General features: G+C 42.6%; 14 protein-coding genes, 8 long non-coding RNA genes and 2 pseudogenes across 46 annotated transcripts in view; 7 read left to right on the top strand and 17 right to left on the bottom strand.

Annotated features, from left to right (window-relative positions):
- adgrv1 (adhesion G protein-coupled receptor V1) overlaps positions 1 to 10,421 on the top strand; it is a 212,527-nt gene extending 202,106 nt beyond the window's left edge. For both annotated transcript variants that reach the window (XM_036935476.2, XM_090190170.1), the window contains one exon: positions 9,951 to 10,421. In XM_036935476.2, coding sequence (XP_036791371.2) covers positions 9,951 to 10,069 — 119 coding nt within the window. In that variant the 3' untranslated portion in view covers positions 10,070 to 10,421. The remainder of the gene's footprint in view (positions 1 to 9,950) is intronic.
- A 35,996-nt stretch (positions 10,422 to 46,417) lies between these two features.
- Positions 46,418 to 55,296, bottom strand: arrdc3a (arrestin domain containing 3a). Its single transcript, XM_021620881.3, has 7 exons — positions 54,199 to 55,296; positions 51,722 to 51,803; positions 51,387 to 51,534; positions 50,540 to 50,642; positions 50,124 to 50,380; positions 49,349 to 49,651; positions 46,418 to 49,225 (listed from the first exon to the last, which is right to left on the bottom strand). The coding sequence occupies exons 1-7, from the start codon at positions 54,476 to 54,478 to the stop codon at positions 49,157 to 49,159; spliced, it is 1,242 nt and encodes a 413-aa protein (XP_021476556.1). The 5' UTR covers positions 54,479 to 55,296; the 3' UTR covers positions 46,418 to 49,156.
- A 3,624-nt stretch (positions 55,297 to 58,920) lies between these two features.
- On the top strand, positions 58,921 to 82,328 carry LOC110535699 (G kinase-anchoring protein 1). Of its 3 annotated transcripts, none has more exons than XM_021620880.3 (12): positions 58,921 to 59,059; positions 72,490 to 72,722; positions 72,841 to 72,999; positions 73,193 to 73,270; positions 75,448 to 75,592; positions 76,708 to 76,736; positions 76,950 to 77,096; positions 77,247 to 77,333; positions 77,449 to 77,512; positions 77,619 to 77,689; positions 77,778 to 77,858; positions 81,952 to 82,328. In XM_021620880.3, the coding sequence occupies exons 2-12, from the start codon at positions 72,498 to 72,500 to the stop codon at positions 81,991 to 81,993; spliced, it is 1,128 nt and encodes a 375-aa protein (XP_021476555.1). In that variant the 5' UTR covers positions 58,921 to 59,059; positions 72,490 to 72,497; the 3' UTR covers positions 81,994 to 82,328. The 3 variants fall into 3 exon arrangements, with proteins under 3 accessions (XP_021476555.1, XP_021476554.1, XP_090046295.1); XM_021620879.3 differs by having other exon boundaries at positions 58,951 to 59,065; XM_090190169.1 differs by lacking the exon at positions 58,921 to 59,059 and adding an exon at positions 59,281 to 59,890.
- Positions 82,329 to 93,856: 11,528 nt separating this feature from the next.
- Positions 93,857 to 121,235, bottom strand: LOC110535697 (mitogen-activated protein kinase 4). The gene is made up of 7 exons (XM_021620877.3): positions 120,871 to 121,235; positions 118,620 to 119,060; positions 117,795 to 118,383; positions 100,002 to 100,146; positions 98,893 to 99,060; positions 98,454 to 98,667; positions 93,857 to 94,868 (listed from the first exon to the last, which is right to left on the bottom strand). Exons 3-7 carry the CDS (start codon positions 118,335 to 118,337, stop codon positions 93,947 to 93,949), a joined length of 1,992 nt encoding a protein of 663 aa, XP_021476552.2. The 5' UTR covers positions 118,338 to 118,383; positions 118,620 to 119,060; positions 120,871 to 121,235; the 3' UTR covers positions 93,857 to 93,946.
- On the top strand, positions 105,302 to 114,272 carry LOC149979589 (uncharacterized). The gene is made up of 4 exons (XR_016484486.1): positions 105,302 to 105,395; positions 108,205 to 108,301; positions 108,434 to 108,524; positions 114,137 to 114,272. It is a non-coding gene; the product is annotated as an uncharacterized LOC149979589 (long non-coding RNA).
- Positions 121,236 to 132,271: 11,036 nt separating the features above from the next.
- LOC110535696 (tetraspanin-36) lies at positions 132,272 to 140,546 on the bottom strand. Its single transcript, XM_036935470.2, has 7 exons — positions 140,340 to 140,546; positions 138,165 to 138,356; positions 137,683 to 137,757; positions 137,443 to 137,538; positions 136,181 to 136,330; positions 134,381 to 134,464; positions 132,272 to 134,081 (listed from the first exon to the last, which is right to left on the bottom strand). The coding sequence occupies exons 1-7, from the start codon at positions 140,397 to 140,399 to the stop codon at positions 134,007 to 134,009; spliced, it is 732 nt and encodes a 243-aa protein (XP_036791365.1). The 5' UTR covers positions 140,400 to 140,546; the 3' UTR covers positions 132,272 to 134,006.
- Positions 140,547 to 152,548: 12,002 nt separating this feature from the next.
- Positions 152,549 to 180,629, bottom strand: LOC110535695 (SWI/SNF-related matrix-associated actin-dependent regulator of chromatin subfamily A containing DEAD/H box 1B). 5 transcript variants are annotated; one of them, XM_021620873.3, is made up of 24 exons: positions 180,370 to 180,629; positions 180,030 to 180,122; positions 178,660 to 178,786; positions 178,396 to 178,543; positions 178,210 to 178,273; positions 177,851 to 177,942; positions 177,585 to 177,680; positions 177,371 to 177,449; positions 176,676 to 177,235; positions 160,797 to 160,993; positions 160,165 to 160,255; positions 158,208 to 158,307; positions 157,899 to 157,958; positions 157,244 to 157,319; positions 156,504 to 156,639; positions 156,106 to 156,237; positions 155,855 to 155,950; positions 155,597 to 155,714; positions 155,143 to 155,258; positions 154,783 to 154,971; positions 154,329 to 154,447; positions 153,910 to 154,092; positions 153,489 to 153,598; positions 152,549 to 153,274 (listed from the first exon to the last, which is right to left on the bottom strand). In XM_021620873.3, the coding sequence occupies exons 4-24, from the start codon at positions 178,501 to 178,503 to the stop codon at positions 153,213 to 153,215; spliced, it is 2,784 nt and encodes a 927-aa protein (XP_021476548.3). In that variant the 5' UTR covers positions 178,504 to 178,543; positions 178,660 to 178,786; positions 180,030 to 180,122; positions 180,370 to 180,629; the 3' UTR covers positions 152,549 to 153,212. The 5 variants fall into 5 exon arrangements, with proteins under 5 accessions (XP_021476548.3, XP_021476550.3, XP_036791364.2 ...); XM_021620875.3 differs by having other exon boundaries at positions 177,800 to 177,942; positions 180,370 to 180,582; XM_036935469.2 differs by lacking the exon at positions 178,660 to 178,786 and having other exon boundaries at positions 180,370 to 180,512.
- On the bottom strand, positions 165,373 to 170,334 carry LOC118937351 (uncharacterized). The gene is made up of 3 exons (XR_005034628.2): positions 166,478 to 170,334; positions 166,099 to 166,135; positions 165,373 to 165,755 (listed from the first exon to the last, which is right to left on the bottom strand). It is a non-coding gene; the product is annotated as an uncharacterized LOC118937351 (long non-coding RNA).
- A 36,994-nt stretch (positions 180,630 to 217,623) lies between the features above and the next one.
- On the bottom strand, positions 217,624 to 219,010 carry LOC110536622 (transcription factor Atoh1-like). Its single transcript, XM_021622364.3, has one exon. The coding sequence runs from the start codon at positions 219,008 to 219,010 to the stop codon at positions 218,108 to 218,110; it is 903 nt and encodes a 300-aa protein (XP_021478039.1). The 3' UTR covers positions 217,624 to 218,107.
- Positions 219,011 to 223,903: 4,893 nt separating this feature from the next.
- Positions 223,904 to 783,684, bottom strand: grid2 (glutamate receptor, ionotropic, delta 2). 3 transcript variants are annotated; one of them, XR_002475295.3, is made up of 17 exons: positions 782,781 to 783,684; positions 708,048 to 708,203; positions 463,354 to 463,641; positions 455,502 to 455,707; positions 416,564 to 416,617; positions 413,684 to 413,857; positions 409,217 to 409,378; positions 405,000 to 405,119; positions 350,566 to 350,667; positions 345,642 to 345,839; positions 341,376 to 341,688; positions 304,377 to 304,515; positions 292,120 to 292,315; positions 251,561 to 251,727; positions 236,771 to 237,011; positions 230,372 to 230,442; positions 223,904 to 226,360 (listed from the first exon to the last, which is right to left on the bottom strand). XR_002475295.3 is itself a non-coding variant. In XM_021620869.3 (16 exons), the coding sequence occupies exons 1-16, from the start codon at positions 782,866 to 782,868 to the stop codon at positions 225,932 to 225,934; spliced, it is 3,033 nt and encodes a 1,010-aa protein (XP_021476544.2). In that variant the 5' UTR covers positions 782,869 to 783,684; the 3' UTR covers positions 223,904 to 225,931. The 3 variants fall into 3 exon arrangements, 2 of the variants coding, with proteins under 2 accessions (XP_021476544.2, XP_021476545.2); XM_021620869.3 differs by lacking the exon at positions 230,372 to 230,442; XM_021620870.3 differs by lacking the exons at positions 223,904 to 226,360; positions 230,372 to 230,442 and adding an exon at positions 228,773 to 230,137.
- LOC149979588 (uncharacterized) lies at positions 577,638 to 582,261 on the top strand. Of its 2 annotated transcripts, XR_016484484.1 has the most exons (3): positions 581,411 to 581,551; positions 581,907 to 581,968; positions 582,192 to 582,261. It is a non-coding gene; the product is annotated as an uncharacterized LOC149979588 (long non-coding RNA). The 2 variants fall into 2 exon arrangements; XR_016484485.1 differs by lacking the exons at positions 581,411 to 581,551; positions 582,192 to 582,261 and adding an exon at positions 577,638 to 577,723 and having other exon boundaries at positions 581,907 to 581,969.
- Positions 783,685 to 820,150: 36,466 nt separating the features above from the next.
- Positions 820,151 to 930,144, bottom strand: ccser1 (coiled-coil serine-rich protein 1). 3 transcript variants are annotated; one of them, XM_021620868.3, is made up of 11 exons: positions 929,927 to 930,144; positions 923,973 to 925,239; positions 921,888 to 922,081; positions 915,923 to 916,013; positions 912,681 to 912,801; positions 892,958 to 893,114; positions 890,570 to 890,647; positions 887,802 to 887,879; positions 885,971 to 886,048; positions 868,197 to 868,232; positions 820,151 to 824,816 (listed from the first exon to the last, which is right to left on the bottom strand). In XM_021620868.3, the coding sequence occupies exons 2-10, from the start codon at positions 925,216 to 925,218 to the stop codon at positions 868,230 to 868,232; spliced, it is 2,046 nt and encodes a 681-aa protein (XP_021476543.1). In that variant the 5' UTR covers positions 925,219 to 925,239; positions 929,927 to 930,144; the 3' UTR covers positions 820,151 to 824,816; positions 868,197 to 868,229. The 3 variants fall into 3 exon arrangements, with proteins under 3 accessions (XP_021476543.1, XP_021476542.1, XP_090046292.1); XM_021620867.3 differs by lacking the exon at positions 868,197 to 868,232; XM_090190166.1 differs by lacking the exons at positions 820,151 to 824,816; positions 868,197 to 868,232; positions 885,971 to 886,048; ... (1 more) ...; positions 890,570 to 890,647; positions 892,958 to 893,114 and adding an exon at positions 903,966 to 904,239.
- LOC118937350 (uncharacterized) lies at positions 929,627 to 933,622 on the top strand. Its single transcript, XR_016484483.1, has 4 exons — positions 929,627 to 929,714; positions 931,382 to 931,483; positions 931,916 to 931,995; positions 932,225 to 933,622. It is a non-coding gene; the product is annotated as an uncharacterized LOC118937350 (long non-coding RNA).
- Positions 933,081 to 956,559, bottom strand: LOC110535019 (E3 ubiquitin-protein ligase TRIM36). Of its 4 annotated transcripts, none has more exons than XM_036935465.2 (11): positions 956,017 to 956,414; positions 948,681 to 948,921; positions 944,921 to 944,953; positions 942,498 to 942,841; positions 941,969 to 942,115; positions 941,301 to 941,396; positions 940,669 to 940,922; positions 939,880 to 940,001; positions 937,896 to 938,204; positions 935,963 to 936,260; positions 933,081 to 935,689 (listed from the first exon to the last, which is right to left on the bottom strand). In XM_036935465.2, exons 1-11 carry the CDS (start codon positions 956,101 to 956,103, stop codon positions 935,338 to 935,340), a joined length of 2,283 nt encoding a protein of 760 aa, XP_036791360.1. In that variant the 5' UTR covers positions 956,104 to 956,414; the 3' UTR covers positions 933,081 to 935,337. The 4 variants fall into 4 exon arrangements, with proteins under 4 accessions (XP_036791360.1, XP_036791362.1, XP_036791361.1 ...); XM_036935467.2 differs by lacking the exon at positions 956,017 to 956,414 and adding an exon at positions 954,046 to 954,275; XM_036935466.2 differs by lacking the exon at positions 944,921 to 944,953 and having other exon boundaries at positions 956,017 to 956,559.
- A 1,167-nt stretch (positions 956,560 to 957,726) lies between these two features.
- LOC118937386 (geranylgeranyl transferase type-1 subunit beta-like) lies at positions 957,727 to 967,671 on the bottom strand (annotated as a pseudogene). The gene is made up of 4 exons (XR_016484280.1): positions 967,562 to 967,671; positions 964,696 to 964,915; positions 960,504 to 960,613; positions 957,727 to 958,796 (listed from the first exon to the last, which is right to left on the bottom strand). The product of XR_016484280.1 is annotated as a geranylgeranyl transferase type-1 subunit beta-like (transcript).
- A 2,620-nt stretch (positions 967,672 to 970,291) lies between these two features.
- On the bottom strand, positions 970,292 to 973,347 carry LOC118937349 (uncharacterized). 2 transcript variants are annotated; one of them, XR_016484482.1, is made up of 2 exons: positions 973,065 to 973,347; positions 970,292 to 972,461 (listed from the first exon to the last, which is right to left on the bottom strand). It is a non-coding gene; the product is annotated as an uncharacterized LOC118937349 (long non-coding RNA). The 2 variants fall into 2 exon arrangements; XR_005034626.2 differs by having other exon boundaries at positions 972,643 to 973,346.
- Positions 973,348 to 981,605: 8,258 nt separating this feature from the next.
- Positions 981,606 to 987,199, bottom strand: LOC110535691 (protein fem-1 homolog C). Its single transcript, XM_021620866.3, has 2 exons — positions 985,571 to 987,199; positions 981,606 to 984,923 (listed from the first exon to the last, which is right to left on the bottom strand). The coding sequence occupies exons 1-2, from the start codon at positions 986,112 to 986,114 to the stop codon at positions 983,620 to 983,622; spliced, it is 1,848 nt and encodes a 615-aa protein (XP_021476541.2). The 5' UTR covers positions 986,115 to 987,199; the 3' UTR covers positions 981,606 to 983,619.
- Positions 987,200 to 988,851: 1,652 nt separating this feature from the next.
- LOC110535690 (transmembrane emp24 domain-containing protein 7) lies at positions 988,852 to 991,203 on the bottom strand. Of its 3 annotated transcripts, none has more exons than XM_021620864.3 (4): positions 990,986 to 991,203; positions 990,439 to 990,647; positions 990,095 to 990,340; positions 988,852 to 989,848 (listed from the first exon to the last, which is right to left on the bottom strand). In XM_021620864.3, the coding sequence occupies exons 2-4, from the start codon at positions 990,604 to 990,606 to the stop codon at positions 989,612 to 989,614; spliced, it is 651 nt and encodes a 216-aa protein (XP_021476539.1). In that variant the 5' UTR covers positions 990,607 to 990,647; positions 990,986 to 991,203; the 3' UTR covers positions 988,852 to 989,611. The 3 variants fall into 3 exon arrangements, with proteins under 3 accessions (XP_021476539.1, XP_021476538.1, XP_021476540.1); XM_021620863.3 differs by having other exon boundaries at positions 990,439 to 990,666; positions 990,986 to 991,192; XM_021620865.3 differs by having other exon boundaries at positions 990,439 to 990,611; positions 990,986 to 991,176.
- A 31,478-nt stretch (positions 991,204 to 1,022,681) lies between these two features.
- On the bottom strand, positions 1,022,682 to 1,030,322 carry LOC110535689 (cysteine dioxygenase type 1). The gene is made up of 5 exons (XM_021620862.3): positions 1,030,044 to 1,030,322; positions 1,028,288 to 1,028,365; positions 1,027,533 to 1,027,687; positions 1,025,316 to 1,025,485; positions 1,022,682 to 1,024,005 (listed from the first exon to the last, which is right to left on the bottom strand). The coding sequence occupies exons 1-5, from the start codon at positions 1,030,211 to 1,030,213 to the stop codon at positions 1,023,976 to 1,023,978; spliced, it is 603 nt and encodes a 200-aa protein (XP_021476537.1). The 5' UTR covers positions 1,030,214 to 1,030,322; the 3' UTR covers positions 1,022,682 to 1,023,975.
- Positions 1,030,323 to 1,034,413: 4,091 nt separating this feature from the next.
- Positions 1,034,414 to 1,064,382, top strand: LOC100305255 (adaptor-related protein complex 3, sigma 1 subunit). Of its 6 annotated transcripts, XM_090189030.1 has the most exons (8): positions 1,034,433 to 1,034,844; positions 1,055,634 to 1,055,725; positions 1,056,889 to 1,057,000; positions 1,057,148 to 1,057,219; positions 1,057,867 to 1,057,974; positions 1,059,354 to 1,059,421; positions 1,063,408 to 1,063,421; positions 1,063,803 to 1,064,378. In XM_090189030.1, the coding sequence occupies exons 1-8, from the start codon at positions 1,034,776 to 1,034,778 to the stop codon at positions 1,063,937 to 1,063,939; spliced, it is 672 nt and encodes a 223-aa protein (XP_090045156.1). In that variant the 5' UTR covers positions 1,034,433 to 1,034,775; the 3' UTR covers positions 1,063,940 to 1,064,378.
- A 69,630-nt stretch (positions 1,064,383 to 1,134,012) lies between these two features.
- LOC110536621 (uncharacterized) lies at positions 1,134,013 to 1,135,178 on the bottom strand. The gene is made up of 3 exons (XR_002475491.3): positions 1,135,089 to 1,135,178; positions 1,134,874 to 1,134,969; positions 1,134,013 to 1,134,797 (listed from the first exon to the last, which is right to left on the bottom strand). It is a non-coding gene; the product is annotated as an uncharacterized LOC110536621 (long non-coding RNA).
- Positions 1,135,179 to 1,142,480: 7,302 nt separating this feature from the next.
- Positions 1,142,481 to 1,146,961, bottom strand: LOC149979587 (uncharacterized; annotated as a pseudogene).
- An 834-nt stretch (positions 1,146,962 to 1,147,795) lies between these two features.
- On the bottom strand, positions 1,147,796 to 1,149,088 carry LOC149979586 (uncharacterized). The gene is made up of 2 exons (XR_016484481.1): positions 1,148,769 to 1,149,088; positions 1,147,796 to 1,148,094 (listed from the first exon to the last, which is right to left on the bottom strand). It is a non-coding gene; the product is annotated as an uncharacterized LOC149979586 (long non-coding RNA).
- Positions 1,149,089 to 1,149,248: 160 nt separating this feature from the next.
- LOC149979585 (uncharacterized) lies at positions 1,149,249 to 1,152,827 on the top strand. The gene is made up of 5 exons (XR_016484480.1): positions 1,149,249 to 1,149,842; positions 1,149,930 to 1,150,106; positions 1,150,197 to 1,150,427; positions 1,150,515 to 1,150,798; positions 1,150,878 to 1,152,827. It is a non-coding gene; the product is annotated as an uncharacterized LOC149979585 (long non-coding RNA).
- Positions 1,152,828 to 1,153,433: the final 606 nt, after the last annotated feature.

Below are 1,153,433 nucleotides of genomic sequence, written 5' to 3'. Positions count from 1 at the left end.
GGAACAGCATGAAAGAGCACCAGTAAGCCAGTGACTCGGCCCCTGTAATAGGGTTAGAGGCAGAGAATCCCAGTGCAGAGAGGGGAACCGGTCAGGCGGAGACAGCAAGGGCGGTTCGTTGCTCCAGAGCCTTTCCATTCACCTTCACAGCGAGGGAAATCTTCTAGCGAGGGAAATATTGTGGCTTCACCATGTTTCATTGAAATTAACAGCTGTGTGTCATCCAAATAGCAGTGAAAGTTAACATTATGTTTTCGGATGACATCCCCAAGAGGTAAAATATATAGTGAAAACAATAGTGGTCCTAAAGCGGAACCTTGAGGAAAACCGAAATTTACAGTTGATTTGTCCGAGGACAAACCATTCACAGAGACAAACTGATATCTTTCCCACAGATAAGATCTAAACCAGGCCAGAACTTGTCCGTGTAGACCAATTTGGGTTTCCAATCTCTCCAAAAGAATGTGGTGATCGATGGTATTAAAAGCAGCACTAAGGTCTAGGAGCACGAGGACTGATGCAGAGCCTCGGTCTGATGCCATTAAAAGGTAATTTACCACCTTCAGTGCTATGATGGGGTCTAAAACCAGACTGAAGCATTTTGTAAACATTGTTTGTCTTCAGGAAGGCAGTGAGTTGCTGTGCAACAGCTTTTTCTAAACATTTTGAGAGGAATGGAAGATTCGGTATAGGCCGATAGTTTTTATATTTTCTGGGATAAGGTTTGGCTTTTTCAAGAGAGGCTTTATTACTGCCACTTTTAGTGAGTTTGGTACACATCCGGTGGATAGAGAGCCATTTATTATGTTCAACATAGGAGGGCCAAGCAGAGGAAGCAGCTCTTTCAGTAGTTTAGTTGGAATAGGGTCCAGTATGCAGCTTGAAGGTTTAGAGGCCATGATTATTTTCATCATTGTGTCAAGAGATATAGTACTAAAACACTTGAGTGTCTCTCTTGATCCTAGGTCCTGGCAGAGTTGTGCAGACTAAGGACAACTGAGCTTTGAAGGAATACGCAGATTTAAAGAGGAGTCCGTAATTTGCTTTCTAATGATAATGATCTTTTCCTCAAATAAGTTCATGAATGTATTACTGCTGAAGTGAAAGCCATCCTCACTTGGGGTATGCTGCTTTTTAGTTAGCTTTGCGACAGTATCAAAAATAAATTTGGGATTGTTCTTATTTTCCTCAATTAAGTAGGAAAAATAGGATGATCGAGCAGCAGTGAGGGCTCTTCGATACTGCACGGTATTGACTTTCCAAGGTTAACTGATTTTGGTCCTCTGACGTCCTTGGGTAGGCAGAGGGAGTCTGGAAAGGCATCAAGGAATCTTTGTGTTGTCTGGGAATTTATAGCACGACTTTTGATGCTCCTTGGTTGGGGTCTGAGCAGATTATTTGTTGCAATATCAAACGTAATAAAATGGTGGTCCGATAGTCCAGGATTATGAGGAAAAACATTAAGATCCACAACATTTATTCTATGTGACAAAACTAGGTCCAGAGTATGACTGTGACAGTGAGTAGGACCTGAGAGATGTTTGACAAAACCCACTGAGTCGATGATGGCTCCGAAAGCCTTTTGGAGTGGGTCTGTGGACTTTTCCATGTGAATATTAAAGTCACCAAAAATTTGAATATTATCTGCTATCACTACAAGGTCTGATAGGAATTCAGGGAACTCAATGAGGAACGCTGTATATGGCACAGGAGGCCCGTAAACAGTAGCTATAAAAAGTGATTGAGTAGGCAGCATAGATTTCATGACTAGAAGCTCAAAAGACGAAAACATATATATATTTTTTTTGTAAATTGACATTTGCTATCGTAAATGTTAGCAACACCTCCGCCTTTGCGGGATCCACGGGGGATATGGTCACTAGTGGAGACTGAACCCTCGCCAGGTAAGGTGGGCCATATTTTTGTGGGCCGCTCTCTGTATGACACAGAGAGCGGCCCATTGATTCCACCCCCATACTCCCGGCCTCCTGTCTGGTGGCGCCGGCAGTGTGGGAGCTGGACGCGGACATAGAGCAGGCGTTACGTGCAGAGCCCGCTCCCCTCCAGTGTCCCGCTGGGCGTCTGTACGTTCCGTCTACTGTCCGTGACTGGCTGATCTATTGGGCCGACACGTCACCCTCCTCTGGTCATCCATGCATCGGTCGGACGGTGCGCTGTCTAAGTGGGAAGTACTGGCGGCCCACTTTGGCTAAGGACGTGAGGGTTTCCTCCTGCTCGGGGTGCGCTCAGTGTAAGGCTCCTAGGCACCTGCCCAGAGGTAAGCTACACCCTTTACCCGTTCCACAACAGCCTTGGTCGCACCTGTCGGTCGATTTCCTTACCGATCTTCCACCCTCACAGGGTAACACCACGATCTTGGTCGTTGTGGACCGTTTTTCCAAATCCTTCCGTCTCCTCCCTCTGCCCGGTCACCCTACGGCCCTACAGACTGCGGAGGCCTTGTTTACACACATCTTCCTGCACTACGGGGTGCCTGAGAATGTAGTGTCTGATCGGGGTCCCCAGTTCACTTCGAGGGTCAGGAGGGAGTTCATGGAACGTCTTGGGGTCTCGATCAACCTTGGGGTTTCACCCTGAGAGTAACGGGCAGGTGGAGAGAGTTAACCAGGATGTGGGTAGGTTTCTGAGGTCTTATTGCCAGGACCGGCCGGGGGAGTGGGCGGCGTTCGTGCCCTGGGCAGAGATGGCCCAGAACTCGCTCCGCCACTCCTCCACTAACCTCTCGCCCTTCTAGTGCATACTGGGGTATCCACCCGTTCTGGCTCCTTGGCATCAGAGTCAGACCGAGGCTCCTGCGGTGGACGACTGGTTCCGGCACGCGGAGGAGACATGGGACACCGCCCAGCGCAGACCATCACCGCAGTGATGCCCCGGTGTTTGCACCGGGGGACCAGGTCTGGCTCTCGACCCAAGACCTTTCCCTCTGCCAGCCCTGCCGGATGCTGGGTCCATACTGGATTCAAGGCGTCGGGCGAGGGGCCTTCAGTACCTCGTGGAGTGGGAGGGGTACGGTCCGGAGGAGAGATGCTGGGTTCCGGTGGAGGACGTGTTGGGCCCTTCAATGCTGCGGCAGTTCCACCGTCTCCGTCCGGATCGCCCTGCACCTCGCTTTCCGGGTCGTCCCCGAGGCCGGTGTCTAGCGGTTCCTCTCCTTGTTCGGGCCACGTTCGGCGGTCGACGTCACCGGTCTTCTAGCCATCGCCAATCCACCTTTCATTTTCCGTTTGTTTTGTCTTGTTTTTCCACACACCTGGTTTGCATTCCCTCATTACTTGTCATGTATATAACCCTCTCTTCGCCCCCATGTCTCTGTGTGCAAGTTTTTGTTGTAAAGTGTATGTGCACTTCTGACTGGTTTTGCGACGGGTTATTTTACCTGTATTTTGTTGTTCTGGGTGCAGATTGTTTTTTGCATTATTATAGTGCTCCAGTTGTTACTCTCCTGTGCCTGACATCCCTGCAGCAAGTTACACACCGCTTACTGGGACTCACACATGGTTTTCTAACATTTGTGTGATTTGGTGTGTGCCCATTTGAACGTGTGCATGTACATACGCATGGGTGTGTATGGAGGCCTGGTGTGTACGCGCACGTGCATTCGTGGTCCCATGGCAGCCATTACTGCTGGCCCTGCTCGGTCAGTCCTCAGCGAACCCTGTCTTGCGGCTGTAGGAACCATTTCTCCTCAGTCATCAATGTTTAATGAGATATGGGGTCTTACTGCCGGCTGATATATCAACGCTCCACACTCCCATTCTCAAATCACAGAGGAATCGATCTACGCTGCCTGAATAACAAGTGGCAGGACCGAGCTGAAAACATGCCAAGTAGTGTTCAGGACTTTGTTTTGTCTGTTTCTCTAGGAAATATAGGGCGCGCCCCAAATGGCACCCTATCCCCAATATGGTGAACTACTTTTGACAAGAGCCCCATGGGCACATCGAATAGTGATGTCATGTTCTTTTGTAACGTTAAAGTGGACCAAGATGGCAGTGCTGTGAGAGCGTCATGTCACGTTTGCTGTTATTATCATCATCATTATTATTGTCACAGCATAACATCATCATACCGGGTTAGATTTGATATGTCTCTTCACTCTATATAGCTACTACGTTCACTGTAGTTGGATTCTTTAGACAGGACACATGTTATTTCCATGAACCTTCTCTCACCCGTGAAGATTTCTGTTTATAGAAATACACCCCGTGGGAAGAGACGTGTCATGCGCCTTACCTTATTTCCCAGTCAGGCCTGATAACCAAGGTGTCCATATCATGGAAAGAACTCCACCTGGGCTTTGACCCCACCTCGTGATGGCCCCACCGGGCCCTTGATTGAGTGGCCTCTGAAGGGCCCCGTGCAACACAGAGGTTAATCTGGCATCTCAGTGCTAACCGGGCCCCTGGGCGAGGTCAGTGAATACACGCCAGTATCCACTCTCCGGAAAACACATGTCTATCGCCGTGGCCGCGCTAAATTAAAAGTCCCTGGCGGCAGCGGACTTGGAGTTAGTCAGAGGTGTTAATGAGAGGGGATTGGCTAGAGAGGGTAATGTTACAGTAAATAAAAGCCTTGGGGAGAGGAGAGCGCTAAACTCTTCTTCAGCCGTCTTTAACGTGTAGTGTGTGTGTTTGTGTATGATGTGTGTGCGCGCACGTGCGTGCCCGCGTCAGCTATAGTCGTTATGGAAGATGAGTCCGCATTTCACTGGCCTTGCCTTGACCTCTCTATCACCCAACTGTACACCCCATCATTCAGCCTCAAGTTGAACACGTTTATGAATGGGGTGGCATTCACGCCTCTCTTATTGTTAAAACGACATCGGGGAAGATGAATTCTATAGGTGAACAGGAATGAAAAGCATAAAGGAACAATTATAACCACAAATATCTGCTAAGTCTATTACCTGTCGTTGTTGTGGAATACCTGAAGCGCTCCTGCTACTTATTTTCTTCAAGGTTGTACAAGATGTTTAATCCTAGATACATCCAAAACAAGGACTTGGACAAAGAAATGCTGTGTTATAGCATTTCTCCTGGCCTGTGTTGTAACCGTCCCCCTTCCCGCCTCCCCCTTGGCGTGTATTTCTGACCTCTACCTCTCTACGTGGCCGGCCTTATGTTGCCACACTCAACCGATAACCTCCTTCATATCTACCCTAGACCTCCCTCAGGCGCAGGCAGAGGTCAGGGAGATAGAAGGGAAGTCTAGAATGAGGTTTTACATAATAGGCCAGTCAGTCAGGCAGTAAAGTCAGTAGCAGCACACTCATTAGGCTCTTAAAGGGTGAATCGTTAACTTACCGTCCCACTGGTTGTCCTTAATGCCCTGCTTTTACTGTACAGTCCCTTCTGAAAGTATTCAGACCAGACTTTTCCACATTTTGTTACGTTCCAAAAATAAATACATCTCAGCAATCTACACACAATACCCCATAATGACAAAGCGAAACAGGTGAATCCTGTTTCCGTTGATCATCCTTTAGAAGTTTCTACAACTTGTTTGGAGTCCACCTGTGGTAAATTCAATTGATTGGACATGATTTGGAAAGGCATACCTGTCTATATAAGGTCTCACAGTTGACAGTGCATGTCAGAGCAAAAACCAAGCCATGAGGTCGAAGGAGTTGTCGGTAGAGCTCTGAAACAGGATTGTCGAGGCACAGATCTGGAGAAGAGTACCAAAAAATGTCTGCAACATTGAAGGTCCCCAAGAACACAGTGGCCTCCATCATTTTTAAATGGAAGAAGTTTGGAACCACGAACACTCCTAGTGCTGGCCACCCAGCCAAACTGAGCAGCTCAGGGGAGAAGGGCCTTGGTCAGGGAGGTGACCAAGAACCCGATAGTCATTATCACAGAGCTCCAGAGTTCCTCTGTGGAGATGGGAGAACCTCCTAGAAGGACAGCCATCTCTGCAGCACTCCACCAATCAGGCCTTTGTGGTAGAGTGGCCAGACGGAAACCACTCCTCAGTAAAAAAGCACATGACAGCCCGCTTGGAGTTTGCCAAAAGGCACCTAAATATTCTCTGGTCTGATGAAGCAACGATTGAACTCTTTGGCCTGAATGCCAAATGCCAAGTGTCACGTCTGGAGGAAACCTGACACCATTCACCATCTACGGTGAAGGATGGTGGTGGCAGCATCATGCTGTGGGGATGTTTTTCAGCAGCAGTGACTGGGAGACTAGTCAGGATCGAGGGAAAGATGAACGGAGCAAAGTACAGAGAGATCCTTGATGAAAACCTGCTCCAGAGCACTCAGGACCTCAGATTGGGGCGAAGGTTAACCTTCCAACAGGACAACGACCCTAAGCACACAGCCAAGACAACGCAGGAGGGGATTCGGGACAAGTCTCAATGTCCTTGAGTGGCCCTGCCAGAGCCCGGACTTGAACCCAATCAAACATCGCTGGGGAGACCTGAAAATAGCAGTGCAGCAACGCTCCCCATACAACCTGACAGTGAGGTTGAGAGTATCTGCAGAGAAGAATGGGAGAAACTCCCCAAATACAGGAGTGCCAAGCTTGTCGCATCATGCCAAAGAAGACTCGATGCTGTAATTGCTGCCAAAGGTGCTTCAACAAAGTACTGAGTAAAGGGTCTGAATACTTATGTAAATAAGGTATTTCAGTGTCTTATTTTTTTTAAATTTGCAAAATTATTATGGGTTATTGTGTGTAGATTGCTGAAGTTTTTTTTTTTTACAACATTTAAGAATAAGGCTGTAACGTAACAAAATCTGGAAAAATTGAAGGGATTCTGAATTCTTCCCGAGTGCACAGTAATTGACTGTCATAAAAATTATAATTGACAAAACTGCGCAGGTAATCTGGAGGTCATTCTGTTCTTTGGATTACACCACATTGTGTTCATCCCAAATGTCAACCTATTATTCCCTTAACGTGATGGTCCAGAACTTTTTTATAATTTCAGCCTGTGGTTTTGAAAGTGGTGCTCATGAGACAAAACAGGTCTCCTGTTTTTTTGTGTGCTACATCAAATCAAATTACATGTATTTATATAGCCCTCCTTAGATCAGCTGATATCTGAAAGTGCTGTAACAGAAACCCAGCCTAAAACCCCAAACAGCAAGCAATGCAGGTGTAGAAGCACGGTGGCTAGGAAAAACTCCCTAGAAAGGCCAAAACCTAGGAAGAAACCTAGAGAGGAACCAGGCTATGAGGGGTGGCCAGTGCTCTTATGGCTGTGCCGGGTGGAGATTAAAACAGAACATGGCCAAGATGTTCAAATGTTTCTTAAATGACCAGCATGTAGTTGTCGAGGGTGCAACAGGTCAGCACCTCAGGAGTACAGTGCCTTGCGAAAGTATTCGGTCCCCTTGAAATTTGCGACCTTTTGCCACATTTCAGGCTTAAAACATAAAGATATAAAACTGTATTTTTTTGTGAAGAATCAACAACAAGTGGGACACAATCATGAAGTGGAACGACATTTATTGGATATTTCAAACTTTTTTAACAAATCAAAAACTGAAAAATTGGGCGTGCAAAATTATTCAGCCCCTTTACTTTCAGTGCAGCAAACTCTCTCCAGAAGTTCAGTGAGGATCTCTGAATGATCCAATGCTGACCTAAATGACTAATGATGATAAATACAATCCACCTGTGTGTAATCAAGTCTCCGTATAAATGCACCTGCACTGTGATAGTCTCAGAGGTCCGTCAAAAGCGCAGAGAGCATCATGAAGAACAAGGAACACACCAGGCAGGTCCGAGATACTGTTGTGAAGAAGTTTAAAGCCGGATTTGGATACAAAAAGATTTCCCAAGCTTTAAACATCCCAAGGAGCACTGTGCAAGCGATAATATTGAAATGGAAGGAGTATCAGACCACTGCAAATCTACCAAGACCTGGCCGTCCCTCTAAACTTTCAGCTCATACAAGGAGAAGACTGATCAGAGATGCAGCCAAGAGGCCCATGATCACTCTGGATGAACTGCAGAGATCTACAGCTGAGGTGGGAGACTCTGTCCATAGGACAACAATCAGTCGTATATTGCACAAATCTGGCCTTTATGGAAGAGTGGCAAGAAAGCCATTTCTTAAAGATATCCATAAAAAGTGTCGTTTAAAGTTTGCCACAAGCCACCTGGGAGACACACCAAACATGTGGAAGAAGGTGCTCTGGTCAGATTAAACCAAAATTGAACTTTTTGGCAACAATGCAAAACGTTATGTTTGGCGTAAAAGCAACACAGCTGAACACACCATCCCCACTGTCAAACATGGTGGTGGCAACATCATGGTTTGGGCCTGCTTTTCTTCAGCAGGGACAGGGAAGATGGTTAAAATTAATGGGAAGATGGATGGAGCCAAATACAGGACCATTCTGGAAGAAAACCTGATGGAGTCTGCAAAAGACCTGAGACTGGGACGGAGATTTGTCTTCCAACAAGACAATGATCCAAAACATAAAGCAAAATCTACAATGGAATGGTTCAAAAATAAACATATCCAGGTGTTAGAATGGCCAAGTCAAAGTCCAGACCTGAATCCAATCGAGAATCTGTGGAAAGAACTGAAAACTGCTGTTCACAAATGCTCTCCATCCAACCTCACTGAGCTCGAGCTGTTTTGCAAGGAGGAATGGGAAAAAATGTCAGTCTCTCGATGTGCAAAACTGATAGAGACATACCCCAAGCGACTTACAGCTGTAATCGCAGCAAAAGGTGGCGCTACAAGGTATTAACTTAAGGGGGCTGAATAATTTTGCACGCCCAATTTTTCAGTTTTTGATTTGTTAAAAAAGTTTGAAATATCCAATAAATGTCGTTCCACTTCATGATTGTGTCCCACTTGTTGTTGATTCTTCACAAAAAAATACAGTTTTATATCTTTATGTTTGAAGCCTGAAATATGGCAAAAGGTCGCAAAGTTCAAGGGGGCCGAATACTTTCGCAAGGCACTGTAAATGTCAGTTGGCTTTTCATAGCCGATCATTCAGAGTATCTCTACCGCTCCTGCTGTCTCTAGAGAGTTGAAAACAGCAGGTCTGGGACAGGTAGCACGTCCTTTGAACAGGTCAGGGTTCCATCCAGGCAGAACAGTTGAAACTGGAGCAGCAGCACGGCCAGGTGGACTGGGGACAGCAAGGAGTGCCAGGTAGTAATGAGGCATGGTCCTGGAGCTCAGGTCCTCCGTGAGAAAGAAAGAGAGAAAGAAAGAAAGAATTAGAGAGAGCATACTTAAATTCACACAGGACACCAGATAAGACAGGATAAATACTCCAGGTATAACAGACTGACCCTAGCCCCCCGACACATAAACTACTGCAGCATAAATTCTGGAGGCTGAGACAGGAGGGGTCAAGAGACACTGTGGCCCCATCCGATGATACCCCCAGAATTGATAGGATATGTTACGAATCCAATTCAAACAATATGTTACAAATTTGTTGTGCTTAACATCCTGGACTGCATCTTTAATAGTGTACTTCTTATTGGGCCCTGGTCAAAAGTAGTGCACTAGGGAATAGGGTGCCATTTGATACACCCTATTTTTCATGCCTTTACCTTTGGGACCACTGGTCATGAAACACTCCCTTCTACCTGTCAATTTGGACACGTTGACTGTAGTTGAAGTGTATAGATCATGTTCAAATGTGATAAGTTATGCGCTGTTTTGGTTGTTGATTATCATTCTCACTGACCTTTCACTCAGAACACTACAGCAGTTGTTGATGTAGAAATGTTCTGTAGGCTTTTAACCACAAACAAAATTTTAGAATTTCTGTTAATGAATCAGTAAGTTAACACTGAATGATGTCATGCATTATCATAGCTCTGGTCCACAGAGTAGTGCGCGTTCTTTCCACTACGCTCACCATGCACTAAGCACTGGACCAGAGTTAACATTGTCAATAAGTGATGATTGACATGTGTGCTGTCTCTCTCTCTCCCTGTTAGGATCTGGCCTTAACCTGAGCGACAACGAGTCGATCCACGGGAGCCATGATGGTGGGAGTACGGCCCCATCCCAGATCGTTGAACTAAGACGCATTCCCATCGCCGACACACACCTTTAACCTCCCATGTTTTTTTATACCACAGAGAAAAACACAACAGTATTTTTATATTTCTACTGCCTTTGCACTAAAACATCCCAATTTTTTTTTTTTATAGAAAGGTTGTAGATGTTTTCGTTAGCTGTTTGATATCATGAAACCCGGTGATGTTTGTATGTCTGTTTTTATATATGAGTATATAAATGTTTTACTAAATTAATTTGTGAAAGTCCTTGATGGAGTTTTTGAAGCTGATTTTATCTCTCCTTGGATGTAAACATTTTGTAAAGTTTTTAGGACACGAGCCAGCACCCTCAAACCTGCTGCTAAGGTTTGTGTAACATTGTTAATAAATAATTCAACAGCTATTTTACATTGGGCTGTCTTGATTCAATTTGTCCGCCTGTGATTGCGTTTGGAGCGGCTGGCAGCAGTCTATGGTCTGTCAACAGTTGGGCATAAAGAGAGGAGAGCTTGTGTGAGAGTTGCATAACGCAGGATGTGGAATTGCTGAGTCGCTGTCGGGTCAGACTAGAGGACACTGTGAATGCATGCAGTCTCCTGGGGGAATTTCACAAACTTGTTATACACAGTCTGAGCAATCTGGTCCTGGGAGATCAGGTCTGAACATTTCTGCTTGGGTCTGCAAAAGCGGCGGGAGGTGGAAATATGGAGTATGAATGTGGAGTGTGAAAGTTCATATAGATGTAGATGAACTGAAGTGTGTCAAACCTGTACATGTACCGCATGTACACGATCAGGATACAAGGTCAAACACGTTACATCACTTCAAAAGTTCAGATAACAAATTCAATTGTCCAAACAGGAGCCTGTTTCATCTGCAAAGTGAGAGCCAGCAGTGTGTGCACTTAACTAGGCAAGTCAGTTAAGAACCAATTCTTATTTACAATGACGGCCTGACCCGGATGATGCTGGGCCAATTGTGCACAGCCCTGTTGGACTCCCAATTAGTGCCACATGATACCGCCTGGATTTGAACCAGGGACTATAGTGACAGCTCTTGCACTGAGATGCAGTGCCTTAGACCGCTGCACCACTCAGGAGCCCAATGAGTGTGTTCACTTTTCAGCTTGGAACTGTAATCTCAGTGGTTACTTGACCCTGACCCCTAAACTCTGACCTCAAATTGCTAGATTTGGTTAATGGATAGAATAGAAACAAGTTTTTTGGGGGGGGGTCAAAGCTGAGAGACAGAGGGAGAATTACTAACATAATATGAATGTAATCAATCTGGATTGTTTGACACTAAGAACAGCAGCTAATATGCTCTCCAGAGATGACCTACCCCTTATTCATTTAGTTAATGAGCTTCCAGTTCCAGACAAACATTGGAAGGACTGTAGCCTGCCTGATATGATGCTACTACTACTGCTGTTATTACAGTACAAGAAAAACAAGCCATAACCAGTGACTAGTAGTTCAGGTCTGGAGCTCTAACGGAAATGCATTACAAAAGGGTTGTGGAGTCTAAACTCCCTCTATGTTGCTGACGTAATTTATGTATGAAGGGCGACAAGGTTGGAGGCTCCACATTCCACACATTGAAAGCTAAGACCTATTCATCTGCCACTCTGTTCATATTTGTAGGAAACAAAGAGGGTTCCTGGATGCATCTCAACTGTGAGTAAGTGCTGGGTCTGGTTTTGCTGGCTTCCTTAGCAGACCTAACGGAGAATAGAGGACATTGGGATGTTTTGTTTCTGCCTTATTCGAGCCTCACCTCCTGGTCTCACCCTGGCGGCTCCTTTACACACCTAGTGGACACTTACAGTTGAAGTCGGAAGTTTACATACACCTTGGCCAAATGCATTTAAACTCAGTTTTTCACAATTCCTGACATTTAATCCAAGTAAAAATTCACTGTTTTAGGTCAGTTAGGATCACCACTTTATTTTAAGAATGTGAAATGTCAGAATAATAGTAGATAGAATGATTTATTTCAGCTTTTATTTCTTTCATCACATTCCCAGTGAGTCAAAAGTTTACATACACTCAATTAGTCTTTGGTAGCATTGCCTTTAAATGGTTTAACTTGGGTCAAACGTTTTGGGTAGCCTTCCACAAGCTTCCCACAATAAGTTGGGTGAATTTTGGCCCATTCCTCCTGACAGAGCTGGTGGAACTAAGTAAGGTTTGTAGGCCTCCTTGCTCGCACACACTTTTTCAGTTCTGCCCACAAATGTTCTATAAGATTGAGGTAAAGGCTTTGTGGTGGCCATTCCAATATCTTGACTTTGTTGTCCTTAAACCATTTTGATTTTGAAGTATTCTTGAGGTCATTTTCCATTTTTAAGACCCATTTGTGAGCAAGCTTTAACTTCCTGACTGATGTAATGAGATGTTGCTTCAATATATCCACATAATTGTCCTAACTCTTTGTGAAGTGCACCAGTCCCTCCTGCAGCAAAACACCCCCACAACATGATGCTGCCACCCCCGTGCTTCACGGTTGGGATGGTGTTCTTCAGCTTGCAAGCCTCCCCCCTTTTCCTCCAAACATAACAATGGTAATTATGGCCAAACAGTTCTATTTTTGTTTCATCAGACCAGAGCATATTTCTCCAAAAAGTACGATCTTTGTCCCCATGTGCAGTTGTCTGGCTTTTTATGGCGATTTTGGAGCAGTGGCTTCTTCCTTGTTGAGTGGCCTTTCAGGTTATGTCAATATAGGACTCGTTTTACTGTGGATATAGATGCTTTTGTACCTGTTTCTTCCAGCACCTTCACAAGGTCCTTTGCTGTTGTTCTGGGATTGATTTGCACTTTTCGACACCAAAGTACGTTCATCTCTAGGAGACAGAATGCGTCTCCTTCCTGAGCAGTATGATGGCTGCGTGGTCCCATGGTGTTTATACTTGTGTGCTATTGTTTGTACAGATGAACATCAGGCATCAGGCATTTGGAAATTTCTCCCAAGGATGAACCAGACTTGTGGAGGTCTACAATATTTTTTTCTGAGGTCTTGGCTGATTTCTTTTGATTTTCCCATGATGTCAAGCAAAGAGGCACTGAGTTTGAAAGTAGGCCTTGAAATACATCCACAGGTACACCTCCAATTGACTCAAATGATGTCAATTAGCCTATCAGAAAGCCATGACATAATTTTCTGGAGTTTTCCAAGCTGTTTAAAGGCAGAGTCTAGTCTATGTAAACTTCTGACCCACCGGAATTGTGATACAGTGAATTAAAAGTGAAATAATCTGTCTGTAAACAATTGTTGGAAAAATTACTTGTGTCATGCACAAAGTAGATGTCCTAACCGACTTGCCAAAACTCAAGTTTGTTAACAAGAAATTTGTGAGGTGGTTGAAAAACGAGTTTTAATGACTCCAACCTAAGTGTATGTCATCTGTAACTATAACTGTATATGACGCAATGGCAAATGGCGTATGTATCCATAATGGAGGTTGGAGAAGTATCGAAGCCATTCTTCCTCTGTACTAAGAGCAACCTTGATTTTGTGTGATGAGTTGTCTACCGGCAGAGATGCTGACGCATCGCTAGTCCTGAAAAATGTCTGTTACTGTATTCAAACACTAAATTCATCTGAAAGGACAACTGCATAGCAGGCCACATTTAGTTGACAAACAGCTTTTACTGTACACTGTAACTCAGCAGTAAGCTAGTCTTTCTCCCATTTATACTGTCCACACCACACCAGCTCATCCCCAGCTTGTACAGGACTCATTTCAGCAGAACTACAGTACACTGAACAAAAAAATGCACGCAACATGAAACAATTTCAAAGATTGAACGGCGTTAAAGTACATATTAGGGAAATCAGTCCATTTAAATAAATGAATTTGGGCCCTAATCTATGGATTTCACATGAATATACAGTTCTGTTGATCACAGATGCCTTAAAAAAAAAGGTAGGGGCATGGATCAGAAAACCAGTCAGTATCTGGTGTGACCACCATTTGCCTCATGCAGCGCGACACATGTCATTGGTGTAGAGTTGATCAGGTTGTGGATTGAGGCCTGTGAAATTATGTCTCACTGCTCTTCGATGGATGTGCGAAGTTGCTTTATATTGGTAGGAGCTGGAACACGCTGTCGTACACTTTGGTCCAGAGCATCCCAAACATGCTCAATGGGTGACATGTCTGGTGAGTATGCAGGCCATGGAAGGATTGGGATATTTTCAACTTCACGGAATTGTGTACAGATCCTTGCGACATGGGGCCATGCATTATCATGTACAAAAGTTGAGAGGGCTCTTTTATTTCAGCGCGTGAAAGATGTGACGGACCCCAACACTGTACATGTTACATTTTTGTTCAGCATACTTTGATGTGATGAGATGAGAAGGTTGGGATTGTCGTGTCTTTGGCTATGCCGGATTAATTGCTATGACATGCTATTCTATAAAATACTTTCTCCATAATTAATATCACCTGATTGAGCTAATCAGGTAAATGTAATTAACTAGAAAGTCGGGCACCACGAAATAATATTTATAGAGCTGTTATCTTCCGAATAAACTCTTAAACATTTAGCAATATTTTACATCAGTAGCAGTCAACATTAATCGTCATCTTACTTCAGTCTCATATTCTGAAAGCTGTAAATTCTTGGTTATCGGTAAGAATCCTGGCTAACAAGTTGAATCAGCAATACAAAATTGGGTTTAATTATTTATTTACTAAATACCTAACTAATCACACAGAATAACATATAAAAATAATTAATTATACCTGGATAATTCTTTACGTCATAGGAAAACGTCCCTAGCGGGCGGAACAGATATGACAGCTTGTTACACAAAGGAAAAGGGGCGGGGTTTGAGTGAAAGAGCGGGAGACTCTGGAACAGAGGCGAAGCTGTGCTATCGTAAATACAGTATCTTATGCATTCTAAATTACCACCCATTTGGAAAAGGAAAATCCAATAAATATTTACTATGAGCTGCGCTTCAGTAGGTTGGTGGGAGATGGGAGACCGTGTTGCCAAACTGAGTCCTCTGTCCTTTGAAGAATGTCTCTGGTGTTCACTTGGATAAGTTGTAGTAACGTCGTTGTGTGGTAGATGGGATACTCTGTCTGTTCCTTCCTAACCTGCGTTTGCAGCTGCGGTCATTAACTCAACGGCTAGGAGGTATCACTTCTGTCATGAATAAGATCCCAAAGTTCATATCATTCCAACCAAAGCTCATGCTGATGTTGGCTTCGTTCTTGTAGTTTTATCTGAACCATTCTGACATAGAATCGTCATCCTACCTCATGGGAACAGAAAGTTATGTCGTAGTCAAGAGCTTATATAGGAAGGAAGAGGAGGGTGTGTTTGAAAAGTTTTATAGCCTTTGTCCCTTCACAGGGGAGGGCCACTGATTGAGCAGCCCTATCTTATGAAAATCCAAATCTCACATCTCTCACAAGTAAAATCACATTTCATCCCATCACAAATAATTTCAAATTCAAACATTTAAATTGAACAACAATTCCATGTGAATCTGATAACTCTGATGTATAGACTTTCCACTGTAGAGTTTATGTCATCTTATCATTGATGAGAATGTCTCAGATGACAACCGAACTGACATCATATTCATTAAGTACCACTGTATATGTTCAATTGTTCGGATTACCAGAATATAGTTCATTCCCCCCCACATTCTGACGTTCCCAGAATCTCTATGTTAACTCTTAGAACTACCCATCCCGGTTCCGGTATATTTGTCATCAGCAACCACTGAATAGCATAGCACAACAGTCAAAAAATATTATTAGAAAATATTCATATTCATGAAATCACAAGTGAAATATAGCGAAACACACCTTAGCCTTTTGTTAATCACCCTGTCGTCTCAGATTTTGAAATTATGCTTTACAGCGAAAGCAGTACAAGCATTTGTGTAAGTTTATCAATAGCCTAGCATAGCATTATGTACACTTAGCTTGGTCACGAAAATCAGAAAAGCAATCAAATTAACCGTTTACCTTTGATGATCTTCGGATGTTTTCTCTCACGAGACTCCCAGTTAGACAGCAAATGTTCCTTTTGTTCCATAAAGATATTTTTTCTATCCAAATACCTCCGTTAGTTTGGTGCGTTATGCCCTGGAATCCACCGGAAATAGCGGTCACGACAGCGCAGACAAAAATTCCAAATTATATCCATAATGTCGACAGAAACATGGCAAACGTTTTTTATAATCAATCCTCAAGGTGTTTTTCAAATATCAATGCGATAATATATCAACCGGGACAGTTGGCTTTTCACTAGGACCGGGAGGAACAATGGCCGCCTCTCTCTTTTATGCAAAAATCACTCTGAGAAGCCCCACCTGACCACTTACGTAATGTGGTCCTTCACGCTCATTCTTCAAAATAAAGGCCTGAAACTATGTCTAACGGCTGTAGACACCTTAAGGAAGCCATAGAAAAAGGAATCTGGTTGATATCCCTTTCAATGGTCAATATGGATGCATAGGAACACATAGGTTTCAAAATAAGAGTCACTTCCTGATTGGATTTTTCTCAGGCTTTCCCCTGCAATATCAGTTCTGTTATACTCACAGACAATATTTGTACAGTTTTGGAAACTTTAGAGTGTTTTCTATCCTAAGCTGTCAATTATATGCATATTCTAGCATCTGGTCCTGAGAAATAGGCTGTTTATATTGGGAACGTTATTTTTCCAAACATAAAAATAGTGCCCCCTAGCTTCAAGAGTTTTTAACCAAGGGGTTTTGCAAATGTAACCTTAGTAGGGTAGAGAGAGGAAAAAGGGGGGAAGAGGTATTTATGACTGTCATAAACCAACCCCCAGGCCAACGTCATGACAGGATGTTGTTTTGTCTCTTAAATTATGCAGCCCTTATACTGTAACAATATGTTTTGTTCATCCAACATAAGGTTTCAGATCAACTTTGTCCTTTTAAACTTTCAAAAGCCACAGTTTGTTCTCTCCCTGTTGAGGAAGTAACCTGGTTAACCATCCAAACTCTTTTGATCCAGACTCAATACTTTGATTTGAACATTGAAATGTGCAGCATTTATTTTGGGTTTGGGTGACATACTGTAATTGTTGTCACTCTGTGGCCTGGTGTAATTTATGCAGGGGGGTCCTACCACAGATTTGACTGTTTGTGGTCTGTGGGTCCTGGCCAGTGTCCAGTAGCATAGCACAACCACCAGCAAACACTTGTCATCAGCCACTTGGGTCAGGAGTTATGAGGGGAACTGCAGCAGAAATAGATCTTTGGACTCTTTCCATTCTCAAAAAGTCCTTCGCTGTGTGGAAATATGTTTACCATTGGCTCTGACAAGGCTCATCTGATAAGGCTGTGAGTGAATGAGGCATGCGTTTAGGGAAATGTATGGTTTGTATCATGCATTTAGAAGGAACGTTTTTATGAGGTTAATGTATTGTCTCAAGTGTAAACAAGTTTGAAACGACAGGCTGTAAGGGCAATGGGACAGTTCCTGTCCCAGGTCTTGAGTGTGACAGACCTATAACTCAGATCTCTCCCCCAATGTCTAGCGCCTGGTGCCTGGTGACTCATCCTGTCTCCCAGTCACCAGCCCTCCTCTCAGTGATTCAGCACTTTCCCACCAGAACACTTTTGCTCTCTCTCTCTGGGAAAAATCCCCTGTTCTTTTTTAAGCCTTTTTCACAAAATGCACACACAAATATACAGGATCCATGTGCACAGCCTCAGGCTTGATTTGTAAACAACACACAGTGGACTTATAATAATTATGTTCTGGTTTCTTTGGGATGAACTGAAACAAGCACTATTATTCTATACCAGACAGTTACCATATATGCACTGAACAGAAATATAAGCACAACATGTAAAGTGTTGGTCTCATGTTTCATGAGCTGAAATAAAATATCCGATAAAAGCTTATTACTCTCAAATGTTGTGCACAAATTTGTTTACATTCCTGTTAGTGAGCATTTCTCCTTTGCCAAGATAATCCATCCACCCGACAGGAGTGGCAGAACAAGAAGCTGATTTAACAGCATGATCATTACACAAGTGTGCCTTGTGCTGGGGACAACAAAAGGGCCACTTGAAAATGTACAGTTTTGTCACACAACACAATGCCACAGATGTCTCAAGTTTTGAGGGGACCGTGCAATTGGCATGCTGACTGCAGGAATGTTCACCAGAGCTGTTGACAGATATTTTAATGTTCATTTCTCTACCATAAGCCGCCTCCAACGCCCAACTGGCCTCACAACCGCAGACCACATGTATGGCATCGTGTGGGAGAGTAGTTTGCTGATGTCAACGTTGAACAGAGTGCCCGATGGGCGCGGTGGGGATATGGTATGGGCAGGCATAAGTTACGGACTACAAACACAATTGCATTTTATCAATGGCAATTTGAATGCGCAGAGTACAGTGACGAGATCCTGATCGTGCCATTCATCCGCCGCCATCATCTCATGTTTCAGCATGATAATGCACGGCCCCATGTCACAGGGATCTGTACACAATTCCTGGAAGCTGAAAATGTCCCAGTTCTTCCCTGGCCTGCATACTCACCAGACATGTCACCCATTGAGTATTTTTGGGATTTTCTGGATCGACATGTACGACAGCGTGTTCCAGTTCGCACCAATATCCATCAACTTCGCACAGAAGAGGAGTGGGACACCAGTTCACAGGCCACCATTTTGTGTTGCCTTTCCTGATCAACTCTATGTGAAGGAGATGTGTCACGCTGCATGAGGCAAATGGTGGTAACACCAGATACTGACTGGTTTTCTGATCCACGCCTCTACCTTTTTTAAAGATGTCTGTGACCAACAGATGCATGTCTGTATTCACAGTCATGTGAAATCCATAGATTAGGGCCTAATTAATTTATTTCAATAGACTGATTTCCTTACATGAACTGTAACTAGTCAAACCTATGAAATTGTTGCATGTTGCGTTTATATTTTTGTTCAGTATAAGTTCACAATGCATACCAGGTGAATAGGACTGTAAAATGTATTACCAATGTTTCAATATTTGTTAATTAAATAGCTTTTTAGTTCACCTGACTCGATGGATTGGATCATCTTATGACAATGTCTTTACATGGTTGACATGTTCCTTTTTGCTTGGCAGTGGAGCGGTAATCGTATGAAATGTGATAATGTTTCACCATTTTGTGTTGCCTTTCCTTTCTCCAGATCTTTTTCAGCACCGCACCTGTAAGACCTATTCAGTCCAGGTAGCATTCTTCAAGACAACTGTGTTTGAATGTGCGGGCATGGGCTATTCAGGGCTTTCTTTGGTGAACACACACCGCCTCTCATTCATCACAATAGTGTGACCTGGTTTCAAATAATGTGTCTGAAAACACTCTTTGTCAACCACATCGATGTGACCAGACAAGACATTAGAAGGTCATGGATTCTACTGTCATTACGGTAACTCATAAAGGACTTTGTGTTTTTCTATGCCACAATTTGCCTGGTCTTTGAAGACGTTCATACCCTAGAAATTCTTGACTACATGGCAATGAATTGACTATGAGCTAAATGGGTTAATAGTTTACACAGTTAGATGTATATGGCTCTGTAGGCTATTTGGCATGTCTGGGCTTGTGCAAAAAGTGTTCCCTTAACTCACAATTACTCCTGTGTTACTACTCTACATAGGCATTGGCATAAGTCAATTCCCTAACAAATCACCTTCTGCTGATGCTTGTTGAACAGCCAATGGCTTGTTTAGGGTCATTCGCAGTTCATGGGTGCTCTTTTGACTGAAGAAGCAGATGCAACAGACAGAGAGCAAGGTTTAGCATCCATCACTTGATTAAATTAACCGGAATCTAAAGACTGAACATGTACAGTGTTACCGTACTCCTTAATCCTTTCACATTGCCATTGAGGATTCTATTGCCACTGCCTGCACCTGATTTCTGAGGTTAACAGTTAAGAAATGTTATATCGTATTGAAACGGTACAGGAAAAACTATAGAGGCATGGAAGTTCAGTTGCCAAGGCACATGTCACGGTAGCTCTAATCCAGCACGGACCAGAGCTCATTTCATAGTATCTTGATGACAATACAACCAGCACATACTGTAGAATTTCAGAGAAATGATTGGATAAGCACTTAAGTTTACGACATGCTCTGCTCTTAAGAAAGTAGTCTGTAAAACGTCTATGATTTGTGCTTCTGTAAAGCTCGTGTCACCCCTTCATATTACAAACGGGCCCTTTGACAGCTAAAGGATCCCTGTGTCTCGGAACATCTTTCTCAGAAAAGGGACCCCCAAAAGCAAACTTCGCTGGGGTCAAAGAGTCAGTGCTGTGTGAATTTATGTCAACTTAGAGCTTTTACAACCCCACTGTGACGGGAAGGGACCGGCGCAGGATGAGAACCCACAGGTTGGTAGGAGACGAGTGGCTCTCTACGTCTGCGACGTGCCTGTGTGTCTGCTCTCCCTGGGTGATTGATGTGTTCTGAAAGCAAGCAGGGCCTCATTAAGGCTATACGATCACAGGCTGTACTACCAATGCATTCCTTACCTCACAGTCACATGCCAATGGCTTTGAAAGCAGTTGAAAGAGCAGGTTAGAGGGGCGGTGGAGGATGTGAGGGGGAAGCATTAGTCCAAATGCACGTCAAAATGAAGAGCACACAAATGTGAAAGGACTGTGCTGTGTAGAGTACTGTTCTATCATGATGTCTCGTACACTGACATCATCACTAGAGTCTTTTCTCTTGCATGTCGTCTAGTTCTGGTCCTGGGGTCGATCTCATTGGCCCTCAAGGACTATGGTTGTCACAGTGATACACTAGGTCCTATTAACTAGATACCAGGTTAGCCAAGTCAACATAGTCATGCCCAGAATGGTGGGGGGGTGGGGGGGGCAGTAATAGTAATGTTGGCCATAATGGGGGGGGACTGTTATCCAGTGCTTTCAAAGAGAGGGGGGTGCAGTATTGGAGGGGGTAGGTTTGATAGCAGGTTGGATGAGGAGAGAATAAAACAGGTGACAGAGGATATAGGATAGGATATAGATCAGGCTATGATTTAGATGGTTCAGTACAGGCATCTGCATTTTTATGAGGTGTGTAGTGGCCAATGTATTTACAGTCAGACAATACCATATAGTATGTATGTATGTACCTCAGTCCGATAACGTGACCTTTAGGCACTTTACGTACCACCCCATCAAATGTCAAAGGGCTTTTTGATTGACATGCCTTGGTGAGGGCCAAAACGCCACAGACGCCCGTGAACGTCTTGAGCCATGTTGAAACACAACCCTCTCCGACATTGGCCTAAGGGGGTGGGGGGGTCGGAATCTAGCCGAAGTCACTGGAACATATGGCGTGCGAAACCCACCGTCTGGTTGGCAGAAACCCACAGCAGTGTGTGACAGGGACTGGTTAACCCTTTCTCACACAGGAAGCCAGGGTCCTACATGGACAGCTTGGCTTTTATGTTTAACCCGTCCGCGGGCTGGGAATAGATACTAGGTTAAGCCTACAGTATGAGTTGTATTGCTATAGCTGTTGACCTTAGCTCTTCACCTGAAGCGGTTCAACTTACTACTACCACACATGGCTCAGTCTATAAGCAGTTGTGTTTAATCCGGCACTGCTTTAGATTATGAGATCTCATAATGAATAGATATTTTCAATGTGGCAGTACAGTGTATGCATGTCTCACTGCTATCATAGAGGACTGAACTGGCTTTTACCCCTGGCCCTCTTGTATAATTGTGTCCTGCTCGTCTCCATGTGACACAGGGTGTGTGTGTGCGTGCGTGCGTGCGTGCTTGCGCAGTCGCATAGTAGCAGATGACATGCAGGGCCCTGATAAAGCATTCCAACCCCAACAGCTATCTGTGCCAAGGAGAACACTGAGTCACAAAGTGGTCTCTAAGCGTGGTCATCGAGCTGGTCTCAACCAGTTTGGTTTATCATTCGCCACTTCTGCTGCCCGCGACAAGGAGAGACACGCCTTAAGGAACAGAGCTATTGATATGGAGGAGGAGAGACCCTGAGCAGACTGCACTGGGTTTGCACACCCTGATCCACTGTAAATAGGTGACCGCAGGGGCTGAATATCTTTCACATATCTAGTTTGCTGCTTGGTTGGACTTCTAGGTAGAGTCAGTATTGCTCTTCCTCTGGGTGAAAGGAACAGACAGTAGTGGTTAGCATGATAGTGGGAAAAAATCAGCAGTGACCACAGTGAGAGGCCATGTGCAACAGGATGTGACACATCAAAGAGCCACGGTCACAATGGCTCCGCTGTGTGCCAGACACAGCCGGTCTTACCCGGTTAGATTCAGCAGCTGCAACTGTGTCTCAGAAACCGGTCCAGTCATGTTTTTTTTCTGCAAGTTGGCCCACAACATTTCTTTTAAACACAAAAAGCATATCCCATCTAGGGCCTTAGGGTGGGTTGTTGACTGAGAACAAAGAAGCCAATGTGAAGTTAACAAGGAGAAGTAACATGAAGTTCGGAGTTAGAGGCCTCCTGACATCAGAGCTGCAATGCCAGGCTCCTGAGAGTCACCTAAATAGTTTAAGGAGTGCACACAATCACATCCAGGTCATACTATAGACAAGTTTAGTACAGTTTATCCAGGGTAACGGTGCTGGTTTGCATAATCTTTGTTTCACAAGTCTCAAACACTAGGCCTTATTATTGAGTTTGCATATCAGGTCAATATTGGTCATCCTTAACTGCCTGTTGAAAAATAACGTTTTGCGCAATGAACATAACCCTGCTTCTCCAATAGCAATCCAGCTAACAACGAAGCTAACAACGAAAGAATGAGAGAATGTTCTTTTAAGAGTCTCATTAGGTCATTACCATAGGAATGTTCCAGTGATATCCAAGGACTGTTTCCAAGAAACAATTCCCTCAATGTCAAACAGAACTTACCCAGAACGTGGTTACCATGTTCTCAGAATATTCCATGTTAAGGTTCTAGACATGTTTCATTGGAATGTTGCAAGAATATTCCAGTGTCCAGTCTTCCTGAGGGTTAGGAGAATTTCCCATCAATGTGACACCAAACAAACGCAGAACATGATTGCCATATCCTCTGAATATAAGTTATTCATGTTCTAGTCACATTTCATGGGACGTGGCTAGAGCGCTAATGTGTTAAAGTAGTTTTTTTTGTCTACTTCCCGGCATCCCTAAAGACATCTTGTTTCATTGCACATCACTCCTTGTTACTGTTGCTCAGCTTGACTTGAGCACCACAGAGGTATTTACCAGGAAGTGTTTTTCTATGCTAATGTGACCTTTTTATACTCTACATACTTCTTAGGTCAAACTGTTTGTAACGCACCACCCGTAGTGACATTCCAGCAGCGGTGGGAAAAGAAAGGGAACAGCTACCCCACTGGGCACCCACTGGTTGAATCGCTGTTTTACACGTCATTTCAATTAAATGACTTTGAACCAACTTGGAATAGACTGAATTAACGTCTTTGCCCAGTGGGACATGCTTTAGCTTTGAGATAGTTAGCAGTTAGCTATCTGGCTATTCTGATGATGTCTGAGATCCTTTTCAGAAAAAGGTGTTCATGGCTCAGGGTCCAAGCCAATAGCCTAAGGATCAGTCTCCTTAACACATGGTGATTTTAAAGCTGTCTCAGCATTGACTTAGGTTGTTGTTATTGTCTCCACAAGCAATCACGCACTGACCTGCAGGATTACTGCAGTAAATCTGAAAGGAATCATGAAAGGCCTCAAAGCTCAGCTAGAAACGTGGCAGAGGAAATGCGCAAATAACCGGGACACAGAACTTTAGGGTAGGCTTGAGTAAACCCAGATTCTGCAGTGGCCTACTTCTAGTAGTCCACTAGGCCTTCCCGTCATGCTGGCTCTGAGGACCAGTATGGTGTCCTGTTGTACTCTCTATGACATATTCACATTCTGAACAGAATACGTTTCAACTGGATTGTTCTGCTTTGGTGCTGCTGCACTAGAACGAATGGCCTTGAAATGGATTTCAAAGTCCCACCCTGCCTCTTGTAGAACCACATCATCCTTTTCAGGGGAATCCTCCCCTCAAGAGTGTAACTAAGACATGGGCGAGTCCAAAATGGAAAAATATTTCTTACTTTTGATCAGGGCCATAGGGCTCTGGTCAAACGTGGTGCACTATATAAGGAATAGCGTGCCTTTTGGGACACCATGTAAATCTACCAGGCCAGCCATTATTAAATAACCTGCTCTATATAAACCAGAAAACTTGTAGAAGTATATTACACTGACTATAACGTGCATCAATCCACGTATTATCCATATACAGTTCTTGACACAGCAAATAGTTTCACACATCATCACCCATCTGATTTAACTGTGTTAAGTAAATGGGTAGGATGAGAAACGCTTTTCTCAGAATCCCCAGTACAGTCATTCACAGTTCACCCACCCACACTAGCCTGAGTGCACTCAGTCAGTGGCGTGAAACGTGGTCTGGACTGGCACATGGACAGATTGAAGGTGTCTGGAGAGGATTGCACTGGTATGTGTAATACATTCCTCACAAGCAACTCAGCAAGCGATGATGTTTGAGCAAGCCTGCCAAAGTCTTTTGTCTATCTATTGTGGTCTCCTGAAACTGGCTGCCAAAAACTGAGTCAGATGAGAGGCTTTTTTTATTTGGCACTTCGTCCCAGTGCTCACAGTGAGTCACAGAACTGGAGTAAACTGGACTGCTCTTGTCCCAAAGTGACTCTAACTTTCACTTCTCACTGCGTGTGGGGATGGATAAGGACCATAGGAGACAGAGAGACAGATGGGTTCAACAGATGGACAAATGTTACGTCCTCCAGTTTCTGTGTTGTTGTGGGTTTGTATGTGTGTGTATTTCAGGAAATGGCTTCCTGGAATCCTAAAGCGGCTGATTGGTCGGCCCCATCGCTGATTGGAGCTCTGACACCTCCCTCTCGTCAGGGATTCAGCTGTCTCTTCATTAGCAACTCCTTCTCCAGCTTGATAAAAGCCTGTGTTCCTTCGTCAGGGGAGAGCTTCTTTTTATGTCCCGTGTTGATTGTTGTGGTGGTCAGTAAAGGTTTTGTGAATACTATTTTGTAGCCGCTCCTTCGGAGGTATGTGTATGCCATGTTAAAGTTAGGTAAGAAGTGGGAAGGCAGGTAAGGTAGGAGAGGGGACTCATTATTAACTGTTACTTTTACTTGCTTTGGTTCCGTCCAGACCCTTTCCCCCACATTACCGTGTTAAGGAATAATAAATTCCCTGTAAATGGTATTTTTCTCATTTCTCATATTTCTCTCATCTTTTTCACATACTTTTTTCACTCCACGGGGAGTTGAGATGCAGCGGGGTGTTGCGTTCCCTCCTCCAAGAGACGTACGTAACAACAAAGACGTATTACATAGAGGGGGGCCCTGAGAGAGAGAGAGAGAGAGAGAGCATTAGAGGCTAAACTCTGGTCTCGGTGGCGCGCCATGGAGCTTCTGTCAGAAGACAGACTTAGAGTTCCCCAGCCACATCGTAATTCACACAAGCACAAACAACTAGACAGCCCAGCAGGAAAGGGTGGCCACAGCGCTCAAGGAAGTGATTGAAAAAGTTTCTTCCTCATTGTGTAGTCATCTCCACCCTGCTACCACGAAAATACATTCACCCTGCCTGGCCCATCACCCCACCCTGGACTTGAACTGCCTCTACAACCAGTCACACCTATACAAGGCAATAGTCCCCACCTTTGCCAGGACCCTGAAGGACATCAACCTCAACTGGAGCCCCAGCACCTCACACAGGAGCAACAGAGAAATGGACACCCCGCCAACACCAGCAAGACACCCTCCCAGAGGACCTGCACCAAGTGGATCCACACCAAGAGTACCTACACCCAGACCACAGCACCACCAGCCACATCCCCACCCCAACCAGTTGACGCCCCCCCCCAAACAAACCCTAGCCACACCCTATATAGCCCAGATAAGGCCTATGCCCCTTCTGGAGGGTAGTGTAGAAACGTAACAGAAAAAAATTAGCCAACAACAAATTCAATCCCTTTTAGACAACTTCCTGGACAAAACGTTTCACTGCAATAGTGATGGTGTAAACCTGGCAGTAGAAAGCCTAAACAGTATACCTCTCAGCTTCCCTATCAAATATAAACATTTCAACCTGAAAAAATGTACAACAATGAAAAATGGTTTGATGAAGAATGCAAAAACTTAAGAAAGAAATTGAGGAACCTATCCAACCAAAAACGCAGAGACACAGAAAACCGCAGCCTATGTCTTCACTATGGTGAAACACTAAAACAGTACAGAAATACACTACGGAAAGAAAGAACAGCACATCAGAAATCAGCTCAATGTAATTTAAGAATCCACGGAATCTAACCACTTCTGGGAAAATTGGAACACACTAAACAAACAACAACATGAAGAGCTATCAATCCAAAATGGAGATGTATGGATAAACCACTTCTCCATTTGTCACACCCTGACCATGTTTTGCTTTGTATGTTTCTATGTTTTGGTTGGTCAGGGTGTGAGCTGAGTGGGCATTCTATGTTACTTGTCTAGTTTGTCTAGTTCTATGTTTGGCCTGATATGGTTCTCAATCAGAGGCAGGTGTTCGTCATTGTCTCTGATTGGGAATCATATTTAGGTAGCCTGTTTGGTGTTGGGTTTTGTGGGTGATTGTCCTTAGTGTCCTTGTTCCTGTCTGTGTTAGTTTGCACCAGTTTAGGCTGTTTCGGTTTTCACATTACGTTTATTGTTTTTGTACAGTTCGTGTTTCTTCATTATTAAATAAACATGGATCGCAATAGCCACGCTGCATTTTGGTCCGAGTCTACTTCACCCAAAGAAAACCGTTACACCATTGGTTTCTGGCTCTATAACAAGAAGCTAGAACAAACAGCAAAAACCTATACATGATCAATTAAAAATCGTAAAGTCCGCTGTTAAAGAGTTCCAGAACCCACTGAATTCTTCAATTACATTGAATGAACTACAGGACAAAATACAAACCCTTCAACCCCAAAAGGGCTGTGGTATTTATGGTATCCTAAATGCAATAATAAAATATTCAGACCACAAATTCCAATTGGCTATACTTAAACTCTTTAACATCATCCTCAACTCTGGCATCTTCTCCAATACTTGGAACCAAGTGGATCACCCCGATCCACAAAATTGGAGACAAATTCGACCCTAATAAATACCATGGGATATGCGTCAACAGCAACCTTGGGAATATCCTCTGCACTTAGATTAAGAAAAGCTTTGACTATGTATAGACTCAGTGAGCATGGCCTTGCTATCAAGAGAGGCCACCATATGCAGACCTGGCTCTCAAGAGAAGCTGCACTTCCTAACCTCCTGCCAAATGTATGACCATATTAGAGACACATATTTCCCTCAGATTACACAGATCCACAAAGAATTGGAAAACAAATCCAATGTTGATAAACTCACATATCTATTATGCCACAGTGCTGTAATGCCACAGTGCTACAACAGAAGCAAGATTTGTGACCTGTTGCCACAAGAAAGGGGCTGCAAATAGTTGAGAAATGGGCTGCAAATAGTTGAGAGAGAGAGATTTCCTAGCAAAATGTTAAAAATATAAAACCATTAGAGAGTGTCATTTCCCCAAATTCCCCAAATAGGCTACTGTTGGGGGAGGAAGCAGAGATCTGTGGGTTGGCAGCGCACTAATAGTGCCATACAAAAAAAGGGACAAATGCTGTTGTTATTTTTATCATGCAATGTATGGTATTTTGACCTTTGATTATTGTTGGTACTGTTTTATTTTATTTATTTTTTTTACCCCTTTTTCTCCCTTATTTCGTGGTGTCCAATTGTTAGTAGCTACTATCCTGTCTCATCGCTACAACTCCCGTATGGGCTCGGGATAGACAAAGGTTGAAAGTCATGCGTCCTCCGATACACAACCCAACCTAGCCGCACAGCGTGCATCCAACCCGGAAGCCAGCCGCACCAATGTGCCGGAGGAAACACCGTGCACCTGGCAACCTTGGCTAGTGCGCACTGTGCCCGGCCCGCCACAGGAGTCACTGGTGCACAATGAGACAAGGACATCCCTACCGACCAAGCCCTCCCTAACCCGGACGACGCTAGGCCAATTGTGCGTCGCCCTATGGACCTCCCGGTCGCGGCCGGTTCTCTGATGGCACAGCTGGCGCTGCAGTACAGCGCCCTTAACCACTGCGCCACCCGGGAGGCCCCTATTGTTGGTACTGTTGTCCTTTTGGCAATATTGATAATTATTATTTTAATTATGTTATTCCCTTTGGCAACATGTACATTGTTAGGTCATGCCGATAAAGCAAATTGAATTGAATTGAGAGAGGGTACAATGGAGTTTCAGCGACTGAGAAAACAAAAGAGCGACAAAATGACTGAATGTATGTCAAATAAGACCATGTGGACTGGAACAGTACAGAGTAGAATGTCTGAATGAATAGATAACGCAAAGGAACAGTGTGTGTGTGTGTCGTTAGGGGACATGTACATGTGTGAGTATGCAGAGGGGTGGAGCTGTAAAGGTGTGTGTGGCCAAGCCTCTCGCTGGTCACTGGCTTGGCTGAATCAGCTAAAGTAATTTGGTACCCCCCCCCCCCCCCCCCCCGCAATGGAGATTTCATGAGTCAGGGCCTAATCATTGCACAGAAGAGAGAGGGAGTGGAAACATGAGAGGGTCATAAAGAGGACATTTAACTAGGCAAGTCAGTTAAGCGTAAATTCTTATTTACAGTGACAGCCTACACCGGCCAAACTGCACACCAACCTATGGGACTTCCAATCATGGCCAGTTGTGATACAGCCTAGATTTGGACCAGGGTGTCAGTAGTGACACCACTAGCATTGAGATTCAGTGCCTTAGACTGCTGCGCCACTCGGGAGCCCGATAAGAGAGAGGGAGGGAGGGAGGGAACGAGGGGGACAGAAAAGAGAGAAGCTTAAGAGAGAAAGTAAAAGGCAGGGCTGTGAGAAGAAAAGATGGAAAGAGAGAGAGTGGGAGTCGGTGGCTTCAGTACAGCAAAGCTGGCAGTCAAAACTCCCATTTCACTCTCCCTAACTCGCCCCTTTTCTCTATGTGAGGTAGCTCTCACTTTCTTCACTGCAAACACCATTCTAATCATCCCCAGATCCTTGTTTAATCAGTGAGTGTGACAGCAAGAGCCCAAGAGCCTGGCAAGTACAGCCAAGTACAAGAAGAGCTGCAGTTTGCCCCAATTTCCTCCGCCTCCCTATCTTTTTCTCCCCTATTGACTCAATTATAGAACAAGGGAATACAGAAAATGGAAGTACCATGCTTGCTGTTAGGATTCAACACATGGGCAAGAAGAGAGATTTTTTTTAATGGTGTGCATAAATCATAGCTGAATCAAAGGTTCTGGAGATAAACATTTAGCTGAAACAGTTGTATAACATTGGCCTTTTGAGTTTGAAAACATCTCCCATCCGATCACCATCTCAAACACAAAATTTGTTTAGGATTCTGATCCCCTTGGTGGCTTTCATCAAATTGTAATTTAACCAAAACCAAGGTTGTTGCTAAGAGATTATGGGAAACACAAGCCACGGACTTACATAGTAGGCACGGTCCTGGGAGTTTACTGTGCATCACAATGAGGGCAAGATATCATGAATGCATTCATATATTCATGTGAGCAGCGCATTGCAATATCCATGCTGAAGACGTATTTATACATTTTTATTTTGATGCGGTGTGTCTTGGGTGTTTTCCTATTGTGGATCTGACCCATCTGTTTAGTAAAGTGATATGGTGAGTACTCTTAATTATTTTAGTGCAACGAGTAAATGATCCATGATGCTGATTCCCAGAAACAATTGTGTCCCTGGTTGTTTCTTTAAGGCATTTTACTTGCCTATTGTTCCCAGGCCATTCAGTACAGAGACAAAGAGCAGGTCATGTACGGGCCCTTTATGATCAGCTGATAAGCTGTGGTACCACACTTAGGAGTGTTTGCCTTTCGCTAAGGTTCATTCAGTTTCAGTCTTGCCACAGTGCCTCAATGAAACCCCATTGGCCAGTGGACACACTCCTCAACCTCACCCATTGGCCAGTGGACACACTCCTCCACAAAGCTTTTTTTTTTTTTTGCTTTTGCATGTCGCCAGCATTAATGCTAGCCTAGTCCCAGATCTGTTTGGTCAACTCCATTGTCATTGCCTATTTGTCAAGTTGGTGAGAGAGCAGAAACAGACTGGCACCCAGGCTACATTAATGCAATGAAGGGACTGGAATGATTGGGGTTCAGATGGGGTTCAGATGTACTAGCTGGGTAAGCGACCAAACAATGCCTGCACAACTTTGAAATTGTCTCTCTGGTTCCATCAGCCTTTATTCAGGATGTCAACAGGCAGTGTCCCTGTCCTATTTCGGGCGAGGCCAGAGAGCTGGTTTTACCGCACCATAAAGGTTGCTAAATGCCAGGCAGAACAGGGGAGATTTACGGCGGTGTGTGTACAAACTGAGAGCAAGTGGCAGGAGAAAATATGGCCGATACACACCCCTAGCCTTTGGTCCATTTATCCCGCAGCTTTTAAGGCTGTGCGCTGCTATAGACAGGGATTGATTTTAATGGGTTTGTTATTGAGGGTTTTCCTGAGCAGTGTCCATAAAAGATGCATTTCCTGACAAATTCCTGGGCAGAGGAAATCTTAAAAGACATAATTGTCAGCATGTGGGAATAGTGTGCCGTGTCCCATTTGCAGTGGGTCACCCTGCTATTTTAGACTGTCAGCTCTTCTAAGACTGTGTTGTACAGAGATCTGGAATAGAGATGTGGAGGCATGTGGTAGTGGTCTCCATACACAACACCCTGACCCCGACCTAGAGCTTGTTCAAGTTCACATTGCGCAAGTGGTGTTCAATACCAGATACCAGATTGTCACACACAGATGCATTTACAAATGCCTTATGAGGATAGCTAACAGAGAATGATAAGATAGAAAAGTAACTGATGGCTAGACGGACTGTAAAGGCACTCGAATGGAGAACGCTACGATGTGCCATGAATCTCCAGTGGGACAGAAAGAGGAAATTGGTTAGTGGTCCACGTGGGCCCTTGCTTTGGCTAAGCATCTGCCACACGCTCTCAGATCCATAAAGCAGGCATGCTAGTGAGTGCTTTCTTTCAGCATATGTGCTGTTCGTGCTAATTTTTCACAGGCTGCAATCAGATCGAGGGGGAGGGGGGCAGGGTCTTTGTGACTAAGGGAGAAAAACATTTGTGCTGCCGAATGCCTGTGCGGTGGGGTGAGGAGTGAGAAATGGGGGGGATGTTCTTGTCTGGGACTGGCAGGCAGAGCACTCAGGTCCTGCTGCACCTGCTGTTTTGCTGTACTCAGCCACGGGTGGGGGTGGTGGGGGGGTCATGGTTCATTGTGACTCAGGAGAAATGATCGGGTAGAGAGGGCACGAGCCCAGAGGGGAGGCTGGGCACTGAGTCAGCCATGTCTAAAAAAGGAAGCTCACTCCCCCGGAGGGAGGAAGTTAAAAAAAGAAGTGAAGTACTCCCCAGTCTCCCTACCTTAGACTCTTTGAGCAGTTGTCAGTATTAAGTGACACCATACTAACATTTAGGGCCTAATGAAAGCACAGCATGAGCAACTTAATGCCTGCCCTATGTAATCGTTTGTGTGTCATCCATCCCAAAGTGCACAGATTTGAAACAGAGCAACATATCCCACTCAAAATCTGGATCAGAATAGACTTGACCCACCGTGGAGAAGCAAGGGTACACTAAAACATGAGTCGGGCAGACTGAAAGGGTACAGCGTGTTGCACCATATATTCCCACATACAGCAGCTATGTCAGCTTCATGTCACACTGACACTGACTTTGTTTTGCTCTCTTAACCAAAATCAGAGAGTGCTGGGTCTGCCTGTCCCTCTCCTATTTACTCTGTTAATAACTCTCTCTGTTTGACTCCGTTATGTTGAAGAACACATCACTCTACCTAGGAACAGTTGTTTCTGGAGACATCAAAGTCCTCAATGGACCAGTGTGGAACACATCTGCTCTGGAAGGAATGTTAAAAGAGAAACCCCTAAGAGAAGGTATCGCACAAGGTGCAAAGGAAGGGGAGGCATCTGTCCAAAATGCAATCTGTTCAAGTCAAAAATGAATTCTGGGTGACTTTTACAGTTTTTTTCGATTGCTAAACGACAGTGGGCACAACTGGAGTCACATGTGCAAAACTCTAACTACAGTCTGCACTACCAACAGTCACCTGAGCTAAACAGTTCACATCACCTGCAAAACTCATTCCAAGCAACACAACTCTTAACACATGGCTCAAAACACGCTCAGTGCAGCCAAACACTATGCACAACCCTCACTGAGACAACACACACTGTCACTCAGAACACACTGAGAGTAAAAACACTAGCATCAAACACCAATACAGAAAATACAAACTTTTCATCTTTACAGTTTGAACAATTTCAGTGACTTCATACAAAGTAATATTTTCTTCTAAGAAAAGAGTGACATTCTTTCACATGATTTATTAAAATTTTTAGAACATAACAATTCTTTAAGGTATATGAAAATTAGCAGTTTGCTTCAATAGTACATACTGTAATTCGAACAAATAATTGAGGGGCTAATCCTGCCTCTCTCTAGCATCAGGCCACAGGTTTTCTTCAACATCACATCTAATGTTTTGTCTTGCCATGCACCTGGGGAAGAACCTTCTGAAGTGCCTTATCCATCCCTGGCAGTCCTCTGGACTCGTGTCCTCACATCCGGCACGCATGGCTTCCAAAAGAGACATTTGGTCATGTGGGTGGTGACCAAACACTTTCCACCTCCAGGCAGAGAAAAACTCCTCTATTGGGTTGAGGAAGGGTGAATATGCAGGCAGGTACAAAACCATAAATCTGTGATGTGCTGCAAACCAATCTGTGACAGCTGCAGAGTGGTGAAAAGCAACGTTATCGCAAACTATGACAAAAACTTGGGGGTTTCTTACTGGCTCCCCCTGTTCTGCTGGCACTAGCTGAGCATAGAGCTGTTATAGGAAAGCTATAAGCCTTTCTGTGTTGTATGGGCCAATGAGTGGTGTGTTGAGAAGCAAACCATCATTGGCCATTGCAGCACACATGGTGATATTTCCCCCCCTTTGGCCTGGAACCTCCACAGTGGCCCTTTGACCTATAACATTCCTTCCTCTGCGCCGTGTTTTGGCAAGGTTAAATCCAGCTTCATCAATAAATACAAATGAATGTGGTCTTTCCAGTGCTTCCACCTCCATTACTCTCTGAAAAACAGTAAGTGCACAGTTTTACTGTAGAAATGCTAGTGTTTTTTTTTACTGTAAATATTTTGTATAGCTGTGTACGTAACCTCAGACGTCTTACCTGGACATATTGGTATCTTTGCTCTTTTACCCGTTCACTGTTTCTCTCGAACGGTACAGTGTATAACTGTTTCATTGTAACTTGGTGTTTCTTTAGGACTCGAGCAATAGTTGTTGTGCTGACAGAATTAACATTTTCAAATATATCATTATCAGCCAGCACTCTATCTTGAATCTCCCGCAGTTTTATTGCATTGTTGACAACAACCATGTCAACAATAGCATTTTCCTGCGCATCTGAAAATATTTTTCCTCTTCCCCCTGTTGGGGGCAGCCTTTGGGTCCTGTTGTAAAAATATATTTTACAGTCAAACTTACTGTAATATATATCTGTGTAAATATTCTATAATTGCAATACAAAATAGATTCCTGTAATGTTTTCATTTACTGTAAGGATGTAACTCTCACCTGTTTGCATGATGGAAAATTCGCATTACAGATGCCACTGTGGATCTTTGCAGATTGGGTTGCACCCTCAACCCTGCCTCTCTCAATGAGAGACCATGGTTCACGACATGGTCTATAAGTGTAGCCCTTATTTCATCTGAAATAACTTCTTTGTCTTCCTCCACGCATCCGCCCTCTCCCTGCCACCCTTCTTGACTGTGTGGTTCACAGTTTTGACAGCAGTGTGTTAGCATTTGAACAAAGTGCTGTAAATCCACAGTGTTGTGCAGGTTGTGGTTAAAGTCATGGGATAAGTGTGTAGAGTTTTGAAAACTGTGTTCAAGCAATGAAAAACGAACTAGAGTTTGGTCCACATGAACTGCTGCTGTGCAGACTGTAGTTAGAGTTTTGCACATGTGACTCCAGTTGTGTCCACTGTCGTTTAGCAATCGAAAAAAACTGTAATGGTGGCCTCCCATTAGGGATATTTAATCAGGCCTGACAAAGCCTTTTGTTTACCTCCAAGCCATCCTACACCCGCCACTGACAACCCACACTTTTAATCCCTGCCTGCAAAACTACTGAAATCAACACACGGCTAATCCACCAACAACAAACATCATACCATATTAATCTCTGCTACATTATAGTGTGTGTGTGTGTGTGTGTGTGTGTGTGTGTGTGTGTGTGTGTGTGTGTGTACGAGTTTGTGTGTACGAGTTTGTGTGCATGAACATATACTTGTGAAAGTCTGAGGGCATGATTACGAAACTACAGACAGGAATGGAGGAATTGTTGTTAGAGCTGTTATGTAAAGAAACATCATGACAGTTGTTGTAGTGAGTTGTCACAGTGAACCAAGGAGGAGAAAAGATTCACTAAATGCATTTCAGACTGGAACAATTTGATAAACTAAACCAGATATTCAGCGAAACCATTCTGCATCGTCCTTTTTTCAGGACCCTGTCTTTCAAAGATAATTTGTAAAATTCCAAATAACTTCACAGATCTTCATTGTAAAGGGTTTATCCTCTCTGGGATATGTGGGACGTCCCACCTGGCCAAAAGCCAGGGAAAATGCAGAGCGCCAAATTCAAATAAATTACTATAAAAATCTAACTTTCATTAAATCACACATGCAAGATAGCAAATTAAAGCTACACTTGTTATGAATCCAGCCTGCATGTCAGATTTCAAAAAGGCTTTTCGGCGAAAGCAAACAATGTTAATATCTGAGGATAGCACCTCCGTAAACAAAGAGAGAAAAGCATATTTCAATCCTGCAGGCGAGACACAAAACGCAGAAATAAAAATATAATTCATGCCTTACCTTTGACGAGCTTCTTTTGTTGGCACTCCAATATGTCCCATAAACATCACAAATGGTTCTTTTGTTCGATTAATTCCATCGATATCTATCCAAAATGTCAATTTATTTGGCGCGTTTGATCCAGAAAAACACTGGTTCCAACTTGCGCAACGTGACTACAAAATATCTCAAAAGTTACCTGTAAACTTCGCCAAAACATTTCAAACTACTTTTGTAATACAACTTTAGGTATTTTTTTACGTAAATAATCGATAAAATTGAAGACGAGATTATCTGTGTTTAATACAGAAGGAAAACAATCTGTAGCTAGCTTTCTGGTCACGCGTCTCTATCTAACAGTACACTTCAAGTGACCCTCGTTCAAGATGGCCGTACTTCTTCATTGCACAAACGAAAAACCTCTACCAATTTCTAAAGACTGTTGACATCCAGTGGAAGTGATAGGAACTGCAAGAAGGTCCCTTAGAAATCTGGATTCCCAATGAATTTCCATTGAAAAGAGAGTGACCCCCCCCCCCAAAAAAATTGAATGGTTTGTCCTTGGGGTTTCGCCTGCTAAATAAGTTATGTTATACTCACAGACATGTTTCAAACAGTTTTAGAAACTTCAGAGTGTTTTCTATCCAAATCTACTAATAATATGCATATCTTCTCTTCTGGGGATGAGTAGCAGGCAGTTGAATTTGGGCATGCATTTCATCCGGACGTAAAAATACTGCCCCCTGTCACCAAGAAGTTAAACACTGTTTCCCATGCTTGTTCAATGAACCATAAACAGTGAATGAACATGCACCTGTGGAACGGTCATTAAGACACTTACAGCTTAATTAAGGTCACAGTTATGAAAACGTAGGACACTAAAGAGGCCTTTCTACTGACTCTGAAACACATCAAAAGAAAGATGCCCAGGGTCCCTGCTCATCTTCGTGAACGTGCCTTAGGCATGCTTCAATGAGGCTTGAGGACTGCAGATGTGGCCAGGGCAATAAATTGCAATGTTTGTACTGTGAGATGCCTAAGACAGTGCTACAGGGAGACAGGACAGACAGCTGATCATCCTCGCAGCGGCAGACCATGTGTAACAACACCTGCACAGTATTGGTACATCCAAACATCACACCTGCGGGACAAGTACAGGATGGCAACAACAGCTGCCCGAGTTACACCAGGTACGTACAATCTCTCCATCAGTGCTCAGACTGTCCTCAAATAGGCTGAAAGAGTCTTGACTGAGGGCTTGTAGGCCTGTTGTAAGGCAGGTCCTCACCAGAGATCACTGTTAACAATGTCGCCTATGGGCACAAATCCTTTGTCGCTGGATCAGACAGGACTGGAAAAAGGTGCTCTTCTCTGACGAGTCGCGGTTTTGTCTCACCAGGGGTGATTGTCGGATTCGCGTTTACTGTCAATGGAATGAGCTTTACATCGAGGCCTGTACTCTGGAGCGGGATCGATTTGGAGGTGGAGGGTCCATCATGGTCTGGGGCGATGTGTCACAGCATCATCAGACTGAGCTTGTTGTCATTGAAGGCAAACTCAACGCTGTGTGTTACAGGGAAGACATCCTCCTCCCTCATGTGGTACCCTTCCTGCAGGCTCATCCTGACATGACCCTCCAGCATGACAATGCCAACAGCCATACTGCTCGTTCTGTGCGTGATTTCCTGCAAGACAGGAATGTCAGTGTTCTGCCATGGCCAGCCCGGATCTCAATCCAATTCAGCACGTCTGGAACCTCTTGGATCGGAGGGCTAGGGCCATGGCCCCCAGAAATGTCCGGGAACTTGCAGGTGTCTTGGTGGAAGAGTGGGGTAACATCTCACAGCAAGAACTGGCAAATCTGGTGCAGTCCACGAGGAGGAGATGCACTGCAGTACTTAATGCAGCTGGTGGCCACACCAGATATGGACTGTTACTTTTGATTTTGATCCCCCCCTTTGTTCAGGAACACATTATTCCATTTCTGTTAGTCACTTGTTTGTGGAACTTGTTCAGTTTATGTCTCAGTTGTTGAATCTTATGTTCATCCAAATATTTACACATGTTAAGTTTGCTGAAAGTAAATGCAGTTGACATTGAGAAGACGTTACTCAGAGTTTATCTCAGTTGTCACTTAGTAAGATCAGTAGGCTATGCCTTCCTCCACTTGGCTCAGCCTGCCTGGTCTCATAGACAATACGTAACATAGTAAAGTAAATGTTGGACACTCAAATTAATATGATATGCTAAGTTTGGTATGGTTACATGAGACAGATTGTTACTTAAGGCAAAACCAAAAGCTGGGTGGACGGATGGATGTATAACATGAATGTCTAGCAACCCAAAGGTTGCGAGTTCAAATCTAATCATGGGCAACTTTCTAATTGGCAAGTTAAGTACTTACACATGTTTTGCTACTTTGCAAGTTCTTAGCATGTTAGCTAACCTGTCCCCTAACCCTAACCTTAACTCTTTCAGCTAACCCTTCCCCTAACCCTAACCTTAACCCTTTAGCTAACCCTTCCCCTAACCCTTTAGCCATCTCTTCCCCTTCCCCCAACCCTTTAACCTAACTCCTAATCTTAAACCCAACCTTATCCCTAACCCCTAACCCTAAACCCTGGCCTAGCTAATGTTAGCCAGGTAGCTAACCTTAGCTACCTAGCCACCTAGCTAGACTTCTTAACAAATCATACATTCAGCAAATTCATAACATAATGTAAGTTTAGAAAATTCTTAACATATTTTTTTTTTGCAATTTCATAACATTTCATATGAATTGTAATTCGTAACATGTCATATGAAATGGGTGATGGACATCCACAGATTAATACATACCATACAAAATGTAACACATCATAAATGGCGTAGCTCAGATTTACGTAGAGACTAATACGAAATGCTCTGAGACCAGGTTGCTGGGCTTGCACCGTTTTATGCTTGCCTTTGAGCTTGTTATTTTTTCTTTGGGGGGGGGGGGGGCATTGAGGTGCAAACACACACAACCCTAATACTATGCCTATTGCCTGTGTTAGTGAGAAGGGACTTGAACTTGTACTGCTTTGGCAGTGGTGCCGACAGGTCTATATGTGTGAAGGAATGCTGAACATGCTGGTCTTGACTGTAGAGTATAGAGCCCCCAGCATGGGAACATGGCTTTGTGACTCGGGCTATCAGGTTCCTCCATAGCACACACAGGCCCAGTGTGGTCAGGGCAGGCATCAGCAGGTGTCCATTTCTCCCGCTTGCAGCTGTCACCTCTTCCTTAATGTGTTTTTCTCACGCATTGCCATGGTGACAGGTGTTGACGATGTGGCAGCAGAGGAGGAGTGTCTCACCAAGGTGCAACACTGTTTCAGTGTTTGTCTGTTTTCCTGCGCCTGTTCTTCCTCAATGGCTACAATGGCTCAAAGCTGACAAGGTGCACTAGGCTTCTGCTCTTTCTCCTGTCCTGCGCCGGTCGGTTCACTTCAGCATATTGCATCGCGAAGGTAAACAACTTGTCCTTCGCAAGGTTGTTGAAAATCCCTTGCAGAGTACTTGTCACAAGTGACGTCTGTTGTAATAACTGCACTCTTTTTTTAATAACTGCACCTGGCAGAGAGAGTCAAAGGGCTTCAAACTGGAATGAGCCAGTCTTCTCTTTGTTGTGGAAGATGATGAAGAGCTCTTACTCTCTAAAAGGTTTGGGAACATTATGGCCTCGCTGTCTAACAAACAAAACAGAGCAGAAAAACATGTGTATTTATGTCAGATATGAATAGCAGACTGCTAAGCATGGTTTTTGAAGGAGAGTGTTTGAGCTGAGGTGTGTGCAGTACGGATGGCAGAAAATAACAGCTCTGCTAAAATACATCTAAACACAATGACTCCTTGTAATAGACTATGCCTGCAGCCTTCTAACAAGGAGAGACTTGATCAGACTGGATTTATCCGTCGTAACTAGGGGCATGTGACCTAAGCAGGAAAAACTCCTGGCCCTTGTCATAATGTTAAAACAGAAAGGAAAACGCTGCGCACTGCTGCTCATGCTGCTAGGTTTCGACCCTTAGGTCTTCATCAGGCATCCATATCTTTGTCATAATGTTGCCTTATGCTCCTAGTCCATCAGGCTCTGAGAAGCTATATTGTGCAAGCAATGTATTTGATGGAAAGAAATACTTGGGGGAATTTAATTTATAAAGCACTTTGTGTTTTCTCTAGGTTGCAAACAAAAATTTGGTTACTCAATGTTCCCTATAGTTTTCAATAGGAACACGCCACTGGTTATTGGAGTAATATGATGTTAAGGGTTGGATTCAATCCCTGTCCCGGAGGTATCGCAGAAGAGCCGCGTTGTAGCTCTATTGAAATTTTAAGGCAATGTTCCCATGTTCGCGGAGGCTGTATTCACGGACTAAGTTGCATATGTCGGCTCAATCAGAAATTACTTTTAAATGTCTATGTGGATCTTCCGCGATACTTCCACCCTACCGATTGAATCCAGTCGTTAGGCCCAATAGGCCTGATGACAGACGACTTAGAGCTTGAGGCCAATAGGTCAAGGCTAAAGAAGAAATAACCATTTGATAGTGACCTTTACTATTAACTTTACAAGGAGCAGCATGCTACAATCACAGTGACTGTAACGATCCTCTTCGTCTGATGAAGAGTAGTCAAGATCGGACCAAAACGCAGAGTGGTAAGTGTCCATGTTAATATTTATTTAACTCAGAACACTAAGACAAAATAACAAAAATAGACCAACACGAAACAGTTCTGTCTGGTGCAGACACAGAGAGAGAAAACAACTACCCACAAACACAGGTGGGAACAGGCTACCTAAGTATGGTTCTCAATCAGAGACAACGATTGACAGCTGCCTCTGATTGGCCAAACACATAGAAGTACAAAACATAGAATGCCCACCCCAGCTCACGCCCTGACTAAACCAAAATAGAGACATAAAAAAGGAACTAAGGTCAGGACGTGACAGTACCACCCCCCCAAAGGTGCGGACTCCGGCCGCAAAACCTGAACCTATAGGGTAGGGTCTGGGTGGGCATTTCACTGCGGTGGCGGCTCTGGTGCGGGACGTAGACCCCACTCCACCTTGTTCTTGGCCCACTTAGGTGGCGCCTCCGGACTGACGGGCGGCTCTGGCAGCTCCGGACTGACGGGCGGCTCTGGCAGCTCCGGACTGACGGGCGGCTCTGGCAGCTCCAGACAGACGGGCGGCTCTGGCAGCTCCGGACAGGAGGGCGACTTGGATCTAGGAGCAGGAACAGGACTCACCCGGCTGGGGAGACATACAGGCGGCCTCTTCCTTGGACGAGGCACCGGATGCACTGGGCCGTGGAGGCGCACTGGAGGTCTCGAGCAACGAGCCTGCACAATCCGTCATGGCTGGATACACCCTGTAGCCCGGCAAGTGCGGAGAGTTGGAACAGGCCGCACTGGGCTGTGCTGGCGAACCGGGGACACCATGCGTAGGGCTGGTGCCATATACCCGGGCCGAGGAGACGCACGGGAGACCAGATGCGCTGAGCCGGCTTCATCCCTCCTGGCTCGATGCCCACTCTGGCCCGGGCGATTCGAGGAGCTGCAATGTAACGTACCGGGCTGTGAACGTGCACTGGAGACACCATGCGCTCCACCGGATAACACGGGGCCTGACCAGTACGACGTCCCACCCGGTAAGCACGGGGAGTTGGCTCAGGTCTCCTACCTAACTTTGCCAATCTCCCCGTGTGCCCCCCCAAAAAATAATTCTGGAGCTGCCTCTTGTGCACTCTTCCTCAAGCCAACTCCTCGTAGCGTTGCCGCTCCGTTTTGGCTGCCTCCAGCTCCTCTTCAAGACAACGATACTCTCCCGGCTGTGCCCATGGTCCCTTGCCGTCAAAGATTTCCTCCCATGTCCAGGAGTCCATTCCTCCACGCTGCTTGGTCGTTTGGTGGTGGGTAGTTCTGTAACGATCCTCTTCGTCTGATGAAGAGTAGTCAAGATCGGACCAAAACGCAGTGTGGTAAGTGTCCATGTTAATATTTATTTAACTCAGAACACTAAGACAAAATAACAAAAATAGACCAACATGAAACAGTTCTGTCTGGTGCAGACACAGAGACAGAAAACAACTACCCACAAACACAGGTGGGAGCAGGCTACCTAAGTATGGTTCTCAATCAGAGACAACGATTGATAGCTGCCTCTGATTGGCCAAACACATGGAAGTACAAAACATAGAATGCCCACCCCAACTCACGCCCTGACCAAACCAAAATATAGACATAAAAAAGGAACTAAGGTCAGGAAGTGACAGTACCCCCCCCCCCCCCCCCTAAAGGTGCGGACTCCGGCCGCAAAACCTGAACCTATAGAGGAGGGTCTGGGTGGGCATTTCACTGCGGTGGCGGCTCTGGTGCGGGACGTAGACCCCACTCCACCTTAATCTTGGCCCACTTAGGTGGCGCCTCGGGACTGACAGGCGGCTCTGGCGGCGCCTCCAGACTGACGGGTGGCTCTGGTGCCTCTGGACTGACGGGCGGCTCTGGCGCCTCTGGACTGACGGGCGGCTCTGGCGCCTCCGGACTGACGGGCGGCGATTGACAGCTGCCTCTGATTGGGAACCATACTAGGCCAAACACATAGAAGTACAAAACATAGAACAAAACATAGAATGCCCACCCCAACTCACGCCCTGACCAAACCAAAATAGAGACATAAAAAAGGAACTAAGGTCAGGATGTGACAATGACAACATAATTTCACTAGAAAACAGGATTAAAAAGAACAAAGTGGGCATGGGAACTGTAACCTCATGGCAGTCTGCCTATTAAAATCATAACAAAACCTCTTGCCAATGTTAACTTTCTTCTTGTTTCTATTCGACTGTGACAGACTTTCAACAATAATGTTGACTTTTCCGTCTGAAACGTGATTCACTTAGTTATGTCTCACATGCAAGCTGGCTGAAACAAGAGAAGCCAATAGACATTAAAGTAATTTACAGAGAGAGACATGTAAACCCAGACTTTGAAAACTAGTCATTGAAACCAAATCAGTAGTGAGCAGTCAGTAGGGTAAGAGGAGTCAACTTTCTTGCTGTTTTGTGCTCTGTTCCATTGAGCATTTCCATAAGGGCAGACAGGCACTTAAGATATTCAGACAGTTTTTGTCAAAAGATTCACCTAGCATAACGATTGTGAATGGTCATTTTCTCCAAACAACTTCATTTTTAAACTTCATTTAATGGCTTCATTATCCTCTAATGCCAGACAAATCAGTATAATATAAATTTGTATTGTGCTTCTATTATGGCAACTAAGCTATTAGACTTTATTCACGATCTTAACACTTATCTCTCCATGTGGGCTGCAGACATCCGTATGAGAATTGGCTGACATTTTTTGGGATTATACAGCCAATTCAAGTAAGAAATTCAATACCTTCATTGCCTCCATTTGCATGAGCTTTTATCACCTCAATTGTTCTATTGGCTAAACATTACATTCGCAAGTCCCGTAGTTCAAGTTTCACACTATAAAACCGCTATGTACACCTGGGGAGGGGAATGCTGGTAACCTGATCCCACATCTGTTTGTCATGTCAACTCCTTGTTCCATGATTTGGGACCAGGCTAGAATTCTGGGGCCAGTGGGTTCTTCACTCTGGTTCTGTGCAGAAATGTATATGTGCATCTAACTGTGACAGTGACAGTGATGTCACTGTCACAGTGATGATGAGGCAGCTAAGTCTCTCCCATTGAGGCCTTGGACGTGCTTGGTCACAGGTCTCTATGGGCTGACTGACTGACTGGAGCAGTGGTTGCGGTGTCTGAATTAGCGTGTGAGAGGAAACAGCTGAGGCCTGCGTAGCGTCAGCACTAGCTAATCAGCGTGCTGCTCCCCCCAATAATCCCACCCTCCTTTATCCCTGTCCCAGGGGTCAGCCAGGCACAAAGGGCCAGACCCACAAGTGTCAAAGAGACCAGGCCAGGGGGAGCGGGGCCCGGGGGAGCGGGGACCGGGGGGGACACACAAAGGGACACAAAAGTGCTAGGTCAAAGCTGAGCAGGCCGCTGACTCATCATGGAAAAGAAATGTGCGTGGAACGATTACCTGGCACTTCTATGACAGTGATGCATCAAATATGGTTAGCATCCATACTTTGAAGAGCAGAAAATCATTTGAAAGGTTCTTCTGGAGGCCAGATTTATGTGCAGCTGGGTGTAATAAAAAATACTGCCATAATCAGTTAACTTCACTCAGGCTCGAGTAGAGCCAATAGCCTTGCTTGAGAATAGTGCATTTTTCATTGCTCAGAATGATCCCGTCATTGTGCGTAATATTCTACACTCCTCTTCTTGCTTTGTAATCAATTATTACAAAACACAGCTGACGTAACGCAATGGATTGTCTACGTATTGCATTGATCGTTTTGTTACCTCACAGGTCATGTATCTCTCACCCATGCCAACCATGAAAGGCATTTCAAACACAACTTCAAATTGAAAATACTAATGAATTGATCCAAACTTGCTTTGTTTCTTCCAAACTATTACAAAATACATTTATCGATTTGTCTTTCTTCATTTTGCTCAGTACAAGACAGTTTGAATGAAATGAACAATGTGTACAGTTAGTTAGTACAATGGCTATTGGAATAGAAACCCCCCTCCATTGTGTTTCCTCTTATGGCCATCCTTTGATATCAATGCCTGATTGGAAGAAATCCTGCTCAAAGCACAATTACAACCCAGTTTGTTCTGACCAAACATGGTCATAGACAACCAGGGGAATCTCAACCTAACATCCTATCCCCTTGATGAGGAAAGTTAGCAATGGTCCAGCATTCAGTGTGAATCAATATACTGTATCGTGCGGGGCATTGGACAGTGCCTTCAGAAAGTATTCACACCCATTGACTTTTTGTTGTGTTACAACCTGAATTTAAAATGGATTAAATTTAGATTTTTTTTGTCACACAATACCCCATAATGTCAAAGTATAAAATATGTTTGACATTTCTACAAATTTATTCGAAATTAAAAGCTGAAATGTATTTAACCCGTTTGTTATGGCAAACCTGAATAAGTTCAGGAGTAAAAATGTACTTAACAAATCACATAAGTTGCATGAACTCACTCTGCGTGCAATGATAGTGTTTAACATGATTTTTGAATGACTACCTCATCTCTGTAACCCACATATACAATTATCTGTAAGGTCTCTCAGTCGAGCAGTGCATTTCAAACAGATTCAACCACAAAGACCAGCGAGGATTTCCAATGCCTCGCAAAGAAGGGCACCTATTGGTAGAAGGGTAAAAAAAAAAAAGCAAATATTGAATATCCCTTTGAGCATGGTGAAGTTATTAATTACACTTTGAACAGTGTATCAATACATCCAGTCACTACAAAGATACAGGCGTCCTTCCTAACTCACTTGCCGGAGAGGAAGGAAACCGCTCAGAGATTTCAACATGAGCCCAATGGTGACTTTAAAATATTTACAGAGTTTAAAACTAACCTAAATGACAGAGTGAAAAGAAGGAAGCCTGTACAGAATACAAATATTCCAAAACATGCATCCTGTTTGCAACAAGGCACTAAAGTAAAACCGCAAAACAAATGTGGCAAAGAAATGAACTTTGTGTCCAAAGCATTTGTTGCAAATTCAACATAACACATCACAGAGTATCACTCATATTTTCAAGCGTGGTGGTGACTATTCTTTTTTCTGAGAAACGAAGGCTATTCCATGCGAGAAATTGCCAAGAAACTGAAGATCCCGTACAACGTTGTGTACTACCCTGTTTTTCAGATTATTTTGATGTTATTTTAATGGACGAAAAATGTGCTTTTCTTTAAAAAAAACAAGGAAATATCCACTGTAAGTGACCCCAAACTTTTGAATGGTAGTGTATGTAAATGAGAGATTTCTGTATTTCCTTTTCAGTAAATGTGCAAAAAATTCTAAAAACATGTTTTCACTTTGTCATTATGTGGTGTTATCAATTGGTGAGAATTTTGGGGAGATTTACTCCAATTTGAATTCAGGCTGTAACACAACAAAACGTGGAATAAGCCAAGGGGTTTGAATAGTTTCTGAAGGCACTGTATGTTCTTCTGTGTTTCCATGCTGCTGTAGCCGTGTTGGGTGTCAGCGGCTGTTCCTGGAGAGGGGGGTCACCGTGACTTTGCAGTCCTATTGTACCTGTCCAATTTCTGTACTCAAACCACTGTGTGTGACCTATGACCTTCACATAGGTCATGACCCCTGGAGCTCCCTGAGAGGAAAGGTCATTGAGTAACTGGAGTCAGTGTCCCTGGTGTCTGTATGTCCAGCACCTCAGATATCAGCTTTGGCATGACCCCTGAACCCTAATACCCTGCCAGAGGAACACATCCATGGTCTCTCTAGAAGATACAGCCCACGTCAGCATTTCACATCCCTATAAGTAAACACATTGTATTAGACTAGAGTAAGGCCGGGATTCAATCCAAGGCACATTATAAAGCCACGCTTCAAATTTGACTTAAAGGTAATTTACACTTGCAGCATTTACAGTGAATGAGAACATCAAGAAAAATGCCATTAAAAGGCGCCTTGACAGCTGTTCAGCTCTATAACGTGGAGATAAGTTGGGTGGATATAAACTTCTGTTTTGGGTTGGGAGGCCTTACAACAAGCTCACTTTACAGTAACATACACAACTTTGACCAAGACAAGTAAAACCATGTACATATGGATATAACCGTCATGCCTGCATTGGCATTCCTTATTGATTTTGATTGTTTATAGCTACTTCCTTGACATTTCTTTCTAGGAAACCACTACCAAGGGCTCTATTCAATCCGTAGCGCTGAACAGCGAAAGGCAATGTTCCCACATTGGCAGAAACTGCATTCACGGTAAACGTTGCATATGTCGGCTCAATCGGAAATTGCCTTTACATTTCAATCTTCAACATATGGATTGAATCGAGCCCCAAGTCTTGTGTCAGGCTCACACTAAAATTGGAATAGTGGATGCAGTGTAGGGAAGTCTGTTTTTAGGAACAACCAGCAGAGGCGCTGTTGCACTAGTTTATGGAAGCTTGGGCTGTGTGTGTAGTGACCATGCTAGTGATGTCTTGCCTTCATTCAAAATGTGGGCCTGCTGTACTGATATTGAGCCCTTCATCTTTATATAGTCTATGGTTGGATGAGCCTAACTAAATTGATTTCAGATAACTTAGATCAGGTAAGTTTTTCCGATTTTTTAAAAAACCCATATGCTGAAATTTTAATTAGGTCTCATCAAGAAGAAATTACTGATTCTCACAACAATGTACATTTTTAACAAAAGTTTATTAAACTCAAAAGAAATACTAGACAGAAGGTTACAATCATTCAGGACATTCATACAATATCTATATGATCGTGATTAAGAAACTATAAAAAGACAAAAGGAGAAATTAGACATACAAATAGTGAATGAAACTAATTCAAATGAGTAATATTGCACTTTGTTTCTAAAACATTTCAGATGCACTCTCCCATTTCTAATGTTTTAATTCCTCACTTTAGTAAGTCAGGAATTTAGCTTTTAAAAACTGGACTACACTGAGGCCCGAACAATGGACTATAGAATTGACCAACCTGAAACAGATTTAAGCTTATTCATTTGTACTTTAGCTTGATACATATTCCCCAAGATAAAAATCAAAACAAACAAAAGTGATTTTATCTTAGAATTAGCGGTCTATTCCATTTGTAAGCTAATTCGTTCTCTGTGGGAAGGGAGGGTTGCTGATCCACAGCTGTTCCCTGAAGCTGAAAGGTGAGTAGAAATGGGGTTGTCTGACTGGATAACAAACCATAAATGCCCAAGTACATAAACTAGCCCAGTCATCACTAAACGCATTCAGAAAAACACACAAAGAGGCTTGTCCAGGGATCGTCATTAAAAAATATATATTTTTTAATCCATTTCTTTAAAAGGAACATTTTTTCTCCCTTTTTGTCCCTTTGAAAAGCATGAAAGGACTAATCACACATACAAAGAAAAGAAAATAGCTAAAAGAGTAAGGTTGTAAATTAGACACTTGATAACGAAGCATCATAATTATGTCAGTTCTGTGTCAAGGCCACTAAGATAAGATCACTTTAATTTGTAGTTTTTTCTGTCACTGTAAGCAATATTCTTATAGTTGCTAGCTAGATCTAAACAGAGCACACACACACACATACAAACTTGTCAACTAATTATAACTGTAAACTTTCAAAAAACGTCTTAGAAGATGAAATAATGCATTTATGTCCAACACAAACACTGCTTGACTAAATGTCTCATCAAGAAATGATGTGGATGCCCAACTTTTTACAGACCTTCACTGTCAATGCAATTTTAAAATGTTTTCCTTATCAAAAAAGTGCCTCATGTTTAAGACGATGCCAAATCTCCACTATTACTGGTCTAGGTGTTGAATGAGTTTGAAAACCAATGTATTACTCATTTCAACCTACCACTACTTGTTCTGGCCAGTTTGAGCGGAGCTTTAGCAACGTCCAATTCTTCCCCAGCATTTAGCTAGGCTGGGTTTGTGTCTGCCCCATTATTTGAAGCATATCATACCATGTGGTCTTACTTTTTTTTAAATTATATATAATTCTAGCATTTCAGGCTTCACTGGTCTGGAAAAAAAAACAGTTGGTGAATGAAGTCGGCAAGTGCAGCGATGGCAAAAAGGGAATGTCGTTCATTTTGGAAAGCTGCCTTGCTGCTCTGTGTGTATGTCTCTTCTCTCTTGTTATGGTAATATACTTTTTTTTTTTTAAGAAATCCTCCTTTCACTATTTCAAACAGTACAATTAAAACAAAACATTTTCTTTTTCAACCGTTTGGCAAGTGAGAAGATCACCTGAGACAGTGCTTTTTTATAGGCAGTATGTAAGCCTCTGTGTTATGAGTAGAGGGGCTGCAGACACAGAGTGTGCGAATTCTGATATGTCCCACTCTTTCCGTTTCACACACACACTCACACACACACACACACACACACAATTCTCTGCGTTTCATGCTATACTTGAGTGGCAAGCTCTAGCCTGCGGCTCCTCTACTCGAGAACAAGCACAACATAAACACGAAGCAAACAATGCTTGGCATAAAAGGCATTCTATGTTTGGAACTAAATCAAAGGACATAACATAGTACAGAACCAGAAAAAATGATGCCACACTTTGAACCAAACTGAGGAGGCAATATCGAAAAAGAGCTTTTGGATGGAGAGTGTTCTGCTGCATTCAAGTCCAGTCTACAAGTCATTAAGGAAATGTAATAAGGAAAAATAACATCTTAAAACAGCTTAAACAAGGTCAGTGCATTGTTTTTGTCCAAATATGTTCTCTGCGTTGTTCGAAGTTGTGCGGATAAGGAGTTTATGAGTTAAGCCTGCAGTCTCTTTAGTCCAGCATTGTTACTAGGCAGAAGAAAAACAATTAGTGCTGATTTTCTTCTTCTTAAAATGGAGCCACACAACTCAAGCAAAGAATAACATGTGCAAAAATCCCAAATGAGGCAGGAGGAGGCCAGTCTTTGCTCCGTTGCCGACTGCCGCTGAGCGCTTCAGACAGTGGTGGTTATATTGTATTCTCTTCTTCCTGTTTTTCTTTTTTTCCTGCTCAGGTCTCGACATCATAGTTCTGCTCTATGTGAAAGCCATGTCCGCATGTGCAGTGGTAACAGAAAAGATGAGGTCGATTAAGAGCCATAGGCAGAGATGGCCCTGGCGTGTCATCACTCACTCCACCAAGGCTGTCTCCACTAAAGATTTTTTTTCTTCTCCCCCCTCACAGGTTAGGTGGATGTTCGACCGGCCTTTCCCCGGGCAAGGCAGGAAGGCAGACTTCCTGTGCCTTTCTCTGTGGGAGGGGGCAGGGCTTTGTTCCCCTGTGGTATTTGTTTGTTTGTTTTTTCTCTCCTCTCGACGTCGCGGGCGGAGTGCGAACGCTGTCACCGGGGGGAAGAAAAATACAAAAACAGAGTTGACTTAGAAACGCCCAAAACGTCTCCGGGCTCTGTGTTTCCTTCAACGTGATGGACAAGTGTCAGGTCTCCGCTCCTCCGTCCGGCTGGCTTGATCGGGATTGGGATCAATCTAGAGGAAGAGGAGGAAACACTGCTTTAACGAAAAGACCAAGACCTCTTGGCTACCAGGCTTTAGTGTGATCACTTACTGCAGTGTGTAAAAGCCGAGGGTGTACGCTGTGCTGATGCATACCTCAGAGTAGAGCGGAGGAGGCTGGAAGCGGAACTCCTGGATGTAGGCAAAGAGTGGTCCCTCGAACTCATCCCTGGCTGAGGTCACCTCCAGGCTCCGTCTCTGCTCCTCTGTCACGATCTCTGAATAGCTTGGTGGGGCTTCAGGGCGCTCTGGCAGGGCCATGCCTAGCCAGCTCATGGTCATGCTGCACTGGCTGCTGACACTGGAGGTGCGGCTGCCGAAGGGGTGCAGCGGGATAGTGCCGATGACCAGTGGCAGGTTCAGAGACAGGTTCATAGCTCCGGGGATGTCCACGTACACCTGGAGAGGGTGAGCAGCACACAACAGAGGGTTAGAACTGAAGGTCCACCTTCATTGAACAACAAACCTGTGTGTTCAACAGTGTTAAGACTTGGGCAAGGGGCAGTCCGATGACAGGGTAAAGAGGTCATTAGCACCTCTAAGACAGGCGTCGCCACTAATATTCTAGACTGATCCTCTTAACTGCGTATGGAGAGAACACAAGGTATGATGGGAGTGTCTTTGCCATGACTGCCTAGGTCACAGGCTTTTATGGGAACCATCGAGAGCTTTCTAGGAACCACTCAAGAAACCTATTAAAATGTGCCTAGTAACCATGTGGATCCTAATGACGCATATTCTCATTTTACAGCACACTATACTCCATATTTATATGGATGATAGCTACAGATTTCTCTCAACCCGTTTGAATTGGTTTACAAATGTCAGAGCGAGAAAGAGATGGTCTCTTCAGGGCAGTAGCTGTACTAACCATGAGAGAATACTCCACTCGGATGATGCTGCAGTCCAAGATGGAGGGAGAGATGGGGGGGATCTTCAGCATTTTGCCATTCCACGTCTCCGTCTTGCCCGAGGACAACGACTCTCCTCTGAGGTTGGCCACCAGCTGTTTTACCTCCTTCATTTTCCCTTTGGCGTAGAAGGTCTGTGTTTGGTAAATGGCTGCCTTTGGCACGACCATGCGAGACGAGCAATTCTCAATCTCAGCGAAGATCTGAATAGACTCTCCTGCAAGGACAAGTAAGAAGGGGTTCAGTTAAATCAGTTAAAGGATCCTTTGATTGAGATGGCATCAAACATAATACGGCAGTCATCTACAGTCATTAATCTACAAGAGTGCCAAATGACTAATCAATACGAGTGACAGAGTCGCGGTGTTCCTCTTACCTGGGGTATATCCCTTCCTTTCGATTTTGGCACTTAAGGAGATTGGACCTGAGGTGCAGAACCAGCAGCATAAAGTCTTGTCTTTTGTGCCTGCCTGGGGCGACTGAAACAGAGAGCGAAAACAAGGAAACGTAAGTGTTTGGAAAATACTTGTTATTGGCCCACTGGCAGAAACTGCACCCTTGTGCAGCTAGCATAATGACATACAGTGCCTGAGGCCTGTCATTCAAATACAGGGAGATACCAGTTTCTCTTTCCATATACCCGGAAGGCATGTTTAGACAGCAAGTGGCTCTCACAGACAACCCAATACTTAAAATAATTTCCCACTCAGCAGTAATTTCACACACACATAAATCAACATCATCGCTTCATTTTAACCATGTGCTTTATGTCATCATTTTTCTACTATACCAACTGATCCGGAAATAATCTGTTAGGTATGGGGAAACCGTGTTTTTCACAACCAATGTCCACTGGTGTCCTCTGTGCTTTGTGTCAGTAGGTACAACAACATCAACAACATGTGGGACAAGCACATTCTGCGACCACAATAACAGGCACTGGCAGCCACTACACCAAATCTGATTACAACGGATGAAAAGTAAGGGGCCTGAGTGCTGGTACTGGCTAATTCTTTCTATATACAGGCAACAATTGCGGCTAGAAATTAGTCATACTTCTGCCTTTAAGTCACTCTCTTGGCTGCCAATGAAACTCGATCGCCGTTACCAAATGAACCCTTGAACAATTCTAAAGACCCTGAAGAGATTAGGGGTAACCAAGGAAGTGCCTATAGTCTACTACACATACAAACACTGTACAGGAGAAAGATCCTTAAGCTCACCAGCAGTAAGGGAGTGTTGATGTCGATGTGTTCGAAGACTGTGAATTCTTTCTTGGTCTTCATGGGCAGAAGCCATGGCCTGTGTAGCTCAGCCTTCACCCAGTAGCGCACACTGCCATGTTTCCCTTCGAACGAGGTAGCCAGGGGTCTGAGAGGAATAAGAGAGGGGAAAGAGACAAGGGGGGGGGGTCATTTCAGGTCAAACAGGTCATTTCAGGAGAACAAAGCCAGACGCTATTTCAATCTTCAACTAAGGACAGACATACGGATATTTAATATAAGTATTTGTCCTTAAAAAAAATATGTATTTTGATAGGTAAAGAAGAGATACTTACATCTGTGGAAGCTCAAGGCTGAATGCATACTCATGTCTTCCTGAATGGATAGTGGTGAGTCCTTCTTCTGAGTTGTCATCATCTGAAACAAGAGAGGGACAATATTCCAACACGTATGCCATACCTGGAAAATATACAGTACGATGTCACCTACGTTTGAGAACACAGACATAAAACAATACCGCCACAACAGAGGGGAACAGAGCACAATAGAACTTCATGTCATAACTATTTTCATTTTTGGACACCAGGAAGGCACAGCTTGTAATGACAATGATGAGAAGAAGAAAAAAATGAAAATGTGAAATTATGATCTCTGTGATTAAAGATCCTTTTGACCCTTCTGGAAACACATATTTACCCATGTATAAAAAATAAAAATAAAACTTTTAAGCCTTGAACAAGAATAATTTGACACATTGTTTAAATCAGTATTGAAATTAAAATATTGTTTTTATAAAAGCACATACAAGTGATATAATCTGTCCCAATCAATGATTAACTGTAAAATAGAGAATCTAATAATTAGTTCTCACATTATGTATTATTCTTGTGTAATAGGCGGAGGGGGGGTGGGGGGGGGGGGGGACGTTGCGTTATTGAGCATTATGTGATCTGTAAGAAAATGTTGATTATTTTTTTTATTTACATAAACTCTACCCTGCTGTGTATTATTTCAAAGTTACGCGTTATGGAGCGGGAGCTCCGTTTCTGCCAGCTCAGCGCTCCCACCCAGCCTTAAGCAGCGGCAGAGCCGCGGTAAACAACTGCCGAACTGTCACTCAAAAGCAGACTGGAGCAGGAGAGGACCGGCCTAAACCGGAGCGAGCAGCTTCCCCAAGCCGGCTCTCTCATCACGCATTCACTGTGTGCTGCATTCAGTCCATGGCTCAACCCAACGTGCTCACTATCAGGCACAGCCCTCTCAAGACCTGACGCGTGTACTGCACCGCGTCCCAGAGAGACTTCACCCACTCAATATTACACGTCAGAAAATATTGTAACGGATAGAAGAGGAAAACACACAGTTATTGAAAAAGAGGACAGACAAAGAAGTAAATTATATTACTTAAACCTTTATTAAATGCCACGGATACCCTTAAAAACTGCATACATGATTGCAATAGAGACACATAGTAAGGCTTTGACCATTTCAAGAAACTTAAAACTATTCAACAATTTATATAAAAACATGAGCAACATGCAAACATTAATTCCCCATACATAGACAGATCAAATACATTATTTTCACCATCAAGAAACATTCAAATCACAGCCAGTAACAAGGAAAAGGTAACTAAGGTACAAAATAGTTGATGGCATAAATTACCACCCCACATTAAATTAAGCTACTTCAATTCTCGGACTGACCTTTCTATCCAATCAGCTGAACGATCAACTACCTCAGGAACAAGCTAAAAAAAACTGTTCTAGCGACTAGGACTACCAAATTTCAGTGATGTGTAATTCTGATGTGAACAAAAAGTAGTAGCCTACATTTATTATCCGCAAATAGGCTAAATTGTTATGCCTTCAGATAATCATATTCCAATATCTAGTTCATAGCCAATTGCAGGCCTTGTTATGCACCATTCATTAGGCTACACACAGTAGGCGATCACTAAATCACTAGATAAAAGCATAATAGAATAGGCTAAATGGAACGAATGCCATTTCTTTTCATGCGACTTTGTAACATTGTGCTGACAGGTCGGATACAAAGTTGCCGACTTTTTTTCTGTCATTTTCTGCAAAAGCATGAGGTCATTTGAAGATGCATGAGCACTTCAGCCAATCAACGGAGAGAAAGCCCAGTCCCTTCACCCCACACAACCAGTTTCTGAACAGGATTGAACCAGCTTCGAACAATGGAGGAAACTTAAGAATAGCTACAACGTTCAACTTTACATGATCGCTCGATAACTATTTTTTGGATCAAACTGCACACATGTAAACAGACTGCTATGCACCTTCATGTACTGCGTTTTGAGAAAATAGTGTAATTCATATAATAGTTATATAGGCTAAAATGAAGGAAGGATAGAGAAGACTCCCATTCAGGATATGCAGCCGACAGCCAACCTGATAGGCTAAAGATACACTTTAGAATTATGTAGTCTATATGCCTACATGATTATGAAGTATCGTGCTTAAATACATTCTCATATGTCAAATATAAAAAATCATTGAAGAATACTGTAGTTGACATGTCTCAAGACATAGCCTACAAAATGTGTTATAGACGGCTGTATAGCCAGTAGTAAACCAAATAAAAGGTATCGTTGTAAGCTGCTTTATAGATCGTCCCCAAATCGTTCTCTGTTATACATTCAATTGTGTTCATTGTTAGCCTATAGTATAGGTTGACAACACAACAGCATTCTCTGTATGGAACCTCAAGAGCCACCATGACTAGACTACACCGAGCACGTCAATAACAAAGTTATTTCTTTACAGATAAGGTTGTATATTCTTACCTCTTTCATGTCCAATTAGGATGTCTCTATGGTTTAGATATTCTACTTCTTCAGTGTAATTTTGCGTATAGGCAGTGTTGGAGCCAGCATTTCGCGATTCAGTCCAACGAACTTTCGCAAATCCTTTTGCATGAATTTTAAGAGATTTCACACGGATTTCTCCAGTGACTTCGATGATCACCCTCCCTGAGACCGAGTCCCCACTTGCGAAAACGGGGACATTGCTGTCATTGAGACAGTCGTAGCTGACTGTGAAGCTCTTCACCTTTCCTAGCACCATGGTGTAAAAAAAAACACAGGTAGCCTACCGAAAAATGAAAGTATATGAAAAAATAATATCATAAGAAGAAAGAAAATATGTATTTGAAACGCCGATCAATATCTTTGCCCTGCAAAAGCAGTGGGCATGATCAGGGCTTTCTTTGACAAAAGTTCATTTAGATGTAAAGGCTTAATAACAGCAGTGGATGCTGTTATCGTCCGCCCGTCTGCGCGTTGGTCTCTGGTCAAAGACAAGGAACTTTCGTCGCTCAGCTCACTTTAAGCGATGATTTTGTGGAAAAACAACCTATAGAGCATGCGCAGAACTTTATCAGCCCCCTCCTTCCGCCTTATGGAACAAGGTAGAGAGTGGCAGTCAGCCAAATAACAAGTTTGGTTAAACAGCTGATGGTATTACAAAAGCAGGCGTGCATCCACCGTAAACAATTAGAGTTTAATGTTCACCCTACAAAACAATAGTCAAAGTCAAATAAGTAAAACAAACCTGTCACTACAGGCCTATATTATGTTGGTAGGCATTCAGTGTAGCCTACATTTTACAGGAGATTTCCACAGGGGATTATGCATCACATAGCCACACTGACTTCGCCCAGACAGCATGCTAGGTATCAACAGCGAACCCACTCGTACTTAAAAAATATTTTACTTAAATTGTTTTTTTGGGGGTATCTGTACTTTACTATTTTTTATTTATTTTTTACAACGTTTACTTTTACTCCCACTACATTCTTAAAGAAAATAATGTACATTTTACTCAGTACATTTTCTCTGACGGCCAAAAGTACTTGTTACATGTTGAATGCTTAGCAGGGCAGTAAAATGGTCCATTTCCTGCACTCGTCCAGAGATGATCCCTGGTCACCCCTACTGCCTCTGATCTGGCGGACTCACTAAACACAAATGCTTAGTTTGTAAATTATGTCTGAGTGTTGGAGCATGCCTCTGGCTATCCGTAAAGAAAAAAAAGTGCCGCCTGGTTTGCTCAATATAAGGAATTTGAAATGATTTATACTTTTACTTTTGATACTTACGTATTTTTTGCAAGTACACTTACTTGTGATACTCAAGCATATTCGAAACTAAATTGTTTTAGACTTAATTAGTATTTTACTGGATTACTGTTACTGGAGTCATTTTCTATTAAAAGGTAACTTTACTTTTACTCAATTTGACAATTGGGTACTTTTTCCACCGTTGGAAGCTATAGTGGGCTTCGATTGGTCAATAACGCCGCGATATCGCAGTGCTTTTGGATGAATTCGGTTTCCACAACGTTGGTCCCTCCCTGTTCACGTTCCCTCGCCAATGCTATAGCATTGCCGAATGAACCAGGCCCACCTCGCTTCCCTCTAATGAAAATGAATGTCTTCTGAAATGTAATCGCCTCTCGTCGTCTCCTGTGAAAATCCACTGTTAAATTTACGCTATTATGTATTTATGGCTATAGTAGGGCCTACACACCTGTGCACAACTAAGAATAGGCCTAAACCCAATGCTGGTGGACATATAATCCTGATTCAAATCTAAATAATACACAAAGGCTGTGTTTACAAAGGTTGCCCAATTCTGATCATTTTTCCCCACTAATTGGTATTTTAACATCATATCTTGTTCACAGCTGATCTGATTGGTCAAAATACCAATTAGTGAAAAAAATATCAGAATTGGGCTGCCTGGGTAAATACAGCCATAGATGCTTGGTTTGAGTCAAACAATTGTGATCTGGCATCGCAGACTTTGAGGCTTGGGTGGCCATCTCGTGGCTATCTTGGATATTGTTGTCAATGGGTGCAAGTGAGCGTGACACCTGTTGCATTTAGACTTCACACCAATTTCAAGAAGAGATAGAAGTGGCACAAGGCATATTTTTTAAAATCCCTAATTAATAAATAAGATAATGGATCATTTAAGTAAAATGCCAACTGATGGAGGCGGCAAACATTATACTTCCACAAAGCAATGTACGATTAGACTTCTTGTAAATACTTCAATCCCGATACAACAGTGTAGTGGGAGCTATTTGCTGGTATATGCTGTAAACCCACTTTTTCTTTAGTGGGCATTATGTAGGCTATACTCACTTCTTAATCCTCACTGATGTGTATCAAAGTAGTATACTGGAGGTATACGCCGTATCATTTTACTGTCTGTACTAAATGCATGTAAAAAAAAAAAAATATATATATATATATATATATATATATATACAGTGCCTTGCGAAAGTATTCGGCCCCCTTGAACTTTGCGACCTTTTGCCACATTTCAGGCTTCAAACATAAAGATATAAAACTGTAATTTTTTGTGAAGAATCAACAACAAGTGGGACACAATCATGAAGTGGAACGACATTTATTGGATATTTCAAACTTTTTTAACAAATCAAAAACTGAAAAATTGGGCGTGCAAAATTATTCAGCCCCTTTACTTTCAGTGCAGCAAACTCTCTCCAGAAGTTCAGTGAGGATCTCTGAATGATCCAATGTTGACCTAAATGACTAATGATGATAAATACAATCCACCTGTGTGTAATCAAGTCTCCGTATAAATGCACCTGCACTGTGATAGTCTCAGAGGTCCGTTAAAAGCGCAGAGAGCATCATGAAGAACAAGGAACACAACAGGCAGGTCCGAGATACTGTTGTGAAGAAGTTTAAAGCCGGATTTGGATACAAAAATATTTCCCAAGCTTTAAACATCCCAAGGAGCACTGTGCAAGCGATAATATTGAAATGGAAGGAGTATCAGACCACTGCAAATCTACCAAGACCTGGCCGTCCCTCTAAACTTTCAGCTCATACAAGGAGAAGACTGATCAGAGATGCAGCCAAGAGGCCCATGATCACTCTGGATGAACTGCAGAGATCTACAGCTGAGGTGGGAGACTCTGTCCATAGGACAACAATCAGTCGTATATTGCACAAATCTGGCCTTTATGGAAGAGTGGCAAGAAGAAAGCCATTTCTTAAAGATATCCATAAAAAGTGTTGTTTAAAGTTTGCCACAAGCCACCTGGGAGACACACCAAACATGTGGAAGAAGGTGCTCTGGTCAGATGAAACCAAAATTGAACTTTTTGGCAACAATGCAAAACGTTATGTTTGGCGTAAAAGCAACACAGCTCATCACACTGAACACACCATCCCCACTTTCAAACATGGTGGTGGCAGCATCATGGTTTGGGCCTGCTTTTCTTCAGCAGGGACAGGGAAGATGGTTAAAATTGATGTGAAGATGGATGGAGCCAAATACAGGACCATTCTGGAAGAAAACCTGATGGAGTCTGCAAAAGACCTGAGACTGGGACGGAGATTTGTCTTCCAACAAGACAATGATCCAAAACATAAAGCAAAATCTACAATGGAATGGTTCAAAAATAAACATATCCAGGTGTTAGAATGGCCAAGTCAAAGTCCAGACCTGAATCCAATCGAGAATCTGTGGAAAGAACTGAAAACTGCTGTTCACAAATGCTCTCCATCCAACCTCACTGAGCTCGAGCTGTTTTGCAAGGAGGAAGGGAAAAAAATTCAGTCTCTCGATGTGCAAAACTGATAGACATACCCCAAGTGACTTACAGCTGTAATCGCAGCAAAAGGTGGCGCTACAAAGTATTAACTTAAGGGGGCTGAATAATTTTGCACGCCCAATTTTTCAGTTTTTGATTTGTTAAAAAAGTTTGAAATATCCAATAAATGTCGTTCCACTTCATGATTGTGTCCCACTTGTTGTTGATTCTTCACAAAAAAATAGTTTTATATCTTTATGTTTGAAGCCCGAAATGTGGCAAAAGGTCGCAAAGTTCAAGGGGGCCGAATACTTTCGCAAGGCACTGTACATTGTTACTTGTATAGCCCTTTTCAAAGAATCTCAAAGCGCATAAAAAGTAAAACAACAAAGGCAACAGTAAACATGTCACCTCGCACGAGCGATGCAGCTCCCCCTGTGCTAATTAGTAACAATTATTCAGTCTAATTTGCAGAAAATGTAATAGGTTCTTATGGGAAACATACTGCACATGAGGAGCTGCATATCTGCACAGAATCTCATGACTGTAGCTCAAATGGGACAGGATATATGCTTGTTCAAATTTTGGAATTGCAGTTGATTACTATAGCGCCACCCTTGGGCCAACAAGTGTAATTGTGTAAATACGCTTCATTCAACCACGTTTGTGCAAAATCGGGGCAGTGTTGTCTGAAATATTGCATGTGACCAACTTAAGAATGTATGGAGATAGATCCATAGTGCAGCGGTCTAAGGTACGGTATCTCAGTGCTAGAGGCGTCACTACAGACTCTGGTTCGATTCCAGGCTGTATCACAACCGGCCGTGATTGGGAGTCCCATAGTGTGGCACACAATTGGCCCAGCATTGACCGGGTTACAGTGTTGCAAAAGTAGACCTCTGTCTCCCTCTACTGACGTGAATCCATTTGCATATACCTTCCTGGGACCAGAGTTCGCCATCACGGGCCCGTTTTGTCTTGTAGAATACTTTTTAGGCAACTGGGCCACCGTAGTTACTTTGCCGACGGAAAGTGGTGAACGTGTGGTATCTAGCTAGCTAACTACTTGAACAGGTGAAAGTATGTTTTGAATTACATTTTTTATTTATTAATAGTTTCCCCTCAAACATTCCCAATGCAATATTTAATGAACTGATTTGATTTCCAAATTATAAAAGCATGAGTTTCATGTAAACGAACCATAATACGAGCTAGCTACTTAGCGGTGTTAGTTTACAGCTGCATATGGATATGGCTGCAATATATGTAGCTAGAGCTGTTTTATCTGACTTAGCTAGCTAGGCAACGATGCTTGATGCTTTCTTTGAACCAAGCTAATCGGACGACACGGTTTATTTCAGTGGCATAAGTTAATTTATCTAGCTAAAGTAACTTTTGGTTATCCAATTACCGAATGACCACTCCCCTCTGCGCCGAGTTATACTTTTAGTTTGAAAGTGTCAACCGACTATAAAGGCAACCCAGTTAGCTAAATAAGTGACATGCCATTACGGGACAGGTAGACGAGTAGTAGCCCTTCATCGTGAATCTCAGTTCCATTCCACATAGCTAAATCATTGGACGAAGTCGTCGTCTGTACGGGGGAGTTTTTTTTTTTATCGCCCGACGCTCTGTCTGAACATTAACACCATTTGCGGTACGGTTTTTGGAAGCATAAGGACCTTATTTAATATCAGCGAGAAATAATAAATAAATAAAACGTTACACACCGTAATCGGGTTAGGGTTCCGACACGGTTTTATTTCCATGTTACAGCGCATGTTTACGGAAAGCAGACGACAGTGGACTGACTACCTGTGCTAATTAGCTACCTGTCTCCCCGAACAGCCTGCTCTCATAGACTAGACGTAACGTGGTCAACGTAAATCCGGTGTAATCAAATAGGTATGTTATGTTTGGTATGGTTACTTAAGGCGAAAGGGCGGTGGTTGGTCGGGCGTATAACGCAAACGTTCGAATCTCATCATGGACAATTTGATCAAATTAACACATTTTCAACTGCTTACCTACTTTTTAGATACTTTGCAACTACTTAGCATGTTAGTTAACCCTAATCTTATCATTTTTAGCTAACCCTACCCTAACGTGAACTTCTAGCAACCACTTAGCATGTTAGTTAACCTTAACTCTTTTAGCTAACCCGTTAACCTAATTCCCAAACTTAGCCCTAACCCCTAGGCTAGCTGATGTTAAGCTAACGTATGTTAGCATTAGCCACAACAATATAGAATGTAACATATCATACATTTAGCAAACATACATTTTTCAAATTCGTAACATATAAGAATTGTAATTTATTATACGAAATGGTGATAGACATCCCCAAATTTAATACATACCATATCATACATTTAGATACATTTAAAGTGTTGGTAACATATGATACTAAATGGAGTGACACAGACTTTCATACAGAAAAATTCAAAATGCTCTGAGACCAGGTTGCTCCGAATACCTGTGTGTTAACTGAAGACAGATGACACAAAAGTACTGTCGACTTCCACTGTGTTAAAACGGACATAACTGTGTACATAAGTGGGTATTTAGCATTTGTGAAATTATTCTGATGTGATCTTTTGGTTTTTATTACAGCATTGATTCAAGTTTAGATGAAGTATTTGTCTGTTTTGGCTTCTAGAGCCAATTCACCTTCAGACAGAATATGTAAAGTCCTTGGACCTTTAGTCCAATTGGGCAAGTGCAGCAGCATCAAGTGATATGTAAAACGAATCTCCATCTAGCTAGCTAGCCAGCAAGTGTTTTACAACTTTGATTGCTCGCTATAATGTAGGCTCATAGGCTACATAACAAAAGTTGTCTTTTAGTTGAAGATCAGAAGTAGGCAGGCTAACTAATTGTAGAACCAGGCATTCACATTGTATTGGGCATATCATTAGGAATTAGAATACTATACTGATCAAAACAATAAATGCAACATGTAAAGTGTTGGTCCTGTGTTTCATGAGCTGAAGTAAGATCTCAGAAATGTTCCATATACACACACAAAGCTTATTTCTAATGAATTTAAGCAATTTATCTGCACTGTATGTTTGTTAGCTAGCTAGCCAGTTTTAGAATAATGATTAATTTTCTTTTTACATTTGTATTACCTGCAAATACAGTGCATTCGGAAAGTATTCATTTTTCCACATTTTGTTACGTTACAACTAGTGATGCACCGAAATTACATTTTTGGCAGATACCAATATCCAATATTTTCCTTGACAAAAATAACGATACCGATATTCACAATTTTAGCGGCCTTTTAAGCATTCTAGTACAGTTAAATAGTTAACACACACACACACACACACATGGATGCAACGGTCTAAGGCACTGCATCTAAGTGTAAGATCCAGCCATGTTTGGGAGTCCCATAGGGCGGCTCACAATTGGCCCAGCATCGTCTGGGTTTAGCCGTGGTAGGGCGTCATTGTAAATAAAAAAAAATTCTTAACTGACTTGCCTAGTAAAATAAAGGTTACACCCACACACACACACCACACAGACCAAAAAGTAATTTTGTTGGCATTTACGTATGTCCCCATAACCAGTAAAACATAATAAAAACCTATTTCTTTCACTTTTTTACTGTTACGTTGTTCATTTGTTCAGTCATTTCATTCTCAACCAGGATTTCTAAGGAACGGCGTTTGGTTCATTGCATGTCAAAAAAGATACAGGTCAAATAACACTATTTGACGTGTCAAATAATTTTTTACGTAGTTATTACACATTGATTACACTTGGATCACTCGTATGTTATATGTCACAACGATTCATCGATACATATGCTATGATGCTGGTAAAGTTGTCTCGCGCACCTACAGTGCTGGTCATAGAAAAAAAGCTAGCTAGCTCATGGATGCAAACAATATTCTTCCCCAAAAACATAGCAAAACGACAATCAGGTGTCAGTAGCTATAAGAATTTGTTCTTAACTGACTTGCCTAGTTAAATAAAGGTAAAATAAAAAAATTAGTAAAATAAGAACTGTCTTATAAATTAGGGTTATTTTAGATGACACCTAGCTATATAGTTAGCTAGCTAAAAATAAAAAAATTAATAAAATATATAGTTAGCTATTTAACCTTAGCTAACTATCTAAAATAACCCTAATTTATAAGACAGTTCTCATTTTACTAAGTTTTTTATTATTATTTTACCTTTATTTAACTAGGCAAGTCAGTTAAGAACAAATTCTTATTTTCAATGACGGCCTAGGAACAGTGGGTTAACGACAGATTTGTACCTTGTCAGCACGGGGGTTTGAACTTGCAACCTTCCGTCAAACGCTCTAACCACTAGGCTATCCTGCCGCCCCAAAATGGTGGTTGGACCCATCTGTGAAGCTTGCCACAATAGTGGACTTTGCAGTTAGCCTTCAAAATAAAAATGTCATTGACAGTGATGCAGATGCAAATGCATACAAATAGTAGAATTATTCCATAATTGAATAGATCATGCTAAAGGAGGTTGGATTGTTATTGTATAGCGTCAACAAAAGACAATAATTTGTTAATTTGACAAATCTGTTGAAATCACAGTGGATGTATTATACTTTAGAATTGTATTGGGGGATACTTATTTTTGTGTACAGCCTTACCTATGGATTGTGGATCAATGACATAGGTTATCAGTCTACTCAGTGACACCCAGAGAACATTAGCATCGTTGCTCTTATTGCAGGACTCTGAAACAATTGTGAATTGAGCCATATTTATTGTCAACCTATGTGTATTGAACACTATTTCAGAGGGAAAACAATACTGCGTGGATTAGAGGTCGACCGATTAATCGGCAATGCCGATTTAATTAGGGCTGATTTCATCGATTCATCGAGTCGATGCACTTTCGTTGCACAAATGTACCTAACCATAAACATCAATGCCTTTCTTAAAATCAATACACAAGTATAATGTTTTAAACCTGCATGTGTTGTTAAAATAAATGAATGTTAGCAGGCAATATTAACTAGGGAAACTATGGAAAATCTTGCGTTCATTGCAAGTAGAGTCAGGGTTTTTGCAGCAGTTTGGGCCGCCTGGCTCATTGCGAATTGAATAAAGACTAATTTTCCAGAATTTTACATAATGATGACATAACATTAAAGGTTGTGCAATGTAACAGCAATATTTAGACTATGGAACGGTTCCATATTTCACTGAAAGAATAAACGTTTTGTTTTCGAATTGATTGTTTCCCGGATTTGACCATATTAATGACCTACGGCTCGTATTTCTGTGTGTTTATTATGTTATAATTAAGTCTATGATTTGATAGAGCAGTCTGACTGAGCGGTGGTAGGCATTAGCAGGATCATAAGCATTCATTCAAACAGCACTGTACTGCATTTGCCAGCAGCTCTTAGCAATGCTTGAAGCACAGCGCTGTTTATGACTTCAAGCCTATCAACTCCCGAGATTAGGCTGGCAATACTGAAGTGCATATAAGAACGTCCAATAGTCAAAGGTATATGAAATACAAATGGTATAGAGAGAAATAGTCCTATAATTCCTATAATAACTACAACCTAAAACTTTTTAACTGGGAATATTGAAGACTCATGTTTAAAGGAACCACCAGCTTTCATATGTTCTCATGTTCTGAGCATGGAACCTAAACTCTAGCTTTTTTACATGGCACATATTGCACTTTTACTTTCTTCTCCAACATTGTTTTGCATTATTCAAACCAAATTTAACATGTTTCATTATTTATTTGAGACATTTTCTTTATGTATTATATTAAGTTAAAATAAGTGTTCATTGTTCATTCAGTATTGTTGTAATTGTCATTATTACAAATACAGTCGGAAGTTTACATACACTCCACAAATTTCTTGTTAAGAAACTATATTTTTGGCAAGTCGATTAGGACATCTACTTTGTGCATGACACAAGTAATTTTTCCAACAATTGTTTACAGACAGATTATTTCACTTATTCACTGTATCACAATTCCAGTGGGTCAGAAGTTTACAAACACTAAGATGACTGTGCCTTTAAACAGCTTGGAAAATTCCAGAAAATTATGTCATGGCTTTAGGAACTTTTGATAGGCTAATTGGCATAATTTGAGTCAATTGGAGGTAGACCTGTGGATGTATTTCAAGGTCTGCCTTCAAACTCAGTGACTCTTTGCTTGACATCATGGGAAAATTAAAAGAAATCAGCCAAGACCTCAGAAAAAAATGGTCTGGTTCATCCTTGGGAGCAATTTCCAAATGCCTGAAGGTACCACGTTCATCTGTACAAAAATAGTATGCAAGTATAAACACCATGGGACCACGCAGACGTCATACCACTCAGGAAGGAGACGTGTTCTTTCTCCTAGAGATGAACATAGTTTGGTGCGAAAAGTGAAAACCAATCCCAGAACAACAGCAAAGAACCTTGTGAGGATGTTGGAGGAAACGGGTACAGAAGTATCTATATCCACAGTAAAACGAGTCCTATATCGATATAACCTGAAAGGCCGCTCGGCAAGGAAGAAGTCACTGCTCCAAAACCACCATATAAAAGCCAGACTACGGTTTGCAACTGCACATGGGGACAAAGATCATACTTTTTGGAGAAATGTCCTCTGGTCTGATGAAACAAAAATAGAACTGTTTGGCCATAATGACCATCATTATGTTTGGAGGGAAAAGGGGGAGGCTTGCAAGCCGAAGAACACCATCCCAACCGTGAAGCATGGGGGTGGCAGCATCATGTTGTGGGGGTGCTTTGCTGCAGGCGGGACTGGTGCACGTCAGGAAGTTACAGCTTGGCAGTAAATGGGTCTTCCAAATGGACAATGACCCCAAGCATACTTCCAAAGTTGTGGCAAAATGGCTTAAGGACAACAAAGGCAAGGTATTGGAGTGGCCATCACAAAGTCCTTGCCTCAATCCTATATAAACGTTTTGGGCAGATCTGAAAAAACGTGTGCGAGCAAGGAGGCCTACAAACCTAACTCAGTTACACCAGCTCTGTCAGTAGGAATGGGCCAAAATTCACCCAACTTAACTTATTCAACCAGCTTGTTTAAGGCTACCCGCAACGTTTGACCCAAGTTAAACATTTTAAATGCAATGCTACCAGACACTTGTTGAGTGTATGTAAACTTCTGACCCACTGGGAATGTAGTGAAATAAATAAAAGCTGAAATAAATCACTCTCTACTATTATTCTGACATTTCACATTCTTAAAATAAAGTCTTGATCCTAACTGACCTTAGACAGGGAAGTTTTACTATGATTAAATGTCAGGAATTGTGAAAAACCGAGTTTTAATGTATTTGGCTAAGGTGTATGTAAACTTAAACTGTGTGTGTGTATATATACACAGATCGGCTTTTTTTGGTCCTCCAATAATCGGTATCGGCGTTAAAATCATAATCCAAGGACCAGAATCCTCTAGCGAGGATGTTTTGGAGTCTGATAACTCTGAATATCTTGGGTATTGAGTAGACTGTTACTCCATTTCATTGATCACCAATCCTTACGTAAAGCTGTACAGTGCAAATGATTGTCAATACACACAATAGGCTGTCTGGGGAGTTGATTTCACACAGTCGCAGTCTCGCGATAAGAGCTACTTCGCTAATATTTGCATAAACTCTAAACAGTTGTGTTCTGTGGGTGTCACTGAGTCGACTGATACCCCATTTCATTGCTTCACATTCCAACCTTGTTTAACATTATCTAGTCTAAATATGGCATTCCACCAATTGTAACTTTCTGCATCACTTTCAAATAGGTACAATTATTTTGAAGGCAAACAGCAAATTCCACTATTGTGCCTAATCCTTATTGTGGCTAACTTTACAACACAAGCCGGTCAGGTCGAGCCTCACTAGCCAGAAGAAGCTAGCTGGCTGCTTATAACGTTAGCTTTGGGCAAAAGGGTTAAGTAGCTGGCTAGCTGTTCAATTTCAATAGGCGAACAACAAGTGGCTGCCTAGCTAATACTTACTCACAAGCATTCCTAAATCATTGCTAAGAATAGTGAAAATGCCTGTAGTTTCTACTGGTCATTGTTTTCAGGCTTGTTGTATTGGTGCTAGCTAGGTACCAAGCTAAAGCTAGCTAGCTACCCCAGAAGTTGCGGTCGAACAAATAATGCTTTATTACCAACGCGGTATTGTAAACACATCGTTTGTTGCCGTTGTTTGCTTGTTTGCAGACTTTTTTTTGTACAGCTTTGACAGGGCTACTGATAGTAGTGGTGGCACTTGGCTTGCACGTGCAAATTCAGAACACACAACATGCAAAAATAGAACTGTGTTATTTAACGTGTCAAATGAAAAGCATATTTAACGCGTTAAACAGTGTCATTGTCAAATTGTGTTATTTGACGTGTATCTTTTTTTGACATTCAAAGACCCAATGGCATTCCGTAGTATGTCTTGAAGCTAATAGCAGTGACGCTATTACTGTGTAACTCCGGTAGGGCAACATCTGAACAATAGCGCACTTGGTAACGTTAGTACAGTGCCTTGCGAAAGTATTCGGCCCCCTTGAACTTTGCGACCTTTTGCCACATTTCAGGCTTCAAACATAAAGATATAAAACTGTATTTTTTTGTGAAGAATCAACAACAAGTGGGACACAATCATGAAGTGGAACGACATTTATTGGATATTTCAAACTTTTTTAACAAATCAAAAACAGAAAAATTGGGCGTGCAAAATTATTCAGCCCCTTTACTTTCAGTGCAGCAAACTCTCTCCAGAAGTTCAGTGAGGATCTCTGAATGATCCAATGTTGACCTAAATGACTAATGATGATAAATACAATCCACCTGTGTGTAATCAAGTCTCCGTATAAATGCACCTGCACTGTGATAGTCTCAGAGGTCCGTTAAAAGCGCAGAGAGCATCATGAAGAACAAGGAACACACCAGGCAGGTCCGAGATACTGTTGTGAAGAAGTTTAAAGCCGGATTTGGATACAAAAAGATTTCCCAAGCTTTAAACATCCCAAGGAGCACTGTGCAAGCGATAATATTGAAATGGAAGGAGTATCAGACCACTGCAAATCTACCAAGACCTGGCCGTCCCTCTAAACTTTCAGCTCATACAAGGAGAAGACTGATCAGAGATGTAGCCACGAGGCCCATGATCACTCTGGATGAACTGCAGAGATCTACAGCTGAGGTGGGAGACTCTGTCCATAGGACAACAATCAGTCGTATATTGCACAAATCTGGCCTTTATGGAAGAGTGGCAAGAAGAAAGCCATTTCTTAAAGATATCCATAAAAAGTGTAGTTTAAAGTTTGCCACAAGCCACCTGGGAGACACACCAAACATGTGGAAGAAGGTGCTCTGGTCAGATGAAAGCAAAATTGAACTTTTTGGCAACAATGCAAAACGTTATGTTTGGCGTAAAAGCAACACAGCTGAACACACCATCCCCACTGTCAAACATGGTGGTGGCAGCATCATGGTTTGGGCCTGCTTTTCTTCAGCAGGGACAGGGAAGATGGTTAAAATTGATGGGAAGATGGATGGAGCCAAATACAGGACCATTCTGGAAGAAAACCTGATGGAGTCTGCAAAAGACCTGAGACTGGGACGGAGATTTGTCTTCCAACAAGACAATGATCCAAAACATAAAGCAAAATCTACAATGGAATTGTTCAAAAATAAACATATCCAGGTGTTAGAATGGCCAAGTCAAAGTCCAGACCTGAATCCAATCGAGAATCTGTGGAAAGAACTGAAAACTGCTGTTCACAAATGCTCTCCATCCAACCTCACTGAGCTCGAGCTGTTTTGCAAGGAGGAATGGGAAAACATTTCAGTCTCTCGATGTGCAAAACTGATAGAGACATACCCCAAGCGACTTACAGCTGTAATCGCAGCAAAAGGTGGCGCTACAAAGTATTAACTTAAGGGGGCTGAATAATTTTGCGCGCCCAATTTTTCAGTTTTTGATTTGTTAAATAAGTTTGAAATATCCAATAAATGTCGTTCCACTTCATGATTGTGTCCCACTTGTTGTTGATTCTTCACAAAAAAATACAGTTTAATATCTTTATGTTTGAAGCCTGAAATGTGGCAAAAGGTCGCAAAGTTCAAGGGGGCCGAATACTTTCGCAAGGCACTGTATGTACTTGCGCTCGATCAGTTGCGAACATAACCCACGACAGAGAACGGTTGATTGTCAAGGGCAATGAATTCCATTATCTTGGCGTTAATGGATTTTGCATTTGAGTTCTCTCGCAGAAATTCTTGCTCATTCAAATGACTGCTTGACTTGTTTGCTCAATCCACACAGCAGACATTGTGGCTAGGTTAGGAATGCCATGTCGCAGGTGTAGTGCCAAATTTTACGCGTCATTACATCATGTACTTACGTTATATAGGTATGCACGTCAGCTTTGACATCAGTTTTTCACATCGGCGTTGAACTAGACATTGGGCCGATGCCGATCTTGGCAATTTTCGCTAATATTGGCCAATTCTGATATGTTCACCGATATATCGTGCATTCCTAGTTACAGCCTCATTCTAAAATGGATGAAATAAAAAAATACCCATCAATCTACAAACAATACACCATAATGACAAACCAAAAACAACAGGTTTTAGAAATGTTTGCAAATGTATTAAAAATGAAAACCGAGACCTTATTTACACAAGTATTCAGACTAGGGTTGCAAAATTCCAGGAATTTACAATAAATCCCCTGCATTCCTGGTTGGAGATTTCTGGATTTCCTGCTTATTCACTTCTTATTCTGGGAATCCACCAACCGGGATTTCAGGAAGTATTGAAAATTCTCAGAATTTTGCAACCCTAATTCAGACCCTTTGCTATGAGATTCGAAATTGAGCTCCGGTGCATCCTGTTTCCATTGATCATCCTTGGGATGTTTCTACAATTTGATTGGACAAGGCCCACACCTGTCTATATAAGGTCCCACAGTTGACAGTCCATGTCAGAGTAAAAACCAAGCCATGAGGTTGAAGGAATTGTCCGTAGAGCTCCAAGACAGGATTGTGTTGAGGCATAGATCTGGGGAAGGGTACTAATACATTTTGGCAGTATTTTGAAGGTCCCCGAGAACACAGTTGCCTCCATTCTTTAATGGAAGAAGTTTGGAACCACCAAGACTCTTCCTAGAGCTGGCCGCTCAGCCAAACTGAGCAATCGGGGGAGAATGTCCTTGGTCTGGGAGACGACCAAGAACCTGGTGGTCACATTGACAGAGCTCCAGAATTTCTCAGTGGAGATGGAAGAGACTTACAGAAGGACAACCATCTCTGCAGCACACCTCCAATCAGACCTTTATGATAGAGTGGCCAAACGGAAGCCACTCCTCAGTAAAAGGCACATGACAACCCATTTGGAGTTTGCCAAAAGACACCTAAAGGACTCTCAGGCCATGAGAAACAAGATTCTCTGGTCTGATGGAACCAAGATTGAACTCTTTGGCCTGAATGCCAACCGTCACATCTGGAGGAAATCTGGCACCATCCGTACGGTGAAGCATGGTGGTGGTAGCATTATGCAGTGGGGATGTTTTTCAGTGGCAGGGACTGGAAGACTAGTCCAGATCGAGGGAATGATGAACGGACAAAGTACAGAGATCCTTGATGAAGACCTGCTCCAGAGCGCTCAGGACCTCAGACTGGTGTGAAGGTTCACCTTCCAACAGGACAATGAGAGAGGGAGAGAGATTCTAATCGCTGCCAAAGGCGCTTCAACAAAGTACTGAGTAACGGGTCTGAATACTTATGTCAATGTGATATTTCAGTTTTTTGTGTTTGTCATTATGGGGTATTGTGTGTCGATTGAGGAAAAAGTAAATATCAGTTTTAGAATAAGGCTGTAATACGCAACCCAAACCGGCTGCGCGCTTGCGCCATAGTGCATACATTTATTTTGCCCCCCCACACCAAACACGATCACGACACGCAGGTTAAAATATCAAAACAAACTGAACCAATGACATTCATTTGGGGACAGGTCGAAAAGCATTGAACATGTATGGCAATTTAGCTAGTTAGCTTGCACTTGCTAGCTAACGTTAATTTGTCCTATTTAGCTAGCTTGCTGTTGCTAGCTAATTTGTCCTGGGATATAAACATTGAGTTGTTATTTTACCTGAATTGCACAAGGACCTCTACTTCGACAATTAATCCACACGTAAAACGGCCAACCAAATTGTTTCTAGTCATCGCTCCTCCTTCCAGGCTTTTTCATCTTTGAACTTATGTGGTGATAGCATCTAAACTTTCATAGTATTACCACGACAACCGGCAACAAAGTTCGTCTTTCAATCACCCACGTGGGTATAACCAATGAAGAGATGGCACGTGGGTACCTGCTTCTATAAACCAATGAGGAGATGGGAGAGGCAGGACTTTCAGCGCGATCTGCGTCAGAAATAGGAATGACTTCAATTTTAGCCCCTGGCGTCGCAGATGCTCATTGACGCGCAATAATTGAATAACATGGATTTCTAAATTTATTTTGCAACGCTCACGCACGTGACGTGTCCGGTATGGTCAGCATGTTACATAACAAAATGTGGAAAAAGTCAATGGGTCTGAATACTTTCCGAATGCACTGTATGCCAAACAATCCATTCAAACAATGCATTCAGTTGATGATAGGACTTAGACAAGTTGTAAATGCAACAAGAACTGACATTTTATCATCGTATTCACAGCTTTCTAAGAACCAAAATGTAGACATTTCTGGTCTGTTAAGATATATTTTAGAGGCTATTTACACAGAATACCCCCTTGTATAATCTGTATTTATAAGTACAGTGCCTTCAAAATATTCACACCTCTTTACATTTTGTGTTAGTCTGAATTTGAAATTGATTGTCACTGGCCTACACAATAATCCATAATGTCAGTGGAATTATGTTTTTAGATATTTTTACAAATTCATTTTAAAATGAAAAGCTGAAATGTCTGGAGTCAATATGTATAGTATTCAACTCCTTTTATGGTAAGCCTCAATATGTTCAGTAGTAAAAAATTAGTTCAAGTTGCATGCACTCTGTGTGCAATAATAGTGTTTAACATGATCTTTGAATGAGTACCCCATCTCTGTACCCCACACATACAATTATCTGTACGGTCCCTCAGTCTAGCAGTGAATTTCAACCAAAGACCAGGGAGCTTTTCCAATGCCTCGCAAATAAGGGCACCTATTGGTACATGGGTAAAAATATAAAAGCAGACATGGAATATCCCTTTGAGCATGTTTAAGTTATTAATTACACTTTGGGTGGTGTATCAGCACACCCAGTCACTACAAAGATACAGGCGTTCTTCCTAACTCAGTTGCCGGAGAGGATGTAAACTGCTCAGGGATTTCACCACGAGGCCACGGGTGACTAAAACTGGACAAAAAACTGAGGATGGACCAACAACATTGTAGTTACTCCACAATACTAACCTAAATGACGGAAGTGAAAAGAAGGAAGCCTGTACAGACTAAAAATATTCCAAAACTGCAAAAAAAAGTGTAAAGGAAATGAACGTTATGTCCTGAACACAAAGTGTTATGTTTGGGGCAAACACTACACATCACTTGAGTACCACACTTCATATTTTCAGGCATGGTGGTGGCTGCACATGTTATGGGTATGTTTGTCATCGGCAAGTACTAGGAAGTTTTTTAAGATAAAAATAAATGGAATAGAGCTAAGCACAGGTAAAATCACTACATTAAACCCAGGGCCAGATATATGCTGGAGTTGTTTACCAAGACAACATTGAATGTTCCTGAGTGGCCTAGTTACAGTTTTTATTTAAATCGGCTTGAAAATCTATGGCAAGACTTGAATGGCTGTTTAGCAAGGATCAACAATCAACTTGACAGCTTGAAGAATGTGCAAATATTGTACAGTCCAGCTGTGCAAAGCACTTAAGAGACTTACCCAGAAAGACTCGCAGCTGTAATCGCTGCCAAAGGTGATTCTGACTCAGGGGTGTAAATACTTATGTAAATTAGGTATTCCTATATTTATTTTTATTTTTTAAAGAAGGGCAACAATTTCTAAAAACATGTTTTGGCTTTGTCATTATGGGGTATTGTATTCGGGCTACAACACAATGTAGATTAAGTCGAGGGATATAAATACTTTCTGAACGCTCTATTTGACAATATTATAGGTTGACAATAATTGTAATACACACTATATGTTACATCACATGCCTGCCTTTTATTTTCCTACATTGGTAAAATCAGGATTATGGCTCTACTGTCATTCTTTCCAATTAGACTGGTTTGGATTTCTTCCTGACCAATATGGCTGCAATTTTCATCCCATTCTGGAAGTTTGAGGCTTCATTACGTAGTCCTCTAGTAATTTAATAGGATCTCTATGGTATTGAGTCTTTTTTTATGGCTTTCTTTTTGTTTATTGTTAGGGTTGCACTGGAGAGGTTCAGATTAGAAAGGTTTTGTTATGCATTGCCTAATTTGACGTGTTTTCTTTCTGCGTGTATCTTGTTTGTTGTGCATAGGTCAGCAGATGGCATCAGCAATGATCTCCGTCCACACCACAGCTTCTCGCTTTGCCCTGCTTCAGGTTGACTCTGATTCGGACTCCGATTTGGAGTCAGGAAAGACCAGAGGTGGCCGGGACTCTGGAAAGGGTCGTCCTGGGAAGGCAACCGAGGGGAAATCCACCGCGAGCAACGGCAAGAAGGAGAAGAGGAAGAAGAAGCGAGAGCAGCAACAGAGCGAGGCTAATGAGGTGACTGGCAGGGGCATTTAACCTCCTCGCTGAACCCAACATCAGGTCTCAAAGGTTTCAGTTTTACTATTTCACATGACCTTGTGGACTAATGATGAGTCCTGTCTCCTGTCCCCAGTTAAGGAGTCTTGCCTTTAAGAAGCTCCCTCAGAAGTCCTCTGCCCCGCCCCCCTCCCTGTCTCTGCAGGGTGTGGCCAATGAGCTACTCCATCCCGCAGCAGGGGACCAATCCATGCCCCCGGAAGGCTGGCAGCAATGGAAACAGAGGGACTACCAGGTAGAACCTGACAGATTGGTCCTATAACTACATTTATTTTCTTCATATCTACATGATTGCTTAGGGGTTGTTTCTGAACAGGGCTCATGGTAACACCTGACATGGTGGGCATGAATGGGCATTATAATTTCTTACCTGATATCCCCCAGCTAATCCCATCCTTAATCTTCGTCTTTGTTTCTGACCAATGCAGTTAACGAGTGAGCTGTACGAGGCAGACCTGGAGAAGGCACTGATTATGAGTAAACTGGAGTTTGAGGAGCACAAACAGGTACCATACTGCCCCAATGCAGCACTAGAGCTCTGCTACCCGAGCCCGATGGACCCCGACATTATACAGTCGTGGCCAAAGGTTTTGAGAATGACACAAATATTAATTTTCACAAAGTCTGCTGCCTCAGTTTGTATGATGGCAATTTGCATATACTCCAGAATGTTATGGAGAGTGGTCAGATGAATTGCAATTACTTGCAAAGTCCCTCTTTGCTATGCAAATGAACTGAATCCCGCAAAAACATTTCCACTGCATTTCAGCCCTGCCACAAAAGGACCAGCTGACATCATGTCAGTGATTCTCTTGTTAACAGAGGTGTGAGTGTTGATGAGGACAAGGCTGGAGATCACTCTGTCATGCTGATTGAGTTCGAATAACAGACTGGAAGCTTCAAAAGGAGGGTGGTGCTTGGAATCATTGTTCTTCCTCTGTCAAGCAAGGAAACACGTGCCGTCATCATTGCTTTGAACAAAAAGGGCTTCACAGGAAGGATATTGCTGCTAGTAAGATTGCACCTAAATCAACCATTTATCGGATCATCAAGAACTTCAAGGAGAGCGGTTCAATTGTTGTGAAGAAGGCTTCAGGCCGCCACCAGTACAGAGCTTGCTCAGGAATGTCAGCAGGCAGGTGTGAGTGCATATGCATGCACAGTGAGGTGAAGACTTTTGGAGGATGGCCTGGTGTCAAGGGAAGCAAAGAAGCCACTTCTCTCCAGGAAAAACATCAGGGACATACTGATATTCTGCAAAAGGTACAGGGATTGGACTGCTGAGGACTGGGGTAAAGTCATTTTCTCCGAATCCCCTTTTTCGATTGTTTGGGGCATCTGGAAAAAAGCTTGTCCGGAGAAGACAAGGTGAGCGCTACCATCAGTCCTGTGTCATGTCTTAGTAAAGCATCCTGAGACCATTCATGTGTGGGGTTGCTTCTCAGCCAAGGGAGTGGGCTCACTCACAATTTTGCCTAAGAACACAGCCATGAATATAGAATGGTACAACACATCCTCCGAGAGCAACTTCTCCCAACCATCCAGGAACAGTTTGGTGACGAACTATGCCTTTTCCAGCATGATGGAGCACCTTGCCATAAAGCAAAAGTGATAACTAAGTGACTCGGGGAACAAAACCTCTATATTTTGGGTCCATGGCCAGGAAACTCCCCAGACCTTAATCGCATTGAGAACTTGTGGTCAATCCTCAAAAGGCAGGTGGACAAAAAAAAACACAAATTCTGACAAACTCCAAGCATTGGTTATGCAAGAATGGGCTGTCATCAGTCAGGATGTGGCCCAGAAGTTAATTGACAGCATGCCAGGGCGGATTGCAGAGGTCTTGAAAAAGAAGAGTCAACACTGAAAATATTGACTCTTTGCATCAACTTCATGTAATTGTCAATAAAAGCATTTGACACTTATGAAATGCTTGTAATTCTACTTCAGTATTCCATAGTAACATCTGACAAAAATATCTAAAGACACTGAAGCAGCAAACTCTGAAAATTTATATTTGTGTCATTCTCAAAACTTTTGGCCACGACTGTACATCGTGTTAGGGCCGGGGTAGTGCCTGTTTTTTCATCAATAACTAGGTTACTGGTATCACTAAAATGATCATTAACATTTTGAAGCCTAGCCATTTGGTTGTGCTGTGCTGCGCAGTACATGTCAGAACTTCAACCTTGTCAAATATAAGACCAGAACATTGTCAGATTCCACAGGAGAGATTATTTTAATGAAAATAGTGATGTTCCTTGAGTTTTGTTGGTTTAGAGTGATGAAAAGTAACTAGTTTTATCAGTAACTGTTCTCTGTCTCATCATTGAGCAGAACAGCAAGCAGAGGCGTTTCTATAGATACTCACACCATCAGAGATATGCACAGAGCGCATGCAGTGGAGGAAGCAAGGGACAGACAGATGAGCAGCTAATGCATACTAACAGAGGAAGTTATTTCTGGGTTCGGCCAGGGCCGGTCCTTAAATGTGTCAGTAGCAATCAGGCATGAGTATACAGCACCCTGTCACAAAACATCTGTCATTAAACGATTAACAGAAATCAGAACCATAGAGAGAGAACTACACACACATGGCTCGGACCAAAAATGTTTATTTTTTGATGAGGAAATTAATGTTCCATTAAAGCAGATGCTGTTCTTTTAAATTGCCTCCTGTCAGGATGATGACGGAACAGATACTCCCTCTCCCAAGTCCAGAGGAGGAGGAGGAGGAGCAGCAGCAGGGAAGAAAGACAAGAAGAAGAGCCAGCAGGGAAAAGACAAGAAGATGACAGTGTCTCTGAAGGACTTCCAGGCAGAGGGGGGTGAGACCAGCAGTGGCTAGAGCTACACTTATGTTAAAGGCCCAGTGTAGTCAAAAAAGTACTGATTTTCCTGTGTTTTATATATATTTCCACACTATGAGGTTGGAATAATACTGTGAAATTGTGAAAATTCTAATAATGCCATCTTAGTGTAAGAGCTGTTTGAAAAGACTGCTTGAAATTTCAGCCTGTTTTGGTGGGATGGAGTTTTGGCCTGCCTGGTGACATCAGGTGGTAAATTTGTTATATAACAATAACGTGTTTGAACAAACAGTGAACTTTCTGTACCCCCTCGTCTCTCAGTAACTTTCCATACACATATTTCCTGTTCCCCTTAATCAATAAATGATTATATAGTGACAGTAATAAGTATAATTCAAGTTAGAACCCAACAAGACCAATAAGAAAGAGTTCCAAACCTCTGCCAATAATAATAATACATTCTAGTAAGAAATCATTAGGTGAGTGCTTATATTTGTCCTATTTCAGACATGTACAAGTGTGAATTGGAAATGTTTTTATTTTTTTACATACCACAACTCTCCCTGAGACAGCCTTTGGAGAGTGGGGTCACGGCTAGGGTCTGGCATTATCAATGGCGACTTTGGAGCAATTAGGGTTAAGTGCCTTGCTCAAGGGCACTGTTTTTTCACCTTCGGTTCATGGCCCTACGCGCTAACTGCTAGGCTACCTGCCACACCAATAACCGCTAGTTTTCAGTTTTCCACTCCCCCCCCAGACCAGTACCAGACAGACCTACCTACATTTTTGCTTAAGAAATTACACTTATTTTTGTTTCTTTTTTTTTACCATTTTAATTGAAAACCATCACAGTAAGGTACTCAATTGTTACCCAGAAATGATTTGATATTTAGGGGGAAAAAGGCTGCATTGGGTCTTTAACATTGAGCACTGCCCCATTTCATCAATACAATACCAGCATAGCATTAACACTAGGACTACTTGTTTAACAGTCAACTTTGAGCAGGTGCTGCGTATAATGTGCTATAATTGTCTGTTTTCTCAGTGGCCTCACTCATGTTATTATTCTGTTTTTTAACGACGTTCACTTGACTTGTTGAATTCTCCTTAAAAACCACGATTCTCCGTTACAGATCAGCTTAGTAAGAAGCAGGAGAAAGAGGTGAGGTATGGCATCATTGTTGTATTCGGTGTTTGGCTTGCAGTGCTTCGGTCGAGGGTTTTAAACCCTGTAATGTAAGGATGAATGTAATGGACAGGTGGTGATATGACGTGAACTAGCGCAAATTGTGTAGGTTGTGTGTGTGTGTGTGTGTGTGTGTGTGTGTGTGTGTGTGTGCTTTTTAATAATTCAAATGCTGAATCCACTCTCCAGGAGACCAAACTGCCCACACCTCCAGAAGACAAGTTCTTCAACAAGCTTGAGGATGACGTTAGCAAAATCGTACAGCAGGAAAAAAGACGGGAGCAGTTTTCTAACAGCACTGACGCCGAGGTCACAACTTCAACAGAGCATGAACCGGTGAGACAGACTGCAAATCAGTTCATTCCAAGTATAATGGCTTTATGTTCAAATTATATTCGACCATTGAGTGACTGCTGATGAGACCATGGAGGGACAGGGTAACTCTATCTCTCAGAGCCTAACTGTGCCTCCCATCACACCTCCCAGGACCCCCGAACTGAGCAGCTAAAGGACGACTTGGAGAAGAAAGACCAAGAAATTGAGAAGTTAAAGAAGGTTATTTCACAATGGGAGGTGAGTCGTTGGATGGATACTGTACTGGGCTTTGGATGGAGCATGTCAAGAAGACAGAACAGCGCCATCTGGCATTTACAGTTGGTGTGAACGTGTTATTGTTCTCGATCCTCAGGTGAAGTACAAAGAAGTGAAAGCCAGAAACTCCCAGCTCCTGAAGATGTTGCAGCAGGGAGAGAGTACAGCTACTGCACTCCTAATTCAATCTGAGACTATACAGTAATCCATTACTGATGCACTAGGTAGGCCTACTTGTTCTCATTCATTCTCTTCCTCTCTCCACAGTGAAAGATAAAGCAGAGATCCTACTGCAGGTGGAAGAGCTTCTAAATATCAAAGAGGAGCTGTCTTCACAGGTGTGTGTGTGCTTGTGCGTGTGTCTCAAACCATTAATCGTGTGCAAAGCTGTCGTCCTGGTTGAATGACATTTATTTCTCTCTCCAGGTGACATCACTACATGCCTCACTTGAACAGGAGAAGTCGAAAGTGAAAGGTTTGCAAACAGATCAGCCAAAACACCATCAGGTAAGAAGAAACTCAATACAACACACATTTAGTATCTCATAAAGTGTCCCTGTCTAAAATCAAACCAACAGCTCACGCCTGGTTCAGAGAGAGGGGTAAAGGCTGCAGTGTAGAATGACCCCAGTTTGTTTGTTGTGCTGTTCAACCTGTGTAAAGCTGTGAGTCGACTGGGATGTCTTTTTAAATATAAGGTGTGTGTGCGTGCGTGCGTGTGTGTGTTCCACTCTTAGATCAGGCAGGAAGTCACCTCTAGGAAGATTACCAAGTTAACAGTGCAGCAGCAGTAGTCCTCACTCTCCAGAATAGTTCACAAAACGGAACCATTCACTCTGTCCAGCTCATTACTATATGAGTGATTGAACATTTTGTTTTTTACTTAATGTATGAATATTGACAAATCTAATCATGAATATTGAAAACAAACCACCATTTTAGATTTGTAAATGTTTTCTATATATTGTTGAACATAATATACTCTATGATCATATCAAAGTTACAGAGTGGGATCTCTGCTACTTTTAGAGTTATGATCCAATTTGTAAGTGTTACCAACCGAGTGAATGTGAAAATAAATTTAAAATGGTCGCCCTCTGCTGGTGATTTGTAGGATGTGCAATTATACAAGTTATTAAAGAAGGACTGTGATTGGTTACATTGCCTACCAATTTCTCTGTGAAGTATGGGCCAAATCTTTAAAAGTAGCAGATTTCCCACTCTGGAATGTTGATATACCTGCATAGTATATTATGTTTAGGGCTGTCAAACGATTCAAATAATTAATTGCGCTAATGGCATTAGTTAATTTGCTCAAATGTGGCCCTAAAGAAAGATATTTCAATTTAAAAAGTAATGCATTGAGTTACAGGCATACTTTGATTTGATTGTAAGGGATGGAAACACTGAATTATCTAGGCTACATCAGAATGTTTTAATAGCATTTTCACCATAAACAACACAAGTCACTGTAACTTACAGTTAGCTATTAATGCTCCCAATGTTTAAGTAGGCCTACTCCCACTTATCAATGTTCTTGAAGGTTAACACTTGCTCACACACACACACAGCTTTAAGTTCTGTTAAATCTTCAGGCATTCTAAATGAGTGTGACTACAGGGAAAAAAAGGACTGGCTCTATGGATACAAAGAGCTATTAAACCATCTGTACGGTTCAGAGAACTTTACACACAGGCCTACACTCTCTCCCTCCCTCCTCACACCCACTCTCTCTCACTTATGACCTAAACTCACTCAATGCATTGTTTTGTTTTGAATTATAATGTTCCAACCGAAGCCGGGTGGGCGGGTTGTCAGCTTTGATGCCTCAATTAGAACATGTCTAATTTTTTGCGTTTTGTCGCTGTAGTCACACACAACAATAAAAATGTTGTCATTTACAAGCTCATTTGAATTGGAAAGGTAGGGAAGGGTTGAGGCATTACCACACATGTTAAATTAGACCAATTCATCCACTAATGGAAACAACATCGCTATTTGCAAAAGATTGGAGATATGGACTATCCTGCTAGCATACAGTCACTGTTCTGCCTGTCCCGTCTTTTCCACCCGCCTCACTCTTCTTGCGCCGCACAACACTTATGGTGAGTTTTTGAGAAGGATGCAACTGCAGCCCACAATTCGGGGCGTTCCTGTATGTGGACATTCCTGCATCTGCATAAACCCTTCTTTATACTTCCATTGGTAAATTTTTAAGCTATGACTCCAGTACATATGTGTGAGGCATGGGCGATCTACTACAGTAGATGGTAGTAATGCACCATAACGTTGGATGCCAACCGCCAATAAACCCCACAGAAGAAGAGGCAGGAACTTCAACGTTAGTAGGGGGGCTGAAATTTTGCGGGCTGCACGCTATTGGAGTTTTACTGCCGCTTTACACCTGCTCTCACATGCATCCTTTAACACAGTGGTTCTCAACTGGTTTTGCCTGGAGACCCAAATTTGACCATGACTATTGAGTCGCGACTCAATATTATGGACTGTTACTTTTTATAATGTGTTGCAGCTGCCTTCTTGGGCAGGTTTCACTTGCAAAATAGACTGTCTCAATTATGGTATTAAATAAAGTCATTACACAGCCATGTTAACTGAGAAAACACTTGTTATCAATTCAGGAGAATAAGCCATTTTAATTAGGAGACCAGTTCAGGAGTGGGGTGTAATAAATTATCAGACTCAGAACATAACATCAACACCAGTCCAATAATATTAATGAACAGTAACACGTACCAGTGTTTAAAATTGTTGTTTTTTTTCTCCAATCATTAGGAATTCTTAATCATCAATTATCGTGATAATCTTAGTGTTTGGCCTTGTAAAGTCAGCAACAATAAGTGGTGCAGCGGTATCGTTTCAAAATAAGTTTCGGTGTGAAGGTTACCTTTTTAAACCCCCCCAGTTGAGAATCACTGCTCTAACACACACAATCATACACACCCCACTCTTACATATGCAGCCTACAGTACTTTGAAGCAGTAGCCTATTCCTTTTCAGTTCTTGCAATCAGAATGTGTGCATAGTCAATGGTCAAGTTATCATGTTGCTGGGTAACATGACTAGCTAAACAATGTAGTTTGTTATAAAACCAAAACATACTGACTCCAGAATAGTTTAAAACGACCTGCGACATGCACACGAATCCTAGGCAAATATAGAAAATAGCTTTGGGAATATTGGGCATCATTTTTTAAATTATTTTGTGGAATGGCACATGGTCTTTAGTGATGTTAAAGGCGCAAGCATTGACTGGTAGGGCTGCTGTCCAAACTCATAAAAGACACACCCTCGTCCACTTACCCTCGCCTTATGCCCTTGGGGGAATCCCCATCGCCATCTTGGCGGGCGGTCCTACTGATAAGCCAAGCGAAGGGAAGTTTGGAACGTAAGCCCCTCAACCCTCGTTTTTAGTCGCGTTTGCGAGTGTACAATTATGTTCACTCCGAGGCCTGAAACTCCCCTTATTTCAAATAGCGACGATTGTACATCCGCTAAGAAGTCAGCGAAAACTTAAAAACAACATCAATGGAGAAGTCAACAACAAGTGTAAGTAAAAACAAATGCAAATAAGTTAGATATTGTGCAAATAATGTACATGACGGCACAAACGCGTCTCATAAAAAGTAAATATAGCTGTACTCTCTCCCTGCTGCAACATCTTTTGGAAATTGTAGAAATAAAGCATTTTCCTTCTACAGAATTTCCAGCTAGGTAGGCTAATGTTAGCTAATTAATTTGCTAGCTTTCATACTGTAGGTGTATATTATTCATTATGTATTTTAAAATAAGTAGACATGCACTCATAATTGACTGTAGTGCATTTAAAAAACACAATCATCGCGGGATGAACGAGTGATGAATTTCCGGGCAAGGGTGGTCCATTTTAAAAACCATTCCTTCCTCCCTCGCCCCTTTTCCCTGCAAGTGTATACTTGTCATGATACCTCATCAGAAGGGTCTACTTACTTGGAGGGCTGAGGGGGATAGGGTCTGTCTTTTAAGTGTTTGGACTGTAGCCTAGATGTGTTCCGTGTTGGTGTTCTGCGCTTAAAAGGGGCTGTACGGATAACATGTGTTCTTGAAAGGTTCCATGCGGTGATGAAATAGAGAAGTGATTATAACGGCATTTTAAAAAATTATGCCCATAAACAGGTCACGCCTTAACATGTTATTAGGGCTTTAACGCTATTCGTGTTTATTTGTCAATATTCTTCTTTGTTGTTTTTGAACTCAAAATACTACTCATATTACCAAGTAAGCGGTAAAGCTTCATATAACACCAATTTTTGCTTTGTAACACCTACAGATGAAATATTATGAGTCTTAAAGGAGGCCTGGGTAATGCCAAAATGTCATAAATATACCAACTTTGATTAATTACTTCTCAAATATGCTGAACTGTTAGTGTATTTCAGTTGAAGGATATTGGGTTTGGTAACAACTTATCATGAAATGTCGAATCTCCTGAGCTGTCTTAAGCCCTTGGAGACAGTCAAGCCCCAGACAAGCAGACCAACAAACTAACAATGTAAAACTTTCTGTACTCACTCCATACTTCCTGGTCTCCTCTGATTGGCAGGGAAACAGGAAGGGGAAAAAGGGTTCAGAGTCTGATCTATGAAGACTGCAGAGGGAAGAACATTGACTGCAAAATACAACAAAGCAAAGCACTCCTATTCTTCAGGGTCTATTTGTTTGTATGGTTACTCTCTACTCTCTGTCTTCATGCACTACGCATGCCTTGTATACCACACACACCAACTCCTGGATGTACCGCACTGCAGAAGTTATTAAAAGGCTTGTAAATGAAGGCTGTATGTTTTCTGTTGACTGACATCGCAGCTCCTCTTTTTGTTCTGGTCTGCTCCCTGCCTTCTCTGGGGTGATGCCAAATGACAGGTGTGATTTTTTTTTTTTTTCACTGCAAGTTAAATAAACTACTTTTTCAGTGTAAAATCATGTCTCCTTTTGATATTACTATGTGCTAATGGTACACAAAATATGTAAAACTGTTTTTGGTGCTGATGAGACTTTAGCATCTTTTAGCGGAGCCTCTTCAAGACAAATCATATACAATTGAAGTCGAAGTTTACATACACCTTAGCCAAATACATTTAAACTCAGTTTTTCACAATTCCTGATGTTTAATCCTAGTATAAATTCCCTGTCTTAGGTCAGTTAGGATCACCACTTTATTTTAACAATGTGAAAAGTCCGAATAATAGTAGAGAACGATGATTTATTTCAGCTTTTATTTCTTTCATCACATTCCCAGTGGGTCAGAAGTTTACAAACACTCAATTAGTATTCGGTAGCATTGCCTTTAAATTGTTTAACTTGGGTCAAACGTTGCGGGTAGCCTTCCACAAGCTTCCCACACTAAGCTGGGTGAATTTAGGCCCATTCGTCCTGACAGCTGGTGTAACCGCGTTAGGTTTGTAGGCCTCCATGCTCGCACATGCTTTTTCAGTTCTGCCCATACCTTTTCTATAGGATTGAGGTCAGGGCTTTGTGATGGCCACTCCAATACCTTGACTTTGTTGTCCTTAAGCCATTTTGGATTTATGCTTGGGGTCATTGTCCATTTGGAAGACCCAATTGTGACCAAGCTGTAACTGATGTCTTGAGATGTTGCTTCAATATATCCAGATAATTTTCCTACCTCATGATGCCATCTATTTTGTGAAGTGCACCAGTCCCGTCTACAGCAAAGCACCCCCACAACATGATGCTGCCACCCCCGTGCTTCACGGTTGGGATGGTGTTCTTCGGCTTGGAAGCAGCCTCCCCCTTTTACCTCCAAACATAATGGTCATTATGGACCAAACAGTTCTATTTTTGTTTCATCAGACCAGAGGACATTTCTCCAAAACGTACGATCTTTGTCCCCATGTGCAGTTGCAAACCGTAGTCTGGCTATTTGTGGCTGTTTTGGAGCCGTGGCTTCTTCCTTGCTGAGCGGCGTTTCAGGTTATGTCGATATAGGACTCGTTTTACTGTGGATATAGATACATTTGTACCCGTTTCCTCCAGCATCTTCACAAGGTCCTTTGCTGTTGTTCTGGGATTGATTTGCAGTTTTCGCATGCTGTTTATACTTGCGTACTATTGTTTGTACAGATGAACGTGAATACTTCAGGAGTTTGGAAATTGCTCCCAAGGATGAACCAGACTTGTGGAGGTCAACATTTTTTTTCCTGAGGTCTTGGCTGATTTCTTTTGATTTTCCCATGAAGTCAAGCAAAGAGGCACTGAGTTTGAAGGTAAGGCTTGAAATTCATCCACAGGTATACCTCCAATTGACTCAAATGATGTCAATTAGCCTATCAGAAGCTTCTAAAGCCATGACATTTTCTGCAATTTTCCAAGCTGTTTAAAGGCACAGTAAACTTAGTGTATGTAAACTTCTGACCCACTGGAATTGTGATACAGTGAAATAATCTGTCTGTAAACAATTGTTGGACCAATTACTTGTGTCATGCACAAAGTAGATGTCCTAACCGACTTGCCAAAACTATAGTTTGTCGACAAGACATTTGTGGAGTGGTTGAAAAACGACTCCGACTCTAATGACTTCAACCTAAGTGTATGTAAACTTCTGACTTCAACTGTATATGGGGCATACATCAATCTCAGCTCTGTAGATTTTACTGCGAAGAGACGGAATCAATAGACCATATATTCTGGTATTGCCCCTATGTAGCTTGTTTCTGGTCACAGGTTTAGGAATGGTTAAAAAAATAATAATCACAACATGCATTTAAAATTAACCTTACAAATAGCAGTGTTGGGTGAGTTGCGAAAACCATAGTCAATCAAATGATACTCATAGGGAAGGTTTTCATCTTAAGCTCACATTCTGTGGATACTATATGATTAGAAATATAAATAATGTAAAACATCACAATTGAAAATTATATGGCACATGGAAACTAAACGAGGGTGGTCTATGGTGATAGGTGGGATGGGCTGAGAGTGGCTGAGGTTTGGGATTGAAGAGTTTGTTTGGTAATGTATTATTGTTACGACTGCTTTATATAAAAAGTACCATGTATGCAAAATGTATGTATATGTAACAAAAGCTGTACAAAAAAAAATTATAAATGTATATTTGTCCTCCGAAGAGGGGGATGGGTTAATAAAAAATAAGAGGCTAAGGGTATAAGGGTCATAATCCAAATCGGAGTCAGGCAGGTACAGGATCGCAGGCGGGATCAGGACAAGCAGTAAGGTCAGAACTGGGAAGACGAAGAAAAACTAGAGCACAGGGAACACGCTGGTAGGAGTTGACGGGACAAGACAAACTGGCAACAAAACTCAGGTATAATAATAATAATACACAGGGGATAATGATGGGAGACATCTGGTGGGGGGGTGGAGACAAGAATAAAGACAGGTGAAACATCAGGGTGTGACAGAAATAATTTCAACATTGCCTACAATGATGACTAAGATACTAATGAGGTAGACCTATATAACAATTGAGATGTACAAACTACGGCATAAGGGAACAATGAGCGGATAAGAGGCAAGCCATAATTTCAATTAAGACAATGAGTGAGTAGTTCACTATTTGTTCAGCACTTTATAAATGTACAGAGAACGAATTCAGAACATGGGCTGTTCTTACAGTATTCTCCCTGTGCACCAAGTCAGAAATGTAGGATAAGTAACGAGGGGAAATAAGCAGACAATGAAATATTGCTCTTGCAATATTCGACGACGTTTCACCAAAACAGGCTATATTTCTTAGAGTGAGACACATGGACTACTAACAGCTTACTACACAACATACACTTAGTAGTAATTAGCTACTGTATACATATCTCCCTGGCATATTACATCATTTATGCAGCCGTATACAAGACATATTCCTAGACTCAGTTGTGCTGTGCTCACTTGAATGTGGCGCGGCAGTTCTTATTGAGGGCAAACTTTGGTATTAACCTTTGACATCAGTCTGACATTTTCTGGATTTCTGGTGCTTTCAAGACAACTGGGAACTAAAAAAAACGTTCGAACCTCATGTTCGAAACCTATTTTCCCAGCCCGAGTTCCCAGTTATCTTGAACGCAGCAGAGATTATGCTGGATTGACAGCATGGCCAATGTATTGGGTGTGGAGTTGGCACTGCAGGGCCAGGATTAACCTCTACATCACCAGAGGAACAGAGGAGGAGTAGGATAAGGGTACAGCTAAAGGCTATAAGAACTGGTCGTCTAGTGCGTTCGGAACAGAGAGTAAAAGGAACAGGTTTCTGGGCGCAGAAGAATAGATTCAAGGCATAATGTACAGACAAGGGTATGGTAGGATGTGAATACAGTGGAGGAATACAACCTAGGCATTTAGTAATGATAAGAGGTTTTGTCTCTAGAGACATCATTTAGACCAGGTGAGGTCACCTCATATGTGGGAGGTGAAACAAAAGGCCTAGCTAAGGCATATTGAGCAGGGCTGGAGTCTACAGTGAAATAAGACAATCACAAACAGCAATGGACAAGACATATTGACATTAGGGAGAGGCATGCGTAGCCAAGTGATTATGGGGACCAGTGGGAGGGTAGGCGAGCTGGAGACAAAGCGAATCAGATAGCTCGCGGGCCGGTGCTAGCAGAAGGGCCTTAGGGGGATGTCGCGACGGAAGAGTCTGTTGTAGCCCCCTCTGAAGGTTATGTCGGCAGACCAGTAGTGTTGGATTGGCAGGGCTCCGTGTAGGCCCTGCCAAAAGGGTCCTGATTAATATTGGTGATTCCCCTTGCCACTTTGTTAAGCCAATGGGTTTTGTCTTGCCTTCACCTACTCAACATGGCATCTTATTGGCTGGTTTGCGTAGCTTGCTTACGAGGGAGGATGTTTCAGTTAGAATCGTGCCAGTGAACAAGCACCAAACCAGCGTGCGTGAGTGCAGAGTTGGATGGTGAGCCGTGCATTGCATGACGTGCAATTTTGTGCTGTTTCTATCAGAATAAATCTCCATGGCTGGTGCTACAAGTTGGAGCTCGTGTCGATGATTGATTGTACACAACGCAAGAAGAGTACTGTTACACAGGCCAATTGGCAAAATAGTTATTGTAGCCCAAGAAATTGGCTGATGGTCTTCTTCAGCTAACAGTCCGATATGCTCTAGACAGCTAGCGGGCCGCGGCTAGCAGGCTAGCGGATGGGCCTTCAGGGGACGTCGCAATGGAGGAGCCTGTTGAAACCCCTTGGGCGGGTTACGTTGGTAGACAAACGTAATTGGCGGGGCTCCATGTCGGCAGTAAAAGGGGTCCAGGCGAATTGGCAAAATATGTATTGTAGCCCAAAGAGTGGCTGATGGACCTCTTCAGCTAGCTGGGAGATGGGCCTAGCACAAGGCTACTTCCAGGCTCACTGGTGCTTGCTTCGGACAGAGACATTAGCCAGGGGGTAGCCACTCGGATAGCAGCTAGCTAGCTGCGAGGATCCAAGTGAAAAGGATCAGAGTTTGCGGTAGGAAACCGGAGATGTGGAGAAGAAGCAATCTGGTATGCTCTTGGTTGAATCGCGCTGTGCAGACTGGCAGGACTTGACCGAGCTATGGTTAGCTGATGATCGCTAACTGACTATTAGCTAGTTAGCTGGCTAGCTTCTGTTGGGGGTTCCGGTTCTAAAGTATAGAAAATAGCAGATCCATACCACATTGGGTGAGGTGGGTTGCAGGAGAGAATGTTGAAACTGAGGTTAAAAATATGAAAGAATATATACGAAGGGGAACAAAAATGATATACACGGGACACGACAAGACGAAGACAAAGACGTCTGAACTGCTACGCCATCGTGAAATCAAGATGAGCAATGTCGTAAATACTTGAGCAGAACCTTTAATGCGAGAGTTTTGGCTCCTCCCTGGAAGACATGGAACGGTGCACATCCCTGTCATTGCTGTTGGCTGTGTTGCTCAAACTCTGTCAAACTTTTGGTAAGCTAACTTCTGTGTCATTATCTGTGAATGTTTTAACCCTTACTCGTGTAAACAACAGCCATGTAAGACAGTGATTTGTGTTTCAGTGACGTGTTTTATGCAGTTTGGGAGAGGCGGTCAATGCTGTCGGAGACTGCATTGATGCCATATGATAGTTGTGTAGGCCAGAAAATAGTATGGCTTACCAACTGTAAAGGTACAGTGGCTAGCGAAAGTATTCACCCCCTTGGCATTTTTCCTATTTGGTTGCCTTACAACCTGGAATTAAATTAGATTTTTTTTTTTTTGGGGGGGGTTGTATCCTTTAGCACCCTCAAGATTAACACAACATGGCATTTAGCACCCTCAAGATTAACACAACATGGCATTTAGCACCCTCAAGATTAACACAACATGGCATTTAGAACTTTGAAGATGAAATATACTTTTTTTTGTGAAACAAACAAGAAATAAGACAGAACTTGAGGGTGCATAACTATTCACCCCCCCAGATTCAATACTTTGTAGAGCCACCTTTTGTAGCAATTACAGATGCAAGTCTCTCGGGGTATGTCTCCATAAACTTGGCACATCTAGCCACTGATTTTTGCCCAATCTTCAATGCAAAACTGCTCCAGCTCCTTCAAGATGGATGGGTCAAATCAAATCAAATCAAATTTTATTTGTCACATACACATGGTTAGCAGATGTTAATGCGAGTGTAGCGAAATGCTTGGGTTCCGCTGGTGTACAGCAATCTTTAAGTCATACCACATATTATCAATTGGATTGAGGTCTGGGCTTTGAATAGGCCAATAAGACATTTAAATGTTTCCCCTTAAACCACTCAGGTGTTGCTTTAGCAGTATGCTTAGGGTCATTGTCCTGCTGGAAGGTGAAACTCCGTCCCAGTCTCAAATCTCTGGAAGACAGAAACAGGTTTCCCCCAAGAATTTTCCTATATTTAGCGCCATCATTCCTTCAATTCTGACCAGTTTCCCAGTCCCTGACAATGAAAAACATCCCCACAGCATGATGCTGCCACCACCATGCTTCACTGTGGGGATGAGGTTCTTGGGGTGATGGGAGGTGTTGGATTTGCACCAGACATGTAGCTTTTTGGCCATAATGGAAAACTCTATTTTAGTATCATTTGACCTTCTTCCATATGTTTGGGGAGTCTTCCACATGCCTTTTGGTGAACACCAAACGTATTTGCTTATTTTTTTCTTTAAGCAATGGCTTTTTTTCTGGCCACTCTTCCATAAAGCCCATCTCTTTGGAGTGTACAGCTTAAAGTGGTCCTATGGACAGATACTTCAATCTCCACTGTGGAGCTTTGCAGCTCCTTCAGTGTTATCTTTGGTCTCTTTGTTGCCTCTGATTAATACCCTCCTTGCCTGGTCCGTGAGTTTTGGTGGGCAGCCCACTCTTGGCAGGTTTGTTGTGGTGCCATATTCTTTCAATTTTTTAATAATGGATTTAATGGTGCACCGTTTTATAACACAATCCTGATCTGTACTTCTCCACAGCTCCTTGGTCTTCATGGTGCCGTTTCTTGGTGGTACCCCTTGCTTAGTGGTGTTCCAGACTCTGTGGCTTTTCAGAACAGGTGTATATATACTGAGATCATGTGACAGATCATGTGACACTTAGATTGCACACATGTGGACTTTATTTAACTAATTATGTGACTTCTGAAGGTAATTGGTTGCAGCAAATCTTATTTAGGGGCTTCATAGTAAAGGGGGTGAATATTTATGCACGCACCACTTTTCCGTTTTTAATTGTAATTGTATTTTTTTTTCTTCTTTTTTTTCACCTCACCAATTTGGACTATTTTGTGTATGTCCATTACATGAAATCCAAATAAAAATATATTTAAATTACAGGTTATAATGCAACAAAATAGGAAAAACACCAAGGGGGATGAATACTTTTGCAAGGCACTGTATGCACTTTTAACTTTGTAATTGGAATCAAATCTGTATGATAATGTATTTCAATAAAGTATTCAAGTTTTGATATAGCTGTTGCATAAATGAACCAGGGTTGTAATTATGCTTGTGTTTTTCAGATAAAGCCTTTGCATGCTTTTTCTGTAGATTTAGTTTGTGAAAGCTTAGTTTTCTGCCAAAAGAGCTTGTTAAGACTAATATGGATATGACATAAATACAATGGGAGGTGGCTGACTCTCATAGCCATGGTCCTGGGCAACCGCACCCTATTTCACAAGTGAACAGGGTTTAGGTAGGTTAGGCCTAAATATGGGAAGATGAAGTGTTTTCTTTCCAAACCCCATCAAATGTTTCATATCTTTCCATATCAAGTTTAATTGAGATTAAGGCTATTAATTGTGTGTATCGCTGAAACTGCCAAGAGTGCACCTGGCCTGTGACAAAAACAATGTGCTCTGTCCACCACTGGAGGGAGGGAACTGTTGACTAAACTCTCTTCTGCCTAGAGAGAAAATTGAAAATTCAGGAGCCATTGAAGTACATGTGAAACTGGAGCAGGGATCTCAGGGCTCGGTTAAATCCGTAATGCTGAAGTTCAGATTCAATCAGTAAAGCCTAAGATCAGCGTTGTAGAGTGGTTGAAATGTAAAGGTAATTTTAGATTGAGCCAACATAGCCTTTGCAGCATTTACCGTGAATGTGGTAAAGCACAGAAACATTGCTTTTAAATTTCAATCACGCCACAACACTGATCTTCTGCGTTATGGAATAAATCCAACCCTAGTCAGGAAAGCACTTGTTTTGTATCAGATAGGTGTTACTTGAGGAGGATGTTTGTGTATGAGAGAGTCATGAGCCTTGGAGTGTTCATTCCCTCTCTGTGTCCTCCCTTACATGCTGACTACACCGCTCGCATTGCGTGCGTGAGCGTTGCAAAATACATTTAAACATACATGTTATTCAATTATTGCACCCACACTGCTCGCGCGCGCCAACGAGCGTCTGCGTTGCCAAGCACTAAAATAGAAGTCGGTTCTATTTGTGACGCTGAACGCAGTGCAAGTCCTGCCCCTCCCATCTCCTCATTGGTTTATAGAAGCAGATACCCACGTGACATCTCCTCATTGGTTATACTGTTAGTGTTCAAATACTGGAGAGTTGAGACCAAATCACGGACGCTGGACAGAGTGGATTTCAGTTGTAACAAAAGGCAGTTTATTAAGGTCAACGATATCTTGTCCTGCCGTTTTACCGTGCACGGACCTATTCGCATAACTCAGTAGGGAGTTAGGTGAAAAAGGGACCTATACAGAGGTTCCAGTAGTTTTTATACATTGAATAATGTAGGTGGAGTCTTGTCGTGGTGGTCTTCTGACTGGTCCCGAAGAGTTGGAGGCGGGCCTGCTCCAGCCAGAGCAGGAGCCCCAATGGTGCACAGCAGAGTCCTCTGCTCTTGGCCCCCGACCAGTAGAGGGGGGTAGAGTGTGTGTGTGTCCAGGAGTCGTGAGATAAGAGGAACTGAAACTGGCAGTTTATGGCTGGGGGTAGGGTGCTTCCTGTTCGGACAGGGGTGCGTGCAATGACTTGAGTCAGGCGGATTAATTTGGCGCTGTATAACATATGAGCTATGTGTATGAATATATGTATATATGACAATATCCACGTGGGTGATTGAAAGATGAACTGAGTTCGGTCGGTCGTCGTGTTAACTATGAAAGTTATATGCCAATCGCCATATAAAGTCCAAAAAAGAAAAAGCCTGGAGGAGAGATGACTAGAAATATGTGTGGATTGATTGTCAGAGTAGAGGACCTTGTGCAATTTCAGGTAAAATAACTCAGCTAATTTGTCCTGGGATATAAACGTTAACAGCAAGCTAGCTAAATAGGACAAATTAGCTAGCAACTGCAAGCTAGCTAGCTAAATTGCCATAAATGTTTAATGCTTTTCGACCTGTCCCCAAATAAATATAGTTGGTTCAGAGTTTGTTTTCATATTTCAACCTGCGTGTCGTGTATAACGTTACCCCTAGATGAGGGCCTTGGGTCAGTTTTGCATTTCACCCACTATGATTGGGGGAGAGGGGAAGTCAAGTAGGGGAACCTTCAGTTCAGAGCTGATGAAATACTGCGAAACTGTAATTTATGGACACAGTCAGAGTTGATGTTTGACTTTGAGTCACAGTCCAATATTTGCATCCCCAGGTGTGCCGGAGCACATAACAGAGGATTTATGTTGATATCAGCAGTCAAAGGAAACGGGAATTAAAAAAACACCCTACACAAAATGTTTAGTAAACTTTTATTTTTAGTTGATCAGCAAAAGAGGAACTGCAAAATGGCAATCGCCATATAAAGTCCAAAAAAGAAAAAGCCTGGAGGAGAGATGACTAGAAATATGTGTGGATTGATTGTCAGAGTAACGTGTAAATTGATTTCAGCTGTGAAAGCTGCAGATTCTACCACCAGGACATCCTCAAATAAAGATGATCCACACTTTATATAGTTAAAATCATTTGATAGTTTTCATCAAGAATCAAGCCATGCAAAACTATTTACATTCAGAGAGCTGGAAGCCTAGGCCTATTTGGGTGTGCAAAAGCCTGTAGGCCTATTCTGAGGCACATTCATAACCCGACTCCCAGACTAAAAGGAACATAATTCCGTCTCAACAAGCACATCGGATCTAATAAGATATTTCTGATATTATTGCGGACTCCTATTTTACCAATAAAATAACATGGACTTGCCCAGATAGCATCTGACACTGCACATGAAGCCTAGTTGGCCTTTAAGAACCTGGTCCATGGCAGTGTCTGTCCAATGTGCTTTTTTTGTATGTTAAAATGACAATGCACTGCTCTGAAAACAGTTTGCACCCTGCAATTTCCAGACTTGACTATGCTCGCTTATTGTGCCCCCTTTAGAATGCCAGGTGATATTGTGCAATGAGATTAATTGCTCATGACTCAAGAGTATAATATCATTGTGACATTTTGGAACGTTCGCCGTCATTGACTAGTAGGAACAATAGTAAAAAGCAGGAGACGAGGGCTATGTCCCAAACGGAACCTTAAAAAGGTCCTATGCAGCCATGTTTACCTCAATATCAAATTATTTATGGGTAACAATTAAGGTCCTTACTGTGATTTATTTTTTGACCATTTTTAATTGAAAACAAACAAAGGTAGCTTCTTAGCAATAATTGTGCTAGACTGTCTGGTAGTGGGGAGGGGAAAACTAGAAACTAGCTGTTGTTGGCAGAGAGGGTTGGAACTCTTTCAGGTGGTCTTTTCAAACTGCTCTTACCCTAAAAGGGCATCATCATAATGTTCACAATTACACAGTATTATTCCAACCTCATATTGCAGAAATATATATAAAACAAAGGCAATTCCCATTTTTCACCATACTGATCCTTTAATCCCCAAAGGGCTTTGGTCAAAAGGGAATAATAGGGTGTAGTTTGGGACCCTGCCATGGAGTTTAGAGTGCTTGATGAGTGTGTGACCTTTTAGCTGTTGCTCCCTGTGCATGACTATTCCGAAGGCTTTCTGATGTCAGCTTGGTGATGATAATCAGCTACAGGCTGACTACAGTGTTGTCACTGTTCTGTTTATATCTCCCTGCCATGAGAACATGGGTGTGCAAAAGCTAGACAGATATCTTACTGTGGTACTGTGAGAGCACTCCCTTCTCAGATAAATAACAACACACAAAAATCCACAAAAACTGCACCGTAAAACTGTCAACAAACAATTACAGGCATCTGGAAGATGCTGTAAGAATCAGTAGTTCAATGTGTACAATTGTTAGCAGTAAAATTGTTCAAATGTATCGACATCATTCTAGGATCCCCAGGGGCCGTCTCCCTTTATCTGTTCTTCAGCTCCGGTCCAGGTCATTAATGAGTGTTCCTCCACTAACACTTTCCTTATTGGAGGAACACAACTCCCTGGACCAGAGATATCTGTTCTTATGCTAAGACGTGGATCTATAAATACATTCAGACCCCTTTTCTTTATAGGAAATACTTCCCACTAAATGGAAGATACTCGTATAATTCTAAATAGCCATTTGCTGCAGGGAGACCTACTGTATAGCTACTCGCATTCGGAAGATATCTTAACAACCAAAAGGGTTATGTTTAAGAGTAATTTCAACAAAAATAGCTGATTTGCTTTCTCTTCAACCTATTCTGCTATGGAATACCCGGGAGTTCCTCTCTCCAACCAAATGTTGATCATTTTGCAGGCATTCTTGTAATGAGTCAGTGCTTGCTTTGATGCAAGATAGGCCTTTCGGCCTTTCGGTTAGATACTGTACAACGTACATTCATTTACAGCAGTGACCACGCTGACATACTGTATGCAGTAGCAAAACCACCAGAAGCTTACGCTGTTCATACAGTACCAAATGGAACTTGATCCACACCTCACTCTCCTCTTATTCTTGTAACATACAGTAAAAGCAGCTCTGAACAAAGGATCAGCATGGCTAGTTTAAGTGAGCAGGGTTAGTGTCAAGGCAACGCTTACTTATGAAAGAAAGTCGCACACCCCAATGATTTATGGGTAAAGAAAAAAAGAACTGTACCCATTAAATCATGTGCAACTTCCTTTTTCCCCCCTTCTACATGCGTTCACTATTCAGTCTACCAGTGCTCTCTGCGTTAGCCTTGGACCCCAGCTCCTTTCAGGAGTTGGGAGTCTGACGTGGGGGCGGTCTGCGCTCCGGAAGCCTGGATACGCCATTGATGTTGGCCTGTTTGGCCCCGTCTGGGTTTCCACCGAGGTCCTCACTCTGACCACACCGCTTCAGGGCTGTGATGAACACATCCAGGTCAAACGGGCCCCCTTGCCCCCTGGAGGGAGGCATCTGGAGGCGGTCATGGATTGGCGAAGGAATCGGAGGAGAAGAGGGCAACAGAGAGGGAGGGGAGCGGGATGAGGCAGGTGGGCTGAGTGTGTCGCCCTCGTCCAGTCCAGCTGAGGGCCGTATGGCCGGCGAACAGCAGTGGAAGAGGGGAGCGGGGAGGGAAGTGGGAGAGAGGGGCAGCGGGGGTGAACTGGAGTAGGGCAGGGGTTCCTGGGGCAGGCTGGGAGAGTGGAGGAGAGACTGAGTGCTCTCCACCCACCGAGATATCTCCTGGAACAGGTCCCCAGACGGCTCCTCGACAGGCAGCTCCTCCAAACTGGCCCCTCTAGGCTCAGGCACCGGCAGCTGTCTGTTCCTCTTCCAGTGAGACAGGTCCAGGATCAGTTTGGGCTCGGAGTAGTGCTGCGGTTTGTCTTCCCTCCACGCAATCTTATCGAGATAGGAAGGAGAGCCCACTTTGTAGTCACAGGAACGGTCACAGTCCAGCTCAGTATAGGCCCCGCCCCCACAAGCACGCTCCAGAGAGGAGTGGGAGTGGTCCAGGAAGCGCTCGGCAGAGCTGCTGTGGGAATACTTGCGAGGGTCCACCTGGGCCTCCTCCAACAAGGGTTTAGAGCCTGCCTTGGGATCCCTCAGGACCTCCTCCTCCTCTGGGTCAACCACCTCCGAGACCCCAGGCAAGCACTGACACCCACCCTGCTGCTGCCAGCACAAATCTGATGACAGGCTGGTCTCATACCTGCACAGTGGAAACAAAGTGCTTGTCAATGAAACATCTAAGTTGCCATGTAAATATTTGTTGTCTTTATACCCGTTACATTTGCTCCTAATTTGTCTACATACCCGTGCGCGTGCACACACACACAAACAATGAAAGATAAATGAGTACGAAACTGAAACCACCTGGTAGACACTACATCTTATATTGAACAAAAATATAAAACTCAACATGTAAAGTGCTGGTCCCATGTTTCATGAGCTGAAATAAAATATCCCAGAAATGTTCCATATGCACAAAAAGCTTATTTCTCTAATTTTGTGCACAATTTTGTTTACATCTCTTTTAGTGAGCATTTCTCCTTTGCCAAGATAATCCATCCACTTGACAGGTGTGGCATTTCAAGAAGCGGATTAAACAGCATGATCTTTACAAAGGTGCACCTTGTCCTGGGGACAATAAAAGGCCACTCTAAAATGTGCAGTTTTGTCACACAACACAATGCCACAGACGTGCAATTGGCATGCTGACTGCAGGAATGTCTACCAGAGCTGTTGCAAGATAATCAAATTTTAATTTCTCTTTCATGAGCCGCCTCCATCGTTTTAGAGAATTTGGCAGTGCGTCCAACTGGACTCAACCACAGACCACATGTAACCACGCCAGCCCAGGACCTCCACACCTGGTTTCTTGTCTGAGACCAGCCACCCGGACAGCTGATGAAACTGTGGGTTTGCACAACTGAAGACTTTCTGCACAAATGGCCAGAAACCGTCTCAGGGAAACTCATCTGCATGCTTGTCGTCCTCACCAGGGTGTTGACCTGGCTGCAGTTCTGCGTCGTAACCGCCTTCTGTCAGCAAATGCGCACCTTCGATGGCCATTGGCATGTTGGACAAGTGTGCTCTTCACGGCTGAATCCCAGATTCAACTGTACTGGGCAGATGGCAGACCTTTCATTTCACCCATTGAGCATGTTTGGGATGCTTCGGATCAACGTGGACGACAGCGTGTTGCAGTTCCCGCTAATATCCAGCAACTTGAAGAGGAGTGGGACATTCCACAGGCCAAAATCAACAGCCTGATCAACTCTATGCAAAGGAGATGTGTCGCACTGCAAGAGGCAATGGTGGTCACACCAGATACTGACAGGGGCGTGGATCAGATTTTTTCTTTTTAATGTATCCAACAGATGCATATCTGTATTCACAGTCATGTGAAATCCATAGATTAGGGCCTAATTAATTTATTTAAATTGACTGATTTCCTTACATGAACTGTAACTCAGTAAAATCAGTGAAATTGTTGCAGGTTGCGTTTCTATTTTTGTTTAATGTACTATGACAGAATAAACGACTTGGCTTTTAAGAGGGCAACAGCGGCATGCAGGTGAAGTGTCTGCCAGGAGATTTGATTAAGAGTAGAATGAATTAGCTTCTATATATAACATCCATGCAACATTTTATTCGGCTTCATCTTACTCAACTTTATTTCTACTTTTCTTTGGTGTATTTATTGTGCACAGCATTTCACAGTTCCTTTCATAATCTCTTTCTGTTGCTTTGCTGTGTTATTTTTCACTAAGTCTGTTTGCTGCTATGTGTCTCTGTGTGAACTTTAGCTGACACCACAGACTTGTCACTAACAGAAATTGAATAATGTGTCCCTGAACAAAGGCGAGGTCAAAATCAAAAGTAACAGGGCCTCCCGGGTGGCGCAGTGGTTAAGGGCGCTGTACTGCAGCGCCAGCTGTGCCATCAGAGACTCGCGCCCAGGCTCTGTCGTAACCGGCCGCGACGTGAGGTCCGTGGGGCGACGCACAATTGGCCTAGCATCGTCCAGGTTAGGGAGGGCTTGGCCGGTAGGGATGTCCTTGTCTCATCGCTCACCAGCGACTCCTGTGGCGGGCCGGGCACAGTGCGCGCTAACCAAGGTTGCCAGGTGCACAGTGATTCCTCCGACACATTGGTACGGCTGGCTTCCGGGTTGGATGCTCGCTGTGTTAAGAAGCAGTGCGGCTTGGTTGGGTTGTGTATCGGAGGATGCATGACTTTCAACCTTCGTCTCTCCCGAGCCCGTATGGGAGTTGTAGCGATGAGTTGAGATAGTAGCTACTAAAAAACAATTGGATACCACAAAATTGGGGAGAAAATGGAGTAAAAATAATAAAAAATCTAAAGTCAAAAGTAACAGTCAGTATCTGGTGTGGCCACCAGCTGCATTAAGTACTGCAGTGCATCTCCTCCTCATGGACTGCACCAGATTTGCCAGTTTTTGCTGTGAGATGTTACCCCACTCTTCCTTCAAGGCACCTGCAATTCCAGGACATTTCTGGGGGGAATGGCCCTAGCCCTGGCCCTAGCCCGATCCAACAGGTCCCAGACGTGCTAAATGGGATTGAGATCCGGGCACTTCGCTGGCCATGGCTGACATTCCTGTCTTGCAGGAAATCACGCACAAAACAAGCAGGTGGCATTGTCATGCTGGAGTGTCATGTCAGGATGAGCCTGCAGGAAGGGTACCACATGAGGGAGGAGGATGTCTTCCCTGTAATGCACAGCATTTAGATTGCCTGCAATGACAACAAGCCAATGATGCTGTGACACATCGCTCCAGACCATGACGGACCCTCCACCTCCAAATCGATCCCGCTCCAGAATAGGCCTCGGTGTGACGCTCAGGCCTCGGTGTAACGCTCATTCCTTCGACGATAAACGCAAATCTGACTATCACCCCTGGTGAGACAAAACCGTGACTCGTCAGTGAAGAGCACTTTTTGCCAGTCCTGTCTGGTCCAGCAACGGTGGGTTTGTGCCTATAGGCGACGTTGTTGCCAGTGATCTCTGTGAGGACCTGCCTTACAACAGGCCTACTAGCCCTCAGTCCAGCTTCTCGCAGCCTATTGCGGACAGTCTAAGCACTGATTGCTGCGTTCCTGGTGTAACTCTGGCAGTTTTTGTTGCCATCCTGTACCTGTCCCGCAGGTGTGATGTTCGGATGTACCGATCCTGTGCAGGTGTTGTTACACGTGGTCTGTCACTGCCAGGACGATCAGCTGATGGTCCTGTCTCCCTGTAGCGCTGTCTTAGGTGTCTCACAGTACGAACATTGCAATTTATTGCCCTGGCCACATCTGCAGTCCTCATGCCTCCTTGCAGAATGCCTAAGGCACGTTCACGCAGATGAGTGGGGACCCTGGGCATCTTTCTTTTGGTGTTTTTCAGAGTCAGTAGAAAGGCCTCTTTTAGTGTCCTAAGGTTTCATAACTGTGACCTTAATTGCCTACCGTCTGTAAGCTGTTAGTGTCTTAACAACCGTTCCACTGGTGCATGTTCATTAATTGTTTATGGTTCATTGAACAAGCATGGGAAACAGTGTTTAAACCCTTTACAATGAAGATCTGTGAAGTTATTTGGATTTTTATGAATTATCTTTGAAAGACAGGGTCCTGAAAAAGGGATGTTTCTTTTTTTGCTGAGTTTAGATGAATCTCTATGGCTGACACACACTAGCCTGGTCCCAGATCTGTTTGTGCTATCATGTCAACTCCTTGTCGCTAGTTGACATGACAGCACAAACAGATCTGGGACCAGGCTAGACACACACCTGTCCCAATGAGAGCTAAAGGCCTGGCTGTGACTGTGGCCAGGCTCCGTGATTAGGCTATCATCCAGCTCGTCCTCTATGCGGAAGGGCTGGGGCGACATGGGCTCGTCCTGAGGAAATGAGTACTGCTGCAGGAAGGGATGGGACAGGGCCGCTTCTGCCGTCAGCCGGTCCATGGGGTTAAAGGTCAAGATACGCTCCAGAAAATCAATGGCTAGTGGAGAAAGAGACGTGAACGGAGAATAGAAAATGGTTTCAAATGATGTGCATACGTGGCTGCAAGTAATGCCATATCGAATCAGGAATAAATATTTTTTCTCTGGGAATAGTAGGCAACAAGTTAATTAGACACGTGTGTTCATGATTTTTAGCATAAAACAGTTATTGTTTAAGAGAGAACAAAGGCTCCATCTAATTCTCCACCCTCCATCCCGCTCACCATCCGCCTCCACCTCCACCTCAGGGATCAGCTCCCTAAATGACCTCTTGACCTTCCAGCCATGGCTGACATAAGTGGGCATGACCTGCAGAAGGTCCAGGCGGTCCTCTTCCCTCAACACAGGCACCGTGTCCAGGATCAGCTGCATCTGTTCCAGTTCATGGGCTCCTGCAGAGCAGCCAGGAGGAACCAGCCAGGAAGACAGAGTACCAGGAGTAAAGAAGCATATCAATCAAATCATGATTCCAAAACTAGAAAAGACAATTTTCATGAAGAAAAAATGAGGTGCCTTGTTTAACTGTCCAAAAGTATTTCTGTGGTAGAAGCTAAGAAATTGTTAAAGGCTAGTGTTGAAATTTTGAGGTTAACTTAGAAGTATTTTTAAAGACTGCTATTAAGATGGTTGGAGCAGGCTACTGGGAAAAGAAAAGCTGCGCCCTCATGACTAATGACAAGGTCATGGACCACATACTGAATAAATTAGGTCTGGATAAAAGTATCTGTATGTGATATTAAACAATGACACCAAAATCCTAAAGAAACTGTCTTAAAAATGCTTATATAATGTGAGCACAAAAAGCATTTCTTTCTGTTTTGTTTCTGTTCAAGTCTCCAAATGATCTGTTTTTTTTTTTTTTTTTACTTCAGCCAGTGTAATCGTAACAACAGTGGGAGTTATAATGACACTGTCACTGCGAGACAACATAAAAGCTCAGCTCTGTCCCAACTGGCACCCTATTTCCTATAGTGCACTACTGTTAACCAAAGCCCTATGGGCCCTGGTAAAATAATGTGTGCACTACATAGGAAGTAGGGTGCCATTTGGAAGACACCCCATATCATTTTGCTTCTAATAATTACACTTATTGACACTGTTAAGCAGGTCAGATAGAGAACAGACAGGCAAATGGACATTTCTGTATTATGCATCCCGGTAAACAAAGTATACTCTCTTCACTACATCAAAAAGATCCTGGACAGACAAATAGACTGTACTGCCCAAAAGCATAAAAACAAAATGGGCACAACCCAGTTTATCTGAATCATTAAATCCATATCTCTCATATCATATTCATACCCACACCTCTCCACCTCAATAGACCTCTTACCTGCAAAGAGCATGCGTCCTGTTAGCATCTCTGCGAGGATGCAGCCAGCTGACCACATATCAATGGCCTTGGTGTAGTTGTTGGGAGAGAGCAACAGGCGTGGAGACCGATACCATTTAGTCACCAAGCCCTCTGACAGGTAGCCCTGGCCAATACACACAGACAACAGCACACACAGGGTAAGCATAACAAGTAAATTAATATGTAGAAGGTTCTCTAACTTTGTACATTTTTAATGGCTCTTTCGCTAAGATATTTTGAGGGCATTTTTACAGCTGCCCCCAAATTCTTTACGCTCACACTTTACAGGTAGGCTTATAGAAGACAGTATTCTTCTTCATGTCAGTTACAATGTTGAGAAATATATCTAAGTATGGTGGAACAGAATGTCAGAGAAAAAGCGTTTGTGAAAATGTATTCCTGCACCTTCCTCCTTTGGAAGTGGTCCTCTTTCACTATTCTGCCTAATGACACACCGGCTTCATCTCGTTAGAATAGCACGACTTGACCACTTCATCTCCTCTTTTTTTTTATTTAGAACATCCTTTACACCCACACAAAGCCTATGCTTTACTATCATTGTGGGGACTTAAAATTGATTTCCATTCAAAACCCTATCTTCGCTAACCCCTAACCATAAAATAGCCTTCGTCTTCATGGCGACCAGGGAAATGTCCCCATGAGGGAGAATTTTCCTTGTTTTACCATCCTTGTGGGGACTTTTCCGGTACCCACCCACCCACACCTGATAGATGTAGAGAGATGAGATTATGAAACACACAGCCACTGGACTGAGACCAACATCCACTGCGACCAACTTCTGCAGGATCTTGAATTGAATTCAATTATTGCATTACACAACCCCCAGTGCAAGGCAAGCATCCCCTGTCCTCTCTGTCCCTCCCCTCCACTCTCTGCCAATGGATAACGGAGCACTGTTCAATGATTGATGAGAAGCAGCTGAGACAGCCTTAGGACCACACAACCTACCCCTCTCTCTTCAACTGTCCTTCGTTTCATTCCCTCTCCCACTCTCCAGGTGATTAATAATTGAATAGGGTTAGCTCAGCAGCCGGAGAGATTCAGTTAGGCCTCCTCCTGTCACCTTTGCTGCAGCCCCTCTTCTGTGACTAAGCAACCTGTCAAATCTCTGCTTATTGTCCAAAAGCACGGTTGAGTCAGTCACTGATGGTTCCAAGAGTCAGATTTACAATTATAGGTGCATTGTTGCGTTACTATGGGCCCTGGTCAAAAGTAGTCCACCTAATAGGGAATACGATGCCATTTTGGACACATCCTGTGTCTATCAGTAACGAAATGTTGTTTGGCGTTGTTAGCACTTCAAATCAAAGCATCCGTCATTATGTAACTGAGTCAGGTTTGTAGGCCTCCTTGCTCACACACGCTTTTTCAGTTTTGCCCACAAATTTTCTATAGGATTGAGGTCAGGGCTTTGTGATGGCCACTCAAATACCTTGCCTTTGTTGTCCTTAACTTCTTTGGGACTGGGGGGCAGTATTGAGTAGCTTGGATAAAAAGGTGCCCAAACTGCCTATATGCATATAATTAGTAGATTTGGATGGAAAACACTCTGAAGTATCTAAAACTGTTTGAATGATGTCTGAGGTTCTTAGTTTTTCAAGTCAATGCCTATTGAATATACAGTGTCTATGGGGTCATATTGCACTTCCTAAGGCTTCCACTAGATGTCAACAGTCTTTAGAACCTTGTTTCAGGCTTCTACTGTGAAGGGGGAGAGAATGAGAGCTGTTTGAGTCAGGTGTCTGGCAGAGTGCCATGAGCTATGATAGCTGTGATAGGTAGCTGGGTTCCTTTTAATTTCTAAAGACAGGAATTGTCCGGTTGAAACATCATTGAAGATTTATGATAAAAAACATCCTAAAGATTGATTCTATACATCGTTTGACATGTTTCTACAAACTGTAATATAACTTTTTGGACTCGTCTGAACTTTCACCTGGACTTGCCCGCGCCTCGTGAGTTTGGATTTGTGAACTAAACGCGCAAACAAAAAGGAGGTATTTGGACAAAAATGGACTTTATCGAACTAAACAAACATTTATCTGACACAGCGGTTGCATTAAGGAGAAGTTTATCTATATTTCCATGCATAACCCTTGTATCTTTTATCAATGTTTATTATGAGTATTTCTGTAATTTGATGTGGCTCTCTGCACTTTCACCGGATGTTTGTTTGAGACAATGCATTTCTGAACATAACACACCAATTTCAAATGAGGTTTTGGACATAAAGATTAACATAAAGACAAAGTTTGTGGACATAAAGATTAACTTTATCGAACAAAACACATTTATTGTGTAACGAAGTCCTGATCATCAAAGGTTAGTGATGAATTTAAAATCGCTATTTCTGACTTTTGTGAGCCCTCTCCTTGGCTGGAAAATGGCTGTGTAGTTCTGTGACTAGGTGCGGACCTAACATAATCGTTTGGTGTGCCTTTCGCCGTAAAGCCTATTTGAAAACGGACACTGTGGCTGGATTTACACAAAGTTTATCTTTAAAATGGTGTAAAATACCTGTATGTTTGAGGAATTGGAATTATGGGATTTATGTTGTTTTGAATTTGGCGCCCTGCAATTTCACTGGCTAAGCCATTTTGCCACAACTTTGGAAGTATGCTTGGGGTCATTGTCCATTTGGAAGACCCATTTGCGCCCAAGCTTTAACTTCCTGACTGACGTCTTGAGATGTTGCTTATGGTATAGGGGACGCTTGCGTTCCACTTGGCCAAAAGCCAGGGAAAATGCAGTGCGGCAAATTCAAATAAAATGATATAAAAATCTAACTTTCATTAAATCACACATGTAAGATACTAAATGAAAGCTACACTCGTTGTGAATCCAGCCAACATGTCAGATTTTAAAAAGGCTTTTCGGCGAAAGCATAATAAGCTATTATCTGATGAGAGCACAACAGTAAAGAGTAGCATATTTCAAGAGAGTAGCATATTTCAATCCTGCAGGCGCTACACAAAACGCAGAAATAAAATATAAAACATGCCTTACCTTTGACAAGCTTCTTTTGTCGGCACTCCAATATGTCCCATAAACATCACAAATGGTCCTTTTGTTCTAATTAATTCCGTCCATATATATCCAAAATGTCCATTTATTTGGCGCGTTTGATCCAGGAAAAAACAGCTTCCAAATTGTGCAACGTCACTACATAATATCTCAAAAGTTGCCTGTAAACTTTGCCAAAACATTTCAAACTAATTTTGTAATACAACTTTAGGTATTTTTAAACGTTAATACAGGTCTATCTGTTTTCAATAGAGGACGAGAGGAAACTAACGCTACTTTTCAAGTCTTGCGCAACTCTCAACAGTGTTACCCATTTCCTAGATGGCCGTACTTCTTCATTGCACAAAGTTATAACCTCAACCAAATTCCAAAGACTGGTGACATCCAGTGGAAGCGGTAGGAACTGAAAAGAAGTGCCGAAGAAATATTGTTTCCCAATGAGAATTCACTGAACAGACAGAGACCTAAAAAAAAAATCTGAACGGTTAGTCCTCAGGGTTTTGCCTGCTACATAAGATCTGTTATACTCACAGACATGATTCAAACAGTTTTAGAAACGTCAGTGTTTTCTATCCAAATCTACTAATAATATGCCTATCTTATATTCTTGGCATGAGTAGCAGGAAGTTGAAATTGGGCACGCTATTTATCCAAAAGTGAAAATGCTGCCCCCTATAACTTAAGAAGTGAATATATCCAGATAATTTTCCTCCCTCATGATGCCATCTATTTTGTGAAGTGCACCAGTCCCTCCTGCAGCAAAGGACCCCCACAACATGATGCTGCCACCCCCGTGCTTCACGGTTGGGATGGTGCTCTTCGGCTTGCGAGCCTCCCCCTTTTTTCCTCCAAACATAACGATGGTCATTGTGGCCAAACAGTTCTATTTTTGTTTCATCAGACCAGAGGACATTTCTCAAAAAAGTACAATCTTTGTCCCCATGAGCAGTTGCAAACCATAGTCTGGCTTTTTTATGGCAGTTTTGGAACAGTGGCTTCTTCCTTGCTGAGCGGCCTTTTCAGGTTATGTCGATATAGCACTCGTTTTACTGTGGATATAGATACTTTTGTACCTATTTCCTCCAGCATCTTCACAAGGTCCTTTGCTGTAGTTCTGGAATTGATTCGCACCAAAGTTTTTTATATTTTTTATTTCACCTTTATTTAACCAGGTAGGCTAGTTGAGAACAAGTTCTCATTTGCAACTGCGACCTGGCCAAGATAAAGCATAGCAGTGTGAACAGACAACAGAGTTACACATGGAGTAAACAATTAACAAGTCAATAACACAGTAGAAAAAAAGAGAGTCTATATACATTGTGTGCAAAAGGCATGAGGAGGTAGGCGAATAATTACAATTTTGCAGATTAACACTGGAGTGATAAATGATCAGATGGTCATGTACAGGTAGAGATACTGGTGTGCAAAAGAGCAGAAAAGTAAATAAATATAAACAGTATGGGGATGAGGTAGGTAAAATTGGGTGGGCTATTTACCGATAGACTATATAGGGCTGCAGCGATCGGTTAGCTGCTCAGATAGCAGATGTTTGAAGTTGGTGAGGGAGATAAAAGTCTCCAACTTCAACGATTTTTGCAATTCGTTCCAGTCACAGGCAGCAGAGAACTGGAACGAAAGGCAGCCAAATGAGCCAAATGATCCGCGAGATACACCTGCTGGAGCGCGTGCTACAGGTGGGTGTTGCCATCGTAACCAGTGAACTGAGATAAGGCGGAGCTTTACCTAGCATGGACTTGTAGATGACCTGGAGCCAGTGGGTCTGGCGACGAATATGTAGCGAGGGCCAGCCGACTAGAGCATACAGGTCGCAGTGGTGGGTGGTATAAGGTGCTTTAGTAACAAAACGGATGGCACTGTGATAAACTGCATCCAGTTTGCTGAGTAGAGTATTGGAAGCTATTTTGTAGATGACATCGCCGAAGTCGAGGATCGGTAGGATAGTCAGTTTAACTAGGGTAAGTTTGGCGGCGTGAGTGAAGGAGGCTCTGTTGCGGAATAGAAAGCCGATTCTAGATTTGATTTTAGATTGGAGATGTTTGATATGAGTCTGGAAGGAGAGTTTACAGTCTAGCCAGACACCTAGGTACTGTGGAAGGACCACCAGAGGGCAGGCTGGGCTCATGGATAGTAGCCCAACAAGGCATGGGAGACAAGGTAACCAGAGGCAATTAAGCACAGCTGACGGTACTAATGACATACTCTCCTTCCCCTATAAGAGAGAGAATGGAACCAGCAGAGAAAGGGGAAACTATCTCTGGAAGATGGCCACCGAGAGAGAGGAGCTATCCAGGAAGAACCACTAAGACGGTGACAATCCCGTGACTTTTTGTTGTAGTTTAAAGATGTTATGTTCTTGTTTCATCTGGAGAAGAAGATGTATGTTTTTCCTTTGAAGATTTTCATTGATTATGTTGGAGTGTTTGTGTTGACCCAATGCCCTCAATAGAGAACTGTGTTCAATCAAGAAAACTTACTCCTGACTCGTTTATTCCACCTTCCCGCTTTAGAGTGACGCCCAATTACTTGGTCCGCTCACATTGGTGGAGAATGCGGGCATTAGGTGGACGAGTGACACAAGGATAAGTGAGTAAATCAAGATTCTTCCAGTAGACCCGGAGGAACCATTCAAGAACGATGGATAACGCCCTACTACAACAATTGATCACGGCACAGCAGACAACCATAGAACTCCTGCAACAACAGCTGAGCCGACGAGAAGAACCTAGAGTTAAGCCAAGAGCGGCTGCTCACGCCATCTTACCTCGTCTCTCCAAGGAGGATGATATTGAGGCCTTTCTCATGACCTTCGAAAGGACGGCCACTTTGGAAGAGTGGCCGCCCACAGAATGGGCGAGTGCATTAGCCCCTCTTTTGACCGGGGTGGCTCAGGAAGCCTATTTTGACCTGGATTCCCGCGAAGCTGCGGACTATGGGCGACTAAAAACCGAGATCCTGTCCCGGTACCAGCTGACTGCCAGAGATAGGGCTGTAAAATTCCATCAATGGACCTATACAGCTGATCAACCCGTCCGTGCCCAGATCCTCGCATTAATACGACTGACGAAACAGTGGCTAGAACCTGGAAAGGGAGTAGGACATGTGATAGAGACTCTCGTAGTGGACAAGATATTGAGAGAATTACCCAGTGACTTAAAAAGGGTTGTGGGGCAAGCCAACCCGTTGTCAGCCGACGACATAGCCCAGGCGGTAGAAACATATCGGTCTACAGGGGAGTTGTTAAAAAGTGACAAGGAGGAACGGAAGGAGTCTTCCAATCCCGTACCACGACTCACCCCGGCGTGCCTGCCACCGAAACGTCCAAACCCCCCCCGGAGGTGGGAGAAGTCAGCCACCACACAGCAGGGTCGGTGTTATAAATGTCAGTCTCCCAACCATTATGCCCCACAATGTCCTAGCAAGGATGAGCCCATGGTCACGGAGTCATCACTGCCTATCCCCACACATCCCGTTTTGAGGGGGCAGGATCAACACTGTTGGTTAGCAGAGATAGCCCCAGCCTCAAAGATTCCGGTGCGAGTCGAAGGACAAGATGTGGTAGCTATTCTCGACTCGGGAAGTATGGTTACTTTAGTAGAGGAGCGGATGGTGACCTCCGCAGCACTGTTACCAGACAAAGTAGCCGTATCCTGTATCCATGGAGACACCCACTATTACCCCACTGTGAATCTGCCTATTCTCACTCCAAAAGGAAGGTGTACAGTCAGGGCAGGGAAAGTGCCCCAGCTGAAGGTGCCATTATTGATCGGGAGAGACTGTCCCCTATATAAGGAGCTTCGGCAGATGACGTTATGTACGGGAAGAAGAGGGACAGGAAAAAAGAGAAAATCCAAGCCCGAGGTAGTAGTCCTACAAGGAGACGTAGCCGCGTCCTCGTCCTCTGCAGCAGAGGAAGAAATAGCGACGTTTACGACAGATATTCCAGGAAACCACCGATGAAGACACATGTGAAGGGTTATACACAACGCAGGAAGAAAGGAGCAACCAGGTGCTAAGGGATATATTTGAAGCTCCATCCGAGGAGGGAACCTGGAAGGGATTCTCCTCGGTCACCCCTGATGGGGATGTGGAACATCCTCCACATCCCTCTACCGAGGTCGACCTGCCCCAGGAATTAAAGGGACAGTTCGGCACCTCGCAGCATAGAGACCCAGACCTAAGGGAGGCCATGAGGAAGGTGAAGGTGATCGACGGGAGGAACGTCGACGGATCAGGTGAGCCCCCTCTTCCTTACTATGCAATCAGGCGGGGTCTCTTATACTGGGTCGTACGACGAAGGGGGGAAAACCAGGAATTACTAATGGTGCCTAGGCCATACAGGGATACAGTTCTACAGTTAGCCCATTCCCACGTCCTAGGAGGACACCTGGCACGAGACAAGACTCTTGACAGAATCATGCAGAGATTCTATTGGCCCCGGGTCACCCGGGATGTGGCCAGGTATTGTAGGACGTGTGATCAATGTCAACGTACAGCCCCACGGCCACACCTACGTAACCCTTTGATTCCTCTCCCCATCATAGAGACTCCCTTTGAACGCATAGCTATGGACCTCGTAGGACCCCTCCCAAAATCTGCCAGAGGACACGAGTACATCCTAGTGGTTATAGATTACGCTACCAAGTTCCCGGAGGCCATACCCCTGCGTAACATGTCGTCAAAGGGAATTGCCAAGGAGTTATTCCTGATGTTCTCTCGTGTGGGTCTCCCCATGACTATCTTAACCGATCAAGGAACCCCGTTCATGTCCCGGTTGATGAAGGACTTGTGTCGGTTATATCAGGTTCAACAGATACGTACAAGCATATTCCACCCTCAAACAGACGGGTTGTGTGAACGCTTGAACAAAATGATTAAAAGCATGTTGAGAAGAGTGGTGTCCTGAGACGGGAAAAACTGGGACATGCGACCGTAGAGAAAGAGGCCTTAGCCATCAAGTGGGCCCTCGATTATCTCCGGTACTACTACTACTGGGTCGGAGGTTTGCATTAGTTACTGACCATGCGCCCCTCACGTGGATGGCTGGTAAGAGAAACAATAACAGAATAGCCAGATGGTTTTTGTCTTTACAACCGTTCTCTTTCCATGTCATCCACAGGGCCGGATCGAGGAACGGGAATGCAGACGCGCTGTCCCAACGCGACCAAGACGGTGCGTCTGGCGCCCGACCCTCCGGTTCGGTCCTGGGGGGGAAGGTATGTGGAAGGACCACCAGAGGGCAGGCTGGGCTCATGGATAGTAGCCCAACAAGGCATGGGAGACAAGGTAACCAGAGGCAATTAAGCACAGCTGACGGTACTAATGACATACTCTCCTTCCCCTATAAGAGAGAGAATGGAACCAGCAGAGAAAGGGGAAACTATCTCTGGAAGATGGCCACCGAGAGAGAGGAGCTATCCAGGAAGAACCACTAAGACGGTAACAATCCCGTGACTTTTTGTTGTAGTTTAAAGATACTCCTATTATGTTCTTGTTTCATCTGGAGAAGAAGATGTATGTTTTTCCTTGGAAGATTTTCATTGATTATGTTGGAGTGTTTGTGTTGACCCAATGCCCTCAATAGAGAACTGTGTTCAATCAAGAAAACTTACTCCTGACTCGTTTATTCCACCTTCCCGCTTTAGAGTGACGCCCAATTACTTGGTCCGCTCACAGTACTTATAGATGTCCACATATTCTAGGTCGGAACCATCCGGGGTGGTGATGCTAGTCGGGCGTGCGGGTGCAGGCAGCGAACGGTTGAAAAGCATGCATTTGGTTTTACTAGCGTTTAAGAGCAGTTGGAGGCCACGAAGGAGTGTTGTATGGCATTGAAGCTCGTTTGGTGGTTAGATAGCACAGTGTCCAAGGACGGGCCGGAAGTATACAGAATGGTGTCGTCTGCGTAGAGGTGGATCAGGGAATCGCCCGCAGCAAGAGCAACATCATTGATATATACAGAGAGAAGAGTCGGCCCGAGAATTGAACCCTGTGGCACCCCCATAGAGACTGCCAGAGGACCGGACAGCATGCCCTCCGATTTGACACACTGAACTCTGTCTGCAAAGTAGTTGGTGAACCAGGCAAGGCAGTCATCAGAAAAACAGAGGCTACTGAGTCTGCCGATAAGAATATGGTGATTGACAGAGTCGAAAGCCTTGGCAAGGTCGATGAAGACGGCTGCACAGTACTGTCTTTTATCGATGGCGGTTATGATATCGTTTAGTACCTTGAGCGTGGCTCAAGGTACTCACCCGTGACCGGCTGGGAAACCAGATTGCACAGCGGAGAAGGTACGGTGGGATTCGAGATGGTCAGTGACCTGTTTGTTGACTTGGCTTTCGAAGACCTTAGATAGGCAGGAGAGGATGGATATAGGTCTGTAACAGTTTGGGTCCAGGGTGTCTCCCCCTTTGAAGAGGGGGATGACTGTGGCAGCTTTCCAATCCTTGGGGATCTCAGACGATATGAAAAAGAGGTTGAACAGGCTGGTAATAGGGGTTGCGACAATGGCGGCGGATAGTTTCAGAAATAGAGGGTCCAGATTGTCAAGCCCAGCTGATTTGTACGGGTCCAGGATTTGCAGCTCTTTCAGAACATCTGCTATCTGGATTTGGGTAAAGGAGAACCTGGAGAGGCTTGGGCGAGTAGCTACGGGGGGGGGGGGGCGGATCTGTTGGCCGAGGTTGGAGTAGCCAGGAGGAAGGCATGGCCAGTCGTTGAGAAATGCTTGTTGTTTTCGATAATCATGGATTTATCGGTGGTGACCGTGTTACCTAGCCTCAGTGCAGTGGGCAGCTAGGAGGAGATGCTCTTGTTCTCCATGGACTTCACAGTGTCCCAGAACTTTTTGGAGTTAGAGCTACAGGATGCAAAGTACATTAATCTCTTAGAGACAGAACGCCTCTCCTTCCTGAGCGGTGTGATGGCTGCGTGGTCCCATGGTGTTTAAACTTGCATACTATTGTTTGTACAGATGAACGTGGTACCTTCAGGCACTTGGACATTTCTCCCAATGATGAACCAGACTTGTGGAGGTCCGCAATTTTTTTCTGAGGTCTTGGCTGATTTCTTTTGATTTTCCCATGATGTTAAGCATAGAGGCACTGAAATATATCCACAGGTACACCTCCAATTGACTCAAATGATGTCAATTATCAGAAGCTTCTAAAGCCATGACATCATTTTCTGGAATTTTACAAGCTGTTTAAAGGCACAGTCAACTTTATGTATGTAAACTTCTGACCCACTGGAATTGTGACACTGGTATAAGACATTAGGTCTCCTGTATTTTCCAGTGGTAAATTAGCAGACGCTTCGATATTAGTTCTATCACAAGGTATCATGAGCCGTGACCAATTAATAGGCACAAATACCATAACTACTCTCCGGGGATATGGGTATCACAACCCTGGATAATTGTTAATAGAGGGCGTGTATTAAAGCAGTGAGTGAGGAAATCTAAACACCCTGGACACCGTCGAGAGAGACGCAGACATAACCACCCTTGAAATGGCATCCGTGGTCACTGACACTCCCGTAAAAGGGGGAATAGAAGAGGAAAACTACAGCAAAGCCATGGACGCGCTGAAAGAAGTGCACGAGCATTGTAGTAATTTAGCAAACTGGACAAAATTGGTCAGCATTTCCCTGCTGATGGAAAATTCCAATCTAATAAAGAGTTCAGATATGCTATTGTGTCGTTGGCACAATGACATAAATAAAAAATTCAATAGATCAATACACCAGCGTTGTGATGTAGGCGTTCTATCAACAGAAAAGCAAAACCGATAAAACCAAAATTAGATGTGCTCAGACTGAATTAAAAAGACTGGGTTTGTGAGTACAATAATAGAATGTCTGCTTTCATGGCAATTATGAAACCCATTTATCAAAACGGCTATTGCGGAGTTAGTGGACCAACATTTTCCCTAGGTTGAAATAGTGCAGGAGGTTTGAATGTGGAATCTAATTCCACTCACTTAGCAGCCGTGCCTGCGTGCGGTTAATACAGCCACAGTGGAAGTCACTAACAGTGGTTTAACTAGAGGTCGACCGATTAATCGGCCTGGCCGATTAATTAGGGCCGATTTCAAGTTTTCATAACAAATCGGTAATCTGCCTTTTTGGATGCCGATTACATTGCAATCCATGAGGAAACTGTGTGGCAATCTGACCACCGGTTACGCAAGTGCAGCGTCAAAAGGACCTTGTGGCTGCAATGAGCCGAGGTAAGTTGCAAGCTGGCATTAAACTTATCTTATAAAAAACAATACATCTTCACAAAATCACTAGTTAACTACACATAACCATGTGATGATTGATGATATTACTAGGTTAACTAGCTAGTCCTGCGTTGCATATAATCAATGCAGTGCCTGTTAATTTATCATCAAATCACAGCCTACTTCAACTTTTCCAAACGGGTGATGATTTAACAAAAGCGCATTCGAAGAAAAAAACACCCAACCATAAAATCAACACACAAGTATAATGTTTTAAACCTGCATATGTATTTAAAAGAAATTCATGTTAGCAGGCAATATTAACTAGGGAAATGGTGTCACTTCTCTTGCGTTCAGTGCAAGAAGAGCCAGAGTATATGCAGCAGTTTGGGCCGCCTGGCTCGTTGCGAACTGTGCTAATTAATTTTACATAATTATGACATAACATTGAAGGTTGTGCAATGTAACAGCAATATTTAGACTTAGGGTTGCCACCCATTCAATAAATTACGGAACGATTCCGTATTTCACGGAAAGAATAAACATTTTGTTTTTTAAATTATAGTTTCCGGATTTGACCATATTAATGACCTAAGGCTGGAATTTCTGTGTGTTTATTATGATTAAGTGTATGATTTGATATTTGATAGAGCAGCCAGACTGAACAGTGGTGGGCAGCAGCAGGCTCGTAAGCATTCATTCAAACAGCACTTTGCTGCGTTTGCCAGCAGCTCTTAGCAATGACTTCAAGCCTATCAACTCCTAAGATTAGGCTGGCAATACTATATTGAAAGTTCTTACAGGCACTAGTCAAAGGTGTAAGAAATACAAATGGTATAGAGAGAAATAGTCCTATAATAACTACAACATAAAACTTCTTAACTGGGAATATTGAAGACTCATGTTAAAAGGAACCACCAGCTTTCATATGTTCTCATGTTCTGAGCAAGGAACTTAAACGTTAGCTTTTTTACATGGCTGTCATGCCCTGGCCTTAGTATTTTGTGTTTTCTTTATTATTTTGGTCAGGCCAGGGTGTGACATGGGTATTTATGTGGTGTGTTTTGTCTAGGGTTTTTTTGTAGGTTATAGGATTGTGGTTTAGTGAAGTAGTCTAGGTAAGTCTAGAGTGGTTCTCAATCAGAGGCAGGTGTTTATCGTTGTCTCTGATTGGGAACCATATTTAGGCAGCCATATTCTTTGAGTGTTTCGTGGGTGATTGTTCCTGTCTCTGTTCTGTGTTTGTTGCACCAGATAGGGCTGTTTCGGTTTTTCACGTTTGTTGTTTTTGTATATTGTTCGTATTTTCATCTTTATTAAAGATGTCTATAAATAACCACGCTGCATTTTGGTCCTCCTCTCTTTCAACAGAAGAAAACCGTAACAATGGCACACATTGCACTTTTACTTTCTTCTCCAACACTGTGTTTTTGCATTATTTAAACCAAATTGAACATGTTTCATTATTTATTTGAGACTAAATTGATTTTATGTATATTAAGTTAAAATAAAAGTGTTCATTGTTCATTCAGTATTGTTGTAATTTTCATTATAACAAATGTATTTGTGGCCGGAGGCTCATAAATTAAGGAAGTGGGTAACTCTGGGTAACGATACCACTCCTCTGTGTATAGTGATACAGGGGATAGCTTGTAGTAGATGAAAGGAAATCTAACTGTGCACAATTTAGAGACTACTGAAGGTCACGCATACCCAGATCATGGTGGGAGTAGCAGAGATAATGGTATGATTTCAGACTCTATTGTCAACTTTTAGTGAGGGGTTCATGGAAGGTACAACTCTTGAAAGACTAGCTACAGTTCCCTGTATACAGGAAGCCACCTAACCAGAAGGGAGTTTCGCTGTGATAATAGCGTCTCGAGCAGTGTGATTAAGAAACATGTGACTCATGGTTTCGAGTCCAGGCTATGTCGCAGCCGGCCATGACCGGGAGACCCATGGGGCGGCACACAATTGGCCGAGTGTCGTGCGGGTTAGGGGAGAGTTTGGCCAGCAGGGATGTCCTTGTCCCATCACGCACTAGCGATTCCTGTGGCGGGCCGGGTGCAGTGCACGCTAACACGGTCGCCAGGTGCACGGGGTTTCCTCCGACACATTGGTGCGGCTGGCTTCTGGGTTAAGTGGGCATTGTGTCAAGAAGCAGTGCTGCTTGGTTGGGTTGTTTTTCGGAGGACGCACGGCTCTCGACCTTTGCCTCTCCCGAGTCCGTGCGGGAGTTGCAGCAATGAGACAATTGAATACCACAAATTGGGGAGATAAAGGGGTAAAACATGTATTTATTTTTTTATATGCCAACTAATCTCTCCACCATTCCTAACCGCCAGCAGTGGGACCCGAGTGACGGTAACAAGGAAGTGTTAGAAGGTTGCTGCTTATCAACCGTTGGAACCCAAAGTCTACACCGTAACTAGGGTGTAGACCGGCCTTGGGATGAGAGATGTGTAGAGGTATTATTCACAGATACCGACTGTAGCAGAACATTGGATGTCATTGGAGATGGTGGTGGCTAGAAAACCTGGTAGGAGTTGGGAAACAGGTAAGGGCTATCCGAAAGATTTAGTGGATGGGGTTATAATCCTTCCTGTTTGGCCCTGTCCAGGGGTGTCCTCGGATGGGGCCACAGTGTCTCCTGACCCCTCCTGTCTCAGCCTCCAGTATTTATGCTGCAGTAGTTTATGTGTCGGGGGGCTAGGGTCAGTTTGTTACATCTGGAGAACTTCTCCTGTCCTATTCGGTGTCCTGTGTGAATTTAAGTGTGCTCTCTCTTTCTCTCTCTCTCTCTCTCTCTCTCTCTCTCTCTCGGAGGACCTGAGCCCTAGGACCATGCCTCAGGACTACCTGACATGATGACTCCTTGCTGTCCCCAGTCCACTTGGCCGTGCTGCTGCTCCAGTTTCAACTGTTTTGCCTTATTATTATTGGACCATGCTGGTCATTTATGAACATTTGAACATTTTGGCCATGTTCTGTTATAATCTCCACCCGGCACAGCCAGAAGAGGACTGGCCACCCCACATATCCTGGTTCCTCTCTAGGTTTCTTCCTAGGTTTTGGCCTTTCTAGGGAGTTTTTCCTAGCCACCGTGCTTCTACACCTGCATTGCTTGCTGTTTGGGGTTTTAGGCTGGGTTTCTGTACAGCACTTTGAGATATCAGCTGATGTACGAAGGGCTATTTAAATTAATTTGATTTGATTTGTTCTTATGTCCTGAGCAAGGAACTGAAACGTTAGCTTTCTTACATAGCACATATTGCACTTTTACTTTCTTCTCCAACACTTTGTTTTTGCATTATTTAAACCAAATTTAAGATGTTTCATTATTTACTTGAGGCTAAATTGATTTTATTGATGTACTGTATTATATTAAGTTAAAATAAGTGTTAATTCAGTATTGTTGATTGTCATTATTACAAATAAATAAAAAATATATAAAAATTGGCCGATTAATCGGTATCAGCTATTTTGGTCCTTCAATAATCGGTATCAGTGTTGAAAAATCATAATCAGTCATAATCAGTCATGATAGCCTTGCGGAGGGAATAGCTGCACTGTTTGTATTCGGTCATGTTACCAGACACCTTGCCCTGATTAAAAGCAGTGGTTCGCGCTTTCAGTTTCACGCGAATGCTGCCATCAATCCACGGTTTCTGGTTAGGGAATGTTTTAATCGTTGCTATGGGAACGACATCTTCAACGCACGTTCTAATGAACTCGCACACCGAATCAGCGTATTCGTCAATGTTGTTGTCTGACGCAATACGAAACATGTCCCAGTCCACGTGATGGAAGCAGTCTTGGAGTGTGGAGTCAGCTTGGTCGGACCAGCGTTGGACAGACCTCAGCGTGGGAGCCTCTTGTTTTAGTTTCTGTCTGTAGGCAGGGATCAACAAAATGGAGTCGTGGTCAGCTTTTCCGAAAGGGGGGCGGGCAGGGCCTTATATGCGTCGCGGAAGTTAGAGTAACAATGATCCAAGGTCTTTCCACCCCTGGTTGCGCAATCGATATGCTGATAAAATTTAGGGAGTCTTGTTTTCAGATTAGCTTTGTTAAAATCCCCAGCTACAATGAATGCAGCCTCCGGATAAATGGTTTCCAGTTTGCAAAGAGTCAAATAAAGTTCATTCAGAGCCATCGATGTGTCTGCTTGGGGGGGATATATATGGCTGTGATTATAATCGAAGAGAATTCTCTTGGTAGATAATGCGGTCTACATTTGATTGTGAGGAATTCTAAATCAGGTGAACAGAAGGATTTGAGTTCCTGTATGTTTCTTTCATCACACCATGTCACGTTAGCCATAAGGCATACGCCCCCGCCCCTCTTCTTACCAGAAAGATGTTTGTTTCTGTCTGCGCGATGCGTGGAGAAACCCGTTGGCTGCACCGCCTCGGATAGCGTCTCTCCAGTGAGCCACGTTTCCGTGAAGCAAAGAACGTTACAGTCTCTGATGTCCCTCTGGAATGCTACCCTTGCTCGGATTTCATCAACCTTGTTGTCAAGAGACTGGACATTGGCAAGAAGAATGCTAGGGAGTGGTGCACGGTGTGCCCGTCTCCGGAGTCTGACCAGAAGACCGCCTCGTTTCCCTCTTTTTCGGAGTCGTTTTTTTGGGTCGCTGCATGGGATCCGCTCCGTTGTCCTGTTTGTAAGGCAGAACACAGGATCCGCGTCGCGAAAAACATATTCTTGGTCGTACTGATGGTGAGTTGACGCTGATCTTATATTCAGAAGTTCTTCTCGACTGTATGTAATGAAACCTAAGATGACCTGGGGTACTAATGTAAGAAATAACACGTAAAAAAAACAAAAAACTGCATAGTTTCCTAGGAACGTGAAGCGAGGCGGCCATCTCTGTCGGCGCCGGAAGTACAGTAGACAAATGCCAAGGGGGGTGAATACTTTCGCGAGGCACTGTATAGACAGGCGTGCGCCTTTCCAAATCATGTCCAATCAATTGAATTTGCCACAGGTGGACTCCAGTCAAGTTGTAGAAACATCTTAAGGATGATCAAAGGAAACAGGATGCACCTGAGCTCAATTTCGAGTCTCAAAGCAAAGGGTCTGAATACTTTCCGAATGCACTGTGTGAATAGACGTTTGGACATGAGGGAACGAGTGCAGGCTGAATGGAACAGGGAGAACAAAGTTGTGTCCCAAATGACACCCCATTCCCTATACAGTGCATTACTTTCGACCAGGATCCAAAGGGCACTATGTAGGTATTGGGGTGCCATTTGGAACACAACCTTGCTCTTCCTGTTCCATTCAGCCTCCCCTCGTTCCCTCATGTCCGAACAACGTCTATTCACATAGCTACTCTGAACTCCTCTGACAGGCCTGTGTTGATTCAGAGAAGAGACATACAAGGTTTTTTTCCTGCTTCCTAAAAGGAATCGTCCCAGGTTATTCCTTCTTTTCACTCTAGCATCCATACAACCTGATTTTTATCCTGACAAAGGTGCAAAGGTTTGATGTCCAAGTCAGCTGTTGCAACTAACACATTTCATCCATACTCTGATGATGGGTAAGGGAGGCCAGATGTGTAGTTGACACACAGAATACTCTATAGCTGGCCTGTCTCAGCCCAACTATGCCCAATCCACTGCGTAAGAGCAGCATAGATGCTTTTTTTCTCTCTCGACTTCACGCAGAGCACAGCAGTGCCCATTGGTATTTTGGCTACACTCCTGCTCACAGCCTGAGCCATCTCTTTCCCCTGTCTACACCGTGCTGCCCCGAGATCAGATCTCTGGGTCTGGGCCCGGCCAGGACAAAGCTCCCCTTCCACTGGGCCCTCGCTGGGCTACTAGTGTTACAGTGTTCCACCACAATAATAAAGCAGTACAATAAATCAGTCCATTGTCACATGAATCTCCCAGAATGCTTATCCCCCCCAAAAAACAGACAGGGAAATCATTCCATTTGATTACTGGGTAACTTAGATCGGGTTAGGTTATGAAAGCGCGTCTCTAGCACTAGCTATAGACGGACGATAATGCAGTCATTTCCATTTATGCAAAGCAGAGAATCAAAGTCTACACAAGGCAACAGAGTTGATACATGTGACTTGGTGCAAGGATATATTCATACACGCACCACGACCACACAGAAGCATGCACAAAGAGGCATCTTAATATGGGTAGAATGCTGTATCGTTTGGAAATGCAGTACAATTGTCGTTTTTTTATGTCTCCGCCTTACATGTAGGACAGGAGTTTTTCCCTAGCACTAAGGACTAAGCTTTTTCTGGTCAGGTCACATGGTCAGGAAAAAATCCTGGGCCCTGACCCATGAAGCGTCTTAAGAGTGCTGATCTAGGATACATTTAGCATTTCAGATAATGAATACAACACGGACAGCTGGGACCTGATCCTAGACCAGAACTCCTACTCTGATGCTTCATGAATCCTGATCCCGAGCTAGCTGTTCCCTTCTAACTGCAGCCCACTAACTATAGTCTCACCTTATGGGAGTAGTGTGGGTCAACGATTCTGGCCAGGCCAAAGTCGCCGATCTTGAGCAGTAACTGGTCTGTGTTGAGGAAGATGTTGGCTGGTTTGAGGTCGCGGTGCAGCACGTTGGCTGAGTGGATGAACTTAAGTCCTCGAAGGAGTTGGTAGAAGAGCAGAGTGGTGTGCCCGCTAGGAAGTGGCCCCTGCTCCAGCAGGTGAGCTAGGTCCATCTCCATGCACTCCTGGACGATGTACAGGGCGCTCAGCTGGGCTGGGTCGCGATGAAGCGGGCGGCCATAGGGGCCCAACACCTCGTGCACGCGCACCACGTTCTCGTGCTGCAGGCGCCGCGTGATCTTGACCTCCCGCAGGGCGTGCTTCACGCTGACCACGTCACGCATCACCAGCTTCTTCACAGCCACCCGTTGGCCGCTGCGCTTGTCCACAGCGGACAGAACCAGACCAGTGGTCCCGCTGCCCAGGGGCTGGGGGTCTGTGAAGATATCCCCCAGGTCAAAGCCGTGGAGGAACAGTGGGGAGTCCTGTTTGGCCATGGCTCCTGTGACCTCCACCAGTTACTGCATGACGAGGTAAAAAAATCTGAAAGGATGGTACATGATGAGACAAGGCAAATAAAAGGAACTAGAGTCATACATTAACATCCCATCTGTAAAACTGTCATTATTTCAAATAGAAATGTGTTTTATAATAGCAGAGATCAACAAGCATGGATTTGATTGCTTTTCCTGGAATAGGCTCCATAGAATTTCAAGTGTATCACTCTTCAACAAAGTGAATATAACAACGTGTACAGTAGTCAAGCTTGTTCCATCTACCTCAGGTATCAGAGATAGTAGAGCAAGTGATGAGACAACTCTACACCCCGGTGCAGGGCAAGTGTTGCCATAGCAACGCCCCAACTGTGCCTGCTACAGATAGAAGCATGGGATGGCAGAGGCAGACACTCGGCACTGGTTTCTAATCCTAGCTGAGCAATCCCAGCTCAACTCCCCCTGGGGAAATGAGCCGAGAGTTACATTCACAGAGATTCTAGTGGATCTCGCTCCTTCCATAGCAGTCTATCAGTCGGTTAGTGACCCGCCCATTCAGTCCTCCCCTGGCCGATATTCCCAAACTTCCCACTCAATCCCGGTTTTGTGGCATTGAGTTAATGAGTGTCCATGGAATCCCTCAGCCTTTGGCTAGAGCTGTAGCCTGGCCCTGCCTCCCCCTGGAGTCTGGATACTGCCGTTTGCCACCATTGCCACCTGCTGCTTCTGCGACAGAGGGGGAGATAAAGCAAGTTATGCATGAAATACAAATATGATATCCTACCTGCTGCATTTTAATGTGGACTGCATGGTGATAACACACAATTCACTTTTTTTGCCTCTCATTCACACAGAACTCCTACTTGGTGTCATGTTATCCCTACCTAATATAATAGATGCAAGGAACAGATAGCATAGCTTATGTATAGGCCTACCTGATGCTTACATGGGATGTCAGAGCCCCTCTATTGCATACCATAGTCTAGTGGAAGAACAATCTAGACATCACCACATTCTAATGACTATTTTTAACATTAAAATGACTTAATGGTTAGATATATAATTATAACAAGGTGTACTAGGCAATTACTGGGGTACAAATATCACAGCACAATAACAGACACACACACAAAAGTATGTGGACACCCCTTCAAATTAGTGGATTCAGCTATTTCCGCCACACCTGTTGCTGACAGGTGTATAAAGCATACAGCCATGCAATCTCCACAGACAAACATTGGCTGTAGAATGGCTTTACTGAAGAGCTCAGTGACTTTCAACGTGGCACCGTCATAGGATGCCACCTTACCAACTAGTCAGTTTGTCAAATGTCTGCCCTGCTAGAGCTGCCCCGGTCAACTGTAAGTGCTGTTATTGTGAAGTGGAAACATCTAGGAGCAAGAACGGCTCAGCCGCAAAGTGGTAGGCCACACAAGCTCACAGAACGGGACCGTCAAGTGCTGAAGCACGTAAAAAAATGGTCTGTGCCCGGTTGCAACACTCACTACCGAGTTCCAAACTTCCCTCTGGAAGCAACATCGGCACAAGAACTGTTCATCGGGAGCTTCATGAAATATGTTTCCATGGCCGAGCAGCCGCACACAAGCCTAAGATCACCATGCGCAGTGCCAAGCATCGGCTGGAGTGGTAGAAAACTCGCAGCCATTGGTCTCTGGAGCAGTGGAAACGCATTCTCTGGAGTGATGAATCATGCTTCACCATCTGGCAGTCAGATGGACAAATCTGGTTTGGCGGATGCCAGAAGAACGGTACCTGCCCCAATGCATAGCGCCAACTATAAAGTTTGATGGGCGAGGAATAATGGTCTGGGGCTGTTTTTCATGGTTCGGGCTAAGCCCCTTAGTTCATTCTAGACGATTCTGTGCTACGAACTTTATGGCAACAGTTTGGGGAAGCCCCTTTACTGTTTCAGTATGACAACGCCCCTGTGCACAATGCCAGGTCCATACAGAAATGACCTCAACTCCATCGAACACCTTTTGGGATGAATTGGAACCGACTGTGAGCCAGGCCTAATTGCCCAACATCAGTGCCCGACCTCACTAATGCTCTTGTGGCTGAACGGAAGCAAGTACCCGCAGCAATGATCCAACATTTAGTGGAAAGCCTTCCCAGAAGAGTGGAAGCTGTTGGCAGCAAATGGGAGACCAACTGCCTATCAAGGCCCATTTTGGAATGAGATGTTCGACGAGCAGGTGTCCACATACTTTTGGTCATGTAGTGTATTTTCGGTGGTTATAGGCTAGGCTACTGTAGCACAATGCATCATTGTGTGTGGTGGTGGCGGCTACATTGTAAACGCCCTTATCGCAACAAGAAACGTTCAAAACCTCGAAAGGTGAAAAGAAAAGATTCAGTAAAAGTGTCATTCCCAAATGTCTTGGGACGTGAAAACCTCTGATGAACATGGCCAGTCTTTTGCTCAGCGAGCGTAGCGTTATCTTTATCTATCGGCCCATCCATTGAAAACTAGAAAGGCACAAGCAAGATATCACAACACAGCGAGAGCACTCACCACACAGCATATGCTAGGATGAACATCGCAGACTGTCGCAAGAGATGGGAAGGGGAGAAAAAAAGAATCTATGCGTGTTTTCGAGAATAATCCTAGTCTATTTGACTGTCAAAAAGAAAGTATGTAATCGGTCAGCGGGACTGTGCCCAAGATTGTGGTTACTGTAGTTATCCGCTAATTGCATAAAAGTATTTATTTAGGAATAGGATACGAGGATATCTGTTCCGGTAGTCTTCGTACAGGCTGGTGAAGGCTACACTATGAATTATTGAGTGCAGCTCTCTTCCTTTCGATACTTCCCACAACGAGCGTTGCAACCTCTTCTAAAACACAAACTCCACCACGGCGCCCCCCGATATGACGTCACGTTAGCAGCTGTCAATCACTGTCTCTGACACCTGCTGAAGCGCCATCCCACAGCCCTAGCAGAAAAACCTCTTCTCTGATATAGCCTAGCTATATCTAACAAAATATAATTACGAAATGGTTTATGTTTGCCCGCTATGCATATCCTTAATCCAAACCCAATTCCACCAAGAACAGAAGTGTCACTCTTGGTTCTCATATGATCTCACTTAGATCACAGCCCTTCAGTCCACCATTCAGTTATACCAGGAAGGAACACAAGTCCAGAATGTAACTGAATAACTTTCCTAATATTGAGTTCCAACCCCTTTTGCTCCCAGAACAGCCTCAATTCGTTGGGGCATGGACTCTACAAAGTGTTGAAAGCATTTCACAGAGATGCTGGCCCATGCTGACTCCAACGCTTACCACAGTTTAAATGGGAAACTGTTGAGTGTGAAAAACCATCAGCGTTGCAGTTCTTGACCCACTTAAGCCTGTGCGCGTGGCACCTACATCTTTTGTCTTGCACCTTAACCCTCTAAATGGCACACACACAATCCATGTATCAAGGCTCAAAAATCCTTCTTTAACCGGCCTCCTCTTCATTTACACTGATTGAAGTGGATTTAACAGGTGACATCAATGTGGGATCATAGCTTTCACCTGGTCAGTCTCATTTAAAGAGCAGGTGTTCCTAATGTTTTGTATACTGGATTTCATCTTAAGGACATCATGAGTTGAGCATCTAGAGTGACCTACTGGTCTCATAAGGACAATAAATAGAGGCCCTAGCCCCATCCACTCTGTCAAGGGAGAGGGGGGAGTTTTCCCTAGGTACAGATTTAGAATCAGCTTCCCCTCCCCAATCCTACTCTAAACATTAGTCAAGAAAACACTTAACTGACCCAAGATCGGTGTCAAGAGACAACTTCACCCTACACCCGTTCTTTGGGCTGCCGAAACCCCTCAACAGCTGCCTCACAGTGGACGTTGGGAGCCCAGATTATCAATGGGGTGGGGAGGAGCTCTCATGGAAGGAGTCGTCATTCATGGAGGTGAGGTGCCATCCAATCTCAGTGGAGGGGAATCCTGAGAGCAGTCAGTGCGCTATTAATTAACCACGTTTTCACGGACACTGAACATCTCGCTCCCCTTAAAACGTATATGTCATATAGGGAAATATTAATAATATGTTATAGGCCTGTAGGATACACTCCTTATTAGATTGTAGGGGCACCCAGACTATGCCTACAAGAGTTACCTTGTTAATTACCTTGCTTAAGATTTTTCTTTTTTCAAAAGTGTAATTACCTTTAAAGTACTTACCACTTTCCTTGGAAAACACTGGTAAGAACTTTAACATTTTATATAGCTACATATGTTACAATGTTGTAATTAGTGTGCTTTCTAAAGGCAATAACATTTCTTTAAGACAGCTAAAGCAAGTACACATTTTCTTCAGGAAACATACCTTTTCTACTTACCTTATTCCCCTACCTTGGAGTAATGCCTATGCAATGTTAAGTTTTGCCAAACATACACAGATCCTGTTGTACAACATCATTCTCCTAGTGAGGTGTGCCTTTGTTGAGGTCTTTTGCATTTACAACAAATTAAAGTGAAACATTTCCATGTCTCTCTCTCTCTCTCTCTCTCTCTCTTTCTCTCTCTCACTCCTGGTCTCTGAGCAGGTTCCTCTTCCTAATGATGTCCAATTACTGTTTGTTTCTGGTGTGTGTATGAGCCTAAAAGGGGCTGAGAAATCACTTGCTCCAACTGAATCACAAAAAGAAATGTCCAACTGCTCATGAGCATATAGACAAAAGTAGGATTGTGCATGCACAATTGATGGTTCCCAACATTTCATCCAGTATAGCTTTTTATATTACACATTCTCATTTCTGCGGTATAGTTGATGACCATTGCTATGCACGCTAAGAAGCCAACCTTACCGAAGCATAAATCACCTGTTGCCCTATCCGTCTGTGCTGGCACAAATCTACTACTCACTGGAATCCTCTCAGGATCCTTTGCTATTGACCCGTCCTCTATTTTCTTAAATGCGTCAGCATATGACACCTTCTGCACAACTCTTAACTCTGGCCACTTCAAACTGCCTCACTTGCACCGGAGACTTCCAATCCCCAGCAACATGGGCACCCCTACAGTTGACCCACACAACTTTATACACAATCCTCTGTCCAATGCCCTCCTGCACACTTCCCACATCTTGGAATCTCCCCCCCCCCCCCTCCCTCAGGTCAGAAGAAACAAACATCACATGTCCACGACAGTTACCGTCACTGATTCAACAGCACCAAACTCCTTTCCCACACACCCTGAAACCACAAATGGATCCATCAAAAGGCAAGGGTCCACTTTCTCCAAAAATGTCACTCCTATTCGTCCAGATTCTTCTTTATCATGTCTGGTGCCATTCTTCCTCAACACACATCTTCCCACTACACTAGACTCTTCTTCCTCGTGGTCCATAACCACGTCTATCTGTTCACCCTGCTCTGGACGCGCCTTCATCCACTGCATTGCTCACAGAGCACGCACTGATGGCATTTCTCCAAAACCCAACTTCTGTTCCTTGGCCCAAGTCTGCCTCTCTCTGACATTTCCATGCTTCCTTCACCTCGCCTCACTCTCTATGAACAGTGGCCACTCCAGTGTGGCTCGGTCCACGACACCATCTTTACCCATAACCCCTTAAAATGCTGTCCTACAAGTAAACCCAAACGGTGGCCACCAGGTGTCACAATAGCAGTAAAGGGATGTTCCATGCAAATAAACAGCTTCTCGAGGACAAACCATTCTATTTTTCTTTTATACATACAAAATGTCTCTTAAAACACTGACCCCATCATTGTGACAGCATGAAGCTAAACAATAAAACAACTTTAGTTTTAATAAGTAGCTCAAAAGAAAATGACATAATATACTATACACAGTGCACTGAGTTTGTGTGAGTTATTCGTATGCAAGTGCATGTATTGATCTTCATGTATGAACGAGTGATTGAGTGTCTCTTCGTGTACATGTGCATGATTGATCTTTACGTAAAAACGTGTGCATGGTGTAAGTGTGTTCTTGAGCTGAAAGGAAAGGGAAAAAGAAAGGTTAAGACTGGAACTGTCATGCCTGCTCCCGCTCTCCCTCCCTGGCGCTCCATTCATTGGACTCACCTGGACTCAATCACCTGTGTTGATACCTCCACTATATCTGTCTGTTCCCCAGCTCTGTTCCCCGCTTCAGCATTATTGTTCCCCTTGTTCTGACGCTGCTCCTGTCTTGTTCCATGTCCGTTCATTAAATGCTCAACTCCCCGTACATGCTTCTCATCTCTAGTGTTGGTTCTTACAGGAACAGACAAACTGGTGTGCCAGGTCAGTCATGTAGTTGTTCAGTGTCTTAAAGTCTTTCAGTCAAGTCTTAGTTCTAGTAAGTGTTCTTTGGTACAGGATGGTTGCTTCTTCTGGCATTAACTTCCTGTTCCATCTTTCATTCTCTCTTATTCTAAGACTTTCCTTGTTTTTGCTTTGGGTTTGACTTGTATGTGGAGCTGTCTCTTCTGACATCCACATTCCTGCTTATCTTTAGCAATTGAACTCCTTTGTCCTGGTTTGTTCAGAGTTATTTTTCCATTCCTTACCCAGCTTAGGTGGGTTATTTTTGTTTTCGTGGATGTCTGTGTGAAATGAGGTGAAATTGAGTTTGACTAAAGGCGTAGGTCGTTCCTTCTCCTGTGAGGAAGACTAGACCAATGCTCTGAGCTTTGGGTTTCTGTAAAACAGCATCTGTCAGACTTCTGTTACATTGACTCCAATGCTTGACATCAGAAGTTTCTTTGCTGGTACCAACACTGCTTGCCAGCATCTTTTTAATGCATGCTTGAACTCCCAGGGCACTGTCAGCGGGAGGGTGTTCTTTGTCCAAGGATACATCCTTGGTTCCTTCTGTCTCAGGAATGGAGGCCAATACAGCTTGGCTGTTACATCCTATGTTCACTAGGGACATCTCTGTCCTTAGCCACGTCTTCCATTCTGCAGAGTGTTAGGCCAGTGTCAATGGTGCTGCTGAACGGTTTCTCCTGGTCCACAGTGTGTTCCTACAGCATTCAACGACTTCTTCAAAGCTTCTGCACAAACCCTGTCAGAGCTTCCTGCATGATGAAAAGTGTGTGTGAACAACTGTGTGTACGTTTGAGGTTTGAACCTTTGAGTGTGTGACTGTCACCGGCCCTTTTTGCCGTTCCATGGCCAACTTTTCTTTCCTTGCTTTCAATTCCGCGTGCTCCTTTTCCGATGCGTGTTTTTGCTTCAGCTTACATTTGAGATATAAACTCAGCAAAAAAAGAAACATCTTCTCAGTCAACTGCGTTTTATTTTCAGCAAACTTAACATGTGTAAATATTTGTATGAACATAAGATTCAACAACTGAGACAAACTGAACAAGTTCCACAGAAATTAATGTGTGAACCACGGGGGGTAACAGTAACAGTCAATGTAGCTGGTGGCTACACCAGATGCTAAGTACTGCAGTACATCTCTTCCTCATGGACTGCACCAGATTTGCCAGTTCTTGCTGTGAGATGTTACCCCATTCGTCCACCAAGGCACCTGCAAATTTATGGGGGGAATGGCCCTAGCCCTCACCCTCCGATCCAACAGGTCACAGATGTGCTCAATGGGATTGAGATCCGGGCTCTTCGCTGGCCATGGCAGAACACTGACATTCCTGTCTTGCAGGAAATCACGCACAGAATGAGCGGTATGGCTGGTGGCATTGTCATGCTGGAGGGTCATGTCAGGATGAGCCTGCAGGAAGGGTACCACATGAGGGAGGAGGATGTCTTCCCTGTAACGCACAACGTTGAGATTGCCTGCAATGACAACAAGCTCAGTCCAATGATGCTGTGACACACCGCCCCAGACCATGACGGACCCTCCACCTCCAAATCGATCCCGCTCCAGAGTACAGGCCTCGGTGTAACGCTCATTCCTTCGACGATAAACGCGAATCCGACCATCATCCATGGTGAGACAAAACCGTGACTCGTCAGTGAAGAGCACTTTTTGCCAGTCCTGTCTGGTCCAGCGACGGTGAGTTTGTACCCCCAGCGACGGTGAGCCTGTACCCCGCACACTGACTCGGTACCCCTGTATATAGCATTGTTATTGTTGTTGTGTTACTTTTTAGTTTGATTTGATACGTAAACAAATCCAATGTGCAGGTGTTGACATGAACAACACAAAATATGTAAACAAATCAAATGAACAGCACTGATTGTATATGCGTTCTCTCCTTCATAAAGAAATAAGGTGCTGCTGGCCTAACATCCTGTATGTCTGCATTTTTGTTCCCTTGAGATTGAAATGTAAAACTGTGAGCATATTTACTTTGTCCGGTTTAAGTAGTAATCTGCGAGGCGAGACAATGTGCCTGCTGGCACTGAACACTCTCTTTGATGGCACACTGGTTGCTGGGATGCACAAAAACTTCCTGGCAACCCTGGCAAGGTGAGGCAGCTCTGATACATGACCCCTCCACCACACCAGTGGATCCTCTTCTGCTGGAATGGGTGGCAAAGACAGATAGACCTTAATCTCTTCTTCCACTCTGTCTTCTGGAGTGGTCAGAATCTGACCCTCTTCGCCTCTGCTGCTTTGTTGAGGTAATCTCTCTCAGCAACCCAGCCAGGCCTTTCCCCTCCCAATTCCCCACAATGCCTCTGTGGGGGTGTTATAGGTCCTGCTGGTGCTTTGTGGTTCTTCCCTGACTTGTGCAGCTGCCAGCTTCAAGGCCTCCTGGACACAGCTGTCAGTGTCAATTTTTGTAGCCTCTGGCCCATCTAAAAACCTCCTTTTGAAGCGGGGGTCAATGAAACAAGCCGTGTGCATGACTTTTTGCCTTCTCTGTGTATATGTTAAGGTCTTCTCTCATTACCCTTTTCATCTCCTTGGTCAGGGATGGCTCCGTATCCTTTTCCCCCAGAACATCACGTGTGATGTGGTACAGGACAGACTTGATGGCTGACAGTGTCACTCGTGTCTCTGAGGCATCTGTAAACCTGCTCAGAGGTTCAAGGAGCTGGCAAAGTTGGTCCATGATACTTATGTCGGCATCCTTGGGCATCAGATGCTCTTTCTCCAGCCTGTGTCGCACAGACTGGCTGCTGTTGGCTGAGGAAACGCTCAAGCATCTTGTGTGTCGATCCCCACCGGGTCACCACCACATGGATCAGAGCTTTCTGTGGCATGTTGAGGGCAGCTTGCTTTTTCTCTCAGTTCTCTCCTTCTCTTCCAGCTCTGTGAGAAGCCTTGGACCAGATGACGGCAGGCCTTGACTGCTGTGTCAACGCTCTGTATTTTCAGAGCCTTTGAGATGGCCAGGTTCAAATGATGGCCAAAGCACCCAAGCCACAGATCTTGGAACTCTTCAAAAGCCCTGGTCATGTTTGTTGTGTTGTCTGTGGTTATGCAGACCAGGTCTTTCTTGTTGATCCCCCAGCATATCCTCAAAATATTCTGATGTTGTGAGCCGAGTGATCTTCTGGGAAGAACTGTGTTTTCTGGCAGTTTGATTCCAGTTGCCAGTCTGGGGTGAGGTAATGGATAGTGAAGGTGATGTAGGGTCGACCACCCCCGCTTTCACTAGTCCAGAGGTCAGTAGTTGCAGCAAACTGCTGATCTCGTGCCTTGAGACAGACTTTTTCCAACATCAGCTTTAACCTCGTTGTACAGGTTTGGGATTTCAGTCTTGGAAAATAATGCTTGTGATGGCACTTTGTAGTGAGGCACGGCAACCTTCAGCCTCAGAAAGCCAGGCCTCTCAACAATTTGAAATGGCGTCATGTCCTTGTGCAGACACACAATGCATTCAGCAGCAGAACAACGTGTAGTGTTTTTACTAGAGTAGGTAACACTGAAAGCTTCAGGTTACATTATTGACAAGCTATTACAAAGTTAGACTGACAAACCATGGCATTCTCCCCCATATCATGCATTGAGCTAAAAGTTAACATACCTTATATTCTCTAGCTTTTTCAAACAAAAATTTCCATCTTGTAGTACAAACTCAAAAAAGTTCTGGGACACTGTAAAGTTCATGGAGAATAAGAGCGCTTCCTCCCAGCTTCCCACTGCACTGAGGCTAGGAAACACAGTCACTACCGATAAATCCACAATAATTGAGAATTTCAATAAGCATTTTTCTACTGGTTAGCCATGCTTTCCACCTGGCTACCCATACCCCCGTCAACAGGCCTGCGCTCCCCACAGTAACTCGCCCAAACTTCCCCTACTTCTCCTTCGCCCAAATCCAGATAGCTGATGTTCTGAAAGAGCTGCAAAATCTGGACCCCTACAAATCAGCCGGGCTAGACAATCTGGACCCTCTCTTTCTAAAATTATCTGCCGAAATTATTGCAACCACTATTACTAGACTGTTCAACCTCTCTTTCGTATCGTCTGAGATTCCCAAAGATTGGAAAGCTGCCACGGTCATCCCCCTCAACAAATGGGGAGACACTCTAGACCCAAACTGCTACAGACCTATATCTATTCTACCCTGCCTTTCTAAGGTCTTTGAAAGCCAAGTTAACAAACAGATTACCGACCATTTCGAATCTCAATCAAATCAGCTCTGATCAGCTCTGGTAGAACTTATGTTGATATTCTAATATTGGGGGTGATACTGGTTTCATTCACAATTAAAATGCATGGACTGCTATAAATGTTGTCTCGTTCTTGAATTGTTTTGTTTATATTGAACTGTTTATAAATGACACAACATAATGCCTTTTAATAATTTAAATAATTTAAAAACATAATTTTTATGCATTGCTTAATTAAAGTACTTAGGGTTTGCAAATTGTCTTGTCCCAGTAGTGATGTGTGGAGCTGTATTGAGATCTTTTGGGGATTTAGAAATATCTATTATTTTGAAATACTCTAAAGTAAACCAAAGTAGTTAATGTACAGTACAGATAGATAAAAACAAAGAAGGCTATTCAAATGAAAATAAATGTTATGTTTTGCTAAGTTGTATCTATTGGTGTTTACCGCCTTGAAAATCAATAATTACAAAGAAATACAAAGACCTTAAGCATTCCCTCCAGCGGCACTGTTATCGCAGGAGGGTTCTATAGAAATAAAGGACTAGCTAGCTATTCACACCTAAATTTGAAGATTCCATTGATAATTTTGTGTGTCTAAATCCAATGTGTCATTGGTGTTACTCAATTTAAATGAATTTAAATCGCGAACAGAGTGGTTAATCATCACTTCAGCAGAATATCTTTAAAGGGTTTAATGACCTTAGAATTGAGCATCTGTGGCCTCCATTTAAGATCAGTAACCTAAAAGATGTCATTGGGGTTACCATCATTTGTGTTACTAATACACAATTATTTCAATTCGTTAAGCTGCCATATAAGTTGATTTAGAATGGGAAGAGGTACCCAAATACATTATAATTAAAATAATTATATATATATATATATATATAGGAACACCAGCCCTTTCCATGACAGACTTGACTAGGTGAATCCAGGTGAAATAATCCTTTATTGATGTAAACTGTTAAAATCGACTTGAATCATTTGTCGATGAAGGGAAAGAGACATGTTAACGAATGATTTTCAAGCCTAGAGACAATTGAGACATAGATTGAGACATGGACCCCTGCTGTTTCCACATAATATGTTGCGTTGGTGCTGCAGATGCAAATGTACATGCCAGGTCACCCTCGAAAGAGGTCTCCAATACTGTGTTCATAACCATGTGGGAAGATGGTAATTACCAGTCGTAAAAACCAGTTGGATGTGTTCATATGCTTTGAACCTTTTGAGAAATGCAGATTGGCTAATGGATAACAAGTTGTGTCAACTTGAAAGTACAGCTATCATGCTTGTAAACAAATGATGGCGTTTTCAAATCTTAATAGATTGCTTTTTACAAATGTTTTGTTACAATTAATTGCCGAAAATACTGTTATCGAGGTCATTTCCTTAGTAGGTGACGTCCGAAGTCAGCATGTTGGAAAAGTTGGAGCTCAGGGATGATAGACAAGTTGTTGTACAGTAAATACCACCTCCCCATTTGGTTATGAATGCAATATAACCTCAAGGGTCTTTCGTGGTTAAATAAAGGTTAAATAAATACATAAAACATTTTGACTTACAGAATGATGCATGGGGCCCTATCTTTGTATGTACTCAGAAGTGCATAGGGAATTATTGTCAAATATTAACATCCTATCTTGAGCATTTACACCACAGGAGGTTGGTGGCACTTTAATTGGGGAGGACGGGCTCGTGGTAATGGCTGGAGTGGAATCAGTGGAATGGTATCAAATATTAAACAAATGGTTTCCATGTGTGTGATACCATTCCATTTGCTCTGTTCCAGTCATTATTTTGAGCTGTCCTCCCTTCAACAGCCTCTGGCGTGGTTACACGTGGTCTGCGGTTGTGAGGCCGATTTGTTCTTGTGGAACATTTCTCGGACCCTTTATTTTAGTTCAGCTCATGAAACATGGGAACAACACGTTACATCTTGCATTTATATTTTTGTTCAGTGCATATACTCTAATTGGAATTCCCGTCAAGTATTAATATGCTATCTTGTGCATTTACAAACATCTTTAAAAAAAAAGAAGTCCCTAACCAAGAGAACCACTACACTCATTGCCTACAACTTCTCAGAATTTGGGCACAGTGCATTTTTTCCATTCACGATTTTGCAGGTTTTACTAGCCTATACAATTTCTTCCATTCCTGCCAAATGTCCTGCTTGCATGCGCCTACCCTATAACAAGGTGTTTTGGTACTTCCCTTATGCACTACGCTTTTCCAGGTGCTAACTTTTACTATACCACAGGTCAATATAGTTAGTCTAACTGTCTATCCTGCCCTCTAGCCACCATTCAGTGGCACCTAGCGGTAGGTGGATCGTTTGTCCAGATTTGCAATAGTCTAACTAGCAATCATACCACACATAAAAGCATTCAACGCTGCATCAATTTTCAGGACAAACAGGAATAGCTGATGGCAGCGGGGAGGCCAGCTGCATCATTGGACATGAAAGAACTCCCCTACTGATCTTGTTTGGGGACAATACAATTAGCCTACCTAGACTAGCCAACAACACTACAATGCAATGAGCAATGGCATTATTGTTTTCAGGTGAGTACAAAATTAAACTCTAGGCTGCAGTGGAAATGTCATTTGAATAACGTTGCAAAAGCCCTGAGATGTGAATGTTTCATATCTCAGGGCTCCTGGGAGGTCCAGTTATTCAGGAACGCTTAACGCAAGCTTAATGCGGCTATTCCTCGCTCACCTCGAACCTAAAGCTTCATTATAGTCAAAATATTTGTCATTGAACTTTTAAAATGTATGACCTTTTTTTATATGTGGCATAAACACAACCAGTCACAATGCTTTAATCTGATTAGGCTACTTCAAAAGTCTCCTGTAGGAAAATTTAATTCCAGCATCCTCAACATTAACCAGGTTTTCAACAAACCTTTTTATGCAAGTAAAATACATGTTGGATAAAAATGTAGACAAAATATAATACACTAAACAAGGTGGGTGTTTGTGTGTGTAAAATGTATTATGCGAAAAATGGCGGTAGAAACTCTTATGCGTAAATACTGATATAATAATAACCATCATATTGAAATAAACCTGTAGTCACATGATATGTTGTGTCGTCTCCCAGTACGACTCGGGAAAGCATGGAGTTTATTAGGCTACAGCTTAAATAAATGATGACGAACGTCACCGGGTGGTGGTGAAAGTGCAAGGTGATGAGTTTGATGCTCCTTTCAATAAATAACAAAGGTCTTTCTCTGGTGACAATATGATCATCGATGCTTAACTGCCATTTGACAAATAACAATTCTCACACTTTCGTCCATAATAATCATGTAGCCTATACCCTCAATGTATCTGCAATACCAGAGTAGGCACATTCGCTATACCTATGCAGAAAAATGTGACAAAACAAGGCCTAGAGTTAAAAATGCAATGGAAACCCATTTAACTTGTAGTTTTTTATTTTGGTACATGGGAATTTAACCGCAACATTTATTTGTTATGTGGATTACGTATTTACGCAAAGACTTATCGGCAACAAGTCAATTACATGGGAAAATGCGCATATTGTTTTTATGCAGATTATGGAATATTCGCACAAAAATCTTTCCCCAATTGGATGGAATTGACACCCTAGACTGGCAAGTGCACTAGACCAGTGGCAAACAACCATTTCAGAATTGTACTTAAAAGTACGAGATTGACAGTATTTATTGCGGTGTTGAAAATGCAAACCATGATACTGAAACGCCCAAAGTCAGTATGTTTTGTTTATTGGTTGTGTGGAGCATTGGCACAGAAACCTGTCGGTGGAAAATTCATTCCATATATTTTAATATAATGAGAAATATGGCATCAAAATGTAAAAAAAATCAGATTCCTCTTGTTGATCATTGTCTGCAGCCGGCTCCGATCATAGTGTAAGCCCTAATGAAACAGGCAAGGGAGCTAGTCCGTGGTGGTCTGGTCGACAAACACTCAACCTTCAAGGCCTGTAGCCCTGTGTGACATCGACAGTGCCACAAAAGCATGCTGAAGTGGCAAAGTCAATATCCACACTTATAAACACAGGGTCACTACAGTTATTATTTGTGGTCATAAACATGATTGAGTTAACTCTATGAGTGAGCAGAGTGTGCAATGTCTTCTCTTTTTTTTTTAACAGTACAAGAGGAAGGTCATTTGAAAATATTTTTACTTTGTGGAGGGGGGTGCATTTTCTTTATGACACCACCCCACCCTCTAGTACATTTCAAACTGTCCCTTAGTTTTATCAAATAATTTCCCAAATAATCTTGACAGTCCTTTCGTAACGTAATACTGTATATCCAAGACAATCCAGTCTTGATTAAACAGAGCCTACTACCCTGATGTGGTGAAGTCTTAAAAACGTCCTTGGCCGTTTCAACATAACATTTCAAGCCTTAAAAAAAAGGGGCAATCTGGGAGTGGCACATACATTTTTGGTCAACAAATTAATGATATATAGCAATTGATTATTGAAAAATATTACTTAAAAGCCTCATGAGCTTAGTTAAACCGTCTTACCCCATCAGAACCCAAAATATAAGCCTTTTTACTCCATTGTTTGTAAACAATGTGATTGTAAACAAACTGTACCACTTTTTTGTTAAGGAAAACATTCATTTGGATCTAATATATGGTTAGTCTTTGTATCCATAGACCCGTCTATGAATTTGAGAATGGTTACATTTCGCCAGCACCATCCATCAGCTGTTTACCAAAACAATTGCATGGTTAGCCATTTTGTTATTGTTTGAGTCCCAGATTGCCTCTTTAAAATGGAGTGTACCCCATATACTGATATGTCACTGAGCAAACCCTTTCTTATTTTTTCAGTATGCACAGCAGGAAATTACAAAACCAACTTCCATTGTTTAAAAGTTTGAGTGGTAATTCCTATTCGCAACTATCTTTTAAAAAAATGGCATCTTGTGGTTTCCAATGCTTCAAATGTTGACAGTGGTTTGCCCAACGTTTGGTGGGCTGACAACTACATAGGAATTGCTGAATGAAAACTGTAAGAATGTTCCTGAAAGGTTGCTAAAATCTAAGTCCTAAGGCTCTATAGTCTCAGTGCTGGAGAAAGGGGAGAGGAGTCAGGGGCCAGGAGAGAGTGCAAGACAAGCCTCAGAAGCATACTTCAAGCCAACAGGATCAGGCATCCAGGGACTGGTAGCCACCTCGCCTGACTTTACACGTGATCACACACACACTGAGCGTCCCGAAAATCTGAAAGGAAAGGACAAAGAAATGCTGTAAAATTCAGTACAGAGTAAATTGTCTGGCACCAAAGATTAAAGTAGATTCACACATCTCAGAAAAGTCCCACTATCCCAATTCTGTCCCCAAGACTTTCACAGCCCAATAATTTTGGGGTGGAGGGGGGGGGGGGGGGGGGTTGTGCCTGGCCTCAAGAGGTGGAAACACAAAAGCATGTAGCTTCAGGCCAAACACCGGTGCAAAGCCTGATATTGGAAATGCAACATCATAAATGAAATGTTAAGTCAGAGGACAGCCAGGTACAGTACCTTGAAGATGGCAAATCCAAGGATGACCAGCAAGGCATAACTCATCACATCCTGAAGGAGCTGTTCCAGCATACCCTCACAACCCTAGAGTTACACACACACACACACACACACACACGTCAGAGAGTAAGGACTAACAAATATAAATACAGAAAAATGGAAGAAATGATCACGCTCTCCTCAGCCGATGTGAGCAAGACCTTTAAACAGGTCAATATTCACAAGGCCGCAGGGCCAGATGAATTACGACACATACTTTGAGCATGCGCTGACCAACTGGCAAGTGTCTTCACTGACATTTTCAATATCTCCCTGTCTAAGTCTGTAATACCAACATGTTCCAAGCAGACCACCCAAGAACACTAAGGTAACCTGCCTAATTGACTATCGACCATTAGCACTCACGAGGTGCTTTGAACGGCTGGTCATGGCTCACATCAACACCATTATCCCAGAAACCCTAGACCCACTCCAATTTGCACAATGTTCTAACAGATCCACAGGTGATGCAATCTCTATTTCACTCCACACTGCCCTTTCCCACCTGGACAAAAGGAACACCTATGTGAGAATGATATTCATTGACTACAGCTCAGCGTTCAACACCAGAGTGCCCTCAAAGCTCATCACTAAGCTAAGGACCCTGGAACTAAACACCTCCCTCTGCAACTGGATCCTGGACTTCCTGACGGGCCGCCCCCAGATGGTAAAGGGAGGTAACAACACATCCGCCACACTGATCCTCAACACGGGAGCCCCTCAGGGGTGCGTGCTCAGTCCCCTCCTGTACTCCCTGTTCACTCATGACTGCAAGGCCAGGCACAATTCCAACACCATCATTAAGTTTGCCAATGACACAACAGTGGTAGGCCTGATCACCAACAACGACGAGACAGCATATAGAGAGGAGGTCAGAGACCTGGCCGTGTGGTGCCAGGACAACAAACTCTCCCTCAATGTGATCAAGACTAAGGAAATTATTGTGGATTACAGGAAAAGGAGGACCGAGCACATCCCCATTCTCAAGGCACTACAGAGGGTAGTGCGTATGGCCCAGTACATCACTGGGGCCAAGCTTCCAGCCATCCAGGACCTCTATACCAAGCAGTGTCATAGGAAGGCCCTTAAAATTGTCAAAGACTCCAGCCACCCTAGTCATAGACGGTTCTCTCTGCTACCGCATGGCAAGAGGTAACCGGAGCACCAAGTCTAGGTCCAAGAGGCTTCCAAACAACTACTACCCCCAAGCCATAAGACTCCTGAACATCTAAACAAATGGCGAAACCACCCCCCCCCCCCCCATCCCCCCCCCATCCCTTTTATACTGCTGCTACTCTTATTATCTATGCATAGTCACTTTAATAACTACCTACATGTACATATTACCTCAATTACCTTGACCGGTACATTGAATCTGTACCGGTACCCCCTGTATATAACCTTGCTATTGTTATTTTACTGCTGCTCTTTAATTATTTGTTACTTTTATAATGTTTTTTTTTTTAAGGTATTTTTTATTTTTAACTGCATTGTTGGTTAAGGGCTTGTAAAGTAAGCGTTTCACTTTAAGGTCTACACCTGTTATATTCAGCACATGTGACAAATACAACTTGATTTGATATGAAAAAGACAGACTATCAAAAATTGATCAAAGGCAAGTCATGTTTTTCATTTTTGTAAAGTAAGGTTTTGGGGCGGGCAAACTGATCCTAGATCTCTGCCTAAAGGCTACGTCTCCCCAGCGAGTTAAGTTAGCTTAAGAGGTAGCATTAGTTAGACGTTTACTGAATTGATCCATACCCGGGTATTGAGCAGGTCTAGCTGGTCCAGTTTGCCTGTACACTCTGTGTTGTTCCCTTTACAACAGGAGACGGGCACAGCGTTGTTAATGCTGCTGAACCAGGGGTTGGTGGTCCAGTTCAGGTAGGTCTGCACTCCACAGCACTGCAACTGTATACAGAGAGAAGAAGAATGCTTGGTAGTTTCATATCATAGCGACTTAATGTGGTTCATGTGTAGACTTATTTATAGGTCCTAAACCAGCTCCAAGCTGGCAAAAGCCTAGTTTACTGTATCATGTAATCTTTGTGCAAGCCAATTATTTATACAGTATATACACACACACACACACACACAAAATAGGCATGGATTTAAAGCCACTCAACTTCCATTTTAGTGCTCCCCCACCATTGTAAAAAAGCTACAGAAATGCATTTATTAATGTCTACATTCGTTTGACACATTTATTATATTACAGACACCTTAATGCATAATTTTTTATTATATTATGAGAGCTAAAAACATGTATTTTTAAAGCATTTTCCTTAATGTATCATTTTTAGAGAGTACTAAAGTTACCGTCAACAAACAAAAAAAATACTTAAATGCATGTAATTCTGTCCTTGAGACATTTCATTGAAATACAGTAGAATTCCATTAATTCCTAGCAGGTTTACATTTGTCATGAGTCTTGCCCTGGATGCAGAACAGAGCAGTTTCCACTAGATAGGCCAGCTGCAAAGTCAAAATTGGCCATATCATAAAAATGTATGAAAACAAAAATTCACTTTTTGATCTTAATTTAAGGCATTAGGGTTAGCAGTGTGGTTAAGTTTAGTGTTACAGTTCAAATCAGATTTTATGACTGTGGCTCTGCCAGCTAGTGACCACTCTGCAGAGCTGCCTCCAGTACACGAGTCATCTCAATAAATGCCAACCTGCTTATACCTATGGGGGACTTGCCCCTTCTGAGGAGTACCAACATGGTTGACCGGTGTCTTCAAAACCTCTCATTAGCCAATACATAGACAGCATCAGCAATCTAGTGTATACATTATTGGTGCCAACCGGTGCTTGCTAGCACCAGAGAGGTTTAAAAATCGAGAGACTGAACATGCGATTTCTTCTTGTAACGCCCGCAACAAAGACTCAGACCACCATCAACGGGAGAGTGGCAATTTTCTCCACGAGGTCGGCCTATTTACAGGAAGTAGTCGCACATTGAGAATCTCGGTTTCAATCCTAGTAAGCCCCTGCTCGCTCAGAGATGGCATGATACTGACCTGAGACTGCAAGTAATCCACAGCCTGGGTGTCAGAGTTCTCACCATCATACTTCAGGAACACATCACTCATTGACCGCTCCAAGTCCCCTTTTATCTGTAAAGATGAGGTATACAAACCTAAATCTATGTCTATTCAAATACTGCGCTGATACTCCACACATGTAATACAACTACACAAATTGAATACGTAGTGTATTATTTTATTGTAACCTATGAGACAAATGTGGAATTCACTCACCCTTCTTTGGTAGATGATCCCATACACTAGAGCTGCGACCTCTGCTGCAAAGATAGCCAGGATAACCAGCAGGAACTGGAAGGAGAGGGAGAGACAATAAATCAGCAAGGAGAACGAGAACAAGGGGCGCAGCAGCAGGACTTCAACACAAAGATCCACAAAGAGCGTACAATGTATCAGGGTTGGGGTCAATTCGATTTCAATTCCAAAAGTAAACAAAATTACAATAAAAAAAATGAATTGAAAAGCATTGAAGAGACTTGGAATTACAGTGTACGTCCTGAATTGACCGCAATTCTAATAGAATTGACCCCAACCCTGCAGTGTATGCCTCCCAAATGGCACCCTATTCCATATGTAGGACATAGGGTGCCATTTGGGACACACACACACACACACCAGTGTTATTACGAAAGGCCTGGCTGGCTGCACCAACAGTCTCTCCTTTCACCATCACCAAGGTGTCTGAGGCTTATACTCACAAAGCTAAGGCCCACTTTGGATTCTCTCAGGGTGGCGTAGCAGCCCACAGTCCCGATGATGAACATCACCACTCCCACAGGTATGATGATGCCTGCCGAGATGAACGTGTACTTATCCTGCAGGAAGTTGTCAAAGTTGCTGTAGCTCTTGATCACATAAGAGCCTACATAGACAAGGGCACCCCCCGCAGCCTAGAGTGAAGAACACAACAACATGAGCACTTTATACAGCTAATCAAGGTAGTGTTGCCTATTTTCCACACGTCGCCAGAATTGTGCACGTGCACACTCCCAATCATGGATTTAAAAGCATAGGATTGGTGTAAGCATGGGCTGAAGGGAGTTTCCACCATTGTTAAATCCATTTCACAAAGTATGAAAGCGCACTCTTCAGGAGAAGGGTGGACAATTGGGACGCAACATGGGTGAGGCCAACTCATACAGCTGCAGAATTGTCCTACGAATTGCAGTGTATATAGTCAACTCTCAGGTCATTATAGAAGTCATCGCTCTAAAAAAAAATCATTGAATACTTGGTTATTGCACAAGGTATCTAAAGAGATAGATTTGTCAAAAACAAGGGATTCAGAATGCCCTTGGTGACTGCCTTTAGCAGTTCTCTTTAGCTTTCTTTCTCAAACCCACTGGAGGTTTATTCAGAGTTTAAATGAACATTTCATCCACATTACATATCCACATTCCTTACCCTGTAAGCAGTCTAGGGACAAGGTAAGACAGGAATCCATGCTTTGGTTTTGTTCACCTGACCACTGTCTCCACATTTTTGTGATCAGGTGGTGAGCTGCTCATTGCCTAATATTCCTTTAGATTCAAAGCTCCAGGGCACATGACCCGTTTTCACTCACAATGAGTCCTCAGTCATGAGATCCACCACCAGCCCACCCCGAGTAGAACGCACACACTCCACCCCCCCCCCCCCCCTAATCCTTACAGGAACATGTGCCTCAGGTGAGTGGAAAAAATAAAAAGAACCACAGACTGTAGGTTTAAATTTCTTGTTATTTTGTAAAATCGTGAACGTCTAACTAACATTTGACCAGATTACCTTCTGCATTGGCCGCACAGGGGGGGGGGGGGGGGCACAAGGACCCGAAAACATCCCGGGCATTTTTTCTAACACATAGGCCCTTTTGTTACCCTTGAGGCCCCCATACCAGCCCAGAAATGGTAATTCTGCATTAAAATAACAAACTATTTAGACAGGCCCACTTGGCTAAAGATGGACCTGCCCATCTGACATTTGCCAGAACTCACCTAGCTAGTCTGTCCCTGGATTAATCTCCAATTGACAATTGTGGTGTGGTTGGTGTCACTTATGTGCAGTGTCGATCAACCTCATCTCAGAGGATTTCATAACTTTCTGTACGTAAATCAAGACACTACATTTAGTATGAAATCTTAAGTTTGGTATTGTATGTATTAATTTGTGGAAGTCCATCACTCATTTCGTATGACTTCCTGAATTACAATTCGTATTATGTTACACATTTGCAAAAGGTACAATATGCTACGAATTTGCAAACAGATTATGTGTTATGAATTCTAGGTTAAAGGTTAGGGTTAACTAACATGCTAAGTAGTTGTAAATAGTGGAAAAATGGCTAATTAGCTCAAATTGGCCGTGATGAGATCAGAACTCATGCCTTTGGGTTGCTAGAAGTTCGTACCCACCCTTCCCGCCAACTAACCACCCTACTTTCGTTTTTGCCTTATGTAACCATACCAAAGGTAACATATAATACAAATGTGGATGTCCCGGATTTACGTTTACTATATCTCGTTTATGAGACCAGGCTGTGTTGATGTGCACCTGGAAGTAGGTCCACTTCAGAGACTTTTGAGAATGAGTATACTGCGAGTAAGGAGATGTTGAAATTTACGCATAAATACAAACCAAGAAGAATAATTCCTTCCTCTAACCTGTTGGTAATGTTCAATAGGTCATGCACATTATTTAATCACGATTTGAAATCGATATTAGATACCGTACAGGCCATAACATTCAACAACCTACCATGTCCATTGCCCAACCAGAGGTTTCGTTTCACCAAAAACTGCTCACCATAGAGGAATTTAGATCAGTGCTATTTAGATCAGTGGAAAGAAGTCGACACAGAAATCAAAGGAGCAACAGAAAGTCGACCAAACACTTACCCAAAATATTAAACTTAGAAGCAAAATGACTATTTTCGATGTAACAATTCCGCAATCCATGTTGATATGGTGGTGGGGAGCCTTTCAGCTGGTCTCTGTTCTGATTTTAAAGGGGTTCTGACTGCTTTGAGCATGAGTGGCTTGCTGACACATGATCACATGCGTGTAGAAGAGCATACCGCGCACAATTCATGTAGGGGTCCTAATGCCGACCCATTACAATTGTATTGCTCCATGGCTACGTTTAGAAAGGCAGCCCCAATTCTATTCTTTTTTTTCCCGACTAATTTGTATTTTATCACATCAGATATTTTCCAGAGCTGATCTAAATGGTCAAAAGACAGTAATTTCAGTCAGTTGTATTTTATTTGAACTGTAGTTATTTGCATTAATTTCCTTTTGATCATCTAAAATCAAACATATATTCCATGCACATGATTGTTTGGGGTCCAGATTATGGTTCGAATACATCCTTTGCAACGACTTCCCTAATAATTCTGTTCACATGGACATATCTGATATGCAGAATTTCGCCAAACAAAAGACACGTTCTACCAAAGTGACCATGTTATTTTTGTGAAGACGATTTGATTCTGAGTTCGGACATATAAAGTTTCTATATGAAAACTATTTCTAAAATGCATACTTTCAGTTTTTCCCGAACTCACTTCACTCCGCAAAAGAAGCGCGCTGCTAGTGCAAGCACATCCACAGATCAAATATACCTATGTGACTGATTAAGGCGTTTACGTGTCCTAATACTTCGAAAGATTGGGAAGACAACCATGTGATTTAATCGGTGTATACATACGTCGTTTACGACATTATGCCGATTGAGATAAAAACAATGATTAACTGTTTAGGTGCATAATGCCATACTCGGCCTATGAATCAGTGTAATATTGAATTATTAGTATGCATTTACGAAAGGGTGCCTCTCTCGACCTGTTCTTATTCCGCGTTCAAAATCTCCGACTTTCGACTCCAGTGCGTTCAAAACAATTGGGAACTCAGGGGGAAAAAAACCCAACTCGGGTGTATGACCGGACCAGTTCTCAGTCAATCAATCAAATGTATTTGTAAAGCCCTTTTTACATCAGCCAATGTCACAAAGTGCTATACAGAAACCCAGCCAAAAAAACAAACAAACAGCAAGCAATGCAGATTTAGAAGCACGGTGGCTAGGACAAACTCCCTAAAGGCAGGAACCTTGGGAGAAACCTAGAGAGGAACCTGGTTGAGGGGTGGCCAGTCCTCTTCTGGCTATGCCAGGTGGAGATTATAACAGTACATGGCCAAGATGTTCAAACGTTCATAGACGACCATCAGGGTCAAATAATAATAATCACAGTGGTTGTAGAGGAGGCAACAGGTCAGCACCTCAGGAGTAAATGTCAATTGGCTTTTCATGGCAGAGCATTCAGAGTTAGAGACAGCAGGTACGGTAGACAGAGAGTCAAATAATTACTGAGTACCCATTCCATGGCACATGGTTTATGAATTGATATGCAAAACAACGCCGGATGCAAAACTTCGAATTTTTCAATTTAGATTACTATACAAAATTCTTGCAACTAATAGAATGTTATATATATCTTACCAGCTCTGCAGATTCTGCTGTGAGGAGGCAGAGTCATTAGATCATTTATTTTGGTATTGTCCATATTTAGCTCGTTTTTGGTCACAGGTCCAGGAATGGCTGAAGAATTGCAACATTTGCCTAGAACTAACGCTGCAGATAGCAATACTGGGTGATTTGAAAAGCCATAGTCAATCAATCAATAATATAATTATTATTTTAGCAAACATTTTTATTTTTAATATACAATCAGTAGAAGCTATGAGAATAGAAAGGTTCAATTATTTTGTGAAGCATCACAGCACAGTTGAAAAATATATGGCAAATAGAAATCCAAAATGGATGATGTTGAGAGATAGATGGGAGAGGTTGAATGAAGCTGAAGGGTGGGACTAATAACAAGATAAACCATGTAAAACATACGGGGTCTGTAAAATGTATGTAGGTTCAGAACTTTTGTGAAAGAGCACAGTTACAAATAGTAATCAACCTGGATGGACATCAGAAATAGAGGAAGGACTAAAAACAAACAAAAAATAACTATTGTAAAATAGACTGTGTCTTTAAAATGTGTATCAGATGTATAAATTGAAGGTAAAAGCCGAAGTGTTTATTAGTTTACTCCAATTGGGGATAGGTGGTAGGTTTTGCGGGGAATAATAATAAAGGTATATTCTTTAAAAAAGTATGTATGTCTATATAGGTATGTGTATGTATATATGTGTATATGTATGCATGCGTGTATGGAAATATATATTTACCAAAAAAATATATGGGGGATTGGAAATTATGCAGACAATTACATTGATGGAAGCAACATTCTTTCTGCAATATTAAGCTGATCCATCCCTTGAAATTAAAATAAAATAATTGTAAAATAAATGTTTTTTTTAAAGAATTACAGAGCAGCAGTAAGATCACAATAGCGAGGCTATATACAGGGGGTACCGGTACAGAGTCAATATGCGGGGACACCGGTTTCCCATAGCCGCAGGCAGAACAGTTGAAACTGGAGCAGTAGCACTAACCGGTGGAATGGGGATAGCAAGGAGTCATCCTTAACCAGTCATGTTTAACTAGTGAAGAAGTTTTTGGTGCTCCTGGCTGTTAGTACATTACGATGTTCCCATTAATGTGTTACTACTGCCATCTAGTGGTGATGTAGTTTAAGCCTTTAATCAAATTCAATTGTATTTCAAATCAAGTCAAAGTTTATTTGTCACGTGCGCCGAATACAACAGACCTTACAGTGAAATGCTTACTTACAGGCGCTAACCAATAGTGCAAAAAAGGTATTAGGTGAACAATAGGTAAGTTAAGAAATAAAACAACAGTCAAAAGACAGGCTATATACAGTAGCGAGGCTATAAAAGTAGCGAGGCTACATACAGACACCGGTTAGTCAGGCTGATTGAGGTAGTATGTACATGTAGATATGGTTAAAGTGACTATGCATTTATGATGAACAGAGAGTAGCAGTAGCGAGGGGTTGGCGGGTGGTGGGTGGCGGGTTGCGGTACACAATGCAGATAGCCCGGTTAGCCAATGTGTGGGAGCACTGGTTGGTCGGCCCAATTGAGGTAGTATGTACATGAATGTATAGTTAAAGTGAATATGCATATATGATAAAGAGAGAGCAGCAGCAGTGTAAAAAAGAGGGGTTGTGGGGGGAGGCACACAATGCAAATAGTGCGGGTAGCAATTTGATTACCTGTTCAGGAGTCTTATGGCTTGGGGGGTAAAAACTGTTGAGAAGCCTTTTTATCCTAGACTTGGCACTCCAGTACCGCTTGCCATGCGATAGTAGAGAGAACAGTCTATGACTGGGGTCTTTGACCATTTTTAGGGCCTTCCTTTGACACCGCCTGGTGTAGAGGTCCTGAACGGCAGGCTGCTTAGCCCCATACGCAGTGCCCCGTACGCACTGCCCTTTGTAGTGCCTTGTGGTCAGAGGCCGAGCAATTGCCGTACCAGTGATGCAACCAGTGCTCTCGATGTTGCAGCTGTAGAACCTTTTGAGGATCTCAGGACCCATGCCAAATCTTTTTAGTTTCCTGAGGGGGAATAGGCTTTGTCGTGCCCTCTTCACGACTGTCTTGGTGGGTTTGGACCATTATAGTTTGTTGTTGATGTGGACATCAAGGAACTTCAAGCTCTCAACCTGCTCCACTACAGCCCCATCGATGAGAATGGGGGCGTGCTCAGTCTTCCTTTTCCTGTAGTCCACAATCATCTCCTTAGTCTTGGGTACGTTGAGGGATAGGTTGTTATTCTGGCACCACCCGGCCAGGTCTCTGACTTCCTCCCTATAGGCTGTCTCATCGTTGTCGGTGATCAGGCCTACCACTGTTGTGTAGTCTGCAAACTTAATGATGGTGTTGGAGTCGTGCCTGGCCATGCAGGAGGGGACTGAGCACGCACCCCTGAGGGGCCCCCGTCTTGAGGATCAGTGTGGCGGCTGTGTTGTTACCTCCCCTTACCACCTGGGGGCGGCCAGTCAGGAAGTCCAGGATCCAGTTGCAGAGGGAGGTGTTTAGTCCCAGGATCCTTAGCTTGGTGATGAGCTTGGAGGGCACTATGGTGTTGAACGCTGAGCTGTAGTCAATGAATAGCATTCTCACATAAGTGTTAATTTTGAGCAGGTGGGAAAGGGCAGTGTGGAGTGCAATGGAGATTACATCATCTGTGGATCTGTTTGGGCGTTATGCAAATTAGAGTGGGTCTAGGGTTTCTGGGATAATGGTGTTGATGTGAGCCATTACCAACCTTTGTCTGTAGTCATTTAGGCAGGTTGCCTTTGTGTTCTTGGGCACAGGGAATATAGTGGTCTGCTTGAAACGTGTTGCTATTACAGACTCAATCAGGGACATGTTGAAAATGTCAGTGAAGACACCTGCCAGTTGGTCAGCACATGCCTGGAGCACATGTCCTGGTAATCCGTCTGGCCCCGCAGTCTTGTGTATGTTGACCTGTTTAAAGGTCTTACTCACGTCGGCTACGGAGAGCGTGATCACACAGTCGTCCGGTACAGCTGATGCTCTCATGTATGCCTCAGTGTTGCTTGCCTCGAAGGGAGCATAGAAGTGGTTTAGCTCGTCTGGTAGGCTCGTGTCACTGGGCAGTTCGCGGCTGTGCTTCCCTTTGTAGTCTGTAATAGTTTGCAAGCCCTGCCACATAAGACGAGTGTCGGAGCTGGTGTAGTATGATTCAATCTTAGCCCTGTATTGACACTTTTCCTGGTTGATGGTTCGTCGCAGGGCAGAGTAGGATTTCTTGTAACCTTCCGGGTTAGAGTCCGCACCTTGAAAGCGGCAGCTCTACCCTTTTGTTCAGTGCGAATTTTGCCTGTAATCCATGGCTTCTGGTTGGGGTATGTACGTACAGTCACTGTGGGGACGACGTCCTCGGTGCACTTATTGTTAAAGCCAGCGACTAATGTGTTGTACTCCTCAATGCCATCGGAAGAATCTCGGAACATGTTCCAGTCTGTGATAGCAAAACAGTCCTGTAGTTTGGCATCTGCTTCATCTGACCACTTTTTTATAGACCGAGTCACTGGTGCTTCCCGCTTTAATTTTTGCTTGTAAGCAGGAATCAGGAGGATAGAGTTGTGGTCGGATTTACCAAATGGAGGGCGAAGGAGAGCTTTGTATGCGTCTCTGTGTGTGGAGTAAAGGTGGTCTAGATTTTTTTCCCTCTGGATGCACATTTAACATGTTGATAGAAATTTGGTAGAACTGATTTAAGTTTCCCTGCATTAAAGTCTCCGGCCACTAGGAGCGCCGCCTCTGGGTGAACGGTTTCCTGTTTGCTTATTTCCTTATACAGCTGACTGAGTGTGGTCTTAGTGCCAGCATCTGTCTGTGGTGGTAAATAAACAGTCACGAAAAGTATACCTGAAAATGATCTAGGCAGGTAGTGTGGCCTGTAATTTATCACAATATACTCTTCTGCAGGTGAGCAAAATCTAGAGACTTCCTTAGATTTCGTGCACCAGCTGTTGTTTACAAATATGCACAGATTGCCCCCCATACCGTGAAATGCTTACTTACAAGCCCTTAACGAAAAATCCAGTCCAAGAAATAGAGTTAAGAAGATATTTACTAAATAAACAAAAGAAAAATAAGTAACAATAAAATAACGAGGCTATATACAGGGGTCAATGTGCGGGGGTATATGTATAATAATGTGTTATAGTGCTGCCCTAATAGCTTATATTGTCAGTGTGTCACGCAATGTAGTTGTATAATAGCTGTATATTTTTCCTGATATTGATTCCACTTTTGTTATCTGCTTCCTCCTATAGGAAAAACACACCACATCCACACACACCTTCACACCAAAGTGTGCCATGTACAAGCAGTAGCCTTCTCAGTGTCAAGCCATTGCTCTGTAATGCTGTGCTGCCTTCATACTGTGCTGTTATATACTGTCTATCTTTTCAAGTAAACTACAAGTCAACCGTTCACTGTGTCTGTCTTCCCATCAATGCCCTTTTGAAAAAAGATTGCCGTCAGAGTGCAGTTTAACCACAGTACAATACAGTATAACTGCAGTAGTGCAGTACATCTGCAGTAGGCTGCAAATACTGTGTCCAAATAACTCTTTTTTTACTACAGTAATTTTGCAGTGTAACTGCAGTTACAGTGCAGTAAAACTGCAGTTCAATTCTGCAATTTCTGCATCCAAAAAACAACACTTTTACTTCAGTTTTAAAACGTATACTTTTTTTGCGGTCTGACGGACAGCCAGAGGCGAAAACACCTATACCAAACCAGCAATGATTTTTACACACAATAACTGAGGTTAAAGTGTAGACTGTCAGCTTTAATTTGAGTGTATTTTCATCTATACTGGGTGAACCGTTTATAAATTACAGTACTTTTTGTACATAGTCCGCCCATTTTAGGGGACCAAAAGTATTGGGACGAATACACTTATATGTGTATTAAGGTAGTAAAAAGTTAAGTATTTGGTCCCATAAGAATAGAATATGTTTCTAAACACATCTACATTAATGTGGATGCTACCATGATTATGGATAATCCTGAATGAATCGTGGATAATGATGAAATATCACAAATATCATACCCCCCCAAAAATGCTAACCTCCCCTGTTATTGTAATGGTGAGAGGTTATTGTAATCTTGAGATGCATGTCTTGGAGGTATGATATTTGTGTGTCTAACTTTCTCACTCATCATTATTCACGATTAATTCATGATTATCCGTGATCGTGGTAGCATCCACATTCATGTATAATTGTTTCGAAACATTCTATTCTTATTTACAATAAAAGTCACTCCAAAATGACACAATACATTATTTACCGTTCATTTCTATTGGGCACAACATAATCTTAAACGCAACAAAAACAAACAGAAAATTCATCCCAAAAATGTGTAGTCACTGCGCGCTACGAATATTGAATCAAACACTTAACTTTTTACTTCTTTAGGACACATAAGTGGATTTGTCCCAATACTTTTGGTCCCCTAAAATGGGGGATTATGTACAAAAAGTGCTCTAATTTCTAACAAACTTTACAGTATATATTTAATTTAGTAGAGATGGAGTCAAGACTGAAAGCAGGACTAGACCCTTTGAAACCCAGACCAAGACCTATCCTCTTTAAACCCAGACCCAGGGTATCCAGACTAAGACTCCATATCATTTGTTGACAATAACCTGCAAATCCAATGCTGGAGAGGGATTGTGAGCGTACTCTCGGGATCCAAGGTAGCTGTACAGACCATGGGATGTCATTTCTCCCCCAGGCACCACTGCTGTGCACTGGAGATTGTCCTCACCCACATAGGCATGTGAATGGCTGTTGAAACTGGAGTCATGACCTTTCCACACAAATACCAGCTGCTCAAGATTCCGTAAATGTGGTTTACTTTGAAGAACACTGGAATCTCTGCCCGTGTGCACATCACAACGTTTGAAGAACATTCCAGTAGTGGCGGTCAGTGCCATTTAAGATGGAGGATTAAAAAAATTATTGAGCATGGCCTTATTTCTATTACAGCATATTGGATGACTGTCATTCATATTCCATTCACCCAGTTGAATGTAACAGTGATAGGTTAAGGCTACTACATGATACTAGAATTTTCTCTATACCCATTATGAGGTTTCTACAACCTAGCCCATGAATGAAAGTTTACAATGTAGGTGCACACAGGTCGAGAGACAAATATGAGGTGACAGACAGTGACACATGGACAGGCAGTGGCATTCAATACCGCCTTGCACACTCTTGCCTGCATCTAGCTGATTTAGGATGTAATCATTAGTCCAACAGTTGCAAACGAGAGTGTCTATTGGACAAATTCAAGTATGTTTATCTTCCGTTTAAGAAATGTTTTTCAACAGAATCGGTGGAATGAATACACCCCAGATCACGAGTAAACAATCAGCCACGTTTTATTCCTTCTAGCCTCCATGCGCTCTCCTCCTCTCACCTCTTCCCTTCGCTTATGGACTTCAATGCACAACACATCAGCTGTATGTGACCTGGAGAAAAAACCTTTCCATGCAAAACCACTACACACACCCTACATGTTGTCACCATAATAGCTAAAGTGACGTCATAGTCAGCATAGCTAATAGATCTAATGCGTTAGTAAACCTGCTACAATCATGCAGTAACTTTACAATGTACAGTCAGTAAGCAGTTACACCGGTGGGCCCCGGTGGCAATAAATTACCTTGAGTTGGAAGAGTTCCAGTTTGTGTTGGATAGTCATAGCTAGCAAGTGCAACTAGCTACACTAAGAAATTGAAACTGAAAAAAACTGACAATCTCTCTCTATAAATATTTAGTCAACTACTAACCACATGGGCTGCAGTGCCAGCTAGCTGGAGCTTATGCCTTCAGTACTAGATTCATTATCTGATCCTTTGATTGGGCGGACAACATGTCAGTTCACACTGCAAGAGCTCTGTTAGGTTGGAGGACATCCTCCGGAAGTTGTCATAATTATTGTGTAAGTTTATGGAAGGGGGTGAGAACCATGAGTCTCCTAGGTTTTGAATTGAAGTCAATGTACCCAGAGGAGGACGGAAGCTAGCTGTCCTCTGGCTACACCATGATGCTACACTACAAAGTGCTGTTGAGGCTGCTGTAGACCTTTGCAAAATAGTGTGTTTTAATCAATTATTTGGTGAGGTGATTATATTTAGTATAGTTTTACCTAAAAATTCTAACTTTTAAAATGTTTTACCATTTTTATGAAATTCACCGAGGAGGCTGGTCCTCCCCTTCCTCCTCTGAGGAGCCTCCATTGCATTCCAGTGTTCTTCAAAGTCACCAATTTTGTCTGACACGGTATCTACAGTGATGGACAGTCAGGCATCAGATCCTCCATAAATCTAGCCTGCAAAGCACAAGTGTCAGAGACTGGGATGGCATGTATTGGGACGTCTCTTGTGTCTTCGCATTGTGGCTCTGTGCTTCATAAGCATGTGTTGTTTGACTGCTCCCAGCATTGCCTCATCTGGTGTTTTTTGGCCAGTGTCTATGCAATGTTCTTGTAATTGGAGATAACGTAAAAATTATCTTGAAATACTGATGCTTTGCTTCAATGCACATACACAACAGATAAATAAGTGGGCCATATGCTATCAGCAGTCGGGGATAATGGATCAGAAAGTGAATCTTTGGTATTTGCTTGTCTGGGAAGACCTTGAAAAATAGCATGAAATGCCACAATTTCCTCCTCCAGGTAAGGTACCCAAGTCCTGATGGTAGATGCCATGATAATGTCCTCGATTTCTCTCAGTAATAGGTACACGTCCCATGCATCACAGGTGGTTATTTGGGTCCCAATGATTTGGGGAAGTAACCTGAAGATGGTGGATTTCTCAGATGCACTTCCACCCAGATGCCCATTGGTCCACAAAGCATGCTCCGAGAGTGGTGGTGGTCTGGATGATCTGCCATGGTTGCCATAGGGGAAGTTGTTGATTCCATAATTTAGCTGGGCCACAGCGATGTCTTTTCTTGTTCCTGTAACACCAACCTCAGCACTGCAGGTATGACGCCCTCAAGGAAGTCATGCATCACATCAAGGGGAAATAAGTACACAATGGGTGAAGGTGCATATGACATCTCAGAGAAGCAGCATGGACTTCTGACACCATAGACTACGGCCAATTCTGTTTTTTGGGGGGGCTGCCTGCAGTTGGTAGTTGTAATTTGTTGAGTCACGCTTGGTGAACTCCCCCTCTGTAAACTTCAAACAGATCCCTTCCTTGGTTGCTGTGCAAAAGCGACAGGTCCTTCCTGAATTTAAGTTTTAGATGAACCAGCAACATCATGGGCAGAGAGGTTGCCATTGGAGATTGTGGCAATGGTGCCACAAAATAGATTTCTTTCTCCGTTGCACTCCAAAGAAACACCTGGTGTCTCCAACAGCCTGATATCATCAAGCATAGGCTGGAAGACTTCTTTGTAACAAGTTACTACTTTCTGAATTATCTTGTGTTGTATCAAGGTGGAGAGGTATGTGTCTTGAGGCTGCGATATGAGTCGCCTCTTCACTGTTGACGTTGAGACTGGTGTTTTGCAGGTACTATTTAATGAAGCTGCCAGTTGAGAACTTGTGAGGCGTCTTTCTCAAACTAGACACTTTAATGTACTTGTCCTCTTGCTTAGTTGTGCATCTGGGCCTCCCACTCTTTCTATTCTGGTTAGGGCCAGTTTGAGCTGTTCTGTGAAGGGTGTAGAACACTGCGTTGTACGAGATCTTCAGTTTCTTGGCAATTTCTCGCATGGAATAGCCTTCATTTCTCAGAACAAGAACAGACTGACGAGTTTCAGAAGAAAGCCTTTGTTTCTGGCCATTTTGAGCCCGTTATCGAACCCACAAATGCTGATGCTCCAGATACTCAACTAGTCTAAAGGCCAGTTTTATTGCTTCTTTTATCAGGATAACAGTTTTCAGCTGTGCTAACATAATTGCAAAAGGGTTTTCTAATGATCAATTAGCCTTTTAAAATGATCAACTTGGATTAGCTAACACAACGTGCCATTGGAACACAGGAGTGATGGTTGCTGATAATGGGCCTCTGTACGCCTATGTAGACATTCCATTAAATATCAGCTGCTGCCAGCTACAATAGTCATTTACAACATTAACAATGTCTACACTGTATTTCTGAACAATTTGATGTTATTTTAATGGACAAAAAAAAAAAGATTTTCTTTCAAAAACAAGGACATTTCTAAGTGACCTCAAACTTTTGAATAGACGTGTACCTCTATTGGTACACCATTAAACCCTGGTGTTTTTCCAGACTGAAAGGACTTAATTGCCTCACAAAGGGGAAAGGGGGATACCTAGTCAGTTGTACAACTGAATACATTCAATTGAAATAGGTCTTCCGTTTTTAACTCAACCCCTCTGAATCAGAGAAGTTCCTCCTCTCTTGGCTTTCCCACAGGTCTTTCAGTACATTTGTTAATTTTAGATTATTATTAGGAAAGAAATCCTTACAGTTAATATCATTCAGTGGAGATAGACAATATGCTTAAAATATTATGCTTCCTCTTTCAAAATATAATTTGGTGAATCATGGATGACTGTTTCTGTAAATAATTTTTGGTAGCATTTCTATGTTGATGTTTCTTACCTGGTAATCCCGGGTTTGTACAGCAAAGGAAAGATAGTGATGACGCTTATTGACATTGGTTATTCCCCATCATTTGCAACAATCGCAATGAGGCGTTGCAAGCTGTGTACTCTATAGCTCGCTTCAGACAATGGTCAAATGTGACAATGGTCAAATGTTTGATATAATTTTATATAATCACTTTGCCTTCTCTTAATTATCACCTACTATGTTGGCATGCAATTTTTTTTTTTAAATCAATTCTGATGGTTGTTGAAAGCAGAATTTTTACAATATTAGCTTTATATCATCACTCCCGTCTAACAAATCTAAATCGCTTTGGCAACAGTAGGCTGCAGGTGAGTTGCGGATAATGACACATACAACGTTTAAAAGGTCTATCATTTTTTTTTATCGAACTCAAAGTTAACATAAGCCCTAGATGCATTAAATTGTCCTACTTACAGGCATACCCAATTTAGGCTTTTTATTATTTCTTTTTTTACAAATGTGATATTGCACTACAAAGGGATAACTTGGAAGTAAGATAACGTGGGTAGTTAAATAATATTAAAGAAAAACATGTTTATTTATTAGCCTAGTCTAAGTATTTAAGCGGATCGTGTGTAATAGGCATCTAGTGAAATCACTGTCAAAGACACAGGAGATACTGTTGCATGTAGGTCTACATCATTTAAACATTTGAACTACTACAAAGTAATAGCATGTGGTGCAGGAACCACTGACTTGCTGCATTTATTTTATTATCAAGATACCTGCTCATAACTCTTAACGGGTTAACTCAGCTCATGAGGTGTCCTAAATATCTGCCTACTAGGTATGGCTTATGACTAATGCATAGCTTATATTTTTGCCCATAAGAGTAGTAGTAAAATCTCTATTCTCGGCACTAATTACCAATTTTCGACTCAGACACTGTGGATATGGGTCCAGATCTGACAATAAAGAAGACAAATGTACTTTCAAAATAAACCATTGAAACAAAAGAAAATAAATATTGAAATCTTTATTTCATGTTTCGACAAACCCTGTTGATGTTGCAACAAGGACATCAAAATTACAAACGGACGAGTAAAAGTTTTGACAACAGTACGTCACATCACAATGATACATAAACAGAGCAGCTCTGTCACCACCTGGTAGTCAGTCCCCTGCAGGACTTCATTGTATCACTATAAGGCAGCACAGACAGAGTTGCTTTGACAAACTGTTCCCTGGCATTGTTTCAGAGCAGAGTATGGGGTGTGTTCATTAGTGCAATCCATAGCAAAACAATTTGCAACAGAAAACCGCTTGCACTGAAAACGATAATTGATTGGACAAGTTGAGGTTAGTCCCTCCCCGTTTTGGCACTTTTGCTTCCTAATGAATACACCCCAGGTGCTGCACAGAGCAGAGTCGCCACTGACCTTCAACGACACCCGCCATCTCTGCTACTGACAGCAAAGGCCAATAATCCCAACAACACAACCATATCATCTCCAGTGCAGACTGTTGGAAGTGCACAGCTGCGTCTCAGGTCTCAAGGGCAGAGTGAGTAGCAGGGAAAGACCCACCTATGGCAGGGTTCAGTCAGTCAGTGAGTCAGGTCAGTCAGGGGTGGGATGCTCCAGGGTGAGTCCCAATGAAACTCCAGGGAGGGAGCTCCCGGACCCTCACAGGCCCAGCGATGCCTTGAGGAGGACGGCCATATCCTCAGACATGGTGCCCTCATCACCTGGGCACAAAGGAAAAAAGAAAAGAAAAAAACATACGATAATGTGATGACTCCTGTTCTCAATGTGTGTTACTGATGCATTACATGAAAAAGAGAGGGGCCATGGACACTGAGCTTTGGGTTGAGCACCTCTTTCTCACAATTAAAGACGTTGAAATGTCTGTGTGTGTATGTGGGCAAGCTCGACTGTGTCCCCCCCCCCCCAGGTCCTTACCCTCCTCGGCAGCGGTCATGTCCTGCTCCAGTTTGAGCTTCTTCTGGCCCAGCTGCAGCATGCCACCCTCTATGGTGTCCTTATGGATCAGCTTGATCACCTGGACAGTCCTGTAGCAGGAGATGGACAGACACTGACCTCCAGTCATTCATCAGAGCAGTGTCCATTCCCTCAGCATCACCAGATCCCCCTATTTTGTCCTCACAGTACCTTCTCTAGGGCCAGAGGGGTTTTCCTGACCACATGGCACCTCATCACTACTAATAAAGACTTCTCTGTAAGCGAGACATCTCTCGCTACAGATCTCCCTAACGCCCAAATTTAGCCTAGCCTAGCCCAGCCCATACCACCCCCCTGGTCTCACCTGGTCTGGCCCCCCTCCTCTGTCTTACCTGGTCTGGCCCCTCCCTGTCGGTCTCACCTAGTCTGGCCCAATCTGTGGCAGCGGTCCTCTGCCTGCTTGTCGTTGTAGGGGTTACAATCGATGTCGTGCATGATGACCACGTTGGCCGAGGTCAGGTTGATGCCCAGGCCACCCGCCCGCGTCGACAGCAGAAACACAAAGATCTCCGGGTCCATGTTGTAGTCGTCAATCAGCACAATCCTGCACCAAACAGAGGTGGGTCTAGGGATTACAGTGGCTCCATGCATTTTCTCGACACTCTAGAAGTAGGAGATTCACTAGTAGCAGTGAGATACAATACTACCAACAATCTCAGAGATTTGCCAGTGAACAGCTTTTTATTTAAATGTTATATGCACTATGTCCCCAGTTACACAGCCTATGGAAAAAATACTGCACACAATTATGTTAGAAAGAACCCACCCAACCCAGCTCACCTGTCTGCTATGGGTGTGGAGCCATCCAGTCGGACGTAGCGGTGGCCCAGGTGTTTAAGCAGAATCTCCACAATGTCCAGCATCATGGTGAACTGACTGAAGAGTACCACCCGGTCTCCCTGCCGAAAGAGCAGAGCACAGCACAGCCACATCACATATCGGGTGTATTCACGAGGAACCAAAACGGGACAAAACAAGTGGGACTAACCTGAAATAAGATACACTTGTTTTCAATCCAAAATGTTTTGCTACTGTGTGCACTAATGAACACACCCCGTGAAATGATCTGAACATGGCAGATAGAAATATAATGACTAGAGATAACCCTGATTCCACACCATACTACAATGTACATCCTCCAGAACGGGCCCGAGGAGGCACGAGGCAAAACTCAAAAAAGAGTCGGAAAAAACACTCAAAACAGAGTAATAAAATAACTAGTCTCTCTCCTTACCTTGGTCTTAAGTGTGGCCAGTAGCGTCTGGAGCAGGTGGAACTTCCCGGAGTCCAGCAGTAGGTCTTTCTCCAGCTGGTATTTGTGCAGCGACGAGTACTGCTGGCACAGCCGGTGAAGCTCAAAGTCCGACATCACCGCCATGTCCTCCTGGATCAGCACCGGGTCCGCGTCCAAATGGGTCGGCTCCTAGGGGGAGGGGGATGAATAAAAATATACACATTGAGAAAGACAGACAAAAAAGGGAGAGAGGGTTGACAGAAAGACAGAAGAGATAAGGGTGGTAAAGTACTTTCTTATAAATTGACAGAAGAAAAAAAAAATAGGACACAAACACAAAATGGCCAATAAAGCAGCAACCTTGAGCATGAGGTGACTCATGGCCTCGAGTCGCTCTGTGGTGTAGTACTGCCGGTGGAGCAGAGGGTGGTTGGCCATCTTCCTCAACTGCATCATCACGTTGCACAGCACTTTCTCTACACAGAGATGGAGATGATGTGAGCGAGTGGTTGAGCATGCGAGAGAGAGCGAGAGCAAGAGCGAAGGAGAGAGAAAACTGTTTAGTTGAAATTAGGGCACAGGATGTAAGATGCCGATCACACAAACACGCTTATTGTGCCAGCTATGCACCACCCGTCTCTCACGCCACTGCTGTAACACTACACTGAGTATGGTGAAGATTTCCCTAGACCCTGATAGCACTTTCTCCCACTAATGGATAAGATTAGGATTGGGAGAGTAAAAACTGATCCTAGATGTGCATTTAGGAGAAACTTCACCCTGGACCTACACTACAGTTCAGTGCAGTACATACTCTCTCCGATGGCAGACTTCTTGAGCTTGCCCACCATGTTCTGGTAAAGTAGCTGCTGCTTCTCGCTCATGGTGCAGAATTCCAGCCTCTCCTCCTTCGCTGGCAGCTGCTTAAGAACCTGAGAGAGACACACACACACACAAACGAGTGCAATACGCACACGAGCGCACGCACAACCCCCCCCCCCCACATCTTTAAATATCACATTGTGAACCATCCAGTTTTTCTCAGTGTAAGTCACTTTGGGAGTGTCCTTACCTCGCTCTTAACTCGTCTGAGGATGAAAGGTTTCATGATGAGTTTAGCCTGGGCGATGCGGTCCCTCTCAAAACGACTCTGTTCCTCGTGGGATTTCTACCACACAAACATCAAGACACACATCCTACTGTGAGAGTCCCACTTAACACGAGAGGAGTGGGACCAGGGTCTGTACTCACAAAGTGTCTCAGAGACAGACTGCTGATCTAGGATCAGAATATTTCTATGCCAAACTTGACCCTTGACCTTACCATGGAGAACATCTTGACTATCTGCGTGGTGCTGCTGGAGAACATGGAGGGCATGATGAAGTTGAGCAGCGACATCAGCTCCAGCAGGTTGTTCTGCAGAGGGGTGCCGGTCAGGAGCAGCCGGTGCTCCGCCTGGGGACACACAGAGACAGATGGTCAGACAGGGAATCAGGGTGACACGCAGGGAAAAACAGGTAGACAGACAGACAGACGGAGACAGGGAGTGAGAAACACAGACAGCGAGAAAGAGCCAGGCAGACAGTCAGGAATGTCCGAGAGATTCAGAAAAACACTGATGGCTAGACAGAGAGACAGAGGGACATCAACTCTATTGCACACGACAACTGCTTCTACTACTTGTCAATGGGGAAGTGTGAGGTGTTGTGCCGTGAACTAACGTTGATGGCCATGAGGTGGCGGTAACGGAGGGAGTTCATGTTTTTCAGCATGTGGCCCTCGTCGAACACGGCATACTTCAGTCTGAGCTTGCGGAAGAGACTGCGGTCGCTGTCGTTTCCGATGGCCAGATTGTAGCTGCGCAGAGAGAAATTACACCCAAACATGAGCATTTGTAGTTGAACTTACATTCTGTATGTAGACCTACGTCACACGCACACACACACACAAGGGAATGCCTCAGCACATTTAAGAAGCAAGGCCTTTTAGTTCCAGTGAATTCCCGGTATGTATCTAATTGACTCATTGTGTTGTCAACACACAGGTTTGGAAACGTAGCCCGGGAGATTCAGTAGTCTCTTCATTTCCCATATGGCTGCCTCAAACATCGTGTAATGCTCATTAATATCAATCATTAAAGCATTACAAAGTGTTTTTCTGGTTCAGACAGACACGTACGTAGCCCATTGAAACACTCCTGCAAGGTTCTGGGGTGAAGTTGCCCCAAGACGCTGATCTGGGGCAACTGCATTTCCCCACCCAATGGTTAAGGTTAGGATCGGGGGAGGGGAAGCTGATCCTAGATCTGCACCTAGTGGAAACATCAACCCGGAGCAGCTGATAGTCACAATGTCAAGTACAGAGGACGCAATGCTCTTCCCTTCCACTAGAGCTCATTGTGGTTCCACCAATAGACTGAAACCTATTCGACAATATTGTGCGTACGTGTATGTGTACTCACGTGGACACGATGACGTTGAAGTCCACCTGATTGCTGAGGATGTCATGTCGCAGGTACCGCCGGTCCTCCACAGAGCCTGAACATACAACAGGGGGTGTATTCATTAGCGATGGGGGCAAGACATCTGTACAGTTACATATCGGGATATTATTGTTTACGATATATTGTATCGTATCATCTTCACAATATCACAATATTATTTTGGTGCTAGTTGGTTGCACCTGCACCAAAACGCCTGTATTTCTCCTTTACAGCTTGATCTCCATCTTCTTTAAAATAGGGAGTCAATTTGTTTTCAGCCATTTGATTTCCATGACTGACCAAAACTCATTTTCTCATGGCTCTCTTGTCCCTCTGCAGCAGACATACGGTGAGCAATATGTTTGGAACACACATATACACATAAAATCAATACACATAGAATCGCGAGAATCGCAATACTTATCGTATCAGCACCTAAGTGTTGTGATAATATCATATTGTGAGGTCCCTGGCAATTCCCAGCCCTAGTATTCATCATGAAAAGAGTGTTTCTGTTTGGACAAGTTCAGGTTAGTCCCTCCCCGCTTCGGCCCATCTTCTTCCACTTGGCTCCTAGGGAATACAACCCGGCTTAGACTCACAGCTATGGATGATAAGGGAGAAAACGACTCACCGTAGTAGACTAACACCTTGAGACTAGGGCACCACAGCTTTAGCTCACGAACCCAGTTATCTGTAGAGAAAATACAGGTCAATTCAATCCAGTCCAATTGATAATGTCTGTCATGTTTGGCATAATGTTTTGTTTCGGCTGAGTAAAGGGCAACGGTCGTTTGATGTGAAATGGTCACAGGTTTTTCACAAAACAGAAACATGCCAATAATACACTAATCCTTTGCTTAGGTCATGTGTTCTATTAGTGGTTATAAACAGGCTTAAAGTGGTTATAAAGTGACTGGCATGATGTGAGTAGAGCCCTTACCAAGGGTGGAGGAGGGCACAGTGATGAGGTGGGGGCCGTCGATGCCGTCCTGGTGCAGTCTGCCCAGGAAGGCTATGGCTTGGATGGTCTTTCCCAAACCCTGATTTGGTAGAAGAAAGAAAGACGATTTAAGAGAGACCGCGAGCGAGAGAAAGAGTGATAGAGATCCACATCTGCACTTCAAAGTATCAGTCTAAAACAGCATCACGAAGCCCCAGGTTTCATATAAGGACTTCAATCCCACACTGGCAATCTAACAGTATTTAACCAGGGGTTGCAACTGTTTCAGGAAACAGAACCGAAAAAGTTCCAAACTCTGATTTAAACCAAACAAGGCACCCCCCTTTCCCGTTTGAATGGTAAAATAAATATTTCTCACCCATTCCTTTAGTTCTCTCTGTCTGTGTGCAGCACCCTGCAGGTGCTACACCCACACACAATATTACTCAAATGCTCACTTATCTAAATCTGTTACGTATTCATAAGTGTAGACTGTAGCAAACCGTTTGGCAACGGAAAATGTCTTGGAACAAAAACAATAGTTTCTGATTGGACAAGTTCAGGTTAGTCCCGCCCTGTTTCAGACTGTTTGCTTTCTAGTGAATAGACCCCTGTTGAGGCATTTCTACACCATCTTGCCACAGTATATTATGTTTTCTGTTGGTAACAGTTCTAGAACACAGGGAGGGGGAAATTCACAGAATTAAAAAAAATCATACTATATGTGGTTAAGACCCAAATGGCACCCTATTCGCTAAGGGCTCTGGTCAAAAGTAGTGCACTATACACCGAGCGTGAAAAACATTAGGAACACCTTCCTAATATTGAGTTGCACCCCATTTTGTCCTCAAAACTGCCTCAATTCGTCAGGGCACGGACTATACAAGATGTCAAAAGCTTTCCACAGGGATGCTGGCCCATGTTGACTCCAATGCTTCCCACAGTTGTGTCAAGTTGGCTGGATGTCCTTTGGGTGGTGTAAAATTCTTGAAACACACGGGAAACGTTTGAGCGTGAAAAACCCAGCAGCATTGCAGTTCTTGACACAAACTGTTGCGCCTGGCACCTACTACCATACCCTGTTCAACGGCAATTCAATATGATTTGCCCATTCAAGCCTTGCCCATTCAACCTCTGAATGGCACAAATACACAATGCAGGTCTCAATTGTCTCAAGGCTTACAAATCCTCCCCTTCATCTACACTGATTGAAGTGGATTTAACAAATTACATTAATAAGGGATCATAGCGTCATCTATGTCATGGAAAGAACAGGTGTTCCTAATGATTTGTACACTCAAGTGTATAAGGAATAGAGTGCCATTTGGGACACATCTAATGTATTCTCAAAAGCAGTGTTCACATTGACAATTGGAAGTGACTAAAATCCTATTAATTTGCATATCCAATTCAAAGGGGGACAGGCCGTCATTGTAAAATAAGAATTAGTTCTTAACTGACTTGTCTAGTTAAATAAAGGTGAAATAAAAAAATCTATCTAGCTTGTTAATTGCTACAAACAAATGTTTGCATGTGTTAGAGAGCTAAACAGCTACCTAGCTCTCTAGTTGACTGCTGTGGCTAGCCAAAAAGGACTTGTTTTGAGAGTTGGATCGTCTTATCCTTTGAGACGTTAAAAGTGTTCTTATCCTATGCTTTTGAACATTCAAAGCAACTGGGAAACGTCCATGGCAGGCATTGTTGCCACATTTGCACATCTGAGTGACAGGAAGCACGAACACCACCAATCAGCCTACACCACGGCACACACACCCCGTCGTTACTATGACAACTAGTGTAGCCTTGTCAGAAAATCACTGCTGTCTGAATACACAAATTCGATTTGGTCACTTGTAACTTTCTGTCAGTAGACATAAAAATATATATTTTTAAAATATCTATATTTGAGCATTAAGACCTGCAGTGTGAAGGCGGCTTAAGGAGTAAACCATCTCACCATCTCGTCAGCCAGGATTCCATTCAGCTTGTGTTGGTGCAGCAGGAGAAGCCACTTCAGCCCAATCAGCTGGTAGGGTTTCAACTGCAACCTGCATGGCAACCAATCACAATGCGAGACATTTACAGACAAACCTATCATAACACAAGACCTTCAACGACAAACCAAACAAGACATTTAGAGGCAAAAAAAAAGTATTGAGAATTGTGGCATAACAACCTATGTAACTGAGATGTGATAGTTGTTTAATGGGGTTAACAAAAGGTTTATTATTTTATTCCTTTTAGACAAATCATATCAGACCGTTTTGAGAATACATCCATTATGCCATGGTAAATGGATAACTGGATTACCATGGCATTTACTTAGCATTTGGATTTATCTATTAGTTACAACAATGAAGAGTTGTTCTCCCAGTCTGAATATAAAAGTATATGTTCCAAATGGAATCATATCCTAGTCTCTTTAGGGCACTACTTTTGACCAGGACCCATAGGGCTCTGGTCAAAAGTAGGGCTCTGGTCAAAAGTAGTGCACGATATAGGGAAGAGGATGCCATTTGGGACAGCCTATAGTAGATTAGATGTAATCGTCTATGAATCAGGACAGCAGTGGAAGTTGAGCTCACTTACTTTCTGTTGAGGACTGAGGGCTGGGTCATGGAGCCCATGTCCTTGTCTATGACCTGGGTGACTCCCTTTACCATCTTGCCCGAGATGGTCTGGCACTTGGACATGAGGCCCTGGACCACGGCTCTCTCCCTCAGCACCACCCTGCAGCCCAGCAGCAGCTCTGCAGACAGGCCGTTCTCTTTGTGGAACACCTCCTCCTGAGAAACGGACACACAGCGAGACAGACAAGAGAGGCAGAGACAAACAAAGAGGTGTCGACAACCAGTCCAATCGCTCGTCTTTTTCTTCTGACATGATAGTCAGGCAATTGTATTGTTCTACAACAAAGTAAAAACCATGATTAACAGATAAGTGGCTATGTCATGACTGAGGACGATAGTACAGTGGGCCAACTGAATTCAGGCCACAATCATAACATCTCCAACCTGCTGGTGGTGGAGCGTTTCCAAGTTAAAAAGGGCTTTGTGGCTTTTCACTTCATAAGTGTCCCAACGGTGTCCAATTGAAAAAGCATATTTTGACCAATCAAATCAAACTTTATTTGTCACGCCAAATACAACAAGTGTAGACCTAACCGTGAAATGCTTACTTACAAGCCCTTAACCAACAATGCAGTTCAAGAAAGTTATTATTATATTTACCAAATAAATTAAACAAAAAAATAATAAAACCACAATAAAATAACAATAACGAGGCATGTGCAGGGGTACAGGTTAGTCAAGATCATTTGTACATGTAGGTAAATAGTGTAAATAGTCCAGTGGCCATTTGATTCATTGTTCAGCAGTCTTACGGCTTGGGGGTAGAAGCTGTTAAGGAACCTTTTGGTCCTAGACTTGGCGCTCCGATGCGCTTGCCGTGCGGTAGCAGAGAACACAGTCTATGACAATTTTTTGGGCTTTCCTCTGACACCGCCTAGTATATAGGTCCTGGACGGCAGGAAGCTTGGCCCCAGTGATGTACTGGACCGTACGCACTACCCTCTGTAGCACCTTATGGTTAGATGCCGAGCAGTTGCCATACCAGGCGGTGATGCAACCGGTCAGTTTGCTCTCGATTGTGCAGCTGAGGATCTGGGGACCCATGCCAAATATCTAAAAATTATTAAAAGTTGTGTCATACTGCGGCACACCTTGCGTGCTGCCGCAGCATTCTGTGGCACGTAATTTAATTGACAGCCATTTTTTCTGTTACTGCAAGTTAGTGATAGTTTGACCACCAGAGGGCATCTTTGAGAAGCGTTTGATAGTCTTCCATATTAGCATTACCAGAGACGGGGAGGGCACGTGGGAGACCGGGGTTCAATTCCCTGATGGGGAGGAATGAGTAGGCTGTCCTTGTAAATAAGAATTTGTTCTTAACTGACTCCATATGTGTTATTTCATAGTTGTGATGTCTTCACTATTATTCTATAATGTAGAAAATAGACAAAATAAAGAAAAATCCTGGAATGAGTAGGTGTGTCCAAACTTTTGACTGGTAGCATAACCATAGCTCTAACTCCCCCTTGATCGTTAGGGCAAATCTGGTCTGCGATAGGACAGGGGGTTTTCACACCTAGCTCGGATATTAGACTATTCTTTAGTAAAGGTTGAATAGTCTACTGTTCAGCTATTAGCCCGCCTCCCCAACTTGCAACTTGTCTTTTTGTCGAGAGCAAAACTTTATTTTCAATCAAAAATAATTGTTCTGAAAGCAAAAACGAGGCTTCAAAGTAAAAAAAGATCAAATATTTTGTAATAATAATTTAAAAGTAGCGAACTCGCACCACGGGACTGAGAGGTACCCAGCGTCACAGCTTCATTGCTCCAGACCACCACAAGGGGGAGTTAGAGCACTCATTATGCATTTGGGTCCTAAGGTTTTTATGTGACCAATCATAGAGTGGTTCTAATGACACATTTTTACGCAAGCTACCTGTCCCTGGTGGCGTTCTTCAACAAAGATGGCTGAAAAAATATTACCGTGGAACCAAATGTAAGTAGTTATAACATCAAGCAAAATATGTACAATTGAGACGAATAAGTTAATGTAGAGACAAACGTTTGCGCATCTTTTTTGTGTCACGAAGTTAACTTGCTAAATAGCAATTTTCGTAAATTATCTGACTAGCTAACATTAGCCAGCTAGCTAATGTTATGACAGGATAACAAATTTGTAATTTGTGTGTTTAATATTTTAGGGACTCGTGAGAAAACCAGCAAACCAGGCTGTCGTCTTGTGAAACAGTGGATGTAAAGAATCTAGCTAGCTAAAGCATTTACTGCAAATTGAATGTACAATTGTGGAAGCTTGCCTTGCAATGCAGCTGAAGTAACATTGCTAGATAACTATTTACTTGCTTATTGTGTAGAGGAGGATAAAAATAAATGTATGCCTATGGATGTGTAGCTAGCTACAGTATGTAGCCAATCTATGTATGGACCCTAAGACATTTGGTATGAATATTAGATCAGAACCTATCTATGAACCTCAGCTACCATAGTTGTTGTATCAATTTCAAGTCTGAATGGCACTAATTAAGCCTATGGATAGCATAGAATATAATAACTTTACTGTGCCAAGGAAGCAAGTCCAACAGTTGAAGTCGGAAGTTTACATACACTTATGTTGGGAGTCATTAAAACTCATTTTTCAACCACTCCACAAATTTGTTGTTAACAAACTATAGTTTTGGCAAGTCAGTTAGGACATCTACTTTGTGCATGACACAAGTAGTTTTTCCAACAATTGTTTACAGACAGATTATTTCACTTATAATTCACTGTATCACAATTCCAGTGGGTCAGAAGTTTACATGCACTAAGTTGACTGTCTTTAAACAGCTTAGAACATTCCAGACAATTATGTCATGGCTTTAGAAGCTTCTGATAGGCTAATTGACATCATTTGAGTCAATTGTAGGTGTATCTGTGGATGTATTTCAAGGCCTACCTTTAAACTCAGTGCCTCTTTGCTTGACTTCATAGGAAAATCAAAAGAAATCAGCCAAGACCTCAGAAAAAAAGTTGTTGACCTCCACAAGTCTGGTTCATCCTTGTGAGCAATTTCCAAATGCCTGAAGGTACCGCATTCATCTGTACAAACAATAGTACGCAAGTATAAACACCATGAGACAACACAGCCATCATACCGCTCAGGAAGGAGATGCATTTTTTCTCCTAGAGATTAATGTACTTTGGTGCAAAAAGTGCAAATCAATCCCAGAACAGCAGCAAAGGACCATGTGAAGATGGAGGAAACAGGTACAAAATATATACACAGTAAAAACGAGTCCTATATCAACATAACCTGAAAGGCCGCTCAGCAAGGAAGAAGCCACTGCTCCAAAACCGCCATAAAAAAGCCAGACTACGGTTTGTAACTGCACATGGGGACAAAGATCGTAATTATTGGAAAAATGTCCTCTGGTCTGATGAAATAAAAATATAACTGTTTGGCCATAATGACCATCATCATGTTTGGAGGAAAGAGGGGGAGGCTTGCAAGCTGAAGAACACCATCCCAACCGTGAAGCACGGGGGTGGCAACATCATGTTGTGGGGGGTGCTTTGCTGCAGGAGGGTCTGGTGCACTTCACAAACTAGATGGCATCATGAGGTAGGACAATTATGTGGATATATTGAAGCAACATCTCAAGACATCAGTCAGGAAGTTAAAGCTTGGTCGCAAATGGGTCTTCCAAATGGACAATGTCCCCAAGCATACTTTCAAAGTTGTGGCAAAATGGCTTAAGGACAACAAAGTCAAGGTATTGGAGTGACCATCACAAAACCCTGACATCAATCCCTATAGAAATTTTGTAGGCAGAACTGAAAAAGCGCTTGGGAGCAAGGCGCAAACCCTGACCCAGTTACACCAGCTCTGTCAGGAGGAATGGGACAAAATTCAACCAACTTATTGTGGGAAGCTTGTGGAAGGCTACCCAAAACATTTGACCCAAGTTAAACAATTTAAAAGGCAACGCTACCAAATACTAATTGAGTGTATGTAAACTTCTGACCCACGGGGAATGTGATGAAAGAAATAAAAGCGGAAATAAATCACTACTATTATTCTGACATTTCGCATTCTTAAAATAAAGTGGTGATCCTAACTGACCTAAGACAGGGATTTTTTACTAGGATTAAATGTCAGGAATTGTGAAAAACTGAGTTTAAATGTATTTGGCTAAGGTGGATGTAAACTTCCGACATCAACTGTATATACATGTAATGTAGTTATTACCACGCATGAGATTCCCACATTGTAACCTGTACATTGAATATATTCACTGATCATGTACTTTTCCTTGGCAAATTACGGTACGGTTCATGTATTTCTCTCTGAGACATTTTTCAGTCATATCAAACTCCATTATTTGAATGATGCTGTGTCTGCATGTATGTATTACAATTATACACTTCAACAGTGTTTACCACTCCTGCTCCTGGGACATCAATGATTACACATTGTAACTATGCAATAGACTAGAAACATGATTTAAGTAAAGGCTGATTTGTAATTCATATAAACAGCAAAAAAACTATGCATATAGTATTTCAATGAGATACAGTACTTAATTTCAACCAGGGGAGAATGTGAAACGCTTTATTGAAAGAAGTTCATTACCCAGGTGTTATAAATACATAAAACATGCATTATAATTATGATAATTATAATATTATAAATACAAATTCAATCTGTACTTCAATGCACACACATATGGTGTGCATTATAAAACGAGGAAGAAAGAAGAGGTGGGGAGAGAGGTGTAGAAGACAGAAAGGGAATGAGGTAAGAACAGCAGCAGACAGCATATGATTAATGAATTACAGTGCTACCCTAATATTCTCTCAGTTCATCACAATTGCGGTGTCTCCTAACCAGCCTTGGGCCCCCAGTTGGCCCGAAGGTTATCTTAAGAGTGGGTGAGGTGACGATGACGGGACCGGCATCCTCTCTCACATCAAAACATACCTGCAGATGAGAGACAGATGAATAGAGAGAGTGCATGATTAAGCCTTGTTTTTTTATTCTAACACGGTCAGTCATCATAATCATCAGGAGGTGAAACGCAAAACTGACCCTGGATCATTAACTCTGGGACAACTAGATCTCTGTCTGTATTTCAATGTAAAGCATCTCTTTAATAATACTTCCTGTTGACCCAACTAAGTGACCTATGATCATGCTGTGCCCTCTGTGTCAGCCAGTTCAGATCCGGGAGGGGTTCACCAACACAGCTGATATAACTTAGAGGATTTAGGGAGAAGGGGGAGAGGGATGAAGTGAAGAAGAGATTGTGTGTGTGTGGTCTCACCAGGTGTCCAACCGAAGTGGCTACTGAGTACTTTATGCTGAAAAACAGACATTAGGGCAAACAATAGAAGATAATGTCAATAGAAGATACTGTATGTGATGCAGACACCTATCGGAGTGTACTTGAAACATTTAAATATAGAGGGCTATGTGTCTCACCACTTGGTAATTGCAAGGCTAACCCCCAGGGAAATCATGACTTGGCAGCAACAGATAGCAACAGATAGTCCCCTGAAACTGGCTGTGTTTATGTGGTGTAAATCTTAAAATTAGCAGCTGACATCTTAGGGGTTTTTAATTAATGCATGTGAGACAGGTTCCATGTACAACAAGACAGGCAGAGATGAAGAGAGAAAAAGAACACAGAACTGTTTAATTACCTCTGGTTATGGACACTTTTGCCATAGCTTCCGCGGCCTGTTCCTCGGACAGTGAACATCTGGCAATATCTACATTTTCGACCCCTTGATCAGCTCGCTCTCTGAAAGTAAAGAAAATAGCTTATTTTTTGTAGATATCAATCTAAAGCAGCAAATGTCATTTTCAGGATACGTCAATACAGCACAGAAAGCTTAACACCAGACTGATATTGTGGTTGTTCATTAGGTGATGGGAAATATGCAATGATACCTGCATCATCTACACGCTGCAAAGCCTCCCTAACTCTTTGTGACAGACATATTGTGTTCTTTCATCCTTCTGTAAAAAGCTAACCGTTACACTGTCATGAAGTATGATTATATATATATCGACTATGAAACAAATATGACATGGCCTGCTTATGAGTTGCCATGAAAGAAAGTTAGATTAATTCAACTGAAAATGGCGAGAACGCTAATCGCTTTTGGTTAGCTTGAGAATAATAATTGCATGACTTATCACTCTACGGTATGGATTTATATAATATAGTAGAATTTTATAAACCTACACTGAATCGTAGGAGCTAACTACTAGCTATTTAAAATTTGGACGGAAAAATGCCCAGTGCTGCTTACCTGAGATGCCATCATAACACAGTCTTTCTTCGTAGATGTCCGCTATGACTTCCTTTGTGTCGGGAAAGAGTTGCTTTCAGAACAATTATTTTTGATTGAATTTTTTTTTTAAAGAAGAGTTTTTCTCTCAACAAAAAGGCACAAATGTACCTCCATAGCATATAACAATTTGCCTGTGAATAACCACACCTTCATTCAAACGTGCTACTGTATGCAGAATTCTTGACGCACAACCCATGCTCCTGCCATATTCTGCCAGCACGCCCACAAGCGAGCCACTCAGGCGCAGAATGATGATGTGTGGGAGAGGGAAAGGAACGAGAATGGGAACAACAACAATTGGTCGGGGAGTGCCAAGATGGCTGCTTGAACAGACGCTTTTTTACCGAGCTCCGTACCAAACTTCAGAAAGATTGTGAAAAAAAAAAGTTTAGTCATTATTATTTTTTATTTGTTTGCGATATAAGACCTTTCCTGTGACTGGAATGATAATTGGATAATTTATTTCAGCATGCCCAAGCAAAGTCGTGACAAAAAAAGAAAGGAAGAAGTTAGCCGTTCTATTGCTAATCAACAAGAGAGAAACGTGCTTTTAGACAACTGCCATAACTACGCTTCGCCTATGGATAATAGCATGCTTTCGAATGCTGAAGATGACAAATTCTCCTCTTCACCGGTTACTCCGTGCAAACCTCCACCCTCCAAAAAACCCAACATGAACTCTGACATCATGGCTACCCTCTCCTTACTCGTCAACTCCAGGTGTGACGCCATTGAGAAAATGGTAAGCGCGAACACCATGGTTATCGAAGGCTTGAAAAAGACTGGAGTTTGCATGTGGTGAAATTAATGATGTGAAAACGAGTGGCAAAAGTTGAAAAAAATGTGGAAAGGGTGGAAAAGAATAACAATGTCTACAATAGACGTCTCACTGATCTGGAACAATACACAAGAAAATGGAACCTGAGACTCTACGGCTTGCCAGAGGTGGAGAATGAAGATGTGCGAGGAGAGGCTATCCGTATCTGCCAATAAGTTTTGCCTGCAGAGAAGAACAAAGTTGGTGATACCATCGACGTTGTGCATCGCCTCGGCAAGAAGCAACAGCAAAACGATTCAAGACCTAGGGGTATCATCATCCTCTTCACTGCCAGATTCTACAGGGATGCTGTCTGGAAAGCTGCTAGGAAGAACGCCTTCCTTCAGAGCCATGGTATGCGTTTCGCCGAGCATCTCAGCCCGGAAGACATAGAAAGAAGGAACAAGTTGTGGCCAACGATCAAGATAGCACGAAGTGAGGGGAAGGCTGCTTACTTCGTCGGAGGACGAGGTTTCATCAACGGTTCAGAAATCCATATTCCTCCCTAAAATATCACCAGAAGGAACAGGTTGATGGTTTCAGCCATGGTATTCTCATTTTCCTTATGTGGTTTACCTAACAAGCATCAGGTGACTATTTTACAGGAATACTCAGGAATTTCATTTCATTAGTTTGTTCTTGTATGACCAGAAGACCTATTTTGTTTACAAAATTACGAAGAAGATTGAAAGCTGAATTTATGTTTTATGTATACAGTAACCAAGATACTGTTTTAAATGGCATACAGGTCTGCTCTGAATTTGGGTTTAATACTTTTTATGGAAAAGTTTGATCTTACTGATATATGGAGATAGAGGTTTCCGGCCGAAAGATCATTCACTTGGAGTAACAAAACAGGCTCCAGAAAATCCAGAATAGATTTTTGGCTTATATCCAAATGTATTGATAGTGAGTGTGTTACTACAAATATTTGTACTACTCCCCTCACAGACCATAAGGCTATTTACATTGATATCAAAATATTTACCCCTGATACGAACCTTGGTAGAGCATCCTACTGGAAGCTAAATAGCTCATTATTAAATAATGATATAGTTACATTTGAGGTTAAAGATCTGCTCTCACACTTTTGGGAAAAGGCTTGTGAAGAAAAATCTTATTGCAAGAACTGGGAGCTCTTTAAATTTGAGGTGTCTAAATATCTTAGAAAATATGGTAGTAATCTTGCTAAGATCAGAAGAGCTGAGGAGGAAAAGGTGATCATTAAGATAACTTTCCTTTCTCAGAGGTCCCCAGCTGACCTCTTGGGGGAGGAGAAGATGGAACTAATTGAGTTACAAAATAAACTGGATAACATATATAAATTAAAAGCAGAAGGAGCCTTTATTAGATCTAGGAAAAAATGGATTGAGGAGGGAGAACAGAATTCATCCTATTTCTTTAGACTTGAGAAATTTCACTCTAAAAATAACACTATCCATAAGTTAAACATTGATGGTGTTATTACAGATGACCAAAAATTAATCGCTAAATACTGCAGCAATTTTTACAGAAAATTGTATAGCTCTACGTACTGTCAGGAATCCACAGATGTGTTTTTTAACTCACTGAATAATGTTCACTCTATCAGTGATATAGAATCTAAACAGTGTGATGAACCCATCAAAGTTGAAGAGATTATAGAGTCTATCAAACATCTAAAGAACAATAAATCACCAGGTGTTGATGGAATTACATCAGAATTGTACAAATTATTTTCTGAACAAGTAGCTCCCTTCCTATTTGAAGTATTTTTAGAGAGTATTAAAAACAATGTTCTCCCTCCTACAATGAGTCAGGGGTTAATAACACTGATACCTAAAACCCCAAAAAGAAGTGCTGCTCATCAATAACTGGCGTCCAATTTGTCTTCTTAATAATGATATTAGCCTTACTACTTGCAAAAATAATTAAAGAAGTCCTGGATGCAATCATTGATGAAACACAGTCTGGCTTCATGAGGAACAGACATATTTCTAACAATGTCAAACTAGTATTAGACGTACTTGACTACTCAGACCTAATAACTGAGGATAGCTTCATATTATTTTTAGATTTTTATAAAGCATTTGACACAGTAGAGCATCAGTGTCTCTTCCACTCCCTTGAGAGACTTGGCTTTGGGGATTTTTTCTGTAAGGCTATTAAGACTCTCTATGTAAATGGTAACAGCTCTATCAAATTGAAATATGGCACCTCACCTAGATTTGAGTTAAAGAGAGGAATTAGGCAAGGTTGTCCTATCTCTCCGTACCTGTTTTTATTAATCACCCAACTTCTTGCAAATTCTGCAAATTCTTAATAGTCCTGTACAAGGCATCTCCATAGCTGGTAAAGAAATTATTATAAGCCAGCTGGCTCACGATATTACACTTTTTCTGAAAGACGCTAACCAAATTCCCATATCGATCAATGTGATACAATCCTTTTCCAAAGCGTCTGGTCTATATCTTAACATTAAGAAATGTAAACTCATCGCTGTCAAAGATTGTGTGACACCTTCATATTATGGTATTCCAGTAAAAGAAGAACTTACATATTTAGGCATAACCATTACAAAGGATCAGAAGTCTAGAGGCTTACTAAATTTTAACCCTCTTATTAAAAAAACCCAGAAGAAACTAAATCAATGGCTACAGAGGGACCTATCTTTAAAAGGTGGAGTCCTAATAACCAAGGCTGAAGGTATCTCTAGACTAACATATGGTGCGCTATCTTTATATCTTGACCGTAAAATAAGCAAGGAGATAGACCAGATGCTTTTCAACTTTCTTTGGAGAAACCGTACCCATTACATTAGGAAAACTGTTGTAATGAACACTTATGAGAATGGAGGACTGAATTTTCTGGATTTTACTACTTTAAATAATACTTTTAAGATCAAATTGGATAAAACAATTCCTAAGAAGACCCACTTCTATCTGGAATTGTATTCCTCATCATGTCTTCTCTACTTTTGGTGGCCTTAACTTCATGTTGTTTTGCAATTATAATATTGACAAAGTTCCAGTGAAACTTTCTGCTTTTCATCGGCAGGTTTTCTTGTCATGGTCCTTAATTTATAAACAATTTTTCTCCACACAGATATTATATATGGAATAATCGGGATATATTGTATAAAAATACCTCTCTGTTTTTAGAATATTGGTTCCGAAATAATATCCTATTGGTGAGCCAACTGAAAATGCAGAGGGTCTTTTACTCAGTTATAAATAATTCTTATCACTTTATAAGGTCCCTGTAACACCTAAAGATTTTGCAATTGTTTTAGATGCCATTCCTTCAGGTGTTGCTATGTTATTCAGGAACCTGTCAAGACCTGACCCTCAGGGCCTACCTTCTGTTGACCCTGTTGACTCATCAGTAGGAAAGATTTGTTTCTCTTTTGGTCCATTCAACAACAGAGCGATACGAACCTTGTTTCAGCAGGATGTTGTACGACCTTATGTCATGCCTTATTGGAATGGATTTATTGAGAATATCTGTTGGAAAAAAGTTTGGATGTTGCCACACACATACCTACTTGTTAACAAAATTAAGGAAGTTTCCTTTAAAATTATTCATAAATATTATCCTGCCAACCACTATATGAAGAAGTTTAAGGAAAACATCAACTCAAATTGCTCCTTTTGTAATGACCACCCAGAAACAGTTGTGCATCTTTTTTGGCATTGTATGCATGTAAGAAAACTGTGGCAAGACATCAGTAGGTTTATAATTGAACACATTTATGAAGATTTTACACTATTGTGGAGAGATGTACTGTTTGGATTATTTACATACAATAGAAATAAGCGGAATCATTTTTATGTAATTCATTTCATTATTCTTTTGGCCAAATTTCATATACACAAATGTAAATTTACAAACAGAAAACCACATTTTCGTACCCTACAAAAAGAAATTGAACTGTATTTTAATACAGTTAAATGCTCTACTAACAAAAAAGCTGTTAGAATTGTAAGTATATGCATGTCCCTTAAGGTCCTTGTGTAATTGTAATGTGATATTGTACCCCCTAGCTCGATTGTCTATTGTTTGTAATCTATGTATACTTGTGTTCCCTCATGTGCTTTATGTATTGATTTGAAATTAATAAAAAACAAATTAAAAATTAAAAAAAGGGAACAACAACAATTTGTTGCAAGTTGGGGAGGAGGGCTAATAGCTGAACAATAGAGACTATTCAACCTTTACTATCACAGACCAGATTTGCCCTAATGACCAAGGGGTAGCTTGCTACTCAATGTCATAAAGTAATGACTGTTCAAATAAGTTACCTTACGCGTTATATTTGATAGCTACGCTGTCCTTACGAACTACATAGCATATCATTACAACAGTATGTACCGGTATGTTAGCTAGCTACCTAACGTTAGTAGTTATACAACAAACTTGCCAGTATATTAACTATAGGCAAAACTACCCAACATTTATTGACTTGATTATTCCAGTCATTCTTAGCTTGGCTAAATGGTATAGTCGTTGTGCTTTCTCAATGGACATTCGGATGCTTTCATAAATTCGCTCTGGCTATCTATAGGCTTGACAATAGAACGAGTCAAAATTCACCCGAGGCTGAAGAACGGCTTAAAAACGTTGGCTAAGCTGGAACACTAGCTCGAGCCCATAGCAAATGAATGGAATTGAACATTCGCAGAGCCTGTTTTGACTGGAGTGATGCTTAGAATTCTATTTCGCCTAAATGGCACAAAAAAAAATGTATCCCCTTTTTATTTTACCACTACAATCTGTTCGTCGGACGAAACTGGAGAAAGTAAATATCCGCACCTCGATGGTGTCAACTGCGCTTATGTCTGCGTAATAAGAAAGTAGGGAAAAATAAAAACTTTACTATTTCTGGTTCAGCGATCGATGACAAACGAGCTCACTGCCCAGACTTACAAAGAGGAGATTCTCCTGATTAAAATGATGCCCGACTTGAAAAAAAATCTAAATACACATTGTGAGATATTTGCCCAAATAGACAGACATGCCTACATTTCCCCCATAGGCAACAATGGGAAGACCGCAGAGTTCCAATATTATTTTGTTGTGGTTTACATTTTAACTATAAAACAATGTGAGCAGGTCTCATTGCCAACATTAGCGAAGCAGGCATTGTGACGTTGAACAATAAGCTGGGAATAGAACGTTCGGAAGGTGAGTTGGTGCCACGGTGCTCAATAGAACTAACAGGAGCTGAAAAATGCACTAAAAAATGCACTAAAATAAGGCCTGTTTTTTCACGATTACTTCAAAACGACAGCAAGCAGCTGGGAAATATGGTCAAATTCTGAAACTGGTCCAGCCTACTATCGACATGGATATCATGTGTCCAGACTACTATCTACATGGATTTCAGAGCACTCTCGTCTGAGTGTACCAGAGCGCAGAATAATACATTTGAGCACTCAACACCCGTTGAATATGGCCGGTGTCAGTAAACGTCGGGGAAAAAAGCATAATTAAATTGTTTCCAGCACAGTTACCAACGCTCTGGATAACATGAAAACTGCCTAACCAGCTCAGCTAGGGCGAGTAAAATGGTCTGCGTGGTCTCATTTGTGTCTGGAAATAGCTAGCAAGCTGGCCAGCGTTGGCTTGGGTGCTTGACTGCCGTTGTAAGGCCAGAACGCTCAAATCAACCGTTCTTGTCGGCCCGAAAGTTCAGTGTGTGCTCCGAGAGCGAAACGGTCTGAATTTACAAACTGACAATGCTCTGAATTTATGAGTGTCACGTTGTAGAGTGCCATATTTTCTGTTCCATCCTAACGGAAACTCAGAGGGTTTTTCATGTATCATTGAATAGAAACACCATTCATCAAATTACTTAAGCAAGTACCAGCCAAAAGTTTTGACACACCTACTCATTCCAGGATTTGGAGAATAATAGTGAAGACATCAGAACTATGATATAACACCGGTCTCCAGCGTGCCCCGCATTCTATAGTACAGACATGGCCTGCTCTCCCTTATGTAAGGAATTAGGCACTTTCCCAAGTTTATGTATTGTAGACTGCACAGTGGCCTAATAAACAAATAAACACATTTCATTAATAAAATAATGGAGAAAAAAAAAACACTTTCAAAATGCAGATGTTGATTTAGTTATGGATCCATAACTAATTACTATGGGAATAATTATCACTGATTTACAGAAATATTGGAACAATGTTGTGTTATGAAGGCAAACAATTTAGAACGTGCCAATCCTGTAGCCTACTCCCGAGAATTACGTTGTACAGCGCCATATTTTCCATTCCATCCTAATGGAAACCCTGAGGGTTTTGTTTTTCTCTGAATAGAAACACCATAATATTAATTAATTTGATTGAGCCAAATTTCTTAAAATCAATCCCATGTTATTACAAAAAAAGGTTTTAACTTCTCTGGTAATGCCAATACGGAATACTATCAAATGCTTCTCAAAGGTGCCCTCTGATGGTCAAACTAGCAATAACTTGCAGTAAAAGAAAAGAAATGGCTGAGAATTAAATTACGTGCCACAGAACATTGCATGCAAGGTGTGCTGCAGTATGACGCAACTTTTAAAGGAGGAACCACTGTAGGTGTTCCTTTTGTCCAGGTGGGAAAGGGCAGTGTGGAGTACGATTAAGATTGCGTCATCTGTGGATCTTTTGGGGCGGTATGCGAAATGGAGTGTCTCGGGTATCCGGGAGGATGCTGTTTATGTGCGCCATGACCAGCCTATCAAAGCATTTCATGGCTACCGACCTGAGTGCTACAGGGCGGTAATAATTTAGGCAGGTTGCCGTGGGTAAAATAATGTTAATTGTGTAGACAATCATCTAAAGAAAGTCAATGGTCCAAACCTCAAGTCTATCATAATCTGTTCAAACGTTAGAATGGACAAAATTAGGATGACAAAATATAGGTCCATTATATTTTCTAGATAATTTATATCTCAAATCAAATTTTATTGGTCACAGATGTTAGCAGGTTAGCAGACGTTAATGCGAGTGTAGCAAAATGCTTGTGCTTCTAGCTCCGACCATGCAGTAATATCTAACAATCTCACACTCATTCTTATGTTTAATAAATGTATTGTATAGTGCGTGTGTGGCAGGCTTACAATGACGGCAAAAAACAACATTTGAGAGTGCGCTGACCCTGGTGCTAGAGGGGGTACGCGGCTGGAAGTTGAATGTTTGAAGGGATACAGAACTATAAAAAGTTTGGGAACCACTGGCATAGGATAAATACACTTCAACATGAAATCAATACACATTAGTAAGCCGTCGGCTGTATTCAGCACTTGAAGGAATGAGAGTGTTGTTTACTCTGTAATGACACTCTTGCAATGGATAAGCGGTGGAAAATGGCATACTATTCCCTATATAGGCTCTGAGTGACACAGCGGTCTAAGGCACTGCATCTCACTGCATCTCAATGGGTAGCTCCAGTTTCAACTATTCTGCCTTATTATTATTCGACCATGCTGGTCATTTATGAACATTTGAACATCTTGACCATGTTTTGTTATAATCTCCACCCGGCACAGCCAGAAGAGGACTGGCCACCCCACATAGCCTGGTTCCTCTCTAGGTTTCTTCCTAGGTTTTGGCCTTTCTAGGGAGTTTTTCCTAGCCACCGTGCTTCTTCACCTGCATTGCTTGCTGTTTGGGGTTTTAGGCTGGGTTTCTGTACAGCACTTTGAGATATCAGCTGATGTACGAAGGGCTATATAAAATAAATTTGATTGATTGATTGATCTCAGTGCAACAGGCGTCACTGCAGCCCCTGGTTCAAATCCAGGCTGCGTCACGTCTGGCCGTGATTGGGAGTCCCATAGGGTGAGGCACAATTGGCTCAGCGTTGTCCGGGTTTGGCCGGAGTATGCCGTCATTGTAAATAAGAATTTGTTCTTAACTGACTTGCCTAGTGAAATAAAGGTTAAATAAAAAATATAGTGCAAGATGTTTCCCTTGAACCATATGGGTCCTGGTCAAAAGTAGTGCACTATATAAGGAAAAGGGTGCCTTTTGGGACGCAAGCCAAAGAGTTCTGCTCACGACAGGCCATGCGACTCCAGATGGCTGCTGGGGTGTTTTGGACCAAAAATCTAACTAGTTCTTTGTTCCAGTAGGTAACATTTCTACCACGCTTTTATTTTTACAGGGGAGCGTGACCAGAAAGATACCAAGCTGTGATATTTTATTAACACATCTAGATTGAGAAGATATAGACTACAGTTATTTTCAGTGATAATGTTAATGGAGAGGAAAAAAGATCTCAGAGAGAGAGAGAGAGAGGGGGGGGGGGGGGTGGATCTGTGGTCACTCAACACTTTAAATTTGATAGACTATCTCTAGCATCTCTATAATTAAAGTTCTCAAACATTCCCTTTAAAAAAACTGAGGATGTAACGCATCCCAGCAGCAGTGAAAGTAACACACACACATACATACGCTCTCTGAATGTACCATTCAAGGCACCGACACTCTTCAAAATCAACTAACACCGGTTGTGCCTTCATTCCTCCCTGCAGTTTCCATGTTTAAAAGAACCTCATCTTGTTCTAACCTGCTGGGTTTACCTTGTGGAGGAGCAGACCCACTGTGCAACACAGCTGGCAGTGACACAACCGAGATTGCTCTCTTACATAATACATGACGTATGCCATTTAACAGACGCTTTTATACAAAGTGACTTAGTCATGCATGCTTACATTTTTCGTACGGGTAGGTTTCTTTTACTCACCAGGTCCTGCCAAACAGCAAAGGGCCGTAGCTCCACAATCTTCTGGGCCTTCTTCAACGAGCAGCCGGCGATGAGGGACAGCTCATCCAGCGAGGCCTCCTGGAAGAAGCTCAGGATCTGGCCTTTGAGCGTGGATGTGCCCGCGTCATCCGCCACAAAATCTAGCTCGTCGTCCTCGCCCTCAAACTCACTGCTGGCCCCTTCTGTGTCCTCATCCTCCGAGCTGCTGGCCCTTTCGTATGAGGCGCGAACCTTCCTCTTCCTCTCCGAAGCCTCCTTCTTAGCCACGCTGGTCCCGTTGGAGAGCTTCTGGCTGGTAGAAGTCGAAGAGGAGGACGAGGAGTTAGGCCTAGATTCAGGTGCAGGTTTCTTGAACAGCCATTTCAGAGCGGAAGCATTGCTTCGCCTGGCCTCCTCCTTGCTATCCTTAGACTCCCAGCGGTCTCTGCTCGGCTTGGCATCACTCTTTGCTTTGCTTGGTTTGGCATTACTCTTGGCATTCAGTTCCTTTTGCTTGACTTCAGGGGAGCTGGATACTTCAGGTGCACTAGAGTCTTCATCTTCAGTAGAAGAATCAGTAAAAAAGGGCACAGTGAGGAATATAACGAGTACAGTACAAATAAATATAGTATATAGTGGTTGTAGCAGCACATTATCAGTGATGTTTCAAATGGGTGAGGACAGTGTCATCTCACCTGTGTCCGAGAACATGCGCAGCACCTCCAGGGCGTTATCCACATTCCACTCATGTTCCTGGAGCACGGACCTCAGTTCCTAGAGAGTGACAGACGGGGTAGAATAAAACACTCTTCATTAAGATGTGGATTCTCTCACTTGGAGTGTCATGATCATGTCTCTACCGAGGTGTATGTGGCTGCCCTGTCAACGTCTGACAACAGTCCTTCTCACCTCCTTATCCTGGTCGGGGAACTTCCTCTGCAGTTTCCTGACCATGGCCTCCCGTCTCTCCCAGCTGGGCTCTGCTCCCTCCTCAGAGTCTTCAGGCTGGAAGATCAGACCGCAGTGAAGGTTAATATTGCCAAGAAGATGCAACAGCACAGTGACTGCCTGGGGTGTTTTTATTAGTGCACACCGTAGCAAAATGTTTTGAAACAAAAACACACTTTTCTTAATGGTCAAGTTCAGGCCTGTTTGGTTGCTAGTCCCAGTCTTACCAGAGACAATCTCCTCTTCTTACTGGGCTGTGGAACCACGTCGCTGTCTTGGGAACTGCTGGAGCCATCCTGTTTCCTCTTTCGCGTTGAGTCTGGACAAACAATTGTGTCAATGTGTGGGGAGATACACATGCCAGATGACCAAGCCAACTTCTGGTTTGGTCCTTTTTTTCCTTCTTCATGTTTTACCAATGGCAGGCAAAGCCCTATAACCATCATTACAATGAGGTCCAGGCTATGTTGTCATGAGCGGAAGAAAACATGGCATAACCATGGAAACCACTGGTCAAGCTGTGTTTGGGGGTGCGGTAGGGACAGGCTGCAACCTGCTGTCTATGATGTTAGTAAATGAAAGATACCTTTGTCACCAAACATCAGGCATGAGGCTACGGCACCATCCAAAGTGCTTGTGCTTTTAATCACCTGAAAATAACGCAAAGTTAAACATATATATATATATATATATGTGTATCCACAGAAACTGAGCAGCAGCCATCTTTGAGAGACTATACTATAGCTTGTGACATAAGAGACTATGACATTACCTCCAGCAGCTCCTTCCCGTCTCTTTGAGGGAAGATTTCCTGCAGTTTGGCCAGTCTCTCTTCCAGATCCTTGTCCATTTTGTCTTCCTTATCAGATGTCTCAGTCATCTCTCTTACCTCTCGCTTCAGTGATTCCTTTACAGGTTCCCTGAAATAGAAAGAACTACAAAATTAGACTGGCATAGGCTACACTTTATGGAATTCGCTATACCTTGAAGGAAGTCAAGGGGAATATATAAGTCTAGATATTTCAGCGCTACTTACGTCACCCTTTGTGTTAATTTATCACTTCTCGAGTCACTTGCCAAATCGTCAGAGTCACTGATGACATCTTCAAATACTACTCCCCGCCCAGGTTTTCCAAGGTTGGATACAGGTGTTGTTACTCGGGCTGTATGTGCCATAGACATATGGTCAAAGACAGTTTAGCAATCATTTTATTACCCCAGTGAGTGTGTTTTGGAATTCTAACCCCTTTTAAAAGCACTGTGTGTTTGAGCTACAGATTTCTGGGCCGTACCATTGGATTTGTTTTTCTCCAGCATCTGTAGATACCAACCAATAGTCTGATTTTTAAAATTATTTTATTTTACCTTTATTTAACTAGGCAAGTCAGTTAAGAACAAATTCTTATTTTCGATGACGGCCTAGGAACAGTGGGTTAACTGCCTTGTTCAGGGGAAAAACTACAGATGTGTACCTTGTCAGCTCGGGGATTCGATCTTGCAACCTTTCGGTTACTAGTCCAACACCCTAACCACTAAGCTACGCTTGGGGGCTGCGCTAGAGCAGTATCTGTGAGACAAGGGCGGATACTGAAGTGGCCCGGGGTTGGGAATTTAAAAACATACATGTCTGTATCACAGAAAATGCCAGGTCTATAATATCTGTAAAAAGCTCACATAGTTGAGGTCACAAACTCAAAACAGTTGTCACTGACTAGTTGGATATTCATTTCCCAGTGAGCAAAAATGTCTGTACTTACAGCATTCATATAAATTCTTTCAGGTTTTTGCTTTGGCAGACCTTTTTTTAAAATGATTGACATTTGTCAATGAAACTCATGAATGCAACCGTTTATGTACAATGGTTTTGTGTTCTAATTGTAGCCTTCGTTGTCCTGAAAATAAAACGGTAAAAAAATAAATAAATAAAATACACTTCACTGTGAGGATACATCTAAGGCTGGATATGCAGATACATGGAAGTAAGATAAATGAAAACCGGATTTTCGCTGGGATCTCGGGACTGATTTAAAGCGAGGCCCGTAGCCTAGGTATGCTGTTGTTGTTAGCTACCCGTTCCCCACCAAAAACATCGTTTAATTAGCTAACGGTAGCCATATATCTAGCTAACGTGACTGTTAACTGACGCCCAGAGAAAGCCACTGATAACGCTAGCTAGCTAGCTGTCTAGTTAGTGTTGTTGGCTATTAAGGCGACCAAGCAAGTCAGTAGCTGTCACCTGTCAAACAGCCAACGTTAGCTAGCTAGATGTCAACAGTCAGTATCAGCAAAGATTATCCCCACGGATATAACTATGCGTTATAAAAACCGTTGTTACAGGGGTGGATGTTAGCTAACGTTACATTAATGATGGCTGGCTAGTGGCTACTGTCATCGAGCAAATCATACCTGGTTTATTCTCCTTTCCCGACTCTGGACATACGGAACCGCTGTATTTGTCCTGGTTTGATGTCGGTTTATTCTTGTCAAAACGAAACCGCTCTAAATTAAAGAGACTCATTTTCAAACGGCAAGTACTAAACGTTACACAGCTAGCACGCAAGCGAGGTGAGCTCTTTGTCTCGGTACAAAATATTCCTTATTCTGGCTATCGAAAGCTGGCTAGCTACGATTACCATGAAATGTATGAATACCGTTAACTAGCAAGCCAGTCACGTGTTACTCGTTTGAAAGCCGATCTCAACAGTTTAAGTATGTCAGTACTCAAAATATCTAACGATAAACTCACCAATAACACATTTCAAAATGCGTTTATTAATTTAGATATACAAGTTAAAACTGTAGCTACAAAACATCTTATTTCCCCCGCGAACTCACACTGCGGTGAAAGACTATAAAAACGCTATCTATTGGACAAGATAACTCAGGAATGGACCAATAGTAAGAAAAAAAAGATACTAAAGCCGAAACCGGCTTTACACTTCCGGCACCATGTTATCACAGATAGAACAATGAGACAGATATTTCACTGGATGTTTCAATATGAAGCATCCGCTTGGTGTTTCCACTCACGAACAAATATGGTAGTGAGAGGAAGCCCACTGGCGGGCAGTAGGAGAAGATGGAACGAGATCGATTTTGGCCGACATTCTGCAAATTTTGTCATCGATGAAACATTTGATCTCAATACTGTTTTCTCATTCCAAAACTAGAATATGTTTTGATCAGAGTGGACTAAGGTTTGTAAACTTTAACCTTTGCAAAAGTTTTAAAAAATTGAGTTGTTTAGAAGGAGTGCAAAGAAGGTTTGAGTTATTGCACAGGCGCACTTCACAGAGTAGAGGCGTTCCCTAACGAAAATATTCAGAAATTTAGAGAACGCGCCAATAGGATCTCGCTAGCTCGCACTTGGCTCTGCCTCCCTCCTCACTTGTTCTGCCCCCCATGACTCATTTGTTCCCATTGGAAACTAAATACTGTGGTCTATCTAAATATTGGATGTTACTTCTTGTTAACTATCCACAAATAGAAAAATGCGTTATCACAGATAGAACAATGAGACAGATATTTCACTGGATGTATAAATGTGAAGCCTCCGGTTAGTGTTTCTTCTCACTACCAAATATGGCAGTGAGAGAAGATGGATTTTAGCTGACATTTTGCACATTTTCTCATCAACGAAAAGTTTGATTTCAATAAATGTTTCTGTTCCCAAAACTAGAATATTTTATGAACAGAGTGGACTAAGTTTTTGTCTAGGTAGAGAGGGGGTGGGGTGGGGTGGGGTGGGGGGGGGGGGGGGGGGGCAATGCAATGCAATGATTAGCTGTTCAGGAGTCGTATGGCTTGGGGGTAGCTGTTAAGAAGCCTTTTGGACCTAGACTTGCGCTCCGGTATCACTTGCGGTAGCCGAGAGAACAGTCTATGACTAGGGTGGCTGGAGTCTTTGCAAATGTTTAGGGCCTAGGGTTTCTGGGATAATGGTGTTGATGTGAGCCATGACCAGCCTTTCAAAGCACTTCATGGCTACAGATGTGAGTGCTACGGGTCGGTAGTCAATTAGGCAGGTTACCTTAGTGTTCTTGGGCACAGGGACTAAATACATGCTAAAATGCTCCCATAGGTTGGTTCTGCCCCCCTCCTTGCTTGTTCTGTCCGCTATGACTAATTTGTTTCCATTGGAAACGACAGACTGTGGTCTTTCTTTGGTTAGTTATAGATATCGTTGGTAGTACAGCACTCCTGAAGCAAATTCGAGTTAAGTGCCTTGCTCAAGGGCACATCGACAAAAAAATATTTTTACCTGGCTACCTGCCGCTATGTATCCCAACACATCAGAGATTAAAAAATAGTCAAACTTTTTTAATGCTGATGTTAATCTGTCATGTTTCAATATTTGCTAACAATTTTAACATAGGTTTTCAATATGGAATTAACTATATCACTGGCTAGCTAAAATAATACAATAATTACAGATTATTTAACAAGGATTGTTATACAGCCCAACCCTAAAGATTTGTGCCTGTCCACTCGGTGACAGCTATAATAACGGTCTCACGCCCTGTAATAACAGAGCTACTTTTTTCTCCACCCTCATGTCAGTAGTGTCCACAGGAGGGCAACACATACAAATACTCTTACCTTGGGCTGGGGTGGATACTCTCTTGGCTCATACATCTACAGGTGTGAACCACTCTTATTAATATCATCAAGATTACTCACAAAAACACGTCACTATGGAACAGACCTCAACGTATAGGCCTACATTTATTTAGGTTCACTCTCTGTTCATTGCATGAGATGCAACTATTCACCTGTATTCAATTCGGTTGTTTTTCCAACTCTTAGACCTTGATGGGTTGAAATGCTGCCGACTGCAATCCACCAACATTGGGAGAAAAAACATACTGTATGTACTGCTTTTCAACATCAACTTACCATACTATTTTAACCAGGTTGATGGTTCACAAGGATTAGATGTAAATAAATACTAACCTGCTTTTATGGCCATTCAATGCTGTTTAAGGGGCATTGGTGTTTCATGTGTTGAAAAAGCACATACCCTTATAGCATAACATTGACTGGATGCATTACAATGTACAGTCTTGGCTTGTGTCAGCACAGCAGCGCCATTCTGCCGCCACCCTGTCTCCTCTCCCCATCACTATGGAGACCCTATAACTTTACACTACTGCCATGAAGACAATGGGCACACTGACATGGAGTCTGATCAGGGCCTTGACCCCGCACAGTGGGACGCCAAACCATGGCTCAAGTTTTCCTGCAGTTTCTCGGCTCACATAGGAACTCACAGTCGCTCACCCTGTCTCTCTCTCTGTGTTTACAACTTTTACTTTAAGTAACACTACTCAAGTCTGGCTCTTTAAAAAGAGATGAATGCCTCATTGCTCCCACTGTCACCTCAAACAATAGCTGGGAAAGCACAACAACAAATTTACATGAGCTGGCAGCCACTGCTTGTTAGCAGGTATGAATCCTTTATGGTTTTACCTTTTACCTCCTAGTCACCAATGCTTTTCAGTAGAGATGGACAGAGATGCAGATCAGAGATAAGAGTAGCCAGGGAGTCAGCATGGAGGTGGTTGATGAAGATGAATATGGGGGTTTGAAGAGAGTGTTTGGATCAGTGATTGTGTACATGATAAGACCCCATCTAAAGATGGAGTACACATTGAGATTGGGGATCCCGTTGGGAAAGCACTTTTCAAGGTCGACTCAATATATCCCAGTGGACTTGTCACTGTGTCTGTCACTATACGGTCGCCATGACGCCCAACTTGGCCGAGACCCGACGACGGCAGGGAACACCTTATCTCCGTGGCAACACGTCTGGGATTTGACCCACCGCCCTTCTGAGAATGCATATCACCCTTTCTAACCCCTTACTGGGAGAGAAAAAAATAATCAGAACACTAAGTAACCATTGCCTCTGACTATTACATCCAAAACCCAAGAGCTGACAGAGTGATGATATTCATGATGGGATTGATCATAATACTAATTATGGTAATGGTATATATCAGTATATAATTTCCATCAACAGTTTCATATATATTCATCATGTGATGGATAAAACACACGCATGCGTAGTAAACATACCTCTGTACCTATTATATATTTTTTATTATAATCTTCTATTAGAGTTGTCATCCCACTGGGCAAAAACTGGTTGAATGAATGTTGCTTCCACATCATTTCAAACCCCCAAAATGTATGTGATGATGTTCAATCAATGTGGAAAACTGATTGGATTTGCAAAAAGTAATCAACATTTTTTTTACCCAACTTTTAACCTAAATCCAATGACATGGTGAAATGTTTTGTTGATTTCATGTTGAATTCACGTTAGTTGACTGAAACAACTGAAACAAATGTAAATCAAAACCTGACATTGAAATTACGTCTGTGCCTAGTGGAATGTCAACATGGAATACTGGTATGGACTTGCTTTATGAAAATATGAAAGTTAGAAAGGTATGATTAAGTAAGAATATAAAGGGTAAAACCCAGCTGTTATCAATAGGGACGGTAACTGTCCTGTGAATTTCGCTCTATCTCTCTCTCTGCCTCCATACCCAGTAGATGTGGGAAAGGGAGGTGAGTTCCCTGTGTCTCTCCGTGGCAGGCTAGGGTCAAACCCCGGTGAGGCCGGGTCCGGGTGGCACAGACTGGGGACTTTATTTAAAACGGTGGGGTGGGAGTGCATTGAGTGGAGGGGGCACTGGGTACTACTGGGTCACTGTGGCAGCCAGTGAGGGGAGATGGAATCAACCCATCTCCAGGGTAAAGGCAGTGTGGGAAGAGAATGTGACGCTCCTCACCATGTCTCCTCTTTGTTGTCGCTCTGCTGCTAATATACTATGAGAATTCCCAGGGGGGAGAGAGGAGGGTGGGTGGGTGTAATGGGTGGGTGTTTTGGGGAAACACCTTAGGTTTATTAACTAATCATAACAAACGTGGATATGCATGCACACACGTAGGAAAAGGTGCCAGTCAAACTGCAAAGTGCATATTGAAAACGTCCATTAGTGTGTTAGTGGAATTGTGCATTAGTGTCTGTGATTGTTCAATCATCTGTAATTGGGTATGATCTTGAAAGGACTGCCAGGAGATATCATGCTCTTTCCCCCAACCTGTCACCATTATAACTACCACAACTATCTCATAACTAATCGGAATTACTTACATGTACTACACGCATAATTTCAACAGACACCATTGTCAGTCTACGGAACATTCATTGTGGCTCTCAACAGTTAGATCAACGGAATCTCTCTGCCTACATCTTTATTCCTAGAAGGGATGCTCTCTCAATTTAGCCCATCTACGCTACATTTTTAGCTCAAGTCCAGGAGGTCAGTTTTGTTTAGTCATCATTCATTGATGTTGCTCATTGGAAAAGAACAGCATGAGCAAATTCCCGAGATTGTCAGAGTAGTGCTGAGCACCCAACACAATCCACTGAGGCAGAATGACTGATCCCCTGGCTTGACTTAAATAATATAACTCAAAGCTTAGTCTCGCTTACATAGACATGCCCAGTATAGTACTTTAATAGCGTTGCATTTTTCTATATGCTTACCCTAGTAAATGCCCCAAAGCAAACAATATCCTGTTGTCAATTCAGATTTGATGTGTTCTACAAATTCTTCTGAATATGTCCTCCCCCTATGTATTAACTATGTCTAATATTTGCCCGATGTCAGAGAGAATGCACATAATTTTTAAACTGTTATAGACACATCGGGGATGTACATACGATTTGTGCTACACATTCTTGTCGACCGCTCTTATATTAGCAACCTATACTATCGCCTTCTTTCTTATACAGCTCAAATGTAAAATAAACCCAGGCTTACGCCTCAGTGTTACATCTTAATGAGAGGAAATTAAAAAATATGATATTTTCCTTCTTTTATGTTATTGGGAAAGGAAACATGAGAGAGGGGCACCGGGGCACACAGACAGACAGGGAGAGAATGAAAAAGTCGTTAGTGGGGTCCCTTGCCCTCTGTGCTTTACGGATTGCAGACTGTGAAATGGCTGAGATGGGAATATGAAGATGGGAGCAACCCCTTACTGGCGTAGGCTGGTGGGCTTGTGTCTGCGTTGGGACAAGCCAGCGGGGGATGGGTGGGGCGTGGGTTGGGGATGGGTGGGGTGGGGTGGGGTGGTGACAGCAGCAACAGGCAGTGGCAGAGGATATGTGGGAGAGAGGGGCTGACGCCACGGGGGCCGATGTCTGACATGACCCCGCTCAGCAAGGCCCCAGCAGGCCACTGGGAGGCTATCGCCAGACCCAGGCCAGGTCAGTTGCCATGGAGCAGTCTCTCCCCAGTCCCACTGTCTCTGTCTGTCTGAAGGACTGGATACAAACTCACTAACTTGCTTGAATATGAGTATGATTGAATATTAAGGTGATTCCCCTCTGTATGTGCACAAAAAAAGGTTTGTTTCAATTTTTTTTTGCACATCAAAAACATTACTAAAAATAACACAGTCTGTCACAGCATTGTATGTTTGCCATGATTAGGCATAGGGTTTGATCAAAAGTAATTCTGCGACAATATACTGTCGTAACATTCGAAAAAACTATAAAGTTGTTATACATTTTCTTCCTGGGCAAGTCTTAACTACCAAACTCTACATCTTGTTAATTAAGGAGTTTTGTGGTTGAGAAAATATAGACAAATAAAATGGTCATTGTGAAAGACACTGAGGCCAGGATTCTATCCCTAAGGCAGCACGCAGAATAGCCAACATTGCAGTTTTGAAAGATAATTTCCAATTGAGTCGTCATATACAGCGTTTACAGTGAAAGCAAATTGCGAATGCGGAAACATTGCTCTATAAGCTGCAGTGTCTGCCACCCTCGATTAGACTGAACCTCAGCCTGAGTCATGTGAAGTTCATGTGAAGTTCATGTGAACGTACACTGGTCTTTGGTGTACGCGGACGTGAAAGCTTTGTCCGTGTTCCTGGGTGTGATTGTGTCCTGCCAGTAGACCACAGAGAGGAAGTGGCACAGACACATTCACCCTGTTATCACTGTCCCTCTCAAAAAAAAAGAAGCTTAACAGACATGTCGGAAGTTCTCTAGTGTAACCAAAGCTCCCATAGTCACCCCACCTCCAAATTGTGTATCTCCTCTTGACCATCTCCCTGTTTCTCTTTCTCTACCACGTCTACTCCTCTCTCCCTCCTTCCCTCTTCCTCTCTGTCTCATGACTGTGCACTCAGGATAGGAATGTGATCTTGGGGAGCATTTTTCTTCTTCTCATGCTTGCCCAGCAGGCTTACCAGTCTCCTCTCCGCACCCCTCTCTTTTCTCATTATGTCCGTAGTCCACCGCCACCCTCCCTTCCACCCTCCATCCCTCTCTCCTTCCCTCACTCCTTCCCTATTCACTGGTTCTCACTCCTCCCTGCACTGGGCCGTCACTCCTGATAAGTCGCCACAAAGCCCCCACTGTGTCCCTGGCCTGTCCCCGGTTCCTCTTGGGGCAGCCGAGCGTGAGGCCGAAAGGAGGAGCCACTTATCTCTACCTCCCCTCCTCCTCCTCCTCCTCCTCCTCCTACCTAACCCTCCTCTCAGAGAACCTTTACAGCACAATGGCCGCCTGCTTTTAATGCCGGACAATGACGCCGCCGATCTGAAAGGTTAGCACCACCCAGCAGCCCCCAGCCCCAGCAGAATGCATGAAAAAGACTCTAATGGTCCTTGTTAGCCACTTCAGTGGCTGTACTGATCCTCCTTATCTCCCCCATCAGTGTACTCAAAGATGGCTGCCGGAAGGAATGTCAGGGAGCCCAGGCAAAGGTCATGTTTTTATTCGCCCAATCGGCTGCAGTCTGATAAGACAATTTGTCAGGAGAAATCAGAGAGGTGCTGTGGCAATCCGAGTTCCCTGGTAGGAGGCAGGTAACCTGAGGTGATTGAAGTTACCGGGTTAGTTGAGATCCTGTGAGGCTGCAGCTCTCTAGGCTCTGACTCCGTCGGGGGGGGCGGGGGGAGAGCAGTTATATTTTTATGTGTACTGAAGAAGAACAAGAATACTTTATTGATTGATACGACACAGACGTGTTTTCTGCTGGCCTCCGGTGGCCGGTCCACTTCTCTAATCTTCTCTAACCTCGAAGCTACCGCCAGTAACTTCAATCTTCTTCAGAGAATGGTTGAATGGTCTCCATTGCTTCTCTTAAGCTTGCTTGCTGCTTGCTAATATAATTGTCCTGGGATTAATGGTTCAGAATTAGCTGTAAAGGAGGAAGAAAAATGGATGACCACTTTATTAAAGGTTTAATACTGTAAGAGACCATGTTATATAAATCACATAAAAAGCCTGGCTGCTAACTCTTTCTTTTTTTGAATCCAAGCCTTTTAAGTACCGCATCACAAAAAGTTCACAAATAGCTCAATGTAAATATGTATTTGTACATTTATGTTAACAGTTGGTTCTGGTGAGTTCCTTTGACAGAGGGGTCACAGAAACTCACCACCATGGACTTGTGTTTGTGGTGTGTGGTTTCTCCAGTCCCCACACCTACCCTGATCAGTATTCTCCCCCACCGATGGGCTTCTCACATTAGCTCTAATCCAATACCAACAGCTCCAGCGCAGCTTCACCCAGGACCAGACATGTTATTCAGACCTGCCCGACTCAGCTCCTAATCGACGGGTTATTGTTCAATATAACATTTGCTGTGGGGAGGCAAATCTTTGGTGATGTGATTTCGCTGGCCCTAACTCAATAGGTTTCCAAAAGCTTTTCTTTTATTCTCTACCTTTCATCTTACAACAAGGTGATGGCATTTTAATTTTCATTCTTGTATTTCTCTTGATTTATTTATCCAACCCTTCTTTTGGTCTTTATGAACTGAGACACATGTAGGTATTGGTCATTGAAATTGGCTTCATTTCTCTCCTAGGAATTCTAAGGGCTGCGGTTGGGATTCAGATTTGATAAGGGAACCCATCACTATGGTTCATTTGTTGTTGCCATGCTGATGGAGTAATATTTGTGGTCTATTTTGTCATGTGGTGATCCCTGATGATGAAAGCAACTACATTTATTCATATCAGTGCAGTCATTGACTTTTTTATTGATGGTCAATGGTAAAGTATTTTTGGGTTGCTGTGGGCTGTAACATCTCAGTCTGAGATTTTACTTAAAACATACAGCAAAATCAAAGGTATAGTATTTGGATGTTCCATAAATAAAAACGTTTTTTATAATTACTTTTAATAACTTAGAAAAATAAGGTAAAGTTAAAAGGTACAACAAAATCATTATAGTGTGACAAGACGACATTTGTATATCTAGGACTAAATGCTATATTAAACATCTAACAAACCAAGTGTCTGAAGTCTAACACGTTTGGACTCAAGAAACCCTTACAGAGTAACTGTAGCAGATTCAAAGAGTTGATATTGTTAATTAAGGAAGGAGAATAGAAAACGTGAACAACAGATGATAGACCCTTATTCTCAGTGGTATGGTGAGTGGAGACAGGAGAGGTGATGGGACCAGTGCTCTACTGGGGGCAGACACAGAGACAGGGGCAGACACAGCCTTAACAAGCTAATGAAACATGTCACTGTATTATTTTACGCCCCCCTGTCTCAGCCAGCCCCAGTAAAAGGCCCCCTGCCGCCAGGGTCCATTGTTGGCCCACTGGATTAGTCGAAGTCCCAGGGGTCCTGCTCCTCGCTGTCTCCATCCATCACTGTCTCCTCAGACATGGTCCTCACACTCCTCACACACAGTCAAGCACACACACGCACACACGCACACGCACACGCGCGCACACACACACACTCAGATCACACAGTCAAGCATGCACACAAACACTCACCATCAAGCACATATACACAGTCTGCTAGCACAGTTAGGTACATGCACGCACACATACACATACACACACACTCATTCTCCACTCACACACCAAAACACTAAACTAAAACACGTATATACCTCCATGGTGTGCCTTAATTCTCCCACACCAACCCACATAGTGTAGTGTGTTCTCTCATTCCCACTTAGGTGTCATCGTTCTCTGACTCATCAGTCCAGTGCACAAAGAGAGGTGGGCCTGGTCAGTATGTTCTGTCAGGTGGCTGATGGGGCAGGAAGGCAGGCAGGCATCCTCTGTGTCAGGCCAGGCCAGGCAGGGTGGACCCCAGTGGCCTCCTGGGAGAGGAATGAGGGGCACGCCCCCCGGGTCAGAGTTCCTGACACTGTCTCACACTCGGTGATAATTAACTGGGGGCCTGATTGACAGCCAGTTCATCTCTCAGAGGAGAGGGGAAGGAGCTCTGTCTCGTAAGACCATGGATTCTTCAGGGAGTCAAGTCTTAAGGCTGTGACTGGGATGTAGTTTTACTAAGCATGGAATGAGTTTAAATGTTAATCACCGGAAGTGACAAATCAAAATAGGGTTGATTTGTAAATTAGTTGATTGGATATTATTGTTTGCTATGCCACAATATAATAGTCTTCATCTACCCCAGTAAATAGCTTGTGTATTGTTTTAGAGGCAGAAGCCTCTCCACATGTTTGTGTAGTAAGGGCTAGATTCTATCAGATCCGCGATCAGATCTGAGCTATCCAATATGCGCATGTAGGTTGTTTTGGTGGTGTCAGAGATAGAACTGCATTAGCTGTCAAATCAGAAATCGGCTCCTGGTGTTATATTTATCGCGGACATTGCTATTGGATGCACCGAGTCACATTAGTAATAATCCCATGCAGCCTTGTTACAAGTTTGAACACTGGAATGCGTGTTATCTGGTTGGACTCCAGGAACAGTAACGGCTGTCTTGGCAGTAGCTAATGGGGATCCTAATAAATTACTAAATACTTCACCTCGATTTCGCTAATATAAATACTTATTATTATGTTTAATGATATTCAATTTGAGTGTTCCGAACTTCTAAGGCGGGTGGAATGGCTATGGCTTTGTGACAATGACCACACGACGGGCCGCTTACCGATTTGACAGTTCTAACACAGTTTCTTATCCGACACCGCCAAAACACCAGCTATGCAGGTGTCAGCTATCACCAGTTAAGGTTTGATCTGGTTGTAGGCCTGTGTACTGTATGATAACTGAAAGCAGGAGTAGACCTATGACTAATGACTAATGAGATAGACTCTACTATGACATAAATGTCCAATGTTGTCACTGACTCATGGTTATTGTCCCTGTTTCTCCCACTCGTTTCTTTTGTTAAACACTTTTTCACAGATTTCTTTTTTTTTTCTTCAGTCATCTCTAAATAGGTTTGTGCTGAATAACACAATGCACATTTCCACTTACAAGTCTACCTGGAATCTTGCTCTTCTTGGTGCAACTCATTTTCAGCAATTCTCTTAATTGATTTTACAGTTGGAACACTACAAATCATTCTATACCGATTTCAATGAGAATTGGAGAGAGGATCTGATACTCGGCAGTAACACAGCTCTGTTTCAGATAGCATGTTCACCTTTGAAGAATGCACTTAAAAGGGGGAAATCTGTGGATTTAAATGGTGTGTCTCTCCTTGATTCCAAGGGCCGTTTTCTCTAGCAGCACAAAGACCGGCGGATCAGATTGCGCAGGCGCATTCACCGGGCCACTTTGTTTTCAAATGGTTTTGTTAGTTGTGACACTGCAGACATCCAACACCTTCCAAGAATCTGAACTGTAAAAAGCTCTTGTTCTCTCCTGCAGGTAACCCAGAAAGGAGCTGTGGAGGGAGCAGAGGCCTGAGGCACTGCATCAGCAGCAGCATCAGACCTAGCTAACTTCCCCTTTGTGATCCTCCTCCCTCCGGGGCAGGTAGGGATCCTGGAGCTTAAGCAGCTTAACACAGCAGGGCGAGCCACCTCAGCACCACCTAATCCTGGGCTAAACCCTGGGCTTTCCAATGTTCCACTCAGTAGGTCCCTTGACCTCTGACATTTATCAACAACTACACTGACCCACTGATCCACAGGTGCACACAACCCACATATTCTGCACTGTACTGTACTACTCCCTGTGTAGATAGAGAGGTTGAATAATCATGGGCTGTATGGTTGACAACACACCAGCACACAAGCGCTATAAGGGCCAGGATATCAAGAGTGGGCACATAGGCCGTGCATCGGGGAGCAGGGGGGATACGTGGTCTGGGTACACAGACGAAAAGGGACCAGGGGTGCAGGCAGGGAAAGCCAATCCGCTACATTAACCTTCCCCACCACTGCCAGAGCCTTTCTGCACTCCTCTTTCAGCGGGACCCAAGGGAGGGTAACTCTGAGCCTGGCCCATTCTCCCAGAGAACTTTGATTTCCTATTAGGTTCCTTGCGTGGAGGGGGGACATGGCCGTCTCACGTTCGGCGACAGGCCCTGGGCAGGACAATGGCCAGCCTCGGCCTGGATACAGGACCTTTGTTAAGGGGGCCATTTATTTCCCTGTTTCTCTGGCAGCTAAAGGCCCTCACATCACATGCTCATCCACAAAGTGCACACTGGAGTGGCAGGGTGACGGGCAGTGGGACAACAGGGGATGGCATGGGACAGCAGGGGAGGGACACAGACTGGGTGTTCTGTCTGAATGCATGCATGGGGGAATGCACCAGTATGAGGAGTCTGGGTACTTTTAGACATGTTGGTTCTCTTTGAAATACTTGTTTCAATGTATCACATGTGGGGTTCGCTAAGGACCGCCTACTCTCGGAAGTACCAATCAAAAACGTATGTTGGAGACAGACAGGTAGAGTGGCGAATGAGGTGAGACCCTCACTTCCATAAAAGGAGCCACTCTTCCACCCACTGGTGATTCTCACTTCTGTTCCTTACCAGAAGACTGACACTTTTCTAGCTCTCCTTATATCGACTGGATACCTATTGCCTACTTACGTGCTCACAAGCGAATCGTAAAGGATATCGCTGCTGAGCGTAGGTCTTCAGACCCTGTTTACAGGTTGAGTACTAATCGGAAGGTTTTTGTTTTCGAGTAGAAATTCCAATTTCTACTTCTCAGTCTCTGTTGGTAGCTAGCGTCACTGCTAGCTATTGAGACGCAATTAGCCCATGCTGCAAGGCTTAGGCTAACTTGGCTAGCTTTCTGAGAGGCAAACTAAATTCACCAGCATGCCAGACCTGCAACACGGTAGTATTGCTAGCTCCCTTCTCTAGTCTAGTTAACCTATGTTCATGTCCAGGAGGCACTCGAGGACCCTGAGTCATGTGAGCACTGGAGACTGCTTACTAGAGCAGGTCTGAAGAGTAGGCTGAAACATGCTTCTGTCTAGTTAGCTCCTCTTGCCTTCGAGCCAACAGCGATAGCTGAGTCTCAGCTCTCCGCAAATGAGCCCAGTTGGGGCGGGGTCTTGGACAGCCTCAAATCCCTCCCCTCACTGTCTGACGATGTAGTGTCAGAGGAAGGCACGTTTGGGAATGATGAGGATGATGATGGGATCAATCTCACAGAAATCCTTGAGTGCAAGAGTTGGGGACCGACGAGCCCATTCTCCCGCCCTTTCAGGCCCACAGACCTGATGGCCCCAGAGCAGTGGAGCTGCCATTCCTCTAGTGGAGTTTGTGCTCCTTCATGTCTGCAAGGGGGCCACAGCCAGACTCAACATCGAGTGGCTCTCTTCTGTTCGGGCTCAGGGCCCGTCAAGTAACCTGTATGACGGGAAGAGACTCCAGTCCCACACAGCCCCAATACAGGAACTCCCCGCAGTACCAAGGGAAGACAAGAGCTTGTGGGATAAACCCCATACTAGCAGGATTCTTGCTAAGGGTACTTTGAACCTGGACATGCACAATATGGATGATTACTGGTTTGGTAACCCTCCCACGGTGGAGCTGTCACTGGTTCACCGTCTCAGCCCCTTTGCGCCATTTCAGTAACGACACCAGCACTTCTCTCCTTGGAAAGTTGGAACACTTTGCGGCTTCCGTATATCAGAAAACGCACAAAGCCTCAGCCCAAGAAATTAGAGCCATTACCTCTTTATTGTTGGCTCATCAGGCTGAGTTACTGGAGTAGGTAGGAAATCAACCGGAGAAGGAGAATCTGTATGATTACAGACCTGAGCCTCCATTCCTCCCATAGTACCATCCAAGGCTGTGGTCATACCATGAGCCTAGCAGAACAGACAAAGAGATAGTGGACCTACTGGATGCCTATGTGACAGCTAGGGAGTTGTTCGGGTCCAATGTCGCCTCCATGCGGCAGAAGTGTGACGTGCAAAAAGGAAGGAGAAGGCTATGGCTTCTACCTGCCGCACAGACCCGGGACCAGTGGCATCCCATTGGTTCCTTCATTTTGCCCTAGCCACACAGCTGAGAGAGAGAAAAAGGATGGCTTTGGGGGAGTGAGGTCCCCGGCGAAGCAGCAGTTTTCTAAGACTCAGGCTAGGCCGATGGACCAGGTCAAACCTTTAAGGATCCGCCCTTCTATCCCTCCAAGGAATGCTAAGAAGGGCAGGCCCAACCTAGGGCGCAGCCCTGGCGGCTGAGGAGGGTATTGTGCAAGACCAACGGCTCTCTGCCCTACCCTCTTACTTTGGGTTTAACAGTTGCTATTCCTGCCCCGCTCTGAATCTTCACAGAAGTCAGGGCTGGGTTAAGACAAGGCTGAAGTCAGCATGTCAGCCGTCTCTCTGGTTTCACCGACATACACGGAGCCACTGTGGCCCTGTTTTCCCCGTGCCTATGGCCTTTTTTTTTTTTTTTACCTCTGATTGCAATGGCGCAAGATATCCCAGTTAAGCCAGTTGGAGTATGCGCCACTCCGGTTTCCAGCCAGAGGGCCCTGCTACTCTGTACATGGCAGGGGAACCCTGGATCCTCTACGGAGGACAGCTTTCCAGGGTTCCCTGGGAAACCTACTCAGCCCCTTTTTCAGGATACTCAGAGATGTCATCATGCATTGTTATACCCTTGCGAAAGAAGCAATTCTCCACCTTCACCAGATGCCTTACCATTTGGGGCATCTGGTGAGGGAATAAAGGAAAAAAAGAGAAAGGAAAAGGACAGGTCTGTGACTCCGGGAAAAGAGTGCCAGACATTTATGCACACTCTGTTATTACAGTTGATGCATTTTTGTATTGGAAAAGTGTTGTGTATTCAGATTGTTCCTCCCTACATTCTGTTTTCACGGTCCTGTGCCCCTGCAGGACTTTTGGATTGAGAGAAAGTTAATTTTGTCAAGGTCCTTTACCATTTTCTTGGCCCGCCAAGGATTGTCGGTGATACAGTTTTATCCCCAACTGTGGTGCAGTCTTTAAGGGGGCACATTGCTTTCACCCAGTCTCTAAGCTTTAGGTCATCCTGGGATGTGACTATTGTACTTACAAACTTTTAGCCGCTGAAAAGCATGTTATATTTCTCCTTTTTTCTACTGCCCTTGGCGCATGGGTTAATGACCTAACCCCCGGTCAACCATTTCCCATTGTCGCACCTTGGAGCCTATGGCTTTTCACCTGTCGCCTTCCCTTGATGGATGTTGCTTCGAGGTCGCGAACCCCGGTGTCGACGTTCTTCCTCCCTCGCTGCCTCCGTCTGCTCCCATGGAAGGCGATACATTCCGGCATGGATCTCCTCCCACGTCCAGGATCCTTTACCCTTTAAGATGTCCTCCCATGTCCAGTCCTCCTGGCCACGCTGCTTGGTCCGTTTTTGGTGGGATCTTCTGTAACGGCTCTCGTCGAAAGGAGTGGACCAGAGCGCAGCGTGGAAAGTGTTCATGATTGTTTTTGTTTTTTAAACACTCAAACAAAATAACAAAAGTGAAAACGAAGGCGCACAGTTCTGTCAGACACTAAACAGAAAACAAGATCCCACAAAACCCAAACGGAAAATGACAACTTATATGTGATCCCCAATCAGAGACAACGATAGACAGCTGCCTCTGATTGGGAACCACACTCGGCCAAAACAAAGAAAAAGAAAACAGACTTTCCCACCCGAGTCACACCCTGACCTAACCAAACATTGAGAATAATAAGGATCTCTAAGGTCAGGGCGTGACAAAGACAAATTAATATTATACTGATTTGTCTGGCGTTAGAGGATCATGAAGCTATTAAATTAAGTAAAAAATGTAGAAAATGACCTTTCACAATAGTTATGCTAGGTCAATTCTTTAACAAAGACAGTCTTTGGAGCGGTTGGGTTTCGTGTTCTTTATTCCTCTTTCCCGTTATAGGCTAACACTCCACCATTTTATTTCATTCATAAGGGGACACTACACATACAGAATACTCAATATCAGCTAATAACATCCCAATAAATCAATGTACTCAAAATTGGTAGTCTTGGCTAAGTGAAGAAGTCTAGGATTGCATAGGAGCTGTAGAGCTTCACATCTGACTCCGGGTCCTTGACCCCCCAATGACTTCATTGTGACACCATTATATCAATGATGTTACGTTCCTTGACCTGGTATACTACACATACTGTATAACCGCTATGAGTGGACGGGTACCTCTGTCATCGTTCACATTTCACAAATTTCCCAATATCATCCCACTTTCCTACCGACACAAACGTGTAATATCAGAGAAGGTGCCGATTAAAATAGTGGTCTTTATAACAAGTGAATGTATGTGGGGGACCATGGGATGAGAGCAATATGAAAGGGCGAGGTAGACAGACAGACAAATAGAAGGAGTTCTTCGGAGAATGATTGTTTGACATGAGCATTGAGGTGGTAATGATCTCGACGGGAGCTCCCCCTGGAGATGCAGGATGTGGATTGGTGTGAAAACGGAATGACCATAGCTATAGCACTAATCTGGGAGGAGGGGGGAAGATAAGGAAGGGTAATGTACTCCAAGCGAGAAAATCAATGCTTTGAAATTTCTCACATTGAAAAGGTAGACTCTTTGTCAAGGGATCTCCATCAAGTCGGCAATTACTAAAATAACAATTTTTAAATCTGTCTCGCGTAAACTTTTAGGAGGGATAGAAAATTATAATTGTTACGGACAAGACTCAACCTTTTCGAACAAGATTAAAAAAATATACACTCACCAGACAGTTTATTAGGTACACCCATCTAGTACCGAGTCGGACCCCCCTCTGCTTCCAGAACAGACTGAATTTTTGGGGGCATTCTACAAGGTGTCGGAAACATTCCACATGGATGTTGGTCCTTGCTGACGCGATGGCATCCCGCAGTTGCTACAGATTGGAAAGCGGTTCATTCTTGCTGAGGACAGCCCCTTCCATCTATTCCCAAAGATGCTCTATTGGGTTGAGGTCTGGGGACTGCGCAGGCCACTCAAGTAAACTTGCTATTGTGTTCCAAGCAATGTTTTTCCACTCCTCAATTGTCCAGTGTTGGTGACCGCGTGCCCACTGGAGCCACTTCTTGTTGTTTTTAGCTGATAGGAGTTGAACCCGGTGTGGTCGTCTGCTGGAATAGCCGATCTATGACAAGGATCAACGAGTTGTGTGTTCCCGAGATGCCGTTCTGCACACCACTGTTGTACTGCGCCGTTATTTGTCTGTTTGTGGCCCTCCTGTTATCTTGCACATATCTTGTCATTCTCCTTCAACATCAAAGAGCTGTTTTCGCCCACAGGACTGACACTGACTGGTTGTTTTTTGTTTGTAGAACCATTCTCAATAAACCCTAGACACTGTTGTGCGTGAAAAGCCCAGGTGGTCATCCGTTTCTGAGATACTGGATCTGCTGCGCCTGGCACCGACAATCATACCACGCTCAAAGTTGCTTAGGTCACTCGTTTTGCCCATTTTAACGATCAATCGAACAGTAACTGAATGCCTTGATGCCTGTTTGCCTGCTTTTTATACCAAGCCATGGCCACGTCATGTGACACACTGTCTGTAGGAACGATACAATTTTGTGAACAACAGTGTATATATTAATCATTGATGAAATAGTATTACTGTCACAGCATTGTTTCTTCATAGAATTGAGTTAACTGCAGGAATCAGAGAATACTCCCACCAAGTAGCTTAAAACTAATTAGATGAGTTTTCCTTTCACTACATATATCCCTGAGGGCCATGCTTGATCTATTACCATGAGGATGTGACTTGGTGTAGATACTGGCATATTATTGACCTTGTGTCTGAGTAGGGGGGGCATGAAGTTTAAGAACGCAATACAGGCATTGTCAACAGATACAGACCATCACTGGGCTGTCCTTCCGTGTCACATTTCTGTATGGGTGACATTAATGGAAATAAAGTGTACCCAAACACACTTCAGCCCAGGCTTTCCACTAGATGTTGGAATATTGATGCGGGAACTTGCTTCCATTCAGCCACAAGAGCACTAGTGAGGTCGGGCATCGATGTTGGGCGATTAGGCCTGGCTCACAGTCGACGTTCCAGTTCATCCCAAAGGTGTTCAATGGGGTTGAGGTCAGGGCTTTGTGCAGGTCAGTCAAGTTCTTCCACACTGATCTCGACAAAACATTTCTGAATGGACCTAGCTTTGTGAACGGGGGCATTGTAATGCTAAAACAGGAAAGGGCCTTCCCCACACCGTTGCCACAAAGTTTGAAGCACAAAATTGTCTAGAATGTCATTGCATGCATTAGCGTTTAGATTTCCCTTCACTGAAATGAAGGGGTCTAGCGCCCATACCATGAAAAACAGCACCAGACCACTATTCCTCCTCCACCAAACTTTACAGTTGGCAGTACGCATTGGGTCAGGTAGTGTTCTCCTGGCGTCCACCAAACCCAGATTAATCCGTCGGACTGCCAGATGATGAACCGTGATTCATCACTCCAGAGAACACGTTTCCACTGCTCCAGAGCGAGCTTTACACCACTCCAGCTGACGCTTGGGATTGAGTATGGTGATCATAGGCTTGAGCGCGGCTGCTCGGCCATGGAAACCCATTTCATGAAGCTCCTGACGAACAGTTATTGTGCTGACGTTGCTTCGAGAGGCAGTTTGGAACTCGATAGGGAGTGTTGCAACTGAGGACAGATGGTTTTTACATGCTATGTGCTTCAGCACACGATGATCCCGGTCTGTGAGCTTGTGTGGTCTATCATTCGTGGCTGAGCCATTGTTGCTCCTAGACGTTTTCACTTCACAATAACAGCATTTACAGTTGACTGTGACAACTATAGCAGTGCAGAAATTGAACAAACTGACTTGTTGGAAAGGTGGCAACCTATGACGATGCCACATTGAAAGTCACTGAGATTTTCCGCAAAGCCATTCTACTGGCAATGTTTCTCTATGGAGATTGCATTGCTGTGTGCGAGTGTTAGATCCTCCATTGGGGTGCCAGGACAGAGAAGAGCTTGGTCTTAGCGGGAGCTGCACTCCCATAGGAGTGGGAGGGCCATGAGACCAGAGGTGGCAGAATGGAGTGCTCGGGATGGGGTGTAGGGTTGTAGCGTAGCCTGAAGGTAGGGAGGGGCAGTTACTCTTGCTGCTCTGTAGGCAACTACCATGGTCTTTTAGAGGATGCGAACTTCGACTGGAGTGTGCAGGTGTCCAGACAGGAGATGACAGGTGACTGGATTAGGATCTGCGGCGTTTCCTGTGTGAGGTAGGGTCGTACTCTACGGATGTTGTAGACCATGAACCTGCAGGAGTGAGTCACTGCTTTGATGTTTGCAGGGAATGACAGGGTGTTGTCCAGGGTCACGACAAGATTCTTTGCACTCTAGGAGGGCGATACTGTGGAGTTGTCAACCATGATGGAGAGCTCTTTGAGCAGGCAGGCCATCCCCATGAGGAAGAGCAGCTCCGTCTTGTCGAGATTGAGCTTGAGGTGGTGGGCTGACATCCAAGCTGAAATACAGTACCTGCCAGGCATACAGAGATGAGTGTATCCACCTGGATATCAGAAGGGGGAAGGAGAAAGTATTTGAGTGTCATCCGCATAGCAATGATAGGAGAGACCATGTGAGGATATGACAGATCCGAGTGACTTGGAGTATAGAGAGAAGAGAGCCTAGAACCGAGCCCTTGGGTATACCAGTCGGGAGAGTACAAGGTGCAGACACAGATCCTCTCCACGCCACCTGGTAGGAGCGGCCTGCCAGGTAGGATGTAATCCAAGAGTTTTGAGAATGAGGCCAAAAGTTTTGAGAATTATACAAATATTAATTTCCCCAAAGTTTGCTGTTTCAGCCTCCCGGGTGGCGCAGTGGTTAAGGGCGCTGTACTGCAGCACCAGCTGTGCCATCAGAGTCCCTGGGTTCGCGCCCAGGCTCTGTCGTAACCGGCCGCGACCGGGAGGTCCGTGGGGCGACGCAAAATTGGCCTAGCGTCGTCCGGGTTAGGGAGGGCTTGGTCGGTAGGTGTGTCCTTGTCTCATCGCGCACCAGCGACTCCTGTGGCGGGCCGGGCACAGTGCGCGCTTCCGGGTTGGATGCGCGCTGTGTTAAGAAGCAGTGCGGCTTGGTTGGGTTGTGTATCGGAGGACGCATGACTTTCGTCAACCTTCGTCTCTCCCGAGCCCGTACAGGAGTTGTAGTGATGAGACAAGATAGTAGCTACTACAACAATTGGATACCACGAAATTGGGGAGAAAAAGGGGTAAAAATTTTAAACAAAAAAATGAAAAGTTTGCTGTTTCAGTGTCTAGATATTTTTGTCAGATTTTACTATGGAAAACTGAAGTATAATTACAAGCATTTCATACGGCTTTTATTGACAATTACATGAAGAGTCAATATTTGCAGTTTTGATCCTTCTTTTTCAAGACCTCTGCAATCCGCCCTGGCATGCTGTCAATTAAATTCTGGGCCACGTCCTGACTGATGGAAGCCCATTCTTGCATAATCAATGCTTGGAGTTTGTCAGAATTTGTGGGTTTTTGTTTGTCCCCCTGCTTCTTGAGGATTGACCACAAGTTCTCAATGGGATTAAGGTCTGGGGAGTTTCCTGGCCATGGACCCAAAATATAGATGTTTTGTTCCCCGAGCCACTTAGTTATCACTTTGCCTTATTGCAAGTTGCTCCATCATGCTGGAAAAGGCATTGTTCGTCACCAAACTTTTCCTGGATGGTTGGGAGAAGTTGCTCTTGGAGGATGTGTTGGTACCATTCTGTATTCATGGCTGTGTTCTTAGGCAAAATTGTGAGTGAGCCCACTCCCTTGGCTGAGAAGCAACCCCACACATGAATGGTCTCAGGATGCTTTACTGTTGCCATGACACATGGTAGCGCTCACCTTGTCTTCTCCGGACAAACTTTTTGCAGGATGCCCCAAACAATTGGGAAGGGGATTCATCAGAGAAAATGACTTTACCCCAGTCCTCAGCAGTCCAATCCCTGTACCTTTTGCAGAATATCAATCTGTCCCTGATGTTTTTCCTGGAGAGAAGTGGCTTCTTTGCTGCCCTTATTGACACTTGGTTGCGTGCAGAATGCACTCACACCTGCCTGCTGCCGTTCCTGAGCAAGCTCTGTACTGGTGGTGCCCCGATCCCGCAGCTGAATCAACTTTAGGAGACGGTCCTGGCGCTTGCTGGACTTTCTTGGGCACCCTGAAGCCTTCTTCACAACAATTGAACCGCTCTCCTTGAAGTTCTTGATGATCCGATAAATGGTTGATTTAGGTGCAATCTTACTGGCAGCAATATCCTTTCCTGTGAAGCCTTTTTCATTCAAAGCAATGAGGACGGAACGTGTTTCCTTGCAGGTAACCATGTTTGGTAGAGGAAGAACAATGATTCCAAGCACCACCCTTCGTTTGAAGCTTCTAGTCTGTTATTTGACAATTCAATCAGCATGACAGAGTGATCTCCAGCCTTGTCCTCGTCAACACTCACACCCGTGTTAACGAGAGAATCACTGACATGATGTCAGCTGGTCCTTTTGTGGCAGGGCTGAAATGCAGTGGAAATGTTTTTTGGGATTCAGTTCATTTGCATGGCAAAGAGGGACTTTGCAATATATTGCAATTCCTCTGATCACTCTTCATAACATTCTGAAGTATATACAAATTGCCATCATACAAACTGAAGCAGCAGACTTTGTGAAAATTAATATTTGTGTCATTCTCAAAACTTTTGGCCACGACTGTACAGAGCCTGAGATGCCCAGCCCTGGGAAGGTGGAGAGGAGAATCTGATGGTTCACAGTGTCGAAGGCAGTGGATTGATCGAGCAGGATGAGAACAGAGGATAGAGATTTAGCTTTGGCCTTGAGGAGAGCCTTCGTGAAACAGAGAAGAGCAGTCAGTCTTGGTTGAGTGACCCTTCTTGAAGCCTGACTGGTTAGGGTCAAGAAGATTGTTCTGAGAGAGATCACTAGAGGGTTGGTCAGAGACAGCACCCTCAAGTGTTTTGGAAAAAGAAAGAAAGAAGGGATTCCGGTCTGTAGTTTTTGATGTCAGAGGACTCTAGTGTTGTTTTCTTGAGGAGAGGAGCGACTAGAGCCATTTTGAAGTAAAAGGAGACACAGCCAGAGGTCAGAGATGAGTTGATGAGGGAAGTGAGAGACTCATCATTGGGAGGGAGACTAGACCAGACCCAGAAGTTCTGACTGAACGGTCACACATTTGAGCGCCCCAGGACAGTCCATTTCCTTTGTGCTGTTATTATTTATGCTATGAAATCCTACAATTTCATTGGGGCAGTTCTCCCTCATAGCAAATAGCTGGCAAATCAATCCAAGCAATGTTCTCATGGCCTATGTGCTTACGGAGGCGGAGCAGCTGCTGCTGGCAGTCACTGAGGCAGAGTCGTAAGTAACTGAACTTCTTTTAAACAATATATTTTTGAAACAGGAACATGTACACAATTACCACACTTTTATGAGCATTTAAAACATAATCCATTAATTATATAATATATGTTTTTAAATAAAAATATGAACAAACAAAGAATTCACAAGTGTGGGGCCCCTAACTCCCTAATGGGCGGGCCGCTGCAGTTTATGCAACTGCTTAGTAACATTTTACATTGAAGTCAAGAGCCCAAAGCTCTTAACCGCTAGACTACCTGCCGCCCCTAGTTCGTTGCCAATCTTCAATATGAAATAAATCGCTTTCCCCAACTCCCTCCTATTGTGGGGTGGCCTTTTTCATTTGGAGGTGAATGGGAGATCTTGGAAAGAGAAATAAAAGGGCTAGGACATGCATCTCTAATTGGAAATGGGAGGGAAAGAGGAGGGCGGGTTGTCTGTGCACGGAGCTGAAAGTGATACCCTTGTCTGTTCTAGCCTGCCCCACTCCGGCCTGCTCCACCCTGTGGATACCTGAGAGTGGGGGCTCTCCTGGGAAATGGACTAGGGGGAGGCTTTCACTGGCAATGAAAGGGAGTGGAATCAAATACAAGAAAACTCCTACAATATACAGTATCCCTCCCCAGAGCAGGGCGACGAGCTGAAATATTATCTGTACAGCCACTGTACAATAGGGAAGGACAGAGTGAGTGCGAGGGACAGGCACTGCTCTGCTCCCAACCTTATCACTGTAATGAGTTCAAGCTATTGTATCCAGGGAATCAGGAGGATCTTCTTGGGACTTTAAAGACACTCCAGTGTTACAACAAAATCTCCAACAGATTTACTACAGGGTCATTCAGCTGCCTTCTCTCTTCGGATCATTCACTGTATACTTTTGTACAGCGAACAATTTCTGTCCTCTGATTGCAATTTTGGAAGGTGGGAGCATTTTCACAGACAGGATACATAAAAAAGTAGATGTTCCCAAACCATTTCTAGGTCATCTGACTGTGTAGGTGGTCTCATTGATGTAATTCAAGGACAATAATGTTATGTCATCGTTCAACATTTTCAGACAGTTTATCAGACTTTTGGGATTGATATGGCATTTGGCAATTGCATTTACATGTGTTGCACTTACATTCAGTAGCGTCTGTGAACCACATGATTATTAAGGCATACATGTATGAAAGGGTGTATACTTATGTTACATGTACAGTATGTAGTTATGTCCTTGTGATGTACTTGTCTATTAATATGATGTTTTATGTTATGTTTTATGTTTTGTGTGGATCCCAAGAAGTGTAACTGCTGCTTTAGCAGTACCTAATGGGGATCCTAATAAAATACTAAATACGGTGATGGACATTCCTGCAGCGTAGCTAGCTATGTGTCATCTCTTACTACCCAGGTTTGCATGTGCATGTATGCTTTGTACATGGGTCTACTTGGCAGCTATTAAAGGTTAGGTGTGGAGAACATTGCTAGCCTTTGGTGTCAAGTGTGTGGGTGGGTGCGTAGGCTGTCCCGTTTGGCAACACATGACCCCACAGTCCTCACCCAGGTCAGACCTTTTGACTTCCTGCTCAGAAGGAGTTCCCTCATGTTCAAAGGTGTGAGAGTGGAAAAGTGCCTCTAGCGCAATCACTTCCAAAATGATGGGCTTCTTTTTCACGTCCCCCCCTAGTCAAACTGCACTCCATTACATCTCTGAAGGGGGGCTGCACGCTCAAAGTAAGCCAACCCCTGTGGAGGTCATAATGTGTCAAAAGAGGAAATAGCTATACAGTTGAGGTGTTTCCTATATGGATCGGATACATACACACACGACACGCACGCACATACGCATGCACGCACACACACACACACACACACACACACACACACACACACACACACACACACACACACACACACACACACACACACACACACACACAAAGCATGTAACTGATGCTTACCGAGCATTGAGAATGAGGATAATGGGCTTACCATTGTGTGCTTTTGAATAGGACGGTTACCCAAGAAGACTCATGTTAGTCCATGTACATTTGCTTTGAAGGTGGCAGACAGAAAATGACAACCCCAGTAAGAACAATGCCTGGTAGATCACTAGAGTCTTCAACCACTAGTCTTTAATGCACAGAGACAAATGGACATCCGCTACATCCCCATCCAGAAACGTCAAGAAGTGTGTTTGAGCTAGGCTCCACACAATGGGAACTACAGCATGGGCATCATTCATCAATATCTTCCAAAATGGCTCATCCCAAACATTAGGAACACCTTCCTAATGTTGAGTTGCAACCCCCCCCCCCCCCCCCCCCCGACACGAACCGGTGCGCCTGGCACCTACCACCATACCCCATTCAAAGGCACTTCAATTTTTCCACCCTCTGAATGGCACACATACACAATCCATGTCTTAATTGTCTCAAGGATTAAAAATGTTTCTTTAAAAATCCTTCTCCTCCCCTTCATCTACACTGATTGAAGTGGATTTAACAGGTGACATCAATAAGGGATCATAGCTTCCACCTGGATTCACCTGGTCAGTCTATGTCATGGAAATAGCAGGTGTTCTTAATGTTTTGTATACTCAGTGTATATTTGAAGAAGTAATCCGCAATCTATTTTAGGACTGGCAATGCCTTGGCTTCAAGACCCTCTGGTCACCTCTCTCCTGATATTTTGCACATCTTAGACAAACATGAAGGCATTTCCATGATCTATCACCTGCAAACTTTTGAAGAGCTGCCTCAAGATTTTTGGTAAACATGGAGTTTGCGTTGATAACAGACAACAGACCTGGTGTTCTTCGGAAGTTAATGCATTATTCACGCCTCTTACTCATTGGCTCATGTGACCATCTCTATTATTACCCCACCCTGCTTAGATAACAATATTTTAAAAAGGACACAAAGCAGTCCCCATATCTAGATATGCATGCAGGTGTGTGAGTGGCTCCACACAAACACTCCACACTCGCCCACACTTAGCATGGCGGCCATTAATATTTCAATAGCAGCCCTTACAGGTGAGCTGGACCAAGGTGGCTGTGTGACAGGTGCTCTCTGCGTGGCCAGCTGCCTTATGTGGACCTGAGTGTGGGCTAGGCTAAGGCTAATACAGGGACCATAGACACTTGTTGCTGCTCTGCCGCTCTGCACTGCAGCAGTTCAGCAACAGTTCTGATGGGCATAGCATAGTGATGGAAAGAATATAATCACAATATCATATTTTTCATTTGTGTCTTGTCCCTCTGCATGTTGCTGTAGCTTTGTCATTTTCCATCCCCCTCACTCTCTCTCTCCTAGGTCCTGTGTTTGTTCCTCTTTCTTTTAACCCATTGCTCTCCTTTCTCCTTCAGCAGATGGGGAGTACAGCCCAGTTCTACCCTTTGTTTTGGAGTCCCCAGAGAGTACGAGCTTTTTGGACTGCTGAACTCCATATCTCGAACAATATTCAAGGGCCTCTCTTTTCATTTTAGAAAGCCATGGAATGCACTTGCTTCTGAATCCGTTTGAATTACATTTTGGCTAGTTTCTTGGACTCTTATGGGACAGTATAATTGCACATGATATCACTCCTCAATGCTGATGGAGAGAATATGATTACATATTAGTACTTTTATTCTTCCAAAGACAATATTAATTCATTGGAAACTTCCAAAAATGAGATGTTTTGGAGTCCACAAAGAACATAAGCTACCAAGCTGGAGTAAGAGAAACAATGCCAATGCAATGTTGTGATTGGCATAATAAAAGTTGAGGATCTTTTTCATTACGCCATTACACAGACCAATTTGTGTGGGTGGCAAGTGCAACAAGAGTTTATTGTAATTTCGCTGCCTTTTTTACCACTATAACTGTAATCACTTTTACAAAAAAAAGTTTTAAAAAAAGGACAAATAATGTTCCAAGTATTGTAGCCACCCAAAATCACCCATCAACTTTGTTGCCATTCATGTATGGCTATAGACAGACTGATAGAGAGTGTGACTGAAAGCATGCACAAAAGTGAAAGGATGTTGTTGAAACATGATGGTGCACGTGAAGCCATAGGATACTTGCACGAGTGTTGCGTCTCAGGTTCTCTCCTTGCCCCACTGTTACGCAAGAAGGGTATGGAATGGCTGTTTTTATTTTTCATAACACCCACATCTACATTTTTTATGAGTGAAACCTAAAACCATCTTGTCTTTCAGCTGTTTTGGAGACATTTGTATCTGAATTGGCATGATACCCAGTGCAAGCTTTCACTTTTTTGGGGCCTTAAGCGAATTTTGGTTGGGGGGGGGGGTCAAAAACAAATACCCTCTTGAGGGGTCACGCTCTACACATTTTGCCATGGGGCGGAGAGAAAATGTTGCAATTTTATTTAATATTTCATGCAATTATAATATTCCCATGAGGAAGAGAGAATGCTTGCAGTTTTAAAGCAAATGTTCTACAATTCTACACATTTTGCCATGGGATTAAGAGAATTTGGGGGGATTTTAAAGCACATTTCCTGCAATTCTACACATTTTGCCATGACTTATGTCATGTTAATTATATCTGACTGAGAGTGATTAAGAAAATCAACGGGGGTGTGCCCCGCGTGCCTGGTCGGTATTCGCCCATGATTACTACAATGGATGCCAAAAATATTTACCAAGAGAAAAATAATAAAAACATACTAAATCATTTATGCAAGGGAAGCCAGCGAGTATTTGGCCTCCACTAAAAAAAAAAATTGCCAATCAGCATTGAGCTAAAGAGTTGTGAATAACCATGGCACATCCAAAAAAAAAAGTGTCAAGGGAAGCCAGTTTGGATTTGTCTTCACACCAATTACATCAAAAGCAAAAAAAAAAATGGAATTGTTGCATCTCATTGTGTTGTTGGCCTCCGGTGGCTAGCTAACTAGCTAAAATTGTCTATTTCCTAAATTAGCATGGACGGAGATAGGGATTTGGACATGTGGTTTTACTTAGGCCTAATTCTCCGTACAGGCCAATGATTACAACAGTGATTCTGATCCAACCATAAATTCATACATTGTGCCCCTGACCTGAGAGGATGGAAGTTCAACATGTAGCTAGATGTAGTAGGCTAATGTTAACTAGCTGGCCTGTCTCATCATTGCCCATGAAAGTAAGAGGCTAGTGAGCGAGCATTTTAGCCAGGTAGCCTAGGACAACAAAAACTAAAAGCGTGTACTGTATGAAAGAGTCATATAACATTTAGGCAACATGAAAGAGGAGGATGGCATTGGCGTTTCACTACAAGTAGGGTGAGTCAACATGTTATTTTTACTTGCACGCACGCATGCGCACACACACACACACACACACACACACACATACACACAAATTTGTACCATGGACAGCCACATAATATTTAGCTTACGTTGATTGGACTAAAACGTTGTTTGTATCTTTTAGTTGTCACTGTATTAGACTTATCAGAGGTGATTTGATGGTGTTGAAATGTTGAAGATGAAATGGTGCTGGAATAGTAGAGGCAGCACCTGTTTTCTTTGCGACTTGGGGTAACTCTCCGTGGATCTAAATAAATAGTGGTTTAGTAGTCCGAAAAGTTAACTTGCTTTAACTTGCTTTACCATACTGTAGGTCATTTAACTGTTAGTTACATGCCATATATTTTGTGGACTTCAATGTGGACTTCAATAGACAATTGTTGATCTCCGGTTTTGTGATGAAAAAAAGGTATGGTTGAATTTATTCTGCCACTGTATCTTCTCATTGTCTCGGCCTTAGGTCTATATATCACGATCTCAAGGCATGTGAACTAGCAGGATATAGAGCAAACGATGCAATTATCACAACACATAGGTTGTAATATGGCTTTTTTTCCCTGGCTTGGCTTCCCTGGTGATCTTACCCACTCACCGCTACTGCTGGCTAGACTAACTTACAAATATATATTTTTAAAAAACTGCACAAACAACCAGATGTCGAACTTGCACCTTGTGTGTTAAACAATTCTAACTCTCAACTCCCTGACTGAGTTCCTAAAAAAGACAAAAATGTATGTTTATTTGTTATTTTTTTGGTAGACCGCTCATGTCGCTTATGCCTGGAGCCGGCCCTATGATACCATGAGTGGAGATGCATAAAGATTAGGTAGCCTACACCGGGACATAAATGGAGGTGGGCAACCACCGGGCACACACTTGAATCAACGTTGTTTCAAGGTCATTGATTAACGTATTGTGACGGGGAATACATGTGAAAATTCCAACAAAGGATTATGTCATCATCGTAACAAAAATTGAACATAGACAAAACTTGTATAAAATACGTTGAATTTGTACCTTTAAAACAACGTCAGATCTTCAACATTGTATCCACTATCACTAGGCTGGGCAGCCCCTCCTACTGGAGAACTAATCTATCTACAGCAACCCTTTGGTCTCCCATTCAGGGTTTTAACCAAGTCCAGACATGCTATTTGTCACTATTACCAACGTGCCATAGTGAGAAAGATTTCTGGGAGATCTCCACTAAAAATCTAAATAGATTCACTGGTGCTATTGAAGTCATTCCAAACGGTAGGTTTAACAGAGCAAATTAAACGTGACCATACTTTATAAGTCATATATCATCAATGATGCTATTTAGGCCTATATTGCATTTGCAAAGTCATCAACAGCTATTGTTTCAATTCAACCCAGAATGCAACTAAAAATAGACAGTACAATAGGCATAGGGTTTCAAGCTTTGGTTGATTTCAGATGAAATTTAGTGATATTGAATTGTGTTTGGTGGTCAACCCAACCAAATATCAACATTTGAAGGAGATGTGCCTTCTGCTTGGATTGTTCCACTGATTTAGCCTGTCTTTAATTCCAGTTTGTCTACAAGTGAATAATTGATACGTTGGATTCGGGTCCCAATCTCAACCAAAAATCTAAGTTAAATAATAAGACTGAATCAAATTAAACTTTATTTAAAGTGCATTTAAAGTGTGATTTGATTTAGTCCTATTCTTTCACTTAGATTTTTGGTTGAGAGGAAGATGCAAATCCAACATCTCAATTAGTCATTTGTAGACAAACCAGAATTGAGTCGGTGGCACAGATGGAACTATCTAGGCTGAAATACAATAAATGGGCTATTTACTTGTAGACATGTTAACAAATTATGTTTGGGATGGGATTAAGCCAGTGGCTCAGATAGAACTATCCAAGCAGTAGATACACATCCTGTAAATGTTGGTATTTGGTTGCTTTGTCAACCAAACACAATTCAATATTACTTTTGTAACACAGTGAATAGCTTAAAGTTAAGGCTATCTTGCAAACCATGTAACATTCAACCTTAATTGGTAACACATCCATGGCCACATTTTGAGGTCACTATAACTATAAGTGTGTTATTTTGTAATCATCTAAAGTGCGCAGGTTGAAGATTGCATGCAAAGGTTCTTGCAGGTCTGTGCAGATCTTCACAATTGCTTCTACATAGACTTTCTGAATGACATTGATCACTTGCACTTACTTTTAAGTAATCTCAACTCCAATCCAGGTCATTTGGTTATGCTATTAGATGAAGCACAGTGATGACACATTAATATGTTGTATAAATAAACAAAATATCTGACAATGTATTCCCATTTTAACTTTGCTGTACTTTTAAATGGTTGAAATATCTGTGATAGACATTTGGGTGACAACTAAACTAAAAACCAGACATTGTTTTTCCACCTTAATTTGGTTGTGCTTTTAGATGGTTGAAATCCTAGTGATAGCACATTGGAAATTCAACTAACTTCTTTGTCTGTCTCTTTAAGTGGGTGAATATAGGTTGTGATCGCATTGATCAACGTCTGAACCAAATATTACCCAATTATCAACATTGAAATGAGGTGGTCTGCCCATAGCATAACTTGCATTTCAGTGTTATTTTTGAGGATTTCCCGAGACACACGTTACTGTCAGTCTGGACTTTGACTCAATGAAATAAGTTTTTAACAAAATAAATAGCTGTGAAAAAAGTATTGGTAATAGGTAACTTTATTGGCCATGCAACTTGAAAACACTAACTTCCAACACGGTTGCCACTGCCAATGCTTTTCTTCCCCATTAAATGAGCAAGGTTATTTGTGAGATTTCATGAAATAGGCATTTCACTTTAACAACTTTTGAATTTGGTTTGTTCTTAAAAAGAGTGGTGTTTAAATGTATTGTGGACGAATAAAAAGAAGGAAGTAGAAAACATTTGCTGATATCGGCTACAGATATAAGTAGTCTATAGGTTCGGAACGCAGACATCAGTACGCTACTATGGCTATATGATAGACCTGAGCACCGCTGGAAATCCGATAATTTAACAGTTATAGCGGGTCACAAGAGTCGAGCAAGTACAGATGGCTGCTTTGTTCAAAACCAGATAAAGGTGTATGGATAAATTCTCTAAATAATTGAACACCCCATTATTGTCTATTATTCTCCACGTTAATCTGAATCACGGGGCACACTGTGCGATTGGTTAAAACCAGAGGGAGGCAGCAGAAGCGGAAGGTATTTTACAAAAACAAACATTTTTCAACACTTTTCGATAAACTCCTTTCCACAGAGTGTGCTAATCCTCTAAACATGTTGCCTACATATGATCGTATAGAGCAGTGGTTCGCAACATTTTTATAGTCCCGTAACCCCTTCAAACATTCAACCTCCAGCTGCGAACCCCCTCTAGCACCAGGGTCAGCGCACTCTCAAATGTTGTTTTCTGCCATCATTGTAAGCCTGCCACACACACTATACGATACATTTATTAAACATTAAACATAAGAATGAGAGTTTTTGTCATAACCCGGTTCGTGGGAATTGACAAAGAGCTCTTAAAGGACCTGGGCACAAATAATAATATAATAATAATCAATAATTTTGCTCTTTATTTAACCATCTTACATATAAAACCTTATCTGTTCATCGAAAATTGTGAATAACTCACCACAGGTTAATGAGAAGGGTGTGCTTGAAAGGATGCTCATAACTCTGCAATGTCTGCTTGTATTGGAGAGAGTCTCAGTCTTAGATCATTTTCCACACACAGTCTGTGCCTGTATTTAGTTTTCATGCTAGTGAGGGCTGAGAATCTACCTTCACATAGGTATGTGGTTGCAAAGGGCATCAGTGTCTTAACAGTGTGATTTGCCAAGGCAGGATCCTCTGAGCACAGCCCAATCCAGAAACCTGGCAATTGCTTATGATTAAAAATCGATTTTCACAGAACCGCTTGTTGCAATTTCGATGAGGCTCTCTTGTTCAAATATCGATAAGTGGACTCTAGGCAGGGCATGAAAGGGATAACGAATCCAATTGTTTGTGTCGTCCGTTTCGGGGAAAGTACCTGCGTAATTGCGCACCCAACTCACTCAGGTGTTTCGCTATATCACATTTGACATTGTCTGTAAACTTGGGTTCATTTGCACACACAAAAAATCATACAATGATGGAAATGGCTGTGTGTTGTCCTTGTTAATGCAGACAGAGAAGTTTCCCAACTTCTTAATCATAGCCTCAATTTTGTCCCGCACATTGAATATGGTTGAGGAGAGTCCCTGTAATCTTAGATTCAGATCATTCAGGCAAGAAAAAACATCATCCAGATAGGCCAGTCATGTGAGAAACTCGTCATCATGCAAGCGGTCAGACAAGTGAAAATTATGGTCAGTAAAGAAAACTTTAAGCTCCTCGCTCAATTCCAAAAAAAGTGTCAATACTTTGCCCCTTGATAAACAGCGCACTTTTGTATTTTGTAAAAGCGTTACATGGTCGCTGCCCATATCATTGCATAGTGCAGAAAATATACGAGAGTTCAGTGGCCTTGCTTTAACAAAGTTAAACATTTTTACTGTAGTGTCCAAAACGTCTTTCTTTTTTTTTTTTTTACCCCTTTTTCTCCCCAATTTCGTGGTATCCAATTGTTGTAGTAGCTGCTATCTTGTCTCATTGCTACAACTCCCGTATGGGCTCAGGAGAGACGAAGGCTGAATGTCATGCGTCCTCTGATACACAACCCAACCAGCCGTACTGCTTCTTAACACAGCGCGCCTCCAACCCGGAAGCCAGCCGCACCAATGTGTCGGAGGCTACACCGTGCACCTGGCAACCTTGGCTAGCGCGCACTAGCGCGCACACACCCGGCCCGCCACCAAAACGTCTTTCAAGCTGTCAGGCATTCCCTTGGCAGCAAGAGCCTCTTGGTGGATGCTGCAGTGTACCCAAGTGGCGCCGGGAGCAACTGCTTGCACACGCGTTACCATTCCACTGTCTCCCTGTCATGGCTTTTGCGCCATCAGTACAGATACCAGCACATCTTGACCACCAAAGTCCATTTGATGTCACAAAGCTGTCCAGTACTTTAAAAATATGCTCTCCATTTTCCAGTGGTTTGCAGAAGAGGATGTCTACCTTTAATGACCCCCCATAAATGTAATGGATATATACCAGGAGCTGTGCCAAGCACGCCACGTCTGGTTAATTCATCCAGCTGTAAAGCATTGAATTCACTGGCTTGTATGCAAAGCAGTAATTGTTTCAAAACATCTGTCATGCCACTGATGCATCGTGAAGTCAGTCTGTATAATTTTTGGGGCCTTTTCCCCCTGCATTGTCCCAGCCATATCCACAATAGTATGGGGCTTGCCTTTCCTAGCCACTCAGTATCTCACAATATAAGAAGCTTCTAGACCCTTCTTCTTAATGGTATCTGTTGCTTTTATACATGTTTTACTACTCAAAAGACATCTTAATTCTCTTTCAAAAAACTCCCGTGGTTTATTTTTCAAATTGGCATGTTTTGTTTCTAAATGTCTGCGCAAGAGTGAAGGTTTCATCGAGTTGTGAGATAGTACTCTTGCCCATATAACACACTGGCTGAGAAAAGGCACTACTCCCAATATAAGTGAACCCCAAATCAATATAGTTCTCATAATATTTGCAACTCTTCGATGGACCAACATCCCTGTCTGTTGTTTGGTGCTTTCCCGGGTAAGGGGGCAGTAGCTCTTCTGCTGCATCAGATTCACAAAAAGTGTCCATGCTAGCTGGGCTAACAACAAATGTAGAATTACTGACGCTAGCAATGGATATGCTAGTGGAAGCAGAACCACTTGTGTCGTCGACAGGTGCAGGTGTAGTACTGCTGGTAGTAGCAGTACTATCAACATTTAAAAAAAATGTGAATCACATTTTTATTTGGGGTACCCCCAACGGCATTGCACATGTACCTAGTTTGTGAATACCTGCTATAGAGTACCACAGTATGAGTCATAATACCCATAAAACCTAACAGTCAAACGGAAATGGTTCCATGCGTTTTTCCACTATTCATTTTTCCCATAGGGGATTATAGTAACAGGGCAGTGTTTTCTGTAGTCTTAACCTGGCGTGACGGTTTGATAATTGTGTGAATCTCTCTAGGACAAGATGATTTGTATCAATATACTCGCCTGTATATTCACCTGTAAAAGGAAATGCTAATTAGCTGCTAATGTGGCTATCATAAACAACTATAAATACCATGGTGATCTGGACGAGACTGCCGATTTGAGGCAAAGGTAAGAATCTCTGGATTAACTATCTAATGTTAGCTAAATGTAGTAATTAATAAATTGGCTATATTTCTTTAAATCGACAATTCCCTGCACTGTCTTGTGCAAGTTGTAAATTGACACAATACATGTTTATCAAAGGTTTCAGCTAGAGATGACATGCAGGAGATTGCATTGATTTGAAGTCCTGCATAATGTCTACTTTGATGCTAATTAGCAGTTTCAAATATGTGCATAAATAGAGCCGAATATATTGATAAGTCATAGTTGGCAAGTGCTAATGTTAGCTAGGTGGCAAACATTAGCTAGGCTAGGAGTTAGAGTTTAAGGTCAGGGTTAAGTTTAGGAGTTAGGTTAAAGGGTTAAGGTTAGGGGAAGGGGAAAGGTTAGCTAACATGCTATGTTGCAAAGTTGCTAATTAGCTAAAATGCTAAAGTTGTCTGTAATGAGATTCAAACATGCAACTTTTTGGCTGCTAGACACTCACTTCATACCTTCTGTCTTATGTAACCGTACCAAAGCTAACATATCATCAGTGGCGATTTTAGCATATAAATCTTGATGGGGCAAACAAACAAAAAATGTGGGATGCATGCCAGCAAAGCCACAACACAACACTAAACAATACATTAATTAAACTATAACGGTGACAAACGGTGCCCACAAACCGTTAGGGCCTACATAAAGCTGTCCCAACAGCAGTGGCCCAAAAGCAGTCCCAACACCTTACCACTGCTACACCTAGCTTTCAAAGGAGCCTTGTCTGGCAGCGAAACAGTTAATTCAGTCTCATTTACTGTCTTTTTAAAAAAACATAGTGGATATGACTGACTTGCTTAAACAAATGTGGTTTCTACTGACAATTGAGATGTACAGACTATGGCATAACGGGACAACGAATGGATAAGAGGCAATCCGTAATTTCGATGACGAAGTTAATGAGTGAGCGATGACTGATGTCGTCAATATAACTATTTGTTCAGCACTTTTGAAATGTACAGCGACAGAATTCAGAACATGGGCCGTTCTTACAGTGTACTCCCTGTACAACAAGTCAGAACCGTAGCATAAATAAAGGGGGCATATAAACAGACAATGAAAGCTCTTAAAATATTCAATGATTACATTTCTCCAAAATAGGTTATAGACAAATAAGCACACACCGGCCATGAACGATGTGTTTACAATACCGCGTTGTTGAAAATAGACAAAATTATTAGGGTGAGGCACATGGGCAACTAACAGCTGACTACACAACATACACTTAGTATTACTTTCTTAGCTACAGTGTACATATCTCTCTGGCATCCTACATAATTTATGAAGCAACAGAAGACATTTTTGGACTCACATTGTTGCGATGTGCTTGAACAGGAAAGTGGTCCTTCGTGGGCAAATTTTTTCATCAAAGAGAAAGATGCCGAATTTACAATTCTGATTTGATTGACAGTTCATAACGTATTTTCCCAGTCGTAGCTCGTTTTTCCCGAGTTCGCAGTTGTCTTGAACTCACAGTTAGCCACTGATTCCTTACAAACCAGTTATTGTTGAATTTGCAATTTCCAACTTGTTGTGTAATGTTTATATCCAATGACCGATGAACACCGATACATTTTATCTATATTTTCTCTTCATTATTTATTTTAATTTGATGAGAATTTAAAAGGATTTGCCATCATTAGACTTGATTCACGATGACTGCTAGCTAAGATGGTGAAAGTAAGATGTTGACATGATCAAGCCAATCAAAGCTACTGTACATATAATGTGATTTTACATACTTTCTGTGGCCAATGACCTTGAGCCTTCTTGGAAGGGCATTTGTAATATAACTCTATGGTAGGATCCAAAGGGCTGAAATTTTGGATGTCTTCCCTTACTAAAGACGATTGCGCAAGGTCTTCATGAGTGACAGAATACTGAGCCAATCATGGTGCAATGCTCCAATTTTTTGCTGGCCAGCCCAGGCACCACAAAAAGCACTGAGCTAGGCTGAAACACCTGTATGTTGGTATGCAGCTTTCTTTACTCAATGATATAGATGTATTTTTACATTGTTTGCAATAATAATAATAACATGCAAGCACACCAATTTTCTTTTTATATATTTTTTCTTCAGTTGGGGCTGAATGACTGGTCACCACTGCATATCATACTAATTTGAGTGTAGCAAATGTACATGTATTATGTTACGTCTAGTCTAAGAGACCAGGCTGGCTATACATGAAAATGTCTGCACTGTCGCTTAGTCTAAGCCGAAAATGAATGCATCAAATGAGGGTAAAAGAGTGTACATCAATTATTTGAAGAGAGAGAGAGAGAGCGAGAGAGAGAGCGAGAGAGAGAGAGAGAGAGAGTTTGTGTGTGGCTATCTTGTGGGCAAGCAAGCAGAAGTGTGCATGGCGGGGTTAGAGAGTGAGTCAAGTCCTGAGGGACATAGATCACAGTGTACGGAGGAGACCCGAGCGCTCACCAGCTGACAGCGCGTGTTTTGATGAGGCTATACAACACCTTGGACCACGGGCCTGCCAACAATAGCCTGAAATTAATGCATACTCCGATTACAATTAATTGTATAAATGTCACCAAAACTCATGATTTTAATAATAGCCTAATCATTTTGAGAGAAGTGCCACTGTTGCTCTAAACACTCAAGTTAGAATGTATAATTGCTGGACCAGACACCCAAACATGGAGAGCGAGCGCTTTGAGGACACGCTGTTCAAAACATCGTTCACTCACTTAAATTATCGGAATAATTGAGTGTCCATGCCTTTGATTGATTTGAGATAATTACATGAAGAGAATAAATAAGTATATATATTTTTTACCTTCTGCTTCACCACATCAATGTCTTAACAATGTACTTCAACGATGGAATTAGCTTTCACCCAAGTGTCTTTGGCCTTAGTGGTTGGTTTTCTGAGCCTTCAAAGGATATATTGTATTTGCAAACTATTTCAATTAGGAATGATTAAGGATTTGACACCATTTAACATATTTCAAGCCAACAATCAATATCCTACTTAATATGCATAGAATATGCAGGAAAAGGTGAGACAAAACCACAAGAAAATAAAAATATATTAGCCTTATACACAAGATAAACCGAATTAACGTGAATATCCACAAGGTCACATAATTGGATTTTGTTTATAAATAAGGAAGTCAACCTGAATTCGATTATGGTGGATAGAGTAATATTTTAAAAAATATATAAAAAAATGACTCATCTAGAGACAGCATATTTCTAAATGCATTTGAGATAAGAATAATAATAATAGCTTCATCATCACAAAGAAACATTTTATACCTGTGTTATATCTTTACACTAGGTTTCATAATTAATATCAGCAAAGCAGGTTATAAGTTAGAGTTAATATTCCCCTCATTCCCGCAAGTGGTTCTGCATGTCATGCATTGGAAAAAGATTCGTTAACATGGTCCTTCATGGAATAGTTGTATGACAGTTGTGATTTTGAAGTGTAGGATATGTATTTTCCTCGATTAGGCTAGTATCAACATATTGAAACACGAAACAACAGAAAATGATGGTTTTCAGTTTGCTTATTTTATTCTCAAAATCAAAAGAAAATTAACCAGTTAATGGTAAATCACTAGGTTTTAGAAACATTTGAAATGACACATTCAATTGGAAAAACAATAGAACACAATTAGGAATAAATCAACTTAAATCATCCAATGAAAGCACAGACACATAAATTAATTTAAAGTGAATAGCCAAAAAGAACAAAACATGGCTAAATGAAATATTAAATTGGCATTAGGCCTACTACTACTACAAAAAAAACTGTTGTTCAATAACAAAGTCATGTTGCTCCAAGCCTCTGACTCGTGTTTTAAAGTGCGCATTGTTAACTTTAGAAGTCGCAAACAAATTAATACAGGGACATTTACAAACAAATAAACAATTAAATCATGAGCAGTGTGCTATATGGAAAATATAATTACAAAGGTCTGTACATAAATAATATCAGGCAAATTCTTGGAAGACTACGTTTTGTCCATGACGTGGGATTGGGAAAGCCCGTGGCAATGCTGCGCGCGACAGTCGACATGGCAAAGGGGTCTTTCCCTGGTCCCGAGGAGACGGTAAATGTAATTGGCAGAACCAAATTATCTGACATAAAATCATCTTTATCTAACAGTTGATCAAATATAACTCTCAAACCAAACAAAATGATTTTGGAAAGCAATCTATTATCGTATAAAATGTAGGCATATGCCAGCAGATATGATTGACACGTTTTGAAAGTCTCAATATTTGTGAAGGCTGGAAAGCTTAAGTTCAGAGAGCTCATCTTCGCTCAGGAGCTCCATCTGCATCTCATCCGAGTCACTGAAATGGGAGTGCGGGGAGAACTCGCCGTCACTGCGGTTCGACTGGAGGGAGTCCTTTCTGCTCTCAGAGCTGGAACTGGGTGTCCCCGAGGGAGACCGCATTTCTTGCTCCATCAAAGTAGAGAACGAGCAGTCTTCGACTGGGAATGGGATCCCGTTAAGCTGGACCGGTAGCCCAGTGCCTGCGTCCCTTTGGCAGGTGGAGGCGGAGGCGGAGGATCCCCGGGGACTCTCCGTGGCGGACAACAGGTCACACTTTGGCGAGTCCACACCGGGACCCTGGAGCAGGTCCGCCAGCGCGTTTATGTAGATCTGGGCCATCTGCAGGGTATCGTATTTGGAAAGCTTTTTGTCATTGTCGAAAGCAGGGATGACACTGCGCAGCTCGTCAAAGGCATGGTTCAAGCCATGCATCCGTCTCCTCTCCCGCGCGTTGGCTGCCTGGCGCCTCACCTTCTGCACAACGTTACCGGGATTGGATGGAGCTCTCTGTCTGCCCTCCTCGGCGCTTACCGATCCCTTTAGCCGACACAAGTCCCGCACTTTGAGCGGACTATTGGAACTCTTTCTAAAATTTGGGCTGTGGCCGGATGTGGGGAACCCGCCTTCCAAGCTGGAGCTGGGCGAGTGCAGCAGGTAGTCGGCGTGTGCCGCACAGGTGCCAGACTGCATGGGAGCCAGCCAGGCGCGTGGGTCACTGCTGTCCATGAGTGCCAGACTTGATGGGTACTCGCTCTGCTCCCCCCTCTCCATTTTTGAGTGCTGCACCTCGCACATCTTTGCGCCTTTGCTCCATTCCTCAACACTGATAACATCCATTTAAAAAAAAAAAACTATAAATCAGGTGGCTTGGACTAAGAACTTAGCAAAATATAAAATGCTGTGAAGAACGTTTATTTTGCACACAGTGCTCGCACTATGTCGCGTGCAGGACTCCTTCTCTAGTGTCTCAAGGCGCGGCATCGCTTTAAAAAGCGGCACGCGCCTGGGAGCCCCCTTTCTCAGCTGGTCGCGTGGCGCTTTGACCAATAAGATCACTTGGGGCAGGCGCGTGTTGGCGACCAATGAGAAGTCTCGGAAAACCCGAGAGAGGTTATTATGCCAAGACTTGTTTATGATAATGCCTCGGTTTAACTGTTTAACCGCACAAAGGGCAGTCCCTCAGGTCACACGCAGGGATATAGCTATATGGTTAGGAGTGTGGACAGCGCGAGCTTCAGCTCGTGGACTGTTTGAGGATGTCCATGCACCTGTCCAATACCGCAGGCATGTCAATAACTTCTTTGGCTCCTGAAAAACACCTTCAATAGTAAAGACAGTCATTTCGAAATTGACAATGTAGGCCTATCCCACCGGATAAAAACTGCTTGAATCAACGTCGTAGCACGTCATTTCAACCTCAAAAAATAAAATTGATGACAGTTCAATCAACGTGAAAAACTAATTGGATTTGCAAAAAGTTATCAACTTAAGGTAATTTCTTATTTCTTTTCACCCAACCTCACCTAACCTAAATCCAATGAAGTGTTGACATTTTTGTTGATTTCACGATGAGTTCACTTTAGTTCACAACTCAACCAAATGTAAACTAGATGTTGAACTGAGGTCTGCGCCCAGTTGTATGCATCTCTTAGAAGGGAGGACATAGGACTAAAATCCAGAATAGTGTCATTAAAACCTAAATTTGTCCAACGAAAATGGATGATCATAAAGCCGCGTCATTAATCATCATCATCAAGTTCCTTGTGGCTATAGGGCCTTTCCTACATTTTGTCCCGGTTGTAAGTTGGTCAACAATGAAATATAATTAGGTATAAGGCAAAACTTTTGAAATGCTGACAATATTTTGCATAAACAGTACCTTCAGAAAGTATTCATGCCCCTTGACTTATTCCATATTTTGTTGTTACAGCTTGAATTCAAAATGGTTTAAATATATTTTTTTCTCTCTCACCCATCTACACACAATATTAAAATAATGATAGAGTGAAAACATGTTTATAGACATTTTAGCACATTTGAACATCAAATATCTCATTTACATAAGTATTCACACCCCTGAGTCAATATATGCTAGAATCACCTTTGGCAGAGATTATAGCTGTGAGACTTTCTGTGGAAGTCTCCAAGAGCTTACAGACCTGGATTGTACAATATTTTCCTATTATTCTTAAAAACATATTAAAGCTCTGTCAAATTGGTTGTTGATCATTGCTAGACAACCATTTTCATGCCTTGCCAAAGTTGCCATAGATTTTCAAGCAGATTTAATTCAAAACTGTAACTCGGCAACTCAGGAACATTCACTGGCTTCTTGGTAAGCAACTCCAGTGTAGATTTGGCCTTATGTTTTAGGTTATTGTCCTGCTGAAAGATGAATTCATCTCACAGTGGCTGGGGGAAAGCAGACTGAATCAGGTTTTCCTCTAAGATTTTGCCTGTTCTTTGCTCCATTCCGTTTATTTTGTATCCTGAAAAACTCCCCAGTCCTTAACGATTAGAAGCATACCCATAACATGATGCAGCCATCACTATGCTTGAAAAATGGAGAGTGGTACTCAGTAATATTGGACTTGCCACAAATATAACACTTTGTATTCAGGACAAAAACGGGATAGCTTTTTTTTTTTTTTAGCAATATGTCTTTGTTGCCAACAGGATGAATGTTTTGGAATATTTTTTCTTCTGTACAGCCTTCCTCCTTTTCACTCTGTCAATTAGGTTAGTATTGTGGAGTAATTACAATGTTGTTGATCCATCCTCAGTTTTTGCCTATCACAGCTATTAAACTCTGTAAATGTTTTAAAGTCACCATTGGCCTCTTGGTGAAATCCCTGAGCGGTGTCTTTGCTCTCTGGCAACTACATTAGGAAGGACCCCTGTATCTTTGAAGTGACTGGTTGTATTGATACACCATCCAAAGTGTAATTAATAACTTCACCATGCTCTAAGGGATATTCAATGTCTGCTTTTATATTTTTACCCATCTACCAATAGGTGCCATTCCTTGCGAGGCATTGGAAAAGCTCCCTGGTCTCTGTGGGATGTTACATTGTATGTGTGGGGTACAGATATTAGGTAGTTATTCAAAAGTCATGTTAAACGCTATTATTGCACACTGAGTGAGTCCATGCAACTTATCATGTGACTTGTTAAGCTTATTTTTTACTTCTGAATTTATTTAGGATTGCTATAACAAAGTGGTTGAATATTTATATGCTCAAGACATTTCAGCTTTTCATTTTTAATTAATTTGTACAAATTCGAAAAACCTAATTTCACTTTGATATTATGGGGTATTGTGTTTTGGCCAGTGACAAAACAAATCTTAATTTAATCTATTTAAAATGCAGCTGTAACACAACAAAATCTGGAAAAAATCAAGAGGTGTGAATACTTCAAGATCTGTAGCTCCCATGTCCAAAAATCTGCCTATGCGTGAATTTAAGGTAACATTTCCAGACTCATAGAAATTCAGAAATTAATTTACTCCACGAAAAGGGCGCCAACTAAGCAAAGAATATTCCATCCTGGTTCTAGGAATTGAAAACAGTTTGACCAAAGAACTCGGCTCATGGGGTTCGTGCTCATTGTCAATTCACCGATCCGCTCCTCCATTCTATGAATGTTAAGGCCATCTCGAGTTTCATTTTCTTTTGTACAGGTTCAAAACCTTTTGATCCGGTTTACGGAACGCCCTGTTGGTAAAAGAGCTTCACAGGGATCGGAAAGATGAGCAGGGGGCTCGACAGCGCTTTTACTGTCATAAGCAAGCGAGGAGGAAGTATTGTGTGCGTTGAACAGTGCTGGGACAGTGATACCCGCAGCCCCCCCCCCTTCTTATAGAATGAAAATAACATTATATATCTAAACGAATTAAATATACAAATCATATGGATATCTCTAAGAATATGAGAAAATATTATAGGCTAGAAACTATTATCAAATAAAATAATAGCCGTAAAGGCAACCAGATAGCCTATACGTAAAACCAGCCGCAATGTCACTTTCTGAACACTCAGTTATTAAAAGGAAAATAGACTAGGCTACTGAATAACAATATAAATAATAATGACAATAATTATTGAGAAAATGAAGTCATACAAATAAACACATAGCAGGAATGATTGAATACGTTGTAACGTCTTTAGATATTATCTTATTCGAATGGCCATATGAGGTAGGCCTAAGGAAAAACGGAAATAATTGTAGCCCGTAAAAGACTATAGCCTACTGAAAGCTTTGCAATATCAAACATGTGAGTCCAGCCCGTCCATACAGGACAGCGGGCAACATCCTACAATTTCTGAGATTAAATTACATCAATCTTTTCACTTTTTATTCATGTATTCATAAGGCGTCGAGGCTTGAGGACTGGCGCCTAGGTCCGTCTCTCCACCTACAAGTGGCCGTCCAGTGAGCATGGAATGGCTCCTAAAGCAAACAACAGGTTGGATATTGTAGCTGTCGATTATTAAAATGTCGCATGCACAATGGCGACTCTATGTTCCATTCGACACGCTTAGGGGACTCTTTGGAAAATGGGCTCAAAATGTGAACCATTGGGGGCTTCCAGCGTGATGCAGTCTGCATGCTGCTCACCCCATTCCTGTCTCCGGGGAAACGAGGTGCACTGGAGGGATGCAGAAATAGGCTGATAATAAGAACACTACTACTACTACTATCAATAACAATAATAATGATAACAATAATCATAATAATAGCCTAATAAAAATAACGTATCTGTGTACCATTGGCATTTATTTACTTTGGAATTCCTACGGCCTTCGTGGAACAGCCAGAATTTGGATGATTAGGTGCCTTTTGTTTTTAGGCACAACTTTAGGCAATGGCAAGTGGATACCATGAAAAATAACCTTCATGTTTTAGTTTCATATTCCATTTTGTTTAATAAAGGCTCTATTATAAATAAAATGCTGTACACACGTGCACGCACTCTCGCTCTCGCGCTCGCAATTCCATTCAAAGGGCTCTCTCTTTCTCTCTCTCTCTCTTCAGATCAGATAGCACAACATTGTCTACAAAATGGTTTCCAGAGAAACAGCGCCACATCCTGCTTAAAAATGAAACAACACAATTGCTTGAGTAACGATAGTTAGCCTACCATAAGATACCACTATTTTCAAACGCTGACATCCCCTTGATTAGATTCTTCACCATATTGTGAAGAACGGACAAAAATGACTTTTACAAAACTGTAGTTTCAAAATCTATTGGATGGTCTTTCACAGATACCATTTCAATACTCCCAGAGTTTCATAAAAGGTAAAGAATAATGTCTTCTGAGTTAACAAAAGCACCCCCTTTACACATAAACCAGCAAACCTGGTCCCAGATAAGTTGTGCTCTCGCCTACACCTTATCACTCATTGTCACGCCAAACATGACAAGTGGTGGCATGACGGCACAAACAGACAGACTTTGACTTGCTTGGTATCTGATGTGCTCTCCCAACCCAGTAATGGGCCCAGCTGTTCCAAGAGGCAGTATCCTTCTTATGATGTGTCATTGAAAGTGATGTGAAGACCACACTGGGAGGAAGATTAACATAACCTAGAACCTGGGGAACCTCATTTATAAAACATTCACAGATTTGATCGTAAATTGTGCATACATAGAAATCGGAAAACTGAAACATCTTGACTGGCAAGGCCTACGCAGTCACAGCAAAGACTACAAAAACCATACCGCTGTAGAAAACAAGTTTATTAGACAAATTATACACAGAAAGCTTTGCCACTTGTAACAGAGGCCTCAGATTGTTCCGTTTGAATAATATGCAACACATATACAACAAAATAGGCCTATATTAAATACTGCACATTATAATCAGTTGAAAATTGATCAAGTAATCCTGTACGTTCTATGTATGAAATAAAACATGTCACGGGCATAGCAAGTTGTGCATGCTTCTTTTTAAGAACTTGCCTCCTCTGTTATTAACCAGCAAATCAAAATGAACTCAAGATGACATGAGAAAGCTTATGTGTGGGCTGGAACTGAAGGAAACCAAATGTATAGGGTGACTGCTAACTCGATGCTCATATGATATATTATTATTATTTTTTAAACAAATATAGCATCAACATGTAAAATATACATATTTCATAATGTGTCTGTCATTAATAGTAAATAAAATTTCTTTAAACATTGTCTGTGTCCTATTGTCATTCAATAGCCATACTGTAGCTTAAGAAAAGGACATCTAGAATGCTTGCATCAAACACTGCTTCGGTTCTCTACGCACAACATTTGCGGTTTAGTCTTAAGATAACAAACTGAAAGCTCATTCTAAACAACAAACATTATTAAATATTAATACAGTGTTAGTGAAAAGGTTAGGTTCCACTTTTCCCTTCACAAAATATTGTTTTTTTTGACCCCCTCCCCCCAAACTGCACCTAAATGGCCTCATTTAAACAATTGGCACTTTAAAAAAAGTTAGATAAACAGTACCCTTAACATTTAAGAAATGAAGAAAGATCTTTCAAAATGAATGCCATCAGCTCTACAGTTCCAATGGCAAGAAATCCTGTTGAAGCAGGAAACTGGCAAGGTGAAGCCAGCCTGCAATGATATGGCTTGTACTGTGGATGTTATCTGAAAGGGGTTCTCCTCACTCTGAGCTCAACTGTTTGCCCTTACAGGTACACAACAGTCAGTTAGTGGACTGGAGAATGAAATGTGACTTTTTTTCTGACTGAGCCCTGGTAGAACTACAAATTAGGTTTTAAAAAAAACGTTTTTGAATATGATTAATGATGCAAACCAGAGTAAGACTATAGCAGTCATTTAGCGCTTTTCAAAATTGGTAGAAAAAAAAAACAATGAGACAGCTCCAAACATTTTTTTTGTGTGACTTTCTCACCAAACACATTCCACGGATTGAAATAGATTTTCAAAGCAAATTCAATAAAATACATACAATAGCCTCAGCTGCTTTTTAAAGTCCTTTTTCTGTTGTCTTTTATCTTATATTTTCAGTTCCTTTTTGTCCCTCTATGCATCTCTCAAGTGTTTGTTTAGAGGCTGAGGCGCTCACCTTGAAATAGACAGCACAGTACAGGTGAGAAAAAAATATCCAAACTACATACAATCAAATACAGGTCAATGGGCACTGGTACAGTGCAGTGGAATTGATGGAGCCTTATGTGCACAAAAATGACGAAGCGTGCCCAAAGCTCAGACAGTGAGGTCTCAGTCTGCAGGGCAGTGGAGCCAATGGACACCTATTTTGGTGCAGATTTCAGATTTGGAGTACAGGCATTGATGATCAACACCAGAGAACTGAGTGGGATGGAGTCCCATATGGTGAAAGGCAAAGACAAGAACATCCTTCAAATGAGCATAGGGTTGTTGCCGATTTGTAGATCTCAAGAACAGAGAAGTGTTTTCTGTTGTAAAAAACAAATACATATCCTCCTTGTTGGGTCCAAAAGCTTCTTCAGAAAGGCAGTCCTCAAATGCCATGAAACGAAAAAGAGAAAACAGAGCCCCGTCACACCCAAAAGATCCCTAGACAACCATGAGAAAGATGACAATAAAGCAAATATTCAAGTCCCCGACCTCTCACCACCAGGTTTCAGCAGGAAAACCCCCACCAAACAAAAGCAAAGCCCCTCAAAAAATCAGAACTGAAAAAGATTCCTATGTACATAGATTTTTTTGAGTGCATTTAATTTCATCTTTCTCTCGCTGTGCGGCCTACTCCTTCTCGCCTCATATGGACGTGCCCCGGTCTGGGTCGTTGCCGTAGCCGAAGTTGGGCTGGGGAGTGGGCTGGTAGGGTATGGAGGACATAGTCTTGATGGGGCTGCGGAAGAAGCCTCCGTTGGGGGCTCTCTGCCTGAAGGGCCCCCCAGTCCGGTGGTCCTGCACGGGACCAAAGGCGAAGCCCTGTTGGGCCTTGGCAGACAGGCTGCGGCTGAGGGTCTGGATCTGCTCAGGGATGAAGGTGGTAGTGGTGATGTGCGTGTTTCGGAAGTCGCTGATCTGCTCCAGGGCCTGCCGGTTGGCCGGCATAGAGTCCATGTCCAGTGGCGTCAGGTCAATGGAGGAGGTGGAGAACTGTTTGTGGGGGCTGTCGTCCTCTGTGCACAGGCTGTTAACCCGGCGGTGAAGGTGCTCCAGGTCGATCTCCTTATCATCCTGCAGGGGGGGACAGGGTGCGCAGAAAAGGGGGCGAGAGGAGAGAGAGAGGTGGCGGAGGACAGGGTCAAAGGAGAGTGAGGATAAAAGGGGGAGAAGGAGGAGGGAGAGGAAAATGAGTGAAGGTTGTTAAAGGAGAAAAGTAGGAAAGGAGAAAGTGACGGAACGGTGAGGTGATTGAAGAGGGATGCATGAGTATGGTTGTCGATTGAGGAGTAGTGAGGACATCCATTGAGGGAGATCAGGGAAAAAAGTCAGAGGAGAGAAGGAGGAAACGAGGATTGATGAGAGGAGGAGAAGAGACCAATAGAGATTGATAAACACAGAGGAAAATAGACAAAGATGGAGTGACAGTGAGATGAAGTAAGAGTGAGATGGGATTGAAGTGATGAGCCGAAAGGGATAGGTGGGCCGAAAGGGATAGGTGGGGTAAGGTAAGGAGGTAAGGTAAGGAGAGGTAGGTAGGGACAGAGAAGTCTGAGCTGCAGTAAGGAGAACACACAAACAGACATACAGTGGGGAGAACAAGTATTTGATACACTGCCGATTTTGCAGGTTTTCCTATTTACAAAGCATGTAGAGGTCTGTATATTTTTTTTATCATAGGTACGCTTCAACTGTGAGAGACGGAATCTAAAACAAATATCCAGAAAATCACTTTGTATGATTTTGAAGTAATTAATTTGCATTTTATTGCATGACAAAAGTAATTTGATACATCAGAAATGCAGACCTTAATATTTGGTACAGAAACCTTTGTTTGCAATTACAGAGATCATACGTTTCATGTAGTTCTTGACCAGGTTTGCACACACTGCAGCAGGGATTTTGGCCCACTCCTCCATACAGACCTTCTCCAGATCCTTCAGGTTTCGGGGCTGTCGCTGGGCAATACGAACTTTCAGCTCCCTCCAAAGATTTTCTATTGGGTTCAGGTCTGGAGACTGGCTAGGCCACTCCAGGACCTTGAGATGCTTCTTACGGAGCCACTCCTTAGTTGCCCTGGCTATATGTGTTTCGGGTCGTTGTCATGCTGGAAGACCCAGCCACGACCCATCTTCAATGCTCTTACTGAGGGAAGGAGGTTGTTGGCCAAGATCTCGCGATACATGGCCCCATCCCTTCTCCCCTCAATACCGTGCAGTTGTCCTGTCTCTTTTGCAGAAAAGCATCCCCAAAGAATGATGTTTCCACCTCCATGCTTCACGGTTGGGATGGTATTCTTGGGGTTGTACTCATCCTTCTTCTTCCTCCAAACACGGCGAGTGGAGTTTAGACCAAAAAGCTATATTTTTGTCTCATCAGACCACATGACCTTCTCCCATTCCTCCTCTGGATCATCCAGATGGTCATTGGCAAATTTCAGACGGGCCTGGACATGCGCTGGCTTGAGCAGGGGGACCTCGCGTGCGCTGCAGGATTTTAATCCATGACGGCGTAGTGTGTTACTAATGGTTCTCTTTGAGACTGGTCCCAGCTCTCTTCAGGTCATTGACAAAGTCCTGCCGTGTAGTTCTGGGCTGATCCCTCACCTTCCTCATGATCATTGATGCCCCACGAGGTGAGATCTTGCATGGAGCCCCAGACCGAGGGTGATTGACCGTCATCTTGAACTTCTTCCATTTTCTAATAATTGTGCCAACAGTTGTTGCCTTCTCACCAAGCTGCTTGCCTATTGTCCTGTAGCCCATCCCAGCCTTGTGCAGGTCTACAATTTTATCCCTGATGTCCTTACACAGCTCTCTAGTCTTGGCCATTGTGGAGAGGTTGGTCTGTTTGATTGAGTGTGTGGACAGGTGTCTTTTATACAGCTAACAAGTTCAAACAGGTGCAGTTAATACAGGTAAATGAGTGGAGAACAGGAGGGCTTCTTAAAGAAAAACTAACAGGTCTGTGAGAGCCCAAATTCTTACTGGTTGGTAGGTGATCAAATACTTATGTCATGCAATAAAATGCAAATTAATTACTTAAAAATCACACAATGTGATTTTCTGGATTTTTGCTTTAGATTCCGTCTCTCACAGTTGAAGTGCACCCATGATTAACAATTACAGACCTCTACATGCTTTGTTAGTAGGAAAACCTGCAACATCGGCAGTGTGTCAAATACTTGTTCTCCCCACTGTATATCTCCAGGGTCTACAGGGTGTTGCAGCTCCTCTGGAATCCAAACACACACACCGCTAAAGGCAACGTGCTGTTAGATTTGAGCATGCCATGCCGAACAACCAATCAAGCATTAATATGGTCTTATTAATTACTGACCGCTCCTTGTGGAGCAAGTCGGCGAGAAAATAGATTACAAATGCGACACAACGGTCAGATTAGGATTCAGCCATTTTTTTTTGCAACATGTTGCAACATTGTCGTGTAGGCATTAAATGTGTGCAGATGCTTACATTTACACACTAGTTAAAGTGCAAGGTAGCTACATGTATTTAATGACTGGTTTTGTGAATACAGTTGGAGGGGAAAGGGGTTTACCCATCTTTCCCACATGTGATACAGACATATAAATTGCACTACTACATCCACATAAAATGATTGGTTCACATCTTTGTGATGGTCACACTCAGAGAGGAGTTTCATGCTTGTGCTGAGAGGAAAGATGCAAGATGATTGTGTCCCTTGTGGGGGAACAGGGGTACAGTGGGGTACCGTTGGATGGAGGTGGAGGAACACATAGCGCTTACTCCATTTTGGGAGAGGGCATCCCCGGTGGTGGGTACAAACACAGAGTCACTGACAGAGCTACTGACCATGTGGAGTGGAGGGGGGTCTTGCCCCGGGTTACCCTCTCCATCTCAGAGGGGGAGGGGGCATGAGGGGGTACTGTTTGTGGTGATCTGGTCATGCCACACACCCAGGAGTGGGTGGGGATTGAGGAAGGAGGGGTGGTTGAAAGTAAAGGAACGAGGTGGTGAGAGAAAAACAGTGAGTGACAGAGGGCCAATCAGTTGACTGCTAGAGCCAGGTCACCTTATGGGTAACTACCGTACGACGAGAGGACCGGCCTGTTGGATCAACTGAAGAGTGTTACATGTAGTAGCATTTTGCTAACACACAAAGCAAAATATAAGACTAAGAAAATATAAGAGTTAACAAGTGTTCTAAGCGATTGGCCTCTGTTTCAATCAGATGTGTAGGCTTCCATTTTGGGGGGGAATTCATTCACGTTTGAGGGGCTCACTTTCATTCATATGAATTGAAATGTACAGATTTACACTGCAGACCTTAACAAAAATGTCTATAGAGCATAAGATGCACCTGACTGCACACCTAACCGTATTACGCTTGGTCGGCGAGAGCATGCTGCAAGCCCTCTAGTGGAGGAAAGGCATCATAGCTCACATGTTGGCAGGCGGTGCCAGTGACTAGAAATATCATCAATGCGATAGTTTTGTTGTTGTCAGCAGAAAAGCAATAAATATGACAATCTGGGTTGTAATTCCACAACCGAATGGTTTGAGTTAGCTCTAACAAGAATCTCACAGCATCCGCTCCTATTTAAAGCTTCTGTCATAGGTATAACCTGGAGGTGGGAGGAGAGGCAGCGAAAGAGGTCATTCTTATTTTAGGGATGAGTTGGGAGGGATCGTCGTTGGGTTCAACCCTGTGCTGGACGATCAAGGCACACGGGATGTCACAGCATGCAGGTGACTGGGGATAATGGGGGGAGGGGGCAGTCCTGAGAGTGGTGAGGGGGATGTCGTGAGGGGTGTCATGTTGGTGGTGGCACGGTTCAGCTTGCCTGGCGGAAGTGCCATCAGCCTGTGTCTGTGTATGTGTGTTTGTGGGTGTTTGTGCAAGGACAGAGAGACAGTGGCAGACAGACGTACACAAGGACAGAGAAAGGATGAGAGCAGGCAAATGGGTGGATGAAGGAGGGATTTTGTCGGAGGAGAGGCGGGGGTGAGTAGAAAAGACAGCACAGTCAGCCCATACAAACACACACACAAACGCTCTGTGGGTTTTTTTTTTACGTCCGAGGAGGAGCCTTCGAAGATATACCTGGAAGGGTGAAAAATGGCATTTTGTATTGCTCTCCCTCGCCCGCTTTACCCTCAACACAGTGTACTTATCTACAAAACAAAACCAAAAGGGAATGAGAGCTTCAGCCAGCAGGGACAGTAAATCAGACATGATCAAACATTTTGTGCTCAACATTGTGAACAAAGTGGCCGTTCATTGTGTGTAGTGTCCAATACTCCTTAGCCACCCTCTCTTCCTTTATCATTACACACGGTATATAGCAAGACAGATCCACCACCCACCACCCAAACGACTCCAAGTAACATCAACATCTGTGGTACATGTATATAGCCACAGAAGCACAGTCATACCATATAGCAGCAAAGGAGATACATTGGTGAACAGAGGATAAGGATTTATGGTAGTATTGCCTTTGTGCTATTGTATAACTGCCCTGTACTGTGCCATGTATTTTACGTTTTGTGTGGACCCCAGGAAGAGTACCTGCTGAATGAGTAACAGCTAATAGGGATCCCAATAAACTTAACTAAACTGGTTAAAAGACACAGTGGGCCATACTGTGTGTAGCCTATATTACTGTTGTGCCTATGAACAAGGGACCTATCCCAACACTAACATGAACTAATGTATGTGCTAGATATTTCAAAATGCATCTGGCAATCTGTTTGTATTGGAAATGAATCCTGCAACATTGAAGGATTGAAATGCTTTCATTTAAGAGACCCCCAACACCACAATCCTATATCTGCTTGGAGGGTAGAGTTTAGCAAAGCCTCATTGGAGTTTGTGACCAGTAGTAGAGGACTAACTCTACTGAACTCTATTCATCACATGGAAGCCTCATCACCGTGTTAATCATTACACAACACATCCCACAACACAACAAAACACAACACAGAGACGCAACACAGAAACACTAACAGTGATCACATAGAAGCAGAGGCCTGAACAGGGACAGGCCTCTAAAACATTGGGATGAACAGAATGCAGCATTCATGTACCAGGAGGAAAACAGAGATACAAACGCAGCTCGTCCCCAGGCAGCTAACGTGGCTTTGGGTTGGAGCTCAGTGGGAGCTGTGTGTTTGTGGACCGTGAGTGTGTGTGTGTGTGTGTTTGTTCCCATAAAGTAATAATACATTATAATGATTATTTCTATTGTTGAATCTTTAGGTGACACATTTTTTCTGATTGCAACTGATGAAGGAAACGGAGAATGGAAGTACTGGAAATCATCGAGGCGTTATGCAAAACGGACAACAAATGGGACAGCTTACAGAGAGAGACAGCCTACAGGGAGGAGGTGAGGGCTCTGGGAGTGGGGTGCCTGGAAAACAACCTCTCACTCAACGTCAACATAACAAAGGAGATGGTCGTGGACTTCAGGAGACAGCGGAGGGTGCACCCCCCTATCTACATCGACGGGACCGCAGCGGAGTAGGTGGAAAGCTTCAAGTTCCTTGGCATATACAATCGTGGCTAAAAGTTTTGAGAATGACACAAATATTAATTTTCACAAAGTCTGCTGGCTCTGTTTGTATGATGGCAATTTGCATATACTCCAGAATGTTATGAAGAGTGATCAGATGAATTGCAATTAATTGCAAAGTCCCTCTTTGCCATGCAAATGAACTCAATCCCCCAAAAACATTTCCACTGCATTTCAGCCCTGCCACAAAAGGACCAGCTGACATCATGTCAGTGATTCTCTCATTAACACAGGTGTGAGTGTTGACGAGGACAAGGCTGGAAATCACTCTGTCATGCTGATTGAGTTCGAATAACAGACTCTAAGCTTCAAACGGAGGGTGGTGCTTGGAATCATTTTTCTTCCTCTGTCATCCATGGTTACCTGCAAGGAAACACGTGCTGTCATCATTTCTTTGCACAAAAAGGGCTTCACAGGCAAGGATATTGCTGCCAGTAAGATTGCACCTAAATCAATCCATTTATCGGATCATCAAGAACTTCAAGGAGAGCGGTTCAATTGTTGTGAAGAAGGCTTCAGGGCACCCAAGAAAGTCCAGCAAGCACCAGAAAAGTATCCTAAAGTTGATTCAGCTGCGGGATCAGGGCACCACCAGTACAGAGCTTGCTCAGGAATGGCAGCAGGAAGGAGTGATTGCATCTGCATGCACAGTGAGGCGAAGACTTTTGGAGGATGGCCTGGTGTCAAGAAGGGCAGGAAGGAAGAACATCAGGGACGGACTGATATTCTGCAAAAGGTACAGGGATTGGACTGCTGAGGACTGGGGTAAAGTCATTTTCTCTGATGAATCCCCTTTCCAATTGTTTGGGGCATCCGGAAAAAAGCTTGTCCGGAGAAGACAAGGCGAGCGCTACCATCAGTCCTATGTCATGCCAACAGTAAAGCATCCTGAGACCATTCATGTGTGGGATTGCTTCTCAGCCAAGGGAGTGGGCTCACTCACAATTTTGCCTAAGAACACAGCCATGAATAAAGAATGGTACCAACACATCCTCCAAGAGCAACTTCTCCCAAATATCCAGGAAATGTTTGGTGATGAACAATGCCTTTTCCAGCATGATGGAGCACCTTGCCATAAGGCAAAAGTGATAACTAAGTGGCTCGGGGAACAAAACATTGATATTTTGGGTCCATGGCCAGGAAACTCCCCAGACCTTAATCCCATTGAGAACTTGTGGTCAATCCTCAAGAGGCGAGTGTACAAACAAAAACCCACAAATTCTGACAAAATCCAAGCATTGATTATGCAAGAATGGGCTGCCATCAGTCAGGATGTGGCCCAGAAGTTAATTGACAGCATACCAGGGCGGAGTCCTTGAAAGAGAAGGCACAACATTGCACATATTGACTCTTTGCATCAACTTCATGCAATTGTCAATAAAAGCCTTTGATACTTCAGTATTCCATAATAACATCTGACAAAAATATCTAAAGACACTGAGGCAGCAGACTTTGTGAAAATTAATATTTGTGTAATTCTCAAAACTTTTGGTCACGACTGTACATCACTAAGAAACTGAAATGGACCACCCACACAGACAGTATGGTGAAAAAGGCACAACAGAGCCTCTTCAACCTCAGTAGGCTAAAGAATTTGGCTTGTCACCTAAAACCCTCACAAAATTGTACAGGTGCACAATTGAAAGCGTCCTGTCGGGCCTGGTTGCCTGGTATGGCAATTGCACCGCCCGCAACCGCAAGGCTCTCCAGAGGGTGGTGTGGTCTACTGAATGCATTACCGGGGGGCAAACTACACGCCGTCCAGGACACCTACAGCACCGGTTGTCACAGGAAGGCCAAAAAGATCATCAAGGACATCAACCACCCGAGCCACTGCCTGTTCATCCCGCTGTCATCCAGAAGGCGAGGTCAGTACAGGTGCAAAGTACAGGTTTCATTCAAAGAGGAACACCAGCTTAATTGCGACAAGCCTAATGCGATTGAGCAGCTGTGTCATTACTCAGTGTTTGTTGGTCTGTGTATGCTTGTATGCACGTTGTAAGCTTGTTGTATGTCTGTCTGTGTGTGAGCGAGCTAGGGAGCAGTCCTTACAGTACATAGTGCACTACTTTTGACCATATGGTTTCAAGCCCTGGTCGAAAGTAGTGCACTATAAAGGAAATAGGGTTCCATTTGGGACGAAGCCTATATTGAGGACCGGAGGGAAGGGATATTCCTAATGAGAAAGGGCAGTAGTGCAGTATATTGAGGAAGCTGATGGCTCCTAGTGAAAGCCTCTTGACTGCAGACACACTGGGTCACTCTGACACACTGCACCGGGCCCAGCAGGATGTGACCTCACCACCATCACCCTGCCGACCGTAACCACGGTTCATAAGCACAGTCCCCAGCGTCACTGTGGGCCATGGGCAGGGTGAAGTGTAGGGCTCAACTAAACAACATGGCTAAGACACCACTACTTTCACCATGGCAGCTTTAGGCTACCACTACAACTCTTGGATTCCGTAAATAGTATGAAGTTCAAAGTTTATAATGCAGCACTCTATATCCAGTTTTATGTGAATTAGCCAAATCAGTTCAATATTCAAAGAGGATGAGGGCTCGCAACAGATCACTACTACCCAGCTTTTTACAAAACTCACTCTTTAAAATCAATACCATGCAAATATTTTTTTTTTTTAACAATGCAACCAATATCCATGCAGTACCTAACCAAAGTAAAGGGCAATTTTGATAGGACTATTTGAGTGCTAAATTAAGTGATGTGATAATCACATTGATTTCTCAATGCTCTTCATTACAAAGACCTTGAACCCCAGGCACCGATACACTGGTCAGTCAGGGTCCCTGTATTGAAGGTTAATAAAGATGGCAGGGGGCTACTGGGCTTCTTTGTATATGATCACTGGCCAGACATGCTCACTAGTTAACCTGACACATGAAAGCTGTTGTGAGTGCAGGGGGTCATGGGTAGGGGGTAGAGGGGGATAGAAAGCTGGGGTGGGGTGCTATGATGGGGAACAGACTTGAGACGACACAGGCCTCGCTGCCTTGATCAAAAGCTTTCATTATTGTCGAGCTGAAGAGATGAAACAGGCATTCTGTTGAGCACCCGGCTTCCTGTGGCGTGGCTATGATGTCGTGACCCAGTCAACAACACACAGACACCAGCTGAGAGGACAGAATAGGAGGGGGTAGGAGAGGTGGGAAGGGAAGGAGAGGAGAGCATGGCAGAGGGGTTATTGATGAGGGTGTGTGCATGGTTGGTTGTGGCTTGATAGGTGGGTTGAGAGGGATCTCGGCAACATAGGAAATTAAATGTGAAATAAAAAAATGTATAATGTTAATGGAGTAAACTATTATTTTAGTGGTAAACTGACCCTCATTTTAAGATTTACTTTGCTTTATTACAAAATGCATTTTCAAAAAAATTATCCTAAATTAGTGCCACTCCATGGCTTGATTTAATTTGTGATTCTAATTTATACATGACTAATGAACACTAAATTGGGCATGACAATATTTATTTTCCATAATTGCATTACTCTCTGCTCGTTAGTACATTTGCATTTCACATCAGCTTTGCTGAGTAGGATTTCACAGTCCTCGAGTCTCAGGGACAATCATTTCCATAACCACTGTGCTTGGGTCTGGATGTGATGAAAACGCCTTGGCTGTGCCTACCTGCTCATTAGGTGGACGAGTGGAAGAAGAGATATGACAGAAAGAAAGATAGGAAAGATAAATTATTGTGCTATGCATGGCTGTACCTTGTGTTAGCAATCAAATGTACAGGGGACATCAAAATTCAATACAGCCCTTTAACATGGGATACGTTTCTGTTTCAAGCTGGTGTGCCTTCTTCTCTATGACTCTATGGTGTTGTTAACATAAGAGTCTGCATTTATGTCTCTGGCCCGAAATGGACTGGACAGAGACACAAATGCCAGATGGACTGGTCCATCTTTAGCCTAGTGGGCCTGTCTAAATGGGGGTTTTGGCAGAATGGTCCTTATTTGAGGGCCACGAGGAAGAAAAAGAACCAGTTTGTTAGAAATGCCTGCACTGATTTCTGGTCCCTGTCTGTCCCTGCCTCTGTCTGGGTTAGAGCATGCTGGAGCAATCCCATAGGCTGTCTTTATGCGGCCATAAATATGTGGCATAAAATACCTCATCTTTGAGGAATCAGACTTTCAAGGAAATATTTAGATAGCCACATTCCAAATGCAGTTTAAAGAGAACTGTTTGTCTTTTGAGTGAGTAACAGTTGCTGCAATTGATGATGCTCATGGTGGTTTAAGCCCTGAAACCATGACCTAGTCAGTGTAGCTTGTGTGAGCTTCCGGACCCTTTCGTTTTATGAATTTTACAAATACACTCGAAACTGGTGACATTTTACACAAACCCCCTCATATACTACAGCATGTGTGCGTCCCAAATGGCACCCTATTCCCTATATAGTGTACTACTTTTAACCAGAGTCATGTGGACCCTGGTTGTCCTTGTCAAAAGTAGTGCACTATATAGAGAACAGGGTGCCATTTGGGATGCATTCTATGTCATGTGCAGTCACAGTAACAGATGTCAGTTAAATTGAACCTCTTCTAAAAAGAGGTTTGTTCCCACGCCTTATGTAGTTCCAGTGTCATAGATGGAAAACCCTGGAGTGAGCCGGAGTTTCACTGTGTTCATCTTATCAAACGCCAAATGTTTGTTTATTGTCTGTCCTAACCAGCTAGCCAGGGGCAGCTTTGACACCACAGCAAGGGACAGACCACTTGACTAACAGGTTAACAACTGCTCTCCTCACTACGTACAAACATCTGTTACATTATGACACTGACAACATGTACAGTAGACATGACAACCATGACATGTATCCGGAAAACAAAATGTTCAAGTCAAGTGTTACCGAGACCCCCAGACACAGACCCCCACAACCACCCTGGCCTCCCCCAGCTCCTCACCTCTTTGGAGGGGACTCGTGAGCCCTTCCTCCTTGTCCACCAGGTCTCCACCATGGCGATGAGACAGGAGAGCACCACACCTGCCGCCAGCACGCAGAACACGCCGGCAAAGCTGTGGATGTCCAGGGCGCTGCCGCGGTGTTTTGTGTGCACCGCAGAGTACAGGTCACACGGGCTGTCCCGGGGCCACCACTTCAGCTTCAGGATGTCCATGTCCCCGTTCTGCTGCAGCTCCAGGATCCTGACACACACACAGATAGATGCACACACACGCGCACATGCACGCATGGACAGACATGGATGCGCGCACACAGATATACACACAAACAAACAAATTGAGTACAGATGTGTTATTGTCTGCAGGTGTATACAGGAATAGGGCAAAATCTACATTTCATTCAGATTGGACTGCATCACATTTTCTTCAGGATGTAGGTTATAATCTACTTGCCCTGAAGAGTAAGTAGCTTAGACTCCGTGCCATATTTATTAGGTACACCCATCTAGTACTAGGTCGAACCCCCCTTCGGGACACAAGGTGTGACATTCAAATGCTGCTCAATTGGTATCAAGGGAACTAACGTGTGCCAGGAAAACATTTCCCACACCATTACACCACCACCACCCGGTACAGTTGACACCAGGCAGGATGGGGCCATGGACTCATGCTGCTTATGCCAAATCCTGACTCTACCATCAGCATGACACAACAGGAACCGGGATTCATGCGAGCAGGCAATGTTTTTCCACTCCTCAATTGTCAAGTGATGGTGATCCCGTGCCCACTAGAGCAGCTTCTTCTTGTTTTTAGCTGATAGGAGTAGAACCCAGTGTGGTCGTCTGCTGCAAAAGCCCATCCATAATAAGGACTGACAAGGTTGTGCTTTTCCAAGATGCCATTCTGCACACCACTGCTGTACTGCGCCGCTAGGTAGCCTAGTGGTTAGAGCGTTGGGTCAGTAACTGAATGGTTGCAGGATCAAATTCCTGAGCTGACAAAGTCAAAATCTGTTCTGAACAAGGCAGTTAACCAACCCACTGTTCCCCGGTAGGCTGTCATTGTAAATAAGAATTTGTTTTTTACTGACTTGCCTAGTTAAATAAAAATAAAAATATTTGCCTGTTTGTGGCCCACCTGTTAGCTTGCACAATTTTTCACATTCTCCTTTGACCATTCTCATCAACGAGCTGTTTTTGCCCACAGGACTGCCGCTGACTGGATGTTTTTTGTTAATTGCACCATTCTCTGTAAACCCTAGACACTGTCGTGCGTTTAAAGCCCAGGAGGCCAGACATTTCTGAGATACGCCTGGCACCGACGATCACAATACGCTCAAAGTTGCTTAGGTAACTCGTTTTGCAACATTCTAACGTTAAATTGCATAGTAATTCAGAGCATGTGCAGACCAGCTGGCTGGACTGTTAACGGACATATTCCATCTCTCCCTTTCCCAGTCTGTTTTCCCCACTTGCTTCAAGATGTCCAACATTGTTCCTGTACCCAAGAAAGCAAAGGTAACTGAACTAAATGACTATTTCCCCATAGCACTCACTTCTGTCATCATTAAGTGCTTTAAGGGGCTAGTTAAGGATCATCTAACCTCCACCTTACCAGACACCCTAGACCCACTACAATTTGCATACAGCAGATCCACTGATGGTGCCATCGCCCTGCACACTGTCGTATTCCATCTGGACAAGAGGAATACCTATGTAAGAATGATGTTCATTGACTACAGCTCAGCTTTCAACACCATAATGCCCTCCAAGCTCATCACTAAGCTTGGGGCCCTGGGTCTGAACCCGGCCCTGTGCAACTAGGTCCTGGACTTCCTGACGGGCCACCCCCAGGTGGTGAAGTTTGGCAACCACACCTCCGCTACGCTGATCCTCAACACAGGAGCCCCACATGGTTGCATGCTCAGCCCCCTCCTGTGCTCCCTGTTCACCCATGACTGCTAGGCCATGCACGTCTCCAACTCAATCATCAAGTTTGCAAACGACACAACAGTGGTGGGCCTGATTACCAACAGCAACAAAACAGCCTACAGGGTGGTGAGGGCCCTGGCAGAGTGGTGCCAGGAATACAACAACCTTGTTTTCGTCTAGACAGAGGCATATAAACTGAGTCACAAAACATTGACTGACATAGACTGACTAGGTGAAAGCTATGATCCCTTACTCTTGTCACTTAAATCCACTTCAATCAGTGGAGATGAAGGCAAGGAGACAGGGTTAAAGAAGGATTTTTAAACCTTCAGACAATTGAGACATGGACTGTGTGTGTGCCATTCAGAGGGTGAATGGGCAAGACCAAATATTTAAGTAACTTTGAACGGGGTATGGAAGTAGGTGCCAGGGGCACCAGTTTGAGTGTGTCAAGATCTGCAACAGTGCTGGGTTTTTCACACTCAACAGTTTCCCGTGTGTATCAAGAATGGTTCACCACCCAAAGGACACCCAGCCAATTTGACACAACTGTGGGAAGAATTGGAGTCAACATGGGCCAGCATCCCCGTGGAACACTTTCGACACCTTGTAGAGTCCATGCCATATCTATGACTCTGGCTAGACTAAAATAAGGTTTTTGTATTCAAAGGCAAGCACTGAGTATGACTCATGTCATTCGCATTGTATGATGATCTGAGGGTTGAATCTCAATTGTATTTCCTGGATTCCTCGCATCCTCTCTCCTCACCTCATTCTCAAAACACATTGGAGGTCAGAGAAGGAACCTTGACTCTTCTCCTCCAATGCGAGGGAGGACACTAGGACTCAAGAAAATACATGAGATTCCCCCTGATTCTCTGCAGTTGTTTGAATGGTCCTCAAACACTAGAGGGCAATATTGGACAAATAATGATGCCACAGACTGACAGCTGTATTAACCTGTCAAAATAATTATAAGAAATATGAATATGTTTTGTAGCAGAGTGTTACTACTTTTCTCTAATGACGTTATGCTGTCCAGCTAAACAAATTAACAATGACATCCAATAAAAACCCTCAAAGGTTGATTGGAGCCTTCTGTTAATTTACAGAACTATATTTCAGAGGTCTGGCTTGCGGTATCGCAGGAAACAAAATTAACAGCACACACACACACACACACGGACAAAGACACACGAGTGACTTGAATGACAACACTTATCTTTGACTGTGCCTCTACAAAGTATAACAAATAAAAATGTTGCCAAAGTATCTCAAATGCAAATATAGTACAACGGTAGTTTACACAATTAGAAAATGTCTTATTATATCTTAAATATCTTATTTCAATAACATATAATACTATATTATAGACATTATTTTAACCTCTTTAACCTCTGCTACATAGGCACATAGAACTGTACGGTCTGATTTTGGGATTACTGTTGGGAGACTAAGGGATCTTATTTAGATAAGGTCCACATAACAGATGACTCAGATGTTGGCTCAGATGGAATGAAAAAGAGGAATACATGCTAGTGAAACGTCCAATCAGAAACAGAGACTTGATAAGCTGTAGACCATACTATCTACCTAGAGAGTTTTCATCTGTATTTTTCGTAGCTGTCTACATACCACCACAGACCAATGCAGGCACTAAGACCGCACTCAATGAGCTGTATACCGCCATAAGAAAACAGCAAAACGCTCATCCAGAGGCAGTGCTCCTAGTGGCCGGTGACTTTAATGTAGGGAAACTTAAATCTGTTTGACCTCATTTCTATCAGCATGTTAAATGTGTAACCAGAGGGGGAAAAAAAAGTCTAGACCACCTTTGCTCCACACACAGAGACACGTACAACTCTCCCTCACCCTCCATTTGGTAAATCTGACCATAATTCTATCCTCCTGATTCCCGCTTACAAGCAAAAATTAAAGCAGGAAGCACCAGTGACTCGGTCAATTAAAAAAACAGATCAAATGAAGCAGATGGTAAGCTACAGGACTGTTTGCTAGCACAGACTGGAATATGTTCCGGGATTCTTCCGATGGCATTGATGGCTTCATCAATAAGTGCATCGATGACGTCGTCCCCAAAGTGACTGTACGTACATAATCTCAATGCGGAAACATCCGCACTGAGCTAAAGGGTAGAGCTGCCGCTTTCAAGAATTGGGACTCTAACTCAGAAGCTTACAAGAAATCCCGCTATTCCCCATCAAACAGGCAAAGCGTCAATACAGGACTAAGATCGAATCATACTACACCGGCTCCAACACTCGTCGGATGAGGCAGGGCTTGCAAACTATTACTGTACTACAAAGGGAAGCACAGCCGAGAGCTGCCCAGTGACACGAGCCGACCAGACGAGCTAAATGACTTCTATGCTAACTTCGAGGCAAGTAACACAGAAACATGCAAGAGAACACCAGCTGTTCCAGATGACTGCGTGATCACGCTCTCCGCAGCCGATGTGAGTAAGACCTTTAAGCGGGTCAACATTCACAGGGCCGCAGGGCCAGACGGATTACCAGGACATGTACTCCGAGCATGCGCTGACAAACTGGCAAGTATCTTCAATGACATTTTCAACCTCTCCCTATCTGAATCTGTAATACCAACATCTTTCAAGCAGACCACCATAGTCCCTGTGCCCAAGAACACTAAGGTAACCTGCCTTACTTCCGACCCGTAGCACTCACATTATCCCAAAAACCCTATACCCACTCCAATTTGCATACCGCCAAAACAGATTCACAGATGATGCAATCTATATTGCACTCCACACTGTCCTTTCACACCTGAAGAAAATGAACACCTATGTGAAAACAATATTCATTGACTACAACTCAGCGTTCAATGCCATAATGCCCTCAAAGCTCAACACTAAGCTAGGACCATGAGACTAAACACCTCCCTCTGCAACTGACGGGCCGCCCCCAGGTGGTAAGGGTAGGTGACAACACATCCACAACGCTGATCCCCCCTCAGGGGTGTGTGCTCAGTCCCCTCCTGTACTCCCCGTTCACTCATGACTGCACAGCCAGGCACGACTCAAACACCATCATTAAGTTTGCCGATGACACAACAGTGGTGTTCCTGATCACCAACAACGACAAGACAGCCTACAGGGAGGTTGTCAAAGACATGGCCGTGTGGTGTTAGGACAACAACCTCTCCCTCAATGTGATCAAGACTAAGGAGATGATTGAAAGCTTCAAGTTTCTTGGTGTCCAAATCACCAACAAACTAACATGGTCCAAGCCCACCAAGACAGTCGTGAAGAGGGCACAACAAAACCTATTCCCCCTCAGGAGACTGAAAAGATTTGACATGGGTCCTCAGATTCTCAAAAGGTTCTACATCTGTTCCATCGAGAGCATCCTGACTGGTTACATCACTGCCTGGTATGGCAACTGCTTGGCCTCCGTCCGCAAGGCACTACAGAGGGTAGTGTGTACGACTCAGTACATCACTGATGCCAAGCTTCCTGCCATACAGGACCTCTATACCAGGCGGTGTCAGAGGAAGGCCCAAAAATGTGTCAAAGACTCCAGCCACCCTAGTCATAGACTGTTCTCTCTGCTACCGCATGGCAAGCGGTACTTTAATAACTCTACCCACGTGTAAATATTACCTAAATTATCTCGACTAACCGGTGACCCCCGCACATTGACTCTGTACCGGTACCCCCTGTATATTGCCTCGGTATTGTTATTTTACTGCTGCTCATTAATCACTTGTTACTTTATTTCTTATGTTTTTAGGTATTTTTCTTAAAACGGCATTGTTTGTTAAAGGGCTTGTAAGTAAGCATAAGTAAGCTCTACACCTGTTGTATTCGGCTCATGTGACAAATAGAATTTGATTTGATTTTTGATTTGTTATTGGAAGAAATGTCATCTTGATTAATCAAAGTCGGTCCGAGATTTGAGCTTCGACGATTGATACTGTAGTTGTTATTCCGCCGACAAAGACAGGTCCGAAAAGGAAAGCAATGGAAAGAGGGATTGCACTCAATCTAATGGAATGGAATGAGGGAGATACCTCGGTTATCAAAATGCAGACAGCAATTCCGTCAAACATATTCAATTCCATCAATCTCGGAAGTCATCCAAGTGCTCAGATTTTCCAGTATGGGTTTTTGCTTGGTTTTCAATATTTCAGAATACTTCATTGTCCTCTATTTCCCTTACAGTGCACAGAAATGTGTGTTTTGCTCTTTAACCCAACCCCCCGTCACACGCACGCACACAGACACATACGATAGATACATTTTAGTAGCTTAAAAGAAAAGAACTGGACAAAAAAAGTGATTATACTTTAGAGTAAACAAAATACTTGAGATTGTGGCCAAAGAAGATTGGTCAATGTGGAAAGCTACCCTAAGAGCTTAGTCGTTTATCACTGCTTTCATGCACTAAGTGGAGTAATATGATAACATTTTTCTGTATGTTTTATCTCTGTGGAAATGTTGCTCTTTTATTGCCATGTTTTGCTCCAAAACAGACATATCACATCAAGTTGTTCATTTACATTTTAGTAATTTAGCACACGCTCTTATCCAGACCGACTAGGGTTAAGCGCCTTGCTCAAGAGCACATTGACAGATTTTTCCCCTAGTCGGCTAGGGGATTCGAACCAATGACCTTTCGGTTACTGGCCCAACACTCTTAACTGCCACCCTATGTTCACCTCATGTAGTATATACAGAATAAGACATGTTTCTATTTGCAGAAAAAATGATTTATTCTATTGCAACTACTATTAAGATCTGTCTCCTATGCATCTGGTGTACTCACAGCACACTGTGACTTCCAAATAGAATACAAGTTATTTTTCCACTATGTGTTTCCATTAGCTACCATGAGCCACACAGGCAATACAAAAGAGGCGCCCCCTCCTCACCCCAATTATACTGTATATGTCACCGCACGGTAAGATGGAGTGATGGAGCGGGAACGGAGCAATGGAGGGCTTGCGTTCCCCCTGGCCCTGTGCAGTGGTGACAGGAGGTATCGTCCCAACAGATGAGCTCCAACTGGGGCTAGAGAAATGTCACCTCCAAGGTGACTGATCTGGGCCCGTACACAATAAGAACAGCCTTGTCCCTCTCAACCACCGTGTCATTCTAGTGACTGGTTCAGGGGTTCACCAATGTGTCACTTGGGGTTAGTTATAAAATGTGTGCCTGTGTGTATGCGCAGTAGGTTGGTTGGTATTTTCATCTTTCAGGCTCTGCATGACCTGGGCTTTAGAGAACTCTGAATAGTGACCTAGCTCTAGTCCATAACCAATTGTAAAGGGCTGATCACCCTTACTCATGCTCTCTGGTGACAACACATGCACACACACTTCATGACATCACAGTGTTGCCGAGGAGTTCCGTGTTGTTAGGCCAAGCTCTCATTCCAGGAAAATGATCTAATGTCACACATGTAATGTCTATTGACATTTTTCTATCACTGGAGGTAGGTGGGAAGTTCTGTACAGTCTCACGTCAGAATTAGACGTCCATCCATGTTTCTCAAATGTCAAATTTCTAAGATGTACCAAAGGTTTGGGATAGGCTTAAAACCAAAATATAAAAAACTACTTTCTATCGCTGGATTCGAACTTGGAATCAGAGGCAGATGCTTACACCCACCCCTGTCCACAACACCCTAGCAAAACCGAAACATACTTGAAGGTAACACTGTTGCCCCTAGTGGCCGTTTCCACGTCATCTCCCGATGTCCTCAGACCTGGATAGACGTCCAATACTGACTTGTATCACGGGTAACCTGGCTGCTGTACCAACCAGCCTCTCTGCCTCCTGGGCTCTGCATGGCGATTAGTGTGGACTACTGGAGCTGTTTCCAAGGCAACCAGCTGCTGCAGAAATGATCATACGTTATTAGATGGTTTTGACGGAGGCAGACAAACTACCGTACTTGATAGGACTAAAGGGAAGACAAGAAAAAAAGAAAAGAAAAGAAAAAAGGAGAAGCAGAAACTCCACGGTGATGCAAACAAATTATAACATCTGAGATGCTACATTTCAGTTGAACACAGACAAAGGCACATTACAACCCACATTACAACCCACATTCAAAGACACACACACACACACACAACGTGATAAAACTGGGGTCCAGAGTCTTTAAACCAGAATTGTGTCTCAGGTTCGTATCCATAGGCAAATTGCTTCTAAAGGAGACAGATCATTAAATTAACGTACTCTAGGGCCCCAGACATCTTCAATATCAGGAGTTTGAGCTACTCCCCTCAGGTTGACAATACTTGGCACCAGGGCATAAAATAATAGAGCCAAACAATTGTTTATCCCAGAGGCAATAAGGCTTCTAAATGACAAACACGAGTAGGTCCAGCAGGCAGGCCTTTAGTTAATACTGTCCAATGTTTCCCAACTCCAATCCTCGAGTACCCCCAACAGCACAAATGTTTGTGCTGTTGTGGGTGGACAAACACACCTGATTCAACTCATCGAGGGCTTGATGATTAGTTGGCAAGTGTGCTTGTCCAAGACTACAAAAAGTGTGTACCGTTGGGGTACTCAAGGACTGGAGTTGAGAAACACTGCTGTAGTCGATAGTGTACAAATGTGTATTGTGTTCAGAATAATTAGGATTCCCACATGAACTGCACTTTGTCTACCCTCACTGGTTGTATTTATTGTTTGTAATAATTGTTTATTGTCTTTTGTCTACGCTTGATATGCATGTGTTTAATGTATGCACAGAGCCGCACACAAAATGTCCCCATGTTGATAATAAATTCATTATCTTATCGTATTCTGCTCTTATCTTATCTCTAGCTATAACCTATGCAAGAGGGTGCAACCTTGTTCCACTGCATCCAAACTTTAGAAGAAACAATTCAATCTGACAAAGAAATAGCAAAAACAGGGGACGTTCCAGTATGTTCCATCTGGGGGAATTTCTGACAACATGGTTACACAATGTCAAAAAAAGCACAGGAGAGAAACCGTTCTAAAATGAGCTCCTTGCAGAAAGTGAACTCTGAGTAGCAACTCCTTAGGACAAGGGAGGCGTGACGGCCATGGTACTAATCCCACACAGCCAGCCAAACCGTGTTCTCACTGTCTGACCCCTACCTCCAAAGAGCTTGTCTTCACAATGCCACTCATGCCCATTCCAGATTCACAGTCACAAATCATCACATTTAGTGGTACAATTAGGCCACTACAACAATCGAATCACACAAAGTGGTATGAGAGGGGGAAAAGAGTCCAGAGAGCTTCAGGTTTTATTAGCCGTATGTACGGGATAAGCATGGTATACGGTGTACCTAGTCCAATGAAATGCTTCCATTTCAACACTTCCATTTTTACCTTTATTTAACTAGTCAAGTCAGTTAAGAAAAAAATCTTATTTACAATGACGGCCTAGGAACAGTGGGTTGACTGCCTGGTTCAGAAGCAGAACAACAGATTCTTACCTTGTCAGCTTGGGGTTTTGTTCAAGCAACCTTTTGGTTGGTGGCCCAACACACTAACCACTAAGCTACCTGCCCCCCAAACGCAAGAACAATAAGAAATAGTACAAAATAAGAATACGAACAGAAAGCAAATGGCTAACTACCTAACTGCATAGCATGTTTGGTGATGAATACATATCTCCACTACATTTGCAATATATTTGTATCTAGCTGATCAAATCTCAGTCAGCTACAAGAATATGATTTCTAGAACTTTGAACAAATCCCTATATCACATACAAGCAATCTTAGGTCACAAACCGTACTTGCAAATGTATTTTGACAGTGTAGCGACCCATTTATGGGGACGAAGCAAACAACTGAGGGAATCTCTGATAAGATAGCAGAAATGTCAACTACTCATTCATTAAATCCCACTTATGGGTTTTAATGAGAGTTTCAGGGGGCGTGAGTTTGTCTAATGTTGATGGACGGGGACTGTAAGTGACAGTCCTGTCGTTGTTCCAGATGACGAGAGGTTGACAATGTCAGGTGTCGATCTCATTCTCACCGCTGCCACAGTGGAGCCTCCACAAAATCAAGTAATTTCCACAAACTGGAAATCGACTCCAAAAGACGGGCACATGCACAGAGCGCCATGGACCCTCAAGATCTAAGAAGAACACTGTCACTCACTGTGCCATTGGTGGCTAAATGCCATTACTAGGGTCAATATCCTCACCACTTTGGGAGGGCTGAACCGACACTGATTCCAGAAACACAATACAATTCAAGTAATAGTTTCCTGGCAAAGCATTCCCATCTCTTTTAGGCAATTTAACCTCTACAGGATCGGTGTCCCTCCACCGGAGGGATCGTTGTCCCTCCACTCCACTGCACTGTCCAATTTACAGTAGCTATTACAGTGAAAAAAACATAATGAAAATGTTTGAGGAGAGTGCATAACAACAACAAAAACTTTTATCACGGCAACTGGTTTGATACATTCACCTCTGAAGGTAAATATTGTACTTACATTCAGTAATCTTGCTCTGATTTGTCATCCTGAGGGTCCCAGAGATAAAATGTAGCATAGTTCTGTTTGATAAAATCTATTTTTATATTCAAATATAGGAACAGGGCTCTAAAGGTTGAACCCCTGCTGTTTCTCTTGCATTTCAAAGATGATGGAACAAAAAAATAAATTGAAAAAAAGCATGTTTTTTTGTTTGTATTATCTTTTACCAGATCTAATGTGTTATATTCTATTCATTTCACAGTTCCACAAACTTCAAAGTATTTCCTTTCAAATGGTATCAAGAATATGGATATCCTTGCTTCACGTCCTGAGCTCCAGGCAGTTAGATTTGGGTTTTATGTCATTTTAGGCAAACATTGAAAAAAAGAGGAATGTGGTCGATACCTGTATTGTTCAGACCCTTTTGCTTTTTACACATTTTGTTACGTTACAGCCTTATTCTAAAATGGATTTAAAATTATCCTCAGCAATCTACACACAATACCCCATAATGACAAAGTGAAAACAGGTTTTTAGACATTTTTGCAAAAACAGAAATACCTTATTTATATAAGTATTCAGACCCTTTGCTATGAGACTCGAAATTGAGCTCAGGTGCATCCTGTTTCCATTAATCCTCCTTGAGATGTTTCTACCAATTGATTGGAATCCACCTGTGGTAAATTCAATTGATTGGACATGATTTGGAAAGGCACACACCGGTCTATATAAAAAGGTCCCACAGTTGACAGTGAACCAAATCATGTGCTCGAAGGAATTGTCTGTAGAACTCCGATCTGGGGAAAGGTACCAAAACATTTCTGTAGCATTGAAAGTTCCCAAGAACACAGTGGCCTCCATCATTCTTAAATGGAAGAAGTTTCGAACCACAAAGACTCTTCCTAGAGCTGGCCGCCCGGCCAAACTGAGCAGTCGGGGGAGAAGGGCCTTGGTCAGGGAGGAGACAAAGAACCCAATGGTCACTAACAGAGCTCTAGAGTACCTCTGTGGAGATGGGAGAACCTTCCAGAAGGACAACCATCTCTGCAGCACTCCACATATCAGGCCTTTATTGTAGAGCGGCCAGACGGAAGCCACTCCTCTGTAAAAGGCACATGACAGCCCGCTTGGAGTTTGCCAAAAGGCACCTAAAGGACTGTCAGACCATGAGAAGCAAGATTCTCTGGTCTGATGAAACCAAGATTTAACACTTCATCCTGAATGCCAAGCGTCATGTCTGGACGAAACCTGGCACCATCCCTACAGTGAAGTATGGTGGTGGCAGCATCATGCTGTGGGGATGTTTTTCAGCGGCAGGGACTGGGAGACTAGTCAGGATCGAGACAAAGATGAACAGAGTAAAGTACACAGAGATCCTTGATGAAAACCTGCTCCAGAGTGTTTAGGACCTCAGACTGGGGCAAAGATTCACCTTCCAACAGGACAACGACCCTAAGCACACAGCCACGACAACGCAGGAGTGGCTTCGGGACAAGTCTCTGAATGTCCTTGAGTGGCCCAGCCAGAGCCAGACTTGAAACCGATCGAACATCTCGGGAGAGACCTGAAAATAGCTGTACAGCGACGCTCTCCATCCAACCTGACAGAGCTTGAGAGGCTCTGCAGAGAAGAATGGGAGAAACTCCCAAAATACAGGTGTGCCAAGCTTGTAGTGTAATACCTAAGAAGACTTGATGCTGTAATCAAGGCTATAATGTAACAAAAAGTGGAAAAAGTCAAGGGGTCTGAATACTTTCCGAATGCACTGTATGCATGATTGTGTGGCTGTGTGTGCATGCTGCTGCTATTTAAGTGCAAGACTCATAGGGTTCTCACCTGAAATCCGTAGTTTTCATCGAATTCCTGAAAACTGCAACATTCTGACTCTGTCTACACTATATCTGGATGATCAACTCAGTCTGGTTACCACACATCATTACCAGCACACTATATATACACATCAATGTATGGTGGCACAGTGACTCACACTCTCTCCGGTAAGTGGAAAACATCACTTCTCTCTGGGAACTGTTTCTTCTGGGTTGTTTGATTCTATCAAGGTGAACAACAAGTTGTATTTGTGATGAGTAATGTAATGGCAGTACTCTATCAACAACACCCCCACCACTACCCCCCCCCCCCCCCTTCTCAAGAAGGACAGCGGAGAGCAAGGTGCTATTAGGGGAAGTGGATAGAACCCTCACTGTCAGAGTAGTGCCCCACACACATACACCCTCTCTCTTTCCACAATGTTAAAGCAGATCAATTATTTTTAATCTTAATACACTGGGAACTGTAAACGGTGAAATATTTTATGAGTAGACTGGAGACCAAAACAATACCCTGTGCACTTGCACAGGCTCCCACTCTAATTACACACAAAATCACTGGCTATTTGACTGACTATTGATAGCTTGGCAATGTTTTGTCTCCATTGTCTTTCAGGACATGAAATTCTGATTGACAAGGCCAACAAAACCCTTGGAGATATCCATGTTTTTTATTCAAACGCAATATCAACCCCAAGCTATTCCATGTCTTCAAATAGCAATAGTTGAGGGAATGTTGGCACAGTTTGATAATAAATACTGATGATCAGTATTTCCCTAATCAGTAATGTAATTTTAGGATTACCCAAATCTTGTATGGCTTACTTTTAGATGACTTTCCACTTAAGAGGCATTAGAAGACATAACGGATCCATCAAACACATTTGGTGTGTCATCAGAGCATCTCACAGATTACTGCACCTGTACATAGCCCATCTATAATTTAGCCCAAACAACTACCTCTCCCCCTACTGTATTTATTTATTTATTTTGCTCCTTTGCACCCCATTATTATCTTTACTTTGCACATTCTTCCACTGCAAATCTACCATTCCAGTGTATAATTTTTTTTAATGTATTTAAAAATATATATATATATATATATATATTTAACTTGCTATATTGTGTTTACTTCGCCACCATGGCTTTTTTGCCTTTACCTCCCTTATCTCACCTCATTTGCTCACATTGTATATAGACTTATTTTTCTACTGTATTATTGACTGTATGTTTGTTTTAGCTGGTGGCGTAATGGATTACAGTTACAGACTACATGTAATCAGTTACTCTCCAACTCTGTGATGATAGTGGGGAACACCATGGAGAGTGTATTTGTCTCCCAGCCACTGCTGGGAGACAAATACAATTTCTCCATCATTTCATTGTTGTGCTTCATTGACTTGTGTAATCCAAAAAGTCAGAAGAAGTCATGTTTCCAAAACAATTTTGTCTCAGTAATTTCCCCTGCATTGTTTGGGAACCATAGGGAACACTTTTAGTAAACTGTTTTATTTTAAAATGAGCTTGGAAAGCGCTCCCCAAGAGCCTGACAAAGTCCTGGAAATAATGACAAGGAATTAAATAGGACTGTCAATTAATAACTTGTTTACTTTCACAACCACCATTAGTGGCAATATTCTGCAGTTGTGTGCATCAGTAGACAAAGAGGTGCAAATAGAATAAAAATAAATACTGAATCACACGCTGGGGCTCATTCACACACACGCACAAACAGGAGCACCAGACGCCCACACGCACGCACACGCGCACACACACACACACACACACACACACACACACACACACACACACACACACACACAACACACACACACACACACACACACACACGCACGCACACATATATACCCTTGTTCATTCTAAATACAAATTCAGCTTGCATCTGCCTCTTAATGGCATGAAGGATCCTCTCTTAGTGTGTATAGAAATCAAAACAAGTGCAGTAGCACATCATTACAGGTGCACGGGGGACTTGAGCATGTCATAATGATTGAGCTTTACTACATGCCCTTGTCAATCATCTTCAAGGTAATTTCTAATGGACAAGTGATTTAGCATTTTGTCTTGCTGTACTTTGTCAAACTATCAACCACCTATAATTCCATCACAACATTTGATGTCCTTTCACAAATGTCCTTTTACAAAATGACTTGGACAAACTCCAGTCCACTGAACAAAAGGTGACATTTCACTGAAAGGCCATTACAGCAGTTGACTTCAAAAAACAGAAACGACTAAATCCTTCTCACATTGTAGATGAGGCAATCGTGTAGTTAGGGTAGCCTGTATGTTTGCACACTGCTGCTTGTACACTGAATAGTGTACTGTATTAACACTTTTTGCAGCTCTGTGTGGCTCAGTCGGTAGAGCATGGCACTGTTTACAGCATGGTTTGTTGGTTCGATTCCCTCTGGGGCCACCCATACAAAAAAATATATGCATGCATTACTGTAAGTCGCTTTGGATAAACCTGTTGAATAAATAGCATGTATTATATTACTTGTTCTAAGCATATATTAGCACTTATAATAAAGCCTTAAATGTTCAACGTACCTCTGGGAGAAGATGTCCCTGTATGGACTGCCGTGCTGCAGGGCGATGCCGTATCCCCGGTCTGGTGCCTTGTTCCCCACAGTGTAGAAGGAGCAGTCCTCATCGTTGATGCCCACATACTCCAGCACTGCCACATCCCACACAAAGGCAAAATGGCCGTACTTCACCTGAGAGAAAAGTAGAAACATAGAAATATAATTACTGAGTGTATCCATGAGGGTACAGTCAAATTGCTGTGGTCTGATGGGCTACGCCCTTTACTGTAATTCTATTTCTAGAGGTAGAAACAGATATGGAAACGCATACACATAACACAATACAAGCTATTATTTGACACTCCAGTCGAGAGATGGTAACATGATTGAACATGAACACTAACCATGACAATTTTGTTGCTTGCATTGTGGAGTAGGGTAAAATGTCGCACCTCGACACTGAACTTTGCTCAGTTTTGTATTTTACCCAGTAATAGTCAATGTCATGATTGCACATGGTTCCTGACAATTGAGCAGAATAAATGATAAACAAAAAGACATACGTGATTAGCCTACCCTGCAATTGGAATATAATATGTTATTTTCATTTGAATATGTAGCGAGTGCACGTTCTAGCTTTACATTCATCACCACTATGTCATTCCTTTTTTCTTTAGTTTGCTTAGATGGGAGTGTGTGCTTGCAGAGTGGAAGTCAAGGTTAATATGGTCAGAGGTAACCAAATCATCACCTATTTTACTGCAGCTCTACAGCTCATTTTAATGGGACACATACCATCCACACCAACTCACTTTTCAAAGAAAAATACCAAGGTGTGAGGACATTCACATTTGGCCCTCTTTTGAGACATGGCCGCTTCCTTTTTGATTCTGTGAATCTTTTGTGGATCCATTGTTATTAGCCCTGTAAGAGACGCACCAGGGCTGCCTGCCTGGCCCTCTACATGCGTTTGGACTCTGACGTCTCATTAACTGTAATGGTACTTTATGACATTTTCAGTCACCTCACCCCAGTCTGCGTCTGGACAGGGTTCAGGATGATTGCCCTCTGCAGCATGACTCTTGTCTGAATAAGAAATCCTCTTATTTTGTGATTTGGTTCAAACAGCACTATGGATGGGTGTCCTGAAGGGCAACCTATTCCTTCAATATATAGGGAATAGGGGCCCATTTGTAACGCATCCTCTTCCTTCTCCTGGATCGCTTTTGTAGTGTATTCGGAAAGTATTCAGACCCCTTGACTTTTTCCACATTTTGTTAAGTTACAGCCTTATTCTAAAAGGGATGAAAATGTTTTTTTCCCCTCATCAATGTACACACAATACCCCATAATTTAATATAATACCCCCATAATACCCGGAAGCAAAAACAGGTTTTTAGAAATTTTTGCAAATGTATAAAAAATAAAAATTGAAATACCACATTTACATAAGCATTCAGACCTTTTTACTCAAATCAAATCAAATTGTAGTTGTCACATGCGCCGAATACCGAGAAATGCTTACTTACAAGCCCTTAACCAACAATGCAGTTAAGAAAATATGTCAATGTGTGGGGGCACAGGTTAGTCGAGGTAATTTGTACATGTAGGTAGGGGTAAAGTAATTATGCATAGATAATAAACAGCTGGGGGGGAGTGTCAATGCAAATAGTCTGGGTGATTAATTGTTAAGGAGTGTTATGGCTTGGGGGTAGAAGCTGTTAAGCAGCCTTTTGGACCTAGACTTGGCACTCCGGTACCTTTTGCCATTCGGTAGCAGAGAGAACAGTCTATTACTTGGATGACTGGCGTGTTTTTTGGGGCTTTCCTCTGACGCCGCCTAATATAATATAGGTCCTGGATGGCAGGAAACTTGGCCCCATTGATGAACTGGGCTGTACACACTACCATCTGTGGCGCTTTACGGTCGGATGCCGAGCAGTTGCCATACCAGGCGGTGATGCAACCGGTCAGGAAGCTCTCGATGGTGCGGCTGTATAACTTTTTGAGGATCTGGGTTCCTTTGCCAAACCGCCGTGCTTTGTTGAAGCACATGTTGGCAGCGATTACAGCCTCAAGTCTTCTTGGGTATGAAGCTACAAGCTTGACACATCTGTATTTGGGGAGTTTCTCCAAATTTCCTCAATGATCTCGCTGTGCTTCCCTCCGTTCATCTTTCACTCGATTCTGACTAGTCTCCCAGTCCCTGCCGCTGAAAAACATCTCCACAGCATGATGCTGCCACCACCATGCTTCATCGTAGAAATGGTGCCAGGTTTCCTCCAGACTTGACGCTTGGCATTCAGGCCAAAGAGTTCAATCTTGGTTTCATCAGACCAGAGAATGTTGTTTCTCATGGTCTGAGAGTCCTTTAGGTGCCTTTAGGCAAACTCCAAGAGGCTGTCATGTGCCTTTTACAGAAGAGTGGCTTCCATCTGGCCACTCTACCATAAAGGCCTGATTGGTGGAGTGCTGCATAGATGGTTGTCCTTCTGGATGGTTGTCCAATCTCCACAGAGGAAGGAGCACTGTCAAAGAGACCATTGGGTTCTTGGTCACCTCCCTGACCAAGGTCCTTCTTCCCCGATTGCTCAGTTTGGCCAGGCAGCTAGCTCTAGGGAGGCCACTGTGTTGCTGGGGACTTTCAATGCTGCAGAAATGTTTTGGTACCTTTCCCCAGATCTGTGCCTCGACACCATCTTGGCTCGGAGCTCTACGGACAATTCCTTTGACCTCATGGCTTGGTTTTTGTCTGACATGCACTGTCAACTGTGGGACCTCATATAGACAGGTATATGCCTTTCCAAATCATGTCCAATCAATTGAATTTACCACAGGTAGACTCCAATCAATTTGTAGAAACATCTCAAGGAGGATCAATGGAAACAGAATGCACCTCAGCTCAATTTTGTGTCTCATAGCAAAGGGTCTGAATACTTATGTAAAGAAGGTATTTCTTTTTTATTTTTAATAAAAACATTTTTCCCCCCTGCTTTTTCATTATGGGGTATTGTGTGTAGATTGATGCTCATTTAAAAAAAATCAATTTTAGAGTAAGGCTGTAATGTAACAAAATGTGGGAAAAGTCATGGGTCTGAATACTTTCCGAATGCACTGTATATCACAGGGTCTTACAGTTTTGCTTCCAGAAAAATATTTTTGGCTATATCAATTCTACAGGCTTGTAAGTTGGAATCACATCAGGGCCCAGTTTTTCAAAGGTTATCTAACTGGATTTTGACTATTGGGTAGGATTAAATATAAATAGAATGAATAGAACAGACTGATCATTGACTTGAATGGGGACTCCTATTCAATTTATTTTGATTTCTATGCATTTCATTCCTTTTATGAACAATTAATGCACTTGAAAATGTGTGTATTGCCATTTTTATCTCTAATAATGCCCAACATCTATTGCACAAACGAAGGGAAGAAAGTGTTGTGATTCCTAATCCATTTCAGAGGAGAACAGGAAAAAGGGGGGAAAACGTAGGGTTGCAAAATCCCAGGTTTTTTGTAACTCTACATGCAGGTACCACAAAGTCTTCACCTTATTGTTGTGATTCCAATAAAAAAAATATACTATTAATAGACTAGTAGAAACATTGAAAAAAAAGAGGGAACATGAGGAGTGCAGCCTGCCTGGAGGAGCCATGGCAATCAGAAGGGCCCAGTGACTCTAATTGTGCCAAGATAATTATTAAAAGCCGTTTTCGTCAAACACGGGGCGTCTGGTGAATCCTAATCACAGCATTGTTTATTCCCGGAAACATGACTAAATAACCCACTAGATTCATAATCACAAAATGAAAGCCGTCCATCTGTTCCCCTCTCCGCCTCCCTCCCTCTATGCTCAGAGAAAAACACTGGTGTAGCTTAATGTTGTTTACGTGACACATGCTTGTTGTTATTTTGTTATTGGTTGTAGAGCGTTTTTTTTTTTTTGCGTCATTTAAAAGGAGGTGATGGCCACTCAACTGATTTGTAACTACTGCAACATGAGTGTACAGAACGTTTAATGCTAACGTTTTATGAATCCCCTTGGTTTTGCGACTTTCAAGGAGGAAGTTGCCGCCACTATTTCAATTTCCTATCCTAGACATGAAATGCATGTTTAGGTTCCACCTCCAACGAATGATAAAGGCTATTTATATATATTCAAGGATTGGGAATGGGACCTATCACGTAGAGTTAACATCAACAAATAGGGCACTGATAGTTGTCAGTGTAGCTAGCAGGCATGTTAATTACCTAGCTAGATAGCTAGCTAAGGTTATCTTGCTAACTAAAGATATCTGTTTTTGCTGGTTTTCTTTTACACCGTATTCAAAAGATTAGTCAGCTGGATTTGTCATAAGCATTGATTTAGGGAAAACTTTGCCACAGATGGAAACCACTGGCCTATCTTTGATGTGGCAATCTATTGTTATCTCTGACATAGAAATAGTTAGAACGAATAAGAAGGTAATATGGATAACTATTGAAAGATAGCTGATATGTGTTTTTCGACATTGTAATGGACATGGTGCAACCTTTGTAGGTTGCTGGCTTCCAAGCCAGCCCATGCTCATGGTTCTCACAGGAGAAGTGAAAAGATAGGCTACAATGACTTTTCTAGTGATCATGCATGCCACAAATGACACGTAACTAACTATAAGTTCCTTACATTTTCTTTTGCGGGTGCCTTTTCATTATCTGGATAGATACTTGTGGTTGCCAGCTAACGTTACCCCAATCAAAGCAGTGGTGTGTGAAGTGAAGCAAAACTTAAGTGGCCAAAACCATTCATCTTGGGGCAACGGGGGGAGATATATATATATATATATATATTTGAATACAGACTAGCTCAAAAATATGTGAAAATTGACAAATGATCCAATGAATTATGATAATTTTCAGGTAAAAAGTGGACACAAGGCTGTTTGGCTCATCTCAGTCACAAAGAGGAAGAACTTTGCAGCGGTTTCTGATGAATAAACAATGCCATGCTGGTGGGTGGTGACATTCAAATAAAACCTAGCCCTGAAACGAAACGTAGGCTGAAAATATATGTCATACCATAGGAAAAGACACCGCATTCACACGGATTTGCACGAAGTAGGCAGTTCGGATTTGTCTTTTCAAGCCCACATATAATCATACTTTGACTAAAGTGATGACTGTTGTGCAACATCATGGGTAAGCTTTGGCCATCATCTTTCAGCTTGAAAAAGTGGATTTCTACTGGTGTGGGAATTTAAACACAAGATACTGTAGCCAACACTGATACATAGATAAAAAGTAAATACAGAACATTAAAAGCACAATAAACTAAATAAAATTCAAGTTTGGAGTTATTAAATAATGTAAATCACAATCAACTCCAACACATAAGCAATCAAATTTTCTAAAGGTTGAACTCTCCCTTTCGGGAACATACTATACTGCTTTAGATTGCTAACTGTGTGTTTACCATACAGTAAATTATTTTGAGATCTGTTAATAATCTTTTTTTTCAACATTTTGCTCATTTATAAGAACTACCATGTTGCCAACTACCAGAGACATTGGGAGAACAGGCTGGAGCTATAGCAGGCCTATGCATCCCAAATGGAACCCCATTCCCAATATGGCACATTATTTTTAACCAGGGCCCAAAAGGCTCCGGTTAAAAGCATTTCATTATATAAGGAACAGGGTTCCATTTCTGACACAGACTTCTCTGTGGCTTGTTCAGCTCATGTTCTGTAGCAGACATCAAAAGACTGAAATGCTTAACGACATGTTCACCAAGGGGAGGAGATTCAACGACTAACCACACACAAACAGGGGCACTTAATCTTGCTTCCTTACACTTTTTTTTTATTTTTGTATTTTATTTGATCAGGATCCCCATTAGCCGACGCCAATGGTGACAGCTCGTCTTCCTGGGGTCCAATACATAACAAAAAACATCATGGACATAAAGACGTTACAATTTACATATATATATTAAAAAAACATTAACATAGACATTACAGACCTATATATTTACATGTATATTTAAAAAAAAAAAATACAACCAAAAACACACAAATGACACACAAAGAAAAGAAGCAATACAACTAAAGAATAATAATGTGTGGGTGTGCATAGAATGTGTTTTATAGTGTGTGTGTGTGCATCTACCAGTTACACATCAATGTCAGTACATACACACAAAAATGAGGTCGCATGGGGAGAGGCGTGGTGCTGTGAGATGTTACTTTATTTGTTTTTTGAAAGCAGGTTTGCGCTATATAAGATGGGAGTTCCATGCAATCATGGCTTGACATAATACTGTACATTTCCTTGAATTTGTTCTGGACCTGGGGACTGTGAAGAGACCCCTGGTGGCATGTCTGGTGGGGTAAGTATGTTTGTATGAGCTATATGTAAGTTCATTACACAGACAATTTGGGATTTTCTACACATTCATATTTCTCACAAAAACAAGAATTGATGCAGTCAATCTCTCCTCTACTTTGAGCCAAGAGAGACTGACATGCATACTGTTGACATTCGCCCTCGGTGTACATTGAAATGCAAGACGTGCTGCTCTAGCTCCTTCTTTGCAGCACTTGACCATATCACTGGGAAATAGTCAAGATTAGATAAAATTAGATACAACTAGAGACTGTTTGGTTGACTGTGGTGTTAAAAATGCCGAGCATCTCTTTATCACAGACAAAATGCTCCCCATCGTTACAACAATTACATCAATAAGCCTTGACCATGACAATTTACAGTCTAAGGTGACACCGAGAAGTTTAATTTCCTCAACTTGCTCAACAGCCACATCATTCATTGCCAGATTCAGCTGAGGTCTATAACTTAGGAAATGATTCGTACCAAATACAATGATTTTAGTTCTAGACATGTTCAGGACTAGTTCATGACTAGTGTAACGGATGTGAAACAGCTAGCAGCTATCCGTTACACTAGCCACCCATTCCAAAACTGACAGCAACTCACACATACTGTATATAAAGTGGTATTATCTACCAATCAGTTTAAGTTAATTTGAAGGGGCTATTATTTAGGGTTTTATCACTTGGTTGTTACATTTCTAACATGGTTGTTAGAGCTTGTGCTTTGTTGTTTCTTATGTCTGGTCTCAAATGTAAAAAAAAGTTGAGGGTTCCAGAGGTTAACAATTAGGTATTGCAATCAAGGATTCATGAAACTGTGGCAGATTTAAGGGCAGATTTAAACAATGTGGGTGCAAGCAACAACTTTTTTCTACGGTAGTGTTTTCAAGCGCCTTCTCAGTTCAGAGAAAGGTCTGCCTACCTGAGACAGACCAAAGTTTCTTCAGGTACAGTCTGACCTTTATGAGCTAACAATCTCTCTCCCAACCTCCCTCCCTTCCTCCCTCCCAGCTGGCTCAACCCTCTGTTTGTGCTGGAGCTTCATCTCTAAAAGCCTCTCTCACCATGCCAGCTCACAACTGTCCCTCACCGCCTTCCAGCTCCCTCTCCAGGCTCTCTCTGCATCTGCTGAGATGCCTCATACTCCCTCCCTCCCTCTCTCTTTCTCTCTCTCACCATCTATGCATGTGTTTGTTTTCAAGGAATCAGGAAGCATTGTGTGGTAAAACCACTGAGTTTTTACTCTGATCATTCTCCACTATGGTTGGTCTCTGGGCTCAGTGGAGATAGTCTTTCCCAGCAGTACCTCTCTCGCGGTGGTGGGCACCAGTTGGCACACAGGTGGCATTCCCGCCAACCGCATACGCGCTCGACGGTGACAGCGGCGACAGACCGATGCTGTGTGTGACAACTTCTCCTCCTGCACTTGTTTTTCGCCTTAATTGGCCTTGAGCTGTCATTAATTCTCTTTGTTTCCTTAGGAAAATATAAAAAGCAATTAATAGTCTATCGCCAACCATATGCAAATCTGCAAAGCAATTTCCAAAGACGGGGATCTGATAACAAAACCCAGAATAATTATAAACAGATGTTGGAGAAACAGTCCAGGACAGCTCACTGGGCTAGAACTAAAATGCTTTTGCTAATAGGATCTGGCATGAAAAAAATATTCAAATGTTTTCTTTCTTTCCTGCTCAGTTGTTTCAAAAGTATGTACTTTTGTCTTTTGAAATATGTAATTGTGCTCGTTTCAAATTAAATCGTGTTACAACTTAAATCATGTTACAAATTAAATAATGTTACAATGGATGGGTTCATATGAAATAGGCTACCCATCGGACCACCAGCTATAGTATGGTGCATGCTGGGGAGAGCGGAGTAAACATAATTACTGGATTGATGAACATGCCTTTCTGCCTCTTCTCCCTTACAGAGTCATTTGACAGAGGAACATAAGGGGCCTGGAGCAGGAACCTCACAAGGCTAATGTAACATGGCAGCCTGAGCCACCCACCTCCTTTTGGCAGGGTAGTCACCTCCTGCCTTTCAGAGGGAAACACTTATGTCAGGGGAAAATATTGGGTTAATTTGAATTTACCAGAATGTTTTATTCAACGAGGTTGGACACTTCTTAACTGAAAGAAACAGTTTCCAAAAACTTTTTATCCAATGATTTGGACTGCACTATTTTGATCAAGCTCCCTCTAAGAAACAGGTGTGTGTGTGTGAGGATATGAACATTAGTGATTGTGAAGATGGATGGGAAAAGTCTTTATCTGTTAGTTTCAGGAACAACATTGGGACAATAGCCCGGTGAGTCAAAGCCTGCTGAATTTCAAAATAGGGTCCGGTAGTTACTCTACATCCAACTGCACAATCATCTAACCTCCAAATTCCTCTTCCCAATCCCTGGACCCCCTGATCGAGGAATGATCTTCCCCTCGATTTTAATCTATGTATTTCGGAATAAAAGGTTAACACCACCATCTAATCACAAAACCACGCTTGACATGTATTTAGCATTTACGCTACGTTGCTTCTTTGATCTTTACAGCTAACACGTAGGTAAAAGTAATCTCACTAAACAGTGGGGGAGGGATCTGAATCGTCTCTCTAATACCCAACAAAGAACAGGAGCACATAATCTGAGCCAAACAGCAGAGCAACAATGAGTTTTACCTAAGAGGATTTGGTTATTGATTTGACAAAGGAAGTAGGGTTTAACCGCTGCATAAACCCGTTATGTTTTTTTTATTACTTAAACCACTGAGACGTTGCAAAAGTGACATAATTAAAACATTGTCGACTTTGAACACACACTATTTGGCACAAGCCGCATGAAATTGCATTGCCGCTAGTTCCTCAAAGGGGGTTTCTTAGCCACAAACACCATTTGTCATCGTCTCTCTGCTGCAGAGTTAATTACATAATATTTGACTTGTGCTGAACAAAACAAATCAACACGAGGAAAGAAATACAGAGCCCCCTATCCTTTGTTAGGAACTTTTGGTAGTATGACTTACCCTTGTTAAAGCCATGAGTCAGTTGAATGGGCCAGAGGCGTAGCATCTTCTCCTTCTCTCCCTCTTTCCCTCTCTCCCCAGTATCACTCTTTAATGTCTGAGACTATTCTTAGGGCTCCCTCTCTCCAAAAGAATGACAGTACCCTGGCACACAGATGGCAACTTTAGTCGGTCGACATGCAGTGAGTGAGGTGCCTCGCCCAGACACTGTGGCTTCAGTGGGGCCGCCTATTCATCGACATTAACAGGCCTGTCTCATGTATGAAGTGATTCAAATGTTCATCCTCTCTCCCTCCTGCAGCTCTCCCCAACACAGCTCACCACAAATGAGTCATGACCTTTCAAATAGGCTCACACCAGTGGATCCGGCACCACACCACACACTTGGTACTGTTGAGCTGCTCTCGTCGTTTACCAGCACAGGTAATGGAAACATGCAGCATTACTTTTTATTTGTTAACTAGGCAAGTCAGTTTAGAACAAGTTATTATTTACAATGACCGCCTACCCCAGCCACACCCTAACCCAGACGACGCTGTGCCAATTGTGCGCCACCCTATGGGACTCCCAGTCACAGCCGGTTCTAATACAGCCTGGAATTGAACCAGCGTCTGTAGTGATGCCTCTAGAACTGAGATGCAGTGCCTTAGACTGCCACACCACTAGGATTTTATAATGAGACTTGAGACTCATGGGTTTCATCCAAAATGGCAGCCTATTCCCTATATAGTGCACTACTTTTGACCAGGGCCGATTGGGAATAGGGGGCACAGCCATAGAACATAGCAGCCGGTGGCCCTCTGACAGTGAATCAGCGCCCCCCATCTCTCTATCTCTCTCCCTCTGTATTAGCTGGTGTTGTGACAGTGTTTGCTCCCTACACAGCCGTGACTTCACTTTCTGACAAGAGGGGTCAGGACACCGACAACATGGGCAGGATGTGACAATACCAGGTGAATCTCAAGTTTCAAAGTTCATTAGCCATGTGCAGATTATATAACAGGTGTAAAACAGGACAGTGAAATTCTTACCTTGAGAGCTCGTCGTTCTGGCCTTGAGCAAGGCAGTTAACCCACTGTTCCCCGGCACCGAAGACATGGATGTCGATTAAGGCAGCCCCCCGCACCTCTCTGATTCAGAGGGGTTGGGTAAAATGCGGAAGACACATTTCAGTTGAATGCATACAGTTGTACAACTGACTAGGTATCCCCCTTTCTCCTTTCTTTCCAACAATGCAGCGATAATAATAATATAGATAATAATAGAAAAAAAATAGAAAATAAATTGAAAAATGGGAATGCAAGTACACTATATATACAAAAGTATGTGGACACCCCTTCAAATTAGTGGATTCAGCTATTTCAGTTGCTGACAGGTGTATAAAAATGAGTACACCGCCATGCAATCTCCATAGACAAACATTGGCAGTAGAATGAGCTCAGTGAAGCGGCGTTGCCATGCCTTCTTCACGGACTACAGGAGGGGGCTAAGCATACACCCCTGGGGGCCCCCGTGATTGAGGGTGTCGGTGTGGTTGCCTACTCTCACCACCTGGGGTCATCCCATCAGGAGGTCCAGGATCCACTTGCAGAGGGAAGTGTTCAGTCCCAGGATCCTGAGCTTGATGACAAGCTTTGAGGGCACTATGTTGTTGAACACTGAGCTGTAGTCGATGAAAAGCATTCTCACATGCAGTGCCTTGTATTCACACCCCTTGGACTTTTTCACATTTTGTTGAGTTACAACCTGGAATTAAAATGTATTTAATTGTGATTTACACAACATACTTAACACTTTGAAGGTGCAAAATATTTTTGGGGGTGACACAAAAGTTAATTAAACAAAAACAAAAATCGTCCCCAAAAATTCACCCCCCTGAGTCAATACTTGATAGAAGCATCTTGTGGCGGCAATTGCAGCTGTGAGTCTTTTTGGTTAAGTCTCTACCAGCTTTGCACATCTGGATCCTGTAATTTTCGCCCATTCTTTTTGGCAAAATTGCTCAAGCTAGGTTAAGTTGGTTGGGGACCATTGGTGAACAGCAATTTTCAAGTCTTGTGACAGATTCTCAATCAGATTGAGGTCTGGGCTTTGACTTGGCTATTCTAAGACATTTATATTCTTGTTTTTAAACCACTCCAGTGTAGCTTTGCTTGTGTGCTTAGGGTCATTGTCCTGCTGCAAGGTGAACCTCCGGCCCAGTCCCACGTCTCTTGCCGACTGAAATGTATTTAGCTCCATCAATTTTGCCCTCAATCTTGACCAGTTTCACAGTTCCTGCCAATGAAAAGCATGCCCATAACATGATGCTGCTACTAGGGCTGTTGTGGTGACCTTATTACCGCCACACCGGCAGTGATGAGTCATGACTGCAGTCAAATTCCACGGTAATCTCCTTTAAAACACTCTGGACATGCTTTGGTAGTACCCAACTTGCTAACTACCATCAGGTCCTAATGGCCTGATACTCAGGCTCTGTTGTCCCTTCATCAGGTCCTAATGGCCTGATACTCAGGCTCTATTGTCCGTCCTAATGGCCTGATACTCAGACTCTATTGTCCCTCCATCAGGTCCTAATGGCCTGATACTCAGGCTCTATTGTCCCTAACCACTCTGACATCAATGCAAACGCAATTGGAAATCACATCAAACGCTCACTAAAACAGTAGGCCTATCATACTTTAAAAACTCACCTCACTGTGATGATAAATTTGAAGAAATAAGATGAACAGCAGGTTGAAACAATGTAAAACATGGTTGTTGTTTGTGGATGTTGTTTCAGAGCCTAACACAACGAAATGGACAGTGCTTTCTAGGGGGATGATTCATTCAAAACTCCCATAGACATATTAGAGCTTATGCATAGGCTTATGAGCCCAAGCCCCAAAAAACAACCTGAATTAAAGTGATGATTGTGCTTATATACAATACATAGCCTACCGCATATTACGCATGGCAGAAAAACATCAAACAAAACTGATTTAATATGTCTTTGGTACATAATTGCTCTAGCCTATACTCCAAAATTAAACACATTTTAGTAATCGCCTTTGAGTGTGGACTGTATTATTATGCATACTGGATGGACTGATTACCTTATGCTATGCTCCAAAAATGATATCCATTAGCCTGGGAGAGAACATATAGCCGAGGCCCTCCATACTCAACTGGCGTACCGCGGACTGGATCCGGACACAGAACAGGATCCATACGGACCGCAGATCGGGCTTCGACCCCTGGTATCATATAAACACACATAAGACATGGAAGAATGCATAGAATTGCAGGAAAGGAGCTTTAAGACACCTGGGCTCCCAAGTGGCGGAGCGGTCTAAGTCACTGCAGTTCAGTACAAGAGGTGTCACTACAGTCTCTGGTTCAAATCCAGGCTGTATCACATCCAGCTGTGATTGGGAGTCCCACAGGGTGGTGCACAATTGGCCCAGTGTTGTTGGGATAGGCTGTCATTGTAAATAAGACTTTGTTCTTAACTGACTTGCCTAGATAAAAAGAGGTTACATAAAAAAAAAATAACTGCTACATTTTCTCTCCGCCAACAAGAGGGGTGTGAACAGTTTGGGGTCGCATGAGTTGTGTGGTGGGGGTTTGTCACTACGCTGATAAATTACATTATCCATCCGGACCTTTGCCACCTAGGAAATTTGTATTTGATTTTGTATAGCCTAGTAATATTTTAATAGGCTTATGAGCCCAGTCATTTTTATATTTTCATAATTACTGGGTGACACATGACTTTTAGCTCTACAGAATATCTCACCACCATGCGTTTCCATCTCCTCCTCTCTCTCCTTTATTCCTTTCTCGAGCGCGCAGAAAGGCTGTCAACAGTTTAGTGAAATATGTTTCACTGCGAAAACATGTTACTATCGATGTTCCTGAACAGATTTCAAAATGAAGCACTGGGTAGCTGCAGGAACAAGGTTTGAGAGTCCATGGCATACAGTTTGGGCGGAATATCACTTGTTGGGCAGCAAGAGCTTGCTCCTCAAACAGTGGTTGATGCTTGAAGTGAAGTAGGGTCCTAGGAGGTAACTAGCCCCCTGGGGTAACTGCCACCCCCTGTAATTCACATAAAGACCACAAGATGTCACCAAATTATTTCCCCAATACTTTCCCTGGCTGCCACTGCACTTGCTCAACAAAAAATGTCCTGTGTCACCACTACTTTTGGAGATACTTCAAAAGTTGTGGTAAATGTATTACATTTTTTTTTACATTTTGAGAAAGTTGTAGATGTATTTCAATGAAGTTAGATCTAGAATAGTTTTTTAAATATACAAGTAGGAAAGCCTTAAAATACATTTAGAGAAAAATGTAGATCATTTGAGTAAAGCAGTAATATGTTGGATGAGTGTGCTGGAGGCAACCCGCCTCCCTGGCCCCTGGGGGCTAGTTACCTCTTTATGGTTATGAATGTGTTTCTACCTGTCATTTAGACAATGACTAGCCCAGTTAGTGCTAGTTTTTGCTAACATGCTATTTAGCAACTTCACTAGCAGTAAATGCTAGCCAGCTAGCTAGTTAGCATAAGCTGCAATGAATGCTAGCTAGCAACCTTACTACCAGATTGTCTGAGGTAAAATACATACAAAATATAACATGACTTAATGGCAGTTGTAAATGTTTCCACTGCTGACTGATAGCTTTATAGTTAATGTTACTTTATAGCCTTTTAAATATTTAACACTGCATTTTATATCATATTTCTGGATAGCTAGTTACGTTTTTAAGAGAGAGCTTTTCAATTGGCAACTTTCCCCCTGCTTTCAGTGACAAGTGGGGACTGGATTAGGTGTGAGCAGTGCAGGAGGTGGGCTCGTGAGTTGTGCTCCAATTTTACATCGGCGGGGCTGTACTAGAGCAGGTCGAGAGTTTCAAGTTCCTGGGTGTCCAAATTACCAACAAACCATCATGGTCCAAACATACCAAGAATGTTGTGAAGAGGGCACGACAACGCCTTTTCCCACTCAGGAGGCTGAAAAGATTTGACATGGGTGCCCAGATCCTCAAAAAGTTCTACAGCTGCACCATCGAGAGCATCCTGACCGGTTACATCACCGCCTGGTATGGCAACTGCTCGGCATCCGACCATAAGGCGCCACAGAGGGTATACTGCCCAGTACATCACTGGAGCCAAGCTTCCTGACATCCAGGACCTATATACTAGGTGGTGTATGAGGAAGGCCCCAAAAATTGTCAGACTCCAGTCACCCAAGTCATAGACTGTTCTCTCTGCTACCGCACGGCAAGCGGTACCGGAGTGCCAAGTCTAGGTCTAAAAGGCTCCTTAACAGCTTCTACCCGCAAGCCATAAGACTGCTGAACAATGAATCAAATGGCCACTCAGACTTTTTGCATCGACCCCCCCACTACTCCCTTTGTTTTTACACTGCTGCTACTCACTGTTTATTATGTACGCATAGACACTTTACCCCTACCTCGGTGCTCAGTTTTGGACTGTTTTGTTGCAGAACCCATTTGCCAGGATCCGTTACCTCTCTTGACATTAAACATTATTTTCACTGTTTGTAATGGAAAAATTATAACAAAAGCATATGATCTATGACCTCTCTGCTCTGATAGACATGAGCATGCAACTCTCATCTCTCCAGCCCTGCACTTAATCATTTATTTCCTTATTGAATCATAGCCACGGGAAGGGTGCTGGAGGTATCACAGAACCCCTGACACATTTAAATACATTTGCCAAAGTTATAGAATTACTGCTGTCAGGCAATACAGGCCTTTTGCAATATTTCAAATACAATCGCGGGAAAACTCAGATCCTGCTGAAAAGAGTAGACTAATCTGTCTGTAGGCTACGAAGTTATCAACTTCCAAATAGACCTACTGAGCGAACAGCATTGTTTTACAAAGTAAAACAAAAGAGAGGTAAGCTTTTGGCACGAGCAAATCGGTTATTGCCGGTGATTGAGGTGCGCATCATTGAGTGAGTCAGTGAAACGAAAGCTTTTTTAGAACAAAAAATCCTCCTCATATTGTACAATATGTGTGTCTCCACATACTTAGGCCTGGGCTATTAATGGATTCAAGACAAAGTCATTTTCATTGAGCTCAGATTCTCAGATTGTCCGTGTCAAAGTAAAGCCTGTCATTTAGATAATTTGTGAGGTATTAACAAATATTCTGCTAATGTCTATATTCATCTGAAATCCTGTAGAATTGTATGAAATGCGTTTATAAAGGCCAATTTGTGTTTATAAAGGCCGCACAAAATTTCCCCATGTGTGCAACTCCTGAAAGCGCCTCTCTCTAGTCTACTGCTCTACACCAGTATGCAGAAGTGATGATAATACATGCAATGCTTTATTATAAAAGTGATTTTTCCTTTCATGCATTCCAGTAACTCAGAGCCCCCCAGGTCACCACCCTCTCGGGCTCACTTTTTCTTCCGGCACCTCCCAATTTACAAATGACTTCCCTGCCTACAAATTACCTCGACTAACTTGTAACCCCGAACATTGACTCGGTACCGGTACCCCCTGTGTATAGCCTCATCATTGTTATTTTATTATGTTACTTTTTTTTATAAAATATTTTTAAACTTTAGTTTATTTAGTAAATATTGTCTTAATATTGTTGGTTAAGGGCTTGTAAGTAAGCGTTTCACTGTAAGGTCTACACCGGTTGTATTTGGCACATGTGACAAATACAATTTTATTTGATATGATGTACAATCGTGCAAAAGCAGACCATAAGAGTTTCCAAATCAATGTTATACTGAATTAATTGGTTAAGGTGTTGTTATTAAATGTTATATGTTTTAATGAATTAAAAACAACTATTGAAAACCTTTATAAACCTTTCAAAATAATATTTAGTGTAATTGTACATAATGGATTGTATTGAAAAGGAACAAAGAAAATGAATATGCAGCTTCACATCAAATCTCCTCATAGTGCAGATATTAATGGTGACATGTGTAAAACCAACCCCCCCCCCATATTTTATTTAAATAATTAAAATAAGACAACTATACTTAGTTTTTATGTATTAATTACTAAAGAATTAGTATCACTTGTGTGAAACCCTATGGCATAATCTTCTACTGGGGTAACTTGCACCTCTGGGGGCAGTTAAAAAAAAACTGAAAAACTCCCCTTTTCTAAAAACAAAATTTCATGAAATACAGTGCCTTGCGAAAGTATTCGGCCCCCTTGAACTTTGCGACCTTTTGCCACATTTCAGGCTTCAAACATAAAGATATAAAACTGTATTGTTTTGTGAAGAATCAACAACAAGTGGGACACAATCATGAAGTGGAACGACATTTATTGGATATTTCAAACTTTTTTAACAATTCAAAAACTAAAAAATTGGGCGTGCAAAATTATTCAGCCCCTTTACTTTCAGTGCAGCAAACTCTCTCCAGAAGTTCAGTTAGGATCTCTGAATGATCCAATGTTGACCTAAATGACTAATGATGATAAATACAATCCACCTGTGTGTAATCAAGTCTCCGTATAAATGCACCTGCACTGTGATAGTCTCAGAGGTCCGTTAAAAGCGCAGAGAGCATCATGAAGAACAAGGAACACACCAGGCAGGTCCGAGATACTGTTGTGAAGAAGTTTAAAGCCGGATTTGGATACAAAAATATTTCCCAAGCTTTAAACATCCCAAGGAGCACTGTGCAAGCGATAATATTGAAATGGAAGGAGTATCAGACCACTGCAAATCTACCAAGACCTGGCCGTCCCTCTAAACTTTCAGCTCATACAAGGAGAAGACTGATCAGAGATGCAGCCAAGAGGCCCATGATCACTCTGTATGAACTGCAGAGATCTACAGCTGAGGTGGGAGAGACTCTGTCCATAGGACAACAATCAGTCGTATATTGCACAAATCTGGCCTTTATGGAAGAGTGGCAAGAAGAAAGCCATTTCTTAAAGATATCCATAAAAAGTGTCGTTTAAAGTTTGCCACAAGCCACCTGGGAGACACACCAAACATGTGGAAGAAGGTGCTCTGGTCAGATGAAACCAACATTGAACTTTTTGGCAACAATGCAAAACGTTATGTTTGGCGTAAAAGCAACACAGCTCATCACCATCCCCACTGTCAAACATGGTGGTGGCAGCATCATGATTTGGGCCTGCTTTTCTTCAGCAGGGACAGGGAAGATGGTTCAAATTGATGGGAAGATGGATGGAGCCAAATAGAGGACCATTCTGGAAGAAAACCTGATGGAGTCTGCAAAAGACCTGAGACTGGGACGGAGATTTGTCTTCCAACAAGACAATGATCCAAAACATAAAGCAAAATCTACAATGGAATGGTTCAAAAATAAACATATCCAGGTGTTAGAATGGCCAAGTCAAAGTCCAGACCTGAATCCAATCGAGAATCTGTGGAAAGAACTGAAAACTGCTGTTCACAAATGCTCTCCATCCAACCTCACTGAGCTCGAGCTGTTTTGCAAGGAGGAATGGGAAAAAATTTCAGTCTCTCGATGTGCAAAACTGATAGAGACATACCCCAAGCGACTTACAGCTGTAATCGCAGCAAAAGGTGGCGCTACAAAGTATTAACTTAAGGGGGATGAATAATTTTGCACGCCCAATTTTTCAGTTTTTGATTTGTTAAAAAAGTTTGAAATATCCAATAAATGTCGTTCCACTTCATGATTGTGTCCCACTTGTTGTTGATTCTTCACAAAAAAATACAGTTTATATCTTTATGTTTGAAGCCTGAAATGTGGCAAAAGGTCGCAAAGTTCAAGGGGGCCGAATACTTTCGCAAGGCACTGTAACTAAAGTGTAAACTGCAGTCATTTATTTCCCTTTATAGTTTATTTGCCTAAGCATGACCTTCATCCACACACAATTTTTTCTCTCTCGAAACATTGCTTTTTATGTGTCAGGAATTAGACATTGTTCTTGGGGGTGGGGCTAGTTACCCCCTAGTACCCTAAGTGTTCTTATATTTATTTCTCAGCTGCTCATATTAAGCACCTGCTCCACTATAAACCTGAAGTAGCCTACAAAACGGACCAGTCGGAAAGCTCACTGCCTCCACTCGCTATTTGAGTGCATACAGATAACGTCTTTTTCCCCCTGCCCCTGTTCCTGCCCATTTCATAATCGGCCATTGAAATATAAACTAATTGTACATATTAGTAAAGACAAGATTAAATTGAGAATAGTCTGATGCGGTATTTAATATCTTGGTTTTGTCTCAGTGTTGGAGACATTTGTACTCGTCTTTACTCAGTCTAAGACAATGAGGGCTCATAATTTTCTTACCGAGACCAGCAAAGACCAGCGGAGTAAAAAAGCTAATAACTATCAGCTTCTATTCAGTCAGCGCATAAAACTGCTTCGCCAGACCAAATTTAAATACTTCTATCTTGAATCTTACCAGCCTTTATATCTATTATAGACATGTTTGCGCAGTGGCAAACCTATAGACCTTCAGTGAGTGACAGGTTAGTACAGTGGCAAACCTATAGGCCATCAGTGAGTGACAGGTTAGTACAGTGGCAAACCTATAGGCCATCAGTGTGTGACAGGTTAGTACAGTGGTGAACCTATAGGCCTTCAGTGTGTGACAGGTTAGTACAGTGGTGAACCTATAGGCCATCAGTGTGTGACAGGTTAGTACAGTGGCAAACCTATAGGCCTTCAGTGAGTGACAGGTTAGTACAGTGGCAAACCTATTGGCCATCAGTGAGTGACAGGTTAGTACAGTGGTGAACCTATAGGCCTCCAGTGAGTGACATGCTCGTGATTCTGAAAGGACATAAACCGTAATTCCAGCCCACTCATGTAGGAGAGTACACTTTTGTGCCAATGGTGTAGTGGAGGGTATACGCAGGTAAACTGTATACTCACCTCTTTTTTTCAGTGGGCATTGCTTATCCTCACTTATTAATCCCTACTGGTGCGTATAAAAGTAGTGTAGTGGTAGTGTAGTGGACGTATGCGACTTATCAATTATGTAGTACAGTAGAGAAATCAAGCACAAAGTAGCCTACACAATTGCAAAGCACTTTAAATATATTCACATGTGTGCCACATACATAGCCTAGTTCCAGCAGAATATCATCTGCAGGTAGCAAGAATGTGCAGCTCTCAACTGGTTTTGGTATGGAGCAGCTCACAGAAGAATGACATCGGTAGCCAGTAGGGTAGGAAAGACATTATGATATGTACCAGTAACTTCCAACTAAGGCAACAAGGCAAACCAGGTATTGAATTGTTTTTGGCCGAAGTGTTGGTTAGTAGGCTATTTGTGATGCGCAATTGTCATCATGTGCTGTTTACGTCAGAGGAGTAGACACGGATGGGCCTGGGTGGACAGAGGGCAAACCCACTGGGGAGCCAGGCCCTGACAGGCCCACCCAATCAGATTGTTGAGGTTTAAGCATTGTTGTGGACAGGCCATCACATTTTTGTATTTTTTCTTACAAAATATTTTGTGTGAATATCTGCAAAAAATCTATAGGAAAAATAAAAACATAGGAAAACATAGGGTTTTTCACACAGGCTGCCTTTCCTTCGCTGGGCAGGCCATTTGGGACATGTTGGGCAACATTAGAGCATACCAACTTCTCCAGGCACCACGACACCACTGCATAGGGCCAATGGAAAGACAGCAGTCACACACAGCATGATGTTAAAGGATAAACAGTCCATGAACTCAGACACAATAAGCCAGTAGGTCCCAATCACAAGAATACAAAAGCACAACCATTAAGCATTTTCCAATCAAAAATGTACAACTATTACTTCCCATTGCAAAAAACATTTCACATTTGGCACACATGTAACTGGTGACCTAAAGTTTAAAGTGGAACTGACAGCGTTTTAACTACTTTGCAGATATGAAACAAACAGACAATCATAAAATCAGTCAATATACAAAATTCCCAGTTTATGCTACAAACTAGTTTCATGAAATACACTAAGGCATTGTTGGCATAATATATGGTTGCAGTTTTAATGCATGATTAATATATTTCACCAATACCTTTCTTGGTAGCCCCAAAAATATTGCTATCATGTTGTAAATCACAGTTGGCCTGGTACATTGTTTGCTGCCTCAATTCGGGATCCACTCTTTCAGTTTCAATGACTCAATATTCTGGAAAAGTCGGACGAATGTAACTAAGGCTGGGAATGTCAATACAATCAACTAGCCAGGGCATTGATCACAAGTCAGTCATAACGTGGCTAATAGGCTAGTGCATCTATTTATGTAGCAAAACACAGAGTCTAACATTAGCAAGATAGCTGGCTAGCTGCTAGGAGGTTGTCAAGTGGTGAAGAGAAATTTTAAAAATAAAAAAACTTGTTTAAAAAAATGCACAAAAAAAGAAAAGAAAAGTAGTACGTGCATATGTATTCACCCCCTTTGCCATGAAGCCCCTAAATAAGATCTGGTGCAACTAATTACCTTCATAAGTCACATAATTAGTTAAATAAAGTCCACCTGTGTGCAATCTAAGTGTCACATGATCTGTCACATGATCTCAGTATATATACAGCTGTTCTGAAAGGCCCCAGAGTCTGCAACACCACTAAGCAAGGGGCACCACCAAGCAAGCAGCACCATGAAGACCAAACAGGTCAGGGACAAAGTTGTGGAGAAGTACAGATCAAGGTTGGGTTATAAAAAATATCTGAAACTTTGAACATCCCAGGGAGCACCATTAAATCCATTATTAAAAAATTGAAAGAATATAAGAGAGGGCCGCCCACCAAAATTCACAGACCAGGCAAGGAGGGCATTAATCAGAGAGGCAACAAAGCGACCAAATATAACCCTGAAGGAGTTGCAAAGCTCCACAGCGGAGATCTGTCCATAGGACCACTTTAAGCCGTACACACCACAGAGCTGGGCTTTACAGAAGAGCGGCCCAAAAAAAAGCCATTAAAGAAAAAAATAAGCAAACACGTTTGGTGTTTGCCAAAAGGCATGCGGGAGACTCCCCAAACATATGGAAGAAGGAACTCCGGTCAGATGAGACTAAAATTGAGCTTTTTGGCCATCAAGGAAAACGCTATGTCTGGCGCAAACCCAACACCTCTCATCAACCTGAGAACACCATCCCACCATGCTGTTGGGATGTTTTTCATCGGCAGGGACTCAGAAACTGGTCAGAATAGAAGGAATGATGGATGGTGCTAAATACAAGGAAATTCTTGAGGGAAACCTGTTTCAGTCATCCAGAGATTTGAGACTGGGACTGAGTTTCACCTTCCAGCAGGACAACGACCTTTAGCAGTATGCTTAAGTAACACTCGAGTGGTTTAAGGGGAAACATTTAAATGTCTTGGAATGGCCTAGTCAAAGCCCAGACCTCAATCCAATTGAGAATCGGTGGTATGACTTAAAGATTGCTATACACCAGCGGAACCCATCCAACTTGAAGGAGCTGGAGCAGTTTTGCCTTGAAGAATGGGCAAAAATACCAGTGGCTAGATGTGCCAAGCTTATAGAGACATACCCCAAGAGACTTGAAGCTTTAATTTCTGCAACCGGTGGCTCTACAAACTATTGACTTTGGGGGGTGAATAGCTATGCATGCTCAAGTTTTCTGTTTTTTTGGTCTGATTTCTTGTATGTTTCACAAAAAAAATTATTTTGCATCTTCAAAGTGGTAGGCATGTTGTGTAAATCAAATTAAACAAATCCCCCCCAAAATCTATTTCATTTCCAGGTTGTAAGGCAACATGTCTAGACAATAGTGGCCCATCCACTTAGCTAGATGTGGCTGGAGGCTGCTTATAGCATTTCTTTCACATGATCCATCAATTTAGACAAATGTTTCAGATAAGCATAATCTAATAATTATAAAATATTTGTATCTGGACACTTTCTGTTTTTGATATCAGTTTACACCTTATGTATCCTGTGCATGTGACAAATACACTTTAATAATTTAAAATCAAATGTTATTTGATATAGCCTGTGTTTATCACATGGACACACGTGAAAACCTTAAAGAGATAGGTGGGGCTAAGGCTTAAGAGAGTGTGAACGATGCTGAATGGGCATAGACAAAGAAGACCTCTCCAGTAGGTGTACCAAAACATTCAAGGACCATTTTCTCAAGTGGGGTTTCAAGTTTATCAACTTTCAAAGCAGAAGGACTTTCCCATTGTCCCTCAACCTCAACCTCATTTTCTAGCTCTGAGTCTCTACTTTTATCCAATGTAAAAAACACAATTTCAAATTTTGCTACATTATGACCGAATCGAGGCGGTTGGTCACATATTTTCAGAAATCCATTCAGGTGTATTTTGTGGCTTTTGGCGAATGTGTTCTAATGATCTAAAGTCGCGCTGTTGCAACTGCCTGTAAACACACAGTCCAGTTCAAAGTGAATGATGGCAGGCCCATGTGGTAAATGGCTTGTTTGTATCATGGTCTACTGTAGCTCTGATTGGCTATAGTGCACCGGTCGGTGTCGACTCCGATCCTGGACAAGACAGATGTTTTTATTTAGTTTTATTTATTGTGTTGTCTACTAAATTGTCCAAACACACGGCCACTTTCCCATTCTATATTGCTACAGAATTTTCACAAATGCCTTAGTATACGTAATTCCCAAACATTATATGAATTTATGAAAACGTGAAAATGACCATAACTAAGTGGGTGCTTGTCAGAAAATGTATGTTCTTCCTGGGGGTGTATATGAACATATTTTAATAAGATTTCAAGTTACTAAAATGCTGTCAGTTCCACTTTAAATGCAACATGTTTCACAAACAAGTTATTTTGTAACACCATACCCATAACCCATCGTGCGCAATTGATTTTGTCACCCTCACCCTCACGGCAGGTTGAAATATCCAAACAAACTCTGAACCAAATATATTAATTTGGGGACAGGTCAAAACATTTGCAGTTGCTAGCTAATTTGTCCTATTTAGCTAGCTTGCTGTCTGCCAGCTAATTTGTCCTGGGATATTAACTTTGTGTTGTTATTTTACCTGAAATGCACAAGGTCCTCTACTCCGACAATTAATCCACACATAAAACGGTCAACCGAATCGTTTCTAGTAATCTCTCCTCCTTCCAGGCTTTTTCTTCTTTGGACTTTATATGGCAATTGGCATCTAACTTTCATAATAAGGTGTATTACCATGACTGACCGACCTCAGTTAATCTTTCAATCACCCACGTGGGTATAACCAATGTGGAGTATCTGCTAGATACAGACTTATATTTTAGTGTTTGACAATGCAGACACATGTTGGTGAGCGCGAGCAGTGTGGGTGCAATGATTGAATAACATGTATGGGTACATTTATTTTGCAACGTGAGCGCACGCTACGCGAGTGGTGTGGTCAGCATGTAAGAGACTGCTTCCTCCGGTTACTGATAAGCTTGCACTCATCAATAAATGTAATGTTAGAACTGCCAAATCCCCATGGATAAATGATGAATTTGAAAACTGTATGGTTGAGAGGGATGAGGCAAAGGGAATAGCAAATAAGTCTGACAACAACAGCAAACATAGTGTAAATTGAGAAATCACATAACTAAACCAAACAAAAAAAAGAAACTATACTATTGAACAAAGATAAATGATAGAAAGAGTGATAGTAAAAGCTCTGGAGTACTTTAAATGAAATTATAGGCAAGAAAGCAAAGTCAGCTCCATCCTTCCTTGAGGCAGATGGCTTGTTCATAACAAAACCTTTTGATACTGCTAACCACTAACTTTTTTGTTTTTTGTTGACAAGATTAGCAAACTTAGGTATGACATGCAAACAACAAATGCTGAGCCTTCATATTCATGCATAATGTACCAAATAATGAAAGACAAGCACTGTAGTTTTGAGTTCCACAAAGTGAGTGTGGAAGAGGTGAAAAAATGGTTGCTATCTTTAAATAAGGACAAATCACCTAGTACCGATGGTAAATTGCTTAGGTTGGTAGTGGAATACATTGTGACTCCTTTTTGCCACATTTTCAATTTAAGCCTCTGAAGACGGTGTGTGCCCTCAGACAAGGAGGGAGGCAAAGGTCATACCGCTACCCAAGAATAGCAGAGCAACCTTCAATGGTTCAAACAGGCGACTCAACATGCTCAGCACTGACACAAATGACTGATGATTGGCTGAAAGAAATTCATTTTAAGAAGATTGTGGGAACTGTTTTGTTAGACTTCAGTACAGCTTTTGATGTCATTGATCATAACCTATTGCTGAAAAAACGTAGGTGTTGTGTATTTGCATCCTCTGCCTTATTATGGATTGAGAGTTGCCTATCTAATAGAACACCGAGGGTTTTTGTTAATGGAAGCCTCTCTCATGCAAATTCCATTGAGTGTGGTGTACTGCAGGGCAGCCAGCTTGGGCCATTATTGTTTTCTGTTTTTACAAATTACTTTCCATTGACCTTGAATAAAGCCTGTGCGTCTATGTACGCTGATGACTCAACAGCTGCAACAGTAAAATAAATAACTGAGACATTTAACATAGAGCTTCTGTCAGTTTTAGGCTGGTGCTAAATATCTCAAAAACTAAAAGCATACTTTTTGGGACAAATCACTCGCTCAACGCTAAACCTCGTTTAGATCTATTATTGAATAATGTGGCTAATGAGCAAGATGAGGAGACTAAACTACTGGATGTAACCCTAGATAGCAAGCTGTCATGGTCAAAATATATAGACTCAATGGTTACTAAAATGGGAAGAGGTCTATCCATGATCTGCCTTCTTGACATCTCAGTCAACCAGACAGGTCCTAAAGCTGCACGTATCGCACTTAGATGTACACAGAGGAAAAGTGTCAGTAACATGCATGTCAGTCTCTCCTGGCTCAAAGTTGAGAACAGATTGACTGCATCACTATTGGTCTTAGTCCGTGGTATTGATGTGTTGAAGGTACCGTACTGTCTGTTCACGCAGTTGGCACACAGTTTAGACACTCATCAGTACAACACAAGACATGCAACCAGAGGTCTCTTCACGGTTGCCAGGTCCAAAACAGAGGCAGGGAAAAGCACAGCAATAAATAGAACCACAAGCTTGCAATAAAACCAGTTAAAAAACAGATAAAATAACACCTTACTGCACAGGGGACTGTGGAGAGACACAGCCATTTTCTATATATTGTATTGTAATTTGCATTGTACTATATATTAAACCTAGATATTGTGTAAGTACTGATATGTAGGCTGTGTGTGACGTTTTTAATTGATGTATTTCAGTTGACTAATAATGTTCTGTACTACAGTACCAGTCAAAAGTTTGGGCACTCCTACTCGTTCAAGTTTTTTTTGTTGATTTTTACTATTTTATACATTGTAGAAAAGTAGTGAAGACATCAAAACTATGAAATAATACATATAGATTCATGTAGTAACCAAAAAACTTTTTACATTTGCGATTTTTCAAAGAAGCCACCCTTTGCATTGATGACATCTTTGTACACTCTCTTGGCATTTTCTCAACCAGCTTCACCTGGAATGCTTTTGTGGGAACTCTTGAAGGAGTTCTCACATATGCTGAGCACTTGTTGGCTGCTTTTCCTTCAATCTGCGTTCCAACTCATCCCAAACCATCTCAATTGGGTTGAGGTCAGGGGATTGTGTAGGCCAGGTTATCTGATGCAGCACTCCACCACTCTTCCTCTTGGTCAAATAGCCCTTACACAGCCAGGAGTTTTTTGGGGTTATTTTCTTGTTGAAAAACAAATGACAGTCCCACTAAGCGCAAACCAGATGGGATGGCGTATCGCTGCAGAATGCTGCTTATGTGTGCATTGAATTCTAAATAAATCACACACAGACAGTGCCACCAGCAAAGCACCCCTGCAACATCACACCTCTTCCTCCATGCTTCACGGTGGGAAGCACACATGCAGAGATCATCTGTTCACATACTCTGCGTTTCACAAAGACACGGTGGTTGTAACCAAAAATCTCATTTGGACTCATCAGACAAAAGGACAGATTTTACACCAGTCTAATGTCCATTGCTCGTGTTTCTTGGCCCAAGCAAGTCTCTTCTTATTATTGGTGTCCTTTAGTAATGGTTTCTTTGCAGCAATTCGACCATGAAGGTCTGATTCACACAGTCTCCAAAAGAACAGTTCATTTGTGTCTGTTACTTGAACTCTGTGAAACATTTATTTGGGCTGCAATTTATGAGGCTGGTAACTCTAATGAATGTATCCTCTGTAGCAGAAGTAACTCCGGTTCTTCCTTTCCTGTGGCGGTCCTCATGAGAGCTAGTTTCATCATAGTGCTTGCTGGTTTTTGCGACTGCACTTGAAGAGACTTTCAAAGTTCTTGACATTTTCCAGATTGACTGACCTTCATGTCTTAAAGTAATGGTGGATTGTAATTTTATATGATCTGTTCTTGCCATAATATGGTATATTACCAAATAGGGCTATCTTCTGTATATCACCCCTACCTTGTCACAACAGAACTGATTGTCTGTCTCAAACGCACTAAGAAGGATAGAAATTCCACAAATGAACTTTTTAAAAGGCACATCTGTTAATTGAAATGCATTCCAGGTGACTACCTCATGAAGATGGTTGCGAGAATGCCAAGAGTATGCATCGGTGTCAACAAGGCAAAGGGTGGCTACTGTACTTTGAAGAATCTCAAATATAAAATATATTCAGATTTGTTAAACACTTATTTGGTTACTACATGATTCCATTTGTGTTATTTCATAGTTTTGATGACTTCACTATTATTCTACAATGTAGACAATAGTAAAAATACATGGAATGAGTAGGTGTGTCCAAACTTTTGACTGGTACTGTATGTACCATGTCATGTTTCATGTGGATCCCAGGAAGAGTAGCTGATGCTTTTTCAGCGGCTAATCGGGATCCTAATAAAGACCAAACACAAAATCATTACAGATGTTAGTGCTACAGATCAGTAGTCATTGTGGCAGGTAGTTTTAAGAGTTCTTGGGAACAAGAATGATGGTGGTCACCTTGAGACGTGGGGATTACAGACTTGGACAAGCAGGGGTTGAAATTGACCGTGAAGATGCCTGCCAGCTGGTCTGGCATGCCCTGGAATACCGGCCTCACGGTAATTCGAGTGGTGAGCAGGTTAAAAACCTTACTTACGTCGGATGTTTAAACATACATAAAATAGATTGAGTTCGTCTGGTAGAGAGGCATCGTTGGATAGATCACGACTAGGTCTACCTTTGTAATCTACCTTGTTCCTATATTGTCCTTTTGCCTGTTTGATGGCTCTGTGGAGAATCTCCAGTCCTCAGCCTGCTATAGAAACTCTGTCTGTTATCTGATCTGGCCTATGCCTGAGGTTACCCCCACACCCCCACGTGGGTGGGAGGAGGGATGAGGAGAGCGCTGGGTTGGCTCCCTCCCTGGTTCTGGACCGTGATGTCATTTTGTCTCCCTGTTCCAAAAGTCCATTAGGTCTTGGCCTGGCGCCATCTTGTCTCAGGCATACAGAGATAAAGACGTGTGGAGGTTGTGAGAGCAAACAGAATGAGAATGAGATGAGATGAGCATCGGGAAGGAGGCAAGACAGAGAGAGGGTCAGGGAAGTCTCCACCTGCACAATATATACAGGTGCTGTATCCTCCATCAGATCCACGGCCTCTTTGTAATTTATTTACAATCCAATCATTGACCTTGCGGCACAAAACAAAGCGAGGAGGGTGCGATTCATTCTCTTTTCCTTCTCTTCTGGGGGAATACCAATGTGAAATTGATTGATTCGATTGGGGTCATCTTGCTGGCAAACACAGATCTGGGTGGGTCAAGATTAAGCTTGTCTTTAGAAGGTAGTTTTTCTTTTTCGTTTTTTGCATTGATGTTTCCCTCTCAATTTATGCAGTCAAGCCTTTGCAACATTTAACCTCCTTTGTGGTGTGATTGCCTTTCCCTGTACTCCTTTAATCTGGTAATGATCTGTATTTATCTCAAGCATCTCGTTAAGGGAGAGTGTCAAAACGATCTAACCATACAAACGTCCTTTGTGAAGGGGAAAGGAATGCCAAATGAACAGGATGAGAGTCCAATAAACATTAGCTCAAACTGCAAACATTAACACTGTTGCTTGAAGGGTGCCGAGTAAAGAGAACAATAACTGCACATAGTTTTACACATCCATTGCACGTCATTTTTACCACGGTAGCATCTCAATATTTCCACATGCAAAAATACTCTCAAATACAGCATCCATATTAGCTGTTCCAATAGACACAGTACTCCCAGTATTCTGCAGTGGAAACACATTATTTTAGAAAAAAGGGCTGAAGCTCAAGTTATCTTAGATTACTGGGATCCATGACTGACGGCGCATCCCCCTCCACCACCACCACCACCACCACCACCACCACCACCCCCTCCATGATAGTTAGGTCTCCTCCAGGACAAGTGTATACACAGGGGATGGCTGGGGAGCTGAGGAGAGAGGGAAGAAGATGAAAAGTCAGCCCGATACACCATCATTTAACATCACTCCTCCCTCTGTCCCTCAGCCTCCTCTTCTTCGCTGCAGGAGATTATACAACCTCCCCCCCCAACACCCCTACCAAACCCCCACCCCTAATTGCCATTTCCATCCCTGCTCTTTCATTGATTTTCTTATTACACATTTCTATAATTACAAACTCCTGCGGCGAGGGCTGGATGCGGTTAAGTCATGACAGATCAGGCTATTTAACAGACCTAGGGGCCACGGCGATGCAGCCATAGCCCAATCTTACTCTCACTCAATCACACACACACACACACTTTATTATTTCACTATCTTAACCCTGTCCCCATATCATCCCCCTTGTTTTCTTGCTCTTTCTCTCTTTCACTTACAGCCAGTCATTCAGATGCCTAGCAACCATCCCAGAACTAAATCACTCAGCAGAGAGTGAGATCAGTGCAGGCAGGCCAGTCTCTTTCTCCCTCTGTCTTTCCCTCCCTCTACAGCTGCACACTCTCTCGGGCCCATCTTGTCTTTTATTTGTCCCTCTACTCCTCCTTTAATGTTGAGTCTAAATTCTCCCTGACCCTTCCCTCCCTCTCTCCCATCCTCTCTCTTAGTATTCTGAGGGACAGGATAACAAAGGCACACTGTTACCTGCATCAAAGGATGGAACAGATTTTATATGTGGTTTTGAAATCTAATTGAAATCTAATTACATATCACCGTGAAATGCGACTTTTAAGACTTAAAGACTTTTTAGAGATGAACTCAACCCCTACAAAAGTAAAGTACACTAACGCATACTCAGTTTGGTTAAAGGGATAGTTCATGCAAAATATATATTTGTGTCAAATTACCCTTACCTTGAGTTGTGCAGGAAGGCCCATGGTGACAGAATCCCCAATAATCCATTATTTACTTCTGGCTACGTATTATCGTCGTCAGAATCCATGACTGTACACAGATGATCCGATGTTAGCAAAGCTGCACTGCAAGCCGAACCTTCCACCCACCACTGCTGCTCCGCTATTGCCCGTAACCCTGACAACTGTCAAGCTCTTCCCCTTGACGACTGGCATGTGGGGTTAAAGAAGGGGTTGACACTCGTCGGCCATACTGTGCGCGCACACACACACACACACACAACAGGGCTACAAGTCCCTCACACACACACAGTGCGATTTAAGAGAGCCATCCGGCAGTGAAACAGGTGTTGGAGAGGCTCTCAGAGCACTGAGCCACTCCACACAGAGAGCACACACAGTGGAAGACAGACAGACAGACAGGCAGAGAGGAGCAGAACAGCTCATTGATATGCTCTGTGTAAACAATGTCTCTCATTCTCACTGCACCACGTTTAACATATTTCAATATGACAAGAAACTAATGAGCATACATACTGGGGTGGGGGGGCTGAGAAAGATAAAGTAAATAAGAGCTTTTACAATGTGAAGACTAAACTCTTTTGTTTGCATCTTTTCTTCTAGCTTCTCTTTTCTTTAATTACGCAGCGCCACTGGAGAGAGTCTCAGCCATGGTGCAAATTACAGAGGAGCCACAATGAGATGTTATCGCCCCTAAATGCAACAAAATAATGCTGATTGAACTATTTTCCTATTTGTTTAAAATGAAGAAGTGGTTAATGTGTTTTACAGTGATAAATATGAAAATAAAATATTACAATGAAACCATGGATTAAACCATTTATTCCTATTTGGAGGCACTGTCCATCCAGTAGTGCTGAATTTCAGGCCTCAGCTGAGCTCCTTTACGTATGCATTTTCCGTGGTACTTCCTCATTTTCGCCATTTGTTTGCGACGCGTCCTTGATTAAAAAAAAAATAGCCTCTATTCCAATGCATTAGATTTATCCATTGATTTACTTTTGTCAGTCAGCTGTTAGAGCGCTTATTGCTTTGTTTTCCAAGTGGGCACGGGTACCGGTGTTCTCCGTGCCATCCATGGCCGGAAGTAGTAGACCATTCATTTAGCTTTATTATTTTCAATCAATATTTGTTTTCTTTCCTGGATCAGCTGATGATGGTTGACAATAGCACAAGAGAACTAGTCTACAGCTGGACACCAATGCGCATCCAATCCATCCAACAAGTACACGTTAATAACAGTAGGCCTATAGTTGACTCTTTCAGTTAGAAGCATTCGATTTTGCAATGGCATAGGCCTACATTATTTTCACTGTTTTCACAGTGAAATGTAATGAAACATTATGTAGGCATAGCAAATTTTTCCAAGATCTCCAAGATCCATGATTCGTACAAGGTTAAAGTTCCATGTTAATTCAATTGTTAAATGCTTAGTAATGAAAAATAATACTGTCATTAATGTAAAGAAATAAAAGTTTGTGCTTAATGTCACACGATCTGTGACGACTCCGAGCATTAACTCATGAATTATGGACAACTCATGAACTAGGGTGTAAAACATGTTTTGATTCAACTCATCTATTATAGTGAATGTAGACTACTTATTTTGTGTGTGTTCATGTGTTTAAAATCGCCTTGGCTGAGAGGGTAGGCTACTAGCAGAGGTGTAGACCTAGTGGAGGGTAAATGCAAGTAAACGCTGTGTACCCACCTTGTTCCAAAAAATGTGTTGAAAGTATAAGGAGCGTTACTTTTTTCCCTGTGACCAGCAATCGGAGTGTACGACCTATTTAAAAAATAAAAAAAAACTACATCACTGGCTAACGGAAAGGCTATTTGAAGTTCAGGGTAATACACTTTGTAGCCTAGTCTAGTAAATTGACCATGTTTGTTAGAGTGACCATCCTGTTTCTCCTCGGGATAGTTTCAGCCCCATTTCAGTTAACCTGACGTTTCAGGCCACAAAAAAAGGTACATTTGTCAGCAAGATGCATCAGTTAATGTAGGCCTAATCAATGGCAATCGCTGAATGTCAAATCAAACTATTTGCCACATGCGCCGAATACAACAAGTGTAGACTTTACCATGAAATGCTTACTTACAAGCCCTTAACCAACAGTGCAGTTCAAGAAGAAAAACATATTACCAAGCAGGCTAAAATAAAAAGTCATAATAAAAAGTAACACAATAAGAATAACTAGGCTATATACAGGGGGCACCGGTACAGAGGCAGTGTGCAGGGATACAGGCTAGTTGAGGTAATACAATAGGCACACATTTTGGTGTTTTGTAACAGATGTCTATTTCCATTCATCAAATAGCACAAGTATACATGCAGTTTGGATGCTGGAATTATTTTGAAGTAATTTGTAATCATGAATGGTTGTGTTCATGCCACATTAAGGTAATTCATTTTTACAGTTTATTTTTAAGCCCATATAAATAAATCTCATCTCATTACAGAGACCCCCACTCGAATATCATGGTGTAATTCACACTCTGGACTCCACCACTGTTGATATTACTCTCCCATGCTCTCTCTTCCTTTCCCTCCCCCCTCCATCACTCTATCACTCTATCAACCTACCTACCTACCTACCTACCTTATCCTATCCTATCCTATCGTATCCTATACTATATATATACACAAAAGTACATGGACACACCTTCAAATTAGTGGATTCGGCTATTTCAGCCACACCCGTTGCTGGCAGCTGTATAAAATTGAGCACAACAGCCATGAATCTCCATAGACATGCATTGGGAGTACAGTTGTCTTACTGAAAGAGCACAGTGACTTTCAATGTGGCACCATGATAGGATGCCACCTTTCTAACAAGTCAGTTCGTCAAATTTCTGCCCTGCTAGAGCTGCCCCGGTCAACTGTAAGTGCTATTAATGTGAAGTGGAAACGTCTAGGAGCAACAACGTCTCAGCCGTGAAATGGTAGGCCACACAAGCTCACTGAACAAATGCTGAAGCGTATAGTGTGTAAAAATCGCCTGTCCTTGGTTGCAACACTCACTACCGAGTTCCAAAATGCCTCTGGAAGCAATGTTAGCACAATAACTGTTCGTCGGGAGCTTCATGAAATGGGTTTCCATGGCAGAGAGGCCCCACCCAAGACTAAAATCACCACGCACAATGCTAAGCGTCGGCTGGAGTGGTATAAAACTCCATGATGCCCATTATATTTTTTAATGACATGTACGAAGAGCAGTTGTCCACATACTTTTGGTCATGTAGTCTATCCATCTATCATCCCCTCTCTATCTCCATCTACCCCCTCCCTCTCTCTTAAGTGTGAGGGACATGTTTGCAATATAAGCCCTTGGTAATGAAGTCGGCACAATGAGAAAAATGACTGAGATCACTTTTAGCACTGCAGTGTGAAGGACAACCTCATTTGTAGTCAGACACCTCCCATCTTCCCCTCCATCCCTCCCTCCCTCACCCTCTATATCTCTCCAGAGACGAGCCATGACCATTTTCTCCTGCATCCAGAAAGAACCAACTAGCAGAAGGATGATTCACCATTACCTGGGTTATTAGCATAATCTTCATAGCTACTCTCGTTATTCCAGACAGAGCAGCATGCATATGCGGAATCGACTGCAATTTTAGTTCTCTAGAGGACACTGATGTAGTGAAAGAGAAAATGTACAGCCTCGGCCTCCGGCCACATGACAATGAGCAGTGATGGGAGCCATGCTATTAAAGTACTATGTCAGGATATACTTGAAAGCCCAAAAGAATATAATAAACTACAGTAAAATCTTCTTCTTCTACATTGTAGAATAATAGTGAAGACATCAAAACTATGAAATAACACATATGGAATCATGTAGTAACAAAAAAAGTGTTAAACAAATCTAAATATATTTTATATTTGAGATTCTTTATAAAAGCAGCCACCCTTTGCCTTGATGACAGCTTTGTACACTCTTGGCATTCTCTCAACCAGCTTCACATGGAATGCTTTTACAAAAGTCTTGAAGGAGTTCCCACATATGCTGAACACTTGTTGGCTGCTTTTCCTTCACTCTGTGGTCCAACTCATCCCAAACTATCTCAATTGGGTTGAGGTCAGGTGAATGTGTAGGCCAGGTCATCTGATGCAGCACTCCATCACTCTCCTTCTTGGTCAAATAGCCATTACACTTCCTGGAGGTGTGTTGGGTCATTGTCGTGTTGAAAAACAAATTATAGTCCCACTAAGTGCAAATCAGATGGGATGGCGTATCGCTGCAGAATGCTGTGGGAGCCATGCTGGTTAAGTGTGCCTTGAATTCTAAATAAATTACACAGTGTCACCAGCAAAGCACCCCCACACCATCACACATCCTCCATGCTTCATGGTGGGAACCACCTACTCTGCGTCTCATAAAGACATGGCGGTTGGAACCAAAAATCTCACATTTGGACTCATCAGACCAAAGGACAGATTTCTACCGGTCTAATGTCCATTGATAGTATTTCTTGGACTAAGTAAGTCTCTTCTTCTTAGTAGTGGTTTCTTTGCAGCAATTCGACCACGAAGGCCTGATTTACACAGTGTCCTCTGAACTCTGTGAAACATTTATTTGGGCTGCAATTTCTGAGGCTGGTAACTAATGAACTTATCCTCTGCAGCAGAAGTAACTCTGGCTCTTCCTTTCCTGTGGCAGTCCTCATGAGAGGCAGTTTCATCATAGCGCTTGATGGTTTTTGTGACTGCGCTTGAAGAAACTTTTAATGTTCTTAAAATTTTCCAGATTGTCTAACCTTCATGTCTTAAAGTAATGATGGATTGTAATTTCTCTTTGCTTACTTGAGCTGTTCTTGCCATAATATGGACTTAATAGGGCTATCTTGTGTCACAACACAACTGATTGGCTCAAACGCATCAATGAAAGAAATTCCACAAATGAACTATGAACACCTATTAATTGAAATGCATTCCAGGTGACTACCTCATGAAGCTGGTTGAGATAATGCCAAGAGAGTGCAAAGCTGTCATCAAGGTAAAGGGTGGATACTTTGAACATTTGAGCGCCCCTGAAATGAGTAGGTGGGTCCAAACTTTTGACTTTTATATACAGTACCAGTCAAAAGTTTGGACACACCCACTCATTCAAGGGTTTTTCTTTAATTTTACTATTTTCTACATTGTAGAATAATAGTGAAGACATCAAAACTATGAAATAGCACATAGGGAATCATGTAGTAACCAAAAAAGTGCTTTGTGTACATTTTACTTTTGAGATGATTCGATAAAAACTTCTGTGTCTGCTCTAGTCTTCCTTCCAATGAGTCTCTCGCACTAGATGGCTTACTACCGCCAGAGTGGAAGACGTAAAGAACGAGGCCCAACTCTGTCTCCCGCCAGCAGGAGGCGTTTTTGTCAGACGCCCACAAGCCTCACAAAACTCGTCTGAAGGCACCACGGTACCAGTTAAACATTTTTATGGAAGTATACATGGAAGTAGTTTTTGTTATACCTAAAGGTGTCCTTCAATGGGGCCCTTCAATTCTAAATGAAATAGCTAAGTGATCCTTGGTATGACCATCTAAAAACAATTCCATATGTTAACTTAGTAGAACTTAGTAGAACCCCCCCACTTTGACTCTTCTGTTCTTTTGAATTTGGCTCCCTGTACTTTCACTGGTTGTTGTCATATCGCTTCCGTTAGCGGGATTGCAGCCATAAGAAGTTAAGGATTTTAAGATTGATAGTCAAATGGCTATGATATGAACAATATGTGAAAAATGTAATAATAATATATTGCTAAAATTCCAAGAATAGGTTTTTGGATTGGATTTACAGCACATTCGGAAAGTATCCAGACCTCTTGACTTTTTCCACATTTTGTTATGTTAGAGCTGTAACGTCCGTCGTTAAATGAAGACCAAGGTGCAGCGCGCTAGGCGTACATTTTCTTTATTAAAATGTTCCACCAAAAAAACCAATAAGCAACTCAACGAACGAAAAGCTTAGGAGTGCAACCCATGCAACAAACAAAGACAAGATCCCACAACAGAAGGTGGGAAAAAGGGCTGCCTAAGTATGATCCTCAATCAGAGACAACGATAGACAGCTGCCTCTGATTGGGAACCATGCTCGGCCAACAAAGAAATATAAACATAGATTTCCCACCCTAGTCACACCCTGACCTACCAAATAGAGAATATAAAGGATCTCTAAGGTCACTGCGTGACAAGAGCCTTACTCTACAATGTATTAAATTGTTTTTTCCCCCCTTTAACAAATTACACTAAATACCACACAATGACAAAGCAAAAACAGGTTGTAATTTTTATGTTGTAAATGTATAAATAAATAAGCAACTGAAATTTCACATTTACACAAGGATTCAGGCCCTTTACTCAGTACTTTGTTGAAGCACCTTTGGCAGCAATTACAGCCTCGAGTCTTCTTGGGTATAACGCTACAAGCTTGGAACATATGTATGTGGGGAGTTTCTTCCATTATCCTCTGCAGATCCTCTCAAGCTCTGTCAGATTGAGTGTCGTTGCACAGCTATTTTCAGGTCTCTCCAGAGATTTTCAATCAGTTTCAAGTCTGGGCTCTGGCTGGGTCACTCAAGGACATTCAGAGACTTGTCCTGAACCCACTCCTACATTGTCTTGGCTGTGTGCTTAGGGTCATTGTCCCGTTGGAATGTGAATCTTCGCCCCAGTCTGAGGTCCTGAGTGCTCTGGAGCAGGTTTTCATCAAATATCTCTATGTACTTTGCTCCATTCATCTTTCCCTTGATCCTGACTAGTCTCCCAGTCCCTTCTGCAGAAATACATCCCCACAGCATGATGCTGCCACCACCATGCTTCACCATAGGGATGGTGCCAGGTTTCGTCCAGACGTGACGCTTGGCATTCAGGCTAAGAGTTTAATCTTGGTTTCATCAGACCAGAGAATCCTTTTTCTCATGGTCTGAGAGTCCTTTAGGTACCTTTTGGCAGACTCCCAGCGGGCTGTCATGTGCCTTTTACTGAGGAGTGGTATCTGTCTGGTCACTGTACCATAAAGGCCTGATTGGTGGAGGGCTGGTTATCCTTCTGGAAGGTTCTCCCATCTCCACAGAGAAACTCTGGAGCTCTGTCAAAATGACCATCGGATTCTTGGTCACCTACCTGACCAAGGCCCTTCTCCCCCGTTTGCTCAGTTTGGCCGGGCGGCCAGCTCTAGGAAGGGTCTTGGTGGTTCCAAACTTCCATTTAAGATTGATGGAGGCAACTGTGTTCTTGGGGACTTTCAATGCTGCAGACATTTTTTGGTACCCTTTCCCAGATCTCTGGCTCAACACAATCCTGTCTCGAGGTTCTACGGAAATTCTTTCGACCTCATAGCTTGGTTTTTGCTTTTGACATGCATTGTCAATTGTGGGACCATATGTAGACAGGTGTGTGTCTTTCCAAATCATGTCCAATCATTTGAATTTACCACAGGTGGACTCCAATCAAGTTGTAGAAACATCTCAAGTGTGATCAATGGAAAGAGGATGCACCTGAGCTCAATTTTGATTCTCATAGCAAAGGGTCTGAATACTTATGTAAAGAAGGTATTTCTGTTGTTTTTAAACATTTTTAAATTTGGAAACATTCCTAAAAAACGATTTTCGCTTTGTCATTATGGGGTATTTATTTAATAAGGCTGTAACGTAACAAAATGTGGAAAAGGGGAAGGGGTCTGAATATTTTCAGAATACACTGTGTATAGCACCTTTCTACCTACAAAAGTGCTTTACATAGTAAGGGGGAAACTGACCTTATCCACCACCAATGTGTGGCACCCACTTGGGTGATGCACACCAACCATTTTGTGCCAGAACGCTCACTACACATCAGCTGGCATGATTGGTGGAGAGGTGAGAATGAAGGAGATGATTAGATGGCCATGATAGAATGGGGTCAGGTTGGGAATTTAACCAGGATAACTGTGTAAACACCCCTACTCTTGTGATAAGTGCCATGGGATTTTAAATGACCACAATTAACATCCCATCTGAAAGATGGCACCATATGCTGGCCAATGTCCTGGGACATTATCTTAAGAGGAAAGAGTGTCCCCTACATACCCTGCAACACCACTTCCAGCAGCATCTGGTCTCCCATCTAGGGACTGACCAGGACCAACGCTGCTTAGCTTGAGGTAAGCCAGCAGCTGGATGCAGGGTGGTATGCTGCTTGAGAGGAACCTAAAAAAGTATTGATCATTCTGAGCTTTGACTGAAGTGGCAGCGATTGGTACCCCTAACATTGTCCTTCAGGGTTATGCTATATGTTCCTGATAAAAGAAACGCAGGGGCTCTGCCAGATCATATTATTCTGCTACAATGATTGCAATCTGAAAAGTGTGGGGGAGAAAATCCATACTGCCTGGGACTGTGATTTGGAGGGGTGTATTGACAGTGTGTGGAATATACAACTGTCAACACCCGGCCAACAAAACATAGAGCAGGAGAGAGAGGCATAAAATACAAGGTATGGCTGCCGGGTATTATGGCTGTGTTATGGCGGGAAGGTATGGCTGCCGGAGTCACTGGCCCTTCAGACAAAAGATACTGCTTTTCAGAGATACTGCTTCAAAATGTAAATATATATATATATATTTTAAAAAGAAAGGGGAAAAAACGATTCTAGGTTAGGAGAGAGAAACTTGTCATTGCAAGGGAGAGAGTCAGGGACACCAGTATCCCACTAGAGGGAGACGTTGAGCCTACAGCCCAGTGAGGGGGAGGGTGGGGGAATAAGGGAGAAAAGGGGAGGCAGGTAGAGAGAGCGCAGTGGGTGTGGTGGCCTGCATTAAGCTTCACAGTTGTTGTACTTGTCTGCTACTCTGGGGGTGACACCCCTGTCATGCAATATTTATCTGAGCACCTGGGAGTGCTGATCACCTCAACAAAATGCTGACTAATTCATGAAACCAAACCCACTAATGAGATATTCAGCCCTAATAATCCTCAAGGCAAGGAGATGAAGACTTGAAGTCATACTTCACTCATTTACCATTGCTTTAATTGCTGTTACCACGTGTATGTCCCAAATGGCACCCTACTCCCCATACTGTATAGTGTACTACTTTAGACCATGGCCCATCAAAAGTAGTGCATTAAATAGGGAATAGGGTACCATTTGGGACACAAAGCCTATGTCAGCTCTAATTCAGGAATTAAAACATCAGGGAGGATATACTGTACATGTATATTGAGGCTTACAAATGATGCATTTACGTACCAGTACTAGGCACTTATGGTAGTAAGTAAATATCTAGGGGAATGAGCACTAAACCATGCATACATGTATCTCACAAGAAACATTTAGAGAGCTAGGGTACAGCCTTCTTTCTCTCTCTCTCTTTCTCTCTCCCTCCCTCTCACCCTCTCTGTGACTCGCATGATAGTTTTCAGTCTATAGTTGTTGTTTAGAAATGAATGCTTAACAAACTACTGACAATAAGGAACACATGTAAAACACGCCACATGTGTCACCCAGCCAGAGGTGCGGTATATGAAACCCTATGAAACATTCATGACTAGTAAGAGGTCTAGAACACAGCATATTCCAGTTTTTCTCAATTGCTAAAGCACAATTTCTGAAACCTTGCTCCATTTCATGAAAACATTAAACACAAAACCTCATCTTCAAGCACTATTTACATAACCTCTGACTCCTCTTGCAAAATGAAACATTCACCTCAAAACAGTTTTACCTGTGCTCAAAATCAAACACGGCTCTCAAATAATAAACAAAGTGATCAAAACGATATACACTCTCAAGCAGTCAGTAAACAATACACCGAAAAATAGAAAACACATTGTTCAAAACATACAATTCTCAGGGAGAAGAACATCTTTAATCTAAAAAATTATTCATATTTTTCCGTCATTGTCTTTTGATGAACGAAAACATGTTCTATCATAGTAGTTCAAAATTGATCAGAAATTACTACTCTGCTTTGCTCTTTGCAATTTTGTTTTTTGTTCTTCCTCCTCCTTGTACCCCTATTTTTACAGTACTGTACCCTGCATCTCACAAACTTGTCCTTTGTCTCTGTGATACTGTAATTCTTGTTCTTTGTTGATATGAACCTACAACCAGTCAATATCTATTGAGCAGTCAGTACTGTTAATAAATGGAAAGCACAATGTTCAGGCCATACAATTTGTCCATTGTACAGTATACAGCCTACAATGCACAGTATCCATTCTCAGACTTTCTCCTTCCCACCTTCAACAACCTGTTTGCTCTCTGAACTGGCTTATATTGGTTGTGTCGCATCATTTGAAACAGGTTAAATACATTTTGAGTGGTTGTGTTCAATCAATGACATATGTTCTCTATTTGTATTTGATTGTTGCCACTTGTGTTTACCAGTATGGATGACATGTGCATTAGAGTGCAGAATGTGTTTTGAGAATGAGAATGTGTTTAGAGTTTTGCTGAAAAGTCTAAGTGAGATCTGCAAATTGTGTTTTACCATGTGAAATGGTTTAAGGTATTGACAACAGACTGCATAATTAGCTAAATGAGTCCAGGCAACTGAGAACTTTGTTCAGCCAATGGGTTTTAGTGTTTTAGCAATTGAGAAAATCTGTAAATAATGTTAGAACACACATGATCTTGTGAGCCTCAGTTGGTAAGAGCATGGTGCCTGCAATGCCAGGGTCATGGGTTCACATACTGCATTAGTTAGCCAGATTCCCCCAGGTTCACACATACTAAAATGTATGAGCTCACTGTAATGTACGTTGTTTTGGATAAAAGTATCTGCAAAATGGCATAGGCTATGTGAAGTCTGAGGATGCCCTCCTTGGACTCGCCCAATATTGCATGATAATGGGGGTGTTTCGTTTAGTGTAGGATGGCCACCTACCTTGCGGATGCCCTCCTTGGACTCCTCCACGTTGTTGTCGGCCCCTCCGGTGCGGTTGATCATACGCCACATCTGGGAGTACATGGGGTCCCTTTCAAAGGGGTTCATGGCCTTACTGCGCACCTGCTCGTACACAGCCGAGTCCAACACCGTCCCGTAGGGCAACTCTGTCTGCTTGGACAGGTCCTGGAGAGACCTATAGACAAAGACAGGAGGTTAGGGGAAATGTAGTTCAACATGTACAAAGACACAACATGACGAGGATGTGGAATGATAGTTAGATACACGTGCAAATAATCACACGGACGGACGGACGGACGGACGCACGCACGCACGCACACACACACATACATACATTAGTTAAACAAAGAGTTGTTCTGTCAGCGCTGAGTTAATAACATGAATATAGTTAAGGGTAAGCCAGCCAATCAACTGGCAAGAAGCTCCATGTAGTTCAACTAAAAGGGGAATAATAGAGGACTGAAATAAAATCACTCTCATACCATCACCACCTCCAGGGAAATGAAGGTATTTTAATTACAATGCTACGGTTTGATAAGTTTTCAAACACTCACCATTTATAACTGTAATAGAAAACCATTCCTGGGACTAATTACTGTTTGTTTGTCAAATTGCTTTAACACAAGCTGCCGATGTGACTAGGAGAACAACAATTCCATCGCCGTCAGTATTGTTACACTTCTGTTTACGGACAGATCTAGTCCGTAGAAAGAGAACTCCATCGTGTTATGCCCTTCCGTTTCAATTATTCTAAGTACAATCACACGACGAGTTTACCGGAGAATTCATTAATTGAATATCGTTACATCAGCATACTGTCACCCCCCCGCACTACTCCCCCCTGCTCTCTGCAGCTACTTTCAACCCTCTTTGAGGTTTTAATGAACCTGGCTGCCAAATGTTAATCTTTTATTGCTGTCAATTAATCCTTGCCCTTAATCTTCCCACTTCCCTCTTCCACGTTTCGGCGTGCCCGTGTCTATCATTTACATTCTCTTTGAAGGGGGAAATTCTCCTTAAATAATGTGTGGGCACATGGGGATATAGGGAGAGTGATGGCGGGGTGGGTGGAGGAGTCGTAGACTAAGGTAGACTAGGCTTGTGTCCCAAATGGCAACCTATACCCTATGTAGTGCACCACTTTTGAAAAGGGCCAAAACAACTAACTACCTGTTCAGCAGGGGTGTAGAAATCAAACAGAAAAGAAAAAGGGGAGAAACAGAGAGGGATGAGCCGGGACTTGTTTGTTACACACATTTAATTGCAAAATGCTTTCCATTGCAACACGTTTTGCTGCAGCGTGCACTAATGAATACACCCCTCTCTGAAACATGGCCCTCACCTTGTGAAGCCACCATGTGTGATGTGTCCACTGTAGGTTTATTGGTGTTTACTAAGAATACATTGGAATTTGTGTAGCGCTTTTCATGACACTCAAAGACACAATGACAGCCCTTTAAATGTCTAATGTTGTCCCTGACAAAGCAGGTGTTTGCCCAATTCCCCAATACACACACGCGCGCGCACACACACACACGCAAACACACACACCCTCCGTCAATCCACCCCTCCATCCTTATACTCATCCTTCCACTCCATGTCCTCTCGCTCTAAACGGGTGCCCTCTCCTCTCCTCTCTTTCTTTTTTCTGAACCCAATCCTCAGTCCTCCATCTCTCCTCTTCGATCAATCCGCCCACAATGTCTGCTGACTCCTATCTTTTCACTGTTCACACATTCTGTTCCTACCAGCTCTGCTGCTTCAGCTCCACTCTCCTCCAATCTCCCCCTAAAGGATTCGCAACACTATCTAACAAAAAAAATCCTCCGCAAAACTCAACCTTGGAGTATTAATACAAAAAAAATCGGTCTCTTTTTCTTGTCACTGTGTCAAGCCATTCAGCTTTACTGGCTCAATGACACCGTAGCAGAGCACTATTAAAATGCTATCTATATGACTCCCTCCTTATCTGTAGATAGAAACAGATGCAAATGTGTATAAGGACTGAAGAGGGTAGAGATCCAAGAGATCCACTTTCCAAACTCAGTGCAAGAATGCTAATCAAACTTTTATCAGATTACAGACCATCTAATTACAAGATCAGAGTTTGTTTCCCTTTTCCCCCTCCCATCTCAATTCACATTCCATAAATCTTGAGGGTTTCCTGTCTGAGGTAGCACATCCCTCCTCTTTAAAACAACAGGCCCCTGGGTGTAAAGTTTAGGCTCTAATTATTGCAGTAATGATCCCAGAGTCTACACATTAAAGATAATACATTGAAATGTATGGAAATCATAATTAGCTGCATAAGAAGTAGAACGGAGCAATTTGACTCATTAATGACATCTCATGCAAAAACAAAACAAAAAAGGGAAAGGGGGGGGGCGTTCCCACACTCTCTCCCTCTCTCTTGCTTTATTTCCCTAACCTTCTTCAGCAAGATGGAGCAGGGAGATGAGATATTCTCGCTAAAGCACAATTAACTTCTTACTGCTAGGCATTCCGGAATCTGATTTGCCAAATGAGCGGTGGGGATTTAGGCGTGGCACTGTGAGGGGAGCAAACAAATGATGACGACGAGACGATAAACAGAGACAAGGTTTAGTAAAGACATGCAATTTCCATCGACGTGGTGTGGGATGTGGTGTTGAAGACATTGACGTGGTGTTGAAGAAGGTTCCTAACGGTTGACTCTGGGCCCCTCTACCTGCCACAACTCACACCACACTCCCTCAGATCTGCTCTAGTCCCCCTTCAGCGTGGGCACAGTGCACAGAGTTTCATCCTCCTAAAACACCATAGAGTCCACCGTGGAGTCCTCGTAAACCAGTTACCCGTTGTGCCCGGGAGAGTGACGTCACCCGCAGGATGATAGATCTGATGTGTGCCACACAGGAAATTAAAAACAGAGGGCCCTCACTGGCCCCTAGAGAGGGGATGTGCCCATGTGGCTTCTTCCCAGACAGACACTCGATCTCTCCAGAAACAGCAGACTGCCTGATTGATACAGAGAGTGCGAGAGAGAGCAGTGAGCAGAGAGAGCAGTGCTACGAATGTATATTCCCATGTGGATTCATTTATACACACTCCGTCAACTGCAGTGTGAGGCAATGGAGGCTCCTCACAGCAGGAAGGGTGTGGACCATCCTCCTCAGTAAATTTCATAAAAACAGTGAAACATTAAAAAAGATATCAGTTCTCGATAAAAACGATATACTGTATATTCACGTCACCAAATAATTGATCAAAACACTGTTTTGCAATGGTCTACAGTAGCCACAACTACACTCTCTGTGGTAGCACCATGGTGTAGCTGGAGGATGAAAAGCTGGAGGACATCTGGCTTCAATACAAAACCTAGAAGGCTCATGGTTCTCATCCCTTCCATAGACTTACACAGTAATTTTGACAACTTCCGGAGGACGTCCTCCAACCTATTAGAGCTCTTGTAGCATGAACTGACATGTTGTCCACCAAATCAAAGTATCAGAAAATGAATCTAGTACTGAAAGCATAAGCTACAGCTAGTTAGAACTGCAGTGCATAAAATGTGGTGAGTAGTTGACTCAAAGAGAGAGAGAGACAATAGTTTAACAGTTTTTAACAAATTATATTTTCAAAAAGGAAGGAGAAGCAAGAGAAAGTGAAAGAGTTGGCTATATTTTTTTTCACTTTCACTTACTTAGCTAGCGAATGCAGCTAGCTAGTTTAGCTTACTCAAACAACCGGCTCAAACAGAGAGGGATGCTATGTTAGTTAGATGGTTATGGCTATCAAAGACTGGAACTCTTCCAAGTTAAGGTAAGCTTTTGGTTTTATAAATGTATACCACTGGGGCCCACCAGTGTAACTTCATTTTTTATTTTATTTAACCTTTATTTATACAGGTTTTTCTCATTCAGATAACATCTCTTTTTCAGAGAGACCTGGTCAAATAGCAGCAGGGGGAACAAAGTTTCAGACAAAACAACTTACATACACTAACACAACATTAAACAAAACTGTTGACATACATACAGTACATCAAGTACATATTAAGTAAAAAAAAACAAATGTCTTGACTAAAAAACAGCTGTCCTAAAGACAATTACACTCTTCTATGATATTTACATCGATCAAGTGTTTAAACTCATCAAATTTTTAAATGTTCAGGAGAGAATTCCAGGACCATGGAGCTATTTCTACAATGACCTGTTCTAATCCTTGGTACTGTTAAAAGCAAATGAGAATGGGACCTTAATTGATATTTATTTACCGACATGATTAAAAAAGAACAGAGCGTATACCAGTGTTAATGCCTACGCAAGGTCAATGACGACCAGTTAACAGCACTGTAGAGATCACAATGATGTGTTAGATGTTTTTGATTTGTAATGAACCTGAGGGCAGCATGATATACTGAATCAAGTGCTCTCAGGGTAGTGGTTGAGGCCTGCATATGTATCATTTTCTTCCAAGATGGTGTAGCAGTAGGATGTCTGTTTGTCTTGTCCCGTCCCATGTATATATTTTTTTGTACGTATATATGTATATATAGATATTTTTTAAATCTCAATTTCCATCTACGGACTGAACATACTCTCCTGCAACCCTCCACACCAAATGTGGTACGGATCTGCTATTTTTTTACACTTTAAACCCAAACCCCCATCAAACTAGCCAGGTAACTAGCTACTAGCTAGTAGTCAGTTAGCTACTGCTAGCGGTCAACACCATTAACTCGGACATCAGCCAGCCTCAGTCCGGTCAATTCCTGTCAGTCTGCACAGCGCGATATCAACCCAGAGCATATCGGACTGCTTTTTCTCTACCTTCCCTCCGGATTCCTACCGCAAGCTCTGAACCTTTGCACCGGATCACCGCAGCTAGTTCGCTGCTATCCGAGTGGCTACTCCTGGCTAACGTCTCTGTCCCGAAGCAAGCACCAGTTAGCCTGGAGCTAGCCTCGAGCTAGGCCCATCTCCCGGCTAGCTGAAGAGGTCCATCAGCCAATTCTTGGACTACAATACTATTTTGCCAATTGGCCTGGAACCTTTCACTGTAGGGCCTCCAGCCCTGCTCAATATGCCTTAGCCCTAGCCCTTTTGTTCCACCCCCCACACGTGGTGACCTCATCTGGCTTAAATGGTGCCTCTAGAAACAAAACCTCTCTCATAGTAACTCAATGTTTACCTCCACTCTCATAGTTTACCTCCACTGTATTCACATCCTACCATACCCTTGTCTGTACATTATGCATTGAATCTATTCTTCCGCACCCAGAAATCTGATCCTTTTACTCTCTGTTCCGAACTCACTAGTACCTACAGTGTATAGCCTTTAGTCGTACCCTTATCCTACTACTCCTCTGTTCCTCTGGTGAGGTAGAGGTTAACCCAGGGCCTGCAGACACTAGCTCCACTCCCAATCCCCAGGTGCTCTCATTTGTAGACTTCTGTAACCGTAAAAGCCTTGGTTTCATGCATGTTAACGTTAGAAGCCTCCTCCCTAAGTTTGTTTTACTCACTGCTTTAGCACACTCCGCCAACCTGGATGTCCTAGCCGTGTCTGAATCCTGGCTTAGGAAGGCCAACAAAAATCCTGAAATGTCCATCCCTAACTATAACATTGACAAGACAGAACTGCCAAAGGGACTGAGTTGCAATCTACTGCAGAAATAGCCTGCAGAGTTCTGTCATACTATCCAGGTCTGTGCCCAAACAATTTGAGCATCTACTTTTAAAAATCAATCTTTCCAGAAACAAGTCTCTCACTGTTGCTGCTTGTTATAGACCCCCTTCAGTCCCCAGCTGTGCCCTGGACGCCATATGTTAATTGATTGCCCCCCATCTATATTCAGAGTTCGTACTGTTAGGTGACCTAAACTGGGACATGCTTAACACCCCGGCCGTCCTACAATCTAAACTATATTCCCTCAATCTCACACAAATTATCAACAAACCTACCAGGTATAACACCAAATCCGTAGCCATGGGCACCTTCTTAGATATCATCCTGACCAACTTGCCCTCTAAATACAGCTCTGCTGTCTTCATCCAGGATCTCAGTGATCATTTCCTCATTGCCTGCGTGCGTAATGGGTCCGCGGTCAAACGACCACCCCTCATCAATGTCAAACGCTCCCTAAAACACTTCAGCGAGCAGACCTTTCTAATCGAAATGGCCCGGGTATCCTGGAAGGATATTGACCTCATCACGTCAGTAGAGGATGCCTGGTTGCTCTTTAAAAGTGCTTTCCTCACCGTCTTAAATAAGCATGCCCTTTTCAAAAAATATAGAACTAAGAACCCTTGGTTCACTCCAGACTTGACTGCACTTGACCAGCGTAAAAAACACCCTGTGGCGTTCTGCATTAGCATTGAATAGTCCCCGCGATAGGCAACTTTTCAGGGAAGTCAGGAACCAATATACTCAGTCAGTTAAGAAAGCTAAGGCTAGCTTTTTCAAACAGAAATTTGCATCCTGTAGCACTAATTCCAAAAGGTTTTCGGACACAGTAAATTCCTTGGAGAAAAAGAGCACCTCCTCCCAGCTACTCACTACACCGAGGATAGGAAACACTGTCACCACCGATAAATCTAAGATTATCGATAATTTCAATAGTATTTGAAAAGTATTTTTCTACGGCTGGCCTTCAACATCTCAGCAATCCCTGCAGCAACATGCCCAAGCCCCCACCACTTCTCCTTCACCCAAATCCAGATAGCTGATGTTCTGAAAGAGCTGCAAAATTTGGATCCCTACAAATCAGCTGGGCTAGACAATCTGGACCCTCTCTTTCTAAAATTGGCAGCTGAAATGGTTGCAACCCCTATTACTAGCATGTTCAACCCCTCTTTCGTATCGTCTGAGATCCCAAAAGATTGGAAAGCTGCCCATCCCCCTCTTCAAAGGGGGTGCCACTCTAGCCCCAAACTGTTATGGACCATCCTGCCCTGCCTTTCTAAAATCTTTGAAAGCTAAGTGAACAAACAATTCACAGACCATTTCGAAACCCACTGTACCTTCTCCACTATGCAATCTGGTTTCCGAGCTGGTCATGGGTGCACCTTAGCCATAATCAAGGTCCTAAACGATATCATAACCGCCATCGATAAAAGACAGTACTGTGCAGCCATTTACATACACATTAGCCAAATACATTTAAACTCAGTTTTTCACAATTCCTGACATTTAATCCAAGTAAAATTGTCCTGTTTTAGGTCAGTTAGGATCACCACTTTATTTTAAGAATGTAAAATGTTTGAATAATCGTAGAGAGAATTATTTATTTCAGCTTTTATTTCTTTCATCACATTCCCAGTGGGTCAGAAGTTTACATATGCTCAATAAGTATTTTGTAGCATTGCCTTTAAACTATTAAACTTGGACCAAACATTTCAGGTAGCTTTCCACAAGCTTCCCACAATAAGTTGGGTGAATTTTGGCCCATTCCTCATGACAGAGCTGGTGTAACTGAGTCAAGTTTGTAGACGTCCTTTTCTATAGGATTGAGGTCAGGGCTTTGTGATGGCCACTCCAATAGCTTGACTTTGTTGTCCTTAAGCCATTTTTCCACAACTTTGGAAGTATGCTTGGGGTCATTGTCCATTTGGAAGACTCATTTGCAACCAAGCTTTAACTTCCTGACTGATGTCTTGAGATGTTGCTTCAATATATCCAGATCCTTTTCCTACCTCGTGATGTCATCTATTTTGTGAAGTGCACCAGTCCCTCATGCAGCAAAGCACCCCCAAAACATGATGCTGCCACCCTAGTGCTTCACGGTTGGGATGGTGTTCTTCGGCTTGCAAGCATCCCCTTTTTTCCTCCAAACATAGCGATGGTCATTATGGCCAAACGGTTCTATTTTTGTTTCATCAGACCAGAGGACGATCTTTGTCCCCATGTGCAGTTGAAAACCATAGTCTGTCTTTTTTTCTGGCAGTTTTGGAGCAGTGGCTTCTTCCTTGCTGAGCGGCCTTTCAGGTTATGTCGATATAGGACTTGTTTTACTGTGGATATAGATACTTTTGTATCTGTTTCCTCCAGCATCTTCACGTCCTTTGCTGTTGTTCTGTGATTGATTTGCACTTTTCGCACCAAACTACGTTCATCTCTAGGAGACAGAACGCGTCTCCTTCCTGAGCGGTATGACGGCTGCATGGTCCCATGGTGTTTATGCTTGTGCACTATTGTTTGTACAGATGAACGTGGTACCTTCAGGAGTTTGGAAATCGCTCCCAAGAATGAACCAGAATTATTTTTCTGAGGTCTTGGCTGATTTATTTTTATTTTCCCATGATGTCAAGCAAAGAGGCACTGAATTTGAAGGTAGGCCTTGAAGTACATCCACAGGTACACCTCCAATTCACTCCAATTATGTCAAGTAGCCTATCAGAAGCTTCTAAAGCCATGACATAATTTTCTGTAATTTTCCAAGCTGTTTAAAGACAGTCAATTTAATGTATGTAAACCCCTGACTCACTGGAATTGTGATACAGTGAATTATAAGTGAAATATTCTGTCTGTAAACAATTGTTGGAAAAATAGATTTCCTAACCGACTTGACAAAACTATAGTTTGTTAACAAGAAATTGAAAGTTGAAAAAGGAGTTTTAATGACTCCAACCTAAGTGTATGTAAACTTCCGACTTCGACTCTATCAATGATGCTTCTGGTGATTCTCTGATACACCTCTTCGCAGACGACACCATTCTGTATACATCTGGCCCTTTGGACACTTTGCTAACAAACCTCCAAACGAGCTTCAATGCCATACAACACTTCTTCCGAGGCTTCTTAAATGCAAGTAAAACTAGTGCATGCTCTTCAACCAATTGCTGCCTGAACCCTCCCGCCCGACTAGCATCACTACTCTGGATGGTTCTGACTTAGAATATGTGGACAACTACAAATACCTAGGTGTCTGGTTTGACTGTAAACTCTCCTTCCAGACTCATATTAAGCATTTCCAATCCAAAAGTAAATCTAGAATCGGCTTCCTATTTCGCAACAAAGCCTCCTTCACTCATCCTGCCAAACATACCCTCGTAAAACTGACTATCCTACCGATCCTTAACTTCTGTGGTGTCATTTACAAAATAGCCTCCAACACTCTACTCAGCAAACTGGATGTAGTCTATCACAGTGCCAACCATTTTGTCACCAAAGCCCCATACACTACCCACCACTGCGACCTGTATGCTCTCGTTGGCTGGCCCTCACTACATATTCGTCGCCAAACCCACTGGCTCCAGGTCCACACCTATAAGTCTATGCTAGGTAAAGCCCCGCCTTACCTCAGCTCACTGGTCACCATAGCAGCACCCACCCGTAGCACGCGCTCCAGCAGGTAAATTTCACTGGTCATCCCCAAAGCCAACACTTCCTTTGGCCGCCTTTCCTTCCAGTTCTCTGCTGCCAATGACTGGAACGAATTGCAAAAATCACTGAAGGTGGAGTCTTATATCTCCTTCTCTAACTTTAAGCATCAGCTGTCAGAGCAGCTTACCAATCACTGTACCTGTACACAGCCAATCTGTAAATAGCACACCCAACTACCTCATCCCCATATTGTTATTTATCCTTGCTCTATTGCACCCCAGTATCTCTACTTGCACATCATCATCTGCACATCTATCACGCCAGTGTTAATGCTAAATTGTAATTATTTTGCCTCTATTGCCTATTTATTGCTTGACCTCCCTAATCTTCTACATTTGCACACACTGTAATAGATTTTTCTATTGTGTAATTGACTATACATTTGTTTATGTGTAACTCTGTTTTGTTGTTTTTGTCGCACTGCCAGGTCGCAGTTGTAAATGAGAGAACTTGTTCTCAACTAGCTTACTTGGTTAAATAAAGGTGAAATAAAAAACAAAACAAAAAAAATCCTATAGCCATTTGCTTTGCAAACTTTATCTCATGTGTTACAGAAACAGCTAACCAAACAACAGTGCTCGGTGCCAGCACACTTTAATTAAAGGATTACTACAATCAAAAATCGACATTTCTCCAATTTTTTCCAGACCTCCAAAGTGGTCTCCTGATGTGGTTTAAGCATTGTTATATGCTTAACCATGCTCATAAAAAAATTATTATCCTCCCTAATCTTAAATGTACAGTGCCTTGCGAAAGTATTCGGCCCCCTTGAACTTTGCGACCTTTTGCCACATTTCAGGCTTCAAACATAAAGATATAAACTGTATTTTTTTTGTGAAGAATCAACAACAAGTGGGACACAATCATGAAGTGGAACGACATTTATTGGATATTTCAAACTTTTTTAACAAATCAAAAACTGAAAAATTGGACGTGCAAAATTATTCAGCCCCCTTAAGTTAATACTTTGTAGCGCCACCTTTTGCTGCGATTACAGCTGTAAGTCGTTTGGGGTATGTCTCTATCAGTTTTGCACATCGAGAGACTGACATTTTTTCCCATTCCTCCTTGCAAAACAGCTCGAGCTCAGTGAGGTTGGATGGAGAGCATTTGTGAACAGCAGTTTTCAGTTCTTTCCACAGATTCTCGATTGGATTCAGGTCTGGACTTTGACTTGGCCATTCTAACACCTGGATATGTTTATTTTTGAACCATTCCATTGTACATTTTGCTTTATGTTTTGGATCATTGTCTTGTTGGAAGACAAATCTCCGTCCCAGTCTCAGTTCTTTTGCAGACTCCATCAGGTTTTCTTCCAGAATGGTCCTGTATTTGGCTCCATCCATCTTCCCATCAATTTTAACCATCTTCCCTGTCCCTGCAGAAAGAAAAGCAGGCCCAAACCATGATGCTGCCACCACCATGTTTGACAGTGGGGATGGTGATGAGCTGTGTTGCTTTTACGCCAAACATAACGTTTTGCATTGTTGCCAAAAAGTTCAATTTTGGTTTCATCTGACCAGAGCACCTTCTTCCACATGTTTGGTGTGTCTCCCAGGTGGCTTGTGGCAAACTTTAAACAACACTTTTTATGGATATCTTTAAGAAATGGCTTTCTTCTTGCCACTCTTCCATAAAGGCCAGATTTGTGCAATATACGACTGATTGTTGTCCTATGGACAGTCTCCCACCTCAGCTGTAGATCTCTGCAGTTCATACAGAGTGATCATGGGCCTCTTGGCTGCATCTCTGATCAGTCTTCTCCTTGTATGAGCTGAAAGTTTAGAGGGACGGCCAGGTCTTGGTAGATTTGCAGTGGTCTGATACTCCTTCCATTTCAATATTATCGCTTGCACAGTGCTCCTTGGGATGTTTAAAGCTTGGGAAATATTTTTGTATCCAAATCCGGCTTTAAACTTCTTCACAACAGTATCTCGGACCTGCCTGGTGTGTTCCTTGTTCTTCATGATGCTCTCTGCGCTTTTAACTGACCTCTGAGACTATCACAGTGCAGGTGCATTTATACGGAGACTTGATTACACACAAGTGGATTGTATTTATCATCATTAGTCATTTAGGTCAACATTGGATCATTTAGAGATCCTCACTGAACTTCTGGAGAGAGTTTGCTGCACTGAAAGTGAAGGGGCTGAATAATTTTGCACGCCCAATTTTAAAGTTTTTGAAAAAAAAAAGTTTGAAATATCCAATAAATGTCGTTCCACTTCATGATTGTGTCCCACTTGTTGTTGATTCTTCACAAAAAAATACAGGTTTTATATCTTTATGTTTGAAGCTTGAAATGTGGCAAAAGGTCGCAAAGTTCAAGGGGGCCGAATACTTTCGCAAGGCACTGTATGTGTCTGGGTACAGGTAAACCTACTGTACGTGTGTCTGTCTTGTGCATCAGTATGTTCTTCCATAATAGTTGCTACAATGAGAACTAGCTAGAAGACACAATGCACACACTTACTGTCTGAAAGCCTTGACATAATGTCCTCAGTTGAATGTCAATTTCACAAACATGTACGAATGTACTGTACCGCAAATTCATAACACAATGTCTTTCTAGCAAGTGGATTGAATAAACCACACTAATTTGGAACCAATAGTCTAGTCCCAATTAAAATGTAAAGTATTTCCCCCACTTCATTTTCTCAACCTGGGCCTGTAAACTGTTCCTGGTACAGTCTGACAGGTTTCACTAAAACACGAAAACATAGGTTTTTGTGGGTGAAGGATGAAGTTGCCCCTAGAAGCTGATCTTGGATCCGTTTTAAATTGTCCCCACTAATGGTTAAGGTTAGGATTGGGGGAGGGAAAGCTGATCCTAGATGTGTACCGAGGGGAAACTTGTGTCAGTTACTTACTGGATGGAGTTCTCGATACGGCTGATGGTGAGGAAGGCAGCCAGGTTGGCCGTGTAGGAGGAGAGGACGATCAAAGCAAAGAGCCACCATACCCCCATCATCATCCTCGTGGCCAGGGTGGTATATGGAACCTCACCACCTGATAACAAGACCAGGACGAGAGACAGAATAAAAATGTCAGTCAAATGGCAGGTATGGTTGTGCATGAGAAAAGAAAATCATTTCTCAGAGGAAACCTAATTTGTGATGTCAGGTATACAAATTTCCACACACGACAACATATTACGACCCACAAAGGCAGGCTTTCCAGTGCAACTCGACAATATGATGTTGTTTTCTTCCATTTTTTTTGCATTTTCATAAAGAGATAAATGTATGCTCTATGTAGAGTGTGTATTTCCCCAGACAGGCCAGTCAGGACTAAGGCACATCTGTTTGTTCTCTGTATTAATGCATAACCTTTACTTTGCACTGCAGAGGGGAGGGAGAGGGGAGCCTCTTCCTGGGAAAGACAACCATAGCTCCATGATGGATCTATAGAGCTTCAGCCTCACCTTCATTGAAGCCTGTTACAAATGTGCCTAATTTATCCTTGTAGCTCGCAGATCATTGTGCTCGCATGTGGAATAAGTGCCAGTCATTTCAATCTCTTCAGCAAAGACTCAATAAAATATCTGACACCCATTCTATCCAGTGCTGCCCTCTGGGTTAATCTGTCTTATGAATTAAATTTCCAGTTGACATGAGCTCATATGGCCTGAATGCTATTTGTGTTCTGTTAACATGTTGTTGCTATTGTAGAGCAGTTTGAATATTCGTATGTGCTTTGACTGTATGTTAGGCTTTCATAAAACACATATGATAAGTAGGCTATAATGTTGTACAGGTAACTGCCAAAATATTGGAAACACAAAGTGCTTCCGCTCAGCGTATGTGGGAACTCTTTCAAGACTGTTGGAAAAGCATTCCAGGTGAAGCTGGTTGTGACTACTTTGAAGATTCTCGAATATAAAATATATGTTGATTTGTTGAACACTTTTTTTGGTTACTACATGATTCTGATGCTTGTCTGATTGGTTGATGCTTGAACTTGACCTTGAGCTTTTTCTAGTGTTCACAAGTATGGCCTCTCAGATTCCTCTGAATGTACACATTGTCATGAATTTCACTTGTGATTTCAACGTGAATGTATTATTGTTAATGTATTGTGATATCCATGTATTTCAGTTTCATTGTCTGCCATGTGAATATCAGTAAAAAAAAAAACATTTTGGAGGGACACAACATGATACATATTATGGACCCCATCCATCATTTCTGACATAAAATAAAGGAATCGTGAACCATCTAGACAGTAACATATAGTTTTAAGACATCCGGTAGGGGCAGTCACATTAGGAAAAAGGGATGTAAATAGATCTGCTAGAGACACCTTTTTGATTGTGAAAGTATTCTGAGTGGTCCTGACCTGGGACGTCATCCGACAGAACTTCAGAATAGGTGGTTTCTGCTGCTCAAATTTATACATAACAATGTGTGATGGATGTAATATTGTCCAAAATACAATTTCGACTAGAACATTGATTGCCATGTTGAGTTTTGTAAACAAAGTGCCTGTTGCTGTACAGTTGACCTAGCCGGGCTGTTGGGTCCAAATGTGACAGTAGAAAGGACGGTGTTCTACGTAGAGAATTAATGTGAATGTAATCCCTCTGGATCATAACGGTCTCACGTGAAAGCCCTTTATGATCACATGGCCAAAGAGTGCAGATATGCTTGTCCATTACATTTGAATAACACCGAGACGATTCAGACGGACAGCACAAGAGAGAGGGAGACTATTTGGTGGAATCTCAGCGTGAGTGAGAAAAGCTCTCCACCTGAAGTTAAGGCCTGCCATGGGAGAGAGAGAGATTGCTACGGGAGGATGTAGTTGAAGCTGATTGCAAATCCCATTTTCTCGGCTGTAGGATGTTGATCTTTAGAGAATGAGCCAGAGTGTAATGCAACTTTTATTAGGGAGTCCTGCGACTTGGTTCAAAGCCACCCTGCTATGCACATCGAATCAGCTTCACCATTTTGACCAGGTTCTCCTTGCCTGCCTTTGATTTCCAGCCAGGCTAGGGGCAACATACTGCTACTCCACCCAGCTCACTCTTTCTCTCTCTCTCCATTCCACCCTCCTTTGTTTCATTCCTTTGCAAACATACTTATACTGTACATGCACATACATTCACACAAATCATTCTGTAAGCAGCACCACGTTTCTAATCCACAAATGCATTTAGACAAGGAGAGTGTGGGTGGAAGATAAGAAGAGAGATAAAGAGGGAGGATGGGGTGAGAGAGAGAATGAGTGAGAAAGAGAGACTGCTGCAGGTCCATCTAGGAAAATAGCAAGAACACATGGATTGATTTGTTAAACTCAGCTCCAAACCTAATACACAGTGAAGGCAGTGATCAAAGTCATGCCCCCAAGGCTTCAAAATGTTTGCCCAGAGTGAGTTTGTTTTCAGGCAACCTCGGTCCACAGGGCTAACTTTGAAAATATTTTCCCACAGCCACAAGTGAGTCCAAGGTCGGAGAATGGCTGTTTTTGACTGTCAGCTGATCAGTCTGCCAGTCAAGGAGTCCGCATCCCACTAAAAAGGGCCCTTAAAGTTCCGCCAGGCAGTCCTGCCAGTGCAGGCAGGACACTCAGTCCAAAGTGGATTTCCAATCAAAGAGAAAAAGCCATGAAACACTGTCAAGAACCCTTCACGGCTGTTGGACTACTTGTACATTTCTCTAAGGGCAACCGGAGAGGCTATTCTGCTCCTAACTCTCTCAGGGAGGGGAAGAAAATGCCAATCAGTCCAAGGTCAGTGAGCCGACCAACGTAGAGCCTGCTGCTGCCTAACTGGCTGAGCACGGCCTCTCAACACCGCTACCGCTACTGTTACCTTAGTAGTCATGTTGTCTGGGACTGGAACAGACTAACACTACCTCAGTAGTCATGTTGTCTGAAACACCAGACTAACACTACCTCAGTAGTCATGCTGTCTGAAACACCAGACTAACACTACCCCAGTAGTCATGTTATCTGAAACACCAGACTAACACTACCTCAGTAGTCATGCTGTCTGAAACACCAGACTAACACTACCCCAGTAGTCATGTTATCTGAAACACCAGACTAACACTCCCTTAGTAGTCATGTTATCTGAAACACCAGACTAACACTCCCTCAGTAGTCATGTTGTCTGAAACACCAGACTAACACTACCTTAGTAGTCATGTTGTCTGAAACACCAGACTAACACTACCTCAGTAGTCATGCTGTCTGAAACACCAGACTAACACTACCTCAGTAGTCATGCTGTCTGAAACACCAGACTAACACTACCTCAGTAGTCATGTTGTCTGAAACACCAGACTAACACTACCTCAGTAGTCATGTTCTCTGAAACACCAAACTAACACTACCTTAGTAGTTATACTCTTTGGGACACTACTTTAGAACCCTGCACCCTTCAACATTGGTGCATGCTCAGCCCCCTCCTGTACTCCCTGTTCTCCCTTGACTGAGTGGCCACGCACATCTCCAACTCAAGTTTTCAGATGACACAACAGTGGTAGGCCTGATTACCAAAAACGACGAGACAGCATACAGGGAAGAGATGAGGGCCCTGGAAGAGTTGTGCCAGGAAAATAACCTCTCCCTCAACGTCAACAAAACAAAAGAGCTGATTGTGGACTTCAGGAGACAGCAGAGGGAGCACGCCCCCATCCACATCGACGGGGCCGCAGTGGAGAGGGTGAAAAGCTTCAAGTTTGTCGGCGTACACATCACTGACAAATGGTCAACACAGACAGTGTGGTGAAGAAGACGCAACAGGGCCTCTTCAAACTCAGGAGGCTGAAGAAATTTGGCTTGGCCCCCCGAGTCATGGCCTGTTCAGCCCGCTACCATCTAGAAGGCGTAGAGACAGTAGAGGTGCATCAAAGATGAGACCGAGGGATTGATAAACTACTCTTTCTCCTGTTAAATAGTCACCACTAACCGGCCCAGTACCCTGCCCTGAAATTTAGTCCCTTTTACTAGCCGGCTACCACCAGGTACTCAACCGTGCATCGGACTCCTGCCCTATGAACATAGTCATTGAACACTGGTCACTTTAATAACATTTACATAGTATTTAACCTACTTCATATGTACTGTACAGTACCTGTCAAAGGTTTGGACACACCTACTCATTCGGCTATTTTCTAAATTGTAAAAATAAACGTGAAGACATCAAAACTACGAAATAACATATATGGAATCATGTGGTAACCAAAAAAGTGTTTAACAAATCAAAATATATTATATAATTAAGATTCTTCAAACTAGCCACCCTTTGCCTTGATGACAGCTTTGCACATGCTTGGAATTCTCTCCACCAGCTTCATGAGGTAGTGACCTGGAATGCATTTCAATTAACAGGTGTGCCTTGTTAGAAGTTAATTTGTGGAATTTATTTCCTTCTTAATGCATGGGAGCCAATCAAATGCATTATGGTTCCCACCGTGAAGCATGGAGGAGGAGGTGTGATGGTGTGGGGGTGCTTTACTGGTGACACAGTCAGTGATTTATTTAGAATTCAAGGCACACTTAACCAGCATGGCTACCACAGCATTCTGCAGCGAGACGCCATCACATCTGGTTTGCGCTTAGTGGGAATATAATTTGTTTTTCAACAGAACAATGACACAAAACACACCTCCAGGCTCTGTAAGGGCTATTTGACCAAGAAGGAGAGTGATGGCGTGCTGGATCAGATGACCCGGCCTCCACAATCCCCCGACCTCAACCCAATTGAAATGGTTTGGGATGAGATGGACCGCAGCGTGAAAGAAAAGCAGCTAACAAGAGCTCAGCATTTGTGGGAACACCTTCAAGACTGGAAAAGTATTCCTCATGAAGCTTGTTGAGAAAATGCCAAGAGTGTGCAAAGCTGTCATAAAGGCAAAGGGTGGCTACTTTGAAGAATATAAAATATATTTTGATTTTGATTTGTTTAACACTTTTTTGGTTATGACATGATTCCATGTGTGTTATTTCATTGTTTTGGTTTCTTCACTATCATTCTACAATGTAGAACATAGTAAACAATAAAGAAAAGCCCTTGACCGAGTAGCTGTGTCCAAACTTTTCACCAGTACTGTGTATACTGTATTCTTGTAGGGACCGACACTGGAATCGAGAAGCAGGTATGTTGAGTGGAACATTTAATGAGGGACAGACAAAGAACAAGCCACGAACAGCATCAGAACACGGGTACACAATGACAAACAACAATCAGTACAGCAGCGGGTAACAGAGCTGGGAAACTGACAAATATAGGGGAGGTAATAAACAGGTGATTGAGTACAGGTGAGTCCAATAATTTGCTGATGCGCGTGACGAGGGAAGGCAGGTGTGCGTAATGATGGTGGCAGGGGTGCGGAATGCTGGGGAGCCTGGCGACTTTGAGCGCCAGGGAGGGAGAGCGGAAGCAGACGTGACAGTACTCCCCAACCACCCTCTAGGGGTGCCACTCGGCGTCCCAACCTGGGCAAGCCTGACGGGCCGGCCGAGGCGTGGGAGCCTGGCAACCCGGCTGAGGCATAGCAGCCTGTCTCTCCGGCTGTGGCGTGAAAGCCTGTCGATCCCGCTGAGGCGTGGGAGCCCTATGATCTGGCTGAGGCATAGCAGCCTGACAAGCCGGCTGGGCGTAAAAACCTGACGATCCGGCTGATGCCTGACATGGGATGGGCGCCTTTCGAGCCAACCTGGGACAAGAAACCTCTCGAGCCAGCTAGGGTGTGACAGCCAGACGAGCTGGCTTAGGCACCCCAGGATCCATCGGCAACGGCCGCCGGACCCGATGTCACCACCGACTGAAAAGCCAGCACTCTCTGATGCTTCATTTAATGGCTGCTGCATTCTGTAAGGAACGATGCTGGAGTCGAGAAGCAGGTACGGGGAGTAGAACATTTATTTAATGAGGGACAGACAAAGAACAAATCAGGAACAGAGTCAGCACATGGGTACACAATGACAAACGACAATCAGTGCAACAGCGGGAAACACAGCTGGGGAACTGACAAATATATGGGAGGTAATAAACAGGTGACTGAGTCTAGGTGAGTCCAATAATTTGCAGATGCGCGTGACGAGGGAAGGCAGGTGTGCGTAATGATGGTGGCAGAGGTGCGGAATGTTTGGGAGCCTGGTGCATTCGAGCGCTAGGGAGGGAGAGCGGGAGTAGTGACAATTTTAGTCAATATAACTATTGCTGTACACACCTTTTCTATTCATATACTGTCCATAATGTCTATACAAACCATCATATACAGTACATACAGTGCATTCGGAAGGTATTCACACTACTTCCCTTTTTCTCATTTTGTTACATTACAGCCTTATTCTAAAATGGATAAAATAAACGGGTTTTTAGAAATGTTTGCTAATATATATTTACATTTAAAAAACAGGAATACCTTACTTACTTACTCACACCATTTGGTAAAGAGACTTAAAATTGAGCTCAGGCGCATCCTGTTTCCATTGATCATCTTTGAGTTGGAAACCAACTGTGGAAAATTCAATTGATTGGACATGATTTGGAAAGGCACACACCTGTCTAAAAAAGGTCCCAAGCCATGCCATGAGGAATTGTCCGTAGAGCTCCAAGACAGGATTGTGTCTAGCCACAGATCTGGGGAAGGGTACCAAAACATTTCTGCAGCATTGAAGGTCCCCAAGAACACAGTGGCATCTATCATTTTTAAATGGAAGAAGTTTGGAACCACCAAGACTCTTCCCAGAGATGGGAGATGCTAAAAGACACCTTGAGAAACAAGATTCTCTCATCTGATGAAACCAAAATAGAACTCGTTGGCCTGAATGGCAAGCGTGAAATCTGGAGGAAACCTGGCACCATCCCTACGGTGAAACATGGTGGTGGCAGGTTCATGCCTTGGGGATATTTTTCAGCGGCAGGGACTGGGAGACTAGTCAGGATTGAGGGAAAGATAAACGGAGCAAAGTACAGAGAGATCCTTGATGATAACCTGCCCCAGAGCGCTCAGGACCACAGACCACCTTAAGCAAATCAAATCAAATTGTATTTGTCACATGCGCAGAATACAATGAAATGCTTACTTACAAGCTCTTAAACAACAATGCAGTTTTAAGAAAAAATGTGTGTTACGAAAGTATTTACTAAATAAACTGAAAAAAGAAATAAAAATTAAAATAAAAAAATCGAGAGAAAAATAACAAATAATTAAAGAGCAACAATAAAATAACAGTAACAAGGCTATATACAGGGGGTACCGGTACAGAGTCAATGTGTGGGGGCACAGGTTAATTGAGGTAATTAATGTAATATGTACATGGAGTTAAAGTGACTATGCATAGATAATAAACAGAGAGTAGCAACAGCGTAAAAATGTGCGTGTGGGGGGGTCAGTGCAAATAGGCCAGGTAGCATTTGGTTGGCTGTTCAGGAGTCTTATGGCTTAAGGATAGAAGCTGTTAAGAAGCCTTTTGAACCTAGACTTGGCGCTCCGCTAACCGCTTGCCATGCGGTAGCAAAGAGAACAGTCTATGACTAGGGTGACTGCACTCTTTGGCAATTTTTAGGGCTTTCCTTAGGGCAGTGTAGAGTGCAAAAGACATTGCGTCATCTGATTTTGGCAACAGGCTTAGCGATGCTAATGATAATCTTCTCAATTAAATGTTAACTAGCTACAAAGTAGCCTATGCTTACCTACATGGCAGAATAACATCATGATTATTTGCATCAATCCTGTAGCCATTTGTTTTGCAAACTTAATCTCATGTGCTACAGAAACAGCTAACCAAACAACAGTGCTAGGTGCCTGCAAATCAAATCAAGTCAAATCAAAGTTTATTTCTCATGTGCGCTGAATACAACAGGTGTAGACCGTACAGTGATGGGGTGGGACACAATGCAGATAGCCTGATTAGCCAATGGGCAAGAGCACTGGTCGGTCAGGCCAATTTAGGTAGTACGTACATGAATGTATAGTTAAAGTGACTATGCATGTAAGATAAAGAGAGAGTAGCAGCAGCGTAAAAGAGGGGTTGGGGGGAGGCACACAATGCAAATAGTCCGGGTAACCATTTAGTTACCTGTTCAGGAGTCTTATGGCTTGGGGGTAAAAACTGTTGAAAAGCCTTTTTGTCCTAGACTTGGCACTCTGGTACCGCTTGCCATGCAGTAGTAGAGAGAACAGTCTATGACTGGGGTGGCTGGGGTCTTTGACCATTTTTAGGGCTTTCCTCTGACACCGCCTGGTGTAGAGGTCCTGGATGGCAGGCAGCTTTGCCCCAGTGATGTACTGGGCCATACACACGACCCTCTGAAGTGCCTTGCGGTCGGAGGCCGAGCAATTGACGTACCAGTGATGCATCAAACATCTCTAGTTTTTGTATAAATAAGCAGAACATGATAACACAAGTACACTTTTACGTAAGCTGCTGTTAAATATTTAACATGACCATTGTTATACAAGTGACTAACATTATTGGAAAACAAGATGAGTGGCAGGTGTCATGCAGCACTTATGTCCACTTATGTCTCGATGTTGCAGCTGTAGAACCTTTTGAGGATCTCAGGACCCATGCCAAATCTTTTTAATTTCCTGAGGGGGAATAGGCTTTGTTGTGCCCTCTTCACGAATGTCTTGGTGTGTTTGGACCAATCTAGTTTGTTGTTGATGTGGACACCAAGGAATTTGAAGCTCTCAACCTGCTCCACTACAGCCCAGCCGATGAGAATGGGGACGTGCTCGGTACTCCTTTTCTTGTAGTCCACAATCATCTCCTTAGTCTTGGTTATGTTGAGGGATAGGTTGTTATTCTGGCACCACCCGGCCAGGTCTCTGACCTCCTCCCTATATGCTGTCTCGTCGTTGTCGGTGATAAGGCCTATCACTGTTGTTTCATCAGCAAACTTAATGATGGTGTTGGAGTCGTGCCTGTCCATGCAGTCGTGGGTGAACAGGGAGTACAGGAGGGGACTGAGCATGCACCCCTGGGGAGCTCCAGTGTTGAGGATCAGCGTGGCAGATGTGTTGCTACCTACCCTCGCCACCTGGGGGCGGCCTGTCAGGAAGTCCAGGATCCAGTTGCAGAGGGAGGTGTTTAGTTCCAGGGTCCTTAGCTTGGTGATGAGCTTTGAGGGTAATATGGTGTTGAACGCTGAGCTGTAGTCAATGAACAGCATTCTCACATCTCACAGTTTGGAGTGCAATGGAGATTGCATCATCTGTGGATCTGTTTGGGCGGTATGCAAATTGGAGTGGGTCTAGGGTTTCTGGGATAATGGTGTTGATGTGAGCCATTACCAGCCTTTCAAAGCACTTGCTACGGGTCTGTAGTCATTTAGGCAGGTTGCCTTTGTGTTCTTGGGCACAGGGACAGTGGTGGTCTGCTTGAAGCATGTTGGTATTACAGACTCAATCAGGGACATTTTGAAAATGTCAGTGAAGACACCTGCCAGTTGGTCAGCACATGCCCGGAGTACACATCCTGGTAATCCGTCTGGCCCCGCAGCCTTGTGTATGTTGTTTAAAAGTTGTTTAAAAGTCTTACTCACGTCGGCTACGGAGAGAGCGTGATCGAAAAAGTCGTCCGGAACAGCTGAGGCTCTCATGCATGCCTCCGTGTTGCTTGCCTCGAAGCGAGCATAGAAGTAATTTAGCTCATCTAGTAGGCTCGTGTCACTGGTCACCTCGCGGCTGTGCTTCCCTTTGTAGTCTGTAATAGTTTGCAAGCCCTGCCACATCCGACGAGCGTCGGAGCCGGTGTAGTATGATTCAATCTTAGCACTGTATTGACGCTTTGCCTGTTTGATGGTTCGTTGCAGGGCATAGCGGGATTTATTGTTAGCGTCAGGGTTAGAGTCCCGCACCTTGAAAGCAGCACCTCTACCCTTTAGCTCAGTGCGAATGTTGCCTGTAATCCATGGCTTTTGGTTGGGGTAAGTACGTACAGTCACTGTGGGGACGACGTCCTCGATGCACTTATTGATAAAGCCAGTGACTGATGTGGTGTACTCCTCAATGCCATCGGAAGAATCCCGGAACATGTTCCAGTCTGTGATATGAAAACAGTCCTGTAGTTTAGCATCTGCTTCACCTGACCACTTTTTTTACAGAGTCACTGGTGCTTCCTGCTTTAATTTTTGCTTGTAAGCAGGAATCAGGAGGATAGAGTTGTGGTTGGATTTACCAAATGGAGGGCGCGGGAGAGCTTTGTACGCGTCTCTGTGTGTGGAGTACAGGTGATCTAGAATTTTTTTCCCTCTGGTTGCATATTTAACATGTTGATAGAGATTTGGTAGAACTGATTTAAGTTTCCCTGCATTTAAGTCTCCGGCCACTAGGAGCGCCGCCTCTGGGTGAGTGGTTTCCTGTTTGCTTATTTCCTTATACAGCTGACTGAGTGCGGTCTTAGTGCTAGCATCTGTCTGTGGTGGTAAATAAAGAGCCATGAAAAGTATAGGAAAGAGGGGATATAACTATGCCAGAATGCTGTTCATAGACTACAGCTAAGTGTTGAACACCATAGTTCCCTCCAAGCTAATCACCAAGTTAAGGACCCTCGGACTGAACCCCTCCCTCTGCAACTGGTCCTGGACTTCCATGATGACGATATCAGGCGGTGTCAGAAGAAGGTCAGAAAAAAAGACTCCAGTCACCCAAGCCATAGACTGTTCACTCTGCTACCGTCCGGCAAACGGTACCGGAGCATTGGCTCTCGGACCAACAGGCTCCGAGACAGTTTCTACCCCCAAGACATAAGACTGCTAAATAGCCAGACTGCTAAATAGTAAATGAATGGTTCCCAAACTATCTGCACTGACTCTATCTTGCACTGACCCTACCCACATTCACTAGACTTTATTTACATTCCATACAGTATACACAGTCACTCACACACAAAACCCTCACACATTCACATACACTACATACGCAGAAGTGCATACAGACACACCACAACACACACACACACAATTTGCTCCTGCCACTCTGTTCTTTATTTTACTCATTATAATCTATCTGGATGCCTATCTGGACTTTACCCTGCCTTCATGTACATATTTACCTCAAATACCTTGTACATCTGCATATTGATCTGGTACTGGTACTGCCTGTATATAGCTCCATTGCTCCATTTTATTATTCCTGTGTTAGTTACTATTTTATTTGTTATTATTATTTTTTAACTCTACATCTTTGGGAAAGGTTCATAAGCAAGCATTTCCCTGTAAACGTGTATTCGGCGCAAGTGATAAATACAATTTTTTTGATTTAATTTGACCCGTTTAGGATGATTCTTACTTATTTATGCGACAATACTACATCAACACTACCTTCACTACATCACTGATGTTGTTACATGTTATGGATCGATCTTCAAGAGAAAAGTTACCCTTTCATCCAAAAGTGAAACGTTTTTTTGCAAGTCAAAAAACTATTCTCTCACTGTGCTTTTTGCTTTTCCTTTTGCATTTTCTGCTGTGAGCAAAATTAGCAGGAACAGAGCAAAAAAAATAACAGGACATTAATAAAATATGGAAGCACTGGTTGCTTTGACATACACCAAATATCTTCCCACTCCAACTCTGACACTCTGACTAGTTAAACTCTGACTAGTTAAAGAAAACTTCAAATAAGTGCTTTGAAGCTACCGGTGCAGAACATCCAAAGGTTTATAAGTAGCTACCTTGTAAAGCGTTAAATCTCGGAGGCACCTTGAGAAGAAGAGATTGTAGTTCTTGATGAGTGCTGTTAGTTTTTATTTCATTTATTTCTTTATTTTCTTTCCAAGAGCTCCCTGATGATAACTAACTTAAGGAAAACATACCGGGAGGAGAGTACAGCTTCCTCTGCATGTCACCATCATTTTCCTGGCACCAAGCCAAACTGGTAGGTTCCGGGTGACTACAAATTATTCAACCCATCAAGTATCCCATTATGAGGCTAGCTGGCAAATAATGCCATCAATTTGCATAAAGTTTACGCTTCGATGCCCGGTCGTCGCTCTCAAAGTGTAAAAAAAATGACGAGTCAGAGGAGATCTCTTTAGTTGCAGCTGCCGGGAGAGAAGCGCAAGGGGTTACTGGCACGCGAAGTGAGAGCGAGAGCGCCAATAATGACGGGACACATCCCACGGGTGCACGGTCGCCAAAGAGAGCTATTGAATATGTATCATCTACTGTGGAAACATTATCTCGCCCTGAGCGATACTTCAAAATAAACAGGATTACATAGTTGCCATGGCGCCGGATTATTGTCTAGTGGGTTTAGTTGTTCGCTGTGTGTAGGTCTCTGTGTGTCTAAGATTGCGTACGATGTATTACATGTATTACCAAGGACAGACACAAATACAATCTTTAATCATTATACTACTAAACAAGCTGTAGTACTTGTTCACATTATGATAATGTACGGTTTCACCTTTGATCCAAACAAATAGCAATAAGCATCGCTGTTGGGCTCTGGCTGCATCATTTTCCTTAGTGAAGGAGGGGGGTGGGGGGAGGAGGTGGGTGAATGTTGTGGAATGAGCCTGTTTGAATGTGAGGCAATCTATTCCTCGATAAACGTGTCAGAGCATGGCTAGGTCCCAAGAGTTATTACTTTCATCAGATTCACCATCCTCAGGAAGTAATGTGCAGAAGAAAGGAAATTAATGTTGTGTTGTAATATCTGCTTGTTCAATTCACACCATATCGTGACGGCAAGGTGAGAAGCTGCTGCTTTCTTGTCTCATTCACTGAGAAGCCATTTTAGCACCCTGTAAGGCACCTTTAAAAAAAAAAAGTTAACCTGCCTCAGAGATTGTATCAGGGGCAAACCCATTTCAAAGCCATCCAATGACTTCCTGGCGCTGCTCTGTGATTCAGGTCATGTCTAAACACTGACACCTAAAATGACTGGAGGTGAATGAAGAAGCAAGTCTCATTATAATGGAGGAGACGTACATTCTTCCAGACACACATGGCTAAGAGCTCCCCAAAGGCAAACTCACACACATACAAACTGATACAACCGCACACGCACAACACACACACGCAATTTTTTTTGCTGTCACACAACTAAACACATACAATGCCTACACAGACACATACAACAGGGGTAAATTGTGTGATTGCATTAAAACTGACTCATCATACACATTCATGTATCTCTCAGACAGAGCTAGCCTGCGTCCCAAATGGACCGCCTTATTCCCTTTAAAGTGCACTACTTTTGACCAGGGCAAATAGGGCTCTGGTTAAAAGTAGTGCACAATAATAGGAATAGGTTATCAATTGGGATGCAACCCCTACTTTCATAATGTGCTATGTTCACAACATGACTGACTCAACAGTTCCGATCGACAGACAGCCAGAGAAACAGACACACTGACATCTATAACAGACATATTCAAACTGACGTCCATTGCTGCTGATTGGATTCTATGATCACTCGGCTACACAGCTGATGCCTACTAAACTGTTCATTAACACGGTACTTCATTTTGTTTATTTGTCTTCCCCGGCCTTGAACTCAGGCCCTGTGTGTAGCTAACTGACCCTCTCTGCCGATTCATCACCATTTACCCGTTGTTGTCTTAGCCCTCCCAATCAACATCTGTGATTGCTTTATGCCTCACTCTAATGTCAACATGCCTTGTATACTGTTGTTTAGGGTAGCTCTCGTTGTTTTGTTTTACTGCGGAGCCCCTAGTCCCACTCTACATGCCTCGGTTAGCTCCCTTGCCCCACCCCCCACACATGCGGAGACCGCACCTAGCTTAACTGGCGCTTCCAGAGATGTAGCCTCTCTCATCGTCACTCAATGCCTAGGTATACCGCCACTGTACTCGCACCCTACCATGCCCTTGTCTGTGCAATATGCCCTGAATCTATCCTACCACGCCCAGAAGTCTGCTTCTTTTAATCTCTGTTACGAACGCACTAGATGACCAGTTCTTATAGCCTTTAGCCATACCCTTATCCTACTCCTCCTCTGTTCCTCTGGTGATGTAGAGGTTAACCCAGACCGTGTGTGTCCCCAGGCGCTCTCATTTGTTGACTTCTGTAACAGGAAAAGCCTTGGTTTCATGCATGTTAACATTAGAAGCCTCCTCCCTAAATTTGATTTATTCACTGCTTTAGCACACTCCACCAAACCTGATGTCCTAGCCGTGTCTGAATCCTGGCTTAGGAATTACAATTACAACATTTTCCATAAAGATAGAACTGCTAAAGGGGGGCGGAGATGCAATCTACTGTTGAGATAGCCTGCAGAGTTCTGTCCTTACTATCCAGGTTTATGCCCAAACAGTTCAAGCTACTATTTTTTTTAAATCCATCTCTCCAGAAATAAGTCTCTCACTGTTGCCACTTGTTATAGACCTCCCTCAGCTCCCAGCTGTGCCCTGGAAGCCATATGTGAATTGATTAACCCCCATCTATTGTCAGAGATCGTACTGTTAGGTGACCTAAACTGGGATATGCTTAACACCCCTACCGTCCTACAATCTAAACTAGATGCCCTCAATCTCACACTAATTATCAAGGGATTTACCAGGTACAACCCCAAATCCGTAAACATGGGCATCCTCTTAGATATCATCCTGACCAACTTGCCCTCTAAATACACCTCTGCTGTTTTCAACCAGGATCTCAGCGATCACTGCCTGCGTCCGTTATGGGTCCACGGTCAAACGGCCACCCCTCATCACTGTCAAACGCTCCCTAAAACACTTCAGCGAGCAGGCCTTTCTAATCGACCTGGCCCGGGTAACCTGGAAGAATATTGACCTCATTCCGACAGTAGAGGATGCCTGGTTGATTTTCAAAAGTGCCTTCCTCACCATCTTAAATAAGCATGCCCCTTTCAAAAAATGTAGAACTAAAAACAGATATAGCTCTTGGTTCTCTCCAGACTTGACTGCCCTTGACCAGCACAAAAACATCCTGTGGCGCACTGCACTAGCTTTGAATTGTCCCCGCAACATGCAACTTTTCAGGGAAGTCAGGAACCAATATACACAGTCATTTGGGATAGCTAAGGCTAGCTTTATCAAACAGAAATTTGCATCCTGCAGCGCTAATTCCAAAAAGTTTTGGGACACTGTAAAGTCCATGGAGAATAAGAGCACCTCTCTCAGCTGCCCACTGCACTGAGGCTAGGAAACACTGTCACCACCGATAAAGCCACGATAATCGAGAATTTCAATAAGCATTTCTCAACGGCTGGCCACGCTTTTCACCTAGCTTCGCCAACCTTGGCCAACTGCACCCCCCGCAGCAACTAGCCGAAGCCCCCCCCCACTTCTCTTTCACCTAAATCCAGATAGCTGACGTCCTGAAAGAGCTGCAGAATCTGGATCCCTACAAACCAGCTGGGCTAGACAATCTGGATCCCTCTCTTCCTAAAATTATCCGCCGCCATTGTCACAACCCCTATTTCAAGTCTGTTCAACCTCTCTTTCATATCGTCTGAGATTCCTAAAGATTGGAAAGCGGCTGCGGTCATCCCCCTCTTCAAAGGGGGAGACACTCTAGACCCAAACGGTTGCAGACCTATATCCATCCTGCCCTGCCCCTCTAAAGTCTTCGAAAGCCAAGTGAACAAACAGATCACCGACCATCTCGAATACCTTCTCCGCTATGCAATCTGGTTTCCGAGCTGGCCACGGGTGTACCTCCATCGATAAAAAACAGTACTGTGCAGCCGTCTTCATCGACCAAGCCAAGGCTTTCGACTCTGTCAGTCACCATATTCTTATCGGCGGACTCAACAACCTTGGTTTCTCTAATGACTGCCTCGCCTGGTTCACCAACTACTTCTCAGATAGAGTTCAGTGTGTCAAATCGGAGGGCCTGTTGTCTGGAACTCTGGCAGTCTCTATGGGGGTGCCACAGAGTTCAATTCTTGGGCCGACTCTTTTTCATGTATATATATCAATGATGTCGCTCTTGCTGAGGGTGATTCTCTGATCTACCTCTATGCAGACGACACCATTCTGTATACATCTGGCCCTTCTTTGGACACTGTGCTAACAAACCTCCAAACGAGCTTCAATTCCATACAACACTCCTTCCGCGGCCTCCAACTGCTCTTAAACGCTAATCAAACTAAATGCATGATCTTAAACTGATCGCTGCCCGCACCCGCCCGCCTAGCATCACTACTCTGGACGGTTCTGACTTAAAATATATGGACAACAACAAATACCTAGGTGTCTGGTTAGACTGTAAACTCTCCTTCCAGACTCATATTAAGCATCTCCAATCCAAAAGTAAATCTAGAATCGGCTTCCTATTTCGCAACAAAGCCTCCTTCACTTATGCTGCCAAACATACCCTCGTAAAACTGACTGTCCTGCCGATCCTTGACATCGGTGATGTCATTTACAAAATAGCCTCCAACACTCTACTCAGCAAATTGGATGCAGTTTACCACAGCACCATCCGTTTTATCACCAAAGCCCCATATACTACCCACCATTGCGATCTGTATTCTCTTGTTGGCTGGTCCTTGCTACATATTTGTCGCCAAACCCACTGGCTCCAGGTCATCTATAAGTCTTTGCTAGGTAAAGCTCCGCCTTATCTCAGCTCACTGGTCACCATAGCAACACCCACCCGTAGCAAGCACTCCAGCAAGTATATCTCACTGGTCATCCCCAAAGCCAACACCTCTTTGGCCGCCTATCCTTCCAGTTCTTTGCTGCCAATGACTGGAACGAATTGGAGATGTATATCTCCCTCACTAACTTCAAGCATCGGCTGTCAGAACAGTTTACCGATCGCTGCAGCTGTACACAGCCCATCTGTAAATAGCCCATCCAACCAACTACCTACCTCATCCCTTTATTTGTTTTTTTTCTGCTCTTTTGCACACCAGTATTTCTACTTGCACATCCTCATCTGCACATTTATCACTCCAGTGTCAACTGCTAAATTGTAATTACTTCACCACTATGGCCTATTTTTTGCCTTACCTCCTTACTTCATTTGCACACACAGATTTTCTATTGTGTTATTGACTGTACGTTTGTTTATCCCATGTGTAACTCTGTGTTGTTGTTTTCGTCGCACCACTTTGCTTTATCTTGGCCAGGTCGCAGTTGTAAATGAGAACTTGTTCTCAACTGGCCTACCTGGTTAAATAAATGTGAAATAAAAAAAAAAAGTACAAATATTTTCAAATGGTCCTTTTTCATCCAGGGGAGCTCTGCATTTAATTGGTCTCATATGTGAAAGTCAATGCAATTTGTCATCGAAAATAAATGAAATGATTGAAATTCTAATTATTCAATAGTTGGGTTTCGAGTTGAGGCATTTCTTCTTTAGTTAGTCCCTGCAATGAAGTCTGGAGAGATATTGGACTCATTTCACAGAGTTAATGTTTCACCACTGAAAAGGTCTTAAGCCTTCCCAAGATAGGAACATAATTGGAACAGGAACTACTTATAAATAGATTTTTTAACTTACGGTCTCTCATACTGTATGTCCTAACCTTTAGCTAATGAAACAGTTCCTGGAACAGTTGATGGCCAGTAGGACAGTAGGAGGAAGGCCATGCCTGATATTCCCACCTACTGTATTATTGATTCCCCTGTATGGCTCCTGGAGCCCCAGAAAAGATCATACCCTATATTATACCTGCAGAGCTCGCTGTATAATTGTCTATTACACTTCCTTGCATTTTCACATCTGTTTGAATGTTTGATTCCAAGAATATCAGAGAACAAGACGTCACACTATTTCCTGGAACAGACAGGAAGAAGTTATATTTGTCATGAATCTGATGCTAAAGTGAGTGTTTGATTCCAAGAACATATTAGAGGACATGGCGTCACACTACAGTATGTCGGGAGAACAGAGAGGAAACCGCCTGGGCAGATATTGGTGGCCATTTTAATTAGCTCATCATGAAACAAACCAACCCTTGTCATCCTGTTGTTGATTTGTGGTCGAAATCTAGTTAGAATGATTGTACATTGACACATTCTTGCGAGTTCAACCAAAATATAAATTCACAATCAAACGGCAGTATGTTGAAAGAACATGTTTTTTTGATTCAACATACCTTTGCCCAGAGGGGATAGGTATATTTGTCATGAATCAAAAATGATTTCCATTTACATTTACAGATGTTGATGAGGCAACGTGGAAGTGTGCGACGAAGCACTTTCAGACCCACATCTGCACCATTTAAGTGGAGGTGCAATGTAGAAATCGGAACGAAGCCTTATTGAACTGGTTGCACCTACGTCTGCCTATAGGAGCAGGTTGCTGTGTCATCAATAGTCCACAATCAGTTGAACGCCAGTGGGGGGGGGGGGGGGGGAGAAATTGTATTCCTTACAAAAGGGATCCGGTGTGAATCCAGCCCTGTCTGGCTGAAACATGTGGTGGTGGAAGATAAACTCCCAAGCCTGACATCACAATTCTATGGAAAACACAAATTTCCTTTTGAACCACATCAGCAAAATCCCTCTGATGTTGAAAAGGGAAATAACAGAGTCAGCTAATCCTTTCAGCTTATTTACTTGGTTTGTTCCCCCCCCTCCCCCTCCCCCCATCTCAGAATCAATGAAAATATGTTTAGAATTTCAGGTTTTACAGTATAACAATGGGGAAATTCAGAGCCAGTTTTGCCACTGTTAACACGGCTACTTGCATGAATATAGATGACACTGTACACAGTACAGTAGCCGATACAGTATGTAGCAAGCGGACCCATATTTGAAACAGACAACAAATACCAAGCAAAGCACTTCGGTTGAAGTTTTTGAAGGCAAATGGTTTAATGTGACCACAGAATAAGAATGGGTTCTTCACTCAAGTCAATGATGCCATAATGGGTTGTGATGGAGGAAAAAAATCGACACAGTTACATGTCAAGATATTCGTTTTCACAATACATCATTTCACTTTGACAATATCACAATATTATTTTTGCGCAAGTATGTTTCCTTCGCAGCTTTAAATAGGAAGCCAATTTTTTTGAGCACTTCTCCATGACTGACCAAAACGGGTTTTCTCATGGCCCCTCTCTTTTCCCTCTGCAGCAGAGACATGGTGAGCAATAGGTTTGAAACATTGAATCGCAAAAAGAAGTAAAAGCACTATTTCAATGGATATGACTTGGCACTGGTGGTGGTAGTAGTGTGTGTAAACAACATGGTTCTGCCTGGCAGTGAACAGGGGTTGTGGATGTGCTCCTTGAGGTTGAGTGCACCTCTTTGAGGCCTTAATGATGTCCTTACCTTGAAATATGCCATCTCACAGGGTTAAAACATGACTACAGTACATCAGTGCAGACAGACCTGACTACTTCAAACAATCACATAAATGGTTGAGACTTTGATATTGTCAAAAACCCTTTATGCTAGTTTTGACATGAGATGAGTTGACACTTGGGACCTGGAGTCTGCTGCCACAATAAAGATAGGATCCTTATCAAGGATTTGGACTTTTGGACTTGAACATTTGAAGTCTGTCTTGCCTCAGCAGATCTCCTGTGACTCGTCACGCTCTTTCAGCTCATAGTCTGACGGCAATTTTGAGACGCTCATATTCAATTGAAGTTGTGTCACTGTCAATATTTAACTTTTACTTTAGTACTGAGGCTTCATCCCTCGATGGAGACAGAGGCTATCTGAGTTTTTTTTATCATCGTTTCAGGATGAGTTCTCGAGTTCTTGTCCTGAAGTAGTAGTCATGAAGGACAGTGGTTCTTGAAGGTTAGAAAGAAGATGGATGGAAACATATGCTGTATTGTGTGGCATGATGAAATCCCGCCCATGATGAAAACACGCCCATGATGAAAACACGGCCATGATGAAAACACGGCCATGATGAAAACACGGCCATGATGAAAACACGCCCATGATGAAAACACGCCCATGATGAAAACACGCCCATGATGAAAACACGCCCATGATGAAAACACGCCCATGATGAAATCCCGCCCATGATGAAATCCCGCCCATGATGAAATCCCGCCCATGATGAAATCCCGCCCATGATGAAATCCTGCCCATGTTGAATTCCCCCCCATGTCAAAGTCCCACCGCCCATTCACACACAAATACTGTACCGGTATGACAGAGCCGCCCCGCTCTCAGACATGGCGCTACTCATTATTGTTCCAGCCTGGCCTCAAAGCTTAGACGTTACATAGTAAATGAATAGCTGTGATGCTTAAATTACTATGATATGTTATGTTTGGTATGGTTAGATAAGTCAGTAGACCAAAAAATGAAAGAAGAAGGTTGGTCGGAGAGGATGGGTGGGTGTTTAATTCAAACGAGTAGCAACGCAAGGGGTTGTGTGTTCAAATCACATTGGGAACAACTTAGCTAATTGTAGCTAATCTTTGCAACTACTTACAATTGTTTTACTACTTTCCAACTATTTGTTAGCTAACTTTAACCCCAAATCCTAACTCTTAACCCTAACCTTAACCCCTAACCACCCTAACCTTAACCGCTAACCCTAACCCCCAACCCCTAGACTAGCTAATGTTAGCCACCTAGACACCTAGTTAACGTTAGCCACAACAAATTGGAATTCGTAACATATCATACGAATTGTAATCATATCATACTAATTGTAATTCGTAGCATATCATACGAAATGGAAGATGGACTACCATTCTCAGTCAGGACTGGCACACTTAATAAGACATATATAATGTCAACCTACAGTAGAATCGCTGTCTGTCTGTTAGTATCGCCCTGAGAGGGGTTGACAATCATCAGCGGCATAGGTTCTATTTCAGCCTGCTATTGTTGGGGGGATAGGGCTACAGAATGTATTATTCATTTGTTTGGTAATGCACTCCTCTGCTCCATCTCCAAACCCACTTTGACTGAGAAGAATAAAAAAAAGTAGGAAATATCTGAAGGTAACTCTATGCTCCTCCAATATAATATCTCTCTCTTGCTTGGGAAAAGGACAGAGAGGTACTTAAATACGGCTGCCGATTGAAACATGGATATAGAATTAAATTGACACCTGATCCTTCCAATTCAATTTGTCGTGCAGATTCAATTACATTTTGATTCATTAGAATCACACTTGCAGGAATCTCATTTTTATTTGATTTAATAGTGTTGAATCTCTCAGTCACCGTACGAGATTAAAGGCAAAGTGTAACAGCCTTGCCTAAAACACTGCTCTTTTTCTACAGTCTGAGTGAAAGTGAATCTCAATATGACCACAAATTCACACTAACCAGGTTTTACTTTTAGAATTCACCCTTAGACAAAATTCTGTGACAAAATCCTCAAATCCCAAAGTTAGAAGGGGGAAAAAACATAAATGGGTCCTGACACCTTAACAAATGAGTATTGACCCTGGGGTTTGCAGCTGTCTGTCTGTGGTGTCAAAACAGGAAGTGATCAAGATGCCTCCCCACAGGACCTGTCTCATGTGAGCTCAAGCCTTGGTCCCATTAGGTGAAACAAATGTGATGTCAGCTCTGACACTGGTCGTGTTCCACAGGATGTGACAGGTGTGGCGGAACGCCTTCCGACGCTGCCGTGTGTCACCCACACCGCCAAACAACGTCTGACGCACACATTCTCAGGGAGCTGAGCAGTGAGGTCAGCAGTGCTCAGAGAGCATGCTTGGAGATGGGATTAGGGCTAGAGCGGGTGATGTGTCAGCTGTAATTACTGGTAGCAGCTAGGGGCTGGGAGGTGCTGCATGCTAGCAGGGCGTCCAGCTTCACTGTTGTCTCTCACATCAGAATAATCAGAAGAGAAAGGGCTGAGGTGGAAGGGAAATTAGCCTATCTCGGCCTGGACTTAGTCTGTAGCCCCCCCTTAGTGAGGCTAACTGAGCACACACACACACACACACAGACCAAAACACACACTGCCCCCTCTCTCTCTCTCTCTCTCTCTCTCCATTACCGAGGGAAGACTTGGCACTGTCAGAGCTATCCATTAAGATGAGAGTCAGAGAGAATGTACGTGGGAGAGACGCAGAGAGATACTAGGCTGTGTGTGTGTGTGTGTGTGTGTGTGTGTGTACCTGTGAAGAGGTAGTACAATACAAAGACAGAAACAGAGTTTCTTCAACTGCAGATTCTGTTCTCAAATCAGTCACTGTTCCCTAGGGCCTGGAACTCCTCCAATCCCTCCTCTCTCCTTTTCCTCACACTATAACACCAACTGGGTGTGACATTTGCAGTAAAGAGCAGCTGGAGTGACGCTCCAAGAAGTGAATCAGAGAGGGGAATGAATAAATATTAAATTCTGCAGCACTGAGAGGGACCTGCCGCATGATTCATCTTCGCATCGACGATCCTGCTGCAAGTGTTCAAACAGACATTGTCTATGGCTATTGCCTATATGTGCATCCCAAATGGCACCCTATTTCCTATAGTGTACCACTTTTGACTAGGGCATATTTAAGGGAATAGGGTGTCATTTGGGATGCACATATAGGCAACAGCCATAGACAATGTCTGTCCATATGTATTAGGCCAACCCACCACCCATCCATTATTGAACAAACATAGCATGAAACAAGCTTGCGCTATCCATTTCTCTAACAAGGCCATGGAAAGAAGGACATGGTCTATTTTCATGGGGGGTTGCACTGATTAACTCTGTTTGGAGTCACAGCTAAGTCACATCCGCACAGTCTGGAATCAGTCTGTTTTGGGCTTCTTCTGTTTCTTTGGATCTCCTTCTTGGCTCGCATTCTCTTTTTGTCTTGGCTTGGAGGATGAGGCTGTGGCTGAGCTGTCCTATTTGGTGTGACATTGCCTTTTGCAGCCAGCCTCCGCTGGCCTATCCAACACCAGACACTGGGAAAAGGGAGGTGGAGAGTTCCAGGGCTCCAGCGTGTCGTTTCGTCTGCCCGTGGCTTCTCAGATTAGGAAGCTAATAGCAGCCTGGATAAATCCTGGGCTTGCTGAGAGGCGGACTGGCCCTGGCCCTGTGTGTCAGCGATAAGGGGAGAGGCCAGGAGGAAAGCAGCATGTCTCTCTCTGTACAGTAAGGGTCCCCACAATGAGGCCCCTCAAAGCTGTTTATAAAAGTCCTTCCACAGCGGCAATCTTCCGGACTAAGGCGAGGGAAAGGAGGGGATGATGACAGAGTGTTGTGGGTCTTATAGATTCCAGACGTGGCGAGGGAGAGTGATGGGGTTGCTGCCTGGAGGAGAAGGATGAAAGGGAGGAGGTGTTGGGAATTGCATATGAAAGGGCATGATGGTGGCCTATGGCCCTGGGTTTTAGAGCAGAGCCTGAGGTCTGTAGTTCCACTGCAGGGTGAGTGAACACAGCGATTTGTACAGTACTGTAGCTGTGTGTGTGTGTGTGTGTGTGTGTGTGTGTGTCTCAGTGCGGGGGTGGAGCTGTCAGCGTAGCACTCTCGCTGCAGGCATCTCTTAACTTCTTAGGGCTGAATTCCGATTAACGGGATCGATATGACAACAGCCAGTGATAGTGCAGGGCGCCAAATTCAAAACATCAAAAATCTCATAATTAAAATTCCTCAAACATACATGTATCTTATACCATTTTAAAAGGCTAGGCTTTACGGCGAAAGCAAAAATAGGCTTTACGGCGAAAGCACCACAAACGATTATGTTAGGTGACCACCAAATCACAATAAATACAGCCATTTTCCCAGCCAAAGAGAGGATCACAAAAAGTACAAATAGAGATAAAAATGAATCACTAACCTTTGATGATCTTCATCAGATGACACTCATAGGACTTCATGTTACACAATACATGTATGTTTTGTTTGATATCAAAATACGAGTTTACATTGGCACGTTACATTCACTAGTTCCAAAACATCCAGTGATTTTGCATAGCCACATCAATTCAACAGAAATACTCATCATAAATGTAGATGATAATACAAGTAAGTTATACACATGGAATTATAGATATACCTCCTTAATGCAACCACTGTGTCAGATTTTTTTTTAAACTTTACAGAAAAAGCAAACCATGCAATAATCTGAGACGGAGCTCCGAAAAATAATCAAATTAGCCGCCATGTTGGAGTCAACAGAAACCAGAAATTACATGATAAATATTCCCTTACCTTTGATGATCTTCATCAGAATGCACTCCCATGAATACTAGTTCCACAATAAATGCTTGATTTGTTCGATAATGTCCGTTATTTATGTCCAAGTAGCTACTTTTGTTAGCGTGTTAGGTATACAAATCCAAACGCCCGTGCAGGTCGAGCATTACTTCGGACAAAAACTTCAAAAAGTAATATTACAGCTCGAAGAAACATTTCAAACTAAGTATAGAATCAGTCATTAGGATGTTTTATCATAAATCTTCAATAAAGTTCCAACCGGAGAATTCCTTTGTGTCTAGAGGAGCAACGGAACGCAGGAAATGGCTCTCTGCCAGTAACCTGACTCATTCAGCTCTTATTCAGTCCCACAACACAGTAGAAGCCTCATTCAAGTTTCTAAAGACGGTTGACATCTAGTGGAAACCCTAGGAAGTGCAACTTCATCCATATCCCACTGTGAATTCAAAAGGGCCTGGGTTGAATATCGACCAATCTCAGATTTCTAACTTCCTGTTTGGATTTCTTCCCCGGTTTTTGCCTGCCATATGAGTTCTGTTATAGTCACAGACATCATTCAAACAGTTTTAGAAACTTCAGAGTGTTCATCCAATACTAATAATAATATGAATATATTAGCAACTGAGACTGGGGAGCAGGCCGTTTACTCTGGGCACCCCTGGCACCTTTCATCCAAGCTACTCAATACTTCCCCTGCAGCCATAAGAAGTTAATTAGAACACACTCTGCGGGACGCCACCTAAACCTAACTCCTGACACTAATCCTAAATGTAACCCCTAACCCCTTAACATAACCCCTAAAATTGAAATAGCCTTTGTCCTCATGGGGATGTGGGAAATGTCCCCATGAGGGAGAATTCCTCTTGTGAATGTGCATGAATGTGCTGCTGGACCTCAGTCATGGGACCAAATGGAGGAAGGAGACTTCGATATGACTCAGTATTTCTGCTGGTTAATTGGAGCTGGTCTGAAAGAGAGATTAGACCTCAGGGGCGCTGCTAATCTGTTTCGTTTTACTTCAAAACTCTGTACTAAACAAAAGACTCTGAAATAACTCTGAGAGATCACTTTTAAACAACTAAAACCAGAACCAGCTGACACAGGCATTTTCCCCATTCTGAATAGTCCCCAAAGATAGAGTAGGTGATTTAGATGCACTGTAGATCTGATACAGTGGGATAGGTGTAAGCAAAATGGTGGAATATCCACCTAGACTATTAGAGCGCAAGGTGGAGCTATTACCGTATTGCAGGGATCCCCAATAGGCGGCCCGAGGACCAAGTTCGGCCAATGTGGGATTTTATTAGGAACCCCAAGTTTCCTGTGAAAAAATGTTTTATGATATAATTTTTGTCATTTTTGTTGTTGGACATAAAATACTGTAAAATCCCCAGGAAATCAGCTGAAAGCGATTTTAATTTAGGAAATAAATAAATAAAATAAATGGATAGGCATATGTGATCATATCCCAATGTAATAAAGGTTTGATATTATTCTGTTTTTGTCAAATACTATATCTGTTTGGGATTCTTGTGGTAAATTTTCAGTGTACAAATTATTTATAACTATGTTGCCGCCCCCTGACCATCCGCTCATGGACAAATCAGCCTACGGCTGAATGTATTGGGGACCCCTGCCCTATTGACTAGTGCCTTCAGAAAGTAATCACACCCCTTGACTTTTCCACATGTTGTTGTATTACAGCCTGCATTTAAAATGGATTAAATTGAGATGTTGTGTCACTGGCCTACACACACACAATACCCCATCATGTCAAAATGGATTTATGTTTTTCAAATATATAAACATGTATTTTTATTTAAAAAAAATCTTTCAATAAGTATTCAACTCTAAATAAGTTCAGGATACACATAAGTCACATACACATGGACTCAGCAGTGAATTTCAAATTTAGATTCAACCACAAAGACCAGGGAAGTTTTCCAAAGCCTCGCAAAGCTTTCAGCATGGTGAAGTTATTAATTCCACTTTCGATGGTGTATCAATATACCCAGTCATTGGAAAACCTCCCTGGTCTTTGTGGTTTGAATCTGTGTTTGAAATGCACTGCTCGAATGAGACCTTACAGATAATTGTATGTGTGGGGTACAGAGATGAGTCAATACTTTGTAGAGCCACCTTTTGCAGCAATTACAGCTGCAAGTATCTTGGGGTATGTCTCTATAAGCTTGGCACATCTAGCCACTGGGATTTAGCCACATCTAGCCACTGGGTTCCGCTGGTGTATAGCCATCTTTAAATTTTACGACAGATTTTCAATTGGATTGAGGTCTGGGCTTTGACTAGGCCATTCCAAATTATTTTAATGTTTCCCCTTAACCCACTCGAGTGTTGCTTTAGCAGTATGCTTAGGGTCATTGTCCTGCTGGAAGGTGAACCTCCGTCCCAGTCTAAAATCTCTGGAAGACAGAAACAGGTTTCCCTCAAGAATTTCCCTGTGTTTAGCGCCATCCATCATTCCTTCAATTCTGACCAGTTTCCCAATCCCTGACGATGAAAAACCTGGATGATGATCTCGGGGTTATGAGAGCTGTTGGGTTTGTGGCAGACATAGCATTTTCCTTAATGGCCAAAAAGCTCAATTTTAGTCTCATCTGACCAGAATACCTTCCATATGTTTGGGGAGTCTCCCACATGCCTTTTGGCGAACACCAAACGTGTTTGCTATTTCTTTCTTTAAACAATGGCTTTTTTCTGGCCACTATTCCATAAAGCTTAGCTCTGTGGAGTGTAGGGCTTAAAGTGGTCCTATGGACAGATACAACAATCTCAGCTGTGGAGCTCTCTAGCTCCTTCAGGGTTATCTCTGATTAATGCCCGCCTTGTCTGGTCCATGAGTTTTGGTGGGCGGCCTTCTCTTGGCAGTTTTGTTGTGGTCATATTGTTTTTGTTGTGGTCATATTCTTTCCATTTTTTAAGAATGGATTTAATGGCGCTGCATTGGATGGTCAAAGTTTCGGATATTTTTTTATAACCCAACCCTGATCTGTACTTCTCCACAACTTCTCCACCTGTATGGAGAGCTCCTTGGTCTTCATGTGCCGCTTGCTTGGTGGTGGCCATTGCTTAGTGGTGTTTCAGACGCTGGGGCCATTCATAATATGAAGAATACAATTGAACATTGGTGAATAAAATATAAATTATATTTTCTCCAAACGATTTGAGCTGGTGCGCATATTGCCGCTATTCTGCATTGAGCGTTTAACAAAAAAACAGGTCCTTCTATATGCTAATTTCGAGTTATGTAACTTTAGTTAAACGAAGGTTAAGTAAAATAAAAGTTGTGATACAAAATATGTTTGGATTTTTGTAACATTCTAAGGCTGCATGATGCAACTCTAATTAAGATTTGAAAAAAATTGCATGAAAGGCATGAGCTCTGTTTTCTCACGCAATTGCATAGCCTAGAGAAATGTTGCGCAACATGAGCTCATGGGCTCTCATGAAGTACTTGATTTTTGAATACATTTGCATTGATGTCAGTCTGATTGGAGGGACAATAGAGTGCTGAGTACTAGGCAGTTAGCAAGTTTGGTAGGCTACTAATTGTCACGTCTGGTCCCGCTCTCCCTCTCTGGCGCTAGCGTTGATAATTAAATGTTCACTCCCTGTACCTGCTTCTCGTCTCTACCCGCGTCGATCCTTACACTAATGACCATCAGCAGCATCAGAGCTTGGAGAAGCCTAATTACTTAACTAAACAGTCACATGGAATTTGACTGCGGTTATGACCCGTGACCGCCGGTCTGGCACTAAGACAGTCACCGTAACAGCCCTATACTCCCCTTCATTTACACTGATTGAAGTGGATCGTAGCTTTCGCCTGGATTCCCCTGGGGAATCTGTCATGGAAAGAGCAGGTGTCCTTAATGTTTTGTACACCCGGTGTGTATTCTCTATTAGATGACAAAGAGCCAAAGCTGGTGCTGCATCGTCATGTTCGCTCATTCAGCTATATCTGGATGGTTCTATGCCAGCAGTGAAAGATATTTTTTTTCTTCTGTCAATTCTCACATAGAAACGTAATTGGGAGGAAGAATGTTTGAAATACTTTTTTTGTATCACAAATCATGATGACAGTGGGCCTTTCAGGCCCGTTTCAGACCAATACATGCCTCCTGTAAGACCCTACGATCGGTGAACCGTACGTGATATAGACATCTTGGTGTCATTATAGTCATTACAGTGCGCACTAACATATGGAGTATGTCTACATTCTGAAATACAACGAGTAGAGTCAACTGAGAGTCAACTGGTACTGCCGGCCCATGATTGGTCTGTGTCAGGACAAATATAGTAGTCAGAATGGATCACTATTTAATTAAATGTCTCGATTTGTAGCAAACTTTAAAATAATTCACAGTGGTGTCATATATACACATATTCATATACATAGCTCATATATCAAGCACATATATTAAGCCGCCTGACTCAAGTCATTGCACGCACCCCTGTCAAAACAGGAAGCACCCTAAACTGCCATAAACTGCCAGTTTCAGTTCCCCCTATCTCACGCGTCCTTGACACACAAACATTTCATGAGCACTGCACACTCACACTCCACCCCCCTCTACTGGTCGGGTGCCAAGAGCAGAGGACTCTGCTGTGCACCAATGGGGCCTGCTCTGGCTGGAGCAGGCCCGCCTCCAACTCTTCGGGACAAGTCAGAAGACCACCACGACAAGACTCCACCTACATTATTCCATGTATATAATCTGCTACAACCTTTGTCTAGGTCCCTTTTTCAGCTAACTCCTTCTGAGCTATATGAATCAGGTCCGTGCACGTTAAACTGCAGGACAAGATATCTTTTGACTCAATAAACTGCCTTTTTGTTACAACTGAAATCCACTCTGTCCAGCGTCCATGATTTGGTCTCACTCTCCTGTAGTTAAACATCAACAGTGGGGATCTAACTTGATCATAATAAACAATTTTTTGCGAACAAAACAATCTGCAAATTTTTTTTGCTTGGCTGTTCTGCCGATCGTAATTTACATAGGCTTTCTAGGGCAGACCAGGGCTTTTGGCACCGCTAGGTTGCCACGCAGTAACCGACCATCAGAGCTCATGACTTCACACTCCAGACCGGACATTGAGGGCCTGCATTTTATACAAATCAGTTGCGGTCAATGATGTTTAAGATGAGGGAGGACACTTCTTTTTTTTAATGAGCATGGTCTTATTTCTATTACAGCATATTGGATGACTGTCATTCATATTCCATTCACCCAGCTGAATGTTACATCGATAGGTTTAGGCTACTACATGATACTCTAACTTTCCCTGTACCCATCATGAGGTTGCTACAACCTAGCCAATGATTGAACGTTTAAAACGTAGGTGCACAGGTCGAGAGAAACATTTGAGTAATTAAGGTGACAGACTGTGGCACATTCAATACCGCCTTGCACACTCTTGCCTGCATCTAGCCGATCTAGGGTGTAATCATTAGTACAACAGTTGTGACCCGTTCTGTTTGCTTCCGTTTAAGAAATGTTTTTCAACAGAATCGGCAGAATGATTCTGATCAATCTTAACTCTAGCTGCGGGCAGAATAAATACTAGTCCGCGCAGAGAAGCAGGAGATTGAATTTCTCTCAACTTTCTAGAGATTTCCCCATCAGTTAACACTATCAACACTATAAATTCCCTATACTGTGGGAAATGTGATCGAATCAACGCAATACTAGCCACTTTCAATGCAACATACCGAAACAAAACGAACTATGCAAGACTTACTATGCAAAACTAGCCATGCAAGATATTCTGTTATAGGCAGAGCGCATCGGAGTATGATTCTACTGCATTGACAGGCACGACTGGCCTGTACTCTACACAGACTGGTGTGCCATAACCAATCAGAGTTGAAGTAGGCCGACATGCAAATAGACTATTGCCATATATGGATTTGTGCCATTCACTTTGAACTGGACTGCTTTACAGCATGAGTGGTCATGATTATTATGTCTTTGTTTTGAGATCAAAGCGAGATTTGCATATAGCCACATATGTTCATTTGTTCATATTCTTTGCTAGTTACTAAGTTATTAGCCCATTTATCAGTGGAGTGAAGTAGTTAAGTAAAATTACTTTCAAGTACTATATATCTGTACTTTACTATTCATAATTTGGACAACTTTTCCTTTTACTGCACTACATTCCTAAAGAAAATAATATACTTTCTACTCCATACTTTTTCCTTGACAGCCAGAAGAACTCATTACATTTTGAAACAAGACAGGAAACTGGTCCAATTCACACACTTATCAAGTGAAAATTCATGGTCATCCCTACTGCATCTGATCTGTCGGACTCACTAAACACAAATGCTTAGTTTGTAAATTATGTCTGAGTGTAGGCTGTGTTGGCTATCCGTAAATAAATATAATTAAATAAAACAGTGCCGTCTGGTTTGTCTAATTTAAGGAATTTGAAATGATTTATACTTTAACTTTTGATAATTAAGTATACAGTGCATTCAGAAAGTATTCAAATCCAATTTTTTCCACATTTTGTTACATTACAGCCTTATTCTAAAATTGATGAAATCGTTTTTTCCCCCTCAACAATCTACACACAATACTCGATGATAACAAAGCAAAACAGATTTTTAGAAATGTTTGCAAATGTATTAAAAATAAAAACGTAAATATCACATTTACATAACAAAATGTGAAAAAAGTTAAGGGGTCTGAATACTTTCCGAATGCACTGTGTGTTAGCAATTATAATTACTTTTGATACTTAAGTATATTTAAAAGCAAATACTTTTTGACTTTTACTCAAGTAGTATTTTACTGGGTGAATCACTTTTACTTGAGTTCCCACAAGAGCACAAAATGTGTACATTTCTAGCCATCTTTGAAAAGCAAGTCAGGAAAAGGGCTTTGTTCTATGTCTTAAAGGGGAAGTGTTGTATTTTGAGACAGGCTTGAATAAGCTTAGTAGCCAATAGGCAGAGGGTAGCATAATTTGCAGGATTCTCTGCAATAATTGTCACATCTGCTCCTGCTACGCCCTCTGGTGTTCATCCGGTGTCTTCTTGATCTACAGTTACTCCCCCTGTACACACTCTCTCTCTCTCTCTCTCCCTCTCCCTCTCTTTGTGATTGTGTGGTTGGAGACAGGTGTGCTGGAGTCAGAGCAAATCCCTACCAGCTGCAACTCGTTCCATAATCAAGACCTCTACAAATACTCTACATGTCCTGCCACTTCCACAGTGCCAGATTGTAATCTCTGCTCAGTCAGTTCATGATTCTAGCCATTTATTAATACTCAAGATCCTGTTACTCTGCTGTGCCTGTTTCCCTACCTGACACCGTTTATCCGCTCATTGCAGTTACTGCTCTGTCTCTGTCTCCTATTCCACATCTCACCACCCAACTACCTTGCTCTAGATTTTACTCACTACCACTACCTTGGATTCCCCTCAGGCCCTTTTTACCCTGTTCTACTCAGCCAATCTCCACATCTGTTTTTTCTGCAACTCATCCGAGCTACCCCGGACCTGCACTCCATATCTCTCTGTGCAACAATACATATTTTGGTTCATTCATCCCTGTTTCCTCATCTGAGTCTGCTCTTTTGGGTTCTCCTGTGTCGCTTCGCATAACAATTATAGTATGGGAATAAGTGGTTTCTTGCATCAAACAACAGTACAAAATGTTCAGTCACATCCTTGTCTAGAGGACAAGTGGATAAACAGGTTAATGTCAAGCCCAGCATGTTTTTTTTCTTCAAAAGTGTAAACACCACACATTGGCTGCTACTGTAGGCTGAATGATAGAACCCCTATTTCCATGGTAGGCCAGTCTGGTAGGACTACATTATGATCGAATAGCCACAGTAGCCTACATGGCCACTGTTTAAACAGTCAATTAAAACACGTACAGCTTCAGTGTTCACAGTAAACAAGTGCGGGAAGTTGCATGAAATTTTCACAACATTCAAGGGAGGGAACATTGCCCCTGATTACACGTAAACACAGTCACTTTCATAGTAGCCACATACAAGCATTATCATTTGGTTCATTGTATAATTACTTCTCGCATCTTCAGCTAGCATCCCTCTTTGTTTGAGCCGGGTGTTTGAGTATTCTAAACTAGCTAGCTGCATTCGCTAGCTAAGTGAAAGAGATTTTTTTTTTTAAAGAAATGGATATTGTTCAAAACTGTTCAACTATTGTCTTTCTCTCTATTTGAGTCAACCACTCACCACATTTTATTAACTGCAATGCTAGCTAGCTGTAGATTTTGCTTTCAGTTCTAGATTAATTCTCTGATCCTTTGATTGGGTGGACAACATCTCAGTTCATGCTGCAAGAGCTCTGATAGGTTGGAGGACGTCCTCAGGGAGTTGTCATAATTACTGCGTAAGTCTATGGAAGAGGGTGAGAGCCATGAGCATCATAGGTTTTGTATTGAAGTCCATGTACCCAGAGGAGGACAGAAAATAGCTGTCCTTTAGCTAGACCATGGTGCAACCCTACAGAGTGCTGTTGAGGCTACTGTAGACCTTCATTGCAAAACAGTGTATTTAAATCAATGATTTGGTAACGTGAATATATTTAGTAAAGTTTTTTCTAAAAAGGAATTTTAAAAAAATGTTTCACGTTAAAAAAAAAAAAAATATATATATATATATATATATATATATATATATATATATATATTTGAATTTTACCCCTTTTTCTCCCCAATTTCGTGGTATCCAATTGTTGTACTATCTTGTCTCATTGCTACAACAGTGTATTTAAATCAATGATTTCGTAAATCAATGATTTAGTAAAGTAAAGTTTTTTCTAAAAAGGAATTTAAAAAAAATGTTTCACGTTAAAAAAAAAATATATATATATATTTTTTTTGAATTTTACCCCTTTTTCTCCCCAATTTCGTGGTATCCAATTGTTGTACTATCTTGTCTCATTGCTACAACCTCGGGGCTCGGGAGAGACGAAGGCTGAATGTTATGCGTCCTCCGATACACAACCCAACCAGCCGTACTTCTTAACACAGCGCGCATCCAACCCGGAAGCCAGCCGCACCAATGTGTCGGAGGCTACACCGTGCACCTGGCAACCTTGGCTAGCGCGCACTGCGCCCGGCCCGCCACAGGCGATGAGACAAGCAGATCCCTACCGGCCAATCCCTCCCTAACCCGGAAGACGCTAGGCCAATTGTGCGTCGCCCCACGGACCTCCCGGTCGCGGCCGGTTACGACAGAGCCTGGGCGCGAACCCAGGGACTCTGATGGCACAGTACAGCGGTACAGTACAGCAGTACAGCGCCGTTAACCACTGCGCCACCCGGGAGGCAATAAAATAAATTCACTGAGGAGGATTGTCCTCCTTATCTTCCTCTGAGGAGCCTCCACTGACTGGCATTAAACGTCATTAACCAATCACATTCCTCCTTTAGGATTACACAATCAGCAAATCACCAGCAGAGGGAGTTCCCATTGAATACATTTAACATTCAGTGTGTTGGTGGTGCTCATAAAATGAATCAGAACTTCAGAATTAGCAGAGAGCCCACTCTTGAAATTGGATGTACTTGTCGAGTATATTGTTCCCAAACAATATGTCTTAACATTTAAACAATCAAAAAGGGTAGTTTTGAGATATTCATATTAATATTTTTAATGTTCATGTGAAACATTATTTTTCATATATAAATACTCCATATGTTAGTGCACACTAAAAGGACTATAATGACACCAATATGTTGTCTGTATCATGTACGGTTCACAGATAATAGAGTCTTACAGGAGGCATGTATACTCCTCCTATAGGGACGAGGTCAGAGACCTGGCCCGGTGGTGCCAGAAAAAACCTAACCCTCAACGTAACAAAGACTAAGGAGATGATTGTGACTACAGGAAAAGGAGGACCAAGCACGTCCCCATTCTCATCGACGGGGCTGTAGTGGAGCAGGTTGAGAGCTTCAAGTTCCTTGGTGTCCACATCAACAACAAACTAGAATGGTCCAAACACACCAAGACAGTCGTGAAGAGGGCACGACAAAGCCTATTCCCCCGCAGGAAACTAAAAATATTTGGCATGGGTCCTCAGATCCTCAAAAGGTTCTACAGCTGCAACATCGAGAGCATCTGGTTGCATCACTGCCTGGTACGGCAACTAGTCAACCGCAGGGCACTACGGAGGGTAGTTCGTATGGCCCAGTACATCACTGGGCCAACGCTGTCTGCTCTAAAAATTGGCAAGCCACCCCAGTCATAGACTGTTCTCTCTACTACTGCATGGTAAGCGGTACCGGAGTGCCAAGTCTAGGACAAAAAGGCTTCTTAGCAGTTTTTACCCCCAAGCCATAAGACTCCTGAACATGTAATCAAATGGCTACCCGGACTATTTGCATTGTGTGCCCCCCTCCCACCCCTCTTTTACCCTGCTGCTACTCTCTGTTTATCATATATGCATAGTCACTTTAACTATACATTCATGTACATACTACCTCAATTGGCCTGACCAACCATTGCCCCTGCACATTGGCTAACAGGGCTATCGGCATTGTGTCCCGCCACCCACCATCCGCCAACCCCTCTTTTACGCTACTGCTACTCTCTGTTCATCATACTGTGTATGCATAGTCACTTTAACTATATCTACATGTACATACTACCTCAATCAGCCCGACTAACCGTTGCCTGTATATAGCCTCGCTACTGTATATAGCCTGTCTACTGTATATAGCCTCGCTACTGTATATAGCCTCGCTACTGTATATAGCCTCGCTACTGTATATAGCCTCGCTACTGTATATAGCCTGTCTACTGTATATAGCCTCACTACTGTTATAGCCTCACTACTGTTATAGCCTCACTACTGTATATAGTCTTGCTACTGTTATAGCCTTGCTACTGTTATTTTTCACCGTCTTTTAACTGTTGTTTTTATTTCTTTACTTACCTATTGTTCACCTAATACCTTATTTGCACTGTTGGTTAGAGCCTGTAAGTAAGAATTTCACTGTAAGGTCTACCTACACCTGTTGTATTCGGCGCACGTGACAAATAAACTTTGATTTGATACTGTAGGTCTAAAAAGGTCAAAAGCATCCTTTCTCTCAATTAAGTGTATATGAGAGAATTGCCAGGACAATCAGAGATACTTAAAATAATTTCCGCTTCTGCTTGCGTGGAATCGCCCATCTTCAGACTCTATCTGGGATGTTGTTGTGTACTGAGGACCTCCAAATCAATTCACCCCTGAGGACAATGACTGAGACCCAAATGGCACCCTATTCCCTATATACAGCACACATTTTTACCAGATCCCCATGAGCCCTGGTCATTAGTAGTGCACTAAATACTGTATATAGGGAATAGGGTGTTATTTGGGATGTGTCAGGATACTGAAGAGGTTTGGGAATATTTAAATAACAGTATCCCCTACAGCATAGTGTGTGTGTGTTTGTGTGTAATTCTGTGTGTGTTTGTCATTGTGTCTGTGTGTCTCTATGGCTGCGTTTACACAGGCAGTCCATTTATGATCTTTTTTCCACTTGTTGGTCTTTTGACCAATCACATCAGATCTTTTCACATCAAATCTTTATCGGAGATGATCTGATTTGTCAATAGGGGGAAAAAATATCAGAGTTGTACTGCCTGTGTAAACGCAGCCTATGTGTGTATTTACGCATTAACTGAGCCTTGGGATGTTGATGTCTATTCAACGCATAATGAGCCACAATTGACCAAGGCTCTCCTGCATCAAGCTCTTGTAGATTGCCTCATTGTTGATACTGAGGTGAGAATTGGTTTACTAATAATTTGATAATGACTAGATGACTTAAGTGTAATTACAACTAAAAGAAGATCGATTGTGAATAAAAGGGAACAATTAGCATTTATCATGATCATCATTACCGGCATTAGTAAAATGTAGATTGAGAATTTGCTTGTTATGCTGTGAGCTCATCGGCGGCTCATTCAAAATAAAATATTCCACCAACTCTAAAATCATTCGCAGAATTTGCATAATTAATGTGGCTCAAAATGTACTAATCTGAGTCCTTGAGCATATATAATAACAAATACTAATCGCACTCTGAAAAAAAAAACTTAGTCAATGCCATTATCACGCTCTGCTTTTTCTTTGCTTTCTTCTATTTTCCCTAAGCTCACCTCTTCTCCTCAAATCCAGAGAAATGGATTTCAGCCTGACCTTTGAAAGAACGCTGAAAGACAACCGTCACCATGTTTTTGTCTCTCGTTCCCTCTACACATCCAACACTGTCACGACTTCTACCAAAGTCGAAGCCTCCCCTTGTTCGGGCGGTGCTCGGCGGTCGACGTCACCGGTCTTCTAGCCATCATTGATCCATTTTTCATTTTCCATTGGTATTGTCTTGTCTTCCTACACACCTGGTTTCAATCCCATTCATTACCTGTTGTGTATTTAACCCTCTGTTTCCCCTCATGTCTTTGTCAGAGATTGTTTGTTATTCAGTGTTGTGTTGGTTTTTGTATTGGTGCGCGACGGGTCCTCGTACCCACTTTGTTTATTGTTACATTTAGTGTTTGGAGTATGTTTCGTTTAGCTGTTATTAAATACTCCATTACACTCAGTTTGATTCCCCTGCGCCTGACTTCCCTGCCACCGATACACACGACTCTGACAAACACTTCTCTCTCTTCTCCCACCTGTTTCACTTTCTCTCTATTTCTCTTCAACATAAACCCATCCCCTTGCAATACTCACATTTTTTTTAAAACAACAATGAAATCTATTAAAAACAGGGATAGTAAAGGGTACACAATGCACACCAGGTGATGAAAATACATTTATAAAGAAAACAAAAGTATACCAACAAAAATGAACTCACCCTGCTGGACGAATGATCCGTAGACAAACCACATGGAGTTGTAGAGGGTGGTGGAGGAGACGGTGCCCATGGGCAGGCGCGGCGGGTTGAGCCAATTGAGCAGGTAGACCAGTATGCCCACCAGTAGCACCGTGCCCGCGATGCATGCCCATAGCGACAGGTCAAAGGGCGCCAGGCAGGCGAACATGTCCACGGTGCGTTCAGCCTTCCTGAGCAGCACGCCCACCGAGTAGTCCATGTAGCGCGTGGTAAAGTCCACCACACTCTCCCGCTCTGGTGTGATGGTGAGAGCCGAGAGACCCATGTCAGCACGCTGGAAAAAAAACCACACGCATGGACACACACACGCAGACGCACGCACGCACACACAAACACAGATTCATTAATGCCAAGATTCAAGGTGTATGGAATTCAAGAGAATTAGGGGATCCTGTGAACACACACATCAGAAATCACTGCATCCAACAGGTTCCGTGGTAAGGAGGAGGGGTATGAGAAATGTAACTTTGCTCGGAGTTCTGATTTTTTTCTGATTTTAATTCATGCGTATATCAATAGAATCACATCTCATTCTGCCATGGCTATTCTGTCGCTGCTGATGATCACAGTCCTCCTCTCCTTTCTTTTGTCAAAACAGACACGTATCGACTCCACACTCGCTATCTGACACACTTAATACTCACCCACTTCTCAGACGAGACGGATAGGGGAAAAGACAATACCATGTTAATTACCTAGAGACCGCATCGGTAAATTGAGGGATTGCCATTTTCTGTGTGACCGTCTATTGTATTGATGCGAAGCAGAGGTTATGGAGATGAATATGGCTGGGAGTCATAGTGTGAGCGTAGGAGGAGTTCAGTCATCTTCAAGAAATTGTTTTTAGGAAGAAACCGGAGGATGAGGGTACCTCGATAGATCATTAAGCCACTAAGCCAATCAGAGAGCCTGAATTAGAATGCCACGGTCCTACTATAACTGATAACCTCACGATATTCGTGTGTGTGTGTGTGTGTGTGTGGGGGGGGGGGGGAGGGGGTTTATGCAGGCCAGGGTCAGCTCTAAACCCACGAAGGCTAATTTAATTTCCTTCCACATGTTGTGTCTCATTATTATAAGACGCTGTGTGCAAATACTATATACACTGAGTGTACAAAACATAAGGAGCACCGGCTCTTTCCATTACATAGACTAACCAGGTGAATCCAAGTGAAAAATATGATCCCTTATTGATGTCACTTATTAAATCTACTTCAATCAGTGTAGATGAAGGGGAGGAGATGGGTTAAAATAAGATTTTTAAGCCTTGAGACTATTGAGACTTTGATTAGGTATGCGTGCCATTCAGAGGGTGAATGGGCAAGACAAAATAGTTAAGTGCCTTTGAACGGAGTATGGTAGTATGTGCCAGACGCCCCAGTTTGACTGTGTCAAGAACTGCAACGCTGCTGGGGTTTTCACGCTCAACAGTATCCCATGTGTATCAAGAATGGTCCAGGACATCCAGCCAACTTGACACAATAGTGTGACGCATTGGAGTCAACATGGGCCGACACATGAGGCTATTCTGAGGGCAAAAGGTTCTGAGGGCAAAAGGAGGTGCAACTCAATATTAGTAAGGTTTGTCCTATATAGTGCACTACTTTTGTGACCAGGAACCATAGGATTCTGGTCAAAAATAAAGCACTAAATAGGGAATTGGGTGCCACCTATTCAATACCAGGGGTGAAATAGCTCCTACCAGCTGACATCAAGTGAATAACATACAACTGTGTGAGAATATGAATGACTCCACATTTAAATGGTGTCGACGAGTTTCAGTGTGGGTTATTCCGAACCGAACTAGCACTGTTCACACATCTGGTTTGCACCCCAAATTGCAACCTATTCTCTTTATAGTAGACTACTTTAAATGAAAGGCAGTGCAGGATAAAGGGAATTGGGTGCCATTTGGAATGCCCTCCTAGTTATAGCTCCAGAACTAGCACTAGCAGATTAGTTTAATGAGGAAAAAACTAGTGATAGTTCCCACATGGGGTAGGAAGAGCTGATGTTATTTTACCACACACACAATTAATCACTGTTGACTTAATTAGCTAATTTCACAGTCTGGTAAGGAAACAACATGCTTAAACAGGCAGAAATGGTCATTTACTGTACGCAGCACATGTCGCAAAAACCATCAAACGCTATGATGAAACTGGCTCTCATGAGGACCTCCACAAGAAAGGAAGACCCAGAGTTACTTCTACTGCAGAGGATAAGTTCATTAGAGTTACAAGCCTCAGAAATTGCAGGCCAAAATTAATGCTTCACAGAGTTCAAATAACAGACACATCTCAACATCAACTGTTCAGAGGAGACTGCATGGAGGAGGAGGTGTGATGGTGTGTGGGTGCTTTACTGGTGACACTGTCAGTGACTTTAAAAAAAATTCAAGGCACACTTAACCAGCATGGCAACCACAGCCTTCCGCAGCGATGCGCCATCCCATCTGGTTTGCGCTTAATGGGACTATTGTTTTTCAACAGGACAATGACCCAACACACCTCCAGGCTGTGTAAGGGCTAGTTGATCAAGAAGGAAAGAGATGGAGTGATGCATCAGATGACCTGGCCTCCACAATCACCCAACCTCAACCTAATTGAGATGGTATGGGATGAGTTGGACTGCAGAGTGAAGGAAAAGCAACCAACAAGTGCTTAGCATATGTGGGAACTCCATCAAGACTGTTGGAGCATTCCAGGTGAAGCTGGTTGAGAGAATGCCAAGAGTGTGCAAAGCTGTCAAAGGCAACGGGTGGCTACTTTGAAGAATATAAAATTAGAAAAATGTATTTTGATTTGTTTAACACTACATGATTCCATTTGATTTGTTATTACATGATTCCATATGTGTTATTTCACAATGTTGATGTCTTCACTATTATTCTACCATGTAGAAAATAGTATAAAGAAAGAAAAACCCTTGAATGAGTAGGTGTGTCCAAACCTTTGACTGCTACTGTATATAAAATATATATTTTGTATATATTTACATATATATATATATATATATATATATATATATATATATATATATATATATATATATTTGGGGGATTGTAAATTATGCAATTACACGTCAATCTTTCTGCAATATTGAAGCTGATCTACCCCCTAAAAAAACATATAAAAAATTATTATAATAATAATATCCTTGAAGAATGAATAACAATGTACCTGTATCCTCTGTATCATTCCAGACACTATTTTTGAACCTTCATTTAACTAGGCAAGTTAGTCAAATTATTATTTACAATGACCGCCTACCCTGGCCAAACCCAGACGATGCTGGGCCAATGCACAATTGGCCCAGCCTCCCAATCACAGCCAGATGTGATACAGCATGGATTCGAACTGGGGACTGTAGTGACGCCTCTCGCATTGAGATGCAGTGCCTTAGACCGCTGCACCACTAGGGAGCCCAATAAATATCACAATATGCCTAAAGGAATAGAGGCAAAGGTAATACAACAAAAATTATATTAACATTTTTCCCTTTGGCCTGTGTTTGTAGTCTTACGCACAGGCATATTTCCAGAAGCGCTCATTTAATTAAGGAAGAATATTGGAAGCGGCAGTGTTGGAATCAGTGTAGAATTGCATTAGGAATCAAAAAGAGTCGGAAAAAGGGAAAACAGCAAGAGGTGATGGGTAATGGTCCTGAAAATGGTCTGCTGACCTCCAGGTGTTTACAGCTTTGCCTTTTCGTTTGTCTGGCTGTTGGACAGACTCTTATTCCACTATTTGCACTGGCAGGGTAAATAGTTTATATCCACAGTGTTGTTAGCTATGTCAACTCTAAAAAAATAAGCCAGTTTACCAAGCCAGTCATTCCTAATCGCTGCATGTTTGTAATTACTTTCCTCTGATAAGAGATTATAGAGCATTGTGTACGGATGAGAGTTTATTACGTTTTATATACACTGCTCCTCCTCCTCGTAAAGTAGACCGATTTTGGTTGAGGTGATGAAGGTGGATAGATGGATAGATGGATTGATGGAGGAGGGTTTCCTGCAAGGAAGGTTTTGTACATTGATGAACACAGACAATGCTTTTAAATAGCTCTGAAATCATATTCATCCCAATGAACTGGGATTATTCTACGTGTTATTGTTAGTTCATTCCATTTGGACATAGCATTGAAGCACATAGGGCTCTGGTCAAAAGTAGTGCACTATATAGGGAGTAGGCTGCCATTTGGGACAGAACCACAGTCTCTCACCTTGGCAACCAACTCTCCGATTAGACCGTTCCAGACCCCGTCAGCCTGTTGGCTCCCATACTTATGGTCAGGGGCCACGTAGATCTCGTACTTGAAGCCCAGGTAGTTGGAGAGAGCATCCAGCACGTCGATGGAATAGCCTTGGTACTTCTTTGGCTTCCCAAGGACATTCTCTGACACCATCACAAAGGGCTCCTCCTGCAGTTGACAAAGTCAAAGAATGTATAATTGTCACACTTCCATCTGCCACTACTGTCCTTTATCACAATCCATGTATCTATGATTCTTTAGTTAACTTATTAAATCCTGCTGTGTTTTCCCGCAATGTCACTAAGTTGGTGTAATAATACTAGAGGTCATCGGCATTGTTTTACACACACCAAACAGACAGTAACATTACCGAGAGATAGCAAAAGAGAGAGAGAGAGAGAGAGAGAGAGAGAGAGAGAGAGAGAGAGAGAGAGAGAGAGAGAGAGAGAGAGAGAGAGAGAGAGAGAGAGAACAGAGAGAGAGAGAGAGAGAGAACAGAGAGAGAACAGAGAGAGAGAACAGAGAGAGAACAGAGAGAGAGAGAGAGAGAGAGAGAGAACAGAGAGAGAGAGAGAGAGAGAACAGAGAGAGAACAGAGAGAGAGAGAGAGAACAGAGAGAGAGAGAGAACAGAGAGAGAGAGAGAACAGACAGAGAGAGAGAGAGAGAAATATGACCACACTCCACTTTCCACCTTAATTGTCATCCTGCACAGTGTCTGGACTATCTGCCGAAACGCAGAAGCAGTAGCCCTTTCTCTTCCTGTCTTCCATTCTCTTTAATAAATCCCTATTGATAACTGAAATATTTCTGGGAATATGTCAGGCAGATGTATTACCTAGGTGGTGTTATTGACTACACATGGTCTGCACATTAAGCCAGTGTTTTTGAATCCTCACTGGCCCCCGTCGCTCAATAAGCTATTAGCGGGAGTGTGGACGTGCATGCCAACTCCCACTGTAGCCATGAGGCACCATCAATCAGAGAGTGACCCCCCACACCACACACCGTGACTCTTACCTGCCTACCGCACTACTCTGTACGCTCTATAGCACCAACCACAACCTGACTTGTGTATGCAGTGTTGGGGAGTAGTGAACTAAATGTAACTTCATTTTGCAGTAGCTTGGTGGTAGTTGAACTAAATTCAAATCTAGGTAGTGTTTTCATTAGTTAATTACTTTTTTTGCTATGAAGCGGTGTAGCTAACTACTGGAACTTCACAGTACTTGTATTGCAAAAATAAAATATGGGTAAAGTAGGCAATCATTTGCTTTCTTTTTCGGCATCAGACCTGCCTAATTCACACTTCAAACAGTGTTCGTGCTTAATAGGCTAAATTACAAATTCTGTTAACATGCAGATGTAGGATCTTAATTTGATCACCCTGTTGCAGGGGAACTTTCTCGGCAGTGAGAAAATAATTCTGTAATAAGTGTGAAACATTGCACATGTACCTCTGTGACAGCATGTTTTCTACATTATTACAGTAGGATGTGCACTACATGAATGTGAGACTGTTTAGTTCCCTAGCCGAGTGTATGTATCCCAGCGGGAAGCAGTGTGTGTGTGTGTGTGTGTGTGTGTGTGTGTGTGTGTGCATACATGCTTGTGTGTCTACAATATATATAGGACTTGTTTGGACAGTATTGTTGTGTGGGTACCAATTACATTTGATTCAGGAAGTGAAATTCCAATTCTCTCCAATTGACATTTGAGTAATTTAGCAGACGCTCTTATCCAGAGTGACACAGTTAGTGCACTCATTTTAAGATACCTAGGTGGGACAACCGCATATCACAGTCATAGTAAGTACATGTTTTTCTCAATAAAGTAGCTATCAGAAAAGTCAGAGCTAGTAAGGGGGTGTGCAAGTGTTAGTTTACAAGATGGGTTTTTTTTGGGGGGGGGGGGGGGGTGCTGTGGGATTATTATATTTTTGAAGAGGTAGGGTTTCAAATACTTTTTCAGAAGCTGGTTCCACCATTGGTGTGCCAGGACAATGAGGAAAATTTGGAATTGGAATGGAATGACCCCAACTCTGGTGGGTACATGTGTGTACACAGTCAAAGTGCATGATGTGTGTGGCTCTGGACTGGAGGGAAGGTCTTTGCACACTAAGTGTCCATAACACATATTTGCATCCCAAATGGCATCCTATTCCCTATTTAGTGCACTACTTTTGACTAGACCACAGCACACTCCATAGAGAATAGGGTGACATTTGGGACACGGCCATAAGGCTACAGTTTCTTCACTTTGACACTGGTTGTCCAGCTTGGGGCCTATCAGATCTTGCATCTCTATAGAATCTCTACAGCCACAACAGTCTCACTGCCATCAGACTGCCATCAGCCACACAGTGCACATATTAATGGCACCAGCAAAGTCCCCCATTCAGACCCGAGGGGCTCAGCAAAATCGTCTAGACAGCCCACATCCCCTGACCCTGGCCTGTACTCACTGCACTGCAGCTTCTGCTCTGCCTGATGGGGGCCATGAGGGTGTGGAATACTCTCTCTCTGCACTACAGCTCCCGAGTAAGGCCTGGGGACTCCATTGCCCATTAGCCACCAGGAGAGAGGGAGGCATCCTCTCAGCCTGCAGGTTTTATTGACTGAAGTCCGTCTCCCCTAACATATGCCTTGTTTGCAACCCAGCCCTCGTCAACAATTCTGCTGGCGCCCCCCCACTCCCCGTACCCCTTTCTATAGACATACAACCTCATATCTTACGTAACATTTGAGCTGGAAATGGCAATTTTCCACTCAAATAGATCATCACTAAAAAGGCCTCTATGCGAAGGCAGTAAATCAATGGGTGACTGGTGTGGCCCTGTGCTTTAAATAACACTTTACAGGTTGTTACTGGTGTTATTATTCCACAGTCTCTGAGCAGAGAAAGCAGAGCTGGAGATTATGTCAGGCCAGGGAGGGATACAGTTTGCCTTGGTTGATGGGCCGTTAGGTGCCATTCGATCCGTGCCATTCACAATGCACTGCTAATCCCTGTGGTTCACTACCATGGAGAACAGTTTATAGCCACATAGTATGGATTTTAGGAGAGCACAGGGCCTCATGGAATAGTGGAGGCTCCCTTTCAGGTTACCCCACTCTCCCCCTTGCACGTAAACAGTCAATACAGTCCTCATCAAATCAATTGGTCACCAACAGGATTAATTGGGAGTGTTGCTAATGGGATCTAATTGGCACTTAATTAGCCAATGAGCAGATCGATTGAACATGATAAGTTGATTGGTTAAAATAAAAATATATATTTACAGATCGCAGCGGTGGGGGGACGGGACGGGGGGGGGTCATTGGGTATAATCCCAATGGTCATTTGGTATAACATACTGACATTGAACATCAATGGATCATTTTTTAAAAGGTCAACATAAACATTTAACCAGATTTCAACAACAAATTAAGGACAGGACTCAAGGGTTGGCTTATTACAAAAATAGTACTCAACTAAATATCAACCAAATATAGACTTTGTTACTTTAGGTTTTGTCCAGATGGCTCTCAGGGCATCACAAAGCACAGAAAACAACAGAGGACATAAGAAAGCCTTAAGGCATGACCGCAATGCTCAGTCTGCTTCATCATAGAGCTCGGTCTACAGATCAGAAAGCCCTAACATACTGTAGCCACACACCCTTCAAAAGGTAGCCTATCTTTCATACACTACCTCTCATATATACAGCGGTAGTCCATCCACACTTCTCTAGACATTTCACACTAATTCTCACTGGCGGCACTTCATAAAGGATGTCAGTCATAGAGGTCTAGGGAATGAGAGGGACCAAGAGAGAGAGAGGGAGTGTGTCTGTGAGACACACACACACAAAGACATGCACACACAGACACATTCACACACACAGAAGGATTGAGACCGAGGAGAAGGGAAGAGGGAGCAAGAAAGAGGGAGTAGAATAAATACTCTTTAGGTCTCCACCACCATCTGTGGCTTGTCAGTGTGAGTACTGCAGCCTTTCCCTTGTGCCTCTGGGAAAACACACACGAGCACACACACACACGCCACCCCATTCCACCCTTTTCCTCCACACCGTTTCTGAGAAAATAGATCATGTTCAGAAACGTACTCCATGTTCTCTTTGAAAGGGATGAAAATCTGGAAGGGAAAAAAAGACAAGAGAGCCACAAAGTCGTAGCATCATCTCTTTCTTCTCCCCAGACTTCAAAGCTGGATTATGAAGAATTTAAAGTTCTGAATCTTTAAAGCACTCAAGAGACTCAAATCAGTGCTGGAGGCGAGATAGCGAAACTCAAATCTCAATATAATGGAGCTCCATGGTGTCAATTCATTCTCCTGAAATCGCTTTTAATGAAGTGCCCGTTCACTTATGGCTTGTGAACAGACAGACACCCTGACTTAAATCTGGGAGTGTTGAGCAGATTATGCCAGGTCTATCAAACAGCACTATACAGGTTAATGGCGTATACAGACTTGGTGACATTTCCCATAGAGATAGATAGAGGAGTCATCTTTGTATCTGTGCCATTGTAGCATCTATGACAGCATGGTCAGTGCCACAATTTCAATTTTCTTCTTCATGATTAGCTGATTCCTCCTGATGACCCGGGTTAGACATGACTCCAACAGGGTCACCAGGAGGGATTAGCCAATGAAGTTGGAAGTCCCACTCAGTTAACTACATAAAATGAGTGGATGCCCTCAATCGCACTGTCCGTGCTAATACGGACTTTTGGCCATTCTCTATGCATTTTTCCTAGGTACAGATCTAGGATCAGCTTCCCATTCCGAATCCTAACCTTAATTCTGATTGGGGAAAATGCAAGACTGACCTACGATCAGTGTTTAGGGGCAACCTCACCCAACTCCGATACAGACAACAGTACAGTACTCACCAGCACAGTGACCACGCGCAGAACCACACCTCTCATGTTGTTCTCCAACTTCCTGTCAGTTAGTGTTCCATTGAGGCCATGCACTGGATCCCAGGTGGCCAGCTGGAAGAAAAGCAGGAAGTACAGTTTATAAGTGACATGTGACAAGTAAAATGTTAAAAGGATCATACCCTTTTATTCAATTTTCGCCTGAAATGACATACCCAAATTTAACAACCTGTAGTTCAGGACCTGAAACAAGGATATGCATATTCTTGATACCATTTCAAAGGAAACACTGCAGTTTGTGAAAATATGAAATTAATGTAGGAAATATAACACATTAGATCTGGTAAAATATAATACAAAAAAAAGATGTTTAAAAAAAAAAAAAAAAAAAAAAACATCTTTGACATGCAAGAGAAAGGCCATACTTTCAGTTAGGAGTCTAGGTGTAATTTAGAGTTTGGCAATCAGATGGCAGCAGTGTTTGTGCAAAGTTTCAGACTGATCCAGTGAATAATTACATTACTGCACAATATTTTGTATCAAGTCTGTCAGGAGTTTGCCCAGATGTGCTGAATTGGTCAATTGATACATTTTCAAGTACATAACTATAAAGAACATACAAAAATGCTATGGTAATAAAACATTTAAGTTTACACACTCCCAGGTATGTTAGCTTATACACTAACTTTTACACATCTAGATGGCCGGGTGGGGTGGGTGTGGAGCCAGAGATAGCAGTGGGGTCAAACTGTAGACCCCAGTTCCTACATTTGAACATAAGAAAATTGATTTTATCAAACAAAACTATGCTACATTTTATCCCTGGAACCCTCAGGATGACAAATCAGAGAAAGATTACTGAATGTAAGTAGTAAGTACGTTATTTACCTTCAGAGGTGAATGTATCAAACCAGTTGCCATGAAAAAAGTGTTTTGTTGTTGTGCACTCTCCTCAATCAATAGCATGGCATTTTTTTCACTGTAATAGCTACTGTTAATTGGATACTGCAGTTAGATTAACAATAATTTAAGCTTTCTGCACATATAAGACATGTCTATGTCCCAGAAAGTTGGCTGTTGTATACAACGTCATTCAAGTAATATTAGCACAGGTTAGCAGCAACCGTCCCGGTTTAGGGACACCCATCCCATAGAGGTTAATGTAACTGTACAGTATTTCCAGATTTGCATGAAATATGACCTATAATTAATTCCAATATGAGTGAAATACTTTTCCTTCCAATTTATTTTAATTAAGTGTGTTAAAAAGCAGCTTATCTGTGTTGGTAAGGGGTATTTAGTATTTTTATAAGGACCATTGGCATTTGTGGGTGTACCCCAACAACAGAATGGTGTAAGCATATACCGGTCATTAAAAATATTAATGTGTGTAGACTGCTGATTGGCCAAATTAGCCAATGAGGCAGGATGACATCATTCTCTATGAGGAAATTGCAAGCATTTTTCAGACTGAGTTTTTTTCCCACCTTTATTTAACCAGGTAAGCTAGTTGAGAACAAGTTCTCATTTACAACTGCAACCTGGCCAAGATAAAGCAAAGCAGTGCGACACAAACAACAACACAGAGTTACACATGGAATAAACAAGCGTACAGTCAATAACACAATAGAAAAAAAGAAAGTCTACATACAGTGTGTGTAAATGGCGTGAGGAGGTAGGCAATAAATTGGCCATAGTAGCGAAGTAAAATTTAGCAGATTAACACTGGAGTGACAAATGAGCAGATGATGATGTGTAGAGATACTGGTGTGCAAAAGAGCAGACAAGTAAATAAAAACAATATGGGGATGAGGTAGGTAGATTGGGTGGGCTATTTACAGATGGACTATGAACAGCTGCAGCGATCGGTTAGCTGCTCAGATAGCTGATGTTTAAAGTTAGCGATTTTTGCAATTATTTCCAGTCACTGGCAGCAGAGAACTGGAAGGAAAGGCGGCCAAAGCAGGTGTTGGCGTTGGGGATGACCAGTGAGATATACCTGTGCTAAGGGTGGGTGTTATCGTGACCAGGGAGCTGAGATAAGGCAGAGCTTTACCTAGCATATACTTATAGATGACATGGAGCCAGTGGGTCTGGCGATGAATATGTAGCGAGGGCCAGCCAACTAGAGCATACAGGTCGCAGTGGTGTGGTATAAGGGGCTTTGGTAACAAAACGGATGGCACTGTGATAGACTGCATCCAGTTTGATGAGTAGAGTATTGGAAGCTATTTTGTAGATGACATCGCCAAAGTCGAGGATCGGTAGGATAGTCAGTTTTACGAGGGTATGTTTGGCGGCGTGAGTGAAGGAGGCTTTGTTGCGAAATAGAAAGCCAATTCTAGATTTGATTTTGGATTGGAGATGTTTAATATGAGTCTGGAAGGAGAGTTTACAGTCTAGCCAGACACCTAGGTATTTGTAGTTGTCCACATATTCTAGGTCAGAACCGTCCAGAGTAGTGATGCTAGTCGGGCGGGCGGGTGCGGCAGCGAAAGGTTGAAAAGTATGCATTTGGTTTTACTAGTGTTTAAGAAGAGTTGGAGGCCATGGAAGGAGTTTTGTATGGCATTGAAGCTCGTTTGGAGGTTAGTTAACACAGTGTCCAAAGAAGGGCCAGATGTATACAGAATGGTGTCGTCTGCGTAGAGGTGGATCAGGGAATCACCCGCAGCAAGAGCGACATCATTGATATATACAGAGAAGAGAGTCGGCCCAAGAATTGAACACTGTGGTACCCCCAAAGAGACTGCCAGAGGTCCGGACAACAGACCTTCCGATTTGACACACTGAACTCTGTCTGCAAAGTAGTTGATGAACCAGGCAAGGCAGTCATTTGAGAAACCAAGGCTATTGAGTCTGCCGATAAGAATACGGTGATTGACAGAGTCGAAAGCCTTGGACAGGTCAATGAAGACGGATGCACAGTACTGTTTTTTATCGATGGCGGTTATGATATCTTTTAGTACCTTGAGCGTGGCTGAGGTGCACCCGTGACCAGCTCGGAAATAGGATTGCTCAGCAGAGAAGGTACGGTGGGATTCGAAATGGTCAGTGATCTGTTTATTAATTTGCCTTTCAAAGACTTTAGAGAGGCAGGGCAGGATGGACATAGGTCTATAACAGTTTGGGTCTAGAGTGGCAGCTTTCCAATCTTTAGGGATCTCGGACGATACGAAAGAGAGGTTGAACAGACTGGTAATAGGGGTTGCAACAATGGCGGCGGATAGTTTTAGAAAGAGAGGTCCCAGATTGTCTAGCCAAGCTGTTTTGTACGGGTCCAGGATTTGCAGCTCTTTCAGAACATCTGCTATCTGGATTTGGGCGAGGGAGAAGCTGGGAAGGCTCGGGCAAGTAGCTGCGGGGGGAGCGGAGCTGTTGGCCGGGTTTGGGGTTTTTAAGATTTTTTTTTCTCAAAAGCATGCTTTGGCCATAAATACGGGTATAAGACGAGTCAAAAACATTATTTGAGTATGAGAACGGAATATGAACTAAAAGTGAGACAGTTACTTTAACATAATGGTCCTCTGTGGCTCTGTTGTTGCCATACAGGATTCACCACAGTGTTTTGCCCAAAAGGCTCAGACTTTTCTGTTTCCATTACCAAGGATGAGACGGTGTCTGACCTCCTTTAAACTGATGCCAGACCTAGGCCACTGGCGACTTAAGGCGGGTTTTGGGGGCTGGCGTGTGACGTAGTAGGAAGATACCCGATGTTGTGGTGGTAGCGTGATTTAGGTCTCTTACGATCCAAGAAAAAGATTAACTTAAGAAAATTAAAAGCAAGTACAGAGATGCCAAAATGCACAATGGCAGGAGTGGGAGCGGATTAAATGGTAAGAAACCCTTGACTCTATATTGGGACATAGGCCAGCGGTACCGAATGGTGAGAAATGCAGTCTGGGACAGCTGTGCAATTCCTGGAGGAGATGCAAGACTCTGGTAAGTGGTTAATAATGTTTTTATTACAAACAAGCTGGCAAGCTGTTAGCTAGCTGCTTAGCATTAGCAGTAACTGGTTTGGACAAAAGAGCGAGCTAGCTAACGCTTATCCAGCGCTACTTAAAGTAGTAAGTGCATACATTTTCGTACCACCCTTGCCAGCTCACCAGCCCATCCAGGCCTTTCCCTCACCAGTTCGCTACCAACCAAAAACTTTTGGTAAGTTTTGCACCTGTACTTTGCTAATGTTTTTTTATTTATTTTGTGGACACGTGGAGTCACCACCAGCCTTCATGAGTGGTTCATAGCATCCACAGCAAAAAAAGAAAGGTCTGCAAAGATGGCAGCATGGGCTAAATAGAAAGAGGAGAGGCGCATTGTCAACTAGGGTTTCCTTAGCGTTCTGGGACGACTGGTGGACACTATTATCACATTACGTCCACACCCCTGATTCCCTTCTCCTGTACCAGGACTTGCACCTAGAGAAGGTAGCGTGGGCTGTTGCCAATGTTAAGGAATATAATCTCAATAGTCATATTTCAAGCAAGCATGCTAACTATTTGCATGTGACAATAAGATTTGATTTGATTTGAGTTCCCTCATTTGAACATAAAAATAGATTTTTTCAAACAAAACTATGCTACATTTTATCCCTGGGACCCTCACATGCGGACCAGACCGGATACGTCGCGTGCGCTAGCGTCGCAAAATAAATGTAGAAATACATGTTATTAAATTATTGCGCGCGCCAACGAGCGTCTGCGATGCCAAGGGCTAAAATAGAACTCATTCCTATTTCTGACGCAGATCGTGCTGAAAGTCCTGCCTCTCCAATCTCCTCATTAGTTTATAGAAGCAGGTACCCACGTGCCATCTCCTCATTGGTTATACCCACGTGGGTGATTGAAATACGAACTATTTTGCCGGTAGTCATGGTCATACTATGAAAGTTTAGATGCCAATCACCATATAAGTTCAAAGATGAAAGAGCCTGGAAGGAGGAGAGATGACTAGAAACGATTCGGTTGGCCGTTTTATGTGTGGATGAATTGGCGGAGTAGAGGAGCTTGTGCATTTCAGGTAAAATAACAACAATGTTTATATCCTAGGACATATTAGCTAGCAGCAGCAAGCTAGTTAAATAGGACAAATTAGCTAGAAAGTGCAAGCTAACTAGCTAAATTGCCATACATGTTTAATTATTTTTGACCTGTCCCCAAATTAATGTCATTGGTTCAGAGTTAGTTTTTCTATTTTAACCTGCGTGTCGTGATCGCATTTGGTGTAGAGGGACAAAATACATTTATGCACGATAGCGCACGATAGCGCACGATGGCGCACGATGGCGCACGCGCGCAGGTGGTTTGGGTTCCGTGTCAGGATGACAAATCAAAGCAAGATTACCTAATGTAAGTATATTATTTACCTTCAGTGGTGAATTTATCAAACCAGTTGCCGTGATAAAAGAGTTTTGTTGTTGTGCACTCTCCTCAAACAATAGCATGGTATTTTTTCACTGGAATAGCCACTGTTAGCAATCTGTCCTCTCAGGAAAAGGCAAAGAAGGCCTCAAATCTTGCCACAAACTTAAAAGCCCAACAAAATATGTTTACTAAACTGTGTTCTACTCAAGACTCCGTAACTAAGGCAAGCTACGCAGTGGCACATACAGTGCCTTGCGAAAGTATTCGGCCCCCTTGAACTTTGCGACCTTTTGCCACATTTCAGGCTTCAAACATGAAGATATAAAACTGTATTTTTTTGTGAAGAATCAACAACAAGTGGGACACAATCATGAAGTGGAACGACATTTATTGGATATTTCAAACTTTTTTAACAAATCAAAAACTGAAAAGTTGGGCGTGCAAAATTATTCAGCCCCTTTACTTTCAGTGCAGCAAACTCTCTCCAGAAGTTCAGTGAGGATCTCTGAATGATCCAATGTTGACCTAAATGACTAATGATGATAAATACAATCCACCTGTGTGTAATCAAGTCTCCGTATAAATGCACCTGCACTGTGATAGTCTTAGAGGTCCGTTAAAAGCGCAGAGAGCATCATGAAGAACAAGGAACACACCAGGCAGGTCCGAGATACTGTTGTGAAGAAGTTTAAAGCCGGATTTGGATACAAAAATATTTCCCAAGCATTAAACATCCCAAGGAGCACTGTGCAAGCGATAATATTGAAATGGAAGGAGTATCAGACCACTGCAAATCACCAAAACCTGGCCGTCCCTCTAAACTTTCGGCTCATACAAGGAGATGACTGATCAGAGATGCATCCAAGAGGCCCATGATCACTCTGGATGAACTGCAGAGATCTACAGCTGAGGTGGGAGACTCTGTCCATAGGACAACAATCAGTCGTATATTGCACAAATCTGGCCTTTATGGAAGAGTGGCAAGAAGAAAGCCATTTCTTAAAGATATCCATAAAAAGTGTTGTTTAAAGTTTGCCACAAGCCACCTGGGAGACACACCAAACATGTGGAAGAAGGTGCTCTGGTCAGATGAAACCAAAATTGAACTTTTTGGCAACAAACTTTCTGTCGTAAAAGCAACACAGCTCATCATCCTGAACACACCATCACCACTGCCAAACATGGTGGTGGCAGCATCATGGTTTGGGCCTGCTTTTCTTCAGCAGGGACAGGGAAGATGGTTAAAATTGATGGGAAGATGGATGGAGCCAAATACAGGACCATTCTGGAAGAAAACCTGATGGAGTCTGCAAAAGACCTGAGACTGGGACGGAGATTTGTCTTCCAACAAGACAATGATCCAAAACATAAAGCAAAATCTACAATGGAATGGTTCAAAAATAAACATATCCAGGTGTTAGAATGGCCAAGTCAAAGTCCAGACCTGAATCCAATCGAGAATCTGTGGAAAGAACTGAAAACTGCTGTTCAAATGCTCGCCATCCAACCTCACTGAGCTCGAGCTGTTTTGCAAGGAGGAATGGGAAAAAATGTCTCTCGATGTGCAAAACTGATAACCATACCCCAAGCGACTTACAGCTGTAATCGCAGCAAAAGGTGGCGCTACAAAGTATTAACTTATGGGGGCTGAATAATTTTGCACGCCCAATTTTTCAGTTTTTGATTTGTTAAAAAAGTTTGAAATATCCAATAAATGTCGTTCCACTTCATGATTGTGTCCCACTTGTTGTTGATTCTTCACAAAAAAATACAGTTTTATATCTTTATGTTTGAAGCCTGAAATGTGGCAAAAGGTCACAAAGTTCAAGGGGGCCGAATACTTTCGCAAGGCACTGTAAAATTGCAAAGCATAGCAAGACTTTTGCTGAAGGTGAGTTTGTGAAAGAGTGTATGGTGGAGACTGCTGGTATACTTTGTCCTGAGAGTAAAAGCCAGAAGGACAACCACCTCTGCAGCACTCCACCAATAAGGCCTTACAGCGGCCAGGTACAGCGGCCAGACAGAAGCCACTCCTCAGTAAAAGGCACATGACAGACTGTTTGTAGTTTGCCAAAAGGCACCTAAAGGACTCTCAGACCATGACATACAAGATAATCTGGTCTGATGAAACCAAGTTTAATTATTTGTCCTGAATGCCAAGCGTCACATCTGGACGAAACCTGGCACCATTTCTATGGTAAGGCATGGTGGTAGCAGCATCATGCTGTGGGAATGATTTCAGCAGCAGGGACTGGGAGACTTGTCAGGATTGATGGAAAGATGAACGGAGCAAAGTAGAGTCAGATCTCAGAATGGGGCGAAGGATCACTTTCCAACAGGACAACAACCCTAAGCACACAGCTCTGAATGTCCTTGAGTGGCCCAGCCAGAGCCTGGACTTGACTTAAACCCGATCGAACATCTCTGGAGAGACCTGAAAATAGCTGTGCAGCAATGCTCCCCATCCAACGTGACAGGGCTTGAGAGGATATGCAGAGAAGAATGTGCGAAACTCCCCAAATACAGGTGTGCCAAGCTGTAGCGTCATACCCAGGAAGACTTGTGGCTGCCAACATGTGCTTTAACAAAATACTGAGTAAAGGGTCTGAATACTTATATATATATATATATATATATATATATATATATATATATATATATATATGGTATTTAATTAATTAATTAAAATAACCTGTTTTTGCTTTGTTATTATTACTATTAATTTAATGCATTTTAGGATAAGGTTGTAACGTAACAAAATGTGGAAAAAGCAATGTATATGAAAATGGCCAATTCTTGAAAATTTCAACAAATACAGCACCTTCAGAAAGTGATCACAACCCTTTACTTTTCCCACATTTTGTTGCGTTACAACCTGAATTTATGGATTCAACTGAGATTTTTTGTCGCTAGTCCAAACACAATCCCCCATAATGTCAAAGCGGAATCGTGTCTTTAGAAATTTTTACAAATGAATAAAACATTTAAATGTCTTGAGTCAATAAGTATTCAACTCCTTTGTTATGGGAAGTCTAAATATGTTCAGGATTAAAAATGTTGCTTAACAAGTCACATAATAAGTCGCATGGACAAACTCTGTGTGCAATAATAGTGTTGAATATTATTTTTGTATGGCTACCTCATCTCTGTACCCCAAACATACAATTATCAGTAAGGTCCCTCAGGCGAGCAGTGAATTTCAAACAAAGATTCAACCACATAGACCAGGGAATACAACAGGTGTAGATCTTACAGTGAAATGCTTAATTACATGCTCTAACCAATAGTGCAAAAAAGGTATTAGGTGAGGTAGTATGTACATGAATGAAAAGTGACTATGCATATATGATAAACAGTGCAACAGTACACACTGCAAATAGTCAGGGTAGCCAATTGATTACCTGTTAAGGAGTCTTATGGCTTGGGGGTAAAAACTGTTGAGAAACCTTTTTGTCCTAGACTTGGAACTCCGGTACCGCTTGCCATGCTGGAGTAGAGAAAACAGTCTATGACTAGGGTGGCTAGGGTCTTTAACAATTTTTAGGGCCTTCCTCTGACACCACCTGGTCGAGGTCCTGGATGGCAGGTAGCTTGACCCTAGTGATGTATAGTGCCGTTCGCACTACCCTCTGTAGTGCCTTGCGGTCAGAGACTGAGCAGTTGCCATACTAGGCAGTGATGCAACCAGCTCTTGATGGTGCAGCTGTAGAACCTTTTAAGGATCTGAGAATCCAGTCTCTAGAGGGGGAATAGGTTTTATCGTGCCCTCTTCATGACTGTCTTGGTGTGCTTGGAACATGTTAGTTTGTTGGTGATGTGGACACCAAGGAACTTGAAGCTCTCAACCTGCTCCACTACAGCCATGTCGATGAGAATGGGGGCGTGCTCGGTCCTCCTTTTCCTGTAGTCCACAATCATCTCCTTAGTCTTGGTTACGTTGAGGGAGAGGTTGTTATTCTGGAACCACCAGGCCAAGTCTCTGACCTCCTCCCTATAGGCTGTCTCAGCGTTGTCAGTGATCAGGCCTACCACTGTTGTATCGTCTGCAAACTTAATAATGGTGTTGGAGTCGTGCCTGGCCATGCAGTCGTGGGAGAACAGGGAGTACAGGAGGGGACTGAGCACGCACCCCTGGGGTGCTCCAGTGTTGCGGATCAGCGTGGCAGATGTGTTGCTACCTACCCTCACCACCTGGGGGTGGCCTGTCAGGAAGTCCAGGATCCAGTTGCAGAGAGAGGTTTTTAGTCCCAGGATTCTTAGCTTAGTGATGAGCTTTGAGGGTACTATTGTGTCGAACACTGAGCTGTAGTCAATGAACAGCATCCTCGCATAAGTGTTCCTTTTGTCCAGATGGGAAAGGGCAGTGTGAAGTGCAATAGAGATTGCATCATCTGTTGATATGTATGGGCGGTATGCAAATTGGAGTCGGTCTAGGGTTTCTGGGATAATGGTGTTAATGTGAGCCATTACCAACCTTTCAAAGCACTTCATGGCTACGGACGTGAGTGCTACGGGTATTTAGTCATTTAGGCAGGTTGCCTTTGTGTTCTTGGGCACAGGCACTATGGTGGTCTGCTTGAAACATGTTGGTATTACAGACTCAATCAGGGACATGTTGAAAATGTCAGTGAAGACACCTGCCAGTTGGTCAGCACATGCCCGGAGCACAAGTTCTGGTAATCCGTCTGGCCCCGCAGCCTTGTGTATGTTGACCTGTTTAAAGGTCTTACTCACGTCGGCTACGGAGAGCGTGATCAAGCAGTTGTCCGGAACAGCTGATGCTGTCATATATGCCTCAGTGTTGCTTGCCTCAAAGCAAGCATAGAAGCGATTTAGCTCGTCTGGTAGGCTCGTATCACTGGGCAGCTCGCGGCTGTGCTTCCCTTTGTAGTCTGTAGTAGTTTACAAGCCCTGCCACATAAGATGAGCTTCGGAGCCGGTGTAGTATGATTCAATCTTAACCCTGTATTGACGCATTGCCTGTTTGATGGTTCGTCGCAGGGCATAGCAGGATTTCTTGTTAGCTTCCGGGTTAGAGTCCCGCACCTTGAAAGCGGCAATGTTGCCTGTAATCCATGGCTTCTGGTTGGGGTATGTACGTAAAGCCACTGTGGGGTCAACGTCCTCGATGCACTTATTGATAAAGCCAGATGTGGTATACTCCTCAATGCCATCGGAAGAATCCCGGAACATGTTCCAGTCTGTGATAGCAAAACAGTCCTGTTGTTTAGCGTCTGCTTCATCTGACCACTCTTTTACAGACTGAGTCACTGGTGCTTCCTGCTTTAATTTTTGCTCGTAAGCCGGAATCAGGAGGATAGAGTTGTGGTCAGATTTACCAAATGGAGGGCGAGGAAGAGCTTTGTACGTGTCCCTGTGTGTGAAGTACAGGTGATCTAGAATTTGTTTCACTTTTTTACATGTATGTTTTTTACATGTATGGCAGCAGCCGCTCAATGTTAGTGGTGGCTGTTTGTCGGATGGCTTTGAGATAGAAGCTGTTTTTCAGTCTCTCAGTCCCTGCTTTGATGCACCTGTACTGACCTCGCCTTCTGGATGATAATGGGGTGTACAGGCAGTGGCTCGGGTGGTTGTTGTCCTTGATGATCTTTATGGCCTTCCTGTGACATCGGGTTGTGTAGGTGTCCTGGAGGGCAGGTAGTTTTCCCCCGGTGATGCGTTGTGCAGACCTCACTACCCTCTGGAGAGCCTTGCGGTTGTGGGCGGAGCAGTTTCCGTACCAGGCAGTGATACAGCCCGACAGGATGCTCTCGATTGTGCATCTGTAAAAGTTTGTGAGTGCTTTTGGTGACAAGCCGAATATATCCATGTTGTCATTCAGCCACGATTCTGTGAAACATAGGATATTACAGTTTTTGATGTCCCATTGGTAGGATATTCGTGATCGTACCTCGTCTAATTTATTGTCCAATGATTGTACGTTGGCGAGTAGCATTGACGGTAACGGCAGCTTTCTCACTCGCCTTCTCCGGGTCCTGACGAGGCATCCGGCTCTTTGTCCTCTGTACCTGCGTCTTTTCCTCTTGCAAATAACAGGGATGTCGGCCCTGTCGGGTGTTTGGAGAATGTCCTGTGTGTCTTCCTTGTTGTAGAAAATATATTTGTCTAATCCGAGGTGAGTGATCACTGTCCTGATATCCAGAAGCTATTTTTTGCCTTAAGATACGGTTGCAGAAACATTATGTACAAAATAAGTTACACATAACGGAAAAAAAAAACACATTATAGCACAATTGGTTGGGCGCCCGTAAAACTGCTGCCATTTCTTCCGGCGCCATTTTCATAAAAAATAGCCATTAAGTTAATACTGCAAGAAATGTGGAAAAGCAATTAACTTCATGTCCTGAATACAAAGTGTTATGTTTGGGGCAAATCCAATATTAAACACATTACTGAGTACCACTCTCCATATTTCCAAGCATAGTGGTGGCTGCATCATGTTATGGGTACGCTTGTGTTGGGTTCTGGAGGGTAATATATAACGCTTACATTGTGTCAGGATATGTTATTGTTAGCCATCAGGGATCCTATGGGAGGAGAAGAGACACAGTCTGGTACCAGTCACCATGACAATCGTGAGTTGGGGATGAGTGAACACTTTGGGGCAGAGGTCAGGTCAGGTGAAGTGAGGAAGAACAGATATCACTAAGGTTCTGTCTAGCAACAGAGATGCATTGGCTGTTCCGATGTGAAGGAGGAGACTCAGCATAGGAGAAAGTGTTAAATATCAGAGCTTGTGTGAATAGGTCTTTGTCTGTTCTGCTGTTCGACCCTTTGGGGTTAATAAACTTGGTTTATGCTATCAAAGAGTGTCACGACTTCAACCGAAGTTGTTCCCTCACCTTGTTCGGGCGTTGTTCGGCGGTCGACGTCACTGGCTTTCTAGCCGCCACCGATCCATGTTTAATTTTTCCTTTTGTTTTGTCTGTTTACACACCTGGTTCCCATCTCATAATTATGTTCCTTATTTAACCCTCTGGTTTCCCTTTCTGTTTTGTGCGTGATTGTCTTTCGTGTATTCCGGTGTGTTATATTTTGAGTCCTGTTTTGTCCTTGTTTGGAACGGGATTTTGTTACGTTTTGAATTGAGTAAATCAGTGTTTGTTACTCTTACCTGTGTCCTGCGCCTGACTCCTTCGCTATCTTTTAGATAGACTCTGACATAGAGTCTGTCGAGTTCTTACTCTGATATTTAGAACCTAACACTTGTAATCGGGACTGGGGAGTATTTGGGATAAAAAAAAGAAATATAATGGAGCTAAGCACAGGCAAGAAAGAAAGAAACCTGGTTCAGTCTGCTTTCCACCAGACAGTGGGAGATTAATTCACCTTTCAACAGGACAATAACTAAAACACAAGGCAAAGTATACACTGGAGTTTCTTACCAAGAAGACAGTGAATGTTCCTGAGTGGCCGAGGGAATTTTTTTTACATACATTTGCTTGACAAAATATGGCAAGACTTGAAAATGGTTCTCTAGCAATGATCAACAACCAATTTGTCAGAGCTTGAATAATTTTTCATAGAATAATGGTCAAATATTGTACAATCCAGGTGTGCAAAGCTCTTAGATACTTACCCAGAAAGACTCACAGCTCTAATTGCTGACAAAGGTGATTCTAACATAGAATATTTATGTAAATGAGATATTTATGTATTTCATTTCCAAAAATGTCTAAAAACATGTTTTCACTTTGTCATTGTGAGTCTTTCTGTGTATTGTGTGTAGATGGGTGAAATATATTCCTGGGTGGGGTGGTATTAATATTATTATTATCATTTACTATTTTCATTATTATTGTTGTTATCATAACTAGGAAGTCGGGGCACCACGGAAGAATGTTTATAGAGCTGTTGTCTTCCGAATAAACTCTTAAAGACCTGGTATTCTTTCATATAAATAGCAGTGAATTATTAATCGTCACCTTATTCAGTCTCATCTGAACATCATAAAATTCTTGGTTATCTTCACGAATGGACAGCAGTCCTCACTTCATCGGGAATACAAAAGGTTGACTTTCGTCAATGAGCTTTTGTAGTGGGGGGGAGAAGGGCGTCACAACCAATGCCTGTTCACTTGGGCTGGGCCACTGAATGAGCATGGTTCACTTATGAAAACAATTCTCTCATTTAGAAGCTAAAATTACATTTAATCTTTTCACAAATAGTTTCATATTTAAACATTTAAATCGCACAACTATTCCATGCGAATCTGATAACTATATTGTGTAGACTTCCCAAGATACACTTTATGGTCGGCCTATCATCAGTAATAATGTGTCAGATGACAACTGATCTGACATCATATACTTTAAGTACCAACGGATATTTTTAACTGGTTGGATTACCGAAATATGGTTACGTTCCCAACCTTTAGATGTCACCATACTCCCTCTGTGTTAACAAAAGGCTTTCCAAGAGTCCAATCTCGAGAGCAGAAAGAGAAATGGGGGAAAGGTATTTATGGGGGTGTCATAACTTCCGCCAAAGTTGGTCCCTTTCCTTGTTTGGGCGACGTTCGGCAGTCGCCACCGATACACTTTTCATTTTCCATTTGTTTTGTCTTCATTGTACACACCTGTGCCCATTCCCATAATTATATGTGCCTTATTTAACCCTCTGTTTCCCCCATGGTTTTGTTCGTGTTTGTTCATTGTAAGTTGGTCTCATTTTGTGAGCTTGATTATATTCCTTCTTGGAATATTTGTTGTTATGAGTAAAGTTACATTTATTACTCATCTCTGTGTCCTGCGCCTGACTCCGCCTTACCTGCTACACCTAGACGCCTTATAGGGGGTCATAAATCTCACCAACAGGGCAACGTCATGACAACGCTCTGTGCACTGCAATGGAAGCACAGTGTGATTTCACTGAGGTATGTATAAATTATGAAATTCTCATTACAAGTTGATATAAGTTTTTCTGGGATACCCATCCGATTGTGTGATTTTCTTTTTCAAAGGAAAACATGCAGGAAATTAGGCGATGGTGGTGCCTAGTTCTCCTGCAGAACTTTCCCATGCTGTAAGTCTTAAACATTATAAAAACATTTCATTTGCATCCTTGTTTCGCTGTAGCCAGACTGACCAGAAAATATTTTCATATGTCATTCACTCACTAAGGTCTGAAGAAGAAAGATCGAAAAATGCAGCGAAAACAAAACACACTATAGGTAAGAGGTGTCATATGATGAGTGGTATAGTCTTAAACCCCCCCCCCTTCTCATATGATGAGTGGTATAGTCTTACCCCCCCCCCCTCATATGATGAGTGGTATAGTCTTAAACCAATGTTAAAAGACTCAAACCACCCCCGGCCCCTCCAAAATATTTCAGGATGATGTAGAAGATGCAGCCCACACACAGCATGTCACATCAGCATCCAGCTCTGCAGCATCAGGTACTGTATTCCTATTAGCTAAAGTTAGGTGCATTCTTGTACACACATCCCTAGAGGTTCCCCTACATTACTTAATGACCACAATCTGTTTTCTTTCTAGACAATACTGAAAACAAAATGCACGATCGAACTGGGAGCTGTGAACTGGGTATGTAGTCTACTGTGTGTAATGCTGAAGGCTTGATGCATGGCACGATATAATAGTTCATTTGACTTGTTGAGTAGCTTTAGATAATTCTGAAAACCCCTTTAGTAATAGTGGCTTTTGTCTGCATGGTGGTATTGTGAAAGTGGGGTGTAATGTGTCTTTATCACCCAATGAGGTACTACTCTTAATATTTATTCTTCCTTTTTCGTCAAGGAAGCAGATGCTCTTCTAAGGTGGTGCGAATGCCAAACATTTAAAGGCACCATTTCCCTTCCTAGTGTAATTGGTATGGACGGGGAAGACCGCATTACAACCCTTAAAGAACTACGGTTGTATGATGGCCTGGATGAAGAGGAACATATTATCCTCAAGGAACCATTCATGTTCTCGTTCCAGTTACAGAGAGATGATGAGATGTTCTATGTGGGAGCAGTTGACAACAAGAAAAGGACTGTCTGCCTCTTTTGATGAGCAGGAGTGAAGCCATATTTGAGGAGTGGTCAAACCTTGTTTTTCTCTGTTTCAACTGTTAATTGTGTTATGTTGTTCAGTAAAGATGATGTAGAAGTCACCCGAGTATCTGATCTCTTTACTGGAGCTGGTATAACTTAGTGTACAAAGCACATTCACCCTTGTCAGGATGTCTATATGGTATAGTCTGTCTCCATTCTCATGAGAAAAGTAAATAGCATTATAAATCAGGATAGGTAGTAACTGTATATATCTGCTCAATGAAATAATCTAATTACAAAGTTATAACATTTATCAACACAATTTTAACAGTACATGACATACATAACAAGTCTGGTGTTCACTGCAACAATATCAGTAGCTTGTCTCAAATGTAGCATGAAGCAAAAAGTGCTACAAGACATGTGCTGGTACCACTTTATATAATATTTCTTACATTCTTCAAAAATGAAATGCACACGTTGAATACAAACGTCTTACACAAACGTATGTGTTTGTATTCAGTGTGTGACTGTCAAACCTCAGATGGACAAAAACAACACACCGGTGGGCGGGGTCAAACATGGGCGGAGTCAAACGTTTGACTCCGCCCACATTGAGCCCGGCCCCGAACTGCACACTGCAGTCAGGGGTACTTGATTGTGGCTTGGTGTATTGATAGACCATCCAAAGTGTAATTAATAACTCAAAGGGATATTCAATGTTCGTTTTTTTTATTTTACCCATCTACCAATAGGTTCCCTTCTTTGCGAGGCATTGGAAAACCTCCCTGGTCTTTGGTTGAATTGTTGTTTGAAATTCACTGCTCATTTGAGGCACCTTACACATAATTGCATGTGTGTGGTACTGTACAGAGATGAAGTAGTCATTCAAAAGTCATCATAAACCCTATTATTGCTCACAGACTCCATACAACAGTCCATGCAACTAATTATGTGACTTGTTAAGTACATTTTTACTCCTGAATTTATTTAAAAACTTGCCATAACAAAGAGATTGAATACTTACTAACGCAAGACATTTCAGATTTTCATTTTTAATTCACTTGTAACAATTTCGAAAAACATGATTACACTTTGACATTATGGCGTTTTATGTGTAGGCCATGACAACTCAATTTAAATAATTTTAAAAGTCAGGCTGTGACAACAAAAAAAGGGAGAGAAAGTCCATATTGCAAATGTACGGTCCCTTACCAGACGTCCGAAAACTTTTGTAAAATTTGCGGACGGCGTCGGGCCGTGCGGCAGGGCTGGATCTACCGGTAAGTCATCAAGCGAACTCTCTCGGACAGTCGGTTTCCGTTTTATAAAATAATAAAATTTTGGTCATTTTTCCGCTGTCCCGATAAATCCCACAAGAGGGCGAATGGAATCATATTGCAAATGTACAAAATATCACGAATCACGACGTGGCCTTATCTCCAAAACGGAAAAGACTTCGAAGACGAAACTTGGTGAGCGTAGGTTTGGCATAATGGGCAGTTGGCCCCGAACAAGATGGCGTCTAGGCCTCAACGGTTTTTGAGTTATGGCCATTTTTCTGGGATTAAAGGTCCAAAATGAAAATAGAGCAATAATTTTTCCGCTTCACGTCAAAGTCAAGGACCCTCCGGTGTCAATAAAAAAAGAACCAGACATTTATCTATTGTCATTTAAGAGAAATCGTACAATGTCAAATTGGTGATGTTCAAATATATATATATATATTTGTATATTTATATATATATTTTTTATATATATATTTTAAACAGTTACAGATCCAGTTGCAGCGTGTTCATACAAATCTTTTTAAAGTGTGCTTCGGAGCTCTGCGAGATTTCTGTGATTTTCTGTGATTTTCTGAAATAACACACACTCACTAAACACTCCGTAAATAAGTCAGTTCTTAACATAAAGACTGAAAACTCAAAATTATATTATTTCCTACCCCAAGGAGGATATGTGGTCACTTTCAGCTTCCTGTGAATACCGGAAGTGACTTAAAATGGTGTCATAGGTGCTGTTTCCAAGGGTTAAAAAGGTCAGAAAAAAAAGGTCAAAACTTCATATGTATGATTAGGCAACCCCCATGAACTGTAAGTCAGTCATTTCTCCCAACAGATGTCAAAGAAAAGCTCTCACACACACACACACACACACACACACACACACACAGCAAGGATGGAGTGACAAAGTACGGTGCTTAAAGACACACAGAGCCTGCAATGGCATTTCCATATTCTCTAGGCCGTGCCGAGTTCAACGAGATGCCCCGCTTGACCGTAGCTCGCTCTGAGTGCAGCAACCGTGAAAAAAAGTAGGCCCAAAATAAAGCCTGGCCCTAAATGTCATTTGCTTTTGGGTGACAGTGAGAGAACCGTTAGGGTGAGAAGCACAATTCGACCTCAGGTACGATCCTGAGGTCCTCCCGATCTGTGCAAGCCTAACCTTGACCGTGTGGCATTAACCCTTAACAGTAAAACAGTTTTTTTTGATCTCACAGATTACAATGACATCTCTCCCCATAGGAATACATTGCCTGCTCCTCTAAAGTCAACCTGAAGCCCATGTGGGTTATGAATGCCTTATGAACCTGTCTTCGATGACAGTCCATCAAGACACTATGAGGTCTACCTGTGTCGATTCTAAGCTTCCTGGAGCAACCGGAAGTTGTTAAATTCACCCAAAAGTTATTTTGATGTACATAACCTGCAAATGTGAAAATGACTGCATTCAACCCTGTGTAGATCAGTCAATTCTTAACTTAAAGACTTAAAACTCAGGATTCTGTAAGAGGCTACCTCAATCAAGACATGTTTACTTATTGCTTCCTGTGCCAACCGGAAGTGCCTTTAATTGGGTCACACTGTCTGTTTTGAAGGGTTAAAAAAGTCACATCTCTCCAAAACTTCATATGTGTGACTAGGTAACCCTCCTGAACTGTAAATCAGTCATTTCTCCCAACAGATGTCAAAGAAAAGCTCTCACACACACACACAGCAAGGATGGAGTGACAAAGTGCGGTGCTTAAAGACACAGAGAGCAGGCAATGGCATTACCATAATCCCTAGGCCGTCCCGAGTTCAATGAGATATCCCGCTTGACCGTAGCTCGCTCGGTCTAAGCGCAGCGACCATTAGAATAGTAGGCCCAAAATTAAGCCTGCCCCACAACGTCATTTGCTTTTGGGTGACAGTGAGAGAACCGTTAGGGTGAGAAGCACAATTCGACCTCAGGTACCTGAGGTCCTCCCGTTCCGGCAAGCCTAACCTTGACTGTGTGGCATTAACCCTTAACAGTTAAAATAAGGTGTTTACATCAAACAGTTTGCATTGACTTCTCTCCCCATAGGAATACATTGCCTGCTCCCCTAAATACAACCTGAAGCCTATGTGGTTTATGAATGCCTTATTAACCTGTCTTTGATGATAGACCTCATAGTGGCCTGATGAACTATCTGTCTACCTACCTCGATTCTAAGCTTCCTTGACGAACCGGAAGTGGTTAAAATCACCCTAAAAGTGTATATCCATACCCTACCTCCAGTTTGATAGAAATAGTGCATTCAACCCTGCGTAAACCAGTCAGTTCTTAACGTAAACTCAGGATTCTGTAAAAGCATTCCCCCTATGAGGATATGTGTTTAATTATAGCTTCCTGTGCCAACAGGAAGTGCCATAATTGGTGTCACAGGGGCTGTTTCGAAGGGTTAAAAAAAGTCAGATCTTTCCAAAACTTCATATGTGTGATTAGGCAACCCCCATGAACTGTAAATCAGTCATTTTTCCATAAAATTTCAAAGAAAAACTAAATCACACACACACAACTTGGAAGGAGGGACACATTGGGGTGCATAGAGACATACACTGCCTACATTAGTTAACCTTGTTGGAACCTTTAAAGAACCGTCAGGCCTAGAGTTCCGAAACTTTAGAAACCTGTTCTAGACCTCAGGTCGATAGTGCGTGGTGAGTTACGTGGCTCTAGAAGGTTCTCAGCCTCGTACATTTGCAATAACTTCAATTCATTTTTGCATCACGAAAATCACGACATTTAGAAATGTCCCAGAGTCACAAGACTAGGTGCATTACGACCGCCTTGGCCCATATAGACGGACCCCAACGTTTCTGTCCGATTGCTCATTCAAGGACCCCGTAGCAAGGCATGGAAAAAGTGGATTTTCAGCACCAATTCTTGCTCGGGCACCAAATGACCTATCGAGCCGAAACTTGGGATTCGTGTTTTACGTTTTTATTATGGTTTGAACAGAAGGCGTTGTGAATTTTGGGCCAGCTCTGAAGTATGTGATAGTTGGCTACTAAACGAGTTGGAAAAAGTGGGTTTGGTGTCAGTTTGTATCAGTTTGGTGTCAGAATATCTAATTGACTGATGGACGGTGACTTGCTGGTGACTCTTGTCCATTTGCAATATGTTTAAACAGTGAGGTACCATCACCAAAGTGACATTCTGAAATCAACCCTAACGAGCGATGGAAATGAACAACTATCACTTCCCAGTCATCCCGAGTTCATCGGGCCAGTCAATTTCGCTTTCCTGCAGGATTTTTGAGCATGCACAAATTCGTGATGGTACATGCCCATTGAAACATATTGCAAATGCACGTGCATTTGCAATATGATTCAACAGTGAAAAAAACATCACCAAATGGACATGAAGAAATCAACACAATGAGTGGTGGAAAGGAACAACTGTCACTGCCCAGCCATCCTGTGTTCATCGGGCTAGTCAATTTCGCTTTCCTGCAGGATTTTTGAGCATGACAAATTCGTGATGGTAAATGCCCATTGAAACATATTGCAAATGCACGTGCATTTGCAATATGATTCAATAGTGAAAAAAACATCACCAAATGGACATGATGAAATCAACACAACGAGCGATGGAAAGGAGCAGCTATCACTGCCCGGCCATCCTGTGTTCATCAGGCCAGTCAATTTTGCATTTCTGCAGTATTTTTGATTATGTCAAATTTATTATGGCATTTGGCCAAAAAAAGTGACTTGACTTCCTATGAAATCATATTGCAAATGGACAAAACCTATGTCTTATGCACAAGTAAAAAAAAAAAGAAATATGATAATAAAAGTTGACAAAAGTATAGTTTGAGCAAAGTATAGTTTGACTTTTGAGCATGCCAAATTCGTGATGGTAAATGCCCATTGAAACATATTGCAAATGCACGTGCACTTGCAATATGATTCAAAAGTGAAAAAACATCACCAAATGAACATGATGAAGTCAACACAACAAGTGATGGAAAGGAACAACTATCACTGCCCGGCCATCTTGTGTTCATCAGGCCAGTCAATTTTGCATTTCTGCAGGATTTTTTGAGCATGACAAATTCGTGATGGTACATGCCCATTGAAACATATTGCAAATGCACGTGCACTTGCAATATGATTCAAAAGTGAAAAAACATCACCAAATGAACATGATGAAATCAACACAAGTGATGGAAAGGAACAACTATCACTGCCCGGCCATCCTGTGTTCATCAGGCCAGTAAATTTTGAATTTCTGCAGGATTTTTGAGCATGTCAAATTTCTTATGGCATTTTGCCCCCAAAAAAGTGACTTTGACTTCGACTTTTGACTTCCTATGAAATCATTTTGCAAATGGACAAAACATATTCCTTATGCACAAGTAAAAAAAAATAAAAAATGAAAATAAAGTTTTACAAAAGTATATTCATACAGTTCTTACACATGATTAAATGTCAAAAAATAGAAAGAATTTCAAAAAACGGTCCAGAAAGCACTTTTTTACGGGGTGATAAGTTTTTGAAAAACAGTTCACATTTTCAACTTTTGACTTCCTATGAAATCATATTGCAAATGGACAAAACATTTTCCTTATGCACAAGTAAAAAATAAAAAAAATGAAAATAAAGTTTTACAAAAGTATATTCATACAGTTCTTACACATGATTAAATGACAAAAAATAGAAAGAATTTCAAAAAACGGTCCAGAAAGCAGTTTTTTACGGGGTGATAAGTTTTTGAAAAACAGTTCACATTTTCAACTTTTGACTTCCTATGAAATCATATTGCAAATGGACAAAACATATTCCTTATGCACAAGTTAAAAAAAATAAAAAATGAAAATAAAGTTTTACAAAAGTATATTCATACAGTTCTTACACATGATTAAATGACAAAAAATAGAAAGAATTTCAAAAAACGGTCCAGAAAGCACTTTTTTACGGGGTGAGAAGTTTTTGATTTTTTTTTCACTTTTCAAAAATGTTGCTTTTGGATGTTGACTTGTGTTGCATTTGCAATATGAAAAACCACGGTGGAGCACGCTCGCCACCTGTTGGATTTTTATAGTGTTACACCTGGCATTTGCCATATGGCATTTGCAATCAACTTTGAACGAAACGACGCCGAATTGAGTGGTATTGGACACCGTGCATATGGTTCGTCCAGTGCCAATGACTTCCCATTCCTTTTTGTCCATTTCAGGGGGGTGTTCCCTTACACATGTTGCTACTAGTCCCCTTCACTCTCTCCAGTCGGTTCATCCTCTCCCTCTCAGACCCAGCCGTCTCCACCACTTTTTTTACATTATGTTGCAAATGAATTCCACTTGTGTCCGATGAGTTTTTCCCCAACATAACATTCCCATGAAGTAAAATACGTATACTGAAAGGGTGTGTGTGAGTGTTAATGTGTGTGTGTGTGTGTGTGTGTGTATGCGTCCGTGTACAGTATGTGTGTGAAAGTCTGTTTGAATTTAACAGAGCTTATTTATGGAACTTTGAACTTTGCTTTGAGTCTTGTTCCCTTTTTGTCTTCTATTATTCATATTATGCCTGCAGGTGCTGTAGTGCTAATATCATACATAGCCAAGTCTCTTGCTATATACTACAACAGTCCACTTTCCCGCTAACTGTTTAGATTTTTGGCCCCTTTAATAGATTCCTCAAAATATTGATTGACATGCTGTAAGGGAAGCTGTAGAGAACAAACGTTACCTTTCAAAATGTAAATCAGTCCAGCACTGCACTCTTCTCCACAGTATCTTTAACACAGCTCTATCAATCCATCCATTATGCGAAGCTGCTGGCTAGCGGTTTTGCCGTCTGACAGATCAATCCAGAGAAGATTGTTCATTCAAATTGATTAAAAAAAAGACCAACAAGCCTTTAAATTCTCCCGCATTGATTTAAAATAATCTGTTCTTTTTGAAGGAGCTAGCTCGGGGAAAAAAAAGACATACAACTAATGGGCGCGGAGATCATTCATTCGTTCATCCAAACCTGTAATTAGAGCTGTACATGGCCCCATTGTATTAATACAACCCTGGCACATCTGACTAAAGCCAAAACAGAAATCTCACGCCCTGTAAGTGAGGGCCTTTAACCCCTTACATTCATGGGAATTGGCCTATATACAGTTGAAGTCGGAAGTTTACTTACACCAGGTTGGAGTCATTTAAACTTCACAAATTTCTTGCTAAGAAACTATAGTTTTGACAAGTCGGTTAGGACATCTTCTTTGTGCATAACAAGTAATTTTTCCAACTATTGCTTGCAGACAGATTATTTCCCTTATAATGCACTGCATCACAATTCCAGTCAGACGTTTACATACACTAAGTTGACTGTGCCTTTAAACAGCTTGGAACATTCCAGAAAATGATGTCATGGCTTTAGAAGCTTTTGATAGGCTAATTGACATCATTTGAGTCAATTGGAGGTGTACCTGTGGATGTATTTCAAGGGCTACGTTCAAACTCAGTACCTCTTTGCTTGACATCATGGGAAAATCAAAAGAAATCCGACAAGACCTCAGAAAATAAATTGTAGACCTCCACAAGTCTGGCTCATCCTTGCTGAAGGTACCACGTGCATCTGTACAAACAATAGTATGCAAGTATAAACACCATGGGACCATGCAGCCGGCATACCGCTCAGGAAGGAGACGCGTTCTGTCTCCTAGAGATGAGCGTACTTTGGTGTGAAAAGTGCAAATCAATCCCAGAACAACAGCAAAGGACCTTGTGAAGATGCTGGAAACAGGTACAAAATGATCTATATCCACAGTAAAACAAGTCCTATGTCGACATAACCTGAAAGATCGCTCAGCAAGGAAGAAGCCACTGCTCCAAAACCGCCATATACATGCCAGACTACGGTTTGCAACTGCACATGGGGACAAAGATCGCACTTTTTGGAGAAATGTCCTCTTGTCTGATGAAACAAAAATAGAACTATTTGGCCATAATGACCATTATTATGTTTGGAGAAAAAAGGAGGAGGCTTGCAAGCCGAAGAACATCATCCCAACCATGAAGCATGGGGGTGGGACGGGTGCACTTCACAAAATAGATGGCTTCATGAGAAAGGAAAATTATGTGGATATATTGACGCAACATCAAGACATCAGTCAGGAAGCTAAGAATGGTCACAAATGGATCTTCCAAATGGACAATGACCCCAAGCATACTTCCAAAGTTGTGGCAAAATGGCTTAAGGACAACAAAGTCAAGGTATTGGAGTGGCCATCACAAAGCTCTGACCTCAACACTATAGAACATTGTGGGCAGAACTGAAATAGAGTGTACGAGCAAGGAGGCCTACAAACCTTACTCAGTTACACCAGCTCTGTCAGGAGGAATGGGCAAAAATTCACCCAACTTATTGTGGGAAGCTTGTGGAAGGCTACCCAAAACATTTGACCCAAGTTAAACAATTTAACGGCAATGCTTCCAAATACTAATTGAGTGTGTGTAAACTTCTAACCCACTGGGAATGTGATGAAAGAAATAAAAGCTGAAATAAACAATTCTCTCTATTATTCTAGCATAAAGTGGTGATCCTAAATGACCTAAGACAGGGACTTTTTACTAGGATTAAATGTCAGGAATTGTGAAAAAGCGAGTTTAAATGTATTTGACTAAGGTGTATGTAAACTTCAGACTTCAACTGTATGTATGTATTATTATATATAAATAAATATATATGTGTATGTATATATATATATATATATATATATATATATATATATAGTGCCTTGCGAAAGTATTTGGCCCCCTTGAACTTTGCGACCTTTTGCCACATTTCAGGCTTCAAACATAAAGATATAAAACTGTATTTTTTTGTGAAGAATCAACAACAAGTGGGACACAATCATGAAGTGGAACGACATTTATTGGATATTTCAAACTTTTTTAACAATTCAAAAACTGAAAAATTGGGCGTGCAAAATTATTCAGCCCCCTTAAGTTAATACTTTGTAGCGCCACCTTTTGCTGCGATTACAGCTGTAAGTCGCTTGGGGTATGTCTCTATCAGTTTTGCACATCGAGAGACTGACATTTTTTCCCATTCCTCCTTGCAAAACAGCTCGAGCTCAGTGAGGTTGGATGGAGAGCATTTGTGAACAGCAGTTTTCAGTTCTTTCCACAGATTCTCGATTGGATTCAGGTCTGGACTTTGACTTGGCCATTCTAACACCTGGATATGTTTATTTTTGAACCATTCCATTGTAGATTTTGCTTTATGTTTTGGATCATTGTCTTGTTGGAAGACAAATCTCCGTCCCAGTCTCAGGTCTTTTGCAGACTCCATCAGGTTTTCTTCCAGAATGGTCCTGTATTTGGCTCCATCCATCTTCCCATCAATTTTAACCATCTTCCCTGTCCCTGCTGAAGAAAAGCAGGCCCAAACCATGATGCTGCCACCACCATGTTTGACAGTGGGGATGGTGTGTTCAGCTGTGTTGCTTTTACGCCAAACATAACGTTTTGCATTGTTGCCAAAAAGTTCAATTTTGGTTTCATCTGACCAGAGCACCTTCTTCCACATGTTTGGTGTGTCTCTCAGGTGGCTTGTGGCAAACTTTAAACAACACTTTTTATGGATATCTTTAAGAAATGGCTCTCTTCTTGCCACACTTCCATAAAGGCCAGATTTGTGCAATATACGACTGATTGTTGTCCTATGGACAGAGTCTCCCACCTCAGCTGTAGATCTCTGCAGTTCATCCAGAGTGATCATGGGCCTCTTGGCTGCATCTCTGATCAGTCTTCTCCTTGTATGAGCTGAAAGTTTAGAGGGACGGCCAGGTCTTGGTAGATTTGCAGTGGTCTGATACTCCTTCCATTTCAATATTATCGCTTGCACAGTGCTCCTTGGGATGTTTAAAGCTTGGGAAATCTTTTTGTATCCAAATCCGGCTTTAAACTTCTTCACAACAGTATCTCGGACCTGCCTGGTGTGTTCCTTGTTCTTCATGATGCTCTCTGCGCTTTTAACGGACCTCTGAGACTATCACAGTGCAGGTGCATTTATACGGAGACTTGATTACACACAGGTGGATTGTATTTATCCTCATTAGTCATTTAGGTCAACATTGGATCATTCAGAGATCCTCACTGAACTTCTGGAGAGAGTTTGCTGCACTGAAAGTAAAGGGGCTGAATAATTTTGCACGCCCAATTTTTCAGTTTTTGATTTGTTAAAAAAGTTTGAAATATCCAATAAATGTTGTTCCACTTCATGATTGTGTCCCACTTGTTGTTGATTCTTCACAAAAAAATACAGTTTTATATCTTTATGTTTGAAGCCTGAAATGTGGCAAAAGGTTGCAAAGTTCAAGGGGGCTGAATACTTTCGCAAGGCACTGTATATATATATATATATATATATATAGGGCGAAAATATAATGTGTCTTAATTAGAGAAGAAATATGGAAAGCACATGCATGGTAGCAATTAAAAGAAAACAGTTTGTAGATTTGGGGAAAATTATTTGTCTAAATGTGAAGACACACCAGTTCACCTGACTCAAGACTGAATTCAAACATTACACTGTTGATTTTATTTGTGTTTTACATTTACTGTACTTTTTGCAGCATTTGTTGTTAACAAAATCTGATAATACTGATATGAATATTCTTGGAAAATTTGGGGTAGGGGCAACAATATACCAAATAAGGATAAAGGTTTGAGTGAGAGGTCGAACTGGTGTTTCCAAGTAGCACTCCTCTCCAAAGTGTACACAGTTTCTAAGTTATTTCAAAGCTCTTTTGACTCAAAGAAAAGAGTACTCAACTATAACGTGCACTCCTAGCTGTGCCGTAGAGGAACTAGAGCAAGAACACTTGTAGTTGTTTTGTTTGGAACACAGCCCTGCATCCCCGCCTTTACACAATTACTGTTGAAGTTTATGCAGTCTGAAAATGGTCCATTATAAATCACAATTAGTGTCAGATGGGCATAATTTGAAAGCTTGTCAAAATGACTCGCTAAATTATAAAATATGATCTTACAGTATTAGGCTTTCACAAGGCAATTCAGAGAAGCAGATCGTAAAAGAGTCATTAGTTCATTCAGATGTGTGTTCCGCAGCAAATTTTCTTCACAACAAACATAGGCTCATTCTGTTCAGGACAACCCAGGTTATAGCGCCATGTCATCTTAAACACAGTGATCACGAACGTTGACACTGTGTATTACATTGAACAAAAGTATAAACGCTATAATTTAAAAGATTTTACTGACTTACAGTTCATAGAAGGAAATCAGTCAATTGAAATCAATTCATTTGGCCTTAATACATGACTGGGAATACAGATATGCATATGTTGTTTCCAGGTACCTAAAAAAAAAGGTAGGGGTGTGGATCAGGAAAACATTCAGTATCTGGTGTGACCATCATTTGCCTCATGAAGCGCGACAGCTCCTTCACATTGAGTTGACCAGGCAGGACGTGGCCTGTGGAATTTTGTCCCACTTCTTTCCAATGGCTGTGCCAAGTTGCTGGATATTGGCGGGAACCGGAACACGCTGTCGCACACGTCAATCCAGAGCATCCCAAACATGCTCAATGGGTGACATGTCTGGTGAGTATGCAGGCCATGGAAAAACTGGGACATTATCAGCTTCAAATTGCCATGGATAAAATGCAATTGTGTTTGTTGTCCGTAGCTTATGCATGCCCATACCATAACCCCACCGCCACCATGGGGCACTCGCTGACATCAGGAAACCGCTCACCCACACGATGCCATATACGCTGTTTGCCATCTGCCCGGTACAGTTGAAACTATACTTCCATAAAGAGCACACTTCTCAAACGTGTCAGTGGCCATTGAAGGTGAGCATCTTCCAACCGAAGTCGGTTACGACGCCGAACTGCAGTCAGACCAAAATTTCTGGGCTTGTTTTTTTCAACTCGTGGAACATGGGACCAACACTTTACATGTTGCGTTTATATTTCTGTTCAGTATTCATGAGTTTTATGATATAGAAATGTGAAATGCACAATTTAACTCATGGGTGTTTGGCTTGCTTGTATGACATCAAAGCAGTATTTATTATAATCCTCAACTTCTCACCTTTCAAAAATACATATACAGTCCTTGTAATTTACAGCATTTCTCCCACTCAACATTTTTTTGTTGTTGCAAAAGTTGCCCAATTAACGGAACTTCTTGTCATGTGCAGCTGTCAGTCAAAACCCCTACAGAGCTGTGAAGCGGAGGCCCTGAGCTGTGACGGCATGTATAGCATGATACTGTACAGCCATTGCGTTCCAATTAAGGCATTTATCAGTGTCCAAATCTGCCATTTTCAACCCGTACACAGGTACGAGAGACTCATAAAACCAGAATATATGGCGTAATGGCTGTTCTAAGTGCTTGTAACATTTTGAGCATGTCTAATTGATAAAATATTATCTGGAGCCAATAAGGCCAGGGCCGACTGCATCAACACATCTCTCCATCACCCTGTGACCCTCTCTGTCCTCTACCTTCACCCAGACATCAGTGGAGAACACCTCGCCGAAAACATTTTAAACTGTGCTTATTAATATGAGGAAAAGCTCAATAAAAATCAGCGTCGGTCAGAATTGTCAATCAGGAGGACACACTTTCTTCACTCATTCTGTAGAAGACAAACGTTTCACCCCGAGAAGGAGCTGTTTGATTCATAACCTTTATAACAACACTGTCTGTCAGTACATGACACAGAAGAAAAATCACTAGTTATGCAAGCTGAATTTCAAATGGCTCATTGTTGCTCTACCCCTGAACAGGTAAGGTGAACTTGGTACAGTAAAATGGCAACTGAGTCAGAGAGCAAGAGAGACAGAGGGAGAGAGAGAGAGCTTGTGCATCTCCTTCTCTTCAGAGGGACAGGTAAGGGCTCGCTTCTCCTGCGCTGCAGTCAGAGGCTAAAGAATGGCACTATTACCATCCCATAATGTCTTGTACGCCACATTGAGACACTCCCTTTGGCTCCTTGCGTATCGACGTCTCTTCCTGACATTTCTACATTGGTAAAAAGTCTTGCCAAATCTCATCTCCTTCATCGGATCGAGAGTACACCCAGACAGACTTTTGGATCAGACTAACTGTCTCCTAACTGGGGAGAGCTGGGCAGACTGGGCAGGGGGTACAGGGAAAGGGAGGGGACAGAATTAGGGTGGTCCTGGAGTCTGGCCATGCTGAGGGTATGGTGCAGTGCTGAGCCAGGTGAAGTTGAACCAGAGCCACATAGTGAGACCAGTGAGTTAATGTGGTCCTGCTGTCAGTTCCGCGCCACTGTATCGATGAGCTAGGAGTCACACCTCCACTCAGCCCTTCCCTGTCTAACCTCTTGTATATGTTCCAAATTGTACCCTATTCCTTCTATAGAGCACTACTTTTGAGCAGAGCCCAATAGGCAAGGGCAAAAAGTAGTGCACTATGTAGGGAATAGGGTGCTATTTGGGATTACATACCCTCTCTCTGTGAAGTCTGGTGTACTGGTTCACTCTACTCCAGCAACTCTCCAACACCCCAGTGACCAGCAACAGTAACACACCCCATTCCACACTTGTTAAATCAGAGGCAACACAATAGGACAAGCCCAAGTGGTTGGTGGTTGGGGGGAATGTTTCCAGAGGCTACTCACTCAAGCTGTCCAGTGCCCTTCACAATGTTGGGCATTGGAGTGTGATATCTGCTCTTTCCTCTCACCTCATAGACCTCTAGAACTATCTATGAACAGTGATGAAAGCCCTGCATAATATCAGGAGACGTGCTGCGCCGGTACATTGCGGTTAAACCGTTGAATCATTTATATTCTGCGGTGCCAGATGCCAGTTTAGTAAAAAAATTGATGTGAGATTCTTAAAACCCAGCTCTTATTATGTTTTCAGGAGTAGTTGTGTGAATTGTCTCCTCCTGTTATATTTACACTTCTCTGTGTTTACATAAACCTAGCCTTGTTACTCGACGAGGGAACGCTCAGGGAACTCTCACTGTAGTATTTTACTCCAGGCAGGGTTGTGGGTTCACGTCAATATAATACTGTAAACACTGAGTCGAAAGTCAATGTGGTGCCGTGGTTCAATCGACACTCAGGTGATGCTGACGGTGTCGGGGCCAACGGTTCTGGTATGGGCCTGTGTGCTGCCTGCAGTGTTTGCCAACGTGCTCACACGCAGAGGGGGATTACCATAAACACTGGAACAGGACCACTTTCACTTTCTGCACAGGCCCTCCAGGGACACCTAAGCATAAACATTCAAAGTAATTGGAACATGGCCCAACAAGCTGCATAGGCCAAAATGTTCATCTACTGTATACTGTACATCGGGCAGGCTCTTTCAGGAGACACCTCACCTAACAAGCCTTGTTTATCTACGTGACAACACCTAACAAGAGCATTTTGGACGGAAGATGGAAAGAGTGCATGCACTCCATTTTTGTCCCTCGAGTACAAAGGACCGTCTGTATATTAGCTCATTGAAATAATGCCTAACCTTGGTAAGCGAGTCACTGTGGATGGATAGCGTATTTGCCTCAGCCAGGCAGGTTGAAGGTTCACCTTCCCGTTCGGACTACTACTCTCTGAGCTCGGTGCTGCAGTATATTGCAAACAAAATCAAATCAAATTGTATTGGTTGCATACACATATTTAGCAGATACTACGGGTGTATCGAAATTCTTGCGTTCCTAGCTCCAACAGTGCAGTAATATCTAACAATACACAACAATACACACAAATCTAAAAAGTAAATGAATGGAATAAAGAAATATAGAAATATAATAGAATGAATCCGGAGAATGAATATATATATACAGTACCAGTCAAAAGTTTGGACACACCTACTCATTCAAGGGTTTTTCTTTATTTTTACTATTTTCTACATTGTAGAATAATAGTGAAGACTATTATTCTATGAAATATGAAATAACACTATGGTAGTAACCCAAAAAAGAGTGTTTAACAAATCAAAATATATTTTATATAAGCTCTTGGTTGTCACTCACCCCGCAATCAAAATATATTTTATATTTGAGATTCTTCAAAGTAGCCATCCTTTGCCTTGATGACAGCTTTGTGCGCTCATCGGGCCTCCGAGAGAGCGACATGTCTCTCCCCGTTAGACCCTTTGGACAGGCCAGTGAGCTAAATCAGTCCAACTACCCTGTGACTGCCTGTCACTTCCTCTGCCTACATCTACTGGAAACTAGTTCTCCCGTCAGACAGCTCTCCTCTCTGAAAGAAGATCAAGCTGTTCAAGTGGGAAAGTAGCGAGGCACTTTCAACATACTCATTATCTCATAGCAATAATGGCCCTTCTGTCATTTTCTGAATGTCATACTGTTAAAAAGATTTGGGAAACTAACTCGCAGGTAGGTAGGCCTACATATTGCAATTACGACAGATTGTTTCTGATGGAATTGCAACCTAAAAAAAACGATTGGCCAAGTTACACGGCCATTGATGTGTTAGAATTGTTGCGTCAAGGAAAGTAATTGCAGGGTGAGTAAGCGATGAGAAATTATGCGAAATTGCTGATGAACTGCTGTTGCTAACGCAACAAGATTCAATTGGACCACTCGACGTGACATTGCCTTATCTTGTTAATGGAAACATTTTTTGTTTGACCCCAATCTACCGTGGGATTGGGGGTTGGGATGGTGGGCTACCTCATTGGCCAGAACATCCTAATCATTTCTACTCACACAACTCCACAAATTACTTCATTAACATTACAACGGTTGAATTGGTGGACAGAGAGTGAACGGTCAACCTTTAACAACGGTTCTCTTATCTTTAGCAGCCCACCAGTCAGCACAGCTCGTGAATATGACTGGATTGTTTTCATCCAGTATACCAATATAATCGGATGTATCTAACGCATTGGACATTGTTTTATCGTCAAATTTGACGTCTTGTTTTCCCCTATTATTTCGACCAACAAGCACTTAAGAATCACTCACACGGGACAACCAAGAGCTTATTTAATTGGAATCACAGTACTGACTGATTAAATGGAACATGAAACAGGGTCTCTACAGTCAACACAATAGAACCAGCTACAGTACCTCTGAAATGCGGTAACCTTGCTTTGTGTATCCCTGCCTTATTGTGTGGGTGTTGAGAAAGAAGAAAAACTTAAGGTGATCCTCTACTTGATTCCCACAGAGACCGCAAATCCCAGAGGAAGCCATTAATTTCTATTGGGAGGTGGAGGCTGACCACAGCAGAGCACAGCAGACAGTGCACAGGTGGTCCAGGGCATGGAGGAGATGCTCTGTTTTCACTCTCTGATTCCCCACCTGAGTACCAAGTTGTTTTTGATTGCCTGCTCCAATTGTAAAAGAGACATTTCCCACATACTGTAGTTGATGCATATTTAGAGACTAAAAACTTGGTCTGTATGGCTGTTTTTAAAATGTTGGAATATCGTCAAAGAAAAGAGAAACCAGCACACTGCTCTTGCTCGTATCCCTTTTTCTTATTAAAGCTTACTTGTCGGACTCTTGGCCTTCATCAGAGTAAAAAAAAAAAAAATGTAATCAAGGAAGGACTGGGACCAGATATTAGTCCAGACATTTCTATCATCCCGGACCCTATTATAAAACAAATAATGATAATTCTGCACCAAAAAAATGCAAAACTGTCCACTGGGCAAAAAAATTGACCAGCCCATCTGGCATTTGACTAGTCCTTTTCTGAATAGAATGAAAAAAAACTGCCGTATAATATACAGTAGAGGAACAATGTGGTAGTTGCACCAGCTGTGGACACGTTTTGTTTCAATTTAAATTTTGAATGCTAATTGAATTCGATTGCAGTATACTGGGATGTTATTGAATGGTGTGAAAAATGGTCAATTATGCATTTAATCAAAATAACACAGATAATATTCCCTTCCTATTCAATTAACAGTGTGTATAAATTAAAACAAGAGTTCAAATGAAAATAACTATGTAAATAAATAAAGCTACACTTTTAATGAAAAAAAAAAATCTGAAATTAATGACAGTGAATGTATGCATTTGTGTGTGTGTGTATGTGTGTGAGTATGTGTGTACGTGTACATGCATGAGTGCATGAATGGCCTTCCACATGCATAGTGTGTATGTCACATAGAAATATAATTAATTATATTTCTATGGTATGTCAGGCCGTGTAATCTCTCTTTTAAGAGAAGCTGCAGTGTGCACGCTGTACAGTGTCGATGCTACGCTCTTCCCAATGGATCCATGCACTGTATCCTCTTGCTCAGAACAGACCAATCATGCTGATGTCTGAGTGGACATCGATTAAAGAGACGTGTCAAATGTGGGGCACTTCATCCAATCATCAGTGGCTCTAATTCTGTCTGAAAGCAGACATTTAGAGATGAATATGTGTCTGTGATTAGAGAGCCTTCCCTGGCTTACACAGCATCCCACAGGGCACTGCACAGGGCCACTAGTCTGCAGCTCTGGAACTCAACAGCTCCTTGCTGGCCTCTTGGGCCTCCATCTATCTGCTCCAGCACTGACAAGGAAAAGGCTTCCTTCTCTCCCTCTCAGACCCTCTCCACTACTACACGCCTCGCAGCAAAATGAGAGAGAAACCAGCTTCAAACGCAGGCCCTGTTTCATATCTAAAACAAAGAGGGTTCAAGCTTAAAGAGCTCTGTCAATCTCGGCAGTGCAACAAGGAGCAGAAACAAGGAAAAAGAGAGAGAGAGAGAAAGAGAGAGAGAATTGGCCTCAATCTTTGCCCATGTTCTTCCCTCATGAAGACAGAATGAAAGAGGGTCAGATGGGGGGACAAGAATGTCTGGGACAAGACCGGGGGGTTGTGGGGGGTAGTAACATGTGGAGTGGAGGGGGGACCACTGGAACGCTGGCTTGTAGAGCCGGGTTCCCATTTAATATTTTAAACTGAGGGTTAAGTGCTCTTTCTCAAGGATGTAAGTTGTCTGTCAGCATATCTGTTCCGTACCCATAGGACACATAATGTCTTATAAAAAGGCCAGCGACCTTGAAATTGCACTGCATCATAATTAACCCAACAGGGACTCATATAATCACAATTTAAGAAAATATTTGAACGTGCTAAATCAGCATGAACTATAAATGATTCAACATGAATGTAGGACTGTTAATAGAATGTGCAGTATTCAAGTATTTAGTATAGCTGAGCAAAACACATTTACGTAATTCTGCTGCTTTTACTGTATCTTGTTTATTGTGGACATAGTTTTAGTTTTCAGTTTTAGAGTTGTTTTTTTAAATCGATGGGGTTCGTTCAATCTTGCTGATGACTGACCCTTGGGCCTGGTGTCACAGTGTTTGAGAGAAGAAGGACAGTGATGTCTCTTGGATGACGATCAGGCTGGGAGATACAATTCACAACCCTTCACTTTTGCAACTCTCAATGTTCTGGCCCGCGGCATAGTCTTTACGCTCCCTCAGTCCAAAACACTCCTATTTGTCACAATGACACCTCGTGACCTTTCAAACTGACACCCAAGACCATACAAACCTGGAAGACAGGTACAGTGCCTTGCGAAAGTATTCGGCCCCCTTGAACTTTGCGACCTTTTGCCACATTTCAGGCTTCAAACATAAAGATATAAAACTGTATTTTTTTGTAAAGAATCAACAACAAGTGGGACACAATCATGAAGTGGAACGACATTTATTGGATATTTCAAACTTTTTTAACAAATAAAAAACTGAAAAATTGGGCGTGCAAAATTATTCAGCCCCCATAAGTTAATACTTTGTAGCGCCACCTTTTTCTGCGATTACAGCTGTAAGTCGCTTGGGGTATGTCTCTATCAGTTTTGCACATCTAGAGACTGACATTTTTTCCCATTCCTCCTTGCAAAACAGCTCGAGCTCAGTGAGGTTGGATGGAGAGCATTTGTGAACAGCAGTTTTCAGTTCTTTCCACAGATTCTCGATTGGATTCAGGTCTGGACTTTGACTTGGCCATTCTAACACCTGTATATGTTTATTTTTGAACCATTCCATTGTAGATTTTGCTTTATGTTTTGGATCATTGTCTTGTTGGAAGACAAATCTCCGTCCCAGTCTCAGGTCTTTTGCAGACTCCATCAGGTTTTCTTCCAGAATGGTCCTGTATTTGGCTCCATCCATCTTCCCATCAATTTTAACCATCTTCCCTGTCCCTGCTGAAGAAAAGCAGGCCCAAACCATGATGCTGCCACCACCATGTTTGACAGTGGGGATGGTGTGTTCAGCTGTGTTGCTTTTACGCCAAACATAACGTTTTGCATTGTTGCCAAAAAGTTCAATTTTGGTTTCATCTGACCAGAGCACCTTCTTCCACATGTTTGGTGTGTCTCCCAGGTGGCTTGTGGCAAATTTTAAACAACACTTTTTATGGATATCTTTAAGAAATGGCTTTCTTCTTGCAACTCTTCCATAAAGGCCAGATTTGTGCAATATACGACTGATTGTTGTCCTATGGACAGAGTCTCCCACCTCAGCTGTAGATCTCTGCAGTTCATCCAGAGTGATCATGGGCCTCTTGGCTGCATCTCTGATCAGTCTTCTCCTTGTATGAGCTGAAAGTTTAGAGGGACGGCCAGGTCTTGGTAGATTTGCAGTGGTCTGATACTCCTTCCATTTCAATATTATCGCTTGCACAGTGCTCCTTGGGATGTTTAAAGCTTGGGAAATCTTTTTGTATCCAAATCCGGCTTTAAACTTCTTCACAACAGTATCTCGGACCTGCCTAGTGTGTTCCTTGTTCTTCATGATGCTCTCTGCGCTTTTAACGGACCTCTGAGACTATCACAGTGCAGGTGCATTTATACGGAGACTTGATTACACACAGGTGGATTGTATTTATCATCATTAGTAATTTAGGTCAACATTGGATCATTCAGAGATCTTCACTGAACTTCTGGAGAGAGTTTGCTGCACTGAAAGTAAAAGGGCTGAATAATTTTGCACGCCCAATTTTTCAGTTTTTGATTTGTTAAAAAAGTTTGAAATATCCAATAAATGTCGTTCCACTTCATGATTGTGTCCCACTTGTTGTTGATTCTTCACAAAAAAATACAGTTTTATATCTTTATGTTTGAAGCCTGAAATGTGGCAAAAGGTCGCAAAGTTCAAAGGGGCCGAATACTTTCGCAAGGCACTGTAAATCATCTACGTCTGCCGTTTTGCCTCAATGCAAACAGGCAAAACAGACATATGGACGCTTGCATGTCTTTTCGTCGAGCAAAACGCGATAGCGAAGGTACAACACTCCGCACAGACGTTGAGTTTCCCTGTATTTGGTCGGGAAACAGCTGTGAAGGAGCTGTAGCATATTGCATGTTTGTATCCGAGTCTGCTACTAAAGAATGTGAAACAATGTGGCTGTTTGCTACTTTTCATAAAATTATGAATGGCAGATTTTTAGGCGATGGCCTAAAATAAATGTGTTTATATGGGCAGAATAAAAAGGCTTACCTTTAGGCCTATAGCCTCCAGAAATGTGATCAGTTATGGAAATATACAGTTCATGTGAAAATATACGGATCTGGTGAAAGGCTGACATTACCATTTTTCATGTGACTGTAGAAATTGAAACGCTGTGGTTTTAGAGACACAACTTCAATGTCATTCAGGAAATGATGTACTGCAACCAGGTTTTCCTCTAGGACTTTTCCTGTGCTTGGCTATTCCTTTTCTTTTTATCCTAAAAAAACTCCCTAGTCCTTGTGGATGACAAGCATAACCATAACATGATGCTGCCATCACCATGCTTGGAAATATGAATAGTGGTATTCAGTGACGTGTTGTGTTGAATTTGCCCCAAACATAATGCTTTGTATTCAGGACAATTTATGTAGTATTACTTTATTGCAAACAGGATGCATGTTTTGGAATACTTTTATTCTGTACAGGCTTCGATCTTTTCACTCTGGCATTTAGGTTAGTATTGTGAAGTAACTACAACATTGTTGATCCATCCTCAGTCTTCTCCTATCACAGCCATTTAACTCTTTATCTGTTTTAAAACTTAAATGGTGAAATCCCTGAGCGGTTTCCTTCCTCTCCGTCAACCTAGTTAGGAAGGACGCCGGTATATTTGTAGAGACTGGGTATATTGATACACCATCCAAAGTCTGATTATTAGCTTCACCATGCTCAAAGGGATATTCAATGTCTGCTTTTTTTTATTACCCATCTACCCTGGTCTTTGTCGTTGAACCTGTGCTTGAAATTCACTGCTCGACTGAGGGACCTTACAGATAATTGTACGTGTGGGGTACAGAGATGGGGTAGTGCTTAAAAAATCATGTTCAACACCATTATCGCACAGAGTTAGTCCATGCAATTTATTATCTGACTTGTTAAGCACATTTTTACTCCTGAAGTTATTTAGGCTTGCCATAACAAACGGGTTGAACACTTATCGACTCAAGACATTTCAGCTTTACATTTTCTATTAATTTGTAAAAACATAATTCCACTTTGACATTATGGGGTATTGTGTGTAGATCAGTGACACACAATCTACTGTAAATGTAAGCCATTTATATTCTGGCTGTAACAGAAGAACATTTGGAAAAACTCGAGGGGTGTGAATACCTTTTGAAGGCACGGTAGAAATTGCCAAAAATAGAGCGCTGCGTGGTACTGCTTCGCAGATGCACAGACAGACCATGATCCGACTGCAAGATCAGAGATAGCAGGAGATATCAACCCTTCTACTGGGGGGAGCGGGGAATCCTACTGTACATGCTGTGAGCTGATGTGTCCAGTTACTGAGGTGTGGCAGATGGATCGAGTAGTACACAGCGGGGAGGGGGACACATTGGAAATTATAATCTGGTTGTGTGGAGCACTGCACCATGGTGCTGGCGAGGCATAGCGAGAGGTGCGGAGCTGCTTGCTGTAATCCTGGGTTTACATGTTGTAATGCAGCTCATACCTGTAGGGCTAGGGTTGGATGGAGGCAGGGGAGCAGGAGGAGAGAGGGTGGAGGGTTTGGCCGCCCAGGGTAGGGGAGGGCCCTGCAGCGATATCACAGCTAAGGAGGGCTAGTGGAATCGTGGACCAATAAGATCGGTTTCCCGGCTGTAATCACCGTAGTATGTGTGACTCCAACCACACAGCGGCATAACTGGAGCAATGAACAAAAATTACCCATCTCTCCCAGATTACTGTATCAGGAAATCTACTCTAAAAGTCTATTCCATAATATGATTGTTGAGAAATGTATGAGTTTATTTGTCTGTTTAGGTTTGCATATAAGATATTTAACTATTCTGTGTCCATCTCCGAAGCCTGTATAGCTGTTATAGAAGGCTATGATGGTACATTTTTGACAGTCTGAGGCAAGAAACAGTCTTAAATGCATAATATAGAAACACTCTAAATAGAAGGTTTAATTGTTTACTTGGGTCCCCATTAGCTTTTGCAGAAGCAGCAACTACGCTCAACTGGGGTCCACAAAAAAAAAAAAAACATGACAAGTAACAAAACACTGATAGTCAAGGACAGTCACATACTTTTTAAATACAATGGTATACAAACAATACAACTACAAATAACACAAACAATACAACAACAACAATTAAGACTGTGATAGAGTTTGTCTGTGTGTGCGTGTGTCTACTCACAGTCCTCACCATTCCATGAGCTGTTTAATCAATTTTTAAAAGGTCATTTTGCTGTTTGCTTGAGTAATTGGAGATGGAAGGGAGTTCATGGCTCTGTATAATATTGTGTGCATTGTCATGAATTCGCTTTGGACTTGGGACTCTGAAGAGACCCCTGGTGGCACGTCTTGTGGTGTCTGTATGGGTGTTTGAGCTGAATGTTATTTAATTATGCAGACAATCTTGAATTTTCCCTCACAGTAATATTTCTTTTAAAAACTAGAAAAGAAGTTTGTCTCGCGTTAACCCTCTACCACGAAAGACTGGCATGCATGTTGTTGATGTAGTTAACGGCAAGGTGTGCCGCTCTGTTTTGAGCCAGCTGCAGCTTTGCTAGGTCTTTCTTTGCTGCACTTGAACATATTACCGTACAGTAATCCAAATGGTACAAGACCAGAGCCTGAACAACAGGTTCAGTTGATTTGTGTCAAAAACGCAGAACATCTTCTCAACTTTGAAAATATAACTTGACCATGATAATGGACCATCCAATACCTTAATACACAACTCCAGCTGAGGTTTAAGTCAGAGAACATTTTGGACCAAACACAATGTTTTTAGTTTTAGATGTATGTAAGACCCGTTTATCCTTAATCACCAATTCTAATACTGTCTGTAACTCATTATTTAGGTGCTGGAATGTAGGGTGACAAATCATCCGCATACATAGTATCAAAAGTCATTTCAAATTCCTTATATTAATCAAACCAGACAGCACCATTTTATTTTTTATTTTTTTATTTACGCCCTCACCCTCAGACATAATTTACAAACAAAGCATGTGCTTAGTGAGTCTGCCAGATCAGAGGCAGCAGGGATGAATTAGACAATTGTCCTGTCCTGCTAAGTATTCAAAATGTAGCGAGTACCTTTGGGTGCCAGGGGAAATGTATGGAGTAAAAAGTACATAATATTCATTAGGAATGTAGTGAAAGTATAAAGTTGTCAAAAAACAACTTGCATTCCAGGTGACTACCTCATAAAGCTGGTTAAGAGAATGCCAAGAGTGTGCAAAGCTGGCTACTTTGAAGAATCTCAAATATAAAATATATTTAGATTTATTTAACACTTTTTTGGTTACTATATGATTCCATATGTGTTATTTCATAGTTTTGATGTCTTCACTATTATTCTACAATGTATAAAATAGTAAAAATAAAGAAAAACCCTTGAATGGTAGGTGTGTCCAAACTTTTGATTGGTGGTACATATATTTACAAAAATATATATGGGGAAATGATGCAGACAACGACATTGATGAAGCCACAATCTATCTGCAATAAATAAATAAATATAAATAAATAAAGCTGATCTACCCTAAAAACAACACACACAAAAACCAACAACATATGTGTAAAATTGCTGAACTATCCCTTTAAAGCCCAAAGCCTATATGTGACTTGTTTCAGAAAACTAGACGTATTTTGCACATCAACTACTTCACAGGAGCGCCGTTTGAACACAAACTTGTTTTTTTAATCAAAAGGCATTTTTTGGAAGAAATGCCTTCTGGAACATGTGAACTTTCATGTGCCTTACTAAAATACTTGTATATCTACTGTAAATACGAATACAATTATGAGCCTAGTTGGTTTGCCACGGAAAAAGTCAGCAACCTTCCCACTAGCCATGATTGGCTGAGATAATGAGTGGGCTGGACATGCCGAGAGATTGTTTTCGGATTGGTCTATTTTTAATATGAGGTGGTCAGTATGTGTCGGTAATCCTTTCTAACACAGCTTTTTTGAAAGATATCATGTAGTAGAACTGCATAAGTGTTGCTCTCCACTTTCTGGAGGACCGAGTTTTGAAATCAGTTTGATTGCAAATATGCAGACGGAGTCGAAAAGAGAACATAGAAGGCTCCAGATTAGATCTTCAAACTAAGGGCAACCATGGCATTTATGACAGAGAGGGAGAAGTGTCCATCCATGTATATGGGTACGAGAGTCTAGCTAGCTACATTTTCAGATATTACACCTTTCTAATTTTGTCAGAGAGTCATTTTCATTTCAAGTTAAAGTGTACTGTTAGCTAGCTAGCTAATGCTAGCTGGCTGGCTGGCTAGCTAACGTTACATGTATGATCTGGGTAGTAATATTATTTGTATCTCAGGGCCATTCGCATTGCTAGTTATAGCCTAATGTCAGCTGGCTAACATTGATCCTGGTTGGTTAGCTACCTGCAGATTCATGCAGGGTAGTGTCATGCCTGGCCTGTTCGGGTCAGGTTACCATGGACCATAATCCTACAGGGATATCTCTCACACCCACCAGCGGGGGAGAGGTCGAGAGGTATGGAGGTGTTTTTTTTTTATGACACCTCCCGCCCATTGTAAATCTTAAGGCAGCAGACAAAATCTCAGGGTGTCCTCTCCCTGTGGAGGAATTGAATGTATGATGGGCCTACGAAGAACCTACCTCTGAACAGTAACATGCAATAAATGGACTTTGGGACAATATGTTTCGCCAGTCAAAATGGTAGTAATGACGATAGATGGAAAATGAAAATGAATGTCGTTTTTGTTATGTTATTAAAAGTTAAATGATGACGTTATAACGAAAACATTGTAACTTGAAGAGTTTTCACAATATGTACTTGATTTTTGAATACTCTAGTGGTGTGGTAAATGTCCAGATCAAAGATAAAATTTTTGTAAAGATGAAATGTGAAGTTTGTTGCCTAAATTGGATCTGAGTAAATTCCAGACCTTGCCTTGTAACTAGTTACGCCCAGAGAACATTCCCTAAAGGCGGAAATGCCCATTTCTGACCAGAGGGTCAGTTAAGAATTATTAAGTTCTTATTATTTTAAGAATTGAAATTATGACTAGGGACCACGAGCTGCAGCCAAGGTCTGATTAGTTGTAACCCCAGAATGCAACACGAGGTTGAAAAAGACAAAGGAACCTTTTAACAATCTATGCCACGGATGAGTAGCTGTGTCTAAGAGGGTGAATTCAAGCAGGACCACCCGGTTATTCTCTCCAAGGAATCGCGTGTGTACACTGCTTTCATTCCCACGCTGGAACCACCTATATGGCTGATTAGCCGTCCTCAGAAGACCCCTCTTTCAGAACAAGGGCGGGGAAACAGAGTACTAGGAGAAAGGACACTGACATTGTGAGGACAAACAGAGAGTTACACACGGTAACCGAAGACGTGCCGTCATCAGAGAAGGCGAACCCAGTCCACGAAGAGACATTGGAGACATTCGACACGTAATTACATCATTATATTCTGGCCCATAAGAGCGGCAGTTCGGGGCAAGGTTAGGGTTAAACTAAGCATAGTTTACAAATGTACCGAAGTGTGCTTTTCTCCCGTGCACGCTTTCTCTCTCTTTTGAAATCCCCATTTTGTGTAACACGTGTCATATTGGCATCCACTCAACTGGTTGCATCACTGCCTGGTGTGGCAACTGCTCGGCCTCTGACCCCAAGGCACTACAGAGGGAAGTGCGAAGGGCCCAGTACATCACTGGGGCCAAGCTCACTGCCATCCAGGACCTCTATCCCAGGCGGTGACAGAGGAAGGCCCTAAAAATTGTCAAAGACTCCAGCCACCCTAGTCATAGACTGTTCTCTCTGCTACCGCGCGGCAAGCGGTACCAGAGCACCAAATCTAGGTCCAAGAGGCTTCTAAACAGCTTCTACCCCCAAACCAAAAGACTCCTGAACACCTAATAAAATGGCTACCCAGACTATTTGCATTGCACCACTACTCCCTCTTTAAACCACTGCTACTCTCTGTTGTCATCTATGCATAGTCACTTTAAAAACTCTGCCTACGTGTACATACTACCTCGACTAACCGGTGCCCCCGCACATCGACTCTGTATCGGTACCCCCCCTGTATATAGTCTTGCTATTGTTATTTTACTGCTGCTCTTTAATTACTTGTTACTTTTATCTCTTATTCTTATCCATTTTTTTTGTTGGTATGGGGCACATGTGGCACATGTGACTAATACAATTTGATTTGATTTGATTCACCTGGTGAGTCTATGTCATGAAAAAAGCAAGATCCTAATGTTTTGTACACTCAGTGCATTTAACATTATATGCCATTTAGCAAAAGCGACATTTTATCCAAAGCTACTTGCAGTAATGCGTGCCCACGATCCTGTGGTTGCAAGTGCCATGTTCTTCCAAATAACCCACAAAGGACCAAACCTCCACTCAACATCCAGTTGAGATTTCTCACCACACACCAGACTGGGAACTGGCAACAAAAGGTGGGAAATGGCCAAGTGCTCTGAGGGAACCAGAGGAGGAACCATCATTAGAGAGACATCAATAAGTCATGATGCACAGAGCCAGCGTGGGAACTGAGCCTCCTCTGTCTCTCTCGCTCTCTCTCTCCAGACTGCTATGTTTAAACCCAGAACACCGATAAGGCTACTCTCATTCCACACCCGCCCAGGACCAAAATAACAGCATTAATAAAATAATAAACAGACGCTTGGCGTCATCCATTTACTGGAAGGCCTCTGCCAGATACAGGAGGAGATTTCTATTGCACAATGATTTTTAAAAAATCCAGTTGCTAAAATGAATTCTGACATGGTCTAAACACCCGTGAAAATCAAAATCAAATCGTATTAGTCACATGCGCCGAATACAACAGTGAAATGCTTACTGACGAGCCCTTAACCAACAATGCAGTTTAAAAATAGGTTTTGTCGTGCCCCTTTTTTACGACCGTCTTGGTGTGCTTGGACCATGTTAGTTTGTTGGTGATGTGGACACCAAGGAACTTGAAGCTCTCAACCTGCTCCGCTGCATCCCCGTCAATGAGAATGGGGGCATGCTCGCTCCTCTTTTTCCTGTAGTCCTTAATCACCTCCTTTGTCTTGAATACTTGGAGGGAGAGGTTGTTGTCCTGGCACCACACGGCCAAGTTTCTGACCTCCTCCCTGTAGGCTGTCTCGTCGTTGTCGGTGATGAGGCCTACCACTGTTGTGTCATCTGCAAACTTAATGATGGTGTTGGAGTCGTGCCTGGCCGCGCAGGGACATATGCCTGTATGTCAAATGGCACCCTATTCCCTTAGGGCTCTGGTCAAAAGTAGTACACTATATAGTGAATAGGGTGCCATTTGGAAAACAGTCATAGATAAATGATTGAGAGACGTAAATCCTACTTGTGCATATATAGTGCACTCGGAAAAGTATTCAGACCCCTTGACTTTTTCCACATTTTGTTATGTTTCAGCCTTACTCTACAATTGATTTTTAAAAATCCTCAATCTACGCACAATACCCCATAATGACAAAGCGAAAAACAGGTTTTTGGAAAAATACATTTGCAAAAAATTCTAAAAAACTTTTGCTTTGTCATCATGGGGTATTGTGAGTAGAATGATGACAAAAAAAACTATTTTTATCAAAAAAATGTAAGGCTGTAACGTAACAAAATGTGGTAAAAGTCAGGTGGTCCGAAAACTTTCAAAATGCACTGTAGGTGGTGAGATTGGCCTCTTTCTATGAGTTGCCATGATTCCACAAGCTGAAATACTGTTTGTGTCTATTTTAAAACAGAGTAATTCTAGTGCAGTCTATTCTATCTCTCTGACAGAGAAGATAAGTTGAGTGTGAGATTGATCAACTGATCAGCAGTCTGCCTTCAGTGTATCAACCACAACTCCATCTATTTCCAAGCCCAGGGCTTGCTTGCCCTACCCTTGTCAGCAAATTATCTTCAACTGCAGAAACTGAACTCCCACATGCAAACAACATCCCAAAGGGTTTTTCATTTACTGTTCCTGCACGTTAGATATGATTGAAACATTTCACACTACTATAATTTTCATTATGCCTTAATGGTATGCGTGATAGTACAATGAAATGCGTAGCTATCGTTTGGCGAGACTGTAAAAACAGCGACTTCCTTTCAGTTCCACAAGTACTGAAATTAGACCGTAGTACAGTACATAGGGATTATCATTTCAAGCGGTTGCTCCCAAACCGTTTGACGGAAGCGTGTGTTTCTATTCATGGTATTTGGTTTGGTACAGTCAGTGGTCTGTGATGCCACGTTACCAGTCCCTCGTGGGGGATTGGCTCGTTTGTTTGAAACCAGGTGACCGAATGAAGATAAGATCGACATCAGGGCGACGTCGGGGCAACAAGGGCATCCCATCATCTCCTTTTGACCCAAAGGTAACCTGAGGATGAGAGGGAGGGTCACCGACCGTGTCCCAACTGACCTGTTTCCACTGTCGCTGTACTCTATGGCCAGTGGCCCTGTAGTCAGCAACGTTAGCCTAGCACAGCAGTATCCTACCACACGGCAGAGTAGCCTACCTCACAGAGACAATGACCCTCCATCAAGACTCTTACACCTGTCAGTAAACCTATCGTCAAAAGCTGGTTCAAATGGCAACATTATGGGGACATTACAACCTGTTTAGAGCCAGCACTGATTTTAATCTGGTTGCAATGAAGTCATTTACTGTACAAGCAGTTTTGTCCACTGGGTAAGGATCACCATTTGTCAGATCATGCACTTTTTTTTTTTTTGAATAAATGTTCCTGACTCATATCGATGCCACATAGGCTGTTTTCCAAATGAGTAGTTGTTTATTTAGAGGGTTGCTCTTTAAATACAATAAATTGTTGAAGATTTCATAATAGCCAGCTGGTGGTTTCGGTTTGGGGCTCTACTACAAATGGATGGACTGACATGGTTCAGAATAGCAAGCCTCTTAGTACTGTATCAATACTAATGTAAGCACCGGGATTTGCGTTAAATAACAGAGACGGCACCCTATTCCCTTTCAAGGGCATTAGGCTTGACCAGAATCCTATGGGCTGTGGTCAAAAGTAGTGCACAATATACGAAATAGGGTGCCATTTGGGATGCTGTAACGGTTCTCTTGAGATGAAGGAGAGGCGGACCAAAAAGCAGCGTGACAGGAACAATCACCCACAAACACACAGTGAAACCCAGGCTACCTAAGTATGATTCTCAATCAGAGACAACTAATGACACCTGCCTCTGATTGAGAAAGAACCATACTAGGCCGCCTGGGTTTCACTGTGTGTTTGTGGGTGATTGTTCCTGTCTTTGTGTTTGTGGCACCAGATAGGACTGTTTTGGTTTTTTCACGTTTCTTGTTTTGTAGATTGTTGTATTTTCATCTTTATTAAAGATGTACAAAACTAACCACGCTGCTTTTTGGTCCGCCTCTCCTTCACCTCAAGAGAACCGTTACAGAATCACCCACCACAACAGGACCAAGCGGCGTGGTAACGGGCAACAGCGGCGCAAAGAGGAATGGACTTGGGACGATGTATTGGACGGCAAGGGTTGCTACACCTGGGAGGAGATCCTGGCGGGAAAGGATCGCCTTCCATGGGAACAGGTGGAGGCAGCTAGGAGAGCAGAGGCAGCCGGAGAGAGGAGCCGGCAATATGAGGGAACACGGCTGGCAAGGAAGCCCGAGAGGCAGCCCCAAACATTTCTTGGGGGGGGGGGCACACAGGAAGTGTGGCGAAGCCAGGTAGGAGACCTACGCCAACTTCCTGTGCTTACCGGGGGGCGAGAGAGACCGGGCAGGCACCGTGTCCCCAGTGCATGTGCATAGCCCGGGGCGGTACATACCAGCTCCGCGTATCGGCCGGGCATCGAGCCAAGTGCCATGAAGCCGGCTCTACGCATCTGGTCTCCAGTGCGTCTCCTTGGGCCGGCTTACATGGCACCAGCCTTGCGCACGGTGTCCCCGGTTCGCCTGCATAGCCCAGTGCGGGCTATTCCACCTCGTCACACTGGCAGGGCGACCGGGACCATTCAACCGGGTAAGGTTGGGCAGGCTCGGTGCTCAAGAGCTCCAGTGCGCCTGCACGGTCCGGTCTATCCGGTACCACCTCCACGCACCAGCCCTCCGGTGGCAGCCCCCCGCACCAGGCTGTCTCGCCGTCTCATCCTTACAGGTGCTCCCGCCTGTTCGGCGCTGCCGGAGCTCCCACCCCTCAGCCAGGAGGCGCCAGAGCCCCTCATTCCAGAGGCGCCAGAGCTCCTTAGTCCAGCGCTGCCAGAGCCTTCCTCTCCAGCGTTGCCGGAGCTTCCCGTCTGAGTATGGTTGGTTAGTATGGTTAGGGCTTGAGTTGGGTGGGCAGTCTGTTTGTTTTTCTAGGTTTTGGGTATTTCTATGTTTCGGCCTAGTATGGTTCTCAATCAGAGGCAGGTGTCAGTAGTTGTCTCTGATTGAGAATCATACTTAGGTAGCCTGGGTTTCACTGTGTGTTTGTGGGTGATTGTTCCTGTCTCTGTGTTTTGCACCAGATAGGGCTGTTTTTGGTTTTCCACGTTTATTGTTTTGTAGTGTTCGTGTTTATCGTTTTTCATTAAACATGAATCAATATAACCACGCTGCGTTTTGGTCCGCCTCTACTTCACCACAGGAAAACCCTTACAGATGCACACAATTGACCTATCCACAAACCCGTCTCAACACAGCAGCATAATGCAGCATAAAGACGAGTCATGCAAAATTAATTTGGGGAACGAGGGCTTCCGATTATTCTGCAACATGTCAGGAGAGAGCAATGCAATTTTGTGACACTCCATTTTAAACGGTTGTCTCAAAACAGGAGTAACATAGTGACAGGCTATGAATTCAGACATATGACTTAAAACTTTTATAATAAAGTCCTCTGATGCTTGAAACTGTAAAGCTTTCCCCTACATATTTTTTATAAATTTGCATTTCACATTTGATAATAGTGCTAACAGGCACAAAGAACTGAAATTGACCCTTTCCTTGACTGCTGCTCTTACAGATCTCACACGAAAAGAGAGAAATAGAGAACAGAATGCAGTGTGTGATGAGACACAAAAAAAAGGAGAGAATATGTGGATGGGAAAGAACACAAAGACACTGATATTGACTTTCTTTTAAGCCTAAAAGGTGTACTTTGTCCTTCGTCTCCTCCTCCTCCACTCTTTAACAATGTTCCAATAACATCCATAGCACAATGTGCATAAAGAAAATGTTTCCATCCCAAATGGCACCCTATTCCCTACATAGTGGACTACTTTGGAAACGAGGCTTACGGGCTTCCCTGGTCAAAAGCACTATATAGGGAACAGGGGTCCAGTGGGACGCAGTCAAGGTCTGCCTGACCCAGGGTAACTTGATGTAGGCCAACGGCTGACATGTAACACGTCTTCTATCTACTGGGACTTGTCCAGGAGAAGTGCAAAGAGAGAATCTCTGAAGCAGGACAAATCAATGATTCTCTCTCCCCTGCCTCTCCTAAAGGCAGAGACAGCTTCTATAAAGCAACATCTGAATCTACCTAATGGAACGGAAAATTGGGGGAAATGGGGATCTCTACCCCAGGGGGATCTCTTCTGTTCCACTGTACAGCCTCCCCACATATTTAACACACATCCTTACAGGAATATATTTTACATTGAAGGAATTAATTCCTTCCTTCCAAAAGGTGTTGCTCTCATATCTTGTACCACGAACGGACAATTGTACCTGCTTTTGATAAGCTATTTTGTAGTCCAAAATCTATGTTGCATGGTCCCAGAATTACAATTGCATTTGTGTTACAATAACATTGTGTAATTATTGTATTTCCAAAATGTTTTTAACATGTTCATTTCCGGTAAGGTAAGTCCCCTACCGCCGGGCAAAAATACATTGAACCAATGTTCTATCACCATCATCTATCAACATACTGACAATTCAAGTTCCTTTTATGTTATATTACATTAATGACAGGAATGTTCTTTTGAGAGCAGGTGTCAGCATACATACAAGCCACTCTACTATATGTCTTGGTACGGCTTTGGGCATAAATGTGAAAAGCGCAAATGCTCTTTGACTAACAGGTACTTGCAGGAAGACATACAACCGGACACTCATGCAAACTGACATTCAATTGTCATGCAGGAGTACATGGCCAAACATGTTTCTTTTTACAGTGTCAAGGCTAATAGAATAACACCAGCTTTCATGTAAAATAAATACTTTCTATGAGTCCAAACATATCAATGAAGGTACTACTGTATATCTATTATCCTGATAGAATAGGCAGGGTGACCCCGCTCTGGCGAACATTGTAGTATGAATGAAATGCTATTCAATTAGTGGGTTAACATTCCGCCGACACTCACTTCATATCCTTTCCCGGCCTGCCTCTCTTGCTTTGACCCAAGCCTCTGTCCCTCCCTTTATCTAAAGAATAGGTAATCTACATCACCCCTCCCCATCTCACTCTCTCCCCTTCTCTCGCTTTCTGGCTCAGTGGGAATTCTATTAGATCAAATTGTGACCCTCTTTAAGAGCCACACATTGAAAATATAAATCTATTTCTTTGCCAGCAGAAATTACTTAAGGTCCCATGATGGCTAACGAAGCAATTACCCAGTAGACAGCGTTGCTGTCCTCTATGCTGCTGGCCATTGGAGCTTTGAGATTATTGATGTATAAAGTTGTAAGCTGCATGTAGCCACCCAAATTAATGGAGTGGAAAACAAATTCTTGCACGGAGGTAATAATAATTATGATAGATTGCCTATGACCCGCTATTATCAATATAGAGACAACTGTATGAGAGAGAGAGAGAGAGAGAGAGAGAGAGAGAGAGAGAGAGAGAGAGAGAGAGAGAGAGAGAGAGAGAGAGAGAGAGAGAGAGAGAGAGAGAGAGAGAGAGAGAGAGAGAGAGAGAGAGAGAGAGAGAGAGAGAGAGAGAGAGAGAGAGAGAGAGAGAGAGAGAGAGAGAGAGAGAGAGAGAGAGAGAGAGAGAGAGAGAGAGAGAGAGAGAGAGAGAGAGAGCGGGGAAATATAGAAAGAGAGAGTGATAATAACATGCATACAGTAAGTGTGTGGCTCAGTGCGGATAATGAATTGAAAGAAAGGCGAGCAGCAGCTTATAGCCGTCCCAGGTCCGGGGTCACCTCTGTGTCAATTACTGGAATAAGCCGTTCTGTGCCTGAGCATAGTTTAATAACAAGGCCCGACTTTAGAATTCTATCAGTGGAGATGAACAAATATGAAAGACAACAACATTCAGGGTCCATGATGATATTGTGTGGGGGAAATGAAGTTGCTCGATCGGCTTTTCCCTAGGATACAGCGTGGAGTGCTGTGCTAATACTAACGCGTATTATGTGTATTTCCAGATGTGTCATTTGCTGTTTGTCGTGTAGCTTATCTTATTGCGAAGTCGTTTGCGGGTAAGCCTTACATTGGATTTTCACACATACTTAACCGTCCTTATTTTATGAATGCGTATTTATTACTTGTATTAATTGATGTCTATTTGTTGTTTGCTGTGTATCTTACTTTGTGAGTAAGCCTTTCGTCAAACAGGCAAAGCACGTCGTCACCTGTGTCACCTGTGACTTAAAGCAACTTCAATAAAGCATTGGAGGTTTAAATGTCAAAAATATTTTTAAAAAGACAGTTCCATGACTAAAAAAATGAATGTACCAAAATTATTCAGGTGTTGGTTACATTCACCCACATACAGTACAGTACATGACAGCTTTATATATAAAAATGACCACATGTAATGAGTTATGGAGCCAATACATGAATAACTGCACTTCGTGTTTTTTTCGAAGAATGGGTTAGCTGAGTGCTTTTGAATAAGGCGCATAGCTAGGTTAAATGGGCAATCTGTGATAGCCTCTAAACATAATTTTGATCTGGTTACATTTCTCATCCCTCAGCTGTTTACCAACACAGTGGTGCAGTGTCCGCTTTGTTGTTGTTTGAACTGCAGATTGCCCTTTTAAATCAGTGTATTGAGTTGTTTACGTTTGTCCTTTAATTGAAGCATAAGAGTGCAGTACGATGACCTGCAACTCTTATTCTCTGCTCTTTTCAACTGATCCTTCACAGAGGCAAAATGTCAACTATTCAGTAGACGACGCAACAACTCCTGCATTCCCTCATCAGATGGTTTGGTACATACATTGCTTATGAGGTTATAGTAGCAATATAACAAGTATACTGAACAGAAATATAAACGCAACATGTAAAGTGTTGGTCCCATGTTTCATGAGCTGAAATAAAAAAAAGATCCCAGAGATTTTTCATATGCACAAGAATTGGTTTACATTCCTGTTAGTGAACATTTCTCCTTTGCCAAGATCATCCATCCACCTGACAGTTGTGGCAAACAAAAGCTGATTAAACAGCATCATCATTACACAGGTGCAGCTTGTGCTGAGGACAATAGAAGGCCACTCTAAAATGTGCAGTTTTGTCATGAAACAATGCCACAGATGTCGCGAGCTTTAGGGGAGTGTGCAATTGGCATGCTGACTGGAGGAATGTCCACCAAAGCTGTTACCAGAGAATTGAATGTTAATTTCTCTACCATAAACTGCCTCCAATGTAGTTTTAGAGTATTTGTCAGTACATCCAACCGGCCTCACAACTGCAGACCATGTGTAACCACGCCAGCCCAGGACCTGCACATCCGGCTTCTGCACCTGCGTGTTTGCCTGAGACCAGCCACCAGGACAGCTGATGAAACTGTAGGTTTGCACAACCGAAGAATTCTGCAAAAATCGTCTCAGGGAAGCTCATCTGCATGCTCGTCGTCCTCACCAGAGTCTTGATCTGACTGCAGTTTGGTGTCATAACCGACTTTAGTGGACAAATGCTCACCTTCGATGGCCACTGACACGCTGCAGAAGTGTGCTCTTCACAGATTAATCCCGGTTTCAACTGTACCGGGCAGATGGCAGACATTGTGGATGGCGTCGTGTGGGCGAGTGGTTTGTTGATGTCAACGTTGTGAACAGATTGGTGCCCCATGGTGGCGGTGGGGTAATGATTTGGTGAGGCCCATTGTTGTGCATGGTGGCGGTGGGGTAATGATTTGGTGAGGCCCATTGTTGTGCCATTCATCTGCCGCCATCACCTCATGTTTCAGCGTGATAATACACGTCGCAAGGGTCTGTACACAATTCCTGGAAGCTGAAAATGTCCCAGTACTCCCATGGCCTGTCCCGCATTTAGCATGTTTGGGATGCTCTGGATCGACTTGTACGACAGAGCGTTCCAGTTCCCCGTACTATCCAGCAACTTCACAAAGCCATTGAAAAGGAGTGGGACAATAGTCCAAAGGCCACAATCAACATAATGATCTCTATGCAAAGGAGATGTGTCGCACGGCATGAGACAAATGGGTGGTCACACCAGATACTAACTGGTTTTCTGATCCACGCCCCTACCCTTATTTTAAGGTATCTTAGACCCACAGATGCATATCTGTAATCCTAGCCATGTGAAATCCATAGATTAGGGCCTAATTATCTTTTTTTTCAATTGACTGATTTCGTTATATGAACTGTAACTCAGTAAAACCTTTGAAATGATTGCATGTTGCGTTTATATTTTTGTTCAGTGTATTCAATTCCCCCAAAATTAATTATATTCTCTGATTAAGGAATCAGAGTTAATGTAATTATTTTTTACTTAAAGATGAATTTCATCTTTGGAAGCGTGTTGCGCTATGTTTGTGTCTCAGGCCATTATCTCTAATGAGATCTGACAATCTCATTCGTAACCTACAGTGGCCCCTCTGGAAGTGGAGTTTGGGATTCGTCAGGGGTGTGTGTGTGTGTGTGTGTGTGTGTGTGTGTGGGCCCATTTGTGCATGTATGTTGTGTTTGAATGAATATGTACTGTAGTTGGTGAGAGAAAAGCCACACAACTCTTCCCCGCATGAAGCCTCAAGGACAGTGACCCCTAGTGTTCATCCAATCAGACCATTTGTCTGCAGTGTGACAACAAGTCTGAGCCAAGGTACTCAGGGAGGTCCACATCTAGGATGCGCCATTTGGTATGCAACTCTTAAAGGAAAGATTCATCCATTTAAAACAAAAAAATTATATCGTGTTTGTGCATCTCTGAGTGATGTTCTATCAATTCCCAGGGTCATTTCACGTTTTCATATATATCTGAGCTGTTCACTCAGTATCTCCGCACAAATGCAGTGCGACTACAACTACCACCACTCCACCCACCTGCAATGATAAAAACACTTCTCTTTTGTGTGCCGGAGTCTGGTCTAGTAGTAGCGCTGCCGACTCTGGATCATACATTCCCCCTAGTGGGATTAGGTTAAACCCCGCCTGTACCTTCATATCTCTGTTCCTCAACACATCTGTCTACCCCTCTCACTTGTGACTTTCTATCTCTACCCATCTGTCTACCCCTCTCACTTGTGACTTTCTATCTCTACCCATCTGTCTACCCCTCTCACTTGTGACTTTCTATCTCTACCCATCTGTCTACCCCTCTCACTTGTGACTTTCTATCTCTACCCATCTGTCTACCCCTCTCACTTGTGACTTTCTCTCTCAATAGAATGTGATTTCAATAATACAAATAACAAGAATACATCTCTTCTGTGATTTACATCTGAGGCACTGACTGCATAACGTGACATGAAGTCACCTGATCTGCCACGGCATGGCGGTGTTTACTATTTAGGTGAGTGGTAGTGGCAGATTAAGACTTCGGGTCAGGATATCGGTTGTGTTTGTGTTCCTCGCTCACTCACCGGGAGTTATGGGAACGACCAGGGTGAGTCAACACCTTTGTTTATCTGAGAGGAACACATTGTCTCTCTATGTTCCCTGAAACTGCCGTAACCAATCCATCTCCCGGACATCTCTACGACGTCTTTGCCACCATGGTTACCGGTAATTGATCTGTATTTGGACAACAGATGGAACAGAACGATAGCAACTGATATTTGAGTGAGTAAATACGGGAATGTATGAATACAGTAATTAAGAGAAAATGAGGGGAAAGAACAGACGAATTATCGCGCATGGTGGCGCTCAGGGAATCGGGTCTTGTGCTACTATTCTTCAACCGCGGCTGGGCTGCTGCACTAGAACCAACATTAGATAAATAAACAGCACAGAGGAAGATAAACAGCGGTGCATCATTCTCTGAGGGCGGCTGTTTGAAATTCCATTGAGCAGCTATGATTATCTATTAAAACTTGATCATTTGGTAAATTAACATAATTAGTGTCCACACCTGAAGGAGAGAGGTGAGGTTTAATGAGCTAAGGTGTAACCTGGCACTATACATATATGAGAAGAACAGGGAAAATAGACATACTGTATGTAGTTCTCTGGGTAACACGTTATAATAAGATGCACACTAGCCCATCCGATTTGGCCATAAGACACTAACATTCATGGGTGTTCATCATGTTCATCGTCATATAACCTTGTTATTGTTATTCGTATTGTGTTACTTTTTTGTTACTTTTTATTTTAGTCCAGTTGGTAAATCTTTTCTTAACTCTTCTGTTGGTTAAGGGCTTGTAAGTAAGCATTTCACGGTAAAGTCTACACGTGTTGAGATACTCTTAATGTTCGGCTATGAAAAGCCAACTGACATTTCCTCCTGAGGTGCTGACCTGTTGCACCCTCGACAACTACTGTGATTATTATTATTTGACCATGCTGGTCATTTATGAACATTTGAGCATCTTGGCCGTGTTCTGTTATAATCTCCACCCGGCACAGCCAGAAGAGGACTGGCCACCCCTCATAGCCTGGTTCCTCTCTAGGTTTCTTCATAGGTTTTGGCCTTTCTAGGGAGTTTCTCCTAGCCACCGTACTTCTACACCTGCATTGCTTGCTGTTTTGGGGTTTTAGGCTGGGTTTCTGTACAGCACTTTGAGATATCAGCTGATGTAAGAAGGGCTATATAAATAAATGTGATTTGAATTCGGTGCATGTGACAAATAAAGTTTGATTTGATCATATACATTTGCTTTTAAAAATTACTCTTTTTGTGCATCCTGGCAAAGTGACCAAAACCTTTCCTGATATTCACCAAAACTAATATTCATGAATATGACTCTACTGTATAGATGTACAGTCTGCTTTTTAAATGATAATGAGCCTCAATGACAATACACGGAGCTGAAGAGCACCACATAAACATAATGATATAATATAATACTATATGCCATTTGGCAGACACTTTTATCCAAATGTATGTATACATTTCTGTATGGCTGGCCCCAGCAGAAACAACAAGTGCACATCAAGTACCACGCTGTGTCGAATAGCCAACCACAACAAAAAGAACAACAATATTTTGTTATCTTACCTTGATGACACCCCTCCCCCTGTCCTCGCCATAATTGGTCCCCAGGATCTCAAAGTAGATGTTGGGGTTGGTTCCGTTGTCAGTAAACTCCAGGAAGCCGGTCAGACCACTCACTCCAGACTGTACGGGAAAGACACAAAGTCAGAGTGCTGTCAAAATGGACAAAGCACATAGTCCTGTTGAGATCGAAACAAGTCCTGATGAGACGGAGTCTATCCTAATATGGACACCGTACACATGATTATCAAAGACACTACAATGAATGTAGTCCCTGAGAAAGTTAGAGAACATTTCAAATGGACCATATAAAAGATCTCTTGTCAGACTGGATACTTCTATCTGTTATTTCACGAGCCCAATGGGAGAAATAGGTGATCTATAGTTAGTAGCAAGACATCATCAATCCTCCAGCCTAGATCACCTGGTTGGAAAGCGTGGGGTTTTCTGAAGACAATCCCTCTCGCTTTGATGTCTTCGATTGATGTGTGCAGAGGTCATGAATCAACAAATTCTCTGCCTCGCTCCCCCCCGCACCCCTTTCATCATTCAGCCTGCAGTGCACCTGCACTGAAGGCATTCTGCGGCGCTGTGTTTGAGAACGCGACTGCCCCGAGCCACAACGAATCCGCCCACGTTGGGAAACAGATTTATTCATCTTCATGCAGCCCATTACATTATCATAATGATAATAATCGCCTGTTGGTAGTCTACTCTTATTGGGGTCTCATTTGCAAAACGAGAGCAGGCTTACAAACCCCTTTTCGCCAGAGAGGGCCTTGGCTGCCACAAACAAAGCGCAACACCATGCCTAGCCTTTCATCTCTCCAACATCACAAACGAGTGCAGAGACCCTCCTCAACACACCCCCCCACTCCCTCCACTCTCTCTTTACCGCCTGTCTGGCACATTGTCCTCTACAGCAGGTGCAATTACACAGCAGGTGCAATTACCACAAAGATAATTGTTGTGAATGTATTGCACCAATACCGAGCTGACAGGAATAATTAGCTGGCCAATTATGAGAGCTGATGAGCAGTATCCAGACGAGTTCACCTTAACGCAGGCATTGAAAAGCCAATAAACAGCCAGTTCCCCTAATAAAGCTGTAGAACAGTGATCCAGTGAGGACACCCTAGGGAATGAAAAATGGGTCCATTACATCGCTGGCTTACAGTACAATAACAAGGTTCACGCCACATTAACATCACCTATACACAGTTATTACAATTAAAAACTGGAGGAGAGAACACCTCACACAAACACAGAGTCCCAGGGCTGGTTGGAGAGGGACTGAATCAATGGGACTTGGCTTTTGCAGGCTCACCATCCCTATAGCACGGCCGGTGTCACTTTCACTGAATGCTCACGCAGCTCATGGCAGAGGGCAGGGTGTGAGGACGCCACTGTTTGTGTGTGTGTGTGTGTTTGTGTGAGAGAGTGTACTGTGTGTGTGTGGGCACGTGCATGCCCATTTGTTTGTGCAGACACATGTCGACAGGTACAGTACACCCCCCAGGAGCAAAGGCCACAGGGATGGAGAAGGTGATAACATCCCGTCCTAGCCTCCTGCACCAACACAGCAGCTCTGGAGAGCACAATGTCACCTCAACACGGCAACAGCAACCCCAACAGGGTATTATTCAATGCCCAAGACAGTGCCCCTACAGTGTCTCCCTATCCATTTCAAAGGTCTCCTCTGAGAGAAAAGTGGAGGGATGAGATGAAGAGATGAGTTCCAACATTGAAGGGCTATCCCTTGTCTGTCAATTGTCTTTCACATAATGTAGTGTTCATATGATCTACAGCAGCATTGCACCTTGTCAGGTAGCGCAAAGACAGAACACAGCTGAACATAGTCGTGTTCCAAATGGCACCCTATTCCCTACGTAGTGCACTTCTTTTGACCATGACCCAAGGTCCATGCCACTCTTGCTTGACATATTCTTTACACAGATTTATCAACATTCCTATCATAATGTCCAATCAAATCATATCAAATTGTATTGGTCACATACACATATTTAGAAGATGATATTGTGGGTGTAGCGAAATGCTTGTGTTCCTAGCTCCAGTGCAGTAGTATCTAACAATTCACAACAATGCACACAAATCTAAAGTAAATAAATGGAATTAAGAAATATATAAATATTAGCTTGAGCAATGTGGGTGTGGCATTGACTACAATATAAAATACAGTATAAACATATGAGATGAGTAAAGCAGTATGCAAACATTATTAAAGTGCCTAGTGTTCCATTATTAAAGTGGCCAGTGATTCCAAGTCTATGTAGGGCAGCAGCCTCTAAGGTGCAGGGTTGCGTAACCTTGTGGAAGCCGGCTAGTGATGGCGATTTAACAGTCTGATGGCCTTGAGTTAGAAGATGTTTTTCAGTCACTCGGCCCCAGTTTTGATGCACCTGTACTGACCTAGTCTTCTGGATTATATCGGGGTGAACAGGACGTGGCTCGGGTGGTTGATGTCCTTGATGATCTTTTTGGCCTTCCTGTGACACCAGGTGCTGTAGGTGTCCTGGAGGGCAGGTAGTTTGCCCCCAGTGATGCATTGGGCAGGCAACACCACCATCTGGAGAGCCCTGCGGTTGTGGGCCACGCAGTCATGGGTGAACAGGGAGTACAGGAGAGGGCTGAGCACGCACCCTTGTGGGGCCCCTGTGTTAAGGATCGGCAAAGTGGAGGTGTTGTTTCCTACCTTCACCACCTTGGGGGAGGCCAGTCAGGAAGTTGCATAGGGTGTGGCTCAGACTCAGGGCTCCGAGCTTAATGATGAGCTTAGAGTGGACTATGGGGTTGAATGCTGTGCTATAGTCAATGAACAGCATTCTTACATAGGTATTCCTCTTGTCCAGATGGGATAGGGTAGTGTGCAGTGCAATGGCGATTATATTGTCTGTGGCTCTATTGGGAAGGTAAGCAAATTGAAGTGGGTCTAGGGCAGGGGTGAGCAACTCCAGTCCTCGAGGGCCTGATTGGTGTCACACTTTTCTCCATCCCTAGCAAACACAGCTGATTAACCAAATTGCATTCCAAACTAAATATCATGATTAGGTGATTATTGGAGTCAGGTGTGTTAGCTGGGGCTGAGGCAAAACCCTCGAGGACTGGAATTGCCCACCCCTGGTCTAGGGTGTCAGATAAGGTAGAGGTGATATGATTTTTAACTAGCCACTCAAAACACTTTACGATGACAGAAGTGAGTGCTACGGGGTGATTTAGTTCAGTTACCTTTGCTTTCTTGGGTACAGGAACAATGGTGGACATCTTGAAGCAAGTGGGGACAGCAGACTGAGGAGATAGGGAGATATTGAATATGTCTGTAAACACTCCAGCCATCTGGTCTGCGCATGCTTTGAGGACGCAGCTAGGGATGACGTCTTGGCGGGCAGCTTTGTGAGGGTTAACATGCTTAAATGTCTTACTCACATCAGCCACGGAGAAGGAGAGCCCACAGTCCTTGGTAGCGGGTCGCGTCGGTGGCTCTGTGCTTGTCCGGAAGCAAGACGTCGGTGTCCGCGACGTGGCTGGTTTTCCCTTTATAGTCCGTGATTGTCTATAGACCCTGCCACATACGTCTTGTGTCTGAGCCGCTGAATTTATGCCTGTTTGATTGCCTTACGGAGGGAATAACTACACTGTTTGTATTCAACCATATTTCCAGTCACCTTGCCATGGTTCAATGCAGTGGCTCGCGCTTTCAGTTTTGTGCGGATGTTTCCATCTATCCACAGTTTCTGTGGCTTGTAGGCATTTCGAAATGTTGAGTAGCAGTGGTCTAATGTTTTTCCAGAGTGAGTACTACAGTCAATGTGTTGGTAGAACTTCGGTAACAACATTTTTCATCCCTCACTCCAAGCATTATACAGGACATGGAAATACAATCTCATGCATATATTTAATGTATCCTATGGATGTACATAATATTATGTACAGTATACGGAATAAGTCAGAACTAGGAGTTTGTCATGACCTCATCGTGACCTGACGGCCTTTGTTGTATTCAAGAAAAATGCCTGTCCCTAAGAATAACCTAAGAAGGTCCGGAGTCCTGCTGTTTTTCAGCTCTACCTGATAAGTAAATGCACCCACCTTGATTCCCAGGGATAAATCAGTCCTTGATTAGAGGGGAAGAATGAAAATCAGCAGTGGAACTTGCTTTGAGGTCCAGGTTTTGAATTGACCTGCCCTATATGGACCAGTACCTTTTTGACGTTGTCTAGCATGGGGCGCCCGCCTTGCCAGGGCTTGGAGTTCTTGCGGATGCAGGTGAGGCTGGCCATGCTGTGCCACTTCCTGTCCTCCAGTTTCCTGTGGAAGGTGTTGGCCAATAGCAGCACCGTGTCGTAGATGTAGCGGTTGGTTATCTTGCAACAAAAGAGAGGGAGGGAGGACAGAGGAAGAGGAAGTGAGACAAAATAAGGGAAGAGAAGGGAAGATTAAGACGCAGACGAAGAGCAGGGTGAGACGAAACATGAAAGACAGAAAGAGGGAGAAAGGGGAAAAAAACGACAGGAAAAGGAGTTGTTAATAATAACTTATTATTAGAAGTTATTACCAGTGGAACAAAAGAAAAGTGGTAGTCAGAGCGGTGAGGGAAGAAAAATGGGAACTGGAAAGAGAAATTCACAGCAGACTTATCTAGTGGTATTGCAGTAAGTGAAACCAAGATGATGTGTATATTCATGTTCCTCGGCGTTGAAACCCAAAGGCTATGATTCAAATGAAACCCTATTCCCTGTAAAGTGCATTACCTTTGACCAGAGCCCTATGAGCCCTGGTCAAAAGTAGTGCACTATACAGGGAATAGAGTGCAATTTCGGATGCAGGCTAAGTAAGCTCCGCACCCTTCTGAAAGCTGCTGTGACGGCTGGCAGTGAAACATGCAGTGATCATAAGGAGCAGGCAGCCTCGGCTGGCATCATTTGAAAGAAAATTGATGGGTGCGCTCGCATCATTTCAACAGTTCTTTGATCATCTGTAAAGAAACAACACCTAACACCTGTCATTTGTAGCTACATCTCTGATGTCCTCGGAAAACGTCCCCTCTAACTACTGTTTGAGTTACACATCCAGACTGCTCCCGTTTCCGGGTAAATGGAAAAGGCCCCAGAATGATTCAAGCAGCTTTAACATATCTCGTTGGCTTCGTCTAAGCTCAGCCTTTAAAATCTCCACAACGCAAATCGCGCCACATGCATCCTTTTAAAGGTTAAGAATGATGACACCTTATTCCCTATATAGTGCACTACTTTCGAGGGCCCCACACAAAAGCAGTGCACTAGGGAATAGGATGCTATTTGGCGCACACAAAGACGCATGGGGAGAGAGAGAGAGAGAGAGGAGAGTAAATTCGGGCCCTGATTGATTGCGCTGTGATTTAGCAGGAGTGTTGTCTCCATTTTAATGAGAATGTAATAAATAGAGTAGAGAGTGGCCATTAGATTTGCCGTTGTTTATTAGCCTGCAACGCTCCGGCACACTTGACACAATATTGAGTGCCCCCGCGTTCCAGCGCCCACTGGGGATGAGGAACGAGCGTGGCATCTCCCTGACATAGGCTTTTACAGCAGAGAAAGGTCAACAATGCATCAGTGCTATGACAGGTTTTGCAACCCAAATGGCATCCTATTCACTACATAGTGCACTACAGGTAACGGAAACACTTGAGTAAATGAGGGATATAAAGTATATTGAAAGCAGGTGCTTCCACACAGGTGTGGTGCCGGAGTTAATTAAGCAATTCCCATCGCATCATGCTTAGGGTCATGTATAAAAATCCATTATTTTAGCTACCATGGCTATGTCCTCATAGGATAACAATGGCCCCATCCACAAGGGACAAGTGGTTACTGAATGGTTTCATGAGCGTGTAAATGATGTAAACCATATGTCATGGCATTCTGGTCTCAACTCAATTAAACACTTATGGGAGATTCTGGAGCAGCACCTGAGCGGCACATGCTTTCCACCAACATCAACAACTCATTTCTTGTGGAAGAAATGTCTCGCATCCCTCCAATAGAGTCCCAGACACTAGTAGAATCTATGCCAACGTGCATAGAAGCTGTTCTGGCTTGTGGTGACCCAAAGCCAAATGAAGACACTTTATGTTGCTGTTTCCTTTATTTTGGCAGTTATCTGTCCTTTTGACCAGAGCCCAATGGGTTCCCCTAGGTCAAAAGTAGTGCACTTTATAGGTAAAATTGTGCAATTTGGGATGCAGCCAGGCTCCCATTCAAAACACAACTCCTGTTTTAGTATGCTGGGTGATTGTACTGTTGCTTCCAACCACATCATTAATAATAATAATGATTAGGAATAATGGTTTAAATGCTGCGGATATTCGCGGAGATAATGTTCCGATAATTTAAACCTATGCATGGTGGGTGGATGGCGCTTTAGTTCCATTCATCACACACACACGTAGGCACAATTGTGCACATACGCACATGCACACACAGACAACTGCACTTGCGCACACACACACACACAGAACAGACAATACCAATTACATTGAGTGGGGCGCTGGATGAAAACACACAAAATGTCTCGTACAAAATGACTCGTACAAAATGACTCGTACAAAATGACTCGTACAAAATGACTCGTACAAAATGACTGGAACTTTGTAAGCGTGTATTTTTCTTTGCGGTTCTCTCCCATTCCAAAGCAAAAAACACTAGTAATGAGGGATCAGGATGTGTTTGTACTGGGTTGCTTACTCTGCAGCTTCAAGGTAAATGCTCTAGAAAATGGCCAATATGAACTGCCTGAGCACTATGTATTCAGAAAAATGACAAAGCTCCCAGTGCCCTAACTGCTCCATAGGGACTGGTCCACAGACAGAATAAGAAGAGCAACAACCCGAAGAGAGAGGGAAAAAAGCATGACAGTGAATCCTCTTGACTCTGAAGAAACACTATTGTTATTCCTGGCCGTCTGTGTTTTCAGCCACAGCAGGAAAAATAAGCATTTGACTTGTGTGAAATTAATGGTGGGTCGAGGGAGGGGGGCGAGGGAGGGTTAGTTTGGCCTGGGTAGCTAGAATGCCAGAGTGGATGCACTGGAGCTAAACAACTATTGTGTGTGTGTGTGTGTGTGTGTGTGTGTGTGTGTGTGTGCTGGGGAGGTATCTAGTTAGGGGTGGGGAGGGACAGAGCTGAGTTAAAGGCCAACATCTGGTGGTCATGTAAATTCTGGGAGCGTGAGGAGCGGCAGTGGCTGCAATCCAGAAGGGGGCAAGGAGTGTGTGTGTGTGTGAGTGCACCAGAACTCAGAATAAAAAAATTATAATAATTTGACCGACTGGAATTTCGTTAGTTCCCACAAAAAATTAGTGTTAGGGTTAGAATCAGGTTTAGGGTTAGGAGCTAGGGTTAGGGTTACGTTTAAAGTTAGGTTAGGTTTTCAGGTTAAGGTTAGGATAAGGGTTAGGTTTAGGGTTAGTATTTTGAAAATAAGATTTTGAATGGGACTGAATTGTGTGTCCCCACAAGGTTAGTTATACAAGACTGTGTGTGTGTGTGTGTGTGTGTGTGTGTGTGTGAAGGGGGAGAAAGAGTGGTCAGGCAGACCCAGATGATGCGCTCCAGCGCAGTGTGAAATTGGGCTTCTTCTGGGCCACTCTCCTGACCGCTGAGCTGCTCCAGCTCCACACTGACAGACAAAACAGGCCTAAATGCACCACTCACCACTGCACCGGGGACACACTGTCCTCCACTGACTGCCCCTGCTCTCTGTCTGTCCCCTCAGCACTTCACAACACACTCAACACTGTCTGTCTGTAAGTCTGTCTGTTTGTCTGTGTCAGACAGCAAGCCAGCCTGCCTTCCTGCATGCCTTTCTGTATGAAAGGTTTATCGGTCTGTCTGATGTGTCAGTCTTTTACTGAAAAAAATTATAATATGCCTCTTACTTCTATGCCTCTTACTAAGCACAGTCTCTACGTGTCACTGATATAACCTGAAGCAGTGGGTACAATGTGTACCTTCCGGAGTCATTCACTGGACTAAGAACAGTGTCTCTCAACATTTCATACAAGCTGTACATCTCCATCACCGGGACACTACCATTCACCTTCACTGACCTGTCAACGCAAGATACATTACTCAAAGCCTTTGGTCGTTACATTTTACATTTTACAAGATCTATCCCTCTAGGCTTCTCTACACACACACACACAAATCAATGGTATATTAATGACACTACATATTGTGGTTTGACACTAGCCATACAATAAGATAATGGGGAACAAATTATTTTTCCTCCCTTCCTTTGCTGTATTTGAGGGCTTGATGTACAACAATAATTGTATACACATATTGCTGCCCCGGGACAAATGTAAAAAAATGTACAAAATAAATAAATAACAACAGAGAAATTACATGCCACATTTCCATGATAATATTGCAATGAGTTATGATGTTTGATACAGACAAAATGTGGGCCCACTTTCCAAAAAATGTATTAGGATGTCGGGGGGAGAACACAAACCTGGGGCACGTGGCAACAATGTTGGTGCCATCAACAACTATAAGATAATTAAAAGTTGTGTGATTGGGGGAAGGGGAGGTGGAAATGGGGTGGGGGGGTGGTCGCTTCGGTCAAAGGTAGTGCACTACATAAGGACTATGGTTCCATTTGGTACACAGCTTTGGTGTGTGTGTTACCTCCAGTGTCTGAGCCTTGGGGTCTTTGGGGTCACAGAGGGAGGTGTTGATGCGGTGGTTGTGCTTGACACAGCGCTGGCTGGTGTTCTGGGGCAGGGGGAAGGTCTGCCTGATCAGAGTCAGACGCCCGATAGACTTCATAACCAGCTCCTGGACGTCCTGGTCTGAGATCTCCTGCAGGAGCACAAAAGAAGACACATGAACACAGACAGACACACAAAATAAATCAAGCCTGCCAGAGAAGTCACATGAACATCCATGCTAAAAGGCATCCTGTAACTTATATTGAATTATACTGTATATGAGACCAGACAAAGGAAAAAAGTAACAATGACAACATTAATAAAGTACAATTGTACAATACATTATGATACAGAATAGGCTTTACTGTGTCAAGCCTTGAATTTGTACAACCTAGCAGATTTGCACTTCTTCACCACCGCACACACACACACACATACAGGCGTACTGCAGGCCGACGTTTTGCCCCAAAAACATCTCTCCCTGTTTTGCTCTGGGCACGCAGAGCACGGGGAGCAGGGTCTGATGAGTTGATGAGAGCAGAAGGTAGCTCCAAAATCCAACCAAGTTGCATGACATTGGCGATGGTGACCACATCCTAGGAACACACACCGCTCATATCATTGATCTGGTGGCCATTCTCCAAATACAAACAGACCGCAACTATACACCTGCCAGCCCAAAATATTCCACCAAGGAAAATGTAAGAAGCGATTATCTCGCAAAGCTCTGAAAAGTTCTCAAATGCAGAACTTGCCACCAAAAAAGCATTGACATGCCCCGAGAGCGTGCAAGGAAATAAACATTGTCGGGGAGGTATTAACAAGAGCACACACTCCTCCGAAGTGCTGGAACTCATTAACTGACAAAACGTCAACTACTTTGACTTTCAGTGGACAGGTGGACTAAAAGCTCTCGGAATGTCAGTGCGTGTAAATGATTGGGACATGACTGGGCTTAATGACAGTTCTGAATTGGTCCAGGCTCCTTTCCTTACAATTACCCTGTCTAGGTTACATGACATATCAGCCGTGCCGAGGAGTCCATATTGCAAGTAGAACGTCATCTAAGTTGACATCTAATACTTGCGGACAAAATGCTAAGGCGATTGCAAAATCAAATCAAATCAAATTCTATTGGTCACGCACACACGGTCAGCAGATGTTCATGCGAGTGTAGCGAAATGCTTGTGCTTCTAGTTCTGACCGTGCGGTAATAACCAACGAGCGATCTAACCTAACAATTCCACATGTTAAATAGGAGAGCGGGTTCATCTCTACATAGACCAGCAATATTACATCCACAGGAGGTCCAGGACTGTATTGTCACCTAGTATGTTTCATAACAAGTTGATGCCACTACCTACACTGTTCAGTCTGTTGAAGTAAATGCTATCAATCTGTTATAGTTTGGTATTACTGACATGTTCTTTAGTTTTGAATCCCTACCCTATCCAAGGATTCAGGTTGGTGTAAAAAACATTTTGGGCTCTTTCGACACCCAGAGTGCTATCCTAGAAAGGTAAGATCCGGCCTTCCATGTAACATGTGACTTCTGGCTATGGCTCAATAGGTTGTTTTCAATAAAAACGTCACAATAAGGTTAGAGCGTTCAATTTGGCTGCTGGGGGCAAGGAGACCCACAGCTCCGCTTAAAACCATTGACAACCGTGTGCTGTGTTCAAGGGATTGTTCAATAAATTTGGTTGTAATATCATAGTCAGACCTACATATTTGCGGTTATTCCATGCAAAACAATTGCGCACATTTAGCTCGATCATCAGCCTGCTACAGAACGTAACTGCTTGCTTTCATGGCCGGTAAACATAATTTGATTTCCGACTATGCCCAATAGGTGATGATATTAAAACCAAACAGTTCTAACATTTATTTAACGATCTCTTGAAAACGGCACGTAGTTGTCAATGGTTGTAGCGGAGCTGGGAGTCTTCTTGCCCCACAGCACCCAAATCGAAAGTATTGTGATGTTTCACTGAAAACAACGTGTTATCTGTCCTTCCTACCAGAGTGTGCACTTGTTCACTTCCCTTTACTGATTCAAAAGGAAATGACTGGTATAGGAATCTCCCACAAGCCCATGCCTCCACCAATCCACTGTTTGTGGGAAGTTGTGAATGAGTGCACATTTCAGGAGAAAGGATAGTATTGGGCCGCACCCTCTATCCCTCCAAACCATTCCCCATCCCCCAGCAGCCTAAATCCCTCCTGCCTCAACTTTATCAGAGGAAAAAATGTCCCTCCGTCATCGGCAGACCCCATTTTAATTCCTCTTAAGTGGGATTCTTTTTTTTTCACACTTGTCAGTATTAGTCTGGATCAGTGCGTTGGCGTTTGTCCTCATTTGCCCCCACCACGTGAAACAAGCTAAACAGCAGGGGAGCAAAGGAGAGAGGGAGAAAGGGATGGAGGAAGAGAAGAGAGGGCAGAGCGTTCCAGACGCTCGTTTTCATGCCATACCCCACGTCCCCACATGCATACTGTATATAGAAGGGGAACGATCAATTATGAATGCTTCCGCTTTTCCCTCCGAAAAACGTCAGTGTGGTAAGTTGTAGATAAAGGAGAATTATTACAACCATAAGCCCTCATCCATATTTAAGTCAGAGAAAACCTGGCCCTTGCTGTCCTTTCAACACGAAACAAATGTTTTTCTAGAAGTGGGATTCAAACGATGTTCCAGCATTAACATGTGAAAACCAGTAAAAGCATGTATGTTTGTGAGCATTTGGATTGTGAGCATGTTTGTATGCATTCTCCCCCCCACCCTTCCCTCTCTCAGTGTTCTGCAGTACCCCTACTGTGTTACCGTGGCAGACAACGTGGCTGCCTCCGCACTGACCTCATTGATGATGATCCAGTGGCAGTCGAATGCCACGAGGTTCGTCTCCACAACCTGCACAGCACAACAACAAGAGATAACATGTGTCAGTACATGTTCAGGAATTCAACCACATATTCTTGGTCTACAGTATTTGTGTCTCTGTCTGTGTGTCTGTTTATTGTAAGGCGATGCCAGCGCCACTTTACCAGGTCAAATTCCCAGTAAAGGTGATTCTGGAAGGTACTTCTTAGTGATTAAGAAGTACCCTACCTCTAATTTGTTATCAAAGGACTTACGTGCCGCGGTAGAAACAAAGAAAGTAAATATCTAAAAGGGTGTTTTTGGAAATACCGAGGTTACGTGATCCTTGTAACCCACAGTACAAGTCTTTGATTAAAGGGATACAGCATGACGGAGGAACTGAGGATGGATCAACGACATTGTAGTTACTCCACAATAGGAATCTAATTGACAGAGTGAAAAGAAGGAAGCCTGTACAGAATGAAAAATTATTCCAACGCATGCAGCCTGTTTGCAACAAGACACTAAAGTAATACTGCACATAATGTGGCAAAGCAAATTCAATTGTTGTCCTGGATAAGAAAAGGTGTTATGTTTGGGGAAAAATCCAACACAACACATTACTGAGTCTCATTCTCCATATTTTTTCAAGTATAGCGGTGGCTGCATCATTGCATGGGTATGCTTGTAATAATTACGTTTTTCAGTATAGAAAAGAAACGGAATGGAGCTAAGCACAGGCAAAATCAGCTTTTGGGAGATGAATTCACCTTTCATCACTGGAGTTGCTTACCAAAAAGACAGTGGACGTTCCTGAGTGGCCGAGTTACAGTTTTGACTTAAATCTGCTTGAAATCTATGGCAAGATGTTTGGATTTTGAAAAGAATAATGGGCAAATATTTGCAAACACTTCTAAAAACATGTTTTCACTTGGTCATTATGGGTTATTATGTGTAGATGAATAAGAATACATGTAATCCATTTTGAATTCAGACTGTAACACAACAAAATGTGGAATAAGTCAAGTCATGAATACTTTCTGAAGGTACGGTAACTGTTGTAAAGTTACCTTTAACCTCATGCTGAAATCCCTGAGTGGTTTCCTTCCTCTCCAGCAACTAGGTTAGTAAGGATACCTGTATATTTGTAGTGACTGGGTGTATTGATACAGCATCCAAAGCGTGATTAATAACTTCACCATACTCAAAGCGATATTCACAGATTTATTTTATTTTCACCCATCTACCAATAGGTGCCCTTTTTTTTCATCTTTATTTAACAAGTCAGTTAAGAACAAATTCTTATTTTCAATGACAGCCTAGGAACTGCCTTTTCAGGGGCAGAACGACAGATTTGTACCCTGTCAGCTCGGGGATTTGAACTTGCAACCTTCCGGTTACTAGTCCAACGCTCTAACCACTAGGCTACCCTGCCGCCCCAGGGTAGCCCTTCTTTATGAGGCATTGGAAAACCTCCCTGGTCTTTGCCATAGAATCTGTGCTTGGAATCCACTGCTCAACTGAGGGACCTTACAGATGTTTGTATGTGTTTCAGAGATACTTCTCTGACAAAATCATGTTAAACACTATTATTGCACAGAGACCATGCAACTTGTTAGGTGACTTGTTAATCTAATTTTTTACTCCTGAACATATTTAGGCTTGGCATAACAAAGGGTTTGAATACTTACTGACATTTCAGCTTTTCATTATTCTTTTTTTAAATTTAAAAATAAAAAAAAATTAATTCCACTTTGACATTTTGGGGTATTGTGTGTAGGTCATTGACACAACATCTCGATTTAACAAGTGTTTTGTTCATTCCTGTAACACAACACCATTTGGAAAAAGTCGAGGGTTGTGATTCACACCGTGTAAATACTTTCTGAAGGCACTATAAATCCCACTTTCATTTTGAAATTATCTGACGATAACCTAAAACTAATTTATGGCATTTAGCAGCCACATTTATTCAATGCAATTTACAGTCATGTGTGCAAATATGTTCGTATGTGTGGACCCAGCAGGAATCTAACCCACAACCTTTGGCATTGCAAGTGCCATGCTCTGCCAACTGAGCCACACAGGACCAACCTGTGTAATGAAAGACACTTCTGAAATAGGAATCTTTGAAGTGAATGACACTGTTACGCAGTGCGTGTTCACTTTCTGATGACTCTAACTGAAAGCTGTCAAGCTATTCAACAAACAGTCCTCTACCGTCTAGTTTCCATAATTTCCAGAGCCTATGTACATCATGGGATTTAGCCACAAATACTGTGCTGCTGGGATTACCTTGCAATATGGAAATGCTCTAGTCTCTCATCAAAAACGGAGTACTCTTTGGGTAGCAAAAAAAAATCCATGAATACTTTATGCAAACAAGCATAAATATTTAAACATGCCAACTCTTAACGTTAATATTTCGGCATAGTGGAGCAGCTAATGTTACAGTGTGAAGGGTGAACACTAACATTTGTGTAATTCTAGGGAACGGAAATTGCAGCTGCTGCAGCGCAAGATCAGGGCGGCGGCAATTTGGGTGGACGGCGGTGGGAGAGCACTTAAACACACACACGCAATTCCACACACACACACTGTGTGCTCAAATCAAATGTTATTTGTCAAATGTGCCGAATAGAACAGGTGTAGACCTCACAGTGAAATGCTGAATAGAACAGGTGTAGACCTCACAGTGAAATGCTGAATAGAACAAGTGTAGACCTTGCAGTGAAATGCTTACTTTCAAGCCTTTAACCAACAATGCAGTTAAGAAAGAAAGTGTTAAGAAAGTATTTACTCAAATAAAATGAAGTAAAAAAGAATATGTATGTACAGTATATATATAATTGAAAGAAAATAATGAAAGAGCAACAAGAAAATAATAGTAGCGAGGCTACATACAGGGGGTACTGGTACACAGTCAATGTGCGGAGGCCACCGGTTAGTCGAGGTAATATGTACATGGTTTTCTGGGATGATGGTGTTGATGTGGCCATGACCAACCTTTCAATGATGTGCGAGCTCTCTCTCTCTCTCTCTCTCTCTCTCTCTCTCTCTCTCTCTCTCTCTCTCTCTCTCTCTCTCTCTCTCTCTCTCTCTCTCTCTCTCTCTCTCTCTCTCTCTCTCTCTCTCTCTCTCTCTCTCTCTCTCTCTCTCTCTCTCTCTCTCTCTCTCTCTCTCTCTCTCTCTCTCTCTCTCTCTCTCTCTCTCTCTCTCTCTCTCTCTCTCTCTCTCTCTCTCTCTCTCTCTCTCTCTCTCTCTCTCTCTCTCTCTCTCTCTCTCTCTCTCTCTCTCTCTCTCTCTCTCTCTCTCTCTCTGTCACCCCCTCTCTCTCTGTCACCCCCTCTCTCTCTGTCACCCCCTCTCTCTCTGTCACCCCCTCTCTCTCTGTCACCCCCTCTCTCTCTGTCACCCCCTCTCTCTCTGTCACCCCCTCTCTCTCTGTATTTGTATTTTTTTATTTTACCTTTATTTAACCAGGTAGGCTAGTTGAGAACAAGTTCTCATTTGCAACTGCGACCTGGCCAAGATAAAGCAAAGCAGTGTGACACAGACAACAACAGTTACACATGGAGTTACATGGAGTTACACATGGAGTAAACAATAAACAAGCCAATAACACAATAAACAAATCAATGACACAGTAGAACAAATAAAGTCTATATACAGTGTGTGAGGAGGTAGGCAATAAATAGGCCATAGGAGCGAATAGTTACAATTTAGCAGATTAACACTGGAGGGATAAATGACCAGATGATGATGTGCAAGTAGAGATACTGCTGTGCAAAAGAGCAGAAAAGTAAATAAAATAAAAACAGTATGGGGATGAGGTAGATAGATTGGGTGGGCTATTTACAGATGGACTATGTACAGCTGCAGCGATTGGTTAGCAGCTCAGATAGTTGATGTTTAAAGTTGGTGAGGGAAATAAAAGTCTCCAATAAAAGTCTCTCTATATATTCCTCTAATACAATTCTTCTAAAAATATCCTCTAACAATATTCCTGGTCATCATGGTGAGTGCCATGATGACACTGGAGGCCCATGCCTATGTCAGACATGATGGGAACTATTTGCAGCCCTGGCTGTGACTTACTGAACTCTCTCTTATTTCTAAATGATCTATTTCACCCCCTCACATCCCTCTCTCTCTCCCCCCTTCCTCTCTCTCACTCTCAGAACAGTTGTAGACCTTACAGTCAAATGATTACTTACAAGCCCTTAAAAAACAATGCAGTTAAGAAAAAAAGTCTCTCTCTCTCTCATTTCACATTTACTGCCTGCTATGTTTTCATAAGATACTTCTGACTTCCAGCAAAGTGTTTGTGTGAAGTGGTATAGGAAACATGCTCCCCACACAGTGCACAGATGGGGCTATGCTTCACTGACTCGGGGAGAGAAGGAGTATGTGTGGTGTGCGTGTGTGCATCAGTATGTGTGTGTGTGTGCGAGCAGGAGTATGTGCCAGCCTATGGCCTGTCGGGCTCTGTGCATTCAAACACAACCATTATTACTCTCCCCAGCTTGTTCAAGGGCAGATGTGTTTGCCTCATTAGAGAAATGGCAGAATTCTAGTGAAAGATGCAGTCCTCTGGGAGTTGGCACTACTGCTGCCGACAAACACGCCAGTTCAAGGTTGTAAACACACAACTGATGACCGACAAGAAATCTGGACCAACAGTAAGCCCCCAACAAGCACCTCCAACAAGGGCTGGGACATTCTATTGAAGACCAGATTCAACCCTCCGGCCAATGAGAGAGCTATTGATTCTGGCAGCGGCATCAGAGTTGACACAGAGACGCTCCTTCTGATGCTTGCAGGCTTGGAGCTGTGTGCAGGGTCTAGAAAAAGCCTGGGTGCAGTGAACAACAACACGTTGGTACAGCAGGGCGGCATCCAAAAAACGTTCTGGTCGGAAGAAACCAAGCAAAATTAAGCTGATTTATTACCTCGGCCAGGTAGTAACTAGCGCAACGTTAGCACATCACGTCTTGTTTTATGGGGCGGTGGGTGGTTTAGATGCTTAGGATTATCTCCGGTTAGAAGGCTTGAAGTAGGGCTCTCATTAAGAACCTAGTGATGTTTTCCTTGCCTTGCTTTGTCTTGCTCTGGCTGGGAAAGCAAAGGGATTTAGTGAGTGACTGAGTCACTGGGATGTTTCTTTTATGTGACTGGCAGCTAGCTGCAGGTAAGGCGCTGTGTCTTGTAGATTAAAACGCTGTGATTACACTGTGAGAGCAATGGGAGAGCTCCTCATCCACCATCCCGTCGCTCTGAAATAAGACGCACAGTGCTAAATCCTTTCCGACCATGGGAACCTGGACTCTCGGTTGAGAAATTGCACACAAGTTCTCCTCCACCAATAAAGAATTCCCCTTGGCAGAAGTTGAGCAGTGGTGATCTGTTAAGGCCAAAGCCCTAATGTGATGGTTATCAACCAAGTTGGTCCCCACATGGAAAATGTGCTGTGCACTTCCAATCAGGCCAACAGCGACGACACACACGCAAAAACGACCTGATTATTCTCTATTATTTTTCCATTCATCAGATCAATGTAATTTGCGTGAGAGGAGAATCCTTCTGCCATTAGTCATGCTGTATGCCATGAGTATAGGCTACTGGAAAAGACACTCAACACAGAGGGAATTTACATGGGGGGGCGGGGTCCCTGGGAATAGCTGCTTTCGCATGGCTCTGATAATTGTTATTATCTCATATGTTCCACCTGTCTGCTCTCTGGCAGTGAGAGAATGGAGAGAGTTGAGAGCCAGTACTCATCTAGCAGACTGGCGATGGAGCTGATCAGCGGTCCCGTGTGGCTCAGTTGGTAGAGCATGGTGCTTGCAACGCCAGAGTTGTGGGTTTGATTCCCATGGGGGACCATTATGGGGAAAAAGCACAAAAATGTATCTACTCACTACTGTAAGTTGCTCTGGATAATTGTGTCTGCAAAATGATTCAAATGTAAATTACACCATGCTCTCTGACACATACCCAAGGAAACAGTGCTAAATCTAGCTAGACTCCTGGAGATAATCAAAGCCACTTCTAGAAGGCTTTGGCATGTAGAATACCCATTTATTGTCCCAATCAGGAAATGTGTTGTGCAGTCTGGGTAGAACAACAAGAACCACCATACAACAGATATATCCCAAAAAATAAATAGCAAGAGATCTGTTAAGATCATGAAATAGGAGCAAATGTGACTCTTTTCTCTTCAGGTCAAAGGCGCCTGCCTACTTTATGTCATCACTAAACATCACAACATCTTATCAAACATTTTTTTGGGGGGGTTCATAAATGTTGGGTTTGCGTAGTTTTTGATTGTTGGTGCAATTTAGCTGCTTTGTATGTTAGTAGTGCAGTCTTTCATATCAAAGAGGATATTACTACTTTCAACGAGAGTAGGTGAATGATATCCAACAAATAAACAGCAATTTGGTGCAACGGGCTAAGCACTGGCACTTCCATCCACGGGCTATATAAGGTTGAAGTACCACTACATCCCTGTGCGTCACTCAACTCACAGAAAAACACATGCTCTTTCACTAAGTACTGTATTTAGAACTGTTAGCACTGTTTAGAACAAGCAGGTTTATGGAGTTGTGAAATGTCTTCTCTTTGGAGCGTGAGAGTCCTCCATTTTAAGCGTTTAGCTCACACTTACTCAGGCGTACGCGCCTTCATACATCATAACCATTATGTGTCACATTTGCCATTTTGGTTTAATGTCAGCCACCTCACTCACAGTGCGGCATCAGTCATCTATAATTCATGCTCTGTGTGCGACTGTCAGGAGGCCATACTGTCACACAGTGTCTGTTGCAGTACGGCACTGACTCCTAGGTGAGCTTGGGAGCCACACACATGGGGGCCCACACACACTTAGCACACACAGCGAGAGAGAGGGTTGCAGAGCCGGGCCCTCCTGTTGATCCACTGTCATCTGAGAAAAACACACACACACGCACACACACGCACACAGGGTTATATTCATTATACACCAAATGGAAGAAGAAACATGGATTACCTTGATTAAGAAGTTCTCGTTTTGGTATTCCGTTGTGAAACGTTTCGCTACCGTGTGCACAAATGAATACGACGCTGGTGCTATATTCTTTCTGCCAGTCCAATCTGAGCTGAGGGGAAGGCATAAGACATGTGTGGGTTGGCCTGCAAGCTCTTGGGGGGGCCAGAGGGGATTTGATGTGGATCCCTCCCCCGGCTTCTTAATGACTCTAAATTACCATATTACCGCCTGCTTAATTAGGCCAATGCAGGCCTGATCATACAACACTGATTTACACAGGCCATCAATTCAGCTCCAGCCATTCAGCCCCAGTCGCTCCAAGGACATGCCCAGTCCTGTCTGACTCTGCCAGGGCCTAAGCTCAAACCAAACATCCTATTAATCCTCCTCCACCATTCTGATAGATGAAAGCCAAAGCAAAGTCATTCCCCTTTTCCCTCCACAGAGTACCGTACGCAACTGGTGTATAGTTCTATGTTCCCCATAGATGGTGATCTTGGGTCAGTTTAGCATTTCCTCCACTAATGGTTAAGGTTATGATTGGGGGAGGGGAAGCTTCACCCCAGAGCTGTGCAACCGGAACCATCCGTGTTGAGTGTGGCTATACTGGGATTGTTCAGCGACTGACCCACGGAGATGCTGGCCTATACACTACCAGTCTGCCATGATGGGTTCCTCTCCCCTCTCCACTCTCTTTGCTTTCTACTCCACAGAGAAATGATGACAGTGAATTCCAAGTGAGTGGCTTTCATAGTGAGTGGCTTTCATGTGCTGTGATGGGGAGGGGAGGCTCAGGGATTATCAGGGTCAATATATCAGTCATTTGTCTTCCCAGTAGTGAATTAAGGTCCTGAACCCTGGCAAAAGCCATGGAGGAGATGATGGTGAATATAGATCAATTTCCAATGTATGTCACACGGGGCAATAATTCACCGCCAACCTTATTTTATACGATGACATGTCATTTGACATTGGGATAGCAATGGAATAATTGTTGGACAAAATCGAATGGAGTGTATGGAAAGGGGTGTTCCTTCATCTACACATATGAATAAAGTTGTGTCCACACGCACATTATTTAAAGATATTTAAAGGTCAAATCAAATATTTTTTTTATTTTTTATTTCACCTTTATTTAACCAGGTAGGCAAGTTGAGAACATGTTCTCATTTACAATTGCGACCTGGCCAAGATAAAGCAAAGCAGTTCGACACATACAACGACACAGAGTTAGTTACACATGGAGTAAAACAAACATACAGTCAATAATACAGTATAAACAAGTCTATATACTATGTGAGCAAATGAGGTGAGATAAGGGAGGTAAAGGCAAAAAAAGGCCACGGTGACAAAGTAAATACAATATAGCAAGTAAAACACTGGAATGGTAGATTTGCAATGGGAGAATGTGCAAAGTAGAAATAAAAATAATGGGGTGCAAAGGAGCAAAATAAATAAATAAATAAATACAGTAGGGAAAGAGGTAGTTGTTTGGGCTAAATTATAGGTGGGCTATGTACATGTGCAGTAATCTGTGAGCTGCTCTGACAGTTGGTGCTTAAAGCTAGTGAGAGAGATAAGTGTTTCCAGTTTCAGAGATTTTTGTAGTTAGTTCCAGTCATTGGCAGCAGAGAACTGGAAGGAGAGGCGACCAAAGAAAGAATTGGTTTTGGGGGTGACCAGAGAGATATACCTGCTGGAGCGCGTGCTACAGGTGGGTGATGCTATGGTGACCAGCAAGCTGAGATAAAGGGGGACTTTACCTAGCAGGTTCTTGTAGATGACGTGGAGCCAGTGGGTTTGACGACGAGTATGAAGCGAGGGCCAGCCAACGAGAGCGTACAGGTCGCAATGGTGGGTAGTATATGGGGCTTTGGTGACAGAACGGATTGCACTGTGATAGACTGCATCCAATTTGTTGAGTAGGGTATTGGAGGCTATTTTGTAAATGACATCGCCGAAGTCGAGGATTGGTAGGATGGTCAGTTTTACAAGGGTATGTTTGGCAGCATGAGTGAAGGATGCTTTGTTGCGAAATAGGAAGCAAATTCTAGATTTAATTTTGGATTGGAGATGCTTAATGTGGGTCTGGAAGGAGAGTTTACAGTCTAACCAGACACCTAGGTATTTGTAGTTGTCCACGTATTCTAAGTCAGAGCCGTCCAGAGTAGTGATGTTGGACAGGCGGGCAGGTGCAGGCAGCGATCGGTTGAAGAGCATGCATTTAGTTTTACTTGTATTTAAGAGCAATTGGAGGCCACGGAAGGAGAGTTGTATGGCATTGAAGCTTGCCTGGAGGGTTGTTAACACAGTGTCCAAAGAAGGGCCAGAAGTATACAGAATGGTGTCGTCTGTGTAGAGGTGGATCAGAGACTCACCAGCAGCAAGAGCGACATCATTGATGTATACAGAGAAGATTTGTCACATGGTTCGTAAACAACTGGTGTAGACTAACAGTGAACGGCCTACTTACGGGCCCTTCCCAACAATGCAGAGAGAAAGAAAATAGAGAAATAATTAAAAAAAAGTTATAACAAATAATAATAATAAAAGTAATGATAAATACACAATGAGTAACAATAACGGGGCTATATACACAGGGTACCAGTATCGCGTCGATGTGCAGGGGTACGAGCTAATTGAGGTATGTACAGTGGTTGCTCAACTAAACGTTTTGACATTATGCTGCGGGATTTAGAGGTAATTTGTGGTTTAGTACGGTACCCTGCGTCCCTACTTCATTGCTCCAGACCAGCACAAGGGGGAGTTAGAGCAATGATTATGCTATCAGGTCCCAAGGCGCTAATGTGTCTCAATGAATGGGTGCCATAAACCAAATAGAAATTGATAATTGTGCACAACATCATAATTGAATTTCAATGAAAGGAATGATGACGATGAAGAAGGTGATTGAATGCAGAACAATAGTGTAATAATTGCTATTCCTCTGTCCTGCACGTGCGCAACCCGGAAAAAAATACACTTATTTTTTTGTTACTCCTCGTCAGTATTACTTAATAAAACTGTTGCTACACTAAGGCTTTTATTCTAAGAGAAACGAGAAATGTCCAATTATATTCCATGATATTCTTAAGATACATATGTTGACTGAATATAGGCGGGTGATGTCTGCTAAATCATCAAGTTGGTGGCGCGGTCATAGAGCCTCAGCACCTACATAAGGCTGAGTGACTCACTCATTCATGGCCTGGGCTCAAAGTACAGCAGAGTTGCATAGCGGTTTAAGACACTGCATCGCAGTGTAACTACGTTGCTACAGACACTGGTTTGGTGGCCATGACCATGAGGAGACGGTAGGTTTTTTGGTTTCTCTCCCTCTAAAAACAGAAATAAATCATTCTAAATAACAAACTGGCTTCATTTACAAATTAGTAAGAATGTCTCCTCCCATGTTCAAGAATTACCTTTTTCTCGCTCACTTTTGGTTATTTGAAAACAAAAATAATGTCCAACATATCGTTGTTTTTTGAACAAAGCGATTATTATTATGAATTTAGAATTATATAAAAGCCCCTTAGATATTCTCACAGATCCGATTTGCCCTAACAAAAAAGGGCCCTTAGATATTAATTTAGAATCCTCCAATACTCTAAATGTAATTATTGGCGGAGAGTCACGTCATTGAAAAAAATATTTGTAGGCCTACCGTAGGCAACATGAGTCTCACTAGTGTTGAGTAATGTGCTGTTAAAAGTGGTGAAGGTCTTATTTATTTAAAAGGGATATTGAAGTCAGAAGCAATAGGATTTGAAGCAATAGCCTAATCGCGTGTGGTCAACTACTTCAGCACTGTTTCTCGCTGCTCTGAGACAAGCATGGGGACTGGTCTCAACGTTAACAGTGAAGGCAGGATGCTGACCTTCTAGGCAGAGTTCCTCTGTCCAGTGTCTGTGTTCTTTTGCCCAATCTAATCTTTTATTTTTATTGGCCAATCTGAGATATGGCTTTTTCTTTGCAACTCTGCCTAGAAGGCCAGCATCCCGGAGCCGCCTCTTCACTGTTGACGTTGAGACTGGTGTTTTGCGGTTATTAAGTAATGAAGCTGCCAGTTGAGGACTTGTGAGGCGTCTGTTTCTAAAACTAGACACTCTAATGTACTTGTCCTCTTGCTCAGTTGTGCCCCACGAGGCCTCCCACTCCTCTTTATATTCTGATTAGAGACAGTTTGTGCTGTTCTGAGAAGGGAGTAGTACACAACGTTGTACGAGATCTTCAGTTTCTTGGCAATTTCTCACATGGAATAGCCTTCATTTCTCAGAACAAGAATAGACTGACAAGTTTCAGAAGAAAGGTCTTTGTTTCTGGCCATTTTGAGCATGTAATCAAACCCACAAATGCTGACGCTCCAGATACTCAACTAGTCTAAAGAAGGCCAGTTTTATTGCTTCTTTAATCAGGACAACAGTTTTCAATTGTACAAACAAAATGTATCTATTGATCAATTAGCCTTTTAAAATGATAAACTTGGATTAGTTCACACCACTTGCCATTGGAACACAGGAGTGATGGTTGCTGATAATGGGCCTCTGTACGCCTATGTAGATATTCCATAAAAAATGGTCAGTTTCCAGCTACAATAGTCATTTACAACATTAACAATGTCGACACTGTATTTATGATTAATTCGATGATTTTAATAGACAAAAATAGCTTTCCTTTCAAAAACAAGGACATTTCTAAGTGGCCCCAAACTTTTGAAATGTAGTGTATATAAAAAAATACTTAAAATGGCTGTCTATCAATGATCAACAACCAATTTGACAGAGCTTAAAGAATTTTGAAAATAATCATGTGCAAATATTGTACAATCCAGGTCCCAGAAAGACTAACGGCTGTAATCACTACCAAAAGGTGATTATAACATGTATTGACTCAGGGGTTTGAATACTTATGTAAATTAGATATTTCATTTTCAATACATTTCTAAACATTAAAAAAAAAATGTTTTCCCTTTGTCATTATGGGATATTGTGTGTAGATGGATGAGGAAAAACATTTTTTTAATCCATTTTGAATTCAGGCTGTAACACACAATAAAACATGGAGTAAGTCAAGGGGTATGAATACTTTCCAAAGACACTAAACATATAAGGAGGAATAAAGAGACTAGGCAACAGGATAGATAATAAACAGTAGCAGCAGCATATGTGATGATTGATAAAAAAAAGGTTTGCTTATTAAAAAGGATCAATGCAGATAGTTACATAGTTAACCAAATAAGTTACCGAACTAACTATTTAACAGTCTTGTGGTTTGGTGGCAGAAGCTGTTCAGGGTCCTGTTGGTTCCAGACGTGTTACATCTGTACCGCTTGCCATGCAGTAGTAGAGAGAACAGTGCATGACTTGGCTGACTGTATGACTGAGTCTTTGACCATTTTTAGGGCCTTCCTCTGACATAGCCTCGTGTAGAGATACTGGACGGCAGGGAGCTCGGCTCCAGTGATTTACTGGGCCGTACGCACTACCCTCTGTAGCGCCTTGTGGTCGGGTGCCTTGCAGTTACCGTTCTAAGCGCTGATGCAGCCAGCCAAGATGTTCAACTCTTTGAGGATCTGAGGGCCCGTGCCAAATCTTTTCAGCCTCCTGAGGGGAAAGAGGCATTGTTGTGCCCTCTTCACCACTGTGTTCGTGTGTGTGGACCATGATAGATCCTTAGTGATGTGGACACCGAGGAACTCCCGACCCGCTCCACTACACCCCTGTCGATGTGAATGAGGGCGTGCTCAGCCCTCCGTTTCCCGTACTCCACAAGCAGCAACTTTGTCATGCCGACGTTGAGGGAGAGGTTGTAGTCCTGACACCACTCTGCCCGGTCTCTGATCAGGCCTACAACCGTCGTGTCATAAGCAAACTTAATGATGGTGTTTGAGTTGTGCACAGCCACACAGTCGTGGGTGAACAGGGAGTACAGGAGGGGACTAAGCACGCACCACTGAGGGGCCCCCGAGTTGAGGGTCAGGGTGGCAGATGTGCTGTTGCCTACCCTCACCACCTGGTGGGCGGCCCGTCAGGAAGTCCAGGATCTAGTTGCAGAGGGAGTTGTTCATTCCCAGGGTCCTTAGCTTAGGGATGAGATTGGAGAGCACTATAGTGTTGAACGCTGAGTTGTAATCAATGAACAGCATAGGTGTTACTCTTGTCCAGGTTTGAGAGGGCAGTGTGGAGTACAATAGAGATTGTGTCATCTTTGGATCTGTTGGGGCGGTATGCGAATTGGAGGGGGTCCAGGGTGTCTAGGATGATCGTGTTAATGTGGGCCATGACCAGCCTTTCAAAGCATTTCATGGCTACAGATATGAGTGCTATGGGGCGATAGTCATTTAGAGAGGTTACCTTGGCATTCTTGGGCACAGGGACTAAGGTGGTCTTGCTTGAAACATATAGGTACTACAGACTGGGTCAGGGAGAGGTTGAAAATGTCCATAGAGATTCAATGATTGCAATTAATCAAGATGGGCTCCCGAGTGACGCAGCAGTCTAAGGCACTGCATCTCAGTGCTAGAGGCGTCACTACAGACCCTGATTTGATTCCAGGCTGTATCACAACCGGCTGTGATTGGGAGTCCCATAGGGTGGCGCACAATTGGCCCAACGTCGGCCAGGTTTGGCTGGGGCAGGCTGTCATTGTAAATAAGAATTTGTTCTTAACTGACTTGCCGAGTTAAATAAAAGGTCAAAGAAAATACAATTTAGATGTAATTTAGTGATTGCCGTGTTACCACTTGTACATTTAGAATGTTTTACTGTTGCAAGTGAATCTTGAATTTTTCACCCACACCATGATATAGCCTTGATACAGCCATGTCAACTTCTCTGTTGTAAGTGTGTGTATCTGTGTATGTCTGTGTGTGTGAGTGACCCTTGACCAGGCTAAAGCTATTCCTCTGCATCCTTCTCCTCATCACCTTCCACTCAGTTACCAACACCATGCCAGGTATTTTCTCCGTCTCTACTGCTCAATGCAGTGTGCCGGCGTCCCAAATGGCACCCCATTTCTGCCTGTGAAAAGTCTATCTGGGTTGTCTTTCATAATCCTGACCTGACGAAGACCTGAGTGGTCGAAACCAAATAAATGAAATGGGAGCATAGAATGTATTGTGCAGTCTCGTTTCACCTACTATGAATGTGTTACAATATCCAGCACCTGCTCATAGGCAATGGATGTGTGCGTATGTAATCTTTTCCTATTCTTCATTCATTTCCAACATAAAATGAAATACGCATATTGTTTTGCATTCTATTCTGTCTGCTAGTCAACTCAGTTATGTGTCTAGTATACTACATCAAAACCATTAAAACCACTAAAACCAAAACCATCTACTGGCTGTGGCAACTCATGGCTTTGCATTGCGACAGAAGAAGGCGTGAGTTTCTGAACCGCATGATGAGTGGGCTCAGACGCGATATCTCGCCTGTCAATCATTCACCCACGTAACACAGTGTAAGATACAGTGTAAGCTCTCCCCTCCATCCTTCCTCTCTTCACCCACATGTTCCCTATGGGGTTAACCCTTTCCACTTGACTAACACACGGCTCGACTTGTCCCTCTATGTCGAGTTAACGCCTGCCTCAAGAGCACATTACAGTAATCCCGGATAGAACAGCTGTTTCTCCCCTGGTGCTGTCTGTCCAACTCTAACTGCATAGGCTGCTATTCCCTATAAAGTCCACTACCTTTGATCAGGACACGGTTTCCCAAAACCATTGTTACTTCAGTTCCACTTGAAAACGCACATGATTTACCGACTGCCTCAGACCACGCCCAGAACAGCTGAATGCGTCGTCACTTTATTCATAGAAGATAAACACAGAATCAAGATGTTTATCCGTCCCTCTGTGACCGCTGATAAAATCAGAAAGAAGTTGTCAATGTCTTCAAAATTGGTACAAATCAAAGATTTAAAAAATCCACTCCAATCAGTGTAAAGGGAGGAGACAGGTTACAGAAGGATTTTTAAGCTTTGAGACTATTCAGACATGGATTGTGTATGTGTTCCATTCAGAGGGTGAATGGGCAAGACAAAAGGTTTTAAGTACCTTTGAATGGGGTATGGTAGCATGTGCCAGGCGCACCGTTTTGAGTGTGTCAAATCAAATGAAATTTTATTTGTCACATACACATGGTTAGCAGATGTTAATGCGAGTGTAGCGAAATGCTTGTGCTTCTAGTTCCGACAATGCAGTAATAACAAGTAATCTAACTAACAATTCCAAAACTACTGTCTTGTACACAGTGTAAGGGGATAAAGAATATGTACATAAGGATATATGAATGAGTGATGGTACTGAGCAGCATAGGCAAGATACAGTAGATGGTATCGAGTACAGTATATACATATGAGATGAGTATGTAAACAAAGTGGCATAGTTAAAGTGGCTAGTGATACATGTATTACATAAGAATACAGTCGATGATATAGAGTACAGTATATACGTATGCATATGAGATGAATAATGTAGGGTAAGTAACATTATATAAGGTAGTTTAAAGTGGCTAGTGATATATTTACATCATTTCCCATCAATTCCCATTATTAAAGTGGCTGGAGTTGAGTCAGTGTCAGTGTGTTGGCAGCAGCCACTCAATGTTAGTGGTGGCTGTTTAACAGTCTGATGGCCTTGAGATAGAAGCTGTTTTTCAGTCTCTCGGTCCCAGCTTTGATGCACCTGTACTGATCTCGCCTTCTGGATGATAGCGGGGTGAACAGGCAGTGGCTCGGGTGGTTGATGTCCTTGATGATCTTTATGGCCTTCCTGTGACATCGGGTGGTGTAGGTGTCCTGGAGGGCAGGTAGTTTGCCCCCGGTGATGCGTTGTGCAGACCTCACTACCCTCTGGAGAGCCTTACGGTTGAGGGCGGAGCAGTTGCCGTACCAGGTGGTGATACAGCCCGCCAGGATGCTCTCGATTGTGCATCTGTAGAAGTTAGTGAGTGCTTTTCGTGACAAGCCGAATTTCTTCAGCCTCCTGAGGTTGAAGAGGCGCTGCTGCGCCTTCTTCACGATGCTGTCTGTGTGAGTGGACCAATTCAGTTTGTCTGTGATGTGTATGCCGAGGAACTTAAAACTTGCTACCCTCTCCACTACTGTTCCATCGATGTGGATAGGGGGGTGTTCCCTCTGCTGTTTCCTGAAGTCCACAATCATCTCCTTAGTTTTGTTGACGTTGAGTGTGAGGTTATTTTCCTGACACCACACTCCGAGGGCCCTCACCTCCTCCCTGTAGGCCGTCTCGTCGTTGTTGGTAATCAAGCCTACCACTGTTGTGTCGTCCGCAAACTTGATGATTGAGTTGGAGGCGTGCGTGGCCACGCAGTCGTGGGTGAACAGGGAGTACAGGAGAGGGCTCAGAACGCACCCTTGTGGGGCCCCAGTGTTGAGGATCAGCGGGGAGGAGATGTTGTTGCCTACCCTCACCACCTGGGGGCGGCCCGTCAGGAAGTCCAGTACCCAGTTGCACAGGGCGGGGTCGAGACCCAGGGTCTCGAGCTTGATGACGAGCTTGGAGGGTACTATGGTGTTGAATGCCGAGCTGTAGTCGATGAACAGCATTCTCACATAGGTATTCCTCTTGTCCAGATGGGTTAGGGCAGTGTGCAGTGTGGTTGAGATTGCATCGTCTGTGGACCTATTTGGGCGGTAAGCAACTTGGAGTGGGTCTAGGGTGTCAGGTAGGGTGGAGGTGATATGGTCCTTGACTAGTCTCTCAAAGCACTTTATGATGACGGATGTGAGTGCTACGGGGCGGTAGTCGTTTAGCTCAGTTACCTTAGCTTTCTTGGGAACAGGAACAATGGTGGCCCTCTTGAAGCATGTGGGAACAGCAGACTGGTATAGGGATTGATTGAATATGTCCGTAAACACACCGGCCAGCTGGTCTGCGCATGCTCTGAGGGCGCGGCTGGGGATGCCGTCTGGGCCTGCAGCCTTGCGAGGGTTAACACGTTTAAATGTCTTACTCACCTCGGCTGCAGTAAAGGAGAGACCGCATGTTTTCGTTGCAGGCCGTGTCAGTGGCACTGTATTGTCCTCAAAGCGGGCAAAAAAGTTATTTAGTCTGCCTGGGAGCAAGACATCCTGGTCCGTGACTGGGCTGGATTTCTTCCTGTAGTCCGTGATTGACTGCAGACCCTGCCACATGCCTCTTGTGTCTGAGCCGTTGAATTGAGATTCTACTTTGTCTCTGTACTGGCGCTTAGCTTGTTTGATAGCCTTGCGGAGGGAATAGCTGCACTGTTTGTATTCGGTCATGTTACCAGACACCTTGCCCTGATTAAAAGCAGTGGTTCGCGCTTTCAGTTTCACGGTTTCTGGTTAGGGAATGTTTTAATCGTTGCTATGGGAACGACATCTTCAACGCACGTTCTAATGAACTCGCACACCGAATCAGCGTATTCGTCAATGTTGTTATCTGACGCAATACGAAACATCTCCCAGTCCACGTGATGGAAGCAGTCTTGGAGTGTGGAGTCAGCTTGGTCGGACCAGCATTGGACAGACCTCAGCGTGGGAGCCTCTTGTTTTAGTTTCTGTCTGTAGGCAGGGATCAACAAAATGGAGTCGTGGTCAGCTTTTCCGAAAGGGGGGCGGGGCAGGGCCTTATATGCGTCGCAGAAGTTAGAGTAACATTGATCCAAGGTCTTTCCACCCCTGGTTGCGCAATCGATATGCTGATAAAATTTAGGGAGTCTTGTTTTCAGATTAGCCTTGTTAAAATCCCCAGCTACAATGAATGCAGCCTCCGGATAAATCGTTTCCAGTTTGCAGAGAGTTAAATAAAGTTTGTTCAGAGCCATCGATGTGTCTGCTTGGGGGGGATATATACGGCTGTAATTATAATCGAAGATAATTCTCTTGGTAGATAATGCGGTCTACATTTGATTGTGAGGAATTCTAAATCAGGTGAACAGAAGGATTTGAGATCCTGTATGTTTCTTTCATCACACCATGTCACGTTAGCCATAAGGCATACGCCCCCGCCCCTCTTCTTACCAGAAAGATGTTTGTTTCTGTCTGCGCGATGCGTGGAGAAACCCGTTGACTGCACCGCCTCGGATAGCGTCTCTCCAGTGAGCCACGTTTCCGTGAAGCAAAGAACGTTACAGTCTCTGATGTCCCTCTGGAATGCTACCCAAGAAGAATGCTAGGGAGTGGTGCACGGTGTGCCCGTCTCCGGAGTCTGACGATCTGCAACACTGTTGGGTTTTCACGCTCAACAGTTTCCCGTGTGTATCAAGAATGGTCCACCACCCAAAGGACATCCAGCCAACTAGACACAACAGTGGGAAGCATTGGAGTCAACATGGGCCAGCATCCCGGTGGAGCGCTTTCGACACCTTGTAGAGTCCATGCCCCAACAAATTGAGGGTGTTCTGAGGGCAAAAGGGTGTGCAACTCAATAGTAGGAACATGTTCCTAATTTTTTGTACAGTCATCGTATTTCAATCAAATTGAAATCAATTTCATGTCATTTCAATTGAGTTCTAATTTGGCTAATTCTAGGCTACTGTAACGGCTTTCTTCTGTCGAAGGAGAGGCGGACCAAAACGCAGCGTGGTAAGTGTCCATGGTTTTAATAGGAAAACTCAACCACAAAACAAGAAACGTGAAAACCCGAAACAGTCCCGTGTGGCACAAACACTGACAGGAAACACACAAGAACTATGGTCAGAACGTGACAGCTACAGTCTGAAAAGTCTACCTCAATATATTTCATGGTGTGTCACAACATGTGCACAATGTGGCAAATCCTGATATTGTCATAGGGTAATGCTTGCACACATTAGAATAATCAGCCTCAATATTTGTAGAGAGTAGGTTGCAACGATAATATCGCTCTAGAATCTGATTAGTCATCAGTATTGTGGAATAATTCGAAAGTAAAGGTTCGATTTAGGACATAGCTGATCTGAGAGCAGCACTGCTTTTCTTTCGGTCAGTCTCCACGCATGCTTTAACGGGCACACTTAGTGAACGTTCTCTCTGCGTGGTGTTTGGGGAAAATGCATGTTACATTCGGACTTGTAGGAACGATTCATTGTTAAAAAACACTCGTAAGCCGAAATTACATCACTATTGGGAAACTGGGCCCAGGCCCTATGGGCCCTGGTGAAAAGTAGTGCACTATAAATGGAATGGGGTGCCATTTGGGACAGACCCATGGTGTTGTGATTCCCAGTTGGACTATGGCTGGTGACAGTATCACCATATCAGTTTGACCCCACGGTTGACCCCTGCCTAAGTCTGTCTGCATGTGTAATAGCGAAGTGTGGAGGGAGAGGATTAGAGGCCTAACCCGACCACTGTAGTTTTATCATCCTACTGCCATGGCTCTGTCACCATTCATCACATACGATAGGGAGAATCACTAAATAATAAGTGAGGGGGAAATACACAAAACAAAGCTTGCCTTCTAAAATAGATACTGTATTGCAGCCTTAGCAGGCAGCCACATTCAATGGGACTTTCTGATTTGGTAAAATATCAAGTGCAGAGTGCTGCAGAGCTTCCTAGGGCCAGATATTTGCAAATTGGTGACATTTGTGATGGAAAGTTTGTAATGCCAGTGTCAGATTTGTTTTCACCAGTCGAAACAATACAGAACATAGAGATGACAAGAATAGGATGTATATCTGTAAAACATATCTATATTATCTAAAAGGAAACTACAAAGTAGGCCTACAGAACACGGAGTTTCAACACAAAGATTCGACAAATTCAAATGATAATTGATGAGTTGACATTTTAGAACACCAAGGTGTTAATCTAGCGTCGCCTTTTCAACAGCACCATTTCCACAAATATTCTACCTGCCAGTCCTGTCATCAGGACCAGAAATGCCATCCACTTCATCATCCGACAACAGAAAAGCCTACGCATCCAAGCAACGCGAAGGAAGCCAGAATTAATTCGGCAACTACCCATGAGGCTCTAACTCTCTCGCCCTCGCTCTCATTCTCTCTCTTTCCACAGACAATTTCAATTTCACATTTGATACGTCTTACTAGCGGGACTTCCATTAAAGCCAAGTGCATGAATTAGAAAAGACACAGCACAAACATTACCATGTCATTTCATTCTTCATCCCGAACCAATCTAAAAATGCCACCGTGTACGGTTATCTATTTAACTGAAGAGTAGTTTATGATTTTATGGCCCTCCCTCTCCACCTTGGAGGCCCGGCTCTGGTTTGCGAGTAAGAAATGGTCATGCCGTCCCCAATTAAATTAGAAACAAAAAGAGAAGAAATGGCCTGAGATGGGAGAATGGCCAGTGAGATTTAATTGGCCGTGTAATGGACATAGTGACAGAGGAAAGGGGCGGGGCTTGGTGGGATAGGCAGGCTAACGGCTGTAAATAATCACTGAATGCGAGTACAGGCACTTGAGACAGATCTGATGCACTATTCTTCAGAGACGAGAGGCGGTATACTGTATCTTAAACACATGCACACGTGCACATGCACATACATGGTACACACATGCGTGCCCGCGTATGGCATACTGTATTTGTACACACACGTCAATACAGAACCTATTGTAAACCAATACACAATGACCAATGTTCGCAGAGAGAGTCATTGGTCGTAATGCAAGTCAATAGGACTAACCTAAGAGCTTTCATCTGTACCCTTAATGCTCCACCATCATACCCTCAATTCTAGTCATGTGTGTTTGAGATTGGACTTTAATGTCATAGCCGTCTATTACAGTGATAAAGTTCAAGGTTAAAGAAGTCCCGCTGAACATCCTGTGGCCTTGTGCAGTATAGGGATGCATCCCAAATAGCACCCTACTGCCTCTGTAGTGAAAAGTTGTGCACTACATAGGTAACAGGGTGCCATTTGGGACGAAGCCCGCGAGTGCTATCTGTGGAGAGGAGGCTCTGAGTGGAGGACTGAGGTGACACATCCATCGACAGCAGTAATGATGACCCTTTAAATGTCAGCATGAACAGTACCCTACCATTGTGGTAGAATAAGAATACAATTTCCAGGTAATACGTTATTGTGCATTACATGGTGCCAATGGTATAAAGTACTTAAGTAGTACTATAAAGTATTTTAACTTAAGTACTTTAAGTACTTTTTTGGGATATCTTTACCTTTATATTTTTTGACAACTTTTACTTTTACTTCACTACATTCCTGAAGAAAATTAATGTACTTTTTATTCCATGCATTTTCTCTGACAAGCAAAAGTACTGGTTACATTTTGAATGCTTAACAGGACAGGAAAATGGTCCAATCTACACACTTATCAAGATAACATCCCTGGTCATCCTAGAACATCCTCTACTGCCTCTGATCTGGCGGACTCACTAAACACATGCTTTGTTTGTAAATTATATGTCTGAGTGTTAGACTGGGTCCCTGGCTATCCGTAAATTGAAAAAACACAAACATTGTGCCGTCTGGTTTGCTTAATATAAGGAATTTGAAATGATTTATACTTGTACTTTTGATACTTAAGTATATTTAAAACCAAATACTTTTAGACTTTTAGTAGTATTTTACTGGGTAACTTTCACTGTTACTTGAGTAATTTTCTATAAAGGTATCTTTACTTTTACTCAAGTATGACTATTGGGTACTTTTTCCACCACTGCATGGTACTAACATGGTGACAGGGAAATCATAATTATTTATAGATAATTGACTCTCGGTTATTTTGCGATTCATTGTAGCTAACTTGACAGTGCCAATAATGTCACCAATAAATAACCAAGAAAAAATTACTTCAAAGAATTACTAGAAAATACCAATGTGTTACTGAGTCATTTCACATTAAATACCAGAGAAATACTGGTGGTAGTAAGAGTATAAAATAAAGTGTTACCCATTTCCACTATGGTTTGTTGTCTTAGCCATATCCTCACCACAAAGGACTACTGCACATGCTCTCTACCTGTCCATGGATCCCCACCTTTCTACACCCACGTCCCTCCACCCATCCCCCAATCCCCCCCCCCCCCCAATTCTCTCCTTCATCAGGGTAAGGACAAAAGCGTTCCAGTCTCCCCCTGTTTCTTCCACCCCAATAATAATAGCAGTGGTGTGAAGTACAAAAAATTCCACTTAAGTAGTTTTTGGGGTATCTGTACTTTACTTGTTTATATTTTTTGCAACTTTTATTAATACTCCACTACATTCCTAAAATAAATAATGTACTTTTTACTCCATACATTTTCAAAGACAACCAAGTGTACTGGTTACATTTTGAATGCTTAACAGGACAGGAAAATTGTCCAATTCACACACTTATCAAGAGAACATCCCTGGTCATCCCTACTGCCTCTGATCTGGCAGACTCACTGAACACAAATCTGGTCTGGTTTGCTTCATATAAGGAATTTGAAATGATTTATACTTTTACTTTTGATACTTCAGTATATTTTTGCAATTACATTACATTTTTGATTCTTAAAGTATATTTAAAACCAAATACTTTTAGACTTTTACTCAAGTAATATTTTACTGGGTGGCTTTCACTTTTACTTGAGACATTTTCTATAAAAGGTATCTTTACTTTTACTCAAGTATTGGGTACTTTTTCCCACCACTGAGTAATAGCACCTCTGTGACGGGTGACTCTTCCCACAGTCTGTCGCTACGGCAGTGGCACCGATGGCGCAGAGTTGACGGTAGAGAGAGACGCGACACACGACACACGATGAATCCCAAGCAAATCATAATCTCAGCCTCGGCCCTTTCCCATTTAAATAATGCATTTCAAACGGCTCCTTCCTTTCCTTGGCAGAGAGAAAGTGTTGGAACAGCAGAAAAGTTTCCTAAGTGTCATTCAGCAGAGAGAGGGAGGGAAGGAGAGAAGGCACACCATGGTGACTTCTTCTTCCCATCTTCTTCCCTGGCTGTCTCTTTGGGTTATCACCCCATGATAAACCCTGTCAGCATGACCACTGAGGGTCTCTAGGTCAGCATCATTCTTCATTTGTCAACTTGCTCTCACAAGCCTGGTCTTACAGAAGCCTATGTCTCTTATGGATCAAACGTATTCTGGGTTCTCGGAGGACATAATTGGTTTGACTGACTTTGACCTTGACTTTCATTGGTCAGACGTTTTGACCCGTCCCGCTGTCCAGTTCGATCTTGCCCCATCTCAATCTTTTTCTTTCTCTCACTTTTTTCCACTTCAACTCACTCACTCTCCTTCTGTTTGTGGTACATGTGTCACCCGACCAACACTGTCTCACTCAGCATGAACTAATCAGAGCTCTCTCTGTGTGGCCCACCTTGTGTAAGAGAGGCGTGACACCTACTGTGTTTGTCTGCTGCTCAGACGCCGACCTTGAGTGGTGGGAACAGGTGTCCGACTGTCTGTCTGATTGATGGGGGAGAGAGAGTGAGTGAAGAGAGATGGAGTTAGCAGAAAAAGGGAAAGAGGGAGAGAGGGGGGCACGTCTGACAAGGGCCATCCGTCTAACTGTTACCTTGAGCTGAAGTGACCAGTCACACAGCCCCACACTGAGCTAGATGTACCTAATCCAAACCATTGCATGCAGTCAGAAAGGTAAGTGTGAGTGCGTGCGTGTGCTAGGAAACAGCAGCTCGTCTGCCCTGATAGCCCTGAGAGGCTGACTCTCTAGAATACATCTTAACAACGGTACTGACATATCTTATCCAGAGACACAGAACTTCTTATCACTGTAATATAGCGCGGGAGAAACACACTATAATTGAAGCCTCTATTACATCACCACCTGCTGTTGCTATCTGTCTGTTGTGTTGTTGTTGTGATGGTTGTCAGCCGTGTGAGCTCAATGTTATCTCCAGAGAAGCTTTGTTTCTAACACTCCCCGCCCAGATGTCAGACTGTCACCATCAGGGTAATGGACATCTGTCCCTGACACTGTCAGACACACATCTCACTGGGAGTGACGACTGAGAGGCGCTGGCTAAGGACACGGCCTCCCTCGCTTCTCCTCCCTCCCCAACACCTCCCTCCATGTCCCAACGACTGTCAGTCTGTCAGACTGATAGTCTGTACCTCTGTCTGTCTGGGTGACCTCTCACAGTAGAGTGACTACACCAGACTAGTATGATCAGTGGCGTTAGTCCCCTCATTTGTCAGCGTCACACATTACATCCAAAACATATGCTGTATGTACATACGCGCGCGCACGCACACACACACACACACACACACACACACACACACACACACACACACACAGTGTTGCCAACGGTCTCGTCACGCCCTGACCTCAGATAGACGTTTTATTTCTCTATTCGGTTAGGTCAGGGTGTGATGTGGGGTGGGCATTCTATGTTTTGTATTTCTGTGTGTTTGAACGAGTGTGGTTCCCAATCAGAGGCAGCTGTCTATCGTTGTCTCCGATTGGGAATCATACTTAGGCAGCCTGTTTTGCCACCTTAGTTGTGGGTAGTTGTCTGTGTTAGTGGCCTGTACAGCCCTGGAAAGCTGCACGCTCGTTTTTGGTGTTTCTTGTTTTGTTGGCGACATTCTAAATAAAGAAAAATGTACGCCCACCACGCTGCACTTTGGTCTGGTCATGTCCCTGACGACTTTTGTGACAGGTCTCCTCTTCCACAGCCCAAAACAAGCCTAATATAGCACACTGGGTGGTTCCCCAGGACCAGCTTTGGATTTCTGTCACAAATCATTTGTCAATGTTACAACTTGATTACTTAAAATCGCTTCAGACAGCTTCTTAAGTACGAATAATTTGGTGGCACTTCTCTGACCTACGATGGAAGATAAGTGATTACAAGCATGCCAGCCAGTGCTGTCTTCTGTAAATCTGATTTTGAAACGAAAAAGGGAATGTTAAATGATTTCTAGACGGTTAGTATTCATCTTGAATGGCTACAATCACTATTTGGGAACTCGATAGATCATACTGCAACGTGGCGATAAAAAAAGAAAGCATTTTCCATTTGCAGTCGAGAATCATCTTGTGATAGCAAAAACGTCAAAACCATTAACGAACACAGACGCCACTGTCTGTGTTTGTCTGCGTTGTTGATGCGCTCCCTTGCGTGTAACTTCTTGATGATAAGATCAATCAAATTATTAAACGAAACAGTGGTGGATCTGTCTGCTCGTGGAGTGCTTTACAACAAATTAAATTAGTATGACCAAAATACTGTGTAGTTGTTTAGTCATCAGGACCCATGATACAAATCAAATCTGTGCCACACTTTTAATTTGAATGTTGCTTATTACGGGATAATTATAATTTAGAAATGTGCTCATGCAATGTTAATTTAGAGTGGCAGCGTTAGTAATTCATAGGGTCATTGACTGTTTTCCTCAAGGCATTGGGAGCATGTTATAAATCACCTTCCTGTTGGTTTCATTGAAAATAGTCTCCTATTCTTCATTAGAGACAGTTTCCATCTCCCATTCATCTCTGTTATTGTAACGGTCGTCGTATGAAGGAGAGGACCAAAGCGCAGCGTGGTAAGTGTTCATCTTGGTTTTTAATAAGAATAGTGAACACTGACACAAAAACAATAAAACGACAAACGAACAGTCCTGAACGGTGAAATAAAACACAGAACAGAAAATAATCACCCACAACTCAAAAGTGAAACCAGGCTACCTAAGTATGGTTCTCAATCGGGGGCAACGATTGACAGCTGCCTCTGATTGAGAACCATACCTGGCCAAACACAGAAATCCCAAATTATAGAAAAAGGAACATAGAATGCCCACCCCAACTCACTCCCCGACCATACTAAAACAAAGACAAATCAAAGGAACTAAGGTCAGAACGTGACAATTATAGAACATTCTGTGTCCCAAATGGCATACTGTTCTGTCCCCTATACTGTACCAGGGGTATTCAAATGCGAGCCTAGTACTTCTGGTTTTCTGTTCTAACTGATAATTAACTGCACCCACCTTATGTATCAGGTCAAAATCAGTCCCTGATTAGAGGGGAAGAAAGAAAATCAGCAGTTGAACTTTCAAATTAGAATTTGCCTGTCCTATTAGTTCACTACATAGGGCATAGGGCCCTTTTACACATACAGTACCCCATGTCAACAAACCAGGGAAACTAGTAACTACTCCGCTAAAAAAAACATTTTGTTCATATTAGCTAATTCCGCATCTCCTGGTTAACCGTATCTCCACTACGTCCATTATATTTCTACATCAAAGCGCATCTTCACCTTTCCTCTTTTGAGGAAATCCTGACAATTTTGCAGGTTACTCTGGAACGAAGAGGGCATGTAATTTTAGGATTTCACTTTGGATATGAGAAACGCTCATGCTGAGATCATTTGAATATTTCAAGGTAAGGACATCAAATGGCAAAATTCATATTCTCTAGATATCAAAGGAGTACATGAGAGCTAGCGAGAATAAGGATTCAGAACTCCGTTATACTTACAGCTATCTTTCCGGGACCCTTTTCTAACGAGCATCTTATCATATGCATTGTCACGAGCACTTCACATTGATAGAGCATAAACAGATGCAACATCCCCTTGGAGATGCAAGTTCACGATGACCTCCATTCTACAAGTGGATTCTCATGTAGACATTGTTGGGAAAATTCCTTATGTCATGCACAAAGTAGATGTCCTAACCGACTTGCCAAAACTATAGTTTGTTAACAAGAAATGTGTGAAGTGGTTGAAAAACGAGTTAATGACTCCAACCTGTAAACTTCCGACTTCACCTGTAGGTAAGTAAAGCCAGATAGGCTCTGCGCTTCTACGCTCTGTAAGTGGTGCCTGTCGATTTACCTGTGATAAGAATGTCATCCAGAAAGCACACAACCCCAGGTAAACCCTGCAGGACCTGGTCCATAACACGTTGGAATATAGCTGAAGCATTTGATACTCCATAAGGCAGTCTATTCATCTGGTAGAAACCCTTCAACGTGTTTATAGTCAGAAAATGCTTTGACTCTTGATCTACCTCCACTTGCTGGTAGGCCTTGTGTAAGGTCTAACATTGTGAACTGTTTACCCCCGGCTAGAGTAGCAAACACGTCCTGGGTCTTTGATAAGGGGTAGTGGTCCACATCCACCCATGCATTTACAGTCACCTTGTAATCATGACATATTCTGACACGCCCGTTTGTCTTTGGAACGCAAACTATAGGTGCTGCCCATTCACTATTCTATGGGTGTGATCACACCTTGTTTTTCTAGCTCTGTAAGCTGTTTGTCTACTGCCTATCTGAGTGCATGAGGCACAGGTCTAGCCTTACAAACCTTTGGAACAGCTTTCTCTGAAACTTGAATTGTGGCTATAACTCCTTTTACCACACCCAGTTCATCACTAAACACCTCAGCATATTTATCGCACAGCTGCGCAACTGGGTCTGACACATGGTTCACTCTTCACCAATCTAATTTGAGGTACTAAATCCAGTTTCTCCCCATTAGCGTAGGACCCTTCCCTTTTTGACACTAGAGGTAGTGGTAACAGCTGAGCACCACATTTCACTTTAACCTCCAGCTGTACCATTAACTGAATTGGCTGAGCGGAGTAAGTTCTCAAAACAACATCACATGGTTGCAGTTTATGCTTCTTAAATCTGCTGTTGTACAGCTTCTCAGAGAATAGACATAGCAGGCCCAGTATCTACCTCCATCTTTATCTTTTCCCCCGTTACTTCTCACCATGACCACGTACAGTTTCACACACTCACGATCAGTAAAAAGTCCCAAGTCCTTTTCTGACTGGTGATTTCTGACTGTGCTGGAGCCTGCAGGCAATATCAGTTCGGCCTCCTCAACTTGATCTGTTGTCAAGTAGAGTGTCCCTGTCACTGGATTAGAGTGTGCTGTTTGAGAGCGTTGCTTAGAAAACTCGCTGTTACCCGCAGACACTCTCCCCCTGCAAGCCCTTTCAAGATGTCCAGTCTTCTGGTACGCTCTGCCTTGGAACTCTTGACGTCTCCCCCCGCGCTTAGCATCTTGCCCCGCAGCTCCTAACTGGTAACTCCATAAACTAGCTGGTCCCTCAGCTGCTCCTCTGGTACAGCTCCAAACTCATACGCACAGGAAGCCTGGTGCAGGGAGCTGCCACCGGAGGGCTGGTGCGTGGAGGTGGTACTGGATAGACCGCACCGAGCCTGCCCAACCTTACCTGGTTGAATGCTCCCGGTCGCCCTGCCAGTACGGCGAGGTGGAATAGCCCGCAATGGGCTATGCAGGCAAATCGGAGACACCATGCGTAAGGCTGGCGCCATGTATGCCGGCCCAAGGACACGCACTGGAGACCAGATGCATAGAGCCGGCTTCATGGCACCTGGCTCGATGCCCACTCTAGCCCGGCCGATACGCGGAGCTTGTATGTACAGTGCCTTGCGAAAGTATTCGGCCCCCTTGAACTTTGCGACCTTTTGCCACATTTCAGGCTTCAAACATAAAGATATAAAACTGTATTTTTTGTGAAGAATCAACAACAAGTCGGACACAATCATGAAGTGGAACGACATTTATTGGATATTTCAAACTTTTTTAACAAATCAAAAACTGAAAAATTGGGCGTGCAAAATTATTCAGCCCCTTTACTTTCAGTGCAGCAAACTCTCTCCAGAAGTTCAGTGAGGATCTCTGAATGATCCAATGTTGACCTAAATGACTAATGATGATAAATACAATCCACCTGTGTGTAATCAAGTCTCCGTATAAATGCACCTGCACTGTGATAGTCTCAGAGGTCCGTTAAAAGCGCAGAGAGCATCATGAAGAACAAGGAACACACCAGGCAGGTCCGAGATACTGTTGTGAAGAAGTTTAAAGCCGGATTTGGATACAAAAATATTTCCCAAGCTTTAAACATCCCAAGGAGCACTGTGCAAGCGATAATATTGAAATGGAAGGAGTATCAGACCACTGCAAATCACCAAGACCTGGCCGTCCCTCTAAACTTTCGGCTCATACAAGGAGATGACTGATCAGAGATGCATCCAAGAGGCCCATGATCACTCTGGATGAACTGCAGAGATCTACAGCTGAGGTGGGAGACTCTGTCCATAGGACAACAATCAGTCGTATATTGCACAAATCTGGACTTTATGGAAGAGTGGCAAGAAGAATGCCATTTCTTAAAGATATCCATAAAAAGTGTTGTTTAAAGTTTGCCACAAGCCACCTGGGAGACACACCAAACATGTGGAAGAAGGTGCTCTGGTCAGATGAAACCAAAATTGAACTTTTTGGCAACAATGCAAAACGTTATGTTTGGCGTAAAAGCAACACAGCTGAACACACCGTCCCCACTGTCAAACATGGTGGTGGCAGCATCATGGTTTGGGCCTGCTTTTCTTCAGCAGGGACAGGGAAGATGGCTAAAATTGATGGGAAGATGGATGGAGCCAAATACAGGACCATTCTGGAAGAAAACCTGATGGAGTCTGCAAAAGACCTGAGACTGGGACGGAGATTTGTCTTCCAACAAGACAATGATCCAAAACATTAAGCAAAATCTACAATGGAATGGTTCAAAAATAAACATATCCAGGTGTTAGAATGGCCAAGTCAAAGTCCAGACCTGAATCCAATCGAGAATCTGTGGAAAGAACTGAAAACTGCTGTTCACAAATGCTCTCCATCCAACCTCACTGAGCTCGAGCTGTTTTGCAAGGAGGAATGGGAAGAAATTTCTGTCTCTCGATGTGCAAAACTGATAGAGACATACCCCAAGCGACTTACAGCTATAATCGCAGCAAAAGGTGGCGCTACAAACTATTAACTTAAGGGGGCTGAATAATTTTGCACGCCCAATTTTTCAGTTTTTGATTTGTTAAAAAGGTTTGAAATATCCAATAAATGTCGTTCCACTTCATGATTGTGTCCCACTTGTTGTTGATTCTTCACAAAAAAAATACAGTTTTATATCTTTATGTTTGAAGCCTGAAATGTGGCAAAAGGTCGCAAAGTTCAAGGGGGCCGAATACTTTCGCAAGGCACTGTACCGCACCGGGCTATGCTCCCGCACTGGGACACCATGCGCTCCACAGCATAACACGGTGCCTGCCCGGTCTCTCTCGCCTTCCGGTAAGCGCAGGAAGTTAGCGCAGGTCTCCTACCTGGCTTTGCCACACTTCCTGTGTGCTCCCCCCAATACATTTTTGGGGCTGACTCTTGGGCTTCCTCACGCCGCCGTGCTGCCTCCTCATACCAGTGCCTCTCCGCCTTCGCCGCCTCCAGCTCTTCTTTGGGGCGGCGATATTCTCCTGGCTGTGCCCAGGGTCCTTTACCGTCCAACTCATCCTCCCATGTCCAGTCCTCCTTGCGCTGCTCCTGCTGTCGCTGCCTGTCACCACGCCGCTTGGTCCTGTTGTGGTGGGTGATTCTGTCACGATCGTCGTAAGGAATGGACCAAAATGCAGCGTGGTATGTGTTCATGATGATTATTTAATTAAAGAAAGCACTGAACACTGAATACAAACTATACAAAACAATAAACGAATAACGACCGTGAAGCTATAATGAGAACTGTGCTGACACAAGCAACTAACATAGACACATACAAAGCAAACTATGGTCAGGGTGTGACAGTCTGTCACATCAAATTTGTCTCTTGGCCTGTGTGCATCTACGTTGTAAACTTTCATTCAGAGGCTAAGTTGTAGCAACCTCATGATGGGTATACTGTAGGTAAAATTTGAGTATCATGTAGTAGCCTAAACCTATCGCTGTTACATTTAACTGGGTGAACGAAATATGAATGATAGTCATCCAAAAGGCTGTAATAGAAGTAAGGCCATGATCATGGGTAAACAAATCATCCTCCCTCATCTGAAACGGCACTGACCGCCACTGATCTCAAAATAATCCATTTTAAATTCAGGCTGTAACAGAACAAAATGTGGAAAAAGTCAAGGGTGTGAAAACTTTCTGAAGGGCACTCTGTTCTTAAAATATGTTCTTAGTGTAAGTGGATTCCTATGTAGCAATCCTATTCCACCATGCAGATACGATGGAGGAGGAGAGCAAGTAGTCTAGTCATTTGTAGATACTGGTCCATGTCTTGGCCATAAAGCCAACCAAACAGAGCTAACCAAAGGATTAAATAACGCAGGAAAATGGGTTGAATGTGTGTTTGTCTACAAAGTGTGTTTGGAGAGCGGAGAACTGCTTAGGTTGAAAAACATGCCCACGCCAACGTGTGGAGCTAACAGATGTTTAACAGTCCTTCCTGCTGTGTTAGAACAACACACACACACACACACACACAATTCACACACACAGGCACACTACACTACAAACTACACACATACAGTACATGCACACACACACACACACACTGCTATACACACACACACATGCAGGCACACACACATGCAGGCACACACACACGCAGGCACACACACACGCAGGCACACACACACGCAGGCACACACACACGCAGGCACACACACACGCACAGGCACACACACACACGCACACAGGAAGCGAGGGGTAGTGTGCCGTAGCAGCCCTTGCTACAATCAGTTCCCATCTGGCAGAAGAGCCTAATACATTTCACGAGGCCCTCCTGTGAGGAATGACTTGACAAATAAACTTGATTAAGTTAAAACATTCTCGGGCATCCTCTCCAAGCTAGAGAAATCTTGTCATCAATTTTATCCCCAAATCGGTATCCATTTTACACTATCTAACCGTAGAACAGAACATCCTTTCAGAGGTAATTTATTTTAGTTTTATAAATTCAACCTTGGTCCCATATACAGTGCATTCGGAAAGTATTCAGACCCCGTGACTTTTTCCACATTTTGTTACGTTTCAGCCTTATTCTAAAATGGATTAAATCAAACTTCACTGTACGGATCGTGCCAGATTTCCTCCAGATGTGAAGCTTGGCATTCAGGCCAAAGACTTCAATCTTGGTTTCATCAGACCAGAGAATCTTGTTTCTCATGGTCTGAGAGTATTTTGGTGCCTTTTTGGGAAGTTCTAAGTGGGCTGTCATGTGCCTTTTACTGCCTTTTTTAGGCCTGATTGGTGGACTGCTGCAGAGATGGTTGTCCTTCTGGAAGGTTCTCCCATCTCCACAGAGGAACCCTCAGGCTCTGTCAGAGTGACCATTGAGTTCTTGGTCACCTCCCTGACCAAGGCCCTTCTCCCCTGATTGCTCATTTTGGCTTGGCGGCCAGTTCTAGGAAGTGTCTTTGTGGTTCAAAACTTTTTCCATTTAAGAATGATGAAGGCCACTGTGTTGTTGGGGACATTCAGTGCTGCATAAATTTCTGTACCTTCCCCAGATCTGTGCCTAGACACAATCCTGTCTCGGAGCTCTACGGACAATTCCTTCAACTTCATGGCTTGGTTTTTTTTATCTGACACGCACTGTCAACTGTGGGACCTAGACAGGTGTGTGCCTTTCTAAATAATGTCATATCGTTTTAATTTTAAGTTGTAGAAACATCTCAAGAATGATCAATGGAAACAGGATGCACCTGAGCTCAATTTCAAGTATCATAGCAAAGAGTCTGAAATAAGGTATTTCAGTATTTTTGTTTTTGCAGAAAGGCTAGAAGCCAGTTTTTGCTTTGTCATAATGGGGTGCTGTGTGTAGATTGATGTTTTTTTATTTATTTAATCAATTTTAGAATAAGGCTTTAACTTAACGAAATGTGGAAAAAGTCAAGGGGTCTGAATACTTTTCAAAGGCACGAGCCGTCTCTTGAGTTCCAGCTTTCTGAGTCTCCAGCCATGGAAATGTCAAGTGCTCCCTTGTTTGAAGTCTTGAAATCTTATGAAGCCTTATGAAGCCCGTAAGCAGACTGCAGGCCATATCCTGACCCGTTATTACCACACCCTATGCAACCTGTGCAGTCCACTGATATCCAACCCTACTCTCCACTCCTCTTCTTTACTGCTCCAATTGGAATCTGAATGTTTTCAGTGAGGTCAAGGTCATAATCCCACGTGGGATTAACAAACCAGTAACCCCCTTCTGGTTTGAATTCCTTATTATTAATGGGTTTTCCAACAGCAGCCACACTATAAATATAATACGATTTTTTTTTTTTTTTTAGCATTTTAATTTTTTTTTTTTTACAAATCAGCTACTTTGACCATTTTCCCCAAAAAATCTATACAAAAGGTTAGGTACATCGTCCCTTCTCTGCTATTCAAATCAGAAACCAGAACATACACTTATTCTACCAATCAAACGGTACAGCTGTTTTAGTAACTGCATCAACTGCTTTAATTAAAGATGCAGTAAGTCACGTCAGAAGCTAGCAGATGTATTACTTACTGTACAAACAACAGCTGCAAATTCCAATAATACAACATCACATTTTGAAGTTCACTTTCCTTGCTTCATCTAACAAAAAATATGTTTTGTGGGTCAGAGTGCAGTATTTATTTTGTTTCGTAACACAAACGGTTGTTAGCACGTTTCTCACACTGGCTTTAGCCAAGGAGAGAGCAGGCCTGCCCAGGAAAGTGTATCTTCATTGAGCGACAAATCCCCATGACTTGAGAATCTGTTCGAACAAAAGCTAGCTAGCACAACAACAAAAAAGATTTCAGCTAATAGGGAGAAGTATCTAACAAAATAACTATTATGGCATTAAACTATTTACATACAATACAAATCTGGGTACATTTGTGGACAAAATTCTTACTTACCTTTACGGTTGAGTATCTTCCCACTGTCATATACAGTGCATTCGGGAAGTATTCAGACCCCTTGACTTTTCCACATTTTGTTACGTTACAGCCTTATTCTAAAACTGATTAAATTGTTTTTTCCCCCTCATCAATCTACACACAATACCCCATAATGACAAAGCAAAAACAGGTGCAAATGAATGGAAAAAAAATACATACATATCACATTTACATAAGTATTCAGACGCTTTACTCAGTACTTTGTTGAGGAACCTTTGGCAGTGATTACAGTCTTCTTGAGTATGACGCTACAAGCTTGGCACACCTGTGTCATGACGTTGGCCTGGAGGTAGATTTATGACAGTCATAAATACCTCTCCCCCCCTTTTTCCTCTCTCTACCCTACTGATGTTACATTTGAAAACACCTTGGTTAACATAGAGATTCTGGGAACATCAGAAGGTGGGGGGAAATGAACTATATTCTGGTAATCCAACCAATTGAACATATGCGGTGGTACTTAATGAATATGATATCAGTTCGTTTGTCATCTGAGACATTCTCATCAATGATAAGATGACAAACTCTACAGTGGAAAGTCTACACAGAGTTATCGGATTCACATGGAATTGTTGTTCAATTTAAATGTTTGAATATGAAATTATTCGTGATGGGATGAAATGTGATTTTAGCTTCTAAATTGTTAGAATTGGGTTTTTATGTTAGGGCTCTGCTCAATCAGTGGCCCGCCCCTGTGAAGGGACATGGGCCATAAAACTTTTCAAACACGGTCTCCTCTCCCTTCCTATATAAAGCCTTGACGACAATATAACCAACCTCCTGTTCCGAAAGGATGTGAGGACGACGGTCCGATGTCAGAATGGTTCAGAAAATAACTACAGAACGAAGCCAACATCAGCATGAGCTTTGGTTGCGAATGGTATGAACTTTGAACTCTTATTCACTACAGAAGTGATACCTCCTAGCCGTTGAGTTAGCAACAGCAGCTGCAAACGCAGGTTAGGAAGGAACAGACAGAGTATCCCGTCTACCACACAACGACGTTACTACAACATACCCAATTGACCACCAGATACATTCTTCAAAGGACAAAGGACACGGCCTTCCATCTACCACCAACCTACCGAAGCGCAGCTCAGAGTAAATATTTATTGCATTTTCCTTTTCCAAATGGGCGGTAATTTAGAATGCATAAGATACTGTATTTACGATAGCACAGCTTTTTCCCTTTGTTCCTCAGTCTTCCTGCTCTTTCACTCAACCCAGACCCTTTTCTTTGGTGTAACCAAAGAACATATCTGTTCCGCCCGCTAGGGACGTTTTCCTTTATGACGTAATTTGTAATCAAGTTATGATTAATTATGTGTATATGTAATTCTGTGTGATTAGTTAGGTATTTAGTAAATAAATAATTAAACCCAATTTTGTATTGCTGATTCAACTTGTTAGCCAGGGTTCATTAATAATTTACAACTTTCAGATGAGACTAAATTAAGGTGAGGATTAATATTGACTGCTATTGATGTAAAATATTACTAGGTGTATTCGGAAGATAACAGCTCTATAAATATTATTTTGTGGTGCCCCGACTCTCTAGTTATTGACATTTACATGATTAGCTCAAATCAGGTAATATTAATTACGGAGAAATTATTTTATAGAATAGCATGTCATATCACTTAATCCGGCATAGCCAACAACACGACACCTGTATTTGGGGAGTTTCTGAGATTCTTTGCTGCAGATCCCCTCAAGCTCGTGTTGGACGGGGAGCGTTGCTGCAGAACTATTTTCAGGTCTCTCCAGAGATGTTCGGTCGGGTTCATGTCCGAGTTATGGCTGCAGAAATGTCGGTACCCTTCCCCAGGTCTGTGCCTCGACACAATTCTGATTCGGAGCTCAAAGGACAATTCCTTTGACCTCATGCCTTGGTTCTTGCTCTGACATGCACTGTCAACTGTAGGACCATATATAGACAGGTGTGTGCCTTTCCAAATCATGTCTAATCAATTGAATTTACCACAGGTGGACTCCAACCAAGTTGTAGAAACTTCTCAAGGATGATCAAAGGAAACAGAATGCGCCTGAGGTCAATTTCGAGTCTCAAAGCCAAGGGTCTGAATACTTAAATATTTTAATAACCTATTTTCGCTTTGTTATTATGGGTTATTGTGTGTAGATTGATGAGGAAAACAATGAATTTAATCAATTTTAGAATAAGGCTGTAACGTAACAAAAACAAAACGGGTCTGAATACTTTCCGATTGCACCCATTGGTGACACTTCCCTGGTTACCCAAGCAGCATTTGGTCTCACTGTGCGTTAATAGCCCTACTAACTCAGTATGTTAGAGACAGTTTGCGCAGTTCTGAGAAGGGAGTAGTACACAGCGTTGTACGAGATCTTCAGTTTCCTGGCAATTTCTCGAATGGAATAGTCTTAGTTTCTCAGAACAAGAATAGACTGACGAGTTTCAGAAGAAAGTCATTTTGTTTAGAAAATCTGCCTTTTCAAGCTACAATAGTCATTTACAACATTAACAATGTCTACACTTTATTTCGGATCAATTTGATGTTGTTTTAATGGACACAATTTTTTGGCTTTTCTTTCAAAAACAAGGACATTTCTAAGTGACCCCAAACTTTTGAACGGTAGTGTACATACACACACACACACACACACACACACACACACACTACATATGCCCAAACACACACAATATCCATACACATGGATACTGATGCCACACACACACACACTTACACACACCTACTTTCAGACTCATCACATTCTGCTGCTACTGTCTATTATCTATCCTGTTGCCTAGCCACTTCACCCCTACCTATATGTTATTCCTCATTGACTGAATTTATTCATATTTTCTACCTTCAAATGTATTGTTATAAAGGGACTAGTATGTAAGCATTTCACTATTAAGCCGAAACCACACAGAGAGACAGAGTAGAAGAGCAACCACTAACATACACTGCATAGTGTATGTCAACTTTATTGCCATGAGATTCCATAATAAACAGTTATGTTCACTATGTAGCCCTTGTGAATTATTGTTGTGTGCTCCTTTTGACTCACCTTATACTGTATGTCCTACGGGAGCCACCGTACCTTCCTCCTGTTATTGTTGGCTCACTAACGTGAGAGAATTGTAGCTAATAGACCCTATCAGTTTATAAAGAGTTTAGCTAGTCTCATTCTTTCCACATAACAGTGTTCTCTCTTGAACAGAGTTCCTAGAGTTCCCCAGCTGTATCCTGCCTAGGCTATATGCCTGTGCTGGAAATAAACAAACATGTTTTTTTTCGTCAAATATGTATTAGAATAATAATAATAAGTATTATAATAATAAGTATTATAAAAATAATAAACACTTTTTAACTATTCACAATTCCAGACGTAACAATGCATAAACAGTCTATTTTCTGGAAATGTATCTGCTCACTGTACCAGCATTGCTTCATGTAGACGCAAGGAAAAAAAAGACTTGCTTTCTAATTTGAAGCGCATGACACCGTTGACGTCGTCTCTTTACTCTCATTCACTACCAGGCATTCTAATTCCAGCATGTACACGCTCGTTCATGCAAGTCAAAACAAAAAAACCTTTCGTTTTGATTTGGCTTTTAGTCTACACTTGTCGTTTTACAAAGCATGTGACAAATAACATTTGATTTGATTTCAGGCAGTCTTTTCAAATAGCTCTTACACTTAAAGGGCATTATCATCATTTTCAGAATTTCACAGTATCATTCCAACCTCATCCCATGGAAGTATACACACAGTGGCCAGTTTACACCACCCCGTTCATGAAAATGGTTTGCTCCTACAGACAGTGAGTCACATAGCCGTGGCTTGCTATATAAAGCAGGCATCGAGGCATCCAGTTTATAGCTCGATTGAACGTTCGAATGGGCAAAACGAAGCAACTTTGAGCGTGGTATGATCGTCGGTGCCAGGCTCGCAGGTGCCAGGCTCGCCGGTTCCAGTATCTCAGAAAAGGCCGGCCTCCTGGGCTTTTCACGCACAACGTCTAGGGTTTACCGAGATTGGGCGACAAACAAAAAACATCCAGTCAGTGGCAGTCCTGTGGACAAAAACAGCTTGTTGATGAAAGGTCGAAAGAAAATGGCAAGAACCGTGCAAGCTAACAGGCAAGCAAATAATGGAGCAGTTGAACAGTGTTGTGCAGAACGGCATCTCGTAACACACAACTCGTCAGACGACCACACTGCGTTCCCCTCCTATCAGCTAAAAACAAGAAGAAGCGACTAGTGGGCACGCGATCACCAACACTGGACAATTAAGGAGCAGAAAAACACTGCCTGGTTCGATGAATTCCGGCTCCTGATGCGTCATGCTGATGGTAGAGTCAGGATTTGGCGTAAGTAGCACTAGTCCATCGCCCTATCCTGCCTGGTGTCATCGGTATAGGCTGGTGGCGGTGGTGTAATGGTATGGGGAATGTTTTCCTGGCAAACATGAGGTTCCTTGATAGCAATTGAGCAACGTTTCCATGCCCTGAAGAATTCAGGCTGTCCTGGAGACAAATGTGGGTCCGACTCGGTACTAAATGGGTGTACCTAATAAAACATAGGAATATCCCGTTTTTGACTGCACTGGGCCTTTATCTCTAATATCTTACGAGTACGAATAAAGGGAATAGGGAACCACCACAGAGAACCATTTGACACTGTGGATTGGGCTGCCTAAGTACTTATCAATTGACAATTAGTCATGTATTAGCAGCTTCTTAGCACTTATTGATCATATGTAAACATAGCTAATTTGGGGATAATACACTATTAGGAATTATTAGACCCGGTGTTTTAAGCAGTGATTGTCTCCATGAGGTATATGAGTGGGAATGTGGAAGAGAGAATGTAAGTTGTAGTAGTGTGGAAAAGTTTAGGTCCTATGTGCAACAGACGTCATTGTGCCTCCTTAACGGTATAGCTTCCTTCGTCATGATCCCGGACTGGACCTCGATCTTTGATCCTCTGCCTTGCAAATACACGTGAGCACCCGTTTTAGCCAATTACGCTACATAAAAACAAGCGATTGGATAGCGTGAGACAAGTCACGCTGGGGTTATGAATCTAACTCTGTTAAGTGAGTGTGTGTGTGTGTGTGTGTGTGTGTGTGTCTGTGTCTGTGTGTGTGTGTGTGTGAGAGAGAGTGTGTGTGAGAATGTGTGAGAGTGTGTGAGAGTGTGTGCAGGCATTGGGCGTGCATGTGCACCCGCGTGTGTGTGTGTGTGTGTGTGTACCTCAGTGATGAAGGCCTTGGCGGTGGCAGGGCTCATGAAGAGCACGGCCCGGCGCAGCGTGTCCCGGTAGCGGTGGAGCTCCTCCACCCTCATGGTCCGGAACATGCTGGTAATCATCATGTTGATGTTGGACTCCACCTTCTGAAGCGACACGTCCATGCCTTGCTGAGACGTCTTGTCCAGGAAGTCCTGGATCCCACGGATATCTATATGGAAAAAGAGGGAGGGATGGGTGGAGAGGGAGGATGGGGGTAGAGCGATAGGGGCAGGGGAGGTGGGGAGGGAGAGGGGGATAAACGGGGACGAGATGGAGAAAAGGAGAGGGATTTGCATCACATTCATTATGCGGACACCTGTCAGTCACAGTTTGGTGAACAAGTAGCCAGATAAAACATCCGAGCCGCTATTGTCGAGTTAAAGACATGTCAATAAACTCACTGACCATCTTTCCACAAACTATAAAACAGGTTATTGGAGATCAGCTTTCACTGTTCCCCCTTAATATGTATTTGGATACCGGTACTATAAAATCACAGTATTATCCATTCACTTTTATCACATTTGCTCTTGTAGAAAAAGGTTGGAATACATGGACCATTAGCATTTCTTTTTCAGTGTGCTGGAGTGAGACCTGTGTAGTACATTTGTCACTGCAGTGATGAGGCTGATGTCTCACAGAGGATGTAAATAAAACATGAATCATAGCCAGAGAGCTGACTGGCTACTCATCTCCTAGCAAAAATGGCCCCATGTCCCACACCAGCCTGACACGGGGTAGCCCACAACAAGCCCAACACAGGCTAGCCCACACCAATCCCACATCGGCCCAACACAGGCAAGCCTGCACCAAGCCTACACCAGCCCAACACAGGCTAGCCCAACATGGGCCAGCCCACACCAAGCCCAGCAAGGTCTAGTCCACAAAAGCACAGCTACATCATAATGTAGAGTCGAGGGCTCGTTAGAATATTTGGGGGGCGTAGTTTACAAATACCTAAATCATGTTGTTAAGTTAAAAAAAGAATACAAGATAAAAATTGCTGACACCCTTCAAACCAATTAGGGTTCAGAATACAGTAAATTCTCGGAATCCTCTTTCTTCAAATATAACCTTATAGTTAGTTCTAAGTTCACGTGTTCTTTTTGTGAATCCATTTCTGAGAGTTTCGTTCCAGTTGAAGTATTCTGTTGTGTGATGGCAACAAAAAATGATATTGTACACTGCCAGTGTGATAAAACCTTTCTGAGACCGGGGGCAGTATTGAGTAGTTTGGATGAATAAGATGCCCCATGTACACTGCCTGTTACTCAGGCCCAGAAGCTAGGATATGCATATGCACGGTAGTATTGGATAGAAAACACAAAAGTTTCCAAAACTGTTACAATAATGTCTGTGAGTATAACAGAACTGATATACCAGGCAAAAACCTGAGGAAAATCCATCCAGGAAATATTTTGAAATGGCTGTTTTACCATTGAAAGCCTATCCACCATACAAAGACTTATGACCCAGTTCACGATCCCTATGGCTTCCACTACATATGGTCAGTCTTTACGCATTGTTTCAGGCTTTTACTCTGAAAAATGAGGGAGAAACACCACTTTCAATGAGAGGACAGTGGAAATTTCCGGAGATGTTTCCTGCGCGTGACCGGGAGTGCGCCGTGACCGGGAGTGGTCTTGTATGTCTTCCATTTCCTAATAATTGCTCCCACAGTTGATTTCTTCAAACCAAGCTGCTTACCTATTGCAGATTCAGTCTTCCCAGCCTGGTGCAGGTCTACTATTTTGCTTCTGGTGTCCTTTGACAGCTCTTTGGTCTTGGCTATAGTGGAGTTTGAAGTGTGACTGTTTGAGGTGTGGACAGGTGTCTTTTGTACTGATAACAAGTTCAAACAGGTGCCATTAATATAGGTAACGAGTGGAGGACAGAGGAGCCTCTTAAAGAAGAAGTTACAGGTCTGTGAGAGCCAGAAATCTTGCTTGTTTGTAGGTGACCAAATACTTTTTTTCCACCATAATTTGCAAATAAATTCATTAAAAATCCTACAATGTGATTTTCTGGATTTTTTTTCTCATTTTGTCTGTCATAGTTGAAGTGTACCTATGATGAAAATTACAGGCCTCTCTCATCTTTTTGAGTGGGAGAACTTGCACAATTGGTGGCTGACTAAATACTTTTTTGCCCCACTGTATATCTTTAAGCCGATGTATAACACTTGTATGTTTTAGACATTTTTAGTATGAGATTTCTGTTGTTTGAATTTGGCGCTCTGCAATTTCACTGGCTGTTGGCCAGTGAGCGGAACACCTATCCCCAATATTAAAAGACTTTGATAAGTAAATGTGACATTATTCTGGTAAAAATATATATGATAGTAAGAACTTAACTGTCTTTCTGATCCATTGTAGCAGGCATGTGATCCAAAGGGGTCGGCTTATTTCAGGGGAAGTGAGGGCTGCCTTCAGGGCCACCTGCCTTGGGCCCAATGTGGGCAGCCTACGTGGGGCCAATATTTTAGCCAGCATTGGATCTACATCGTGCCAATGGGGACATGTTTGCTGAGCTCTCTCTCACTCTCTCACATTCTCACTTTATCTCTCTCTCTCTCCCTCTCTCACATTCTCACTTTCTCTCTCTCTCTCCCTCTCTCACATTCTCACTTTATCTCTCTCCCTCTCTCACATTCTCACTATCTCTCCCTCTCTCACATTATCTTTCTCTCGCTCTCTCTCCCTCTCTCACATTCTCACTTTATCTCTCTCACACATTCTCTCTCTCACATTCTCACTTTCTCTCTCACATTATCTCTCTCACATTCTCACTATCTCGCTCTCTCTCTCCCTCTCTCACATTCTCACTTTATCTCTCTCTCTCTCTCCACCCTGTCTCTCTCCACCCTGTCTCTCCCCCGCTCTCTCTCAGCTACAAGGGCAGGCCTTATCAAATCCATTACGTAGCTGCGTCATTGGCTGAATGCACAATCCAACTCCTACCAAAGACGAGTGCAAAGGTGGCTTCAAAAATGTGCTACTGATTCAGATGTGCGGGCAAAGCAATAATTTGCAAATGTTGTGCTTTGTGCTCTGAATGAATTGGTTTCGTGGTACACTAACTCAGGCTGTCTTTCTTTTAGATTTCTATGTCAAGAAATACACAGTACAACTTTTTCAATTAAATCCTAGTCCTATAGTGTTGAGATATATACTATATATATACAGTTGAAGTCTGAAGTTTACATACTCTTAGGTTGGAGTCATTAAAACTAGTTTTTCAAACACTCCACAAATTACTTGTTAACAAACTATTATTTTGGCAAGTCGGTTAGGACATCTACTTTGTGCATGACACAAGTAATTTTTCCAAGAATTGTTTACAGACAGATTATTTCACTTATTATTCACTGTATCACAATTCCAGTGGGACATACGTTTACACATTCGGAATCATGTAGTAACCAAAAAAGTGTTGAACAAATTAAAATATATTCTATTGTTGAGATTCTTCAAAATAGCCACCCATTGCCTTGATGACAGCTTTGCACACTCTTGACATTCTCTCAACCAGCTTCATGAGGTAGTCACCTGGAATGCATTTCAATTAACAGGTGTGTCTTGTCATAAGTTCATTTGTGGAATTTATTTCCTTATGAATATGTTTGAGACAATCAGTTGTGTTGTGACAAGGTAGGGGTGGTACCAAGAAGATAGCCGTATTTGGTCCATATTATGGCAAGAACAGCTCAAATAAGCAAAGAGAACTTTAAGACATTACTTTAAGACATGAAGGTCAGTCAATCTGGAAAATGTCAAGAACTTTTGAAGTTTATTAAAGTGCAGTCACAAAAGCCATCAAGCGCTATGATGAAACTGAATCTCATGAGGACCACCACAAGAAAGGAAGACCCAGAGTTACCTCTGCTGCAGAGGATAAGTTCATTAGTTACCACCCTCAGAAATGTGCTATTTCATAGTTTAATGTCTTGACTATTAGTCTACGTAGAATATGACAGTTCCAATTCCTAGGCCCATATTAATTATAGGTCTCAGAGTAAGAATGCTGATCTAGGATCAGTTTTGCCTTTTAGAACATAATAAATAATATCACATGAACATGATCCTAGATCAGCACTAATACTCTGAGATGCTTGATTACATGTGGTCCCTGGACTCTCTGGGTCAGGCCTGTGGTTGTAACACTACATCAATCAATATTCAGCAGACTGTAATAAGATACTGTTTATGTCTCAGCCTCTCACATATTATATTCTGTCCCTATAGCATGCCATTACCTTAACCATTTCCCCCGCACAATACAACAACTTCAAGTGAGTTGTGCACCCATAACAGTAAACCTTGTCTCCCTATTCTAACTATCTTAATCTTTCTTTATCAAGGGAGCTGTTACAATTCATAGCCAATGGTGCCAAACCAAATTCAATTACATTCCTTGATTTATCTGCATTAGCCTTACTACTCTCATGCCCGCCCCCTATGTGTGTGTCTCAAATCACAAGCGTGTGTGTGTGCCTATGTGTGTGTCTGTGCTATATGCCTTTATGCTGATTGAGTGAGGTGTAGGTCTCGGGCTGCCTCCATCAATCCCAGAGTAGCTGCAGCATCTCTTCTGTGCCTAATGCTTTTACTACGCTTCACAACACACCTGCACTACAAAGAGCTCAAAAACAAACCTGGCTACATCGCACCATAAATCTCTCCCCATCACCTTGGAAGAGAAAGGGCTCCCTGTAAATATGAAAGACTAAGACGAGGAAGTATGGAGGCTCACATTTGAGGCTCGGATCACAGCCACCTTGAGAATGCGGTTCTGTGTGGCTCAGTTGGTAGAGCATGGTGCTCGCAACTCCAACAGCCTTGGATTCGATTACCGCTGAGGCCACCCGCACAAAAACGTATGCACGCACGGATGTAAGAGTTCATTTTTTTTTTATATAACCTGTATTTAACCAGGAAAAGCCCAATGAGACCCAGAGTCTCTTTTTCAAGGGAGAACTGGCCAAGGCGGCAGTAACAATCAATACATGACATAATTAAAACATACAACACAACAACATGATCCAGCCTAAAAAAAAGCATTTACACTCCTCTGTAACAGTCTCCCATCAATATTCTAATTTCATTCAGTGGCACTAACATATGTAGATGAAGCATGGATAAAAGTGTATGCTAGATGGCATATATTATTATTTTACTACCTTGAGGAGCACGGCTGCTCACCAGGAACTAACCGTTGCCCCCTTCCCAAAGAGTCATATTTACAATCCGACCGTTTGTTTTATGTTATTTTATGTATGTCTTCAATTGTAAGTATGTTGCGATTTTAAATGTTCTGTAAGTATGTTGCGATTTTAAATGTTCTGTAAGTATGTTGCGATTTCAAATAAAATACGGTAATAAATCGTTTGATTTCATCAGATCGTGTATGTTTAGCATGTTTTTAATGTTCTACAATCCATAGGTTTGGGTTGTCAAACTGGCCATACTGTTTCTCTTTCGGTATATGTTCTCTGTCAACATTGACTGAGTCGCTTACAACAATTATAGGATGGGATGAACTTTGGGCGGCAGGGTAGCCTAGTGGTTAGAGCGTTGGACTAGTAACCGGAAGGTTGCAAGTTCAAATCCCTGAGCTGACATGGTACAAATCTGTCGTTCTGCCCCTGAACCCACTGTTCCTAGGCCGTCATTGAAAATAAGAATTTGTTCTTAACTGACTTGCCTAGTTAAATAAAGGTCAAATAAAAATAAATAATGTACCGCCGTATACATAATAAACTATATAAAAGAGCAGACACTAGCTATCTTTGATAAATTCAAATAACTATGGAAATATTATCCAAATAATAAAGAGAATATATGTTCATATAAGCACACAGTCGTAGTGGACAAACTCGATCGGGAGTGATACATGTACAGCAGAAGCTCTGAAAATTTCAAACTTTCAAAATCCACAGGAATTCCTGTTTTGGAAAGGGGACTAGAGATTGGTCAAAAGTAGGGTCAATGCTAAACGAATAGGTGAGAAGCCGTGCTCCTTTGAATTCCTACGGTACGGTGGTAAAAAGAGACTCTGGCTACGCACTGCTTTCATCCAGGGTCCATAAGGAGCCCAATAGAACTCAGGTCAAAAGTATAGGGAATAGGGTACCATTTGGGATGCAAACTTTGTGCTTCCTCTCTGTTTCCCCACCATCAACAACAACGGGCCTACTTAATCGCCTCCGGTGTAGCTATGTTATCTGCACATGGTGTCGGTTCTAGGATCTCGAAGTGTGTCCCACAGCGGCTCCGGCATTCAACTGGGATTTCACCTGCGTGTTCTTAATGAGAAACCATCAGCTTACGTGTCCTCGAAATGAAGAGTTCTCATTACACAAGCAGGGGAACAAGCCAGTGTTGATTTCACCTTTTTCCCCAGATGAGAGTCAGTATCTGCAGCCAGCGTCGTAGCCAAATATACAATCCATTTACTGGGAAATGTTCGATATATGCTATCCAACCAGATTAAGTCTTGAGCCCAGTAGGACAGAGGATAATGTTCCTGATTCGATAACACCTACAGTTACCATCCAATCACCGGGTTCATGCAAACCTGGGAAATGTATCTCTTTTTTTTTTGTTCCACAGATCCTGTTTATTTGGCATGATAATTCAACAAGGAGTTGGCAAAAGAGGAGTAACAGACTGGAACCCAGGCTAGATAGGCTGATAGGAGCGACAGCTCTGGGAACTCTTGAATCCAGCTGCATACAGACACACTGAACTCCCCCAGTTTTCAGTCTTCCGACTGCACCACTAGACCTGAAAATAGAGGAAAGTGGGCAACCCAATTCAATTTACACATACACACTATTGTCCTCAAAGCCGTTTTTTAGAAGACAAAGCGATGTATGAGAGAACACTGTTACATCTCAAAGAGCTCGGGCTTAGAGACTGGTATGGTTAACACCTGGCAGGCCCATCTTCTGATTCGCTGGTCAGAACCATGTTGGGGCTTAAGGATGGTGAGTGGGCTTGGCAGCCGCAGAGCTTCATTATAGCACTACACTACACCACAGTGCAACTGGCAGTGACAGCCCAAATGCCTCCATTGGCTGGTCTGCTGGGAGCCACACTTATTTAGCCATCCCTGATACTTTTAACATGCTGCAGTGAATTATGGGACATGGGATCCATAGGGACATACACGGGGAGTGGAGACAATGCCAGACACAGGACAGACTTACAAACACCTATACACATCCAGTGATGAACATAATCTCTGTCTGCCTGACCCTTTCTCTCATGCACAAACACATACAAAGGCTCTCTCTCTCTCTCTCTTTCTCTCACATACAGTACACAAACAATCCAGTATAATGAAGGTTGATGGAGATGGTGGGAAACATTTACTATGTCCATGCATTACCTATCGGCCTCCTGAATGCAGGGTTGCAGAGTTCAGGCCTCTATCCATTAGCTTGCTGCCATGCTGCGAGTCTACCAGATCTCCAACCCATATCTTCATACATCATTGAATGCCTCCGTATGGACGTCAACTACAGTAACCCCCCCCCCCCCCATTCCCCACTCCGTACTCTCTGAACACCACTTCGCATCATACCTGGGTTCACATACTATTCAAAATATTTAACATCTTTGAACGTTCGCTTCAGCCTGACAGGAGTGCCAAGTGGTCGTGGTTTTAACTTTTGGGACCGTTCTATTGGTTTCTTTGCAAAAGGCGACTTCCTTAAAGCCCAGATCTAGTATTTGATATGATTCAAACAATATTTGAACCCAAGTCTGCTTCACCCCACTTCCCCTAACACAGCCGCCCATGAAGACTTACCGTATTCCTGGTCGTAGAAGATGATGAACTTCTGCCAGCTGTACTCGCTGACCACTTGGAGGATGACGTCATTGAGGTAGACGGGCGGGCGCACGAAGAGGGTGTAGTCATCCTGGCGGGTGCGGGTGGTGATGAGGGGGCAGCTGGAGCGAGGGGTCCCGGCAGTGGCACGCTGGATGAAGAGGTGTGGGATGTGCATCGCGTCCGCCAGAGACTGAAGGGAGCCCGCCGACATACAGCCGATAGAGCTGACCAGCGCCAAGATCCCCCTGTTCATCAACTCACAGGCTGCACAGAGGGTGAGAGAAGGAGGGGGGACAGGGAGGGAGGGAAAGGGAGAAGGGGATAGAGAGAGAGAGAAAAAGAGAGTTATTTAAAGTTTTCAAACTGAGGAAAAGAGGACATACAGTAATGACATACATTACCATTCTGGTGTAATAAAGTTGTTGTAATATGGTTGTTGGCTATTATCAGGAGCCAGTAGCAAAAGCATTAAAGTGGGATTGAAATATATCTAATTGGGATGTTTTTTGTCATTGAGCTACACAAAGTGAAAATTGAAAAGAACATTTGAGTATTAACAAATAGATTTTTACAAATGTATACAATTAAATAACGAATATATAGTTGTTGCATAAGTATTCATCCCCTTTGTGGAGGCGAGCATACATTTGTTCAGGATTCAAATTTGGCATAACAAATGAAATAATAAGCTACATGGACTCATTCCATGTGAATTAATAGGGGTTGACCTGATTTTTGAATGACTACCCCTTCCTCTGTTCCCCCCCCACCCCCACCCCACACACACATACACACATACATACATACACACATACAGGTCCCTCAGTCAAGTATTGAATTTCAAGCACAGATGCAACTTTCAAAAGACAAGGGAACTTTTTGAAAGTCTCATAAAGAAGGGCAGTGATTGGTAAATGTGTAACAATAACAAAATGTACACATTGAATATCTCTTTAAGCATAGTACAGTTAATAAATGTGCTGTGGATGATGTGTTAAACCACCCAGACGCATCAAAGATACAGTCGTCCTTCTGAACAGAGCTGCAGGACAGGAAGGAAACTGCTCAGGGAGGCCATTTGGGATTTTAAAACAGCTACAAAGTTCAATGGCAATGATGGGAGAAACTGAGGATGGCTCAATAACATTGTTTGCAGCAAGGCACTAAAGTAATACTGAAACAAAAAACATGGCAAAGGAAAAAAATTCAAACTAAAACCAAAGCCTTTTGTGGCAAATCCATCATATAGTAGCTGCCTCCTTATTTTCAAGCATGGTGGTGGCTGCATCATGTTATATGCGTGACATCTGCAAAGACTGGGGACTGGAGTGTTTCAGGAGAATAAGAAACGGGATGGAGCTAAACACAGGCAAAATCCTAGATGAAAACCTGCTTCAGTCTGCTTTACACCAGACCCTGGGAGAGGGTTTCACCTTTCAGCAGGACAGTAAGCTACACCACAGGGCCAAATCTACACTGGAGTTGCTTACCAAGAAGACAGTGAATTTTTACTGAGTTACAAGTTACAGTTTTGAATGAAATCTGCTTCAAAATCGCTGTCTAGCCATGCTCCCCAACACATTGACAGTGCAGGAAGAATTGAAAATAGTAAATGGGTAAATATTGTGCAATCCAGGTGGACAAAGCTCTTAGAGACTTACACAAGAAGACTCAACAGACAAACAAAGCTGTAATCAAATCAAATGTTATTTGTCGCATGCTCCAAATACAATAGGGTGTAGCCACTTAAACCAACAATGCAGTTCAAGAAAGAGTTCATAAAATATTTACTAAATGAACTAAAGTAAAAATAGTAAAATAAAAATGAAAAGTAACAATAAAATAACGTGGCTATTTACTGGGCTACCGGTACCGAGTCAATGTGCGGGGGAACAGGTTAGTCAAGTTATTTTGTGCATGTAGGTATGGATAAAGTGACTATGCATTGATAATAAACAGCGAGTAGCAGCAGTGTAAAAACAGAAAAAGGGAGGGGGGGCGTGTCAATGTAAATATTCCGGGTGGCCGTTTTGATTAATTGTTCCTAGACTTGGTGCTCCGGTACCGCTTGCCATGCGGGAGCAGAGAGAACAGTCCATGACTTGGGTGACTGGAATCTTTTACAATTTTTTGGGGCCCTCCTCTGACACCGCCTAGTATATAGGTCCTGGATGGTAGGAAGCTTGGCCCCAGTGACGTACTGGTCCATACACACCACCCTCTGTAGCGCCTTACGGTCAGATGCCGAGCAGATGCCATACCAGGCGGTGAAGCAACCGGTCAGGATGATCATGATGGTGTAGCTGTAGAACTTTTTGAGTATCTGGGGACCCATGCCAAATCTTATAAAATCTCCTGAGGGGGAAAAGGTTTTGTCGTGCCCTCTTCACGATTGCCTTGGTGTGTTTGGACCATAATAGTTTTTGATGATGTGGACACCAAGGAACTTGAAATTCTCGACCTGCTCCAATAAAGCCCTGTTGATGTTAATGCGGTTCTGTTTGGACCGCCTTTTCCTGTAGTCCACGATCCGCTCCTTTGTCTGCTCACATTTAGGGAGAGGTTGTTGTCCTGGCACCACACTGCCAGATCTCTGACCTCCTTCCTATAGGCTGTCTCATCGTTGTCGGTGAACAGGCTGTTGTATCATCATCATCATCACTGTTGTATCATCAGCAAACTTAATGATGGCGTTGGAGTCGTGTTTGGCCATGCAGTAATGGGTGAACAGGGAGTACAGGAGGGGACTAAGTACGCACCCCTGAGGGGCCCCAGTGTTGAGGATTAGTGTGGCAGACATGTTGTTGCCTATCCTTACCACCTGGGTGAGGTCCTTCAGGAAATCCAGGACCCAGTTGCAGAGGGAACTGTTTAGTCCCATGGTCCTTAGCTTAGTGATGAGCTTTGTGCCCCACTATGGTGTTGAACGCTGAGCTGTAGTCAATGAACACAATTCTCACATAGGTGTTCCTTTTGTCCAGGTGGGAAAGGGCAGTGTGGAGTGAGATTGAGATTGCGTAATCTGCGGATCTGTTGGGGCGGTATGCGAATTGGGTCTAGGGTTTCTAGGATAATGGTGTTGATGTGAGCCATGACCAGCCTTTCAAATTACTTCACGGCTACCGACGTGAGTGCTACAGGCTGGTAATGATTTAGGCAGGTTACCTTTGCTTCTTTGGGCACAGAGACTATGGCGGTCTGCTTGAAGCATGTAGGTATTACAGACTTGGTCAGGGATAGGTTGAAAATGTCAGTGAAGACACTTGCCAGTTGGTCCGCGCATGCTTTGAGTACACGTTCTGGTAATCCATCTGGCCCTGCGGCTTTGTGAATGTTGACCTGTTTAAAGGTCTTGCTCACACCGAGAGCGTGATCACACAGTCGTCCGGAAAAGCTGGTGCTCTCATGCATGCTTCAGTGTTGCTTGCCTCGAAGCGAGCATAAAAGGCATTTAGCTCGTCTGGTAGGCTTGCGTTACTGTGCAGATTGCACATGGGTTTTCCTTTGTAGTCTGTAATGGTTTTCAAGACCTGCCACAACCAACGAGCGTCAGAGTCGGTGAAGTAGGATTCAATCTTAGATGCTTTTCCTGTTTGATTGTTCATTTGAGGGTGTAGAGGGATTTCTTGTAAGTGTCCGGATTAATGTCCCGCTCTTTGAAAGCGACAGCTCTAGCCTTTAGCTCGGTGAGGATGTTCCCTGTAATTCATGGCTTCTGGTTGGGATATGTACGTACGGTCACTGTGGGGATGATGTTGTCGATGCACTTATGGATGAAGCTGGTGACTGAGGTGGTATACTCCTCAATGCCATTGGATGAATCCCGGAACATATTCCAGTCTGTGCTAGCAAAACAGTCATGTAGAGTAGCATCCTTGTCATCTGACCACTTCTGTATTGAGTGAGTCACTGGTACTTCCTGCTTTAATTTTTGCTTGTAACCAGGATTCAGGAGGATACAATTATGGTCTGATTTGCCAAATGGAGGGTGAGGGAAAGCTTTGTATGCGTTTCTGTGTGTGGAGTAAAGGTGGTCTCAAGTTTTTCCCTCTGGTTGCACATGTGACATGCTGGTAGAAATTTGGTAAAATGGATTTAAGTTTGCCTGCATTAAAGTCCCAGGAGCGCCACTTCTGGATCAGCATTTTCTTGTTTGCTTATGGCCTTATACAGCTCGTTGAGTGCGGTCTTAGTGCCAGCATCGGTTTGTGGTGGTAAATAGACAGCTGCAAATAATATAAATGAGAACTCTCTTGGTAGATGGTGTGGTCTACAGCTTATCATGAGGTACTCTACCTCAGGTGAGCAATACCTTGAGACTTCTTTAATATTAGAAATCGTGCACCAGCGGTTATTTACAAATTGACACACATGCCCGCCCCTTGTCTTACCAGACGTAGCTTCTCTGTCCTGCCGATGCACGGAATACCCAGCCAGCTCTATAGTGTCCGTGTTGACGTTCAGCCACAAATCGGTGAAACATAAGATACTAAAGTTTTTAATGTCCCATTGGTAGGATATTCTTAATCGTAGATCACACATTTTATTTTCCAGTGATTGCACGTTGGCCAATAGTACAGATGCTAGTGGAAGTTTACTCACTCGCCTACAAATTGTCAGAAGGCTCTTCACGCTAATGATCGGGGTTTGAGTCTGGTCTCGAGAAAGCAGTATATATTTCGCATCGGGCTTGTTAAATAATAAATCTTCATCCAGTTCGAGGTGAGCAATTGCTGTTCTGATGTCCAGATGCTCTTTTCGATCATAGGAGACGGTAGCAACAACATTATGTACAAAATAAGTTAAAACATGCGTTTTAAACATGTATTGACTCAGGGGGGGTGAATATTGATCTAATCAAGGTATATTCGTGTAATATTTTTCATTGATACAATTAAAATATATATATATCTTATATATATATATATATATATATCTATAAGATAATATATATCTTTCACTTTGGCATTACAGAGTATTTTAAGTAATTTACCAAAAATGACATTTTATGTAATTTACCAAAAATTACAATGAAATCCATTTGAATTACACTTTGTAACAATAAATTGTGAAGAAACCTAAGGGGTAGAATACTTATGATAGGCACTGTATTTACTGTATGTCTTCTTTAATCATTTTAATTACCATACTGAAACAGTGTGAATAATCATTCCTTCCACTTCATTTAGAGATTCCTTCAAACGCAATATTTTTAGACTGTGTGAATACTGTGGCAATGACATACAACCAGGCAATAAATTACTATAACACCGACTAGCACAACCGGAGTACCTACGTACGATGTTGGTACAGATTGTATGCACATACCCTCAGAGACACACAAACGGGCACGTCGGACACACACACATACAATCATGTACCCTGGCCAACAACCCCCCACCCCCTTCACCCACTCCCCCACTGCCTGCCTGTCTGCCCCCTCATGCCTTGCACTGGCTCACACCGCTGGATTTCTTGTCACAAAGTTGGGAAGGTGAAACATGGAGTGGCAAGCAGAGCTGTGATGCAGAGTCATTTGCCAGAGTAATGTAAGTGTCAAGTAAGGGCGTGTTGGAATAGAGGAGGCAGGAACAATGCTGCTGAGAAAGGCATAATGAAAACGGGAGTAAGGAGAAGAGAGAGAGAGAGAGAGAGAAAGAAAGAACAAAAACTCCAAACAGCAGCTCTGCCAATGGGAGAGCAGTGGTGCCACAAGAGTTTACTGGGCTCTTCAATATCATCACTACCACTACAACACACACACACCAGATATGAACACACACATCTGCCTCTCTCTACTCCTGTCACTCTCTTTCTCTCTCTAGTTCCCTCTCTAATTCTCTCTCTACTCCTGTCTCTCTCTCTCAGTTCCCTCTCTTCCTCTAATTCTCTCTCTACTCCTGACTCTCTCTAGTTCCCTCTCTTCCTCTCTCTCTACTCCTGTCTCTCTCTCTAGTTCCCTCTCTTCCTCTCTCTCCAATTTTCTCTCTACTCCTGTCTCTCTCTCTAGTTCCCTCTTCCTTTCTCTCTACTCCTGTCTCTCTTTAGTTCCCTCTCTTCCTCTCTCTCTAATTCTCTCTCTACTCCTGTCTCTCTCTCTAGTTTCCTGTCTTCCTCTCTCTAATTCTCTCTCTACTCCTGTCTCTCTCTCTAGTTCCCTCTCTTCCTCTCTCTCTAATTCTCTCTCTACTCCTGTCTCTCTCTCTCTAGTTCCCTCTCTTCCTCTCTCTCTGGTTCCCTCTCTTCCTCTCTCTCTAGTTCCATCCCTCTCTCTAGTTCCCTGTCTTCCTTTCTCTCTAATTCTCTCTACTCCTGTCTCTCTCTCTAGTTCCGTCTCTTCCTCTCTCTCAATTCTCTCTCTACTCCTGTCTCCCTCTCTCTCTCTCTCTAGTTCCCTCTCTTCCTTTCTTTCTAATTCTCTCTACTCCTGTCTCTCGCTCTAGTTCATTCTCTTCCTTTCTCTCTAATTATCTCTACTCCTGTCTCTCTCTAGTTCCCTCTCTTCCTTTCTCTCTATCTGAGGTGGTCAAAACATATATATTTTTATTATTAAACTTAAGTTGAAGGCTGCACTTTATAAATTCAGCTTTTGAATAATGAATCAATCTTGCAATATATAATTATATATCAAACAGACTATGTGGCTTTTTCGTTACTAAATTAGTAATGACATCAATGGCACATCATTTTCTAATTTAAAAGGGGCAATCTGGAGAACATCCGTTTTTTTTATTTTTTAAATAAATTATATAATGGCTAGAAAATTACCATTAATGCTTTAAAGAGTATGTCTTTAATAAATAAAATGCAGTCTAGTTTTAAGCTGAATAAGCCTGGCTAACCGAGTTAGCTAACAAGATTCCATTCAACGTGTAGGATGGTCATGCAACTGCCCTCGTTTAGCATCATGATGACTTTGGCGGAGGATTCTTATGGTTAGCCAGGCTAATTCCCAAATATTAAGGCACTTTGGAGAATTACACTGAACAAAAATATTAACACAACATGTAAAGTGTTGGTCCCATGTTTCATGAGCTGAAATAAAATATCCCAGAAATGTTCCACACACACAAAAAGCTTATTTCTCTCAAATGTTGTGTAGTTTACATCCCTATTAGTGGGCATTTCTCCTTTACCAAGATAATAATGTTGTGTAGTTTACATCCCTATTAGTTGGCATTTCTCCTTTACCAAGATAATAATGTTGTGTAGTTTACATCCCTATTAGTGGGCATTTCTCCTTTACCAAGATAAAAATGTTGTGTAGTTTACATCCCCATTAGTGGGCATTTCTCCTTTACCAAGATAATAATGCTGGGGACAATAAAAGGCCACTCTAAAATGTGCAATTTTGTCACACAGCACAATGCCACAGATGGCTAAAATTTTTAGGGATTGTGCAATTGGCATGGGGATATCTAGTCAGTTGTACAACAGAATGCATTCAACAGAAATGTGTCTTCCGCATTTAACCCCACCCCTCTGAATCAGGGAGTTGCGGGGGGGGGGGGGGGGGGGGGGGCTGCCATAATCAACATCCACGTCTTCAGGGCCTGGGGAACAGTGGGTTAACTGCCTTGCTCAGGGGCAGAGCGACAGAGTTTTACCTTATCAGCTCTGGGATTTGATCCAGCAATATTTTGGTTACTGGCCGAAAGCTCTAACCACCAGGCTACTTGCATGAATGTCCACAAGAGCTGTCCATCATGATGATGTGGCAAGTAACACTTTGCTTCTTGAAAGTCCAATGTCTTAAAAACTTGACTGCTGACATGCAAAACATTTTTGGACTGTACCAACAGTGGACTACTGACAAAATACCAAAATATAGTTTTTGAGTGGATTTTTTTCTTTAACCGTAGCTTGGCGCAACCACTTCATTGCATATTGTATTGTATTTAGAGGTATTATTTATTTGTAAAACATCACATAAATTGCAAACTTCATATGATATCATATGAAGTGCAAAATGAGGCACATTTCACAGGAAACGGATGCCGTAGTTCACAATTGGATGACGTAGTACACAAAAAAACGGGGGCCTCGTTTTAGCTCGTGAGCACCACTTTCAAAACTACTGGCTGGAATGATACAAAAGTTTGAGAGTGCATCTTTATGGTTGCAATGCACAACACACAACCACTTTAGATCGTGACTCCATAGTTCAGTTGAGTCCCAGGAGTATCATTGCCTGTTACAGTTGTTTTTATTGCTTTGGTACTATAACAGTATGTGGAAACAGTTTCACAACTCTTAGTACAAAACTCAAAACAGATTAAAAAAGGCAGTTTTTAAAAAAAACTGTAAGCACAGTAACTTTTTTACCAAACCTAATTCCTAAAAACAGTGTTTCATCTAGAAATACCTTTCATATAAAATAATGTCCTTTCACAATGCAACGCTCACAATACTTTTCATAAGATTATCTTCTCATTTGTTTGACCTTCACTTAATCCAACTGCGCTTAATGGTTAATCACTTAACCGTTTAGTAAACCTATAGATTTTAAACTGGTTTGTCTACTATACGTGAATTTTGAGACATAATGCCTACTCGTTATTGCTTATTGACTTCACATAGTGGTAACCACAATTGGGGTACGTGAACACTTGCAATTTCTTTCAGCATGATGCGGGATAGACAGCAAGGGAGAGGAAGAAATCAAAGTGCTTGTGAACAAGGGGCCCATCAGAGAGTTGGGTATGGGCTCCATCAAAGAGGTCAGAGAGGTGGGCATGGGCTCCATCAAAGAGGTCAGAGAGGTGGGCATGGGCCCCATCAAAGAGGTTAAAGAGGTGGGCATGGGCCCCATCAAAGAGGTCAGAGAGTAGGGCATGGGCCCCATCAAAGAGGTTAAAGAGTAGGGCATGGGCCCCATTAAAGAGGTCAGAGAGGTGGGCATGGGCCCATTAAATAGGTCAGAGAGGTGGGCATGGGCCCCATCAAAGAGGTCACAGAGTTGGGAATGCAACATGTCAAAGAGGTCAAACAGGTGGGCATGGGCCCTGTCAAAGAGGTTAAAGAGGTGGGCATGGGCCCTGTCAAAGAGGTTAAAGAGGTGGGCATGGGCCCTGTCAAAGAGGAGAAAGAGGTGGGTTTGGGCACGTCAAAGAGGTGGACACCAGAGATAGGGAGGCAGATGGCAGGGAACTGTTGTGTCTCATGACGTCAGGGCCAGCGTCGTTGACCATGTGGAAAACAGAGGCCTTACCTTGGCAGAGGCTGCCAGATTAGTTCACCCCAATTTGAAAACCTCAACTGTCAATTCGATCATGAGAACATTTCACCAAGAAAATCGGTAAGTCTGCAGGACATGGACTATGCTTTACTATTACAGAAAATTACATATGATTGTAATGCATGTAAATTCACAAAACATGTTACAGGATTCTTACAGTATGATCTATTGACAGTATACTCTGTTCTACCCTCTGAATTGACAAAGAAAAACATGGCGGTGGCCATGTCCGTGTAATGACCGACCTGCAGGAGTGGGCAGTGGTGGAAATGGTGACATATACAGCTGTCCGAAATAAAGCAGGCCATTGAGGAGAGCGAGTACACCTTTGCCAATGTGGCATCCATCAGCCTAGCAACAAGGTATCTATGAAACACATTTTGAGAGAAACAACGACCGGCTGAAACAACGACCGGGTGAAACTACTCCGGGACGAGTATGTTCAGGTACAGCACTATATACTGTATTACTGTTACTATTTGATGCACATGCTACTTCACAATATCATATTGGAATATACCGTAAAAATAACTAACCACGTTTTATTTTTAGAGGGGGATGGTTCTTGATGCTACTGTGAACCATCACAAGGATATCATTGCTGATGAAGCAGGCCAGGCAACTGTCCTAGTGCCTGAAGATGGTGTGGTAGGACATAGGCCATCACTTGGACACCTCATTGTGTTTCTCAATGAAATTGAGCAGGCCTGTCAAGGTGAAGGGGTCACCTATGTCATTATGTGGGACAATGTCAGGTTCCACCATGCAGAGGTGGTTCAGACATGGTTTCGGGCCCATTCTCGATTCGTGAACCTATACCTGCCCCCATACTCTCCTTTCTTCAACCCTATTGAGGAATTTTTTTAAGCATAGAGGTGGAAGATGTACAATCGCCATCCCCATGAAAAGGCCACACTCTATCTGGCCATTGATGAAGCATGCGACGACATCAATGTAGAACAATGTCAAGCTTGGATTTGCCATGCCAAAAGGACATTCACTGTGATATTCAATGTATGGCCAAATGCTCAAGACAGGCTTGAGGCAAATTAATGCGTACAAAACATTTTGCATCTTGCAACTCTTACCTGATTTATTTTTCTGTTTGTTGCATGAATGATTGTCGCCTTTGATTACACATTGGATATGTCACGTCCTGACCTTAGTTCCTTTTTTATGTCTCTTTTTTAGTTTGGTCAGGGCGTGAGTTGGGGTGGGCATTCTATGTTTTTGTATTTCTGTGTTTGGCCTGGTATGGTTCCCAATCAGAGGCAGCTGTTTATCGTTGTCTCTGATTGAGAACCATACTTAGGCAGCCTGTTTTCCCACTATGATTTGTGGGTAGTTGTTTTCTGTGTCTTCCATACAGAACTGTGTCGGTTTTCATTTATTTCTCTTGGTTTTTTTTGTATTCTGTGTTCAGTTTAATAAATACATTATGGACACTTACCACGCAGCGCATTGATCCGATGTTTCATACTCCTCATCAGAGGAAGAAGAAAATCGTTACAGGATAGATATTATGGAAATTTTCGATTTTCTGTACATTTAGTTGGGTAATGGAAGTACTACCTCATGTGAAAACTGTATAATCTACTGTAATTTACAGATTGTGTGTGTGTGCGAGCTTGCATGTATACGTGCGTGCGTGCTTGTGTGTGCCCCTTTGTAGCCGTGTGTGTGTGCCCCTTTGTAGCCGTGTGTGTGTGCAAAGTCACACCTGAGTGAGAGTGAAGTGACTGCAGACTGTTCTACAGAAAGGCCCCGTTTACTCCAGACAAGGGGAACATGAGAGAGCTCAATAACATGCTCTGCTGCAGACAGAGCATTCCATCTCGCTCACTATCAACTCATCTACCCAATACATCTATTACTACTGTACAGTATGTGAAGTGAGGAGGGGTGTGTGTGTGCGGTGTGCATGTGTATGTGTACACCTGTGGATGTGTGCTTGTGTGTATGTGTGAGTGTGTGCGCATGAACTCAGCGACAACAAAAAAACGTCCTCTCACTGTCAACTGCGTATATTTTCAGCAAACTTAACATGTGTAAATATTTGTATGTACATAACAAGATTCAACAACTGAGACATAAACTGAAAAAGTTCCACAGACATGTGACTAACAGAAATGGAATAATGTGTCCCTGAACAAATTGGGGGTCAAAATCAAAAGTGACTGTCAGTATCTGGTGTGGCCACCAGCTGCATTAAGTACTGCAATGCATCTCCTCCTCATGGACTGCACCATATTTGCCCGTTCTTGCTGTGAGATGTTACCTCACTCTTCTACCAAGGCATCTGCAAGTTCCCGGACAATTCTGGGGGGGGGGGGGGGGGGGGTATGGCCCTAGCCCTCAGTCTCCGATCCAACAGGTCCCAGACGTGCTCAATGGGATTGAGATCCGGGCTCTTCGCTGGCCATGGCAGAACACTGGTATTCCTGTCTTGCAGGAAATCACACACAGAATGAGCAGTATGGCTGGTGGCATTGTCATGCTGGAGGGTCATGTCGGGATGAGCCTGGAGGAAGGGTACCACATGAGGGAGGAGGATGTCTTCCCTGTAACGCACATAATTGTGATTACCTGCAATGACAACAAGCTCAGTCCAATGATGCTATGACACACCGCCCCAGACCATGACGGACCCTCCACCTCCAAATCGATCCTGCTCCAGAGTACAGGCCTCGGTGTAACGCTCATTCCTTCGACGATAAACGTGAATCTGACCATCACCCCTGGTGAGACAAAACCACGACTCGTCAGTGAAGAGCACTTTTTTGCTTTGCCGGTGATGTCTGGTGAGGACCTGCCTTACAACAGGCCTACAAGCCCTCAGTCCAGCCTCTCTCAGCCTATTGCGGACAGTCTGAGCACTGATGTAGGGATTGTGCATTCCTGGTGTAACTCGGGCAGCTGTTTTTGCCATCCTGTACCTGTCCTGCAGGTGTGATGTTCGGATGTACCGATCCTGTGCAGGTGTTGTTACACGTGGTCTGCCACTGTGAGGACAATCAGCTGTCCGTCTTGTCTCCCTGTAGCGCTGTCTTAGGCGTCTCACAGTACGGAGATTGCAATTTATTGCCCTGGCCACATCTGCAGTCCTCATGCCTCCTTGCAGCATGCCTAAGGCACGTTCACGCAGATGAGCAGGGACCCTGGGCATCTTTCTTTTGGTGTTTTTCAGAGTCAGTAGAAAGGCGTCTTTAGTGTCCTAAGGTTTCATAACTGTGACCTTTATTGCCTAACGTCTGTAAGCTGTTAGTGTCTTAACGACCGTTCCACAAGTGCATGTTCATCAATTGTTTATGGCTCATTAAACAAGCATGGGAAGTGTTTAAACCCTTTACAAAAAAAATCTGTGAAGTTATTTAGATTTTCTACAAATTATCTTTTTTTGCTGAGTTTACATATAAGGATGATTCTCTCTGTGTGTATGTGTTTTCTATTTTATCGTTGCTCGTCTCTCTGTGAGTATGCAAGTGTCTGTGCGTAACCCGTAAGTGAGTTTGTTTGTTTTGTGGATTCTTCTCATTATAAAGCATTTGCATCCATCATTATTTGACAAAAACTGTACCTTACAGACATTTTGAGTTGTATGCCAGCTGAACTATATGTCCAATAGGGAATTAACCCTTGAATAATGGTCACGAGGAAGCCTATTGGAAGATGGATCCAATCCCACTTTCCCTCCCTCTTCCCTCCCTTGCTCTCGCGCTCTCCATCGTGAAACCTGCCGCTGTTGAGCACACAAAATAAATGTCTCCCTGGAGCTTCCAGAGCTTTTTTAAATATGTTTTTATAGCTGAGGCTTTAGTTGCTGTCACTTTTATGAGAGGAATCTGCAACTCATTCTTTCCTTTTTCGCTACTTGCTTGGAGAGTCGGAAACACCCTGGCCTTGTGCGCTGCTGCTGGAGAAGTGATTCACTTTGCCATCAAGACAAGCAGGGAAGCGCTTGGAATGGGCAGCCAAGAGCCTGACTGAGCAAACACAAATTGAACACTGGCCACTGGGGGGATGTAATCGCTCTTCCTCTCTCTCCCCCATTCCGTTGTCACGCGTCACAATTACCTATTCATCAATTGTTCAATCATATTTAGAAAATGGATTGGGTGCAATTTGCCATCTAAATGCTTGGAGTCACTCTGATTGAATTGCTCACGCACAAGATCGTTGTCACTTTGGCCTGGCACGCCGTCTCGGAATTACTAGTATTCCATCTCACAGGCTCTATTTCACATTTCTTATGTGTCTGGTGTTTCAAATTGAGGTATCAATTACTGTGTTGATAAATGACTGTTGACGATAGTTGTGACATCCAGCTGGCCTCCCTATTGATTCAATTCGACAAAATGAAAAGGAGAGGAGCGGCTGCGGAGTCCTCTCCTCGCCACGACTTTTCCCTCAGCCCAATCTACTTCTCTGCAGATTGGGAGTCAATGCCTAATCAATATCTGGCAGGGGAGGGGCGAACTGGGGCCATGCAAGATATGAGATACCTGCCCGAACATGTAATGCAAGAAAGTTCATAAAGGGAACATGGGTCTCCCGTAGGTGGTAGGATCTAACTGTTAGAGAAATCAGCCAAAATACTTTAAATGTTTGAGAAGCAGTTGTACAGTCGGTGACTTAATGAAGGCAGTGTGTGGTGCGTGGCATAGCGGCAACACATGCCCAGGGCAGAATAGTGTCATGTATAACAAGCAGAAACACTAGTTGTAGTAGCTAACACATCTCCAGGGGGTTGGGGATGATAAGTGTCAGACGTTGAGAGTGACGGGGATGTATGAGGGGAGAGACTAGGATAGGTAAGAGGAATACTTACTGACACATTCACAGTGAATGTTCATGTTGTAGAATCAGCGGCAGGTATGTATGAATGTAGAGTATGTATGAATGAGTTCAGGGAAATGAGTACTTTGAAGTCAGAAGTTTACATACACTTATGTTGGAGTCATTAAAACTTGTTTTTCAACCACTCCACAAATGTCTTGTTAAGAAACTATAGTTTTGGCAAGTCAGTAAGGACATCTACTTTGTGCATGACACAAGTAATTTTTCCAACAATTGTTTACAGACAGATTATTTCATTTATAAATCACTGTATCACAATTCCTGTGGGTCAGACGTTTACATACACTAAGTTGACTGTGGCTTTAAACAGCTTGGAAAATTCCAGAAAATTATGTCATGGCTTTAGATGCTTCTTCTTGACATAATTTTAGTACCTGTGGATGTACTTCAAGGCCTACCTTCAAACTCAATGCCTCTTTGCTTGACATCATAAGAAAATCAAAAGAAATCAGCCAAGACCTCAGAAAAAACATTGGAGACCTCCACAAGTCTGGCTCATCCTTGGGAGTAATTTCCAAATGCCTGACGGTAGGTACCACATTCATCTGTACAAACAATAGTATAAACACCATGGGACCACGCAGCTGTCATACCGCTCAGGAAGGAGACGCGTTCTGTCTACTAGAGAGGAAGTACTTTGGTGCCGAAAAGTGCAAATCAATCGCAGAACAACAGTAAAGGACCTTGTGCTGGAGGAAACAAAAGTACAAAAGTATCTATATCCACAGTAAAACGAGTCCTATATCGACAGGACCTGAAAGGCCGCTCAGCGAGGAAGAAGCCACTGCTCCAAAACCACCATAAAAAAGCCAGACTGGTTTGCAACTGCACATGGGGACAAAGATCATACTTTTTGGAGAAATGTCTTCTGGTCTGATGAAACAAAAATAGAGATGTTTGGCCATAATGACCATCGTTATGTTTTGGAGGAAAAAGGGCTCGCAAGTCGAAGAACACCATCCCAACCGTGAAGCACGGGTGGCAGCATCATGTTGTGGGGGTGCTTTGCTGCAGGTGGGGCTGGTGCACTTCACAAAATAGATGGCATCATGAGGACGGAAAATAATGTGATATATTGAAGCAACATCTCAAGACATCAGTAAAGAAGTTACAGCTTGGTCACAAATGGGTCTTCCAAATGGACAATGACCCTAAGCATACTTCCAAAGTTGTGGCAAAATGGCTTAAGGACAACAAAGTCAAGGTATTGGAGTGGCCATCACAAAGCCCTGACCTCAATCCTATAGAAAATTTGTGAGCAGAACTGAAAAAGCGTGTAAGAGCAAAGAGGCCAACAAACCTGACTCGGTTACTGACCAGCTCTGTCAAGAGGAATGGGCCAATACTCACCCTACTTATTGTGGGAAGCTTGTGGAAGGCTACCCAAAATGTTTGACCCAAGTTAAACAATTTAAAGGCAATGCTACCAAATACTAATTGAGTGTATGTAAACTTCTGACCCCCTGGGAATGTGATGAAAGAAAGAAATAATTCTCTCTACTATTATTCTGACATTTCACATTCTTAAAACAAAGTGGTGATACTAACTGACCTAAAACAGGGAATTTTTACTAGGATTAAATGTCAGGAATTGTGAAAAACCAAGTTTAAATGTATTTGGCTAAGGTGTATGTAAACTTCCGACTTCAACTGTATGTCAAGTTTGAATATGTTTGGACCCCTGAGCTGAATCTCGTGGAGCTGCTGTGTTGAATTGGTGGAGGGTGAACTTTCCTCTTGACTCTGATATGGTATTTAGCTTTTTCCCCAATACTGGTTAAGATCAGGATTGGGGGAAGGGAAGCTGATCCTAGATCTGTACCTAGTGGACACTTCACCCTGGAGCTATTGTTTTTCTCAAGGTTTTAAACTTTCAGCCACATTTTCACTCATCCACCCTTGCATTTTGTTATGTGGTGAAGGCAGCATTTTGCCGTTTTAAAGTTAATTTCCTGCAATTCTACATACAGTATTCTGCCATGTCTTATGTGTGTTCATGTGATATGAATGACTCAAACATTCCCGACAATTAGGGAACCACTGCTCTGGAGGTGAGGCCTCTCTTTTTTGTGTCTTTTCCTCTGGTTGTGTTTTGTGTGATTTCCCAGTTCTCCACTAAATCAGCATGCAAAGTTTCCTTTCTAATGGAAGCAGAGTCATTTATCACTGTGAATTTCTAGTGTTCCTCCGTGGGCTGAATCTACCCATGAGTCATTAGAGACCTGGGCTCCAGAGCATTTTTCCTCTTCCTCCTCCTTGTCCCTCTCTCTCCTCCATTCATCTTCTTCAGCCACCACCCCAGCTCTTTCGTGCTCTTGTGCTCTCATTCTGTGAGGTTTTTCCATTTAGACAAAAGATTATAACTTATCATTTGTATAGTTTTTTTCAATTAGATTTGATAAATGTGTGGCTAAGAGATAGTCCATCTGAAAAATGGCCACTGCCAACATGTTGCGGTTTCACACAACAGCCCTGAAATCAGCACACCTTACCACCCTCCGTACAATGGCACTGACTTATACACCTGCTGATGACAGGGATGTTAAGGCGTGTCAGTGGGCCTGTTCCCCCTGTGTCACTCCAGTCTCTTCCTGTCCAAGTTAATAGCTGGAGAAGAAGCCACCATCGTTCCTCATCAATCTCTACCTTCAGTAACTTCCAGTCTCACGTACGGCTGCCATGCGAAGGGAGCAGAGATCTGAATCACAAAATGGCTATCGCCCACGCAGACAGGGATGACACACAAGACAGGAGAGCATGACTCACTAGGGCACGGTTATGAAAACTCCACCTTTCCAGGAACAGGAAGAGAATAAAGACAGCTTTGATGAGCTTTTGGCTAAAGGCTGAATTATTTTTGGAAAAAAGAGGGGGAGAGAGAGAAAGAGAGAGAGAAACCACTTCAAACAGAAGCAGCATTTCCAAGGGACATATTTGCACACTAATGTGAAACATGGTCAGGGAAGCAGAAAAGAGAGGGAGGAGGAGAAGGGGGTGGAGGGATGGAGAGTAGGGAGAAGAAGAGGAGGGAGGAGGGGGAGGCCTGGACTCCTGTGCTAATTATGTATGAGGAATCATCCTGTCAGTCAACTGGCAGTGTCAATCTCAGCATCACTGAAAACACAAAGTGACATCATCGTTCCCTGCAGATCCGACAGCGATAAAAAAAAAATGATCGTATGTAAATCTACTGGCCTCTTGCATTCTAGGCTTTGATGGTTCTATTCAAACTTTTTCAGCGGGGACCCCATTTTTTCCACCAGAATTTCTGGGGACCCCATTTTTTTCCTTGCAAGAATTTTGTGCGACCCCACTGCAAATCTAAAGACACACCCTTAAAATCGTTAGATACATGTTTTTTTACAGCAAATAACACTTTCTAAATTAAAATAAAACCAAAAATATCTTTCTCAAAAATGATCTGTATTTGGACAGACTTCTCTCTGCTTCCTCACGGCAAGCGGTACTGGAGCAATATGTCTGACATCAACATCCTCCTGAACAGCTTCTATCCCCAAGCCATAAGACTGCCAAATAGCGAACAAAATCGCTACACAGACTTCCTGCATTTACATTTTTGCACGGACTCTATGCACACTCACAGGACTCTACACGCTCACTCACACTGACACTCCAACACACACTTCATTGGCTCACACACACGTAACACGCACACACATTCACACTGACTCTACACACACACTCACATACAATCTTCATATATGTCGCCACTCCGTTATTCATATACCCTGATGACCAGTCACCTTACCCATATACATATCCTCCCCTACCACTCCAGTATCCATGCACATTGTAAATATGGTATTGCCACTGACCCTGGAACTGACCCTGTGTGTATATAGTACTTACAGTACTTTCTCATGGTCTTCATATTTCTATTAATTGTGTGTTTTTGTTCTACTTTACTTTGTTTTATAGTACTACCGATATCAATTACTGCATTGTTGGGAAGATTTTGCAGAAATATTACCACCACCTTTTTAAAACCATTTCTATCTTTATTTCCCAAACACAATTCAACACAATCACAATAATAACTGTCAGCATATTGTAACACAGACTTAACACCTAACAAACACAGGCCAGATCCCGTGTTACCTCATATCCCAGAATGAATGCCTTGCGTTAGGCCTTGGGGGGAAAAAAACATTTCAATTTGCTCTACTTGCCATTGGCTCAACCATCGGCTCTACCTACCCAACACAGCTACAAAGATGTAATGTCATGCTAGGTTTAGGACCTCACATTGAAGCTTATAGAGACCACAATTGATGTATAGAACAATCTTAAAATCATCTTATTTTGTTTAGATACAAGCCTTGTGAAACCTCTAACGCAATAAATGAATTTCACTTGGTGAAGATCTGTTTTTACCTTGTGGTTTCTTCCTTCACGGACTCCATGAAATTATGATTTCTTCCTAAATATTTGGTCAAATTATGAATTTTGTGTATGCTTTCCTTGAAACAAGGGTGGCTCAACTTACCCCATTCTCCCCTAATCTTATTTGTTTGCCATTACATTATATCCTTAAGATAGGTATTGGATTGTTCTCCTGGGCGAAAAACACAGGCACGCCCGTCCTTCTGAAGGAGGTACATGCACTGGAGCTGAGATGCAGCCAAACCAATGCCTCTCAGTGGAAAACACAGGTGTTTGATGAAATGCTTGACTCTCACCATGGTAATACCTTGCCCTTACCACACATGAGCACAGAGGGAGGCAAGAGGGATTGACAGAGAAGAAATGAGGGAGACAGAGAGAAAAGGAGAGGAAGGAGAGCAACAGGGGCCGAGAGGGCAAGAGGAACAACAAGGATAGATGACAGAAACAGAAGGGTAGAAAAAGAGGAGGGAGAGAGCGAGTGAACGTGGGTGAGCTCGGGAGAGGGAGAAAGTGAAGGAAAGAGAGCATTTGATATGGTAGCTTTTCAGAGAGAAGAAGAGGAAAGATGAAGGAGAACATTTGGAGTAACAGAGGAGAACAGAGAGTGGTGTGTTTGACAGATGGTTGCGCCCTCAAAAGAAACCGAGGATGAGCAGGATACCGATGCTTCCCTGTGTGCTTCTAGTTGAAAGCTACAACAAAAAATCTGTTCAAACTACTCCACAACTCGGCAGCAACGCCGTTTATACATAATTGAATGAGCAAATGTTTTCGTTCCGTAATCACACAGTGTTTCCCAAACAAATCAAACAAATCTCTAGCAACACACACAGCTTTAATTGACTTAAAAACTTTAAAAAAAAAAAAACATCATTATTCAACGTTTCGCTCCAAAAAGCCTTGAATATTATTGCTCAAATTCATAAGAATGTCTTCCGAATTGAACATACCTTAAAAACCGTGGCTTTCAAAAACAATCAATCACATTGGCGTGCATTGATGTCTGTGACTATTGGGATTTCTATGAAGATATAGCACCTTCTTCTCTGCCATGATCAGTGACACATGGTGTTGTTGGGAGCTGGCTGGATGCCTTGCTGTGGTGTCTTCTCACTCTCTCCTCTCTGTGAAAGCAATGTTTTCTGGAGGGGAAGGAGCTTTGGCTTATTGTGCGCCTCAGTGACACACTGCATTTAGTCTCTGACTGCTTCCTTCGGAAATAAAGGGTGATCCTGAGCCTGTGTGTGTGGGTGATGGCGCTTGCTCTTGTGCAGGCTGTGTGTGTGGAGGGGGGGCTTTGTGTGTGCGTGTGTTTGTCAATGTGTGGTTCTGTGTGTGTGTAGGTGTGTGTGTTGCATATATGTGTACATGCATGCACGTGAGTGTTTTTGTGTGTTTATTTGCATGTGTATATGTTTACGTTCATGTGTCTGTCATAAATGCAAATATTACGCAATTACACTAAATGTGACACCACCTGATCTGTTTCACCCCCTCCAGGTGTCCCCCATCTTCCTCATTATCCTCAGTGTATTTATATAAGTGTTCTCCGTTTGTCTGTTGCCAGTTCGACTTGTCAGGTCTTACCAGCGTGTTTTCCCGTCTCCCTGCTTTCTCAAGTTCTGTTTCCTAGTTTCCCCGCTTCTGACCATTCTGCCTTCCTCGACCCCGAGCCTGCCTGCCGTTCTGTAGCTGCCTGACTTTGACCAGTTTACAAACCTCTGCCTGTCCTGACCCCGAGCCTGCATGCTGTTCTGTACCTTATTGGCTCTGCCCTGGATTACGGACCTCTGCCTGCCTTTGACCTGTCTTTTGCCTGTCCCCGTTTGGGTCAATAAACTGTGACTCCAGCTGTCTGCATCTGGGTTTTATCCTGAGATCTGATAAAATGACCAAAAGTATGCTCGTCGAACATCTCATTCCAAAATGATGGCATTAACAGAGTTGGTCCCTCCTTTTCCTCCTTTACCAGCCCCCGCTCTTCGGGGGAAGACTTTCCACTAAATGTTGAAACATTGCTGCTGGAACTTGCTTCCATTCAGCGACAAGAGCATCATTGAGTTTGGGAACTGATGTTCAAGTCAAGTTCTTCCACACCGATCTCGACAAACCATTTCTGTATGGACCTCGCTTTGTGCACTGGGGGGCATTGTCATGCTGAAACAGGAAAGGGCCTTCCCCATACTGCTGCCACAAAGTTGGAAGCACAGAATCGTCTAGAATGTCAACATATGTTGTGGCATTAAGATTTCCCTTCACTAGCCTGAACCATGAAAAATAGCCCCAGACCATTATTCCTCATCCACCAAACTTCACAGTTGGCACTATGCAGGTAGCGTTCTCCTAGCATCCGCCAAACCCAGATTCGTCAGTTGGACTGCCAGATGGTGAAGCGCGATTCATCACTCTGTCTTTCCACTGCTCCAGAGTCCAATGGCGGCAAGCTTTACACCACTTCAGCCAACGCTTGGATTGCGCATGGTGATCATAGGCTTGGGAGCGGCTGCTCGGCCATAGACAAACATTTAATGAAGCTCCTGACGAACACTTCTTGTGCTAACGCTGCTTCCAGAGGCAGTTTGGAACTCGGTAGTGAGTGTTGCAACCGAGGACAGACGATTTTTACTCACTATGCGTTTCAGCACTTGGCGGTCCCTTTCTGTGAGTTTGTGTGACCTGCCACTTCACGGCTGAGCCATTGTTGCTCGTAGACGTTTCCACTTCACAATAACAACATTTACATTTGCCCAAGAAGCTCTAGCAGGGCAGATATTTAACAAACTGGAAACGTGTTGCAACACGTTGAAAGTCACTGAGCTCTTCAGTAAGGCCATTCTACTGCCAATGTTTGTCTATGGAGATTGAATGGCTGCGTGCTCAATGGTCAGCAAAGGGTGTGGCTGAAAAAACAGTCCACAAATTTGAAGAGGTGTCCACATAAGTTTGTATATATAGTGTATGTGCGTGTGGAATAAAGGGATGTAAGTTTTGAATGTCTGCACATGAATAAGTGAATGTCTACCATATCTTGGCATCTGTGTGTGCACGTACAAGCATGTGTTTGTGATTATTTGTGTGTGCCTGCTCTTCCATCCAAAACAAATATCAAACTGACATCTCGCCACACGGGGGAAATAGGTGGCGTTTTCACAATGGAAAGCACCAGCAGTACCTGTCTCAGAGTACCCAGAATGCAGCAGATAACCTCCGACCCTGGAAGAGGAGTCCACAGCTTGCAACTGTCATCGTCGCCGCACCTCTTCCCCTGATGTGAGAGACGATTGCTTACACAGCCGTAGCGCCGACTCGGTCTCTTTTTTGTCTCTCCTACTCCCAAAATCAACATTACAAATGAGGACACACGGTTGAGACGTGCTTGAGGAAGAACAGCACGTCATAGCATCACAACAGACACTGTACGTTGCATCTCTGAGATCAACAACCACTCTGACCCCAGACTCGAGGAAGCCAGAGGTGAGCCGGAACCATACTGGAGCATTAAAAAACCCGACAGAAACAGGAACAGCTGCAGAAGGAGGGAAGTTGGGCAGAAGGGAAGAGAAATGAAGGAAGGGAAGAGATAACGGAGAGCGGCTGATGAGTTTCGGCGAGCAGTTCAATCTCATTAAGATAGTAGACTCAAACACACTATACTGTAAAAGCGCATTAAACGAACATTTTTCCTCTCAGTAAGAGTAGGAAAGATACCTTAGAGCACAAAAAGTTCAATTGCTTTAAAAATTTGTTTCCACGACAATGTTTTCTCTATTTTCCATATAGCCTTAAGAAAAACCAATGGCCTTATTGATGACGATTGACTACATATTCCTCCCCAAAAAAGGTCATCTTTGAAATTGTACATTCTTAAAACGTAGGTGTATGTTCCTTCTTCTCAATATTTTTCCCTGCCGTCAACAAAGATAGATTCCGAGATTGTAACATGTTCGTTTGTTTGAAAATTAGCTGTGGGACTCCCATCACATTTAACTTTCCCAAATCAGTGTTCGTAGCATAGCGGTGCTGCTGGATCGATGCAGTAGATTACTCTGTCTTCTCTTTTGACACAGCCCTTCTACACGATGCTCCAGGGTGAATAAAGTACAGACACACTGTTCATCTTGACATTAATGACTTTCCAATAATTGCCGACGACACACGCAATTAACCAGCAAAGACTCGACCGTGTTGGAAACGGTCTCCCCCCTGGCTCCCCTCTCCTCCTCCATAGCAAACCTATTCTCCTCATCCTGCTCTGTTAGCTCGTTTATTTCCTCTCTTCTTAAGTAGCTAAGTATAGAGCAACCATGGGACCAACGCTCCCGGTAACGCTCTTCACTCATCGGATGCTGAATAAGGAGACAGACTAGACAGAGTCCGGGTCATCAGGGCTTTAGACAGACGGCAGACTGACAGCTGGGTTCGCTGAGAGCCTTGTAGTCTGCATCATCCTGCCTAATCAAACTAGACCCCCCCCCCGCTCTGCTCTTCACTGTGGGCCTTTCCCCCAACAGCAGCCACAGAGAGAGAGAGAGAGAGAGAGAAAGCGAGAGAGAGATGAGGAGAGGAAGAGAGAGAGAGTGGTGGAGAGTAGGAGAGAGAGAGAGAGAGAGAGATTTCGCAGCCCCTTAACCATGTGTCCTGAGTCAATGCCACAGTACTAGGAGCACTTTCGGAGGGGACCTGTGTTTGAAGGTTTGTTTTGGGAATTTGGCGTGATATTTGAACTAAGTAAACAAATCTTGCTTGCTCAGCGAGGGGGGCTATGTGCCTTCAAAGGGCTACCCTCTCTCCTCGCTGCGCCGTGAACGGTAACGCCAGGCAACTAAACACAGAGCAACGGCAGCAGTAGCAGCACGCACACACACACACACGAAGAACTACTGTGGAGGGTCATCCATGGAAGTGCAGTATGTACCTGCTTAATATAGTCACCCCACCCCCCTCTGCTGTGGCCTAAAACATAGAACCCAGGAAACTGTACCAAAGCCAATGGAGAGCTATGACTTGTGAGAGACAGGTGAGTGACAGATAGGATGTAAGTTGACATAGTGAGGCAGGGTGGGAGGAGGCAAACAAGAGGCTGGGTACATAGGGGTGGATGAGTGTAGATATGACAGGATAAACCAAATGTAGGGAGCATGAGTGACCGAGTGAAAGAGAGAAGTGACTGAGAGAAAAGGAAGGTAGAGAAATGAGGAGGATGAGATGCGCAGGGACGACTCGTATGCGAGGCCTCTGACTGTATCTGTACGTATGCTCAGCCCACATAATATGTAATTGCATAATGGGCCCTGGTAATCCCATGTCTCTGTGTGGAGCAGCAAAGCAGGTTGGTGTGTTGGCAAACCACATCAACGGTGGAACTCGGGTTGAAGAATCCCCTACAGCTCAACGCACCTATCCTCATCAGACAGGCAGGCAGTACAGTAAACGTGTCACTGTTCCTCATGTCAATACCTTGTTTAATTCCAGATCAAACCACAGAACATTTGTGTTCCCCTTGAACCACCGCTTTTTTTTTTTACTGTGCAATACGTTGTGACGATTATGTAAAGGGGGAATATAATGATTTGGGCCTGTAATCTGATTTGGGTTTATTTAGCATTTATATGTATGACTCAGATTTTGTATCTGTGTTGACAACAGCAGAGCAAGGCTTCAATACTGCGTGGGATGTCTACTGATTTCCCCAGCATTTCCCCATCTGGAGGGTAGGGAGCCCACTTGAAGATAATATTGGCATCATCAAACCAATTTCACTGAAGACAACAAGGCAAGTGTGCCACAGGAAGTCACAGAGCTGAACAAGTGTGCAACATAGCACAGAGCTGTACACAAAACTAAGAGAAAGAGAGAGAGATGAGGGAGGGAAAGCTTCTCTCTCTCTAGTTCTCTCTCTCTCTAGTTCTCTCTCTCTCTAGTTCTCTCTCTCTCTCACACACACATATGGTGTGCAATGGGCATACGTGCCCCTAGCCTCACATCATCCTCCTCTCCTCCTGTCTCTTCTTCTTCCCACTGTCCTCCCTCTTTCTTTTTTGTTACCATAGGGAAGGCCTGGTCTGGACCTGCACAGATGCTATGTTTAATGCCTTAATTCTGCTCCCTGACAGCCTTCCAATCTCTTCGATACTTCAACACCGATTCCAATTTAAGAGACTGTGATCCAATTTGGGGGAGCTGGCAGGTTCTCGCCAAGCAGTTGTGTGCGAGGGAGCCTACCGCACATGGCTCCAAGGGTACACACACACACACACAGAGGTGTTTAATTAAGTAGCAATTAGGTCCGGAGAAATGGAATACAGTGCCACTATTCAGGCACTCAGTAGGAGGGAAGGATGGAAGGAGGTATACAGATCTCTGGAGCGCTCATTATTTGTTTGCCTCTCCTCCGGCCTCACTCGGGGACATGTGCCCAATCAGCATTACCCTGGAAAAAGTATTTAAGACCAATTTATTACACAAGGAAGGAATAGTAGCAGAAGGCTTAAGACTGGAGGGACAACAGGGCTGTTGTATTGTACTGGCAACGGCATTGCCGTCAGAAATCAAAGCTCTATTTGTAGCTACTTTGTACAAGAGGGATTGTGGGGACACGTGAATTGAATTCCTTGCGGATGGAATGGAATGTACTATATTTGACGTCAGGTTTATAAATACAGACCAAACACCTCGGTGCACTTCCATGCTGCTGGTGAGTCACTTGTTAAGGAAGGACTATTCCCCTGGAGGATGTAGGTTGTATGTCTCTCTCTCTGACTAGGGTGTGAGTGTGGATGTGGGAGGGTGATGTTCAGGGTCATGGCTGAGAATGAGGAGGGGGGATGACGATGATGGCTGTTTATAGAAAAAAACGCAACGTGAAGGATACTGTACTGTAAAACATTGTTTCCCAGCTCTATTTTTTTTGAGTACCAATAGCATACATTTTTTGTCAAAGCCCCGAACAACAACAAAAACAATTGATTCGACTTGTCAAGGACTTGATGATTACTTGACAAGCATAATCTGGTTTACAAAACTATGTACTGGTAGGGGGGACTCGAGGACCGGATTTAAGAAACACTGCTGTCAAATACAGTCTGACTTACACACCACCTCAACCTCCCAAAACAAAATGGATAGTGTATGTAGCCATTGTGTTGCTGATGTACACTACACACTATATATACAAAAGTATATAGACACTCCTTCAAATTAGTGGATTCGGCTATTTCTGCCACACCCATTGCTGACAGGTGGTAGGCCACACAAGCTCACAGAACGGGACTGCCGAGTGCTGAAGCGTGTAGTGCATAAAAATCCTCGGCCCCCGGTTGCAAACACTCACTGCCGAGTTCCAAACTGCATCTGGAAGCAACGTCAGCACAAGAACTGTTCGTCTGGAGCTTGGTGAAATGGTTTTCCATGGCCGAGTAGCTGCACGCAGGTCTAAGATCAGCATGTGCAATGTCAAGCGTTGGATGGAGTGGTGTAAAGATTGCCGCCATTGTACTCGGGAGCTATGGGAACGCGTTCTCTGAAGTGATAAATCATGCTTCGCCATCTGACGAATCTGGGTTTGACGGATGCCAGGAGAACGCTACCTGCCCCAATGCATAGTGAAAACTGTAAAGTTTGGTGGAGGAGGAATAATGGTCTGGGGCTATTTTTCATGGATCGGGATAGTCTCCTTAGTTTCAGTGAAGGGTCATCTTAACACTACAGCATACAAATTACATTCTAGACAATCAAGTGCTTCCAACTTTCTGGCAACAGTTGGAGGAAGGCCCATTCCTGTTTCAGCATGACAATGCCCCCATACACAAAGCGAGGTCCATACAGAAATGGTTTGTCAAGATCGGTGTGGAAGAACTTGACTGGCTTGCACAGAGCCCTGACCTCAAGCTCATCGAACACCTTTGGGATGAATTGGAACGCTGTAGTGCTGCCAACTCCCTGCGTTGGGAATCATTTCTGGTGCTATTTACAGTAGCATCACAAAAAACAGATTCATAATGTATTTTTCATCATGCATGTTGTTTGTGTCTGCCTCAAAGCTAGTTGCTGCATTTTCTCCCAGACTCCCATTCCCTCTTTACCCTCACAACAAAAGACGGTCACACACACACACACACACACACACACACACAACAAAAATCTATTCACACAACACACGCCCTGAAGACAATAATATTCTATTTCTAGCCAAATATTCTTGCCAAATAGAATAGAGAGATGCATTTCCAAAGCAGCCTGGCTGCGTTTTTCTGCAGTTGTGCAGAATGTCACAAATGCTGTCCAAACACACTGGGCACAAAATAGAACACATTTTAATACATTCACATCAATGAGAAAGAGAAAGAGTGGACAGGAAGAACAAGAAGAAGAGAGAGGGCGACAGAGGGGAATATGGAGGCTTCAGTTGCCATGACAACACTCATTCAGTTCTGAGGCCAGCCTCGGAAAGAAAAAAGTAAGAAAGTCTGAATTATGATGACTGTGGACTTATCTTGTCTCTACACCAACAGATGTGATGTAGAACAGTTAAAGTGAGAAGTACATTGGATTAAACATCTCATTTCTGTTTATTTTATATTTTTTTTACCCTCTCACTAATTGCCTGTGTTTTTAGAGCTTTACAGATGTGCAATTACATCGAGTCTTTACAATCAGTCTGCTAAACTGTGTGTGTATGTGTGCGCGTGTTTCAACAATGCGTGTGTGATTCTGTGACCTGTACAGCAAAGACACTGCATGTACTGCACCATTCAGCTGTGTTGTGCAACAATGAAAAAAATGCACATGTGAAAAGCTCATTGAAACGTCATTTAAATAAAAAATCATGGATGAAGGAAACCACATACGGTACTAGAAGTAAACGTCAAGTTCAGAGACGTGTCGTCCTCAGCGATAGCAAGTTACGAGTGTGGCAGCAAGGGGAGTCTCACATATTTTTCATTTGGGACATAAAAAAAAAAAAACATTTGATTTCAGGGACTGAGAATTTTGACAGAAAATAAGAAATGGTCACAGTGGTGGAAAAGAGTGGAGAAATGAGAGGTTATAGGGGAGGAAGGAGTGCAAGGAGGCAGAGAGAGTAGAGGGAGAGAAAGAGAGAGCATGTGTGAGAGAGTGAGAGAGAGGGAGAAAGAGAGAGAGAGAGAGAGTAGAGAGCGAGAGGGAAGGGAAGGCCAGGGTAGAGAACACACACAAAGAGAGTAGAAGGCTTGGGCAGAGCCTCACAGAGAGACTGGCGGATCCTTTGTTTTTTCAGGAGTGACTGGCCTGTGTAAAGCCTGTTAAACAGCCTCGTCATTAAGACAGCTTCCGCAAAGGTCTCATTGACCTATTGCAACACCATCCGCTGGAACATAAAGGTCAGGTGAGCTGTGGCTTATTCCTGTCCCACGCACGCACGCACACGCACACACAAATCATAACCAGAGATTTGCAAATCCACACTTAAACTGCATAATTAAACAATAGCTTTGGAAGGACATTCCAGTACCTCATTCTCTATAATGAGTCCTAATTGTTTGCTGGTTGATGTTAACCAGTCAAAGACAACAGTTGCCCATTTTATGGCCTTATCAAATGCCTCATAACTTGAATTATCACACCATGCCTTGTTTTTTCTCCCCCAGACATGGAAAAATAATAATATGGAACTTCTCTCTACCTGTGTCTCAATATAGGTTTTCTACATTTGGGCTCCTGAGTGGCGCATCAGTCTAAGGCACTGCTTCTCAGTGCCAGAGACGTCACTACAGAGCCTGGTCCGATTCCAGGCTGTATCACAACCGGCTGTGATTGGCAGTCCCATAAGGAGGGCGCACAATTGGCCCAGCGTCAGCCGGGATAAGCCGTCATTGTAAAATAAGAATTTGTTCTTAACTGACTTGCTTAGTTAAATAAAGGTTAAGTAAAAAATAAAATAAAAAACTTTTTTTTAACATATCAGCTCTTGGGTTGAGCTGCTGAATATCATCTTAACATTCACTGGATTACACATTGTCAACTGGGAACATATGTTTAATTAAAAATACAAATATATCGCACTTCAATGCACAGAGATGGGTAAAGGGCAGAATTGTAATCACTGTGGTTTAAGAGGAGGCATCAATAGTGTCAGTAGTAGTTTAATTATTATTACACAAATTATAATGACTTTATTTCGCTGACAACAGCGTCATCATTTTTCACATGCGTACAGTTTTAATTTCAACATTCAAGGTTACTGTTTTGGCGAGGCATTAAATCTGGTGGTAAACCATTTATTGCTGACAGATGACTTGGCACATTATAAATGGCCATGCTTGCCATAAAACCATTTTCTAAATTGCAAACAACTTTCGCCTATATGTGAACACAATTCCATAAGATAAGGTCCTTTGTTTTTTAAGGCAGGACACATGAAATCTAGTTGATGCTTAAAGGTATAATTCACCCAAATTGCAAAATGACATATTGGTTACCTTACCCTGTAAGCAGTCAATGGACAACACCACAGTCCGTGTTTTGGTTTTGTTCACTTGGCCACTGTCTCCAAATGGAATTTCTAATTTGGGTTGACTATCCCTTTAAGATTAGTGTTTTAGAAAGAAGACAGAGACATATCTGCAGAGGCTGTGTGCCACGAGAGAGATACTCTAGCATACAAGTCAAATTAAATCACAGAGACCTCACAGAGGCTCTCTCTCTCTCTCTGTTGGAATGAGCTAGATCTGCAACTCGGATCCAATTCACTTCCTTATCTCCCCGTACTTGATCTGAATGACATGTGACTCTCGAAACATGAAATCAGAAAATGAGATGACAAAAGGAAACATAAAATGGTTTTAGAGAACAATGAAAATGGGATATGGCTGTGGTATTGTTTACTCGCTTTATATGTAAATGCTGCAATATCGACATAGCTCATCCATATAACTACTGACCGGACATACCTTTTTCTTACTGTCTATACACACCACGTATTTATATTTATAATCTGGACTCGTTCCGATATTTCTTCATTTCTTCTTCTTCTTTTCTAATGATTTGTGTATTAGTATCGTACTGTAAGACATTAACTGCACTGCTGCAGCTAGAAACACAAGCATGTTGCTGCACCTCCGTTAACATCTGCTAATCTGCGTATAAGACAAATACACTTTGATTTTATACTGTAGTACCTATACAGTGTCCATCGGAGAAACACTGCACCACACTACAAACTTCTAAGTTATCTCCCCTGAAGGAAAAAGTATTTTATTCCCCCATTTCTGTCATGATCCATCAGGCTACTTGTTTTGGGGGATAAGTGCAGCGGTGGCGCCGCGCGTTGAGTAATAGCGCAGTTAAAGAGAAGCCACAGTGCCCATATCTCACAGTGCGCATCAAATCACACTGATAAAATACCCCCCTTTCCATTGGCCACGATACAGATGCCTTCCCTTCTCTCACTGGTCAGCGGCTGTGCACTGATTGGCCTTGGCTCTTACTATGATGGGAGGATGAGGATATGTATGTATATTATACTACTGGCTGCAACTGGAGGAAATATGAGTCTTCGACTGCCTACACGACAGACAAATCCTCCACCCAGGCTTGATTGTTGGGGGGAGTGTAGTGGGTAATATTCTTACATATGCATATTATACACAGAGTGTACAAAACATTGATAACATCTTCCTAATATTTTGTGCTGAATTCAGATGACCTGGCCTCCACAATCACCTGACCTCAAACCAATTGAGATGGTTTGGGATGAGTTGGACCGCAGAGTGAAGGAAAAGCAGCCAACAAGTGCTCAACATACGTGGGAACTCCTTCAAGACAGTTGGAAAATCATTCCTCATGAAGCTGGTAGAGAGAATAGCAAGAGTGTGCAAAGCTGTCATTAAGGTAGCTACATTGAATAATCTAAAATATAACCTTTTTTTTACTACATGATTCTATATGTGTTATTTCATAGTTTAGATGTCTTTACTAATATTCTACAATGTACAATTTAGGAAAAATACAGAAAAACCCTTGAACGAGCAGGTGTGTCCAAACTTTTGAATGGTACTGTATGTAAATAAGGTATTTTTATACATTTGCAAACATTTATAAAAAACTGTTTTTACTTAGTCATTATGGGGTATTGTGTGTACATTGATGAGGACATTTATTACTGTAATCCATTTTAGAATAAGGCTGTAACGTAACATAAATGTGGAAAAAATGAAGTGGTCTGAATACTTTCTGAATGCAGTGTATGTATCTCACCAGAGCAGGTCAGGAACAAAAGAGAAAAGACACAATGAAGCTAAGACCCTTTCATAAACATTTGTTTGGATAACAAATCTGAGTTGTTGACCCATGGCGTACCGAAAAACGGAACTTCCAATCACAGCATCAGATTTACAGGATGTGATGACAACTGCTCCTCTGCACCGCATAGGTGTGACAGAACGGGAGATGTGGAGAGAACAGCACAGATAATTCAGCATTCCTGAGAAGACAATAAAACCTTTTGCATACAGTTGGTAAGAGGTCCGGACGCCGGGCCGCCCCTAAAGGAGAGAATGAAGGGAGCAGCACAGTCATACTGCCTCGAGCTCCAAAAAAACCCAGATGGAACAGTGATGGTTGGTTGTTTAGATTGACAAGTAAGTCCTTGAGTATCCCTTCTTTCCACTATGGATAATAGAACATCAGCAATGCTCCCCCTCCCCCGATTCTTAAGACATTTGGATGGTGTTTACTCTTGCCATGTACAGGTCAGGATCAGATTTTGAATAACGGGGGGGATAACAAATCACCCCCCCCCCCCCCGTGAGAATTGAAATATGTGAGCCCGCCTCCCCACAGTTGTCTGAGACATCAACGTTGAACCCTGAACAGAACGTTCCAGTCGAACAAACATAGGTATTATTAGAAAGAAAATACACAATCAGAGGGACGAGAAATATCAACAAATTAGCCTGTGTACATACAGTAAAGCCTTCAGAGATGTACTTCTTGTCACAGGGGACCTCTCTGAGAACTCAAACACTATGAGTCATTACGAGCTGTGGTCCAAAAGAATTCATGGAGGCAATTTTCCAAAGCGCAGTCATTTATCTAACATTGCTTTGAAAATGCCATTAGCGATATCATAATAGCAGACTCGGTTGATAGGGAAACACTAACAGGGAAAACACTCTCTTCTCTCATGCCTTTTAGGGGGAAAGCTAGCTACGCTAAGCTAATACAGTAAGTGGCTTTGGCTATTTTTGAACCACTCCCTTTCTAAGGAGAGAGTAGCTATTGCTATTGCTATTGCCCACATGGGCTGTCGCTCCATTTTAGCCCACTTAACAGATGGTGGTCACCTGAGACCTCGCAGTCCTACAGTACAGCGTCTCCTTCTCTCCTTTTCTCCTCTCCTTCTCCTCTCCTCCACTCTGCCGCCCCCTCCCTCTCTCTGGAGTTTCCTGTCGACTGCACCTGCTGCTCAGCCCTACCGCCTGTTGGGGCTCATCCCAACCAGGCTCCATCACATCCACTAATGTGAATTACACTTCAAAGACTGCCTGTGGAGACAAAACACAGAGGCAGCCCGGTGCTGTGACATATTTCAAAAGACTTCAGAGTTGCCGCTGTTTGACTTCTGTGTCATAATGAAATCAGATTTTTACAGACCTCTCTGACTCTCTTTTCTTTTTTGGGAGCAAGGTTTGCCCTGCTTCTGTCAGTGGAAGCTGTGATATTTCAAGTGGAGCTTTTTAAACGTGCTCAGCTGTGATGGGGTCCCGTGTGCTTCCCTCCTCCTCCTCCTCTCTCTTCCTCCAATCTATCCACAGAGGAGTTGGCTAGAAGACAGGCACTAGCAGCGGAACCGTAGCCCATCTCTTAGATGATCTGGAGACGCTAGGAGTGCTCACTGAAACTCCCATCCATTACAGTAGGTTTGAATTTAACCCACGTTGTTCCTCAGATAAAAAGACAGGTGCCATACACATGGTTAAACAGGCAGGAACACAGCACTCCACACATTGTGTGTGTCCTTTACACAATCGCCAGTGTAGCAGAGCATTTTGCTCATGCATAATGTACACAAAGCATTTCTCCATGAACCGCAGGCTCCTGTAAAACATGAAAACCTCCTTAATGAGTAAAGGTCACTCTGGAGCACCTCTCAAAGAAAGGAGATGAGTTTGTGAAACATTTACTGCCATGATGACAAAAGCAATGCTCTCGCTTTGAAATAATTGATAACATTGTGTGTGTGTGTGTGTGTGTGTGTGTGTGCGCACGTGCGCGCGTGCGTGTGTCTCGTGCAGTGCCGGGGTCATTCATTGCAACCAGATTGATGGTTGAGAGGACAAAAGTCGGTTCTCTTTTTCAATAACACCTTAAACTCTGGCACTGCTCTGTAGTTTCTCCCTCTCTGGGGCATGCTAGCGCTTACTCTGCGGGAACCGACAGGCCTTCCTCATCTCTCCGTCTCCTTCTCTTCCACACATACAGCTCCGCTGGGAGCAGACAACATGGTCACTTCTCCCAAAGTGAGTGAAATAAAAATGGTTCAACGAAGATAATTAAAAAGGGGATTGAAGTATGTCTCAGAGAAGAACACGTGCAAATGAAATAACTTAACTCTCCCCACATCTTCCTATCCCACTGTGATAAATCTATAGGCCTCTCATAACAGTAGTGAACACGGCTCTCCAACGCGATACAGAAATAATGACTTTTTTTTTTTATGGACTCAGAGACAGCGAGCCGGCGACAGTGGCATCACGGCACACATGAATGTTTTATGGGTATTTAAACAAGTCAATTTCATGCAAATGTGACCACTGCTCGCCATGGCAGAATTTATAAACAGCTGCTGAAGCAGGGTTGAGAAGAATACCGGCGTTGAGTGTAGTTTAGTGTTGTTTGATTATTGGAAGACAGACACTCGCCTTTGAATTATTCAAAGAGGCACACCACAAATCCACCGGCGTCATCTCGGCTACAGAGAAGTACTGAGCAGTCACCAGACTCATCTCGCTCATTCCCATCATCTTACACATTCATTCCCCTCACTTGAGAAAATGGCTGCTGTCCCTCACAGTTCCATCTTCACCGTGGGAGGAAATAGCCTCTATCGGATAAATCAATGTATGCTCAAGGTAATGAAACAAGGCATACATTGATAATGTGCTGCTGCTTATCGTACTGTACACAACTGGTGCTGTGTGTGTGTGTGTGTGTGTGTGTGTGTGTGTGTGTGTGTGTGTGTGTGTGTGTGTGTGTGTGTGTGTGTGTGTGTGTGTGTGCGCGTCTGTCTGTACTTCTCTGGTTTATTAATGATGTCATTTATGGAACATGGTTGACTAATTACCATGTCTCTCTGTCAGAGTGCTTAATGAAAGCTCTGTAATTTGAACAAAACACAGTGATCTCCTTTGTGCATTAAAAAAACGGACTTAGTGCATCGTGCCGGGCTCAGTCCTATCATGTCTACAGTACTAGGTCTCGTGGCACACTCTCCTCCCTCCCCACCAAATGTACAAACACACCCCAGCCATCTCTAAACCCCAATAGAGACTTTATATCCCCCTATTCATTTATCTTCACCTGTATTATTATTTCTTTATCACTCAACAACACCAAATTGAGGGTTTTAGTGTGTAACAACCACTTGGGCAGGCAGACCTTTTATAAGGAAGGACAATAAGAGGCAAAGGTTAGGAAGAGCGAGTGGTTCAAATGGCATTTTTATGGGAAGATGGGTGTGAGGGAAGAAGCTGCAGGGATCTGATTTCGCGAACCATTAAATAGAAAGTCTACCGGCAGAGCAAACAGTAGGGAGATAGGAGGCAAAGAAATAGAGACGGAGAGAATGGGGGGAATATAAGAAAAGGAAAGATGAGGAGTGTACGAGGAAGAAGCAGACGATCGTACTCAGCTGTAGGTCGACCAACAGTTTGATGTGGTGATACCCGTAGTGGTATTACCACAGTATTTCTATTGATGTTTCTATCAAATTAAATGAGCTAAATCCGTAACAGTAGGTCTAGCTCTGATGGTGGCAGAATTCATTGGAGATTACATAGGGAGTTTTGTACTCGAGTGTATTCACATTATACAGCATAATCAAAAATCTGTGTGCTGTAGAGCCATTCCGCAAAAGACAGAGACTCAGAGGTAGTGTCCCAAATGGCACCATATTCCGTATGCAAGTGCACTACTTTTGACCAGAGCCCTATGGACCCCGGTCAAAAGTAGTGCACTAGACAGTGAATAGGGTGCCATTGGGAATATATGGAATATTACAAACAGAGCCTTATCTCCGGCGGACTACGGATGGAATCCCTGATGAGTCCTCTAAATGCTACGGCACCGGCTCCACCGGCTGTCACGGGACTCGTGTGATGGAGCGCAGATTCAAATCATCAGAGGACTCATCATACATGAGCTGGCTGTCACTGTCTCTCGCTGCTGCCCCCCATCTTGATCCTCTCCCACCGAGACAGCCTCACACGTGTTGTACACATATTACAGAATAATTAAAGATAGGAGTAAGATATGCATTGACAATGGAGGGATAAGACGGGGTAAACAGAGGTTAATGGTTAAAATCCCCACGGGTAGTGCACTGTGCACACTACTAAATGTGGCCTTCGGGGCAATGCACCTGCTAATAGCCTAGCGCTTAATGGATGCATAGGTGGCGGGTCAGTGAGTCTATCAGTCTACTGATAAAATGTGTCGCGAGCTGATAAAACATTGACAACGGACATGTTTAAATAAAGGAGTTGCTGCTCGAGTTGTGTGCCTCGAGTGAAAAGTGTCACATGAAGCCTCGCCTTGTATTTTCACAAGTGACAATACTGCCCCTGTCCCTCCATCCATCCTCCTGGAGACACAGCGGGCTAGGGTGATGTTATTGATAGTCTCCCTGTTGTTGGATGCTGACTCTCGTCCCAGCCAAGCGCTTGCAATCCCCCTCTAACGGCTGCCTTAATGGGCTCGGCCGATATCAATCTCTCTCTTTCAGGCTGCATCAGTCAGAAAGGTGACAACCCACTGAGATCCTCCCAGATAGAACTCTACAAGTGCAGAGCCGCACACAATTCCCCAGATTTATTATCACATTTCACTCAATCAATCAACAAGTAGATTCAAATTTTTCCTGCAGTGTGAGAGATAGACACGGGGGCTCGGTATTGTGCTGTATGGGTATTACATGAAGAAACAGCAGCACAACTGGGCTGTTTATTGACATACAGAATCTAGCCATATACCCAAGCGTGAAAAATGTAAATATTTAAAAACATACTTAAATCATAATTCATTGATATATTTAAGTATGTCCATGATACATATACTTTATTATATTTATTATACTCTACCACCTTATTCTAAAACGGATTAAATAGTTTTTTCCCCTTCATCAATCTACACACAATACCCAATAATGACAGAGCAAAAAAATGGTTTTTAGAAAGGTTTTCAAATGTATAAAATAAAAATATTTTTTAAACATTTGCAAAAATGTCTAAAAAGTTGTTTACGCTTTTTTCATTATTGAACATTGTGTGTAGATTGATGAGGGGGGAAAAACGATTTAATCCATTTTAGAATAAGGCTGTAATGTCACAAAATCTGGACAAAGTCAATGGGTCTGAATACTTTCCGAATGCACTTTATACAGAGAGGTATGTGGACACCCTTCAAATTAGTGGATTCGGCTATTTCAGCCACACCCATTGCTAACAGGTGTATAAAATCGAGCACATAGCCATGCATTCTCCGTAGACAAACATTGGCAGTATAATGGCCTTACTGAATAGCTCAGTGACTTTCAACTTGGCAGTGTCATAAGATGCCACTTTTCCAACATGTCAGTTTATAAAATTTCTGGCCTGCTAGAGCTTCCCCGGTCAACTATAAGTGCTGTTATTGTGAAGTGGAAACGTCTAGGAGCATCAACGGCTCAGCCGCGGAGCGGTAGGCCACACAGGCTCACAGAACAGGACTGCAGTGTGCTGAAGCACATAGCGAGTAAAATCGTCTGTCCTCGGTTGCAGCACTCATACCAAGTCCCAAACTGCCTCTGGAAGCAACGTCAGCACAATAATTGTTTGTGGCACACAAGCCTAAGCTCACCATTCGCAATGCCAAGCGTCGGCTGCAGTGGTGTAAAGCTCGCTCCCGTTAGACTCTGGAGCAGTGGAAATGCGATCTCTGGCGTGATGAATCACGCTTCACCATCTGTCAGTCCGACAGACGAATCTGTGTTTGGCGGATGCCAGGAGAACGCTACCTGCCCCAATGCATAGTGCCAACTGTAAAGTTTGACTGAGGAATAATGGTCTGGGACTGCTTTTCATGGTTCAGGCTAGGCCCCTTAGTTGCAGTGAAGGGAAATCGTAATGCTACAGCATACATGACATTCTAGATGATTCTGTGCTTCCAACTTTGTAGCAACAGTTTGGGGAAAGCCCTTTCCCATTTCAGCATGAAAACCCTGTGCACAAAGCGAGGTCCATACAGAAATGGTTTGTTGAGATCAGTGTGGAAGAACTTGACTGGTCTACACAGTGCCCTGACCTCAACCCTATCAAACACCTTTGGGATGAATTGGAACGCCGACTGCGAGCCAGGCCTAATCGCCCAACATCAGTGCCCGACCTCACTAACGGTTTTGTGGCTGAATGGAAGCAAGTCCCAGCAGCAATGTTCCTAAATCTAGTGAAATGCCTTCATAGAAGAATGGAGGCTGTTATAGTAGCAAAGAAGGGACCAACTCCATATTAATGCCCATGATGTTGTATTGAGATGTTCGACGAGCAGGTGTTCACATACTTTTGGTCATTCAGTATTTACAAAGCAGTTGTGGCTCGAGCAACAACTTACAAGTAACATTTTTGATAACTGTGCAGCAGTGGCGTATCACACTTTAGTTCTTCACATTACGGTGATGAATTAATATTTTAAAAAATGCCTTGAGATATGAAAAAGTATACTCTCAGGAAGCATGCTCCGCAGCCGTGCATTTTCCATTATGTTGAATAAACATTATCAATGTCAACTGTTTCTTTCTCTGCAGTCTTTGGAACAGGAAGTCAGAAAGTACCTCAACTCATTATTGGCACTGAAACTACACTTATTGTGTAGTCAAAGTTGTATTTTGAATGACTATGCTGAATTACAATATTAAAATGTAAGTACACTATTAATACGTGTGTTTAAGTGTAATGATAGTGAACATATACAGTGGCAAGAACAAGTATGTGAACCATTTGGCATTACCTGGATTTCTGCATAAATTGCCCATCAAATTGTATCTGATCATCATCTAAGTCACAACAATAGACAAACATAGTGTGCTTAAGCTAATAACACACAAATTATTGTATTTTTCTTGTCTATATTGAATACATAATTTAAACATTCACAGTGTAGGTTTAAAAAGATACGTGAACCCCAAGGCTAATGACTTCTCCAAAAGCTCATTGGAGTCAGGAGTCAGCAAACCTGGTGTCCAATCAATGAGATGAGATTGGAGATGTTGGTTAGAGCTGCCTTGCCCTATAAAAAACACTCGCAAAATTTTAGGTTGCATAAAGCTGGGTATCTCTAAAAAAGCCTTGATGTTCATCAGTCCACTTTAAGACAAATTGTCTATAAATGGAGAAAGTTCAGCACTGTTGCTACTCTCCCTGTGAGTGGCCGTCCTGGAAAGATGACTGCAAGAGCACAGCGCAGAATGCTCAATGAGGTTAAGAATGTCAGCTAAAGACTTACAGAAATCTCTGGAACATGCTAACATCTCTGTTGACGAGTCTACGAAACGTAAAACACTAAACAAGAATGGTGTACATGGGAGGACACCACGGAAGAAGGCACTGCTGCCCAAAAATCCATTGCTGCACATCTGAAGTTTGCAAAAGTGCACCTGGATGTTCCACAGCGCTACTGGCAAAATATTCTGTGGACAGATGAAACTACAGTTGGGTTGCTTGGAAGGAACACACAACACCATGTGTGGAGAAGAAAAGGCACAGCACACCAACATCAAAACCTCATCCCAACTGTAAAGTATGGTGGAGGGAGCATCATGGTTTTGGGGCTGCTTTGGGCCTGGACAGCTTGCTATCATCTACAGAAAAATAAATTCACAATTTATCAAGACATTTTGTAGGAGAACGTTTAGGCTATCTATCCACCAATTGAAGCTCAACAGAAGTTGATGTGATGCAACAGGACAACGACCCAAAACACAGAAGTAAATAAACAGAATGGCTTCAACAGAAGAAAATACGCCTTCAGAAGTGGCCCAGTCAGAGTCCTCAACCCGATTGAGATGCTGTGGCATGACCTCAAGAGAGCAGTTCACAGCAGACATCCCAACAATATTACTGAACTGAAACAGCTTTGTAAAGAGGAATGGTCCAATATTCTGCTGACCATTGTGCAGGTCTGATTCGCAACTACAGAAAACTTTAAGTTATTAAACCAGTTATTAAATCCAAGGGTTCACATACTTTTCCCACACTGCACTGTGAATGTTTACACGCTGTGTTCAATAAAGACATGAAAACGTATAATTGTTTGCGTGTTATTAGTTTAAGCAGACTGTGTTTGTCTATTGTTGTGACCTAGATGAAGATCAGATCAAATTTTATGACCAATTTATGCAGAAATCCAGGCATTTCCAAAGTGTGCAAATACTTTTTCTTGCCACTGTAGTATACTTAAAGATTGAAAAACAATGAATTTAAAGGACACTTTTAATACGTGTAATGATAGTGTGTATATATAATACACTTAAGCTGTACTAGAAAAGTACATCTCATATTTGAAGTATATTAATTTGTAATATATTTAAAAATAATAATAATCTCACTTGGGTATAGTAGGGCCAGACAGGCAGGCACAGGTCAGACAGACAATGGTATTCTCATCTCTCTGTGTCTCCCAGTAGAGAATAACACTGCACACAGCCACAGAGATGGGCCCTATCCCATTTCTTCTGACCCAATACCAGACCTGGATTCAAACACTACTTGATGTCATTAAGCTGTGCTTGATTGAGAACATGGAACCAATAGAATAACTGCAAAACTGCAAACTCTGCCCACCGTGCACTCCAGGCAGGCTAAAGCAAACGGTAAATGTATTTGAAATATTTCAAATAGTATTTGAACCCAGGTCTGCCAAATATCCTGTCTGTCTATCTTTCATCATGGCTGATGTGATGGCAAAGTATCTCCAATCCTCTTAAGGGTAAGGCCAATACCTGCAGCCTAAGTTCATCCAATGACCTTTTGAGTACCACGTTGGCAAACGGTCGTCCTGTGCACTTTAGTAATGAGGTTCACTGATAAGTGTTGTGTTTTCCAAGAGCAATCACTCTCACTCAATGTTTTCAATGATCCACAACAGTAAGGTCTTGGATTGTTACTTTCATTAAATTAAGTTCAATATCTACTCTACAGTATCAAATTAGATGCAAATGTATCTATAGTCTCACAGAGTCTACATTGGGTGTTGGAGACGGGCTTTACCTAAAGCAATCAATATCAGAAGTTATCTAGTTCCAGTAGTTAATGGACATTAATTGTACGAACCCCAGCAGTACCACCGACTAACCTGTACTCCAGCACATTTACTCGGTACAGGTACCGCCAGTATATAGCCTCGTTATTGTTATTTGATTGTGTTACTTTTTATTAAAGTTTTTACTTTAGTTTATTTAGTAAATATTTTCTTAACTCTATTTCTTGAACTGCATTGTTGGGAATTGGTGTCCCTTCCACGGGACGGTTGAGCTAACATATGCTAATCGCATTAGCCTGAGGTTGTAAGTCATAACAAAATTTCCCAGGACATAGACATATCTGATATTGGCAGAAAGCTTAAATTCTTGATAATCTAACTGCACTGTCCAATTTACAGTAGCTATTACAGTGAAATAATACCATGCAATTGTTTGAGTAGAGTGCACAATTTTGAACATGAAAAGTTATTAATAAACAAATTAGGCACTTTGCACATACAAAATCTAAATTGCACCTGGCCTGGAATAATACATTATGGCCTTTCTCTTGCATTTCAAAGATGATGGTACAAAAAAATACAAAAGAACGGTTGTATTTTTTCTTTGTATTATCTTTTATAAGATCAATTGTGTAATATTTTACTACATTTCTTTCACATTACCATAAACTTCAAAGTGTTTCCTTTCAAATGGTACCAAGAATATGCATATCCTTGCTTCAGGTCCTGAGCTACAGGCAGTTAGATTTGGGTGTGTCATTTTAAGCGAAAATTGAAAAAAGGGGCTAATCCTTAAGAGTTTTAAGGGCTGGTAAGTAAGCATTTCACGGTAAGGTCTACACCTGTATTCGGCGCATGTGACAAATACAATTTGATTTGTCGAGACCTCGATCTCTATCCCTGAATATGCTAAATGTGTGCTAACTAGGTGCTGACCAATCTGATTTGATCTCTAAAGTTGTGGTGGCTACATTGCAGTGTGTGTGTGTGTGTGTGTGTGTGTGTGTGTGTGTGTGTGTGCTCCACAGTGAAAAAGCCTCGGCCCGCTCTTTAGGGAGCACTAAGGCAGAGAAGCAGAAGATCAATGATTAAAGGACATTCATGTTTGACTGGATCCAGCATCCATGTCCCCCTAACAACAGTGGTCATTGGTTCAACAATTTTGTGCTTACTGACGTCTATGCAGCCTTGATGTGCAGCCTTTGCAGTCCTTTCAGGAGGAAAGCATTGATAAAGCATTGATATTGTCTGGGGAAGCTTGAGTGACTTTGCAAAAACGCAGAGCAGCAAATAACAGGGTTATGAAACCTGTCAACAGAGAACACAGGAGCTTAATACCCCATGGATCCATGCAGAGCATTGCTGCCATCGCTGTTGCTGATTTGATGACAAACCAGCCAGCCAATCACAGAGCAGATTAAAGACAAAGTCGGCCTAACTCTAGGCGTCCTATCACAACACACTAAGTCCACCATGCTGCTTCTCCCCGTCTGTGCATTTTGGTCTCGTCTCTGTGTGCAGACACTTGCTAGAGAAGCAGAGGAAAGATGGAAACACGGCTCAAGTTAATCCATAATAAATCTGACTTTATTTAGGACGTACCTGAAAGTCAATAAGCAGACAAATTTAAATAAATGAGTGGGAAAACTCTTCCGCTTAATAATTCAAGAGTCAGTGGCAACACACAAAGAGGAAGAATGAGAGTTTGATCACTTCTGAAATCTGTTACACTGCCAATTAGAACATCTGAGCGCGCCTGTCAGATTTAGCCGCCCTTATTCGTAGCCAAAGGATTCTTAGCATCTGTTGATCCAATAGTACGGATCAGGACATGGAGGGACAGATTGGGCCAGATGTCAAACTCTGTTTCTAAGACAACACACGTTAGGGGTTGTGGCATTCTGTGTTAAGGAGATTTCAGTAGGATTACCGTAATTACTCTACACCCCACGGCTACAGCCTTCCGAATGTGACGCCGCAACAAGGTAAGAAGCGGCCCTATTATTTGTCAATAAAGCAATCGAGCTAGGTGGCTAGATAAACATTGCTAGTTAACACTGTAAGTTAGCAGCTGTAACGTTAGCAGAAGTAGCTATCTAGCTAACATTAGTTAGCCAAATGAAATTACTACAGCCAATATTGTCAACAACTAACGTTACTAACTAGTTGCTAGCTAGTTAACAAACATTGTAGCTAACATGATCATGCTACATGGATTTTAGTTGTAGGAGTACGACATTTAACGTTGCTGTTTTGACTAAAACTGTTTTTACTAAATGTTAACTGGCAACAAATTGTTGGCAACTAACGTCAGCTACCCAACATTGGTGGAAGAACAGATAGCTTGGTAGCTAGCTATTCTTACATGCTGACCACTCCGCTCGTGTCGCATGTACGAGCTTTGCTAAATAAAGTTACACATACATGTTATTCAATCATTGCACTCACACTGCTCATGCGCGTCAACGAGCGTCTGCGTAGCCAGGCGCTAAGATTTTACTTGGTTCTATTTGTGATGCATGACACGCTACTTGTCCCGCTGCTTGTCCCACCTCTCCCATCTCCTCATTGGTTTTTAGGAGCACACACTGACGTGCCATCTGCCCATTGGTTTTTAGGAGCATATACCCACGTGGGTGATTAAAAGATAAACTGAGGTCCACACTCCAGTCCAGTTGGTAGTGATAATGCACCATAACATTGCCATATAAAGTCCAAAGAATGTTAAGAAGCCTGAAGTAGGAGAGATTACTAGGAATAAACTCGGTTTACCCTTTTATCTGTTGATTAATTGTTGAAGTAGAGGACCTTGTACATTTCAGGTAAAATAACAACCCAATTTTTATTTACAGCAAGCTAGCTAGCTAAATTGCCATACATGTTTAATGCTTGTCCCCAAATAAATATAGTTGGTTCAGAGTCCTAATCGCGTGGTGTGGGTGGACAAAATTAACATGCACAGGATGGCTCACGCAGACGCACGTGCGCTTGCGGTCTGGTCAGCATGTTACAAGCCTAGTAAAATACAGTGAAGGAGACAAGTGGCTATTGAATGTTTGTTTTTTTATTGATACAATTAGTTTGTGGGGCCCACCATGAGCCTCTTTGTGTGAGGGAATGATGCATCACTAAATGAGAGCGTGGATTTCCAACAACTCATGGCCAGGCTGAATCAGATGCAGGACACAAGTAGCTCAACTATTCCAACAACAGCAGCAGCTACAGCAGAGCACTCCTCCAGCGCCTGGAACGGGCGATGGGCGTTCATCGAGCAAGACCAAATGAGCAAGACCGAATGAGCTATCTGTAAGTTGTATGATGGTTATTTTAGCATTCTCAAATATGTTACATGAAACAGAGGCGCAAATAACATGCATAAACGTAATTTTATGTCTCAGGAAGAACACTCCACACAACACCCGTGTACTGGGTCTGCTAAGGTACACAGATGGAGAGTGGAGCATAGCAGATTTTGAACATGAGTAGTCTCATAAATAACATAATTCTACATCATACAATTCTTTCAAGGATGTTTATGTATATAACCATTGCTAATACACCACACTGACTCCTCAGATGCAGCTGCAAATTTGTGTTGAACTGATAGAGCAGCATAAGTTCTTTTGACGCCCCATACAAACGAAATGAATGGCACATCAAAAAGCAAAGGTGGTGTCGTCAGAGACAGGTTAGTTTATAAATGTAAACCAATCCATACATTTTGAATGCAGTACTGCATTTTGAAAAGTTTAGACTTGTTCCACAGCTTTTAGTGAGCGTGTGTCTTAAGCTTCATTTTTTTTTTCAGTGTTCAAGACCTTTTCTTTATTGAGCAGAGTAACTTATTGTCTCCCGTGATTTCACAGGCTCTGGCCAGTCGGCCAAATTAACTCTCTGCTGAAGACAGACCCAAAGGGCCCTGATGCATTTTGAATAACCTCCCCACCCTGGCACTCGCCTGTGTTTGAGGACCTGATTGCGTCCGCAGACCGGAGAAGGGCCTAGGGTGTTAATGGCTCCCTCAGGACGAAAACAAGAGCAACCGTCCACATCCACCGCAGCCCGACCCAGAACATCTGAATGTGCAATTAGACCACAGACAATCACCTGCAAAGTTCCTCAGTGTCCACATCACTAAGGAATTAACATGGTCCACACACACCCGCAGTTGTGAAAAGGGCCCGAAAGCACCTCTTCACCCCTCAAGAGGCTGAAAAGATTTGGCATGGGCCCTCATATCCTCGACGTTCTACAGCTGCACCATTGAGAGCATCTTGACTGGCTGCATCACTGTTCGGTACAGCAACAGCAAAGCACCTGACTGCAAGGCGCTATAGAAGGTAGTGAGTACCGCCCATTACATCAGTGGGGCTGAGCTCCCTGCCATCCAGGACCTCTATACCTGACTCCAGCCACCCAAGCCATAGACTGTTCTCTCTGCTACTGCATTGCCAGCAGTACCAGTGTACCAAGTCTGGAACCAACAGGACCCTGAACAGCTTCTACCCCCAAGCCATAAGACATCTAAACATGGCAGCTAAATAGCTCATCAAATTAGCTACCCGGACTACCTGCATTGACCCTTTTTTGCACAAACTCTTTTGCACAGACTCTATGCACTCACATTGGACTCTACCCACACTCACACATACTAACACTGACACCCCAACACACACACTACAAACACCCACACGCACATACAGTAACACTTGCACACATGCTTTCACTGACACACCAACACATACACACACTACAAACACCCACACGCACATACAGTAACACGTGCACACATACTAACACTGACACCCCAACACACACACACACTACAAACACCCACACACAGTAACACGTGCACACATGCTTTCACTGACACCCCAACACACACACACACACTACAAACACCCACACGCACATACAGTAACACGTGCACACATGCTTTCACTGACACCCCAACACACACACACACACACTACAAACACCCACACGCACATACAGTAACACCCCAACACACACACACACTACAAACACCCACACACAGTAACACGTGCACACATGCTTTCACTGACACCCCAACACACACACTACAAACACCCACACGCACATACAGTAACACGTGCACACATGCTTTCACTCACCACATACGCTGCTGCAACTGTCTATTATCTATCACTTCACCTACTATATGTACAGTTGAAGTCGTTGGAGTCATTAAAACTCGTTTTTCAACCACTCCACAAATTTCTTGTTAACAAACTATAGTTTTGGCAAGTCGGTTAGGACATCTACTTTGTGCATGACACAAGTCATTTTTCCAACAATTGTTTACAGACAGATTATTTCACTTATAATTAATTCACTGTATCACAATTCCAGTGGCTCAGAAGTTTACATACGCTAAGTTGCCTGTGCCTTTAAACAGCTTGAAAAATTCCAGAAAATTATGTCATGGCTTTAGAAGCTTCTGATATGCTAATTGACATCATTTGAGTCAATTGGAGGTGTACCTGTGGATGTATTTCAAGGCCTACCTTCAAACGCAGTGCTTCTTTGCTTGACATCATAGAAAAATCAAAAGACCTCAGATTTTTTTTTAAGACCTCCACAAGTCTGGTTCATCCTTGGGAGCAATTTCCAAATGCCTGAAGGTACCACGTTCATCTTTACAATCAATAGCACGCAAGTATAAACACCATGGGACCATGCAGCCGTCATACCGCTCAGGAAGGAGACGCGTTCTATCTGCTAGAGATGAACGTACTTTGGTGTGAAAGTGCAAATCAATCCCAGAACAACAGCAAAGGACCTTGTGAAGATACTGGAGGAAACAGGCATAAAAATATCTATATTCACAGTAAAACAAGTCCCATACCGACATGACCTGAAAGGCCGCTCAGCAAGGAAGAAGTGACTGCACCAAAATCGGCATCAAAAAGCCAGACTATGGTTTGCAACTGCAAATGGGGACAAATATCGTACTTTTTGGAGAAATGTCCTCTGGTCTGATGAAACAAAAATAGAACTGTTTGGCCATAACGACAATCTAATGTCTGGAGGAAAAAGGGGGAGGCTTGCAAGCCGAAGAATACCATCCCAACCGTGAAGCACGGGGGTGGCAGCATCATGTTATAGGGTTGCTTAGCTGCAGGAGGGACTGGTGCACTTCACAAAATAGATGGCATCATGAGGACGGAAAATTATGTGATATGTTGAAGCAACATCTCAAGACATCAGTTAGGAAGTTAAAGCTTGGTTACAAATGGGTCTTCTAAATGGACAATGACACCAAGCATACTTCCAAAGTTGTGGCAAAATTGCTTAAAGACAACAAAGTCAAGGTATTGGAGTGGCCCTCACAAAGCCCTGACCTCAATCCCATAGAAAATGTGTGGGCAAAACTGAAAAAGCGAGTTCTGTCAGGAGGAATGGGCCAAATTCACCCAACATTGTGGGAAGTTTGTGGAAGACTACCCGAAACGTTTGACCCAAGTTAAAAAATGTAAACGCAATGCTACCAAATACTAATTGAGTATGTAAACTTCCAACACACTAGGAATGTGATGAAAGAAATAAAAGCTGAAATAAATCATTCTCTCTACTATTATTCTGACATTTCACATTCTTAAAACAAACTGGTGATCCTAACTGACCTAAGACAGGGAATTTTTACCAGGATTAAATGTCAGGAATTGTGAAAAACTGAGTTTAAATGTTAAGGTGTATGTAAACTTCCGACTTCAACTGTAGGAAAGATGGACAACTAACTAGCCCACAAAAGGCAGAATCGCAATGAGCAAAACCTCAAGAAACCAAGTGTTGATTTCCACATGTGTTTTACTTCATTCATTTATTTTACCCTTATTTTACCAGGTAAATTGACAGAGAACACATTCTCATTTACAATAACAACCTGGGGAATAGTTACATGGGGAGAAGAGGAATTAGGTAATTGGAAGCTGGGGAAGATTAGGTAACCATGAATGTAGGAAAGCCAGATTGGGAATTTAGCCAGGACACCAGGGTTAACACACCTTCTCTTACAATAAGTGCTATGGGGTCTTTAGGGGCCACAGAGATTCAGGACACCTGTTTAACATCCTATCCAAAAGGCAGTGCCATACACAGGGCAAGGTCCCTAATCACTGCCCTGGGGCATTGAGTTATGTATTTTTTTAAACCAAAGGAAAGAGTGCCTCCTAGTGGCCCTCCAACACCACATCCAGCAGCATCTGGTCTCCCATCCAGGGTCTGACCACAACCAACCCTACTTCGCTTGAGAGGCAAGCCAGTAGTGGGATGCAGGGTGGTATGCTGCTGGCCCTTGATTGCTGTACTCCTTCTCGTAACCCTGCCATCTGAAAACATCAAACAGAATCATCCAAATTAACCGTCCACTGAGTTCACCTTGCCCAATCAAAAAGCAGGACATGTTCTGTTCCGCACAACTTCCAATTACATCTCATAAATTGCATATATGAGTGTGCTTCAAACCACCAGCACGGTAGAGGCATCACATCACATCAGCTGTGCAAGCACACACACATACAGGCACACACAAGCACAGAGACACAAACACTCTCTAAAAAAAACAAGTGTGTGTGGCTTATGAAGATTTCCAACGATTAAAAGGGGGCTAAGCAAACTGACAGCAGATAATGGAAGAGGAAAGCGAACAGACATCGCTACTGTGTGTCACAGTATGGTTAATCCAGCTGTTTGGCATCACGCAGTTCTCTTCCATTTGAATAAACCAAAGCAGAGACAACAGTGAAGGCATTGCTCAGGTCCATGCCAGCAAATGCAGTTAATGGGGCAGTGATATGCTTACACAGAAAGGCTCTCATTGAACAACGCGGAAGAGGCACACATAGTGCTTAGCCAAATATCTCTATGATGTTGTGTAGAGTATATAGGAAAATTGATTAACCCTCTGAGTACCAACATATTTTACATATGTGGATTACCAACTGGGGTCATTTGGACCCCAAGAAGAAATTATTAGACAAAGCAACAATCATAGAAAAATGTCACCTTAACTCTTATAAAAACCTTTATTAAGCATGTAAATAATGTTATCTGAAATAATACAAATAATTTAAAAAACACTTATCTTTGCAAAATTACTGTTAATTAGCATATTCTGTAAAACAAATATATAAATGAATCTTATGTGTAGCTTTTTTCCAAAATTACAATCCACAACGGTTCTAAAAAGCGGATCTACCATCATTTGATTGCAGTATCATTTAGCTTCATGAATTTTGAAGTAAATACAAATGTCAAATATATATTGTAAAACCCACTGCCATTTAAAGGGGCAGTACACCACATATTTAAATTTGACTGCAACTAAGCATATATGTGTGTTCACGGTATTACCTAGTTATAAGCAGTTATAACCATAGTTGAGTACGTACGGTGCCTTCAGAAAGTATTCATACCCCTTGACTTTTACACATTTTGTTTTGTTGGGAAGTGGGATTGAAATGGTTTTAATTGTAATTGTTGGTCAACGATCTAAATAAAGTACTCTGTAATGTCAAAGTGGAAGAAAAATTCAAACATTTACTGAAAATGTATGAAAAATAAACACTAATATATCTTGATTAGATGAGTATTCACCCCCCTGTTAGAAACACATTTGGAAATTAGTATTTTGGGGTAAGTCTCTAAGAGCTTTACAAACCCACTACAACTCCCGTACGGGCTCGGGAGAGACAAAGGTTGAAAGTCATGCGTCCTCCGATACACAACCAACCAAGCCGCTGCTTCTTTAACACATCCAACCCGGAAGCCAGCCGCACCAATGCGCCGGTGGAAACACCGTGCACCTGGCCACCTTGGCTAGCGTACACTGCGCCCAGCCCGCCACAGGAGTCGCTGGTGCGCGATGAGACAACCCTCCCTAACCCGGGCGACGCTAGGCCAATTGTGCGTCGCCCCACGGACCTCCCGGTCGCGGCCGGTTACGACAGAGCCTGGGCGCGAACCCAGGACTCTGATGGCACAGAGCTGCAGTACAGCGCCCTTAACCACTGCGCCACCCGGGAGGCCACAAACCCACTATTCTATTAAAACTTCTTGAAGCTCTATCAAGTTGGTTGTTGATCTTAATTCTTTAAAAAAAAAATAGGGGGTAGGTCAGCTGTCATATTGAGAAATGGCTTTCTTCTTGCCACTCTTACATAAAGGCCAGATTTGTGCAATATACGACTGATTGTTGTCCTATGGACAGAGTCTCCCACCTCAGCTGTAGATCTCTGCATCTCTGAAGAACAGCAAAGGACCTTGTGAAGATGCTGGAGGAAACAAGTACAAAAGTACCTGAAAGACCGCTCAGCAAGGAAGAAGCTACTGCTCCAAAACCGCCATAAAAAAAGCCAGACTACGGTTTGCAACTGCACATGGGGACAAAGATCGTACTTTTTGAAAAAATTTCCTCTGGTCTGATGAAACAAAAATAGAACCTTTTGGCCATAATGACCATCGTTATGTTTGGAAGAAAAAGGGGTAGGCTTGCAAGCCGAAGAACACCATCCCAAACTGTGAAGCACGGGGGTGGCAGCATCATGTTGTGGGAGTGCTTTGCTGCAGGAGGGACTGGTGCACTTCACAAAGTAGATGGCTTCACGAGGAAGGAAAATTATGTGGATATGTGGAAGCAACATCTCAAGACATCAATCAGGAAGTTAAAGCTTGGTTGCAAATGGGTCTTCCAAATGGACAATGACACCAAGCATACTTCCAAAGTTGTGGTAAAATGGCTTCAGGACAACAAAGTCAAGGCATTGGAGTGGCCATCACAAAGCACTGACCTATATCCAATAGGAAATTTGTGGGCAGAAATGAAAAAGCGTGTTCGAGCAAGGAGGCCTACAAATCTGACTCAATTACACAAGCTCTGTCTGGAGGAATGGGCCAAAATTCACCCAACTTATTGTGGGAAGCTTGTGGAAGGCTACCCGAAACGTTTGACAAATGTTAAACAATTTAAAGGCAATGCTACCAAACACTAATTGAGTGTATGTAAACTCACCCACCGCCTATGTACGCCAGTTAGGCTCTACACCGGTTGTAAAGTGGATTAATGTGCTTCATTTTAAGAAGTTATTTGGTCACTTTAGTTGTGATACAAACCTTCCCAAAACATATAGGCCTATGGGCTAGGCTACATGAGGTGTGCGACTATTATTTGACAAAGTCGCCCCAAAAATAGCATGTGCTGTTTCTTCCCTTACTGCACATGCTGGGCATCATTCACAAGTGATAATACATAATTCACAAGTGATAGGCTTATATTGTCTTTACATATACTAAATAATATATATGTGTGAAATTAGTTTTGATTTAGAATAGACCATTATCATGCACCTGTCTCAGAACATCAACAAACAATACATGTCATCTATGCATTTAAATAGCGAATGGAGGACACTTTTCCCGTGGATAATTTTCATGCCAGCCAGGTAGGCTATACTCGTGTTGTAAAGCGAAGCAATGTGCTTAATATTAGGAAAGTTGAGACATAAATATAGTAGGCCTAGCTTACAGAAAGCTGTTTTCTCATGCAATTGCATAGCCTTCAGAAATGTTGCGCAACATGAGGTCATGGGCACTCATGAAGTGTTTGATTTGATTTTCGAAAAGATTTACATTGATGTCAGAGTGATTAGAGAGGCAATAGAGTGCTGAGTATCAGTTAGCAAGTTTGGTAGGCTACTAATGACCATCAGCACCATCAGAGCTTGGAGAAGCATAGTTACCGTGACTATACGGTCACGTGGAATTTGACTGAGGTCATGACTTGTGACCGACTGTGTGGCAGTAATACGGTCACCGTAACAGCCCTAGGTGGGGGCACACATTTGCAGCGAGGGCACAGTGCTGTGTAGCGTGACACAATGGGACAGGACTAAGGGACAACATCTAATGTGGATCAGTGGCTTCGAGGCTCATGCTCGATGGCGCACTCATTAGCTAGCTAAGCATGGGGCGCTAGCTGAAACAACAGCTAAAAACACACAATGTTTATCTGCCTGGACTGCCTTGGGTCTTAAGGCTGAACTTGATTGAATCAGCATTGCATTATTGCATTGCCTCCTTGTCCCATGGTCCAATACATTCACAGAATGGTTTCTGAGCACTGTGAAAACCTACTATTACTACTACAGCCAGGCAGATTGCTCTCACAGGTAGACACCAACCGTTTTCAGAATAAGAATATTTATATGAGCAGACAGTAGGTTTCTTTATTGAAAATGGCTTTTTAGTCCAAGACTGGGCTAAATCGGTGTCTGGGAAACGTCCCCTACGTAGGTTAACATTGTTACGGCGGGTTCGATTGAATTCCAGCCCCGGTGTATTCCCTATGAGTTCCCTGCCCTCCGTGTTCCACTTGTATCTTATGGAGTGCCACTAGCTACATTACCACTGTGCAGACAGTTGTGTTGTAAGCTATTGTAGCGGGGTTATACATCTAATTCATAATTATCCAGGAAGGTGATGCACCATAATGAAGCGCTCTACTTAGCGCTCCCCAGAGGACACTGTCTCAAAGCAAAACAGTTCCTGTGCAGCTCACTCAAACATGCTCGGCCACACATTGTCGTTAACAGAGGCGGGTGACTGAAAATCCAGCAAGACTCAATAAGGTTCAATAAGAAAGGGGAAATAAGCAAAAGATGATGACACAGTGGCGCTAACACTAATTTGAGCATGAATAGGCTACTACAGTACAGCGCTTCTATAAAAACGGCCTTTACTTTAAAACAGACCTACTTCTTCTAATAGCAATGCAATGCTACTCCAATAGCGCCAAAACTACCAAACAATTCATGCAATTTACCATTACCAGTACTTCTAGAATCAACAGCTGCTGCTGCCACCATTTGAATAGCTACCTAAATTGAAATGATTTATTCTACTGCTCATTCAGCTACTGTAACTTCTAGTGCAATGTTTAACAAGTCAGAATAGTATTGATAATCATTTAGAAAGGATGAATACATTTGTATGTGTAGCCCCATTGAATAGCATTGTCTTTTTGATGGATTTGTTCTAATGGATATGTATGTAAATAACGTCTGATCTTCTTCATGGCAAGTTAAGTTCAATCTTCTTATGACTTAAACATCTATTCTTTATGTAAGTGTGGCCCCATGCACTTAATCTTGAGAGGGAGAGAAAAAAGAGAGAGAGGGAGAAAAAGAGAGAAAGAGAGAGAGAGAAAGAGAGAAAGAGAGAAAGAGAGAGAGGGAGAAAAAGAGAGAAAGAGAGAGAAAGAGAGAAAGAGAGAAAGAGAGAGAAAGAGAGAGAGAGAGAGAAAAAGAGAGAGAGAGAGACAGAGAGACAGTGTGTGTGTGTGTGTGTGTGTGTGTGTGTGTGTGTGATCCACGACTCTCTCATCCCCCAAATCTGCAGATGCTCTCCTCTCCCTCCACCTGCTATCCAGGCGCCATAAATCACCAGGCTGACGTGTAACTGCACTTTTACTCTTCTGCTTATGACTGTCATCATTACCATTCAAACCCCAGACACAGTGTGTTTCTGCTTGTATCGTTTATCACTACCTCACCGTGTTGTTGTGCTGTGTATCCCAACTCTATTCGCTATGATCAGTTAGCCAGTCTGCAGGCTGGTACAGGTTAACTCATCTTTCCTGAGATCAGTTAGCGGGTACTCTGTGGACAGGCTATTTCCTCTCTCCTAACCTCACTGAGCCTGCACTCTGTGGACAGGCTATTTCCTCTCTCCTAACCTCACTGAGCTTGCCCACTGTAGACAGACTATTTCCTCTCCCCTAACCTCTTTGAGCCTGCACTCTGTGGACAGGCTACTTAATCTCCCCTAACCTCAACGGGCCTTCATTCTGTGGACAGCCTACCTCATCTCCCTCACCTCAATGAGCCTTCACTCTGTGGATAGGCTACCTACTTCTAATCCTTGGGGTTCAGCCTTTAAGCAGGATTACCTCAACATGTACACAGCAATTAGTACATGACCTTAAGGCAACATTTCGGGAAGGGGCCTGATTTGCGCAACTCTCTTCAATGGCTTTCTCAGGCTACCTCCCTGTTGCACCCACCATCTGTGTCTCTGTTCCGTTTAATCACGTGTTCCTTTAGGGGTGAGAGGGCTTCGTGTCGCGTTAACACTCAAACGCCAATGTTTAATCAACGCTACAGTGCTTCTCATCACACACATCTGAAGAAAAAAACAACGGTCAGAACAACTGTCTGAACAACGGTCATCCATGCCAGGCCCCTCAGATATACTGCGGCTCTACAACAATCAGTCTTTGAGGCGATGCCAGTTAACATGCCACATCCACCACTAATTACTTCATTAAATTAATGAGCTGGCACTGGGAACGAGTAGTTGGAGGAAAAAGAAGTGGCATCTTCAGAGGAAAGTATGAAAGTGCCTCTCTGTGCCTCTCCCTATAGGCACAGGTCAAAAGTAGTGTACTAAAAAGGAAATAGGGTGACATTTGGGAAGTATTCGTACATTACACAGTGAGGTTAAAAGTTTGGACACACCTACTCATTCCAGGATTTTTCTTTATTTTTACTATTTTCTACATGGTAGAATAAGAGTGAAGACATCACAACTGTGAAATAACCCATATGGAATCACGTAGTAGCCAAAAAAGTGTTAAACAAATCAAAATATGTTTTATATTTTAGATTCAGTCCATCGTTACTTTAAGACATGACGGTCAGTCAATTTGGAACATTTCAAGAACTTTGAACGTTTCTTCAAGTGCAGTCGCAAAAACCATCAAGCGCTAGGACGAAACTGCCTCTCATGAGGACCACCACAAGAAAGGAAGACCCAGAGTTACCTCTGCTTCAAAGGATAAGTTCATTAGAGTTAACTGCACCTCAGATTGCATCCCAAATAAATGCTTCACAGAGTTCGAGTAACAGACACATCTCAAAATCAACTGTTCAGAGGAGACTCATGGTCAAATTGCTGAAAAGAAACCACTACTAAAGGACACCAATAATAAGAAGAGACTTGCTTGGGCCAAGAAACACGAGCAATGGACATTAGACCGGTGGAAATCTGTCCCTTGGTCTGATGAGTCCAAATTTGAGATTTTTGGTTCCAACTGCCGTGTCTTTGTGAGATGCAAAGTAAATGGAAGATCTCTGCATATGGGTTTCCACGGTGAAGCATGGAGGAGGAGGTGTGATGGTTTGCGGGTGCTTTTCTAGTGACACTGTCTGTGATTTATTTATAATTCAAGGCATACAAACACCCAACACACCTCCAGGCTGTGTATGGGCTATTTGACCATTTGGAGTGCTGCAGGGAAAGCAACCAACAAGTGCTCAGCATATGTGGGAACTCCTTCAAGGATTCCAATTGAAGCTGGTTGAGAGAATGCCAAGAGTGTGCGTTGGTTATCAATGCAAAGGGTGGCTCCTTTGAAGAATCTTTAAAAAAAAAAAAAAAAGGTTTGTTACTACAGTGCATGGTTCTATATGTGTTATTTCATAGTTTGATGTCTTCACTATTATCCGGCAATGTAGAAAATAGTAAAAATAAAGAAAAACCCTTAAATGAGTAGGTGTTCTAAAACTTTTGACCGGTAGTGTGGTTAACCAACAGGTTCATGTGCCCAGTAATCGGCATGTGGAAGAGTGTTTTCCCAATACTTGTTGAATGTTATGAGTAGGTGTGTCCAAACTTTTGACTGGTACTGTATATTTTATATTTTGCAATGTGTTTTATTTTGAATACTGAAATACAAAATAGCTCAAATTAAGAGGACATGAGAACGACATCAAGGGTACGAGTATTTTGGCATTGGAATTGTTATGCAGCATATTACCAGCGTCTTATGTTCCCAACAAATGCAGGTTTATCTTAAAAACTTGTCTGAGCGTTTCAACCCTTTGTCTAGTCTTTGTTACCTTGCCTTGCCTCTTAATCAATATGGCTTTCTGTTCTGAATTAGATTAGTTATTTTAACCCAGCGCCTATTTTTGTCATTGGAATTATTCATATTACATTTGAAGAGGTATACATCTACTTGGCAAGGCTTTCCATATAAATGGGACACATTTTCCAGACTGGCGCAGTGGTCTAAGACACTGCATCTCAGTGCAAAAAGGCGTCACTGTAGTACCTGGTTCGAATCCAGGCTGCATCACATCTGGCCATGATTGGGAGTCCCATAGGGCGGCGCACAATTGGCCCAGCGTCGTCCGGGTTTGGTAGGCCGTCATTGATAGTAAGACTTTGTTCTTAACTGACTTGCCTAGAAATAGAAATCAATTTAAAAGATTCCAGGGCCTAGTTTTGAGATTGTTCTTAACCTTAACCTAAATTTGCCTAAATAAGAGTATTCATTTTGCTAACATCCTGTAAGATGTTCTTTTCAATGTAATATCTTTGAAGTCTTTGTAATTATGTGTGTGTCCTTACATGGTTGAGTATGTCATCTGGTAAGAAACAGAGAACTGCCTGAGAATGTGTTACATCAGACATCAACAACACGCGAAGAGAAAAAAGTTAGACTTCCCCCACCACCCCCCTGGCCCTGCAGCGTGTGTCATTAATAACGGGGTGATTATCTCTCCTCAGGGGGTCCGGGCCCACACACAACAGCCCCCCGTGGGTTCGCTAACGAGCACCTCACTCACCAGCCTCCGTCACGGCAGCTTTAATAGCCCACGGCCACCGAGCATTCAAAAGACTGCGGTCATGAAAAAATAAAAACCTGCATGCCCAGGAAGTTTGGATCAAACAGGCGCTAATCAGGGACTTCTCTGCACCCACTAAGCAGTTTTTTACATTATTATTACCAGGTTAGTCTCATTGAGATTAAAACTATATTTTACGAGAGAGACCTGACCAAAATAGCAGCATGAAAGCTTCAGACACATTTACGACATAAAACACAAAGCACTACAATTTAAAAACATACATTTACACATTAAGCAGGCAAGATGTTTTGGGGAGGTGTGGTGCATCTTGGGGTCAAAACATTGACAGCTCCCCACTTCGTTGTCCACCATAGTTTATACCCTCGCTTCAAACTCATTCAAATAGACGAGCTCCTGTTGTTTAATGTCCTTTTGTAGCTTGTTCCAAGTGGAAGGGGGAGAGAACTGGAACACTTGTTTACCCAGCTCTGTATGGGCCTTAGTCACAGTCAACAGAATACAGCTGGGAATACATTTAGGTCTTCACTGTAGGATGCACTGTGACTGTGCTTTACTCAAGTGTGTGTGTGTGTATATGTGTCAACTTTGGGAGAAAAAAACGAAGTAGGATGATAATATATGAGCATATCTCAAATGACCTCGGGAGCAGAGGGACCACGACACCAATAGTAAACGAGCACTGGATAGTCACTGAAATGTTGCCACTGCAGCCTGAGTCGTGATCTATGGCAAGCGTTCTACAATTACGTCAATGTTGTGCCACTGCTATGTCACAAATTATGCTGCTCTAAAGCCCACATGAGAACTCAAAATCTGCCTAGGAGTGACCCGCCTAGTGAAACACCGGAGGAGAGGCACAGAGTGAAATCCACAGTAATACAGGGGAAATCCATTACCCGTATGAAACACATACAGTCAACAAGCTAAATAATGTCACTCTGGATAAAAGTGACTGTTAAATGGCATATATTATTGTATTATATGTTCATGTTATATATGATATTATATATTATCCAACGTATACCCTAATGGACACTGATATGTAGTACACACACCCCTCCACATATGTAACCATTAAGATAACATCCAATATAATAGAATAGAATAGAATGCATGATCCCTCTGATTTCTTTATAACCAGGTGTCTGCTTTATTAGACTGATGGGATTGGCTGTTGTTTTCAGTAGATTCTAAAGGTTTAAATGTGCTTCAGTCTATAAGCTAGAGGGCTCCTGATATCTCCAGGGGTGATCATTAAAATTGTTGTCTTAATCTGTTTTTGTCTTGTACTGTCTTTTTGCTAGCTAGGGCCATCTACTTCAAGTGTTGTCTGTCTTCCCAGGAGTTTACTTGGTGTGCGAACTGCTGAGTGCTCATAACTTGCAATTGATTGTTGGCACATCAACCAGGATTAGGGTACATTTGTGGCTGTTGTTTTCGTCATCAGTGGCTGTATTGGAGGGGGAGTGGTTTCTCCTCTCCTGGACAATCAGCAATTAGTACCGGGAGGTGTGCACTTCACCTCTGCTAGGCATTTAGTAATTACTGTTAGTACTTCAGTCTCCCCTGTTTTCTCAGTGATGGAAGTGTCAGCGGCGATCTCATCGCTGAAACAAAGACGGTTCTGCTGAGTTCTTCTGCAGAGTAATTTCGAGAGAGGAAAGAGAGGACGGCACCACACCACTCTCTCACTTGAATATTTTAACTAGTTATTTTAAGATGATCTAATTTTGCTCTTTCGTACCTTTGTCAACAATGTGTGCGTTTTCTATACCTGTTCACTCCTTCCCCACCCCTTGGATGAAACCCTTATAATTTAGTGTACCCTGCGTGCACAAAAAAACAACAAGTTAATCTCATCCTATGCTGCCCTTCAGTCCATAGACTTTTTGGCACTGAAGGAGAAAGCTACTACATCTGCTTTCTCTTCATCTGACTTATGTGTTTTCTCATAGTCACCCAATGTGGTGTGAATCTGTTTTTTTTTTCTAAAATATTTCTACTTACATCGGAACTGGAATTCCTCAACTGAAGCTAGCTAGCTAACGAGCTAACTAGCTACCAGCTATCAGTCAGCTATCCACTGCTAGCGGTCATCAGCTAACCTTTAGGTCGGAAAGCTCTCGCCAGTTCGTACAACGCATTTCAAACCAGACCATACCGGACCTATTTTTCTCTCCATATCCCCGGATTCCTACCGCAAACTCTGAACCTTTTCATCTGGACCATTGCAGCTAGCTAACCGCAAACCGGGTTGACTACTCCTGGCTAACGTTTCCGTCCCGGAGAAAGCACCAATTAGCCTGGAGCTAGCCCATGCTATGCCCATCTCCCGGCGAGGGCTCCTGGGCTACTCCTGAAGCCCACTCCTCGGCTACAATATCCGGACCCCTTCTACTGCCGGTACGGGGCACAGAACCCCACCAATCCTTCACGACTGGAATATCGACATAATCTGCCCGAGGATTCCAACAGGCCCCTCAGGCGCGACGTCCCCTGAAGGCCCATTCTGCTAACCGCGGTCTGCTAGCTATCTAGAGCATATTGGACTGTTAGCTGATCCATCGACCAGTTTCTTGGAACACTATACCCATTTGGCCAATTGGACTTGGACCCCTCTGCTACTTGGAACCCTACTAATTCCACGACTGATCTATCGACGTCACCACACGAGGAGGCAAAAACAGACTTTCCCCCATCGCGACGTCCCTCTAAGACCCTTCTGCTAACTTGCTAGCCCCGGCCTGCTAACTGCTAGCTTCGGCCTGCTAACTGTCTGAATCGCCGTGTCCCCAGCCAGCCCAACCACTCACTGGACCCATACGTTTCACTTGGCTGCGCATGCCTCTCCCTAATATCAATATGCCTTGTCCATTACTGTCCTGATTACTGTCTTATTTCACTGTAGAGCCTCTAACCCTGCTCAATATCACTTAACCAAACATGTTGCTCCATCTCCCACATATGAGATGACATCACCTGGTTAAAACATCGCTAGGGACTACATCTCTCTCAACATTACTCAATGCCTAGGTTTACCTCCAATGTACTCTCTTCCCACCATACCTTTGTCTGTACATTATGCCTTGAATCTATGCTATCGTTCCCAGAAACCTGCTCATTTTACTCTCTGTTCCAAACGTGCTAGACGGACAGTTCTTATAGTCTTTAGCCATACCCTTATCCTACTTCTCCTCTGTTCCTCTGGTGATGTAATCCAGGACCTGCAGTGCCTAGCTCCACTCCTACTCCTACCAGGTGCTCTCATTTGTTGACCTCTGTAACCGTAAAAACCTTGGTTTCATGCATGTTAACATTAGAAGCCTACTCCCTAAGTTTGCTTTATTCACTGCTTTAGCACATTCTGCCAACCCGGATGTCTTAGCCGTGTCTGAATCCTGGCTTAGGAAAACCACCCAAAACCCAGAAATGTCAATCACATTTCCGCCAAGATAGAACTGCTAAATGGGGTGGTGTTGCAATCTACCTCAGAGATAGCATGCAGTGTTCTGTCTTACTATCCAGGTCTGCACCAAAAACATTTGAGCTTCTACTTCTAACAATTCACCTTTCCAGAAACAAGTCTCTCACCGTTGCCGCTTGCTATAGACCACCCTCTGCCCCCAGCTGTGCCCTGAACACCATTTGTGAATTGATTGCCCCCCATCTATCTTCTGAGCTCGTGCTGCTAGGTGAACTAAACTGGGACATGCTTAACACCCCGGCAGTCCTACAATCTATGCTTGATGCCCTCAATCTCACATGAATTATCAATGAACCTACCAGATACATCCCCAAATCTGTAAACACGGGCACCCTCATAGACACCCTAACTAACTCGGCCTCCAAATACACCTCTGCTGTTTTCAACCAAGATCTCAGCGATCACTGCCTCATTGCCTGCATCCGTAATGGGTCTGCGGTCAAACGATCACCCCTCATCACTTTCAAATGCTCCCTAAAACACTTCAGCGAACAGGCCTTTCTAATCGACCTGGCCGGGGTATCCTGGAATGACATTGACCTCATCCCGTCAGTAGAGGATGCCTGGTTATTCTTTAAAAATGCCTTCCTCACCATCTTAAATAGGCATGCTCCATTCAAAATATTTAGAACCAGGAATAGATATAGCCCTTGGTTCACTCCAGACCTGCCTGCCCTTGACCAGCACAAAATCATCCTGTGGCATTCTGCATTAACGTCGAATAGCCCCTGTGATATGGACATTTTCAGGGAAGTTAGGAAAGTTAGGACACAGGCAGTTAGGAAAGTTAAGGCTAGCTTTATCAAACAGAAATTTGCATCCTGTAGTACAAACTCAAAAAAGTTATGGGACACTGTAAAGTCCATGGAGAATAAGAGCACCTCCTCCCAGCTGCCCACTGCACTGAGGCTAGGAAACACTGTCACTACCGATGAATTTCAATAAGCATTTTTCTACTGGTTGGCCATGCTTTCCACCTGGCTACCCCTACCCCGATCAACAGCCCTGCGCTCCCCATAGCAACTCGCCCAAACCTCCCCCTCTTCTCTTTCACCCAAATCAAGATAGCTGATGTTCTGAAAGAGCTGCAAAATCTGGACCCCTACAAATCAGCAGGGCTAGACAATCTGGACCCTCTCTTTCTAAAATGATCTGCCGAAATTGTTACAACCACTATTACTAGCCTGTTCAACCTCTTTCGTATCGTCTGAGATTCCCATAGATTGGAAAGCTGCAATGGTCATCCCCCTCTTCAAAGGGGGAGACACTCTAGACCCAAACTGCTACAGATCTACATCTATTCTACCCGGTCTTTCTAAGGTCTTTGAAAGCCAAGTTAACTAACAGATTACTGACCATTTTGAATCACACCGTACCTTCTCTGCTATGCAATCTGGTTTCAGAGCTGGTCATGGGTGCACCTCAGCCACGCTCAAGGTTCTAAACGATATCATAACGGCCATCAATAAGAGACATTACTGTGCAGCCGTATTCACCGACTGGCTAAGGCTTTCGTCTCTGTCAATCACAACATTCTTATTGGCAGACTCCACAGCATTGGTTTCTCAAATGATTGCCTCACTTGGTTCACCAACTACTTCTCCGATAGAGTTCAGTATGTCAAATCGGGGGGCCTGTTGTCTGGACCTCTGGCAGTCTCTATGGGGTTGCCACAGGGTTCAATTCTCGGGCCGCCTCTTCTCTGTATACATCAATGATATCGCTCTCACTGCTGGTGATTCTTTGATCCACCTCTACGCAGACAACACCATTCTGTATACTTTCTGTATACACAGTGCCCTTCTTTGGACACTGTGTTAACTAACCTCCAGATGAGCTTCAATGCCATACAACTCCCCTTCCGTGGCCTCCAACTGCTCTTAAATGCAAGTAAAACTAAAGGCGTGCTCTTCAAACGTTCGCTGCCCGCACCGGCCTGCCCGTCCAGCATGACTACTCTGGACGGCTCTGAATTAGAATATGTGGACAACTACAAATACCTAGGTGTCTGGTTAGACTGTAAATTCTCCTTCCAGACTCACATTAAACATCTCCAATCCAAAATTAAATCTAAAATCGGCTTCCTATTTTGCAACAAAGCATCCTTCAAAGCATCCTTCGCTGCCAAACATACCTTCATAAAACTGACCATCCTACCGATCCTCGACTTACAATTTACAAAATAGCCTACAACCCTCCACTCAACAAATTGGAAGCAGTCTGTTGAGTGGAGGGTTGTAGGCTATTTTGTAAATTACATCGCCACCATGGCCTGTTTATTGCCTTACCTCCCTTATCCTACCTCATTTGCACATGCTGTTTATAGATTTTTCTACTGTATTATTGATTGTATGTTTGTTTATTCCATGTGTGTAACTGTTGTGTGTCAAACTGCTTTGCTTTATCTTGGCCAGGTCGCAGTTGCAAATGAGAACTTGTTCTCAACTAGCCTACCTGGTTAAACAAAGGTGAAATAAATAAAGAAATAGTCAGAGAGTATCTGGTCGTCATATTGGTGGCACAGGGCTACTCATTTCTCCTACTTGGACATTTTCTCTTGTCTCCCTCACTCACTCACTTGTCCATCTCCTAATTTGAATTCCATGATGTCACTTGTCCACTCAAGCTTAACATTGCTATCATCTATTGCCCATCAGGTGCCCTTAGAGAGTTCCTCAATGAGTTTGACACCTTGATAAGCTCATTTCCTGATGATAGCTTACCCCTCTTCGTACTGGGCGACCTCCCGACGTCTGTCTTCGATTAATTTCTTTCTACCTCCTTGCCTCTTTTGACCTTTCCCAGCCCCCTCCCACTCCATATGCTTGACCTCATCTTTACTAGTCTGTTCACCTACTAATCTCATTGCAACCCCCCTTTTCTGTCTCCCTCTCCTCCAACCCTACCGACTCAGTCCCTACCCAGATGGTCATGCGCCATCGCAATCTTCGCTTTCTTTCTCCCATTACTCTCTCCTCTTCTATCCCATCATATCCATAAATCCTTCTCCCACTCTGTCTCCTGATTCTCCCTCATCGACCCTACTCTCCGCCTTTTCCGCATCCTATGACTCGCACTGTGCCCTTTCCTCCCGGCCAGCTCGGCCCTCCTCTCCTGCTCCGCGGCTGAGTGGCTCATTGAGAACTCTCTACTTACTCTTCCTCTGTATCCTCTGCAAAAGCCACTTTCTATCACTCTCAATTTAAAGCTTCGGCCTCTAACCCTAAGATACTCTTTTCCACCTTCTCCTCCCTCCTTAATCCCACAGAACTACACTACGCCTTGACCTCTTTCTCGCTCTCTCTCTCGCTCCATATGAAATGCTGCGACAAGTGAATTGCGTCCGCCCGACAACCTGCCCCCTCGAACCCATCCATCCTCCCTCCTCCAGACCATATCTGGAGACCTTATCCCATTCCTCACTTCCCTCATGAACTCATCCCTGACCACTGGCTGTGTCCCCTCTGAATTCAAAATGGCCAGAGTCATTCCCCTCCTCCTCAAAAAAAAAAACACTCGACCCCTCTGACATCAAGCTATAGACTGGTATCCTTTCTTTCTTTTCTTTCCAGAACACTTGAGTGCGCTGTCTCTTAACAACTCTCCTGCTATCTCTCTCAGAACAATCTTCTTGATCCTAACCAGTCATGCTTCAAATCAGGTCTTGGATTGCATCCTACCTGGCAGGTCACTCACTACCAGGTGACGTGGAGAGGATCTGTGTCTGCATCACATACTCTCACTATTCATGTCCCCCAAGGCTCAACTACTTTTCTCCCCCCCTCCCTTCTGAAACCCAGGTGGCGACATGCATCGCTACGTGCCTGGCAAATATCTCAGCTTGGATGTCGGCCCGCCACCTCAAGCTCAATCTTGACAAAACGGAGCTGCTCTTCCTCCCAGGGAAGGCCTCTAGTAAAGATGAGGTCAAGCGTATTGCCTGACTTGGCATGACCCTGGACAGCACCCTGTCGTTTTCTGCAAACATCAAAGCAGTGACTAGCTCCTGCAGGTTTATGCTCTACAACATCCGTAGAATACGACCCTACTGCAACTCACTGTTGGCTCTACTCCACGCTTGTTCCATCAAACCCCGGAAAATGATCCAGAATGCGGCAGCCCACCTGGTGTTCAACCTCAACCTTCCCAAGTTTTCCCATGTCACCCCGCTCTTACGCACACTTGACTGGCTTCCAGTTGAAGCTCGCATTCACTACAAGACCATGGTATTTGCCTACGGAGCAGCAAGAGGAACTGCCCCTCCCTACCTTCAGGCTATGCTCAAACCCTACTCCCCAACCCAAGTACTCCATTCTGCCACCTCTTGGCCCTCACCCCAATGGAACCCCCTGAAGCTAGTACAGCATAGTCCCTGCCCATCTTCTGAAAACATCTCAAACCCTACCTCTTCGAAGAGTATCTTAACTAATCCCCACACCCCTCTAATACCCTCCTCACCCCTCCCCTAGTAAAAAAAAATAATTTTGTGAACTATCCTTTTCTCCCCTTACTAGCATTGACTTTGCTGATATATTTTATTGAGGAAAAATGTACTTATGCTAATCACGTTTCCATCCTTAGTTTGAGTCGGACTGCAGAGTGAAGGAAAAGCAGCCAACATGTGCTCAGCATATGTGGGAGCGCATTTAAGACTGTTGGAAAAGCATTCCAGGTGAAGCTGGTTGAGAGAATGCCAAGAATGTGCAACGCTGTCATCAAGGCAAAGGGTGGCTATTTGAAGAATCTCAAATATAAAATATATTTAGATTTGTTTAACACTTTTTTGGTTACTACATAATTCCATGTGTGTTATTTCATAGTTTAATGCATTCACTATTATTCTACAATGTAGCAAACAGTAAAAATATAGAAAAATCCTTGAATGAGTAAGTGTTCTAAAACTTTTGACCTGTAGTGTACATAATGCCAACGTTATAGAATTACTGTTCAGAAAGAAATTAAATAATTCAGAACACTACACCAGGAGAAGTCTATCATTTAACCACAGAGGATCAATAGTTTAACATTTATCATTGCCTAGCTGTGGATTGTGTGTAGTGCAGACATGAGGCATAGCCTACAGTCCGGAATGTGCAGCAAATCTATCAGTGAACAGCATGCAGCCAAAACAAGCCTTTCGCAATATTTCAAATACAATTGCGGGAAAACACATGTTGGAAAGCAAATGGCTCCTGCTGAAAAGAGAAGACCCTAATCTGTCTGTAGAGGCTACCAAGGTATTAAATAAACTTCCAAATAGGCCTATTGAGCGAAGAGAATTATTTACAAAGTAAAACGAGATAGATAGGCTTTTGGCATGAGCACATCCGGCCATCTGCAGTGCTTGAGCTGCGCATCATTGGGTGAGTCAGTAAAATTGGAAAACTGTAAAGCTTTTTTAGGAGTATAATTTCCTCCTCACATTGTACAATATGTCTCCACACTCCTAGGCCTAGGTTGTTGATGGTTTCAAGACAAGGTCGTCTTTACTGATCTCAGACCTCAGATCCCCCCAGGTCACCCCCTCTCATGCTCCCTTTTTGTTCTGGCACCTCCTGATAAATTAAGCACTGCCCACCTAGTTATGCAGTAACTGCGTGTCACTCTGGATAAGAGCATCTACTAAATGATTAAAATGTAAATGTAAATGAATAAATCTACAAGACAGTTCAGAGGGGTAGAACGGTTGGCCCCAGTGTCTATTCTCAATGATATACAATGTTGAGGATCTTCACTCAGCCAGGTCTTCTTAAGCAGCACAGTAGAGGCTATATCACAAATGGGAGCCTATTCCTTATTTAGTTCACTACTTTTGACCATAACCCTATAGGCATTGGTCAAATGTAGTGCACTATGTAGGGAATAGGGTGCCATTATGTAGAGAATCGGGTGCCATTTGGGACGCACCCACTGTCTACCGTTCTCCTTTCACCTACCAATCCTTAGCAGGGTCACTAACAGATCCCAAGTCCTTCTCAGGGAATAACATACACAGTGCCTGTACTGTAGCACGACATGCCTGGACATGGCGTGACATTCAAATGCAGCCACCACCTACTTTAATATGAGCAATAGTGTGCAACTGCAGCCCCTGATTCGGGGCATTCCTGCATGCGAGCATTCCCACCCCCTTCGAGCATCCCATTGTTTGCTGGATGAACACGACATCTTCATGCTTGTATGACTTTGAATGTGGATCAAAGGGGAAATAAAAGTATTATCTGAGTTGCTAGCTAGCGCGAACGAAACAGGTGTCTTTCGCTCCCGCCTTCCTAACAGAACGTTAAGAGAACTGTGGGAAAATAGTGCCCGACACCGTCTACCGGTCGCACTAGCACAGCAGGCGGGAGGCTGGGGCGACACAGTGGACTAGCTAGCTAGTTAGCTAGCTAGCACACGGTGTTGCCTCTGCCTCCCGCCTGCTGTGTACCCAGAGAAACCGTGCCCGACACGTAGGGGTGAAGGACACTGTCTACCGGTCTAATACCGCTAGACAGCTATCGTTATCGCCCACTGGTCGGCCTTCTTTTATGGGGTTTATCGGCGGCTGGCTTCCAACATTATTGTGCATTAACACCATCTACTGTACTGGTGCGCACAATTGCATGTCGCAGTTGCACCTTTCTCAATGTGAACATGTTCTGTGGTTTATAAGCCATGCATGGAAACCCTCGGAGAGAAGAGGAGTGCTTGGAAGGAGAGAGCAAAGAGAGGACGTGCAAAGAAAGACTGGAGGAAGAAGAGAAGAAAAGGAGAGGTAAGGATAAAAGGGAAGGCTGGTGGGACAGTGAGATGGAGCCGTGTGCAGTAAAATTTAAGACCACGTTCTGTGGTGAGGATAGTTGGAACTCTGTGGTTCCTGCTCCTCCATTATGAAATGAGCAGGAAGATTGTTTCCTATCAATTATTTATTCTATCCCTTCATTATTAATGAGCTGCTTCTTTAAAAGCGTGGAGGAAGTTTAGAAAAGAAGACTGATAGCAAGCAAGGTAAAATTTGATAAGCGAGTTAATGAACAAAAAGGTCCATCTCCACCTTTTCCGGGTCTTCGTTCGGATCTCCGCCACATCCTGGCCTCGAAGCCTAGAGCCAAAAATCCAGACAGACCTCATCTGCATCAGCTCTCCCTTAATCTACACTGCTTTGCAAACGTACATTCATGAGGGAATTTCACTGTCAATGTAAATGTGACAGTGTTGCTTCCGTCCCTCTCCTTGCCCAAACCTGGGCTTGAACCAGGGACCATCTGAACACGTTGACGACAGTCACCCTCAGAGCACTCCACAAAATCCACAGCTCTTGCAGAACAAGGGGAAACAACTACTTCAAGGTCTCAGAGCGAGTGACGTCACCGGTTGCATAAACAGGCGTGATATTAAATGGTTTCTGGGGTTTAGTTATATTCCGTGAAAACTATTAGGAGGTTAGACACGATGAGTTCAATGAAGACATTTGCTGAACATCCAATGTAGATGAACACCCCTAATGTTTTGGCTCTGTTCTATGCTTTATAGCCAAAGCAATTTAGAGTCATGCGTGCATACATTTTTTGCATACAAGTGGTCCCAGGATTCAAACCCGCTAAGCTTCATGCTCTACCAATTGAGCTGCAGTGGACCGTTTCAACTGTGGTTGTTTAGCAGATGCTCTTATCCAGAGCGGCTTACAGTCAGTGCATTCAACTAAGGCAGACAAGACAACCACATATCACGATCATTGCAATTAAAACACTACCTCATTAAATCTTGCAAATGTTCGATATTTTCCACCTCAGGTTCCTCAATATAATATGAGCGTGCCTTATTAACAGAGATGGGGAAAAAACTGTTGACACAGTCGGGGTCATAAAACTGACGGTTCAGTCGGGTGTTGTTAATGTAGATCCACACATTTCAGCAGCCAGGGAAAGGAGAAACAGTCACTGATGTTATCCCCCCCCCCCCCAAACTCAAACTTATGGGAATCTGTTGTGAAGCTGGCATCATGCCTGTAAAGTGTATATATTCTGAGAGGCACACAGTCAAGCAGACATCATCCTTTTTATAAGTCATCCTTATGGATTCAACTTTTTATGAGATACACACAACAATGGCATGAGATTTTTTATACGTCTGATGTCTATTTGTGTCTGATGACAGTCGAGTTGTTACTGAAGTGGTATACTCTTCCCTTACAGTGTATCCAACCACGGTCTGGCTTTATTATCTCAAGTGTCATTCCTATAGTTACCTTATACTTTAATATGAACCTGTACCCCTGTATTCCTAGCGTTGAATCTATGACTGAGACCTGTCCCACCTCTGTCTGCGGTGGTCTGCCCCATTATCTTGGATACTGTGTTTTTTGTCTGTCTGTCTGTCACAGACAGTAACTCTGATCCTGTGGTGGTTAGTGTCTCTGTGGGCCTGCGTATCTCCCGATCTGTCTGGATGTTGTGTCCCAGTGCCTGTGGCCATGTCTCTCCTCCATGCCCATGTGTGTCACAGGTGATTCATCACACAGGTGGAGGCCTATTATGGGTCGGCCCTGTGGGCTCCCCGCTCAGCTCAAATCAGCGCTAAATGGCAGCCTCCAGCTGCCCACACTGATTGGCTGTGACAGACAGAGGGCCCCATGTCAGCCCATGCCCCCGAGCCCTGGTCAAGTGTGGGCAAGTCTCTCTCTCTCGCTCTCTCTCGACCCAGTTTGACTCAGTTATTAGGGCTGCTCGTTGACAAAGTCCGGAACAACAGCACTGACCATGGTGCCTTTCTCCAACACACACAGTTACTATTGCCGACAGCAAGCCTGTCTTCTTAAATCCTTCTAAAACCAAATAGTTAGCAAAGAGGTCTCGGGGATTGTTAAGAATTCTCTTTTGTCATGTGCCTGCCCTATTCAGAAATGCCAGCAGTATCTCACTTTAAGCTACTCTCTGCCTTCAGCTCACCACTGTGGCTGATTGAGCATGGATTCCACCGAGGCCCAAGAACAAGAGATTTGAATTCAAATCAGCATATCAAACATGCTCAAGAGAAGAGGACAGCTCTGCTAATTCTGGCACTGCTCATGCAATGGAGATAAGCTCAGCTACTGTGTGCGCGCGTGCGTGCGCGTGTTTGTGTGTGTGCGTGTGTTAGTGAGGACCTAGTCTGTGTAAGAGAGACCGCCTGACTGCTGGTCCCCTAGCCTCCATGCAGTAATTCTAGTGACAGGATAGATCTGGACTCAACCCACGTAGGCCAGGACACAGGCTCCCAGCACTATGCAATAATCAGAATGACCACTTTAAAGATGAGCTACTTGTTCTGTAATGTAACGACTGGGGGTGGGTTCCAAAAATATCTCCTTTCTCCTGAAATGTACACTCGTTCACTACTTCCCACAAGCATTGGATTGGTGGAGGCATTGTCAATGGGAGTTTCCACCATATTGCTTATACTAGTCATTTCCTATCAAATCAGGGAAGGGAAGTGAACAAGAGCACACTTTGGGATGAAGGAAAGATAATTGGGCTCCTCTTTTCTCCGTGCTTGTCTTCAAGCTCACGGAAACTCCTACTGCGTTTGTCCACAGGAGATTCGACGGCACACAAAGAAGGAAGCTGACAAAGTACTGTCAAAAATAAGTAAAGAGGTTTTCCGCCACTGTTTGTGTGTGATTAAACACGAATATAGTGAGAGAAACTACTGTAGGACTAAGTCCAACTCATGCATAGACAAAATGTTTCATGAATTTCGAACTCATAATATACTGTATATATCGACTGAAGCTTCTTAGCTCAGAATACCGTGGTAACATTTGTTTAAAGTGTTTGTCTATGTTTTTGAAGAAACATCGAAAGACAGTGAACTTCCTACTGATTAAAGGAAGTTGAAATAAGGTTTTTGGGGGGCATTTCAGGGCTGTAATTTTCCCTCCAGAAGAGATCCAGAGAAAGATAACTTTAGAAGTTTATCGTCCAATAAACGTATATCTGCCCCTCAAAGTGCTCTTAAGTCTGTGACTCCATTGGTGAAGCTGTTTGAAATGTACACATCTACATAGCTACGCCTCAGCACCGCAGCTCTGCGTCATGGCAGGGAAAACGGCCGAAAGGCTCCACTACAGTTGTATCCCTGTATAACAGAAAAGCTTTCAGACACTTTGTATCTCTTTTCGAACAGGAGACATTGCCCCGCCACTGAATTCCAAGACAGACAGTGTTAGGGTACCAGGCTAGCCAGGACAAGTGGAGAGCTAGGCACAGGCGATGAGTCATGGCCACAGGAGGCTTGCTCAGCATAGCAAAATGTACCGCAGCGAGGAAAAACCAAGCTCCATCAGTTAAGATGGCTTGAGCCATTAATAACACACCAAAGCCCATAGAGAGTGAGAGAGAGAGAGAGAGGAGGGAGGGGGAGAGACATAACAAGAGCGTTGCTGGGTAACTGTTGGCTGATGAGCGATCAGAGATGTTGCCAGTGCCCAGCTGGGGACCTGGCATGTGTACCTGGCCCACATCTGTCTGAACCTGACAACTAGCATCGGAGCCAGGGACAAACAGCAGCATCCAGCAGGGAGAGGCTTTGTACACAAACGGCACAATTCCCAGAAATGAAAAAAAATCACACTTTTGAAGACGTGTCTACTCTTCCCAGAAGAGTGGAGGCTGTTATGGCAGCAAAGGGGGGACCAACTCCATATTAATGCCCATGAACATGAGAAGAATCTCCGGGTGGGGGGTGGAGGGGGGACATATATACTCTCTATGGCCAAAAGAATGAACACCCATTCAAATTAGTGGATTCAACTATTTCAGCCACAACCGTTGCTGACAGGTGTATAAAATCTAGCAGCCATGCAATCTCCATAGACAAATATTGGCAGTAGAATGGCCCAAACTGAAGAGCTCAGTGACTTTCAACGCGGCACCATCATAAGATGCTACCTTTCCAACAAGTCAGTTCCTCAAATGTCTGCCCTGCTAGAGCTGCCCCAGTCAAGTGTAAGTGCTGTTATTGTGAATTGGAAACATCTTGGAGCAACAATGGCTCAGTCGCGAAATTTTCTGCATGACAATGCCCCCTTGCACAATGCGAGGTCCATACAGAAATGGTTTGTTGAGATCAGTGTGGAAGAACTTGACTGGCCTGCACAGAGCCCTGACCTCAACCCCATCGAACACCTTTGGGATGAATTGGAACGCAGACTACGAGCCAGGCCTACTCGCCCAACATCAGTGCCCGACCTCACTAATGCTTGTGTCTGAATGGAAGAAAGTCCCTGCAGCAATGTTCCAACATCTAGTGGAAAGCCTTCCCAGAAGAGTGGAGGCTGTTATAGCAGCAAAGGGGGGGACCAACTCCATATTAATGTCCATGATTTTGGAATGAGGTGTCGTGTTTAATATGCAATAGCTCTCTATGTGGTTGTCGTACCTAGCGACATTAAGTTGAATGCATTTACTGTAAGTTGCTCTGTAATAAAAGCATCTGACCAAATGTAAAGACATATGCATTATACATTTGCATCCTTTCACATTTCATAAGATGTTAGAGCATGATTAGCTAGATTTACCACGTAACAAGACATGTACATGCTCACAGAATGCTATTTTGCTGTATGCTATTTCCTGGGGTTTCAAAGTGAAAAGGACACCATAGACATTATTGACAAAGTGATCCACTAATCCCATTGTTGCAGAGTACATTAACTGGCATAAACCCATTTACAACCTGTGATAAACATCACCTCCATCTCAAAATCCATTTTTCTTCGAACATGTCCCTATCTGCTTCAGTAGAGAGTGAATGTAGAGGCAATGGGCCTGAGAATCTTGGAACATGACAAATGGACTTTGGAAGAACATTGCAAATACAGGGCAGGCATTTCCTATTTGGGTCTGGGCCACAACAGAAAACCAGTAATCACATCTCACCAGAGGGGCTGTAGGGCAGATTTGACACAGCTCCCAAGCATGGAGTGCCCAGGACTGTCTACAGACGACATATAATGACAGAGCCATGTTGCTGGGCTGTACCCATGCATGTTAAATAGCAGTGGATTTGTATTGGTGCTCCGGTAAGATACAACATTACTGAATATAACATAACATTATATTGAACATTACATTGAATGTATTAAATGTAACGTATATCTATAATGGAGTTGTATCGGAAACAACTTGTCTCTGAAAATGATTACATATCAGAGGTGTATTCACCATAAGCAAACGGACCAAAACGAGGAGGGAGAGACTACCTGAATCTGTCCAATAAGAAACTATTGTTTTCGTTCTCTGTGGCAAAACTTTTGCTATGGTGTGCACTAATGAATACACCCCTGCCTATTGGGTCCAAGTGTTTATTTTCCTCTTTGAGTCAAGAGTGTCTGGATTGATGCTCAGTAAGAAGCCTGTTGATGAAATAATTGTCTAAAGGTCATTGTCTCATCCTGACTCATCAAATTAAAGATGTGTGTTCATTAACTCCATTCTTGTTGTTTTTTTATACTCTGATGCAAACAAAATAGTCCTGTGGTGTTGTTTTAGAACATGCTACCGGTTCGAAAGGATCGAGAACACCTGACGACATCATTTCCTGTTTGGATTCCACACAGTATAACCACGCTCTATCAATGCTGCCAACATAACTGGATACAAGTTGTGCACCCCCCCCCCACCCCACCACCCCCCCCCCCCACCCCACCCCCCCCCAATCGCACAGGAAACAAAAGAGTGACAAAGGCATCTTAGTCAGTAATCTCTCACGGTTTTAAATCCATCCTCCAGCCTCCCAGCATATCTTTGCTCCATTAAATATGGGGCAAATGAAGGAAGAGAAAATGCTACAACATCACAGTGGAAGCTCAGCAGGGTGCCTCAGTGTTAATTGGGATGACACTTTGGAACGTGCTGTATTGAAATCGGAACCTGTCTGCAGCTCCCTCCTATTAACAGTCCATCAGTAGTAGTTGCTAGTAGCGCTGTGATTAATTCACCATCTAGTAGGACCCAGCACATTGAATTTCATTTTACCAAGATATATTGAGTTACTTGGGCTACCTAAATAGCCAGTAGGTGCTGTCTATTCTTATATGTAGCAAATTGGTCTTGGCAGGAGGAAAATAGGTTGCACGGTGGAACTAGTGTTTTTCACAGTCGTTGTGGTGAGCATCCACACTGTGCTTCGCATCCAGCTAATGCTTTTATAAATATCAGCCATGGATCATTGTGTCCAGCTGGCAGGTACAGTTAGAAATTAGCATGGTTCCAGCTGGGTAGTGATTATCTCAGCACAATCCAATGAGGAACAACCAATGTAAAGAAAATGGCTGCTGTACCCCAAGAGACAAGAGAGAAAAGGTCAAAGGAACACCCCATTAAAATAGAATCCCCATTAGAAATACAATTACCAAAATAACTACCACATTGACCATTCTAGTCATTCCATTTCTATGCATACAACTAGCTGATTGCCATTTAGTCATTTAAATTGTGTATTTGAATTTGGACTATGTGTGACATTATTAAGCCCCATAATTGACCAATGGGACAAAGTTCATTGAGTGGAAGCACAGTAATAACAGAAAGGTTTTGATTGAGCATTCTCTTACCTTAATTGGAGAGGACCAGGCACACAGGGAGTAAGGAAACATGGGGGGAAAAAGAAAGAACAAGATAATGTCATACTTCGGCATATTCCTAAAAGGAACTTGAAAGGCAAGAAATAAAATGCTTTCCTGAAATAGAAACGGAATATGCTAATACAAAGATTAATTTATGTGTTTCGTACGAGGTGTGTTTATATTCAAACTGAAACATGTTCCTGAACTCAAGAACGTCCTTGATTTTTTTTTCTCCACTGTGCTCTGCATTGTATTTCTTAGTTTGTCGAAGTCCCAAATGCATTTATAACGGTCGTTTAAAGTGTAGCACTCCATCCGCATGCGCTCGTTCCAATCCTGATTTCCCAAAGGTAGGGAGTGACGCAGCCCTTCCCTTTCCCCAACCCCCCACTCATTAGTACTCCTTCATTCACTCATCAGTATCGAACATTCCTACAACATCTAACCAATAAACCTGCGGTGGGATCTTTTTACAATTCAGCGTTGATCTTCAATTTACATGTCCTCATTTCACGTTAGGTATTGATTCTACCCCATGTGGTGTGTGGAGTCATACAGCCCTTTAAAATATTAAAGTTAAGTGGACTAACACTGAACACTCCCACACTGTGTGGCTTGGAGCAAGTAAAGTAGGGCTGAGTCCCCTATTCCACACAGCCCTTTGGTCCCTGGCCAAAGCAGTGTACTATATGTAGGAAACAGGTTGCCATTTGTGGTGTACACTAGACAAACCACAGGGAGGGGCTGTGTTATGGACAAAACACCATCCACAATAAGGAAATGCCACAGTTCGCTGGGTTCATCATTTCAAAAACTCACAGACACAAAACACTAATTTCATCATTTTCAATATCCAAAAGAAGCTTCCATTAAATTATTTTGTCTGAGCAGGTGATTTCATGTACAGGTATTTAGTGAGAAAGAAAGGCTATAGCGTGTGATAGCAAATAACACACACATGCACACCACACACATACAAGCCTCAGTAATAATGTGCTTTTTCAGCAAATGGAATCACAGGGCTGATTTAGTGAGAGCATTCCATGGGAATATTATATTGCAATCAAGGTGAACTGAGGGGCTTAAATCCTTTACAAAAGTGTACTGTACAACAGTGGGTGTGTTCAATGTCATACCTACACGCCTCCCACATAAATCTTGTCATATACTGCCTCAAAGTGCTTGCTTAGGAGAAGTTCTCTGTGAGTATGTGTTATATTAGGAAAGATCAATATCCTGAGACCTTACACTGGCCCCTAACACTGGCCTTGAATCATGAGACCCACAAACAGAGGCTTGCGTCCCAAATAGCATTCTGTTCCCTATGTAGTGCACTAAACAGGGCTCTGGTCAAAAGTAGTAGGAACACAGTGTTTGGTATCAGCTCCATCCCAGACAGCTGTGGCAGCGCTGGAATTCAAGGCACACAGTCTGGGGAAGAGGGCATTTACAGAGACATTTACAGTATGTGTGGGTTAGAGGGCATTTACAGAGACATTTACAGTATGTGCGGATAAGAGGGCATTTACAGTCACATTTACAATATGTGCGGGTAAGAGGGCATTTACAGAGACATTTACAGTATGTGCGGGTAAGAGGGCATTTACAGAGACATTTACAGTATGTGTGGGTAAGAGGGCATTTACAGAGACATTTACAGTATGTGTGGGTAAGAGGGCATTTACAGAGACATTTACAGTATGTGCGGGTAAGAGGGCTTTTACAGAGACATTTACAGTATGTGCGGGTAAGAGGGCTTTTACAGAGACATTTACAGTATGTGTGGGTAAGAGGGCATTTACAGAGACATTTACAGTACGTGTGGGTAAGAGGGCAAACGCCTACGGCATCATGTAGTAACCAAAAAAAGTGCTAAACAAATGAAAATATATTTTATATTCTTCAAAGTAGCCACCCTTTGCCTTGATGACAGCTTTGCACAGTCTTGACATTCTCTCGACCAGCTTTACCTGGAATGCATTTCCAAAAGTCTTGAAGGAGTTCCCACATTTGCGGTTGGAACAAAAATCTCAAATTCGGACTCATCAGACCAAAGGACAGATTTCCACCGGTCTAATGTCCATTGCTCGTGTTTCTTGTCCCAAGCATGTCTCTTCTTCTTATTGGTGTCCTTTAGTAGCGGTTTCTTTGCAGCAATTCGACCATGAAGGCCTGATTCACGCAGTCTCCTCTGAGCAGTTGATGTTGAGAAGTGTCTGTTACTTGAACTCTGTGAAGCATTTATTTGGGCTGCAATCTGAGGTGCAGTTAACTCTAATGAACTTATCCTCTGAAGCAGAGGAAACTCTGTGTCTCCCATTACTGTGGTGGTCCTCGTGAGAGGCAGTTTCATCACAGCGCTTGATGGTTTTTGCGACTGCACTTGAAGAATCTTTCAAAGTTCTTGAAATTTTCCAGATTGACTGACCTTCATGTCTTAAATTAACATGGGACTATTGTTCTATTTACTTGTTTGAGCTGTTCTTGCCATAATATGGACTTGGTCTTTTACCAAATAGGGCTATCTTCTGTATACCACCCCTACCTTGTAACAACACAACTGATTGCGCATTAAATGCATTAAAAAGGAAAGAAATTCCACAAATTAACTTTTAATAAGGCACATCTGTTAATTGAAATGCATTGCACGTGACTACCTCATGAAGCTGGTTGAGAGAATGCCAATAGTGTGCAAAGCTGTCATCAAGGCAAAGGGTGGCTACTTTGACAAATCTCAAATCTCAAATATATTTTGATTTGTTTAACACTTTTTTGGTTACTACATGATTCCATATGTGTTATTTCATAGTTGTGATGTCCACTACTATTCTACAATGTATAAAATAGTCCAAATTAAGAAAAACCATTGAATGAGTAGGTGTGTCCAAACTTTTGACTGGCACAGTACACGTATGTGTATGTGTGTCTTGTATGGGAGCAGTCACACCATGCAGTGCCAGAAAAATCACTTTAACTCTCCAGTTAATACATAGGGAAAGGCAATACATACGAAGGAAGTAGTCATCAGTTTTCAAACAGTATGGAAATCTTATTGGAATAAAATGAAATCTAGTGTGATGAACCGATACAGCTTCTGCCTCAGAGGGAGAGGCCAGAGCCTTGCTCCAAACCCACTCTCTTAGAAAAGGTCGACTTGAGAGAAATCAAAATAACAAGTATCCATATAAAAGAAACAGTGAGTACATCCCCACACAGCACTCAAATCAGATACAAACAAAGATGAATCACGCAATATGTTCTGCTGGAATATATCACATCTTGAGAGGTATAAATCTTTGGCCTGATGCCACTCAGTGTCTTCACAGAAAAGAATTGACGATAAGTCATACAGCTGTTCTCGACATCAACAAATAAGACAATGTGCAAAAAACATGTATTTGCCTTGAGCACAGAGATAAGAAAGTGATGTAAGCAGCTTGCCTTATCAATCCAGGCAAAAAACATTCCATCTCCTTTCCGCTCAAAGTGAAAGAGAAAAGAAGGCATATATACACCAGAATAGAAAGAGGAGTGGGAGGCCCCGGTGCACAACTGAGCAAGAGGACAATTACATTAGAGAGTGTCTAGTTTGAGAAACAGACGCCTCACAATTCCTCAACTGGCAGCTTCATTAAAGAGTACCCGCAAAACACCAGTCTCAACGTCAACAGTGAAGAGGCAACACCGGGATGCTGGTCTTCAAGGCAGAGTTGAAAAGAAAAAGCCATATCTCAGACTGGCCAATAAAAAGAAAAGATCAAAATGGGCAAAAGATTACAGACACTGGACAGAGGAACTCTGCCTAGAAGGCCAGCATCCCGGAGACGCCTCTTCACTGTTGACGTTGAGACTAGTGTTTTGCGGGTACTATTTAATGAAGCTCCCAGTTGAAGCTCCCACTCTTTCTCAAACTAGACACTCTAATGTACTTGTCCTCTTGCTCAGTTGTGCACCGGGACCTCCCACTCCTCTTTCTATTCTGGGTAGAGCCAGTTTGCACTGTTCTGTGAATGGAGTAGTACACAGCGTTGTACGAGATCTTCATTTTCTTGGCAATTTCTCGCATGGAATAGCCTTCATTTCTCAGAACAAGAATAGACTGACGAGTTTCAGAAGAAAGCCTTTGTTTCTGGCCATTTTGAGCCTGTAATCGAACCCACAAATGCTGATGCTACAGATACTCAACTAGTCTAAAGAAGGCCAGTTTTATTGCTTCTTTAATCAGCACGTTTTCAGCTGTACTAACGTATTAGGCAAAAGGGTTTTCTAATGATAAATTAGCCTTTTAAAATGATAAACTTGGATTAGCTAACACAATGTGTGATGGTTGCTAGAGTGATGGTTGCTGATAAATGGGCCTCTGTACGCCTATGTAGATATTCCATTAAACATCAGCCGTTTCCAGCTACAATAGCCATTTACAACATTAACAATGTCGACACCGTATTTCTGATCAATGTTATGTTATTTAAATGAGCTTATCTTTCAAAAACAAGGACATTTCTAAGTAACCCCAAACTTTTGAACGGTAGTGTATAGGGAATAAGTTGCCATTTGGGATGTACACTTAGAAAGCAAACAAGTTTTGTGAGAGCAATTGACCTACATACCACACCAGTCAAAGGTTTGGACACACCTACTCATTCAAGGGTTTTTCTTACTTTTGACTATTTTATGCATGGTAGAATAATAGTGAAGACATCAAAACTAAAAAATAAACACATATGGAATCATGTAGTAACCAAAAAAAGTGTTAAACAAATCAAAATATATTTTATATTCTTCAAAGTAGCCACCCTTTGCCTTGATGAGAGCTTTGCACACTCTTGGCATTCTCCCGACCAGCTTCATGAGTTAGTGACCTGGAATGCATTTCAATTAACAGATGTGCCTTGTTAAAAGTTAATTTGTGGAATTTCTTTCCTTCTTAATGTGTTTGAGCCAATCAGTTTTGTTGTGACAAGGTAGGGGGGTAAACAGAAGATAGCCCTATTTGGTAAAAGACCAAGTCCATATTATGGCAAGAACAGCTCAAATAAGCAAAGAGAAATGACAGTCCATCATTACAGGGCGGCAGGTAGCCTAGTGATAAGAGTGTTGGACTTGTAACCGAAAGGGTGCAAGATCGAATCCCCGAGCTGACAAGGTACAAATGTAGTTCTTCCCCTGAACAAGGCAGTTAACCCACTGTTCCTCGGCGTCATTGAAAATAAGAATTGGTTCTTAACTGACTTGACTAGTTAAATAAAGATAAAACATTACTGTAAGACATCATATGGAACTTTTCAAGAACTGGCTCTCTCATGAGACTGCCACAGGAAATGAAGACCCAGAGTTACCTCTGCTGCAGAGGATAAGTTCATTAGAGTTAACTGCACCTCAGATTGCAGCCCAAATAAATGCTTCAGAGTTCAGGTAACAGATACATCTCAACATCAACTGTTCAGAGTAGACTGTGTGAATCAGGCCTTCATTGTCAAATTGCTGCAAAGAAACCACTACTAAAGGACACCAATAAGAAGAAGAGACTAGCTTGGGCCAAGAAACACAAGCAATGGACATTACACTGGTGGAAATCTGTCCTTTGTCCAGTGTATCTTCCGTCTCTCTCCTCACCCCTACCTGGGCTCGAACCAGGGACCCTCTGCACACATCAACAACTGACAGCCATGAAGGATTGTTACCCATCGCTCCACAAAAGCCACAGCCCTTGCAGAGCAAGGGGAACAACTACTTCAAGGTCTCTGAGCGAGTGACATCACCGATTGAAACATGATTAGCGCGCACCACCGCTAACTAGCTAGCCATTTCACATCGGTTACATTTGGTCTGATGAGTCAAAATGGGCTTTTTTTTCAACCGCCGTGTCTTAGTGAGACGCAGAGTAGGTGAACGGATGATCTCCGCGTGTGTGGTTCCCACCATGAAGTATGGAGGAGGTGGGGTGATGGTGTGTGGGTGCTTTGCTGTTGACACTGTCTGTGATTTATTTAGAATTCAAGGCACTCTTAACCAGCATGGCTAACACAGAATTCTGTAGCGATAGCTAATGAGGATCCTAATAAAATACCAAATACCAATCCATTTATTCCAAACATCTGCTGAGAATCTCAATGCAGTACAAGGTAAGTAAAATCTGGATCGAGACACAGGTTAAGAGACTTCTGGGATGTGTATTATCTGGAATGTTTAGGATCACGGGTATCTTTTTGTTGTCTTTTTTTTTTGTTTCTTTACCCCCTTCTCCCCGCAATTTCGTGGTATCCAATTGGTTGTTACAGTTTTGTCCCATCGCGGCATCTCCCGTACGGACTCGGGAGAGGCAAAGGTCAAGAGCTGTGCATCTTCCCGAAACACAACCCAGCCAAGGCACACTGCTTCTCGACACAATGCCCGCTTAAGCCCGGAAGTCAGCCGCACCAATGTGTCAGAGGAAACACCATATACCTGGCAACCGTGTCAGCGAGCGCTGCACCCAACCCGCCACAGGAGTCACTGGTGCTCGATGGGACAAGAACATCCCTGCCGGCCAAACACTCCCCTAACCTAGACGACGCCGACCCATAGGTCTCCCGGTCGCAGCCGGCTGCGACAGAGCCTGGACTCAAACCAGTAGCTCAAGTGGCACAGCTAGCACTGCGATTTAGTGCCTTAGACCACTGTGCCACTCGGAAGGCCATCACTGGTATCTTTTATCAGAGGAGTAATTGTCAATCTGGGCCAATGTCCTACTTTGAGTACCACAGGCTATTCTAACCCACTGAAGTACTTGTAAAATCCTTTGAGATTCTAATACAAGAAGATGCATAGCAATAGAATTCCCACTCCAATTCAAATACTGCCCCAACAGATCCACAGATGACGCAATCTTTATGGCACTCCACACTGCCCTTTCCCACCTGGACAATAAGAACACCTAAGAGGAACACCTATGTGCTGTTGATTGACTACACCTAAGTCTTCAACACCATAGTGCCCTCCAAGCTTATCAATAAACTAAGGACGCTGGGAATGAACACCTCCCTCTGCAACTGGATCCTGGACTTCCTGACGGGCTGCCCCTAGGTGGTGAGGTAAGGCAACAACACATCCACCATGTTGACCCTCAACACAGGGGCCCCTCAGGGGTGAGTGCTTTGTCCCATCCTGTACTCCCTGTTCACCCAAAACTTCAACATCATCATTAAGTTTGCAGACAATATGGCAGTGGTATGCCTGATCACCGACCACGGAGACAGCCTATAGGAGGGAGGTCAGAGTACTAGCAATGTGTTGCCGGGACAACAACCTCTCCCTCATCGTCAGCAAGACAAAGGAGCTGATCGTAGACTACAGGAAATGGAGGGCCAAGTATGCCCCCATTCACATCAACAGGGCTATAATGAACGGGTCGCAAGCTTCACGTTCCTTGGTGTCCACATCACTAAAGATCTATCATGGTCCACACACACCAACACAGTCGTAAAGAGGGCACAAAAACGCCTCTTCCCTCTCAGGAGGCTGAAACGATTTAGCTTGGGCCCTCAGATCCACAAATGTTCTACAGCTGCACCATTGAGAGCATCTTGACTGGCTGCATCACCACTTGGAATGAAAACTGCTTGGTATGGCAACTGCTTGTCATCCGACCACAAGGCGCTACAGAGGGTAGTGCGTACGGCCCAGTACATCACTGGGGCCGAGCTCGCTGCCATCCAGGACCTCTATACCAGGTGGTGTCAGAGGAAGGCCCAGAAAATGGTCAGACTCCAGCCACCCAAGTCATAGACTGTTTTCTCTGCTACCGCATGGCAAGCGGTACCGATGCACCAAGTCTGGAAGATAGACTGCTAAATACAGTTGTTAGTAAAAATAGTTAGCTACCCATACTATCTGCATTGACCCGTTTTGCACTAACTTCTTTGGCTCATACGCTGCTGCTACTGTTTATTATCTGTCACTTATTCCTAGTTATATGTACATATCTACCTCAATTACCTCGTACCCCTGCACATCGGCTCGTTACTAGTACCCTGTGTATATAGCCCAGTTACTGTTACTCATTGTGTATTTACTTTTACTATTATGTGTTTCACTTTCGTGTTATTTATTTTTCTCTGCATTGTTGGGAAGGGCCGTAAGTTGGCATTTCACCATTAGTCTACACTTGCTGTTTACGAAGCATGTGAAGAATACAATTTGATTGGATTTGAATTGAATTGCATCTATTTCTATTGGAGGTATCTGTTTCCCATCCATGTATCTGGAGGAGGTATCTGTTTCCCATGCAGCATAAGGTTGGACAAGAACCTTAGAGAGTCAGTCAACCAGTGTGTGCCCAGTGGGGCCAGACGCAAGTTAATTGATCCAATGCCAATAATGTAATTGCTAAAGGAGACATCGGTCTGCATTTCAAGTTTGGCGAGTGGAGGTTAATGAGACATAAGGTACAGGATGTGGTTTGGGACCAAAGGGAATTAATCATAAGCTGCAGCAGACACAGGCCTCCATCCAGCTCCATCCATCCATCTTTTCAACCCTAATTCAAATTAAAATGCCTACCCTCTGTCATTCAGGATAAACACATGAGAAACACCCCACAGAGGGATGTGATTTAGTCGATTCCACTTGTTTACCTTGCCCATTTCTGCATTTCATTATCTGACTAATAATTTTTGTTTCATTGGAAAGTAATGAGTTCAAAGCACTGACCCGGGAAAGTGCAACAGTCCATTAGTGGACCATTCTCTGTGATTTCCTGACCCTGTAAAGTGGAGGGCTGAAGTATGACCCTTGAACCCCCCCCAGGCCTTTTCCAGGGAGCATGGGGTCGCATCAGGTCAGACACAGGTGGCAGCGCCACTCCACTTCTCATTAGTGGCCATCCGAACAGCCATTAGCGCGCACGGATAATGGCAGCTCAAATGAACATGTTGAGCAGCTGGCTCCGACCATTAGTCTCCCCTGTCAGTCGGTCATAAGTGCTCATTATGGAAAGGAAGGACATTTAAGGAAATGCTCTGGCGCAGATATTTGCAATTCAAAAGCATGCCAGTGGCAACACAATTAAAAACCCAGCTATGTGTCGTAGCAACAGATGCCGGGTAGCGCCCATGAATACAGTACAGGCATGTCGCCCATTAGTCTTTCACTATTTCTCCAGTAATGCCAGTGGTGTAGGTGGTTTGTACAAGACAAATACTGTAACATCCTCAACAGTGAATCAAATATCAACTGACCTAGATGTAACAAAAAACACCTATTTGGGTGCAAACGCCCTTAACGCCACAGTAGAACATATCGCTACAGATATTGCCTATCTCCCTGTAGCTGTACTACTGTACTCTAATACTCTCCCTGGTTACCAGAAAAACTGCTGGGGTATTAGCCGTCAAAAGACACATAATATCCAGTCATGTCGTGGTATATTAATAAGTGTGTAAACGCTGATCGGAGTTCAGGGTAAATTAAAAACATTTCCAATGCATTTTTCTGCGATTAGGGGATAAACGCTCATGCAAAATAATAAACGGGTGCGTAAACGGCATTAACGTTCGTTTACCCTCCACTGCACCACTAATAATACAATTTTAGACCTTGTAACCCTGCATCAATCAGAAACATATAGGCACACACACAACGCATCGCTTTGAGTGTGCCTGGTGGCTACGACACCATCAAGGCCAAGACATTATGGGCCACTATACAACAGTCCATCGCTATGGCGGATAATTGTAAGTACTGTGTACCTTGGTACTGTCACCACAACATGCTTACGTGTTTCCTAGTAACAAGAGGAGCGCAATCATCCAGAGCTACCCTGGGGATCGGAACCGAAGGTTACTATGGCATGGAGATTTCTCTCATCAGTCTTGAGGAGCTCGGCTCCTCCATTCACCCTTATTGTTCCCTTCAGAAGATAGCACAACCGTTTGCACTCTCTCTAAAGAAGCACAGACCTACACTCAATCCCTCTGTAAACACCATTACAATACACAGAGACACACACACACACATTTTTACACAACGGGTCACCAACATATTCAGTCCTTTTGTTCTGTATCTATGGACATGACCCAGTCGTTCGTTCTAAATGTGCCATTGCCGTATTGGCTGCCGAGGTTCTTATCCCTTGCTTGCTAGCCAACTATGGCTACCTTACAGTCACGTCAAACAATGCAGACTGAATAACAACAGTAGATGCATTTGTTTAAGCTGCTTTCTAGTGACATTTATTTGGATGAAATCATAACAATGAGCTAATGAGGCACAATTTCGCCTGGCATAGAAAATAAGCTCTCGTTGTTCAGAGGAGGTAGCCATTGAAACAATGTTGCAAATGTCAGAGAGACAGACAGTAAAGTTTATACAAATCTCTGCTGTTGAAAACTAAATGTTAGTCTAAAAGAAATGTGAGATAATGTCAAGATGCTTTTTACTGTGGACATCAAGTTTATAACTTCCCTGCCTGGGCTAATGAGACAGTGGATTGTGCAGTCAGATGGAACAGAACAAATACATTTTAACGTCATAGATTTAGCCTGTGGTAATTTGTGGAATAGACCCTGGCTGGAAAGCGCTTTCAACCAATCAGCATTCAGGATTAGACCGACCCTTTGTATAAAAGCTAATTATACACTGGGTGGCTTTTATAGTCGGGAGGCTTGACATAACTGGGCCACCGCAAATTAGAGCAAAAAAATATATATAATATTTCACTACACAATACCTTGGCGGCGCACATCCTTAAAAAAAAACTTGAAAAGTCTAAGCCTTTGTGACCATTCATGTATCATTCAGCTATTTGATTTTGAATTTTAGGACCCCTGTAGATATAAAATATAATCATATTTGATCAAATATTGAATCTGGCCTTTATCACTATAGCCCATAGAAAAGCAATGAATAACACATTCATAAATGGCAAAACAGACAGTCCAAAAAATAAATCATAAGGAATAACGTTTTGAAGTGCCTGTCTTATATCTAAGAGTTAAAAGAAAGCTCGGGATTTTTGTCATCACATATTGATCCCCTTTTTCTTTTTGGCAACAACACGACCTCCGTACTTCCATACATGTTTTTACAACAGCACCTTCAGATGAGTCCTGTGAGAACATCATAGTAGTTTGTAGCCCAAACGGTTCGGACGCCACAGACAGAGGTTGGTACATCGGCAGTACCAAATTCAGACGAGTACTGCGGGGCTTGTGGGGGTCGTAGAGCAAACTCCCAACGTGTTCGGGAATGTCTCATCTTTCCACAGAGTGGTCATAGTAGTTGGAACGCTACAGACGTTATCTTGGGAAGACCATGCTCAGGCTTTTATGATGTTGATGCTCATTTGACCTCTGTAATCATAGTTTGCATCATGTATTCCCCTACACTTTCCCCTCTGTTGCCATTTAAACGCATGTGGTTTGGACGCAATCAATAAGGTCTACTGTTCAAAGGCAGTGTTGTGAAAGACTATTGGGAGTGGGGGTTGGGTGCAGAGAGGTGAAACTGCAGAGAAATCTATGGGTAGGAAGAGTAGTCGATGAACTTGACCTTTCTGCACAGTAAGTGGTCCAGGAGTTTGGGGTTTTGACTAGAGGGGATACAGCTTGGTCATATTTGACTCTTTGTAGCAGGTTAGGATAACTTAGGCAACAGGTAAGGATAATTAGGAAAAAGGCAAGGTTTAGGGTTAGCTAAAATGCCCAAAAAATAAACTTTTGACTTCAATTTGGCAAAAGCTATCCCCTCTAGCCATGACTGAGTTTGGTTGTGACTGTGTTGCACTTGCAGTGGTGGCTGGTGGCACATTTAATTGGAGGACGGGCTCATAGTAATGGCTGGAATGGAATAAATGGAATGGTATTAAACATCCAACGCATGGTTTCCAGGTAGGAGGTCATTACTTGCCTAAAAGGTCATTTTCTCCCCATTACCTGCCCTGTTCTCCCTTCAAATGCAATGCCTTCAGTGATGGAGTGGGTGAATACTTTCAGTGCCTTCTGAAAGTATTCACAACCCTGGACTTTTTCCACATTTTGTTGTGTTACAGCCTGCATTTAAAATGGGTCTTGTCACTTCCCTACACACAATAGCTATAACGTCAAAGCGGAATTATGTTTTTAGGCATTTTTACTAATTAAAATTAATAGCTGAAATGTCTTTAGTCAAGAAGTATTCAACCCCTTTATCATGGCAAGCCTAAATACATCCAGGAGTAAACATTTGCATAACAAGTCACATAATAATTTGCATAGACTCACTCTATGTGCAATAATACAGTTTAACATAGTTTTTGAATGACTACCTCATCTCCGTACCCCACACATACAATTATTTGTAAAGTCCCTCAGTCGAGCAGTGAATTTCAAACACAGAATCAACCACAAAGACCAGCGAGGTTTTCCATTGGTAGATAAAGACATAGGCATCCTTCCTAACTCAGTTGCTGCTCAGGGGTTTCACCATGAGGCCTATGGTGACTTTAAAACAATTACAGAGTATAATGGCTGTGATGGGAGAAAACTGAGGATGGACCAACAACATTGTAGTTACTCCACAATACTAACCTAATTAACTGAGTGAAAAGGAAGCCTTTACAGAATAGTTAGCAATATGGCACCAAAGTATTACTGCAAAAAATGTGGCAAAGCAATTCACCTTTTGTCCTGAATACAAAGTATTATCTTTGGGGCAAATCCGATACAAAACATCATCGAGTACCACTCTCCATATTTTCAAGCAAAGTGGTGGCTGCGTCATGTTATGGATATGCTTATAATCGATAAGGACTAGGGTGTCTTCAATATAAAAAAGATACGGAATGGAGCTAAGCACAGGCAAAATCCTAGAGGAAAACCTGGTTCAGTCTGCTTTCCACCAGACACTGGGAGATTCATTTACCTTTCAGCAGGACAATAACCTAAAACCCAAGGCCAAATTTACACTGGGGTTGCTTACCAAGAAGTCAGTGAATGTTCCTGAGTGGTCGAGTTACAGTTTTGACTTAAATCTACTTGAAAATCTATGGCAAGACTTGAAAAGCAATGATCAGCAACCAACTTGACAGAGCTTGAAGAATTTTGAAAAGAATAATGGACAATCCAGGTGTGGAAGGCTGTTAGAAACTTACCCAGAAAAACTCACAGCTGTATTCGCTGCCTAAGGTGCTTCTACAAAGTATTGACTCAGGGGTGTGAATACTTATGCAAATTAGATATTTCTATATTTCATTTAAAAACATGTTTTCACTTTGTCATTATGGTGTGTTGTGTGTCCATGGGTGAGAAAATAAATCAATTTTTTATCTATTTTAAATTCAGGCTGTAACACACCAAAATGTGGAATAAGTCAAAGGGTATGAATACTTCCTGAAGACACTGAAGGTGGGTAAACGCTGATCCCCTTTCACGGTGAGTGAAAAACATGCCTCCTATACTTTCAATGCATTATCCCGCAAAAGGTGGGTCATATTTAGTGTAAAGAATCAGATCAACTCCACTGAATATGATGGAAACCTTAAGCAATGGTTGTAGAATAGAGAAGGCGGGCTGCATAGCAAGCCTCTCAGCACAGCACAGTCCCAAGGGGCGGTGGGACTACGGAGTTCATGTCAGGAGAAAATGCGCCTGTTAGTCCAGAATAGCAGAGTGGGTCACCATTCCCATACAAACTGTAGCCTGCAGCCTCCTTCCATATGTTATTTTCTTGTTGCCTTTGCTGTCATTTCCCACAACACACAATCTCCATATTGCTCGTATTTTATTCTTTCAGATGAACCCTGTACATCTTCAAAGGAGAAGGAAATAAAACACACTGTTTTGTACAAACCCGTGTTCCAGGCCATAAAAAATGTTCAAGGATGGATGCCTCTACCATTTTCAAAACAGCATTATCGGGACCAGGGATATGTGGCCATCAGATTATAAAATCCCCCCGACGGAGATGAGGGAAATAGCATAGGATATGCTCTGGTCGGGAACAAACCACCACAGTCATTCCAAGTGTCATTCGCTGTCATCCTTTGTGAAGGCTCCTGACCTGACTAAATGCATGTTTAACATGGAGTTAGGCTCTAAGACCCTATTAGGCACCTTATCATACAGAGACGCTGCCGAGTTAGACAGGAGGATTTAGGGCTGACCAAGGGAATGGGAGGGTGTCATTGCCGATCTGACAGTATTAATGGAACTGGGACATGATGGAGAGAGATAATCCCCCCATTGATGAGGATGGGAGAGGAATATATCTGAGAGCAACCCCTGCCTCCCCCCGTCCCTCCTGCTCTTCTCATTCCTCAGGCTCCATCTCCAGACAGCACTTTCCTGCTTCGTATTAGACTCACGTATAGTGTTGCTTTGCAAATTTTTTTTTATTTTTTTAACACAGGCTGAGTGTGCCCTTTTCTTTGGAAATTAGGCAAATGAACTAGCGTTTCTCAACCCTAATGGGAGGTACTACACGTATCATGTGCAAACAGTTAGTTGTCAGGTGTAGGGCAGTTGCGGCGACTGTTTAACGGCTACACCAGCAGTCATGAGTCATGGCTGCAGTCAAATTCCACATGACGGTTGAGTCAGTAACCTCCTCCTATGCGCTCTGCACATGAATGTCGCTGACCCAACTCGCGAACAGCCTGGTACCCAGCCCTCTATTGTCCCTCTAATCACTCCGACGTCAATGCAAATGTAATTCCAGTTCAATATCAAACACATAATCGAAACAGTATAATGCTTTTAAGACTACCCTATTAGGCTACATTGTTTGACCTCACCGTGATCGATCAACTTGAAGTTCGACAACAGGTTGAAACTCTGGAAAACATGGTTGTGGGTCTTGTTTCAAAGCGAAATGGACAGCGCTTTTCAAGGTGATGATTAATTAAAAACATTTAAGAAGTCGCATGTAGAACTCCCATGCGCATATTATAGCTTATGCACGCACATAGGCCTATATATGAGCCCAAGCCCGAAAAAAAAGCCTGAATTAAAATGATTGCGCAGTTATACAATACATATGTAACGGCTCTCGTTGGGAGAAGGAGACCAAGGCGCAGCATGGTAGGCGAACATCGTAATTTTATTCATGACACTGAAAACCAACCAAAAAAAAACCAAACGCGCACAGTTCTGTCAAGTACAGACACTAAACAGAAAACAAGATCCCACAAAACCCAAAAGGACAATGACAACATATATGTGATGCCCAATCAGAGACAAGGATAGACAGCTGCCTCTGATTGAGAACCACAACACACACACACACACACACACACACACACACACACACAAACGCGGCCAAAAACAAAGAAATAGAAAACATAGACTTTCCCACCCGAGTCACAACCTGACCTAACCAAACATAGAGAATAAATAAGGATCTCTAAGGTCAGGGCGTGACAACATAGCATAACAGCCTACCGCAAATTACGCATGGCAGAATTATATATACAGTATATACTTTTTAAGATGTACCAAAGACATCATTGGCTTGGCCTGTAGCTACTCCAAAATTACACAAACTCTAGTAATCACCTTTGAGTGTGGACTGTATTAGTATTCATACTTTATATCCATGAGTCTGCGAGATAATGTATAGGCCTGGGCGATGCTGTTGGTTCATTGATTGTGCAGAGTGGTTTACAGAGTATAGTTAGTCTACAATTATAGTGAGTTTGTATTAGTAATAGGGATTTTTTTTTATTTTTTAAATGTAATGATTATTAATAGGCTGACACATTACCTTTAGCTACAGAATATGATGGTTGCCACTAAAAAGAGGATGCTCCAAGCTTTCTAGTGCTACTATATTTATTTATTAAGCACATTGCTCCGCTATAAAACCGGAGTAGCCTACCCGGCATGATTGAACAAGGAACGTCAGGAAAGCGCAGCCTCCAGTCGCTACTCGAGTGCATACTGATGACGTTTTCCCCATGCCCTTCTTTGCTGTCCATTTGATAAAGGCCCATTCTAAATCGAAACAAATGTCACATATTAGTAAAGACACGATTCAATTCAGAATAGCCTATGGCAAGGAACAGAGCAAAACTTTTTTCTAAATCATCAATATAGTCGCATCATGCAGCCTATATATTTTTGAGGTGCCTACGAGTCGACTCTTTTTTTTGTTGTGAAAAAGCCACAACAAAACGTAAATCCGTTTGTGTGGATATTGAGAGTTTTGTTGTTTTGGATACTTTAAATCCTTTATCGCAAGGTTAAAAATATTGTATCATTACTTAAGTAAAATAGTTAATTTCCAAGTTTTTTTTAAAACATTAGCTAGCATGCCCAATGTGCAAATGCTAACGTAAGCTCAAATATCCCTGACCTGAGAGTATCATAGCTGACTTGGTCCATTCAAGATAACATGCTACAGATCAATGAAATCAGGCTGGTTTAGACACCGAATAATTAGCTAGTTGTTTATATAGTAATGTAATACTATAAAGTTGTAATTGTGATGAACATAGTGATTTTCATTTTGTCTACAAGTTGCTGATGTTGCTTAATCAACGGGTAGGCCTATTAGCTGGCCAAAATGACATGGAAAGTGATCAAAATATATAAACAGCGCTGCAGTAATTTCAGTTCAGAATTATATAGATTTTAGGTAGCAAAGCAATCAATATCCTATCCTAAACCTGTTGGAAGCGAGAGGCATCTTGCTCTCATTCATTAGCTATGTCATGTGGCCACTCGCCTTCACCCCTCAAAGATGCAAAAGCATGGTGTAGATGAATGGTCTACCAATACAGTTACACCAATACACTGATTTTTAATCTTTGAGTTGGTGTGAACGACCACACAGACGAGAATTGGACTCGAGTTAGTCACCAATCACCGGTTAAGCTGGCAGCTGACTTAGATGCATTTTCTTTTTTCTTTATTTAACTAGGCAAGTCAGTTAAGAATATATTCTTATTTTCTATGACGGCCTAGGAACAGTGGGTTAACTGCCTTGTTCAGGGGCAGAACGACATATATTTCTTGTCAGCTCTGGGATTCGATCTTGCAACCTTTCAGATACTACTCCAACACTCTAACCCCCTGCCGCCCCATGAATAGTGACTTGGCGTGTTGTTTGATTTAACTAGTTAATTGTCATTACTTTGAGCGAGGCTTACAGTATGCTCTGAATAACCAGTAATCAAAAGTAAATAAAGGATTACTTTTTGAGTTGTCCCAATGATAGTCTGTCACATCATGGATTGAGAGATGAGAGAGCATCTTCAAACAGGAGCAAGCAAGCTAGCTAGCTAGTTAAGTACACAATGCATTAGCTATACTTTCTAAACTGTCAGGGCTTCACTACTTGCATTGACTTTGTATTTGTTCAAGGTAGACTATAGCCAGTGCTGTTGGGAGTGACGTTACTATTGAAGACAGGTTTGTAGACAAGCTGATATAGCTAACGTTAGGCTAAATGTTTTGAAGAGGAAGAGAGCCCCTTCTTTGAGTGTGTGTGTGTGTGTGTGTTTTACATTTGGGTCTCCATGACAATTTACTTTATTGTGGATCCGAATAAATAAGACTGATAAAGCATTGAAACATGTTTTTTCCATCAGGGTAAGATGGTGAAGGGAATGGGCAGGCTCATGGATCTGGTGGCCAGCACTGGATCTAAGGTGGCCGCCACCATGGAGAACACTCAGCTAAGGTAAGATTGATGACCTAGTAGTTTGTGTTTTTGTGTGTTAGAGATTTCTGTGTTTGTTTGTCAGAGAGAGAGAGAGAGAGTCAAATGCATTCATTTTAATATGAATTAAATCCTTCTTGCCCACTGCCATCCGGACCTTCAACTACACCAGGTTCGCAGTCAACACATGACACTAACCAGTCACTTTATTTGCTTTTGCACACTAGTACTGTACTATTTTACTTGCCCCTCTACAGTTATATTTGTGTTTCGTGTGATTGTCTTGTAATGTTGTGAGTATTTGTATTGTTTTTACTTTGCCTATATGACAAACAAATTCCATCTCATCTCTCAGAAGAAGATTGCTCCTCATCTCATCTCTCAATCTCAGAAGATTGTTCCTCCTGGCAATGGAGACATTGGCAACTCATTCCAGTACCCAGGAGCGTCGTATGGATGTTAGGATGATTCTGAGGGCATGTGACTGACAGGGGCCCTAAAAAACAATTATTTAAATTGTCCTATCATCATTAATATAATATTTTATTTACAATGTACTAATAAAACTAATAACGGTTTCTTTTTCTTTTCTGTTTTTTGGCAAAAAGTAAACATCCAGACAGCCTCTGTATTGCCCCCCCCCCCCCCCCCACCCCTCTAATAACATGAAACGGTCCGGTCCTGCCCCCTAGCATGTACACAAACTGTACATGCTAGCAGTGAATTGCGAGTGAGGAGTGCCGGTGGAGCATCATGTCATCAAGCTTCCTAAAGAACAATCTGGCTTCCAAAAACAAAAGGAAAGAAAAATAGATGTTGGCAGTATGTCACTCAATTTTTCACAAAGGAAGGTGGGTGTAGTCCGTGAGTAGTGGAAATGAACCTGTTAGCTTAGTCCATAGTGAAATAGGCTACTTTTGCTCCCCTAACATTAGTTATTTAATATCTTCACAGAAAATTCTGAGTATTTACATTTCACTCCTCTTTTAGCTGACATTTAATCATTGCAGGCCAACGTTTAGCAAGCTATTCATACTAAATCAGTTGTCCCTGTCCCTGCCTGGTGCCAGGCCCAACAGATGCAGCTTCCGGCTCAGCAGCCCTGTCTCCCCATCCCCATACCCCTGAACCAGCCCTACTCCCAACTGAAGGAGTAGGTAAGAGGCATTGTGTTGAATGACATGTCAGTTGGCATAATTGCAGGTACTGCAATGCATTGAGGACAGAATTGTGATTCTCCAGTCAGGAAAAATCTCACATGACACAAAGGCAGCCAATATCAGAGCCTTAAAGGAAGAGATGCAGGCTCTTCGAGATGGATGGGAGTCTCTCCTGTCTGAGGCAACACTGATTGCTACATAAATGGATGTTGCACCTCAATTTAACAAGGAACACAGCCGCCAGAGGAAAAGGAAGAGATTCCATGATGAGACCTCTCAAGAAGAGACAGCTCAGGACAGTGCAGCCACGGTGTTTCGGAACACAGTGTTTTTACTGCTATGGAAAACATCATAAGTGACCTGGACACTAGGTTCCACACCACTGCAAAAATTGTAGAATCATTTTCTGCTGTTCTGAAAGTTGGCAGATTAGTGAGGATAAAGTCACTTCTGTGTGCCAACCTCTGATCGTGAAGTATTCCAGAGATCTTACACCTGAGTTTCAAAATTAAGTAAGGCACCTGAACACCGTATATGCTGTCACTTTCCCCCCTAACTTGTCCCTTCTTGGGCTCCTGAATGCAATCTGTAAGACGCAGCTGCAAAGCATTTTTGGAGAAGTGTGTATTGCTTTACATATATTTTACACACTGCCTGTGAACTGTTGCTAGTGGTGAGAGAGCTTCCAGTAAGCTAAAACTGATTAAACAACTATTTGAGGTCCACTATGTCCCAGGACAGGCTTTGCAGTCTTGCCATGCTGTCCATTGAAAGTCAGTTAGCTAGAAAGCTAGACTTCAAAGATTTGATCAGTGACTTTGCTAGCAAGAAGGCTCGGCGCTGGGCTCTTGGTGAGTAAGGCTGAGCAAGGCCCAGTGATAACTGTTAAATGGTATGGATATTGGATCACGACATGCATGATTCCCACAGGCTGAGAACAAGAGTGAGAACAGACTGAGAACAAGATATATCTCAAAGTAATGGCTGGATTGCCATAAAATTGGTTGTGCACAATCAAGGCCCAAGTGGAAGAAACCTAGTGATTTCTTCTAGCGCCAACATCAGGCCTTTTCATTACCATTTCCAGTTGGTATCTATACTTAGTTCAAAAATCGGCTGCTGAATGAATCATTTTGTTTGTTATATTATTCTATAGATGATAATGTTAATTTAATTGAAGAGGTTAACATATATTTAAGTTGTATTTAATTTTAATTACTCATTAATGTTGAGAGAATTTTCCATTCAAGAATTTTACCATTCAAATTACATTTAGTCTGTAAAACATGGCCTTCAGCACATTTCTTATAGAGGGTATCAGTCTTGCATCAAATAGTGATTTCCACTGTATGCAGAATGTTGCATGCATGTCTGCACAGTGTTATATTATCACAGCTCACTGTCAGTAAATATCCTACAGTAAATATTGGACTACAAGAGAATTGCAAGCCTGCAAAGGTAGAGTTACTTAAAGCTTTGAATGGGTCGATTGGGACCTGGAGGTGTGTGGTTACAGCAATTGCGCAGGGTTGGTGTGGCCTGTGGTGGTGAGGCCCAATGTGATATCTTTTCATGGGGCCCAAAATCCCTGCCGGCGCCCTTGCCAGTATATTGACAATCTCTTTAGAAAACAATCAAGCTGAGCTTTAGTGTTTTTATCTCTCATGCCTCTCCATGGAATTAGAAAAAAATGTAACGGAATCTTTGAATACGGTTTTGTCCGTGTTTACTTTATAAAGCATTCTCTGTGATTAAAACATATCTGTCATTTGTGACAGTTTGTAGTTTTCAGAACTATAAGAACATGTCCCTAGACTACCACACATATGTTTGATTTCTAAGACATTCCAAGGTGTGTATCATTCACAAATAAAGTTGCCAAATAACTCTAAATCTAGCGTATAGGACCTGTGTCAAATGGTCACTTTTATGCTCAACATAAATCCTGTTGAGGATATGGCAGACATACGCCCCCTTTGGAGAGATTGGGTACCCCTAGTAAACTGGAAAAAAAATCTGTCAAAAATTGTTAATATATGCAAATAAAAATTATTATTGGATAGAAAACACTCTAAAGATTCTAAAACCGTTGGAATTATGTCTGTAAGTATAGCAGAACTCACAGGGCAGGCATTCTTCCAAACTAGTTTTTGTGGCCATGAAAGTTGGAGCAACTTTGACGTCATGGCCCCCACCCTTCCCAACCAGCTATGATTCTGCGGACACTTTCTATCTCTTCCGCTAGATGTCCTCTTTCATTAGAGCTTCAAACCGTTCAAATCGCGCGAGAATTGACCCTATGGGAGTGAAATTAGTGCGTGCCACGAGAGAATAGGCTGTGCGTATGGGCGCGAATTGGTCACAGCCATTCCTTTGTTTCCAGCACTCAAGAGAAGGGCAGACGATGGCCGATTGAATTGAAGTTTGTTTTGCACGTCTAAAACATCATAAAGCTTGCTTCTGCACTTAGTTTGACCTGTTTAGTCGACATATAATGTGTAATTTTGAAGTTTTGATGCGCAACTTATCCGGACCAGAGGACGTTTTGGGTGCATTTCAGCTGATGTTATTAGCAGTAGCTAATACAAAGACGCAAGACTTGAAACCAAACGATGTATTGGGTAAGTATGAAGCCTTCCAGAACATTCTGAACGAAGACCATCGAAGGTAAGGGAATATTTATGCTTAAATCTGTGTTTCTGTTGACTCCAACATTACGTGGAAATGTAGCCTGGAACTGAGCGCTGTCTCACAATATGGAATAGTGTGCGATTTCTGTAACGTTAAAAATAAATCTAACACAGCGGTTGCATAAAGAAGCAGTGTATCTTTCTAACTATATGTAGAACATGTATATTTAGTCAAAGTTTATGATGTCTATTTACGTTATCTTGCCGCGCTACATAGATTTCCTGAGGGCATTTTTGAGTAATTTCTGAAGGTGAACTCACTGTAAATGGACATTTATGGATATAAATGGCATATTATTGAAAAAAAAAAATATGTACTGTGTAATATGTCATATTACTGTCATCTGATGAAGATTTTCAAAAGGTTAGTGAGCGATTTATTTTTTAATCCTGCGTTTGTTGATTGCATGTTTTGGCTATTGAAATGAGCTGTGTCTGGTGGTGGTTTTACATATATAAGTGCTATGTTTTCGCCGTAAAACATTTTAGAAATCTGACTTGCTGGCTAGATGAACAAGATGTTTATCTTTCATTTGAGCTATTGGACTTGTTAATGTGTGGAGGTTAAATATTTTTAAGAATATTTTTGCGTTCCATGCGCCACCGTTTCAGCTGCACGTGGGAGGGTTGATTCCCAATTGGGAACCAATATCGTAAACAGGATAAAGCATATGCACATTCGCTCGGGAATGGGACAAATATTATTTCTTGTTTATTCTGCTAAGTTCAATTATATTCTTCTTACTATAAAATCATATAATATAAAATAATGGCACGGGATTTATAATCATATCTCATATGCTAAATGAACTAGGCTACAGCCTAAGGTTGCCACGGGCATGGGCAATAGCCAGATAACATACATTAGGCCAACGCAGAATATGCTATTCTGTTCTTCAGAAATATATTTTCTTCATAATCATGTTTTTTTAGACCTGTCTAAAATAAATAATGTCTTTTTTTTAAATGTTGACATTCCAAAGGTGCGCATCACCTTTGGAATGTATGCGTGGAGGCCTGGAGAGGCCAAACGTGTTTATGTTAATTCATGGTCAATTACCAAATAAGTTAAACCCATTTCTTAGAGGACGGACTGAAAACGGCAACGTTTGTCATCAAAATCAAAGGTGGAGTCCCAGATTTCTTTAATCAGATGCTCTCTAGGATCCATTCATTATGCTGTGTGTTTATGGATTCTCTGTGTGTTTATGGATTCTCTGTGTGTTTATGGATTCTCTGTAAGCCCTTCCCAGTTAAAAAGCAACTGCCTTTAAAAAGCAACAAATCCCTTTGAAAACAGCCTATGTGGCATTGATGTGAGTCAAACAGTTATTCTCGTGTCAAAATTGACTACAAAGTGTAATAGGATAATTTTAGTCATAAAGTCAGTCTCGTCTAAAACGGAATTTGGACATCCATGCGTCACAACAGGGAAATTAAGGTGTATATTTTTGTACAATGTCCACTAACATGGGCAAATGGGCTGCTGTGATTGCTCTCTATCCAATAGCATAGGCAGTGACACAGACTTAACCAGTAGCTCCAACTATGTTTACATGAGACAACACATTGTGCATATCTTTTACTTAAGAAATACTACACCAAACACTTTAGTTAGATGTAAAATTGCGTCACTAAAACATCTTCATCAAAAACGTCAACATTTATTACAGAGTTAGATTCATTTTGGTGATTTTGAGGAACTAATGTAGGTTTCCGCATCTACAGTGTCTCATCATAAACAAACATCATTATCCAAACACAGAATCGGTCAGGAAACACACCTCCAGGACTGAAATCTCGTATTTCTAATGAGCAACAGAAAAACACTTGCCAATCGGAGTGTTCAGTGGCTCTTTAAGGCAGGGCAGAGGAGGCAGTAGTAAAATCACACTTTACATCAGCATCCTTTCATTACCCTGCAAAAGTCGTCCCTCGGCCATCAACATTCCACAGGCATGTCCCACTCCCCTCGTCTTCTATTTTCAGCGACAGATTGTATGCAGTGAAATCACTTCAGACAACTCCGTCAGTACAATTTGTACAGCCAGTCGGAGGTCTATTTGCGGATGCTGCGATGGCATCCCTCATTAATATTCATGAGGTAAAGGCTGCAGTCACAATACACCTGTCATGGTCCTGCTTTCTGATTCGAGGATGAAACCATTGGCGCTAATTAAAAACCATGACCCGGTCACTCAGAGCTAAATACTTAAGTATTGTAATACCGGGCCAACTGACTGACTTGGATTCTGAATTAGGGCTGTAGCATGCTGGTGGTTCTGACAGAGAATTCTCAAGCAGGGATGGGGCTGGGGCCAAATTACATGGTCATTTACATTATTATTTTTGTCAAACCAATTATTACGTTGAAGTGGTTAGAATGTTTTTGTGGTATGCCTGACTCTAAAAGGTATGATTCACAGCATATGTCCAAGCTGAGAGGTGTTTGATGTTTTCAATCCAAAATTCAAGAGACATATTTCAATAAATCACAAAATATGTTTTAAAAAAGTCAACTAAATACGGCTTTCAACCAATAAGGACTAATAAGGTAACAAGTTCACACAACTTGCATAACTATGATAATTTTAGACATCTGTGTTTTGACAGACCATTCCAAGAACTCTACTATCCTCACCTTCATAGCATAATCAGTAATGTCACAGAAGAAACAGCAGCAGGCAAATTAGTTGTTCCATGTCATTTCCGCAAGCCATGACACCCACCATGTCAGATTGTTCAGAATTGTTTTCTGTAGTTATAAACAGGTACAATTGGAATTCCTGAAATATTCTTTTGTTTACATTTTATTTGATCTTGGCAAAAAATTAAGCTAATTGATTGCACCCAAATTGGCAATTTTATTTGACAAGTTTCAGATAATGTTCAATAAATGTAGTACTCAACATACAATTTGCACCAAACTTCTTCCTATCAATGAGAAAGACATGAGGAAAAATTTTTTGGGGGGGGGTTAAAAGCCACCAACGGACTCCACACACCAGGCTAATCCCACCCCAACAACCAGTATCAATTCTCTATGTTTGACAAGTAGTATGAAGCTGTTGCTTGGATTATTGCTTCTCCATAATATGTAATGTATTCCCTGTGAATCTGGTGATTGTTTTTCTCCCCTGTTCAGAGAAATGATTAAGTCGCTTGCATTATTTACCATAAATTGTGCGAAAGTACCCATTTTTGACAACTAGATGCCACTGTTGCTGCTATACTGCCACATTTCTTTTTTCAATTTTGCTGGTCTTTTGCATTTATTAAATGGATCACAACATTTCTTTTGCAACTTCGGGTAGAAAACCAATCAATTTGGCTCATGATGAAAATAAGTTGTGTGGTCATCCTCACAATTCAAGCCAGTCCTCCTTGAAATCAAATCAGTTACTCATTGGTAGGAAAACATTTAGTACAAATCGGACGTGGGTACTATATTTAAAAGTTTGAATGTCACATTTTTTTTCTATTGTGTTATTGACTGTTTATTCCATGTGTAACTTTGTGTTGTTGTTTGTGTTGCACTGCTTTGCTTTATCTTGGCCAGGTCGCAGTTGTAAATGAGAACTTGTTCTCAACTGACCTACCTTGAAAATTAAAGGTGACATTTTCAAAAATGCACAAGTACAGTGAAATGCCTTTCTTGCAAACTCAAAATGCAACAATGCAATTATCAATAACAATGGGCTACTCAAGGACATTCAGAGACTTGCCCGAAGCAATTCCTGCTTTGTCTTGGCTGTGTGCCTAATCCACTGCAGCCCTGTCGATGTGGATGGGTACGTAATCGCCCCCCCATTTCCTGTAGTCCACGATCAGCTCCTTGATCTTGCTAACGTTGAGGGACTGGTTGTTGTTCTGGGACCACAATGGCAGGTCACTGACCTCTTCCCTGTAGGCTGCCTCGTCGTCACCGGTGATCAGGCCTACCACCTTTGTTACGTCAGCAAAACGTGATAATGGTGTTGGAGTCGTGCGTGGCCATGCAGTCGAGTGCAGGAGTGGACTAAGCACCTACACAGGCAGTGCAGTATGATTCAACCTTATTCCTATATTGCCCTTTTGCTCGTTTGATGACTCTGCGGAGGTCATAGCGGGACTTATTGTCCTTATTCCTGTCCTTGGCCGTAGCCTCAGAGTTGTCTACAATAGCTCTGTGTGAGGCAGCCCTGTCCGTTTAGCTCCAACCTCTGTGTTAGTCCAGGGCTTTTGATAGGGGAACCCTAACCGTAGGGACAACGTCTCCAATACATTTTCTCATGAATCCAGGGACAGAGGTGGTTATCTCCTCTATGTTATTGGCGGAGTCTTGAAACATATTCCAATTAGCGCAAGAAAATCATTCCTGTAGCATAATCTCTGATTCTGGTGTCCATTTCTCAACGGAGAGAGTCACGGGTGCTTCCTGTTTGATTTTCTGTTTCAATACGGGAAGCAGGAGTACGGAGTACGGAGTCCTGATCTGATTTGCCGACTGGCAGACAAGGGAGGGCCTTGTCTTAGTGAAGTGGAATTAAAAATCACCGGCATTCAGAAAAACAGCCTCTGGACGTAGGTGTTCTTGCTTGTTTATAGCCTTGTACAGTTTGTTAAGTGCCAGCTTGTTATTTTTCTTTTCCTGAGGTGGAATTTTTACAAAAGTCACGTAACTGCTGAAAACTCCCTCGGGAGGTAGAATGATCAGCATTTGACCCTCAGGTATTCCAAGGCAGATGAACAGTGGGTTGATACTTCCACCGTGCTGGAGTTAGCACACCAGTTGGAGTTGATGTAGAGTCAACCAAACCAATGCTTGCACCCGACCACCCACTAGCCCATACCCACCTACACAACTGGAGAAACTTGGACTTCATTCACAACCTAATTTTATTTAGTCAGTCAAATATGGTATCGTGACAACAGTTGTGAAGACTTAACTCCATGCTTCTTTCTGGTATAGAATGGATGAGTCTTGTTGAGATTTCTAATAACGTGCCTTGGTCGGCTTTCTGTTAGTTGAAGAAAGAGAGGGATACATACAGTAGCCTGATTAATTTTGATGGAATACATTGGTTTGATAAGTTTGTTTCTATGTTTCTGTCTTGTTGTTTGTTCAATTCGCTGCAGCACCTGTATGACCCAGCTACAACTGGAACAAAGGCAGGTAGAAAAATATTCTCCTCACGGAAGCCAAAACACTCTGCAGAAATGCCAAGCACTTTTCTCCCCGTCTTAAGTCTAAATGTTGTTTCACTTCACGTAGCCACCTTGCAACCAGAAAACTCAAGCTGATTTCTATAGGGAGGAACTGATGGTAGTGTGGTAGTGGTAGTGAAAAAAGCTGAAAGGTTTAGTGTATTGTGTTATCCCACAGAGTAAATGGGTTTACACAGCTCTCCAAGAATGCTTACCTCTTCTTTGACTCACTGAGCTTCTTCTTGCTCTCTTTCCACAGACTTGTGCTTTTAAATCTATAGTTTCTACTGATAATTCATCACTGACGAGGGCTGTGTGATGGAGTGACATGAAAAGCATGGGTTGAAAAGCAATTAGCATAAAGGATGATGGAGAAGATTGTATAGAGAGCTGATGTGGAGATCAGATGCACAATGGAGTCATGCAGGAAAAGTTGACAAGTGCTATGATGTTCGGTCATGTTGTCATCAATTTCTTGTTATTTCAATTAAAAAATTCAATTGACTTTGGTGGTTTCAATTGTTTCCAAAGAAAACCACAAAAAGCCTCCAACTGGCACGTACAAGTGTGTACACAAACACAAATAATCCATCCATGTTAGGACTCAACACCTTGCCTGATAGATTCCTATCAACTTTAGGTTGAGCCTAAAGTGACATATGCCTAAGAGATCATGTTGAAGAAAATTGTGTTTATGTAGGGCTACACGATTTGGACAAAAATACCGAATTGCTATTTTTGGGCCAGATATTGCAATTGCGAATATGAAATGCGATTTTCAAACACTTGGTGAAAGGTTGGACATCAGACATGGTTAAAACAAGTGTCTGGGTAGAGAACATTGCTTCCAAAATGAGATCATATGAATAATTTTTACAACATTGTTCATGTTTAATTTTTATAACATTGTTATACATTTGATAATAGATAGGATTATTACACCTAAATACGAACAAACATACATTTTTAACCGGTGGACTAATTTCCACTCCATGGGGAACTATGTTTCTAAAAACAAATAACATGATAATAACATTCTAATAACATGATCATCAAAATATAGTGTGCTATAAGCGCAGCACTTATTCATTCATTCTTTAATAGCATTATCAATTCCTATTTCCGATTTTATCATTATGAGTTCTTGAATAAATTCTTAAATAAATTATTTATTCAGGCAGCCATGGGCTGCAGATGGAATAGGAAACGTATGATTATGTATTTATGTATAAGTAGGCTCAATTAAGTCAAAGTGCCTTAAAAACATGGAACACAGCCTACCAATTGCAAGGTGCAGCCTGTGCCCAAAACATTGGAGTAAGGTCCAGTTATTCAACGCGATGGCCTTTACCACGTTTACGCAGTATTTCGTTATGTACACTTGCAAGTTGCTGCTCCTCATTCAGGACCCAGATGGCTAAAGGTTCTCTCAACCCCAGAGCATTTTTGTCTTCCTGTGTGATCTCTGGGGAAGTAACCTATGATTTTTGCAAGCACCGACCTTTCAGTTGAAACTCCTCATCAATAAAGTGTACTGTCAAACGAATGTAGGGCTCAGTTGTTCTACTTAACCAAAGGTCTGTTGTAGTTGCGTAACAAGCAACATGTAAACTCAGCAAAAAAATAAGCTTCCCTTTTTCAGGTGACTGTTTTTCAAAGATAATTCATAAAAATAAAAATAATTTCACAGATCTTCATTGTAAAGGGTTTAAACACTGTTTCCCATGCTTGTTCAATGAACCATTAACAATTAATGAACATGCACCTGTGGAACGGTTGTTAAGACACTAACAGCTTAAAGACGGTAGGCAATTAAGGTCACAGTTATGAAACCTTAGGACACTAACGAGGCCTTTCTACTGACTCTGAAAAACACCAAAAGAAAGATGCCCAGGGTCCCTACTCATCACTGTGAACATGCCTTAGGCATGCTGCAAGGAGGCATGAGGACTGTAGATGTGGCTAGGGCAATAAATTGCAATGTCCGTACTGTGAGACGCCTAAGACAGCACTACAGGGAGACAGAACGGACAGCTGATCGTCATCGCAACTGCCCAGGAATGCACATTCTCTCCATCAGTGCTCAGACTGTCCGCAATAGGCTGAGAGAGGCAGGACTGAGGGCTTGTAGGCCTGTTGTAGGGTTTTGTCTCACCAGGGGTGATGGTAGGATTCACATTTATCGTCGAAGGAACGAGCGTTGCTCCGAGGCCTGTACTCTGGAGCGGGATCGATTTGGAGGTGGAGGGTCCGTCATGGTCTGGGGTGGTGTGTCACAGCATCATCGGACTGAGCTTGTTGTCATTGCAGGCAATCACAATGCTGTGCATTATGGGAAGACATCCTCCTCCCTCATGTAGTACCCTTCCTGCAGGCTCATCCTGACATGACCCTCCAGCATGACAATGCCACCAGCCATACTGCTTGTTCTGTGCGTGATTTCCTGCAAGACAGGAATGTCAGTATTCTGCCATGGCCAGCGAAGAGCTCGGATCTCAATCCCATTGAGCATGTCTGAGACCTGTTGGATGGGAGAGTGAGGGCTAAGGCCATTCCCCCCAGAAATGTCTGGGAACTTGCAGGTGCCTTGGTGGAAGAGTGGGGTAACCTCTCACAGCAAGGACTGGCACGTCTGGTGCAGTCCATGAGGAGGCACTGCAGTACTTAATGCAGCTGTTGGTCACACCAGTCTGACTGTTACTTTTGATTTTGACCCCCCCCCCCCCCCTCCTTTGTTCAGGGACACATTATTCCATTTCTGTTAGTCACATGTCTGTGGATCTTGTTCAGTTCATGTCTCAGTTGTTGAATCTTGTTATGTTCATACAAATATTTACACATGTTAAGTTTGAGTTCTGTTTCAACTTCTCCCTTAGTTTTGTTATAAAGTGTTAGGATGGCGACTTAGGAGAAATATGTGCGGGGTGGAATCTTTTATCTTCTGTCCAGCTTGTTTATTATCATCTTCTTGAAGCCATCTTTGCTGACTGTATAAATAGGAATCATGCGATAGATAGGTGATAGCCTCGCTGACTTCTATGTACCTGCGGCATGTTTTGTCATAGGGTGTTATGCCCGATGTCCACCAGATGTATATTTGTTTTGTTTTGCCAGATGTCTAACCCGCATTGTCCATACTTAACTGACATGTGCCTTACTTTTCAACTAACTAAAACCTAGCTTGTTGGAGCCTGTGTGTACTTCCGTTTGTACCACCACACGGTAAAGCGACGCACAATTTGAACATACTGAACACATACGGTACACAGAAAGCACAGCAGCCTAGTGCAGCTTCCCCAACCTAGCGTTGCGGACTGCTCCATTGACAATTAATGACTTCCGCCAGAACGCAAAGAGTCTGATGCATTTGGTAGACATGAGGCACTTGAAAACGCATAGGCAATCAGTGCCTGCTTAACATAGGTGACTGGCTGCGTCTGAGGGGCTTTGCTGCTGTCAGGCACTTTATCCACCATGCAATCATCGTAAAGTAGGGGATGGTTCAAATGATTGAATAAATGTGTCGTGCTGCCTCTTGTTGTTGTGACAACTCTGAGGCACTTTTTGCACAACACTTGCATTTGGTTGACATCGGTTTGCATGTAGCCAAAATGCTGCCACACCACTAAAGATGCACAGGCGCTTGTATTTGTATTTATTATGGATCCCCATTAGCTGCTGGCCAAAACATTACAATCCATTCATTACAGAATTTACAACACACCAAGTGTGTGCCCTCAGGTCCATACTCCACTACCACATATCTACAATGCAAAATCCATGTGTACGCGTGTGTATAGTACGTATGGTATCGTGTATGTATGTGTACGTGTATGTGTAGTGCTTGTGTGGATGCATGTGTCTGTGCCTATGTTTGTGTTGCTTCACAGTCCCGCTGTATTTTGACCTGCTTTTTAAATCTGATTCTACTGCTTGCGTCAGTTACCTGATGTGGAATAGAGTTCCATGTACAGTGGCTTGCGAAAGTATTCACCCCCCTTGGTATTGTTTCTATTTTGTTAATTTTAATTAATTTTAATTTAACCATAATTGAAAATTTCAATAAGCATTTTTCTACTGCTGGCCATGCTTTCCACCTGGCTACTCCTACCCCTGTCAACAGCACTGCACCCCCAACAGCAACTCGCCCAAGCCTTCCCCATTTCTCCTTCTCCCAAATCCATTCAGCTGATGTTCTGAAAGAGCTGCAAAATCTGGACCCCTACAAATCAGCCGGGCTAGACAATCTGGACCCTTTCTTTCTAAAATTATCTGCCGAAATTGTTGCCACCCCTATTACTAGCCTGTTCAACCTCTCTTTCGTGTCGTCTGAGATTCCCAAAGATTGGAAAGCAGCTGCGGTCATCCCCCTCTTCAAAGGGGGGGACACTCTTGACCCAAACTGCTACAGACCTATATCTATCCTACCATGCCTTTCTAAGGTCTTCGAAAGCCAAGTCAACAAACAGATTACCGACCATTTTGAATCTCACCATACCTTCTCTGCTATGCAATCTGGTTTCAGAGCTGGTCATGGGTGCACCTCAGCCACGCTCAAGGTCCTAAACGATATCTTAACCGCCATCGATAAGAAACATTACTGTGCAGCCGTATTCATTGATCTGGCCAAGGCTTTCGACTCTGTCAATCACCACATCCTCATCGGCAGACTCAACAGCCTTGGTTTCTCAAATGATTGCCTCGCCTGGTTCACCAACTACTTCTCTGATAGAGTTCAGTGTGTCAAATCTGAGGGTCTGTTGTCCGGACCTCTGGCAGTCTCTATGGGGGTGCCACAGGGTTCAATTCTTGGACCGACTCTCTTCTCTGTATACATCAATGAGGTCGCTCTTGCTGCTGGTGAGTCTCTGATCCACCTCTACGCAGACGACACCATTCTGTATACTTCCGGCCCTTCTTTGGACACTGTGTTAACAACCCTCCAGGCAAGCTTCAATGCCATACAACTCTCCTTCCGTGGCCTCCAACTGCTCTTAAATACAAGTAAAACTAAATGCATGCTCTTCAACCGATCACTACCTGCACCTACCCGCCTGTCCAACATCACTACTCTGGACGGCTCTGACTTAGAATACGTGGACAACTACAAATACTTAGGTGTCTGGTTAGACTGTAAACTCTCCTTCCAGACCCATATCAAACATCTCCAATCCAAAGTTAAATCTAGAATTGGCTTCCTATTTCGCAACAAAGCATCCTTCACTCATGCTGCCAAACATACCCTTGTAAAACTGACCATCCTACCAATCCTCGACTTTGGCGATGTAATTTACAAAATAGCCTCCAATACCCTACTTAACAAACTGGATGCAGTCTATCACAGTGCAATCTGTTTTGTCACCAAAGCCCCATATACTACCCACCATTGCGACCTGTACGCTCTCGTTGGCTGGCCCTCGCTTCATACTCGTCGCCAAACCCACTGGCTCCATGTCATCTACAAGACCCTGCTAGGTAAAGTCCCCCCTCATCTCAGCTCGCTGGTCACCATAGCATCTCCCACCTGTAGCACACGCTCCAGCAGGTATATCTCTCTAGTCACCCCCAAAACCAATTCTTTCTTTGGCCGTCTCTCTTTCCAGTTCTCTGCTGCCAATGACTGGAACGAACTACAAAAATCTCTAAAACTGGAAACACTTATCTCCCTCACTAGCTTTAAACACCAACTGTCAGAGCAGCTCACAGATTACTGCACCTGTACATAGCCCACATATAATTTAGCCCTATCAACTACCTCTTTCCCAACTGTATTTAATTTATTTATTTATTTTGCTCCTTTGCACCCCATTATTTTTATTTCTACTTTGCACATTCTTCCATTGCAAAACTACCATTCCAGTGTTTTACTTGCTATATTGTATTTACCTTGCCACCAAGGCCTTTTTTTGCCTTTACCTCCCTTCTCACCTCATTTGCTCACATTGTATATAGACTTGTTTATACTTTATTATTGACTGTATGTTTGTTTTACTCCATGTGTAACTCTGTGTTGTTGTATCTGTCGAACTGCTTTGCTTTATCTTGGCCAGGTCGCAATTGTAAATGAGAACTTGTTCTCAACTTGCCTACCTGGTTAAATAAAGGTAAAATAAATAAAATAAAAAAAAAATTTACAAACGCGAATTAAAATGGATTTTCGGGGGGGTTTGTATCATTTGATGTACACAACATGCCTACCACTTTGAAGATGCAAAATATTTTTTATTGTGAAACAAACAAAAATAAGACAAAAAAAACTGATCTTGAGCGTGCATAACTATTCACCCCCTAAAGTCAATACTTTGTAGAGTCACCTTTTGCAGCAATTACAGCTGCAAGTCTCTTGGGGTATTGAGGTCTGGGCTTTGACTAGGCCATTCCAAGACATTTAAATGTTTCCCCTTAAACCACTCAAGTGTTGCTTTAGCAGTATGCTTAGGGTCATTGTCCTGCTGGAAGGTGAACCTCCGTCCCAGTCTCAAAACTCTGGAAGACTGAAACAGGTTTCCCTCAATAATCTCCCTGTATTTAGCGCCATCCATCATTCCTTCAATTCTGACCAGTTTCCCATTCCCTGCTGATGAAAAACATGCCCACAGCATGATGCTGCCACCACCATGCGTCACTGTATGGATGGTGTTCTCGGGGTGATGAGAGGTGTTGGGTTTGCGCCAGACATAACATTTTCCCTGATGGCCAAAAAGCTACATTTTAGTCTCATCTGACCAGAGTACCTTCTTCCAAATGTTTGGGGAGTCTCCCGCATGCCTTTTGGCGAACATCAAAAGTGTTTGCTTATTTTTTTCTTTAAGAAATTGCTTTTTCTCTGGCCACTTTTCCGTAAAGCCCAGCTCTGTGGAATGTACTGCTTGAAGTGGTCATATGGACAGATACTCCAATCTCCACTGTGGAGCTTTGCAGATCCTTCATGGTTATCTTTGGTCTCTTTGTTGCCTCTGATTAATGCCTTCCTTGCCTGGTCTGTGAGTAGGTAGGTGGTCCTCTTTGGTAGGCGGTCCTCTCTTGGCAGGTTTGTTGTGGTGCCATATTCTTAAAAAAATGTAATAATGGATTTAATGGTGCTCCAGGGATGTTCAAAGTTTCGGATAGTTTTTTATAACTTTGTCCATGACCTACTTAGAGAGCTCCTTGGTATTCATGGTGCCGTTTGCTTGGTGGTGCCCCTTGCTTAGTGGTGTTGCAGACTCTGGGGCTTTTCAGAACAGGTGTATATATACTGAGATCATGTGATAAATAAATTTTTTATTTTATTTTTTTATTTCACCTTTATTTAACCAGGTAGGCTAGTTGAGAACAAGTTCTCATTTACAACTGCGACCTGGCCAAGATAAAGCATAGCAGTGTGAACAGACAACAAAACAGAGTTACACATGGAGTAAACAATAAACAAGTCAATAACACAGTAAAAAAAATGAAAAAAAGAGTCTATATACATTGTGTGCAAAAGGCATGAGGAGGTAGGCGAATAATTACAATTTTGCAGATTAACACTGGAGTGATAAATGATCAGATGGTCATGTGCAGGTAGAGATACTGGTGTGCAAAAGAGCAGAAAAGTAAATAAATAAAAACAGTATGGGGATGAGGTAGGTAAATTGGGTGGGCTATTTACCGATGGACTATGTACAGCTGCAGCGATCGGTTAGCTGCTCAGATAGCAGATGTTTAAAGTTGGTGAGGGAGATAAAAGTCTCCAACTTCAGCGATTTTTGCAATTCGTTCCAGTCACAGGCAGCAGAGTACTGGAAGGAAAGGCGGCCAAATGAGGTGTTGGCTTTAGGGATGATCAGTGAGATCAGGTATAAGGTGCTTTAGTAACAAAACGGATGGCACTGTGATAAACTGCATCCAGTTTGCTGAGTAGAGTATTGGAAGCTATTTTGTAGATGACATCGCCGAAGTCGAGGATCGGTAGGATAGTCAGTTTTACTAGGGTAAGTGTGAGTGAAGGAGGCTTTGTTGCAGAATAGAAAGCCGACTCTAGATTTGATTTTAGATTGGAGATGTTTGATATGAGTCTGGAAGTAGAGTTTACAGTCTAGCCAGACACTTAGGTACTTATAGATGTCCACATATTTTAGGTCGGAACCATCCAGGGTGGTGATGCTAGTCGGGCGTGCTGGTGCAGGCAGCGAATGGTTGAAAAGCATGCATTTGGTTTTACTAGCGTTTAAGAGCAGTTGGAGGCCACGGAAGGAGTGTTGTATGGCATTGAAGCTCGTTTGGAGGTTAGCTAGCACAGTGTCCAAGGAAGGGCCAGAAGTATGCAGAATGGTGTCGTCTGCGTAGAGGTGGATCAGGGAATCGCCCGCAGCAAGAGCAACATCATTGATATATACAGAGAAAATAGTCGGCCCGAGAATTGAACCCTGTGGCACCCCCATAGAGACTGCCAGAGGACCGGACAAATAAAGTCCAACTGTGTGTAGTCTAACTAATTATGTGATTTATGAAGGTAATTGGTTGCACCAGATCTTATTTAGGGGATTCATAGCAAAGTGGGTGAATACATATGCACGCACCACTTTTCCGTATAATTTTAATTTTAATTTCTTTCATTTCACTTCACCAATTCTGACTATTTTTATGTATATCCATTACATGAAATCCCCCCAAAAAACAATTTAAATTACAGGTTGTAATGCAACAAAATAGGAAAAACGGTAAAGGGGATGAACACTTTTGCAAAGCACTGTAGTTATGGCTCTATGTCGTACTGTGCACCTCCCATAGTCTGTTCTGGACTTGGGGACTGTGAAGAGACCTCTGGTGGCATGTCTTGTGGGGTATGCATGGGTGTCCGAGCTGTGTGCTAGTATTTTAAACAGACAGCTCTGTACATTCAGCTTGTCAACACCTCTTACAAAACCAAGTAATGATGAAGGCAATCTCTCTTCCACTTTGAGCCATGAGAAATTGACATGCATGTCATTAACGTTAGCTCTCCGTGTACTTTTAAGGGTCAGCCATGCTACCCTGTTCTGAGCCAACTGCAATTTTCCCAGGTTCCTCTTTGTGGCACCTGACCACACTACTGAAGAGTAGTCTACGTGCGACAAAACCAGGGCCCGCCTTGTTGATAGTGTTGTTAAGAAGGCAGAGCAGCGCTTTATTATGGACAGATTTCTCCCCATCTTAGCTAATCAATATATTTTGACCATGACGGTTTACAATCCAGGGTTACTCCAAGCAGTTTAGTCACCTCAACTTGCTCAATTACCACATTATTAATTACGAGATGTAGTTGAGGTTTAGGGTTTAGTTTTGTCCCAAATACAATGCTTTTAGTTTTGGAAATATTTAGGACTAACTTATTCCTTGTTACCCATTCCGAAACGAACTGCAGCTCTTTGTTAAGTGTTGCAGTCATTTCAGTTGCTGTAGTAGCTGACGTGTATAGTGTTGAGTCATCCTCATACATAGACACACTGGCCTAACTCAAAGCCAGGGACATGTCGTCCATTAAAGAACACCTTCTGTGTTCTGTTAGACAAGTAACTCTTTATCCACATTATAGCAGGGGGTGTAAAACCATAACACATACGTTTTTTCCAGCAGCAGACTATGATCGATAATGTCAAAAGCTGCAATGAAGTCTAACCATCCCCCACAATCATTTTATCATCAGCCAATCATCAGTCATTTGTGTAAGTGCTGTGCTTGTTGAGTGTCCTTCCCTATATGCCTGCCGAAAGACTGTTGTCTTTCAGGGAAACAGCATTGTATCTGGTCAAACACTATTTTTTCCAGAAGTTTACTAAGGGTTGGTCCCAAGCTATTTGAGCTTGTAAAGGGGTTTTTACTATTCTTGGGTAGCAGAATGACTTTAGCTTCCCTCCAGGCCTGAGGGCACACACTTTCTAGTAGGCTTAAATTGAAGATGGCAAATAGAAGTGTCAATATTGTCCGCTATTATCCTCAGTAATTTTCCATCCCGATTGTCAGAACCAGGTGTCTTGTCATTGTTGATAGACAACAATAATTTTTTCACCTCTTCCACACGGACTTTACGGAATTCAGAAGTACAATTCTTGTCTTTAATAATTTGATCAGATATACTTGGATGTCTAGTGTCATCATTTGTTGCTGGCATGTCATCCCTAAGTTTGCTTATCTTGCCAATGAAAAAGTCATTAAAGTCAGTGGCAGTATCAGTGGGTTTTGTGATAAATGAGCCATCTGATTCAATGAATGATGGAGCCGAGTTGGCTTTTTTTTTTTACAAAAATTACATTTAAGGTGCTCCAAATCTTTTTATTTTTTATATAATTTATCTATGTTTCATAGTATTTAAAACACTTCTTTTTTTTTTAGCTTAGTCACATGATTTCTTATTATTTGAGCTGCCCGACTTATTTGCCATACCTTTTGCCTCATCCACCACAGACCAGCCAATATTCTTTACATCATCAACATACGAATGACTACAAAACTTATTGTATGACCTCTTATACACTATATTAGGCCCAGTCTTTGGAACTTTGGGTTTTCCTAGATATGGCTATCATATTGTGATCACTACATCCTATGGATTTGGATACTGCTTTAAAGCAAATTTCTGCAGCATTAGTAAAGATGTGACCAATACACGTTGAGATGTAATTCCTGTGCTGTTTGTAACTACCCTGGTAGGTTGACTGACAACCTGAACCAGGTTGCAGGCACTGGTTACAGTTAGAAGCTTTTTATTAAGTGGGCAGTTTGATGAGAGCCAGTCAATATTTAAATCACCCAGAAAATATACTTCCATATTATTTTTTGCTTGTGATTGGCCAGCATGTTCATGCCATGCAGAGAGTGAGAGGGTCCACTTGTGATTGGTCAGCATCCTCTGTGCATGTACTGTGGAGTGAATGAACAGTATCTAGCGCATCTCCGTAGTTAGTTTTTGTTGTATTAACGGAGTTTCAAAGAAAGGAGAAAATCGCAGCCTCTTGCGATATGGTTATTGAACGTCAATCTCACAATTTTGATCTGAATTTGATTATTGTGCAACCCTAGTCTGTGTATGAGAAAGTGAATCCAAATGAAGCACTGGAAGTATTCGTAAAAGTGTTCCTGCCAATTGTTGACAAGCATGCACCTGTTAATAAATTAACTGTGAGAACTGTTACAGCCTTCTGGATTGATGATAAATTGAAAATGGCATGGTTCAAAGAAATTAGGTAAAAGATGTGGCAAACAAATCAGGTTGCTCAGCTGATTGGTTGACATGGTGTAAATTAAGACATTTGGTGACTAAACTTAACAAAAATAAGAAATGTTATTTCCAAACCAAGAAAAATGACATAAAACAAAATGGAAAAAGACTTATTGAAGTTGGATGGGTCTTTATAACGAAACCTTTTGATATTGCCAATCATTTCAATGACTACTTCACTGGTAAAGTGGAAAAACTCAAGAGTTAAATGACAACATTTTACAATGAACCATCATTTTTTTTTTGAAAGAGCAGGATTGCTGTTTTGAATTTGGTTAAGTTATCTGGATTGCTGTCCTCTGCCTGCCCCTTGACCTGTCGTTTTGCCAACCCCCTGTTCTAGTTATAAACTTTTGTTACTTTGACACTGTCTGCATCTGGGTCTTCTTTAAAACGTGATAATGGGAAACTATTGAGAATAGTAGCAGACTGTATTGCCACCCCTATTTGCTATATCTTTAACCAAAGTTTAAAGGAGTATGTGTGTCCACAGGCGTGGAAGGAATCTAAAGTAATCCCACTGCCTAAAAATAGTAAAGCACCCTTTGCTGCCTCTAAAAGCCACCCAATCAGTTTTCTGTCTGTTCTTAGTAAACTGATGGAGAGAATTGTGTTTGACCAAATGCAACGCTGTTTTTCAGAGAACAATATAACTACTGACTTTCCGCATGCATATAGATAAGGGCACTCAACTTGTACTGCACTGACTCATGTGGCAGACGATTGGTTAAAAGAAATGGATAATAAAATGATAGTAGGAACTGTATTGTTAGATTTCAGTGCAGCCTTTGATGTTATTGATCATAAATTGTTATTGAAGAAACTCACTTGTTATGGCTTTACATCACCTACCATCCGATGATTGAGAGTTATTTATCAAATAGAACCCAGAAAGTGTTCGTCAAGGGAAGCTTCTCTTAACGTCAGATATGGCCCTCCGGGGCAGCTGCCTTGGGCCGTTACTCTTCTCTATTTTTACAAATGATTTGCCATTGGTTTTACAAAAAGCTACAAAGACTATTTATGTGGATGATTCCACACTGTACATGTCAGCACCCAAAGCCAGAGAACTCACTGAAATTCTAAATAAGAAGTTACAAATCAGTATCAGAATGGGTATGGGCCTTAAATACATCTACATCTAAAAGCATTGTATTTGGTTCAAGACATTCTAAGACCTAAACCTCATCTGGAGTTGTGTATAAAAGGTGTGACAATTGAGCAAGTTGCAGAAGCTAAACTCCTAGGTATAATATTGGATGGTCAGTTGTCATGGTCAAGTCATATCGACAAAGTTATTGTGACGATGGGGAGGGGTATGTCTGTTATTAAAATATGTTCTGAGTTTTTTTATACAAAAAAATCAACTGTACTAGTTGTTCAGGCTCTGGTGTTGTCCCATCTTGATAACTGTCCAGTAATATGGTCCAAGTGCAGCAAACAGCTGCAGCCGGCTCAAAACAGAGCAGCACGCCTTGCCCTTAACTGCACATACAGAACTAACATCAACAGCATGCATGCCAGTCTTTCCTGGTTGAGGGTTGACGAGAGATGAACTGCTTCTCTTCTAGTTTTTCCGAGAAAGATTACTGTATTGAAAACTTCAGATCGTCTGCATAATCAAATAACATTCCGCTCAGACACCCACACATACCCCACAAGAATTACCACCAGGGGTCTCTTCACAGAGCCATGATCGCATGGAACTCCCTTCCATCTCCAATTACTCAATCAAACAGCAAAAAGAAAAAGATTAAACAACATTTCATGGAACGGCGGGGACATGTGAGGGGACACACACAGAAACAAACACACTAACACACATATTATTATTTCTATATATATATACAGTACCAGTCAAACGTTTGGACACACATACTTATTTTTTTTTTCTACATTGGATAATAATAGTCTAGACATCCAAACTATGAAATAACACATGAAATCATGTAGTAATCATGTAGTAGTGTTAAACCAATCAAAATATATTTTATATTTGAGATTCTTCAAAGTAGCCACCCTTTGCTTTGATGAAAGCTTTGCACACTCTGGGCATTCTCTCAACCAACTTGAACACACCTACTAATTCGGATTCAAATAAAAAAATAAACACCCATGGCAGTCCATTACTTCCTACGGCATGTTGCAGGACGGTTAAGGAATTTGTAGTGTTAAATTATGCTGTTCCTTTAAGGCCATATTTCTGAAGAGTGGTGTTCTGAGGGGCCATGTGCTACTCTTCAAGTGTCCTTGTCCTCCACAGTGCAAGACTCTTCTCGTGAGTTAGAGGAAATCAGTACCAAAGTTTTACCAACACTGCCTGCACTACTTGCGCATCGAAAACTCTCGACCATTGCTACTCTCCCATCGGGGACAGCTACAAGGCCTTCTCCCGCCTTCCCTTAGGCAAATCAGATCCCACCTCCATCCTGCTCCTCCCTTCCTATAGGCAGAAACTCAAACAGGAAGTACTGGTTCACTGATCTGACCAATCGGAATCCATGCTTCAAGATTGCTTTAATCATGCGGACTGGGATATGTTCTGGGTCGCCTCTGAGAATAACGTTGACGTATACACTGACACGGTGACTGATTTCATCAGTAAGTGTAAAGGGGATGTTGTTCCCACCGTGATGACCAAAACCTATCCAAACCCCAAAAAGTGGATAGATGGCAGCATTTTTGCAAAACTGAAAGCGCAAACCACCGCATATAACCGTGACAAGGTGACTGATAATATGGTCGTATACAAACAGTCAAGATATGCCCTCTGTTAGGCAATCAAACAGGAAAAATGTCAGTACAGAGACAAAGTGGAGTCGCAATTCAACGGTTCAGACACGTCGCGGACACCGACGTCTTAATACCGAACAAGCTAAACACCTTCTTTGACAGCTTCGAGGAAAACACAGTGCCACCGACGTGGGCCACTGCCACGCCATAGGACTGTGAGCTCTCATTCTCTGTGGCTGATGTGAGTAAGACATTTAAGAGTGTTAACCTCTTTGATCTCTAGGGGAGCTATTTCATTTTTGGATAAAAAACGTTTCCGTTTTAAGCGCGATATTTTGTCACGAAAAGATGCTCGACTATGCATATTCTTGACAGTTTTTGAAAGAAAACACTCTGAAGTTTCAGAATCTGCAAAGATATTGTCTGTAAGTGCCCCAGAACTCATTCTACAGGCGAAACCAAGATGATGCGTCAACCAGGAAATGAGCAGAATTTCTGAAGCTCTGTTTTCCATTGTCTCCTTATATGGCTGTGATTGCGCAAGGAATGAGCCTACACTTTCTGTCGTTCCCCCAAGGTGTTAGCAGCATTGTGACGTATTTGTAGGCATATCATTGGAAGATTGACCATAAGAGACTACATTTTCCAAGTGTCCGCCTGGTGTCCTGCGTGGAATTCGGTGCGCAATTGCCAGCTGCTTGTACTTTTCCATTTGATTGAGGGGAGAAACCATGCTTCCATGAACGATATATCATTGAAGAGATATGTGAAAAACACCTTGAGGATTGATTCTAAACAACGTTTGCCATGTTTTCAGTCGATATTATGGAGTTAATTTGGAAAAAAGTTCGCGTTTTGAGGACTGAATTTTCGTTTTTTTTTGGTAGCCAAATGTGATGTATAAAACGGAGCTATTTCTAATACACAAATAATCTTTTGGGAAAAACTGAGCATCTGCTATCTGAGAGTATCCTCATTGAAAACATCAGAAGTTCTTCAAAGGTAAATTATTTTATTTGAAGGCTTTTATGTTTTTGTTGAAATGTTGCGTGCTGAATGCTAACGCTAATGCTAAATGCTACGCTAGCTAGCTACTTTTACACAAATTATTGTTTTCCTATGGTTGAGAAGCATATTTTGAAAATCTGAGATGACAGTGTTGTTTACAAAAGGCTAAGCTTGAGAGATGGCATATTTATTTCATTTCATTTGCGATTTTCATGAATAGTTAACGTTGCGTTATGGTAATGAGCTTGAGGCTGTAGTCACGATACCGGATCCGGGTTTGGGAGATCAGAGAGGTTAACCCTCGCAAGGCTGCCTTTCCAGATAGCATCCCTAGCCGCTTACTCAAAGCACGCACAGACCAGCTGGCTGGAGTGTTTACAGACATATTCAATATCTCCCTATCTCAGTCTGCTGTCCCCACTTGCTTCAAGATGCCCACCATTGTTCCTGTACTCAAGAAAGTGAAGGTAACTGGACTAAATTACTATCACCCTGTAGCACTCACTCCTGTCATCATGAAATGCTATGAGAGGCTAGTTAAGGATAATTTCACCACCACCTTACCCAACACGGATGACGCAATCACCATCGCACAGCACACTGCCCTATGCCATCTGGACAAGAGGAATACCTATGTAGAAATGCTGTTAATTGACTACAGCTCAGACTTCAACACCATAGTACCGTCCAAGCTCATCATTAAGCTCGGGGCCCTGGGTCTGAGCCCCACCCTGTGCAAATGGGTCCTTGACTTCCTGACGGGCCTCCCCAAGGTGGGGAAGGTAGGCAACAACACCACCACTATGCTGATCCTCAACATAGGGATCCCCCAAGGGTGCATGCTCAGCCCCCTCCTGGACTCCCTGTTCACCCATTGAGTGGCCACGCACATCTCCAACTCAATCATCCAGATTGCAGATGACACAACAGTGGTAGGCCTGATTACCAACAACAACTAGACAGTCTACAAGGAGGAGGTGAGGGCCCTGGTGGAGTAGTGCCAGGAAAATAACCTCTCCATCAACAAAGAGAAGGAGCTGATTGTGTACTTTGGGAGACAGCAGTGGGAACAAGCCCCTATCCATATCGACGAGGTCGCAGTGGAGAAGGTGAAAAGCTCCTCTGCGTACACATTACTGACAATCTGAAATGGTCAACCCACACAGACAATGTCGTGAACAGTACCTCTTCAACCTCAGGAGGCTTAAGAAATTTGGCTTGGCTCCTGTGACCCTTACAAATCTTTACAAATGCACCACTGAGAGCGTCCTGTCAGGCTGTATCACCGCCTCGTACTGCAACTCCAGAGGATGGTGCGTTCTGCCCAACGCATCAGCGAGGGCACACTTCCTGCCCTTCAGGACATCTACAGCACCCAATTTCACCGGAAGGCCAAAAAGATCATCAAGGACCTCAGCCAACCGAGCCACGGCTTGTTCACCCGCTACAATACAGAAGGCGAGGTCAGTACAGGTGCATCAAAGCTGGGGCCCAAGAGACTGAAAAACAGCTTCTATCTCAAGGCCATCAGACTGTTCAATAGTCATCACTTGCCGGCCTCCGCCCAGTACCCTGCCCTGAACTTTAGTCACTGTCACTAGCCGGCTACCACCCAGTTACTCAACCCGGAACCTTAGAGGCTGCTGCCAATGTACATAGACATGGAGCACTAGTCACTTCAATAATGGAACCCTGTTCACTTGAATAATGTTTACATACTTTTTTACCCACTTCATATGTATATACTGTATTCTAGTCAAGGCCTATCCTATTTAACTATTGCTGTACATATACCATACTCTCAACCAGCTTCACCTGGAATGATTTCCCAACTGTCTTAAAGGAGTACCCACATATGCCGAGCACTTGTTGTCTGCTTTTCCTTGACTCTGCTGTCCAACTCATCCAAAACCATCGCCATTGCATTGAGGTTAGGTGATTGTGCAGGCCAGGTCATCCCAGCACTCCATCACTCTCTTTCTTGGTCAAATAGCCCATACACAGCCTGGAGGTGTGTTGGGTCATTGTCCTGTTGAAAAACAAATGATAGACCCACTAAGCGCCAACCAGATGGAATGGCGTATCGCTGAGGAATGCTGTGGTAGCCATGTTGGTTAAGTGTGTCTTGAATTCTAAATAAATCCCAGACAGTGTCACCAGCAAAGCATCCCCACACCATCACACTTCCTCCTCCATGCTTCACGGTGGGAACCATCCATTCACCTATTCTGCGTCTCAAAAAGACACGGCGGTTGGAACTAAAAATCTCAAATTTAGACTCATCAGACCAAAGGTCAGATTTCCACCAGTCTAATGTCCATTGCTCATGTTTCTTGGCCTAAGCAAGTATTTTATTCTTATTGGTGTCCTTTAGTAGTGGTTTCTTTGCAACAACTCAACAAAATGCCTGATTCACGGAGTGTCTTCTGAACGTTAATTGATTCATTTGTTGAGATGTGTCTGTTACTTGAACTCCATGAAGCATTTATATGGGCTGCAATTTCTGAGGCTGATAACTCTAATGAACTTATCCTTTGCAGCAGAGGTAACAGTTTCATCATAGGGCTGGATTGTTTTTGCAAATGCACTTGAAATTCTTGGAACGGGCAGGCCTTCCCCGGGAGTAAGAGCAGCTCTGGGTGACACCAGTAATGAGAGCATGTGATGCAGCAACAGATCCTCTCCATGTCACCTGGTAGTGTTGGTTTCTTGACGAGGGGACCGGTCATTTTTGATGTCAGAGGGGACGCAGCAAGTGGTCATGGATGAGTTGATGAAGGAAGTGAGGAATGAGAGGACGTCTCCAGATATTGGTCTGGAGAAGGGAGGTGAACAAGTGACAGTGACAGCATGGAATTCAAATTAGGAGAAAGAAAGGTGTAATGGGTGCGTGTCGGTGGCAGGGAAGTCAGGCGCAGGAAAACGAACTTGGTATGAACAGAGTCGTTTAATAAATGCTCATAAAACTCCAAAAACCAAAATATACAAAAAATAATATGTGTGTACAAAACCTGTCACACACTGACACATGACCTTCACATAACATACAATAAAACAATCTCCAACAAGGACATGAGGGGAAACAGAGGGTTAACCTCTTAGAGCTCTAGGGGCGCTATTTCATTTTTGGATAAAAAACGTTCCCGATATTTTGTCACGAAAAGATGCTCGACTATGCATATTCTTGACAGTTTTGGAAAGAAAACACTCTGAAGTTTCAGAATCTGCAAAGATTTTGTCTGTAAGTGCCCCAGAACTCATTCTACAGGCGAAACCAAGATGATGCATCAACCAGGAATTAGCAGAATTTCTGAAGCTCTGTTTTCCATTCTCTCCTTATATGGCTGTGATTGCGCAAGGAATGAGCCTACACTTTCTGTCGTTCGCCCAAGGTCTTAGCAGCATTGTGACGTATTTGTAGGCATATCATTGGAAGATTGGCCATAAGAGACTACATTTTCCAGAGGTCCGCCCGGTGTCCTTTGTCTAAATTTGTGCGTAATCTTCAGGTGCAGGCATTTTCTCCTGGGATTCAGGAGAGAAAGCATGTTTCCAAGAACGATGTATCAATGAAGAGATATGTGAAAAACACCTTGAGGATTGATTCTAAACAACGTTTGCCATGTTTTCAGTCGATATTATGGAGTTAATTTGGAAAAAAGTTTGCGTTTTGAGGACTGAATTTATGGATTTTTTTTGGTAGCCAAATGTGATGTATAAAACGGAGCTATTTCTAATACACAAGGAATCTTTTTGGAAAAACTGAGCATCTGCTATCTAACTGAGAGTATCCTCATTGAAAACATCAGAAGTTCTTCAAAGGTAAATTATTTTATTTGAAGGCTTTTATGTTTTTGTTAATGTTGCGTGCTGGATGCTAACGCTAATGCTAACGCGAAATGCTAACTCTAGCTAGCTACTTTTACACAAATGATTGTTTTCCTATGGTTGAGAAGCATATTTTGAAAATCTGAGATGACAGTGTTGTTTACAAAAGGCTAAGCTTGAGAGATGGCATATTTATTTCATTTCATTTGCGATTTTCATAAATAGTTAACGTTGTGTTATGCTAATGAGCTTGCTGATAGATTTACACAATCCTGGATACAGGGGTTTTTTCATAGCTAAACGTGACGCAGAAAACGGAGCGATTTGTCCTAAACAAATAATCTTTCAGGAAAAACTGAACATTTGCTATCTGAGAGTCTCCTCAATGAAAACATCTGAAGTTCTTCAAAGGTAAATGATTTTTTTGAATGCTTTTCTGTTTTTTTGTGTAAATGTTGCCAGCTGAATGCTAATGCTAAATGCTACGTTAGCCATCAATACTGTTACACAAATGATTGTTTTGCAATGGTTGAGAAGCATATTTTGAAAATCTGAGATGACAGTGTTGTTAACAAAAGGCTAAGCTTGAGAGCTAGCATATTTATTTCATTTCATTTGCGATTTTCATGAATAGTTAACGTTGCGTTATGGTAATGAGCTTGAGTCTGTATTCACGAACCCGGATCCGGGATGGGGAGATCAGAAAGGTTAAATACAAAACATTTAATTGATGGGATTGGAACCAGGTGTGAAGGAAGACAAGACAAAACCAATGGAAAATGATAAATGGATCAGTGATGGCTGGAAGGTCCGCCGAACAAGGAGAGGGACCGACTTCGGCGGAAGTTGTGACAACAGGTGAGTGAGGGAGAAAATATAAAATCTCCGCTTGAGTATGAGTAGCCCTGTGCCACCACCGCGACGACCACATGCTCTCAGACTATGAGAGAACACGTAGTCAGATGAAGAGAGAGCAGCTGGAGTAGCAGTGTTCTCTGGGGTGATCCATGTCTCCGTCAGGGCCAAAAAGTCTAGAGACTGAAGTAGAATTAAACTCAGATCAGCAGTTCCAAACACTGAATTCCAGAATGGGATGTGCACGCAGGGTACACTAAATTAGAAGGGTTTCAGGCAAGGGGTCTGTAAAGCCTACAGGGAGAGAAGCGAACAGGTACAGAAAACCCACTCATAGTTGACAAAGGTACAAAATAGCAAAATGACATCATCTGAAAATAACTAGGTAAAACATTCAAGTGCCATTACACCTGATATCAATGTTGCATAACAGGCACATAAATGAAGACATTGGTCAACTGAGCTGCTTGTCAGTCATGAGCTGATACAATACTGCCTGTAAAGACAAACATTTATTTCACACCCACACCTGCCACAACACACACACACACGAACACACACACACACACACACACACACACACACACACACACACAGGCAGTCGCAATCCACAATCAACGCTAAACAGCTTGTGATGGTGTGCTCCTCTTACAGAGAGACAATGTGCTGTGTTTACCTTCTGTTTTTTTCCCATTAGAAGAACAGCTAATTCTAAACTGTATAATTAAATCAACTTGTAAATAAATCATGGGCTGGTCTTTGTGTCCATGGAGCTGAGAGGGTTCTGAGTTCTGCATAATTAACGGTTCTGAACAATAGGAGGTATTAAGAGCGCAACATGCAGAAACACACACAGCTAGGCCAGGCATACATAAGAAGCAGGTGTGTTTTGCTTCAGAAAGGGGATTTTGGGTGGAAATCAACCCGAAGCTCCCTCTTCGCATGCTGTACCTCGGTCTACAAGATGAGCCCTAGCGAAGGGGTTTAGGTTGCATAGCACGGTTCAATAAGAATCAGTTGTCAGAGGTAGATAGACTCAATGATAATACAAAACGTGAGTAAAGACTTAATGAAAGAATCAAAGTGTTCCGTTTCAACACTGCATTTACTGTAATGGGCACCATTGCCTCTCAAGTTGAACTCTGACCCTGAGAGAGATGTAGACAAGGCAAGATAAGGGGGTAGGGCCCTCCCCAATGCTGTCATCAGTGGAGGCCAGTCTCTGTGACAGTCTGGTCTCACCCGTGAATAATAAGAGAGCTTGGAGAGAAAGAAAAAAGGAAATGGCCGTGTGTGAATAATGAAATAGACAACGGGCCGTGCTGTAGGCTTTTGCAGCAGGACAAGTTGCCGTTGGAAATGGGGTAGATATCCAAGCACCAGGGAAACAACAAAGACAGAGAGAAATTGTCATGGGAAGGGAGGGAGGAAGGGAGATGAGTCGCAATGGCGAAATGGGGGTTAGAGTATATGAATTATATTTCTAAGGGTTAGAGTCATCGGGTCACTGCCCTAGGGATACCATTACTACAACACAGCTACACAAAACATTGGTAAAGCAGTCTCGGGATAGGTACAATCAACACTCTTTGGCCCTGTCTCGCTATGCTATTGATTGTCAGAGGCTGCAGGGGGATATGGATTTGTGTTAATCAGTTAAATGAACAATTATGATCAGTCAACAGGATACACCGGGGTCTGGTCCAGGCAGTAAAAACCAGGCCTCCTCTGCAAGGGTGCCAAACGTGCTTAACATTCTCTGCTATTAAAGAGTTAATAAATGTATTGCAGCACTTAGCAGTCCTTTTCCAGCCTGTCTCATCTGTGTGCTGAGCTGCTGTGAGGTCCCTCCCCCTGCTCAGTGGTGTCTGAGAGGCCCATTGTCTTCTATCATCTCTCCACAGGAGAGAATCAGGGCTGACTACCGCTTAATCACCTATTCATTTTCCATGTACGTATTCAGTTATTTATGTCTTAACTGAACCCCTGATACCGGCAACAAAAGTGTGGGCGATGAAAACCTGCCTGCCTCCCAAAAAAACAAAGTAGGCTTTCTTACGAGTGAATGGCTGAGCTGCAGTGCTAGATGTGCAGGACATTTCTTTTTCAGCACCACGGAGAGCGCCACTTTTCTCCAATCAGGCCTCTACAGGGCCTCGGCTGGGAGATTGAGTGTGAATGTGCCTCATTTACCCTGTTCCCGGGCATTACCGCTTTCAAGCAAATGGGACAACCAAACTGGCAGCACGGCAATGGTAGGGAGCCGGCCCCAGAAGAGGTCTTGGGGATGGAATAGCACCCAGAGAGAGCAGGAGAGCAGAGGGAATGGAGACTAAAAGGAGGTCGAGGGAACAGGTGAGAAGGGGTGTGAGGTGTAGAGGGCTGTGGACTGAGTAGAGGGCTGTGTGTGAAGTGTCGTGGCAAATTAGTAGGAGGCACCAAATAATGACCATGCAACAGAAATGCAACAGATCATCTGATCACCATGAATACAATGTGGGAGGGTATATGATGAAAGGGAATAAAAAAAAGGCAGGAGTGAGAGAGGAAGTGTGTTGGAGGAAGAGGGAGAGTCTTGAGGGGTGTGGGTTTAAAGTGGCTGACAAATGAAATGATGAAAGAGGTTCTATGAGGAGACGCGAGGTTATGTGCCTGTCAAGAATAATTGTGAGTATCTAGTGAATGGGAACCTGCATGGTGAGTTAATGGATCTCAATGGACCCCTGGTACAGAAATAAATAGCTACATCACTGATTAGGCCAGAACAGGGCTGAATCCCAAATGGCACCCTATCCCTATGGGCCCTAGTGAGAAGTAATGCACTAGGTAGGGAATAGGTTGCCATTTGGGATGCAACACCCATATCATAGACACAGGAGGAAATGACTACTAGTCCCATCTGCTATGGAGATGAGGAACGAGAGAAGGTGATCTATTCTGGGCTTTTTTTATTTGCATGTCAACTCCGAACTGTCTCTCTCATTTTGAAAGAATGCTTTTAGACTTGCTCAAGGATGAGCAATGCAGAAAGCACTCAGAACATTTGTTGGGATGGACGCATACGGAATGGTAAGAAATGCATATGCTGTGCCGATTCCCAATGTATTAATTTCCTTTCCTCCCTGCTCAATTTGATGGCTTTATAATCCTGGTGCAAATCCTCTGCTGTTTAAGCTCCATTAAACTGCATTAATAATAAGTTCTGTGAGGGGAAAAAACAGACATTTGCTTTTAACGACTAGCGCAAAGTTTATTTTCAGCATTGTTAAATCAGCGTCTGCTTTTATTTCCTTGTCTTTAAGTCGTATATGTGATTCTATAGTTTCTCTGCTCAAGTTGATTCTAAATGAAAAATAATGTTTTTAAAAAACAGGATTCATGAAAAGTGCTTTCCCATTAACTTGGCTGGGTCTCTGATATCAACAACAGTCATTTTGACTAGTGCTATCTATCATTCAGCAGTAACAGAAAGGATGCAGAGTAGTGTAGCATCTCGTAGTAATATTAGAGATCATTCAATGCATTCAATGCTAAACAAAAGTTGCTGTAATCCTCTGTATAGAAGCTCAGTAAAATGTCAATAAAAAGGTGCCTTAATCCTTTGTACTGAAGCTCAGTCAAAAAGAGAAGTGTTCCTCCCTAGTTCACATTGTCCTGTATTATAGGGATTTACTGAGATAATGAAGCAGCCTGCACTTATTATCATCTACACAGAGACTTTCAAACTGTTTGACTTCAAACTACTGCAGCTCCCATCTATCACAGCCCCAAATCTGTGTAATTATGACTTGATCAGAATTCTGACTCTATAATTTTGCGCGCCAGATTATGACCCCACTCAGAATCCCCTATGGTCTCCATTTACTGTCACGGCTCGCTGGGCTCATGATCCAGAGACAAAAGTCAGCCGAGCAGTGAGCCAATCATTGGGGCAAGCTACCGGGGCACAATAGGAGGGGCTGGTGGAGACAGGCTATCGTTAGCCAATTAGCACCATGGCCCTGTCCCAGGGGCCAGATGATGAGAGGAGCCCCTGCCAAGAGGAGGAGAAGTCAGGGAGCTCCAGTCGGGCCAGGAGGCCGGAGGGGCAGGGTCCCACTGGTGGGCCTCCTTCCTATCTGCCCTGTGTGGGATGGGATGGGTTGGGGTGATTTCACTGAGTTGTCTTCAGTCCAATATCGCTTCCTCTCACTCCCCACCCCCTCCTAGCTGGACTACTTATCAGCCTCCTACCGCTAAACAACACCGCTCCCAGAGCTCCGGCAGCAAATTACACCGTCAATGCCTCAGCGGCCGCTCTGATCCCCGCGCTCACTTCTCTAGGCTGATCTGCATAACCAATATAAACTCTCTCTCTCTCCTACCCCTCCCTCTCCCTCTGCACTCTCATTCAGAGGACAAGCACACAGAGCGCCGAGGTCTGGTGCCCACCCTGCACTCAAGTGCTTCACCTATGAACCACAAATCATAGTATCATAGATTCTTGTGAATATTGGAAATGTGACAGGCACACGAAAAAGTGCAGTTCACGATTTTGTATACAGTGCATTTCAATCACAGATAAAGACAGTAGATTACTTAAGACACAAATGATAGAAGGGGAGGTTGGTCTGAGTTGATGGGCGTTCAAATTACGTAATGGACAACTTTAGCATTTTAGCTAATTAGCAACTATTGGCTAATCCTAACCTTAATGCTTTAACTACACATTTATTGAAAATTAAATACAGAAATATCTCATTTACATAAGTATTCACACACCTGAGTCAATACATGTTAGAATCACCTTTGGCAGCGATTACAGCTGTGAGTCCTTCTGGGTAAGTCTCTAAGAGCTTTGCACACCTGGATTGTACAATACACATTATTCTTTTAAAATTACTTCAAGCTCTGTCAAGGTGGTTGTTGATCATTGCTAGGCAGCATTTAAAAAATCTTGCCATATATTTAAGTCAAAACTGTAGCTAGGCCACTCAGAAACATTCAATGTCGTCTTGGTAAGCAACTCCAGTATATATTTAGCCTTGTGTTTTAGGTTATTGTCCTGCTGAAAGGTGAATGTGTCTCCCAATGTCTGGTGGAAAGCTGACCGAACCAGGTTTTCCTCTAGGATTTTGCCTGCACTTAGCTCTATTCAGTTTATTTTGATCCTAAAAAAACTCCATAGTCCTTGCCAATGACATTTGTAATGGCGTCGAAAGAGAGGCAGCAGAGCTTCTAGCCCCTATGCAACTTTGCAGTATTTTGTTTTTTATGTGTTATTTCTTACATTATTAGGCCAGAAATGTTTTGGTGTTATTACATACAGCCGGGAATAACTTTGGATATCAGAGCGGCGGTAACTCACCGGCATTACCAGCATTACGACCAGGAATACGACTTTCCCGAATCGGATCCTTCGTTCGTACCATCCAGGGCAGTTGAACTGATTCCAGGGGCTGACCCAAAACATCACCAGAAGGGGAAGAGGTACTTAGAGTGGACTTCTAGTCCGACTCAAGAGACGCGCACACCCCCCACCGCTTCTGAGTATATTACTCGCTAATGTTCAGTCTCTGGATAATAAAGTTGACGAGCTGAGGGAGAGGATTTCCTTCCAGAGAGACATCGAGGATTGTAAAATAGTCTGTTTCACGGAAACATGGGTCTCTCGGGATATACTGTCTGAGTCCGTACAGCCAGTTGGGTTCTCAGTTCATCACGCAGACAGGAATAAATATCTCTACGGAAAGAGATAATCAGCTTTCATGATTAACTACTCATGGTGTGGTTGTGATAACATACAGGAACTCAAGTCCTTTTGTTCACCCGACCTAGAATACCTCACAATCAAATGCCGACTGTCTTACCTCCCAAGATAATTATCTTCGGTTATAGTCACAGCCATGTATATTTCCCCTCAAGCCGATACCATGACGGCCCTCAAAGAACTTCACTGGACTTTATGCAAACTGGAAACCACATATCCCGTGGCGGCATTTATTGTAGATTGGGAATTTAACTAAGCAAATTTGAGGAAAAAGCTACCGAAGTTCTATCAACATATTGACTGCAGTACTCGCACTGCTAAAACACTCGACCACTGCTAATCCAACTTCTGGGATGACTACAAGGCCCTCCCCCGGCCTCCCTTCGGCAAATCTGATCACGACTCCATTTTGCTCCTCCCTTCCTATAGGCAGAAACTCAAATAGGAAGTACCTGTGCTAAGAACTATTCTAAGCTGGTCTGACCAATCGGAAGCCACGCTTCAAGATTGTTTTGATCATGCAGACTGGGATATGTTCTGAGTAGCCTCCGAAAATAACATTGACAAAAATACTGATACGGTGACGGTTGATCAATTCCTGATACGGTTTATCAGGAAGTGTATAGGAGATGTTGTACCCACTGTGACTAGTAAAACCTACCCTAACCAGAAACCGTGGATAGATGACTGCATTTGCGCAAAACTGAAAGCCCGAACCACCGCATTTAACCATGGTAAAGTGACTGGGAATATGTCATAATACAAACAGTGAAGTTACAGTGGCAAGAAAAAGTATGTGAACCCTTTGGAAATACCTGGATTTCTGCATAAATTGGTCATCAAATTTGATCTGATCTTCATCTAGGTCACAACAATAGACAAACACAGTCTGCTTAAACTAATAACACACAAACAATTATACGTTTTCATGTCTTTATTGAACACACTGTGGAAACATTCACTGTTCCTCGGCGTACACATCACACCTTCTTCGCCCGCTTTGAGGATAACACAGTGCCCGCTACCGGCCCAGACGGCATCCCTAGGCGCGTCCTCAGAGCATGCACAGACCAGCTGGCTGGTGTGTTTACCGACATATTCAATCTCAGCCTATCCCAGTCTGCTGTCCCCACATGCTTCAAGATGGCCACCATTGTTCCTGTACCCAAGAAAGGTAACTGAACTAAATGACTATCGCCCCGTAGCATTCACCTCTGTCATCATGAAGTACTTTGAGAGACTAGTCAATGATCATATCACCTCTACCTGACACCCTAGACCCACTTCAATTTGCTTATCGCACTGCACTCGGCCCTATGCCATCTGGACAAGAGGAATACCTACGTAAGAATGCTGTTCATTGACAATAGCTCAGCATTCAAGACCATAGTAACCTCCAAGCTCATCATTAAGCTGGAGGCCCTGGGTCTGAACCCTGACCTTTGCAACTGGGTCCTGGACTTCCTGACGGGCCGCCCTCAGGAGGTGAAGGTAGGAGACAACACCTCCACTTCACTGATCCTCAACACTGGGGCCCCACAAGGGTGCATGCTCAGCCTCCTCCTGTACTCCCCGTTCACCCATGACTGTGTGGCCATGCACGCCTCCAGTTCAATCATCAAGTTTGTAGATGACACAATAGTAATAGGCTTGATTACCAACAATGGCGAGACAGCCTACAGGGAGGAGGTGAGGGCTCTGGGAGTGTGGTGCCTGGAAAATAACCTCTCACTAAATGTCAACAAAACAAAGGAGATGATCGTGGACTTCAGGAAACAGCTGAGGGAGCATCCCCTTATCCACATCGATGGGTCCGCATTAGAGAAGGTGGATAGCGTACATATCACTGACAAACTCAAATGGTCCACCCACACAGACCATGTGGTGAAGAAGGCCCAAACAGCGCCTCTACAACCTCAGGAGGCTGAAGAAATTTGACTTGGCACCTAAAACCCTCACAAACTTTTACAGGTGCACAATTGAGAGCATCCTGTTGGGTTGTATCACAGTCTGGTATGGCAACTGCACCGCCCGCAACCGCAGGGATCTCCAGAGGTTGGTGCGGTCTGCCCAAACTACCTGCCCTCCAGGACACCTACAGCACCCAATGTCACAAGAAGGACAAAAAAGATGATCAAGGGCAACAACCAGCCGAGCCACTGCCTGTACACCCCGTCATCATCCAGACGGTGAGGTCAGTACAGTTACATCAAAGCTGCGATGAGAGTGAAAAACAGCTTCTATCTCAAGGCCATCGGACTGTTAAATAGCCAACACTAGGACATTAGAGGCTGCTGCCTATATACATAGACTTGAAATCACTGGCCACTTTAATAAATGGAACAGTAGTCACTTTAATAATGTGTACATATTTTGCATTACTCATCTCATATGTATATACTGTATTCCATTCTACTGTATCTTAGTCTATGCCGCTCTGACATTGCTCGTCCATATATTTATATATTCTTAATTCCATTCCTTTACTTAGATTTGTGTGTATTATGTGTATTTTTGTGAAATTGTTAGATAGTACTGCACTGTTGTAGCTATAAACACAAGCATTTTGTTACACCCGCAATAAAATCAAATAAAATCAAATGTATTTGTCACATACACATGGTTAGCAGATGTTAATGCGAGTGTAGCGAAATGCTTGTGCTTCTAGTTCCGACAATGCAGAAATAACCAACGAGTAATCTAACCTGACAATTCCAAAACTACTACCTTATACACACAAGTGTAAAGGGATAAAGAATATGTACATAAAGATATATGAATGAGTGATGGTACAGAACAGCATAGGCAAGACGCAGTAGATGGTATCGAGTACAGTATATACATATACATATGAGATGAATAATGTAGGGTATGTAAACATTATATTAAGTAGCATTGTTTAAAGTGGCTAGTGACATATTTTACATCAATTTCCATCAATTCCCATTATTAAAGTGGCTGGAGGAGAGTCAGTGTGTTGGCAGCAGCCACTCAATGTTAGTGGTGGCTGTTTAACAGTCTGATGGCCTTGAGATAGAAGCTGTTTTTCAGTCTCTCGGTCCCAGCTTTGATGCACCTGTACTGACCTCGCCTTCTGGATGATAGCGGGGTGAACAGGCAGTGGTTCGGGTGGTTGTTGTCCTTGATGATCTTTATGGCCTTCCTGTGACATCAGGTGGTGTAGGTGTCCTGGAGGGCAGGTAGTTTGCCCCCGGTGATGCATTGTGCAGACCTCACTACCCTCTGGAGAGCCTTACGGTTGTGGGCGGAGCAGTTGCAGTACCAGGCAGTGATACAGCCCAACAGGATGCTCTCAATTGTGCATCTGTAGAAGTTTGTGAGTGTTTTTGGTGACAAGCCGAATTTCTTCAGCCTCCTGAGGTTGAAGAGGTGCTGCTGCGCCTTCTTCACGATGCTGTCTGTGTGGGTGGACCAATTCAGTTTGTCTGTGATGTGTACGCTGAGGAACTTAAAACTTACTACCCTCTCCACTACTGTCCCATCGATGTGGATAGGGGGGTGCTCCCTCTGCTGTTTCCTGGAGTCCACAATCATCTCCTTAGTTTTGTTGACGTTGAGTGTGAGGTTATTTTCCTGACACCACACTCCGAGGGCCCTCACCTCCTCCCTGTTGGCCGTCTCGTTGTTGTTGGTAATCAAGCCTACCACTGTAGTGTCGTCCGCAAACTTGATGATTGAGTTGGAGGCGTGCGTGGCCACGCAGTCGTGCGTGAACAGGGAGTACAGGAGAGGGCTCAGAATGCACCCTTGTGGGGTCCCAGTGTTGAGGATCAGTGGGGTGGAGATGTGGTTACCTACCCTCACCCCCTGGGGGCAGCCCGTCAGGAAGGCCAGTACCCAGTTGCACAGGGCGGGGTCGAGACCCAGGGTCTCGAGCTTGATGACGAGTTTGGAGGGTACTATGGTGTTAAATGCTGAGCTGTAGTCGATGAACAGCATTCTCACATAGGTATTCCTCTTGTCCAGATGGGTTAGGGCAGTGTGCAGTGTGGTTGAGATTGCATCGTCTGTGGACCTATTTGGGCGGTAAGCAAATTGGAGTGGGTCTAGGGTGTCAGGTAGGGTGGAGGTGATATGGTCCTTGACTAGTCCTTCAAAGCACTTCATGATGACAGAAGTGAGTGCTACGGGGCAGAAGTCGTTTAGCTCAGTTACCTTAGCTTTCTTGGGAACAGGAACAATGGTGGCCCTCTTGAAGCATGTGGGAATAGCAGACTGGGATAAGGATTGATTGAATATGTCCGTAAACACACCAGCCAGCTGGTCTGCGCATGCTCTGAGGGCGCGGCTGGGGATGGCGTCTGGGCCTGCAGCCTTGCGAAGGTTAACACGTTTAAATGTTATACTCACGTCGGCTGCAGTGAAGGAGAGTCCGCATGTTTTGGTTGCGGGCCGTGTCAGTGGCACTGTATTGTCTTCAAAGCGGGCAAAAAAGTAATTTAGTCTGCCTGGGAGCAAGACATCCTGGTCCGTGACGGGACTGGTTTTCTTTTTGTAATCCGTGATTGACTGTAGACACTGCCACATACCTCTTGTGTCTGAGCCGATGAATTGCGACTCTACTTTGTCTCTATACTGACGCTTAGCTTGTTTGATTGTAACTATTCCCTCCGCAAGGCACTGTTTGTATTCGGTCATGTTTCCGGTCACCTTGCCCTGATTAAAAGCAGTGGTTCATGCTTTCAGTTTCACACAAATGCTGCCATCAATCCACGGCTTCTGGTTTGGGAATGTTTTAATCGTTGCTATGGGAACGACATCTTCAATGCACGTTCTAATGAACTCGCACACCGAATCAGTGTATACGTCAATGTTGTTGTTCGCAGCAATGCGGAACATATCCCAGTCCACGTGATGGAAGCAGTCTTTAAGCGTGGAATCAGATTGGTCGGACCAGCGTTGAACAGACCTCAGCGCGGGAGCTTCTTGTTTTAGCTTCTGTCTGTAGGCAGGGAGAAACAAAATGGAGTCGTGGTCAGCTTTTCCGAAAGGAGGGCGGGGGAGGGAATGGGCCCACTAGTCACCTCAATCAATGGTGTTGCTCTATAGTGCCAGGATGTGACCAAGTAGGAACAATTGACTTTAGGTTGATCAGTGGAGGTGCTGAGGGGAGGACGGCTCATAATATTGTCGGGAACGGAGCTAATCGAATGGCATCAAACACATGGAAATCATGTGTTTGATGTATTTGATACCATTCCACTGACTCTGCTGCAGCCATTACAATGAGCTCTTCCTCCCCAATTTAGGTGACACCAACCTCCTGTGAGGTTGTTAGGAACAAAGCCTTGTTCACACTGCAGGCCTTAATGCTCATATCTGTTTTGTTTGTTTCAAATCCGTTTTGAAAAACGGACTGTCCAAACAGAAAGTTACAGGGAACCAAATCAGATTTGTGTGTGTTCAGACAGCAGTCACTTCAGACATGGCTACGCTAGTTGTCATAGTAATGACGGGTGTATGCACAGTGTTGTAAGCTGATTGGTGGTGATGCGCTTGCGTCCTATCATGCAGAGGTTATGTAGCAAGCTAAGGTGACAACAATGCCTGGCATGGATGTTTCCCAGTTGCTTTGAATGTTCAAAATCATAGTGTAAGAACACTGTTAAAGTCTCAAAGGATAAGACGATCCAACTCTCAAAACAAGTCCTTTTTGGCTAGCCACAGCAGTCAACTAGACAGCTAGGTAGCTGTTTAGCTCTCTAGCACCTTCACTAATTTGTTTGTATACAATTAACAAGCTAGTTAAATACCACATGTTCTTGTCAAACTGTCAACAGAGTAGCTAGTAAGCAACAAGATATGCCAAACAACAGTCTAAAATGTGGCCATTCAGACACAGATCACATTTTCAGGAATCAGATTTGGCTGTTCAGACTGCAGGAAAAATAACACATTCAAATCAGATATGCAAAAAAAATGGATTTTGGTCATTTCAAACTGCCAATTTGAACACAAGGCTATAGTGTACTGAGCATGTTGCTTCAGCCCCGACACTTCAGGTTGACTTTATATCAGTCGTTTAAATGTCAGGAGATAAAGCTGGAATTTTATACCCGGCAGGCAGTCAATAAAGGTTAATTAGCATTGAGGGAGAGTGGGAGACCTGCAGGGGATTTATAGTTAAACGGCCAATGGAGTTTAGCACACAGACGCTGTGGAGGGAAAGCTCACATTGGACTCATCTATCTGCTTTCCTGTAAACACAACACCAGGAAAAAAGGTATTCAAATTAGAACAACTGCTTGTTGTTGCCACAAAATGGCCACTGCACCATAATGGTGGCTAAAGTGAGCCGCCAGCAGATGTTTAACCCAATAAAGACAGAAGGTAAATGCATTGTTGCATTACGGATATTACTGTGTTTAAAACATAAAAATCACCTGTTATGGAAGTATCAAAATTACCATCAATATTGTACTTCAGGGCACTAAACTGCTGTCTTCAAAACAAATACACAAATGGGAGAGAGATGTTTGTGTGGGCAGCTGTGTCTGGTTGAGAGAGAGAGAGAGAGAGAGAGAGAGAGAGAGAGAGAGAGAGAGAGAGAGAGAGAGAGAGAGAGAGAGAGAGAGAGAGAGAGAGAGAGAGAGAGAGAGAGAGAGAGAGAGAGAGAGAGAGAGAGAGAGAGAGAGAGAGAGAGAGAGAGAGAGAGAGAGAGAGAGAGAGAGAGAGAGAGAGAGAGAGAGAGAGAGAGAGAGAGAGAGAGAGAGAGAGAGAGAGAGAGAGAGAAAAAAAAAGGCTCTGTCTATCCATGCCCATGGGAGACAGATGGGGGTCTGCCTGGGGTGGTGTGAGCAGGGATCCCGGAGGTTGGTGCTTCCCCCCACTTCCACCTCTGCTCTTCACTGATAAGTCTATTATTGATTGGCTTTAATTGCATTATTGTGCACATTTCCAACAAGACAGAGGTGTATAGGCACACAGGAACTTGTCTCAGCACTGCTCCCAGCAGCCCTCCACCAGCGATTGGATTAGTCACAGCATACAGCCCTCAGACAAGAGCTAACAGGATCGCTTTAGCTGGGATGTCAGAAATGTCCTATTACTCCGGCCATGCCTTAATCTCATTTCACTTATCTCCCATCCCTGACAAAAATATGGAGCGGAAACATCACGCACATGAGGCGGGAGGAGAGGAAAAGAGAAAAGGCAGGCTTTTTCTTTTCACGCAAGTTTACCTGACTTCCAGAAACCTTCCTCTTGCTATTCAACCTCATTAAGCTGTGGTTTTCAGCTCTAGTTTCACTCAAAAGCACAAAAGTTTTTTTAAGAACTTGATTCTCTTGTCACTGTGGTGAAAGACACAGAGAAATGAGGTTAATTGGATGTTATTCTGAGTGAGTGTATAGAGGTAACTATGGCTGCTATAGCTGGTGATGAGATGTAGGAATGTTTAGTAATGAGTCGCCCACACAGAGGTGGTCTGATTTCAAACAAATCAAATTAAACGTTGCCAGGCAGAGGAAAAACGCAAAATGACAAGGAGAATATAATCTCAAAATAGTCATGCCTACAATATTTACAATGTTCTGATGAGCGTGAATGGGAATGAGATTATGCTGGGTTTATGAGATGCACTGTGAAAACAATCAACGAGTCTATGGGAGCTTGCTAGACCTTAATACAATGACAGCCTAGGAACAGTGGGTTAACTGCCTTGTTCAGGGGTAGAACGACAGCTCGGAGATTCGATCTTGCAACCTTTCGGTTACTAGTCCAACGCTCTAACCACTAGGCTACCTGCCACCCCGTGAGGCAATACCACTGTAGCCATTACCCAGCATGTAGTGCACCACAATAATATGCAGGGTATAGAGACAACACAAAATTAAGTATGCATAACACATCCCCAAGTAGGATAAGAGGATCAAATAAACTTACAGCATTCTTTCTCTCTCTCGCAATTGACTTATCTTTCGTTCCTGCACTAATTTCCATTTGTTTGGTTTGTCTTTTGGCATAAAGATACCTTTATTTTGGCATAGAAAGCAGAGTAAATTAGGAGGCATACTGTGTAGCCTGTTAAAACCCAAATGTTGACAGAGTTTAAACAAGTAGCAATTTGACACATGTTCCTGTGTTGGTCATGAGTCATACTCTAGTGTAGTTTTATACAGATAATTGTGGGTAGACCATCAGTGGAGACAAACTGAGAGCGGTAGGCTATCTAGACTCAGAAAACATCATTAGCGCGTATATTGCACACAAACACAGAGGCATACACACAAAGAGAGAGACACAGACAGACACAAACACACAGAGGCAAACACACACAGGCGCACGCGCGCACACACACGTGCCTGATCCTACTTCTGAGGTCTACTGCTACTCACACTCTACTGTGATCATGTGACCAGTGTCAGAGTGTTTTCTCACAGTGAACAATTATAGAAACAAAACCAGGGGCGTCTGTGACCTGCTAGACCTTTTTCAACTCTCTAGAGACAGCAGGAGAGGTAGAGATACGCTGAATGATCGGCTATGAAAAGCCAACTGACATTTCCTCCTGAGGTGCTGACCTGTTGCACCCTCGACAACCACTGATTATTATTACTTGACCATGCTGGTCATTTATGAACATTTGAACATCTTGGCCATGTTCTGTTATAATCTCCACCCAGCACAGCCAGAAGAGGACTGGCCATCCCACATAGCCTGGTTCCTCTCTAGGTTTCTTCCTAGGTTCTGGCCTTTCTAGGGAGTTGTTCCTAGCCACCATGCTTCTACACCTGCATTGCTTGCTGTTTGGGGTTTTAGGCTGGGTTTCTGTACAGCACTTTGAGATATCAGCTGATGTAAGAAGGGCTTTATAAATACATTTGATTTGATACCATACTCTAGCTCAAGACCAAAAATGTGAAGTAGGCAACAACAACAAAAAGTAGATAAAAATCATTCCAATCCCGATTAAAATGCAATGGCTGGTTAGCATATTGGCTGGTTTAGGACCATGCGGAGCATTGATCGTAGAGCAGCCAGCCTGTGCACCTTCTCTGTCACTTTTAGAAAGCAGAGGGCAGAGACCGTGCCATTTGCCTTGCCAGTCAGCCTGTGCGTCGTAAGCCTAGTTGTATTTTCATTTATTTGCCCAGTGGGCTAGTGCAACTTTTATTTCATGTCGGCCTATTGGTATGAAAATGAACATAACAGAACAACTTGCTATTTAGAGACATTCCCCAAAATACATGTCTTTTTTTTGTTGACAATAACATTTTTAGGCTAGAACAAATGTGCATTGTCATGCAGTCACAGAATAATAATGGAGATCATGCAAATAATGAACGATTACCAAGTTGGGGTAACTATTTAACTTGCTGTAGGCCTGCTTCATTAAATGCGGAAGACACATTTCAGTTGAATGCATTCAGTTGTAACAACTGACTAGGTATCCCCCTTTTCCCTTTCCTTTCCTCTGCCTGCATCCCTGATCCCTACCTGTAGCCTACCTGCCTCTGGTATAATGCATTTTCACCTCTCACCCTATCAGTCTTGCCTGTCCATCTTCCTGAATTCAAACTAGATATTCTAACAGATCAATCTTGCTGGCAAAATTTCATTAAATATTGCTAAGTTATTTAGATATAGTGTGGGTGTAGCGCCGTTTCAACCCCAAAAAATATTAGCACCCAGGCAACACAATAATCAGACAGAGACAAGCTATTCTGGGGGGAATATGTGCGCGTGCCGCCTCCTCGTTGGCTACTATGTTGTTATATTAATATTGTTGGAGTCACCTTCTTCATATTCTCAGAGACACCTCGTCCATTGATACAATGTTTACATTTTCTCAGAGCCACCTTGTTGATGCAATGCTTCAATATTCACAGAATGTTTCCCTTCCCTGAGTGACGCAGACAGGCATATGTAAAAATGAGCTGGGCACACACATTATAAGGACCATCTCTGAATGCAGAACAACAATTTTGGTGGGAAGTGCACGAGACAATGACATTGGCTTCAATTTACAATTGATCCTACCATTTCTAATGATCTGCGTGCCAGTTATGATTTTCATACAAGCATTGTGGGCTACTCAACTGTGCCCTGAAATTTCTAACTGCCCACAAATTGAATAATTCTAGACAGAGACACCGTCCATTCAGCCACATGCCAAGGAGCTCCACTATGCCTACCTGTAACGAGGCACTGTCCATTCAGGGGTGCTGAATCATGGGCGCGGCCTTGAAGTGTCAATTTTCCTTGTGTATTTCCTGATTTTCTTCATTCTTGGATAGAGTTTGTTTGTCTTCATGCGTCCTTGTCAATTGTCGGCCAAAGTAAGTCCTTTGATGTATGCCTTTTATTTCAATGCATGTGTAGGATATATCTGGAATAGTTGCATTCGCAGTCAGCTGTTTTATGCTCTGGTTATTTTCACATTGATGTCGGTACTTGAAGTCGGCCTTGACACTTGATAGCATGTATTATGGATTTATTTCATGTTGCTCTGTATGCACTTTTCCACAAGTAAATGAGTCAATGTATGTATGATGAGGTTCAGTAGTACATTGTACACGCCAATCCACAGACATTTAAACCTAATATAAACCTAATATTGTGGTGATTTCTGTTTGTTTTTGCTGTTCTACAAATAGCAATTGTGCAGAACTACGCTATGAGCTTCCACTGGTGGGGGTATTTCTACACACGTCACTTTGTCATACCCTAGTTTCAGCTGAACTGACACCACTGCCGTCAACATGGCAGGTAGTGGTCTTTCTACCCTGCTGATAAGCTAATACAGTGGCTTGTGAAAGTATTCACCCCCCTCTGCATTTTTCCTATTTTGTTGCCTTACAACCTGGACATAAAATGTATTTTTTGGGGGGTTTGTATCATTTGATTTACACAACATGCCAACCACTTTGAAGATGATTTTTTTTTAAATTATGAAACAAACAAGAAATAAGCATGCATAACTATTCAACCCCAAGGGGGATGAATACTTTTGCAAGGTACTGTACTATTTACAGAAATAATTACCCATTGATGTAAACCAAATAATGTCATAGTTTGTGTGTTCACCATTACTTGTGTTTAGTTCAGACATGATACCAAAACTCTGGGGTCTGGACAGGCACTGATGCAGGCTGACAAATTGTCAAAAATATCTTTGAGCCTTGATTGACAGCCCTTTAGGATATGTGACCCTGTTCGTAAGGACAACGGCTTTTGAAATAAATAAATACGAACTGATCTGTGATCTCTTAGCTCAAATAGAAAATGCAGGCCCCATTGATGGACGACAAAGTGGCAGTTTGGAAATTAAGTTTAAAAAGCGCTCCCTTCACATCACTCCAGAAGAATCCCAGGGCATTGGCTTAAGAGTAGACTCCTCAGCCATCTATCCTTCAATGACACCATCCATTATTAAAGCTGTTATTGAAATGGCCAAGTGTTACCAACACAAAGGCATTAGAAGCCTTGTGCTCTCTGACGAGCTCAAGCGCCCTCTTTAGTACTAAAGAGGAAGGGGTGAGTGACACTCAGGCAGATTCTCTGCTTTAAAAAGCGAATCCCTCTCTCGGTCCAATCATTAGGATTTAGACCATGACAGGCGTTCTCTAGGATGATAATAGACTACAATTGTGTGGAGCTGCCATAAATGCTTGACAATGAACTGTCACCAGCTCACGACTAAATTCCACCCCTGATTTTGACATATAAAATGGATCCATATTTCGATTGTTTTTAATGACCATTGAGCTTTGAATCGATCGTAGTGATTGGTTATTTAGGAATTGCTGGTTTTATACAGCAGAACCCGTGTATATTCACCTTCACAGGATACCTCTGTTTCCTTTTTTGAAATCCAATCATGTTGATTGATAGCACTGGCTGGTGAGCTGTGATTAGGGATCAGGGGGCTGCTTGATGGTAGCCATGGGTCTAGGTGCAATGAAGGGTAGCCCTGTTTAGAACCAGGCTCTCTCCTGTCCTTGGGCTAATGTTGCGTCCGACACTTAAGGGCTGATTCCCACCCAAACCAGCTTTAGGAAAGAGCTCATCTGGGCCAGAGCCAGGGATGGTGAGCATTCATGTGCAGCTTGCATATAGACAGGACAGTCTCAGGATTGACCACTGCAACTGTCTGCTTCTGGACCACATTGGGAGGAGCTATGGCAGGGGTATTCAAATCCAAGCCTGGAGGTCCGGAGTGCTGCTGGTTTTCTGTTCTACCTGATAATTAATTGCACTCACTTGGTGTCCCAGGTCTAAATCAGTCCTTGTTTAGAGGGGAAGAATGTAAATCAGCAGTGGAACTGGCTTTAAGGTCCAGTTAGAATATACCTGGACTGTGGCACGTCTCTGTTATCTGTCCAACGCGCACGTCTCCAAAAAGGCATTGTCTATCATAATATTACTGGTGAAATATTTGAATAGGAAATCAATTGTTTGATTGGTGGTAGATTGTCAGTTTACCTCAGGGTTGTGTTTTTTTCATTTGCATTTCATTGCTATTCGTGCTGTTGACAAAGGCAGAAGATAAGTCACAATGATGTAGGAGTGATGGCATTTCATGATTTTGTTTGAGGACACTACATTTTTTTTAAATTAAATGTACCAGAATCTTACTTCAGTTCAAACTGAATGTACCGATGATTTTAAAATGACCACAAGAAACAGTAGACATTGCATGAACCATTGAACGTTGTTTTTGTTTTAGGACAGATTTGATCTGATGTTCATTACTCGTTGGTGAAAATCCACAAATCCACATCCGGCTTCCATCTGTAGCCGGGCTGGGTTGATCTCTCTCCTTGCAGGCGGATATTTATAATCACAAGCATTCAAAATGAAATCAAATGGACACATGACCTACATTACAATCCGTAGAGCAGGAGCACATTTTCTCCCAGGATGCATCTCCCTGCATAGCTGATTGGTTTAGCTTCCCGAGACGTGCTCAACAGAATTACTGACACATCTCACTGGACGTGAAATGGAGAAAATAGATATATCCCACTACTGTCCCTCGCTCCAGCTGGATCACAGCTCTCTGGACAGGGATAGCTCTTTTTCTGGATCCCTATCGTCGAAAAAGTCCAATTCATATTTGTTGAGAACATTGAGGTTATTCATTTAGTTGCTTAAAAGAGGTCTCTTCCATTTTGACGATTGGCGCAATTTAAGTCTATTGCTCAAGGGTACAGAAGACGTAGCTAAGCTGAAAATAACTCGACAGTATGCAATTGCTCTGCAGTTCAGAGAAGCCACACTTAATTCCATCAGAAGACTTACATAATTCTGAACCTAAGGATCTTGTACCGTGCATTCGTAAAAGTATTCAGATCCCTTGACTTCTTCCATATTTTGTTACGTTACAGCCTTATTCTAAAATTGATTAAAATGTTTTTTTCCCCCTCATCAATCTACACACAATAGCCCATAATGACAGGGCAAAAACAGGTTTTTAGAAATATTTGCAAACGTTTAAAAAAAAAACGGAAATATCACATTTACTTCCTTATTTCAGACCCTTTATTGAAGCAGCTTTGACAGCAATTACAGCCTCGAGTCTTCTTGGGTATGACGCTACAAGCTTGGAACACATGTATTTGGGAAGTTTCTCCCATTCTTCTCTTCAGATCCTCTCAAGCTCTGTCAGGTTGGATGGGGAGCGCTGCTGCACGGCTATATTTAGGTCTCTCCAGAGATGTTCAAGTCCGGGCTCTGGCTGGACCACTTAAGGACATTCCCTAAGCCACCCCTGCGTTGTCTTGGTTTTGTGCCTAGGGTCGTTGTCCTGCTGTAAGCCCCAGTCTGAGGTCCTGAGCGCTCTGGAGCAGGTTATCAAGTATCGCTCTGTACTTTGCTCCGTTCATCTTTTCCTCGATCCTGATTAGTTTCCCAGTCTCTGCCGCTGGAAAACATCCCCACAGCATGATGCTGCCACCACCATGCATCATCGTAGGGATGGTGCCAGGTTTCCTGCAGACGTGACACTTGGCATTCAGGCCAAAGAGTTCAATCTTGGTTTCATCAGACCAGAGAATGTTGTTTCTCATTGTCTGAGAGCCCTTTGGGTGCCTTTTGGCAAACTCCAAGCAGGCTTTCATAGCCTTTTACTGAAGAGTGGCTTCTGTTTGGCCATTCTACCATAAAGGCCGGATTGGTGGAGTGCTGCAGAGTGGTGAGTTTCTCCCATCTCCGCAGAGGAACTCTGGGTTCTTGGTCAACTCCCTGACAAAGGCCCTTCTCCCCCGATTGCTCAGTTTGGCCGGGCGGCCAGCTCATTCCATTTATGAATGATGGAGGCCACTGTGTTCTTGGGGACCTTCAATGCTGCAGAAATGTTTTGCTACCCTTCCCCAGATCTGTGCCTCAACACAATCCTGTCTCGGAGCTCTACGGACAATTCCTTTGATGTCATGGCTTGGTTTTTGCTCTGACATACACCGTCAACTGTGGCATCTTATATAGACAGGTGTGTGCCTTTCCAAATCATGTCCAATCAATTGAACTTCCCACAGGTGGACTCCAATCAAGTTGTAGAAACATCTCAAGGATGATCAATGGAAACAGGATGTACCTAAGCTCAATTTCGAGCCTCATATCAAAGGGTCTGAATACTTCCGAAACCACTGTATATTCAAACATCTATAAGTCAGCAACGCAATGTATATTCAGATTTCCCCTCGTGTTATATAAAAATACAAAAAAGCTGTATGGCACAAAAGTGTGAATTGTTGCTAACACCATGATATTACAGCAGCCTGGTCCCAGTGTAACAATGGCGCAATAACCATGTTCCACAGCATCCAGACACCAGAAACATTTGGCATGTTTTCATTTTCTTCAAAGACCTTAGAAGCCACGGGCCTTGTGGCATTTTAAAGAGAGAAGCTGCCTGAGGTAGTGAGGTAAAGGGTGTCTGAACCTGAGGACGAGGCCCCAGCAGGAGAAGTCAGAGAGGGCTCAATTCACACCAAATATTCAAACACAGTCTGGCCTGACACCTCTCAATATCCCTTTTTAGTACAACACACTAGCAGGGCCAGTCATAGAACTTAGCCTATAACACTGCAGCACAATGCACCAGCATACATTCATGACTGGCATTAATAATGGATGAGCCGCTTCAATTAACAACCGTGCTGAGTGTCTCAGTGCATCAAAGTTGAACCATACACCTTGGTAGAGAGAGAGAGAGAGAGAGAGAGTGAGAGAGAGAGAGACCAACCCAGCACACACATCAATTACTATATAGTGTGTGCGTCCCTCCTCATCATGTCTATATTTAAACATGACTATAGCAGGCCCCGTGTTTACACTGATCATGTGCTACAAGGGACAATCTATGACCTTCCGGAGGGAAATAAAGACTGCTTTTGATTGATCCATTTATGAGCATGCTGCTGCGTGGCGGTGTTTCTGCACACACGTGTGGGTGTATAGATGGTTTTGATTTGCATACATAAATTAATGCATACTCATTGAGCTAATTAGCAGGCGCATCACACAAAGTTGCTGCTCATCAGGGTTAAATGCCGGATTAGACAGAAATTATATACATTTCCAGGCTACATGATGTGAATAGAATACAGGATGCAGAATGCAGCCATGTTGGACTTCGGAAATACTTTTTAGTGGGAGTAGTGAGGCGGAGGGAGATATAGGTGATGGAAGATATACCATAGGTTAATAGAGTGGCCAGCCAAAGCATTGCTAATTTTATTTGCTGTGTTAAGGGGCATCCAAAACGAAGGGGTTGGTCGAAGGAAATAACAGTACCCTGAAGGTGGACAGAAATAGGCTTATCTCCTCTGGAATAGCAGCAGTAGCAGAAGCAGCATCAAAGCACATAGAATGACCAAACAGTGAGACACCATTGCCTTCTCACAGAAAAATAAATCATATCTAACACTGTCATGCTAAATACGGTATTAGCTTTCAAGCTAACATAAAAAATATATCTTCGGTTCCTTCAAGCTGAGCTACGTTTCATCATTACCATGTTAGATGGCTTTGTAGTTACAAAAGCTGGTAATGCTGTGGATTGGACATTGTCAGTGATTTCCACTTTGATTAAAGTACTGTATGTTCAGTATGTAAGGCGATTTTGACATGAGCTTGGGCTTGTTTGAACACTATGTATTGTTGGGTAAGCTTTCCAGTACCAATACTGTAGGAGATGCCACTAGAATATGAGGCCAAACTCTAGTACAGAGCAGCCAGGGCACTTATCTGTGGAAAATCCTAACTGACTCCTTGGCTTCCAGAATTCCAAGCCTCAGCCCAGAACTGCACTAAATTCCGTAGCCAGGCTCCTGGCTCAAAATATCTCTGTGGCTCTATAGATGTGATACTCACAATTATTTTCAGCACATAATTTATCCAAGAGATTTCATTGGATTTGTGTGTCGTGTATGTGTGTGCTTGCTTGTTTGTGTACATACAGTATATGTCTATATGGGTGTGTGTGCATGTTTGTGTCCGTGCATTTCCTCCAGCCCGATATATATACATTCAGAACTTCCATCTCCTCCAGCCCATCATCAACATGTTGAGTGTGGTTAGTGGGGCAGTCTACTATAGATGTCCTGTATCCAGTGACAGTCTATGGAGGTGAGTGCTGGCCAGCGAAGACGTAGTTGAGTGAGTGTGTAATAGACTTTAATAAATCTGACCTACAGAACAGCAGGAGGTCCACAGCCACAGACAAGCCCAGGGGGGGGCTCTCTTTCTCTGTCTATTTATCTCACATTTACCTACCACCAACACCCCATCTATCTCCCGCCTTGGTCCTGATTAATCAAAGTATTCATCATTGTTGCTGTGATTATTACAAGGGCAGCTAACAAGCTGTTTTAAAGGTTAGAAAGGATGTGCGGAGAGAAAAAGAGAGAGAATTGAAATTGAGAGAGAGAGAGAGAGGGAGAAATAGAGAGAGAAAGATAGATGGAGAGGACCTCTTTATTACGGGTGGATTGCTGCATCGCTTGTCTGTGTAGCCAGAGCAGCGCTCAAGAGGCTGTCTGACCCCATAGTCCTCTCCAACTGTTTTCTGCTTAAGTGGTTTGAAACAAGCAAGACAGCAGCTCGGCGAAAAAAAGGCCAACTTGTCAGAATTTGATGCTTAAATTATATCACTTATAGGGAGAGGGCTCTCAAGATTTCATGCAATAGCATACACAACAGGATTGGGCTCAATTTGAATTGAAGGCAGTCAATTCAGGAAGTAAACAGGGCATTTATTTTCAATGACTTCTCAATAAACTGAAAAGTAGAAACCATTTATTCCATAAGTTTTTACATTTGGAATTCAAATCACTTCCTGAATTGACTGTCTTCTATTCGAATTGAGCCCGACCCTGATACACAAATACCAGGAGAACTCAAGAAGCATGACTGTGGACACAAAGTAGTGCAAAAATAAGCCATTTTAAAATTCAAGCACATCATGTTTCCTGCTTTTATCAAATACACCTGAAATAAACTAAAGAGTTTTTCAACATCTCGAGCACCACCCCAACATCAACATGTGTGAAAACGCCGGGAAAGTATAGTGCATTCGGAAAGTATTCAAAAACCCTTCACTTTTTCAAATTTTTTCCAGCCTTATTCTAAAATTGATTTAATTAATTTTGTGATATTTCATTTAAAAAAATAAATTTTATACATTTGCAAAAATGTATAAAAACCTGTTTTTGCTTTGTCAAAAACAGGTTTAATCCATTTTAGAATAAGACTGTAAGGTAACAAAATGTGTAGAAAGGGGAGGGGTCTGAATACTTTCTGAATGCACTGTATTTGTTGTAGTTCAAAAGATAGACGATAAGTGTTTCCCATGACATGATCCAGAGACACTGATGACATCATAGGGTGTGCATCGTGTGATTTTAACCAACTATGAGCAGGTAAACTGTACTCTGCTATGAGAACCAGGCTTCAGTCCCACTCTTCATAAAGATATATTCAATGGAAACCAGATAACAGGGCAGGTTGCACGATATATTTCCACAAATCTAACAACGTAGACTATGCAAATGTTTTCAAAAAACAACACTTATATATACACTTATATTTTCAAAATTGTAGTTACATTTATCGAAAACCCATATACCAACAATACATTGCGGCTTTGGCGTCAAGAAGGGAATGTCCTGGTGAATGCGACAGTGCACTACAACCACTGTTTACCGGTATACATTTTTGGCTGAAATGTGAGAAGATGGGAAGAATGTGGGACTGCTTCTTAAGGATGTGGTGGGCAGACTGGGTCAGGGGAACCCCTGGCGCTCACTTTGTCCCAAACGATTACGATGGCTCGCAACAGTAGAAGAGTGGATTTGCCATGAAGCTGAGGCTAAAAACTAGTACTGTGCCCACAGTCAATGTGGGCGCCAAGTCTACTGACACCACCGGTGTTACTATGATGGCTGGCGTCTTCGGTGATGGAGGTAGGTACTAAAGTGCCCAAAAAGTGTTGTTGTGTTGCTAGCAGATTCTAAAAGACGAAGATAGCCACCTATCTATCTCACCTATCTATCATGCTAAACGAACTGGCCCACTCACAAGGCTCTAGCATGGTGTTTGGGGATGGAATAAGCCAATACTAATCAGATTAATGTAATTGTTTATTTCAAGGTATGGCTTTATTAATATTGAAATGCCTTTATTGTCCGATATAACTTGCAGGATATCATGGCAGTCAGTGTTTGTTTGCAATTATACTTGGATTTACTGCTAGCTAATAGCTACCATCGGCCAACAACACATTTTTAGCACGTTTGGTTATAAAAGTTCAATATCTACTATGAGGATAAAGGTTTATAGTATCTTGATTGTGTGTAACAATACAATAAATACTGATGTGCAAACTTCTAATAAGTGATGTTTCAAGAATGCTAGTAGGAGTAAGCCAGGTTTGTAAAAGAGGCTACGCTAAAAGCTGTATAAGTGTTTTTTTTAAATGCTGATCTTGGTCTAGGGCTGTGGCGGTCATTACATTTTTTTGCAGCTGGTGATTGTCAAGGCAATGACTGCCAGTCTCACGGTAATTGAGTGTTAATGAACAAACATGTTTAGCATCTCCTGGCTTCCACGCACAGCCTACAAGCCATTGATGCAAGTTAATATAGCCTACACTATTACAATAAATACATGATTTATTTTAGACAGATCTAAAGAAACATGATTTGAAGAAAATGTAGTCTATTTCAGAATAACAGAATAGCATACTAGGAGTTGTCCTTATGTTAGGTCCTCATCTGGCTAAGCCATATGTCTGTGGGCTACACTAGTTAATTTAGCAGACAAAGATTTGCTTTGAATTCCGTGGCATTATTTTATATTATTTTATAGTATGAAGAATGCAATTGAACATAGCTGAACAAAATAGAAAGGATATTTTCTCCAAATGACAAAGAAACAGGTCCTCCTACAGTGCCTTCGGAAAGTATTCAGACCCCTTGACTTTTTCCACATTTTGTTACATTATATACTTATTCTAAAATGGATTAAATCAATAAAACATCCTCAGCAGTCTACACACAATACCCCATAAGGACAATGCAAAAACAGTTTTTTTAGAAATGTTTGCAAATGTATTAGAAAAACAAAACAGAAATACCTTGTTTACATAAGTATTCAGACCTTTTGCTTGGAGATGTGAAGTTTAGCTCCTCTTTGCATCCTGTTTCCATTGCATCCTGTTTCCATTGATCATCCTTGAGATGTTTCTACAACTTGATTGGAGTCAAAGTTCATGAGTTCAAAGGAATTGTCCGTAGAGCTTCCAAGACAGGACTGTGTCGAGGCACAGATCTGGTGAAGGGTACCAGAACATTTCTGCAACATTAAAGATCCCCAAGAACACAGTGGCCTCCATAATTCTTAAATGGACCAAGTTTGGAACCACCAAGACTCTTCCTAGAGCTAGCCGCCCGGCCAAACTGAGCAATGGGGAGAAGGGCCTTGGTCAGGGAGGTGACCAAGAACCCGATGGTCACTCTGACAGAGCTCCAGAGTTCCTCTGTGGAGATGGGAAAACCTTCCAGAAGGAAAACCATCTCTGCAGCACTCCACCAATCAGGCCTTTATGGTAGCGTGGCCAGATGGAAGCCACTCCTCAGTAAAAGGCACATGACAACCCGCTTGGCGTTTGCCAAAAGGCACCTAAAGTCTCTCAGACCATGAGAAACAAGATTCTCTGGTCTGATGAAACCACGATTGGCCTGAATGCCAAGCGTCACGTCTGGAGGAAGCATGGCACCATCCTCATGGTGAAGCATGGTGGTTGCAGTATCATGCTGTGGGGATGTTTTCAGTGGCAGGGACTGGGAGGCTAGTCATGTGAATGGAGCAAAGTACAGAGAGATCCTTGATGAAAACCTGCTACAGAGTGCTAAGGACCTCAGACTGGAGTGGCTTCGGGACACGTCTTTGAATGTCCTTGAGTGGCCCAGCCAGAGCCCGGACTTGAACTCGATCGAACATCTCTGGAGAGAACTGAAAATAGCCGTGCAGCAGCGCTCCCCATCCAACCTGACAGAGCTTGAGAGGATCTGCAGAGAAGAATGGGAGAAACTTCCCAAATACAGGTGTGCCAAGCTTGTAGCGTCATACCCAAGAAGACTCGAGGCTGTAATCGCTGTCAAAGGTGCATCAACAAAGTACTGAGTAACGGTTCTAAATACTTATGTAAATGTGATATTTCAGTTTTTATTTGTAATAACTTGGCAGCACTTTCTACAAACCCGTCTTTGCTTTGTCATTAGGGTCTGCTGCATGATGCCACTCTAACATGCTGACCACACCGCTCGCATCGAGTGAGCGAGCGTTGCAAAATAAATGTACACATGCATGTTATTCAATCATTGCACCCACACTGCTTGCGCGCGCCTACGAGCGTCTGCGTTGCCTAGCGCTAAAATAGAAGTCGGTTCTATTTGTAACGCTGAATGTGGTGCAAGTTCTGCCTCTCCCATCTCCTCATTAGTTTATAGAAGCAGGTACCCACGTGCCATCTCCTCATTGGTTATACCCACGTGGGTGAATGAAAGATGAACTGAGTATGTCGGTCGTCGTGGTAATACGATAAAAGTTAGATGCCGATCACCATATGAAGTCCAAAGAAGAAAAAGCCTGGAAGGAGGAGAGATGACTAGAAATTATTTGGTGACCGTTTTATGTGTGGATTAATTGTCGGGGTAGAGGACCTTGTGCATTTCAGGTAAAATAACAACTCAACATTTATATCCCAGGACAAATTAGCTAGCAACTGCAAGCTAGCTAGTTAAATTGCCATAAATGTTTAATGCCTTTCTACCTGACACCAAATTAATTTAATTGGTTCATAGTTTGTTTTGATATTTCAACCTGCGTGTCGTGATCACGTTTGTGTGGGGGCACAAAATCAATTTGTGCACGATGGCGCAGGCGCGTGTCCTGTTTGGGTACGGTGTAATGATGATTTGAAAAGTTGCATGAAAGGCATGAGCTCTCATTTGTTTCTTGTGCAGGCTGCACACACTGCATCAGTCTCTCATTCACAATTTGACAAGCACTTGACAATGTTCCCACCAGGCCTCAAATTTCTAGGTGGCATCCCCTTTTGTGGCCCTAAAAGTGGCCGTTGTGCTCTTGGGTTAAATATAATAATAATTATTCTCTTATCCCAGCTGCCGTGCTCCGAAGTACCTCTCACTCACCTGGCTCTCTCCGATATCTCAATTCTTATTAGCCAATAACCGTCACGTGACCGGGTTCTTCAAACAGGCATCGCAGCTAAGAAGTAGGCTACAAGTGAAGACAGACACATTGGAGATGCAACTGCACGTGTCCCTCATATTGAATTCCGAGGAGCATATTGAAGTTAGAAGAACTGTCCACATTTAGCCTACTTTTCGTCAGCCAACAGCCTATGTCAATCTACTATCCCCCATAGTACAAAGATTGACGTATTCTATTGATCAACTTGTCCTTCTGTACAATAAATACATGTTCCAAACGTACATATAGAAATGCTACGCAACATGAGCTCATGGGCTCTCATGAAGTGTTTGATTGGATTTTTGTAAACATTTGCATTGATGTCAGAGTGATTAGTGGGATAATATAGTGCTGAGTACCATGCAGTTAGCAAGTTTGGTAGGCTACTAATGACCATCAGCAGCATCAGAGCTTTGAGCCTAGTTACCGTGACTAAGCAGTCACAAGGAATTTGGCTGCAGTCATGACTTGTGACCGCCGACGTGGCGGTAATACGGTCACCGTCTGATGTGGACAGTAGCTTCACTCGTGCTCGTTTAGTGCTCCTTTTTATGTCACGTTTCTGAGCGCTTTACCGACATTCCAGCAACAAAAACAACACAAAAATCCCCAAAAACAAATGTTAAGTGATATGTCTTATTGGTACTTTTAGTTGGAAGGATGAAACAAATCAGAATATTTAACAGCAACCTAATCTTGCCTTTAAGGACTGTTGTTTCTTGAACCAAAGCTAAGTCTAATAATGGGGGCCCATCTGTCTGTCATCGATGTCTATTTAAAAATAAAATAAATGAATAAATCATTTTGACAGTAACCCTCCAAAAAAGTTATTCATCAGGGGATACCGGTGTACAAATGCCGTGGTCAAGGCTGCGACGGCGCCAGAGCAATGACTGGAGTTTACTCATGTGTTCAATAGGGAATATCAGACCCGAGATGCTTCTTAGGTAATTCTTTATGGTTTTTAGTTGAGAAAACGATCTCTCAGCAGAACTGACCGTTACAGGGATGGTAAAAACAGAGTGATTGCCATAGCAACATCAGGGAGACTGGGCAGAAGGGAGGGGTGCTTAAAAATAACAGTTCTGCAACATTTTGAATTGAGCTTCTCATTCTTCTTTATTGCCGGCCACAACACTTTACAGAAAGAGATGAACTATATAGGAAGCTCTGGGGACAGGTCTTCTGGATACTGGACAGCCAATAAATTGTCAGATGCAAACAGATTATCATCTTTAGCAGATAACAGTTCTTGAGGGCTTGAACAAAAAAAGTGCTTTGCAATGTCGTTCATACTGGTAAACCAGCGTTTGAGTTGTGTGGTTGCAATATCAACAATCCCTTATCTCTGGTATATTTTGGCAAGCATCATTCAAGACTACGTTTAAATTCTGTGCAGCGCAATGGACATATAATGCACAATGTCTCGGGAAAGCGTGACTGGATTGGCAAAACTCAGTATAGAAAACAGTCGGGCCCACAACCTGGACCTACAGGCTGTGGTGAAAACATTTGCACATAGAAAAGGAAGACTTCAGGAGACCAGGGGAGTCTCTCAAGTTGGATTTAATTTGATTGACCATTGCAGCCAATTTGTGTAGGCTCTTAGCCAGACAAAACCCACTAAGTTCAACAATAAATAGTGTCTCAATTTGTCCTCAAGCCGACTACATTTTTTCTCATTGTTAGGCTATTTGATGTGTCATTTTCCTAAGTGTATGAATAGCAGCTCAATACCCTTTAAATACAGTACATATATACATGTTCCATAGATAGATAGTACACTGCATAATGAAACAATCCCTAGTAAGCGAATGTTTTGAGGGTGGACTGATTGGCATTAATACTGGTTTTACACACAACAACTCTATCCTACTCATGTCATGCAGGTTTAGGTAGCCTATACAGGACAGTTGTGTATTTAAAAAAAAATCAATTGGTAGTGGATTAGTATGCTATTGCATCGGAAAATGATGACTTTGAATTTCAACTTGAATTACTGAACAAGTAATTGCATTATTGCCACCAAGCCAGCAGTCAGAAAATGGCAGCATTGCAACATCATGTATAGCTTTGTGAAATGTTAAACGACCAAATAGGCCTACCAATAAACATTTATCTATTAGCTAAAGCAAAGCCATATACAGTGCCTTGCGAAAGTATTCGGCCCCCTTGAACTTTGCGACCTTTTGCCACATTTCAGGCTTCAAACATAAAGATATAAAACTGTATTTTTTTATGAAGAATCAACAACAAGTGGGACACAATCATGAAGTGGAACGACATTTATTGGATATTTCAAACTTTTTTAACAAATCAAAAACTGAAAAATTGGGCGTGCAAAATTATTCAGCCCCTTTACTTTCAGTGCAGCAAACTCTCTCCAGAAGTTCAGTGAGGATCTCCTAAATGACTAATGATGATAAATACAATCCACCTGTGTGTAATCAAGTCTCCGTATAAATGCACCTGCACTGTGATAGTCTCAGAGGTCCGTCAAAAGCGCAGAGAGCATCATGAAGAACAAGGAACACACCAGGCAGGTCCGAGATACTGTTGTGAAGAAGTTTAAAGCCGGATTTGGATACAAAAAGATTTCCCAAGCTTTAAACATCCCAAGGAGCACTGTGCAAGCGATAATATTGAAATGGAAGGAGTATCAGACCACTGCAAATCTACCAAGACCTGGCCGTCCCTCTAAACTTTCAGCTCATACAAGGAGAAGACTGATCAGAGATGCAGCCAAGAGGCCCATGATCACTCTGGATGAACTGCAGAGATCTACAGCTGAGGTGGGAGACTCTGTCCATAGGACAACAATCAGTCGTATATTGCACAAATCTGGCCTTTATGGAAGAGTGGCAAGAAGAAAGCCATTTCTTAAAGATATCCATAAAAAGTGTTGTTTAAAGTTTGCCACAAGCCACCTGGGAGACACACCAAACATGTGGAAGAAGGTGCTCTGGTCAGATGAAACCAAAATTGAACTTTTTGGCAACAATGCAAAACGTTATGTTTGGCGTAAAAGCAACACAGCTGAACACATCGTCCCCACTGTCAAACATGGTGGTGGCAGCATCATGGTTTGGGCCTGCTTTTCTTCAGCAGGGACAGGGAAGATGGTTAAAATTGATGGGAAGATGGATGGAGCCAAATACAGGACCATTCTGGAAGAAAACCTGATGGAGTCTGCAAAAGACCTGAGACTGGGACGGAGATTTGTCTTCCAACAAGACAATGATCCAAAACATAAAGCAAAATCTACAATGGAATGATTCAAAAATAAACATATCCAGGTGTTAGAATGGCCAAGTCAAAGTCCAGACCTGAATCCAATCGAGAATCTGTGGAAAGAACTGAAAACTGCTGTTCACAAATGCTCTCCATCCAACCTCACTGAGCTCGAGCTGTTTTGCAAGGAGGAATGGGAAAAAATTTCAGTCTCTCGATGTGCAAAACTGATAGAGACATACCCCAAGCGACCCCAGCTGTAATCGCAGCAAAAGGTGGCGCTACAAAGTATTAACTTAAGGGGGCTGAATAATTTTGCACGCCCAATTTTTCAGTTTTTGATTTGTTAAAAAAGTTTGAAATATCCAATAAATGTCGTTCCACTTCATGATTGTGTCCCACTTGTTGTTGATTCTTCACAAAAAAATACAGTTTTATATCTTTATGTTTGAAGCCTGAAATGTGGCAAAAGGTCGCAAAGTTCAAGGGGGCCGAATACTTTCGCAAGGCACTGTATGCCCTGGCACCACAGAAAGCCCATCATCGGTTCAATAGGCATGCAGCCGCATAGACATGTGGCAATTTCAGCACCATGGACAACAATCGGTAGTCTATACTTTGGGAGTGGCTGTCTGGGGCGGTGAACCCGAACTTGCGGGGGTGTCCAGGGAAACTGCGTTACGCCAGTGAGTAAGAGATTGGTCATGTTCAAAGTGCACTCCTCTGTTGAGATCCAGCTGTGTTGCTGTAGGCTGTTACAGTAATGTAATCCCTTTGGCAATGTCCCACATGGCACCCTACTCCCTATTTACATGTAGTGTGCTACATAGGGAATAGGGTGCCATTTTGGACACATGCGTTGCTAATTAGAGGCCATTCTCGCTTCTTTCTCCAGGCAGATGAAGAAGCAGAACGTGGGCATAGTATGGCATTGTGTTTACTGGCTCTCTTCTAAATCACCACTCAGCGGGAGCCAATGTGGCATCAGAACAGCTGATCTGACTCTGGGAAGGACCCGTGTTCTTAACTACAGGGCTACATGGAGCTAGGTGTTTACCACGGGGCCCCTCTTCTCTGTAACTGTCCACACGCACAGGCATGCTCGCAGGAAAGCAGTCACACACTCACAGGTACACATATGCGTGCACACACACACAGAGACGTGAGAGCACACTTGCGCACCCGGACACACACACAGACACAGACACAGACACACAGCTGAGCCATTGGGAGTCACCTGCCTTCTCCACCCCTCACTGTGTCTACATCTGTGTCTACTTGGCTCAGCTGTCAGTCAAAACAACACTAGCATGATACGCTAGAGCGAGAGACCATATGTCAACGCTGCGTCATACATAGACAATCTGACTTCACCAACTGCCATGATATATTGAAAAGTACAGATGTTTTCATCTGGGATTACCGATCACAATCTTGTAAAATACACATTTGTGCATGGTCTGTACATCTAACATATGCTGTCAGTGTCTCCTGTCTGAGTATGTGTTGTCTATCTCCTGCTTGTGGCACAGTAATATACGCAGGAATATGATTGATCTCCACATTATTTATGATTCAGATCATTGCCTATGGAGTGCATTGCACTACGTCTGGGCCCCCCTCATAACACCGCGCTGTCAGAGACAATTCAAGCACTGACCTTCAATAGCGCCAGATAGGCGCTCTCACTCAACAAATGAAATGGGGGAATTATTACAATACAAAGTACTTACATATGCCAAACATCTAGCCTTAGTTAATTGCATTTAATGTATCTTGAATTGAGATCAGTAACAGGCATGTTAACAGCACTTGCAGGTTTAACAGCACAGGAAGGTTAACATCACAAGGATAATTTACAGTGCCTTTCGCTAACAGTGGTGCCACCCAGTGTCAACACAGAGAGGCCCAGAACCAGAGCGCTAGCTGCCCATTAGGGATTACTGACAGAGAGAGAGAGAGGGGTGGGGGAGATCAAGAGAGGGGGAGGGAAAAGGGGGAGATCAAGAGAGGGAGAGGAGGAGAGGTGTTTGGGAGAGAAAACCTCCGCGAGGGAATGAGATGTCAAAGTCAAACTGAAACTACAGATTTACATTTTTGTTTTCACTGGAGGGCTAAATAGTGAAATGTAGGTTCGGCACCGTCATAAGAGCGACGATGTTTGTAAGGTTTTACCATATTTTTTTTGTAGTAGCATGTGTTGTTGCTTCATGCTCAAACGGGTAAAAAAAAAAACATACAATACTGATTTTATTGAACAAAATGGTCAATCAAAATATACCGTAGTTGTAGAACACATTTTTTTCTCTAAGCAAAAATAGCTGAGATCAGGACCAACAATGAAATATGTTTACTGTCCATGCCGTAATTGAAAAGTAGGAGCATAATCCATATTATTGATACATCCTTTGAATTCATCACCAAGCAACCATCGACAAAATACACAACACTGCAATGAAACACACATGTTCAATTACTTGTCACGTTTCATACCAGCTAGATTTACATTTTTCATCATGATCAGAACTATTCTAGAAGGATGTTACGTTTGACCCCAAGACGAGCTGCTTTCAGATGCAAAAACATTTTCCCTCGCCATTAAAAATGAAAGAGAATTAACTAACATTGCACTAAAAAAGTACCCTAAACCAAATCTGCACAGTGACAGAGAACCTCGCCACTACATTCTCCTATCAGGGAGCAGTATTTTGATCAACCTGCACAGCCAAACCATGACCTCTATTACAGAGTGCTGGCAATGCACCAGCCTACAGTAACCTCTCTTTCTATGATGGTTGTGTTGCAGCAGCAGTAGCAGCACATGGGGTCGCTTCCACTCTTGCCTTTATTGATCTCTGGGGAATGGTGTGGCAGGACTGTGTAGGGCTGACCTCATCTATGGCCACAGGGAAAAAATCTTTAAAATGGTCAGTGAGCTGGAAACACACCAAAGACATGCAGTCTTTGAAAGATAGAGTTCCTTATATTTCAGCACATAACAATGAGAGCCCTGTGTGATCTGGTCAAAAGTACAGCACTATATTGTGAATAGAGTGCCATTTGAGACGTGACTATGACACTAGTTCACCATTATCATCAGGTCAGGTAGCCTCCATATACAGGTTTTCAGGGTTGAACGAAGGGAATTTTCTAATGTTGGCTGAGTGTTTTCTCCATGGAGATAGTATTACTATATATTAGAATTATCGTTCAGTTTTTTCAATTCTAGTCCTTTGATCTTAGGCGGTAACAAATGCTGAGTATAACAGAATGTGGGGAAACGAAAAGGGAGAGCTAGTCTGGCAGTCTTGACCTTTACCATGCTCTGACCTTTGACCCCGTCTGCCATCCACGACAATGGCCTCATGACCTGGTGAGTTCACATTAACTAATGTGGCTATTAAAATGAGACCCACCACCCCCATCATCACCCCAGAACATAGCATGTTATGACTCCTCAGTGATCAAGACTGGTTGACCTTTTAAAACAACATTATTTGATTTACAGCCAGATTAATCTGTGGAGACTCCCCGAGCACACATACACGCTGGTTATTAATTTACATTCCCTCTCTGTTTGCCAATGACTACCTCCTTCCAAAGGTCATGGTTGCATCTCAAATGGCACTCTATTCCCTTAGTGCACTGCTTTTGACCAGCTGGGTCCATTCTCTATGGAAAAAAGGGTTCCAAAAGGGTTCTTTGGCTGTCCCCATAGAATAACCCTTTTTGGTTCCAGGTAGAACCCTTTGGGTTCCATGTAGAACCCTCTGTGGAAAGGGTTCTACAAGGAAGCCAAAAGTGTTCCACCTGGAACCAAAAATAGTTATTGAAATGGTTCTCCTATCGGGACAGCAGAAGAACACTTTTTTTAGGTTCTAGCACCCTTTTTTCTAAGAGTGCACTTTATAGGGAATAGGGTGCCAATTGAGACGCAATCCATGTCTTGATGTTGGGATGTTTGAGACGCAGTCCATGTCTGGTGTTGGCAAGTAGCCTAGCGGTTAAGGGGCATTGGGCCAGAAGCTGAAAGGTCACTGGTTCAATTCCCTGAGCCAACTAGGTGAGAAATGTGCCCTTGAGCAAGGCACTTAACTCTGTGTTCTGTGTCTGCTAAAATGTAAATGATCTGGCTTTAACACTGGCTATCCATCTTGGTTAGCTGTTCATGTCTACATCCTTGCTCTCTCTCCTAGCAGTTGTTTTGTGGTGCACTGCGACTCAGTGTGAAAACAGTGATTAGGAGTGGCCTAGTGACACAGGTGACATGGATTGTCTAAAAGCAAAGTGACAGATTCCAGCATTGATGCTAGTCTTGCTTCAGCCTCTTCTCCCCCCAACATCTGTGTGTTTGTGTGTGTGTGTGCATACGTGTATGTATGTGTTGAAAGTCAACTGTAAGCCAGATTACCCTTAAATGGAGCTCATTTATAAGGTCAACATGGGATTGGCTCTATTCTTCTCTAAATAAATTGAACATAAAGAGAGGAAGAATTCACACATACTTGGCATCTCCCTCCAGCTCTGAGACTCCTAGTCAGGGGAGGGGATCAGGAGACTAATTGTTCAGATCCTCCTTAATCAAGAGTTGAAGGGAAGATAAGGCAAAGAAGGTTGAAGAAAAGGAGGGACAGACGGTCACCGACCGACGGACAGACAGACAAACAGAGAGACAGACTGACTAAGAGATGGGTAGATCTCCCCATGAATAGGAATAGGGCCTGTCACTCTTATATTTATCTAGCAGGGTAAGGTAACTGTTATTTTCATGCATATACTGTGGCTAAGCTCCAGCTCCAACCAGCGTCCATCTGAAGATATAATATGCCACATGATTAATGTCTTTAATTATTCTGGGCTGTAAGAGTGGGGAGATTACACACACATTACTGATGTTTGACTCATCCCTCACTCATACTTACATAACTCTTCTCTCACTTCCCCCTCACGGCTAATGCAACCTCTTTCCATTTTGTCCCGTACAACTTCTTCCAAATTTTGACCTATAGTATACTTAAGCAATAAGGCAAGGGGTGTGTGGTATATGGCCAATAAACCACGGCTAAGGGCTGTTCATAAGCACGACGCAAAGCGGAGTGCCTGGATACAGCCCTTAGCCGTGGTATATTGGCCATATACCACGAACCCCCAAGTATATTGGTCTGTTTACAGATACTGTAGACTTGGGCCGTGTGGGAGATTTGGTTTGCGAAATAGTTATTTGTCACATCAGAATTTCATATTACTCACTGATATGATTAATGGCACCCAAACACATTCATCTTTCTTTTTTTTTTTACTCCAAGGATTTCAGTGGAACGGCATTTCCAGTATTCCGCTGGGAAATCTTTGTTCCAAAGCCCTGGGTTTTTACAAATGGCATTAGCTAATAAAGCTGAAATGGCATCTTTTACAGTGTTACATCAAACAGGGTTGTAAAGCATTGCCATGCATTCCCGCTCCTATAAATCTATACCATATGTGACTGTAAAAAAATCCCAAAGATGCAATCCTGCAGCCAAGACCAGGAACTGCTGCCTGCTCCCCTTCATGGCTCAGATCTCCTGAGCTCAGAGCCCACGTCTTTAAAAAAATAACCCTTATTTCACAGAAGTGATGATGATGATGAATGAAGGCATCATACAGCATGCTGCTTACTACCAGTAGCCAAAAACGCCCTGTACTGTGTGGTATTGCACCATATAGGGTATAGGGTGCCATTTATATAGGGAATAAGGTGACATTTTTCCATTTTTAAATTAAATATGCCTTCCTGTAACCCACCTCACCCAATGTGACATGGATCCGCTATTTTTTAGACCTTATAGCCAGAACCTCCATCAGAATCTAAACAGCTAATTAGCTACTAGTCATTTAGTCATTGTCAGCCACTGCTAGCGGCCTTTACCTTCTGCACAGTCACCAGACATTTTTTTTTTTGCCTGGATGATACTTGCCAGCCTGCCAGTATCAGACTGTTTTCTACACTACAATGCCGGATTCCTGCCGTAAACCCTGGACCACTACTCCTGATCATCACAGCTAGCTAGCTGCCACCGAGTGACCCAGCCCCGAAGCTAGCCCTGAGCCAGGCCCAACTCCCGGCCTACCATGTGATCACTCGGCTACTCAGCCGATGCCTCCCGGACTCTACCCCAACATGGCTAGAATCCCCTACTCCACCGGAACCTTGCCGTATGCTCTGGACCTTTGCATCAGCTCATAGCTTCTAGCTAGCTGCTACCGAGTGGCTATAGTGGCTAACGCCCCTTCCCCGAAGCTAGCACCAGTTAGCCGCGAGCCAGGCGCATCTCCCGGATAGCAAACCAAATTACTACAACTACAATACCTCTACAGCCATCTGGCCTGGGCCCTTTGTCGACACGGCGCCCCGCCGTACCACCACGACTGGTCCGCCGGCGTAACTCCATCTGCTGTGACCTCAACCAGCCTCTACCGGACATCGGAGCAGACGCTTCTACTTACCCCGGCCTGGTAACTTTAAACGCTGTGTCTCCCGCGTGCTAGCTACCCCACGGTTTCTTTGTTCCATCTATTGCTATTCATTGGACCCTATGATCACTTGTCTACATAGCTGATGCCTGCTGGACTGTTCATTAATCACAGTACTACATTTAGTTTATTATTTGTTTATCTGTTGGCCCCAGCCTCGAACTCAGGCCCTGTGTGTAGTTAACCGACCCTCTCTGCCCATTCATCGCCATTTTTCCTGTTGTTGTTGTCTTAGCTGATTAGCTGTTGTCTTAGATAGCTCCCCAATCAACACCGGTGATTGCTTAATGCCTCGCTTTATGTATCTCTCAAATGTCAATATGCCTTGTATACTGTTGTTTAGGATAGTTATCATTGTTTTAGTTTACTGCGGAGCCCCTAGTCCCACTCAACATGCCTCAGACACCTCCTTTGTCCCACCTCCCACACATGCGGTGACCTCACCCAGCATAACTAGCCCATCCAGAGATGCAACCTCTCTTATCATCACTCAGCGTCTTGGTTTACCTACACTATACACGCACCCCACCATACCCGTCTGTACATTATGCCCTGAATCTATTCTACCACGCCCAGAAATCTGCTCCTTTTATTCTCTGTCCCCAACGCACTAGACGACCAGTTATGATAGCCTTTAGCCTTACCCTCATCCTACTTCTCTGTTCCTTGGGTGATGTGGAGGTTAACCCAGGCCCTGTATGTCCCCAGGCACTGTCATTTGTTGACTTATGTAACCGAAAAAGCCTTGGTTTCATGCATTTTAACATCAGAAGCCTCCTCCCTAAGTTTGTTTTACTCACTGCTTTAGCACACTCCGCCAACCCTGATATCCTTGCCGTGTCTGAATTCTAGCTTAGGAAGGCCACCAGAAATTCTGAGATTTCCATACCCAACTACAACATTTTCGTCAAGATAGAACTGCCAAAGGGGAAGGAGTTAGCCTGCAAAGTTCTGTCATACTTTCCAGGTCTATGACCAAACAGTTTGAGCATCTAATTTTGAAAATGAATCTCTCCAGAAATAAGTCTCTCACTGTTGCCGCCTGTTATAGACCCCCCTCAACTCCCAGCTGTGCCCTGGACACCAATGTGAATTGATTGCCCCCCCCATCTATCTTCAGAGTTCGTTCTGTTAGGTGACCTAAACAGGGAAATGCTTAACACCCCGGCAGTCCTACAATCTAAGCTAGAAACAAATAAGACGCAATCTAAGCTAGACACAAATTATCAAGGAACCCACCAGGTACAACCCTAAATCTGTAAAAATGAGCACCCTCATAGATATTATCCTGACCAACTTGCCCTCCAAATACATCTCTGCTGTTTTCAAACGGGATCTCAGCAATCACTGCCTGCATCCGCTATGGGTCACTGTCAAATACTTCCTAAAACACTTCTGCAAGCAGGCCTTTCTAATCGACCTGGCCTGGGTATCCTGGAAGGATATTGACCTCATCCCGTCAGTAGAGGAGGCCTGGTCGTTCTTTATAAGTAATTTCCTCACCATCTTAAAAAAGCATGACCGAAGGTGGCTCCCCTTCCCGTTCGGGTGGCGCTCGGCGGCGGTCGTCGTCGCTGGCTTACTAGCTGCCACTGATTCTTTCCTCCCCCTCCTTATGTGTTTATTGAGTACACCTGTTTTGAGTTGGGTATAATTAGTGAGGCTTTATTAGTCAGCCGGCCTGCCTGGTTCTTTGTGCGGGATTGATTATTGTGGCCTTCTGTTTTGTAGTAGAGGAACGTGTTTGTTCCTGGTCGTGTATTTTGGTTGTGAGCACCCTGTGTTGCGTTTTTGGGCATTAAAGAGCACAGCATCGCACTCTCTGTTTCCTGCGTCTGACTCCACACCCACGACACCCGGAGCGTTACAGCATGCCCCTTTCAAAAAATGGAGAACTAAGAACAGATATAGCCCTTGGTTCATGCCAGACCTGACTGCCCTCGACCAGCACTAGCATCGAATAGTTCCCGCGATATGCAACTTTTCAGGGAAGTCAGGAACCAATACACGCAGTCAGTCAGGAAAGCAAAGAATAGCTTTTTCAAACAGAAATTTGTATCCTGTAGCACTAATTCCAAAATGTTTTGGGACACTAAAGTCCATGGAGAATAAGAGCACCACCTCCCAGCAGCCCACTGCACTGAGGCTAGGTAACACTGTCACCACCGATAAATCCACGATAATCGAGAATTTCAACAAGCATTTCTCTACGGCTGGCCATGCTTTCCTCCTGGCTACCCCGACCCCGGCCAACAGCTCCGCACCCCCCGCAGCTACTTGCCCAAGCCTTCCCAGCTTCTCCTTCACCCAAATCCAGGTAGTAGATGTTCTGAAAGACCTGCAAAACATGGACCCATACAAATCAGCTGGGCTAGACAATCTGGACCCTCTCTTTCTAAAATGATCCACTGGCATTGTTGCAACCCCTATTACGAGTCTGTTCAACCTCTCTTTCGAATCAGCCGAGATCCCCAAAGATTGGAAAGCTGCCGCGGTCATCCCCCTATTCAAAGTGGGAGACACTCTAGACCCAAACTGTTATACAGTACCTATATCCATCCTGCCCTGCTTTTCTAAAGTCTTCGAAAGCCAAGTTAATAAACAGATCACTGACCATTTTGAATCCCACCGTACCTTCTCCGCTGTGCAATCCGGTTTTTAGAGCTGTTCACGGGTGTACCTCAGGCACGCTCAAGGTACTGAACCATATCATAGCCGCCATCGATAAAAGACAGTACTGTGCAGCCGTCTTCATCGACCTGGCCAAGGCTTTAGACTCTGTCAATCACCGTATTCTTATTGGCAGACTCAATAGCTTTGGCTTCTCAAATGACTGCCTCGCCTGGTTCACCAACTACTTCTCAGATAGAGTTCAGTGTGTCAAATCGGAGGGCCTGTTATCCAGAACTCTGACAGTCTCTATGTGGGTACCACATGATTCAATTCTCGGGCCGACTCTTTTCTCTGTATATATCAACGAGGTCGCTCTTGCTGCGGGTGATTCCCTGATCCACCTCTACGCAGACGACACCATTCTGTATACATCTGGCCCTTCTTTCTTTAACCTCCAAACAAGCATCAATGCCATACAACACTCCTTCCGTGGCCTCCAACTGCTCCTAAACGCTAGCAAAACCAAATGTATACTTTTCAACCGTTCACTGCCCGCACCCGCCCGCCCGACTAGCATCACTACTCTGGACGGTACTGACATAGAACATGTGGACAACTACAAATACCTAGGTGTCTGGCTAGACTGTAAACTCTCCTTCCATACTCATATCTCCAATCCAAAATTAAATCTAGAATCGGTAGGTAGGTAAAGCTCCACCTTATCTCAGCTCACTGGTCACGATAACAGCACCCACCCGTAGCACGTGCTGCAGCAGGTATATTTCACTGGTCATTCCCAAAGCCAACACCTCATTTGGCCGCCTTTCCGTCCAGTTCTCTGCTGCCAATGCCTGAAACGAATTGCAAAAATCGCTGAAGCTGGAGACTTATATTTCCCTCACTAACTTTAAACATCTGCTATCTGAACAGCTAACCGATCGCTGTAGCTGTACATAGCCCATCTATAAATAACCCACCCAATCTACCTACCTCATCCCCATGTTTTTATTTACTTTTCTGCTCTTTTGCAGTATTTCTACTTGCACATCACCATCATCTATCACTCGAGTGTTAATTTGCTAATTTGTTATTTTGCACACACTGTATATAGACTTTCTTTTTTTCTATTGTGTTATTGAGTGTACGCTTGTTTAGTCCATGTGTAACTCTGTTGTTGTTTCTGTCGCACTGCTTTGCTTTATCTTGGCCAGGTCGCAGTTATAAATGAGAACTTGTTCTCAACTAGCTTACCTGGTTAAATAAAGGTAAATAAAGGTGAAATAAATAAATTAAATAAACTCACCATGATTAAAATCTAATCAAATGTATTGGTCACATACAAGTGTTTAGCAGATGTTATTGCGGATGTAGCGAAATGCTTGTGCTTCTAGCTCCGACAGTGTAGTAATATCTAACAAGTAATATCTAACAGTTTCACAACATATACCCAAAATACACGTAAATCTAAGTAAGGAATGGATTAAGAATATACAGTGGGGCAAAAAAGTATTTAGTCAGCCACCAATTGTGCAAGTTCTCCCACTTAAAAATATGAGAGAGGCCTGTAATTTTCATCATAGGTACACTTTAACTATGACAGACAAAATTAGAAAAAACATCCAGAAAATCACATTGTAGGATTTTTAATTAATTTATTTGCAAATTATGGTGGAAAATAAGTATTTGGTCAATAACAAAAGTTTATCTCAATACTTTTTTATATACCCTTTGTTGACAATGACAGAGGTCAAACGTTTTCTGTAAGTCTTCACAAGGTTTTCACACACTGTTGCTGGTATTTTGGCTCATTCCTCCATGCAGATCTCTTCTAGAGCAGTGATGTGTTGGGGCTGTTGCTGGGCAACACGGATTTTCAACTCCCTCCAAAGATTTTCTATAGGGTTGAGATCTGGAGACTAGCTAGGCCACTCCAGGACCTTGAAATGCTTCTTACGAAGCCACTCCTTCGTTGCCCGGGCGGTGTGTTTGGGATCATTGTCATGCTGAAAGACCTAGCCACGTTTCATCTTCAATGCCCTTGCTGATGGTAGGCTTTGTTACTTTGGTCCCAGCTCTCTGCAGGTCATTCACTAGGTCCCCCCGTGTGGTTCTGGGATTTTTGCTCACCGTTCTTGTGATCATTTTGACCCCACGGGGTGAGATCTTGCGTGGAGCCCCAGATCGAGGGAGATTATCAGTGGTCTTGTATGTCTTCCATTTCCTAATAATTGCTCCCACAGTTGATTTCTTCAAACCAAGCTGCTTACCTATTGCAGATTCAGTCTTCCCAGCCTGGTGCAGGTCTACAATTTTGTTTCTGGTGTCCTTTGACAGCTCTTTGGTCTTGGCCATAGTGGAGTTTGGAGTGTGACTGTTTGAGGTTGTGGACAAGTGTATTTTATACTGATAACAAGTTCAAACAGGTGCCATTAATACAGGTAACGAGTGTAGGACAGAGGAGCCTCTTAACCGGTTAGATCTCTAGGGGCGCTATTTCATTTTTGGATAAAAAACGTTCCCGTTTTAAGCGCGATATTTTGTCACGAAAAGATGCTCGACTATGCATATTCTGCCATGTTTGCCATGTTTTCAGTCGATATTATGGAGTTAATTTGGAAAAAAGTTCGCGTTTTGAGGACTGAATTTTCTGATTTTTTTTGGTAGCCAAATGTGATGTATAAAACGGAGCTATTTCTAATACACAAAGAATCTTTTTGGAAAAACTGAGCATCTGCTATCTAACTGAGAGTATCCTCATTGAAAACATCAGAAGTTCTTCAAAGGTAAATGATTTTATTTGAAGGCTTTTATGTTTTTGTTGAAATGTTGCGTGCTGGATGCTAACGCTAAATGCTAACGCTAAATGCTAACGCTAAATGCTAACGCTAAATGCTAACGCTAAATGCTAACGCTAAATGCTAACGCTAAATGCTAACGCTAGCTAGCTACTTTTACACAAATGATTGTTTTCCTATGGTTGAGAAGCATATTTTGAAAATCTGAGATGACAGTGTTGTTTACAAAAGGCTAAGCTTGAGAGATGGCATATTTATTTCATTTCATTTGCGATTTTCATGAATAGTTAACGTTGTGTTATGCTAATGAGCTTGCTGATAGATTTACACAATCCTGGATACAGGGGTTTTTTCATAGCTAAACGTGACGCAGAAAACGGAGCGATTTGTCCTAAACAAATAATCTTTCAGGAGAAACTGAACATTTGCTATCTGAGAGTCTCCTCATTGAAAACATCTGAAGTTCTTCAAAGGTAAATGATTTTATTTGAATGCTTTTCTGTTTTTTTGTGTAAATGTTGCCAGCTGAATGCTAATGCTAAATGCTACGTTAGCCATCAATACTGTTACACAAATGCTTGTTTTGCAATGGTTGAGAAGCATATTTTGAAAATCTGAGATGACAGTGTTGTTAACAAAAGGCTAAGCTTGAGAGCTAGCATATTTATTTCATTTCATTTGCGATTTTCATGAATAGTTAACGTTGCGTTATGGTAATGAGCTTGAGTCTGTATTCACGATCCCGGATCCGGGATGGGGAGACCAGAAAGGTTAAAGAAGAAGTCACAGGTCTGTGAGAGCCAGAAATCTTGCTTGTTTGTAGGTGACCAAAAACTTATTTTCCACCATAATTTGCAAATAAATTCATAAAAAATCTCATTTTCTCATTTTGTCTGTCATAGTTGAAGTGTACCTATGATGAAAATTAAGGCCTCTCTCATCTTTTTAAGTGGGAGAACTTGCACAATTGGTGGCAGACTAAATACTTTTTTGCCCCACTGTATAGTCAGAGCGGCATTGGTCTAAGATACAGTGGCATAGTATAGAATACAGTATATACATATGAGATGGGTGATGCAATATTTACACACAATTAAAATGACTAAGATATTGTAGAATAATATTGAGTACAGTTTATACATATGAGATGAGCAATGCAAGGTACGGAGACATTATTAAAGGGGCTGTTGTTTAATTTACTTAAAGTGGCCAGTGATTCCTAATCTATGCATATAGGCAGCAGCCTCTGATGTGCTTGAGATGGCTGTTTAACAGTCAGTGGTGTAGTATAGAATACAATACAGTACATGCATGTGAAATTGGTGATGCAATATGTAAACACAATTTAGTGAATAAGATATCATAGAATAGTGTGGAGTGCAGTTTATACATATGATATGAGTAATGCTAGATATGGAAACATTATTAAAGTGGCTAGTGATTCCTAATCTATGTCTATAGGCTGCCGCCTCTGATGTGCTAGTGATGGCTGTTCAGCAGTCTGATGGCCATGAGATAGAAGCTGTTTTTCAGTCTCTCGGTCCCAGCTTTGATGCGTCTGTACTGACCTCGCCTTCTGGATGATAGCGGGGTGAACAGGCAGTGGCTCAGGTGGTTGATGTCCTTGATGATCTTTTTGGCCTTCCTATGACATTGGGTGCTGTAGGTGTCCAGGAGGGCGGGAAGGTTGTCCCTGGTGATGCGTTGGGCAGACCAGACCGCACCACCCTCTGGAGAGCTTTGCGGTTGTGGGTGGTGCAGTTGCCGTACCAGGCGGTGATACAGCTTTACAGGATGCTCTCAATTGTGCATCTGTAAAAGTTTGTGAGTGTTTTAGGTGTTGAGTTTGAAGAGGCGCTGTTGCACCTTCTTCACCACACTGTCTGTGTGGGTGGACCATTTCAGTTTGTCAGTGATGTGTACGCCGAGGAACTTGAAGCTTCCCACTTTCTCCACTGCGGTGGAAGGTGGAAAGCTTCAAGTTCCTTGTTGTACGCATCACTGACAAACTGAAATGGTCCACCCACACAGACAGTGTGGTGAAGAAGTCGCAATAAAACCCTCAAACTTTGAGAGTCCCATAGGGTGGCACACAATTGGCCAGGGTAGGCCCTCATTGTAAATAAGAATTTGTTCTTAACTGACTTGCCTAGTTAAATTATATAATTGCAACCTTAATGCCTTAGTGTTGCCAAAGGATCTGATGGCGCATGAGGCAGGATATTATTATAGGCCATTCTAGTTCTACGTGAAAGCCACAGAGCAGTTCAACACACAGAGTAGTCCAAGATCGGAGTGGGAAATCCTTGTATAAAGTAACAGGGTGTTTATTTATGGTTTCCCAATCAATGGGAGCAAGCCATCAATAAATCTTGTTTGCAAAACCTGTGTTGACCTCCTGTGTATAGATTGGCACACATCAATCTCTTTGATCCCTTGGTCCCTCCTGTGTTTCAAGTGCTGAAATTGATAGTCCTCGTTTTCTCCGGGCAGTTTTAGATACCTGATAGAGAGGCTCTGTTGATTCTCCTCTTTCCCCCACTGGCTTTCTCTGGTTTAGACACCAGATTGAGAGCCTCTGCCCTCTGGTCATCTCCCTATCCACTCTCACAGTAATAAGATACAGTTAAGAGAACTCTGGGCGGACACTGCCCGTCAACATGCATCACACCCCAATTCATACACCACTGATTTCCCATAATTTCCTCTTTGACATCAACGGCACCAAAAGCAATAATGTTCTCTCTGGGAGCCATGCATGGCTGCGCTCATTGCCTGAAAAATATTAACTTAGTTTAGCCACTTTCAGCATATTACAAATCGTCCATGTACTTGTTACAGTATATACAAGAACCAGAGCACATGACTTGACAAGTCGTTTACCGATCTTGACAAAATCACAAAGCAAATCAAATGTTTTCACCTCACAGATCATATCAAATACAAGCCTACTGCCTAGCCTAACCGTAGCGTGTAAGCTAAACAGGGATAACCATTTTGGGGGGGTTTGTGGGATGGTTAATTTCATTTGTGAGGGGGTTTCAAGTCCATGGGGTGTAGAAATGGGGGAAGGTATCGTGTGGGGATATGATGCAGGAAATATTACTATGATGGGGGATTTATCAATAAATGGGGGGCAAACACGAGAAGAGTATTTAAAAAATAAATAAACAATTCACCTTTATTTAACCAGGTAGGCAAGTTGAGAACAAGTTCTCATTTACAATTGCGACCTGGCCAAGATAACGCAAAGCAGGTCGACACATACAACAACACATGGAGTTACACATGGAGTAAAACAAACATACAGTCAATAATACAGTAGAAAAATAAGTCTATATACGATGTGAGCAAATGAGGTGAGATAAGGGAGGTAAAGGCAAAAAAGGCCATGGTGGCGAAGTAAATACAATATAGCAAGTAAAACACTAGAATGGTAGATTTGCAGTGGAAGAATGTGCGAAGTAGAAATAGAAAGAATGGGGTGCAAAGGAGCAAAATAAATAAATAAATACAGTAGGGGAAGAGGCAGTTGTTTGGGATAAATATAAAATAAACCCCCTGTAACGAGGTGTTTGAGCTGGCAACCCTGAGGTACCAAAGTAACAATCTGATGCTGCCTTCAAAACAACTGGGAAATCTCCAACTTCCGACTTCAGTGCGTTCAAGACAACTGGCAACTTGAGAACAAACAAGGTCCAACTGAGAAAAATAGTTTTGAACGGTCATCCAACTCGGAATTCCAACTCGGGAACTCGGGCCTCCGGGTTAAGCAGACATTGTGGCAAGAAGCAGCGCAGCATGGTTGGCTCGCATTTCGGAGGACGCAAGGCTCTTGACCTTTGCCTCTCCCAAGTCTGAACGAGAGTTGCAGCGATGAGACAATGACTGTAACTACCAATTGGATACCACAAAATTGGGGGGTAAAAAAGAAAACATGTCTTAATTCTTTATTGAACTGCACTGTTGGTTAAGGGCTTAAGTAAGTAAGCGTTTCACGTTAACATGTTGTATTTGGCGCATGTGACAGTGTGATTTGAGACTGAGTTGTCAAACATCAAATCAAGTTTGAGTCTGTATTGTCTTTTTGCGTCCCTACATGCTTGCCTGGTTGCCTGGTGCCTGGTTGCACGCCACCGAGACATCAGGGTTCGTTGTGCGAACATTGAATGCTGCAGTATGGGCTCTCAGCAATGTATGGATATCTCCGTTCATCCACGGTTTTTGGTTGAGTTTTCTCAGGATTGTTAATGTCGGTGCAACATTATCAACACATTTCCTAATGAAGTCTGTGACTAACGATGTACAGTACCAGTCAAGACATACCTACTCATTCCAGGGTTTTTCTTAATGTTTTACTATTTTCTACATTGTAGAATAATAGGGAAGACATGAAAACTATGAAATAATACATGTGGAATCATGTAGTAACCAAAAAATATTATTCAAAGTAGCAACCCTTTGCCCTGATGAAAGGTTTTACACTCTGGCCATTCTCTCAACCAGCTTCATGAGGTAGTCACCTGGAATGCATTTCAATTAACAGGTGTGCCTTGTTAAAAGTTCATTTGTGGAATTTCTTTCCTTCTTAATGCATTTGCGCCAATCAGTTGTGTTGTGACAAGGTAGGGGTGGTATACAGAAGATATCCCTATTTGGTAAAATACCAAGTCCGTATTATGGCAAGAACAGCTCAAATAAGCAAACAGAAACGACAGTCCATCATTACTTTAAGACATGAGGTCAGTCAATACAGACATTTTGAAGAACTGTGAACGTTTCTTCAAGTGCAGTCGCAAAAACCATCAACCAATATGATGAAACTGGCTCTCATGAGGACCGCCACGGGAAAGGAAGACCCAGAGTTATTTCTGCTGATAAGTTCATTAGAGTTACCAGCCTCAGAAATTGCAGCCCAAATAAATGCTTTGCAGAGTTGAAGTAACAGACACATCGCTACTAAAGGACACCAATAATAAAAAGAGACTTGCTTGAGCCAAGAAGCATGAGCAATGGACATTAGACCGGTGGAAATCTTTCGTTTGGTCTGATGAGTAAAAATGTGCGATTTTTGGATTCAAACCGCTGCTTCTTTGTGAGACGCAGAGTAGGTGAACAGATGATCTCCGCATGTGCAGTTCCCACCGTGAAGCATGAAGGAAGATGTGGGATGGTGTTGGGCTGCTTTGCTGGTGACGCTGTCTGTGATTTATTTATAGTTCAAGCCACACTTAACCAGCATGGCTACCGCTGCATACCGCAGCGAAACGCCATCCCATCAGGTTTGGGCTTAGTGGGACTATCATTTGTTTTTCAATAGGACAATGACCCAACACACCTCCAGGCTGTGTAAGGGCTATTTGACCAAGAAGGAGAGTGGTGGAGTGGTGCATCAGATGACCTGGCCTCCACAATCCCCGGACCTCATCTAAATTGAGATGGTTTGGGATGAGTTGGACCGCAGAGTGAAGGAAAAGCAACCTACAAGTGCTCAGCATATATGGGAACTCCTTCAAGACTGTTGGAAAAGCATCCCATGTGAAGCTGGTTGAGAGAATGACATCATGGATGCACTTATTGATGAAGCCAATGACTGATGTGGTCGGAGGAATCCAGGAACATATTCCAGTCTGTGCTAGCAAAACAGTTCTGGAGCTTAGCATCTGCTTCATCTGACCACTTTTTTTATTGATCTAGTGATTGGTGCTTCCTGCTTTAATTTTAGCTTGTAAGCAGGAGTCAGAAGGATAGAATTATGGTCAGAGTTGCCAAATGGAGGGTGAGGGAGAGCTTTGTATGCGTCTCTGTGTGTGGAGTAAAGATGGTCCAGAGCTTTTTCCCTCTGGTTGCACATTTAACATGCTGATAGAAATTTGGCAGAAACTGATTTAAGATTCCCTGCATTAAAGTCCCTGGCTACTAGGAGCGCCACCTCTGGGTGAGCGTTTTCTTGTTTGCTTATGGCGGAACATAGCTCATTCAATGGTGTCTTAGTGCCATCCTCTGACTGGTATGTAAACAGCTACGAAAAATATAGATGAAAACTCTAGGTAGGTAATGTGGGCTACATTTTATCATGAGATACTCTACCTCAGGCGAGCAATAGCTCGAGACTTTCTTAGATGTCGTGCACCACCAGTTATTTACAAAAATACATAGCCTGCCGCCCCTTGTCTTACCAGACGACGCTGTTCTATCCTGCCGGTGCAACGTATGTTGGCAGTGTTGTCGTTCAGCCATTTCTCCGTGAAGCTTAATTAAGATATTACAGTTTTGAATGTCCCGTTGGTAGTTTAATCTTCTGCGTAGGTCATCAATGTTATTGTCCAAAGATTGCACGTTTGCTAGTAGAATGGATTGAATTGGGGGTTTATTCGATCGCCTACGAAATCACAGGGATCTGGGCCTGTTCCCGAGAAAGCGGTATATCGTTCGCGTCGGCCTCGTCACACTTCTGCCAGTCTGTGGTGAGTAATCGCAGTCCTGATGTCCAAAAGTTATTTTCGGTCATAAGAGACGGTAGCGGCAACTTTATGTACAAAATAAGTTTAAAAAACAAGTTACAAACAATGCAAATAAACTAACAAAAAACCCAATCGGTTGGGGGCACGTAAAACATCTTCCTTCTTCTCCAGCGCCATTTACATGATTCCATATGTGTTATTTCATAGTTTGATGTCTTCACTATTATTCTATTATTCTCTGAATGAGTAGGTGTGTCCAAACTTTTGACTGGTACTGTCATGCCCTGATCAGTTTCACCTGTCCTTGTGATTGTCTCCACCCCCTCCGGGTGTCGCTTACTTTCCCCAGTGTATTTATACCTGTGTTTCCTGTCTCTCTGTGTCAGTTCGTCATGCATATTTCCAAGTCAACCAGCGGTTTTCCCGTTCTCCTGCTTTTTGCATTCTCCTTTTTCTAATCCTCCTGGTTTTGACCCTTGCCTGTTTCTGGACTTTGTACCCGCCTGCCTGACCATTTTGCCTGCCTTGACCACGTGCCTGTCTGCCACTCTGTACATCCTGGACTCTGATCTGGTTTTGACCTTTTTGCCTGTCCACCACCATTCTCTTGCCTACCCCTTTGGATTAATAAACATTGTAAGACTCCAACCATCTGCCTCCTGTGTCTGCATTTGGGTCTCACCTTGTGCCTTGATAGGTACTGTATATTCCTCAATGTTGATGAATGAGTATGGGGCGAATTAATCTTTGAACATATTCCAATCAGGGGAGTAGGAACAGAGGTATGTGATCTGATTGGCCGATATGGGGGTGGGGGATGGTTTTGTACATGACACAGATGTTTGCGTATAGATGGTCAAGCACGCTGGATCCTCTTGTGGGGCAGAATAGATGTTGGTGATAGACGGGCTTGGTTATAGTCACCCACAACAATAAAGACTGCTTCTGGGTGAGAGGATTATTGCTGGCTAATGGTCTTGTACAGTTTGTTGAGTGCCGCTTTGGTGTTTGCGGTATGTACACCGGTGTTATAATACGTGAATTCCCTCGGCATATAGTGGGGTCGGCATTTTAGCATCAGAAACTCCAGGTCAGGTGAACAGGAGCTCAATTTTTTCAACTTCAGTACACCAGGAATTGTTTGAGGAAGCATACCCTTCCCCCTCAACCCTTACCAGAAGCTGCCATTCGCTCCATTCGGAATATGGAGAAGCCGTCTGACGATAGGTTACAGCGCGTGACGGACAGGCCATGTAGGAGGTACAAGCTGGTTAACACCGCCTGGGTTGAGAGAGGCAGAGGAGTTGAGATGCATGCCCCTTGACGCTCTTGACTTCCTGACATGTGCTGGAGTTATTTCAGCTGATCGTTCCTTCTGCTAGGTTGATTTGCCTCCCTGATGTTCACATCGGTATGCAGAATGCTCTTTGGCATCAGATTGACTGTAGTCTGGCTTGTAGTACTATTTATCACACTAATGGTTTTTATTAGTTTGTTCATGTGTTTATTGAACAAGTGATATACAGCAAGGATAACCTCGGTGCCAAGCTATGCAAGGTCTCTACTGCTGTGTTCTTTCTCTGTCCAGGTGTTCTACGAATACAAGTCTGAGGCTGCATAACATCTTCACACTTTTATATACAACGGTAGAATACATAGTCCTCTTACTGCGGACACATCTCAAAGTTTTCTAAAGGCCTGTACAGTCAGGTTACTACGTAATTCTGCTGGTTATCTCTGCAGCTTGCGAACACAGGCATCTAAACAGCAAGTCCCATTTCCAGGACCAGGGAGACAAGCTGAAGAGATAATCTCATCCCCTGAGAACACATATGTCATGTTTTATTCAGTGAGAGTCTGAGTGAACTCACCTTGGTCCTTCCTTCCCTCCCTCCCTTCATCAAGCCTGTACATACTGGAGGGCAGAAAGGTTGGGGGATCCCTGGTGAGATCACCTACCAAGATGCTCCATACCCTCACTCACTCACTTACTCATGCACGCACACACACGTCATATAATAGCGTAACTCATCGTATCCCCAAGCAGTAGCACACAGGGTTAAACTAATCATTAGTTTGTTGTTGCTTGGAGGTCTAATGAGCTGCTGGACCTTAAATGGATTGGTCACTTGAGACAAATCGATATTGCCTGCGGAGTGGCTGGGCCGGCTGTGCAGGGGGGAAGAGAGGCGGGAAGTTTCTGGTCTGGAAAAAATTCCAAATCGTTACCCATCAGGACAGTTACACATATTTCACAATACAAATAGACGATTGTATTAATACAATTTCAATCGCAGTGGCAGAAATTATATCGCTTCCGTCGATTTCGGCTACAACCTTTGGCTGGCGGTACTGTAGATGTCTAAAGTCAGTTTCTCTGCTATATTTATACTATGGTGGGTGGATGTGAAGGGAGGAGGAGGCAGGCTGCTGTCCGGAGGGAGAGAAGGGAAAACACTGTGAAATGGATGTGCTCAGTGGTAGCGGTGACCTCTTTCCTCCACTCTGTCCCTCTCCCTCCCTCTCTCCCACATCCATCCAAGTCTTCTCGGCTCCTGGCTGCCTCGCCATTAAATCATATTCCACCGGCGCATTTCCTAATTTAATATTTGCTTTAATCTTTTAAGTTCAATTGCCCCTGCTGCCCCAAAACATTTATTACAGTAGTTAAAGGGGCTCACTGGCAGAACAACTGTTCGGGGCCCACCGCTCATGTCGACCTGAGTGATTTTGAATGCCTCACTCAATAAGTGATTCGGGCAGCCCGCTGTCAAGCCTGTGATTATTTGTGGTGTGGTTCATCAACCAAGGCTTCAGAGGGTAGCTCTGCCTTTCTTAGCTACTATACCTTTTGGATAGCCTACATGTATTGCTCTTAAGCTTTGGAAACCATGGTCATGTCCCAAATGGTGCCCTATTTCCTACGTATTTCACTACTTTTGACCAGAGCCCTAGTCAAAAGTAGGGAACAATAAAGATAATAGAATGCTATTTGAGACACAACCCATCATGGTCTACTACAGTCTGACAGTAAATTATACTAATATCCCTGCATGACAAGCTTTATCATATAAAAAAGAAGCCATTTACCATATATCAAAATCAAATCAAACTTTATTTGTCACATGCGCCGAATACGAGTGTAGACTTTACCGTGAAGCGCTTACTTACAAGCTCTTAACCATCAGTGTAGTTCAAGAAGAGTTAAGAAAATATTTACCAAGTAGACAAAAATAAAAAGTTATAATAAAAAGTTACACAATAAGAATAACAATAATGAGGGGACATACAGGGGGCACCGGTACCGAGTCAGTGTGCGGGGGTACAGGTTAGTTGAGGTAATTTGTACATGAAGTGGCTAGATAATAAACAGCGAGTAGCAGCAGTGTACTAAAGGGAGGGGTCAATGTAAATTGTCCGGTGGCGATTTTATTAATTGTTCAGCAGTCTTATGGCTTGGGGGTAAAAGCTGTTGAGAAGCCTTTTGGTTCTAGACTTGGCGCTCCGGTACCGCTTGCAGTGCGGTAGCAGAGAGAACAGTCTATAACTTGGGTGACTGGAGTCTCTGACAATTTTATGGGATTTCCTCTGACACCGCCTATTGTATAGGTCCTGGATGGCAGGAATCCTGTCGCCAGTGATATACTGGGCCGTTCGCACTACCCTCTGTAGCGCCTTATGGTCAGATGCCGAGCAGTTGCCATACCAGGCGGTGATGCAACCCAGTCAGAATGCTCTCGATGGTTTTGAGGATCTGGGGACCCATGCCAAATCTTTTCAGTCTCCTGAGGGAGAAAAGGTTTTGTCATATTCCCTCTTCATGACTGTCTTGGTATGTTTGGACCATGACAGTTCGTTGGTGATGTGGACACCAAGGAACTTGAAACTCTCGTCCCGCTCCACTACAGCCCTGTCGATGTTAATGGGGGCCTGTTCAGCCTGCCTTTTCCTGTAGTCCACTATCAGCTTCTTTGTCTTGCTCACATCGAGGGAGAGGTTGTTGTCCTGGCATCACACAGCCAGTTCTCTGACCACCTCCCTATAGGCCGTCTCATCGTTGTCGGTGATCAGGCCTACCACTGTTGTCGTCAGCAAACTTATTGATCGTGTTGGAGTCGGATACAGGAGGGTACTGAGTACACACCGCTGAGGAGCCCCAGTGTTAAGGATCAGTGTGGCAGACGTGTTGTTATCTACTCTTTCCACCTGTGGGCGGCCCGTCAGAAAGCCCAGGATCCAGTTGGGGAGGGAGGTGTTTAGTCCCAGAGTCCTTAGATTAGTGATGAACTTCATGGGCACTATGGTGTTGTACGCTGAGCTGTAGTCAATGAACAGCATTCTCACATAGGTGTTCCTTTTGTCCAGGTGAGAAAGGGCAGTGTGGAGTGCGATTGCATCATCTGTGGATCTGTTGGGGCGTTATGCGAATTGGAGTGGGTCTAGGGTGTCCGGGAAGATGCTGTTGATGAGAGCCATGACCAGCCTTTCAAAGTACTTCATGGCCCTAGGGCGGTAAACATTTAGGCAGGTTACCTTCGCTTCATTGGGCACAGGGACTATGGCGGTCTGCTTGAAACATGTACAGTGCCTTGCGAAAGTATTCGGCCCCCTTGAACTTTGCGACCTTTTGCCACATTTCAGGCTTCAAACATAAAGATATAAAACTGTATTTTTTTGTGAAGAATCAACAACAAGTGGGACACAATCATGAAGTGGAACGACATTTATTGGATATTTAAAACTTTTTTAACAATGTTGCCACAAGCCACCTGGAAGACACACCAAACATGTGGAAGAAGGTGCTCTGGTCAGATGAAACCAAAATTTAACTTTTTGGCAACAATGCAAAACGTTATGTTTGGCGTAAAAGCAACACAGCTCATCACCCTGAACACACCATCCCCACTGTCAAACATAGTGGTGGCAGCATCATGGTTTGGGCCTGCTTTTCTTCAGCAGGGACAGGGAAGATGGTTAAAATTGATGGGAAGATGGATGGAGCCAAATACAGGACCATTCTGGAAGAAAACCTGATGGAGTCTGCAAAAGACCTGAGACTGGGACGGAGATTTGTCTTCCAACAAGACAATGATCCAAAACATAAAGCAAAATCTACAATGGAATGGTTCAAAAATAAACATATCCAGGTGTTAGAATGGCCAAGTCAAAGTCCAGACCTGAATCCAATCGAGAATCTGTGGAAAGAACTGAAAACTGCTGTTCACAAATGCTCTCCATCCAACCTCACTGAGCTCGAGCTGTTTTGCAAGGAGGAATGGGAAAAAAATTCAGTCTCTCGATGTGCAAAACTGATAGAGACATACCCCAAGCAACTTACAGCTGTAATCGCAGCAAAAGGTGGCGCTACAAAGTATTAACTTAAGGGGGCTGAATAATTTTGCACGCCCAATTTTTCAGTTTTTGATTTGTTAATTAAAAAAGTTTGAAATATCCAATAAATGTCGTTCCACTTCATGATTGTGTCCCACTTGTTGTTGATTCTTCAAAAAAATATGCAGTTTTATATCTTCATGTTTGAAGCCTGAAATGTGGCAAAAGGTCGCAAAGTTCAAGGGGGCCGAATACTTTCGCAAGGCACTGTAGGTATTAGACTCGGTCAGGTAGAGGTTGAAAATGTCAGTGAATGTGCATGCCTTGAGTACACGTCCTGGTAATCCGTCTGGCCCAGCGGCTTTGTGAATGTTGATCTGTTTAAAGGTTTTGTTCACATCGGCTACCGAGAGAGTTATCACACAGTCATCCAGAACAGCTGGTGCTCTCGTTCATGCTTCAGTGTTGCTTGCCTCGAAGCGAGCATAAAAGGCGTTTAGCTCATCTGGTAGGCTTGCGTTACTGGGCAGCTCGCATCTGGGTTTCCCTTTGTAATACGTAATAGTTTTCAATCCCTGCCACATCCGGCAAGCGTCAGAGCCGGTGTAGTAGAATTCAATCTTAATCCTGTATTGACACGTTGCTTATTTGATGGTTCGTCTGAGGGCATAGTGGGATTGATTATAACCGTCCGGATAAGTCTCCCGCTCCTTGAAAGCGGCAGCACTAGCCTTTAGCTCGATGCGGATGTTGCCTGTAATCCATGGTTTCTGGTTGGGATATGTACGCAGTCACTGTGGGGACGACGTTGACGATGCACTTATTGATGAAGCCGATGACTGCACAACGCATCACCAAGGGCAAACTACCTGCCCTCCAGGACACCTACACCACCCGATGTCACAGGAAGGCCATAAAGATCATCAAGGACACCAACCACCCAGCCACTGCCTGTTTACCCCGCTATCCAGAAGGCGAGGTCAGTACAGGTGCATCAAAGCAGGGACCGAGAGACTGAAAAACAGCTTCTATCTCAAGGCAATCAGACTATTAAACAGCCACCACTAACATTGAGTGGCTGCTGCCAACATACTGACTCAACTCTAGCTACTTTAATAATGGAAGTGGCTTCTATTTTGAAAACTCCATGTTCCATAGCCTCCCTTTGCTCCATTTAAAGGGATATCAACCAGATTCCTTTTCCTATTGCTTCCTCAAGGTGTCAAGTCTTCAGACATAGTTTCAGGCTTTTATTTTGAAAAATTAGTCAAGAAAGATAACATCGCGTCATGTGGTCGCATGAGTTTTGCTCACGCAACAGAGTTTGGACAGCCATTGCTTTTCCCTCTCCTACTGATAAAGACATTTGCGGTTGATATATTATCGATTATATAATTTAAAAACAACCTGAGGATTGATTATAAAAAACGTTTGACATGTTTCTGTGGACATTACGGAAACTATTTGGAATTTGTCTGCGTTGTTGTGACCGCTCTTTCCTGTGGATTTCTGAATATAACGCGCCAGACAAACGGAGGTATTTTGGATATAAAAACAATCTTTATGGAACAAAAGGAACATTTATTGTGTAACTGGGAGTCTCGTGAGTGAAAACATCCGAAGATCAAAGGTAAATGATTAATTTGATTGCTTTTCTTATTTTCGTGACCAAGCTACTTGATGCTAAGTGTACTTGATGTTTTGTCGAGCGATCGATAAACTTACACAAACGCTTGGATTGCGTTCCCTGTAAAGCATATTTTCAAAATCTGACACGACAGGTGGATTAACAAAAGGCTAAACTGTGTATTCCTATATTGCACTTGTGATTTCATGAATATAAATATTTTTAGTAATATTCATTGAATGTAGCGCTATGCTATTCAGCGGTTGTTGATGACAATTATCCCGTTAACGGGATTGCAGCCATAACAAGTTAAACTATGCCACTTTATGTTTATATACCCTACATTACTCATCTCATATGTATATACTGTACTCTATACCATCTACTGCATCTTGTTTATGCCGTTCTGTACCATCACTCATTCTTGTATCTTTATGTACATATTCTTTATCCCTTTACACTTGTGTGTATAAGGTAGTAGTTGTGGAAATGTTAGGTTAGATTACTCGTTGGTTATTACTGCATTGTCGGAACTAGAAGCACAAGCATTTCGCTACACTCGCATTAACATCTGCTAACCATGTGTATGTGACAAATGAAATTTGATTTGATTTGATTTTGACTGAGGTGGAGTACTCCTCAATGCCATTGGATGAATCCCGGAACACATTCCAGTCTGTGCTAGCAAAACAGTCCTGTAGTGTAGCATCCGCGTCATCTGACCACTTCCGTATCGAGCGAGTCACTGGTTCTTCCCGCTTTAGTTTAGTTTATATAGCTTCTATAATGCTGTTTTCAGTACACTCTACTGTAAATGGCGTCATATGACCACTGCCTGCATGGGTACTTGACTGCCTCTTTTACATTTGGCAGGAGCAATTCTTTCTATTATAACCCAAGATTTATCATTGCAGTAATTGCTCCTCCTAATCTGGCAAATCAGCCTGAATATTTAAAATACCACTATAATAAGACTGTATTCAAAATGATCCTCACCTCATTCTGCGCCTATAATTTGGAATGACTGCATAAGCATGTCATGAAATGAATATGCATTCAAAGCTGAAGCACAGCACAGCTTTTGAGTGCAGCAACATCTAAACAGTGCAGTGCTCTTGAATAGGATTTCCTGAATGTTGTGCAAATGTAAAACACAACAACACATGCGATCCTATGTAAGAATGCTGTTCATCGACTACAGCTCAGCATTTAACACCATAGTACCCTCTAAACTCGTCATTAAGGGTGGAAAGTGTTAAGTTCCTCGGCGTACACATCACTGACAAACTGAAATGGTCCACCCACACAGACAGTGTGGTGAAGAAGTCGCAATAAAACCCTCAAACTTTGCTCCGCCCACAACCGTAAGGCTCTCCAGAGGCTAGTGAGGTCTGCACAACGCATCTCCAGGGGCAAACTACCTGCCCTCCAGGACACCTACACCACCCGATGTCACAGGAAGGCCATAAAGATCATCAAGGACAACAACCACCCGAGCCACTGCCTGTTCACCCCGCTATCATCCAGAAAGCGAGGTCAGTACAGGTGCATCAAACCGGGGACCGAGAGACTGAAAAACAGCTTGATGTAATAAATGTATCACTAGCCACTTTAAACCACTTTAAACCACTTTTGATAGTGTAAGCATACCCTACATTACTCATCTCATATGTACATACTGTACTCTATAACATCTACTGCATCTTGCCTATGCCGTTCAGCCATCATTCATATTTTTTATGTACATATTCTTATTTATTCCTTTACACTTGTGTGTGTATAAGGTAGTTGTTGTGAAATTGTTAGGTTAGATTACTTGTTAGATATTACTGCACGGTCGGAACTAGAAGCACAAGCATTTCGCTACACTCGCATTAACAACTGCTAACCATGTGTATTGATTTGAGCATCTCTCTGCCCCTCGGGGAAACAGTGAGACATTTTCTGAGAAGGTGTATGTTGAAAGGCCCGATTGATATCATTCAGGGTGTAGCATATATACCACTACCTATTTTACTCCTTTTCTCTCTGTTAGAGGCTGTGTGCTGCCCGATGCAGCAGGCAGAAGTAGTTAAAAAACGTATTAGCCCCCTTCTTTCTATTTTCACCTGAAATGACATACCCAAATCTAACTGCCTGTAGCTCAGCAAGGGTATACATATTATTTGTACCATTTAAAAGGAAACACTTTGAGGTTTGTGGAATGTATGAGCACTGACAGGCTGACCCCCCACCACTTCAACCCCTTCAACCTCTGCAGCAATGCTGGCAGCACTCATACATCTATTTCCCAAAGACAACCTCTGGATATGACGCTGAGCACATGCACTCAACTTCTTTGGTCGACCATGGCGAGGCCTGTTCTGAGTGGAACCTATCCAGTTAAACCGCTGTATGGTCTTGGCCACCGTGCTGCAGCTCAGTTTCAGGGTCTTGGCAATCTTCTTATAGCCCAGGCCATTTTTATGTAGAGCAACTATTTTTTTTTCAGATCCTCAGAGTTATTTGCCATGAGGTGCCATGTTGAACTACCAGTGACCAGTCAGTATGAGGGAGTGTGAGAGCGATGACACCAAATTTAACACACCTGCTCCCCATTCACACCTGAGACTTTGGGCCCAATTTGTACATTTTCACTTAGGGGTGTACTCACTTTTGTTGCCAGCGGTTTAGACATTAATGGCTGTGTGTTGATTTATTTTGAGGGGACAGCAAATTTACACTGTTATACAAGCTGTACACTCACTACTTTACATTGTAGCAAAGTGTCATTTCTTCAGTGTTGTCACGTGAAAAGATATACTCAAATATTTACAAAAATGTGAGGGGTGTACTCACTTTTGTGATACACTGTATATGTACCGACATTTGTTGTTTCCCTAAAATCTGCAATCGTGCTACACGGCGCTCCGTTGACGGGACACCTATCCCTAAGAAGTTTTTAATGATCAGAGTGGCAGTCTGGCAGGGGAACGCACAAAGGTCAACAGCCTCTTAATGACACTAGCCAGCAGTGTGGCTGACCCCAGGGATCAGTAGCACAACAATAACAGCAGCATACCTACCAGCCAGGCAGGCAAGGAAGCTGTAGATTCATGTGCACATTCACACTATCCTGCCAGTATAACTTATGTGGTTTAGTTGATCTGTAATTGACTAGTTTGTTCTGTTATCCAGACAGGACTGGTACATGATCTGAACATGGTGAACTTTACATTACATTAATATCTGTCTTTTTTCAGTATTCTAGACTAGCATTCTGACAATACCCACACTGGTATTTGACATGAGAAGGAAAACAGCATCCCTTTTTTTCTCTCCCTCTCTCAGCCCTCCCTCCCTGCCTGAGGATGAAAGACTGTAGGCCATGACATCTGATCTGGTGACTTACCTCCGTGAGAGCACTCTGCTATCTGAAGACAATGTTTGCCCGGCTACCATATTTTCCTCCCCCATAAATAATTTTGTCTTAATGTCAGTTGTCGGATGCTTTGAAACAAGAATATGACTTTTCTTTCCCGACACAGGTCTTAGAGGAAACCCAGGATATGAAGCCGAATTGAATACAAATCATGCTTAAGGATCTGTGAAATGGCCGATGTGCTGTACTCACAGCCAGGCACTGAGGCCCTGCTACACTGACAGGTAAAACGGAGAGTTCCTCTGACTGCAGCCAAGTTCCCCTGACTCACACACTCCACAACACAGGGGATGAATTCAATTAAATTCATCAATCTGGCTACACACGTCCTTCTTGTCTGTTGAATCACACAGTTACTAAACCTGCTCTGAGGAGAGACTGCCTCTGTGGGTATAGTGCTTTTAAATTCAAAGCAGAACTCTGAAGCGTCATAAGTAGCAGTTCATATTCATGACATGTTCACATCGAGCTCTGGGGGCATTACTTGATTGAAATATCACAGTGTACCAAATCTTATTACCGAGCTGATCTGGAATTCACAGCGAGCAGGGGCCAGAACTTTTGCACTTGGCTGACTGCATGGTTGCTGTCTTGACCAATGGATATATGTCCATATTAGAGGGATAAATCAGTCCCATCAGTGACCGTAGCCCATGCGATAGCCTAGGGCCACTGTGGCTTCTTAACCGCTACATTCCGGTAGAATTCCATGCAATATGTCACCATATTAAATAATATGCATATACACTCAAGTGTCCTGGTCCAGCTGTTTGAAAATAAGCATTCTGAAAGCATGTTGGTGACAGCAACTGCTCTGACCTCAATCGGAATAGCCGGGGAGATTGCACACAGATCAAAATAATCTCCTTTAGTCAAGACTTTAAAAAAGAGACGTGCCTGGTTTTATTGAATTCCAGAGACGTATTTTGTCTATCAACTCTCAGAGCTTTGGGTGCTCTGCTTCCCTGTAACTAAGGTCACAGGTGCCACTCGCATGGAATGTGACAGGCAGTGGTTGCCGTGACAACTCAAAGTACAGGATGGTAGGACACATGGAACAAGGACTTTTTATTGTCATAGTACTGAGAATGTACTATAAATACTGTCATTCATATGAATACAAATCTTGCCAGAATACGATGTGAATAGAGCCCAAGAAAGGTTGAATAACAAGGAAACCCAAGTTTTAGACGGCAAAGTAATATTATCCCCTAGGTTTTACCTTAAAAAGTCTGCAGTACTGGGCTATACTTGGCGATATTGGCCTAATTGGATTACAGTTTTGGCACAATGTTAATTAAAGTAACGTCATCTGGTTAAATGGGCGAAACCTGAAAAGTTTACACAGGAAAGTAATGAGCAAAGTTAGTGTCGTCAATAGATGTAGTGCATTCGGAAAGTATTCAGACCCCTTCCCATTTTCCAAATGTTGTTATGTTACAGCCTTATTCTAAAATTGATTAAATAAATAAAACATTCTCATCAACCTACACACAATACCCCATAATGACAAAGCAAAAACAGGTTTTTAGAAATGTTTGCAAATTAAATGACAAATAAAAAAACAGAAATACCTTCTTTTCAGTGCATTCGGAAAGTATTCAGACCCCTTTAGACCCCTTGTTTTTTTCTCATCAATCTACACACAATTCCCCATAATGGCAAAGCAAAAACAGGTTTGCAGAAATTTTAGCAAATGTATCATTAAAAAAAATGAAATATCAGATTTACATAAGTATTCAGACCCTTTACTCAGTACTTTGTTGAAGCACCTTTAGCAGCAATTGCAGCCTCGGGTCTTCTTGGATATGACGCTTGTGTGAATGTAATGGGGATAGTGTTTCATAGAGAGAATGTTTAATATTTCTCAAATGAACAATGTGAAAGCAGCAAATAAAAGAAAAAGCACATCAAACAACCTGCTCCCGTGGGTGAGTAAATGGGTTCGTTATTTGGCAGAAACAAGAGTAATGGAAATCTAAAATTCCCTTAAAGAAAACTCACCAGGGCAAGACAGCCTTGAATACACTAGTGGATTAATTTCCTTGCCATTTTGCACGACTGAGGAGTAACTGCCTCATTGATTTTTACAACTTCATAAAAATGACATAGCTATTTCTTTAATCAATTTTACTAACCCCTCAAACTGTAAATTGTAGTAATGCAAAGTGAACTGTGCCAGGTAAGTCTCCAGGTCCCAAACCCTCGTGAAAGATACTGATCCAGCCGTATTACCAAAATGGTTTATTGGGAGATGGTTATACTCTGTTATCCTCTGTTCTAGGCCAAGATGGAAACCGATCAAACCGTTAGGGAACCATCATGATGGACACAATGATGGAATCATTCGAGGGAAAGAAAGACACAGATCTGAGAAAGAAAGTTGTCTTTATTAAGACTACTCAGCCGAAGCGAGAGAAACCCTCACTTCAATAGAACCTTCCCAAACTAGTAGACAAACAAGAAGAAAAAACTATTAATAATACCTTTGTGTTTCTGGGAGGAGTCGTCAGTCCTTGCGGCATTGATTCCCCCCTTCAGCCTGGCTCTGTAATTGCGTTTTAACTGTAAGTCATTAGGACAGTTCAGGAAAAGTAATACAGCGGAGGTAAAGGCTCAAAATCAAACCAGGGATTTGAACCAAAATTATTTTCCACTCGTTTTGTTCTGAACAGAACCATAATTTTGTTCCGACCAACAAATCAAAATGTATTTCTCACATGTGCCAAATACAACATGTGTATTACAATGAAATGCTTACTTCCAAGCCCTTAACCAATAACAAATCATTAAAGAGCATCAGTAAATAACTATAGTGAGGCTGTATACAGGGGGTACCAGTAGTGTCAATGTGATGGGGCACCGGTATTGAGGTAATTATGTACATGTAGGTAGAGTTATTAAAGTGGCTATGCATAGATAATAACAGAGTAGCAGCAGCGTGGGGGGTGGGGGCAATGCAAAAGTCTGGGTAGCCACTAGATAAAGCTCTGAACCGGTTCGAACCAAAAAAAAGTACCAGTTTATACCGTTCTTTTTTAAACCTCTAAAATAATTATATATTTTTTTTACATTTATCTCCACATTTAATTACTTCCCCAATCAGTGTGGATAGAGCAGCTTGCTGTGGAGTGGGTAAGCGATTTAATTTTTATAGGAAAGTTGTTAAGATCAAATTGTATTTTGCCATAACAGCATGGTTTAGTCATAATGAAAGACAAACACACACATTGTGCTGCCAGTAACAGTGTAGGGTGGGAGATGCAACTGACATTTTGCAGGTGCGGTGAGGGCGAGAGAGGAAGGAGAAAGCTTGCCTTGAAGCGCTGGGCATCACGTGATGACATGCACTATCTGAATTAGGCCCACAGAATTATACCTACGGAGGAGCGTCTTCTACGGATAAACTTTGAATGTCTTTGAACTTCCGAGTTGGCTTAACATTGGACCAGAGTAAATGTTAGCTAACGTTAGCTAGCTAGCTAACAAACGTGTGTGTGCAGAGCAGCACTGCCATTAAAAACATGTCTTGTGTTTTTTGTCGTTAAGAAATCTAATGTGAAACCTGATAACTATCATTAGTATCGTTAACTAGCATTGAAAAAGTTAATCTTTCCCTAATTTCTTATTTATGCTTGTAACGTTGTCAGTAGGCTACAGTAACCTATGTTTCAGAGGGGAGGAGCAGGTAGCCTACACACACGCACACCCACTGGAAAAGTTTTTCAGCTGGCAGGCAGACAGGCAGACACTGGAATAAGAGTTATGGAGTAAGGGGTTTGCGTAGGTGCTTTGTTGCAGTTATTAACCGGTTCCCATGCTTTTAAAATAACGGTTCTGTTCCGGAACTTTTCCGGTTTGGGTTTTGTTCCTCAAATCATTTTGTTCTTTTACGGTTTTTGGTTCTGTTCCCCGAACCGTTCCAACCCTTGCAAGGTCTTTTATTCTGCCATCTCTTCTCAATGGCTCCCATGTGAAAAGCAGAGGTGAGTGTTGAGGTCATCTTGAATATGAAGTGTATTGAATTTGATTTTTTTTCTCTCTTTCTCTCCCTCTCTCTCTCGCCTCTCATTTCCTTTCAAATAAAGTTTAATTCCACGACTCTACTTCCCGAATGGTATGTTGTGTCGAGTTGGTCGTTGACTCCCTACCCCCTTTCCCTTTCACTGCATGAAAAGGCACATTTACGAGTCAAACACTCCAGTCCGAAAATTCACCATTTCTGGAAATGTGTGTGTCCAGCAGTGTTCGGCCCTGCACATGTCCCATAAATCTCAAATGGACCACTTTTGTACACAGACGTGTATATGTCCAGAAACAATTCAGAAAATCCCCAGAAATGACCAGAAACGTCCATCCACTCAGTAGCAATATGTCTCCGTCCATGTCCGCCCACATTGCTTCCATAATTGTCATTAAATGGCCGTGCACTTGCTCACTTTTGCGCATTCTTATTCACCACACTGAATGCTAATGGTAGTCATTGCTAGCTTGCCTTAGTGGCTGTCACTAGTATATTAAAAACACAAATTATTAAATTCATTCATTCATTCATTACAGTGAATAAGGAATTCATGAATAAATTATTTGTGTTTATTATTACAGTTTTTCCCAATTGTTACACACGTTTATTGAAACTACATCTCAGGTACTCAAAACAGTTACCCGATTTCCCCAAACCCCACAGCCATCTTGCAAAATGAAACACAGCAATCAAAGGCATGTACTCCCTGCTAAAAAGTAAACTCTTCATGCAAATGAGACACACACAAACAAATCTAACCTTGTGACAACCCGAGATCACACTGTGACATATTCAAAACACTACTTTCTGAACCTATTTCATTGTATATTTTGTTATACTCTATTGTTTGTGTGTACTCAAACAAGAAAGTAACACAAATGCAAAGATGTAAGTTTTATATTTCAGCATGACTCTACATGTCAAACAGAATAGTGTAAGCACACAAAGTAAAAATACAAACATACAGTAAATATATTTAGCATATGCAAAGGAAGAAATATTTGTACTACTGTACGTTAGATCAATTGTACGGAATACATGAAAACACTGTCAAAATACAGTAAAATCTAAATCCTAAATCAAGAAACAAATACTCTATTACGAAGACAAAATCAGTAATGTCTTTTGTTTTGGTCCAGCCACAGATTTTCATCAACATCACAGGCGATACTCCTTGGCCAGACAGGGGGGGGGAATATATTCTGGCATGACACATCCACCCGACAGGACTCTGCTGGAATGTCACCACAGGCCTCCTCTTTTGCCTGGAGAAGGGCCATATGTTCATGGGGTTTGGGATCATACACCTTTAACCGCCATGCTGAAAACAACTCATCAATGTGGTTGAGAAATGGGGAATATGGTGGGAGATATAGAATTGTAAACCTGGGATGGTCATGGAACCAGTTGCGGACCTGAGCAGCCCGATGGAAACTCACGTCCCAAATTAGAACATACATTTGCTGCTTAGGACCACCTGGCCCTCTCTGCTCTGGCTGAAAAATATTCATGTAAGGTGTTCAAGAAATTAAGGAGATGGGCAGTGTTGTGTAGTCCAAGGGTGGCATGGCGGTGGAAGGCCCCATTGTGGTTCATAGATGTGCATATGGTGACATTTCCCCCGCGGGGCCAGGTACCTCAATGATGGCAAGTTGAGAAATGATGTTCCTTCCTCTCCTCCTCATCTTCGCTAAATTTAATCCAGCATCATCTATGAATATGTTCCTGGGGGATGGGACTTGCATCCAACTCCATGATTCTCTGAAATGACAGTAAATACTGTAATTGCTGTATAGTAAAGGTCACTGGCGACATCAGTGAGTCTCAAATGTTTCTAGAGTAAATGACCTAGTTGCACATACCGTTTATCCTTCATTCTGGGAATTCCTTTCAAATGGGACTTTGTAGATTTCCTTAATCTGGGGATGGTGTTTCTTAAGGATGCGGGCTATGGTTGATAAGCTCACTCTGATATTATGGAAGATGGCAGGGTTTTCAGTCATCTGTTGTTGGATTTCCCGCAGTCTTATGGCATTATTTTCACCTACCATTTGCGCAATGGCAGCCTCCTGTTAGTCTGTAAATAAACGCGTTCTAACACCACGTGGTGGTCGCCTTCCAGTATTACAAAAACAAAATAGCATACAGTACAGTAAACTACGGTAATTCAGTGTATACAAGATAAACATGTTTGAAAGTAGTATAGCTCCCAATTTCATACATACAGTAATACATTAAACATTTACTTTGTTTCAGTATGTATTTGAATCAACAGTATTTATTGTGCTTTCATGTTGTACTATTTTCAAGTCGTAGAAGTAGTAGATATCAATGTCTGCAGTACATACCTATTCTCATTTTTGAACGTCCGAATGACGGATGCTATGGTGAAGCGACTCAGATTGGGCTGCACTCTCTGCCCAGCCTCTCAAGGTCAAACCATGGTTGACCACACAGTCTCCCGAATTTCATCAGAGATTACTCTCCTTGTTCTTGGTCTTCCTCCACTTCTACCTCTACCTCCACCTCTACCCCCACCTCCACCTCTGCCTGCCAAGTTTGATCCATTGTTCTCCAAACACAGGATATCACACATAATAACACACATCAGGGTTCTTACACTTTTTACAGAATTGGGCTCCCGAGTGGCGCAGTGGTCTAAGGCACTGCATCTCAGTGCTAGAGGTGTCACTACAGACCCTGGTTGAATTCCAGACTGTTTCACAACTGGCAGTGATTGGGAGTCCCATAGGGCGGCGCACAATTGGCCCAGTGTCACTGGGTTAGAGTTTGGCCGGGGTAGGCCGTCATTGTAAATAAGAATTTGTTTTAACTGGCTTGCCTAGTTAAATAAAGGTTACATAAAATAAATAGAAAAATTCAAGCACAACTATCAAGGTTTTTCCAGCACCTCACGACATCGCTATACTTAAAAAAAAACTCTTAGTTCCTTGAATGAAACACAAATACACCAATTGAAAGATGACAATTCATTTCAGAGTAGGAGAACGCAGGTAATAACATCTGCATTTTGGCTAGGCCAGGCCTGAAACTAAAGTAACCCCTAAGGAGGCTAGCCCTGGGCCAGGCTGGATGACCCCTGCTAGTACTTTGCTACATTCTTTTGAAAACACCAATGTATTCCTAGGCAATGAGGCACAACACATTGACTAGTCTTGAATTAAACACGTTTGGGCAAACACATGATTGTTTGTTATTGTCACAAGTCAAATGAAAAAGAAAAAACATGTTCATGGTTGTAGGGAAAATAGTGGATTCACACTGCTGGACAAAGACGTCAGTCCAACTGGTTTTGGTTAATAGTTGACCGAGTTGCAAACAAAGGTGAATTCAACGTTGTTTGATCAAAACCTGCGTACTTTGACGCCATTTTGCAAATTCAACCAACTAAGCTACTAAGTGATTACGTTGATTAAGTAAAATAAAATTATGAGGACGACACTATGTTGACTCAATAATTTTTTTGCTTGGGGGTTAAGAAAATTTGAATTGATTGTGACATACAGCACCTAGCAATCAGCACCTCGCTGCTTCCACTATGATAGCCTAAAATATATATATTTTTAAATGAGTCCGCTTGTATTGAGGTTCCAAGAGATAAACCACATCTAAGAAAAGGTGACAATGAAATGAGGGTGTCACGGGTGATCCAATAACATATCAATAAGAGGAACATAGCAGACTCACACTGTGGAGCCTCAAGGCTCAGACACAGATGCAAAAAAAGTATTGGGGCAACAAAAAAAAAAGTAAGCCATAGCTTATGACGGACAATTATCGCATCATTCATTACATCCCGAGTAAGCTTGTCTCTTTCCAACAAAGTGCCTCAGAGGAGTTGCATCAGCCAAAGACTTACAGTGCATGAAAATGCCACCTTATGGCCTTGGTTGCTTCGCTCCCTCATCCCTAGTGCAGCCAGGGAACTTCCAGTGACAGCAGTTAGAGCAGCTGGACTTAAAGACAGCCAAACAATCAATTCCAGCTGTCTTACAAGACAACAGAGCATAGCACAGTAGCAGGCTCATCTGTCGACCGCTTCCTTAACATCCATAGCCACTTGCCACTCCGCAATGCACTACTACCTCACTTAAAAAGCTGCATAAGCTGTGATGGTCGTCACTCACATGGACCTTCATTTACCCCAGTGGAAGGGAAGAATGTAAGCACTTCATCATTCTGACACTTCACAAGCACACATCTCTCCAGTATTTAATTGATATTAGAAAATAGCCCGTATCGAATCAAAGTCAAATTTTATTTGTCACATGTGCCGAATACAACTAAATACTTACTTACAAGCCCTTAACAAACAATGCTGTTTCAAGAGAAATCAGAGTTTACAAAAAAATATTTACTAAATAAAAGAGCAACAATAAAATAACAATAACGAGGCTATACAGGTATACACACTACCGGTCAAAAGTTTTAGAACACCTAATCATTCAAGGGTTTTTCTTTATTTTTGCTATTTTCTACATCGTCGAATAACAGTGAAGATATCAGAACTATGAAATAACACATAAGGAATCATGTAGTAACCAAAAAAAGTGTTAAACAAATCTAAATATATTTTATATTGGAGATTCTTCAAATAGCCACCCTTTGCCTTGTTGACAGCTTTGCACACTCTTGGCATACTCTCAACCAGCTTCACCTGGAATGCTTTTCCAACAGTCTTGAAGGAGTTCCCACATATGCTGAGCACTTGTTGGCTGCTTTTCCTTCACTCAGCTGTCCGACTCATCCCAAACCATCTCAGTTTGGATGAGGTTGGAGGATTGTGGAGGCCAGGTCATGTGATGCAGCCCTCCATCAATATCCTTATTGGTCAAATAGCCCGTACACAGCCTGTCGGTGTATTGGGTCATTGTCCTGTTGAAATACAAATTAAAGCCCAAACCAGATGGGATGGAGTATCACTGCAGAATGCTGTGGTAGCCATGCTGGTTAAGTGTGCCTTGAATTGTAAATAAATCACAGATAGCGTTACCAGCAAAGCACCCCAACACCATAACACCACCTCCTCCATGCTTAAGGTGGGAAATACACATGGAGAGATCATCCGTTCACCCACACAGCGTAACACAAAGATACGGCGGTTGGAACCAAAAATCTCAAATTTGGACACCTTTCCACCTGTCTAATGTCCATTGCATCCTGTTTCTTGGCCCAAGCAAGTCTCGTCTTCTTATTGGTGTCCTTTAGTAGTGGTTTCTTTGCAGCAATTCGAACATAAAGGCCTGATTCACGCAGTCTTCTCTGAACAGTTGATGTTGAGATGTGTCTGTTCCTTGAACTCTGAAGCATTTATTTGGGCTGCAATTTCTGAGACTGGTAACTCTAATGAACTTATCCTTTGCTGCAGAGGAAACTCAGGGGCTTCCATTCCTATGACGGTCCTCATGAGAGCCAGTTTCATCATATTGTCTTAAATGATGGACTTTCATTTCTCTTTGCTTATTTGAGCTGTTCTTGCCATAATATAGAATTGGTATGAATTGGTATAAATAAGAATATGTTCTTAACTGACTTGCCTAGTTAAATAAGGGTTAAAAATGCCAAGAGTGTGCAAATCTGTAATCAAGGCAAAGGGTGACTTTTTGAAGAATCTCAAATATAAAATCTGTTTTTGATTTGTTGAACACTTTTTGGTTTGTGGTTACTACATGATTCCATATGTGTTATTTAATAGTTTTGATGGCTTCACAATTATTCTACAATGTAAAAAAAAAAGAAAAACCCTTGAATGCGTAGGTATATATACGCGTATATATATATATATATATATATATATATATATATACATACACATATATACACACACACACACACACACACACACACACACACACACACACACACACACACACACACACACACACACACACAAAAAAAAAAATATATATATATATACAGTGGGGCAAAAAGGTATTTAGTCAGCCACCAATTGTGGAGGTTCTCCAACTTAAAAAGATGAGAGAGGCCTGTAATTTTCATCATAGGTACACTTCAACCATGACAGACAAAATGAAAAAAAAAAATCACATTGTAGGATTTTTTATGAATTTATTTGCAAATTATGGTAGAAAATAAGTATTTAGTCACCTACAAACAAGCAACATTTCTGGCTCTCACAGACCTGTAACTTCTTCTTTAAGAGGCTCCTCTGTCCTCCACTCGTTACCTGTATTAATGGCACCTGTTTGAACTTGTTATCAGTATAAAATACTCCTGTCCACAACCTCAAACAGTCACACTCCAAACTCTACTATGGCCAAGACCAAAGAGCTGTCAAAGGACACCAGAAACAAAATTGTAGACCTGCACCAGGCTGGGAAGACTGAATCTGCAATAGGTAAGCAGCTTGGTTTGAAGAAATCAACTGTGGGAGCAATTATTAGGAAATGGAAGACATACAAGACCACTGATAATCTCCCTCGATCTGGGGCTCCACGCAAGATCTCACCCCGTGGGGTCAAAATGATCACAAGAACGATGAGCAAAAATCCCAGAACCACACGGGGGGACCTAGTGAATGACCTGCAGAGAGCTGGGACCAAAGTAACAAAGCCTACCATCAGTAACACACTACGCCACCAGGGACTCAAATCCTACAGTGCCAGACGTCTCCCCCTGCTTAAACCAGTGCATGTCCAGGCCCGTCTGAAGTTTGCTAGAGAGCATTTTGATGATCTAGAAGAAGATTGGGCGAATGTCATATGGTCAGATGAAACCAAAATATAACTTTTTGGTAAAAACTCAACTCGTCGTGTTTGGAGGACAAAGAATGCTGAGTTGCATCCAAAGAACACCATATCTACTGTGAAGCATGGGGGTGGAAACATGCTTTGGGGCTGTTTTTCTGCAAAGGGACCAGGACGACTGATCCGTGTAAAGGAAAGAATGAATGGGGCTATGTATCGTGAGATTTTAAGTGAAAACCTTCCATCAGCAAGGGCATTGAAGATGAAACGTGGCTGGGTCTTTCAGCATGACAATGATCCCAAACACACCGCCCGGGCAACCAAGGAGTGGCTTCGTAAGAAGCATTTCAAGGTCCTGGAGTGGCCTAGCCAGTCTCCAGATCTCAACCCTATAGAAAATCTTTGGAGGGAGTTGAAAGTCTGTGTTGCCCAGCAACAGCCCCAAAACATCACTGCTCTAGAGGATATCTGCATGGAGGAATGGGCCAAAATACCAGCAACAGTGTGTGAAAACCTTGTGAAGACTTACAGAAAACGTTTGACCTCTTGTCATTGCCAACAAAGGGTATATAACAAAGTATTGAGATAAACTTTTGTTATTGACCAAATACTTATTTTCCACCATAATTTGCAAATAAATAAATAAAAAATCCTACAATGTTATTTTCTGGATTTTTGTTTCTCATTTTGTCTGTCAAAGTTGAAGTGTACCTATGATGAAAATTACAGGCCTCTCTCATCTTTTTATGTAGGAGAGCTTGCACAATTGGTGGCTGACTACTACTTTTTTGCCCCACTGTACATATATATATACAAAAACCCTTGAATGTCCTAAAACCTTTGACCGGTGTGTATGGGCGCGTGTGTGTGCGGTGACAAACAAACAAAGATTGCTCATGGTTGACCCATCAATTACGGTGCCATCTTACCAACACATAAGTTCCATTTTACTCACATTCCACCATTTGGCAACGCAACAAAATGAGCTCTTACAAAGGAAAATTAAGGTTTTAAAAGTTCTCTCACAACATTATTGTATAGACTGCAACTTTTGTCTTTGCTGTCTATCAACCATTATAGAGCTTATCCAACTCTAAATTGCAAATCCTGAACACGTTTTCCTTTTATCTTTTTTAAGGTGATGTCATCTTCATGTTGATAGACTCTTTAGACGAGTGGCTCTAGCCTCTATAAAATTCACAGTTCCCATGGCATATTCTTCCAAGTTTCTTTGTTTTATGTTCTGAGAGAGTCAAATATGGTGAATGGAATGAGTCATCTGAACGTCCTTTGTGCCTTTGCTCTTCTCCCTCTGCTCCCTCTTATTCTCTTCCTGCTGTCGTTGAGCCTAACTGTCTCTCACAGAGCAGGCCAGACCACCAGACATGTCTACGGCCACGTATCCATTCACCTCACAGAGCAGAAATGGCCACACTGAGTGCCAACAGTACACCATGGCAACCTTGGGTTCAGACACGTTCCAACTAGCAGGGCACCACCTCAGACCCACTGGGCAGTTGTTGTTGCCAAGGTGTCTCGCGGTGCTTGGCAACATGCCTTTCCTTACCGAAAAAAACAGGCTTCTGGCAAACTGTTGTGGCAAATCTTTGGCAAATTTGCGGTAGGCTTATACTGTATTTTCTCATGCAAATTAGTTTTGTGACAAATGGTTTTGGCAAATTTGCGGCAACTTCTGGCAAACAATTGTGGGAAACTTGTGGCGAACATTCAACATTATGAACATGCAAATTAGATCAGGTTTAAAGTTACTTTGTGTATAACAACATTGAAATGGCTTATCTACTTAAACCAAATCCCATGTAACTTTAAATTAACTTGCATCTCACAGAGAACTAAACAAAACATACTACATTTACAAAATATACTAAACAACATGTTTGTAATTTCTTAACAGATCAAAATAAATCCAATACAGCTTTCTTGTCTTTATCACACTGAAAACATTATGCCAAGTGCCACAAGCACGGTGTTAATATGCTGTCTAACAGGGGCGCGGCTCTGTTGCGACCTGCAGCGTGTGACGTTTGGTGTGGCGTTCTATTTAAAACACCACTTTAAATGTGTGCATGACACTGCAACAAAATTTCCCCATGGGGACAATAAAGTCAGTAAGTAAGTAACACAATAGTAATCTTGAAATCATCAGCATGCTAATGGAAAAAAAGAGCCAAGACCGAATATAAATAGCTTATTTAATCTTTTCTACAACATTTACATGAGAAAAATGTGAACACTATAGGGATGTTAACCTTAGGATGTTTAAAGGGGCAACTACAGAATTTACATGAGCCAAGTAATAACTGAGCAATGAGATTTTAACCAATGGACATTTAAAAGAGAATGAACAACGTTTAAATAATAAATCAACAAAACAAAATCAAACCCGGTTTAGAACTATTGCCTTTTTGAGTGAACTTTGGAAATGGCGGCCCTGTGGAAGTCCTTCGTCCAAAGCTTGTTGAACGTATGCACTGAAACAATCAGAAAACACAAAAACTGAAAACATGTTCTTTTTTTAGCATCTCAAAAGGTAGACGGCGGCTAATGGGAAGGTTTGGCGTTGGAAAAGCGGAGTCAGCTGTTACAAAGCTGTATAAATGCTATATAAACAAACAATGTAGCTAGCATGAACTGGGATTTAGGCCTACTAAATCTACCTTTAAATGGGAGGCCAACTGTACCTAGAGCCACTGTATGCAAGATGTTTCTCCAGCCAATCCTCCACACAACTGATTCAAACTAATCAACTAATTATGATATTCAATCTAGACTGGGGACTTCAACATTATGAAACAGTTGTCTACTAGTTGTCTCTTCTTCCTGACTCAGGTGTATAAGGCTTGGGTGGAAGAAAAGCAACATCAAACTGAGTTATGCCTAATAATGGCAATTAATATTATATTTCCAAAATGACTTCTTGTTAAATTACATCTCAAGGCCATGCATGCAAGAAGTCTTAATCAAGTGCACATATATTCTGTCCTCAGTTCGATTGAAGGCCTCAATCACTCTTTTTACTGAGCTACAGTAACCATTAGTTTAAAGCAATGAAAGATCTCATTGTTACAAATAATGATTGAATTGACTAAATGTATGAGAATTAGACATGCATTTGCTTACCTTCAAATCAAATTTGATTGGTCGCATCCACATATTCAAATCAAAGCACATTTATTTGTCAGATACACATGGTTAGCAGATGTTAATGCGAGTGTAGCGAAACGCTTGGTGTCCACATATTCAGCAAATGTTATTGCAGGTGCAGCGAAATGCTTGTATTCCTAGCTCCAACAGTGCAGTAATATCTAACAATTCACCACAACACACACATTTAAAAGTAAAATAATGGAATTAAAGAATCTATAAATATTAGGATGAGCAATGTCGGAGCCCGGAGTATATATACAGTACCAGTCAAAAGTTTGGACACGCCAACTCATTCCAGGGTTTTTCTTTATTTTTTACTATTTTCTACATTGTAGAATAATAGTGAATACATCAAAACTATGACATAACACATGGAATCATGTAGTAACCCAAATGTATTTTATATTTTCAAAATAGCCACCCTTTGCCGAGATGACAGCTTTGCACACTCTAAGCATTAACTCAACCAGCTTCATGAGGTAGTCACCTGGAATGCATTTGAATTAAAAGGTGTGCCTTGTTAAAAGTTAAATAGTGAAATGTCTTTCCTTCTTAATACGTTAGTGTTGTTACAAGGTAGGGTTGGTATACAGAAGATAACCCTATTTGGTAAAAGACCAAGTCCATATTATGGCCAGAACAGCTCAAATAAGCAAATAGAACAACAGTCCATCATTACTTTAACACATGAAGGTCAGTAAATCCGGAAAAGTTCAAGAACTTTGAAAGTCTCTTCAAGTGCAGTTTCAAAAACTAACAAGCGCTATGATGAAACTGGCTCTTATGAGGACCACCACAAGAAAGGAAGACCCAGAGTTACCTCTGCTGCAGAGGATAAATGTATTAGAGTTACCAGCATCAGAAATTGCAGCCCAAATAAATGCAGACCCATCAACATCATCTGTTCAGAGGAGACTGCGTGTAATCAGGCCATCGTGTTTGATTTGCTGCAAAGAAACCACTACTAAAGGACACAAATAAGAAGGGACTTACTTGCGAGCAATGGACATTAGACCTGTGGACATTTGTCCTTTGGTCTGATGAGTCCAAATTGGAGATGTTTGTGGTTCCCACGAGAAAAATGTGAACACTATGGGGATGTTAACCTTAGGATGTTTAAAGGGGCAACAGCAAGGAAGAGGAGGTGTGATGGTGCTTTGTTGGTGACACTGTCTATGATTTATTTAGAATTCAAGGCACACTTAACCAGAATGGCTACCACAGCATTCTGCAGCGATACCCCATCCCATCTGGTTTGCGCTTAGTGGGACTATCATTTGTTTTTCAACAGAACAATGACCAAACACGCCTCCAGGCTATTTGACCAAGAAGGGGAGTGATGGAGTGATGCATCAGATAACCTGGCCTCCACAATCACCCAACCTCAACCCAATTTGAGATGGTTTGGGATGAATTGGACCACAGTGTGGAGGAAAAGCAGCCAACAAGTGCTCAGCATATGTGGGAACTCCTTCAAGACTGTTGGAAAAGCATTCCAGATGAAGCTGGTTGAGAGAATGCCAAGAGTGTGCAAAGCTGTCATCAAGGCAAAGGGTGGCTACTTTGAAGAATCTCAAATATAAAATATATTTAGATTTGTTGAACACTTTTTTGGTTACTACATGATTCCATATGTGTTATTTCATAGTTGTGATGTCCACTATTATTCTACAATGTATAAAATAGTCAAAATTAAGAAAAACCCTCGAATGAGTAGGTGTGTCCAAACTTTTGACTGGTACTGTACATGTGATGGGATGTATTGACATTATGGACAGTATGTGGATAGAATATAGTATATCTGTAGAATACGTAGGATAGAATAGTGTATATATACAGCAATAGCTGAAAAGGATGGTATTGACTAGAATACAGTATATACATATGAACTGAGTAAAACAGTTTGTAAACATTATTAATGTGACCAGTAATTCCATGTCTATGTACGTAGGGCAAGAGCCTCTAAGGTGCAGGGTTGAGTAACCGGTTGGTTGCCTGCTAGTGACAGTGACTAAGTTCAGGGCATGGTACTGGGTGGAGGCCAGCTCGTGATGGCTATTTAACAGTCTGATGGCCTTGAGATAGAATCTGTTTTTCAGTCTCTTGGTCCCAGCTTTGATGCCCCTGTACTGACCTTATCAAGATTGAAGATGACACACTAATTTATCAATAAAAGAACGCGTTATAAGTGAGTGCAACACAAACATCTTTCCATCTTTCCAAGGTGACGCATCCTCTTCCCCAAGCAGCCTCTTCCAACACCACGCAAACCACCGCATTTAACCATGGCAAGGTGACTGGGAATATGGCAGAATATAAAGAGTGTAGTTATTCACTCTGCAAGGCAATCAAACAAGCTAAACGTCAGTAGAGATAAAGTTGAGTTGCAACTCAACGGCTCAGATACGAGACGTATGTGGCAGGGACTACAGACAATCACGGACTACAAAAGGAAAACCAGCCACGTCGCTGAGACTGACGTCTTGCTTCCGGACAGGCTAAACACATTCATTACAACCTCTGACTCTCAACGTCAACAAAACAAAGGAGATGATTGTGGACTTCAGGAAACAGCAGTGGGTGCACCCCCCTATTTACATAAATGGGACTGCAGTGGAGAAGGTGGAAAGCTTCAAGTTCCTTGGCATACACATCACTGACAAACTGAAATGGGGGAACCACCAACACAGACAGTGTGGTGAAGAAGGCGCAACAGAGCCTCTTCAACCTCAGGAGGCTAAAGAAATTTGAATTGTCACCTAAAACACTCACAAACCTTTACAGATGCGCAATTGAACGCATCCTGTCGGGCTGTATCATTGCCTGGTACGGCAACTGCACCGCCCGCTCCCGTAAGGCTCTCCAGATGTGTCCCCGCATTCCCGGGGGAAAACTACCTGCCCTCCAGGACACCTACAGCACCGATGTCACAGGAAGGCAAGGACATCAACCACCTGAGCCACTGCCTGTTCACCCCGCTATCACCCAGAAAGCGAGGTCAGTACAGGTGCATCAAAGCTGGGACCGAGAGACTGAAAAACAGCTTCTATCTCAAGGCCATCAGACTGTTAAACAGCCATCACTAGCACTTTAGAGGCTGCTGCCTATAGGCATAGACTAGGAGTCACTGGCCACTTTAAGGAATGGAACACTAGTCACTTTAATAATGTTTACATATCTGGCATTACTCATCTCATATGTATATACTGTTTTCTATACTATTCTACAGGTTCTTAGTCACTTAATAATATTTACATATCTTGCATTACTCATCTCATATGTATATACTGTTTTCTATACTATTCTACGGTATTTTAGTCACTTAATAATGTTTACACATCTTGCATTACTCATCTCATATGTATATACTGTATTCTATGCTTTTCTACAGTACCTTAGTCAATAATGTTTACATATCTTGCATTACTCATCTCATATGTACAGTGCCTTGCGAAAGTATTCGGCCCCCTTGAACTTTGCGACCTTTTGCCACATTTCAGGCTTCAAACATAAAGATATAAAACTGTATTTTTTTGTGAAGAATCAACAACAAGTGGGACACAATCATGAAGTGGAATGACATTTATTGGATATTTCAAACTTTTTTAACAAATCAAAAACTGAAAAGCGCCACCTTTTGCTGCGATTACAGCTGTAAGTCGCTTGGGGTATGTCTCTATCAGTTTTGCACATCGAGAGACTGAAATTTTTTCCCATTCCTCCTTGCAAAACAGCTCGAGCTCAGTGAGGTTGGATGGAGAGCATTTGTGAACAGCAGTTTTCAGTTCTTTCCACAGATTCTCGATTGGATTCAGGTCTGGACTTTGACTTGGCCATTCTAACACCTGGATATGTTTATTTTTGAACCATTCCATTGTAGATTTTGCTTTATGTTTTGGATCATTGTCTTGTTGGAAGACAAATCTCTGTCCCAGTCTCAGGTCTTTTGCAGACTCCATCAGGTTTTCTTCCAGAATGGTCGTGTATTTGGCTCCATCCATCTTCCCATCAATTTTAACCATCTTCCCTGTCCCTGCTGAAGAAAAGCAAGCCCAAACCATGATGCTGCCACCACCATGTTTGACAGTGGGGATGGTGTGTTCAGCTGTGTTGCTTTTACGCCAAACATAACGTTTTGTATTGGTGCCAAAAAGTTCAATTTTGGTTTCATCTGACCAGAGCACCTTCTTCCACATGTTTGGTGTGTCTCCCAGGTGGCTTGTGGCAAACTTTAAACAACACTTTTTATGGATATCTTTAAGAAATGGCTTTCTTCTTGCCACTCTTCCATAAAGGCCAGATTTGTGCAATATACGACTGATTGTTGTCCTATGGACAGTCTCCCACCTCAGCTGTAGATCTCTGCAGTTCATCCAGAGTGATCATGAGCCTCTTGGCTGCATCTCTGATCAGTCTTCTCCTTGTATGAGCTGAAAGTTTAGAGGGACGGCCAGGTCTTGGTAAATTTGCAGTGGTCTGATACTCCTTCCATTTCACTATTATCGCTTGCACAGTGCTCCTTGGGATGTTTAAAGCTTGGGAAATCTTTTTGAACAGTATCTCGGACCTGCCTGGTGTGTTCCTTGTTCTTCATGATGCTCTCTGCACTTTTAACGGACCTCTGAGACTATCACAGTGCAGGTGCATTTATACGGAGACTTGATTACACACAGGTGGATTGTATTTATCATCATTAGTCATTTAGGTCAACATTGGATCATTCAGAGATCCTCACTGAACTTCTGGAGAGAGTTTGCTGCACTGAAAGTAAAGGGGCTGAATAATTTTGCACGCCCAATTTTTCAGTTTTTGATTTGTTAAAGAAGTTTGAAATATCCAATAAATGTCATTCCACTTCATGATTGTGTCCCACTTGTTGTTGATTCTTCACAAAAAAATACAGTTATATCTTTATGTTTGAAGCCTGAAATGTGTCAAAAGGTCGCAAAGTTCAAGGGGGCCGAATACTTTCGCAAGGCACTGTATTCTATACTATTCTACTGTATCTTAGTCCGTTCCGCTCTGACATCACTCGTCCATATATGTATATAGTCATAATTCATTCCTACTTAGATTTGTGTGAATTGGGTATATGTTGTGTAATTTGTTAGATATTACTTGTTAGATATGACTGCACAGTCAGAGCTAGAAGCACAAGCATTTCGCTACACCCACAATAACATCTGCTAATCACATGTATGTGACCAATCTAAATTGATTTGACTGATTGATGTTGGGTAGGGGAAGAGTATCCATCTGCAAAAGTTGTTTCGCATTGATGTCAAATTTGCTGAAATTGTTGCTACGGTAGCTGTTGTGCTAGCTAACATGCTACTGAACAGTGACACTAGCATATTGACATGTAAATAGGTATTAAAAGACAGCAAAGTCTTCACCTAAAAATATGTGTTTAAAATATAAGGCAAATCATTAGTAAGCTAGCAAAATATGATAGCTGCTGTTAGCTAGCTAGCTATGCGCTAGTCACTAGCTAGCCAGTCAGTGGCACTGACAGGTTGAAACTGATATAGCAACAACATGTGTTTCACTCTATCCCATAAAACATGACATTGCTAAACAATTAGCTAACATTTGAACCTTTATTAGGAAGTTGAAGTAATAGGTTAGACACTCACCGGACAACTTTGGATAGGTAGCTAGATCGCTTGGTTTTCATTTGCTACACATTTTTCTTCTCCCCCAGACTGGTCATCAATGGTTACTGTTCTTGGAACTCATGTGTTCACCAAAAACAACTTCTGATAAACTGTTTGCTACTAGTGACAATAAATATTGTTGGCACAGATTAAAATAGAATCTCGAGGGAATTGTTTGCCAGGAAAATAAATTACAAATATTAATACATAAATGTGATTATTGTTGCCAAAGTTTTGCTGCAAATTCACCACTAGTGGCAAACATTTGCCAACTTCTAGCAGCATTTTGTGGCACACTATTTCGTTTTCAGCAAAAAATTCATTTTGGTAAGGGTTTCTCACTTCCTTATCCGCTTCTCTCCTCACCCCTCCCATCCTCACCCTCTTCTACAGCAGCCATGAAGGCCAATCACGTGATGTGTCATAATGGGACGAGGGCGATCACTGCGCTAACAAGCAGTTGGATGACACAGTGTTACGAGCCATGTCCCAATCATGCATGTGACCTTAGAGATGAGACACATATGTGTTGGTAATTACCACAAGTGTCTTTGTCAACTCGGCTATCTGTGACAAAATGGCTTGACATTCTACTGTGTAAACGGATGCATTGGCTGTGTGCAGTGTGCTATGAGCTATGGTTGGTTAAGTGACTGGCGGTCAGTCAGAAAAGTTCATTTGGTAAGCTGTGGGGATCACTATCAGATGTATTGTTTCTCCACCAGGCCTAATCCTAACATGCTCCACTGCCCTCAGCTCATTAAAATATGCAAATGAAAGAGGGGGTGGGGGGACACTTGGATAACTTCAAAGCGATTTGAACGTTGTCCATTTTGAATGTGGGATAATGATCGACACCCAGGTTCATCAGGCTCCGCCCTCTCCCCGAGTTGCGTCACCAGGGAGGAGCGAAGGGGGAAGTGTGAAAATGAGGTCTTTTAATTGACATTTATTTCTGAATTAGCTAATGCGTTTCAAGTCGCAGCAGAATCCATCAGAGAGGGTAATGTAGCTGTCAGGCATCAATCAATCCTAGTAAATACAGTGCCTTCAGAAAGTATTCATAACCCTCGACTTATTCCACATTTTGTTGTGTTGACAGCATGAATTCAAAATTGATTAAATAGATGTTTTTTCTCATCCATTTACACACAATACCACATAATGACTGCATCACAGCGTTGTGGCGTCACTACAGCCTGGGGTTCGATCCAGGGTCCCATAGACTGCGAGTCCCATAGAGTGGTGCACAATTGGCCCAGCGTCGTCTGGGTTAGGGGAGGGTTTGGCCGGAGAGGCTTTACCTGGCTCATTGCGCTCTAGCTACTCCTCGTGGCGGGCCGGGCACCTGCAGGCTGACTTCGGTCATCAGTTGAACAGTGTTTCCTCCAACACATTGGTGCAGCTGGCTTCCAGGTTAAGCGAGCGGGTGTTAAGAAGCACGGTTTGGCGGGTCATGTTTCGGAGGACACATGACTCGACCTTCGCCTCTCCCGAGCCCGTTGGGGAGTTGCAGCGATGAGACAAGATCCTAATTAGATTGCAATTGGATATCACGAAATTGGGGGGGAAAAGGGGGTAAAATAAAAATTAAATACAGAAATATCTCATTTACATAAGTATTCCCACCGCTGAGTCAATACTTTCTCTCCGCTGAGTCTTTCTGAGACCGCTGAGTCTTTCTGGGACCGCTGAGTCTTTCTGGGTGTCTCTAAGAGCTTTCCACATCTGGATTGTGCAGCATTTGCCCATTATTCTTTAAGCTCTGTCAAATTAGTTGTTGATCTATGCTAGATAACCATTTTCAGGTCTTCGATAGATTTTCAAGTAGATTTAAGTCAAAACTGTAACTTTGCCACGCAGGAACACTTCTTGGTAAGAAACTCCAGTGTAGATTTGGCCTTGTTTTTTAGGTTATTGTCCTGCTGAAAGGTGAATCCATCTCCCAATGTCTGATGGGAAGCAGAATGAACCAGGTTTTCATCTAGGATTTTTCCTGTGCTTAGCTCCATTATGTTCATTTTTTTTATCCTGAAAAACTCCCCAGTCCTTAACGATTCTAAAATGACGCCGCCACCACTATTCTTGAAAATATGGAGTGTGGTACTCAGTAATGTGTTGTATTGGATTTTCCCCAAACATAACATATTCTATTCAGGACAAAAAGTTAAATGCTTTAACACATTTTTTGCAGTATTATGGAAGTGCCTTTTTGCAAACAGGATGCATGTTTTGGAATAAATATTTTTATATATTTTTAATCCCTTTTTCTCCCCAATTTCGTGGTATTCAATTGGTAGTTAGTCTTGTCCCATCGCTGCAACTCCCGTACGGACTCTGGAGATGCAAAGGTCGAGAGCTGTGCAGCGAAGTCACACTGCTTCTTGACACAATGCCCACTTAACCCGGAAGCCAGCCGCACCAATGTGTCGGAGAAAACACTGTACACCTGGCGACCATGTCAGCGTGCATGCGGCCGGGGCAGCCATAATGACAGACAGGTTGCTGTGTTACCCCAGGAGAGAGCTGAACAAACCAAGCTCTCTGTCCGGCCATTTCATTATATGGCTCACACATGCCCCATAGGAGGATACAGGCCATGCTATCCTACCTTACCCCAACCTCATTATCAAGGAGAACAGTAGCCTTTAGTCATCAGACAGCCACATCGCTGTGACATCGCTTACTGATACATTGATACTCTAGGGCAACGCAGAGCACATCTGACATGTTTGATGAGGCTGGAATCAGTTTGGAAGCAGCGAAGGGAACAGCGGTCTAATATTATTCATTCAGTAAGTTGATGCTGAACCAACAGGGATTTTGTTGATATTTACTCTGGCAAAATCATAAAACGATCAATTATTACTTACCCAAAACAGACCGTCTTCAGCCTGTAAGAGAGCAAGCTAGTGGAGCGACCATGATGTTTCTGATGTGAAAGAGATATCTCATCTCTGCATCCAGTCCTAGAGAGGTAGAGGCCTTGAAGGCCAGGCAAACGCTAAGCTCTAGGCAGCATCTGAATTTAAACATCCATACGTAGGATTCAAAGACCACCTTCATCATCTTAAGGAGACTTCCATATGACTGAGTCTATTAGATCAAAGAATTGCTTTCTGCCGGATAGTCCCAAAACGGTTCCTTACAAACATACAGGTAACTTCCAAAATAAAGGAAACACTTGAGTAAATAAGGGATACAAAGGATATTGAAAGCAGGTGCTTCCACACAGGAGTGGTTCCTGAGTTAATTAAGCAATCAAAACCCAATCGTGCTTAAGGTCATATATAAAAATGTCCAGCATAGGGGATTTAAAGGGCGTGTGTGTGTGTGTGTGTATGTGTGTGTGTGTGTGCGCTAATGACATACTGTATTTTATTATATATACATACACACACAATGAGTGTACGAAAAATTAAGGACACCTGCTATTTCCATGACATAGACTGACCAGGTGAATCCAGGTGAAAGCTATGATCCCTTATTGATGTATTTTGTTAAAGTGCCAGGCGCACCGCTTTGTGTCATGAACTGCAACGCTGCTGGGTTTTTCACGCTCAACAGTTTCCTATGTGTATCAAGAATGGTCTACTACCCAAAGGACATTTAGCCAAGTCGTGGTATATTGGCCATATACCACACCCTCTCAGGCCTTATTTCTTCATTATATTATCAACCCAATTGACACAGTGGCGGTAGGTGCCGTTTAAGATGAGGGAGGATGTTTGTTTTTTTCATGACCTACTGTTTTTTAATAAATTATTTGATTATATTTAGTAGTTTTATAAAAAAATATATACATTTTTAAATGTTTTACAATTTCTATTTTTATGAAATTCACTGAGGAGTATGGTCCTCACCCTTCCTCCTCTGTGGAGCCTCCACTGATTGACAGCATTTTCCTCCACCATCAACAAAAACCATCAGAAAAAAAAGTATTGTGGAAGAATGGTCTTGCATCCCTCCAATATAGTTCCAGACACTTGTAGAATCTATGCTACGGTGCATTGAAACTGTTCTGGCAGCCCACCGCCCTATTAAGACACTATGTTGGTGTTTCCTTTATTTTGGCAGTTACCTGTACATACAGTGGGGCAAAAAAGTATTTAGTCAGCCACCAATTGTTTAAGTTCTCCCACTTAAAAAGATGAGAGGCCTGTAATTTTCATCATAGGTACACTTCAACTATGACAGACAAAATGAGAAAAAAATCCAGAAAATCACATTGTAGGATTTTTAATGAATTTATTTGCAAATTATGGTGGAAAATAAGTATTTGGTCACCTACAAACAAGCAAGATTTCTGGCTCTCACAGACCTGTGACTTCTTCTTTAAGAGGCTCCTCTGTCCTCCACTCGTTACCTGTATTAATGGCACCTGTTTGAACTTGTTATCAGTATAAAAGACACCTGTCCACAACCTCAAACAGTCACACTCCAAACTCCACTATGGCCAAGACCAAAGAGCTGTCAAAGGACACCAGAAACAAAATTGTAGACCTGCACCAGGCTGGGAAGACTGAATCTGTAATAGGTAAGCAGCTTGGTTTGAAGAAATCAATACTTTTTTGCTCCACTGTATATGTTTGTTTGTTTCCCGCCTAATCGCCACCTGAGAAAAGGTTGTAGTTCAGGCTAGCCATGGATTGCTCTAATAGGACACTTGGGTCCACTAAGGTGCTCTTTGTATTCTTGGTTCAGAAACTTTCCCCTATCCTGGCCCCAGGCAAGTGAATGATCCAATTGCACAACTCATAATGGAAAACAAACAAGTTACGGTTCTGAAAACCTCAACCTTGTCAAAAAAATGCCCATTGCCCCTCCGAGGCAGGCAGCGTGGATCTGGACCAAGCCTGGGGCTAGAATGAGCCTCACGCTCATGACACCTTACAATTCAAAAAGCACTACAAGGCTGTGCACTTCCAGTTTAGCATGTCAAGCTAGTTTGTGAGCACTCAACTTCAAAATGTGCAATACTTTCATCCTCTGCAGTCTATAATTGTTTCCAAGACGCATTGTAAGCAGCAAAATATAAGGAAAGATTCTGACGTGAAAAACTGCTTTAGAAAATCCGTGATATATCTTTGTGAAGTTTTGAACAAGGAGTTCATTACATTGGATTCTGCAAGCAGAGATAAACCGTGTGCATTACTGCACACAATCCAAAGAGAATGTGGCTTATTCAATGAGATCAGTGGTGTGTGGCACTGTGCTTGTCGTACAAGCACTTCCTGCACTACACTGCTTGACCTCTGAGTCTGCATGTGACCTAGCAGGGCATACAGTATGGGAATACTTGATAAGTTTAGACATCTACTGTGCTTCAATCTGCACAGACTGTTAGACTCTACATTTTTTATGAGTTACCCATTTTTAACCATTGACAGTTATGTACAGTAAACCCACCAAATCATATAAGCATCATTCAATGAACACATAGGCGCGTGCACACACACACACACACAGTCTTGTATAACTAACCTTGTCGGGGGGGCACAATTCAGTCCCATTCAAAATCTTATTTGCCCTAACCCTAAATCTGACCACAATCCTAAACCTAACATTAACCCCAACACTTAACCTTAACACCTAGCTCCTAACCCTAAACCTAATTCTAACCATAACACTAATTCTAACCTTAACCCTAAACCCCTTAGAAATAGCATTTGACCTTGTGGGGACTAACAAAATCTCCCCAGTCACATTTCTGTTCATTGTCTGTTGACTGTTCTTTTGGGGACTTCTGATCCCCACAAGTATAGTTAAATGGGTACACGTACACGTACACGTGTACACACACACACACACACACACACACCACACCAAGTATCCCCAGAAGGATTCACACACAAACATCTCCTGGACCTTGACAGCATAAATGTCACTTTGTTGTGAAACTTCACAAAAATAAATTGAGGACTCCACAAACAATGCTTGAGGCTGCGTGTGCATCACATTTTGTTTCTTTTCAGGTTTCTGGATATTGTGATGTCTGTTTTATGGCTGTGTGGAGTGTCATCAATCATTGAGGTGGTGGTGAGAGGGAGACAGAGTCCCATTCTGCTTGGGCCCAGTGGCGGGCCGGGGACGGAGAGCAGTGATGGCAGAGAGATCTAGATAAATACAGCCCGTTTCCTGAGATGTAAATAATTGAAAGCCGAGTGGGTGCCGGTGCTGATTGAAGACGCCCACTTATCTGGCACTAATGTTCCCATTTCCCGAGGATCTGACCAGCCGGCTGGAATCCTGTTTGTCCTGTTGCAAAGTTGACTCGGCAGAATTCCTACCTGCCTGTACCAGTGACATCATCCCATGGAGTGGAGCTAGCTGCTACCTGACGACTGCAGGCTCATCCCAGTCCTCAGCTCCTACCCACGCCTCCCAACTCTCCTCTTCCTCTCCTCCTCTACCTTTCCTTTCCTGCTCTCCCCACTCCTCCCCTTTCCTCTCCTCTCTTCCCTAATGTCTTCCCTACTCCTCTACACTCCTCTCCTCTACATCTCCTCCCCTCTCTCTTCACTCCTCTCCTGGGGCTTCTCTACTCTGACAGGAGAGGCAGCAGACGCCAGGTGCTCCTCCCGCAGCTGGACGGACATCCACTTACATCCACTAGGCACCCACGTAAACCGTTCACAAATCTCCTGGATTCCGCATACCAACAAGACAGCACTCACAGATCCTCCGACTGCCGTTACTGTGGTAACTCACCTGGCACTCAAAATGTTGCTTTGTCATTGAAACCGACCGAACCCTGAAAACAAATTAATGCAAAGTTCATTCTGGCATGAGCTCATTAATACTAAGGTTCATTGTGTTCATACCTGACACCCTGATGAAAACAAGCAATCAATTAATTAATAATGACGAGCCAGTATTCCAATATAGCAGCAACACACACCAAGACAATGTGGGGAGGCAGTAAGGTGACAAAGAAATAGCCTATAATTATGACACTAAAAAATAAGCTTCTGAGTGGAAATGAAAATGTTGAGAATAATCGGATCATATTTCAAAGAGACACATGGCCCTAATGTCAGAGTGACTCAAAATGATGAGAACAGCTGTATATCCCAGAGACTTGGCCACTAGTGGCCCAGCGCACTCGGAGTGAAGAGGAACATTGTTTGCCCGTGGGGGAAAGAACGCAGACAGAGGGAATGAGGCTTCGCCCCGCTGCATCTGGGAATACCAGGGAGAGGTTTAGGAGCTCTAATGATCTGATCCTTTCAACTTTGGTCTGAGCAAGACTGCTCTGATGAGTGACTGACTGCGTGCAACCAGAGTCCCCCATTACATCAGCATTCACTCTCTTATCCCCTTCCTTCAAACTGAGGGGAAGAGAGAGAAGGAGAGCGAGAGCGAGGATGTGGCCATGAAAGGGGCAGTGCATAGAGTGGATGAAGCCTCATGTGGCCTGAACATCATGCTGCATTAAGGGCTGCATGATGCACATGGTCTTTCTAAAGCTCCCTGCAAACTCCAGCCTCATGATCAAAGAGAACATGTGAAGTCCATCAAGGATAACTGATGGGAGTGGCTCTTGTCACCAATGCAACACGTGTCATGTTCCCAGGCCTTGCTGAATGCATGCAGTTGCCATGAGCCACGTGGAGGTGACGAGCAAGAAGACATTGCGGTTTCAATGCTGAGAACCCGCACCTCGCAGAGCCACCGTTTCTGTTTTAACTGAGAGGCCATCGAGTCCCTCCGAAGGTCATTCTAAAGTGGCTCCGTGTGTCAATCAACAGAGCTGAATGTTAGCCTTGCCTTCATTCTCAGGCTCATCACCAACAATGGTTGAAAGAGAAATTGTTGCTGGACATTATAGTGCCATTAGGAGGCTAGCTAAGATGCCGGCGGTCAATACTGTTGGAATCTAAAGAGTCTGAGAAAACACACATCTCTCCACTAATTAGGTGATATAAGAAAATAGCCCGTTTCAGTGTGTGTGTGTGTGTGTGTGTGTGTGTGTGAGAGATCAATAAAGCAGGGTCAACAGAGAGAGGACAATGTGGCTGATGCATTGACAGGTCCTCATCTTCAACCAAGTCCCCTTACGCCTGCCAACCCTGCATCTCCTGGCAGCCATGCAGCAAACGACTGAAAAACTGCAGTATTCAAAAGTCACCTTTAAAACTATTTTCAATGGAACAACAAATCATCATATCTCCCTCTCTTTCTTTGTCTGTTTTTTTTTCTCAGCCTGCTTTAGAATTCTTCCTCGACCCTCGATCACCAGGGAGATGGGGGATTGCCGGAATATAAAGTTGGAATCTTGAAGGGCAGGAGGGACAATGGTGGGGGAATTTTGTATCAGTTCTTGATACAAAATCTAAATAACACCCCCCCCCCCCACCCACCCATCAATATCTCCCAATACACACACACACAAACCCCTCTCTCACCTCTTAAGCTTATGAGAATTGGGGGATTCTGATTGTGACGTTGGGAGAGAAGGTCACATATGTTATTGCCTTAGAGAAAAAGACTCCAGGGTCCCAAAGCTAGAGATGATTGCTCCATGTTCAGAAGGTGCCCCCCGTGGAGCTGAAGGTCAGCGGTTTGCCATCCGTCACGCCAGGAGCTCAGAGACGCTCCACCTGCAGCCTGGGAGCCAGCTAGACACATCTCTATCTCCATATCTACAGTAAGTGCAGTTATTATGTCTGCAGCTCACCCTTCTGGGTGCCAATAAGAAAGGATATGCGACTACAACTCAATTCACCACACCCAAAGACATGATGGCCACCTGGAAGTGAAAAGCAACAGTGCCCCGAGATGAGAGAAACTAGCTAAGGCTCACCTTCCAGAAGGTAAAAGCATTTAAAGAGGAATTGATGTACATGTTATGTGAACGAGGTGACAAAAATGTTTGCAATGAGGTGTGACATTTTATTCCCCCGACGTGTCAATGTCAGCAACGTAAAAACCAAAGCAGCATTTACATTTCCATACAGTGTTTGTGACATTAACCACAAGTACGGAAAGGCAACGCTTGTATCTCAATGCTTAGAAATAAATACTGATGAATACCTACAGTACCAGTCAAAAGTTTGGACACACATAGTCATTCAAGGGTTTTTCTTTATGTTTACTATTTTCTACATTGCAGAATAATAGTGACGACATCACAACTATGAAATAACACATATGGAATAATGTAGTAACCAAAAAAGTGTTCAACAAATCAAAATATATTTGAGATTTGAGATTCTTCAAATAGCCACACTTTGCCTTGATGACAGCTTTGCACACTCTTGGCTTTCTCTCAACCAGCTCACCTGGAATGCTTTTCCAACCGTCTTGAAGGAGTTCCCACATATGCTGAGCACTTGTTGGCTGCTTTTCTTTCACTCTGCGGTCCAACTCATTCCAAACTCTCTCAATTGGGTTCAGGTCGGGTGATTGTGGAGACCAGGTTATCTGTTTCAGCATTCCATCACTCCCCTTCTTGGTCAAATAGCCCTTACACAGCCTGGAGGTGTGTTGGGTCATTGTCCTGTTGAAAAACAAATGATAGTCCCACTAAGCGCAAACCAGATGGGATGGTGTTTCGCTGCAGAATGCTGTGGTAGCCATGCTAACTAAGTGTGCCTTGAATTCTAAATAATTTCCACCGGTCTGATGTCCATTGCTCGTGTTTCTTGGCCCAAGCAAGTCTCTTCTTATTATTGGTGTCTTTAACTAGTGGTTTCTTTGCAGCAATCTGACCATGAAGGCCTGATTCACTCAGTCTTCTCTGAAAAGTTGATGTTGAGATGTGTCTGTTACTTGAACTCTGTGAAGCATTTATTTGAGCTGCAATTTCTGAGGCGCAGTTAACTCTAATGAACGTGTCCTCTGCAGCAGAGGTAGCTCTGGGTCTTCCTTTCCTGTGGCGGTCCTCATGAGAGCCAATTTCATCATAGCGCTTGATGGTTTTTACAACTGCACTTGAAGAAACTTCCAAAGTTCTATAGGGTTATCTTCTGTATACCAACCCTACCTTGTCACAACATAACTGTTGGGCTCAAACGCATTAAGAATGAAAGACATTTCACAAATTAATTTTTAAGAAGGCACACCTGTTAATTGAAATGCATTCCAGGAAACTACCTCATGAAGCTGGTTGAGAGTGAGTGAGTGCCAAGAGTATGCAAAGCTGTCATCAAGGCAAAGGGTGGCTACTTTGAAGAATCTCAAATATAAAATATATTTGATTTGTTGAACACTTTTTGGGTTACTACATTATTCCATAGTTGAAGTCCGAAGTTTACATACACTTAAGCAAAATACATTTAAACTCAGTTTTTCACAATTCCTGACATTTAATCCTAGTAAAAAATTCTGTGTTTTAGGTCAGTTAGGATCACCACTTTATTTTAAGTATGTGAAATGTCAGAATAATAGTAGAGTGATTTATTTCTGATTTTATTTATTTCATTACATTCCTAGTAGGTCAGAAGTTTACATACACTCAATTAGTATTTGGTAGCATTGCCTTTAAATTGTTTAACTTGGGTCAAACATTTTGGGTAGCCTTCCACAAGTTTCCCACAATAAGTTAGGTGAATTTTGGCCCATTCCTCCTGACAGAGCTGGTGTAACTGAGTCAGGTTCCTAGGCCTCCTTGCTTGCACATGCTTGTTCAGTTCTGCCCACAAATTATCTATATGATTGGGGTCAGGGCTTTGTGATGGCCACTCCAATACCTTGACTTTGTTGTCCTTAAGCCATTTTGCCACAACTTTGGAAGTATACTTGGGGTCATTGTCCATTTGGAAGACCCATTTGCAGCCAAGCATCTTGACTGATGTCTTGAGATGTTGCTTCAATATTTCCACATAATTTTCCTTTGTCATGATGCCATCTATTTTGTGAAGTGCACCAGCCCCTCCTGCAGCAAAACAACCCCACAACATGATGCTGCCACCCCCGTGCTTCACGGTTGGGATGGTGTTCATCGGCTTGCAAGCCTCCCCATTTTTCCTCCAAACATAACGATGGTCATCATGACCAAACAGTTATTTTTTTGTTTCATCAGACCAGAGGACATTTCTCCAAAAAGTACGATCTTTGTCCCCATGTGCAGTTGCAAACCGTAGTCTGGCTTTTTTATGGTGATTTTGGAGCAGTGACTTCTTCCTTGCTGAGCGACCTTTCAGGTTATGTCGATATAGGACTCGTTTTACTGTGGATATAGATACTTTTGTACCTGTTTTCTCCAGTATCATCACAAGGTCCTTTACTGTTGTTCGGGGATTGATTTGCACTTTTCACACCAAAGTATGTTCATCGCTAGGAGACAGAACGCGTCTTCTTCCTGAGCGGTATGACGGCTGTGTGGTCCCATGGTGTTTATACTTGCCTACTATTGTTTGTACAGACGAACGTGGTACCTTCAGCAAGGATGAGCCAGACTTGTGGAGGTCTACTTTTTTTCTGAGGTCTTGGCTGATTTCTTTTGATTTTCCCACGATATCAAACAAAGAAGGTAGGCCTTGAAATACATCCACAGATACACCTCCAATTGACTCAAATTATATCAATTAGCTTCTAAAGCCATGACATAATTTCCTGGAATTTTCCAAGCTGTTTAAAGGCACAGTCAACTTAGTGTATGTAAACGTCTGACCCACTGGAATTGTGATTAAGTGAAATAATCTGTCTAAACAATTGCTGGAAAAATGACTTGTGTCATGCACAAAGTAGATGTCCTAACTGACCTGCCAAAACTATAGTGTGTTAACAAGAAATTTGTGGAGTGGTTGAAAAAAGAGATAAGTAAGTAAGCTTCTGACTTCAACTGTATGTGTTATTTCATAGTTGTGAAGTCTTCACTATTATTCATCAATGTAGAAAATAGTAAAAATAAAGAAAAACCATGGAATGAGTAGGTGTCTAAACTTTTGACTAGCACTGTATGTCATAAAACAACTATATGTCAGAAACACTAAACAAAATAGTAAACCCTAGCATCTGTTGTCATTATCTTATAGTTCCCTTCTTTGTGTGTATGTCTGTAGGGTTTCAGATCTCGACGTTTGAAAGGCACATTGCTGAGATAGGAAGTCATGCTTCGTAATCCGGGGATTTACTGATTTATTTTGTCCTCTTTTGTGACGGTAAACAAGATATGATTCATAAATCAAAACAACATCCCCGGAATATTAATCTTTTTTTTTTTTTTGTCAGGCAGGTTCAGTGTGGCGACTGACAGAGATCAGCCTCAGTCCTGAGAGGCAGTAGCAACTTTTCCTCCCTGGCATACAAAGACACAAATCTTATTGTGTTTTAATACACTTTAATGGCCCCCGTTTTCAGAGGCTTGGGAGAGCAGAGTCTCTTTCATTATGGTGCGAAGCGGCAGCACTCTTGGAGCTGAGAGGTGGAACTGGGGGAGAGGAGTCGAGAGAAGGGGGGAGAGGGTGAGAGGGGAAGTGGGCTCCATCACCAACAGGAGAGTGGGGTAGAGAGAGAAATAAAGACGGAAAGTCAAAAGGGAGAAGAGAGAGCGTGGCATTGCTGTGTAATGTGATCAGCAACAGTCCCTTTTATAACACCTCACCACTTACTTTTCATCAAATTCTTTTCTTATTTGATTTAGGCTTATTATTCAGTCTGCTGGGACTGTTTTCTCAACTGCAATTGGCCTATGAAATATTTATAGCTATGGTAGACACAAAGGTGTGGAGAAATGAGCCAGATAGACAGGGAGAAACTCGAGCAGAGGTAACAGCATTGGGGAGTCGGGGGGCCGGGGCCACAGATGGCGGGTGAGTGAAGAGCGTGCAGAGGCTGATTCGTGACCCACTCCAAAAGGCGACTTACAGTGCATTCGGAAAGTATTCGAACATCTTGACTTTTTCCACATTTTCTTACGTTACAGCCTTATTCTAAAATGGATAGAATTATATTTGTTTCCTCCCATCAATCTACACTTGATGAGAAAAAGAAAACAGGTTTTTAGACATTTTTACAAATGTAATATAAAAAACAGAAATACCTTATTTACATACAGTAAGTATTCAGACCCTTTGCTATGAGACTCTAAATTGAGCTCAGGTACAATCATGTTTCCATTGATCATCCTTGAAGTTTACCTGTGGTAAATTCAATTGATTGGACATGATTTGCAAAGGCACACACCTATCTCTATAAGGTCCCACAGTTGACAGTGCATGTCAGAGCAAAAACCAAGCCATGAGGTCGAAGGAATTGTCCTACGATATGGGATTGTGTCGAGTCACAGATCTGGGGAAGGGTACCAAAAAATGTCTGCAACATTTAACGGTCCCCATAAACAAGTACAACTGCACACACAAACACCAATACCAAACAAAGGACTGCCAATCCACGCCAGCGTTGCAGATTATTCTGGCATCGGTCACATTGAAACTTCATTGGGAGTATGTTTGATATGCTTTTTATATTTGTATCTCAGACCATTTTCTTTTTACTCATGATGAAAGTGGCCATTTTAGGCCTTTTTTTAGACCTAAACATGCCTCCTGTGAGACCTTATGATCTGTGAACTGTTCTGATACAGATATCTGAATTTGTTATCATACTTTAAAGTGTGCTCTCAAATATGGAGTATGTCCAGATTCTGAAATAAAACATTTCACGTTAATTTATTCAAACATTAAAACTATTAATATTAATATCTCAAAACTACTATTTTTGATTTTGTTCATTTTTAGACACAGGTACATTACACTTCCAGAGTGTAAAACAAAATCCTATGACTGAAACTTGAGTCAATCTCAGATCGATTTTCTGGGGCCAACTTAACCCGGGGTCCTCCCTGGGATAATTTTTATTTTTAAGGACTGAGAAGCTCAGTTCTGGTGACTTTTTATCATTTCCAACTCCAGAAATGAGCCCAATAATTTATTTGTAAAAATTATGTAAAATTATTTTTTACATTTTGGATCATACATATAGCCTATGCATGTTCTATCTGTATTATCAGATGTGCTATTAGCAAAAAGCATTACCATCTGTAGCCCAACTGATGCAGCATAGTAGCTATAAATGTACATAGGCTTGGGATTTGTCCATCTGCATTTAACCCATTGGACTCATTGAAAACATTTGTGATGACCAGAATGAGGCTCTCTCCTCACTTTATTGTTCCCGCACTTAAGAATTACCATCTTAAGATGATAATGGTTTTATAATTTATCTGCAGATAATCGATCTCTGGAGCTCAAATAGCAGTAGTAACAGTATGCAAATCAGGGAGCCAAATTAACGGCTCTTTCACAGATGCGTTCCCTTCCTGAGGTTCACAAAATAGAGCCGCTCTAAAAGAGCCATTTGTTTGCAAATGACCCATCACTACTGTTGCACCTAGACCATTCTTCAAACTCCGGTTGTAACTGAATTTGTGAAACGATGCCACTCTCGCAATTGAGGGAGTAGAGAAATAAACATGGTAGCAATGGAAAATTGGGACCCCCCTCTTTATTAACAAAGGCCTAAACAGCTTTCAAAAGTGTTTCTCCGCGATTGCATTAAGAAGCAGTTGTACATTGGCTCTCGCAACTTGAATGCACCTCGAGGAGAATATTTATCTGGCATAGAACACACAACAAGCTGACTAGGTAAATAGGTCAACTATTCTACTTTGGGGTTGTCTGATTTTGTTATAATAACAACAGTACATGGAAAAAATATTAGCACTAGAACGTTGCGTACTGAGTGATAAAGTATAGACATTGAATTCAGTGGAGGCTCCTCAGACGAGGAAGGGGAGGACCATCCTCCTCAGTGAATTTCATAAAAATACAAATTGTAAAACATTTCAAAAGTGAGCCTTTTTAGATAAAACTATACTAAATATATTCACGTCACCAAATAAATGATTAAAATACACTGTTTCGCAATGAAGGTCTACAGTAGCCTCAACTGTACTCTGTAGGGTAGCACCATGGTGTAGCCAGAGGACAGCCAGCTTCCACCCTCCTCTGGGTACATTGACTTCAATACAAAACCTAGGAGGCTCATGGTTCTCACCCCTTTCCATAGACATACACAGTAATTATGACAACTTCCGGAGGACGTCCTCCAACCATTTCAGAGCTCTAGCAGCATGAACTGACATGTTGGCCACCCAATCAAAGGATCAAAGAATGAATCTAGTACTGAAAGCATAAGCTACAGCTAGCTAGCACTGCAGTACATAAAATGTGGTGAGTAGTTGACTCAAAGAGAGAGAAAGACAATAGTTGAACAGTTTTGAACAAATTAATTATTCCAAAATGAAGGAGAAGTAAGAGAGCGATAGAGAGAGTTTTTTTCACTTTCAGCTTCACTTACTTAGCTAGCAAATGCAACTAACTAGTTTAGCCTACTCAAACACCCTGCTCAAACAGAGGGATGTTATGTTAGCTAGCTGTCTATGACGACTATCCAACACAACACTGGAAGTCTTCCAAATCAAGGTAAGCTTTTGGTTTTAATAATTTATTGACACCGGGGCCCGCCGATGTAAGTGCTAAACTGCTTACTGACTGTGCACTGTAACATTACTGCATGATTGTAGCAGGTTTACTAATGCGTTAGTCATATTAGCTATGTTGACTATGACGTTACTTTAGATGATATGGTGACAACGATGTAGGCTGTGTGCAGCGGTTATGATATATTTGGCTTAGAAAGTTTTTTTTTTGCCTTGTCACATACAGCTGATGTGTTGTGCATTGAAGTCCACAAGGAAAGGGAAAAGGTGAGAGGAGCAGAGCGCTGTTATGAAAGTGAACTGTGTTTATGCGTGATCAGGGGTGTATTCATTCCACCAATTCTGTTGAAAAACGTTTCTTAAACGGAAGCAAACAGAACGAAACAGTGATTAACAAACCTGAATTTGTCCAATAGAAACTCTCATTTGCAACTGTTAGACTAATATTACACCCTAGATCAGCTAGATTCAGGCAATAGTGTGCAAGGAAGTATTGAATGTAGAGAGAATTTGAGTATCATGTAGTAGCCTAAACCTATTGCTGTTACATTGAACTGGGTGAATGGAATATGAATGAGAGTCATCCAAAAGCTGCAATAGAAATAAGGCCATGCTCATGGGATTTTTGTTTGTTTGTCCTCCCTCATCTTAAACGGCACTGTTTGAATTACTTTGCCAGCAGCTACAGCAGGCTACACACCACTGTTTGAGTTGAGCGCTGCGGTGGTGGGCATTATAGACTATTTATATCCCTTCATCTGAAAACCGGAGTGTCAGCAACAATTATGCATGTCATTTCAGTGCACACAGTGTTAACAATGAAAATATATTTATTTGGGAATATATTTCGTAGAACAGGCATGCTTCTGTATAAGGCTATGTTTGATGTACTTACATTGTTTAAAATGAACTAAATCAAAAAGGGTCGTTTTGAGATATTCATATTAACAGTTTTAATGTTGAATAAATTAATGTTTTTTAATTGATTTTTTTACAGAATCTAAAATATACTCCATATTTGAGAGCAAACTATAAGGGGTTTAATGACACCAAGATGTTGTCTGTATCATGTACGGTTCACATATCCTAGCGTCTAAAAAGGACCTAAAATGGCCACTTTCATCATCATTTTCAACAACAACAAAAAATTATACAAATGTAAAAAGCCTATCAAACATGCTTCCTACCAATGAAGTTCCTATGTAAAAACAATCTGATACCAAAAATATTTTCGAGTCACGCTGGCATGGAACCACCCAGAAGCGTATCTTGTACCAAGCCACACTCTCCCGCTTCTAAGTATAATACATACAACACCTATCAACTGAGGCCCTAATCACAGCGAGCACAGAACAGTCCCTGCCGGGAGACACTGACACAACGATGATGACATTGCCATGGTGACATGGCTCTGGTGTTTGTGTTTCTCAGGGTGGACTGACGGACTGACTGCTATGCGGTGAAAGCTGTGATTATGAACCTTCTGATTAATACCCGGTGTTATGGAGCCGCCAGCTCAGCCAAGGCAGCCCAGTAATACTCCAGCATGGTTGCCAGCTGCCAAGTGAGCAGGGCTGGATTACTCCACGGTATCCATCCCCAAACACGAGACAAAAGGCTGTGTTAAAACCTCCCACATGAGGACTTCTGTTTCCACAAGGCGGCTGTTTTCGTCTGTGTACCTGAGGCTTGCCTCGCCTCCACTCAAGGTATAGGGCTCTAATCCCTTGGATATAAATCCCAGCACTCATATTCCACTGTTTCTATATTCACACTGCGGCGATATCATTAGCCTGTCTGTCACAAATACCATACAGAGGACTTAATTCAATTAAGAGGAGGGGAGTTGTGGCTGTTGTTATGGTGCGGCAGTGAAATCCTTCATCGTCCTCCAACTAAAGTAGGTAGGGGTTTGAACTACAAGTCCCACATGAAAGGCTCCCTGACATTAAAACTCACAACGCAATCAGCTCCTTCCAGAGTGGGTCTCTCTCCTTCACGCTAAACAGTACAAGTGTATTGGCATTTAAAGCATTCTGTGGCAGTGGCTTGAAAAATGTGCGACTGGTTTTAATTACATAAACAGGTATGCTATGTTTAAAAAAAGTCACCTCATTATTTGGGGCAGAAGGAGGTTGTGTGTGTGTGTGTTATTATTTTGGGCAGAAGGTGGCTGTGAGTGTGACAAGTGTGTTTGTGTATGTGCTGATTAGACAGAGGGGGAATTGTTCCACAATAAGAGGGCGAGATAGAGTACAGAGTCAGGAGAGATCAGAAGCCCAGAAATATGGGAGATTCAGCTCGACGTGAAGACTGCCATTACTCATTGGTAACTGCCAGGCAAGTAAAATCAGTCACATTTAGTAAGATACTGTAACAGATGGGGTGCTTTGATTCTGTTTGAGAGTAGAGGTAGAGTGACGGTTGAGATGCCATACTCTCCTTCTGTAGCCTCCAACTGTTCTTAAATGCAAGTAAAACTAAATGCATGCTCTTCAACCGATTGCTGCCCGCCCGTCCAGCATCACTACTCTGGGCGGTTCTAACTTTGAATATGTGGACAACTACAAATACCTAGGTGTCTGGTTAGACTGTAAACTCTCCTTCCAGACTCACATTAAGCATTTCCAATCCAAAATTAAATCTAGAATCGGCTTCCTATTTCGCAACAAAGCATCCTTCACTCATGCTGCCAAACATACCCTCGTAAAACTGACCATCTTACCGATCCTCGACTTTGTCGATGTCATTTACAAAATAGCCTCCAACACTCTACTCAGCAAATTGGATGCAGTCTATCACAGTGCCATCCGTTTTGTCACCAAAGCCCCATATATTACCCACCACTGTGACCTGTACGCTCTCGTTGGCTGGCCCTCGCTTCATATTCGTCGCCAAACCCACTGGCTCCAGGTCATTAATAAGTATTTATATAAGGTAAAGCCCCGCCTTATCTCAGCTCACTGGTCACCATAGCGGCACCCACCCGTAGCACGCGCTCCAGCAGGTATATTTCACTGGTCACCTCCAAAGCCAATCCCTCTTTGGCCGCCTTTCCTTACAGTTCTCTGCTGCCAATGACTGGAACGAACTGCAAAAGTCACTGAAGCTGGAGACTCATATCTCCCTCACTAACTTTAAGCACCACCTGTCAGAGCAGCTCACAGATCACTGCACCTGTACATAGCCAATCTGTAAATTGCCCATCCAACTACCTCATCCCCATACTGTTATTTATTTTGCTCCTTTGCACCCCAGTATCTCCACTTGCACACTCATCTTCTGCACATCTATCACTCCAGTGTTTAATTGCTAAATTGTAATTATTTTGCCACCATGGCCTATTTATTGCCTTTACCTCCCTTATCCTACCTCATTTGCACACACTGTATATAGACTTCATATATTGCATTATTGACTGTATGTTTGTTTATTCCATGTGTAACTCTGTGTTGTTTGTGTTGCACTGCTTTACTTTATCTTGGCCAGGTCACAGTTGTAAATGAGAACTTGTAATAAACTAGCTTACCTGGTTAAATATAGGCTAAATAAAAATTAGTACAGGGACAGGCAACTTTAATAGGGGCCGCAGTTGCTCGTCATGTATGTGGATGTGGGTCTGCCTACATACCAGAAGATTTTACAATTTTATAGCTAATTTCATGCAATTCTATGCATTTTGCCATAGGGTGGAGAGAAATGTTTGCAGTTTATATGGGGGAGGCACCACTGGTAATTCGGCAATAATAACAATAGCTGGCCATAAAACTAACTTAACGTAAAACTTCAATTAAACGCAGTTTCAAATGGCCGCCTGTCCCTTGTAATACCTGGACGGCACACTAATTGAATTGTTTACGAGGTTACCATGAATTACCATTAATTATTTACAAGGTTTTAAGGTTTGATTCATTACATTACATAATTCAGTAATTATGGCAATCATCCATTTTTATCAGCAGTAAGAAACTGCTAGCCATTGGCTGCTAACAGCTGAATACTGCTAGCTAAATGGCAAGTGCAAAAACAGTCAACAACTTCAGGAGTACAGACCCCAAGAAATTGGCTGATTGCGCTCTGTTGGCAAAAGTAAGAACTGCCGAAAATGAATGAATGAATAATTATTCTCAAGGAAGTCATTTTTTCGAAATAGAGGCATACTAAGACAAAAGAAACGGAACACAGTGTGTAAATGATAATATTAGTGCGGAAATTAAGAAATTGATTAGAATGCTGGAAGTGAATGCTGGAATTAAACAATTAACTATGCAAATAAGAAAAAGTTGTGTGCATTAAAGAAATAGACACCTGGCTCAAACAAAACCCTGTCTCGTCCAGTGATTTAAGCCAATAAACTCTCGGGCTATTATTTGATGTTCTACGGTAGCTAAAAAAAAAAAAAGGCTGACATGACAAATTGACTGACTGTCAGTGACTGATATTACAAGAGAAACTGCTGATGCACAACCACATTTTGGAATTGCACCTTGTGTATTCTACTATTCTAACTTGCAACACTGAGTTCCTAAAATGTATCCGAGGGCCTTCAAAAGGGCTAGTTGCTCATCCCTGGTTTAGAAAGGTAAAATGGGTGGCAGGTAGCCTAGCAGTTAAGTGCGTTGGGCCAGTAACTAAAAGGTCGCTGGTTCGAATCCCTGAGACGACTAGGTAAACAATCGGTTGATGTGCCCTTGAACAAGGCATTTAACCCTAATAGCTCCTGTAAGCTGCTCTGGATAAGAGCGTCTGCTAAATGACTCAAATATAAAACTGTCCCAGCGTCCCGAGGAAATGACCAGTAGGAGACAGGTGTTCCGAATGCATGTTTATCACAATGCTCAAGACTAGAGAAAATGAATTGTGACTTTCTGTTCATTGAAAATCAATGGCAAGACTTGAAAATGGCTGTGTAGCAATGGTCAACAACCAAGTAATAGTAATGGACAAATATTAATGGACAAATATTGTACAATCCAGGTGTACAATCCAATTAGAGAGTTACCCAGAAAGACTCACAGACTCACATCGCTGCCAAAGGCGATTCTAACATGTATTGACAGGGGTTTAACACATGTTAGCACATGTTAGAAAGTCCAGGGTGAAGGCTTGTCAATGTGGAAAGGTCTAGCTGGTGAGTTGGTAGGAAGCCCATGGGTTTATAGAGCTCTGGTTAACCTGGGCCCCTGGATGCAACTGAAGAGCGGGAATCTCCAACCCCAGGCTAAATCTACTGATTGGCTGACCAAGTCAGGTAACCCTGGCAACCTGATCCTTACAACAAGAGGTGTGAAGTGCCCTATGCCGCTGGGCAAAGGTGTCAGGGCTGAGGCGGGGGGATGCTAGCCTACTTTAGCAGTACAGGATACAAAGTTTGTCTCCCCTGGGCCAGAGAGAGGGGGTTCTCTACAGTGAGAGTGTACAGCTGGAAGACTCAAAGTGCATGGTAGGAATACACCGGTGAGAATGTAAATAGGTAATTCAACTACAAAGGTACAGTTCCTTCAGAAAGTATTCACACTTCTTGACTTCTACACAAACTTCTCTATAATGTCACAGTGGAACACCATTTTTTATATTTTATGGAAAATAAAACACAAATAAATCTTGAATAGGTAAGTATTCAAACCCCTGTCAATATATGTTAGAATCGCCTTTGGCAGCGATGTGAGTCTGTGAGTCTTTCTGGGTAACTCTCTAATTGGATTGTACACCTGGATTGTACAATATTTGTCCATTAATATTTGTCCATTGCTACACAGCCATTTTCAAGTCTTGCCATTGATTTTCAAGACGATTTAAGTCAAAACTGTAACTAGGCCACTCAGGGACATTCAATGTCATCTTGGTAACCAACTCCAGTGTACAATATATTTAGCCTTGTGTTTTAGGTAATTGTTCTGCTGAAAGGTGAATTTGTCTCCCAGTGTCTGTTGGAAAGCAGACTAAACCAAGTTTTCCTCTAGGATTTTGCCTGTGCTTAGCTCTATTCCGTTCCTTTTTATCCCCCCCAAAACTCCCTAGTCCTTGCTGATGACGAGCATACCCATAACATGGTGCAGCCACCACCATTTTTGAAAATATGTGACTCGTTTCAGGAAACTAGGCATATGTCGCGCGTCACAACTTCACAGGATAGCCATTTGAAAGTAAATCTGAACGTTGTTTTGACAGAAATGCCTTCTGGAACATGTGACCTTTCATGTGCCTTAATAACAAACGTGTATGCCATCTGTAAATACGAATACAATTGTTAAATTATGAGCCTAGTTGGTTTAGCCATGGAAAAAGAGGCAACCTTTCCGCTAGCCGTGATTGGCTGAGGTAATTGCTAGTTTTTACCCATCTACCAATATGTGCCCTTATTTGCGAGACATTGGAAAACCTCCCTGGTCTTTGTGGTTGACTCTGTGCTTGAAATGTACTGCTCGACTGAGGGACCTTACAGCTCATTGTATGTGTGGGGTACAGAGTCATTCAAAAATCATGTTAAACACTATTATTGCACACAGAATGAGTCCATGCAACTTATGTGATTTGTTAAGCACATTTTTACTCCTGAACTTATTCAGGCTTGCCATAACAAAAGGGTTGAAAACTTATTGACTCAAGAGATTTCAGCTATATATATATAGCAATACTTTCTGAAGGCACTGAGTATACCAAACATTAGGAACACCTTCCTAATATTGAGTTGCACCTCCCCTTTTGCACTCAGAACATCCTCAGTTCGTCAGGGCATGGACCTTACTTGGTGTCGAAAGCGTTTCACAGGGATGCTGGCCCATGTTGACTCCAATGCTTCCCACATTTGTGTCAAGTTAGCTGGATGTCCTTCGGGTGGTGGGCCATTCTTGATACACATGGGAAATGATCCAGCAGCAATGCAGTTCTTGAAACCGATGCGCCTGGCACCTACTACCATACCCAGTTCAAAGCCACTTAAATATTTTGTCTTGCCCATTCACCCTCTGAATGGCACACATTCACAAGCCATTTCTCAATTGTCTCAAGGCTTAAAAAAATCCTTCTTTAACCTGTCTCCTCCCCTTCATGTATACTGATTGAAGTGGATTTAACAAGTGACTTCAATTAAGGATCGTAGCTTTCACCTGGATTCACTTTTACTGGTTCTCAGTGAAAGCAGTATAGTCACACACACCATTCCCAAGCTGCTCTTCTGCCTCTCTGATCCAACCCTCCTCTCCCTGGTCCTTATCCCTGACCCCAATCCCCTTCTCACCTCGCTCCACCTCCCTCTTGAGGGTTCCTGCTAAAAGCCGTAAAAATTGGTCTGTACTGTCCAAAAACAATGCCAAGCTAGACGGGAGAATATGAGTTTTAAAAAAAGGCCTGTCAAGATCTTTGGTTACAAGAAAACTCTTCAGGAATAGCGGGAGTGTTGCCGCTTCACTGGGTGGATGGCGAGGGCCTAATGGTGGTTCGCCAGTGGGCTGACGGGGTTATACGAAAACATGGGCACATGGGGCCATTTTGTTCTAGCGCGGTTTCGCCCTACAACAGAGACGTGTGAAAAGTTTGAACAACTCAAATGTATTACCAAGCCATTTATTTTATTCGGGCAAAATATATACATTGACGGAGGAAGGAGAGGGTTTTCTAGTTGCAAGAAACTGTCAAACTTATCATTGAAGAGGGAAACGTTTCATACTTCTTCTCTCGTCATGTGTAAGGTCAGATCATCAAAAACAAGCATGCTTGACGTAATCTGGGTGAAATTCTCTCTGGGGTATTCACATTTTTTAAGGCCATCTCAAGTACAGTGTGTTATTCGTACAAGTTCAATGATCAAACCCTCTTTGTCTGACATATTCCCTGCTCAGAAAACCTCATGCCATATGAAGGGCAACTGAGGTTCATTCCTATTACTTTTTTCATTTTTTTTTTTTTCATTTCTATTACTTGGCAGTTGAAGGTTTTCATTAAAGCTCATCACACCTCTCTCCCTGCTCACCCGCTGACCCTCCCAGGGCCCAGAGGAACAGAGGAGAAGTGAATGTCAGATAACGAGTGCAAACTTACAGGGATTCTTCTTTTTATCATCTATTCAGGTGTAATTTACAGCCCCGGTGTCAGTGAGATCACAGCGTTAACTCAGGCCGCTGACTGACAGGCCGTCCCAGACGTCAACACCTGGGGGTTCTAATCACTGCCATGGTGATGGATGATCACCAGTTAGTTGTCACTAAGGGGATGAGAGATCTGAAAAGTGTGGGGGGGGGGGGGGGGGGGTGGAGGAGGAAATGAGGGGAGGAGGTGGGGAGACATGTCCTCCATACAACAGAGAACTAAGAAGAACGGTGGGTGTTTGCCATAGACACAAGGACAGAATAACACAATTCAAATATTAACCATGAATCAACATTCACATAACCAAAGAGGCCTTCCAATCACTTCAACAGAGGTCACGAATGAATAGAGTCCAACTCTCCAACCTATTGGTAACTGTGTTGGGGGAAGAAGGGGTGGTTTGGCACTGAGAATCCACCATTGCACTCACTACCTCTCCTGGAATATTTTTTACACAATGATCAATAGGGAGAAGAAGAATGTTTGGCGTGGATCATTGTTGAGGTTCTCACTCCTGGACCCGCCCCTTCTGACCACTGCGGTCGGTGCAGATTGGACTGATCAGGGGCCAACATGGGACCTGGAAGTAGCATCCTCCCCTCCCCAGCCAGGTGCCCTGGGGAAGAGGGGCTTTCACACCTCCAGTAAAGCCTGTCTGTGGCTGTCTGTGTGGGCCAGCTCCAAACACACTCAATGTCTGGAGAGAGGAAGTCATCGCACCCAGGCGCTGCCATTGAAGAAAATACATACAAATATGTCTGTGTGAGAATCGGTGAGGGTACTTTTCAAAAAGAGGAAGGCCGAAAACATTACCATCCTGAATGTGATTGAAATCAATATGATGGGAGTAGCAGTAGGCTGATTTGTATTCCGCGTCTACGCGGAGGAGGTGGGGGCCCAGTGCCGCTTAGCACAATCAGGTTCCCTCTGAAGAAAAGGTCTGGTTGGCTGGTCAGGAGCAACTCATTCGCCCGCTCACAGCGGCTCGGGAAGATCAGGCCCGAAAAGTTTCATTATGGTGACAGGTTGCATTGGGGTGATTCTGAAAGACCATGACTGAGGTTAAAGAGGAAATATGTTAAATAAATGAAAGTGATTATTACTACTCTGGCTGTGCATTGTGGGAAGGCATTTTCAGGACAAGAGGCCAAGCTCTTCCTTTCAGAGGACTGAAAGCTGTGTCTGTGCTTCGGACAATTACCACAGGGGAGGTAGAGAGTACCACACACACACACACACACACACACACACACGAAGACAGGAAAGACGAGAGATAGAGAAAGTGTGGTTTGATTATCAGATTATGTATTAATGTTCAGGCTTTAAATATAGTTAGAAAAAATCTGTGTTCTAAAGTCTTTTCATCTTGGCATGCTGAATGCTTACCGAGCTGTACGGACCAGTTAAGGGAGTTTCTGATGTCAACCAAAACATTAAAACAGGGAAAGCTTTTTTGGCCAGTCCTTGCACCATATTATATAGAGACTATAAAACACAAGTAATAAAGTACTGGCTTTTTTTTTTAGCTTGCCTAGGTCTCATTGTTTCTGGGCAGCTTATTCATTTATTGACCAATTTGGCCTGTCAAATTTCCCTCTTCCAACAAAAGAGTTAGATGGGTGGATTATTTGCAGTTTATTTCTTCAATGAATGAGAGGTGGGATGCTGCAGTGCTTGGCAGAGGATCATAATGTCACAACAGCAGTCTGTGTAAAGTATGAATCATTAAAGTGGCTGGTAAGACACATCAATCCTGGACATCCCACATAAAAAAATAATACAGTTTACTATAGAATACTACAGTACTTACTATAGAATGCTGTAGTAAACTGTAGTATACTGTAGAATATTATACTAAACCCTCGAACATGTGCAGTACTTAGTGTAAGAATATTTCAAAGATAAATACACAATGCAGAGGATGAGAGGGCAATAGAGTACTAACGATCAATGGAAATAGTGTTTTTTTATGCAATATCAATGGGTCAGAGACATGGGAGGAATTTCAGTCCGGTACTCATAGCTACATGGCAAGTTCTCATTGGTCCAAATTGTTTATACATTGAACCTGAAATAGGATACTGTTTTATTGCAAGGAATTCTAATTTGTCAACCACAGGCTGGGGCTGGGTTATAAAACTACATCCGGGTCACTTTGTTCTGTGGAGAGAATCGCTGGAGAGATTCACTGGAGAGATTCACTGAGGACAGTGAAGAAATGACCATCTACTTCCAAGCATGATTTGTCCTCTTTGAATAAACAAATGTTCCTCCCCCTGATTTGCATTGGAGTCTGTGTTATTGAAGAGTAACATCAACTGCTAACATTAGTATAGAATTTTGTAGTACACTGTGGAATACTATTATAAATACTACAGTATTATCCCACCTAAAAACCACTGTAGTAAATACTACAGAAATGTCTGCAAAAACACAACAGTCCGCAAAAACACTACAGTAAATAAATCCCCTCCCCCATATCCCAATTTGTGCCACTGTAAGTGAAAAACCTACATGCCAAGTGTAGACCATATACTCTGTATGTGACCCATTACCAGAGTTTCCGTGTCTATAGTTTTATAGACAAATTGGGCTACTTTGAAAATTCAATGTCGCAGGTAAAAATGTATCAGTCCCGGGTTGCAGGTTTTGGCTACCGCGGCCACCATGGCAATTTCTTAAATATATAGTACCAGTCAAAAGGTTGGACACACCTACTCATTCAAGGGTTTTTCTTTATTTTATACAATAAATATGCTGAAATGATGATATCAATGGAGTCATTGCAAATCAACTTGTGCCACCTGTTTAGCCTACCTGGAGCTGGAAAACATATATTTATTGTTGTTGTAGCCTTGTGTTATTATGCAATTATAGACAACAGTGGGGTCAAACTGGAGAACCCAGTTGTCATGTTGTCTTGTCTCTGTCCTTTCCCTTCACCCTGTCTCCCTCTGCTGGTCGTTGTTATGTTACCTTTTCTCCCCCTCTTTTCCCCAGCTGTGCCTTGTCTCCTCCTAATTACCCATTCACCCCGTTCCCCACCTGTTCCCTTTTTCCCTCTGATTAGGTCCCTATATCTGTCTCTGTTTCTGCTCCTGTCCTTGTCGGATTCTTGTTTGTTTGTTTATGTGTCTCATGCCTGAACCAGACTATCATCGTGTGTGCTGCAACCTTGTCCTGTCCTGTCGGAATCTACCTGTCCATCTGAGCCCACGTATGTTCGTCATTAAAGTACTCTGTTTGTTAATTCGCTTTTGGGTCCTCATTCACGCTCCATAACAGAAGAATCCGACCAAGAATGGACCCAGCGACTTCGGATCCTCTCCACTCAGCCGTCGAGATCCAGGGAACGATGCTAGGCAGACACAAGCAGGAATTGTCTGCTGCTCGACATGCCGTTGAGACCCTGGCCACCCAAGTCTCCAACCTCACAGAACAGGTTCACCATCTCCGCCTCGATCCACCGGCCACTTCCAGGGCTTTCGAATCTCCGGAGCCCAGAATCAATAACCCGCCGTGTTACTCTGGGGAGCCCACTGAATGCCGCTCGTTCCTCACCCAGTGTGATATTGTGTTTTCTCTCCAGCCCAACACTTACTCCAGGAGCACTGCTCGTGTCGCCTACGTCATATCTCTCCTTATTGGACGGGCTCGTGAGTGGGGCACGGCAATCTGGGAGGCAAGGGCTGAGTGTATTAACCAGTATCAAGACTTTAAGGAGGAGATGATACGGGTTTTTGATCGATCTGTTTTTGGGGAGGAGGCTTCCAGGGCCCTGTCTTCCCTATGTCAAGGCAATCGATCCATAACAGACTACTCTATTGAGTTTCGCACTCTTGCTGTCTCCAGTGGCTGGAACGAGCCGGCCTTGCTCGCTCGTCTTCTGGAGGGTTTCCGCGCAGAGGTAAAGGATGAGATTCTCTCCCGGGAGGTTCCTTCCAGCGTGGATTCCTTGATTGAACTCGCTATTCGCATTGAGCGACGGGTTGATCTTCGTCACCGAGCTCGTGGAAAGGAGCTCGCGCTCTCCGTCGCCTCCCTCTCCGCATCACTACCATCTTCCTCTGCCGGCTCGGGTGCTGAGCCCATGCAGCTGGGAGGTATCCGCATCTCGACTAAGGAGAGGGAACGGAGAATCACCAACCGCCTCTGTCTCTATTGCGGTTCCGCTGGTCATTTTGCCACTTCATGTCCAGTAAAAGGCCAGAGCTCGTCAGTAAGCGGAGGGCTACTGGTGAGCGCTACTACTCCTGTCTCTCCTTCAAGATCCTGCACTACCTTGTCGGTCCATCTACGCTGGACCGGTTCGTCAGCTTCCTGCAGTGCCTTAATAGACTCTGGGGCGGAGGGCTGTTTTATGGACGAGACCTGGGCTCGGGAACATGACATTCCTCTCAGACAGTTAAAGGAGCCCACGGCCTTGTTCGCCCTGGATGGTAGTCCTCTCCCCAGGATTCAGCGTGAGACGCTACCTTTAACCCTCACTGTTTCTGGTAATCATAGTGAAACCATTTCTTTTTTAATTTTTCGTTCACCTTTTACACCTGTTGTTTTGGGCCATCCCTGGCTAGTTTGTCATAATCCTTCCATTAATTGGTCTAGTAATTCTATCCTCTCCTGGAACGTCTCTTGTCATGTGAAATGTTTAATGTCTGCTATCCCTCCTGTTTCCTCTGTCTCTTCTTCACAGGAGGAGCCTGGTGATTTGACAGGGGTGCCGGAGGAATATCACGATCTGCGCCCCTGCATAGATTATCGAGGGCTGAATGACATAACAGTGAAGAATCGTTATCCGCTTCCTCTTATGTCTTCAGCCTTCGAGATCCTGCAGGGAGCCAGGTTTTTCACTAAGTTGGACCTTCGTAACGCTTACCATCTCGTGCGCATCAGGGAGGGGGACGAGTGGAAGACGGCGTTTAACACTCCGTTAGGGCACTTTGAATACCGGGTTCTTCCTTTCGGCCTCGCTAACGCTCCAGCTGTCTTTCAGGCATTAGTCAATGATGTCCTGAGAGACATGCTGAACATCTTTGTTTTCGTTTACCTTGACGATATCCTGATTTTTTCACCGTCACTCCAGATTCATGTTCAGCACGTTCGACGTGTCCTCCAGCGCCTTTTAGAGAATTGTCTTTTCGTGAAGGCTGAGAAGTGCACTTTTCATGCCTCCTCCGTCACATTTCTCGGTTCTGTTATTTCCGCTGAAGGCATTAAGATGGATCCCGCTAAGGTCCAAGCTGTCATTGATTGGCCCGTCCCTAAGTCACGCGTCGAGCTGCAGCGCTTTCTCGGCTTCGCGAACTTCTATCGTCGTTTCATCCGTAATTTCGGTCAGGTGGCAGCTCCTCTCACAGCCCTTACTTCTGTCAAGACGTGCTTTAAGTGGTCCGTTTCCGCCCAGGGAGCTTTTGATCTCCTCAAGAATCGTTTTACATCCGCTCCTATCCTTGTTACACCTGACGTCTCTAGACAGTTCGTTGTCGAGGTTGACGCGTCAGAGGTGGGAGTGGGAGCCATCCTTTCTCAGCGCTCCCTCTCTGACGACAAGGTCCACCCATGCGCGTATTTTTCTCATCGCCTGTCGCCGTCGGAACGTAACTATGATGTGGGTAACCGCGAACTGCTCGCCATCCGGTTAGCCCTAGGCGAATGGCGACAGTGGTTGGAGGGGGCGACCGTTCCTTTTGTCGTTTGGACTGACCATAGGAACCTTGAGTACATCCGTTCTGCCAAACGACTTAATGCGCGTCAGGCGCGTTGGGCGCTGTTTTTCGCTCGTTTCGAGTTCGTGATTTCTTATCGTCCGGGCTCTAAGAACACCAAGCCTGATGCTTTGTCTCGTCTCTTCAGTTCTTCAGTAGCCTCCACTGACCCCGAGGGGATTCTCCCTGAGGGGCGTGTTGTCGGGTTGACTGTCTGGGGAATTGAGAGGCAGGTAAAGCAAGCACTCACTCAAACTCCGTCGCCGCGCGCTTGTCCTAGGAACCTTCTTTTCGTTCCCGTTCCTACTCGTCTGGCCGTTCTTCAGTGGGCTCACTCTGCCAAGTTAGCCGGTCACCCTGGCGTTCGGGGTACGCTTGCTTCCATTCGCCAGCGTTTCTGGTGGCCCACCCGGGAGCATGACACGCGTCGTTTCGTGGCTGCTTGTTCGGTCTGCGCGCAGACTAAGTCCGGTAACTCTCCTCCTGCCGGCCGTCTCAGGCCGCTTCCTATTCCCTCTCGACCGTGGTCTCACATCGCCTTAGATTTTGTCACCGGACTGCCTTCGTCAGCGGGGAAGACTGTTATTCTTACGGTTGTCGATAGGTTCTCTAAGGCGGCTCATTTCATTCCCCTTGCTAAGCTTCCTTCTGCTAAAGAGACGGCACAAATCATCATCGAGAATGTTTTCAGAATTCATGGCCTTCCGTCAGACGTCGTTTCGGACAGAGGTCCGCAATTCACGTCTCAATTTTGGAGGGAGTTTTGCCGTTTGATTGGGGCTTCCGTCAGTCTCTCTTCCGGCTTTCACCCCCAGTCTAACGGTCAAGCAGAACGGGCCAATCAGACTATTGGTCGCATCTTACGCAGTCTTTCTTTTCGCAACCCTGCGTCTTGGTCAGAACAGCTCCCCTGGGCAGAATACGCCCACAACTCGCTTCCTTCGTCTGCGACCGGGCTATCTCCTTTTCAGAGTAGCCTCGGGTACCAGCCTCCGTTGTTCTCATCTCAGTTCGCCGAGTCCAGCGTCCCCTCCGCTCAGGCTTTTGTCCAACGTTGCGAGCGCACCTGGAAGAGGGTCAGGTCTGCACTTTGCCGTTATAGGGCGCAGACTGTGAGAGCTGCTAATAAGCGTAGAACGAAGAGCCCTAGATATTGTCGCGGTCAGAGAGTTTGGCTCTCCACTCAGAACCTTCCCCTTAAGACGGCTTCTCGCAAGTTGACCCCGCGGTTCATTGGTCCATTCCGTATCTCTCAAATCATTAACCCTGTCGCAGTGCGACTTCTTCTGCCGCGATATCTTCGTCGCGTCCACCCGGTCTTCCATGTCTCCTGTGTCAAGCCCGTTCTTCGCGCCCCCGCTCGTCTTCCCCCCCCCCCCCCCATCCTTGTCGAGGGCGCACCCATCTACAGGGTCCGTAGGATTTTGGACATGCGTCCTCGGGGCCGTGGTCATCAGTACCTAGTAGATTGGGAGGGGTACGGTCCTGAGGAGAGGAGTTGGGTTCCCTCTCGGGACGTGCTGGACCGTGCGCTGATCGATGATTTCCTCCGTTGCCGCCAGGCTTCCTCCTCGAGTGCGCCAGGAGGCGCTCGGTGAGTGGGGGGGTACTGTCATGTTGTCTTGTCTCTGTCCTTTCCCTTCACCCTGTCTCCCTCTGCTGGTCGTTGTTATGTTACCTTTTCTCCCCCTCTTTTCCCCAGCTGTGCCTTGTCTCCTCCTAATTACCCATTCACCCCGTTCCCCACCTGTTCCCTTTTTCCCTCTGATTAGGTCCCTATATCTGTCTCTGTTTCTGCTCCTGTCCTTGTCGGATTCTTGTTTGTTTGTTTATGTGTCTCATGCCTGAACCAGACTATCATCGTGTGTGCTGCAACCTTGTCCTGTCCTGTCGGAATCTACCTGTCCATCTGAGCCCACGTATGTTCGTCATTAAAGTACTCTGTTTGTTAATTCGCTTTTGGGTCCTCATTCACGCTCCATAACACCAGTTCCTACATTTGAATATAAAAATAGATTTTTTCAAACAGAACTATACAATATATTTTTTTCTGGGACCCTCAGGGTGACAAATCAGAGCAAGATTACTGAATGCAGGTAAATTCAGCAAAAAAAATAAACCTTTCTTTCAAAGATAATTCATAAAAATCCGAATAACTTCACAGATCTTCATTGTAAAGGGTTTAAACACTGTTTCCTATGCTTGTTCAATGAACCACAAACAATTCATGAACGTGCACCTGTGGAACGGTCGTTAAGACACTAACAGCTTACAGACGGTAGGCAATTAAGGTCATAGTTATGAAACCTTAGGACACTAAAGAGGGCTTTCTACTGAATCTGAAAAACACCAAAAGAAAGATGCCCAGGGTCCCTACTCATCACTGTGAACATGCCTTAGGCATGCTGCAAGGAGGCATGAGGACTACAGATGTGGCCAGGGCAATAAATTGCAATGTCCGTACTGTGAGACGCCTAAGACAGCGCTACAGGGAGACAGGACGGGCAGCTGATCGTCCTCGCAAAGGCAGACCACGTGTAACAACACCTGCAGGACAGGTACAAGATGGCAACAACAACTGCCCGAGTTACGCCAGCAACACAAAATCCCTCCATCAGTACTCAGAGGCTGGACTGAGGGCTTGTAGGCCTGTTGTAAGGCAGGTCTTCACCAGACACCGGCAACAACGTTGCATATGGGCACAAACCCACCGTCGCTGGAACAGACAGTACTGGCAAAAAGTGCTTTTCACTGACGAGTCGTTGTTTTGTCTCACCAGGTGTGATGGTCGGATTTGCGTTTATCGTTGAAGGAATGAGCGTTACACCGAGGCCTGTACTCTGGAGCGGGATCGATTTGGAGGTGGAGGGTCCGTCATGGTCTGGGGCGGTGTGTCACAGCATCATTGGACTGAGCTTGTTGTCATTGCAGGCAATCTCAAGGCTGTGCATTACAGGGAAGACATCCTCCTCCCTCATGTGGTACCCTTCCTGCAGGCTCATCCTGACATGACCCTCCACAGCATGACAATGCCACCAGCCATAATACTCGTTCTGTGCGTAATTTCCTGCAAGACAGGTATGTCAGCGTTCTGCCATGGCCAGGAAAGACACCGGATCTCAATCCCATTGAGCATGTCTGGGACCTGTTTGATCGGAGGGTGAGGGCTAAGGCCATTCCCAGCAGAAATGTTCGGGAACTTGCAGGTGCCTTGGTGGAAGAGTGGGGTAACATCTCACAGCAAGAACTGGCAAATCTGGTGCAGTCCATGAGGAGGAGAAGCACTGCAGTACTTAATGCAGCTGGTGGCCAAACCAGATACTGACTGTTACTTTTGATTCTGACTCCCCTTTGTTCAGGGACACATTAGTTCACATTAGTTCAATGTCTGGGGAACTTGTTCAGTTTATGTCTCAGTTGTTGAATCTTATGTTCATACAAATATTTACACATTTGCTGAAAATAAACGCAGTTGATAGTGAGACGATGTTTCTTGTTTTGCTGAGTTTACATTATTTATCTTCAGTGGTGAATGTATCAAACTAGTTGCCGTGATAAAAGTGGTTTGCACTATCCTCAAACAATAGCATGCTATTTTTTTCTGTAATAGCTACTGTAAATCGGAGTACTGCAGTTAGATTAACAAGAATTTAAGCTTTCTGCCCATATAAAACATGTCAATGTCCCGGAAAGTTGTCTGTCGTATACAATGTTTTCTAGTCACATTATCACATAATGAGCAACAACCATCCCGATTTAGGGACACCGATTCCGTAGAGGTTAATAAGGGCGAATGATCTTTTCTCTTGTCACATATTGAAATTCCTTTATTAGTCACATTAGCTCGCAATAATTATTATTTGATGGAAAACCACATTTTGCTTTATAGGTGATTAGAAGCTAAATCGAGATTCCTTCACTATAACGTTCTGGAATAAGGGTTGAATGGCCCAGCCAGAGCGTGGACTTAAACCCGATCGAACATCTCTGGAGAGACCTGAAAATAGCTGTGCAGAGATGATCCCATCCAACCTAAAAGAGCTTGAGAGGATCTGCAGAGGTGAATGGGAGAAACTGCCCCAATACAGGTGTGCCAAGCTTGTAGCGTCATACCCAGGAAGACTCGAGGCTGTAATAGCTGCCAAAGATGCTTCAACAAAGTACTGAATAGTTATGCAAATATGATATTTCAGTAAATTTTTATACATTTGCAAAAATATATAAAAATCTGTTTTTGCTTTGTCATTATGGGGTTGTGTGTAGATTGATAAGGGAAAACAACTATTTAATTCATTTTAGAATACAGTTGTAACAAAACAAAATGTAGAAAAAGCAAATTCACTGTAGACTACTATTTTTAAATCCTACATTATACTACTAAGGTCCACAAAACCACTACAGGAATACTATGGTATTCCCACCATAGTATACACCATATTATTTTTTCATGTGGGATGGGACTAATGGGGAAAGTGAACAAACAAAATCTGCTTACTGTGTATGTGCCCCTTTTTCTCCCCAATTGGTACAGTGCCTTGCGAAAGTATTCGGCCCCCTTGAACTTTGCGACCTTTTGCCACATTTCAGGCTTCAAACATAAAGATATAAAACTGTATTTTTTTGTGAAGAATCAACAACAAGTGGGACACAATCATGAAGTGGAATGACATTTATTGGATATTTCAAACCTTTTTAACAAATAAAAAACTGAAAAATTGGGCGTGCAAAATTATTCAGCCCCCTTAAGTTAATACTTTGTAGCGCCACCTTTTGCTGCGATTACAGCTGTAAGTCGCTTGGGGTATGTCTCTATCAGTTTTGCACATCGAGAGACTGACATTTTTTCCCATTCCTCCTTGCAAAACAACTCGAGCTCAGTGAGGTTGGATGGAGAGCATTTGTGAACAGCAGTTTTCAGTTCTTTCCACAGATTCTCGATTGGATTCAGGTCTGGACTTTGACTTGGCCATTCTAACACCTGGATATGTTTATTTATGAACCATTCCATTGTAGATTTTGCTTTATGTTTTGGATCATTGTCTTGTTGGAAGACAAATCTCCGTCCCAGTCTCAGGTCTTTTGCAGACTCCATCAGGTTTTCTTCCAGAATGGTCCTGTATTTGGCTCTATCCATCTTCCCATCAATTTTAACCATCTTCCCTGTCCCTGCTGAAGAAAAGCAGGCCCAAACCATGATGCTGCCACCACCATGTTTGAAAGTGGGCATGGTGTGTTCAGGGTGATGAGCTGTGTTGCTTTTACGGCAAACATAGCGTTTTGCATTGTTGCCAGAAAGTTCAATTTTGGTTTCATCTGACCAGAGCACCTTCTTCCACATGTTTGGTGTGTCTCCCAGGTGGCTTGTGGCAAACTTTAAACAACACTTTTTATGGATATCTTTAAGAAATGGCTTTCTTCTTGCCACTCTTCCATAAAGGCCAGATTTGTGCAATATACGACTGATTGTTGTCCTATGGACAGAGTCTCCCACCTCAGCTCTAGATCTCTGCAGTTCATCCAGAGTGATCATGGGCCTCTTGGCTGCATCTCTGATCAGTCTTCTCCTTGTATGAGCTGAAAGTTTAGAGGGACGGCCAGGTCTTGGTAGATTTGCAGTGGTCTGATACTCCTTCCATTTCAATATTATCGCTTGCACAGTGCTCCTTGGGATGTTTAAAGCTTGGGAAATATTTTTGTATCCAAATCCGGCTTTAAACTGCTTCACAACAGTATCTCGGACCTGCCTGGTGTGTTCCTTGTTCTTCATGATGCTCTCTGCGCTTTTAACGGACCTCTGAGAATATCACAGTGCAGGTGCATTTATACGGAAACTTGATTACACACAGGTGGATTGTATTTATCATCATTAGTCATTTAGGTCAACATTGGATCATTCAGAGATCATCACTGAACTTCTGGAGAGAGTTTGCTGCACTGAAAGTAAAGGGGCTGAATAATTTTGCACGCCCAATTTTTCAGTTTTTGATTTGTTAAAAAAAAATTTAATATCCAATACATGTCGTTCCACTTCATGATTGTGTCCCACTTGTTGTTGATTCTTCACAAAAAAATACAGTTTTCTATCTTTATGTTTGAAGCCTGAAATGTGGCAAAAGGTCGCAAAGTTCAAGGGGGCCGAATACTTTCGCAAGGCACTGTAGTTACAGTTTTGTCTCGTCGCTGCAACTCCCGTAAGGACTCAGGAGAGGCGAAGGTCGAGAGCTGTGCGTCCTCGGAAACACAATACAACCAAGCTGCATTGCTTCTTGATACAATGCCGAGAAGCCAGCTGCACCAATGTGTCAAAGGAAACACTGTACACCTGGCGACCATGTCAGCGTGCACTGCGTCCAGCCCACCACAGTAGTCACTAGTGCACAATGCTTGGCCAATTGTGCACCACCCCATGGCGGCCGGATGCGACAGAGCCTGGACTCGAACCAGGCACAGCTAGCACTGCGATGCAGTGTCTTAGACCACTGCGCCACTCCGGAGGCATATGTTTATAATTTGAATGTATACTGTATGTTTGTATTGTCATCATTGATGATTATGTTTGTTTATGATTATGTCATCATATTGGGCTCTGCAGCTTTGCCTGGAACAAATAAAGGAGGGTCTTTGTGGTTAGGGGGAAGCTCTGCCAGGCTAAATCCTGCAGACAACACCACAGTAGAAACCATAACACCACACGGAGTGAGCAGGAAACCACTGCGCTCAATAGAGATGTTGCCTACTGCGGCACGCTGCCTCGCAAACATTCATAACTAAAGGAGCTTTTGTCCATCATTTCTGGGAAAACTTGCCAGGTTCACATTGAGGGGTTGCCAGACATGCCATTCTGGGGGCCAAGTCCCTCTGAGGAGCCAACGGGCCCCAGCAGAAGGGTTTCACCCAGCTGTCAGCTGCAGAATGCTATCATATTGCCACTTTATAACAAATGACAGCCTCACCGCTGGAAATGCCCCCCATTGATTAGAGTCTGGATAATTGGATTGTGGCGATAAAGCTGAATGCTGGCATTTAGAAGGAATCCTTTTAGGATATCAGGCTGACCGAGGCACAGCCAGAGGATGTGAGGGAGGATAGGTGATGGAGGGATGGGAGAAAGATGACTCACACGAAATGGTCTTATGCATTACATTGCTTAGTAAGCTGAGACTGTACTGTAGATTCCTTCGAGGGGGTCACAACATAATTACTAAATAAAAAGGTTACAATATCACTGACCATCTGGTACAACATTTGCATTTTAATGATCTGAACTGTGTGTGTGTGTGTTTGCATGCATACGTGGAACAGGTGAGAAGCCTGATGGTGCCTCACCTCATCAGATAGCTAACCCTGTTGGGTATAGCCCATGTCCCTAGTCAATTCTATAAATGGGCTGTATAGAGCAAACATCTGTTGTCTTAACCTGGGAATGAATCACTGACATGTTCCCTTCCTGGGATTCCCCCCCCCCCCCAGCCACGAAAACAAACAAAAACACAATCCTAACCAACTGTGAACTCTGTATCTTTCATAACTCAGAGTGGCTTCATCAAGCACTAAAATATTGATGTCATTAAATATTCCTGCACTGGTCAAAAACTCATTGTTTTCTGAGAATCCGGTGAGGAACCCCGCAGAGAGGCTGGAGAATGAGACATGCGGATATCTGCAGAGGCTTTTTATCGTATAACCAAATATGAAAACACACAGACTCATTGATTGCTCTAAGTGTATACTGCTGCTTCCTGTCCCATTGTATTCCAATCAAAATCACAATCTTCTCCATCCTTGCTGTTCACTACAAAAAAAGCTCAAACATGAAGATATTCATCTTACTCCATTTATTTAATTTCTATGATGTCTGTCTCGCCTAGGGTTGCAATCAAGTGTATATTACGGGAAACATTCAAAGTTTTCCAGTAAACTACCAGAATGTTGGTAACAAGGATTTGATGTAATTTATCACAAGGCATCTCGTAGCCCTTTTGGGTACTTGAGATTATCAAAGGTGTCTATAATTATCTCTGGCCCATGTAAATTATATATATAAAAAATAAAAATAAAGACGACTTTTTAAGAAAAAAATGTAATGACAAAGTGTAAAACATTATCCTAAATATAAACCATCAATTTAGTGAGTACCATTAGTGTTTAACGTTTTACACTCGTACCCATATAGGGGTTCAAAATGGCAGATTTGGACACTGATGAACGCCTAAATTGGAATGCAGTGGCTGTACAGTAACATATACATGATATACATGATGTCAGAGTTCAAAGTCTCTGCTTCACAGCGCAATATTGGCTTTGACTGACAGCGGTTCTGAACTTGAACACTGCGAGCGATAAAAAAGTTGCCTCCCGCTAATTGGGCAACGTGTTTAATTTTTTTCTAGTCTGAGTGAGGGAAATCCTGTAAATAAAGTGGACTCTATGTATTTCGAAACGTGAGATGTTGAGGATTATAATAACTACGGCTTTCATGTCATACAAGCAAGACAAACACCCATTACTTCACATTTCCAAATCATAACACCCCTGTAATATTCCGTGTTGACGTTTATGATCACTATGTTTGATGTACAAGATGACATGGTTTCATACCCTGGGTTGTTCTGAACAGAACGAAGCCTATCCCTGCTAGCAATGACGAATCAGCCCAGAAGCGTCCCTCTTCCGGGGGCCGGAACTGGTTGAATTGGCCTGGAATCGGGTGTTGGACTCGGCCCGGAATCAAAATGAATGACTGCCCAGAATAGACCCAAGTACCCGTCTACCGGAATTCAGCCAACATCCTACCAGAATCCCCCCAGAAGCGGCCCGATGCAATTTTAAATGAATGTATACAACATTTCCAGATTTAGTCATTTTAAATATTACTATTATACATTTTATACAAACAAATGTTACCCATCCACATTTTTTTACCCCCTTTTGTCTTGTCCCATCACTGCAATCCCGTACGGCCTCAGGAGAGGTAAAGGTCGAGAGCACCAATGTGTTGTAGGAAACACCGTACACCTGGTGACCGTGTCAGCATGCATGCGCCTGGCCCACCACAGAGCGATGGGACAAGGACATCACGGCCGGCCAAACCCTCCCCTAACCCAGACGACGCTGGGCCAATTGTGCGTCACCTCATGGGTCTCCTTGTTACGGCCAGCACGGGTATCGAACCAGCATATGTAGCAACACAGTTTACACTTAGACCACTGCACCACTTGGGAGGCCCCATCCAAGTTTTATCAATGATTATCAATGCTTATCAATGCCTTATCAATGCCCTTGAAAAAAAAAAAAATGTAACCTTTATTTAACCAGGCAATTCAGTTAAGAACAAATTCTTATTTTCAATGACGGCCTCGGAACAGTGGGTTAACTGCCTGTTCAGGTGCAGAACGACAGCTTTGTACCTTGTCAGCTCAGGGGTTTGAACTTGCAACCTTCCGGTTACTAGTCCAACGCTCTAAACACTAGGCTACCCTGCCACCCCAATGCTTATCAATGCCTTATCAATGCTTATCAATTGCCTTGCACAAAGTATCAAAATACTAAAATAATACTTAAACAGGACTCTTAAAGAATTTCATTTAACTGTTAATGGTATTTTTTGATCACAGAAACAATAAGAAAATATGGAAAAATAAATAAATAATGAAAGGTTAATTATATAAAGCAGCCTGTGTAATCATCTGCCAGAGAGTAGCCCCAATCGGCCCCAATCGGCCCGAGCCTCAAGTAAAACATTTGGGCTAGATAACTCACACCGGAATCGGCCCGAGCTCAATCCCTGCATCATAGCCATAAGTAATACTGACGGCGGCCGAGTTTGACTCTCAGCCGAGTGCTCCGACTCTCAGCCGGAATCGGCCCAGCTCCACTGTGCTAGCTGGGATGTTTGTCGTATTGTGAATAAATTTGTCGGGGAACACGTACCTGAATGCACTCATGACTCTATTCTATGCACACCAAAATTACAATCTGCTTCTCTGAATTGACTTGTGAAAGCCTAAAACTGTAAGATCATATTTTGTAACTTAGCCAGCCATGTCAGCAACAGAACAAGCTTTCCAATGATGCCCACCTGACCAGATTGTGTCAATGGGCCGTTTTTGGAAAGCGTAAACAACAACAGTAATTATGTGATGGGCGGGATGCAGGGCTGTGTTCCAAAAACAACTATAAGTCTGCTTGATCTAGTTCCTCAACAGCACATCTAGGAGAGGTCAAAATAGCACGTTAAAGTTGAAGACTCTTCTTTGAGTCAAAAACGTGCATTGAAATTGCGTAGGAATTGTGCACACTCTGGAGAATTATGTGGCCACTTGCAGACGTTATACCTCTCACTCAAACCCTTTTTTGTCTTATGTTGCACATTCCCCAAATACTAGTATTGTCAGATTTTGTTATCAACAAATAAGGCAAAAAGTACAGTAAATATCAAATACACATAAAATCAACTGTGTAATGTTTGGATTCAGTCTAATAATTTTCCCATAATCTCCAAACTGTTCCCTTTTGATTGCTCTGCATATGCTTTCCATATTTCTTCTGTAAGAAACATTTCAATGTAGCTCTATCCATATAGGCCAATTCCCATGAGTGTAAGGGCTAACATGAGGGTTTACATAGTAAAATATTTTGATTTATTTTACTATGTCAATATGTCTTTGTTGTAAATGTTTTGGCGCCAAACTGGTGGCGGTCGTGTAAAAAGCCAATAGTTGGAGGTTTTGCAGAGTTCATTGAAAATAATTCCATTGTGCTTTTTCATTAATTAAGCTATTTTCTATTGAACCATATGGTCTATCCACTAGAAACGCATGGGCGATATATGGACACAGATATAAAACAAATTATACTATAAATGAATACAGATTTGTTTTGTTATTCAAGCATAAATTACCAAAATTACCATAGATTGCCATAGATTATCTGTTACAAAAATTACCGAAGATTTCAGTAACTTTGGTAAATTACCGGTAGCTTTGCAACCCTACTCTCGCCTCATTATCACCTTTGCATCACACAGTCTTTCAATATTCTTGACACTTTCACAACTTTGCTACAGAGCAGCATGTCATTAAACTAGATTATTGTACCTGTCTGTCAGTCATACACCATTTCACACTTCTTTTCCTCAAAAGTCCCAAGAAGACTTTGTAGACTTGCCTTGCTAAGCCCTATCCACCTCAGTCTCAGCCACAGCGCCGTGTGCTGTCAGCTTGGTGTGTTACTGTGGAGACACGGAGTGGGAATCGTTACTTATCGCTACATCTGAGAGCAGAAGACAAGAAGACTAGAACTCACAAGCAGCCTCCGTGAGCGAAAAGCTCCCCTTCCAAACACCCCTTGCACTGTTATCCAATTACAGTCCCCTTTACTGCTTTAATCAATATGAGCCGTGAACGCACGCACATCTACCTGTTCACTAATTCATCTGGTTATGGCGGGAGATGATGAGATATAGCGTAGTGTCTAAACATAAGTGGCAGCATTATACCTTTCACAATTAACCGTGTTTCACATGCAAAGCAATGAGAACAGGCTGTGCCTGGTTACATTAGCACACACCCGCTTTCCATAGAACTTTAGAACCAGATGCAAAATGCTAAAAAAAAAAACTTCCAAAGCTGAAGCGGTACTACACAGAGATGGGTGAGAAGGAACATCTCTACAAGCTCCCGGGCGGCTCGGGCTCCAGCAGCAGGGATGGTTTAAAGAGGACTGATGTTGATGTTGAGAACATCGCCTTGAAATCCCTGTGTACGATCCTGGCAAATCATCCCTGCAATCTAGATAATAATACATATCTGGCTTAAAGAAGTCCTCTCTTGTGTGTTTGTCCTTATTAATGTGAACAGTAATGGGTAGTGCCTGCAAGAATCCCCTTGTAGAGGACAAAACAAAGTGTGCTTATACGTAGCGTTATAGATTCCTTGTTCATGGTGGGATTGGAGTTCAGGGGCCTGTCATGGTCAGGCTAACTTTGTTTGAACTCGGCTCCATCCTTCATTGGATCAGATGGCTCATTCAACACAAAACCCACTGATATTGCCAACTACTATAATGATTTTTTTCACTGGCAAGATTAGAAAACGTAGAAGTGATATGCCAACAACTAATTCTGAACCTACACATCCTTGCATAACTGACCAAATTATGAAAGACAAGCATTGTCATTTTGAATTCCTTGGAGTGATTGTGGAAGAGTTGAAAAAATGATTGTTGTCTATCAACAATGACAAGTCACCTGGGTCTGACAACTTGGATAGAAAATTACAGAGGATGATAGTGGATGATATTGCCACTCCTATTTGCCATATTTTCAATTTAAGCCTACAGGAAAGTGTGTGCACTCAGGCCTGGAGGGAAGCAAAAGCCATTCCGCTTGCCAAGAATAGCAAAGCACCCTTTACTGGCTCAAACAGCCAACCAATCAGTATGTTACCACCCGTAGTAAACTTTTGGAAAGAATTGTGTTTGATCAGATACAATGCTTTTTCACAGTAACAAATGAACAAAATATTTTCAGCATGCTTATAGGGAAGGGCATTCAACGTGTACAGCACTTACACAAATGACTGATGATTGGCTGAGAGAAATTGACAATAAAAAGCTGCTTTGTTAGCCTTCAGTGCAGCTTTTGACATTATCGATCATCATTTGCTGCTGGAAAAACATATGTGTTGTGGCTTTACATTCCCTGGTATATTGTGGATCGAGAGTTACCTGTCTAACAGAACACAGAGGGAGTTCTTTAATGGAAACCTCTCCAACCTAATCCAGGCAGAGTCAGGCATTCCCATGGAAGTTGTCTAGGCCCCTTACTTTTTTCCATCTTTACTAATGACCTGCCACTGGCTCTGAGTAAAGCCTGTGTGTCTATGTATGCTGATGACTCAACACTATACACGTCAGCTACCACAACAAGTTAAATCACTGTGACACTTTACAAAGAGCTGCAGTCAATTTCAGAATGGGTGGCAAGAAATAAGTTAGTCCTAAATATTTCAAAAACAAAAAAGCTAAGCATTTGGGAAAAATCATTCACTAAACCCTAAACCCCAACTAAATATTGTATTGAATAATGTGGAAATTGAGCAAGTTGAGGAAACTAAACTGCTTGGTGTAACCCTGGATTGTAAACTGTCATGGTCAAAATATATTGATGCAACAGTAGCTAAGATGGAGACATGTCTATCCATAATAAAGCGCTGCTCTGCCTTCTTAACAATGCTATCAACAAGGCAGGTCCTACAGGCCCTGGTTTTGTTGCTTGTACCTGGACTGCTGTCCAGTCGTGTGGTCAGGTGCCACAAAGAGGGACTTAGGAAAATTACAAATGGCCCAGGACAGGGCAGAACAGCTAGCCCTTAAATGTACATGGAGAGCTAACATTAATAATATGCATGTCAATCTCTCCTGGCTCAAAGTAGAGTATAGATTGACTTCTTCACTACTTGTATTTGTGAGAAGTGACATGCTGTCTGTTTAAACTACTAGCACACAGCTCAGACACCCATGCATACCCCACAAGACATGCCACCAGAGGTCTCTTTACAGTCCCCAAGTCCAGAACACACTATGGGAGGCGCACAGTGCTACATAGAGGCATGACTACATGGAACTCTATTCCACATGAAGTAATTCATGTAAGCAGTAAAATCGAATTTAAAAAACAGATTAAAAAAACACCTTGGCAGCAGCTAATGGGCATCCATCATAAATACAAATACAAACAGGCCTGTTGAGTTTGCAGACACCCAGCTGCTTTCATTACACACACACACACACACACACACACACACACACACACACACACACACACACACACACACACACACACACACACACACACACACACACACACAAACGGTGAAAAAGCCCACCATATTGGATGTCATCTGGCAACCCAACACCGACACAGTGTGTGTATGTATATGTGTGTGTGTGTGGGGGGGTTTGTGTGTGTGTCCACGTGTGTAAGACAAAAAGATGCTCAGTGACGACATAACACCTCCCAAATGGAGAAAACTTGGACAGGCTTCTTGGCGCGTCTCATTGCCTTTGTTCCGTCTTTGCTATTTGAGATGACAACAAGGCGACAGGGCTCCCTTTCTTCCATCCCATTCAAATCCAGCGCCAAGCCTATTACAGGACGTGTTAGACGTACGGGGAGCATTGTTGTGGAGACACTGGGTAAACCAAGGCAGATGGGAGAGGCTATGTCCCAGGGTTGGAATAAACACTCCTTCGTAATGTTATGCCATGGTTTAGCAACAAGTTCTGCCGGTGTGAAAAAGGCAAGTGCTGAGCATTAGCGGTAAGTCACTGCTAAGAGCCATGCTAAGACCTATGTGTAAATAGTATCAGATTCACCAAAGTAGTGTACGTGCCTATGTTTACATGGATGTATGCATATACTATATGTATTACAAACTCAGCAAAAAAATAAACATCCTCACTGTCAACTGCGTTTATTTTCAGCAAATGTGTAAGTATTTGTAAGAACATAACTCAACAATTGAGACAAACTGAACAAGTTCCACAGACATGTGACTAACAGAAATGGAATAATGTGTCCCTGAACAAAGGGGGGTCAAAATCAAAAGTGACAGGCAGTATCTGGTGTGGCCATCAGCTGCATTAAGTACTGCAGTGCTTCTCCTCCTCGTGGACTGCACCAGATTTGCCAGTTCTTGCTGTAAGATGTTACCCCACTCTTCCACCAAGGCACCTGCAAGTTCCCGGACATTTCTGGGGGGAATGGCCCTAGCCCTCACCCTCCGATCCAACAGGTCCCAGACGTGCTCAATAGGATTGAGATCCGGGCTCTTCGCTGGCCATGGTAGAACACTGACATTCCTGTCTTGCAGGAAATCATGCACAGAACGAGCAGTATAGCTGGTGGCATTGTTATGCTGGAGGGTCATGTCAGGATGAGCCTGCAGGAAGGGTACCACATGAGGGAGGAGGATGTCTTCACCGTAACGCACAGCGTTGAGATTTCCTGCGATGACAACAAGCTCAGTCCGATGATGCTGTGACACACCGCCCCAGACCATGATGGACCCCCCCACCTCCAAATCGATACCGCTCCAGAGTACAGGCCTCGGTGTAACGCTCATTCCTTCGACAATAAACGCGAATCCGACCATCACTTCTGGTGAGACAAAACAACGACTCGTCAGTGAAGAGCACTTTTTGCCAGTACTGTCAGTTCCAGCGACAGTGGGTTTGTGCCCATAGGCAACGTTGTTGCCGGTGATGTCTGGTGAGGACCTGCCTTACAACAGGCCTACAAGCCCTCAGTGCAGCCTCTCTGAGCCTACTGCGGACAGTCTGAGCACTGATGGAGGGATTCTGGCGTTCCTGGTGTAACTCGGGCAGTTGTTGTTACCATCCTGTACCTGTCCCGCAGGTGTGATGTTCGTATGTACCGATCCTGTGCAGGTGTTGTTACACGTGGTCAGCCACTGTGAGGACGATCAGCTGTCCGTCCTGTCTCCCTGTAGCGCTGCCTTAGGCGTCTCACAGTACACACTTTGCAATTTATTGCCCTGGCCACATCTGCAGTCCTCATTCCTCCTTGCAGCATGCCTAAGGCACGTTCACACAGATGAGCAGGGACCCTGGGCATCTTTCTTTTTGTGTTTTTCAGAGTCAGTAGAAAGTCCTCTTTAGTGTCCTAAGTTTTCATAACTGTGACCTTAACTGCCTACTGTCTGTAAGCTGTTAGTTTCTTAACGACCGTTCCACAGGTTCATGTTTATTAATTGTTTATGATTCATTGAACAAGCATGGGAAACAGTGTTTAAGCCCTTTACAATGAAGATCTGTGAAGTTATTTGGATTTTTACGAATTATCGTTGAAAGACAGGGTCCTGAAAAAGGGACGTTTCTTTTTTTGCTGAGTTTATATTCTATATTATGTATTATAACACCAACATGAATCATGCATTGTTATTTTCTGGGCACAGGTATTTGTTTATGAATGAGCAGAGGTGGAGAACAATTATTCTGAATTAAGACCGAGCATAGTCCTGTAATATGTTTTCTTCACATCAATGCATCGACCCCAAAAAAGTGTGTTCTGATAATATATCACTAAATACAATCACTATAATACTATATCACTCAGGAATGAATTAAGAACCCTTTTTAATTAACAAAAGCCAATTGGATTTTATTGTTGTTGTTCAAAGAGCAACAGATTAAAAGGTGTTTCGAAACAAGTAACAAAAGATGCTTCCAGCAGACCCACCACCATCATTCAGCCAGAACACATGTAATGTATTCAGTAATAGCACTACTCACAATGAGACTTCAAAGACAAGAGAGCATCTCAGGTATAGATGCTCCAGAGAGGCTTAACAAAAGCACCAGTGGGAATAACTATTAGGCTCTTAGACTGCACTAGACTGTACATCTGCCACCATCCACAAATAACCAGTGTCCATTAGCTAAACAGGTTCCAACCAGACTTCTCCTTGTGTTCAGACTTCCCAGGCTAGGGATCTAAAAGGGCAGAGTAGCTACCAGCGACAATATGACATGATGCTAGGAGCTTGTTATCGTAGGGGTTCTTTGATGTCAGAAGGAACCGAAAGGACCTATTTAAAACCCAGGGAAATATGACTCTTTTAGTTGAGTTCTGTTCAGTCGAACACAGGTTTTGGTCTAAATGGTATTTTTTGTTATCAATTATCAGTTAATTAAATCATGGAATTATGCTAGAGGAGTTCATTTATATTTTGTGCCACACGTCTCTGCATTTTTATCAGATATCTCCCGAGACAAATGCCATCGACGTTACCAGCTTAATTAATTGTTAGCAGCGTTTCAGGTAATGGCAGTATTGAAACACATTTCAGAAATATTGGAAGAATATCAACCAAAAATGACGAGCCTTTTAATAAAAAATGACAATCTTCCCAATCCTAGAGTGCATATCAACAGTGACCGAGAGTATCACTGGTAAAGTACAGTGGGAATCCAACAGACACCATTTTCAGAAGGGTGCAACTACTGTAACAGTAAAAGAGATTTCCAAAACCCAAACCTTTTCTTCATTTTCTGGGGAACACCTTCAAAACCTAATATAGTGTTATTCAGTTCAGTGTGTCATTGATCAAGGTTTCGGTCTGAAAATTGAGGGATTTTCAGATGGATGGCTGAAGCATATCCACAGAAAAACCATGCAGAGTGGTCGGGGGGGGGGGGGGGTAAAGGACTTTGTCAGCCACTCCTCTGGCCTCGCTGAGTGCGAGATGTGGACTGCTGGTGGTGGTTGTGGTGACTGCAGGGTGAGGGCGAGGGCAGGGCAAGGCCTTACCTTCCTGGACCGCCTGGAAAGGGTTGTTCCCGTCCACAAACTCCACGGAGATGGTGATCTTCTCCGTCTCCAGGATCTCGTTGTTGAGGTTGAGGTCTGCCACGGCCATGCGGAACACCTCGTCATCCTTCCTGGCAGACTCGTCAAAGATGGCCCCTTTGGGAAAGAGAGAAAGAAGGGAGGGAGAGCAAAGGAGAGAGCAAGAGGGGGGGGGGGGGGTAATGATAAGTGATCATCGTGTCTAAGGAAAGTCTCTTGGGCCTTATTCTGTACGTGGGCCTAAACATCAATAGAGCAACAATCCATTTGCTGGGAAGTAAGTAAGGTATGCCACAGTCAATGGGTGTATACAATACAGGAACATTCCACCTACATCCTGCAGGAATCCAAATAGAGACAGCATCTCTACTTTTGGCCTTGCATTTCCTCTCTGCTTGTTGCCTGCAGCAAATGAGCTAGTAATTGTTTAAACCTGCTCACTGAAGCAATGCTAAATGCATTTTGCTGACCTGCAAATAGTCATCATTTAGAAATAGATTGTGTGTATGATGCAGACTGGTGATTCATACAGTAATCTCACCAATTCGGAGCTAAGCTCACATTTTGGGGCCAATTGCGGGGCAGTGTGATTTTTGGTCACCCTCTTCATAGACCTTCACAAAAATTACAGCAAGGTAACATCCTGAGGATTGTAGTAGCCTATGCTATGAACCACGTCAAGCGACAAAGTCAGTCCTTGGGACCATGTGCACTGGAGAGTACCCGTCAAGTTAGACATTCCACTCCCATTGCCATCCCCTCATTTAGCAACAAAAACACTTTGTAAACGTTTCATCATGTGTGTTCATTGTTACTGGCATTTTCAAGCGTCCTACTGCTAGATATGTCCAATCACACGCAGGTTAAGATTGTTAATTTATCATTTGAAGTACATTGGAAGAATCTCAATTGCATACTTCTCGCTCAGTTTTTCCACTCAGACCACTCCCAGACTGTCCTAGCAAAATTCTTGCTTGAGAAATTGCTAAGAAGCTATTTCTGTTTCCTTTTACCATTTTTATTTAAACCAGTCACAGTAAGGTAGCCCACTTAATTGTTACCCAGAAATGATTTGATATTGAGATAAAAAATGACTGCATTGGACCTTTAACTTTGGTTATTTAGAATTTAAGGCACATTGTATCGCCAGCCTGTAGGCCTACTCACAACCGCATGATGTTTGTGGACTAGTTTGGAGAACGAACACGCCTGTGACGTCCACATACACTACCGGTCAAACTTTTAGACACATCTACTACTAATTCAAGGGTTTTTCTTTATTTTTACAATTTTCTACATTCTAGAATAATATTGAAGATATCAAAAATAGGAAATAACACATTTGGAATCATGAAATAATCAAAAAATGTTTTATATTGGAGATTCTTCAAAGTAGCCACCCTTTGCCTTGATGACAGCTTTGCACACTCTTGGTATTTTCTCAACCAGCTTCACCTGGAATGCTTTTCCAACAGTCTTGAAGGAGTTTCCACATACGCTGAGCACTTGTTGGCTGCTTTTCCTTCACTCTGCGGTCCAACTCATCCCAAAACCATCTAAATTAGGATGAGGTCGGGTGATTGTGGAGGCCAGGTCATCTGATGCAGCACTCCATCATTCTCCTTCTTGGTCAAATAGACCTTACACAGCCTGGACGTGTGTTGGGTCATTGTCCTGTTGAAAACAAATGACAGTCCCACTAAGCCCAAACCAGATGAGATGGCATTTCGCTGCAGAACAAATAACACATTTTCACCGGTCTAATGTCCATTGCTCGTGTTTCTTGGCCCTAGCAAGTCTCTTCTTCTTATTGGTGTCCTTTTGTAATGGTTTCTTTGCAGCAATTCAACCATGAAGGCCTGATTCACTCAGTCTCCTCTGAACAGTTGATGTTGAGATGTGTCTGTTACTTGAACTCTGTGAAGCATTTATTTGAGCTGCAATTTCTGAGGCTGGTAACTCTAATGAACTTATCCTCTGCAGGTAACTCTGTGTCTTCCATTGCTGTGGTGGTCCTCATGAGAGCCCGTTTCATCAAAGTGCTTGATGGTTTTTGCGACTGGACTTGAAGAAACTTTCAAAGTTCTTGAAATGTTCCGTATTGACTGACCTTCATGTCTTTGTGTTTCTCTTTGCTTATTTGAGCTGTTCTTGCCATAATATGGACTTGGTCTTTTACCAAATAGGGCTATCTTCTGTATAACCCCCTACCTTGTCACAACACAACCAATTGGCTCAAACGCATTAAGAAGGAAAGAAATTCCACAAGGCACACCTACTAATTGAAATGCATTCCAGGTGACTACTTTATGAATTTGAGAGAATGCCAAACGTGTGCAAAGCTGTCAACAAGGCTATTTGAAGAATCTCAAATATAAAATAGATTTTGATTTGTTGAACACCTTTTGGGTTACTACATGATTCCATATGTGTTATTTCATAGTTTTGATGTCTTCACTATTATTCTACAATGTGGAAAATAGTACAAATAAAGAAAAACCCTTAAATGAGTAGCTGTTCTAAAACTTTCGACCGCAAGCGTAGTTAACCAACAGGTTCACGTGCCCAGTAATCGTAATGCTCCATGTTGAAGGGTGTTTTCCCAATATTTGTTGAGTGTTATGAGATCGTGTCCTGATATGTTGAAATGAATTATGTAGTGGCCATTGGCCTAAATCAGAACTATTGATTATATATGTTCATTGATGAAATACCTGTTTAGGGGCATTTTGGATTATTCCAGTTCCAGTGTTCCTGAGAGCTTATTGGGCTAGAGTGAGTGTTGTCCCAGGGCTCTCTAACTCAGCTGTGCGAGGAAATATTGACACAAAGTTATAGGTCTGACTAGTTTGAAAACGGTAGCTAGAAGCCAGCAGCTTCGGTGTATCAGCCATTTAGTTTATGTTTGATACTTTTGTCAGTCAAATGTTTGCCAACGCATCATGTAAATTATATGAATGATTCCAGCTTTATTGACCTTCTCTGCACCTGTAAATAAATACCACCATTTTGCACCTGAAGTCCACCTGACTGCTGACGCTTGGCACCCCTGAAAAGACCGTAGAGTCCACTATCTTACAAACATCAAGCGAGTCTGTCCTAAAGAAAATACATCCACTGTATGACTGTTCGGTGTGTTGTCTTGTTTTCCTTGCATGGTTTTAAACGCCATGCAATGTGAACGAGAAAATACTAACAAAAACACAGTTCCGCATGAATAAATGGTCAAATAAAAGACGCATTCCTTCATCTATTTAATTAAGCTGCATTATTGATGCGACTCAAATGTGGTTCAGGGTGAATGGAAAGAAACATAGCCCACAAAGAGGTCTGATTGAAACAGATCAAAGAATAAAATACCTATCCCTTTGAGAGAGTGGGGCATAGGCCGATACCTTCAGGGATGTGATTGAGCCCTCTGTGATGGGGGTGTTATGTCTGACTGGTTGTACAGTAGTATGGTAAATATACTATTAAATATACCATCAAATGTGAGCTGGTGGTCGGTTGTGAAATCGCCTGGTAAAGACAATGCTTTCAAAGCCCTGCAAGAACTCTGTCAGACAAGACAAATCTCCCTCCCAACCAGCAGCAACGTACTCACTTTGTCTCCAATCCTCCGCAAAAAAATAATAGCTCTTTTATCTGGGCCCCAGAATGGAGTTGCCATAGAAACAAAACTCAAGGTGGAGACTTCAAAACACGCTTTAAAGCTGCATATCGCACCCGTGGCGGTGTGAAATGCTATAGAGGGGGGGGGCAATATTTTCCCTCAATGTCCCTCTAAAGTGGCCGCCTCGCTCTGTTTTATTCCCTTAACTGAAACCATCAGATATTTAAATGGTAGAATAATTCAAACATCTTAATGGAAATAAATTACTGGTGGGGGTTGATTTTAAGGCCTTTCCACCTGTGATTCGTTTTCATTTCGGTGAGTGATTCATGATCCATTGATGATGATTAAGTGCATCGAGCCTTTATACCCATAGAAACATGAATTAGGAATGAGCTCATCCATATATATTCATCAAATATGATTCATCAAAATAGTATGAGTAATCAACGGACAGAGTCTCAAAAACATACAAATGTGCTTTTGAAGGTTGGCATTGGAATCCACTGAATTTAAAAGAAATAAATAATAACAACTTGTTTACTTTCTACTGACCTTCAATCACAACTTAAATCACTGAGCTTGTTAAATGATGATATTTGTCTCCTAATGTTCCCCAGCTGGGAAATAATGAGTGATTCTACATCTGATCTCAGAGCTGTGACCAGATACTTTATCAAGGGATGGTACACCATACTAGTCTGTGCACACTGGCACCTGCCAGCAGCTGCAAACTCACACATAGCACATAGCAAAAGACAGTAGAAGGTCAAGGCCCCACTGTGCACATTATGGCCATTGTCACATTGATTAATGTCTCCAAGCTCTCTCTAGTGGAGAAAAAGTGAAGATTATAATTTTTTTTTTGTGTGTGTGTGTGTGTGTGTGTGTGTGTGTGTGTGTATGTGCGTGTGGACGCAGGCCTGGCGGACTGCACTGGTATGATGTGGATGGCAGCACTGCGTGCTGATTTACAAGCAGCCTTCCTCCTGCTCTAAACTCTTCTCCAGCATGGCTCCTCCAGCTCTTGGACAACTGGATTGTGAGGAAAAAGCAAACGTCACAACATATATCAGAGGAGACGATAAAGGCATTGCATCTAGTTTTATACCGATGCTCCAAGGGCAACAGGGCTCAAATGCACAATATGCGATCATTGCTATTTCCACAACAGCTATTTGGATTGAAGGCAGAATACATTCATTTGGGAAATGCTATTGACTCCCGGGTGCTTTAAACATGTATCTGATATTGCTGCTGTTGTTTACTATGGTTTCCTGAAGAATATCCAGTTTGTCAGTTAGTCCTATAACGTCTCCAGTAGTAGGTTCCTGCTGACTTCCCTTTTATGAAACGACACTTATCGTTTGGCCTTTATTCGGTTGAATGAAAAGCACACATTGTTAAATACACACTGAGAGAATCAACATGAGTTCCCTTTTAACTACAGCAAATCACCCAACAGAATAGAGGCTTTTTTCCAATTTCCAGCACTATTATTTCGCAACGTCAATAGAGCTCGCATAATTAGCCTGTGTGTTTAGACTAAATCATTTAGCATTAATGAGCAATTGTCTGGACGGGAATGACTTCACTTACAATAAGAATTGAGGGAGTGTGAAGGAAGCTTGTTCTCTCCTGACAGGGTTAGACTTGGAAACAGACTTGTCAGCCTTGTAGTGTCCAGACCAGTTAGAAGATGACTACTAGGGCAGCTGTGCAGCTGGATAGGAAAAGACACGTCTCTCAGGCTGTCCAAGCAGAGGCAGGATTCAGAAGGTTATTTAAGTGGGGGCAGAGAAGAAGGAGAGTTATTAGCTCTAATTGCACATCATTCCTTTATAGGCTATACCTGTATACTGAATCAATCTCTCTCTTTCTCTCTGAACCCAACTTGCAATACCCCACTGAGATACAGAGGAATACCACTCCCTAACACTGGTCTCCACAGCCTAGTATGGGCTGATTGTGACGAAGCAGCCCCATGGCGGTTCTGGCTATAATAATGATAATGGAAGAGCCTTTCCACGTTGATGACAATGACAACAATGACAGTGACAGAGGGGATGGAACCGCCCACCTTGATAGCAATTGAAGGATCATGATGATGATCTGTTATGATGAAAGCAAGATTGAGACGGCGTGGGTGATGATGAGGATGAATTAGTATGCTTTTGCCGGGGGGAGTGGATGGAGTGGATGGAGGGGTGGTGTTTAGGGGAGGCCTGTGAGTGCACATGTGAGGGCGGTCAGATTTACAGCCCATGCCTTGTCTGGTAGAAGGACGTGGCAGCTGACACCTGGGAGACAAGGGCGATTAATTGGCTCTGGGAGGCCCAGGGGAGAGCAGTAATCGTCTGATAGAATGTGATAGAAAACGGCAACACACCGCCATGTTTATCACGCCGTATGGCAGCCGTGGCCACGCACAGTAATAACTCCACTTCTCATTGGTGGGCCCCAGCCACCTCTCATCATCACTGCTCCGCCGCATACAAACACAGAGCCCTCTTCAATTTCTACCTCTGATGAGACTGGCTAGGTGTCCACCCCTGCACCAGGCAGGCAGAGTCACAGAGCTTGTCACAGAGCTCCACTATGTGTGACTCTGTGCTAGCAGGAATATAATGGTGTGTGGGCAGTGGTGAGTGAGTTCACAGCAGCCACTGTCGTAGGGAACTATGTGTTCCTGAAATAGACTAAGGAGGAGGCATGTCAATTCTCATACAGCAGGAAGGAGACTAAATCTTACGGTAGGACTAAGTGACAAAAATATCCACGTGTACGTGGGTATCAGCAATCTGCTTCTGCGAAATCTATTACCGCCATTGTGTAAAATTGAAATGATCCCGAGGACATGGTTTGTACTGTGAAATCCACATGTGCCATTTTCCCTTCTCCTGCTGGCTGAATACACACTTTCATTATTATCATGGAAATAAATGGCTTCATCATTAACGCGGCAGCAAAGCTGCCAGCCAGCTCACTGGCTTTGCTGAGCCAATCTAAAGCCTCTCCATGGCTGTTCCTCACCTTCCCCGGCTGTGGGGACACCTTCTCCCTGACATTTAATAAAAGTGGGCTTAAATGGGGCTGCTGGATGCCTCAGACGTATGGGGCCTGGGAAGGCGAGTTCCCCATTAGATTGGGTTCCTTTAATATTTAACCTTTATTTAACCAGGAAAAACCCATTGAGACCAGGGTCTCATTTTCAAGGTGCCCTTGGGAACAATAAATCAACATAATCAGTCTCAAAACGACACTATCAATTTACAATTTCACATTTCAACAAATCAAATAAGTAAATGACAGTTAATGTCACATCAATCAAAGCATCAATCAAGACACAGATGTTTGGGGTTTTGCTGGATTTTTACAATATGGGTGGGTACAGGCGTCATGTGGAGTATACCCCTTGCCACACACACACACACACACACGAACGTGGACACGCACACACATATACACACACCGCTTTCATGCCATTTCAGATGGTGTTGGGGTGTTTGGTTAAAATCTGCCTAAAACAGCACAGTAGGCTCAAAGTTAATATATAACTTAAGCTAGCACATAACATTTTGAGAACCATGTTTCTTAGAGCTTGGTGAGAGCGCGGTTGTCCTGTGGTTGTTTTGCATACAACCTTCCCAAATCTTAAATAAAGGTTAAATAAAGTTAAAATGAAAAGTACTGGGAAGGGGTGCAGGATACCCAGCTGGCACATAACGGTCTGAGAACCATATGTTTCTTAGGTTGGAATTTCAGTACTTCAGCATAACCTGTAGAAAAGGTTAAAGTCATTTTCTCAAATTGTTTAGAGAACTTTAAGAAACAACGTTGTTCTGTGGGTGTAACGGTTTTCCGTATAAGAAGGAGAGTCGGACCAAAATGCGGCGTGTCTATTGCAATCCATGTTTAATGAAGTAACACACTAAACACAAACACTATCAAAACAATAAACTTAACGAAAACCGAAACAGCCTATACTTGTGTAACCTAACACAGAACAATGACATCAGGACACTAAGGACAATCACCCACGACAAACTCAAAGAATATGGCTGCCTAAATATGGTTCCCAATCAGAGACAACGATAAACACCTGCCTCTGATTGAGAACCACTTCAGACAGCCATAGACTTAGCTACAACACCCCACTAGCTACAATCCCCATACATACACACCACAAACAAAAACCCATGCCACACCCTGGCCTGACCAAATAAATAAACACAAAATACTTCGACCAGGGTGTGACAGAACCCCCCCCCTAAGGTGCGGACTCCCGAACGCACCTCAAAACAATAGGGAGGGTCCGGGTGGGCGTCTGTCCATGGTGGCGGCTCCGGCGCGGGACGTGGACTCCACTCAATCAATGTCTTAGTCCCCTCTCCTCGCGTCCCTGGATAGTCCACCCTCGCCGCCGACCATGGCCTAGTAGTCCTCACCCAGAACCCCACTGGACTGAGGAGCAGCTCGGGACTGAGGGGCAGCTCGGGACTGAGGCAGCTCGGGACTGAGGGGAAGCTCAGGAGTGAGAGGAAGCTCAGGAGTGAGAGGAAGCTCAGGCAGGTTGATGAATCTACCAGATCCTGGCTGACTGGCAGATCTGGAAGAGTCTGGTCGACTGGCAGATCTGGAAGAGTCTGGTCGACTGGCAGATCTGGAAGAGTCTGGTCGACTGGCAGATCTGGAAGAGTCTGGTCGACTGGCAGATCTGGAAGAGTCTGGTCGACTGGCAGATCTGGAAGAGTCTGGTCGACTGGCAGATCTGGAAGAGTCTGGTCGACTGGCAGATCTGGAAGAGTCTGGTCGACTGGCAGCTCTGGCTGCTCCATGCTGACTGGCTGCTCCATGCTGACTGACAGCTCTGGCTGCTCCATGCTGACTGGCAGCTCTGGCTGCTCCATGCTGACTGGCTGCTCCATGCTGACTGGCAGCTCTGGCTGCTCCATGCTGACTGGCTGCTCCATGCTGACTGGCAGCTCTGGCTGCTCCATGCTGACTGGCTGCTCTGGCTGCTCCATGCTGACTGGCTGCTCCATGCTGACTGGCGGCCCTGGCTGCTCCATGCTGACTGGCGGCCCTGGCTGCTCCATGCTGACTGGCGGCCCTGGCTGCTCCATGCTGACTGGCGGCCCTGGCTGCTCCATGCTGACTGGCGGCCCTGGCTGCTCCATGCTGACTGGCAGCTCTGGCGGCTCCTTGCAGACTGGCAGCTCTGGCGGCTCCTTGCAGACTGGCAGCTCTGGCGGCTCCTTGCAGACTGGCAGCTCTGGCGGCATCCTGCAGACAGGCAGCTCTGGCGGCTCCTTGCAGACTGGCAGCTCCTTGCAGACTGGCAGCTCCTTGCAGACTGGCAGCTCCTTGCAGACTGGCAGCTCCTTGCAGACTGGCAGCTCTATGCTAACTGGCAGCTCTATGCTAACTGGCAGCTCTATGCTAACTGGCAGTTCTGAACAGGCGGGAGACTCCGGCAGCGCTGTAGAGAAGGAAGGCTCTAACAGCGCTAAACAGGCGGGAGACTCCGACAGCGCTGGAGAGGAGGAGGGCTCCGACAGCGCTAGACAGGCGAGGCGCACTGTAGGCCTGATGCGTGGTGCTGGCACTGGTGGTACTGGGCCGAGGACACGCACAGGAAGCCTGGTGCGGGGAGCTGCTACCGGAGGGCTGGGGTGTGGAGGTGGCACAGGATGGGTTAGATCGTGAAGGCGTACTGGAGATCTTGAGAGCGGTGCTGGCACAGGACGTGCAAGGCTAGGGAGGTGCACAGGAGGCCTGGTACGTGAGACTGGCACCATCTTCACCAGCCGACTAACACGCATCTCAGGACGAGTATGGAGCGCTGACCCAGGTGCCATCAAATCCCCGACACGCTCCGTCGGGCGAATTCCATGTTTAAAACACCAACACAGCAACTCCCTCATTTCTCTCTCCTCCAATTTCCCCATTAACTCCTTCACAGTCTCTGTTTCGCTCACCTCCAACACCGGCTCTGGTTCTGGTCTCCTCCTTGGCTCCTCACGATAAACAGGGAGAGTTGGCTCAGGTCTGGCTCCTGACTCTGCCACACTCTCCCTGAGCCCCCCCCCAAGAAATTTTTGGGGCTGACTATGGGGCCTCCGTCCGCGCCGCCTTGCTTGCTTCGCAAACTCCATTCTCCTATATCCTTCCGCGCACTGCTCCATCGAATCCCAGGCGGGCTCCGGCACTCTCCCTGGGTCGACCGCCCACCTGTCTATCTCCTCCCAAGAAGTATAGTCCATACTGTACTCCACTTTGGGCTGTTCTTGCCTGTTGACACGCTGCTTGGTCCCTTTGTGGTGGGTGATTCTGTAACGGTTTTCCGTATAAGAAGGAGAGTCGGACCAAAATGCGGCGTGTCTATTGCAATCCATGTTTAATGAAGTAACACACTAAACACAAACACTATCAAAACAATAAACTTAACGAAAACCGAAACAGCCTATACTTGTGTAACCTAACACAGAACAATGACATCAGGACACTAAGGACAATCACCCACGACAAACTCAAAGAATATGGCTGACTAAATATGGTTCCCAATCAGAGACAACGATAAACACCTGCCTCTGATTGAGAACCACTTCAGACAGCCATAGACTTAGCTACAACACCCCACTAGCTACAATCCCCATACATACACACCACAAACAAAAACCCATGCCACACCCTGGCCTGACCAAATAAATAAACACAAAATACTACGACCAGGGTGTGACAGTGGGAATTTCAGTCCTTCAGCATCATATATTCCACAGGTTAAAAAACATACAGTGCCTTGCGAAAGTATTCGGCCCCCTTGAACTTTGTGACCTTTTGCCACATTTCAGGTTTCAAACATAAAGATATAAAACTGTATTTTTTGTGAAGAATCAACAACAAGTGGGACACAATCATGAAGTGGAACGACATTTATTGGATATTTCAAACGTTTTTAACAAATCAAAAACTGAAATATTGGGCGTGCAAAATTAATCAGCCCCTTTACTTTCAGTGCAGCAAACTCTCTCCAGAAGTTCAGTGAGGCTCTCTGAATGATCCAATGTTGACCTAAATGACAAATGATGATAAATACAATCCACCTGTGTGTAATCAAGTCTCCGTATAAATGCACCTGCACTGTGATAGTCTCAGAGGTCCGTTAAAAGCGCAGAGAGCATCATGAAGAACAAGGAACACACCAGGCAGGTCCGAGATACTGTTGTGAAGAAGTTTAAAGCCGGATTTGGATACAAAAAGATTTCCCAAGCTTTAAACATCCCAAGGAGCACTGTGCAAGCGATAATATTGAAATGGAAGGAGTATCAGACCACTGCAAATCTACCAAGACCTGGCCGTCCCTCTAAACTTTCAGCTCATACAAGGAGAAGACTGATCAGAGATGCAGCCAAGAGGCCCATGATCACTCTGGATGAACTGCAGAGATCTACAGCTGAGGTGGGAGACTCTGTCCATAGGACAACAATCAGTCGTATATTGCACAAATCTGGCCTCTATGGAAGAGTGGCAAGAAGAAAGCCATTTCTTAAAGATATCCATAAAAAGTGTTGTTTAAAGTTTGCCACAAGCCACCTGGGAGACACACCAAACATGTGGAAGAAGGTGCTCTGGTCAGATGAAACCAAAATTGAACTTTTTGGCAACAATGCAAAACGTTATGTTTGGCGTAAAAGCAACACAGCTCATCACCCTGAACACACCATACCCACTGTCAAACATGGTGGTGGCAGCATCATGGTTTGGGCCTGCTTTTCTTCAGCAGGGACAGGGAAGATGGTTAAAATTGATGGGAAGATGGATGGAGCCAAATACAGGACCATTCTGGAAGAAAACCTGATGGAGTCTGCAAAAGACCTGAGACTGGGACGGAGATTTGTCTTCCAACAAGACAATGATCCAAAACATAAAGCAAAATCTACAATGGAATGGTTCAAAAATAAACATATCCAGGTGTTAGAATGGCCAAGTCAAAGTCCAGACCTGAATCCAATCGAGAATCTGTGGAAAGAACTGAAAACTGCTGTTCACAAATGCTCTCCATCCAACCTCACTGAGCTCGAGCTGTTTTGCAAGGAGGAATGGGAAAAAATGTCAGTCTCTCGATGTGCAAAACTGATAGAGACATACCCCAAGCGACTTACAGCTGTAATCGCAGCAAAAGGTGGCGCTACAAAGTATTAACTTAAGGGGGCTGAATAATTTTGCACGCCCAATTTTTCAGTTTTTGATTTGTTAAAAAAGTTTGAAATATCCAATAAATGTCGTTCCACTTCATGATTGTGTCCCACTTGTTGATTCTTCACAAAAAAATACAGTTTTATATCTTTATGTTTGAAGCCTGAAATGTGGCAAAAGGTCGCAAAGTTCAAGGGGGCCGAATACTTTCGCAAGGCACTGTATACATTCCATTCTCAGCATCAACAAAACTCTCTCTATCCCTCTATCTTGTTAAGTGTGTTCAGGTGTGTTGGCCACATCCACTAATTGGCCACACCTGATCTTAATGAGTGCTTGTTTCCTTTGAAATGGGGTCTGTTTGAATAGACTAAAATGAACAGCTTTGTATAAGTAAAAAAAAAACATGACATGCTATCTCCATCCTGGTGGCGCAGTGGACTAATTCCATGGATAGAGAGGCAGAAGATCATAGTCTCATTGAGGCTGTGCTACAATAAAGAAATAACAAAATGTGTTTGCATGATTAATGCCTAAGCAAATGCATTTCCATGTGTCCTATCTGTGCTTGGAGTTGAACACAGTTAACCTAAGCTAGCAGTGTTACTAAAACATGCACTCAGAAAGTTATTTGATTACCTTAAATAATCTATCATTTCTGTTCTCAGAGTCTTAGCAATACCTCCCAGGAAAACTTTCAAGCCCAGAACATTTTCAATTCCGTTCTCAGACAGGAAACTTATGGCTTCGTTCCAAGAACCAATGGGAAACCAAAAATGTACGTTCCCACAACTTCCAAGGAACCAAATGTGTCAGCTGGGTTAGAATCACTGGGCTTGAAGTCAGTTGAAAACCCATAACTCTGTAATTAATATCTCTATTTGAATAGCCATTAACACCTTTCCAGAGGTCAGTGTGTGTAGAAAGCATCATTAATGAGCGCCAATGATAATGGCGATGTCAATATTTCCAGATGTTTCGTGCTCATCCGGCTGAGTGGAGTGTGGGAAGGGAATTAGTGCAGAGTGTTATGGTGCTTGACACTAATGGAATGCTGAGCCAATTGTGAAGGCTAACACACAACGTGGCCCTCATCACTGGGGGTTGTCACACAGCATGAGAATGGGAGAGAGAGAGAGAGCAGTACACAGATAGGATGCACAATGCCTGTAATAATAACCACAATGCAGTCTAAATGAAAGATTATGCTAATATCAAACTCTCACTATGACGATCAAAGGTTAGGTTACAAAAGTGTAGTCAACATATCCCTCTAGTAGTATTTGTATGCTACCCCATACCCCAAATAGCAATTCCTCCGTACACCAAGTAGAGGGTGCCGACTCCATGTCAATAAAACATGGGTAAAGTAAGAGATTTTAAAAATCCATGCCTCAAAAACCTACTTAGACACTGCCACTTGGTGTACTCCGGTCATTTTCTGACCTGATGTAGACAAGCTCTAGCCATTTCCTCACAGGCAGGCAATCTATTCCTCAGGGTGCTCCATCAGCACTGGAGGCCTTTCAGGGAGCAGGCCGTCCAAGAGCAGTCTGACCTTACAGAGATGGGGACTAGCTAGCTCCCACCCAGGCCGAGACAGAGCTGAGCTGGGAGTGTCTGGAGCGGTGGCAACCCAGATGTCTGCTAGCAGCTAGTTCCTTTAAAACCCTGCGACTCAGCAGAACATAACAAACCAAGCCTGTTGTTTTATTCATCACTGCAGCAAACTTGGTGGCCTGGAGGACGGAGCCAAGCGCTACTGTATGTAGGCCTATGAGTCTCAATTATACACTCTTTGCTTGCTTAGAGAATACTGTGTATATGGTGTCTTTGTGGGTTAACTTAATTAAGCAATTTTTGTATGTCAGACCTACTGTGCCCTACGACCTAAGGACGTTTTTTTTAGACAGAGGTTGTGCGGTAAGTGGACCTACTCTACAGATACAGACACAGAATCCACCCGTAACATCAATCCAAATCATTTTCGGGGAAAAAAATTAAACTACTATTAGACTATTATAACCCCCAACCCCCACTGACATTTCAAGTCAGTGACAAAAACCACACAGAAGCCTCGCATTACCATTCCTAGCATAAGCCAGCCTTCAGATCATTTTCCAGAGAAAACTTAATATAGATTAATAAGCATTACACAAAGCCACATTGGGGAGAATGGAATGTGTTCTCTTAAATTCCCCTTTAATAATTTATGGGATAATGATACGATGTGGATAAGCACACATAAAAATAACCAGATACAGTATTTATTTCCTCATTTCAGAGGATTTCAAGAGCAGTCATCTACACATATGAGCTGGAAAATTGCATATAAAATTCCAATCTGCTTTAGCAATCTGTTCAGCCCTCACTGTCATTTCGGTTAGCTCTTTTTTGGTTTGCTTTGATATTCCCCAACCAACACTTTTCAGTTAAATGAGAAGAGTTTGATGTGGGGTGAAGTCATTGTGTTACAAATGGTCTGTACATTCAATTCTGGAGTTTTATCAAACACACAAACCTACACCTGTTGCAAGAATCTTGAGGGGAATCTTGGAGAGGATGCAGCCACTCTTGGAGGACAATGGAACTTGGATTATAAAAATGCTTCTTTATCATCTTCCATTGTCCTCCAACAGTGGCTGAATATCCTCTCCACTTCAAAGACAAATGACTCACAAATCCCCAAGCAATCCTTCCTCTGTCCACGCTTGTGCCTATTTGTTACTGAGAGAAAGATACACACATTTATATTTTCCAACATTTTCCCCAAATATTGGACAGCAGAAGTCATTTCACTAATTGTGCAGAAGCACATCACGCTCATGGTCCCACTGGGTACTGTCCACTACGAATCTCCTTTCCTCAGGACTTGGTCCCTCTCTGCTCAATTGCAAAGGACCCCAGAGCCTGCTGAACTTGGTGCCAAGTTCCCTAAACCCTGTTCTCCAAGGAAAACAAATGGTTCCTTGTTCGGTCTTGTCGTTGTTTTTGCATACCTTTTGAGAAGGAGAACAAACATCACAACATAAATTAATTTTCTCTGTGCTCTCTTGGCTCCCTAAACAGAGTCACTCTAATTAGGTAATTAACGAGGATTAAGGAAACTTAACCGCTCAAATCAAACATTTAATTAGAAAACTAAACGGATACTCTAGTCTTTTGTCTGATGGAGTACCAAGGATCGCTGCCATGTCTCTCGGACAAACTGTTTCTGTCTCTCCCCATACTGGTCATCTTTAAAGAGTCTTTACTTAGCAATGCCAAAACTGATCCATCTTGTCTAAGCCTTGTAAGCCTTGTGGGTTGAACATATTACCTTTCTATAGACTAAAGCATTGCTGAATACCTGCAACAGTTTACTAGAACAAATATTAAAGGTCATGCTAAAGGGTAACATCTTCAAGCTTCAGGCCTATCACATCAACTACGAACGTGTTAAATTATTCATTACAAAAATGGTCTGAATGTCTTATGAAGGACAGCAAAGGACATCCCATGATGACCAAGAATTGTGTTCCATGACTGGCTCATACAGCTGGTTACGCAGCTTAATGCAGAGATGTGAGACAAAAGATGCTGTGAAAATCTTGTGTACCGATCAGACATCCGGAAGAACTTTTGTGCAAATGTATACAAGTTTTTCCTTTGAAGAGGGAATGATCCTTGAATGATTAAAATCCAGTGGAGAGTATTCCATTTGAAAGACATTAATGGGGTGAAACGATTGTAAGAGCCTGGATAAGTACTCCACTCTCATCTCGAGCAGTGACATTGCAAGACAATTGGATGCTCTCCCTGTACAGGTTCCTCAGCCGACACACCGGACCTCACAAAAAGACTGCAGTTTGCTCAAACACAGGAAAATCTGCATTGAGAATCAGGGCTTTGTGATGGCCACTCCAATACCTTGACTTTGATGTCCTTAAGCCATTTTGCCACAACTTTGGATGTATGCTTGGGGTCATTGTCCATTTGGAAGACCCATTTGTGACCAAGCTTTAACTTCCTGATTGATGTCTTGAGATGTAGCTTCAATATATCCACATAATTTTCCCCCCTCATGATGCCATCTTTATTGTGAAGTGCACCAGTCCCTCTTGCAGCAAAGCACCTCCACAACATGATGCTGCCACCCCCGTGCTTCACGGTTGGGATGGTGTTCATCGGCTTGCAAGCCTCCCCTTTTTCCTCCAAACATAACGATGGTCATTATGACCAAACAGTTCTATTTTTGTTTCATCAGACCAGAGGACATTTCTCCAAAAAGTGCTATCTTTGACCCTATGTGCAGTTGCAAACCGTAGTATGGCATTTTATGGTGGTTATGGAGCAGTGGCTTCTTCCTTGCTGAGCGGCCTTTCAGGTTATGTCGATATAGGACTCGTTTTACTGTGGATATAGATACTTGTACCTGTTTCCTCCAGCATCTTCACAAGGTCCTTTGCTGTTGTTCTGGGATTGATTTGCACTTTTCGCACCAAAGTACGTTCATCTCTAGGAGACAGAACGCATCTCTTTCCTGAGCATTATGACGGCTGTGTGGTCCCATGGTGTTTATACTTGCGTACTATTGTTTGTACAGATGAACATGGTACCTTCAGGCATTTGGAAATTGCTCCCGAGGATGAACCAGACTTGTGGAGGTCTACATTTCATTTTCTGAGGTCTTGGCTGATTTCTTTTGATTTTCCCATGATGTCAAGCAAAGAGTTTAAGGTAGGCCTTGAAATACATCCACAGGTACACCTCCAATTGACTCAAATTATGTCAATTAGCCTATCAGAAGCTTCTAAACCATGACATAATTTTTATGGAATTTTCCAAGCTGTTTAAAGGCACAGTCAACTGAGTGTATGTAAACTTCTGACCCACTGGAATTGTGATACAGTGAATTATAAGTTAAACAATTGTTAGAAAAATGACTTGTCATGCACAAAGTAGATGTCCTAAATGACCTGCCATATCAATAGTTCCAGTGTTTTCACTGTAGATACTGTATTGATCAAGCACTGACTTTGTCTAGCTTAGTCTAGCTTCACCAAAAGCAGCAAAGGACGGCATGTGTGTATATTTGGCTTCAAAACAGTGATCAGACGGGCTATAATGAGCGTGTTGGGCTTAGCGATGCTTTCAAAGCCTTGCCATGCGGCCCACAAGCTCTTCTGTACCACCCTGGTTTACTGAGGACACTGTGCTCTATTTGGACCATCACATCTGAGGGTGGGTTGGGGGGATCTAAGAACAAAACCTTATGATGTCTGGAGATACTACAGAGCTGCAAGTCAGATCATAGCGCACTTTCATACGGGGGCTAGTTCTGTCATGAAACACCCCTGCCATGTGCCCGTGAAGACACAGGCCCACATAGTTAACCTTTTCTTTGTCTTATCGACTTCCAAGTGAGAACACTGTGAACTGCAGTATTTCTGAAATATCCTAATGAATGCAACTCTTCAAATGTTTCTCAAAGGATCACATGACTGAGAGGCACGTTTGTGGAAAACACATTGTACAGATCATCTATTCATGCCAGCTATGGTACCATCCCATCAGATCTAGACGTGCTCTGACATCTATACTGTATCTGAGGTCTAAGCTCTTTGGACTGTGAGCGGAGTGTGCCACATTTCGTATGGAAGACAGGAGAGAGATAACAGCCCATTCAATCTGGCCCGCGTGAGGTTTCAGTAAACCTTTGGGTTAAAAAAACACTCCAGGCCACGATTGAACGTCGGAAACTAGATAGAAAGTATGTCGAAATTACAATGGACCGATACGTTTTTTTCTGCCCCGAAGATTGCATTTGAGGAACAAATCTTTCCGAAAAGAAATTGAAATCCTGATGTGGCCCTTAAGCAAAAAATGATGGCCCACCCCTGGCCTAGACTCTCTCCAAAACCGACAGCATACATGGAATACCTTGAAACGTATTACCCGAGTGTTTCTTTCTCAACCCATCTGACATGGCAGTGAGAAAGACGAATCCAGTACGATTCTCTATGAAGAGATTCTAAAAAGCCCTTATAGCAATGCCCTTTAGTTCTGGTCCTGCAGACCCCACGGGGTGTGCAGGCTTTTGTTTCAGCCGATCATTAATTAACACACCTTATGTAACTAGTCAAGTCTTTGACAAGTTGAATCCGGTGTGACTGGGCTGGTACAAAACTGGTGTGACTGGGCTGGTACACCCTGTGGATCCCAAGGGCCAGGACTGAAAAACAATGCCGTAGAACGTAGAGCAGTTTTCTCCCTCCCCTGTGGTAATCTCTCAACTGTGTTTTCAGCAAAGGAACATACTGTATATTGGATTATTCTCAAAATATGATTTTAAAAAATCACTCAGCCATGGCGAGCTATTCAAACGATACCTAAGCCATATGACCTTCATAAACAAAGCAATCTCCTGTGTGTTACTACTGCACTAAATTGAATTGTCATTGACGTGACTATTTCTGTGTTCTTTCCTTTTCGTAGTGTGTTTTACCTTGCAACCCCTAGGCCATGACACGATATACATATTCTGCCCCTACTTTAATCTGTCTGATTTAAGGGATTTACACTCGACAGTTCTTCAAACACGCACAAACTCACACAGACACACACACAGACACACACAGACACACACCCACCCACACATCTGGTTTACTTAAGCAGGATGCCAGAGAATGGAAAATGTGTACCTACGTGCTAGTTACAACAAATCAGTGGGCAGGTTCAAGGTTGCGTACAGGAAATAAGAGCTTTTTCTCTCAGGACGATAGAGAGGAAATAGGCCAGAGGAGAGAATACAGAATGATGGAATACCAGGATGGATAGAAAGAGAGAGAAGAGTGTGCACTATTTATCTGTCAGGACTTTTTGCAGCACAAGCCTGGAAACACTATGTCATGGGCCATAGAGCTATTCTCGCCCATCAAATACCACACTGTTTACCCTCTGCAGTTCAATCCCAAAGATGGGGAAATAAACTGAAACGAGTAGCCAGTAAAATGTAGGTGGCAGGTAGCCTAGTGGTTAGAGTGTTGGGCCAGTAACCGAAAGGTTGCTGCATCGAATTCCTGAGCTGACAAGGTCTGTCATCTGTCATTCTGCCCCTGAACAAGGCAATTAATCTACTGTTCCCCGCTAGGCCGTCATTGAAAATAAGAATTTGTTTTTAACTGACTTGCCTAGTTAAATAAAGGTAAAAAAAATAAAATAAAAAATAAAAGCCTGTTACTCGGGCCTTTATGACTTTGTGGCTGACGACCTAGAATTAGCTTGACCCAAGACCCTGTTGACACAAACGGCTTCAACAATAACAGTAATGTGTTTTATGTGAAAAGTTGTATTAAAAAATACCCGGTTTGATAAACTAGTAGGTTAATTCCCCAGCCAGGCAGATACAAGTAGTAGTCATTTTGGTTGTGAAGTGCAATATCAAAAAGATAAGTCCTTTCCTTAAAACAAAATGCAATGTACCACTTGGTTGTCTATTGTATAACCCTGTCAGATGCCCTCCCAGTAAACACCACCTCATAAGATGAGGAAGTACATTGTTTATGAGAATTGTATTCTGCAGTTGTTTGAGAGATGTCCAGTTTGCAACCGAATGTGGAACATAGAGAACACCAGCATGGGGACCCTCAGCATCACACAGACATGCACTTGTTGTTAGCGTTCCTAATAATGGAACAGGGAGGACATTTGAGTCAGGTTGGTGACAATTGACATGGTCAAAGGTAAAAAAAAGTTTAGAGTCCCAATTCACCTTCATAACCTAGCCTGGTGGAGCAATCAGGTGATCAGGTTTGGTAAGAAGAAGAAGAAGGCAGACGTTTTAAGTGGCCCCAGCCATACCACCACAGTCAGAGGCTGGCACTAAGACAGCATTGAATGAGCTGTATTCCGCCATAAACAAACAGGAAAACGCTCAACCAGGGACTTTAATGCAGGGAAACTTACATCCGTTTTACCAAATTTCTATCAGTATGTTAAAAGTGCAACCAGAGGACAAATAACTCTGGACCACCTATACTTCACATACAGAGACGCATACAAAGCTCTCTCTCACCCTCCTTTTGGCAAATCTGACCATAATTCCATCCTCCTGACTCCTGCTTACAAGCAAAAATTAAAGCAGGAAGCACCAGTAACTAGATCAATAAAAAAGTGGTCAGATGAAGCAGATGCTAAGCTACAGGACTGTTTTGCTAGCACCAACTGGAATATGTTCTGGGATTCCTCCGATGGCACTCAGGAGTACACCACATCAGTCATTGGCTTCATCAAAAAGTGCATCGATGAAGTCGCCCCTACAGTGGCCATACGTACAGTGCCTTGCAAAAGTATTCATCCCCCTTGGCGTTTTTCCTATTTTGTTGCATTACAACCTGTCATTTAAATGTATTGTTATTTGGATTTCATGAAATGGACATACACAAAATAGTCCAAATTGGTGAAATGAAATGAAAAAAATTACTTATTAAAAAAATATATATTAAAAAAACTGAAAAGGGCTGCGTGCATATTTATTCACCCTCTTTGCTATGAAGCCCCTAAATAAGATCTGGTGCAATCAATTACCTTCAGAAGTCACATAAGTAGTTAAAGTGTCACATGATATATACAGTGCCTTGCGAAAGTATTCGGCCCCCTTGAACTTTGCGACCTTTTGCCACATTTCAGGCTTCAAACATAAAGATATAAAACTGTATTTTTTTGTGAAGAATCAACAACAAGTGGGACACAATCATGAAGTGGAACGACATTTATTGGATATTTCAAACTTTTTTAACAAATCAAAAACTGAAAAATTGGGCATGCAAAATTATTCAGCCCCTTCACTTTCAGTGCAGCAAACTCTCTCCAGAAGTTCAGTGAGGATCTCTGAATGATCCAATGTTGACCTAAATGACTAATGATGATAAATACAATCCACCTGTGTGTAATCAAGTCTCTGTATAAATGCACCTGCACTGTGATAGTCTCAGAGGTCTGTTAAAAGCGCAGAGAGCATCATGAAGAACAAGGAACACACCAGGCAGGTCCAAGATACTGTTGTGAAGAAGTTTAAAGCCGGATTTGGATACAAAAAGATTTCCCAAGCTTTAAACATCCCAAGGAGCACTGTGCAAGCGATAATATTGAAATGGAAGGAGTATCAGACCACTGCAAATCTACCAAGACCTGGCAGTCCCTCTAAACTTTCAGCTCATACAAGGAGAAGACTGATCAGAGATGCAGCCAAGAGGCCCATGATCACTCTGGATGAACTGCAGAGATCTACAGCTGAGGTGGGAGACTCTGTCCATAGGACAACAATCAGTCGTATATTGCACAAATCTGGCCTTTATGGAAGAGTGGCAAGAAGAAAGCCATTTCTTAAAGATATCCATAAAAAGTGTTGTTTAAAGTTTGCCACAAGCCACCTGGGAGACACACCAAACATGTGGAAGAAGGTGCTCTGGTCAGATGAAACCAAAATTGAACTTTTTGGCAACAATGCAAAACGTTATGTTTGGCGTAAAAGCAACACAGCTGAACACACCATCCCCACTGTCAAACATGGTGGTGGCAGCATCATGGTTTGGGCCTGCTTTTCTTCAGCAGGGACAGGGAAGATGGTTAAAATTGAGGGGAAGATGGATGGAGCCAAATACACGACCATTCTGGAAGAAAACCTGATGGAGTCTGCAAAAGACCTGAGACTGGGACGGAGATTTGTCTTCCAACAAGACAATGATCCAAAACATAAAGCAAAATCTACAATGGAATGGTTCAAAAATAAACATATCCAGGTGTTAGAATGGCCAAGTCAAAGTCCAGACCTGAATCCAATCGAGAATCTGTGGAAAGAACTGAAAACTGCTGTTCACAAATGCTCTCCATCCAACCTCACTGAGCTCGAGCTGTTTTGTAAGGAGGAATGGGAAAAAATTTCAGTCTCTCGATGTGCAAAACTGATAGAGACATACCCCAAGCGACTTACAGCTGTAATCTCAGCAAAAGGTGGCGCTACAAAGTATTAACTTAAGGGGGCTGAATCATTTTGCACGCCCAATTTTTCAGTTTTTGATTTGTTAAAAAAGTTTGAAATATCCAATAAATGTCGTTCCACTTCATGATTGTGTCCCACTTGTTGTTGATTCTTCACAAAAAAATACAGTTTTATATCTTTATGTTTGAAGCCTGAAATGTGGCAAAAGGTCGCAAAGTTCAAGGGGGCCGAATACTTTCGCAAGGCACTGTATGTATATATACATCTGTTCTGAAAGGCCCCAGTGTCTGCAACACCACTAAGAAAGGGGCACCACCAAGCAAGCGGTACAATGAAGACCAAGGAGCTTTACAAACAGGTCAGGGACAAAGTTGTGGAAAGATACAGGTCAGGGTTGGGTTCTAAAAAAATATCTGAAACTTTGAACATCCCATGGAGCATCATTAAATCCATTATAAAAAATGGAAAGAGGATGGCAACACAACAAACCTGCCAAGAGAGGGCCGCCCACCAAAACTCATGGACCAAGCAAGGAGGGTTTTAATCAGAGGCAACAAAGAGACCAAAGATAAACCTGAAGGAGCTGCAAAGCTCCACAGCGGAGATTGGAGTATCTGTCCATAGGACCACTTTAAGCCGTACACAGAGCTGGGCTTTATGGAAGTGTGTCCAGAAAAAAAGACATTGCTTCAAGAAAAAAATAAGCAAACACGTTTGGTGTTTGCCAAAAGGCATCTGGGAGACTCCCCACACATATTGAAGAAGGTACTCTGGTCAGATGAGACTAAAATTGAGCTTTTTAGCCATCAAGGAAAACCCTATGTCTGGCGCAAACCCCAAAACTCTCATCACCCCGAGAACACATCCCGACAGTGAAGCACGGTCGTGGCAGCGTCATTTATGGGGATCTTTTTCATCGGCAAGGACTGGGAAACTAGTCAGAATAGAAGGAATGATGGATGGCGCGAAATACAGGGAACTTCTTGAGGGAAATCTGTTTCAGTCTTCCAGAAATTTGAGACTGGGACAGAGGTTCACCTTCCGGCAGGACAATGACCCTAAGCATACTGCTAAAGCAACACGCAAGTGGTTAAAGGGGAAACATTTGAATGTCTTGGAATGGCCAAGTCAAAGCCCAGACCTCAATCCAATTAAGAATCTGTGGTATGACATAAAGATTGCTGTACACCAGCAGAACCCATCCAACTCAAAGGAGCTGTAGCAGTTTTGCCTTGAAGAATGGGCAAAAATTCCAGTGGCTAGATGTGCCAAGCTTATAGAGACATAACCAAAGAGACATGCAGCAGTAATTGCTGAAAAGGTGTCTCTACAAAGTATTGACTTTAGGGGTGTGAATAGTTATGCAAGCTCAAGTTCTGTTTTTTTTGTCTTACTTCTTGTTTCTTTCACAATAAAAAACATATTGCATCTTCAAAGTGGTAGGCATGTAGTGTAAATCAACTGATATAAACCCCCAAAAATCTATTTTAATCCCAGGTTGTAAGGCAACAAAATAGGAAAAATATTAATAAATAAAGGGGTGGACACTTTCGCAAGCCACTGTACATACCCAAACCAAAAGCCATGGATTACAGGCAGCATCCGCACTGAGCTAAAGGCTAGAGCTGCCACTTTCAAGGAACGGGACTCTAAACCGGAAAGCTTATGAGAAATCCCGCTATGCCCTCCGATGAACCATCAAACAGGCAAAGCATCAATATAGGACTAAGATCGAATCGTACAACAGCAGCTCTGACGCTCGTCGGATGTGGCAGGGCTTGCAAACCATTACAGACCACAAAGGGAAGCACAGCCGAGCGCTAGCCAGTGACACAATCCTACCAAATGAGCTAAACTACTTCTATGCTCGTTTCGAGGCAAATAACACTGAAACATGCATGAGAGCACCATCTGATCTGGAAGACTGTGTGATCACGCTCTCCGAGGCGATGTTAGTAAGACCTTTAAACAAGTCAACATTCACAAGGCCGCAGGGCCAGACGGATTACCAGGACGCATACTAGGAGCATGCGCTGACCAACTGGCAAGTGTCTTCACTGACATTTTCAACCTCTCCCTGTCAAAGTCTGTAATACCAACATGTTTTAAGCAAACCACCATAGTGCCTGTGCCCAAGAACACTAAGGTAACCTGCCTAAATTACTACCAACCCGTAGCACTCACATCTGTAGCCATGAAGTGCTTTGAAAGGCTGGTCATGGCTCACATCAACACCATTATCCCAGAAACCCTAGACACACTCCAATTTGCATACCGCCCCAACAGATCCACAGATGATGTAATCTCTATTGCACTCCACACTGCCCTTTCCCACCTGGACAAAAGGAACACCTACGTGAGAATGCTATTCATTGACTACAGCTCAGCGTTCAACACCATAGTAACCTCAAAGCTCATAAATAAGCTAAGGAACCTGGGACTAAACACCTCCCTCTGCAACTGGATCCTGGACTTCCTGACGGGCCGCCCCCAGGTGGTAAGGGTAGGTACCAACACATCTGACACACTGATCCTCAACAAAGAGGCCCCTCAGTGGTGCGTGCTCAGTCCTTTCCTGTACTCCCTGTTCACTCATGACTGTAAAGCCAGGCATGACTCCAACACCATAATTACATTTGTCGATGACACAACAGTGGTAGGCCTGATTACCGACAACGACGAGACAGCCTATAAGGAGGAGGTCAGAGACCTGGCAGTGTGGTGTCAGGACAACAACCTCTCCCTCAACATGATCAAGACAAAGAAGATGATTGTGGACTACAGGAAAAAGAGAACCGAGCACACACCCGGGGCTGCAGTGGAGCAGGTTGAGAGCTTCAAGTTCCTTGGTGTCCACATCACCAACAAACTAACATGGTCCCTGCACACCAAGACAGCCGTGAAGAGGGCATGACAAAATCTATTCCCCCTCAAGAGACTGAAAAGATTTGGCATGAGTCCTCAGATCCTCAAAAAGTCCTGACTGTTTGGATCACTGCCTGATATTGCAACTGCTTGGCCTGAGACCGCAAGTACATCACTGGGGCCAAGCTTCCTGCCATCCAGAATCTCTATACCAGGTGGTGTCAGAGGAAGGCCCTAAAAATTGTCAAAGACTCTAGTCACCCTAGTCATAGACTATTATCTTTGCTACTGCATGGCAAGCGGTACCGGAGCACCAAGTCTAGGTCAAAGAGGGTTCTTAATAGCTTCTACCCCCAAGCCATAAGACTCCTGAACATCTAGTCAAATGGCAATCTAGACTATTTGCATTGCCCCCCCCTCCCCCTTTACACTACTACTCTGTTGTCATCTTGGCATAGTCACTTTAATCACTCTACCTACTTGTACATACTACCTCAACTAACTGGTGCCCCTGCACATTGACTCTGTATCGGTACCCCCCTGCATATAGTCTCGCTATTGTTATTTCACTGCTGCTCTTTTATTACTTGTTACTTTTATCTCTTATTCTAATACATATTTTTTTGAAGCTGCATTGTTGGTTAGGGGCTCGTAAGTAAGCATTTCACTGTAAGGTTGTATTCGGCGCATGTGACAATTTGATTTGATTCCACCAGGCTAATCATAACGACCATTGACGTAATCAGTGCTCTGTGTGTGGTTGTGTGTGATCAACCAGTATCTTTGATGAGAGGCCAGGAGCTGATCTACGCTGCCATGCCCATCAATGGAGAGCTGGCAAAGACCTTACCTCCAGCTTCACCTCTTGCCTGCTCACCAATGGTCATTGATAGGGAGACCAGAATTAGGTAGGTTTAGTCCGACTGGTTCAAACTTCAACATAGGATAGATGATATCTGACCCACAAACATATACTAACTGCCATTGGTAATAGAACAGTGACTGTGTAACACGGAACCCAAAACGGCTGCGCGCGTGCGCCATCGTGCATACATTTATTTTGTCCCCCCACACCAAACGCGATCATGAGTTAAAATATCAAAACAAACTCTGAACCAATTACATTAATTTGGGGACATGTCGAAAAGCATTAAACATGTATGGCAATTTAGCTAGCTAGCTTGCACATGCTAGTTAATGTGTCCTATTTAGCTAGCTTGCTGTTGCTAGCTAATTTGTCCTGGGATATAAACATTGAGTTGTTATTTTACCTGAAATGCACAAGGTCCTCTACTCCGACAATTAATCCACACATAAAACGGTCAACCGAATCGTTTCTAGTCATCTCTCCTCCTTCCAGGCTTTTTCATCTTTGAACTTACATGGTGATTGGCAGCTAAACTTTCATAGTATTACCACAACGATCGTCAAAACAGTTTGTCTTTCAATCACCCACGTGGGTATAACCAATGAGGAGATGGCACGTGGGTACCTGCTTCTATAAACCAATGAGGAGATGGGAGAGGCAGGACTTGCAGCGCGATCTGCGTCAGAAATAGGAATGACTTCTATTTTAACCCTTGGCAACGCAGACGCTCCTTGGCGGACGCGAACAGTGTGGGTGCAATAATTGAATAACATGGATTTCTAAATGTATTTTGCAACGCTCGCACACGCGACGTGTCCGGTCTGGTCAGCATGTGAGGGTTCACAAATGCATCTATGGTGCCAGCACTTGCAAAATTATGTGATGAAGTCCCGACAGGCTTAATACTGATGTCTCTGAATGGAGAGAGACCTGGCACTCGGCATTAAAATGTTACTAGCCACAACCTTTACTTGTATTGTCTTTTTTAAATTATTGCCTTGAATGGTATCAGTCAGTATGGGGAGGGAGAAACCCTGTGTATTCTGCACCAGGATCTGGGAACTCCTGTTGTATACGGGACACCACACAAGAAGGTATGACCACTCTGACATGTTTGCCAAGGTAGCCCCATAACCAGCAGACAAAGACGCCGATAGGCAAAGTATCTGTCACAGCTGGGAATGACAATGTTACTACATTTGAAAGTTATCAAAACACTTAGTTTAGAATATCCACATACATTCAGCAATTGCATTCTTCTCATAATATTCTATAGGCTACTGAGCATACTTCTGCCTCTTGCTATTGAACTCCACCTGCAGGAGGTTTATTTGTTGTGATTGAGTGGGGGGAAACAGCTGCGGGCAAGGTTCTGACAGAAGAGTGTATTTTGGTGGTGGCAAGGACACACCCAAGAAACACTCACATCAAGCCACACCCCCAAGTCAACTCACATTTCACTTCTGTCATGGCCGCCAGCATTTCTTGAAGAGCAAGCCAAAATCAGCAGGTGCAGTTCCCCTTTAAACCCAGACTAACTAAGTCGGTGGCACAGATAGAACTATCCAAGCAGAGTATACATCTCCTTCAAATGTCAATATTTGGTTGCATGACAACCAAACACAATTGGAAGTTAAAGAATTGGACTAAATCGCGAGGCTCAACTTCTCAGCTGTTTTGGCGACCTGGCTACCACGCAGTGAAGCAAACCTGTGAACATCTCGCTCATCTCCATATCTGCGGAGCTGGCCGTGGCAACGTCATTTTGCTGAGTCTACCTTTAACTTGAAGATTACATGTGAAATCAACCAAAGCTTGAAACCCTAGTCCTATATGTATTGCCTATTTTTAGTTGAACCCTGGGTTGAATTGAAACAATAACTGTTCACGACTTTGCAAATACTATATAGGCCTAAATAGTATGATATATGACTTATAAAAGGTATGGTTACATTTTATTTGCTTTGTTAAACCTACCCTTTGGAATGATTTGGATAACAACAGTGAATATATTCAGTTATTAACATGCCATTAATGTTGCTATTTTCCTTCGGCAGAGAAGTCATGGAGTTTGATCTGAGGCTGTAAACATGCAACTGGTGCAGCCATTATTGTCGGGCACTTCAGCGTAAGTAATGACAACATAAAGGAAATTTATGGCGCGCCGTCCAACCCGCTGCAGAGCGTTAATAATCCACCCAAAAGCAAGGGATCATGGACATCAATCATGCCAAGCAGGGAGGGGGAGGGGGAAAGAAATGGACAGCAGGGGAGGGTGAAGTGTCAAGGTCTTGAGGGGGAGAAAACCAGGTGATAGTAAGGTGGTGGACAGAGAGAGCCGGAGGAGGGACTGCCCTAGATTTCTGCGACCTTGTGCTTTGGACTGCTTGGTGCTTCATGGACTGTGCAGAACTCTCTTGCCGCATACAGTACTTGGAGTGAGTGACATTCATTTCATCCAGGTTCCCCGTTTCAACCTGGAACATCAAATCTAATGGATAAACAATATGAAATCATAAAGGCACAGAATTCAATTTACTCATGACAGTGTTCCCTGATGGCTGATTTATGTCCCTGGAGCTGGGAGGTCATTTTATATTGTTCCCCTTACATTCTTGCATCAAAATGTCTCAAACATGATATCTTTACAAAAAGTCCCCAACTACTGTATCAATGCAATTTTTTAAAATTTCAAATAGACAATTGAGATAAAGAAAAGTACATACTATTGCTTATAGGAATAATAAGATAAAATGAAAACCTTTGAAAATATGATATAACAAATACAGAGGAGCAAGAACACAGAGAACAAAGTATTTGATAAAAAATAACACTCCCACTCCGGTCTAGTAAATTGGATGGTGTGTATTTTACAGGCTTTTTGCCTTCGCAGGGAGAATTGAAGATGCTGTAAAGCAACAAAGCTGTGGTAGCAAGAAGAGGGAAGTCAGATAAGCTGCAAAGTAGCTTGATCTGGACTGATCTGTTTGTGGATCTATAGACTGTAAATGCCAGTGCTGGTCCCTGATGGCAGCTTGTGGCTTCTGTTGCACAAACTGATATGCTTGCAGCAAACCCAGGTAGGATAAAAGTTGCTCGTAATGAACGTTGCAGACTTGAATTGATTATAAATTACCATTAAATTACAGACACTTGGACAAGTCACCTTTCAATCATTAGTATGAAAGGGGGAATCTGCATAGTGGAATAATCTTTAATCCCTAAAAGAAAATTTGCACTCTCCTCAAATTAATCAGTAAAATATTGGAATGACCATAAAAGCCTGTCTCTCAACCCCTACTTTGAAGGCTTTGGCGTGATGCAGAAATACATTGACGCAGTTCATAAAATATAATTCAGTGTGTCGTGACTACAGTGCCTTGCAAAAGTATTCATCTCCCTGCCGTTTTTCCTATTATATTGGATTTCATGAAATGGACATACACAAAATAGTCCAAATTGGTGAAGTGAAATTTAAAAAATTGCTATTTTTTTTCATTCTTAAAAATAAAAAAACGGAAAAGTGGTGTGCGCATATTTATTCACCCCCTTTGCTATGAAGCCCCTAAATAAGATCTGGTGCAATAAATTACCTTCAGAAGTCACATAATTAGTTAAATAAAGTCCACCTGTGTGCAATCTAAGTGTCAAATGGTCTCAGTATATATACACCTGTTTTGAAAGAGTCCCAGAGTCTGCAACATGAAGACCAAGGAGCTGTCTCGTTCTGACCTTAGTTGCTTTGTTTGGTCTTTGTTTTAGTATGGTCAGGGCGTGAGTTGGGGTGGGAAGTCTGTTTGTTTTTCTATGTTGGGTTTTGAGTTTGGCCTGGTATGGTTCTCAATCAGAGGCAGGTGTCGTTAGTTGTCTCTGATTGAGAATCATACTTATGTAGCCTTTTTCCACCTGTGTTTCGTGGGTGTTTGTTTTCAGTCTTTGTGTGTTTGCACCAGACAGAACTGTTTAGGTTGTTTCGTTGTTGTTTTGTTATTCAGTGTTCAGTTTTGATTATTATTAAAAATCATGAACCCTTACCACGCTGCACCTTGGTCCTCACCTTCTTCCACCACAGACGATCGTTACAGGAGCTCTCCAAACAGGTCAGGGACAAAGTTGTGGAGAAGTACAGATCAGGTTTGGGTTACTTTGAACATCCCATGGAGCACCATTAAATCCCTTATTAAAAATGTTTAAGAATATGGCACCACAACAAACCTGTCAAGACAGGGCCACCCGCCAAAACTCACAGACCAGGCAAGGAGGGCATTAATCAGAGAGGCAACAAAGAGACCAAAGATAACCCTGAAGGAGCTGCAAAGCTCCACAGTGGAGATTGGAGTATCTGTCCATAGGACCACTTTAAGCCGTACACGCCACAGGGCTGGGCTTTATGGAAGTGTGTCCAGAAAAAAGAAAAAAGACATTGCTTAAAGAAAAAATAAGCAAACGTTTGGTATTTGCCAAAAGGTATCTGGGAGACTCCCCCAACATATTGAAGAAGGTATTCTGGTCAGATGAGACTACAATTGAGCTTTTTGGCCATCAAGAAAAACCTTATGTCTGGCACAAACCCAACACCTCTCATCACCCCGAGAATCCTATCCCCACAGTGAAGCATGGTGGTGGCAGCATCATGCTGTGGGGATGTTTTTCATCGGCAGGGACTGGGAAACTAGTCAGAATAGAAGGAATGATGGATGGCGCGAAATACAGGGAATTTCTTGAGGGAAACCTGTTACAGTCTTCCAGAGATTTGAGACTGGGACAAAGGTTCACCTTCCAGCAGGACAATGACCCTACGCATACTGCTAAAGCAACACTTGAGTGGTTAAAGGGGAAACATTTGAATGTCTTGGAATGGCCAAGTTAAAGCCCAGATCTCAATCCAACTGAGAATCTGTGGTATGACTTAAAGATTGCTGTACACCAGCGGAACCCACCCAACTTGAAGGAGATGAAGCAGTTTTGCCTTGAAGAATGGGCAAAAATTCCAGTGGCTAGATGTGCCAAGCTTATAGAGACATAACCAAAGAGACATGCAGCAGTAATTGCTGCAAAAGGTGTCTCTACAAAGTATTGACTTTGGGGGGCTGAATAGTTATTTTTTTGTTATTTCTTGTTTGTTTCACACAAAAAAAGATTTTGCATCTTCAAAGTGGTAGGCATGTTGTGTAAATCAAATGATACAAACCCCCCAAAAATCTATTTTAATTCCAGGTTGTAAGCCAACAAAATGGGAAAAATGCCAAGGGGGGTGAATACTTTCGCAAGTCAATGTATGTCTCTTAAACAGGCTGTCCCTAGGGTCAGCATGACTTGTCTGAAGCCCCCTGGGTGATAGTGTCAGAGTGTGTGTTCATTAGACCAGGAAGTGGAGCCTGGTGACTGATTTATAGGACACCCGTGGATGGCCATGACCGTGGCCATCCAGTCTATCTCTATTCAGTCTATCTTCAGAAAGGACCTTCCTCAGAAAGTTTTTATTGGCCCCTGATTAAGACCACGGCTGAAGCATTCAGCGGGAGGACAGACACGGGGGGTAAATGCAGCTCACGCAAGTACACTGTGAGAGATGTTAATAATGGAGAAGGCATCTGTTCCAATTAATATGCCCCTTCAAATCAAATCCCTATTTACATTTCCTAACTAGGTCATAGTCTCCATGGTGCAATAGGTTAAAAATGAATTGGCTTCTTTAAAACATCTTTAACATGTGGGTTACAGCGCTAGAGGATCTCCCCCCAAAAAGTTTGGATCGTCTTTCCCCTCGTGGGGCACTGTGATTGGAAGATGAATGTTTGGGAATCGAAACCTCTTACACATGACCATGTGGATCATTTAGAGACCAAAGGCTTGTCTTCTACAGAACAGTCACAGCTCATTCCTCCTTTCAAGTCTCCCCTAAATAGGTATGAGGGATCTCCATTAAGCAAGTTACATCCACTGGGAACAAACTGGTTGTATCCATGTTGTTTCAACATAAATTGTCAACGTATTGTGACGTAGAATCTAACAAAACCGGAAAAAACATTACATTTGAAAGAAAGAAATAAAATTGACTGACATTTTTACCACAGAATTATGTAATCATTGTAACCAATTTTCAACATAGATACATTTTCTAATATATTGAATTTGTACCTTGGAAACAGATCTGACAGTTATATTCATTATCAGAAAAAAACTATAGACTGGGCAATACCTCCTACTGGAGTTGTTGGTTATTACTGCATTGTCGGAACTAGAAGCACAAGCATTTCGCTACACTCGCATTAACATCTGCTAACCATGTGTATGTGACAAATAACATTTGATTTGATTTGATCAATCTACAGCTTTTCATTTGGTCTCCTATCCAGGGTTTTAACCAAGCCCAGCCCTTAGCTCCGATATTTGTCACTGACTACTACTACTACAGTATGTGCTATCTTGAGAAGTATTAATCAGAGGTCTCATAACCCTTGCCTGCAGTCAAATGACCTAGTGGCCTCATGGGTTGAATGTTATATTTCTCATAATTGCTTCTATTTCAAGCGGTTTTGTTATATTTTAGTCTTCTGTGATGCACTGTGCATTCGGAAAGTATTCAGACTCCTTGACTTTTTCCACATTTTGTTACATCATAGCCTTATTCTAAAATTGATTAAATAGTTTTTCCCCCTCACCAATCTACACACAATACCCATAATGACAAAGCAAAAACAGTTTTTTTAAAACATTTTTGCAAATATATATATAAAAAAACTGAAATATCACATTTACAAATGTATTCAGACCCTTCACTCAGGACTTTGTTGAAGCACCTTTGGCAGCGATTACAGCCTCGAGTCTTCTTGGGTATGATGCTACAAGCTTGGCACAGCGGTATTTGGTGTGTTTCTCCCATTCTTCTCTGCAGATCCTCTCAAGCTATGTCAGGTTGCACAGCTATTTTCAGGTCTCTCCAGAGACGTTTGATCGGGTTCAAGTCCGGGCTGTGGCTGGGCCACTCAAGGAATCTCAGAGACTCGTCCCAAAGCCACTCCTGCGTTGTCTTGGCTGTGTGCTTAGGGTCATTGTCCTGTTGGAAGTCTGAGGTCCTGAGTGCTCTGGAGCAGGTTTTCATCAAGGATCTCTCTGTACTTTGCTCCGTTCATCTTTGCCTCGATCCTGACTAGTCTCCCAGTCCCTGCCGCTAGAAAACATTCCCACAGCATGATGCTGCCACCACCATGCGTCGCCGTAGGGATGGTGCCAGGTTTCCTCCAGACATGAACTTGGCATTCAGGTTAAAGAGTTCAATCTTGGTTCCATCAGACCAGAGAATCTTGTTTGTCATGTTCTAAGAGTCCTTTAGGTGCCTTTTGGCAAACTCCAAGCGGGCTGTTTTTATTTTTAATACATTTGCAAAAATGTCAAAAAACCTGTTTTCGCTTTGTCATTATGGAGTGTAGATTGATGAGGGACACTTTCCAAATGCACTATAGAGTATATAAAGTGTAACATTGGGATGCAAACTAAAAATGTAATACATTTCAACTCTATATCTGACATTGTGCAGGTGTCTTCTTTTTTTAAGCCCGTACCCATGTTTGTGAGGTGGATACTTTTGTTTCAAAGTAGATTTTTTTAAAGACTTCCAAGAAACACTCTGTGTGACCCTGATTTAGCTCACTGCAGTAAAAGGTTAGCAAAGCAGGCATCCTGACACGAGTACATTAACTAAATGGTATTACTTATTGTCTCTGGTGCCCAGTTGTCCTTGGGACCTGCATTTTATCCCCTGTTCTTGTCTCTGTATGGTGTTAAGGCACACATGGCAGATCTACATCATGGTGACACTCAGAAGCCCACATTAATGGAGGCTTCATGGGGCATAGCATGCCAAACTGTCATGCTTCATCATGGGAACTGTAAACGGGATAAAGAGAGGTGTTTTTGTCAGCTCTCTAGGATAGCACCAAGGCTTTCCATTGGTCTGAGCAAGGTTGTTTTTTTCAGACCGTCTGCAGAGTAACAAAGGGAGCAGGATTTCTCTAGAACTGCCTGTTGAGTGAAGCACTGATTCTTACCAATTCTTTATTCAAGACCTCAAGCTCAATGGCACCCTGCTGCAAAGCCCTTCAACTCCCCCTCTCCTCCCTCACTCCATCCATTATTCCCTCCCTCCATCTCCTACTCCTCTTCCTCCATCACAAAATTGTGTTCTTCTCATTGGCAGCCTGACTCCTACACTGTGAGTGAAGGTCAGCTTGCACCAGCCACAACAGGCTCCCTACCGTTCCCATCGGCCCCCTCTAAGAGAATTACTTCTCTTCTCTTTATGGGCAATTCCACGCCAGCGGGAGCAGAACATATTTTTGGTTACTCAGATTGTTTTAGCAATTCTCACATAGGAACTTCAATAGAACGAAGGATGTTTGACATGCTTTTTACATTTGTATCACAAACCATTTTTGAGAAACTGTACATAATACAGACAACATATTGGTGTCATAACAGTCCTTATAGTGTGCACTAACATATGGAGTATGTCTAGATTCTGAAATACACATATAATTTATTCAACATTATAAACATTTATATGAATATCTCAAAACTCATTTTTTGATTTTTTGATTTTTTGAGTTGGCTCCTGATTAATTTTATGAGCATCCCCAACACAAACTTAAAAAGGCAAATCAAACAATTAAGTTTCTATGTGAGTATTGCTAAAACAATCTGAGACACAAAAAAAGAATTCTGCTCTCGCTGGCGTGGAATCGCCCTTATGTGTTGCTTCACTGTCTATGAGTTATTCTTGGCCTGGTGAAGCAAGACCATTTTAAATAAACACCAACATACTGGAGAAATATTCTGAAATAATCTGAAAGCTATAGGTACTTTTGTTGAGTAAAGATTTTGTTAAGCAAGATTAATCTACAGTTGAAGGTACAACTCTCAAAAATGGAGGCTTTAATGGTTAAAAACAGACAGCAAGCTCCCAAAATATGTGAATCATTATTCATTTATCTAAGCTATGAATATTTATTGGCAGGCTAATAGTATATTTCTTCAGCAAACACCTTAAAGGTGAAAAACATTGATAAAAATTGCTGTGAGCAGCAATGAACGGGGTTCACAGAATGACATGTAGGATATATTGTAGGATATCTCGTAGGATATCTTCCTTTGTAATCAGTGAAAGCATTACCATGTCTTTCAATACCACAATAATTATGCAAATGAAGCTTAGTCTAGTGCTGTAGGTAGGTAATCATTCTTAAAATCCTTATTTAATTATTGAGTTTATATCGGGGACATTAATGCAGGTAAACTTAAATCCGTTTTACCAAATTTCTACATGTCACATGTGCAACCAGAGTAGAGGTCGACCGATTATGATTTTTCAGCGACGATACCGATACCATTTATTGGAGGACCAAAAAAGCCGATGCCGATTAATCGGACGATTTATTTTATTTATTTGTAATAATGACAATTACAACAATACTGAATGAACACTTATTTTAACTTAATATATTACAGTAATAAACAGCGCAATGCTTGACGCACAATGAAGAGCTGCTGGCAAAAGGCATGAAAGTGCTGTTTGAATGAATGTTTACGCACCTGCTTCTGCCTACCACCGCTCAGTCAGATACTTAGATACTTGTATGCTTGTATGCTCAGTCAGATTATATGCAATGCAGGACACGCTAGATAAAGCTGGTAATATCATCAACCATGTGTAGTTAACTAGTGATTATGATTGACTGATTGTTTTTATAAGATAAGTTTAATGCTAGCTAGCAACTTACCTTGGCTTACTGCATTCGCATCCTTGTGCACTATTTGTGGAGTGCACAAGGACTAGTTAACTGTAAGGTTGCAAGATTTGATCCCCCGAGCTGACAAGGTAAAAATCTGTCGCTCTGCCCCTGAACAAGGCAGTTAACCCACCCTTCCTAGGCCGTCATTAAATATAAGAATGTGTTCTTAACTGACTTGCCTAGTTAAATAAAGATTAAATAAAGGTGTAAAAAAAACTAAGAAAAAGATTGGGGTCCAAAAATACAGATTTCTGATTGTTATGAAAACTTGAAATCGGCCCTAATTAAATCGGCCATTCCGATTAATCGGTCGACCTCTAAACCAGAGGGGAAAAAAACTCTAGACTACCTTTACTCCTGACACAGAAACGCGTACAAAGCTCTCCCTCGCCCTCCATTTGGCAAATCTGACCATAATTATATCGTCCTGATTCGTGTTTACAAGCTAAAACTAAAGCAGGAAGCACCAGTGACTGTCAATAAAAAAAGTGGTCAGATGAAGCAGATGCTAAGCTACAGGACTGTTTTGCTAGCACAGACTGGAATATGTTCTGGGATTCTTCCGATGGCATTGAGGAGTACATCATATCAGTCACAGGCTTCATCAATAAGTGCATCGATGACGTCGTCCCCACAGTGAACGTACGTGCATACCCCAACCAGAAGCCATGGATTACAGGCAACCTCCACACTGAGCTAAAGGGTAGAGCTGCCGCTTTCAAGGAGCGTCAGATGTGGCAGGGCTTGCAAACTATTACATATTACAAAAGAAAGCACATCTGCGAGCTGCCCAGTGACACGAGCCTACCAGACGAGTTAAATGACTTCATGCTCGCTTCAAGGCAAATAACACTGAAACATGCATGAGAGCATCAGTTGTTCTGGACAACTGTGTCATCACACTCTCCATTTCCGATGTGAGTAAGACTTGAGTAAGTAACAGGTCAACATTCACCAGGCCGCAGGGCCAGATGGATTACCAGGATGTGTACTCCGAGCATGCGCTGACCAAGTGTCTTCACTGACATTTTCAACCTGTCCTTGACTGAGTCTATAATACCAACATGTTTCAAGCAGACCAACACAGTTCCTGTGCCCAAGAGCACTAAGGTAACCTGCCTAAATGACTACCGACCCGTAGCACTCACATCTGTAGCCATGAAGTGCTGTGAACGGCTGGTCATGGCTCACATCAACACCATTATCCCAGAAAACCTAGGCCCTAAAAATGTGAATACCGGCCCAACAGATCCACAGATGATGCAATCTCTATTGCACTCCACACTGCCCTTTCCCACCTGGACAAAAGGAACACCTACATGAGAATGCTATTCATTGACTACAGCTCAGCGTTCAACACCATAGTAACCTCAAAGCTCATCAATAAGCTAAGGACCCTGGGACTAAACACCTCCCTCTGCAACTGGATCCTGGACTTCCTGGCGGGCCGCCCCAAGGTGGTAAGGGTAGGTACCAACACATCCTTCACGCTGATCCTCAACACGGGTGCCTCTCAGGGGTGCGTGCTCAGTCTTCTTATGTACTCCCTGTACATTCATGACTGCATGGCCAGGCACGACTCTAACACCATCATTAAGTTTACCAATGACACAACACCGACAACGATGAGATAGCCTATAGGGAGGTCAGAGACCTGTCCATGTGGTGCCAGGACAACAACTTCTCCCTCAACGTGATCAAGACAAAGGAGATGATTGTGGACTACAGGAAAAGGGTAGACTGAGCAAGCCCCCATTCTCATGAACAGGGCTGTAGTGGAGCAGGTTGAGAGCTTCAAGTTCCTTGGTGTCCACATCACCAACAAACTAACATGGTCCAAAACACACCAAGACAGTCGTGAAGAGGGCACGACAAAACCTATTCCCCATCAGGAGACTGAAAAGATTTGGCATGGGTCCTCAGATCCTCAATCACTTCTACAGCTGCACCATCGAGAGCATCCTGACTGGTTGCATCACTGCCTGGTATGGCAACTGCTCGGCCTCCGACCGCAAGGCACTACAGAGGGTAGTGCGCATGGCACAGTACATCACTGGGGCCAAGCTTCCTGCCTTCCAGTACCTCTATACCAGGCGGTGTCAGAGGAAGGACCTAAAAATTGTCAAAAAACTCTAGCCACCCTAGTCATAGACTCGTCTCTCTGCTAACGCACGGCAATCGGGACCGGAGTGCCAAGTCTAGGTCCAAAAGACTTCTCAAAAGATTCTAACCCCAAGCCATGAGACTCCTGAACAGCTAATCAAATGGCTACCCAGACTATTTGCATTGTCCCCCCCCCCACCCCTTACGCTGCTGCTACTCTCTGTTTATTATCTATGTATAGTCACTTTACCTTTACCTACATGTACATATTACCTCAATTACTTCAACTAACCGGAGCCCCTGCACATCGACTCTGTACCGATACCCCATTGTGTATAGCCTCGCTATTGTTATTTTACTGTTGCTCTTTAATTATTTGTTACTGTTATTTATTTATTTTTTCCTATATATTTTTTTACTTAACAGTTACATTTTCTTTAAACTGCATCCTTGATTAAGTGCTTGCAAGTAAGAATTTCACTGTAAGGTCTCCTCCACCTGTTGTATTCGGCACGTGACAAATAACATTTGATTTGATATAACAGTTTCAAGTTGATAGGCCACTGTGGCGTGGATTTACAGTGGCTTAAATGGACATGTGAAATCCGATTTTTGATTTATCAATAACTCTTTGACCAATCCCTTAACTTTTCTCAAACTAAGTTAAGACATGTAACATGGGCCCCCCATTTTTGTGAATCTGAGTTTTAGGCCATGAGAAAAATATTTGTTATGATTATTTTAAGCATTACACATTCAAAAAAGTAAATTGTTAATAGTTTAATCATTTTTTAAAATATCAATGCCAAGCTTAATTTGGTACATCATGGTAATGTCTTTGATGACCCTAAAACGTTTTTGAAGTTGATAGTCCATTATGGAGTGTATTTACAAAGGATTTAACACTAAAACTGCTGGGCCTCGAGGGACCCCCCTTCAAGCTATTGAGCAGTTATTTTGACTGCAACAATTTAACAGTATAATTAATCAATTTCATGTATGCTATCATAAAACAATCTCTTGTTGCTACTTTGGACTTTATATGGCGGTTGGCAACCAACTTTAAGGTGCATTACCACCACCAACTGGACAGGAGTGTGGACCTCAGTTCATCTTTCAATCACCCATGTGGTATATGCTCCTAAAATCCAATGAGGAGATGAATAAAAGTAATATTTTAGCGCCTGGCTACACAGACGCACGTTGACTCGCTCGAGCAGTGTGGGTACAATGATTGAATAACATGTATGTGTACATTTATTTTGCAACTCTCGTGCATGCTACGTGGGCTGAGTGGTCAGCATGTTAGCCTCAGTACCTGAATGTTGTAGCACGTCCATGACACATAAACAATGAAAGCTGGTTAGAGCATTGCTGATGTTTTTTGCTTGAGATCTAGGGCCTGCTTTCTCAGTGATGACATTTTGTGCAGATAATCTGCCCGTAGCATTGTCCCTGGCTTGTTCCATCTAAATGGTGCCTTCCCTTCTGCTCTCCTGTCTCACCGTTTCATTTGGTAGTGGTGCGCTCAGTGTACACCGTTCTTGCTTTTTTGCGCGTAGGGTTCGGGGGTGTAGGTTATTCAGGCTGAGGCTCAGAATCAGAAGAATAATCATCAGATATGTCATGATTAACTTCTTCCATGACATCTAAGTCGTTTTTGTTCAGATCTTGTAGCAGCACTAACGCAGCATGTGCATCTGTAATGGTTTTCTTCCTCCTCTGACGAGGAGTATGAAATATCGGACCAATGCGCAGCGTGGTAAGTGTCCATAATATATTTAATAAACTGAACACAGAATACAAAAGAACAAGAGAAATAAATGAAAAACCGAAACAGTTCTGAATGGAAAACACAGACACAGAAAACAATCACCCACCACTCAAAATTGGAAAACAGGCTACCTAAGTATGGTTCTCAATCAGAGACAACGATTGCCAGCTGCCTCTGATTGGGAACCATACCAGGCCAAACACATAGAGATAGAAAACATAGAACACAAAACATAGAATGCCCACCCCAACTCACGCCCTGACCAAACTAAAATAGAGACATAAAAAAGGAACTAAGGTCAGGACGTGACAGCATCCATTCTTCTTTGTCTTCTTGCCATTGTCAATTAGGCACACTTTCACTGTGTACTCCAAGTAGGCCAGAGTGGACTGATAGAACTGCTTGGATTTGGTGGAGTGATACTGGGTACATACCATGTTCAGTTTATAATTTGAATATGCCAATACAATAGAATGGCCCGTCTTCTCTTCATTCAAAATTGGTTATGCATCGTTCATCAACTCACCCATTCTCCCCCATCCTACTGTACTTTACTCCAATTATTAGTTTTTATACAGTGCCTTCGGAAAGTATTCAGACCCCTTGACTTTTTCCACATTTTGTTCCGTTACAACCTTATTCTAAAATGGATTAAATAGTTTTTTATCCTCATCAATCTACACACAATACACCATAATGACAAAGCAAATAGGTTTTTTTACTCAGTACTTTGTTGAGCGATTACCTCATCGGGTCTTCTTGGGTATGACGCTACAAGTTTGGCATACCTGTATTTGGGGAATTTCTCCCATTCTTCTCTTCAGATCCTATGAAGCTATGTCAGGTTGGAACGTCTCATAGCAAAGGGTTTGAATACTTACGTTAAAAGATGTTTTTTATTTTTAATACATTTGCAAAAAATTCTAAAAACCTGTTTTCGCTTTGTCATTATGTGGTATTGTGTGTAAAAAATATATATTTAATCCATTTTAGAATAAGGCTGTAACATAACAAGATGTGGAAAAGGGCAAGAGGTCTGAATACTTTCCAAAGGCACTGTATGTGTGAGATTTGTTTCGGTATAGTTTAGGTTCAGTTGCGAGGCAATTATTAGGGTGATTATCAACTGGGCACAGCACATTCCAGTGTCGGGAGAAGGAGTGGAGCAGGTCCTAGTGTGGAAAAAGGAGGGGCAAAGGGGGAAAACCATCAAAAAATGACATGCCCTCATAAAACTGGTTATAACTCCAGTTCTGTTTGTGATATTAAGATTCTAACAACGGCAGTGTGTATATAGACTTATGTAGGAAAAGTCATGGATGGAGGGGGACATGACTTAAAAAAATGTCAGAGTAATACATTTTTTATTTTTTATTCATGAGCAGAATGACTGCTTTACCGGTTCTAGTGTTAAATGGACACGTACAATCAGATGTTCTGATTTATCAAAAACTCTGCCACCACTTAACCAATCCCTTAGCTTAGATGGAGAAAAATCTATCCTGTCAGACCTTATGGGTCCTTGAGGCAAATGTGCTCAGCATTAGGAAAGTCACCTGCATAGAAGGTTTTAAGTCTCTTGGTCAAACGGGGCGGCGGATAGTAGGGTCCAAGTGAGATTGCTTCTAAAAGCTCCCCCTATAGGCCAATTTTTTTTTTACCAAGTTACTCATGGCCTCTAGTTGATCCTTGCCAAATGAGAAAAAAAAGTTAGAGCAAAGAAGAGTTCAGGTTAGAGTGGCTGTGGTTAGAGAAGAAGATATGTTTCATCATGGGGTCATGCTCCTCTCTTCACTTCACCTGTCCCTCAAATATCTTACTCTGAACTCTCCGCACTGCATCACTGCATAGGAAATCGGCAGTGAGCGAAAAAAAAGGTTTTCTTCTTATTAAAGGAGAATTTCATGCACACTATATTGTGGTCTCAGTGGCTGCATGCTGTGCTGCCTGCCCACTCACTTCCTGACATTATCCGAGCATGTAGGCTTATATATTTGCACAACTTTTATCGAGCCAGCCATGCCACGGTGCAAGCCTGGCTGAGCCGAACATTTTATTCTGTCCAGTAAAGATGAAACGTTCCCAACTCTACATAATAAAATGTTACGTAATTGAGTCGAGAGTGAATCCGGTGACAATCAACCTTTCGTATTAATTTTCAAATAGCTCGACTTCAAAGAGAACGTTATTAAATCTGACGGCAGTAAAATGGAAGCCTGGTGAAGCTGGTGAAATAATACGATATAGTACAGACTTCATGGCTTTTAGCTATTGTTATAGTTCACTTCAAAGCAGTGCTTTAACATTTCACACACATCAATATGCAGCATGTTGTTGTATGTTGTAATCTATGCAATGTATTGATATTTATTTGCCTTTATTTAAGCAAGAAAGAGTCAAATAAGGAGTTAGAAGGATCGCTCATAATTTAATCTTAGATTACTTCACTGCAGTAGGGAGATAATACTTTACAGCAAATTCAAGTGAGAAAAAAATAGTGGGAAGAGGAATCAAATTTGAGTTATATGGTGATAATGCTATTTCCCCCCCTCCGTTTGACCTAATTTTAGATCACACTGCCTAAATATGAGAGGGTGTCATGCAGAGGTAGAACCAAGTTACTATTATTTGAGTCAAGCAAGTCTCAAGTCGCAAGGTCCAAGTCGAGTCAAATCAACCTTACCGTGAAACGCTTACTTACAAGCCCTTAACCAACAATGCAGATCAAAAAAGAGTTAATAAAATATTTACTAAATAAATGGAAGTTAAACAAATGTAATCAATCACAAGGTAACACAAGAAATGTACATAACAATAATGAGGCTATTTACAGGGAGTACTGGTACAGAGTCGATGTGCGGGGGATACAGGTTAATCGAGGTAATTTGTAAAGTGACTATGCATAGATAATAAACAGCGAGTGGCAGCAGTGTAAAAACAAATGCTAATAGTCCGGGTGGCCATTTGATTAGTTTAGTTGTTCAGGAGTCTTATGGCTTGGGGGTAGAAGCTGTTTAGGGGCCTTTTGGTCCTTGACTTCTATGCATCTGTTGGGGTGGTGTGCAAATTGGGTATAGGGTTTCTGGCATGATGGAGTTGATGTGAGCCATGACTACCGCACTTCATGGCTACCGACGTGAGTGCTACGGGGCGATAATCATTTATGCAGGTTACCTTCGCTATCTAGGGCACAGGGACTATGGTGGTCTGTTTGAAATGTAGGTATTACAGACTCGGCCAGGGAGAGGTTTAAAATGTCAGTGAAGACACTTGCCAGTTGGTCCGCATGCTTTGAGTACATGTCCTAGTAATCCGTCTGACCCCTCAGCATTATGAATGTTTAAAGGTATTGCTCATATCGGTTACCGAGAGCGTGATCACACAGTCGTCCAGAACAGCTGGTGCTCTCATACATGCTTCAGTGTTTCTTGCCTCAAAGCGAGTATAAAAGGCATTTCGCTTGTCTGGTAGGCTTGTGTCACTGGGCAGCTCACGGCTGGGTTACTAGCAACCGTTTATAGTCCTTAATAGTTTTCAAGCCCTGCCACATCCGACAGTCCTGTAGCGTAGCATCCGCGTCATCTGACCACTTCTGCATTGAGCAAGTCACTGGTACTTCCTACTTTAGTTTTTGCTTGTAAGCAGGAATCAGAAGGATTGAATTATGGTCAGAATTGCCAAATGGAGGGCGAGGGAGAGCTTTCTATGCGTCTCTGTGTGTGGTGTGAAGGTGGTCTAGAGTTTTTTTCCCCTCTGGTTGCACATGGTGACATGCTGGTAAAAAATGAGGCAAAACAGATTTAAGTTTGCCTGCATTAAAGTCCCCGGCCACTAGGAGCACCTCTTCTGGATGAGCATTTTCTTGTTTGCTTATGGCCTTATACAGCTCGTTGAGTGCGGTCTTAGTGCCAGCATCGGTTTGTGAGGGTAAATAGACGGATATGAATAATATAGATGTGAACTCTCTTGGTAGATAGTGTGGTCTACATCTTATCATGAGGTATTCTACCTCAGGCGAGCAATACCTCAAGACTTCTTTAATATTAGACATTGCGCACCACAAGTTATTGACAAATAGACACACACCCCCGTCCCTAGTCTTACCAGACGTAGCTGCTCTGTCCTGCCGAAAAACGGAAAAGCCAGTCAGATCTATATAATCCGTGTCGCCATTCAGCCAAGTCTCAATGAAACATAAGATATTACAGTTTTTAATGTTGCATTGGTAGGATATTCTTAATCGTAGATCGTCCAGTTTGTTTTTATTATTGGCACGATGGTCAGTAATACAGAGGGTGGTTTACTCACTCGCCGACAAATTCTCACCTGGCACCCAAACGTCCGCCCCTGTATACAAACTAAATTTTGTTTTGAGTCCCAAGTAGAACGGGACTACAGGCAATGACTTGTTCAACTACAAATCTTTGTCTATTTACTGAGGATACCAGAGAGCCCGTTGTGTTATTTTGTCTACAACACATTTTGATTATGTAATAATTTTTAACAACAAATTCCAAATGCAAGCTACAAAAGTATTGAAAATCCCAGAGACCTTTACAATATGGACAAGGCACACTACATTGCCAAAAATATGTGGACCCCATCAAATGAGTGGATTTGGCTATTTCAGCCACACCCTTTGCTGACAGGCGTATCAAATTGAGCACAAAGCCACGCAATCTCCATAGACAAACATTGGCAGTAGAACGGCACGTACTGAAGAGCTCAGTGACTTTCAACATGGCACTGTTAACAACTCAGTTCTTCAAAATGTGTGCACTACTAGAGCTGCCCCGGTCAACTGTAAGTGCTGTTATTGTGAATTGGAAACATGTAGGAGCAACAACGGCTCAGCAGCGAAGTGGTAGGCTACACAAGCTTAAAGAACAGGACCGGCATCCAGCCATCCACACACAGTTTAGCAATATCATCCTAGAGCCTTTTTTTTCCCACGATACATCTCTTTCTGTTATTCAGATGTCCACTTTTACCATCTTTTGTTTCTCCTCAGATGACAAAACTTGGTCAACTTGAACCTATGAAAAATTCACCAACCGTTTACTCGCAAAATCTCACATCATGCATTATGTAAGCCGAGAAATGAGGAGAGAGTTCCCTGTCTCCCTTTTCCTCTCCTCTCTCGCCCAGCTTCAGAGGAGGAGATGTATGCTTAGAAACCACCAGCTCCGCTTTCACTGGAGAACTCTCACCCTACTGCTCCTTTTCAACGCTCAAAATCATTAAATTCGGCCCGGGGGATTTTTAAGTAAAAACATTTTTCAGAATAATTCCCGATGTCGCCCATGAGCCAAAATGATTGCCCCCCCCCCCCTTGTCTATACACTACCTGAAGAATAAAGTAATTAACTAAAATCTACATTCAACCAGTGGACTTCCAAACGAGCTCAGGTCAAGCTTGCTTTTGACCCAATCTGCAGTCCACAACCTAGTCTTTTTATCAGGCTTGCGGTTTAGAAAGTAAATTACCTATGACATAGGTTTCTCTCGTACGTAATGGTTAAAGTCAAACTACATGTAAACATTGCTGCTCAGAAAGCTTCAAGGTGCCGAATTAGACAGAAATGAAGAGGAGGAAATCAGAAGTGGCCTTTTCTTTGGCGTCAGCAAAAGATCAATGAGATGCAAAACGAGACACTAATTCAAACCCTTAACATGTAAGGGCTTCTGAGGCCTGAAGTCAAGAGTGTGCCCTATATTTTGTTAATGTTAGTTTTACACAGAGAGAACATAAGATACAAAATGTGTACTGTTCTCTATGGTGTTGTTCACCTACTGTCTAGAGCACAAGCCATGCTGTGCCAACTGTCATGGCCGATTGTTTATGAGGGGGGAAACAGGAAGGCTCACCTCTCTGACCTCGCCTGCACATCTCTGGCAGAGCCATGGAGAGCAACCTGCACTGGATGCGATGCCATTAAATGATTTCTTCCATTCATCATGGCTTGGGATACACAACCAACACAGTGAGATGTGGGTAGGGAAAACATGCAATATCAAGATAGTCCCTGGGGAAAAAGTAATGCATAGCCAAGTTTTCAGATGACTTTTTTTGTAGGTGATATTACAATCTGTTAAAGGTGCAATATGCAGAAATGGAATAGTTTGCCTAATTTCAGTTAATGTGACAAAACAAGTAATGTATAGTGTAGAGAATCATTGTAACATGTAAACCACTGTGAAATATATTTTCAATAACCACAAATATTGTATTTTCAGCTGATGTACAAAACTGAAGGTAAAAGACGCAAAAGCTGAATTTAAAAACGGGAAGGATAAAAATAGCGCACATAAAACAGATCTACTGCTTCTTAGACATGCTTTCAATGAGAATGACAGATCTAGAACTCACATTTCTATGTGAATTTGGTCAAGTCGCCCCAAAAGTTACATATTGCAGCTTTAATAAGGTCCGCAAAAATATAACAATCTCGTTGTCTGCGTTCACAAAGCCAGACCAATTCTGATCTTTTCCCCACTAACTGGTTATTTGACCATTCACATCAGATCTTTTCACATCAGATCATTTTCAGAGCTGATCTTATTGATCAAAAGACTAATTAGTGAAAAGAAGTATCAGAATTGGGCTGCCTGATTAAACAAAGCCCACTGGAGGTGAAATTAGGTTGAGATTAGGGTTATCTTTTGTGGTCTGGGGGCATAATAAAAAAAATACATCTGGCTGCATCAATGATACTAATGGTCTTTAGCAGACTGTGTGGTGTGAACTCTGGCACACAATTATGTGATCTTGGTCAAAATGATCAAAAAACAAGTTAAGATTTCAGGTAGGCATTTTTATAAAAGTGTGTCGAAGCCAAATTATATGGGATAGCTGTAACAGTATTTGGCACCAATTAAAGGTCCAGGATTTGCTGAAATTATGGTGCAGTAACAGCCAAGATCATTGCTGTTCTCAAAGCTACTAGTGATAATCCATGAAAAAAACATTGAAACCATGAAATCTGTGACATCACATTTGATTATGAATTTAACAATTCATAATGGTGACCTTATACAGCATGTGCATTTGATTATGAGACTCCTTTTGATAAAAGCACATTTCATGGGTGAGCTACTAAATTGCTACCTTTGAAATGGGGTTGCACTTCACATGGAACCTGTTTAATTGATTAAGTCTACTCATACTTTGCATTGAGTTGCTATTGTCATCCTAAATACTCCAAACATTGAACACCAGCCCATCCTCTATCATTCATCTGCTCTTGTGAGATTGCTTTACGAGATTTAGTACTCGGTACTCAATCTTCTTTATATGTTTTCTATAAGGGGAGCCAATCTTGGCCATGCTATTGTTGGATATACAGCCCATCACATACATACATATATATATTTATACTCCGAACTCTGACATGGCTCGTCCTAATATATTATTATCTCTATATATATTTATCTCTATATTTCTTCATTCCATTCTTAGATTTGTGTGTATTGTCAGATATTACTGCACTGTTGGAGCTAGGAACACAAGCATTTCGCTACACCTGCTAAATATGTTTATGTGACCAATGCATTTTGATTTGAGCCAGTTTTAATATCATTCTATTCGTAGCCTTAGCAGTAGTAATCATTCTGCTATGGTTAGATAGATATTATTCCATGTACATTGTATTTGGGCACAGGGAAAGTACCCAGGGGGCCCTGTCTCTGAGGGAAAGAATGACTCCATAAGAACTCAATAGGAGCCAAGTGTCTGGAGTTAGAGCTGATAGATAATAATAATTCCTGTTATATAACATTGTCATATATATCTTTACTGTTTTACACCATTATATACTCTTAATAGGAAGATACTACTGCAACCACGGAGATGGATTGTTCACCATAGACACATAAAGGGGGTCTGTTTGGGAAGGGGTTCCAGTCGGAGGTTCTAAGTTTACAGTATGTGCTTGTTATGTTGTATCTTGTTTTGGAAGATACAGTACAACACCCAGGGTGGTGAATACATCTTTGGTATTGGGTCTGGATTATTAAACCAGAGTTTACAACCTAACACTATAAAAATGAAGGATAGGCTCTTGACCATGTGGACTGAGGAACAGGGATAGTGTGTGCTGTGTGGAGGCGAGGGCGGGTGGGCAGGGTATCCCTCTTCCACAGGGACACAGTGGCGTCTCCACACCCACCCATGTCCAATGAGTTTTGCTCTCCATGGCTCTCTCAACTACAGAGCCTTACACACTAGTAGCCTTTGAATACCCCTCCCCCCTTTAATGTCTGCACAGTGTGAGTCACCCGTTCCTGATGCGATCGATTGCATGAAAGACAGAAAAAAATGCTCCAGACTTGTACTTTTAGGGGCATTGCTCCTCCACAACTTGAGGCCTCAAAGTGCTGGCAAATGTTGAGCTTGTACTGGCAATTAGGTGGAGGAAGCGAGCGACTGATATTCATGAGGGCAGAACCATGTCAGCCTTTCCACCGAGGGACTCAAGAGGGCATATCCATAGTCCCAGTGTAAAGACTGAGAACATATATTTCAAATTGAGTGATAAACCTTTTAAGAGGCTAACATGAATAACCCATTACTTTAATGTGCTCGAAGCAGAACAAAGGCTTATCGACTACGGCGAATATAAGTTCATTTTGCCCATTGTAAAGTCTCAAGATATTTCATAACATTTCCTGTGACCTTGCCATCTTCTTAAAGTACACATTAAACTTTACGACAGCTGCCCCTTGGTGTTTAACTACGTTTCATGCTCTTAATATACTGCCGCATGGTTGGTGGACACTGGCTGAAGCTTGTAAGGGCTCATTCATACCACACCACTGAATAAGACCAGTAAATATTCCCTTCATCGTGCTAGCAGGGCAATTACAGTGAAATGTTGGCAGGTGATTAGGGAATACGCCTTACAAATTGAAGTGCCACAGTGACAAACCAATAAGGGCCCGTAGTCAACCATTTATGTTATTAGATTTACAACACAGGGAAGCTGATTGTAGTTTTACAACTCCTGGTTAAATGAAAAACTACATTGGAAATGAGTGGGCATTAATGCTATTAACCTCAATACTGCTCAAAACCAATAAAGATCATAATCATTCCATAATTCAGTGATGGCACCGCAAACCAAAACAGAAAAGCGGCAAATAGGCCTACCGACAGAGAAGGATGTCTTGTGACTGCTCCCGCAATACAGCAGTGGCATTGCTCCCCAGTTCGTATGGTGTGTCCGTACGTCGAGTGTATACACCAGGAGTCTCCAACCCAGTTCCTGGAGAGCTACTCTTCTATAGGTTTTTCTCCAACCCAAGTTTCAACTAACCTGATCCAGCTTATCAACCAGCTAATTATTAGAATCAGGTGCACTAGATTAGGGTTGGAGCGAAAGACCTACAGGACAGTAGCTCATTTGTGACCATATGAGAAGATGCATCTGGGAAACACAATGACATTTCAAAAGTCATTCAAATTGAACTCATGCTAGGCACAAGCTCGCTCATAATGGATGTCTCGTGCCCATTGATGGCGCTGAAGGACATTTGAACACTGCATATACGGACGGTGCTTTCGGAAAGCATTCAGACCCCTTGACTTTTTCCATATTTTGCTCCATTACAGCATTATTCTAAAATTGATTAAATTAATAAAACATCCTCAGCAATCTACACACAATACCCCACAATGACAAAACGAAGAAAAAAAAACAGGTAAATTGGTAAATAAGTATTCAGACCCTTTGCTATGAGACTCGAAATTTAGCTCAGGTGCATCCTGTTTCCAATGATCATACTTGAGATGTTTCTACAACTTGATTGGAGTCGACTTCAATTGACTGGACATGATTTGGAAAGGCACACACCTGTCTATATAAGGTCCCACAGTCAAAGGAATTGTCTGTAGAGCTCCGAGACAGGATTGTGTCGAGGCACAGATCTGGGGAAGGGTACCAAAACATTTCTGCAGCATTGAAGGTCCAAGAACACAGTGGCCTCCATCATTCTTAAATGAAAGAAGTTTGGAACCACCAAGACTCTTCCTAGAGCTGGCCGCCCAGCCAAACTGAGCAATTGGGGGAGAAGGGCCTTGGTCAGGGAGGTGAGCGCAGAACCCGATGGTCACTCCGACAGAGCTCTAGAGTTCCTCTGTGGAGATGGGAGAACCTTCCAGAAGGACAACCATCTCTGCAGCATTCCACAAATCAGACCTTTATGGTAAAGTGGCCAGACAGAAGCCACTTCTTTGTAAAAAGCACATGACAGCCCACTTGGAATTTGCCAAAAAGGTATCTAAAGAGACTCTCAGACCATGAGAAACAAGATTATCTGGTCTGATGACACCAAGATTCAACTCTTTGGCCTGAATGCCAAGAGTCACATCTGGAGGAAACCTGGCACCATCCCTATAGTGAAGCATGGTGGTGGCAGCATCATGCTGGGGGCGTCTTTTGCAGCGGCAGGGACTGGGAGACCAATCAGGATCGAGGCAAAGATGAACGGAGCAAAGTACAGAGAGATCCTTGATGAAAACCTGCTCCAGAGCACTCAGGACCTCAGACTGGGGCGAAGGTTCACCTTCCAACAAGACAACGACCCTAAGCACACAGCCAAGACAACACAGGAGTGGCTTCGGGACAAGTCTCTGAATGTCCTTGAGTGGCCCAGACAGAGCCCAGACATGAACCCGATCAAACATCTCTGGAGAGACCTGAAAGCAGCAACGCTCCCCATCCAACCTGACAGAGCATGAGAGGATCTGCAGAGAAGAATTGAAGAAACTCCACAAATACAGGTGTGCCAAGCTTGTAGTGTCATCCACAAGAAGACTTGAGGCTGTAATCGCTGCCAAAGGTGCATTAACAAAGTACTGAGTAAAGGGTCTGAATTCTTGTAAATGTGATTTGGTTTTTTTTATATAAATTTGCTAAAATATCTAAAAACTTGTTTCTGCTTTGTCATTATGGGGTATTGCGTGTAGATTGACGAGAAAAAATAAATGTAATAAATGCTTTAATAAGGCTGTAACATAACAAAATGTGGAAAAAGCCATGGGGTCTGAATACTTTCCGAAGGCACTGTATTTCAGACCCCAAACCGACACAACATTAACATCACAAAGACATAGACGGTAGCATTGTCCTCTGTGTATTAATAAAAAGAAAAAGGGGCTGCTGTTCTACCCTGAGGGAGCCTTGGGCTGAACAGAGTCGTCTCAACGTCGCCTATATCCCCACTCAACACATCACCCCCTAAATATGGAACAATTTCCTCATACCCTGGAACAGCAGCCGTACAATGCAACACAAACCCTGAGAAAATGTTCCTACTCACAATGTCCCTTACACGGAGGAGCCCAATCAGCCGAGGAAATCATGCAGCATTAAAATGGCCCGGGATTTAATTTGGGCTGGTTAACATGGTAACACTTGATTTATGAATGCGTAATCTACCATAATAGCATAGTGTGGTTTCCCCTTTCAACTTCCAAAGTTGTCAAATGTCTGCCTCAGGTCCCTACAGCACAGAGTGATCAGATCTCACAGCCAACACCACTGTTAAATTAATATGAGAAATATATTGTGTGTGCAGTATAGCATTTCCTAACCACAAAACAAATGAGCATAGACCAATGTGATTTATTTTACTAGGCAAGTCAGTTAAGAACAAATTCTTATTTTCAATGACGGCCTAGGGGCAGTGGGTTAACTGCCTTGTTCAGGGGCAGAACGACAGATTTTTACCTTGTCAGCTCGGGGATTCGATCTTCAAACCTTTCGGTTACTAGTCCAACGCTCTAACCACTAGGCTATCTGCCGCCCCTAAATGGCAATTTAGCGTTTGCATTTTAACCTGCCTTAATTTTGCTTGTAAATATACTTTGCTTATCTGTAAAAAAAATATATATATATAATCTGTGATTTTGTCTGTGTGTTTATTGTGTATCCTGCAAAATGTATTCCCTCATTGAGGACATCACATTTTTTCTAATCTAATCTACTAAAATGACTGCTAGAGGATGGGACAAAAACAGTGGGGTGACTCATGGCGTCACCGCTGAGACGCCATGTGACTTGACCAGAAAAAGCGTTGGACCCTGTCATTATAAGCTGTAGAAACTAGGCCCCATGTTTGTCCTGGTCAGGTCACGTGGTCAGGTAAAGCCCCTGGCCCTACATGTCATATGTACAGCCCACAACCGTAGGCTAAACTCTGACCCTCAACATCAGAGCAGTGCATGCTGGGACTTCCTGTTCCGCGAGGAAGCGGAGAAGGAGAGCCACAGGGGCCACAGCTGTGTGCTTAATCAACAGGGGTGTGTTTCTCTGGGCAAAGAGATGGTAAAAACACTGCACACAGATTCCTTACCACCACTACCGCACCTCACAGCCAAGCTCCTCTCTTAGCCAATCTCTCTCCTGACACACAGGCTTTCCACCCCTACTCTGTTTTCGGTCTCCTCTCATTCTCAGGCCTGGGTAAACATTGGTATGTAGCAGGAAGACACTGGTTTACTTGTGTTCCCGTATGGCTCAGGTTAAGCATTTCTCTACAGGAGATCAATCCCTATATACTGGTTGGAGACTGAAGGAAAGACCCGCTCTTCCTCGGCTGAAGACGTGCTGTGGAATTCACACAGGCAAAATGGATGCCTCGCCGCTGCAGTTACAACTCAATCGATACTTTTGAAATAAACATCAGCCGTGAACCTTGAGAGAGTCATGTCTAGTTCTCCAAATAATTATATTACGCATATGTGTATTGGATAAACGAACCGAAACTACTTGCAAGCTTGTATAGGAATCATTTCCCCACTCCCTTCCAATTGATAATGCAACGATTTGTAAAAGGAAAATATAATCTTTGTTCTGAAATAGCTGGGAACCTAAAAGCTCCCAGCACAATCATTAATTAACATCGAGCACAGCCTTGATGTGAAAGCTTGTCATAGAGTTCTGGTAATCAAATCAAATCAAATTGTATTTGTCACACGTGCCGAATACAACCTTACCGTGAAATGCTTACTTACAAGCCCTTAACCAACAATGCAGTTCAAGAAATAGAGTTAAGAAAATATTTACTAAATAAACTAAAGTAATAAAAATGGAATTAAAAAAAAGTTACACGAGAAAAATACATAACAATAACGAGTCTATATACAGGGGGTACCGAGTCAATGTGCAGCTTAGTCGAGGTAATTTGCAAAGTGACTATGCATAGATAATAAACAGTGAGTAGCAGCAGTGTAAAAACAAAAGGGGTTAATGTAAATAGTCCAAGTGGCCATTTGATTAATTGTTCAGCAGTGTTATGGCTTGGGGATAGAAGCTGTTTCAGGAACCTTTTGGACCTAGACTTGGCGCTCCAGTACCGCTTGCCGTGCGGTAGCAGAGAGAACAGTCTATGACTTGGGTGACAGGAGTCTGACAATTTTCTGATACACAAAAACTCCTATTTTGCTGGAAACAAGCAAACTCTGGAAGCAAAGAAGAGCAGATGATTGAGGCAGTTTGTCATAATGCCATTTGATATGCTTTCGTCTGCAAAACATTTGTACAACGTCTCTCCCATTTAATGTAAATGGGAGATAAGCAGCACTATAATATGATGGAGAAGCTGCCAACTATCTTCCCTTTGCCTGACAGTAAAGGGACTGACTGACTGGCTTTCATTAATAGCACTGGGAAACACTGAGCAGAGAGTAACACATAGTAAGACAATACGACAGTCTAAGTAAACAAATCATCTATGGAGGCTCCATTACTGCTCTTCAAGACAGTGAGGGTCTTCGTAGTTGGGGTTTGTTCAAATGGAGTCATGTTCAATCGATTCCAAGATCACGTTAATGTAGATATGGCATCAGCTCACTGACAGACGGGCTCTTTGTAGCTCTTGGATGGTGACAGAAGTGACAATGGGAGATCATGACAGGATGACATGGCTATCGTGGACAGCATGTCCAAGAGATGGGACATCAGCTCCAGCTAAAGATGGACCAAACAGTCCATCGTTGAGTGACGAGTTGACGTGAAAACCTGAATAGGCATAGTAGGGCCTTAAGAGCCAATCATAGGCGACCCCTGCTGCCGAGAGATTGTTTTTGGAGTCTCTTCCTTGTATTGTTCTTAGTGGAGTTTTATCTGCTGTCATTCTGATTCCCTCTAGATATTGAGGAGGATGTCAGACACAGCAGGAGCGCAGACAGAGTCACAGATGCACCACCACACGAGCCCATACAGTAGATCCAAAGATCTTCGCCCGTTACTAAAGGTGAGCTCGCCAGATAACAACTCATTTGTTTGTGTTAGTTTGAGAAAAACGTCTCACTTCTCGCAAAATGTTTGCCCTGATCATCAGTCAATCCTGTGTTTTGCCTTCTCACTCACCGTGCCTCGAAACTCCGGACTAAAATCCAGACACGGCACCGCCAAATAAATACGTATTTTTCATTTTCATTTAGCGTGCCCATTTCAATGAAACCGTCTTCAAGCTGAGATTTTGCAACACTGGCCTCTTGACATTTCTGAAATAGATTTTTTTGGGGGGAGAAACGAATAGCTCAAAAGTTGCGTTTACACTTCAGTACCTCCATTTATCAACTCTTGCCATTCCACAGCTAATTCACATTGTTCTTTGAAGGAGGGTGTTTCTTTTTACTCAGAGTCTGAACATTTAACTTTTAACATTCATGAGCAACAAGGTACTCAGGGTTGCTTTTAAACATTGAGCGTACATAATAATAATTAATAATAATAATAATAATAATAAAGTTAGTTTGCAATCCTGACAGATTGGATACTGTACAACACGTTTGCATGAGGCTTCAATCCAAAAGTGTAAGACTTACAAATCAAGCAGTGTTGAGTGCCGTACCACAGTATGAATGATGACAGCGTGTCAAGGCTCTTTGTAGTGACATGTTTCTTATGGTAATCAAGCCTTTGACACAGCATCATACCAATGACAATTGTCCTAATTGCATTCTATGTTTACAGCTTTCCTCACATGCAGCACTCAGTTCATTGCAAAGCGAGGCCAGAAAGAAAGGGGCTAGGTAGGAGGTAGGGACCAGGAGAGTGCCACAAGGCTGGTTGGCAACCTTAAGTAGACAACGATGTGCCAATGGGGTCTGTAGCTTAGTGATAATGTAAAAACTACTACTAAAATCTTAACAGATAGGCAATGTTTTTATAGATATAACCGAGTTGCTGAGTGAATTGAAACATACCCTTCTGACGGTCATAGGGGTGGTGTTGGTGTGGTCGCAGTAGCAACAAGCACATAGGGGGCACAAAGGCACGTACCCCCTCAGATTTGTCCTTTTTTTTAAAAATCAGATGTTAAATGAATTACTAAACTTCCTTTAAGCCCACGTTTTATCACAATTATATATAAAAGATCTGTCAGCGGTATTTTGCAAACACACAATGTTTGATTTATGGCTCTAGATTTCAGGAAAAAGCTATTTCAGGTGTTTGAAAATTGTGAACTTCTCCAACTTTCGGAGGGGCAAGCAGCCCCTGTCCGGACCACCCCCCCCCCCCCTCCATCCTCATGTACTTTGTGCACCCTCTAATGGGTGCCCCTTGGCTGCCAAATAACTACTTCTCCCTAATGTGTGGAAACGGAAGATGTACACAGATGTACACAGTACACAGTAAGCAAAATAGCCTGGTCAATCCTGGGATAAGGGGGAGTGAAATTGATTTAATGTTTTTATGATAACTAGAAGTTGGCTAATCACATGACAAAGTAGTGTCTTCAAATTGAGGAGTGTTTTTTTTTTGTTGATGTTGCAAGGTCAGAATGCAAGTCTGTTTTGGAAATGGGTGCAAATGCAAAGTTTTCCTCAAGTGTGTGTCACTTAATATGCATGCCATTAAAGAAAGAGAGGGATTTTAGGTTATTACATATTGATGAAAGAAATGTTACCCACTTCACAATGTAACAGTCAACCATAATAACTTTATTACATTATTGGCAATGTATTACATTATAGCATTTATTACTTTATAAATGCAAAAGTTATTACATTATTAGCAGCTATTACATTATTGTCAGGTGCTACGGGGTCTACTAATGAGCGATGTGTGAAGCCGGTGCTAGCGGGACCACCTGAGGGTCACAACCTGACTAAGGTCCTATGGACGCTGACGGTTTGTTGCTGTCGGATGATCCAGTCCGTTAAATATAAAAACGCGTCGATGTTCGTATCAAGACGCCTGTTTCAGTCGGCGGTGTTTAAACAAGTGTGGGCGGTTTATGAGTTGACTTGTTTCTGCGCTTCATTGAGGGAGAGTTCAAATGAGCACAGACCCACTGTGTACAGCGGTGTTGTGCTCTCCTCTCGCTCCTCAGATGTCATCCTGTATTTATGAGGGCTAAAACTGGATCACTGACAGCTCAAAGATCCAAAGCTAAAGGGCGGGTAGCTTGGGAGCAGCAAGTGCTATAGCTGCGTTAAATAAACCCCACGGTGAAGACAGAGCTCAGATAAGACTGGAGAAGTTCCAGACACGGTTATGGATTCTGTTTCAGCTCCGATGCGTATATAAAGTTCGACATATTAAAAACATTTTATTGTATAAATGTTTAATGGCCTTGCACAGCCGTAGCGATTCAATATTGAAGAGGATTGAAATCCCATGTCTCCATGTAGCAAGCGATGTTAAGCAGAAAATCTCTGGAATGTGTCCAGGCTCCAATTATCTGTAGGCCAAGGAGAGGAAGGCGGAGGAAAGAGAGAGGGAAAGAGACAGGGGAAGGGTGGAGGAAGGAAAGAGGTCCATTTATGTGAAGGAGTGGTGGATGGAAACGGACAGGGGGAATTATGCTAAACTAGCGAACAGCTCAGTTGGATGTGGGTCTGCCGCACAATCATGCAAAATGAAGCACAGCACCAGTCCGCCTGAATCTACAAGATATGAGCATCTGAAGAGCAAGATGGAAGGGACTTTACATCTATCGTACATGAGCAAAGAATAACTGGGGAGAAACACAAATGTAACGCATAACTGCAATGTTATCCAGTCCAACCATCATACAGTACTGCTGAAGACTGATCGGGCAGTTGCTAAACATGGACAGTTCAATGTGTGGTGGACACACAGTAGCATGCCTTTGAGGAATTGCATGCCGTGTTTAGTCCAGGGACAAAACCCTAAAATACAAACAAGCGCTACACAGATTGGAGTGAGCAGATGAAGCCGGGGACAGAGCTGACCATAGAAATGCCAGTGGTTTGGAAAGGGCAACAATGGCCAGGGGGAACAGTGACCACAGCTACTGGTGTTTCCCTGTGATCCCTCATTGTGTAAAATCTCCACATTGCAACTTGCTCTCTCCAACACACACACACACACACACACACACACACACACACACACACACACACACACACACACACCTGAGGTTTGTGTTACTGTTGACAGGTTAAAACCTCGAAAAGTGATTTCATTTCCAAACCACGTAATATGGTGTAAGCCGCCTCGAAGGCGTTTACACATCTGTAAACATAAAACAGCTCTTTGAAATGCTTGAAAATGCATCTCATTGGTGAGCGGACTTCTTTTTACATCATCATCATCTCGCTCTAGACGGTGTTCATGACAGTAACGTAAACTGCCACATGAAATGGCCATCAGCAGCACTGCAGCTGCATCTCCCACTCCTCGCCCTCAGCAGCCCAAAGCCATTTACAACATGATGGGGGAGAGAGAGCTCCGCGTAGCCTCTGGCCATTCTAATTATAACAAACAGGTCTAATACACACTGTGTAATCTCCCAGCCAGTTATGATAAACACATTGGAGCGGAATGAAAGGGCTTTAGCAAATAAATAAAAAATGAAACGGCACCTATTCTGGCTTTGTGTAAAGAGCGAGATCCGATAACAAGAAAGGCAATTTCCCCGTCAGATAACATGAATGTGTGCAACTCGGCTCATATGAAATGGGGAAGCGGGCTAAATGAGCTATGTGGCTAGACGGCTGCTCTCAGCGCTGAGCTGAATTCCACAGTGGATTGACTGGGTGACAGGCTGACAGGGCAGCACTGGCAGATCAAACACACGACAAAACACAGCGAATGCAGGGCTGCCCAACCTCTCCTCTCCACCCATCTCTCGTCTCGCATTCTTTTCCCCATTCAGCCTTCCCCTCAAAACCCTCTCAACCTTTAATGTAAACCTCTCAACCCCTTTTCACACTATTTTTTCAGATAATATGTGCCATTCTAGAGCATGTGTACACATGTGGGATTAAAAAAAAAGTAGCAGTTGAAAATTAAAATATAGTATACCTTTTCTTATCACTGTTAGCACAGAACTAAAGAAAAAAACATGTTCCTGGTCAAATCGAGCTCAGAAAAACTGGAACATCAATATCAAGGGTGACTTTGAATTTTAGAATTGTATTTATTTTTTGTTGTTACTTTTACGCTTTTTATCATTGTGTTCAATTGGTAGTTACAGTCTTGTCTCATCGCTGCAACTCCCGTATGGACTCGGGAGGGGCGAAGGTCGACAGCCGTGCATCCTCCGAAACACAACCCAACCAAGCCGCACTGCTTCTTGACACAATACAAACTTAACCCGGAAGCCAGCCACACCAACGTGTCTGAGGAAACACTGCACATGGCGACCGTGTCAGCGTGCACTGCGCCCGGCCCGCCACAGGAGTCCCTAGTGAACGATGGGACAAGGACATCCCTGCCGGCCAAACCCTCCCCTAACCCAGACGACGCTAGGCCAATTGTGCGCTGCCCCAGTCGTGGCCGGCTGTGACAGAATAATCTAAAGTTAGACGCGATGATATGTTCCAATTCTTGACCTGTATCAGTTTCGCAGAAGCTGACCCTCTGGCCTTTAGGAACTCTTTACAAACTGATCAGAGTGATAGTGACCCATTGTGGCAATACAGAATGTTAACAACCAAACACAGGTCAGAGTAACATCACTTGTCTGTTCTTTCGACCAATTGTTTGGTCAACATTTTCAAATGTGTATTTGTCCATATGCAGTGCATTCGGAAAGTATTAAGACCCCTTGACCTTTTCCACATTTTATTACGTTACAGCCTTATTCTAAAATGCATCAAATAGTTTCACACAAAATATCACTCTACACACAATACCCCATCATGACAAAACAAAAACAGTTTAGACATTTTTGCAAATGTATTCAAACTAAATTTACATAAGTATTCAGTCCCTTTACAGCACTTTTGGCAGCGATTACAGCCTCGAGTCATCTTGGGTATGATGCTACAAGCTTGGAACATCTGTATTTGGGGAGTTTCTCCCATTCTTCTCTGCAGATCCTCTCAAGCTTTGTCAGGATGAATGGGGAGCGTTGCTGTACAGGTACGTTCCGGTCTCTCCAGAGATGTTAGATTGGGTTCAAGTCCAGGCTCTGGCTGGGCCGCTCCGAAGGCACTGTATAGACACATCTTATGTGTTTTAATCAAATCAGCTATATTCACTGAGCTTGTCTGACGCTTTAAAACACATTAAGACGCACAAATGACTTGAGGGAGTCTGACCAGCAATTGATTTGATTGTGCCGGGCCGGGCTCAGACTTGTGTGTTGTGTTAAAAAAAATTACAGCGAGTGACTGTGTGACTAGCACCCGTTGTCTTTCTCTCCTCCCTGCTGCAGCGCAAAACATAAAATTGTTTATCGCGCTGTCCATGTTGCTCAAGCTAAACATAATTACAGCCCCCCAAAAATTCTGTTACCGACATTCCCTTATCCCTTAACACTTCCTCTCATTACGTGACACGTATGCATCGCATGGACGTGACCTATAGGGCCTGACCTATAGGATATCATAATCGCGTCAAAAAATGTGTTAGAACAACTCCAAACACCATAACAACAAAATGGATGCAGAGGACGTGACAAATCAACTCGAAACGGGGAATGTTTACTGGTTGCTCATGAGTCAAAGGGGAGCTCAGATGTGTGGAATTACATTTGACTAGTTGTGGAAAGTACTGGAGATCAAGAAAAATTAGGTAAGGCGCAAGAGCTGTGCGCATATTATGTGTGCCAAATATAATTTTTCGTACCAGAGAGTGTTGTAAAAGTGTTTTTGTCAATTCTTCATTACAGCAAAGACTAGAAATTCATGCATGCAATTTCCGAAATGGAACGGTTTATTTATTATTTAAGTTAATTATTCAAGGATCGCTTCATTTTATTTTAAAACTAAAATGCTTGATTGCATTTCAAATAAGGCTGTGTGATGGCATGAGCATCATCAATGATTGATTGATACAGTAGCCTATATACGTTTTGAAATAGAGGCCTAAGTAAGTTACGGTATTGAGACTAAACAGGATGCCCTCTTAGGCCTACAGCTCAATGGTGGTTATGCAAGGCTGCAATACTAAGCCTACTAATGATAATGACATGACTTATTATTATAATGATGATCATCATTATAATAATAGTAATAATAACAATAACAAGGAGATCAAGAAAAATGAGCTTTATTATTATTATTATAAATAAAACATTTCGGACTATTTGGAACAGTGTAAACAAGACTAAATCAATTATAAGTAATACCAGAGAGGCTGTTCTAACAAACAAAAAAAGTGTAAAGCCTTTATTATAGCAAAGCAAATATAAAAAACAGACGAATTTGTGAAATTGTTTAATTGACATATTGTTGCGTGTGGCTTGATGCTCACAGGCTATTAAACAAAAACTCAATCAAGCAACAGAAGCCGGATCTGTCTTATTTCTGTAGATATATATGATTTAGGCTTTGAGGATGATTTATAAAGCCAGGCAAATTTCATGGTTAGGATATTGATTATAGATCTTAAGTTGGGGTTTCCGCTCTCCTCACTTTTCTTAGACAATAAGGTAAGGGCTGTCTCCTAACTCCACTGCTACTTCCGCCACATTATTCTCAACACCAACATGCTGGTTAACTTTGCTATTATGCACATAGCAACATGGTCTAGGAAAAGGTGCCAATTCAAAAGTGCACTGATCTGTTTCAGAACCACGGACAGCAACCACTATCCCAACGCTGAAGAAAGCGCATGTTATAAAATAATATCATTTTTATTAGTGTTGCACCATTGTTGTTACGTACTGTAATATAACCATATACAATTTATGTAGCACATGTCTTAGTGATGGACTGTGCCATCCCCACGGCCTCCACGATGGATTGGTCCACTCAGACAGGTGCAAATCAGTCTTGTACACCATGATAAATATATATATATGTATATATACTTTTTGTTGTTGTTGCTACTGCTCGACTAAAGAATTCTTGGTCGACCAACAGCCTATCAACCAAACAATTGACCAGTTGACTAAATGGAGTCAGCCCTTGATGCTATGGTGTCTCAAGATGGACAAACAGTAATATTGGCGCTTTTTTCAAGAGAAGGTTTTTTTAAGGGAGTATGTGAGGCACAGATGTTCACGTCGCCTAGCCGAGTTCTGCTAGGGGCAAGCCGAATCTAGTATGCTGGTGCCTTAAAGACGAGATTTTGAGGACCGTTGAGGTCTTTCAGCTTTTGCTTTCACGTAGAAACCTTTCTGTCAAAGGGGCCGGTACTGTTGCATCGATTTATAAGGATGCTGACCCACAACAAAGCCACTGGTGTAAGGTGTGATCAGCCACAGCTTTGAGGGAAGTACAGGTGACCGACGACAGCCCTTGAAGTGACCCCATCATCACAGAGTCAAGAAGGGTTAAGAGGGAGCCGGGCCAGAAGGCTTTGAGGCCTGCTAACCTCTTCACCTGTTTGGTTATGCTGCATTAAGTCTGTCAATGAGAGCCTTGGCCAAGGCCTATCACAATCACGACAGCCAGGGATGATGAGAAGGGTCAAAGGGGAGGTTTGTGGCTATGAATTTAGACCACCGCAGGGAGGACACAAAAACCACATACAGGTGGTGGATAGCAGGGGTTAAGGGTAAGGAGTGATAAGTGAGCCCTCAGCTTGGAATCTCCAGAGAACAGCTTGATATGACCACAGGCGGGAAAGGTATAATGTGAAGGTGACCAGTATTAGTGCCTCAACAGGGAGCACGGCTTTACCAAGTAAATCATTGTGTTGACTCGGCCGTACCTGGGGACAGCTGCAGCTGAGGGGTGGGGGTGGTGCTGTGGCATGGGTGTAGTAACAGTATTGTGTGTGAACTATTTAAGAGCCGGTTTAACTTCACAAACTAAAGCCAGCAAAGGAATACCTCCCAGGAAGAGAAAAACATTTGGCATCTGAAATGAGATACTGTGCATCTATCAAGGTGAATATCTGTATACAGGCGTGGCGTATGACACACAAATAATTTACTAGTGGATACAACTAAAGCCATCATCATCCTCATATGGGTACTGTACACCCAAGCATCTACACTACAGTAGCATAAATGTGAGAATAATATGTCATGTCTGCCACAGAGTAAACAAGCACTATTGGCCAGCAAATTGTCCAGCTCACAGGATGAATTCCAATTACAGTAATGTCAGAACTCCTGTCATGTCCTATTTTTACCCCACATCCTGTGAGATTACACACCTAGTATGACAATACACCCTCTGGTACAGTAGCTCCAACAGACAGCCTTAACGTAGCACTGCCTTGGCCAGGTGCCTAATCACAACTCCCGGGGTGCGTTGATGTGTACGCCACAGCGCTACCCCTGGGGAACCAACCCAGGCCCTATTATCCAACATCAACCAGGATCTACTTCTCCTTGACCTGGGAGCTTCACACCTCCAACCTACACATGTATCTACCGAGATACACGCAGAAGCGCACACACACACTGGGTAAAATGTATCCCTAGGCCAAAAAATGAATTTGATATTTTTTATTCTGCTGAGCTTCTCCACTGTTCTATGTCCTATGTTTCTCACACGTTTCCTCCCTGCAGACAGCATTTGCTATGTTTTATTTTCTCTATACTGTAAATAGTATATGGGCACTGTACTTCTGTGGACGTCGGCAAGCCTCCTCTGCTAGCCTTAGAGTTACTGTAAATCCACCTCAATCACCCCACCCCTCCTAAAACTTTCCTTCTCCTCAATGATGATGTCTATGTGCTATTGTATGACGTGTAGTCCTATAAGCTCTATCACTACCGTGTGTTGCGCCACTTGTATCGGATACAGCGGGGGGTCTAAATGATGAGGTGGAGGGCGAGTCATGACATGAGTCAGTGTTTGACCTTTCCTGAGAGCACAGAGTCATGTCCCATTTCAGGGTCACATGAAATCAAAGGAATTACTGGGGCAAAAACAACAATATCCACACGATTAGACTGGGCTTCTTCTAAAGAGGATTTAGAGCTTAACTTTCTAAGACTTACAAGACTTATGCTCAAGACAGGCAGTAATTGAATAAGGCATTTGCACAAGTATTATCGCATGAGTTATAATTCGTTTTATTTAATACGACAAACACATATTTCTGTCAAGTAAAACTGTCCAAATAGGCAACCTTGCATGCTTTGACATGTGTAACGTTCGTCGTCCTCATCTGAGGAGTATGAACGATCGGAGGACCAATGCGCAGCGTGGTAAGTGTTCATGATGAATTTATTAAACACAGAACACTAAAACAAAAATAACAAAGAGAAAGACACGAAACGAAACCGTCCTCTCTGGTGACATACACAAAGACAGAAAACAATCACCCACGAAACACAGGTGGGAAAAGGCTACCTAAGTATGATTCTCAATCAGAGACAACTAACGACACCTGCCTCTGATTGAGAACCATACCAGGCCAAACGCAAAACACAACATAGAAAAACGAACATAGACAACCCACCCCAACTCACGCCCTGACCAACCTAAAACAAAGCCATAACAAAAGAACTAAGGTCAGAATGTGACAATATGCTGAAGTAGAGATGATGGTAATTCGGTCATTTTCCCCGACAAAGACATCTAGACATTGTTTTACAACAAATCAAATCAAAGTTAATTTGACACGTGCACCGAATACAACAGGTGTAGTAGACCTTACAGTGAAATGCTTACTTACAGGCTCTAACCAATAGTGCAAACAAGGTATTAGGTGAGCCTTGGTGGTATAATGATCAAGCATGTTCTGTAAATATATTCTCATTATCCTCCCATCAATTCCTTGGAATTGAGGATGACAAGTAAATGGGGTCAAATGAGCTCAACGTGAACATTGCACAGCAGTAACCATTTCAGATTGCACCTAAAAGAGGATCGAGAGAAGAGAAGAGAATCGCATACAAAAACAATTAATTTCCTTACGCTTATAGAGAAGAGGGAAGATGGGGTTAGAAATATAGAAGGGGAGAAAGAGAGGAGAGCACTTTTCAGCACTTTAGATCTAAGATCTTCTTAACCCAAGAGAAGGGGGGTGGGGGGGGGGGGGGGGGGGGGTTGGAGAGAACAGAAGAAAACAGAGGGCAAAAGGGCTCTCTAAAGCAGAGAGGGTAATGATGACCACCGACACAGCCTCTCCCGAGGAGGCTCAGCTCCAGCTCTCTCTTCCCAGCATCAGTTGTTAGTGGAATGGAGAGGGTAATGCGGCGCTTGGTCATGCCAGACATTTGTCTCTCACTGTTATGTCGAGAATGACTCTTATTTAGCATTTTTTGTTTCTTACCAGTCAGAGCTAAATAGTCCAACAGCAATGACACAATAACAGTGACCTGACAATTAAATCAATTAAACAAACAAACCCACATTAAAAAGACCCATTAAAAAGGTACGCTGGTTGAGTTGTGTATAGTCCCGATTCGTGCTGAAAATCCAACTTTTTTGATACTGTATTTAATACTGTCATACCAACAATGAATGCTTGCGTCTGTGAGCCTGGTTGTTCTGTGCTTTGTGTAAGAGAGCCAGGATAAAGATGAATGCTGAGGTAAACTGTAACCACTGGCGTGGAAAGATGAGTTGAGCAACAAAGAGTCATGGTGAATCATACAACAGTGTTGTTCAAGCCTTTGCAAACATGTCTGGTTGATTTATTGACTATTAAATAAACAGGGTCAGTTAACAAACAATACTCAGCTAATTGACATGAATCATTTTAGGGGAAAGGTTTAGGGGAATCTTTTAAATGAATACCACCCAGGCTCACTTGTTGGCTCCGTGTCTTCAGTTGGTGCATAAAAGCAAATTATGAATTATTTCAAAATGAAAACAAATATCTACTTCCCATTGAAGAAGTCTTCCTGGGGATTTAAATGAATTCTATTCATATTTTCAACACGTTTTTTTAATGGTCTATAGATTTTGTTACTGCCCAACGGAAACTGAGGAGGAATCAGACAAACTAGGTGAAACCTTTGTTATCCACAGTCAATTCGGTCAGTCGAGGAGTGAATAAAACCCGGGTGGACAATTAACGATGCTTGACATTTTCCATTCAAGATGGTGTATTATAATCATTATCATGTACCAGGCAAATAATGCCTGCTGCGCGAGCCTTGATTGGCGTGCTCAGTATACTGCGGTGCTGCAGTCAACTGAGACCTTGTTCACTAAACACAGAGAACATTACTCCTGTTCTCAACATGACTTTGAAAAGACAATGCAACTGAGAAATGTTCTCTGTTATGCACCCTGTGAATAATTGAGAAATATGTACAGCTAACCCATGTACAGTATACTAATATAATTTATAATATATACCAATAAGCAAATGATTTTATGCAAAGCAATATGCAGTAGTAAATGCGTATATTTTCGTAGGGGTGGCCCCAGTGGGACTGGAACCCACAACCCTGATGTTGCAAGCGCCAAGTGAGCACAGGACCACACATACAGGACCATACTGTATGTCATACAAAGCATAGTCCACAGGTCTAAAGTAAGAGGACTGGTAAAACACATGATAGGGTTTTGTTTTCTCTCTTTTTTCTCCGCTCTCTCATATATCTTACACCCTTCTCTACTCAACGCTTTGACTGTGGTGAGTCTTGTAAAAAAAATAATTAGGTTGGCTATATCTGTATACAGCTTGCTCGATAGTTCATAGGCATATTAAACACTTTTTTTTGTCATGTCCCGGGACTGGCTTCCTAAAAAATGAACAGAGATTTCTGGATGAAGATTCAGTGAGGGGCAGATGCAGTTGCAGGGGTCCAGTGAACTCAGTAGTAACGGACGTTGGTGGAAGAAGGTGAGGACCAAAGCGCAGCGTGCTACGTGTTCGTCATTTTATTAATGGAACTGAACACTGATTAACAAAACAACAAAAGAGAACAACCAAAACAACTCCGTCAGGTGCAAAACACACTAAACAGAAAATAACTACCCACACCACACAGGTGGGAAAAGGCTACCTAAGTATGGTTCTCAATCAGAGACAAGGATAGACAGCTGCCTCTGATTGGGAACCATGCCAGGCCAAACACAGAAATACAAAACATAGAATGCCCACCCCAACTCACGCCCTGACCAAACCAAATAGAGACATAAAAAAGGAACTTAGGTCAGGACGTGACATTAGTGGACTGAAGCTCAGGTCAGCCGTGGCAACTTGTTCAGACAATTAGAAATATATGGCATTGGTGTTGCCATTTGCCTTTATAATAAGGGCTGTTTTATGGTGCTGTGAATTTACTGTTGACTCTCTACACTCTGAAAACACGAATAACTGCTCTCTAATGGAGGTGTTAGGTAGTAACTCTTGAGTTTCAAGTTTGTGGAAGCTCACAATTTCTCCTACCATTTCTACCGCTCTGCGTGACAGTGATTATTATTTTATATGAGCATTTGTGTGGAACAGTTTCATTTCAATAATAACGTTTTCGTTTATCAAAATCATTTTCATGTGGTTAATCATTCAAATCTGAATTAAAATTCCACGAATGCAAGATCACCAGCCTCTGCCATACGGACACATTAATATACTGTGATCCATTGGCAGCTAAATAACTGAGTACATGGAACTCAGAGACAGCCTATAGGCCAAATGCAGCAGTAGGCCTATAACTGCCATCATCAACTAAGTAAAATACATAGGCCTAAAGCTGACAAAAACAGTAGAAAATATCCTGATGAAAGTTCAGGTTATTTCTATCGCATGAATTACTCTACTCCGCCTGTCTGCCCCCCTTTCTTTCTGTCTTGACTTGAGATATCACCAGTGGTGTGCAACATTGTAGGCTATCAAATCAATCAACTGGATCCGTCCGGAAGCTATCGCTAGCAATCTTGCAACGTTGTGTCAACTAGCCTATTCCAGGCCCTCAGTTTCCTGTGCCATTGAGCTCGGGGACAGACGGCTGTTTTTTTTCCTTCTACTGGATATATGGAATCATCAGATCATGCTATTTTGCATGAATCAAGCTCGATGATTATCAAGGATGGGAGAGTGTTGGAAAGATTTATTTTTTTAATCGTATTATTCTCAACAGCGAAGAAAAAATTACTGAGAAGCTCAGCATATTAGTGGTGGACGTGGTGAGTTAAGACAGTCAGAAATCAGACATCCACAAATGGGCAGAGACATGCTCATTGCTCACATTGAACACTCTAAACAAAAGACAATTAAAAAAAATGTCTCACAAGAGAAGCAGGTTGTGAACTCTGCAAACAATGTTTCCACTCCGAGAATGAGAACGGTAAATGACTGTAATTAATACATGCATTAACAGAAATGAATGTAACCAACTTGCATGTGACTAAATAAAAATCTAATCTAATCTTCCTCTCTGCTGAAACTATCTCACTGGAGAAAACATCAGAGTGAGTGAAAACGTGTACCTCCATCTTACTATATGTAACCCACGTATCTGATGCTGTCTGGACAGAAATAGTGTGAAATGGCATAGTATTTTTGTCCAGACAGCATCAGATACAGTACCTGCAGAAAGTATTCACACCCCTTGACTCTTTCCACATTTTGTTGTTTTAAAGCCTGAATTTAAAATGGATTCAATTTAGTTTTTTTTGTCACTGTCCTACACAGTACCCCATAATGTCAAAGTGGAATTATGTTTTTCATTTTTTTTCCAAATTTAAATAAAATTGAAAAGCTGAAAAATCTAAAAACTCAACACCTTTGTTATGGCAAGCCTAAATACGTTCAGGAGTAAAACATTTGCTTAATAAGTTGCATGGACTCTGTGTGCAATAATAGTGTTTAACATGATTTTTGAATGACTGCCTCATCTCTGTACCCCACATATACAATTATCTGTAAGGACCCTCAGTCAAGCAGTGAATTTCAAACACAGACTCAACCACAAAGACCAGGGAGGTTTGCCAATGCGTCGCAAAAAGGGGAACCTATTGGTAGATGGGTAAAAATAAAAAAGCAGACATTGAATATCCCTTTGAGAATGGTGAAGTTATTCATTGGACTAACCTTAACTCAATCACTACAAAGATACAGGCGTCCTTCAGAACTAAGTTGCCAGAGAGGAAGGAAACCGTTCAGGGGTTTCACCATGAGGCCAATGGTGAGATTAAAATAGTTAGTACGAGTTTAATGGCGGTTATAGGACAAATCTGAGGATGAAGCAACAACATTGTAGTTACTCCACAATACTAACCTACTTGACGGTGTGAAAAGATGCATCCTGTTTGCAACAAGGCTCTAAAGTAATACTGCAAAAGATGTGGCAAAGCAATTCACTTTTTGTCCTGAATACAAATTGTTATGTTTGGGGGAAATCCAACACATTAACTGAGTACCACTCTCCATATTTTCAAGCATAGTGGTGCTTGCATCATGTTATGGGTATGCTTGTAATTGTTAAGGAATGGGGAGTTTTTCCAGGATAAAAACTAAATGGAATGGAGCTAAACACAGGCAAAATCCTGTACTTAGTCTAGGAGATAAATTCACTTTTCAGCAGGACAACACAATGCCGAATCTACAACGGGGTTGCTTGCCAAAAAGATAGTGAATGTTACAGTTTTGACTTAAATCTGCTTGTAAATCTATGGCAAGACCTGAACATGGTTGTCTAGCAATGATCAACAACATATTTGACAGAGCTTGAAGAATTTTGAAAATAATGTGAGTAATGCGTCTTTCTGTCAGAGCGCGTCTCGGTCAAATAAATGATACATTTTCAATTATTTATTTAGATGGGCAAGGAGGTACTGCAGGGCGGGCCAGGCCCCCTAAGGTTTGTTCATAACTCCGGCCCTGGCGAGATTATTGGCGCATGTTGGCCTTCCGTCCACTCACTCACACACACACACACACCCACATCTGGAGGCAGAGGCCTGCTGGGGATACCCGGGGGGCTAGGAAGGGATTAAGCCAAAACCTTTACATAGCAGTCAGTCTTCATGCACACACACACACACTCCTCATTATCAGTATGTTCCTGGGATAAGGGCCTCTGTTGTTCTCCAAAAATAGCACGTTTGAAATGGTCCAGTCCATCTGGCCTACCCTACCTGCTGACTGTTTACAAGGATTAGGTACCTACATGTTAGTCGGCCTTAGATTCCAACATACACGTTGTAATAATAAAGATGGAGACAAAAAGTAGGAGAGAATTCATGTAATAAATTGCATTTATACGTAGCTTGTTTCACGTAGAACTTAAAACCTTTTTGCAGTAGCCTTATTTTCATACGGGGCGGCAGGGTAGCCTAGTGGTTAGAGCGTTGGACTAGTAACCGGAAGGTTGCGAGTTCAAACCCCCGAGCTGACAAGGTCGTTCTGCCCCTGAACAGGCAGTTAACCCACTGTTCCCAGGCCGTCATTGAAAATAAGAATTGTTTGAATTGTTCTTAACTGACTTGCCTGGTTAAATAAAGGTAAAATAAAAAATAAATACATGAGCACCAACATGTGAAGTTCACAGGAGCATATCAAATTGGGTGTCAAAATGAAAGCAAAGAGTTTATATTTTTTGGAAATGAAGTCATAGATACTATATTTTTCGACAATTGTCTATCTTATAAATTCATTAATGGCTTTGATTTCTGGTCAAGCAGATGGGAAATGGGTCTTAGAAAACATCTGCCAGAAAAAATCTTGAAAGGTATTATAAATACATCAAAACACAATAATGTTGAATTAAAGACCCCTGCCAACTAATATCAACATATAGTTTGTTTCGGATAAATGATTTGCCTTCTGTACGTTTCAGAAACATCTCCTTGTGCCTTGTAATTCCATTACCAAAACCCACATATCTTTAAGATACAGTATTTTCTCATTTCACACCCTCATCAGGAGGGAGGATAATGAAGATTCACAGAAGTAACAAGTAACGGTAGACTTAGTTAGTGTTTTTACTGATATCAATTTTTGTTTATGAATTATCAAGTGATTCAAAGTTGGTTACCCAGTCTGTAACAGAATTAACGGAAAACCATATACGTCCATGTTTCACAAGTTTGGACAGCACAGCACAGTGAAGAGAGAGTACAGAGCAGTAAGGAAGAGTAGAGTATAGTTCAGTTCAGCACAATACAGTTCAGTACAGTAGAGCACACTAAAGTAGAGTACAGTATATTGTACTCTACTGAATTATACTTTACTCTACCGTACTATACTTTACTGTACTGTGCTCCACTGTGATGTCCAAACTTGTGAAACAGACATCTATGATTGGTTCAGATTTGGTCCGAACCAACCAAATGTATTATTCATTAGAATAATAGCCAGTGTGTAGAATAATTACTATATATGCAAAGGATGATATTGCATATTTCTACCTTTGTGTACCTATTCAGGATACATCACCATGAAGAGGAAGACATTCAAATCCATAATTATGCATTTCAATGTAGTACAGATCAGGGACCCATGATGTAATTTTGTTACCGGGTGTAAATCCCTTTCCTTACTGTGGTTCAATAACCAAAATAGATGTTTTTTCTGCCCTCGTTTCTGCAGACATCTTTGAATCTAAGGGAGATTTTACAGTAAATCTGTTACCAACCTTTGCGTCGCCACAGTTCTTCTAGTAAATTGTGTTTGGCATACATTTTAAATCCCTCTCTCTCTCTACACAACTGGTCCAACAGGCAGGCGTAGCTGTAAAGTGCCAGGCAGCTACTGGCGTTAAGATTTATTTCCCTTATGCGATGTACTGTTTTGGTCCGCAGTAGCAGATCTCTCTCTCTCCCTCTCTCTCTCTCTAAGCTATATCCACAAACACTTCAATATATAAATGTTTTGAAAGTTTGAACCGAGTAAAAGTTCATCAACATTTCATAAATGTACAGTTGAAGTCGGATGTTAACATACACGTAGGTTTGAGTCAATTGGAGCTGGATCTATGGATATATTTCAAGGCCTACCTTCTAACTCAGTGCCTCTTTGCTTGACATAATGGGGAAATCTAAAGAAATCAGCCAAGACCACAGAAATCAAATTGGAGACCTCCACAAGTCTGGTTCATCCCTGGGAGCAGTTTGCAAACGCCTGAAGGTACCACGTTCATCTGTACAAACAATAGTACCCAAGTATAAACACCATGGGACCACGCAGCCATCATACCGCTCAGGAAGGAGACATGTGCTGTCTCCTAGAGATGAACGTACTTTGGTTCGAAAAGTGCAAATCAATCTCAGAACAACAGCAAAGGACCTTTTATTGTATATTGAAGATTTACTGTATATTCTCACTGTCACTGAATTATTTAATTAATTAATAGTACAATTAAATTGTGTAACCAAGTAAGAAGGGTATAGACTCAAATTGCTTCAACTCCTTTTAAGTGGGCATAAGAAATGTGTTATTCAAGACCATGTACTAGCCAAGATTGGTGAAGGGTACACAAATAGAATAAAGGTGTTTTGACATTTAAATGTAGTTAAAGAAGGGGCATGGTGGTAACTTTCTGAACTGTTAAAAGTAAGAACACAGTTTAAAGTAATATCGAAAAAATATTGATATTTCAGTTGTGATTGGGGAATACCAACCAAATGATCAGGATTGAAAAAAATAGATTTCCCTTCAAAATTCACCAGAAACAACCATTTCACAGCTACCCATTTCACACCGGAACACATTGACCCCCCCCCCCCCCCCCAATATCCAACACAAAGTTACACCCTTGCTACTGGATGAGTGCCTCACCAACATGCACACTATATGTCGATGTCACTTCCAGTACTCAGTCAGATGTCCAAACACAGGGGAAATCTGAGGCGTATAATCTGCTGAAATAAATATGGAGCAGCAGATCTTTCAGAGCTCGTAGATACATAACTCAATGGGTGGATAGATAGGAAGCACTTCCTACAAACGTGCAGCTCCTCGTTTAAAAGGACGTAGCCTCGACAGCTGCGAAAGGGGTTAGCAAAACACCAGGAACACCCAAATCTATAAACCCATATATTTTGAATCCCACTACCATGGCAAAGACAAAAACAGAAGTGTTCTCCTGTCATATTACAGCAATATATTATTATTAAGGTCACTTTCATAATACATCATGTAACAATTACATAATAAAAAAATCAAAAAAATAATGATAAAGATGAGATTTTCCCCCCTCAGGAGTATTGAAAATTAATACAACATTGCAGCTTGAAAAGCTTTAAAGACTCGACCACTAGTGGGGCCACTAGAAGGGCCGGGGAATACGACCACTAGGGGGGGCGGGGTATATAATAAGCATGTCCTCCTGCATTTCGATTTGGGCACTTTGTATTTCAATTGGCTAGGTGCAAAACATAAACAGAGGGCATCTGCTTTAAACAGGGAATCTTTGTTATTCTGCGGAAGGAACAAAGTAGCCTGAAGTGGGACTGTCATGTTGGAATGTTTGGCTCCTCTACATTAGTGTATGGTGAGCGGGTGGATGTGCTGTGTGAGGACGATGCCAGGCAGCTTGGATAATACGAGGGACTTTGGGGCTTTCCAGCAACATAAATCAAATTGACTTTCTGAATAGCCTCATAAAGTGGCACGCCATCGCGATGCCGTGCACGGCGCATCGCCTGTCCCTTCAGCATGCAGATCATTAGAAGGCTCCTCGGCAATCAAGTAATGCGTGTGATATGAAAATGCCTCCCTCAAATTCTAGCGTCACAGGAAAGGATGATGCAGTAGGCTATAAGCTAGGCCAACTAGGCTATAGCACTCTGTTGATTTCAGGTTTTCCCCTTTCCTTCTTTCTTTAACCGCAACAAATAGACTAGAAAGGTATTCCTACATCGTCAAAGTTATGCTTAACGTAGCTTTTCATTCTCCTGACCACTCACTTGTTTTGGGAGACAACGTAGGCCTAATTATTTCCGATGAAACACAATTTTGTTCCTTAATAATTAGGCCTATATTAGGCTATAACTAAGCCGGTCCTTTTTTTTATTATGCTGTCCTTTTCTCACTTGACAGTGACATGCGAGGAAATATCACAACCAATAAGTGGCCTAATCTACCATTTCCACCAGGGAGGGGAATCGTAAGGGTAACCTTTCATGTAGGCCTGGTGATTCAAAATAGGAACGTCTAGCAAGGGAAATGAGCTATTGATTGAGGGTGGGGAAGAAAATAATGACTCGAAAACACCACCAAAGGTTGTTCATCGAGGAAAAATGAACAAACAGAGGCTTGTTGTCATTCATCAGAAAAAAGAATGACATTAAAATCACATTACAACTGTGTGGAAAAAAATGAAATAGACACATAATAGGACATAACTAATACTGGAGGCTGAATATTCCCAGTTTTTCACTGGAGAAGCAGCTTGTCCAAAGACCATCCATAAACCAAGTCCCTGATCTTCCCAAATAGCTACAGCTACAAACAGGCTACTGTAAATCACCTACACCTACCTTGTTTCACACTGACAATTTGTCTGATGCATTAAATTGACTTCGATGCATTTTGTCAGGTGTGCGACAAACAAAAAAAATGCATTGCACGACAATGGCCTCACAATAGGCTATCATAAAGTATTGGGGATTGAAATGATCCGAAAAATAAGGCCAATTTACTTGACAGATTGACAGCTATATAGAGAGGGTGGTTCAAGATGAGGTAAAGCGTTTTGTGTTAAGTGCACCTAACACTATCAGGTTTATCTTGCTTATAACATTTTATCCATCAGTGTGTTGCGATGTACCATTGTTGAGAGCCTAAATTGGTGTGCATCTCTCTCTCTCTCTCTTTTTCTCTCCATCCCCCATAGAGAGCAATAATGATCATATTTTTTTTAGGCACTAACGGAGGCCAACTCCACCATGGCTCATTGACCAAAGGAAAGCCTATTGGGAAATTCATGTTTTTTGGGGGGGGATAAACACTGAAAATATGGGCTGGGATAAACACAGGCTTAGGAGATCTTAAACGTTTTGTTCTATGAGGTAATCTTCATCAGCTAACGTCACTTTTTGTGAATTTAAGCATTTATGTAATCAAAACAAGCAGATAACAGCACATTTTTTTAGACTTACATTTTTTTTAACTAGGCAAGTCTTCATATTTCATACAGGTCATGTTAACTGACTGATATTATCTCATAGAACAAAATGTATAAGATCGCTGAAGCCTGTGTCAACCTTATTTTTGATTCCCCCATTCATTTTCCCCAGGAATGGCTGAACGAACCATAGGTAACTCATGTCTGGTTTTAAGGACTACGAGTTGGCAAGCTCGATTTGAGGTCACAATGTGTGTCCATTCAAATATTAACCTATCGCTCACACAAGCAAGACATGCATGAGCGTATACACTATCTCTCAGCCGACCCTCCTCTCATTGCCTACATCTAAGCACATTTTTCCTACACCCCATTTCAATCTGCACACTCAACATTGCCTCATTGTCTATAGTGCAGAGAAGGCTAGTGGGAGGAGCTATAGGAGGATGGGCTCATTGTAATGGCTAGAATGGAATAGAATCAAACACATCAAACGTATGGAAACCACATGTTTGACTCTATTCCATTTATTCCATTCCAGCCATTACAATGAGCCCATCCTCCTACAGCTCCTCCCACCAGCCTCCTCTGCTACAGTGGTCCCATTCCTATATTATTGAGGCTATTCCAGGTGAATTGCATGTAGCTAACATGTAATTGTGGAGATATTGTTTAAAGAAATAGAATATCAGCATATTCCTTCCTAATCCGCAGACACCAGGCAATTCTCAAACCACCTGTTTTCAGGCAGCTATTTTCATTGACGCAATGAACAGGAGACCCATTCTATACAGTAAGTTAATATTACATGTTAGCCTATGGTATAAAACATGTATTCACATTTCCCATCTTTAGATTATTGAATATAAAAACATTATGATTAATGCAATTCCCTAACTAAAACATACACGATAATTATATGCAACTTCAATAGTCATTATGTATAATTGCGCATGAGAGGTTAGGTCAAAAATGTCTTTGCAGTATGAGGTAAAAATGAATTGTATTATTGAACAATAATGTATCCCGTACCAATATCATGCTTCGGAACTGACAATGTCCATATTGTTAGAGGTGTGTGGTGGCACAAATGATTTGCCAATTACAGATAGGCTACCCAAATATATGCCGAGGCAAATCCATGCAGAGGGATGGCACCCTTATTAGCGTACTGATTTTGGGAGAAGGCGCACTTACCGATGTGTATGATTGAATCAGAATTCACGGGCTCCCACTCCTGACTCCAAAATATGGCAAGGAACAACACTGCTGAAACAACTTTCATGGCTCCCGCAGTTTAAGGCAATTTTCCCAAGAAGCGCCAAAACCAAGATGAGTGTGACCTGCTAGTTTTAAAATCCCGAGGAGCCAAGGTTTAGTCCATATAGGGATGATCTATCGATGGCTTTCGCACTTGACTTGAATGTAGCTGTTTTCAGAAAGGTAGACGTCCAGTTACCCTGTTGAAAAACCCTTTACATCAAATCGTGCTGAAAGCTATGGAGTTCTCCACAGTCGCATCCAACGCCGGTGCATCCGATCAATCCGAAACTGGGGATAAAGGCAAGCCAAACGCAATGTTCGATCAATAGGAACGCTGTGGTTTGCGTTTCTCATACGCAAATCCTGGGCTGATTTGGAGGAGACCGTAGATTCTGCCTCAGACACGACGCATTTGCTCAGCTTGAACGAATGAAAATAAACTGCAAAACTTGCATTTTCATGCGGTTTCAAAGACTGGATCCATCACTGATATTTAAGACATAAAACAAAAAAAATTATCAAATGTATATTTCACAAGGACCTCCATATTCAAGAATCTGGCAAGCGTAGGTACCACTCTTCTGCTAGATACCACTCTTCTGCGACAGAAAATCAAGTGTAAATTCACCACGGTGCGCTCGATGAGGCTCCGCATGCGGATTCTCTCTAGCAGTCGGTGGGTGAGCTATACTGAGTGGAAGGAGGCCCGGTAGAGAGAGCCAACTACAGGGACAGCAGCAGCAGTTGCCAGCCGCGCATTTTCTGGAACAGAATTACCTGGAAGGAAGACTGACGGAGTCAGAGAGAGGATGATATGCACAGAGGGCGGGGATTTCTCACATGAACCGAGAGAGGCAATCTGGCCAAGCTCTAGCTCCGCCCTGGTTCAGCGGTGGGCATCTCCATGCTCCTCATAGACTGGGGGACACTGGGCATAGGCTAATCTTAAATCTGTTGACAATCGTCTATTAAAGACTCAGTAGGAAAACACTTTGGATCACTTTTGATAGGTGTCAAGTGATCCACTTATACATATTTTCAATCAAATTACATAGTTTCACACCCAAAACCAACTAAATCAAATTGGTCACATACTTAGTAGATGTTACTGCGGGTGTAGCGAAATGCTTGTGTTCCTAGCTCCAACAGTGCAGTATTATCTAACAATTGTAAACAATACAAATTGAAAAGTACAATAATGGAATTAAGAAATATATAAATATTAGCACGAGCAATGTCGGAGTGGCATTGACAAACATACATTAGAATACAGTATATACATGAGATGAGTAAAGCAGTATGTAAACATTATTAATATGACTGGTGTTCCATTGTTAAAGTGGCCAGTAATTCCATGTATATAGTGCAGCAGCCTCTAAGGTGCAGCGTTGACTAACCGGGTGGTAGCTGGCTACTGATGGTTATTTAACAGTCTGATGGCCTTGAGAATAAAGCTGTTTTTCAGTCTCTCGGTCCCAGCTTTGATGCACCTGTACTGACCTCACCTTCTGGATGATAGCAGAGTGAACAGGCCATGGCTCGGGGGGTTAATGTCATCGATTATCTTTTTGGCCTTCCTGTGACATCGGGTGCTGTAGGTGTCCTGGAGGGCAGGCAGTGTGCCCCCGGTGAAGCGTTGGGCAGACTGCACCACCCTCTGGAGAGCCCTGTGGTTGCGGGCGGTGCAGTTGCCATACCAGGCGGCGATACAGCCCGACAGGATCCTCTCAACGATGCATCTGCAAAAGTTTCTGAGGATCTTAGGGGCCAAGCCAAATTTCGTCAGCCTCCTGAGTTTAAAGAGGCGCCGTTGCGCCTTCTTCACCACACTGTCTGTGTCGGTGGACCATTTCAGATTGTGTGAAGGAAACTGTTCATATTGTCTTGTCACAGAACTTTCACACAACATGGGCAGTCATTAGCTAGAGAAGACCAATGGGAGTGCAGTAGAGTGGACACTGGACATAGCCTACACCAATTACAAAAGGAATCACACACACAAACTGATACGTCTCCACACTAATACACCAGAGGAAGCCGTCACTGGAGAATCCTACATCCAACTCGTTCCATTGTATATGCCTTTTAAATAGGCTACAGTATTCCAACTTCCAACTAAACTACAATTCTGTATATGTGTAAGTTTCCAACATACATAAAATCTTATTCAAGCAAACCTTTGATGAGCTCAATATTACCAATTCATGGATCACATTAATAAAATGCAATATCATATTCTGGAACATTGATCTGTAGATTTTCATATAGAGCACAATTTTAAAACTCTAATGTTTAAACTATAAAACACGATAAGAATTTGAGCAGTTGAAAGCTTAATCTACCTATGAAATTGAAAGTGAGGTCAAATTCGAAGTTGGATTTTTAAACTCAAGAGCAATGAAAGTACACGTCAGTAACACTTCATTTTACGGGGTAATTATTAGAGAGCAATTGCATATGTAATTACACTAACAAGTATTGTAATTGATTGTAGTAATACATAGTTACACTACAATACCAACATGCAACTGGTGGTAATTGCAGTCTGTAATTACAGAGGTGTAACAATGAATGCGTGTTACCATGTTTGTTAAAAATGTTAAAGTAGCTGATAGAATCCCAACTATATATCCAAAAGCACCATATTTCAGGCTGCACAAACCATGTGATAAGTGTTAGCCAATTGACACAATTCGGCAATTAAAGGCCTCTGGAGTCTGATGCCCAGGCCAAATGGCAACAAACAATTTCAGACACATAAAAACAGTTATGGTTAAAATTGTGAGCTAGTCATTTGTGCTTGCCAAATTGTAGGCCTATTAAGCTTGGTTGAATAATGGTTTATCAATGGACTTGACATTTTCATAAAACAAACTCTTATTCCTTATTCCCAGGGACATGTGCTAGTCTGTGGTGACCTAAATGCCAGAACCGGATAAGAACTTGACACCCTCAGCATACAGGGGGACAAACACCTGCCTGGAGGTGACAGCATTCCCACCCCCATATGCCCCCCTAGGCACAACTATGACAACATAGCCAACAAAAACGGGTAACTCCTGCAGCTCTGTCGCACGCTGGGTATGTATGGTAGGCTTTGAGGGGACTCCTATGATAGGTACCACGATAGCTCATCTCTTGGCAGTAGTACTGTAGACTACTTTGTCACTGACCTCAACCCAGAGTCTCTCAGAGCGTTCACAGTCAGCACACTGACACCCCTATCAGACCACAGAAAAATCACAGTCTACTTGAACAGAGCAATACTCAATCGTGAGGCATCAAAGCACAAGGAACTAATATTAAAACATGCTATTGATGGAAGGAATGTAGTCCGAAAACCTACCAAAAAAAATGAGGCAACAACAAATTAAATTCCATTTAGACAACTTCCTGGACAAAACGTTCCACTGTAACAGTGAAGGTGTAAACTTGGCAGTAGAAAATCTTAACAGTATATTTGACCCTTCAGCTTCCCTATCAAATCTAAAAATCTCAAATAGAAAACTGATGAAAATTAACAACAATGGCAAATGGTTTGATGAAGAATGCAAAAATCTAAGAAGGAAATTGAGAAACTTGTCCAACCATAGAGACACGGAAAACCTGAGTCTACGCCTTCACTATGGTGAATCACAAAAACAATACAGAAATACACTAAGGAAAAATAAAAGAACAGCACGTCAGAAATCAGCTCAATGTAATTGAAGAATCGATAGACTAACCACTTCTGGGAAAATTGGAAAACACTAAACAAACAACACCACGAAGAATTATCTATCCAAAATGGAGATGTATGGGTAAAACACTTCTCCAATCCTTTTGGCTCTATAACAAAGAACAAACAGCAAAAACATATACATGATCAAATACAAATCTTAGAATCAACTATTAAAGACTACCAGAACACACTGGATTCTCCAATTACCTTGAATGAACTACAGGACAAAATAAAAACCCTCCAAACCAAAAAGGCCTGTAGTGTTGATGGTACCCTCAATGAAATGATCAAATATACAGACAACAACTCTAACATCATCCTTGCCTCTGGAATCTTCCCCAATATTTGGAACCAAGGAGTGATCACCCCAATCCACAAAAGTGGAGACAAATTTGACCCCAATAACTACCGTGGGATGTGTCAACAGTAACCTTGGGAAAATCCTCTGCATCATTATTAACAGCAGACTCATACATTTCCTCAGTGAAACAATGTACTGAGCAAATGTCAAATTGGCTTTTTACCAAATTATCGTACAACAGACCACGTATTCACCCTGCACACCCTAATTGACAAACAAACAAAACAAAAGCAAAGTCTTATCATGCTTTGTTGATTTCAAAAAAGTATTCAACTCAATTTGGCATGAGGGTCTGCTATACAAATTTATTGAAAGTTGTGTTGGGGGAAAAACATATGATATTATAAAATCCATGTACACAAACAACAAGTGTGCAGTTAAAATAGACAAAAACACATACATTTCTTCCCCCAGGGCCGTGGGGTGAGACAGGGATGCAGCTTAATCCCCACCCTTTTCAACATATATATCAACGAATTGGCAAGGGCACTAGAAAAGTCTGCAGCACCCGGCCTCACCCTACTAGAATCTGAAGTCAAATGTCTACTGATGATCTGCTGCTTCTGTCACCAACCAAGGAGGGCCTACAGCAGTACCTAGAACTTCTGCACAGATTCTGCAAGACCTGGGCCCTGACAGTAAATCTCAGTAAGACCAAAATAATGGTGTTCCAAAAAAGGTCCAGTCGCCAGACCACAAATACAAATTCCATCTAGACACCGTTGCCCTAGAGCACACAAAAAACGATACATACTTTGGCCTAAACATCAGCGCGACAGGTAACTTCCACAAAACTGATCTGAGAGACAAGGCAAGAAGGGCATTCTATGCCATCAAAAGGAACATAAAATTTAAAAAAAACTAATCTTGTTGTTTTGGAAAAGAAGGGAAGCGCCCTCTACCAAATTATGGCTCAGTGAATTGGCAAACACTGTACACTTAGAAAGAATTAGATATATTCTGAACAATAAATTATCAACATTTGATCAAATCTGGCAGCCTTTCCTCTCCTACTTGGACGAGTCGGCACTGTGAATTTGTACTTATTAACGCACTCTCAATTGTAATATTTTAATCTACCTTTGGGCAGCATGTGCTGGCCCTGCCACCCGAGCAGTTGGGAGGGGGGGGGGGGATAAGGGGGGGGGGATAAGGGGGGAGGGGGGACATCTTCCCTCTTTCTTTCTACGTGTCCTTGTTTTGTATGTCATGTTTTGTATTATTTGTTCTGCACCCATTTGTTCTGCATCTTGTTGTTCCTGTATGCTCTTTTATGTTTAGATAAGAATTGTATACCTGTCTTGTATACCTATACACCATTCTTGTGTGTGTTTAATAAAAAATATTTGAAACAGGAAAAAAAAAGAAGAAAAAAAAAGGAACATAAAATTCGACATTCCAAATAGGATCTGGCTAAAAATGTTTGAATCAGTTATAGAACCCACTGCCCTTTATGGTTGTGAGGTCTGGGGTCCGCTCACCAACCAAGAATTCACAAAATTGGACAAACACCAAATTGAGACTCTGCATGCAGAATTCTACAATTATATCCTCTGTGTACAACGTAGAACACCAAATAATACATGCAGAGCAGAATTAAGCCGATACCTGCTAATTATCAAAATCCAGAAAAGAGACGTTAAATTCTACAACCACCTAAAAGGAAGCGATTCCCAAACCTTCCATAACAAAGCCATCACCTACAGACAGATGAAGCTGAAGAAGAGTCCCTTATCCTCTAAGCAACTTAATCCTGGGGCTCTGTTCACAAACACAAACACACCCCACAGAGCCCCAGGACAGCAACACAATTAGACCCAACCAAATCATGAGAAAACAAAAAGATAATTACTTGACACATTGGAAAGAATTAACAAAAAACAGAGCAAACTAGACTGCTATTTGGCCCTAAACAGGATACCTGACCACTGTGACTGACCCAAACTTAAGGAAATCTTGACTATGTACAGACTCAGTGAGCATAGCCTTGCTATTGAGAAAGGCTGCCATAGGCAGACCTGGCTCTCAAGAGAAGACAGACCATGTGCACACTGCCCACAAAATGAGGTGGAAACTGAGCTGCACTTCCTAACCTCCTGCCCAATGTATGACCATATTAGAGACACATATTTCCCTCAGATTACACAGATCCACAAAGAAATCGAAAACAAACCCGATTTTGATAAACTCCCATATCTACTGGGTGAAATACCACAGTGTGCCATCACAGCAGCAAGATTTGTGACCTGTTGCCACAAGAAAAGGTCAACCAGTGAAGAACAAAAACCATTGTAAATACAACCCATATTTATGCTTATTTATTTTTCCTTTTGTACTTTAACCATTTGTACATTGTTACACTGTATATATACACACATAATGACATTTGTAATGTTTTTATTCTTTTGGAACCTCTGAGTGTAATGTTTACTGTTAATCTTTATTGTTTATTTCACTTTTGTATATTATCTACTTCACTTGCTTTGGTAATGTTAACATATGTTTCCCACGCCAATAAAGTCCCTTGAATTGAATTGATTAGAGATTTACATTTTTATGACATAGTGATTTATTGGTGTAGGGTTGGTTGGTGGTGGACATTTTTTTTCTCCCCCTTTCCTTGTTATTTTTTGTGTAACAAATGGAACGTGATTGAACACACTACCGCACAGTAGGTGGCGGCAAGCACAAACAAAATGTGCGAACGCCATGATACCAAAGAAGAAGAAAATCCAGACATGAAATTGTGTTGGAGTCAAGACAAAAACGTCAACACAGGAGATAGAAAGTACTTTTTCCATGCAATTTGTTTAGCTTTTTTTGTATACATCAATTTTGCTGGATTATTTAATTATTTAGTATAGTTAACTGTAGCTAGCTAACATTAGCTTCTCTGGTGCTTTTGTTAGGACTACCAACTAACTAGCTAGCATCTACAAAATAGACATTCCATGCAATCTGTCGAGCTAGCTAATTTTCTCACCTTTACTAGCTAGCTACCTAAACCTGGCAAATAGCTATGCTATGGTCGCTACTTGCTGGCCAACTAGTTAGCATTAGCTGGGGTTGATGGTCTTAGCAACAATTTATATAACTAACCCAAAATAGACCAGAGCCTGTTGTTTCCAATGGGAGAAAATTAATCATAGTGGGCTCAAAAAGCAAGGAGGTGGGTAGAGCCAAGCACGAGCTAGTGAGATCCTGTTGGCGCGTTCTAGCATTTATTTGCATATTTCCGCCTACTCTGTGAAGTGCGTGTGTGCAATAACTCAATTCACCCTTGCACTTCTCCTAAACAACGCAATTTTTGGAAACTTGAGACTGTATGGAGATCAAATGTTTCATCGATGACAAAATTAGCAGAATGTCATCCAAAATCCATCTCGCTCCATCTTTTCCCACTGCCGGCCGCTGGGCTTGCTTTCATCACCATATTTGGTAGTAAGTGGAAACGCCAACCGGATGCTTCACAATTATACATCCGGTGAAATATCTGTTTCATTGTTCCATTTTTGGTCTTATCTTGCCTGAACCTTGTTCTCAGGGTATTACGTGAGACACACCCAGCATGTTAACGTTAGCTAGCTAGTTACTTGTGTAAACACGATATGAGTCTAATAAAAAGCATGAGCTGGCGCACACCTGAGAAAATGATTTAGTGTAGAAGTGCTGACAAACGGTGAATAAACTGCAAGCTATGAAAACAAAGAGAGTTTCACACTCCATTATGTATAACCTCCCTGTAATTTATTGGGTAAAAAACACCAACGTTTGGGTTATGTCATGAATGCTTGAAACAGGTATTGTAGACAAACAGTGCAATTAGTGCAACCAATGACAATAGTGAGGGGTGTGTCGTAATTGCTAGGTTGGTCAGAATAAATTGAGCGAAACTGTTAAAAGACAATAGCCCACAGCATATTGAAAATACAGTGCCTTGCAAAAGTATTCATCCCCCTTACTGTAATTTAAATAGATTTTTATTTGGATTTCATGTCATGGACATACACTAAATAGTCCAAATTGGGGAAGTGAAATGAAAAAATTTACTTGTTTAAAATAATTATTTAAAAAAACAACTGAAAAGTGGTGTGTGCATACATATTCACCCCCTTTGCCATGAAGCCCCTAAATATTACCTTCAGCAGTCAATTAGTTAAATAAAGTCCACCTGTGTAAAATCACATGTCACATGATCTGTCACATGATCTCAGTATATACACCTGTCCTGAAAGCCCCCAGAGTCTGCAACACCACTAAGCAAGGGGCACCACCAAGCAAGCGGCACCATGAAGACCAATGAGCTCTCCAAACAGGTCAGGGACAAAGTTGTGGAGAAGTACAGATCAGGATTGGGTTATAAAAAAATATTCGAAACTTTGAACATCCCCCGGAGCACCATTAAATCCATAATTAAAAAATGTAAATAATATGGCACCACAACAAACCTGCCAAGATGGATGGCGCTAAATGGATGGCACCAAGATGGATGGCGCTAAATTCAGGAAAATCCTTGAGGGAAACCTGTTTGAGTCTTCCAGAGATTTGAGACTGTAACGGAGGTTCCCCTTCCAGCAGGACAATGACCTTAAGCATACTGCTAAAGCAACACTTGAGTGGTTTAAGGGGAAACATTTAAATGTCTTGGAATGGCCTAGTCAAATCCCAGACCTCAATCAATTTGAGAATCTGTGGTATCACTTAAAGATTGTGTTATTTCATAGTTGTGATGTCTTCACTATTATTCTACAATGTAGAAAATAGTCAAAAATAAAGAAAAACCCTGGAATGAGTAGGTGTGTCCAAACCTTTGACTGATACTGTATATATTTAAATATTTCCTTCCTTCCTTCCATCTTTTGGTTAAACTATAATGCATAATAAGCATCATTAACAGGAGGGACATATTGGGTGTACACTGATAAATTGTAAAAAGAATACATTAATTTACAAGACCTGTTCACAGAAAATATATTTGGTCATAAGAAGGGCGTGAGATCAATATTCAGACCCCTAAGTCAATGTTTTTAGATAGGATAACCAGTAGGCTTTCCACATGCAAAGGTGATGAGATAGATTAACTATATCCACAATATTGCGACCACGCTTATAGACCACAATTGGGGGTTTCTTGAAGAGGTGTGCAATTTTTTTGTCTGATTGCAAAATATGCCAGTGCTTTTTCAGGATTGCTTTATTTTCACCGAACACTTGGTCTACTTAGTGCAAAACACAGTTGCGTTGTTTTTCTTAGTTTTTTGCAATTTTGCAATTTTTTTAGATATTTTCATCATGAAAATAAAAAGTTGGTATCTTATGAAATTTCACACATAGAAATGCACATACTGTTTTGGTGATTTGTCCTGATTCCTAATAGCTTTCCAATGTGGATGTGATATTATGCTGAAATTCTAGGAGAGGGTCATGATTCAGTTTGTGACAGAAGTCACCTTTAGACAGTTGTCGGCAACATTCATTCACATAGTCACATTTGTTTTGTATACAAATTCCTCCTCTGTCACATTTTTTTATGACAATTGAAGGATCTTGGTTCCTTTTCAATGTAACTAAACACTAGCTAACTTAGTTAGCTCTCAGTCCTCTTTCTATTCTGGTTAGAGCCCGTTTGTGCTGTTCTGTGAAGGGAGTAGTACACAGCGTTGTACGAGCTCTTCAGTTTCTTGGCAATTTCTCGCATGGAATAGCCTTCATTTCTCACACCCAAATGTGTCTTTTCACATGACTTAAGCTACACACAGAAAATGCACAAAAACACATGAAATATGCAAGTTCTCCCACTTAAAAAGATGAGACCTGTAATTTTCATCATAGGTACACTTCAACTATGACAGACAAAATGAGAAAATCCAGAAAATCACATTGTAGGATTTTTAATGAATTTATTTGCAAATTATGGTGGAAAATAAGTATTTGGTCACCTACAAACAAGCAAGATTTCTGGCTCTCACAGACCTGGAACTTCTTCTTTAAGAGGCTCCTCAGTCCTCCACTCCCGTATTAATGGCACCTGTTTGAACTTGTTATCAGTATAAAAGACACCTGTCCACAACCTCAAACAGTCACACTTCAAACTCCACTATGGCCAAGACCAAAGAGCTGTCAAAGGACACCAGAAACAAAATTATAGACCTGCACTAGGCTGGGAAGACTGAATCTGCAATAGGTAAGCAGCTTGGTTTGAAGAAATCAACTGTGGGAGCAATTATTAGGAAATGGAAGACATACAAAACCACTGATAATCTTCCTCGATCTGGGGCTCCACGCAAGATCTCACCCAGTGGGGTCAAAATGATCACAAGAACGGTGAGCAAAAATCCCAGAACCACACGGGGGGACCTAGTGAATGACCTGCAGAGAGCTGGGACCAAAGTAACAAAGCCTACCATCAGTAACACACTACGCCGCCAGGGACTCAAATCCTGCAGTGCCAGACGTGTCCCCCTGCTTAAGCCAGTACATGTCCAGGCCCGTCTGAAGTTTGCTATAGAGCATTTGGATGATCCAGAAGAAGATTGGGAGAATGTCATATGGTCAGATGAAACCAAAATAGAACCTTTTGGTAAAAACTCAACTCGTCGTGTTTGGAGGACAAAGAATGCTGACTTGCATCCAAAGAACACCATACCTACTGTGAAGCATGGTGGTGGAAACATCATGCTTTGTGGCTGTTTTTCTGCAAAGGGACCAGGACGACTGATCCATGTAAAGGAAAGAATGAATGGGGCCATGTATCGTGAGATTTTGAGTGAAAACTTCCTTCCATCAGCAAGGGCATTGAAGATGAAACCTGGCTGGGTCTTTCAGCATGACGATGATCCCAAACACAACTCCCGGGCAATGAAGGAGTGGCTTCGTAAGAAGCATTTCAAGGTCCTGGAGTGGCCTAGCCAGTCTCCAGATCTCAACCCCATAGAAAATCTTTGGAGGGAGTTGAAAGTCCGTGTTGCTCAGCAACAGCTCCAAAACATCACTGCTCTAGAGGAGAACTGCATGGAGGAATGGGCCAAAATACCAGCAACAATGTGTGAAAACCTTGTGAAGACTTACAGAAAACTCTTGACCTCTGTCATTGCCAAAAAAGGGTATATAACAAAGTATTGAGATAAACTTTTGTTATTGACCAAATACTTATTTTCCACCATAATTTGCAAATAAATTCATTAAAAAAAATCATACAATGTGATTTTCTGGATTTTTTTTCTCATTTTGTCTGTCATAGTTGAAGTGTTCCTATGATGAAAATGACAGGCCTCTCTCATCTTCTTAAGTGGGAGAACTTGCACAATTGGTGGCTGACTAAATACTTTTTTGCCCCACTGTAACCCAGATTGTACACCTTTTGGGGGCAAGTGCTAGCATCAACAGTGAGTGGAAATGTTGAAGTGTGCATTCACAGGAAGGTAATTAGAGCCTATGCAATCTCGAGACACCCAGCACATCTATCAATAAGAGATTACAACCTTGTGACAATATTTTATTTTAACACTATTGTTTGTGCATGTGCTAAAATCACCACTATCTCCCAAAAAAACATTTACTGTAGTAGGCTACACACTGTCAATATGGGTTTTGCACACATATAATTTTATGTCCGTATGCCTTGGTTGTTATGGATAGGCCAGATTTGAAGAGCGAGCAGAGTGACCCGGCGGAACCAGAGAGGCTCATGGGAGTGGAGAATACAGTTGCTGCTGTCACGCTGTATTGAGAAGACTGAATGAGCCAGTGCGACCCCATTAACTACAGTGATTGGATGAGGTGTGTGATAAAGAAAAGGGAAGGTGCAGCATGTTAATGCATGCTGGGATTAATAATGCAGGGGTCATTAATAACGACAGGTCGGCTGTTTAAGAGTGGACAGAGGGACAGAGGCAGACAGATTAACGGGCAGATAGATAGGGGGGCAGTCAGACAGGCAGGGGAAATTCCACTCAGACGCTTCACTTAAAATGTATGACAAATAAAAAACATTGATTTCAAAAGGTTAACGAACCATACTATTCTATGCACAGCAACTACTTTTAACAATTTACGCTGAAAATTGTACAAGAACACATTTACTGGAAGAACAGAATTTCTGTAAAATTTCCCTCTGTTTTTATGTGACCATGTTTTTGAAAAACTCTTAAATATCTGCTCCGAATTAAGATTCAAAGATGTCTGTAGAAAGAATGGGTTGAAAGAGCCGGGAGAGGTGACATTAATTGGAGAGAGAGAGGAAAGAGAGAGAGAGAGATGGGTTGCCCAGACTTTTCACGCTCTTGCTTTGACCACCAGTTCTCAGCTGAACATTACAGTATGCCAGTGGAAGGGAGGACAGTAGCAGGGACCCAACTGTGGTTTGTGACTACTATGATTTCCTATTGTAGCCAAAGCAATTGCAGAAATTCCGTTACCGCTTGTTCTGAAAGTCTGTTACCGATTTAATAACAGGATGTCGAGTTTTAATCACTTCATTCATAAACAAAATTGATCAATCAGTAAAAACACTAATTGGTAGGTCTACCTTTACTTGTAACTGAACTTTCATTATCCTCCCTCATGAAGGAGAGAAATTAGAAAATATCTAAAATATATGGGGTTTTGGTAATGGAATTTCCAGGCACAAAGCAATCTTTTTTAAACTTACAGAAGAAAGAAAAAATATTAGTTGGCAGGGGTCTTTACTTTATTATTATTATTATTGTGTTTATGTATTTCTAATACCTTCAAATACCTTTTTCTGTTAGATGTCTTCTAAGAGGCAATTTCCTTTTACATTAAGAAATCAAAAATTTTGCTCATCCAAATTGTTAGGATGGAACATGGTTCAAATGTATATACCTAAAAAAATATATACAGTTGAAGTCGGAAGTTTAAATACACTTAGGTTGGAGTCATTAGAGCTCGTTTTTCAACCACTCCACAATTTTTTTGTTAACAAACTATAGTTTTGCCAAGTCGGTTAGGACATCTACTTTGAGTATAACACAAGTCTTTTTTCTAACAATTGTTTACAGACAGATTATTTCACTTATAATTCACTGTGTCACAATTCCAGTGGGTCAGAGGTTTACATGCACTAAGTTGACTGTGCCTTTAAACAGCTTGGAAAACTCAACAAAATTATGTAATGGATGTGGAAGCTTCTGATGGGCGAATTGACATCATTTGAGTTAATTGGAGGTGTAGCTGTGGATGTATTTCAAGGCCTACCTTTAAACTCTGTGCCTCTTTGCTTGACAGAAAACAAATTGTAGACCTCCACAAGTCTGGTTCATCCTTGGCAGCAATTTCAGGGACCACGTTCATCTGTACAAACAATAGTACGCAAGTATAAACACCATGGGACCACGCAGCCGTCATAACACTCAGGAAGGAGACGTGTTCTGTCTCCTAGAGATGAACGTACTTTGGTGTGAAAAGTTCAAATCAACCTTGTGAAGATGCTGAAGGACACAGGTACAAAAGTATCTATATCCTGTAACGAGATTCGTCTTCCTCTGACGAGGAGTATGAAGGATCGGACCAATATGCAGCGTTGTACGTGTCCATGTTGATATTTATTAACTCTGAACACAAAAAAACTAAATAACAAGGAGAATGAACGAAAACGAAACAGTTCTGTCTGGTGAAGACACAGAGACAGAAAACAATCACCCACAACTAAAATGGGGAAAACAGACTACCTAAGTATGATTCTCAATCAGAGACAACGAACGACACCTGACTCTGTTTGAGAACCATATCAGGCCAAACACATAAATACTACATAGAAAAAAGAACATAGACTACCCACCCCAACTCACACGCTGACCAAACTAACACAAAGACATAATAAAGGAACTAAGGTCAGAACGTGACATATCCACAGTAAAACGAGTCCTATATTGACATAACCTGAAAGGCCGCTCAGCAAGGAAGAAGCCACTGCTCAAAAACCGCCATAAAAAAGCCAGACTACGGTGTGCAACTGCACATGGGGACAAAGATCGTACGTTTTGGAGAAATGTCCTCTGGTCTGATGAAACAAAAATAGAATCGTTTGGCCATAATGACCATCGTTATGTTCAGAGGAAAAAGGGGGAGGCTTGCAAGCAGAAGAACACCATCCCAACCGTGAAGCACAGGGGTGGCAGCATCATGTTGTGGGGGTGCTTTGCTGCAGGAGGGACTGGTGCACTTCACAAAAAAGATGGCATCATGAGGCAGACAATTATGTGGATATATTGAAGCAATATTGAAGCAACATCTCACAACATCAGTCAGGAAGTTAAAGCTTGGTCGCAAATGGGTCCTCCAAATGGACAATGACCCCAAGCATACTTCCAAAGTTGTGGCAAAATGGCTTAAGGACCACAAAGTCAAGGTATTGGAGTGGCCATCACAAAGCCCTGACCTCAGTCATATAGAACATTTGTGGGCAGAATTGAAAAAGCGTGTGCGAGCAAGGAGGCCTTACAAACCTGACTCAGTTACACCAGCACTGTCAGGAGGAATGGGCCAAAATTCACCCAACTTATTCTGGGAAGCTTGTGGAAGGCTAACCGAAACATTTGACCCAAGTTAAACCATTTAAAGGTAATGCTACCAAATACTAATTGAGCGTATGTAAACTTCTGACCCACTGGGAATGTGATGAAAGAAATAAAAGCTGAAATAAACCACTCTCTCTACTATTATTCTGACATTTCACATTCTTAAAATAAAGTGGTGATCCTAACTGACCTAAGACAGGGAATTTTTACTAGGATTAAATGTCAGGAACTGTGAAAAACTGAGTTTAAATGTATTCAGCTAAGGTGTACGTAAACTTCCGACTTCAACTGTACTCTCAGATTTAATTTGACACTCAATTTGACACGCTGCTGTGAACTTCACGTTGGTGCTCATGGGCCCTTTTTACCGCAGGCAAGCAGACAGACAGACAAGCAGACGGACATCGCACAGTCAGGCACATAACTTAAACAAGTAAAAACATGTGACACCATTCCCTGAAACGAAGTACATGTGTACTGTAGACATAATGTTGACTAAAGCACAGCAGGGATGTTTCTATTCCAAGACGTGCAGGTTCACCATCAGGTTGTGTATAAAGCACATTGGGAGAATGTCACCTTGGTGAGGGGGGTGGAGTGTGGCTTTAGATCTAATCAGGGGGTGTGTATGAATGTTTGTGATGAGCTTACAGCAGCTTGTGAGACCCAGCATCACAGAGATAAAAAGAGCAATTCAGGTGTGTGATGAGTGACATAGTATGCTGCCTCAAGGACACTTCTGTGTTGGAGAGATGTTGCTACATCACTAGACCAGAGAGCAGAGCCTGTCTTGTCTGTCTGTCTGTATGTCCGTCTGCCAGCCTGCATGTCTGTCTGTTGGACTGAAGACCATTGAAGTGGATGGTGACCACAAGCCTTGCAGTTATTATTTCAACTCGTGATTCCTTTCATTAACCGAATGGCAGACGTTTATTAACCTTTCTGTTTCACTGGGAGGAAGACACGTAACCACACTCAGATAGCTGAAAAGCCATTAGAGTAAAGTTGGTTTAGTTCAGAGGTACAAACACAGACAAAGACACTCTGTTCATGAGTTGGCTTCTCCCTGGGTATCCTATTGATTCCACACAGCCCTGAAGAATGACCACTGTTTCCTATACCAGCTTCCTTACCTTGTTTTGTCTTATGTTTATCTCCCTAGGTTATTTCTGAAGTGCTATGTGCCTATGCTCCTTTTTTAATTCCTACTTAGTAACGCTTAATGAGACAGAGAGAAATACAGGGAGCTCCTGAAGTACTTTTGGAGCTCACTGTATAATGGTTTTGTTAGCGCTCCACTATAAGCACCATTATATCACTCCCTATTCTCTGGCACTACATCTGCGGCTGAAATTAAGAGACCCAAACATTGTGATCTGCACTCTGTGAATAATTGATAGCAACAAACAAACACAATCAAAGTGCTGCCTTCTCGACATTGGAGCGGGAAAAAGCAATAGAGTTGATTCAGGAGTTACCAGCGTCTCCCACTTTATCCCGTGTAAATAGAAGCTTTATGAAGTGGCAAGACTTCTTGTGTGGTGCATGCAGTGATTGACATCATGGCGTCTATGGAGTCAGTAAGAGATCTTTTTGCATAGAGGCGGCATCTGAAATGCCCCCCTATTCTCTATAGAGGGCACTACTTTTGACCAGAGCCCTATCGGTGGTGCAGAGCCCTATGGGCCCTGGTCAAAAGTAGTGCCCTCTATAGGGAATAGGGTGCCATTCCAGACACGTCCTAGAGAATCGAGCCTGAGAGGATTCTTTGGTAACCAATCAGACTGCTCTGCTAAAAGATTCATTCCATATGGTAGATAGATACTGTATACTATATAAAATCGAGTAACGGGTAATAAATGGGTTGTCTGAAGGGATTGAAGTGTGGTTCTCAGGAGTACAGAGAGGTGTAGGGAGAAGTTGCCACTAGAAAAGCTGATCTTGGGTCAGTTTATCATTTTTCTCACTAATGGTTAAGGTTAGGATAGGGGGGGGGGGGGGCTGATCCTAGATCTGCACCTAGCGGAAACTTCACCCCGGAGTGTAACAAAAGATGCATTACCATCCAGCAGATCATATTCAGGGAGGATACATTTTGATGGAAAGATATGGGTGACAACTGATCCAAGAATAAACCAAGACCCTTGAGGTAAAGACATATTGATACTGAACTAGGACCGTATATTAACAGAGTATGAGTGTGATTGGTGGCAACAGTGTTTACAGTGTTGAACTCCTGCTGTCCTGATCAACAGCATGTTGTACTTGATGCGCTCCTCAACAAACAAGCTCTACATGATAGACTTGTCTTTCACAACATTCTCTCGGCTGTCAAATGTTTCAACTGTGCTGTCCAAAATGCGTTTTTCCTCTTTCCTCGCTCTCTCTACCTTGAGAGAACCCTAGCTAGCCCCTCAGGCGGGGTATTGAACTGAGTCATGGAGAGGAGCGGCTCAGGGGTAATGATACAGTAGTAACTCTCGACATAAGGTGAGAGTCAAGGATGGTTGGAAATGTCAAGAGGAAATGAGGCACAAGACATTTCCCACGCTCCAGCTTAGAACAGTGGAGCTGTCCACTAAGCCGGTGCTAAAACAAGGATCTGCTCCAACACAATCCCTGCCAGTCTCTCAGTGCTAGGAGAAGGAGCTATTCACCGTGTAGAGCTGTCTGCTCAGGCTGTATGCCCTGCTATAAAACACCTGCCGCCCACTTGAACGTCTTCAACCCCATCCTCATCATTGGAGCTGACCTGGACATGGTATATAATCAATCACACAAAAGCAATATTTGACTGTACTAACTAAAGTGAATATAATACACTGCGAAATACAGGCGATCATTAATCACGAACATTGTGTTCCTTTTTCAAAAGTTTTTTTTTTGTTATTTCAAATCATGATGTCTGGAGTACCAGAACTAAACAGCAGAGGTCTCCCCTCCATTTGAACTGCCTGGCAGATTAGGTTGAATGCACAAGACATTTGACACCAGGTAAAAAGATGTCAAAATGCAAAACTTCAGCTTGATGATACAGATGCCATATATCATCTATCCTCTTGCTAAGTTCACAGAGAAACAAACTACAGCAAGTAACAGATCAGTATCTGGAATATTTGTGCATATAAATGTATCCTTTGATGTAACCAAGAGATGTTCCTGGGCTCTGGCACAACTCCCTACTTTTTTTTACTATCTAAGGCTAATGCAGAGTAAACCTTGGAGTCGTCTCTCTTTTAGTGTGTGTGTGAACTTTCTGGGTTTCCACAATCTTGACTGTGTGACTGTGACTGTGAGTGTGACTGTGACTGTGTGTGTGTGTGTGTGTGTGTGTGTGTGTGTGTGTGTGTGTGTGTGTGTACGTACTAGGGTCACTATCCCTGCAGAAGAGACTCAATAATGATGAGCTGTAGATTATTTACAGTTGGATATCAGGTGAATCGGACAGTGCTTAACTCAATCGGTCTCTGTCCTTAGAGAGGAGCTATCACCTACAGACCGGTCCAAAGAACATGGACACAGCATCAAAACAACACACACCTGCAACATATCACTGCATGGTGGCAAGAAACAAACACACACACAAATTAATGCATGCACGCATGGACACAAACAGTTCTCAGCTCACTTCATAGGGATATTGACAGATCCACACACAGGGGAGGCAATATGTGTTTCTAACTCATATGTGAAAGTCCTACCCTCTGTTAACTAAAACGTATATGTTTGCCTGCATTAGGTTGTTTTGGGGTGACTTCTCATCTCATATACAGCCCATATTTTCAAGGACATGGACAGTTGTAATCAGTGACAACCCATCATTCAGGTGGGGCTTGCCTGTTTTGCATGTTATTTTGGCATTAATGCGTGTCACATATCAGTTTGCAAACAATGTAAAAAAAAAAATATTGAGTTAATGAAGCCGCATACAAACATGGTCTCTGAATATTGTAGCTTTCATTGTCTGCTTATATGCCCCCTTTATTTATCCTACGGTTCTGACTTGGTGGACAGCGAGAACACTGTAAGAACGACCCTTGTTCTGAATTCTCTCACTGTACATTTCAAAAGTGCTAAACAAATAGTTATATCGACTACGTCCGTCCTGCATGCCCCACCAAGATTTACATGCTAAAATCGCCACTGGTTGTAATAAATGTTGAAGAGGTGCAGAGTTGCTTCCCTGGAGACAAGCAGACATGTTGACGGGGGCAGTGGAAGCGTTGTACTTCCTGGGAAATGTCCTTAGGTTGCTTCCCAAATGACACCCTATTCCCTATATAGTGCACCACTTTTAAGAGGACGCATAGCGCTCCCTTCAAAAGTAGTGCACTATATAGGGAATAGGGTGCAATTTGGGTGATCTCCTTAGTCTCTGCATTGGCTTTGCATGGTTAATGGATCACCTTGCAGACTGGTAACAATATCTACTGCTGCTTGTAGCCTGAAGTATGGGAAAGGGAAAGGGAGATACCTAGTCAGTTGTAAAACTGAATGCCTTCAACTGAAATGTGTCTTCCGCATTTAACCCAACCCCTCTTAATCAGAGAGGTGCGTGGGGCTGCCTTAATCGACATTTACGTCTTCGGCGCCCGGGGAACAGTGGGTTAACTGCCTTGCTCAGGGGCAGAACGACAGATATTTACCTTGTCAGCTCGGGGATTCGATCCAGCAACCTTTCGGGTTACTGGCCCAATACCCTAACCATTAAAGTAGCGGGATGCATTGGGAGAGGAGAGGCAGGGAAGAGGAGGGACTTCAGGGGAACAGAGATGGAGTGTAGCCTATCACCCACAGCTAGCTCTCCTTCTTGCTCCCTCTCTCTCATCACCCCTATGAATTACAGTCAAACTAGCCTATTAAATCACCAACTATATGAGGCAGACAGTGCATCAACTCCTGATGTAAATTATTCAATATTTGCATTGCTTTATTGAAATAGATCTCTGGCACATCTACGACCCAATTCCAATTTCATCTTCCGAATAATTGTCAATTCAGGCATGGATATAAGTTCCAAAGATCCTCCATGCACCGCGATTTGTGAGAAAGCTGGTGTTTAGGTGATCTGTTTTCTAAATTTGTACTCGCATTGTGGCCCGCCATTGTGTTTCCTTTTATTTACACAAGAGCTCTTCTGCGCAGAGCAGGATTATTTTGTGGAGGGAGAAATTGGATCATTCATTTTATGATTTACAATTTGTTCCGATAGAACACCATGCACTTTTGGAATTGTGTTTCAGTGCCTCAATCTGAGTTTCAGTATTTCATCTGGAAATGACTTGCCCTTGCACTTGTCTAGTTTGGTCTGATTACCCTCGGCAAAAGGTGCACTTCAAAACAGCTGTTCACTAGGTGTGCTCTATTAAGGACTTTCAGGGTCTCAAAAGGAAGACGTTTGCCTCTGTATCACCAATGGCCCCACATACATGTACACATACAGGTGTTAAAAGGGATGGTCTGATTGGCTTTGTAGCTGACACCCTGAAAGCAGGAGAAAGCGAGTTGAGATTAAATGAGGTGGACTGTCTGGGCTGCGGCCACCCTGAGACACTGCCAGGAGAAAATGAGAGAAATTTGCATGGACAAAATGGCCACTCACACATATAGGCGAGTAGCAGAGGAGCCGAGCCGTGAGATGAGAACATCCTCTTTCACCGCTGCTGAGATTGAAGGAAGTCTCTGAGTCTCTCTGCGGGCCTTCAGCCCCGTGACGAGAGCAGGAGTGGAGGTAGATTTTGTTTGGTTGTTTAATAGAGGAAAACAAGTTGAGGAGGAGGTTAAAGAAGCCACATGCTCCAAATGAAGAACAGCAGGAACTTAATTGAAGCAGGTAGGAACCAAAGTGAGAGCCCACGTGCCAGCATTTACTCTTCCAGTCGCAGCGACACAGATTTAATGCAATCACAGAGTCGGTGGGTCATCATTATCACCGAGATGCATGACTGCTCACTGCTGCAATATATCTTGGGTGCCGTAAAGCCTGATAAATGAATATTCTCTAGCCTCGGCTGTAGAACGTGTAGACTCCAGCTGAAATTAAACTGGGGTGTGTATCAGGGAGCAGCTGTGGTGGAATCCAAAACGGAACAGGATATATAGTCTCTCTCAGAGTGGAAATCCTGGCGAGTTCCAGGAAGTGTGGGCCTGCATAGATGTTGATAATGGGCTGTTAATGTGCATGTGGAACAACGATGGGCACACAATGTAGAGAGCACACTGTGACAAGCACCCATTTCACAGAAATAGAAGGGCCTGCAGTCACTAAAGTTTGGTGTGAATGTAATAGGCTAAAGTGGCGCACATGTTGAGGATTGTCATCCATCATTGCTCGACTGTACTGTAGCTCCAGGCTGTGTTTTGTGAGTCCTTCATCTGAGAGCCACCACTTTCTGTCATATAGATTTACGCTCCTCTCTGGCCTGAAATACACACTAAATATCCACCACTCTATTGCTCATAAAAGACACTTATGTAGGCTGCATAGGGACAATAAAATAGAAGTACATGCATAGACATGGGAGTTAGGGCTGCTGAGGGTGCCCCTGATAAATGTTTTTATATTTACAGTTGAAGTCGGAAGTTTACATACAGTTAGGTTGGAGTCATTAAAACTCATTTTTTAAAAACTATAGCTTTGGCAAGTTGGATAGGACATCTACTTTGTGCATGACACAAGTCCTTTTTCCAACAATTGTTTAGAGACAGATTATTTCACTTACAATTCACAGTATCACAATTCCAGTGGGTCAGAAGTTTACATACACTAAGTTGACTGTGCCTTTAAACAGCTTGTAGAGTTCCAGATAATGATGCCATGGCTTTAGAAGCTTCTGATAGGCTAATTGACATCATTTGAGTCAATTGGAGGTGTACCTGTGGATGTATTTCAAGGCCTACCCTCAAACCTAGTGCCTCTTTGCTTGACATCATGGGAAAATCAAAAGAAATCAGCAGACCTCATAAAAAATGTGCAGACCTCCACAAGTCTTGTTCATCATTGGGAGCAATTTCCAAATGGCTGAAGGTACCACGTTCATCTGTACAAACAATAGTACGCAAGTATAAACACCATGGGACCACGCAGCCGTCACACCGCTCAGAAAGGAGACGCGTTCTGTCTCCTAGAGATGAAGTACTTTGGTGTGAAAAGTGCTAATCAATCTCAGAACAACAGCGAAGGACCTTGTGAAGATGCTGGAGGAAACAGGTACAAAAGTATCTATATCCAGAGTAAAATGAGTCCTATTTCGACGTAACCTGAAAGGCCGCTCAGCAAGGAAGAAGCCACTGCTCATAAACCGCCATAAAAAAGCCAGTCTACGGTTTGCAACTGCACATGGGGACAAAGATTGTACTTTTTGGAGAAATGTCCTCTGGTCTGATGAAACAAAAATGGAACTGTTTGGCCATAATGACCATCATTGTGTTTGGAGAAAAAGGTGGAGGCTCGCAAGCCTAAGAACACCATTCCAACTGTGAAGCACAGGGGTGGCAGCATCATGTTGGGGGGGGGTGCTTTGCTGCAGGAGGGACTGGTGCACTTCACAAAATAGATGACATCATGAGGCAGGAAAATGTTGTGGATATATTAAAGAAACATCAGTCAGGAAGTTAAAGCTTGTTCGCAAATGGGTCTTCCATTTGCATCCCCAAGCATACTTCCAAAGTTGTGGCAAAATGGCTTAAGGACAACAAAGTCAAGGTATTGGAGTGGCCATCACAAATCCCTGACCTCAATCCCATAGAAAATTTGTGAGCAGAACTGAAAAAGCGTGTGAGAGCAAAGAGGCTTACAAACCTGACTAAATACTTTTTTGCCCCACTGTATATTGTAGCAGGCTCAAGGGTGTGGGGTTTTACACGTCACCAAGTTCAATAACCAAACACGCACAGGGAGAACAACTAGAATGCAAATGGAGAATTTATAAGGGATATTTGCACACGCTGGGAAAGGAGGGGAATCCAGCAACCAGTTCACAACGGGTAATCGTATAGATAATTCTCACACTCTCCATAAAATGCTCCCTCTCGGTCCTCTTCCTCTTTTTGCAGTCCGCTTCCTCTTTTATCCCCAAGTTCTCAAAGGCTCAATAATCCAAAAGCTTGCCTCGTTGTGGCAGGAAGTCCATATAAGACTTGGGGGTGGAGCCAGCGAGCTAAAATATATCTTCCTTCAATCACCACTCCCCTCACCTCTACCTGCCATCCGCTCCTGGTCAGATCTGTCAGGGGGGTGGCTGGGGAGGCAAAGTGGGGGATAAAGAGAGATGTTCTAATGATGCCTGGGGGTCCACTTCCTGGAATCCACACATCCGGGCATCACTCCTTCTGGCATCCCTTCCGCTTCTCCGGCTTCATCCTCCCTCCTGGTTCCCTCGGTTCCCCACAGCTCCGGACATACTGGTCCACAATTGGCGGAACATCGGGAAATCCCTCCAGATAAGGACCGGCCCTGGCAGGTTTGGGACGACTCCCACTGGCCCCCTGTGTTGTCCCTTTGTGGTCTGTAGGTGGAGTAGTGTGGTAGGGTAGTCCTTGGTATCACTGTGTATGTACGTGATGGCCACTGTGTCAGTCAGGTTTGGGGACTGCGTGAAGTCAGATCGGATCAGGGTCACCATACTCCCGGAGACAAAAAGTGTTGTGGTGTCCTTTCCTTTGGCTCTTATCGGGGTGACAGGGGAAGGACCACTCTCCTTAACCCAGCATGTCACCAGCAAGCCACAGGGATGCCCGGTGGCTACCCCTGGCTGAGGCCGAAGGCATCGGGACATCACGGTTTGGACAGCTCCAGGCGATGTGTCCCGTCTCGCCACATTCGTAGCACATCTTGCTGTTCAGGTTCAGGACGGGGCGTCTACTCAGGGAGCTGGCTTTTGGTGTCCCTCCATCCTTGGCCGGGGTCTAGGCAGGGTCCTCCATCCTTTTTCACTCCTTTGGGCGAGTGGAGGGTTCAGCCTTCCGTGGTTGTCCACTGTGCAGGACCTCCAAAGCCACCTGCTGACCTTCTACCAGTTCCACCAGCTGACCCGTGCTCTGCGTTTTAGCTTGACTTGCTAACTTTTTATCTTAGAATGGGAGAGAGCGTAGAAATGTATCTATGACCTCTTTCTAGATGGGCGTGATCGTCAGTGGTTCAGCAGTTAGCCAGCTCTTGGCCAGCCTAATCAGATCATGAATTTGTCATCCGGGGGGAGGGGGGCGCTGTGGCATCATACGCCCAATCATGGAATCTTTGCGCCCTACTAATCAGGGTGTAATCGTACCGGCGCAGGATTTCCCCTTGTAATGCAGGCTGGCTCATTGCTCATGGGGCCATTTCTCCCTAGCCGCCATCCTCTCGAAGGCTTGGAGGTAAGCCTCGATGTCGTCAGCCTCTGTCAGTTTCAGTATAAACATACTGGGTTTGAGACGAGAGACTGCTGCGCCTGCAGCCACGCCGGCATGGGCGGCTGTCAGCTGGCTGAGTTCAGCTCGCAGGAGAGCGGTCTGCTGACGCTGTTCCTCCAGCAGCTCCCGATACATAGCCTGTTGCTATGTTCGCCTCCGCCAGCTGTTTCACCAATGCTTCCATTATGCTCCAAGTCTGTTTAGTTATTGAGCTTGGTTTGCTTTGCCCGCATTCTCCACCATATGTAGCAGGCTCAAGGGTGTGGGGTTTCCACGTCACCAAGTTCAATAACCAAATACGCAGAGGGAGCACAACTAGAATGCAAATGGGGAATTTATTAGGAATATTTGCACACAGTGGGAAAGGGGCGGATTCCAGCAACCAGTTCACAACGGGTAATCGTGCAGATAATTATCCCGCTTCTCACACTCTCCATAAAACGTGTTTCCCTCTCGGTCCTCTTTGTGCAGCCCGCTTCCTCTTTTATTCCCAAGTACTCAATGGCTCAATAATCCACCGGCTTGCCTCGTTGGGGCAGGAAGTCCATATAAGGCTCGGGGGTGGAGCCAGCAGACTGCAAGATATCTTCCTTCAATCACCACTCCCATCACCTCTCCCTGCCACCTGCCACAATATAAATAAAATAAAAAAGACTCCTGTACCAGCAGAGAAAAATACTCTGGAGTACCCCTTACCTGTCGACGGCACCCCCATCCAAAAACATGTAACACAGAAGTCAGCAGGTATAATGCATTACGTTTTGATGTAAACATTTGGGACTGCAACATCCTATCAATGCAGTTGATAGGGCATGTGCATATAAGGGCGGCAGGTAGCCTTGTGGTTAGAGCATTGGGCCAGTAACTGAAAAGTTGCTAGATCGAGTCCCCAAGCTGACAAGGTAAAAATCTGTTGTTCTGCCCCTGAACAAGGCAGTTAACCCACTGTTAACCCACTAGGCCATCATTGTAAATAAGAATTTGTTCTTAACTGATCTAGTTAGATTAAAATATACTGTAATGTGTTATATAATCTGTCCAGTGTGTTTAGGTCTGGTTTTGATAATGAGGAGGGCCCATAGCGCTCTGTTCAAAAGTAGTGCACTATTTAGGGAATAGGGTGCCATTTGGGAATTATTCAATATCAAAGACAGATTGAAACAGAGCAGCTTCCATGCTTCTGGCCTGTATAATTGGCTTAATCAAGGAGCAGGGTGACAGGAACAGGCTTTCCCCTCCACTCACACCCTAAAAAGACAGCAACAATAATCACAGAGCAAATTAGCCTGCTGTCACCCACGTACTCCCTTGACGGAATTGTAGCCGCCTCAGCGCTGCAATCCACATCACTCGCCCAATCGCTAGGATTTTATTTAAATTCCAGAAACATGCTATCATATAAAGATCCGCCGTCGTTATTATTGTGCATCGAGTATATGAACATCTTTGTTTTCTTAAGGAATCGTAAGGGGTAATGGGCTTTCGCTCTCTCTTCTCTTTGAATAACAAGGGTATTAATTTGCGATTACAAGTAGTGCCCTTTCTTTTGCTGTAGCAGAGGGCTGTGTGAATGGAAGTCTGGGAGATAAGGATATTACACCCGAGAGCTGCGGCAGGCAGCCTCAAGACTTGCACACACTGGTTGCATCAAACTGTATGCGTTCCGGCAGAAGTCTGTTAATTTCATTGGGAGGCAATCTGCACTGCTGTGACTCATCTTGTTCTTCTGCTGGAACGCATGCAGTTTGAAGCAACCGGTGTGCATGAGGCACAAAACTCATCTCTGGGGAATTGCCTCAGAGGAATGAGATACTCCAATCTGATGTTGTTAGATCAACAAGACTGTTTGCCCTCCTCCATGCAAACACCCTACACACACAGTACTCTGAAAATGGCCAGGGCTACTGCAGTATAAGTCCCTTTGGATGACAATAATAATAAAAGCAGGGAAGAGAGGCTGGGAGTATTCTCAAACCCTGACACTGGCGGCCCTTTAGGGCAGCGGTTCATACTATGTTAAATGACAGTACACAATTACGCAGTCTCTTGGTTTATACCACTAGTGTTTATAACCATTATACTGCTTTATGTAAAACGTCACCTACCCATTTGTTAGCCAATTATCTTTCTTCTTCCTCTCCCTTCACTGTGGTCTGCATTAAGTCTGTGTAAGCCTCTCTCCCCTTGGCAGGCACTGGTATCTCCATGTGCCAGCGTGTCTCTCTGGGGGTGACTCTAGAGGGCATCACTGTTGGCCAGCTGAGAGACGGACATCTCCACAGGGTGGCAAGGGGAGTGTCGGGCCATGGTCACTTGGCACACACTGACCTTCCCTTGGTTTGAGGGGCGTTGGCACAGCCTGTCGCCCTGATAACTGTGGCCTGAAGCTCTGAGGGTGGCTCATACTAAAGCACACCAGTGGGCACGGTTCCTGGATAGTGAGATTAAAACTAGGATCTAATGCTAAGGCTACATGTGTCTGGAAGACATCTTCTCAAAGTGTGTCACATCTCTCTTCTTATGGATATGTGAAACTACTGCCACATCTAATATAATAATATGTAATATACAGTATGCCACTTAACAGATGCTTCTATCCAAAGTGACTTACAATCAGTCATGTGTACATACACTTTTCATATGCATGGACCCAACCAGAATCGAACCCACAATCCAAGCGCCATGTTCTACCAACTGAGCCACAGAGGACCACTACCACTGGATGGGTTAGGGCTGATTGTCTTCTGAAAACTGCGGCTTCTCCACTGATTATTGTATATCAGAAACCTCTAACACTAGACGTAACATAGTAAAACCGGGACAGTCAAATAAGTATGATATGTTAGGTTTGGTATGGTTACATAAGACAGAAGGTTACTTAATAAGCCAAAAACAAAAGTAGGGTAGATGGTTGGGGTGGATAGGTGGGATAGGTTGTGTGTTCGAATCACGGACACCTTTACCATTTAGCTAATTAGCAACTTTTTGAGACCGTCTAACAACCCAAAGGTTGCGTGTTCGAAACTCATTACGGACAACTTTAGCCTTTTAGCTACTTTGCAACCACTTAGCATGCTAGATAACCCTTCCCTTAACCTTAACCCCTAACCTAGCTAACATTAGCCCCCTAGCTAACCTTAGCCATTAACAAATTGGATGTAGTGAGATATATGTTAAAAAAAGTGTACGAATTGCAATTTGTAACATCATACGAAATGGATGATGGAGATCCACAAAAAAAAAAAGAATACCATACCAAAAGTAACATATCATACTAATTTGAGTGTCCCGGATTTACATTTACTATGTTACGTCTACCCCAGGTTGCTAACACAGTAATGACAAGAGGGATATGCTATGAATTGAATGTAATTTGAAAACAGTATGGTACCCTGTGTTAAGGCATCTACTGAGCAGGTGAATATAATATTTATGTTGATATGTAGGATGAATAACGGGATCAAATGATTATAGAATAAATTATTATAGAATACTTAAACATATACAGTGCCTTGCGAAAGTATTCGGCCCCCTTGAACTTTGCGACCTTTTGCCACATTTCAGGCTTCAAACATAAAGATATAAAACTGTAATTTTTTGTGAAGAATCAACAACAAGTGGGACACAATCATGAAGTGGAACGACATTTATTGGATATTTCAAACTTTGTTAACAAATCAAAAACTGAAAAATTGGGCGTGCAAAATTATTCAGCCCCTTTACTTTCAGTGCAGCAAACTCTCTCCAGAAGTTCAGTGAGGATCTCTGAATGATCCAATGTTGACCTAAATGACTAATGATGATAAATACAATCCACCTGTGTGTAATCAAGTCTCCGTATAAATGCACCTGCACTGTGATAGTCTCAGAGGTCCGTTAAAAGCGCAGAGAGCATCATGAAGAACAAGGAACACACCAGGCAGGTCCGAGATACTGTTGTGAAGCAGTTTAAAGCCGGATTTGGATACAAAAATATTTCCCAAGCTTTAAACATCCCAAGGAGCACTGTGCAAGCGATAATATTGAAATGGAAGGAGTATCAGACCACTGCAAATCTACCAAGACCTGGCCGTCCCTCTAAACTTTCAGCTCATACAAGGAGAAGACTGATCAGAGATGCAGCCAAGAGGTCCATGATCACTCTGGATGAACTGCAGAGATCTACAGCTGAGGTGGGAGACTCTGTCCATAGGACAACAATCAGTCGTATATTGCACAAATCTGGCCTTTATGGAAGAGTGGCAAGAAGAAAGCCATTTCTTAAAGATATCCATAAAAAGTGTTGTTTAAAGTTTGCCACAAGCCACCTGAGAGACACACCAAACATGTGGAAGAAGGTGCTCTGGTCAGATGAAACCAAAATTGAACTTTTTGGCAACAATTCAAAATGTTATGTTTGGCGTAAAAGCAACACAGCTCATCACACTGAACACACCATCCCCACTGTCAAACATGGTGGTGGCAGCATCATGGTTTGGGCCTGCCTTTCTTCAGCAGGGACAGGGAAGATGGTTAAAATTGATGGGAAGATGGATGGAGCCAAATACAGGACCATTGTGGAAGAAAACCTGATGGAGTCTGCAAAAGACCTGAGACTGGGACGGAGATTTGTCTTCCAACAAGACAATGACCAAAACATAAAGCAAAATCTACAATGGAATGGTTCAAAAATAAACATATCCAGGTGTTAGAATGGCCTAGTCAAAGTCCAGACCTGAATCCAATCGAGAATCTGTGGAAAGAACTGAAAACTGCTGTTCACAAATGCTCTCCATCCAACCTCACTGAGCTCGAGCTGTTTTGCAAGGAGGAATGGGAAAAATTTTAGTCTCTCGATGTGCAAAACTGATAGAGACATACCCCAAGCAACTTACAGCTGTAATCGCAGCAAAAGGTGGCGCTACAAAGTATTAACTTAAGGGGGCTGAATAATTTTGCACGCCCAATTTTTCAGTTTTTGATTTGTTAAAAAAGTTTGAAATATCCAATAAATGTTGTTCCACTTCATGATTGTGTCCCACTTGTTGTTGATTCTTCACAAAAAAATACAGTTTTATATCTTTATGTTTGAAGCCTGAAATGTGGCAAAAGGTCGCAAAGTTCAAGGGGGCCGAATACTTTCGCAAGGCACTGTATATATATAAATATATATTTTCTTACAGAGAGAACCTTGGGATGCAACCAGGTTTGATTGACTTATTATGTTCCTTTTCCAATAAGACGTAGGAAGGATGACAGATTCAATGTTGACAGCGCTTCATTGAAATACAATCAAAAAGCTGCTACTCTGACAGCACGAACCATACAGATTCGCCTACCAGAAACAGCACAACCCAAACCCAGACTTCAGAGCGTCGGTGAGATATATACCAAAGTGTCACACATAACAGATACAATTTCACAGTGGCAGAGATGAGCATCAACAAAAGGTTTCTTTATTTCAATGGCCGCCTCCATCAAAGTCAACATTCCCATTTATCTTTGCGGTGCCTTTGCTGCCTTTATTCACAAGGAACTCTTAATTCCCTGTGACGCGGGTGGCGTTTTCAAGTTTAGCCCTGGCCTCCTTTTAGGCCTAAAACTAGTTAAGGATGAAAAGGAGATGAGAGAAGTGAAAAGCATGCCAGGGAGCCTTGAGAGAGAGAGAGAAAGAGAGAGATAACTTTGAGAGGCTTACAGAGTAGGGAAGACACTGTGGTTCACTTACAGGCATCTGAGCTGTTAGTAATAAACAAGTGGCAATGCAATAAGAAGGGGTGACAGGCAGGATAGAGCAGAGAGATAGATCCACGTCCACTCTGATTGTGACAAACGACAGCGTGACAGAGATATTCAGCGGCTGGGCTTCAAAACATGTTAGTGACATCGATCAATGGGTCAGAAATGGCTGTAAGCCAGGGAGGGTCCATACACTGTACTGACACTCAACAGTGACAAAGGGAGCTCAAAAGCCCAACTGTTGTTCTTATCTATACTGACAAGTCCACAATTATTGACACCCTTAAAAAAAATACCTAGGTGTTATTTTAGATTCTGAACTCAATTTCATCCATGCTTTGATTATAAAAGCAGGCTTGACTACTGTAATACGCTCCTGTCTGGTCTACCCAAGAAAGTCATTGGTCAACTGTAAAACATACAGAATGCTGCAGCACGGGTACTGACCAAGACCAGACGGAGAGCACACATTACACTGGTTTTAAGGTCTCTGCACTGGCTGCCTGTGAGTTTTCAAATTTATTTAAAAATTATTCTCTTGGTTTTTAAATGAATCCATGATTGTGCACCCCAATACATGTCAGACATGCTTTTAAGTTATGTACCCAGTAGGTCCCTCAGGTCCTCTGGCACTGGCCTTTTAACTATCCCAAAGCCTAGGACCAAGAGGCATGGAGAGGCAGCCTTGAGTTATTATGAACACTGCCTCAGGAATTGCCTGCCAGATAACCTGAGGGGGGCCGAAACTGTGGACATATTTAAAAGAGATTTTAAAACATATTTTTAGATTTGCTTTTATTTATTTTAGTCGTTCAATTTGTATCATTCTTCTTTTGTTTTTGTCCTTTTATGTTTGTTGTGTAGTATATTTGTGTAGTATATTTATGTTTTTATTTTCATAGTTTTAATTAGTTTTTTCCAGTGATGCACATGTCGGACATGTCCATGTCTGAAATGTGCTGTTTAAATAAAGCTTGATTTGATGACGAAAGAGAAGCAAAAAATAATGTATAACATTAATTTAATAATTAAAATTGAAATACTGAGCTATATTGTATGCAACAATTGAATTGTTTTATTTTATACTAATGTAACGGATGTGAAACGGCTAGTTAGTTAGCGGTGGTGCACGCTAAATAGCGTTTCAATCGGTGAGGAGGGGACGGTCTAAAGTTATACTGTTACATTGATGCTGTTGACCCGGATCACTGGTTGCTGCGGAAAAGGAGGAGGTCAAAAGGGGGGTGAGTGTAACGGATGTGAAACGGCTAGCTAGTTAGCGGTGGTGCTCACTAAATAGCGTTTCAATCGGTGACGTCACTTGCACTGAGACCTTGAAGTAGTGGTTCCTCTTGCTCTTGCTCGGCTTTTGTGGAGCGATGGGTAACGATGCTTCGTCAGTGACTGTTGTTGATATGTGCAGAGGGTCCCTGGTTCGTGCACGGCTATGGACGAGGGGACGGTCTAAAGTTATACTGTTACACTAATACAATTGCTCAGAGAAAGATCAAAGTCATATTTCTAAAAAAGCTAAGTGTCAAAATGATTGGCAACCCTAAAGATTCTTAGAAATAAAATCAAACAAAATTAAACCTGCATTAACATTCTACCCTTTTAAGTTAATCCCAGTTTATGGAAGTGTACAGTGCCTTGCAAAATTATCTATCTCCTTGGCGTTTTTCCTATTTTGTTGCATTACAACCTGTAATTTAAATTTTGATTTTGATTTAATGTAATGGACATACACCAAATAGTCCAAATCGGTGAAGTGAAATGAAAAAAATGACTAGTTTCAAAAAATTCCAAAAACGGAAAAGTGGTGCGAGCATATGTACTCACCCCCTTTGCCAAGAAGCCCCTAAATATGATCTGGGAAACCAATTACCTTCAGAAGTCCACCTGTGTGCAATCTAAGTGTCACATGATCTGTTGCATGATCTCAGTATATATACACCTGTTCTGAAAGGCCCCAAAGTCTGAAACACCACTAAGCAAGGGGCAGCGCCAAGCAAGTGGCACCATGAAGACCAAGGAGCTCTCCAAACAGGTCAGGGACAAAGTTCTGGAGAAGTACAGACCAAGGTTGGGTTATAAAAAAATATCCAAAACTTTGAACGTCCCACAGAGCACCATTAAATCAATTATAAAAAAATTGAAAGAACATGGCACCACAACAAACCTGCCAAGAGAGGGCCACCCACCAAAACTTACGGACCAGGCAAGGAGGGCATTAATCAGAGCGGCAACAAAGAGACCAAAGACAACCCTGAAGGAGCTGCAAAGCTCCAAAGTGGAGAATGGAGTATCTGTCCATAGGACCACTATAAGCTGTACACTCCACAGAGCTGGGCTTTATGGAAGAGTGGCCAGAAAGAAATCCATTGCTTAAAGAAAAAAATAAGACAACACATTTGATGTTCGCCAAAAGGCATGTGGGAGATTCCACAAACATATGGGAGAAGATACTCTGGTCAGATGAGACTAAAATGTAGCTTTTTGTCCATCAAGGAAAACACTATGTCTGGCGCAAATCCAACACCTCTCATCGCCCCAAGAACATGCTGTGGGGACATTTTCATTGGCAGGGACTGGGAAACTGGTCAGAATTGAAGGAATGATGGCGCTGAACACAGGGAAATTATTGAGGGAAACCTGTTTCAGTCTTCCAGAAATGTGAGACTGGGACGGAGGTTCACCTTCCAGCAGGACAATGACCCTAAGCATACTGCTAAAGCAACACTCGAGTGGTTCAAGGGGAAACATTTAAATGTCTTGGAATGGCCTAGTCAAATCCCAGACCTCAATCCAATTGAGAATCTGTGGTATGACTTAAAGATTGTTGTACACCAGAGGAACCCATCCAACTTGAAGGAGCTGGAGCAGTTTTGCCTTGAAGAATGGGCAAAAATCTCAGTGGCTAGATGTGCCAAGCTTATATAGAGCCATACCCTAAGAGACTTGCAACTGTAATTGCTGCAAAAGGTGGCTCTACAAAGTGTTGGGGGGGGGGGGGGTGAATAGTTACGCACGCTCAAGTTTTTTTTTTTTGTCTTACTTCTTGTTTGTTTCACAATAAAACATATTTTGCATCTTCAAAGTGGTAGGCATGTTGTGTAAATCAAATGATACAAACCCCCCAAAAAATCTATCTTAATTCTAGGTTGTAAGGCAATAAAATAGGAAAAATGCCAAGGGGGTGAATACTTTCGCAAGTCACTGTATTATGCCTTCCATGGCTTCCTGTTTCACTGGGTAATAAAAATGGGGTAACACGCAAGTAGAATCACTTTGTCATCCATAAACATTGAAAAAGGCAAAGAGCTCACAATCAAAGAGACAAAATCGAGAGCATCCTGACCGGTTGCATCACCGCCTGGTATGGAAACTGCTCGCCGTCTGACCATAAGGCGCTATATAGAGGGTAGTGTTTACGTTCCATTACATCAATCGGGCCAAGCTTCCTGCCATCCAGGACCTATATAATAGGTGGTGTCAGAGGAAAGCCCATAAAATTGTCAGAGACTCCAGTCACCCAAGTCTTAGACTATTTTCTCTGCTACCGCACGGCAAGAGGTACCGAAGCGCCAAGTCTAGGACCAAAAGGCTCCTTAAACAGCTTCTACCCCCAAGCCATAAGACTGCTGAACAATGAATCAAATGGCCACCGGACTATTTACATTGACATTCCACCCCTCCATTTGTTTAATACACTGCTGCTACTTGCTGTTTATTATCTATGCATAGTCACTTCACCCCTACCTACATGTACAAATTACCTCAACTAACCTGTACCCCTGCACACTGACTCGGTACCGGTACCCCCTGTATGTAGCCTCGTTATTGTTATTGTGTTACTTTTTATTATTTTTTAGTTTAGTTTATTTCGAAAATATTTTCTTAACTCTTCTTGAACTGCACAGTTGGTTAAGGGCTTCTAAGTAAGCATAAACTTGTTGTATTCGGCGCATGTGACAAATAAAGTTTGATTTGATTTTAAATTGTTGTTGATCGTCATAAATCAGGCAATGGGTACAAAAAAATAGCTGAAATATGAAATAGACCACTTACCACTATTAGGGCAACAATAAAAACCTATTTGGGCTAGGCGTGCCGCTAGCGCCCTACCTCGACAACATCGGGTGAAATTGCAGTGCGCAAAATTCTAAATACGTAATATTAAACATTCATGAAAATACAAGTGTCATACATCGCTTAAAAGCTTAACTTCTTGTTGATCCGGCCGCTTTGTCAGATTTCAAAAAGGCTTTATGCGAAAGCATACCATGTGATTATCTGAGGACAACGCCCCGCATACAAAAGCATTAAACATTTTCCAAACAAGCAGAGGGGTCACGAAAGTCAGAAATAGCAATAAAATAAATCACTTACCTTTGAAGATCTTCCTCTGTTTGCAATCCCAAGAGTCCCAGCTACATAACAAATGGCCTTTTTGTTCGATAAAGTCCTTCTTTAGATCCCAAAAAAGTCAGTTTAGTTGGTGCGCTTCATTCAGTCATCCACCCGTTCCAGTTGTTCAACATGCAGACAAAGGAATCCCAAAAGTTACCAATAAACTTTGTCTAAACAAGTCAAACAATGTTTCTAATCAATCCCCAGGAACCCTAATATGTAAATAAACAATAGAATTTAAGACGGAGTATAGTATGTTCATTACCGGAGATAAATAACGAAGTGCGCGCTCTCATCCAAGCGCCACAATACTACGGTCAAAACGGGAGCCACTTTGAAAAACTACAAATTCTAGCTCATTTATCAAAAAACAACCCTGAAATTCTTTATAAAGACGGTTGACAACTAGTGGAAGCCCTAGGAACTGCAATCTGGGAGGTATGCCTTCGATTTTCCCATAGACAGCCATTTCAATGAGTGGTGACCTCAACAACAACATAACAATCTGGATGGATACTCCTCGGATTTTCGCCTGCCATATCAGTTCTGTTAAACTCACAGACATTATTTTAACAGTTTTAGAAACTTTAGAGTGTTTTCTATCCAATACTACATTATATCCATATCCTAACTTATGGGCCTGAGTAACAGGTAGTTTACTTTTGGCACCTCAGTCATCCAAACTTTCTCGAATACTGCCCCCTATCCCTAAGATTAAGAAGTTTACTACCACTGGAACAATGGTAAACATGCCTTTTATGGAACGCAAATTAATCTTGTCCCAACGCACAGTAAGGAAGACAGTTTGGGAGGCAAAGTACAGTGAACAAAAATATAAAAACGCCAACATGTAAAGTGTTGATCCCATGTTTCATGAGCTGAAATAAAAGCTCCCCAAAATGTTCCATAACGCACAAAAAGCTTATTTCTCTCAAATTTTGTGCACAAATTTGTTTTCATCCCTGTTAGTGAGAATTTCTCCTTTGCCAAGACAATCTATCTATCTGACAAGTGTGACATATCAAAAAGCTGATAAAAAAGCATTCTCATGACACAGGTGCACCTTTTGCAGTTTTGTCACACAACATAATGCCACAGATGTCTCAAGTTTTGAGGTAGAGTGCAATTTGTATGCTGACTGCAGGAATGTCCACCAGAGCTGTTGCCAGATAATTTAATGCTAATTTCTCTAACATAAGCTGCTTCCAACGTTGTTTTAGAGAACTTTGTAGTATGTCCAACCAGCCTCACAACTGCAGACCAAGTGTAATCACCCCAGCCCAGGACCCCCACATCCGGCTTCTTCACCTGCGGGATCGTCCAAGGCCAGCCACCCAGACAGCTGATGAAACTGTGGGTTTGCAAAACCGAAGAATATCTGCATAAACTGTTAGAAAAGCTGATCTGCGTGCTCCTCGTCCTCACCAGGGTCTTGAACTGACTGCAGTTTGGCATCGTAACGGACTTCAGTGGACAATGGCTCACCGTCGATGGTCACTGGTACGCTGGAGAAGTGTGCTCTTCACAGAGGACTCCTGGTTTCAACTCCAGGTTTCAACTGTAGCGAGATCCTGAAGCCCATTGTCGTGACATTCATTCGCCGCCATCACCTCATGTTTCAGCATGATAATGCACAGCCCGATGTCACAAGGATCTGTACACAATTCCTGGAAGCTAAAAATGTCCCAGTTCTTCAATGGCCTGTATATTCACCAGACATGTAACCCATTGAGCATGGTTGGGATGCTCTGGATCGATATGTACAACCTCGTGCTCCATTTATATTTTTGTTCACTGTAAAATCCAAGGGACAAAACTTGAGAATTACAGAACTTGGCCGCATCTTATCCAATTCTACAATTAGAGGCCACCACCATGTCAATAGGCTCTTTGAAAGGTTTGCCAGAAATAAAGCCTTTATTGAGAGCAACCAAGAAATGTAAAAGCCTGGAGTTTGCTAAACGACATAGGCACTTGGATTGGAGCTGGTGGTATGGTCTGGTGACATGAAAATAGAGATCTTTGGCCACGCACAACAGTGGTGGGGTTGGGGTCAAAAGAAGGATGCATTTGCAGAAATTAACCTCAACTGATGTAATTTATGGTTGTTGGTCTTTGATGTTATGGGGCTGTTTTGCTTCCTTTGGTAAAGGGTGACTGCACTTGGCCCCGTTTCAGGTTTGGTTCATTAAGAAATGCTATAAGCCATGACGGAATTCAAACGTGAGTGAGTTTCAGGGTGTGGTTTGATGCGGGTGTCCGCATGGGGGAAGCGTCAGCCAAATTATTTCACCAATTAGCTTCAGCCAGCTGGTACACTACCGTGGCAAAGATGCTTTGATTTTGGATAGCCTATCTCTGGAGACAGTTTTGGACTGTCAATACATTACACAATGTAAATGTAACAGTATTTTTATGTTGCAAATCTTTTAGTTGTCTCATTTTTACAAACAAATCTCAATTTTGTATGTAAATGGAACTTTATATAACGGTCCAGACACCTTTTTTATAAACTTACCCCAAACAGCAAATGACATCCTCATCGTTATGTCGTATGGGGCCCTGAAAAAACACAAACAAAAGCTCCAAAAACACCTAAATACATCCTTGTCGAAACAGCAAATCACTCAGTATAATGATGCAGGTCTTTAGATATACACATGAAATTGTGTCATTCTACACACGACATTGCTCAGTAGAAGTATTATTTGAATCTTTTTACTCATCTTTATCATGGGTGCCAACTATTTTTGACCCGACTGTATGTAAATGTTGATAAACTACCAGACAAACCTGGGTCGCATTCAGTGGTGAAACGTTCTCAACGTTCAGATTGAAATGTGCTATGTAGAACCAGCATGCCTCTCTTACAGGAATCACGTTGGCTCTTCATGGAATTATTTTTAAGGAGTTCTGCGACATTCACTGTATGAACACAGTGTTAATCAACAGATTGATTGGTTGAGGTGTTTTATGAAGGCGTTCTCCTCCACTCCTCTGTCATAGCCAGGTAGACATCTCCAGAGCTAATGGAGAAATATAATGGAATGAAAATAATGAAAACAGTAGCAGTCAACCATGCGGGAACATAATTAGTAATAACCCAACACCCAAATGAAACAAATTGAAGAAGGTTGGTTCAATACCACCAAAGACAACACCGCACACTTCTTATGTTTTAATAGGAGCAAATAATACAATGAAAATTAGTCGGTAAAACATGTAATCAAATAACGATTGTGGTTGAGAGAAATTCCAGTTTGATTTTATAACACTTAACAGTTTTTTAAATCTCAAATTTCTCTACATTATGAACCCTGTATATATATATATATATATATATATATATATTTTTTTAAATAACCCTAAAATCGACTTAAATTAATATTGAAAGGTCGTATCTATGTACAATATACAGTATATAACGTCACATCACCAGTGCATAATCACAGTCATGTTCTTCATAAAAATGGTGACATAAGTCTTTGTGATCCAATCTCACAAAACATCAAATAAAGCTAACAAATAGGTGAGCTAAAAGTGAACGAAGTGTCCTCTACTGTATGGTCAGTTAAGAATCGTGAGTTAATGAGACTCTTGTTCTGTCCACTACAAGAATACATCCTTGTTCTTCAGTTGCTTACACGATTGTTCAAAACTCAAACATTCAACTTTATTATTTTAACTATGCCCTTATAATACGAATTCCCCTTTTTAATCCCAATATTTGTTCTAAGAACAGTATGTTGATATATCGCAAAATTGCAATAAAGAAGGTGAGAAGGTCCGTATCAAACATATACAGTTGAATCGGGGGTCAAACGCTTGGGGGATAAAAGCTGGTGTGCTGGCTGTTTGGCAAGACGTCATCATGGGTAAGGGCAGCTGGCTTCTTCCACTAGCCCTCGTTGTAGTCATGTGATACAACGAGCCCCGCTAATGACAGGATAGATAGCACACTGAATACACGCCCTCCTCCATGCCGCGCTCTCTGGGTGTGAGAATTCAGGGCTCGTGTATGTAGGCTGAGAGAGGGAGAGCAGAGGACGAGAGTGAAGGAGAAAGAAACAGAGAGCGAGAAAAGGAGGGAAATAAAGTGGAGCAGTAGACCTGAGGGAGTAGAGCTGGACCGCGGGGGGTAAAGCTGCGTTTCTTCAGGGTTTCCTTCACCTCTACGAGTCCTTGCTTCCACTCCAACTATAATGGCGCATTCTGTACCACTTTCTGCTGCTTACAGTGACGACAGACAGGCTTTCTCCCGCAAGACTCTACTGACAACTGTATACTACTATATACTTTACCATTACAGCTCATGACCGTTTTTGTAAACGCATCTCGAAAGACAAGTATCCTCATGTATCGTCAACATTGCTATCATGATGGTGTTCTACAAACATGATTACTTACTTATTAAATGCTGTGCCTTGAACAATACCCATTAACTTAAATTAGTGACAGTACAAGGATAGGGTTCTATTCTCATACAATACTCCGTTGTAAATGCGTCTCGGAGTAAGATGCTGATCTAGGATCAGGAACCTCCTATCCAAGTCTTCATATTCATGAGGTTCTTAAAGACAAAACAAATCCTAGATCAGACCTATTCTGAGACACTTTATGAATACAGGCCCTGATGCAACAACCAGTTTCTGATATCCACTTATAAAAAGTGTCAAATGCAGACAGACATGTCTGTTCTTATTAAAGACTGTAAAATCAATTTTTGACCCACACAATTTCACTGTACAAAATATGTGTCCACAATGATAAAAAGCATGCAATTACTAAAAGGTTAAAGGCCCCGTGAAAGTTAAAAACGTGTTTTCCTGTATTTTATATACATTTCCACACTACGAGGCTGGAATAATACTGGGAAATAGTGAAAAATATGATAATGCCCTTTCAGTGTAAGAGCTGTTTGAAAACACTGCCTGAAATTTCTGCCTGTTTTGGGTGGGATGGAGTTTTGATCTACCTGGTGACATCACCAGGCGGTAAATTAGTTAATAGACCAATAAAAAAAAGTTACAAACATCTCTGCCAATAACAGCTAGTTTTCACCTCCCAACTCAGACGTAGCTTGAGAAATTGCTCTTTGCTAAAAAGCCATTTTCATTTAATTTTGACCATTTTAATTGCATACAACAAGGTACTTAATTGTTACCCAGAAATTATTTGATATTGAAATAAAAACAGCTGCATTGGGCCTGTAATGAATGAAACTCCCTAAAATGGTCTCGTCTGTGTGTGTAAAAATCTGAGTTGGGATCTTTGACTGCAGGATTTGGCGATACAAAGAGGATGCACTTACATGATATATACAAAAGTATGTGGACAAACTTTGGCAGAAGAATGGCCTCACTGAAGAGCTCAGTGACTTTCAACGCTCTGTGACTTTCATCGTAATAGGACGCCACCTTTCCAACAAGTCAGTGTGTCAAATTTCTGCCCTGCTAGAGCTGCCCCTGTCAACTGTAAGTGCTGTTGTTGTGAAGTGGAAACGTCTAGGAGCAACAACGGCTCAGATGCGAAGTGGTATGGCACACAAGCTCACAGAATGGGACCGGAGTAGTGCTGAAGCGCGTAGTGCGTAAAAATCGTCTGTACTCGGTTGCAACACTCACTACCGAGTGCCAAACGGCCTGTTCGTCTGGAACTTTGTGAAATGGGTTTCCATGGCCAAGCAGCCGCATACAAGCCTACAAAATCACCATGTGCAATGCCAAGCACCGGCAGGAGTGTTGGGGTGGCAGGGAGCCTAGTGGTTAGAGCGTTGGACCAGTAACCGAAAGGTTGCTAGATCGAATCCCCGAGCTGACAAGGTAAAAATCTGTTGTTCAACAAGGCAGGGCTGTCATTGTAGTTCCTAGGCCGTCATTGTAAATAAGAATTTGTTCTTAACTGACTTGCCTTGTTAAATAAAATACAAATATTTAAACAAAAAGCTTGGAGCAGTGGAAACTTGTTCTCTGGAGTGATGAATGTTGGATAAACTCCTCACCCTCTGTAAGTCCGATGGACGAATCTGTGTTTGGTGGATGCCAGGAGAACGCTACCTGCCCCAATGCATAGTGCCAACTGTAAAGTTTGGTGGAAGAGGTATAATGTTCTGGGGCTGCTTCTAATGTTTCGGGCTAGGGTTAAAGCGAAGGGAAATCTTAATGCTAATGATTATGTGCTTCCAACTTTGTGGCAGCAGTTTTGGGAAGGCCATTTCCTGTTTCAGCCATTGCCCTCGGGCACAACGCAAGGTCCATACAGAATGGTATGTCGAGATCGGTGTGGAAGAACTTGACAGGCCAGCAAAGAGCCCGACCTAAACCCAGTCGAACACCTTTGTGATAAATTGGAACAACGACTGCGAGCCAGGCCTAATCGCCCAAAATCAGAGCCTGACCTCACTAATACTCGCGGCTGAATGGAAGCAAGTTTGCGCAGCAATGTTCCAACATCTAGTGGAAAGCTTCCCAGAATAGTGGAGGCTGTTATAGCATCAAAAGGGGGACCAACTCCATATTAATGCCAATGATTTTGAAATGAGATATTCGACTAGCAGGTGTCCACATACTTTTGGGCATGTAGTTTATGTTGGTCACATTGTCAGTGCAATGAGCAGCATGGTTTGGTCATGTTCAGCTTTGCTAATGTAACTACAACTCTCACATTAGTTAATTCCCTATGGCGCGCGTGTGTTTTCACGCATGTGTGGACATTAGCACCTCTAAGCAAACGCTCAACATTCAGTGCTAATCTAATGTGATAGATGGACGAGTGCCTTGTTAATGCTAGCAGGCAGGCTGACTGACTGGTGTGTGTTCAAGTGAGCACATCTATCAGCCTTCTACAGTAATATAAAATGTAAAAATGGTCCAATGCACAGAACCAAAGAAACGCATATAGACATGTACCTAGCGAGGTACTGTTTGGAGGTCTGGTTGAATGACAGTGTAACACAAAATACGTGTTTAAGAAGAGAAGCAAATGTCCCAATTATGTGATCTAGATAGTTTTAAAGTGTCTGTCATAGCAAACTCTGATCAGGAGGAGCTAGGTTTGAGAGAATGAGAGAATTGAGAGAATGAAAGAAATGGGTTGGATTTGAGGTGAAGGGAAGATGCTTGGGAGTTATGACACTGATTGTTGTATAAATTCCAGAGATTACCTTCACTTCCATGATTCAGACGGTGATGTGTCCATTCAATGATATGTTTAGGGTATATGGGAAAAGTGAAAGGTGCGTGTGTGTGTGTGCGGCCTGCGCCTCAGCCGTTATGCTGGACCAAGGCCTGCAGTTCAGCAGTGTGGAGCGAGTGCTGCAGGAAGACGTTCTTGCGGCTGTACATGTGCAGGGACAAGGGCCCTCTGGGGGGCTGGCCTAGGCGGCCCGTGAAGGAGGAAGAGGTGGTGGTGGTGGAGGAGGGAGGAGGAGGCTGGCAGGGGCTCGGCACGGGGGCTCTCTCGCTGTCTGAGGAGAGGCAGCTTCGGCAGGGGCTGTCTCGACTCTGAAGGCTGGAGCTGCTGCCCCCCACCCCCATCGCCCGGGGGATCTGGCTGTTTGGGTATTCACTTTTCCTGAGAGCCCCTGCCTCTGATGATGAGGACAGAGCCTCTTCTGGTCTCCTGGGGGCCCCTGAAGGGTCCCTGCCTCCCACGGGCCCACTGGAGGAAAGGGGTGGGGGCGGGGTTTGGGTTGGGCAGTGGCGCACGTCACTGGTAGTTGAGCGCTCAGCCACCTCACGGCTATATTGGTCCACGTTGAGAGACCGGGCCACCCTTCTGTCTCTTGTGCTGGTACTGTTTTGGCTTGTTGCTCGGCTTGGATGGATGTTCTGCGAAATGAGAGAAAGAGCAAGAGAAAAAGGGAGAGAGAGAGAAAGACAAAAGTGAACAAAATACAAACACTAACGTAGCTGGTGAACTGCAGGGACATTTAGACAAGGCGTTGTTCCCGGAGCTTTGTCTAATTGTTTCTTGATCAACTGGAACCTTGCTCTGTAAAGAAGGAGAACAAGAAGCAAACTCAGTCTCTCCAGCACAGTGTGGGGAGGTGGCACACAACTCAAGCATGGCACCAAGGAAAAAGACACCTGTTCCTGGTCACACAACACAGCCTCTCTTATGCAACCCGGCTCTGTTACTTCACTACACAATGCTACACTATAACCACGCAACAAGGAAACGCATGAACGCGGTCGGCATTGACAAATCCAAAACAGACACTCCGGAAAATGTTTGACTAAATACACCCAATCTGTGTTGACGGGAGGGTACATAGGAAATGAACCGAGTCGACAGCCAAAAAGTAAAGAAAATGACTTACAATGTTTGAAACAAATCTATGAGCAGGGCAATATAATTAGAAGGAGCAAAGCTAATGCAATAACTTTCGAGGTGCAAATGGAAATTGAATCCAACATGCTCGCTCGCACAATGTAATATCGCACAATGTAATACCAGGGAAACAGAACGGGCTTATCGGGATGGAGGAACGGAGCGTTAACGCTTCATGTTTGTTCACATCATTAGTTAGGCAGAAGTAGCACTGTATCATTTCATCTCCACATAAAATGGACACAAAAATAAGAGGCGAAAGAACCATTTCTTTATCCTGACATTCAAATTGCCAGCTACATCTACTTACAAAATAATAATTTGTACAATCATTCCTGCAGATATTGTGAGATGTTTGAACTGATGTTGAAAATACAAATTCAGTTGAGTAAAAAGGGTTGTGTGTATGTGACTGTGTGTTTCTCCAGGCATGTTGTTTGGACAGGGATGGTAGAGAGCAGAGGAGTGCAGGTGTAGCCAAAGAGTGGAGCAGGTTGATGTTTTTTGTCATGTGTCTTGTCCGGGAGGCAGAACTGAGCGATTTCTTGTTTGACAGGCCAGCTGCAAAGTCAAGATTGGCTATATTGAACATATTTTGGAAAACAAAAATGACCTTTTTGGTCTTACTTTAAGGTTTTGGTTAGGCATTAGGGTTTGCAGTGTGGTTAAGGTTAGGTTCAACGCCTGATTTGATGACTTTCTGGCTGTGCCAGTTAGTTACCACTCTGCAGAGCTGCCTCCAGAACAAGATTCATGACGGAAAAACACTAACCTGCAAATGGGGGGGGGGTTGCTAAAATCTCTCCAGCTGATTATATGCAGAAGTGGAGACGCAACACAATTTCATCACTATTCTCCCCTGGTCGAGCCCGCCACAGCACAGCACGCCCACACACACTACGATGGCACACAGGCGAAACAGCTCCCCAGAACACAGTCAGAACACAGTCAGTCTTTGGTCTCAGTTTGACTGAACACAGTCAGAGATACAGCAGCACAATACAGAACTGTCAGTGATGCTAATCCAGTGTTTTCCTTAAGTACATGGCCAGCCATTTAGGGAAAAAGTAGCTGTCCCAAACTGTCTAGTGGGGTCTGGAGGCATGCCGCCCCCCGGGGGAAATATTACATTTTGGTGGCCTCTGGAAAATTCTGCCTTGATGCCACCCGAAATACACAGCTAAATTCTTGAATACTTTAATGAGTTTGGTATTTTGGCATTTAATTAGGATCCCCATTAGCTGTTGCAAAAGCAGCAGCTACTCTTCCTGGGGTCCACACAGAACATGAAACATAACACAGAATGACATAATACAGAACATTAATAGACAAGAACAGCTCAAGGACAGAACTACATGTACATACAATGCATACACACAAACTATAGGGGAGGCGTTGCGCCGTGAGGTGTTGCTTTATCCATAAAAATAAAAAAAAACAGGTTTGCTGTTTATTTGAGCAATATGAGATGGAAGGAAGTTCAATGCAATAAGGGCTCTATATAATACTATACGCTTTCTTAAAATTGTTCTGGATTTGGGGACTGTGAAAAGACCCCTGGTGGCATGTCTGGTGGGGTAAGTGTGTGTATCAGAGCTGTGTGTAAGTTGACTATGCAAACAATTTGGGATTTTCAACACATTAATGTTTCTTATAAAAAAGAAGAAGTGATGCAGTCAGTCTTTCCTCAACTCCTAGCTAAGAGAGACTGGCACGCATAGTATTTATATCAGCCCTCTGATTACAATGAAGAGCAGAACATGCTGCTCTGATCTGGGCCAGCTGCAGCTTAACTAGGACTTTCTTTGCAGCACTGGACCACACGACTGGACACTAATCAACAGAAGACAAAACTAGAGCCTGCTGAACTTGCTTTTTAAAGTGTGGTGTCAAAAAAGCAGCGCATCTCTTTATTACGGCCAGACCTCTCCCCATCTTTACAACCATCGAATCTATAGGTTTACCTATTTTCACCAAACTAGTTGTGGTATTGAGTATAAAGACATGATTTTACAATTAAAATGACTGAAAATGTATGAATTAAATGTATTGTTGTTTAGGATATCATCTATGCCTAGACCTAAATCAAATCAAATTTTATTTGTCACATACACATAGTTAGCAGATGTTAATGCGAGTGTAGCGAAATGCTTGTGCGTTCAGAAAGTATTCATACACCTTGACGTATTCCATCTACATTTTGCTGTGTTACAGCCTGATGTCAAAACGGATTAAATAGATTTTACACACAATAAACCATAATGGGAAGTAAAAACATGTTTTTAGATTTTTTTTTGCAGATTTATTGAAAACTAAATACATAAATATCTCATGTACATGAGTATTCACACCCCTGAGTCAATACATGTTAGAATCACCTTTGGCAGCGATTGCAGCTGTAAGTATTTCTGAGTAAGTCTCTAAGAGCTTTGCACACCTGGATTGTACAATATTTGCATATTATTATTTTTTTAATTCTTCAAGCTCTGTCAAGTTGGTTGTTGATCATTGATAGACAGCCATTTTCAAGTTAGGCCACTCAGGAATATTCAATGTCGTCTTGGTAAGCAACTCCAGTGTATTTTTGACCTTGTGTTTTGGGTTATTGTCCTGCTGAAAGGTGAATTTGTCTCCCAGGTCTTTGTGGTTGAATCTGTGCTTGAAATTCACTACTCGACTGAGGCACCCGGTGTCTGGTGTAAAGCAGACTGAACCGGGGTTTCCTCTAGAGATTTGCCTGTGCTTAGCTCTATTCCGTTTATTTTGTATCCTGAAAAACTCCCCAGTCCTTAACTATTACAAGCATACCCAAAACATGATGCAGCCACCATACCATAACCCCACCACCACCATGGGGCACTCTGTTCACAATGTTGACCTCAGCAAACCACTAGCCCACACGACGCCATACACGCTGTCTGCAATCTGCCCGGTACAGTTGAAACCGGGATTAATCTGTGAAGAGCACACTTCTGCAGCGTGTCAGTGGCCATCTTAGGTGAGCATTTGCCCACTGAAGTCTGTTGCAATGCCAAACTGCAGTCAGGTCAAGACCCTGGTGAGGATGACGAGCACGCAGATGAGCTTCCCTGAGACGGTTTCTGACAGTTTGTGCAGAAATTCTTAGTTTGTGCAAACCCACAGTTTCATCAGCTTTCTGGGTGGCTGGTCTCAGATGATCCCGCAGGTGAAAAAGCCGGATGTGGAGAACTTGGGCTGGTGTGGTTACACGTGGTCTGCGGTTGTGAGGCCAGTTCGACGTAGTGCCAAATTCTCTAAGCTCTGGTGGACATCCTTGCAGTCAGCATGTCAATTGCATGTTTCCTCAAAACTTGAGACATCTCTGGCATTGTGTTGTGAGACAAAATTGCACATTTTAGAGTGGCCTTTTATTGTCCCCGGCACAAAGTACACCTGTGTAATGATCATGCAGTTTAATCAGCTTCTTGATATGCCACACCTGTCAGGTAGATGGATTATCTGGGCAAAGGAGAAATGCTCACTAACAGGTATGTAAACAATAGTGTGTACAACATTTTTGATAAATACGTTTTTTGAGCATATTGAACATTTCTAGGATCTTTTAATTCAGCTCATGAAACCAACACTTTACATGATGCGTTCATATTTTTGATCAGTGTACTTGAAAACATTATTGTTGACAATTAAATTACTGAAGGAAATTTTAACAAGTGTTTGCAACTCGTTGTAAATTGCAGTGTCATTTATTTATAAAATACTTGTTTAGCAACTGACCTACAGATTTCTTTGTGAAGAATCCTGCAAGAGTCTAACTTCCACCAGCTCCCTTTTATTAGGCATGAAGAATGAAGCAGGTGTTAAACATGGGCTTTGCTACACAGTAATCAGCAGTTGATTACTCCATTGTCGACACTCCAATCAAATCAGTAGGCCTATATAAGTATCTGTAATAAAACCATATAAGTATCATTAGAGTTTAGAACCTTCAATCTGTTTAATTATGTATTAATAATGATTAAAAAATGATAATTAGGAATTATTTGATCGAGAAAAGTCAGTCATTGCCCTTTAAAAACAACATTGCCCCTTTAAGAGCTCTGCTGCGCAGCTGCGCCCAAACCATGCTTGAAATAAACACGGTAGCACTGGGAAGCTGGGATCCCCATCTTAACAAATGCCATCAAATCTGCTGTCAAAAGTGTTTTCCCCACGATTGCATTAAGAATTGGTGTGCATTGACTACTTGTCAGAATGACCGTTCCTCCCCTATTGGCACTCGTAACTTGAATGTGCCTCGAGAGGAATATTTATCTTGCACAACAAGCTGACTAGGTAAATACGTAAACTATTCTACTATGGGGTTGTCTGATTTTCTGTTTGTTACTAATTTTGTTGGCAGAGGAAGAGTAAGTTCTAGCATATTCAACGTGTGCGCCTCTGCAGAAATATTTGTTAATGTTCCATACTCTTTCAATTAAAACAAGTGTAGGCAATTTATGAAGTGGAAAACACTGATGCCACAGACCAGCTGGGCCCAGCAGTCATTCATGTGTTCCCTAAAACCAGATACCTTAAGGCTTGTGCATTGGGACACACCACATGGGACACTCTGCGACAAAGAGCAGAAAAGACAGTGAGAAGCTCAAAAAAATGAGGAGTCACTTTTGACGCCCCCCCCCCCCTCCCCCCTCCCACCTCGCTTGAAAAACCCTGCAAAATGGATGGACATGAACTGCCCCTTTTCCACCCACAACTAAAAGCAGTTTTCCAGATCAACACACAATGAACTAGCAAAACAAACTGAAAACATTGTATTAAAGGACTGTCGACAGTTCTGGCTTTTGTCGTGCCTGTCTCTCGGTATTGTACAACAAATGAAGAGAGAACTCACGGTGCAGAGGCTTGAGCCAGCTGCGGTACAATCAGTGTCCTTGATCTCTGTAGTGATTACGCAACTAAGCGTTCCCAGACTAAAGTGTAGACAGAGTAGAATAAGGTGTGACAGCCAGGGGAAAAACAGACGATCATTGGTCCTGACAGAGGCGGCTTGCAGCCTGCCCTATGTCACCTCACTGTCCGTCACTGGTCCACCATGTCTTCAGCAGTGTCACTTCTACAGGAGACTACATGGTAGCAGTAGAGTTTTACAGTACCAAGTCTATTTATTTTCTTTGCTGGTTGATGTACAACGATGCTTGTCTATTGCAGGACCTTAACCCTAGTCCATTTCCTTAATGCTGCCTGCCAAAAAGAGAGGCTTCGGGTCCCATTTAAAGAGTTTATGGTATGACTTTGCCGGCGATCAAACCCCAACCTTCCAATCTCAGGGTGGACACTAAAGGATGGAGGAGAGCTACTGCGTGAATACAGTAACGTAATGCGGACTTGATTTAATTGAGCCCTAGGACTGTAAGGAGAGCAACGTTTACAAGAGGAAGCGTTGGTGACATCAGGTGTTTAGAGGTGAGGCAGAAAGAGAGAGAGGTCTGGAAGTTGGAGCAGTAGGAGTGCATGGAGCCGGTAGCACAATGATGAGGACTGATGGAGCGCAAAGATGATGGGAGGCAAAGCTCCATGTACATCAAAGCTACCCGGCACCTACTGCAGCACCCCTCACGCAGCTGTCAGCTCTGCAGCCGATAAGATACTTTACTAGGCCCATCTTGTTCTCCCCGACAGCACAGGACCTGGATAAACAATAAGGAAAAATATCAAGAGGAGAAAAAAAAGGAGGCGAGGAGAAGAAAAGCCACTCATAAATGGAATTTCCATCAAATAGTATGGCAGATGTCTTTGGAGTCTGATAACAATGTTGCAGCTGCCAACGTGTCACATCCAGAAAGCAGCTGCGATGCTTGACTGCTCTTTACTCCTGTTCAAAAACAGCCAGCGAGAGGAGAGAGGGAGTGCAGCTAGCTAGCTACCCACTCATGTGTCAAAAAAGACTGACTGGATGTACACGACACTGTTGACAAGAGTTCCAACAGAATATATTGTACCACACACACACACACACACAACCTGTAACAGTGAGACATAGCCTATAAGTTTTAGATAGAAGACAGACAAAAGGTTGGCAAGTTTGCTGTACCATTTTGAGAAATAAATAGAATGGACACCGATGATAATAAAATACAAAGTTGTAAAAAGCCATAGGATGGTGGTTTGTGAGAACAGTAGCTCTGGTCCAGGGCCTTAGCATGTTACTCTAAGTAGAGGTTAGTAAAGAAAACACGCTAACGCCCTGGACAAGAGCTATGAGAACAGTTGTCTCTTTAGACTTGTTGAGCAAACTGTCATTTTCCTATTGGTGTTATGGCAGTGCTTCGCTTAGGGCTGCACCCAGATCAGTGCATTGACCTACTACTCAACCCATTGGCTGGTTGTTTTTCTGGCAGGTGTGAAACTGCACAATGACAAACTCCTCAGTCGATGATCACACCAACCAGACTGCTTCCCCTTCCCCAATCCTAACCTGAACCATTAGTGAGGAATATGACAAACGTTGGGCTCCCGAAGTGTCACTATAGTACCTGGTTCGAATCCAGGCTGTATCACATCCGGCCGTGATTGAGAGTCCTATAGAGCGGCACACAATAGGCACTACGTTGCCCGGGTTTGCCGGAGTAGGCCGTCATTGTAAATAAGAATTTGTTCTTAACTGACTTGTCTAGTTAAATAAAAGGTTAAATAAAAATACACGAAAAAGACCCAAGATCAGGGTCTAGAGGCAACTTCACCCTACACCCTGATATTGTCAGGAAGGGTTGTTCATGTCCACAATGGACCCAAGCATCAAGCTCCACAAAATGGAACAGTTAACACTAAAAGTGCAGGTGTTGTGGAGTATGTAGGATAAAACACAGCTAAGCTCACCACACCTGCGGAACCTTTGAGTACAGACATGCAAACGCAGATCTTGTACCTGTGTACATGGTAAAAAAGTACCAGGGTAAAAAACAACCACCTCCAGAACCTAATTCTGGACTGGAACGAAATTGCAAAAATAACTGAAGCTGGAGAGTTATATTTCCCTCACTAACTTTAAACATCAGCTATCTGAGCTGCTAACTGATCGCTGCAGCTGTACATAGCCCATCTGTAAATAGCCCACCCAATCTACCTACCTCATCCCCATACTCTTTTTATTTACTTTTCTGCTCTTTTGCACACCAATATTTCTACTTGCACATCACCACTGCTCATCTATCCCTCCAGTGTTAATTTGCTAAACTGTAATTACTTCGCTACAGTGGCCTATTTTTTGCCTACCTCCTCATGCCATTTGCACACACTGTATATAGACTTTATTTTTTCTATTGTGTTATTGACTTTACGCTTGTTCATTCCATGTGGAACTCTGTGTTGTTGTTTGTGTCGCACTGCTTTGCTTTATCTTGGCCAGGTCGCAGTTGTAAATTATAACTTGTTCTCAACTAGCTTACCTGGTTAAATAAAGGTGGAATAAAAAATAAATAAATTCAGACATAGCCCTTAAACCAGAAGCTTTCCAAATGAGTGTTAAGAAAAATGAGTTTGCAAAAGTTGCTTCTCTAATGTTTTAAGTGTTTTAATTCGGAATAATTTAATATTTTGTATAAAAAAAAGCCTAAGTTAGACTTTATTAGCCTACATTTTACAACATAGCGCTCGCTATACATTCTCTCTGGATGTCACATTTTTATATTGCAAGATTCATCAGTCACACCAGAACTTTCTCTCTGTCTTTGTAGATGGATAGGGTAAAACTTGCACCATGTTTTGGTAATTATGTATGTTTGATGAGAGTCCACCATGTGCTCAAGGAGAGAGAGAGAGAGAGGAGGAGGAGAGGAGAAGTGGTCAAGTCCTTCATGGGCCTCTGGAGTGGAGCTGTCACATGCCACTTCTGGGAACGATGGTTGGAGTGAGGGCTGCTGCCCCGACGGACAGATGCCTGCCTGTCTCATGTCTCCCTCACCTTGGGGGCCTTGACAGCTCGGGCCAGCACTGCCAGTCTTGTGTCAGTCCCATTGAAGGCTGGAGGGGCGAGGGGCGAGGGATGAGGGAGGAGACTGAGGCTCTCGTTAATTACTCCCATTGTATCCTCTGACAGCCTGCACAGGGGCTGAGGGAGAGGCTGGCTGTTCCAAAGTCCCATCTCAGTCTCTCAGGGTACGCACGCACACACACAGCTTTAATGGCCATCTCTGTCAGCCATTTTCCGAGGGCATTCTGGTGACTGATACTGAGAGGACAACATGGCAGAAACGGATACATTGTCATCATAGCACTGACAGACAACACCGTTGATGTTTGGACATGGGAGTGCTGCCTGACACAAGGGGTGGAATATACCCTCAGGTTTGACAGATACTACCACACTGAAGGCCAACTGATGGGCCTGGGTACCAGCCTTTTTGTGCCATTATGTTTGGTGTGACGAGAAGTGGCATTAAGGTACAAACAGATCTGGGACCAGGCTAACGTCATATTATTTGACAAATAAAAAATACCAGTTTCTGAGAACATTCAAGTAAAACAATTCCAACTGGGTCATTCTCATGGTTGACCGGCTTCTTTAAGGGCACGAAGCAAGATCTCACACAACAAGCGCTGTTCTGAGACAGAAGCTCAGGTCACTTTGCTTCGAGTCTGGCACGCACATACAATCGAAACAAGAGTGTGTGTGTGTGTGGGTGGCCCGCCTCGCTCAGAAGACCACATAAAGAAAGAACACAGCCAATTTATGCTTATCAGATTTCATGTTAGCACTGAATATTCATCTGCCATATTTGTCGACAGAATATTCGTACTATGTGCCTCAAGGATATCCGGAATGTGCAGATTCCAAAGAATACCCTCATCAATATGCATGTTTCTCTGCTTTCATTAATGTTGGGAGTAAATTGTTTTAGATCAAACTCAGAGGCTCCGTCTCTGCATCCATAAACTGGAATATTAAACCAGACGTGCATGTGGTAACATGGAAAACGCCAATCTGCTGTCGCTCTCCCCAGTCTAACTGGAGAAGCATGAACAGCAGGCCGAAGGAGAGGAGTGTAAGCTAGAGAGCATAGGCCCGGGGATTCTGCACTGGCAGAGGAGAGGATCCAGGCGGAGGGAGTTGTTCTCATGCAGCACCTACCCTACTTTGACTAATGAACCGGAGGTGTCCTGAATCTGTCCAGCTGCAGGGGCATGAGTTGGCCCACCCCACAACAGAGGGTGTGTGTGCAGCGTGTGTGTGTGTGTGGTGTGTGTGAGAGAGTGTACGCATTACATACATGCGTGTGTGTGTGAGTGATTGATTGATTGTATGCATTACACGTGCGTGCGCACGTGTGAGGGATGCATGTCTCTTGGTGCTGTGCTGAACGACAGCCCCTGCCAGTGGGCACCCTCTCTCTGGTCCAGGTACCGCATGGCGAGACCATGCATCAATTAACACTTCATCATCCTCTGACCAATGATGAGAGAAATGCGTCCTTGCCTCAGGCTACAGATGGAAAAAGCAAAAAATAGCATTGGCGTACATTAGCCATCTTGGGATGTGAGACTTTGCATAAGGGAAAAAATACATAGTAACAACCATACTGAGGCATTGTGGTCTGGTTGAAGGTTAGAACAATGTAGGCTACATGACCCTGCAAAGAGATGTTTCTGGTACCATTACAAGTCCACGACTACAAATGTATTTTCTCTTTGGTCGAGATCGTAGTCTAACTAATGTAACATCACGTTCCTGAATTATAGCCCTGTTAATTGTTGCATATCTGTTCGGTGATGTTGTTATTATCGCTAATGGTGTCTTGGAAGTTAGTTCTAAATTACTTCTCAGTCAAGGTAATGCTTGGTGTGTTTTTGATGCTAACATGAGCGTTAGCCTAATCCTGTACATATTTACACAAATTCTCACAATCCTATTTAACTTAAGCTCCCCTCCTACAGCATGTAGACTAATACGTCTCCCCATGGCTCCCTTGGCATGAAACACTCCGGCTTAAAGAGTAAATGAGAAGAATCCATTTTATTCTCATGAGCTCTATACTATACACATACATATGAATGTGAAGTCATTTAAATGGCCTTACAATAAGAGTCATACTTCTCCCTTGTGTTCCATCCCAGAGAATATGTATTTATAGATCATTTATGATGTTTTAATTAGTAGTGCACTATAAAAGGGAATAGGGTGCAATTTAGGATACAGATTTACAGTGTGGGTTAAACATTGTGCCTGAAGGAGCAGGTCTTGACCAGCTACCAGTCTGATTAAGGATCCAGAGCATTCTGAATTACGGTAGACCGCAATTCCAAGTCCGATAAAAGAGAACACAAGACAATCTTCCAACATTTTGAATCTGGAGCAATAACGGGGATATTTGTCTTATATAATCTTCTGCGTTGTAATTCTTCATGTGTAGTACATCTATTCTATTCTCGCTGCCCCCATCCTAGGAGGTATTCCTGCGCACGCACACAGACATAGAGAGTAGAAGTAAATTAGGCTTATGTTTGATTTCTCATCTCTCTAACAGCTTCACTCTTCTGCCTTCTATCCTTGTTTCTCTCAGCCCTCCTTATGTGATACTCCCCTGGCGTTTGCTGATCCGGGGTTTGCTTCAAACTCTTAATTGTTGAGATCACGGTCTAGCAAATGTAACGTTACGTTCCTGAATTATAGCTGTGTTAGTTGCTGCATACAGTGCATTGCGAAAGTATTCGGCCCCCTTGAACTTTGCGACCTTTTGCCACATTTCTGGCTTCAAACATAAAGATATAAAACTGTATTTTTTTGTGAAGAATCAACAACAAGTGGGACACAATCATGAAGTGGAACGACATTTATTGGATATTTCAAACTTTTTTAACAAATCAAAAACTGAAAAATTTGGCGTGCAAAATTATTCAGCCCCTTTACTTTCAGTGCAGCAAACTCTCTCCAGAAGTTCAGTGAGGATCTCTGAATGATCCAATGTTGACCTAAATGACTAATGATGATAAATACAATCCACCTGTGTGTAATCAAGTCTTCGTATAAATGCACCTGCACTGTGATAGTCTCAGAGGTCCGTTAAAAGTGCAGAGAGCATCATGAAGAACAAGGAACACACCAGGCAGGTCCGAGATACTGTTGTGAAGAAGTTTAAAGCCGGATTTGGATACAAAAAGATTTCCCAAGCTTTAAACATCCCAAGGAGCACTGTGCAAGCGATAATATTGAAATGGAAGGAGTATCAGACCACTGCAAATCTACCAAGACCTGGCCATCCCTCTAAACTTTCAGCTCATACAAGGCGAAGACTGATCAGAGATGCAGCCAAGAGGCCCATGATCACTCTGGATGAACTGCAGAGATCTACAGCTGAGGTGGGAGACTCTGTCCATAGGACAACAATCAGTCGTATATTGCACAAATCTGGCCTTTATGGAAGAGTGGCAAGAAGAAAGCCATTTCTTAAAGATATCCATAAAAAGTGTTGTTTAAAGTTTGCCACAAGCCACCTGGGAGACACACCAAACATGTGGAAGAAGGTGCTCTGGTCAGATGAAACCAAAATTTAACTTTTTGGCAACAATGCAAGACGTTATGTTTGGCGTAAAAGCAACACAGCTCATCACCCTGAACACACCATCCCCACTGTCAAACATGGTGGTGACAGCATCATGGTGTGGGCCTGCTTTTCTTCAGCAGGGACAGGGAAAATGGTTAAAATTGATGGCAAGATGGATGGAGCCAAATACAGGACCATTCTGGAAGAAAACCTGATGGAGTCTGCAAAAGACCTGAGACTGGGACGGAGATTTGTCTTCCAACAAGACAATGATCCAAAACATAAAGCAAAATCTACAATGGAATGGTTCAAAAATAAACATATCCAGGTGTTAGAATGGCCAAGTCAAAGTCCAGACCTGAATCCAATCGGGAATCTGTGGAAAGAACTGAAAACTGCTGTTCACAAATGCTCTCCATCCAACCTCACTGAGCTCGAGCTGTTTTGCAAGGAGGAATGGGAAAAAATGTCAGTCTCTCGATGTGCAAAACTGATAGAGACATACCCCAAGCGACTTACAGCTGTAATCGCAGCAAAAGGTGGCGCTACAAAGTAGTAACTTAAGGGGGCTGAATAATTTTGCACGCCCAATTTTTCAGTTTTTGATTTGTTAAAAAAGTTTGAAATATCCAATAAATGTCGTTCCACTTCGTGATTGTGTCCCACTTGTTGTTGATTCTTCACAAAAAAATACAGTTTTATATCTTTATGTTTGAAGCCTGAAATGTGGCAAAAGGTCGCAAAGTTCAAGGGGGCCGAATACTTTCGCAATGCACTGTATACAGTGCATTGGGAAAGATTTCAGACCCCTTGACTTACTCCATAAAATGTTTGTTACGTTACAGCCTTATTCTAAAATTTATTAAAGTATTTTTTTTTCAAATGAATTAATCTACACACACACACACACACACACACACACACACAATACCCCATAATGACAAAGCAAAAACAGGTTTTTAGAAATGTTTGCAAATGTTTTTAAAAAAGCACCACCACATTTACATAAGTATTCAGACCCTTTACTCAGCACTTTGTTGAAACAACTTTGACAGTGATTACAGCCTTGAGTCTTCTTGGGTATGACTCTACAAGCGTGGCACACCTGTATTTGGGGAGTTTTGCCCACTCGTCTCCGCAGATCCTCTCAAGCTGTCAGGTTTGATGGGGAGTGTTGCTGCACAGCTATTTTCAGGTCTCTCCAGAGATGTTCGATTGGGTTCAAGTCCGGGCTCTGGATGGGCCACTCCTGAGTTGTCTTGGCTGTGTGCTTAGGGTCGCTGTCCTGTTAGAAGGTGAACCTTCACCCTAGTCTGGAGGTCCTGAGTGCTCTGGAGCAGGTTTTCATCAAGGATCTCTCTGTACTTTGCTTTGTTCATCTTTCCCTCGATCCTGACTAGTCTCAAAGTCCTTGCCGCTGAAAAACATCCCCACAGCATGATACTGCCACCACCATGCTTCACAGTTGGGATGGTGCCAGGTTTCTTCCCAGGCATTCAGGCCAAAGAGTTCAATCAAGGTTTCATCAGATCAGAGAATCTTGTTTCTCATGGTCAGAGTCTTTAGGTGTTTTTTTGTCAAACTCCAAGCAGGCTGTCATGTGCCTTTTACTTGAGGCGTGGCTTCCGTATGGCCAATCTACCATCTATCTGGAAGGTTCTCCCATCTTCACAGAGGAACTCTGGAGCTCTGTCAGAGTGACCATCGGGTTCTTGGTCCCTTCCCCGACCAAGGCCCTTCTCCCCCGATTGCTCAGTTTGGCCGGGAGGCCAGCTCTAGGAAGACTCTTGATGGTTCTACAAAGCTTCCATTTAAGAATGATGGAGGCCACTGTGTTCTTGGGGACCTTCAATGCTGCAGACATTTTTTTTTGGTACCCTTCCCCAGATCTGTGCATCGACACAATCGTGTCTCTAAGGATAATTGCTTCGACCTCATGGCTTGGCTTTTGCTCTGACATGCACGGTCAACTGTGGGACATTACATAGACAGTTGTGTGCCTTTCCAAATCATGTCCAATCAATTTAATGTACCACAGGTGGACTCCAATGAAGATGTAGAAACATCTGGAAGATGGTCAATGGAAACAGGACACACCTGAGCTCAATTTTCGAGTCTCATAGCCAAGGGTCTGAATACTTATGTAAATAAGGTTGTTTTTAAATTAGAATAATTTCGCTTTGTCATTATGCGGTATTGTATGTCAAGTGAAGATTTTTTGATTTAGTATATTTTAGAATAAGGCTGTAATGTAACAATATGTGGTAAAGGGCAAGGGATCTGGATACTTTCCGAATGCACTGTATACTGATGTTATTACCGCTAATGGTGTATTGGAGGTTAGTTTCAATGAAGGTAATACTTTTGAGTTTTGGATAGTTTTAAGTACTGTGTAACACCTTGCCTGTACAGGTTTGGCTTTGAACTAAGTGTTTGATCGCTCCCTTTCTTTTTCTGTTTGCAATGTCTGGCTAGTAATTATCATGTATGAAGATTACCTGTTACACATGTAAGGAATTATATTAGCATAAGACAAACGTATAAAGAGTCTGTTACTACAGTATAGAGAGACATGGAATTCATGCGCTCTGTGAGCCAAGTCATCTAAATCAGAGCAGAGGCATACAGTGACAGATTAATCTAATATTCCTCAGAGACGGCGTTCTCTTGGTACAGACAGACAGTCAAAGCTGTATATGTTCTGACAAGTTCAGGGAGTTGCAAAAAATAACCTTGCCCCCCTCCTCAGTCCAATGGGAGGCAGCGGGCAGGCGGCGCAGACTAACATTTGGACAGGACATGATAGATTCCCTGCTACTTTTATTCTCTCTCTCCAACCCGCTCCACTTTCTTAAGAGAGGCTATCTGGGGAGTCTGTCCAGCTTTTCACCCAATCATTTTATGATGTGCTTTTAAAGCTCTGCCACAATGGTGCCTTTCTTCATTTGCTGCTCTGTCACCGCTCTTGTCAGTCTCTCCTTCTCCTTGAACCACCATGGTTGACTGGCCCACATACAGTAAGATAGGCAGGGGGCTGGCTGGCTAGAACAGACCAAAATAGCAGGCCATTAAAGACGCACGTCAATCCTTGCACACGTATGCAAACACACACGCAGAGACACACGTTTTCTGTGGTAAAGGGTCATCAAAGACAAAAAAATCCTGCATTCTCTGCACGTAAAAAAAGACCTTGCTGCCTACAACGTGAAGGACCTTTGAGGCTGTTGTATTCCTTAGGCCTTGGAAAAATTGATATATTTGTAAACCACTTAGCTACTTATTTTTCCTTAAAACTGACACTTTTAACCAAGGCCACTCGCACTGGCCGCAATCTCATTTAAAATAATTTTCTACAGCTTGGTACTATCTAGAGACAATAAGGTTAAGTGCATTGCAAAATTTAACGAGAACGCTTGCACTAAAGAGGCCTCTGAGTTGCTATCTGAGAGACCATGGCAACTGTTTCTCCTAGTCTTTCTTCCCCGTGCTCACATGAGTTCATCCACTGGTGCTGTCCCCCCTTGTTCCACTCACACTGTGCCGTCTGCTGTCCAGAGAATTAGAAGAGCTAATTAATTTCAGAATCCATTCCCATAAATGACAATCCTAATTTTCCCTTTTGAAGAACATGCTGATTGCATTAGTTTTCAATTAAGATGTTAAAAACCCATTGTATTCTGGGTCGGCGATGTATCATTGTAAAAACTGCTGAAAAGCTTGGTTGTGCATCTTTCATTGATAAATAGAGAAGTTCAATTGAAAGGTTAGCGCAAAACCATAGCTGAAAATGCATTGAATTTCTTTAATGATGTAAAACTTTTAAAGGGACTTTTTCTATTAAAGGGCGTGTTTATTATTAAAGGTGTTAATTTGAACTTTGTAGTAATAAACATTCAAATATAATGTGGCAAAACCACATACAGTTGAAGTGGGAAGTTTACATACACTTAGGTTGGAGTCATTAAAACTCGTTTTTGAACCACTCCACAAATTTCTAGTTAACAAACTATAGTTTTGGCAAGTCGGTTAGGGTATCTACTTTGTGCATAACACAAGCAATTTTTCCAACAATTGTTTACAGACAGATTATTTCACTTATAATTCACTGTATCACAATTCCAGTGGGTCAAAAGTTTACATATACTATGTTGACTGTGTCTTTAAACAGCTTGCAAAATTCCACAAAATTATGTCATGGCTTTAGAAGCCTCTGATAGACTAATTGACATCATTTGAGTCAATTGGAGGTGTACCTGTGGATGTATTTCAAGGTCTACCTTCAAACTCAGTGCCTCTTTGCTTGACATCATGGGCAAATCAAAGGAAATCAGCAAAGTCTTCAGAAAAAAATATTGTAGACCTCCATAAGTTTGGTTCATCCTTGGGAGAAATTTGCAAAATCCTGAAGGTACCACGTTCATCAGTACAAACAATAGTAGGCAAGTATAAACACCATGGGACCACGCAGCCATCAAACAGCTCAGGAAGGGGACATGTTCTGTCTCCTAGAGATGAAGATACTTTGGTGGGAAAAGTGCAAATCAATCCCAGAACAACAGCAAAGGACCTTGTGAAGATGCTGGAGGAAACAGGTACAAAATAATCTATATCCACAGTAAAACAAGTCCTATATCGACATAACCTGAAAGGCCGCTAAGCAAGGAAGAAGCTACTGCTCCAAAACCGCATTAAAAAGCCAGCCTACGGTTTGCAACTGCACATGGGGACAAAGATCGTACCTTTTGGAGAAATGTCTTCTGGTTTGATGAAGCAAAAATAGAACTGTTTGGCCATAATGACCATCGGAGGAGGAAAAAGGGGGAGGCTTGCAAGCAGAAGAACACCATTCCAACCGTGAAGCACGGGGGTGGCAGCATCATGTTGTGGGGGTGCTTTGCTGCAGGAGGGACTGGTGCACTTCACAAAATAGATAGAATCATGAGGTAGGAAAATTATGTGGATATACTTGAAGCTACATCTCAAGATATCAGTCAGGAAGTTAAAGCTTGGTCGCAAATGGGTCTTCCAAATGGACAATGACCCCAAGCATACGTTCAAAGTTGTTGCAAAATGGCTTAAGGACAACAAAGTCAAGGTATTGGAGTGGCCATCACAAAGTCCTGACCTCAATCCCATAGAAAATTTGTGGGCAGAACTGAAAAAGCGTGAGCGAGCAAGGAGGCCTACAAACCTGACTCAGTTATACCAGCTCTCAGGAGGATTGGGACAAAATTCACCCAACTTATTGTGGGGAGCTTGTGGAAGGCTACCATAAACATTTGACTCAAGTTAAACAATTTAAAGGCAATGCTACTGAATACTAACTAAGTGTATGTAAACTTCTGACCCACTGGGAATGTGATGAAAAAAAAATAAAAGCTGAAATAAATTATTCTTTCTACTAATATTCTGACATTTCACATTCTTAAAATAAAGTGGTGATGCTAACTGACCTAAGACAGGGAATTTTTACTAGGATTAAATGTCAGGAACTGTGAAAAAATGATTTTAAAGGTATTTGGCTAAGGTGTATGTAAATGTCCGACTTCAACTGTACATAATACATTCCTCTTTTGGCAATGCCAATATAACCGCAATGAATCTCACCTTTTAAATCTTAAATGCTCTATTATTGAACAATAATACTCATTAATATACTTAAGTCCATCTGTAGAATATCCACATCTGAAAGAGAAATAGAGATCTACGTTAGCCAAAAAGAACTTCCCAACAACTAGTGAGTTTGTCTTGTTCCACTGCCACAAGAGGCAGCCTTGCAGAACTGGCCTCCCGGGTGGCGCATTGGTTAAGGGCGCTGTACTGCAGTGCCACCAAAGACTCTGGGTTCGCGCCCAGGCTCTGTTGTAACCGGCCGTAACCTGGAGGTCCGTGGGGCGACGCACAATTGGCCTAGCGTTGTCCGGGTTATGGAGGGGTTGGCCGGTAGGGATATCCTTGTCTCATCGCGCACCAGCGACTCCTGTGGCGGGCCGGGCGCAGTGCGCGCTAACCAAGGTTGCCAGGTGCACGGTGTTTCCTCCAAAAATTGGTGCGGCTGGCTTCCGGGTTGGATGCGCGCTGTGTTAAGAAGCAGTGCGGCTTGGTCGGGTTGTGTATCGGAGGACGGACGCATGACTTTCAACCTTCGTCTCTCCCGAGCCCGTAGGGGAGTTGTAGCGAGATACTAAACAATTGGATACCATGAAATTGGGGAGAAAACGGGGTGTAAAAAAAAAAGAAGCGTCAACCTACTAAACCATAACTATTTATTAGGGATGTCCCTTTCAAGACAATTTGACTTAATTACAATTCATATAAGGAGATACATGGGCTCTGATATGTTTGTTTTTAGTTTGTTAGAGATTCGGTTTGATTAGAGGAATGGATCGATGTGTTTATTTGTTGCATAAACACATTCATTTTCCATTCTAAATTCAAATATTATGCTGATGAGGCGCATGAGATGGGCCTTTCTGAGCTGGATCGGTCTGAGCTGACCACTCTCTCTCTGAATGTGTGCGTAGGTTGGCTTTTCTATCCTTGTGGAGACCTAAAATCCCCACAAGGATAGTAAAACAAGAAAAACATTTTGTGGGGACATTTAGGGGTTAGGTTTAGGGTTTCAATTAAAGTTATGGTTATGGTTTGGTTTACGTGTTAAGGTAAGGAAAAATTGGATTTTAAATGGAAATACATTTTAAGATAGTGTGTGTGTGTGTGTGTAAATGATGTACATGTATATGTCTATGGTGGATGAAGGCAGCTGAGCTGAGCCATAATGGAAACCGTGTATCTACCACCCTACTATCAGATAAGGGAGGCAATGTTTGCTTTTTATCCACCAACTTCTGATATGAAATCCCCATCACCCATTAATTCATGTCATTTTTGCAGATTCAAAGTGTTTGAGCTAGTAATGTATCAATATTTATCTTTTAAAAAATGGGCTTTGACATAGCCAATGAATATATAGCACAACGTTGGATTTCACCCTACTTCTCCCACATCTGCATTGCTTGCTGTTTGGGGTTTTAGGCTGGGTTTCTGTATATCTCTTTGTGACACCGGCATATGTAAAAATGGCTTTATAAATACATTTGATTGATCGAACATTCAGTGTGAGTAGTGTGCAATCAGACAGATCCAGCTCAGAAAGGCCCAGCTCATGAGCTTCATCAGCATAATAAAATATAAATATCTCTTGGGCTTAAGCTAGACATACAAATGCTCCTGTTGACTGGGCCTCCTTCAGAGTGCTAAGAAACAAATGCACCGGATTGATCAGGAAGTCCAAATCAGATTACTATTTAAATGCAGTCACAGAGAACCTAAACAACCCTTCCAAGTTCTGGAAGCTAATCAAATCAGTGTCAGGTTCTAATGTATCCTCTGGCCTTCCTGACCATTTAATGATGGATTCTAATGAAGTGAAGGATAAAGCCCATGTTGTACAGGTTTTAACAAGCACTTCATATCTGCTGGTTCAGTTTTTGATAATGGTGGGGCTCAGGCCTCTAATGTTAGCTCTGTTACAGTCAACTATGATATAGGACCTCATGTGAACCATTTTAACTTTGAGCCAGTTACTTATACTGAGGTCTATAAAGCACTAAAGGCAATAGACACTAAAATGTCTGCAGGTCCAAACAACCTGAACCCCTACCTCTTAAAGATAGCAGCTGGTATTACTGAACCTGTGGCTCACATTTTCAACTTGAGTCTCTTGACCTATACCATACCCAGCATTTGGAAATCAGCTTATGTCCTCCCACTGCTAGAGGGAGGAGATCCCTCAGAGGCTAATAAATATCGTCCTATCTCTAAACTCCCTATCCTGGCCAAAGTCTATAAATCCCTAGAGAACTCACAAAAAACTTCTTAATTGAAAATATCATATTGAGCGGGGTTCAGTCTGGCTTTAGATGGGGGGCACAGCACCACAACTGCAGCTATGGCAGTGGCAAACAACATGATTAATGGACTTTGTGCTGTTTGTGGATTTTTATTTGATTTTATTTCACTTTTTTTATTTTTATTTTTTTAAATAGGCCATGGTGGCAAAGAAAATACAAAATAGCAAATTAAACACTGGAATGGTAGATTTGACAGTAGATGAGTGTGCAAAGTAGAAATACTGGGGTGAAAAGGAGCAAAATAAATAAATACATTAGGGGAAGAGGTAGCTGTTTGGGCTATGTATAGATGGGCTATGTACAGGTGCAGTGATCTGTGAGCTGCTCTGACAGCTGGTGCTTAAAGCTAGTGAGGGAGATAAGTGTTTCCAGTTTCAGAGATTTTTGTAGTTCATTCCAGTCATTGGCAGCAGAGAACTGGAAGGAGAGGCAGCCAAATGAGGAATTGGCTTTGGGGGTGACAAATGAGATATATCTGCTGGAACGCGAGCTACGGGTGGGTGCAGCTATGGTGACAAGCAAGCAGAGATAAGGCGGGACTTTACCTAGCAGGGTCTTGTAGATGACCTGGAGCCAGTAGGTTTGGCGACAAGTATGAAGCGAGGGCCAGCCAACAAGAGCGTACAGGTCGCAGTGGTGGGTAGTATATGTCGCTTTGGTGACAAAACGGATGGCACTGTGATAGACTGCATCCAATTTGTTGAGTAGGGTGTTGGAGGCTATTTTGTAAATTACATCGACAAAGTCGAGGATCGGTAAGATGGTCAGTTTTACGAGGGTATTTTTGGCAGCATGAGTGAAGGATGCTTTGTTGCGAAGAGAGTTTACAGTCTAACCAGACACCTAGGTATTTGTAGTTGTCTACATATTCTATGTCAGAACCGTCCAGAGTAGTGATGCTGGACGGGCGAGCCGGTGCAGGCAGCGATCGGTTGAAGAGCATGCATTTAGTTTTACTTGTATTTAAGAGCAGTTGGAGGCCACGGAAGGAGAGTTGTATGGCATTGAAGCTCATCTGGAGGGTTGTTAACAGTGTCCAAAGAAGGGCCAGAAGCATACAGAATGGTGTCGTCTGCGTATAGGTGGATCAGAGACTCACCAGCAGCAAGAGCGACATCATTGATATATACAGAGAAGAGAGTCGGCCCAAGAATTGAACCCTGTGGCACCCCCATAGAGACTGCCAGAGGCCAGGACAACAGGCCCTCCGAGAAGTAGTTGGTGAACCAGGCGAGGCAATCATTTGAGAAACCAAGGCTGTTGAGTCTGCCGATGAGGATGTGGTGATTGACAGAGTCGAAAGCCTTGGCCAGGTCAATAAATACGGCTGCACAGCATTGTTTCTTATCGATGGCGGTTAAGATATCGTTTAGGACCTTGGCTGAGGTGCACCCATGACCAGCTCTGAAACCAGATTGCATAGCGGAGAAGGTACGGTGGGATCTGAAATGGTCGGTGATCAGTTTGTTATCTTGGCTTTCGAAGAGCTTAGAAAGGCAGGGTAGGATAGATATAGGTCTGTAGCAGTTTGGGTCAAGAGTGTCCCCCCCTTTGAAGAGGGGGATGACCGCAGCTGATTTCCAATCTTTGGGAATCTCAGACGACACGAAAGAGAGGTTGAACAGGCTAGTAATAGGGGTTTAGGCAATTTAGGCAGATCATTTTAGAAAGAAAGGGTCCAGATTGTATAGCCCGGCTGATTTGTGGGGGTTCAGATTTTGCAGCTCTTTCAGAACATCAGCTGACTGGATTTGGGAGAAGGAGAAATGGGGAAGGCTTGGACAAGTTGCTGTGGGGGGGTGCAGTGCTGTTGACCGGGTTAGGGGTGGCCAGTTGGAAAGCATGGCCAGCCGTCGAAAAATGCTTATTGAAATTCTCAATTATAGTGGATTTACCAGTGGTGACAGTTTCCTATCCTCAGTGCAGTGGGCAGCTGGGAGGAGGTGCTCTTATTCTGGACTTTACAACATCCCAGAACTTTTTTGAGTTTGTGTTGCAGGAAGCACATTTCTGCTTGGAAAAGCTAGCCTTGGCTTTTCTAACTGCCTGTGTATATTGGTTTCTAACTTCCCTAAAAAGTTCCATTTCACGGGGACTGTTCGATGCTAATGCAGAACGCCACAGGATGTTTTTGTGTTGCTTAAGGGCAGTCAGGTCTGGAGAGATCCAAGGGCTATATCTGTTCCTGGTTCTAAATTTCTTGAATGGGGCATGCTTATTTAAGATGGTGAGGAAGGCATTTTAAAAAAAATAACCAGGCTTCCTCTACTAACGGGATGAGGTCGATATCCTTTCAGGATACCCGGGCCAGGTCGATTAGAAAGGCCTGCTTGCTGAAGTGTTTCAGGGAGCGTTTGATAGTGATGAGTGGACGTCGTTTGACCACTGACCCATTACGGATGCAGGCAATGAGGCAGTGATCGCTGAGATCTTGGTTGAAAACAGCAGAGGTGTATTTAGAGGGCAAGTTGGTTAGGATGATATGAGGGTGCCCGTGTTTACGGCTTTGGGGTTGTACCTGGTAGGTTCATTGATAATTTGTGTGAGATTGAGGGCATCAAGCTTAGATTGTAGGATGGCCAGGGTGTTGAGCATGTCACAGTTTAGGTCACCTAGCAGCACGAGCTCTGAAGATAGATGGGGGGCAATCAGTTCACATTTGGTATCCAGAGCACAACTGGGTGCAGAGGGTGGTCTATAGTAGGCGGCAATTGTGAGAGACTTGTTTTTAGAGAGGTGGATTTTTAAAAGTAGAAGTTCAAATTGTTTGGGAACAGACCTGGATAGTAGAACAGAACTCAACACCGTCCCCTTTGGGCATTCTATCTTGCCTGATGTTGTTAGGGATGGATATTTCAGAAGTTATTGGTGGTCTTCCTAAGTCAGGATTCAGACACGGCTAAGAAATCTGGCTAAGACATCTGTAAACTCATGTGGATAATCTTGTGACAAAGCTTAAATTGAAATTGGGGTTTTTATTTTCCTAATAAGGCTTGCTTTCCGCGTATGGTTAGAAAGAAGCTTGTTCAGGCCACTTTTCTCTCTGTAATTGATTATGGGGACTTGTATATGCATGCAACCTTCTCCGTCTTAAAGAAACTGGACTTTGAAACTGGACTTTGCATCCTTGCGCTTTATTACAAATGCCAAGTTACTCACCCACCATTGCACATTGTACCAAATGGTAGGTTGGACCTCACTTTATATGTGCAGAAAGATACATTTGTATGTGTTTATCTACAAAGCCCTTTTGGGTAAACTCCCTCTGTAGTCTGGTCTCTTTCCCCACCAGCATGTACCATACCCGGTCTGCTAGGTGGTTGCTACTTAAAGTCCCCAGTACATCCACAGTATTAGGCAAGACAGCCTTCTCTTCTTGTGCACCAGACGCTTGGAATAATCTACAATCCATGCTTCATCTAGATATGTTAGTACCACTGAATGATTTTTTAAAAAGAATGAATGCTTTTTTAAGGCTGCATCATGTTGTTGTATGTTTTAATTATGTAATGTATTGATTGTTGCTGCCTTCTTGGCCAGATCTCCCTCCCTTGAAAAAGAGACTCTGGGTCTACAAACATCCAGCGACATCACACCTGCCCAGACCCACCTCCTCACACCCCCATCTCCACCGCCTGAATGTCTCTGTCACATGGCCTCAAACTGCAACATGTCTATGTTGCCCACACACTTTCAACATTTAGATAATAAAGCATTGTGTTAACGATGGAGGATTGGTTGATTTCCAGAATTTTAAGTATAATGTTATTTCAAGATGATTGCCTAGAAAAGTATCGCCAACCCATCAGATCTCACTGCACCCTCATATGCATGGATTATTGAGTCATTGTTGGTTTTACACTTAAGACATGACTCTGCCGTTGTGCTTTACAATTTGTGAATTTTGTCTTCTGTATAATAAATTCCATACATTCGTTTAAACTGGGTTAAGCGCACATTTTCATTAACCCTAATTTCGTTAGTTACGTTCCAACATTCCATCTTGTGCCAATATCAGTTGTTTTTAAGTTCCAATGGTTTATATTTTTTGTAAGAGATTGTCAGTTGAATAGGATCTCTGCAAGGTTTTGTATATCTTACCTAGCATATGAATTTCCGTTTCAGACTAAATTAGAATTCCCTCATGATTGCTCCTGATGATTTTAAATCGAAATTACATGAGAAAATATTTAAGTTGCATGTATTTGAAAATATCTATAGTGAACAAAAATATGTAAAGTTTTGATCCCATGTTTCATGAGCTGAAGCTGATTAAACAGCATGATCATTACACCGGTGGACCTTGTGCTGGGGACAATAAAAGGCCACTAAAATGTGCAGTTTTGTCTCACAACACAATGCCACAGATGTCTAAAGTATTGAGGGAGCGTGCAATTGGCATGCTGACTGCAGGAATGTCCACCAGAGCTGATGCCAGAGAATTGTATGTTATTTCCTCTACCATAAGCAGCCTCCGTCGTTTCAGAGAATTTGGCAGTACGTCCAACTGGCCTCATAACGTGTAACCACGCCAGACCAGGACCCCAACAACTGGCTTCATCATCTGTGGGATCGTCTTGAGACCAGCCACCCGGAGAGCTGATGAAGCTGTGGGTTTGCACAAGCGAATAATTTCTGTACAAACTGTCAGCTCATCTGTGTGCTCGTCATCCTCACCAGGGTCTTGAGCTGACTGCAGTTTGGTGTCAGTGGGCAAATGCTCACCTTCGATGGCCACTGCACGATGGAGAAATGTGCTCTTCATGGATGAATCCCGGTTTGTATCGGAAGGTGGCAGACAGCGTCGTGTGGGCGAGCGGTTTACTGATGTCAACGTTGTGAACAGAGTGCCCCATGGTGGGGGTGGCGTCATGGTATGAGGAAACACAAGTTACGGACATAATTGCATTTTATAGATAGCAATTGGAATGCACAAAGATACCTTGTAGGCAAATAGCGATGACACCAGATACTGACTGGTTTTCTGATCCACGCCTCAACCCTTTAATTTTTTAAGGTATCTGTGAGTAAAAGATGCATATCTGTATTCCCAGTCATGTGAAACCTGTAGATTAGGGCTTAATGAATTTACTTCAATTGACTGATCTCCTTATATGAACTGCAACTCAGTAACATCTTGTTGAATGTTGCATTTATATTTTGAGTCCAAAATGTATTTTTAATTCTGTCATGGAAATACATATACATTTGCCTCTAGTTTTCCATGTGGGCAAATCAATCAATGAATTCTGAAAAGCTATCCAAGGATTGTTGCTTAGAGTTGTGTTTTAGGGCATGATCTTGGTTATTCTATTGAATTTTCTTCCATATTGTTATAGTGTTCTTAACTATGAAGTTGTTACTGTTAGCTTTATCATTTGAAAATAAACATTAAAAGATTTTGGGGATGAGCATGCGCATCTTCCATATGTACCCATAGTTCCTCTTTAGTGCATTTAACTATGTGTTGCAAGTGAAATCCTTTATACTATTATTGGTCATTTTTAAGCTAGGAAAGGCGGGAGGTGGGGGAGTTCCAGTACAGTAAGTACCATAATGTTGGATGCCAACCAGCGATACACCATACAGAAGAGGCAATGGCGACAACAGTAGAAAGTGTTCGTTCCTCGCCTGTCGGACATGGTTTTCCCGCAGTTCTGTTAACGGCGAGGGCAGGTATTTGGCAGGCGGGAGCGAAGGACACTGTGTGCTAGTTAGCTAGTCTTATGGAGAACTCGGTACACGGCAGGCTGAAGTGGAGCAACAGTGTTGCCCCCCCCCCCCTGCTGTGTACTGGAGTCCTCCTTACTAGCTAGCAGGAGGCGGCACCGGTAGACAGTGTCCTTTGCCCCCACCTTTCGGGCACTTTTTTTCCGGCAGTTCTGTTAACGGTGAGGGAAGGTGTTTGGCAAGTGGGAGCAAAGGACACTAGCAATTTTCAAATACCCATACTAACATAAGGTATACTACATACTTGAGTATATACTACATAATATGAGTTTATTTCAGTATACTGTAAACAAATGGTATCCTTTCATTTGAGGGTACTAGCACTTTGTCTGTTTACCAGAAGTTGATGCTGTTGCTATGCTACCTCTTGCTAGCTTTTTAGCATAACAAATTACTAGCTAGACATTTTACGACTTCAGGTGTGTTAAGAGCGCACTCTGTGTTTCGCTCTCAGAGAGTTCAATCAAATCATATTAAATTGTATTTTAGGTGATTAGCCAAATTTCTTCAGCCTCCTAATGTTGAAGAGGCGCTGTTGCGCCTTCTTCACCACGCTGTCTGTGTGGGTAGACCATTTCAGTTTGTCCGTGATGTGTACGCCAAGGAACTTGAAGCTTTCAACCTTCTCCATTACTGTCCCGTCGATGTGGATAGGGGGGGGTGCTCCCTCTGCTGTTTCCTGAATGTCCACGATCATCTCTTTTGTTTTGTTGACGTTGAGTGAGCGGTTATTTTCCTGACACCACACTCTGAGGGCCCTCACCTCCTCCCTGTAGGCTGTCTCGTCGTTGTTGGTAATCAAGCCTACCATTGTAGTGTCATCTGCTAACTTGATGATTGAGTTGGAGGCGTGCATGGCCACACAGTCATGGGTGAACAGGGACTACAGGAGAGGGCTGAGAAACCCCCCCCTTGTGGGGCCCCAGTGTTGAGGATCAGCGGAGTGGAGATGTTGTTTCCTAGCACCTGGGGGCGGCCTGTCAAAAAAGTCTAGGACGGGGTCGAGACCCAGGGTCTGAAGCTTAATGAGGAGTTTGGAAGGTACTATGGTGTTGAATGCTGAGCTGTAGTCAATGAACAGCATTCTTGCATAGGTATTCCTCTTGTTCAGATGGGATAGGGCAGTGTGCAGTGTGATGGCGATTGCATTATCTGTGGACCTATTGGGGCAGTAGGCCAATTGGAGTGGTTCTCAGGTATCAGGTAGGCTGGAGGTGATATGATCTTTGACTAGTCTCTCAAAGCACTTCATAATGACAGAAGTGAGTGCTTCGGGGCGATAGTCATTTAGTTCAGTTACCTTAGCTTTCATGAGAACAGGAACAATGGTGGCCGTCTTAAAACATGTGGGGACAGCAGACTGGGATTGATTGAATATGTCCGTAAACACACCAGCCAGCTGGTCTGTGCAGGCTCCGAGGACGCGGCTAGGGATGCCGTCTGGGCTGGCAGCCTTGCAAAGGTTAACACGTTTAATTAAATGTTTTACTCACGTCGGCCATGTTGAAGGAGAGCCCACAGTCTTTGGTAGAGGGTCCATGTCGGTGGCACTGTATTGTCCTCAAAGTGTGCAAAGAAGTTGTTTAATTTGTCTGGGAATGAGACGATGATGTCCGCAACGGGGCTGGTTTTCTTTTTGTAATTCTTGACTGTCTGTAGACCCTGCGTTTGAGTCGTTGAACTGCGACTCTACTTTGTCTCTATACTGTCGCTTTGCTTGTTTGATTGCCTTGTGGAGGGAATAGCTACACTGTTTGTATTCTGTCATGTTTCCAGTCGCCTTGCCATGATTAAATGCGATGGTTCGTGCTTTCAGTTTTGCACGAATGCTGCCATCAATCCGTGGTTTCTGGTTAGGAAAGGTTTTAATAGTCACAGTGCGTACAACATCTCCAATGCACTTCCTAATAAACTCACTCACAGAGTCAGCGTATATGTCGATGTTATCGTCTGAGGCTACACGGGAACATCTCAGTCCACATGATCGAAGCAATCTTGAAGCGTGGAATCCGATTGGTTTGACCAGCGTTGGATAGACCTAAGCACGGGCGTGACCTATTTAAGTTTTAGCAACAAGCCATGGTCAGATTTGCCGAAGGGAGGATGGGCGAGGGCCTTGTATGCATCGCGGAAGTTAGAGTAGCAGTGGTCCAGTGTTTTGCTCGAGCGGGTGCAACAATCAATGTGTTGGTAGAATTTAGGTAACCTTGTTCTCAAATTAGCTTTCTTAAAATCCCCAGCTACACTAAATGCAGCCTCAGGATATATGGTTTCCAGTTTACATAGAGTCCACTGAAGTTCTTTCACGGCCGTCGAGGTATCTGCTTGGGGGGGGGGGGGATATAAACAGCTGTTTGTTTCTGTCGGCGTGACGCATGAAGAAACCCGGTGGCTGTACCGACTCTGACAACATATCCCATGTTTCTGTGAAACAGAAACTGGACATTGGCGAGTAATATGCTCGGAAGCAGTGGATGTTGTGCTCGCCTTCTAAGTCTGACCAGGAGGCCGCTCTGTCTGCCTCTCCTGCGGCTAAAACATTGGTTTGGGGCGGGCTCTGGGATTAGAACCAATGTCCAGGGTGAAGGGTCAAGTCCGAACAAAGGATCTGCTTCGGGAAAGTCATATTCCCAGTCGTAATGTTGGTAAGTTGATGTTGCTCTTATATCCAATAGTTCTTCCCGGCTATATGTAATAAAACTTAAGATTTTCTGGGCTAACAATGTAGGAAGTAATATGTAAAAAAAAAAAAATTACTGCATAGTTTCCTAAGGATGTGAAACGAGGTGAACATCTCTGTTGGCGACCATCTTGCAGAGCGCACACTGGATGCTCTGGTCGAGGAGTAGGGTTGAGTCGAACGTTCTGACCTCACAACGGCAATCAAGCACCCAAGCTAGCTGGCTAACATTGGCTAGCTTGTTAGCTACTTCATGACACAAATGAGAGAACACCTCACTCAGGTCATTTTACTTGCCCTAGCAGAGCTGGTTAGGCTATTTTCATGTTATCCAGAGAATTGGTGACTGCAACTGTGCTGCTTGCAACAATTTCATTACGCTTACGGACACCAGCCATATTCAACTGGTGTTGAGCGTTCGTAAATTAATCAGTAATTCTGCGCTCTGGCTCAGGTACATTCAGACGAGAGTGATCTGAAATCTGATTAGATCGCCAGAGTGAATTTGACGGGAATAATCAAGTGAATAAACGTTGGGTAGTTAGTTAGATAGCATACAGTGAGGGAAAAAAGTATTTGATCCCCTGCTGATTTTGTACGTTTGCCCACTGACAAAGAAATGATCAGTCTATAATTTTAATGGTAGGTTTATTTGAACAGTGACAGACAGAATAACAACAACAAAATCCAGAAAAATGCACGTCAAAAATGTTCTAAATTGATTTGCATTTTAATGAGGGAAATAAGTATTTGACCCCCTCTCAATCAGAAAGATTTCTGGCTCCCAGGTGTCTTTTATACAGGTAACAAGCTGAGATTAGGAGCACACTCTTAAAGATAGTGCTCCTAATCTCAGTTTGTTACCGGTATAAAAGACACCTGTCCACAGACGCAATCAATCAATCAGACACCATGGCCAAGACCAAAGAGCTCTCCAAGGATGTCAGGGACAAGATTGTAGACCTACACAAGGCTGGAATGGGCTACAAGACCATCGCCAAGCAGCTTGGTGAGAAGGTGACAACAGTTGGTGCGATTATTCGCAAATGGAAGAAACACAAAATTACTGTCAATCTCCCTCGGCCTGGGGCTCCATGCAAGATCATACCTCGTGGAGCTGCAATGATCATGAGAAAGGTGAGGAAACAGCTCAGAACTACACGGGAGGATCTTGTCAATGATCTCAAGGCAGCTGGGACCATAGTCACCAAGAAAACAATTGGTAATCTGGACTGAAATCCTGTAGCGCCCGCAAGGTCCCCTTGCTCAAGAAAGCACATATACATGCCCGTCTGAAGTTTGCCAATGAACATCTGAGAGGACAACTGGGTGAAAGTGTTGTGGTCAGATGAGACCAAAATGGAGCTCTTTGGCATCAACTCAACTCGCCGTGTTTGGAGGAAGAGGAATGCTGCCTATGACCCCAAGAACACCATCCCCACCGTCAAACATGGAGGTGGAAACATCATGCTTTGGGGGTGTTTTTCTGCTAAGGGGACAGGACAACTTCACCGCATCAAAGGGACGATGGACGGGGCCATGTACCGTCAAATCTTGGGTGAGAACCCCCTTCCCTCAGCCAGGGCATTGAAATGGGTCGTGGATGGGTATTCCAGCATGACAATGTCCCAAAACAAGGCAACAAAGGAGTGGCTCAAGAAGAAGCACATTAAGGTCCTGGAGTGGCCTAGCCAGTCTCCAGACCTTAATCCCATAGAAAATTTGTGGAGGGAGCTGAAGGTTCGAGTTGCCAAACGTCAGCCTTGAAACCTTAATGACTTGGAGAAGATCTGCAAAGAGGAGTGGGACAAAATCCCTCCTGAGATGTGTGCAAACCTGGTGGCCAACTACGAAAAACGTCTGACCTCTGATTGCCAACAAGGGTTTTGCCACCAAGTACTAAGTCAAGTATTTGACCCCTCTGCAAAACATATTTCCCTCATTGACATGCGTTTTTCTGGATTTCTTTGTTGTTATTCTGTCTCTCACTGTTCAAATAAACCTACCATTAAAATTATAGACTGATCATTTCTTTGTCAGTGGGCAAATGTACAAAATCAGCAGGGGATCAAATATTTTATCTCCTCACTGTATAGTTAATATACTGGCAAGTTCGATGTATTAGTAGCCAACTAACGTTAGGTAGCTAGGTAACATCGGTACATACTGCTGTAATGATAAGCTATGCGGTTCTTAAGGATAGCTTAGCAAACAAATTGTCAGCCAACATAACGTGCGAGGTAACTTCATTACATTGCAATTTCGAGTCTCATAGCAAAGGGTCAAAATACTTATGTAAATAAGGCACTGTTTTTGCTTTGTCATTATGGGGTATTGTGTGTAGATTGATGAGGGAAAATGCTTTTTTAATCAATTTTAGAATAAGGTTGTAACATAACAAAATGTGGAAAAAGTCAAGGGGTCTGAACACTTTCCAAATGCACTGTATAGCCAGATGAGTGATGTCTCAGGCGATTGCTTAGTGTACTTTATTCCAGAAAAAAAACTAATTTTCAACAGCGCTGACCAACCAACGTGAAGCAGAGCATTGCGCAGTTTGACTAGACTACTAATATTGCCTGGGTTGTTCAGCATGAAAAATTGCTTTTTGATAAATGACTGTCACAGTTACATGCTTAGATCGACACTGAAAGAGAAGAGGACGATCAAGATGAGTTTAATTTCCAGTAAAAAAATAGGCCTTTTTTGGCTTTCTTACCTCTGCTTTTGTCATGCGTTTATACAGTATGAAGAACACTACAAAAACCATTGTTTACTCACTCGTGTAGACAAAATCTTTGACCAGTCGGGGGTAAACAATACTAGGTTGCATGCTAACCAGGGAACTATCATTCTGATATAGTCTCCTTTTAGCTTACAACTGGGTCCTGGCTAGAACTTTGGTTTTGTTTACATGATGATTCAAGAGAAAACCCCAAAAGCTTCAGGATGAATTAAAAAGATTGAATTAAGCAGCCATTAAACTAGCCAATCAGGAAAGAAGCCGAGGCGAAAGATTTTGCCACTGGCCAATGCAGTGAAGCTACAGATGGTTGGTCTTTCCTGGGTCTTTCCTGGGACCCATATGGACACAGGTAGCCAGCACAGTGTGTTCATTACCTACACTTCAACCAAACTAGGCTCATGGGCGAGCCATAGAGGGATATTAAAGAGTAGAACATAACACAAAGTCTGAATGGGAGTCAATGATGTATCAGTCCAGATGCCAATAACACATTGACTCCCTAAACACTGAATGGATAAAACAGAGCAACATGCAAAACAAAGTAGGTTCAGTATTTTTAAAATTTTTAATCAGGGATGAGAAACCCATTGTAGCTTAGTTGAGTAGCACTTGATTAATCAGGGCCCTTTAACACAACTATTAAAACCAATCATGTTAGTTGCACTAATTAAATGTAATGCTATTTTAATACTAGAAAAAAAACATTTCACAATAGCCAGCTTCAAAATAGCCCATATCTGGCACTTGTAAAAGATATAAGTATCATGGCTGAATGTCAGCCATTGTGGAACGATCATTCTGGTAATGTCGAGAGGAGGGCTTTGCTAAAAACGGTTTGGCCTTAGACTTGCCATCACCCTTTGGGCTGAACGCTTCAGGGGAACAGAGACTGAAAGATCCCAAAATAAGCAGATTACTTTTTATGCTCCAGGTCATGACTGAAAGCTGAGACTTTTCCACACCTTTCTCACTGGATTGTGCAGGAGTGATGGGAACCAACTCAACATCAAATAAATTACTTGTAAGGGTGTCTGTTGAATAATTAATGCCTCTACTTTCATGTCCTGCTCTGGTACAGAAAAAAAAACAAGAAGAAGAAAAAAAGGAGGCCTTTTTTCCAGGGTTCAGTGTTGAAATGCCCAATTTTCAGTCCAACAGGGATGGCTGTGTATGTCTGCATTGTTCACTAAGAGGACATAGTGTTACATGTTTGAGCTAAAGGCTCCAGGAATAGACCGTGCCCTAAAGCAGTCTTAATAATACATCCCTCTGCCTGTCACTTAGGGTTAAATTGAACTAGAGCACCCCCACCTGTAGCAACAATAAGAAAACTCATACAGTAGGATTAAGTTAACAGAGACTGGATCGGCTGGTATGAAAACGCTGCAGGGCTGAGTGATGGAGAGAAATTTACACACACACACACACACACTTCTCTATTAAGTGCAGGAGGCTAGCTTTCAAATGGTTCCTTCTACTAGATGTACATACATATTGGAAAAGCTCTGAAAAAAAACTATAATTGCATGAAATTACCTGAATATAAATAGCACTTTCCACAAGGTCTTTTTGTGTTTTACATTATATAGGGAATTATTTACACCAGAAATGGTCAACTAGATTCAGCTGCATGACGTTTTTTTCTTGAGTGGATGGTCAGTCAGGGGGCCGAAACATAATTTCAAATTGACCGCAAGAGTTCAAACATTTGACAAAAAAAATAAATTTAAAACCTTGCTTAGATTTGTATACAATCACATATACAGTGCCTTCAGAAAGTATTCACACCCCTTTAATTTTTCCATATTTTGTAGTGTTACAGTCGGAATTTAAAATTTATTAAATTGAGATTTTGCGTCACTGATTTACACACAATACCTCATAATATCCAAGTATTCAATAAGTATTCAACCCTTTTGTTATGGAAAGCCAAAATAAGATAATAAACATTTGCATAACAAGTCACATAAGTTGGATGGACTCACCCCGTGTGCAATAATAGTGTTTAAAATTATTTTAAAATGTCTACTCCATCTCTGACCCCACAATTATGTGTAAGGTCCCTTAGTCGAGCAGTGAATTTCAAGCACAGATTCAACCACAAAGACCAGTGAGGTCTTCCAATGCTTCGCAAAGAAGGACGCCTATTGGTAGATGAAAAAGACATTGAATACCCCTTTGAGCATGATGCAGTTATTAATTACACTTTAGATGGTGTATCAATAAACCTAGTCACTACAAAAATACAGACACCCCTCCTAACTCAGTTGCCAGAGAGAAAAGAAACTGCTCAGGGATTTCACCATAAGGCTAATGGTGACGTTATAACAGTTAGAGTTTAATGGCTGTGATAGGAAAGATCTGAGGATTGATCAACAACATTGTAGTTACTCCACAATACGAACATAAATTACAGAATGAAAAGAAGGAAGCCTGTACTGAATGAAAATATTACAAAACATGCATCCTGTTTGCAATAAGGCACTAAATAATGCAAAAAATGTGGTAAAGAAATTAACATGAATACAAATGGAGGGGATTTGGCACTTTCAGCCATTTCCATTGCTGACAGATGTATGAAATCGAGCACACAGTAAAGCAATCTCCATAGACACACATTGGTAGTAGAATGGAACGTACTGAAAAGCTCAGTGACTTTCAATCTTTCAGTCAGCTTGTCAAATTTCTGCCTCGCTAGAGCTGCCCCGGTCAACGGTAAGTGCTGTTATTGTGAAGTGGAAACGTCTAGGCGCAACTACGGCTGAGCCGCGAAGTGGTAGGTCACACAAGCTCACAGAACGGGACCGCTGAGGCTCGTAAAAATCTGTCCTTGGTTGCAACACTGACTACCGAGTTCCAAAATGCCTCTGGAAGTAACGTCAGCACAAGAACAGTTCGTTGGGAGCTTCATGAAATTAGTTTCCATGGCTGAGCAGCCACACACTAGCCTGAGATCACTATTTTCAATGTCAAGTGTTGGCTGGAGTGTTGTAAAGAGTGCCGCCATTGGACTCCGGAGCAGTGGAAACGTGTTCTCTGGAGTGATGAATCACACTTCACCATCTAGCAGTCCGATGGACAAATCTGGGTTTGGCGGACACCAGGAGCACGCTACCTGTCCAAATGCATAGTGGCAACTGTAAAGTTTGGTGGAGAAGGAATAATGGTCTGGGGCTGTTTTTCATGGTTCGGGCTAGGCCCCTTAGTTCCATTGAAGGGAAATATTAATGCTACAGCATACAGTGACATTCTAGATGATTCTGTGGTTCTAACTTTGTGGCAACAGTTTGGGGAAGGCCTTTTCCTGTTTCAGCATGACAATGCGCCCATGCACAAAGCAAGGTCCATACATAAATGGTTTGAAAGATGGAATAGAATGAATAAATTAATTAAAATAACATTTATGAAAATATGTCAATCATTATTTGAATATATTGTTAACCTGTTGTATAAAGGAGTAAATGCCCTCGAAGCCGGTGTTTGGGGGATACATTGGCACGGTTAACAACACCTGTGCCAATATATCCTCCAAACACCGGCTTCTCGGGCATTATTACGTAATTAAATATTCTCCATGTAATGTTAATTGGGCACTAACATGGATGCCATAGAATTTTGAAGTGTTGTAAAGGCATAATAAAGCTAATTTGAGACGTTAGACTTTATTGTACAAAACATTATGAACCCCTTTGCCCTCAGAGCAGCCTCAAGCCGATAGGTTTCGTTGCTTCAACCCCACTGCACAGACACACCAATTTATTAATGGACTACTGAATGAAAATACAGTACCAGTCAAACGTTTTTCTACATTGTAGAATAATAATGAAGACATTACAACTATGAAATAACACATCCAGAATCATGTAGTAAGCAAAAAAGTGTTAAATAAATAAAATATATTTCATATTTGAGATTTCTTCAAAAGTAGCCACCCTTTGCCTTGATGACAACCAGCTACACCAGGAAGGCTTTTCCAACAGTCTTGAAGGAGATCCTACATATGCTGAGCACTTGTTGGCTGCTTTTCCTTCACTCTGTGGTCCAACTCATCCCAAACCATCTGAATTGGGTTGAGGTCGGGTGTAGGGGAGGCCAGGTCATCTGATGCAGCACTCCATCACTCTCCTTGGTCAAATAGCCCTTACATAGCCTGGAGGTGTGTTGGCTCATTGTCCTGTTGAAAAACAAATGATAGTCCTACAAAGCGCAAACCAGATGGGATGGCGTAACAATGCTGTGGTAGCCATGCTGGTTAAGTGTGCCTTGAATTCTAAATAAATCACGGACAGTGTCACCAGCAAAGCACCCCTACACCATAATACATCCTCTTCCATGCTTCACGGTGGAAAAATACACATGCGGAGATCATCCAGTCACCTACTCTGCGTCTCACAGACACGGCGGTTGGAACAACAAATCTCACATTTGGACTCATCAGACCAAAGGATAGATTTCCACCGGTATAATGTCCATTGCTCGTGTTTCTTGGCCCAAGCAAGTCTTTTCTTATTATTATTGATGTCCTTTAATAGTGGTTTCTTTGCAGCAATTCAACCATGAAGGCCTGATTCACAGTCTCCTCTGAACAGTTCATGTTGAAATGTGTCTGTTACTTGAACTCTGAAGCATTTATTTGGGCTGCAATTTCTGAGGCTGGTAACTCTTAATGAACTTATCCTCTGCAGCAGAGGTAGCTCTGGGTCTTCCTTTCCTGTGGCAGTCCTCATGAGAGCCAGTTTCATCATAGCGCTTGACGGTTTTTGCAACTGCACTTGAAGAAACTTTCAAAGTCCTTGAACTGACCTTCATGTTTTAAAGTAATGACGGACTGTCATTTCTCTTTGCTAATTTGAGCTGTTATTGCCATAATATGGACTTGGTCTTTTACCAAATAGGGTTATCTTATGTATACCACCCCTACCTTGTCACAACACAACTGATTGGCTCAAAAGCATTAACCTTTTTGAGATAGGGGGCAGCATTTTCACTTTTGGATGAATAGTGTGCCCAGAGTGAACTGCCACCTACTCTGTCCCAGATGCTAACATATGCATATTATTATTCGTATTGGATAGAAAACACTCTGAAGTTTCTAAAACTGTTTGAATGATGTCTGTGAGTATAACATAACTCATATGGCAGGCGAAAACCTGAGAAAGATTGTAGTTTGTAGTTTTTCAAAGCTTGGCCTACCGAATACACAGTGTCTATGGAGTCAAGATGCACTTCCTACGGCTTCCACTAGATGTCAACCGTCTTCAGAAACTTGAATGAGGATTCAACTATAAAAAAGGGGCTCATGAGACCTGTTTGAGTCAGTGGTCTGGCAGAGGGTCTCAGGCTTGTGACGCGAGCTCCCGACAGAGTTAGCTCTCGTTCCAGTGCTTTTCTTCAGACATAGGAATTCTCCGGTTGGAAGATGGATTACTGAAGATGGATTACTGGGCTGAACACGCTAACAACAAGTGGCTATTTGGACATAAATGATGGACTTTAAGGAACAAATCAGTCATTTATTGTAGAACTGGGATTCCTGGGAGTGCCTTCTGATAAAGATAATCAAAAGTAAGTGAATATTTAGTGTTATTTCTAACTTCTGTTGACTCCAAAATGGCTGATATTTCTCTGGCTGGATCGGGCTCTGAGCGCCGTTCTCAGATTATGCTTTTTCCGTAAAGATATTTTGAAATCTGACACTGCGGTTGCATTAAGAAGACGTCTATCTTTAATTCTGTGAATAACCCTTGTATCATTTATCAATGTTTATTATGAGTATTTCTGCAAAATCACCAGATGTTTTGGGATCAAAACATTACTGCACGTAATGCGCCAATGTAAACTGAGATTTTTGGATATAAATATGCACATTATCGAACAAAACATACATGTATTGTGTAACATGATGTCCTATGAGTGTCATCTGATGAAGATCAAAGGTTATTGATTAATTGTATTTATATTTCTGATTTTGTGACTGCTATCTTGGCTGTGTGTTTTTTTTTGACTTGGCAGGGATCTAACAACAATATGTTGTGCTTTCACTTTAAAGCATTTTTGAAATCGGACACGATGGGTAGATTAACATGAAGTTTATCTTTCATTTGCTGAATTGGACTTGTTAATGTATGAAAGTTACATATTTCTAAAAAATATTTTTGAATTTCGCACGCTGCCTTTTCAGCGGAATTGTTGTCGAGGGGTTCCGCTAGCGGAACGCCTGCGCTAGAAAGGTTAAAATGGAATGAAATACCAGAAATTAACTTCTCTAGGGTATGCGGGACGCTAGTGTCACACCTGGCTATCATCCAGTGAGATTACAGAGCGCCAAATTCAAATACAGAAATACTCATTATAAAAATTCAGAAAAGATACAACTATTTTACATAGGTTTGAAATTCTTGCGAAATTCTTGTGAATTACGGCGAAAGCATTCCTTACAATTATTTGAGAACATAGCCCAGCAGACAAATCATTACAAACAGTAACCAGCCAAGTAAAAGAGTTACACAAGTCAGAAATAGAGATAAAATTAATCACTTACCTTTGATGATCTTCATATGTTTGCACTCAGCAGACATTCATTTATTCAATAAATGTTCCTTTTGTTTGTCTCTCTTTATATCTGAAAACGTCAGTTTTGTTCGCGCGTTTTCCACAGGCTCAAACGCAGTCACAAAAGGCAGACAGAAAAATCAAAATTGTATCCGTAAAGTTCATAGAAACATGTCAAACGATGTTTATATTCAATCCTCAGGTTGTTTTAAGCCTAAATAATTGATAATATTTCAACCGGACAATATAAAAGGTAAACAAGAAAGGCACTCTCGCGCATGAAAAAGCTCTGTGACATGGAAGGGTCCACTCATTCAGACTGCTCTTACTCCCTCATTTTTCAGAATACAAGCTTGAAACAGTTTCTAAAGACTGTTGTTTGAGTCCTAAGTCAATGGATACTGTAATGGCATTGAATAGGGAAAAAAAAAAATCCTACTTCTTGAATGGATTTTCCTCGGGTTTTTGCCTGATAAATCAGTTATGTTATACGCACAGACATTATTTTAACAATTTTGGAAACTTTAGAGTGTTTTCTATCTAAATGGACTAATTATATGCATATCCTTTCTTCTGGGGCCTGAGTAGAGGGCAGTTTAATTTGGGCATGCTTTTCATCCAAAATTCCAAATGCTGAAGTTAACAAGGCACACCAGTTAATTGAAATGCATTCCAGGTGACTACCTCATGGAGCTGGTTGAGAAAATGCCAAGTGTGTTCAAAGCTGTCATCAAGGAAAAGGGTGGCTACTTTGAAGAATCTCAAATATAAAATACATTTTGATTTGATTAACACTTTTTTGGTTACTACATTATTCTACAATGTAGAAAATAGTAAAATAAAGAAAAGCCCTGGAATGAGTAGGGGTGTCCAAACTTTTGACTGGTACTGTATTTGGGATGATGTAAAATATGTATTGGTCTGATGTGATTAATAAGGAGCATCCAAATGCTGCACTTGATGCATTTATGACATTTCTTGTTTCAATTATTGATAAACATGCACCTGTTAAGAAACTGACTATTAGAACTGTTAAGGCTCCATGGATTGGTGAAAAACTGTAAAACTGAAAGAGCTGGGTTAAAAGGAGTGCCTAATAAGTCTGGCTGCATATCTTTCTGCAAATTGAGAATTATGTGACTAAACTCAACAAAAAGAAGCTGTATTATGAAGCCAAGATCAATGATATAAAGAATGATGGAAAAAACGGAGTACTTTAAAATAAATTATGGGCAAATTCAACTCAGATGGCTTATTCATCACAAAACCATTTGATGATTACTTCATTGGCAAAGTGGGCAAACTTAGGCAGGAAATGCCATCGTATTCATGCAAAAAATAACAATCATAATGAAAGAAAAGCATTGCAAGTTTGAACTTTGTAAAGTTAGTGTCGGAGAGGTGGGAAAATGATTGCTGTCGATCAATAATGACATTGACAATTTAGATGGAAAGCTACTGAGGATGGTAGCTGACTATAGCCACTCCTATCTGGCATTTCTTTCATCTGAGCAGAGTAAAGTATTTGGCCTCAGGCCTGGAGAGAAACCAAAGTAATTCCACTAGCCAAGAGTGGTAAAGCGGCCTTTACTGGTTCTAACAGCAGACCTATCAGCTTGCTGCCAGCTCTTAGCAAACTTTTGGAAAAAAATTTGTTTGACCAAATACAATGCTATTTCTCTGTAAACAAATTAACAATAGACTTTCAGCACACTTATAGAGAAGGGCACTCAACATGTACTGCACTGACACAAATGACTGATGATTGGTTGAAAGAAATTGATAAGAAGATTGTGGGAGATATGTTAGACCTCAGTGCAGCCTTTAATATTATTGACTATAACCTGTTGTTTAAAAAAATGTGTGTGTTATGGCTTTTCAACCTCCGCCCTATAGTGGATTCAGAGATATCTATCAGAACTCAAAGGGTTTTCTTTAATGGAAGCTTCTCTAATGTCAAGGACGTAAAGTGTGGTGTCCCGCAGGACAGCTCTCTAGGCCATCTACTCTTTTCTATTTTTACCAATGACCTGCCACTGGCATTAAACAAAGCAAGTGTGTCCATGTATGCTGATGATTCAATTGTATACGCATCAGCAACCACAGCTAATGAAGTCAATGAAACCCTTAACAAATGGTTGCAGTCTGTTTTGTAATGGGTGGCCAGTAATAAACTGGTCCTAAACATCTCTAAAACTAAGAGCATTGTATTTGGTACAAATCATTCCATAAGTTGTAGACCTCAGCTGAATCTGGTAATGAACGGTGTGGCTGTTGAACAAATTGAGGAGACTCAATTATTTGGCGTTACCTTAGAATGTAAACTGTAAAAACATAGATTCAATGGTTGTAAAGATGGGGAGAGGTCTGTAATACAAATATAATCCCACGCTCTAAAAAGCAAGTCGTGTTTTGTGTGGACCCCAGAAAGAGTAGCTTTCACCTGGTTAGTCTATGTCATGGAAAGAGAAAAAAAATGCTACATTCAGCTTATGTTCCCCATGTAATGTTAATGGGGAACATGGCTGACATAGAATTTGGAAGAGTCATGTCAGAGCATAAAAATAAACATGGCTCTGGTTAACACCATCTTGGCTTTCACATTGTTTGGAGACCGGTTAGGCGTGAATGTGACAATTTACTATGAAGCTGGGGGATAATAACCATGATAGTATAACACAAATAGAATCGCTGCTCACCTATCAGCGACCATTTCAACCAATTTCAATAAAAACATGGTTATGTCTTTCTGTTGAACTCAATCTCAGTTCTCTACAACCTAGACCACCCTTCAAGTAGTCTTTAAACCTCTCAAGTTCACACCGTTTCTTGCACTTCAATAAAACTGAACCTTGGGGTAGCTATACTGTGCCTTCGGTAAGTATTCAGACCCCTTGACCTTTTCCCATATTGTTAGGTTACAACCTTTTTCAAAAATGTATTAAATCGTTTGTTTTCCCCCATCAATCTACACACAATACTCCATAACGACAAAGCAAAAACAGGTTTTTGGAGAAAAAAAATCGCATTTATAAAAAAATATGAAAAAATGAAATATTATGCCGCAAAAGTCAAGGGGTCTGAATACTTTCATACTGTATATGTCATCCTAATTCAAGGAGTCACTTGAATGTTAGCAGCGTTGCATCACTCCAATAGTGGTTGAATGGCCTGACTTAACAGTAAAAGCCTCTGATCAGCAATCAATTAAAGGTGAACCTGACTAGACTGGGGGAGGAATGGAGTGATGGGACTCGACTTCATGCATGATATAATCAACCATTACATTTTATATTTTCAAATCAAGTTAGTTACAATTCTCTCCTTATTTTGACTACAAACCTATTATTCCCCCAATTCTGCAAAACAAGGCTCTCTTTACACAAAAACAAAGCCACAAAATAAAATGCTATTCACTGTGCGGTATCATCGTTTAAAGTCAAACGGTTATCATAACGGTCAGATAACCTCAGTTAAATCCGTGCCACAGTCTTTAATCGTGCATTTATGCCTGAACATTTGCCATTCTGATGAGGATTTTGTTCAGCTAATTAGCGTAATTAGCTGGGTCACAATTAGCCTGACCCCCGGTGGAATTGTGATCCCTCCTTGCAGCACCTGACCTTGACGACAATCCACCAGAGAGCTGCAACTGATCCACACGTTCCCACACCGCAGAGTTCTCTCTTGACACAGCACATCGACAGAGAGCAGCTCTCTCACCCCCTTCCTCTCTGGCCCTGTTTACAATGGCCACATCAATTAGTTACTTGTTTACCAAAGAGCACAGCGCAAACTGTCAAACGGAGCCACATGCACGCACACTCACACTGACACAGAGACACACACACATACAGGAAAGAGACTCACTGTTTGTTTGTAAGGATGCTTTACCCTTGCTTTTTTAGTCCATGACGCCAGCCAGAGCAAGGCCTCCATTTTCATAGCGCGTAAGTTTTTTATTTTACCCTTATTTAACTAGGCAAGTCAGTTAAGAACAAATTCTTATTTTCAATGATGGCCTAGGAACAATGGGTTAACTGCCTTGTTCAGGGGCAGATTTTTACCTTGTCAGCTCAGCTGTGGGATTTGATCTTGCAACGTTTCGGTTAGTAGTCCAACGCTCTAACCACTAGGCTACCTGCCGCCCCAATGATGCCTTTCTATAACACAACAGACCAAAACCCCTGCCTGGGCTATGATTAATTAAACTCCATTATTCGTGCCCTTCAGAGCAGTCTGTCCGAGTTGGGCATTACTGGTTCTCTGGGCGGGGCATTGTGCTGGCTGGACATGCACAGAAGGGCCACCTCCACTGGATCAATGGAAGGTGAATCTTGGCAACCTTAAGTGAGAGGTCTGCCCGGCCTGCACGCCGCACTCCGGGGCCCCTTTCAGCATTAATGAAACAGATGTCCTTTCATTGATAAGTCCAGGTCTGGAGTTGTAATGAATGAATTAATGAATTAATTAATGAAAGAATGGAGAGAGCGAGAGTGAGAACGCAAGAGAGAAAGAGATGAGAGAGAGTGTGAGAGTGCAAACAGATGCTTTACATGCACTAAATGAGCCACTCCCTCTCTTACACACGTAATTACTGTGCACTACAGTTAGCAAAGGGAAGATGCTGCATGTTTTTCTACATATTCCACTTACTTTCAAGACACTTGGTAGGAATGCACTTAACTTGTGTTTGCATCATTAAACCTGTGTGTGTGTGTGTTATGAATGAACAAAGGGGTCTGACTTTAATGTAAGTACAGCGTCATGCGATATAGTGTCTTTATGGAAGTCTGATTTACAAAGTCCTAATTATGACTAAACCCTTCCATTTCCACAATTTCTGTTAAAATTTGATTTTAAACCTAATCCTAAATAAACTAAGGAAAAGTTTGATGCATTGGTCCATCAGACCTTTCGCGCATTTGGGCAGAAGTGTCTGGGAATGAGATTAGGTATAATGTGACTAACGGACTTCACTTTAGAGCGTGTTCCATCCTTTATAAAGCACGTTTATATCATATTACACATAAATTGGTTATGCCACATTGACATTAGTGATTATGTCACACGGATATGCCACATGTATGACCCATTTATAAAGTATGACAAACTGGCATAGATGCTTTGTAACACATTTATAAAGTGGTTATGAAGGCTTTATAAGCTAAATGTCATTTAAAGCAGGACGCATTATACAATATAATCACCAAACCCCTTGCTTTCTACCAAGAGCAGAGACTTCACTACTGAATAACTGTACGCACACAAGAGTAGTGACTGATACAACAAAGACAATGTATAGGTACACTATACTACTTTCATATTCAAGCTATTACTCAGTATTACCGTTACCGGGTAAAAATCCAAATGGGCAGAAATCGGCCATAGGATGACCAATGACCTGGTGGAAACGAGAGTGAATGCTCACCGACAGACAGTGATCAAAAAGAAAGACAGGCCACCTATAGGGACAGTGGTTTAACGGATTTGCCACCAATCAAGACGGGGAGCATGCAAATCAAAGAGATATGTTTTTTTCGGAACACCGAACGTTATTTCCTAGATTTGGAATTTGAGTTTGATTTATTTTGGATGACCTTATTACAATGTTTCCTGTGTTTGGTGTTTAGAGGGAGGGTTTGTAGGGGCAGGAGTGCCAACCTGCCTTGATTAGAGACATAATGGCACAGGCAGGCAGACTGGGTGGATGCAGCACAGAGAGAGGGACCCCTTACCTGCACAGTGCCTCCTCGGTCACGTGATGCTGGTTACTGCGAAGCCAAGGTGGAGGACGGGAAAACAAAAGAACAAAACAACATGGAGAGATGAGATGAGCATGGCAGAGACAAACACATGAATACACACAACATGTAGCCCAGCCGCGCACGCACACGCACACGCACACACACACACACACACACACACACACACACACACACACACGGTCAAAAGTTTCAGAACACCTACTCATTCAAGGGATTTTCTCTATTTCTTACAATGTTCTACATTGTAGAATAATAGTAAAGACATCAAAACTATGAAATAACACATATGGAATCATGTAGTAAGCAAAAAAGTGTTAAACATATCCAAATATATTTTTTATTGGAGATTCTTCGAATAGCCACCCTTTCCATTGATGACAGCTTTGCACACCTGGAATGCTTTTCCAACAGCCTTGAAGGGGTTCCCACATATGCTGAGCACTTGTTGGCTGCTTTTCCTTCACTCTGCAGTCCGACTCACCCCAAAACATCTCAATGTGGTTGAGGTCGGGGGAATGCGGAGGCCAGGTCATCTGATGCAGCACTCCATCACTCTCCTTGGTCAAATAGTCCTTACACAACCTGGAGGTGTGTTGGGTCATTGTCCAGTTGAAAAACAAATGATATCCCATCTGGTTTGGGCTTAGTGGGACTGGCATATTGCTGCAGAATGCTGTGGTAGCCATGCTCGTTAAGTGTGCCTTGAATTCTAAATAAATCACAGAGTGTCACCTGCAAAGCACCACCACATCATAACACCTCCTCCTCCATGCTTTACGGTGGGAAATACACATGCGGAGATCATCCGTTCACCCACATTGCATCTTACAAAGACACGGCTGATGGAACCAAAAATCTCAGATTTGGACAAAATTTCCACCGGTCTAATGTCCATTGCTCGTGTTTCTTGGCCCAAGCAAGTCTCTTCTTCTTGTTGGTGTCCTTTAGAAGTGGTTTTCTTTGCAGCAATTTTGACCGTGGAGGCCTGATTCACACAGTCTCCTCTGAAGAATTGATGTTGAAATGTGTCTGTTACTTGACCTCTGTGAAGCATTTATTTGGGCTGAAATTTCTGAGGCCGGTAACTCTAAATGAACTTATCTTCTGCAGCAGAGGTAACTCTGGGTCTTCCATTCCTGTGGCGGTCCTCATGAGAGACAATTTCATCATAGCACTTGATGGTTTTTGCGACTGCACTTGCAGAAATTCTAAGTTCTTGACATGTTCCGTATTGACTAACCTTCATGTCTTACTGACCTTCAAGTAATGATGGACTGTCATTTCTCTTTGCTTATTTGGGGCTGTTCTTGCCATAATATGGACTTGGTCTTTTACCAAATAGGGCTATCTTCTGTATACCTCCCCCCTTGTCACAAAACAACTGACTGGCTTAAATGCATTAAGGAAATAGATTCCACAAATGAACTTTTAAGAAGGCACACCTGTTAATTGAAATGCATTCCAGGTGACTACCTCATGAAGCTGGTTGAGGGAATGCCAAGAGTGTGCAAAGCTGAACATTTAAGAGACAACTATCACAGCTCTTCATATGAGAATGAAATGAGGTCGTGGACAGTTTAAACATCCGTTCCAGTATATATGAGCAGTAATCTTGAAATAGTCACAAATAAAACCACCCACCATAAAGTCCCTAATTCAGACAACATAGTTTTTTGGAGAAAGTTATAAATGAAAAAATACTGGACACTTGGAATTATGTTTTTGATGTTTGTTGGGCGGTAACATGGAGAGGACATGAAAGGATGTTGTGGTCCTGGTCCCACAGATGTGGAGAAGGAAAGTGAATCATGGTGGGAATTAGCATTCTAATGAAACTACATGCAACCCACAGTAGTGAAGCCGGAGAATAAGGTATCGGAGGAGAAGAATTTGATCAAGGGAAAGAATAGGAGGGAGTAAAGGAAGAGCAAGCAATGGGGGGAATCTGAAAAGGGGACAAGGACATGAAGAAAAGAGGAAGAACGTGGAGTAGAAGGGGAATAAATAAAGAGGGGGATAGGGATGTAGGCCTGAGAACAGAGAAGGGATGCAGAATGGGTTATAAATGAGTAACGGTGAGAGAGAGAAAAGAAACAGAAAAGTACTGTATAGTCAGAAAGAGAGGGAACATTGCTAGATGTTCCCATAGACTTCCAGCCATTGAGCTAACGACTATCAATTTGAAAGCGCATCTCGGCAGGGATGCGCTGCTAAATGAATATTGAGGAAACACTGGTGGTGGTGTTCTGGGAAAGGATTAAAAAAAAACTTGCAACAAATGGATGTCTTTTTGTCGAGAGCAAAACTTTATTTTCAATCAAAAATAATTGTTCTGGAAGCAAAAACGAGGCTTCAAAGTAAAAAAAAAAATTGCAATCAATTATTTTGTTATAGAGCGCAAAACTTTATGCATTTTATTCCATAAAAATATTTTGAGAACCACATTTTTTATTTGAAAACAAAATTTCATTTTCATTTTGTTATCAACCACCCTCCATTTTGGCAATTTTTTGAGTGTCAGTTTGGCTACAACCAATACTGTTCAGCCTTTCTTTCCGACACAAAGGAAGGATGACTGCGTGATGATGGCATCTCAGGTAAGAAGCACTGTGCTTTCTTCCGTACAACTTTTTACATAGCTCCTGCGATTCAGTGTCGGTCCATTACATTGTACTTACTATATTACATAGATACATAGCGTAGAATGATAAATCATGCAATTATTATTCTAAAGCTAACCAAACGCATTTAGCTACGAACGCATGTTCTCGCCATTTTCAGTTGACTAAATCTAACTTTCTTTCGTGGTAACTCAAAAGCATCCTTGCTTTCTATCCTTGGCACAATAAAGTTATTATATTCTACTCAATCCATAGGCTTCATTAATGCCATTCAGACTTGAAGATGATACAACAACTATGATAGCTGAGGTTCATAGATTGGTATTAATATTAGTTCAGAACCTAACATTTTAGGGTCCATACACAGATCGGCTACATACTGCAGCTAGCTACACATCCATAGGCATACAGTCATTTTTATCCTCTACACAATAAGCAAGTAAATAGTTAGCTAGCTATGTTACTTCAGCTGCATTGCACAGCAAGGCAAGCTTACACAATTGTACATTCAATTTGCAGTAAATGCTTTAGCTAACTAGATTCTTTACATCCACTGTTTCCTAAGACGACAGCCTGGTTTGCTGCTTTTCTCAGGAGTACCTAATACATTAAACAACACAAATTACAATGTCACACTCACGTCATTACACCAGCTAACTGGCTGGCTAATGTTAGCTAGTCAGCTAACTTGCTAAATAGCGATTATCGTAAATTAACTTTATGACAAAATATGCACAATTGGTAATCTCTACATTAACGAACATATTCCTCTCAATTGTACATTTTTTGCTTGACTCGTTATGTTATAATTACTTACATTGGCTTCCCCGTAATGTTTTGTCAGCCATCTTTTCTGTTGAAATTCACCAGGGACGTGTATCTCGCGTCAAATTCGTAATTGGAACCACACGATATGATTGGTCATATAAAAACCTTGGAACCCAAATGCATAATGAGTGATCTAACTCCCTCTTGTGGTGGTCTGGAGCAATGAAGCCATGAAGCTGGGTACCTCTAAGTCCCGCGGTGTAAGCTCACAACTTTTAAAAGAGGAACCACTGTAGATAGAGTGGAGTAGACGAAGTATCAAGGGAATTTAGACAGCTCTGTAAAAATGGTAATCAGGCGCAGCAGTATAAGGCACTGCATCGCAGTGCTAGAGGCGTCACTACAGACCTGGGTTTGATCCCGGGCAGTACCACAACTGGCCGTGATCGGAAGTCCCATAGGGTCGTCCGAGTCCCATAGTGTCGTCCGGGTTAGGGCAGGGTTTGGCCGGGGGGACTTTACTTGGCTCATCGTGCTCTAGCGACTCCTTGTGGCAGGCCGGGCGCCTGCAGGCTGACCTCAGTTGTTGAACAGTGTTTCCTCCGACACATTGGTGAGGCTGGCTTCCGGGTTAAGCAGGCGGGTGTTAAGAAGCGCGGTTCCCGAGCCCGTTGGTGAGTTGCAGCGATGAGACAAGATCACAATTGGCGAGAAAAAGGGGGTAATATACAAAAAAAATAAAAATAATGTGGCTGGTGTGAGACAGTGAGACTATGAATCATATCGCTCCCTGTCTTCCCAACTGGCATCCAGCGGTATGACAGTAATTAGATTAGCCTGCTTCCCCAGTCAATTAATATTTACACTGAACCATTTGAAGTGAGCCGTTAGGGGCAGATGGAAGAAGTTCAGTGCCATGAGCCAAGAGGCATAACATCCTACTCTACTGATAAGAAGAGTAATAGGCCAGTTCCAGAAAAACACGCCAGGGCTGTGGCCACTCAACATCTACAGTTCACAGCCCACCCAAGACACATTGCCCTGCCTGTCATGTTATATATAGCACCTGTAGTGTAGCTGATTGATACAGTACATGTAAGAAAAATGACTAATTAGCTCAGTGTGGGAGTATTCTTGTAAATGAACAATTTTCTCCCAGTAACAAGGTGACAAGACTCCAGGATCATCTATAAAAGGGTTAGTGTGGGTTGTCCTCCGTGCACCCACTCCTTTACTAAAAGCCTGCCTGGTTCCAGCATTTAACTGGCCTTCCTGTGTATGGTTTATGTGGGCTGCTTGCTTGCCTGTTTTGTCCTCCTCCTCCTCCTGTAGCGAGTGTCATTGTTGAGATAATTATTTATTAAGTTGTTCATTATGCCTAGCTGTTGCTGTCTGTCGGGCCATCTGTCCCCAGCGAGGTGCTGCCTCCTCGTTCTGTTCCCCTGGCCGCAGGGGAGAAGGGGACTGCTAGAGTACGATTCACCTTCTGCTGACGGCCACCCACCCCCAACCGCGCACCATGCACCGGGTACAGGGGCAGCGGCTCAGCGGGCACTGGGCCTTCTGTCAGCACTTTAGACCGCTGTGGTTACCTTGACAAACTTATCCCGGACACCAAGTTCAGCCTGCTCACTGGTGCAAAGTCATAACCAATAGATATAGAGAGCCGCAAAAATTATACTTAGACAACTTGCATAGGCCTACGATCTGCCTGAGAGGGAGTGACTGACCAAATATGTCCATGTCATCTGGATATAACATTAGGGTTGTTTGTTGAGTTTGTCATTATATCCCCACTAGCTGTTACTTTAGCAGTGGTATCCAGTTAATGACTAACTAACTAACACCCTTGCTTTTCTTGCAGTTACACTCAAACTTTTCTTTTCTTACTAGCACCAACTTTACTGATAGCTACTTTGAGTAAAAATGTACTTACTATGACTGTGATATGTGGTTCTCTCACCAAGCTACATTAAAGGGATAGTGCGAGACTCTGGCAATTAAGAAGTTTTCTACTTACCCAGAGATTAATTCACTGATAAAAAGTGTACATTACCAAGAAGGAGTGTGATGGAGTTTTGCATCAGATGACCTGGCCTCCACAATCACCTGACCTCAAAACCCAATTGAGATGGTTTGGGATGAGTTGGACTGCAGAGTGAAGGAAAAGCAGCCAACAAGTGCTCAGCATATGTGGGAACTCCTTCAAGACTGTTGGAAAAGAATTCCAGGTGAAACTGGCTGAGAGAATGCCAAGAACGTGCAAAGCTGTCATCAAGGTGAGACGACCATGTATCAGAATAAGTAAAGTTGTACTTTTCCCCAAACAATAACCCATTATGACAATCCAAAAACAGGTTAAGACATTTTTGCCAAAAAAAAAAAAGATGTTAAAAAATATCACATTTACATAAGTATTCAGACCCTTTACTCAGTAATTTTTTGAAGCACCTTTGTTTGGCAGTGATTACAGCCTTCCGTCTTCTTGGGTATGACGCTACAAGCTTGGCACACTTGTAGTTTCTCCCATTCTTCTCTGCAGATCCTCTCAAGCTCTGTCAGGTTGGATGGGCAGCATCGCTACACAGCTTTTTTTCAGGTCTCTCCAGAGATGTTTGATCAAGTTCCAGTCTGGGCTCTGGCTGGGCCACTCAAAGACATTCAAAGACTTGTCCCGAAGCACCTCCTGCGCTGTCTTGTCTGTGTGCTTAGGGTCATTGTCCTGTTGGAAGCTGAAGCTTCGCCCCAACTCTTGAAGGAGTTCCTACATATGCTGAACACTTGTTGGCTGCTTTTCCTTCACTCTGAATGATGGTCCCACTAAGCACAAAGCAGATGGGATGGCGTATTGCTGCAGAATGTTTTGGTAGCCATGCTGGTTAACCTTGAATTCTAAATCAATCACCCCTACACCTCCTCCTCCATGTTTCACGGTGGGAGCCAGATCATCCGTTCACCTACTCTGCGTCTCACAAACACACAGTGGGTGGAACCAAAAATGTTGATGTCAGATGTCCACCGGTCTAATGTCCATTTCTCGTGTTTCTTGGACCAAGCAAGTCTCTTCTTCTTGTTGGTGTCCTTTAGTAGTTGTTTCTTTGCAGCGATTCACACAGTCTCCTCTGAACAGTTGATGTTGAGATGTGTCTGTTACTTGAACTCTGAAGCATTTATTTGGGCTGCAATTTCTGAGGCTGGCAACTCTAAATGAACTTATCCTCTGCAGCAGAGGTAACTTTGGGTCTTCCTTTCCTGTGGCGGTCCTCATGAAAGCCAGTTTCATCATAGCGCTTGATGGTTTTTGTACTGCACTCAAAGTTCTTGACATTTTCCAGATTTAAGACATGAAGGTCAGTCAAAGTAATGATGGACTGCCATTCCTCTTTGCGTATTTGGGGCTGTTCTTGCCATAATATGGACTTGGTCTTTTACCAAATAAGGCTATCTTCTGTATACCAACCCTACCTTGTCACAACACAACTGATGGGCTCAAACGCATTAATAAGGAGAGAAATTCCACAAATTAACTTAAGGCACACCTGTTAATTTAAATTTATTCCAGGTGACTACCTCATGAAGTTGGTTGAGAGAATGCCAAGAATGTGCAAAGCTGTCATCAAGGCAAAAAGGTGGATACTATTTTAATTTGTATTGTAACACTTTTTTGGTTACTACATTATTCCATGTGTTATTTAATAGTTGTGATGTCTTCACTATTATTCTACAATGTAGAAAAAAAGCACAAATAAAGAAAAACCCAGAAATTAGTAGGTGTGACAACTTTTGACTGGTACTGTATATGCTGATTAGATAATTATTCAACCCTGAGTCAATACATGCTAGAATCACCTTTGGCCACGATTACAGCAGTGATTCTGTCTGGGTGAGTGCTTTGCACATCTGGATTGTACAATATTAGGCTATTATATTCTTTAAACAATTATTCAAGCTCTGGCAAGTTGATCATTGCTAGACAGACATTTTCAAGACTTGACCGATTTTCATGCTGATTTAAGTTAAAAAAAAAACTGCAACTCCAGTGTATTTGGCCTTGATTTTTAGGTTATTGTATCGCTGAAAGGTGCATTTGTCTCCCAGTGTCTGTTGGAATGCAGAATTAAGTTTTCCTCTTGAATTTTGCCTGTGTTTAGCTCTATTCCGTACATTTTTGTTGAAAAAAACTCCCTAGTCCTTGATGATGACAAGCATACTCACAACATGATGTAGCCACCACCACGCTTTAAAATATGAAGAGTGGTATTCAATGATGTGTTATGTTTGCCCCAAATATAACGCTTTGTATTCAGGACAAAAAGTGAATTTCTGGCCTCCCGAGTGGTGCAGCGTTCTGTCACTGCATTGCACTGCTAGAGGCGTCACTACAGATGAGAGTTCGATCCCGGGCTGTATCACAACCGGCCGTGATCGGAAGTCCCATAGGGCGGAGCACAATTGGCCCAGCGTTGTCCGGGTTAGCGGAGGGTTTAGCCGGGGGAGCATTACTTGAGCTCATCGCACTCTAGCAATTCCTTGTGGCAGGCCGGGCGGCTGTAGGCTGACCTCGGTCATCAGTTGAACACTGTTTCCTCCGACACATTGGTGCAGCTGGCATCCGGGTTAAGCGGGCGGATGTTATTAAGCCCGGTTTGACGGGTCATGTTTCGGAGGACGCAGCGATGAGACAAAATCGAAATTGGGGAGAAAAAGGGGGTAACATTTTTGGGGGGCGGTATTACTTTAGTGCCTTATTGCAAACAGGATGCATGTTTCGGAATATTTTATTCTGTACTGGCTTCCTTTTTTTCACTCTGTCATTTAGGTTAGTATTGTGGAGTTACTACATTGTTGGGTGCCTGTATGTTTGTAGTGTCTGGGTGTATTGATTCACCATCCAAAGTGTAATTAGTAATGTACCATGCCTTAAGGGATATTCAATGTCTGCTTTTTTTAACCCATAGACCAATTTGTTCCCTTCTTTGCGAACCATTAGATAAGCTCCCTGGTCTTTGTGGTTGAATCCGTGCTTGAAATTCACACAGAGTGAGTCCATTCAACTTATTGTGACTTGTTAAGCACAATTTTATTTAGGCTTAACATAAAAGGGTTTAATACTTATTGGACTCTACAGGAAGTGGCTACCAGAAGAAGAGCAGAGAGATGCTAAGAGAGCCTAGGCCGTCCTCCTTTAGGATGACATGCCAGTATGCTGAATGGGGAACACACGAGTCGTTCAGGTTGTCCCACGCCAGCCTGGCCAGGAGCCAGCGCACTTATCTCGATCTAATCCTGCACAATGATGCAGCACAGAGCACCTCTTAATTATGGGCAGAGGCACTCTTCTCTCACAACACAGACAAAAGCGCATGCACACGTGCACACACAAATGTGCACACACGCACGCACAAACGCTAATGCGCATGACACACACAACAACCAGAAACAAACAAACGGATACATCAAAAAAACATGCATCTTATTCATCACAAGCGTACAGCATACAGATACAGGAGCCTTTGAGCGGAAAATCTGTCAGTGCGAGAGCTGCTGCTACGGCATCTCAAACAGCAAATGCATAGACAACGGAAGGCAGGCTTCATCAACACGTCACACACCACTTTGAAATGAGCTGGAGGCAGTATGCATTTTGGAAACATACAGTTTACTTAATTGTTTGAAACCTGAACGTTTTATTACATATTATGGAGGCATGTCTTTACCTTGCTTCAAAGTAGCCTAGCAAAAATCAGACCCATAATCGGAGGGTATTAACCAAAGGCACAATCCTAGTCATATAAGCAGCCCATGCTACTTGTTGCCTATCAGATCTCCCCCTCTTTCTAAATTTCTAGGATATTTTCCTCTCTGTCACATGTGCTTTAGACTGTTTTTTCCCACTAATTGCATTATGGAACAAACATTTGCACGTAGCCTACTGCCTTGTGTGCGTTGCTGCACTTATAATGTGAAGAAATAATAGTTCATCAACATTTTAATATAATTATTCTGATTTGTTGCATCAGACTCATTTCTTTTTAATTTTTTAAAATGTTGCCTAGGCCTACTGGTTGCATAAATGTGGGATCTATCGTCCCACAACTGTCCCAGAGTCTGTTTGAAATAGGGTATTTCTTCCTTGTCAAGCTGACCAATAAAATAGGTCAACTTTTCTACTATGGGGGATAGTAGAGTGACATAGGCTAGTGATTTTGCTGTTCGTTCCTCGTCTTGTTGGGCGAGGAAAAGTAAATGTGAACAGTTATTCCAGCATCTTCAAAGTGCACATCAGAATTCAGTAAGAATCCTTGCATCCTCGACTTGCTGTTAAAAAAAAAAAGATTACCGTAATCTAAATGTGATTTGTCATTCTGAGCACCGCGGATGGACGCCTTAATCAGTTTACTCACCCAATGCACATGGGTCCTGTCAATCTCTCAAATTGTTCAGCACCACATTTTCCTAACGAAATCCTGGTGTGCACATACTACAACCTAGAGACATCAATATGAAAAGCAATGTTTTCAGATACAACAATTCACCAACCTCTGAAGTGGTTGTATTCCAAAAGTTTGGGGGTATTTCAGAGGTTGTTTGTATCCCCGTACTTGCCTGTGTATGGTTGCAAGTCTGAACCAGGCAAAAAGATGTACGTTCGTGGGAAACCAATGAGGATCAAGGAATTATATCCACACACATACGGTCCTAGTAATCACCCCAGACAGGTACCCCAACCAACCACAAACAATGAAAAGCATCCAGATTATGCACGTGGTGGCCACCTGGTCTGTGAACCTCAAAGAGCATGTGCTTGCTTCTGTTCCAGGGCGTACCTATTAGCTAGCTAGCTCTGGTCCGCACTAGCTCTGGTCCGCAATAATTAGCTCTGATCCAGGGCGTAGCTAGAAGTTAGTGCGGACCAGAGCTAGCTAGCTACACCCTAGAGCAGAGTTAGTGCGGAACAGAGCTAGATAGCTACACCCTGGACCAGAGCTAGTGTGGACCAGAGCTAGATATACTAGCTATGCCCTGGACCAGAGCTAGTGACATATTACAGCTCTGGTCCAGGGTGTTGGAGCACTGCATATGCACATACCAACAGGAGCTTTCATCCATCCCTGCCTGCTACTGCCCTATGGGTACACTCTACAAGGTAGTCTGTTCATTCCTCTCACAATTCCACCTGGTATACGCACGCACGCGCTGTTAGTGGACGCAAGGAGGCTATTTAGTAACAAACCACGATCGCAGAACTCAACGTGAAACAATAGCAGAACCTGGGTAAACCAATCATGGAAGACAAGGGCCACAATATGAACCATAGGGAAAGTGAGCGATTCATACTACCATTCCTAATGCAATCGGTGCAACTAGCAGAGATGTACGTGGCTTTGTTAGAGCATAGTGCACCTAAATCAGACTGGAGAGGTCAGCTAGTGCATAACCTCTGTGGCTCAGCTGACAGGACAAGGAGGGGGAGGCAAAGGCTGACAGATCAGGGTCAAGGGTGAAAAGCAGGGTTCAGGAGGTGCAGTGACTGGGGGGTTAAGTAGTGGCCTAACGCCAGGGCCTAACTGGCATGCCATGCTTCAGGTGCAGGGGACATTCTCTACGGTACGGTACTGTATAGTATAATGCAGGGAGCATTCTCCAGTAGTCCACAAAGCAGGAAACACAACAACACACTCACACACAAGTCCAGATCAAACACCACTCACTTAGAGGCCTGCGTGACAACATGACCGTGCTCCCGCAAGCTCTGCCCTGTAAACAAAACACACCAATATCTTGGGATCAATGTCAGCAAACCTGGAATAGGGGGGAATCAGGGGTGGATAACATGGCAGCTTAACAGCCTGCATAGTGCACTAGATACCAAATGTTAAAAAATATTTAAAAAACTGTGCATCCTTCTGGTAGATATTATTGATGTAGGGCCAGGAGTTAGTCCTGTTGATGTAGGACCAGGAGTTAGTCCTGAGCATGATGGCCTCCTGATCGGTTGACAAGGACAAGAAGAAAGTTCTGGCTTCCTTCACATAACCTTCATCTGATCCAGTATGGATGAGTACCAATGCCCTGGCTGCAGGCCTGCACGTCTCCCTCCAAGTTCCACCTGCCATACTTAGCGCCCTCCTGTGTTTACAAGGTCCTGGACGTTGGAGGAGGGGCCTCCTGCAGTAAGGGGCAGCTGCTGCAGCACCACAGCAGGCTGATAGAGGGACACCTCTGCCAGTAAAAGTTGATGGCCACTGTAAAAATCACCGTAAAAACACTATTTCCCTTTTCAGGGCCCTAATAACCCTGCCTCCGTCCAGACTGCACATGAACATGCAGATCGGGCAGACGCCTCAGGGGCCCACCCCACACATTACATCAGGCTTAATGGTGTGTATGATCCTCGTCCACTCCCCACTCAGTGTCAGGAGCCCAAAAGGAGTTACGGTTAAGGAGCCGTGGTCTGGGCACAGGCGAGAACTCATTTTATCACCTTCGCATACACTCTGGGAGAAGTAGGACAGACCCAAAACCATAAAGCTGAGCTGGGATATACAGATGGAGGGACAGCAGAAAGAGGTGGAGGGAGAAGAAGCGGGGAGGAAAATGAAAATAAAAATAAGGGGGGGGGATTACAAAAAGAGGGGAAAGGGGAGGGAGGTCTAAAGAGGACAGGCCAGCACCATAAAGATGAGGAAGGATATACAGATGGACGGACAGCTGAAAGAGGAGGAAGTAGGAAGACATTTAAAAAGAGGGGAGAGTAAGTAGGGCAGAAAGATTACTTTCTGCAGTGCTTTACCATTAGTCAGAGGTAGCGGTAGATCTGGAATTGGGGACGAGACAGAGACCTAATTTAGCTGGTTGTAGATCTGGACAGAGAAGGAACAATCTTGGCTTAAAATGAGAGTTGAGTATGCAGTTTTCAATCTTGAATTGCATACCTTAAATCTCAAAACTTTGCGTCCCTCAAGCAAACTTCTAGGCCTAACAATACCGACCATATTGATAAATTCTACTAAACTCTGCAAAAAAACAAAAACCAACATCCTCTCACTGTCAACTGCATTTATTTTCAGCAAACTTAAAGTTTCAATATTTGTATGAACATAACAAGTTTCAACAACTGAGAGAAACTGATCGAGATGCACCAGATTTGCCTGTTCTTGCTGTGAGATGTTACCCCACTCTTCCACCAAGGCACCTGGAAGTTCCAGGAAATTTCTGGGGGGGGGGGATGGCCCTAGCCCTTACCCTCAGTTTCAACAGGTCCCAGATGTGCTCAAAGGGATTGAGATCCGGGCTCTTCATTGCACATGGCAGAACACTGACATACCTGTCTTGCAGGAAATCACACACAGAACGAGCAGTATGGCTGGTGGCATTGTCATGCTGGAGGGTCATGTCAGGATGAGCCTGCAGGAAGGGTACCACATGAGGGAGGAGGATGTCTTCCCTGTAACGAACAGCGTTGAGATTGCCTGCGATGACAACAAGCTCAGTCCGATGATGCTGTGACACACCGCCCCAGACCATGATAGACCCTCCACCTCCAAATCGATCCCGCTCCAGAGTACAGGCCTCGGCGTAACACTCATTCCTTCGACAATAAACGCAAATCCGACCATCACCCCTAGTGAGACAAAACCGCGACTCGTCAGTGAAGAGCACTTTTTGCCAGTCCTGTCTGGTCCAGCAACGGTGGGTTTGTGCCCATAGGTGTGATGTCTGGTGAGGATCTGCCTTACAACATGCCTACAAGCCCTCAGTCCAGCCTCTCTCAGCCTATTGCGGGCAGTCTGAGCACTGGAGGGATTGTGCGTTTCTGGTGTAACTCAGGCAGTTGTTGTTGCCATCCTGTACCTGTCTGGCAAGTGTGATGTTCGGATGTACCAATCCTGTGCAGGTGTTGTTACACGTGGTCTGCCAGTGCGAGGACGATCAGCTGTCTGTCCTGTCTCCCTGTCTTAGGTGTCTCACAGTACGGAGATTGCAATTTATTGCCCTGGCCACATCTGCAGTCCTCATGCCTCCTTGCAGCATGCCTAAGGCACATTTACACAGATGAGCAGGGACCCTGGGCATCTTTCTTGTGGTGTTTTTCAGAGTCAGTAGAAAAACCTCTTTAGTGTCCTCAGTTTTCATAACTGTGACCTTAATTGCCTAACGTCTGTAAGCTGTTAATGTCTTAACGACCGTTCCACAGGTGCACGTTCATTAATTGTTTATGTTATGTTTCATTGAACAAGCATGGGAAACAGTGTTTAAAACCTTTATAATAAAGATCTCTGAAGTTATTTGAATTTTTACGAATTATCTTTGAAAGACAGGGTCCTGAAAAAGGGACATTTCTTTCTTGCTGAGTTTAGATTCATATACCTTTGATAAAAATGTGTCCCATTCAAGCATTTGGCCGTCATTGTAAATAAGAATTTGTTCTTAACTGACTTGCCAAGTTAAATAAAGATTAAATACATATTAAACAGGCAAATTGTGCCTTAAAAACACTTCGAAATCTCTTCCTTTACAATTCCCGTAGACATCATCGCCCCACTTTTCCTCAGTTTCGATCTCAACTCTCAGTACATATCCATCTCACGTAGAAAGAGCCAGGCCTATCTATACTGAACAAAAATATAAACGTAACATGTAGAGTGTTTCATGAGCTGAAATAAAAGATCCCAGAAATGTTTCATAATTCACAAAAAGCTTATTTCTCTCAAATTTTGAGTACAAATTTGTTTACATCACACTAGTGAGTATTTCTCATTTTCCTAGATAATCCATCCACTTGACAGGTGTGGCATATCAAGAAGCTGATTAAACAGCATGATCATTACACAGGTGCACTTTGTGCTGGGGACAATAAAAGGCCACTAAAATGTGCAGTTTTGTCACGCACAATACCACAGATGTCTCAAGTTGAGGGAGCATGCAATTGCAGGAATGTCAACCAGAGCTGCTGCCAGAGAATGAAATGTTCAGTTATCTACCATAAGCCGCTTCCAACGTTGTTTTAGAGAATTTGGAAGTATGTTGAACTGGCATTACAACCACGTGTAACCACGCAAGCCCCGGACCTCTACATCCGGCTTCTTCACCTGCGGATAGACTGAGACCAGCCACCCGGACAGCTGAGGAAACAGGACCTTTTGTGGGGAAAACTAATTCTGATTGGCTGGGTCTATCTCCACAGTGGGTCGGCCTGTCGTGCAAGTGGGTGGGCCTATGCCCTCCCAGGCCCACCCATGGCTGCGCACCTGCACCAGTCATGTGAAATCCATAGATTAGGGCATAATGAATTTATTTCAATTGACTGATTTCCTTATATGAACTGTAACATAGTAAAATCATTAAAATTATTGAGTTTATATTTTCGTTCAGTGTAGTTGTCAACTAGCATCTAGTTGTCAACACAGTGTCTGTCAATAGCACAATCATTGATCATTCCTGACCCTCATTCACAGCTCCCTCTGAAGCTCATGTCCTCAACCCTGGCTCCTTGTTCAAAGACACAATATGACTGTACTGAGAATAAAACGGAAACAGATAAAAACACAATCAAAACCGAGAAACTGAATGGGGGGAGGGGGGGTTTGTTGTGGGAAGTGCTTTGCAGTGGAAGCCTCTTGTTATACCCCTGGTGCGCTCCCATCTTTCCTGCTGGGATCAGAGATTAGGAAAGCGTAGAACGCTCCGCAGGTGCCTCTCGGAATGCTGAAAGTGTTGCGAATGGAATTCAGGGCCGAGGAGAGATGAGAGAGCCCTGCAGGGTGAAGTTTGATGCCCGAGTTGAAATGGTCGCCATGCACAGGTGTTTACAGAGCAGTGGAGAGCAGGAGGATTGCATTGCCAGGGCTTGGTGGCCTGCTCCCAGCACAGAATCCCCGCTGGCATCTGGCTGGCGCATGGCACAGGGATGCCAGTCTGCTCCATGTTCATGGAGCCTCTTTAATAAGTGCTGTCATTCCACTAAAAACAGATTTATGACTGCAAGAGGAATCTTCGGGAAGAAAGGCAATCCATTTAACATCTTATCTCCCCTACAGAGGGGGACTAAATGTTCGCTTAAGTGTTTTTCCATTTAAATGACTGTCTACAACAGCTTACAGGCAACACTATAAATTCCCGGGCTTTTAGCGGCTCCCTTCATCCTTTTAAGTAGCAACAACAGTGACCACAAGGAGACTGGAGAGAGGGGCACAGAGAAAAAGGAAGAGAGAGGGAAGAGTGCTGCACATCAAGTACTTTTGATTCCCTATAAAATGTCCCTCTTAAGAATGCTTACTTCTCCAAGCCAATTTAATGCGCAATCTCAATCGATTCAAGCCCCTGAAAAAACTTTTTCAAATACCCTGTACCTAGAGCTGTTAAGTCTCTGCAGGACATCAAATAGCCTCTCCTTCTGGCAACACATTCGCTCTACTATTTTTCTTTCTCCCTCTCTCTCAGTGCTGGAAATCCTTAAAATACTATCTGAAGACGTGAGAGGCTTCACACGGCATCTATTCATTCTGTTGAGTCATTCGACTGCCTTGCTCATGCATTTGCTATCGACACTTGAAGAGCGGATTCAAACTCAAGTCTTCCTCTCTTCATTGGTTCACCTATGAACATACACTTCACCTAGGAACATGCACTTCCAGCTGCATGACGCGTGGGTGCTTGGCCCAACAACTTTTCCAGGCCTTTGAGAAGTCTTTGCACCAGAGCCTTGGTTCTTTTGGAGTGGGTGGACAGGACTGATGACCAAAACAGAGCGGACACAGGGAAGTCTCTGGTGGTTATATGGGGCTGAACAGAGAGAGTACAGTGCTTGATCTGCCTCTCCCTGTCAGCGAATTAGCTCCAATGGAGAGGGAGAACGTGCTCCAAAAAAATAAGACGTCCTCCTGAAGTCACACCAGCCTTCGAAATAGCTGACCCACTTGTAGACACACTTTAGATAACTGCCTGTCCTCGATGTTGTAACCGATAAAGGTTTGCAGTAAATACGCACGGGAGCCTGAAGATGGCAACTCATCTGCTGCTGCTACTACTGCTGCTGTTGCTGAGTAAAATAACCTGTAAAACCTTGGGAGAGGTAAAGAACGTGGTGATGTGGAACGCTACAGTACATGAGACGATACACACGTATCTTCATGACACACCACTTCTCAACTCCATTACCCCAAGCAAAGAGAGGGAAAACTTCAGAAAAGCAGTCCTTAAGACTTACGCAATAACATAATATATGCAAGCTTTCTTCATAAGCACAAATCTCCAATTCGCCCGTGTTCCTTTCAGCGATGACACTCTAGGCCAAGTATAATGGGGTGCTGACACATTTGTGTTGCATTAGGCCCTGAACCAGTGGAGGCAATTACAGGGGGCCATTTGAATGTACATTATGGAAGCACATTAGTAAGAACAGCAAACAAAGACTAGAGACATTTAATGAGAAAAATATATACACGAGCCTATCTTTGTATGGGCAGAGGAATGCGTCGCCCACTAAAACCCATGTCAGAGTGATAGAAAATTAATGATTGCGATGATGAACCCCACTCTGTGCTTTTTCCACTGCTTAGCTGTAGGCAAACATTGTGTGATGCCTGCCATATAAATGAGCGATAACAGAACCCCTCCACCAAGACTAGCCCATTACAGGCTTAACTAAATGATTAAGTGAACATTTTGGTCCATATGTGCTTCGCAACACTGTACAGACAAACCTTTTTTGTACGAGTAACTCTGAAATTGAACCTTAATCGTTAGGAACATGAAATGAAAGAACACAGGAGCACACATAGCCACGGACATTTAGTCAGTCACATCGTGTCGTTTCCAGATGTGTTCTGGAAAATTTACAAAAAGTAAGCCATACTTAATATCGTGAGGAAAATGTGAACACAACATGTGCTATCTATGTCTGTTGATGTGCACTGTGTGTGTAAAGGAGTATGTAGCTTAGTTAAGAACCATATCCATTGTCATTGTGTGCATGCGCAGTGGGGAATGTTTCCAGAGACAACAAGAGAGATGCAAACTCACTATGCTTTTTTTGTTGCTATTACAGAGATGCTTCATTTTAGGCAGTCATCTGTCAAGTCCCGTGTTCCCAAACGGTCCCAACACCCTCGGCCAAGCAAGCTGAACAGAACACTGGGCCGGACCCATAGTTCTCATAGAATAGACAGCACTTTACAATGGCAGTGAGATAACACCGAGGCTGCTGAATGTCTAAGACATCTCCAAAAGGGAAGATCTAAGTGGAAGGCCATAATTCCATTTGGAGAAAAAAAAGACAGATGCTAAAACGGCAGGGGTGCCTCGACAGTTCCATTTGGATCTCTGTTGTAGCAGAGTGATCCGTGGACTCACCTCTGGTCCAGGAGGGTCAGTCTGCGTAGTTCGGTCAGGTTTTTGGCAGGTGGGCTTCAGGGCAGCTTTGGCACACTCCTGCACGCAGAACACACAGACCAACGTCAGAGACGGTCACTCATACTGCGGCTCGGAGTTCTTCCTGGTCAGGTCATGTGGTCAGGAACAACTCCCAGCCTACATTACGTCATAGTTAGGGCCAGGAGTTTTGTCCTGACCGTGTGGCTTGACTATGAAAAATCCCAGGACCAAGTAGTATTATTAGTACCTTTTTAATGCACGCGGTTTAAGAACACCACATGCCAAAAAAAGCGCCACAGAAAATATTATATTCCAGCCGACAAAACCCCCCTAAAATCACTAAAATATTGAACCACGTTACCTCGCAAAGTGCACCAAAAAAAGAAGTCATATCAACTGACAGGGGAGTGCTGGCCAATGTGCTGCAAGGTCTTACTCGGGCAAAATGAACGCTTCTCAGCGGACAGATTTCAGCAGGTTTGGCTAAGAGCTGCCGTTTCCTTGTAAATTACAGCCCTTTTTTTGGGGGGGGGGGGGCTGCTTACGATTCCGCTGCAATGCTGCTGGTGAGTGTTACGTTCTGTTAATATCAATTCTACCAATTAGGGTTCAGAAATCTGAGGCATATGTCATGAATTTAAGTGAGGTATGCTGTCGCAGCAGACATGGCTGGTGTGTGCAGCATGCAATCTGCCGGAGAGTGAGTATCGTCACACCAACCGCGCCAGATTTCAAACAGTACGGGGGCTTCCAACATCCCTCGTCTTTGGCTGAGATCCTCAAATCATGAGGAACCTGATTGATTGGGCCATCCTTATCTGAGCTGGGCCAACAACACATTAAACAGTCTGTGTTTTCCTATGGACCATATGGTAGTCTGAGGAGAAGGAGAGAGGAGCAATCGGTACCTAGAACCAGAATGTGCAAATACACAGATGTCAAATGGGAACCGACTCTATGGAGCATACTGGCGGCACCAGGCATGTGACATAGAAGAGACGATGTATGAAGCCTCGGGAGCAACGTATCAAATTATATTCTCTCTCAGTGCAATATATCAACTTGACAACGGCGCTACAAACCCTCCCAAAATACTTGACATTCCAGTCTTGCATTTAAAGTATTTGGGGTTTTGATCCGATTCCAACATTCCAAACATGATTTATTTGTTTAGCTTTCTAAATTTGGTCAAAGCAGATTAAAATTAGCATTCAACAACACTGTACTTTTCCCTTCATATTTGTCTTTAATTTATATTAACGACAGGGAGAGGAGAGAGCAATGCTGCATGTGATAGGCTGGAGAAAGTCAGAAACAAGGAAACAAAATGGGTGGGGGGGGGTACTACTATTAGAAGAGTCTCCTCAGTGCCCTCTGCTGTTGTCATGGACTCCCCCACTTCACTCGCTCGTCATCATCATCATCATCATCCTCCTCCACACTAGTGGTGAGTAGCTAATATTTTTTTGTTCTCCCTGTATCTAGCTCCTAACCATGTATTATCCACAGTCTGTGTGTTTGTCTCTCAGAGCAGCCAGTCCAGGACACTCAAGAGGAACTCCTACAAGCAGAGATGCTGTCTGTGTGCACCGTGCTGAGGTGTTCCATACCCAAAAGCAACCAAGTTGTTTCTGTTTTGCACAGGCAACTTTTAAAAGACAGCCCTTTTTGCATCCCGTATCCCATTTTGTATTTAATTGTACTCTATTGTATCGAAGTGATCTGAATTTCTAATGGAAGACGACACACAAATTCAAATGTTCAGACCGTCTTCTCAAACATTGTGGTAGTGCTACGGTACGTCTCTCACCAGTTCAGCCTGCAGTCGGAAGATCAGCTCATCCTTCTCCCTCAGCTGCAGCAGCAGAGCCTCTTCCCTCCCCGGCTCCTGGAAAGGAGTACAGACCAAGTCACACACAGTACTTCAGAAAGGGAATAAGTTAGGGGAGGTGAACACTGAGCGTTGAGCCACCACAGCACTACCGTAGAGTTGGTGATGGCTAGAATGTGGATTGAGAACACAGACCACTGTATTATGTTATAAGTGAACAGGGAGGCGGAGAGAGGACTGAAAAGTGTGTGGACAGTACATGCAAGGACTCCTCTGGTAAACTTAAGGCGAACTATGACCGCAGCAATTATAGATAGGGGAGGGAGGCACTTCCAAAAGACAGGAGAGGATGGAGCAGGCCCTAGGCAGGAGAGACCATGGCAGCAATGAGGAACCATACACCCACTCACACAACCAAGATGGCCCACTTCAAAACGTACTGGTCGAGAGAGAGCGAGCAAGAGCGAGTGAGAGTGAAACAAAAGTCCACCAACACGGAGCCAAGATAATGGCTGCAGACAAACTAGAACAATATGGCTGTGAGTTACATAAGGCAAGTTGAAGCCATTCAATCTCTTGCCCAGAACCCCCGGCAGATACTTTGTGGAAAGGTCCTCGACCCTTGCTGCACTTTCTCAGACGGCCATGTTGTTTCTGAAATCTGTACCGATTGCACAATGTGCACTTTGGATGAGTTGCCCTTACTGATGTTCTGCTATAATGAGAGCCCTGGCAGATCCCTTCAAAAGAAAGGTAAGCTCAAGGCAGTGGATGGGCAACAACATTATAAGACCATTAGTATGTCACCGAACTATCATACCATGTGTTCTAAGTAACCCCATGTTGCAAACTTGAATTGGCTTAGTGCCTTCTGCTACTTTATGCCTGTTATTTCTTTTCTTTGGGTTTCTCACACAACCTCAAACGTCTCTGTCAGTCACTGTCTTCTGGCCCACTGTTACTGTGATATCCTCCTTAACAGTTAGTTTCTTTCTGAAATAGACCTTGCTATGAAATATTCAAACTAAATGTCAATATTATTAGCCAGATAATGCCATGAAAGCCTGTGTTTTTGTCCCCCTTCGGTGGGGTCACGTCCCGGGGAGGTCACAGAGTAAACAAGGAAATGAAACATCCTCTAAACCTTCGCCTGAGGGGAATCCTTAATTCTGTATCCATTAGAGAAGTTCAATGAGAGGCACTTTATCTCCACATTACCATAGCTAGGACCTCTGGGGGGTGGGTGAGAGAGGGAGAGTGGGTCCCAGTCCCACAGACTCGCAGGGGAGCACAGCAGCACCCTACCCTCCGTCACCCCTATGAATAAACAGAACAATAAGTATGCAGCATCTCTCCATCCTCACAATTATCCTGACCACCCAAGGTTAACAGAGTTGGGCTCAATGTCTGTATCAGGGTTGGGCTCAATTCCAATTAGAAATATTTTCATCAGCGATCCATTGAGGAAAATTGTCATTTCAATGTACTTCCTGAATTGACTGAATTAAACAAGAATTGACCTAACCATGGTCTGTTTAGTGACCCTATCCTTTTTCTCATGGAGGGTTGAATGTTTACAGCACATGTGGCCGGGCCATGACAAGAAACAGCAGTTGGCATACACACACAAACACACCTTAGGAGCATCTCAAGGAGACAGGCAGGCTGCCAAAGTTTTCTAAAAGTTCAGGTTTATCTGCAGGCTCATCTGGCCTCTGGACAGACTGTCAGAAAGGGCTGCCTGTCCTGCCACCTGTTTGTACAGAGACAACATAAAAGTGTAGTGTTTGGGGAAAAGGTTATGCGGAAACACATCAGGCAATTGATGAGCTTGGCATTTCAATGAGATCGCCTCCACCCGAGGAGGAGCAGTGAAAAAAAGCTGTGCTCTCCACGGGAGCCGCTTTCCGAGGGCGCTAATTATAAAAAGGCAGGGATAACAAATGTTCCCTAAAGGAAGTTTTTGCTCAAAGTAGGACAAGGAGTGACACGGTTTCGTCTCAGGTGGGTTGCGGGGCTTTATTTTTAAACTCAGATTTTTCTGGAACGTCAGGACGAGACCCATCCGTCTCCCCTGTCATCCAACACAACGTCAGATGCATGGGCTCCTATTCTCAGCTCCCTCCCCCTCCCTCTCCATGTGAAGAGAAGGTAGGAATGGACCAGAGCGTCACACAGCGCTCTGCCTGTGCAGTGTTGCTGCTCTTGCTGGTGCCATAGTTCCATGTAGGTCAGTAAGGAGGACACACACACAGAGATAGACACACACACACACACAGACCTATTTTCCACTCCTGTGCTCTCCGCCCCAAAAGCGCAACAAAAACTCTGCCGCCCGCCACCAAACTAAATCCCCTTTCCTCAGAAACCCTGACAAAAGCCCATTTGATAAACCTCCCCTGCCACCCAAAGACTTTCCCAAAGGGATTAATGAGATCATCTCATTGAGATCAAATTCCACTGATGCTATGGCTGAGAAAGACTCAGCCCCGTCAAGTTTCTGTGGCACTTTAAGAAGCAGAAGGACTGGAAAATGTTCCTGGGCATGCCGAGAGAAAGCAGGCATGAAAGAAGATCTAACTCACAAACAAATCCCCTTTTAAAGAACTCTGCAGGAGGTAGAATACACTTCTAAATGTGTTGAGGCTCGAAAAAGCACTAATGGTACATTATACAGCTTGGCATAGATAGGTACCAGTCGTGGTTGAGCCTTGCAAAAGTGAGTTGTTAGCTGTAAAAACAGTCACCTTTAGGGGCAGAGTCTTCTCACTACAGGGGCTGATGGGGAGAGAATGAAGGCTGCCTGCAGGACTTGTGTCAGTGCTCTGAGGAGGGAGAGAGGCGGTGAGATTTAGATAGAAACTGAAGAGAAAAAAAAACATCATTATAAGACCATTAGTATGTCACACAAAAATTCACAATTTCGAAATGTCACCATATTATTTTGAGGTGAGAGGATGAAATATGTCACCAGAGATAGGAACGTGACTAAATATACAGCAATGGGTAGTTGAAACATGAGCTCTTAAAATAACTTGTCATTTTGCTGCCTTCTTGCCATTTACAGTGACATCAAGACGATTGTACAGTGACTATTCTGACACACGCAGGTTGAGTTGTACACTTACCTATACATAGACATATACATTGTATACCTCCATACATAGAATGTCCAATCTGGGTAATAATCTTCATAATTTTATGCGTTTGGATGCCCCCTTTCAGAGAAGCAGTCCTATGTACACTTAAAGGTGCAATGTAGTCAGACTAGTCCGGCCCGATTGTGTCAACTTTCATCAATGTGTATCCCACATGCAGGTTTAAGGTCAACATTTTTCTACAGGCTTGCGTGGAAATGTCTGAACAATTAAATAAGGTTCAATTTCGGCATGGCACTGCCTGAAAGCATTCATAGTAATGGCTTTTCTCCTTATTTGAGGTGCCAGAGCTCAGTGACCAGAGATGATATATTAATAACATGGCCCTCAGCCCACTTCGATAGAGTATTTAATCATCATATTCAAATTAGGAAATGTAAATGCTTCAAATAACTAAAGGCTTTTTACCCCCCCTTTAAACTTGGCTTTCATAGGTATTAGGAACCTCTGAAAAGCACGCGGTGCAATAAGACTCTTTTGGCTGAGCAGAGATGCCCCGCGCCGCTGTGTTTCATCCAATATTAGAGCGTTTTATTCTGGATGTGGAGGGGAAGAAACACCACAGAGGGGGAGCGGAGAAGAACCACCGCCAGGTCTCAATATCACGAGGTCAAGCAAATAAAACGCAAAGCAAATAAACAAGTCATTCTTATTCTTGTTACTGAGCGGTTTACATACGGTGATGGAAGGCAGCACATTTGCAAGTTAATGAGAGTACGGAGTCAGCAGAGAGGGCAAACTATTTCCTCTTTAATATTCAAGTTCTTCTGTTGTGTGCTCCTCTCTGGCCCTTCTCCTGTACAGCCTCTAATTGTTCATGTAGACTTATTTTATCTGGCCGATGGGTCTTTTTGAGACAACGCAAAAAGATGAACAAATAACAGAGAGAATCAGACAATGCATCATTCGACTCGCATTGTGATCTTTTTGTGTTGGCTTGGATCTCAGGTTAAACACAGCAGCAGGCAGGTGCTACTAGGGGGAGATGACCTTCAAAGCAACATAGGATGTTGTGAATTCCAGCTTGGCCAGCAGTGCCTAATGTCTTGTCACCAAGGAATAGAATCATGCTGCTACTGTTAGAGGCATTGATTTTCTACCAGAGCAGCCACGCTTGGTACTGTAGGACTGGTTCTGGTCCACGGTTATTGTAGAATGGATTCCAAGAATTAAATGTTAACCAAACACCATGGAGTCTGCTGTGTGATTTCTCAGTTAATTAGCCATTACACAAATAGCTAATCACATTTATAATAGTGGGATGTAATTTGATTGCGTTTCCCTAGCCACTCCAGATACTATCCATTCCCAGAATTAAAACCCCCATTAAATACACAAAGGCATTTAGAAAGCTGCGGAGTGCACGGCGTCAGGCTGAGGCTTTAACAAGCTCCAGGCTTCACTGTGTGACAACGCCAAAAGCACACAGCTATTTAAATGAACAAATGGAAATTACTTCCAGCACTTGTTTTTGAGGTTGAAATATACCATGTTCAGAGCTGATAGAGCAGAATACTGGTAGAGACTGGCTGCTATTGGGACTGCTGTGCTGCTGGGGCAACCACCATTCTGGTGTAGGCTACATCATGTGTTGCTATCAAATGGATGATTGAGTTACCAATGCCATTATCTAGGACCTTTGTAATCCATGGGTATGACAGTTTCTATCGACTACTATGTGGTTATGAATTAACTTGCAGGGGGAGGAGCCATGTTTACCCCATTCCTCCACCCCCCCCTCCCTTGCTTGCTTGCTTACTGTGGAGAGTGTAAATTTAAATCTGGACCTCAAAGCCAGTTCCACTGCTAATTTTCATTCTTCCCTCTAATCAAAGACTGATTTAAACCTGGCTGGGAAACCAAGTGTGTGCATCTAATTATCAGGTAGAACAGCAAACCAGCAGTACCCTGGACATCCAGGCTCTGATTTGAATACCCCTGGTGTAAGGTGTGACAGGTGGTACTACTGCAGTCTACCTCCTGCAGGGTCCTCCGGAGGCGCAGCAGCAGGGTCTTGACGGAAGTGCAGTCCTGCTGCATCAGCCTGAGGGGTAGTGCCTCCAGCCCCGGGGCCTCGTCCTCTCGGCCCAGGCACCAGTCAGCCGGCAGCAGGGTGGTCGGCCGGCAAGGCTCCCTGGAACACAAGCACAGAGTCACCTTCACGGAAACAAATATGCACAGAAGGGGGGGGGGCATATTCACAGATAGCTCCTAATTTGAAATACTACAGTTGCAAAGGAGAATAAATGTACCAGAGTCCTATTTATTCACTATTATAAACTGGGTGGTTTGAGTCCATTGGCTGAAAGCCATGGTATATATCTATATATACTTTTTAGTCTTCTAATTATATTGATAACCAGTTTATAATAGGAATAAGGCACCTCGGGGGTTGTGGTATATGGCCAATATACCACAGCTAATGGCTGCATAAGAACAGCCCTTAGCCGTGGTATACTGGCCATTTACCACAACTCCTTTTTGCTTAAATACACAATTAAAATCATTGAAAATAAAGTAGTATGTCCTACACTGTTTGTTCGTTGATTAGGACTCACCTAAAGAGTCCCTTTACAACATCCTTTACAAATAGGCCTACAGCATCTTAAATGTATTGTGGGCTGAAGATAACATTTTAAAGACAGAAGGCACTTTCTTTAATGACACGTTCTCTAAACGTGTCATTCTCTAAACGTGCCTAGTTCAAACAGAATCTAGACTCATCTCAAATGGACTGGTTGAGATTTTGCCAGTTGTGTTCAGAGTTTAGAACACTGGAACCTGTTCGCACAGAAAATCAAAACAGTTGAGATGAGTCTAGATTTTCTCTGATGGCCTGTGTGAACTCCGCTTAAAAGAGTTGCTCCGTCTGATGATAAAACCCCCCTCATCATGCAGCCAAAAAGGTCCAGGTGTCACTTCAGAGTTGCTCCAAATGGGCAGCCGAGAAAATAAACCATGTCGCAAATATCAATTGGATCCACTTCCTTGTTTGAGATAACACTTCATTCCTAGGAGGACAGGAGCCGTGATGAATTATTTCATATGAGCGATTACCATCGCAGATATTAGGTGTAAAAAGGAATCTGAGTGTTCCTCGTAAAACATGCTCAACTGTGTTCGAGACATTGCATTAGAGTTCCACCTGACCAGAGTTTGAGCAATAAGAGATTAATGGTGTCCAGATAACTTTATCAACAGATGAAGACTTCATTTCACTTCCTTACCCTCCTCCGCAAAATGGAGATGTGGGGAATGGGATGTTTTAATTGCAAACAAAATTGACTGCGGCCCCAAATTCGCTCCAGTTGATTTTCTTCCTACGCAGGCCATTGTATGGAAGAAGATCATGAGTGAGTTGGATATCTGAGCGATACAGAACATAACGTCATTGAAAGGAAGGCTTGAGTCCTTAGAGTATGGCATAAATTCTGTTTGTCATCGACATCTAATAAAATATGCCTTGATCAATTAATCTGAAGTTTGATAATAAATAACATCAGCTTTACACTGACATGTATGTTTCATACTGTTGACATTTTTTTACACTACTGTGTTGTGTGACTGCAAGACTGCTTCATGACATTTTCAAAAGTTGAGTACAAAAATATCAAAGCGTCTTCTAAAAATGTTAAGGACAACAAAGAGAGCTAGCGGGCTGCAAGCAACAAGAAACAAACAAAATCAGGAGGCTCTAGCTTATTATAAACAGCATCCATAACACCTAGACCGGGGGACTTTTAGCACTGACATTGAGATGCCTTCGCTTCACCAATGCTTTATTGGCACAAAAGACCATCCAAGACGAGTGTTTTGTTGGGAAAACTAGTAGCAAAAACATCTCGTCATAATACTCTCGTTCGCAAGTAGCAACAATTAATACAGTCAAGCGTTCAAATGTTCCCCTGAAGCACTTGCATTGACATGTGTTCTAAAGGTAGTGATGAGAGAGAGTGAGTCTACACAGAGCACCTGACTAAAGACATGATCCATCACACAGGCGTCCTCTGATTTCCTGCCTGTAGACCAATCTGACCAGATGGAGCCTCTCCCTGCCAAAACAAACACAGAAACTATAGATTTTAGAAAGGCGGAGAAGTCAAGATGAAAGTCTTCTTTTAACAGATTAACATTGAGCATAAATTGCTCAAGGGGATGCGGAGGTGGGTGAATGTGGTCTAAAATATTTCAGTCATCAATGCTTACTCTACATGATGCCACAGATTAATTGGTTTGCTCTACTGAGGTGAGTGTGCAGTGGCTGGTTCTATGTGTGTTGGAGCCATGGAGGACACACATCTCAGCACTGATGTTGGGTGATTAGGCCTGGCTCGCAGTCTGCGTTCCAATTCATCCCAAAGGTGGAGATGGAGTTGAGGTCAGGCTCTGTGCAGGCCAGTCAAGTTCTTCCACACCGATCTCGATAAACCATTTCTGTATGAACCTCGCTTTGTGCACGGGGGCATTGTCATGCTAAAACAGGAAAGGGCTTTCCCCAAACTGTTGCCACAAAGTTGGAAGTAAAGAATCATCTAGAATGTCATTGTATGCTGTAGCGTTAATATTTCCCTTCAATGGAACTAAGGGGCCTAGCCCGAACCATGAAAAACAGCCCCAGACCGTTATTCCTTCTCCACCAAACTTTACAGTTGGCACTATGCATTTGAGCAGGTAGCGTTCTCCTGGCATCTACCAAACCCAGATTTGTCTGTACGAGAACGCATTTACACTGCTCCAGAGTCAAATGGTGCCGACCTTTACAACACTCCAGCTGACGCTGGGCATTGCGATCAGGCTTGTGTGGCTGCCCGGCCAAGGAAACCCATTTTCACGAAGCTCCCAACGAACAGTTATTGTGCTGGCTTTGCTTCCAGAGGCAGTTTGGAACTTGGTAGTGAGTGTTACAACGATTTTTACTCCAGAATTCAGAGGTCCCGTTCTGTGTGCTTGTGTGGCCTACCACCTTGCGGTTGAGCCGTTGTTGCTCCTAAACGTTTCCACTTCATAATAACAGCACTTACAGTTGACCGGGGCAGCTCTAGCAGGGCAGAAATGTAAAAAACAGACTTGTTGGAAAGGTGGCATCTTCTGACAGTGCCACGTTGAAAGTCACTGAGCTCTTCAGTAAGGCCATTCTACTACCAATGTTTGTTTATGGAGATTGCATGGCTGTGTGCTCAATTTAATACACCTGTCAGCAACGGATGTGGCTGAAATAGCCAAATCCACTAATTTGAAGGGGTGTCCACATACACTATATATACAAAAGTATGTATGCGGCTGCAGACAGTCTACTCAGCAAGATGATGAATAACCTACAGGAGGGGTGATTTCTCTCCTTAGGACGATCAATTTTGTCACTTCGTCAAGGCTGTGGATTAGGGCTGATAGCCAGTGTCCTCTGGTCTGTCTCTGGATGCTTGTACTCTACTCAGTACTGTAGGCCTGTAGTGGATGAACAGAGCAGGCATAGAGCAGACCAAGCCAGGCACCTGCAGACACTAGGACTACTACAGGATGTGACTGGCTGTCAACTTACCAACGCTACAATACAAAGCTTTCTTTGCAGAAACATTCAACGTGATCCATTTCACTATTCTGAAAAATCCAATTAACTTTATGAGTTTAAATATTTTGGACTGAACTCCCGCAGAAAATGATTTATTGTGCTCAGAGCAACACGTTTCTCTCTTTGTAAATGCTTTCCATTTCCAGAGAAGGCCAACTGACAAATAATTACATGTAGTCAAATGAATTATGGCTGCCTAAAAAGCATTAGCTGGGACTGCAATAAATATGAATAAATCCTTGTCACTCACCAGGCTGCATTGTCCTCACAACACAGTCAATTAACATTGAGACTGTCGACCAAAGGCAGTGTCCTGGGCTGCTTTCAGAGGTAGCTTTCATCTCTCAACATAAGCATTCTGTACCAACACTACGGTGATTGTATTGCCTATTCTCCCAGCCAGAGACACAGCAGGCCACATAATTCAATGCTCCACAGGATTGGTGGTAAACCATCTATAATGTTGTTGTGCTTTCCAGGAATTAGCCATTTCCCCAAAAATGAATGTCGTTGCCCCAGTTAGACGGTTTAAGGGAAAGTAGTCATGACCAATTATCGATTTTGTCCAGTATTACCCTAAAATACAGTACCTCCATCTAGCCAGGATTGTGAAAAATTCACAGACTTGTGGTATTTGTAGTTCTTGTATTTCCTAATTGTAGTTATGTTTGTATTCTTCTAAATCTTTGACTAGGGCTACATGTAAAGTCCTCCAATCAGCTGTAAAGTATTCTCCCACAGAACAAACCTGAACATTTTCCTGATAGGCCTAATTGGACTTGGACTGTGTGTATGTGCGTGCTTGTGTGTATGATGGGCAACATGTGATGGCTGGGACACATGAGCTCCTGGCACGGGATGAACTGCAAGGATTTAAAACTCTCTGAATTAGGGCCTGATGTGTTTGTGCTCCAAGCCATTTATGTTGATTTGTTTATTCTAAGATGTTGGGGCCTGTTAACCATTTACAAACCCAAGAGCCTCGTAAAATTAGTGAGGGCATTTGCCTACTAGTCTTGACATGCACTGTACAGAGTCACCCAAAGAACTTGCAACTATCGCCTCTCCATGCCTCCGTCACAATGCAATGTGTGCATACAAACAATGAGAAACCAAGGTGGTGGAAGACTGATGGAAGACATAAATGCTGTTTAGAAAGGACCAAGGTCATCACAACAAATGTACCATGTCTATGTATCACCGGTTGGTTGGTGGTGAAAGGACAGAGGATGATGAATCTCGTATCTAGGCCAGGTTTCAGGCCACGACTTCCTCCTCCTACAGTAATTAGCTGCTTACACACGAGACTGCAGTGTAAACATGTGCATGCTCCCATGTGTGGCACCACTCTCCCCTGTCACAGGGCATCAACATTAGGAGCTTGCCATCAGGGTACGCCTGGGATTCCACAACCGGCATCATCTTTAAAACACTACATCTGGCAAGATCGACCAGTTCAGGACATCATCGCCACATATGCCGCCATAACTCAGTGCAATCGTCTCAAGTGATAGAGTAAGCGTGAGTAAAGAACAAATCAGAGAAATAAAGCAATTAAACAAGAGTTTTTTGTCAAGCAACTAAAATAAGCCTTCAAATGGACTTAATTAACATATGGCTGAATACTTATGCTGCTGTCAAACAGCCACTGGTTTTGCCTTATGGATTGATCTGGACACCATCAAATGTTTGCGAGCCCTTCACTTGGTCAATATGTCTTCTGAATAGTAAAAAAGCGTAACGAAAAGCCTGAGAGTTCACATGGCAACAAGCAAATTGAAAGGGTGGAAATTTGATTTCAAATATGGCAGTCGACTGTGGTATTTTGGACGCAGTAATTGCAGAATAATTGCAATAATTTGGACGCAACAATTGCAGAAAAAAGTATTTTTGACGCAGTGTACTGCAGTTATACTTCACTGTGACTGCAATCTTTTTTCGTAAGCATAAATTCTAAAGGAGGGTAAAACAAATGTGTCTGAAATGAGGGGAACTTTGCTGCTTCTGAGGCACTCCAGTTCTGGAGCTGTGCGACCTTGCTCTGAGGTCAGGCGGGCCCCTGTCACTGACAGTACACAGTGCCAAATCATTCCAAGCTCTGATTGGAAGAAAAAAAAAGGTCTCTCTTTCCAGGTCGTTTCCAGGGTTGCGTTCATTAGGGCACACGTTTTAAAACGTTTTGGAAACAAAAACAAAGACGATAATTTTTCATTGGACTTCAGATTGTACATCCCCATTTCGTGGAAGAGGCAACACCTCCAACACAGAAACTATGTGGTAACACAGCAGTTGCGAATAAAAGTCAACCACATGAAAGTACAGCGAGACAAAGTAATAATCTGCATCCAACACTTGTCAGGCAGAAAATAATGAGGGCAATAACAAACTACACTGCAAATCTTTATTGCAGACTCCATAAGCTCAAATAAGCCTATCCTCCAAGTGTGCGGCCAAATCAATAATATTGCTAAATCTGCCACGGTGCACATATACACAATAATGGCAGGTGTTGTTTTAGCAGATATCTACTACAGAGGGAAAAGTGCACAAAATGTATTCTATCAATATGTCCCTGTTATGCTGGTTCCTTTTCAGTCAGTCAACTTCGGTACTAGCCCCGCCTTCCACAAGTGATATGCGTGAGGCTCAGATTCATTCCTTCAATTATTCTGCTCTTCACCTCGGTGTGAACAGGAACGATTCATGCTACTAAGTTAAATGTCTAAAGCGAACAAAACAACGAAAGCTAACAAGCCGGGTTTGGGTTTGAGACATGCCCCAATGAATTAAACGATCCGTTTGTTGTCTTGAATATCTCGGCGCATGCTCAGGCCGCCCTCGCTCAAATTGGTTTGTGTGCGAGACTAGGGGACGGCGGGGCAGGTTCTCTTTTTCTGTTGGACTGATGCAATCGGGGGAGAAGGGCCTTGGTGAGGGAGGTGAGCAAGAACACTCTAAATAACTCAGGAGCCAGACATGTAGCCTAAGAAGGAATGAAAATGAATTATTTATGCTAAATTATTATTAGCCTAGTATTTCAAGGCTATTATTTCAAGATTCTCTGGTCTGATGAACACTTTGGCCTGAACTCCAAGTGTCACTTCTGGAGGAAACCTGGCACCATCCCTACGGTGAAGCATTGTGGTGGCAGAATCATGCGGTGGGGATGTTTTTTAGCAGCAGGGACTGGGCGACTAGTCAGGATTGAGGCAAAAATGAACGGAGCAAAGTACAGAGAGATCCTTGATAAAAACCTGCTCCAGAGCACTCAGGACCTCAGACTGGGGCGAAGGTTCACCTTCCAATAAGACAACGACCCTAAGCACATAGCCAACACAACGCAGGAGTGGCTTCGGGACAAGTCTCTGAATGTCCTTGAGTGGGCCAGCCAGAGCCTGGACTTGAACCCGATTGAACATCTCTGGAGAGACCTGAAAATAGCTGTGCAGCACGCTCCCCATCCAACCTGACATAGCTTGAGAGGCTCTACAGAGAAGAATGGGAGAAACTCCCCAAATACAGGAGGGCCAAGCTTGTAGCGTCATACCCAAGAAGACGTGAGGCTGTAATCGCTGCCAAAGGGTGCTTCAACAAAGTACTGAGTAAGGGGTCTGAATACTTAGGTACATTTTATATTTCCGTTTTTTATATTTAAATAGCAAACATTTCTAAAAATCCTGTTTTTGCTTTGTCATTATGGGGTATTATATGCAGATTGATGTAAGGCTGTAATCTAACAAAATGTGGAAAAAGTCAAGGGGTCTGAATACTTTCCGAAGGCACTGTATATGCAATTTATAGACTATTATAATTGAATACAACAAAATGTTGTTTAAATGCTGAGCGCTTAATGTTCATGCCAGCCTACTGTGTCGCACTTGCAAATTATTCACATTGTATTTATTTGTAGATATAGCCTTTACATAAATAAATAATAATAGCCTAAATAATTAATTCCTTCTTCGGCTACATGTCTGACTCCTGACCTATTTGTATGCTGTTTAATAGGTAGCCTATTAGATTGCCTATTTGAAATGATGAGCACTTCTTACTGTCACCTTTTCATGTTGTTTATTAAAACTACTTTTAATTTCAAATCAAAATCAATACATTGAAACCAAATGGTATGTCCAGATAGTCACAAAAACACATGGGTGTTGGTTAAATTGTGATTTTAACAAATTTGGAGCAGCATTTTTTTCTTCTTCTTGTGAGCGAGAAGCTGTTTTTAGTGGAATGGTTGTTAAGGACACGAAGCGTCGGAGCAGTGCACAAGCGCTAGAGTGGTGAGCGATGAGCGGGATTGTCGATCGCTCAACTCCACTCACATGCTCTGCGGATTTACAATCAGAGAATTATAAAAAGCAGGAGAATATTTGATTAATTTGGGTTCTGATAGTAATTCCCCTGTTTCAGATTCAATAGTTGCTATATCAGCTAATTGGTCATTACTGCTTAGCTTGTTGGGAAGTAAACAACTGGGACGATTACCATAGTTGAGTCCAACTCAATGGATGGCAAATTCGGCTCTCTGTCTTATCAATAAATTAAATTCGGTCTTGACTTTGGAAAGAGTAATAATTACTTGGTCTGAATTGTTGTTGTTGTTAATATTTCCAATTCTGATATCTTCCATAATTGTGATTTATTCAACCCAGACGCAAATGCAGTTGCATTATTTTTTATAAAACAGTTGGTGGCATCCAAGAGAATCCAGGAGTCATTGATTGAAATGATATGGATCATTATGAATTAATTGAGTTCAATTTAAAATTGATGACAGAATGTAGGACTTTGTAGTAATGAAACGTTGAAACGCCATCATGTGGTTCTTTTAGGAGATTCTGACATTTGTAATTGGCAGTAGTAGGCGTGATAATTGGACAAGCTCATTCAGTGGGGCAAAAAAGTATTTAGTTAGCCACCAATTGTGCAAGTTCTCCCACTTAAAAAGATGAGAGGCCTGTAATTTTCATCATAGGTACACTTCAACTATGACAGATAAAATGAGAAAAAAAATAAGTATTTGGTAAATAAACAAAAGTTTCTCAATACTTTGTTATATACCCTTTGTTGGCAATGACAGAGGTCAAACATTTTCTGGTTTTCACTCAAAATCTCACAATACATGGCCCCATTCATTCTTTCCTTTACACGGATCAGTCGTCCTGGTCCCTTTGCAGAAAAACAGCCCCAAAGCATGATGTTTCCACCCCCATGCTTCACAGTAGGTATGGTGTTCTTTGGATGCAACTCAGCATTCTTTGTCCTCCAAACACGACGAGTTGAGTTTTTACCAGAAAGTTATATTTTGGTTTCATCTGACAATATGACATTCTCTCAATCTTCTTCTGGATCATCCAAATGCTCTCTAGCAAACTTCAGACGGGCCTGGACATGTACTGGCTTAAGCAGGGGGACACATCTGGCACTGCAGGATTTGAGTCCCTGGCGGCGTAGTCTGTTACTGATGGTAGGCTTTGCTACTTTATTCCCAGCTCTCTGCAGGTCATTCACTAGGTCACCCCGTGTGGTTCTGGGATTTTTGCTCACCGTTCCTTGTGATAATTTTGACCCCACGTGGTGAGATCTTGCGTGGAGCCCCAGATCGAGGGAGATTATCAGTGGTCTTGTATGTCTTCCATTTCCTAATAATTGCTCCCACAGTTGATTCCTTCAAACCAAGCTGTGTACCTATTGCATATTCAGTCTTCCCAGCCTGGTGCAGGTCTACAATTTTGTTTCTGGTGTCCTTTGACAGTGTCCTTTGACAGCTCTTTGGTCTTGGCCATAGTGGAGTTTGGAGTGTGACTGTTTGAGGTGTGGACAGGTGTCTTTTATACTGATAACAAGTTCAAACAGGTGCCATTAATACAGGTAACGAGTGGAGGACAGAGGAGCCTCTTAAAGAAGAAGTTACAGGTCTGTGAGAGCCAGAAATCTTGCTTGTTTGTAAATACTTATTTTCCACCATAATTTGCAAATAAATGCATTAAAAATCCTACAATGTGATTTTCTGGATTTTTTTTCTCATTTTGTCTGTCATAGTTGAAGTGTACCTATGATGAAAATTACAGGCCTCTCATCTTTTTAAGTGGGAGAACTTGCACAATTGGTGGCTGACTAAATACTTTTTTGCCCCACTGTATGTCTAGTTTCTATTTTCCTGATTTTAGAAAATAGGAGTGTAGATAGATTTTATATTATTTTAGAAAATGTTTTACGCCTGTTTAAGTAGAAAGTGTACTTGTTTGCTTCTGGATTATGTGTTTGGTTACATATGGATTGTAGTTGGTCTTATTATATTTGTACCCCATGTCCAAAATGGCATTCATGTCTGTCCCAACAACCAAGTGGAATTCAGCTAATTCCAACAATATGCTGTTCAGAGAATCAAAAAACTTTGGATCATATGAATTTGGACTGTGCACATTAATAAAAACAATTCTCTTTCCATTATGGATACATTTTAGAAAAGTGATTCTGCCTTCTTGGTCTTCGCCTTTACCCAAGATGGTGATTTTTAGTTTCATTATGATTACACCGTTTGTTTGAGGCTGATGAAAAAGCAGCCATATTGTAGAAATGGTTCTGCACTCTATGTGCGTCTTTATGAAGCAGGTGTGTTTCTTGTTATATCAATATGGTTTCTTGCTAGGATATCAAGACAGCTGGAACAGTTGATAGGACAATTTAGGCCTTCCAAATTCCAAAAGAGAATTGCTAGCATTGGAAGCTTATATTGATGATATGATTGTGATCATTAGTGTTATTAGCCAATGGATGTGTAACAAAAAGCAGGACCCACAGGGAAACTCACCCATTGGTTCTTCCCCACCCAGAAAACCTCCCTGTAAACCATTCCCCCGCCCCCTCCACTCCCCCACTATCATTACAGGGCTGTAGCATAACAGAGAGTGGCAGCCTTACACATGGAGTCTCTTAGGAGCATCTTTTTTCGTCTTTAGGTATAACATTTTTTTACAAAGTAAAACAAAATAGGTAACAATTTTCAGACCTTTACAGTATCGTTAGCAAACTTCATAAGTTACGGTGGGTAATGAAGAAAAGTAAATAACAGATATGCAAGCCTAAACCGTCAAATAGGATACAGTGGCTGTAGGAGCAATAGTTCTTAATCCATTGTCATCTATTATTAGCAATATGGTTTATATGACAAACATATATTTGCCCTCCATTTTTATTAAGCATTTAAGTGCTACATACTATGTAAAAAGAGGATATGGGTGCAAGAAATGCAGTCTAAACAATAATTCATCATGGCCTGTAGGCCAAGTGCTCCCTGGGAGATAAATTCAATAGCCTGCCCGAAATGAATGGGACACCAATAATATATTTATTTAAAAAAATTTGAGGGACTCATTAGCAGTAGCAAAAAAAAATTCAGGGGAATAATTTCCAACTTATACTCGGTGGTCAGTTTATTAGGTACACCATCCCGTTCACAAAAATGGCTCGCTCCTAAAGACAATGAGTCACATGGCTGTGGCTTGCTATATAAAGCAGGCAGACAGCCATTCAGTCACTGTTCGATTGAACGTTTGAGGCAAAGCATTTGACCTAAGCGACTTTGAGCGTGGTATGATCGTCAGTGCAAGGCATGCCTGTTCCAGTATCTCAGAAACTGATGTCCTCCTGGGCTTTTCACGCACAACAGTCAGCAGCAATCCTGTGGGCGGAAACAGTTTATTGACAAGAGAAGGTCGAGAAAAAAATGGCAAGAATTGTGCAACCTAACAGGCGGGCCACAAACAGGCAAATAACGGCACAGTACAACAGTAGTGTGCAGAACGGCCACTTGGAACGCATAATTCATAGGTCCTTGTCACGGATGGGCTATTGCAGCCACACCGGGTTCCACTCCTATCAGCTAAAAACAAGAATCAGCTACAGTGTGCACGCGATCACCAACACCGGACAATTGAGGAGTCTGACAAATTAATCCGACGAATCCCGGTTCCTGTTGCGTCATGCTGATGGCAGAGTCAGGATTTGGCGTAAGCAGCATGAATCCACTGGCCCATCCTGCCTTGGGTCAACGGTACAGGCTGGTGGCAGTGGTGTAATGATGTGGCAAATGTTTTTCCGGACCAGGTTAGGTCCCTTGATAGCAATTGAGCAATGATTGAATGCTACACCTTGAAGAATCCATACCCCTAAGAATTCAGGCTGTTCTGGAGACAAAGGGGGGTACGACCCAGTACTCGGTGTACCCAATAAACTGGCCACATAGTGTATATAGCCTTATTTTGCCCATGTAAGGATTAAATGCCCCAAAAGCCCCAGAGGGAAGCAGCCCCAGTCCGTGTGGCACATCAATAGATTGTCCATTGTTCATTAATTGGCAGTGTCACTGTGTTAATATTCTCCTGTTAAGCCAGTCATGATCGGGTTCCATCTGACTCATCCCCTTGTGTGTTGGGTTTGATGTGATTCTTGAAGTCTTGAGCTTCCTTGGCAGTGGAGAATGTGTGTGTTGTGTTCTGGAAGGTCAAGATGAGTTTTGCCGGGTGGATGAAGCCCCATCTCAGATTTAGCTTGTGTAGCTGGGATCTTACCTCGTTGTAGGTCACCCCCTCTGTTTTAGTGTAGGCACTCAGGATGCTGATCCTATTCTATGCATAGATCAGAGCCCCCGATTCCACTGCATGGCAAACAATTCACTGTTTGACTTCAACTGTGGAATTGTATAAATCATACAACAAGAGACATTCTGGAGAGGACCCGTGCCGTGCTCAATGTTAATTAGCAGCATGGGACCCAGCTTCTCCTTCCCGAACAGTTCATAGAAAAGATTGCTCATGAAAGAAGTGGGATTGCCCGCTTCCATGACAATTTCATGTCCTATAACCCACACATTGAATTTACGGGATAATTTAAGTGATTCTGTTTTCTCTTTTAGGAGAACGATTGCCCCTTCTAGCTTAAGCTAGAAGTCATGGAGTCACACTTCTGTCACATTTTACATTTTCTGAATTATTATTGTAGAACATAAGACTGTAAAAACACAATGATATCAGCTCCATGTGATTTTAATTTCGGGAATCTGTTCAAGTATTCCCACGCATACTACGTGATCATATACAAATGTATGCAAGGTTTGAAACGATTATGTTTTAATCAAATATTATATCCATTTGGGCTTCTTGCGGTCTATTTGCAGTCTTCTAATTATTTGTAATTATGTTCCGCCCCCCGACCATTCCCTCACGAATAAATCAGCCCGCGGCTGAATGAAGTTGATGACCCCTGCTCTAGGTGGCTTGGTGTTTCCGATGTGGGATGCAGAGATGTATTGGGTCGTTGGTCGGGTCGATTGTCTCACCGGCTCCTGTGCCCTCTGTCGCCGGTTACGGGAGGCTACTCAAAGAGAGAGGGTGACCAGGTTCTGTGGGTATCCCCCCGCCTCCTGTCTGCCTTGGTTAGGCACCTCCTGCCTCTCTTCCCAAAAGCATCCGGGTCCCACTTCGGTGATCCGGTCCTATGTAGACTATCGAGACCAGGCTAACTAAACAAACACTGCATAGTGTGCTAGCTACTACAATATATTCTGACTTCCTAATGTTGGACTTGCTTGGGTAGTGGTCTTGTTTAGTATATGTAGCTAGCTTTAATTTTCTTGTTTATTCAAAAAACGTCCTGTGCTGTGGTCAAAGAGGCTAGACTAGAAGCTTCATCATGGCTAACGTCAGCTAGCATGCATAACTTCAGGTGAATGAAGCTTACCAGATTTCACCCAGCATTATGCCAATCACATTCCTATTTCCAATTTCTGGAGTTGGAGTGGGGCTTGTGGGTACTTCTGATGAGGAAACAGCCTCCGAGCACTTGGCTTGGGTAACCCCCGGAGCAAGGGGCCTTAGAAGGGGTATGAGCGACCGGTGAGTCCCTCCACAAAAACAGTGCCACCACGTTTGTTAACGGCCAAACGGTGTGCTATGTCAACCATTGCTGGAGCCCCTCGAGTCCATAAGGGGCTGGGCTTCATCCAGGGTCTCATGGAAGCACAACTTAGTTTGGAAGCGCGTTCAATGGTGTTCAAGGATTGAGAGTAATAAGTTGGGTGAGTCGCTCTCTGTCCACAAGAGGGCACTACTCCTGCATAGGTGGCTCATTATTAGGATTCATTGCTAATTCCTGCCTGCAGCTCACTAGTCCCTATGAGGTGCTTAGTTTGTACTTCCGGCGCCGACAGAGATGGCCGCCTCGCTTCGCGTTCCTAGGAAACTATGCAGTTTTTTGTTTTTTTACGTGTTATTTCTTACATTAGTACCCCAGGTCCTCTTAGGTTTCATTACATACAGTCGAGAAGAACTACTGAATATAAGATCAGCATCAACTCACCATCAGTACGACCAAGAATATGTTTTTCGCGACGCGGATCCTGTGTTCTGCCTTACAAACAGGACAACGGAGTGGATCCTATGCAGCGACCCAAAAAAACGACTCCGAAAGAGAGGGAAACGAGGCGGTCTTCTGGTCAGACTCCGGAGACGGGCACAGCGCGCACCACTCCCTAGCATTCTTCTTGCCAATGTCCAGTCTCTTGACAACAAGGTTGATGAAATCCGAGCAAGGGTAGCATTCCAGAGGGACATCAGAGACTGTAACGTCCTTTGCTTCACTGAAACATGGCTCACTGGAGAGACGCTATCCGAAGCGGTGCAGCCAACGGGTTTCTCCACACATCGCGCAGACAGAAACAAACATCTTTCTGGTAAGAAGAGGGGCGGGGCCGTATGCCTCATGGCCAACGTGACATGGTGTGATGAAAGAAACATACAGGAACTCAAATCCTTCTGTTCACCTGATTTAGAATTCCTCACAATCAAATGTAGACCGCATTATCTACCAAGAGAATTCTCTTCGATTATAATCACAGCCGTATATATCCCCCCCAAGCAGACACATCGATGGCTCTGAACAAACTTTATTTAACTCTCTGCAAACTGGAAACAATTTATCCGGAGGCTGCATTCATTGTAGCTGGGGATTTTAACAAGGCTAATCTGAAAACAAGACTCCCCAAATTTTATCAGCATATCGATTGCGCAACCAGGGGAGGAAAGACCTTGGACCATTGTTACTCTAACTTCCGCGACGCATATAAGGCCCTGCCCCGCCCCCCTTTCGGAAAAGCTGACCACGACTCCATTTTGTTGATCCCTGCCTACAGACAGAAACTAAAACAAGAGGCTCCCACGCTGAGGTCTGTCCAACGCTGGTCCGACCAAGCTGACTCCACACTCCAAGACTGCTTCCATCACGTGGACTGGGAGATGTTTCGTATTGCGTCAGACAACAACATTGACGAATACGCTGATTCGGTGTGCGAGTTCATTAGAACGTGCGTTGAAGATGTTGTTCCCATAGCAACGATTAAAACATTCCCTAACCAGAAACCGTGGATTGATGGCAGCATTCATGTGAAACTGAAAGCGCGAACCACTGCTTTTAATCAGGGCAAGGTGTCTGGTAACATGACCGAATACAAACAGTGCAGCTATTCCCTCCGCAAGGCTATCAAACAAGCTAAGCGCCAGTACAGAGACAAAGTAGAATCTCAATTCAACGGCTCAGACACAAGAGGCATGTGGCAGGGTCTACAGTCAATCACGGACTACAGGAAGAAATCCAGCCCAGTCACGGACCAGGATGTCTTGCTCCCAGGCAGACTAAATAACTTTTTTGCCCGCTTTGAGGACAATACAGTGCCACTGACACGGCCTGCAACGAAAACATGCGGTCTCTCCTTCACTGCAGCCGAGGTGAGTAAGACATTTAAACGTGTTAACCCTCGCAAGGCTGCAGGCCCAGACGGCATCCCCAGCCGCGCCCTCAGAGCATGCGCAGACCAGCTGGCCGGTGTGTTTACGGACATATTCAATCAATCCCTATACCAGTCTGCTGTTCCCACATGCTTCAAGAGGGCCACCATTGTTCCTGTTCCCAAGAAAGCTAAGGTAACTGAGCTAAATGACTACCGCCCCGTAGCACTCACATCCGTCATCATGAAGTGCTTTGAGAGACTAGTCAAGGACCATATCACCTCCACCCTACCTGACACCCTAGACCCACTCCAATTTGCTTACCGCCCAAATAGGTCCACAGACGATGCAATCTCAACCACACTGCACACTGCCCTAACCCATCTGGACAAGAGGAATACCTATGTGAGAATGCTGTTCATCGACTACAGCTCGGCATTCAACACCATAGTACCCTCCAAGCTCGTCATCAAGCTCGAGACCCTGGGTCTCGACCCCGCCCTGTGCAACTGGGTACTGGACTTCCTGACGGGCCGCCCCCAGGTGGTGAGGGTAGGCAACAACATCTCCTCCCCGCTGATCCTCAACACTGGGGCCCCACAAGGGTGCGTTCTGAGCCCTCTCCTGTACTCCCTGTTCACCCACGACTGCGTGGCCACGCACGCCTCCAACTCAATCATCAAGTTTGCGGACGACACAACAGTGGTACGCTTGATTACCAACAACGATGAGACGGCCTACAGGGAGGAGGTGAGGGCCCTCGGAGTGTGGTGTCAGGAAAATAACCTCACACTCAACGTCAACAAAACTAAGGAGATGATTGTGGACTTCAGGAAACAGCAGAGGGAACACCCCCCTATCCACATCGATGGAACAGTAGTGGAGAGGGTAGCAAGTTTTAAGTTCCTCGGCATACACATCACAGACAAACTGAATTGGTCCACTCACACAGACAGCATCGTGAAGAAGGCGCAGCAGCGCCTCTTCAACCTCAGGAGGCTGAAGAAATTCGGCTTGTCACCAAAAGCACTCACAAACTTCTACAGATGCACAATCGAGAGCATCCTGGCGGGCTGTATCACCGCCTGGTATGGCAACTGCACCGCCCTCAACCGTAAGGCTCTCCAGAGGGTAGTGAGGTCTGCACAACGCATCACCGGGGGCAAACTACCTACCCTCCAGGACACCTACACCACCCGATGTCACAGGAAGGCCATAAAGATCATCAAGGACATCAACCACCCGAGCCACTGCCTGTTCACCCCGCTATCATCCAGAAGGCGAGATCAGTACAGGTGCATCAAAGCTGGGACCGAGAGACTGAAAAACAGCTTCTATCTCAAGGCCATCAGACTGTTAAACAGCCACCACTAACATTGAGTGGCTGCTGCCAACACACTGACACTGACTCAACTCCAGCCACTTTAATAATGGGAATTGATGGGAAATGATGTAAATATATCACTAGCCACTTTAAACTACCTTATATAATGTTACTTACCCTACATTATTCATCTCATATGCATACGTATATACTGTACTCTATATCATCGACTGTATTCTTATGTAATACATGTATCACTAGCCACTTTAACTATGCCACTTTGTTTACATACTCATCTCATATGTATATACTGTACTCGATACCATCTACTGTATCTTGCCTATGCTGCTCTGTACCATCACTCATTCATATATCCTTATGTACATATTCTTTATCCCCTTACACTGTGTACAAGACAGTAGTTTTGGAATTGTTAGTTAGATTACTTGTTATTACTGCATTGTCGGAACTAGAAGCACAAGCATTTCGCTACACTCGCATTAACATCTGCTAACCATGTGTATGTGACAAATAAAATTTGATTTGATTTAGTTCAGCTCTTTTTCTGGTTTAAATAAAACCTAGACACTGAAAATGAGACATCAGCCTGGATCAGACCTATTGGGGCGGTATCTATTGGGGCGATCCTTATCTGTCTAGGGTGTCAGATAAGGATCATATCACCTCTACCTTGTCTCTCAAAGCACTTCATGATGACTGATGTGAGTGCTACGGGGCAATAGTCATTTAGTTCAGTTACCTTTCCTTTCTTGGGTACAGGAACAAGTGTGTGTGTAACACTGTGTGGATGTGTGCAACACTGCTTGTTCCCTTGACTCTGCTGCTATCAGCCTTGACTCTGCTCCATCACCTTTGAAAAGATGCGAGGTGAGAGGGACAAGCTGAATGGGAGGACTAAAAACTCGTAGGCTATCGCCTTGTAATGAAACTACAGAAAATGTCTGTGATTGGGGCACAAGGGCACATAAAAGTACGCATCCTTTAGGTTGATGGTGGTAATCCAATTGCTGAAGTGCACAGACTGTGACAGCCACTGGTTTGAGAGCATTTTGAAAGTGCGAATTCTGAGATGCTTGCTGAGGACAAGTCTAGAACGGGGCATAAAGTCCGGACCCCTTTGCTTTTTTCTATCCACGGAGAGGGTGTCCAGGTTCCAGCTCGGCATAGCCCAAATTCGGTTGAGGTGCACAGTATGTTTTTGCCAGTCCATGTGCCTACTGGGGATGATGGCTTCTATGAAAGTGGTCATTCCCCTGGGATTACTATTGATGTGGCTGTTCCAGTGCTGAACGTTAACCATGCGCTTGGATGCACCTCGCCACCTACACCGGTTGATTCAGTTGCCCACAACATGCCTTCAGCACTGGCCCAGTGGAGGGATCCCTGGCTACTGTCACAAGCGGTTCTCAGGGGCCAGGCGTTGTTCTGCAATATGATCACGACCGACACATCACACCAAGGGTGGGGAGAATTGTGCAAGGGTTACTCACTTCAGTGTCAGAGTGCCCGGCATATCAATTACCTGGAACTTCTGATGATGTACATGGCACTCAGGCACCTCCTCCCATGTTTTTTGGGCCGGCATGTGCTGGTCAGATCCAACAAGATGACGACAGTTGCATACTCAACAGGAGGGGCAGTCCCTACCCCTCCTTGCTGCGGAGCAGTGCGCATTTGCTGCCACTTTTGGTGATGCATGTTCCCGGTTGCCTCAACTCGGGTGCAGATCTTCTATCTCATAGGGAGGGCTGATAATTCATTATTGTGGCTGGGAGGGTTTATCATTGATTATTGTGGTTTCCCGTTGGACCAGGCAGCCTTGGTTGACGAAAACCATTCACCTTTAAAGCGAACCTGTTGTCCCAGGGCTCACAGGCAGGTTTGGCATGTGAGGCCAGAGATTTGGTTCCTATGGGCCTGTCCATGAGAGGGCCAATCTAATGGCTAGAGGTTTACCTCCGAATGTCATCGCTACCGTTCAGTCTGCAAGGGCGCCCTCCACGAGGGCTGTATGCACATACAGTTGAAGTCGGAAGTTTACCTACACATCCACAAATGATAGTTTTGACAAGTCAGTTAGGAAATCTACTTTGTGCATGACACTAGTAATTTTATTTGTGTATGTCGCACATTCATTGTCAGAAACACAGTAGGACCCAAAAGCATAATCAGTGCTCTAACTCCCCCTTGCGCTGGTCTGGAGCAATGAAATTGTGACGCAGGGTACCGTACTAAACCACAAATTACCTCTAAGTCCCGCAGCATAATCACAAAACTTTTAGTGGAGCAAACCCTGTACAACACCCATTTGGCCCAAGTTCCTGGGCTCTGTGAAGAGCGGTATTAAATTGAAGGAATGAAACCAAGCCTCACACTTATCACCTGTGGAAGATGGGGCTTCCAGTGAGACACGGATTTCATTGGCCTTGTCAGGCATGATTACAACCGAAGACGTGAAAGTGCAACTCCCCATAGTCCCTCCTTCAGGGAACAATAGTTATAGTCAGAACGTTACATTAATCTCCATGGGTTACACATAAAACGTGTTACACATTAATCGCAATAATCTCCATCAGTGTTTCCTGCTAGGCCACATCAAAAGGCTTCTCTAATAAAAAACAATTAAGATAGCAATGCTTTAGTTGCAATGAGAATTTTATCCATGCCTGTTCGTGGCTCTCATTGTTCTACCTAATCAGTTCCACCCCTGGAAGGAAGTGTTTGGCGCTAATGGCTTTGTGTGATAACGGCTTCCTATAAAGAGCAATGGAACTTTCTGTTAATTCTGTTAAGGAGTTGTAATGAGCCTTCCTTCCTTTCTGCATGGAAATACAGTGACTGCTCACTGTTGGGAATGTGTGAAGGACGAGTGATAGCTGTAGTGAGTGTTATCGGTGTAAGTCTAAGTGTAATGTAGGTGTAGAGCTGTAGTGAGCGTTATAGGTGTAGTGAGAGCTGTAGTATGATGTACTAGGTATAGATGCAGGGCTCTCTCACCTGTGGATGGTGGTGGTGTCTCTGGGCTCCCTGCCAGGGATCCTGTCGACATTGGGCTCCAGTGGGGAGTGCATCAGGTTCAGGCAGGAGGCTAGGGACTGGCTGGAGTCCTCTCGGAATACTACACACACACAAACACACACACACACACACAAAACCATTGAGTCAATGTCATGTGGCACAATAGGCTTGTGTTTACAGAGTTGACAACATGCTTAGAGTAGTCCATCCTGGACAATATGCTATAAAGAGTGTTGTTAGTATTTAAAAACGAACACTATACTACAGAAATCAAATATTTCCTTTACATTCTGAGTGCAGAGTAAAATACACAATGGCATCTGTTTTAATGTTTCATTCATGCAGAAACTACTAAGAAAACAGTTTTGACAATCAGAAATAACCAGATCTTTAAAAAAGGGATGTGGATGGCTCAGTTTCAAGGTAAAACTGAATGTGGCTCAGCTCAGCAGCCCATAAATTGCTGTGAAACTGCCTGGTTCTTAATAAAAATGCCAAGCAGCCACCTGAGAGCACTAAAACAGGAGCATCCATGCATTTGTGTGTGTGTGTGTGTGTGTGTGTGTGTGTGTGTGTGGGCATGTCTGGTGTGCCTTAATTTGAGTTAGTGTGAGATACTTTCCACTTAATTCTCTTCTTCAGTAAGTCACATCGTCACTTCACTTTAAGTGTGCGATTTATCAATTCTTTGCAGGGATTTCACAGCACAGTCTGAACCATTTAGGCTAGTATACAGTGTATTCTTAAAGTATTCAGACTGTCCATATTTTGTTAGGTTACAGCCTTATTATAACATTTAAAAAAAAAAAGTTATGTACAATTCTAAAACAATTCTCAATCTACACACAATACCCCATAATGACAAAGCAAAAAGTTTTGTAAAATGTTTGCATATCTATTAAAAATAAACAGAAATACCTTATTAACATAAGTATTCAGACCCTTTGCTATAAGACTCAAAATTGAGCTCAGTAGCATCCTGTTTCCATTGATCATCCTTGAAAGGTTTCTACATCTTGATTGAGTCAATTGATTGGACATGATTTGGAAAGGCATACAACTCTCTAATAAAGGTCCCACAGTTGACAGTGCATGTCAGAGTGAAAAACGAAGCCATAAGGTCGAAGGAATTGTCCGTGGAGCTCCGAGACAGGATTGTGTCGAAGGCACAGATCTGGGGAAAGGTAGCAAAACAATTCTGCAGCATTGAAGGTCCCCAAGAACACATTGGCCTCCATCATTCTTAAATGGAATTAGTTTGGAAGCACCAACACTCTTCCTAAGATGGCCACCCGGCCAAACTGAGCAATCGGGGGAGAAGGGCCTTGGTCTGGGAGGTGACCAAGAACCCGATGGTCACTCTGACAAAGCTCCAGAGTTCCTCTGTGGAGATGGGAGAACCTTCCAGAAGGACAACCATCTCTGCAGCATTACACCAAATCAGGCCTTTATGGTTGAGTAGCCAGATGGAAGCCACTCCACAGTAAAAGGCACATGACAGCCTGCTTAGAGTTTGCCAAAAGGCACCTAAAGGACTCTCTTGGTCTGATAATACCAAGCTTGAGCTCTTTGGCCTGAATGCCAAGCGTCACGTCTGGAGGAAACCTGGCACCATCCCTACAGTGAAGCATGGTGGTGGCAGCATCATGCTGTGGGGATGTTTTCAGCGGCAGCGACTGGGAGACTAGTCAGGATCGAGGGAAAGATGAACAGAGCAAGGTACAGAAAGATCCTTCATCAAAACCTGCTCCAGAGCGCTCAGGACCTCAGACTTGGGTGACGGTTCACCTTCCAACAGGACAACGACCCTAAGCACACAGCCAAGATAACACAGGAGTGGCTTTGGGAGAAATCTCTGAATGTTCTTGAGTGGCCCAGTCAGAGCCCTTACTTGAACTCGATCAAACATCTCTGGAGATATCTGAAAAAAGCTGTGCAGCAACGCTCCCCATCCAACCTGAAAGAGCTTGAGAGGATCTGCAGAGAAGAATGAGAGAAACTCCCCAAATACAGTTGTGCCAAGCTTGTAGCCAAGAAGAGTTTCTTTATTTATACATTTGCAATCATTTCTAAGAACCGTTTTTGCTTTGTGGTGATGTGTGTAGATTGATGAGGGAAAAAAACTATTTCATCAATTTTAAAATAAAGGCTGTAACGTAACAAAATGTAGAACAAGTCAAGGGGTCCGAATACTTTCCGAATGCACTGTATAAAGAAAAAAAACTTACCATGCAAAATGTTTTTTTTGTGTGTGTATTAGCGATGACATCCTGGGAAGCTCTCTGTCTAGAGGCTTTGCCCTCGGTACATGTTTACTGGTACTTTTGCGTGTTCTGATGCAACCTCCAAAAAGAGAGGGGTGTTAAGAGAATTAAGATTGAAGGTAATTATCCAAGCCTGCATAGATGTTGCATGCCTAGAGATATGAAAGTTTAGTTGAACTGACTCAGACCTCCCGTTAGATAAGAGTCAACTAAGGGGCATATCTGGCCTGTTGTCTCCACTCAAGTCACCAAACACATCCTGCTCCTAATAATAGGCTACATCTTTGCGTTCATCTTGCATTCATACAAGGGCAATTAATTGTTTCTCAGTCATGTCGGTTTTGCAATTCTTTACGTAATGCATAATATATCTTTAGGATACATAAGAACCAATGAGGTTATGTCACAAAGTTAGTGAATGCAAGAAAATAAAAACAAATCCTTACAAAAACACTTCCCTATGACGCACTCAAAACTTGTTTTAATCAGTCTTCTGCTGCTGGGAAATATGATTTAAACAAAAACATATCAAAAGCATTGAGAATTAACCATTTCTGTTGCTAAGTGTTATGAGAATATCAAGGAACTAATGATAGCAACGCTGGGGGAACAAACCATCTGAACTGGCTTAAAACGGTCCTAGCAAGTGTATTTGGTTTAGATGTAGTAGAACTATTCTAAACTTCCTAAATATCTGAGCAAACAAGTTAGTCCTGCTTAAACTTGGGTGTGTCCCTGGATACGTGTAGAGGTCATTCTAGAATCTCCAAATTTCCTTGGACAAGTGGCTGAAGTAGAGGAGCAGAGAGGGTGGTTGCGTCCCCAACGGCACCCTATATAGTGCTCTACTTCTGACCAGAGCCCGATGGGTAAAAATAAGTGCAATGTAAGGAATAGAGAGCCATTCGGGAACGAAGCCGGTGGATTTGCTGTTGAATGGATTGGGAGTGTCCATACCGTGACGCTGGCGTTGGTCATCAGAGAGGTCCAGGTCCAACATCAGGTCATCCTCATCCAGCTCAGACGAGCCCAGATTGTTCAGTACATCCTGAGGACACAATGGAGACATCTGTATGACTTGGTGCGCTGGACACAGTTTAACAACAAGCTTGATGCATGCCACTTTACTTTCGGAGTAGGGTCAGAAGTTGACTATAACTAGAGCCCAGTGTGTTTACTTGTAAGGTTAGGTGGGGGTGGGGGATCTGGCACTATACAGACATATACAGGTAACTGCCAAAATAAAGGAAACACCAACAGTGTCTTAATAGGGCGATGGGTCACCACGAGCCAGAACAGCTTAAATGCACGTTGGCATAGATTCTATAAGTGTCTGGAACTCTATTGGAGGGATGCGACACTATTTCATGAGAAATTCCATAATTGGGTGTTTTGTTGATGGTGGTGTAAAACACTGTCTCAGGCGCCGCTCTAGAATCTCCCATTAATGTTAAATTGAGTTGAGATCTTGTGACAGACGGCCGTGGCATATGGTTTACATCGTTTTCATGCTCATCAAACTCTTCAGTGACCACTTGTGCCCTGTGGATGGGGGCAAAGCCATGGTAGCCAAAATAAAGGCCTGCCCAGAATTTTTCAATTGCTTAATTAACTCAGGAACCACACCTGCGTGGAAGCACCTGCTTACAATATACTTTGTATCCCTCATTAACTCAAGTGTTTCCATTATTTTGGCAGTTGACTATGGATTCACTAGAGATTTAGAGACCAACTTAAACATAACGAGGACTTCCTAAATGCTTCGTTATAGGTCACTGTTTGCATTGACATGTTGTACAGTACCAGTCAAAAGTTGACACACCTACTCATTCAAGGGTTTTTTCTTTATTTTTACTATTTTATACATTGTAGAATAATAGTGAAGACATCAAAACTATGAAACACATATGGAATCATGTTGTAACCAAAACAGTGTTCAACAAATCCAAATATATTTAAAAGTAGACACCCTTTGCATTGATGACAGCTTTGCACACTCTTGGCATTCTCTCAACCAGCTTAATGAGGTAGTGACCTGAAATGCATTTCAATTAACAAGTGTGTCTTGTTAAAAGTACATTTGTGGAACTTAATTCCTTCTTAATGTGTTTGAGCCAATCAGTTGTGTTGTGACAAGGTAGGGGTGGTATACAGAAGACAGCCCTATTTGGTAAAAGGCCAAGTCCATATTATGGCAAGAACAGCTAAAATAAGACATATAGGTCAGTCAATTTCAAAAATGTCAAGAACTTTGAAAATTTCTTCAAGTACAGTCGCAAAAACCATCAAGTGCTATGATGAAATTGGCTTTCATGAGGACCGCCACAGGAAAGGAAGACTGAGTTACCTATACTGCAGAGGATACATTCATTAGAGTTAACTGCACCTCAGATTGCTGACCAAATAAATGCTTCACAGAGTTCAAGTAACAGACACATCACAACATTAACTGTTCAGAGGACACTGTGTGAATCAGGCCTTCATGGTCAAATTGCTGCATAGAACCCCCTACTAAAGGACTGCAATAAGAAGAAGAAATTTGATTCGGCCAAGAAACATGAGCAATGGACATTAGATCGGTGGAAATCTGTCCTTTGGTCTGATTTTTGGTTCCAACCGCAGTGTCTTTGTGAGACGCAGAGTAGGTGAACGGATTATCTCTGCATGTGTGGTTCCCACAGTGAAGCATGGAGGTGGAGGTGAGATGGTGCGTTGCTGTCTGTGATTTATTTAGAATTCAAGGCACACTTAACCAGAATGGCTACCACAGCATTCTGCAGCGATACCCCATCCCATCTGGTTTGCGCTTAGTGGGACTATCATTCGTTTTTCAACAGGACAATGACCCAAAACACACCTCCAGGCTGTGTAAGGGCTATTTGACCAAGAAGGAGAGTGATTGAAATGGTTTGGAATGAGTTGGGCCGCAGAGTGAAGGAAAACCAGCCAACAAGTGCTCAGCATATATGGGAACAAGACTGTGGACATTCCTCATGAAGCTGGTAGCGATAATGCCAAGAGTGTACAAAGCTGTCATCAAGGCAAAGGGTGGCTTTGAAGAATCTCAAATATATTTAGATTTGTTTAGCACTTTTCTGGTTACTACATGTTATTTCATAGTTTTGATGTATTCATTATTATTATTCTTCAATGTAGATAACAGTAAAAAAATTAAAAATAAAAAAATCTTTGAATAAGTAGGTGTGTCCAAAACTTTGACTGGCACTGTATGTATTTTAAGGGTTCATTCATGGCTGTACTGGATCCATAACGGGTCACCAAAGCAAAGGTTATTAAAATCCAATCTCTTAATCTCATAATCAATGATTTTATCCATTGAGATTTTGAAGCCATTGACCCAGTCAAATTTGATTACATTTTCAAAGACATCCACTTCCAAGCAGTGGTTGAGGAATCATGTACATGATGACCCCTTCTCCTTTTGTCATGTTTCAAAAGGATACACTGCCATCTTGTGGTGATACACAGAAAAATGGTTACCACGTCTGGTCTGTTGGTAAAAATTTGAAGAAAATATCAGAAGGTGCACAGGAAATGCAGAAGCTAGAAAATATGAATTACATACAAAACATCTAAGGGATTGTTATGGACATGGTTAAAGGTTGGGTAAAAAATAAAAAAGATTTCATATCATTTGGATAACATTAAGAGGTAAATGTGATGCAGCTTTCATTGGTGAATCACACAATTCCAATAAGATGGATGTGTACTACTAACTAGCTAAAAATGTCACTGTAGTGTACCACATTTCCAACAAAATATGTTCATGGGCAAGGAAACCTATTTTACTCATCTTGTAATTACTTATCAGTGGTGTCATCACCATACTGCACACAGAGACATACAATTGGTATCCACGAGTACATCCGACTTAGGGTAAGTAGAATAAACGGTTGCCAGAATCTCTACAGTATCCCTTTAAAGTTGGGTACATCAATGTGAATCAGAACCAGGCAGTGTCATTGTGTCCAAACAAAGCTCCTGTTGTCCACTGTCACACCGTTCTTAATTGCCAGTATCCCTTTAAGAATATTATTGGTCTAAGAAGCATCCTCAATAGAGATGATCAATTAAAGGTTTAATCTGTGCCTGGGAAACTGACCCTAAATGTCAAGCTCAAGTCAAGTGTAAGAGTTATCTGCATAAAGTATAATACCTTTTGAAGGAAATGATTAGCCTCCACTTATGAAGAGGTAATATAGCCCTTTATGCTCAACTAAGGTGTTCCTCAAGTAATAGTGATTGGAACAGGGTGTCAGTCCTCACCCACTGTTGTAAAATGACATCTATTATATACATCATTTGGAGCTAAATTAGCGTGTTAATGTCATCCCCCAGTAATAGATGTGTATTAAAACTCCTTCACTGTGCAAGCTCTGACCTTTTTTACAGTGCAATAATGTTTGAGTGAGTAACTTTATGCTAATAGAGATTAAAAAACGGTGGCTCGTTAAAACAAGGATCTATTTCATCAATGCCAACCTCAGTAATATGGAAAACATTCAGAATAAGCAGGTGTCTCTTATTCTGCACATAGAAAGACTTTGGGTCAGTAGATATTATACATTTTGTGCCTGTGGAGTTAATTCAAGAGGACCAATAGAGAAAAATGTGCCGTTGCAGAGGTCCAGACTCCAGGGGTGTATTAGTTGACCCGAGAGGCATTGTGTCAACTATTAACTTGGTCCGGCCAGATGCTCGTGCTAGCAAACTTGCGACATTGTATAAAATATTCCCGGGCCCTTAGAGTTTCCCACGCCAGTGAGCTCAGGACAGACACAGCTGTAAGCTATTTACACAAGGGATAAGAAGTAATCAGGTAGGCCTATTTTATGATGTTTCCACCAGATCAGAGCATGACATTTTCTTCCCCTTTCATGCTGAGTGGTTATGGAAAGGGAGAGAGCTCTAAAGACTTTCAAATAGGCTATGTTGAGGAACTATTGTCATTATCAATGGATGTAAAAACAGACTTTGTTGACTCGCTGTTTGAGGCGAAGAAAACATTACTTTGAGAAGTTCCACAGTGATGGTGAGTTAAGTCAATCAGAAATAGTATCAGATCCCCAAATGGGCACATTTATAGGCTTACATTTGCACACAGGCCAGGTCACCTAGGCCTACTTCTATGCGTAATCAGGTGCACATCCTTAATGAATAAATTGACAACTGGATAATGGAATGAAATAACCCACAACTTTTTTTATCATAAGTATAGCCTAGGTTGTGCACTCTGCAAACAACGTGTCCACTCCTACAAAGACAAGACAGTAATAATAATATATTGAATGCATTAACAGAAATTACCATAACCAAATAAATATTGTCGATTAGAAATTATGGTAATTAACGGCAAATATACTACCGGTGATACTGGTGTGCCTTTTGCAATGTCCACTCAGGCAGGCATGAATCTGACAGGTGTCTTGAGTGCCATGATTTTAAATATATTTTACACTGCTCAACTAAAAAAAGAAGATATTGTCAACCAACAGCCTATCGACCAAACAATCGACCAGTCAACTAAATAGGGTCCGTCCTAATTAGCGCACACCATAGCAAAACATTTGGCACAGTAATAAAACAAGCGTTTCCCACAGGACAAATTCAAATAGGTCCCCTCCCTGGTCCATTTGGAGCCTAGTGAATAATACACCCCTCCTGAGAGTTAAGGAGGGGCTATTCATATAGATAATAAAGGACTTAGTTTGTAACCCTTCACACAAATGATTCGTGTCAAAGTGTGTCACTCAAATCAAATAAGTTCTCAAACGTTTCTTACCAGTCTACTACAGGCCAGGGGAGACTACAATTCCTACATATTTTGAAAAATGGGTTGGTTAACAATCTCTTGATGTACAGTATGATGGTAGAAATACCAGTTCCTTCAACATCCACACGGTTCTCTAAGCACGTCTTATGACGTGAATACATGTACCGAACATAATACAAGTTCACTTAAAAACAGTTTAGGCACTTTTGCCAGTTTAGAATGATTGTATGTATATCTTGTACCCAAAGTGTAAGACAGAGCAGGCATATATCCTGTTGGCTGTTGAGTGTATTGTAATTATGACAGAGAAGGGAGGGATTATCTTCCCAGTATTGCCTTGTACAGAAAACTACTTTAGTCCACCTCTGCATCACACTTGACTGCTCATGAAACCACAAACCTACTCAACAGACAATGGAAAACACTTTAGCGTTTCACTGAAGCTCTACTCGTCGTACTGGATTGCCTTCTTTTTTTCACCCAAAGTTAAAAAAGAAGCTGGTAAAAAGAGACTAAATTGGTAATATACTCCTACAGCCACACTTTGTGATTCTCCACCAGAGCAAAAAAACAAGACGGTAGAGTCGGCCGCCACTTAGATTTTATCAACCACAGATTTAGCCCCACATGTTAGCCCCACGTATTTCACATGTGCTTTCCTTTCTAGGTATGGAAGATGAGGGTTGTCGAGCCACCTCGAAAATGAAATAGATCTAAGTATAAGCCTGAAAAATGTGGTGCACTACAGCAGTGGTTCCCAAGCTTTTTTGGTTACTGTACCACCAACTGAATTTTGCTCTGCTCGGTGGCGGTTTATGCAGGCATGTGGATTGGAGTGGCCAGACAGGAAGGAGTCAGGCGCAATCCCTTGAGTGACAAGTTGCTGTCCTGTTGCACTGATCTGCAGCACAGTTAGTTAGATGATTAGTCTGTTTAATTTAGGGCGGGCTGTTTTCCCCGTGTGAGAGTGTAATCCAGAGAAGGATGCGGCCATGGACTAAGCTATTTAGTCTGCAGCAACAGTGAGGAGCCGCTAGCACCATTGCCAGCTCCCCTGCTGGACTGTCCTCTACTGTAATCCTAGTGTAACTGTGCTGTACTGAAGTGTAGTGTAGTGTAAACACGTACGAGGCTGCCAAGCTTGGAGGACGACGAGTTGGTCCTCTGTTTCAGCAGCACGCGCCCCTCGGCAGTGCAATGGGGATCTTTGAGGTTGAGGTGGAGCCCCCGTGGCCCCCCGGCACCCTCCGAGGAGGAACGTAGCCGGCGCTCCATGCGCATCACCTCGTGGTAGGGGCTGGCGCTGCTGCTGCACATGGACACTGTGGAGGGCAGAGCACAAGACACATGATAATATTTTTGCTGACGTGGAGGCAGGGAGCTAGGCAAAAAAGTGGCGAACAGACAAGTAGACAGACTGTCGAATGCGACACAGACAAACAACTGCAGACTACACGTTGGGGGGGAAAACTTCAAAACAAGCAAACAATCAATTGGCTATCGCAAGCCTTGGGGCTGGAAGCGATCCAGTGTTTTGCAACAACAGCTTCAGTGACTTTATGGAAATAAATTATTTTAGGTGACCTTTGCACTAATGTAAAGGCACTTTTCCAATATAGTGAGGGAATAAGGCTACTTTTACTAATTGATTGAATTTGGGTTATAGATCTACATCATCACGGAGCACACTTTTTAGGTGCAAGTATAACTACTTACGTGTTATCACCAATACAAAGTAACCTAAGCAACAGACAGACAAGAAATAAGCTTACATCAGAAATGAACAATAACAGTGATGTGTTAATCATTATGGATAGCCTAACACTGCCCAAAACCAGTAGACTAACCAATGCAGTTCACAAACAGTTGTCTTACGAAAACTATTCAGATATAAGGATGTTACAAGCAGTGCCACACTGTTTCAAGTTTGGTAGGTGAACGGCGGAGTCTAGTGGGCCGTTTCAGAAAGACATAGCCAAAGGGTAGGAATTTGTACAGGAGGTGTTATCCAGGTGTGACTACAGCCTACAATGTCTTAGGAAACCGCTGTCCATTGGTTAATAAATATACCTTTAAGAGGAAATAGTTCCCACTGTACTGAGAACAGGCACATGGGCCTAAAATAGCGCTGCTCAACCCCCTAATCAGTCTTGTCTTTCTGATTTTGGTACTTTCAACATCATCCAACCAAAGGGTACATAAAATATAGCCTACATTGTAGACCATACCTCTGCCTTCTGAATGTGAAAGCAGTGTAAAGTTCAACCACTTTGAACAGAAAATGTCTATTTGTCGGTGATCGAAAACACAAAGTCAGTCTCAAACGGTGGTAGGCAATACTGTGTGCAAACACTTTGGCCAAATGTACTGAACAAAAATATAAAAACGCAATAATTTTTACGATTTTAACGAGTTACAGTTCATATAAGGAAATCAGTCAATTGAAATACATCCATTAGGCTCTAATCTATGGATTTCACATGACTGGGCAGATGCGCAGCCATGGGTGGGCCTTGGAGGGCATAGGCCTACCCACTTTGGAGTCAGGGCAGGCCAATCAGAATTAGTTTTTAATATTCCTCAGTTTCCTCAGCTGTCTGAGTGGTTGGTTTCAGACAATCCCGCGGCTGGTCTCAGACAATCCCGCAGGTAAAGAACCCGGATGTTGAGGGCCTGGACTAGCGTGGTTATACGTGGTCTGTGGTTGTGATGCCAGTTTGACATACTGCCAAATTCTCTAAAACGACAATTATCTGGCAACAGCTCTGGTGTACATTCCTGCAGTCAGCATGCCAACTGCATGCTCCCTTAAAACTTGAAACATCTGTGGCATTGTGTGACAAAAGTCCACATTTTAGAGTGGCCTTTTATTACCCCCAGCACAAGGTGCACCTGTGTAATGATCATGCTGTTTAATCAGTTTCTTGATATGCCACGCCACATCTTTGCAAATTAGAAAGGCTCACTAAGAGGAACGTGAACAAATGTGTGCTTTTTGTGCATATGGAATATTTCTGGGATCTTTTATTTCAGCTCTTGAAATTTGGAACCAACACCTTACATGTTGCGTTTATATTTTTGTTCAGTATACTTGTCAGTAATTTACAATTAGCTTTTCACAAGAGCAATGCACCTCCTTTCTATTATCAATTAGTCAATCACAGAGATCAATCAGTACTCCGCATGTTATTCAATTAATTGTTCAGTTTTTACCTGTGTGGGGTTTCCTCAGGTGGCATGACCTGGGTTCATGTCTACCGCAGCACGCTCCCTTGCCTGGTTCCTGGATGAACACTGTGTTCCTGGACCTCCTCTCAGACTGCTCTGGATTGGAATGGTAGCCTTTACTACGCACTGGGCCTGACTCGCTCTCACTAGTCTCTGTCTGCGCTGGTCTGACCTCCTCCACCATCATAACATCCTCCTTCTTCTCTTCCTCTTCTTCCTTCTCTTCCTGCGATTGTGTTTGTTGTTCCGGTGACATTGGTGGTGTTGCAGCTGTTGCTGGTTCTGTGACAGGGACTTCAGTCTCACACTCTGTGGTGTTTGCGGTGCTGGTGTCTGGCAGAAGGGGCTTGTCTGTGGCAGCTTGGGCAGGCATGAAGAACACCTGGGAGGTAGAGACGACGTGGCTGAAGTTATCTGGCGTGGCGGCGAGGCTGGGGGCAAGCAGCACATCCACCTCGGACACAGAGTCCTCTGTGATGGGGACATTAAACTCAGAGGGGGTGAGGGCTGTGGTGCGGTCCTCAGACAACATGGGTGACTGCAGGGAGCTCTCCCCCAACAGCTCGCCTGGCCACGAGCCCGGGGTACCCTCTGACGTCGGGGGCACTACACTCACCACTGGGGGCTTGCACTGCTCAGAGTTCTTGGAGAAGCGGTGGTGGGCAGAGAAGGACTTGGGCAGCAGCTGTTTCTTCTGCCTGTACGAGCGCTTGCTTTCGCCGCTGAAGTCATCCAGATACCCCGAGTCATCGCCCTCGTTGGTACCTGAGCTGATGCAGTTGATGAACACGTTCCTATTGACCGTGGAGGTCACCTTCTCAAAGTCTTCAGTCTGCGAGCGGGTGATCTTTTTCTGCCGGTGGCCCCCAAAGCCAAAGGAGTGGCGCGTCTTGGCCCGTGGAAGCACAGCGCCATCTTGGAAGCCCAGCGGAGGGTTGTTCTGGCTGCTGTTGGTGTCCTGGGCTGGGTCCAGAGGAGGGGTCTGGATGCGTGGTGGCTCACTGTTCCTCTTGCTGCTGAAGCTGATGGAGGGCGTGCGGAACAGGCTGCGGCGCTTGCCCGTGCTGCTGTTGCTGGAGTTGGTGCTGGAGGGGGACGAGGTGTGAACGCCATTGCCCACGCCGGCCGAGGATGGGGAGGAGGGCAACGAGTCCTGCCTCTTACTTACGCTACGCCTGAAGATGGGCAGCCTGGAGACGAGCGTAGAGCGGCGCGACCCTGATTCGCCCATCAAGGTTCAGCGGCAGTCACTCTGCAAAACAGACATGACACAGTCAGAGAGACGCACAGTGAAAGAAATCAGGGCTTCGGGTTGGTTTAAAAAAGGTCCCATCAAGGGATGAACCACACAACCTCAACACCACAACCATCAGTCTGAAGATGCATTGTCCATTTCCTTGTGTGCATTTCCAAAAGTGCCATTTGACAAACTACTGAAACTATTAGGCTACAAGTGTAATGTAATCTACAAAAAAAAAGGTTGTGTGAATATAGTGTACAATATTTATACTCTCTGTAAGATAGATAGACATGGTATTGTCTAGAGTGACAAAAGAGGAAATAGGCCAAGTAGTCATTTCAATGCAACAAATCTAGCCTATATAGCAGCCTACAGTATTGTCCTCAGTCACACAATTCAATTTAAAACTGAGGAAACATTTTCCCGGAAACCTATAATTAAGAGTAGGCTATACATTCATTGGAATAAGCCATTAGACGTGATGGATCACACAACATTTATACAACTACACAATACCTCATATAAAACAATTACTAACTTCACTATAGCCTTATCTTGGACCATTCAAATTGAATGTTTTGCATATCCCGGCTAGAAATGGCCCACGGGGGTTTTATCAAACTTAGAAGTTCTACTATGAAAAATACAGAGATAGGCTACCTCCAACGCGTTACTGATTGCATGGATGGAGCAAAGTCCCACAGAGAAAAACCAGAGATAGTTAGGTCTATTTTCACTTGGAGTTGTAGATTCAATATGAATGTCTAATAAGCCTAGTCAATTTCAACACAAGTTAGGCTAAGTGTAACTAGAAAGGTTGCGTACACAGTACAAAAGCTACAGAAGAGTCTTAGAACTAGGAGGCCATCGATATTATCAGCCTGACATTAGTAACATCTCAAATACATTTTATTATAATAAGCTACTTGGCAAACAATGTTAATAAATCACACAAGCAATTAATACTCTGTCATGCCCATACTCGACAGTGCTGGTGAATAACAACCAGTGTTTTTTAAGTTTTTTTTGGACAGAGGTATTTCTGATTCCAAAATTAAACCAACATAAACATGCCATAGATAGCATCCCAAATGGAACCCTAATCCCTTTATAGAGCTCTACTTTTAATGCTACTGTGTATCACGTGTCCTACTAGGCAAGTAATGTAATGTCTTGGCATGAAAAATCTTTTGACAGCTCTCAATTAATGGAAGAACAAAGGTGTGCAAAAGGATGGGTGGTCCAATCTGATTTTAATCACTTTGACAGCACCCCTTTTGATTGGAACAAAATTGGAACACACATACAGTGGGGCAAAAAACTATTTAGTCAGCCACCAATTGTGCAAGTTCTCCCACTTAAAAAGATGAGGCCTGTAATTTTCATCATAGGTACACTTCAACTATGACAGACAAAATGAGAAAAGAAAATCCAGAAAATCACATTGTAGGATTTTTAATAAATGTATTTGCAAATTATGGTGGAAAATAAGTATTTGGTCACCTACAAACAAGCAAGATTTCTGGCTCTCACAGACCTGTAACTTCTTAAGAGGCTCCTCTGTCCTCCACTCATTACCTGTATTAATGGCACCTGTCTGAACTTGTTATCAGTATAAAAGACACCTGTCCACAACCTCAAACAGTCACACTCCAAACTCCACTATGGCTAAGACCAAAGAGCTGTCAAAGGACACCAGAAACAAAATTGTAGACCTGCACCAGACTGGGAAGACTGAATCTGCAATAGGTAAGCAGCTTGGAAGACATACAAGACCACTGATAATCTCCCTCGATCTGGGGCTCCACGCAAGATCTCACCCCGTGGGGTCAAAATGATCACAAGAACGGTGAGCAAAAATCCCAGAACCACACGGGGGGACCTAGTGAATGACCTGCAGAGACCTGGGACCAAAGTAACAAAGCCTACCATCAGTAACACACTACGCCGCCAGGGACTCAAATTCTGCAGTGCCAGACGTACTGGCTTAAGCAGGGGGACACATGTCCAGGCCCGTCTGAAGTTTGCTAGAGAGCATTTGGATGATCCAGAAGAAGATTGGGAGAATGTCATATGGTCAGATGAAACCAAAATATTACTTTTTGGTAAAAACTCAACCCGTCGTGTTTGGAGGACAAAGAATGCTGAGTTGCATCCAAAGAACACCATACCTACTGTGAAGCATGGGGGTGGAAACATCATGCTTTGGGGCTGTTTTTCTGCAAAGGGACCAGGACGACTGATCCGTGTAAAGGAAAGAATGAATGGGGCCATGTATCGTGAGATTTTGAGTGTAAACCTCCTTCCATCAGCAAGGGCATTGAAGATGAAACGTGGCTGGGTCTTTCAGCATGACAATGATCCCAAACAAACCGCCCGGGCAACGAAGGAGTGGCTTCATAAGAAGCATTTCAAGGTCCTGAAGTCGCCTAGCCAGTCTCCAGATCTCAACCCCATAGAAAATCTTTGGAGGGAGTTGAAAGTCTGTGTTGCCCAGCAACAGCCCCAAACCATCACTGCTCTAGAGGAGATCTGCATGGAGGAATGGGCCAAAATACCAGCAACAATGTGTGAAAACCTTGTGAAGACTTTCAGAAAATGTTTGACCTATGTCATTGCCAACAAAGGGTATATAACAAAGTATTGAGATAAATAAGTATTTGGTTAATAACAAAAGTTTTCCACCATAATTTGCAAATAAATTCATTAAAAATCCTACAATGTGATTTTCAGGATTTTTTTCCCCTCATTTTGTCTGTCATAGTTTAAGTGTATCTATGATAAATTACAGGCCTCTCATCTTTTTAAGTGGGAGAACTTGCACAATTGGTGGCAGACTAAATACTTTTTTGCCCCACTGTATTTTATAGTAACATTATAATGGAATATAACAGAATAAAATACAAATAATAGTTTTCCCTTGTCATGGGAATATGTGGAACCATGGTCATAAAAAAAATATTTTTGCTCTCATTGCCTAGAAGAGTCCCATCTGATCTCACCTCCCTTCTATCTTTGAGGACATTCATTTCCATTGTTAGAGCAGTTACTTGACGTCTAAGGCACTGCATCTCAGTGCAAGAGGCATCACTACAGTCCCTGGTTCAAATCCAGGCTGTATCACATCCGGCCGTGATTGGGAGTCCCACAGGGCAGCGCACAATTGGCCCAGCGTCATCCAGGTTTGGCCGGATAGGTTTGTAAATACACATTTTCACTTGACTGACTTGCTAGTTAAATATAAAAATAAAACAATCAGATTCTGTACTATAAATGCTATTTTCTTTATGGAATGCAGGACCTATGCATCATCTCACTAGGCACATTAGCCATGATGACTCAAAATATGGCTTTTTACCAATTTGTATTCTTTATAATGCCTTTATAAATAATTCAAAATGTGTAAAAAGCCTTATAAAAAAAGAGTTATAACATGGCTATAGGCAAATCATCGTATTTTATCTTTAAAATACTAACTAGGTCTAAAGTTGAATGCAATGCACTAGCTAGGTAATGTTATCAATCATGCCACAAAAATCCCTTCCAAAAAAGGTAATGGAGCAATATGACTACTAGCCTAGCTAGCTAGCTAATTCACTGTTGAGAAACACTGACAGTTGTTGCACTGGTGTACATGATGTAGCAAACTACAGCTGCTGTTTACATTGCTATTAAAATGTTAACGTGGGTATCTTGATAACTCACTAGATGTAATCTGGAGTAACATCACGAGGTAGCTAGTAAATTGTCTCCTTGCTATGAATTTAGCCAGCTAGCTAACATTAGCTACAGAGGTAAAAAAAAATATATATATATATATATATATATATATATATTGGATATTCAGTGGATATTTGGTTCTCGCTCATCAATAGCTCTTAGACAAAGTGTGCCATGACTATTCAGAATCAGGAGAGGATGTGAAAAAAAAACTGCTTTTATTTTGGAAATCTCTTAATTTACATTTTTCAATCATCAATAGCCCTTACACAAATCATGCCATGACTATGAAAATGTTACCAAAAACAACAACAAAAACTAAGCAATGTAAATAAATATAAAGTTAATTTTTGTCCATCCTCCCATGATTTAGAATATATAAATTGTCATAGTCATGGCATGCTACATGCTACTAAGAGCTACTGAAGATTGAAAGCGACAACAAAAATCCAACACATTTTCTAAATAATAACTGTGGATTATTATTATTATTTTTTACATATTCTCCCCTGATTCTGAATATATAATTGTTTTAGTCATAGCTCACTTTGTGTAACAGCTACTGAAGATTGAAAGACACCTACCAAAAAAAAAGAACATCTAAATTGATTCAGAATATACCATCTTCATAGTCATGGCATGCTTGGTTTAATAGCCATTGACCAGAGAACCGAATATCCAATATAAAACAAATTTTACCTCCTTACATTCGCTAGCTTCCATATTTGAATGCAGGACAGCAGCTTGAGCTGTCAAACGTCAACGCTGTAAGTGCCAATGTCCAAACATAATCTCAATGTTATTTGTGGAACTGGGAAATCATGGTCCGGGCAAGTAATTTGGACCAGATACTGCCATAATACGAAAACTACAGACGACTCAAATCTCGCTGTTTTTGGCTGAAAAGAAAGATGCATGTGTGAGCGAGCCCCGGCGAAGAAGCCGCAGTTAGCTAGTCAAGATAGCAGAAATGTGTTACCTTCAGCTGAATTCCAATGTCCACGCTGCTCCTTCCAATGACAGACGAAGCTCGTCTGAATATATTTAAACCTCTATTGATTGAATATTGATGTTTTTGCTATATCTGTAAGATTTTCATGTGGCTGCATAGCATGGTTAATTTAATAATCTATCGCACAAATGCACCTCAATGACGTATAATCTCTACCAGCTACACTAAATTAGTACTTCCGGGTCACGGAATTTTGGATAAAAATAAAAATAAAAGTCACCACGTAATAGTAGAAAAGTGTTCATGATATATAAAAACATAATTGTCTAAACATTAACAATGACTCATATTTTATGACATGTGCATTAAATGTGGGTTTTAAAACACATTCAAGGTAAAATAAATGCCCCCAATGCAATACACTGTATAATAAAAGAGGCAATAAGCATAGTCCATTTTTGGACTTAAAAATGCTTGATATGTACCCATTGATTATTGAAGACTAACTTATAAATGCCTCATGAGCTTAGTTCAATGGTTGTACCCCATCAAACCCCATCGTATAAGCTTGTTTTACTCTAAATGTTTATAAACAAAGTAAATGTAGCTTTAAAACATGGTTAACACTATACTTTGTATATCATTGACAGTCAAATCCATGCATGTCTATGAATTTAAGAATAGTTCAATTTCTCCAGGCCCACACCTCTGCTTTTTCCCTAAACAATGGTGGGGTGCAGCTTTGTTATTGTATTAGCTACTGATTGCCACTTTAAATACATATTGGCTTATATAGAGCAAACTATTCTAGGTGCCGAAGTAAAAGTAGAGTTTGGATTACTCACTAGTGTCGGTAGAATCTATATATTGTGTTATTTCATGGGGGATTGAGGTTTAAATATCCAGCAACACTTTCTACTCCACCCATTCAATTGGTCCCAATGCAAGACCTCAGTCCCTCGTGAAAGAGTACAGAGTATTCCCTACCACACTTTTGCATCAGCTCATAATAGTTTTTCTTTATAAGCCAATATGTAATTTATAGGCCTACACTACACTGTATTGCATTGGGACCAATGGAATGTGTGGAGTAGAAAGTGCTGTTTGAAATGTAGACAGGAAATAACACCATATATAGACTCTAGTGCTACATCAGTAGGTTTTGTTAGAATATTATGTTCTTACATTCATTTATTGAAGATCCAACCATTTCTCAATGTGATCCCCTTTATATTATTTATCTTATGTAAAGTAGTAATTATTTAGTTTTTTCAACAATGTAGTTATACTTTTGTAACCTAATTTTAACATGTCACTATGCAAAGCTGCAAAATTATTGATTTCGTATCATAGCGTTGTACCACACTTTTATTTTGAAGCCACAATCGAAAAACCGGAAATCTTAATGTTGCTGCCAGGACGCTAATGTTGCTCGCTTGACGCTAATGTAATCTCTTTGCTTCCCCCTTCCGCATTACACAGCCCACGAGCATGCGTGGCGTGCACACCTTCTTCATGAGGATGCTGCTCAGTCGTCAGGGAAGCAGGTGATGCGCTGGACCAATTGCTGGCCTGATGATGCTGGCAAGTAACAGTATGGCCACTTACAAAAATGCAACTTCTTTGTCAAATGGAATTTGACCTTGTGTATTGATCAAAATGCAATAACATAGCTACAACAGTTGAACAGTAAGTTACAGGCTGTTTAATGACATCTGTTCTGTAGTTTACCATAATTGCAGATGTGCCGCCATTCAATCACCCCGTTGCCCTGTCAGGAAACCAAACATAGGCTCTCATGGAAGAGCATATTCATAGAATATGATTAGCCTACTGTGCGCATTGTGTATAATTGCATAGGCTTTTTTTGCTGTGTTGCATTTTCCCCATGCTGTATTAAGTTTAGTTTGCTACCATTACTATTATCTGTACTATTGATTGGATACATCTGACAATGCTCTTGGACACAGTGATGTAACTTGGGGTCATTCTGTGTTTCGGGTCTTTCAACATCAGGCCCCCTCACCAAGGCGACCTAGGGAGAAGCTCAATTGGTTTTGCTCGACTCATATCGCCTCTCTCCTGCTTTGAAAAAGGTAATAGAGGAGCTGAGGCGAGGAAACATGCTTGTATGAAATGAGACTCCTCCATTCCCACTCACCAGGCAAATTACTTTTACAGCAGTGGAATCCCAAAATACAATTTGCAAAGCGATAAAAACTAAATTTAGTTAGTTGTGCAAGACATTTTATAGATAAAATAATAAGTAGCTAAAACGCTAAAGTAATATGTTGTTTTGAAATATGTGCATGCTTTTTTCCTTAGAGAAAAAAGCTGTGGCGGATTTTTTTTAAACTTCCGTGCTAGATGTCATAAGGATACTCTTGATCATCAGGAAATGGAGGTGGTGAACAGGCTCCTCTGTTCATCTACTAACGAATTGATACTCACCTGGAGCACTCGACCACTTCTCGTTTCCGGGTCATGGAGGAGAAGATGACGGAGGAGTTGAGGACTGACTTTTCCCAATTGAGAATCTCCCCTTGCCTTACAGAGATGAAGGGTTGACGCCTTCAGTCCTCTCCTCTGTTGCAGTCTGGGGAAATGGGTCCTCTGCTGCAGTCTTCTGGTACCAACTACTGTTTTCAACGACAACATTACTCAAAACACTGTTAGACATCTCCATTTGCACAATTCTCCTGAAAGAATTAAGCTGATTCTGTGGGAATATCATGTAATTTTTTGGGCCAGGATGTGCAGGATCTTTTAAATTCCTGCAGGATAAGGCCAATTAAGCAGGTGTCCTATCAAAGAATTTATTCAATTATACAGGATTCCTGCAGGAATTGTTGCCTTTGTTTAGTAACTGTGTAGGTCTTTAGGACTTTTTTGCAAGGGTAGATAATCTTACCTTATCTGTAGAGGCAGTAGCGTCACTTGCTGTCTAATGATGATGGGTGGATCGTGGTCTGAGGGGAGGAGAAAAGGTACATGGCTTTGGGAGGAGTCTGTGTATGCATTTCTTAAAATTTTCCAGTTTTCCATGCCCTGCTATCCCAATTCCCAGTAGTGATGGATTATCAGCATTTGGCATTTTCTGTTTGCAAAACCATATTCAAAGTGAAAACAATTAGGTATAAATACATACACACACACACACACCTACAAATAGAAAACAATTGTTTTAAAACACACTAGTTTATTTCATACAAATCCACAAACAGCAAATTTAAAATAAAAAAAAGCGTAGTATTTCAAGAATTTGATGACCAACAAAGCTTCATGTTCATTAAAGCATTATACTCACAGAAAGCAAACATCACATCCCATTACTTACAGGAGAAAACAATAGGCCTATTTCCTGCATTCTACGTAATATTGCACACCAATTCATACAGACCTGCACAGCCAAGAGGCATACATGCGACAGTTTAAAGTGCTAGCTTGAACCATTTGATTGAGAGTCTGCAGAATATTTGGTCTAACGTACTACTGAAAGCCATACGATTCCCTTTTCTAAAATTAGCCGTGATACGTCGCTAAAATATGCACACTATATAGAAACCTCTACCATACATCGACCCTGAAAGACACAGCTGCTGTGGCCACCAGTGACTTGACTCAAGATAAGCAAATTAACAAACACCTAATCTAAGAGACATTCAGTTTGTTCTGTATATAATAATGCATTCTGTGATGAATAAACAACCCTGAACCTGTTAATTAAGTGCATAGACTTTTTAAAGGTGTTTCAGTCATTCCAAAAGGAACAGGTTGTGTTGTGCCCTAAAAGGAATGGTAGAGGTGTAGAGGTGTTGTGCCCTAAAAGGAATGGTAGAGAATTACTCTAAATGATGCACACCAATTCTAAAGTAAATAGGAATTCAGTTTAAAACTACAGATTATGTTGTTACGCAACATGACCTTATAGGATTCAGATAAGCAACAAAATAACACCACATATTCTAGGAAACGGTACACTCAAATGAACCTAAACACATCAAAACACAGAAAGGGGGATGTGTATGTTCAGTTTTAAATTGCTCACTTCACAAATTCAGTCAGGCGTGATTACATCTCGGTCCAATTACAATTTTCCACCAACTGCCCAAATGTCTCAAGTTTCTATTAAGCCTTGAGAAACGTCACAGCAGATACAGATTGCAGATCTAGGTTTTATTTGACAGAAAATGTCACACTAGATATGTACATGGGTGTTAAAATTAAGAAAAAAAATGTTAATTCCAGTTTATTATTGGATATGAACAATCTTAAAGGCTGATATATTACGGTATAATACAATTGTAATGTATTTATGGAAGCTGCAAAGGAAAGTTTAGTCCTGTTCCGAGTAGGAAGGTATAGTTTTAAAGGGATTTCCAGGGCCGATAGGAGGTAGGTAGCATAAGGCCCACAGGCCACAAACCTGAGAAAACACAAACCGATTACCCTTACCCTCAACAAAACACAAACATGACGATCTACAGATAGTCCTGTCCAGAAACCCATGTAGGAAAACCAGAGCTGACCAGGGGTGTATTCAGTACGGTGAAACGAGAAAAGTAATGTATAGAGTCAAAATGACACCCTTTTCTAGAGGACAGAGAATTTGGTCCATTTGCATAATATATTTTCTATCTAAATGTTCTGAAACGCTGCACCCTCTTGATTCTCAAGAACCAAATCAACAACTTGTGTAACAACTGGCTGTAATTTTAACTTGAAATCGGCCTGTGTCAACTCACAATTCCAAAAGTTGACACCATGATTTACATGGGAAGTCTGAGTTGCACACGCAGAACTCAAGTTTGAATTCAACCCTGCATGTGAATGCCTAGTGTTTACAATTCAGATAAATGTGCTCTGCTTTGAAGTAGTCAGTAAGTTGTGAGAGAATATGTGAACGGTGTGGTAGTCTTTTAAATAAACACCTGTGAGAATGTGTCCAAATTCAAATGCGGTCTACCCAACTGGTGTTGACCGTGAGTCTTGTCAAAGGACATTGACTAGGTATACGTTTTGTCTCAGTTTTTGGTAGGGATGTTTCTCAACCGAGGGGTCCTTGCAACTTAGATACACTCTCTCACCTTTGTAACTGATGACTAACCTAGCCTGTTTTGCACAGTTATTATTAGACAAATTACAGCATTTGCTAGATTACCTATTTATCATGAAAGGCACAGGAGTGGGACTAGCTGCAAGGCTCTTCGGGTTTCACTTGGCTACATTTTACTGGACTTAGTAGTACAATATAAATAGCTGTTCATTAAAACAAAGAAATGGCATGATGATAATCAATTGAAATAGTGTGTACATACACACACAAACAAAATCAATACAAAAATATACCTGACTGAAAGCAGAGAGAGAGAAACATGAGCTCAAAGGCAAGTGTTGAGAGTGCGAGAGAAACTTTGGTGTGTGGAAGGCCCAACATCTCACATATACGACAGTCGCTTTGCTGCGATGAACTCCTCTAGCTGGACCTTGCCACTACCCATGAGGCCAAACGCGGGATACATGGTACCGGTGCAGTCCACCTGCCGCTCGTAAAGGCATCTCATGGTGTTTGCATCGTAGAAGTAGACACGGCCCGCCTCGTAGTCCAGGTACACGCCAATGCGCTGGGGCATGGGCAGCACCCGGTTGCCGTGGTCATTGCCGGCGGTGGAGATGGATGCTTTGGGGATGAACACTTTGCCCATGCCCACGGTGAGCAGGGTGAAGGGCTGGGACAGGTCGTAGCACGTGTCCTCGCTGCCACTGTCGTGCCCACTGTCATGGTCGTACCTGGAGTTGGAAGAGATAAGAGAAATCAGCCTACAATTGCAACACATTCAACTATACTCTGACGCACCATCATTATCTGGAAGCCTGTTAAAATATACATAATAGTAAACCCACAAAGTAGGTAATAAATATTTTTATGAATTGTTGAAAAACTAAGGCCTGGTCCGTGAGTTAGCCCTTAACAGGTTAATGCTTTTTACAGCACAGGCTTCTTTGTGACTCAGGCCTGATCCTTAGTGAGTAATAGAGTAAGACTGAGGAAGTGGGGTTTACCTGGGGCTACTAGTGTCCCGGGGGTTGTGGATCCACTCCAGCAGCTTGGAATCAGAGGCCACGCCCACCTTGACTAAGTAGGAGTGGGGCTCCACGCGGAAGGCCCAGTAGTGTCTGCCCTGAGAGATGCCTGTGTCACCGATGATGTAGTCCAGGCCCATGTAGCTGCCTGTCTGCACGCGCTCAGCAGCCAGCAGGAAGGCCATGCCGGCCGCACTCTCCACCGAGTCACGCAGCTTACTCAATGTCAGCCGCTCCGAGCTGAAGCCGCACTTGTCATTGAACAGGAAGCCAAACACTACAGGTGAGAGAGAGCAATGATACAAAAGGAACAGCATCAGCCGCAGATAGGATTTCACATCATCTTTGGATGCCAGGGAAAAGGTGGGCTTTCATAAAGTGTCACATGGGGGCGCCATTATAAAGATGTTCAAGTAATGAAACAAACTTAAGGAATTTAACAAATTTCCAAAACGATACATTTTCAGATGTGAAGATATACACAATAATGCTTGGTTTCTTATTTCTCAAATAAGGTCTATATAAATTATTTTCTAGGCCACATCTGCTGCTGAACATAAAAATATTCCAAAAATAGTTACAACGCCAAAGGCAATAATTACTATAAACTTAAGTAAAATAATTATGCCTGTGCATTGAACCATTGCATTTTGTCTCCATGGTATGAGATGACTTAATTCGCATTAATTCATGACGATCCCTTAAAAACAAGGGCAAAAATACTAGCCGATTTACCCCTTTAGCCTTTGTTGTGTGAACGGCACAAACTTAATTGAATGGAGTCATCCTAAAGATAAGCTTAATTAAAAAGGATAAGAAAAATGACAAATGTATGGTCATACAGCAATGATTCAAGTCTACGCCTACACTGACTGTTGTTGTGATAGGAGGCGTGTTGAAGCTACTGTAATGTCTGTCTGAGGCCAGCGTTGACCCAGAATTCCATCTCATTACTAACGCACTGTGCATCCCACTGCTACATGTGCCCACAGTCCGGGCAAAGGAATGTGGGCTCCCAGTCCCATCACTGGACTTCCATCTACAGTGGGCCCAGCCTCAGTTTACGGCAAACTAATGATCCAGGGGAGGATAAACACTCAATGAAATCCTAATGGATCAGCCATTGTCTATATGCATGGGGGCTCCTCCAATTCAGTAGACTGTTGAGGAATTAAAGTGATATCGACCCCTAGAGTGCGCTACAGATGGCATGTGATTGCTATTCAGAGTGCTTAGAACCATCGGAGTCAGAAACAGAGGCTTTGAATATTGTAAACAGATGAACTAACTCTGGACCTCAGCTGCATCTCAACTCTGCCCAGTCGGTCTGAAGAAGAAAAGAAAAAAGATTTCAAAAAGGCAAGTGTTTCTGCGATTCAACAAAAGGAGATGGGTCGCAGAAATTATAAATGACTGACCGACCCACCCACCGTCTCTTCCTAAGAGTCAACTGTATTTTATCCACACAGTTCACTTTGAAACAGTCGAGCGTCTGTCAATTTGTAATCTTCCGTGGATCCGACTGCTAAATACCGACAGAAAAAAAAAAGCTTAACTTCAGCCCCGAAGCCCAACACAGGCGGGATGCCAACGTAAGACTGAAAATAAGACGTATTTCTTTGTAATTAGGATAATTAGCATGCAACTTTCAGGGCTGCCTAGTAGAGATTATTGCTATAGAGCCCAGTACAGTATACTAGTTTTTCCCAGTTCCTACATTTGAAAAATGGAATTGAATCATTGTTAAATTATTGCAGAGAATTTACTCCAGTAGAGCTTGAAATAATTAGTCTGTCACTGTTTTGGTTAAGGGCCTAGGGCCACCTCTCTCTTCATCAGTGCCAACCATACACATATGACATCATCATAATCAGTGTTTGGTGTGTGTATGACATCAGTGCCTGGTGCCTACCTGGAGCAGGTGGTGTGTGGAAGGTGACTTCTGGGCTGTAGGGGCTGTAGAAGGAGTTGCGGCAGCTGCGTACTCTGAACGAGTAGAGGCTGTTGGCCTCCAGGTCGCACACTACTGTGCTGGGGCCGTACACCAGGACTGTGGGGCGCCAGTGGCTGCCGCCCTCCTCCTCGTCCTGCTCAACACCCAGCTTCCTGTACTCAAGCACCTGGTGGTCTGTGGCCAGGGTATCCTCAGCCAACTGCCAGCACACCAGGCCTTCGTTGTAGACGCGACTGCGGGACAGATCGATGATGGGAGGGTCAGGGACTGGAGAGCGAGGGGAGGAGAAAAAGGTAAATGGCAGAGGGAGGGGTCAGTTTAAAGTGTAATTTGTCTGCAGCCAATTCATATGTTTTTCTCTAATCGACAAACTACTATGTATTGGTTATTCAGGAAATATAGAAAAATAAAATGATAAGAACCCTAAACTTGATTCAACACATTGGTTTATGTAATAGCATAAGTTTATTTAAGGGCATGGAGTCAACCAGCGATGAGACTGAACTCATAGACAGTACAGAATATAGACAGACAATGGATAGGAAGAATAAGAGAAGCTCTTAAAAAGGTTTCATTAATGCACCGACATTGCCAGGAAAAGCACTTTGCAAAGCCCTCTCTCGCTCGCTCTCCCCCTCGCTCACTGCGGATAGCTTCCCGTCACAAACAGTAGCAGCCGGATCCAGCTAGGGTTCCATAGAATCGGATCAGGGCTGAGGAGGGTGTCGCAGATGGAACTGGGCAGCCTGCAAACCCAGCCGGCACCCGGCCCGAGAGCGCAGCTATTCTCAGAGAAACAACCTATTTTTCAGGCTACAGCCGGGACGGGAGGGAGAGACAGACTAAACAGAGACGTCAACTTCCTTCTTACTAGCTGTGAGTTCAGACCATACTGCAGTCTCTGGAGGGGCTGGTTTAGTAAGGGAGAACGCACACAACACAATGTCTTTATGGTTCAACTAGTGGGACACATTCAAATATGGAGCCATTGTGAGCGTAGAAGACTCCAGAATGCATTATAATGACAACTTGATGAGCAGGGTTGAAATTACACATCGACTCTTGGGGGGATATTTGTGGGAGGTGTCCTTGGTTGTCACTGTCCCATCCTCAGATCCCCACCCTACAGGCACTGTGAACCTTGTTGATGAGGACTGCCAGACATTTGTTAAATGGGAGACAGTTTTGCATCCTCTGCTCTTTTCATGTCTACCGTCAATTCAATTACTGCTGGGCATCAATTCTTAGAGCTTCCTCCTCTCAGACAGAGTGCATCATTACCCTACTGTCCCTCCCCTGCCATTTAGATTAACCACATCAATCAATGGCCTTCCTTTCAAGGGTTTTCCCCGCAAGAGAGGGAAAATTGATTACTTGGACGCATTTCTAATATGTAAGCAACATAGTTGTTTCATATGACCCTTTCATGACCCACTATGGCTCGACAGAGCAGAGCCCTTTATGGTCAGTAATACTTCTAGCAGGAGGGAGAATGGCTGGAGCTCATTCTAAAGACACAGCCACAGGTAGATGACAGTCTATGAATACCCTTCTGCTTACTTCCTGGGTTACACTCCTACTTAATATGCAGAAAATCAAATCAGTTCCTTTTCATGGCAGACAATTACATCCAGCCCGCCTCACAGTGCCCTTTTCTTTAAATCGGGGCAAAGGGACGTGAGTATGCAAAGCAGTGGACCAGAAAAAGCCCTGCAATGCTCTCAGTGCCAAAATCCCTGCGTGTATATCAGGAGTGTAACTGGCTTATTCAATTAAAGGGCTTCTGGTGGCCGGCATCTAAACAGAGAGCAGAGCTCAGACGGAGGTGTATGTGACCAACAGGTTGAGGTGACTAAGTGTGGGACAGATGAGGATTGTGTCAACAAATTGAGTTTTAGGAGTTCATTACATTGTTACTGGGGGGGGGGGGGGGGTGTCTTACCTCCACCAAAACAAAGCTCCTTCAGCAGGGTCTCCTCTCTGGAAGTGTCCAGCACAAACTCATCAAAGGAGGGGTCGGCCACAGGGTGGAATGTCCTCAGAGACTCGGTGGATTTCGCAATCCTGGGAGTGAAAGGACACAAAATGGTGAACACTACCAAGAAGCCATTCCATCAGAGCAGAATAGAAATCTCCTGGGCAAGATAATCGAGTGTGGGAAACATGTGTGTGTATTAATGTAACAGTGTTCCTAAAAGTAAAAGCGTGAATAAAGTCCTCAAGCTGCTTTTTGACTAATGGAGATCAATAAGCAGGATTATAGCGCTAGAGCGGGACATGGGGAAAATAAACAAGGCTTTGTTGCTCCAATCTCTCACTTGGAAAAGGTACCTGGCCAGCCACACCAATGGCTGACCTGATCTCTGGCACACTCACCACACCCACATAAGCTGATTGAATTCTCCAGCACTAAAATAACAGGGGCCAAATCCCCATCACAAACCTAGAGGTCCAGAGTTGCCACAGGGAAATGACCATGGCAATAGTCACCATGATCAAATAGCCGTTATGGCCTGTAATAAAAAGGTTGAAAATGGGCCCTTTGTTTATTAAGAATGGAGGCCAATCGAATTACTGCCCTTTTATAAACAATGGTATTATATCACCATTAGACAATAGCCTTTACCCACAACTGATGACGGGAACCTTTGGGTGACAGTGTCTACTGTATACTATCCAGAACAGAGGGAAATGTGCTGGGACTGGCAGACACGGCTGGAGAGAGGCTGACCTGGTGTGCAGCTGCTTGGCAGTCTGAACAAAGCAGGACTGGTCCGTCTCCTTGAGAACCTCCTGGGCATAACCCACCAGGCCGCTGTTCTCCAACATGCCCTGGTACTCGTCCACCTGGCCCCGAAGCTGGTCCATGCGCCGCGTCCTCGACTGCTCGATGGACCGCAGCATCTCAAACTTCCTCTCCTGGAGGGTCTCGAACAGTCGCTCAAAGTTCTCGTCGGTCCGACGCTCCGCCAACTGGCCTTTCTCCTGTAAAAGTAAGAGAAATGTTGCACGACAATTAATTGAAACCTACAACTGCATAGAAGTAGCCTATGGACCAGTGTTTGTGCAATCATGGCACATCATGCCGAAGAGTTTGACATGACAAGGAGTTGGAATGATAGCTCAAACGGATCTGGGACAAGTAAAATGAAGACAAGACAGGGACAAAAGACATAACACAGTACAGATGAGCAAACGCTTCTGCAGTGGAATTCATGTGAATTAGTATACGTTCCTTTGTTTATGCCTTTATATGCATTTGAATAAGTGACCTTCCTTCTCAGGGCAGACAGAATGTCCCTTTGTTATTGGACATAACGGACAACACAGGACTAGTTTAACTCTGTCAGCACAGCTACTTGCCTCGGTTTCATTGATCAACACCTCCAGGTGGGAAATCTGAGTCTTCACTTGGTCCTCTTTGCTGATTAAGTAATGGATAGCCTTTGATAGCTTCTCCTGTTGGTATAATAACAACAAAGAAGATTAGAAGAAATGCTCAATAGATAGAACATAAGATACAAATGATTGCATTAAATATGGATGAGTCTGGCCCGGTGCCTGTGTCCACAGGCCTTTTAGATTACAGCCAGAGGACACGGAGTCCTCTGTCCCTATGCTTTCAGTGGCTGATTGACCTCGGTCTCGGCGGGGTAGACAAGGTTCGCTTGTTGTGGATGACCACACGTGTCGATTACACTGCTCACAAAGGAAAACTGATCATGTGGACGCGTGCCACTTAGTACAGGTAACTGATCAATATTTCATTAGGGGGCTGAGAAACAACGGCGTCACTGGCCAGTTGGTAAACAACTTCCAAACTATAACACTCTTTTTGTCCTGGGTTGTATTCATTAGTACACACCGTAGCAAAACATTTTGCAACAGAAAACATTTTGCAGTGAAAAACAAATTTATTTTTTGGGACAAATTCAGGTAGTTCACTCCCCGTTTGCTTCCTGGTAAATAAATCAGATTGTTCTGCTCAGGTCAAGTGAATGGTTGGAGACATCGTTATTGTCAAAAAGTACCTTGAGGATCTTGTAGGCGCTGCTCATGGTTGTGACTTTGTGGTTGGCGTGGGAGCCTCCCAGCTTGCACAGATGACAGACTGGACGCCGGCACACCTCGCAGTACATGTTGACCTTCTCCATCTCATGCTCCGGACACATCAGCACCTGGATGGCCATGAGCACACATTGGATTAGTGGTCATTTTAAAAATCGCAAACTCGTCACACCACATATGCAAAATGTCACAAAGGGGTAGCCCAAAAAAAAAGTTTGTCAATACATTCTCTCTCCTTTCAATCCTCTTTCTATTTATTAGCACTGAACAGGTATCTCCCACAACCAGCAAGTTTCACTGGATTGCAGAAGCACAAAGAAAAACAGAGGTAATTAAACCAACATCTCTGAAGGCAGCATCATTAACGCAATCAACACCATCAATGACATGAGCTGATCCCTGCAATCTAAAATCAACAGCAGAGCAACATGGTCGAGATCAACAACACAATGAAGCCCCCCCCCCCCCCCCGAGGTGGTAAATTGTGTCTACCTTGGGCCTAAAGTTCATGGTGGGACCCACATATTCGTGCTGGGCTTTGGGGGTGCCCCAGGGGTGGTGGAACTTGAAGCACTCATTGCAGTAGCTGGCCTTGCAATCCATGCAGCTCTTGGTAGCCTCCTGCTGGGGCGGCTTGCACATGTTGCACATGATCGCAACAGCAGCGCGGGCCGCCTGCCGGTAGCGCTCCACGATGCTCTCCAGGGTGAAGTTCCGGAAGAGCATGCTCATGCCCCGCTCGCCCAGGTCCACGTCGTGTTGGCAACCCGGGCATGGGAAAGTGGTGATGCGGGGGGTCACAGAGCCACGCCTCCATCCTGGTGAGGACATAGAGCCTGATACAACAGACAGAACGGCCATTAGAGTGCTAATCATACAAACTAAGGGTGGGCCTGCACAGACAAGCACACACACAGTGTCCTACAGAAAAAAAATCACAGGTCCTTCTCAGAAAGCTCATACTACTTGGTCTCTCACACAATATGGATGGATAACACAAGAGATAGGAAGAGCGTGTTTACAGTGACCTGGACACAACAGATTCACGTTAAATTAATTTCAAATCAGATGCAAAGTAAAATGATTTGTCCAGTTCAATATATCCTAACACTCTCACAAACACACACGATGGAGGCAAGCAGCAGAACATTGTGCACTGAATGTAGGAAAATGGCAAGCACACAGACATGCGGTGGGCACAAAGCAAGCGTGTGTGACAAACATGTCTGTCAATGTGTGTGACGGCATATAGCGATGGGAGACTGAGGGTGCTGATGGAGTAGTGAGTGAGCAGGCTTGGCGTTTTGGACGGTCTTGGGATGGAAGTTGATGAGGTGGGGGCCAAGTGTCCTGGCCTGAAGCGGATGGGAGAGGTCAGGGATTAAAAAGGACAGTGTACTTAGGCTAGGTGGGTGTGCTGGTCGGGGAGGGTGGGTGTTGCAGCATGTCTGCAGCAAGGTGTACGGTAGCAGGCTGAGGCACGTTGCCTGCTGCTGCAGTGGAAAGAGCTCAGGGCAGAAACTGACAAGTCATCGCAAGGCCATTCTGGCAGGGGGTACGCTTCCTACAGAACCACATCATTAACAACATGGTTTGAGTCATCACAATGCGACACAGCCCAATCGCCATAACCAGGACTGCATTACAAAATGGATGCAGGCTATCTTGCCAGGAGTATGTGAATAAACCAAATGCTGTACAAGGTAAGAATATAAATTTAAAGAGTGGAGTTAAATCTTCCCAACACGTTTTTAACTCCTTTATCTTTTTACTTGAAAAATATACTGTCAAGATTAATGGCTTTTAGACTGAAAGCCTTAGGGTGTAAGACTTGACCTCTACGAAAGGGACACAACTGTTTTGTATCCCGACTTAAATAATTCTGGTGCCATTTTAAGGAGTTGTTCAGATACATAATTATCATGGCATACCATTTTTTTAAACATCTACTGAGCACTTCAATGTAAAATAAATAAATAAATAAATAAATAAATAAATGTCTGCTAAAGCATTGTGCTCTAGGGTCTTCTCCCATCAAATGATAAGAACATTGGCATGTGCGCCATGAGCAATCTCTACAAACACATGCGCGTCTAAAGCATTTTCTATAATTGAAATGTGGTGCAAAAAATGTTTCTGGAGCAAGCCTGTCAGTAGGAGTGAGACTGAAGTTTGAGGCAGTATAGTCTAGACAATCTTGGAATGTCTAAACAAAATATAATATTTTGTTTTGTAACATAGAAACAGGTTCCCTGCCTCTTCTAAAAGTACATTTTTTATTTCTTTATTATTATTTAACTAGGCAAGTCAGTAAAGAACAAATTCTTATTTACAATGATGGCCTAGGAACAGTGGTTAACTACCTTGTTCAGGGGCAGAACGACAGATTTTTACTGGCCCAACTAGGCTACCTGCCGCCCCGACAAGGTACTTCTCCACAAGGTACTGGATATTTCCGAGGCTACAGGGAGGCTATTCATTTGTCCAGGCATTAAGAAATTCCACTTTAAACCCAACTCCTAGGTAACTTCCTGAGCCATTTCATTTCTCTCCTCTCCACTCTCTGACTCACATCCCGCCCAGAGCTGTAGCACACACACTCATTCTCCAACCTACTTTGTAAGACATGCACGTGTTGAAAGCAGAGCACAAAAGCCTGAAAGCACCAGGCTTGAAAAATGGAACAAAACACCAAATGCAGACATAAATTGGTGGGACATACTATACATTTGCGACTTTGCTCAGTAGACTTTTTAAAAAGCTAGAATGCCACGTCTACCAAATCGGCTACATAAAGGCAACAGGGGCCTATTGTCAGTTGTGTGGTTACATACAGTAGAGTAACAGTTAAGTTGGGGATCTAGTAACACTGTACTCACTACTACAGCTATTCAAAAAATGGAACGAGTGTCTACCTCTCCTCCCAAACGACCTTCTCTGCAGTGTGGCTGCAAGCAATGGACAAAGAAGTGAAGTGAGACCAACAATTAACATGTACAGTATGTTAACAGAAGTGGAGTTAAACCTGATGCACAACCAATTACAGTGGACAAGTGCTAACACACAATAACATGGCGCTTAAAAGAAATGGCCTTCTTGAAAAAGGTTTTGGTGGAAACATGTGAATTCACAGATTTCAAACCGTATATATGTACAGCACCAGTCAAGTTTGGACACACCTACTCATTCAAGAGTTTTTTTATTTTGTATTACTATTTTCTATATTGTAGTATAATTAGTGAAGACATCACAACTAAGAAATAACACATATGGAATCATGTAGTAACCAAAAACAGTGGAAAACAAATGCTGCAGAATACTGTGATAACCAGCATGGCTAAGTGTGCCTTGAATTCAAAAAAAATCACAGACAGTGTCACAAGCAAAGCAGCCCCACACCTCCATGCTTCATGGTGGGAACTACACATGTGGAGATCATCCGTTCACCTACTCTGCGTCTCACAAAGACACGGCAGTTGGAACCAAAGACCTCAAATTTGGACTTATCAAATCAAAGGACAAATTTCCACCGGTCTAATGTCCATTGCTCATGTTTCTTAGCCCAAGCAAGTCTCTTATTGGTGTCCTTCAGTAGTGTTTTTTGTTGTTGCAGTAATTCAACAATGAAGGCCTGATTCATGCAGTCTCCTTTGAACAGTGAGATGAGATGTGTCTGTTACTTGAACTCTGAAGCATTTATTTGGGCTGCAATTTCTGAGGCTGATGAACTTGTGGCGGTCCTCATGAGAGCCAGTTTCATCATAGTGCTTGATGGTTTCTACCGATATTACATTTTTTGTCCGATACCAATATACCAATATTTTCCAAAAAACTGATAACAATATTTCAAATTTTAGCAGCCTTTTAAGCATTCTAGTACAGTTAAATAGTTTACACACACACGGATACAGTGGTCTAAGACACTGCATTTCAGTGCAAGAGGCATCACTACAGTCCCTGGTTCGAATCCAGGCTGTAATCACATCAGGCCGTGACTGGGAGTCCGGGCGCACAATTGTCGCCCAGTGTCGTCCGGGTTTGGCCGGGGTAGGCCGTCATTGTAAATAAGAATTTGTTCTTAACTGACTTGCCTAGTTAAATAAAAAGGTCTCACACACACACACACACACACCTGACCAAAAAGCTATTTTGTTGGCATTTACGCATGTCCCCATTACCAGTAAAACATAATCAAAACCTATATTTCTTACACTTACTTCCTGTGCTGTTTCATTGTTCATTTGTTCAGTCGTTCAGTCGTTTCATTCTCAACCAGGATTTCATTATGCATGTCAAGCAGTGAAGTTTCAGCTCTGTCTATCCGTGGCCTCTTCCTCGGTGTGCACGGTCACATCTTGTCCAGCTATGCATGTAACATTCCACGTAAACCCTGTTTGTCTGCGCCGAAGTAGCGGTCCTTGTACCTAGCATCAAGCATGGTGGCGACACAGTAAAGAGGCTCAGAGAGAAAGCCACCGTAGTGCTTGTTCAAAGTCTCGAGTACTTTTGTAAGTTAACCCCACGATCGGTCGGCAGTTTTGTTGAGCAGCCGTTTCAATGCCATGACAGTGTATCATGTCTGCTGCAGACGCAGTTGAGCTTATTTTTCAGAGTCAGTTGTTCGAATGGAGCTAGGAGTGTTCCTGTTTCATATGCCAATGCCATTGAAATGGCAGCAGCGGTATGTGTCAGGACATTACCTGACATTACCTGGCACAGGACATTTACTGTGCCAGGACACAGTATTTTTCTGCTTTTGTTCTGTGTAGCGCTGTGTTTTTCGTGGCTTCATCATGTAATCTACTTACGTTATATAGGTATGCACGTCAGCTTTGACAACGGTTTTGCACATCTGCGTTAAACTAGACATCGGGCCGATGCTGGCATTTGTAGCTAATTTTGGCCGATTCTGATATGCTCACCGATATATCGTGCGTTCCTAGTTTTTGCAACTCCACTTGAAGAAACTTTCAAAGTGCTTGAAATTTTCCAGATTGACTGACCTTCATGTCTTAAAGTAATGATGGACTGTTGTTTCTCTTTGCTTATTTGAGCTGTTCTTGCCATCATATGGACATGGTCTTTTACCAAATAGGGATGGATATCTTCTGTATACCACCCCTACCTTGTCACAACACAACTGATTGGTTCAAACGCATTAAGAAGGAAAGAAATTCCACAAATTTACTTTGAACAAGGCACACCTGTTCAAAGGTGAAATGCTTTCCAGTGGATTTCCTCATGAAGCTGGTTGAGAGAATGCCAAGAGTGAGCAAAGCGGTCATCAAGGCAAAGAGTGGCTACTTTGAAGACTTTTTAACACTTTTTTGCTTACTACATGATTCCATAAGTGTTATTTCATAGTTTTAATGTCTTCACTATTATTCTACAACGTAGAACATAGTAAAAATAAAGAAAAACACTTGAATTAGGTATGTCCAAACTTGACTGGTACTGTACAGAGTATAACATTCTAAAACAACAAAAATGTGTCTAGTCCGAATCCTAATAAAACAAGAAAACATTGAGGAGTTTCCACAAAACCTGTTAGCTTTTACAGCACTTGACTGATAAATATAGCCCTGGGCTCAGTTCATTTAATCCCCCATTTATTCCCCGCAGGCAGGTTGTCACCATGATCACCACTGGTCTGACATCCATTCAGCAGAGGTGAAACCTTTAGTGAAATGCTGTCAGAGATTTAAGACTTTTACTGAAAAGTATGTTAATAATGTCCTTTAAGATTTCTTCAATGTACTTATAAGAAAACTGTTTACTAAATCAGCTGCAAAAGTACCATGGTTACTAATTCCAAGGGGATTTAAATTAAGTACATGATGCTTAAGATGACTAAGGATATATTATTTTATTATTACCAGTTCTAACTCTTTTTCTAAACAGCATTGAATGTTTCCACTGTGTTAATAGATGCGGACCTGGATATGAAGAATGGCCACATTCAGGTTCGGGCAAATGTGAATTGGTTGGGCTGTGGGTTCCGCAGCTGTGTTTTTGGAGTGTCCAGGGACTAGTTCATGATTAAGTAAAAGACTGCCTTGTCTCACTCTATGCTGTTTGCGCCTTGGATTTAAACATTGACCTCTCAGCTTCCCCCAAAATAAAGAATGTGACAACCTCCCCCCTCCCACCATCAAGTTATTTCATAAGCGTTTTAAATGCTTTAGTGGGACAGTCGTGCTTTGTTCCGACATGTGTACATAAATCAAGCCTGTCATCCTATCAAGGTGGTGTAAATGATAGGCATTCCGTGTTAAGAAATTGCTTGGCATTACAAAATCAAAATAGCCACAATACACCTATCATTTAACGTTTTTGGGAAGTGCATGTTTTAAGGGCATGGAACTTGACAGAACAAAAGTGATGAATTGAATAAGCTTGTCGAGTCTCTATACTCTGTTCAAGAAACTTAAGACCCATCTCAAAACTTAATGAGATTAAAGGAAATAGTATAAAAGCCAACATTATGATTTTAAACAGGGTGGGGTCAGTGGTGTCATCTTTCATTCTACAACCCAGAGAATAACTAGGAAAATACAGATTAAACTGGGTATGGCATGTCCATAAAACTTTACTGCAAATTGCATGTAATGTTGCCAGATTTGCCTCACTTGTCACAATTTAGGCTTGATGAAGAATGGCCAAACCCAAACGCACCTGATCTTGCAAGCCTATCCAGCCTCTCCATGCTTGGCGAGGGCACTCTGGATCGGGGCCCTGGGCTCCCAGGGAGGGAACACTCCGAGCCTGCATCGAAAGAATCCTCATGGTTCAATAGCAGCAGCTCTCGGACACACTTGTGACAAACGCTGTGCTGACAGGGCAAGATGAGGGGGTGTGTAAACAGCTCCTTGCAGATCGGACAAATTAGTTCGCGCTCAATATTCTTGATAGGGACCTGGTGTGGACACAAACATTAATATTAGGTCTACAGTAAACTTATCCCCAGGCTAATTGCTTCCGCATACCAGTTCAACAGAGATGGATCCAGCTGGTGGATGAGACTAGCAAAAACAGCGTTTTCCAAACTCAGTCCTGGGGACTCCAAGGGATGCACAGTTTGGTTTGATGAGGAGTTGATTTTTTTTTTGAGTCAGCTGTGTATTGCTAAAGGAAAAATTTGAAATGTGCACCCCTTTATGTCCCCGGGACAGAGTTTGGGAAACGCTGGTCAACAGTAACATGCTTAGGTAAACACTTTTTAAACATTTCATTTGAAAGAGGCCAGTTTTGATACCGAGACTGGGCATACACGTAACATTTGTAAATGTAAGCTCTACCCTGGTAGGCCATGCGCATAGTTAAAGTTCATGCATCAGCTTGTTGGTTAGCTGAGGCAAAAATGGTTAGAGCAAGCAATTCCTTAAAGGGGAAAGCTATATGGACACACCTGGTGCCCAAAATGATGACGTATGTTGCGCAGCGATAGTTGAGTGGAGAAGAACGGAGTCGGTTCGGTCATCCTGATGAGCCCTTCCCAGCTATCTAGTTTATAGATGTGGCTAGAAACTTCCGGGAGAATTAGGAACTTGTCTGCCGAAGTTGGGCCTTGGGAGCATATTCAGAAATTATTTTAAATTGGAGTTATTGTTTTTTTTTAATAAAAATGTGGACGTTAGTTGTATATTTTTGGTGGAAATCACTATAATAAATGTGCTGTAGATGTCACCCTGGCCTGATATTGGCTACACTATCAAGCTACTTCCCTCACTTTACTGTTGCAAGCCAGCTTGCAGCGCAAACTCTCCGCCATTGAGCAGTAGACTGTATCACGGTGACAATTATTTTTGACATTTTATTTCACCTTTATTTAACCAGGTAGGCTAGTTGAGAACAAGTTCTCATTTACAACTGCGACCTGGCCAAGATAAAGCAAAGCAGTGTGACACAAACAAGAGTTACACATGGAATAAACAAGCGTACAGTCAATAACACAATAGAAAAAAAGAAAGTCTACATAGTGTGTGTAAATGGCATGAGGTAGGCAATAAATAGGCCATAGTAGCAAAGTAATTGCAATTTAGCAGGTTAACACTGGATTGATAGATGAGCAGATGATGATAAGCAGATGATGGTGTATAAGTAGTGATACTGGTGTGCAAAAGAGCAGCAAGGTAAATAAAAACAATATGGGGATGAGGTAGGTAGATTGGGTGGGCTATTTACAAATGGACTATGTACAGCTGCAGCGATCCGTTAGCTGCTCAGATAACTGATGTTTAAAGTTAGTGAGGGAAATGTAATTATCCAGCGATTTTTGCAATTCATTCCAGTCACTGGCAGCAGAGAACTGGAAGGAAAGGCAGCCAAAGGTGTTGGCTTTGGGGATGACCAGTGAGATATACCTGCTGGAGCGCGTGCTACAGGTGGGTGTTGTTATCGTGACCAGTGAGCTGAGATAAGGCGGAGCTTTACCTAGCATAGACTAGTAGAGGACCTAGATGGTTACTGGTACCAAATACCAATATTAAAAGTGATTTAGTGTGTAGGCTGTTATCCTTCTCTAAATAAAAATCAAGTGGGATGAGCAAAACATTTTAATATAGATATATAACTAGGCAAAAAAATAAACGTCCTCTCACTGTCAACAGCGTTTGTTTTCGGAAAACTTAACATGCTTAACTATGTATGAACATAAGATTCAACAACAGACACAAAATGAACAAGTTCCACAGACATGTGACTAACAAATGGAATAATTTGTCCAAATCATAAGTCAGTAAGTATCTGGTCACCAGCTGCATTAAGTACTGCAGTGCATCTCCTCCTCATGGACTGCACCAGATTTGCCAGTTGTTGCTGTGAGATGTTACCCCACTCTTCCACCAAGGCACCTGCAAGTTCCCAGACATTTCTGGGGGGAATGAGATTGAGATCCGGGCTCCTCACTGGCCATGGCATAACATTGGCATTCCTGTCTTGCAGGAAATCACGCACAGAACGAGCAGTATAGCTGGTGGCATTGTCATGCTGGAGGGTCATGTCAGGATGAGTCTGCAGGAAGGGTACCACATGAGGGAGGAGGATGTCTTCCCTGTAATGCACAGCATTGAGATTGCCTGCAATGACAACAAGCCTCAGTCCAAATTATGCTGTGACACACCGCCCCAGACCATGACGGAACCTCCACCTCCAAAATCGATCCCGCTCCAGAGTACAGGCCTCGGTGTAACACTCATTCCTTTGACAATAAACGCGAATCCGACTATCACCCCTGGAGAGACAAAACCGCGACTCGTCAGTGAAGAGCACTTTTTGCCAGTCCTGTCTGGTCCAGCGACAGTGGGTTTGTGCCCATAGGCGACATTGTTGCCGGTGATGTCTGGTGAGGACCTGCCTTACAACAGGCCTACAAGCCCTCAGTCCAGCCTCTCTCAGCCTATTGCGGACAGTCTGAGCACTGATGAAGGGATTGTGCGTTCCTGGTGTAACTCAGGCAGTTGTTGCCATCCTGTACCTGTCCCGCAAGTGTGATGTTCAGATGTACCGACACTGTGCAGGTGTTGTTACACGTGGTCTGCCACTGCGAGGACGATCAGCTGTCCGTCCTGTCTACTTGTAGCGCTGTCTTATGCGTCTCAGTATGGACATTGCAGTTTATTGCCCTGGCCACATCTGCAGTCCTCATGCCTCCTTGCAGCATGCCTATTCACACAGATGAGCAGGGACCCTGGGCATCTTTCTTTTGGTGTTTTTCAGAGTCAGTAGAACGTCCTCTTTCTTGTCCTAAGTTTTCGTAACTGTGACCTTAATTGCCTACTGTCTGTAAGCTGTTAGTGTCTTAACGACCTTTCCACAGGTGCATGTTCATTAATTGTTTATGGTTCATTGAACAAGCATGGGAAACAGTGTTTAAACCCTTTACAATGAAGATCTGTTTAGTTATTTGGATTTTTATGAATTATCTTTGAAAGACAAGGTCCTGAAAAAGGTATTTGTTTCTTTTTTAGCTGAGATAGATAGATAGATATAGTAATGCTCTACTTGTCAGTGTTCCAAATGGGACATTATTTACCTAATAAATGTTTTTTTTTACCTAAACACTCAAACACCAGATACAATTCATAGCACTGGAATTACATTCAGTTGAAGTGGAATGACATTCACTCATGGGATGGGTGGCCAAAAATAACTACTTGAAAGCCACACTCCCTTAGGAAAGTATTTGACTTTTTCCACATTTCGTTAACAGCCTTTTTCTAAAATGGATTCAATTGTCGTCGCCCCCCCCCCCCTCTCAATCTACACACAATACCCCATAATGACAAAGCAATACGTTTTTGTTTTTTTTTGCAAATCTATTTTAAAATACAAACTTTAATATAATTTACATAAGTATTCAGACCCTTTACTCTGTACTTTCTTGATGCACCTTTGGCAGCGTTTACAGCCTCAAGCCATTTTATGTATGACAAGCTTGGCACACCTGTATTTTGGGGAGTTTGTCAGGTTGGATGGGGAGCGTTGCTGCACAGCTATTTTCAGGTCTCTCCAGAGATGTTCGATCGGGTTCATGTCCGCGCTCTGGCTGGGCCACTCAAGGACATTCAGAGACTTGTCCCGAAACCACTCTTGCATTGTCTTGGCTGTGTGTTTAGGGTCGTTTTCCTGTTGGAAGGTGAACCGTCACCCCAGTCTAAGGTCCCGAGCACTCTGGAGCAGGTTTTCATCAAGGATCTCTCTGTACTTTGCTTCGTTCATCTTTCCCTCGATCCGGACTAGTCTCAGTCTCTGCCGCTGAAAAACATCCCTACAGTAAGATGCTGCCACCAACATGCTCCGTCTGGCCACTCTACCAGAAAGGCTTGATTGGTGGATTGCTCCTTCTGGAAGGTTCTTCCATCTCCAAAGAGGAACTCTGGAACTCTGAAAGAGTGACCATTGGGTTCTTGGTCACCTCCCTGACCCCTGGCCCTTCTCCCCCATTTTGCTCAGTTTGGCCAGATAGCCAGCTGTAGGAAGAGTCTTGGTGATTCCAAACAATCTTGGAGCTCTATGGACAATTCCTTCGACCTCATGGCTTGGTTTTTGCTCTGACATGCACTGTCAACTGTGGGAACCTTAGGCACAGGTGTGTGCCTTTCCAAATCATGTCCAATCAATGGAATTTACCACAGGTGAACTCCAATCAAGTTGTAGAAACATCTCAAGGATGATCAATAGAAACAGGATGCACTTGAGCTCAACTTCGAGTATCACAGCAAAGGGTCTGAATACTTATGTAAATAAGGTATTTTTGGTTTCAATTTTTTTTTTTTTTGCAAAAATATTTCTAAAAACCTCTTTTCGCTTTGTCATTATGGGGTATTGTGTGTAGATTGATAAAAACTAAAATATTTAAGCAATTTTAGAATAAGGCTGTAACTTAACAAAATGTGGAAAAGGGGAAGGGGGTCATAAACTTTCCGAGTGCACTGTATGTCTCTGTGCTTCTATGGCTATGTGTACAATGCCACTGCCTACTTCATTTGTTCATTTAGGTTTTGGCCTTTCTAGGGAGTTTTTCCTAGCCACCGTGCTTCTACACCTGCATTGCTTGCTGTTTGGGGTTTTAGGCTGGGTTTCTGTACAGCACTTTGAGATATCAGCTGATGTACGAAGGGCTATATAAATTGATTTGATATAACAAGACAGCTCATAATCCAGTGCCCTTATCACAGTCAACACCTATATTTTAGCTTAAAACAAAAGAAACATTCTCAGCCTCATGGCCAAACTAGCTTGCTGGGAAGGGCTCATCAGGATGACTGACAAACGAATCCATTCGTCTCCACTCAACTCTTAGCTGCGCAACATACTTCATCAATATGTGCACCAGTCGGTATAGCCTCTCCCTCAAAAATAGGCAGCACAGAAACTTCAAATGCCTTATTTTATAGTTAATTATTACTGTAAAATTAGCCTATATAATTTCGACAACGCCATTTGAAATGCGAAAGGCAATGATGAATCATTAACGTTCCACGAGGACATTTCATATATTTTTGTATTATTAAAATTAGTACACAGACTTGTCACTTACCGGCAAAATTGAGTTACGTCGCGAGACTGCAGACATGATGAATTAATATATATATTTTTTAGCGTCGTTTAGCTTGTTAGAACTTATCCAGCGTATGTTGAAGTTGCCGACTCCTGCAATCACGTTGTCGAGTCGACAATGAATTCTAACACCGTGAAAAGACGCTATGGATGGGACCGAGTGTCGTGAATCAGCAACAGTCTAAAGGCTGCTGCATTTCAAGTACTGACGGACAGCAAAACTGTGTGGGGCGGGGTGGAGACACTGAAATCACCATAGTAACAATGCGGCAGCCCAGAGTATTCAAAAGACTGGGAGGGCAGCAGGATCAGGTTTCACTGGACCAAAACTCGAGGCTTGCAGTGAGAGACGTTATATTATTGCACTCCCACAATTGTTACTGTTAGGCCTACTATTTGTATACTGAACAAAATTATACATGCAACATTATCAAAGATTTTTCTGAGTTTATAGTTCATATAAAAGGAAATTGGTCAATTTTAAATAATTTCATCGGCCCTAATCTATGGATTTCACATGACTGGGAATACAGATATGCATCTGTTGGTCACAGATACCTTAAAAAAAGGTAGGGGCGTGGATCAGAAAACCTGTCCGTATCTGGATTGACCACTATTTGCCAACTTTGCATAGAGTTGATCAGGCTGTTGGTTGTGGCCTGTGGGATGTTGTCCTACTCCCCTTCAATGACTATGCAAAGTTGCTGGATATTGGCTGGAACTGTAACACGCTGTCATACGCAAATCCAGAGCATTCTAAACATGCTCAATGGGTGACATGTCTGGTGAGTATGTAGGGACATTTTCAGTTTCCACGAATTGTGTAGAGATCCTTGCGACATGCATGATCATGTTGAAACAGGAGGTTATGGTGGAGGATGAATGGCACGACAATGGGCATCAAGATCTCGTTACGGTATCTCCGTGCGTTCAAATTTAACATTGATAAAAACTAAATTGTGTTCATTGTCAGTAGCTTATACCTGCCCACTCTGTTCAAAACAGCAAACAGCTTTACACACAACACCATACACGTGGTGGTGAGGCCAGTTGGACATACTGCCAAATTCTCTAAAACGACGTTGGAGACGGCTTATGGTAGAGAAATAAACATTCAGTTATTTAGCAACAGCTCTGGTGGACATTGCCAATTGAACACTTCCTCAAAACTTGAGACATCTGTGTAGATTGTGCATTCAGTCATAGCACTACTATTTTTAGAGAATTAATATGGCACTTCATGGACTATGTGTGGCTTGAACAGTAGACATAAGCTAATTTGTGTAAATAGCCTAAAGCTTACCCTACCAGTTTAGCAGTGAAACATGTTTGCACAAGATGTTTGCACATGGATGGTGCATCCAAATAAAGTTGTCCCCAAATGCAAATATTACATGGGTAGGAGTAGGCTGTTTACATAAATTATAGTCATTAATAATGTATGTTCATAGGCCTGGTCTATTCCCCTACTCATCTTGTTCAAAAGGCTACAATATTTGTAATGACTGCAATTTAGCATGCTTTTGCATTCTATTCTTTATGCAACCCCTTGGTATCCTGCAAAGCCTAATTCATATATTTAAATTCAATATCTTGATTTATGAGTTACATAATCTTACTATAAGAGATCAGGGCATTTGTTTGCAGCCTATAAAGGGGATACACTAAAATATAGGACTTCATGAAGATTACATGGAGAGAAAAAAACACATTTGTGAATCTCCACACACGAACTGCTCAAATCACACTTTCAGATAGCGTAGATAAAACATTTATTTTACATCTTTATGTCCCTGATCCCGTTCCAAGGACGGCACAAAACCTTGAGCATCCTTCCTCTCCACCTAGATTACACACCTTGATCTAGTTGATACCATACTGAAAATGTCAGCGTGGCTTCAATAGGCTACAGATGTTTCATTTCCATAAATCATATCTGACGTTCACTTACCTCTCCGGCTGTTATTCGCTGAACTATCTGGTCGACCAAACCCGGTAACATATCCTGATTTTCTTCGGTATCCGCAGTATCCGACATAATGATGTATAATGTCGACAAAATGCAGGGATTATAATTAACAAAATTGGTCAATAACAAATAAATAGCCTAACAAATACTGTAAAAATCGATTGGCTTCCCAAAGAGAGAACGTAACATTCGGAGAAATATGGTTGTATCTTCATCCTCAATACATCGAGCAGCCTAAGTAGCATACAATTCATTCCCCAGCTGCTTGAGGAGAACATTTTGCAAGATTTATCAAGAGAAATAATCTTTGACGCGTAACCCCGCCCTCACTGTACATCTCAGGCGTGCATTTACCCGCACAGTTAGACATCAGCAGCATCATCGGCGATGTCTTCAACTGAGCCCTTTGTATTTCACCCAACAAATGAAGACTATGGCTATTTTGAAATTACAGATAAATATCATGATGTTTGCGAATATAATGGATTTTACTGAGATAAAATTAAAGGAATTAAATTGGAGTCACCTGATTACGCATTCAACAGGGCCTTCATGTATGCATGATAGGCCTATAAAGAGTTGTTTAGCCTGCATGTTAGTTCATTACTATCTGAAAACACATAGGCTAGCCTGTTTGCCTAATGGTTTACGCGTTCTTTTGTTCAATTTGTTTAACAATTTTAGCAACAATAGTCTTTAGAGGCTAAAGCCTATTGTGATCTTCCCAGCATATCCCTTCAAATAAATGATTTCATGCTGTAACGAAAACAACAATTTAAGACTAGCGTTTTATGATAAACCTGTTAATTATATTGAACAGGTCAGCAATTTATGATAAACCTGTTAATTATATTGAATAGGTCAGCGATTGAGAGGATTAAATTGGGCATAACTGCTGCGATGCCACTTGTTCCACGCAACGCGACGGCGTCACCAGATGGCTGCTTCAGGCGGATGGTTAAAAAAAACACACAAAAACAAGCGGAGGTCTTTGAAAGCCCATGTCACGTCTTCCAACCAATATCAGTGCACCATATAAAGCCACATAATGGACCCCACGCGGCACTGGCTTGTGTGATTGAGTCATTCAATTATTGAGTCATTATTTACCTACTGGTTTAAAAGGGCTTAAGAAATGCGTTACTCGTACAATTATGTAACTTTTAGGTAAATTCGTCCTTGGCTTCGAGATGGCATGTCATGTCACATGCAAGGTCAGATGCTGTATACTTTTTATTTGTAGCAGAGAAAATGACATTTTCCTTAGTCTTCATAAGGACTGCAGCCTTAATTAAGAGTGCATAGCTGAGACCAGGGCAATGTTGTACTACTGATAAAGTACTTCTGTTTTATACTCTGTCATCGTGCTGATTTTGTTGGCACACCTTCACTTTGCAGTAAAAATCAAGATAGGGGAGGGATGCTGGATTTCATGAGATGCTGATTAAAGTGGTGAGTGGATAAACTAACTGATGACTGGCAAACCAGCAAACTGCAGACCCCAAGGACAATCTCCTTGATTAGATCCAAGACTAAACAACCTCTGATGACAATTTACTGTTTCTTTAAACTGAAACATAAACAGGCTTCTTTCTAACTCGCACTCTGCACAAATGAAAAGGCAGGCATGTTTCACATAAATATGCACTTCCAAGACAGTTTTAGCACAAGTTTAGTTGATTTGACATGATACAGAGAAAATGCTATTATTTATTTCACATAACATTGCATATCAAATCCACCTACCTCACTGAAATAGCAGTGATACGATTGAGCACTTGCATGATAAAGGTGACATTTACATAATATCTACACTCAATATTTCTATAATGTATAGACAAAATTAATTCAATGTAACTTTTTTCTGTATAGTTCATGTCAAGACAAACATTCATGTGTCTTTTGACCCAATAACACATCTGCAGCGACAGGCAAATCCATACTGTAAAGGCCCCTCAGGTTAGAGAGCCCAGTTTTTGCTGTGTGAAGAACATTTCAGAGAAAGGAATGAAGTTTGAGGGAGTGGTCTCATGACTTGTCAGCCTAGGAGTACAGAAAACTGCCATAGCCCCAAAATATTACTGGAGCCAGCTACACAGGTTAACAAAATACACAGATGCTAAAAAACAACTTATCCTGGACAAACACAAGAGGCTTGATCGGTGTAGTGACCATGTTGGTTTCTGACAAAAACATTTTGACCAAAAAACAACAACACGCAATACAAGGCAAAAAGTCTTAAAGATCTTTTGAGAATGTAGCAGAGAACCTACGGTGTTTCTAGCAGCTAGAATTTCAGTCTTTTAAAGAGCATGTGTCTCAGAGGAACGGAAATAAATACAGTATCTACAAAGCATTTCATTGTAACACTGAATCTGTCTCGAAAGACACTAAGCAGAATTAGCGCTCGCCCGGCCTGAGCATCTACTCCGCCAGTTTGCGCTCAATTATTGATGGGCCCAATAAATGATTTATTCACCTTTCCCCCCTGTTTCAGTGAGACCCACTATCGTTTCTATTTCTAAGGTAACAGAGGGAACTGCTACACATGGCTTAGGGAGTATGGTGGCAGTACTTGGAGGCTCGGGTGTGGTTGTGGGAGGCCTGCTGCTGTCAGCTTCAGGCGTCTCTCCACGTCTGGTGCAGATGCTGCAGATACTCAAAGGCTCTCTCGCTCACGTTCAGGGCGGTGTGAACTTGCTGCAGGTTGGCCTCCCCTATCAACGACAGGCCGCAGATCCTAAAGTAGGCGTGCAGCGGGTCTGGAACAGAGACGAGGACCAGAAGAGAGAGGAAGGTAGGTCAGCCAAGTGACATGCCCCAGCACCCACACTGAAAGGGCACTGTGGCTTCGGTCACATTCCACGTTCGATTGCATTGCTGACGTTGCTTTAAATCAACTAATGGTTGGACGCTATGTCATCAACTGCGCAGTCAGGCGTCCGATTGCTATAGCATAAGATGTGGTTAGCTGTATGTTTGTAAATAACAGGAAGGCCCGCACACTGTTTATGCTCCAAATTCACCGCTTTGACAATGCTTCGATCCCAAATGGATCTTTGTCAGTTTTAACACCTTTGTGAGATCTAGCAGGTGCCTGCAATGTAGTCAGACTGAAATGTGACTAGGGGACTTTAAAAAATCATATAGAAGACAAGGTTCACAGCTCCTTTAACAACCTCACATTTGCCCGACATGAATTAGTGGCTCCACCTGATGGCTGTACAGTTCCCCCGAAAATATAATGAAATAACTAAGATATGGTTTTAAGAGAGAGCAACTCTAAGGTGCTGCCAAAACAGGATTAAATTGCATGCATCAATAACTGTCACTATGGACCACTTGTTATGAATAAATGTCACGACTTCCACCGAAGTCGGTCCCTCTCCTTGTTCCGGTGGCGTTCGGAAGTCGACGTCACCGGTCTTCTAGCAATCGCCGATCCACCTTTCACTTTCCATTTGTTTTGTCTTGTCTTCCCACACACCTGGTTTCAATTCCATCATTACATGTTGTGTATTTAACCCTCTGTTCCCCCCCATGTCCTTGTACGGAATTGTTTATTGTAGTGCTTGTGCACGTTATGCTGGTGTGTGACGGGTTTTGTTTACCCATTGATTTATTGTTCTGTTTACGGTGGTTTTGTTTATTAAACTGCACCGTTGTAAATCAGTTTTTGCTCTCCTGTGCCTGACTTCTCTGAAAATTCTGTGGAATTTTCTTGAAGGAATGCTGTACAAAACTTTAAGAACACCTTCCTAATATTGACTTTCGTGCACCCCCCCCCCCCCCCCCCTCCATGTAGGCATGGACTGTGGTGGACCATTCTTGAAACAGAAAAATGTTGAGTATGAAAAACCCAGCTGCGTTACAGTTCTTGACACCTACTACCATACCCTGTTCAGAGCCAGTTAAATCTTTTGTCTTGCCCATTCACCCTCTGAACGGCACACACACACACACACAGTCTCAAGGCTTAAAAATCCTTCCTGTCGCCTCTCCTTCATCGACACTGATTGAAGTGGATTTCACAAGTGACATCAATAAGGGATCATAGCTTTCACCCGATCAGTCTGTCATGGAAAGAACAGTGGTTCATAATGTTTTGTACATTCAGTGCATGTCTTCCATGATGACATACATGCTTTTAACTGCAATATTTAACTGAAATATTACACAAAATAATTTTAAAACAACTATTACACTTCACTGCATGCATTCTAACAATACTTTTGTGTGACAGTTCTCTCATATTGTTCCTTCTTTATTCTCATTCCCCTCCATCTAAATGACCTGAGAACCAATTCAACCAAACAGTTCCATTAACGTGAGGCCTGTTCCTTCCCCTGTGTCCTCATAAATTAGACATCCCTGCCCCTGGCTGTTGGCTTACTGGGCGTTTTCCATTGACAAAGGCCAACACTCCCTCCCACCCCATCTACACCTGTACAGAGCCAGAGTAACTTTACCTGGATGACTGTCTGGTCATTTAGTGAAGCCGCCCACCAAATGGTCCTGAGTGGACAGGATGTAGTTCCAGGTTCATCTCAAAATTAGTATACTGAAAGACGTCTAGGAGCTGAAAAGAGGAGAGGTTAGAATTAGGCCAGGAGGGAGGGAGGGAGGGGAGGGGAGGAGGGAAGGGAGGGGAGGGGAGGAGGGAGGGGAGGGGAGGGGAGGAGGGAGGAGGGAGGGGAGGGGAGGGGAGGAGGGAGGAGGGGGGGGGGAAATCACTGTGACACCTTAGAGCTAGAGCACACCAGCTTTTACTAAATAAAACAAGTTTTAAGTGAGAAGGAGGGGTTGGTCTGAAACCGAAAAATAAAGAAATTCAAGAGCGCCGCAATGCCTACACCACCCATGCTCTACCAAGGTTTTCCAGCGCACAGCTTTGACCTACTACAGCTATGTTGGTCTATTGTACTTCAAACAATGTGTATGCAGGATGCTTAGGATTCAAACATTTTCAAACAGCCTATGAATGCAAATCCCGCCTTCATTCCGCTTTGATCAACCTTTTCTCGACACTGTGTGAATCCGGGCTGATAATAGGTCACTTTGTTTTGTAGAGGAGCTGCTATGCAGTTCCTTGAAAATTTGAAGTGGGCTCTCCGGACAGCTCCGGCCCAAGTTGAGCACTGATCTTAAGGCAAAGTTTATCGTCAGAACATTCATAGGCGCATCGTTAAATCACTGAGCTGTTTCCCAAAACCATCGTCACTACAGTTACACTTGAAAACACTTGTCATTCACCAACTGCCTCAGACCCCTCGTAGAACGTTAGCGCTTTATACACAGAAGATCTCAGCGAAACATAGAATCAAGTTGCTGATCTGCATCTGTGACCGCCGATAAATTCAGAACAAAGTTGACTACAAAACACAGTTGCCAATGTCTTTGCCATCGTTATAAACAAGCAAAGGGTAAAAATATGCTTCAAATGAAAACCGAGATGACTGCATTAAAATATAAATATAAATGTACATAGCCTAAGCCGCCTCAATATTTGCAGCCATGGGTGATAATGTCTCTCTAGGAGTATCTAATGTTAAGGTAAGATTTTACTGCCGTTCTTTCGATCCCATCAGTATCGACACATGCTCTAACGAAGCACTTATTTAAAGCTCTCCCTACGTGGTGTTTTGGGAAACACCACTCTGAATTCTTCAGCCGTTTTAGAAACAATGCATTGTTAAAAACTCTGGCCCAGCACTCTGTCACCCAGCTGCTGTTTGCATTTCTCCATGACAGGCACATGCCCACAATACCATAGGGATAGCATGCATCTCACAGATGAGACCCTTTCCTTGAGCGTCACACGCAGTAGTAACATGTTTTGGGGTCATTTAGCAGTCATTCTTCTACAGAGCAACTTACAGTAGTGAGGACATGCATTTACATACTGTCCCCCATGGGAATCGAACCCACAACCCTGGCTTAGCAAGTGCCATACTCTACCAACTGAGCTAAACAGGAGCTACACAGGAGCTACACACCACACTCAATGCCACTTGCCTGCTTCTCCACGAACCCTAAGGCTATTTTAAAAACCACCTAATAAATTAAAATAAGTGTCTGTTGCAAGGGGGCTGACAAAAGTATAAACAAACAAAAAATGTCAAAATGTGTAATCTGAGGCAAACCCGCAATCTTCAGATGCACAGGTGGTAACTAACCAATACACTAACACATGGACCTAGAAAGACAATTTACAATGGACAGTCTGGAAGCGTTCGTTCATATATCAATATCCACTTGTGTATCTAGGGATCAATTCAAGACTCCTGTATATTCTCCGGTTCCATTAATCTCCATTGCACAGTGACCGCTGTGCAGTTGGCTAAACATGAGTGGTCAGGCAGCAAAGGTTACCATCTCGATTACAAACCCCGTTAGTAAGAGCTCCTATACCGTAAGATCATGCCACCCAGTCCCATTAAATGCACAGTGTTATGAATTTCCCTGCCGAAGGCGCTGTAGGACTATTTTCCAGAGTGTATGTTTGTTTATGTCTGGCTGGCGCCGCCTAGTCTAGTTCTCCCCCTCACGTGAGAGTTATCGATCACTCCCAGCTTCAGCCATTCAGGCTGTCCCAACTCTGTTAACGCACTGATCACGCATTCTCTGACCTGTTCACAGGACGTGCTACCTTGTCCCTGACCTGCTTTTTCGCTGTCTTCATCTCCCTCCCTCTCATACAGTGCCTTGCGAAAGTATTCGGCCCCCTTGAACTTTGCGACCTTTTGCCACATTTCAGGCTTCAAACATAAAGATATAAAACTGTATTTTTTTGTGATGAATCAACAACAAGTGGGACACAATCATGAAGTGGAACAACATTTATTGGATATTTCAAACTTTTTTAACAAATCAAAAACTGAAAAATTGGGCGTGCAAAATTATTCAGCCCCTTTACTTTCAGTGCAGCAAACTCTCTCCAGAAGTTCAGTGAGGATCTCTGAATGATCCAATGTTGACCTAAATGACTAATGATGATAAATACAATCCACTTGTGTGTAATCAAGTCTCCGTATAAATGCACCTGCACTGTGATAGTCTCAGAGGTCCGTTAAAAGCGCAGAGAGCATCATGAAGAACAAGGAACACACCAGGCAGGTCCGAGATACTGTTGTGAAGAAGTTTAAAGCCGGATTTGGATACAAAAAGATTTCCCAAGCTTTAAACATCCCAAGGAGCACTGTGCAAGCGATAATATTGAAATGGAAGGAGTATCAGACCACTGCAAATCTACCAAGACCTGGCCGTCCCTCTAAACTTTCAGCTCATACAAGGAGAAGACTGATCAGAGATGCAGCCAAGAGGCCCATGATCACTCTGGATGAACTGCAGAGATCTACAGCTGAGGTGGGAGACTCTGTCCATAGGACAACAATCAGTCGTATATTGCACAAATCTGGCCTTTATGGAAGAGTGGCAAGAAGAAAGCCATTTCTTAAAGATATCCATAAAAAGTGTTGTTTAAAGTTTGCCACAAGCCACCTGGGAGACACACCAAACATGTGGAAGAAGGTGCTCTGGTCAGATGAAACCAAAATTTAACTTTTTGGCAACAATGCAAAACGTTATGTTTGGCGTAAAAGCAACACAGCTGAACACACCATCCCCACTGTCAAACATGGTGGTGGCAGCATCATGGTTTGGGCCTGCTTTTCTTCAGCAGGGACAGGGAAGATGGTTAAAATTGATGGGAAGATGGATGGAGCCAAATACACGACCATTCTGGAAGAAAACCTGATGGAGTCTGCAAAAGACCTGAGACTGGGATGGAGATTTGTCTTCCAACAAGACAATGATCCAAAACATAAAGCAAAATCTACAATGGAATGGTTCAAAAATAAACATATCCAGGTGTTAGAATGGCCAAGTCAAAGTCCAGACCTGAATCCAATCGAGAATCTGTGGAAAGAACTGAAAACTGCTGTTCACAAATGCTCTCCATCCAACCTCACTGAGCTCGAGCTGTTTTGCAAGTAGGAATGGGAAAAAATGTCAGTCTCTCGATGTGCAAAACTGATAGAGACATACCCCAAGCGACTTACAGCTGTAATCGCAGCAAAAGGTGGCGCTACAAAGTATTAACTTAAAGGGGCTGAATAATTTTGCACGCCCAATTTTTCAGTTTTTGATTTGTTAAAAAAGTTTGAAATATCCAATAAATGTCGTTCCACTTCATGATTGTGTCCCACTTGTTGTTGATTCTTCACAAAAAAATACAGTTTTATATCTTTATGTTTGAAGCCTGAAATGTGGCAAAAGGTCAAGGGGGCCGAATACTTTCGCAAGGCACTGTACCTGCTGTCTCGACCTCTGAATGTTTGGCTATGAAAAGCCAACTTACAACTTCCTCTCTAGGAACCAAGGTTTCTTCCTAGGTTTCTGCCTTTCTACAGAGTATTTTCTAGCTACTTTGCTACTACATTTGCATTGCTTGCTCTTTGGGGTTTTAGGCTGGGCTTCGGTATAAGTGTAATGGGTTGAAGTACGGCCTGGGGAAGTATGGCCTGCTAAATGAAAGTCAATGCATACTATGAACATATTTGATTCATTTACTGGACCTTTCGCAAATAAAGCAGCATTAATGAACCATAAAGTGAGTGTACGCTGAAATATCCGCAGAAGTTCCAGCCCAGTTCCCGTTACCTAGAGTGTGGCGCCCACCCAGAAGGAGTAGCACGTGTCGATGGGCTTGTTGGGGCGGCCGTGGAAGCCGTTCTGCTGTCTCATGCACCAGCGGCATATCCTGTTCAGCTCACTCTCGCTGAACATCTCCTCTAATTTGCCCATCAGACACAGGGCGGCGACGGCACAAAATGTGGACCCACCTGACAGACAGACAGACAGACAGACAGACAGACTGCTTAATGACAGGGGTTATCAGCCACCGGCACAGCACCACTATCAATCACCAGTTTTCCTTTTCAACTGTCCCAACATGAGCATCAGAGCTTTTGGATCACTTCCCAACTGCAGAGGTGTACTTGTGGGGGAAGATGAGGAGGCGGCGTATAAATCTGCCATGGCAGCAGCTCTGTGTGGAGGCCACTAACAATGAGGGAGAACCTTGCACTCGGCAGATAGTTAGGTGTATGTACCTACCTATTTGAGATAATATTAATAATCAAGCCCCCCCCCCCCCCCCCAAGGGTTAAATAAAGGTTATAATTTCCACATTTTTTTCTTAACTTGAATATAAATGCTTTGTGTAACGTCCCATGGTTTCATTACACAAATCTCTCTATGCAGTAGTTTAGCTAACCCTGGGGGATTCCCTGGAATAATAGGGCTTAATTGGAAGGAATTAAGAGGATATTTGTTCTAGTAAGGTTTTGGGCTAATGGCTAATCCCGCTCTAGACCCATAATATCAATCAATCCCGGGTGCTGCCTGCCATACTCGCCATGCGATTCCAATCCAGCCTCCTGGCCAATGCCATTGTCATATGACTGAGGAAGCAAAAACAACATTCCGATTATTAGGCAAACATAGGACCATGTGAGGGATAGATACCCATCACTGAAACCGTATAATAACTTGAAGATGGGGTGACATATGTGATCTATGAGGAAAGGCGAGATCGGGACACAAGCTGCTCAATCAATGCCCACGTGGAGCAATCCACGGCCACGTGTCCGCAGTGCTGCTTGCTAACTATACTAAACCACACTTCATACACACGCTTGATGAGGCAGACCAATATTGGCGACAATAACAATGAGGAAGTAACAATGTTGAAAGTAGTAATGTTTACTGTAGTGCCCCGCCCCAGGGGGTTCAAAGCCCACCAAATTTGGCAGCAAGAGGATTAGAGGCCTTCCCTCCCGTCTGGATCATATCCTCGATTTATAGGCGTCTGAGAAAACCCCCAGAGCTTAGGACCAGCGCTGCATGGGCTTCTTGACTGCCTCCGTGTCTCCATGTCACACCAGCCAACTGCATGGCCCCAAAACACACACACAGCTCAATGTAATCCATTACAGCCATCCAGACAGGAATACCGCTGCCTGCCCTCCAGACTGTACTATATATTTTTTTTTGTTAGATTACAGAGATGGGAAAGCAGGGGATATCACAGAGGAAACAATCACTATTATGAGGCCCAGCAGGACACAATGGTGCCTGGTCTCATCACCTCCATCTCACCATCCCCTTGTGACTTGGAGGGGAGGATAAAGTGAGAATGTAATAAAACTCAGGATTTGTGTAAACCGTTTCTCTCTGAAGGCTTTGACTGTAAAAGGTCAGGCGTTGGACTAGTAACCGGAAGGTTACAAGTTCAAACCCCCGAGCTGACAAGGTACAAATCTGTCGTTCTGTCCCTGAACAGGCAGTTAACCCACTGTTCCTAGGCCGTCATTGAAAATAAGAATTTGTTCTTAACTGACTTGCCTAGTTAAATAAAGGTCAAATAAATAAAAATCCAATGCACCTTCAAAAGAAGGCCACCACTGACACAGATGCTTGATATAGGTCTATCTCTATGACGTGTTGACTACAACAGAAATAAACACTGGGTTAAACCAATGTTGTTTTATACCCCAGTTTTACACTAGCAAGTAGTGGTTGAGGGCTGAACCCTTGTAGAAAAGACTGAGGAGGCTCAGTGCAACAGGCTGCTTGAGGAAAGAGACAAAGTAAAACAACAAATTTACCATACTTCTCTTGATGTAGTCGATGGCCTTCTTGATGTCCATGCCCGACCAGTCATCGAGCATGTAGCAGATGCATGCTGCGCAGTACACAAACCTCAAGTCATTTTCCCTTCCAGTCTTTTCTACAAGGGTTCAGCCCTCAACCACTACTTGCTAGAGTGTAAAACTGGGGTTTAAACCAACATTGGTTTAACCCAGTGTTTATTTCTGTTGTAGTCAACACGTCATAGAGATAGACCTATATCAAGCATCTGTGTCAGTGGTGGCCTTCTTTTGAAGGTGCATTGGATTTTTTATTTATTTTACCTTTATTTAACTAGGCAAGTCAGTTAAGAACAAATTCTTATTTTCAATGACGGCCTAGGAACAGTGGGTTAACTGCCTGTTCAGGGACAGAACGACAGATTTGTACCTTGTCAGCTTGCCATGGCATAGAAACTTAAAGCAGACATTAAAGGCCTTTTTTGTACGTGTAAGGACGAGGTTTACTGTGTCAAAGGGTTTTACTGGTTAAATCAGGACGCAGTGATCTCTGACAGTGATCTCAACGCTGACATTGTTAAACAGGTTTCCCTTCACATAAAGCACAAAAAAACTATAAAGTACCAAACACTAACATTAGAAGAAAATAATACTTCATTGTCCATCAACCTAAAGACAACGGAAACATGTCTTTATGCTCACAACCCGACTCCCCCGAGGGATTGGAAGCAAATGGGTCAGCCGCAGTGCAGCGGCCCAGTAACAAGTGTAGATGGTTTAGTGCTTTGCTCAAGGCACTACCAAAGAACGTAACAGTAACTCATTGTTAGTACAGCTGGTAAATTAACTGCAGTGGAGAGTGACTAGGTGTTCACCTCCCGTCCTCTAGCTGCAGGGCTTTCAGGCCCATTAGACAGGCCTCCTTATTGACACGACTCAGGTCGTCGCCCAGTATGACCAGGCAGGCCAGGCCAGTGTACGACATGGCCACTGTCATACAGGTGGGATACTCCTAGGTCCTGAGGAGGCAATCCAATGCATTCTGAATAGGACTGCAATATGACGTCTGACTCCATGACAATTTTTTTTTTTAAATCCCCAACTGATTCAGCTGGCTTATAGACACTTATAAGCAGGCAGTTAATAATTATGTTGAACAAGGATGTGTATCCAATGTGTCGAGGTATGAAATTAGGTCAATAGCTTTAAAGTGTTGTATGGAAGTCCGATGTGTGATGGCCCGCGAAACCCACAACGTCCTAAATTGGATTCTAGGCTGGTATGTGAAATGTACGTAATGGCCACAGCCATAAAAGGATATGTAGAAGGAAATTAAAAACTTTACATTCACATTTAATGCTTACATACACTATATATACAAAAGTATGTGGACACCACTTCAAATTAGTGGATTTGGCTATTGCTGACAGATGTATAAAACTCGAGCACAGCCATGCAATCTCCATAGACAAACAATGGCAGTAGAATGGCCTTACTGAAGAGCTCTGTGACTTTGAAAGTGGTTTGGGCTGGGCCCATTAGTTCCACTGAAGGAAAATCTTTATGCTACAGCATACAATGAAATTCTAGACTATTCTGAGCTTCCAACTTTGTGGCAAAAGTTTGGGGAAGGCCCTTTCCTGTTTCAGCATGACATAAAAAATTGTTTATCAAGAACAGTGTGGAAGAACTTGACTGGCCTGCACAGAGCACTGATCTCAACTCCATCAAAAACCTTTGGGATGAATTGGAACACCGACTGTGATTCAGGCCTAATAGCCCAACCTCACTAATGCTCGTGACTGAACGGAAGCAAGTCCCCGCAGCAATGTTCCAACATCTAGTGGAAAGTCTGTTAACGCAGCAAGGGGGGGGGGGGCAATTCCATATTAATGCCGATGATTTTGGAATGAGATGTTCGACGAGCAGGTGTCCACGTACTTTTGGTCATGTAGTGTAGTTCTCAGTGTACAGTCCTCACTTCAGGGCTCGTATTCATAAAGCATCTCAGTTGGCGTGCTGATCTAGGATCAGATCCCCCCTCTTATTGATTATGATTTAAAGTGACAAAACTGATCATAGATCAGTACTACTTTGAGACTATAATATAATAAGAGTGTAGCCCAGGGATAGGCCACCCTGTCCCTGGAGTGCCGCAGGTACTGCAGGATTTTGTTCCAAATAGGCACCACACCAGACCAACTGATTAGTTCAGTGATTGCCTAAATTCTAATCACCGGAGGCCTCATTTATAAATATTGAGTAGAAATTATTTTAAAATACTACTTCCAAACGGAATTTAGAATGGTCGTATGCATAGTAATAGTCTGATTTATCAAACAATCCTACCAACGTCATACGCACACCGGTAGGAATGAACTGTAACTCAGTAAAATTAACTGGAACTCAGTAAAATCAAATTAAATTGTTACATTTATACTTTTGTTCAGTAACACATTTATAAAAATGCTGTACCATGAAATAAAAATGGCAAGGCTTAAATATAGGTGCTGGTTTCAGAGATTGATAGCCAGCATCATACCACCCTGCATCCCACTGCTGGCTTGCTTCTGAAGCTAAGCAGGGTTGGTCCCTGGATGGGAGGCTAGATGCTGCTGGAAGTGGTGTTGGTGGGCCAGTAGGAGGCACGCTTTCCTCAAGTCTAAAAAAAATACCCCTGTGTAGGGTGCTGTTGTCCCGATCGGATGTTAAATGTGTGTCCTAACTCTCTGTGGTCACTACAGATCACATGGCACTTATTGTAGGGGCGTTAACCCTGGTGTCCTGTCTAAATTCCCAAGCTGTCACTCATACCATAATCCACAGTTTATAATTGACTCATTCATCCCCCTCTCCCCAGGTTGTTGCTGTAAATGAAAATGTGTTCTCAGTCAACAGACTTGGTAAAAAGTTAAGAGGTGTGACCAGTAAAAACTAGAACATAGCTACAAAAGAGAGGACAATTAAGTATACTTGAAATGAGTAGGAAACACTGGTCAGAAAGACATCTATCCTCAACAGTTCCCTCATGTATGTGTATAGGCCATAATTGCTGCTCTACTGAATGAGTTGTGCGTGCCAGCAAAATCAACACTTGGTTATGAGGTTGTTCTCACTTTTCCAAGTTTACAAATTAAACTCTGGGCAGTGAGAGAATAAGCTCATGGAAGCAATTGAACATGTTTCAGTATTGACTATTTTAAACCCAAGAACATGTTTTAGAACCGTAATCTCAGTAGGAAATATGCAAACATGATTGCCATTGCTAGCTAGATAGCTATCTAAATCGATTGCCTAGCAACAAACATTTTAGGATGATTTGTAAGAAGATGGATATTTGAGGACATAAAATCTTAAGATATTGTTGAGGAATTGCACTCATGAACTTTTTTTATTTTCTTAATAAGCAGCTTAAGTTTTTGCGTAAGAAGTGTTTTGTGAATCTGGGCCCAGGGTTGCCTACCCCTGGTCTAGTCTATATAAACACAAGCCAAGACATTATCCATTGCTGTCGGTCAACTCAACAGGTTGCAATGCTGCCATCTAGTGGTTAGCTTTGTCAGAATGGGAGTGTCCCTGACTACTTAAACAAAACTGAAAATCAGTAGCTGAAACCATTTATTTTTGACTAGGCAAGTCAGTTAAGAACAAATTCTTATTTACAATGACGGCCTACACTGGACGAAACTGTTGTATAATAATAAAAACGTCTATCGCCACGATAGATGTGTAAAAGACAGAAAGGGAAAGGGGTAAGAACAGAGAAGACAGCATATGATTAATGAATCACTGTGCTACCCTAATATTCATCACAATTACATAATAGTGTCTCCAGTGGTGTCTCCTAACCAGCCTTGGGCTCCCAGTCGGCCTGAAGGTTATCTTAAGAATGGGTGAGGTGGTGATTTTATTTATCTGTTATTTTACCAGGTAAGTTGACTGAGAACACATTCTCATTTGCAGCAATGACCTGGGGAATAGTTACAGGGGAGAGGAGGGGGATTAATGAGTAAATTGTAAACAGGGGATTATTAGGTGACTGTGATGGTTTGAGGGCCAGATTGGGAATTTAGCCAGGACACCGGGGTTAACACCCCTACTCTTACAATAAGTGCCATGGGATCTTTAATGACCTCAGAGAGGCAGGGCACCCGTTTAACGTCCCATCCGAAAGATGGCACCCTGGGGCATTGGGATATTCTTTAGACCAGAGGAAAGTGTGCCTCCTACTGGCCCTCGAACACCATTTCCAGCAGCATCTGGTCTCCCATCCAGGAACTGACCAGGACCAACGCTGTTTAGCTTCAGAAGCAAGCCAGCAGTGATGACAGGACTGGGGGTTGGCATCCTCTTTCACATCAAAACATAACTGCAGATGAGACAGACAGCTTGCATGTTTAAGCCTTGTTTTTTAAATGTATTCTTACTGGCAATCATCATAATCATCTGGAAGTGAATTGCAAAACATACCTTGGATCATTAATTCTGGGACTACTACATCTCTATTTCAATGTAAAGCATCTCTTTAATAATAGTTCCTGTTGACCCGACCAAGTGACCTCAACTCTGATCATGCTGTGCCTTCTGTGTAGCCAGTTCAGATGCGGGAAGGGTTCACAGACACAGCTGATATCACTTAGAGGATTTAGGGAGAAGGGGGGAGAGAGGGATGAAGTGAAGGGGAAAGACTTATTGAGAAAATAAGGTAGTTAAAGAGACAGTGTTCAACAGGAATCTGTGTGCGAGGCCTCACCAGGTGTCCACACTAAGTGGCTGCAGAGTACTTTATGCTGAAAAACATGCACATGTAACCGATGTGAAATGGCTAGCTAGTTAGCGGTGGTGCGCGCTAATAGCGTTTCAATCGGTGACGTCACTTGCTCTGAGACCTTGAAGTAGTGGTTCCCCTTGCTCTACAAGGGCCGCTGCTTTTGTGAAGCGATGGGTAACGATGCTTCGAGGGTGACTGTTGATGTGTGCAGAGGGTCCCTGGTTTGAGCCCAGGTTGGGGCGAGGAGAGGGATGGGAAGCTATACTGTTACACACAGACACACGAGGACAAACAATATTGCGTAGTTATAGAAATAAGGAAGTGTCTTACTATTCTCCATGGTAGGCTCTCTTACCTATTCTTTGAAGGTGGAAGGAGCCAGGTATACACCTGAGCCTGCTTACTGCACAACACAATCCATCAATCAGATTGATACATGAGTGTGTAGGTGTGGGTTATAGGGTGTCTAATTGTTCTAATTTTTTTCAATATGGGTGACTTAAAATAGCCTGTTTTTGTTTTGGCATTACACCCTTACCTAAACAGCATCCACACCTGAGAAGTAGAAATCAAAGGGAGAGAAACTGGGAATGTAATAACTGCAGTTGACATCGCTAAGTAAATGGAAGAATACTCTTATTGTAATGTGGATGGCTCTTAAAAGAGCCTTTGGTTGTGCATAGTGTAGTCTATAGTGTTGCCAAGGAACAGCACCCTCTTTGAAGAAGTAGGAGGTGAAGATCTCCCGCACACGGATTGCCTCTTGCTGCGTTGTTGGACCCCATCCTTGAAACATCCTGCAGAGCAGTAGACATCTCCTCTGGCACACAGCGGCGAGCTGCAGATCCCCTCCTGGTCCACGTGTCCATTCTCATGAAGTTATGCAGGACAGCACAGTTAGCCTTCACACACCTGAATTCCTCCAGGAGGCAGTCCCAGGTGGCCCTGGTCACCCAACCTTGCAGTGCCCTACATCTTAACTGTAGGCAATCGTTACAAGGTATCTGTAGAATTATGGAAGAATGTCATTATTAGACTTTTACATCAGCAGGTAAAGTGTGGATTACTAAAGTATAATATCCCTTCTATCAATCCAATGTTATCATGATTTGTTATGTGCATGTGTAGCATGTGACAATAACAGGATCACATCAAGGTTAGCATCACAAATTAATACATAAATACCACTTGAAGCTTGATGAAGAGTTGATCATTTGTATCAGCAAAACGTGCACCCCTTTGAGTCCCCAGGGCCAGGACTTTGAACCGCTGCCCTTCATTGGGACATCTTTATCTCTAGACAGGCTTTCATAGCTCTCTTTATCTGAGGACAGAAAGCCTCACAAGAAACAGACTTCATTACACTGCACTGAATATTATGTTACTATTATCTCCAGCCTCACTTCTAGGGACTGGAACTACACAAGTACCTTCCCTATCCAGAATAGCCTACTCTCTCGCTTTGAGTTGGGGCTGCTATCTTTTCACCCACCTTATGTCAAGTTGGCTAGCTCATTTAGCAGCGTATGAGTTAGCCTGCACTGTAGCTAACTAATAATAAATCGTTTTTTTTTTTACATTTTCGAAATGTATTTAACGTTACTTACTTGAATAGGTTCTCCCATCCATGTGGACAATTGGAAACAGGGAAGCAAAGTGTGTTCGTCACCAGAGCGTCTTAAAAGCATATTACTATCGAACTATTTAGGCATTTAATAACCAGACCTTCATACATACTTCATATGTTGAATTATTGACGCTCAATCAAAAAGGTATTATATGCTGCCAGCACGCCCACAAGCGATTCACAACGGGCGGCCTAAGAGGCAAAGGGCAATTTACTGCTTGCTCGTGAACATGCCAGTCAAACTGGGCTCTTTTACATCACTGGATGTAAAAATGTGAAGCATCCGCTTGAAATTTCATTCACTACCAAATATGGTAGTGAGAGGATGCCCCACTGGCCGGAATTGATTTTGGCCGATATATTCTTCAAATTCTCATCTGTGAAACATTTGATTTCAATACAGTGTTATGTTCCCAAATGTAGAATATGTTATGAACAGAGTGGACTAAGTTTTGTAGACTTTACCCTTTTTTAAATCGCGTTGTTTTGGAGTGCAATGGCAAATTGAGTTTATGCCCACGCGCACTTCGCAGAGTAGGCGTTCCCTAACGGAAATATGCAGATATCTGCTAGCACGCGCCAATAGGATCTTCCTAGCTTGTGCTTGGTGCTGTCCACCTCCTTGCTTGTTCTGCCCACTTTGACTCATAGATTCACATTGGAAATTACAGGCTGTGGTCTATCTTGGTTCAATTGTAAAAAAAAAAAGAAATTGGTAAAGGACTCCTGAAACCGGAACTAGCAAGATGTCAGCCCCCACGAATCGGCGTATTCGACAGTGAGTAGATTACGTTGAAAACAACGGTCAGCCATCTTGGAGGCTGTCTCTAGTTCTTATTATAGCCAAATATTATGGATATACTGACAAGAAACACGTCTCTCTGCCCTAACAATGGGAGTCGTTGTCCACAAAACATCACTGCGGGCTGTCTAGCTCCCTCCTAAGCTTTCTTTGGATTGGTTGTACATCTCATTATTGTAATCCATTTTTGAATATTCGATCAGGGTTGTTGAAGTCCACCGCCGGTATTCAATAGAGAGATGCTATGCTACTAGCCCCATGACATGAATATGCTTAGCCATCTCGAGAAAACTCTTATATAAAAATGTTTTTGTCTAAAAGTTGCCAGGATGTCACGTGTGTCCTAAATATGTATATATATATATAATATATAATATATATACACAACTTAGGCATTATGAAACGTATATTAGATCTAATATACATCACGTAACAAATAAGCCATTTATCTTTTTATTGGACAAATTCGACACTCATTGACAAAAACTTCTTGCTTGGTGGGTGAAACAACGACACGTGCTGTAGAGGGAGACAGATTTTCCGCTGAGTTTTGGGGCTCTCTTCCCCTCTGTTATAGCTCAATCACAGATAGAACATTGAGCCAGATATTTCACTGGATATATAAATGTGACGCATCCGGTTGGAGTTTCCACTCACTACCAAATATGGTGATGAGAAGGAAGCCCAGTGGCCGGCAGTGAGAGAAACTGGAGCGAGATGGGTTTTGGCCGACATTCAGCACATTTTCTCATCAATGGAACATTTGATCTCCATACAGATTTGTGCGTCCGAAACTAGAATCTTTAACAAACAGAGTGGATTGCGTTTTGTAGACTACCCTTTGCAAAATATTCCAACAAATTGTTTGTTTAGGAGTACACGGGTGAATTGAGTTATTGCACACGCACAAAGTAGGCGTTCCCTAACTGAAATGTGCAAATAACTGCTAGAACGCGCCAATGGGATATCACTAGCTCGTGCTTGGCTCTGCCCACCTTGATTGTTCTGCTCACTAGGATCAATTTGCTCCCGTTGTGAACGACAGGCTCTGGTCTATCTTGGGTTAGTTAAACAAATCTTTGGCTCAATGGTCGGAAGGGGAGGCAAGATCAGGTGGGACCATTATTGCCAATGAGAGTACAGATACGCGTGTCGACAACAGGCAGAACGGTTTCCACTACTTACCACAGCCACAAACACATTAATTGGCAATATTGTAAAAATTCATGAAAACCAACATTTGGTTTTGGTCTTAATTTAAGGTTAGGTTAGCTGTGTGGTTAGGGTTAAAATCACATTTTATGAAAATAAATGGTAAAACTGGGCGGAGTTCAGGACTTTGTGGCTGCGGTAACTAGCGACGACCAGGCATAACATCGATATACGTCGTTTTTCCTCGAAGTTGGGGGGTTTTCACGAGTCGTACTTATAATAAGTACTCTTAACCTAATCATTCCAAAACGTCTATTCGAGCAAATAAGCCATTCAAGGGTGACACTGTCATTGGTTCCCATACAAAAACTAAAAAAAGTGAAAATAAAATGATCCCTGTCGCTTCCTCTCTGGTTTAAGCACCTTCATGGGGTCTCTGCTCACCCCATTGCCTCCTTGCTCTGTTTTATTTTGTGATGTATGAGTTATTTTGTCATTCACAGGAAAGTACCATGACTCATGGTAAGTGTTTGTAATGCATCAGTCCAGTAGTCTACTTGCAAGTCGGTTTCTGCTCTCCTGCTAAATCCTAATTAGAAATTAATAAAACATGTAATTAGTAGTAGTTTTTTATTATTACATGTAGGCAGTTCTTGGCAGCTAAACGCTGAATTGCAGTTCACAGCACATCTCAGGGACCACGCTCACATGTGAAGAGGTTGACAGCCTAAAAAGGCCCTGTTAAAAAAGGCAAACGGGGTGGTTATAGGAACATGATGGCAGGCTGAGGACTGGAGGCAGTCCTTGTGGTATCAGCTGCAATGTAAAGACTAATCAAGGGTAATGCACACCACCGCATAAATCCAGGGGATTGAGCGTCCTTGGCAGGCAAGTGAACTGGGCCTAAGCAGATAGCAAAAAGTCCTCCCCATGCTAAGCTAACAGCTGCTTCTCCTTATCACTGTAGGCACAAGTGAGACCCATCTCTCAGATCAGTGAGAGGTAAACACAATTCATCACAGCACAGTGACTGGGGCTTTACTTATATGCTCTGCTCTCCTGTTCTGGATTCTCACTGGATCAAAGCATATGACTCACAGTACTGTAAAAGACAAACTAGGGCATCAGTGTGTGTAAGTGTAACCACCCAGACAACCTTTGGATCATAAACGTTTTTAGATCAGTCTTTCATTATATGATGGATGATTAAATAACAGGCTTGTCCCTCTAAGGCTGTGGTGTAAAGCACTTAGGTAAAAATATTTTAAAGTACTACTAAAGTATATATTTTTTTGTACAGTATCTGTACTATACTATATTTATTTTTGAAAACTTTTACTTCACTACATTCCCAAAGAAAAATGTACTTTTTACACAATACATTTTCCCTGACACCCAAAAGTACTTGTTACATTTTTAATGCTTAGTAGGACAGGAAAACGGTCCAATTTACACACTTATCAAGAGAACATCCTCGGTCATCCCTATTACCTGATCTGGGGGATTCACTAAACACAGATGCTTTGTTTGTAAATTATGTCTGAGTGTTGGCGCGTGCCCCTGGCTAGCCGTAAACTTAAAACACATGAATATTGTGCCGTCTGGTTTGCTTAATATAAAGGAATTAGAAAATATTTATATTTTTACTTTTGACACTTAATTAAGTACATTTGATCAATTATGTTTACTTTTGATACTGAAGTATATTTAAAACCAAATACTTTTACTCAAGTACTATTTTACTGGGTGATTTTTAACTTTTACTTGAGTCATTTACTATTAAAGGATCTTTACTTTTACTCAAGTATGACAATTGGGTACTTTTTCCACTACGGCTCTAAGGCTTGTCCTTCAGGTAACCACAATAAATGGATTTCAAGTTCTAGGGAATGTGCAAAATGAAGTCAAATGAAACCGTTTAATAGTACATGTAAATCAGTCATTTTACACAGAAATCTGATAGGTGTAATGGTGTCAGTTTGTGTGATGATAAATCTGTTTAATAGTGTCGCACCACTAGGACAAATAAAATCATCCCTGACTAACACTGTAAAAGAACTGGCAAGGGCACTGCCTTACCACTTGCTTCCCAGAGGAAGACTGGGAGACTAAAATAGCTCTGAAATTGCATTGCTATAATCATACCACCTCTCCCTATAAATATGCCCCGTTGTTTTCACTGTTGACTCAGTGGGGTAAGCCATGGCACAGTGGTGGTTAGGAAGATTGGTGCCTGCCTGCTCAAGTATCCCCCGGGCCTCTATTTACCAGTGAAAGCTTAGCTGAGGTCTCACTTAAAGGACCTGTTGAAATTGTTCCACATGTGCCTCTCATACCAGGTTTAGACCCAGAGTTCCCCATGTTGTTACCTATTTTAACCAAGCTCTTGGGGGGGGAATCTTATGTAAGATGTCATGCTTTCTTCGTCTGGTGGTTCTGTGTCTTATTACAGCCTCGAGTCATCTTGGGTATTACGCTACAAGCTTGGCAAATCTGTATTTGGGGAGTTTCTCCCATTCTTCTCTGTAGAGCCTCTCAAACTCTTGTCAGGTTGGATGAGGAGCGTTGCTGCACAGCTATTTTCAGGTCTCTCCAGAGATATTCGATTGAGTTCAAGTCCAGGCTCTGGCCAGGCTATTCAAGGACATTCAGAGACTGATCCTGAAGCCACTCCTGCGTTGTATTGGCTGTGTGCTTAGAATCATTGTCCTGTTGGAAGGTGAATCGCCACACCAGCCTGAGGTCCTGAGCAGGTTATCAAATATTGCTCTGTACTTTGTTCCGTTCATCTTTACCTCAATCCTGACTAGTTTCCCAGTCTCTGCCACTGAAAAATATCCTCATAGCATGCTGCTGCCACCACCATGCTTCACCGTAAGGACGGTGACAGGTTTCCTCCAGAAGTGACGATTGGAATTCATGCCGAAGAGTTCAATCTTGGTTTCATCCGACCAGAGAATCTTGTTTCTCATGGGCTGAGTGTCATTTAAGTGCCTTTTGGCAAACTCCAAGCGGGCTGGTCATGTGTCTTTTACTGAGGAGTAGCTTCTGTCTGGCCACTCTACCATAAAAGCCTGATTGGTGGAGTGCTGCAGAGATGGTTGTCCTTCTGGAGGCTTCTCCCATCTCCACAGCGGAACTCTGTAGCTCTGTCAGAGTGACCATCGGGTTCTTGGTCACCTCCCTGACCAAGGCCCTTCTCCACCGATTGCTCAGTTTGGCCAGGCGGCCAGCTCAGGTAAGAGTCTTAGTGGTTCCAAACTTCTTCCATTTAAGAATGATGGAGGCCACTGTGTTCTTAGGGACTTTCAATGCTGCAGAAATGTTTGTGCACCTTTCCCCAGATCTGTGCCTCGTTAAAATCCTGTCTCGGAGCTCTACGGACAACTCCTTCGACCTCATGGCTTGGTTTTTGCTCTGACTTGTACTGTCAACTATGGGACCTTATATAGACAATGTCCAATGAATTGAATTTACCACAGGTGGACTCCAATCAAGTTGTAGAAACATCTCAAGGATGATCAATGGAGCTCAATTTTGAGTCTGATAGCAAAGGGTCTGAATACTTATGTAAATAAGGTATTTCTGTTTTTTATTTGTAATACATTTGCAAAAATGTCAAACCCGTTTTCGCTTTGTCATTATGGGGTATTGTGTGTAGATTGCTGAAAAAATATATATTTAACACATTTTAGAATAAGGCTGTAACTTAACAAAACGTGGAAAAAGTCAAGGGGTCTGAATACTTTGCCATCTTTTACGCTGGAGACGAATTTCTCACACCGGCCACTACTAATGGAAAATCCCAACAATTTACCACATAAGTAAAGAGCTCCCATACGAGAGGATTTTTATTTGCTTATGCATGGCATGTGGACCTGGCTGCTATAAGACTTTGCACTGGTCTCAGTCAAGGTGTGCCATCGTCCTTTAGCCTATTTTATGGGCATTGTGCTGACTGAAACACCTGCAGGGAGACACTGGAGTGAGCCCTTATGTAGGACACCTTTTCCGTGGAGCATTATTCAGGGTTATTTTAAGACACGGCAGAAGGTTAGAAAGGCCAGAAATTAGGAATGATACTATAATGTGAGTAGACCAGTGAGGAAAACAGTTCTACAAAATGTGAGTTTCCATAGTCCATTAAGGTATACCATTTTATTTTTTATGTTTTTAAAAAACCACCATATGGAAAAATGTGACCTATTGCACGGCTATAAAACTATTTATCCACTGAAACAATGCAATTGTTTCCTGCGGCCTTGTGAATGTTGACCTGCTTGAAGGTCTTACTCACATCGGCTATGGAGAGCGTGATCACACAGTCGTCCGGAACAGCTGATGCTCTCATGCATGTTCGAGGCAAGTAATACTGAAACATGCACGAGAGCATCAGCTGTTCCAGACTGTGTGATCACACTCTCCGTAGCCGATGTGAGTAAGGCTTTCAAACAGGCCAACATTCACAAGGCTGCAGGGCCAGACAAATTACCAGGACGTGTACTCCGAGCATGCGCTGACCAACGGGCCAGTGTCTTTACTGACATTTTCAACCTGTCCCTGCCTGAGTCTGTAATACCAACATGTTTCAAGCAGACCACCATAGTCCCTGTGCCAAATAACACTAAGTTAACCTGCATAAATGACTACAGACCCAAAGCTCTCACGTCTGTAGCCATGAAGAGTTTTGAAAAGCCGGTCATGGCTCACAACACCATTATCCCAGAAACCCTAGACCCACTGCAATTTGCATACCACCCCAAGAAATCCACAGATGATGCAATCTCTATTGCACTCCACACTGCCCTTTCCAACCTGGATAAAAGGAACAGCTATGTGAGAATGCTATTCATTGACGACAGCTCAACGTTCAACACCATAGTGCACTTAATGCTCATCACAAAGCTAAGGACCCTGGGACTAAACACCTCCCTCGGCAACTGGATCCTGGACTTCCTGACGGGCCACCCCCAGGTAGTAAGGGTAGGTAACAACACATCCGCCACACTGATCCTCAACACGAGGGACCCTCAGGGGTGCATGCTCAGTCCCCTCCTGTACTCCCTGTTCACCCATGACTGCATGACCAAGCACGACTCCAACACCATCATTAAGTTTGCTGATGACACAACAGTGATAGGCCTGATCACCAACAACGATGAGGGAGGTGGTCAGAGACCTGGCTGTGTGGTGCCAGGATAACAACCTTTCCCTCAACAAAGTCTATTCCCCCTCAGGAGACTGAAAAGATGTTGCATGGGTCCTCAGATCCTCAAAAAGTTATACAGCTGCACCATCGAGAGCATCCTGACTGGTTGCATCACTGCCTGGTATGGCAACTGCTCGGCCTCTGACCGTATGGCGCTACAGAGGTTAGTGCGTACGGCCCAGTACATCACTGGGGCAAAGCTTCCTGCCATCCAGATCTCGTACAATGCTGTGTACTACTCCCTTCACAGAACAGCGTAAACTGGCTCTAACCAGAATAGAAAGAAGAGTGGGAAGCCCCGATGCATAACTGAGCAAGAGGACAGGTACAATAGAAGGCCAGCATCCCGGAGTCGCTTCTTCACTGTTGCCGTTGAAACTGGTGTTTTGCGAGTACTATTTAATGAAGCTGCCAGTTGAGGACTTGAGGCATCTGTTTTTCAAACTAGACACTCTAATGTACTTGTCCTCTTGCTCAGTTGTGCACCGGGGCCTCCCACTCTCTATTCTTGTAAGGGCCAGTTTGCTCTGTTCTGTGAAGGGAGTAGTACACAGCGCTGTACGAGATCTTCAGTTTCTTTGCCATTTCTCGCATGGAATAGCCTTAATTTCTCAGAACAAGTATAGACTGACGCATTTCAGAAGAAAGTTATTTGTTTCTGGCCATTTTGAGCCTGTAATTGAACCCACAAATGCTGGTGCTTCAGATACTCAACTAGTCTAAATAAGGCCAGTTTTATTGCTTCTTTAATAAGGACAGCAGTTTTCAGCTGTGCTAACATAATTGCAAAATGGTTTTCTATTGATCAATTAGCCTTTTAAAATTATAGACTTGGATTAGCAAACACAATGTGCCATTGGAACACAGGAGTGATGGTTGCTGATAATGGGCCTCGGTACGCCTATGTCGATATTCCATTAAAAATATGCCGTTTCCTGCTACAATAGTCATTTTCAACATTAACAATGTCTACACTGTATTTCTGATCAATTTGATGTTATTTTAGTGGACATTTTTGGGGGGCTTTTCTTTCAAAAACTAGGACATTTCAAAGTGACCCATAACTTTTGAACGGTACTGTACATGTTACCTCAACTAACCGGTGACCCTGCACATTGACTCTGTACTGGTACCCTGTATATAGCCTCGCTGTTGTTATCTTTCTGCTGGTCTTTAATTATTTGTAACCGTTATTATTGACTTAAAACATATTTTTCTTAACTGCATTGCTGGTTAAGGGCTTGTAAGTAATTATTTCACTGTGTTCAGCGCATGTGACAAATACAATTTGATTTACTTCCACACTTGACAGACTACAGCTACGAACATGCGCAAATCAACCAGACATAGAAAACAACCTTGTTTCAGTTTTAAATTAGCACTTGAACATTCCAGAGAAGAATTAGGCTACTGTTCAGCAGAGTTGACAAAAGTTGAAGAGATCAAACATATGACAAAGAACCCCTAGTTGACACGTAACCCATGTTTTACACAAATAAGATAGACAAGTTGAACAGTGAGAAAAACAATAACATAACCAACCATGGCCAGCTACAGAGGCCTACTGTGGTCATAGAGCAACACCCTACCTGCTACATGCATTACTCATCATGACTCATCAAAAGAACATCCAGTAACTGTGCAATATTTTTAACGTGCTGGGAAAAGAAAATTAGGTGTGTGCAGGGAAGTCACCACAAAAGTTTCATCCTGTTGCATAGCTATCTGGGGCTGATTGATAACACTGGGGCAATGAGGACAAGTGCAATATGGGTTTATTGTCAAATCAGTTCTTAAAATATGAACTTGATATATGTCACTTTGTCATATGAAGTCTTAAAGTCTGTTGTAATAAAGTGCAGAATTAAAGCAAGTTCCCTGGTGGAACTGTACATTTGTATGGTTCGGTGAAATGTATTTCTAAAAATATGAAAAGCCCTTTAACCACACGAATAAAGCTAATGTGCAAGGTTATTTCACAAAGCTCAGCCCCACTGTACATGGCCTCCCCTCTTTTCAATTAGAATACAATTGGATAAATATAAAGGTTTCACGTTTGGGTTAGTCAGAGCTCTGAAGAGTTTATACGATAATTGATATGTCGTACAAAGCTCAATGTCAATGAATTTCCTGTAAACTCAAACTACATGCACGGCCATACTAGTATCCAACTAACCTGTGTCTATTGTTTTTGTGCTCAGCTCACCATAGAACAAATCAGGCTCAAAGATCAATAACATGAAGCATATGGGCTGCATACACTCCTACTCAAAACCTGCACACAATTACCTTTTAGAGTTAACACATGAAACCACGCAACACTACCAATCGAACAGTATTCAGTAATTGTCACATCCCTCTTTGCTTAGTGTAACAAATTATGGAAACAAAGAAACAGGCAGTCACCACATATGATGCTAAATATTGCACAGACAAGTGCTAACACAGAACAGTCGCATATCATAGCCTGTGCATAGGAGGAATAAAGCACTTATGGTATTTGCAAACATTACCACTTCATAAAGCTTCATGGTTTTTTGATAGAGAAATTAGTTAATTCCATTACACTCAACTACGCCGACACAAAACCATGACAACATAACCATTGAATGAGAGCATAAAGAATGTATGATTAAAGTTAAGAGTCCATATATTGGCAACATAGTAATGGAAAAAAGTCCCAGCATTCCACCATCTTTGCATAGATAGAAAGAAACAAAGAGATGGGGGCATGGAGAAATCTCTCAATGATATCTTAATAAATAGCATGGAAAATGTAGAAATTAGTAAGCTAAAAATATTGTGCATGCGCATATTTTAAAAATCCCTATCAGTTTGCCACAGAGCTATAAAGGGGGGCTGCACTTCCTGATTTGGCCTATTTTCTTCAGCCATGTACATTGTGTAATTTGCTGATGGTCCCTAACTAGCCCCAAAGAAATATCTAATGTCAAACCAAATTGGCCATGGGAACTACTATGGTTGCGTGCAGCTCTGCTCCAAATTGATGATAACTTGGGTGCTGTCAGCTGTGGGCAGGATTGAAATAAACCCAACCCGAGAATTTTTTTTAGGGTACTCCTCATTCCATGACATACCGTTTTTTTCCCTATCATCTCGCAGACTATGACCAAAATTATCCTATTTACACTTTGTAGTCAATTTTGACACTATAATAAATGTTTGACTCATATCGATAGGCTGTTTTCAAAACAAGAAGCAAGAAGTTGCTTTTTATGGGCAGTTGCTTTTTAATTCTTGCTTCGCAGGGGAGGGGGGGGGAGTTCACACAATGTTCATCATGGACTCCAATACAATCAAAAAGAGTGCACGTGGGGCAAGGAGAATGGTGGCGCACATCTTTCATAGTCATTATCTGTGGAGAAGCACAAAGGCCTCCAGCTTCTCTGGGATGTTTCCTCTGTAGCAGAGGCTGTGCTTGATGATAGCCCGTGCAGCCAGACACTGCAGGGTGGTGTGGTTGATGGGCTGGATCAGGTTCTTGGCCATCTCCTTCTCGTCCAGCAGGTCGCAGGCCGTCTGCTTCAGGGAGTTGGTGCTGTCAAAGTGCGTGCCGCAGGCGATCAGCAGGTTCATGATGTCCGGGTGATTGTTGGCGGCGGCCACATGCAGGGGGCTGTTGTTGTCCTCGTCGCGGCAATTGACGTCCGCCCCACACTCCAGTAGGATAGAGGTGACCTGGAAAGAGGGGAACTTACAGACAGGATAGCGGCCCACGCAGGTGGTGTTCCTGTCCACGGCCAGGTGGAGCGGGCTGTAGCCATTCTTCCCACAGGGCTGCAGCTTGAGGAACCTGTAGATGGTCTCCTTCTTGAAATGGTCCTGCTCCACGGTACAGGGGACCTTCTCCAGCAGGCAGATGAGATGCAGGATGATGGAGAGGGCCTTGCTGAGCTGGGCCGGGTCAGGCTGGGTTTGTTTCACCGCACGTTCAATCTCCAGCACGCTCTTACTGAGGATGCCCATGAGGTCGTTGAAGGAGACCGAGGTGCCCAGAAGGCCTTTAGCACGGTCCTGGAGCATGAAGGAGAATAGTTCAGCGAAGGACAGCAGGCTGCTGGCTGTCATGGGGCTGAGGGGGTCCAAGTTGCTCTGCTGCATGTCAAGGGCATACTTCCAAAGGTTGATGCAGCGCTCAAAATTCCCAGAGTCAGCGTATACAGCTCCCCGGTAGCGGATGTAGTAAGAGGTGTCGGGGTGGGAGGGGCCCAGGATGCGCTCTCTAATGAGCAGGGCCTGCATCCTCATCTCATCAGGGTCTGAGATCAGGCTGTCTAGCTCCTCCCCATTACTTACTTCCCTGGCATAGTCATAGGCCATGATCAACTGCTTTGGCTCAGCTTTGTTAAGAACATTTTTGCTGTCACTGTATCTCAGGTCCATGGCCCTCTTCCAGTACTTTAATGCCCCAAGAAGATCCCTCTTTTTGTCCACAAAAGTAGCACCAAGCAGTTCGAGGGCGTTTATCCTCTCCATGTGGTTTGTTTGCTGGTGTTGTGTCAGATAGTCAACAATGTTAGTGTGGCCAGTCACACTAGCAGACAGCAGTGGGGTCATTCCATAACCATCCCTCTCCATGGTGGCACCATATTTTAGCAGCATCTTCATTATCTCCAAGCTGCCAGATTCAGCACAGTCATGTAATGCTGTGTTACCTGTGAAGAAAGAAATACTAATACATGTTTTGCAAACTGGAAACCATTTTTGCAGATATTCTAGCAATAAATAAATATATATTCAAATTCATTGAAAGCAGATGTTTAAGTGAAGAGACAAAAAGGTTAAATTTGCTACATTTCATAACTAAATATGTTTGTCAAATAACTAAGCAAATGTCTTCCCACATGCTTGCCTGTAACCCTTTCCCTCTAGGAGTAGACCAGTGATGTAAGCAATGTGCAAATCTAAGCACCTGCCAAGGAGGTAAAATTCTCATGGATTGGGACAGATCTTGTGAGTGGGCTATTGCAAGGCTTACATTTAGAACAGGCCTGAGTGGTATCATGTCCCCTAATTGGTTTAAATACAAATTACTCCATCTTGTTATTTGACCCGATTAGATGTCCAAATGGAGGATTTACCTCAAGACTGTCTGAAAAACATGCACAGGTTTGGGAAATTGTATCAGACAAATGTGATCTGCGTTTAACAGCAAATTACTTAATGTTTCATCATTTTGGTTTTGATCTGTCATGACATAACGGAGCAAAGCACCTGCCAGGTACTAGGCCTTACCTCGTTGCTCAGGTAGACCCAGGGATATAAAATACAGGGAAATAAACATTTGAATGTGTGATCTCACCTTTAATACTTTTCCTGTTAACATCAGCGTCTTTCTCCAATAGATACTGGGCAATTTCCTTGTGTCCTTTGTAACACGAGATCATGAGGCATGTGTGACCATGTCTGTTTGCTACTTCCAGGTCTGCCTTGTGTTCTACCAGGTATTTTACAATGTCCAGATGCCCATCGAAGCAGGCTGCTCTCAGGGGGGTGGAATTGGTGAGTGTTGTATTGTTCACAGAGGCACCGTGGCCAAGTAAAGACTGCACGACTTTCAGGTGTCCTGCTGCTGAGGCAGCCCATAGAGGCGGGGCACCTTCGATAGTCTCTCCGTCGAAATTCACTGACCCCCCAACCTCAACGGGTGCGCAGCAACACTCCAAAAGATATTCCACTAAATCCAGGTGTCCGTATCTTGCAGCCATAAGCAAAGAGGTGGCACCGTTGGTTTTCTCTGCCATTAATTTGGTAACCTCTAGGCCAGTTTTGTTCTCCAAAAGTTTCTGAAGCAACCGTAGCTTGCCATCTCTGGCTGCATTGAACACCGCCGTTTGTAAATCCATTTATGCAGCTTTGTTCACGGACACAGTTGATTAAGACACGAGCGTCTTAAAAGTATGTGGCAGGTGTTGAGCAGAAGCCTTTGTTTGTGGCGCTAGCTAGCCTTGAATAGGTTGGCACTCGATACTAGGGGACTAGCTAACTACGTATTGCTAAATTAGCCAAACGGGAGGCAGAAATCAGCCAGCTAGCGACTGAAAAACGTATTTGTTAACATTGGCATGCTCTGCTTTGCCCTCTTCCCTATTGAAAGTTTGCTGGCCACGGAAATATAGCTAACTTAATAAAATTGGCTGGGTAGCTAGTTACGGCACTGTTCAACCAAATAGCATGGGTGTAATCATTACGCAAAATCTGTTGCCAACCCGATAACTCCAAACGGGAAACGATAGTTTACTGGGTACATCCAGGTAGGTCCCGCCCTGTTTCGTTCCGTTTGGTTGTTAAACGGTAAGACGTTTGCGTAATGAATACATCCCAGGGGTGTAATCATTAGCAAAACAGTTGAAAAGCATTACGTTTTGCAACTAAAACGAGTTTCTATTGGACAAATGCAGATAGATCCCTCCCTGTTTCGTCCCGTTCGCTTCCGTCTGAGAAACGTTTTGCAAAAGAATCGGCGTAATGAATACGCCCCAGCTAGGCGTGTTCAGTCTACGCTGTCCGACGTCCTTTTCAATTTCATCAAGCAGTTTTTTAGCCTTAATTCTGCATGTCATTTTCCGAAAGAACCATGTGTAAATCGACGTATATCTAGATGTTTTATCCAGTTTAAATATCAAGAAATACGGTGAGGCCAGAGAACATCCTCCCCGCTTGGTATTTAATGTACAGCTACGCTAGCTAGCCAACATTGTCCAGCAGCCGAAGTCGATTGCGATGCCTTCTTTTTCTTCGTTGATCAGCTTGTTGTGTTGTAGATGTTCCCGCCCGTTAAATCTATCCCAGAGGAAATAACACAAGAAAAACTAGCTAGTATGGCAATTTTTCTACAATGTTCTTTGAGGGGGGCGGGCAAATTTGTCGACCCACCACACTGGTTAGATCATCACGACTCAATGGGCGGATTCGATTATGCTGGGGTGTGGGACACGTGACACGAACGGGCAAAAACGGCGAGGGAGGAGCACTATATAAATCGAGAAGTAATCTGCACCGCTCTGTCATGTTGTCAAAAAATTAGGCAGCGTAGTGCATCGTCCCGAAACGATAGCGCCCTGGACTTCGGGCTAGAAGGTCGAGGGTTCGAGACCAGCTCTCCCAGCCTGTTTCATTACAATATGTTTGCATTTTCAAATTACTTTTCATTGTGAAGGTATATTAACCGTTTTTTCAAAATAAATCACTATTGCCTGTGAAAACTCAGAATCCTACTCATTACTCCAAGTGCTTGGTTACGTGACATTTGTTTTGAGCGGTCTGCTCCGTTTGGCTTTGAACGGGGCACCTGTGGCTCACGCCCGGAAGCAGCCCTGTTCCAAAACAAATGTAATCAACTGTAACTCAGTGCACAACACGCCTACCCGGACAGATTAATCGAGTCCCCTCATTACCCACAGTACACTGCTGTCAATTCGAAAACAATGCGTTTTTTAAATTTATTTATTTATTGAAAAGGAAAAGGAAACCATCCAATCACAGAGATTATATTCGTTTACGCAATAGCAGTTAAAGGCAAATACCCGACTCCATCATTTTAGGAGGTTGAGTAAGATGTCATTCGTTTTTGGGGTTTGTTGTGAATAAAGTTGGCATCTGCGCATATAACTGTATTAAACGAATAATAACATATTTGCATGTCCTTACAGGCAGATGGCGATTGCATTGCATATATTTTGTTGGCTACTACCACGTCCTGGAGGTTGAGTGAACAATGTACAGAGGATGTTTTTTTTTCCTGTGATCAATTATTTGATCAACAAGCACCAAGTGTACATAGAATCAAGATTCATTTGAGAAAAAGTGTAATGCTTTCTGCAGTTCTTGAAATCATCACGACAATGTAATCATAAAATGTTTCAGTACACATTTCTCGGTGTTGTATACAACCACACCTTTCATGATGTTCACAAGTGTACATGGCCCACAAGCTGCGTCCTTTGTAAAGAACCAAATGAAATACTTGATCATTAGCAACCTGAGCAGTGAGTAGATTTTTATGTATCAGCTATTCCTGATGATACTGATATTCTGCATCACAATATAGAGGTAATTGTCAAAATAATGGAAACACGAGTAAATGAGGGATATTGAAAGCAAGCACGTCCACACAGGTGTGGTTCTTGAGTTAATTAAGCAAATAACATCCCATCATGCTTAGTATCATCTTAAAAAATGCTGGGCAGACCATTATTTTGCCTCATAGGATGACAATGCACCCATCCACAGGGCACTGAATGATTTGATGAGCATGAAAACCATATGACATGGCCGTCTGTCACCCAATTGAACACTTGTGGGAGATTCTGGAGCGGCATCTGAGAAAGCATTTCCACCACCAACAAAACACTAAATTATGGAATTTCTCATGGAAGAATGGTGTCACATCCCTCCAATAAGGTTCCAGACACTTGTAGAATCTGTGCCAAGGTGCATTGAAGCTGTTCTAGCTTGTGGTGGCCCAATGCTCTATTAAGACACTTCAAGACACTTGTCTCCTTTATATTGGCAGTTACCTGTAAATGCTATCTATTTATATGGCTCAGGTTATATATTGATTCAATATTGAAGGTCTGACAATGGGTTTACCAGAATGTTTATTAAGCTATGCAAATAAGCAAACAATTCCTTGGACTGCCAACAAGCTGATGACTGTGCAGAAACAATCATGAACAGTACGCAAACATATGACCACACACATGCCTAATATGAAATAAATTAAATCATTTTGTGCTTACACCAGCTTCATATTTATGTTTTACACATAAACCAACAACAAAACACCAGTTACAATAAAGAGATGGTTAAACTCCTAGTCAAGTTCCATCCACCCAAAACACAACCTCTGCTTGCCATAAGCCTGTTGAGTGGAATCTCACATTAAAAACAAACCAATTGTTTACAACAGAGTACTTTTGATTTGTTTGACATCACAACTTGAATCTAACAACCAAGTTTGAATTGTCATTGCTAAGGAAGTGAGAACTGTGCACAAATTAAATGCTGCAACTACGATTTAATGTATCAAGAAGGTGTCAAATTAGAACTGCAAGACGGGCTACCAGTTTGTTCACATTATTCTGGTAAACAGTGTTGTAAAAAACAATGACAATATGCACCCACATGATAAATAGGTTGTTGCATTTCCAACATTATTTGCTAGATTTTATTTAGATAATCCAGTTGGTTTTTAAAAGTAACTTCAAAGCCTGAACGTACCTTAAAAATTCTAATTCTATGAATGGCATCTATAAAAAAAATATTCTGCCGTGAACTGTTGTTGGTGGCGTTGGATCTGAAGTCCCTTGTGGAGGTGACCGGGATGAGATGCTGTGGGATGTTAGGATCCAACACGCGTGGTGGTGGTCTTCCTGTCAGAAAAGAAGCTTCTCAGCAAGACCACCTGGCTGATGCTGACTACCAGCAAAATTAAGGCCTCCCCAATGGACCAGAAAGCCACTCTTGTGTTAAGGTCCTCGGCACGGCTGCGTCCCTGAGCCTCCCGTAGACGGAAATGTGTCTGATAGTCAATGACCGATTTCAGGGCCTCATGAATAGACACGCAGGCAGACTCCATCTGAAACAGGTATTTACAGACTTAAAAAAGGCATACAAGAGCCCTGTATGGTTTGACATGCAAGCACTGCAAATAACCAGAAATCTATGCCTATGCACACAGTTCTTTCCATTAGGTTTTTGCCAAATGGGGCAAACTGCATTTAATTCTGTTGCAGAGGATTAACAGATTGTTTTGATTGAACTGCCAAATTGAAAATTGCACAGAAAAACACCTCTCAGCAATAGTCATCAACAACAGATCTACCTGGGTTAAAGCAGTGACCCTGTTCTCGTTGGGGAAAAGTGGGGGATCCTCTCCAACTTGGAAATCGAAGTAGACGGTCTTATGCGTGAAGGTGGAAAACTCATTGCTGAAGCAGAACTTATATGTTCCGTTCTTGGCAGCAGTGAATGTAAAGCTGTCATACTGCTTCTTCATTTCTTTGTAAAGAACAGTACCATCTGCATCCTCTAGACGACAGTCAACATCGTAATGCCCGCCAGTGACAACCTGGAAAGAAAATATTTTGTTTCAAATACAGCCTAGCAATTTAGCTATAGTTATTCCCATAACTCCATGTCATAATGTGAGGGCCTCAATCAACTTACCTGGAACTCAAGTGTGCACTTGGTACCAATTGTAATATCTTCATAGAAACACTGTTTTGCGTTATCTGGAAGCTCAAACGTAAGCTCGGAGCCAAACGTCCAACCACAGAGCAGGTAGGCCCAAAGAACCTGCACCAAGACTCTGATGGTACCATGATAGCTGTACATCTTGGCTGGTGGAAGAGTGGTAATCTGATATTGCTGTGAACCTGCAAACCAATACTATTTCTAGATAACATCAAACAAATACCTAAATAAGAAAAACGTATACATTGACATGTGAACTAATAACATATGACTGAAATGGAATGGTCTACAAACCAAACCCGGAATTCACAATTGACTAACGTTAGCTTGATACGCTAATTTAGCTCTAGCTAGCTGACACGGCCGATTCACATGCAATCTGTTTTTATTAGAATTTGAGTTGGCAAGATGAACTAGGTTTACAATGAACATTACAATAATTTATTGTACACACATTTTAAGTCATCGTTGAATAGCATGCTATTTTAGTTCAATATTGTGGTTAATTCAAGCTACTCACTTTAAATCCCTCATCCGGATGAAAGTAGCTACTAGGAGACGTAGCATCAACGAATCACCTCATTGGCTAACATGAAATGGCCACGCCTCCGTTCTTCTACTATTGGTCAGAATGATCGGAGGAAGCGCTCTAACAGGAGGTGCGTTCAGTTCACTTGAACGTTTGCTACCGTGCGAAACGGTTTGTACTGTACGACACGTTTCCCCCAATACGTTATTGAACAGGATTTGACGTACGTTTGCTGGGTGTGGCTTGAAGCAATGAGTGACATTTAAAGGGCAGTTGCCACGCTGACAGCGTTGCCCAATCCCTCCCCGTTTTGCAACTGGTCGTTCGTTACAGCACCGTTTCCGTTCAATAAAACGTTCCAGAACGTGAACAATTAAGGAACGCAGCCAGGGTCATGGCTAGAAGCTTTTGTCAAGTTAATGTCAAGTTTTTTTTTTGCCCTTTAGCTAACCCTAACCCCTTTCCTAACCTTAACATAATTCTCCTAACCTGCTGGGGAAGTTCTCCTAACCTGCTATGAAAAGTCAAATCTGACATTAATTTGACAAAAGCTGTAGCACTTCTAGCTATGACCCCCCCACAGAGATGATATTAACCAGGAGGAAATTTTGATTTTTGTCTCTGGTCTCCAGTCTTGTTACTGTTGAATTTGTAAATATCACTGCGCTTGCAAATACTTGTCAATGTTTGTCAGATTTTTGTAACCCCCACCACACTATCATTTGAATAAACCATGTAATCCCTTGTGGTGTCACTTACCATAGGCCTACCTAAGGCCCAAAGGGAATTTGACTAACAACTGATACCAGGGTCAGATTATTCTTCCAATCTACCTACAGCTACATACCTCGGCTACTAAACACATAATTTGACCACACATTCATAGCAACAGGAAGTAGGGGTTTTGATGGTGCTGCAGCACCCCCTGAAAAAAATCAGTATAAAAAAAACATTCATCAAAGTAATAGACTGGCCCTTTACCAGACCTGTACTAGCAGACAGATATAGCCATCTGTAGCTCTGGCCAAAATTTGTTTGTTGTTAAAAAAAAAAGAAAAAAGAAGCTGTCCCTCTTAACAGGACTGGCCCTGTCAATCACCCTTCACAACTCTGTTCATCCAAACAATCAGGGCGCTTGGACACACTCCAGGGCTCAGCCACACACCTCAAGTTAGAGAGCATGTTCACCTCAGGCCCAGCTCCACAAGGGGGCAAAAGGGGGCTTAGCCCTTCATTTGAAACTTTTGCCCCATCAGTTTTAGTTTCATGTCCCTATATAAAAATAGCAAAAAAGTTCAAATGATTGAGTGACAGGTTGGTGTGAAATTTGTGTCTCTGCATCAGCACAATAGGAGTGCTATGGAAGTGGCAGTTAGGTATTTTTTTTATTTAGTCAGTTAAGAACAAATTCTTATTTTACAATGACAGCCTACCCCAGCAACACCGGGCCAATTGTGCGCCGTCCTATGGGACTTCCGATCTCAGCCGGACACTTCAAGCACTGAGATGTAGTGCCTTAGACCGCTGCGCCACTCGGAAGTCATACCTTTACTACTTAGGACGGCGCACAATTGGCCCGGTGTTGCTGGGGTAGGCTGTCAATGTAAAATAAGAATTTTACAATGACTTTGTAGGGTTTCCATAAACGCGGGAAAAAACGCTTCTCATCTTTGGTAGGTTAAGTGAATAACGTGATATGCCTCTGCCTGTAATATTATATTATTTATAAGGGCGGGGTCAAGTTTATAGTTGAAGCTGCTTCACTCAACTCTGCCTCATGCCACATCACTATCGAGTTTAGTTAGCTTAGCTATCAAAAGTGTTGGTGTTATTAGCCTTCACCTATTTAGCTAGCACAAACCAGCTAAGCTGCCATGATGTGTATCAGAAATGGGCGTTTGCCAAAGTACCCATACAAAGTCTAAGGAGAAGTCTAAGGAGAAGGGGACACCTGGCTACTGTGTCAGTGGTTGTTGAAAGTGTGACAGCATTGTGAAGTTCCTCTTTGACATCAAATGCACGTGTTTGTAAAACACAGAAGAAGAATCACTCGAGGCTACAGGGCCGCTCCTGGCTTTGTTTACAGTCACCACAGTGCACAGAATCCTCAGTCTTCTCGATCCTCCAAACAAATGACTCCAGGCAAAAGCAACCGATCATTGCGTTGAAGTGCATTGAGAAGCTGAGGCACAGTGCAGTGGCACCACCAGCTCCAAGCAAACTACAACGTTATCTAAGTAAAATCTCCAGCAATACGTGGTGGACAGTACAATAGGCCAGCAGGAAAGAGGAGAAGAGACAGTGTAAAAGACTGTTCTTCAGCACGTTTGATGGTCATTGTCAGAACACAACAGCCAATTGGTGGAGGCCCTGTGTGCCCCTTGACCCAGAGAGCCATGACTTTCTAGATGTGAAAAAGGTGAAACCAGTGCTGGATCTCAGCAAACAGATTTGGTGGAAGCTGAGTTTAGTGTTGCTTGCCAGTTTTTGCAGACTGAAATCGGCAGCTCCAATGAGGACAAATGGACCCCACTTGATATCCCGCAACAATTCTCTGGGCCTCTCTCCGCTATGCAGACCATGCTTAAGGCACTGAAACATGTATTGACTTTTGGGGCGTCCACAGCTACATGCGACAACTAATTTTCCACTTTGACAAACGTGTTCAGTCAGCACAGAAGAAGCATGCTCAACTAATCAAATTGAATTTGAGGGAAATCTGGAACTCAGGAAGTTCCACAGAGCATCAAGGAAGCTGCAACTCTTCTGAAAAGGTAAGAAACAATCTAGCTGGTTGGTTTTCCTCTAAATCTTGGTGGTATAGCCAGTGGTGTCATTTCAATAAAACCTATGGTATGGAATGGCAAAATAACTTCTCTAGCCAGCCTATGTTTAAAACGGCTTTGCTTTACTGTGTAGGGCACTGTCCATGGTGCTGATAGAGCACAATGGAGATTTCACGCCAACCTGTCACTTCTTGGTCAAAAGCAGTCAATGGTCTCAGCATTTGAACTTTTATGTTTATTGTGGTATAGTGTGATATAAGCAGAATTCTAAATAATTACAATACAAGAACCCAAATGACAACCCTGGGTATAGCGACATGTCGGTATGTTTCATCATAGAAATAGATACCATCTATTAGGGTTCTCTTGGAAGCCTATTCGTTTTTGTGGTTATAAATGGAACTGTACGTATTTGAAACATGCTTATGGTAGGCTGGCATTGCTTAATTAATTACGTAGGATGAATTTGATCCCCAGAAGTGTATTGTGCCATATCACAACGTTGCTGTACTCATGAGTGGCATGATTTTTCATGTTTGAATCGGGCCTAAAGGCCTACTTTTTTGGCAAGACAGCTGTGCATGGCTGCATCTCACAGTAGTAGGCTGTAGGCTGTTTTGGTTATTTGAATCGCCATTCGCCTTTTCTTTAATGTATTTGTTTACTGTTAATGTAACAAGCCTAAATATAGATTGTGTCACCGATAAAAACATTTGCTTACCCAGGCCTACGTGGTACTGGTGTTCTGTGCTGTTCGCATTCATTCATTTGCTGTCGGGTCGGTATTCTAAGATAAACTGCTATTCAGTATTTCTGTTTGCACGCATGAATAAGTAGGCTACTACTTTCAGCATTTAGTTTGCATTATTTTAGTAAGACAGCAGTGTGTACGGTACAGGAGGTTGGTGGCACCTTATTGGGGAGAACGGGCTTGTGGTATTGACTGGAGTGGAATGGGTGGAATGACGTCAAATACATCAAACACATGGTTTCCAGGTGTTTGATGCCATTCCATTTGCTCTGCTCCGGCCATTATAATGAGCCATTTTCCCCTCAGCAGCTTCCTGAAGTTATGGCTGCATTCACATACACTTATTTGTAGTAGGTGATTTACACAATCTGTGTTGTATTCTATATTCATTACCAAAAGTGTGTAGAGCACTGTCCATTGTGCTGATACAACGCAGCGGAGATAGGCAACAGATTTCGTGCCAACCTGTTACTTCAAAAGCACTCAATCAATGGTCTCGGAGTCTCTGCATTTGAACTATGTTTATTGTGGTACTGTGTGATATACAGTGCCTTTGGAAAGTATTTGGTCCTGATTTGGTCCTGCCGTACATACCTACACGTACACTACGGACACAAGACGCAGGCCTCCTAATTGTCCCTAGAATTTCTAAGCAAACAGCTGGAGGCAGGGCTTTCTCCTATAGAGCTCAATTTTTATGGAATGGTCTGCCTACCCATGTGAGAGACGCAGACTCGGTCTCAACTTTTAAGTCTTTACTAAAGACTCATCTCTTCAGTGGGTCATATGATTGAGTGTAGTCTGGCCCAGGAGTGTGAAGGTGAACGGAAAGGCTCTGGAGCAACGAACCGCACTTGCTGTCTCTGCCTGGCCGGTTCCCCTATCTCCACTGGGATTCTCTGCTTCTAACCCAATTACAGGGGCTGAGTCACTGGCTTACTGGTGCTCTTTCATGCTGTCCCTAGGAGGGGTGCGTCACTTGAGTGGGTTGAGTCACTGACGTGATCTTCCTTTCTGGGTTGGCGCCCCCCCTTGGGTTGTGCCGTGGCGGAGATATTTGTGGGCTATACTCGGCCTTGTCTCAGGATTGTAAGTTGGTGGTTGAAGATATCCCTCTAGTGGTGTGGGGGCTGTGCTTTGGCAAAGTGGGTGGGGTTATATCCTTCCTGTTTGGCCCTGTCCGGGGGTATCATCGGATGTGGCCACAGTGTCTCCTGACCCCTCCTGTCTCAGCCTCCAGTATTTATGCTGCAGTAGTTTATGTGTCGGAGGGCTAGGGTCAGTTTGTTATATCTGGAGTGCTTCTCCTGTCTTATCCGGTGTCCTGTGTGAATTTAAGTATACTCTCTCTAATTATCTCTTTCTCTCTTTCTCTATGAGGACCTGAGCCCTAGGACCATGCCTCAGGACTACCTGGCATGATGACTCCTTGCTGTCCCCAGTCCACCTGGCCGTGCTGCTGCTCCAGTTTCAACTGTTCTGCCTGCAGCTATGGAACCCTGACCTGTTCACCGGACATGCTACCTGTCCCAGACCTGCTGTTTTCAACTCTCTAGAGACAGCAGGAGTGGTAGAGATACTCTTAATGATAGGCTTTGAAAAGCCAACTGACATTTACTCCTGAGGTGCTGACTTACTGCACCCTCGACAACTACTGTGATTATTATTATTTGACCATGCTGGTCATTTATGAACATTTGAACATCTTGGTCATGTTCTGTTATAATCTCCACCCGGCACAGCCAGAAGAGGACTGGCCACCCCTCATAGCCTGGTTCCTCTCTAGGTTTCTTCCTAGGTTCTGGCATTTCTATGGAGTTTTTCCTAGCCACCGTGCTTCTACACCTGCATTGCTTGCTGTTTGGGGTTTTAGGCTGAGTTTCTGTACAGCACTTTGAGATATCAGCTGATGTACGAAGGGCTATATAAATAAATTTGATTTGATTTGATATTCAGACCCCTTGACTTTTTCCACATTTTGTTAGGTTACAGCCTTGTTTTAAAATTGATAAAATTATTTCCCCCTCTTGTCAATTTACACACAGTACCCCATAATGACAAAGCAAAAACAGGTTTTAAGAAATGTTTGCTGATTTATAAAACTTTAAAAAATATCACATTTACCAGCATTCAGACCCTTTACTCACTAATTTATTGAAGCACCTTTGGCAGCAATTACAGCCTCGAGTCTTCTTGGGTAGGATGCTACAAGCTTGGCACACCTGTATTTTGGGAGTTTCTCCCAGTCTTCTCTGCAGATCCTCTCAAGCTCTGTCAGGTTGGATGGCGAGCGTGGCTGGACAGCTATTTTCAGGTCTCTCCAGAAATGTTAGATTGTGTTTATGTCCGAGCTTCGGCTGGGCCACTCAAGGACATTCAGAGACTTGTCCCGAAGCCACTCTTGCGTTGTCTTGGCTGTGTGCTTAGGGTTGTCGTCATGTTGGAAGGTGAACTTTCACCCCAGAGTGAGGTCCTGAGCGCTCTGGAGCAGGTTATCATCAAATATCTCTCTGTACTTTGCTCCATTCAACATTCCCTCGTTCCTGACTAGTCTCCCAGTCCATGCCGCTGAAAAACATCCCCACAGCATGATGCTGCCACCACCATGCTTCACTGTAGGGATGATGCCAGGTTTTCTCCAGAAGTGATGTTTGGCATTCAGGCCAAAGAGTTCAATCTTGGTTTCATCAGACCAGAGAATCTTGTTTCTCATGGTCTGAGAGTCCTTTAGGTGCCTTCTGGCAAACACCAAGCGAGCTGTCATGCGCCTTTTACTAAGTAGTGACTTCTGTCTGGCCACTACCATAAAGGCCTGATTGGTGGAGTGCTGCAGAGATGGCTGTCCTTCTGGAAGGTTCTCCCATCTCCACAGGAACTCTGGAGCTTTGTCAGAGTGACAATAGGGTTCTTTGCTCATATCCCTGACCAAGGCCCTTCTCCCCCGATTGCTCAGTTTGGCCAGGCGGCCAGCTCAGATAAGAGTCTTGGTGGTTCCAAACTTGGATGCAACTGTGTTGTTGGGGACTTTCAATGCTGCAGAAATGTTTTGGTACCTTTCCCCAGATCTGTGCCTCGAAACAATTCCTTCGACCTCATGGCTTGGTTTTTACTCTGACATGCACTGTCAACTGTGGGAACTTTTTAGACAGGTGTGTGCCTATCAAAATCATGTTCAATCAATTGAATTTACCACAGGTGGACTCCAATCAAGTTGTAGAAGCATCTCAAGGATGATCAACGGAAACAGGATTCCCAGAGCATTTCTAAAATCCTGTTTTTGCTTTGTCATTATGGTGTGTAGATTGCTGAGTTTGTATTTTTCTTTCAGCGATTTTAGAATAAGGCTGTAACGTAACAACATTTTAAAAAGGGTCTGAATAGTTTCCGAAGGCACTGTATAAGCAGAATTCAATATAATTCCAATGCAAGAACCCCCCAAAACTGTCTCCCCTCACCAATATCAACTGCCTTCTTAGTCACTTTATCCTGGTGCTGGTTTTATGTAGTGACGGACTCCCACATGCTGTTTTCCTGTCTAGAAGTGTTGTACGTCCATCGAACATAACCACACAACAGTATAAAGAACTTTAATGGAATCAGCTGTGTCTGTGTGTGCGTATGGTGTTGACCAACACTGTAAAATGGCCAGTTTCCGAGTGTGTACATGTAAGTCAGAATGGCCTGTCTTTAATGATTAGAAGTAGAAGCTCAGTATTGAGAAGTCAGACTAAAAACAGAGCTTGACCAGTATTGATTAGTCAGCTCTGGAATGTAATGAATCTTTACACATGACAATAGCTAGGGCTGTTGTGGTCATGACATTTTGTCTGCCGATGATTGTCAAGCAAATAACTGCCGGTCTCATGGTAATTGACCGTCAATGAACATAAACACATTTCGCATCTTCTGGCTTCCAGGCATAGCCTACTGTAATAGGGTTAGGAGGCAGAGAATCCCAGTGGAGAGAGGGGAACTGGCCAGGAAGAGACAGCAAGGGTGGTTCGTTGCTCCAGTGCCTTTCCGTTCACCTTCACACTCCTGGGGTCAGTACACTCAATCATAGGACCTACTGAAGAGATGAGTCTTCAATAAAAACTTAAAGGTTGAGACAGTCTGCATCTCTCATATGGGTAGACAGACCATTCCATAAAACTTGAGCTCTATAGGAGAAAGCCCTGCCTCCAGCTGTCTGCTTAGAAATTCTAGGGACAGTTAGGAGTCCTGCATCTTGCATAGCAGTGAAAGTTAACATTATGTTTCCAAATGACATCACCAAGAGGTAAAATATATAGTGAAAACAATAATGGTCCTAAAACGGAACCCTGAGGAACACCGGAATTTACAGTTGATTTGTCAAAGCACAAACCCTCCACAGAGACAAACTGATATCTTTCCGACAGATTCGACCTCAACCAGGCCATAACTTGTCCCTGTAGACCAATTTGGGTTTCCAATCTCTCCAAAAGAATGTGGTGATCGATGGTATCAAAAGCAGCAGTAAGGTCTAGGAACACGAGGACAGATGCAGAGCCTCAGTCTGACGCCATTAAAAGGTAATTTGCCACCTTCACAAGTGCAGTCTCAGTGCTATGATGGGGTCTAAAACCAGACTGAAGTGTTTCGTATACATTGCTTGTCTTCAGGAAGGCAGTGAGTTGCTGCGCAACAGCTTTTTCATTTTTTTTGAGAGGAATGGGAGATTCGATATAGGCCGATAGTTATTTATATTTTCTGGGTCAAGGTTTGGCTTTTTCCTATGAGGCTTTATTACTGCCACTTTTAGTGAGTTTGGTCCACATCCGGTGGATAGAGAGCTATTTATTATGTTCAACATAGGAGGCCCAAGCAGAGGAAGCAGCTCTTTCAGTAGTTTAGTTGGAATAGGGTCCAGTATGCAGGTTGAAGGTTTAGAGGACATGATTATTTTCATCATTGTGTCAAGAGATATAGTGCTTAAACACTTCAGTGTCTCCCTTGATCCTAGGTCCTGGCAGAGTTGTGCAGACTCAGGACAACTGAGCTTTGGAGGAATACACAGATTTAAAGAGGAGTCTGTAATTTGCTTTCTAATCTTTCTAATTTGCCATCCTCTCTTGGGGAATGCTGATTTTTTTGTTGTTATTTAATAATTTTTTTTACCCCTTTTTCTCCCCAATCTCGTGGTATCCAATTGTTGTAGTAGCTACTTATCTTGTCTCATTGCTACAACTCCCGTACGGGCTCGGGAGAGACGAAGGTTGAATGTCATGCGTCCTCCGATACACAACCCAACCAGCCATACTGCTTCTTAACACAGCGCGCATCCAACCCGGAAGCCAGCCGCACGTGTCGGAGGCTACACCGTGAACCTGGCAACCTTGGCTAGCGCGCACTGCCCGCCACAGGAGTCGCTGGTGCGCGATGAGACAAGGAGATCCCTACCGACCAATCCCTCCCTAACCCGGACGACGCTAGGCCAATTGTGCGTCACCCCACGGACCTCCCGGTTGCGGCCGGTTACGACAGAGCCTGGGCGCGAACCCAGGGACTCTGATGGCACAGCTGGCGCTGCAGTACAGCGCCCTTAACCACTGCGCCACCCGGGAGGCCGGGGAATGCTGATTTTTAGTTAGCTTTGCGACAGTATCAAAAGTAAATGTAGGATTGTTCTTATTTTCCTAAATTAATTTGGAAAAATAGGATGATCAAGCAGCAGTGAGGGCTCTTCTTTCCAAGCTAGTCGGAAGACTTCCAGTTTGGTGTTGCGCCATTTCCGTTCCAATTTTCTGAAAGCTTTCTTCAGAGCTCGGGTATTTTCTGTATACCAGGGAGCTTGATTCTTATGTCAAATGTTTTTGGTTTTTGGCGGTGCGACTGCATCTACGGTATTGCGCAAGGTTCAATTAAGTGCAATCATCTAAGTGCAGAGAGATTTTAGGAAGCAACAAATCAAGGTGTTTCATTATTCTTCTGCTTTTGGTGTCAGGAAACATTCACCCAAACCCAGGCTCATTGGCTATGGATTAACTAACAACTCCAAATGATTTAAAAACTAGATCAGGGTTGGGACTGATGCATATTAATGTGAGGAGTAGGTTGCCGAAAATGGACATGATAAAAGTCTGCAGACCCAGATGTCTTAGTTCTGTCCGAGACTGTCGCCCTGACCTAAGAGAGACTTTTTATTTCTCTATTTGGTTAGGTCGGGGAGTGATTTGGCTGGGCATTCTAGTTTTTCTATTTCTTTGTTGGCCAGGTATGGTTCCCAATCAGAGGCAAGCTGTCTATCGTTGTCTCTGATTGGGGATCATACTTAGGCAGCCTTTTTTCCACCTTTAGTTGTGGGATCTTGTTTGTGTGTAGTTGCTTTCTGCACTGCATGTAGCTTTACGTTCGTTTTTGTATATATATTTTTTGTGAGTCATTTAATAAAAGTAAGATGTACGCCTACCACACTGCACCTTGGTCCAATCATCTCTAAACGATCTGTCTTTGAGACCTGTCTTTGAGACTAGGGGGCAGTATTTTGATGTTTGGAGGAAAAACGTGCCCAAATGAAACTGCCTATTTCTCAGGCCTAGAAACTAGAATATGCATATAATTGGCACATTAGGATAGAAAACACTCTAAAGTTTCCAAAACGGTCAAAATATTGTCTGTGAGTATAACAGAACTGATATTGCAGGCGAAAACCTGAGGAAAATCCAACTAGGAAATGCTGTTATTTTGAAGCCTCTCTGTTCCATTGCAAGCCTGTCCTCCATTTAAAGGGATATCAACCAGATTCCTTTCCCTATAGCTTCCACAAGGTGTGAACAGTCTTTAGACATAGTTTCAGGCTTTTATTCTGAAAAATGAGCGAGAATGATCACATCGCGTCAGTGGATAGCTGTGTGTCCCCAGAGTTTTGCATGCGCGAGTAGCTTGGAGCAGACCTTTTCTCTCTCTCTCCTATTGAAAAGGCTACCCCCCGGTTTAAATATTATCGATTATTTATTGTAAAAACAACCTGAGGATTGATTATAAAAAACGTTTGACATGTTTCTACGAACTTTACGGATACTATTTGGAATTTTCGTCTGCCCGTCGTGACCTGCACGAGCCTGTGGATTCCTCAACAAAACGTGCCAACCAAATGGAGGTTTTTGGTTATAAAAGTAATCTTTGTTTCAAATATTTTTTATTAAACACACACAAGAATGGTGTATAGGTATACAAGACAGGTATACAATTCTTATCTAAACATAAAAGAGCATACAGGAACAACAAGACCCAGAGTTCTGGGTGCAGAACAAATAATACAAAACACGACATACAAAACAAGGACACGTAGAAAGAAAGAGGGAAGATGTCCCCCCCCCCCCCCCAACTGCTCGGGTGGCAGGGCCAGCACATGCTGCCCAAAGGTAGATTAAAATATTACAATTGAGAGTGCGTTAATAAGTACAAATTCACAGCGCCGACTCGTCCAAGTAGGAGAGGAAAGGCTGCCAGATTTGATCAAATGTTGATAATTTATTGTTCAGAATATATCTAATTCTTTCTAAGTGTACAGTGTTTGCCAATTCACTGAGCCATAATTTGGTAGAGGGCGCTTCCCTCCTCTTCCAAAACAACAAGATTAGTTTTTTTGCCGAGATGAGACCGTACGAGATTAGTTGTTTTTGGGGGTTGGTTAATCCGTTTAGGGACTCAGATACTCCCGGGATTATCAGAAGCGGGTCTGGATCTATTGAAGTCTCCAAAACTTCAGAGAGGATCCCAAAAATTCCACTCCAATAACCATGCAAGCTAAAGCATAGGGCAAAGCAGTGGAGTAGTGTACCCTGCGTAGCCTGACATTTATCACATGTAGGGGATGTGTCAGGAAATATCCTATGCAGTTTAGTTTTGGAATAGTGTAATCTGTGTATTACCTTGAATTGTATGAGACGATGTCTGGAATTAATGGAGCATGTGTGGATATACTCCAAGCTCTCTTCCCAGTCTCCCACCGAGATGTCAGTCCCTAGTTCTTCCTCCCATTTTGCCTTGATGGCATCAGTGGAAGGTGTGCTAACAGATTGAAAAGCATCATATAGACGCGATATCAGTTTATCGGAGGTGGGGCATATTTTTATGCATCCGTCAAACATGGAAGGTTTAGCATTCCCAAATGTTGGGAGGTGTTTTCTAACGTAGTCTCTAATTTGTAGGTATCTGAAAAAATTACTTCTGGGAAGGTTATAAGTTTCCCTCAGCAACTCAAAGGAAGCAAAGGTCCCTTCTATGTATAAATCCCATATGGTACTTATCCCCAACTCTCCCCATCGCTCAAAGGTGTTATCAAGGTTAGAAGGGGCAAAGGAGGGATTCCTGGTGACAGGGAGCATGAATGACATTGGTCTAAGCTCAAAGTGGACTTTAATTTGCTTCCAGATTCGGACTGTGCTATGTATAATAGGATTGTTACAATAAAGTGACATCTCCAGATTGACAGGCGACAAAATCACAGCGCCAATAGAGAAGGGGTGACACTCCTCACGCTCCATACTAAGCCACCTGGATGCCGGAAGTACGTCATCCAGCAGAAACGTAACAATGCGGAGGTTAGCGGCCCAGTAATAAAATATACAATTTGGGAGAGACAATCCTCCTTCCATCTTGGATTTACAGAGGTGTTTTTTACCTATCCTGTGTGTTTTATAATCCCAGATGAAAGGATTGATAATTGAGTCCAGTTGTTTATGAAAGGATTTAGGTATGAATACTGGGATGTTCTGATATAGTTAGAGCAGTTGTGGGAGGAAGACCATTTTAATGGCATTAATTCTTCCGAGCAGAGAAATTGGGAGAGTTCTCCAAAATAGTATGTTTGCTTTGAGTTTTTGTATCAGAGAGGGGAAATTCTCTTTAAATAGTAAGGAGTATTGTTTGGTAACTACAATTCCTAGGTAGGTAAATTTTTCTGAAGATAACTTAAATGGGAGATGTTCTAGCCAGGGGGTATTTTGCGACCGTATGGGCATTAATTCACTCTTGTTCCAATTTATTCTGTATCCCGAGAAGGTACCAAACAAATTGATCACATCAAGAATAGCTGGGATACTAGCCTGGGGTTCTGTTACATAGAGGAGGATGTCATCTGCGTATAGGGAGATCTTATTTAGAGTATCTTTAGTATTATAGCCGTGTATTGCTGCATGAGATCTAATCGTCTGAGCGAGCGGTTCGATAATTAGGGCGAAGAGCATAGGCGACAGCGCACAACCCTGCCTTGTCCCCCTGTTGAGGTTAAATCGGGGCGACAATGATTGGTAAGTTCCTATATAAAAGCTGGATCCAATTTATCTCCAATATTACATTTCTGTAGGACCTTGAATAGATAGGGCCACTCAACTTGGTCAAAGGCCTTTTCGGCGTCAAGAGATATGACGGCAAGGTCCACGTTGGGTAACCTCTGAGAATACATAATATTGAAGAGGCGCCTGAGATTGAAGAATGAGTTTCTGTTAGGGATAAAGCCGGTCTGATCCGAATGGACCAATTTGCCAATTAAAGTGCTAAGCCTGTTAGCCAGAGTTTTTGCTAAAATCTTTTGGTCTGTATTAAGGAGAGATATTGGTCTGTATGACCCTACCTCTTCTGGATCTTTACCCTTCTTATGTATAACTGTAATGAACGCTTCGTCCAAAGTAGAAGGGAGAGCTCCATCCTCATTGGCCTGAACCAACATTTTGTGCAGATAGGGAGAGAGCATGTTGCTGAATGTTTTATAGAATTCACCAGGGTATCCATCTGGGCCTGGGGTCTTGCCACTCTTTAGAGATTTAATTGTTTCTCGAATTTCATCAAGAGATATTTCCTTATTCAGGAAGTTAGAATCTTCCTGGTTCAGGGCAGGAAGATTACAGTCCTCCAAAAATGTTTGCATAATTAAGGGGTTAGGATCAGCTTTAGATGTATATAGAGTCTCATAAAACTGCCGGAATCTGTCATTGATGTCTTTGGGGGAAGAGAGTAATTCCCCAGATGCAGATTTAACCCTGTGAATCATTCGGTCACTCACATTTTTTCGAAGTTGTCTGGCGAGTAATTTGTGTGGTTTGTCACCAAACTCAAAATATTTTTGCTTGGCATAGAGAAAAGATTTAGCAATTTTAGCTGAGAGAATCTGATTATATTCAAATTTTAAAGAGGTAATTTTTTTATGTTTCTCCATAGATGGGTGGCTAGCATTCTCCCTATCCAGTAAGTGAATTTGTCCCTCCAGTTCTTCCAGTTTTCCTCTGTTTTGCCTACTCCTGGCAGCCTGAAAGGAGATGATACAGCCTCTCAGATAAGCCTTCAGTGTTTCCCACAATAATGCTGGGGAGGTCTCTGTGTTGTCGTTGGTATCAAAGAAAAATGTAATTTGGTCTTTAAGATATTCACAGAATGTTGGTTCTGTGAGGAGCTGAGGATTCAACCTCCAGACCCTCTCGTTTGGTACAATGTCACCCAATCTCAGGGAGAAGGTGAGTGGACTGTGGTCCGAGATTATAATATCATGATACCTCACATTACAGGTATAGGGGAGTAGCCTAGCATCCAACAAAAAGTAGTCAATTCGAGTGTAAACCTTGTGAACATGAGAGTAAAAGGAGTATTCCCTACCCGTAGGGTTAGCGATCCTCCATATATCAAATAAGTTCGAATTTTTTATGTAGGTATTCAAGAATTCGCTTGAATAGGAGGTAGGGGTCGCCGGGTAGAGGATCTATCCAAATATTGGTCTAGCACACAGTTAAGGTCCCCTCCAATGACCAGGTTAGTATGGGAGATATCTGGAATCAGGGCAAGGACTCTTTTGAAAAAAGAGGGGTTGTCAATGTTTGGCCCATAGATATTTAGTAGAGTTACTGAGGTAGAGTGGATTTCTCCTATTGCGATCACATACCGACCCTCTTTATCCGCAATAGTGGTTTTATGTAGAAAGGGAATTCCTTTCCGTACCAGAATCGCTGTGCCTCTCGTTTTGGCAGAGAAGTTAGAGTGATACACTTGCCCCACCCACCTACACTTAAGTCTGCTATGAGAGTTATTCTTCAGATGGGTTTCTTGCAAAAATATAATATCAGACGAGAGTGCTTTCAAGTGGGCTAGGACCTTGCCCCTCTTAATTGGTTCGTTTAAACCCTTGACATTCCAGGAAGTGAATGTAATCCCCGCCCTCCTCTCGTTTGTAGTTCCTATGGTTGTCCTGCATACCATGTAACTTGATAAAAAGGTAAGAAAGCGCACCAAACCATCACGATCAGCATATGTAGCACCTGCACCCGAGCAGTATCCAACCCACCCCTCCACCCTGCAAGCACCTTTACTTCCCACCCTGTTCCCCTAATTTCCCCAACCCCCCCCCCCCCCCCCCCCCCCCCCCCCATCAACCCACATTTAACAGGCATGTACAAACAGGAGAGAAAAAAAAGGAAAAAGAAAAATAATAAACACATTGTCTGGCCGATGCCAAAAAAGCACGGCGCGACCTCGAACAAGAGGTAAAACAAAAATAAAATCCCAACTATACGTTCACCTCTCACTATCCTAGAACTTCTACTAACATATGAACTGAGGAGGCTCCCGCGAGTTAAGTGTTCAGTTAGCATCTAATAAACCTAAACAGAATAAGTTGCAACTTAAACATATTGCGCATTTAAGCGTCATCCTGGGTCAATCCCAGAGATAAGCAAGATATAGCCTCAAGATTATATTGCTGAGCACTGCCGGTCAAAAAATAAACCATCCGCAACCGACATAGTCAGCCGTACCTTTACATACTGTGGGTCAGGAGATCGGAACAAGGATTTGTTAAATTAAACGTTCCCCCCATAAACAAAATATGTTTAATAAAAAATTTAAAAAAAAAAAAAAATATATATAGATACACACATACATACACACACATACACATACACATATTCAGTGCCTTGCGAAAGTATTCGGCCCCCTTGAACTTTGCGACCTTTTGCCACATTTCAGGCTTCAAACATAAAGATATAAAACTGTATTTTTTTTGTGAAGAATCAACAACAAGTGGGACACAATCGTGAAGTGGAACGACATTTATTGGATATTTCAAACTTTTTTAACAAATCAGAAACTGAAAAATTGGGCGTGCAAAATTATTCAGCCCCCTTAAGTTAATACTTTGTAGCGCCACCTTTTGCTGCGATTACAGCTGTAAGTCGCTTGAGGTATGTCTCTATCAGTTTTGCACATCGAGAGACTGAAATTTTTTCCCATTCCTCCTTGCAAAACAGCTCGAGCTCAGTGAGGTTGGATGGAGAGCATTTGTAAACAGCAGTTTTCAGTTCTTTCCACAGATTCTCGATTGGATTCAGGTCTGGACTTTGACTTGGCCATTCTAACACCTGGATATGTTTATTTTTGAACCATTCCATTGTAGATTTTGCTTTATGTTTTGGATCATTGTCTTGTTGGAAGACAAATCTCCGTCCCAGTCTCAGGTCTTTTGCAGACTCCATCAGGTTTTCTTCCAGAATGGTCCTGTATTTGGCTCCATCCATCTTCCCATCAATTTTAACCATCTTCCCTGTCCCTGCTGAAGAAAAGCAGGCCCAAACCATGATGCTGCCACCACCATGTTTGACAGTGGGGATGGTGTGTTCAGCTGTGTTGCTTTTACACCAAACATAACGTTTTGCATTGTTGCCAAAAAGTTAAATTTTGGTTTCATCTGACCAGAGCACCTTCTTCCACATGTTTGGTGTGTTTCCCAGGTGCCTTGTGGCAAACTTTAAACAACACTTTTTATGGATATCTATAAGAAATGGCATTCTTCTTGCCACTCTTCCATAAAGGCCAGATTTGTGCAATATACGACTGATTGTTGTCCTATGGACAGAGTCTCCCACCTCAGCTGTAGATCTCTGCAGTTCATCCAGAGTGATCATGGGCCTCTTGGCTGCATCTCTGATCAGTCTTCTCCTTGTATGAGCTGAAAGTTTAGAGGGACGGCCAGTTCTTGGTAGATTTGCAGTGGTCTGATACTCCTTCCATTTCAATATTATCGCTTGCACAGTGCTCCTTTGGATGTTTAAAGCTTGGGAAATCTTTTTGTATCCAAATCCGGCTTTAAACTTCTTCACAAAGTCACCCTAAGCTGGGGTATGAATGCCCAGCAATGGTCACCTATCATTTGGCACACACTAATGCAAACATTCTGACCCCGTATGTACTTAGCCTCTGGCTGCGAATGCATTTTGCACAATGAATCCTTCTATCTAACCCATAACATAGTGATAAACATACTAACACATGCTCAAGTCAATTGTACTGTATCATCCAGAAAGCCATATGTATTGATGCGCTTTAAAATGAGAATTCTGATAATATGTTAAAATAAAACCCCTACTATCAATTCCAGTCTTCAATACTCCACGTTTAGTCTATCACTCAAATTCAACTTAGCACATACCAACACAGTTAGAATGTGTATTTACACATTCGAATCCAGGCTGTATCACATCCAGCTGTGATTGGGAGTCCCATAGGGGGGCACACAGTTGGCCCAGCGTCGTCCGGGTTTGGCTGGGGTAGGCTGTCATTGTAAATAATAATTTGTTCTCAACTGACTTGCCTAGTTAAATAAAGGTTAAATAAAAAAAATGACAGTTTGAACTATTTATTACCAGCATTAACTATTTTCATTACAGCCCCCATTTATCCCTGTCTCACATTGTTGTGAGTGGCATGTTAATGACAGGTATCTCAGTGCATTCTTTGTCTAAATTACTGTAAATTTCACAGTGTGCAGACCTCCACAATCAACCTAATACCCCAAATAAATAATTACGGGCACGGTTGACCACCCCCTCCTCCCAGCACTACTCCTTCTGGCATGTCTTCATGTTCATCTTCATATGTTCAAAGTGGATGGCCTTTGATAATGCCTCTCACCTGACCTTTACTGTCCATTATGTCTTGTCCATTTTTCCTACCAGTACATCAGCAGCATGAAAGAAGTTGACAGGATTTCTCTCCATGCTCACTCCACGTGGACTTATGTCGCACTCCTGAGAGAAAAGGCATGAGAGAAAAGGCAGTTGATAGCTTCGACTGGATGCTGTGTGCAGGTTGCTGGCTTGGACTCAGGTCTCAAGGTAGGAGTGGTGAAGGACAAGGTCATAGTAAACGCCATTTCTTCAGCCGGTTAGGGGGGTAGAGGTCCACACTGTTTGGTCAAATGATCCTTTTCCATGCATCTAGATACCATCTGTAGTCACCTTCGCCATAATCTCAAAAGAGGACAGATCAGAACAACAGTTTAGTTCAGTTAATTTCTGTTTCAGGAAATCCCGTCAAGCATTGACTGTATGACAAATTACCTATGCCAATTATTCTTAATACAAAACTCTTTGTAAGACAAATGTCAGAAAGAAAAACAACACATTCTGTTGAAACAATTGTTCAAATTGTCTTATACTACCCTTATCACATTGTCGACCTCATCGCAGATTCGCAGGGTCAGGAAGTTAGAGGATTAATCCTGAGGGAGTAATCTCGATCATCCAGCAGACCCAATCTGGTAAAATTTGTGTAAAAACAAAACAAACAACGCAACAATACACTCGTTCATATATCACTCGATACACTTCTATATATCACTCGAGGTGTGTAAATTTCAATCCCAAAATCTCAAATGATGGTAATTGCCCATTTTGACACGATTCACAACGTGAATTTAATGTGTAAAACAAACAACACAGCAAATAAAATTATAATTACTACCCTTAATAACTCAATGAAGAGAAAATTGTCCTCATAACTTAATTCAAGGATTAGAAAGATTGACTAGAGACAGGTCTATCCTTCTCGTGGTCTGAATCACACATATAACTATTCATTTTAAACTTCTCCGTAATGATCAGTATTACAAATAACCTTCAATTCAGTATTACATATGACCTTTAAATCATCATCCAATGACTCTCAGCCTTCCAGTGAGGGTGATCAAGCCACACTAGAAAGTCAAGACAGAGGTCTAATGACATCTAATGTTGGTCATTCAAACCCGTCAAGTGTTTATTTCTCTATTAGATTAATTATGTAAAAATAGTCAAACATTTCATACATTTCGTATCCCAGGTTACAGTAAGATTCTTCAGTACATTTCTTATCAAAATAATTCACGTGTTCAATTAAAACTCGGAAAATAAAAATGGCAAAATGTCACATTTGTAATACATTCTCTAACCCATGAAAAACCCACTAAAACCAAATGAAATAGACCACATCATAATGTAGTGTAAAAAAACAAACAGAATTTGCCAGGCCTTATTTCATTTGGGAGCTCCCTTAACATACATACTGTAGTGGACTTCGAAGAAAGAATCCTACATAAGACACATCAGATAATACAGTGTTCCATTAAGTGGAATAGACACCTTCTAAAATAAATAATCCCAGAGCCCCTTTCCGGTAATCCTGTAATTTTAACCTGTTGCATTTAGTCAAAATATAAAACCTGTTTTAACTGGGAGAGGAGGTGTGTCCCTCTGATGAATGGGCATGTGCATGAACTCAATTTTATACACTGATTGTAGTCTCACCCATTCATTTCTAATGACCGGTCACCACATAAAACACCCCAAATTTAATGAAAATCATCAACATTTATTTTGTGTGTTTAGATGCCCTGTGTGGACAAAGTCATGGAACCTTATGGCAATCAGATTAAATGAATTACATTTTTCAGAGAGAAAACTTGTAAATCGATCCAATTCGACCGGAACACAGCAGAAGGGTTCAATTACATTACATTCTGCTCAAATTCACTGGTGTTACCTAAACTACAAAACTGAGCAACAACAATCAGAAACGGTCAAAGAACGTTTCCAATTCAACTATTCAGACCTCTGCTTCAAATGTCCCACTGCGTCCCTTACAGCCTAATATAGCCCAGCGAGCACGACTCACTTTCACCCGCATACTAAAACATGGTATTATTAGAGTCTATCCAAAAACCACTAATAACTAATAACATATTTCTATTCACCTTATTAGAAGGCATTGTTTTCATTTCAGTCTACCCAAACAATATAACTCTATATTTTTAATACCAACCTCTATAGGATATTCCCTTTCTGCTTCACACTTCTTAAACATGTATGAGATGAACATGTAATGCGCCAAATCCACAAAATACATCAGCCAATTCTTAAGGGAAAAGATACATTTCGATGGGAGTTAAAATCGTTCACAATACTTGAGCCTCTCTCTGCCCACAACTTAAATTCAGTCAGTAACACAGACCCAATGCTATTAAAATTACCAGTATATCCCGCAAATAACCCAATTATAATGGTTTGTAGTCTTAACATCTGGCACATAATAACGACACAATTACCAGAAAATAGCCTTAAAGTTCGTCCAAGTGTTTCATTGCAAAGAGTTTACATGCCGAAGGGGATTTAGCAGTCAACGAGTTGAATCGATAGACAATGATTTGGAAACAGATCTGGCGAGGTCAATAAAAGCAGAATATATTTTCCCTTGTGACATATTGATTTTTAATTTGATAGAAGCCCTCATTCGTTTTTTTACGTCGCTACAAGTTATGTCTCCATTCCGTGTTAATTCTCCCTAACTCTTACTGCGGAAAAAATAATAATTTTCAAGCCATATGGGCTATTTTATTTAATTGTATTACCCAGACATAGAAAATCCCTTAATCCCCTTGTAGTTTCATTGGTTAGGGTAAGGGAATTCACCATACTTTCCTGTCATAAACTTAGCCAATGTTTCCCCTACACTCGCTTTTTGAATGACCAATGGCCCCACACACTACGCTTCGGTATTTTTCCACTACCCCCGCATTATCCATCTTAATAACAGCTTTCAAAACTGCCATAAAAACATATGTACTCATTTCATCAATATACTCACATACCCAAGCTGTGTTCAAATACCATACTAATATACTATATACTACATGCTTAATGAGTATATACTGCATACAATATACTATTAGTTCATTTTAGTATGCTGTAAACAAACGGTAACCTTTCAGTTGAGCTTTGCATGTCTACTGGAAGTTGATGCTGTTGCTATGCAGCCTCTTGCTAGCTTATTAGCATAATAAATTACTAGTTAAACATTTTACTTCTTCATGTGTTTTGGAAATTCGGACTGTTCAGAGCGCACACTGCCCACTCTGGCCAAGGAGCATGGTTGATCCAAGCTCTCTGACCTCACAAAGGCAGTCAAGCACCCAAGCTAACTGGCTAAAGTTGGCTAGCTTGCTTGCTACTTCAAGACACAAATAAGAGAACACATCCTCATTCTGACCACTCTCCTCACCCTAGCAGAGCTGGTTAGGCTTTTTCCATGTTTATCCAAAGCATTGGTGACTAACCGTGCTGCTGGCAACAATTTAATTACGTTCTTTCCCTGACGTTTACTGACATCGGCCATATTCTGCCTCGCCTGGTTCACCAACTATTTCTCTGATAGACTTCAGTGTGTCGAATCGGAGGGCCTGTTGTCCGGACCTCTGGCAGTCTCTATGGGGGTGCTACAGGGTTAAATTCTTTGGCCGACTCTCTTCTCTGCATATATCAATGATGTTGCTCTTGCTGCTGGCGATTCTCTGATCCACCTCTACGCAGACAACACCATTCTGTATACTTCTGGCCCTTCTTTGGACACTGTACTAACTAACCTCCGGACGAGCTTCAATGCCATACAACTCTCCTTCCGTGGCCTCCAACTGCTCCTAAATGCAAGTAAAACTAAATGCATGCTCTTCAACCGATCGCTGCCCCCACCTGGCCGCCTGACCAGCATCACTACTCTGGATGGTTCTGACCTAGAATATGTGGACAACTACAAATACCTAGGTGTCTGGTTAGACTGTAAACTCTCCTTCCAGACCCACATTAAGCATCTCCAATCCAAAATTAAATCTAGAATCAAATTCCTATTTCGCAACAAAGCATCCTTCACACATGATGCCAAACATACCCTCGTAAAACTGACCATCCTACCGATCCTCGACTTCGTTGATGTCATTTACAAAATAGTCTCCAACACTCTACTCAACAAATTGAATGCAGTCTTTCACAGTGCCATCCGTTTTGTCACCAAAGCCCCATATACTACCCACCACTGCGACCTGCATGCTCTCGTTGGCTGGCCCTCGCTTCATACTCATCGCCAAACCCACTGGCTCCAGGTCATCTACAAGTCTTTGCTAGGTAAAGCCCCACCTTATCTCAGTTCACTGGTCACCATAGCAGCACCCACACGTAGCACGCTCTCCAGCAGGTATATTTCACTGGTCCCCCCCAAAGCCAATTCCTTCTTTGGCCGCCTTTCCTTCTAGTTCTCTGCTGCCAATGACAGGAACGAACTGCAAAAATCGCTGAAGCTGGAGACTCTTATCTCCCTCATTAACTTCAAGCACCAGCTGTCAGAGCAGCTCACAGATCATTGCACCTGTACATCACCCATCTGTAAATAGCCCATCCAACTACCTCATCCCCATACTGTATTTATTACGTTTTTTTGCTCCTTTGCACTCTTATCTCTACTTGCACATTCATCTTCTGCACATCTATCACTCCAGTGTTTAATTGCTATATCGTAATTACCTCACCACTATGACTGATTTTATTGCCCTCCCTCCCCTATCTTACCTCATTTGCACACACTGTATATATACATTTTTTCTACTGTATTATTTTGTTTATTGCATGTGTAACTGTGTTGTTGTATGTGTCAAACTGCTTTGCTTTATCTTGGCCAGGTAGCAGTTGTAAATGAGACCTTGTTCTCAACTAGCCTACCTGGTTAAATAAAGGTGAAATATATATATTTTTAAATTCAACGGGTGTTGAGCCTTCGTAAATTCATCAGTTATTCTGCGCTCTGGTACATTCATACGAGAGTGCTCTGAAATCCAAACAAATAGCCAGAGCGAATTTACAAAGCACCCCATTTAACAATGTCCATTGAGAATGCACAATGTCTATACCATTTAGCTAAGCTAAGAATGGCGTGAATAATCAATAAACATTGGATAGCATAGTTAATATACTGACAAGTTTGATATTTTAGTAGCCAATTAACATTAGGTAGCTAGCTAACGTATATTACCAGTACATACTGCACTGCTATAATGTTATGCTATGCGGTTCTCATAATTAGTTAAAGCAATGAATTTGTATCTGCTCTCGCATATTTTCTGTCAGCAGGGAAATGCTTCCCAATTTTATCTATGGATTTTTTTCATATTCAAGCCGAGTTGTTTGTTAAGGTTTTCTTCCTCTGGTTATTTCAATTCATCTTTAATAAAGACGAACAATACAACACGTAACACGAAAAACCAAACCAGCCCTATCTGGTGCAAACAAACACAGAGACATGAACAATCACCCACAAAACACTCAAAGAATATGGCTGCCTAAATATGGTTCCCAATCAGAGACAACGATAAACACCTGCCTCTGATTGAGAACCACTCAAGGCAACCATAGACTTTTCTAGACAACCCCACCAACCACAATCCCATAACCTACAAAAAAACCCTAGACAAAACACACCACATGAATAACCCATGTCACACCCTGGCCTGACCAAAATAATAAAGAAAACACAAAATACTAAGACCAGGGCGTGACATTGTTAGAATACCCTTGCGCTTCTTTTAGTGCCTCTATGATTTTGCTATAGTTTACCTCTTCCTGACCATGGCCAGAGTGTTTAGATTTGCTCACTCACCGCTCTAATATATGCCAATTTAACAATTTTCCAAGTTAGTGATACCCACTTCCCTGGAGAGTAGTTATGGTATTTTTTGCCTTTCAATTGGTAACGGTTTTGATACCTTGTATTAGAACCAATACTGGAATGTCTGCCAATTTACTACTGGAGATTATGGGAGATGTAATGTCTGATACCAGTCTCATGCTTCAAATGTCACTGGTGTTGACAACACATTAATTCATCAAAATTAGGGTCCATCATCTGTCCATAATATAAATGTATTGTCAATGGTGAGACATTTGCATTGCAAAGTAAGCCAGTCTGTGACACAAAACTGTCTTTCTGTTTCCAACAACTGTGAGCAGTTGAGTAGATATCTTATATGTCCTATGCATAGTACCAGTCACATGTAATCCCCAATTTACAGAGAAGATCTCTTCCTGACAAATTTACAGAACAACATGCAATTAATTGATGTTTTATGCATGTGCTATCAATTCTAACAGGTAGGGGCATTGTGAGCAACTCTTTCATAGTCACTCCACATTGCTGACTGATTCATTTGACATGGGTGGTTTGGACGTGTGAATTTATGACAGACATTGCAGCGCCAGTTAGAGACAGTTGACGCCCTTGGACAGCATGTGAGAAGAATGAAGGGAGTCTGACACCTTGAAAATGTAAAATAGTTTATCTGATGTGAGAGAAGAATTACGTATTTATCTGATTTATTTGATATTAATGGTTAACAATTCATATTTAACTAATTGTAAGATATTTCTGTTTTACTAATGCAGTGTCTTTAGGGTCTCCACTCCCTACAGCTAATCTGGGCATATGGTCACTAGAGATGGCTTGAGCTGACAAACGAGTTAACCTGGCCTTCAGTACTGTCCATCACCCTTCACCCCATCCAACCAATCAGGGTGCTTGGATGCACTCAGGGCTCCACCCCGCACACATCAGGTTAGAGTGTGTTCACCTGCTATCTCGAGAAGAAGCAAGTATTGTATAATGACGAACTCCGACATGCTCTTTTACTATCTTGAAGTGTTGTGCATCCATCGAAAGTAACCAAACAACAATATACAGAACTTTAATGGAGTCGTCTGTGTTTGTGTCTGGGGGTGACCAAGTGTTCAATATGGGCCTCATCATGTTCTCACCGGACAACACAATAGTGGGCAGAACCAAAACCAATCAGCATTAAGCTTATAGCATATAAGGTATAGGGTATAGGGTGAGGACATATCCAGCCAACTGCTCAAAAGAGCTCCAGCTAGCTGTTTTTCATTGTCCTAGTTCTCGCCGGACCTAGTGACAAACAGTTTTTTTCATTAGTAGTTAGTTTGACCTGCTGGCTGCAATGAATTCTACAGCAGGATTAATACTGGCTCCTCTGGTGACTCCGACCAACGACTGTGATATATGCGCTGTGGCGTACAGCAGGTCAGCCACCAGGGGGAGATTCGTCGAGGCCTGGTGACAGACTGAGTATACATCATGAGGCGATGGCTCCATCTGCTGGACGTGACATGTCTCGAAGGACTAATTGGGGCTGATTGGGAGTTGTTGGGTAATCAAGGGCTGATTGCTCACCAGCTGTACAAGTCCCATAAAGTTGCCAGAAGAGTAGCACATAGGGAAGAGGGGTGGGACTGTATAGTTGGGGACGGTTGCAGAGGTAACAGGAATGAGTTCAGTTTTTGATCCTCACAGGATACAGTAAGACCCGGAGCCAAGAAGACGGTATCCCGGAGAGGGTCTCATGGGGTAGACCTATTCTTTTTTTTTGAACTATTATTTTAATAAACACCTTTGAAACTGAACTAATCCTACTCTGCCCGTGTCTGATCAGTGTAAACGTTTTGACCCAACCACCTGGTCTGCCACAGCTCGCAGGAAAAATAGAAAATGCTGCAGGCAGCATAGAGAAGAAAAATAAATGTTTAGAACTGGTAATTGATCGCATATTAATTAATTAATTGATGATTGATTGATTATTGAATGTTATGATGGACTACAGCTTTGTAGAACCAAAACTTGATGAAGGCTCCAAGGGTCAATAGAGAGAAGGTTGGAGCTGGCGGAAGTGAAAATGTTGCTTGAATCTGAAAGTACGGCAACTGAAGTTTGTAACCATGAATGGAAAACGGTGAAATCAAAAAATGGAATGGAATTAGCAAAAGTTGTAGTGGAAGACAATGATCGGTCCAATAATGTATGTCTTGTAGGACTGCGATTTTTGGACAAGGACATTCATTTGAGAGATCCAGTTTTACTATCAAGGACTGTGAAGAGAGTAGTGGGAAAGGTGGATTCAATCAAGGTGACTAGAAGCGGCCTTGTTTTGTTTTTGTTTTTGGTTAATGAACAACAAAAGAAGTGTGCACTGTATCTGGCAAAATTGCCCACGTCGGAAGTGACCTCCATTTATCTTCAGAGCCTGGCGCCTGCCAAAAACTTGGATGCAAGCTTCACCATCCAGTTAATTCAGATCGACAGGAGTACAAGTTTCATCATGGTGCGGACCGTGGCGATATGTTATTCCCTAAAAAAGCGGCACTTCGATACAGCTACGACTGGAAGTGACGTTTTCGTAGCATAGGGTTCTTATAACTCTCATGTGTCTGTGTTAACGCTGACAGTAGCCTTAGGTGATAAACCTATCAAGCCACATTCCATTTTTTTGAGGGAGATTGCTCCCGGTCTGACTGAGCCTGCAGTTCATAGACTGAATTGGTGTTTGTGTAATGGAAGGTACCAGGAAGAGATGGCTCAGGGTTGAGAGGAACCTTGTTTTGGGGGCCAAACCTGGTTTCCTTACAATGAGAACAGTCTTCACAGCAGGTACTAATGTATTTCATGCAAATCTGCTGTTTGTCATGTGTTCAGAAGGATATGTCTTTGCTATAAAGAGCTGTAAACTCAGATCTGCTCTTCTGAGGTCTCAGTGATCACCTCCAGGGTGGTTACCGACCAAGTCCATTACTGCAGTAATTAAAGTTTGATTGTTTTGAAGAAATCTATAAGTATCTCCTTTGATTAGAATAATTACCACAACAATACAAATATCCTTGACTGATTTAAATGCATTTATATACAGTACCAGTCAAAAGTTTGGACACACCTACTCATTCAAGGGTTTTTCTTTATTTTGACTATTTTATACATTGTAGAATAATAGTGAAGACCTCAAAACAATGAAATAACACATATGGAATCATGTAGTAAGCAAGAACGTGTTTAACAACACAAAATATATTTTATATTTGAGATGCATCAAAGTAGCCACACTTTGCATTGATGATAGCATTGCACACTCTTGGGATTCTCTCAACCAGCTCCATGAGGTAGTCACCTGGAATGCATTTCAATTAACAGGTGTGCCTTGTTCAAAGTTAATTTGTGGAATTTATTTCCTTCTTAATGCGTTTGAGCCAATCAGTTGTGTGGTGACAAGGTAGGGGTGGTATACAGAAGATAGCTCTATTTGGTGTAATGGGTGCGTGTTGGTGGCAGGGAAGTCAGGCGCAGGATAATCGAACTTGGTATAAACGGAGCTGTTTAATCAGTGCTTCACAAAACTCCAAAACAAAAATGACAAAATAATAAAAAGTGGGTACAAAACCCATTGCGCACCAACACATAATACACAAACATACAATCAAACAATCTCCGACAAGGACAGAGGGTTTAATACAAAACATGTGATTGTTGGGATTGGAACCAGGTGTGAAGGAAGACAAGACAAAACCAATGGAAAATGAAAATGGATCAGTGATGGCAAGAAGGTCGGTGACGTCGACCTCCGAACACCGCCCGAACAAGGAGAGGGACCGACTTCGGCGGAAGTCGTGACATTTGGTAAAAGACCAAGTTTGTATTATGGCAAGAACAGCTCAAATAACCAAAGAGAAATGACAGTCCATCATTACTTTAAGACATGAAGGTCAGTCAATATGGAAAATGTCAGGACCTCCCGGGGGGCGCAGTGGTTAAGGGCGCTGTACTGCAGTGCAGCTGTGCCATCAGAGTCCCTGGGTTCGCGCCCAGGCTCTGTCGTAACCGGCCGCGACTGGGAGGTCCGTGGGGTGACGCACAATTGGTCGTCTGGGTTAGGGAGGGCTTGGTCGGTAGGGATGTCTTTGTCTCATCGCGCACCAGAGACTCCTGTGGCGGGCTGGGCGCAGTGTGTGCTAACCACGGTCTAATGAGTCCAAATTTGAGATTTTCGTTCCAACCGATATGTCTTTGCAGAGGAGGTGAACAGATGATCTCTGCATGGAGGAGGAGGAGTGATGGTGCTGGAGGAGGTGTGGTGGTGCTTTGCTGGTGACACTGTTGTTGATTGATTTAGAATTCAAGGCACACTTAACCAGCATTCTTCAGCAATAGGCCATCACAACTGGTTTGCGCTTAGTGGGTGTCACGACTTCTGTCGAAGTTGGTCCCTCTCCATTTTCGGGCGGTGTTCTTCACCTGCCTTCTAGCCATCACTGATCCATTTTTCATTTTCCATTGTTTTTGTCTTGTCTTCCTTCACACCTGGTTCCAATCCCACCAATCCCATTAAATTACATGTTGTGTATTTAACCCTCTGTTTCCCCTCATGTCCTTGTTGGAGATTGTTTGCTTGTCTGTGATGTGCATGTATTGTGTTGGTGTGCGACGGGTTTTGTACCCACTTTTTTTTTCTTGTACATTTTGGTTTTTGGAGTTTTATCAGCATTTATTAAACAACTCTGTTTATACCAAGTTCGTTCTCCTGCTCCTGACTTCCCTGCCACCAACACACACCACTTACAGTGTTTGTTTTTCAACAGGACAATGACCCAAAACACACCTCAAGGCTGTGTAAGGGCTATTTGTCCATGAAGGAGAGTGATGGAGTGCTGCATCAGATGACCTGGCCTCCACAATCACCAACCCAATTGAGATGGTTTGGGATGTGTTAGACTGCAGAGTGAAGGAAAGCAGCCAATATGCTCAGCATATGTGGGAACTCCTTCAAGACTGTTGGAAAAGCATTCCAGGTGACGAACTCATGAAGCTGGTTGAGAATGCCAAGATTGTGCAAAGCTGTCATCAAGGCAAAGGGTGGCTACTTTGAAGAATCTAAAATCTAAGATCTATTTTGATTTGTTTAACAGTTTTCTGGTTACTGCATGATTCCATATGTGTTGTTTCATAGTTTGAATGAGTAGGTGTGTCCAAACTGGACAAGTTAGTGGAAACGTAGTTGTTGACGTAATAAAGTAAAGGGGAGTTGAAAGGAGGGAGCAATCATTGGAAAGAGAACACATTGTGTCCTGGTGTATTTGTCTCCACAGTGACCTCTTTAAACAAATATGTTTTCTGACGTTTTTATTGCCTTATCGCTTAAGTTTGTTCATTCCAATATATCCCCATTCTCACTTCATTGAGACATGGTGGGATGAATGCCATGCTCCCATTGATCACCTGGCAAGCACTGTGCATCTGCGTACTGTGTTTTTGAGATGTGTTACTGTTTACCATGTCTTCCTTTCAGTTATGCAGGGTGACGTAAGGTAATGGAGTTGTTTCAGCATGTGGATTGCCAGACCTTGAACAAAGTGTTCTTTTGGAATAGACACGTTTTTGATTCTCTGTGTTCTCCTTAAGGAAGACTGGCCAATAAACAAGTTTCTCTATATGTTTCTCTAGTGACCTGTTAAATGTGTTTGCCTTCTTGTCACTACACTGTGCTTCTTTTCACAGCACTAGTGCACATTTAATGGCATATAAAAGTGCCTATTTCACAAGAATGTTTGTATTTTTGGGTAACTCACCTGGACAATTCCATACAGAATATTGGCCTCTTTGGGCCTTGATGAATCTTGTTCCTTCCTGAACCTACAGTCACCAGTGAAGCCTGCTGCTGCTTGATCTGACCCATCTGAGCTGCTGGAGGATACAGACCTCCATAGACAGAGGCTGATACTGGTGGTTATGCAATGCACACTCACCCCACTCCACTCATAGACTTTGTTCATCAGAGGTTTTTGGGAATTTGGCATATCGTTTTGCCAGTAAAGATTTTGGGTAAAGACCGCATGTTCCTGTATGAGGTTTCCGGGAAGTTGTAGCATATTTTTACCAGTAAAGTGCTGACGTAAAAAAAATATATAAATTATTGGGAAATGATGAAATTACAATGATCAGAAAATTGTGAAATTATAATTGAGAAGCAATCATAATTTAGAATGATGGCCTAGTTGATCTTTATTTCATAAAATTGATTCCCTGTCTGTTTTCTGAATAAGCAGGAGTGGTAATATAATTCTCTAGGTTATAAATCATAGAACACTTCATTTTCGTTTGTGGACAGAATGCAGACTTTGCTGTGTGGTTTCCCAGTCAAGAACAATAAATTGTCAGAGCAGAACAGAGGAATGGTTTGGAAAATTAAACATGGCAATTATGTTTTATGGACTGTCACAACTGGTCTAAAGATATGATACTGTGGTCCACTGAGGACAATGTGCACAGTAGATGTCCTATGAAGAGGAAACATTTCATTAAGGTCAAATATGTTATGAAGTAGATTTTCATAATCTACCGAGTTCTGCATGCTTGTGCTGCTGATTATTTTTGGTGCAACAACGAAAATCATTCAAGTTTGTGATTACATTTTTCATTGTTATTTGTAAGAATCTTGCAAAGGGACTAGTTGTATCGAACTGCATCCATGCATGAGCAGCATTAGAAACGTTTTGTCAGTGGTATGAATGAGAGGGCATTTTACATTAATGTTTTTCCTGAACAAAATGATCAGCAGTCAAAATGATTTGCAACTATTATGTCCATTGGGTAGTCAGATAGTTTCTTGCACGGTATACCTTATCACATAAGTGAACATTTCACTTTAGTTTTCAAAGTGCATATAAGATAGTCACCACCATCCATGCCATGTATATGTATCTTTCCTCATATTAATAGCTTATTTATTTGTCTATGGTTATGCCAATTAGAAAATGACTGCGTCAATTTTTGCTTACTCAGTTTTCAAACTCATGTGTTCATCAAGTTTCATTTGAGTTTCCAGTACAAGTATCAGATTTCAGATTAAGCTCAAGGTTCCTAGGAATAGGTTCCATTAATATGTGTGGTAGGTTAATATGCCCTCCAATAAAAGGAGGCACAATTCATGCTGTACTCTCCAGCAGGTTATGCAACTTTGGTTTTAGTCCACCACAATGCAGTAACCATTTTTTACCTGTGACAAACTCCTTATATGTTCAGTTCTGGTCGTATTATGGTCACAAAGTCTGGTCACAAAGTTTCTACTGGACACATCCTTAGTTTTACACAACTCATTCTCACTGTCTGTTAGAAATTCTTAGTTAATGGTTCCTCTGAACCATGAGGAGTTAAATGAGCAACGTGGCAAATTTTGGCATTTGTCTGACCCCTAGCTACATTACTGACGGGGCTGTAAAACCACAGTGCTCTGGCACAGCTTAACTCTTTTCTGCTTGTGGTCATAGGCAAGGTTACGTTAGGAAAGAAACAGGCTATGGTTATGAAACATAAGGAACTCTGTCTTTTTAACTCAAACTCATATTGAAACCTATATTACACATTTATACTCATTCTGACACAATAGCCATGAAGTTAACTCCACTAATTTTAGCTGTTGCTTGTGTACTGGATGTACTGTGGTGCTAGACCAAAACCCTGCCCATCTGATATTTCCAAGCTAGCAAGATTGTTACAGTCACTGACACAGTAGAAGGAACAACATTTGATTTGACATCCTTAAACTGCTATTAATCCATTGTTAGTCGATGATTAATGTATCATGCTGAGATATAATAAAACAGTTTGATACACGCACGCATGTACCTACACACACCAAAATAACCAACTATTACCCTGTGAAAAACATTTGGTAAAGTATGTTGTGGGTGCAGTCCATTTCACCATCAATGAGTTGATATATTGCTGTTTGAGGACATGCGTGTTAGCTGAATCACTGGCATTAGGATAATGTTGGTAGAGGAACTATACTTCCATTATCAAGTTATTTTCTCAAGTTTCATTCAAATGTCATTAGGCACACAAGGAACACAAACTAAGGTACATTTAAAGTGTTCCTCCTATCTCAGTTACAATTGCCTTATTAATTCACCTCATTAAAACTGGACTCTTATCATCAAACACTTAATCAGTGTAGCATATACCAGGACAAGACTTTATCACATTCAATACTGGGACAAATTCAGATTAACACATTCATAAAATATTGTTTCAAGAACAAATGTATGACACATGCAAACATTTGTTAAGTGAGAACTTATATCCATATATATAATGTAAGTGGGTTTTATATCAGTAATGTCAAAAACATTTTGTTTGTTGGAGAGTACAGATTGATAAAATAAACACACACACACAACAATTTCTCATGACATATGTAATGTTTAATGGTCAACAGTCAAAGCAAAGCTTATCATTCACAATATATTCTTTCATGCATTTTAAAGTTGTGTAATTTTGGCAACTACTAATTATTTAAGCCTCCAGATTTGGGCTGGATGTGTCAATGTTTAGTTCATACATGCATAATCTATGAGCAGAATTACTGTCTGACCTCAATTAGCTACGAAATCCCAACATTTTCCCCATGGGCCAGCCCCTTAGCAATTCGAGTTATTGCCAATGAGCTTCAGCCCCTTGCCATTTGAGTGACAGCCAGCAAGTTGCCCACACAGCAAAGCGAGAGCAATGACGTGGTGCACATATCTGCACATGTGAAATAGTACACATTTTCCGGGGACCACTTTTGGCTCGTGAGCTCTACTTTCAGAACTATTGGCTAAAAAGTATACAAAAGTACTGTAGAATCTCTTTAACCGACAATGCTATTGTGGCACTATGTTGTAACCTATATAAATACATCTACAATTAAAACAACAGGCAAAATCCTGAGAAAAAGTGAGAGCATTGCCTTTATTATGATACAACCCTGCCCCTAAAGTCCAGACTCTCCTTGACTGGTCTCCTAATACATAGGCTGAAAACCAATGAAACACATTCAAGAATGACACTGAAATAGCTAATACCAATTATCACCCCTTCTCGTACCCCAAAAACTGAACACAGCAAATATAAATTACAGGCATCGTATTTTCCAATACATTTATAAAGCTTTACCTTTGCCAAATGCTCTAATTTGACTTTACAAACTATTTCATGTTACATCACTATTTTGACAAGTGTTAAGATCATTTTGTGTAAAAATCTATACCGCAATAAAAGTGCTCCATTGAGTGTAAAACTGTTGATCACAGAATGATTTTAGATCATCACTTTATGTGATTGAATAGACAACCTATTTCCACTCATACATTATACACTTCAACCGTCCGCCGTAACAGTCCAAAAGTGTGGTTACAGAGGTCATAGACACATAGGAATGCTGTTATTGGGAAGGGGTCTCCTCAGGCCTACCAAACAAAGAGCAGATTCAATCCATGGCTGAGCCTATTCATGCATTCATCCTGTGCTCATCAGTTTTTGCCAAGCTCACACTGGGCAGTGATAAAGCCATTCTAACTACCCACATGTCCTTTTGAAATGTCCGCTCCAATATAAACGGTTGTTTAGTTGTAGGTCCGCATTTTGCTTCTTTGCCGTGTCATGTTGACTGAATTTACAACATTGTCATTCCAAACGCAAATGTCTTCAGCTTCTTAGTTATTTTCTTGTGAGACTGTGGTTTCCTGTAAAAGACAAGAGCAGTAAGTTAGACAATAGCCCAAAGCATCATGATATGCATCAAAGGAGAAATATGAGAGGAATCCAGCACTAAACCAATATTTGAAACCTGAATAAGCATTTATTTTGTCAATTCATTGAGGGGAGAGGTGGTAAGGTAAGTGGTAGTAGATCATTGTGTGCCCATACTCTTATCTTATCCTATATGCAAGCGATGTTGTAATAGTGCTGGCCAGACAGTGGTTTGGTCAAGGTAAACTTGTGCAATTTGTGGATTTTAGATAAGCTCTCCGCTGTTGGCAAACCCCAAGCAGAACTAGTCTGGTTCTGTTCTAGCGTAACAGCACACATCTAGCCTGAACATTAAAAGCAGACTCTAACCTGCCCTATAGATTAAAATCTATTACTGTCTGGAATACAGTCTTTCTGTTACACATCTGGCGGCCTGTGGAAACAGAAATTCTTAAACTAACTTTGAAATAATAAACTTAAACACATAGAAAATGCAGTAAATGTATTTTAAAATACTAGGGGAGTGTCACTGAATTGTTGATTGTACTGTTATTTAAATGGGTGGAAAAGACTTAAGACTTCCTGTGTAATTAAACATCTGTAAACATTTGGAAGGAAACGTAAATGTAGCCTTAACAGTACGGATGTGTCTGCAGGCAACGGAATAGATAAGTTTTACAGAATAGTGTGAAGCGCTCACAAACCAGGTGTGTTGTCATGATGTTTAGATACCAAAACACATATCATCTCATTATCCTATAGTCACCAAAAATGAACTTTTACAACACTCAGTCAAGTTGAACAATACTTTTTACAACAATGCTGTTAGTTAATGAAGGTCCACACACCATCCATTTTTTACAGCTTTCAAAAAATGTTGTTTTTGTAATTCCATCTTAACTACCTAAGATAAGCCGCCAGCCATTTTCAGGACTTTTTTTCAAAGACATCCATGCGCAATTCATGGGACAACAACAGGTTGTTTCAATAAAGTTCTGGGACAATCGAATGAAATATAATGCCTGACGGTACTCTGTAGACTTTCAACAGCAAGCCACTTGAATAATATAAACAAATTTATGGCACCTTTCACCAATACGTTCACAAATTGCATCACTCTCCTGCACTTATCCGCTTAGGTAAAAGAAAGTTGTACAACTTTACCTCAGCGATTGGAGATAATATCTAGGGTGCTAACACTTAATAAGCCAAAATTGCAGTCAGAAGAGCAGGTAATGATATGGCTATGATAAGCTATACATCTATGGTTCTGTGTTTGGTCAATTTCTGAAAGAAGTCTTACAAATGGAGTCCTCTCTCCAAATTTGCTCCAGAACGTCATCTTGACAGTGTTCTTGTGTCCAGTCCGCTGGTCAAAGGTCTGGCAGGTCTTGAAGGGGGGACTGTACAGGTGCAAACTGGCTGAACATTCTGTGTGGCTGGCGTTCTCTACTCTGTGCAGCCCAAAGGAATCTAAAACAGGTAAACATCACACATTTATAAGATATGGAACCAGAATGTGAAACATTCACGTAGAGGTCGACCGATTAATCGGCATGGCCGATTAATTAGGGCCGATTTCAAGTTTTCATAACAATCGGTAATCGTCATTTTTGGATGCCGATTACATTGCTTTCCACGAGGGAACTGCGTGGCAGGCTGACCACCTGTTATGCGAATGCAGCAAGGAGACAAGGTAAGTTGCTAGCTAGCATTAAACTTATCTTATAAAAACCAATCAATCTCCACATAATCACTAGTTAACTACATATGGTTAACTAGCTTAACTAGCTTGTCCTGCATTGCATATAACCAATGCGGTGCCTGTTAATTTATCATTGAATCACAGTCTTCTTTGGCAAACCGGTGAAGATTTAACAAAAGCGCATTCGTGAAAAAAGCACAATCGTTGCACGAATGTACCTAACCTTAAACATCAATGCCTTTATTAAAATCAATACAGAGAAGTATATATATTTTTTAATCTGCATATTTAGTTCAAATGAATTCATGTTAGCAGGCAATATTAACTAGGCAAATGGTGTCACTTCTCTTGTGATCATTGCACGCAGAATCAGGGTATATGCAACAGTTTGGGCCGTTTGGCACATTGCGAACTAATTTGCCAGAATTTTACATAGTTATGACATAACATTGAAAGTTCTACAATGTAACACAAATATTTAGACTTAGGGTTGCCACCCGTTCGATAAAATACGGAACGGTTCCATATTTCACTGAAAGAATAAACGTTTTGTTTTCGAAATGATAGTTTCCGGATTTGACCATATTAATGACCAAAGGCTCGTATTTCTGTGATTATTATATTATAATTAAGTCTATGATTTGATTTTTGATAGAGCAGTCTGTCTGAGCGGTGGTAGGCAGCAGCAGGCTCATAAGCAATCATTCAAACTTTACTGCGTTTGCCAGCAGCTCTTAGCAATGCTTGAAGCACAGCGCTGTTTATGACTTCAAGTTTATCAACTCCTGAGATTAGGCTGGCAATACTAAAGTGCCTATTAGAACATCCAATAGTGTAAGGTATATGAAATACAAATGGTATAGATAGAAATAGTCGACACGTCATTATTCCTATAATAACTACAACCTAAAACTTCTTAACTGGGAATATTGAAGAACTGGGAATATTGAACCACCAGCTTTCATATGTTCTGAGCAAGGAACTTAAACATTAGCTTTTTTTACATGGCACATATTTCACATTTACTTTCTTCTTCAATACTGTGTTTTAGCATTATTTAAACCAAATTCAGCATGTTTAATTTTTTATTTGAGACTAAATAGATGTTATTTATGTATTATATCAAGTTAAAATAAAAATGTTCATTGTTCATTCAGTATTGTTGTAATTGTCATTATTACAAATATTTATATACATATATATAAAAATTGTCCGATTAATCAGTATCGGCTTTTTTGGTCCTCCAATAATCGGTATTGGTATCGGGGTTGAGAAATCATAATCATTCGACCTCTACATTCATGTATCACATAGCTGTGAGTTCCGCTTATGGTAATTTCACACCAAACACAGCACATAGACCAAACAAAGCCCATAGAGTCCCAGAGTATACATTAAGAATTTGTATAATACGTACCAACCTTTTTTAACATATACAACCAGATTTCAGAATCAAATAAATGAAAGTGAAGATATTCAGTAAGTGAATGTTTATAAAGATGTACTGATGAAACTTTACCATATTTTCCTATTAAAAAACATACAATTATGACACTTTAGAAGCTATTTTTATAAATGTTCTTGGTCCTAGGGTCATGAAATGTTCAGAGTACATTGAGGGAATTTGCTGCGTTCAATAAACAAAAAAAATATTTTAAAAAAGAATTTGAGAAATTGCATTATGACATTTTCATCAGACCTTGATGATATTATGTATGTAAATCATATGAACAAATGCCTCCTCATGTTGTCTGACACACAATGTTGAAGAAATACTAAACTGTCTTACCATTGATAAACTGTAAACTGTCTTACCATTGATGTAGGCACACTGGTTTGTTTGCAGGATTCTCTGAGATTTCTGAACCATGTTGCATGTTTTTTTATCGGGCCATTCAAAAAGCGTCTCCTTCAGCTGGCCTTGCAGCAACTTCATGAAACAGTGGGAGTCTGTGTGGTCATGGATACTGCTGCAAGTGGTGTAAAACAGACAGTCTTAGAATGTGCCAGAACAGTGTTATGTGGGGCTCAGCAATCAAACATGTGGTTACATGTATGTACACCACCATTAGTTCTAAGTCCTGTTTAAAGAGAAACTCTATGCCTTTTGTGTTGGATATTACACATCTACTGACAAAAAGTATAACTTAACTCCTCAAACTATATTAGCTACAATCTGATATAATATTCCTTTCATTGTGCCTCAAGCAACGTGACCACTTGTTCATATCTGTTAAGTTTCAAAAGGGCAATTTATTATATGGTTACCACAAATGTATTTATCTTTATGAAACTTGCATAACGTTGACTTTCACAAGAACATTGGACTTTGTTATCTCCATACACTTTCTACCTGGAGCCCGTTTCTTCATTTCACTAGACCTATACTAGTGTTCTATCTGACAAGTCATATATTGTAATTACACTGGTTCTGTCAATATTTATGACACTGCCAATATATACACTGGTATAGACATAGCACCTTAATTACCACATTAATTCTGAAGTAGAGGGATTTAATTGCCCCAGATCAAATAACTAGAATCATTGTTTTCTAAAAAATGTCTTACCTGCCGTGACCCTCTCCCCAACAAAGTATCATGAGGTTGAACTTTCCATTCCCTTCATCCACCAGGTTCCTTGTGTACCTGGAACACAAATATAAAACACAAACAGAAGTGTGGGTTAGAACAAAGGTAGTGCTTACCCATTCAATTATTGGGAGCATATATAGGGTGTGCGACTGTCTTTTAAACGACGACCACGGCAACATTTTGGGGTGTGTGTCAACTCATGAATTTTGACTAGAACAAAGGACATCCACGGCTTTTGTTCACTGAAATTTAGGAAACTGAATCATATGGTATAGCCACAAACTGATTTCTGATTACTCCAATACTGTACATGCAAAACATCTGGCACAAATACAAATGCCACGCAGTGACATTCACATTATTGAATGCAAGGCTCATTAGTTTGCACAGTAAGTTGGGGCATAATTATCTTGAGTCTACAGTCATTACAGTTACAGTTAGCGCAAGAGTAAGACCAGAGGAATAGGGTTTTGAACAGATGGATTGCAATGTATTTTGTTCTCAGTGGTGTGACTCATTCAGAAAACTTAAAAATGATGTTTTAGCTCCACACTGTTTTATCCACTAATTTCCACAATTCTGTCCAAAGACCTATAAATGCTAATCTCAAAGTCTTAAGTGATTGACCTATATACATTTATTAGGAGTACTGACAAAGGAGTATTAATATCAGATGATATAGAACCGCATATGGCCCAGTTCATGTCTCTAATCATAAATTATATTTAATAGCGTAATAGCGTAAGCAACACGTGCATTACGTCTATAAAGTAATTCGAGCCATCACAGACAGACATGTTGTTCCCTCGTTTTGCACGAAAGTCAATGGGTACACTAGTCACGTTTTTGAGCGCGTAGAAAATCGTGTTCTTGTGGCAGCTGCAACCCCATACCGCAAACGCAAAAGGAATCTGTCTCTAAATTCTGATTGGCGGACGGGTTCCCACCCTCGATTTACCCCCACAAGAACCAAAACAACTCCCAGTTTATGGTGCAAGCCGGGAAAACTGTGGATAGAGCGTTTTCTTTTGTTGAAGCACACAATGAAACTCATTTTGAAAGTCTCATTCTGTTGTAAACATCTTCGAATGTAACTTTTTTGAACGTTTTAAAGTGAGAGCATGCATGCTAGGCTATAACTGACAAATATTAAATCTATTGCTTATACCTTTTTACATGGCAAAAGTTGAATATAATTATGCTTTTTTAGCCTATTCAAATGAGTTTTGCAGATAAAATGCAACATGTGGGCTATATTAACAATATAATATATAACACAATCAATAATTGCACATATATTATGAGAGACATCACATTAAGTTAAATAAAGGTTAAATAAAATGTAAATAAAATGGCTGTTAAATCCCCTGAGAAGAAGCCTTTGTCATGCGTTGAATATGTTTAGGGCCTATGCCTGCTGATCATTTGTGCTACACCTTTGAAGTTAAAGTTAGCACCAGCACCCCACCAATTTCAAGTAAATTACTGGAGTTTTTGCAATTCATTGTAATACTATTCGTTGCAGGATTTCACGATAAGGTGATAACTGCATATAGCCTAATTTGTGATATTTGTGTACAGATTATTATTGTTTTTTTTAAATAGTACGTTTATCATCAGGCCATAGGATATCTTTTAAATTAAACTGGCCTACTCAATCTCAACACTACAGGAGCCATAATAATATTTTTCCAAATAATAAACATAGGCCTATTTATTCGTTTATTTTTACCTGAACTGGTCGAATTTTGCAAATTTCATCCATTCCTGTGGATTGCTGTCATATGCTTCCATTATATTTTGCACCTCCTCCACATTGATATTGTCACTTTCAAAGATTTTATGCAAAACTTTGATCAGATCATCAAGAGTTTCTGGTTTCATCACTTCGGTTTGCTCCATGGTTCAGCGCGTATTTATCCCGGCAAGCTTGCTTTCTAACTAACTTTTGAGCATCGCCTAGTCTTTATAGAGTCGCCTACTCTTTTTTGGGGCCAACTGTTGTTGGACTGTACCATTATGAAAAAGGGTGAACATATTAGTTAAAATATGAAAACCTTTATGGGAATAACATCAATATTTAAAATCAACATTAACGTTGTAAATAATATCAGGTATTTTATTTACAAGATACACTTAAGTTCTTGGTGTTAAAATATTATTCATTATTTACCCCCACATCATGAACTTGGACCAATCCTTGCCTTGGCCGCAGCTGTTAACAAAATCTCTTCTTTCTTTTCATCATTATTTTATTTGGCCTTGACCTCTGCAATAGCCCCCTTGCCCTCTTAATTAGGCAGGTCTTGAGTCAACGAGTCAGAGAGAAAGAGAGAGAGAGAGAGCTAGAGCAGAGTTTTAGGAGCCTAATAACAAAACAACGTGATATCAATTGTGAGAAAATTAAATCAAGAGTTTAATTTAAAACAATTATATTTCTCTGTTTCAGACAGTGACATTGATTTGTAATAATAATTATTAGTTATTATTTTATGCTAATAACAGCATTAAGAAAAATCTGGATCATATTTTGTTATCATTGTTGGTTAAATAAGAAGAATAGGCCTATGTAAAGTCCATCAGATCATAACACCACCTAAGCTTTTCATACATCTGTGCAAACTACCAATTTGGAGCTCACATCCAGTCATTTAAGTGTAATGGCGGTTGGGCAGTGAACTACACTGATGAGTAACCATGCCTGAGACCTGAAAAGATGCGTTGGCGCCCCGAGTAAAGGCTTTAGCTCAGTGGGCTAACACAATCTCGTGGAGCAAAGTTACAAACCACTTGATCACATTGGTACCATGTCACAGATTCACAATGTTGTAAATTACTTAAGTAAAAATACTTTGAAGTATTTGGGGGGTATATAGAATGGTGCCAGAGCGGATGGCTGCTGTTTTACGGGCTCTTAACCAACTGTGCTATTTTGTGTGTTTTGCATTGTTTGTAAAATATTTTGTACATAATGTTGATCCTACCGTCTATTATGACCGAAAAGAGCTCCTAGATATCAAAACAGCAATTACTTACCTCAAACTGAACAAAGATTTTTTCTTTAATGAGTCGGCCATCATTGTAAATGATGACTAAGCCATCATTGTAAATAAGAATTTGTTCTTAACTGACTTTATTATTATTTTTAAATACCACTGTGAGAGCCAGAAGTCTTGCTTGTTTGTAGGTGACTAAATACTTATTTTCCACCATAATTTGCAAATAAATTCATTAAAAGTCCTACAATGTGATTTTCTGGATTTTTTTTCTCATTTTGTCTGTCATAGTTGAAGGGTACCTATGATGAAAATTACAGGCCTCTCTCATCTTTTTAAGTGGGAGAACTGGCACAATTGGTGGCTTACTAAATACTTTTTTGCCCCGCTGTATACATCTATAGGTCAGAAGGACATAGTCAAAATATACGGAACTAATCATTTTGCCCAATCGTTTTCACTTTTGTAAGAAATATTGACAATATTAAGATTGAATTTCAGAATGAACAGTTGTGGCCAGGCATCATGACACTTTGGACATACAGGTAACTGCCAAAATCAAGGAAACATTTGAGTAAATTAGGGATATAAAGTATACTGAAAGCAGCTGCAGGTATTGTTCTTGAGTTAATTCAGCAATTAACATCCCATCTTGCTTAGGGTCATGTATAAAAATGCCCAGTTGCCCATTATTTAGGCTACCATGGCTAGAAAATATCTCAGTGACTTTAAAAGAGGGGTCTTAAAGGAGAAAAGGGGATTTAAAGTGTGTGGGTGTGTGTGTGTGTGTTTGTCTGTCTCAGTCACCATATCAACCCAATTGAACACTTATGGGAGACTCATTCTGGAACGACGCCTGAGACAGCGTTTTCCACCACCATCAAAACAGTAAATGACGGAATTTATCATGGGAGAATAGTGTAGAATCCATCCAATAGAGTTCCAGACACTTGTAAAATCTTTGCGAAGGCGCATTGAAGATGTTCTGGCAGCTCATGGTGGCCCAACGCCCAGTTAAGACACTTTGATTCGAATCCCCGAGCCGGAAAGATGGAAAAATCTGCTGTTCTGCTCTTGAGCAAGACAGTTAACACCTTACAACAACTGCTCCCCGGGCGTGGGTGACGTGGATACACATCTCTGATTCAGAGTTGGGTTAAATGCGGAAGACACAATTTGGTTGAATGCATTCAGTTGTGCAACTGACTAGGTATCCCTAGGTGTCGAAAGTGTTCCACAGGGATGCTGGCCCATGTTCACTGAAATGCTTCCCACAGTTGTGTTAAGTTGCATAGATGTCCTTTGGGTGGTGGATCATTCTTGATACACACAGGAGTGTTAAAAACCCAGCAGAGTTGCAGTTCTTAACACACTCAAACCGGTGCGCCTGGCACCTATTACTATACCTCGTTCAAAGGCACCTAAATCTTTTGTCTTGCCCATTCACCCTCTGAATGGCACACATACACAATCCGTCTGACTTGTCTCAAGACTTAAAAATCCTTCTTTAACCTGTCTCCTCCCCTTCATCTACATTGATTGAAGTGGATTCTACAAGTGACATCAATAAGGGATCATAGCTTTCCCTTGGATTCACCTGGTCAGTCTATGTCATGGAAAGCACAGGTGTCCTTAATGTTTTGTACACTGAGTGTATATTTGTTTGCTTATTAATCTAAATCAATTGGGCTCTTGCTCCACCTAGTGGCTCAACCTAGGTGAAACATTATGTCCAAAAATGAAAACGATGGCACTTGTGGGAAGTATGGGTGTAGGCCTAACCAGAAGATTGCTGTTTCCAATTTATCAGGTAAATGGGAGTAATGGGGATGTCATTCTCCCACACAGCTATTTCACTACTTTACTAAATGAAAAGACTGGATCAAATAGGAAATGGTGACATGATATGGATAGGCCCATTTAAAACATAAAAATGTTATTGTAGCTGTAGGCTTTACCGTGGAATTTTTCCTATTTGTACATTTGTACAAAGTTTATTGGAAACCTGATGACACACAAATTCACTCATAGAAGAGAGAGAGAAAGAAAGACAGAGAGACATGAGTTTGACGTTGGAGAGTGGTCATGGGTGGGTAATGGGCATCAGTTCAGTGAAGTGTTAGAGGAGCTGGGTAGTAACGGATTACTTGTAACGTATTACGTAATTCAGATGACAAAAATGAACAAATTGTAATCAGCCCAGATAACTTTTAAAAATGTAAGTCATTGACAGTTACATCATTCTTAACAGCTGATTACATTTTGGATTAATATGAAGCTGTGGGCTGCAAGTGTGCCTCAAACACCTCGAAGTCACAGCTTAGAAGTCACCTGTCAGTGGGAATGGTAGCTCCCTTGGAGTGGTAGGAGTGACATTTTTGGAAAGAGTGAATTCTTGCTTTTTGGCTAACCCATACGTTGTGTCAAGCTTGGTTAAGGACAAACTGGGAATGGTTACATCTGTGAACGTTTCAAAAATTGGAATTGTTCGAATATTTTGTGCATCCTCCACCCAGAGGAAGCTGCCGCTTCGAGTCATGCATCTCAGGTTTCAACCTGAGTGATTAGTGGGGTAGAGGTGGATCAAATGAAAAATAATATTCCTGGTTTTTGTGACACCCACCGTTTGGTGAGACTTAGGTTTTTCTCAGTTACGCCATTGGGTCTAAGTCTCATTGAGCTTTGACACATATTTTCTACCTGATATAAGGTCAGGTTTGTTTACAATGGCTATTCTGTGAGGGCCTGTTCCGAACTGTAGGTGCTAAGGATTCAGACATGTTGCAGCAGTGTGTAGAAGGGAGATCCCACGATGTGAGAAATGTGCAGGAGGGTATAGTCAGATGGAGTGTAAAGTTGTGATAGAGAAAGCACTGTGTGTCAACTTGGGGGTGCCCATGCATCTGGTGATCCGAAGTGCACTGTAAGAGAGACAGGTTGAGATTGCCAGAGTTTCGAGTGGGGCAGAATGTTTCCTATGCATAAGCAGTGAAAAGAATAAAGAATAAAGGATATCTACCCCCCCCCCCCCCCCCAATTTTAGTGCAGAAGAACTACAGGGGTTGTAAAATGTGCTATTCACACTCTGTAAAAGGCAGCAACATGCAAGTCTGCCGGAAAACTACACGAAGAAGAAGATCGCTAGGACTTTTCCGCCATTTTGGTAACACTATCCAGTGGTTTCAGATCTAGTAAAATGGGACATCTCCAGCTGTCTCAAGTGTCTTGAAAGAGGTGGTAGAGGTTGAGTTCTGACTGGTCAAATGAAACGTTTACCAGCGCAGTTTGACCCACCACGGCTGCTGTAGTTAGAAGAAGATTAATGGATTTTGACGTGGAGTATTTCCGCAAAAACTGGATTGAGAAACGACATGTAATTTAGCTGGTTGCCGTTTTAGCTAGCTAGATTGAAAAGGATTTTAGGGTCCCAGGTATACAATTTTTTCTCCCTTCATAAAACAGAACATCATGATTAAAGCCATACTAATATTCAACAACCATGGAAAACCTCGACTTTCTAAATTCTACGAGCATTACGTGAGTATGCGAGTGTTTCTAATCTACTAGCTAGTAACGGTTAATAGCAAGCAAATCTGTCACACAGTTAACGTTAAAATGATCTAGCTAGATAACGTTACATACTGTACGTTACGAATCCAGTAAAGTTCAAGAGTAACTAGCTAACTAACTACACTGGGACTCTCGTAACGTTACTTATACAAAAGCTTTGTTTGATGTGACATCATAGCTAGCTAACAATAGCTATTTCATTTTGGGCTGACAACTAGCTAACGTTAACTAGTTAGCTATGGCAATGTTGTTAGCTAAAACTTAGTTGTGCTAATTAACTATATCATTATTGAAAACAGCATTACTTGTTAGCTAACGGTACTAGTCATATTCTGAAACGGTGTAATTTGAGATCAGGGCCGGTTTCCCAAAACCAATTTAATTGAAAGTTCACCCATTTTGCCTTATTACATGTGATTGTAGTTGATCCCCCAAACTGATTTTTTTTTGCACTTTGTTTCTTTAGTCATCACTTGACATAGACTACAATGGATTATGAAAATGTGTCTAATGTTATATCACTCCAAACCAACTCATATTATACTGAACAATATAAACACTACATGCAACAGTTAACGATTTTATTGAGTTCATATAAGGAAATATAAGGCCCTACTCTAGGAATTCCACATGACTGGGCAGGGGTGAAGCCATGGCTGGGCCTGGGATGGCATAGGCCCACCCACTGGGGAGCCAGGCCCAGCCAATCAGAATTTGTTTTTCTCCACAAAAGGGCTTTATTACGGACAAATACCCCTCAGTTTCATAAGCTGTCCGGGTGTCTGGTTTAAGACAATCTTCAGGTAAAGAAGCCAGATGTGGAGGTCCTGGGCTGACGTTGTTAACACATGGTCTGCGGTTGAGGCCGGTTGGCCAAATTTCTAAAACAATGTTGGATGCAGTTTATCGTTGAGAAATTAACATTCAATTCTCTGGCAACAGCTCTGTTGAACTTTCCTGTAATCAGCATGCCAATCGCACGCTCCCTCAACTTGAGCCATCTGTGGCATCATTGTGTGACACAACTGCACATTTTAGTGGCCTTTTATTGTCCCCAGCACAAGGTGCACCTGTGTAATGATCATGCTGTTTAATCAGCTTCTTGATATGCCACACCTGTCAGGTGGATGGCTTATCCTGGCAAAAGAGAAATGCTCACTGAAAGGGATGTACAGAAATTTGTGCAAAACATTTGAGAGAAATAAGGTTTTTGTGCGTATGAAACATTTCTGGGGTATGTTATTTCACCTCATGAAACATGGGACCAACACTTTGACATATATTTTTGTTCTGTTTACAGTACCAGTCAAAAGTTTGGACACACCTACTCATTCAAGGGTTTTTCTTGATGATTACTATTTTTACATTGTAGAATAATAATGAAGACATCAAAAGTATGAAATAATAATAAATCTGAGTTTACATTGGCGCCTTACGTTCAGAAGTTCCAAAACATCCTTTGATTTTGCAGAGAACCACAATTTACAGGAATACTCATAATAAATATGGCTAAAAGATACAACTGTTATGCATGGAATTTTAGATGCACTTCTTCTTAATGCAACCGCTGTGTCAGATTTCAAAAAAACTTTACGGAAAAAGCAAACCATGCAATAATCTGAGTCGGCGCTCAGAGCCCAATCAAGACACAAATATAGCCGCCATATGATGCAGTCAACAAAAGTCATAAATAGCATTATAAATCTTCACTTACCTTTGCTGATCTTTGTCAGAATGCACTCCCACTTCCACAATAAATGTTTGTTTTGTTCGGTAATGTCCATCATTTATGTCCAAATAGTTACTTTTGTTAGTGCGTTTGGTAAACAAATCCAAAGTCACGAAGCGCGTTCACTAAAAGCAGATGAAATGTCAAAGTTCCGTAACAGTAGAAACATGTCAAACGATGTATTTAATCAAACTTTAGGATGTTTTTAACATATCTTCAATAACGTTCCAACCAGAGAATTCCATTGTCTTCAGTAGTGCGATGGAGCACAGCTCTCTCTCATGTGAACGCGCATGGTCAGCTCATGGCAGACCTTACTCATTCCCTTCTCCTTCGGCCCCACTTCACAGTAGAAGCATCAGACAAGGTTCTAAAGACTGTTGACATCTAGTGGAAGCCTTAGGAAGTGCAACATTACCAATACCCCACTGTATCTTCAATAGGAGCTCAGTTGAAAATCGACCAACCTCAGATTTCCCACTTCGTGGTTGGATTTTTTTCTCAGGTTTTTGCCTGCCGTACTCAGACATCATTCAAACAGTTTTAGAAACTTAATAATATGCATATTCTAGCATTCATGGCTTTGTAGCAAGCCGTTTACTCTGGGCATGCTTTTCATCCAGACGTGAAAATACTGCCCCCTTTTCCAAAGAAGTTAAATCACCCATTTGGCGAAGTAGGGTGTACTTCAATGATAAATTAACAGGTATCGCATTGATTATATGCATCGCAGGACAAGCTAGATAAACTAGTAATATCATCAACCATGTGTAGCTAACTAGTGATTGTTAAGATTGATTGTTTTTTGTAAGATAAGTTTAATGCTAGCTAGCACCTTACCTTGGCTCCTTGCTGCACTCGCATAACAGGTAGTCAGCCTGCCACGCAGTCTCCTTGTGGAGTGCAATGTAATCAGCCACAATCGGTGTCTGAAAATGCAGATTACCGATTGTTATGAAAACTTGAAATTGTCCCTAATTAATCGGCCATTCCGATGACTCGGTCGACCTCTAGTTTAAAGGGTGTTTGTGTGTGTCACCAGATATCAACCCAATTGAACCCTTGTGGGAGATACATTCTGGAGGGACGCCTGAGACCGCTTTTTCCACCACCAACAAAATACCAAATTATGGAATTTATCATGGAAGAATGGTGTATCATCAGTCCAATAGAGTTCCAGACACTTGTAGAATCTATGCCAAGACGCATTGAAGCTGTTCTGGCGGCACGTGGTGGCCCAACGGCCAATTAAGACACTTTGGTTTGAATCCCGAGCTGGCAAGATTGAAAAATCTACCATTCTGCTCTTTATCAAGGCAGTTAACCCCCATTAACAACTGCCCCCCGGGCGCTGATGACAACGATTAAGCCTGCACCTCTCTGATTCAGAGTTGGGTTAAATGCGGAAGACACAATTTGGTTGAATGCGTTCAGTTGTGCAACTGACTAGGTGTCAAGTGTCCCACAGGGATGCTGGCCCATGTTGACTCCAATTTCTCACATGATTGTGTCAAGTTGGCAGCATGTCGTTTGGGTGATGGACCATTCTTGATACACACGGGAAACTGTTGTGTGTGTGAAATGCACAAACCGTTGCGCCAGGCACCTACTGTACTACCATACCCCGTTCAAAGGCACTTAAATCTTTTGTCTTGCCCATTTACCCTCTGAATGGCACACATACACAATCCATGTCTGAATTGTCTCAAGACTTACAAATCCTTCTTTAACATGTCGCCTCCATACAATACTAAGGTAAGATTTGAATGGAGAATGCTGATTCAAGAGCAACACTGCCTTTCTTTTCATCCTATTAGTATCGACACATGCTCCAACAACGCACTTATTGAACCTTATCTCTGCGTGGTCATGCGTTTCCCAAAGCACATCTTTGGTTGTTGAAGGAAAGACGCATCGTTAAAACACTCGCCTAAAACCGTGACCTGACTATTTTGTTTGCGTGGCTATGTCATTGATCTTGGAATATAAAATATCAGACCTGAGCAGTATTGTACTTTCTAATAATTAAACATGTAACGTGGAAGGAATAGCTCAACAAGTCTAGCTACTGAACTAGGGCAGGTTTACCGGTCTCCTAACAGTCTCGAACATTACTTCTTGTTAATGTGTTCATTATGTCCTCAAGCGTACCTTATGCTTCCCAGTCTAAACAATTCACGCATACATTATGGATTTAACTTTAAATATATATATATAACTTTTGTTCATTTTGGTCTTCGGCAGGGATTCGGATCGTCACTAGTTGCCACAGTCATAAACCTTGCTTAAAAACCTTAAAAACCATAAACCTTGCTTAAAAAAAATTATTTTCTTACAATATGATTTTAACCTTAACCACACTCCTAACCTTAAAGACCAAAAAGCTGTTTTTGCACATTCCTTTTCTTGAGGCAAGTCGAAGTTCCTGTAGCCAAAGTCTACGCCCCTTCGTCGGTGATTGGTCAACAGTACTACTCCGAGTGGGAGTGGGAACATGCAGTGTGTGTCCTCATTCAAGGAGAGAGAACTAGTTTTCATTAGTGATGTGCAGTTTGCAATTTTAACGTCTTTGTACTGACTCAGTAGTTTGAGTGACTCGTTCATTTTAGTTGTTCTTTTGACCTGCCGGCCACTGACCACATCAGGATTAATATGCGCTCATTCGGCTAAGCGGCACCGGAGAAGTGCTCTGACCAAATAGATCATGCTGCAGGCAGCAATAACATGGAGAAGAAAAATACATATTTTGAACTGGTAATTGATTGCATGGTGCAAGAAGGAATGCAATTAATTGATTATTGAATATTATGATAGACACCTTTTTTTAGAACCAAAACATACACGCAGTCTGTGCTCAACAAACTCGATTTGAGAGCGAATCGTTTGTGCTTCTTTCAAGCAATATTTAGCATATCACCCTTGAGCAATGCATTCAACCAAGAATCTTTCAAGAACTCGTCTAGTTGCGCCCACAACTAGACCTCCTTTCAAATGTATAAATAATATTGTATGCCTAGCAAGCAACAAATGTACATTTAAAGCATACATGTACAAGTCTTTGTCACAAAAGACAGCTCCAATGTTTATGGTGAAAGACAGGCTGGTAGAATTTTCAGTTCATCGTTCACCGGTAGGGGGTCCTGCGTCCTCTGGGCATTACTGACTAGTCAAAGATCAGATTAAGTAAAAAGAGCTGAAATTCCCATTACTGGTTTTCATGGCAATTTTTTTCACTTGAGAAATACTGCGCAAAACATCTTGGGTAGATGTACAATTGCATGAGTAAGGGCGTCCGCATGCTTCCCATCTGAAAGTTGGTGCATATATTATGATTAAGTTTTGGTCTTCTGCAAATGATTTCTTGACTTTTCGTTCATGTTTAATTTTTTACTGAGGAAAACCCAAGTTCGGTAGCTGAAGTCTACACCCCTTCGTCTGTGATTGGTCAAAAGGAGAGATTCTTCAATTAAGTATTTGCATTTATTATGGATCACCGCAGCAACTCATCCTGAGGCCCGGCAACATTAAGGCAGTTCTACAATTTTAAAAACATTACAGAATTCACAACACACTGTGTGCCCTCAGGCCCATACTCCACTACCACATCTACAACGCATAATCCATATTTACATAGGGCGCATGTTATCATGTTACTTCACAGTCCCCACTGTTCCAATTATTCATTACAAGATGTAGTTGAGGTTTAGGGTTTGTAAATTATTTGTCCCAAATAAAATGCTTTTAGTTTTGGAAATATTTAGGACTATCTTATTCCTTGCTACCCATTCCGAAACTAACTGCAGCTCTTTAAGTGTTGCAGTCATTTCAGTCGCTGTAGTAGCTGATGTGTTTAATGTTGAGACATCCATAGAGTTGAAGTCGGAAGTTTACATACACCTTCGCCAACAACATTTAAACTCAGTTTTTCACAATTCATGACATTTTAATCCTAGCAAAAATTCCCCGTCTTAGGTCAGTTAGGATCACCACTTTATTTTAAGAATGTGAAATGTTAGAATAATAGTATAGAGTGATTTTATTTCAGCTTTTATTTCTTTCATTACATTCCCAGTGGGTCAGAAGTTTACATACACTCAATTAGTATTTGGTAGCATTGCCTTTAAATTGTTTAACTTGGGTCAAACGTTTCGGGTAGCCTTCCACAAGCTTCCCACATAGATGAGATGAGATCCTCAGACCCCTTGTGAGACCATATGCTGGTACTGTTGGCCCTGGGCCCCTCCTAATACAAGACAATGCTAGACCTCATGTGGCTGGAGTGTGTCAGCAGTTCCTGCAAGAGGAAGGCATTGATGCTATGGACTGGCCCGCCCGTTCCCCAGACCTGAATCCAATTGAGCACATCTGGGACATCATGTCTCGCTCCATCCACCAACGCCACGTTGCACCACAGACTGTCCAGGAGTCGGCGGATGCTTTAGTCCAGGTCTGGGAGGAGATCCCTCAGGAGACCATCCGCCACCTCATCAGGAACATGCCCAGGCGTTGTAGGGAGGTCCTACAGGCACGTGGAGGCCACACACACTACTGAGCCTCATTTTGACTTGTTTGAAGGACATTACATCAAAGTTGGATCAGCCTGTAGTGTGGTTTTCCACTTTAATTTTGAGTGTGACTCCAAATCCAGACCTCCATGGGTTGATACATTTCATTTCCATTGATAATTTTTGTGTGATTTTGTTGTCAGCACATTCAACTATGTAAAGAAACAAGTATTTAATAAGAATATTTCATTCATTCAGATCTAGCATGTGTTATTTTACTGTTCCCTTTATTTTTTTGATCAGTGTACAAACCTCAGATTTCCCATTTCCTGGTTGGATTTTTCTCAGGTTTTTGCCTGCCATATGAGTTCTGTTATACTCAGACATCATTCAAACAGTTTTAGAAACTTCAGAGTGTTTTCTATCCAATACTACTAATAATATGCATATATAAGCATCTGGGACATAGTAGAAGGCAGTTTACTCTGGGCACCTTATTCATCCAAGCTACTCAATACTGTCCCCCTGTCACCAAGAAGTTAACCTCTAGCGACTCCCGTCCCGTGTGCTGGAGCGTAATAATCGCCTGACACTAATTAGCATAACGCAACGGACATAAATATTCCTAGAAAATATTCCTATTCATGAAAATCACAAATTAAATATATTGAGACACAGCTTAGCCTTTTGTTAATCACCGTGTCATCTCAGATAAATAAAAAAAAATGCTTTACACAGCCAAAGCTAGACAAGAATTTGTGGAAGTTTATCGATAGCCTAGCATAGCATTTTGTCCAGCTAGCAGCAGGTAACTTGGTCACGGAAATCAGAAAAGCAATCAAATTAAATCGTTTACCTTTGATGAGCTTCGGATGTTTTCACTCACGAGACTCCCAGTTAGATAACCAATGTTCCTTTTTTCCCAAAATATTATTTTTGTAGGTGAAATAGCTCCGTTTGTTCTTCACGTTTGGCTGAGAAATCGCCCGGAAATTGCAGTCACAAAAACAGCGAAAAATATTCCAAATTAGCTCCATAATATCGACAGAAACATGGCAAACGTTGTTTATAATCAATCCTCAAGGTGTTTTTCAAATATCTATTCGATAATATATCCATCGGGACAATTTGTTTTTCAGTAGGACCGATTGGAGTAATGGCTACCTCTGTATTTTACGCGAGAATCTCTCTGGGAGCATCAGGTGACCACTTGCGCAATGTAGCCGCTTACGGGTATTCTTCAACATAAATGCGTAAAACTACGTCACAATGCTGTAGACACCTTCGGGAATATGGAGAAAGAGTAATCTGGTTGATAGCCCATTCACTGCTCAATAGGGACTCATTGGAACGCAGCGCTTTCAAAACATGAGGCATTTCCGGATTGGATTTTTCTCAGGCCTTCGCCTGCAACATCAGTTCTGTTATACTCACAGACAATATTTTTGCAGTTTTGGAAACTTTAGAGTGTTTTCTATCCTAAGCTGTTTTCTATCCTAATTATGCATATTCTAGCATCTTGTCCTGACAAAATATCCTGTTTTTTTTCCAAAAATGAAAATACTGCCCCCTAGTCACAAGAAATTTGTGGAGTGGTTGAAACACTTAGGTTGGAGTCATTAAAACTCGTTTATGTAAACTTCTGACTTCAAATGTACATAGACACACTGGCCTTACTCAAAGCATGTCGTTTAGTAAAAATTGAAAATAGCAAGGGGCCTAAAACAGCCATTTTTTAGCAGGGGGTGTAAAGTCATAACACAGGTTTTTCCAGCAGCAGACTATGATTAATAATGTCTAAAGCTGCACTGAAGTCTAACAAGCCTCCACCGCCCCTACAATCATTTTATCATAAATTTCTCTTTGGCAAATTAATTTTATTAGTCACATGCGCCGTACACAACAGGTGACTAATAAACAGGTAGACCTTACTTATGAGCCCCTAACCGACAGTGCAGTTTCAAAAAATAAGAATAAGAGAGAGAAGTAACAAGTAATTAAAGAGGAGCAGTAAAAAATAACAATCTATACGGGGGGTACCGGTACAGAGTCGATGTGCGGGGGCACCGGTTAGTTGAGGTAGTATGTACACGTAGGTATAGTTAAAGTGACTATGATGTTCAGGAGTCTTATGGCTTGGGTAGAATCTATTTAGAAGCCTCTTGGACCTAGACTTGGTGCTCAGGTACCGCTTGCTGTATGGTAGCAGAGAAAACAGTCTATGATTAGGGTGGCTGGAGTCTTTGACAATTTTCAGGGCCTACCTCTGACACCGCCTGGTATAGAGATCCTGGATGGCAGGAAGCTTGGCCCCAGTGATGTACTGGGGTGTTCACACTACCCTCTGTGGTGCCTTGCGGTTGGAGGCCGAGCAGTTGCCATACCATGCAGTTATGCAACCAATGCTCTCGATAATGCAGCTGTAGAACCTTTTGAGCATCTGAGGACCCATGCCAAATCTTTTCAGTCTCCTGAGGGGGAATAGGTTTTGTCGTGCCCGCTTCACGACTGTCATGGTGTGCTTGGACCATGTTAGTTTGTTGGTGATGTGGACACCAAGGAACTTGAAGCTCTCAACCTTCTCCGCTGCAGCCCCGTCGGTAAGAATGGGGGCATGCTCGGTCCTCTTTCTCCTGTAGTTCACAATCATCTCCTTTGTCTTGATCACTTTGAGGGAGAGGTTGTTGTCCTGGCACCACAGGGCCAGGTCTCTGACCACCTCTCTATAGGCTGTTTTGCTGTCGGTGATCAGGCCTTCCACTGTTGTCATGGAAAATGTAATGAGGGTGTTGGAGTCGTGTCTGGCCATTAAGTCATGAGTGAAGGGGGATTACATTAGGGGGCTGAGCACACACCTCTGAGGGGCCCCTGTGTTGAGGATCAGCGTGGTGGATGTGTTACCTTTCCTTACCACCTGAGGGCTGCCCGTCAGGAAGTCCAGGATCCAGTTGCAGAGGGAGGTGTTTAGTCCCAGGGTCCTTAGCTTATTGATGAGCTTTGAGGGCACTATGGTGTTGAACTCTGAGCTGTAGTCAATGAATAGCATTCTCACATAGGTGTTCCTTCTGTCCAGGTGGGAAAGGGCAGTGTGGAGTGCAATAGAGACTGCATCATCTGTGGATCTTTGGGGCGGTATGCAATTTGGAGTGGGTCTAGGCTTTCTGGGATGATGGTGTTGTGAGCCATGACCAGCCTTTCAAAGCACTTCATGGCTACAGATGTGAGTGCTACGGGTCGGTAGTCATTTAGGCAGGTTACCTTAGTGTTCTTGGGCACATACACTACGTTGGTCTGCTTAAAACATGTTGGTATTACAGACTCGAACAGGGAGATGTTGAAAAATGTCAGTGAAGACACTTGCTAGTTGGTCAGCGCATTCTTGCAGTACATGTCCTGGTAATCCAGCTCGCCCTGCGGCCTTGTGAATGTTGACCTGTTTAAAGGCTCTTACTCACGTTGGCTATGGAGAGCGTGATCACACACACTTCTGGTACAGCTGGTGCTATCATGCATGTTTCGGTTTCTGGTTGGGGTATGTATGGTCACTGTGGGGACGACTTCATCGATGCACTAATTGATGAAGCCAATGACAGATGTGGTGTACTCCTTAATGCCATTGATGGAATTCCGCAACGTATTCCAGTGTGTGCTAGCAAAACAGTCCTGTAGCTTAGCATCTGCTTCATCTGACCACTTTTCTATTGATCTAGTCACTGGTGCTTCCTGCTTTAATGTTTGCTTGTAAGCAGGAATCAGGAGGATAGAATTATGATCAGATTTGGCAGATGGAGGGTGAGGGAGAGCTTTTTATGCATTTCTGTGTGTGGAGTATAGGTGGTCTAGATTTTTCCCTCAGGTTACACTTTTAACATGTTGATAGAAATTAGGTAACACTGATTTAAGTTTCCCTGCATTAAAGTCCACGGCTACTAGCGCCTCTTGGCTGGCTTTTTCTTGTTTTCTTATGGTGGAATACAGCTCATTCAATGCTATCTTGGTGCCATCCTCTGACTGTGGTGGTATGTAAACAGCCACAAAGAATATAGATAAACTCTCTCTGTGGGTAATGTGGTCTGCAGCTTATCATGAGAAACTCTACCTCAGGCGAGCAATGGCTAGAGACTTCCTTAGATATCGTGCACCAGCTGTTGTTTACAAAAATACATAGACTGCCTCCCCTTGTCTTACCAGACGCCTCTGTTTTATCCTGCCGGTACGTCATATAACCAGTTTGTTGATTTTGTCGTCGTTCAGCCACGACTCCGTGAAGCATAAGATGTTTATTTTTAGTATCCCGTTGGTAGTTTAATCTTCTCAATAACTAATTTTATTGTCCAAAGATTACATGTTTGCGAGCAGAATTGAGGGGAGTGGGGGTTTATTCGATCGCCTCCTTCTCCTCAGAAGGCAGCCCGCCCTCCGGCCTCTCTTTCTCCTGTTCCCGAGGGAGCCGTGTATCCTCGGGCTCGTCAGAGTCGTGAAAGAAGAAAAAGGATTCTGCTAGTCCTTTGTAATCACAGTCCTGATGTCGTCTAGAAGTTATTTTCAGTCATAAGAGACAGTAGCGGCAACATTATGTACAAAAATAGTAAAAAAATACAACGCAGATAAACTAACAAAAAAACTATCGGTTGGGGGCCGTAAAATGTCTGCCTTCTGCTCCGGCGCCATTTTACTTGGCAATCATCAGTCATTTGTGTAAGTGCTGTGCTTGTTGAGTGTCCTTCCCTATATGTGTGTTGAAATTCTGTTGTTAATTTGTTTACTGTGAAATGGTATTGTATCTGGTCAAACACTATTTTTTCCAATTGTTTACTTAGGGTTGGTATCAGGCTGATTGGTCGCCTATTTGAGCCTGTAAGGGGTCTTTACTATTCTTGGGTAGCGGAATGACTTTAGCTTCCCTCCAGGCTTGAGGGCACACACTTTCTAGTAGGCTTAAATTGAAGATGTGGTAATATTGTCCTCAGTAATTTTCCATCCAGATTGTCAGACCCCGGTGGCTTTTCATTGTTGAAAGATAACAATAATTTGTTCACCTCTTCCACACTGACTTTACGGAATTCAGAAGTACACTTCTTGTCTTTCATTATGTATGTGTGTGTATGTATATATGTGTGTGTGTGTGTATATATGACGTATTTGCCGAGGAAATGTATATACAGTGCCTTGCGAAAGTATTCGGCCCCCTTGAACTTTGCAACCTTTTGCCACATTTCAGGCTTCAAACATAAAGATATAAAACTGTATTTTTTTGTGAAGAATCAACAACAAGTGGGACACAATCATGAAGTGGAACGACATTTATTGGATATTTCAAACTTTTTTAACAAATCAAAAACCCCTTTACTTTCAGTGCAGCAAACTCTCTCCAGAAGTTCAGTGAGGATCTCTGAATGATCCAATGTTGACCTAAATGACTAATGATGATAAATACAATCCACCTGTGTGTAATCAAGTCTCCGTATAAATGCACCTGCACTGTGATAGTCTCAGAGGTCCGTTAAAAGCGCAGAGAGCATCATGAAGAACAAGGAACACACCAGGCAGGTCCGAGATACTGTTGTGAAGAAGTTTAAAGCCGGATTTGGATACAAAAAGATTTCCCAAGCTTTAAACATCCCAAGGAGCACTGTGCAAGCGATAATATTGAAATGGAAGGAGTATCAGACCACTGCAAATCTACCAAGACCTGGCCGTCCCTCTAAACTTTCAGCTCATACAAGGAGAAGACTGATCAGAGATGCAGCCAAGAGGCCCATGATCACTCTGGATGAACTGCAGAGATCTACAGCTGAGGTGGGAGACTCTGTCCATAGGACAACAATCAAAAGTATATTGCACAAATCTGGCCTTTATGGAAGAGTGGCAAGAAGAAAGCCATTTCTTAAAGATATCCATAAAAAGTGTTGTTTAAAGTTTGCCACAAGCCACCTGGGAGACACACCAAACATGTGGAAGAAGGTGCTCTGGTCAGATGAAACCAAAATTTAACTTTTTGGCAACAATGCAAAACGTTATGTTTGGCGTAAAAGCAACACAGCTCATCACCCTGAACACACCATCCCCACTGTCAAACATGGTGGTGGCAGCATCATGGTTTGGGCCTGCTTTTCTTCAGCAGGGACAGGGAAGATGGTTAAAATTGATGGGAAGATGGATGGAGCCAAATACAGGACCATTCTGGAAGAACCTGATGGAGTCTGCAAAAGACCCGAGACTGGGACGGAGATTTGTCTTCCAACAAAACAATGATCCAAAACATAAAGCAAAATCTACAATGGAATGGTTCAAAAATAAACATATCCAGGTGTTAGAATGGCCAAGTCAAAGTCCAGACCTGAATCCAATCGAGAATCTGTGGAAAGAACTGAAAACTGCTGTTCACAAATGCTCTCCATCCAACCTCACTGAGCTCGAGCTGTTTTGCAAGGAGGAATGGGAAAAAATGTCAGTCTCTCGATGTGCAAAACTGATAGAGACATACCCCAAGCGACTTACAGCTGTAATCGCAGCAAAAGGTGGCGCTACAAAGTTTTAACTTAAGGGGGCTGAATAATTTTGCACGCCCAATTTTTCAGTTTTTGATTTGTTCAAAAAGTTTGAAATATCCAATAAATGTTGTTCCACTTCATGATTGTGTCCCACTTGTTGTTGATTCTTCACAAAAAAATACAGTTTTATATCTATGTTTGAAGCCTGAAATGTGGCAAAAGGTCGCAAAGTTCAAGGGGGCCGAATACTTTCGCAAGGCACTGTATATACACACACCAATTTAGGCACTCCTCCTTCTCTCCAATCCTTACATCAATTATGGTTTGACAGGAAGAGGAAGTAATGGGGTAATAAACCATCATTTCTCCCTTAAGGGGATCTGACCTGACCTCAACCCTTAATTTACCTAATCCACACATGTCCATCCGTATCCCCTATAGCAATCCTGTGACTTCCTCCCGTCCACCCAACACATTTCAAAGCCACCTGGCTCCTACAGATAACCATTCAATTCTGATGTAAAAACCAGTCTCTTGGCTAGCAATGTTCCAAGTTTAACCCTGAATCCAACAGTCCCCCGCTTCGAACATTGTAACTCCAAACTGTTCAACATCACATACACTTGAAAATTACTTATAAATGAACAAACAATAATAATAATAATAAACATGAACAAAAAAATGAAACATGACTTAACATTCACTGTTAGGCTTATGGCCTCTGTTCTACCTGCACACTCTATTTCCATTCCATCACAACAGAATGCCATTCCAGCTGAAGCTGTTGGCTTCCTACACTTCAGCTGGAGCTGCTTTTAGTGTCTCCACTTTCTCCTTCTGGTTCCCAAGAGAGTGATAGCACAAGACTTGGAAAACAACAAAAAGGCACTTAAAACAACAGCATTAATAACGTGTTAAGATAGGCAGAATTATATATGCATGACAACCCAAAATTTGATAACATGACAATTCCCACTCCCTCTTAGCCTATGCCTTCAGGATACTTTTCTGCTGAGGTTGGCAAAAATGAAAGCCCTAAAAAGCCTCCTCGTGCTTTCTCCCAGTCTTCCCAGTCAGACTACAAGATCTAAGAGGTGTTCCCAAGCCATGTCATTCTCATTCTGCTCCCCATCTTCCTCCATAGCCACCCGATTATATACTTGCTGTAGCCTTATCAATTTGACCTCATCTTGAGGTAACTCAACACTGTGTAGTCGTTTTAATATCAATGCCCTCGGCACACGATATCACCAAAGTAACCCCTGCTATTACTAACACTGCTCCTGACACATCTCACAACACCCATCATTTGTGCCGTAGTCCAGTTCCATGCTGTTACTATAGCATCCTTCACTGCTACTACTCCTACAGCGACTGCTGGGAGAATAGCGATTGCCTGGAATCTGTCTCCTGCTCTTTGTGGTGGTTAATTTCTTTTACTATCAAATGAGGGGAGACAAACTTATCACACAACTCTGAGTTTTACTTAAACTAAGTCTAATCACTTTTTAATAAGGGAGCAGGTCAATACAACGCACACATATAAAGTGAATTGATTGAGTGCCCTACAATAATGATGGCTGGTCAATGAATCGCCCTCAGATGATTCGTTGAGAGCCCTGAGACAAAAGTACAACGGTCCTTTTTATAGCTAAAATTACACCCCTTTCAACCTACATGATGAACAGATGTATAGAATGGGTCACAAGGTTAAGATTTGTATGAAAGATACTTATAATTCACAGCAGACAGTATCTGCTGTAAAAGCAGTTCTCTCTCCCTGGTACCATATAGAACAGAAACATTAACTCAAGCACTTTAGATTTTATCACCCAAAAGACATTGTAAATCTCCTGTTAGTGTTATCTCCCAGAGGCCCATCCTCAGTAGAACACACACACAGATGAGTGATCTAACAACCCCTTTTTCTGTTGCATGAAACAACCATTTGATGCAATAATAGCAGTATAACATAATCTTGTAACTTCCACCGTATCTTTGATTATCTTCGCTTCACTTAGGACCGAACCTTTCAGATACTCCCTACCTGTCTCCCAGTTCATTCCCTGGTCCTTAGCCGCCAACATCTCCAATGACCTCATGTGTTCTGCTACAGTTGGTACCTGTGGATAGTACTTTCCTGTGCTCAAGTTAGGTACTCATCCCAAGGCCAATCTACACTCTACCCGTTTGTGAACACCCTTGTTACGGTGTAGACTTTGGGTCCCAACGGTTGATAAGCAGCCACCTTCTGACACTTTGCGTTTACCGTCACTTGGTCCCAATCTTCTGGGAGGTATGTCAAGTATTTACTATCTGTCAGAAATGGGGGAGAAATTAGTGGCGTTGGAAGAGTATCCAGCCGGACAGCATCCAGCCGAAAACTCTGAGTCACATGTTTCTTAATCACACTCTGCAGGAGATGTGACGCTATTATTACAGGGATCTGTGGCTATTCTTTCAAGTGTTATGCCTTTTGTGACAAACTCAATACTAAAAGTTGACAACAGTGTATGAAATGACAACTGTCTCTACTACTTTCACCATGATCTGGGTATGTGTAACGTTCAATTAATCTTCATAATAGTCCCTATATTGTACACAACTAGCTGTCCTCCCTTTCCTACGAGCTATTTCCTGTAACAATATACATAGAGGAGTTATCGTTCCCCAGAGACACTAGTACCCACTTCCTTAATTTACTTGACACACAAACTTCCGCCCCAGTCATATTCAATTCTGCTCTCCCAATTCTGCTCTCCATTAATGCCTTGGTTTTGGGGACTCCATAGAATGCACTGATATCGGTCCTGCCAGAATTTGCAACTAACACTCTGTAGGTCTGACCCTTGACCCCTCCACCTACACTGATGGATGTTGGTCTTTGTCACTAGTTCTGCCCCTAAATGAGTCTATAAGTATGCTTTGATCTGCTCATATGCATCTTCTTCCCCCTTACACTTAACAGTAAGAGTAGTTTGGTTCCCATATTCCCCCCTTAGGATGTTGTCCAGAGTATAATTACCCCAACAAACTATCTTTCCCCAGGTTCGTGGTCTACTGGTGTCTAAAACTTTCCCTGACACTTCACTCCCCCAGTTGCTGTACTAAAGGGCATTACTGGTGAATAAAACCTAATTTTACGAGAGAGCACTTCTCCCCCCCCCCCCCCCCCCCCCCTCACTATCCTTTGCTACTCCATCGTCAGCAATGCTATCAACCTCCTGAAATGTTTTGAGTTCTGGTAACATTAGTTAGTTATCGACTGAGCTTCAGCTGATCTAGAACCCTGGCACATGACTTCCATCTGTGGCAACAGAGAAAATCTAGTTTCGTTCTTTAAACTCTCAGTATTATTATGTTCCTTCCACACTCCTGTCTGTAATAAAACCACACCTCGTTCAGAACAATCTACGTCCAATGTACTAGTTCTGTTATCAAGTGGCTCCACCCATATCACCATACCTTTGATGAGTGACCTGTCTGGTATCCGTAGCGTTAGTACCGACTTTACCCCAATGCATTCTCGTGTCTACATATTCAGCAACCCATTCTATGCTAATAGATTGACTACCTTCTTTACATGGTTAAGTAACCATCAAAGCAACAGACACCAAAACTTCGGTTAAAATAGCTCCCAGACCCAACCCAACTGCTTGTCTACAGTTGACTCTTCCTCTCTCACTTTAGCTCCGCTTCAACTATCATGGCGACTTCTACCTCACCCATTATGCTGCGGGATATCGTTTCACGTGAGAAGTGTGAACCCACCGAGGAGAGGTTGTGGTCTTTACCGCTGCGGGTGCATGGTCCTGACCAACGCCGTCCCAGCACCCCCGCCTGGTGGATCTTGATGCACACTCGCTCTCCAGGAGTCAGCCTGTGCTCTCGGTTATCTCCTGGCGCCTGCTCCTCGTGTGCTGATTTCACCTGGGATGCAACACATGGGTCATTTTCTAACAGCAGGATAACATACATTTCCCCATTATTGCCAAATCCCTCATTTGTGACTTGACTAATAGCCCCCGGTAATCCCTGCCGCTTGCGGCCTATACGGGCAATGAAAAGCATGGGAGATTCCCAATGCCTTATACGTACCCCTTGTAGCACTTTAGAAGTGAAATGCGTTCCTTGATCAGAATCTAATGTCCGAAATAAGCCCCGTCTCGGTATCACTTCCCTTAACAAAGTTTGTGCCACAAAGTTCGCTGAAGCTGAGGAAGTTGCAAATACTTCTGTCCATCTTGAAAGTCTGTCCACCACCACCATGCATGGGTCTTCCCCCTGATCCGAAGGAGTGGCCCTATAAAGTCTATCTGCAATGATGTAAATGGTCCTTCCGGCAGGGGTTGCTGTCGGGTAGGAGTAGGCAATATTATGTTGTGCACATATCACACCTTTTAACCCAGTCCCGAAATGTTCCTAACACACCCTTTCCCCACCACGTCGTCTTGAACTGAGAGGACATACTCACAGCCGGTTGATGGGTTGGTCCATTATATATTCCAGGAAGAGTAACCTGTATCCCGCTTGGAGCCACGGGCCTTCCAGTGGTAGTGTTATACCACAACCCTTCGGTGTCTACTTGGCACCTGTATCCCGCTTGGAGCCACGGGCCAGCCAGTGGTAGCGTTATACCGACACCCTTCAGTGTCCCACATTTTTTTTTCTTGTTAGTTTGCTGCTGTAAATCTTTTAGACTTAAAATCCCAGCCTTCGTATTCACAATATTTACATGTGGTTCTTGAACACTTTCTCTCACCAAGGCTGCCGGCCGCCTTAGCCATTTTGTTTGCTCTACGATTACCTATGGTGATTTCATCTGTACGACTACTATGAGCTTCACATTTCACTACTAATTTACTGGGTAACTGACATGCTTCTAATAATGTCCCTACCTCCAGTCCATTTTTTTATTGGTGTTCTCTTCGCTGTTAACATGCGCCATTGTGACCACAATGTACCGACATCATGAACTACCACAAATGCATGTCGAGTCTGTGTATATTGTAATTCTCCCCTTCGGACAATCTACAGGCCTCGGCTAATGCTTGTAACTCTGTTGGCCAGCCTTCACCATTCCCCTTTCATCACACACCGCGTACCCTGTTACTCTCTTCCCTTCCGTGGTCGTGTAACTAGAGCCATCTGTATACAATACTTGTCCCGATTCCAATACTGTCTTGCAAATCAGGCCTAGGTTTTGGAGTAATTTGATCTGGGTCACATGTATGCGATTCACCCTCCCCAGGCAACGGCATTAACGATGCAGGATTCAAATGCACTGCTATGTAAAATGTTCCTGTCCGGCTGCCTTCAAGACGGTTTGCTGCTGCTCTTTTGACAGACGCAAAGACTTGTATGCCGGCATTTCCAGGTTCCAGTACCACCCAACACTCATTTTTCCTATGTCCGATAGCCCCACAAAAATAAAACAGGGCCATCGAACCCACTGTTAGTGACTTTCACTGTGGCAGCATTAACCACTTTTACAGCTGCAGAGTAAACTGAATTAGGCTCCACTCTCAACACTGCTTGTACTATTTCATCCCTATGAGAATGCTGGTCTTACTACCCTTGCGATAGCTGCTTTGATAACAGGTTTCAAACCTGCCATCAAAGCTGGTGTATCAATTCCTACATTTTGATCATATCTATCCCTCATTGTCAGGTTAGTACGCAACGCATCATCCATCCGATCCACATAATCGCATGTTTTCTGCACGAAACTATGCACAATATTGGCATGTTAGAAACTTTAACTCCCTACTACATCGCACAGTTCATGCTTGATCTGATTTATCTCTACAGAAACTGCACATCGAGCTCAGGAAAAAAACAGAATGAAAATGAATTCAAATAACTGACATAGGTCAAATAGTTGTTAAAAAAAAAAAGCTCAGCACTACCTTGAAGGCTACATTAACCCTTGCTCACCAGAATGTCATGAGTAGATATTAATGCTCCAATCTAATGTTAGATGACATCAGTAAAGATTTTTTTTTTTTTTTCATTTCTGCTTCTCTCGCTCAGCATAGACGTTTAGGGATCGGGGAGAAAATGCAATAATATATTTTTTTTTAAAAACAGGAACGATTTTCTGTGCAAAATGTCCAAGTTACATCAGTTTGACTGGTTTTAAGGAAAATAAAAGCTGGTAAAACAATTTAAGTAAGATTTCAGTTCGGCTTGGATGCATATTTTATGTAGTTGAAATACTATTAGCTTTTATGATGCTGATAAAGATGGCACCGCCAACTCTGCTGACGGTCCCTAACTGCGCATTCATTCTCTCAAGATACTGAAAGAAAATAAATCCCGATTCTCCACTCCTGTTACCGAGTCAAAATGTACATTTTGTGTATAATTTTACCGCAAAAAATGCTGAATTCCACAGGAGTTTATTTATTTATTTATTTTTCACCTTTATTTAACCAGGTAGGCAAGTTGAGAACAAGTTCTCATTTACAATTGCGACCTGGCGAAGATAAAGCAAAGCAGTTCGACACATAGAACGACACAGAGTTACACATGGGGCAAAAACAAACATAGTCAATAATACAGTAGAAACCAGTCTATATACGATGTGAGCAAATGAGGTGAGATAAGGGAGGTAGAGGCAAAAAAAAAGGCCATGGTGGCAAAGTAAATACAATATAGCAAGTAAAACACTGGAATGGTAGATTTGCAGTGGAAGAAGTTAACATTGAACTTAGGGTATGTGAGAGGTTATAGACCTACAGTCAGTATCCATATTTCAGGAGGCATGAGGACTGCAGATGTGACCAGAGCAATAAATTGCAATGTCCGTACTGTGAGACGCCTAAGACAGCGCTACAGGGAGACAGGACGGACAGCTGATCGTCCTTGCAGTGGCAGACCATGTGTAACACCTGCACAGGATTGGTACATCCGAACATTATACCTGCAGGACAGGTACAGGATGGCAACAACTGCCCGAGTTACACCAGGAAACCCCAATCCCTTCATCAGTGCTCAGACTGTCCGCACTAGGCTGAGAGAGGCTGGACTGAGGGCTTGTAGGCCTGTTGTAAGGAAGGTCTCTCACTAGACCTCACCGGCAACAACGTTGCCTATGGGCACAAACCCACCATCGCTGGACCAAACAGGACTGGCAAAAAGTGCTCTTCACTGACGAGTCACGGATTTGTCTCACCAGGGGTGATGGTCAGATTCACGTTTATCGTCGAAGAAAGAAGCGTTACACCGAGGCCTGTACTCTGGAATGGGATCGAGGTGGAGGGTCCGTCATGGTCTGGGGCGGTGTGTCACAGCATCATCGGACTGAGCTTGTTGTCATTGCAGTTAATCTCAACGCTGTGCGTTACGGTGAAGACATCCTCCTCCCTCATGTGGTACCCTTCCTGCAGGCTCATCCTGACATGACCCTCCAGCACGACAATGCCACCAGCCATACTGCTCGTTCTGTGCATGATTTCCTGCAAGATAGGAATGTCAGTGTTCTGCCATGGCCAGTGAAGAGCCCGGATCTCAATCCCATTGAGCACGTCTGGGACCTGTTGGATCAGAGGGTGAGGGCTAGGGCCATTCCCCCCAAAAAAATGTCTGGGAACTTGCAGGTGCCTTGGTGGAAGAGTAGGGTAACGTCTCACAGCAAGAACTGGCAAATCTGGTGCAGTCCATGAGGAGGAGATGCACTGCAGTACTTAATGCAGCTGGTGGCCACACCAGACACTGACTGTTACTTTTCAATTTCTGTTAGTCACATGTCTGTGAAACTTGTTGAATCTTATGTTCATACAAATTGTTTATTTCTGTTTTTTATATTTGCCAAAAAAAGTTTTGCTTTGTCATTATGACGTATTGTGTTTGTGTGTGTGGAAGATAAGGCTGTAACAAAATGTGGAGAAAGTCTAGAGGACTGAACACTTTCCGAATGCACTTTAGATGTGAATTGCACAAGAATTATAAGTCTATGGAATATTTATTTTTTGTTGTAATTTGTTTTCTTATCCACACTGACTGTTTGTTCTTTACGTTCCACAGAGTGAAGACACAGAACAACAAATCATCAGAGAAACATTTCATCTGGTATCCAAAAGGGATGAGAACGTCTGCAATTTCCTAGAAGGTGGAATGTAAGAGATTTCTTTAAGACGTCATAAACTGTCCACAAGTACTGAAAACAATAACCCCCACATGTTGGGCTTTGTCTTAACATTTCCTGCTCATGTAACAATGAAATGCATAACCATTCAATGTCATGTACATACGTACAACTGATACAAACCAACGATTTGATCTTATGATGTGGGCTGCTCAACAAAACGCTCCATGAGTTGAATCAGCTTTTCATGATGCAACATCCCCATGACACATTGCACTGCATGGGAGAGCTAAGGGGTAGAGGGAGAGTGGTATCAAATGGTGGCCAGCTGTGGGGGAGAGAAATTAGATCATCATGAATAGTTAAATATTATTTAATTATTCATGAAGCAGGCTATTGCATTATGGAACCTCCTCTCACATAACAGAATAATACAATTGGGGTGTGATCATTGGTGCACACTGTAGCAAAATGTTTTGCATCAAGAATGAGCCTTTCTTATTGGACAAGTTCAGGTTAGTCTCTGTTTTGGCCTGTGCTTTTTTCTTTTTGGTTTCCCTGGTATATGATTGTTGCTACTGTTTATGCTCATCAGCAAGTATGTCGTCGCTCAAGCAGATCCAGGTCAACATGTTTTTACCAGGCCTTACAAAGATTGTTCAAGGCTTCTGTACTTGGCCTGGACTAAACTTGCGCTAGACACGTGACCCTTTTACTTGTTCATCATACCAGCATGTTTGGCTGTGTTTCACATCATGGAATGTGTGTGTTGAGTAATTAACATGACACTGGACTATCCCATGCATTGATTGGTGCCGTGTGAGTGTATGCCCCTTGTCGTGTGGACTGTTGTTCCGATGTAGAGGTGAAGTACTAGGAGACAGTGCTGCTTGATGTGTTACTTTGTAGTGCAAGCACACAGGGCAGATGGCTTGTTGTTGCATTGATCTCTGTTAACCAACCTTGGCTCACTTCCACATGCATGCCAGTCTTCACAGATCCCAGGCAACCGCACACCAACTGGGGTTTATTTACTAGGCTCCAAACTCATGCAAACGGGTTGGACAGGACCTACCTGAATTTGCCCAATAAGAAACAAGTTTTCATTGCGAAGGTTTTGTTACGGTTTGCACTAATGAGTACACCCCTGTTCAGAGTTTTGATTGTCCCTTCATTTTGTTTTTGTTTCGTTAGGTTGATCGGTGGGTCAGAGAACAAGCTCATCTACAGACACTATGCTACGCTCTACTTCGTATTCTGCGTTGATTCCTCGGAGAGTGAGCTTGGCATCCTTGACCTTATCCAGGTAGTGTTTCCAAAGTCTTAAGGGAATTGTATTGGAAAAAAGAAAAAATATTGTTCAACTACGACCATTTGGTACCACAATTGTAGATAATCTACCGTCCACTGGAAACAATTACACTGTTCAGTGAATGTGATCGTCTCTCCACAGGTGTTTGTGGAAACTCTGGACAAATGCTTTGAGAATGTTTGTGAACTTGACTTAATTTTCCACGTGGACAAGGTAGAGAATTATTTTATCAACTATATCCTATTATTTCATCCTTCCTTTTTATATTCACTATACCAAGGATGTAAGTCAACCTTGCCCCAAACAGCAGCATTAAATGCTCACAATGAAGTGTCTGACTTTCCATAGAAACTCAGTGTTATAGTGTCATTTGTTTACTATAAGGTTGTCTGAATTCATCTCCCGTCAAATCAAAGTTGGTCGCGTACACAGTTTAGCAGATGTTATAGCGGGTCCAGCGAAATCCTTGTATGCAGCAAAATCCTTGTAAAAACAGGGCGGCTGTGTCCATCATCGTCATCTTAATGATATCCCTGTGACAATGCTTCGGCCCTGATGGCACTTGTCACAAGAAAATCTATTGTGATTGTCTAGCCAAGTCTGTGGCAGCGAAGCAGGATATTACAGTACTTTCTGCACAGGTTGCAGCATTTCACACACAGAGATGCCATTGATATTCATGTGTACAGAGGACCGAGTTTGTGTAAACCTTTTCTCTACAGCAGGTTACAAAAATGTGAACGGCACAGAAAATAACCCCCCCCCCCCCCCTAAAACATCTCTAAAGGGGTGAAAGCAATAGGATGTTATCTCAGTCTGAGAAGAGCCTATAAATATAAAATTTTGGATTGAACCTGTAGGTACACAATATACTGGCAGAGATGGTGATGGGAGGAATGGTGCTAGAGACCAACATGAATGAGATCATCACACAGGTGGACGCCCAAAACAAAATGGAGAAATCGGAGGTAAGAGTGGCAGTTATTCGTTCTGACTTCTCATACTCCAGGTATGTGTAGGCATGTGCGTATGCTGGAACCTGCATGCCCCTCCAGTGCCCTTGTGATGCTCTTGACTTTTGAGTGTTTGTGCTCTCTTGGCCCTCCGCTACTGCACTGCTGAACCACACAGAATTACATTTATATTCCTTCCTTCCCCCTAAGTTATAATCATCATCACAGATACCGATGGTCTCTTCTCTGGAATCTAAATTTACACATTGTCCAACGCATCTGCGGAATCTTGATCCTCAACAATCACACACTAATGAGATGCATTGCTCATCCCACTCTACAGGCTGGATATCTCGTGTTGACGTTTTTGCTTAAACCAGGAGATGGTGGTAGTGTTTCTATGGCTGTTGAATGGTTCGTTGTGGTCAGAGAGCGATGTTGAATTAACGACATTCGATGTTCAAGTCTAGATATTAATATATTTGAATACAATTTCTAAATTTCATCATTCATGAAAACCGATTGTTACAGCCATAGATAATTTTATGGAGTCGTTGCCATTTACCAATTCCAGAACAATGCCATTATGACTGACTAGGTGTATTCTGATCCATCTAAATACAAGACCCTGTGTATTTTGAAATTGACACACAAAATATTCCAGTTAAATAAATGGATATGAAGCCAAATATTTAAAAGCCACAAATGTTTATCAAAGTTCTTTTTTGAGGAGTTCTTTTAGGTTTTGTTTGCTTACTGCACAATGTAAAGTTACATGGTGTGACGCAAAAGTCCTACGGATGTGTAACTTGCTGTTAACTTTCTATCAAATTGGTGCTGCACCATTGGCTAACATTTACAGATATTACCTCACTGTAGCAATGTGGCTGTATCTAACCATGGAAACCATGCTTTGGTAACAACTTTTGGGCCGTATTGTGTGGTTGATTTTAAATGGAATCATTATTGTATTGTTCGCCAAGTCTTTGACTGCTCAACAAACATCAGATGTGCTCTGTCTTTTCCTTCTTGGACCTACCCTAGACCGCAGTGTTTTTATAGTCACGATCATTCAAACTTCAACGCTAATTCAGAGCCATAAATAATGACGTAAACAAAATAAATTCCTAGTAGTGTGTAAAGAAAAAAAAATGGATACAAGTCAATACAAATTGGTGAAGAATGATCTGCTGTATTTAGTTCACTTTCACATGCTCATCAATATGAAACATCAGAAGTGTTGCTATGCCTTTGGAGGTGTTGAGGCCTCTTTCAGTGCAGTCTATCAATGCGGTCTACGATAGGTCTTATCACTTTCTATTTATATAAACTGTAATTTCTTTGATCTGCTTTAACAACATTCCTCATTCCTCTTTTCCCCTGACCCTTTCTAGTTCTTTCCATTCTTCTCTCTTTACAGACATTTATCTTTCAGTCTCCCAGGCAGGACAGGTAGACACAGGTACTGCTAAATTTCCAACAAGTACTGTAACTTCCCAAATTTATTTACACTATCCGTAGTTCTCCATAGGCTGACCACTTAATAACAAAATGACATCACTAACATCTACATATTTTTACAGCATACCCTAAAATATATCAATGGTACTTAAAAGGAGCATTGAAACCACAAATTACTTGGCTATTTCGGTTAACATGTTTCAATTATCATTTGAAACTTCCATGTATTTCATTGCAATGTTTTTAATTAAAGGCCCAATGCAGCTGTTTTTATCTCCAATATTAAACCATTTCTGGGTAACATAAGTACCTTACTGTGATTTAAAAAAAATATATATATATATATTTCATATATATTAAAATGGTCAAAAATAAATGGCAATTTATCAAGAATTTTGTGGGGAGGGGAAAACCTGAAAAATAACTTATTGGCGGAGGTTTGGCCTTTTTCTTATTGGTCTATCAACTAATTTTCCAAACCGCAATTACACTAAAAGGGCAGTATCATAATTTTCACAATTTCACAGTATTATTCTAACCTCAAAGTGTGGAAATATACACTACCGGTCAAAAGTTTTAGAACACCTACTCATTCAAGGGTTTTTCTTTATTTGTACTATTTTCTACATAGCAGAATAATAGTGAATAAAATCAAAACTATGAAATGACACATGGAATCATGTAGTAACCAAAAAAGTGTTCAATAAATCCAAATATATTTGAGGTTCTTCAAAGTAGCCACCCTTCGCCTTGATGACAGCTTTGCACTCTCTTGGCATTCTCTCAACCAGCTTCACCTGGAATGCTTTTCCAACAGTCTTGAAGGAGTTCGACATATGCGGAGCACTTGTTGGCTGCTTTTCCTTCACTCTGTGGTCCGACTCATCCCAAACCCATCCGTTTGGTTGAGGTCGGGGGATTGTGGAGGCCAGGTCATCTGATGCAGCACTCCGTCACTCTCCTCCATGGAAAAATAGTCTTTACACAGCCTGGAGGTGTGTTGGGTCATTGTCCTGTTGAAAAACAAATGATAATCCCACTAAGCGCAAACAAGATGGGATGGTGTATCACTGCAGAATGCTGTGGTAGCCATGCTGGTTAAATTGAGATGGTCCTGTGATGCAGTATTACATCAATTCCCCACATGAATGATGTCATTAGGTAATACTATGGAAATAATTCTCACATTGAATAGCTGTCGCTATACACTTTTCTGTACATTTTGAACATTGTCATATTTTACAAACACTGAACCTTGTCACCCCCCACTACCAACAAGTAAGTCCTGTTAACCTTGTCACCCCCGATACAACTAGTAAGTCCTTATCTCAGCGTGTTTCCACTGAGTTGTTACAATTCGAATATATTACAGTGCAGTGCTTTCGGAAAGTATTCAAACCACTTTTCACTTTTTGCTACATTGCAGCCTTTTTCTGAAACATACTTAAAAAAAAAAAATCCTCAATCTACACACAATACCGCATAATTACAAAGCAAAAACAGATTTTAAAAAGATTTTAAAACAAATGTATTAATTAAAAAAAAAAAAAGTCAATGTACTATTTCAGTTAAGTGTTCAGACTCTAGTTTGTTAAAGCACTTTTGGCAGTGATTACAGCCTTGTCGTCTTGGCACACCTGTATTTGGGGTGTTTCTCCCATTCTTCTCTGAAGATCTACTCAAGCTCTGTCAAGTTGGATGGGGAGCGTCGATGCACAGCTATTTTCAGGTCTCTCCATAGCCGTTAGATCGGGTTCAAGCCTGGGCTCTGGCTGGGCCACACAAGGACATTCAGAGACTTGTCCCTTCGCCCCAGTCTGAGGTCCAGAGCGCTCTGGAGCGGGTTTTCATCAACAATCTCTCTGTACTTTGCTCTGTTCATCTTTCCCTCGATCCTGACTAGTCTCCCAGTCCCCGCCGCTGAAAGACATCCCCACAGCTTGATGCTGCCACCCCAATGCTTCACCATAGGGATGTTGCCAGGTTTCCTCTAGGCGTTCAGGCCAAGAAGTTCAATCTTGGTTTCATCAGACCAGAGGATCTTGTTTCTCATGGTCTGAGAGTCCTTTAGTTGCCTTTTTGAAAACGCCAAGCGGGCTGTCATGTGCCTTTTACTGAGGAGTGGGTTCCGTCTGGCCACTCTAACATAAAGCCCTGATTTGTGGAGTGCTGCAGAGATGGTTGTCCTTCTGGAAAGTTCTCCCATCTCCACAGAGGAACTATGGAGCGACCATCTGGTTCTTGGTCACCTCCCTGATCAGGGCCATTCTACCCCGATTGTTCCGTTTGGCTGGGTGGCCAGGTCTAGTAAGAGTCTTGGGGGTTCCAAACTTCCATTTAAGAATGATGGAGGCCACTTTGTTCTTGGGGACCTTCAATGCTGCAGAAATGTTTTGGTACCCTTCCCCAGATTTGGAGCACTCGGGGAGAAGGGAATTATTATATATAGCCCAAGGGCACAATAGCCTGCAAAAGGCATGGATTTTTTTTAGGGGGCGTTTCGGCCACACACGGGATGCCACCGGGAAATTTGAGGCATTATAAAATGCTTGTCAAATTGTGAATGAGAGACTGAAGTGTGTACAGCCTGCGCCAAAAACAAAGCAGAGGTCATGCCTTTCAAGCAGCCTTACAATGTATTAAAAATCAAAACATATACCCCAATGCTTGTAGAACTAAAGTTACCTAATTTGAAATTTAGCATATAGGGGTACCTATTTCTTTGTTAACCGCTCAACACAGAATAGCCGTGTGCGCACTCCCTCATCGTTTGGAGAAAATATCCTTTCTATTTTATTCAGCTTTGTTCAATTGTATTCTTCATAATATTAAATAATGCCATGGAATTCTAAGCAAACCTTCTCTGCTAAATGAACTAGTGTATCCCACAGCCATATGGCATAGCCAGATCAGGACCTAACATAAGGACAAATCAGAGTTTGGAATTCTGTTCTTCTGAAATAGACTACATTTTCTTCATATCATGTTTCTTTAGACCGTCTAAAATAATGGATTTATTGTTAAGGTGTAGGCTATATTACATGGATTGATTAAACTTTTTAAAATATATGTTCTGCATCAGTGGCTTGTAGGTTGTGTGGAAGCCAGGAGATGCTGTGTTTGTGTTAAAGGTCTATTACTGTGAGAACAGAAGTTATTTGCTTGACAATCACCAGCTGATAAAAATTTGTGACTGCCACAGCCCTAATATAGACTGGTGTGTGTGCCTTTCCAAATCATGTCCAATCAATTGAATTCATTACCACAGGTGGACTCCCAAGCTGTAGAAACGTCTCAAGGATGATCAATGGAAACAGGATGCACCTGAGCTCAATTTCTAGTCTCATAGCAAAGGGTCTGAATACTTATGTAAATAAGGTATTTCTGTAAAAAAAAAATATATATATATGTTTGCAAAAATGTCTTAACCTGTTTTTGTTTTGTCATTATGGGTGTTATGTATAGATTGAGGAAAAACATATTTAATCCATTTTAGAATAAGGCTGTAATGTAACAAAATGTGGAAAAGGGGAAGGCGTCTGAATACTTTCCGAATGCATTGTATGTCCTTGAAAAAGTTCCCACGTTTTTAAATCCACTTTCATTGAAACAGCCTGTTTATTGTACTTTAGGAATGGCCAGAAAAAGGACTATGAAACTATACTGAATTGTCATAAGGGTGTTATATTTCACAGAGAACAATTTTAATCTGATTACTTTCCACATAAATACAGTATATATAAATATGTAGCAAAATAAATCTTTGTGCAATGTGATAATTTCCTTTGGGCCTTCTGATATTGCTCTAGTTCGTTCCTCTTTCCTAACACACATAAATAAGATATTTCACTATAGTCATGCTCAAATTAGTTTTTCGGAATTCAATAAAGATTCTATACAGATCTATAGCTTCATTTCCTTCTCATATCAAATTCAATTTTTTTTCTTCTTTACCCAATTCTCTCCTTGCATTTTTATCCTTATCAGTCCTCAAGAATTTGGTGGGTTCACTTTTCAAGCAATGCTGCCTCCATCTTTTTAAAAGTCAATATTATTGAATATTTTAAGATCTATGAATGTAGCACTATGTTCTCACAGTTGATTCATAATTGGCTCTGGTTGTGATGTAAATCATAAATGAACTAAATAATGCATGTGCATAAGAAGCTAGGCATTTGAATGTACATTTGCACACGTCTGTTAATAGTTGATGCTTTGCATTTTGTCTGTTGGTGACTGTCTCCGTATAGTGCTTTTATATTTAGTACTGTGGAGTTGTGTGTCCCTGTCCATTGTGAGTAGGTCTGGTGGTGTGAAAGTTGTAATGTGCAATATGTTTCTAAGCGTTTCTGGTGACTCTTAACTCTGTGTTTTGTGTGTAGGCTGGTATTGCAGGTGCACCTGCTCGTGCTGTATCTGCCGTAAAGAACATGAACCTTCCCGAAATGCCCAGAAACATCAACATCGGAGACATCAGCATAAAAGTGCCAAACTTACCCTCCTTCAAATAGCGGCATGACCCACTGTGCCGAAGTTGACCAATGTTTACCATGCAATTTGTTTACCAAAATCTAAACAAATATCAACAAAGATCATGAAGGTACTGTGTGAATTCCTCTGGTGTTAAATCATCATTTGTTTTAAATGACTGTCATTGATGTGGCTATGTTTTAGAAAATTAAGTATTTATTTATTACATTCCTCTACCCTCACTGGAGGTGTTCCATTATGTATTGGCTGCTACAGTATTGGAAAATCATACCTTAGTAGTTTGTAAAACAAACTGAACAGAATATTCTTATATACAATATGATGGAATTGTAGTTCTTTGTCTCGTCTGTATACAACATTTTTAAATGATCTTGTCTTATCAAATTATTTTCTCTTGATTTTAATCAGTGCATGTAAGTTTTTTTTTTTCTCCTTTTTGCAACTCAATAAAGTATTGAATCATTTAATTCCTATGTGTTTGCAGTGAACCTGGTTTCATACTATACAATTGTGTAATAGTGCCTGATAGGTTTTCTGAAAGAAGAGCAAGTTGGACTGCTGTTGATCCAAATAGCTTGCATTTTATGGACAGTAAATATCCTATGATTCAAACTTTTTGCAATGCAATTAATAATTGATTCACAATGTACTGTGGTTTACACTTATTAGGTGCAGTTTGGCCATCACGTGTCCCAGTGACAGCACAGCTGATAAGGGCACGTGACTGCTTTCCTCTGCTCTTGCGCAACACAATTAGTAAAAATGTACTTTCTTTCATAGCCGGTTCTATGAAAACAAGTAATAAAACTATAGATGACAATGTCTTATTCAGTTGATTTCGTATTTGTTGCGTAATAAATTGATTCAATGAAGCGTGCAATATGGTGGTCGCGAATGCAGCAATTCACAATGGTCAGCAGGGTTGCCATGTCTGGTTTTCCTAATAAATGGGGCTACTTTGAAAACAACGTCATGTGTGAAAATGTATTGGTTGTAGGATATTGGGCAGTTTCTAATTTGCACTGTGTCTGCCATGGTATTTCTCTTTATAACACTATATTTCACTGTGCCATGATGACTTTCAGGAAGCGAAGCAGGCTGTTGCTGAGAGAGAGAGGTTGTGGGTTCCTAGTTCTTAAGGCAAAAAAATCTAATTATAGTTGGAATAATGTAGATAAACTTGGATTTTTTTGTCACAAGGATTTATACAGGACTACATCAAAATTCCATACCTAAAACCATGATTTTGGACAAAATTACCTGAATGGATTCTGACTACCAAGGTCTATCCATTTTTTTTTCTCTCAACAAACCAAAACCTGCAGAAGAACCACAGTGGAAACCTGGAAATAACACACAACCGAGTGAGTAATGATCCGTCTGAACCTACTTACTTCTGAAAAAGCAAAAGACGATCTCTAGGTAATTTTGTTTATGTAAAGCCTAGTAAATAAGCCTACCAAGTTGCTAGGACAGGACAGAACAGACCTGGCTGCAAGTTAAATTAGCACTGAAGTGAGAAACTTTTGAGCCTAACAAAGGCAGGAGTGTTTCACAGCCTCCCCCACCCAAATGCAGAGGCCTTTGAAGTCCCCCCTGCGCTATGGCATAACCCTGTGCAGATGTCATCACAGTACAGTACCCCTTGGATATTAAAAATACTGCACGGAATAAGTACACAAGGGCTGAAGGTAGAAATGGACGCCTGTCTGAGGCAGCTGGCTGCATTCCGGAATGAGGTGAGAGGAATACATGGCACATGTAAATGCAGTGAAGGAGGAGGGAGAGAAACACATGGCACAGGTAAATGCAGTGAAGGAGGAGGGAGAGAAACACAAGGCACAGGTAAATGCAGTGGAGGAGGGAGAGAAACACATGGCACAGGTAAATGCAGTGGAGGGAGAGAAACACATGGCACAGCTAATAGCAGTGAAGGAGAAGGGAGAGAAACACATGGCACAGGTAAATGCAGTGAAGGAGGAGGGAGAGAAACACATGGCACAGGTCAATGCAGTGGAGGAGGGAGAGAAACACATGGCACAGCTAATAGCAGTGAAGGAGGAGGGAGAGGCACAGCTAACAGCATTAATAGGGATAGCCCCCTTTTTTCAAATTTTTGCCTAAAATGACACACCCAAATCTGCCTGTAGCTCAGGCCCTGAAGCAAGGATATGCATATTATTGGGACCATTTGAAAGGAAACACTTTGAAGTTTTTGGAAATTGTATGTAGGAGAATATAACACAATAGATCTGGTGGAAGAAAAACAGAAAAAAAATAAAATCCTACCACGATCTTTGAAATGCAACAGAAATGTCCCACATCTTGCCATCAGTCTGGTTGTAATTCCGATGGTGTCCACAAGATGGTAGCAGTGTATGTGCAAAGTTTCAGACGGATAACTTGATGTATGAGCAAACTACATGACATTTGGTGTGAAGTCACCGAGGTACATTTGGGCAAATCGTGATAGAGACATTTACATTCACACTACATTTTTCTGCAAGAATATCGTTAAATCTGTATACTTGGACTTTAATTGAGCTTTTCCAGTATTTGTAGCCATATTATACGTTAACATTTGCAAAACACCCAGTTTTCATAATATAATTCTCCATATTCTTATCATTTTTGTCCAAAAGGAAAAGGCTTGCTGTCGCACAAGATAAGGGGTTTCCGGATACTCTCGTAAAGCCAAGCTCATTGGCTATCTAGCTACAGTTGAAGTCGGAAGTTTACATACACCTTAGCAAAATACATTTAAACTCAGTTTTTCACAATTCCTGACATTTAATTGTAAAAATTCCCTGTTTTAGGTCAGTTAGGATCACAACTTTATTTTAAGAATGTGAAATAGTGGGTCAAAAGTTTACATACACTCAGTTAGTATTTGGTAGCATTGCCTTCGGGTAGCCTTCCACAAGCTTCCCACAATAAATTGGGTGAAATTTAGCCCATTCCTCCTGACAGAGCTGGTGTAACTGAGTCAGGTTTGTAGGCCACCTTGCTCGCACATGCTTTTTCAGTTCTGCCCACACAATTTCTATAGGACTGAGGTCAGGGCTTTGGGATGGCCACTCCAATACCTTGACTTTGTTGTCCTTAAGCCATTTTGCCACAACTTTGGAAGTATGCTTGGGGTCATTGTCCATTTGGAAGACCCTTTTGTGACCAAGCTTTAACTTCTTGATGTCTTGAGATGTTGCTTCAATATAGCCACGTAATTTTCCTTCCACATGAGGCCATATTTTTTGAAGTGCACCAGTCCCTCCTGCAGAAAAGCACCCCACAACATGATGCTTCCACCCCTGTGCTTCACAGTTGGGATGGTATTCTTCAGCTTGCAATCCTCCCCCTTTTCCCTCCAAACATAACGATGGTCATTATGGCCAAACTGTTTGTTTCATCAGACCAGAGGAAATTTCTCCAAAACGTTCAATCTTTTCCCCATGTGCAGTTGCAAACTGTAGTCTGGCTTTTTTATGGCGGTTTTGGAGCAGTAGCTTCTTCCTTGCTGAGTGGCATTTCAGGTTATATCGATATAGGACTCGTTTTATTGTGGATATAGATACTTTTGTACCTGTTTCCTCCATCTTCACATGGTCCTTTGCTGTTGTTCTGGGATTAATTTTCACTTTTCGCACCGAAGTACGTTCATCTCTAGCAGACAGAACACGTCTCCTTCCTGAGCGGTATGATGGCTGCGTGGTCCCATGGTGTTTATACTTGTGTACTATTGTTTGTACAGATGAACGTGGTACCTTCAGGCGTTTGGAAATTGCTTCCAAGGATGAACCAAACTTGTGGAGGTCTACACTGTTTTTTCTGAGGTATTGGCTGATTTCTTTTGATTTTCCCATGATGTCAAACAAAGAGGCAGTGAGTTTGAAGGTAGGCCTTGAAATACATCCACAGGTACACCTCCAATTGACTGAAGCTGTTTAAAGGCACAGTCAACTTAGTGTATGTTAACTTCTGACCCACTGGAATTGTGATACAGTGAATTATAAGTGAAATATTCTGTCTGAAAACAATTGTTGGAATAATTCCTTATGTCATGCACAAAGTAGATGTCCTAACCGACTTGCCAAAACTGTAGTTTGTTAACAAGAAATTTGTAGAGTGGTTGAAAAACTAGTTTTAATGTCTCCAACATAAGTGTTTGTAAACTTCCGACTTCAACTGTAGCTTTGTTTGACCCTGATTGGTGCTTATTTGACAAAGAAACAGTCTATCAACTGAAGACCGCCCTCGTCTTCGGCGTCGCTCTCTGACCAAATTTTGTGTCCTCTTGGATATACTGCACCCCTAATGATATAGTGAAGTCTGGTTACGTTCTAGGATCTCTGAGGAATAAATACGAACATGATTTGACTGGTTGAAACAATGTTTGGGGTTAGATCTTCACAGATTCCTTTGTTTGCATTTTGAAAGATTGGAAATACAAAATCGATCGTGCATGCTTTATGGACCTTTTTAGGATATGAAAAATGATTTTATGTAACAAAATGACACTTCATGTAATCTCTGGGACCCTTTGGATGATGAATCAGAGCAAGATTTCAGAATGTAAGGACACATTTCACCTTCAGAGATGAATTTATCAAACCTATCGCGGTGAAAAAGTGTTTTGTTAGGAGCTCTCCTCAAACAATAGCATGGCATTTTTTCGCAGTGATAGCTGCTGTAATTTGGACAGTGCAGTTATATTAACAAGAATTTAAGCTTTCAGCCAATATAAGACACCTGTATGTACCAACATTTGTTGTTTCTCTAAAATCTGCGATCGTGACACAAGGCGCTGCGTGATTTACAACTGTCCCATTGCCTATCCCTAATAAGGAGAATGTGAGAAAGCTGAGGTGTGACAGAGAGCAGGACACTCCCACAGAGAAGTCAGCAGAACAGCCCATCTCAGACCCGGACCACTACTTTAAAACCACAATGGGACAGACAACACAGGACCCACCAACTCAACAGACCCCACCACCCTCCTAACAGTCCCCCTATCAGCTCCCCTGATAGCCCTCCTGACAACCCTAACACATCCACTGAGGACACACAAAAGCCAGAAATTATGCTCCTCATTGACTCAAATGGCAAATACATTCTAACGAGAACTTTTTCCGAAGTGCAAAGTGGCTAAACTCTGGTGCTCAAACACTAGGCATGCCCTGGAGCAATTGTCAAAGGACAGACTAGGGTCCTCCAGCCACATAATAATTCACACAGGCACAAACGACCTGAGGACCCAGCAGGAAAAGGGAGGCCACGGCACTCAAGGGAGTGATTGAAAAAGCTTCTTCCACTTTCCCCAAAGCGCAAGTTTATCTCCTCCCTGCTACCACGAAAACACTGTGCCTCAAAACCTGATGTCTAGTTGACTCACCACTCCACCCTTGACTAGGAACAGCTTTTACGACCAGGTCAACCTCTACAAGGCAGCAATCCCAACTTTTGCCAGGACACTGAAGGATGTCAACCCTCAAAGTGCAGCCCAAGCACCTCACAGGAGCAACGGACACCCTGCCCAGACCAGCGAGACACCCTCCCAGACCTTCAAGACCCCCTCCCGAAGGACCTGCACTGAGAGAACCAACGCCAACAGGACCTACAGCCAGACCACAGCTTCACCAGCCACACCCCAACCAGCTGAGACCACCCCAAACAAACCCTGGCCACACATTATAGGCCCCCCAGATCAGACCTATGCCCCATCTGCCCCCCGCCCCTGCAGAAAAGACCTCAACATGGCAGCCGCACGTATGCCCAGGCCGTGAGCAGAGTAACAGGCCCAAGCCCCATACTGTGCCCTAAGAGCTATGTATCGACATGCTCTGCTCACACCTACTGTAATGGTCCAGGCCTTAACCACAGGAAAACAACACTAGACACTGGAACACAAAGCTTATACTATCTCATCCTGGAATATACAAGGTCTGAGATCATCTGCCTTTTGCCTAAAGAACAGGAATCCAGACTTCATCAAAGAATTTGGAAATACAGACATTGTCATCCTACAAGAAACATGGTATAGAAGAGACTGACCCACTGTTTGCCTTATAGGTTACAGAGATCTGGTAGTCCCGTCCACCAAACTACCAGGTGTGAAACAGGGAAGGGACTCAGGGGCTATGCTAATTTGGTATAGAGCAGACCTAACCCACTCTATTAAATTAGTCAAAACAGGAACATTTTACATCTGGCTAAAAATTAATAAGGAAATTAAACTCAATAGCGAAAAATGTCATTGTGTTCGACCTATACCCCCCAATAGAATCCCCAAACTTTTTTTTTTTTTTACCCCCTTTTCTCCCCAATTTCTTGGTATCCAATTGTTAGTAGTTACTATTCATCGCTACAACTCCCGTATGGGCTCGGGAGAGACAAAGGTCAAAAGCCATGCATCCTCCGAAACACATCCCAACCAAGCCGCAGTGCTTCTTAACACAGCGCGTATCCAACACAGAAGCCAGCGGCACCAATGTGTCGGAAGAAACACTGTGCACCTGGCGACCTGGTTAGCGCGCACTGCGCCCGGCACGCCACAGGAGTCGCTAGTGCGCGATGAGACAATGATATCCCTACCAGCCAAACCCTCCCTAACCCGCGCGACGCTAGGACAATTGTGCGTCGCCCCATGGACCTCCCGGTTGCGGCCGGCTGCAACAGAGCCTGGGCTCAAACCCAGAGTCTCTGGTGGCACAGCTAGCACTGCAATGCAGTGCCTTAGACCACTGTGCCACCCGGGAGGCCCTGAATCCCCATACTTTAATGATGACTGCTTCTCCATCCTAGAGGGGAGATCAACCATTTCCAGTTCCAGGGACATGTACAGTACTAGTCTGTGGCAACCTAAATGCCAGAACTGGACAAGAACCTGACACTGTCAGCACACAGGGGGACAAACATCTACCTGGAGGTGACAGTATTCCTTCCCAATCCCTTGGCAGTAGTGCTGTAGATTATTTTATCACTGACCTCAACCCAGAGTCTCTGTGTTCACAGTCAGCCCACTAACACCTGTATCAGGTCACAGCAAAATCACAGTCTACCCGAACAGAGCAATACTGAATCATCAAGCATCAAAGCCAAAGGAACTGCACAATATTATGAAATGCTATAGATGGAAGGAAAGTAGTGTAGAAACCTACCAAAAAAACAATTAGGCAACAACAAATTCAATCCCTTTTAGACATCTTCCTGGACAAAACATTTCGTTGTGATAGTGAAGGTGTAAACTTGACAGTAGAAAGCCTAAACAGTATATTTGACCTTTCAGCTTCCCTATCATATCTAAAAATGTCAAGTAGATAACCTGAGAAAATTAACATCAATGACAAATGGTTTGATAAAGAATACAAAAACCTAAGAAAGAAATTAAGAAACCTTCCAACCAAAAACATAGAGACCCAGAAAACCTGACCCTATGCCTTCCCTATGGTGAATCTCTAAAACAATACAGAAATACACTATAGAAAAAGAAGTAACAGCACGTCAGAAATCAGCTCAATGAAATTGGAACACACTAAACAATCAACGCGAAGAGTTATCTATCCAAATCGGAGATGAGTGGACTTCTCCAATCTTTTTAGCTCTATAATAAAGCACAAACATCAAAACTAAAATACATGATCAATTACAAATCTTAGAATCTGCAGTTAAAGACTACCAGAACTGTCACGCCCTGACCATAGAGAGCCTCTTTATTCTCTATTTTGGTTAGGTCGGGGTGTGACTAGGGTGGGTTATCTAGGTTTATTTCTATGTTGGCCTGGTATTGTTCCCAATCAGAGGCAGCTGTTTAGCATTGTCTCTGATTGGGGATCATATTTAGGTAGCCATTTCCCTACTAGGTTTTTGTGGGATCTTGTTTATTTTTAGTTGCCTGTGAGCACTCCATAGCTTCACGTGTCATTTACGCTTTATTGTTTTTTTGTGCGTTTCACAAATACAAAGAGGTGGAACCCATATCATGCTGCGCCTTGGTCCGAATGTTATTACGACGATCCCCACCACACAAGGACCAAGCAGCATACCCAGGAGGAGAAGGTATCCTGGACTTGGGAGGAGATCTTGGATGGGAAGGGATCTTGTCAGGACAGGATCGCCTTCCTTGGTGACAGACGCAAGGGGAGAAGGGAGGACGGCACCGAAGCCGGGGTTCGCAGCCACAACGGAAGCCCAAAGGACAGCCCCCCCCCAAAAAATCTTGGAGGTGGGCACACGGGGTGGTCGGCGGAGCTGAGGAGGGAACCAGAGCCCATCTGGGAGAAGATGGAGAAATTGGAGGAGAGTGAACGCAGAGAGCCAGAGACTACCTGGGAGGAGATAGAGAGGTGGTCGGTCGACCCAAGGAAAGTACCAGAGCCCGCTTGGGATTCGCTGGAACAGTGTGAGGAGGGATACCGGAGAATGGAGTTGGCTAGGAGTATGCGGCAACGCAGGCATTTGGAGGAACGTGTCATTAGTCCGGTGAAACCTGGGCCAGCTCCAAGTATCTGGCCTCCAGTGCTCCTCCCCAGTCCGGTACGTCCTGTGCCTGCTCCTCGCACGCGCCCTGAAATGCGTGTCACCAGTCCGAAGCTTCCAGCGACGGTCCCAGTCCGGAGCTTCCGGCGACGGTCCCCAGTCCGGAGCTTCCGGCGACGGTCCCCAGTCCGGCGAGGGTCAACGGTCCGGAGCGTCCAGGCATGGCGTCCAGTCCCGCTCCAGGGCCGGAGCCTTCCTCTGCGCCGATGTCCAGGCACGGAAAGAGAGGGGGAGAGAGTGAGGGCTTATGGGTAATTGTAATGTAAGTAAGACCTCTGAGAGGTGACATTAACTGGAGAGTGAGAAAGGGAGGTAGAGAGAGAGGGGTTGTCCAGGGGTTTGACCACCAGACAACAGAAAGAGACAGTAAACCGTTATCAGCTGAACATAACAGTATGCCAGGGGAAGGGAGGACAGTAGCAGGTGACCCAACTGTGGTTTGTGACTATTATTTCCCATTTTAGCCAATTCAGTTCCAGGAATTCCGTTACTGATTTGTTGGTAATTCCATTACCAATTTGGTAATGGAATTACGAGTTTTAATCACTTAATAATTCATAAACCAATGTGATATCAGTAAAATCACTAACTAATTGGTCGGTCTACCATTACTTATTACTTCTGTGAACTTGGATTATCCTCCTTCTTCATGAGGGAGAGAAATGTGAAAATATCTTAGCTATGTGGGTTTAAGATAACGAATTACAAGGCACAAGGCAATATTTCTTAAACGTACAAAAGGTTAACAATTTCTCCAAAAGTGTTATTAGTTGGCAGGGATTTTTACGTCAACATGATTGTGCTTTGATCCATTTCTGATACCTTTTAAGACTTTTTTATTTTTCAAAAATATTGACTCTTAGCTGTCATTTGAAACCAAATTTGATATGCTCCTATGAACTTTCGATGGAAATGCCCTTGTCTAGAATGGTGCATTCTAGTTTTCTAGTGCCATCAAACATCAGTCTTTGTAATAATTTTACTTCAGCTTACTTTAATCATTATTTGCCCAGTGCACATGTTTTTAAAGGAGTATCTAGTTACTCGTTTCCTTCAGGAAGAGCGCATGTTCAGTGAGGAGGAAGAACAGAAACTGCAGAGTGCTCTGTCATTGGACAAGCCGGCCCTCTGTCTGGTTTTTCATTCTAGAACAGGTAGGTGGGCCTCGATGTCCGCCTCAACTGTAGCTGGAATAAAGAATCTTTAATTAATTGTTGCTCCGTTAACCTACCTTTCCACTCCAGCCTTTAGTGTACAGTCGTGGCCAAAAGTTTTGAGAAAGACACATATTCATTTCCACAAAGTTTGCTGCTTCAGTGTCTAGATATTTTTGTCAGATGTTACTATGGAATACTGAAGTATAATTACAAGCATTTCATAAGTGTCAAAGTCTTTTATTGACAATTACACGAAGATGATGCAAAGAGTCAATATTTACAGTGTTGATCCTTCTTTTTCAAGACCTCTGCAATCTGCCCTGGCATGCTGCCAATTAACTTCTGGGCCACGTCCTGACTGATGGTACCATTCTTGCATAATCAATACTTGGAGTTTGTCAGAATTTGTGGGTTTTTGTTTGTTCACCCGCTTCTTGAGGATTGACCACAAATTCTCAGTGGGATTAAGGTCTGGGGAGTTTCCTGGCCATGGACCCAAAATATTGATGTTTTGTTACCCGAGCAAGTTAGTTATCACTTTTGCCTTATGGCAAGGTGCTACATCATGCTGGAAAAGGCATTCTTCATCACCAAACTGTTCCTGGATGGTTGGGAGAAGTTGTTCTCAGAGGATGTGTTGGTACCATTCTTTATTCATGGCTGTGTTCTTAGGCAAAATTGTGAGTGAGCCCACTCCCTTGGCTGAGAAGCAACCCCACACATGAATGGTCTCAGGATGCTTTACTGTTGGCATGACAGGACTGATGGTAGCGCTCACCTTGTCTTCTCCGGACAAGCTTTTTACGGATGCCCCAAACAATCGGAAAGGGGATTCATCAGAGAAAATTACTTTACCCCAGTCCTCAGCAGTCCAATCCCTGTACCTTTTTCAGAATATCAGTCTGTCCCTGATGTTTTTCCTGGAGAGAAGTGGCTTCATTGCTGCCCTTCTTGACACCAGGCCATCCTCCAAAAGTCTTTGCCTCACTGTGCGTGCAGATGCACTCACACCTGCATGCTGCCATTCCTGAGCAAGCTCTGTACTGGTTGTGCCCCAATCTCGCAGCTGAATCAACTTTAGGAGACAGTCGTGGCGCTTGCTGGACTTTCTTGGGTGCCCTGAAGCCTTCTTCTCAACAATTGAACCGCTCTCCTTGAAGTTCTTGATGGTCCGATAAATGGTTGATTTAGGTGCAATCTTACTAGCAGCAATATCCTTGCCTGGGAAGCCCTTTTTGTGCAAAGCAATGATGACGACACGTGTTTCCTTGCAGGTAACCATGTTTGACAGAGGAAGAACAATGATTTTAAGCACCAGCCTCCTTTTGAAGCTTTCAGTCTGTTATTCGAACTCAATCAGCATGACAGAGTGATTTCCAGCCTTGTCCTCGTCAACACTCACACCTGTGTTAATGAGAGAATTACTGACATGATGTCAGCTGGTCCTTTTGTGGCAGGGCTGAAATGCAGTGGAAATGTTTTTGGGGGATTGAGTTCATTTGCATGGCAAAGATGGACTTTGCAATTAATTGCAATTCATCTGATCACTCTTCATAACATTCTGGAGTATATGCAAATTGCCATCATACAAACTGAGGCAGCAGACTTTGTGAAATTAATATTTGTGTCATTCTCAACTTTTGGCCATGACTGCACTGTTTCCCAGTCTGAAGCTGAGGGAGAATTGTCACATGCAGAGCAATTCAAATAATTATGTTATAAACTGTGCACAAGTATCAAGTATGCACACTGCAATTCTATTATGGCGCTATTGGTGATAATGGTTTTTACAATGTAAAGAAGTCATGCCTAAAGAGAGGTAACAATATGTTTTGAGAAGCATCATTGGGATAAGTGTGTTTTAAGCGGCAGCTGCTAGCCAAACTGACTTTCATCAATTCAATTGACCACAAATTCTGCAGAAACTTCACCTGAAGGTAGGTATCTCCATTGTGCAATAAGAAGTGAGGTATCATGTGTAGAATTGGCATAATACGTGTAGAATTGGCAAAACAACAATGTATTGGTATGGCCACGTAAAACAAAGTAAAGCTTAGGTTAATACTCAGTACAATACAATACGTGTTTTGCAGAACAATACGACAATATGACTACTATCATGCATGAGATAAGATGCAGAATCTGCATCTTAGCATGTTTTGAGCTAGACAAGGTACCAGGTACCATCTGTTCAGCTATTATTCCACTCCTAGCCACAAGGTGTTGTTCCCAGGCTATTATTTAGCTAAGGCCAAGAAAAAAAGTACCTTGAGTATTGCAGATCCTCTCTCTGTCCCTCTGCAGGCTGTTTATCATAATGTTAAGCCAGCCTCCCTGAAGCAGCAGTTTAGAACATCCATCTCTCCCCAGAGAAGGCGGAGGCCTTCTGCCGGGCCTGGACCACTGCCGGCCCAGATGTCATGGAGAAGGTCTGGCAGAGAATTTTTCACCCCCAAAAAGGTGAGGGAAAACTTCCTGAGTCTCCTACAAAAAAAATTGCAAGGGCGGTGCAATAAGTATGTTCCTGCAATGCAGATAAAGCCTAAATTACAACTTCTAAATGTACAAAACTCATGAATGCAATAAAATACGCAAAATGGCAATCCTGCATAATTGAATCGAGTTGCAAATTGCGTCTCTGTACACATTTGCGTATTTTTGCTACCCAAGAAGGCAGAACAGGCATTATTGGGTTGCATACTTACATACGTGAGGTATACATTTCTGGTGGCTATGCAATGAAAGCAGCCAACGTTTGCACTTTTTTGTGACATTAAACCAGTCCCGTTGAGCTGGATCCCCGATCAACATTGGCATGCATTGGAAACTGCCAGATCCAACTGATAATTTGATCACAAAGGATGATAAAAATAAAAATGTGCAGTTGCTACATCCATTTTGTGACTTATAAATTATGCATATGTGCCCCTTGATTCTTGAAGAATAGAACTTAAAAATGCCTCATGAGCTTAGTTCAACCGTGGTACCCCCATCAGAACCAAAAATATAAGCTTGTTTTCTCCAATATTTGTAAACAAAGGTAATGTCAACAAACACTGTATAGCCTGAAAACATTGTTAAAACTATCATTTTGGTATCATGGATTGTCAGTCCATATCTCTATCTATGAATGTGAGATTGGTTACATTTCTCCATCCCACAGCTCTTTAGTTAAACAGTGGTGAGGGGAACACTGTTATTGTTTCAACTGCTGATTGCCGCTTTACAACCATAGAATAGAGACTCAAAGCAGCCATAGCCTGTGATGTTGTCATGATAACCTCAGCGACATCAGTCTTTGGGAGTGTCCCAAATGGCACCCTATTACTTATATAGTACAATACCTGTCGGCCCTGGTCAAAAGTAGGGAATAGGGTGCCATATGGGACATAGCATTGTCCCTCATGGGGAGGCTGGGGCTGTTGTCATCACACCTGGTGCTGTGACGAACAGGGACCACACAGAGATAACTCCTGGTTTATAATCCCACTCTGCATCATAAAACTCTTCCACTCAAGCCACGTTGAAGGATCCAGATGTGGTGCTGGAGCTCGGGGTCAGAAATTCGGATTCTGAGGTAAATACTTGACACTGTCCAACACACACCACACACACACACAGTCCTTTGTTACCTGCTCAAAACAGAGGGGCTGTTTACTTAGCATTACTCAGGGGATCCATCCAGGCTTCCAAATGGATGCTAATTCTGCATTTGTCCCTGTTGACACTGAAGTAGACCTGAAACCAGAGAGCAGGGAGCTTGTTAACGATGGCCTCGAGGGCCAGTTTTCCTTTTAGTCTTATGGGAGTCTGTATCTGTACAGTATCAGCAGGCCGTACATGTCCATCAATATGGACAGCATCTGCAGATTTTCATCAGAAAATGTTTACCTAATGGTTCCCTTGGTTGGTATGGTAACACCAGGTTTATCAATTGTTGTTTATTATGTATTGTTTGGTATTCTGTCTCTCTGACATGCATACAGTACAAATATTTTTTTTCTCCCAAGCAAGTAAAACATGAATTAATTTATTTAAATCCACTTACATGGGCCCTGTTGGGAATAGGTAGCTACAGGCCTGAGGCAAGCCAAGCTAATGGGAGCAGCCAGCCCACAGTTCACAAATCCGTTTAGAGGTGGTTCCTCTAACACACAAGAGGGGGCACTGTTGCCCCACAACAGATACTATCTTTCGCAGGCTGTCGACAGAGAGGAATGGTTTACTGGTTCAAATTTACACTGGAGATCAAAGTGTACGGCTACACACATTGTTTTTCTTCTAAGTTGAGCTGCTTAATTTTTTCTCTCTGTTGTAGATCTGTATGTCTTGTTTGGCTCCACAGTATCACAATATCATTAACAAATAAAAAGATTTAATGCAATTCAATTCTGAAGTTATTCTGCATGCACATTATAACAAAATAAGAACTATCTCAGAAATAAATGTAGCGATATTGTTGATTGAAAGGAGAAGGCTTGATAATACCCTCATAATCTTCCAGTAGTGTCTCCAGTAGAGAGGGAAGAAACAGGAGGAGGAGGAGAGGTGGTGGTGGATGAAGACAGCTGTACATGACTTATTTGGAAGCCAAGCAGCAGAGTTAGAGAACTCCCACCTGATCAGTGTCGTGCTTTGTCAGCCCAATCCCGAGGGGAAGCAGGCAGAACTCCAGTGTACAGAACGAAACGTCTCCTCTCCATCCAAGCCAGGCAGTGAGCAGCTGGATATACATTATCTCTAAGACACACAAAACACACACACACACACACACACACACAAACAGTCTCTCAGATGTAACTTGGAGGAGTCTGAGAAAGTGAAATCCTTCAAAACTCTGGTCTCGCTGTCATCTCTCTGTCCCTCAGCATTAGAGGTTTCAATTGCTCACCGCTCTAAATGTACCATCTTGGGGGACTAGTTCATTCATTATACATAGAGTGGGGCAAAAAAGTATTTAGTCAGCCACCAATTGTGCAAGTTCTCCCACTTAAAAACATGAGAGAGGCCTGTAATTTTCATCATAGGTACACTTCAACTATGCCAGACAAAATGAGTAGAAAAAAAATCCAGAAAATCACATTGTATGATTTTTAATGAATTTATTTGCAAATTATGGTGGAAAATAAGTATTTGGTCACCTACAAACAAGCAAGATTTCTGGCTCTCACAGACCTGTAACTTCTTCTTTAAGAGGCTTCTCTGTCCTCCACTCGTTACCTGTATTAATGGCACCTGTTTGAACTTGTTATCAGTATAAAAGACACAGGTCCACAACCTCAAACAGTCACACTCCAAACTCCACTATGGCCAAGACCAAAGAGCTGTCAAAGGACACCAGAAACAAAATTGTAGACCTGCACCAGGCTGGGAAGACTGAATCTGCAATAGGTACACAGCTTGGTTTGAAGAAATCAACTGTGGGAGCAATTATTAGGAAATGGAAGTCATACAAGACCACTGATAATCTCCCTCGATCTGTGGCTCCACGCAAGATCTCACCCCGTGGGGTCAAAATGATCACAAGAACGGTGAGCAAAAATCCCAGAACCACACGGGGGGGACCTAGTGAATGCCCTGCAGAGAGCTGGGAATAAAGTAGCAAAGCCTACCATCAGTAACAGACTACGCCGCCAGGGACTGAAATCCTGCAGTGCCAGATGTGTCCCTCTGCTTAAGCCAGTACATGTCCAGGCCCATCTGAAGTTTGCTAGAGATCATTTGGATGATCCAGAAGAAGATTGGGAGAATGTCATATGGTCAGATGAAACCAAAATATAACTTTTTGGTAAAAACTTGTGTTTGGAGGACAAAGAATGCTGAGTTGCATCCAAAGAACACCATACCTACTGTGAAGCATGGGGGTGGAAACATCATGCTTTGGGGCTGTTTTTCTGCAAAGGGACCAGGACGACTGATCCGTGTAAAGGAAAGAATGAATGGGGCCATGTGAGATTTTGAGTGAAAACCTCCTTCCATCAGCAAGGGCATTGAAGATGAAACGTCAGCATGACAATGATCCCAAACACACCGCCCGGGCAACGAAGGAGTGGTTTCGCAAGAAGCATTTCAAGGTCCTGGAGTGGCCTAGCCAGTCTCCAGATCTCAACCCCATAGAAAATCTTTGGAGGGAGTTGAAAGTCCGTGTTGCCCAGCAACAGCCCCAAAACATCACTGCTCTAGAGGAGATCTGCATGGAGGAATGGGCCAAAATACCAGCAACAGTGTGTGAAAACCTTGTGAAGACTTTCAGAAAACAATGTGATTTTCTGGATTTTTTTTCTACTCATTTTGTCTGGCATAGTTGAAGTGTATCTATTATGAAAATTACAGGCCTCTCTCATCTTTTTAAGTGGGAGAACTTGCACAATTAGTGGCTGACTAAATACTTTTTTGCCCCACTCTATGTGTTTGTAGACATAGCTCATTTGAATATTTATTGTAAACCTGTGAGTGTGATAATGTAATGTAACCTTCAGTAGTCATCGATTGGCTATTCCTTTATTGGGTCTTTGATCTGATGGTCTAAGGTACAGTATATTAGGTTGATTGTGTATTAAGTCGATTACGATGGAATTTGGGTGACTTTTAGCCAAGTGTGGCCATCTCCTCCTCGGAACTGTTTGTCGCCTCCTCAAAACTCTGCCCACCTTACTAACCCTTTATCCTACCTCTACAGTCTACCTTTTCTGGCATCTCACTTGGTATAGATTCCATAAATAAATGATGCCTACTTGTATTTTTCTATTACTTCATTGTGACTTATTAATGAGAGGTGTTGTTGGTTTCCATTTCCTTGTAATGCTTTTCTCAGCCAGTGAGCGCTAACTAATTCTATTTCATTGAACCTACTTGTTTTGTATCAAAGCGTCTGACTTGAAAGACTTCTGATTCGAATGTATTTTTTCTGGGTTCAGCCACTGAGGAGCGGAAGCTGGAATTTTCCCAGTGAAGGCTGTGACCTCATTTATTATCACCTAGAGATAAATAATGCAATTAAACATCACATTTTGACTTGTGAAGAGGCGCTGTGATCATCCCTATTCAAAACATCCACACTCCTCTCCTCACATGTCTCTGCCACAGACGATCACCACAAGTTTCAAACACACAGCCCCGAAAGTTGCACAAAGCTCTGTTTCCATCTTCCCCCTTCCCTCCCGACCAAAACATGCAGAACTAACAAGCAGTCTTAGAAATGAAACCTCTTCCTATTATTTGACGGTTTATGTTAGGCGAGAAATACATTGGATAGCTTAAACCAAAATGGTGGTAGGAAGGCAGACAGACTGAAATCCCTTCAAACTCCCTCCCGTCACACAGCACAATAAAGCCCTGTCTGAGGCTTGTCTTCCTCTCCATGGTCCAGGATGCTTTGTGCAGCCATCTTTTGGGCTCCTTTCTCCTTGGTGACTTGTTTTTCTCCTTTGGGATCCCATTCAGGGCGTCCATTGTTCCGTGATTATCCATTCCTCTGGTGATGTGTACAGCCGAGTGGCATAATAGTCCTCTTACCCATACAATGATGTCACAGCTTTGCTTGCTCTGGGGACCATTGTTTCCCCTCTTTCCTCCTTTTCCTCTTTTTTTTTATCCCCCAATTCTGTGCTTCTTAAAGAGCTTGGGGATTTGTGGGTGTTTAGCACACCCACGATACATGTTTGACATGCAGACATGAGCGGGGAAGGTGGCATTTAATTCCCATTTGTTTGACTTGTTTGGTGTCAGATCTTGGTTCTCACATCTGAGCTCATTTTATTGCACTGTACAACACATTTTTTTCAGTCGATTGTAAATTACCAAATGACAGCTTTTCTTACTGCAGTAGCCAAGTGTGATTTTCAGGTGTTAGCCAATGTTTTTGTTAGAGGTGTTGTTTTAGGTAGTCTGGAGGACTCTCTCTGTTAGTACACATTAATGTGCTTTCTGACATCTCAAACAAGCCCTGATAATTGCAGAATGGGAAGAAAAATCTGAACTTTTCATCTTAACAAAGGCATATTTCTGTATTGATTTACCATAACCGTTAATTTATTTTTTGTAACACACAATGGTTGTGAAAGGGTAGTTAACCATTCTTTCCTTCTAATAATAATTACAGTGTGGTTTTCTTTGCCAGACCTGGTACTGTCAACAGCCATGTAATGACAGTTTTCCCTTATACAGTGGCAAGAAAAAGCATGTGAACCCTTTGGAATTACCTGGATTTCTGCATAAATTGGTCATCAAATTTGATCGGATCTTCAGTCACAACAATAGACAAACATAGTGTGCTTAAACTAATAACACACAAATGATTATATTTTTCTTGTCTATATTGAATACATCATTTAAACATTCACAGTGTAGGTTGTAAAAGGTATGTGAACCCCTAGGCTAATGACTTCTCCAAAAGCCCATTGGAATCAGGAGTCGGCTAACCTGGAGTTCAATCAATGAGACGAGATTGGAGATGTTGGTTAGAGCTGCCTATAAAAACACTCGCAGAATTTGAGTTTGCTATTCACAAGAAGTGATGCTGATGGGAACCATGCCTCAAACAAAAGAGATCTCAGAAGACCTAAGATTAAGAATTGTTGACTTACATAAAGCTGGAAAGGGTTTCAAAAGTATCTCTAAAAGCCTTGATGTCCATCAGTCCACGATAAGACAAATTGTCTATAAATGGAGAAATCTCTGGAACATGGTAGCATCTCTGTTGACGAGTCTACGATACGTAAAACACTAAACAAGAATGATATGCATGGGAGGACACCACGGAAGAAGCCATTGCTGTCCCAAAAAAACATTGCTGCACGTCTGAAGTTTGCAAAACCTCATCCCAACTGTAAAGTATGGTGGAGGGAACATCATGGTTTGGGGCTGTTTTGCTGTCTCAGGGCCTGGACAGCTTGCTATCATCGACAGAAAAATGAATTCCCAAGTTTATCAAGACATTTTGCAGCAGAATATTAGGCTATTTGTCCGCTAATTGAAGCACAACAGAAGTAGGGTGATGCAACAGGACAACGACCCAAAACAGAAGTAAATCAACAACAGAATGGCTTCAACAGAAGAAAATACGCCTTCTGGAGTGGCCCAGTCAGAGTCCTGACCTCAACCCAATTGAGATGCTGTGGCATGACCTCAAGAGAGCAGTTCACACCAGATATCCCAAGAATATTGCTGAACTGAACCAGTTTCGTAATGGTCCAAAATTCCTCCTGACCATTGTGCAGGTCTGATCCACAACTACAGAAACGTTTGGTTGAGGTTATTGCTGCCAAAGGAGGGTCAAGCAGTTCACATACTTTTCCCACCCTGCACTGTGACTGTGTACATGGTGTGTTCAATAAGACATTAAAACATTAGTTGTTTGTGTGTTATTATTTTAAGCAGACTTTATTTGTCTATTGTTGTGATGACGATTAGATCCAATTTTATGACCAATTTATGCAGAAATCCAGGTATTTCCAATATGTTCATATACTTTTTCTTGCCACTGTATATCTTTTTTTGGTGTGCTATTTTTATAGCATAGACCTACTACATTTTTATGTCCTAGAGGACACTGTTGAATGATTCTGCATGTTATCTAGGGAATCAAATCTTGGCATTTTGCCATGCACACTTTTTTTACCTCTACTTAAAATAGACATGCCACAGGTATATAATAGTAATATTATAACTGCATGTACATTAAATGCATTTTCAGGTCTGTCAGCCAAGAGTATTATGTCATGAACTGTTAAATGTAGCCTATTGTCTTTGTTATGTATTTTTTTGCTAAATAAATACGACGATAACAATGTTGCAGTTGGATGCAATATATCGTTTGTTGGGGGCACCCCCTTTATGTCCAGCAATGGGTTGCATTTAGTTGATTAAACCTTTTGGATTTGGAGAGGGAGGCAGCTGTAGATGTTTGACCTGGAAGATGCTTGTTTCCAACAACCATTCTGTAAAAACGGACAAGGCTCTCCAACTCTCACAGCCACTGTCTGCATACCAAAAGGCCCAAGCTGGCTGCCTAGGCAATCACTAGGCTTGCCACACAGAAGAGACTCTACAGTTATGAATAGCAGCCATCAGCCTCCCCTATTCCTCCTCCCTGGGTCAAAGCATACATGCTACTACATGTACATTGTTTCAAAATGGAGGCCGCGCTGGGTCCATGTGTATACAGAATTGGCATGTTGCTGTTTCTGTCATTTTGTTTGAGCACATTGTTTCCAGCGTGAGCTGCTCTTGAAAGGGCTGTGGGGTTGGCTGTTGGCACCGGTGTAAGTGTATAGTGCCTAGTCCGTATCAGGCAAAGCTCCCTCTAATCATTTTGTTATGACTAACACTAGTCCTGTTTTTGACTGTTTTATCTTGGCAGAATTACACAAAAAATATAAACGTAACATGCAACAATTTTTAAGATTTTACTGAGTTACAGTTCATAAAAGGAAATCAGTCTTTATATAAATTCATTAGGCCCAAATCTATGGATTTCACATGACTGGGGATACAGATATGCATCTGTTGGTCACAGATACCTTTAAAACAAGGTAGGGGAGTAGATCAGAAAACCAGTCAGTATCTGGTGTGTCCACCATTTGCCTCATGCAGCGCGGCACAGCTTCTTCACATAGAGTTGATCAGGCTGTTGATTGTGGCCTGTGGAATGTTGTCCCACTCCTCTTCAATGGCTGTGCGAAGTTGCTGGATATTGCCTAGACTTGGAACACGTTGTGGTTACATGTTGATCCAGAGCATCCCAAACATGCTCAATGTCTGGTGAGTATGTAGGCCATGAAAGAACTCTGACATTTTCAGCTTCCAGGAATTGTGTACAGATCCTTGCGACGTGGGGCCGTGCATTGTCATGATGAAACATTAGGTGATGGCGGCGGCTGAATGGCACAACAATGGGCCGCAGGATCTCGTCACGGTACTGTATTTCTGTGCATTGAACTTGCCAGTGATAAAATGTAACTGTGTTCGTTGTCCGTAGCTTATTTCTGCCCATACCATAACGCCACTGCCACCATGGGGCACTCTGTTCATAACTTTAACATCAGCAAACTGCTCGTCCTTCTGCCCGATGCAGTTTAAACCGTTATTCATCCTGTGAAGAGCACACTTCTCTAGCATGCCAGTGGCCATCGAAGGTGAGCACTGAAGTCAGGTCAAGACCCTGGTATTTGTATTTAATATGGATCCCCATTAGCTGCTGCGAAGGTAGCAGCTACTTTTCCTTGGGTCCAGCAACATAAGACAGTTTAAAATACTACATGACATTACATTTCATAACACCTTACCCAACACATTCAGAGTGTTCCCTCTTGCCCCCACTACACCACCACATATTTACAATACAACATCCATGTGCACGTGTGTGTAGATTGCGTGTCTTGTCATGTGTATGTGTGCCTGTGTGTGTCTTTTCACAGTCCCCGCTGTTCCATAAGGTGTATTTGATCTGTTTTTTAAATCCGATTCTACTGCTTGCATCAGTTACCTGATGTGGAATCAAGTTCCATATAGGCCATGGATCTATATTGTACTGTGAGCCTCCCATAGTCTGCTCTTGGGGATTGTGAAGAGACCTTTGGTGGCATGTCGTGTGGGGTCTGCATGGGTGTCCGAGCTGTGTGCTAGTATTTTAAACAGACACCTCGGTGCATTCAGCTTGTCAACACTTATTACAAAAATAAGTAATAATGAAGTTAATCTCTCCTCCACTTTGAGCCATGAGAGATTTACATGCACATTATTAATGTTAGCTTTCCATGTACATTTAAGGGCCAGCTGTGCTGCCCTGTTCTGAGCCAATTGAACAGTAGTCCAGTTGCGATTAAACTAGACTCTGTAGGACCTGCCTTGTTGAGCAAGCAGAGGAGCTTCGCTGAGACGGTTTCGGACAGTTTGTGCAGAAAGTCTTCAGTTGTGCAAACCCACAGTTTCATCTGCTGACCGGGTGGCTGGACAATCCTGCAGGTGAAGAAGCCGGTGTGGAGGTCCTTGGCTGGCATTGTTACACATGGTCTGCGGTTGGGAGGCAGGTTGGACAATCTTCCAAATTCTCTAAAATGACATTTGAGGTGGCTTAGGGTAGAAAAATTAACATGAAATTCTCTGTCCAAAGCTCTGGTGGATATACCTGCAGTCAACATGCCAATTGCACACTCCCTCAAAACTTGAGACATCTGTGGCATTGTGTTGTGTGACAAAACTGCACATTTTAGAGTCACCTTTTATTGTGCACAGATTTTTGTGCGTATGCATCTTTTCTGGGATCTTTTTATTTCAGTTCATGAAACATGGGACCACTGTTTATATTTTTGTTCAGTGTAAATTGTCTCTACCGTGCTTTCCATCCTGAACCACTTGTGGCGAGGCTGTAAGACATACTGCTTTGGAACGGTCCCCGTAGAAAGAACAGTCAGTTTAACCTATTAGATTGTGTCAACCGTGTGGCAATATTCTCCAATTTGCACATCCTAAACATATATTGTAGAACATTAATATATGATGAAAGTATATTTGAATATTACTCAACAGCACACCAAGTGTGTGCTATTGTTATTAAAGGGATACTTTTTGGCAATGAGGCCCTTTATCTACTTCCCCAGAGTCAGATGAACATTTTTATGTCTCAATGTCCAGTATGAAGGAAGTTAGAGGTGGTTTTGCGAGCCAGTGCTAATGACTGGAAGTCTATGGGTATCTGACTCGGAGGAAGTAGATAAAGGGCCTCATTACCAAAAATCCCAAAGTTAATGTATCCCTCACAATCTACAGCCACAATGGATTCTGTGTCGGGGTGTTTTCACATTTTTTTGTGTGCAGTGTGAACACTCCAAAGAAACTCAGACCCCTCAAAAGAGCCCCTGAAGCGAACTGAACTGAGATCTCGAGAGGTGGTCTGAGTTCGGTTCGCTTGAATTCCATGGTCCGGTTTACTTTTTTAGGGCAATGTGAACACAAAGCTCCCCAAATTTGCTTGTCATTATTCCCGCACCAAACACTAGACTACTGCAACACTGTTTTTTTTTGCCATAACCTCTCACAATGGAAAAGAGATAAGATGATTATGTGCAGGTTCGGGGGGAAAAAATGTATGCTGTTTTTGGATTTGAATTAGCGATTGTCATGGATGCACAGAAATTGCACAATGTATGTGTGGAGTTTTTAGCTCAGATTATTTGTTTGCAGTATGTGCTCTATAGGCTAAGAGATCATCTTCATTCACTGTTTATTCGATTGTGGGGTTTGAATAATGTGAGATTACAACATGTTTTGTGAGAATCACAACATAGGGTACAAAATCTATTCTTTCTCTTAAAGGGGCAGTAGCCTACATTGGGTGTACAGTGCATTGAGTGAATGTCGGGAAAAGATCTTGGTTTCATTCCAAACATAGACATGTGAATGCAAAGGGGACTTGGAACACAAAATAGTTGAAGTGAACTGGAAAAAGAGTTGAGTCCTCATTCAAATGCAAGGGAAGTGTGAATACAAAGAGAACTGAGTTATTTAGCTTCTTTCTTTTTTTTATCCCAGAGTTAATTTTAAAGAGGACTGAGATCGGTTACTTTAAAAAGGACTATATGTGAAAACATCCTCAGACAGACCTTCATCCACAGCGTGGCTTCCGAATGGGCTCAATGAGAGATCTGAAAAGGAATGAGTGGAAAGGGTTGAATAATGTTTGTGCCAAGCTATTTTGGGCATTCAGAAGATGAGTCATGACATATGAATAGATGCAGGGAATCCATGCGTTGGATAGAAAGGCATCTCTCTCCCTCTCTCCCTCTCTCCCTCTCTCCCTCTCTCCCTCTCCACAGTCACAGGCATCTGCTTTGCTCACCTGAGAATTATTAACGATATTGTTAATATATGTTAATCGCCCTATGACGCACACTAGTGCTAGAAATGTTTGAGCATAACATTATCAGCCACATGTAACACGTGAGAATATCTATATATCTAATAATAGCCTAATGTTATATACAGAAAGATGAGGTGATGTTGAGACAGTTTTAGCTGAGAAATATGTTGTTTTGTTGCATGCAACCAATAGATTGCTTTATTCTCACCTTTCTTTGATCACGATTCACTATTTACCTGGCACTAGTGGGCAGTGTATAAATAACCTTCTCTCTCTAATATACTGTGTTAGATATATGTCCAAAGGAGCAAAAGGGGTGTTGTTTTTGTTTTATTCAGTGGCAAATCCCCATTGCATGTCTGATCAAACCCTACACTCAGACCTTTGTTTAGAGAATCCAGATGAATTATAGACACAGGAAGCAGCATCAATATGTCACTTTCATGCTCCGCTCTTCCCGTCAGATTGCTCCATGGGAAATGGCTCGGCAGGCTTCACTGGAGTGCCTAAAGAGATGCCCACAGCATCCCACTCTCTGGAAGCCATTTTTGTTTCATGTCTGTGTGCCGTCAGTGTTGAATCCCCACCATAACACAAACAAGGCATTTTCGACATCAAAGCTTCATCGTTTAAATTTGAGACAGGGGGCATAAGATGTGCTTGAAAAGCTTTGTTAAAACGAGCTCTGAAATGTGTGTTGGTTGGTTAAGCTAAATGTATTTTTTCCCCCTTGTCATAAACAATTTAGGCGAGTTTTGAAGAATACTGTGGCAGCTCTTTTCAGGTTTCTCTTCAGCTCTCATCAGTTTGATAAAATGTTATATTTTTGTACAACATTGGTTTAGTGAAAGCATGCCTACGTCAGTACAGTACTGTATTACCGATTAGGAATACTCCATCCATCCATAGCTATAAACTGATCTCTTTCCTGCTCAACTCTCTTGTCCTTGGCCCCTGTGTATCTACTCTTAACATCATCAAATCTGAGTAATGGCAATGTTGCTTACAGTGGCACTGAACCTCTAAAAGCATTAAGCGTTCATTTTCTGCTGCACTGCACCTTTTCAATGAAATATGGGATTGGTTGGAATGAACTTGTAAGCAATTTACTTACATTCCCTGTCATTCCCCCCGCTCTGCCAAAGGTCTCCATTATTGTTCTATTAATAGCAGGGGTTCTTATCGGTTGTTGGATCACAAAGGCTGTGTGGACACAATACTTGGGACCCGCTCCTTGTTGGAGTTTATCCGCTGGGATCTGCTCGGCAGAGACGGGGCTTAGAAAAGCGAGCAAGCTCTGCATGATGAGACCAGATAGCTTTATTGCATCAATGCTTCATCAAAGCAATTCTAAATACCAATGCATTCTCGGGCGAGCTAGACAGCGAAGGTAGTGCAGATAGGTGGCGCTGAGATATGGCTCTCGCAAACAAAGCTATATGAAAGACGTTTGAGATGTGAGGGAAACCATGTTTATTGTTGTGGCGTCGCTAGTTACTTAGCTAATGACGTGGAGAGATGCATAACATACAAGGCCCATATTGTAGAGAGTGTGAAGCGCTCCGCTAATATCCAGTGATTCGAACTCAACAACTAAGGTTTGTATCAAACACCTCTCATTTGAACTCTAAAAATAGTATAAAATAAACATGACTGATCAGCTATTTATGATTTACTGTATTTAAGAGGAAGATTATTTGGACATTACGCTGTTAAAGCAATGACATTGATACTGGATTTGAATCAATATACCTTAGCTTTAACGCAGAAAGAATGAATGAAGCTAGTTTTGTTTTCTCTTTGCTTTCTCAGGGGCTGCTGCCTGGCTGAGGCCTGTCATACTTTAAATCCATTGTGTGCTTTTAAAAAGTTCCCTTTTTGTCAGGTATAAATTATGCATAGGATTTAACCTGAACGTTAAAACAGTCCGTTCTTTGATGAGTTCTACTTTAATCACGCCAAAACAATTTGTAGGTCATGGGCCTGGGGAACAAGACCGCATTCCCATAGTCTGCCAGTATCATTGCCTTTAAAACTGATCCGGTTAGAATAGCAGTAGATGAAGAACCACATCTTATACATTCACGCCTTCCCGTTTTAAAAGTCCCAATAAAGTTGTCGCTCAACGTCAAATACTGTACATTCATTCTGCGCTTCTTGAAAAACTACCCTCCACAGTGGTCAGTGCAGCTGGTTTTACAGACTGAACCGCAAATGGCTAGCCAAGACTATATTACATATGTAGACTGAACCATTCAAGGGTTTATACAGTACTAGAATACTACCCATTGTCTTCATAAGCCAGAGTAAGTGACCCTTTTTAAAATATTTTTATATATACCTCCCATAGGACATACAGGACAGGCTTGCCTTTGCTAAAAAGCATTAAGCGTTCATTTTCTGCTACATATCCCTAAAGCTCGCTCTGTTTATGGTCCATTATTCTTCAAATAATATTTTTGCAGGAATCTCCTTGCGAATGATTTTGCCGAAGATTGTGTAATTTACCTTCATAATAATACAAATAAAGAAAAACCCTGGCATGAGTAACGGTGTAAACTTGATTGGTACTGTGTACACACACAGATGTTTTTTGTATCAGGTGAGGTGTGCAGCCCCTGAGACCCTAACCTTTAGAGTTGCGTGTTAAGGAGTAGGCTCACAAAGGATGAGTTCAGCCCCAAGGTGCTGATATAGCATGACTTTCCGGACTTTGACTTTTGTTTTTGACCATTCAGGCAAAAGTGCTTGCCTCATCAAGGTGCTCCGCAAGGTGCTCTGCTGTGCCCTCTAATTATGCACCCCACATTTTAGGGAGGCTGTTTAAAACTGCTCCTACCTACTGTAGTTCATGTGTAATACTGCATCTGTTTAATGGTCTGAGGGATGGTCCCTCTTGGTCCTTCCTAAATGTCATCGGAGCAGCGGCCAAATATCATGTGCTGCTGAAGATGGGTGATAGCGAAGTGAACTGTAGGTGGACCTGAACGACTAACAGACGTGCACGCACGCACTACGCTCCTCTGCCTAGACTTTAACCACTCAAAAAATATACATTCTCCTGGAGAAAATGACGTTGCAGCTCTTCACACAATACTGTTGAGAAGTGTAATTACAGTATAAAGTCTCATTTCTGTATCGCTTAATTATTATTTATGAGCTAATGTTAGTGTCACACGGACCTTTTTCTGCGCACACTAATGATGTACCCCTCAAATCCCTACAGCTGTGAATGGTAGATTCATGAAACTTTCATGCCACGCCAAGCAGCTCCTAGCTACTTGTTTGTTCACTGAAAACATGTTTTTTTTTTAATTACATTTGGTATTATAAATAGGCTATGTGTTTGATAATTCATTTCAACATTGATTCTACCAACTGGTAAGCAGGCAAGCCAAATATTTTGTATCGGAATTGTTCGTTTCTATATGAGGACTTTGGCTTCTACATAAGCTCCTCGGATTTAGGTACATTTTTGTGTGCTTTTGTATTCTACACAGACTGTGCTTTTTACAAGACAAAACATGATGTAGGTGGTCTCATATCCATTGTTCTTCTCAGTAGCTTATTACAACTGTCAAACCATGCTCTTTCTGTAGGTGTGTGATATTTCCAAGGCTGTGGCCCTAGACAGGATGCCTCTCTAGGTGTAATGCATCCTGCAGGTCATCTATCCTGGGTCTTTGGCCAAGATTTGGGTTCTGCCTACACCCTCTCTCTGGCTCTAAACCCACCCCCATCTGGCCCCCCACACTATCACCTTCTCATTTGGTTGTGACTTTCCCAACAGGATGGAAAACGTGGCAATGGGCAGCTACAAGGAAGTGGAAAAGTCTCTCTAGGCAACATTGTGATTACAACTTTGTCGAAACTTGAGCAGGTTGAGGTGATAACACAATATGGGTATTTTGATTGCATGCATATCTGGGTAGGCTGTGAACAATGGCCGGCGAACACTCCTGCCTGTCTTTTCTTGCCATGGATCTGCCTTTGCAGTCATGCATCAAATAGCAGCACTTTTACTGGAAGTTCCCTGCTTTTGTTTTGCATTGACAGTATCTGACGAATTCTGTCTACTTCACGTACTAGATTACACTGCTCAAAATACCTTGCATCTTTTGGTCCCGTCACAGTATGTGAAATGTATGAAATAACAAAATGAGCAATGGTGAATAGATGACGATGTGAGACCGACTGTAGTAAACTGGAGCGTTTTTATACATGTAAGATGCGTAATATTTTGGACCGTGCAATCTAGTGTGTTATTCAAATAGTATTCGATATGCATTATTTGATATGATTCAGGCTTTCTGACGTAATGGAACCAGGTGCTTAATCTGCATGCCACCAGGTGTTTCAAATATTGTTGATGCATATTCAACCCTGGTCGGCCATGTTGTGTCATTTACCTTCATAAATTAACACTCCATCTCTCCCAATAATTGCCTCTGTGTGAATCATTTATCTGTATGGTAATGACCAGTTTGTGTATCAAATCTAATTTCATTAAGGCTCCTGTCTAGATTGAGATGTTCGCACTCCTAGTGACTGATTCCAGTAGATGTCAGAGTTTTGTTGAGCGTGATAAATCTGTAACGAGAAATGTGTATTTCAGCTTAATTGCACTGGTGAAGGAATGATACGGGATGGTTTTGACAGTGGATTTGACTCTGCATTGCAAGGACCTGGGAATCGTTGATAAGACGCCAAGCTCTGCAGCCCCTAAAAAGGCACATTGATGTCTAGCAGAATGAGGAGATAAGATGGGGAAGAGAGTAAAAAAAGCCCTCTCTGCCTTTGGCCATTACTCCAACAAGGCAGTTTCCTCACCATTACGTCAAAACCCCCAGAATCCTTTTAGTCACAGCTGTGCTGGAAGAAGTACTCAAAAGGAGACAATTTCGCCCTCACTTTTTGGGTCTACCTTATCCCTAAAGCTCGCTCTGTTTATGGTCAGATCGCCAGTCTGCAGTGTAACTTATACCCTGTAGCACTGTGAATTTCTATTTAAAAACAGTCACCTGAAGTCATCAATTTCTGAGGGAAACCATCAGACCTCTACATTTTAGACCTTTGTAGAGTTTGCATGACAAGTCTGATGTGACTGTGCCTGGCCTGAGATGGAGAAATAGGGTAGAAAAACAACTCAAGCAATTCTGACATCTTGGCAAGGGCACAGGTCTCCTCGATCACGTCTCTGTCTTTGTCCTGAATAAGTTATGAAAGACGGAGCAGCTCAAAGGTGACCAGAGGGGTGCTGCTTTACATTCAGAAGTCAACTACTGAACTATTTTGATTTGGTTATGAAAGGCTGAAGACTACTTTTGTAATATTTCTGAGAGTTTATTTTTTAAATATATTTTTTTAACTTCCTGACAGTATTATTATTATTATTTCATTTTAAGTCTTTTAATAATCTCATTAACAGGTTTATACAGTGCATTCGGAAAGTATTCACACCCCTTGACTTTTTCCACTTTTTATTACAGTGTTACAGCCTTATTCTAAAATGTAGTAAATATTTTGTTTTATCATCAATCTACACACAATACACCACACTGACAAAGCAAAATGTGAAAAAAGTCAAGGGGTCTGAATACTTTCTGAAATCCACTGTACATGGATGCATACATTATATATTATTTTGAAAATGAATTCCAGCAAAGTTACATTTTTGTGAACTCAGTTCAGTTTGCTTAATTTATTTATCATAGTAACGATCAAACCTAATGTGATTCTTGTATTTAGCATTGCATCTCCAAATTCGTCCAAATCAACCAATCATTTCTTATCTCAAAGAATATCTGAAAGATATACTTTTTAAGAACCGATTTAATGGTGAATAACTACATGAGTGGAGCACGGAGAGGGGTAGACCTCATTAGGAGTTACAGTGTTCACACTCTCCGAGTGGGACCTGGCTGGTACGAGCATGGACTGGCTTCTAATGAACTGACCAACCTTTAACTAATCATCACTTGGCCCCAGGAGCTCAAATTGGAGAGGAATTTCAATGGAGAGCAGTGAGACATGAGCAGCACATGACTATTACGGAGGCTTCTGGAGGTGCTTGGCCTCGTGGTACTCTCTCTGTACAGACTCATTGTTCCACCGTTCCTCCTACTGGAACTCTGTTTCCCTTCACTTCTCACTAACTAGAAGGGGGGGAAGTTTCTCTTTCCTGTCTGCTGTAGCCTGCGTCATTAAAACAATATCCAGGCCAGAGCTCCTTTGAGTTGGTTAACGAAGGGCTGTCCTACGTTTCGCTTCACGAAAAAGCTTCAGGGTGCCATTGTAGTGAGTCACTAACTCTGGATATAAATTGATTTTATTTCACCCTGAAATTAATACATTTTCTCCCAATTATTTCCGTCTCTGCACTTTACAGTGAAATAGAAAGTAATTATATTGTAGGACCCTCCTGTATGCTAATGCAGTGCTAATCTGGTCCTGAGCGATTGTCTTAATGAGGGTGACGTGCCCTCTGTGAGAGCTGCATCATGTAAATAACTAGCTTTGTGGACAGCGGAAATGTATGGCTTATTTCCAGTTTTAAGGCTTCCCTATAACAAGGTATGTTGTCCTTTGAGGCCACAAGCTGAAGATAAACAAACACAGTACCCAGCTAGCACATAACGTTCTGAGAACCATATGTTTCTTAGAGCTTGGTGAGGGTGTGTTTGTCCTCTGGTTATTTTGCATACACCCTTCCCACAACTTTCTGGGAATGGTGCAGAGTAGTTGCTTGGCTTTGGAACGTTCTCAGCACATTTAACCTTTTGATGCATATGATCACATATAGAGATCATTGTTGAGTGGTCCCTGCAGCGTACCATCGCAAAAATATGTGATTGGAGCCATATCAACAGAACGTCTACATATGATGCAACAGACGCGTCTAAATAGCATTGTTGCATGAAAAGCATCTAAACAATGTTTTGTACTGATGGAAAACAAGGGTCTTCACAAGTTTTGTTGTAAAAGATAAATGCGAACTTCATCATCCATGCATCAGATATCGGAGAGCCAAGACTCGGACCAAAAGGCTCCTCAACAGCTTTTACCCCCAAGCGATTAGACTGCTGAATAATTCATAAATATCGCCACCGGACAATTTACATTGACCCCCCCCCCCCCCCCCCGTACCCCCGCACACTGACTCCGTAAACGGTGCCCCCTGTATATAGCCTTGTTATTCTTATTGTGTTACTTTTTATCATGACTTTTTATTTTAGCCTGCTTGGTAAATATTTTCTTCTTCTTGAACTGCACTGTTGGTTAAGGGCTTGTAAGTCAGCATTTCACGGTAAAGTCTACACTTGTTGTATTCGGCGCATGTGGCAAATACACTTTGATTTGATTTGATCACACGGAACAAATCCACAGCCAAACTCATTCTATAAGCCAGTCTAAATAACAGGTTGCTAACTTATGTTTTGTTTTCTGTCAGCGCAACCTAACAGCTAGACTTGTTTACAATGTACAACATGTCTGGTGAGCAGAAGGGAGAAATGTAATATTGTTTAGGAAAAAGATACGTGTCAGCTAACTGAACAGCGGCTAAATTCTTTATGGTGGCAGCCATTTTTGTTTATGTTTGACAAGCGAACACTCCCTAATCCCAGAATGCCATTCACTATAACATGCAAATAAACAATGTCAAAGATAGCTACAGCGATTGCCCGAATAAGATCAACTTAGTTTGGGCACATTTCAGCATATTACAAATCTTCATTTTTTTATTGGTCCCTTGTTTCATGAGCTGAAATAGAAAACCCCATAATTTTTCTGTACGCACAAAAAGCTTATTTATCTCAAATGTTGTGCACAAATTTGTTTACATCTCTGTTAGTGAACATCCCTGTTAGTGAGCATATGTGTGGCATTTCAAGAAGCTGATTAAACAGTATGATCATTACACAGGGGCAACTTGTGCTGGGGACAATAGAAGGCCACTTTAAAATGTACAGTTTTGTCACACAATGCCACAGATGTCTCAAGTTTTGAGGGAGCATACAATTGGCATTCTGACTGCAGGAATGTTGCCGAGAATGAAGTGTTCATTTCTCTACCATAAACTGCCATCAATGTCATTTTAGAGAATTTGGCAGTACGTCCAACCAGCCTCACAAACACAGACCACTGTATAACCATGCCAGCCCAGGACCTCCGCATCTGGTATTGGACGTACAAACTAAAAACTGAAGCACATGATTTAACAAGTCGTTTACAGTTTTTGACAGGGGATAACATGTAAGGTGATAACATTTCATTTACAGTTTTTGACAAATCACAAAGCAAACAACTTGTTATGAAAGCTAACCATGGTTGCCAGAATTGGGTGAAACCATTTTAGGTGGGGTCATTTATGGGGGGGTGGGGGTGGGGGGGGGGTGGTGGTGGTAGAAGTGGGGAAATGTATAATTGGGGGATATGAAGGAGGAAATATTACTATGATGGGGGATTTATCAAATGAATAAGAATTAAACCCCTGGGGGGGCCTGAGCTCAGTCCTGACAGAAAAACGTAACTTGACAGACCCTGCTGGCATTGAGCATCCCTCACCTTCCCAAGATGCTGGTGCACTGCCAATCTTGCAGACTGTGAGGAAGAAGAGTTTGAAGTTGAGGAGGATGCTGGAGATCCTGTCACTTCACACCATCAGAGATAGATGTCGATGGATGACACCCTGTCTGGCGTACAAAGCACCCTGCCTACCCCCTCAGAGGCAGAGTGTTTCAAACTCTTCCTTGATGAGGAATTGGTGGAGAGTGTGGTGCAAAAAAACAACAGATATTAGCATATTCGAGAAAAACTCAAGGCTCTCTTTTCAAATGTATAAAAATTCAGAATGCTTTAAGCCTACTTAAATATACAGGTATGCTCTTAAACTGAAAGAGAAGACTACCATTGGTGTAAAAGGGAAAGTCTCAAAATCGGTCAACACTACCATCAGTGAAATGAATACCTTCCTGATCACGGTGCTGATGATGGGGCTAGTGAAGAAGGGCTCTGTGAGGGACTGCAATGCTGCAGAGACCCCATTTTTCCATTCCTTTTCTCCCAGGACCTCTTCCTTGTCTTGCTGAGAGGGATCCACTTTGAACAACGCCACTGCCAAGCACGCCGACCCCCTTCACAAAATGTGGAATGTCCTGGCCAGCTTGACCAGGCTATTTGGAAGTGTGTTTGTGCCTCACAGGTACTTGTGCATTGAGGAGTCTCTCATGGCTTGGAACGGGAGGCTTGCATTCCACCAATGCCTCCTATCAAAGTGCCAAATTTACACCGGTACCATCACATGCTGTGTATAGGGCATGTTGAGGGTCTTGATATATCTGGATCAGTGATCATGACCAGCCTGACCCCAAAATGGAGCAGACTGTCTTTGTGGACAACTGGTACGGCAGCCCTACCCTTTTCCAGTACTTTTTGTGGGAGAATAAAGGGGCCTGCGACACAGTGAGATCAGGAACAGGAAGGGGATGCCAATATTCAAAGAAGCAAAGGAATTTGACCAAGTACCTGTGTGAGCCTTGTTTTTATTTTATTTTATTTTTTATTTAACCTTTATTTATACAAGTTTTTCTCATTGAGATAACATCTCTTTTCCGAGAGAGACCTGGTCCAATAGCAGCAGGGGGAACAAAGTTCCAGACAAAACAACTTACATACACTAACACAACATTAAACAAAGCTATAAACACAGATACAGTACAACAATTACATATTACTTGTAACACAGCCATGTGTGCAGTCCCTTGCTTTGGCAAGTACCACACCCTCAAGTACTACTGAGTGAAAAGTAGGCCTATAGTGGCTGAAAAGAATAGCTGATTGACCTATGACCTGTATATAATGACTGATAGGAGAAGGGGAAGTTACATCTAGGGGGGCAACAAACGTTTTTTGCTGATTTTAAAAATGTAATTGTAAAATGTATTGAAATACATGACTTGAGGTGTTTGATGCGTGGTGGGTGAGGGGGAATGGGGATGTGTAAAAAGTAAATAACAAATAAAATACAAAAAATGGAAATGGAACATACATTTGTTTACCTCAAAGGAAATACTTTGTTTAACTCCTGGTCTCCATTGCTGAAATAAAACGTAAAAAGAAGAGTATGTAATTAATTTGATATTCCTTGATATGTAATGCATTCTCACAATCATGATTTAGCAATTTCAAGAAAACTTTTCAAAATCATATTTTCCCTAGCCAGCAACCTTTAGACTAGCATGTTTCATCAGCTGGCTACTACTGTAGTTTAAAGGGCATGATTTGAGTTGTTACATGACAAAGATTTTTTTCTAGGAATATAGTTCGTAATACTTGAAGTTTAGACAAATGTAACCACATTGTGGAAGGAGAGCCATAACTGGTCCACATAACATTCAGCCCGTTGATGTCGCCAAAGCATAAACCTAGATAATCCTGTCTAGCTCCTTTGTTTATCTCCTTTATCTGTCTAGCTACTTTGTTTATGATTATATCTAATCATAAACTAATCATAACCCATTATATCTACAACCTCGCCTCACAGTTGCCATGGTCTCTGCATACAATACAGCTCACAGGAGGTTGGTGGCACCTTAATTGGGGAGGACGGGCTCGTGGTAATGACTGGAGCAGAATAAGTGGAATGGTATCAAATACATCAAACACATGGTTTCCATGTGTTTGAACCCATTCCATTTACTCAGTTCCAGCCATTATTCTGAGCCGTCCTCCCCTCAGCAGCCTCCACTGATATAGCTTATTGCATACACACACCATTCAATCTGATCAGACGCACAAACTACCTCACTTTGTTGCTTACGTGACATGATCCACCCTGCTGTCACTCTCCTCTTCCCCGACCAGGCTAAAACCTATCCAAGCCATAATAATCGCCGCATTTGATCATTGTGAAATATCTTCCCCGCTTGCTGACAAGGCAGATATCTGGCTACATGTCCAGTGGTGATAATACGTTGACATGATGATGAAATGTAGCCACCGCTGTAGCCTCGTTTTTCCATGGGAGAATAAATGCAATTAATTAAAGAAGTTATACATTTTCATGTCTTTATTGAACACACTGTGGAAACATTCACAGTGCAGGGTGGGAAAAGTATGTGAACCCTTGGATTTAATAACTGGTTAACCCTCCTTTGGCAGCAATAACCTCAACCAAATATTTTCTGTAGTTGCGAATTTTGGACCATTCCTCTTCACAAAACTGTTTCAGTTCAGCAATATTCATGTCGGGTGTGAACTGCTCTCTTGAGGTCATGCCACAGCATCTCAATTGGGTTGAGGTCAGGACTCTGACTGGGCCACTCCAGAAGGCGTATTTTCTTCTGTTGAAGCAATTCTGTTGTTATTTTACTTCTGTGTTTTGGGTCGTTGTCCTTTTGCATCACCAAACTTCTGTTGAGCTTCAATTGGTGGACAGATAGCCTAACATTCTCCGCAAAATGTCTTGATAAACTTGGGAATTTATTTTTCCGTTGATGATAGCAAGCTGTCCAGGCCCAGAGACGGCAAAACAGCCCCAAACCGTGATGCTCCCTCCACCATACTTTACAGTTGGGATGAGGTTTTGATGTTGGTGTGCTCTGCCTTTTTTCTCAACACATAGTGGTTGTGTGTTCCTTCCAAACAACTCAACTGTAGTTTCATCTGTCCACAGAATATTTTGCCAGTAGCGCTGTAGAACATCCAGGTGCACTTTTGCAAACTTTTTTTTTTGGACAGCAGTGGCTTCTTCCGTGGTGTCCTCCCATGAACACCATTCTTGTTTTACATATCGTAGACTCGTCAACAGAGATGCTACCATGTTCCAGATATTTCTGTAAGTCTTTAGCTGACACTAGGATTCTTCTTAACCTCATTGAGCATTCTGCGCTCTGCTCTTGCAGTCATCTTTGCATGACGGCCACTCCTAGGGAGAGTAGCAACAGTGCTGAACTTTCTCCATTTATAGACAATTTGTCTTACCGTGGACTGATGGACATCAAGGCTTTTAGAGATACTTTTGTAACCCTTTCCAGCTTTATGCAAGTCAACAATTCTTAATTTGATGTCTTCTGAGATCTCTTTTGTTCGAGGCATGGTTCCCATCAGCCAATGCTTCTTGTGAATAGCAAACTCAAAAGTGTTTTTGAAAGGCAGCTCTAACCAACATCTCCAATCTCGTCTCATTGATTTGACTCCTGGTTAGCTGACTCCAATGAGCTTTTGGAGAAGTCATTAGCCTTGGGGTTCACGTATCTTTTTAAACCTACACTGTGAATGTTTAAATTATGTATTCAATATAGACAAGAAAAATACAATAATTGGTGTATTATTGTTATTACTTTAAGCACACTATGTTTATGCAGAAATCCAGGTAATTCCAAGGGGTTCACATACTTTTTCTTGCCACTGTATATGTTTTGATAAGGCTTGTATCACAACTAAAGTTGCCAAATAACTTCTTCAAATTAAGCACATTAATCTGTTTTACAAGGGTTTAGAGTCTAACTGACATACATAAGCAGCGTGTGAGTTTCAATTTAGGGGAGGAGAATTTTCACCATAAAAAATGCACCTTTATAATCAAAGCATTACATGCGGTCACTTTTGATAATGGTGTTTTCCCGCTAAAGGAACATTTACATTTATAGCCTACTGCCATGTGTGCAATGCTGCGCTTATAATGTGAAGAAATAGCCTAATAGTTTTTCAACATTTTAAGCTAAATGTTGTGGTTGAGTCAACCACATTGCATAAAAACTTTTTTTTTATGCTAGTGGTTGTATTAATTTGGGATCAATTGCATCACACAACTGTCCCAGACTAGGTTGGAATATGTATTTCTCACACAGAATAGAATAGGTCGTCTTTTGTACAATGGGGGATAGAAGATTGACATAGGCTAGTGCTTTTGTTCTTCATAGGCCCGCTCATCCTGTTTGGCTGATGAAAAGGAAACGTGGACAGTTCTTCCAATATCCACAAATGGGATGCTGACGGGAAATTTTAGGCATTATCAAGTGCTTGTCAAATTGTGAATGAGAGACTGATGAAGTCTGTACAGCCTGTGCAAAAAAAAAACAAAGCAGAGCTCGTGCCTTTCAAGTAACTTTTTTCAAATCATCATTAGAGTCTTATCATGCAGCCTTACAATGTATTAAAAATTGTAAATATTCAGCCCAACGTTTGAAGAACAAATAAAGTTATATTAATAACTCTAAATTAAGCATATAGGAGTATCTATTTCTTTGTTAACCACTCAACACAGAAACACAGAAAATATATTTGCCAGGAGACCCATGAGGAGGTGCACAATTGGCCCAGCATCATCTGGGTTAGGGGAGTGGTTGGTCGGCTGGGATTTCCTTGTCCCATTGCGCTCTTGCGACTCCTTGTGGCGGGCAGGGCGCCTGCAAGCTGACTTTGTCACTAGCTGGAAAGTGTTTCCTTCGACACATTGGTGCGCCTACCTTCCACATTAAGCGAGCAGTGTGTCAAGAAGCAGTGTGGCTTGGCAGGGTCTTGTTTCAGAGGACGCATGGCTCTCGACCTTAGACTCTCCCGACTCTGTAGGGGAGTTGCAGCGATAGGACAAGACTGTAACTACCAATTGGATATCAGTGGCTTGTAGGCTATGTGTGGAAGCCAGGAGATGTTAAATGTATTTATGTGAATTAACGTGAGACAGTTATTTGCTTGACAATCATGGGCTGACAATTTTGTGACCGCCACAGTCCTAGTGGTGGCAGCATCATGCTGTGGGGATGTTTTTCAGCGGCAGGGACTGGGAGACTAGTCAGGATCAAGGGAAAGATGAACGTACAGAGAGATCCTTGATGATAACTTGTTCCAGAGCGATCAGGACCTCAGACTGGGAAAAGGTTCATCTTCCAACAGGACATTGACCCTAAGCACACAGACAAGACAACGCAGGAGTGGTTTCGGGACGAGTCTTTGAATGTCCTTGATTGGCCTGCCAGAGCCAGGATTTGAACTCGATCAAATATCTCTGGAGAGACCTGGAAATAGCTGTGCAGCGACACTCCTCATCCAACCTGACAGAGCTTGAGAGAATCTGCTGAGAAGACTGGGAGAAACTCCCCAAATACAGGTGTTCAAAGCTTGTAGCGTCATACCCAAGAAGACTCGAGGCTGTAACCGCTGCCAAAGGTGCTGAATGTAAATGTGATATTTCAATTTTTTTGTATTGAGTGTAGATTGATGAACAAAAAATGCAATTAATCCTTTTTAGAATAGGACTAACGTAACAAAATGTGGACAAAATTAAGGGGTCTGAATACTTTCCGAATGCACTCCATATGCTCATACCCCGTTCTCACTTTGTTTGATCGCCACTATTGTATGAAATATAATGGACTTAGAACCTCAGGTTTCCCACCCTGTCTCACACTCGCAGCCCCTCAGATGGGCTAATAATAAAGCCTCTTTGAGATAATAACACATTGCATATAGCTGACAATAACAATTATATAATGATCAATAATACAATAGATACTCACAGCTACTCCTATAGGAAGAAATGATAACAGATTGAGTGGTTAAAAATGACAGTTTTATCAAATCTGATTATGAAGCAGACAATGTGATCTTGATACAGTGTGGGGTGCAGAGAATAGCTGCAAAAATTCTAGAACTCAGCAAGCATTCTGGTATCATGTGCAAAAACAACTGTAAGGGCCGTTATTAGTATTTAGAATGTACTCTTCGAAAGGTTAAGGAATCTGACAAAAAAACATTATTTTCTTGGTTTTTAATTACTTCAATAGAACGTTTCCTAAAGGTTCCGACATGGTTACATTTAATTTGAATTTGGGTTATGTTCTAGGAACGTTCTCCAACTGGTTTGACAATGGCAACGTTAAGAAACAACTTTCTTCTGTGGGAATGTCAGTACTTCAGCATAACGTTTCCTCATGGTTCTTTTTAAAGTCATTCTCAAATTATTCCGAGAACTTTGAGAAAACTTTCCATAAAAACCACAAGAAATCTTTAGCAAATTTCACAATGTTCTGAGAATGTTAGTTAAAAACATATACATTCAGTTTTTAGCATCAACAAAACTCTCTATCCTCTATCTTGTCAAGTATATTCAGGTGTGTTGGCAACACCCCCTAATTGGCCACCCCTGATCTTAAAGCTGCAATGTGTAACTTTTTGGGTGACCCAACCAAATTCACATAGAAATCTGTTCTATGTGCACTATTTCAAAGTTAATTTTTTGCTCTTTGGATTTCTGTTTCGTACACCAGCTTCAAACAGCTGAAAATACAATATATATATATAATGAAAAATATATTTCACAGCGGTTTAGATGGTACAATGATTCTCTACACTATACTTGGTAGTTTTGTCACATAAACTGAAATTAGGCAAACTATTTTTATTTTAACAACCAGAAAATGGCGTATAGATTTCTGCACAGTACACCTTTAATAAGTGCTTATGCCACAGCATTGTTGAATACTCATTTCTGATTGGCTAGAAGGGCATTCTAGAATGGACATTAAAACCAGATAACGGGACAGTTGGAAAAGATATTTACAGAACGTCGCCGTTTATACCTTTCTTGTTTCCTTGAAACATGCCATGAAAAAAATAACAAAACCACATTTAAACCCCAAAACAAAAAATATATAATTTAGTTCGTTGGCCAGGTTTTAGCCAGTTATGACACTTAAAAGAAAATACAGATAAAACAATCTAATTGTTAAAGGCACATGCTATCTCCATCCTGGTGGCGCAGTGGACTAATTCCATGGATAGAGAACAGAAGATCTGTGCTTGGAGTAAGAAAAAAGTTAAACCAAAATAAGCTATCAGTATTATTAAAAATCATATTGAAACAGTCAGCAAGAGATTTAAGGAATTTATTGAAAAACCGCCTAATATCCTATTATTTCTGTTCTCAGAGCATTAATAAAACCTCCCAGGAAAACTTTCAAGGAATCAGAGTAAAACGTTCTCAGAACCTCCTTGTAACTTAAAAATACATTTTCATTTGTATTCTCAGAACGATTCGTTTTACTGGTCAGGAAGCGCATGGCTTCGTTCCCACAACCAATGTGAAACCAAAAACATACATTCCCACAGCTTCCAAGGAACCAAATGTTCTAGCTGGGTAATGACTTGCATGGAAAGACTTCACAAGTGAGGTTTGATGCTTCAGACAAAGTAGGGGATGGTGGTAAATAGGCCACCGTTAGAGAAACATCCAAGCACCATCCATGATGTGCTTCAACTTGTTGTTCTGAAATGACTAGTGTACGTGGGCACTGTTCTATATATATCCTGTTCTACTCCTAATGCAGTGGAACATGCAGTGCCTTGAGAAAGTATTCACATTCCTTGATTGTTTGGTCACTGGCCCACACACAATACCCCATAATGTCAAAATGGAATTGTGATTTTCAAAATGTTTACACCTTTTTTTCACCTTTATTTAACCAGGTAGTTGAGAACAAGTTATCATTTACAACTGCGACCTGGCCAACAATGAAAAGCTAAAATATCTTGAGTCAATAAGTATTCAATCTCTTTATTATGGCAAGCATAAATAAGTTCGGGAGTAAAAAAAAGTCACATAAGTTGCACTCACTCTGTGCAATAATAGTGTTTAACATGATTTTTAATAACTACCATATCTCTGTACTCCACACATACAAGTATCTGTAAGGTCCCTCAGTCAAGCAGTGAATTTCAAATACAGATTCAACCACAAAGACCCAGGAGATTTTCCAATGGCTCGCAAAGAAGGGCTCCTATTGGTAGATGGGTAAAAATGTGAAAAAGCAAAGAAAGTGGTTCACCTTTCAGCAGGACAATCACCTAAAACACAAGGCCAAATCTACACTGGAATTGTTCACCAAGAAGACAATAAATGTTCCTGAGTGAAAGTTTTGATTTAACATTAAATCTGCTTCAAAATCTATGTCATTACCTGTAAATGGTTGTCTAGCAATGATCAACAACCAATTTGACAGAGCTTGAAGAATTTTGAAAAGAATTATGGACAAATGTTGCACAATCTAGGTGTGGCAAGCTCGTAGAGAAAGACTCACAGCTGTAAACTCTGCCAAAGGTGCTTCTACAATGTATTGACTCTGGGGTGTAAATAGTTATGTAAATTTGATATTTCTGTATTTTCCCCCAAAACATGTTTTCACTTTGTCATTATGGGGTATTGTATGTAGATGGGTGAAGAAAAAAAGTTTAAAAAAATGTTGTATTCAGGCTTTAACACAAGAAAATGTGGAAAATACAAGGACTATGAATACTTTGAAGGCACTGTATATGTTGAATTACTTGGCTGAAAAAGGAATCAATTTGGATTAACATTTTCCATCAAATTAGCATGTTCTATTAAGCATGTCAGAGCCTGCCGTGCATAAGATATGGTGACGATAATGATAATATATAGCTATATTTAGGGAAATACTTTAACCAGATTTAAACCAGGAACAGATGTATAATCCTTATTCCCAGACTTTTATCAAAGAGTACCACTTGATTCATTTGCATGTATCTAGGCCAGCTCCTATACCACATATGAAATGCTGATTTTGGCCAGGCCTCTTCAACCTCAGATTTGAATCAAAGTGTTGAGTATTATTTCAGTCTCTGCAGCTCTGTGTCATTCCTTGAGTAAACAGAGGGAGGACCTCAGACTCTCCTCTGACATCTGCTCTCCCCTCAAACACTGCAGGCTTTGAAACCCTGGAATCTCCTCATGGTCCTTTAAGGCCACAGCACATGGCAGACACTGGCGCTTGTTTCCAGACAAATAAAAAGCAGCTCCCGGTCGTTACCACAAGGGCCAGTTGATTTCTCATGCGGTGGAGAGTTACCAAAGTCAGCCTTTCAAAATGAGCTCAGACTAAGACCGACAGCACCCAGCCACAGCAGCCAGAGAGAGAAAATTGGTCATGGAAGTTAAAGAGGCATCAGAGGCACCACAAAGATTACTGCCTGATGAGAATGTATGTATAGATGTGTTTTTGATTAAGCCAAAGAGATACAGTGCCTTCAGAAACTATTCACACCCCTTGACTTTTTCCACATTTTGTTGTGTTGCAGCCTTGATTTAAAATGTATTAAATAGAGATTTTTGTCACGGGCCCGCACACAATACCCCATAATGTCAAAGTGGAAATGTTTTTTTGAAATGTTTACAATTAATAAAAATTGTTAAGCTGAAATGTCTTTAGTCAATAAGTATTCATCAACTTTGTTATGGCAAGCCTAAATAAGATCAGGAGTCAACATGTGCTTAACAAGTCACATAATAAGTTGCATTAACTCACTCTGTGTGCAATAATAGTGTTTCACATGATTTTTGGATGACTGCCTCATTTCTGTACCCCACAAATACAATTATCTATAAGAACCCTCAGTCGAGCAGTGAATTTCAAACACAGATTCAACCACAAAGATCAGGAAGGTTTTCCAATGCCTCGCAAAGAAGGGACCTATTGTGAAATGGGGAAAAAATTTAAAAGCAGACATTGAACATCCCTTTGAGCATGGTGAAGTTATTAATTACACTTTGGATGGTGTATCAATACACCCAGTCACTACAATATACATGCGTCCTTCCTAACTCAGTTGCCGGAAGGAATGAAACCACTCAGGGATTTCACCATGAGGCCAATGGTGAATTTAAAACAGTTAGTGTTTAATGGCTGTGTTAGGAGATAACTGAGGATGGATCAACATCACTGTAGTTACTCCACAATACTAACCTAATTTAAAGAGTAAAAATAATTAAGCAGATTCAGAATAAAATCTAACAAACATTCATCCTGTTTGCAACAAGGCACTAAAGTACTACTGCAAAAAAATGTGTCTTCACCTTTCAGCAGGACTATAACCTGAAATACAAGTCCAAATCTACACTGGAGTTGCTTACCAAGAAGACAGTGAATGTATTTGAGTGGCAGCATTACAGATTTTTCTGCTTGAAAATCTATGGCAAGACCTGAAAATGGTTGGCTAGCGATGATCAATGGTTGAAAAAGTACCCAATTGTCATACGATTAAAAGGAAAGATACCTTAGTAGAAAATTACCTAAGTGAAAGTCACCCAGTAAAATACTACTTGAGTAAAAGTCTGAAAGTATTTGGTTTAAGTGTCAAAAGTAAATGTTATTGCTGAAATACTCTTAAGTATCAAAAGTAAAAGTATAAATAATTTAAAATTCCTTATAATAAACTAACCAGATGGCCCAATTTTCTTTGTTTATTTATTTATTTATGGATAGCCATGGGCACACTCCAACACTAAGAGATAATTTACAAACAAAGCATGTGTGTTTAGTGAGTCTGCCAGATCAGAGGCAGGAAATTGGTCCAATTCACACACTGAGAATTAGACCATTTTCCTGTCCTGCTAAGCTTTGAAGAACTTTGGGTGTCAGGGAAAATGTATGGAGTAAAAAGTACATTATTTTCTTTAGAAATCTAGTCAAGTGCCACACCCTGATCTGTTTCACCTGTCCTTGTGCTTGTCTCCACCCCCTCCAGGTGTCACCCATCTTCCCCATTATCCCCTGGGTATTTAAACCTGTGTTTTCTGTCTGTCTGTGCCAGTTCGTCTTGTATGTTCCAAGTCAACCACTGTGTTTTTACCGTGCGCCTGCCTTTTCTATTATCATTTGATAGTCCTCCCGGTTTTGACCCTTGTCTTATGGACTCTGTACCCGCCTGCCTGCCTGCCCTGACCTCGAGCCTGCCTGCCACACAGTACCTTCTGGACTCTGAACTGGTTTTGACCTTATGCCTGTCCACGACCATTCTCTTGCCTACCCCTTTTGGATTAATAATAAATATCAAAGACTCAAACCATCTGCATCTGAGTCTCGCCTTGTGCCCTTATAGTCAAGTAAAAGTTGTCAGAAATATAAATAGTAAAGTACAGACACCCCCAAAAACTACTTAGGTACTACTTTAAAGTATTTTTACTCAAGTACTTTACACCTTTGGCAATGATCAACAACCAATTTCACAGAGCTTTAAGAATTTTGAAAAGAATAGTGGTTAATGTTGCACAATCCAGGTGTGGAAAGCTGTTGGACTTACCCAGAAAGACTCAAACCTGTAATCACTGCCGAAGGTGCTTCTACAAAGTATTGACTTAGGGGTGTGAATACTTATGTGAATTAGTTGAATTTTATTTTCAATAAATTTGCTAACATTTCTAAACATGTTTTCACTTTGTCATTATGGGGTATTGTGTTTAGATAGGTGAGATGTTTTACAACCATTTTTAATTTTATTTTATTTAACTAGGCAAGTCAGTTAAGAACAAATTCTTATATACAATGACGGTCTACCAAAAGGCCTCCTGCGGGGACGGGGGCTGGAATTAAAAATTAAATATAGGACAAAACATACATCACGACAAGAGACAACACAACACTACATAAAGAGATTAAGACAACAACATAGCAACATATGACAACACCACATGGTAGCAACACAACATGGTAACAACACGGCAGCAGCACAAATATGGTAAGAGCACAAAACAGCTGCAACAAACACTCAAACTGGACAGTTTTATCACCATCTCTTCATTCAAAGACTCAATCATGGACACTCTTACTGACAGTTGTGGCTGCTAAGCATGATGCATTGTCTCTACCTTCTTGCCCTTTGTGCTGTTGTCTGTGCCCAATAATGTTTGTACAAACATTATTGGGCACAGACAACAGCACAAAGGGCAAGAAGGTAGAGACAATGCATCATGCTTAGCAGCCACAACTGTCAGTAAGAGTGTCCATGATTGAGTCTTTGAATGAAGAGATGGTGATAAATCTGTCCAGGTGGAGTGTTTGTTGCAGCTGGTTCCAGACAATAGTTGCAGCGAACTGAAAAGACGAGCGACCCAGGAATGTGTGTGCTTTGGGGACATTTAACAGAATGTGACTGGCATTATTGTGTTGTATGTGGAGGATGAGGGCTGCAGTAAATTTCTCAGCTAGGGGTGAGTGAGGCCTAAAAGGGGTTTATAAATAAGCATCAGTTTAATCACCAGTATACAGAGGAGTATAGAGTGCAGTGATGTGTCCTAAGGAGCATTGGTGGCAAATCTGATGGCCGAATGGTGAAGACCATCAAGCCGCTTGAGATCACCTTCACCTGTCGATCTATAAATTACGTCTCTGTAATTTAGCAAGGGTAGGATGGTCATCTGAGGGGTTAGTTTGGCAGCTGGGGTGAAAGAGGAGCGATTACGATAAAGGAGACCAAGTCGAGATTTAACTTTAGCCTGCAGCTTTGATATGTGCTGAGGGAAGGACATTGTACCATCTAGCCATACTCCCAAGTACTTGTGTGAGGTGACTACCTTAAGCTCATAAATGGCTGAGAGAGCTTCCTACTGCCTGAGCTATGTTGTTGATGTAAATTGAGAAGAGTGTGTGGCCTAGGATCGAGCCTTGGGGTGCTCCCTTAGTGACAGGCAGTGGCTGATACAGCAGCTGTTCTGACTTTATACACTCTTTGAGAGAGGTAGTTAGCAAACCAGGTCAGAGACCATCAGAGACACTAATACTCCTGGAATGGTCTACCAATATGAAAAACCCCGGTGGAGCGCACTCGCCCCCTGTTGGATTTTTGAAGTGTTACAACTGGCAATTGCCATATGGCATTTGACTTCCGGCGCCGACAGAGATGGACAGAGATGGCCGCCTCGCTTCGCGTTCCTAGGAAACTATGCAGTTTTTTGTTTTTTTACGTGTTATTTCTTACATTAGTACCCCAGGTCATCTTAGGTTTCATTACATACAGTCGAGAAGAACTACTGAATATAAGATCAGCGTCAACTCACCATCAGTACGACCAAGAATATGTTTTTCGCGACGCGGATCCTGTGTTCTGCCTTACAAACAGGACAACGGAGTGGATCCTATGCAGCGACCCAAAAAAACGACTCCGAAAGAGAGGGAAACGAGGCGGTCTTCTGGTCAGACTCCGGAGACGGGCACACCGTGCACCACTCCCTAGCATTCTTCTTGCCAATGTCCAGTCTCTTGACAACAAGGTTGATGAAATCCGAGCAAGGGTAGCATTTCAGAGGGACATCAGAGACTGTAACGTCCTTTGCTTCACTGAAACATGGCTCACTGGAGAGACTCTATCCGAAGCGGTGCAGCCAACGGGTTTCTCCACGCATCGCGCTGACAGAAACAAACATCTTTCTGGTAAGAAGAGGGGCGGGGGCGTATGCATCATGGCCAACGTGACATGGTGTGATGAAAGAAACATACAGGAACTCAAATCCTTCTGTTCACCTGATTTAGAATTCCTCACAATCAAATGTAGACCGCATTATCTACCAAGAGAATTCTCTTCAATTATAATCACAGCCGTATATATCCCCCCCCAAGCAGACACATCGATGGCTCTGAACAAACTTTATTTAACTCTCTGCAAACTGGAAACGATTTATCCAGAGGCTGCATTCATTGTAGCTGGGGATTTTAACAAGGCTAATCTGAAAACAAGACTCCCTAAATTTTATCAGCATATCGATTGCGCAACCAGGGGTGGAAAGACCTTGGATCATTGTTACTCTAACTTCCGCGACGCATATAAGGCCCTGCCCCGCCCCCCTTTCGGAAAAGCTGACCACGACTCCATTTTGTTGATCCCTGCCTACAGACAGAAACTAAAACAAGAGGCTCCCACGCTGAGGTCTGTCCAACGCTGGTCTGACCAAGCTGACTCCACACTCCAAGACTGCTTCCATCACGTGGACTGGGAGATGTTTCTTATTGCGTCAGATAACAACATTGATGAATACGCTGATTCGGGGTGCGAGTTCATTAGAACGTGCGTTGAAGATGTCGTTCCCATAGCAACGATTAAAACATTCCCTAACCAGAAACCGTGGATTGATGGCAGCATTCGTGTGAAACTGAAAGCGCGAACCACTGCTTTTAATCAGGGCAAGGTGTCTGGTAACATGACCGAATACAAACAGTGCAGCTATTCCCTCCGCAAGGCTATCAAACAAGCTAAGCGCCAGTACAGAGACAAAGTAGAATCTCAATTCAACGGCTCAGACACAAGAGGAATGTGGCTGGGTCTACAGTCAATCACGGACTACAGGAAGAAATCCAGCCCAGTCACGGACCAGGATGTCTTGCTCCCAGGCAGACTAAATAACTTTTTTGCCCGCTTTGAGGACAATACAGTGCCACTGACACGGCCTGCAACGAAAACATGCGGTCTCTCCTTCACTGCAGCCGAGGTGAGTAAGACATTTAAACGTGTTAACCCTCGCAAGGCTGCAGGCCCAGACGGCATCCCCAGCCGCGCCCTCAGAGCATGCGCAGACCACCTGGCCGGTGTGTTTACGGACATATTCAATCAATCCCTATACCAGTCTGCTGTTCCCACATGCTTCAAGAGGGCCACCATTGTTCCTGTTCCCAAGAAAGCTAAGGTAACTGAGCTAAACGACTACCGCCCCGTAGCACTCACATCCGTCATCATGAAGTGCTTTGAGAGACTAGTCAAGGACCATATCACCTCCACCCTACCTGACACCCTAGACCCACTCCAATTTGCTTAGCGCCCAAATAGGTCCACAGACGATGCAATCTCAACCACACTGCACACTGCCCTAACCCATCTGGACAAGAGGAATACCTATGTGAGAATGCTGTTCATCGACTACAGCTCGGCATTCAACACCATAGTACCCTCCAAGCTCGTCATCAAGCTCGAGACCCTGGGTCTCGACCCCGCCCTGTGCAACTGGGTACTGGACTTCCTGACGGGCCGCCCCCAGGTGGTGAGGGTAGGCAACAACATCTCCTCCCCGCTGATCCTCAACACTGGGGCCCCACAAGGGTGCGTTCTGAGCCCTCTCCTGTACTCCCTGTTCACCCACGACTGCGTGGCCACGCACGCCTCCAACTCAATCATCAAGTTTGCGGACGACACAACAGTGGTAGGCTTGATTACCAACAACGACGAGACGGCCTACAGGGAGGAGGTGAGGGCCCTCGGAGTGTGGTGTCAGGAAAATAACCTCACACTCAACGTCAACAAAACTAAGGAGATGATTGTGGACTTCAGGAAACAGCAGAGGGAACACCCCCCTATCCACATCGATGGAACAGTAGTGGAGAGGGTAGCAAGTTTTAAGTTCCTCGGCATACACATCACAGACAAACTGAATTGGTCCACTCACACAGACAGCATCGTGAAGAAGGCGCAGCAGCGCCTCTTCAACCTCAGGAGGCTGAAGAAATTCGGCTTGTCACCAAAAGCACTCACAAACTTCTACAGATGCACAATCGAGAGCATCCTGGCGGGCTGTATCACCGCCTGGTATGGCAACTGCACCGCCCTCAACCGTAAGCCTCTCCAGAGGGTAGTGAGGTCTGCACAACGCATCACCGGTGGCAAACTACCTGCCCTCCAGGACACCTACACCACCCGATGTCACAGGAAGGCCATAAAGATCATCAAGGACATCAACCACCCGAGCCACTGCCTGTTCACCCCGCTATCATCCAGAAGGCGAGGTCAGTACAGGTGCATCAAAGCTGGGACCGAGAGATTGAAAAACAGCTTCTATCTCAAGGCCATCAGACTGTTAAACAGCCACCACTAACACTGAGTGGCTGCTGCCAACACACTGACACTGACTCAACTCCAGCCACTTTAATAATGGGAATTGATGGGAAATGATGTAAATATATCACTAGCCACTTTAAACAATGCTACCTTATATAATGTTACTTACCCTACATTATTCATCGCATATGCATACGTATATACTGTACTCTATATCATCGACTGTATCCTTATGTAATACATGTATCACTAGCCACTTTAAACTATGCCACTTTGTTTACATACTCATCTCATTTGTACATACTGTACTCGATACCATCTACTGTATCTTGCCTATGCTGCTCTGTACCATCACTCATTCATATATCCTTATGTACATATTCTTTATCCCCTTACACTGTGTACAAGACAGTAGTTTTGGAATTGTTAGTTAGATTACTTATTTGTGTTGTTATTACTGCATTGTCGGAACTAGAAGCACAAGCATTTCGCTACACTCGCATTAACATCTGCTAACCATGTGTATGTGACAAATAAAATTTGATTTGATTTGATTTGATTTGATATACTTTGCACGAATCAACGCCACATTGGGTGGTATTGGACATCGTGTACATGGTTTGTCCAATGCCAATATGTTGCCATTCATTTTTGTCCATTTCAGGGGGGTATTCCCTTACGTATCAAAAAGCTTTGGCCAAGTCAATAAAAATAGCAGCTCAACATTGCTTAGAATCAAGGGAAATGGTGGCATCATTGAGGGCCTTTAAGGTTGCAGTGATACATCCATAACCTGAGTGGAAACCAGATTGGATACCATCGAGAATACTATAGACATCAAGAAAGCCAGTCAGTTGATTATTGACAAGTTTTTGCAACACTTTTGATAAACAGGGCAACATAGAAATAGGCCTATAACAGTTAGGATCGGCTTCATCTGAATTCAGGCTGTAACACACCAAAATGTGCAATAAGTCAAGGGGTATGAATACTTTCTAAAGGCATTGTATATCGACCTCCCCCTTTGGATCAAAGGCAAAAGAGGATGAGAGATATTTAGGATCTGGTGCTGTGTTTAAGTTTTAGTCTAGTAATCAGCTTGTATTGGGCTCAACGCAATATTGCACTAGTTTAATCAGTGTAAACGTTCAAAATTGTTTATGGAGGCCAGGAAAGAACCAGTGCAGGAGTTAACCAAACAGCCGGCTAAGTGATTAACAGGGAGTGTCACAACAACGTTGTACCTCATTTCCCCTGCAGTCTTCCTGGTGTGCAGCGTTCAAGGGAACCGAAGAGGAGGAGACCTCATTCCCATGTTGGGAGCTGGTTGGAGGGGGTGGGGGATGGGGGGACACCGGGAGGGAAGGTGAGTGCCCAGAAATGAGGCCCTGCTTTGAAAGTAGCCTCTGTGTGGCGGGACCTATCATTACGGCCCTTTGACTAGGCCACTGCCAGGGACAATCCCACCCTTTGTGCTCTGGGCTGTGTACTGTACTGAATGGCAGTGAGAGAGGCAAGCATAAATCTCCTCCGGCCCAGCAAAGCTACATTCAGTCAGCTAGTGGGGGCAACAGTCCGTCAAGGCGACAATGCATGTTTTTTTTCTATTTAATTAACTGCTAAATAAAATGATACGACAAATGCCCCGGAGGCTTTGATCTCTCAAGCCAATATTAACTTCTCAAAAAGTGTTAAGGTTTTGTGTTGTGGGTGAGAAATGCAGATTGGGTGGATCAGGAGTCAGATGTGTGCGCAAGCATGTTTAGGTTAGAGTACAGTGACGGCCTCGTTATGAAGCCACAACAGAGGATGTGGGTTATTCTAATGGAGGACCAACAGGGAATCTGTCTCAAACATTTTTGCTATACAAACCTATAGGCAAAACTGCCATTGTTCTCTTTATTCGACCACCAAGCCCGGTTTCCCGATAGCGATGGAATTTTGGCTTACTAGTGTTTTAACATGCATCTTTCCTACAATGGCTGACGATGTAACATGCGTTTCCCAAAACACAATGCAGAAAGAACGTTCACTAAGTGCATCGTTGGACCATGTGTCGATACTGATAGGATTGAAAGAAAGACAGCGCTGCTCTCCGATCAGCTTTCACCTTACCTTAACATTGGAATTGTTCCACAATACTGTCTATGGATCAGCTCCTACAGAGGTATTATCACCTAATGCTTACCCTATAATAATTCACTCAACCACAGAATAATTTGGCAAATCATTGCGCACATTGTTACACATCATGAAATACACTATATTTACAAAAGTATGTGGCAGCACTTACAGCTGCCCCGGTCAACTGTAAGGGCTGTTATTGTGAAGTCGAAACATCTGGGAGCAACAACGGCACAGCTGCGAAGTAGTAGGCCACACAAGCTCAAATGCTGAAGCGCGTAGTGCGTAAAAATCATCTGTCCTCGGTTGCAACACTTACTACCGAGTCCCAAACTGGCTCTGAAAGCTATGTCAGCACAATAACTGTTCGTCGGGAGCATTATGAAATGTGTTTCCATGGCTGAGCAGCTGCACGCAAGCTTAAGATCCTCATGCTCCTGAGTGTTGCAGCGGTCTAAAGCACTTCATCTCAGTGCTAGAGACATCACTACAGACCCTGGTTCACAACCAGATGTGATCAAGAGTCCCATAGGGCTTACAAGAATTGTCCCAGCGTCGTCTGGGTTAGGGGACAGTTTGGCCAGGATAGACTGTCATTGTAAAATAAGAATTTGTTCTTAACTTACTTGCCTAGTTCAATAAAGGTTAAATACAAATAAAAATGTGCAATGCCAAGCATCAGCTGGAGTGGTGTAAAGCTTGCCGCCATTGGACTCTAGAGCAGTGGAAACAAGTTCTCTGGAGTGATGAATCACACGTTACCATCTGGCAGTCCAACGGACGAATCTGGGTTTGGCGAATGCCAGGAGAACTCTGCCTGCCCAAATGGATAGTGTCAACTGTAAAGTTTGGTGGAGAAGGAATAATGGTCTGGGGATGTTTTTCATGGTTCGGCCTAGCCCCTTAGTTCCAATGAAGGGAAATCTTAACAGTACACCATACAATGACATTCTAGACAATTCTGTGCTTCCAACTTTGCGGCAACTGTTTGGAAGGCCCTTTCCTGTTTCAACATGACAATGCCCCCGTGCACATGTCCATACAGAAATGATTTGTCAAGATCAGTGTGGAAGAACATGTCAGCCCTGCACCCAGCCCTGACCTCAACCCCATTGAACACTTTTGGGATGCATTGAAACGCCGAATGTGAGCCAGGCCTACAGAGGTATTAGTTTAACATCAGTACTCGACCTCACGAATGCTCTTGTGGCTGAATGGAAGCCAATCTCCTCATTAATGTTCCAACATCTAGTGGAAAGCCTTCCCAGAAGAGTGGAGGCTGTTACAGCAGCAAAGGGGGGACCAACTCCATATTAATGCCCATGATTTTGGAATGAGCGACGTGCAGGGGTCCACATAATTTTGGTCAAATAATGTACATTGAGGCAAAAATTATAGACAGTGTAGCCTACAAATAGAACTCAATTGACTGAACATGACATTTTATACTTTAAATATATCAAAAATAAATGTAATTTCAAATTTCAAGTATCAAAAGTATAAATCATTACAAATTCCTTAAACTAGGCAAACCAGACAGCACAATTGTCTTGTTTTTTTATTTTAAGGATAGTCAAGGGCACACTCAGACATAATTTACAAATGAAGAATTTGTGTTTAGTCAATCCACCAGATCAGTGACAGTATGGATGACCAGGGATGTTATCTTCATAAGTGCGTGAATTGGACCATTTTCCTCTCCTATTAAGCATTCAAAATGTAACCAGTACTTTTGGGTGTCAGGGGAAATGTATGGAGAAAATAGTATATTATTTTATTTAGGAATGTAGTAAAGTAAAAGTAAATGTTGTCAAAAAATATAAATAGTAAAGTAAAATACAGATACCCCAAAAAACTACTTAAGTAGTACTTTAAAGTATTTTTACTTAAGGACTTTACACCAATGATTGAAATATATATTCCTACGTAGCTTGTAGGCCTACTGTATTTATTTTTTATGCATTCATCTCTGTTTTCATTTTAAGCATATTTTATCCATTGCTTGTTCAATTGTAAAGACTTTGGCAACTTTGCATTTGTAGTCAACAAATTCCCAAGTTATCAGCAACCGACAAACAACTTGATTATATGTTTAGCGGAGATCCTCTGTGTATAAAGTGATGTGGAAGGGCAAAAAAGCATCTAACAACGCACTTAGCTGTGGTCTGAGGCAGCCGGTAAATAACAATGTTTTTTGGAAACAGCTCAGAGATTCTAACGATGGACTTAGCCTTAAGATGCTTTTGGGAAACTGGGCCATGTACAGTTCATAAACATGCTCATCGTTGAAAATTTGCTTGGTGTGTCGGTAAAACCTAGTGTTAAACAACATCTAGGGAGCGTGTTTCATTGATATCATAAGTCTTGAACATATATTCTTATTTAGACAAATCCTTATGTCTCTTGTCTCTCTCTCAGGTTTCTGCCAACAAAAAGGCTTCCATTTAAACATTCTAATATTCACAATTCTCCAGAAAGCCCCAATTACCATTTGCAACAGTTTTATAACCCAATCCTTTCAGGAATGCTACAATTAGTGTGCAGCAATGTATTAGGAGTGTATACTGTCTTATTCCTGTGTCCTCTGTCTGAATCCTTTCCGTCATTTTTTGTTTGTATCTTTCTGCAGCACTCAAGTCTGGCTGGCCGAGCATGTAGGCATATGCCCTCCTATTCTCTAATTGGATCTTTGTATTCATCTGGGGATTGACTCAACCTAGCTTTCAACAAATGTCAATCCAATCTCTCAATGGATGGAGGCTTTCATAATGCATGCAGAGCAGAGCTAGGGGGAAAGGTGCAAAAGACAGGAGGTCACACTCCTGACTCTGCACAGGCTTAGCAGGAGCAACTCTTCACCCAGTCATGCTTCTGTTCTGTTGAGACATACCAAAACAATCTTGAGTCAGTTGTTGTTGTTGCGAAAGCCCACGGTTCCTAGTTGAATGTCATAATACAGTAAACCATAGTTCTAAGTCACTCACTTCTCCCTGAACCAGTACCACCAGGCATTAGGATCCTGGCACGGTCTCTGGTGGCTGTAATCAAAGGAGCTCTGAGTGGCAGAATGGCACATTGGCCCCCGCCTAGGGCTCCTCTCAGCTCAGTGTGTTTAATCTACACATATGCATATTGGGGGACAGACAGACAGACAGACAGACAGACAGACAGACAGACAGACAGACAGACAGACAGACAGACAGACGGGCTGACAGACAGACAGACAGACAGACAGACAGACAGACAGACAGACGGGCTGACGGGCTGACGGGCTGACGGGCAGATACAGACGGACAGACAGGCAGGCAGACATGCAGACAGACAGGATGGTGTCAGGCCCTCCTGGAGGTGTGACAGGGACAACTGTGTTTGACAGCACTTGTTTATTGCTTTGGATATGAGTGCAAGTTGGATGTTTGGAGCCTTCATGTGGTGCTATGTTTGTTGTCTCAGAGGTCTCATTCTCATTCTGCAATATAACAATGGATAATGGTATGTCAGATTTAGGGCTTTTCATTACATTTATGTAATTCAACCTAATAGTTGTTGACACGTGAGTGCAGAATTTTTATAGATTTCATGATTACCTTAATGTCCAACATATTCTGATTATAAGAGATGCACATTTTGCTTCTGCCAATCCCACTCCAAGCCATCCAGGACTTGTCAATAAGTACTCCAGCGAGCAGGAAAGTGTTATTCTCACCTTCAATTAAAATACAAACTGCATTGACAATGGAGCAGTTTTCATGTAGCAAAATATTACAGATATCTCACTTGCACATATTCATTTTACTATAACCTGTGAGACATGATTGACAGAAAAATAGAACTTAAGAGCATATCCCTCCGAGCAGCTCGGCAATTACACAAAGGGAAGTCTGACATTTTGTGCTGCGACAAACAGCATGGTACACCATCAAGCTGGCTTTTTAAGAGCTCAGTGTCCATGGCAACGGTTAACCCAGGAGTTGGAGGATTTTATTCATAATTAAGAATGTTTGGGGAGTGGAGGGTGAGGTGCCAAAAACCAACAGTTCTGCCTCGGGTTTCTGTCAAGATTTACATCAACAATTCACAAGGGAAAGGCAAGATCATTCAAAGTGGCCTCCTTACTGTCAAGCCACATAACCCTAAACAACTGCCTTGGAAATGTATACGTGAACAAAAATATAAACGCAACATGCAACAATTTCAAACACTACAGTTCATATAAGGAAATCAGTCTATTGAAATAAATGAATTATTCATTTCACAAACAGATATGCATCTGTTAGTCACAGATACCTTAAAAATAAAAGTAAGGGCGTAGTTCAGAAAACCAGTTAGTATCTGGTGTGACCATGATTTGCCCCATGCAGCGCGACACATCTCCTTCGCATAGAGTTGATCAGGCTGTAGATTGTGGCCTGTGGAATGTTGTCTCACTCTTCAATGGCTGTGTGAAGTTGCTGTACATTGGTGGGAACTGGAACACGCTGTCGTGCACATCGATCCACAGTGTCCCAAACATGGGTGACATGTCTGGTGAGTATGCAGGCCATGGAAGAACGGGGACATTTTCATCTCCCAGGAATTGTGTACAGATCCTTGTGACATGGGGCCGTGCATTATAATACTGAAACATGAGGTGATGGTGGCGGATTAATGGCACGACAATGGGCTTCAGGATCTAGTCACGGTATCTCTGTGCATTTAAATTGCCATCAATAAAATGCAATTGTGTTCGGTGTCCATAGCTTATGCATTCCAATACCATAATCACACCACCACCATGGGGCACTCTGCCAGACGCGTTTGCGGTTGTGAGGCCGGTTGGACGTGCTGCCAAAGTCTCTAAAATGACATTGGAGGAGGCTTATGGTAGAGGAATTAACATTAAATGATCTGCCAACAACTCTGGTGAACATTCCTGCAGTCAGCATGCCAAGATATCTGTGGCATTGTGTTGTATGACAAAACTGCACGTTTTAGTCTTCTCTTTTATTGTCCCCAGCACTAGTTGTACCAGTATAAAAAAACATGCTGTTTAATCAGCTTCTTGATATGCCACACCTGTCAGGTGGTTGGATTATCTTGGCAAAGGAGATATGCTCACTAACAGGGATGTTAGCATATTTGTTCACACAATTTAAGAGAAATTTGCTTATCGTGCATCTGGAAATTTTCTGGGATATTTTATTTCAGCTCAAAAAACATGGGACCAACACTTTACATGATGCGTTTTATATTTTTGTTAAGTGTATTTCAGGAGTTCATGTTGATTTCCAGGGAAATCTGTATGTTTTCCAATTAGTCCCTTTCACTGAAAGTATACGGCAAGTATGCAATAAAGTTCATACATAGGACTGTATTGACCATTATTTAAACATGATCAATTTGTTGATACAGTTAGAAATCTAATATGGACATTGCATGTGTATTTCACACCCTGCAGACGTTTTCCTTTATCAAGTAACCGGATCTGACATTCCCCTTCTCTCTCTATGAATCCACCAATGGTTCTCTGACAATGTTTTTATTCATAGTATGTTTTTTTCTGTTCCATTATTTCAATCAAAATATCTCCGACATTGGGTATTTATTTAAGTCCTGTGTTGATAGTTTAGCTCATTTGTCACAAGTGGGAGCACTCTTCGGTTATCTCCGTTTTTATCAGGAATATGAATTATCACTTCAATAGCACTTGAGCCATACAGCTTTGACAAGTGTTGCAAATCAGAAATAAGTTATTGCACAATGACAAATAATTAATGTTTTTTTCCCGTCTTTATTTAACCAGGTAGGCCAGTTGAGAACAAGTTTTCATTTACAATTGCGACCTAGCCAAGACAAAGCAAAGCAGTGCGACACAAACAACAACACAGAGTTGCACATGGAATAAAAAAACATACAGTCAATAATACAGTAGAAAAATAAGTCTATATACAGTACAATGTTAGCAAATTTGTATTTGATTTATTTCACCTTTATTTAACCAGGTAGGCAAGTTGAGAACAAGTTCTCATTTACAATTGCGACCTGGCCGAATGAGGTGAGATAAGGGGGGTAAAGGCAAAAAAAGGCCATGGTGGCGAAGTAAATACAATATAGAAAGTAAAACACTGGAATGGTAGATTTGCAGTGGAAGAATGTACAAAGTAGAGAGATAAATAATGGGGAGCAAAGGAGCAAAATAAATAAATAAATACAGTAGGGGAATAGGTAGTTTTTGGGCTAAATTATAGATGGGCTATGTACAGGTGCTGCTCTGACAGCTGGTGCTTAAAGCTAGTGAGGGAGATAAGTGTTTCCAGTTTCAGAGATGTTTGTAGTTCGTTCCAGTCATTGGCAGCAGAGAACTGGAAGGAGAGGCGGCCAAAGGAAGAATTGATTTTGGGGGTGACCAGAGAGATATACCTGCTGGAGCGAGTGCTACAGGTGGGTGCTGCTATGGTGACCAGCGAGCTGAGATAAGGGGGGACTTTACCTAGCAGGGTCTTGTAGATCACCTGGAGCCAGTGGGTTTGGCGATGAGTATGACGCGAGGGCCAGCCAACGAGAGCGTACAGGTCGCAGTGTTTGGTAGTATATGGGGCTTTGGTGACAAAACGGATGGCATTGTGATGGACTGCATCCAATTTTTTGAGTAGGGTATTGGAGGCTATTTTGTAAATGACATCGCCAAAGTCGAGGATCGGTAGGATGGTCAGTATTACAAGGGTATGTTTGGCAGCATGAGTGAAGGATGCTTTGTTGCGAAATAGGAAGCCAATTCTAGATTTAACTTTGGATTGGAGATGTTTGATATGAGTCTGGAAGGAGTTTACAGTCTAACCAGACACCTATGTATTTGTAGTTGTTCACATATTCTAAGTCAGAACCGTCCAGAGTAGTGATGTTGGACGGGCAGGCAGGTGAGGGCAGCGATCGGTTGAAGAGCATGCATTTAGTTTTATTTGTATTTAAGAGCAATTAGAGGCCACGGAAGGAGAGTTGTATGGCATTGAAACTCGTCGGGAGGGTTGTTAACACAGTGTCCAAAGAAGGGCCAGAAGTATACAGAATGGTGTCATCTGCGTAGAGGTGGATCAGAGACTCACCAGCAGCAAGAGCGACATCATTGATGTATACAGAGAAGAGAGTCGGTACAAGAATTGAACCCTGTGTTACCCTCATAGAGACTGCCAGAGGCCCGGACAACATGACCAGCTCTGAAACCAGATTGCATAGCGGAGAAGGTATGGTGGGATTTGAAATGGTCGGTAATCTGTTTGTTGACTTGGCTTTTCGAAGACCTTAGAAAGGCAGGGTAGGATAGATATAGGTCAGTTTGGGTCCCCCTTTGAAGGGATGATCACAGCTGCTTTCCAATCTTTGGGAATCTCAGACGACACAAAAGATGGGTTGAACAGGCTAGTAATAGGGGTTGCAACAATTTCGGCAGATAATTTTAGAAAGAAAGGGTCCAGATTGTCTAGCCCAGCTGATTTGTAGGGGTCCAGATTTTGCAGCTCTTTCAGAACATCAGCTGACTGGATTTGGGAGAAGGAGAAATGGAGAAGGCTTGGGCGTGTTGCTGTGTGGGGTGCAGTGCTGTTGGGGTAGGGGTAGCCGGGGTAGGGGTAGCCAGGTGGAAAGCATGGCCATCCGTAGAAAAATGCTTATTGAAATTCTCAATTATAGTGGATTTATCGGTGGTGACAGTGTTTCCTATCCTCAGTGCAGTGGGCAGCTGGGAGGAGGTGTTCTTATTCTTCATGGATTTTACAGTGTCCCAGAACGTTTTTGAGTTTGTGTTGCAGGGAACAAATTTCTGCTTGAAAAAGCTATCCTTGGCTTTTCTAACTGCCTATGTATATTGGTTTCTAGCTTCCCTGAAAAGTTGCATATCACGGGGGCTGTTCGATGCTAATGCAGAACGCCACAGGATGTTTTTGTGTTGGTTAAGGGCAGTCAGGTCTGGAGAGAACCAAGGCATTATCTGTTCCTGGTTCTAAATTTATTGAATGGGGCATGATTATTTAAGATAGTGAGGAAGGCATTTAAAAAAAAATAACCAGGCATTCTCTACTGCCGGGATGATATCAATATCCTTCCAGGATACCCCGGCCAGGTCGATTAGAAAGGCCTGCTCGCTGAAGTGTTTGACAGTGATGAGTGGAGGTCGTTTGACCACAGACCCATTACGGATGCAGGCAATGAGGCAGTGATCGCTGGGATCTTGGTTGAAAACTGCAGAGGTGTATTTAGAGGGCAAGTTGGTTAGGATGATATCTATGAGGGTGCCCGTGTTTACTGCTTTGGGGTGGTACCTGGTAGGTTCATTGATCATTTGTGTGAGATTGAGGGCATCAAGCTTAGATTGTAGGATGGCTGGGGTGTTAAGCATGTTCCAGTTTAGGTCGCCTAGCAGTACGAGCTCTGAAGATAGATGCGGGGCAATCAGTTCACATATGGTGTCCAGAGCACAGCTGGGGGCAGAGGGTGGTCTATAGCAGGTGGCAACGGTGAGAGACTTGTTTTTAGAGAGGTGGATTTTTAAAAGTAGAAGTTCAAATTGTTTGGGTACAGACCTGGATAGTAGGACAGAACTCTGCAGGCTATCTTTGCAGTAGATTGCAACACTGACAACACCAAGATAAGGGAGGTAAAGGCAATAATTAGGCAAAAGTGGTGAAATAATTACAATTTAGCAATTAAACACTGGAGTGATAGATGTGCAGAAGATGAATGTGCAAGTAGAGATACTGGGGTGCAAAAGATAAAAAAAATAACAGTACAGGGATGAGGTAGTTGGATGGGCTATTTACAGATGGGCTATGTACAGGTGCAGTGATCTGTGAGATGCTCTGACAGCTGGTGCATAAAGTTAGAGAGGGAGATATGAGTCTCCAGCTTCAGTGATTTTTGCAATCCGTTCCAGTCATTAGCAGCAGAGAACTGGAAGGAAAGGCGGCCAAATGAGGAATTGGCTTTGGTGGTGACCTGTGAAATATACCTGCTGGAGCGTGTGCTACGGGTGGGTGCTGCTATGGTGACCAGTGAGCTGAGATAAGGTGGGGCTTTACCAAGCAAAGACATGTGCCTTTTCATGTCAACCTTTCCTCATTTGCGGGATCTCGGTGTGACATAATCTTGGAATATCATTGGGTAAGTTTACTGTCAGGATTTGGCCAGGGTTGTTCCTGTTTTGGTCACCAGATGCCCCCATTGTGCTTTTTGACCCTTTTGTTTTCCCTTGTTCCCAGTTATTATTTGCACCTGTGCCTCGTTTCCCTTGATTGTATTTAAACCCTTAGCTTTCCTCAGTTCTTTGCTCTGTGTTTGAATGTTAGCACCCAGCCCCAGTGATGCTGTGAACATTTGTTGCTCCTGTTGGACTCTCTTGTGGTACTTTGTTTTTGTTCTTGTTTATTTATTTTGATTATCTTTTGAGGCTTTTTTCTGCTGTACCTACCACCTTGTGGATTTAACTTTTTGACTTGGAGGATTACCTTTGTTCTCTTGGAATTACTTTTGACGTTGTGGATTTATATTTTTGCCTGAAGAACTTTCCTTTTTACTTTATTAAAACACCGTCTCAAGTACTGCTGTGTCTGCCTCATCTTCTGGGTTCTGCCGACTATTCGGCTCAGTTTGCTCAGTGACTGTTTCCGGGTTCGTAACCGGGACCTGACAGAAACACAGAGCCAAAATGAACCCAGAGGCAGCCAGTTCCCAGGACTTTTTTGCCACGCTGTCCCACCACGAGGGGACTGTCCTACGCAACAAAGCCGCTCTGGTTCAGCAAGAGGCCTTAATGGCTAGACATTATCATCTTCTGTCGGAGATGCTGACTTCCATATAGTAGATATCTGATCGACTTCCCCCGACAACAGCTCCCGCCCCCAGTACCTCAGATTCACGTGCCCGTGGCAGTTAAACCCCTGGCTGAACCTCGTCTTCCGCCTCCCCAACAGTTCTCAGGTGATCCGAGTGCTTGTAAGGGGTTTTTCAGCCAATGTTCTCTCTCCTTCGAGCTGCAACCCTCGTCGTTTCCCACCGACCGGTCCAAGATCGCATATATCATCACCCTGCTGTCGGGAAAAGGTGGCCTGGGCTACTGCTGTGTGGGATGCCCAAAGTCCCTGCTGTGCCAGCTACTCTGCCTTTGCTGAGGAATTCAAGCGGCCCTGACTCAGCCAAACAGCTCCTGACTCTCCGCCAAGGTCGGCGCAGCGTGACGGACTATGCCATCCAGTTCCGCACGGTGGCAGCAGCGAGTGGCTGGAACGACGAGGCGCTCACGGTGTGCTTTCTGAAGGGTCTTTCCAAAACTATCCAAGATGAACTGGCCACTCGGGAACCACCGGACAATCTCGAGTCCCTGATCAAGTTGGCCTCGCGCATTGACCAGCGTCTGAGAAAGAGAACTCAACCGTAGACCTCTCGCCCTAGCCCCTATCAGTCCCAGCTCCGAATCCCCACCTTTATCCTCGCTGGTTCCACCGGAACCCCTGCAGATTGGACGCATCTCCCAGGCTGAAAGAGACCGCCGGATGAGGGAGTGATGTTGTCTATATTGCGGCAAACCGGGCCATTTCCGCTCCACATGTCCCGGGCTCCAGGGAAACGCTCTGTCCCGTGCAGACCTGGGGGGACTGTAACGGGAAACATAATCTCCTCCCATCCGTCCAATTCCCGTCTGCTCATTCCAGTCACCCTTTCCTGGGACAACCATAAGCTTCACCTTCAAGCCTTGGTAGACTCTGGAGCCGCAGGTAACTTCATGGAGGGTGTCTGGGCGAAGGAGAATGGCATTCCCTCTGAACCTCTAAGTGACCCCATGAGGGTTACTACATTGGATGGAAGCCCTTTGGGATCTGGACTTGTTACTTGTGTCACTACCCCCTTGCGACTTTCAGTTTCCCAACACCAGGAAGTGATGAACTTTCATCTGATCTCCTGTTCCGAGATCCCTCTCGTCCTCGGATACCCCTGGCTTCACAGCCATAACCCTCACATCGACTGGTCTGTGGGCACTATCAAGCAGTGGGGTCCTACGTGCCAAGCCACTTGTATCTTCCCGAGTTCCCCGAGTTCTACTCCCGAGTCTCTAGAATCCATCAACCTGTCCTGAGTTCCCGAGTGTTACCATGACCTCAACCCGGTATTTAGCAAACAGAGGGCCACCATGCTACCACCCCATAGACCTTACGATTGCCCCATCAACCTGTTTCTGGGCACCTGCCCCCCCCAGGGGTCGGATCTTTTCCCTATCTCCTCCCGAACGAGCTGCTATGGATACCTACATCAAGGACGCTCTGGCAGCAGGCCTCACGCGTCCATCCACCTCTCCGGCGGGAGCAGGGTTTTTCTTTGTGGCCAAAAAAGACGGTGGATTATGTCCTTGCATCGACTACCGGGAACTCAATGCCATAACCGTCCGTAACCGCTACCCGCTACCCCTTATGGCCACAGTCTTTGAGCTGCTCCAGGAAGCAGTTGTCTTCACTAAGCTTGACCTGCGGAACGCATACCATCTTGTGCGGATCAGACCCGGTGACGAGTGGAAGACCGCTTTCAACACACCTACTGGTCACTACGAATACTTGGTGATGCCCTTCGGCCTGTGTTCCAAGCGCTCATAAAAGATGTGCTTAGGGATATGCTTAACATATTCGTGTTCGTTTACTTGGATGACATTCTCATCTTTTCGAGCTCCCTTCAAGAACACACAAAGCAAGTCAGACAAGTACTCAAACGCCTCCTAGACAGCCATTTGTACGTTAAGCCGGAAAAATGTGAATTCCATTCATCCCAAGTACAATTCCTGGGATTTGTAGTGGAACCCGGTCGAGTCCAAATGGACTCCAGGAAGGTAGGGGCGGTAGCGGATTGGCCCACACCCAAGTCCGTTAAGGAAGTTCAGCGTTTCCTGGGCTTCACAAACTTTTACCGCAAGTTCATCAAGAACTTCAGCTTGGTGGCAGCCCCTCTCTCAGCTTTAACCAATTGTGGCAACGCAAGGTTTTTGTGGGGAAAAGAAGCTGAGACGGCCTTCCAAGGACTCAAGCAGCGCATCCTCTCTGCTCCCATCCTGACACTACCGACTGCGGATGAACCTTTTGTGGTGGAGGTAGACGCATCAGAGGTTGGTGTTGGAGCTGTCCTGTCTCAGAGGGGTGAAGACAAGAAGCTCCACCATTGCGCTTTCTTCTCACACCGGCTTACCCCGGCCGAGAGGAACTACGATGTGTGGGATCCTGAACTCCTAGCGGTTAAGATGACATTGAAGGAATTGAGACACTGGCTCGAGGGGGCTTCTCACCAGTTTCAAGTGCTTACGGACCACAAAAATCTGGAGTATATCCAGCAGGCGAAGCGGTTGAACTCCAGACAAGCTCGATGGTCTCTTTTCTTCAATCGATTCCAGTTTATCCTCACCTATCGGCCGGGTCGAAGAATCTCAAACCGGATGCCTTGTCCCGAATCTACGCTCCTGCCATTCGAGACGACACTGACATGCCTGTCCTTCCTGCTGCTAAGATCGTGGCCCCGATCTCGTGGCAAGTTGAGGATACCGTGAGACGAGCTCAAGCTATTGAACCGGGTCCGAAAAGAGGTCCTGCCAATCGGTTGTTTGTCCCCAAGGCAGCGAGGACCCAGGTCCTTCTGTGGGGGCACTCCTCTCGCCTCACCTGTCACCCGGGCGTAGGTCGCACCTTGGAGTTCATCCAGCGACAGTTCTGGTGGCCCACCATAAAAGAAGACGTTGTCACTTTCGTCAAGGCCTGCCCCGTGTGCTGCCAGGGCAAATCTTCTCACCTCCACCCTCAAGGACTCCTTCACCCTTTACCTGTTCCCCACAGACCCTGGTCCCATATCTCGTTGGACTTTATTACTGGCCTTCCTCCGTCCCATGGTAATACTACTATCCTAGTCATCATCGACAGGTTTTCTAAGGCGGCCAGGTTCGTCCCCCTGACTAAGTTACCTTCTGCCAAGGAAACGGCTGAATTGGTAATTAACCATGTATTCCGAGTCCTCGGCATTCCTCAAGATATGTGTTCCGACAGAGGTCCCCAGTTCGCCTCAAGGTTTTGGAAGGCCTTCTGCCAACTCATAGGGGCCTCTGCCAGCCTATCTTCAGGGTACCACCCGGAGTCCAATGGCCAAACAGAGAGGATGAATCAAGAGCTGGAAACCACCCTCAGATGTATGGCCCTTATAAACCCGTCCACATGGCCATCCTTCATTGTTTGGGCCAGATACGCGCACAACACCTTGCGCTCCTCCTGCACTGGTATGTCCCCGCACGAGAGTCTGTTTGGCTATGCCCCTCCATTGTTCCCGGACCAGGAGGCAGAAGTCGGAGGGCCTTCAGCCTTGAAGTTCGTCAGACGCTGTCGGCTTACGTGGAGGAAGACCCGTCTTAACCTCTAGCGACGAGCAATCCTGTATCCGGGAGCGTAATCATAGCCTCAAGTTCATTACCATAACGCAACGTTAACTATTCATGAAAATCGCATATGAAATGAAATAAATATATTGGCTCACAAGCTTAGCCTTTTGTTAACAACACTGTCATCCCAGATTTTCAAAATATGCTTTTCAACCATAGCTACACAAGCATTTGTGTAAGAGTATTGATAGCTGGCCTCCCGGGTGGCGCAGTGGTTAAGGGTGCTGTACTGCAGCGCCAGCTGTGCCATCAGAGTCCCTGGGTTTGCGCCCAGGCTCTGTCGTAACCGGCCGCGACCGGGAGGTCCGTGGGGCGACGCACAATTGGCCTAGCGTTGTCCGGGTTAGGGAGGGCTTGGTCGGTAGGGATGTCCTTGTCTCATCGCGCACCAGCAACTCCTGTGGCGGGCCGGGCGCAGTGCGCGCTAGCCAAGGTTGCCAGGTGCACGGAGTAGCCTCCGACACATTGGTGCGGCTGGCTTCCGAGTTGGATGCGCACTGTGTTAAGAAGCAGTGCGGCTGGTTGGTTTGTGTATCGGAGGACGCATGACTTTCAACCTTCGTCTCTCCCGAGCCCGTATTGGAGTTGTAGCGATGAGACAAGATAGTAGCTACTACAACAATTGGATACCACGAAATTGGGGAGAAAAAGGGGTAAACATTTTTTTTTAAAAGAGTATTGATAGCTAGCATAGCATTAAGCCTAGCATTCAGCAGGCAACATTTTCACAAAAACAAGAAAAGCATTCAAATAAAATCATTTACCTTTGAAGAAAAAATGTTTTTAATGAGGAGACTCAGTTAGATAGCAAATGTTCAGTTTTTCCCAAAATATTATTTGTGTAGGAGAAATCGCTCCGTTTTCTTCATCACGTTTGGCTAAGAAAAAACCCCGAAAATTCAGTCATTACAACGCCAAACTTTTTTCAAAATTAACTCCATAATATCGACAGAAACATGGCAAACGTTGTTTAGAATCAATCCTCAAGGTGTTTTTCACATATCTATTCGATGATAAGTCATTCGTGGCAGTTGGGTTTCTCCTCTGAAGCAAACAGAAAAATACACGCAGGTGGAGATTACGCAATAATTGCAACGGAGGACACCAAGCGAGCACCTGGTAAATGTAGTCTCTTCCAATGATATGCCTACAAATACGTCACAATGCTGCAGACACCTTGGGGAAACGACAGAAAGTGTAAGCTCATTCCTTGCGCATTCACAGCCATATAAGGAGACATTGGAACACAGCGCCTTCAAAATCTGGGGCATTTCCTGTTTGAAATTTCATCTTGGTTTCGCCTGTAGCATCAGTTCTGTGGCACTCACAGATAATATCTTTGAAGATTTGGAAACGTCAGAGTCTTTTCCTTCCAAAGCTGTCAATTATATGCATAGTCGAGTATCTTTTCGTGACAAAATATCTTGTTTAAAACGGGAACGTTTTTTTTATCCAAAAATTAAAAGAGCGCCCCCTATATCGAAGAAGTTAATCTTCTGCGTTCCTCACAGCGGTACCAACAACAAGCCAACAGAAGTCGCCGTCCCGGGCCTACCCTGCGCCCCGGCCAGAGAGTCTGGCTCTCCACGAAGCTGTCCCAGAAATACATTGGTCCCTTTAAGGTTGCCAGGAGAGTGAACCCCGTTTCATATCGCCTACACTTACCCAGATCCCTTAAGATTAATCCCACGTTTCACATTTCCTTATTAAAACCTGTTGTTTTTTTTCTCCCCTTGTCAAGGCAGACAGACCTCCCCCTCCGCCCCGTGTCATCGGAGGCCAGCCGGCTTATACCGTCCATCGAATACTGGATTCCCGCCGGGTGCAGCGGTCCTGGCAGTATCTGGTGGACTGGGAAGGCTACGGTCCCGAGGAGGGGGGGGAGGGGTTCTGTCAGGATTTGGCCAGGGTTGTTCCTGTTTTGGTCACTAGATGCCCCCATTGTGCTTTTTGACCCTTTTGTTTTCCCTTGTTCCCAGTTGTTATTTGCACCTGTGCCTAGTTTCCCTTGATTGTATTTAAACCCTTAGCTTTCCTCAGTTCTTTGCTCTGTGTTTGAATGTTAGCACCTGTGAACATTTGTTGCTCCTGTTGGACTCGCTTGTGGTACTCTGTTTTTGTTCTTGTTGATTTATTTTTGATTATCTTTTGAGGCTTTTTCCTGCTGTACCTATCACCTTGTGGATTTACCTTTTTGACTTGGAGGATTACCTTTGTTCTCTTGGAATTACTTTGGACGTTGTGGATTTATATTTTTGCCTGAAGAACTTTCCTTTTTACTTTATTAAAACACCGTCTCAAGTACTGCTGTGTCTGCCTCATCTTCTGGGTTCTGCCGACTATTCGTGGCTCAGTTTGCTAAGTGACTGTTTCTCACACCGGAGACCCGGGTTCGTAACCGGGTCCTGACATCGTACTGATTCCTTTACAGCTCATAGATAAACCTCCTCCGTGACTGTGTCAGACAGATGCATTGACGTTTAGGATCCCCAGTCGATGTCCACACTGGAGAAGATCAGATATCAGAAACATCCCCCACATAAATGCAGGTCTGTCCTCTGGTTCACCTCACAGGGGGGTTGTTTTTGGATGTCAGAGATCTCAATCAGCTCTATGGTATTTTCCTGAGGTCTTTGCAAAGCAAAGAAAATCTAAGTATTAAAGAGAGAATTTGGGATTTTGACAATGAAGGTCTTTATTTACTTCCCCAGAGTCAGATGCTAGTAAACATTGGCTCGCCAAACCACCTAACTTCCTTCATACTGTACGCAGAAACATATAAATGGTTTGGTTTGAAAGGACTGTATGGCTGGTTTTAGCAAGAAGAGTGATGGCTGCCAAAGGGCTCTGTCACGTTCTGACCTTAGTTTATTTTTTATGTCTCTATTTTAGTTTGGTCAGGGCGTGAGTTGGGGAGGGCATTCTATGTGTTGTTTTTGTATTTCTGTGTTTGGCCTGGTATGGTTCCCAATCAGAGGCACCTGTTTATCGTTGTCTCTGATTGAGAACCATACTTAAGCAGCCTGTTTTCCCACTATGATTTGTGGGTAGTTGTTTTCTGTCTTTGTATGTAGTTTACCAGACGGAACTGTTTCGGTTGTTTTTTTTGTTACTTTGTATTTTTAGTGTTCAGTGCTATTGATTAAAATGACAAACACTTACCACGCTGCATATTGGTCCGATCCTTCCTACTCCTACTCCTGTCAGAGAGGCTCAGATTCAGGACTTCTCTTTGATCACTTTTCTTTTCATATTAAACATAATCCACAATAAACATTAAAAGCAGACTTCAATTACTTTGGCTTTATACAGTTCAACAATACACATTTCCCATGGTAGTGTGGGTTGGTACTCATAGATGAATAAAGTCCTTGACATCTCCGCCACCCATGGAGTCAGGTGCATAGGCAACTTGAGGCAGGGGTGCATCCTGCCATCCCATCAAGAGCAGGTTAGAAAGAGCAGGTTAGGGATCACTGGGTCATGGTTGAAAAAAGTTAGAGGTTGCATGGTCCAGCTCAGGAGCAAAGGCTTACCGAGTCGGCTGCTCTGAGGGACTGAGCCTGGCAGTGTCTGAGGAGGGTTATTTCTGCATCTCTGCGAGAAGGCTTGGGAAGAGTGGTATCCTTCAGCGCTGCCCATTGGAGGTCAAGGTAAGTTGCCTCTACAAGCTCCATTCAAGAAGCATAATGGGCAGGATCTGGGATGTGGTTCTTTACATCTGTAAAGGTGAAGCTGCAGAGGGTGAGTCCTTTCAGTTCTGCAGGATCATCAAGGACCTGTGAACTTAGCTTCACCACTTGATGGCACATGGTGTCTGAGGGCATGGCCGGGGAAGTCAGAAGGCACTGTTGCACTGGAATGTGACTGGTAGGGAGATCCTCATAGCCTTGTAGGGTCCAGCCTAGTCTTGAATGGACTGCTGCTGGTCTTCCTTTTGGTGCCTAGGCGTACTGGCTTTGTGGGTGTGATCAGGTGTGTATTATCTGGCCCGATCAACAGAATAGGGTGTACTTTGCTGATAGACTGCAGGTGAGAATAACCTCGCTGCTGGGACTTCGCTGGATAGCAGTGGCATGTACTCATGGATGCCAAGGGAAGCCAGGCTTCCCCAAAAGAATGTACCAAGAAAAAAACGAATTATTTGATATTTAGTTTCTCTGTGTTTTCATAATTTTCCTTCAAGTCGCAAGAGATTGAATGTATCTCACCGGCCATCTATCTAGCTGTCTGGTCATAAGAGTAGGACATTTTTGTCACCTGTAGCATTGAATATAAGGGAAGTCAGCGAGCATTTGGCCTCCCTTGATAAAACAATAAAATAGTAGCCAATCAGTATTAAGCTAAACTGAATGAGCTCAACTGTGAATGGTCCTGGTGCACCAAAATCATGTCATGGGGAGCCAGTTTGGATTTTGCTTCACTCCTATCACATTGCATCAAGAGAAACAACTTGAATTGTTGTATACTGTTGTGTTGTTGTCCTCTGGTGGCTAGCTAGCCAGCTAGCTAAACTTGTCCCTTTCCTCAGTTAACCATGAATGGAGATAGGGATTTGTGGTTTTACTTAATTCTTCGTACTGTCCAATTATTATAATGGCGATTCTGATCCAACAATAAATACATACATTGTGCCCCTGGACTGAGAGGATGGAAGTTCAATGTGTAGCTAGATGGGCTCCCAAGTGGCACAGGGGTCTAAGGTCGTCACTACATTCCCTGGTTCAAATCCAGGCTGTATCATATCCAGACATGATTGGGAGTCCAATAGGGTGGCTCACAATTGGCCCAGCGTCGTCCAAGTTTGGCTGGGGTAGGCTGTCATTGTAACTAAGAATTTGTTCTGAACGGACTTGCCTAGTTAAATAATGGTTAAATAAATAAAAAATAGATGTAGAAGGCTAATGTTAACTAGCAAATGATGCCCATGAATGGAAGTTAGGCTAGCGAGCATTCATTTTAGACAGGTAGCTTTGGACAAAACAATAAAAGTGTGTACTGTATGACACAGTCATAGACTGTTTCATCAACATGAAAGAGAGGAAGAAGGCATTGGTATGGTGAGTCAACATGTTTTTTCTACTTGCACGAACACACACACAAAATCAGAACCATGGACAGCCACTTCATATTTAGCTTACCTTGATTGGACTAAATAGTTGTTGGTATCTTTTAGGAGCGTATGCCGATAATACAGGGCATATTATTTTGCTAATCCGCTTATCAGAAAGCTGATAGTAGTAGTATTTCCACTGAAATGTTTAACTTGCTAATTGCTAACCCTTTAGCTAACATTTGTACAACACCAAAAATCACAAAACATTGATGGCTTGATCACAAGATAACACTGTTGAAGGTAATATATTTCTTAAACGCTGTTGAATATGCCGATAATACGAGGTGCTACGCTATATGGGATTGATTATACTTTGTTTTTAAATGATTATAGTGTTTGTTGTGCTGTTTATACTGTTAGATATTTAGCTTAATTAAATGTGTTAATATTATGGTGTTTCTATTCCAAGAAAATAGAAAAGGTAGCCTATGTAGGCCTCAGGATTTCCATTAAGAAAATAAAGCGGTGTACAATGTGACCGGTCAGGAGTAGGCCAAGGCTACTAAGCGACTGCGAGTAAAGAGCAAAATATTCCAAACATTTCCACACCCTAATTGTAAGCTAACCAATATTCCCAAATGGAGATTCAGTGAAAAAAATTCATTAGCCCAGCAGTTAAGAGCATTCGGCCAGTAACCGAAAGGTTGCTGGTTTGAATCCCCGAGCCACCTAGGTGAATAATCTTGAGCAAGGCACTTAACCCCAATAGCTCCTGTAAGTCGCTCTGGATAAGAGTGTCTGTTAAATGACCAAAATGTCAAATTATGGATTTATCAACACTTGTCTCAAAGCAGCGTGAAACAGTGCTGAAATAGTTGACCACACGAGGGTAGGCTATTGCTTCAAATCCTACTATAACGATTGGAGGACTTTGGGTGTTTCAGTAAGAAACAATTTGTTGCCTTCATTAGCCTACTTTATTTCAATATATCTGTTATTCAGTGATATATTTATTCCCATAGTAATTCATTATGGATCCATCCAGATGTGGTTAGAAAACAGTGCATTTGGTGGGCTACGCAAAGAGATGGATGAAGTGAAAGTCCCTAAACTCGGAAAGAGTCTATTGTCCTGCTGATAGCCCATCAAGGGCTATATGGGATTGATTATAATTTGTTTGTAGCCTAGGCTAGTAAGCAACTGCGAGTGAACAGAAAATAATTGGCTAAAGCAATTGAATTCAGGAATTAATTAAAAATATGTGAAACATTTATTTTTATCTGCGCTTAATAGTAGAGACTTTATGGCTTTGCCATCAACAAAAAACACAGCATACATCTACAGTAGAATCATTTTATTATTGAATTCATTTTTTTTTTACTATTTCAAAATGCACTTGTTTGTTGGGCTTCTGTGCAGTGTCTTTAAATACAACGCTCCTCCTACCCTCCTTATTCATCTCCTCCTTGGCAAGAGTCCATTGTCCTGATAATAGCCCATCATGGGTTGATGGCTTCTTTTGTATTCCAATGTACTGAGTGAATGTATTAATACAGCCATTTACCATTCTCATTCTCGGAATGGAAACGTTGTGTGCAGAGTTCACAACCTGCTACACTTGTGAAAAACAAGTGTTTGAAAACATGTTTTCAAAATGCCTCCAACTGTCCATCACTACTGTAAACCGAGAACTGTATTCTAAAAAATAAAAACACATTATCTACAGTGGTACAAGTATATTATTGAATTTGATTTTAAAATAAATACAACTGTTTTAAAATGCATATGTTTACTAGGCTACTGTGCAGTCTGACAAAAACCAACAGGACAAATAGGTTTACTGTAGCCTACATAGTAAACGTCATACAAGTGCCTAATTCCTTACTTAAGTGAGAGCAGGCCATGTCCAGACTTTCTCAGTGACCTCAAGTACTCATTAGCTCTGTCTTTAATGCTTTTTTGTCTCTGGTCCAATGCATCATCTGTCGCCCGTATCTCTGCCCTGAGAGAATGTTTCTCTTTCTGTTGGTCTGCCTTCAATATCTCAAACTCGGTCTTCAAAGTGTGCACCTTCATCAGATGAGCAGAATAATACCATCCTGAGCCCCCATCGATTACAGTGGCCTATGATAGAAACAGTAGATAAATTATGAATTAAGAATTATTATGAAACACATTTTAAGAATCTAGCAAAACTCACCGCTTTCTTGGGAACCATGCGTTTTTTCGGTGAGGCCCGTTGTCTAGCCCTTTGTCCACTGATCTCCATGGATGGTTGTCGGCATGGCTGTATGCTCTTCAAACACACATTCACGTTTTTAGTACACAATTATCGATTTTAATTACACAGTATGCCTACACATTTATAGGCTATGTATTTTTTGTTATTGTGAAAATACACTGAAACAAAAATACCTTTAGTTTTGGTGATCCTCTCAGCTCCGGCTCATTTTCAAGTTTCGACCCAATGGTTCGTCTGACAAACAAAGCACTTCACATGATGCAGGCCCAGGCATGGATCGAAGCTGGCAAGACATTCAATGATGTCATCTTCACAGACTAATCAACCGTGGCCCTTGAGCAATTTGCTCAAAATTGCTACAGAAAAAAAGATCAAGCATGCCGAGTCTCAAACATCCCCTCAAACTCCATGTGTGGGGAGCAATTTCTCGCCAGGGACCAGGCCCATATTTGATGGTAAATTTAGCTATTTACAAAGCAAAAGGTTACATAAAATATTGTAGTTGAGATGTAGTTGAAATAAACATCTGCATTTTGAAAGACTTTATCATTATTTCATTTAAAAAAGCATTTAAGATGTTAATGAACAAATACTGTATATGCGTCTGTATGTGTGGTCCCGTTACTGCATCTCCTTAAAAAGTAGATGAAGAAAAAAGTTTTTTTTTTGTGTGAAATTGCTTTATCCGACATTTTGCGGTTGCAGGATTGGTGATCACCGAATCAGTAGGATATTAAACAAACACTCAAATAGTCAGGAAAAGCATAGGCCTGAGTGACTCACTCATTCCTGGCTTTCATTCAAAATAAGTTTTGTGAAAAAGTATTTGCCCCATTCCTGATTTCTTATTTTTTTGCACATTTGTCACACTTAAATGTTTCAGATCACCAAACAAATTGTAATATTACACAAAGATAAATCAAGTAAACTCAAAATGCATTTTTTCAGTGATAATTTTATTTATTAAGGGAAAAAAGCTATCCGAACCTTCATGGTCCTATGTGAAAAAGATATGGCTCCCCCTTGTTAAATCATGAATTTACTGTGGTTAATCACATTTTTAGGAAAGCAGAGTTTAATTTCACTAGCCACACCCAGGCCTGATTACTGCCAGACCTGTTGAATCAAGAAATCACTTAAATAGAACCTGTCTGACAAAGTGAAGTAGTGTTAGGGAAGATTCAGAATTTGTTGGTAACATATGTAAGATGTTTTATATTCATCAAATGTGTGTAAGTTAATTCTCATCAGAATGGTATTTTTGTGTTATTCTGTGGTGAGGGTTGCAGTATCTGTTCTATGTCAAGACTAAGTTGCATGGCCGCTGAGAGGGGAGAGGTCAAAGTGTCATCATGTGTAAACATATCTTTCACTCTCTACCTTTCCCATAGTGGGGAAAGGAAGGTTGCAGTGTCTGGAATCATTCTATGCTCCCTCTTATGTTGTTTCTATCTTAACCTATAGCCTCACCCTCCTCTCCGTGAGTTTGTCCAGGAGTTTGTATTTAGAGTGGGTTGTATCTAAATGACAATTTGATATATGCCTGTTGTAATGGAGGATTGGTTTATGGTTTGGGAAAGGAGACAAAGCTGAACGATGAGTTATGTCTATGCGGTCTGACTATGTGGGTCTTTGCTATTAAAGGAACTCAGTTGCATTGTAAGGGGGCTCTCAGAGAATTCACTGAGAGACACTGAATTTATCTGAGAGTCACAGGGTTGTGATAGAGCTCATATAATTAAAGATGGACTTTTATAACTAACTCTGACTTGTGTGTGTGGTTTGCTCCCATGATTTGGTAAATAGAGGAAATTTCCACGACATTTGGCGACGAGGATGGGATGTGAATCTTCACTCGGTGACCGTTCCTACGATCTAGGTAAATAAATCGTGCACGAGGGATCCCCTAAACTTGGGATCTCAGGGAGAACCACACTTCGGGAAACGGAGCAGATGGACCAACCTTTGATCTAAGAGGAAGCGAGCCGAGTGGATACCACATCTCGAACTGAGTTTTTTTTAAAGATAAAGGTGAGCGAACCACACACAGATTTGAAGTCGAGTTTTTTTTATTATGCCTGTTACGTATACTCTGAGCGTGAATTCCTTTGTAAGGAAGGCACCTTGGCGGCGTAAGCAGGGCCGAGTCAGAGGAGAGTAATCTGGGGGTTTTATGGACTCAAAAGATACTCTGCGCTGTCCGGTTGCCAGTGACCAAGAGCCCTCCTGACACTGAATTGATCACAGTGGGGATTTGGTGAGGTTTGTCGGGGTGAGGGGCCAGGGGGTCTGTGTGTTCTAGGTGAAACACAGCACTTGGTGAAGCCCTATTGGAAGAAGGACCTCATTCTGTGCGTCTGTGTGATTTGTCTAAGTGACCCTCAGATGTGGTGAATTCCAATTATTTTAAATGTGCTAGCCAGGTATGCCCTAGGTTTACTCTGTGTGAGTCGGACCGTTCTGTGTGAGCGGGGCAGGTTTACTCTGTGTGAGTTGGACCGTTCTGTGTGAGCGGGGTAGGGTTACTCTGTGTGAGTCGGACCGTTCTGTGTGAGCGGGGTAGGGTTTACTCTGTGTGGGCAAACCTTTTGATGTTCTGTGTGGACGTCAGAAAAGTTCTATGTGAAAAATCTGACCAATCCTGTGTGGATGATCCTGAAAGTGTGTGAGTAACTAAGATTTCTTAAATTTTATATGGATTCTGTGAATTATTTGAAATTATGATAAATGGTATGTGTGTATAAAGTAATGCTGAAAATGATTAGATACAATTTAAACCACCCATTCGTAGACGTACGTAGGTTTTGAGTTGATATCTTAAATGGATAATTTGATAAAGATGAAGTTTTTAAGCACTATTACAGTAATCTACAAAATCTGGGAAATTGAGCTCTAGAAACTGATTAGAGTGTGTCCACTTTTGGTTATTTTACCCTAACGGTGTAACTATAGAACGCATATTGGATTATCTCCGTCTGGGTGAAACATTTAAAATTAAACTGCCCTTAAGGTCTGAACATGTTATACTTTTTCTTCCCAGTATGGGAGAAGTTGCGGGATTTATTGAATAAACTGTTTTCCATAAAGTTAAAGAGAATTCGAGGGATGCTCGATGTAATTTATAATGTTGTACAAAGCCTAAGGTTTTCCATCAAGCTAATTATCATTGCGTGATTAAAGTGATGTAGTAAAGTAATTGAAATACGTTGCATAAGTAAACATAATCTACTTTTACTGTTTCCTAGTCATTAGTGTCGATTTTTTTATTTGATTGCTAATATATTCATTTGGAATTTGAGAATCATAGCTGGAGCAATGTTTGTACTATTAAAATTGGGCTATTATACTTCTGGGAATTACCGATAGTGACGTGTTTTGATTTTACTTTGTAGATGGGGTTTATATCCGGAGAATTTAGGTTATTGGCAATAGCATTAGTGGTTCAGTGGTAGAATTCTCGCCTGCAACGCGGGAGGCCCGAGTTCCATTCCCAGTCACGGCGCTGGCTGAATTCAGACTTTATGACTGTAAATAATCTATTTGTATGTTTTGCCTGGAAAGTTATGGTCGCTAGTGTTTGTATAAGGGATAAATTGAACGTTTTCAATAGATTGTTTAGGTTAAATTGATAGGCTAATTCAATTTAAAACAATAACGAAGCGAATTCTGATGCAAGACGATGTCTGTTCACTAAATTATCTGCTGGAATAATGTATTGAGAATTGGGTCGTATTTAAATTACTGTATCAATAGAGAAGACAGTTACCTAAGTTAAAGACACTCTGAATGATAGCGGGGAGAGAATGGCGATAGGAAAGTGGTTACCGAAATGTTTTTCATTCTTATAGATTGACTGACGCATGTTATAATTTTGGCGCTGTGTGTGTTATTTTTAAAGAAATATGATACATTTCATAAGTGTGGAGAGCAAAGAGAAGAGGAAGTTATAAAGTTGAGGTTTTAATCTTACGATAGAGGTAAGGGAAAAACGTTGAAATGAGAGGGGTTATATTTTTGCCCAACTGGGGGAAAAAGAAATAGGAAAGTTGAGTTGAAAGTATGGAAGAGAGTGAGTTGTTATGTTGGCTGCTCATTGTCAGGGAAAGTTGCTGGAGGCAGGTAGATTGTTGTAGAATAACGTACATTTGCGTTATTAGTTTGAATATACAATAACCTTACTCTAATTGTTTTGACCGTTGTTCAGGTCCATTTTTTTTCTGTATTTCTAGCAGCTGATTCGCTAGGTGGGCATCATAGATTTGTGGCGTTTATATTTACTGTATTAGGCTATGAGAATTGGGAGACTGGATGTATGAATCATAAAACATCGTAAGGATAGCTTCTGATTGTTATTGATTCTTGGTTTGATTGTTTAAGTAACACCAGTAAATTTGAGCAGGAAAGTTCATGTACTCTAAGGTTATGGTATGTTTCCATTATGTGGAACAATGTCAGGTCATTAAAGGTGATTGCTGGATTGAATAGTACGCCAACCTGTTGACAGAAGACTGAATGGGTATGAATGTTGAAAAGCAAGATTGGGCCAAAGACTGAACTAGTATGTTAAGTGGGGGAGTATCATAGATTTTAATTATAGTGTTGTTATAGTAGTTATATAGTGTAGTCAAAACAATTTCATGTGTTTTGGTAAATTAGCTAGGTTGAATTTGGTATTTGAGTTCCTTTATTATTTGCTTTTTAAAAGAAAGGTTGGAATCAAGTATGATGCCTTGGCACTTAAAATCAGATACCACCAGGAGCTTTTTACATCAGTAGTTGTTTTTTGAGGAACATGCAGACTGTGTTTTATTTTATTGAGATGTAAACATGAGTCACTTAGCTATTTTGTCATCTGAATCATTATAGAAGTGAGTTCTTGTGTAGTTTGTTATTTGCATGAATTTATCACTGTATCATCTGCGTACATTGGAATTTCAGACCCTGTACTGTCATGTACTGTCATGTTGTCTTGTCTCTGTCCTTTCCCTTCACCCTGTCTCCCTCTGCTGGTCGTGTTAGGTTACCTTTTCTCCCCCGCTTTCCCCCAGCTGTCCCTTGTCTCCTCTAACTACCCATTCACCCCGTTCCCCACCTGTTCCCTTTTTCCCTCTGATTAGGTCCCTATATCTCTCTCTGTTTCTGCTCCTGTCCTTGTCGGATTCTTGTTTGTTTGTGTCATTCATGTCTGAACCAGACTGTCGTTATGTTTGCTGTAACCTTGTCCTGTCCTGTCGGAATCTGCCGGTCCATCTGAGCCTACCTATGTTTGGTAATTAAAGAAGCTCTGTTTAAGTTGATTCGCTTTTGGGTCCTCATTCACGCACCGTAACATGTACAGACTAAAGGAAGTTCATTAATGGATGTGCTGAACAGTATTGACCTTTGTGGATATCAGTGGGGAAAAAAATTAAGTTTATTTTTATTTTACGATGATGAGACAGCACCGACTTTTGAAGGATTTTAGATTTGTTTTTTTACTAAATTTATATCAACAGATTGAAATTATTAGGTTGCTGATTAAGAGTTTTTTTTTAAGAGTTGATTTAACTTATCATGCATATACATTGATTTGATTAAAACTTATGATTAATGATTTGAGGTACAGTGGAATTATCATTAGGTTTGGTTTATAGTTCACGTTTGAGTTTCTGAATCAATGTAGTGTAAATGAATACTAAGTGTTTTTGTGTTTTCTTCGGGAAAATTGATATTTCACTGTCTCTCTCTGGAATGTGTCCAGGGAATATACTCTTGGGGAGAGTGAGTGAAATTGGGGCACTCACCACATTGGGATTGTAATGAGTTTTTATTTTCTGACTTTTCATTACACACGCAAATTCTTTTGCTAAAGGAATGTTCTGGGAACATGGAATTATGAAAATGTTTGGAACTAGTTGATTATTGTTTGCAAATTGTTTTATATAGTGCAAAACACTGCTTTGGAGGGTTTTGTATGACCTATGACCTTCTGATGACTTTCCGTTGTGGCTTGATCACCCGCATTGGAAAGCCATTTGGAAAATAAATGTATGGTCATTTGTAATACTGCTTTCAAAATAATTTGTGTAATTGGTAAATAGGCCAAAAGATCTCAAAAAGCAAGGCATCATGCCACGATCCAAAGAAATTCAGGAACAGATGAGAAACAATGTAATTGATATCTATCAGTTTGGAAAGGGTTACAACGCCATTTCTAAAGCTTTGGGACTCCAACGAACCACGGTGAGAGCCATTATCCACAAATGGAGAAAATTCGGAACAGTGGTAAACCTTCCCAGGAGTGGCCGGCCTACCAAAATTACCCAAAGAGCGCAGCGACCAAGAGGTCACAAAAGAACCCACAACAACATCTAAAGAACTGCAGGCCTCACTTGCAGTGTTCATGACTCAACCATAAGAAAGAGACTGGGCAAAAATGGCATCCATGGCAGAGTTCCAAGGTGAAAACTACTGCTGACCAAAAATAACAAAAGTTTGTCTCACTTTTGGCAAGAAACATCTTGATGATCCCCTAGACTTTTGGGAAAATATTTGGTGGACTGATGAGACAAAAGTTGAACTTTTTGGAAGGTGTGTGTCCCATTACATCTGGCGTAAAAGTAACACAGCATTTCAGAAAAAGAACATCATACCAACAGTCAAATATGGTGATGGTCTGGGGCTGCTTCGCTGCTTCAGGACCTGGAAGACTTGCTGTGATTGATGGAACCATCAATTCTGCTCTCTACCAAAAAATCCTGAAGGAGAATGTCCGGCTATCTGTTCGTGACCTCAAGCTGAAGCGCACTTGGGTTCTGCAGCAGAACAATGATCCAAAACACAAAAGCAAGTCCACCTCTGAATGGCTTAAAAAAACTAAATGAAGGTTTTGCAGTAGCCTAGTCAAAGTCCAGACTTGAATCCGATTGAGATGCTGTGGTGACCTTAAAAAGGTGGTTCATGCTCAAAACCTCCAATGTGGCTGAATTAAAACAATTCTGCAAAGAAGAGTGGGCCAAAATTCCTCCACACCGATGTGAAAGAGCCATTGCCAGTTACCGCAAATGCTTGATTGCAGTTGTTGCTGCTGAGGGTGGGACAACCAGTTGTTAGGTTTACTTTTTCACATAGGGCCATGAAGGTTCGGATAGCTTTTTTCTCTTAATAAATAAAATCATCACTTAAAACTGCATTTTGTGTTTACTTGGGTTATCTTTGCATAATATTTAAATTTGTTTGTTCTGAAACATTTAAGTGTGACAAATGTCCCAAAAAAAAGAAATCAGGAAGGGGGCAAATACTTTTTCACAACATGCAGGCTTAAATACACATTCTTTCTGATTGTCATTAGCATGCAGTCTCTCCTCTCGCTACAGCTAATTTTGTTTGAATTATAATAAATTAATATGTTTGTAGGGGTTGATGCATTTTTCGTAGGGCAAATCTGGTCTGTGATATTGAGTTGGAAATGTAAAACTTTAGAGTACTTAAGTATCGAATACATTGAAAGTTTGCCATTTTTTGGCCATTAGGCTACACTTTTCAATAGGACTCAATTCTGATTGACGGCAGCATCTATCGGTAGTCTAAACTGTGACACAAATTGGGGGATTTTTCATACGTAGCTGAGCAATTAGACTATCCTTTTGTAAATTAATTGTGGAAACGTTTCAGTCAGTCACTCTCCTATCGCACTAGTGTCCCGCATTAAAAATCAGCTGCCAGCTATTGTGAAAGAATACTTTCCTCTATCGCTTCAAGAGGTCTACTGTCCACCTGGTAATTTGGAGGTTCCAAAGGATAAAGCATCACCTTCAGATGGATGTGTAGATTTAGAGAGAATCCAACTGCATGCCTGCGACCAGGCACAGTGGATGACATTCTCTTACTGCACATCAATTTGAAGAAATCCAGTGATGAATGGATTGTTTTGGACGTTATTTATTTGTTGTCTAATATTAGAAGGATCTTTAAAGCGATTTGAGTTGTCAATTTGCCGCATTGCATTGTGAAATAAATATATATCTGTCTTTAATTCATGGGGTGGTTTCTTTTTAGCCAAATGTTGAATAGACATGCAGACAATTTAATTAATGCAGGGAGGAAAAGAGGAATAATAGCCTACTGTCTTTTGTCATAAAAACAATTAGGCTAAATAAATTGATATTAATTTGTTGGGTAACTGATCGGCTCTCAGAACTCATTAAGAGGCGGCTTCTATCTTCAATAAAATCATACATTCAGAAGGTTAAACCAATAGGTTTTAGGCCTGCAGTAAATCAAATTAGATTACCAGATACATTTTTCATTGGGTTATACTAATCCATATTTTCTGGGAACGTTAAAGTCTAAAAGTTATAGATGGACTTAGAAATTTGGCTGTCAGAAGTATTAAAATCAACTAATGTCAGCCTTTAAATGCTTTATTATCTAAATGTTGAAAGTGCGTGTGGGCGAGAGAAACAAAATGGTGCAGTTTGAGGCCATGTGGTGGAGAGTGATGCGGGTGCTGGAGAGGGGGGTGAGAGCAGGTGGGTCTGGGCAGGGGTTATGTAGTTGTCGTTTGTATGTGTATGAATTTGTATTGTCTAAAAATATAAAATCAAATCTTTAAAAACAAAATTATCAGCAAAAATTACAAGCTTGCAACACGCACCTGATTATTCATTATGAATAGGATGTATATTAATTTACGTTCTTCATTGTAAACACAATGTCACAAATATTTGAACACACACAACATGAGCAGATTAACTTGTTTAAAATATTTCTTTATTAAAGACAATCAGAAAGAATGTTGGTACTCATTTATTTTTGATCCAAAGACACGATAGAGTGAGTCACAGCTTTATGCTGCGAAATCGCCTACTAAATAGGCAAATATATTAAATTGCCTAAATAAAATAGTACATTTCATAAATAAATGAAGTAGCTCAGGTCTTGAAAGTATGGGAAAAATGTGTCCCCTCCCTATCCTCACTGGACTCGCTTTCATTCAGTTTCTTCTTCACATCAGCAAAGAAGGACTCGGTGTTTCAGAAACTCACTTTAATATTCAATCTTTCACACTGTGGTAAATAAAGCCAGTTTGTTATTTAGAATAATTTATTTATGTTCTTGTCACACCCTGATCTGTTTCACCTGTCTTTGTGCTTGTCTCCAACCCCCACCATCTCCCCTCATTATCCCCTGTGTATTTATACAGTTGAAGTCAGAAGTTTACATACACTTAGGTTAGAGTCATTAAATGTCAAGCTTCTGCCTCCTACCCTAGGAAATTATTTTCCACCTTCTCCGTAATCCTTAATTCTCCACCCCCTGGTTAACAAACTATAGTTTTGGCAAGTTGGTTAGGATATCTACTTTGTACATGACACAAGTTTTTCCAACAAATGTTTATAGATAGATTATTTCACTTATAAGTCACTGTATCACAATTCCAGTAGGTCAGACGTTTACATACACTAAGTTGACTGTGCCTTTCAGAACACTGTTAAGGGTGACACAATACTCAACCATGTCTTCCTCCATTCCTTGCAGGGTCTACCTGTTCTGGGGAAAAGGTATATTAGTCATCCTGATGGCACAGCCAGTTAGCACCTCGTGTGTAGAGAGTCCAGTGAATGTGTGGGTTCTGCCTCACATACTCATCAGTGCTAATAGAAGCACCTTTACCCATGTCAGGCTTGTTTCACCAATTAGTTTAATAATTTTTGTTTCTGAGTTTGGTTCCCCCATTCAACTGCACTCCCAGATTGAGGACGATAGGCACAATGGGTTCTTAAATCAATCTACAAAGCCTCTGACAGGGATTGAACAATCTCATTCACAAATTTTAGACCATTGTCAGAAGAGATTTTTGATGGCAGACCCGACCTGGATATGATCGCTCTCATGAGTGCTTTCACCACAACAGTCACTGTGGCTCTCCTGCAAGGGAAAGTATCAATCCATTTAGAAAACATGTCAATGATCACCAAACAATACTTGTTCCCCTCACAAGGGGTCAACTCAATGAAGTCCATCATTAAGTGCTCAAAATGTCCTTCATTGTTAGTCATTCAAATCAAACATTTCTTGCAGAAAGTTTCTGCAAACACAGTAAAACCTACTGTACACCAATTTTTATTTACAAGATCCACCATCCCTCCTTTTGACACATGGTCTTGACCATGTGACAATTTGGCAAGGAATTGGAAAGTACAATGGGGCATGGCTGGTCTGCTCCACTCATCCAGCCATACACCCAAGGTGTCCTTATTAGAGCATCCAGACCATGTGCGTTTCTCTGATGCATTAGCCTTTGCCTGCAGAGCAACAATGTCATTAACAGAGAAAGCGTTAGTAGAAGCAGGAACTGCTGCCATCTGTTGGAGGGGGGAATCAGAAGATGAAGCAGCCAATTTAGCTGCACAGTCAGCCTTTGCGTTCCCCAGAGAAATGTTATCTTTAGAGGAAGTATGTGCCTGACACTTGGTTACAGAGATAGAGGAGGGCAGTTGGGCAGACTGTAACAGAGACACAACAAGATTACTGTGTGCAATTTGTTTTCCAGACGTCAAAAACCTTAGAATCTCCACAGTACCAAAATAGTCACAACAGCATAACCAACCAATGGTTCCCCTTTTTCATTTCTCTGAGCAAACCCATCTACAAAAAACTCAAGGTCCGGATTGTCTAATGGGGTGTCACTCAAGTCCAACCTAAGGCTACAGTCAACTTCAATAGCTAAGTCACAGTCATGATCTTCACCGACATCTACAGTAGGGAGAAGAGTTGAAGGGTTAAGAATTGTACATTGTTTCAGAGTAACATGTGACATTATCATCAGAATCCTCTGATAGTCTAGCAATCTCGCAAGCGTTCTTTCTTGTGTAATAATTGCATGCACAGCATGGGGCACATGTGCGGTAAGAGGAGAACATGTCAAAACAGCTGCTACCGATCTCAAACCGGAAACCATTCCCCTGATTACAATATCCAGTCTTTTAGAATAATAACAAACAGGTCTATATCACACTCAATGATACTGTGTCAAAACTGCTAGCATTGTTTGGCAAACCAAGCAAGGTGTAGACATTAATGTTTGTTTCAATTTTACAGATGCCACCTAAGCCTCATTAGTCCAGACCACAACTTCACTCGCCTCCATCTTTCTCCCATAAATACAATCTGTTAACCTTTTACGACTAGGGTGCGATATTTACATTTTTGGATGAAAAACGTTCCCGTTTTAAACAAGATATTTTGTCACGAAAAGATGCTCGACTATGCATATAATTGACAGCTTTGGATAGAAAACACTCTGACGTTTCCAAAACTGCAAAGATATTGTCTATGAGTGCAACAGAACTGATTTTACAGGCGAAACCCAGATAAAAATCCAATCAGGAAGTGCCGCATTTTTTGAAAGCGCTTCATGCCAATGACTCCTTATATGGCTGTGAATGGGCTATGAATGAGATTATGCTTTCTACGTATTCCCCAAAGTGTCTACAGCATTGTGACGTCTTTTTACGCATTTACGTTGAAGAATAGCCGTAAGGGACCACATTGAGCAAGTGGTCACATGGTGTCTCCCGCAGAAAATCTTGCGTAAAGTACAGAAGTAGCCATTTTTCCAATTGCTTCTTATGAGAAACCAGATGTCAATTATATGCATAGTCGAGCATCTTGTCGTGACAAAATATCCCGTTTAAAACGGGAATGTTTTTCATCCAAAAATGAAATACTGCCCCCAGAGTTTCAAGAGGTTGTACCAATGCCTCCTGACTCTTTATTGGAAGAGTGTAAACTGTCTGCCAAGCTTTGTAGTTTAGCATACACATTGTGAGGGCAGAACAGTCATGTTATATTGTTGTAGCATTTAACGATTAGCATATTGGACACTCAAGTAGGCTGTTCACCTACTAATCTCACTGCAACCCCCTCCAGGTCTCTGATTACTACTTTGTTTTCCTTTCTGTTTTCCTTTCTGTCACATTTACAGGTGTTTCGTCAGGTGGCCCAGCAGGAACCATCTGCTTCCCAAATCAAAGTCTCTAATGGCAGAGTGTTCCTCACTCATCTCAACCAAGTTGGTTGGGTTCTCCTGAAGGTGGTTCCGGTGCTCTTGAGAAATTAATCTCAAGATTTATGCCATTCCGGATGATGGAGCAGTGCACCACACTTTCACAATGGGGAGTTAGAACACTGAGCTATTGGTAGTCTAAACTGTGGCACAAATTGACTATATTTCCATAAATTAATGAAGTTGTGAATGTTTCAGTCTGAGAGTCTCTCTTCCCTGGCACTAGAGTCCTGCATCAGGCAAAAAATATATATTGCTGGCGGGTGGTCCTGGAATTGAGAGAGAACTTAATTAAATACAATGACACACTAAATAAGGACAGTTGGCTTTACGTTTCTCTCCCTCTAAAACATATCCCCGGCTCAGGCTAAGAAACAGACGCAGACACAGGAGGCAGATAGTACGAGTCCCAGAGTTTAATATAGTTCAAGGGGAAGGCAAAAGTTAAGGCAGGCAAAGGGTCATAATCCAAATCAGAGTCAGGCATGTACAGGACGGCAGGCAAATGGTAGGTCAAGACAGGTTGTAATCCAAATCAGAGTCAGGCCGGTACAGGACAGCGGGCAGGATGAGGGTCAGAACAGGCAGAAAGATCAGAAATGGGAAGACTAAGAAAAACAAAAACTAGAGCACAGGAAACACAGGAACATGCTGGTAGGACTTGACGAGACAAACTGACAACAGAAAACGCAGGTACAGTTGAAGTCAGACGTTTACATACACCTTAGCCAAATACATTTAAACTCAGTTTTTCACAATTCCTGACATTTAATCCTAGTAACTGTCACGAACAGGCTCAAAGCACGTAACAAAAGGGAGACAACGTGGAGATAAGATATAACAAAATATATATTTATTAACTAAAGCAACTAAGGAAAATATACAATGGTGTGTTTAATCAGTAGTGTAAGTGAGTGTTTTGCATGCATGAATGTGATAATGCAGGGTGTTGAAAGTTGCTAAAGCAAACAACCCAAAAACCACCACGAAACACAACAAAATCCATAAAGGTGTCTGCATGGAGAGAGTCTCCTCCATGAATGGGGAAGTGGTGTATTTATCCTGGGACACACCGGGCCCAGGTGTTTCCCATGTAGCTGACGACCCTCCCAACTCCGCCCACCAGCATCCTAATAAGGAAACAACAAAGAGAGAATACGGCAGACAGTAACAGTAACAATCACAGTAACAATTTCCTGTCTTAGGTCAGTTAGGATCACTACTTTATTTTAAGAATGTGAAATGTCAGAATAATAGTAGATAGAATGATTTATTTCAGCTTTTATTTCTTCCATCACATTCCCAGTGGGTCAGAAGTTTACATACGCTCAATTAGTATTTGGTAGCATTGCCTTTAATGTCAATCAAAGAGGCACTGAGTTTGAAGGTAGGCCTTGAAATACATCCACAGGTACACCTCCAATTGACTCAAATGATGTCAATTAGCCTATCAGAAGCTTCTAAATCCATGACATCATTTTCTGGAATTTTCCAAGCTGTTTAAACCTCTCTGGGATAGGCGGGACAGTCGCGTCCCACTTGGCCAATAGCCAGGGAAAATGCAGAGCGCCAAATTCAAATAAAATTATATAAAAATCAAACTTTCATTAAATCACACATGTAAGATACCAAATTAAAGCTACACTCGTTGTGAATCCAGCCAACATGTCAGATTTTGCTTTCGGCGAAAGCATAAGATGCCATTATCTGATGATAGCACAACAGTAAACAAAGAGAGAGTAGCATATTTCAACCCTGCAGGCACAACACAAAACACAGAAATAAAATATAAATCATGCCTTACCTTTGACGAGCTTCTTTTGTTGGCACTCCAATATGTCCCATAAACATCAGAAATTGTCCTTTTGTTCGATTAATTAAGTCGATATATATCCAAAATGTCCATTTATTTGGCGCGTTTGATCCAGAAAAAAACAGCTTCCAATTTGCCCAACGTCACTACAAAATATCTCAAAAGTTACCTGTAAACTTTGCCAAAACAATTCAAACTACTTTTGTAATACAACTTTAGGTATTTTTAAACGTTAATAATCGATCAAATTGAAGACGGGTCTATCTGTTTTCAATACAGGACGACAACAAACTAACGCTACTTTTCTGGGGCCTGTTGCACAAAAGTAGAATTAAGACATCCGGGATAAATGACTCAGCTGAGCTCAATGAAGCCAAAACATGTGCGTCCAGGCTTAATTGGTTGCACAAAGACCAAGCCAGGATGAGCAGACACGGATTCATTAAGCCAGGTGAAACCAATCCTGGATAGGTGCGCGCTCACGGCTCACTCAAATAGACCCCGCCACAGATCACAGATTAACTGATTTACCATGGCAACTAGAGCCGCGTACTTTTCCCCGTCGGAAGCACAAATCCTCATGGAGGCATACGAGGAGGTAAAAGATATAATTAAGAAGAAAGGCAACACCGCCACAGTGATAAAGCAAAGAGAAAAAGCGTGGCAAAGTATTGCAGACCGCCTGAATGCGTAAGTAGTGCACAATTACACACTCACCGCTCCGCTGAAACATCACAATTACAATTCAAATATTTAATTCACATCTCCAAAAATGCAGTTGTACTGTAATTATGAAACGGTTAATTTTTTTTATTGAAATGCACTGCAGATATGAGTGAAATTGTGTAAAGTAACTCCATCACACTGTATAAAGCTATGATAAAATTTTTGATATTTTTACTGAAAACAAGACAAAAATACCAAGTAATTTTTTGCAGTGTGACTCCATTAAGTGTGTGTGTGTGTGTGTGTGTGTGTGTGTGTGTGTGTGTAGATTAAACATGAACGGGCCAAAACGGACATGGCAGCAGGTCAAAATCAAATACAAGAACATTCTGCAGAATGGTATGGTCCCTGACTAATATTTAACAAAGCACAAGCATATATTGTACCCAGAAGGTGCCTGCTCACACATTGTCTGTACTGTTTTAGCAGTGAAAAAGAATACCCACAGACAAGGCACGGGTGGTGGGTCACCAAAGGCTGACCTTACCCCAGCAGAGGACATGGCCTTGGAGCTAAATAAAGGCAGGCCCGTCTTAGAGGGGATCCCTGGGGGGAAAGAGACGAGCATAGGTTCCTCCCAAGATGCCACCCGCTTCATTCAAGGTATGTCCTTCCATCTCTACATGGGATACAACCACATTCATATTGAATCAATTTGGACTGTCTGACTTTGGTTTACCTATTGCCTTGCAGTGTCTGGCAGCACTGTGTTCCTGTTAGAGCCACCAGCACAAGCACCAGACGATGCTGATCCAGTGAGTACTCCATCAAAGGCATACTGTAGGCCTGGCATGTCTTGTCTACTAGCTTCAATATGAATCCGATTAAATGTGATAGGGTGAAGGCCCCAGTGCAGCAGCAACAGCACATGATGGAGACGATGATGAGGAGGAGACCATCTCTCTGGATTCCAGAAGGCATGAGGTATCATGTTAAGACTGTGAAAGTACTATTTACTCTACAATGGTGAGGAGTCCTCATCAAAATCAAAAAATCTAATTTCTTTTACAGGACCCAGATGCTATACAGTGGGAAAACCAGCCTGGCAACATAGTGCGTATTAATAAAAGGACACCACATCCTGCCAAATTCCAGCTGCGCTAATTGTATTGTGTTCACAGAGCTCACAAGCTATCAGAAAGTTGTATGGCAACCACCTCCGGTGCCAAATAGAACTGGCAGACATAGACATTCAGTACAAGAAGAAAAAGATGGAAAATCTTGCACTGGAGTTCGAAATAAAAAAGAGGACAATTAGGAAACTGGACCTTGAAATAAAAAAACTTGAGAGGGAGGTGAGATATGCCTTCAATGTACACTGTATGCTAACTGTAACACAAATGTATTAATCATTATTTTTCTTTCCTCCCCCAGCTCCAAGAAGATGACACAGCTCAAAATAAAAATTAGGTATATTCTCGTAAAGTCAAGTGAGCCATGACATATGAGCTCTTATTGTGAGCACACAGGACGGTGGCATCTTTCTAAGGTTTTTTTTATTTTCCCAGCAATCAGTACAACCAAGTCATCGTTATAAGGCATCGCCCTCTTTTGCCCACCCCCCCCAGCACCAGGTGTGGCCACTAGCCTATATGAAGGCCCAAAATTGTGTGTTCCTTTCTGCTCTGACAATGGCATGCCCATTCGTGCGAGATGTGGTGGATGAAGAAGCACTTGTGCTGAGGAGAGCCTTCAGGTGAGAAAGGGTCTTCAGGGACCGGTTGGACCCACTGGCCTTCCCTGATGACCATCTATATGAAAGATACAGGTTTTCTGCAGATGGCATCAGGTATCTATGCAGACTACTGGGTCCCAGGATTAAGCACCGCACTGCACGGAGCCATGCACTGAGTGTGGAGCAAATGGTTTGTGTGGCCTTGCGCTTTTTTGCTAGTGGAGCCTTCCTGTACTCAGTGGGGGATGCAGAACAGCTGAACAAGGCCACAATTTGCCGCACAATAAGGAGTGTGTGTCTGGCTATCAAAGCATTAGCAGATGTCTTCATCTCCTTCCCTGGCCACAGAAGACTCTGTGACATCAAAGAGGAGTTCTATAGGATTGCAGGTAAGAGGATCTACAAATTACAGGACAACTGTTAACACATAGTAGGATACTCATTACTTTGTGTGACAGGTTTCCCCAATGTCATTGGTGCAGTGGACTGCACACACATAAGGATAAAAGCCCCCTCAGGTGCCCATGAGGCCGATTTTGTGAATAGGAAATCCTTTCACAGCATTAATGTTCAGGTGAACATAACTTTTTGATATTGTCCATTGACGAACACTCTGCATTGCCAGTGATGTGCATTGATTGGTGTAATATTCCTCATCTTATGATTTCAGATGGTCTGCAATGCTGACTGTGTGATCAGCAATGTTGTGGCAAAATGGCCTGGCTCAGTCCATGACTCCAGAATCTTTCGGGCCTCTGAAATCTATCAGTGCCTATCACAAGGTAAGCCACACAACCCCTATTTATAACCATCATGGCTGTGTCAAGAATATCACTGTGTTTATGAGGTAGTAATGATGAGATTTTGTGTTGACAGGTGAATTCTCTGGTGTGTTGCTGGGAGACAGGGGGTATGGCTGCCAGCCTTTTCTCCTGACACCTTTCACAGACCCCCAGGAAGCACAGCAGGCCTACAACCATGCCCATGCCAGGACCAGGGCCAGAGTTGAAATGACCTTTGGCCTCCTGAAGGCACGCTTTCACTGCCTTCACAAATTAAGGGTCAGCCCTGTTAGGGCATGTGATATTACTGTGGCTTGTGCTGTCCTCCACAATGTGGCCTGCCTGAGGAAGGAGAGGGCCCCCAGAGTGCCACCAGCCATGGACTGGGACAATCCGGCAATCTTCCCTGATGACGACAGTGGTCGGCTGCTGAGGGACCAATATGTGTTGAATTATTTTAGTTAGTATGTGTGCTTTCAATTTTGGTTAAATATGTCCTGCGGTGGCAGAGGAATTTGGGTTTTTTTGGGTTCGTTTTTTGACGAATTTGGCCTCTTATGATGTTTGTGCGGTATACTGTGTGTAATACAAGGCTGCAGGGAGGCTACTGCATCCATTCATTTGTCTGTTCAGTTGATGTGTATGGATTTGTCCTGCATTTATTTTAGTGTGCAGACATGCAGGGTGTGTTATACACATTCAAAGGTCTGTATATGTATCATTTTGTATAATATGCTTAGATTCTGTGCTTTCCATCTTGTAGAGTCACTGTGACTTCAGTTTTGAAAGGAGCTGATGGTTTACCTGCTTTGTTTTGTCCTTATTCAATAAAGGAACATAATGTTACACATTGTGTTTTTATATTCATATGGAATGTGTATTTGTTTATATGACAGAGTACTAGGGCCACACTGAAGAAAAAGGATAAAGTCATAAATTTATGAGGCTGGTTCTTTCTGCAGAAAAGCTACATATTGTTTTTACAGTTTTGATACTTATGACAATGTGATACTTAATATTCTGGCACATCAGCATGTCTTTGTTTATGAAACCATACTGAAGTACAATTTCACGAAATGCCCCACATCTGTCATTTTAACAACTGTCCTCCTTTAAAACAACTGGTTACAATATTATGACTTGTGTTTTTTTCCCCTCTGTGGCCCTAATATTCTAGCATTTTATATATAGCCTTATAGTCTATGGGAAACTGTAAATTATCTAATGATAGCAACATCATCTAAAAATCATTTTTTATCCAAAATCATTGAAATTAATGATCACAAACGTTTAAATAACAGTGGGTCTAGTTATATGTGATAACAATGTATAGTGAGCAGTGAAATAACTATTGGTTTCCATTTGTGGTGACTGCTGACTGACATTAGGGATGAGATTAAATAGATCCTGGAATTTAGCCTGGTCTGGAGCAGGCTAGCTCCACAGAATAAATCTCCATGGTAATTTATACCA

This window comes from Oncorhynchus mykiss, chromosome 11 (assembly GCF_057628025.1).
Source record: "Oncorhynchus mykiss isolate SJ-2025 chromosome 11, ASM5762802v1, whole genome shotgun sequence".
Lineage (NCBI taxonomy): Eukaryota > Metazoa > Chordata > Actinopteri > Salmoniformes > Salmonidae > Oncorhynchus > Oncorhynchus mykiss.
This window is presented reverse-complemented; position numbering and strand designations above follow the sequence as displayed.

Coding starts and splice junctions, on each gene's coding strand:
- arrdc3a (XM_021620881.3), bottom strand. CDS start 54,478: ATGGTGCTAGGAAAGGTGAAGAGCTTCACAGTCAGCTACGACTGTCTC. Junction 50,381..50,539: donor AAGGAAGGGATATACCCCAG/GTAAGAGGAACA, acceptor TTGTCCTTGCAG/GAGAGTCTATTCAGATCTTC. Junction 49,226..49,348: donor CTCCTCCGCTCTACTCTGAG/GTATGCATCAGC, acceptor CTCTTCCTCTAG/ATTGATCCCAATCCCGATCA.
- LOC110535699 (XM_021620880.3), top strand. CDS start 72,498: ATGGCATCAGCAATGATCTCCGTCCACACCACAGCTTCTCGCTTTGCC. Junction 72,723..72,840: donor AACAGAGCGAGGCTAATGAG/GTGACTGGCAGG, acceptor TCCTGTCCCCAG/TTAAGGAGTCTTGCCTTTAA. Junction 77,859..81,951: donor ATCAGCCAAAACACCATCAG/GTAAGAAGAAAC, acceptor TCTGATTGGCAG/GGAAACAGGAAGGGGAAAAA.
- LOC110535697 (XM_021620877.3), bottom strand. CDS start 118,337: ATGGCCAAACAGGACTCCCCACTGTTCCTCCACGGCTTTGACCTGGGG. Junction 100,147..117,794: donor ACCCACACTACTCCCATAAG/GTGAGACTATAG, acceptor TGTATTGGCCAG/GGCTACCTGTCAGAGGGCTT. Junction 99,061..100,001: donor AGGACGCATGCTCTTTGCAG/GTAAGAGGTCTA, acceptor GCTGCTCTGCAG/GAGCCCATGAACTGGAACAG.
- LOC110535696 (XM_036935470.2), bottom strand. CDS start 140,399: ATGGATTGCGGAATTGTTACATCGAAAATAGTCATTTTGCTTCTAAGT. Junction 137,758..138,164: donor CCAAAGTGGGCCTTAGCTTT/GTGAGTATAAGC, acceptor CTCTCCTTCCAG/TTCCTGCTGGTTATCCTGGC. Junction 134,082..134,380: donor TTGGATTTGCCATCTTCAAG/GTACTGTACCTG, acceptor CTTTCCTTTCAG/ATTTTCGGGACGCTCAGTGT.
- LOC110535695 (XM_021620872.3), bottom strand. CDS start 180,141: ATGAGTCTCTTTAATTTAGAGCGGTTTCGTTTTGACAAGAATAAACCG. Junction 154,972..155,142: donor TGAGTCACCTCATGCTCAAG/GTTGCTGCTTTA, acceptor CCCTCCCCCTAG/GAGCCGACCCATTTGGACGC. Junction 153,599..153,909: donor CACAGATTGGGCCAGACTAG/GTGAGACCGACA, acceptor CTCCTGCTACAG/GACTGTCCAGGTGATCAAGC.
- LOC110536622 (XM_021622364.3), bottom strand. CDS start 219,010: ATGGATGTTATCAGTGTTGAGGAATGGAGCAAAGGCGCAAAGATGTGC.
- grid2 (XM_021620869.3), bottom strand. CDS start 782,868: ATGAAAGTTGTTTCAGCAGTGTTGTTCCTTGCCATATTTTGGAGTCAG. Junction 413,858..416,563: donor ACTGGATCATCATCAATGAG/GTCAGTGCGGAG, acceptor GTGCTCCTGCAG/GAGATCTCAGACCAGGACGT. Junction 345,840..350,565: donor TGCGCGTGGTCACTGTGCTG/GTGAGTACTGTA, acceptor TGTCAACTGCAG/GAGGAGCCCTTTGTGATGGT.
- ccser1 (XM_021620867.3), bottom strand. CDS start 925,218: ATGGGCGAATCAGGGTCGCGCCGCTCTACGCTCGTCTCCAGGCTGCCC. Junction 893,115..912,680: donor GACACCACCACCATCCACAG/GTGAGAGAGCCC, acceptor CTTGTGTTCCAG/GGAGCCTTGCCGGCCGACCA. Junction 887,880..890,569: donor AGAAGACTCTGCCCCTAAAG/GTGACTGTTTTT, acceptor ACTCCTTTCCAG/GAGCCGGGGAGGGAAGAGGC.
- LOC110535019 (XM_036935465.2), bottom strand. CDS start 956,103: ATGTCGGATACTGCGGATACCGAAGAAAATCAGGATATGTTACCGGGT. Junction 940,002..940,668: donor GCCAAGCAGCTGCACACCAG/GTCAGCCTCTCT, acceptor TTTCACTCCCAG/GATTGCGAAATCCACCGAGT. Junction 935,690..935,962: donor CGGGACACTAGTAGCCCCAG/GTAAACCCCACT, acceptor TTCCAACTCCAG/GTACGACCATGACAGTGGGC.
- LOC110535691 (XM_021620866.3), bottom strand. CDS start 986,114: ATGGATTTACAAACGGCGGTGTTCAATGCAGCCAGAGATGGCAAGCTA. Junction 984,924..985,570: donor TAACAGGAAAAGTATTAAAG/GTGAGATCACAC, acceptor CTTTCTTCACAG/GTAACACAGCATTACATGAC.
- LOC110535690 (XM_021620864.3), bottom strand. CDS start 990,606: ATGTACAGCTATCATGGTACCATCAGAGTCTTGGTGCAGGTTCTTTGG. Junction 990,341..990,438: donor AGTGCACACTTGAGTTCCAG/GTAAGTTGATTG, acceptor TTTTCTTTCCAG/GTTGTCACTGGCGGGCATTA. Junction 989,849..990,094: donor GGGTCACTGCTTTAACCCAG/GTAGATCTGTTG, acceptor TACCTGTTTCAG/ATGGAGTCTGCCTGCGTGTC.
- LOC110535689 (XM_021620862.3), bottom strand. CDS start 1,030,213: ATGGAGCAAACCGAAGTGATGAAACCAGAAACTCTTGATGATCTGATC. Junction 1,025,486..1,027,532: donor CCAGTGTGCCTACATCAATG/GTAAGACAGTTT, acceptor TACCTGTTTTAG/ATTCCTTTGGGCTGCACAGA. Junction 1,024,006..1,025,315: donor TTGGAGAGAGGACTCCATTT/GTAAGACTTCTT, acceptor TGTCTTTTACAG/GAAACCACAGTCTCACAAGA.
- LOC100305255 (XM_090189030.1), top strand. CDS start 1,034,776: ATGATTAAAGCCATACTAATATTCAACAACCATGGAAAACCTCGACTT. Junction 1,057,001..1,057,147: donor GCATCCTTGACCTTATCCAG/GTAGTGTTTCCA, acceptor GTCTCTCCACAG/GTGTTTGTGGAAACTCTGGA. Junction 1,057,975..1,059,353: donor ACAAAATGGAGAAATCGGAG/GTAAGAGTGGCA, acceptor GACCCTTTCTAG/TTCTTTCCATTCTTCTCTCT.